The sequence below is a fragment of the Giraffa tippelskirchi genome, chromosome 10, assembly GCF_054371585.1.
Source record: "Giraffa tippelskirchi isolate mGirTip1 chromosome 10, T2T-mGirTip1v1.2.pri, whole genome shotgun sequence".
NCBI lineage: Eukaryota > Metazoa > Chordata > Mammalia > Artiodactyla > Giraffidae > Giraffa > Giraffa tippelskirchi.
This window is the reverse complement of record NC_137284.1, coordinates 135130530-136283962: the sequence shown is the minus strand read 5'-3', so window position 1 is coordinate 136283962 and position 1153433 is coordinate 135130530. Positions and strand designations below refer to the sequence as shown.

The following is a 1153433-nucleotide window of genomic DNA, read 5'->3' as shown; positions in this document are numbered from 1 at the left end:
CCACCATGCTGCTGCTAAGTCGCTTCAGTCGTGTCCGACTCTGTGCGACCCCATAGACGGCAGCCCTCCAGGCTCCGCCATCCCTGGGATTCTCCAGGCAAGAACACTGGAGTGGGTTGCCATTTCCTTCTCCAGTGCATGAAAGGGAAAAGTGAAAATGAAGTCGCTCAGTCGTATCTGACTCTTAGCGACCCCATGGGCTGTAGCCTACCAGGCTCCTCCGTCCATGGGATTTTCCAGGCAAGAGTACTGGAGTGGGGTGCCATTGCCTTCTCTATCCCACCATGCTACCCTCCGGAAAAAAGCAAACTTTGCTCTCTGGGGCTAAACCTCCCTGGTATCCACACTACTTTCTGAGCTGGGGATAACAGCTCAGGATGTCAGATTGAAGCATTAGATCAGGAACGAGGGGTAGTACCTGTTCACAACCCCTCCTGAACTGTAGGTTTTGCATCTGTAAAGCAGGGGTGGGGGGAGGACACCTAATAATTGGCAATTAGTAGACTGTAGAGTAAATGTGATCATTTATGAAAAATGCTTTGTAGACGGCAGAGGACTCCAAAGCTACTCAAAGGTCAGGGATTGTCATTGTTCAGATGCCTGACCCCTAGGAATGATGCCCGGTTGTGGGGAGCAGGGTGGGGGTGCACTGCAGAGAGGGTATACAACCTCAGACTCCGGTGTGTTGGGCAGCTGTCGGCCCAAACCAGTTCCTCAGGGCTCCGGGCCCTGATTCGAGTATGAGCCTTAGTCTTGGGGAAGATAAACCATGTGAGAGGTTACCCTGGGACTGGGCAGCAGGGCCCCGGGGAGACTCATGCCCGCGGGGTCGGTGGCCTGAGTGGCCCAGAAGCTAGTCCTGGCGGAGGCGCTGCAGGGAACCTAGGAGGCGGGACTTGGAGCGGCGGAGGGGGCGTGTCCCGACCTGGCTCCGCCTCCTCCTCCGGTGACCATCCACGCCCTCCGCCGCCCGGGTCCCCAGCGGCCTCTGTGCCACTGCGGGCGGCCCTGGGCGTGCGCGCGGCGGCGGCAGCAGCTGGGCCGGGCTCCGTGGGGCTCTTTGTGCTGCTGGGGGCGGAGGCGGCGGGCTCCTGAGGGAGGGGCGGGAGGAGCGGGGGTGCGGGGGAGGGCGGCGCCCAGAGCCCGCCCCGCCGCTGCCGCAGCCCCCGCCCCCGGCCCGCCCAGCCCGCGGCGGCAGCGTGGCCGTGGCGCGGCGTCAGCAGCAGTAGCCTCGGCGGCGGCAGCAGCGGCGGCGGCGGGGCGGCCCGCGCGGGTGTTTATGTCGGGTCGCGGTGTCTCCTGGCAGCATGGCGGACTACCTGATCAGCGGCGGCACCGGTTACGTGCCCGAGGATGGGCTCACTGCGCAGCAGCTGTTCGCCAACGCAGACGGCCTCACCTACAAGTAAGCGCTGGGGGGCCTCAGCCCCATCTGGGCGCGCGCACTAACGCGCTGCGATCCTCCCAGGCCCTGGCCCTGCACGTGCACCGCTCGCTCCTGGGTGACGCCCGCGTCCCCGGCCCCATTCGAGCCACTTGGGCAGCGGCGGGGGCCGGGGCAGGAGGAGGCGGGTGCGGGCAGGGCCGGGCCAGGGAAGGAAGGCGGCCCGCGCCGAGAGCAGACGGACGGACGTGGCACAGCGACATCGCGGCCCTCGGTGCCATGCCCCGTTTCTGGCTAGATCCGGGTCCGGCCTGCCCCCTTCCTCTTCCCTCGGGGCATCTTGGCCGCATGCAGGGGGCATTGAGGGCGTGTGGGAACACGAGATGTGGGAGTTCTGGAGACTTTTCCCAGACCTTGGTCCAGGACACTCACTCCCAGCGTCACCATGAGGGCAGGAGTCGGTGCGAGGTGGAGTGGGGTGGGGTGCTGTGGCCTGGAGCCCAGCTCAGGCAGCTGCTTGGGTGTTGCCCCCAGGAGATGCCCAGCTGGGCAGTTGGGATGGCTCTTTTTTTCCACCCTCCGGTCCAGCCCTCTTTCCACGTGTGCCCCTGCCTGCCTGCAAGTTAGGACTGGTGTTCCCCACTTGGCCGGAGTATTCTTTGATGATCACCGACCCAAGCCCTCCCCACCCAGGATTTTTGAAGAAGACAAGACCATTTGCTTAGTGTGTTTTTCCATGGGCCCTGGGCCAGTTGTCCTGCTGGCTGCAGGCCTGGCACTAGCTCTTCTCTTGGCTGCAGGACTGTGTCCATGCCAGGAAAGAGCATCAGGACCTGGAACTAGGGTGGAGTAGGGATGCTCTGGGCCAAGGGATGCTCTGTCCCCTGCTAGCTCCTGCCTTTGCCTGTAAGCACTCCTGCCTGGCAAGCCATTTCCCTGGACACCAGGATACCCAGTCACTCCTGAGGAATGTCTCCTCTTGCTTGTCTGCGTAGCTGAGATGTGGGCCAGGCAAGGGGTATATGTGATACCTAGAAAATGCCAAGGGGCCCAGACTCCAGAATTTCTTATCTTGCCTCTAAATGACCCACAGAGGCCTCTTCACTGTACAGAAGGGCTGCCAGGGGACAGGGGCAGTTAAGATTGTTTCTTTGGTGGTCTTTGATGACATGGGGGTAGAGTATATATGATATATTTTCCAGTGATGTCTCCCAGGAACACCTTCCAGGGAGTCGTTCTACACCCTGGGGCAAATTAAAGACCCCACCCGTCCCTTCCACCCTGTAGTTTTTCCTTCCTGCTCTGGGGTGCCTGCTGCTTTGCTTAGTCCGGTTGGGAGTGTTCCTGAACACCCCGAGATGTTTACTTTTGGGCGTGTCTGTCAAGGCCCTGAGATTGCAGGCCCGTCAGGGTTCGTGGGCTGTGGCCCTGTGCTTTGCAGCACCTGGGCAGGCCTGTACCCCCTTCTGGGGATTGCTGGGACCATAGCCCACGTTAGTGTTGGTCACTGCCAGGCTTTGGCTGGGCCTCCTGTGTTGTGGTCCTAACTATAAGGCCCCTTCCTCGTTTCCCATCCCAGGCCGTGTCCGTTGGTTGCTCCAGTCCCACTGGGCAGAGCATTAGGGATGCCTGCTCTGTCGGAATGCACCGCATGCTCAGCCCCCTGGGGTCCCTCGGTGCCGTTCTGAGCCCTGTGTGACTCAGCAGCCCCGGCACTGGGCTGAGCAGCTTGCCCCGTGCTGTGTGGTGTTCATGCCGGGCAGCGTTCCTACACTGTTCTCAGGTGCGCCCCATGTTTATTTATCATCTCCCCATCTCCAAGACTGAGAAGTTTTCAAGGGCAGGCCCCATATCCACTGTGTGCAGCCTTATGGGAATGTCTGGGTCCCTTGATGAACTCTGAGCCCTAAAGGCAGTGGGTGTTTGGGGCCAGCTGCCCTGGTGGCCCCCCAGGGCCGCAGAGTTTGTGCCACATTTGGCTCTAGCTCTCTGGGCTGAGGTTGACAAGATACTAGCAGGGGGCAGGAGGGTGGTTCAGTCCTGAACAGGTCACAGGGTTCAGATACTTTGCTCCTCTCCCAACCCACACACTGCTTCCCCTGGCGTGGCAGGCCGTGCCCCTTTCAGGGACCCCTCCTCACCCAGTAACTCTCACTTCCTTTCTTCACAGCGACTTCCTGATTCTCCCAGGATTCATAGACTTCACAGCTGATGAAGTGGTGAGTAAAGGGCAGAGGGGCTGTGTGTGTGGTGCAGGACGCTGACCTCTGGCTCAAGGGTGTGGGAGAGAGATTTTTCTGGGGAAGGCGGTGGATGTAGCCATTCATGCTGTGGGCAGTGGATTATGCCTGATGGGTTAGATGCAGTGATGGGGATTCAGTGGGATCCTGAAAGGTGGGTCTGGCCCGGGGCCTGCAGTGAAGTTCAGAAAGGCCCAGGGAGGGTGTGGGGGTGGATGTAGGTGTGGCTGCTTTATTACTTACTGGATTTCTTCTGAAGTGCTAAGCAAAGATATCCTAGAAGCCAGTAAGATTATGGAGACTTTGGAAGAGGTGGACAGACTTGTTTGTGGGTCCATGACTTAGAAGAACTGGCGAGAGGATCTGGAGAAGTGAGATTGTGGTCTAATACAAGGAAACAGTGCTTCTCTTAACCAGCGGGGCTCAGGAATAAACTGAGTGAATGACCAATATCCTTTATACTATTAACATATGACAACCCAAATTTCCGTGGTGGTGCAGTGGATGAGAATCTGCATACTAATGCAGGAGACACAGGTTCGATTATTGGTCCGGGAAGATTCCATACGCCTCAGAGCAACTAAGCCCGTGTACCACAACTACTGAACCAGTGAGCTGCAACTACTAAGCCTGCGCACCTAAAGCCTGTGCTCCGCAACAAGAAAAGCCACCGAAATGAGAAGCCCTCACACCACAACGCAGAGTAGCCCTGGCTCACCACAACTAGAGAAAGCCTATGTGTAGCAAGGAGGACCCAGCATAGCCAAAAAAAGTTTTTTTAAATAATAAATAAAATTAAAAAAACATGCAACAACATTATAGGAGCCAAGAACAGGAGGCTGTGGCTTGTCTGCGCTAGGATAAGCGAGGAGAAGGGGGAGTTTTCTAGACTGCAGGGCCGAGGTTCTTGGGAATAGACTGTAGGGATCTTTGAGTCTCCAGAAAGTTACGTAGCAAAGTCTGTTTCTGGGGGTTTCGAGGGCCAGGATCCACAGCTGTTAGCCTGAATCTCGGAGGAGTCTGTGATCTGGCCTTATCTACTGCTCACAGGCAGATGCTTCCTGAAATACCCTTGCCCTCTTGACCTCTCCTTTGAGCTGTGGACAGGTAGTCAACTTCTCCCCTGGATGGGCTGCCTAATAGACTCCTTCCCATGCCTCCATCTCACCAGGCCCCAGAATCTCCCACCTGGACCCGTCAGCAGCCTCCCTAGTGGTCTCTCTGTCTAGACCTTGTCTCCCAGAATTCCGTCTTCACATTGGAGCCTGAGCAACCTCTTTAAAACATAAATCAGATCATGTCTCTCTTCTGCCTGCGGTCCTCCAGTGGCTTCTCATCGCAAAATCGAATCCAAGCCCCTCTCCGAGGCTTTCAAGGCTACACATCCTTGCCCCACCCCCCCCCACCCGTCTCTGTCCCTTCCCCCTACTCTGCTAGCTTTTTCTTTCTTAAATGCACCTCAGGGAGAACTGGAATCAGAGGCAGGGTTTCATACACAGTTCCCTCGGCCTGGAAAAACAGATTCCTGGACTTTTACTTGACTAGTTTCCTTTTGTCACCCCCTCAAGAAAGAGGTTTTTCCAACCACCACATTCTTCCTCCAGTGGTCACTTTGCCTGTTGCTTTTCTTTGGAGCCTTCATCCCAGCTGGAATCATCTTGGACACGTTTCGTGTGTGTCATTTTTCTTTCCAAGTAGAATGTAAGCTCCAGAGGAGGTAGCAGAGACCTCATTCGCTTTGCTCACTGCTGTATCCCCAGGGCCTGTCCTCGTGCCAGGTACACGCTGGAGCTCAGTTAATGTTTGTTGAATGAATGATAAAACTTTTCATGTAGACCATGTCTCCATCCTCAGGACCTGACTTCAGCCCTGACTCGGAAGATCACGCTAAAGACGCCACTCATCTCCTCCCCCATGGACACTGTGACAGAGGCTGACATGGCCATCGCAATGGCTGTGAGTTGGGCACGTGGGTGGGGACGCCAGGGCCGAGAGGACTGAGCAGGGTGGGCCAGGTGTCAGGAGGAATTGGAATCAGAGGTGGGGTTGGCGGAGTGAGGACGGCTGGCCCCTGACTCTAACTGTATTTCCCTTCCACCCTAGCTGATGGGCGGTATTGGTTTCATTCACCACAACTGCACTCCAGAGTTCCAGGCCAATGAGGTGCGGAAGGTCAAGGCAAGTACCAGGCCCATCCCCAGGAAGAAGATGCCCTCTGGTGGTCCCCCGCCTCACAGACCCTCCTCCCTCCCCAAACACCCATTGCCAGCTCTGTGGGCCCGTGTGCTCCCTGACTGATTCCTGTGGGGTCTTGTCTGCCCTTCCAGTGAGGACACAGGGCTCAGCCCTCATTTCCCCACTGGCCTCTTGCCCCATGGAGGGCCCTGGCTCCTCGATGGCACAGCCAGAGTATGTTCTGTCCCCTGTGGCCAGACTGTACACCATCTCCAGCTTTCTTCCAGCCTTTTCCTTCCCCTGTCTCTGCCCTCAGAAATTTGAACAGGGCTTCATCACGGACCCCGTGGTGCTAAGCCCCTCGCACACCGTGGGCGACGTGCTGGAGGCCAAGATCCGGCATGGCTTCTCAGGCATCCCCATCACTGAGACGGGCACCATGGGCAGCAAGTTGGTGGGCATCGTTACCTCCCGAGATATCGACTTCCTCGCTGAGAAAGACCACACCACCCTTCTCAGTGAGGTACCTGTGGGGCAGGGAGGGCGTGGCTGGGGCAGAGAGGACCCCAGGTCCGGGGCCTCAGGCTGGTGCCTGTGACCAGGGACCAGAGGGAGGCCTGGCTCCCTTCTCTCTCACCTGCCAACTTGCAGGCAAATGTTCCTGGCCCCACAGGTGATGACCCCGCGGAACGAGCTGGTGGTGGCTCCAGCGGGTGTGACATTGAAAGAGGCAAATGAGATTCTGCAGCGCAGCAAGAAAGGTACCAGGGAGCAGGTGGAAAATGCAACCCCTCCCCTCCTCCCACCAGAGCCCCCTTTTGCTTCACAGCTTTGCAGGTTGTCCCTGCAACCAGGCTCGGGGAAGGTCTGAATAACCTCAGGCTGGAGCATGATTCTTGAGGTCTCTTTCCTGGCTTAGGAAATCCCATCCCTTATTTGGTGTGTTCACAGTATGTTTCTGAAAACAACTAGTTCTGTGAAACACTCATCATGAAGAAAGGGCACTGTGGTCCTAGAAAGTCGGAAAATGCTTCTGTGTCCCATCTTGCATAAGGAATGGTTCCTTACTTTATCAAGGGCTCTGAGAAGTCCTGCAATTAAATTCATTTGACAGTGGGGCAGTTGACATAGTATTCATTAGGTCCCCACGGGAGCCACTGGGAAATGCCCCCGTGGCCCAGGCTGGATCATCCTCAGGGATGGTGGTGGACAGAACACGTGTTCCTCCCTGCAGGACAGCCTCACGTTTGTGCCCTGGCTAGGAGGTTTCGACCACTATGGCCTGTGGCCCAGCAGGTGAAGGGCTGCCAGTGTACAGAGGCTGCCCACGGAGCCTGGCCTAGCCACAGGGCAGGAAGAGCTCCAGGAACCGGGTTTCTTTGCTTCCTGTTTCCTGGGCAGAGGGCCAGGTCCTTAGGAACACTTCCTGGGTGGGTGCTGTCACCTAGTGGTGGCTTTGGATACTGCAGGGGGATCTCTGCCCTGGTCTATTTTCATCCTCACTACCCATCCTACCCGACCTCCAGAAGCCTGCTCCTTCATCTCACTCCTGCGTTCCTTTTCAGGGAAGCTGCCCATTGTCAATGATCAAGACGAGTTAGTGGCCATCATTGCCCGCACTGACCTGAAGAAGAACCGGGACTACCCCCTGGCCTCCAAGGATTCCCACAAGCAGCTGCTGTGTGGGGCGGCCGTGGGCACCCGTGAGGATGACAAATACCGCCTGGACCTGCTCACCCAGGCGGGCGCTGATGTCATAGTGCTGGTAGGGGCACTGCCCTGGAGAAGGGGTGGTTCAGTGGAGTCCACGCTTATGAAGACCCAGCTTCACCTCTAATTAAGCCCAGTGTCACAATTGAGAGGGTCACTGGGACTGTGACAGCTCAGAATGAACTGAGGCCCCCTATGGGGGCACTCTGCACTCACATAACTTGACCCTGATGTTTACCGCGCTCATTGAGTGCGATGGGTCACCAGGTGCTGCGCTAAGACCTTTCTGTAGGTGAACTCAGTTAATTCTCATTGATGTACAGTCACCAAGCCCATTTGTCAGGTGGGGAAACTGAGGTTCAAGAGGTTAAGTAATTTAGTTAGTGAGTTGTTGGGAACTGAATATGACGCCAGGTCCCATCTCTTTGCTGTGAGGACCGGTCCATATCGTGGTATGAAGGGGCTTTGTCTGCCCTGCAACTATCCATGAGTGGTGCTTACCCTTTGCGGGAGAGGCAGCCCCTTTGAGAATCTGCTGAGAATTGTCTGGTGACTGCTCAGAAAAAGACAGAGGCTCATTCTCATAGGGCTTTCATTAGTTTGTCTGCTCAAAACCCCCCAAACCCCTCTCCCTCAGTGAGGGCCCTCAGCCTCCACCCCTCAACTTTCCTGGTCCCCTTCCCACAGGACTCATCCCAAGGGAACTCTGTGTATCAGATCGCCATGGTACACTACATAAAGCAGAAGTACCCCCACCTCCAGGTGATTGGGGGGAATGGTGAGTGCAGGGTCCCTGCTCACATCCGGGCCCTCGCCCCCTCACTGTGTAACCTCTCCATGTCATTTGGCATCCCCCGGTGGTGGCATTGCTCTTGGCACGGGAGGCGGGGGCTGCAGGAATGGGCTTTGGTCACAGTAGGTGGGGGGTGTGGGTATGGACTGGGGTCCCAGGACGCCCTTGGGCAGGGCAGGGGCAACCCATCCTGACACTCTTCCTCCCCTCCAACTGCCCCTCTCCACAGTGGTGACAGCAGCTCAGGCCAAGAACCTGATTGACGCTGGTGTGGACGGGCTGCGTGTGGGCATGGGCTGCGGCTCCATCTGCATCACCCAAGAAGGTGAGTGTCAGGAGGAGCATGAGTGGTTGCACTTAGAATGCCCCCCGGGCCTCACTCTCCTTCCACGAGTGCGTGCAGAGCGCTCGCTCAGCCAGGCCCCTTCCTGGGGTTCAGGAGTGACCCAGGCTCAGACTGACTGTTTAGCCCACTGACGTGAGGGGAGACAGGTATCTGAGGAGGTGACTGGAAGTTTTTGGTGTGTGTCAGTCTGCTTCTCAGATTCTGGTCTGGGAAGCCCAGTTGGCAGGCCCAGGACTGGGGATTTGGTCCGTCTAGCGAGGGTCACGTCTCCCAAATGCTGCACAACCTGTTTGGTCTTTAAGCCTCTGCTTTTAACTGTCTGGGCTTCCCGGGTGACTCAGATGGTAAAGAATCCGTCTGCAATGTGGGAGACCAGGGTTCACTACCGGTTTGGGAAGATCCCCTGGAGGAGGACTTAGCAACCCACTCCATTCCACCTTTGTATTAGCTGACCCCTGAGGTGAGATGTCATTGTTCTAAATCTTGGGGATGCGAAAAGAACAAAACAGAGGTACAGACAGAGAAGACTTCTTTCCTCCTTTATCTAGCCTTACATTTTCTTTTTTGCTACGTGAGCGTCCAGAGTGGTCCTTTTTCCCAAGTGGAGGTAGGGCACCAGGAGTGAGGGGCCTCTACTTGGCCCCCATTGCTGTTGACACCTGTCTTGTGTACGGTCCCCAGTGATGGCCTGTGGTCGGCCCCAGGGCACTGCCGTGTACAAGGTGGCTGAGTACGCCCGGCGCTTCGGGGTCCCAGTCATAGCCGACGGCGGCATCCAGACTGTGGGGCACGTGGTCAAGGCGCTGGCCCTCGGAGCCTCCACAGGTGAGGGGGTCCGCTGGGGATGGGGCAGGCCGGCCAAGGGTGGTCAGAGGGCCCGGGGGCTGGAGACAGTGACCCCCTGCCCGCCGCAGTGATGATGGGCTCCCTGCTCGCGGCCACCACGGAGGCCCCCGGCGAATACTTCTTCTCGGACGGTGTGAGGCTCAAGAAGTACCGCGGCATGGGCTCGCTGGACGCCATGGAGAAGAGCAGCAGCAGCCAGAAACGCTACTTCAGGTGCCTGCCCGCCCCTCCCCTCCCCGGCCTTGGGCCAGCACATCAGCCCCCAGTCCTTCAGGTCCGCACATAACCTCTGACTTCCCACATGGCACCCAGTCTCCATATTACAGCTCTGGAAACTGAGGCACAGGGCAACGAGTCACAGGCCTGGGACAATGTGGGGCCACCTGACTAGGAACCCACGCGTATTTATGCTGTAGCACAGAGAGTAGCAGCTTTAGGGGTCGTTCTGGGGCTTCCCAGGGGGCGCTGGTGGTAAAGAACACACCTGCCAATGCAGGAGACAGAAGCAACACAGGTTCGATCCCTGGGTTCGGAAGATCCCCTGGAGAAGGCCGCGGCAACCCACTCCAGCATTCTTGCCTGGAGAATCCCATAGACAGAGGAGCCTGGAGGGCTACAGTCCATGGGGTCGCACAGGGTCGGACACGACTGAAGGACTGAGCATGCCTGCTGGCTAGTAGCCCCTCTGCCAGTACCCTCGAGAGGTGGAGTAGGGTCCCTTGAGCCCTGGGCAGTGGGACTCAGTCTTCCTGCCCTCCACGCAGCGAGGGAGACAAGGTGAAGATCGCGCAGGGCGTCTCGGGCTCCATCCAGGACAAAGGCTCCATTCAGAAGTTCGTGCCCTACCTCATAGCGGGCATCCAGCACGGCTGCCAGGACATCGGGGCCCGGAGCCTGTCTGTCCTGCGGTGAGTGTGGCGACTCGAGGGCCGCAGGTGGGAGGCAAGTGGGAGGCTCCTGGCGCCCCGCCTCGTTTCCTTTCTCTCTCTCTCCTCCCTGCTTGCTGCCCCTGACCAGCGCCGTCTCCCTGCTGGCAGGTCCATGATGTACTCAGGAGAGCTCAAGTTTGAGAAGCGGACCATGTCGGCCCAGATCGAGGGCGGCGTCCATGGCCTGCACTCGTAAGTGCGGAAGCCTCCTGGCCCCGGCTGGCTGGCCCTGGGTCGGGCAGGCGGGGCCGTGGCTCAGAGGCTGAGCCGAGGTTTCAGGGACGGAGGCTGCGGCAGGGTGACCCCAGCACTCTCTCCTTCAGGGCCTGGCCCACCCTGGAACCCTGCCCTTTAACCCCCATGCAGGCAGGCCCTCCCCTCCCCTCGGGTGTCTCACACCCCCACCCCGAGCCGGGCACGGGAGATGTGACCACTTGCCCCTCCCGGCTTCCCGGCCCTTGCTTGCTCAGAAGCTTGGTGGCTGGTCGCAGGGCTGGTGGTGCTGGGCTCTCGCTGGTGGTGGCACCAAGCAGGCAGGTGGAGGCTGGGGGCGCGAGCCCTTGGTAGGGAGAAGGGCAAAGAGACCGATGCCAGGGCCGGCGCTGGGGCGACCGTGGGTGGGGGTAGCGCTAGTTGGCAGCAGTAGTTGCAGGCATGCAGCCCCACCCTGGTCGAGAGGGCCTGTCCCCCCAGGCAGAGGCGGGCATCTAACCTGTGTCTCTTTCTGCCCCATCCTCCCATAGCTATACCTTTCTGCCGTGTAAGTAACCGCACTGCCCGGGGCTAAGCGTAGAGTAGAGCAGGGGGCAGTCTGGGTGGGGCCTGGGCTGGGGTGGGGGGGCGTTAGGCTGGGGGCGGAGCTGGGGTGTCATCACGGGACTTGGACCCTAGGGCTAGCATCGTGGTGGGGGCAGCTGGCCTTGGCCTCCCCTGCAGGGGAAAGGTCCCCTCCTGGGGTGCAGAGAGGTGTCCCTGACCACAGGCCTGGGGCTGTCCTATCTGGGACCGGAGCCAGTGACCACAGGGGGCTCAGGCCACTGTGCCTGCAGGGGTGGGTGGAGACGTGAGCGCAGAGCCCTGGCTTGGCCTGACCTTGCCCTGTGTGAGGATGGGCCGTGCTGTCCTGAGCCGTCTCCACCCTGGCCCTGAGGACAGACCCTCCACCAGATGTGGCCCGAGGAGCATGGCTGTCTCTGGGCCTGGCCTGGCTCTTCCGGGAGCCTTGGCCTGAAGTGGATGCACAGAGGCACTGGGCTTGCTTCCTGGCCTTTCCCAACCCCTTTCCCACCGTGGCTGAGGGGCAGGGGCTTCAGCAGCAGCTCACTGCCTCCCCTGAGAGTCTGGGGGCCACCTGGCAGCCCAGGGCCAGCCTGGGCAAGGGGCTCTGGGAAGGCGGGGCCCGCTTCCCACACACCCACTCTGGGCTTTCGCTCTGCCTTTGTGCCCACAGTTACGAGAAGCGGCTGTACTGAGGATGGTGCCAGCGGCCGAGGCAGCGGAGAGGGTGTGCCCCAGGGCCCCGCTTCGGGCGCAGCCTCCCTCCGTAACTGAGCAGTCCACAGACTTGCACTACTGGTTCCCAGGCTCCTTTGCCAGGAAGAGAGGCGGGGGTGGGCCCTGAGTGTCCAGGCCACTCCTTGGGCCGCCCCCTGCCCCCCACCCCTCCCCCCAGTCCCCTCTTCCCCCACCCTCCGCAGAGTCAGGACTGCTCCCGGGCTGGCCTGCCCTGGGAGTCCTCCCAGGTTCCTCGTTCTTCAGCACCCCCTGAGCCCAGCCAGCCTGGACTCTCAGGCCCTGCGCCTGCCTCAGGTCTCTCTCACTGCAGCCTGCTCTGGCCCGGCTCCCACCCCTGGGACCAGTGGCCCCTCCTGGCTTCTCCCGTAGGGCACCCACCCCCATCCCAGAAATGGTGCTCTCCTGGCCTGCCTCCGGCCCCTTCCCAGGCTGCTGCGCCCTCAGCCGTGGAGCACTGCCGGGCTCCTGACCTAGGCTGGAGGGAGGTCTCTGCCCCCAGCCCTGCCCCTCAGGCTGCCTGTCCCTGGCCTAGGGGAGGAGGCTGCCTACTATTCCCAACTGGCCCCCATCCCTGGGTGTACCGTCCCTGCCCTCTCCTCTCAGCTGCAGTTGAAGGCTTTAACTTTGCACACTTTGGGGCCACAGTTGTGTCATTGTATGTTAAAATAATCTGAATAAATCAAGAGGTTTCGGCGCCTCTGCCGTCCTGTCTCCGTCCCCTGTCCACTGGACTGCTGGCCCCCATCCCTGTGGGGAGCGGAGCCCAGAGCCCCATCAGAGCCGGGCTGCGGGGGCCACCAGGCCGAGCCTCCCCAGGAAGGTGGTGAGGGTGCTGCTGTACTCCAGGGGGTGCTGGCGCAGGTGGGCCGCATGGCGCGAGGTCTCCCAGGCCTGCACCCACACCGGCATGCCCAGCTGCTGCCAGGTGGACAGCAGCTCCTGTAGGTGGGCACTGTCGCAGAGGGGATCATCCAGGCTGTAGAAGACAAGCGTCGGGGGCCTGACGGGTGGCTGCCGGAACACGCCCACTGCAGCCTCGTAATGCCGAATGGTGCAGCTGGGACATAGGTGGAAGTAGAACATGGCTGTGGCCCTGACCACTGGGCCCAGGGCCTGTGGCTTCATCAGCTGAGACACACCTGTGGGTTCCAGGAGGAGGGGGTTAGCTCAGGACCTGCCTCCTGGCAGCGGGGGACAGCACTGACACATGGACTGCTGAGTATCCCTAGAGCTGGGGGTCCTGGGACAGAAACATGGCCTTCTCTCTGCCTTTCTTGTAGTTGGTCAGTGGGCACCCAGCTGTCCTGCCTGGTACAGACACCATTCTGGGCAGAGGCAAAGAAGGCCGCCTGGGAATGCTCTAGTGGTAGGAAGGAGCAGAGGGCAGAAGGCCCTAGTTATGAATAGTGGAGAGCTGGAAACAGCCCCATGACTGCCAGGGAGGGGTGGCCTCAGCCCACACTTGGCCTGCTGGTCCCTGCCCTCCTTCAGGCCATTCCTAAAGGAGCCAGGTGGTCGGGAGCCAGCCTCTCTCTATTTTCCAGCTTTGTGACATCTTTAGGGAGGAGAAGGAAAGATCTAGGTGGTAGGACTGTTGGGTGGGTCCAGAATTGGTTCAACAACTGGTCCTGGAGTTGTTACAAAGTGACTGGGTCATTGAGAATCCCCTGAGGCCTTATGCCCTGGACTCTGCGGCCTTGGTGGAGAAGGCAATGGCACCCCACTCCAGTACTCTTGCCTGGAAAATCCCATGGACGGAGGAGCCTAGTAGGCTACAGTCCATGGAGTCGCTAAGAGTCGGATACGACTGAGTGACTTCACTTTCACTTTTCCCTTTCATGCACTGGAGAAGGAAATGGCAACCCACTCCAGTATTCTTGCCTGGAGAATCCCCAGGGATGGTGGAGCCTGGTGGGCTGCCATCTATGGGGTCGCACAGAGTCGGATACGACTGAAGCGACTTAGCAGCAGCAGCAGCAGCTGCGGCCTTGGTAAGCACCTTGGAGTCTGAGGTGACCTGGCTGGGTGGGAGAAGGAAATCCAGATACCAGGGGATGGTAAAAGATAAGACGGGATGGACCAGAACAAGGCTGTTTCATGGTTTGTCTTGCACATCGCTTTACAGAAACCATACAGGAAGCAGTTTGACCAGCAATTGAAATGGAAAAGATCTAAGGGTTTTTAGAGAAATGCCAAGTCACTCTGCATCAAGGGTGAATTCTCCTTTTGAACTAGGCCTAACTGGTCAATTAGAACTGACCTATGGGATGGTTTTTTTGTTGTTGTTGAGTCGTTAAAGTGAAAGTATTAATCACTCAGTCCCGTCCAACTCTTTGTGACCCTAGGGACGTAGGCCACCAGGCTCCTCTGCCCATGGAATTCTCCAGGCAAAAATACTGGAGTGGGTAGCCAATCCCTTACTCCAGGGGCTCTTCCCAACCCAGGGATCAGACCCAAGTATTCCACATTATAGGCAGATTCTTTACTAAATTGTGTCCAACTCTTTTGTGAGCGGTTACTTTGTTACTTGAGGTATGTTAGTTATTTTGGTCCTTCTAGAGGAAATTAGTGGTCCTGAAACTGGTATGGATCAGAAACCACCTAGACCTAAAACTAAAGGAGGACCCAGAGGCCCAGGCTTGTGGAAGTAGGATTCAGCACCAGGTGATTCTGATACTCACCCAAGTTTCAGAATCACTGTTTTAGAGGAAACCCGTGCACCCAGTCACAGTTGGCTCTTGAACACCGCAGGATTTAGGGGTGCTGACCCTCCACGTGGTTGAAAATCAGAGGTAACTTTATAGTCGGCCCTCCATATCTGCAATTCCGCATCTGCGGATTCAACCAACCTCAGACTGTAGTGCTATAATATGTATTTACTGAAAAAAAATCCCCGTATAATGGACCTGCATAGCAGTTAAAACCCCTGTCGTTGAAGGGTCAACCATATATGATTTCTGATACTCTTTCCAAAGCTTGTGTCCTAAGAAAAGAATTTCAAAAGGCACCACACCTATTTCATTGTCCCCATGTGGGGATTATGTGAATATGTATGGAAAGTTGCAGGTGCTCAGTAAATTAGCCCTAATAGAGGCTGGAGATAAAGGCGTGCCAGGCTAGACCCAGGCAGCGTGCTCACTCTGGGTTGTATTTTCAGCCACAGTCGGGGAAGCCCAGGTGGGACAAGGCTACCAACTCTCCAAGTAGGAGGCCCACATCAGGTGGGACAGTCAGAGGAGACTCAAGACACCTCTGGGACACTCAGATCACAGGCCTGTTGGTCAGCAGACCTGCCCATCCACCTGGAGTCCAGCCTGGCTTGTGTGGCCCAGGCACCCCCTCACCCTTGCCCCAGTACACTCACCCAGTGCCATGTGGTCCAGGCTGCCCACCACCAGGCTGTCGAAAATATGGCCCCTCAGGCGCTGGGCCACGCTGCCGTGTCGCCCCAGGTCCTGGCCCATGAGCAGGAGCATCTGTGCAAAGGTGTAGCCACCCAGGGAGAGCGCGTGCACCACCAGTGGGCGGCCGGCCAGGGCCCCAGGCCCCCGCAGCAGCGCCAGCACGTGGGCAGCCCACTCCAAGCCCCGGCGCGGGCACAGGAAGTGGCTCAGCGCGCTCTCCACGGCCAGCACGTCGAAGCCGCAGGCCAGGTACAGCTGCAGGTACTTGCCCTGGGCGGCTGGCCGCGCCCCCAGCCACGGCAGGAGCAGGAGCAGTGGGCGGGGCCCCGGGGACGCCGCGGGGTCCGGCCTGCAGTACAGGTGGATGGAGCGGGAGAGCCGGGTCACCGTCACGTCGGCGGGGAGCAGCGGGGCCATGGCTGCCGTACCCTGGAGGACAGAGGGAGGAGGAGTGGGTGGGCCTTCACTCGCCCCCGCGTTTCCCCCACACACTTCCGCTCTCAGATGGCTGCCGCTGGGATTAGCTCTCGGAGGCCCTTTAAGCTTCTGCGGTTCTAATGTCGATGGGGGGAGGGGGGGAGCTGGGCAGTCAGCCCGGAGAGGAGGGGTCAACACCCCAGCTGCTCTCAATCTCTCCTCCACCCCTGTCCGCCCGCTCTCCTCACACCCAGGAGTGGGGTCTGGAGAGGAGGCGGGACCAGCCTGTGAGGTGGAGGAAAGGCAGCATCTCCCTCAACTCTTCAGAAGAGCTTTGGACCCCCACCCCAGCTTCTCTGATTGCCCCTCTGCTTTACACACACACCATTTGGAGGTTGAGGGGCCAAGTCTATCCACCCCAGCGCACCCCCAGCAGCCCTTCTGCCCTCAGCTGAGGGGAGTCTGGAGTCAGAGGGTAGTACCAGAGTGAAAGCATGCAGGTCCCCCTACCCGTAACCTCTCCTGGGCCCCAGTTCCGCCACTCCGCTCCCCATACCTATTGTCCTCAGGGCAGCGCCCCTCACTTGCAGGATGCGGACTCACCTCCATCAGCCTCCTTTCCCTTCCCTGCTGCTCAGCTCCGGGGCGAGGGAGGGGGGTGTGTGTGTCAGGGACCTGGGAGACCTTGGTCCCCAACCTCCTGCTCCACCTCCCCACTTCTTAAGCCCATTGGCAACATGAGCTTCTGGGCTGGGAGCCAGGGTGTCTGGCTCACAAGTCAGGGACATCCCAGCCCAGATAAAAGTCTGGGAGGAGGCATGTGGGTTGCCAAGGTGCAGTATTCTCCTGGGACAGGTAGGTAGAGACCAGCCTTTCCTTCTGGAAGTGCCTCCGCCTCAGTTTCTCTGCTTGTGATCCTAACCAGGGAAAGAGGAGCCATCCACAGGCACCCCAACAGCTTCCTGTCTTTTTATCTCCACACCTCCCACTTTCACCTTTCAGGGCAGGCTGATCTCAGGATGGCAGGGCACAGGGGCTGCCCCAGGCAGGAATCCGACTCAGGACACCTGGTCTCTCACAGAAGAAGGCTTTCTGCTTCTCTGCTCTTCTGCCCAGCACTGAGGATTCCCTCTGAAGCAGGGGGATCGGAGGCTCCACGGTGGGAGGGTGGGAGTGGAGATGGGGTTGGTCTGACATGCTGTCAAGGTAGGTAGGCAGGTTCTCCCCAGGGAAGAAAAGGGGAGTCAGCACTAGAGCATCAGGGGCTGAGCGGCTGGCAAGGAGGAGGGAGCCAGGAGGAAATGTTGCGTAAGGACCTGGCTGTGACCTCACACGTCATTCTCCCACCCCGTGTTAACCTCTTCCTCCCCACCTCGCCGCTGCTCTCGGTGGGAAGCGAACGAATGAGAAGCGAAACGAGTGTCTGCACTGCGCAGTCGGAGCTTCAGGAAGTCAATTAAGGGAAGGAGTTTCCTTCGGGACCCCGCACCACCGGGAGTCCTGCTCCTCGGCCCTGGTCGTTCTCCGGGAAGGACACTGCTCCTCCCACCGCTCCCCGTGGTTCACAGTGCTTCCAGCTCCTTTCCGTTCTTCTGGTCTCTGGGAAAACCTAGGGACAAGAAGTAGGAAGGACTTTTCACGGTGGAGATGCTGGGGCGAGAAGAGGGGCGGGGCAGAGGGTGTTCCCTGCCCTGGGATGCGGGGACTCCCGCCTGCGGGTGCTTTAGGAGCAATGTGACACAGTATCCAGCAGGTGGCACCAGAATCCATCGACCTGCTGGACCCCAGGGAACCTGAGTGGGGCAGTTTCCTGGGCGACAGGGAGCCTTTCTGAAAGCCCTGACCTTGGCAACAGTTCCCTGGTTGCCCATGTCCGTGGTAAAAATTTGGTTTCTGAAGGATAGGCTGGGGGTAAAATAATCTAATCTCTCAGAAAGGAGAGAGGCTGGCTGAGGATGGGAGAGGACTCTGAAAGACCCGCTCTCTGCTGTCATTTATTGCTAAGGATGGGTCACTGCGGCAGATGCATCCCACCCTCAGCTATACTGTAAAGCATTCACACGTATCCCTGTGTTGGAGAGAATGAGGCTCAGAGAGACAAAGTGTCTTGCCCAGGTCACCAATGATGAGAGGTGTGCCCAGTTAGGAAGCTGGGCCTGCCTGGATGACCCTTCCCTTCCACTGCACCTCCTGGTCCCGTGTGAAGGGTCCAACCTCACAAGAGAAGCCGGCGTGGGGGGTGCTTCTGGGGCCCAGACCTGTTGGGAGACCAGGAGAGAGCAGTGAAGAGAAGCCCACCCCCTCCAGCCCAGCTGTCCTTGCTTGGCGTGGGTGGGGTACCTCTCTATTCAGGACTCCTTCATCTTGTAGGGGGCTCCCCTCTGTCAGAGGACCGCACAGTTGGAGGGGAGGGGATTTAGGGCTTCTTGGGGGTTATGTGAACCCTCTAGGGAAACCGAAGACAGGTGAGCTCTCTAAGCAGGACACAAAGCTGGAGCCCAGGACTATTCTGGGGAGAAGAATCAGGAAAGGATGCTTCAGCAGCTGTGCAGAGGAGAAAAGCAACTTCCGCTGGGTCAAGGGACAGAGACTGGGGGACTTCCCTGGTGGTCCAGTGACTAAGACTCCAAGTTGCCATTGCAGGTTCAACCCGTGTTCAGGAAACTAGATCCCACATGCCACAACTAAGACCCAAATAAATAAATATTGAGTGCAGCCAAAATAAATAAATAAATATTTGGTGCAGCCAAATAAATAAATATTGGGGGGGGGACAGAGATCAGGAGGATTCAATTCAATGATCGAATCAGCTCTCACTGCCTCATGATCTTGTATCTCGGCCTACTCCCCATCTCCATCAGGATACTGAGTAGGATCTCATGCTAAACAGAAGGAGCACCCCACTTCTGACTCTGTTAGGTGTCCAATGAAACAGAACCAACAGGACATATGTACACAGCATTTATTTATGCCTGAGAACTGGGAGAGCCACCCAGCCCGAGTCCAGTTCCAAAAGCAGGAAGAGATCCATGTTTAAGCTCAAGGACTTAGGCAGAGAAAGCAAATGCTCTCTTAGCCTTTTGTTATTGTTCTCTTCAGGCCTTCAGCAGATTGCATGAAACCCACTCATGCTGGGGAGGGCAATCCACTTTACCCAGCCTTGCAGATTCAGGTGTTAATCCCACCCAGAAATACCCGCACAAACACCCAGAATGTGTGACCAAATATCTGGGCACCGCATGGTCCAGTCAGGTTAACACATAAAATTAATCACCACACTCCCTCACCATCCTCTTAGACCTGGTTCTCCTTAAACTTACCCCATCTCAAAAAATAGCAATTCCATTTTTCTAGTTGCTCAGACAAACAAACAACTCCCCCCAAACCGTTGGAGCCACCCTCAATTCCTGTATCCCATGTTTAATCCATCAGCAAATCCTGTCTTCACTGTATTCATTATATATCTTCAGTCTGACCACTTCCTCCAGTCTCTTCCATAGCAATGCTGGCCCAGGCCATCACCATCTCTTGCCTGGGTTTCTTCAGTGAGCTCCCATTCTCCCAGCCCCCAGTGTTGTCTTCCTACAGAATCTTCCCAACACAGCAGCCAGGTGATTCTTTTATTTTTTTAAAAAGTTTTTATTTTATTTATTTATTCGGCTGGACCAGGTCTTAGTTGCAGCATGCAGGATCGTTAGTTGTGGCATGCAGACTCTTAGTTCTGTCATGTGGGATCTAGTTCCCTGACCAGGGATGGAACCTGGGCCCCCTGTGTTGGGAGTGCGGAGTGTTAGCCACTGGACCACCAGGAAAGTCCCAGGTGATTCTTTTAAAACATAAGCCAATGAAACTGGAGCCCATTATACAGAGTGAAGTAAGCCAGAAAGAAAAACACCAATACAGTATACTAATGCATTATATATGGAATTTGAAAGACGGTAACGATAACCCTATATGCGAGACAGAATAAGAGACACAGATGCATAGAACAGTCTAATGGACTCTGAGGGAGAAGGTGAGGGTGGGACGTTCTGAGAGAATAGCACTGAAACATGTATATTATCATATGTGAAACAGAACACCATTCCAGGTTCGATGCATGAGACAAATGCTCAGGGCTGGGGCAATGGGATGACCCAGAGGGATGGGATGGGGAGGGAGGTGGGAGGGGGGTCCAGGAAGGGGAACACATGTAAACCCATGGCTGATTCATGTCAATGTATGGCAAAAACTATTACAATATTGTAAAGTAATTAGCCCCCAACTAAAATAAATAAATTTATTAAAAAAAAAAAACAAACATAAGCCAGAGCAACTCATGCCTCTGTTCAAAGCCTTCCAGAGGCCAGGCACCCCTGGTGGCAAAGTAAAGCCCAGTCTTTTTTTTTTTCATTGCTTAGATCAAATTGCCAACATCTGCTGGATCATCAAAAAAGCAAGAGAGTTCCAGAAAAACATCTATTTCTACTTTATTGACTATGCCAAAGCCTTTGACTGTGTGGATCACAATAAACTGTGGAAAATTCTGAAAGAGATGGGCATACCAGACCACCTGAGCTGCCTCCTGAGAAACCTGTATGCAGGTCAGGAAGCAACAGTTAGAACTGGACATGGAACAACTGACTGGTTTCAAATAGGAAAAGGAGTACATCAAGGCTGTATATTGTCACCCTGCTTATTTAACTTATATGCAGAGTACATCATGAGAAACGCTGGGCTGGAGGAAGCACAGGCTGGAATCAAGATTGCTGGGAGAAATATCAATAACCTCAGATATGCAGATGACACCACCCTTATGGCAGAAAGTGAAGAAGAACTAAAGAGCCTCTTGATGAAGGTGAAAGAGGAGAGTGAAAAAGTTGGCTTAAAGCTCAACGTTCAGAAAACTAAGATCATGGCATCCGGTCCCATCACTTCATGGCAAATAGATGGGGAAACAGTGGAAACAGTGGCTGACTTTATTTTTCTGGGCTCCAAAATCACTGCAGATGGTGACTGCAGCCATGAAATTAAAAGATGCTTACTCCTTGGAAGGAAAGTTATGACCAACCTAGACAGCATATTAAAAAGCAAAGACATTACTTTGCCAACAAAGGTCTGTCTAGTCAAGGCTATGGTTTTTCCAGTGGTCATGTATGGATGTGAGGGCTGGACAATAAAGAAAGCTGAGCGCCACAGAATTGATGCTTTTGAAGTGTGGTGTTGGAGAAGACTTTTGAGAGTCCCTTGTACTGCAAGAAGATCCAACCAGTCCATCCTAAAGGAGATCAGTCCTGGGTGTTCATTGGAAGGCCTGATGTTGAAGCTGAAACTCCAATCCTTTGGCCACCTGATGCGAAGAGCTGACTCATTTGAAAAGGCCCTGATGCTGGGAAAGATTGAGGGCAGGAGGAGAAGGGGACGACAGAGGATGAGATGGTTAGATGGCATCACCGACTTGATGGACATGGGTTTGAGTGGACTCCGGGAGTTGGTGATGGACAGGGAGGCCTGGCGTGCTGCGGTTCATGGGATCACAAAGAGTTGGACATGACTGAGCGACTGAAGTGAACTGATAAATTTATTACATAATATAATTATTATCAATAATAATATGAGAAACATAGATGTCTTGGGGTGTATCACAACATCAGGTTCAGGAGGCCTCGGGACTGAAGCAGGAGGTGAAATCCCTCAGATGGAACTCCATACAAAAGGAGGGGCGAAGCAGAACTGACCCTGTGAAGTTAAAAGCCCCAAGTGAATGGAACCCAAAACCCACAGGTGAATGAGAGTGTGTGTGTGGCAGTCTGTTACTGTGCCGCTGTGTTGTGACCTGGTCTGTTAGTGAAAGGGTTCCTGGGGGTGAATCTGCCCAGGGAATGGGGCCAGTGGGCCAGGGTGGGGCGAGTGGGCACAGACAAGTGTGCCAAACCCCTGACACACTTCTGTGCTGTGAAAACTTCTGTTTTCTGCTTTTTTAAATTTTATTAAAAAAAAAAAAAAAGCTAGAAATGTAGACAGAAACTTGTGAGTGACATGGATGGAGCTTAGTCCAGACTCCAAACCCGAGGTTTAAAAACATCCTGGGTCCCCCAGCCCACAGGTCATTGCTGAGTGTGCGGAGTCACAGTGAGGGGGGCTGGGGTGCCCACTGGGGTCTTTGCCTCTTCCCAGGGCTCACGGTGGCCTGACTCTAGGGGTACCCCTATGATCCCCTCCTAGAAGCCCAATGGGAGGTGGAGCACTTCCTCCCAGGACCCTTGGAGGCCTCTCCCAAGCAGCAAGACTTCACCAAGAAGGCCCCCTCAGGCTCAGCGAGCAAAGCTCAGTCTTCACTGTGGCCTACAAGGCCCTGTGTGATCCGGCCCCACTATGCCAGACCTTGTTTTCTTTTTTTTTTTAATAAATTTATTTATTTTAGTTGGGGGCTAATTACTTTACAATATTGTAGTAGTTTTTGCCATACATTGACATGAATCAGCCATGGGTTTACATGTGTTCCCCATCCTAAACCCCCCCTCCCACCCAGACCTTATTTTCTATCCCTCTGGCCTCACCCGCTCTGATCCCACCGTACCAGCCTTGCTATCCTCCAGGGCTTCCACCAAGCCAGAGCCCTCCGCTTCCCCAGAAACCTACAGGGCTCACTTCTTCACGTCTCTGGAGTCTCTACTCCAGCTGCATCTTGTGAGAAAACCTTCCTTCTGACCCCCTGTACGAAACAGCAAACCACTGCCCTTCCCCAACTGCTGGCATTCCCTCTTCTTCCTTTGTTGTTTTTCATAACAATCACAAACATACTCTCTGCATGAGTGAATGATTAAGTACAACACAAATGCATCGCCTAATACACACCGGTAAATAGAGCAATGCTGAGATACAGAGATGGACGGGACACTGTGTTCCCTGGTGGAACTTGGCACCTGGCTGGGCATATAAACTTGATGTTCTATCTGTGGGCAGTGGTGTGTATACATATGATAACATATGATGCCCTTGGAGGGTTTGCTGTATGCTGGGCACTGTATATGCATGTGTTATATCATTTAATACAGCCCCATGAAGTGGAGACTATGTCCTCGATACCAGAGGAGAAAACAGGCCCAGAGAGGCAAAGTGATTTGCCCAATATCACCCAGCTACTCAGACACTGAACTGAGATTGTGACACCATCCCTTGCTCTCTAGCCCCCAAGTCCCTCCTCCTCCCACTTTCCCAGGGGAGCCCAGGGGTGGAGAAGGAAAAAGAGGAGAGGAAGGGAGAGTTTTTTGCCTCGCAGGAGAGAAGCAGAGTGGGACTGAGCCGGCAGAGGGCCCTGAGTGACCTGGCACCTCGCCAGCCCCTGCCGGCCTTCCCCCACTTTACTCGTGTGGCCTCTGCAGCCCTGGGGGTTGATGGGGCTCCCTCCCCTGGCACCAGCCTTCTCTGCCACACCCCCACCCTTGCCTGGGGCCTGGCTACACAGGGATCCCTTTCTGGCCCAGTGAGGCATGTAACCCCGGGCTGACAGGCGTCCGGATGCCAGGGCAGCCTGGCTGGCCAAGGGTGAGGTCACGGGCTGAGCACTCGCTGCCTGGCCCCTCCTCCCTCCCATCAGAGTCTCTCTCCCTGTGGGCTGCAAAATGCCCCCTGCAACCTCCCTCCTGCATCACAACCGGATCTGGCCTTCCCTGGCAAGGCCTGGTGTATTAGTTTACTGTGGCTGCTGTAACAAATTACCACGAATTTAGCTTCTAATAAAACAACACAAATGTTTTATCTTATAGTTCTGGAAGTCTGAAGTTGAAAATGGATCCTCCAGGCTGTGTTCCTTCTGGTTTTTCTTTTTTTCTTTTTGGCTATGCTGCATGGCATGTGAGATCCTAGTTCCCTGACCAGGGATCCAAACCTGCATCCCCTGCATTGGAAGCAGGGAGTCTTAAACCCTGAACCACTAGGGAAGTCCCAGGCTCTGTTCCTTCTGGAGGCCCTAGAAGAGAGAAAATTCCCTTGCTTTTTCTGGCTTCTAGAGACCACCTGAATTCTTCAGCTCTGGGGCCCTTCCTGCATCTTTAAAGCCAGCAGTGCATCATCTTCAAACTGCCCTGCCTGTCTTACCTCTGCTCCCATGGTCACATCTGCTCCGAATGACACTCCTGCCTCCCTGGAAAGTGAAAAGTGAAGTCGCTCAGTTGTGTCTGACTCTTTGCAACCCCATGGACTGTGTAGCCCACCAGGCTCCTCCGTCCATGGAATTTTCCAGGCAAGAATACTGGAGTGGGTTACCATTTCCTTCTCCAGAGAATGTTCCCGACCCAGGGATCGAACCCGGGTCCTCCGCACTGCAGGCAGACTTACCATCTGAGCCACCAGGGAAGCCTCCCTGGAGGACTCTTGTAATCATCACTCCACCCAGATAACCCATAATAATGGCTTGCCTCAAAACCCTTGATGTGGTCCTATCTGCAGAGTCCCTTTGGCCGTGTGAGAGTCACAGGTTTCAGTGACTAGGACGTGGGCATTTTTGGAGGGCCGTCATTCAGCTTACAACACCCAGCAGGATGCTCACCTCCTCTGTGTTTATGGCCTTTTACTTGAGCCTTGCTCTCTGCTAAATACCACAGACAAGGGACTTCCCTGGTGGTCCAGTGGCTAACACTCCTCGCTCCCAATACAGGAGGCCCTGGGTTCAATCCCTGGTCAGGGAACTAGATCCCAAATAAGAGTTCACATGCCGCAACTTAAAGCTCCTGTGTGACTCAACGAAGATGGAAGACCCTGTGTGCTGCAACTAAGACCCAGCGCAGCCAAAGAAACACATACTGAAATTCAGTGGACACTGTGTACCACACCATTCCTAACAGGTGGTTCCAGATCCCCACTGTATGACGGAGAGCTTGCGGACTCCAGAGCCTGTGGGCTTGCTGTGCTCTCAAGGCTGCTCCCCAGATTGGAAATGAACCCCTCCCTCCTGGGAATTCCCACTGGCCCCTATGCTTTAGCTCTGAGCCCCTTGGGTTTGCATCTTGGTCTGGCCCACAGGCTTGCCCGAAGCAGGGGGTTGTGTCTTAGCTCTTGGGGCGCTGGCATGGGGCATGAAGGAACAGGCACATGGGCAATGTCAGGATGGTAAAAAGAGAGAGAATTTTGTCGGCTGGGGTTTGTGGGCTCTGGAAGACTCCCTGCCATGCATGTAAGGTTGTGTGTCTATTTTTCTGGGCTGAGGGAGCACCAGATTCTCAGAAGGGGGTTGACCTCCAAGGATCAACAAAACCTGTTCTGGCTGGTCCTCATCCGCCTTGCCTGGGCTCCCTTCTCTGAACCAGCCTTCTGCAAGTATTCACCCAGCACCAGGGACTGAGGCCAAGGAGGCTGTGAGGAGCTGCTGGGATGAGGGTTGGTTTGTAGTGCACTCTCCCCTGCATTCAGTCCACGATTCAGTATTTTCTGCATTTCCACAGTACTGGTGGCTCAGTAAAGAATCTGCCTGCAATGCAGGAGACACGGGTTTGATCCCTGGATTGGGAAGATCCCCTGGAGAAGGGCATGGCAACCCACCCCAGTATTCTTGCCTAGAGGATTCCATGGACAGAGGAGCCTGGTGGGCTACAGTCCATGGGGTCACAAGGAATCGGACTCAACTGAGTGACTAACACTTTCACTTTCACACAGGACGTCACTCTCTGCCCTCTTCCCATGTCACCCCCACCTCTCCCCCACTCTCCGTATCTCAGTGTCCACTCTGACTTCCCTTATCACCTCCCAAGCCCCTGCCTGCCCCAAGGCTCCTGGCGGTCTCCACCCTTCAAGTTTTTCCTGTCCTTACCCTGCAGACATGACTTCACCCTCCTATCGGCATCGACCCAGCCCAAAGGGAAAAGTGAGCATTCCTCACAGCTCTGCCCGAGCCAGGACTAGAACACTGCCCTCCCGGTTCCCAAGTGAGGCTTCTTCAGACACATTATTAGTTATTATTATTATCACTGTCTCCACTCCCCTGCTGTGGAAAACGACTGGGTTCTCCTGGCCCTTGTGGGAAGGCTTCCTTCTGTCAAAAACCAAAGCCCAGCTGAGGTTTGCTCCAACCCCTGTTATTATGATAGAGTTTGATGAATCACTTATTTCACATTGGGAAACAAGATGCTTGTTATAAGCAATCTGCTCCAACTGCCTGAGGCAACAGTATTTCTGATTTGCCCCTCACCCTTGTCCTTCTTCCTAGAAAAGTTTTGCAAGAAACTCCACCAGCCCCCCTCCCACAGGCAACCTGATCAGAGGCTACACCTGTGCTGGGAGTGGGGCCCAGAGTGCAGAAACACATAGACCATGGGCCAGTTGTACCCACAGCATGTGCTTCAGGGCGAGGGGACCCCAGGGCATCCAACCAGGCAGCCCCCAAGCCTGGAGCCTGTCCCCTGCCTCCTTCCTCACCCAGCCCAGGTGCTGTGGCAGGTAAGGTAGAAGTGAGTCCCCGGTGTCAGCTTTGCCATTTACATAATGAAGGCATCAGGTCTCAGGAAACAGGGAGGAGATCTGAGATGAGGACAGGAGATTGCTGTGAGGTTCCTCAGCCGGCTGCAGGAGGAGCCGGCTGCGGGTTGGGGCTGCTGGCTTCTCCTCTGGCAATAGAGTTAGGGTAGGGGGCCTCCCCCCATCCACGCTCTGACCAGACCTCACATCAGTGCTGCTGCGCTGGCTGTTGTCATCCCCCCCTCGGCCCCGTGGGCCCCTCAGCTGCTTCTCTGTTCCTCCCAGCACCTGAGCGCTGGGGGCATCATCACCAGGAGGGGAAAGGGGACAGACAGAAGCACTTGAGCCGGGAGTCTCCACTCCCCTGCTGTGGAAAACGACTGGGTTCTCCTGGCCCTTGTGGGAAGGCTTCCTTCTGTCAAAAACCAAAGCCCAGCTCAGGTTTACTCCAACCCCTGTTTGTGTGGGAGGAGGGGCCGAGCCCCAGTTGAGGCTCTCAACCTTTTGCCTCCACCGGCCTCTGATCCCAATCCTGGGTGGTCCCAGGGTCTGGGTAGGATGGGAGGGGCAGAGTAGGGACCTTGGCTCTAAGCAGGGCGTGTGCTTTTACACTGGGATGCTAGAACCAGGACACTTTTCCCTGGGGCCCCCTCTGCCCTATAAAACTTAAACAGATCAACCTCACAGATGGTATCACCGCTCCTACCAGCCGCAACCTCTTTACTTCTACCTGCTGGGGAGAGTGCACCTTGCCGTCCCTTCCTGGGTAGGAATCCTCCTCTCCCAGTCACTTCTGTCTCTTACTCGTCCCCACCTGCTCCTGGTACCCCATCCCCCTCCAGTCTCTTCTGTATGCTGCCCCCAAATTTCAACCCCTCCACTCACCCTAGAGGCTTTATTTGTCACCCTTGGGACCATAACACCATGGTAATATGGCAGCAAACAGCTCCATAGTATTTTGTGTGCCATTTCTATGTATCCAAAGCATTTCAGGGACTTCCCTGCTGGCTCAGTGGCTAAGACTCTGCCCTCCCAATGCAGGAGGCCTGGGTTCGAGCCCTGGTCAGGAAACTAGGTCCCACGTGCTGCAACTAAAGACTCAGCGCAGCTATATATATATATATATATATATATATATATATATGCATTTAATGTATATGGACTCATCTAATGGTCCCAGTTACTAGTTACTCTATGGAGGAAGGATTGTTATCCTCATTTGGCAAATGAGGAGTATGAATCACTGGAAGACAGTAAGGTTGAGTTAAGTCTAAGGACTGCAGAAATCAAGGAGCTAGAGAGCCCCAAAGCAGACATTTGGCAACAGCTGTCCTTGTCAAAAGATGAAAGCACTCTTCTTCTTTTTTAAAAAATTGCACAGTAATGTGTGCAGCAGACCTCCCTGACCCTTGTCCCAGTCACTCCTAATCCCTAAGAGCTAAAGACACAAACAGATGAAATGCAGGGACTCGCTGGGGAGGGGAGGCTCTCTGCCAACCTGTCCCTGCTCCTCCACCCTGAGGGCCAGCTTGGTTCCTGGAGCCTCCTTCCTCTTACCACTCTGCTTCACATTTGCCCCTATTTGTCTTCATCTCTCTTGGAGAAAGCAGGCAATCAGCTGCAGGCACTGGCCTTCTGGGTGCTGGGGAGGTGTTCTGACCTCCTGGGCAGAGGAGCCCCCACCCCAGGCCTGAAACCTGACTCTTCTCGATGGTTCCTGCTGTGGCCCCTCCACCCTTCTGCCTCTGAGGGTCAAACCAAACTCCGCTCACAAGTGGTAGGCTCATGGCTGCCAGGGGCATCCCTGGAATGTGGCCTCATCCTCTGTCCGCGGAGAAGGGGTAGAAAGTCTCAGAGCAAGGTTCAGAGAGGGAGCATTCGAGAACATCCGGGCTCAGGAAGGCTGGACAGGGCAGTGTCTGAGGGAAGATGTTAGCCAGGCCACTGGGAGGAGCTGAGAGGGGTCCTAGTGTGGGACCCAGGGAGACTGTAGGATTCTTGGGTGATGGAGGTGTTGAAGGTGTTGAGGCACTCGCCTGAGTGATGCGTGTTGTACTGAATGTGAAAAGCTCTGTTTTTCTGGTTAAAAAGTAATGTTTACACAAATCACTGAGTTTTCACTGAGGGAAAGTATTTGCAAAAGATGTATCTGATAAAAGACTATTATCCAAAATATACAAAGAATTCTTAAAACTCAACAAGAAAAGGAAACAGCTCAATTTTAAAATGAGCGAAAGAGTTGAAAGACATCTCACCGAAGATGGTAAATAAGCAAAGGAAAAAGTGCTCAACATCCCATGTTATCAGGGAATTCCAAATTAAAAAAGCAATGAGATTCTATCACACATTTATTAGAAGGGCTAAAATCTGAAACACTGACATCACCAAATGCTATTGAGCATGTGGAGAAACAAGAACTCTCATTCACTGCTGGTGGGAATGCAAAGTGGGAAGACTGGTTGTTTCAAAACACTTTCTTACCATATGATCTAATGATTGTGTTCCTTGGTATTTACCCAAATGAATTGAAAACATATGCCCATACAAAAACCCGCCCATGAATGTTTGTGGCAGCTCTATTATAACTGCCAAAACTTGGGAGGTAACCGAGATGTTCTTTAGTAGGTGGATGGATAACTAAATGTGATTATGTGAGAATGGATAACTAAACTGTGTTTCATCCAGTCAATGGGATATCCTTCAGCACTAGAAAGAAAAGAGCTATTGAGCCATGAGACAAGGAGGAAACTTAGACACATATTTCTCAATGAAGGAAACCAGTTTGAAAAGGCTACATACTATATGATTTCAACCAAATGACATTTTTGAAAAGGCAAAACATATTTTGGCCACCTGATGGGAAGAACTGACTCATTTGTAAAGACCCTGGTGCTGGGAAAGATTGAAGGTGGGAGGAGAAGGGGACAACAGAGGATGAGATAGTTGGATGGCATCACCGACACAATGGACATGAGTTTGAGTAAACTCCAGGAGCTGTTGATGGACAGGGAGGCCTGGCGTGCTCCAGTCCATGGGGTCACAAAGAGTCAGACACGACTGAGTGACTGAACTGACCTGAATGGAGACAGTGAAAGGATCAGTCGTTGCTGGGGGCTGGGGAACAGAAAGCAGTAATCTAGGTGAGACAGTGATGGTGACAGAAGGTGGTGAGGGGTGACTGAGAAGGCTTTTGGAGATAAAGCTGCCTGGGTTTGCTGATGAATTAGATGCAAGGGTGAGAGCAAGAGAAGAATCAGGAAAAACAGTTAGAATTTTGGTTAGTCAACTGAGGAGGGAAAAGTTGTAGCATTACATAAAATAGGAAAGAATGACGGAGACTGAAGGGAAAGTTCTTTCGGTGGAAAGGTTGGCTGGTGTTTTGTGGGAAATGACTGGGGGAAAGAGCTCTGTTTTGGACATGACAAGAAGCATCTCTTAGTTGAGCAGAGATGTCAGGTAGGTGGTTAGACAATAGGAGTCTGGAGCCCCAGAAGTCAGAGTTGGTATTTAAAGCCAAGTTACCAGATGAGATTGCCTAAGCAAGACAATGTACCATACGTGGAGGAGGCCGAACAGCAGAGGACGGGGATGGGGAACGCACAGTGTTTCCAGAGCCAAGAGAAGTGAATTACAGAGGAGGAAAAAGTGATGGAGGGTGTCTACTGTTTCAGGGAAGTCAAGAAAGAAGATTCAGGTCCACTGCACTTGGTCTTGACAGGAGCTGTTTCAGGAGTGCAGTGGGATGGAGGCCATGCTGGAGCAGGAGGTAAGGAAGTGGAGATGAGAGGGCAGACAGCTGGAGAAGTTCTGCCGTGAGGAGCAAAGCAGTAGGCCAGTTGCTTGGCTAGTGCTTCTTGCCACTGCTTTCCCCTCCCTGTTTATTCTTGTGCTCTATTGAGTTACATTAAAAAAAAAAAATCATTGTGTATCACTTATATGTGGAATCTTAAAAAGTTCAACAGGGATCTTCCTAGTGGTCCAGTGATTAAGTGAGTTTGATCCCTAGTGAGGGAGTTAAGATCCCACCTGCCTCTCAGCCAAAGTGCCAAAACCTAAAACAGAAATACTATTGTAACAAATTCAATAAAGACTTTAAAAATGGTCCATATAAAATGTTCTTTAAAAAAATAAATAAAAATTAAAAGTACAACAAACCAGTGACTATAGCATGTGGAATTTACAAAAACAAACTAGTGAATATAACATAAAAGAGGTAGACTCTCAGATATAGAGAACAAACTAGTGGTTATCAGTTGGGGTGCAATATAGCAGTGGGGGATTGGGAGGTTCAAAGTACTGGGTATAAGATAGGCTCAAGGATGTAGTGTACAACATGGGAAATACAGCCATTATTTTGTAATAACTGTAAATGGAAAGTAACCTTTAAAATTATATCATGGTAGCCTTGTAATACAGTTTAATATTTATGTAAATGGATATATACTACCCGAGGAGCAAGTTTTTGCCATACATCCCATTTGCCACTCTTCTGTCCCCAAAAGTTCTTAAGTATTTTTTCCTGTTATTCTTACAGCTGAGCTATAGAATAATTATTTCAAAAATTTTAAAAATCTCATTGATATTTTAATTGGAATAGTACTCAACATATAAGTCAAGTTGGAAAGGATTAATGATCTCATAAAATAGTGAGAAGTTCTACCCAGAAACAAGATTTGTTTCTCCATTGATCAAGGCCTTTTTCAATTTTTTCAGTTTTATTGAGGTACAAATTGACACATAAAATTGCAAGATAGGTAAGCATGTCATGTGATGATCTGGTATGTACATACATCGTGGAAGGATTCTTTATAGTCTCTTATAGCTCTCATAAAGTTCTATAGTTTTCTTCACCTAGGTTTCTTTCATTTCCTGTTAAGTTTATTTCTTTCCTTAATGCATTTTGCCTATATCAGATGGGATATTTCTCCCAAATCTTGTATAGAAAAGCTATTGATGGGGATATTTAGCTTTAACCTAATCACAGTTTTTTCTGATGGTTTTCCAAGTGTTTCACAGTGTGATGCTATTTTGGCTTCTCATTTACTCTTTTCCAATATTTCATACTTATGTTTCTTCTTCCTCCTTCTATTCCTCTTCACCTTCTTCCTCCTTTTTCTTCTCACCTTTTTATGTCTCAATTTGGCTACAAATTGCAAAACAAAGTCATGTTGGAGAAAGCATTGATAGAAGAATCTCTACTTTTAATTTTAATGAGAATTCCTCTTGTGTTTGATTGTTAAGTATGAGGTTAGCTGTTCTTTTGAAATATAATTTTTATCAATAAAGGTGATATCCTCCCAATATTCTTTTTTGAATATCTTTTGAACATCTAATAAAATGAGAAAATATATTTTTCTTAGTAGGCCTGTTGATATATTATTTCGTGCATTTGAATTTTTATTGAAAAAGGTATTGGTATCATGCATTCAAAAGTGTTATAAAATTATATGTAAAAAAGAAAAAGTATATATGATATTATAAAAATAATACTAAAATGGACACTCATATATCTACCACATAAGGTAAGAAATAGACTATGACCAGCATCTCATCTTTTATTTTGTTTTTTGGCCACACAGTGAGGCATGTGGGATCTTAGTTCCCTGACCAGGGATCAAACCCATGCCCCCTGCAATGGAAGTATGGAATCTTAAGCACTGGACCACCAAGGAAGTCCCTCTTTTCCTTTGGGAGGAAGGGAGCATCTTAGAAGCCTCCTGAGTTCCCTTCATCTAGTCTTAACCACTCCCTGGTTATGGCCTCCCCTCCCCTAGGAAAGGAGTCTCTGGATGTTTAGGCTAATCCCTTCCTTGCTTTTGTTTATGGTTTCACCGCATCTGTGTATTTTCCTAAACAGGGCGGAGAAGAAAACATAATCCTAACTGTGAAAGGAAAGGCCAATCTTGCACTCTTCCAGGATGAGAGATGCTGAACAGAGCTTCTGGGCTTTGGTGTGACTTTGGCTTCCCTGAGAGTTTACAAGACCCTTTGCTGGGAATAACTGTGGACCACATCTCGAGGGAGTCCTGAAAAACACAGAGCTCACTGCGGTGAGAGCTGTAGTTGTCAACTAGACCTTGGACCTCTGGATGGAATATGGTCAGGGCAGGAGGTTGCTCTGTGCTCTCTGCTGCTGCTGCTTCTTTTTAAAAACTTTTTATTTTATATTGGAGTATATCTGATTCACAATGTCATGATAGATTCAGGTGTACAGCAGAGCAACTCAGCCATACATATACGTGTATCCATTCTCCCCCCAACTCCCCTCCCATCCGGGCTGCTACACAACACGGTGTGCTTTCTGCTTCTGAGCTCACTCCCATCATCTCTCAGGAGCAGATCACGGTGGGACACTTCCTCAGCAGGTGTGGAAGGGTGAACAGCAGCCTCGCTGTACTCAGCCAAGACAAGGCAAGTACAAATACCGACTGGGGCAGGCTCACCCAGAGATTCTGAGCTGAGAGTCTAAAGATGGTGCAAGGATCTGGAGTCAAGGATCTTGGTGACGACAACTGTCAACATGTCCATCTCTTGAGTCAGTCACACTGCTCCGATCTGAACCCGTGTCCCTTTACATGAGGCACACAGCTGACCCCTGGAATCCCCCTTCACCATCTTCCCAGGAGACCCCTTTGCCTCTTGCCTGTGATGGATTTCCTATGCTTTCCAGAAAACCTGCATGAAAGATAAACTTTTTGAAATCTTGTGTTTCTGAAAAATGTATATATTCTATCTTTTTACTTGATTGATAACTTGAATGAATCCAAATCCAAAGCCTTTCTTATATGTAATCCTTTGTATGTTACTTTTCTTCCCCCTTTTTGAAAGTTTCTTGACTCTTTTCTTTAATTTGCCTGGGTATGGGTTTATTTTCATCCAACCAACCCTTATAATCCAGCAACTCATATCCTTCTGTTCTGGAAAATTTCCTCCAATTAGTTCATTGATTATTTCCTCCCTTTCATTTTTCTCTTTTTAGAATTTATATTATTTCTATTTAGACTATTTCTATTATCCTGAAAATGTCCTTTAAAGTTCTTATCAATAAGAATGTACTGTATAGCACAGGGACCTCTCCTCAACCCTCTGTAATGGCATATTTGGGAAAATAATCTAAAAAAGAATAGATATATGTATATGTATAACTGATTCACTTTGCTGTACACCTGAAACTATAATAACACATTGTAAATCAACTATATTCCAATTTTTAAAACGCTCTCATCTTTCCTCTCCTACATTCCTACATTTTCTATCTCTTTGTATGTTTGTTTTACTTTCCAGGGAGATTCAATCAGCTTTACCTGCCTGTCTTTCTGTTGATGCTTTTGTTTCCACTGTCATGATTTTATTTCTCAAGATGTAATTGTTGCTTTTGCTGTTCTCTGGATGTTTCTTTGTATAGCCCTTGTTCTTGTTTCATGGGTGCAGATCTTATCTCTCTAAGGATACTGTGGTCTTTTCGACTCTCTCTTCTCTCTGGGTAATGTGTTTCCTGGAAGTTACTTTTTCTGATTGTTTTGTTACTCTCTTCTGCATTTGCGAGTTCCCTAGATATCGCAATCTGTGGCTATGATTAAGATTGTGGGGATGGGAGGGAGGCTAGTCAGAAACTCTGAGCTCAGAGATTGGGTTTGCCACTGCAGGGTGGGCTAGCTGGGCTGTTTCTTATGTCAATAACTTTAGGGTTTTCCTCTTGGACTGGTGAAATACCCCAGAGTAGCGTCATCCAGTTTCCTGTCTAGGTTCTACTCCCTGCACTTGCGGAGCCTGATGGTGGCAGAAAGTTCAGCATCCCTGCATTTTACCATTCCATGTGGCAAGGTCAACTGATCCTTTGGATTTCAGTATTTTTCAGTGTGGTATCTCCATTTACAACTGTGCTCCAACCCAGACACCCTCTATCTTATCTTCAGAAGAAAATTCCCCAGACTCTGGCTAGGATAGGAGAGGGGCTGTTGCCCAGGAGTTTGGAGCTGGGGGAGAGATGGAGGGATCTAACTGCCCATCCTGGTCCTTATCTTAACAACCTCTTCTACCTTTCACCTCTGGGAATCCAGAGGTAGCATGGAGAGGTTCTCCATGCCTCTGAGAATCTTGCAATGCAGATCCAGTTAGTTCTCAGTTCCCCCCACCCTGCGCCATGACAGCTGACATGACTCTTTCCTTGGCGCTGAGTTAGTGCTGGTCTGCCATTCTGCTTCAAAAATTTTGTGGCGGTTGTCTTTTTCCCTGTTCTCTCTATCCTTGTAGGTTTATCTCTTGATTTAAAAAACCTCTTTATTGAAGTTTTAGTGGGGTTTTGGGAAGGAGTGAAAGTAGATGTACATATTCAATTACCATCTTAACCCAGAACCCTAACTTCCCTTTTCAATATGTTTTTAAAAATATAATTCCTGGGAATCACCTTCCTTGGTCATGGAGGGCTGTTATTTTAATGTACTGGGATATGTTTATTTCTGTCTTTCCATTTAGAAGTCTTTCCGTGGACATGATTAGCAGGAAATGAGCCTTTCTATGAGGAGGATTAAAGGAAAATGTCTCTAGTGGGATAACTTTTATTAAGTATATGAGAGAAGCCCAGAGGCTGGATCTCAGTATGCAGTCTCCAGGCAGCCCCTAAATGACAAGGGGCGGGGGGAGTTTGCCTACTAGCTGCTACTGCTAAGTCGCTTCAGTCGTGTCCGACTCTGTGCGACCCCATAGACGGCAGCCCACCAGGCTCCGCCATCCCTGGGATTCTCCAGGCAAGAACACTGGAGTGGGTTGCCATTTCCTTCTCCAGTGCATGAAAGGGAAAAGTGAAAGTGAAGTCGCTCAGTCGACCGACTCTTAGCGACCCCATGGACTGTAGCCTACCAGGCTCCTCTGTCCATGGGATTTTCCAGGCAAGAGTACTGGAGTGGGGCGCCATTGCCTAGAGGAAGGACCTTATAGCGATCCCTGAGGGTGCATCCAGGGAATGCCCTTGGCAATGTTTTGTTTAGAGACTCAGAATAAATCCCAGACTTCATCAGTGATGTGCCCTGGAAGGGTGGGGGGTGTTCAGTCATTGGCCTGATTTTATCCTACATCAATTGGGGGGATTCTGTAATAAGAAAGTGAGCCCTGGATGCCTTTCTGAAATGCTACCCATTGCCCATTTGGGCCCCAGAATCATTCATTCATTTGTTATTCACTTTGCTAATACACGCCCCGGGGCCAAGTGCTATGCTGGCCATACCTGAGACTGACCTGCCCTAGGTAACTCTTTAAGCACCCACTCCCCAACCTTACAGAGCAGCAAGTTAGGGGGATCAGGTAACATTAAGGAAACATCCAAGGCTGTAATCTGGTGACACATTTTCTCTCTATGTGGCTTGTGATGAGGACTAAGTGAGGAGATGCCTAGGTACCCAGCATGGTGCTTGGCACACAGTAGGATGTCTGGGTTTTTCCAGGACAGTTTTATATGGTGCAGAGAACCCACTGTGTTTTATGTTCTCCTGATACTTTCAAATAGGAACATTTTGGGGACTTAGAGATTCAAGTCTGCATAAACCAGCCAGTACTACTTAAATCAGTCACTGTGACAGAACCACAGGGCCCTTGAAATGTCCACAGTGACTGCCCTGCTCTTTAATAATCTTCCACACTGGCCTGGGTGCTCTTACATTCCTGGGCTAATACTCTTTGACTTTGCTGTTCTCCTCTTGCCCCTTATTAGAAACAAGTTGTAAACCACCTCTCACAACGTGAGAGACATTTCTGAAACTCTTTAAGTATTTTTTTTTTTTTTGAGAAATCAGTCTTAGCAAAAAGAAATGTTACACACGGATTGAGACTTGTCTGTTCACCTATGAAATATTGGAGGCACTTCCAACTGTTGAAAGCCACCAGGTGACGGAGAAGACAGCAGAGAGACCGAGTTCAGGTTGCCCAGCTGTGCCATCTTGGACAAATTCTTGAGTTGTTTTTTTTCCCCCAAGCCTTAATGTACCTATCTGTGAAATGGGTACACCCACAGAGTTGTCAGGGATTAATGAAACAAGGGGTGTTGACGTGCTTATTACACTTTCCACTCACTGCTTAATAAACATAGTGGTTTTTCTTGCCCGGGTGCCACCCTGGGCAGGCTGCCCTGTGTGTGCGCGCGCGCGTGTGTGTGCACACGAGTGTGCACGCGGTACTCTGGCCCGCGGTGTTTCCCGGGGAGGGCGTTCGAGTGGTTGTGTGTGACGGGCTGCCCTGGGAGCGTGCGGCTGTCGGCACCAGGCTGAGAGCGCAACACTGGCGCCCGCCCCGGCCGGCGGGTAGCGCTGAGTGAGTGAGCGCGCGTGGGGAAGCAGGCACAGAGCGGCGGCAGCGGTGGCTCGGGGCTGCGGTGCGCGCCCGCCTGCCGACCGGGTTGGGGGCGGACCGCGGGCCGCGGGCCGGGGAAGGAGGAGGGGAGAGGGCGGGCGCGCGGGGCGGGAGCGCAGGAGGCGGGGAGGGCGGGCAGAGCGCGGCTGCCGCGGAGCCCGGCGCGGGCGGCTCTGCCGGGGAGCGAGGCTCGCAGCCAGGAGGAGGCGCGGCGGGTGGGAGCGCGGAGCCCGAGCCGGGCCGGGCCGCCCGCCTGGGGCCAGCGCTGCGGGCCGGGGCCGGGCCGCGCCAGACCGGGGGCCGCGCGTCAGCCAAGCCGCCGTGACCGGGACGAGCCGAAGGGGCTTCGGGCGCCGGGAGCACCGGCCAGACTCGGCGGAGCGTCGCCCAGCCGGGCGCCTGGGTCGCCGCGACCGCCCCTTTTCGGGGGACTTGGCCGAGGAGACCCGCCTGCCTGCGGGAGAGCAGGTCTGCCGTCTGGGCAGGGGGAGAGGGAGGTGTGTGTGTGTGCGCTCGTGTATGTGTGTGTGTGCGTGTGCCTGTCTGTAGGGGTGGGTGTGTAGGAATGTGCATGTGGAGGGGGGGTGATGGTGTGTGATGTGTATCTGTATTGCGAGTGTGCAAATGTGTGTGTAGGGGTGTGTGTGCCTCTGTGTCTGTGTATACTGTGTGTCTGTGAGGTAGGGGTGTGTGTGTGTGTGTGAGACAAAGCAGGCTGGAAGCTCACAGAGCTTGGATCTGAACCCATGTAGGAGGGAGGGGGCTTGGCAGGACTGAATGTGTGTGTGTTTGTGTGTGTGTGCACTTAGGCGCAGGGATGTGTGAAGGGTGACTAGGTGAGTGTGGGTCAGGGTGCTAGGTGTGGCCGTATGTGTGATGTAACAGTGGTGGGTACACGTGTGTGCCCCCTGGCTTCCCCTCCCCTTCCCCTTCCAGCTGTGTGTGCCTGGGGTGGGTCAGGCGTCTACTGCAGCCAGCCCTTGGTCCAGCTTGCCTGCCTGGCCATCTTCCCCCCAGGAAGCCAGAGATGGCCAGGCCGTCCCTCCCCCCAGTACTTCTAGGGTTAAGGGATGGAGAGCAAGCCAAGCCCCAGGGAAGAGGGAAAAGGCTGAAGGGATAGAGCTTCTGCCAGCCCAGGGCACCCTGCTTCTCTGGCCAGAGCCACCTTCTCCACCTCTGCCATCACTCACCCTGTGCTTTATCCCTCCAGGGCTCCCTGGGTCTGAGTGAGAGTGAGACTGGAGCAGGGGTGGGAATAGGGGGACACTCATCTGTGAGGGGAGCTTGTTCACAGTTCTGTTACCAGAAGGGTGCTCGGAACGTAGTAGGCCTGAACAGATACTCTAGGGCAAAAGGAGGAAAGAAGGAAGAAAGGAAGGGAGGGGATCAGAGTCTGGGAGTCAAGTCCACGTGCTCTGCTACCAGTCAAGGGTGAGGGCAGCTGGATGAAGTCAGACCCCAGGCCTCAGGCTAAGCAGATGGGGGTGGGGGGTGGGCACTTAGGGAGAAGGAGCCTTGGCTGGAAGGGAAGGGGAACTGCAGGGGAGAGACTGGTGCTGGGGCCTGAATGTTCAGCAAGAAGCTGGCCACTCTCCTTGGGCAGAAGCCTTTGTGTCTTGCCCCCACCACCTGCTTCTCCTGGATCCGCAGCCTCTCTCGGGGGCATCAGATTCCAACCCGCCAGGGCTCATAGCGCCTCTCCCCTCTCCAGGACCTTCGTGCTCAAAGGTGCGGAAGACTCAAGCTCGCGGCCCGACCAGGCCATGGCAGGGTACGGCTATCTGGGGCTGGGGCTGTTCTGCTGGGTCCTGCTTGCTGTTCCTGCGGGCCCCCAGCCTGCCTCCTCTGTCCCAGGGGCCCCTCTCACTACTTTGAGCCCCCCACCCCAGAGTGAGGCCTCCATGCTATCTCTCAACCTGGGACTTAACTTCAAATTCCACCTTCGGGGACCAGCTGCTGTCTGGGGGAACCCTGTCACAGAGACCCAGGCACTTTCTCCCAGGCCGAGCCGGGAGTCCAAGGAAGAGGCGGCCGATGGGCTGAGGACTGACCCGCTTTGGGAACTTCTGGTGGGCTCTCTCGGAAACTCTCCCCCAGAGTGGGGCTCTGCTGAAGGCAGCTCTACTCCGTGGGCCTCCTCCCCTGCTCTGGAGTCCTCATCCCTCCTCTCGAGGCCCGCTGACAGGCCCACTGCTCCCTATCGGCCCAGGATGGGCACTGTGACCTGGGACACTGCTCTGACAGCCACAGCACCTCCATCCAGCACGCCCAGGCTCCTCCAGAGCGAGCTGGAGCTGAAGTTCGATGTGGCGCTGAGAGCAGGTGCAGCCCCCACGCTCGGGCATCGAACGCTGCCCCTGCTGCCGAGCCTCCGGGCCAGCCTGGCAGAGATTGCTGGGCGCCTGGGACCCTTTGGTGAGTACTCACCCCCTCCCGAGGAGAGCCGCTGCTGGGCCGTCCGGCAGGTAGGAGGAAGCTTCAGCATGGGGCTCCTTTTGCAGGGTTCTTTGGCACTACAGTGTCCCCGCTCCGGAACTTATCAGGCCCGAGCCCCCCAGGCCCAATTACATCCCCAGGCTCTGCCTCTGGAGTTTCAGATTCTCCAGGTGAGTGTCTATTTCACTGCAACAAACGTTTATAGAACACCTCTAGATGACAGTGCCTCCTTTTTTCTCTGACTTAAGGGGAGCTTGCATTCCTTCTCCTAGGCCCTGGGATACCAGCCACTGCTCCCATGGGGAAATGCCCTCTTTGTCTACAAAGTCTGGTTTGGCCCTTGTAGTTTAGCTTCTGGTATACATGTGGCTGAGCTTCCCTGGTAGCTCAGCTGGTAAAGAATCTATCTACAATGCAGAAGATGCTGGTTTGACTCCTGCGTTGGGAAGATGCCCCTGGAGAAGGGATTGGCTACCCACTCCAGTATCCTCGGTTTTCCCTGGTGGCTCAGACAGTAAAGAATCCGCAGGCAATGCCAGAGACCTGGGTTCGATCCCTGGGTTGGGAAAATCCGCTGGAGGGGGACATGGCAACCCATTCCAGTATTCTTGCCTGGAGAGTCCCCGTGAACAGAGGAGCCTGGTGGGCTACAGTCTATGGGGTCTCAAAGAGTCGGACACAACTGAGCGACGAAGCACAGCACAGTACATACATGTGGCTGGGCTTTCTAGGTGGCGCTGGTGGTAAAGAACCCTGCTGCCAATGCAGGAGATGGAAGAGACGGGGTAACCCTGGTGGGGAAGACCCCCTGGGGAAAGAAATGGCAACCCACTCCGGTATTCTTGGCTGGAGGAGCCTGGCTGGCTACAGTCCCTAGGGTTGCAAGGAGTCAGAAGCCACTTAGCATGCACACACACATACATGTGGCTCCAATTCCTGGGACAGTGTCCCCTTTTGGTCAAGCTCTGAGAAAGGACTTGATTTTCTCCAAAGCTCCAGAGGCCAATGCCCAGCTGACACTCTAGCCCTATGTGCTCCCTTTTCAGGATTCTTTGGCACCACTCTGTCCCCGCCCCCACCCCCCCAGGAAAGAAAGCTTCCAAGTCCAAGGCCACTGGACCCAGCTGCTTCTCTAAGCTCTACGTTAATTGCAACAGCATCACTAGGTAAGTGTCCAATTCATTTGAACTTGACGATTATTTATTGAGCACATACTACGTGCTAGCCACGCACTGACATTCTGGGATCCTTTTAGTTGATTGTCATCATGATCACCATTCTCTTCATTATCACCATGGAGATGTATATTAATGGTCTGAGAGCAAGTGTTGCTGAGGATGGTCTCACAGAGTTAAATAGCAGTCCTCTGGGAGTTTTGTAATCATAGACAGAGCAGGATGTAGACAAATGTATCAGGGCAAACAGACTCAGGAACTCCTTCATGATTTCCACAGCCTCAGTACTAACCCCGCCCTCCACTTCAATCTGCCTGCCCTGCCTCCCACCCTCCCACTCTGAGCTTGGGGCTCTCTCCTTTGCCATCTGATCTGACATGACACGCTGTCACATATGGGCAGAGCAGGGCCCCTCATTGGGAAGACATTGAAGAGAGGACCCTGAGCAGACAGACACCATCCTTGTCAAGGGAGCCTTTCAGAACATGCGTAGAGACAAGCTGGTGGTGCAGAGGAAAGACCAGGGGCTGTGGGATCTTGAGACCTGGCTTTGAATCCCAATCTGCTTCCTAACTGGCTAGTGGCCCCACCCTCCTTCCCCCTCCTCAATGATGGCTGGACAGGCTATTTAAGTTCTTTGAGCCTTAATTTTCTCACATATCTAGGGTTTAGTAATAGTGCCTATTTTGCTATCGTAAAGCTTCCATGTAATGTAAATTTCGGGCATGAGGCTGGTCATGAAGTATTAGCTCATTAAATAGTATCTGTTAACGTGGTTTCCCCCCCCATCGTGTTCCAAATATACTTCCAGGTATACCTCTCAGACACTGCAACTGTGGCCCCAAAATGTGATGGGACAACACATACTGTAAAAGACAGAGGACACACTGCTTGGGGAGGGGTTCTGGTAGGTGAAGCCAAGGGAGCCATGCAAAGGGCGAACTCTGAGAATGCTCTGAGCCACTCCACACCAGGAACTGGTGCAGCAGTGGAAACCACTGGTCCCCAAGCTTCTTCCAGCTCTAGACTTAACACAGCAACTGACTGTCGAGCACCTGACCGTCGTTCACTCCCTAGCGGTCCCAGTACTCCCGGGCATGTGGGTGGGAAGCCTGCCGTCTCTTCCCCATCCAGCCCAGTGAGCAGCAGCGGCAGGAGCTGCTGTGGAGCTGGGGGCAGGCTCTGTGGCCTCAAGGTAAAGAGGCTGGCTGGCGGTCTGTCAGCCTTGGTGACAGCACTGGGCAGGCGGGTTTAATGAGTCTGGACAGTATCAGAGGCAGCCCAGCCGGCTGGTGGCCCCACCCTCCTTCCCCCTCCTCAATGACGGCTGCAGGAAGCCAGTCTCTTCCTGGCTGTTCCTCCTGGATAAACCCTGGAGGGCTCCAGGCCTCCTGGAGACAAGGCCAAAGGGTTTTTCGTTCACGCCAGCACCTTCTGAGCAGAGTAGTGCCAAGTAGTTAGGGGAGAAAGGAATCTCTCTGTATCTTCTCTAGGAACTTTCTAATGTAGGTACAATTAACCTTTGGCCCTAGGGCTTCTTTTCTCTAGTTCCTCTTTGGACCTGAAAGAGGAATGTGAAAAAGCTGGCTTAAAACTCAACATTCAAAAAACTAAGATCATGGCATCCAGTCCCATCACTTTATGGCAAATAGATGGGGAAAAAGTGGAAGCAGTGACAGACTTTATTTTCTTGAGCTCCAAAATCACTGTGGATGGTGACTGCAGCCATGAAATGAAAAGACGCTTCCTCCTTGGAAGAAAAGCTATGACAAACCTAGACAGAGACATTAAAAAGCAGAGACATTACTTTGCCAACAAAGGTCCGTATAATCAAAGCTATAGTTTTTCCAGTAGTCATGTAAGGGCATCTGAGGAGACCAAAACATGAGGGGTGAGGGAGAGTGTGTGTGTATTTGATCCCACTGCTGTCAGACTGGCTCTGCCCCACCCCACCCCATCAGCAAACCATCAGTTCCAGCTGAATGATTCTCCATTTAATTCACTGCTGTGTCTTCAGTAGGTGTTTGGGTATGGTCAGTCTATCCAAATGGTGTTCTTCAAACAGGGTTCACAGAGTGAGACAGTGTGTTGATGTTCACTGATTTGGCTAACTGTTGACTTTATAAGGGACAACAGCCTTTTGTTAGTTAAATCAAGAATGAGTTTGAGGCCCCAGAAATGGTTACACTCACACGGACACACACCAATGATTGATGGGTGATGAACATTAGCCCATAATGATGAGACCAACAGCAGCTGTATATCGATTGCTGATTATGCACCAGGCTCTCCAAAGAGCTTTGCACACATTGGCCATTTATCCTCATCACAGCCCTGTGCTCTTCCCATTTCAGACTCGAGGCATGTGATGGGACAGGAACCAGGGAACATGCTGCCACTGAGCAGGCAGCCTGCTGTAAATATGTAATGTTTTGGCAGCTCCCTCTCCAGCTGCCCAGTTCTACATTTCCCTCCCTTCTCTCTGGGACTGCTTTCGGGCCCCCTCACTCCTTTCCCTTGTTCTCAGGACTGCTCAGTTTTGCATGTCCTCAGCTCAAGCTGGCACTGCCTGCGGTGGGGTGGGGTGGGGGTGTTCCTGGGGCCTTCCTGTTCTGTCCTACGGAGGCAGGGCTGAGTATGGCCGGGCAGTTGGGGCAGGGGTCTGCTTGTCAAGAGATCCTCCTTGCCTCATCCTACACCTGTCTCCTGTGCACCCCCCCATCCCCAGCTGGCTCCCCCATCCTTTACCACCATCTTTCTGCCTCCATCCCTGCCCACAGCTGTGCTTCTGCCCAGCCTGCTAGGTTGGGGAGGGAGGTTTAGCCTGAAGCATCTTCCCTTGCTGCCTGGCCAGGAGGAAAATCCTTGGGTCTAGCTCTTTCTCACTCCTCTCTTGTTTCAGGAGAGTAGCACCTGAGGGGCTCACTCGCTAAGGTGGCATTTTATCCCACTATGATCCCCACAACTGTTCCTTCCTGGGAGTTCAAGGGTAGTCTTGAGACCTAGTGGAGTGATCGCAATGTCATCTTCTGTCAGTTCAGTTCAGTTGCTCAGTCGTGTCCGACTCTTTGCGACCCCATGAATCACAGCACGCCAGGCCTCCCTGTCCATCACCAACTCCCAGAGTTTACCCAAACCCATGTCCATTGAGTCGGTGATGCCATCCAACCATCTCATCCTCTGTCGTCCCCTTCTTCTGTAAAAGGGGTGAAAACCAAAGGAGTATTAAGGGCCTCAGACTAATGGCTTGTAGTTGAGTCAGGATGGGGACCATGTCCATTGGTAGGCTGAGGGTTGGAGGCAGGCAGGAAGGCCAGTGAATACGAAAGATTGCTGGCAACGGGAGGGTAGTATAACTTCCTCTGCTGTTTGTGTGCGCTCGTGCACATGCACGCATGGTCGCCTTCCCTGAAGAGACTTGGAGCAGGGGGAAGCTATTGAAAAAAGGCTGGAGAAGCTCCTTCTAGCACCAAGGTGTGAGATGGGAGTCAGGGGTGCAGAACAGGAGATAAGCAAAGTAGTATTATGAGGTTGCTGTGCCATCAAGAAGAGGGGCTCAAACTGGTGCTCAGATGTGGATTTTAGATGCAGCTCTGCTAATGTGTAACCTTGGACAAGTCACTTTGCCTCTTGGCGCAGCCCCAATATCTTCATCTGGCATGTATTCAATGAGTATCTGCTGAATGCCAACTCTGTGCCAGGACGTTTTAGGGAGGAGTATTCAGATGTGAGCAAAGCAAACAAAAATCCTTGTTCTCATGACGCCTCCTTCCTGGCAGGAGGGTTCAGTTAGAGGGGGCTTCTAGAGCTCCCTCCACTTGTAAAATTCTGTGTCTTCTTAAGAAAAACCCTTTTCAGTGGAATCACAGTGTACTGAACAAAGCTGGGAGCCGGGCCAGATGGGATGAGGGGAGGGGATGAGAGCTGAAACTCTGGAGGAGTTTGATATGAGAGGGGCCGGTGAGGGGCAGCCAGGTCCTTGAGTCTCATATTTATCACAAGTCCTTCCTGGATGTTAGGAGGACTCCCACTGGCATACAGGCTACTGGCTGTATGGTGGGTAAAGGGAGGGTTGGACAAATGCCTCAGATGAACATTCTTTGCCCACAGAGTCCACCACCCCCACCTCTGGCCTGGATGACCGCTCTCCTGCCAGCCTTGGGAACCTTTCGGTGCAGCCAGAGTGTGGGCCAGGGTCCTGCAGTATCAGAGAGCTGCCTGAACGTGAGGGGCAGCCGCCTGCGGCCCCCCTGCCCCTCTTCTTCCTGACCCTGGAGGCCGACTGGGCAGAGGCCAAGGCTCGCTGGGGTCTGGCCTGGGAGGCCCACGTGTACGGGGTAGGCGCGCTCTTCGGCCTGGTGACCCTGCTGGCGCTGCTGGCACTGGCCCTCCTGCCCTGGCGCTGCCCGCCCGGCGCCCCATGCCTGGCGCTTCTGGACATGCTCCTGCTCTCGGCGGGGACCACGCGGGCCTTCCCGCTTTTCTACGACGCCTACGGGCACCGCGACAGGCTGCCGGCGCTGGCCTGGCTGCTGCTGCAGGACCTCCCGCTGCCCTGCCTGGCCGCCGGCCTGGGCCTGGCCTGCCTGCTGCTGGCCCGGCCGCGTCCGCCGCGCTGCCCCGCCGGCCTGGCCGCGCTGCTGCTCCTGGGGTTGGGGCTGGCAGCCGCCGCTGCCCTCGGGAGCGCCGCCCACCGCCCGCTGCGGGCTCTGCGGCTCGCCTCCCGCGGGCTGCACGCCTTCCTCGCCGCCCTCCTTTCCGGGCTCCTGCTGGCGCTCTCCTGCTGGGGGGGCAGGCGGCGGCGAGCCGGAGCGCCCCTGGGAGGGGCCGGCTTCAAGGGCGCCACGCCTCTCCCGCAGGCGCGCAGCCCCTTTGGCCCGCGCGAGTCCTGGCGGCGCGCGGCGCGCACGGCCCCGGTGGCGGGCACCTTCGGGCTGCTGAGCGGAGTCCTGCAGGGCTACGAGGTGCTGCACGCCCTGGGCTACGGCGGCCAACCTGGCCTGGAGGGTCCCTGGCCCTGGTGGGCCTTCCAGCTCGGCCTGCGGCTCGGCGAGGTGGGCGTCGCGCTCCCGTTGGCGCTGCTGGGCCTCTACCCGGCGCTCTGCAGTCCCCGCATGCCGCCGCGCTGCTGGGCCAAGCTCTTCCGCCTGTCCCCCGGCCACGCCGCCCCGCTGCTGCCCGGAGGCTGGGTCACCGGGGCCCCGGACAAGAAGCCGCTGGGGAGCGCCATCGCGCGTGGCGACGCGGAACTGCTGCAGCTGTGCGCCCTGGCCGGACCGGGCCCCGACCTCCTCCTCCAGGGAGGAGGCTGCCGGAGCTTCGACGGCGCGGCCGCCCACCCGGCGCCTTCCCCGGCCTCGTCTCCCTGCAGCGATGACACCGTGGACTTCCGCCCGCCCTCCCCCATCAACCTGCGGCGCAGCATCGAGGAGGCCCTCTGCAGCGAAGCCCTGCTGGCGCCCGGCCTCTTCCAGGTCCCGGCCTTCGGAGAAGCTCTGCCGGGCCTGGGCGTCTACCGCTCCGCCTCGCTGGGGGCTCAGACCGGGGCCGGGCCCATTGGGAGGGCTGGGGAGGCCCCTGGCTCCCGGGAACCCCGCGAGCTCCCTTCTCCCGGGACCTGGCCCGTGGGCAGCAGCGCCTCATCCGGCTCGCTGTGCGGACTCTCGCGGGACAGCTCGTCCGTGCTCCTGTGCTCCAGTCCGGACAGGGCCCCGCGCTGTCCGCTGGTCTGCGTCCTCAGCCCTCCGCGGCCCTCAGGAAGCAGCCCTAGCCTCCCGGCCTCAGGATCCTACCAGGCCCTGTCCCCACCCTCCCGCGACTCCCCAGAACCTGCTCCTGAGCTGCAGGCCGAAGAAGCCTTGCTGCAGGAGCAATTCCTGGACGCCTGCCGACAGATTGACGAGCTGAGCATGGGCAGCGACACCATAGACTTGTGAAGAGGTGGCCCTCCAGCCACCCCCGATCGCACGCCCCCTTCTGGCGCCTGTTCTGCCCTCCCCCACCCTCCCACCCGAGACCTGCACACTGTAACCCTTCCCCAATCCTGCCTGGCTCAGATACCTCTCCCGGCTTCCTTTCCCATCCAGAGATCCCTGGATGGGTGGGTCAGCAGCCAGGCTCTGTTGATGGGGAACTAGTGCCACCTTCTCTGGAGCCCTGGGGCGCTGATGCCCTCAGCTGCAATTCTAGGCTGGCAGGGGTCCCACTGTCCTTGGCATTCACCAGCAATAAAGCTCCAAGGTGCTCCACTCCAGACCACCACTTCCCACTCTGGTGCTGAGTGAGAGGGGCTGTCCTTAGAAGACCTCAGGACCCACCTCTGGCCCCAGACCCACCTCTGCTACGCCCAGGAATCCCATCCCTGCTGAGTGAGACTCCCATGTCCTCCACATGATCCTTCCCCGTAGAAGGGTCCATGGCCCATCTAGGAGACTCTGCAGCAGTTGGGTGGGAGGTGAACGCTTTCAGAGTTAATTTATCAATAAAATATTTTCAGAGGAGAAAGGTCTGACCTTCTTGGAAAAACCTAGATGAGGCAACAGCAGCAGTGGTTCTGTGAGAATGGGAAGAGAAGCAGTGTTTGGGTGGGGTGGGTCCATCTCAGACCCTAGTGACTCCTGACTGAAAGGAGTCTTGTCCTGCACATAACCTTTCCCCATAGATGGCTCCATGGCCCATCGGGATGAGCGAAGGTCCTGGGAGTGGCCTGGGAGTGGCCCCTTGAAGATCCTTCTGACTCCCCAGGAAGTGGCTTTTCAGAGATGGAACACAGCCCTGAGAGGTGAGGCAGAAACTCTGCAGTAGTTGGTGGAAATGTCTGTATTCCTAGGGACCTGGCTTCATATCCTGGGGGACAACTGGTTAGGGACTAGTTAGTGGCAAAGTCCTTCATGGAAACATTGATACGCATCTCAAGAGCATGATCACTTTGAGCTGGGATTCCCAGCAATCTCCCTGCCGCATACCCAGAGGAATTCACAGAGGCCTTTTGGATTCACAGAAGAAATTGCTTGCTCCATCTACCAACAGGACCTCTTCAAGTCTGCACTCACAACCCTCTTCCCTGGAGAACATTCATCTCCCACAGGTGCAGAGCCTCCCTGGGGAAAGCCTGTCTTCCCCAAGCCCCAGCACCATCCTACCCACCAAAGCAGAACTCACAGTGCAGAGACCCATGAATATATCCAGCCACCAGGCACTCTGGAATCCCTCCCTTGTCCAGGGCATTTGACTCTGAGCTCTGTAGTGTGCATTTGTCATTTGGCTCAAATGCAGTAAGTTCAGAGTGGCACTAAAACAGAGTTGTAGATTTTAGAACGAAATTCTGGCAGTGTTTTGGCAGATGTCCTGCACATCACAGGGAGGCCCACAGGGGCACACATACTAGGCTTGAAGTGGAAAAACAGGAATAGGAATGGTTTTTCTTCCAACTCTGCTCATCAGCTCATGAGGATTTGAGAAGGGAAGCAAGGGAGCCAAGAGGGAAGCAGGCTGGGAGGGGGTGGGGCGCTCACCAGACCAGGTCTAATGCTCTAGTGGAAGAATTCAGCTTGCCCCTGAAGCTCTGTCTTGGCTGAAAGGAGCATCCAGGGCTTGGAACCTCAGAAGGAGAAGGGGAGTTAGTGAGGGTCATAGTAGGGAAGAAAATGAGAGGAGGATAGGGCAGGCACTGCTGAGGGATGGGACCCGAGTGGTTCTGACTGTGTCTTCTCCATCACCTGGCTCAGCTTGGCTCAGAAATTCCTGCTGCATCGTCACTCTGGGCTGAGGCCCAGAGAACTGCCATCCTCCTAATTACAGGCATTTCTCACTGGTGTCGTAGTGGCTGTAGCGGCCCCAGCCTCAGAGCTGCTTTGTGTCATGGAAGGGGTGCTTGCTGTTCTGAGAAATTGTTTCTTTTCTTCCCCACATACACCTCCATCTGCCTCTGCTCACACTCAACTCCTCTCTGCTGTCTTTTCCTCATTGTAATGGTTGCCAGCTGCTCTCACTCACTCTTCCCACCAAGGGTCCTAGAGTTCAGGCACACACTTCCCAGCAAAGCAGTCTGAGACCCACGTGCTCTGTCTCTCTCTCTTACACACACACATACATACACACAAGCTCCTTTTCTGTCTGGACATTCTGAATGGGGCTGGTGAGTTGGGGGTGGGGTGAGGGAATAGAGCTTGGTGTCCATCAGCTCCATCATTTCTTTGATTTTCCTCAGTGAGAATCAGCTAAGCCCTTTGACTTGATCAAGAGGCTGAGGCTTTAGTGAGACAAACCTTCCCTTTTATCTCATGCCTCAGCTCTTCCTAACCCAAAGCAGTTTCCCAGAAGAGCCTGGGTAGACCAGGATGTAATACATACACCCTCAGTTCCAGTTCTTAGTACTGTGGGAGGCTGAGAGACAAACCCATCTTCATTCATTCAATCTCTTTATTTTATTGGGTTCTTACAATGTGCTAGATGCTGGGAGTAAAAAGGTGACCTAGGTGGACAACAGTCCTGAACTCATGAGGCTGAAGCTCTTTGGGGGAAAGTAGACATTAAAGAGCACATCATATAAGTAATTCCAATAATACAAATAATTAATTACAGTGGAGAAAAGTGCTAAGAATGAGAAGTACACAGTATTATAAGAATGTTTAGCTTGCAAGTGGGAATGAAGCCAAAAGGATGGAGCTTGGGAGAGGCTGGCTGAGTATAGCCCAGCCCTCTCCAACTTCCTTTCCAGGCTCTTGCAAGTGATGGATGAGAGAGAGTCCAGCAGTTTATTTCCCCTGGAAGCCACGTTGCTGATGTGGTGCAGGGTACCACAACTATTTAATAAAGAACCCTGCATGTGTCCTGGATAGATGAATGAGCAAATATTCCTGATTGAAGAACCGCATGGCCTTCCTGATATGAGTGAATAGGAGAGGATGGGGCTGAGGCTGAGACTGGGAGACTGAGATGGGGAGTCAGGTCTGAAAGTTGGGAAGAGTACAAAGGGTCAGCTGCACTGTTTTCCTTCTCTAGGGGCATGGAACTCCTCTGCACTGTGGGTGGCTGCTGCCCTCTGATGGGCACAGGACCACAGTTTCTTTTTGTTCTTTAGGGAAGGTTTGGGTCCAAAGCATCTCCAACTTAACACTGTAAAGGGTGTCCCAAAGGGATACTGGAGCAGCCTTCTCAGGATTCTCTCCCCAGTGCACACTGCAGCCAGGACTGGGAAAGTGTCCCCACAGCTAGGGCCCTGACGCTTGTAATTTAGACTTTGGGTATGAAATTTTGATTTCTAAGGTGGTGAGGGGGCAGGAGAGGAGGAGAAAATAAAGGAGAAATGTGGAATTCTGAACCAACTTTATTCAAAGGGTACATTTTCCTTTGTCTATTTGTCTCTCTTTGTCCTGGATGGAATTAACCCATGCCCTTATAAATCTGTTTCATATTTCAATACTTCCTGTGCTGAGTTATGAGTTTAAAAATAACTGTGGCATTTTCTTTTAAGCATAACATACGTGGAGTTAGGGTTTCATAAATCTAATGTTAAACGTTTTCCCTTTCCCCACGTTGCTATCAACCAGTTATCCACCAATCCAAAATGTGTGGAAAGTAGATGGGGTTTGAGAAGAAAGGGAAACCATTTTCACTGTACCTTTTGTACTTTTTGAATGTTCTAACTACCCTGTGTTCAGGTTATACCGTTTAAAAGTTATTACCGAAAAATCGCATTGGGTACTTTTGTTCTGTACAAACGTTCTGCAGGGTGCCGCAGTCTTGCACACAGGTCAGTTCCTGAGCCCAATGGGATGGCAAACACTGTCTGTGTTCCAGGATCCAAGAGCACCCAGATCTCCTGGCCAGTGAGATTACTCAGCCTTGGGTCCATCTGATAAGCTGACCTGAGGAAAGCTGTCTCTGGGAAGACCTGGGTTCCAGGTCTGTGTAAGCTGGATGTATTGCTTGTTCTGGGTGTGTTCTCTTGTAATCTTGCATGGTGCAGGCTTTGATTTACTTGTAAGTTTTTTTTTGTACTGATGTTTGTCTATCTCCACAAGACTATTCTCCATGAAGACAGAAGCCCTGTCTTTTTTAGCTCATCAATTTTATCTTTAGCGCCTGGCACATAGTAGGAGCTCAGTAAATATTTTTTGAAAGAATGATTATGTATGACCTGTGCCTATTTGAACCTTAATAGCTATAATTTGTCAGCGAAGTGTTAAAGGCACAGATACAGTTATCTGTTAAAGTGTGACAGATGTCTCACATTCTCTGAGAATTGGAGATTTGTTCGAATGATATATGTGATTACTTGTGTTGATTTGCATTATGGCTGTGTTTTATGCACGTAATCTGGGTGCTCCTGGATCCTGGAACACAGGCACTTTAGAAAATATTTATTAAACATCCACTATATGTCAGATCCTGGGTTAGACCCAGAGCAAAAACAGCTTCTCCGGCCTGCCCTGCTGAGTTTGGTATCGATCCCCAGCAGGTTAGATTGTAATAAGCCTAGAAACTAAGCGAAGCCAAATTTCCCTACAGAGGCGGGGGCGGTACTCGGGTTAGGGGGTGGAGCCCCGCTCAAGAAGCTCCGCCCTCAGGCGGCACGATTTTTCTTCCCTTCCGGAATGATTTTTCCCTTTCTACTACGTCTTCCTCCGGACTCTTTTGAGTGACGCGCACTTCCGGAGTCTCACGGCAACTTTTGTAAGCGTGGTCCGCTTACTAAAGCCAATTACTTGACTCGCGTGCGCGACTTTGCGCGCCTGATTCTCGGCCTCATGGCCGGACTGACTCTGTTTGTGGGCCGCCTCCCGCCCTCGGCTCGCAGCGAGCAACTGGAGGAGCTTTTCAGTCAGGTGGGGCCGGTCAAGCAGTGCTTCGTGGTGACTGAAAAAGGTAGGGGGCGGGGCGATCGAGAACAGAGTTGGGGTTTCTGGGAGCCGGATAGGGGCAGAGGACACTCTCTCAGCCTTAAGTGAGCCCTTAAATGAAAGGCCTTGAAAGTTGAATTTCTTTTCCATACAGACTCTACTGTAGATGAATCCATAGGAGCCGTTTCTGAAAGTCAAGTCAAGTTTATGTAGGCTTCCTGTTTATTATGCGCGCTCACATATAAGATCTCATTTATTAGTGAATAACTTAATAAATGTGATGGATAGGGAGGCCTCGCGTGCTGCAGACCATGGGGTTGCAAAGAGTCAGACACGACTGGGCAACTGAACTGAACTGAACTTAATAAAACACCACTAAGACTTACTGAGAAGCAGCTGATTGCCAGGTGTGGTGCTTGAGTTTCATCTGTTACCTTGTTTAATTTCCCCATCAGTCTTGTTGGGTGGAGAGTAAATTCCATTTTACAGATGAGGAATCTAGGGCTTAGGGAAATTTAGTAACTTCAGCTTAAGTTCGTACTGCTAGTAAGCAGTGGATTCAGAATTTGATCACCAGACCGCGAGCTCTTAACCAGTATGTTACTCATTCACCCATTTATATATTCCGTAAATATTAATTGAATGTTTACTAGGTTCCAGGCAACTGTTGTAGGTCCTCGGGATACAGTAGTGCACAGACCAAAAGCCTTGCTCTGTGTTCACGAAGTGAAAGACGGCCAATGAGCAAAATATATAGTGATGATGGTGATAAATATTGAGGAGAAAAATAAGTCAGGGAACAAAGACAGGGAGTCTCTGTAGGTGTGTGTGGTGGTGGTGGGGAAGCTGTAGAGGAGTGAAGAATAGACAGGGGAAACCTTACTGATGTGAGAGAGTGAACTTGTGTTTCTCAGTGCGAGGAACAGCTTAGGCAGAGGGAGCTCAAGGATACTGAAGAGGAGTGCGTATAGTATATTGGAGGAATATAGACGAGACCAGGGTTACTGGAGTGCACTGAATGAAGGAAAGAGAATTAGCAGATGCCATCTGGTCCTTCCAGATCTTGTAGGACCTTACAGGCCGTTGAGAGGACTTTGACTTTTACTCTGAGTTAGGAAACCACTGATTTTGAGCAGGGAGCAGGGAATATGATCTGCCTTGCATTTTGAAAGATTCTCTGAGGCTGCCATGCTGAGAATAGGCTGTTAAGAATAGGACAGGAGCCAGGAGACCAGTTATTAGGCTCTTGTGGTAATCCAGGTGAAAGGTCATGGGGTTGGACTAGGTGCTCTAGCAGCGAAGAGGGTAAAACATGATTGGATCAAATTTGGGGTCTGAGAAAAAAAGTGTCAAGTCTGACTCCAAGTGTTTTGACTTGAGCCACGGGAGGTATTTACTTGACTTGTGGAATACTGCCATATGCCTCTCATTCTATTTGATGTTCATGGCATCACTATGAAGGAGGGTTAGCATGTATTAGAATGAGTAAGAATTGTAAGGGTTTTAATTGTAGAAGCATTTCTTCTTGGCTAGACTATATTACATGGCACCTGATGTTGCCCAGAACATAAATTTAGCTTCCTTCCAAGTCATCAATCTGTCGCTGTAGGTGGCTGCCTTCTTGCCTTTCAGGCTAGAAACTGGTTTGAAGTAATATCTTGGGTACCCCTCTTTTCCCCCATGGTATCAGAGTGTGTGAGTAGGCAGGCTAACAGTGCGCTAATAATCACTCCATCCTTATCTTCTATTTTGTTAGTAACAGAAATTAGATTTAAGATCATTGACATGGCTCTGATTGCTATACACACAGCTGGGGCCTTTCTCATTTTAAGTATAGACATGGGCGAGTGAGAGAGTGAGAGTGCTGCACAGAAGTGTTTCTCAAACGGCAGATCATTGTCCATTTGTGGGTCTTGAGTGGTTCATGACTGGAGTTTTTTTTTTTTTTGTGAAATAGGAGTATATCTATACATGGTAAAGGAGAAGTTTTCGTACGACTTTTTTTTTTTCAAGTATATAAACAACTGGGTCCACTATAAATTACATTTGTTACTGTCGGTCATTAAACCAGTCTGAGAAACACTGCTCTACAATGGTTGGTTGCGTTCCAGGGAAGAGCAGGCCTTTGAATGGGAATTCTCCTTTGGGTCCTCAGAATATAGGCTACGTGTAACCTTACCTGTAGCTTATGTACATAGTCAGCATCTTTAACAAAAGCTCCTATTCCCTTTAAACAGCAACAACAACAAAACTGTGCTTTCCTGTCTAGACAGCCAAATGTATTGAGTACTCTACTTCAAAGGATGGGAGGGAGGGGGTGGCGGATGAGGTTTTACCAGTAGTGGTGACTTGAACTTGCCACTTACCCTCTTTAAGATGGGAATAATTTCACAGGATTGTTGTAATTGTTTATAATGGACGGTGTTTTTGTGAGCACATGCTTTTATTTTGTCAGCAAACTCCTTCAAGTTTCAGCAACTTTTTATTTTTGGTTGTAATGATCAGGAAGGGCCCTGATTTTTCTTGTTCTTGTTTTCTGAAAGGTGAGTGGGCAGGCTTTTGTGAGAAGGAGTTTCAAGGATAAAGAAATATAGTATGCTTTCCTAGTGCCAGATGTCAGCTTTAACTAGTTTATGTGGCTCAGCGTCCTGTGTTAGAAGGCTTGCACCCTAAAGCAGGCTAGGGTGTAGTTGTAAAGGAGAGCATGTGGAGTTTTGTTTCTTTTTTGGGTAGTAGCAAGACTGCTTGGTCTGTCTTTTTCTTTTTTGATGCAGTAAATTATGTAAAATTTTACTACACAAAAATATTAAACTAAAAAAAAAAAAGCATACCAGAAAGGGCAATGGTGGGTTACAGTTGATATTTGCAACTGTTCATCTTCAACAATTCCTTTGGAAAAAAGCGAAGATAATATTGGCTTTTCCCTTCTGACAAAATGAGATAAGAGATTTACAGCTGCTTTGGAAAGGTTTAATTTGATATTGATTTCTAAGGCTTGGTAATAATGGTAATAGTATCTGCAGGCTCCTGAAGCAGTGTTTATTGTTTAAGGTTCTTTTCTTAGGGCCCCCAGCATTCATTGCTGATCTGTCCTCTATTCTGAAGAGGGGTAACTGAATTATTTCATTGTAGTTTTTGAAGCTACCATACTTATCTTTCCTACCTTCTCTGGTGATGTTTTGTTCTGTGTGATGTTGAGTTCTTCTTTGGAGGTATAATGCATATTATGGGTCCTCCGTATTCTTGAGATTACCAGGAAAGATGGAAGAAAGGGAGCTAACAGCCAAGACACCACATTAGAAGAGGAAGCCTAATAATTTCTGAGGAAAAAGGGGGTGGGGGGGCCTCGCATGTTAATCTTGTCTCTATCCCTCTTGAGAACTTTGGCCAACTGATAACTGGCTGGCCTGGTTGTATATCTGCCAGTTTAGGGCTGTGAGAATTCACTGGTTTAGAGATTTTGGCTTACCGTTAATCCCTCCCCCCATACTGTTCCAGGGAGTAAGGCATGTCGAGGCTTCGGCTATGTCACTTTTTCTATGCTGGAGGATGTTCAGAGGGCCCTCAAGGAGATTACCACCTTTGAAGGCTGTAAGATCAACGTGACCATTGCCAAGAAAAAACTGAGAAATAAGTCCAAGGAAAAGGGGAAAACTGGTGAGTTTCTAGTAACTGAAAGGAGTTTTCCCCCAGGATTGAGGGGACAGTGGATTGGCTGGGGGTAGCATCTAGACTTAAAAGCTTCCTGAATTTTATTTTGATGTCCAGAATCATCCAGTGTGTTTTGTTACTCATCTTAGTCTTTTGTTTACTTATGAGTTTGGAAAACCTGGTGTTGCTGGGCATTGCCGTACTTAACCCTGTGATAAATGCCTTCTGTTGCTAGTACTTCTTTCCTGTGATATTCTGGGCTGAGAGGATCACAGACTTACTTCATTGCCTGTTATTTTTCAGCAAATTCAGAGTCCCCGAAGAAGGAGCTGAAGCCTAAAAAAGCCAAAGTGGCAGATAAGAAAGCCAGATTAATTATTCGAAACCTGAGCTTTAAGGTAAGAGAGAGAAAACTAACAGTGAGTGTTCTGAAGGCTCTTGGAGCCAAGGCCTGCTTGTTGATTGAACTCCCCATCAGGGTGGTATGATTGGGCTTCATTCCTCCTGAAAATGAACTTTAGCAGCATTGAATTCAGAAAATGGGCCTGTATAACCAAGAACTTATTGAGGACAGAAAGCGTGAAGATGTCTTCCTTTTGGGGAAATTACTGCTGAGAATGGGAGAGGAGGAAAAGTGCTCTCATGTCTGTCCTTTTTACCTTTTAGGTACAAAGAAGGATGTCCTCTATTTTGGACCATTTGATGTCCTAGTCTCAAAATTTTAAAAGGAGTAAAAATACTGAAGCTCTTCCCAGTGAACTAACTTAATAGTTGATGTTTTATATTTATTTGCCGTAATAACATCTCTTTCCTTCTCACTTTTCCACTTCAGTGCTCAGAAGATGACTTGAAGACAGTATTTTCTCAGTTTGGAACTACCCTGGAAGTAAATATCCCCAGGAAACCAGGTACCTGCCAACCTTTATTTTGTGTGGATTAGATTATTTTACATAATGGTGTTTTTCCACGTCACCTTTCAACTAAACACTATTTGAAATAGAAATACAAGGTTCAGGTCATACTCTCCAAGCCCCAGATGATATGATATATATAAGGTATCAAGCATAGTGCTGGACGCAGAACAGTGTTTATTCCCTGGATGGTATGTTTAGTTAGATCAGAACTCCTTTTAGAAGACAAGTTAAATGCTTTGCTCTCCCCGAGCCTGTGTCAGGCTAGCGTCAGCAGGATAAAGTCTCTTGCTTTGGGCAGGGGGCTGACTGGCTGACAGGATTTGAGCCTTCTCGCCGGTCCAGGTTGCCATATAGTCCTTCTTAGTGTCTGTTGGTTCCTCCTGCTACCTCTAATTTCTTTGTTATGTTTGCACACAGATGGAAAGATGCGTGGTTTTGCTTTTGTTCAGTTCAAAAACCTCCTAGAAGCAGGAAAGGCTCTCAAAGGCATGAACATGAAAGAGATAAAAGGTAAGTTTTCTGTACCCATACCATTGACTCAGATGTTTCTGGTGTTCATGCAGGTTAACACAGTAATCCACTTTCTACATTTCCAAAAGGTGTTTGCCTTGTTAAGAGTCTCACTGCTAATATAGAAGCTGCTTTGGTGAACTGTTCCTAGGACTTGATCTTACAGTTAAACTCGACCGGACCCTTGCCAGCCTCTTTTTCTTTTTCCAGTGATGAGTGTCCTTTAAATCTCTTAATGAAAAACCGTCGCTGAAATAATCATTGATATACAGGCAGATTGCTGTCTAGGGGATGTGGGATTAGCAGATTCTTCCCTTTTGGTTATGATCCCTATTCAGCATATGTGGGCTCCTAAACTGACCTGAACCCACTCCAGTGTTCTTGCCTGGAGAATCCCAGGGACGGAGGAGCCTGGTGGGCTTCCGTCTATGGGGTGGCACAGAGTTGGCCACGACTGAAGCGACTTAGCAGCAGCAAACTGACCTTGAGGTTACTCTGGGTATTGATTTACCAGGTACTATGCCTAAAGAAGGGATTGGCTTGGAGACTTCCTAACTTCCGAGTAACATGCAGATTATTCCGGAATGTCTGTTTTCCCTCTTGCTAATATAACTGGAAACTTGATCTAACTGGAAGCACTGTTCTAACGCTTTATTTTTTTTAGTCTGTCTTATCCCAGGTGTAGTGACTGTGTAGAAAGGCAAAACTTCTGTTCATTGATAAAAAAGGTTAAGAGTTAAAAGAATAGACACCTACCAGGAGTTTTGTTTTAGGATCAACAGCCTCTGAATCTGCAGTTTATCTGCCTCCTTTGGTTCCATTACTGTCTTTGATGACTAGGAAGTTGTTTATAGGAAATAGGAATGTTAAAGAGAAGAACGCCTTTCTGATGCTACTTTTGTGTCTGACAGGGCGGACAGTGGCTGTGGATTGGGCTGTGGCAAAGGATAAATATAAAAATACACTGTCTGCTTCTGTGCCAGGTAAGACACAGTGGTGTTGGGTAGGAGGCGTTGTGTGTCCTAAATGTGTGTCAGTCCGCATTGTACCATCTGGTGATCTGGTCCCAAAACAGGATCTTTTGAATCTAAGCTCACTCCTCGATGTGGATGTGAGTAGTGGAGCCCAAGTTCATTGTGCCTGCTACTTGCTGTCCTTTCCCAGCTTTCATAATACGGAGTGATGGAACATTATACATAGGGAAGCCTAAGACTTGAGTTTTATTTACAAAACAATTGGCTTTTAAGCCACCAGGAGCTCAGAGAACAGAACTCACCAAGGTTTAAAGCTCATGGCTGGGCTCCCGAGTGTTCCGTGTGCTGGCCGTGGCACACAGTGGCGGACTGTTTGCAGAGGCTCAGTTGCTGAACCAGGTTAACCTTAAGGCTCCTGATGAATGGGACAGCCTCCGAGAAAACCTCAGGGATGAGGGGTTTTTGTTGTTTGTTTTTTGCTTTTTCTTTTTTCTCATACTTTCTCCTGTTGGGTAGAGTAAGAAAAATACATGAGCATCTGTAAGACCATAGGAACCAGTAACTTGGGGTGTTAGGTACTCTTGTTTAAATGACCTTGTTTTGGATACTCAATGAATTCCTAACTTTCTTTACCAACTGTGAAGGTGAGGAGAAGAGGCCTGAACCTGAACATCAGGAATTGGGTCCAGAGAATGGCAGGGAAGGAGAGGATGTGGAGGAGGAGGAGAATGAGGGTGATTATGATGATGACGAGGAGGAGGAGGATAAAGAATCAAAGCTGCCCAAGCCTGTACAGATTCACAAGAGGTAAGTGGCTTGGTGTGGTCTGAGACAACAGAGGAAGATGGTATCTTTCCCTGGCCCCAGCACTGGAGAATTGGCATGAGTGGTGAAGTTGGATTTCTCAGCCCAGAACCTCAATTCTGATCTGTGCCATTGCAGAGCAGTCAACAGGCCAGCACCTGCAGAAAGCAGTGGCGAGGAGCATTCTGATGATGACAGCGACCTGGAGGAAAGAGACAGTATTGATGGCGGAGAGGACCTGGCTCAGAGTGATACCAGCAGTGAAGAGCAAGAGGAGGAAGGTTTGCCTGGACTTTTTGTAGACACCTTTAGATTTAAAATAGTTTACTGAGAAATGGGCATCAGTTCCACTCAGGCCTCTTTAAATAGGACCTTAAGATGTCCTGTCAAACTTGTGTTTAAATGCTGAACATGAAACCTTTATATTCTTTTTTCTAAAGATATATATATTTTTTTAATGAGTTTGGAGTGGTTTTGAGGATTAAGATTCTTAGGGAATTTAAAACCTAGCTTACTGCTGAGGTCTTGCCTCTCTCTCTCTCTGAATTATCCATGTTGAATGAATAACTGGATAAACAGGATATTGCATCTTGCCACCGAAGTAGGTCCTCTTTCATTAATTTAATTATTTTATTTCTGTACTAAAATTGCATTTTATTAAATGTGACAAACTCATTTTTCCATCCCTGCTGTATTTTTCCATTCTTGCTGTTGTCTGTAAAGAACAGATTATATGAAGTAGATTTGAAAACCCAAAGAGGGTGTTTTTTCCCCTCAGTGATTAAGAGGTATTATTTTAAGTGTCTGCAGTGTTAGCAGCGGAGAAGGAAATGGCAACCCATTCCAGTATTCTTGCCTGGGAAATCCCATGGACAGAGGAGCCTGGCGGGCTGCAGCTCTTGGGGTCGCAAGAGAGTCAGACACAACATAGTGACTAAAACAACAACAGTGTTAGCAAACCCCAGAAACTCAGCTTAGTGTATTCTACTCAAAATCAGAGGTACTTCAATCACTGACACCTTCCAAGATGGAGACTAGCAACAGCAATAAAGTAATCCATTATTATAGCAACAAACTACTGAATTCAGAATTTTTTATCTGGAAAAGCTTAGTTCTTTTTAGCAGTCATCTTTGGCTTTTATTGCATGGGTTTAGGAGTCAAATCATGTGGGTTCAAGTCCTGACTTTTCTGTTTCCAGCTGTATGGGTCTGGTCAAGTCCTTGCCTCTAGTGTCCTCATTACTTCATCTGTGATTGGATATTAGAGATCCTCATCTCCTGACATTTAGAAGAGTACCTTCTCTACAGTAGGCACTCAATGGTATTAGTTGCCTTTGTTGCTGCTGTTTTCTTTTTATGGCCTCCTCCTCCAACAGTCTTCTAAAAAATGTGTGAGTCTCATCAAGTTAGATGTGAGATGGGTGCTGATAGAATCTTCTGGCTTTAGTGGTAACTAGGGTGGATGTAGAGGCAGTTTTTGAGTTTTGCTAACTAGAATATAATCTTGGCATTCCACTACTCCAGTTCAGCAAAACAAGTCCTCTCTCTTCTTCATTCACTTAAAAGAAACATTTATTGAACACCTACTAATGTTAAACTTTGAACTGAAGAAAAAAAAAGAAATCCTTCTTTTCCTGGAACTTTTGATCTGGCTCCATGACTTTCAGTTACAAAGAATTGGCAAGAAAACAAGCGAAGACCAACACTTCTGCATTTGCAGGGTTTTTTTTTTTTAATGTAGATAAACAAGTTTAGAACTGATGAATGAATGTTATTCTGTGCATACCCTTCCACATTGTGTGTAAATAAATGCCCATGTGTTTGCTCTTTGAACTGTTGCAATAGATGCTGCATGTGACAGTGAAATTTGAACCTGTCAGGAGAGAAAAATGTACCTTTTATTTTTTTTTAACTGTTGTTCAGTCGCTCAGTCGTGTTTGACTCTTTGCGACCCCATGGACTGCAGCACGCCAGGCTTCCCTGTCCTTTACCATCTCCCGGAGTTTGCTCAAATTCATGTTCATTGATGATGCCATCCAACCATCTCATCCTCTGTCGTCCCCTTCTCCCGCCTTCAATCTTTCCCAGCATCAGGCTCTTTTCCGGAGTCAGTTCTTTGCATCCGGTGGCCAAAGTATTGGAGCTTCAGCATCAGTCCTTCCAATGAATATTCAGGACTGATTTTCTTTAGGATTGACTGGTTTGATCTCCTTGCAGTCCAAGAAACTCTCAAGAGTCTTCTCCAACACCACAGTTCAAAAGCATCAATTCTTCGGTGCTCAGCTTTCTTTATGGTCCAACTGATTTCTCTGAAGCTCAGATGGTAAAGAATCTGCCTGCAATGCAGGAGACTTGGGTTCGATCTCTGGGTCGGGAAGACCCTTTGGAGAAGGGAATGGCAACCCATTCCAGTATTCTTGCCTGGAGAATCCCATGGACAGGAGAGTCTGGTGAGCTACAGTCTGTGGGGTCACAAAGACTCAGACATGACTGAGTGACTAACACTATTACTACTCACATCCATATGTCTGACCACTGGAAAAACCATAGCTTTGACTATACAGGCCTTTGTCAGGAAAGTGATGTCTCTGCTTTTTAATATGCTGTCCAGGTTTGTCATAGCTTTTTTCCCAGGGAGCAAGCGTCTTGATGGCTGCATTCACCATCTGCAGTGATTTTGGAACCCAAGAAAATAAAATATGTCACTGATTCCACTTTTTCTCCATCTATTTAGCATGAAGCGATGGGACTAGATGCCATGATCTTAGTTTTTTGAATGTTGAGTTTTAGGCCTCCTTTTTCACTCTCCTCTTTCACCCTCATCAAGGGCTCTTTAGTTCCTCTTCTGTTTCTGCCATTAGAGTGGTATCGTGTGCATATCTGAGGTTGTTGATATTTTTTCTGATATACACCTTGATTTATTCAGACAGCAGATATTCAGAATGCCTGCAGTGCTGGATACTGGGTGAACAGGAGTGAGTTAAAATAAAACCCCATATTGCCTAGAGATCACAGGTGTAGCTTGTTTAGCAAAGAGTTTCAAATCTTGTCTCTGCTCCTTTCTTGAGGTATGACTTTGGGGCAAGTTACTTAACCTCTTTATACCTCAGTTTCTTCATCTATAAAATGGCTCTAATAACCACTTAGGGTTGTGAAGATTAAATTATTTGTACTACTAATGACTACCAATATCATTGTTACTGTTCTGTGCCAGTAGTGGAGTATTAACAACAATTTTGAATTGAAATGGGGATAAAGAATCTCCTGGGGCATTTTGTAAAACTGTAACCAAACTATATTACTACTTTCATCAAGAATGTTGGGTTTAAACTCCACTTATTTATTGAGTGAGGCAGGTCATTACAGAATCAAGAGTGGTCAGTAAGTGGTCCTTTAGTTTCTTTGGAGGTTTTTATTCACTAATCAGGTCTCCTTTGTCCCTTTTTTGTAAGTCTGGCTTGTTGATTTGACCATATGAGAAATCTGAGGAAATAAACTTTTTCCATGAGGAGAGAATGGTAGACACCTTAGAAGCAAAGAAGCTTTTATAGTGAGAGAACTGAGAGACCTTTCATTCAACCAGATTCAGCTGTCTCTTCTTTCACTTGAAAAAATGACTCATAGACAATAATGAGAGAAAATTAATTTAAAATACATGTATGGTGCAAAAGGGTGTAATACAGAAAGTAGAAGTTCCTCACCAATCCTCCCAGTAGTCCCCCAGAGTAACCTCTGTTATTTCTTTTGTATCCTTCCAGAAATTTTCTTTATATATATAAGCATATATGTCAATTCTTAAAATCGATGAATCTCTTAAACCCAAATCCACAGCCACTTAAGGCCCTTCCCCAGGACAACCTGATGGGCTACAATCCATGGAGTCGCAAGAGTTGGACACAACGTAGCGACTAAACTACCAGCCAACCAGTGTTTCTTGTGTATCTGAGGGTAGTTAATATAATACTTCTGTAAGCTAAAACATGAATGTACATAGATTTCGTCTATCTTTTTTGATTTTTGCCAATCTTCAGTGAAAAATAGTATCTCATTTCTGGAGCTGTGTCTTTCTGTAATTATGAGTGAGTTTGAGCATTTTCATATATATAGTTGCATATCCTTTGTTCATTTTTAATTGGATTTCTTCTTAATTTATGTAAGATCTTTATATATTTAACAACTTAGCCCTTTGTTGTAAGGCTTGCACTAGTCTTAAATTCAGTTTGTTGCTTTTCTTTTTACTTTGGATATAGAACTCTCAAAGAAGAGGAAGAAGAGGAAATTACCCTCTGATGTGAATGAAGGGAAGACTGTCTTTATCAGGTATGACTTTTCTATCTGGAGAACTGCTGTTTCTGTTGCCTTCATAAGTTTTTCTTCTCTTCTTCCTCCCTCCCTCCCTCCCTCCCTCCCTTCCTTCCTCCCTTCCTTTCTTCTTCTTCTTTTTTTTCACTAATTCTGTTAGCTAGGCCAAACACTAATTTCACTAATTCTGTTAGCTAGGCCAAACAGTTAGATGCATGTAAGACCATCTGCACTTCTGCCACTTCTGCCACAGTTAGATGCATGTAAGACCATCTGCACTTCTGCCACTTCTGCCACAGTTAGATGCATGTAAGACCATCTGCACTTCTGCACTTCTGTTAGCTAGGCCAAACAGTTAGATGCATGTAAGACCATCTGCACTTCTGCACTTCTGCACTAATTCTGTTAGCTAGGCCAAACACTAATTTCACTAATTCTGTTAGCTAGGCCAAACAGTTAGATGCATGTAAGACCATCTGCACTTCTGCCTAGGAACGTAGCACGCAATGAGAAACGTGTAGGAGAATCAACTATACACAGGAGATAAACAGCAGGGGTCTTTGTATCTTGTCCTCATTTAGATTTCATTCTTTGTAATTGGGGTGGCGTCATTGGAAGAAATGAATTCTTCAACTATTGTTAATAGAAGCATCTTGCCTCTGGCCTAAGTTTCAGGGTGAGAGCTGAGGGGGGATTGTACCTCTTGTCCCAGGTGAATTCTCCCCTTACGCCTGACTGATTTAAAGTCTTGTCCATAAAGTGAAGCATCCCGTCTGTTTCCTGGAAAACCGAGAGGGGGGGATACTGTTGCCTTTGCTGTTTCAGTAGTACTGACTGCCGTAGGTTGGCATTTTCAGGAAGTCGGGATGTCCTTAGCACACCTCAATGGCCTTTGCGTCCTTTCTTAAGTACCATTTTGCTAAGGCTATTTGGGTCTTATTTTAGAGATTTCTGTTTTATTCTCTTGTACAGTCTTTTAAAGATGGTTTTCATTATGCAAGTAATTTATGTTTATTGTGGGAAATTTAGGAAATGAATAGGCAAAAAGACATACACACAAAATTAACTTTCATCACTACTCAAGGAATACCCACGCATGTGTTCACATCATAAATACTTAACAAGGATGATTTCAGCTTATACATGCTGTGTTGTAGCCCATTTTCTTCCTTTATAGCACATCTCTCCTTTTTTTTTTTTTACTGTGTTATTTGGAATTTCCATATAAATAATTTCATGCTTGTAGAGGATTCTGTGTAATAGGAGTGAGGAATGTCACACTTAGAAGCCTGTGACCTCGGTACCAAGGATTCCTTTCCTTACACATCTTTTTAATTTAAAGAGAACTTAGGAAAGTAAAGGGATGCAAGAGAGAAGGCTATGAACACGATGAGGCAAATTAGAAGTACTAATGTAGCTAGAATGTGTCTTATTGCAGAAAATCTTTATCTTGGTTGCTCAATAAGATAAAACTGTTTATGGGGCTGTTAATTGAGCAAAAGAGAAGTGAAATTGTAGATATTTATTTGGGACTCTTTTTCTTGCCCCTGGAAGGCTGTACATAACTGGGTTAAGAATCTTTACACTGTGTTGAAATTCAGTAGAACAAAATCTCCTTCCAACATTTTTTAAACCCATCAAGGGAAATAGTAGTTTTCTCTCTCTCTCTTTCTTTTTTTTTTTGGTACTTAGCTAATAAACTTTACCATGTTTGGTTTTGAGTTACTATTTTGAAGGGATTTTCTGACTTTTGTAAAATTTTAACTGAAACCTAGATTTCATAGGAGTACAAGGAGACATTGAGATATGTTTGACTTTTCATTTGCGTCAGTCTTTTGGTTCTAAGGGAAACTAATTTTGGCCAATTTAAGTGAAAAACCTGGTTTGTTGGTTGAATGTTAGGGTAGCTCACAGAATCAAAGTTGTCAAAGAGCAAACCTCAAGAAGGGACCTTTGCTGTGGAAGACTGTGTGATCCTCTCTCTGAAGACACCCATTCTTGTTTTATCCCTTGTTAAGGTGTAACATGTATTCTGTAAAGTGGGTGTGTAACCCAGTGACATTTTTCATATATATAGCCACAGATATACATATGCCTTTATATGTGGAGATATCTATATATGTTACAGAACATTTTCAGCTCCCCACACTGCTGTTTTGAGGTGAATCTGTATCTGCAACTTTTGGTCTTTATATACGTGTGTTCAAGTTTTATATTCCTGGGAGAGAGAATCAGATTAACGGAGGAAAGTTATGGTCAGTCGGTTATGGCCAATGGGCAGAGTCATACATTGGTGGCCTGGCTAGTGGAGGTCACCCCTTGGTGCTATCCTTGGGGAGGGTGGTTCTAAGGAACCACTCCAGGTGATGTCTGACTCACTCACCTTGTACTGGAACACAGGGTCTCACTTTTGTAATTGACCTCTCCTGTGACCTGATTGTCCTCCATAGAAACCTGTCCTTCGACTCAGAGGAAGAAGACCTTGGAGAGCTCCTGCAGCAATTTGGAGATCTTAAATATGTCCGCATCGTCTTGCATCCAGACACAGAACATTCTAAAGGTATTTGCTGTCATCTGGTCTGGCCCAAAAGGATTGAGACCACTGTCATGGGCCCTGACTAGGTTACATGAGAGTATAATGTGTGCCATTCTGAGGGGTCCACCATCATCCAGGTTTCTGTGATCCATAGAAGCACCAAGGACATTCTGAGGGTGTCTTCCAGTGATGTCAAAACTCAGCATCTGTCATGGTGCTGCCAGCCATAATTTTGTCTAAGCTTTTTAAGCTCTTGCTTATTTACTCTAGGGTAATGAATGCCGTTTGTTGTTCTTTGAATTTCAAATGTGATAGCATCTCATGGGTATTAATCATTCCACAGTGCTTGAAATTACTGAGATATTTTTCAGTTGCTTTTGTTAGTGAGGGAAGCTGACGGAAACTTTGTTGCAGTGCCAACAGTCAAAAGGAAAAGCAGCAGTGCTGCCTTAGTGGTGGTGCTGTTATTTTTTTTTTCCCTAAGCTATTTCTTTTGAGCTTAAAGGTTGACCATTCCTCATTCTAATATACTGTTGTTAGATAAGCATCTTTTCAACCCATTCATAATTTTTGGTTTTATCGAGTGCAGTTGTTCTGCTAAAGCAGTGACTTTTTAATTCATTCTGGTTCTTGATCCCTTTGAGATCTAGCGAGAACTGTGAACCCTATCCTCAGAAAAATGCCATTTCTGAGTGTTTTGGAGCTCTCTGAAGCCTATCTATGGATTAATTACCTCCATTCTACATCTTATTTTCCAATTTGATGAAACCTGATCATTTTTAGTTTTTACTTAGCTATAGAAGATGTAAAATGAGGTAATATAATGGAAAAAAGACTAAACTGCTTTCTGGAGGTTAGGTGTCTAATCCCAGCTAAATCACTAGCAGGGAGATTTTTTGGCACCCATTTAACCACTGTAGGCTTCCGTTCCTTATCTGTAATAAATGAGTGGGTTCAACTAGAGTAATCACTTAAGGGGCCTTTAGCTCTGATACTCAATTATACTTCTTGGACCTTCTCCATTTTTATTTTTCTGAAAATGGGCAACTAGAATTGCATAGAATGTTGCAAGTACTGTCTGATACTGCTTGACTCTGATCATCTCGTTTGTCTCTTTCTGAGTGCCGTAATGTATTGGGTTGACATTGTTAGAATGGAGTCTGTGGTTGAATTGCTCAATCTTTTTCTTGGTCTGTTAATGTTAGTTAAGAGTTAATGGTTTTAATAAGCATAGTTTTGTTTTGTTTTTTTTTTCCATAATGCATTGTCTTTCCCTAGCTCATATTAGATTTTCCTGGCACTTTTTCTGCCTACTCACACAGCCTTGGCCTTCTCCTACCCCTCATCCCTGTCAGCTGCTATTTTGCTGCCTGGAAGGGCTAAGTATTATCTGAAGACTTTTAAGGAAGTGTTAAGACTGACCCAGTAGTTACCCTGGAAATTCCCATGATAACATTCTTACCCATTCAGAGAGAAGAACTCACCTCATTTTCTTCATATTGGACTTCTTTCTGTATCACTCGTTGCTTCCTATTGAGTATCTACTAATGGTGGATGTTATGGTAGGTGCTTTGGATGTAGAAACAGCCAGGAAACGTGAGCTTTCTTCCTGAGACATTCAAGTCTTTTGGGGGAGATGCTACCTGCATCCATAATAGAAATGGAAGTGGAGGATGGCTGGGGTGCAGTGTGGGGCCAGGGGAGGAATGTGGGGGTACTTAGCTCTGCCTGCAGGAGGCAGGGAAGACCTTACTAGATGTGGCCTTTGGGTTGCCCTGCCACATACATCCTTGCAGTCAGTTGGCTGCCATTCATTCTTAGAGGGGCAAAAGGTCAGTGCCCCAGTAGCTCTAGGAAATATGGCACTGCCTTCCTCTGTGAGGGAAAAATTAAGGTTTATAGGAATGCTAACAAAATATTATGGAACTTAATTTTTTTTTTGAGTTTACTGTAAAGTGATTTTTTTTTCCTTATAAAAGCTGCTTTTTATCAAAAGCAAAAGATTAGGATAGTTGATAGGGCCTGCCTCTAACCAGTGAAAGGTATGCCTGTGGAAATTCTACGGCAGGAGTCGAAAGTTAACCTCATGACTTTCCAGTTCACCACTATATTCATGGGATAGAGGCCAGGGACTTTTACTCCAGGAACTGGACCTGCCCTCATCTGATGCCTCCTAAGTGACTCTGATGACAGTGAGATCTGTAGTTTCAGGCTTAAGTGGTTGCTGCTTCATTTTTTTTTTTAGTCCTCTAACAAGCACGTAGAAAGTGATATGGAACATTAGGCTGAAATTTCTCTAGTATTTCTTGTGGATATTTCTCATTGCATGAGATAGTGTGACTAAAGTTTCTAAGAAGCATTAGAAAAGATGAAGGAAGTAAAAATAAAATTTCATTATGAGCAGGTGTTCTGTCTTGCCTGTCTTGAACCCCTGGTGCTGGACACAGTGCTTTTTAGTTAAGTTTCATTATACTTAACAAAAGGATGCTACTACCCCTCCCACTTCATATCAGGCTGCCTCCATGCATAGTGTTGTCTTTGGCTTCCAGGTGGCCCATGTGAGTTTGGGATCTCACTTAGTTTTGTCTCTCTGTTCAGGCTGTGCTTTTGCCCAGTTCATGACTCAAGAAGCAGCCCAGAAATGCCTTGAAGCTGCTTCTCCAGAGGCCGAGGTAAGGAAGACATTTCCTTTACTCTGTAAATTAGGTGATAGTAGCTCCCAGGGGCAACAGCTGATATGTCCACAAAACTTTATTATTATTATTATTGTCAATGATATAAAAATAATAAAGCTAAGACTTATTAAACACGTAACGTGTGTTAGGACTTCCCTGGTGTCTCAGATGGTAAAGAATCTGCCTACAATGTGGGAGACCTGGGGGTTCGATCCCTGGGTGGGAAAGAGCCCCTGGGTGAGGGCATGGCAACCCATTCCAGTATTCTTGCCTGGAGAATCCCATGGACCGAGGATCCTGGTGGGCTACTGTCCATGGGGTCACAAAGAGTCAGACACGACTGAATTACTAAGTACAGCACAGTGTGTGTTAGGCACTGAGCTTTACATGCATGAGCTTGTTTAATCCTCACATCAGCCCTATAGTTGTTGGTAAGGTAAGTAATAATATCATTATCCTTTATAGGTGAGGAAGCAGGTATAATATATTATGGGTCATTTTCTCTATATCAGTCTCTATCCTAGGCTGATGGCATGAAAGATTGGGACAAGAAGGGATTAAGGCCATCTATGAAATGGAGTAAATGTTTGAGAGAGAAAGTATGTAGGTGATTTTTTCTGTGTATTCTATGCTGCTAAGCTGCTAAGTCACCTCAGTCGTGTCCGACTCTGTGTGACCCCATAGATGGCAGCCCAGCAGGCTCCGCCGTCCCTGGGATTCTCCAGGCAAGAACACTGGAGTGGGTTGCCATTTCCTTCTCCAATGCATGAAAGTGAAAAGTGAAAGTGAAGTCGCTCAGTCATGTCCGACTCTTAGTGACCCCATGTACTGCAGCCTACCAGGCTCCTCCATCCATGGGATTTTCCAGGCAAGAGTACTAGAGTGGGGTGCCATTGCCTTCTCCGGTGTATTCTATAACCAAGTATAAATTGTTTTGAGCTAAGTTATCTTGTATTGCCGTTGTCTCTTAAATTCTCATGAGTAGAGTTATCACTACCATTTCATTAGCTTTCTTTAGCATACTAAAAATTTGCCTGTTTACAGATTGTTTTTCTTAATTTGGTCCTACTTTGGGACTGATCAACTCCCTGAAAACAAATGAACATGTGGCCTTTGCACAGCTGTGCTAAATACTGTTCGGCTCAGTGATCCACTCGCATCCGGCTGGCCTAAAACATCCTGGCAGCGGGGGTCCACACAACCATGGGGGTTTGCTGTTTTCCCTTTCCTTGGTGCTCCTTGTCAGGTGCTTCGTTTCTACTCTTCGTGAATTTTAAGAGAGAGGTCGCACTCTGTTTCAGGGTGGTGGGCTTAAACTGGATGGCCGGCAGCTTAAGGTTGACTTGGCAGTTACACGTGATGAGGCTGCAAAACTCCGGACAAAGAAGGTGAAGAAGCCGGCTGGGACCCGTAACCTCTATCTGGCCCGAGAAGGCTGTGAGTAGTGGCAGGGAGAGGGGAACCAGGATTTGGGGTAGCTGGCTACTTGCCATGACAGCAACCTGGCAGTAGTATGTTTGGAGCATGTTTCAAAAAATCCTGCATCCTCTTTAATGGTGGTATATTATTATTATTCCACTTTAGCAGGCGTAGCTTTCTGTTAGGAAGCCTTCACCCAGTTCATGGATTAGCCAGTCCCCGTTCTCCTTTATGACTGATTGATTGCCTTAGACCTTTTCATCAGAAGATTATCAGGGCAAAGAGGGAGAAAAAACCCAAATTACCTTTGTCCCTTGTCATAATTTATGATAGATTTTCTGAAGGAGTTGAAAATTATGACTAAAGTTACTCTTTTGGATAACTCACGGATTTTAGATATGCGCTGAGTACCTTTCCCTTAGTGTCAGAAAGATAATCAGAAATTAGTTTTAATTAAGACAAAAGAGAGAATTCCTTCCTTTAGGTCACACGGTATTGCTACCTGCTGCACAGCCTTACCGCCCGGACTAGCAAATGGAAGGCTGTTAACCTTTGAGACCAGGCCCTGTGTTACAGTGTGGCTGTTCTCTTGGTTGGCTTATCTCACCACTTAGTGATGGCTCCCAAATACATGAGCAGGGAGATTTCCAAGGACAGGTCATACATAGGTAGAGCATATTGGCATTCCAAATGCCCATAATGTACTTATTTCCAGAACTTCCTTTAGGCTTTTCCATCTGACTTTGGGCATGGACATGAAATTTTTTGAAGGGAAGGAAGAAGAGGAACAAAATCACAAAATGGTCAGAGTTTTAGTCCTTGAGAGCAACTCATAGACAAGAACTTAGCCCTGTAGCCTATTTCTGGACCTACCCAGATACCACTGTGTCCTGGCCAGCATAGTCCTCTGGGCCCTCTACAGAGAGCTTGCATCATTCACATCACATTCCTCTTATTGCTCAGTGAAAATTCCCTTGCCGATGTCTTGGCCTTTTTCCCTCTTTCTGCAGTGATTCGTGCTGGGACGAAGGCTGCAGAGGGTGTGAGCGCTGCTGATATGGCCAAGAGAGAACGAGTGAGTAGATTAGGCACCAGCTTCAGGTTCTGCAAGACTTAGTATAAATCGATAAATAATAACGCTAAAGGTGCTCATCAAAGAGCCAAGCAAGTATCAGTCACAGGTGCTACTTACATTATTGTTAGAAAACAGGTGTACAGGTGGAACAGCCACTATCTCGATGTTATACATAATATCATGTCAACATTATGTACTGGGTCTTATTCTTTATTTTCATAATGCTCAACAGTATGTGTTTGCCAGATAGTATGTTTCTAGATCATGAAGTAGACACTTAAAGGCTTGGGGTATATATAATTAAGTGTCAGTATAAATGCAAAATAACATGAGAAAGGAAGGTCAGTGTGGGCTAGAGTAAATAGGGAAGGAAGTGTGGATGTGGGTCTTGGAAGGGAGAGATAAGATGTATTTTGGTGGAGGGAGGGTGGTATCTCCAGATCATGAAATCATTTTAGGAAAACACCATATTATGGGATTTCTAGTGATAATTGATACTGTTGAGTTCCTTTGCTGCTTGGCAATCTTTGTTCCAATAATTTTTACTTTTGCCCATGTAGCTTACTTTCACAAAGCTAAGCCAGCCTAGAATGGTAAAGATGCATGATCATTAATAGATTTAGATCTGAAACCTGGAAGTGCAAAAGATGATGGACAGAGATGAGAATATAGTGACAGCCAGAGGCCGCATGTCTTTTCTGTGTGCAGGTTCTAGGCTAGTGTCCTCAACAGTTTTTGGTAGTGAGCATCTGGAGATCATGGTATGTGGGGGGCATTGGATGCCCTTTTCTGATCACAATGCAATAGTGGCACATTTAATTCTCCTTAAAGTGAATTTTCCTCGCAAAAGGCTCACTAGATTATATGCATTATAATTGAACAGCAGGCACAGCTTTTCCTGGGAGAAAAATCACACTGATGAATTTAGGCATGATAACCCTTAAATAGCCCTTTTAATATTCGTTTCCAGGGTATTTGTTTATTTTGTGAGTTGCTGTAATAGTACCTTTACCAAATAAGAAGTGGCAAAAATGAAACTTGATAAAAGTTTAACTTAAAACTTTTTTCTACTGAGCTGCTTTTAAGAAACAAGTCAGGAGAAGAAGATCACCCTTTCACTTTAGAGATAGGTTGTCCTAGGGCCAGTGCTTTGTGCAACATAGGTGAGGCTCTGGAAACTGTTTCTATTGACGTTTCTTTGCCTCAAGGTGGCAGAGTTGAGACAAGACAGTATTCGGTCGCGTATTCTTTAAGTAAATCCATTTCCTTTTGGAAGGACTAAATAATTAGTTTGAGTTGGTGGATAGGTAAGGACTTGGCATAGATGTTAGCTACAGCTTTATTTGCTCTGGGCCAGATTTGAGCTTGGGATTTTATGCATATTACCTTATTTCAGCCTCACATCAGTACTGAAAAATCGGTATTATATTTTGATCTGCAGTTCTACCCTGTAGGTGAAATTATTGAGGCTTAAAAAGTGTTACGTAACTTCTCAATTTCAGCCGGACTCCAGAGCCCATGATCTTATCACCCACCCACCCTCTTGCCTCCTTGAGCCTTTCTTTCCCTGTGTGCTGGGCATCATCAAAAGGCTGCAGCCTGGGTGATTTCCCTTATTTTTCCTAGATGTGTGGTTACTGGATTGGGGTCATGGTTCTTTCCTGTTGGAGAATTATGTGCCTGTATCTTTAAAGGGTGGATTGTACTGTTAACAATTTGTTTTTCTTTCAGTTCGAGCTGCTGAAGCATCAGAAACTCAAGGACCAAAATATCTTTGTCTCCCGGACCAGGCTGTGCCTGCACAATCTCCCAAAGGCCGTGGATGACAAACAGCTCAGAAAGCTGCTGCTGAATGCCACCAGAGGGGAGAAGGCGGTACGCATCAAGGAGGTGAGAGTTGGCCCTGCCCGCTCGGGACTTCGGCGCTCATCCTGGGTCAGAGCGCATGTTTAGTTCAGGCTGTGGTGCTAGTGGGTTTCCCTGGTGGCTCAGCAGTAAAGAATCCACCTGCATTGCAGGAGACATAGGAGACACAGGTTCAGTCCCTGGATCGGGAAGGAAATCCCTGGAGGAGGAAATGGCAACCCACTCTAATATTCTTGTCTGGGAAATCCCATGGGCAGGGGAGCTTGGTGGGCTACAGTCCATGGGGTTGCAAAGAGTCAGACACGACGGATGCAACTGAGCATGCACACCCTTGGTGCTAGTAGATTGACAGATTTTCTTTTGGGCTCATTGTCAGCAGACAAGACTGAGTTTGGTGATTTTCATCTTGGGGGGGTTTAAAAACTTTTTTTTCCCTCTTCTAAGAACTGTTTTTCACATCTGACCAAGTTGCAGCAGAATGTATAGAAGTATCTGTGCTTATGACTTAATTTAGCAAGCATTTATTGGATACCTGCTGCATTCTCAGCATTATACCAGGTGCTGTAATGTTAGTTTTCTTGCAGAGAAAATAATCTGTGTCCTCTGCTCTTTAGAGGAGCATTTCACTACCATTTAGGCTCTTGCGCTATAGTAAGTTCTCTGTGCCCTGGGGTGAGCACAGGGAATCACTCGGATCTTCAACAGTTGTGCTAGACAAACTCTTAATTCACACCAAGACTTCATCAGGCTCTGTGTGACTACAGAAACCTCTGTCCTGCCTCCCCAGCACCCCTGCATGTCTGTTGTGGCATTTATTACTACACTGTCCTGTAATTGTCCATCAGTCATTTCTCCCAACCACACTGAGCTCTTTGAGAGCAGGTGTCATCTCATTGTTCCCAGTTGTTGGCATGGTCCCTGGCACATAGTCATCTCTTGATCAGTGTTTGTTGAGTAAGTAGCATAGCCAGTATTATGAATCTGCTTTGCTCTGATCCATCACCGTAAACTATTTTCCTACTCCTGGAAATCCTCTTCAAAACGTATGATATTGCAATTCAGGGAATTACAGGAGAGAATGTGAACATAGCTGACGCCACTCTTGGTAAAACCATTCAAAGAGTTACTGTCATAGGAGTCAGTTGTGTTATTTCTCATCAGCAGCCGCAGTACTTAGTAATGAGTCTGCATATCTAACACCTGTCATCGCTTAGAGACATGTATGTGTGTTTTACAGTATTTGCATTATATTGAATTTTCTCTTTAAATCTTTTGTACGTGTAAGTATAGTGTTTCAGCTAAGATAATAAGCTTTTTGAAGATAAGAGCCTCGTTTTATGCTTTCCTTTTTTTTTAAATGAATACCTGAATCATTTTACTATACATTGAAAGCTAACAACATTGTAAATCAACTATACTTCAATAAAAATTTTTTAAAAAGCAAAAAAATCAGTTTTATTTTCTTTTGAAATGCAATCCAAATTTCTTACTCACTAAGAAAACTAAGGAAAAAAAGAGCATCAAGACACAGTTTCTATGGCTCTGTGATAAAGCATGCCAGAGGAGCCACAGGTTAATACAATGTAAATGTTCCTCTCAAAAATAAAAACAACCCACCAGTAGTGCCAAGGGATGGAATATTTAGTTACATCCCCACTGAGGATGAGAATGTTTCTACATTGTTTTGAGTGTACAATTTTAATGTTTTGCTAAGGTGAGTCTTCATCACATACCACTTCATCGATGCTGTGTTCAACCAGTCTGCCATCTGCAGTGGGCCAGTATCTCTTGATGGCCCTTCCTCTAGCTATGGGTGGTAATCACTTCACCTGCTCAGTACTGTCCTGACTCAGTTCTTTTATTCTACTTTGTTCAAAAGACTGTCAGCTTCTTTGCCTTGGGCATCACAGACATAACTCTGAAGGTCCAGAATAAATCTGGATCCAGGCGGGTAAATTCTCAAATTGGCAAAAGCTGCCATTTTTATGTAGGTTGCTAAACAGCCATGGTCCTGCCAGGTGTGTACTGACCCCATCATCACCTGCTCCCAGAAAATGGACTAGAGGCCTTTTGGAATGGTCTCACCATCCACCTTGGCTCTGAGCACGAAGTCGAGGGTGCTGTGCCATGCTGCATCAAGGCGAGACCCTGAGCCAGGCCTAGGGGAGGCAGCTGAGGAGACTGGAGGGCTGTGCAGCGTGTCTGGCTGCCTATATGCTTTTCTTGATTTCCCTGCAGTACATGGCACCATTCTAGGCACAGAGTAGATACTGGACATATACCAAGTGCGGCATCCACATGTCCCCGATACCTAGACTTCTCCATTACCTGACAACCGCAGCTTCCTGGGAGTTAAACCATGTAAATGATCAGTTTTCCCAAAATACCCTACCATTCCTCGGTACCCCAAGATGCCTGGTACACCTTAAAGTTTTAGGAAAAAATCATGCAAGAGAAGATCTGAGCTCTGAGCAAATACAGCTGAAGCTCCTTCCTGTATTTCTGAGGCTATTTGTTGGTTAGGATCTTCCTCATGCCTGAACTTTCTTACCTGAAGCCATCAGGCCTTCATCCTTTCCTTCTTCAGTAATATCTCTTCTGAGCTGTTTCTTCAGTGAGGAGACCTGCAGACAGCACTTCAGGCCTGGTGCTGATTTATACAACCCCAAGTACCACGTACCTCCCAGCTTGTGTGTGCTGTCATGTCAGCAGTTAGCCATTAAAATTCTTCCTTGAGAAGTTTATCTACATGCTTATTTGGAGGTCTGTGTGGATGTCTGTAAACCCTTAGAAAGCAAGAAAATACCTATTTAATGTGTTCTGTGCTCTCAGTAGGTATATTCTAATAAAACATTCATTTATAAGTGTTATTCCAGTAAAACTCCTGATGGTGATAGAGATGAAGACTGTTTCAGTAACCTGATTTCGTGTTGAAGCTGTTAAGGATCTTTATCCTCTAACTACTGATTCTTTTCCTCACTCTACTGGTAGTGTCGGGTGATGCGAGACCTGAAAGGAGCTTATGGGAAAATTAAGGGTCAATCCCTGGGCTACGCCTTTGCAGAGTTCCAGGAGCACGAGCATGCCCTGGCGGCCCTACGCCACATCAACAACAATCCGGAGATCTTTGGACCTCAGAAGGTGAGCCTCGTCCTGTGGGGGGAACCTGTCCTCTGGGGGCCATTTATGGGAAGCTCTCTGACACTTGTGTGATGGGTAAGAGTGGCAAGGCCTTGGAGAAGTGAGCAGTGATTCAGGTGACGAGATGATTGGAGGGAACTCTAAATTGGGTAGTCTGCTTGCAGAACCGGCCCCTTGCCTTTAAGTAGAGGGAAGTGAGCAGCACCCTCTGACTTGCGAGCAAGAGGGTAGTGGGGGCGGGGGTGGCGAGCATCTCAGCTCACTGCATGCAGAGATTAAGAAATCAAATGAATGACAGTCTGTCTACTTCTGCTGCAGAGACCAATAGTGGAGTTCTCTTTGGAAGATCGAAGGAAACTTAAAGTCAAGGAACTAAGGATCCAGCGCAGCCAGGTACAGAATTGAAATTTTTTTTTTCTCTTTTGTTTTTTTAATTGTGATAATATATATGCATCACATAAACTCTACTATTTTTAAGCATACAGTTCAGTTTTTTTTCAGACCATATTTAAACTCCTGTTTTGTTCTGTTGTGGTTCTGTTCCCTTAAATTAGATCTGTGCCTCGCTAGGTTTTTGGTTACCCTTTCCTCTTAGTTTCCTAGAACTCTGCAGGCTGTCTGTCCTCTGCTGGCCTGGCTGGTGATAGCTCCACAGAAGGAAAGGGAGAGGAGAATCAGCCCGATGCTGTTACCAGTCAGCAGTGCTTGTACTGCAGTGTTTGGTGATGGTACATGTCAAAATTAATAGCCAAGGTTAAGTTGTACATTATGTGTAGATTTCAGCTATCTCTTCCATAATTCTTTTTTCATCTTGTATGCTCCAGAAGTGTGATGCCTGGTAGTTTTAGTACTGTTTCTAATCTAGTGTAGTGTAGAGGAACTCTGGGAACAGGAAGACTCATGTTCAAACTCAGGCTCTGCCCCTTTCCGAGTTCTTTGGCAAGTTACTACCCCTCTCAGCTTCAGCTTCTAGTTTATAAAAATAGGTTTAATATCATCTGCGTTTAACATGTGTAAGTTGTCTCACAAGCTACACGGTGAGTACACAGTCAGTACTCATTCTCGTGTCCATCATGCCACAAGACGTAGAAGGCCAGGTTATTCTTGATACCATAACTCTTACAGATCTCATCGATATTATACCTTAACTTGCACATATACCAAACATTTGCTGTGTTCTGTGTCTTTATGTTGTATATCATGAGCATGACCCATAGAAGAGGAGTTTCAGTGATTCATCCCATGACTCTAGGTTGGAAAAACCTGGGTTCTGTTTATTATTCAAGGCAGCTTTGTTATTGTAGTTATAGAATTATTTACTGCCTCAATCAGAGGTGATTCTGTAACTTCTGGCTTAAAAAATAAAATTCAGGTGGCCTTATTTGTTATCTACACTTATGTACATAACCATCTTTCTGTGTAAAAGTGCCCCTTTCCCCTGACTCAGGGATACTTCTACTCAATTTCCATACTCATATTCCCCAAGTAGCATTTCCCCACCTCTCTCAAAAGAGATCAGACTTTATTACTTGTGCTTTCATGAACTTCCTTAGACTCTTTTTTAGTTTTTTACTTGGTTTATATCTCTTTTCTCCACTGGGCTGTGAGTCCTAAAAGGTAGACACTTCATTCTTCCATCTGTACCCTTACCACTTAGAGACTGGCACATAAGAGGCATAAATTAATAATAGATCTTTGTTTTCCCACTATGCCTATTTAGATTTCTGAGGTGAAAAGGACAGAATAACATTATTATTGCTGCATTGATTTCTAATGAATCTTCTTTGTCTTCCCCTACTTGTGCAAAATAAATATGTAACATACTTTATTCCCTCCTTCTCATGTGTTTTCCTTATCTTCATTTCATTAATTTTTTTCTCTAAGGTTCTTCTTTTTTTTTTAAATGTGGATTTGAGTTTCTAACCTGTCATTTTATCTCTCTTAATAAATTCATTTAGTATATCTTGCAATGCAGGTCTACCAGCGATAAATTTCCTAAAGTTTTTTTTGGAGGTGGGTAGGTGCCTCACCGAGTGGCTTGCAGGATCCTAGTTCCCTGACCAGGGATCAGCAACCTAGAGCCCTGGCAGTGAGAGCACCAAGTTCTAACTACTGGACCCCAGGGAATCCCCAGATTTCTTTAATTTTTGTTTGTCTGGGAAAGTTTTGTTTTTCCGTACTTTTGAAGGATAATTACATGGATACTGAACTCTAGGTTGGTGATTCCCCTGTCACACACACATACTTTAAACACTTTTTTCTGTTTTCTTCTTGCTTACATGGTTTCTGAAGGGAAATCCAGTGTAATCTTAACGTTGTTCCTCTGTGGGTAACGAGTTTTCCCCACCTCTGAGGAAAGATTTTTCTCCTTGATTTCTTGCAGTTTGATATGATACACCTAGATGTACATTTTTTTTTTTTTTAATCCTGTTTAGTGTTTGTCTGAGCTTCCTGAATCTGTGGTTTAGTGTCTGTCCTTAAGTTTGAAAATCTTCAACTCTCATTACTTCAGATATTTCTTTTCTTTCTTCTCATTCCCATTACACATTTGCCCCATGCTGCTGGCCCTTGCTTGTTTGTTTTCTGCTGGCTTTTGAGTTTGGGGCATACGTATACTTTCCCCTCATTTCTGCATGGGGAAAGGAAAATGGTTGTTTTGTGTCCCCTACCCAGTAACCCTCTGTTACAATGTTAGGGCCTGTGACCTATTTATGTTCACTTTCTTAAAGTCGCTAACTATTTGGGGGAAGAATTCCCCTTCTCTAACCAAACTCAGTCCTCTTCTGCTGAGTCTTTCCAGCGAATAAATCTCACCTAGTAACCAAGTGGCATTCTCTCGTCTTCTGCAGCAAAAAGTGAAATCCAAGCCTGGAACTGGTGAGCCCCAGCAGGTTCCACTAGAGCCTGGGAAAAAGCAGCAACAGAAAGCAACTCAGAACCAGATGCAGGAACAAAGCCAGGCCTCCACGCAGCAGAAGGGGACGGCAGACTCTGTCTCGTGGGCAGGGTTCCAGACCAAGGCCGAAGTGGAGCACGTGGAGCTGCCCGATGGGAAGAAGAGAAGAAAGGTTCTGGCGCTCCCCTCACACCGAGGCCCCAAAATTAGGTGAGGTGTGGGATGGCTTCTCAGAGGGTTTGTCTTCTCCATTTTTCCTCTTTGGGGCTTTTGTGTGGATGAAAGGGATGCTGGTTGCACCAGTCTCGCATGCAGTATCTCTATGCCGGCAGAGTCACTCTTGGACCAAATGGAGGCCAGAACAGGACTGGCCTCAGGTGCCTCAGAGGAGCCTTCCAGGGTGGGCTCTCATGCCGTTTTTCTCCTCCTCTGAAGCGCTTCCTCTTGTCTTGATGGCTGTCTCTGAGGCCCACCTACTTGAGGTTTCTGTCTGGAACAACAGATTAGTGCTGTCAACAAAAATCAGTCTTTACAAAATTTTTGTTAAGTAAACAATGGTTTTTGAAAGTCCCTTGACGTTTTTAAGCCAAAACAAAAGACAAGTATACAAATGTTGAGCCCTAGGACATTCTGTTGCAGTGTTCCTTGATTCCTCAGAGGCTTAGAAAGAGCCAGTGTAAGAAAAGGCATTTTATCTTTGGGGCTGAGAAAACCTCAGGAGTACCAATTAGAGGAAGAACTCAGGGTGACACTTGACCATGTTGTTTCAGGTTGCGGGACAAAGGCAAAATGAAGCCTCTCCCTCCCAAGAAGCCAAAGCCCCAGACAAACCACCAGAAGCAAGAGAAGCAGAAATTATCTTCCAAGCAGGTAAGTTCTGTAGGCCCTGAGGCTTTGGTATGGCACAGCTCTGCTGGGGTTAGCAGCCACTTGAGCCTTGGTTAGTTAAGCAAAGGAAAAGGCTTCTTCTAGATTGCAGTTATGTACAGGGCTGCAGATGTGGAGGTACACAGTCCTAAAAGTAGAGAGAAGAGTACAATGAACCCCATGTATTTGTTGCTCTGCTTCAACAGTTATCTTGTTTTACCTACCCACCCCCCACCCCATCCTGTGAGTATATTACAGTGAACTCTACCTCACTTGTAGATGTGCCCCATGTAGAAATGAGGTATAGTGCACAGAAAAATATCTCAGGATTCATCTCCAGCTGATCAGGCCTTAAACACACATATGGTGGCTCAGATGGTAAAGAGTCTGCCTGTAGGGTGGGAGACCCGGGTTTGATCCCTGGGTTGGGAAGATCCCCCCTGGAGAAGGGAATGGCTACCCACTCCAGTATTCTTGCCTGGAGAATTCCACGGACAGCAGAAGCCTGGCGGGCTGCAGTCCGTGGGGTCACAAAGATTGGGACACGACTGAGCGACTAACACTTGCTTTCACTTTAAACACACATATACACAGACACATGTTATGCCATCATCACATCTAATGAAATTAATAAGAAACCCTTACTAGCTAATATGTGGCCCATATTAAAACATTCCCAGTTACCTCAAAAATACATATTTTTAAGTTGGTTTGTGTGAATCGGGTTCCAAACAAAAAGCCGGGATCTTACTTCCTCGACCAGGGATTGAAGTGGTGCCGCAGCAGTGAAAGTGGTGAGTCCTAACCACTGGACCACCAGGGAATTCCTTGTACTTGGTTTTTAAATCTCTTAAGTCTTTTTTCCCCTATAATATCCAGTCTTCCTTACTATACCCTTTTTTCCATGCTATTAATTTGCTGGATCAGCCAGGTCCTTGGCCTTTTTGAATATATTACCTTTTGAATTTAGCTGCTTTCTTCCTTGTTGCTATCATTTAACTTGTTCCTCTAGTACCCCGTGTTACTTACAAACTGGACGTTAGATCCAGAGCCTTGATTAGATTGAGGTTCAGTTTTCTTGGTGAGAGTATTTCATAGGTGGTGCTATGTGCTTTCTGTCGTATTGTACCATAAGGTGCATAGTGTCTGGTTGCCTCATTTTTTTTTTACTTTTTATTTTACATTGGATTATAGCCAGTTAACAATGTTGTGATAGTTTTAGGTGGACAGCAAAGGGACTCGGCCATACATATACATGTATCCATTGTATACATGGATCCAGGCTGCCACATAGCATTGAGCAGAGTTCCCTGTGCAGTGCAGTAGGACCTTGTTGGTTATCCATTTTAAACAATATTGCAGTGTGTGCGTGTCAGTCCAGACTCCCTAACTGCCCTATCGCCCCATTCTTCCTCCCTTGGTTGCTCCATTTTTAGTGATGCTCTGACTCATCAGTAGCCTTAGAGATTGTCTGCTTCATCCCTCCATTTGTAAAGTCTTAGCACCCATTGATGATTGCTGTTTATTTAGATCTGTATTTCAATACGAGTTGCAGAATGGTAATTTCTTAATTTTATCAACCCTTATGTGTTTTTTAAGTAAAATTCTAGAACAAAGAGCCTTGCCTTATCAACTGTTTGGTTACCATGGAATACCATTTGTGTAGGAAAAGCAAGGTAATTGCTTGAGTTTTTTTTTTTCCTATCAGTTCCCAGAGTAATGACTTGTTGCCCTACCAGCCTTCTCTGAGAAAGTAAGGTTTTTGTAGCATTGTGAATTCCCGAGTTTCTGTGTACTTGATATGTTTCAGCCAGATGCAGTCATTATTCTGTCCCATCTGAGACCAGCAGAAGCCCCTTCAGGTTGACTCCTGAGTCCTGACATAACCTTACCTGCGGTAGTGTCCTTGCTTCTAACACAGTGGGATGTCCCCGCTTATCTATTACTTTGTCAGTCCTGGCATTAGCTTCCAAGGGACCCTGGCTCTTTTTAGTAGAAAGTGGTGTTCATGTGTTCTTGATCATCTGAGGTCAGGTTTTCTTTTTCCCTTGCCTGGAATGTGAAGTCAAGTGGGCCTTAGAAAGCATCACTACGAACAAAGCTAGTGGAGGTGATGGAATTCCAGTTGAGCTATTTCAAATCCTCAAAGGTGATGCTGTGAAAGTGCTGCACTCGATATGCCAGCAAATTTGGAAAACTCAGCAGTAGCCACAGGACTGGAAAAGTTCAGTTTTCATTCCAATCCCGAAGAAAGGCAATGCCAAAGAATGCTCAAACTACTGCACAATTGCACTCATCTCACATGCTAGTAAAGTAATGCTCAAAATTCTCCAAGCCAGGCTTCAGCAATACGTGAACCGTGAACTTCCAGATGTTCAAGCTGGTTTTAGAAAAGGCAGAGGAACCAGAGATCAAATTGCCAATATCCGCTGGATCATCAAAAAAGCAAGAGAGTTCCAGAAAAACATCTATTTCTGCTTTATTGACTATGCCAAAGCCTTTGACTGTGTGGATCACAATAAACTGTGGAAAATTCTGAAAGAGATGGGAATACCAGACCATCTGACCTGTCTCTTGAGAAACCTGTATGCAGGTCAGGAAGCAACAGTTAGAACTGGACATGGAACAACAGACTGGTTCCAAATAGGAAGAGGAGTCCGTCAAGGCTGTATATTGTCACCCTGCTTATTTAACTTATATGCAGAGTACATCATGAGAAATGCTGGGCTGGAAGAAACACAAGCTGGAATCAAGATTGCCAGGAGAAATATCAATAACCTCAGATATGCGGATGACATCACCCTTATGGCAGAAAGTGAAGAAGAACTAAAGAGCCTCTTGATGAAGGTGAAGGAGGAGAGTGAAAAAGTTGGCTTAAAGCTCAACGTTCAGAAAAGTAAGATCATGGCATCTGGTCCCATCACTTCATGGGAAATAGATGGGGAAACAGTGGAAACAGTGTCAGACTTTATTTTTTGGGGCTCCAAAATCACTGCAGATGGTGACTGCAGCCATGAAATTAAAAGACGCTTACTCCTTGGAAGGAAGGTTATGACCAACCTAGATAGCATATTTAAAAGCAGAGACATTACTTTGCCAACAAAGGTCCGTCTAGTCAAGGCTATGGTTTTTCCAGTGGTCATGTATGGATGTGAGAGTTGGACAGTGAAGAAAGCTGAGCACTGAAGAATTGATGCTTTTGAGCTGTGGTGTTGGAGAAGACTCTTGAGAGTCCCTTGGACTGCAAGGAGATCCAGTCAATCCATCCTAAAAGAGATCAGTCCTGGGTGTTCATTGGAAGGTCTGATGTTGAAGCTGAAACTCCAATACTTTGGCCACCTCATGCGAAGGGTTGACTCATTGGAAAAGACCCTAATGCTGTGTAGGATTGGGGGCGGGAGGAGAAGGGGACGACAGAGGATGAGATTGTTGGATGGCATCACCGACTCGATGGACATGGGTTTGGGTGGACTCCGGGAGTTGGTGATGGACAGGGAGGCCTGGCGTGCTGCAATTCATGGGGTCGCAAAGAGTTGGACACAACTGAGTGACTGAACTGAACTGAACTGAGTCCCTTTATTTTAAGGGTACAAGGTGCATTTGCCTTCTCATCCTACTCAAGAAATCTGTGTCTCTGGGAAGCCTCTGACCCACCAGACTATCTTACAGAGGTCTCTTTGAAGCCCTGTAATCCTTGGTGAAGGGAAGGGCAAGTGAGACCATCTGGACTCGAGGCCGACTCATCCTTGAGGAGATCTGTGTGAGCATTTGGGAGTTGGAGGTGGGAATGGTGTTTTAGCCAGGCCTTTCTCTTAGGCATTCCTGGTCTGTTTTCTCACCGATGGATCGTTTTTCTGTCACTCCCTGGAAGTCCCTTATGTGGTGGACAAGATCTCTGAACCTAATTCTCTTTCTCCCTTGGCTGGCCTGAGGGTAAGGTAATGCTTAATGCTTGAAACTGATAATCTTGTGGTTCCTTTCCTTTCATTTGTAGGTACCTAGAAAAAAAGCTAAAGGAAATAAGATGGAAGTTCGCTTCAATCAGCTGGTGGAACAATATAAGCAGAAATTATTGGGACCTTCTAAAGGAGCTCCTCTTGCAAAGCGGAGCAAATGGTTTGACAGTTGATGATGCTAGAAGACTGGGTAAGGAACTGGATCGTGTGCATCTTGGTAACACTTCCCACCACTTGTCACTTCCTGAGGGAAGAAGCCCCCTGAGAGCACTGCCACGTCGGGATGTGAACGTTTGGACTTTGGTTCCTCCTGTGCGTGGTTAGCTAACCACAAAGAGGAATATCAGAAAGCCTTTGTGATGGTATTCTGAGTGAAGTTGTGTCTATAATTCTTACCCATTTTAATTGTGTTTCTCAAATGGAAACAATTATAAAATGCATTCTTGACTGCCGAAGTTTTAAGATGTATATTTTGTTAAGTGTCTTCTCTAAATGAGATAATTTGTGGCTTTTTGAATAACAGACTCTCATTTTTAATGTATGTGACTCCTTTATTATAATTTACAAATGTCTTTAATATTCCCAACTCTCATTCAGTCATGTAGGCCTGCATACTGCAGGAATTAAGAAAGAGCAGAGAAAAATGATTTCCAACCTAATCTCTGAGGGTGGGAGAAACTTGGAAAGTAATCCAGGGCATGGGGCCTGGCCAGGAGCAGCGCTTGATAATTGTCTGCCACGTGAGTGGGGAGTAGCTTGTAGTTAACTTGAAGTCAGTTTGCAGTGGCTCACAGACAGCAGCCTGGCTGGTGCTAGCCTGCTTTTCCTGTCTCCCAGCACCACCTCCTGAGGACTCAGAGACGTGGTGGGTAGTGGAGAGAGCAGTGAGCAGGAGGCCAGAGAAAGAGTTGGAAATACAGCACAGAGTTCTTAGTTCCCCAGTCCAGTCCAGTGCTATCATAAAAGATGCTTTCTTCAGAACCATTGCTGACCTAGGGATATTACTATTTCATTGCAGTATCTTGGGAAACCCGTGAACGCTCTGAAATGCTTTTAACTGGCTTAATGATGGGTAAAAGAGAGACCATGAAAATGCTGAAAGCTTTTGGAGAGAACTCTGTCTCTAGAGTTACCTTGAGACTGTGTGACCTGGGGAGTACTGGCAGCAGCTTGGCAGCCCATCAACCCTAGGATGGCCTGTACTCTGTGGATGGAGTCAGACATGTTATTAAGGGTGTATTAATGCATAGAATATCCACAGCCTGTCTGTCCTCTGCTCTGTTTTCCCTTGTCCAACTCTCTGCCCACCAGACAGTTTTTCCCCTGTTGTCCAAATATCTATAAATTAACCTTTAAAAATAATCTTAACATTTAGGATAGAGAACAGTTGGTGTTCATTCAGATAGCTTTGTGAGATTTTCTCAGATCCAGATGTTTCTCCTGACAGGTTTAGCAACCCAGTATGTTTAAAACATCATTCAGTTGCCTGAAAAGTTCTTTAAAAAGTTCTAGGGTGAATCATCCACTTTCTCAATGTCCAGATTCCTTGTATGACGTCCTCCTTGGGGGCACGTCACCACCGGTTATCTGGGCAGCCTCTTACATTTGCCTTGGGAGTTTTAATGCAAGGAAAATCGTGTCCACTTCTTCACTTCAGAGCCTGATGTTTCATGAAATGGAATTTTCTGAATTAAACATGAAAGTGGACTTATGGACTCCTTGGTTCAAAAACAACATCAAGACAAACATTTCATTTAACATCCAAGATTGAAGGCTGTCGGTCAGAACTGTCAAGTGTCAGTAGATTTTCTGGCTAGATTATACAGCAGCTTGACTCAGAGATACTTCTTTTAAATGAAGAGTCTTAAGATTGTGTACTGGCTGTTTCTTTGCTTTTTTTTTTTTTTTAAGGGGGTGGTGTAGGTGGGAGACTCGGTCATTGTGAAAACTCTGTTTTGATCCACGACGTACAAGTCCCTTCCTCTAGACTTCACTTGCGGCAAGGATTCTGCCTCCACTGTCTTGAATTGAGGTTTGCAACTCCCTCTGTTACAAAGTCAGGGCATGTGGAGTTGTTCTTGGAAATACTTCCAAATGTCCTCTGGTAGGTTTTTGTCTTGAAAAGAGGTTTTTCAACTAAAAATTCAGAGTATAGAACCTCAAGGCTCCAGAGAGCTCCTTCTCACCATGTATTTGACCTTCAGTCATCTGAGGAAGCAGGAGGTCACATACACCTCTGTTAGTGCTGACCACTCAGAATCTTTGGTTCATAGGCCCTCTGGCTGACCCATCCAGCTAGTTCATTGCTTAATATTCCTGTCACTCACTTTTTGAGAAGTGACTGACAGGCTTCTGCCAATTCTGTCATGTTACTGGCAACACTGCCCACCCAACTTGGAAAGTTCCTGAGACTCCTCCATGGACTGCTCCATCATGACAGTAGCCACGTCATCAGACTGAGGATGCCCTAGGTAAGATTGCATCTCCATTTATTTCAGATGGTGCTCACCTGTGCTTTCTCTCACTCAGTCCTCACTGGCGCTTAAAGAGCCAGGATAAGGTTGCTTTATTACCTTCGGGCTGAGTAAAAATTTCCAGACCTCCCTTTGCCCATGGTTGACTAATTTAGAAGTTACACAGATGCACTGTCTTATTTTGGTTCTTTTGTTTTTGTCCTGATGCCTCTTCCTCTCCAGGATTAATTGTGGAGTCCGAGACTGCTCATTGATTGGGATGCTATTCAGTGGCCCGGCGGTGGATGAGTTATAGGTACATCTTCAGTGACTTTGTGATTTGATTCTGAACTGGTGTTTGGCTGCAGATGGGCTTCTGTGTTTGTGGAGTAATATAGTGGGAAGAATGTGAAGGACAGACTGACTCGAGCTTGGTAACCAATTCTGAGAAGGAAACTGCAGAGTCACCAGGATAACCTTTTGGACCACCCCCAAATGGAGCACCTTGATGGATGGTAAATCCAATTTTCCTTGGGCTTGTCCGCGCCGCCCAGAGCCTGCTGCCTTTTGTCAGACATAAGACTTCACTGCTGCAGAGTCGTCCCGGAATCTCCTTCTCTGGCCTTTTGACAGAAGGGAAATCCTTTTTGTCCTTGAGGGCAGGGACTATATTTTACACTTCCTATATACCCTGTAATACTTAACAATGATTTACCCATAGTAGGAATTCATTTAATTCCATTGAACTCCCTGGAACAGAAGGCCATCTGTTCCAGGGTTTAGCGGGGTTTGTGAAGGACAACAGAGTCATTTCCTGGGGTGATGTATGTGAAAGGGATCCAAAATACAAAGTGATCGAAAAAGAATAATAAACTGTTGGTCACAGTGCCTTGAGCATGCCACCTGTCTTCCCTTTGCTGTCCCTTGTCCATGCCAATTTGTCCCTCTCCACTCATATCCACCATTTCTCCCTGGGAACTTCATCCAATGCAAGGCATTGCTGTCCGTCCCCTGGTACCTGACACTTTCTGTTTGGTGTCCTACTCTTTCTTCAGTATATGCAACTAGCTTACTAGTCATTTCATTGGGTCTGACCTCCCTGAGTAGACCGAACCCACGATGGCAATCCCAGACCCAGAGCATGGCCGAGGGTGCCCTTAGGGATTGCTAATAAGGATGATGAAGACAAGGGGTATAGCAGTCACCTGCTGTAGTGACCTCTCCCCAGCCTATCATTTAAAGTATTTCCTTTTTTCCTTTCTAGTGCAACCTTGTTCCTCATAGTAGGGGCTCAGTTAATGTCAGTTCTTGTCTCTCATTTTCATCTTCCCTGCACTACTGTCTGAGCCTCAGTCCACCAGCAACTTCCCTCAGATATTGCTTAATCTGCCTTGTGGCCGGCGCCCATCCCACTCCTGTCGCCCTCTGTCCAAGGGACTCCCAGCCCTTGTGTACAGGGCTGTACATCAAAGGCTGTATGTGCAAAAACCCTAGTAAGAAGCTGATTCTCAAGTGTCACCTTCTCACTCTCAACCTCACTATTTTCCCCTCTTATTTTCCTCTGTCCTGGGTCTGCCACTCCATTGTCTGCATGCATTTTTCAACCAAAAGATACTCAGGTGTGCTGGGCTTTTGATGAGGTTTTCCCCTTGGAAGCTACTGCAGGACAGATGCTTTCTATTTTAACGCGTGTTGGGGAATACCCTATCGTGGCAGTTGGCACCTCAGATGGAGGAAGAAGTCCAGAACATTGTTCCTATATTACCTGCAATGAAAGGATTTAGGTGTATCCTTCTTATAAGATAGTGTAATATTGTGATTTATAATTTGAGATATATATTTGGTCTTTGTCCCTGTTCGTGGAACAGAAGTCCTAAAACTCTCGGAACTTCCTGTGCAGGGAGCAATAGAGGTGTCTTGTTATAAGGTGACTTAGGGAAAGCCCCTAAAGATGCCAGTGGAGCCAACCCAGCGATCGATCGATGGGAGGGTTGGAATTTTCAGGCCCCACCTCCCATCTCCCATGCAGGGAAATGGGCTGAAGATTTAGTCGTCAATGGCCAGTGATTTGATCAATCACACCTCTTTGAGGAAGCCTCCATAAAAACCCGGAAGAACAAGGTTCTGAGGACATCTGGGTTGATGAGCATGTGAAAAGAGATCTGGGGAGGGTGGCTCACTTGGAGAGGGCGTGGAAACCGCCTGCCCCTTCTCAATGCTTTGTCCTGTGCATCTCTTCCATCTGGCCGTTCCTGAGTTACATCCTCTTATGATTAACTGGTAATCTAGTTTCTCTGGGTTCTGTGAGCTGCTCTAGCAAATTAGGAGGGGGTCACTGGAACCTCCGATTGTTCAGAAGCACAGGTAACATCCTGAATGTGTGATTGGTTTCTGGATTTGGGGGTGGGGAGCAGTCTTAGGGGACTGGGCCTTTAACTTGTGGGATCTGATGCTATCTCCAAGTAGATAGTGTTAGAATTCAGTTGGAATGTAGGACACCCAGCTGGTGTTGGAGAATTGCTTAGTGTGGGGAAAAAAACACACACTTTGGAGTTGGATGCAAAATTGTAGTTAGAATTATAGACAATGTTCTTTTAAAAGTGCCCCAACAAACACCCTTCCTCCAGGAGTGCAGTGGCCATCAGTTGCTGGAGTATATGTACTTATCCTGCCCTCATGATACCGCTGCTGCAGGGCCCTAGGGAGCAAAGTAGGCCTGTGTCTTTAGAGGTGGGTAACGCCACGAAGCAAGCTCCGGGAGATGGTGAAGGACAGGGAGGCCTGGCGTGCTTCAGTCCATGGGGTTGCAAAGAGTTGTGCACGACTGAGCGACTGAACAACAACAACAATGCCACAAAGGAAAGGAAGAACAACTCCGAGGCAGAGTGCTTTGGCTCCTCTCAAGCCAGCAGAGTCAACTCTGGTGTAACTCCCTCGTTACATCAGACCCCAGACCCACCTTTTGTGTTAGGCAGACCAGAGAGCGCCATCTCTTTCAGAGACGACAAATTGAGGCCCAGATGGGAGCTGGTGCAGGACGGGGCTGAGATGCAAGCCCAGATCATCTGACACCCAGGCCAGTGCTCTGTCCTCCTCTGATCTCTGCTGCCACCCAACCTGCTCCCGCTCAGGGCCTCCATGTCCCCCTTTGCATAAAAGAGAGTTTCTTGAAGGAACGTGGGCTTCGCTTGTCCTGGCTGTCACCAGCTATGGGAGGATGTGGCCCAGAAGAGCCCGTGACTGTTGAGAGGGGTGGGGCCACAGCCACACAGGCCTCTGGATCAAAATGGAGTGTGAGCAAAGGCAGGGCTGAGGGGCAGCCAGCCAACTTCATCCTGGGGCTCCAGGCTTTCTTGGGGCCATCCACCTCATGGGAGCGTGCAGTTGAAACCCTGGGGAGAAGTAGGGGGTGTGATGGTGGGCCCTTCCATCCCCTCCAGGCTTGAAGCTTTTCTAATGATGGGGAAGACAGCATGAAGAAAAACATCTCTCCTACTTTTTTTGCCCAAGCCAAACAGGAGTTGAGACCCTAGTTCTCTGACTTGGGATCGAACCTGTGCCCCCTGCTGCAGTGGTAGCACGGAGTCTAAACCACTGGAATGCCAGGGAAGGCCAACAAAAACAATCACATTTTTTTTTTTTTCCCACACCACGTGACACGTAGGATCTTAGTTCCCCCACCAGGGATTGAATCCACGCTCCCTGCGATGGATGCACAGGGTCTTAACCACTAGACCACCAGGGAAGTCCGCCGTTTGTTTCCCATTTCCCTTCCTGGCCCTTCCCAGGCAGGGTGAGGACAGCCCAGTCATTTGAGAATAGATGAAGCTTGCCTGAGGGAAAGTGGTCTGGCTGTGACAGGCATTTAATTCAGTTTTGCATCGTTGTGATCATGGCCCCCTTGGTGGCCGCTGGGTGGCATTGCTCCTTTCTCATGAAGACTGGCTGGGCAGGGCTTTCATATCGCTCATCTCAGGTGATCTTCACAACAATCCTGGCTGGGATCACCATGGGGTGATTGTTCCCATCCCTGTCTTACAGCTGATGGAAACAGAATGACGCTGTCCTAGGCACCTTTGGCAGCTGAGAGAGGACCAGAGCAGGTCTCTGACCTGGCCCAGGGCTCTGTCTCTGGAGACTCTAAAAGGAACTTTTATTTAAAAATACTTTTTCCCAGGCTCACCATGTGTTTTTAGGGTAAAAAAAATGGTTTCTCTTTTTCAAATTACATGATAAGAAAAGGATGGACATTTTCATCATCACACGTTCTTTGAAAGTCAGTGAACAGTTTAAAGTCCTTTGCTTCCCAGCTCCTTTCCTCCCAACCCCAGGGCAATAGACACCAGTCTTCACATCTTTTTGTAGTAGTTTTCTTCTCTCTCTCCCCCTCTTCTCTCTCTTTCTTTGGCTACCAGAAGCCAGATGTACTCATATACATCAAAACAGGTGAAGAGAGAATATGAGCGCCTACTACACTTATTTTGTGATTTCTTTAGCAGTTGCCAGGGCTCCACACCTTCCCTTTGCATTGAGGCTGTAAATACCAAAAGGGCAGATTGACTCTACTCAGTTTTATAACTGCCTTTCCGGGAATTCTGCAGACATCTCCATTCCCCTGGAGGTCAGATAATGGCTATTTATTTTCCATCGTATGAAAACCTCTGGGGAGAGCCATGGCAATTTGACGAGGACTATTAAAGGGACATTAGGATTGAAGTGGCTGCTCAGGAAATCACAGACCCTTGCTCCGGTCTGTGGGGACAGCTGCCAGCCGGGCTTTCCTGCCCACGGCCAGCTGTGCACGGGTGCAGCTGGCGAAGGGGAAGAACCCTTCGCCTCTCTTTCTCTCTGCAAGAGGATGGATGCACTAAACTCAAACATATAATGGTTCATAGCAGCAGCAGCAAATTGGCAAGCACGTACTCTGTGTCAGGTATACACTGAGGATTATCCCGTTGAGTACAATGCATATCCTGTCCCTACCCCCAAGGCCAGAGGCCAGAAGAAGACAGAAGGGACTTAATTCTGTATAGGAAGGCTAGAGGTCCCTTTCCCTCCGCTTGCAGATCTTCTGGGATGGGGAGCTCAGTGTCTGCCACAAACAGCCCGTGCATTATCACCCAGCTTGAAACGTATGTCCACACTTGGCTAATTAGCTAAGCACCCAGGACGCCTACGACGCCCTCCGCGGTGCGCTTGAAAGTCTATTACTGTGCCAGGCTTCTGTGCTAGGGTGTGAGCTGCAGGAGGATAGGTGGGGTGGGTGCCCAACCCCAGGCATACTTGGTAGCTAGCAGTCCTTTGCTTTTTAGGAGGTCCTCTGTCTTTTTAGGAGGCATGAATTTTCTGGGGCTGGGATGGTGTTGGGGGAGCGTCCACACAACTCCCGCTGCAGGGCCTCTGGGGTTGGAGCTCCTTGGTGAGATTTAGGCAATTTAGGGTTTTAACAAGGGACCCATGTTCTACTTTCCCAAGGAAGCAGTGAAGGATCTGAGCAGTTCTAAGCGGGCAAGGGACTAAAGGGGAAAAGATTCTAGGGCTCCTCCCCAGAGATTCCAAATTCTGGAGGACAGGAAGCACTGGAAAATTCACCCTCTGCCCACCTTCACAGTCCCTCTTCCCAGAATAAAAGGCCAAGGGACAAAGGGGTGGTCTTGGACAAATCACTCAGACTCTCCAGTCTTCTATTTGCTCAACTGTAAAATAGAGGCAATAAAGCCACTTTGCAAAGTTGTTAGCACTAAGTGAATGAAAGTGCTGTTGGAGGGGAGTGTGAAAGTCTATGGTGGGGACCCACAGCATCTGGGGAAGAAGGTCTCTAGGAGGTCTTTTGCCCTCAATGACCTGAGTGAATTCACAGGGAAGAGGAGGAAGGACGACTGTCCCAGACCACCTCCAGAGGACTGGTTATTTTCTACCTCTCTCCTGCCTGGAGTCCAGAGCCCAGAGCCCACTGCTGGTCCTCAACGGAGGGGTGGCCTTACCTCTGAAGGGAGACCCAGACACGTGGGCGAGGCTCTACTCTTAGGGCAACCTGCCCTCATTGGAGACAGTCCTGCCTCCAAAATTGCCAGGAGGATGAGTCTGTCTTGTCTGGACGTTTTACCTCTGTAAGGAGGTGGCTATGCCATTTGAGGAGGGCTGTGGGTAGGATGCTGTAAGGAGACAGCACCCAAGCCACCCTACTTCCTCCTTTGCTTGGGGCAATCATTGCTAACTCATCATGTCACTTCTGCCATCCAGCCTCAAGATCCTTTTCAACAAAACAGTGCAGGCAACCATACCAACAATTGAAGCTGGCATATGAGGGGATGCCTACTTGCCAATTTTGCTGTAAGGGAACAGTCTTCTTTGTCAAAACATAACCCAATATTACTTATTAATATTGGGTTAACTAATAACTAACAATATTAAGTTCCTGTTTTTTCCAGCCATCGTGTAGAATTTCATGAGCATGAGTGTCTTCAGTCCCCACGAGGTCAGGAGGTGGATGCTGTTAGTGTGCTTATTTAATGATCTTGTGAGGCCTGAGAGAGGTCAGACCTTCTTTCACTCAGCAAGTGTTAATTGATCACCTCTAGGAGTGGCAGAGGGCACTGAATAGAATTGAGCTCCTACCACCATGGAGCTCACATTCCAGACATCAAGCCCCAATTTAAAAGATACTGCTCCTCTGTCCCTCCTAACCTAGGTCTTCAGCAACTGAATTCCCTTCCCTAGAGGCACCACCATCAGGGTTTCTTGCGGGTCCTTCTAGAGAGATTCTGTACTGACAAGCACCTAGGTATGTACAGTGGAGAATACTGCACTTGGTGATTTCCACCAAGGTTTTTCCTTTTTACGACATCTCTTGGAGACATTCCATTCTTTTTCATGGCTGCATAGCATTTGATTGTATTTTTTTCTTTTTAACCAGCGCTTATTTACCCTGCTCCTTATTTGGTGGTAATTCCATTGGTTTCTAATCTTTGCTATTACAAACTGCTAAAAAGAGAAGCCTTGCATGTACATTACTGTATTAATAATGTCTGGGCTTCCCTTATAGCTGAGTTTGTAAAGAATCCACCTGTAATGCAGGAGAGCCCGGTTTGATTCCTGGGTTGGGAAGATCCACTGGAGAAGGGATAAGCTACCCACTCCAGTATTCTTGGGCTTCCCTTGTGGCTCAGCTGGTAAAGAATCTGCCTGCAATGCGGGAGACCTGGGTTCAATTTCATGATGCTTTGACATGTGGTGCTTTGATCATCCTGCCCCTTTCAGGGTTGTTGTTTAGTCACCCGGTTGTGTCCCACCTTTTCAGGGTTAGCTGGTTCCTAAAGACAGTGAACAACTCACCAGAGAGCATGCCTTTCACACGTAAACCAGTCAATCCAAGCCAACCACCTCCTTGGCCTAGCTCACACACCAAGTCAATATTCCCTCTGCCCCTGGTACCCAGGACCAGGTACCTAACAACTAGGGGCCACCCTTTTAGCCTAGAGCCTGCAGAAATCATTCAGACTAGCCAATCGTAAATCTATCTGCTCTGGCTTGCCTTGTGTTTTTCATGGAAACCATAATAAAAGTTTGTGCCCATCCTTTTTCCTACTCTTGTCTCGTAACTGACCCTGGAGCTTCCTGCATGACCCTGCCTTGCAGGGCATGCATGCTGCCTCCTCTTGAGAATTATTAAGTAACAAATTTGTCTCTTAAAAAAATAGTTGCCATGGTAAATATGTGAAGTGATGGATGTGTTAACTAACCTCACTGTGCTAATCATTTCACAATATAGACATATATCAAATCATCATGTTGTATACCTTAAGCTTATACAATGTTGCATGTCAATCATATTCCACTAAAACTGGAAGAAAAAAAAAGGTAACTGTCTCCATGTCTATCATCTCACCATGTCCGATTAAAACAAATCCCAAGTTCATTTAAAAACAGTCATTTTGTGCGTGTGCAGCCCTTGCTGTCAGTTAAAGGGAAAATTTGAGCAATTCTTAAATGGCAACCCACTCCAGTAGTCTTGCCTGGAGAATCCCCATGGACAGGGGAGCCTGGTGGGCTAGAGTCCATGGGCTTGCAAAGAGTCAGACATGGCTGAGGAACTAACGCTTGTTTGACTCCAAGGAAGGAGTGGTTATGCATAGAGAAAAGAAAAAAAAGAGCAAGAAGAGGCATTTGAAAATAAGTGTTCTTTTTTATGCTAAAAATAATACATGCTCAGTAGAAAAATCTGAAAAATGCAGAAGAAAACATAAAAAATTAAAACCAACCATTCATCAAAAAGTTAAACATGTAATTATCACATAAGCCATCAATGCTATTCCTAGGTATATGCTCCCCAAAAATTGAAACCAGAGACTTAGATACCTGTACACTAATGTTAACAGTAGCATTATTCATAAGAGCCAAAGGGGAAAACAATTCAAAAGTCCACCAATGGATAGATGGATAAACAAAATGTGGTATGTAAATTACATATAATGGAATATCAGCTATAAAAAGGAATGATATTCTGATGAATGCTATAACATGAATGAATCTTAAAAACATTGTGCTTAGTCCATTCAGGCTGCTAAGTCTTAAAAACATTGTCCTTAGTCCATCCAGGCTGCTAAAACAAAATACCATTGAATGTGTGGCTTATAAACAACAGAAAATTATTTCTTACAGACCTGAAGGCTGGAAGTCCAAAATCATGGCACCTGCAGATTCTGTGTCTGCATGCTATGTTGCTTCAGTCACATCCAACTCTTTGCAACCCTATGACTCTAGCCCACCAGGCTTCTCTGTTCATAGGGTTCTCCAGGCAAGAATCCTGGGATGGATTTCCATGCCCTCCTCCAGATGATCTTCCCTATCCAGGGATCAAACACAAGTCTCTTGATTTTCCTGCATTGGCAGGTGGATTCTGTACCACTAATACCCACTGAGTGAGAGTCCAATTTCTTACTGATGGCCCCCCCTCATATGACTGAAGGGGCGGGGGAGCTCTCTGGGGTCTCATATAAGTGCTTCAGAAGTGCTCCACCCTTATGACCTAGTCATCTCCCAAAGTTCCCATCTCCAAATATTACCACATCAAGGGTTAATATTTCAATTTATGAATTTGGGGAGGATATAAACATTCAATTCACTGCTCTAAGTGAAATAAGCCACAAAAGGAAAATACTGTTTGACTTCATGTATATAATAAAGTACCTAGAAGAGGCAAACTCGTAGAGACAGAAAATAGAATAGGGGTTACCAAGGGCTATGCAGAAGGGAGCATGGGAGCATGGGGAGTTATTGTTTAAAAGGTATGAGTCTCCATATGAGGTGATGAAAAAATTCTGGAAATAGTGATGATGATCATACAGCATTGTGAATGTACTTAATGCCACTAAGTTATTTACCTGAAGATGATTACAATGGTAAATGTTATGCTATATATATTTTCTACCACAATAAAAAATTAACACATCCATAAATCATGCTGCCCAGAAGAGAAGATAAATATTCTGGCTTATTTCAATCCATTTTTTTCTCTGCAGTTTTGTGTTTTATAAAGATTAGTTTATAACATACATATAATAGTGAGCTTTTTGGCCTTAGATTTTTATTGTGACTATTTCCCATGTCATTAAATAAATTGAAATCACCACCTTTAGTGATTGTGTAATTTAACATTAACATGTTAAATTACATGTGTTAACATGTGCAGGATTCCCCTATTTTTGGATAGCGGTGGTGCAGTGGTAAGGAATCTGCCTGTCAATGTAGGAGATGCAGGATATACCAGCTTTGATCCCTGGGTTAGGGAAGATTCCCTGGAGTAGGAAATGGCAACTCACTCCAGTATTCTTGCCTGGAAAATTCCATGGACAGAGGAGCCTGGCGGGCTACAGTCCATGGGGTCGCAAAGAGTTGGACACGACTGAGCACAAGGATATTTCTAATTTGTCATTATGATAAATTATGCAGGGATGAACATCTTCGTAGGTAAATATCTGCCTAAATTTTATTTGTTTCCTTAAGCTAGACTTTTAGAAGAATTTCTTTATCAAGGGTGTGAATTTTAAATATCTATTTATACCTAGCCCCAGAATGCATTCTTAAAAATATAATTTAAACTTTGAACAGTATTATAGGGGGCATACAATTTTTACTGTACCCTTATCTGTATTAAGTAGTATCACATTGTTAATTTGAAAGGCAAAGTTAACCATCTTTTAATTTATATGAATTTGATTACTAACAGGTTTAAACATTTTTTATGTTTACAGTCATGTGCATTCTGTGAGTTTTCTGTTTGTGTTCACCTGATTTTCTCCTGGGTTTTAGAGTTCTTATATATTAAGAATAAGGTCCACGAACAAACCTAAAAGACAACCTTCAGAATGGGAAAATATTTGCATATGAAACAGCCAACAAGGGATTAATCTCCAAAATATACAAACAGTTCATGCAGCTCAATATAAAAAAAAACAAACAGCACAATGAAAGAAATGGGAAGACCTAAATAGACGTTTCTCCAAAGAAGAGATACAGATGGCCAACAAACACATGAAGATGATCAACATCACTAATTATTAGAGAAATATAAATCAAAACTACAGTGAAGTATAACCTCACACTGATCAGAATGGCCATCATCAAAAAAATCTAAAAACAAGAAATTCTGTAGAGAATAAAGAGAAAAGGGAACCCTCCTACACTGCTAGTGGCAATGTAAATTGGTACAGTCACTATGTAGAACAGTATGGAGGTTCCTCAAAAGATGAAAAATAGGGCTACAATGACCCAATAATCCCACTACTGAACATATACCCAGAGAAAACCATAATTAAAAAATATACCTGCATCCCAATGTTCATTGCAGCATTATTTACAATATCTGGGACATGTAATAAACTTAAATGTCCATCAACAGAGGAATGGACAAAGAAGATGTGGTACATATGTACAGTGGAATATTACTCAGCCATAAAAAGGAATGAAATAGTGCCATTTGCAGAAACGTGGATAAACCTAGAGATTGTCATAGAGTGAAGCTAGTCAGAAAGAGAAACACATCTAGTATAATATTGCTTATATGTGGTGTATGTGGTGAAAGTGTTTGTCACTCGGTCATGTCCGACTCTTTGTGACCCCACAGACTGTAGCCCACCAGGCTCTCTCTCCATGGAATTCTCCAGGCAAGAATGCTGGAGTGGGTAGCCATTCCCTTCTCCAGGGGATCTTCCCAACCTAGGGATTGAACCCAGGACTCCTGCATTTGGGGCAGATTCTTTACTGCCTGATCCACCAAGGAAGAAAACTGGTACTGATGAACTTATTTGCAAAGCAGAAATAGAGACACAAAGGTAGAGAACAAACATGATACCAAGAGGGGAAGAGGGGTGGGTGAGATAACCTGGGAGATTGACATGTATGCACTACTATGTATAAAATAGATCACTAATGAGAACCTGCTGTATAGCACAGGGAATTCCAGTCAGTGCTCTGTGGTGACCTAAATGGAAAGGAAATCTAAAAAAGAGGAGATATATGTATACATAAACTGATTCACTTTGTTGTACAGTAGAAACTAACACAACATTGTAAAGCAACTATACTCCATTAAAAGTTTTTAAAAATAAAAAAAAGAATAATGGTCAGTTATCATGTTGTAGCAATTATATCTTCTCCCAGTTTGCTGTTTACCTTTTAGTTTTTGGTAAAGCTATTTTTTATGTTAGTTTAAGTTTTTTAATGTATAACAAGTATTGATTTTCCCTTTGGATTTTTTCCATCACTTTTATGCTTATAAAGTCCTTATTGCTTTTGGAAGCACATGCATTTTTCACCTGTATTTCCTTTAAAAATTTAAACGGTTCTAATTTATACACGGTGTTAGTTTCCTTGGACTTCTGTAACTAAGTACCACAAAGTAGGTGGTTTATTTTTGTTTGATTTTTTGGTGTTCATGGCGCCGTGAACCATGCAAGATCTTAGTTCCCCAACCAGGGATTGAACCTGTGTCCCCTGCATTGGGAGCTCGGAGTCTTAACCACTGGACTCCAGGGAAGTCTCAAGAACTGTCTCACAGTTTTGGAGGCTAGAAGTCCGGTGATGGTAGGGCCACACACCCTCTGAAACCTCTAGGGAAGAGTGCTTCCTTGCTTCTTCCTGCTTCTGGTAGCCCCAGATGTTCCTTGGTTTGCAGTTTTGCTTAACTCCCATCTCGGCTTCTGTCTTCACGTGCCGCCTTCTTGTAAGGATACCAGTCCTACTGAATTAGGGACCCATCCTAAGCCAGTATTGACCTTATCTTAATTACATATGCAATGATCCTATTTTCAGACAAGGTCACATTCCAAGGTGCTGGGGGTTAGGATATATATGTTCAACCCGTAACATTGAACTCTTCCATCATCTGGAATTTACTTATTTGGATGAATGGTGTGAAAAAAGGTATAAATTTTCCTCTCAAATAGTTAGTTAACCAGCTGTCTCCATACCATTTATCAAATGATGCTGCCTCTTCTGACAGGATTGCAATCCCCTTGACCTGTCTGCCAATTCTTGTATTATTTTAACTTCATTGTGTATTTAATAGCTGGTGGGACAAAATTCCTTTTCATTCCTCTACACGTTTTTTTCTTAACTATTCTTGCCTATGTGTTTCTTCTGAGTAAACTTTAGGATAAGCGTGGCATGTTTAACAAGAAAATGACAAACCTCCTTGGACTTTTAATTGGATTATGTTTAATTTATAGGTTAAGCCTACAGTACAGCCATTCTTCCCGCTTAGGAACATGTCATGCCTTTTCTGTCTAACTATTTCATATGTGTTAGAAAAGTTTATATGTTTTTAAGATCTAGTTTTCCTGTTTCCCACACTTGTTGGTAAGGTCAATCTTGGGTATTTTCATTACCGTTATTGTTTTTCAACTGATTTCTCTGCTCCCTCTATCCACCCACCTTCACTGTATTTTCTAATTGGTTGTGGCTAGTTGATGAGGAAGCTATTGAATTTTGCATGCAGCCACTTTATTAAATTCGCCTGTTAGTTCTAATAGCTTTTCCATTTATTCTTGTAGGCTCTCTGGAGTGTTTTGCACAAACCAATTCAGATGAATAATTAACTCTGTAACTGAATCAATGACCTTCCCTAAATTGGGTCTCTTATAAATTTAGGAGTTTGACTGAAAGAGAATCCTGTGTAAATGCAGTGTGAATAGAGGTCTTGGAAAGTTCTGGTAGTCTCTAGAAAACTTACATTCTTTCATTCATAATTTCACTGCTCAAGATCTGTCCTAAAAAGTTATCAGAACTGTGAACAACAGAATTTAGGAATCAAGACATGCATTGCAATGTTTTTTATTTATCACAGTGAATAGGGAGACAACTAAATGATTAACATTTGCAGGTTGGTTAGGTCAATCCTTACTTTGTTTCCACCTGTCTCCTAATCCTCTCATTCTACCCACTCCACCTCTTGCTCAGCTACAGCCTCTCCAATCCCACAGAAAGCTCTGATTATATTTCAGAGTTTGTCTACGGGGATGTCTATGGGGATACTTGCCCTGCTCAGAGTTCAGTTCCTGCTCGGAACTCAGCCTCTCCCTCCTCCGGCTAGGTCAGGCTGGTGGGAAACTCTTGAGACAGAGATCTGTGTCTGATTATTGGGGAGACTTTGAGAGCAGCATCTGCCAGGGAGTGAGGGAAGAGGAGTGGGCAGGAGGTGACTTGAACTGTGATATAGTTACAACAGAGTCACCAGCTAATCCCGTGGGGAGACCTAAAGCTGGGAGGGCCCTTCAGAGTTGTTCCAAGTAGAGGGAAGGGGGCTCTGGCATCCCCCACATGCACCAGTCATTGGGGGGGGCTGTGCTTTGAGTAGGGGTGGATCTTTGGGGGAGAACAGCTCCTGGAAAGACACCCAGCTGTGAGCAGTCACTCTGCCAGCTGGGAAACAAATGCTTTCATCTGGAAGGAGGCTCTGGATGGCTGGGATGCTTCATTTTATGAGTCAACTTGACCCAGTCACAGGGTGATATTTATTTGGTTAAGTATTATTCTGGGTGTGTCTGTGAGGGTGTTTCTGGATGAGAAACATCATTGAATGTTAATTTCCAATTAACATCATTGGAAAAGACCCTGATGCTGGGAAAGATTGAGGGCAGAAGGAGAAGGGGCCGACAGAGGATGAGATGGTTCGAGGGCTTCACGACTCAATGGACATGAGTTTGAGCAAGCTCCGGGAGATAGTGAAAGACAGGGGAGCCTGGCGCGCTTCAGTTCATGGGGTCACAAAGAGTCGGGCACCACTGAGCGATGACAACAACAGCAAGACTGAGTAAAGCAGATTTCCCTCCCCAGGGTGGGTGGACCTCATCCAATCTGTTGAAAGCTGGAATGAAATAGAAGACTGAGTGATAAGGGATTCTTTCTCTGCCTTTCTTTGAGCTGGGGTATCAGTCTTCAGCCTTCAGACTCAGCCCAGGACTGGAACTGACACCACTGACTGGTCTCTAGCTTGCTAACTTCAGATCTTGGACTTCTCAGCGTCCATAGTTGCATGAACAAATTTCTTATAGTAATTGTAAATGAGATAGATACTATGACTGTATTTGTATCTATATCTGTGTCTACGTCTCCTACCGGTTCTGTTTCTCCGTGGTGCACCGTAGCATTCGTATATCTGCTGTGGTGAATTAAAGGTGACTGCGAAGGACTTCCCTGGTGATCCAGTAGTTAAGAATCCTCCTGCCAAGGATGGGTTCCACCCCTGATCCAGTAAGATCCCATATGCTACAGGCAACTAAGCCCGTGTGCCACAACCACTGAGCCCATGCTGTAGAGCCTGTGCTGTGCAGCAAGAGAAACGACCACAATGAGAAGACTGCAGATCACAAGTAGAGAAACCCTCCTCTCCGAAACAAAGACCCAGTGCAGTAAAAAAAAAAGTATTCAAAAAAAAGAAGGCTGCCAATTCTTTGCTGCTCCGTCCACTGCGAGGTGGAAAATATTTTCATTTCTTCTATATGAGATGGCTCAGTGACAGCTTTTGTATTAGTCAGGAATCTTCAGACTGGAGACAGAGATCTATCGATCACCAAGACGCATTACGGAGAATTGGCTCATATGATTATGGAGGCTGACAAGTCTCACAGTCTATAATCTGCAAGGTGGAGACCCAGGAAAGACGGTGGTGAAATTTAGTTCAAGTCTAAAGGCCTAGGAAGCAAGGGAGCCAGTGGTATAAAGCCAGTGTGAGGGCAAGAGAAGATGAAATGAGATGTTCCAGCTCTAGTAGTAAGGCAGAAAAAAGCGTCAAATTCCTCTTTCTTCCTTCCCCTTTTTTTCTATTCAGGTCCTTTACTGAGTTCACTGATTCAAATGCTAACCTCATCCAGAAACCACCTCACGGACACATCCAGACATAATGTTTAATCTGGGCACCCATGGCCAGTCAAGCCGACACATGAAAGTAAATTAACCATCACACACAGCCTTTAAAATAACATTATGAAATGCTCAATACCATAGAGAGTGTCTTATCATCTACTGTTAAGAGAAACAAGCAGGGCACAAAAGTAAGACTACAGTATGAGCTCAACCGTGTGAAGGAAAAGAAGCAGCAGAGAAGCTTGGAAGACAATATGCTGAAGTTTTACTAGTGGTCACTTCCAGGTGAGGGACACTCCACAATCGTTTTTTGTCGTCTTTATATTTTTTTGAATTTTTCATCTTTTCTACAATAAACGTATCGTGATAAGGAAAAGATTTCAGAAGGCAAACTCTGAGGGCTTGGACAGTATTGGCATCTCTTTGGTCCCCAGAAAAGTCAGTGTAACGGGGCATCAGGGAGCCTCCAGCCATGGCCATCTGGGTGACCCTCAGCCGGGCCAGCAGCCGCAGCCCCCTCCTCAGTGTGGAGCAGCCCCCTCAAACGGGAGACTGGGGTGCTGGGGACCCTATTGGAGTGCTGCAGACCATAGGAGGGAAGGGCAGTCCCAGGAGGACTGGGCTTCCGCTCCCTCTGCACCACCTCCCTCCACACAGCCGAGGGGGATGCTGGGAGCTGCTGGGTCAACTCTGTGAACGCACCTGGGACACAGCTCCATCCTGTGCTCCTGTGCAAGCTGGGGGAGAAGCAGAGAGAGGCTTGGAGATGGTGTGTGTGTGTGTGTGTGTGTGTGGAGGATGCTGACTCTGCAGGGGAACCCGTGCGGCAGGGGAGGCCCTTGTCTGTGCCTCCCTAAGTCTCTCTGATGCGGAGCTGCCAGGGAGAACCACAGGCCGCAGGAGAAAGGCCACAGATAAAATCTAAATAAAATAGAACCCCAGACCCTCTCCTTTCTAAATTCCCAAATGCAAAAACCAAAGCTTCTTGGTGACAAATACCAACCTTGACAAAAATGATCTGGAGGCAACTTTATTTTTAATTCACTGTGGAATAATTTCTTTCTTTTTTTAAAATGAAAGTGAAAGTCGCTCAGACGTGCCTGACTCTTTGCGATACAGTCCATGGAATTCTCTAGGCCAGAATACTGGAGTGAGTAGCCATTCCCTTCTCCAGGGGATCTTCCCAACCAAGGGATTGAACCCAGGTCTCCTGCATTGCAGGCAGATTCTTTACCAGCTGAGCTACCAGGGAAGCCCATATTTTAAAAAAATACTCATTTGATTTATTATTTATTTGGCTGTGCTGGCTCTTAGTTGCCCACAGGCACATGGGGATCTTCAGTCTTCGTTGTAGCATGCAGATTCTTTTTAGTTGTGATATGTGATATGTGGGATCTTTTTTTTTTTTTAAGTTGTGGCATGTGGGATCAAGTTCCCTGACCAGGGATTTAACCTGGACCCCTGCACTGGGAGTGTGGAATCTTAGCAACTGAACCAGGGAAGTCCCCACAGGCAACTTTAGAGTTACCTGGTTCCCAGTCTCAGATGAGTAAGAGTAGAAATGGTTTTCTGCACCAAAGGGGCAACCAAATGGGAAAGAAATTTCACTTGCCCCCAGGAAAGAGAGAGCAGCTTCGGGACTCATGTACAAATGAATGAATACCTTTCCACCTTTCCCTTCCTTCCAGTCCTGACCTGCCGTCAGGCAGTTGTCATTCTACCCTGGCTTCCCAGACAATGGGCTCACAGGTGAATTCAGAAGCCCCAAAACAACACTCTTTAAGCAAACATCATTGGTCTTCTTTAGGCCTAGGGTACTGGAGAAATAATACGAAAAATTTCTAGTCTGAGGTGTGGGATCCAGTTACTATAGTATTAGTGCCTATAGTATTTAGTGCCTGTGGCATTTAGTGTCCACAATATTTAGTGACTGTCGTATTTGGTATCTACCATATTTAGGGGCCACATTATTGAGTTGCAGTAGAATCTGGTGGCCTCCTGAAATTCCGTGATTAAGAATGTGCTCTGAGTTCTGACATATGACCCTGCAATCCCACTCCTGGGCATATATCTAGAGAAACACATGATTTGAAAGGATACATCCACCCCACTGTTCATTGCAGCACTGTTTGCAATAGCCAAGACATGGAACCATCCTAAATATCTATTGACAGAGGAATGAATATAGAAGATATGATACATATATACAATGGAATAATACTGAGCCATCAAAAAGAGTGAAATAATACCACTTGTAGTAACATAGATGAACCTAGAGTTTGTCATACTGAGTGAAATAAGGACTGACAGAGGAGGAGAAATATCATATGACATCCCTTAAGTGTGGAATCTAAGAAGAAATGATACAAATGAAATTATTTGCAAAACAGAAGGAGACTCACAGACTTAGAATGAACTTATGGTTACCTGAGAGAAAGGATGGGGCTAAGGAACAGTTAGGGCGTTTGAGATGGACATGTGCACACTGCTATATTTAAAATTGATAACCAGCAAGGACCTGCTATATAGCTGATGGAACTCTGTTCCATGTTATGTGGTAGCCTGGATGGGAGGGAAGTTTGGGGGAGAATGGATAAATGCATGTGTGTGACTGAGTCCCTTCGATGTCCACTGGAAACTATCACAACATTGTTAATCAGCTATATTCCAATAGAAAATAAAAAGTTAAAAAAAAAAAAGGTTAAAGTAAAAAAAAAAAAAAAAATGTGCTCTGAGTTTCCTTCGCTGCCTCTGAGCAAACTGCCCTCCCAGCAGTTCTTCTGTCTGCCCTGTCAGTTCAACCGCTCCCTGGGCCAATGCCCTCTGCTTATAAGCAATTTTTTATTCCCTTGGCACAGCTTCATTAAAAAAAATATACTTCTGTGCAGCACCCGAGAGATTTTTCTGCTGTTCTTCAAAGTTCAGCTGTTTCTGAGTCATTTCCTCTACTTCTCTCTGCCTTCCACCCCTGCCTGGCCCCTCAGTTGAAGCTCTTCTGGCAGTGAAATCTGGATTTTTCCATCTCCGGCTTCAACCTCCAGAACCAGAATGTGATTTGGCACAAGTTTTGGGACAAGATGGGGTGAGGGTTTATCCAAAGGGTCACAGCGACTGAGCTCTGAGTTGGTGAGAGGAGGGCCATTTGCTGTGATTTCAGCCCTAGGGTCTGTGGAGGACAAGTGTGGGGTGACAGGCTCAGACTCTGCACGTGAAGGAGGGTGTGTGGCACGTGCCCACCCCTTGGCCAATGGTGTCATGCAGGGGCCTCTGGGAACCCAAAGGTCCTGACTGATACAATGGACATAATAGCACCCCTCCCTCCAAGGGCTGCGGTGAGGTTGGAATGGGGCCCGGGGTCGGCTCATTGGACAGTGCTAGTTTGGTGGCCTGCACTCTTAGCTGCAGGATTAACTGAGCAGTGACAAGCGCAAGGCTCGTTGAATTGACAGGTGGAGCAGCCACGCCCCTTGGCGTAATTCGAGAAGCAAAGGAAAGGTTCTTTCCACCTTTTCTCCACCAACCAGAAAGCTTCCCATTGAGAGCTGGGAGTCCACTGGTGAAGAGTTCATTGTGCTCATATCTCCTCCCCTTTCCCATTTGAAATTTAAAATCTATCTGGAAGGGAAACACATCAACCAATCAGTGAAAACTCTTTTTATTAATAATTATTAATAATTACCAAAGAAAATGTGCTTAATTCTACAAACACTGACTGAGCACCTGCTGACTTACTATATACGAGACACTGGGCCAGGCCCCATAAATTTGAATGAGAAAGATATGGTTTCAGTGGGAAGGAGGCTCAAGAGCGAGGGAATATATGTATATTTATGGCTGATTCACATTGTTGTATGGTAGAAACCAACACAACATTATACAGCAATTATGCTCCAATTAGAAATACATTAAAAAAAAAAAAAAGAAAGATACGGTTTCTGCAACTTGACAGAACTTCCCACGATCCCTTCACTCCCAGAGCTTGAGGAGGGAGTTCCTGGGTCCCTGTTTAGGTCCTTGGAGGAGTCAGACTTGTCTCCTGGAGATTCCGTCCCAGATCCTACCTTCTGGCTGATTCTTCCCTTTGAAGCCTCCTCCCTCACCGTAGCCCAGAGAGCAGACACTCATGCCTGGGCGCTGTGGTCCCAGTGCACCGATAGAATGGCCCTTTTCACTCCTCATTTTCTTGCTTTCCCTTTGTCCTGTGACTTGGGACACACTCTGAAGCGTCTGATAATTTCCAACTTCTATGACAACTTAAGAATTGCAAAGGCAGCAATTAAGCCTGGTCCCTGGGGTAATTTAGACTCTCAATCAAGCCTTTTAGGCTCTTTGATTAAAATAGAGACATTTAATATCATTAAATGATGCCCCTAAACATCCTCCAGCTTTACACATTAGTCTCCCTTTCTTGCCTTCTCAAAGAATACTTTTATTTCCTTTCTTGAGTCCTTTTCTCCCTTCCTCCCTCTCCATTTTCCTTTTTCCTTCTTCTCCATGTCCTGCCACAATCCTGAGAGACACCAGCGTCCAAGGAAATGATCTGTTGAACTCCTAGCCTCTCACATCCTTGACTCCTCACCCGCAGGGCCCTTCACATACCTCCCTTCCCAGCTCAGATTCCACACTCCAGCTCCCTCTCTCCCTTGTCCTTCCCTTGAAAGCTCCTGGCAAAACTCCAACCATCAACAAAGGTAGCCAAGGACTTTCCATAACCTTGGCAGGCAGGCCATGAAGACCTGGTCTCCATTACAACGGGGCCCAGCAGTCTCACCAGCCCATGTCCTCAGTCAACTGTTGCTTCTGTCCTCCAGAAAGACTACTTCACCCCCTCAGACTCTGACAAGCTGGCCAGCCCAGTGGTATGCCAGCAGACGTTTGAAAAGGGGCTCTGGAGGGGGCAGGGAAAGCCCTGATTTGTAGTGTTTCCTGACTCCCACAGTATAAATACTCCCATTGTGGCCTATTTCAAGCTACTGACATGACATCAGTTACCATAGATATAATATCCTTAAGAGCTGAGTATGTGTGTGCTTAGTCGTTCAGTCGTGTCCTACTCTTTGCGACCCCATGGGCTATAGCCCACCAGGCTCCTCTGGCCATGGGATCCTCCAGGCAAGAATACTGGATTCCCTTCTCCAGAGGATCTTCCCGAACCAGGGATCGAACCTAGGTCTCCTGCACTGCTGGCAGATTCTCTCCTGAAATGGAGTCAAATAATTACGAAGTGATGACTTTATAGTATTTATCTTTAAAAGTATAACTTATTTGATTGTAATATATATAATTTAATTTTTATTTATTTTTGTTTTAAAATCCATCTATTTTTTATCCTTTGGTTGCATCGAACAGCATGTGGGATCTTTAGTTCCCTGTCTAGGGATAGAAGCCTCGACTTCTACATGGGCGGTGTGGAGTCTTCACCACTGGACCCCCGGGAAAGTTTTAATTTTTAAAATATTTTATTTGACAGTAATTGTACATTCACACACAGCTGTAGGAAATGATACAGAGAACCCTTATACCCTTATACCCTTCACCCACCTTGGCCCTGCTTCTTCTTCTTCCTTCCTGTTCCGCATCCCTCCTCCCATCTGAGGCCAGAATACCAGATGCTATGAATTCTGGCTCCACCCAGTTCCTTAGAAATCTCTGCACAACTTTCATCTCTTGCCTCTTCGGGATCTCAGAATTCCCTCCTACCCTTAGTCCTCTCTCGGGTTCTCCCTGCCCCCTCAAACAAACTTTTCCCAAGAATCATTTCCATGTCTTCCTCCTCTGTCTACTCCGGTCTTCAGGTTGTGGTGCCAACTCTGATCTCAGGGTCACCTGTTACTGACCTCTCCCTGAACCCTGTGGATACATGCATGTCCCCACAGGCTGGGCCCCCAGTAGTGTTCACATGGCTGATCACCCCCTCTTCTCAAGACACGCCCTCCCTTAGACCCCCATGTGCCCCTCATGTCTAGATGGCTCCTAATTTCTCCTTCTCAGGCTCCCTGAAAGGCCTCTTCCTCATTTTGTGCTCAGGTACTAGGTTCCCAAAGGCTCTGCCTGGCCTCTCCCTCTCCTGTGGTGGGGGGCTCGCTCACTCCCAAGGCCTCAGTGACCTCACATGCTGCTGCCTTCAGGGTCTTCCTGCCAGCCCAGGTTGCCTCCTGAATGCTGTTCTCTGAGAGCCAGTTGTCCCCCTGAGTACCTTGCAGGCTCCACCTGCTCCAAGTGGATGGAACACGGTTCTTCTGCCCCTGCTCTCCCAGGCTCCCTCCTCTCCATAAATAACCCCAATCTCACCTGCCCTGGCACCTCACCCTCAGTGCCATTTGCCTCCTCACCCTCAACTCCTTCCTCTCCTCATCCCTCCCTTTACAATCCCCAAGCTCTGTCAGCTCTGTCCCCTCTCTCCCCCTCAAATCCTGCTTTTCTCCTTCCCTGCTGCTCCTGGGTCAGGTTCCCACAGTCCCTCATCTGGGCTGCAGCAGCCTCCTAACTGATCTTCTCAGCCTCCATTCAAGGCATCCTCCACTGCAGCCAGAGCCATCTTCCTAAAGCACCAACGTGACCATGTCACTCTCTGGCTTCAAACCTTTGGCTGGTTTCCATGGTCCTCTGATCAAGCCCCTCTGAAGGTGGTTCTGCAGGCTCTGGTCTTGCCCAGCTCCCCCTTTTGTGCCATGTGAGCTGAGCTTCATTCAGATGCTCAGTGGGCCTCAAGCTGTTCCCCTACCTTAAAAAAATTGAGATAATTCACATACCATACAATTCACCATTTTAAAGTGTAAAATTCAGTGGCTTTTCTTATATAAGTATCTTCTGCTTTTCGAAAGTTTGCTTTAGTCACCTCACTTTTATGAAAGAGTTAACGTTAGTACCTGTTTTCACTAAGGGAAAGCAATCCCAAGTGGATGAAAAGAGGTGAAAAACAAAAACGTGGCTCAGCGTTGGTTTTGCAGTGGGTGGTTAGAAAGGCAGCGCACACCCTGAGCAGGGAGAGAGGCCCTGCCAACTCCCTTCCTGGCAACTACACTCAGCATCAAGCTGCCATTGCTTTACATTGTGTCTGTGAGCATCTGTGCTTTAACCTGATTTATTCTATGCATCCATTAGCTGGATGTGTCCTAAGGTAATTGCTTCTTTGCTTTATGCCATCTTGGCTAACAAAAGGTTTCATAGGAACACTTTACTTTTGGATGTTGGGGGACACCTGTATTCACAAGGGTGTGTGATCATCCTCACTGTTTAATTTTGCAATGTTTTTATCACCCCAGAAAGAAACCTGAACCCCTCAGCAGTCGTTCTTTATAAGCGCCATCATCCCAACCACTAATATGCTTGCTTTCTCCATGAATTTGTCAATTCTGAACATTTTATATCAATGGAATCATACAAGCATCATGTTTTCAAGGTTCTAGAGTCTCTCTCCTGCACTGGGAATTTCAAAACACTGTTACTCTGTCTCCTCCTCGGCTTGGAGAGCCCCTGCTCAGCCTTTGGTTCTAACTCACCTTGTCTTTGGGGGAGCCCTTCTCTCTCTCTTTTTAAATTATTTACTTGGCCATGCCACGTGTTAGTTGTGGCACTCAGGATCTTCAGTCATCATTGCAGCATGCAAGATCTTTAGTTGCAACATGTGAACACTCAGTTGTGGCACAAGGGGGTCTGGTTTCCTGACCAGGGGTCAAAACTGGGCCCCTTGCTTTGAGAGCATGAAGTCTTAGCCACTAAACCACCAGGGAAGTCCCTGGGGAGCCCTTTTCTGCCCCAGATACCAAACCCCTAGGTTTGGCTGAGACCCCTGCTTTATGCCACAGCAGTTTCACTTCTCTTAGCATAATCCTCATCATGTTGTAATTTTTTATCTGTTATGACCTATATTGTTATTATTACCTAATTTATTATTAGATCGTTATTACTTATCTGTTCTCACACTAGATCCACCGTAAGCTCCGTCAGGGCAAAGATCGCTGTCCTGTTTACTCCTATAGCCCTAGGGCCTGGGGCATAAAAGCCCTTAATAGACACTTGCTACATGTAAAAAGTCAGTCTAGGTCTCTGGGGTCTTTGGCAGAGTCTATTGGTAAGTTAGCCTCACTGTGCAGCCGCTTGTTCTTATCCTGTCTTTCTCCACCCTGACATCTGGATGGAATTAGGGGTGTGTAGGGAAGGGCTTTGGACAAGACCCCATATCTCAGAGAATCTGGGACAGGGGGAGGGAAAGCTGCCAGCCCCAGAGCTGGAGCAGGTTTTGTGGAGAGATGTTCAGGAGAGACAAAGCACGAGGGACCAGGCTGTAAGCTCCTGTGTTTGTCTTTGTTTCCCTATCCGCTGTGCTGGGGGAGAAGGAAGTGCCCAGTATGTGTCTGGTGAATGAATTAATGGAGACAGACAGGTCTCGGCTTTGGGATTTGCAGCTCAGAGCACCCTGATTCCCCCTGTGTTTCTGCAGAGCCAGGACGAGGTTCTACTTAGAGCCTGGCATATTGCACTGTATCTACTTTTTCTGTCTATGCTGGCACCATGTGGGCCTCAAGGCAGTCCCCCAGAAGGGAGCTGTGCCCCAAGAGCTGTGTGGGGCCCAAGGAGGAGAGGATGGAATCCTAGAGGCTGGGCTAAAGACTGCTGGATCCTTGGCTGAAAAGGCAGCCATCAACCTGGGGAGGTTTACAGGAGGTAGTCAGCCCCAAAAGCTCCTTTACAGGAGGAGGCATCTGCCCTTCGCATCAGCAATGGCTCTGAAAGCAAATCTGGGGACCTTGTTTCCAGAAAGTTCAGTCCTGTGGCCCATTTGGACCTTGTTCACTGTCATTTAGGGTTCTGTTAAATGATCACTGGGGGATATTTCTTTAAAAGGTGTAAATGCTGCTCAAACAGTCCCTGAATTGGAAGGTGGGGGTGAGAGAGAAGGAATGGTGAAGATCTGCATGTTTGGTCAGTTATTCATTCTTGAGGCTTGTATATCCTCTCCTCTACTCTCACTCCAATGGGGTTAGCTGGGTATTATCAGCCCTGTTGCAGATGAGGCAATGGAGGCTCCAAATGCCTGGATTGCTGAGAAGGCTGGGAGCAGTATTCAACTGAGTAAGTGAGTGAAAGTTGCTCAGTTGTGTCTGACTTTTTGTGACCCCATGGACTATACAGTCCATGGAATTCTCCAGGCGAGAATACTGGAGTGAGTAGCCTTTCCCTTCTCCAGTGGATCTTTGTGACCCAGGAATCGAACCCAGGTCTCCCACAATGCAGACGGATTCTTGACCAACTGAGCTATCAGGGAAGCCCTTGTATCCAACTGGGATGGAATCAAAGTTTCCAGACTCTAAGTCCTTTTCACTGCTCTCTAGCAGCCCCCTCCCAAAGTTGCTATGAGAGGGGGGACCCCCTTGTCTTCCAGTGGGGCAAGAAAGAGGATCTTAGGAAGTAGCCCAAACTGCAAAAGTCCCAGCTGCAGGGATTGGTTTATTCAGCATCCCCCCACCCCTCAGCTCTTTGCAGATTACTGTCTACTGGGGAAGTTGCTCACCTGGGCAGGTTGGGTTGGTGTTTTGTGAGCCTGGAAAGAGGCTGCAGCAGAAGGAGGAGAAAGAAGAGATCCTAGGTGAGCCTACTCAGTCGAATGGAAGAGAAACAAAGCCCACCTGGGAGGGGGGTCCCCCACGGCTGGGGGTGCTGTGGTTGTGCCTAGAGTGAGCATTTCTTGGTAAGGGAAGCTCTTCTACAGTCTTAGTTCAGGGCTCATGGGGCTAAGATTATATACCAAATATTGCAGATGAAAAACCAGGGGGCCCAGTTAAATTTGAATTTCAGATAAAATGGGTCATTTTTAATACAAGTATATCCCAGATAAACAATAGACAAATTTTTAGTATAAGTAAGTCCCAAATATTGCATGAGACATACTCATGCTAAATATACATACTGGTAGACTTTTAGACCTGAGTGTAGGGTAGTATTTTTGTGGGCAGGATTCTTCCAAATGTCCCTTCAAAACTTCATGCTCAGATGGAAAATCACTGGTTTACTGATTACTATTTTATTACTATTGCTCAGTTGGGCTGCTGACGGTAACAAGTCGGGTAATAGGACCTACTCAGAGTTTTAGTGAGAACAAAGCACATTGTAAAGCACTGTGTTAAAGGGTCCGAAGTGATCCAAGTCCAAAGACCTGGGAATGAGCTTCAGAAAAGGGAGCCACGGGGATAGCAAGCAGGTGGGCAGGCAGGGCGCCCAGGAGACCACAGGTGACTGGTGCTTGCCCTCCCCTGCCAGTGCCCTTGCACCAGCCCTGGGCAGGGGCAGATGTTTACTTGTCTGGGCAGAAAGTGGTGCCCAAAGCACAGGTTGCCATATCGCGGAGCTGGCCTGGGTGAAGGGAAAGTCGCTCTGACTCTTTAGGACCCTGTGGACTCTACAGTCCATGGAATTCTCCAGGCCAGAATACTGGAGTGGGTAGCTGTTCCCTTCTCCAGGGGATCTTCCCAACCCAGAGATTGAACCCTGATCTCTCATATTGCAGGCCTATTCTTTACCAGCTGAACCACCAGGGAAGCTGGCCTGGGGGATGCAGCTAAAGGAATCTAGGTGAGCCCTGGACAGTCCCACTTTCTCTTCGCTCCATCTGTGTTGCTGGGCTCAGCATCTCTGACTCAAGGGAAGAAAGAAAAAGAGAATGTGGGGGAAAGCCAGCAGACAAAACCAACAAGAAAAGGAAATTTGCTGATCGAGTGGAATTCTCTCCTGACATCCAGCAAGTTGAGCACATGACTGGACGCCAGTGGGGGCCTGCAGTGGGGCATTTTTTTTTTTTGCAGTAAACCTGGCCGTTCCCCTCATTGCCTCCCAAGGCCCGAGGCAGGAATCTGGAAGACCCCTACAGAAGACAGGCCTGAGACACTCCAGGACCGGGTCAGAGGAGGGATGACGGCAACCAGTCTCCTGTCTATGGCTCAAGAAGTGGGCACAGGGTGGGCTCTCTGAAGAGCAGGGGTTGGGGGTTGCAAAGGCATTTCTGGAAATAAATTCTATCCAGGACAAAAGGAAAATGAAAGGGGCAACTCAAAGTTTCATGCAGATTTGGGGGTGGCCTGTCTCCTCCGCCTCCATTCTCACCCTGTGAGGTGCCTAATCTCCTTCTGACAGAAACAGCACCCTCATCACCAGAAATGAGCCCTGGCAAGAGAGAGAAAAGATAACGTGGCTGGTAAAGCCCCTCTGTCTTGCTTCCCCCTCTTCCATGCCCACCCCAGGCAGCCCTGGCTCTTCCTAGCAGGGCACTGATTATGCATCAGACCCCATGGGAGCAGTTTTCCATGCATTATCTCATTCATCAGCACAACCAACCCTGGGAAGCAGGCAGTTACCATCCCAGGGCTGGGGAAAATGGAGTAACTTGCCCAATTCACACAACTGGCAAAGGCACCTGCCTGTGAGCCCAGGTTTTAACCCTCAACCATCGCATCTCTCGTTGGACCCAGATAAGGCTTCAGCTTCCTTCTCAGCACAGCAGTGCGGATAGCCACTACCCACAGACCTAAGCTGGCACAAGAAATACAACTGTTTTCCAGATGTGTTATATTGGCGTGTTGGCTCAGATGCAAGTTGTGGCTGCTGGATGATTGGACCCGGGCTGTAGAAGGGCCTCACCTCTCACCTGTTAAGTTTATGTATGGAATCACAGAATAATAAACCTAGAATAGACCTAAAAAATGGACTGTAGCATGTGGATTTTTCAGATGAGGAAGCTGAGGCCCAGAGACGCGAATAGGCTTGCCCAGGGACGCCCAGCCTCAAGGTTAGAATCTGGTATCTGGCATCCCAATGCGGGGCCCTTGATTTAACTCTTTCCGACGTCGGCACTGCTGTCTGCGAGCCCAGACCTCACTTCCGGCCAGCCCCCTTTCAGCGGGGTTTGGAAGTCTGCAGGCAGAGCCGGATACCAGCGCCTCGAGCCCGCGGCGGCGCGGTTTCTGGACGGGGCACAGGCCAGCGGGAGAGGCGGTGGAGGAGTTCCCGTGGCCGAGCTCGGGTCTTGGAGGATCAGGCTGGACGGCCCCGGCCAAACGCCCCCTGGCGGTGAGAACCGAGGGAGGGCGCTGGGCCTCGCCCGCCCCCAGCATCGGGGCATGTTTGAGAGAGGAGAATGAGGCACCATTTGTTGGGCAGCCATCAGGCGCTGGCCAAAAATCCATGTCAGATCAGCTTAAAGGACTGACAGCCAGACATCGGAGGCCCACAGCCTTCCCTTCCCAGGTCCCAGGGCAACCTGGTTCCTGTCTAGCCAGGGTTAGATGGCCCCGAAGCTGCCTTTTCATTCGCTTGACACCGGATTTCAAAATGTGGCAGACCTCCCCTCCACTCACACTTCCTCATAAAAGCCCCTTCTCTGCTGTTTACCCTCATCAGATATTGTATTATTTCAAGAACTTTTTACATATAAAGGAATGTGAACAGTGATCGTATAAACCTCAGTAGCAGGGATACACCTGGTGTGAGAAGGGGGTACTCAGGCTTAGGATGAGGATAGGAAAGGCTCCCACGGTGGAACCTCCAGTGGTGCCCCAAGTCTGTGGTTTCCTCTTTCTCGCTACAGTGGGAGCAGTGAGTGGGCTGGAGAGCTGCTCTGACTTGCCCCCACTCTCCCCAGCTCAAGTGAAAGGGCACCATGAACCAGATACCAGATATCCTGATTCAGGCCAGCCTGTGATTTGTTGAGGGCCACTCCTCAAATTCCTCCCCCTAGATCTGTCAATATTCCTCCCCCTAGATCCATCTACTGCTGGAGGGCTTGGGAGTTTCAAGAATGTCCTCTTTAATCATGCTGGAAGGAACTCTTCACTTGTCACTATTACTTGTAGAGGATTCTGGCACCTGCAGAGGTGAGGGAGTGGGGGAGTTCTGGCAGGGACACTGGGACCCCAGAGATCACCTTGGTGTGTTTCCTACAGATCTGGGAGGCTCTTCTTCTTTCTGTGCAGCTGTCTGCCCAGCTAGAGTAGGAGCTCCTCTGCTTGCTACTATTTGCTGTTGTTTCCCTTGAGTCTGCAACAGTGCCTGGCACACAGTAGGCACCAGGAAATGTTTGCCAAACAACTCCTTTTACTCCAGCTCCTCACATTTAATTGAATTGGCCTGACCCAGAACCTGCCAGGAGTGGCTAAAGAGCTGCCCTTCACATTCCTCCCCCAACCCTGCAACCTCCCACCCCCACCCCAGGCAGCCCCAGGATGAGCCCAGTGGCAAGAGAAGCCACAGGACTCCTCTAGAAATGTTCTTCATAAGTTAGGCTCCAGTGAGGGAGTTCAGAATTTCTGAAACAGCCAGTGTGCCTTTAGGCATAAACGCTTGGCCTGCCAGCTCCCCAGTGTGTCCATGAAAGGCATCCATCAAGCAGCTCTCCTGGCCTGGCGGGGCTGGGCGGGGAGCTCCACACTTCCAGGATGCTTCCTAGAACCCCTTGGGGCTGCCTGTTCTGGGGCCAGGGCCACCTTCTTCTCCCAGGGCCCGCCTGTGGGCCGCAGCTGGCCCCTGAGACAGCAGCTGCTTGTCCTTCCTCTTGGGCTGGGGACGCATCTGCATTTGGCAGTGCCCAGATTGAGCCCTATTACCCTCCTTGCTGACTGTGCAGGAGCAGAACATTTTCTCCAGCCCCCACTCCCCTCCCCTGGGAAAACAAAGCCGGATGTTCCCACAGCCAAGGTCCTCACTAACCAAGGAGATGATGGCCACGTCCAGTTCTTGGAAGAGCAAGGCCAGAGTGTGTTCTTAGGAGGGCAGGAAGGCACTGAGGGATCTCGAAGCTCCCCAAATGGGGCAAGTGGAGCGAGGCTGTGAGACTAAGTGATGCAACCAGAACAACAGGAGACTGAGGGGCAATTGGAGAGAGAAAGGGATGGGGGAGGAGGAGGAAAGTCTGATTTGTAGATTTTATTTCTATTGTCTATTCACTTAGATTTTATTTCTATTGTCTATTCACTTAGACTTCAAGTGAAATCAAGAGCACAAAAGCAGCAAAGAAGCAGGAAAAATTGAGAGATCAGGCAGCTGGTGTGTGCTTCGGGGACTGGCAGGGAGACTTGCTCCATGCTCCACCCCACGCCAAAGGCAGAATACCAGGAGTCACCCCGCCTTAGGGACACCTCAGGAGACTATGACAGAGGGGCTTCCTGGCTGCCTGCATTTTGCTAGGAGACAGTAACATCCTGGAAGGCAGGGACCTGGCTCTGGTTTATTTCTGTGTCTACCATGCCTAGTACAGAACCTGGCATACATTAGTTGCTCAGTAAATAATAGCTATGTCCTGGGAGTTGTGCAAAGCCTTTTGCACATGAAAATTCATCTTATCCTTTCACAAGGTTATGAGATAGATATTATTATCTTCGTTTTACAGAAAAGAAAATGGAAGCACAGAGAGGTTTAGTTACTTATTCAAGGACACACAGTTAAAAAGCATCAGAGTTGGGATTCAGAGCCACGAAGACTGATATGAAAGACTGCTCTTACTCACCATGCTCTACACTCTTGAAAGAAAAAGGGAACAAAAAGAAAGAAAAATATCTTAGTCACGGAATTGAAAGAGATCCTAGGGGATCACTTAAATCAAGCTCTTTGTTTAATCAGTTAAGGTTTAGACAAGGGAAGAGGCTTGCACTAGCCAGCTACGGGCAGAGCCAGAATTAGAACCCAAATCTCCAGACTTCTGGTCCTGGAGCTTGCTGCTCTATGAGCTTGTCTTGGAAGAAAGCAACCAGTGTCCTCCAGGGTTTGTAAACCAGCTATTTAATAGAACCAGTGTCCACTAGGCTTGGGGAAACAGTGGAAACTGGACCCTTTCTCTCTCTCTCTGCAGCCCTCCCCACCCACTTGTTCTGGCCAGGCTGGCTCCCTAGGGCAGACCTGAGTTCTCCAGGCCATGGTCACCCAGCCCAGCTGGAAGACGGTGAGGCTGCAGGTCTCTAGGAGGCAGGCAAGAGGTGTCCCTGAGGAACACCCTTGGGAATGTGGGCTCTGTCTGAGGCACAATACTCCGTGGCCCAGCCCAGGACATGAGGGTGTCCCATGTGAACTTTCTGTGCTTAGATTGCAGCATAAATTCCCAGTTCTCTGGCATCCTGACTGCTTACAATTTTCAGGGTAATTTTTCTCCCAGGGCATTTGTTCTAGATCCCTGTCTGATACACAAGATATCACTTTTGATTCAACATATTTAAAACTCATTTTTCCCCTAGACAAGACAAATTGAATTTGTCTTCCCATAAGGGGCCTTTCAAAAAGATTGGTGCTGAGATGCGCTGGGTTCCCAGAGTGATGTAGTTTGATTAGTCCTGACATTCTTTTCCCACTTATAGGGGGTAGGTAATTACAGATATTCCAGCTGGGAGAAGGTGTGATTGGGTTTTTCTCCTATGGGGGAAAAACAAATTCTTTCACATGGATGAATTTTTGGCATCTGCTGTATGTTTCTGCTGTGAGGCGGAACCTTCTAGAATAGAAACTTCCCTGCAGCACACAGCCTGATGGTCCAGGGAAGCCTTTTGTTCAAGCCGGAGGTGGGAAGAGCAGGATGAGCTGACTGGCTCCTTCTCTTCTGGTCCATGCAGGCTTTGAAAAGCCTTGTCTGGGACTTCCCTGGTGGTCCCGTGGTTAAGACTTCCCACTCCTAATGCTGGGAGCCTGGGTTCAATCCCTGGTGAAGGAACTAGATCCAACTTGCTGCAACTAAGAGTTTGCATGCCACAATGAAAAGATTCTGCAAGCTGCCAGTAAGGATCCCGCAAGCTGCAAGTAAGGATCCCACATGCTGCAACAAAGATCTGAGATCCTGAGTGCCACAGCTAAGACCCAGTGGAGCCAAATAAATAAATATTTTTTTAAAATGGGGGAAAAAAAAGAAAGAGAAAAGCCTTGTCCAGATAGTGCTGGAAAAACTTTCTGACCTACTGAATCCCAGTGTGGGGTCTGGGGTCAACACAGAGTGGGTTTCCCGGATGCTCCTGATGCTGGGCTGCCTCCTCTTCCGCCTGCCATCCCAGGACTTTGAAAATGAGTCCCAGGGACAGGGCTGGAAGGGCAGAGGCAGGGTCTGCAGGGTCAGGGGGCAGCCTTTATCTTGTCTGCCTGTGCTTTGCCTCAGACACCGGCAGAGGGTCTGGATGAAAGTGTCCGTCGAGGTTTCTAGGGGCAGGCCAAAGAATGGGGTGGGGGTCCCCAAGTCCCCAGAATCTCTTCCTCTCATGTCAGGAGGCACTATCTCCTCTGGCCACCATGCCCCCTAGCAGAATCTGTGAGTTGTGAGCCAAGGGGGATGGCTAGCTGTCTCTCTGAGGGGGCTTGTCGGAGAGGAGGAGAGGCATTGAGGAAACAGCCAGGGGTGAGTGGGAGGGGGAGAAGCAAGGCCTTCGATAGGAAGCCTCCAGCATATCAGGCTGGAGTTTCCACCCAGCCTGAGACCTCCCCAGCACTCCAGACCCTGCTAGACTTGTCCCCTCCCTCTCTGTGACTACAGCCCCAGTCCTACCCCTGGTCTAGCTACTGGCCTCTTTGAGGAGAGAAGGAGCTGGAAAGTTGTGAAAGCAGTTCCATAGCAGGGCCAAACATGCTTGCGGGTGACCCCTCAGTGCTGACATGCTGGGCTGGGCTCTAGTCATGGCTCTTGAGGGCCCTGTGACCCAGTGTTTGTTCTTGGTTCCTTCCAAGCTCCTGCATTGTGCATACTGCAAACTAATTCTGCTGGGGTGTTAGCTGATTAACTCTGCAGCAATAAAATCTAATCTTGTTAAATAAAGGAAGCCTTGAATAAACATCTGCTTATTCCTGCCAATATTTTCCTGCTGCCCCAGCCAACATAGCTCTGTGACCTTCAGCCAGTCACTTAACCTCTCTGAGTCTATTTCCATACCTAAAGAAAATAAGTACAATACTATACTCCTTCACCCTGGTTTTTGTGGGGATCAAACATAATAATGTGTGTGAAGGTCTTTTCCAGATGTCAAGATGCTATTCCTCTGTAAGGGATCATTACTGATCATCATGCTTATTGTAATGTGCCCAGAACCACCATACCTTATAATATAAAGTGTCACCAGCAGGAGTTCCATTATAAGGGAGGAAAAAAGGAGCCAATTTTCCCAATGGAAAAGAGTGACCCCAGAAAGAGCAGAGAGACCAATAAAATAACCCCAACAAGAGCAATGACAACTTGGATCACTTCATGTCAAGGCTCAGTTCAGTATAACCGATAACAAAATGTTCCCAATTCTAATGAGAAGAAATTTTCAGCACCAAAGACAGTCACTCCACATTTTTCTAAGCCTGAGGTCAAAGGCTATTTTTTTTTTTATCTGATGCTTTGTAATTGAAGTTAAGGAACTTCCCGGGTGGCGCTAGTGGTAAAAAGACGAGATCCAGGTTCAATCCCTGGGTTGAGAAGATCCCTTGGAGAAGGGAAAGGCTACCCACTCCAGTATTCTGGCCTGGAGAATTCCACGGACTATACAGTCCATGGGGTTGCAAAGAGTCAGACACAACTGAGCGACTTTCACTCACTTGTTTGTTTTGAACAAGAGTTTATTCATTAGCTTTCTTGGATCGTTCTACATAAGTGACCCCCCAGTTGGCTTATATGAAGTTGCCAAAATGTCTGAATCTCTGTGCTGTTGGTTTAGTTGCCCAGTTATGTCCGACTCTCTGTGACTCCATGGACTGTAGCCCTCCAGGCTCCTCTGTCCATGGGATTTCCCAGGCAAGGATACTGGAGTGGGATGCCATTTCCTTCTCCAGGTGAATCTTTTTTTTTTTAAATGATAACTTAATTTGGAAAGAGACAAGAATCCTGTTTTCCTTCACAAATGAGCTGAGGGGTTCTCTCTCTATAGTATGTTTAATATGGAGGAGTAACTGAACAGAGGGAGGACCATGATCTCCCTGGAGGAGGGGGAGGGAAGGCTCATGGCTTCCTCGGGCCCCCTGGGGCCCAGCAAGGAGGGGGCAGAGCTCACAGCCCTGATTTCTGCTCCTTTTTCTTTTTTTTAACCAGTATCAGAACTTGCCTTGCCAGCGTCTTCTGCTGGCTCTTAACCACTTTCTCCTTGTTTGATTTGCTAAATGTCTGTTTTAGTTCGGTGTTCCACACCTGCTCTGACAGTCTACCATTCCCCCCAGGCCCTGGGACATCTGCCAGGTGGTGACATCAGATGTGATGTTAAATGCAGCTCGGCTCCACGTGGCATCCTCACTCTCCCTCCTCCCTCCACCACCTCCTTCCTTCCAAGAATGCAGATGCCCAGGCAGTGGAGGGGCTGGGCTGAGTGACCCTTCCCCTGCAAATATTTATTCTGGAAATTTTACCCCAAAGTAGAGGACCTGGTATAATGAACTCTTATGTACATACCACCCAGCTTTAACAGGGTCAACATTGTGCTGATCTTGTTTATTTAACTTCATATGTATATATACATACTATACATATATATGTACATAATATATTACTACACATCTTGTTTATTTAACTCCATGTATATGTATATACATACTACACTTATATATGTATATATATACATAATAAATAAAAGGATGTATTTCTTCCTGAAGTATTTTAAAGTAAATCCCAGGTATCACTGTCTTTCACCTTAAACTACTTCAGTTTGACTCTCTAATGAATAAGAAAACTTTTAAACATAATTAATCACCATGCCATCATCAGAGCTAAGAAAATTAATAAGAATTCCTTGTCATCATCTAAAACAGAATCCACAGTCAAATTTCTGTCCGTTGCCTCAAAGCGGTCTTTCACAGTTGGTTTGGATCTCTATCTTTGAACTCAAGAAGAGGTTTTCTGAGCAAATTCAGAGTGAGCAGAATTCTAATGAAAATTCTAATTTAATGGCTAGGACTGTCTTCAGGTTTTTTGCGGAATTCGTTTACATGTAAATAATGGGCTTAATATATGAGAGCCTCAATTTCTTTGGTCACCAAGCAGGAACGGGAGGCCCACATTGAGCCAGACGCTACAGCCAGGCACTGAGCGATGTCCTTCTGAGCCGGCCCTCAGAAGCTCACTACTCAGAGTGGGCTGTGGCTGTGCAAGCCATGAAAAATGATTCCCTGTGAGCTAGTACATAGGAGCAAAGAGGCTGTGGGAGTTCGGTGGAAGGAAGACATGCCAATATTAGGTCCTATTTTTGTAAGAAGACATTTTACCCAGAGAATATTCAACAATCGAGACTCCTTGATTTGGCCTGATTGTCCCTCCAGTCAGCTACCATAAGGTGATGCCATGGGTTGAATGTCTGTGTCCCCCCTCTCCCACATTCATATGTTAAATCCAAGTGCCATGTGATAGGGTTAAAAGCTAGGGCCTTTGCCTGATGATTAGGTCATGAGGGTGGAGTCCTCATGAACGAGATTAGTGTCCTTATTAAAGAGAATTCAGAGAACCCCTAGCCCCTTCTGCCACGTGAGGACACAGTGAAAGATGTGGTCTATGAACCAGGAAGGGGGCTCTCACCAGACACAAAATCTGCTGGCACCTTAGTCTTGGACTTCTAGCCTCCGGAACTGTGAGAAATAAATTTCTGTTAATTACAAGCCACCCAGACTATGTTGTTGTTTAGTCACTGAGTCGTGTCCGACTCTTTTGCAACCCTATGGACTGAAGCCTGCAAGTCTCCTTAGTCCATGGGATTTTCCAGGCAAAAATACTGGAGTGGGTTGCCATTTCCTTCTCCAGGGGATCTTTCCAACCTAGGGATTGAATCTGCATCTCCTACATTGCCAGGTGGGTTCTTTACCACTGAGCCATCTGGGAAACCCAGACTATGGTACTTAGTTATAGCATCCTGGACACACTAAGGTGATGCTTAACTTTATGTATTTCTCCTCTTTTCATTCCTCTCCTTCCTCCCTCCTCCCCTCCCTGCCTTCCTTCTTTCTTAATCTTGTAATTCTTCCCTCTTAGTGGATTTCCTTTCCTGTCCATACTCTCTCAAGTCAAGCTTTCCTGAGGTGGATTCCCTTCTTCCTGAGGACCTCTCACTTAGCCTTGTTCCCCGGAGTGGCCCAGTGTTCTCTGAGTGCGGATGCATGCTTCGTGCACCTTTCCAGAAACTTGCTTCCCAGTTCTCCCAGGATCTGAATCTACTCCATTCACTCTGCAGTTGTCTTACTTTGAGTTCTTCCAAAAGCAGCACCTGAGACAAGAGTTCTTGGTGCAGGAGGTGTATTTAATGTATTTGGGGGGTGACCCTTGGAGGCAAGAGTGAGGGGGGAGGGACTGAGATGTGGAAGGAGGAAAAGGTATCAAGAATGCTTTATTGATATGGTGACTGGTGTGAGCACCAGGAGCTCAATCCAGACAGAAGGTAGTTCAGAATTGCTTCTGCGGACTGTAGGAAGCTGGCCCCCACCCCTCACTGGTTGTGGCTTGCTTCTCTGAGGTCTTCACACTCTTTCACTTTCAGGCTGACTCGTGTGAGCTGAGAAGGCTGACTAAGGCTTCACCGTGGAGCGATGCAGGGAGGGCTATGTAAGGCTCAGCTGCACAGTACAGCTGCATTGAACTACAGAAGTGGGCTGAGGGCATCCACCGTGTCTGTTACTGCAATCCTCATTCCTTTTTCTGCCCTGACTCATTAATACTAATGACAGCAATGTAGTTTATTGAGTGCTCTTTGTGGAGCAGTCATTGGGGTAATAGCTTCACTCAATCTTCTAAAAATCTATGCAGACAGTGTTATCATGCTCCCATTGTACAGATGATTAACTGAGGCTGAGGCTAAGAGAGGTTAGGGCTTCCCAGGTAGCACTAGTGATAAAGAACCCACCTGCCAGTGCAGGAGACATAAGAGACGTGGGTTTGATCCCTGGGTCAGGAAGATCCCCTGGAGGAGGGCACGGCAACCCACTCCAATATTCTTGCCTGGAGAACTCCATGGACAGAGGAGCCTGGTGGGCTACAATTCATAGAGTCACAAAGAGTCGGACACAACTGAAGTGAGTAGCGTGCGTGCAAGAGAGGTTAAGTAGATTGCCTAAGGGTTAAGCACCCCACTGGTGAACTTAACCCAGATGGATTTGTGTGGTCAGATGTCACAGACTGTTAAAAGCCTGGAATAAATTGCTCTAAATTCCTTTTGGAAAAATAGGGTGTTATTTTTTTTGATTGTGTGCTGTTGCACAGAAAGTTTCTGGGTCGGGGTCTTCAGAAGGCCCTCCTGGGTTGCTCGCAGATTTTTCTCACTAGACTCAGCCAAAGTCTTGCCTTTGGAGGTTGAACTCGGCCACCAGACACTGCTCCCAGTCTCTGCCAGCTGTTTGGCAGATATGAACTGCTGCCTCAGGGGAGCATGAGAGAATGCTTGAGGAGGGAGAACATTCTGTAAGGACAGTTTGAAGAACAGGCCTTTCTTCTCTGACCCTGGGAGTCACTTCACAGAGGAGGGAGTGTCATCCCCAGGCCTCTGCCTGGAGACCCCTGCTACTGTGGGCTGGCTTCCCCAGCTGCTGGCTGGAAGTGGGCAAACTTCTCAGGCTGCCCTTAAGGCAGGAGGGAAGGGGGGTGGATCATGGCATAGCACCTTCCAGGTCCCTGCGGAAAGTGTTGTAAGAAATGGACTGAGGTCTGGACTTCTCAGCAACGTGGGCCAAAAATTTCTTTTTTGTTTAAGTTGGTTTGCCTTAGGGTTTCTGTCATTCCCAGCTAAAGGACTCTTGTCCAGTCTGACCAGGAGAGGCCAGACACTTCCCCAAGCTGCCAAGTGACCCAGTTAGGCTGCTCCAGCCACATCTGACTGCCCCCCTTCTGTAGTCTTCCCACCATCAGGAGCTTTGCTCTCCCCTCTCCTCCTCCCATCCAAGCTAGTGGAGGTGGGTTTGCACTAGTGTGTTCCCTGGGACTGGATCACTGACATTTAAAGCCTGCTGCTAATTGTGATGTGAAGAAAAGAGGATTCACTTAAATCTGTTTTAAGGCAGACACGCTGCTAGGTCATTATCTATTAAACTCTCCAGAGAAATCAGCAATTTTTGGAGGAGCAATTTTTCACCTGTAGAAGTGACTGCCTTTGATGGGCCGGCCCCCTGGGTCCTCCCCGGGGCTTGAGTTGAAACTCTCAAGTTCGAACTGCACCACAGAGGTGAATGTCTGTGCTCTGTGTCCCGGACAAGACAAGTCCGGTCTTTTCCAGTCTGTGCACCTGGTCTGTTACTGGGCCACATGTTTTTTATGTATGGTTTTGTTGCGGTTGCTCGTTTCTCAGCTTTTGTTTCTGGAATAGTTGGGTGCTTGGCTTTTCTCAGGGCTGATCTGTATAGCCTCCGGTGCAGCAAGTGCTCTGGGCTTTGGGGGAATCCTTTAGCCTGAATAACTGGTGGCCGGCTGTGGCCAAGCCCGGGCAGAGCTGATTCCAGGGATGGACTGGGGCCAGCCAGGCGGTGCCCTGTCACACACAGGCAGCCCTTCTGGAGCCCCTCCACAGCAGATGACCAAAAACAAGGACCAAGGGGCAAAGGTCATTTATTTGGACTTTTTGGAACAAAAAAAATTGTTTCAAGTTACAGAAAAACACAATCATTCACATTTTAGAAGTTTCACACTCTGGGAACGAGCCCTAGTGCCATGCCAGGTTTTGTGAGCAAAAGGCTTGAAACATCCCGGCCTGACTGGGCTGTGATCATCAGGACATATCTTCTCGAGCTGGTCTGACTCTGCCCATCACATGAATCTCGTTCTAGAACTTTCACCCTTATCTCTTTCAGTAGCAAATGTCTTTGCCCCTGAAGTCCTATTCAACATAACCCTTCCCTTCCATCTTTCCTTTCTCTGCCTTTCTTTGTAACTAGCTGTTCACCCTCTCACCTCCCCTCCATGTCTCAGACCACAGCTTCAAACAAAACAGCCTCCTCCCTCCAGGCAATTCACTTCCCTCATCGCCTGCAAAACTGGCCTCAGAACTCCTCTCTTCCAGCAAACACTCCTGCTCTCCCTGTTCTACTTTGTTCACATCTCCAGAGACTACCACCTGGCTTAAGGGACACTCTGGAGGTCAGAGGACCTGGATCTAGTCTTGGTCCTGCCCCCTGCCTGCTGTTATGGTCTTAGGTATTTTCTCTTTATTAAATTCTTAGCTATCCCGCTTCAAAGGGATGTGGCATCACAGTAATAGATGCTGACGTGCCCTGAAAAGTAAAAATGCTACCAAGTGCAAGCACAGTTAGCCTGTAGGCCCCTGGGCACTGCCCTCCACAGCTCAGCATTTCCCACCTGCTGAGGACTGCACTGTCTCAGCTGCTCAGTTGCCATGGTGAAATGGCAGCCTTTGCATGCTGGTGAGTGGGATTCTACCATCTGGAATGCAAGGTCCCTGAGGCCAGGGCTTGCATTTTAATATTTATTTGGTGAGCTTCACAGCCCATAGCACCAGTTTGGGCTGAGCACAAGTAGGCGCTCAGTCTTAAAATTGGTTGCTTAGATTCCAATTTCCTTGGACTAATCCACCTCCTGTTGTGTGATGGCTGCATCACAGTGGCAGGATGGTGGGAAACCCAAGCCTCCTCCTTTGTTCTACTGCACATGACCACTAATGAGAAGGAGGCTCCTGGGGGCTGGTCCTGGGGTCTTGGGCCTCAACTGACCCATTGCTGACCCAGGTCTAGGGACCATCCACTGAAGCCCACAGACTCCTGAAGACTTCCCCCTCACACTGGAATAAAAATCCTTCCCAAATGGATGGGAAACATGGCCTTGCTTTGGGTGAGCATGCAAATCCCAAAGAAGGTCACTACCATGTTATCAACCCAATGTGGGGTCAACCCAGACCGTTCACACCAAGGACCCCTGTTCTAGGGATCACCATCTCCAATGTAGGGCCCTCACTTCCTGATGAGCAAGACCACTCTCTAACAGTCAGAGAAGGCCAGAGCTCACCACTCCCCCGACGGTCTTCAGCTTCAGTGTCCCCACCACTCCATCCATGGACGGTTGGCAAACCCTCACAACGCCCCCCCCCGAAGGAGTCATCTCCTCTTCATGAAAACCAAAAAGATGAGAAGACGACCTCACCCCATCCAAAGAGTCCATCACACAAATGTTATTCAGAAAACACATTCTGGATCTTCCCCCCTCCCATCAACACATTTCCCACCTCCGGGTATACCCAGCGATATATTACACTTGACAAAATGCATCTTCTTCTTTTTAAAATAACTTGGTCCTTTGAGATCCGTTCAGAGCAATGCCATTGCAAACACTGTAATTTAAAGTCAGTCACAGTAGAAACAAAGCCAGTCCCTGGAGAACAAACTTGAGAGCCCTCAAGTCACTCAAAATGGGTTTGCCTCGGTGAGGCCTGTCGATGGGCCCCCTGTAGCATCCCTTGCCCCAGCTGACCCCAAAGAGCCTGGAAAAGATGATGTTTTGCTTCAAATCCATCCAGAATAAAATGCATAATAAATAAATAAATGCTTCCATCGTGTGTTGTGTGGGAATATCCAGCTGTATGTGCCCGTAGCCTTCATGATGCTCCCTGGATTCTCAGAGGGAATCTTGCTTGATGGTCCAAAGGCTCTGAAATCACCCCAGGTCATGCTGAAGCATGCAGTGAGAGGGAGCTGGAACAGGGAGGAAGACTGCTGTTTAAATCCCAGCTCCGGTCTACTGTTTGCTGGATGGGCCCCCCTTCCTGGTGGGCATGGAACCTGTATTTATATCTTTGGTTTCCTGCCTCACAGTTTTCTGCCTTTGGAAGAGAGGCTGAGAGGAGCGAGAGAGAAATGGCCCGCTGGCCTGCATAAAGGATGCCCACACAGGCTCTCTTCTGCAGACAGCCAGAAGCTCAGGTTTCTTCCCTGGACTTTGGGAAGAGAGGCCTTCAAGGCTTCAGCACCCAGGGCTGAGGTCCAGCTGCCGCAACATGTCCTGTAGAGACCCCTGCAGCCGGCTCAGGGCCACCACCTCAGTGGAGTAGAGGGAGGCTTCCAGGACGATGCCCAGGCTCTCTAAGCTCTCCAGGGCCCTGACCTGTGGCAAGGGGCAGCTCTTGGAGGCAGCCAGCAGGTGGAGAAGGTCCCGGAGGTTCTCCAGGTCGTTAGATATTTGGATCACATTTCTGGAAGGCAGACTGGCGAGGATCTGTTGGTAGATCGCCAGTGTCTGGTCCATCTTGGACAAACTCAGGAGAGGGTGGAGCCCAGGGATGAAGTCCAAACCAGTGACCCTCTGTTTGGAGGAGACGGACTGCTATGCAGGAGGAAGGGGAGAGCAAGAGCTCAGTGGGAGAGAGGACAGCTCCTCAGAGCCCCACCACTCCGCCCTTCTCTCGAGCTTGGAGGTGCCTCCTTCCCCCCTTCCACACCATTCTCCCTGGGCCCTTATTTCTAGTGCCCATGTGGCCGCCATGCTTCCAAGCTGGTCTCCTGGGCTCCTGTCTTTCTGCCCTTCCCAAACCACCCTGTCCTTCGCTTCCAGACCAGCCTTTGAAGGCTGTTCCCTTTTCCAGATGACTCTGCTATAGAATCAGCCATGACTCTCTATTTCTTACTTGAGTTTCTTCCCCAGGCATTGAGGTCTTCCATACATGCCCTGTCCCCAACTCTTCCACCCCAAGCAGACTCCTCCCTCGCAGTCAAGTTCTCCAGGAAGTCTCACTCCCTAAGGGATTCAGGCCATACCCCCAGCGATGCCCCAGCTCACTGCTCCGCTCAAGTAACCCTGGTTACCAGGAGGGGCTCTCCCCTCCCCCACCACCCACAGCAATCAATCCCGGCACCACACAGTTTAGGGCATTCTGGGTCTATTGTGTACAGCTTGCTGAATGACTGTTTTGAAAGCAAGGAACTTTAAGGGCTTTTCTCTAGGAAATGCTGCTGCTGCTGCTGCTAAGTCGCTTCAGTCGTGTCCAACTCTGTGCGACCCCATAGATGGCAGCCTACCAGGCTCCGCCATCCCTGGGATTCTCCAGGCAAGAACACTGGAGTGGGTTGCCATTTCCTTCTCCAGTGCATGAAAGGGAAAAGTGAAAGTGAAGTCACTCAGTTGTGTCCGACTCTTAGCGACCCCATGGACTGCAGCCCATCAGGCTCCTCTATCCATGGGATTTTCCAGGCAAGAGTACTGGAGTGGGGTGCCATTGCCTTCTCCACTAGGAAATGCAGACGCTGTCTATTTCTGATCTGTCCCCGCTTCTGGCCACCTAACTTCTCCCTGGCTGCCCAAAGCCACTGTTAGAAATATAGAGTGGTCAGGAGATGTGGAAGTCTCCAGATTGCTCCATGCAGGTGAATAAGTTGGCTTTTAACGTGGGACGCTATCAAAAGTCATGACTGAAAACCTTGGAAGAGGGCATGCACAGTTCTGGTTCTGCATGGATATGCAGAGAGGGTCACTTGCTTTATCTAATTTAGTCTCATGAAGACCTTATGAAGACTATTAAGATAGTCTTGTTGTCTAGATGACTATCTTAATAGTCTTCACAAGGTTTTAGGGGTTTCCCTGGTGGCTCAGAAGGTAAAGAATCTGCCTGCAATGCAGGAGACCCGGGTTCAATCCCTGGTTTGGGAAGATCTCATTGGGAGAAGATCTCATTTCCTTCAAGCCACTCCAGTATTCTTGCCTGGAGAACTTCATGGACAGAGGAGCCCGGTAGACTACAGTTTATGGGGTCTCAAAGAGTTGGACATGACTGAGCAACTAACACTGCCCCACTTTCATTTTCTAGATGAGGAAACTAGGGTTTAAAAACTTTGAGGAACCTGACTAGCTTAAGACTTTACAGACAGAGAACAGAAGGGTGAGAACTCACACTTCATCTCCTTCATTCTAAATACAGATCTCATCTGTGGTTGCAGGTCTGGGCTTGTGGACCCCAGAAAAAAAATGCCCCAAGAGACATTGATAACTGTTTGCAAAAACACAGAGGGTTGTATCTGAAGAGGGCTTGATGGGCAGGGCTGGCAGTAATAAGGAGAAGCTTCACAGGGTCGGAGCTCAGCTACCAGCCAGGAAGAATGCCTAAAGACTAAAACATTCTAGAAATGAGATGGAGGCCCAGAGGGAGTGCTGCTGGGGTTCTGGCCACCTGTCAAGGGGACACCGGGACCTTTGTGACTCCCTCTGGGCCTGGGCACTAGGATTCCAATCTGGGAGGGAGGAGAGTGAGACGGTGGGAGGCAAGGGGAGTGGAAGAGCAGAAGAGCTGTCTTCATGCTAGGGGGGTGTCCAGGCTGCTGGGGCCCCTGTGCGAGGCTGCACAGCCTCCTCCGCCAACCTCTGGGGTCCCCCATGGGATGGCCAAGGTTCTACCTTGTCTCCCAGGGCCTCCCTACCGTGTGTGAGATGTCATTGATCCTGGTGACAATCGTCTTGATGAGGGTTTTAGTGTCATCCTGGACCTTGTGGATGGGCACAGCCTCCACGTAGGACAGATAGGGCCAAAGCCACAGGAATCGGTACAGGGGTCCACAGCGCATTTTCCTTCCCGGGATGGGCTTCTGGGGCCTGAAAACAGAAGGAACCACACATGGCACATCGCCAGATCTCCGAGAACACCCATGTGCTCCATTACCACCTGCATCCACGTCTTTGGATGTGGATAACAACGAGATTTGCTGTCTGCCGTGGCTATCATCTCCTCAAAGACAATTCATTATCTAGAAATAACAGTAATGAAATGCATTCCCCTGGGGAGAGGTGCGGCGGAATCAAGAAAACCACAGTGAGGTGTGCTGTAGACCACACAGCAGTGAGCCAGGGCATGAGTGGATGGATGGCGGGCTTTTAAGGTCTGGTTTGAATCCAGCCATTTAATAGCTGCACGACTTCAGGCATATCCCATAACCGCTAAAAACTCCCCCTGTATCCCGTGAAATGTACCTATCTCCAGGCTTTTATGAGGATCAAATTAGATAATGTGCGTGAAAGAGCTTTAAAGGAGTTGTGAGAGGTTCTCTATTACTACCCTATTATTAGAGACTATGGGACTATCCTCTTCATTACTCTCTCACAGCAGCGCGCTGATACCTCTATGATGGCATTTGCCACTGGCTTTATTACTTCCTTTCTCTCCCATTGGGAGCCTGACTCCGAGGGGCACTTACGGAAGGTCTGATAATGTCGGATGCAGTGCTGGGCACCAAGGATGCCACAGTGAACAATGGATGTTTTTTTACTCTCAAAGTGTTTTCAGTTTAATAGGGGAGATTGTAAACAAGCCAGAACAATACAGGAGGAAAGAGCTCTGCAAGTATGGCTGAAACCAACACAATATTGTAGAACAATTATCCTTCAATTAAAAATAAATTATATATATATGTTTTAAGAAAGAGCTCTATAAGAAGGACAAGATATTGTGGGATTACAAAGCGGGCTCCCTGGGAAGAGGCATTGCCTGAGCTAGGTATTGAAGTCCAAGGAGGGGTCCGGAAGAGTATAAAGTGGTTGCCATAAGTGGCCAAGAGAGCAGCTGCTGCAAAGACCCAAAGGCCAGAGAGAGCACATACACTCTCAGCCTACTGTGTTCACTCAGGATGTCTGAAACATCCAAAGTCATGGAACTGTGAATTCTAACATTCATGCATAATATGCGGATCCTTGATTAAGCTGTGAAGTTTTAATGAGATACATGAGGCAAAAGGTAATCAAGTTAAATGCCTGCAAGTCTGTGGCCAATGATCCATGCTAAGTATGTGTGAATGAGCCTGAAAGAATGATCATGGGTCAGTAAGTATTAACATGAAGGTTTGGGAGGTGGCAGAGAAGTTCATCTCTGCTTTTTGTGTTCTGCTTCATCTGGGTCTTGATTAAAAACAGGTAGTGCATTTTCTGTCCATAGGTGGCAATATTAGTATAATTCATATTCGGACACTATAATAGAAGTAAGCAGTCTTGGGAATTCCCTGGTGGTACAGTGGTTAGAACTTGGTGCTTTCACCATGGTGGCCCGGGTTCAATCCCTGGTTGGGGAACTAATATCTCACAAGCAAGAAAGAAAATAAATAAGCTATTGGAACTTTCTTGGTGGTACAGTGGATGAGAATCTACCAGCCAGTGCAGGAGACATGGGTTGGATCCCTGGTCCAGGAAGATTCCACATGCGGTGGAGCAGCTAAGCCCATGAGCCACAACTACTGAGCCTGCGCTCAAGTCACAACTACTGAGCCCATGTGCTGCAACTACTGAAGCTCATGCATCTAGAGCCTGTGTCCTGAAACAAGAGAAGCCACTGCCGTGAGAAGCCCAAGCACTACAACGAAGAGTCGCCCTGGCTCTGGCAACTAGAGAAAGCCCACACACAGCAACGAAGATCTAGCAATCAAAACTCAATCATTAATTCAAAAAAAGAAAGAAGCAGTCTATTTCTATATTATAATGCTTGATCAAAAGTATTGTTTTTTTTTTTTTAAATCTGAATTTTATCAAAGGGGAAATGTGAAACCCAAGAAAACATGCTAACTTGTCCAAAGTCAAACAAATAAGCTGCAAAGCTAGGATTCATAGCCAAACGTGCCACACCCAGAAAAGCTGGAACACTTTCTACCCCACCCCACCAGTTTCTCCAGGCTTTAAGGGAAGCCTGGAGAAAAGCCCAAATTATAAGCCACCCCGATGTCTGACCAAGGGCAGCTCCTGGGACCGTGGCACTCGGGAACAAACACCCTGCTCTATTCTAGGATGAAGCTAAGAGATTTTACCCCCATAACTATTTCATGTATGAAAAATATAAGTAATTCGAGAGAGGGTACTTCAAATGGTTTTGTGCTTGTTTTGGCTCCTAAAAATTCAACACTGCCTCTATTAACTCCTTATTCTCTGAGTAAACATTTCCACCAAATGCTTGAGGAACAGAATTAAATAGTGCTAATCCCTCAGCATGAGTCCATGAAACCCTAGCAAAAGTGGAAGCCAGTGGTTAGACCCCAAAGCTTCATCAGCGGGCTCCACCCTTATGACCGAGTGTCTCTGGGCAAGATTTAATTCCCTAAAGCATCAGTTCCCATCAGTGAAATGGAACAAATAACATCACTCGGCTCAAAGGGTAGTTGAAAAGCACCTGTAAAGTCCATGCCTGTTGTGTGTGTGTGTGTGTGTGTGTAAGGGTGTAGGTGGGGGACAGGGGAAAATGTCAGCTTTTTTTTTTGAATTGTGTAATTACTTGGCAGAACTTGAAATGCTTGGGCAACATTACCTGTAGCCAACCCTAAATCTAGCATTTGGCCCCTTGCCTTCCCTGGGCATCTCAACAGGGTGCCTGGTATTTTGGGGTCCTTCTCCTGAGGCACAAGATTGAGCGGTAACCTTTTCTAGGATTTACGTATTAATGACACCCTCCTTCCCGAGAGAATTTATTACCAGATTAATTCTGATCATAGTCACTCGCATGTCATGGCCACCTTGTAATACCTGAGTGGAAAAACAGTTTTACTAGCCCCCTCGATCACCATGGATAATACGCTTCAGTGGGTACTGAAAATAAATCATAGTTCCTTGAGATGTGGAATTGAGAAGCTGCTGCTGAGTAAGCCTGCCTAAGAGGAGAGGCCAGGGTTAGGGGAGCTCCCTGGGGGTGCTGCAGAGAGAACGCGTAACAGGCCCATCTGAGATCAAAGTGATGAGGAGACCCTGGTCCACCCACACACCCAACATGAAACCACTTGCTCACATGTATAGCGCATCATACTCAGATGTGCACAGACACACATCAACACATCTAACCCTTTTAGTTAAAAAAAATTTTTTTTTTGCTGCACTTTGAGGCATGTGGGATCTTAGTTCCCCGACAAGGGATCAAACCCGCATCCCTTGCATTGGAAGCATGGGGTCTTAACCACTGGACCAACAGAGAAGTCCTATCTACACATCTAACCCTTTTGCTAGAGGCTGGTGATTCGTCTCCAGGATCTATTCCCTTCTTCCCAATTAACAGAACGTCCAAGTTTAGATAGAGAGGTGGCCATTCAGAATAAATACTTTATTTCCCAGCTGGTGTGGCCATGCAGCTCGATTCTGGCCAACTGAATACAAGCAGAGTAAGATGTGGCAGTTCTCGCACTGTGTGTCTTTACTCCTCTCTTTTCCGTCCCCTCCTCCATCCCGATGCCTGAATTATCGATGCAGTAGTCTGTGTTCCTGGGCTTCCTAGGTAGTGCTAGTGGTAAAGAGCCTGCCTGCTAATGCTGGAGATGTGAGAGATAAGGGTTCAATCTCTGGGTCAGGAAGATCTCCTGGAGGAGAGCATCGTACCCCACACAGTATTCTTGCCTGGAGAATCCCACCGACAGAGGAGCCTGGTGGGCTATAGTCCATTGGGTTGCAAAGAGTCAGACACAACTGAAGTGACTTTGCACGCATGCACAGCCTGCGGTCTTGTGCCTCTTGTATGAGGATGAGGACCTCACTGTGTGAACGGTGACATAGGCAGCTGGAGGTGGCCAGGTCCCTGAGCACTTCCTGGAGCTGAGACGACACACTGGCGTGGACCATCTATCCCTGGACCTGTGCTGAGTATGTGAGAGACATCGCCTCTGTCTTGGTGAAGCCACTGTTATTTTGGATCTCTGCTAAACGTGGCCAAACTTAATGCTAATTAATTTATACACCTGGACACAGACGTCATTCTTGATCAGACATCAAGTCTTTTTTGGTTCACCTCAGCATCACTACCAGGGTGGGGCCTGGCCATGGCCTGAGATTTTCAGTTCGTGGGGAGTGGCTGGTAAGAGCAGGACAGCAATTACAACTTCACTGAGCACAGCGCTGGACACATAATAGTTTTGCTGTTGTTGTTCAGTCACTGAGTCGTGTCCAACTCTTTGAGCCCCTATGGACTGCAGCAGGCCAGGCTTCCGTTCCCTCACTATCTCTGAGTTTGCTCAAATTCACATCCGTTGAATCAGTGATGCCATCCAACCATCTCATCCTCTGTCTCCTCCTTCTCCTTTTGCCTTCAATCTTTCCCAGCATCAGTCTTTTCCAATGAGTCGATTCTTTTCATCATGTGGCAAAATTATTGGAGCTTCAGCTTCAACATCAGTCTTTTCAATAAATAGTCAAAATTGATTTCCTTTAGGATTGACTGGTTTGATCTCCTTGCTGTCCAAGGGACACTAAAGAGTCTTCTCCAGGAGTACAGTTCAAAAGCATCAGTTCTTCAATGCTCAGTCTTCTTTATGGTCCAACTCTCAATCCATACATGACTATTGGAAGCATAATAGTTACTCAACATCTATTTGATGGTTGACATCTAACATGTATGGATGGCCCACTGTGGGCCAGAGGTAGAGATGAAAGAGACATGCAACCACAGGAAAGTGGGATCAGGAGTGGGGATGGTTGGGGCTGAACTGGTGGTTTTCCCAGGAAGCCCAGGTAGTACACCACAGTATTCAACACTGTCAACTACTTACATATATTATTTGTTAAAAATAAAAGTAAAGAACAAAACTGTTGTGCTCTTCAACAACAGGTTTCAGAATTTACCTAACTATCAATACAATGCAAGGAAGAATGTTTAAAGAAATAAAATGCCTTGAATAACTCAAGGAAGGGAGTCATGAGTAAAACTATGAGCTCTAGAGCTCAGCAGAACTATGTTTCAGTTGGAGCATAGGGCCTTGGGAAAGTTTGCTGATCTCTTGGAGACTCAGTTTGCTTAGCTGTAAAATGGGGATGAAAGAAATCATAACTCCCACCTGTGGCTGTTACGTGATGGAAAATGCTTGCTCTGTGCCTGGCACATGGTCAATCCCAATACATGTTAGCCGTTGTCACTGTTATTTCCAGTGAGGAAACGGAGGAAGCATCTTGGAGGAGGTGGCATTTAATAAGGGCCCTGAGAATGTGGGGGCTTCCCTGGTGGCTCAGATGGTAAAGAATCTGCCTGCAATGCAGGAGACCTGCGTTCAATCCCTGGATCGGGAAGATCCTCTAGAGAAGGGAATGGCAACCCACTCCAGTATTCTTGCCTGGAGAATTCCATGGATAGAGGAGCCTGGTGGGCTACATGGGTCACAGAGTCGGACACAATTGAGCGACTTAACACACACTGAGAATGGAGGAGTGGGATTGTGTTTGTGAAGGTGGAGGAGAGGGGAAGCCCCAGCAGAGGGCTCAGAAAATGGTGGCTCCCAGCTGGCAAGGGAGGTGTGATGGGAGGGGTGGAGCTGTGAGTGCCAGGCAGGGACACCAGGCTTCTTAGTGAGGCGCTCTGATCACTTCCAGGCTTAGGCTTGCAGCCCAGGTGACAAGAAGGAGGCAGCTGGAAACTGGGAAAGGCATGAGGAGAGGTTTGATGAACAAGCGTTCATGCTGATTCACTAGTATTTGTGGGACCTCAGATGGGCCTCTCCAGCTGACATCTGGAACTGGGGGTGGGGTCTCAGTTCAGGAAAAAAAAAGGGGGAGGGGGTGCTGCAGGCACAGACCCAGGAGTGCTGGCTGGAGCCACTGACGAGAGTGAGTAGAGAGTGGAGGTGGGAGGAGTCATGAGGGAAAAAGGCAAGTGTCAGCCATCTGCCTGGGCTGCAAAGCCTTTTCCCTCTAGAAGTTTTAAACGTTTAAGGAGCTGTCATTTTCTCAGAAGAACTGCTGAAATGTTGAGCCTGGAAAGGAAGGGGGCACTGCTGGGAGAGGGTAGGGGGTGGCTGGACTGTGCGTGCAGCTCAGGAGGGAGGAGGCTTGCTCTCCACCCTGAGGTCTCCCCTCCACTCCGCTGGCTCCCCCACCACCCACTCTGTTCTGAGCATCCTCCGGACGCCCTGCCAGCTAACGTGCGCCACAGACTGCCTTTCCTCTCCTTGAATTAAGACCTGACCACGCCCCATCAGGTCTACCAGCATCCCCTGCCAAGGGGGCACCGGAGAAGAAAAGAGAAAAACCAGTGAATGGAGCTGCACTCCCTACCCCCAGGGGAGCACTAGAAAATAAAATGTAATCACAGAAAACAAGCTTGAGGCTAATGGAAGAGGATCCTGTAACCTTGCCATCAACCCCACCATGACCCCTGCTCTGACTTCACCTGGGTCCTGGGCACTGGCCCCCCTCTGCTCATCCGGGGTTGACTGCAGGCCGTGTTCCCGCACTTGGCAGTTCCCTGCAGCACCCCCTTCTCCACAGACAAGCTTGCCTCCTGGTTCCCCAAGAAGCTGGTGGCCTCCAGACATAAGCTCCCTCACCTTCCCTCTTGTCCTGGGGGATGCAGCAGATGAAGTGGGGGCCTCCATGTCAAGGCAGGATGTGTTTCTGTAGATCACACACACACACACACACACACACACACACACACACACACACACACACTAGAAGTTTAACTGGGCCCACGGCAGGCCTGCCCCAGGTTCCAGCAGTGGAGGGAGTAGTGGGGGAGATAGGGAAAGCTCCAGGTCACAGACATTTGCTGGTAGAGGCCACTAGCTTTGAGCTATGCAAACTCTTCTGCCTTCTCCCCACAGAAGGTACCAGAGGTAAGCAAGGGGCCCGGCACAGCTTTCTCTCTTCCTTCTCCAGCCAGCAGGTTTTTATACCGCTCTCTCCAGTAATCTCTCTTGAGAGTCCCTTGGACTGCAAGGAGATCAAACCAGTCAATCCTAAAGAAAATCAACCCTGAATATTCATTGGAAGGACTGATGCTGAAGCTGAAGCTCCAATACTTTGGCCACCTGATGTGAAAAGCTGACTCATTGGAAAAGACCTTGATCCTGGGAAAGATAAGGACAGAGGATGAGATGGTTGGAGGGCATCACTGACTCAATGGACTTGAGTTTGAGCAAGCTCTGGGAGATGGTGAAGGACAGGGAAGTCTGGTGTGCTGCGGTCCATGGGGTCACAAAGAGTCAGATACAACTGAGCAACTGAACAACTCCAATGATCTTTGGTTTGTTAGTGCAAATTAAATTCAGGTAATGTATTTACTGTTCATTTTAAGGAAAAAGCTTTGGGTGGTCTATGCCCTCTCTCTTTCTGTAGAAATCTTTCCTGTTGGTTCCCTTGCATTCTTCCCTCTCAGCCTTCCTTCATTCCTTTCTCCCTGACTCTAAGTAGGAAGGGACTTGGGGATGGAGAAAGGACAAAGAATGAAGGAGACAGAGAAGTTTGGGTCCTCTGAGTTCTTCAGAATCCAGTGGAACAGACAGAAGCTTAAACAACTCATTTTAACACAACCTGGTGAAAGTTATAAGGGAAGGAACCTGGAGCTGGGGGAGCACAGGGCAAAGGGCTGACTCTGGGCAGCCGAGATAGCTTTGCACTGAGACCTGAAGGACAGGAGTTCCCCAGGGGGAGGGAAGCAAGCAGGGCATTCCAGGCCAAGGGGACAGTGTGGAGTTGGGATATACCGTAGTGGGTTTGAGAGAATTCAATATGGTAGAAGAGTAGTGTGTGTGAGGCTAGAGAGCTAGAATGTCCTGGGCTTGATTCTATGGGTGGTCAGGACCTTCTGGGGGGTCTGCCCTATGTGGGACACACACACACACACACACACACACGAATCCTGGAGGCGATGTTTGCGTGAACAATAGTAGGCAAGAGAAGCAGAATACTCTTTCCTCTTCCCTTTCCTCCTCAAGGTCCTGACTGAGTCAGTTAACATCTCTCCCAGGAATTTAAAGTATGCTCTGAGGAGTCCAGTTTGCCTCTGATGAAGACTCAGAAACTCAAGGATAGCCATGGCTGACATCACATGCATGGAGTAGTTAAGAGAGACCAGGGGCCATCTACCCACTTGGGGGAGGGGGGCGTGCGGATTATGGTCAATGTTTGTGCTCTTTCTTGACCTTCTTTCTGGTTCCTGTCCTTGTTGGTTCTAGGCTCGCCCTGTTCTTAGCCTCAAGGGTGAGATACTCTTTCACATATACTGCTCACTTGAGTAGTTTTCAACTTTCTGAATATATATTTTTTCATCCAGGAGACATATACACACCTGTAAGAAAAACAAGTGTCAGGAAATAAAATTCATCTTCACTATGGGTGATGCACACTGGAGAGTCTCCATTCTGGTTTTAAATGTTGGTTGCAATATACAGTTGAAAACACTGAGCTAGCATGAGTGATTTTCTCTTATTTGCAAGTAGGAGCCTGGTTGAGAAATCAGGTTAACATACTTAATTGGTAGCCAGAATGTAGGTGCAAGGGTTATAGTTTTTCTGTTCATCAGAAACTACCCTTAGATTCAATCTCATCAGGGACAACCAATAGGTTTCAATTCCTGTGTCAACTCTGATCAGTTTTTAGTGGTTCCTTGGAGTGCTGAGTGGAGAAGAATCTGAAGCTCCCTCCAGTGTGAAAGGGACAAGATGCCGTGATCAATTATTGATGTCTGCTGGGTCCAGGAGTGGTGGATATGTCACTTGTTCAGCATCTCCCCCAAGGCCTTGGCATAGAGTAGATCCTCACTGAATATTTGTGGAATGAATGAATGAAATATTTCCCATCTCTGATTTTCATTATCTAATGAGGTTAACCTACCTCTAGATGTTCAGGGTGCTCCCATTTTAAAGTCCACCTAGAATTCAGTTTTGCCCAGCAGGAATTCCTAAGAAGCTTTCGTGATGAAGACAGAAAACACTGCAGAATCCTGATCTCCTTTTCACGGCTTCCTGCACCACACAGGTGTCCTCTAGCACCACATGGGCCCCTATTCCCTTCAGCTTCCTGAATTCTGTTCCATCTTAACTATTGTCCCAGATACTCCCGGTCTTGGTCCCATTCATCATCCTGGCTCCTCCTACTGTGCTCTGGGCCTCCTGCCCTGCTCAGAGGTCTCTGCTCTGCCCAGCCTGTCTTCCCTGTGGCTTCTCCTCTTCTTCCTTGGCATACTCAGTCTGGAGTACCCCAGAATACAAACTCAGTATGTGCACAGATGGGATTGAAATCTTCTGTGGGATGGATGAGATATCGGCATCGACACTGATCATTCCAGGGAGCTGATGAATGGAGCAGGAAAGACTGTAAAATGGCGTTTGCTGAGAAGCAAGGCACATCTGTTGTCACACATAAAGTGCAAAGGATTCTGTGGGCCCATGTGGCAGGTGTGTTGTTTTTAAGGCGAAACAACCTCTCTTTCTACTTCTCTGAGACAACTGTGTGGACAAAGAAGAATTCCAAGGCTCTCGCTGGCAGGCAGGAGGGAGCTGTTGCCACTGGAATCCTACTGCTGGTGGGAACAGGGCCTACTGACTGACTGACTGCAGGAGAAATTGGCTCGGTTTTCCTCTCAATTACATGCATGCAGTTGAAAGATTCACACACCATGAGGATTCCCCATCCCTGGAGCCCCAGTCTCTCTCTGACTCCCACTGACTACCACCACCACGTCCCCCTAAGTGGCATCTAGGCTACAGCGGGGACAATGACCCAGGTTCTCCCAAGCGGTCACCTCCACACCCTACACAGGCCACTCAGACTCGAGAGGCATCCGCCTGCGGCTGACGGGCAGGAATTCATTGCAATTTCCTTGGCTCTGTCCTTGGTGCTTGGAGCCATTTCCTGGAATGGAGGGGGAGGAAAATATTTCCCCCAAATACCAAGAAGAGTTATTTTGGGCATAAGATGTACAAAATATGAGAGGGATGCTCCTTTGGCCAACATGGAAACGTTCCCCTCAGCCCAATGTCCTCAACTGCTTGAAAAGGAAAGAACCGAGTCACACCCACTGCTTTTCTCGTGCCTTGTCCCCCCCACCTACATGTGAGAAAAGATCAGCAAGACCTTCCTGCTCAGGAGGGCATTAGAGTGGGAGCGACTATGGTTCTGCACACTGTCCTGGTGGGAAGAGACTGGATATCCTCTGTGCCACCTGGTCCTAGCTGCCCACTGCAGCTGCCACCTTAGGCTCTACAGAGCAAACACCAGAGGCTGGACAGAAGTCAGTGCAGGGAGTCTTCGAGCTCTTGCACCTGGGGTGGTGCCTTCCAGTCCCTGCCCTCTGCCTCGCCTCCCCTGCAGACTACCTTCCCATCCCCTCCAAGGCTGCTATTCTCAACTGACAACCAGGCCACCATCGAGTGTCACTTGGATCGAACTGTATTTAAGAATTCACTTTTCCAAAGTGCCACATCTTCAAGCTATAGAAACTGGAGTGTGAAGGCAAACCCATCCATCATGAAATAGAAATCAAGCCAGGAGAGAAGGCAGGCCTGGTAGGTGTCACCGGGGGGCCCACCTGCTGATAGTGTGCATTTATCAGTTTTGGCTAGAGAAATGGTTACAGTGGGAAAAGTTGAATAGGCCTTTCCCATGATCCCCTGCTTGGTTGCCCCAAAGGAACCCTATTTTATCCATAGTGTAGAAGGCAATTCTCATGACTTTGAGGCCAGATGCAGTGAGATCTTTCATAATTTCTTTGGGAGATTCGGGGTTCTCCCAGTTTTCTGCTCACCCCTACTTCTTCATCTCCATCCTATGGCCTGGGTTTTATACAGTCCTTCGCATTCACAAGTCAGGAACCCTGCTGGAAAATGGTGCCTGAATTCTCATGCGCAGAACAAGACTCCTTGTACACCCTCGGAACTCACACTCCTCAGAAACTCAACGCACGTCCCCTGCACATGGGGGCGGGGGTATCCTGATCTTTGGGGGTGTGCTCAAGGCCATTTCCAAAGCATGTCAAAGGCAGGGCTGGAGGCTCTGGCAGTCTCCTGGGGCCCAGGCTGGCTCCTGGAGCGCTGATTCCTGCCCCGAGGGCAGGCACAGTCCAGCCCCAAAGCCAACGTTCCCCGGCTCCCAGCCGCCTTCCCACCGGCTAGAACTCTGGTGCAAAGTTACCCCAATCCAGACCCAAGCCGTCAGCCCGTGCCCTCCGCCCGCCTCAGTTTCCCCAGGGTCCCGGGTGGGCTGGGCTGGGTGGCCTGCCAAGAAAGACCGGCGGAGAAGGAGAAAGGAGAGCGCCGGGCACTTACCTCGCCGCTGCTGGCGCCGCGATTCCTCGATCCCTCCGGGGCTCCATGCCTGCCCGCCCCTCTTATAGCCGCCGAAGCTCAACTTGCGCAACTGCCCGGCAGGCCCGGGCGCACCCGCAGCGCCAGCTCCCGCCCTGCGGGGCGGCGGGGCAGCGTCGGGGCGGGCAGCCGCGGGTCGGGGCCTCCAGAGAGGGACTCGGATGCGCCAGGAGCCCCACGTCCACCCTCCGGTATCGCCTGAAAAGCTGGGGGCGGCTGGGCAGGTGTGAGAAATCCTCGAGGTGTCCCCCAGGATATGCCCCTCGGGCCTCGGGGAACGGCCGCCTGGGACAGGGTGGCGGTGAGGGATTCCTCTGAGCCGGCTGGGGGCGGTGGCGCCCCGACAGTGAGGCCGGAGCAGCCAGCTCCGCTGGGCTGCGGGACCCGACGGCTCTGGGCGCCCCGGGGGAAACCCGGGGTTGGCGAGAGCGACCGGCCGTGCGTCTGGCCTGGAAAATCACACTTGCCATGATGATGGTGTGGAGGGGATGAGGAAAGTCAGGCTCACACAGGTCCTGGAGGCACCAGTCGTATTGCATCGGAGACTTCCTAACGGGAACGTGCTCCCCCAAAATCTGTGTACTCCGCCGATTCCCACAGGGGTCCGTTTTGTTCACAGCTGTATCCCACATTGATAGCCCGGTGCCTTGCACGAAGAATTTAATTTTTAAGATATATTTTTAAATGAAAATCGCAAATTTAGGTTTAACGTACTATTATTGCATATTTGCATCATTAATTTTTTTGACTAAAATATTCTAAAGCAAATTACAAATATCATGGCGTTTCATCCTTAAATACTTCAGTGTTTATCTCTGAAAAATAAAGAAGCATTTCTATCTCTATCACAAGACCATTACCACACAAGAGTAATTCTTTAACATCATGAGCTAGTAGTCTGCATTTGAATTTTATCCAATATCTTTTTAAAGATATTTTATAATTGCTTTGTTTGTTTGAGTCTGGTTGTTTTGCTTTTAATAATTCTCTATTGAAGAAAGGAAGGATATTGTACTATATGTTTGTGAAGTCAGAAATTGTTAGCACTGACCATGGTTTATAATTACACAGCCACCAAAAACGTGGGACAACAACTAAATGTTCAGCATAGGAAATTAGTAAGTTATTGAAAATCCACATGGCAGCAATATGCACACATTAAAAATTATGTTGTAAAATAATATTTAATGATGTAGGAAAATAACTTTATTTTGTGAGCTGGAAAGAATCAGATTAGAAAATGGTGTGTGTTTTCTGATCATACACATGCCAATCAATACACACACTCTCACACCAAAATATACATGATCACTACTGGGAGTAGGATCAGGAATCTTTAAACTCTCCTTTGTGCTTTTCTGCTTTTCATAAAAGCATCTACAGGGGACTTCCCTGGTGGTCTAGTGGCTAAGACTCCCTGCTTCCAAATGCAGGGGCCCCAGATTCGATACCTGGTCAGGGAAATGAACTGGGTCCCACATGCCACAGCTAAGAGTTCTCATGCTGCAACTAAACATCCTGAATGCTGAAACTAAGACCTGGCACTGTCAAATAAAGAAATATTTCTTTTAAAAAAGTGTCTACAATGAAATTACATTTTGAAGGAAATCTTTCCTCCCCCACCTCCCAAGCCCGGAAATGGTGTTTTGTGTTGTTTTTCATATAGAGGCAGTAGCGTCCACTACGACCAAATTTTTCTTGTCTGCAACATCTTTGTAACTTGGTTCTAAGCAGAAACTTAGTTCACAAGCAGGGGCCCTGGCAGCCTCAGGTTAACATCACCTTTTAAGGATCAGAGGTCAGATTGGGACCAGAGTTATTGCCTGAACATCAAGTAGCAATAGCACTTGAGACCACAGTGTGAGGGTGTGGACTGCCTGTCTGCCTATCTACCCATCACCTACCTACTGATTACATTTTGTGTTGATTAATAATTATTTTTAAATAAGTTATTATATATTATTATTTATATATTTATATTATATAATTATATTCATATTATATATTTTTATATTATATTATAATTATATATTATTATATAATAAAGTATTTATACTTTTAATTTTTTTATTGAAGTATAGTTGCTTTACAATGTTGTGTTAGAATAATGTATTATTTTTTAAAAAATTCAAAAGGAACAAAGATATGAAAACTCAGTCTCTCCCCAGTCCTTTTTTCCCTAGAAGTAGTTGTTCTTTTCAGTTTATGGTGTGCTCTTCCATGGATATTCTTTTTCTGTCCTTCATATATCTATTTCCTTAAAAAAAAAAGTGTGCAGGACTTCCATGGTGGTACAGTGGATGAGAATCCTCCTGCCAGTGCAGGGACATGGGTTCAGTCCCTGGTCGAGGAAGATTCCACATGCTGGGAGCAACAAAGGCCATGTGACACGACTTCAGAGCCCAAGCTCTAGAGCCTGTGTGTTGCAACTACTGAGGCCCTGGGCACCTGGAGCCCATGCTCCATAACAAGAGAAGCTACCACAGTGAGAAGCTTGCACATTGCAATGAAGACCCATCACAGCAAAAAATAAATTAATTAATTTAAAATATATATACTTAAAAGCATTTAAATAATGTCATATTATTCACACTAATGTTCTTGCCCCTTGCCTCTACATTTTTTCTTTTTTTAATTTTGGAAAAATTTAAATCTCCACAATACACTTATACGGAAAAATGGCATTACAAATGTCATGTACCATTGCCCAAATTCAACCATTATTAATCTCACTTCTTTCACCTAATATATCTAGAATACAATTTCTTACCAATACACAGAGTTGTGCCAATCTTTTTAGAGTAAGCGTATGTTTCATTTTACAGATGCATCATAATCAATCTAACCATACTGTTAGATACATAATGTTGTTAATTAATAGACTCAAAAGTACTTATTTGAGCACAGTGTGAGTTTATTTGTGGGAGATTTCTTGATAAATAGAATTGTTGAATCCAAGGGTACGTGCATTCAAAATAGAAATACATTGTCAAGCTACATTCCTCAGAGATTATACTGATTTACATATGCAGTTGGCAGCAAGTAACACTGACTCAAGCATTAAGGGCATTTCATTGTCTCTTATAACTGGAGGAGGGAGGTTGCAGTAGCTTGGAGACATCATCAAGAACGTTGTTTCTTCTGATTCTCTGTTTTTGAATTGTGCCCTTGTGCTCTTGCTTCACGGTTGCAAGACGGAAGCTACTCCTCCAGGCACCAGGTCTTCACAAACGGCAGGGCAGAGGCAAAAGATTTTATCTCTCTTCTTTTTTTTACCAAGCCATGTGGCATATGGGATCTTGGTTCCCAGACCAGGGATCGAATCTGTGTCCCCCTGCAGTGGAAGCTCAGAGTCTTAACCACTGAACCACCAGGGAAGCCCCCCGATTTTCTTCTCTTGAGATTGTATTTCAAGTTGGAAAAGAGAAGTCACAGTTTTCCTTATTTCTCATTGACTGGAACTGGGAAATATCCTTAAACCCATCACTCGCCAATGGAAGGTGATTGCTATGACTGATTAGACAAATCATAGGTCTGCCCCTGGGTCTGGGGGAGATCAAGGCAGATGAAAGGAAGCTTTGTTCTTTTCTGAAAGAATTGGGGTTCTGTGAGCTCAGAAGAGAAATGGATCTTGTGTATACAGTGAACAGTGCTTGCTATACTTCCCAGGTGGCTCAGTGGTAAAGAATCTGCCTGCCAAGCAGAAGACCCAGATTCAATCCCCATGGTTGGGAAGATCCCCTGGAGAAGGAAATGGTAACCCACACCAGTATTCTTGCCTGGGAAAGCCTATGGACAGAGGGGCCCGGTGGGTTACAGTCTATGGGGTCACAAAGAGTAGGACATGACTTAGTGATTAAACAGCATACTCAACTATGGCGTTTTATGAAACTTCTGATACACTTGACTTCATTATTAAATAGTAAAACTTAAAAATCCTTTTTGTTTGAACATTGAAAACCCTCACAGTTAAAATAAAAAAGGTAATTCTAACCCTTTGAATTTGAATATTGCTTTTTCTTTTTCAAAGCACTTTCATGGTCTCTTGATTGACAGTAACCCACAGAAAGAGATAAAATGGGTCTTATTTCCCTGTTATGGATGAGAGCCTGTGATTCAGCGTGGTCAAGGGACGGGCCCAGCAAGTGGCATCATTAGAGACCACAGTTCCTAGCTGCCATGTCCCCTGTGGTTTTGCACTGAGATCAGTCACAAGCTGTAGGCTCACGTGGGTGCATTGGGGTCTGAAGGTGTCCTCACAGAGCTCTATGCTTTGCAGAGTCACTACTGGTGCCCTGTTGAAGGAGGAAAAAGGCAGACAAAGATTAGATCTCTATTCTGATCTTAGGCAATCCCAGGCACCTTCTCTTGTGTGAAATGTGCCTTTCAACCCACAGTGAGGAGGACCTCTACAAGCTTATAGATTGGACTAAAAAAGCAACAGGATAATTCGGTCAAATAATGAGCTATTTTTCTCTAAGTTAAATATTTGTGTGAAGGTGGGAATGGATGGGTGGGTGGACTGGATTGGTTCTCCTGGTATGTATGTGGCTTCTCAGGGGTGAGCTCCCTAAGGGCAAAGACTGTATCTTATTCACCTCACTGTTGCCTGCACCTGGCACAGCTCCTGATGCATAGTAAGGGCTCCATAAATGCCTATCAGATGCATGAATGGTCTGAGTTACTTCTTCTAATAACTGATGTCCTCCCTGTTACCATCTGTCAGAGCACCGTGTTTCTTTCTATATAGCATGAATCAAAAACTACAATCAGTTAATTATTAATTCATCAATGATTTTATCTTTGTCATGAGAATGTAAGTTCCATGAGAGTCAAGACTGGGTCTGCCCAGTTCTAGCCTAGGGTCTGAAACATAGTAAGGACTCTAGAAACGGTTAAATGAAGCTTTGAGCAAATGCTTTTAGCAGTGTCTGGCACATAGTGGGCCCTCAGTAAACATTCCTGGAATAAACCCTGACTACATACCACAGAGACTTCATGATCACACATCTCTGACAGCTGAGCTGAAGACTCCAGTTTGACAAAGCAGAGCAGGGCCAAGGAGCCAGGCTGCCCAGCAGTGCCCGGGATGGACAGACAGCCCACCCGAGGTCCACTGGCTTCCACAGGATCACAGCTGGAGGAAAGCCCAGGGCGCAAGATAACAAATTCTTTATAAAGAAAAGGAAAGAGGGGCTGGATTCTTTAAAATTAATTTTTATTGGAGTATAGCTGCTTTACAATGTTGTTTTAGTTTCTGCTGTACAGCAAGGTGAATCAGCTATATGTGTACATAAATCCCCTCTTTTTTGGATTTCCTTCTTATTTAAGTCACCACAGAACATTGAGTAGAGTTCCCTGTGCTGTATACAGTCAGTTCTCACTAGTTATCTATTTTATACATAGCATTGATAGTGTATATATGTCAATCCCAATCTCCCAATTCGTCTCACGCCCACACCTCCCCCCTTGGTATTCATACGTTTGTTCTCTATGTCTGTGTCTCTAGCGGGGCTGGATTTTGAAGGGCCCTGCAGATAATGGGAACCATTGAAGGCACCAGAGGGGATTCACATGGTCAAGTCACCATTTGGGGAGATTCAACTGCAGAGCAATATAAGAAAGATTGTAGGGAAAAACTGAAAGAGATAAGTTATAAAAGATTTATTTTATACCCATTTATTCATTCATTCAACCAGGAAAGCGTACATTGAGAGTATATTGTGTGCTGAGGACTCTGCTAGATACTGGAGATGCAAGAATAAGTAAGATTTGGGTTTCCCTGGTGGTGCAGTGGTCAAGAATCTGTCTGCCAGTGCAGGGGACACGGGTTCAATCCCTGATCCAGGAAGATTCCACATGCTGCAAAGCAGCTAAGCCAGAATATCACAGCTATTGAGCCTGTTCTCTAGAATCCAGCACTCGCGACTACTGAAGCCTCCACTCCACAACAAAAGAAGCCACCGACTAGAGAGTAGCCCTTACTCGCCACAACTAGAGAAAAGCCCATGCAGCAACGAAGACCCAGCACAGCCAAAAATAAATAATAAAATAAAAGATGTTTTTAAAAATGAGTCAGATTTAGTCCCGGACCTCAGCCATAGTCCAGGAGCATGAATGAGGAAACAGAAGGAAAGACCCAAGAGACATTTTGAATAAAAGAACAGCAGCCTTGTTAACTGAATTTTTTTCTGGGAAGAAATTAAGCATCTGTCAGAGTTCCATAAACTTTCCTACCTAGAGCTTAATGATGGTGTCGCTGGCAGAAACAGAAACTGAGGAGGTGTCTGCATGTGGAGGGCAGCGATAAGAGTGGGGCTAAGGTGTGTCGCTACTGTGGTTGTTTAGAATCTCTGGTTGCAGATGTCCAGCAGTTAATTGAGGCTGAATTCCAGGTGGAGACATGGTTCTAGGCATCATCTTCAAAGACAGGAAAGATGACTTCTCATGAAACCAGGGTTTGGGGGACCAGCAGCCTCAGGCCTGTGAAACACTATGTCATTTGCAAGGTTTTGAGTAGATTAGTGTGCAGTGGAGGGTATGGAAGAAGAGGGCGGTGATGGGAATTTGTTGATGTGAAGGACAGAAGGGGCTTTGAGGAAGCCATATGTAGTAGAGGGCGCCTTGAGATAGCTGTCTGCAGACGGCTGGGGAAAGAGTTCTGCGAAGAACAGAACAAGGACAGTGACTTTTGCTCCCTTTAATAATTTAATTGCCCAAGTAATCATGTTCATTTCAGAAAATTAGAAAATGCAAAGAAGCAAAGCTATGACAAAAAGTCATCTCTAATTCCACCATGTGGAGATAACTTGTTAATATGGTTGCGCTGATTTGCCCAGACTTGGTAATGGCTTCTTACATTCCAGGCTGGAATCCAGCCTGGAATCTCTGAAGAAAGAGATGACAGCCAAGAGACTGACTCCACGAGGCTCAGCCTCTGGGCTGCATGCTCTTTCTCTGTCCTAATCTCTCTTCCCCACTGGAGTGGAAGGACACGGGCCATGATCCTGTGTAGAGTTGGACCCTCCCCAGGTACCCGTGGCTGAACAGGCATTCGGGAAGATGCTGTGGAGAAGCAGCAAGAAGCCTTCAATCCTACAGAAAACCGAGATCTGATGCATTCCGAGGCTTCCCAAGTCACTAGCCCAGTTTTGTCCCTAAAGGTGTTTAATCAGACAACTTGTACAGTCACCTGTAGATATGGTGGCAGCAGCTGGAAGCTAGGTCCATAGGCTACCCCTACTTCTCTTGCAGTTAGAATAGTAACAGGGTATCCAGCACCTTCTCAGTGACCCTGGAGGAATTCCAGTCTTCCAGGAAAAATCTGGGAACAACTCAAAAATCACCATGGAAACATGACTGTGACATCATGTGACACCTGCCAGAGAGGTGTGGTATCTCTGAGGGCTGGCTCTGGGGTCACACCATCTGAGTCTGAATCCTGGACTTGTGATCTAGAAGACTGTGACACTAGGGAAGGGGCTTCCCTGGTGCCTCAGAGGGTAAAGAATTGGCCTGCAATGCAAGAGACCTGGGTTCGACCCTTGGGTTGGGAAGATTCCCTGGAGAAAGGAATGGCAACCCACCCCATTATTCCTGCTTAGAGAATTCCATGGACAGAGGAGCCTGGCAGGCTACAGTCCATAGGGTCACAAGAGTAGGACACAACTTTAGGGAATGAGTTTCTCTCTGCCTCTATTTCCTCATTGGTAGTGAGATCCTTATAGTACCTTCTCACACTGTTATCATCAGGATATTCAGATTGTTACAAGTAAAGCACCTGGTAGCCACTCTACAAATGTTAGTTATTAATTAGAGAAGGGGACATTCAGGGTACACTGCATGGTGGGGTTAGTCTGGAAGTCTTCCTGAAGAAGGCTTCTGGCTTGTATGGGCTGAGCAGTCAGGGAGGGGAAGTTCGAATATGCCTGCTCAGTGGAGTGGAACGCAACGACCAGAAGCTCCATCCATCTATCCTTCTTTTATGCAACCACCAGGCATGAGTCCTGGTTTGTCCCATTATGTCCTGTAATGAGGCCAAGGAGTGGGCAGATTTGTTTGCCCAGGGCTGAGGCCAGACTTCCAAGAGCATTTTTCCTGCAACACATTGCATAAGCAGAGGTTGCTGTGTGGCACCCTTCATGGCTGAGTCCTGGGGCACCCAGAGGTCTGGAGGATCCTCTCGGCCTAGGCCAGCTCCCAAGAAGTGTGGTTCCCCAGCACCCAGCCCCTAGTACCCAGCTCTTGCCTGGGTATATCTCAGATGAGAGACACTGCCCATCACCCTGTGTCTGAGAAGATGTCACTTTAAGAAACAGAGTATCTTTGGGGCTTCCCTGGTAGGCAAATGGTTAAGACTCCATGCTTCCATTGCAGGGGGTACAGGTTCAATCCCTGGTCAGGGCACTAAGATTCTTCATGGGCAATGTGGCCAAATAAATAAATAAAAAGAAAGAAACAGAGTATCTTTTATTCTTATTACATAAGTACTGAACATTCTTGTAGACAACATCCAGAGAAGATGCTTTAAATTTCTTATAATTCACTATCCTGAAATCACTAATGTTTTACATTTTTTATGCATAGCTCTCCTCTTTTCTTTGTGTCTCTATAGATGCGTATGTGTGTGTGCTCAGTTGCTCTTTTGTGTCTGACTCTTTTTGACCCCATGGACTGTAGCCCACCAGGCTCCTCTGTCCATAGGATTCCCAGGCAAGAATACTGGAGAGGGTTGTTATTTCCCTCTCTAATAGGTGTGTGTGTGTGTGTGTGTGTGTGTGTGTGTGTGTGTGTGTGTATACTTTTTTCTATCATAAATAGAATCATAAAGTAATACCATTTTGCAATGTGATATTTTCAATTGTCTTCAACTTTCTTTTCATATTATTAAATATGCTTCTACCATGTAATTTATAATGCTGGCAATGTGCAACTGTGCCATAAATTGTTTAAACAATTTCCTATGGTTGAAAATTTAGATTGTTTTCACTGTTTTTTTTTTTTCTCACGAACAATGTTCTCATGCCTAATCTTGTAAATAAATCAAATATTCATGCTTAGTTCCTTAGGCTCATTTAGAAAAGCTGGGTCAACAAGTATGTATATTTTAAGGCCTTGGATGCCTACTGCAAAGACTCCCCAGCTGAGACCCCCAATGGTGGCTGTCCTACCTGTGGCCCAGAGAAGGGAGCCACCTGCAAGGAGCTGGGCAGATGCCACCAAGCATCTTGGAAATTCCCCCAAGGCTGAAGAGTGGTGGCTGGGGTAAGGACCTCGGTAGAAAGTGGACTGCAGGTGGGACCTTGGAGAGCAGGTAACCTGATGAGAACAGGTGGAACCATGTATGTAACTCTGCGGAGGTGAGCGAGGTGCCTCAAAGAGGAAGATCCCAGAAAGGACACCCTTCCACACAAAAGCCTGCTTGTAGCTTTCAAGGGAGCCCCGGGGTTGCCCACACTATTGGACTGTAATCTGTCTGTCCTGCCAGACCGAGCTCCCCAAGAGCAGTGATGTGTATATTTATCTCTGCACCCCCACAACCAGCCCAATGACCCATAAATATTGATTAAACTGACTTGACAGCCTGCACCCCAACTCACAGCCCCTGCCCCTCCTCATCCCCCATGTTTAGATCAAAATTTCTGGCATCTCGCTGTCTTAGAAGTGAACATCGGAGTACCCTTTCCATAGGCCACTTGAGCAATGTATACCTAAGACTTTAAAATACACATTCCTTTTGACTGGCAATTTCACCTCTAGGAACACCCTACAGAAATCCAAGACCCCCAGGAACTGCCTGCTCACCTTTCGCCTCTTTTTCTCGGGGATTCTCTTCCTGCCCCCTCCACTCACACACTCTCCATTCACATCCTGGGTTCCTCAGCATCCTTGCTATTTCCTGCCCCATTACCTAAATTCTTCTCCTCAAGGCACAGTTAAAATACTACCTTCTCTAGCAAGCCTGCCCTGACCTCCAGCTGGACATCTTTTCTACTGTGCATTAGAGTCAGTTACATGCATCATTTATCTGAACCTCCCAACCACAATCTATTTGAGGACTGGCAGGCGGAATCCACAGCTATTTTATCTTCATCCTTCTCTACATCTGGCAGAGTGTGGTACCAACAGCAGGTTTACAAAGTTGGATGGAAGGGTGCCTTTCGGGAAAGGAGGTTCTTTTAAAGCTTCGCAGTGACTCTCTGTGGTACTTTGAGACCACATCTTCTGCCTGTAGATATCGGCATCAGAGATGAGCTGCAGAATCAAATGCTGTTTGTAGCAGCAGCACTATTTTCAACCCCAATTTTTAGAATCTCCACCTAAAATTTAGGTGAGCCAATGGAGGCCAAGAGAGGTGAAGGGCATTGGCCGAAGGCATACACAACGATCGAGAATCCATCTGATCTGATTTCAAGTCTGAGGCTTGCTTCCTGAGCTCAATCACTGCAGTGATCATATATTATGATACAAATGTGATTATTTCTAACAGAAAAGCATTCACTTCTTTACAATAACATCTAGCGTGTAGAGCTTTAAACATATGCAGAGAGTTCCCCTTGGAAGTTCCAGGGAGATTTTAATGAACTAAAATTTGATTCAGAAGTGCCAGCGCCCTGAACAGTGTTTTATGAGATAAGAAGCTGCTGACACTTACTAAAGACTGGGAGGATGGGCAGACCCTGGCATCCTCTTTTTCTCATCCCTAAAGCAGCACCCTTTTATCAATAAAACTTGAATTTTTATTGGTAGTGTGGTTAATTACTGATAGTAAATTTGCACAAGGGAGCGTTATTTAACCCCTTTAACCCCTGCTGTACCAGGAGGGTGGAGGAAGACCCTATGCGTGTAGGCTACGGTCAACCCTTTAGCGTGGGTAACAATTCCAGGGTTGGGAATGAGAAGGTTGAGGCTCAGAGAAGTTAATTTGCTCAAAGTTGTCCAGCAGAGCCCTGATTCTAGTGCTGGTCAGTCTCAGAAGTCAGGGCTCTCTCCCCTGTCTGGGTGGTTCTCATCGTGGGTGCACACCAGAGGCTCTTGGTGCCAAGTCTCCACTCCAGCCTAATAAAATCAGAATCGCTAGGCTCAGTGCCAGGTATCTGTACTTTTAAAAAGCTCCTCAGGTGCTTAGTTGAGCAGCCAGGGTAGGGGAGGAGGGACCCGGGCGGAGCTGCCTCTCAGCTGTCACAGGGAGGGAGGAATCTGACCCAAGTTACAGAGCTCCTCTTCATTCACCTCAGAATCACCCAGGATCTTCTAAGACAGATACTGCCCTGGCTCCACCACAGATCAGTGAAGGCAGAGATGCTGGGGTGGGATACACATATCAGCATATACTCTTTTTTAAAAAATTATTTATTCACTCTGGCTATGCTGGGTCTTTGTTGATGTGCAGGCTTTTCTCCAGTTGCGGCGAGTGGGGACTACCCTCTAGTTGTGGTGTGCTGGCTTCTCATTGCGGTGGCTTCTCTTGTTTTTGACCACAGGCTCTAGGGTGTGTGGGCTTCAGTAGTTGCAGCTCATGGGCTCAATAGTTATGGCTCTGAGGCTCTAGAGCACAGGCTCAGTCGTTGCAGTGCACAGGCTTAGTTGCTCCGCAACCCGTGGGATCCTTCTGGATCAGGGATCAAACCCATGTCTCCTGAATTGGCAGGCAGATTCTTTACCACTGAGCAGCTAGGGAAGCCCCAGCATATATACTTTTAAAACTCCCCAGGTGTTAAAAGTGTAGCCAGTGTTGAGACCTGGACTCCGAAGACTGGAAACAAATGTCCTGGGGAGGCAGCTGAGCAATCCCAACCTGACCAGGGCAGAGACCAGGTGAAAGGGATCTCTCCTTTGCTAGCTTCTCAGCTTGCTCTGGGGAGGGAGGACAGGGAGAAGAATCAGCATCCAACAATCAGTATGCAAAGATGTCTTTAAATGATCAGAAAGAATTCCTGCTCTCAAATCAATTAAATGCTTTCCAGCAAATTCCTTGACAAATTTACTTGACAAATTCTTTCTTCACGGAGAAAGCAAAGTGCACTTTAGTCTTTACCTAGAAAAGTGATATAAAAAAATTGTCATGAATGGGGTCCAGATGAATGAGGTTGACTATGGGACAAAGGGGACTTGGCAGACAGGCAGCAATGGAATCCGTGCAATCTATTATACACCGGCTTTGTATGCAAAGCGGAAAAGAGCTGCGGAATAGGATTACTATGCTGACGGGGAAAACAAAAGAAGTTTAACACTCAGTGCATGAAAGAGCAAGGTGAACCCGGGGCCAGGAGCCCTGTGAGGAGGGCAGGCTGGGGGCTGGGAAACACGGGGGCCAGTCCAGGGTGGAACGGAGCCTGCCTCTTCCAGGTGACGTCCAGGCTCTCGAATCCATGCTGGTTGTGACCTTGGCAGAGCCTGCGTGCTTCTCCCCTCTCTGCTCTGCGCCCTACCTCCTCGGGAAAAGCCTGGGCAGAGCACTGCCATGAACTCCCTTTAGGAGAGCATGGGAATTTCTAGGCAACCAGAGTTTGAAACAAACTCTCCTCCCAAACTGGCAAACCTCTCTCTGGAGGTAGCAAAGAAAAACAACTTTACTATTGAATTAGCATTAAACCAGAATGTGAGGTGATCCGCTCGGAGAGGGCAAAGATGGAAAGAAATCACTTGTCTTTTCTCTAGACAAGCAGCCACCACCCATCGGGTCAGAGAACTTGGCAGCACCATTGGTCACGCGTAGTTCATCCTAGATTCATTTATTGCAGTGGCCACCTGTGTTGGCTAACTGCCTTTACCTGAAAGAAAAATAAACTCATCTCTTTATGACAAGAGCTAGTTTTGCAATGGAAGCCGAAGTTAGGGTCCTATTCTCTCACAGAATCTAGGAGACAAGGCACTTCTTCCGGGATGATTCCATTTCAAAGAAATGAATGATTCCCAGGTCCTTGAGAAAGACATGCCTGGGTAGTAAAGCTGGCAAGAGGCTTATTTGGCTTTTGAAAAAATTTACATACATTTCAAAGAGACTGAGAGAGCACTTTCAACTACAAGTTTTCTACAGTAAATGCTCTAAGAAAAGGGAGTGAGGTGAGGTGGAAAAGTCTCTTTTATTATTTTCAACAGAGAGAGTTAAGCTTCTTATTTTGAATTTCTATTTACCCTTACAGAACACTGGCCCTCCCACAGAGCCTGTAGGGGAGTGATGGGAATGTTGAACCTGAGGGAAGTGTCGTGGGCTCAAGACCTGAGGGGTGCGTTTGTGTGTGCTCAACTGCTCAACACATTCATGTGTCTGACTCTTTGTGACCCCATGGGCTGTAGCCCACCAGGCTCCTCTGTGCATGGGATTTTCCAGGCAAGAATACTGGAGTGGGTTGCCATTTCCTTCTCCAGGGAATCTTCCTGACCCAGGGATCGAACCCACATCTCTTGCATCTCCTGCATGGGCAGGTGGATTCTTTTACCACTGAACCACCTGGGAAGCCCCAACCTGAGGGGTAGTGTAGACTTAAGCTGGATTTGGTCTTGTGACCTGGACAGGAAGAAGGGTGGACAGTGCCTCCTGCTCTTGGGGAGTTTCAGATTTGGCTAGGATGTTAACAATAATAAGTGTCACACGAATCCCCTGACCCCTCTGTGTTTCTGGACTCATTCTGTCGTTCCGGACTCATTCTCCCCCATTCTGCTTTCCCCCTGCTCCCTGCTGGGCAGGAGGGCGGGTTGAGGACCCCAGCCAGGGGTGACTCCTGGGCTGTGGCTTCATGCCTCTCTCCTCCTCCTCAGCGCAGATCCTGGTTTCTGCTCCACTCCAATTAGACTCTAACCCACTAGAAGCTGCAGCCAATTCTGCGGAAAGTTCAGATCTTTAGGGACTTCATAAATTAGCTTTTCCTGCTAAGTGTTCTCCAGAAAAGGAAAAAAAAGAATTATTGAGGAGTGAGGGGCAGGTTGCAAAGCACAGCACAATTGCTGCTTAGTCTTTCCAAGCCCTGAGTGTTCATGTCGCAAATAATCGGGCAGAACCATCCCAGGAAGGGGGGCTATGGGGTTGAGGGGGTGGATGCAGGGAGAGCTGACCAGCTGAGGGCTCATTGGGTGGCTCTGGGCAGGTTGTGGGTACAGGTCAGGGAGGGATAGTTCTGAGATGCAGATGGTCGGACCTGGCTTATTTTTTGTTGGCAAATTCTGAGCAGGACCTTGCATCTTTAGGGCGTGTCTGTGAGCGTGTGGCCTCATATTTATGTTAGAAAATGGAGAGGAGAATCCTAGATTTCTACACCCCTGTGTGTCCCTGAGCAAGTTTTGCTGTGTCTGTTTCTGTCCCATATGGTCCATGTTCTAGTTCATGGTGCAGATGGAAGGTTTCCATGGGATCCCACCTTGCAAGCTGTGGCCAGGGACAAGTCTGGCAGTTTCTTAGTTACAGGCAGTGTCAGCAGAGAGGGAGGGTCACCCACTGAGGCTGGCAAGATGTGTTGAAGGGCCCAGTCCCCAGGGAACCGGAGAGCAGTCTCTACCTGCTCCTCCACATGCTCTGGGCTATACCTGGTCCACTATTCTTCATTCTCCTGGCCCCACACTTGGCTGCGAGCCTGGCTCCAAACATGTAAACTCTCCCATGCCCCTAAGCCCTTGCACATGCAGGTCCCTCAGTCTGAAACACCCTCCCCATCTTTCTTCATCTGGCTAAACACGACTCATCCTTCATTGATGTCACCTCCTACAGGAAGCCTTCCTCGCCTCTCTGGGATGAAGAGGGAGTCCCTCTTTTGTGCTCCCATCTCACCCTGGACATACATCTGTTAGAGCACTCTTCACACCTCGTGATTCACACCCTGGTAAAAGAAACTGCCTGCAACTCGGGAGACCTGGATTCGATCCCTGGGTTGGGAAGATCCCCTGGAGAAGAGAAAGGCTACCCACTCCAGTATTCTGGCCTAGAGAATTCCATGGACTGTATAGTCCATGGGGTTGCAAAGAGTCAGACATGACTGAGCGACTTTCACTCTTTGGCTCATCCACTAGATGAGGGACCTCTTGAAGACAGAATGCATCTTTTATCCCTGGCTTCCCACCACCTAGCACCGTTCTGAGCAGAAAGTGAGTCTGTAACATGAATGAATCTTTAGTGACAGCACCTCATAGTTGCATAGCACTCACCAGGCACTCTCCCTACACTGTTTTCTGCCACAGGCCAGAGCACAGGAGAGGCGGACGGTGTTATTCCCATTTGACTAGGGATGGTCATGAGTTTGGCTGGTTAACAGGTGTCTCCTGACTGTCTATGTCCCTACTTTCCAGCCCAGAAGCAATCTCCACCTTAGGAGAGCAGCCGCAGAGTGAAGGTGGCTGGGACCTCAGGCAAGCAGTCTTGGGAGAGCTGTGCCCTGAAGCCTCAAGCCCCTTTATTTAATTTAATCTTGGTCTTCCTCAGGCTTGAGTAGCATTCATTGACTCTGAATCTTCTGTCTTAGGTATTTGCCAAATCAGGTTAGATTTTTCGAGTCCTGGTCTACAGCTTTTCTCCAGCCCTGATCTCTCATTTTTAATTAAGGACCCCCTCCTGACCTCTTACAACTTCTCAGAAGAAGGATTCAGTTTCTTGTGTGGTTTCTTTGTCTCATCCCTGCTTCCTTGCGGAAAGAAAGAGTAAATGATACAAAAGTGCGATGTTTCCAGAATGTTCAAAACTTGTGATGCCTTTTTCTGAATCAGCAGGAGAATTTTCCTCACCTGAATCCCTTCCTCAAGAATCAGCTCTTTGCTGAGTTTGTGATCACTAATCTCCATCGAAAGATCCCTTAGCAACCAGGTCCTGATAAAGTGAGATTGTAAGCTGACCCCTAATGTTGCCTGATTCTGCAAAGTTGGCTCTCTCGTAGGTACAAAGCAGTCCATCCCAGAACATGACTTTTAAAGCCCTTTTAATGAAAACGGGACACAAAGACAGAAAAAGATTTCTATCTGAGCGTCCCTGTGTGCTCAGCACAATCCCAGGGGATGCAAAAATAGAAAAATGCTGGAGGAGCTGGCAGTCACTTTAGGGAGAGCCCCTTGGGAGTCAGATACAAAGCACCCTGGCCAGACTGTCACAGCTCATCGAGTCTGACTCAGTGAGGTGAACTCCCCTGGGTTCAGACCACCTGTAAGTTGAACTGTTTCCTGCAGCTCCCAATCCTCCTGCAAATCTAACTCTCTGCCCAGGATTGGTGTTGGTTTCGACTCTCTCCCAGGTCACAAGAGCTTTTGCTCATGGGGGAGGACACGAGCGTGGGGAGTTGAGAGGACAGGAGTTCGGTAAAGTCACAGAGCTGAGTTGCCCCTCAGCAGGCAGGGTGACAAGGCCCAGAGCATCAGGAAGGACCACTGTTGGGCTTTGCTGTGTCCTGGTGGGGGTCGTGGGAAGTTCAGCCTTTCAGGGACGTTTAGGAAAGGCCTGGAGAAACCTTTGACACCAACAGAGCTCTTGGCCTTAGAAAAGCTGAGCCAACTTGGTTAATAAAGTTACCCAATGCTGGTCTGATCAAAAGGTTCCACATTATGCCTTAATCTTGAGGCCACAGCTCCATGGAGGGGTGGCGTGGAAACTGCCTGTGGGTTGCGTGTAGATAGAAATCATTAACACATATTGAGTGTTTGCTGGGAACCCAGTTTTTGGTGAAGGCTTTTCTTCATTGTCTTATTAATTAAGATGCACAAGGTTCTCCAGAGGAGGACGGTCTCATCCTATTTGGAAACAGTCAGGAGAGAGAAATTTCCGCTGGGGACAGGTGCTGATGTCAAGAGCAGCTGTCCTAGTAAGATGACTTCCTCCTGGACAGTGCTGGTCTCCTGGAGAGCCAAGACCATGCTCTCTCAGAGCCCCCTCCCCTGGGCTCCTCTGCCCACCAGAGCCAGGGTGAGCAGACATGTGTCCCACCCAGGCTGCACCCAGGCTACCTGTGCTTTGAGAGGAATTCCTTGCTGAGCATCATGCCATGTGCTAATCATTATGTTATCTCGTTTCATCCTCATCATAATCTTATGAGGGAGGATAGTATTTTTGCACCCGTTTTACAGACGAGGACACTGAGGCACAGAAGAGATGAGGATTTGCTCACTATCCCACAACTAGGGGTTAACAAGCAAGTTCTCCCCATGTTTAATCTCAGTCTCCTTAATGTAGTCCCCTGCCATGGTTCTGACTCAGTCCACAGGGTTCTACCCTCTGGCTTCACACTTGGATGAGTGGAACCACTCAGAATCTCAAGCAGGACTAAGAGGGTCTGAAGAATTGTGGAAAGGTGTCTTATTCTGCAAAATTGATCAATAAACAGGCAACAGAAAACAAGCAGTCTGCATTGTAGATTGCAACAATTGGCAAGACCTGCCAAAACAATACCACAGACTGAGTGGCTTAAATACAGAAATTTATATTCTCACAATTCTGGAGGATGGAAGGCTAAGATCAAGGTGCTGGCAAGATAGATGTTCGGCAAGAACTGCAGGCGCCTGCCTTCTGGCTGCGTCCTCGCGTGACCTTTTCTCTGTGTGCACACATCCTGATGTCTCTTCCACCCGCTCTGTTGGCTTAGGGCTCCACCCTTATGACCTTATTTAACTTTAATTATCTCCTGAAAGGTCCTGTCACCATATACAGTCACATTAGGGCCTAGGGCTTTAACATACAATTTTGAAGGGTACATTCAGTATCCCACATAGATGATTCAAAGTTCTGTGTCCCTTCTATAGTAGCCCCCACAGCATGAGGCACAGTCAGGTCAATCCCAGATATCCGCCCCTCTCTGCAAGACCTGGGGTCTGGAGACTGCTCTCCGGAAACCACACCCCTGAGAGACCACTGCCCCATTGAGAATTCAATAAAGACCTTTATATATAAATATATATATATATATATATATAAGCAGCATGTTACTACAGACTCCTTGCAGCTCTATAAAACCCAACATTTACATGTAATTTTCACCTCAGCTAAAGTTTTTACGTTTACCATCTTGACGTGGGGACTGCAGCTACAGCCCCTTATCTGGTCTAAGTTTCTATCAATATTCCTTTTTGTTTTTTTTTGAGTTCTCATAGCTATCTAGGGATCCAGAGGGCTATGATCTTTCCATGCACAAAAGTGGTTTCTCTGGTCCTATCTTTAGAACATTTTTTCCAATGAAAGGAATGACTTTGCAAGAAGCCGTGCATACCTTGGGGCTTCCCAGGTAGTACAGCAGTAAAGAGCCTGCCTGCCAATTCAGGAGAAGCAAGAGACTCAGGTTCAATCCCTGGGTCAGGAAGATCCCCTGGAGTAGGACCCAATCCCACAATCTTATTTCCATTCTCATCATGCTGTAATCCCCTGAGCACAGATCCACGTACATCTAATACAAGCTTCTGCTAAACCACCCGAACTTAGAAGATTGCTGGGGATCAGTCACTCCACTGGCCATGGGAATTTTCATGGGGCCTTGATCTGCCTGGGAGAAGTTGAAAGTTCACCAAGAGGACTTCCTTGGTGGTCCAGTGGTTAAGAATTTGCCTGCCAGTGCAGGAGGCATGGATCCAATCCCTGATCCGGGAAGATCCCACATGCCTCAGAGAAACTAAGTCCAGGTGCCACAGCTACTGAACCCAAACTTTAGAGCCTGTGCTATGCAACCAGAGAAACCACTGCAATGAGAAGCCCACTCACTGCAACAAAGAGCTGCCCCAGCCTGTGGTGCTTTGTTGGGAACTGGACTTTTCTTTAGTTTTCATTCAACCAGGGCTGTGGGAGCCTCAATCAGTGTTTTCTGCTTGACTTACTACTGACCAAGTAGTCGAAGTGGTGGTCAAGTTCTCCTTGGGCCCTGAGTGTGGCTGTCTGCATTCCATGTGTGTGAGTGTGTCTAAGGAGCTTCTATCCCAGAGAGAGGCAGAAGTAAGGAGTTCTATGGGGCAGGTCACTGAATATTTGTAATTCCAAGTTCATGGCCACGATGTGACGTTTCAGAGGAAAACAGAGGTCTGGGAGCAGACAGTGGAGAAAACAAGGCTTGGAGGTTGAACATGCTTGTTGCAGCAAGCATTAGCCCTGGAATGTGATGGTTTCCAGAGTGACTGAGGTGGGGAGGAAGGGATGGGTCCCACACCTCCTTCCCGGGCTGTGCCCCTGCTGCTCCACCAGGCCAGGCACAGTGGGGATCAGGAGGAGGCACAGGGCTCCCCAGTTCCCCCTGTCCCATGCATGGTCTCCTCTCCCTTCCTCTCTACTCTCCACAAACTTTTTCATATCCTGGGTGAGCCAGTTGAAGTGGGCATGATACTACTAATAAGCTGATCTAACAGAAGTGTTTAGCTCATTGGGCCTTTGGGATAGATCTCAGCTGGCCCTTGCCTGGAAAGATAACAAGCTTCTGTGAAACTAACAAGGATACTAGCCCATTCCACTGCCATATTCTTACTTTATATGCTGATGGTATCGATAATCACTTCTGTAAGTGGAATTCATCTTTCCTCTGGCAATAGAAAGACTGAATTGTAAATGGCATCCTGGGGGCCTCCTCTCTTTTCTAGAGCCTCTCTGAGCTTGGGGTGGGGGGGACGGGAGGGGATAGGCACAGATGACTCCACACGTCCACTTACCCTTGGGGTCCCTGGTCCATGTTGTCCATAGCATATAAAGTCATTTGAAACATCAATAATGAGTTGTCCTTTCTCTTACATTCCCATGATCTCTCTTTACTCACAGGCTTATTTTGAGAAATAAATGAAATTAAAATAATTATAGTCAACCATCTACTACGTGCCAGTATTTGATAAATACTGTTTCCAAACCTAATGGCAAAATCATGATAAGAATCATAACTACCATTTTATAGATGACAAAACTCAGAGAAGTTATGAATTTGCTCAAGGTCAGTAAATTAAGATTCCAGCCTCGGTCTTTTTGACTCTAAAGCTCATATTTTCCCTCTCTGGTACTATGCTATACAAAACATTGCTCCAGCCAGCACAAAATTAGGTTGTGCTGCAGTAATGAGCGACCCCCTCATCTTAGTGACTTCTGACAACCGAGTTTTGCTTTATCCTCACATGTGATGCCTTATTCACATGCATCACAGTTGTCTGGGGGCCCTGCCCCATAGTCCCCCAGGACTCTCGCTGAAGATGTAACAGCCACTGGACTGTTGCCAGTCCCCATAGCAGAGGGAGAGGGCACTCTGGAGGGTCTAAAACTAGCAATTAAATGCCCTGGCATTGAATTGACACACTTTGCTTCTACCCACAACTCACTGGCCAGAATTTTATGTGAAGATTCCAAACCATAAGGGGGAGGAAGCACCATCCCACTGGACAGCAGAGAACGGAAAGTACATGGCAAGTAGCATTCAAACCTGCCATGAGTGTGTGACACAGTACTTGGCACCTACATGCTCAATAATCACTATTTCATACCCCTTCCCCTCCCCCAACTGTGAACAGATTATGATGAAACCCCGCTTTTTTGGAATAAGAGACTGACATAATGGAGAGGCCCTTCATTTTGTGCTTTCTTCAACACTTTCTTTATTGACTTACTGCTGAATCATAGGATGCTGGCAGCAGTTCACATCTGGATCAGATTGCTCCTGGGCCTGAGTCTCCAGTGACTTGATGTCTCACTATGTATCAAGGGTCTCCATCAGTCAAGGTCAAATGCCCTGTTGCAGGTGATGGGCAACATTCACATGCATGACACGTGACAGCCTCCCATGGGCATCCCCATCAGCTCAGGGCTACACGCAATCCCTGGCTGGCAGCTGTAACTCCACCCTTTCTTCTTTTACACAGGGAGGCATATCAGAACACAAGGGAGTGACAGGAGCGTCATCACGGGGATATGTTGGATCTGTTCTAATTGTTTAAAAAGTGCATCAGTTGTTTGAAAATCTGAATGTGAAATATGAAAGTTGCTCAGTCGTGATCCCATGGACATACAGTCCATAGAATTCTCCAAACCAGAATACTGGAGTGGGTAGCATTTCCCTTCTCAAGAGTTAATTATTAATAGCGAATTGCTTATGACACACCTCATAACTGCTCGAGATATGCAGTGTGTCAGGACACCAGCGTGGATGAATTACTGGTCAAGATGATGCCAGACCAACCTGTTGTGAAATGAAAAATTGTGTCAATTAACTGGTTGTTTTATCTACGTGGTGCCAAGGAATTGATGGGAGAGAACATTTTGTCCACACTAACTGCATTGGCTAGTGGCCTTGGCATTGTGTGGACCCAGCCTGAGTATTAAGAATATGAGCATAATATCAAATCATGGAATGTTAGACTGAAAGGAATTTCCAGAGACAATTTTCATCTGTTACAGATGAAGAAACTAAGGAACAATTGGGTTAAAAGATTTGCTGCGAGACACACAGTGCAATTGTTAACTACTGTTTTAGAAGAGGTAGATGTGTGCACATCTTCACCCACAACATTTTTAACATTTTCTGTAGCTATTTCAGAACTGAGAGGCTCAACCAAATGGCATTGCATACTTTCTAAAAGTAGACAAGAATTTAAGAAACACCCCATGGTGCAATTGTTTCATTGCTTAAACTTGCTGCTGACTCATCTGCCTTCCACTTCTTTACCAACATGGTCGTGGCATCCGTCACTTACATTGGCTCTTTTCCCGAGCTGGTCCCATCCTCCTCCACTGGGCTGGGAAACAGGATGTAGTCACGTCACCTCCACCTCCGTGAGTCCTCATTGGTTGGTGGGCGGGGCTCAAAGGTGAGGACTCCAGTGGGAATTCCTTGCCAATAGGGGTAGGCCTCCTGTCCTCCAGCATGAAGAAAGCCACCTGTTGCCCAGGAGAGTGGGCTGTTTAAGGCCAAAAAGAATCCCTGGAACAAGGAAGCCAAGGGTTTCAGGCTTCATCTTTTTGATAAAGGACAAATTCCCCATACAACAAACAACTCCTGTGGCTGCACCTAAAGGGCTGGGGAAGGAAATGTCTCATCCTGAAATAGCCCTTGAATCCATGCCCTCCCTATTCCCACTTACTGTGAATTGTATTTTTTAATTTACTTTGGGTTCTTGCCCCTTGAAAGGACTTTAGTTTGAGGCAGGCAATTTTGTGGTGTCCCTTTCTCAAGTCTACTTCTGAGGCCTTGAAGACTCCCTGCTTCAGGCCCTGGGAGGAAAGGAACTGAATGGCCCCAGGGTCAGTGACCAAGATCTAGGCTGCCCACTGTCACTGCCCAGCCTAGGATTTTGGCAGCTCTTCCAATCCCACAGGCCCAGATGCAAGAGGCAGCCCTTGGCATGAATATAGAACTCTTAGGCTCAGGGTCAAAAAGTCAACCCTTTCCCCCAAATGGAGCTGCCCCTCCCCAGAAAAGCACACTTCTTCTCCTCTCTGGTGGGTTTGTGTGGCTTAAAGAAGTATTTGGCGTTGGGTGGGGGTAGGAGAGCTGGGAGCTCCCAGGTGGTTCTTGTGGTAAAGAATCTGCCTGCCAAGCAGGAAATGCGAGTTCGATCCCTGGGTGGGGAAGACCCCCTGAAGGAGGAAGTGGCAACTGACTTCAGTATTCTTGCCTGGGAAATCCTATGGACAGAGGAGCCTGGTGGGCTATGGTCCATGGGGTTGCAAAGAGTCGGACACAACTTTGAAACTAAACAAGGAGAGCTGGGCAGATGTGTAGTAGGGTGACATTCTGGGATGATTCTCCCCCCTACCCATGCCAAGTAAGAGGGAGGGATGGAGGAAGAGAGGATTCTCCACCATAGCGGGTACCCCCCACCCCTCAGTTTTGATGGATTATTGAAAAGATGTGGGAAGTCTTGCCCTTTCCAGTCCTTCTTGCTGGCTTTGGTACAAAGCTGCAAACACAGCCATACACACACACACCACTCCACCTTATAACACACATACTGGTCACGCCTTGTGGGCCACTAGGTTCAGATCCTGGAAAACTCTACTGGTAGGAGAATTGATGACTGAAGAATTTAAGACTTCACAGGAGAGTAAAGTTAGGAGAAGAAAGGTCAGGAATGAACTAGAGAAAACTCTTAGAATGGGTTTTTTGTTCAGAAAAGAACACAATCCAAGAGCATACTGAATGAAGAGTCTTCTAGGATACACCATATCCATACCTGTGGAAGCGTCAGCCAGTTCAGCCAAGCTAGTGAGCAGTTGAGCAACGTGAGTGTCACTGGGAAGGCACCCTCCCTAGAGTGGCAGCACCACTTCTAGGGATGCGCCCTAGAGAAACAAGTTCAAGGATGTTCACCGCAGAATCCTTTGTGGTAGTGAAAAATTGGAAGCAACCTAAATATCTATCAGTAGGTGAGTTGATGAATTGTGGTCTATTTGTATGGTGTAATGTTATTCATCAATCAAAATGAATGAACTAGGTCTCCACCCGTCAACAAGAGTAGATCTTGGAAATGTAATGTTAGGTTAAACAAAAAAAAAAGCAGGTTCCAGAATGATACATTCAGTATGACACCACTTATATAAATTAAGAAGCACTCAAAGTATTGCAAGGTGTGATATATGAGTACTTCATATGTAGTAAAGTATGAACACATATATGAAAAGAAAATCCATCGGTCTCAGGACAGTTGCTATTTTTTAGAGGGAGGAAAAGCGGTGCAAAGGGAACTTTGCCAAACCTTTTGCCAAACAAAATTTTTTTTTTTTACTGATCTGATATGGCTGTGGAAAAATGTTCAACTTTGCTATTTCTGGGAGTAGGTGCAAAGATTTTGTTGTATTACCCCCTTATATTTTTCTATATGTTTGAAATATTTAGAAGTTGGACAAAGAAAATTCCCATGGCATTTTGCATCCATTGCCACGAGCAGTAATGAGTATGGTACTGTGATTTTTCATTTTTATCTTGTATCTGAAAAAAAATTTTCCAAGACTTCCTTTCCTTGTATCTCTAACAAAATGCTCGTAAATTTGCTTTTGTTGTTGTGGAAATATCAAGAGGGGCACTTTTCCAACCAGTTATTCTGGGCCCTCCTGATCTCATGCGGGGTTCCCTCATCCAGATACCCGGAGGGGGCAGACTGCTCCAGGCAGGCTGCACCCAACTGCACAGGAGGGCTTCCTGCTAAAAGCCTGCTGCCCTTCTGCCAGCAGGGAAGGCTCAAGGTCTGGTTTACTCTCTCCTTTCTTTACCTTTCCCAAAGTTTCCTACTTTGGGAATGCTACTCCTTGGCCACCCCCAACATCTCCCTTTTCTTTCTTCTTTTATTTCTTTTTTAATATTTTTATTTATTTGTTTGTTTGCTCTGAGTCTTAGTTGCAGCACTTGATGAGATCTTTGATCTTTGTTGCAGCATTCAAACTCTTTAGTTGCAGCATGTGGGATCTAGTTCCCAGACCAGGGATCAAACCCAGGCCCCCTCCTTTTGGAGTGCAGAGTCTTAGCCACCGGACCCCACGGTAAGTCCCAATATCTTCCTTTTCTATCCCAGTCTCAAGATTCACGATTCCACCAGAGCTGACCCACTGATGGGTCAGCTTAAACTTGGATGTGTATCAGAGTCACCTAGAAAGCTTATTCAAACCTAGACTGCTGGGCCCTACCTCTGGAGTTTCTGATTCAGTAGGTCTGGATGGGGCCCAGTGGTGTGCTGGAAGCTGCTCTCTGAAGGGATAATAGGCACTGATTTGCAGTGCTTGCCAGTTCCCATGGTGTAAATATTCCCATCACAGCTGATTTCAAACTCCCAACTTGACTGTCATTAAATGTGGAATTAGGGAGGGGACGGGCACTTTTCTCTCTCCCAAGGTGATGCAAACCATCTCAGCACATTTTTGTCATGGGACCTGAGAATCTGCATTCCTGTTAAGATCCCAGGTGGCGCTGAAGCTGCTAGTTCAGGGAGACCAGGCTTCTGGAATCATGGTTCTAGAAGGCTGAGCACAGGGGTGTGGGGCTTGGGATGGGATTCCTGGATTGTGTGAATAACTCTGCAACTTTGACCTTAAAAATCCCACTTCCTTAAAAGGATCCCAGGGACCTGGTGGTCCAGTGGTTAGGACTCTAAGCTTTCAATGCAGCAGGTAGGGGTTTGATCCCTGGTCAGGGAACTAAGATCCCACATGCTGTGTGACCAAAAAAAAAAAAAAAAATTAAAAGAGCCCAGGAGATTTCCTGCTCTGACAGCAAAGGCAGCTTTACACCCTGGGGACCGTCATAGGCTGCCCTGCAGATAAGCCAAACCCAGGGTCCATCATAAGGGGTACACTGGCCCAGATGTTCTGTCCCCTATCCCGAAAGCCCCCTGTCCGCAGACCACTAACCATGCTTCTCCCGCCTCAAGCAACGGTCTGCTCCTTCTCCCCACCCCAGACCCCACAGCTGGGGGACACAGCAGGAGGAGATGGGTTGGCCCTGGGGGCTCTCGAAGGACAGAACCGTGTCTGAGGGTGTCCTTGGCAAAACATGCCATAGATGCCAGGAAAAAAAGAAGGGAGGGAAATGGGAAGGAAGAATAAGAGAAGAAAAGGATACAGAGGAAGGGTGGGGAAAAGAGAGTCTGGAACAGAGAGGCTGAAGGTGGGGGCTCAGCAACTCTCAGGGACTCATGTTCCAGCCAGATTAGGCACAAACCAGACGACAACTGTCCACTCCCCTCCTGGTGAAACAACAGCTGTCTTCTGGGAGTGCTTTGGTCCTCCCACTGTCCCTCCCCAGGCTCAGCAGGGATGAGGCCGCCTCTGGGGAGAACAAAGGCAGCTGGGCAGACGCTGCTGGGAGGAGAAAGCTCATCCCAGGAGGAAGGCAGGATTAACACGCAGAGGTATTGCCATACATGCTCATGATATTATCAAGTTGGTATATAGGATTAGATGTCATTAGGATTACAGGGTGTAATAACCCCAGGTTCAGCTGACATTTCTATTCAAACTGTACTTTGGGGAAGCCTATAGGTTTCATTGCTGGTAATTTCTCTGACTCTTTCCTCCCAGAGTTTGATGTTCTATCTCAGTCCCACCCCCCTCCACCCCCTACCCCTTGGCTGGTGTGCCCACAAGTTCCTCCAGCGCCCTCATGGCTCCCCAGCTCCAGGAGAGCTGGTGGGCCCTGGAGGGGAACAATGGCAGCTGAGAGAAGGAATCCAACTTCCTCTGGTTTTTTGGAGGCAGAAGCCGAGGCCCAGAGAAGGACGGGGGCAGGGACACTCCATCAGTGTCAGCCCCCAAAGAGGGGGACCCTGGTCACCTGGAGAGACTTCCCATGTTGCCATGAACTCTCCTCCTTTCTTCCCTTCCTTTCTTGACTTTTCTTTTGCCCCTTCTGTACCGTCTCCCCTCCCCCTCCTCCCTCTCCCTAAGACTCAGCCTTGGCCCCTCCCGCTCTGGCAGCTGTGCCCCTCCCATTGCCCCCATTCCCTCCCAGCTCCTGGGGCCTGTGGACTTGCTTCAGTGCTGGCCACAGCCCTCGGGCCCTTAGCACGCCTCCTGTCTGTTGGGGTGCGTTAGGTCGGGGGCATGAACCCGTGGCTGGTTTCAGTCAAACAGCTCGCTGCCAAATGAACACAAACACACAAAAGCAGAAAGACAGCAATGCTCAGGCAGCCGGGCAGATACTCTCCAGAGCTGACACCCCTAGACTCAGAGTCAGGGACCTTCCTCTCCATGGTTTTGACCACTCGTTCTACCAACACTGACTCCTCTCCATGCCCCTGCAAGGTGGGCATCGTTGCAGTGTCACTGATGAGGCCACAGGTACCCACAGGGAGGGTGAAGGAGGTGACACAGCTCAATCCAGATCCGATCCATTCTGAAGTTGAGATTTCATTCACACAAGAAACAGGAGTCTTCTCTGAATTCTCCCTCTCCCTGGGTTCCACTCTCTTCCCTGGGAGCAGCTTCCCTAGGGTGCAGGGCTCTGAGTTGCAGCCGGAGGGGCTCAAGTGAAGGGCCAAGGACAGTCCAACGCCTGTGATGTGGACCCAGAAACTCACTCTGAAAGATGGCCTAGACCCGGGAGAGCGGCCTGGGGGGCAGACACCCTCCCTGAGGGGCTTCTTCTCCCCAGCAACCTTCTCCCACCCCTCACCCTCCATCTCTTTTTTTCCTCTCCACCACCCCTCACAGGCTCTGAGCCCCTCAGGACAGCCTCTCAAACAACTCCAATTCTGTGGGCAAGGTCTATAAGCCTTGTCCTCCTAGAACAGAGTCGGACTGGGGCTGGTGGAGTGGTCCATGGATGGAACTCTTGGGAGGCTGTGGGGTGCACTACCTCAAATGACCACACGATGCCACCCTTGAGCTGCATACGCATTCCCCACCTGCGTGCCCGCGGGCAGTTGGCAGGGCATGACCTCCTTTGCAGCTGGGCGGGGTTGGGAGATCAGGGTGGCAGCGGGGGCAGGAGCTCTGGCAATCACAGATACTAGTTAGCCCTGCAGGCTTTGTCACCATCCTGTCATTTCCTACTGATGTCTGACTGTGTTTGGGTGGTTGACCAAACTGTAGGTGTGGTGTGGTTAACACCTACAGTTAATTGCTCTGGGACCCAACCTTCCTTCCTTAAGTGCCTTCCCCCAGCCAGGGAACACCCAGCCTCATTCAGGTTCCTTCTGCACCTCTGAACTCAGTGTGGGTCACACACCAGCTCAGGGGCCTGCTCAGACTTGCCTCTAGTGGCTTCTGCCTGGGGAGAGAAACTTCCAGCTGCTTTTTTTTCTTGTAGGCTGTGGTTCTGCTGTGGCCACTAAGGGTTATGGGCCTGGGGAGGCCTGATAGTGCCCCTCACTGTGAACTGCCTGGGCACAGCAGCCAGCCAGGGTCCCGATGGGAGGATTTCAGGTACAGAGGGACAGGGGAGGGAGCCTTTCCCGGATGGAGAGTGCCGAGGTGCTAGGGACCTCTCTGAGTGATGGCGCATGAGACCGAGGCTGGTGCTCATTGCAGCCACAGAAGCCGTCCCCAGAAACCTGCAGCCAGTAGGAGGAACAGCAATCCACAGCCACCCATCCTGTCCCCCAGTTAGAAAATGAGGACCCTATTTATCATTTTTCTAAATTATTTATTTGTCTGCACCAGGCCTTAATGGTAGCACTCGGGATCTTTAGTTGCAGCATGTGGGATCCAGTTCCCCCACCAGTGATGGAACCTGGGCCCCCTGCATTGGGAGCTCAGAGTGCCAGCCACTGGACCCCCAGGGAAGTCCCAAGGACCCTATTTATCCATATGTCACATTTCTCTGTATTACATAGGTCCTCCTCTGTCCTGCATCCCAACATTGTTTTCACCTTCCGGGAATGTTTCCTGGGACCCTAAGCCAAGCTGTGTATGTGATATCTGTCTTCTGTTCTGTCCCCTGTGTCCTGGGGGCTGACACCAAGGGAGGCCCCCCCTCACCCCCTCCCAGGATGGTCATTCAGCTCCCCCAGGGCCTGTCCCATCTTCTCTCCAGGGTAAGCAATCCCACCTCCTGTCTCTAGGGGTCTCTGGATCTTGAGGCAAGCAACTCTATTGACTGCTTAACTAAAGCAATAAAGCATTTTATTGGAGGGATTTGGGAGGGGTTCATAAAATGAACGGGGGCAGTTGAGGGTCCAGGCTGGGGAACGGCAGGCACCAGGCAATTCAGGGGACTCCAGCAGCAGGAGCTCACAGTCTGCCCATCAGCAGAGCTGCCACTCAATCCCCGTCAATGTTTCGTTCCCAATCTCATATCCCTCCCCACGGGATTTCAATTCCCAGACCTGTCTTGGGACAGTGGACAGGGAAATGTGAGACGCCTCAAGTGACAGTCCTACCAGGAGTGCCCACAGCATAGGAGAGGTAATTCCCCAAAAGAAGCTCAGAAGGAGGTGGTCTCCAGACAGGACGGAAGGCCGGGGCCAAGTCATCATACAACCTCCACCACATTAACTGAGCCACTCCTGTTTTTTCTTACCTCGTGGAATCTCCCGCAGACTTCCCGCACCGGTAATCAACTGAAGGTCAATTGACTGACGGTCCAGTGGTGGAGCACTGACGCACAGAGAGGCTCAGCACTTGCCCTAAGGTCACGCAGCAGCTCTATAGGACGGCCAGGTTGATGGCTCCACTCTACGTCCGTGGGTTTGGTATGCGACCCACCACCCTGGGGCGTGCCCTCTGTAGACAAGGCCTCCCGCAGATACTTTTTGGGGTAAGGGCTTCCTGACTACTGTAGAGAGGAACAGCAAGCCCAGACCGCAAAAAGACCCAAAGGGGCCGGAAGCCCTGCTGGGGCGGGAGGGCAGGAGGGGAAGGCACCGCCCGCCCTCCGGGGGCTCCGCTTGCAGGTGGCCTTCTGATAGGAGATGCAGCCAGGACCTGGGGAGAGGGAGGAGGGGGGAGGAGAGAGCTGAGAGCGCCAGGAAGCAAGCAGGCAGCGAGAATCTCCCCTTCCACCCCCACTCAGTATCACAACCTAATTCTTACCTGGTCCATTTGGTGGGGTGGCTGGCAGGGCTGGGAGGATGGTAATGCACCCTCAAGCGAGGGCTGTTTGAGCCTGCATGTCTCCTTTTCATGGTCCACGCCTCCCTGTATTCTTTTGACCTTGGAGGTTTTTAGTCTCCTGCTGTGATTTGGGGTTCAGTTAGACAGCCTGGGTGGGGGGATCCGTGCACCCAGGTCCTGTCGGGAACCCCCCAGAGTTACAAATGCCTGGAGCCCCAGGAAGAGGGGCTTGGATAAGACCGGACAATTGTGAACTTGCAGGCATGGGCCCTGGTGTGTTCTGACAACACCGTCTGTTTCAGCAGATGAGATGGTTATGGTGAAGTCAGGGGTCAAGTGCCAGCTGGCTTAGCCTGTTAAACCTCCCTTGCAAGTCTCAAATGAGCCGCTTCACGGAGGTGGCAGCGAAGCACTCACATCTCAGCGCCCTCCTGCTTCCCTAATGAGGGGAGTCAGCAAAGCCTCTGAGAAGTGCCCAAGCAGGCCTGGCCTGGGTCTCACCTGTCTTACCTGGAGGGCTCCACCACCCCACCACTCCTGCCCCACTCGCCCCCAGAGGCCACAAGTGCTGAGGAGTGGAGGGAGACATAGTCAGGTTAGCATCACAGGTCTGCAGAACAGACAGCTTCGGCCTGTGGTCCATGGCAGAGCTCAGGATAGGGTGATTTGTTCCGTGCTTTTCCTGAATGAGTCGAGGACGCATCTGGAACCTGCCAGAGAGAGTGGGTGCTCATGCCTCGCCAGGTCCCAACACGGGCTTGTCAGCAGGGGCCGCCCAGAGACACTGGCCCTGCCCAGCCTCCCTCTCCTGGATGCTGTGCCCCACCCCGCCTTCCGGACTCCATACCTGGTGGTAATTCATTTGCATCCTGAGGACTGGGGCCTGGGGCTGCTTCAGAGTGTTCACAGGAGTGGAGGATCACCCGCAGCCTGTCTGAGCTCGGACTGCTCCCAGGTGCCCTCCACCCTGTTCTCCCCCACCCCAGCTCCGGGGTTCCCTGGGGACCCCGTCGTTTTCTCCGGCCCCACTTACCCTGCTCCAGCCTGTGCCGCAGCCCGCCTGGGCCGGACCTTGACGGCGTAGGGGGAGCACACTGGAGGGTTTGAAGTGAGACCCGCGGGCCTCGGTACTGGACTGCGAGGCAGGGCGACCGAGAGCCTTCAGGGAGTCAGCCGGCCCCCTCCTGCTTGTTAGGGCCCCATCACCCCCCACAGGGTGCTCAGTCCTCCTCTCCAAGGCTCCTCCTCCCTCTGACATCTGCCCTCCAGGGAGTTCCACTGTGGAGGGCTTGCTGCAAGTCATCACACGCTGCTCACATCTCACAGAGACCCCGTGGAGGGGGTACTCTACACACTCCCACAGGGGAGGAAGCTGACCTGTTTAATCACAGCCCGTGAGTGGCTGAGACCCAGCCGGAACTGGTGTCTGTCTGGCCCTAAAGCCCAAGCAGCTCCCTCTGCCTTTGGCTTCCAGGACAGACAGGACCTAGAAGGTTGCTGATGGCCTTGCCCTGACTCTGTTCTTCTCCTACTCCCTGGGGGGTGTCTGCTGGCTTCCAATCTCAGGCCAAGTTCTAATTCCACTGCCTAATAGTGGGTACTTGATCTGTTTGTACCTTGGTTGCCTCATCACTAAAGCGGGCCTAGTAATCCCATCTGTGGCTCAGACAGAAATACCTTGTGTTCCTGCTACCAAGTCTCCCCACCTGCGCACACCTGTGTTTCCCTTCTGACCTCTGATGAGCCTTCCTGCTCCTCCCTAAGGCCCACCCTTCCCCTCTGCCTGGAATCCCTCCCCCCTGGCCACCTCATGTACACTGACTGGCCAGTGGTCCCCCTCCTGGGTCATTCCCACCTGAATAAAAGGCCTCCGCTGGCCAGATATCTCTCTCCTGCTACTGCCCATCTTGCAGGCAAAACTATTTGCTACTCTGGTCACCCCCCTCCCACTCTCTCCTGAATCCCCTGCAGTCACTTTTGTCCCAAAGATCACTCCTATCAAGGTCACCATCATGTGCGTGCTGGAAGTCCAGTGGTCGATTCTCCAAACTTGTCTCACTTGACCTGTCAATAGCGCTGTACACAGTTGGTCGCCCAGTCCTCCTGGAACACCCCTTCCTAGCCTGTCTGCCATCTTCCCCACTGGCCACTCCTTTGCTGGCAAGACCTGCCTCATCTCCCCGGGTTCCCAGTGCCAGAGTCAACCAGGTGCCCCCTCCTCTCCTCTCCCTCCATGCTCAGCCCTTAGTGATCCCATCCAGGTCAACTATGACTCCCCCTTTGCCATCCCCACCTCTGGTCAGCACCAGATTGTGCCTCCATAGGCTTCTCTGATTCCTCATCTCTGTGCACCCCTGTTAATGCCCCAAGATTGGCCAGGAGGCTCTGATCCTAGCCCCGCACTGGTCTGGCAACAGCTGTGTGCTTTGCTGAGATCCTCACCTTCCCCATGTACCTCTTGGGATTTGGAAGGTGTAAACCATGGGATGGCACAAGGGAAGAAGGCCTCAGGCTGCCCTCCAGCTTCCAGCTCTTCCCTCCCACACAGGCAGGACCAGGTTCTCAGAAGCGCTTTCCTCAAGCCCTATTGGTGGGAGGGGAGAGGGACCCATCCGTAGGTGTGGGGTGAGGCCAGGATGCTGCGGAGGCAGAGGTGAGCCCACCACAGTCCCTACCCACCAGGAGCTCCCCGCTTAGAAAGGAAAACGTAGACATGGCTCCCTGGGTGCCCTGAGCCCCTCAGATGAAACTCATTTCCCACCGAGCTCCTCAGCCTCCCCGGGGAGCCGATCTCCCTTGGGACCCCTCTGCCCAGGTGCCAGCACAGAGAATGATGGGCTAGGTAGGCAGCAATGGATATCTGAGGAGGTGCCAGTGTCGCTGGGGCCAGGAAGGGGACATTCCTCCAGGAGGGGTGAGGGAGCATGAGGAGACTGAGGGGCTTCACCCAGGAGCCTCTCGGGAGCTGCCCCAGGGAGCAGGAGGGGTTTGAACTTCTGGAACTCAGAGGTGGAGAGAGAGACTGGCCCAAGCAAAGGCTCCAGGTGGAAACCGATTGGGGATGGGGGTGGGGTGGTTTGTGGAGGGTGGGGAGGAGTGAGAAAAGGTCAAATGGCCAAAGCTCAGCCTCGATGTCAGGTATTTCCTCCAGCAGGCAATGGGCAGCTTCTGAAGGTTGTTTGTATATGTTTGTGTATATAAGTGCTAAGTCACTTAAGTCGTGTCTGACTCTGTGCAACCCTATAATCTGTGGCCCGCCAGGCTCCCTCCGTCCATGGCATTCTCTAGGCAAGAATAATGAAGTGGGTTGCCACCCCCTCCTCCAGGGGACCTTCCCTACCCAGGGATCAAACTCACGTCTCTGACATCTCCTACATTGGCAGGCAAGTTCTTTACCATTAGCACCACCTGGGAATCCCATTTTTATATATATATATATATTCTTATACTGGAGTATAGTTGATTAACAATGTTGTGTTGGTTTCAGGTGTACAGTAGAGTGATTCAGTTCTACATATGCTATATTTAAAATGGATAACCAGGGACTTCCCTGAGGGTCCAGTGGTTCAGACACCATGTTTCCACTTCAGGGGTCATGGGTGCAACCCCTGGTCAAGCTGCGTAGTGGAACCAAAAAAAAAAAAAAGATAACCAACAAGGACCTACTTTATAGCACAGAGAACTCTGCTCAGTATTATGTAACAACCTAAATTGGAAAAGAATTCTGAAGGTTGGGGAAAATTTATGAAATTGATTGGAGGAGGGAGAGGCTGCTGGTGGCGGGGGAGAGGTTAGAGGCTTTGCAACAGTTCCCAGGAGAGGTAATAGGAGGGACCTGACCCAGAGAGATGGAAGGCGGCACGGATGCAGCAGATTTATGAGGATGTAAGAGTCAGGAGCGGACAAGGTACAGGTCATCTGGGAGAGGGGAGAGGGGTCAGAGCAGTGAGGACCCAGGAGCAAACTCAGGGGGGAAGTGACCTGCAGTTCAATTTAATAATCAGAAGTTGAGGACCCACCGTGTAGAGGGTCACTTTCAGCTCTCAAGGTGTAGGACTTGATAATGACCGTGATAAGTGAAGGGCAGAAGGGACAGAGGGAGGCAGAAATAGAAGCTGGAGGCTGCCCAGAGAGGAGAAACAGAGCAGGAGGAAGGGAGGCGGGCACGTGGACGTGGCCACTGTGCTCCAGGCTGGCATGCGGAGGCCTGCCTGGCACTGTCCCTATCCCCTAGGCTGGGTGGAGGGGCTCTGCAGGGCAGGCCCGTGGGGGCGGGGGGTCACCCCGCAGGCTGCGGGGCCTGGGGTTATGTCCAGCCTGGGAGAGAGGCAGGGCTGCATGGGGATGGTGGTGGGGAGTGGATGGGCCGGGGTCTTCTGAGACTGTGGAATACCCCGACCCCAAGCTCGGAGCAGAGAACTCAGCGGAGATATGTGCCCAGTACTGCTGAGTGGGCTCTGGGCACAGGTAGATCCCTGGGTTCCAGTTCCAGCTCTCTCTGCCAACTGACAGAATGACCTTAGGGACTTCCCACGCTTCCTCTTAAAGGCCAGCACTAACACCCCTTAATTGTAAAACAAGAGAGTTTCCGACACACAAAGGAGGGGGTGCCCCTACCTCCTGGCTGTTCTGCACAAAACAGAGAGGCCACCATGGGCACCTCCACTTCCTCATCCCTGATTTCTTAGATGTCTCATGTCTCATATACACCCCTGCATGTATTTCAAATCCACCCACTCATATTCTTTCTGCGCTGCCCCTGCCCTATGGAAGACCCTCTGCACTGGTGACCTTGTTGGCCACAGCAGCCTCCTATCTGCTCACTCCACGTCCACACGTCCCTCTGTGATTATTATTATTATTAATTTTTTAGTACAAATCTGCTCATGTCCTTCCTCTCCTTAAAGAAATCTCTAAATGTTATCACCTTTATCATTAAATCACTCGTGATCACCTGCCCTGCCCAGCTCCCCTCTTTCCTCATGTCTTTCCCTTTCTCCTCATGCTCCAGGCACACTGGCATTCTTCCAGCTCCTAGAACACACTGAGGTTGCCTTGGGGCCCTTGCCCTTGCTGTCCCCTCTGCCAGGAATGTCATCCCTCCCTCTCCAATTGGATAACTCCCTGCTTCATGGGCACTTCTTCTGAGAGACCTTCCCTGAGCACCCAGATGAAATCCACTCAGCATCTTCCCAGCACTTAATCTCCTTTTGCAAATATATAGTTATTAGAATGATTTGTTTGTTTGTTTAATGTCTGCCTATTCCTCTGGACTATAAATCCATAAGGACAGAAATCTTGTCTGTCTTGTTAGCTGATGTATACCCAGCAGCCACGGTTAGTGTTGATGGGATGAAGGAAGGGAGGAATTAAAGAAGGAAGATAAGAAGGGAGGCACAGGTGGGAGGGGGACCGGCCATGTTTTCCTATTACAACTGCTGTTACCCCGGCTGACCTTCCCTCCCCACAGAGCTACAGGAGGCAGGCTCTACATATGTGCATCCAATCCATTGCTGTGTAATAGTAACTCCTGCTAAAATCAGGCATTTTTACATTGTGATTTCATCATTAGCCTGAATCGCTCTTTCTGTATCTTTTGGCATTTTAGCTTCATGTTTTGCAATTTGTCACCTGCTTGGTGACATGCTGTCCCTTGTAATTTTCTCCATTTCATATTTACATTTTCCTTTTTTCATGTTAAAATAGAAACATTCCTTATTCAAGTGTTACTCATTAATTTATAGACCATTCTTTTTATCGGCTCAGTAATAATATTTTCCAAATCCATTGTAAGTGCATATTGTCCTCATAGTTTTATTAACCATAAAATGAAACTAAATAGAGTAACAGTTGTTTAACATCTGAATCTTATTCTTGTTCAGGAAATAATTTAGATAAAAATAACTATTGTATATTCTGAATGGTGGGTGAATTGAGGTACTGCAGTTTATAGAATTTCATTCTATTAATAATCTCAGAGTTTCCTGATTTGTTTCTTTCTGATGCTAATAGAAACCAAACCTCCCACCCCAGCTCCACCAACTGAACTCGCTGGATCTGCAGAGTTGGATTCTGAAAAGAGGGCCTTAAAAGCTGAAAGCTGCCATAATTCCCTGGGGGATCTCCAGGATCTGACCTCCAGGAGGAAGAACTTTTCCCAAAGGTCAGATAATCATAGGTACAGAGAAAACCCTCTTTCCTGTTCAAAGTGGAGACCAGGTATGGAAGCATCACCTTCTGGATTTAGGGGGAGCAAGAAATCAGGTGGGCTCCCCTGGTGACTCAGTCGGCAAAGAATCTGCCTGCAGTGCAGGAGATCTGGGTTCAATCCCTGGGTTGGGAAGATCCCCTGGAGAAGGGAATGGCTACCCACTCCATTATTCTTGCCTGGAGAATTCCATGGATGGAGGAGTCTGGTAGGCTACAGTGCGTGGGGTCACAAAGAGTCAGACATGACTGAGTGACTTTCACTTCACTTCAAGAAGCACAGTAAATGGCACAGCAGGTGAACATATTGCACCCAAGGAGGAGTGGTTCGGGGCGTTGTGCTGCTGGACCTGTCTGGAGGGGCCGTCGGAGAGGGTCTGGGGCTCATAGTGGCCAAAGGCATGTCCAAGTTGTAGGGAGCTGCGGCACTTTCCACGCAACAGAGGTCAGAGTGCAGCGCTGCTGAAGAGGCAAGACTCTGAGGGGCAGGATAGCTGTTATGGGCTGAACTGGACCCCCACCCCAAATTCACACACTGGAGCTCTAACCCCCATACCTCAGAATGTGACTACATTTGGTGACAGGGCTTTTACATTTATATACCAATTTATATATGTGTGTGTGCTTAGTCTCAGTCCTGTCTAACTCTTTGCAACCCCATGGACTATAGCCTGCCAATCTCCTCTGTCCATGGGATTCTCCAGGCAAGAATTCTGGAGTGGGTTGCCATTTCCTACTCTAGGGGATCTGCCCAACCCAGGGGTCGAACCCGCTTCTCCTATGTCTCCTGTGTTGGCAGGCAGATTCTTTACCACTGAACCACCTGGATTTTACCACTCTGTGCTCCCAATGCAGGGGGCCCAGGTTTGACTTCTGGTCAGGGAACTAGATCCCGCAAGTCACAACTAAGACCTGGTCACAGCCAAATAAGTAAATAAAATATTTATTTTATTTTAGATCTTGTAGCTTTGAGTTCTGAAATTTCCATTTGGATCTCTTTTATAGTTTCTATTTTCTGCTGAAATGTCTACATCTGTTCACTCATTATGAATATCTTTTCTTTACAGGTCCCCAAATAACAGAGATGTTAGAATTAAGAGATATAAAATTGTAAACAACTACCATAAATATGTTTAGGCGTATAAAAAGAAAAGATATTCATAATGAGTGAACAGATGTAGACATTTCAGCAGAAAATAGAAACTATAAAAGAGATCCAAATGGAAATTTCAGAACTCAAAGCTACAAGATCTAAAATAAAATAAATATTTTATTTACTTATTTGGCTGTGACCAGGTCTTAGTTGTGACTTGCGGGATCTAGTTCCCTGACCAGAAGTCAAACCTGGGCCCCCTGCATTGGGACCACAGAGTCTTAGCCACTAGACCACTAGGGAAGTCCCAGGACGGGGCTTTTAAAGACATGAGTAAATTAAAATGAGTCTCTTAAGGTGGCCGTAATCTAATCTGACTGGTGTTCTTATAGGGAGATCTAGATACACAGAGTGACACCTTGACCTTAAACTTCCAGCATCCATAACTGTGCTAGTTAAGTCACTCAGTGGGTGGTACTGTGTTAGGACAGCCCTAGCAAATGAACACAATAGTGAAGAGAGGGGAGTTGTGCTGAAGGAGACTGTGGCATCTACAAGGTCTCCTCTGGGTGCTCAGCCAAGGGCTGCTCTGCACAGGACTGGACTCCATAAAGCCCAGCAGAGAGTGGCTGTTGTGCAGAGTTACAGCAGGTCATGCAGGGCTCAGAGACCAAATTCCAGTCCAGACAAAAGAAGCAAGACCTCAGTAAATGCTTGGAACGTTCAGGAGTGATCCTGGAAAGGCAACACCTTAGGGCTAACAGCCATGAGTTAGAGTCAGTGCCATACCTTAAAGCAAGGAAGAAAAAACATAGCGAAGAAAAAAGCAAAAAACACTAGCCTGCAAGGATCAAGAGCTACCAGAACCAAATCAACACCCGTTAAAGGAAGAAAACGTGAACTAGATGCCCCACAATGTCTCATCCATAATGGCCAAAAATACAGTAAGAAAACATTTTGGACATGAGAGGAATCAGGAAAATGAGACCCATAATTAAGAAAAATAGACCCAATATAAGCAGGTCCCCAAATAACAGAGATGTTGGAATTAAGAGGTAGAAAATTGTAAATAACTACCATAAATATGTTTAGGCGTTTAAAAAGAAAAGATATTCATAATGAGTGAACAGATGTAGACATTTCAGCAGAAAATAGAAACTATAAAAGAGATCCAAATGGAAATTTCAGAACTCAAAGCTACAAGATCTAAAATAAAACATTCACTGGATAAACTTAAAACAGCAGATTGGAGTTGGCAGAAGAAAGGGTCATTGAACTTGAAAATAGATCAATAGAAATTATCCCATCTGAAGCCCACAGAGAAACATGATTTTAGAAAGGAACTTAAAAATGATTTAAAAAAGTCAAGAGACTCGCTGACCCATGGGACGATATCAGGTAATTTAACATAAAAAGAGTCAGAAGGAAAAAGGAGAGAGAGAATTGAGCAGAAAGGAATATTTTTCAGGAATAAAAGCTGAAAATCCCCCTCATTTGGTGAAAAAACATCCACCCACAGATCTAAGAATCTACAGATCTAAGAGCAGTGCCCTGACTTGAGGCTGAGGAGGAAGAGGGGGCTGGGCAGGCCCCAGAGAGCTGGAGAAGGCTGGTGACCTGGGGGTTAGTCTGGGAAAATGACCTGGGCTGAGCGAGTGCGCGGGGCAGGAGGGTCGGAGGGAAGGGGAGGAAGCAAGAGCCTCAGCAGGGCCAGGCCACGTGACCTCAGAGAGCAGCTTCCAGGAAATCAACCCGGCAGAGCCCACAGTCAGTACTTGAGAAGTGCGTGGGGAAGGCAATAGCCTGAGGTAGTTTCTTTTTTTTTTTTAGAAGTTTACAGTTCAAGGGAAAGGGAGCAGAAAGAGGGCAGCAGCTGAGGAGGCGAGGGGAGCTGTTACTGTTTATAGTCGTGGGGAGGAGGCAGGTGGCTTACGGGAAATGATTGACAACAGAAGAAAAAGTAAGGTTTTTGAAAGAGCAGTTATGGGGCAGAGGCTTCAGGCAGAGTCCGTTGAAAATACCAACACATGTTGAGGAGAAACAGAGAATACGGTGAGTGGTGAGAAAGGAGGGTGATGGATCTCCAGTCCCAGAAGTGAAAGTCGCTCAGTCGTGTCCGACTCTTTGCGACCCATGGACTATACAGTCCACGGAATTCTCCAGGCCAGAAAACTAAGTGGGTAAGCCTTTCCCTTCTCTAGGGGAACTTCCCAACCCAGGGATTGAACCGGGGTCTCCTGCATTGCAGGCAGATTCTTTACCAGCTGAGCTACAAAGGAAGCCCAAGAATACTGGAATTAGTAGCCTATCCCTTCTCCAGTGAATTTTTCTGACCCAGGAATCAAACCAGGGTCTCCTGCATTGCAGACAGATTCTTAACCAACTGAGCTATGAGGGAAGCCCCTTCAATCCCAGAAAGGATGGTGCAAACCGTGATCCTTCCACAAGCAGCTCACATTTAGACAAGAGCAGGTGCTGCTCCAGACACAAGGTTTGTCCCCGCGTCTGCCTGTGAGAGAAGGGCCATTGTTTTCTCTACTGTTACAGGTGAAGAAAATCCCCAGGGTGCCACAGCCAGCAAGGGGGAGAGCCCACCGGGATCGGAACCCAGGCAGTGAGTCTGGCGCCAACACCTCCCTTGTAACCAATCCAGGGAGGAAGTGAGCTTGGCTGCTCACTAGCTCTGTGACCTTGGGGAGCTGGGTTTGCCTTGAGGACGGCTCTTCCACCCCTGGGAAACTCAGACGTCATCGCTGCTCTGTCCACCGCCCAGCACGGCTGTGAGAGCAGGGTGGGAATGCCCTTTGTGAATGCTCAAGGGCTCCTCAGATGTAACTTGGGGCTCCTACTTTTCGGTCATTTTCTCAGGAGCAAGAGTGCCTGCCGGGGCTCCAGCCCCAATGTGGGGACTGTGACATCCTGCTCCTATTTGAACCCCCCTGGTTTTGAGGCATCCGTCAGTTATGCTAGGAGAGGCAGACAAAAAAGTGTGATAGACAAGAAAGTATGATGAACCCTGGAAAATGATTTTTGTTATGAATCACCTACCCTGTTCTATGTACTGTGCAGCGGAACACTTCCCTCAGCCAGCTCTACATTCTAGAGTCCATCTCTAGAATGTAACCATTACACAAGTACAAGTATTCCTACGTCCCAGGTGAGGAAACTAAGACTCACAGAGGTCAAGAAGCTTGCTCAAGGCCACACACAGGGTGAGCGGCAGGGGAAGTGTTTAAATCCGGATGCTCAACACCAAATTCCACCCCCTCTCTAGGCTAGCACTTGGACTGGTGTGGTGGTTACTGGATTAGAGGAGGGGACTGAGGGAAAGGGATTCCAGAGGGGGTTTCCCAGACATGACCAGGCGGGGAGAGGCAGAGTGTGGAGTGGGGTGGTCAAAGAAATCCTCTTCTCCATTTAGAACGTGACCCTAAAATAATCATTCCTTAAAAACTGGGGTTAGAGACCTCTTTGGGGAGCTGATAAAAAGTAGATTCGCCTTAGAAGGGATGCCCACTTTTTCATGATATTAGGGGGTTCATGGCTCCCCCAAATCAATTGATCCATGCAGGGGCTGAGCCCAGGACTGGCTTCATAGCTGATGGACTTATTCTCCCAGTTGTGGGGAGTGCCGCCATCCTGACAGCTCACATCTGTCTTCTGGAACTCTCCTTGATTGAGGAGGGTCACCTTGCCCAGGCCCCTCTCCTTCCCAAGGCAAACCACAGGGGTTAACTGACTCGGTTCTGAGGGGCTCCTCCCCTCCCTGGTGGGGTCCTGAGAGTGCTCCCTGATAAACCTCCCGTCTGCTACTCACCCTCAAAGAGTCAGTTCCTGAGACAACCTGGGGCATTCAACATGTGGATTCTCTCTTTTCATCATAACAGCAACTGATGAGGGAAGTATGCATTCTAGATTAAGTCCTGCACCCACTCTTCTCAGACAAAAAGTGAAAGTGTTAGTTGCTCAGTCATGTCTGACTCTTTGAGATCTCATGGACTCCAGCCCACCAGGCTCCTGCCCACCAGGCTCCTCTGTCCATGGGACTATCCCAGCAAGAACACTGGAGTGGGTTGCCATTTCCTCCTCCAGGGGATTTTCCCGACCCAGGGATCGAACCCACGTCTTCTGCATTGTAGGCGGATTCTTTACCGTCTGAGTCACCAGGGAAGCCCAAGGTCCCAGAGCCAGCAGTCAGAAGTGTGTCCATTCAGAGCCAAATCCCATGCTCACTACATCCTCTTTCATCTGGGAGGGGGCAGCCCCCAAAGAACCCACCAGGCAGGGGAGATGGTTGAGCCACTCCCATATGGAGGCAGAGCCCCTGGGTCCTAGAAGGGTGCTCCATCATTGTGCGCCCTGGCTGCATGGACGCATTCAGGGTTGGAGACTTTTAACCTAGTCACCCAATGGCCACCTTCAGGAGGGAGGGCCAGCTCTGACGGGGTCTTGTGGCATGGGGACAGCAGCGTCTATAGGTCATTCCAGAAGGATGCCTGCTGTCCCTCAGGGAGTCACAGACCTGAGTGTGTATCCCAGCCAGGCTGGTTATTAGCTGGTGGGCAGGGGTGGGGATGAGAGATGGTCTCCAATGGGCTCCCCAGGCTCCATGGCCGCCTCGCTCCCCACTGCAACTTTCCAAACATTCCTCTTCTCCTCTGCAGGGCGGCCTTCCAGCCACGCCCACCTCCCTTCCTCAGTGCTCTCACCTCCCAACTCCCTAGACACTCTGTTTAGTTCACTGTCTCCCAAGCCCCAACATCATCTGAGGGTGACCTCAAGATCCAAGCAGGAGGCCCATTTACCAGGCCAGCCTTGGGGGCCTTGTGCTGCCTGCTCTCCAGGTCTTACCTCTAGCTCCCCTCAGGCACTCACACCCTTGGCTAGCTCCTAGCTGCCCTGTCCCCACCAGACCGCTTTCTCCCAGGGGATCAGAGCAGCAGGGCTGGGCTGGCCAGGCCACCTGAACCCCTCCCCTGCTCAGCTTTTGCCCCGAAGTAGAACATTCTTCCCGTGGTCCCAACACAATGTCCCAATAGTACAGACTTTTTGTAACTGTCAGAAACGTGGCAGGGCATGAAATCAGTTACATAACTCATCTGGCTTAAGCCATGGTGCATTCTGCTTGTTTTGTGACAGGGCAGAAATGGAAAATTTTGCCTCGAGGTGGAAATTTTGAAAAAGACAACCTGTGCTAGCCGCCTCGAGGAGAGGTCTGCATGTCGTGTGTGTCCTTCCAGGTCTTATGATCCCCATTGTCAATGTGTGGGACCTGCTACCTCCATGGCCCTGCCGGCTGCCTTCCACACTCAACAACCCATCAGAAACCGCCTTCCCACCACTGACGCCCCACTGGCCCCAGAGTCCCTTTCCACTCCCATAGTGTCCTAGGAAAAAATCCTTGCATCACCTTGCAAACTAAAGCCCCCCAAAGTCAAGGTCTCTGACCTCAGTGAGGCCCTGGCATGCGTGACAATCTTGATTTGCCCCATTTCTCTCAGCCGCTCTCTTAGCTTCCCAATGTGCCTCCAGCCCTCACCCACCAACCTGGGAGGACAAGCACGCTTCTTTGGCTCCATGACAACCGAGGCCTCCAACTGTGACTGGCCTCAATTGCTGTGGCCTCTCTTACGTGACCCCTTCTCCTGCTCATGGCCACCCAGCCCCTGGTGTGCTGGTCCCACTGTCTGCCCCCTCCACAGGCTTCTGTTCCATCAGTCATGTCCTCTTTCTCTTACATCCTCAAAGGTTTCCTCTCTCCTGGCCATGCCCCCCTAAACTTATTGATGTGCTCAAAACTTATGTATCCCTAATTTTGAGTCTCTGCAGCTTTGGTTCCTCTTTCCTGCCCTTCTCAGCTAAGCTTTTTTTTTTTTAATTGGAGTATAATTGTTTGGAAAAGTCCCGATGTTGGGAAAGATTGAGGGCAGAAGGAGAAGAGGGTGTCAGAGGTTGAGATGGCTGGATGGCATCACTGATGCAATGGACATGAACTTGGGCAAATTTTGGGAGATGGCGAGGGACAGGGAGGCCTGGTGTGCTGCAGTCCACGGGGTTGCAAAGAGTCGGACCCGACTGGGCAACTGAACAGCAACAACAACAAAAATAATTGCTTTACAATGTTGTGTCAGTTTCTGCTGCACAACAAAGTGAATCAGCTATATGCATACATAATCTCTTCCCTCTTGAGCCTCCCTCCCACCCCCCACTCCCATCCCACCCCTCTAGGTCATCACAGAGCACCGAGCTGAGCTCTCTGTGCTATACCATAGCTTCCCACTAGCTATTCATTTTGCATATGTTAGTGTATATGTGTGAGTGCCACTCTAAGTCCCACTATCCCATGCCCACCCTGTATCCACCTGTCCTTTTCTCTATGTTTGCCTCTCTATTCCTCAGCTAAGTTTTTTGAAAGAGTAGTTTTTAGTGTCATATTACCAACATGAATGGGAAAAATAAAATATTAAAACAGAGTCTAGAGTAATAAATATAAATATAATAAATATAATAGTGTAAATGACAAAGAGAAGTTTATTCCAGGAGTTCAAAGATTGTCAATCTTAAAAATCTATCCGTGCAATTTATCTCAGGAACAGAGATTAAAGGAGAAAAATCATATGACCATTTGATAGATGCCCAAAAAGCATTTGATAAAATATAGTATATATTAAAAAAAAACAACCCTTAGTACACTGGGAATAGAGTGATACTTCCAAAGAAGGATAAAGAACAAATCTAAATCAGGAGCAAGTGTCATGCTTAACGATAAAATACTACCCTATAACTGCACAAAGACGTCCTTGATTTGAGCTATCATGAAACATTGCATGGGAGTAAGTTCTAGTCAATGCCATTATAAAAGAAAAAGAAAAAGTGATATAATTATTGGAAAGGGAGAATCAAAAACCTAATGAACTCCATAGAAAATCCAAGGATCAAGTGAAGATTATCATAATTAATAAGCTGATTGAGGCAAGTAGTTACAAAAGAAATACAGAAAAACTATTAGATTTCCTATATAATGATAACAATCAGTTAGAATATATTGGGTTGGCCAAAAAGTTCTTTTGGGTTTTCTGTAAGATGTTATGGAAATTACAATGGGAAAAGGAGTTGCATTCATAATAGCAACTGAAATACAAAATATCAGGGAAAGAATCTTAACAGGAAAAGTGCAGGACCTCATAAAGAAAAGCTTTCACACTTTACTAAACAATTCAAATAAATAGAGGGCCATATTTGGTTTTAAGATAAGAAGACTTGATATTGTATAAATGTCAATCTTCTTCAAATTCATCATATATTTCCCATAACTGCAATCAAAATCTCAATTGAGTTTCTGAGTTGAAGTTGATAAAATAAATCTGACATTAATCTGGATGAATAAATGTAAAGAAATACATAATAAAATTTGGAGGAGAAAAAAAAAAGACTGAATTAGAGCACCCCCTGATGCTTGTCATATCAAATATGAACAAATATATTTTAAACTTATGGTAACTGCAGCAGTAAAGTATTGGTGTCAGATTAAGCAGACGGATCAAAGGAAGAGAACAGGAAACCCAACTGGCATTTCAAGTCAGTGGGGGAAAAAATATGATGTTCAAGAAATCATGCTGGGATTTCACAAAGACTATTGTCTTCTGATTTGATTTGATTTGATTTACTGAAACATTGAAATTTCCCATATGTCAAAATCACTACATTGCCAAAATGTTTACAGATAAAATGATGGGATGTCTGAGATTTGCTTCAAAATAATAGGAGGGAAGTGGAAGGGATATAGATGAAACAAAATTGGCTACATTTTGATAGTGGCTGAAGCTGGGTGATGGATATACCGAGGCTTATTACACTATTCTGCCTTCTTTTACGTACATTTGAAAATCCCCCCAAATAAAAAGTTTGGGGACCTTCCTGGTGGTCCAGTGGTTAAGCCTCTGTGGGGCTTCTCAGGTGACTCAGTGGCAAAGAATCTGCCTGCCAACGAAAGGAGATGCAGGAGATGCAGTTTTGATCCCTAGGTCGGGGAATACCCCCTGGAGGAGGAAATGTCAACTCACTCCAGTATTCTTGCCTGAGAAATGCTACGGGCAGAGGAGCCTGGAAGGCTACAGTCTCTAGGGGCACAAAGAGTCAGACATGACTCAGTGACTGAACATGAACTTACACTCCCAATGCAGGGGGTATGAGTTCAATCCCTGGTTGGGGAACGAAAAACCCACTTATCACTCTGAGAGGTCAAAAAAAAAAAGTTTTAAACGTCATACAAATTAGAAATCTGAACTAGGAAAATATTTGTACTATGACACACAAAGATAAATGTCCGTAATACATACATTTCTCTTAGAAAGCAGTACAAATTTTGACCATTCCAATAGGAAGAGGAAGATGCTGTTGAGTGAGAAACATCAGATTGAAAATAATGTGCAAGGAGGGATAATATTTCAAAAATATACATTAGGAAAAATATCTGAAAGAATATACAACAAAATGTTAACTGTGGTTTTTCTGATAAGGCTGAAGATGGTTTTGCTTTCTTTTTAACCTCTTTCTATATTTTTCAGATTCTTGTTTATAAGAAGCAATGAATACTTTTATAATTAGAAAAACATAAAATTATTTCTATTTTTTTTTAAAGCGAGGAAAGGAAAAGAGGAAGGAAGGAAGAATGGAGGGAGAGGACTTTCCTGGTGGTCCAGTGGTTAAGAATCGGCCTGCCAATGCAGGAGACACAGGTTTGAACCCTGGTCCGGGAAGATTCCACGTGCTGCGGAGCAACAAAGCCCATGCCCCACAACTGATGAGCCTTAGCTCTAGAGCTGGTGTGGGGTGCCATTGCCTTCTCTGCAACAAGAGAAGACACCACAATGAGAAGCCCACACGCCACAACTAGAGAGTAGCCTCCACTCGCCACAACTAGAGAAAGCCTGTGCAGAGCAACAAAGACTCAGTGCAGCCAAAAATAAATAAATAAATTAATTAATTAATTTAAAAAAAAAAAGAAGGGAAGGAGGAAGAAAGGAGACCTGTATCCTGTGCTTTCTTTCAAAGCCCCTTTATATTTGTATAAAGTATATGTGTTTGCTTTTTTAAATGTAAATGATAGGTAACATGCTCTACACACTGTTCTATCCTTGCCTTTTCTATTTGACAGTAGATCTTGGTTTGTACCAATTTAGTCTCCCACCAATAATGCATGAATGCTCCCCATCCTTGCCAATACACTATTCTGTTTTCCATCTTTGTTGAGTTTTGAAGGATGAAAAATGACATCTCATTGTAATCTTCTCTTGCAGTTCCCTCATTATGAGATGGAGTATCTTTTTATCTGTACAAGAGCAATGAACTTTTCTTTATCTCTGATATTTATTCACATCCCTTACCCATTTTTCAGTGGGGTTTTTCATTTTTTATATTGATTTGTTATGGTTCTTCTGTAGAAAAAAGTAGGCATTAAAAAAAAAAGTAGGCATTTGTCTGCCATATGTCTGCAAATATTTTTTAGCAATTTATCATTTGTTGTTTAATCTTGTGCTTTTTTCCAATGCAGGGATATATTTTTAAGTAGTTGATTTAACTAGTCTTTTGTTGAATGGCTTCATAAGCACACAGTTCTCCCCTACTCTAAGACCATATATTTATATATTAATATTATAATCTCCAGGAGTTGGTGATAGACAGGGAGGCCTGGCATGCTGCAGTCCATGGGGTCTCAAAGAGTTGGACACAACTAAGTGACTGAACTGATACTCCATATTTTCTTTTAGTACCTTTATAGCTTCAGTTTTAACTTTCATACACTTGTTCCATTATTTTGCAGTAAAGAGTGAGTTGGAGTCAACTTTTTCCCCAGATATGTCTCCAGCTGTGCCCAGACCTATTTACTGAGTAATCTGTCTTTCCTCTCTGATATGAAATGCCATTTTATGGTATTCTAAAGTCCCATATAAATTTGTGCCTATTTCTGAGCTCTAAGCAACAGTTAGAACTGGACATGGAACAACAGACTGGTTCCAAATAGGAAAAGGAGTCCGTCAAGGCTGTATATTGTCACCCTGCTTATTTAACTTATATGCAGAGTACATCATGAGAAATGCTGGGCTGGAAGAAACACAAGCTGGAATCAAGATTACCAGGAAAAATATCAATAACCTCAGATATGCAGATGACACCACCCTTATGGCAGAAAGTGAAGAAGAACTAAAGAGCCTCTTGATGAAAGTGAAAGAGGAGAGTGAAAAAGTTGGCTTAGAGCTCAACATTCAGAAAACTAAGATCATGGCATCTGGTCCCATCACTTCATGGGAAATAGATGGGGAAACAGTGGAAACAGTGTCAGACTTTATTTTTTTGGGCTCCAAAATCACTGCTGATGGTGACTGCAGCCATGAAATTAAAAGACGCTTACTCCTTGGAAGAAAGGCTATGGCCAACCTAGATAGCATATTTAAAAGCAGAGACATTACTTTGCCAACAAAAGTCCGTCTAGTCAAGGCTATGGTTTTTCCAGTGGTCATGTATGGATGTGAGAGTTGGACGGTGAAGAAAGCTGAGTGCCGAAGAATTGATGCTTTTGAACTGTGGTGTTGGAGAAGACTCTTGAGAGTCCCTTGGACTGCAAGGAGATCCAATCAATCCATCCTAAAGGAGATCAGTCCTGGGTGTTCATTGGAAGGACTGATGTTGAAGCTGAAACTCCAATACTTTGGCCACCTCATGCGAAGAGTTGACTCATTGGAAAAGACCCTAATGCTGGGTAGGATTGGGGGTGGGAGGAGAAGGGGACGACAGAGGATGAGATGGTTGGATGGCATCACTGACTCGATGGACATGGGTTTGGGTAAACTCTGGGAGTTGGAGATGGACAGAGAGACCTGGCGTGCTGCAATTCATGGGGTTGCAAAGAGTTGGACATGACTGAGCGACTGAACTGAACTGAACTGAGCTCTTTATTCTGTCATATTGGTCTGACTAAGTATTCTCCAGTACCTCTCTATTTTAATTATGTCTTCACACAGAGTAGAACTGCTCTTTTCTCACTACTCCTCTTTATGAGAATTTCCTGGTTCTTCACGCATGTTTATTTTCCCATATCAACTTGAGAATAAGCTTGTCTTGTTTCAAGAAATAATTATATAGGTATTATCTAGATATTGCATGATTTAAGAAGAATTAACATCATTATACTTAAGATCAACATTTTCCAACCCAAGAAGTTTTTCATCTCCATTTTATGAGTTCTATTGCACTGAACAACATCTCAAAATTCTTCATAATGGATCTTGCCCTTTATTGCTATTACAATTGGTTTTCCTCTCTGTTGTATTTTAAAACTTCTGATTGTTTTATTGAGGCATGCTGTTAATTTGCCATATTAATTTTGCATCAGCAATCCTATAGAATTCTTACTATTTGCAATTTTTTCCATTGATTCTCTTGGGTTTTCAAGTTATGCAATCACATCAGTTTACATTAAGGATACAATTTTACTTCCTATTTTCTAATTTGGTGCTTCATTTCTTTCTCTTATTTAACTGCTTTAGTTAACACTTCATCTAACTGCTCCTTACCGTGATGGGACTTCTTCTACGATTTCATCATTAAGCTAGATGAAGAATTTGGTTTGAAATAAACAGAAAAATAATCAAAACACAAAACAGAAGAGGAAATAAAAATGGCTCATGGGTATATGAAAAGATGCTTACCCACAGATGTACTTCTTATATAACAGATGAGGGTTCACTTATATTACACTGCCCACACCTTACCTCTCCTGGTCTATCACCATCTTTGGTTAATTAGTGTTTACATTATGGTGACTATGTAAACATGGCCACAGCAGAATCAATTAGCATACAAGGTTTAAGTTTTGTGTGTGTAGGTTTTTTTTGCTTTTCCAGGACTTGCTAATTGGCTCTATTTTATTTTTTCCCATGATCTTCTTCAAACAGTTCTCCATGCTTTGTATAAGGCTTATGCTTTATTCAGAAGCTCTGGTGCCTCAGTTACTTTAATTTTGAGAAACCCTCTGCCATGAGCCCTCTCTCCTTGGGCTCCCAACTGGACAGCATAGCAACTCCCTGGGCTCAGCTATCAGCCGGAGACATCTCCCAGCTGCTCTCCAGATTGGAGCCACTGCTTCTGAAATTTTCTGTCCACCTTTCTTTGCTTCCGCCTTTATTTTGAGAAGTACATTATTAACAACTTACTTAAATGATGTGTTGAAAGTGAAAGTGTTAGTCACTCAGTCATGTCCAACTTTTTGTGACCCCATGGACTGTAGCCCACCAGGCTCCTCTGTCCATGGAATTTTCCAGGCAAGAACACTGGAGTGGGTAGCCATTCCCTTCTCCATGGGATCTTCCCAACCCAGGGATCAAATCCGGGTCTCCTGCATTGCCAGTAGATTCTTTACTGTCTGGGCCCTTATATAATATTTAAAATGTCTTTATTCTGTGCTGCTGCTAGATGATAATAATTTGTCATGTACTGAATTCTGGGTTGAAATTACCTTCCCTCTGAATTTTGAAGTTCTGTTTCCTCTGCAATTTGGAGTCTGGTGTTGCCATTAAGAATTCTCTTGAAGGAAAAAAAAAGAATTCTCTTGCCTCTGTAATGTTCATGGGCTTTTATATTTTCTCTCTGAACATTTTTGGGTTATTCTCTTTGTTCCTGATGCACTGAAATTTTAGGTTGACATACACTGCTCATTTTATTCTCTATAAAGACCTCTAAACTTCAGGGTTGGTAATTTTCTTGTGTTATTGATTTGATAGTTTCTTCCCCTCAGTGTTCTTTGTTCTCTGTTTCTGGAACTCCTATTAGTCCCCTGTGAACCTACCAAATTGATTCTCTTTTCATTTCTATTATCTTTTTCATCTGTCCTGCTATTCTGCTTTCTGGGTTATTTCCTCAACTTCATCTTCGAATGCTATTGAATCTTCATCTTCTGCTTTCCAGGAAATTTCCGTAATTTTATCTTTAATTGAACTAAATATTTTATTTTGGCAGCCATTCTTAAAATGTTTTCATTTCCAAGAGCACTTTCTTGTCCTCTGAGTTTTCCCTTTTGGTACTGTCTCTGTGGACATTAATTAGAGGCTCTGCTCGTTTTGTTTGAATTCTTTTCTGTTCTTCCATTATTTCCATTTCCTCAGGGGTCTTCTTTCTCTGTGTTTCCCTCAGTCTCATTATAGTGGAGACTCTCCTTGGGGGGTGAGTTATCTTTGGCTGTGTCTATTCATGTATTGAAAAATAAGACACTGAAATGTCATTTGGGAGTTCTGTGTGTGTTGAGGGTTTCCTCAGTAGCTGAGTTTGGCTCTTGGGTTCTCAGCAGGAGTTGGCTATTCTCTGGGGACCTTCACATGCCTGTTTTCTGAGGCCACTCAGTTTTCCTAGAAGAAACCTCCAATCATGTGAGTGAGGGCTGGAGACCTGGTAATCTGGTGGTATGGGTTAACAGTTAACGTAAGCAGACGTTCAAATAATCTCCCTACTCTGGCACCAGATCTCATTCTTGCCTTCTGCCATGCCCAGCCCTATGGGGACCAGTTCTCAGGGGTTCTCAGGAGTACATCAGCCCCTTCTCATCTACTGTCCCTTCTCTGAGCTCTCTAAGCGGATGCCTTCTCCACCCTTCTATATGACTGTTTCAGACCTCCAGCTGCTCTTAGTCTTCTAGAATTTTGTGGAAACCTCTCATCTGCTGATGACCTCTCATCATTGTATTTTTTAATTACTTTATTTTGTTTATTTATTTTTTTGGCCGTGCCATGGAGCATATGAGATCTTAGTTCCCTGACCAGGGATTGAACCCGTGACCCCTGCATTGCAAGCACGGAGTCTTAACCTCTGGATCGCCAGGGAAATCTTTGTATTTTTTAAAATAGAATATCCCCTTCCTATAAGTCTAGAGGTGTCTTGAGAAAGAAGGGAGATAGGACTCTGTTCCATGTGTCACTTCATGTAGCTAAGCTGTTTCTCAATCATCTTTGGGTCCCTAGAGCTGAGCACAGTGAATGGCGTAGGTCAGTAGTCTGTAAAGTATCTCCCGAGCAGAATGGAACCTACTGGTCTCTCTGAAGCCCTCATGCTTAATACAGTGTCTGATGGCCAGGAGAGCAAAGTGTCACATACGGAATGATGGGGACCTGCAGACATTTTGTCTGGAGAATAGAGGAGAGTGAAGGGGCCAGAAGGGGATATGCATGAGGTTTCTGGCCACATGCAAATATCAAAGAGATCTCATGCAGGAGGACTGACACTTTCTTTGTGGCCTCAGAGGACATAAGTTGGACTAGTGAGGTACGGGGAGTTATTCAATGACAGGTTCAGCTCCTTACATGCAAGCCTCTTCATTTCTCAGCTGATGGAATAGATCACTGGAGAGGAGATGAATTCCTTGCCCTGGAAATGGTCAAGCAGATCTAGGCAACCAGCTATTAGAGTTACTGTAGAGAGAGATCTCTCACTGGTTGAGAGATTAGACTAGATTCTTTTCTAATTCTACTAGAGTCAAAATACCCTCTTTTACGGAAAATAGTTGATAATACCCTCTTTATTATACTATACTAAAATAATAGTATAGTATTTTAAAGAGTAAAAGAATAAAGAGTATTTTAAAGAGTAAAACTACTTTAAAAAATATTTTTAGAAAATGAATATAATGTAAATTGGTATAGCCAGTGTGGAAAACAGTATGCAGGGTTCTTAAGCAACTAAAAATAGAACAACCATATAACTCAGCAATTTTACTCCTGAGTATATATCTGAAAAGAACAAAAACTAATTTGAAAAGATACATACCCGCCAATGTTCATAGCAGCATTATTTACAATTGCCAAGGTAAGGAAGCAACCTAACTTTCCACCAACAGATGAATGGATAAAGACAATATGGTACACACACACACGCAGACACAAAATGGAATACTACTCAGCTATTAAAAAAAATGAAGTTTTGCCATTTGCAGCAATTTGGATGGACCCTGAGGGTATTGTGCTAAGTGAAGTAAGTCAGACAAAGACAAACACTATACAATCACTAATATGTAGAATATAAAAAATATAGCAAACTAGTGAATATTAACAAAACTGAAGCAGACTCATAGAGAACAAACTAGTGGTTACCAGTGGAAAGAGGGAGAAGGGGAGGGGCAAGATAGGGGTGAAGGGAAAAAGGGGTTATTATAGGATTACATGGACTTCCCAGGTGGTGCTAGTGGTAAAGAACCCGCCTGCCAATGCAGAAGACATAAGAGACATGGGTTCGACCCTGGGTTGGGAAGATCCCCTGGAGGAAGGCACAGCAAGTCACTCCAGTATTCTTACCTGGAGAATCCCCATGGACAGAGGAGGCTGGTGGGCTACAGCCCATAGGGTCGCAAAGAGTTGGACCCGACAGAAGCAACTTAGCACGCACGCGTGGGATTACATGAAATCATGTATGTGAAACTTTTGAAAATTATAAAGCACTACCGAATTTAAAGAATCATTCAATAAAAAAAAAAAATCAATACATTTCTCTAACTGACATACAAAAATTAAAATGACACAATTATAATATAGGAGTATGTGTTTCAACACATAAAGATTCCCACCTGGCTGGCTCTACCTCTTCTCTCCTGCTCCCAGAACTTCTCAGGGCTCCTGAGGTTGCTCAGCCCACCACTCCCTCCTGGCTGTCCGTAGGTAACTTGCCCCGGCCAGAGAACACAGAGAACACTCACGGGAACTGCTTTAATGTCCCTCTCTTCTCCAAGATGAATTCCTCCTTCTCTGGTCTGAACTGCATCTCCCCCTCCCAGGTAGAAGACAGTTATTTCCTCTCCCTGCTATCTTTAACCACGTTTAATTCTTTCCTCTTAACTCAGAAGTGGGTTCAAACAAATATTGTATATTAGTGCATATATGTGGAATCTAGAGAAATGGTACAGATGAACCTATTACCAAGGGTGGGAATAGAGATGCAGACACAGTGAACAGACGTGTGGAGGTGGGGCTGGGGAAGGGGAAGTAGGATAAACTGGAAGATTGGGATTGACATATATATGAAACGTGTAAACAGCTAGCTAGTGGGAAGCTGCTGCATAGCACAGGGAGCTCAGCTTGGTGCTCTGTGATCATCTAGAGCGGTGGGATGGGGGGAGGGAGGCTCAAGAGGGAGGAGATAAATGTATACATATGGCTGGTTCACTAGATTGTACAGCAGAAACCAAACAACACAGTAGAGCATGTATACCCCAGTGAAATAAAAAATTAAAAAAAAAAAAAAGAAACGGGCTCATCTTCTCCAACCTAAACAGGATACAGAAACCCCTTTGTCCTACACCTTTTTTTAACTACTGCTCTATCTCCCCCTCCCTCTTCCCATCAATGATGGAGATGAATCTACACTTCCTATGTCCTCTTTCTCAACCCCCTAGACCCACTACGACCTGGTCCCTCTACCCATGCGCCACTGAATCACTAATGATCTAATTCCCAACTCCAGCTTTCTGTCTTCATCTCCAGAATTCTCTGCAGCATTTTACTCCACAAAAATATTTTGCTATTTTCAGGCATCCTCTATCTTGGTGTTCTTTTTCCTTTTCTGATTCATCCTTGCCAGCCTGTCTTTACTGGCTCCTTCCCACTTTTCCACCTCCTTCCTGCCTCCCTCCTTTTCTCCTCCTCCTCCAATCTCCCCTCAAACTGTCAGGCCCCAGTATTCTGTCTCTCCCTCTCCACTTCCTCTGTCTTTAAATGATCTCACTCATTCCTATGACTTCAATGACCCTTGGACACTGTTGACTCCCAGATCCCCAGCCAGCCTCCAGTCCCAAACACACAGTTGCCTCTCAGCCTGTTCACAGTCGCCTCTCAGTCTGTTCACAGTCACCTCTCAGCCTGTTCAAACTCGCCCAGCTTCCTGGTTTCTTCACCTCAACTGATGGTGCCACCTTCACCTGGATGCCTAAACTGTACACACGGAAGCCATGTTCCAGTTGGTCTCCATGGCCACCAGATTTCTTTCACTCCAGTCCTTCCACTTAATCTTTCACAGCTCTCTTTAGAAGATCCATCTGAGTCAGGACACTCTCCTCTGTCTTATCTACAGCCTCCATAGGCACCTCATTGTCCACAGCTAAAGCTGAGGCTACTTGGAAGGCACAGAACCCCTTCTCTATCCTGTGCATCCACCTCCACAGCAGCCATCCTGAGTCTCCGTAGCCCCTGAACACACCTGCCTTGTAAGATGAGCCCTTTGCTCTCCAGAGAGTGAAAGGCACTAGTCCTTGTTCTCTCTCATACGGTACAACCTTTCCGCTTCCATGGGCGCTGGCATTGCCCTCGGGTCCTGACAGCTCTGTTCTCACCACATCCCTAGACTTATTCATTTTTGAATAAGCAGTGCTCAGCACAGTGCTAGCACACAGCCAACGCTCTGTGATTATCAGTATAATGACTAAATAAATGAATGAGCAGATGGGTTGATTAAAAAATTATGCCTTCATCTGCCTTTTTGTCATTCCATAGGCCAGATTTGACTGTGCATACAAATCACCTGGCAATCTTGTTAAAATGCGGATTCTGATTCAGCAGGTCCAGAGATTCTGAGATTCTGCATTGCTTACAAGCTCCTAGGTGACCCTGAGGCTGCTGTCCACAGACCACGCATCGAGAATCCGAGCCTTAGCCTATGCCAATAGTTTCCAAACTTGTTGACTATTAGAATCACCTGGAGAGGTTTAAAAAAAAATCCAGACACCCAGGGTGCATGCCACACTAGATCAGAATGTCTGTGAAAGGGAGTCAGGCAGCAATATTATTAAAGATTCCCAGATGATTCTAATGTGCAGAAAAGCCAGGGAACTCCTACCCTGAGCCACTTCTGAGTTTGCTTATGATGACTCACCGTCCTAGGTACTTGTTAGAAGCAGCTGGGGAGCTTTTAATCACCTACTGAAGCCTGGGACCCACCCAGATCAATTAAATCAGAATCTCTGGGGTTCAGACCTGAATGTTTTTAAAGCCCTCGGGTGATTCCAATATGCAGCCAGGGTTGCAATTCATTGTTTTCAGCCTCTGGCTCTGAGGAACAGCTGCAGATTGGAGGGATAAGGAGTCCAGGATACAGAATAGGTGTGAAGTCAGACCCCAGTCTTGGCTCTCCAGTGATGTATAATTTTGGAGCAGTTAATTCAGCCTCATCACTAAAATGAGATTAAAAATGCATGCCCTCCTTGCCCCAATTTTTATTTTTTTCCTTTTCCCCAAACTCATTTATTTTTAATTGAAGGAAAATTGCTTCACAATTTTGTGTCGGCCTCTGCCACACATCAACATGAGTCAGCCATAGGTATACGTGTGTCCCCTCCCTCCTGAACTTCCCTCTCACCTCTCACCCCTTCCTACCCCTCTTGGTTGTTACAGGGCTCCGATTTGAGTTCCCTGAGTCATACAGCAAATTCTGTTGGTTATCTATTTTATACATGGTAGTGTACATGCTTCTGTGTTATTCTCTCCCCCAATTTTTAATTTTAAGTCTTCTGGAGTGGAAAGGGAAATGAAATGGGGCAAAATGGCCACACAGGAGCCTGTCTGCACATCTCTCATATGTGGTCACCACTTGCGTCCCCACCTATCAGCTTGGCTTTGGAGGCCCATGGCTGGGGGGGCAGTCTCTGGCAGGTCTGGTTAGGAAGCAGATGGTTCAGGAGCAGCCCAGGCCACCAGGGACGTCCCAGGGACCGGCATTCGTGGGCAGGCTGAGAGGTGGAATCAAACATGACCCCTGCGAGGCATTCTGGCTTGCAGCCTGGATGCTGCACAGTGGGCTGTTTGGCCCTGCGAAGAGACAGGGCACATCCGCTGTTCTCCACACTCACCGCGGCGCAGCCACCTGACCCACAGCAGGGAGCCTGAGGGTTTGCAGAGGCTCCTTTCTGATGAGCTGTCTCTGCAAATCTATGCTGGTGCTGGGGGAAGGGTGTAAAATGAACACAAAAAGAGCGTGTTCAAGACTGACCTCCTACCAGCACTCCACCCCTGGCTGCCTGAGCTTGGGCTTAGGTTCCTCAGCTGCTGTGATTATCATTTTCCATTTTATCAGCATCATATATACATGTACAAAGGCCTTGGTCCAAGCGAGCACACTTCTGTCTCTGGAAGCAGCAGAAACCCAGAGCCCCAAGGTGTGAAGAAGGGCTAGGAACAGGCTCTGGGTCCTCAGTAACAGGGAATCTTGATATTGCCTATGTGTTGTTCGCTCAGTTGTGTCTGACTCTTTGTGACTTCATGGACTGTAGCCCGCCAGGCTCCTCTGTCCATTGAAATCTCCAAGAAGAATACTGAAGTGGGTTGCCATTCCCTTCTCCAGGGGATCTTCCTGACCCAGGGATTGAACCTGAGTCTCCTGCATTGCAGGCAGAGATAAATCCAGCAAGCCTTCAGGAAGGGAAGGAGGAAGTAAAAGGAACAGCAAGTGCTCCTGTGAGACAGGCCTGGATGGGAAGGCCTATCTGTTTTAGTTGGGTCTGGTCTGGGGGCTTCCATGTTCTGAAAACCAGACAGCTTTCTGTTTTGGTTTTCTCAACAGCCAAACCACACAAACTCTTCTAGCACATCTAGTATCTAGCACATCTTCTGGAAATAGGCCTCTTCTGGAAAAAGCCCAATTTCCTGGGACACGTGAGACCCTGATTGGGCTAAGAGCTGGGGGAGGGTCTTGACCTACACTCCCAGCATCCCAGAATCTATTCACCCCAAGGAACTAAGTCACCATCACTCACCCCAATTCTAAGTGAACAAAAATGCCCTCCCACCTCCAGCCTTCAAATACCTCTACCTATGAGCATGGAGCCTTGTATTCCACAGAATCTTTGAGGTTCACAGCACAACAAAACAGAAAGAGCATTCAAGTTCAACCAACCCTTTCTGCTTCCTGCGGAGATGTCTGAGACCAGAGAGGGACAAGTTTGCCCAAAGCCACATGGTGAGTGAGGAGCTGGGCTGAGAGCCAGGCCTCCCCATCAGCGTAGTCAACTCAGCCCCATATATTGTCCCCATCCTGACTACCAGGGTAAAAATGCCAATGACATTGTGCAAATCCATTTCCTAGCTCCACAGTGTAGGATCGAGAGGAAACAAAGAGGGCCTTCAGTTCTCTCTGGTTACCACCCCAACTAGAAGCAAAGCAGCTGAGAATCTTGTCCTAGAAAGGGAAAGGGCCTTCCCGGGCACCTGGAGATGGCGGGGTTCCCTGAACCACCATTTGAATAAGAAATTATTCAAAGGAGCCAATCACAACCTCCCACAAGAATCAGGGGCACCCGAACTCTTATTGGGCTTCCCAGGTGGCACTCATGGTAAATAACTCCACTCCCCACACCCTGCCAATGCAGGAGATGTAAGAGACATGGGTTCAATCCCTGGGTCAGAAAGATTCCCTGGAGGAGGGCATAGCAACCCACTCCAGTATTCTTGCCTGGAGAATCCCATGGACAGAGGATCCTGGCAGGCTACGGTCCATGGGGTCACAAAGAGTCAGGCACAACTGAAGCGATTTAGCCCACACGCATGCACCCTCTTATTACTGTAAAGCCTATACTACACAGCCCCTGCTGGCTTGCTCTGCTCCCAAGGGCAGCTCTGGAGGGCAAGCCTGGTGTGGCTGTCATGTGGCCCTGCAAGGTATGCCGTGTCCTCCTCCACCCCCACTGCAGGTTGTGAATGTATGTGACTAATGAACTGCTGCCAGTCTCATCTGTGCATCGTCAGGTGTTGTATGTCCAACCATCTCATCATATTTAGTGCATTTGTATTTTCTTGTATTTCTGAACGGTGGTGCTCAGCTTCCACGCACAGAGAGAAGCTGAGACTCTGACAACAGAACTTGGCCAGATAGCATTTGAGGAGACAGCTTACTGGGGTTTTCTCAGGCCTTAGGGTCAACAGTTCTCCACACATACCCTCCCCCGCCCCACTGACACACTTGTCTTCACTGTACTCATCAGACTAACTACTGCCTGTGAGGGGCTGGGGCAGATGCTATATCTCTGTTTTCATGCTGTGCAGAGACATGACTAGTTCAAGGTCACTCAGAACCCACTGTCAGTGCCAACCTTGTATTTGGAGCCTCTGGGGAAACAGACGCGCTGTGCACGGGGGTTGCTCCTGTTGGCTGAGGAGACACCCTCCTTGTCTTCCTTCTGAGGGCTGCAGAATCCAAATGTCAGCCTTGGGCAAGAGATCCATGTTTCCTGGGAAGCTCCACATAGGAAGAACAGTGACCTTGTCCCAGCTCACCTGGACCTTGTCTCAGTCCCCGCTGAGTCCAAGGGTCCCACTGATGGATAGTGAGGTGATCAGGATGCCTCTATGTGATTCCTTATGGAAGGGAGTACCCTGAGCTTCTTGGCCCCAAGACTAAACTCTAGGACCATTTCCACTTCGCTCTCCCATTCTTTGTTTGGGGGGTGGGGATGGGGGATCCCAGCTAGAGCCCTGAGTGGAGGGTTAGAGCTGTGTAACTTTGGCCGGCCCAGAGCTGTTCCTCATACATGCTTCCTATGGGAACCTCACTAGTAGCAGTGAGTTCCTGCATTCTCGCTGCTCTGATGGGACCTGGGCTTCCATCCATAGGGAGAGGCTGAGACACTGGCCAGGAGGCAGGAAAGTTACCAGCACCCTAAGCCTCTCAGGAACCCAGGTATTTTAGGAGCTGGCTATCTCTGATTTCACATGCTACTGACAGTCAGGACTCTCAAGCTGTGGGGATCATCCCTGCTTTGGCTAATCCCATTATGCAGATGGAGAAAATGAGGCTGGGCACAAAGAGTTGCTTAAACAAGTCTTGGCCTCATGCTAATGCAGAGAATGCAGAGAATGCAGAGAATGGAGTCAGTCCAGCTTCCTGCTGAGTACCTGACGGGAGTGGTGGGGTGAAGGCAGGGTGGAGGGTTGGGGAGTGGAACTGAAGCTCCTCTGGCCAGTGATGACTTTGATCAGGCAAGGACAATCTCAGAGACCTGGGCTCTCCCGCTCACCCAGTGCAATGTCACATGCAGGCTTCCTGTGGGCTGGGACCACTCACCTTCCTTGGCTCTCCTCCCCAGGTCCCTATTGTGTCCACAAGTGGACAAGCCAGGCTCATGTCCACTGGGCGAACATCTATCTGCTTGACGTTGGCCAGCATTCCCTTAAAGCCACAGCCAGATGTTACCTAACTCTGTGCAGAAGGAAGCTAGAAAGCCAGAGCATCCTGGAAAGTAGCCAGGAGTGGGGCTAAGCAGATGGTGGCCCAGAGGACCAAGTTTGAGCTGCAGAAATCCTGAGGTGAAGGGCAGTGGGCACTGTCCTTCAGTGGAAGCCACATACCCTTGTGGTTTGCACATGTTGCCCACACTGCCACATCTCTCACCACCCACAGTTTGTCATGAAAATTCTTTTGGAATAACAGCCCTTTCCTGATTCCCCTTGAGACCTGGGGAAACTCAGGATGCCATAGGAGCTGGGCTTGAGCTTCTGCCTTGTGAGAAGGAAGCCACTGGACTGGGGTGACTATCTCTCCTTCCCTGTCCCTAGCCTGGGATTTCTTTTCTCTCCTCTCTCTGATAGCTCGGAAGCAAGCAGAACAATGGCTTCTTCAGAGAAAAGGCCATTTCCTGCTGGCAGTGTGCACGGTTCACTCCAAGTCCCAGAGCTTCTGTAAAGAGGCACCCTCCTCCCTGAGCCCAGACATCCTCTAGTGCTATAGGCTCAGTAGGACAAAGACAACACCTGGATCTGCCCCCCAGGTCAGCTCTGACAAGGTTGGCCTAATCTCTGCTATCTGAGAGAGGAGGATGTCTAGGGAGGAAGAATGGTCTCATTTCCAGGTAGAGGAAGAGGTTCATGGTCCCCAGCCTTGCCAAGGGTCTCTGAAATAGGGTGGGGTGGGGCAGGACGGAGAGAGGTGACTTCTTGGCTTCCCTCGTCCATCTCTGAATCTGCTCTTCTTGGAGGAGTTGGGATGACAGTAAGCAGACACCTGAGCAAATGGAGAGAGGTGTCTGAGTACATTCCAGTACTACCTCTGGTGCTTTCATCAGCCAAAGGAAACCAGGAGTGGAGAGAACCACAGATAGATTGGCTGTGTCCTGGATTCCACTTCGAGAGTGGTGTGGAGTGAAGGCTCTCTCAGAGGTCTCTGTGCGGCCAGTGCAGTGAGTGTGAGCTACACAGAGTTCTGCAACCACAAAAATTACTTTTGGGGCCTCCGGGGAAGTCCAGGGCACAGCTCTGGGGAGAACGCATGCAGACATTGCTCCATCTAGAGCTCCAAAGCCATGACATTCAGCTGAACACTGACTGCCAGGGGAGGTAGAGAGGCGGGCAGGACTCATCCTCACTGCCTCTCCACTAGCTGAGGCCCAGATTCAGGAAAACAGGAATAGGCGGGGCTATAAAAATGTCTGGGGAGGAAAACCAAGTTAAGTCACTTCCGTCATGTCCAACTCTTTGCAACCCCATGGACTGTAGCCCTCCAGGCTCCTCTGTCCACAGATTCTCCAGGCAAGAATACCAGAGTGGGTTACCATGCCCTCCTCCAGGGGATCTTCCTGACCCAGGGATCGAACTCAAATCTTTTATGTCTCCTGCCTTGATGGGTAGGTTCTTTACCACTAGCGCTACACGGGAAGCTCTGGGAAGGGATAACAGAGGCCATGAATTGTGTTTTGAGAATCCAGAAAATCCTAAACCCTGACAATGCCTTCTAAAGGCTGGTTTGCCTTTGCAGGGAAGGAATCTGGCTTTATTTACTTAATTTTAATAAACTGAGGTGGGAACGAGGAACTTGCAGCAGGGCCTTAGCAGCCTCTGTTCAAAGTCACTATCCCTTGGAGGAAGCTGGACTTCAACGCAGACACCTGGCAGTCACCTGGCAGTCAGCTCGGGAGATTTCGCCGGCTGGTTTTACCCCTCCAAGCTTCCAGACAGAGATCTGGGAAAGGGAAGCAAGGGCCAGACTTGTGTGTGTGTGTTGGGGGCAGTGGGGTGGGAAGATCTAGGAGTTAAGTTAGAAGCCAGAGAGGCCCAGGCAGGGAGTCTCATTCCCAGGCCCAGCACCCAGTTCTGGGAGGAAAGAGGCGGCGCCAGGGCGGGCGTGGAGCTGTCCGGACTCTGGTGCTGAAAACGAGGTCTGCCGCCGAGCGGAGCAGTTAGCAAGCCTGAGCCTTGTCCCGGTGGGGAGGAGTGGATGGAAATAAATTCCCCCTTCTACTCACGCTCCAAGGAGAGAAGGGCACAAGTGAGTTCGAGCAAGAAGGCAGGTTGAGCTTTGAGAAGTGTGCTTCCAAACGAAGCTACAGCCAGGTCGGGCCAAAGCGGGCCACAGCCTGGCTGGGGGTAGGGTGCAACCTGGGCCAGCCGTGGCAGATGAGCTGGGGGGAAAAGACCCTGGACCAGGGCTGGCCCCTCGCTGGTCCCCTACACTTCTGACAGGTACCCCGGCTGCAGGTCAAGGAGGAGCGCCTGAGGTGTTCTCACACCTATGCCACTGACACGCTCGCCCAGCAGACTTCCATGAGAGCAACCATACACACCTCATGACACACGACGTGCTCCCAGAACACGTACACACCAAGCACACGCCAGCAGTACCATACACTCCCTGCACAGGGGCACCGGCTCCCCCTCCAGGCTGTTGAGGCTCCCACCCCAGTCTCACACCCCCACGTCTGGCCTGGTCGTCCCTCTCCACCTAGTCTCCTGGTCTCAGATGGCGCTTCTAAGGGAGGCACAGCGGCCGAGAAGCCCCAGTTCTAGCCTGCGACCCGACAAGATGCTGGAGAGTAGGAGAGAGGCTGCTGCTAGGCTCAGAAATGTGGGGGAGACAGGAGGAGGGGCTAGGTCTCAGACCCCAGACTCCCAGTTACGGTGCCAGAACACGAGAGGAGTGTGGACAGGAATGAGTGTGAATGTCTCCCTCCCTCATGCTGGGGACACCCTGAGGTCCTGCGCGTACCTGTGCGTGGGAGGCCCCGCGTGGAGCCCCCTCAGTGAGTCCGAACCTGCTGGCTCCTCTGGCTCCCCCTGGATAAAGGTGGGATGGGCGTGGGGGGTTACCCCGCTTGCCCTCCAAGCCGCCTCCTGTCCGTGGGCAGGAAGGAAACTCCATGCCGGGCGACGGGAAGTTACCCGGGTCCGGGCGCTAGGAGGGAGCGCCCTCTGGTTCCCGGTCCCGCCCGGGGTTCCCTCGCCCCCGCGCCCGCCGCCTTCGCCACCTCGTCTGCGCCCTGCCGCCCGTAGACTGCGCGGAGCCTGAAAGCCGGGAGCCTGCCCGCCCTCCCGGAGAGTCTGCTGCTGACCTGCATTGACGTCATTGCGTCATTAGGTTTCCCCTGGAAACACTGGCGCGCCCAAAATAGTAACACATTAATTCAGGCCGGGGGAGCAGGGAGAGACTGTTTGTAACCCTGCCGCTAACTCTGCGGGCGCCAGCGAGCTCGCTACGGCCCCCACCCGTTCCAAGAGCAGCGCCGAGCAAGCTCGCCGCCTATTTTGAGAACAAAGGATGGCAAAATATAGAATTCCGGAGAGAGAGTGCGGGGGACGCCGAGACCCTCTCGCCTTGCGCACACACACACACATACACACAGTGCACAACACACCTGGGTCTGTCTACCTCGGGCAGACGCTCCTTGAATGCAGGCTCTTTCAGGGACTTGCTAGGGTGTATGACCAGATCCCCGGGCAAAGGATAGGTCCAGGCCAGGGACTCCGGCTCTGCTGGGTTTGAAGGACGACCTCCCTCCCGCCGCCCAAACATCTGTCCCGCGGGGCTGGCAGGCGGGACGACCTCCTACCACATGCCCATCCCCATCCACCTCTACTGACCCGAGCGGGAGGAGCTCCTTTCTCGGACCGCAGGCGCACCCCTGCGCTTTCTGCTCCCCTCCCCATCCCGACCCCATGGCGACTTCCGGACCCCGCTAGAGGAGAAACCCTGCAGGGATCCAGCTCGCCGCCAAACCACAGTTTGGCGACCCGGTACTCTCTAGCATCCGGAGAGAACTGATCTCGGACGGAAGAATTGGTCGGGTTTGCTGTCACAGACTCCACAGACTCTACAGTCGTTTGTGCGTTTGTGTCGTTGAGCGAACGACTTTTCTGAGCGTCACCTCGCTCCGGCTCTCGGCGGGGCCCGAAACACACAGAAACGTGAGCACCCAGCCTCAGAGGCTCTTAACTAAGCTCTTCGTCCTCCCGTGACTGGGCTGTTGACTCAACCTCTGCGAGGATGAGATCGCTACCCCCCGACCAAAATAGCAAGCGCTTAGCCCTGGGGCGAAGGCGGGGAGGTGGTGCGCGGGGCCCGGGGGCTCAGAGCGCAAAGGCTGCGCCCTTTGGGTGGAGGGGGCCCGGCGGGCTCCCAAGGGCACCTAAGTGTAAGCGGGATAGCAAGGAGGGAGGGTCTTTTGAGACGGCTCAGACTTCCCCCTCCTCCCAGGGGTCGCAGAGAGGTCCTTCCACTCTGCTTCATGGGAGCCCTTCCCTGGGCTTGGCTGGGCAGGGCGGGGAGTGGGAGGGTGCGTGCGGGGGTGCGGTGCCTGGGATTTGGAGACACGTCCCGCAAATGCTGTGTCTCCTCGTGCTGTGCGCAGAGCTCAGGGCAGTGACTTGCCGCACGCAGCCCTCTCTTCCTCAGCACCGGGATGGGGTGGTTGGTGAAAAGGAATGGCTCTCCAATAGCGCCCTGACCCGAGGTATCTCCTCTTGGCTTTGTTCCCTTTGACCACAAAGGTGATAAACAGACAACCAGCGCGCTGACCTTGGTGGACAAACCCAGCTGTACCTATCAAACAGGAACCAGATCAAAGGGCAAGCTTTGGAGAAGACAGGCGGGGCCTTACCCTGTGTGAGCTGTGTGTCCGCCTCCGCCTATGCCTTTCTCTCCCCGAGCTGTGGTGGCCCCATCTGGAAAAGCAGGTCATAAAAGCTCACTCCATAGGCTGTTGTGAAGATGACAAGAGATGACCCCGAGAATGTGCTGGAGAAATGACTGGAGCTCTATTCCTGGTCCTGACCCTCCTGTGGGTGGTGTTTTCTCAGCAGGGAGTGAACCCATGCTCCCCAATATATATACTTCCTGGTGACATCTTTAGGGGAACACTGGTCAAAGGACAGTGAGGAAACAGTGCCATGAAGTGCCCCAGCCCCCCACAGTCTGTCCTCTTTGGTCTTTTCCTCCATGTTATCAGTCCGGGGACCAAAGTCGAAAAGTAGGTTTCTAATGTCTTCAGGGGATTCCCAGGTGGCACTAGTAAAGAATCCGCCTGTCTATGCAATGGATGTGAGTTCCATTCCCTGGAGGAGGGCAGGGCAACCCACTCCAGTATTCCTGCCTGGAGAATCCCTTAGGATAGAGGAGCCTGGTGGGCTACAGTCCATAACGTCGTAAAGAGTCAGACATGACTGAAGCGACTTAGCATGCATGCAGTGCCTTCAGATTCAAGTTCAGTGGAGTGGTGGTGGCTAGGGGTGGGTCAATATAGTCTGGCTCTGATTCCCTTTCTTGAGGCTTAATTTCCAGCAGACCATGCACCAAGACTACATGGTCTGGGACCCCTCTCACCCCTGCCTTCTCACCCACAGCTCCTGTCCCACTGGGCTAGGGTCATCATTTGCCTGTTTGGTTCCCCGCTGACCATGGGAGGGCCATGCGGCACACTGTTCCCCAGCACCTCCTGGTACAGTGCCTGGCACAGCAGCTGACATTAATTACTGGTAACCCAATGATTGACAGTCCTTCTTTGGGGAATCTCCTGCTCTAGCCTATCTATTTCCATCTCTCTTTCCACATCAAAGCCCACCCAGTCCCCAAGAAAGAAAGTGAAGTTGTTCATTCGTGTCTGACTCTTTGTGACCCCATGGACTGTACCCTATCAGGCTCCTCCATCCATGGAATTTTCCAGGCAAGAGTACTAGAGTGGGTTCCATTTCCTTCTCCAGGGGATCTTCCCAACTCAGGGATTGAACCCAGGTTTCCCACATTGCAAGCAGACACTTTACCATCTGAGCCACCAGGGAAGCCCCCAGTCCCCAAGACCAAGGTCAAATGCTGACTCTTCCATGCAGGCCTCTCTGTCACCAGGGATATGCATTCAGTTCTCCTTAGTCGCTGAATCAGTTGGAAAAGACTCTCATGGTTTTGATCATATTCTGCCCTGAATTAAAATTCTCTGTGTAAACTCTACACCTCCCTGCTTGGTTATCACTTTTCAGAGTCAGAACTGGGTCTTTCCCATCTCTACATGGCTCACGTCGCCCAGCTGTGCCCACCCTGGGCACGTAGGAGATGCTCAGGAGATGTTTGTTGAACTCAACTCAGCAGGTCTGTTCACCATTTCTTAGCTGAGGGCCTGACTTGAGGTGGACACTGATGCTGATGGTGGTATCTCTGCAGATCTGGGCTGAGAGAAACCTCAGCAATCTGGTCTGGAGATGCCCCACTCCACCCAGACCTGAGGAGGGAAGCCCTGGCAGAGCACCTGTCCTGCTTTTCTTCTACCCTGGGAGGAAGTTCAGAATCTGTCTGGCAACCTGGGAGTATGAGGGGGAGGTGATGGAAGGAAGAAAGCCACCTGGGTCAAAGTCAAAATCGACCCAATCAGCTGTTTGAAACAAAAACCAGGGTCTTGCAGTGATGGGACAGACCCTGGCCTCATCTGGGCCCACAGCAGCATTTGCTGCTCAGAGAACAACGATAAACTAGAGACTGTGGGTGAAGAAGGCGCCCTGCCACAGCCAGGCCCTCCACACACACCTACAGGCCTGTGACTGGCTGTGTTTGTGGTCCTTTCTGGCTGCAGTTCTTCCCCAGACTCTCAGCTCTGCATCCTAGTCAGCACATCTGGGGTCTTCTCATGGAACACTCTGGTCCTCCCAGGTGGGGAGTGGAGGAGTACTCTGTGCAGGGAGGGGCCACGAGACCCCCGCTTGGCCTCCTAGATGCAACCCCCCTGGGTGTGTCTCCACGGCCATCACAGGGGCCATCTGGTGAGAGAGACTCACTCAGGCTGCCTCAGGTGACTAGCTGTGTTGTGAAGAGATGCCTGGGAATAAGGTGGTTGGGATGTTCTGTGTGTGTTCATTCTTGGTGGCCCCTGGAACACAGGGGAGCCTGGAGGGCTGTTTGGCTCCAGGGGTCTCTCTGACTGCCTGGGCTGTCTTGTAGCCCTGAGGCAGCAGGAGCTCCAAGATCCCAGGTTGGAGTACCACCTCCAAGGCTGCTCAGCAGCTCACTTATCTCTGCTTCCTGGCCCTCTGTCTGCTGCTCTAGTTCAAATTATTGAGAAGCAGAGAACTTGAATGACTCAGGTTAGCCTGGGTCCCTGGTCAGCCAGAGTGTCTGCCCCAGGTCATCTCTGGGCTCTTGGGATGTCCAGAGATCTACAACCCTTGTCTTCTAGGGCCCTGAACTCAGACCACCCCAATGGACTGGAGTAGGATCCAGTGGGGGTGGGGCTGCCCTCAGCAGAGCGGTAGGAATGGGGAGTCTCTTGGAAAGGTTCCTTTGATGCGTTGAGCACTTTGACTGGCCTGTCCAATACAATCATGCTCTGGAATAGACCTTGGCCTCTCCCTCCACCCTGAGCCTGAGTGAATCTGGATGCTGTTCATCACACGGACAGCAAGTTTCATTGCTGAGCGGATCTTCACACCAGGCCTCCCGTAGGGCCCAAAAGAACAGTGGTTGACCTCACTGTGTGCGGCTCATGGCAGTGGGACCGGAAAGGCCAATGGTATAGGGAAGAGCCTGCCAGACTGTCTCCCCAGAGGCTGTTCTCTGTCCCACTCAGCCCCCACTTAGTCCGCAAGGACAGGTTCAGTCAGAGAGACCTGGCACTCCTGTGGAACACAGATCTGCCAGGAGAAGAGGCATCTAGTCCCACCACTCCCACCAGAGGCCTCCTCCTGAGCCCCCAGAAGGTAAAGTGACTACCTTGGCAACAGAGTTAAGAGTAAAGACCCCTGGGCTGAGAATTAGAACTGGCTTCTAATTCCATCACTGCCATTAAGTCCCCATGTAACTCAAGACAAGTGATGCCCCTTCTCTCAGACTCTTTTTACCACCTGCTTCATAGACTGGGGGAAGGAGATAATCAAGCAAGATTATCAGGACAGGGAGACCTGGTCACACCCATGACTTTGGTGGAAATTGACACAGCCAACAAGAGCCCTGTGCCTCTTGAACTTGGGGGTGAGGGGAGAGGGGTAGGTGGCAGAATGCACTACTCTCTTGGGATCTGGCCTCTGTCTGACTAGGCCCTCTCTTCCCTAACAGGCCCCTCATCTGATGCCTTCTTAGCCTCTCTTCCCTGGCAGTCTCCTGCAGCAAGCAAGGATGCCACAGCCCTCTAACTTCTTCCCAATAACGCAGGTGAAGATCCATTCATTCAGTCCTTCAACAACCTCCAGTGGCCCAACGTCATTTTTGCTCAAATTGTTGCCCTCTCAGATTTTGTTCCTTGACCACCAGATTTTATCCCATATCCTACCCAAGCTTTGCTCTCAAGATTTTCCAGTCTGTGAGTCCAACCTCTCCCCTAGAGGCACCAGCACCCCCTCATCTTACCAACCTCCAGCTCTGCACCTGAGAGTCCTAGAAAGGCCCCACCCACATTCCTCCCTTCTACTGCACTGGGGGTCCTGCCCTTTAATCACCATCTCCCTACATCTCCCTAGCTTTCAATCCCTGAGAGGGGAGCACTGAGCCAAGGTTACGACTTTGCAAGACCCTAAGTTTGGATCTTGTTACTGATAGAGGGGTGATTATGGTTGTTGCTCTTTGGGGCAAAGGTGGAAAAAGCTGAGCAGCAAATGATTAAATTTGGAAAAACCCGTCAAGGATCCAGTGGCATGAAGCCAAGAGCTGGATTCAAACCGAGAGGTAGAATAGGTGCCAGCTCAGCTGGTATGGACACGTTTGGCAACTAACATTTCAAAAAGGTAGCACCCCGGCTGGAGAAAGTTGGCTAGCTCCACAAAGGGAGGTGATGCTTGGACTAAATCTCAAAAGGTACGTAGAACCTGGGGGCGGTGAGAGGGAATGAGAGGAAGACAGATAGGCAGGAGCAACTATGTAAAGCAATGGTCTTAACCCCAGCTCACCTTGGAATCACCCTGTGATAAACCTGGGCTCAACCTAAAGATGACACAAAAGTGCTCGTACCCTAATCCCAAGAAACAGATTCCACTAGTCTAGGCTGGAGTTTTGGAATTTGTATCTATTATTGTTGCTATTGTTATTATTGGTGGCACCACACAGCTTCCTAGATCCTAGTTCTCTGACCAGGGATTGAACCTGTGCCCTTGGCGGTCAAAGTGCAGAGTCCTCACCAATGGACTGCCAGAGAACCCGCTGGCATTTGTATTTTTTTAAATTTTCATTTGTACTTTGTGATCTATTGGCCATCAATTATGTCCCATGCCATCAGAAACTATTTTTCATCTGTAATTCTCTATACTGTAGTTCTAGGGACCACACAGGAGTGGTTTAGAGGGCAGTCCTCTCTGTTGGAGTCCTGCCTCCACACTCACTGGTCACCTGACTAGAAATGATGTCCTGAAGTTCTTAAGTTTCTTGTTTCTTCATCAGTAGGATGGTGACAATGTCAGTGCCTACATCTCATGAGGCTGCTTTGTGGCTCACATGAGATAATGTTTTTCATGCGTTGAACAATGCTGACCTGCAGCGCTGGTTGTTTTCAATGGCTCCAGATGATTTAATACAGCCAGGGCTGAAGATCTCCAGCATAAAGCAAAGACAAACTGGGTTGTTCTGGGGATTCTCCTGGTTGTTGAGGAAGATCTGAATCAGAGGGAGGAGAAACTAAAATGGTTGGAGGGGACTTCCCTAGCGGTCCAGCGTGTTAAGACTCCGCGCTTCCCTGGAATGAAGATCTCAGATGCCATGCGGTGCAGCTGGAAAGTAAAAAGTAAAATAATAAAAAAAAAAATGGTGGGAGCTCCATGTTGAAAGGGTTTCAAGATGCTTTGGGACCTTATCCTAATAAGCACAAGAGGAACCTAGGTTTGGGGGTTTGAGTTCGAGGACTGACATGATGAATGTGATACCTCAGGAGTCTGGGACTTGTGCAGCCTTGATGGGAGGGAGGGGGATGGAGCCTAGAGAACAGTCTGGGATCAGAATAGTCAGTGGACATTGAAAAGAAGGGATGAGTGTGAAGTGAAGCGCAAAGGAAGAATCAACAGGAGTTAGGACCTTCATGGACATAAGAGTTTAAAGGGATTGAAGGAAGAAAAATAAATTTAAGTTGTCAAGTCTAGTGGGACTAAGGAAATAACTCCCTGTGTTGGTTAGGATTATATTTAACTCCGAGTATCAGACAACTCAAATCAACAATGGCTTAAACAAAATGGGAGTTTATTTCTCTACCAGTTGAAAGCCCAGCGGTGTGCAGTTCAAATGTGGGAAGGCAGCTCTGTTTCACAAAGGCCCTGCAGCACCAGGCTCCTGACAGCTCACTCATCTACCATCCTGGGGCATGGTCTTTATCTTCATGGTACCAGCTGGAGCCACTCGGGTTCTAGCATCCACATGGAGAAAGGAATGAAAAATGGGCAAAAGGCAAAAGCCAGGGGCTCCATGGGAAGGTTTCTTGTAGCTCCACTCATTGCTTCTATTTATATTCCGTTATCTGGAAAGTGGTCTGTGGCCATACCCACTTGCAAGGGAAACTAAGGAGAGTGGTCTTTATTTTCTAAGTAGCCTTGTACCCAGCTAGTGATACCCCCTGTGGTAGAATTGAATTTTGTTTCTATGAAAGAAGAGAAATTTGGGCACTGGGAAAGAGCTAACCATTTCTGCCACTGCCTCATTTTTTTAAATGGTGAAGTTGAAAATGGAGTCAATTGGGGTAGGAGAGTACAGACTTAGCGTCAATGGTAGGCAGAATTCTAAGGTGGCCCCAAGGTTTCTGAGCCTGCTGGTCTGTACACCCTGTATAAACCCCTCCCCGTGGATGGGACTTGTGAATATGGTGAAAGCTTTCAAGAGGCATCTAGGGATTTCCCTGTTGGTCCAGTGGTTAAGACTCCACGCTTCCACTGCAGGGGATGCAGGTTCGATTCCTGGTTGGGAAGCTAAGATCCCACATGCTACACACGAGGCCAAAAGAAAAAAACCAAGTCACACTGTGAGAGGTGAATGAGGAACTGGCTAATGAGAAAGGGGAGGCAGCCAACAACATTGAAAAGCCTTAGTACAGTGCAAAAAAAAAATCCTCCCTGAGTTAGCTACTGTCTCCCTCTCCAGATTCTTCTAGCACTCTCTTCCTTTCACATCATTTCAGAGGATGCCTCTCAGGCTTCTGACTCAGGAAACTAGATGGACACAATAGAAAACACTGGAGGAAGATAAAGAGTTTCATTTGACTGAGTTTGAGGTGTCTGTGAGAATCAAGGGGAGAGACCCCCACCAAAGGGTTGGAATATTCAAAGGGATGTGAAGAGACAAAAGCTGAGGGGCTTGAAAGAGCATTTCCTCTTTTTTCTTAAATCAGCAGCATGTTGGCTCAGCAGATCTTAATCAGCTCATGGGCAGAAAGGGCTGGACCCGAGTGCTGAGCTTGGACATGCCCCTTCCTTGACCAGGGAGCTGTCACTGTCCCAGGGTTGCACAGCTGTGTCTGCCCACTGTCTCTATAAATAGGGAGAGCTAAGGGAACAGAGTTCCTCTCGACCAAATGGTCTCAGTCTCATCTTTAGATGTCGCCATCAATATCTGTGAAACAGACTCTAGGAAAAAGACTAAAAAAGCTATCTTTATTTAGCCTGGAGAAGAGAGGGAGGGAGAGCTGGGAGTTGCTAGGAATAAATTGCCATTTTTATCTTTTTGTCCTCAAGGAGGCCAGAGGAGGTGGACTTGGGATACATTTGGAGAGGTGATTCTCAAGGGGGTGGAGAATGGAGATTCTTGCCCCAGCCCCATGCCCCCACCCACCAGGAGACATTTGGTGACGTCTGGAGACATTTTTGGTAATGATGACTGGTGGGGGTGGGCGGGCCATGCTTTTGGCATCTAGTGAGTATGAGCCAGGGATGCTCTTAAACATCCTACAATGCACAAGACAGCACCCCTGAACAAAGAATTCTCTGGGCTCAAATGTCAATGGTACCCAGGTTGAGAAACCCCTCGTTAGAGGAATTTTTAATTACTGAATTTCTTTTAAGTAAAGAAAAAACACTCACTCAGTCCATCTTAAAGGAAAGGAAAGGGTAATTTTTTGCTTGCTTGTTTAAGGATATATATGATTGGCAACTGGGGTTAGAACAGGATGGCTGTCCCAGAACCCACCTCTCTGAACCTCAGTGTCTTTGTCTCTCCCGGTTTGCTTGCTCCCGCCTCCTCTCTCTGCTGATTGGCCAAACCTTTTAAAATTCCAAAGGAGGCACCCTGATAGGCTGAGTCAATCACTGCTGCTTCAGAGACTCCAAACAGGCCACCTTCCAGGGCTCTGGGCAGCTTGTGGATGGAGATATAGCCTTTGGTCAGTGGTCCACCACCACCCACCCCTTCTAGTTAGAGGCCACTCTTGTATGAGGAACAGTCTAGACATCTTCCCTGAATAGGAGACCGTGTGCAAGACAGTATGAGTCAGAAGGAGATAACAGAATTGAATGCATCATGACTAGCATTTATATTGGTCTTTCACAGCATAGCTGTCTTTTTCTTGGCATAGCCAAGGTGGGAGCTGAATACAAAGCTATGGTTCTCCTTTTTACTCCAAAGCTATGCTGTTCGATACAGCAGCCACTAGCCATGTGTGGCTATGTGGCTTTTCAAATTTAAAAAATTTTAAACTAAATACAATTTAAAATTCAGCACCTTAGTCACATTGTGCTTCCCGTAAAGCGCTATCACATGGCGCTAATGGTAAAGAATCCGCCTGCTAATACAGGAGATACAGATTTGATCCCTGGGTCAGGAAGATACCCTGGAGTGGAAAATAGCACCCCACTCCAGTATTCTTGCCTGGAAAGTTCCATGGACAGAGGACATGGTGGGCTACAGTCCATGGAGTCGCAAAGAGTCAGACACAACTGAGCGACTGAGCACACACACATCAGTCACATTAATCACATTTCAAATGCTCAAGAGCCACATGCGGCCAGTGCCTACCTACCACATTGAACGGCACAGATATAGAACGTTCCAAGTCGCTTCAGTCATGTCTGACTCTTTTCGACCCTGTGGACTGTAGTCCACCAGGTTCCTCTGTCCATGGAATTCTCCAGGCAAGAATACTGGAGTGGGTTGCCATGCCCTCCTCCAGGGGATCTTCCCGACCCAGGGATCGAACCTATGTCTCTTATGTCTCCTGCATTGGCAGGTGGAACATCTCTATCATGGAAGAAGTTTGTGTTGGGCAACACTGCTCCATGGGAAGGGTTGGCTATAAATGGAAATCACATTTTAGGGTCAGCCCTAAAGAGAAAGATGAGTTATCTTGTATTGATTCAGTCCTTACTTCGAGATGTGTGTGAGATTCAGTGAGCAATCGAGCTTGGTCAGAGTTCATGCCTTTGTGTGTCCCTGAGGATTACATGCCTCTGCTTACAGAAGCAAGAGCTTGGAGAATACTTTCACCTGAGGAGGATTGGTGTAACTCACTCATTTGGAAGGGTGCTATAAATGTTTAAGAGTAAAGAATCGTTGAAGAGCTCCATAAGAGTGCATAATCAGCTTTTCAAACACCATGACAATAGATGACACAGAAATTTACAGCTCAGGTGAATACAAGAGTGTGACCAGAGTTGTTAGTCTCGCTGATATGCCTTTAGGAGCCTCTGAAGCCCTTCTTTCTCAGCTCCTATCTTTCTTGCCCTCTTCCCTGGTCTCATTTTGCCTTTAAAGAGAATATGTTCCCTTCATCCTCCTGTGATTGGCATTGTGTGTTATTCGCTCAGTCGTGTCCGACTTTTTGCCACCCATGGAGTATAGCCCACCAGGCTTCTCTTGTACATGGGATTTCCCAAGCAAGAATATTGGAGTGGGTTGCCATTCTCTTCCCCAGGGGATCTTCCCGACCCAGAGATTGAATCCGAGTCTCCCGCATTGCGGGCAGATTCTTTACCATCTGAGACACCTGGGAAGCCTGTGGTTGTCCTTACAGTTGTTCATCAATCACCCCCACCCCTTTCAGGCACAGGATAGACTGCCCTTCCTGTCCCTTGTGTTTGGGGACTAAGCCCCTGAGACCAACCCTGGCTGGTAGCAAAGTGCCCCACCAACCTGGATTCCTAAGTGACTACATCCAATGGTCCCGGCCAACCATGATGGAGGTGAGAAGAAAATAAACGTGTTGTCTTCAAACACTAAGATTTGGAGATTTTATTTATTTATTTATAACCTAGGCAATCCTGCTCGGTCCCTGTATTTTTCATGTATTCATATCCCCCAGCAATCTGTTTTGTTCCTGAGGTTGTTTCCTATTAACCAAGGTTGTTGAGCTGAGGTTGTTTCTGTTATGGAGAAAGAGAAGTGAACTGAAACTTCTTATAAGTATGCCAGTCACTAGACTTGGATGTTTACAGATAAATCTTTTTTATGGGTTGGGTCTCTTGATAGTAGAAGAAAGACTTCCTTTACCTGCTGAGAAGGGCACGCAGTTCTTCCGTAAACTGGCTAAGTACCAGCTGTCTCCTTCATTTCTTACAGAAAGACCTAAGGATAACATTTTAGGAAATTAGACTCATAATGGTTAACAACAGCAAGGGATCCAAGAGGAGAACAAAATGCTGGAGAGAAGTTTATGGGAATTATCTCAGTTCATGAGATGGCTGTCACCCTGCTAGGGAAATGGACACACAGCTCTTGAGCCAAGAAAAGCAACTCATTCATTCATTCATTTGCAAATAATCATTGAGTATCTAATATGTGCTCTGCCCAGACGAAATTTATGTCATGGTGGGGGGTGACAGGAAATAAGTAGACAAAAGTGCAATGAAGGAAATAGACATGCAATGAAATGGAGTAATGAGTGAAGGGGTAGACGAGAAAGGCCTCTTGGAAGAGATGACACTTGAGCAGAGATCTGGAGAAAAGGAGGCAGTCATGCAAAGAGCAGAAGAACATTCCAGACAGAGAAACAGCGACTAAGAGGCCTGAGGGGGAAAGACCTTAGCAAAGACAAAAAATGGGCAGCAGTGCTGGCGGGGGCGAGGGTAGGGGCCCAGGTAGGGGCCCACCCAAGGCCAACATGACCAGAGTGTGATAATGGTGTACACAAGGGAAAGGAAAGGACTCAGAGAGGCGGGCAGGGGACTCTGGGACTTCAAGTTTCACTCTGAGGGGAGGAGGAAGCCCACAGAGGAGGCTGGGAAGGAGGTGACATCAGAACACCTTTTCCGTGAAGGTTTTGGCCTGTGTAGACCGTGTGACTTCTGTGTAGTGTTTTACTCTGTGATGGCAGAGCCACAGTCAGTACATAAAGGAATGAGCCAATAAAACTTTACGTATGGGCCATAAAATCTGAATTCTGTATTTTCACGTGTCACAAAATATTATTCTTTGGGGTTTTTTCCTGACCATTTAATAATGTAAAAATAATTTTTAGCTCACAAACCAGATTTGGCCTGCAGGCTATCGTTGGCCAAAACTTGATTTACATCACTCAAGCTGGACGACTGTGGAAGCAGAAAAACTGTTTAGGAGGCTTTTGCAAAATATTCCATCAGGAGGTGAAGAAGGCTTGACTTGGGTAGTTGCAGTGGAGATGGTGAGGATGCTGGGGTGAGATGCATGCTAGGGATTGACGCCCAGGACGTGCTGATGAGCAAGATGTGGGGTGAGAAAGGAGAGGGGTCACAGATGACTGGAATTCACTGAGGACCACAGGGAAGGAGAGGATCTGGGGGAAGTAGAGGCTTGTGGGATCTTATTACTAGTTCCCTGACCAGGGATTGAATCTGAGCCCTTGGTGGTGAAACTGACAAGTCCTAAACACTGGACCATAGGAATCTGCAAGTTTGAGTCTTGATACGCTCACCAGATGCAATTTGGAACCCAGGAAGTAGGGCCTCTCCACACCTAGACTTTCTCAGAGCCTGCAGCTTACAAGCTGTGTGACCCTGGTAAGTCACTTCTGTTCAAACCTTTTAAAAATTAACAAATTAATGTATATATTTGGCTGCATCAGGTCTTCATGGTGTCATGTGAGATCTTTTGTTGTAACACACAAATTCTCTAGCTGTGATGCTTGGGCTCCAGAGTACACAGGGTCAGTTTCTCTGAGTCATGTGGGGTCTTAGTTCCCTGACCAGGGCTCAAACACACATCCCCTGCATTGCAGATTCTTAACCACTGGGCCACCAGGGAAATCCTGGTCCAGTCTTTTTTTCTTCTCTCAAATATGGAGATAGTATCTCATGCCCATCCCTGTCTAGGTGGTGGTGAGAATCAGAAGAGATTTCATGTGACCCTGATTAGATTCCTACTTGATCCGGCATCTCAACACTCCCTTACCGACCATATCCAACTCTGAAGGAATCAATGGGAGATTCTTTAGTGGTTTTTTTTGGGGGGGAGGGTGCGAACGAAAGGTTGAATCACTCACTGCATGTCAGAACTTTCTGAAAATTCCCTTTAAACTCCTCTATTCTTTCCATGAAGTCCCTCTCCCATTGCAGCCGCCTGAGTCTTCTAGGATGAAGAAAACCACTGTTTCTTCTTGACACGGAACACATCTAACACCAGATGTATTGGTTTCCCCCCACAATGACCAATTCTCCAACTCTCTGGACACCAAGTGTGTTCTCTACAATTCAGTCCTGACACTAACTACCTGCACTCAACGCAGCTCCCATGGGGTTGGGGCTCAGTCCCATTATACTGCCCCCACTTTCAGACACCAGGTTATTCACATTGCTATCCACCTTGGCTAAACATCGGGGTCTCAACGAGGCAGCAGTGAGCCATGGCATGAAATGATATCTTAATTCCCTGCCCAGGAATTGAACCTGAGGAGCTTGGATGAGAACCAGGAATCCTAGCCACCAGACCAGCAAGGGCTAGCGGCTAGAAGCTATTTGCACCTGGATCTTCGCCCTCAGTGAAAAACACATTTATCATGGAGGCAGAAACTATAAATGCAGGTACAGTTTATTATTAGAGACAGAGCATAACAACAAGTGGGAGAGCACAGAGAAATGGTTTGTTTAGTTAAGATAGAAACAAGGCAGAGATATACACCCAGAGAGAAAGGGTGAGGGCATCCACCTTAGTGGGGAGGAGCGTAGAAAAGAGATGGTTAAGTCATTTATACAGGTCAGTTCTTCTGGGTCTTTGTCTACCTTTAGCCAATTATCTGATTTCTTTTTTCTACCCTGAGACCCTCCCCTGGGTGCATACAAACCCAGCAGCCAAGATGGATCTTGAAGTGAAGGCTTCTGGGAGGGGCATGACTCATTATGGCCTGGTGTTATCCCCTGACTTTTGACCCAGATGGAACCTTTCTGCGTATGTGTAATATCTCCCTTGTCCCCAAAGAGGGGAGAATGGAGATCCCTTAATCCTTTATTCAAGTGGAGTTTTGCCCCTCTTTGTCCTTGCCATGGCTATTACCCTGATGTGTTTATGAGAGACAAACACTGGCTATTTACCCTGTTTCTGTTGTTACTTCCATTTTGGAGGGCAAACAGGAGGCTGATTGTAAAGTGCCTTAACTGGAGCACACCTGCTTGTCTCAGAAAATGCTAACAGTTGTAAGGATGCAGCCTGAAGCCCACTTCTTCGTGCCCCATGAAATGCAAACAGGAGGCCAGTTGTACATGTCTAACCTGGAGTGCATCTATCTCCTACATCAATAGAGGGTCCTCATGCCCCTTCCTCAAGTTCCATACTTTATTATGATGGCTCGTAGATCTCCAGGGAAACATCTGTGTTTACTGGTTTATCACAAGCAATACAGAGGGACGGCTAGATGAAGCAGTCCATAGGGAGAGGTGTGGAAGGTTCCCAAACAAAGGAGCTTCTGTCCCCATGGATTTGGGATGCATCCTCCTCCTCCTAGAACGTGGATGTGCTCACCAACCTGGAAGCTCTCTGTACCCCTTACTATAGGGATTTTTATGGAGGTTCATCATACAGGTTTGATCAGCTATTAATTCAATCTCTGCCCCACTTCTCTCCTGGGAGAAGGGGAGGCAGGGCTGAAAGATCTAAGCTTCTAATCCTGGCTTTGTTTTTCTTAAAAGCCCCCACCCAAGAACCCACCAGGAGTTGCCTCCTTAGACAAAAAAAACAAAACCAAAAAACTTTCACAGGAAATTTAAGGGGTTTAGGAGCTCTGCTCCAGGAAACAAGGCAGAGAGCAAATACATATTTCGTATTTTGTCACCCAGGGTCTTACCTCTATTTTTTCCTTTCCCTGCACTCACCCTGTCTTTAGTCTCTCACATTTCACACTTGAAGCCCCCCTGATTGCAGTTGTAGGAGAAGGGCATCCTTGGGATGTTAGAACTGCTCCGTGTCTTGATGGTGGGGGTGGATACACAAACATACACAAGTGATGAAACTGTGTAGAAATAAATACACACACAGAAGGACATGTGAAGCGGGGGAAATCACAATGAGATCGGTAGATTGTATCGATGTTGCATTCCTGGTTGTGATTTTGTGCTACAAGATAAAGGGACACTGGATCTCTCTGTGTCATTTCTTAAAAGTGCCTTTCAATCTACATTTATCTCAAAATCAAAAGTTTAATTTTAAAAATCTTGGTTTGCAATCATAATCTACAAGTTAGAAGTTAAGCTTTCGAGCAAAATCCCCTCATGGGGTTCATGAAACAATTTTCTCTTTTATCTGTATCTGAATACATCCCTTCACTAGCCAAGCACAATTACCCTTTTTCAAATCTGACAAAGTTTAATCTACCTCACCCTAGAAGTAAGAAATGCTTTTTAAAAAAAATATGCCGAAGTGAGAAGCTGTATTGTGGTTAAAATACCACATGTGTATTGAGCACCAAGATTTGAGAGCACAAGTTAGAATTCAGGGGAGCATGTATGGAGAACACAGACCTAAGACAAGTGGGGAGAAAGAGGTTGTACGGGCTGCAGTTCCCCAGGTAACTAAAATATGGGGACCCTGCCCCCTTCTCCCGTGGTTAACCATCACCCATCTATCCTGTATGTGCATGCATATTCAGTCATGTCCAACTCTTTGCAACCCCATGGATTGTAGCCCACCAGGCTCCTCTGTCCATGGTATTCTCCAGGCAGGAATACTGGAGTGGATTGCCATTCCCTTCTCCAGAGGATCTTCCCAACCCAGGGATTGAACCAGGGTCTCCTGCATTGCAGGTAGATTCTTTACTATCTGAGCTACAGGGAAGCCTGAAGTACATCAATCCTCAGTTCAGTTCAGTTCAGCCACTCAGTCGTGTCCGACTGTTTGCAACCCCACGGACTGCAGCACGCCAGGCCTTCCTGTCCATCACCAACTCCCAGAGTTTACTCAAACTCATGTCTATTGAGTCGGTAATGCCATCCAACCATCTCATCCTGTCTTCCCCTTCTCCTCCCGCCTTCAATCTTGCCCAGCATCAGGGTCTTTTCCAATGAGTCAGCTCTTTGCATCAGGTGGTCAAAGTACTGGAGTTTCAGCTTCATCAGTCCTTCCAGTGAACACTCAGGTGCTTTGGGCTCAGGAGACCCTCACACTCGCAGCCATAGTCTAAAAGCCAAGGCTTCATAAGGCAGAAGAATTATCATCCTTTTGATAATGAATTATTCAGAATTACTGTAATCCAATTATGCAATCTATTTCTGAAACACTGTTCTCAGATCTGGTTTCACAGGACCTTGAACAAGAGCCCTACAGTGCAGGAAGTTTAAGGAACTGTGAACAGGCCTCCTGTGTAAATTTCTCCCTGGGAAGTCACAAGGGGCAATAGACTTTGAAGGCTCAGATAATTCCCACAATAGACTTGCTTAACTTTAAGTCAGCAATTCCCCCAGTTTGTTAGCTGCCTATTTTTTAATATTTATTTTTATTTATTTATTTGGCTGCACTGGGTCTTAGTTGTGACATGTGGGATCTAGTTCCCAGACTAGGGATTGAATCCGGACCCCCTACATTGGGAGCTCAGAGTCTTAGCTACTGGAGTCTACCTATTAATGTCACTTGCTTATCCAGTGTGTCGGGGAGGGGAAAGCATGTTTGGTATCGTCTACCAGCACCTGCGTTGTGCGAGGCATGGTAAGGTCTCAGTTCCTGTGCCACAGATTCAGATCATCATCTTCCCTTTGCCTTCCAGTTCTTTGCCAGGAGGCGTCAGTCTTCCCAGAGAGGGATCGACTCATAGTCTAGGTTAATGAGCCATCAGCTGTTTTTATGAAATAATTGAGGAGGGAGAAGGGGTTTCCTGAGAGGGTAGTTTCCGAAGAAAAGGAGGGCCCTTACCTGAAAAGAGCTCACGGGGAAGACTTGGCCAAAGACTCTGCAAGGAGGATTATCGGAAACCCCAGCACCTGGCGGAAGCTGAGTCATTGTCCCAGAGTGTCTCCCATTCATTTTAACAGTATCGCCTCCACCTACACTCAGACCTCCCTTCGCTGCTCTTTTTGCCAGCATTCAGCCTGGCTGGTGACTGCCAGCAGAGGCAATGCTTTGCCCAACCTACCCTTGGCTTTCCATGCGTGGAAACACAGCCTCCTCTCCAAACTTTCCACACTCCTCAAGCCCCAGAAAAGGGGCGTGGGTTCTTGAAAGGGGTAGAGGTAGGGAGGGGTATTTGGAGGATCAAATTGAACCAGTTCAAGATCTGCAGAACTAGGTCAGTGCTCACTAGAACCTCTGCAAGGTAAGCACCATTATCCCCATTTTACAGATGAGAAGACTGAGGCTCAGGCAACTTCATTGATATGACTGAAATAACTACTTGGAGGCAGAGTAAAAAATTGAACCCAAGTGACCTTACTCAAAAGTTTGGGCTCCTGGCAGCAGTCAACACTATCTTCACCCTGCCAAGCTGCCAGCACCCGCATTCACATGAGAGTAAGCATGGGGGCTTCCCTGGCGTGCTGCAGCCCATGGGGTTGCAAAGAGTCAGACACAACTGAGCGACTGAACAACAACAGGAAGATTCCACTTACCGCAGGGCAACTAGGGAGTAATTCCAGCTCTCTGCAACTAGAAAAGCCCATGTGCAGCATTGAAGACTCAGCACAGTCACAAATAAATAAATAAATTATATTTTTTAAAAAATAAATCTAATGTCTCCCTTGACCTCTGCCACCATAACATCCTAATCCCCTTCCACCACCAGGAGAAACATTATTTTGAATTTGGTAATTTCCTTCTAGTTGTTAAAAATGCAATTTATGTACATAATTGTATCCACAGAAAATATACAACTTTACTTTGCAGTTTTCATTTACATAAATCAGTGTTATACTGCACATTGCATTCAATATCTTGCTTTTTTCACTCAATATTATAATTTGAGATTTACCATGTTGATGGCTTCCCAGGTGGCTCAGTGGTGAAGAATCTGCCTACCAGTGCAGGATGAAGGAAGATTCCCTGGAGGAGAAAATGGCAACCCACTCCAGTATTCTTGCCTGGAAAATCCGATGGACAGAGGGGCCAAGCAGGCTATAGTCCATGGGGTCGCAAAGAGTCAGACACTACTTAGCATTGAGCACAAGCAGGACCATGTTGATACATATTGATCTAACTTCTTTCTTCTTTTTTTAAACCATAGAAGGAGTTTTTGTAATCCCAAAGTGAAGAAAGTCTTTTAAAGCACAGAACAAAACCTAGCTGCCGTAAGAGAAAAAGATTGGTAAATTCAGCTATGTAGAAATAAAAAAAAAATGCCTGTACGGCCAAAGCCATCATAAGAAGAGTCAGATGACAAATGACTGTACACATGTATTTGCATTTCAAACCATGGGAAAATGGATCATTTTCCTCTTTTTTTCCAGCTCTATTGAGGTATAATCGACAAAGAAAATTGTAAGATATTTAAAGTGCATGTCATGATGGTTTGATGTATGTGTATATTGTGAAAGGACTCCCCCCATCTAGTTAATGAACACATCCATCATCTCACACATTTATCCTTTTTATTTGGCAAGAACATTTAATTCCTACTCTCTTGGCAAATTTCAGCTATATAGTACAGTGTTATCAACTATAGTCCCACGTTATACGTTATATCTCAGACTTGATTCATCTTAGAGCTGAAAGTTTGCACCCTTTTATCAGCCTCTCCCTATTTTCCCCACCCACCAGCCCCTGGCAACCACTTTTTCTACCCTTTGTTTCTATGAGTTTGACTTTTTTACTTAAGTAATTTTATTTATTTATTGGCTGTGCTGGGTCCTTGTGGCTGCTCGGGCTTTTCTCTAGTTGTGGCGAGCAGGGGCTACTCTTTAGCTGGTGGTGCCTCTCCTGTGGAGCACAGGCTCTAGGGTGCGTGCCTTCAGTAGCTGTGGCTTTTGGGCTCTAGAACCCAGGCTCAATAGTTGTGGCGCATGGGCTTAGTTGCTCTGCGGCATGTGGGATCTTCCCTAACCAGGGATGTAACTCGTGTCTCCTGAATGGGCAGATGGATTCTTTACCACTGGGCCACCAGGAAAGCCCCTATTTTTTTTTTAAATTCCATATATAAGTGATACCATTCAGTGTTTGTCTTTCTCTCTCTGACATTTCGCTTGGCAAATGCCCTCAAGGTATATTCATGTTGTCCCAAATGGCTGGATAATACTCTGATATATACTCCCCCTGGAGAAGGAAATGGCAACCCACTCCAGTATTCTTGCCTGGAGGATCCCATGGACAGAGGAGTCTGGCAGGCTATAGTCTATGGGGTCACAAGAGTCAGATATGACTTAGTGACTAAATCACAAACGCAGACATTTAGGTTGTTTCTGTGTCTTGGCTATTGTGAATAATGCTGCAATGAACATGGGAATGCAGATGTCTTTTTGAAATTCTGTTTTCATTTCTTTTGGATATATACCCAGAAGTGGGTTTGCTTGATCATATGGTTGTCCTATTTTTAATTTTTGAGGAAGCTCTGTACTGTTTTCCATAGTGGCTGCATTAATTTACATTCTCATCAACAGGGCACAATGCATCTCTTTTCTCCATATCCTGCCAACACTTATCTCTTGACTTTTTGATGACAGCCATTTTAACAGATGTGGGGTGATATCTCATTGTGGTTTTGATTTGCATTTCCCTGATGATGTTGAGCATCTTTCCATGTATCCATTGGCCATTTGTATGTCTTCTTTGGAAAAACATATATTCAGTTCCTCTGGCCATTTTTTCATTGGAATTTTTTGGCTATTGAGTTGTATGAGTTCTTTATATATTTTGGATATAAACCCCTTATCAATTATGATTTGCAAATATTTTTCTCCCATTCTGTAGATTACCTTTTCATTTTGTTGATGGTTTCCTTTGCTGTGCAAGAAAGCTTCTCAAAATTTTAAGCATCAGTTTGGCAAAGACCTCAGGCAAGTATCATAGGATTCCCAGACATTATCTTTACCACAGCCTACTTATCCATCCTTGGTTGGACACTGGGATTGCTGCCACACTGAATAGCCTTGCAGGAGCCTCTCTCCACATATGTTTGACCTCAGTGGAGCTATCACCAGTGTGCCAAAAAAGCCACTGACCCAGGCCAGCACTGCGCTAGGGTGCTATCTCCTCACTTCACTGACAACTTCTGAACTTGTCAGACTTTTCAGTTTTTTACTTAGCCACGTAGTTGCTCAGGATAAGACAAAACAAAACAAACAACCAGGAGCCCATATCCTCAAGGACAAATCTGAAACCGTCCTCTCTCCGCACCTTCTCCTGCAGTCACCCACTGCCTCTCACCCCTGCCACTGCAAGAGCCACCAACAGGTCTTGATCCCTTCTGGTCCATCCCACATACAGTGGAGGAGTGCTATTAAAAAAAAAAAAATCAAGTATTTTAAAAAATGAGACAAGAGAATAATAAGACACCTATGTGCCCACTTCATCAGATACTCACTTTTTCCATTTTTAACATTTTGTTGTACTTACTTCTCATCCATGTTTTTATACTTTTCTTACAGATTTATGGTGTAACCATAACCATAAACAATATAGAGAATCACTTTGCATATTTTGAAATTTTCATAAAAGGCATCAGACAGCATGCATCCTCCTGCAACTTGCATGATTTAGACACTGTGTTAGGGGCATCTGCATTGATATATGTAGCTCTTGTTCATTTACTTTAACTGCTGCACTATACTCGGTTCTAAGGATACATCACGATTTATCCATTCTCCTGTGATTCTGTTTTTTTCATTATTACAAACAGTGCTGGGGTGAGCATTCCTGTTTACATCTCCTTATGCATATGCATAATGATTACCCTAGGGAATATGCCTATGAATAGAATTGTTGGCTCTAAGGATTTACCTCTAAGCTCTGCTAGATTTTGCCAAATTGCTCTTGAAAAGAGATTATACCAGTTTACACACCTAAAAGTGTAAACATGCAGTAATATTAAATGTTTAATATCTGACAAGGTTAAGATGTGCATTTAATATGCAAATTCCTGATTAATTTTGACATCAAGCCATTTTTCAGATTGCATAGCGACCTCTTGGGCTTCCACTTCTGTGAAATGCCTATTTGTATCATGTGCCATTTTAAAATTCTATCTTTTTAAGAAATTGATTTGTAGGACTTTTTAAATATATTCTAGATGCTAACTCACTGTTGGTTATTTGCATTGCAAAAAAATCTGTCTTGTCTCTAACTGTGTTCATAGTATCTTTTGTTGTACAAAAGTTCTAAATTTTAATGAGGCTGAATTTATCATTTTTTGTAAATGGGAGGTTTTGTGTCTTGTTTAAAACGCCCTCCTTAAAAAAATGAAATCCTTCCCCTCCTAACTGGAGATCAAAGATACTTTATTATATTTTCTTCTAAGAATTATGAAGTTTTGCTTTTCACATTGAAGTCAACATAGAATTTTTGTATGGTATCTGTGAAGATTGATTATCCCATAAAGATAATAATTTGTCCCAGCATCATTTATTAAATAGTTCTTCTTTTTTCCACTAATGTGGGAAACCTCACACATTTATCAAGTTTCCAAACATGAGAGGGTTTATTTTCTGGACTCTAGCCTATTCTAAGCTATGGAGTTACTTTTCTGTCTCTGGGCTAATGCCTCACTGTCTTACTATAACTTTAGAGTAAATCTTCATATTTTCTATGGAAAGTCCTCTCCACTCCTTGCCCCTTGTTATGCCTCTTCACAATTGTTTTAGCTCTTCTTCTTCTGGGTGTTTTTTTTTTTTTTTTTTGAGGCAGTGGAGGTCTTCCACATTACTATTAGAATAGGCTTGTCAAGTTCCACACACACACACACACAAAAATCAGAGGAAATTTCATTTGTACTGCATTGGATTTATAGATTAAATTCAGAAGAGATGACATCTTTATGATAGTATCTTCCAACCTATGAATATTATCCATGGACATTAAAAAAATCTCCATTTATTCAGATCTTCTTTTATATCCTTCAACAATAATTTGTCATTTTTCTCCATAAAGGTCTTGCATGTCTTATTAGATTTATTCCTAGGTATCTCAAAGTTTATTGCATTGTGAATTACTTTTTTATTGTATTTTTTAATTGGTTATTACATATGTATAGAAATAGTGTGAATTTTTCTAAGTTGACCTCTTTCAGCATTTCTGAGTTCTCTTATTAATTCTATTTATTTTTCTGGATATTTTCATGATAAAGAATTTCTGGAGGACTTTGCTGGTGGTCCAGTGGCTAAGACTCTGTGTCCCAGTGCAGGGGATCCAGGTTCGATCCCTGATCAGGGAACTAGATCTCACATACCACAACTAAAGATTTCACATGCTGCAGCCAAGACCTGGCACAGCCAAAATAAATAAAAAGTTTTGTTTTTATTTTTAATTTCTGGGACTTCTAGAAGAGGCAGCCTAGATTCTGTGACAAGACTTGTGGCCACAATCATAATTATCTTGCTCAAAATGGTTCTTATTGCACAGCTGGGATTGCAAGAAGTAAGGAAATCTTTAGGGGACCAAGTAGGCTGAAACCAAAGTGTGAAATTATAAGCACACAGGAAAGATGGGATTGCCTTGAGTGCCAATGTCCACGTATCTTGTGCAACAAGATAAACTTTGTAAGACTAAACTTTCAGCCAGTAACAGGAGGAGCTGAACCCAAACCGCTTGCAATAAGCTCGACTTTTGAAAGATGACTAAAGTGGCCACAGCTCTGGGTTGGTACACGCCTTGGCATCCAGAAAAAACAAATGCAAATCTTCCTTAGAGAAAGTCATCTTCAATTAAGGCCTGAAGATTTCCACAGATTAATATCTCTCAATGTGAATTCACAGTAAAAGATCTCCGGAGATACAAGGAAGAACTCCCATTAGTGAAGGTCAAGAGAAAAACCAACAATTGAGTTAGGTCCTTAAGGATACTGGGTATTGGAATCATTAGATAATGTAACTGTGTAGCAAGTATATAAAGAAATGAGAGACTGAGTCATGAAAATAGGCCAGCATTGAAAGACTATCAAAATTGGGAAGAGTTGCAAGTACTGATAAGCACATAGTACTTTTAGAAATGAAAAACATGATTTTAAAATTAAAAAGTTAGAGTGGGGTGAATAGCAGATTAGACCCAATTGAAGACTTAGTTGAAGAGAAAATTAGTGAGCTGGAAGAGAAATATGAAGATATTACCCAATAATTCAGCACAGATTAGAACATAGAAACTATGGAAAAGATTAAGAGATATGAAAGAATTTGGTCTATGTCTGACAAGAGTCCAAGAGGAGAAAATAGAGAGAATAGAGGAGAACAGAAGAGATAATAGCTGAGAATTTTCTAAATTTGATGAAAGACATTAATCTTTATTTTTCCTGAGCAGGATGCATTAAAAAGAAAAAGCCACTGCTAATGTGGTGGAGGGAGCATCCAAGCATTCTTCAACACTTCACCCTTCAAAAGGCTAATTCCCTTCCCCTTGAATGTGGGCTTACTTTTCGACTTCCATGTTTTCTATTTTATCTCTTTGTCTTAACACAAAGGTCATATGAGGATGCAGCAAGGAAACTGTTGTCTGAAAGCGGAGCAGGAAGGTCTCAACAGAACCCAACCATGCTGGCACCTTGATCTTAGACTCTCAACTTCCAGATCTGTCAGAAAATAAATTTCTACTGTTTCAGACACTTAGTCTATGCTATTTTGTTACAGCAGTCTGAGCAGACTAACACAATAAGAATTGTATTTCTTTTCTTTTAATAATTATCTTTACATTTTAATATGCATGTTAAATTATAAATTATTCCAGCATTGTCAAAAATTCAGTATTTCTAATCTCCTAAACACAAGCCCATTAGTTTATTTTAACCACCACTGAACACCACTCTTCCCTATGACTTTATTGTTTTATAAAGATTGTTTCACTCTTTTTAAGTCCCCCCAATTTTCTTTTTAAAGTTCACTAACTTGACTAATAACGTTTTACTGATGTCTGTGCTCACCATTGTTGATCACATCCCATGTCTTCCTTCTAGGTTCATTTCTTTTCTTGCTGAATTACTTTTTCTTGTGGTGAACAGCTGTAGGAGGTAAATTCTCTTTGACTTTGTGTGTCCAGAAATATCTTTATTTTGTCTTTGTTCCTGCATAATAATGTAGCTGCATGTAAACTCAGAGCGTTAAAGAATTCATATCCATTGTCTTCTGGCAGACACTGCTATTGATGGGAAGTCAACTGACAGTCTAACGGACATGCCTTTAGGTGTATTTTATCTTTTCTTCATAATAGCTGCTGTGGTCTGAATGTTGCAAGTCATATGTTGAAATTCTAACCCCCAAAGGTGATGGTATTTGAAAGTTTGGTCTTGGAGAGGTACTTCTATCATGAGGTTGGAGCCCTCATGAATGGGATTGCTGTTGTTTAGTTGCCGAGTTGTGTTTGACTCTTTGCAACCCCATGGACCGTAGCCTACCAGGCTCCTCTGTCCATGGGATTTCCCAGGCAGGAATACTGGAATGGGTTGCCATTTCCTTCTCCAGGGGATCTTCCTGACCCAAAGATGGAACCCATCTCTCCTGCATTGGCAGGAGGACTCTTAGGGACTTAGACATTTCAGAGAGATCTCTTGCCTCTTCCACCATATGAGTATGTGATAAGTTCTGTGACCTAGAAGAGAGCCCTTACCTAACCATTCTGGCACCCTGATCTCAGACTTCCAGATGGGCCCAGAATTGTGAGAAATAAATGTCTATTCAGTCTATGGTAATGTATTCTAGCAGCCTAAGAGGACTCAGACAATAGATTTTCCGATTGTCTTGCTATTCTTCATGTTCTAAGTTTCAGTACAGTGTGTCTAGGTGTGGACCCATTTTTATTAACCTTGTTTGGCACCTTGAATGCACTTATGTCCACTTCAATCTAGGAAATTTTCAGCTTTTTCTCTCTAGATATTACTTCTCCCTTCTTGCCTTCTGAGACTCCTGTTTTCATGCACTGGAGCCTCTTCTTATCACACATGTGTCTTAATTAGCCCTTATTTAAATCTCTTCATTCTCTGCTGCATTCTAAGCTATTTCTTTTGTACTATCTTCAAATTCACTTAATATAGCCTTTGTTTCAATTGTGGAATCTATCCTATCACATTTTTTAATGGCTATTTTTTTTTTCTCATTTCCAAGATGTCTACTTCTTGGCTCACTTTTCCCTATTAGAATGTCTTGTTCTTTTTTAAAATTTTTATTTAATAGGTGTTATCCTTTCAACCATCTTCTTGAGCTCCTTCAACACATTTATTCTTAAAAAACTGTCAACAACAAAATTCTGTAAAGCAATTATCCTTCAATTAATAAATAAATAAATTAAAAAGAAACTAGTCTATAAATTAATGCCAACTGCAATGAACTGTCTTGATTCATTGCTTTTGTTGTCTTTTTTAGCTTTAAAATTCCTCATGTGTTTTTACAATTTTCAATAGAAAGGTTCATTGGGTTTTTCCCCTCTCTTTCTCTCTTTGGCACTTTTTGTTGTTATAGTCTCTACCTGGCACACCTGGAAACCTCAGGTCATAACTAAATCTTCCAATAAATCATAGCCTTTTCATTTTCATTCCCAAAATGTTAATGGGAATGAATGGACAATAAATACAATCTATAATACGTCAGGTGGTAATAAGTGCTACAGAAAAAGTAAAGCTAGATAGGGGACAAGAATCCCAGGTATGGGATTTCATTTCAGCAAGACTATTGTGATTCCAGGATGCAGGCTGAAGCCAGGGTGCAAGGGCGCTAGAGAACAGAGTCCATTCTGGGGCCTAGCTTGGCTCTCTAACCCAACCCTATGGTGCAGCCATCTCCCACTATTGCTAAACCTCTGGCAACACCGATGTTCAGACTTCATCTGAGAGCCATGCACTTCAGAGCGTGCAGGGAGCAGAGAACAGGGTCCTCTACAAGATTGACTCTAAAGTGGAGCAAGGGGATTTCCCTGGCGGTCCAGTGGCTAAGACTCCTTGCTCCCAATGCAGGGGCCCTGGGTTCGATCTCTGGTCAGGGAACTCAATCCCACTTGCTGAAACTAAGAGTATGCACGTCACAACTGAAGATTCAGCATGCCGCAGTGAAGATCAAAGATCCTGTTGCTGCAACTACTTAAAATAATAAACACATAATTTTTTTTTTTAAGTGGAGCAAGGGGTCAGCGGCAGAGCCTGGGTGAGGTGAGGCGAGTGACAAGGGAGCAGCCTTCCTGGGTGTGGGTCCCCTGCTGAGGGGACCATCTGCATGCAGACACCAGGAGCTGCTAGCAAGGCTGGGCCAAGAGTGTCTCTGGAGATAGAGGAGCTGATGGGCTGTAGGCTATGCAGCTGGCATGGGGCAGAGAGAGGGGAGAAGCAAGGAGTCATTCCAGGACCTCAGCAGAGACCCAGAGAGCCTCTGAGAAAGGGGAGTGGGTGGGAGATGTGAGAGGTCCTGCCCAGGGCAGCCTGGTCCCACGGAGGACATACTGCCTCCAATAAGCACACATGAGTTTGGCCCTGGGTGCTGCTCCAGATGAGTAAAGCAGCCACTGCCTTTGAAGAGCTGACACCTACTGATAATGAGACGGTGACCTACTCCACCACAAAGAAAAAACACCATAGCAGTCCCAGCTGAGGTTAGTCAAGATGTGGCAGTTCTGGTTCTAAGGTCTTAGAATGTCTCACAGCTACTCTTGTGGTAGATAGGTCCCATTTAATGGTGTAACTGGGAAGAAAAAGAGGATTAAATAGGACCTCCCTGGTGGCGCAGTGGATAAGAATCTGCTTGCCAATGCAGGGGGCTTCCCAGGTGGCACTAGTGGTAAAGAACCTGTCTGCCAATGCGGGAGACATAAGAGACAGGGGTTTGATCCCTGGGTTGGGAGGATCCCCTGGAGGAGGAAATGGCAGTGTATTCTTGCCTGGAGAATTCCATGGATAGAGGAGCCTGATGGGCTACAATCCATGGGATCACAAAGAGTTGGACATAACTGAAGCGACTTAGCATGTGCCAGTGCAGAGAATAGGGGTTTGAGTCCTGGTCTGGGAAGATTACCAGCTGAGCTATGAAGGAAAGATCTTCATGACCCAGATAACCATGATGGTGTGATCACTCACCTAGAGCCAGACATCCTGGAATGTGAAGTTAAGTGGGCCTTAGGAAGCATCACTATGAACAAAGCTAGTGGAGGTGATGGAATTCCAGTTGAGCTATTTCAAATCCTAGAACATGATGCTGTGAAAGTGCTGCACTCAATATGTCAGCAAATTTGGAAAATCCAGCAGTGGCCACAGGACTGGAAAAGGTCAGGTTTCATTCCAATCCCAAAGAAAGGCAATGCTAAAGAATGTTCAAACTACCATACAATTGAACTCATCTCACACACTAGTAAAGTAATGATCAAAATACTCCAAGCTGGGCTTCAACAATACATGAACTGTGAACTTCGAACTTCCAGATGTTCAAGCTGGTTTTAGAAAAGGCAGAGGAACCAGAGATCAAATTGCCAACATCTGTTGGGAATTTGGGTCATAGAAAAAGCAAAAGAGTTCCAGAAAAACATCTATTTCTGCTTTATTGACTATGCCAAAGACTTTGACTGTGTGGATCACAACAAACTATGGAAAATTCTTAAAGAGATGGGAATAACAGACCACCTTACTTGCCTCCTGAGAAATATGTATGCAGGTCAAGAAGCAACAGTTAGAACTGGACATGGAACAACAGACTGGTTCCAAATAGGGAAAGGAGTACGTCAAGGCTGTATATTGTCACCCTGCTTATTTAACTTATATGCTGAGTACATTATGTGAAATGCCGGGCTGGATGAATCACAAGTTGGAATCAAGATTGCTGGGAGAAATATCAATAACCTCAGATACGCAGATGACATGACCCTTATGGCAGAAAGTGAAGAAGAACTAAAGAGCCTCTTGATGAAAGTGAAAGAAGAGAGTGAAAAAGTTGGCTTAAAGCTCAACGTTCAGAAAACTAAGATCATGGCATCTGGTCCCATCACTTCATGACAAATAGATGGGGAAACAATGGAAACAGTGAGAGACTTTATTTTTTTGGGCTTCAAAATCATTGCAGATGGTGACTGCAGCCATGAAATTAAAAGATGCTTGCTCCTTGGAAGAAAAGCTATGACCAACCTAGATAGCATATTAAAAAGCAGAGACATTACTTTGCCAATAAAGGTCTGTCTATGGACCAAACCAACCAAAGTTATGGTTTTTCCAGTAGTCATGTATGGATGTGAGAGTTGGACTATAAAGAAAGACGAGCGCTGAAGAACTGATCTTTTTGAACTGTGGTGTTGGAGAAGACTCTTGAGAGTCCCTTGGACTGCAAGGAGATCCAACCAGTCCATCCTAAAGGAGATCAGTCCTGAATATTCATTGGAAGGACTGATGCTGAAGCTGAAGTTCCAATACTTTGGCCACCTGATTCGAAGAACTGACTCATTGGAAAAGGCCCGGATGCTGGGAAAGATTGAAGGCAGGAGAAGAAGGAGATGCCAGAGGATGAGATGGTTAGATGGTATCACCGACTTGATGAACATGAGTTTGAGTAAGCCCAGGAGTTGGTGATGGACAGGGAAGCCTGGCATGCTGCAGTCCATGGGGTCGCAAAGAGTCAGACACGACTGAGTGACTGAACTTAACTGAACTGGGACGATTCCACATGCCTCGGGGCAACTAGGTCTTCCTTGGTGGTTCAAACAGTAAAGAATCCACCTGCAATGCAAGAGACTGGGTTCAATCCTTGGGTCAGGAAGATCCCTTGGAGAAGGGAATGGCTACCCACTGCAGTGTTTTTGCCTGGAGAATTCCATGAACAAAGGAGCCTGGAGGACTCCGGTCCATGGGGTCCCAAAGAGTTGGACACAACTGAGCAACTAATACATGGCAACTAAGGCCCTGTGCCCCAACTATTGAACCCATGCTTTAGAGCATTCGAGCCACAACTAGTGAGCCCATGTGCTACTTTAACTGAAGGCTGTGTGCCTAGAGCCCGTGCTTCGAAACAAGAGAAGCCACTGACATGAGAAGCTCACGCACTGCAATGAAGAGTAGCCCCTGCTTGCCTCAACTAGAGAAAGGCCGAGCACAGCAACATAGATTCAGTGTGGTCAAAGAATAATTAATTAGTTAATTTTTTTTTAAAAAAAAGAGGATTAAGTAACTTTCTCCAAATCACCCAGCTGTTAAGAGGGATTTGAACTTGGGTCTGTAGAACTGCCCATCCCCCACTGTCATCGCAGCAGGAGAGGGGCCCTAATCCAGACAGAGTGTCAGGGAGAGCTGGTTAAGGACACTACTGGAGAAGTGATGCCCAAGTCCCACAGAAGGATAAGCAGCCAGAAAAGGCCCAAGTCTTTGGAAGGGTGTGTGGGGTGTGTCCCACAGGAGAAGAGTCCCTGGGAGGACTTGAATGATGCTCTCCCCTGGCACCAGCGGACCTTGCCTCTGGCCCTGGAGTGCTGTCCTTAACCTGAAACACACCCAGGAAATGGACCAACCAGGGCAAGGAAATTCCCCTGGGTTTGGGTCCAACCTAGCTGAGCCTTTGAGCAGAAACAGCTGACAGGGCAAGTGGGACAACTTCTCCCGTGCCCCACCCCAGCGCAGCCCAGCCGTCCCATCCCACCTCACTTCTTCAATCATTTCTTCCCCAAATGGACTGCATAAGACCGTCTGGGCTTGCACTGCCCTCTACCAGGAGGCCTCTTTTAATATGTAAAAAGAATTATCCTTGTCTGGGGGTGAAATTAAGTAGGATAGAGCAAGTTAAAGCTCAAAATTCTCGGCGTGATTGGGTTCATAGCTCACTCACTCTATCAACAAAAACTTGTTAAGGACCTGCTGTGCCTCCGAGGTAAAGCCCATCCTCCCGAGGTGCGTGGTTTGCAGGGGCCCCACCAGGCGCGGGAACCAGGTCACCTCTGCGGTCCTCCTGTCGCCTCGCAGGCCCATCGCGCCGCAGACACTGGGCTCGCGCGCCCCCTCGTGGAGCCTCGGGGGCACTGCGCGGTGTCGCCCCGGTCCCCTTGACTTGGGACGGGCGGGGTTCATCCGGGGCAGAAGTGAGACTGCGCCAAGCCAGAGGAGGGCTGGGGGCGACGGCCTGCCCAAATTCCCTTGGGTCCCCAAAGTTCCTTCCCACGCTCCAAACGCCTCGTTCTCTCAGCCCACCCCGTAAGCCGGTGGCAAACCCCACAGCTGCTGTGAATGGGCACTTTTCAAATGCAGCCTCCAGCTCACCCTCCTGGGCTCTGGTTGGTGCAGGCCGGAGGTGGAACCAGGGGGCCCACGATCCAGGGCCCACACAGACCCCCCATTCCAGAGTAAACATCTCAAGTCCACTCTCGACTTGAGGTTCCAGAAGCAGCTTGTGTCAGTTCCGAAGACAGGGTCGTTTCCAAACACAGCCCTAAAATAAGGCTCCTGCTTTGAAGGTCTCATGCCCTCATCCGTATTTGCTCTCATCTGGCCTTTTAAGACTCACATTAAGAATAATCAGGGATGCTGGTAAAGCTCTAGTTAGCAGGATGGTTGTTTACATAGTAAGGTTCCCCAGGGTAGACATTCCCCACCCCATCCCATCCCCAGTATGTGTTTGGGCTCACGTTTACATGAGGACTGAGGCCCCTTCTAAAGCAAGTCGACTTGACCTTGTCTGAGCTGTGGTGCTAGATGGGGCTGAGACCCATGGCCACAATATGTGGCCTTGGCAGAGGGGGCTGCTGGATGAGACCACAGTGTAGGCAGGGACTGTGGGGGGCTTCTATACAGGTTTGAGAAGGGAGTTTGGCCTAGCCAGCCAGATGAGCCATGGTCATCACCAGCAGGGGCCGTGTGGCTGCTTGCACTAGAACTTGCCCTATTTCATCCACCCTGGGCTGTGAGTGTGCCCTGGAGAGAATGAGGGCTTTGGGATGAATGGTTCACTGACTCGGATTACTCAGAACTTAAGCCTAACCCAGTGTACCCGCCAAAGAGCCCTCTCCTCCCACCCAGAGAGCCTCCCAGAGTCTATGGCCGAGGGTCTCTGGCACCACCTGCTGCAGCTCAGCCCAGGGGCAGCTCTGTCCAGCCATCAGACCAGCAACCACAGAACCCTGGCGCCACCCACAGGGACAGTGGAGACAGGGGCAGTTGTCCGGCTGAGATGGAATTGGTAAAAGCAGCAGCTGGGGAGGACCATGGCAGGCTTCAGAGCAAGGACGAGTGATGCCGAAGTCTGATTCGTAATGAGGCCAGGACACTCCTTGGCGAGTCCAGAAATGCCTGGGAAAGGAATCTTTGGAAATAATAAAAATTCCTGTGTGAACAGGTGGAAACATTCGATCTTCTACTGATGCGATTATGAATAAATGATTATGTGCACACATTTAGACTCACCTTAATTATGTCTGGGTCCTTGCCAGGCCATAGTTTTGGGAAGCAGAACAAAGACTCCTTTCCTAGATAGATTTGATCCAGGATGTCGTGGGACACTGAAAACCAGCCATCTTCAACAAGATGTTGAGAAAGTCCAATAAACAGCATCTGTCTTCTCTGACTTGGTTCTAGAGAAATTGAAAAATAAGACAGCAGTGGGGCTTCTTTGGTGGTCCAGTGGTTGAGAACCCGCCTTGCAATGCAAGGAACACTGGTTTGATCCCTGGTTAGAGAAGATCCTACATGCTATGGAGCAAGTAAGCCTGTGCGCCACATCTACTGAGCCAGTGGCCTAGAGCCTACAAGCCGCAGCTATAGAGCCCACATGCTGCAACTACTGAAGCCCAAGTGCCTGGACCCTGTGCTCTGCAACAAGAGAGGCCACCTTAGATGAGAAGCCCACACAGCAGTGAAGAGTAGCCCCTGCTTGCTGCAACTAGAGATAGCCGGAGTACAGCAACAAAAAAACCACCATAGCCAAAATAATAATAAAGAAAGAAGTCTTTAAAAAAAAAAAAGACAGCAGCAAGGAGATGGAGAAATAAGATGTCACCTTTCCTGATGATCAAACCTAAGTTTCCGGACTCAGTTCAGTCTGAGAAGAAGAAGAATCACTCACTGAAACCCAAAGGAAGGCAGACTCACTTACTCATTCCCGGCTGAGAAGAGCTCATGCCTGGGAGGAAAAGTGAGTAAAGGGGTGTTGAAAAGCCAATAGTTTTACCAAGGGAGCCTTCCTCACACATCCAGGAATGCAGATGAGCGTTCCTCCTAGTAAAAGGGATAGACTTCCCACTGTTTTATATGTTGGTTGGTCCTTTTGTGGAATGCAGAATGTATTTTCTCCATATGAACTGTTTTACATATGACCTTGAAAAGTCTGTTGAACCTATAAAGGAACAGACTTTTGTACCAGCTTAAGCTCTGGCCCAGGGGGAGAAACACGCAAAGGGAAGAGACAGACGGCCAATCCAATGTCCTTCTTCACCCCAAATGCCACACCTGGGGCACTCTGTTTGCTAACATTTCTCTTCCCCTCCATCAATCCGACTCATCCCTCAAGGGGCGAGACTTCGACTTGGAGGTTAAACAGTTTCACGGTAAACTGTAATAACTGACAAACCCTTCCCTTTTTATAGTTAAAGTTTTAAGCAGACCAAATCTTATTAACGCAAATGAATTTCTAATACAATTGGTAGAATTTCAGAAAAAGTGAAGTGAAAATTCAAGAAGTAAAAAAGAAAAGCTCCTTAACGGCATATGGGAAAGGAAAACAGATGCTGCTCTTATATAAGACCGAGTGTGAAATGGATGAGAACAGGGAAGCCCTGAGTTGAATGATTAAAGACATAAATAAATGGAAAGACATCTATATTCACGGATCAGAAGACTTAATATTGAATATTATTAAGATAACAATACTCCTCAAGTAGTATTCAGATTTAATAAAATCAGTATCAAAATCTCAATGGCTTTTTTTTCCCCCAGAAATGTAAAAACTGATTCTAAAATTCAGGCAGGTTTGCAAGAGACCCTCAAAGCCAAGACATCTTGAAAAAGAACAAAAAGTTGGAAGATTCAGAATGCTTGCTTCAAAACTTACAACAAAGCTACAATAATTAAAACAGGTGGCATAAGGATAGACACATAGACCAATGGAATAGAATTAGAGTCTAGAAATAAAGCCACACATCTATGGTCAATTGATTTTTGACAAGGGTACCAAGGCCATTCAATAGGGAAATAATGCAGGAGATGCAAGAGACTTGGGTTCAATCCCAGGGTCAGGAAGATAACCTAAAGTAGGAAAAGAAAACTCACTCCAGTATTTTTGCCTGGAAAATTCCATGGACAGAGGAACCTGGTGGACACGACTGAGTGACTAAAGACAATACGGTCTCTTCAGCAAATGGTACTGGGAGAACTGAAAATCCACAAGCAAAAAAACAGAAAAGAAATTTACACTTACTTCAAACAGTACATAAAAATTAACTGAAAATGGAGGAAAGAACTAAAAGTAAGAGCTAAAGGTGTAAAACTCTTAGAAGAAAACATAAAGGTAAGTCTTCATGACTGGGTTTAGCAATGATTTCTCAGATATGACACAAAAAATACAAGCAATTAACAGCAAAGGTTAACAAATTGGATTTCGCCAAAACTTTTGTGCATCAAAGGACACGCTCAAGAAAGCAAAAAGACACATAGTTCTTTAATCTGAATCATCAATCTGAAAAAGATCTTCTATACAAAATATATTAAAAACTCTTACAACTCAAAACAAAAAGGCAACCCAATTTTAAAATGGGCAAAAAGCTGAATAGACATTTCTGAAAAGAAGATACACATTTGGCCAACAAGCATATAGAAAGAAATTCAATATCATGAATCAATGGGGAAATACAGTCAAAACCACAACGAGGTACCACTTCACATCCACTAGGATGTCTATATATAAAAAAAAGAAAGAAAGAAAAAAGAAAATGACAAGTGTCAGTTAGGGTATAGAGAAATTTGAACCTTTATACATTGCTGGTGGGAATGTAAAATGGTTGCAGCGTGGAAAACAATTTTGTGGTTCTTTAAATAGTTAAACATAGAATTACTGTATGACTCAGTCATTTTACTCCTAGGTATATACTCAAGAAAATTAAAAACATATGTCTACCCAAAAACTTGTATATGATTGTCCATAGCAGCACTATTTATAATATCCACAAGTAGAAACAACAGAAAGGGCCTTCAATTGGTGAATGGGTAAACAAAATGTAGTATGTCCATTCAATGGAAATTTCTCATCCGTTAAAAAGAATGAAGTACTGGAACTTCCCTGGTGGTCCAGAGGTTAAGACTCCATGCTTGCAGTGCAGAGGTTGCAGGTTAGATCCCTGGTCAGAGAACTAAGATCCCACATGCCGCATGGTGCAGCCAAAAATAATAGTAATAATAATCTTTTAAAAAGGAATGAAGTACTGATACCTACTACAACATGCATGCATGCGTGTGTGTATGCTCTGTTGTGTCCGACTCTTTGCAACCCCATGGACTGTAGCCCACCAGGCTCCTCTATCCATGGGATTTCCCAGGCAAGAATACTGGAGCAGGTTGTCATTTCCTTCTACAAGGGATCTTCCCAACCCAGGGGTCGAACCCACATCTCTTGTGTCTCCTGCAATGACAGATGGATTGTTTACCACTGAGCCACCTGGAAAGCCCTACTACAATATGCATGAGCCATGAAAATATGCTAAATGAAAGAAGCCAGACACAAAAAGTCACATATTGTATGATCCACTTGTATGAAATAATTATAAAATGCAAATCTGTAGAGACAGACAGCATATTAGTGACTACCAGGAGCTGAGGGGAAGGGGAAACAGGGAGTGAATGCTTAAATGGTTTGGGGGTTTTCTTTTGGGGTAATAAAAATATCCAGTAACTAGATGGTGGTGATGTTGCACAATATTGTGAATGTACTACCCCTGAATTGTACACTAGCATTATAAAGCTGTGAGGCCAACATGCGGAAAGAAGTGATTACCCCCAAGAATCAGTAAGCAAGAGCAGAGGTGGCAGGACACACTGCAAGGAAGGGGAGTCTCCATAGCAACCCAAATGGCAAAGACTCTGTAGTGAACTTTAAGCAACTCATAACTCAAGGAGCTGGCTACAAGGAGGTAGCCAGCTCCAGAATATTACCCCAGAATAGAATACAAGAGCACACAGGAAGTGTCAGCGACAATGAGTGACTCTAGAACAATCAAGTCTGAACCTCTTAGTCAAAGTTGTCCAAGGTCTTCATCAATATTTTAGTAATCAGACTTGAAAATTGACACCAGGCTTCCAGTTCAAGACATCAGACGCACACTTATGTCTGCCCCACCTACATCCCATTAATATGATGAAATGCTGATGAAAGAAATCAAAGAAGACCTAAATACTTAAGGGGGTGGGGGGATACCGTGTTCAAAGATGGGAAGACTCAACATAATGAAGATGTCAATTCTCTCCAAACTGCTCTATGGGTTTAATGCAATTTCTATCATTTGATCAAAATCTCAGTAAGATTTTTGCTTGCAGACATAGACAAGCTTATTCTAAAGTTTATTTGGATGTACACGAGCCCTAGAATAGCTAACACACTCTTGAAAAAGAATAGTAAATTGGGAGAAATCACCCTACCTGATAGTAAGGTTCTAAACCAGTACCATGTGTTATTGCCAAAGGGATAGACACACAGATCAAAGGAACAAAATAGAGAATACAAAAATAGACCCAAGTCAAAGATACTGGGCTAATTTTTTACAAATATACAAAAGCAATTCAGTGAAGGAAAGACTGCCTCTTCAACAATTGGTGCTGGTGTACAGACCAAAAAATGAACTTTGAGCTGTCTGACACATCATACCAAAAACACTCAAAACGAGACTTTCCTGCTGGTACAGTGGATACAAATCCGCCTGCCAATGCAGGGGACCCAGGTTCCATCCCTGGTCCAGGACGATGCCACATGCCATGGAGCAACTAAGCCTGCGCACCACAGCTATTAAATCCATGAGCTCTAGGGCCTGCGAGCCACAAGTACTGAGCCTGAGTGTCAGAACTACTGAAACCCGTGTGCTGCAACTACTGAAGCTGCAGTTACTGAAACCTGGACACCTAGGGCCTGTGCTGCACAAGAGAAGCTCCTGCAATGAGAAGCTCATGTACCGCAATGAAGAGTAGCCCCCACTCACAGCAACTAGAGAAAGCCCACAAGCATCAATGAAGACCCAGTGCAACCAAAAATATAAATAAAAAAAAAATGTTTTTAATTAACTCAAAACAGATCACAGACGGAATTGCAAAAATGTAAAACTAAAAGTTTTAGGGAAAAAGTAAGCGAAAGGCTTCAGGATTTAGGGCTTAGCAAAAATTTCTTAAGCTTGACCCTAGGAGGAAACTAAGGAGGCTCCATAACTAGAACAATTAACAAGTTGGACATCACTGGAATTAAAAACTGTTGCTGTAAGAAAAACCTTATTAAAAGGATGAACAGACAAGCTATAGATTGGGGGAAAATATTTGCAAACCATATTCCTGACCCACAAAGAGGGACTCCCTAATCTTTGGCATTCCTTCTCCATTTCCTTGTTCAATTCACTCTCCACTCTCCAGCTAAACAGTTCATATCTTCGGTCCTCTCCTCAAATTTCCAACTCTTCCTCACTCTTTTTCAAAAAAAATAATTTTGTGATGGCTTTTATTTATTTTTCTCTTTGAGCTTTTTAAGTTTTATTGAAGTATAGTTGATTTACAATGTTGTGTTAATTTCTGCTATACAGCAAAGTGACTCAGTTATACATATATACATTCTTTTCATATTCTTTTCTATCATGGTTTATCACAGGATATTGAATATGGTTCCCTGGGCTATACAGTAGGACTTTGTTTTTCATCCATCCTGTGTGTAACAGTTTGCATCTGCCAACCCCAGACTCCTCACCCTCCCCTCCCCCACCCCTCTCCCTCTTGGCAGCCACAAGTCTCACTCTTAACTGGTGGGTGCCCCTGCTTCTTATTTCACTGAGTAAGCATAATCAATTGGCAGAGGATTTCCACATTCCCCAGCAGTGGGCAGGACCTCTGCTCCTATCAGAATATTCCAACCCCTTTGCCAACTCCCAGACTTTCTTTTGCAATTGTCCCTTCTCTCCTCAATCGGTACATCGGATCCTTCCTATTAGCATACAAATATGCCATAATAAAAGAATCATTTTAGGATAGAGAATTTGTGGTACATATATACACTACTCAGGCATAAAAAGGAACGCATTTGAGTCAGTTCTAATGAGGTGGATGAACCTAGACCCTATTATACACAGTGAAGTAAATCAAAGAGAAAAACAAATATTGTATACTAATGCATATATATGGAATCTAGAAAGATGATACTGAGGAACCTATTTGCAGGGCAGCAATGGAGACACAGACATAGAGAAGACTTGTGGACAGAGTGAGGGAAGGAGAAAAGAAAGTGAAGTTGCTTAGTTGTGTCCGACTCTTTGTGGACCCTGTGGACTGTAGCCTACCAGGCTCCTCCGTCCACGGGATTTTCCAGGCCAGAGTACTGGAGTGGGTTGCCGTTTTCTTCTCCAGGGGATCTTCCCAACCCAGGAATCAAACCCAGGTCTCCAGCATTGTAGGCAGATGCTTTACCTTCTGAGCCACCAGGGAGAAGGAGATTCATGTTGATGTATGACAGAAACCAACACAATATTGTAAAGCAATTATCCTCCAATTAAAAATAAGTAACTTTTTTTTTTAAAAAAAAGAATCATTTTTAAAGAAAAAATTACTCTCTTTACCTCATATTTACCTCCAGACACGATCTCATTTCTCTGATGTCTTCTGCAGCAAAATTCCTCGAAAGATACATCTGTGGGGACTCTCTTTGCTTACTTTTTCTGCATTTGTTTTTATGATGAAAAACATTTATTATGAAAAATCAAATATTCACCAGAGAGAGTGATACAATAAACTTCCATACACCTGTTAGAGATTGAATTGTATTCCCTCTAAATTCATATGTTGAGGTCCTAACTCTCAGGACACCAGAATGTGACATATTTGGAGCTAGGGGCTTTAAAGAGGTAATTAAGGTAAAATGAAGTCATATAGGTAGCTCCCGTTCAATATGACTGGTGTCCTTATATGAAGAGGAGACTAGGACACAGACAATACAGACCAAAGGGCGACCTGTGAGGAGGCAACCACCTGCAAGCCAAGGAGAACAGCCTCAGAAGAAGTCACATCTGCCAACACCTTAACCTTGGACTTCCAGCCTCTGCAACTGTAAAAAGATAAATTTCTGCTGTTTAACCCTGTGGTATTTTGTTATGGCAGCCTGAGCTATCTAATACAACATCCACATCCAGATTCAATAATTATCAAAGGTTTTTATCCTCTTGATTGGTCTACCCCCTTTTTCTGAAGTATTTTAAAGCCAACTCCAGACCTCAACTTCTTTTATTTCCATGTGTGTCTGGGGAAAAAGGAATATTTTCTTATATAATCACAGTGGCTTTTTCACAGTTAGAGTATTAGCAAGAATTACTTGGTAACACCTAACATTCAGTCCTTATTCAGATTTCCCTGATTGTCTTTTTTTTTAACTTTTTTTAAATTTTGGAGTATAGTTGATTAACAATGTTGGATTAGTTTCAGGTGTACAGCATCCTTGATTGTCTTTAAAATGTCTTTTCAGAACTGTTTTGTTAGAACCAGGATCCACACTGGTTTCTTCTGTCTCTTAACTCTCTTTTGTCTAATTATGCTCTCCCTCTGAATTCTGCCTTTTTATTTTCCATCTCAGTGACTTTGAAAACACCCAGTCAGCTGTCTTATACAATAGCCCACTTTTTGCATTTGTCTGTTGGCTTTCTCTTCTGTGTATTCTTTTTCGTGTTTTTGCTTGTTGTTCCCCTTTTTCTTGAACTGTTTGAATGAAAGTTGCTGGTATCTTGCCCTGTCACTCAGGAATCCTTTCCTACAAACAAAGGCATTCTCCTGTAACACACCAGAAAAATGAGGATGCTATTAATATCATGGATACATCACTGCCACCAAATTTGTAGACTCCAAGCTTCACTGATCCTCTCAATAATGTCTTTTCTATCAGAAGGATTCAATCCAAGATCATGCATTTCATTTAGTTGTCATGTAACCTTCAGTCTACAATAGTTTCCCGGTCTTTCTTTACCTACAGGACCTTGACAGTTTTGAAGATCACAGTCCTATCATTTGGTAGACATCTCTCAGCTCGGATTTGTCTGATGTTTTCTCATGATTAGATTCAGGTTATGCATCTTTGGCAGAAGTGTTAACCGAACTGATGCTACATTCTTCTCACTGAGTCCTGGCAGGTGGTACATGATTTCAATTTGTCTCATTGATGATGTTAACCTTGTTAGCTGAGGTAGTGATGGCCAGATTTCTCCACTGAAAGCCACTCTTCCTGTTGGTAATCAATAAGCATTTTGAACTCTGTAATATCGTGTTATTCTTTAAAATTTCACTCACTAGTTTTAGCACCCATTGGTATTTCTTGGTTGAGTTTGTTATTACTATGAAGGTCGCCAAATTTTCTTATTCCATCCTTCCTTCTGTATTTGTCAGTTGGAATTCTATTATAAAGAAAAGCTTGGTCATGTCTATCCTTCCCTGCCCCCTACCCTGTCTCTCCACCCCTGTCTGTTTCTCTGTCTCTGTGTTTCTCCCTCTCTCTGTGCGTCTCTCCTTCTCTTTCTATCATCATAAGCTCATGGATTCCTACCTTATTCACTGAGTAATAATAACAAAAATTTATTGTTATTATTATTTAATATTCCTATAGCCCCTGACTTGACCTGTGAGCACTCATTCAGGCTGGCCTCTGTGTCCCTTTGACATGTTTTGAGAACATCCTCACCTTCTGGTTCAAGATCTTTCAGGCTCATCTTGTGCTTTTCTTGCCTTAGCCTTGGAATCAGCCACTTCTCCAAGGAACTCTGGCTCCTTTTAGGGGATGGTGGTATTTAGAACCTAAGAGCTGGGCCCTCCGTGTGCTCTTTGATTTTGGATTGTGTTATTCCCAGACCCTCTCTGCAGACAGCATTAGAAAATCTCTCTCTTTCTCTCTTTCTACAATATGTCAGTATCAATAGGAGGTTGGTTACATATGAGAACTGATCACATAAGCAAATATATTGAGAATGATGGAACTCAGAGTTCTCACAGATGGAGAAAAGTTAAATACAAAAATGAAAATTAGAAAGAATCTTGTGATGTTGACTGTACTTAGACACATTGGTATAAATTAATGGCTCCTAACATAGATGTCCACAGATGGTGATTGCAGCCATGAAATTAAAAGATGTTTACTCCTTGGAAGGAAAGCTATGACCAACTTAGACAGCATATTAAAAAGCGGAGACATTAATTTGTCAACAAAGGTCCACTAGTCAAGGTTATGGTTTTTCCAGTAATCATGTATAGATGTGAGAGTTGGACTACAAAGAAAGCTGAGCGCCAAAAAATTGATGCTTTTGAACTGTGGTGTCAGAGAAGACTCTTGAGAGTCCCTTGGACTGCAAGGAGATCCAACCAGTCTATCCTAAAGGAGATCAGTCCTGAATATTTATTGGAAGGACTGATGCTGAAGCTGAAACTCCAATACTTTGGTCACTTGATGTGAAGAACTGACTCCTTGGAAAAGGCCCTGATGCTGGGAAAGATTGAAGGCAGGAGGAGAAGGGAACGACAGAGGATGAGATGGCTGAATGGCATCACCGACTCAATGGACATGAGTTTGAGTAAACTCCGGGAGTTGGTGATGGACAGGGAGGCCTGGCGTGCTGCAGTCCCTGGGGTCGCAAAGAGTAGGACACGACTGAGCAACTGAACTGAACTGATGAACAAGTAAGATTGTTCCAGAAGAATTTGCAAGAAAAGAGTTGAATAAAAGAATGCTATGTCATATTCGTGGTGAGAAGGCTCCACCTGGGACTTGGACACTTTTTATTAGGTTTATGCTAGATGCTTTAGAGTTCACGTTGCTATTAAGATGCCATCCCAGGACTTCCCTGGTGGTCTAGTGGTAAAGAATCTGCCTGCCAACGCAGGGAACACAGGTTCGATCCCTCGTCTGGGAAGATCCCACATGCTGCTGAGCAGCTAAACCCGTATGCCACAACTACTGAACACATGTCCTAGAGCCCATGCTCTGCAACAAGAGAAGCCACCACAATGAGAAGTCTGTGCCCTGCAACTAGAGAGTAGCGCCTGTTCTCCACAAGTACAGAAAGTCTGCGCAGCAAGGAAGACCCAGCACGGGGCAAAAATAAAGCAAGAAATAAAATTTTGTTTTTTTAAAAAAGATACCATCCCTGGGAGTATAGCACATCCTGTGTCCAAGAGCATAAAAACCACACAGTAACAACAGTAGAGAGGAAAAAAGCTCAGTATCATGTTGACATCATGGGCTCTTTGCACCAGCTTGGTTTGCATTCCTGTGAATTTACTTATTAGGCAAGACTAAAATTTCTATTACATTAAGTGTCCATTGTCTCTGTTACTCAAAGCTGATAGAAATCCCAGTTCAACTGCCAACCAGATTTTTTGTGAAACTTGACAAATTCTGAAATTCTAGCAAAAGGACAACATCCTTGAATTCTGGGCAGTGAAAAAAAAAGTAAGAAAGAGGAAAAGAGCAGTGCCCATAGAGAAAAGCAAAACTTTTCCCCAAGTTTCCCCCCAGATTCTGCTTGCTTCTGCGAGACAAGAGCTGGGTCCCATGGCGGCTCTATATGCAGAGGAGACAGGGAAATGTAGTTATACGTGAGTACATTGTTGCCATAAAAATATGCTCCAAATGAGTTAAAGACCTAACTGCAGAAAGAAGTTTTACAATTATTAGAATAAATTTTAGATCATCTTTTTTACTTTACAGCAGGGAAAGCTTATTTAAAGACCACAAAAAATCTACACATCAAATCATACAGGAAATTTCTACACAAAGGAAACTTTACAGATAAAATTTAAAATTTCTACAGGATACAAGATACCATAAACACATTTAAAAGTCAATCAACTTATTGATGGCAAACGTTTTAAATATATAGAAAAGGAATTAAAATCTAGCATTTGTAGAATATCTATAAATCAATAGAACAAAAGGGAAAACCACCCAATAGAGAACAAATGAACAATGGATATAAGTACACAGTTCACAGAAGAGAAAATAAAATGCTGATCAACAAATGATGTTCATTCCTGCAGTGATCAAGGAAATGTGAATCAAAACTCCACAGTGTTTTCAATCACCAGCTTGGAAAAAAATTTCTTTATAATATCAAGTGCTAGTGAGGGTGTGTGGAAGTGGGCATGCCCATATAACTGCTGGGCGAGGGGTGTGGATTGGTACAGCCACCCTGGAGAGTAGTGTGATAGTATCTATTTAAAATGGAGAATGGGGACTTCTCTGGTGGTTTGAAGTGAAGTGAAAGTCTCTCAGTCGTGTCTGACTCTTTGTGATCCCATGGACCATACAGACCATAGAATTCTCCAGGCCAGAATACTGGAGTGCCTAGCCTTTCCCTTATCCAGGGGATCTTCCCAACCCTGGGATCAAACCCAGGTCTCCCACGTTGCGGGCGGATTCTTTACCAGCTGAGCCACAAGGGAAGCCCTGGAATACTGGAGTGGGTAGCCTCTCCCTTCTCCAGCGGATCTTCCTGATCCAGGAATCGAACCAGGGTCTCCAGCATTGCAGGTGGATTCTTTACCAACTGAGCTATGTTTGCTGCTGCTGCTAAGTCACTTCAGTCGTGTCCGACTCTGTGCGACCCCACAGACGGCAGCCCGCCAGGCTCCCCCGTCCCTGGGATTCTCCAGGCAAGAACACTGGAGTGGGTTGCCATTTCCTTCTCCAATGCATGAAAGTGAAAAGTGAAAGTGAAGTCGCTCAGTCGTGTCTGACCCTTAGTGAACCCATGGACTGAAGCCTACCAGGCTCCTCTGTCCATAGGATTTTCCAGGCAAGAGTACTGGAGTGGGGTGCCATTTCCTTCTCCGTGAGCTATGTTTAGTGGCTAAGAATCCACGCTCCCAATACAGAGGAGGGATCTGGGCTCCATCCCTGGTCAGAGGACTAGATTCCACATTCCGCAACAAAGATCGATGTAACTAAGACCCAGTGCAGCCAAATGAATAAATAAATACAATGGAAAATGTTCATGTCCCATAACCAGTGATTTTGCTTCTGTGTCGGCACTAGAGAGACAGACACGTAAGGAAACGCTCCCACATGTGCACACAGGCATGCACAGGAATGATCTTTGAGGTAGATTTGAAATATCAAGTCATATACAGCAATAAAATGTGATATTTTCTTAGGATAGAAGACTACGTTGCAGCCGAAAGGAATGAACTATGTTTAAATGTGAAACTATGTTTAAATATGAAAAATATTACTAAGTGAAAAAGCCAGTTGCAGATGTAAGGGTTTCAGAATGTCACCCCCCAAATACGCCACTTTGGCATATTGATTGTTTTGAGTTAAAAGAACTTGAGAAGCAGCTGGTGTAAGAAGGACACTCTGACCCTCCTTTATCTCTCTGAAAAGCAGGAGATAAATCTCCCACGTGAAAGATACGTTCCCTGTACCAGGAGGGCAGAAGGCACCCTTATCACCAGAGATAGGGAATCTAGGGCTGAGAATGCTGTAAAAACAAACCGTGTTACTTCTTCAGCAATTTATGACCCCAAGTCCAAGCTCCTTTGTCTTGTCAGTTCTTCACAGGTTTATTGTTTCTTTGTCTAAAAGGTATAAAAGCTGCCTGCTCTGGTCATTTCTTTGAGTATCATATCTTTGTGGGGCTCCTATATGTATATAGGGATTCCCAGGTGGTGCTAGTGGTAAAGACTTCACCTGCCAATGTAGGAGATGCAAGAGACACAGATTCAATCCCTGGGTGGGGAAGATCCCCCAAAGGAGAGCATGGCAACCCACTTCAGTATTCTTGCCTGGAGAAGCCCGTGGACAGAGGAGCCTGGCAGGCTACAGGCCACAGGGTTGCCAAGAGTCAGACACGACTGAAGCAACTTAGCATGCACATATGTGTGTGTGTGTATACATATATATTATTTGTTTTGTTTTTGTTTTTTGGCCATGCTGTGTGGTATGCAGGATCTTAGTTCCTCAATTAAGATTGAACCTGTACCTCCTGCAGTAGAGGCACCAAGTCTTAACCACTGGACCACCAGAGAAGTCCCACATTTATATACTTTTAAAAACACTCTTCCATTTTTGTGTGTGTGTGGTCTCTCTAACGGAGTAGAAAAAAAATTCTTAATCTTAAGGACCCACACCCAAATCGTGATAGTGGCTCACTCTGGACATGGGAAGGAACAGAAGAGCTGGGTCAGTGGAGACTTTCAATTTATTTTAATAATTTTTAAGGTCACTAGGTTCGTGTACTGGCTTGTAACTGAAATGAACTCAAATTCTAAATAATAAAAAATATTCCTGTATATCAGATTGGTTTGCTTATTGTCCACAGCATTTTGTGAATGATTGTATTCACTGAGTTCAGTACAGTCGCTCAGTCATGTCTGACTCTTTGCGACCCCATGGACCGCAGCACGCCAGGCCTCCCTGTCCATCACCAACTCTCGGAGCCCACCCAAACTCATGTTCATTGAGTCAGTGATGCCATCCAACCATCTCACCCTCTGTCGTTCCCTTCTCCTCCTGCCTTCAATCTTTCCCAGCATCAAGGTCTTTTCAAATGAGTCAGCTCTTTGCATCAGGTGGCCAAAATATTGGACTTTCAGCTTCAACATCAGTCCTTCCAATGAATATTCAGGACTGATCTCCTTTAGGATGGACTGGTTGGATCTCCTTGCAGTCCAAGGGACTCTCAAGAGTCTTCTCTGACACCACAGTTCAAAAGCATCAATTTTTTGGCGCTCAGCTTTCTTTATAGTCCAACTGTCACATCCATACATGACTACTGGAAAAACCATAGCCTTGACTAGTGGATCTTTGTTGACAAAGTAATGTCTCTGCTTTTTAATATGCTATCTAGGTTGGTCATAGCTTTTCTTCCAAGGAGTAAGCATCTTTTAATTTCATGGCTGCAGTCACCATCTGCAGTGATTTTGGAGCCCAGAAAAATAAAGTCTGACACTGTTTCCACTGTTTCCCCATCTATCTGTCAAGAAGTGATGGGACCGGATGCCATGATCTTAGTTTTCTGAATGTTGAGCTTTAAGCCAACTTTTTCACTCTCCTCTCTCACTTTCATCAAGAGGCTCTTTAGTTCTTCTTCACTTTCTGCCATAAGGGTGGTGTCATCTGCATATCTGAGGTTATTGATATTTCTCCCGACAATCTTGATTCCAGCTTGTGTTCCTCCAGCCCAGTGTTTCTCATGATGTGTTCTGCATATAAGTTAAATAAGCAGGGTGACAATATACAGCCTTGACATACTCCTTTTCCTATTTGGAACCAGTCTGTTATTCTATGTCTAGTTCTAACGGTTGCTTCCTGATCTGCATACAGATTTCTCAAGAGGCAGGTCAGGTGGTCTGGTATTTCCACCTCTTCAAGAATTTTCCACAGTTTATTGTGATCCACACAGTCAAAGGCTTTGATATAGTCAACAGAGCAGAGATAGATGTTTTTCTGGAACTCTCCTACTTTTTCTATGATCCACCAGATATTGGCAATTTGATCTCTGATTCCTCTGCCTTTTCTAAAACCAGCTTGAACATCTGGAAGTTCACAGTTCATGTATTGTTGAAGCCTGGATTGGAGAATTTTGAACATTACTAAGTGTGAGACGAGTGCAATTTTTCAGTAGTTTGAGCATTCTTTGGCATTGCCTTTCTTTGAGAATGATTGTATTCAGTTGATAGCAAACCCATATGGGTCTCAGGCTGATGGTTTTCAGTGAATCCTTGTGCTGTCTTCACAAAAGGCTCCTCCCAGCTCTCCCTCCGCACAAGGGCTGGGCCTATGTCTGCCCAGAGTAGACATAGCTGGGAAACAGGATCCTTGGACATCCTGACGTGACAAGGCCTGTTTTAAGAGGCTACATAGCCTCTGGCTGCCCACAGGATCTTATATTTTCCTAAGCTGTCCTGATTTCCACAGTTCACACAGATTCTCTCTGTCGGTGATCTCCAGGGTTACTTGCTGTGTCTGGCAACTGAGACAATGGAGCTCTGATTGGAAGTGTGGGAGCTGGAGGCCCTGCCTGGATGGTTGGATTCATAGCCACTGTGCCCTGGGTTCCCAATTCCCTGGCAGTCTGTTCGGTACTAGACACCCTAAGTCTGTAGCATCTCTTTCCTGCTACTGCTTCCACAGTGGGGGCTCCAGTTGGGCTTGGGATGATGGCACCATCTCTGCCCCATGTGCTAGGCCTGCTTTGCTGCCAGCTCGAAGGGGTCAGGGACCCTCACTGTGGGTTTCATGGGCTCCTGAGCTACCTGGGGGCCCTGGCAGCCAACGTGGTGGTTGCAGTGCCTGGCATCGGGATCCCCACTCCCTGAGTCTGCATTATCCCCAGAATCTTCACAGCTGTTCATCCCAGCCAGGAGCACAGGCCACCAAGGACCACTGTCCTCTCTGTGAGAAGCGGACCATGCTTGGGCCCCTCATTTGTCTCTAGCTCCAGGGACAACCTGACACACCCAAGAGGTATTTGTTGTCTGATGAAATGAGGAAAGGGGGAGTGAGAGGAAGGGGTGCTGCACACATGGATGCCCCTGGCAGAATGAAAGTCACATGGAGCAAGAGAAGCTCTGTTAATCATCTCTAGCTCCTAATTCTCCCCACTGCTCAGCGAGGTAAACTGAGAGCAGGGGCCTGCCCCAGTGTGAGAGTCAGAGACTGGAGCCGGGGACCCCCTGGCTACCTTCAATCCCACCCATTCCCTGCATCCTCCCATGCTCGGTCATGTGACCATGGAGCACAGCAGAGAACACCCACCCACCCCCTAAATTGGGCCCTAGGCCTGAGCACTGAGGGGAATCAGGATTTGCCTCCCTCCACCCCCAAACCCAGCCCTCCCATCCTCCTTCCTCTGAGTCCATCCCTAGTGGGCTTAATTAACTTCAAGAGACACTGATAGCCCTGGGTGATGGGAGCTATAAAATTGCAAAGTCTGATTAAAAATAACAATGAGAAGGCCTATTGCCCATTAGCCTGTGACTGAGCCCTTTAGGAAAGTTAATTAATTAATCATCTTCCTTGAAGCCTAGGGAGGGGGCAAGGGTTATCTGCACCCTTTAAAGAGGGGAAGCAGGCGGGGCTTGGCTTGACTCATTCAGCATCCTTCTAGATGCTGGATCTCCAGTAGAGAGCTCAGGACAGCCCTCGGAAATCACCCCTCGGGAATCACCCCTCGGGGGCGGGGGGAGTGTTCCTCTTGACTCTGTGGCTTGCAGAGGTGTCTCCCCCTCCCCAGGCCTTAATTTCCTCATCTGTAAAATTCAGAGATTGGAATGCCTGCTTTCCTGGTCTCTTTCCAGCCTCAACTTTGGGGAAAACCCAGGTAGCCAGGGGGCCGCCTCTAACACCACCTCCCTGGGGAGCCTCGGGGCCCTGCTCCTAACCTGAGGTGAGACCTTGGTCGGTAACAGACCTTTGATGCTTTCATTTTTTGTTTTTTAAATTGTGATTTAAAAAAATACATAAATGTTAACATCCTAACCATGTTTAAGTGTACAGCACAGTGGTTTTAGGGGCTTCCCTGGTGGCTCAGTGGTAAAGAATCGCCTGCCAATGCAGGAGACACGGGAGATGTAGGTTCAGTCCCTGGTTTGGGAAGATCCCCTGGAGGAGGAAATGGCAACCCATTCCAGTATTCCTGCCTGGAAAATTCCATGGACAGAGGAGCCTGTTGGGCAAAAGTTCATAGGGTGTCAAAGAGTTGAACACGACTGAGCAACCAAACAACAACACAGTGGTTTTAAGGACATTTATGCTGTTGTGCCATCCATTTCTAGAACTTCCTTATCTTGCAAATCTGAATCCATGCACTCAGGAAAGAATAATTCCCTATACCCACCTCCAGCTGCCTGGCAACCACTCTCTGTTTCTATAAATTTCACTGGTCTAAGTATCTCAGGAGTGGAATCATTCAGTATTTGTCCTTTTTGACTGGCTTTCACCTACCATAACCTTCGAGGTTCATCTATGTTGTAAATACCCTCGATTTTGTTGTTGGGATCTTCCTATCTTCTAGGATTCCAGCCTGGGGTGTCTGGGGGTGGGAGGTGCAGAGGGGTAAGGGAGGCTGGTTCTCACTCAGGTACTGCCAGGCCTTGTGCCCGGAAGAACCAGGATAAAGGGGCACAGCCTCTGGGCATGTCAGTTTTACTTAATGGTAAATACTGGAAAACATTACACATTAAAATAAACATGAGTTTACCATGAGACAGAATGCAAAATGCACATGAATTTTTCACTCAGAACCAAGACTTGAAAGAAACTCTCTACTTGTGGCAAATTTTCTTCTAACCTTGGACCCTGGGGCAGTAGAATTTGATGGGACGCTGAAGGAACTCAAGCCCATGAGCCCTGGGCCTGGCCTGGACTCTGGTTTGTTTTGGTCTGAAGTGCCTGTGGTGGCCTGGGAGACAAGGAACAGCTGAAGGGCCTGTGCCTTGCAGAGTAGCTGGGCTCCATCACATCCCAGGCTAAGTTAGGCCTTAGAAACCCAGGGAGTGAAGCTTATTGCAGACCTGGTATTGTTCTAAGTCCCTCTGCTGCTAATCAGAGATGCATCTCCTCCAGTGAGGGGACCTGGAGCTGGGGATCATTAGTCTTGGATACAAGTCTCACCTTTGTTGCTTAGTTCCTAAGTTTTGTCCAACTTTTTTGCGACCCCATGGACTGTAGCTCCCCAGGCTCCTCTGTCACTGGGATTTCCCAAGCAAGAAGATTGGAGTGAGTTGCCATTTCCTTCTCCAGGGGATCTTCCCAGCTCAGGGCTTCAACCCACATCTCCAGCTTGGCAGGTGGATGCTTTACCACTGAGCCACCAGGGGAGCCCAAGTCTCGCCTTTACCTGGTACCTAATGGTGGAAACAGACAGGATGAAGGAAACAGGGGTGGGCGTGGCCAGCCTTGCGCCTCTGACTTCTTGGGCTCCTCCAGCACCTCCCTCAACCAGGAGGAGTTGCCAGAAGAAGCAGCCCCGGCAGGGCAGGTGGGCAGCCAGGGCCACCCTGCTTGGCTGCCAGGAAGCGCTAGAATCCACCCCAAGGCCATCTCTTCTGCAGCCTGAGTGCTTCCACAATAATTTGGCCTGAGAGATGAGCACCAGAAAGTTGCCCATTTAATTTAATTTATTTCAATTTAATTTTAATTTAAGCTATTCTGCATTTGCTTCCCCAGCTATCTTTTTCACTCCCAGGGTTGTTAAATTATTGCAGCTGGTGAAGAAAAGGAAGATGAAAAACAGAGAGCCTAGAGGAGCCCAGCCCCTATCTGAGACCCTCCCTCTCCCCTTCCTGCACCCCACAAAATGCCCTGTGTGTCTCTTGGGGATCCTCCAGGGCAGACTGAGGTGGGGGTCAGGGACTGGCACCCCTGATGGACCCAGAGCCCCCTTTTCTACCGCAGAGTGAGAGCAGTAACAATAGTAACAATTTGCTGAGTGTCAGCTATGTGCCACCCATCTTACTTTTCGTTAATTCCTCCCCACACCCTGCTGGGAAAGAGCATCTTTCTCATCTCTCAGATGAGCCACCCAAGGCTCAGAGGCCAAGTTGTTTCAGACAAAGAGGCACAGCACAGAAGCTGGCTGTGTGTCCTTGCACGTGTGAATTGCCCTCTCTGAACCTCAGTTCCCAAATGGCAAAATGAAGGGAAGAAGTGAGGTGGAGTCACTCAGTCATGTCTGACTGTTTGTGATCCCATGGCCTGTAGCCTGCCAGGCTCCTCCATCCATGGGATTTTCCAGGCAAGTACACTGGAGTGGGTTGCCATTTTCTTCTCCAGGGGATCTTCCCGACCCAGGGATCGAATCCCGGTCTCCTACATTGCAGGCAGATTCTTTACCATCTTAGCCATCAGGGAAGCCCTGATGGCAAACATGGGGTGGTAATAATCATTCCTAAAAGAGTTTCACAGGTATACTGGCTTCAAAAACTTAAATAATTGCAAAGAAGTTATCAGAAAGACTGGATGTAAAATGTGAAATGTTAGGAAGATTGTTCTTTTAGTATTAAAAGCAATTTCTGCATTGGAGGGTGGAAACCTGGCTTTGTCTTTGGGACCAGAGGTCCCTGTGTTCTTCAGTGAGCCCTTGGGGAAGTCCTGTAATCATGTGGGTGAGACAACAGCCTGCTCCCTGTTGGAGGGTCAGGTGGGTGGTGTCTTGATGACCCAAAGACCTAACCCGATGGAGGCTTGATCCGAGGATTGGTCCTCCCTCGTTTCATCTTTGGAAGAACCTGCCCTTGCAGAGGCAAAGAGATTTTTTTTTTTAAATCTATAACCTAGAAGATATCTTTGTTTCTGTCCAAAGTCTCCAGGCCTTTGCACCAGCTTCTTCCTCTGCCCAGAACACCTTTCCCAGCATTCACATGGTAAGCTCTCTCCTGTACTTCAGGATTCTACTTAAATGTCACCTTCTCAGTGAGACCTTTACTGTCCATCATATTTAAAATGGTAGCCTCACTCCCCTCCTCCACAATCTCCACCTTTACCCTTGGATTAGCGCCCAGCCCCCGACCTTGCACTGGGCACCTTCTAATACACTGTATTATATATTGATGCAGCATCTTGTGTGTCCCCTCCACTAGAATACAAAGGCCATGAGGGCAGGGATTTTACCTGTTTAGTTTACTGCTGAATCACCAGAGCCTAGAATACTGCCCAGCACTACCTAGTAGATGCTCCACAATAAGCAACTGAATTAAACAGAAGCATCTGCTGGACTTCCCTGGTAGTCCAGTGGCTAAGAATCTGCCTTCCAATGAAGGGGACGTGGGCTCAGTCCCTGGCCAGGGAACTAAGATCTCACATGCCGTGGAGCAACTAAGCCCATATACTGCAACTACCGAGCCTGCGAGCTTCAGAGTCCATGAGCCACACCTAGAAGATGACTGCTAGCCACAAGAAAGAGCCTGAATGTCTTAAAAAAGACCCAGCACAGCCAAAAAACCCTGAAAAACCTAGAAACAAAAAACAGAAGCATTTGCTCATTGGAGATGAGGAGCAGAAATGGGGATGTGATTGGGGGAGGAGGTGGGCAGGCCCAATGCTCTCCACCTCACACCTCTCCACCTCTTGAAGGAAAGACCTAGATCAGAACCAGGATGGGCTTCACCAGCTCACCTGGGATGGATGGTTGGTGACCACATGCAGGAAAGTAACTGCACAGATCAGGCTCTGGCAAAATGCGGCTGGACTGTCAGGATGGTCTTGTCAGGACAAGGCTAACCACAGCCTTCTCAGGTTGCCTGTAAAAGGTATGGCTGGTCCCATAGGAAACAAGGCAGGTCTGAGAGTGGGGTGGTTTCTGTTGAGTCAAACCTAGCTCTGCATGGAACATTTTTAGGGTGGCAGAGAGCTGGTCTCTGCAATATGGGGCATAGTCAGGGAGCTAGCCCACCCTGAGCAGGTTAGAGTCTGTGGGCACCAAGGAGAGCCACTTTTAATGGCAGTTGGCAAGTCTTTCCAGATTTCAGAGGAAGAGTCATAGGGGAGAAGAGTGACCCTGTCCTAAGGCTGGGGTGAGGTCCTCAGCCACAGTCACCAGTGGGGGCCTAGAGATGCAGAAGAGCAGAGACTGGACCGAGAGGCAGCAATGCGTCAGAAGCCATGTGAGAACTGAGCCGAGACACCCAGGGTGGCCTTTTCCAGAACGAATGTGTGCAACATGTGTTGGCTGGATCTTTTAAGAATATCCAATTCTGATTAAAAAAAAAAATTGACTATCAAAGCAAACAGCTGGTGAAATATTTTAAAGTATACAGAATCTGTGTATGTGAATAGGGAGACAAAGAATGGAACAAACTAGAGTATTACTGTTAGATAAAGATTAAAAAAAAACAGTTAGGCATGGATATCCATGATACACTAAATATCTATGACACTCCCAACATGCTCAATATTCACAGGGTCTTAAACTGGCCACCCGTTGGCAACACTCATTCTGGCTCCATGTGTGTATGCCCAGGAAAATTAGTAAATTCAAATCACCCAGATGCTAACTTCTATTAACTCCTACTGTGGAAAATACCTTTAATAATCTAAATAAAGTGCCAAGTGGGCTTGAATCTTTAGAAAAAAAAAATGAATAGCTTCTCCCCAGGCTAATTGGTACAGGCCCTGCCTCTGCACATCTCTGATAGAGTAAGCATCGGTGCCAGGCACCGCCATGCACAGAGCCTCTTGGCTCACCTGACCCATCCTCCCATCACCATCAGTGACAAGGCTGCTGCAGCAGGGGGAAGCGGGACATGTGGACATGGGCAGTCAGGACTCAGCACTGTGCTGCTGGCACCCGCGGGCACCCCAGCCTAAGCATGCTGACTCACCCAGCTCTTTGCCCTTGCTTCTCATGGGGCGTTTTTAATTGATTTAATAAGCCATGTGATTTGAGAATCTTCATCCGGTCTGTGAGCCTTTCTGTCCTGTGAGCTCTGGGAAGCTAGTCTGGCTGCACGCAGAGGTAATTTCCCGCGTGACATTTCGACACAGAGTAACTCTGGGACACTCCCTGATATATCTGGGGGAGGGAGGGCTTTGGGGAGCTCAGGTCATGAAAAGTCTACGAGGGGTGGCCAACTGCCGTTTCTGGGATGGCCGCAAGGCTATCTGCCCTCCCAGATGAGGTGGGGGATTCACGACCCCGCCCTTGACCCCTAGTGCCCCTTGTGGCAGGCGAGGCTGCAAGATGGTGTTGGGCAAGAACGGTGGGAGTGACGTTATGTGGCTTCCAAGGCTGGGTCAGAAAGAACGATGAAGCTTCTGCTTCACTGGCTGAACTGAGTTCTTACTCTGGAAGCCCTCAGCTGCCACAGGAGTAGTCTGACTGCCTGGAGGCTGCCGTGCTGTTAAAAAAAAAGCCCAAACTGACTCACGAGCAGAAAGGCCACAGAGAAAGGCCACGTGTGGGTGCTGACGGAGATCCCAGCCTCTGCCAGCATCCACCGCCAGACACGGGAGCCAGTGAGCCTCGGAGCCCCAGGCCCTACCATCCATGTCTGAGGAGGTCAGGACACTCCAGCTGCATTGTCCCTGGTGCTGCCCTGCGTCTGTCTTCCAGGGTCCCCTCCCTGCCAGCCCAGTACCGCAGGCAGGAGGGAGGGCTCACGTCCTTGGCAATGTCCATTCCTGAAAGTGAAAGTGCAAGTCGCTCAGTCGTGTCCGACTCTTTGTGACCCCATGGACTATGCAGTCCATGGAATTCTCCAGCCCAGAATACTGGAGTGGGTAGCCTTTCCCTTCTCCTGGGGATCTTCCCAACCCAGGGATCTAACCCAGGTCTCCCACATTGAAGGCAGATTCTTTACTCACTGATCCACCAGGGAAGCTCCATTCCTGAGTGGATTCCTGAGCCAATGCTGCCCCTGCAGCTCCTGCCTGGCCAGCACCCCGAGGCACTCATGGTACTTACCTGGAGCATTACCTGTGCTGGTCAGAAAGTGGCTTTTCGTGACCCATCTCCGACCCCACGCGTTCCCCAGCCAGCCTGTCTCCCCTCAAGGTTGGTGATGATGCTGCGGCTGCTGAATGGGGGAGCCGAGGTCTCTACAGGGCACTGGCCCCTGCTTGGAGCCCACACGCTGTTTCCTATCGATCCATCTCTCCAGGTCCTTCTCTTTGCTTTTCTTCAAAATAATCTTAAAAAGAGCAGCTTCCAGCCCCATCTCTGGCCTCTCATTTGCTCTCAGCTCCATGTGCATCCTTGGTTTCAGTCCATTTAGTTTACCTCAGGGTGTCTCACTTGTCCCTGTTCCCTGCCTGCACCCTGAACCCCCGCCCCAAGTCACTTGGCGGGGGGGGGGGGGGGATTCTACTGAGCACCACGCAGAGAAAACTGCTTCATGGCACACCGTGGGGACTTGCCGCATGTCCACCTTCCCAGTTCTGGGCCAAAGAGATTCTCCGAGGCCCTGTGAGGAGTAGAGGCAGCAAAAGAGAGGGGTTACAAACATGGCCAGGTCCAAACTCAACCTCGCGGCTCACCAGCTGCGTGATCTCGGATAAGTTTCTCTCTGCGCTTCAGCCTCCTCTTCTGCAAAATGGAGTATAATGGAACCTACATCACAGGGAGAATGAGCAAATGCATGTGAAGGACTTGGAACAGGGCTTAGCACATAGTGAATGCTCTGTATTTGCTATTATTATTATTATGCTGGTCTCTGGGCTGCCAGTGGTGGAGTGTAGATGGGGCTGGAGGTTTCTGCTTCTGTTGGAGGGGTCTACGAGCTTGGAATTCTTTCTAGAAGAGGAGAGAGTTACCCTACCTTCAAATTTACCATGAACAACCCTCCTCCTGTACCTTCACCTCCACCATGTATCCCATCCAAGCCTTTCTCTTTCATAGCTCTGGTCCTGCTGGGAAAGGAAGATGGTGGTCCCCCCATTGCCGGATGGGGACATGGTGATGTGGTGATGGGCGGTGGCCTGCTCCAGGCCACAGTCAGGTCAGCTCAGGCCTCTGTTCTCCGCTGTCCTGCCCACCATCCTTTCTGCCATCAGCCCATCTCCTGCAGCGGCCACAGTGGGGGTAGGAATCCTGGGAGCTCTGAGTCCTCTGTTCACGCCAGCCCCCGAGCCTGAAGACGCCAGATGTCTGCAGGACTTGATTCCTCCCCCGCCCCCTATTTCTGGCTTTGGGGTGTTGGGAGCCCTGGGAAATGGCAGCCCGGGAGGGAGTGTCTCCGTTTGAGGACCATTTCCAGCCGAGCCTGGAAGGAGGCTCTGGTGAGCTCCCGCCCCTCCTGACATGAGGGAACAGCTGCTGTGGGGGCAATGAGACAGTTGCAGATTCCACATGGCGGGGTGGGGGGGTGAGGTTTGGAGCAGGGCGCCCGAGATGCCTCCATCCACCCTAGTCTCCATTTATCTAAGCCCTTGCCATCCTTCCAGCCCTTCTCAGGTATTCCCTGGAAGATTCTGGTGTCCCTTCCTTGTGGGATCTTCTGCTGGGCAGCTTTGAGAGTCCTGTCAGTACCTGATGCGCTGACTTGCTTGGCTATTTCCGGTGTCTGTCTGGCTACCCCAGCCAGACTGGAAGCTTCCAGAATGCAGGGGCTTTGCCAGAGTCCTCTGCTTTCTGGGGTGTGGTACAATGACTGTCTGCTGATGTGACAAACAAGGAGGTGACACGGAGACTTCAACACTCTTGTCCATCTCGAGAAGCTAGGGGTCCTGGTAGCGGGGTCAACAATGACTCACATGAGCCAGAAAGGTGAAGTCATCACCGTCAGCACCACCTCCATCCCTTGCTTTCATCGGCCTCTGCCTTTCTGAGCTGTGACTTACTCTCTCTCCGCGGTGAGAGGTCCATGACAGGAGCTGGAGACACGCTCAGTTCTTCTGACGGAAGGCAGGGCACAGGCTGCTGTCAGCCGCTCATAAAACATCAAAGTTCAAGGGGAACCACGGACAATGACAGAGAAAAGCTGTCTCTCTCCTTCTGTGGAGTCCTCTTGACAGATACAGCGTCTGCTGTGTGGAACCAGGCAGAGGGCCAGCAAGCCGGACCAGCAATGAGGGACAGATGACAATCATTTATAATTAGTCAAATTCAAGTCATCAACCTCGAGTTGTCAAACCTGAGGAGCCGTTGCCACCTGCTACGCTCTGAGCTTGGCGTCTACCCACTTGTTCCTCACAACAACCCCATGAGACAGAGTCTATCGTCATCCCTATTTTATAGATGATGAAAATGAGTCACTTGCCCAGAGACACACACATAGCAGCAAGTGGCAGAACCAGGACTTGAACCTGGGAGGTCTGACTCTCTATCACCACATTAACAGTAAAGTGAAAGTGAAAGTGAAGTCGCTCAGTCGTGTCCAACTCTTTGCAATCCCATGGACTGTAGCCCACCAGGCTCCTCTGTCCATGGGATTTTCCAGGCAAGAATACTGGAGTGGGTTGCTGTTTCCTTCTCCAGGGGATCTTCCCAACCCAGGGATCAAACCCGGGGTCCCTCACATTGTAGGCAGACGCTTTACCATCTGAGCCACCAGGGAACAGTAAGCTTAACCTAACAGTAGCATTCTGTCACTCACCCTGCCTATGGAATAGCTCTCTGCCAAGGCTACATGCTCAGTCCCATACTGCTCCAGTCTCTCTGGACCCAGTTGTCTCAGTCAGCTCTTGGCATAATGAAGCTGTGTAACAAAGCACTTTAAAAAACCTCAGTGACTTGCAACAGAAGTCATTTATGACCTGGGTCTATAGGTTATTGACTTCCCAGGTGGCACAGTGGTCAAGAATCCACTTGCCAATGTGGGAGATGGAAGAGATTCAGGTTCAGTCTCTGGGTTGGGAAGTTCCCCTGGAGTAGGAAATGGCAGCCTACTTCATTATTCTCGCCTGGAAAATTCTATGGACAGAGGTGCCTGGCAGGCTGCAGACCATGGAGTCGCAAAGAGGTGGACATGACTGAGTGAGCACACTTGCATGCTAGGTTACTGCAGTTTGGCTGCATGTATTAGATGCCTATTATGTGCCAGGCACTGTTCTTGATTGGGACCTTAGCATCTAGCCATTTGGCAGGGAAGATACACAGAGAGTCACTGTAATGAGAAATGGAGGCACTGTGATAGAAGCTGTCCAAAGTGACAGAAAGAGAAGTAACCAATTTTCCTCGGGGATGAATTGAGAATAAAGGTAACATGTGAGCTGGGCTTTAGAATGGTAGTAGGATATCAAGAGACAGTGAAAGTGGAAAGGAATGTTCTGGAAAGTGGGAACTGCCTTTAGTAGAGGCACAGGGAGATGAAGCGACCAAGGTGTTTAGTTTCCTGAGGAGCAAGATGCGTGGGTGAAGGATTAGGTCAGCTCCAGACAGAGAAGGATTAGGCCAAGCTGTTCGAGAAGCCCTTGACATTTTTTTAGGCTGTAGAGTGGACTTAGAGAGGACAGGAAGTTAAAGGCAGGAAAATGCTAGAAGAGTTTGGCAGTTCTCCAAGTAAGACATTTGGGGGAACCCAGGGTCAGCTGGAGCCAGTGCTGGGTGAGTGGGAGCATGGTCCCAAGGTGGGAGGGGAAAGAGGGGCTCTATGTAGTGTGTGATGAGAGGAGACATAAGGAATATTTCTGTGGGGCTCTCCTTTCCCCTCCATTTCAAAACACACATTATTGAAATGCGTTTAATCAGTGGCAGCATCACTGAGATAAATCCATATCCCAGCCCCTGACCCCACAGGGATGGTTTGCAGAACCCTCATTCACCCAATTCCTTGTTAAAATGTTTATTCTTTGCCTGAAAATAAAACAGCAGCTCATTCTTTAGAGGCACAGGAGTACAGGCTGGACCCTGCTGGAGGCTCTTAGAAGAGCCTGGTGCCCAGTGCTCACTCAGTGCAGACAGACTGGCTGCAGGACCTTTATCGCCGGAGGACTCCTTAGGTGCCCAGCTCTGACATGGGTGCTCAGAAGGTGATGGCTGGAGGCTCAGAGCTGTTGAAGAGCCATCTAGGATTCCCTGGGAGCCCCTGGAGCCCAGAACCTCCCACCTTCTCTTTCTCACCCCTCTGCCTGTTCTCCCCCTCTCAGTCACCGTCCCCATCAGCTGTGTGGGGGGGACAGACAGCTATGTGGAGGTTGGAAACCCACCTCCCAGCGGCAGGAAAGGAGGGCGTGGCTGCTGCGGGGAGAGGCAGCTAATTTTCAGCCTATTTACTGGCTGGGGCTCTGTAGCTCCTGCCTCTCTCGAAGGAGGCTGTTCTTTCTCCCCACCAGCGCTGGGAACTGGTTGATTTTCCAGGCAGTGACCTCAGCACTACCCGCTGCAGTAGGCAGGCCCCGGGCAGACTGCTGTGTGTCTATTATTTTTGATCGCCCGTTTTATGGGGCATGAAATCACCGCGGGGAATGTGGGGTACGTGCTGCCCTCCTCTCCCCTGGCTGAAGCCAAGGAGTGGCAGCAGGGTGGGGCCAGCCGGGGGTCCCGGGGTGGGCACCACGCAGCAAGGGCATCAGCTGGCAGGCAGGGCGACGGCTGGTGCTGTGTGGGTCCAGCCCTTCATGGCCAAGAAGGGCTGAGGTGACTTGGAGCCTCAGTTTCCCGTTTCTGCCAAGTCCACAGGGCCTCGTGTTCCCTCTAAGGGAAAGTTCTGGGGGAAGTCCTAGCTTCTTCTAGCTCCTGGTGGCTGCCAGCGCTCCCCGGTTTGTGCTGGTGTAGCTCCAATCTCTGCTCGCTGAAGGGCAGCCCCAAAATATGCCTGTAGAAGTTCAGGACATGTCACTCTAAACATACCTCTCTGCGGTATTGATTACTTTAAACTGTAGGCAACTGAGAAACAGCAAATGCAGGAAAAGGCTTTCCCTGAACTCCCTTCATCTGCCTAAAGACAGAGCCTCCCAAAGAAGCTCTGTTGTCATCAACCCCCTCTCCAAGGGTTTCATCAACCAAGGGGGACTGACTCTCATCACAGGAGCGGAAGCTAGAAGTGACATGACAGGCAGACAGACTGTGTCACAAACAACCATACTCCTGTCTCTTCTTCTGAGGCCCCTTTCATCTTTCCTAAATATTATTTGACCTCCCTGCTGCCCTTTCTGGAGAAGGAAATGGCAACCCACTTCAGTATTCTTGCCTGGAGAATCCCAGGGACGGTGGAGCCTGGTGGGCTGCCGTCTACGGGGTCGCACAGAGTTGGACACGACTGAAGCGACTTAGCAGCAGCAGCAGCAGCAGCTGCCCTTTCCCATTAAGTGGTATTTAATCCTGAATTCTAAAACCGCCTCAGGGGAGTTACTCATTTCCCCCTGGGTATCTCCCTTGTGTACACAAGGTGTTGTTGTTGTTGCTGTTGTTCAGTTGCTACGTCATATCTGACTCTTTGCGACCCCATGGACTGCAGCACACCAAGCTTCCCTGTACTTCACCATCTCCCGGAGTTTGCTCAAACTCATATCCATTGAATCAGTGATGCCGTCCTACCATCTCCTCCTCTGCCACCCCCTTCTTCTCCTGCCCTCATGAATATGAGGTGTACATCTTCGTAAACTTTCATTTGCTTTTCTCTTGTTAATCTGTCTTTGAAGACTCACAGACTTAGAAAATGAATTTATGGTTGCAGGTCAGGGGGAAGGATGGGGGAAGGGATATTTAGAGATGGACATATTTAGGGATGGGATGGACATGTACGCGCTGCTATATTTAAAATGGACAACTAACAAGGACCTACTGTATAGCACAGGGAACTCTGCTCAATGTTATGTGACACCCTGCATGGGAGAGGAGTTTGGGGAAGAATGGACACATATGACTGAGTCCTTCGATGTTTACCTGAAACTATCACAATATTGTTAATCGGCTATACCCCCATAGAAAATACAGTTTAAATTAAAAAAGAACAACACGATAAAATGTTAAAAATTCTGTCTTTGAGTGCAGGGCTCTCAGCTAAGAACTCAGAAGGGTGGAGGGAAGGTGCTTTTCCCCTCCCACACTGCCTTCTCCCTGTGTCTCTGTCTCAAATCTCCCTCTCCTTTCTCCTAGAAGGAGATTTAGGGCCCACCCTGAATCCAGATGATCTCATCCTGCAATTGCTCCTTAACTCAAGTACAAACTTAATGACATCTGCAAGGACTCTTTCCAGATAAGGTCACATTCACAGGTTTGTTGGGGATGGGGTTGGACTTGGACATACCCTCTGGGGGACACTATTCAATCCGCTGCAGCCAAGTCCTTGTGGAGATGTGTCTTAGTTTGCCGTGTGACAGGGTCACAGGGCACGTGGCTGCTAGATGAAGCTGTTTGTCCTTTGCTGGGCTGCCCACTTACCTCCTTGTCCTGGCACAAATGAGGAGTCTGGCCAGCGCCTGAGCCCTGAGTGTGGAGGAAAAGCTCACAGCAAGCCCTTCTCCTCCTCCCTGCTGGCACAAAAGCCAGAAAAAGTGGAGAGCCAGGAAGAAAGGGGATTGAATTAAAGAAATCTGAACCTTACAGAATGTGCAGTCCCCTGGAGGAGAAGGGGGAAAGAGAGAAAGGTGGGAAATAGGGAGACCTTCAGGCATACACCCATTGAGATGCTGCAAGCCTGGCCCTGCCCCAACTGGATGAGGTGGAAGTATGAACTGACACCTCGGGGTTGCTGGGCAGTTCCTGGCAAAACTCAGATGCTTGTCTTCACTCCTCTGGCCTCCATCTAGACCCTTAGACTGAGGTGCCCTCCATGGAGAGCCCAGCACCACCCCCACTCCCTACCAGTCTAGCATCCTACCCACTTTGAGTGGTTGCCCTTAGCAATCACACACCCCAGGAGCTCATTCTGCTCGTCAGAACACAGCCGCATATGGCTTGTTCCCTAAGGCCATCTTTTCTCAGCTTTTCAGGTGATAGGGAACTAATTCTATCAACAAATTCAAACCAGCTCAGGAGTTAATGACAGAAACTGTTAATGACTGCTAACAACAAAATGGGGTAGGGGGCATATTTTGCATTTTAGTGGAGAAGAGGCGGAGAAAGGAATCAAGGAATCCATAATGGTGGCTTGTTATCCCACCATAGGTGGTGAGCCATGTCCTTCTTTGAGAAACTTTATCAGCGCTCTGGACACTGTCCCCTGTGGCTGACCACACATGCAAGGCTGCTGTGGGGCCACCTCCAAGCAACCAGAGTGGCTCTCTGCCTGCATATTCCGACCACGTTGTGGACACTCCTGCCCAGAACAGGTCTTGTTGGACCAGTAGCTAGTCTCATAAATGCACCTCAGGATCGAGGTATTACCATTTCTTCTGATTTAGAAGATGGAGCAGGAACTTCCCTGGTGGTCCAGTGGCCAAGACTCCATGCTCCCAATGCAGGGGACCTGGGTTGGATCCCTGATATATGCATTCTCAGTCATGACTGACTCTGTGTGACCCTATGCACTGTAACCCATCAGGCTCCTCTGTCCATGGGATTCTCCAGGCAAGAATTACTGGAGTGGGGATTTCCTCCTCCAGGGGATCTTCCTGACCTGGGAATCCAACCCACATCTCCTGCATTGGAGAAGGATTCTTTACTGCTGAGCCATCAGAGAAACCCCTGGGTCCCCGGTTAGGGAACTATTAATAAATCCCACATGCCACAACTAAGAGTTTGCATGTTGCAATTGAAAGATCCTACATGCCAAAATGAAGACCCAGCACTTGCCTGCTAAATTGCTTAAGTCGTGTCCAACTCTTTATGACCCCATGGACTGTACCCCACCAGGCTCCTCTGTCCATGGGATTCTTCAGGTAAGAATACTGGAATGGGTTGCCATTCCCTCCTCCAGGGGAACTTCCTGACCCAAGGATCAAACCCACATCTCTGATGTCTTCTACAATGGCAGACGAATTCTTCACCACTAGTACCGCCTGGGAAACCCAGACTCAGCACAGCCAAGAAAAAAAAAAAAGAAAGAAAAAAGATGAAGCAGCCAAGTAACATGCCAGGTCACACAACAAAACTGCTTTGCTTCCAGCCCAGGTGTTCTGGCTCTAGTGTCCCTGCTGACTTCTATGATTTAGGGTGTTTATTTATCCCGTCAATGCCACTCCCTCTCTTTACAAAGCTAACTATTCTAAAATGGAAAAGTGCTTGCAAAACGGCTTTTTTTTTTTTGATGTGCATGTATTTTTAATCTTATTTGAGTGCTTCAGAATTATGGATCTCATTCTCTTTCTCGCTTTTTCTACTCAGCACTGCTTTTAAGACTCTCACAAGTTTCTTTGAACAGCGATTTTCTTGCTATTGCAGAGGGCCCGAGGCTTGCTGCCAGTGCATTTTGCCCAAGCAGCCTCCCAGGAATCAGCCCTCTGTCTCCCACCATAAGGAATGCTGCCACGAGCATCCTCACACCTGTCCCCATGTGAGGATTTCTTGGAGGGGGGGACATTCCAGGAGCAGAAATGCTGGAACCTGGGTTTGCCTCAGGACTTTCATTTCACTTGCCAGAATAGCCACTTTGGCCTGTAGCCCACCTATACTACTGTATGGAATTCTTTTCCACCATATCATATCGGTTCTCTATGTGGTGTCAGGTCAGAGTGTCGAGGCTGATGCCGAGTGTAGATTCTGGTGAACTAAAAAATGTGAGAAGAGAAAAACTCAAAGATTTGCTGCCTAGAAACAGTAATCACAGTCATTGATACACTGCTACATTGGAAACCCAGGTTTGATTCCTGGGTCGGGATGACCCACTGGAGAAGGGATAGGCTACCTGCTCCAATATTCTTGGGCTTTCCTGGTGGCTCAGCTGGTAAAGAATCCACCTGCAGTGTGGGAGACCTGGGTTCAATCCCCGGGTTGGGAAGATCCCCTGGATAAGGGAATGGCTACCCACTCCAGGATTCTGGCCTGCAGAATTTCATGGACTGTATATCATGGGGTTGCAAAGAGTCGGACACGACTGAGCAACTTTCACTTTCACATTTTGGCCAAATTACCAGCCTGCCCAATAATTCCCAGTAGGTGCCAGTGCTGGATGCAAATGAAAGACATCTTCTCTCTGCCCTTTTCCACTCTGCTCTCTGCCCTGAGGCTGACCCATCTGGGCAGCACCAACAGGCTCCCTTAGTCTCTGGCTGCTGGTTGGGGATGGCCATTGGGAGGCACTGGCCAGAGACTGGAGGGTGGGAGGAGAGGGAAGTGGGCTCTCTTTCCCATCCAAATCTGCCTGTTCCCTTCAAGCTTCCTTCTATACTCAGCTTTTCAGGTGATAGTGAGTCTGGTCCCGTATGTGATGGATTTTTTTTTTATCCAGTGACTCTCTCAGGGTTCCATTAACTGCCCCTGCCCCTTGTCCTCCAGGTCATGGTTAACAACTCCCCTCTCTTGCCAGTGCTGGGGTCCTGCACCATCCCTTGTTGATTTCCCTAAACTCTGCCCATACACCTTTGTGTATACACCTTTACTGAACAGAATGTGTCACCTGCTTCCTGCCAGGGTCCATAGAATGTTGGGTTAGACTAGATGATACCGAAAGACAGTTTCAGTACTCTGTGCTTGTGGACAGCTTCCAGCTCCTCTCAGATGCCTGTCTCAATGCCCCAGATAAAGACATTGCCTGGACGGGGACCTGTCCTCTAGGACACAATTATCTTCATACCTTCAGCTGTCTCACTTGCCCTTCTGTCCAGTGGCGGCCTCTCATCACTGCCATGCCCCACCCCACCCGCAACTCTTCCTTTGTTTACCTGCCCTAGCTTTCACCTCCCTGCACGCATCCTAACTGTCACAAGATTGTGAGCTCTCCAAGTCAGGTGCAGGGTCCTAGGTTCTTAGCACAGGGCCATAGCAGATCCTTTATTTTCTTGGACTCCAAAATCACTGCAGATGGTGACTACAGCCATGAAATTAAAAGACACTTGATCCTTGTAAGAAAAGCTATGACAAACCTAGACAGCATATTAAAAAGCAGAGACATTACTTTGCCAACAAAGGTCTGTCTAGTCAAGGCTATGGTTTTTCCAGTGGTCATGTATGGATGTGAGAGTTGGACTATAAAGAAAGCTGAGCGCCAAAAAATTGATGCTTTTGAACTGTGGTGTTGGAGAAGACTCTTGAGAGTCCCTTGGACTACAAGGAGATCAAACCAGTCAATCCTAAAGGAAATCAATCCTGAATATATTCATTGGAAGGACTGATGCTGAAGTTGAAGCTCCAATATTTTGGCCATGTGATGCAAAGAATCGACTTATTAGAAAAGACTCTGATGCTGGGAGAGATTGAAGGCAGGAGGAGAAGGGGACGACAGAGGACGAGATGATTGGATGGCATCACCAACCAACTCAATGGACATGAGTTTGTGCAAGCTCTGGGAGATAGTGAAGGACAGGGAAGCCTGGTGTGCTGCAGTCCATGGGGCCACAGAGTCAGACACGACTGAGTGACTAAACAACAACATAGCAGACCCTCGGTGTCTGTGGAGGGCTTACTGGTCCTGGGGTGTTTTCTCTAAGCACCGGGCTCCTTTCTGGCCCAATGGAGACAGTGGTCAGCATCTGTTGGGGCCCACCACTCCCTTCTCCTGGACCCTTGGCTTGTCCCATCTTTGGGAAGGAGTCAATGACAGAAGCTGGAAGATGTTGTTGGGAGATCATGGTGGGGGCAGGGAGGTAGAGAGATGACACTTTAATTGCATAACTATTTCCTCAGTACCAATGGTGCTGGGGAAGATGAGGCCTGCTGCCTGCAGGATGGATGATGTGGGGACGGGTGAGTTATATTTTCCCAGATAAAAGCACCGATTGCCTATAAACTCTGATTCTGCCTGATGTAAAAGCCACTTTATTGCACATCCAGAAATTACTACCCGTATAAAAGCACATTATTGTGATGTAAAAATAGATTTTTATATAATTTTTTCATGCCACCACCTTGTAATTCCTCTTTTCCAAGCACCCTGAGATTGCACGGAGGTTTATTTTTCTCTTTTAATTGTTTGCCATGGCATGCCAATTTATGATGATATATTCTCCCTGAGATCAGAGCAAGGCCTGGGCATAAATAACAGCCATCACTGCATGGAGGCAAGGTTCTGTGGCACCCCAAAATGCCATCAAACAACCTCAGGCTCCATGTGATGCCACAATTGGGAGTGTGGCAGGATGCAGGTTCATACTCATTTGAAGTCCTCCAGGAAGGCAGGAAGTAGGGAGGGGCTGCATCCCTCCCATCTGATCAGAGGGAAGGTGCAGTGTGTACCCCACCTCTCTGTCCCCTGCCTGTGGAATGTAGCCAAGGGAACTGGTTCTGTCTCAGCCCCATCCACCCGATCTATGTGGCTCATGGGTCTGTCCCCTCGCTGTATGCAGAACCCATATCCCATAAAGCTTCCTCTTGAGAACTTTGATCTTTTCCACATCAAATCCCTTGGCCTGAGTTCCTGCCCCACTGGATAACTCACAGGAGTACTTACTTTGAGAGAAGCATGACTGCCCCAGGCCCCTGCAGAAAATCCTGGTTGCCCACCTCCTCTCTGCAAAGAGCAGGCTTTGTCTTCCATCATAATCCCCTGCTGGGCTCTGCCTTTCGGCCAGTTGGTCTATGTCCGGGCCTGAGAACTGGCATTTTTGACCAGTTCCCAAATGCTGCAGCTGCTGCTGATCTGGGAACCATATTTTTAGAACTCCTCTAATCACTTGTGTCTCTGTCACTCTGATGGATGGGAGGGGTTACTGAGAGTTGGGAGTGGGAGTTGCCTGCATCACCGTTCCGTTCCGGGGCAGAGGTGAAGAATATGGTGAGAGAGGGGAGAGGCAGAACAATACCAGAAGTGCACAGAGAGCTGGGGTGGAGTCTGGGGGTCTGGAGGAGGAACCAGCAGATGGTGGGCCTCTCTGGGGCTGGGGTCAAGGGCCAACCCAGGAATACCAGGGCCCGGTGGAGACTGCATTCTGAGAGTGGCCCAGCCTCCCAGAGCACCGCGCTGTGGTTGGGTGGGTCAGGCCCCCCTGTGCTGGATGGATCAAGGTGCGGCCCCCACCCCTGTACCTGTTACCTTCCTCTGCTTGACTTGAGTGGGGTCCAAGATGTCTTCAAGGGATGAGGTGTCCAGATGTGCCACTGTGCCTATGAGCCTTGGCGGCTCTTCCATAGCTCCGCCTGGCACAGGTGAACACCTGCACGTGACCAGCCACGTGTGTGCATGGGCCCAGGTGGAGCACTCATCTGCAGATGGGGATGGGAGGTGGTCAGGGCACCCGGATCCAGGGTGGAAACACGGCGAGTGGGAGAGATGGTGGCTGGTGGAGGGGAGGGGGTATGGGCACACATGCAGAATGCTGGACATCGGGTCCCACCTCTGGCCCTGCAGCTAACTAGTTCAGCAACTCAGGACAAGTCACTTCCTCTCCCTGGTTCTCAGTTTCTTTCATCTGTAAAATGGGACAATGAGTATCCATTCTGAGGCTCCATGGAATTTTGATGCCGAAGGCACAGAGAAGCTTCTGCACAAACCAGACCACTGCTTGCAAGCCAGTAGCTTGGAAGAACCACCACTCATGGCCTCCTCCTGGCTGCTTCTCACTGACAACAGGGTGTGGACTACCATCACCCTACTGCATCCGCCTGTCTACCTCCAGGTCCTGCCTCCCAACTGCCACACCTTGACACCTAGAGGACGCTGTCTCCTGAGTCTGAGCATGGTTGCCTGGGTTAAGTCTTACCTTGGTCTCCGCCCTTGGACCAGGATACGACCTTGGACCACAGCAAGGTGGCCTTGGGATGCAAGCATGTGATACGCTTGGCACAGAGCTGGCACAAGAGAAGAGGTCTATGTATTTTACCATTTGGATAATGGGATCCTGACCAGCCCTAAACTTTGCCTGGTCCTGCCCTGCTCCCTCAGCATGGTGGATCTAGATCCAGAATTTTCCCAAAAGAAAAATTTTTCCAAAAGAACTCGGGAATCGTCAACCTGGAGCAATACAGATTTCCCTTTTTTCAACAAGTAAAGGCTGGTCAGGGCTTCCCAGGTGGCTCAGTGGTAAAGAAGCCACCTGCCAATGCAGGAGATGTGGGTTCAATCCTTGGGTCAGGAAGATCCCCTGGAGAGAGAAATGGCAACCCACTCCATTATTCTTGCCTGGAGAATCTCATGGACGGAAGAGCCTGGTGGGCTACAGTCCATGGCGTCGTGAAGAGTCGGACACGACTTAGCAACTAAACAACAAGTTAAGGCTGGTCACAGACTCCCAGGCCACCTTGTTCAGAGTGAATCCTGCCAGGGCCTAGTGAGAAGGTAACGGGGGTTGATATGGCATCCTGGGGGTTCTGACCTTGTTTCCCATCTTCCTTCTGGATGTGGTCCCATACAGTACCCTCTGCCTGGGCTGAGCTGCACTTTAGTCATTCATTCATTAACCATTTATCAAATACCTGCTACTGAGACACTATGCTGGGCATAGGGAGACACAGATGAATAATGCATGGCTTGTCTTCTAGAGTCTCTGTCATGGAGACCAGAAGTCCCTCCTTTTTAGGATCTACCCATCAGTGTGTAGCCCAGTGCCGGGCACATGGGTGGCTGGCTGTTACCGACATCATGATCATAGTGGGGCTGTCCAATCTAGAGGGGCCCACCAGCACCCTCAGCATTGTCCCTGGCACTCCTAGGGTAGAGTCTTCCCTAGGTCAGTTTGTCCTGCAGAGCCGTGCAGGGGTGTGGCTCCTTCCCTCAGATTTCTGCTTCTAGGTAACATGAATCGTGTTCTCTCCCTGCCCCTGAAGTCAGGCTTTGGTCACCTCACTAGTGGCCTCTGTGGGGACGAGGCAGCTCTGGGGGTGGGGAGGGCTTAGTCCCCTCAGATCCTACTGCCTCAGCATCTCCTGGGAGCTTGTGAGGAATGCAGACTTTTGACCTTGCCCCAGACTGACTGGATCAGAACCTGCATTTTAATAAGACCCCCAGATGTGTCACAAGCATGTTCAAGTTTGAGAAGTGCTGTTCTGGGCCTGCTGACCTGAAGGCCCTACCCCCCACCCCCACAAGTGGAAAATGGAAGGTTGGTCTTCAGAGAGGCCCATAGCTCAAACCTTCCAGGTGTGGGGCCTCACCTCTTCCCACTGCTAAAGAGCTCCCTCCCCATGAAAATTGGTCTTGCAGTAGCTGTTGTTCAGTCACTTAGTCGTGTCTGACTCTTTGCGACCCCATGGACTGCAGCATGCCAGGTTTCCCTGTGCTTCACTATCTCTCAGTTTGCTCAAACTCATGTCCATGGAGTCACTGATGCCATCCAACCATCTTGTCCTCTGTTGCCCCCTTTTCCTCCTGCCTTCAATCTTTTCCGGCATCAGGGTCTTTTCCAAAGAGTCGGAGTTGACCTGATTCAAGTATCTGCAGATGATACCCACCTGGTAGGGCAAGGAATTTGATGGACTTAGCTGTGGGTCTTTAGGGCTCAGCACAGAGTAGGTGCTTAAATCATGTTTATTAAATTGCAACAGATTCTTTGCAATTGGAACACATCACAGTAAAAGGGTAAGAACGGACTAGGTTGGGCACCGCTCTCTGAGAGGGAGTTTCCGGGCCTCTGTTCTAGTATAATCCAATGCCTGCTGTCAAGAATGTTATGGAAGTGTCCCTTGCTTTGATGGGGTCAGAGGATTCCAGAAGCTGCTCTCCATAAAGTACCAAGACAAAGATGGCACATATATGGGACACGCATGACCATCCTCTCTTCCTACGCTCTTGGTAGACATCAATAATGGATTGCAGTTGACTTTCTGTCATGACCTCAGAATCCTTTTCTACATTGCACCCCAGGGAGCCAATATCAATTGATCAGACACGGCCCCATTTGAGGTCTCTGCCTTGGGCTGCTCCCTGGGAGCTGCCCTTTACAGATCAGGCCAGATGAGACAAGGAGGCCAGGCAAGTCCCCAGTGGCGTCCACTGCTCCCAGCTTCCCACCAAACTGCCCAGAGTAATGTGCTGCTGTCCCTGGGGAGCCCGCTCTATAAACTGCCCTCACCAGATGTTCACAGTTGGAGGTGTGAAATCCAGCCCCAGACCCAGGTCCTGCCCACACAACTCCCCTCCCTAGGGAACAAGATCATGTAAGTGGCCACCATGGTGGGCCTCTGTGCGACTTCTGGTGCTCTCACACCCCATATAACTGACCTCTTGCAGGCTCTGTCACCTGTCAAGTGGGAATGGCCCCCCCAAACCCAGTCATGCACTGTGGCATCCCAGAGTGTGCCCCTCTGACCTCAGGATTTCAGTGGACCTGAGGGCGGGTGCAGGGGGGTGGACTCTAGGAAGCGCCCCAATGTGAGTGTTGACATTTCCTGCCTGGCCTGGTGCCCTCAGCTTGAGCCCTGAGAGCTCCCTCCCTCTGCAGAGCCCTGCCCTAGCTTTGCTCTCCAGAAGGAGCCTGAGACCCCAGCACCCCTCTTCCACATCCAGCGAGGCCTCTGCCCAGTCCTGGAAGCAGGCCCCACCAGAGTGATGGGGAATGGAATTCCTGTGGCAGCTCTGAGACGGAAGTGTAGCTGCTGCTCCTCTGGCTCAGGGAGGCCCCTGTAACCTGGGGCGCTGGGCTCCCTGCTGGCGGTGGGGCAGCACCTCTCCATGCACCCTGCCCCACTCACCCACATCAGCAGGGAGCCGTCATTGTCTGCGGCAGGTTATTAGGTCTACTGATCATATTGGCTTCCGAGACATCTCCCCACACCGCCAACCCCCCCCACTGCCACCTTTTCCTTCTGCTTGCTAAGCCCAGGTCTCAGGTATGAGGGCAGGTGTCCACATTAAGTTTTGGCTGGAAGTGGCATCCCTCAGGCCCAGCTGAGTATGGGAACACACGTGCTGAAGTCCATGAGGTCAGGTACTCTGTGCTGTGGGCCGCTGTGTCATTAGTACTTTATAAAGGTACAGTACATGCGGGCTATCTTGACTCGGCTGCAGGCCTAGTCCCCAGGCACCAAACTGTCCCAAGCGTACATGACTCCCACCTCCTGCCACTCTGCAAACTGCAAACTGGAGACAGCCCAGGGACTCAGCCAAGTGACTTCAGCTCCCCGCCCCTCCTCAGACACCTCTGGCTCCTGTCTGGTCTGAACTCCACAATGTTCTCATGAGCAGGATGACTCCATGTGCCTGGGTTTTGTAGCATCATCATGAATTCCTTTCACCTAAACAGATTCCCGCTTTAGTCAGGCGCTGGCTACCCAAGTAACAGAAAGGCTGCTGGTGCTGTGTCTCTGCTGCCCGGTGACAATGGCTGTTATTGAACCCTGGGTCAGCTCAGGGCCTGCATAAAAAAAAAAAGAAAACCTCTCACTGAATTCTGATAGCAACTTCAGATGCAGAAACTTTAATGTTTTTATCCTCAGTTGACAGATGAGGAAACAACGAGAGGTTAATTAGCTTGCTGAGCCTAAGGCTCCACAAAAAATCCTTTGGAACCCAGACTCTGAGCCACACCGGCTGAGGACAGGCTGGACAGAGGGCAGCCTGGGGTGCTGATGCAGGCAGGGTGGGCGCCTGCAGCTGATGGAAGGACTGCTGTGCAAACTGCCATATCCTCCACCGTGAAGCCTCGGAGGCTCAGAGACACACCTGACCAACAGGTGAGCTGGGCCTGTGACTACATCCCAGAGCCTAGCAGTATACCGCTTACATTCGCTGTTGACTCAGGCCTCTCCTTCCACGTGGACAACTGAGGACATGGGCTCTGTCCCCAGGCACACTCACCTGGCCTGTACCAGACCAGGTGATCCAGAAATGTGGATCCAGAACTGCCTGGGTGTAGAGGGGGAGGTGGCTTCTCAGGCCTGGGCACCCAGATGACTATGCATTGAGGCTGTCTGCTCACTGAACCACCCCAATGTCACCCGCTCCCAGAGCACAGTGGCTGGGCCCAGGACCTAGAATGATTCCGTCAAGCAGGGGTAATGATTAATCTGTGCTGCCAGGTAGGCAGCAGAGACCTCACGTGGCGGGGGTGGAGACCTCCCACTGGCCTTGTCCAAGGTCCTGAAGCAGCTGTGGTTGGGCTCTGAGACCTGGGTTCTGCCCGTATTTAAGCCCCAAGCTTAAACACGGGGGGCTTGTCTGTTAGCTCAGCAGGTAAAGAATCCGCTTACAATGTAGACCTGGGTTCGACTCCTCGGTCGGGAAGGTCCCCTGGAAGAAGGGCATGGCTACCCACTCCAGTATTCTTGCCTGGAGAATCCCTATGGACAGAGGAGCGCTGTGGGCTACAGTCCATGGGGTTGCAAAGTCAGACATGCCCTAGGTGTGCTTGGTCACTCTGGCGAACAAGACTATGTACCAAAATATGCCTTTTGGCACCAAGAACAGCCAAAACTGGTGACGGAGGTAAAAACCTAGCAGGCAGGGAGGGAGGGGCGTAGGGAACCTTTGGGTATGCTGACCCTCTAGTCATGGTGGTTTCAGGGATGTATAGACCTGTAAATATCCATAAATTGTACGCTTATGATATACAATTACATCATGTACAATTACATGTGCACACGTTACTCTAAGTTATATCTCAGCTTGAAGTTACCCAGGGACTGTGAAGTCAGGTGTTTTGTGCAGGCTTTTTTCTGGTGGCGGTGGTGGGGGCCTTAGTTGGTCTTTAGTTTTGTGGCCTTATACAACCCTGGAATCCAGGAAGGCAGCCTTCTCTACTCTGTGTGTGGCCTTCACTGGACCCACTCTCCACCACTTCGTCCTTGAAACCTTCCACAACTTTCCCTGGCAGAGGGAAGTGCTCCTTTTTGAGGTTTCTCCCACCATGACGCCACCTAACTTTCAGGAACAAATACAGCTTTCTCTCTTTTGAGCTCCCATGCCACCTCATTAATAACATCTATGAACCTACATCCCCGACCAAGGCCTGGGACATTCCCAGTAGCTTACATCTCTGACATCCTTCTTCATCCCACCACCGGGGTTCCCTGCCCCCTCTGGAAGTGATCGCTATCCAGACTTCTGTTTCTCATCCCTGTTTTGGTGTTTTATTTTATTACGTAACATTAAAGGTGTCAGTGTGTCCCAGACTTCTCAATAAAGTGCCGGTTTACACTGGTGGTCCAAATGGAAGAAGTGTCCCTTTATACTCTTAAAAACATTCCATAAATCTTATGATCACTTAACATACTCACCCATGTAAGCAATGTATCACTTGAGTTTTGAACTTTAGAATAATGGCATTATATGGTAGGAAGTCCTCTGAGAAGTGCTTGCTTTGTTTCCAAAGTTTATCCATGTTGTTACCACAATTCACTCATTTTCATTGCTGAATAATGCTCGGTGGTACACATATGCCTTGGCGGTGTCTGTTGTGCCCAGTGATTTGAAATAGGAACAAAACTGCAGTGACCACTCCTGCACATGACTCCTGGTGGGGGTTCTTACTTGTGCAAGCAGCCCCTGGCCCCAGACCAGGAGGGAATAGCTGGCACACGAGGCATGCACTCAGTCAACCTGACAAGTGACCACCACAGCACCTGTAAGACCTCTACCTCGGTGAAGTTAGCTAAGTCTATCATCCAGGACCTACTGTCCTCTAGACTGTAAGCTCCACAAGGCTAGGGCTTAGTACTCTTTTTATTGTAGCCCTTAAAACAGTGCCTGGAATTGGCAGGTGCTCAGTAGATGCTGAAGGCCTAGATGTTCAGGGGGCTCTGGATGGCTCCCCTTCTGAGAAAACAACTCAGACACTAATGCTGGCAGGGCACATGAGCAGCAACTGTGTGCAAGCAGTAGGTGTTATAAACACACCGCAGTTATAAGTGCTGGGCTTCTGGCCTCCCTCAGCTGAGCTGGGTCCCCAGCTTGCCCCCAGGCCTCTGACAGCCAGGACCACTGAGACAGGCAGCCACCAAGGTGAAAGCCATGATGTCGAGAAAAATCACAGGCCTGGGTCAGGGCACTTGTTTTCTATTTCTGGCCCTGCCATTAATAAACTGGGTGACCTTGGGTGAATTACTTTGTCTTATGAGTTTGGACAGTGATAACTAATTCTTGAACTTGAGAATTCAAGAGTCACCTAGGAAGCTCATCAAAAGTGCAGATTCCCAGGCCCTGGCCCACAGGAATTGAGGACTGGAGTGAGAAGTGATACATGTGTATTTACCTGAGAGTGAATTAAAAAGAGAGGGTGAGAAATGCTTATCCATGATGAAAAGATAGTACACAGAGATTAATAAGAAGGTACACACCCCACTCCCAGTAATACTACCTACAGGCAGGCAACCACTTTTCATCATCTATTTTAGATCTTTCGCTGATTACCATCTTATTGCTAAACAATAGACCAGTTCTTGTTTTATCAACTTCAAATGTTATGTTAGTCACTGTCTTCCTGCGATGATATATGAGCTCACTCACCTCACCCCCATTCCCAATAGCAACCTGGCACTGTTCTTGGACGCTGCATTTTAGCAAGCAACCTGGGTGATTCTGAGATCGCTGGTCTGCCAGCCACACTTAAGAGAAGCACTGGCCTAGGGCAACGTCTGGGTATAGACACCGAAGCTCCCTCCCAATCTCTCTCAAACCCCTGGTTTTTCTGCTTGGCATCTAGAATTTGCTAATAGAACCTTTCCCTACTGCTGAGTGCTCTGAGAGGCTGGGCATGGGAGCCACACTGGCAACCACACTGCTCTGGACCGGCCCTGCCCCACCATTGTGCTCCTCTTTCTCTAACATGTCGCCTCCCGTCCCCCAGTTGCATAATGAGGACGAGCAGATTTCCCTCTGGGGACTGGCAGAGCTCTGGCTCTAGCAGATTGCTGAGCATCTGACTCCTTTATAACCACCAAAGAGTGGTATCTTCAGACAACAGAGCATACAGAATTGAGACGCACACACCACAGCTAACGTAACCAGGATGAAACTCCCAGATGAGCTGAGCGAGAGCAGGCAGGCACATGAGGACACATACTGCAGGACTCCACTCACATAAAAAATCAAAACCAGGCAAAAAACAAAAAACAAACATGCAACAACACAGTCAAAGCTCATCCACTGGGATGAAACAGAGGGTTGCCTTTGGGGGAGATAGTGACTGAAGGGCAAGCTTATGAGGGGCTGGTGATGTTCTAGGTTTTGTGTGCTTATATCGCTGTATTCACTTTGTGAACATCTGAGCTGCACAATGATAATCTGTGCACCTTTCTGAAGGTGTATTTCAATAAAAAGAGAAGAAAAACCATGTGGTTCTCCTTCCTCTCCCCTAAACAAGCCCTTCCTTCGGATGGGCCCAAGTAGGCAGTGTGTGTGTGTGTGTTAGTAGCTCAGGTGTGTCCGACTCTTTTGCAACCCCACAGACTGCAGCCTGCCAGTCCATGGAATTCTCCAGGGAAGAATACTGGAGTGGGTTGCCATCCCCTTCTCCAGGGGATCTTCCTGACCCAGGGATTGAACCCAGGTCTCCTGCATCGCAGGCAGATTCTTTACCGTCTAAGCCACCGGGGAAGCCAGAAATCGGCCCTGTCTTTGTGGCACAGTGTGAGGCGGGGGAGAAATGTGAACGTGGCTGGTTTTGATGCCTCCCAGACTTCCAGCCTGGCTCCCCGCAGAATGGGGCGACCTGCTGGGTCAAGGAAGAGGCTGGCAACGAGGCCCAAGCATGTTCCCCGGAAAGGCTGACAAGATCCTAGCCAACCAGGACTCGTGTGCCATCTTCCCCACCTGCTAGCAGCCAAGCTGTCCGGGGAGAGGGTGGCGTATGGGCCCCCAGCTCGCCTCCCCAGGCTGCTGGCCAACCCAGTGTAAATATTATTACACTCCTACACATCTGAAGGACGTTAATTATTAAAACACATGCCACCCAGGGTAGTACACTGTAATTAGGTTCAAATTAAATTAGCATCCTCTTGTAATTGGGACATCAATAACCACTCTTGAGGCACCAGTTCTCTAGCCCCTCCCTGTTGCTTCCCAACATGGGATCAAGCAAGAAAAGGGGTCCATTGCCTCTCTTCCTGGGACGTAGAAATAATCAAACCAATAAATAAAGTGGAGGCAGTCGTGTGAACCCTTTCTCCACTGTCTGCCTGCCCACTCTACTGGTCCTGCCCACTGGCAGGGAGGAGGTGGGTGAGGGTTGCTGGGGAGGGGTCTTGGGCATTAGGACTTCTTCCCAGTGGCCACCTAAACCCTGGAGTCTGCAGCATCAGTCCTGAGTCTGGGAAACTTCCCAGCCTGCCCGGATTAGCAGTGCTACTCTCCTGCCATCCATCAGCCCGACTCTGCCCTCCTCCTCCTCTGTGACTCCTCCCTAAACACTAGGCGAAGGCCTCAGCCTTGTCCTGGGGTGAGACCACTGCTGAGACTTGTTACTGGTGCTTCACATCTGCAGCCTCCTGGGTACCTAGACTGCACGCCGAGGGCCTGTGGAGGTGGCCTTGGCACTCAGCAGACCCATGGCTGTGCCGGTGCTGCTGCGTCTTAACCTGTGTTTGGTGGATGGATGGATGGATGAATGACAGGTGCTCAAAAAATTCTGTTGCTCAACTGGGAAGGTGGATGGGGAGGCAGAGCTTATGAGCTAACATCAAGGAGCATGTTTTGCAACTCCAGCGGGAGAAGGACCTTGGAGGTTTTTTTTTTTGGTGCTATTTGTGCAAGTGCTGATGCTGGCTGGCCTCAATGGGGGATGAAAAGAAAATATGCCAAGGCACCCGCACACTCTGAGCGCCTCCTTAAATTCTGTACTTAGGTGCCTGGCTCACCTCACCCTAGTCCCAGCGAGGGGCAGACCTGGCCAGGACAGACTTCAGGAACTCAACTGACGTGGTAAAGAGAACTCTGAGCTGGGGCCAAAACCAGTAGCAGCAGGGCCTCTGGCCTGGTGAATACTCTGACCTTTGTCCAAATCAGCCTTGGAGCAAGAAAGTAAGAAGAGGGAAGACTCAGGCATCATTTCAGCTGGAGAACCAGGGAGGGTTTATCCTTGGGCGCAGATGTAACCAAGGAAACTGTTAAGACAGAGACATGATTTCAGATCCTTTCACTAAAAGAGTAGGCTGGCATCTTGCCCCTTTGCCAACTGTGTTCAAGTGAATACACAGTGACTACCTCCGGGCCCCACCAGAAGGGAGCGAAATGGGTGAAACGGGCATTCTCTTTTCTCTGACCAGTCTCCTCGATGGATAAAAATGAGACCATGGTGAGAGTGGGCCTGCCTGCAGGGGTTAGAACAGCTTCTCTAGGGGCAAGGTCAGAGGGCAGACTTCATCACCTGCGCTCCTGCAGCCTTCTCGGGCCCCCACCGGGGCTGTCTGGAGCCATGGGAAATGGTTTATTGGACCATGAAGAGGTTCTGATCCGAGGCTCACAGACACTCCAACCCAGAGAGAAGGCAGGCAGAGCCTGCAAGTCCTCCAGGGAGGAGGGGGCACAGGGGTTCTGGCTGTAGCACTGCACGTGACAGTCCTCCCCACCCTGCCCTTGGTTCTTCTCTCTCACCTCTCCCCTTAACTAGAGTCACCCTGAGTAGAGGAAGACGGGAGTCCTGGGCAAAACCCCACATGAACCCTGGGCCTGAATAAGTGAGTGTGGGGCAGAACTACCAGGAGCCAGAATTTTCTGGGGACCTGGACCTCATTGAGGAATGAGAGCTGGCTAGCCAGGCCCCACAAAGCATCACCCCACCCCCCACAAGGTCACCTCCTCTGACTTTCCCCAAAGACTTGGCCAAAGAAAGGACCAATCTTAATACATGGCAGCTTGAAGCATCACCCCAGATCAGAATGTGGGGAAGAAAAGGGGGGCTGCCAAGAAGACAGGCCACCACATGAGTACATGGCCCTAGGAAGGTCAGGGCCACAAGGATGGGGCTCTGGAGTTTGCGGAACAGGCAGGTTCGCTGGACACCATGAGTGCTGGAACAATGAGCTCCACAACACACGCACACCTGCTTTCTCACCCTGAGAAGCACGGGGGCATCTCACCACACACACGGCAGCAGTCACTCTTAGGGTGCGCCCTCAGGGCCTAGGAGCAGTCTGGGGTTGCGGGCACCCTGTCAAGTCAAACAGAGGCAGAGCTAACCTGGAGAGACTGGCTCTCCTTGGCCTGGGCCCTGACCCCTCTTGGAGCCCCTCGTTCTCCAGTGGACACACACTGGAGGGATCTGGATGGAGACCAGGGGCCTTGACCTCAGTGCACTGAGCCAGTCTGTCTGGGCATTAGCCTTTCCTTTCACTGCAGCAGGAAGCCAGAACTCACCTCACTTCCCTCAGCGAGACCCTGCTGGCCCCTTGGGGGGCGCTGCTGGGTCCGGCCAAAGGACAGGCCCAGTAACCTCTCACCTGGGCACCACATGCTGAGCTGCTGAGGTTGAGAGCAGTCATGTGCAGATGAGTCAAAAGAGAAGACCTGCAGGCTTCTGCACGATGGCCATGGTGCCAGGTATGCCCACCAGGCCCTGGGAGTTGCTCTGAAGGACTGCCCTGCTTCCTGTGACTGGCTGTTTTCAGGGAGCATGGTCAGGCACACGGATTAGACTTTGGGGGTCATTTGAGTGCCCAGGTCGCCTCCTGGCTGGAGCTGTCGAGATTCTGGGCTCTGGGCTCCACCATCACCAATAAGAGCTGCAGACAGCACGTACTATTTTATTGGGCCTCAAAAGCTTTAAATACAGAAATAGGGAGGGCTAGGCAAAGGGGAAGATGTGGACACGCTGGCATTTGAGAACGGACATATCAGAGAAATCACATAATCAACAGCTGGACAGAGAGCTGGGGAGAAGGGCGGTCTGGGACGGACGTGGGTGCCAGTCGGCAGCTGGCCTCAGGGCCAGGATTAAGCCCCCCATTAGGACAAAGTCTTTCATGTTTCTTCCTGATTTGAGGACAATTTAAAAAAAAAGAACAAAACCCCCACAAACCTCCAAATGGAAACAAAATCAGCTGGGAGAGGCAGCGGAAGGCAGCACCTGTCCTCTTGGAACACAATGCCTGCCCCCTGAAAGCTGTAGCGTTGGGAGGGTTCTCCCCACCCCCTGCCCAGATGCTGCCCTACGACACATTCCCAGACACTGAAGCAAAGCTGGACCCAATCTACGCCCCCGATTTGAGGTCTGGAGCTGAAAACACCCTCCCAGCAGAGGAAGGGGTGCTGGCGTGAGCGGTGCTGGGGGTCAGACCCGGTGCCCTCCTTAGCGGCTGTAGCCAAACTCATCTGCATCATCGGCTCGGAAGTCTCCGTAGCGCCACAGGTTCAGCTGTGAGAAAACAGCAAATGGCTCGTCAGGGAGGCGGGACAGGCTGGAACCCAGACGGCCAAAGCCCCTCTCCCAGCACCCTCTGGGGCTCCTGAGCCGAAAACTCACCCTGGCGCTCTTGGCTGACTCCTGGGCGTTCAGGTATTCTGTGATCTGGGAGGACAAGAAAACAATGGGATGGATGGTCAAGGTGGGGGTACTTGCAGCTGAGTACCCAGAGGGGCCTGGCAGAGGCCCAGGTCAGGTCACATCACTCCCCTGCTCAAGGGGTTCCCAGCTCCCTCTGAGGAAAATCCAAGTGCAGAGTCGCTATCTCCTTGCTGTTTCCAGACTCTGTACTGGCTGTTCCAATCGCCTGAAACATGCTTCTCTCTCCTGTCCACCTGGCTACCTGTCCACCTGGCTACCTGTCCACCTGGCTACCTATCCCTCAAGCCTCTGGTTAAGAATCACCTTCTTAACGAGACCTCATATGATCCCCTTTTTAAAATTACGACCACTCCCCCACATTCCCGATTCCCTTTACTTCTACTTTCTCTCTTTCCATTGCACTCATCATCTCATGTCTAATTTTGTTGACTTATTTACTTTATTCTTTGTCTCCTCATGCTTGAATGCAAGTTCCATGGGGCAGGAATGTTGTCCCTTACTCAGAGATTTGCAGATCCTCAGTAAACATTTACTGAAAGAATGAGTAAGTGAATGAACAAACACATTAGGTGTTTCTTGACACTGTATTCTTGCCTGGAGAATCCCATGAACAGAGGAGCCTGGTGGGCTGAAGTCCATAGAATTGCAGGGCTGCACACAACTGAAGCAACTTAGCACACACACAGACACCAGAAACATTATGGGTGGTTCCATATGGGGGACACTAAGATCTCCAGGTTTATAGTGAAACTTAAGCTAACTCCTAGGAGTGATCCAAGAAACTGCAGGGAGACTAGGGGTCAGGCCTCTCCTGTCCAGACAAGACACAGGAGTGATCCACAGTGAAGTCTTATTCCAAATGAATTATCAACCTGCATAACCAGAGCCACAGACCCACCAACCCCCATTCTTCACGTGGGGAGAGAGGAAAGGCAAAAGACCAGGGACAAGGGGGAAGCAAGGCCTAGTGGAGAGAGAAGGTTGGTTTCAACCCTGCCGCTTGAGTCCCTCCAACTCAGGAGGGCGGGGGAGCTTCCCATCAGCCTGGCCTGTCCCTGGAGGCTGGCATGTCGTGGGGAGAGGCTGGGGAACAGGGATGGGCACAGTGCTGAGTGGGAGAAGCCTGGCTCTAATGATCTACCACTGAGCTGTGCAAGGTGACTCCCCAGCTGGCAGCCCCCATCCTCGTGGGCCACCCTCGGGAGTAGTTAGGCTGGTCGCGCTCTCCTCACTTCATGAACGGGAGACTCAAGTGTCCAATGGTTGATCCCCAGGGCCAGATGCTTCATGAAGGAGAGAGGTGGGACTCAGGTCCAGTGCTAAGCTCTGGACCTCTCCCCACAGGCTGGAGGGGGTTGTGGCAGTCTTTTGGGTAAGTGGCTCAGGCAGCACTGAGTGCTGGGAGCTGCTGATGGGCTTGGAGAGGAGGACGTGAGGACAGAGAGACAGCACGCCGGGCTGTGACCCTCTCCGCGCCACCCCGGCACAGCTTCCTGGCCTGTCACCGGGCGGGGGGTGGGGTGGGGGGGTGGGGGGATGGGCAAAGGGAAACTTTCTGCTCCAGTTTGCAGCTGCAGTTTTCAGCCAAACCAGCAGCCAATTAATTTGGGAAGTAATTAACTTTTTTTAAAAACCCCAACAACCTCAAATCCATTATCTTTCCCCTGCAGGATCAGCAGGATGGTGGGTCCCTGCTCCCTCACTGGCTCCCGGGGCACCCACCCTCCTCTGGGACGCTGGCGGTGGCAGAGGACGCCAGGGGCCGCTCCACCCTCACAGCACGGACCATTTTTGTCCCGCCCCCACAGCACGTACCACTTTCTGGAATTGCTTCTCCTTGCGCACCTCCACCATGACCAGCCCCTCTTTCACCAAGCCCAGCCCCACGTCCCCCTTGGAGTCAGCGAACTGCAAGGTGACGTGCGGGCAGCCGGCGCTCAGGTGCTCCACGTTGAGCAGGCACTGCGTGTTCTGGATGTCCCGCACCACGCTGTCCACCGCGTCGGTCCGAGCATCCTCCTGCGGCGGGCACACACCCAGGTCAGCGGGAGAGGCTTGTGCCAGCCAAGAGCTACGACGGCCCCAGGTCCCGGACCTCCAGGACGTCTGCCTAGACGTGCCAGCATCACCTCACTCCCCGCTCAGCTCTGCCTGCCCCGTGCCCGGACCCCTCCCACCTACGATACAAAGAATCACTTCCCTGCCAGGGCAGACAAGGGCCCGACTCACCTCCTGCCACTGCCTATAGCTGGCAGACTAGTCTTCACCCAGTGTGCCCTGCCCTATCAGGTTCCCCTCCCCAACCCTGCGCATGGCTCCAAGGCCGCCTTGCCTTGACCTGGACCTCCCTGGCCACGCCCCTCTCCCCCGTGATTAACAGACCCGTCATCACTGTCTCCACCCCCTCCCATCAGCCACGGCGGCCCTAGCAGAGGATTTCTGGCAGAGGTGTGACCGGGTCAGATCTGTTTGAGGTCAGTTCTGGTGGCACCGTCTGAGACTGGAAGGAGTATTGGGAGACAACTGTAGCCCAGCGGCCAGCAGGCTAAATAAAGACAGAGGCCCCAAGCCGGGGCCACGGTAGGGGTGTAGCCCCGTGAGAGTGGGCAAGGGGGTGGGGGGTAGGACTCAGGACGGCTTTGCATTTAGTTCCGGGGGGTAGTGCTGGGGCCACAGCAGTGGTCATGTGTCAGGGGACGGTCCCCTTTGGGAGGAAGAAAGGGGTGGAGACTCACATCTTGGGGCACCTGGATGAAGGCAAAGGCATACTCCGTGGCTTGAGCTGGTAGCACGCGGGTGCTGAAGGCAGGCGGCAGGGTGCCCAGGCGGGTGGACGGTAGGATCTCCCTCTGGAGAGGACACACCGGGCCAGCGGCGTCACGCACTGGAAGCCCCCTTGCTCTCCGGGGACAACTCATGTGGCCAGGCCCCTGAGCACTCTAACTCAGTCCCCTCCTACACCCAAGACCCGTTTCCACGTGGCCACGTGCACAGGCCTGCAGGGTCAGCAAAGCCGAGGAGGCGGGGCCTGGTGGTGGGACACCTGGTGGCTCCCACTGACACAGCCCACCTGATCCCTGGACTCTCACTGCTGTCTCCACTTTCCCCAATGCCTTCCCACCATGACACGGGCTCCCTGACTACTTCCCCACAGGCTGGGGCGGGGTTGGCAGGCAGGGGGTGCCTGGCTGGGAGAGCACTCTAAGATCAGGGTCCTGGCAGTCCTTGCCTGCCCCTGGTCCTGGCCTAGGTGTGCAGGGCAACACCAGTTAGCAAGACCTTCTCCTGTGTGTATTCCTGGGCGGTGGGCTGGGAGCACCACCCAGCTCTGGGCTTTCTATTCATGGCTCCCCCCGCCCCCACCAGTCCTCAGGAACAGCACGGCTCTGAAGGACAGCTTTCTCTCCTGCTTGCCGTGGGAAATGGTGGTCAACACACTCCCAGGCCCAGTCCAAGGGGCATTTCTCCTGGGGGTACCAGTCCCTTCTCAGCAAGCCTGGTTTGGGATGCCATGGGGATCAGCATCCAGGCCCCGTGTGGACCAGGAGACGGGGTGTAGAGGGCAGGACTTCACGACCCCCTCTTCAGAGTTTGGGCAGGAGAGAAACCGGGGCTGTGACTGGGCCTGGACAGGAGACCGCTCAGTGCTCACAGGCCTCTGAGCAAAGACGCTGGTGTTGTCCAGTCCCTCAGGACTCGGGCCTTTCAGACGGGCAGCAGAGAGGCCCACAGGGTCCCCATCTGTCAGGGAGGGAGGGGGAGGGAGGTCTAAAGCTCAGATGGACTTGACCTAGGGGCTGGTGTGTTGAGGGGCCCCTCCCGTGCTGCTCGGCCACCTCCAACCCCGCACTCACGTTGCCGTAGTCGATGTAGAAGACGTGTACTTTGGCAGGAGACTCGACTTTCTCCACTCGGGCGCGGTACCTGCAATGGCATCACAGGCAGAGCTCAAGGGACAGCCCCGAGGAGCCTGGACTCCCCGGAGCCTCAGAGATGGCAGGCCAAGGGGTGCAGTGTTTCCCCGCCCAGGGCTCAGAATGAACACCCATGGGTGTCACAGGGGGGCAGTTTTCGGACTCCACCGGGACCCCATCTAATGGAATCAGAGCATAGCTGGGAGCAGAGGGAGGGAGAGGGGAGCATGTGGAGCAGATTAATGTGTCCTTGGGGCATAAAGCAACAAGACTAATGACTAGATTGATGTCTGCTGTTTAAACCCAGCACACTAAACAGCAGCTGTAATTAGCCGGCAGATCTGTCTGGGAGGCCGCAGCAGGGAATGCATCCAAGTCACTTCGTCACCCTGGGAAGGCCATGGGCCCTATCCTGGGTAGATCAGATGTAAGTGACCTTCCTGCAGCCTGGGAGTGCTGCTACTCCTGTACCAGACAGTTAGGGTGGAAGGTAGTGGCCGGTCTGGGCTCACAGGAACCAGCGACCCCCCCCTCACCACCCCTGCCCTCTCCTGACATCGTCTTTTGTGTGCAGGGTAATGGGGTGCTGGGAGCTGCAGCCAGCCAGGGCACCCCCAAGAGAAGAGCCCAGAAGAGAGGAGAAGGGATACTCCTGTACCCCAGAGACCGACTGCAGAAAAACTGTGGGTTACAGCGCAGGTTGCAAATGGGCAACATAGAGGACCACTCTGGAGAGCTGGCCGGGGTCAAGAGCGACCACTCAGTGGAAAGCAGGCCAATACGGTGAATGCCTCAAGTCTGGCTGGTGCTTCTGCAGGCTGGTGCCCTGGGGACAGATCTCTTCTTGCTCCTGCTTAAGACTCTGCCTTGCTCGGGTCCAGGTGGCTTACCATTCTCCATCTACAAACTTGGCGATGCAGAATTCGCCCCGGCGGGGGGCGTAGGAGCCCTCGACGGGAGGGTGGCTGGCAATGTCATTGCGCATGTTCTCCATCAACTTCTCCAGCTGGGTGCCTGTGGCGAGGAAGAGGGAGTGAGACCTGGGTGCCACATTCCCTGGAGGCTCATCTCTAGATGGGGCTGGGTGGAAGACTCACCCGGGGAGTGGGCAGGATGTGGACTGCTGCAGGGTGCCCACACCACTGGCTTGCCCCCATCCTGCAGAGAAGTTCTCTTTGGTCCCTGCTCGAGGAGGTTCACAATATTTTGCAGACATTTCAGGCCTAAGAGGCACCTAGCCTTCCAGTCTTGGCTCTCCAATCTACTGGCCAGGGCTGGGGATGCGCAGGGAATGTTCCTGGGCTTTGGTTTAGGAGGTGGAGAAAGTAAGTGGGCACCAAGCAAGGCCAGGGCCAACCAGCCTTCTCCGTTCCTACCAGGGCCGGCCCTGGCCTGGGCCACAGAAGTGGTGACGGACAGTAGCCACTCTCTGTCAAGTCTCCCAGGAACAAAAGTGGAGCTGAAGGAGGGGGTCCCCTACGACCCTGCACAAGGAAAGGACCTCAGAATCGGGGCTGTGAAAGATGGGAGTGATACCAGGAGCGGGGCCCAGTCTCAGTCTGTTCGGATGTGGCTGCTCTGACATGATGCGTCCAGAGACACGTGTGGAACTGAACCTCCAAGCGCTGCCAGTGGTTCCACCCTCCCAGCCAACTCACTGTCCTCCTGCACGAGGTGGGGTGGGACCCCTTCCTTGCCTTTTCTTTCCTGAACCACTCTCCCTGGGTCGTCTGCCCTGCGGCTGGTCTGTCTTTCCCTGGGTGTGGCAACCCCAAGGTCTTCTCAGGGGCCCCCTCCTGCCACATCCTGTCAGCACCCTCTTGCTAAGCATCAGTCCCAGTGGCTTCTCCTTCATGTCCCTCTGGCTTGGATTCAAGCTCCACACCCAGACTTTTTCCAACCGCTTTGCTTTCCAGGGGGAGGGTGCTGGGGAGGGAGATGTGTGGTGGGAGCGAGGGATTCCTCCCCCACCCTCAGGGCCCGGGGCCACCCTGTTACAGGAGCCTAACACATGTAAGACATCGGTACACTTGTCACAGTGGGCCTTATCCATTCCCTGTCTGGTTTATGTTTCTGCCACTGCACCGTGAGCTCCTTCAGGGCACAGACCATAGCTCACTCAGTTCTGTCACCTCTCTTGAGACCTAGTAAACCTCTGGCCATGCAGGGTGCTTGGTAACTGCACTGTGTTGAAGAGGGGTCTGCAGGTTTGCGCCTGTCCACACTCGGGCCCTGCGCTGGCCTTCACAAGACAGTTTCAGGGACTTTATAGAAGCAGCTGCCTTTCCCCTGCCTGGCAGTAAACCCTCTGTTCTCCTGCGCTTGCATTTCTTACCCAGACAGTAAAATTTCAGTGACTTAGAAGCCTCCTCTACACAGATGAGATCTTGTTATACTTTCTCTATTATTATTATTAGTTTGCTCCAAGGCAACAGCTCTGCGAATAGGCAAAGCCCTCTGGGAGGTCCTTACACAGAGTCTGGCTGGTCACGTAGGGCCAATGGCAATGCATTCATTACTTCACCAGATCCTTCCCGAAGGCAGGCTTTAATTAAGAGAAGGGAAACAGGGCTAGAGGATGTCCTTGCCTCCCAGAGGGGTGAAGGGTTTCAGGGAAAGGAGGCTGTGTGTGCCCAGGCTCCTGTTCATGGATTTGATGGAGGGTAGGGTTTTCTCTGGAGCTCACAGCCATCCAGGTAGCATGCCACGCAGCATGTCACTTGCTCCTCCAGTCTTTCCACAATACGTGGTTCCCCCCTAGTTCCCTTTTTCCCCTTGTTATCTGCCTTGGCTGCCACTTGGTGCAGTGTCCTGGCTTCTGAGAGCTGTCACTGACAGCCAGACAGGGTGCAGAACTGATACAGGAAGCCTCTGAGATCACAGAGACTACGTGGCAAAGGCCTTGAACTCAGCCTCAAGCTTTGTCCCCTGGAGACCCCAGCACCTGTTCTTACTCAAAGAGAGTCCTACCTGGCAGGGCCCAGAGGCCAGGTGGAGCCTGCCTGGGAGCTGGGGTTGCCTGGGCAGGGTCTCCTTTGAGTTCCCTTTCCCCAAACTCCCAGAGGGCCTTCTTGCCAGCTCCTGGGCTCAGGAGTAGCTCTCATTCCTACCCGGGCCACCTTTCAGACCTGGAGGTCTCCTGGCCTCATTCCCCAGGCAGTGGCCGGGCTCCTCTCACCATAAATGCTGCTGCCCACGAGAGAACCTAACCCTGCAGGCTCAGCAGCTCATCTCAGCCCCTCCTGGCTCTGCTCCCCTCTCAAGCCCAGCCAGCCCAAGGCTCAGAATGGTCAGTTTCCCTGGTGAAGTGACATTGCCACAAACCCAGCTGCCTGGGCAGTATCATTAGTGGGGAAGTGGCCGATACAAGGTTGTCGACCCTCTGGAGTGGGGCCAAGGAGGGCAGGGAGAGCCGCACCCTGCCACCCACGGCGCTGCCTCAATGTCACTGACATCTCCCGCCCCCTCCGCCTTGCAAAGACATGGTTTCCTCGACTGAGAAGTAGCTTAAAAAGCTTTCTCCTCTGATCTCAACTAAAATGTTTCCCTGTACAGGGTGGCAAATGAGAGGAGGGAGGTCAGGATGGACAGAGTAAAGGCAGTGGAGGTGGGAAGCTGGGCCAGAGGGGCCCCAGTGCAGTTGCTGTGAGAGCCGGCTCTACTGCCCTCTCTCCTCTGGAAACCTGAGCTCTCTGCTGAGGGCAGGGGGCAGGGGGGACAGCGGGGAGAGGACCCTGGCTTCATTCAGTGCACGGCACTGGAGGGCAGGAGGAAGAGGGAGGATGGAGAAGGAGGGTCCTTCAGAAAGACTTCCTGGGGATGACTTCCCCTAGAGCGCCACCTGTTTCCATGGCAACTGGTCACCACTCAGGGCTTACAGGAACCTCTGGAGGAGGAGAAGCCTCCCCGGCAGAGACAAGCCCGGGCTCCCCACACCCTGCCCTCCTGGGGGAGGCTGAGGGGCAGAGGCGCTGGGCAGAGGCGCTGAGCAGAGCCGGCATGTGCTTCCCGGCCACATGGAGACAATCTGTCCATTGCTTCCTGACAGGCTCCGAGGGTACGATCCTCCTGCCCAGCCCCGCCAGGGGTGTCTGGGAGGAAAACAATGACCTAAATCTCAGAGCACCACCCAGACAGGACTGGTGACCTCACCAGTCCTCAGAGGACTGCTCAGCCTCGCCGGCTCCGTTGTGGCTGAGAATATGACCTCGGGCCCAGAGCGCCGCTCAGGGGCCTGGGAGGTGGGCAGCAGCCGCAAGCTACGCAGGGAGGCCCCTGGAAGCCTGGGTCCCTCCCCCTGCCCAAACAGGGGGGTCCTGAGGTGGGCTGGCCCTGTGCCAGGAGCCATGAGGCGGTGGAAATGGGGCCGGGTGTGCGCTCACCTGTCTCCACATCCTGTACGTAGAAGTGCAGATCGTCGGTGATCTCCGTCACGAACACTGGCTTGTAGCTGGCCGAGCGCTCCTTCTCCTCCAGTATAGGCATCACCTCCTCCACGGGCTGCTCCTCGTAGTGGGCCCAGACCTGCACGTGTGGTCAGCAGAGGGGAGGTGAGGGGTTCAGCAAGTGAAGTCAGAAAGGACGCCAGGAAAGGGGCTCTGGGCAGAGGGAACCACTGCTCTGGGGGCGAGTGAGTGTGGGGTGATGTCACATCATGCTGGTCTGAGCCCCTGAAGGGCAGACGTGGGGTGGGGGAACTTCCAGTCCAGCTGCTCCCAAACTCTGAGGTGTCTGGAACAACTGGGGATCTTCCTGGGAACAAAGGTGCCAGGGTACCCCTCCACCTGCCCATCAGGACGTGCTCTAAGGGTCCCAGGGAAAGCAAATCAAAACTCAAGACTCCCAGCGACTCCCACGCACGCCAGGCATGTGAGACCCTTGGCCCTGTGGTGGTGCCCAGTCCCTGTCTCCTCCCCTCACACCCCCTGTGAGGGTCACTGAACTCCCCAGGCCCTCCCACCGTCACAGGGCCACGGGCGCTCCTGAGGCTCTCCAAATGATGGCCCTGGGCCATGGAGGGGAGGGCTGCCACTGTGCAAGGGTGCCTGTTCTCCGCACCTCAAGGAGGTTGCTCTGACCCCAGCTCAGAAGCCGGGCCGCTGCCCTCCACCCTTCCCTCTCCCTCCCTCCCCTAGGCCTGCACTGTCAGGGTTGCAGTGCTCAGAAGCTGATGCAGGGTGACAGCGTGTCAAGTCCAATCCCATGGCCAGGAGATTATCCCGGTAGTGAGGCCTGTCAGAGTGAGGGAGGGAGATGGCTTTCCAGCTGGGCGGCGGTAAAGGGCTGGGGGAGTCCGGGGACTGGACCACACACCGGGTCCCAGGGACACATACACAGGACTCGGGCGGGCGGTGACAGAAGTTATTAGCTCAAACCTTATATGTTCACTAGGAGCCACATTAAACGTTACCCAAGTACTAGCTCATCTAATCCTCACAGCAACCTTTTCAAAAGGGATCAACATTACCCCTGTTTTTACAAACGAAGAAACCGAGGCACACAGGCTTGCTAGATGTAGCAGAACACAGGGGCCGGGCCCTAGAGCCCTTCAAGGGGAATTTTGGCATCGCCTGGGCCCTGAACACCAAAGGCAGCGATGAGCAGTGGGAAAGGTCGTAGGTGGGAGTTGTGGACTCCTTTCATTTCCCCCTTTAATTTGCTGTGTGACCTCGGTCGAGTCACATGCCTTCTCTGAGTCTCCTTTTCTTCCCCTGCAAGAGATGGTAGTTGTACCACGTGACCCTTCTGCTACACACAGACTCCTGGGGCATGGTGGGGCGGTGCACCAAGAAGCAGATGAAAGTTGGAATTACTGAACCACTTTGGGCCACACCCGCTGAAACCATGCTCCTGCCTCTAATGTGGCAGGAGTGTGTGTCCTTCCACTGGAAGGAGAGGCCTGGGCCCCGGGAACTGGAATGAGCAACAGGGACTTTCTGAGCCTGGGGGGGAGGCTGCCAGGGAGTGGTGAAGATGTCGCCAGCAGCATTCCTGGCCCAGCAGTCTATCCTCTGTGCCACCCCCACCAGCACCTCTCTCCAGACTGTGCCCCTACCAGTGCAGACCAAGTCAGGGCCTCCCTCTGCTCTGGTTCCCTGCCTTTCCCAGGCTCCTGAGCCGGCCCCCATCCTAACCCCACCCCACTTCCCTCGGCTGGAGGGGAGGGAGGCTCCTCTGCCTCCTGGACAGAATGGGAACAGACTGACAGGCTGAGAGCAGAAACTCCTCAAGCCAAGGTGCCTCAGGCGACAGCGTCAGGCTTCCTCCTGGAGAGAGAAGGTGGGGCGTCTTCCCTGGCAGGTTCAGGGGGCAGGGGGGTGGAGGTCAGGGATGATGCAGAGCCTCGGGGTGGCCCTCGGGCCCCTTTCCTACCAGGAGGCAGAGACAGGGCAGTCCTATGGGGTCCCACAGCTCACAGGGCAGTGGGCAGGCAGGGAGCAGAGGACACTGTCGCCTCTGGGGGTGAGAAGACACTGGAAGCCTGAGGCTGCCCAAGGCCAGAAGAGGGGGAGCTGCTCCTCAGACGGAGCGCTCCATTTCTAAGAGAGGGCAGGCTTGGGCCTCAGTCACTGAGCCCTGCGGGGTCCCTGCAGAAGCTGCTCAGTGTGGCCCAGTCAGGTGGCTTTGTGGTGGGAAGGAGTCAGTCAGCTGGAGAGCAGGTCCCCACCCTCAGAACAAGGGCGAGCTGGGCCCACACCGACTGCAGTTGTCCCTCTGCAGAACTTGGGCAAGGAGGGGCACACACGTCAGCCAGACACCCTCTGTGACCCCTCGGTGACCCTGGCTACAGACCCCGGGGGGCAGTGGGCAGGGAGCCCCCTCCTTCCTCTGCTCCGCACTGCTGGATCGGCCATTTCCTGTCCTGCTCAGATGCCCTGCACCCCACGGCCAGCTTAGCAGCAGAGGAGAGGCAGTCTCTTCTGTCCTCACCCTGCCCCCTCCTCCCCCGCCTTCCTTGCACTTCCTCCCGGGGGAGCCCCGGGTCCTCCTCCTGGCAGGCTGCGGGCCATGTGGACTGGGGTTCCACTGCATGGAGCCTTTCCTTTCTAAATCTTATTTAATACCGCTGCTCAGGAGGCTCCAGAGGTGGGGCTGGCATGCGGCCAGGGTGGTGGAGGCCTGCAAGCCCGCAGTGGGGAAGCAAAGCTCAATAAAAGCCAATCGATGACCAATCCAGGCCTGTCAAGGGCCCTGCTGGGGTACCAGTGGAGCAGGGAGTATGGGGGACAGACAGCTGCCATCTGAGGCTCCCTCTCTGGCCCTCAGACCTGCCCAGGATCCCGAGAGGACGGGGAGGGGGAACCCTGCACCAGCCTCCTACAGACTAGCTTCGCTAAGGAGAGGAGACAGCAAGGTGCAGGGGGGATCAGGCCTTGCAGGGAGGCAGCTAAATTCTCAGAGTAGGGAACACAGCATTGTTGGGGTTCCCTATTCAGACCCACTCACAGGCACATAATCACACCCACCCAAGACTTCTGTGTGCCCCTGGTTTCACAAGATCTCTCAGTATCAGCTTCCTCAGCCCACAGGGACCATGATGATCTCTTAACCCCAGATGTGCCCGTCTCTCGACAGCTAAGGCAGCTCTCACAGGGTCACCGGCAGGGCAAGGCTGGGGATCCTGGGGACACCTCAGATACGAAGTTTACTGCTCCCTAGCTGACCATCAGATTCTCCCGTCTGAGTCCAGCTAACTCAGAGGGCTGCTGCAAGGCTCTGCCCACGCTGTTCCCGGAGCGCAGCCCCACCAAGAGGAGGGAGGTCAGGCTAGGTTCCCCCAGGCCTCAAGGAGGGGGGGATGTGCAGGAGGGCCACAGGAGGTGGGCGGGCCCTCGCACTGAGAGTGGTGTGCTGCATTTTAATTGGACTGGAATAAAACCACGCAGCCTGTGTAAGCAATTAATCAATGGTAATTACTCCTCAGCACCATCACGTGGCACCAGAGAAATGATGACTTGGGTTCTTCCAGACAAATCCACCGCGTAGTAAATGGTGATGCCTGGTTTAGCACCTAAGCAAGGGACCATGCTTTGGTCAGACTCTCTTCTCTGTCCTCTCCTCGGTCCCTCTGGGGTCTCTACTCTCAGATGGCAGAAGGCTACTCAGATCTGAAGAGATGGCTTCCAGGCTCAGGTGCCGAGTAGCAAGGGAGCAGGGCCAGGGGGCAGATACTTTCAGAATCTGGGCCTTAGAGGCGGGTGCTTGCTGAACTGCCCTGCAGCTATTAACTAGTTCAACCTTTGCACCACCTCTCTCTCCGCCATACCCTGCAGCGAGCAGAGGACACAGCGGGTGTCAGTCTTAAGTTCAAAAAGTGCCTCCAGCCGAGGCTGCCTGCTTCCCCATCACTCTAGGAAGACAGGCTATGATGGGAGCTGTAATGGAAGCAGAACTGGGACAGAAGTGGAATCCTCCCCAGGGGCCCTATGGTGGCCTGCTTGCCCCTCCAAGACGTGGGCAGTCCCTTCCACCTGTCTTGGCCTTTGGAGCCACCTCTCCCTGGAGTCCTTCCAGCTCTAGTAGGGTCAATCACCTGTCCTAATCCCTAGGGGATGAGACTAAGAGACACAGAGATCCCAGAAGTCCTCCAGGGCCTGGCCCCTGGGGGAAGTATGATGCTCTGTCAGAGGAGAGGTGGGAGGAGCTGGAGGCTTTTGGGCCCCGGGGCCCCCCACTCCTTTTGGCAGGGGTCTGGGCCTTGGCTCTGAGAGGCGAGTTGTAAGCCAGATGGCTGCCCCATGGGGAAGGAAACATTTATTCCTGGAACAAATTTATGGCTCAGCACGGCTGTCCCATGAAATCCTCCTCAAGCTCCGAGAAGCCCTGACAAATTGGTGGCCGGCTGATTTATCCCCATTATCGGGGCTGAGCCGTAAGTCAGTGGAGACAGGCTGTGGGGGTAGGGGCAGGGGGCTGCCGAGCCCGGCTCCCATCACCAAACTGCTGGGTTCCTTAATCGTCCATTTGTTTCCAAAAGCTGCTTTCCGACCCACCCCCCTTGTCTCTTCAATGCAGTGTCTGCACAGACTGATGGGCTGTAAATCTGCTGTCCTAACAGCTTTATGCATCTCCTGGGGCAGCTTCCAAAATGGGCTTCCCTGCAGGGCAATGTGAAGGAAATTCAGACGTGGGCTACAGGCCAGCCGGCCCCTCCGAGAGCACTGGAGGGTCAGGGCGGGGGAAGGAAGGCCTCTGGTCTCAGGTGACCCCGGGCTCCAAGGTCACCGTCCAGGCAGCTTCCGGTGCCAGGCCCACCAGGGCCGGGGTGGTGGACAGGGGCGCTCAGAGAGGGTCCAGGGCCCGCCTCAGCGTGGGGTTGCTGATGTGGGGTCTGACACCAACACCAGCCGGAGTCACTCAGTTGAGGGGGGACAGAAGCGCTTCTGTCTGTTGTATGGAGGCAGCAGTGCTGGTGTGGAGGGAAGGGAGGGCGAGAGAGGGCAGCCGCTCCTTCCCCGCCAGGCCCTGTTCCACAGCCTACCTTCTCCTTCTTCTGCTTGGCGGCCTCCTCGGCAGACAGCAGGGATTTGTAGTAGGTGCTGCGCTCGGCGGTGAAGTGGACCTTGGAGAGCGCGTGCTCCACCAGCAAGACGGACAGGTTGGCGCCGTCAATGTGCAGCCAGCCGATGAAGTTGCCGGCCTTGTCCATGCTCTCCACCTCCACCTCGACCTAGGGAGCAGAAACGGGGGTGTCAGCTAGCAGCGGGGGCCTGGGGGGGGTGCAGGGGAGGAGAGTGGCCCCGGGGCCACTGCCATCACGGTCACTCCACAGACAGAGAAACAGCTGGAACAGTGAGGCAGAGTGCGAGCCGGTGAGAGCCTCTTAGAACCCTTCACCTCAGTGCTGTGAGCTGGTCTATGCTTTTCAGCTTCTTGCACCCCAGAATCACCATTGATAGATATGTCACTGACAAAGCAACTTCAGAACTCCCCTCTCCCCAAATCCCCTCCCCTTCCTCTTGGCAGAGAGCGACTAGGGAAAACTTGACGCTCCTTAGCTTTAAGTGAGCTGTGTGTTTGTGTGTGTACACAGCTAAAGGTCAGGGGTGAGTCAGGCAACACCCACTCCTCTTCAGCACCCACTGAGCCTCAGCTCTGCTAGGAAGACAGGCAAGCCTTGGGTGGAAGTGGAGAGCAAGGCAATCCCCAAGGAGGGGAGAACCTGTGTTCTTCCTGGAAGAGCTGAATGAAGTCATGCTTAATGAAGACAATGAAAGCAGTGGGATGAGAGCCAGGTGAGGAGAGGAGGGAAGGGGACAGGTGGGCAGAAAGTACACTGATGCACAGGGGCAGTTAGGGGGTGATTCCAGTTGGAGGTAACCCCTTTATAGGCGTGTGCTCACCACCATCAGCCCAGACTTCAAGGCCGAGCACAGTGGCTGATCCCCAGAGCCGGCAGGATCCTGCAGAGCCCAGGGGCTCCCAGGCCTCCTCCCCTGAGGGCTCCCTGAGACCCAGGACGCCCAACCCAGCATGGACGCCGCTCCACCTCATGAAGGCAGTGGCCCAGGAGGAATTCCTTCTCGGCTTCTCTCCCAACCTCTTCCCCTGCTAAAGGGGCCTGTAAAAGCCTTCACTGCCAAACGTAAAAACTTGTATTCATTTAAACGGCTTCAAGCTCGATTAAGCAATAAAATGAATGTCTAAATACCTGGGAGTTCTCTGAAGCCTGGGCCAGAGCCAGTGGCAGCTGCCGAGGACACGAATAGGAAGGAGCCGGGGTCCCGCCTTCCTGGTCCTGCTCTTTGTTCCCCGCTCTGCCCTCCCTCCACGCACCCGAGTGGCCTCTGTTTCCTTATAGGGAGTTGTGTCCCCAGCATCTCTCCCGGCAGCGTTAGGACTCTGCCAGGTCTTCTTCCTATTTGCGAACACCTTCTTCCTACACGAAGCCCCCCGTGACCCCTTCAGGTGGAATGCAGGTTCAACAATGCCTGAAGTGGGGGTGTACTGTAGAAGGGGATACGAAGAGTTTATCAGAGCTAGAAAAAGAAGGTATTATACCCAACCAATCCAACTTGATTTTGTTAGTGGGGAAACTGAGACACAGGGGCAGTGGGGCCAGAAAGGGGCAGAGCTGAGAGCAGAGGCCAGGCTGCCCTGCTTGCCTTCTTTCTTCACTGCCTCCTTGGCGCCTCCCCTCCTCTCCCCACAGCCCTGTCTCAAGAACATCCTTCCTCCAGTCACACCCCTGACCTCCCCACCCGCCCTCCTCCCCACACTGTCCACTGGGTTAAGGCCAGTTACTCCCACCATTCAGGACCCTGGACCTCACCCCTTCCTGTGGAGCCAGGGTGGGAGTGCTGGGCCCTGCTGGGTGGTGCACCCCACATGGGCACCACGCTGCTGAGGGCTGGAGGAAGAGGGGACTCACAATCATAGATGGCAAAACTGGTATCCCCTTTCTCTAATCCTGGCAATTAATTCACTGGGAGGACCTGTGTGTATGGCAGAGAGCAGGTGGGCAAAATGGTACATGATAAAAGCACAGGTGCCTCAAGAGCTTGCCAGCCAGTAAAATTCACCGGAATGAGTGATAAACTGCCCCAGGAGCCCTCCGCCACCTTGCAAATGCCCTGGGCGCTGGAGCACTGGGCTCTCCGACAGTGGCAGGGCTAATGGTGGAGGAAGAGGCTGCAGGCTTGGGGGACTCAGACGAGAACAGGGATGGAAAGAGAATACATGGGAAGACCACCTCTTCTTCATTTGCGCTTTATCAAGCATGCTAAGATCAAGCGGCAATTGATCCCAGACGACTTCTGGGAGGAGTAGAGGGCTGCCTGCCTTGTGTTTGGGGGCTCAGGAGACAGTGGGTAGAGTGAGGGTGCTGACGCTGGCTCCTACCACCAATCCACAGGGCTTCTTTGCATCTGGGGGCTCCCGAGACACCTCACGCCCAGCCGAAAACAAGTCAAACTGGGACAGTCCCCAGGCCCACGTCAGCGCCTCTTGTCCTCTTCCACTGCGTTCACTGCCAGGGGTCCTTTTCCTAAAGCCAGGATGGCTGCCCTGATCAAGCACGAGACCTCCCTCCAGCCCCAAGGCTCACGGCGGGCTGCTGCAACTGTGACGAGAAGCCCGTGGCTTCCTCTCACACCAGATTCCTGCGGTGGAGGGGAGAGCCTCAGAGACATGAGCTGCAGAGGCATCCAGACAGGTACAATCCGTCTCTCCTGTCAGGTGCCCAGGCTCAGACCCTACTCGCCAATGTCTAATTCACACCTCACCCTCTGAGGCCACAAACCAGATGCTGACCTCTCAAGGCTCCTGCCAGGGGGAGACGCCAGCGAGTGACTAAGCAGCCACACCTGGGGCCAACACTGCTGGGGAGCAGCCAGGCTCTCTTGGCAGGTGAGCCCTGGCTTCACACATACCCAGCCTCTCCTGTACCCAGCCTCTCCCTGCCGGCAATCGATACGCTAACTTGGGCTTGACAAGCCCCTGGGCCCAGCCGGCCGCAGAGGAAAGAAATCTCTGGCCTTGGGCAAGGTGCTGCTGCCCAATCCATCTTGGGCTGTAGAGGGAGAGATAAAGCTGTCGCCTGGGGGTCCCAGCTTCTCCTTTTATTACAGCTGCTGCCACCACAGTAATTTCTCAGTCAAACAATGGAGCTTTAGGGAAGGTAGGCTGGTCTTAGAGGCGGGTTGGGGCTGGGCCAGTGTTCCTGCTGCACCTCGGTCTCTGGGCTTCTGGCCTTGCTGGACATGCTCCGTGCTGCGCCTGTCCTTCTGGATATGCCCCAACCTAGATGGGCAGAGGGTTCAGGGTGAAGACCGAAGTCTTGACTCTACACAGGGAGCAAGTAGAGGGTGCGGCGGGCACTCCCAGGTTGGTCTACATGTTCATCCTTCATCATGTCTCTCTTTCACACTCACTGCTGAGAATTTGTGACTTGACTATAAAATTACATGGGTCCATATCTGTGATGGGATTCCCTGGTGGCTCAGGCAGTAAAGAATCTGCCTGCGGAGACCCAGGTTCAATCCCTGGATCAGGAAGACCCCCTCGAGAAGGAAATGGCTACCCACTCCAGTTTTCTTGCCTGGAGAATTCCATGGACAGAGGGGCCTGGTGGGCTACAGTCCATGGGGTCACAAAGAGTTGGACAGGCCTGAGCAACTAACACTTTCAGCTCTTCATATCTGTAAAAGCTCCGTTTCTCTATTCAACTTTAAGACTCAATCTTAAGACTCATCAAATTTCTGGTATTTTTCTAATTAAAAAAATATATACATACTCTCTCTCTCTAGTTATCTGTGGTACTTTTCGCTATAAAGTTACCATGAACAAGGAATTAGGGAATCCTGAACCACTGTCTCCTGGGGAAACACAGGGTTAGGTTCCTACAAGACTCCAGTCACATTTCTATCAACTTATCAATACATAACCTGCTTGGATGTGGGTTTCTGTTTAACGACACGGTATTTAATACATATTGATGATTCACTAACATTGAACTCACAGCCAAGAGAGCTGTCACTCATGCCTGAATAAAGCTTATCTAACACATGGATTTTCTCCTTTAGGCACATCACAGCCATCCTGCATTCAGGAACACTAGACAGCATTTCAGCACTATGCTTGGAGGCCATTTTTAACTACAACATAAAGTGCAGAAACCCTGAAAACCTCAGTGCTAAGCAGACCATGAGTAGGACACTTGTTTGCAGGATGAGAGCTGAAACAAGAAGGCAGAGCCACCGCGTGTGCGGCCTCAGCTGGGAATGTACTCCTCAGAGGACTTGCAGCTCTGTGCAAGTTCACAAATGATCCAAAAAGTTGCAGGGGTACTGACGGAGGTAACAAATTTTAGCAAGTGAGTGAATTCGAAAATATGGGCTCACGTATAATTAGGACTGACAATATACAGATGTTGTTGTTGTTCAGTTGCTAAGTCATGTCCAACTCTTTGCAACACGCCAGGCTTCCCTGTCCATCACCTGGAGCTTGCTCAAACTCATGTCCATTGAGTCAGTGATGCCATCCAACCATTTTATCCTCCGTTGTCCCCTTCTCCTCCTGCCTCCAATCTTGCCCAGCACCAGGGTCTTTTCCAGTGAGTCAGTTCTTTGCATCAGGTGGCCAAAGTACTGGAGCTTCCGCTTCAGCATCAGTCCTTCCAATGAATATTCAGGGTTGATTTCCTTTAGGACTGACCAGTTTGATCTCTGGTATACAGACTATGAGCAGAAATTTCCTGCAAGTTGCCTCCAACTGCAGACAGGAATTAGGGGAGGCTCTTTCTTGTCAAGTACACAAGAAACCTCTTTTGGTCTCTTTCCGGCTACCCCAAGTGTTAGTGAGATACTACTCATGGAGTGCGGTGTAAAGTGAGAAGCGCTATACAGCATTGCCGCCTGTCTCTTCGGCATCTTGGAGTGTTTCAGGAAGAGACCTGGACTCTCTGTCCAGTGGCTTGGGAGGCTTCCTGCAATGGCACTGACATTAGGGAGGTCAGGCCTTGGGTGCCTCACAGTGGCACCCCAACTGCCACAGCACTTCATAAGCTTGTGGGCATTTGCTGTGCACACAGGCGGGCTGATAATAGCCTTGAGGGGCTCACGGGGTACACGTGGACACAAGCAGTGTCAGCAAGGGACAGATGATGTCTTTCCTCATTCCCCATCCTCAACGCTCATACTGAAGCCAAATGCTGGGACCTAGGAACACACGGAGCTGGGGGGAGGAGAGGCTATGAGAAGGGGGTGCCATGTGGAGGGGGTGGCTTAGTGATAACTCTGGTTAAGACAGAAGCAAGAGCCTAGATCAGATGTCTAAAGGGCAGACCTGATCCTCAGGAGCTGAAGGACATCGAGGTGCTGCCGCACTGGACATCCTGGATGCTCTGCTCACCTGCCAGCGTCTCTCGTCCTCTGCTCCTGATGCTGGCAGAGTGGGTAGGGATTTTGTGGTTCTGAACCAGGCCCTGTGAGCTGAGCTCTTCCAGATTCAACACCATCTTCCTGTGACAGCTTCCCTAACCTTGGCCTGCAGTGAACTGAACACCTGGCCCGGATATCTCCCTCTGACACTCAGGGACCAGTGTAGCGCACAGAGGTTAAGACCATGGACTCTGGAGCAGACGTTTACTCACCACCTGCTTGACTTCTGGTGAGTCAATTACTTTGGAATTGTGATAGTACCTATCTCAAAAGATGTGTTTTGATGACTAAATGAGCCAATATAAGTATGTTAAACACCTGAAAGGGTGCTTGACACACAAATGGTTCTTCAATTATTTACTTCCTGGGAAGGAGCAGTTATTTCAAAATATCTCTATTCACCAGCTAAAATGGTGCTAGTGGTAAAGAACCTGCCTGCCGATGCAGGAGACATGAGACTTGTGTTTGATCCCTGGATTGGGAAGATTCCCTGGAGGAGGGCACGGCAACCCACTCCAGTATTCTTGCCTGGAGAAGCCCACGGACAGAGAAGCCTGACATGGGCTACAGTCCATGGGGTCGCAAAGAGTCGGACACTGAAGCAACTTAGCACGCACGCAGACTGTCAGCTCCAAGGGGAGCAAAGATTGTTCTCTAAATCTGCCCCAGAGGTGGGTGTACTGACTGGGCCAGGAGGTGGTAGAAAGAGCATGAATCCTGCAGTCAGACAGACCTGGGCTCGAATCCTAACTCTGACTGTGAGTTTTTGGTGATGTACAATGGCATCCACTTCCTTCGGCTCAGGGCCAGCTGACAGCAGTCAGGCTAGTTACAACCAGCAGAAGCTCTGCTTGGCTGAGCTCAATTCCCTTGGTTCTCACTCAGAGAGGTAGGTGAGCGAAGAGGTGGTGAATCAGAGTGGGCGGGGGTGGGGTTGGGGTGGGGAATCTTTCTCCACCAAAGGGCCAATCAGGGGTGTGGCCCGGCCAGCCACGCCCAGAGGGAAAGCAGCTAGACCCACTGGTCCTCGGCTGTCTGTCTGTGGGCCGGGGTAGCCAGAGGGCCCTGCTGCCTCACAGTGGGACACGTCCTCTTGCTCCTCCTGCTCCTCCTGCTCCCGAGCACATTAATGTGCCACTAATGAAATTGTTCTGGCTTATTTACCATATTAATACAAATCACACAGGCTGTTAATTTGCACGTCTCCTAATTACCGAGGAAGTGCTCCTGTCCCAGGCAGCACACACACCTCAGCTCCCACCCAGGCAGGCTGTGGTCTCACCCTTCCCAGCTGCGGCTGCGGGACGTGGGGAATGGGAGGAGGAGAGAGGAGAAGAGAGACACGGTGCAGGCTTCCAACCCAGCGAGGGAAGGTGGCGGTGGCGGTGGCGGCGTCCATGTTTGGTTTCTCATAGCCCTTTTTCTAGTGGTTGGATTATCTTGCCCCCCCACCCCCAACATGTTCTCAATCCCTGCCCCACCACCCCAACTGGTCCCCTTCTTTCCTTGCCTGGACTCTGTCCAGCTTCTTAACACAGGAGCTGCTTCAATCAAGCGGGTGGAGGGGGCTGAGTCATTCTCCCACTCCAGGCAGTGAGGCACCGTCTGCCCCGGGGAGCCATGTGGGGCCAGCCAGGTGAGGGGGGCGGGTGTGCAGGAAGTGAGAGGAGTGAAAGGCAGGCGGGGCTGATGGTCTTACAGAGAGGACGACTCATTTGTCCAGGACTTCCCCAGCCAATCAGCCTTCTGAAAGTAATGTGTGTGTCTGGGGAAGAACACCTGAGAGCTCAGCTAGACGACCAGAGGAAATGCCAGCCACCTTGGGGCTTCATTTGGCTGTCCGGCCTCTCCTGCTCCAGGAGCCCAGATGGATGCCCAGTGGCTCTGAGTCTGGGGGTGACACTGGGAAGACCAAGGGCCCCTCCTGTAGCCTTCTTCATGGTAGGGTGGGGGCGGAGTGCGCTGGAGGGTGCCTCCATGAAAAGGCTAGCTTCAACAAGGCCGCCAGGGGCACTCAGGGCAAGAGAACTTGAAGATACTGAACCGGGGAGGATGCACAGCTGGGGGTGGCGTGCTCTGGGTGGTGACTCAGGGCAGCCCAATGAGGTACAGCACAGAGGGGATTTCTGGCAAAATGCAGCAGCGGCGAGAGTCTCCCCTCCCATATAACCCCCTTTCACTTTTTGTGTATTGGGAGAACGGAAGAGAGGTACAGTCTCCCCCAAGAGTCTCTCTCCTGTGCAGTGCCCAAGGCAGCAGAGGAAATCACTGAGCCTCAGCCCCAGAGGCTGGGAGGGATGCCTGGAACACAGCTGCTGGGGACCCTCCCTCCTCCCAGGGAGGTGGCTGCCTCAGGCAGGACAGGTGAGCCCAGGTAGGCCAGCGCAGCAGCTCAGGGCACCCCTGCCCTGGAGCATCCAGGAAGGAAGACTTCCTACACAAGGGGCGTGAGGGGATGCTGGCTGCATGCTCCTCCCGAAGGCAGAGCAGGAGCGCTCAGCGCTACCTCTGGAGAGGTGACATCAGGGGCCCCGGTGACGGGCAGAGGCCGCCATCCTCCTCATACGCTGGCTGGTCCCAGCCCTGCTTTCAGTAACCCCAAGGCCATCAGCAACAAGCCTGGAACTGGGAACAAGAGAGGAGTGAGGCTGGGATGGGGAGAAGGTTTAGAGGCGCAAAGCAAAAACCTCGGACTAAACAGCCATCCAGGGACCAGCTCTGCCTCTTCTGGGCTGGGCACCCCCTCCAGCTGCTCCACGTGTCAGTGAGCGCTGAACCAGGTTTTTAAGGTTTTCTCTGCTCAGAACTTCCTGAGGTATGAGCTGGGATTGGGGGTGGTGGCACTGGTAGTGTGTGTATGACCAGGAGGCGCTGAGAGAGCAGACAGACAAGGGGTTATGCGGGAGAGAAGGGCTGGCGGGGAGGCCCTGCAGGCAACCTGCAGGAGCCTGCGGAGAGGGGAAGGTGGAGAGCGGGGAGAGAGGAAGAAAGGCACTCCAGCTCTTCCCCACCCACACATCCCAACAGTAGCAATCCGGAGTGCCACTGAGCCTCCTCTGCTGCCTCGCACAGGCAGCCACGCTGCCGGCTAGAGTTGCCACCATCCCCCATACTGCTGTAATGTGTTCCCTCCGCCGCTGGAGCCGTGAACTTGAAGAGACACCTCACCTTAATATAGTAGCAGCTTAACACAGCTGACTCGTCCCCTCCACTCACGGCCACGCGTGCACACCGACGTCTTTCAGAGATGATAAGCATTAACACGATGCAATGAATAATGTAATGCTCTGGGAGCCGCAGAGGCAGTGCCTATGAAATGCCTCCTGGGCTGCATTACAGTGGGCTGCGGGTGGGGAGGGGGCAGGCAAGGATCTGTGCCAAACTTCCCTGTGTTCCTGGAGTAGCAGGGCTCCAGTCCCTACCAGTGCATTACTACCCAACCCCTCAATACCTGCAGACCAGATGACGTGTTCAAGCCCAATCCACAGTGCCAACTGTTCTCTGGAAAATCTCGTTTCTGACATTTGTGCCCTGGTCTGAGCCAAGGCCCCAGGAATGCCTGCAAATCAGGCCTGGGTTGGCACAGTGGCCACAAAACTCCTGGAAATTGAGGGTTGGCCTGAGCATTGGGTGAGATGGCCCAGCTAGGAGCTCAGGGCTTCCTCCTCTCTCTCCTGGAATACCTCAGGGGTGAGGGGTGGGATGCCAGAGGTGGGGGGCCAGGGGCAATTCCTGGTCATGCCTGAGGCAAAGAGGAGGAGCCAGGGGGATCAGCATCGTGCAGTCCGCTGGGAAATGCAAACCTGCTGACTCCAGGCCTTTGCAAGGGGTAACACAGTTTACAAACTGACGCAATCTGTTCCTTTGGTGCAGACAATAAGGAAAGCAGACTGTTCATCTTCCCAGGAAAACCCGGGGCTGTGGGCTGGAGGGCGATTTAACTGTCTCTTCCCTGAGGTTCACGCAGGGAGTGTGGCTGAATCAGGGGCCCTACCCCTGTGCAGGGCGCCTCCACTGGCATCCTTTCCCACAGGCTTCCTGAGCTCCAGGCTGGCTTTGGAAGTCCTTCTGAAAGTGGGGTGCACCTGAACGGTCCAGCTTCTCCTCATGCTCCCGATGATGCGGAGAAGAGCGGTCCTACCAGAGAGAGCAGTGAGGACCGCTCTTCATCCGGAGTTTCCAGATAGCACCCGGGGCCCCAGCCCTTGGTCTGGGCCACATAGGGTTCTCCCAAGCCTCAGGGACTCCCGACGGAGTCCCTGAGGCTGTACCTGTGCTCTGCAAGGACTGAACAAGGGGTGAGAAGTCGAATGGCTTCTTTTCTCAGGAGAAATTAGTGTATGACCTGTGGTGGCTCAGCAGTAAAGAATCTGCCTGAGATGCAAGAGCTGCAGGGGACACCGGTTTGATCCCTGGGTTGGGAAGATCCCCTGGAGGAGGGCATGGCAATCCACTCCAGTATTCTTGCCTGGAGAATCCCATGGACAGAGGAGCCTGGAGGGCTGCAGTCTGTGGGGTAGCAAAGAGTCGGACATGACTGAAGCGACTTAGCACGCATGCACATGACCCACAGAGGAACTGTATGAGGCTGTCAAATCTCTAACCCGAACGTAACCAAATCGGGTCACATCTGAATGCCAGCTATGCCTTTATTGGCCCTTACACCTTCCTGATGCCAAGGTCTGCTCGGGGGCAGGTGTACTCTGCTTTGCAGATCTCGACTCTCACGCTTTACCTGAACCACCGTGGGTTTCTGTGCAGACCCACACTTTGCCTTTATAAAGCACCTATGGTGGCATTGTTACTCTCCAAAATAAAGTCTGTCACTGTTTTCATTGTTTTCCCATCTATTTGCCATGAAGTGATGGGACCAGATGCCATGATCTTAGTTTTCTGAACGTTGAGTTTTAAGCCAACTTTTTCACTCTCCTCTTTCACTTTCATCAAGAGGCTCTTTAGTTCTTCTTTGCTTTCTGCCATAAGGGTGGTGTCATCTGCATATCTGAGGTTATTGATATTTCTCCCAGAAATCTTGATTCCAGCTTGTGCTTCATCTAGGCCGGCATTTCGCATGATGTGCTCTGCCTATAAGTTAAATAAGCAGGGTGACAATATACAGCCTTGATGAACTCCTTTCCCTATTTGGAACCAGTCTGTTGTTCCATGTCCAGTTCTAACTGTTGCTTCCTGACCTGCATACAGATTTTTCAGGAGGCAGGTCAGGTGGTCTGGTATTCCCATCTCTTTCAGAATTTTCCACAGTTTGTTGTGATCCACACAGTCAAAGGCTTTGGGGTAGTTAATAAAGCAAAAGTAGATGTTTTTCTCCAACTCTCTTGCTTTTTCTATGATCCAGTGGATGCTGGCAATTGGATCTCTGGTTCCTCTGCCTTTTCTAAATCCAGCTTGAACATCTGGAAATTCATGGTTCACATACTGTTGAAGCCTGGCTTGAAGAATTTTGAGCATTACGTTGCTAGCGTGTGAGATCAGTGCAATTGTGCGGTAGTTTGAACATTCTTTGGCATTGCCTTTCTTTGGGACTGAAATGAAAACTGATCTTTTCCATATTTTTGGGCTCCAAAATCACTGCAGATGGCGACTGCAGCCATTAAAAGACGTTTGCTCCTTGGAAGAAAAGCTATGACCAACCTAGACAGCATATTAAAAAGCAGAGACATTACTTTACCAACAAAGGTCCATCTAGTCAAAGCTATGGTTTTTCCAATAGTCATGTATGGATAGGAGAGTTGGACTATAAAGAAAGCTGAGTGCCAAAGAATTGATGCTTTTGTACTGTGGTGTTGGAGAAGACTCTTGAGAGTCCCTTGGACTGCAAGGAGATCCAACCAGTCCATCCTAAAGGAAATCAGTGCTGAATATTCATTGGAAGGACTGATGCTGAAGCTGAAATTCCAATACTTTGGCCACCTGATTTGAAGAACTGACTCATTTGAAAAGACCCTGATGCTGGGAAAGATGGAAGGCGGTAGGAGAAGGGGACAACAGAGGATGAGATGGTTGGATGGCATCACCAACTTGATAGGCATGAGTTTGTGTAGGCTCCAGGAGTTGGTGATGGACAGGGAATCCTGGCATGCTGCAGTCCATGGGGTCGCAAAGAGTAGGACACAACTGAGCAACTGAACTGAATGGTGGCATTAGTAATTAATTCTTTTCCTGCCATCCTGGAGAAAAAGAACCTGGCTCTAGGGAATTCTCTGGTGGTCCGGTGGTTAGGACTCTGTGCCCTCATTGCCAAAGGCTGGGAGTCAATCTCTGGTTGGGGAACTAAGATCCTGCAAGCCCTTGGTGTGGCCAAAAAAAAAAAAAAATCTGGCTATAGATCACAGTCTCTTGCTTGCTTGGGCACCTGTCTCTATCAGTTACCTTTTCCTCTAATCACCACCTGACTCCCTTTCTATCAGCATCTACCTCTTTGTCTACAAAGCTCACTTATCCTAGAAAACCTAGCTCTGACCTCACGTCTGGTCCAGTCAACCTTTCTCTCTTAACCCAGGGACCTTTTTCCCTTCACCTCCATCCACTCCTCCATATCACACAGCCGATTGACATTCCAACGTGATTATCACCTCAAAGGTCACTCGAGACCTTTTAACTGCCGTTTTATTAATTTCTTCTCAGGTATCTGACAAAGTTAAGCATCGCTGTCTTCTATTTCGAAGCTCTTTTAAGGCCTCTGTGATTCCCAACCTTCTCCGTGCTTTCTTAGTTTCAGTTGTGAATTCTTTCCCACCAACACGCCCCGTGAATATGGACATTCCCTGGGGGGCCATCTGAAGCTACAGACAGTCCCTATATTGCACGGCTCAGAGTTATGTGACACCATTGCTCCTATTTCCAGCCCAGACCGCTCTTCAGGACTGACCTCCACCATATACATTTCAAATGTAATGAGCCCAATCCTGAATCCACTATCTTCACTATAAAACCTGCACTTCCACCTGCGTTTCTTATCTCACTCAGCACGAGCAGCTTAGAAATCATCCTGGACTCCTTTTACATTCACAGTCAACCTCCAGGTCACAATGGTCCTACTTCATAAACATCTCTTGAATTCTCCCCCTCTTCTTTATCCTTCCTGCCACTCCCTGAGTTCAGATCCTGGCTTTGGGGTAACACTCCCTGCCCCCAGCCTTGCCACTTCCCAGTGGCCCCTCGACGATGCTGCAGGGCGTGGCTTATCACAGGCCGTGCAGCTCCATGGTCAGCCAGACCATCGGGGTTCTCATCCTGCTCTACTACTTACCAGCTGTGTGGTCTCGAGTGGGTTACTTAACCTTTCTGGGTCTAAGTTTTCTCCTATTTGTTAAATGGGCATCATAATGGCACTTACCTCAAAGGGTTTTATTAAAGACTAAATTAACTGACCCAAATCAAACACTTAAGAGGAGTTTGGCATATAGGATGTTCTCAACAGATGTTGTCACTTCGCAAAAAACCCAAACAAATCGGATCGCTTTTTCCTTTGCCAAAATCCTTTCCTTAATTCTCTGCTGAAGTTCAAATTTCTCAGCACAGTAGAGGATCAATTCCTTATAAAACTGGGTTGCTGCTGGTCTCACCTTCCAACCATTCTGGCCCTCATTATTTTGGCTCGAGTAATGCCAAACCACCTCCAGCTTCACACAGGTGCTTCGTCCCTGGCTAGAACAATTCTTCCTATTGCTACATCTGTGAGCTCCGACTCAACCCATCCACCAAGCGTCTACACACTCGGACCACACCTTCATATACTTAATGCTTTTCCTCACAGCACTTTGTTCACACCAATATTAACTGTAGCATTCATTGTGGGCATTTATTAACGGTTTGTTGTCGTCCAGTTGCTCAGTCATGTCCGACTCTTTGCGACCCCAGAGACTGTAGCAGGCCAGGCTCCTCTGTCCATGGCACATAGTAGGCATACAATAGATGTAGATGTCCTAGCTTCTCCACATGACTGGCAGAAGGGAAGTTCCTGGGACAGAAAAGTTCCCCTGTCTTTGGGCAAGTCCACTGGCACCCAACTGACAGGAAAAGGCCTGTTTTGAGAACCCCTCTAAGGTGCCAGGGAGTTCGTCCCCACAGCAGGTCTGCTCACAGAGGAGCTCAGAGGAGCAGAAACCGGCTTCAGTCCATGATGACTCAGAGGAGCCTGGACGTCATGAGCAGAAGGGGCTGTTTCACACCTGCTTTGCCAGCACTGACTATAACTGGAGCGAGGCTGGGTGCCTCTCTCTATCCGGGCAGGAGCACAGGCAGCAGCTGTGTGTGCCTCCCTGGCCTCCTAAAACCCCCCCACTCCTGGCCACCATCCCCGAGCAAGGCAGGGGTGACGAGCCAAGCAGATGGAAGACAGCTAGAGGAGGAACTACGAGGACAGGACAGGGTGAGGCCCCAGGCCACCGTCAGGGGGCAGGGGGCAGCTAAATCCTCCAAGCCAGGGGCTGGGTGTGCTGGTTGGGCCATGGTAGCCTGAGGGAACGTCTGAGCACAGGGCTGAGAAACCCTCAAAGTCTCCGGCCCTTCTAGGAGAGCAGGGACATTCCCGAGGAAGTCAACGGCGGCTGGGATGGAGGAACCTGGGGTGTGGATGGGAAGCTAACGCCTCATTCAGCCACGTCAGAGCCGTCAGAACTGGGCTGTGGTTGTGGGGCCCTTCGGGGTTGGGCTGGGACAGGAGTGTGTGCGCTGATGGAAGGGGACACGGGGCTTCTCCTCTTTCATCATCACCTGGTCTCTAGGCAACAGGGCCACAGACACCAATCCCTCTTGCAGGCCAGAAGAAGGCACCAGAGAGGACCTGAACAGACAGAAATTCCACACTGGCAGCTAAGGACCAGGCAGTTTACACATTCCATTGAACTCAATACAAGAAACGGCAAACAATCTCACAGAAACACGGAATGCCCATTCTTCCTGATGAATGTCATATCCAGGGCATGAAAGGACAGCTGGAGGCACCGTCCCCAGAGGAAGATGCCCTGCCCCACGCCCCCCTTCCTTTCCTCCTCACGTCTCCCTCACCATCCAGCTGGCTCAGAAGGTACCATCTCCTCTGGGCTCCTCTCACGCAGCCCCCCAACCCCGGAGTCACCACATCCTTCCTTAAATCCATCCTGCCTTCACCTGCCAGTCATGAAGCCTGGCCCGGCCTGCTGAGCCTGCCAGGCAGCACACTGTGTGTGTGCCGTGTGCGACCACCCAGGTAGGGGCCAGCAGCCCTGCTGACCTGCACCCCTGGACGGGCCTCAGAGAAAGAACCCTGTCCTCTCTCCCCACTAAGGAGCTGCTCTCTCAGGCCCAGTAGAGAGGAGATTTGGGCATTTTTGAGCACCCTGCCCACGTCTGATGCACATTCACAAACTCTGTTCAGACCTCTTGTAACTTTACGGTCAGTAAATCTGGCTGTTACCTCTTGTAACACAGTAAGGAAAATAACACCCCAGGCGATGTTATAGAGCCCCAGCACCTGCAGTCTTTGGGTCCTGGCAGTGCTGGGGGAAGAGGGCTGTCCTGTTGTGTGCTCACCTTCCTGTCACATGGGGAAACTGAATTACTGCTCTGTAGGACTGGGAGGGGTTGTGATCTCTCTGGCCAGTCAGTAATGCAAAGAAAAGCCCATGAGTAAAAGCCCCCCATTGTAAGGTGTGGGTGCATACAGCTGGAGACTGGGATAAATGCAGCCCACCACAGCCCAGATCCTCCTGGTTAATGACCCTGGTCCCTGCCCTCTTCTGTGGGTTGAGGCTGAGCTTCCTCACTGTGAATGACGATTTAAAAATGGCATGGCTTACACCGTCAGAGTGGAGCTTTCATAGGCCCTAAGCCCTCCCAAACTCCCTGGGCAGGGCTGGAGTTGGCACCCAGAGTCTGCCGGGTTATGGTCTGCAGCTGGGCTCCAGCTGCTTCTGCTCAAAGGCAGGCTGGGAGTGACAGGCATGGGCAGTGTAAGTACTCTGACCCCTCTGCTCCTCCACACTGGGGCCACAGTCCTTCTCCAGTGGCACAGCCTTGTGATGCTGTTCTGGGCCTTGTAATCAACTCCGGCAAGTTTCCTAAGCCACAGGAGTGAGATCGGACGCAAGAGAGCATGAAATATGAGCGATAGGAAAGGACAACATGTAGGATGGGTCAGCAGCTTGTTGTTGACATGACTCTCTGTCCTCTTGATGGGAGCCAGGGTCCCATTAATCATAATTATTTCTCTCTTTCCCATTTCAACCAAATGTCCCCAGTACAATTCAACTTAACGAGGTCCCAGGAGCTAGCAGGTAGCCTCCCAGAGCTACCATTTGCCCAGGCTGATGGTGCCCTGTTCAGGGGCAGGAAGGAGCCAGCCTGTGTCCCCTTCAATGGGGCCACGGCAGCCTCATTCGCCCTGATCCACCTCCCAGTCTGGTTGCACTAAGCAGAATTCCACTGACGACTGCTCTCTGCTCTATGTGGGGAGTGCTCCTCCAAGATAGCTGTGTTCTGAAGTGGAGACAGGAGAAGAAAACCTTCACTCTCTCCAGCTAAGATTTCCCAGAAGTCGCAATTAAGGTTTTAAAGAGAATGTCTGACTTGGAGAAGCACAGTGAGCCTGACCTTTGCCTAAGCCTAACTGCCTACTGAAGGCTGCTCTGATGGAGGTCAGGCTACTGCTGCCAGCGCGGCTTCTCCCACCGTGGACGGACTTTCCGCCGCAGCGCCCTCGGAAAAAAGCTTCACAGCTCCTGCCCTGCCACTCAGTGTAAATACCATTTAAGAATTTGATTTCTTTTACAGCTATTTGGAGGTGCTCTCAATGGCCCGCTGCTCCTGAGCTGCCACCTGGAGCCAGTGGGCAGGGAAACAGAGAGGGGGAAGGTCAGGAGCAGCAGAAAGGAAGGGGAAGACCAGCTCCATCCTGTCTTAATCCTGTTCTCACAGGGACGTCTCAGGGAGGCTGGAGAGAAAAAGGAGGCTAGGAGGAGATTCTGAGCATCTTGTACCTTCTTTGCGAGTATATGAGCCAGAGCTCACACCCCATCTCCGCAACCTCATGGCCTCTAACTTCCTGCCAAGGACCCGCGACCCTGGCCCAGCTGATCTGCCTGCTGTGTGAGCTGCCTGACCCCACCTGGTCTCCTGTAGCCCTGCCTGTCTCTGAGGCCATGACTCTGCATCACAGCTGTAAAAGACAGAAAAGCAGCAACCTCTGCGCAGCCAAGGGAGGCGCAGAGTGGCAGAGGCCACTCAGAGAGATGTCAGCTCATTTACCAGGACAGGAATGCTAAGGCAACTTGCTTTGGGAAGTCTCAGCTAACTGTAAAGGGGCGACCTCACACCACTTCTGTGCTCCAGGAAGTCTGCCCTGATTGACTCTTCCCAACAAAGAACTCCATCTGAGTGCCTCTGGGCTTCCCTGGTGGCTCAGACGGTAGAGAATCCACCTACAATGCAGGAGAACCCGGGTTTGATCCCTGGGTCAGGAAGATCACCTGAAGAAGGACATGGCTGCCCACTCCAGCATTTCTGCTTGAAGAATCCCATGGACAGAGGAGCCTGGTGGGCTAGAGCTACAGTCCATAGGGTCACAAAGAGTCAGACATGACTGAGCAACTAACACTTTCACTTTTGATCTGTCCTGAATCAACTGCTCGACTCATCAACCCATGAGCTTTTGCACTATGGTCTCTGAATGAGGCTGTAGGCCTGTTACCTTTCAACTGACCCCCAGTTCCCACAGCCTGTCCTGAGCAGCAGGATTCCAGGCAGTGCTGGAAGGTGTTTGATGGAGGAGAATCTGTTGTTTCTGGCAGCACCTTCTACATGGCCATATCCTGGTTGCTGTGGGAGCTTCCCTCACAAAGACAGCTTCCAGGCCAGGCAGCAGAAAACACAGGTTTAAGCTCTAATGGGGTACAAGGTACCCTGCAAGGGGAGGTCACTGTGGTTCAGCCTTGCATCTCTGGACAGATCCAGTGGGGCTGGAGAAGGACTAGGGGTGTCCAGTTGAGCTGATTAAAGAGATGACAAAGTCCAGAAGTGATCAGGATTCTTCAAAATGTGAAAACAAACAAATGCTGAAGGAACCGAAATGGATAGCAAATATTAAGGATGTGTAAAGAGACCTAGGAATTATTGTCATCAACCGATTAAGAAATAGTTATTTGGAATCTACTAAATAGAAAAGCATTGTATTAGATCCAAAAGCACCACAGTAGATCCAAATGGAGGGAAAAAAAAATAACTTCTGTCTGCAAAGAACTTGAGAAGACACAGTGAAGCCACATCACAGCAACTCGAGACAGAATGCCACACGACCATCCAGCAGTAGCACAGACAGCAGGTACTGGAGGGGTTCAGAAAAGCCAACTTTGGAGGGCTGGAGAGTCAGGACACTCTCCTCGGAGGGGAGGGGCTGGGCATTAAAGGATGGGTGGTGCATCACAGGTGGGGACAGGGCAAACACCTGCTAGTGTGCGGACTGACTTGGGCCACACTTATGGAAGTAATGGGTGACTGGTAATGGAGGAGGCGGAAGGAGGGTAGAATTTCAGGATAGAAAGGGAAACTGAAGTCAGTGGAGGTGCAAGCAGATATTAAGAGGGAAGAGAGAGAAGGGATGACAGAGCAGAGGCCACGGGGAGGTACACGTCGCCTAGGAGAAGAGCTCACGAGGGTGACCTGGAGGGACAGGCCAACCCTCCTGACACACAGGTCTAGGACAGCTAAGTCAGGGGTGGATGCCGAACATTCTCAGGGAGGCAGAAAGGAAAGAAAAGACAGGAACCTAAAGAGGATGCACAACCATCACAGTCGTGATGGCTGGGAGGCAAGGAGGAAAAAAATGAGATGGAGCGTCTCTTCATGGACCATGCTGACCAGAGTCAGAACATACTGGGTAGACAGAATGCAGAAGGAGGGGACGAAGGCACATGTCCCAGCCTGGACCAGGCTTGGTCCGTTAGCCTGAGTGTTCATTCCTTGCCTGCAAGAGAGACAGCAAAACGCTCTGTGCCTAGTCCTACCTTTACCCAGCTGCCTGGATCCCAGCATTTTCTCCTGTTTTAGGAGACCTCATCCACTGGCAGAACTGACGCGCGGTTACGAGTGACGCTCTGGAGCCCAGACTACCTGGGTTCAAATTCAGCTTCTGCCATTTAGTAAACCTGGGTGAGTTATTTTAAGCCTCTGCTTCAGTTTCTCCAAACTGTAACCTGGGAGTAACAAAACGGAATAACTCACTCGTAAGGAAAACATGAGGTTTAAATGAAGCAGCACTCAGAACAATGTCCGATACACAGTAAACACTCAATAAATGTTGGCTTTTTCTATTGGGTCAAGAACATGGAGTGAGAAGACAAACACATTTTTTTTTTCCCCACTGCCCTGGGAGGCTTGTGGGATCTTAGTTCCCCAATCAGGGATCGAACCTGTGCCCCTGCAGTGGAAGCATGGAGTCTTAACCACTGGACCGCCTAGGAAGCCCCCAGAAACACATTTTGATTGTATCCAGGTCCCAGTGTGACCAAACTAGTTCTCTAAGGGAAAAATTAGGGGCCTTTGGCCAATATACATTCTAGCTTGGGCCAAGCCCTATCAGGGCTCCTGTGACCTCTAGAGCCACATGGGGGCTTTCCTTTGAGACAGGAGGGGGTCTGGACTGCAGGTGCTGAGCCCAGCCTGGTGCCCTGGCAGATGCCCCCTTCAGCTGAACCAGCAAAGCCTTCAGACCTGGTGGAAAATGTGGATTTGCTTCTCTAGGTTCATCTCCTACCACCTCCAGTTCCTCTTCCGCTTACTACTCGGACTCCTTGATCCAGGCAGACAATATTATGTGTTCCATAAACAGACATGGCAGTCTTGAGGCTCTATGCTCAGGCACACGCTGTCTGTGGCACAATTTCCATTTCCTAATTTCTACTCTTTCCTTCTTCCTTAGTAACAGGCATCCTTTTGGTACAGGCTTATAGACTGTCCCCTTTCTCACTGGTCACACCACTGAGATTCAGCTGAGACTTCTGAGTGGGACTTCTAAGAAAGTAATCTGCTCTTGCTGGGCTTTCTCCCTTTCTCTTGGCATCCTGTCAGGAAGGAAGATATGAATGGTTGGAGCTCCACGGCCACCATGGATCCCGGAAATGGAATCCACATGTTAAGGAGAGTGGAGCAGGGCGATGAAGGGGCTTGGATCCCTGTTGACACTGGGAGTTGCTGTACCTGTTCAGGATTGCCTATGTCTGGACTTTTTCTTTTAACAAGAAAGAAGTAAACTTAAACCTTAAGCAAATGTGGTCTATATCAGCAATTGACTGCAATTCCTAACTGATGCACTGGTCTCTCTCTCCGAAATCCACGTCCTTCTTCTACCCTTGGCTTGGCTGATGCCTACTTAGCCTTAAAAAACCAGCCCAAGCAGTACTTCCTTCAGGAGGTCTTTTCTGAATCCCTGGTTGTACTCTGAGAGAATCCTGTGAGTTGCAGAGCACGTATCACCCTGTATTTCAGTTGTTGAGCCCTTGAGCCTGCCAACTCCTTGATGGCAAAAAACACAGCTTACTTGACTTTGTGGTCCCAATTCCTAGCCCTGCGCCCGACACAGTGGAAAGTCAGTAGATGTTTAGTAAATGAATTAAATGAAAAGAAAATCCAGATGCCAATCACTGGCACTCATCTATTGATTTGTCTTGGCTTTTAAGGTTTGATTCAAAGGACATAAGAGGAAGATTATCATAGAGAAACAAAGCCTTTCTTTCCTTTATTACTGATCCAAACACAGTCCCTGCATAGGGTATCTGGGGCAGAGGCCTGCTCTGAGCACCTGCCACATCACGGCTGTACCTGTCTAGCTACTGCCTTGCATACAGGTTCTGTCAGACCATCAGGCTGGGCAGGGGGCGGATCACACATGCCCCAGGCAAGAAGAGACTGCAGTTTCCATTTCTACATCTGAAGGAAAGGCCAGTAGTTCCTTATTAGAAGGAAGAGGGAAGGGAATTAATATTTATTGGGCAACTGCCGTGTGCCACACACTGAATTAGGTTCACAGTCGTGCCTGTTGCCTTAGTTAATCCTCACAACCTTTTTATGCAGTGGTTATTTTTAGTCTCACTTTTATGATAAGGAAATGAAGGCTCAGAGAGGTTAAAGAAATTATCCAAGGTCGTTTGGTAAGTACAGAAGCCAGACTTGAACCCAGTCCTGCCTAAATGCAGAGCCTGGCTCTCTTCACTAACCAGTGGGCTGAATAGTCACTGACCTCCAGGAGAGTGGCACTCCCAGATGTCTAAGAGGTTTCTGCAGCCTTGACCCAGGGAGTAGGAGGCCCATTAGGGGCTAGGAGAGGGTGAGGAAGGCAGGATGAGAAAGGCTGGAAGTAGACCTGGGAGAGGAGGCATCCATCTTCCTGCTGGCCCTGTCTGCTCTGCTCTTGGGCCAAGGGGTGATGTGTCAGTAGAGAGAAAGAAAGTCGTTAAGAAAGCCAAGACTTCCCCCCTCACAGATCTGCCCAAGCTCGTCTTCCCAATGATCCCATGCTGAGCACTCCAGTCAGTGGTGTTCTGGGCTCATTACCCTCTGAGACTCGATGCATCTCTTCTCTGTTGGTTGCTCAGCATGAGCCCAGCAGTGGGGAACTCATCACCACCTCCCCGATCGACTGGGAGAGCCACAGGCCGTAACCCACTCTCTTGGGCCTGCCTCTGGAGGTGGTCAGGCTAGAGCACCTCCTTGTTGTGTGAGTCCAGTAGGGTACGGGTGGTGGAGAAGGTAAGATGAAGGACAAGGTTAGCCTGGCACACCTTCCTGCCCGCCTGTCTCCCAAGCCCTCGATTGAATCTGCCTTTTTAGTCCTCTGACCAAAACAAAATCCTTCTGGCTTCCCCAACTGAAAACTAAGTTTATAACTGAAAAGCCCAGAGAATCTACTGCTGTGGAGATGAGGAAATTTAAAACTCATAACCATCCCGCAGGCCAATAGATCAGGCAGATATCCATCCTATTAGAATAACTCTCCACTGTAGATATCCATCTTATTAAAGTAAATGGTTAAGAAAGCCTGTCCCCATACCACAGAGATGCGGTGTATCGTTTTCTGCTCACCTTTCTGCGTACATTCATCAGCCCATTTTGTCTCCTTGGCTGAAATCGGCCTCAGAATTATAAGCTGCCGAGAGGCAGCAGAAGTTTTAAATTAAGCATTCAGGGGTGTAGGTGAGCTCGGGAAATGATGGTGGGTTGAGAGGCAGGCAGGGAAGATTTAGTGTCTCCTGTGTCGGGGAGAAGCTGAGATTCAGTAACCAGTTGGGATCCAGCCGGGGATGGGGGATCCTGGGAGAAGGGGGTGAGGAAAGAGGACTAGGAAGGAGGAATTTAAAAGCTCTCTGGTCAAAGGGCCAGACACGCGGCATGACAAAAGGAAAATTATTGGAGACTCTGAACCGCTGCTGATGCCAACCTCCGTGCAAGGCATAAATATCTGCTGTGGAGAACAGTGTACGTGCGAGGCGGGGACCTTGGGGGGACAGTGGGCCAGGTGCTGGGGCCTCCCTCTGCTTCCCCTCAGGCATTTCTGGGTCCCCGGACTCCACCTCATGCACCTAGTTCTGGGTTGCTGCGCTTAGGTGCTCCATCTTGTCCAACTCTTTGCAACCCCATGGACTGTAGCTTGCCAGGCTCCTCTGTTCATGGGGATTCTCCAGGCCAGAATACTGGGTTGCCATGCCCTCCTCCAGGGGATCTTCCCAACCCAGGGATTGAACCCAGGTCTCCTACATTACAGGTGGATTTTTTTACTGTCTGAACCACCAGGGAAGACCAATAACTGGAGTGGGTAGCCTATCCTTTCTCCAGGGGATCTTCCCAATGCAGGAACTGAACCAAGGTCTCCTGCATTGCAGGTGGGTTCTTTACTAGCTGAGCTACCAGGGAAGCCCCAGTTCTGGGTTACCAAGCACTTACACCCCAGGTCCGGGACAGCAGGGGCTATAATCTCAAGGTTTGTCTTGAGGTCAGTTTGTACGAGGAGGTAAAATTGCCTCTCCAGCCCCTGCCTTACTGCCCCTGGATTGGTCGATGGAGCCTGAACCAGGATGCGCCTGTGTATATGCTGCTGCTTTGCTGCTGCTATGACTGACCATGGCAGAGGTCACTCACTTGGCCCCAGAAAGGAGGCCCAGGGGGACCGCAGATGACTTACTGACAGCGGCCTTAATGGTGCTCAGTGGTGCAGGGAAGATGGGCAGCAGCCAGCCCAGCTCTCCGGGGGCCTGCCCCCTGCACCAGCCATTCCCATTACCTTGGTTTATTTTCTTTTATTGCAGAGCGGCTCCTGTGTGTGGGCAATAAAGCTCTGGCTGCTGTACTCTCCAGGCCTGGGGTGGGGGAGCGCTTGGCTAGCTGAAGTAGAGCAGCTCTGGGTGAGGAGGCCCGAGCTGGGGCTGATTCCCTTGGGCGCACCCCCAGGACGGCAATAGCCAGCTCCGGGTGAGGAGGCCCGAGCTGGGGCTGATTCCTTTGGGCACACCCCCAGGAGGGCAATACCCGAGCATCCTTCCTGAGTGGGAAAGGCTCTGGGAGGACCAGCAGCAGAAGGAGCCACTCAAACACTGGCTTCTCCCTAAGATCCCCTTCATCCAGGGTCCCCGTCCTCTGTTGGCAGGCTTTGCAACCCAAGCCCCTCATTTTTCTCAGTCACTCTGCTCCATCCTCTTGGTCCTGGGCAAACCTCCTTCCACCGCCATCCAGACATCCCACTTCTGTCTTTTGAACAATTTCCTGCTCCACAGTCTTCTAGCTACTGGGAAAATATATATATATATATTGCCTTCTAAAGTGACTGACTTCCTGCAACTACTTCCTTTGACACCTGTGAGTCATTCAGACCCCTGATGGGAGGGCAGGCAAGGGGAAGAAGTGCCCCAGGACCGAGGTGGGGAGCAGGGTAGAGATCTTCACTTAAGGGCCAGCAGCCCTGGGAAATGGAGGTGCTGGAGTGGCAGGGGCTACAGAGGGTCTTTTTGAAGTTACAGGTACTGGCTTGTACAGGATAAAAGAGGCTTTAGGGAGGGCAAAGAGAAGCTGCTAGCTGGCTTCCTGCCAAGACACAGGGTGACAGGGAAGCCCCAAGTGGTTTACAAACACAGAACCTTTGCTAACACTTGTCCTTAACAACTTGAAAGCCTTAAAACCCCATAATTGCCTCTCTAATGAGAGCTTTCAAGGAGACCCTTCCCCACCAATTGTCTATAACTCTGCTCAAAACACATCTGCAAAATTTTAAATCCAATCCATTTGATTTATGCTCTGTTTTTATGTCAATCAATTCAAGGTAACTGTGGGTCAATTCTGTATGCATTAGACCTGCGCTGCCCAGACAGCTGCCACCAGCTCTAAACTGGAAGTTCCTAAAGGGTAGGGGCTGGGATTGGTCTCTTCACATCATTTTACTGACTATAAATCTCCTGCCCTAGGGAACCCATCGTTGTAACTCTGAAGTCCCAGGGGAATGGTTTTCAGGGCTCAAAGTGGGGTAGGATATAGGACTGGCATTCCAGGCACAGCCCATCGGGCCAGGCTTTGGACAAGGAGATGGATTTCGTCTGATTTCCCTTGACGGACGAGTGGTGTTCAGCAAACAGCCAGGCGTGCGGCTGTCACTCTGATGCTGAGCTCTGACAGGCATCGATCAGGCTGCAGTGTGAGCATGCAGACACATACACAGACCTCGTCAACATCTCAGCTTGGAAGACAGTTCTGTCTGGAGCCAGGATGACCACACCCCCCTTGCGGGATGCTGCTGCAGAGCAGACTATACCAATGAGGGAGAGGAGGCAGAATGAAGCCTCCTCAAAATGCCCATTCTTGGGTGGGAAGACAAGCATAAAGAGGCACTAGGTGAAGGCTGGTATAAATGGCCAAGAAAGGCAAAAGCAGAAGAGAGGGTAAGCTGACATTCCTAGTCTCCTCCCCCGCTCCCCTGCCCAGCAGCTTCCCTGTATCTGATGCTGCCCTCAGCCCACGGAAATTACAGGACACCCCATCTGAACCAAAGGTCATCTCGATCTCCTCCCCAATCCAGACGTCTTCCTCACGCTCCTGGGAGATGGTCCGCTTCTAGCAAAATACTCCCTAACAGGGAACTCTCTAAAAAAGAGTCCATTCCACTATTTAGAAGTTGTCTTTTACGTTCAACCTGAACTTCCTCTTATTTCTGGTCTGGAGCAATTTGGAACAAGTCTGATCCCTATTTCTTATTTACCTGTGGGTAGTTTTGGGAAAGCTCCCTGAGCCCAAACACCTCTCGGCTCTGAAGGCTGCTCTGAGAAGTAGGTGAGAAAAGACTCAGGTGTGAGTGACTAGCATGGTGTGTAGCAAGCCCCTCAAAAGTGTCTGCTCCCTGCATGTGACAGCCATTCATATTATTAACGTTTATTCTGTTTCTTCATTTCTATTACTTCCTGCACCTGGATCCCACCCACCCTCTACACCACCTGGTCTCTTCCTAGGAATGCTCCTCAACTTATCAAAAATGCTCTAAAAACTGAACACAGAATCCCAGAAGTTGCTTAAGCACATCCAAATAATCACCTCGTTTGATCTATACTGTTCTCTATTGCAGCCATTTTTATCAATCGTTTCACACTGTTGTTAGTACACCATTTGTAGTAAACAAAATGCCCTGGGGGTAATTTTCAAATGAACTGCCATCAAGATAGGTCACCTTCATCTTGTAATTGTGTAACTGATTTTTTTTTTCCTTTGAACTTAAAAAAGCACTCTGTATTTGTTACAACTGGTAAATTACATTTCACCTTGTAAGTTGCAGCCCATCTTTCTCCATACTTGTAAGAAATTTTGAACCTTGATTTTCTGTCCTAGCAGAACACAATCTTGTGCATCTCAAATGTGACAAGTCGGTCTGCAGGGCTTTCCCCTAAATCTTAGGAAGGGCAGACAGACCCAGGAGCAGAAACTGAAACTTGCACTGTGGCTTCAAGATGCTCCATAAGTAAAGATTTGGTGAATATACTTGGGCTTTCCAGGTGGCACCATGGTAAAGAATCTGCCTGCAATGCAGCAGGCGTGGTTTCGATCCCTGGGTCAGGAAGATTCCCTGGAGAAGGAAATGGCAACCCACTCCAGCATTCTTGCCTGGAGAATTCCATGGACTGAGGAGCCTGGCGAGCAACAGGCCATGGGGTTGCAAAGAGTCAGACGCGACTGAGTGACTGAGCATCCACATACAAATATGGTTGAGAAGGAGAACCCTATGGTGGGAGCCTGTGGGAAGCCCTGGAGGCAGAACCAGGGAAGGACCAGGTCTGAATACTACCCTTCGGAAGCTTTTCTATTTTAGCTTTCAGGTGAGTGAAGCTACTGCCTTTTACATGGACCCAGAGGTGGATCTGGGGTACGAGTCTACATTAAAAATGGAGATGAAGCAGAGAAGAGCTTAGAAACATCTCAGCAATGATGCTCTTCCTCAGCTCGGGAGGGCTGACTTGGCTCTGTCCCCTCCCAGGGCCCCTCACATCGGCAGTTCTGCCTATCTTCTTGGAACACTAGTTCTCTCAGATAATTATAGGAACTCTCTGGGGAGGGCTGGCTGGGTCACAGGTAGATGGCTGTGGGAATGCAGAAAAGGAACTTGGCAGCAGCACAGAAAGTGGATTTGCAGGCGACATGATGAATGGAAGAGGGACTTGGGCCCAAAGACCAGGGGGAAATGGTGTGAGAGGACCAAAAAAAAAAAAATTGAGCCAGGAACTGGAGGCTGAAATAGATTTTTGTTCAAAGTCTGTTCCCATGGCATTTGAGGGGCACATGGGACTCTCCCAGAGTCCACCTCCCTGGATGTTACATGGCTATAAGGTCCTGTTTCTGGATGGTTTGGTAGCAATGATCTCCTTGCTATAATGCAGTAATTGAACTGCTCAAGTCAGTGAATGAGAAACTTGCAGAGGTCTTTTCTCCATGTGAGGGCGGCTTATGAGGGTGGGGGGGAGCGGGGAAGAAGCTGAGGTGTGGGGAATCTCATTCTACTTTTCTCTTCAGGATCTTCTGGATCACTCTAACTCAATCTGTCTAAACATGACATAAAAATGTCTTTTTAAAGATGGCCAGAAAACAGTGGTTTTTGCAAACACTGTCTGTCTCCTTAGGGGCATTCAAATAGAAGAACTCTCCATATACAGAAAAGAGGAAAGAGAGAAAGAAAGGAGTGAAAACTGGATAAACATCTCTTTCTGTTCATGCCTCTCTCACACACGCATGCACACTAGCTCTTGATTCAGCCTTCTCATGAAGATGGGCTGGGACCAACCATGTGGTAACCGAGGCTATCTAGCTGGGATAAAGGTGTCCCTGAGGTTAATCCTTCTGGATAATACAGAATGCAGTACTCTCTGGCAAGCCTTTCCTATGTGTGTGTTTACTGTGGCCTCCCTGGTTTTAGTAAAGCTTTCTTTCAATGACCCTAAGACATCGGCCCAGAATCTCTTTCACCTCACATCACCTCCAGAGAAGCACTGTTTCCCTGACTTATTCTCTCTCTTCCTGCACTCCAGGGCTCTCGGGTGACTTTCCTCTCATAACTCTGCTTACTAATATCACCCCAATTTTATGGAAGAGGAAACTAAAGGTTGATGAGTTAAGTGCTTCTCTGTAAGGCCATGCAGCCAGCTATGTGACAGGGCTGGAATTCAAAAGTGGGCTTCTGATTCCTAAGTCCTCACTGCCAACAATCACACCATCCTGTTGTACTAACATGGTGGCAGACGGGAAGCTCTGGTCTCCTGCTCTTTACAGCGAGTCGAGAGGAAGAGGGTGGTTGGAACGATGGTGGACCCAAGAGGGAACTGAAGGAAGAGGGGAACTGATGGGCCTTGTGTCAGGATGGCAACTGAAGCGAAACCTGTCCTCCTTGGGAGGCCTTGGAGGAACAGGGGAGCTTGGGGAAGTGAGTAGCTGTGACAGGAAGGGCCAGGGAGAGTGAGGGCTGGGAGATGAAAGGCCGGAGCAGCAGTTTCTTTTATCCAGAGCGAAAAGAGAAAACCTTCTGGGGGATGAGGCACAGCAACAGATCAATCACTGAGCCCTCCACGGTGCCAGGAAACTCAGACCTGGAGGGGAAGATGGAATGAAAAGCTCTGGGGCTTGAAATGATGCCAGATCTGCTGGTGTTAGGGCAGCAGAGAAAAAGGGGTAAAGAGAAAAGACTGAGGAGGGCAAAGACTTACAAGGGAAGGTTTCTGGCCCCAACTCTACCCCCAAGAAGGACTATGCGGTGGAAATCCCTGAAGCTGCCTGGAAGCTCTGCTTTGCAGTGTGGTTAACCTTCCCTCCAAGGTCTCTGGTGGACAGAAAGATGGACATATAAGAACCCGCGTGGAGAGCCAGAAGGACTGCAAACCAGAGTGCATCCTGACTACTGGGGCAAGCCAGTGGGCAGAGGGGACACGCCTCGGAGTGACGAATACTGTACATGGAGAATGAAAGATCTCTTACAGCAGCAGAGATGATACACATACACACTGATGCTACTTCCTCGAACAACTTCCTGTTCTTGCCCCCAAAGGGCTTCCCTGATGGCTCAGTGGTAAAGAATCTGCCTGACAATGCAGAAGACTCGGGTTCAATCCTTGGGTTGGAAAGATCCCCTGGAGGAGGAAATGGCAATCCACTCCTATATTCTTGCCTGGGAAATCCCAAGGACAGAGGAGCCTGGTGTGCCACAGTTCATGGGGTTGCAAAAGAGTCAGACAAGACTTACTGACTAAACAACAACAACTTGCCCCCCGAACCCAAAATCGGTCCTGGAAGCTCTCTTCCCAGCCACATAGAGGAACAGGCCAGCCCCTGGGAGCTGTTTTGGTTGGTGACACCTTCTCTCCTTCCCTCCGTTCCCGATGCTGTTACCAAACAGCCTGTGTGTGTTTCCCCAGTTCATCCTACTCTTTCCAATCAGCGCTAATTGAACCATTTAACTCAAAGACAATAACATTTGCCGTTTCAAACCGTTAAGAAAAGTGTCTCCGTTGAGATGTTCTGTAGAAGGCCTACTTCAGGGATGTCAGTGCAGGCTCACACACAAACATGCCCACAAGGCACACTCTGCGTGTAAACACGCACGCAACTAACAGTTCCAGGAAAAATGCTGTAAAAGCATGGTCAGCAAGTGTCAGCCTGTCCTTCACCACGGGGTTGCCTGAATTATTAAAAAAAAAAAAAAAAAATCACTGCTGGTTCTAACTCAGGGCTGGGAAATTGCAGCTGTAGTTTCATCCTGGTGCACCCAGAGCTTCTGCTGCCTGTGTTCTCTGAGGTCTGGAGACTAACAGGAAAGAAGAGAAGCGTAGCCCCTGGGCCCCACCACGCTTGACAGCTAGAATCTTTCTAGGGGAGGTAAGAGGAGGAGATGGAAAGCATGCTCTCTCCAAACCCTCTGGGGTGGGGAGGGTCTCCTCATCTCCTGTCATAAAGACGCCCGCCAGCAACCCCGTCACATTAAGGAGAGGTGAATGGGGGCACAAAGGTTGACATGACGTGAAAGAGCATCCTCTCTTTTTGCTTCAAGACCAGCCCTGGAAGGCCCCAGGAATGAGAGGGCTCGGGAGAAGCAGAGCTGCAGGCAAGGGCAAGGGCCTGGAGACATGCCAGGAAGAGAGAGGACCACAGCAACAGCGAGAAGGGGTCAAACAATACCCGCGAGGAAAGGGGCAGGAGAGGGGGGAGGAGAGGGGGGAGGAGGGGAGGGTGGGAGAGTGACCCCAGACCTGTTTCCACACTGAGTGGATGGAGGACAGGGTGCTTTCAGAGACTTAAAGACTGAATGAAAATAGGGACTTCCCTGGTGCTCCAGTGGCTAAGACTCCACGCTCCCAAGGCAGGGGGCCCGGGTTCAATCCCTGGTCAGGGAACTAGATCCCACATGCTGCAGCTAAAAGTTTGAGTGCTGCAACTAAAGATTCTGCATGCTACAACCAAGACCTGGTGCAGCTGAATACATAAATAATAAGTAAATATTAAAAAAAAAAGTGAAAATAGCTCAGGTAGGGGGTTCTCATTTCATCTCTGCCTCTAGCTGTATGATTTTATGGTAAATCACTTAACTTCACTGGATTTGTGATTTTATCTGGGGGTGGGGGGTAGGATTAGACTTCTGAGCTTCCTTCCAGCTCTCAAACACTCCCATTCCAACTCTTGGCTCTGCACCCCGAAGTTGCACACCCAGTTCAATCCCCTTGGTGTGTTCCTCTCCTGCTGGGACCAGGGCCACAACTACTCTGGTGCAGGTCCTTGTCTTCTGATTTTAGGGCTCTCTCCCCTATTTGTCTCTCTGTGAGCTCTGGGGCTCTGCCAAGAGGGGTTGTCTCTTCTGCCACTAGATTCCAAAACTGATGTCTTCCCTGCTCAAGTCCCACTGAGTAACATCAAGCCTCATCAATTTGCCAGTAGTTGATGGGTCCCCCAAGAATAGATGAGCTGCTGTCAGAAAGGAGACAGGCAAAGCTAGTCTGACCTTTAAAAACAGAAAAAAGCATGGAGCAAAGAAAAGGAAAGATGGTGAAGTCCATGAACCACAGGTAAGAGAGCTTAAAGTCTGTCCTGGAACAAATCCCAGAAGCAGTGGTTGAAATGCAGTTTGTGACTTCTTAGAAAGAAGTGATTATTAAGAGATAACATGTTCATGAAAACTAAGTCAGGCTTAACCTCATTCCCTTTGCAGGTAGGGTCACTCAGCTGTAAAATGAAGCGTCTATCATCACCCTGCTTTTTCCAAGGGACTGAATTATTTTAGGTGGGGCAGTGACAGGACCCTGAATGATAATCACAAACTGAGTCAAGGAAAAAGTCTTGGTTTACTGCTAATCTGCCTTTAGCATCTCTAACAAAAACAGAGTGGACCTCAGGCTCAGAGCCTCGCAGGCCAAGAGGATTTAGCCAGAATTCACTAACACTAATCTGCAATCTCTGTATTTATTTTTAAAATTTCCTTTCATTTACGATAAGTGATGTGTTTCCATTTTTAAAAGTTCCTTTTAAAATAGTTTCAGAAAGAACAGGGTGATTTAAAGAAAAATATGAAGGAGATAACAGTACAGAGGATATCTGGACTTGGCAATAGCATGTAGATGGTATCACGGACACCTGAAGTTTGGGAGACCCGGCTGTAAATTGAACGTAGCTGGCCAACAGCAGGGCTGGAACCACTTGGGGGCACTTGGGCTGCCTGAGTCTACAGGCACAGGCTGCGGGCAGGTCCGATGGCTGCCATTCAACAGCCATTCCCCCTTCTCCCTGCTGGCAAGTCTCTGCCCTTTTTCCCTGCGATATCTGCGTGTGACTCAGGAAAACACAAACTGATCTAAGTTATTTTTTGTGCCCTGGGACTTGCTGACAGTAGAGGGAAACCTATGTACTTCTTCATAGAATAATATTTTTGGATACATTAATTAAAACACATAGGATTACAAAGGAAACTAATTACACCGAAAGTTATTAAAATATTAAAAAAAAACCCTACCCATGCCAGGATTTAGTCAATATATGTACTTCTTCATTAACACACCAAATAACAAGATTAAACAGTAGGTCTGACATCTAAAATCTCAAGGCAGTGATAAGAGTCAACACAATGTTGAAATTCCTGCAACTACTGCAACATGATATAAAATTACTTGTGATTTCCATTGGTGATAAAATCATAGGTACACTAGTTTTACTATGATTTTTGGCTACATTCACATTCAAAGGACATGTTAAGTTTGAGTTAGAGGTTAATAAAAATAAAGAGATAATATTCTCCCATCCAAATTCAAAAGGACCCTTTGAGTACCTGGTCTCATCACTGGGGCTGGGAAGCAGAGTTCTCTTTCCTGGTCCCACAGTTTAGTACTGTTGTCCAAATCTGGACAGTGAGATAGGAGAGGAAGTCAGGTGAGAGGCATGTGGGGAAGGACTTCTTTGCTTTTAAAAAGAGATGCAGAAATAAGACACTGCTGCTTCTCCTGACTTTGGAGATTGGTGTGTGGGCATGCAATGCCTGGCGCTATGGCAACCATCTTGCAGCCAAGAAAGAACTGTGGTCACGCTGAGGGAATGGCTCAACAGAGAAGATGAAAAGAACTAAGGTACCTGAAGCTGACCTGGGGCCACATCTCAGTTAAACTAACCCACCCTGGAGCTACCCTACTTTGGGACTGACCTTCTATGTGAGGTTGGTCTCTGGCATAGATGGCCTATTACTTGCAGCATGAGACACCTATGGCCTAAAGTGACCTATGCGCCTTTCCCATAGTTAATGTGTCTTCTTTAATCTCCATGACAAAACTAGCATTCCCTAACGTTTCTGAGTCACAGGAGTTGCTGTGTCCCAAACCCATCTCTGTCATTTTTCCCCCCAGTCTGTCAGGGTTCTCAATGTACAACTGAAGAGTTGCCATCTAATGAGAACTGACAAGGTGGAGGCCATAGGAATGGCTGATGCCAGGAGAGCTCTTGGTAAAGGGTGCCACCCAGAGCATCGGCTCAGGGCTGTATTCTGGTGCAACAACTGGGGTGGGGAAGAGGAGGAGTCAGGGTTCAGGAAAAGTCAGCCTAGAAAAGAGGGCACAAGTGGAGTAGGAAAGCCAAGATATGAAGAGAATATCTAGGTTTCCAGATTTATAACTGGTTCTGTTCAAATATCAGGACTGACACCACACCCATTCTCTACATGAGATCCCTTTTCTTTTTTCCCTTTTCCTCCATCAGTCCATCTCTGCGTCTAGCTTCCAATCTATCAAAGTACACATTTCTCAACCCCCAGCCACAAATCTGATAGAAAGCTTGCAGAAGACATCAGACAGATTGTATAATCTCTGCTAATCCTGTAGTCAGAAGCTAAACCCAGGACACAAGTGGATTTGCAAAGTAAGGCTTTTAGAAACTCAAATGGCATTAGCAGGCCACAGAGACCAATGTATGCAGTGACTGAGTGAGACCCATCAATCCAGAAGCAGATTCGTTCCTTCTACTCCATGTGAGCCCTGGGGAAAAAGAAAGGACTGAAGGGGAAAGGGCTGTTATACCTGAGGACAACAGCAAGGCCATCCCAAGTCCCTTGTCGAAGGCTCTCTTAAATGACAAGTTCGGGAGTAGGAGTGAGAGGAGGAATGAAAGGTGGGGGAGGTTAGGAGCAAGGGCACATCAGCCCATTTCTTATTCTAAGCCCCCTTTTATTATCTTCTTTGGGAGAAAAACAACGAATGACTTCAGCAAGGCAAGATCAGGGAAGGCATATTGTACACGCCCAGGGCCCATGCAGAATATTCCTTTGTAACCAGCTTTCAAGTCACTGGTTTCAGAGTCTCTGCTCACACCTGACCTGCTCTAGGGGACAAAGGTCTCTGAAACAGGCAGGGCTGTATTTGTCCACAAAGCTTGTCTCACTGGGAGCCCGCCTGTCCCTTGGTGGTTGGGGTCTGAACAAATCTTTCTGTGCTACCCATCAGGGCCGCACAGCTCCTTGATGGCGCTGTGTGGAGAAGTGATTAACACATCAACCACAAGTGCCACAGGCCCCAGTGAGGTGGAGGGGCCCCGGAGACAGGAGGTGGCCTGGGGAAAACTTCCCTTCAGCCAAATGGAAATACTTCACTGGTTTTCTTGTCCACGAATCCCCATGTGACAGCACCTAGTCTGTGGGTGGGTCGCTGTGTGGGGCCACGTCCCTGTTCCTTTTGGGGACCAAACGTTCCTCAGGATAAGCTGAGTTGGGGCCAGTGTAGGAGACCCTACTCTGTTAGCTTTGGTCCCTGACACAGCCCCTCTCAGGCTCACAGCCCTTCCTAGAGGTTTTTTAAAGAAAAAGATTTTAAAAGTTGTCTGGTTACACTGTCACACTTAATGGCACCCTTTAGAAGAGCTGCAAAGTTTAGTGTAAGTACAGTGTTTAGAACAAGTACAATTATTTCAGCGGACTAATATGGGGAAACCATGTGTTTTGACATTTTTGTCCAAACAGTTGACCATCAGGCCCTAGATCAGTATCTTAAAAACAAGACAAAGGAATTTCTAACCCTGGCAGAGGTGGAACCAGAATGAAAAACCCATGGACAATGAAATACGGGGAGACAGGTGCAGCTCTGAGATGCGCCACACGATGGGCCAAAGCTCAGCCATCCTTTCGGCTTCTCTCACAAACTAACGCAGCCTAACAAAGATATATATGTCAGACCCTCCCAAAGACTGAGAACCCCCCAACTCTCTGTGCGCCAGCACCACTGTCCTCCAGGCTCACATGTGAGTCTTAAGAAAAATCCCTCAACACCTACTGAACGCTTCTCCTTCCTAGAAAACAGTATTTAACAAGAACGGTCTTATTCACCGAAGCAAGTGAGTGAAGGTTACGTGTTTAGAAAACTCATTAATAACAAATACCATTCTTAAAGAGACAGACTCAGAAGGAGAGAGGAGCTGGCAGGAAGCCCATCCCTTAGGCTTCCCTTAGCCCATCCCATGTTCATCCCCCTGAACATGGGGCAGGCTTGCAGATGGTGGTGCTGAAGGCCAGAGGCCAGGCTGGCCTCCGATGAGAGCAGGAGTTCCTCTTAGTCTCAATTATATGAAGACGTTTACCCGGTAGCTCCCGGAGGTACAGGGCAGAGGGTCTCATTTCTGTCCTTTTACAGACAGTGGGAACAAAAGACTGCTTTAATTGGTTAGGAAATCTGAAGGCTCAGGCCAACAGAGGGTCCTGCCCTGTTGCGCAGGGCCCCACTAGAGTAGAGTGTTGGACACAGGCCCCATCTTCTTCTTGGAGGTTTCCACTAGAGGGAAGAATTAGAATGCCCCCGACTTGTTGGTTGGTTGGTCTTTTAATATTCATGTCTCTCTTTTTCACTTACTGGCACGTGTGCACACATGGCCTTGAGTGGATCCCACTGACTGGCATTGGGAGGCAGACTGTAAGATGCCAGGACAGGAAGGATGGCGATGAAGCTGCTCTGTGTGCCTGGGATCCCAAGATGGTCTCCCCTTGGGGAGCGATCCCCAAGGGCTCGGAGCCAGCTCCACAGCACCACTGAGTTACTGGGCCAGAGAGGCCAGTTGAGGAGGGAGGGGAGAAGTGGGGAGAGAGGGTGTCCAGACCAGGGACCACTCACTTACACAAAGAATCCTTTCAGAGTTATTGGCTGGCAGGGCTCCTCTCAGACTCTTTTTTTTTTAAGGCCTTGTGCACTGAATACAAATCAAGCAGCTTCACTGGGCTGTCACACAAACTGGCCCCAGACATCAAGACAGTGATACAGAATGGGGGTTCCTCTAGCCGGGTGGCCAGCGTCCAGGCATCACAGTAGGAGACACCCAGATCCCCAGCTGGTGGTCCCACAGAAGCGGGGCCTCAGCACCTCTTATTAGAAGCAGAGCCATTTCAGTCTGGTGTCCTTCAGAAAAATAGTTTCAAGTAGACCAACACGACAGGTTCCCAAGAGCATGCTGCTTAGCATTCCTGGCTGGTAGTGAGGAAAAACTGAAAAGACAGGGATTCTCAGCCGAGGGGTGGGGGTGGGGGGTGGGTAGCGTTCCGGGGTAAAGGAGAATGAGGTGGTCCTGTTACCCTTGTGTAAAAACAAACAAATCTACCTATCCACTGTGGCCAAATTCAGAACTGTGTGTGAGAGAGGCCAGACGGGAAACACAGAGAGAGAGTATGGCTATGATGGACAGATGAACCGACCAACAAACGGGGGACTTCTAATTCTTCCCTCTACATCTGCTAGAGGAGCTGAAGGGCCTAGCTTCCCTTACTTCACATTCACTCACCCCTAGTTCCTCTAGATATAAAGGTGATTTCCACTGGAAGCATGTGCAGTCAGAACTGCATCTAAAACCACAGATTAAGAGCAGGCTGGGGAGATCTCACTTGTGAACAGGCTTGTGCAATGAAAAAGGAAGGTGGCCTCCAGGAACCTGGGTGTCAGCCAACTCACCCATCGGTCGTTCCATGACTCATGGGGAAGCCAGTGGTGTGGGCTCCAGGTGAGGCTTCTAAGGGTAAGAGCCTGGCCTTTGGCTGAAGGAGGGGGTAGGCTGAGGACGGTCACAACAGCCACCGAGAGACAAAATTCAAGCTCGCACTTTCATTCTCATTCGGGATCCTCCCAGTCTCCCTCAGAAACTCCTTAGATGAGACAAATGAACCCACCTCACCAGGCCAGTACTGGATGATGAACTGAGGCCATACCAACCGCAAGTAAGAGAACCCAAGCTATAGCTGAAGCTGACAGCGTAAAACTGAAAACAATTAACGAGCTGTGTGAGGCAGCTTGATGGCCAAAGACGCTGATCCACAAAGAAACTAAACAACAGGTCAAGAAGCCTGGCAGAGAGAAGTAGTGCCAACTTGGCACTACTCTATGAACTGGGGGGATTAGAATGGCTGGGAGGCCACGAAACACCTACAAGACACAGCAGAAAAGGACAACAGGTTGCAAGCCAAACTGAACAGATTAAAAACACAGAAAATGTTCCAAATTGAGTAGGTTTCTTAAATTCAGTCAGAAATGTTCAAGGGTAAGTATAGAAAGTGTGTCCCCATCTTGTTCACTCTCTCTAAACTATAAGGTATCCTCTGAAGCAGGGAGCTGCTCCACAAGGGGCCCTAGAATATTCCTCGGAGAACAGACCTAAGCCATCCGACTTTTTTAAACAAATTCTGTGACACATCCATGGTCAAGGAAAATGGAGTCACAACATGAGAAGAATCATCTTTCCTCAAGGCAAAAGGGACAGAGAGTCAATAGCAAAGCTGGAGAAGGACCCAGGTAGCCAAGCTCCCAGTCAGACTCTCCACACAGCTGTCTGCTCCCCTCTCCACCCCCCCTAGTGTTTTAAATTAAGAGTCTGTGGATGGAATTATTTGTTCTTTAGCCACACAAAATCTCATAGAGATAAGGACCCTGGGCAGAACCTCTGGGCTCCTCTAGTGGCCCAGCCGGGTGCCCACCGACTGCACTGTAGCTTGGGCACTCAGTGGGATATTGACAGCTGCCTTTAAATTTACGCGACTCTCCATAAAGCGAGGTAATGGGGTGCCCTTTACTGCTGCTCGTGGTGATTGTCCTAACATTCTTTAATTAGCAAAAAGCGTTGGCACAGCCACTTTCAAAGCATTTGATCTTACTGTCCTGGTGTTCCCTATTTCAGGCTCAACAGCCCTCACTCCCTTTGGAGAAAATGCACTTTAGCAAATTTGAAAATGACAGGCACATGCATCCATGAGCACAAAGAAGCGTATTTGTGTATCTATACCAACACTTCTGCTCATGCTTCACATACCCACAACTGCCAAGAGCCCATGAGCCTCGATGATAATTCCATAAAACTCCTGCTCATCAATTTGTCATCAAGGGGCTATGAATTTTAAAAACTGAGGACTGGTGAAACCTTAAGGTCATTAGGATCTTCCTTAAACTTCCCATTATTTAAAAAAAAACAAAACAAAACTGGTCGTTTCACACCTATCTTTTCAAAGATTTATGGAGTAGGGTTTGGGTTCTTGATACACCATTAGAGAGGCCTGAACTCCTATTCACTTGGGCCAAAAAATAGTCCTCTTCCTTATGAAATAATTAATTCCCCACTATGATCGAGGTGTTTGGCACAAGATGGAGAAGGTCTCTGCTTTTATGGGATGTGCAAGTAAACAAGATAATTTCAGATAATGGTATATCAAGTAAGAGTAAAATCCAGGGACGTGACTATGACTGGTGGGGCTACTAAAGTAGTCTAAAGACAGGGCAGTCATGGAAAGTTTCAAGAGACCTGCTTAAGAAGAAGTTGACCACCTAAAGATGTGGGGGAACATTCCAGACAGAACAGAACAGTTATATTTGTGTATAACTGCAGGCATGGACTCTTGGTTAAGGATCCAATTTGTGCTGGAGATACTTGAAAAGCCATTTACTCATAACTCGCACTCCTGAAGGGGAGAACCAGCTCAGAGTATTCCAAAAGAAAGAAGAGTAGCACAGCTGAAGGGTAGGGGTCAAACAGAAAGATGATAAACATGAGAGCACAGAAACAGCCAAGGCACAATGGCTGAGGGCCTGTGGTCCGTGGTACACCGTTTGTGTATGTGTATGTTTGTGTCATGTGTGTCTGTCTCTTTTTTTTTTTGGCCCACATGGCATGCGGGATCTTTGTTCACTGTCCAGGGATTGAATCCAAGGCCCCTGCATTGGGAGTGAGGAGTCTTAACCAGTGGACCGCCAGGGAAGTCCCTTGGTTGTTATTTGAGTTATGAGGGGGAAGAACATGGAGCATTCCAAGCAAATCAGTAACATAATCTGATACAGCGTCACAAAGATTGTTTAGGTGGCTGCACAGAATAGACTTAGAGGGAAAGAGGGAAAAATCTATGTCTTGAATACTTCAACTTCTAGTTTTGAGTAAATGTTCTGTGATATAAGATGTTAACATAAGAGGAAGCTGGGTGAAGACCATAACCTATAGTCTGAGTATGTTTAACCTGTCTCTAAGTCTAAAATTATCTCAAAACTAACTTAAAAACAAACAGTGAAAAACACCTGATATCTTAAATGAAGAACTGAAAGTCCTAAATTACAGGTAATACCAAAAGCAGAGAGGAAAAAATGAAAGGAAAAAAAAAAGGATTCTCTCAGAACTGACTTTGGTTAAAAATATTTCCCTTCTATACTAGTTTCCTTACTTTTAATACTACTGCTACTACTACTATTACTATTAGCTAAGACTGATGGATTTTCCTTACTTGCTTCTGGTTAGATAATACCACAAAATAAGTACATTTGTCAATCTCACTATACACATGTAGAATCTGAAGCTTAAAAGAAGTGACTCATATACACAGCATATACAAAGTAGACAAATAGAACCATGATTTGAACCCAGGTTTCTCTGATTCCAGAATACTTTCATAACCTCCACTACAGTATAACACCCAGTAGTATGTATGCATGCATACATGCATTTATTCATTCACTCTCTCTCTCCCTCTTTCATTTAACATATTTTCTAGAACTCAGTTGGGGGAAATAAAGTGTTTGGGCTTTCACCAACCAAAACATGAATAAATTGAATAAATTTATAAAGCCACTGTGTGTATAACTGCAGGCATGGACTCTTGGTTAAGGATCCAATCTGTGCTGGAGATACTTGAAATGCCATTTACTCATAACTCTCACTCCCACATCTGCATTTACATCTGCTGGGCTCTGATCTTTAGGCTTTTCTTAAAACTCCAATGAGTGTGAAACTCAACATTTCTGTGACTTAGCTACAATTGAGCCAAATTTTGTAGCAGTGCCAAGTGGTACTTCTAATACTACTGGTAAATGCTTATATGTTCTAAGACCTTGGGGATAAAAACCAATAGGCCATATAAAGAGTGAGAAAAGTATTACAAAGAGGAATCAAGGCAGATTTTGTGAGTTTCTCTGGTCCACCTGCCCCCTTCTCTTGGTCCACGTGACGTTTCCTGCTGCACTGACTAAGGGAACCCGCTCCCTTTCCAATGGGAAGACCCAGTGGCCACATCACCCATACTTACTTGGCTGCTCTCCTTTCTCCCTCACAAGCACAAAAACACAGAGGACTTACCTGCTGGTGATTAAGATATACCCTCCCCCTTCTCTTCCTAAGTGGCACATCACATTATCACAGTGGTTTAAAATTTGAATGCTGAATAGATTTGAGATTGAAACCAGACTCTGTCACTGCAGTCAGCTGAATGAACCCTAGACAGATAATGCCCATGTCCCAAACCTCAAGCCTGTAAATGTTACCCGATGTGAAAGAAGGGTCTTTGCAGATGCAATTAAGTTAAGGCTCTTGCAATGACACCACCCTTGCTTGTCTAGGTGGGCCCTAAATCCAATGGCAAGTGTCCCTGTAAGTCAGAGGAGGCAGACAGGAGAGGAGTCAACATGACCAAGGAGATGGCTGTGACACAGCCACAAATCAAGGGATAGGACGGTCACTGGGGATGGAGTAGACAAAAAGCCAGGCACAGATTCCCCCCTTGGCCAGCTGGAGCCAGGCTGGCCCTTCCAGATTTTGCACTTTTAGCCTCCAGAACTGTGACAGAATAAATTTCTGATTTTCTAAACCACCAAATATGTGGTAATTTGTTATGACAGTCTTAAAGTCACTTACTAGCGACAAAGTTACTTACTAGTTCTGTGATCCTGAGAAAGCTTCCTAAATTCATCTGCAAAATGGGGAATCTAATGGTACCCCCATCGCAGAGCTGTTGTGATGATCAACATGGAAACCAACCAACGCTCCGGGCAATGCTGCCGTCAACATCACTGTTGTCGTTGCCACACAAAGGCAATTAAAGGGAAGGATAAACCACAGGGCCTTGTAAAGGGTTAGTGCACCCGAAGAGTACATTTCCAAGGCTTTTGGCTGGTCCTTTCCAGGCTGTCTGACCACAATGATGATGGTGGTCAGAATGGGCACAAACTGTCTATTCCACAAGAGGCAGTAGTGAGGGCATTGGGAGGTTTCTCCCTTCTCTCAGATCTGGGAGCCAAAAAGAAATTGTAAATCCTAGGAAACTAGCCTCAGAGAAGAGGAAGAGGCCCTTCCACACTCTAGCTCTTTGCCATTCTTATTAAGCATCTTGTCTTCTCTAAGGCTTTCTGCAAATCGCTCTGGATGGGACCTACCAGAAGCTTTCTTGTCCATTTTCTTCTGACATCCTTCTACACAGTTCTTGGGGGAAAGGGACAGTGGATTTTGAGGGGACTGGGAAGAGCGGGTAATTCTAGAACAGTTGTGTCGCCTTGAAGCATCAGGCTCAAGGAATAAAACCCATTCCCTTTATGACTGTGGGTAGTAACGGCATGGCCATGGGCTCACCACAGGATCACAGGCAAGAAAAACAATCTTACTTTTTTGTAATGGTGACTTTATCCATTAAACAGAAACTTCATGACCTGCTGATTCTTGAGAGATATCTGTGCAGGCGGGTGGAAGTGAGAGAAAGATGCAAACACACACACGTTTGTTGCCTTAGGTAGAAGAAGGTGACTGTTTCCTTACAGACCATTTCTTTTGTCTTGTCACTAATTCAATCAACCGGTATCTTTCCCTTTGTGAAGGTCAACTTCCATATTTTTCTTTCCTCCTGTTTTCCAAATCCCTTTTCCTTCTGTGGGCTTTTTCTTTTCTTAGTTAAAATGGCAGCATAAAATGTATAAAAATAGACAAGGTGCTTGAGGAGGGCTTGGCAGCCTGACAGTATTGCAAACAGGAGCCAGAGTTGCAGGGAGTACACGTGTGATCTTCCTGCCACGGATGGACCTACCTTAAGGGGCCCAAAAGCCTCCTGGAGGCAAGATAGTACCCTGCTCACTCCTGGCAAACCCTGAGAGGCATGGACATCTAGTGGCTGCTGAGGATAATGCCTCAGGGATGCAGATCAGGCTGGGGAGTGGTCTCCTGTGGGCTTTACAGGAGCTCAATTATCCTGGGGGGCTTCCCAGGGGGCTTAGCGGCAAAGAATCTGCGCCTACTGATGCAAAAGATGCACTGAACCCTGCCTGGGTGGGGAAGATGCCCTGGAGAAGCAAATGACAACCCACTCCAGTATTCTTGCTGGGGAAATTCTATGGGCAGAGGACCCTAGCGGGCTGCAGTCCATGGGGTGGCAGAGAGTCAATCACGACTGAGCAACTGAGCATGCGTGCAAGTATCCTGGGTCCCCTAAGAGCCAGTCCGCTGGATGACCATTTCCTCCACTTCTTATTAGGGGTCCAAAGTCACTCAGAATGGCTCTGTGGAAGACCATGGTTAGCCCCGCCCAGCAAAGTATAACGAAAGCTGCTGCTGCTAAGTCGCTTCAGTTGTGTCCGACTCTGTGCGACCCCATAGACGGCAGCCCACCAGGCTCCGCCGTCCCTGGGATTCTTCAGGCAAGAATACTGGAGTGGGTTGCCATTTCCTTCTCCAGTGCATGAAAGGGTAAAGTGAAAGTGAAGTTGCTCAGTCGTGTCCGACTCTTAGCGACCCCCATGGACTGCAGCCTACTAGGCTCCAGAAGACAGGCATTCGGAAGTGTCTTCAAGCCCCAGGTTTAAATGCCAATTAGCCACACACTACCATCTTGACTGAAGGGCTGAGCTCAGAATTAACAGAGACTCTGATATTAATTAATTAGTTGTGTGGCTCTAGCTAAGTCACTATGCCTCTCTGAACTCCATTAATAACATCTGCTAAATGAGAGGTTAAGTCCAGATGATCTCTAAGATCCTTTTTAGCTTTAACGCTCAGTGACCTATCAGTCTTTTTAGTAGCTGGGAAAATACAGTCTGCTCTGCTTTGGATCTCTGCTTTGGCAATGTGGATCTCTTAGATTCAACTGAAGGAATCATCTGCTTCTCAGCTTCGTGGCACATATCCAAGACTTGGCTGTAATTCCAAAGGATCAACCTTCTTCAGAAAGCTTCGTATTTGGGGAAGGCGGGGAATCATGGACTATGAGAGCTGGAAGGAATTTTCTCTTCTATTCCTTTAATTCTAGAAATGAAGAAACTAAGGTTTAGACCGTGTTAAGATTTGTCACATGTCTAATCAGTGGCAGAAAGGGGACTAGAACTCAGGTGTCCTGCTCTTTGTGCAGGTACCCAGCTGCTGACACAGCCTGGCCTCATCACTGACTGGCTTCTTCAGCTCTATCACAGCAGTCTCTCTGTGGGAAACCACCAGTGAAAACACTCTCAGCACAGGAGTTCTTCCTTCTCTTCTCCAAGTGTAAGTCTTCCTCTTCTTATTCCCTGATGGCACCACTCCAAATCAAGGAAGCAGTCAGAACCAGGGACTGTGGGGAGCAACAGACAGATGGCTAGATGATACTCCAGTGACAGGATTAGAGGTTCCAGTGTCACTTTCTGTTCAAAGGGGCTGTGTGTGCTGCCATGGCCCCACGGCCCCCTTGGTCCACTTGATCGTTTCCAAGATGCTCCCTTAGCCTTGCTGGCCTACAGAGGGCAAAGCCATCCTATCTAGAACTCCGTGGGCTGCATGAAGCTTGGGCATACTCGTCAACATCACTCACAAATATTTACCAGGAGACTGCCTCATTACTGAGTATTGGTTTGATCCTACCCTTCCATCCACCTCCACAACATTTGCTGGGCCTGGCACTGAACACATGGGGCCTGAATTTGCCCAGATCAGCCAGGCAGGCTCCTCTTTTCTCGACGGGGAGGGGCGGCCATATTCCAGTGGAACATCCAGACCTGGGGCTAGGGTCTCCTCTGGAGACCAGCTCAGTGCCAGCTGTGGCAAAGAGAGCAACTTCTCAATAGTAGATTTCCGATTCTCCTCCATGGATCCCTGACAGGCTAGATTCACAGCTGTGAGTAAGATGGGAGTGCCCAGCTTGAGGGCTTCCCAGGTGGCACTAGTGGTAAAGAACCTGCTGCCAATGCAGGTTTGCTCTCTGGATCGGGAAGATCCCCTGGAAGAGGGCATGGCAACCCACTCCACACTTTTCTTGCCTGGAGAATCCTATAGACAGAGGAGCCTGGCAGGCTACAGTCCATAGTGTTGCACAGAGTTGGACATGACTGAAGCGACTTACCATTCACGCATGCACATCCTCCTTGAAGCTGATGATGTGCAAATGGGGCTTAGTTAAGAGAACAAACAGAGCCACTAACAACCCAGATGGAACTAATCTCCATTTCTTTGATCATTAGGTTGGTGCAAAAGTAATTGCGGTTTTGCATTATTGAATTTTGCTGTTATTGGAATATATTCTTAAATGTATGTTATACATCATTTTAAGTGCATTTCTCGCTTTATTTTTCTTTTTTTTTTGCTAATGACTTACTACTTGCTGTTTGTATTTATTTTAGACTAGGGAAATGATGTTAGACAAAAAGCAAATTCAAGTCACTTTCTTGTTTGAGTTCAAAATGGGTCATAAAGCAGCGGAGACAACTCACAACATCAACAATGCAACTGGCCCAGGAACTGCTAATGAATGTACAGTGCAGTGGTGGTTCAAGACGTTTTGCAAGGGAGACAAGAGCCTTCAAGATGAGTGCAGTGGCCAGCCACTGGAAAAGGATGACCAACTGAGAGGATCATTGTAGCTGATCCTCTTACAACTACACAAGAAGTTGCCGAAGAACTCAACATTGACCATTCTATAGTCGGTAGAATGCTTCAAATGCATTTGAAGCAAATTGGAAAGATGGAAAAGCTCAGTAAGTGGTTGCCTCACCAGCTGACCACAAATCAAAACAATCATGGGTTTGAAGTGTCATCTTCTCTTATTGTATGCAACAACACAAACCACTTCTCAGATTGATGCATGACGAAAAGTGGATTTTACGTAACAACTGGTGACGATCAGCTCAGTGGTTGAACTGAGAAGCGCTCCAAAGCACTTCCCAAAGCCAAACTTGCATCAAAAAAAGGTCATGGTTACTGTTTGGTGGCCTGTTGCCAGTCTGATCCACTACAGCTTTCTGAATCCTGGTGAAACCATTACATCTGAAAAATATGCTCAGCAAATGGATGAGACGCACAGAAAATGACAATGCCTGCAACCGGTATTGGTCAACAGAAGGGGTTCAGTTCTCCATGACAACACCCAACTTCATGTAGTATAACCAACGCTTCTCAAGTTGAATGAACTGGACTATGAAGTTTTGCCCTATCCACCATATTCACCTGACCTCTCACCAATCAACGACCACTTCTTTAGGCATCCTGACAACTTTTTGCAGGGAAAATGCTTCCACAACCAGCAGGAGGCAGAAAATGCTTTCCAAGAGTTCATCGAATCCCAAAGCAAGGATTTTTACTCTACAGGAATAAACAAACTTATTTCTTGTTGGCAAAAATTTGATTGTAATGATTCAGATTTTGATTAATAAATACGTATTTGAGCCTAGTTATAATGATTTAAAATTCAAGGTCTGAAAGCACAATTATTTTTTCACCAACCTAACAGTAATTGCAACTGAAAACAAGTTAAATAATCTACTTTCTCAGCCCCTCCTCTCTCTCCCTTCATCCTACACACATCTCATATACCCTTCACTGAAGTTTTGTTTTCCTTTTATCTTCTGGGTGTGCTGCACAGTCTATGGGATTAGTTCCCAGCCCAAGGATGGAACCGGGACCCCCTGCATTGGCAGCTTGGAGTCTTAACCACTGGACTGTCAAGGAAGTCCCTCACTGAAGTTCTTTATGCACTGTTCCCCCACCTTGCCTCTGCCATGAACTCTATGCAGAATGAACATACTGAACATTTTTCTAACAGTGATGAAAACACCAAGCTCAGGATTTGAAGACTGGATTGAGATGCTGGCTCTCTTGCTTTCTGGGTGTATGACCTTGAGTATGTTATTTGCCTGCCTGAGCTCAGTACCTCCACCCATAAAATGGAGACAATTATGGCAACTGTGTCACTAGGTAAAGGAAGATTAAACAAGAACAGATTCATCCATCTAGTCAGCAGACAAACATCCCAGTAAATGACTCTCGAAGGAGATAAATGAAACCTGAGTTCTTATTGACTGGGAGAAAACTCTGGAGAATCACTTCTACTACTCAAGTTCTAGACATCTGAGCTCTGCCAGGGTTCAAGGACTGGCTCCCCACTTACTATGTGATTTTAGGTCACATATTAACTATTAACGTCGTTATTATTTGACTGCAAATGCATAATAAAATGTTGGTAAACAGTGGGGAACCCAACTTGCCAACGACGGAACTGCTTTCACTCCATTCAGGGACTTCAAAAATTCCCTGGCATATTTAAGGAGGTTTCAGGTTACTGGGCAGCAGAGAATGCTGAGATAAGGGTGTGGCACAACCCAGAGAACTGAGAGATCCAAGGACCTCCTCTTCTTAAGCAATAGCTCACGTGGAGGTGGTGGAAAAGCCAGCTTGCCAAGGCAGAGGGGGGCGGGGCACAAGGAAAGGAGCCTGGGGGTGGACATCACTAAACCAATGCCATATTCTACCAGCTGGCTTTCCAGGGCTGAGCCACAGATGGCCCCGCCCCCACTAGGCAGAGAAAGGGGCAGTCGTTTTCTCCAATGGGAAAAGGCCGACCAAGTTCTGTTCCCTCACCTACACTGATCCATCCAATGCCCCAGGGTCTCCTCTCACCAGAAGTAGGGGCAGGTTGCTACGCAGTTCTTCCCAGGCAGTCCAGGCAACAAAGAAGAGCTGGTGAAGTTCCTGGGGCAGAGGGTTTAAGACCCAGTCGCTCCAATCTCTGGGCGCAGGGAGGGGAAAGGGCTGCGAAGAGTGAGAAGCCAGGGCTCCCCTGCATGAATGAACAACGGGTTGTGCCGCGGTGGCTGGGAGTTCACCTCGATCCTTCCCGTTGGCGGTTGTGCTGTCCCAGGTTGTCATTCCCCTAGCTCCCCGCACTTGGGTCTTTCCTTCCACTGTTTGTCTCCCCCGCAACCCTCATTAAGAAAACGATCATTTAAAGCCCCAGTTAAAGCCGAAGAGAGGTGAGGAAATGTGCGAGGGAGGCGGGGGGGGGGGTGGACAGGACGAACCGGCATCTGTGCAGCAGCACCCCGGCCGCCCCCGCGTCCCCCCCAGTGCAGCTCCGAACTCCGAGCGTGCAGCCCGGGCCAAGCGGCCGGTCGCCCCGTCAGCAGTCGGCGGGGGTGAGGATGACGCGGTTGGGGCGGGAGGCCAGCCAACAGCAGCAGCCCCGCCGCGGGCCGCCGCGCCTCCGGTTCCCGGGGCCCTGAGCCCACGGCGCCCAGAACCCGAGGGTGCGGGGCGGGGGCGGGGGCCCCCGCGCGGTCCCTTCGCAGCAGCCCCGCGCCGCTCCAGCCTATCAGCGGCCACCCGGCGGCTCCCTCCGATCGGACCAAAATAGCTGCGAACGCCTGCGACTTGCGCGCGGCCCCTCACTTGACGCTCACTCCGGCTCCCTCGCCCGGCCCGCTCCCCGCGTCTAGAGGGGGCGGGGAGGAAACGGCCGGGGCGGGGGGTGGGGGGGTGGTGGGACAGAGAGGAAGGAAGGAGGAAGGCAGGGAGGGAGGGAGGAAGGAAGGAAGGAAGGAAGGGAGGAAGGAGGGAGGAAGTCGGACGGAGGCGCGGAGCTCGGGGCTGCGCGGCGCTGGAAGGCGCCGGCGTTAACCCCTCGAGGGCAGGCAGCAGAGGGGGAGCGGTGTTAATACATAAGAGCACTGCATCACGCTAATCTTCTCCCCAGAACAGTATGCGTCAGCAGTACATTCACGTTCTGACTGAAGGACAAAAGGATGAGAGAGCAGTCTGCGTGGCTGCTGCCTGCAACACCGCGAGCCCGGCGCGAGGAGGAGACGGTGGGCGCCGCGCGCAGGGGCCCCGCTGCTGCTGCTGCCGCCGCCGCCACTAGCAAGTGGGGACCATGTTCCCGGGCTCCGGATTGTTCCCCGCAGCCGAGACCCCCGCTGCTCACGCCGCCGCCAGCGCCGGGGCCGCTGCAGCAGCAGCAGCAGCCCGCGGGCAGCGCAGCCGCTGAAGGCGCCGGGGGCCGGAGGCCCGAACTCGCTCTCTCCGCACAAAGCCAGAGCCGGCGGTGCGCCGGGGGCCCGGCTGCGGCGGGCGATTCCGCGCCCCCGGACTCCCCGAAAGGGCCTGCGGTTCGGGGCGACCTGGCCGCCGCCGCGCTCCTCCAGCCGGTGGACCAGGTCCCGGCGCTGCCTCCACGCCGCTGCCCCTCGGGGGGCTGGACGGATTACTGCTCGTTGCACCAGCAGCCGGTGGACTGGGAAACTCAGCCCAGTTTGGGGCTTTTTAACCCTTAAGAGAAGAGGCGAGGAGAGAAGGGGGTGTGTGTCGAAGAGGGAGGGGGCGAAGGAGCGGCGGACACCTCCTCTTAACTCTCGCAGCACCGCGAGCGAACGACTGCATCAGCTGCCTCGGGCCGGGAGCGGCCGACACCAGGAGAGGGGGCAGCGCGGCGGCGGCGAGCGCGGCCTGGGAGGCTGCGGGGTGCCCCCTCACTCCCCGCCGGGTGGCAGCCCCCGAGCGGGCGGGGGGCGCCGGAGGCACACTCCGGCGATGAAGCGGCATCCCCCTCGGCTGGTGCGAGCCGGGGCCAGGGTCCAAGGACAAAGCCGGGAAGCGCTGGCGGCGCCCCGCCTCGGGCGGAGGGGGGGGCATGCACCTGCATAGCCCGCCGGGCCTCGGCTCTCCCGGCGCGCCTCAACTCCGCGGCTCCGCTCGCCGGCTCCGGATTTACTAGAAGCCATTTTGTCTCCCCCCCCCTCCCCTCCCCTCCCCTCCCCTCCTCTCTGACCTCCCCGCCCCCTCGACTTCCCCCCTTTTGTTAATTAAAACTAAGAAGTGAGAATGGGAACGAGGTGGCCAGCTCCGGCGGAGAACGCTTAAGGACACCACGCCAGTTCTTCCCTTCCTTCCTTCCGAGGTAGGTGACAGCGAATGATGGGGTGGGGATGGTCGCCTGGGGGGGAGAGCAAGTCCCAGCTTTCCGAGGGCTGGCCTGGGAGGGGGGGCGCTGGTAGACGAGGGGCCACTCTTTAGTTTTGGCATGTTTTTTTTTCTTCCCGGCCGATCTGCTCCGTCTCTCTAATCGCCCCCTCCCCACCTCCTTCTCCAGATGGAAAGAGGAGCTCCTAGCTCACTTAAGCCGGGGTAGGGCTGGTTCTCCTTTCCGAGCCAAAATCCCAGGCGATGGTGAATTATGAACGTGCCACACCATGAAGCTCTTGTGGCAGGTAACTGTGCACCACACCTGGAATGCCGTCCTGCTCCCCGTCGTCTACCTCACGGCGCAAGTGTGGATTCTGTGTGCAGCCATCGCTGCTGCCGCCTCCGCCGGGCCCCAGAACTGCCCATCCGTCTGCTCGTGCAGTAACCAGTTCAGCAAGGTGGTGTGCACCCGCCGGGGCCTCTCCGAGGTCCCTCAGGGGATTCCTTCCAACACCCGGTACCTCAACCTCATGGAGAACAATATCCAGATGATTCAGGCCGACACCTTCCGCCACCTCCACCACCTGGAGGTCTTGCAGCTGGGCAGGAATTCCATCCGGCAGATCGAGGTGGGGGCCTTCAACGGCCTGGCCAGCCTCAACACCCTGGAGCTGTTCGACAACTGGCTGACGGTCATCCCCAGTGGGGCCTTCGAATACCTGTCCAAGCTGCGGGAGCTCTGGCTGCGCAACAACCCCATAGAGAGCATCCCCTCTTATGCCTTCAACCGGGTGCCCTCCCTCATGCGCCTGGACCTGGGGGAGCTCAAGAAGCTGGAGTACATCTCCGAGGGGGCTTTTGAGGGACTGTTCAACCTCAAGTACCTGAACTTGGGCATGTGCAACATTAAGGACATGCCCAACCTCACCCCGCTCGTGGGGCTGGAGGAGCTGGAGATGTCGGGGAACCACTTCCCGGAGATCAGGCCTGGCTCCTTCCATGGCCTCGGTTCCCTCAAGAAGCTGTGGGTCATGAACTCCCAGGTCAGCCTGATTGAGCGGAATGCTTTTGATGGGCTGGCCTCGCTGGTGGAACTCAACCTGGCCCACAATAACCTCTCTTCTTTGCCCCATGACCTCTTCACCCCCCTGAGGTACCTGGTGGAGTTGCACCTACACCATAACCCTTGGAACTGTGACTGTGACATTCTCTGGCTAGCCTGGTGGCTTCGGGAGTACATACCCACCAATTCCACCTGCTGTGGCCGCTGCCACGCTCCCCTGCACATGCGAGGCCGCTACCTGGTGGAGGTGGACCAGGCCTCCTTCCAGTGCTCCGCACCCTTCATCATGGATGCCCCTCGGGACCTCAATATCTCGGAGGGTCGGATGGCGGAACTTAAGTGTCGGACTCCCCCCATGTCCTCTGTGAAGTGGCTGCTGCCCAATGGGACAGTGCTCAGCCACGCCTCCCGCCACCCACGGATCTCCGTCCTCAATGACGGCACCTTGAACTTTTCCCACGTGCTGCTCTCAGACACTGGGGTATACACGTGCATGGTGACCAACGTGGCGGGCAACTCCAATGCCTCGGCCTACCTCAACGTGAGCACGGCCGAGCTCAACACCTCCAACTACAGCTTCTTCACCACGGTCACAGTGGAGACCACCGAGATCTCGCCCGAGGACACCACGCGCAAGTACAAGCCTGTTCCTACGACGTCCACTGGTTACCAGCCGGCCTATACCACCTCTACCACGGTGCTCATCCAGACCACCCGTGTGCCCAAGCAGGTGGCAGTGACCGCGACGGACACCAACGACAAGATGCAGACCAGCCTGGATGAAGTCATGAAGACCACCAAGATCATCATCGGCTGCTTTGTGGCAGTGACCCTGCTCGCTGCTGCCATGTTGATTGTCTTCTATAAACTTCGCAAGCGGCACCAGCAGAGGAGTACAGTCACAGCCGCCCGGACAGTGGAGATTATCCAGGTGGATGACGACATCCCAGCGGCGGCACCTACAGCAGCCACAGCAGCTCCGGCCGGTGTATCAGGTGAGGGGGCAGTTGTGCTGCCCACAATTCATGACCATATTAACTACAACACCTACAAACCAGCACATGGGGCCCACTGGACAGAAAACAGCCTGGGGAACTCTCTCCACCCCGCGGTCACCACTATCTCTGAACCTTATATCATTCAGACCCATACCAAGGACAAGGTACAGGAAACTCAGATATGACCCCCCGCCCCCCCCAAAAACTTATACAAATGCAATAGAATGCACACACACACAAAGACAGCAACTTTTGTACAGAGCGGGGAGAGACTTTTTCTTGTATATGCTTATATATTAAATCTATGGGCTGGTAAAAGAAACAGATTATATTAAAATTTAAAAAAGAAAACTCAAAACAAAACTATTTTCTAACTTGTAAGTTCTATTTAAAGGGGGTAGGGGAGGGTACCTTGGGAATGTTGTGGGGCAGAAGTCACAAGTCAACTTGCTATGCGGCCAGAAGGGATTTCTGGTATAAGGTTGAAACTGCTAAGATAAAACCAACTTAAAACACCAACATACATCCCTAAAGAGTTAGGGTGCGGGCCGCTGAGGGGTGGGGTGGGGGTAGATGGAATCTGTCATTTTTTTTTTTTAGAAGATGCTTCATAGGACCCAGGACTACCCATTTCTATAGACATCTTTCTTAGGCTGAGAGTTGTCTTTGAAGATTTATCTTATTTAAACAAACAAAAAAAATTCCAAAAAAAAAAGCACTAAGAAATTGTACTGTGCTTAGAATGTTGAGAGGCAATAAATTTTTCTTCTGAGGCCAAGGGGAAGACAGATCTGTAACACGGTGTTTTAAACAAGAAAATCACTGCAATTCAAACGAAACCCTCAAGGGACTGAGGGTGTGCACCCCTGTGCACAGGTCTTCTTGGTTTGTGCACTGGGACACCGTGTGCCCCGCCTGACGGGAGTGCGGAGAGAAGGAGCAGAGAAGGAAGGGAGCTGGCGTAGCTCGCAGTCAAATGCTTTCACATTGTACCAGATTCCTGCAGTTTGGCTTACCCCACTCTGTGCAAGGCATGTGTCTATTCAGGGCTTCCCAGGTGAAGGAGGTGGCTCCTGAAGGGGGCGTGGGGGTACCAGAGGGGGATGGGAGGGGAGAGCAACAGAGAAAAGGTATTCACGGGAGGCCATACCTCAGCACAGTGCCATGTCCACCTGTTGTTCCCAGTATCTAACAAATGATTGTCGACAATGATGGCATTTGATGATTTTCTTTTATAAAGGGTTTGTTTTAAGGTGGAGAAACAGAGGAGAAGCCGGGAGTGGGAAGCTTGGGGGAGTGGAAGCTTTTCTCATGCTTGTGATTTGGTGACTATTGTAAATGCTGATTCATTAGGGATTATTACGGCTGATGTCAATGGGTTGTGGTGATGGGTAGGGGGGCAGAAGATGGGGAGAGAAGAAAAGAGGGTGACAGGGCATAGGCTCATTTAAAGTGATGAAGCCTTTCCTCACCAAGGATGCTTCAGAAAAAAAGATGTGAAATCCACAGTTGGAACAAAGTGATGCACACACACACAGAGTGAGTTGGCCGTGAGTCCTGTTGAATGTAGCCCAAGGGGGTGAAAGGCTTCCCTCTCCCAGGCCCGCCTCAGGAGGAGGGGAAGAGAAAGGGCAGGCGTGGGTGGGGAAGGCAGAGATCTGTTATGCTGGTCCATTTAATGATGTAATTTTACTTATTATTTTAGCTTTAAAAAGAAATAAAGGGTTCAGATTTGAAAGGGGGGTGGGGTGGGGGGTGGGGAAACGCCAACAAAAGAACATTGATTGTAATGTGAGAAAAGTGTATTTTTGTATTTTAATAAATATTGTTCAATTTTTAATTCAATGTCCCCAAAGGGTTAAATTGAGTAAGACCCTGAACCTATAGCTTCTTATGAGGATTGACCGAATCATTTCTATTTAAAGGAATAAAGGGGAGGGGAGGACCATGTTCAATTTCTTTTAAAGTATGGGAACACGTTGAAGCTGTCAACCACTTTTCCTTAGCTTAAATAAAAGTACCCCGATTCTAGTGCACCTTTCACAAGCTAAGTGTGTTAGTCCCTGGCTCTGTTGGGGGTAGAACAGAATTTCCTGTGCCCTGGAAAAGCGGGGGAAATGGGTCAGCCTCAGTTCCTGGGACCCGGCCAGGACTTAAATGCCATCTCAGCAGAAGCTGCTGGTCAGACAGCACCAACTTTACTGGGGGGACCCTGGGGGACTGGGACTGAAGAGGACTGCAATAATGTTGTTGGGCTTAAAAGATCCCTCTGGCAGGGTTGCTCCCATTCTCTGGGTACTAAAGACAAACGTACAAACGTGTCTCTCGGTGGTGGTGGTGGGTGTCGGTCTCCTGATGCTTAGCTGAGGAGTGTCATTCAGGCAGGCTGCCTGAACTGGGACCCTGCGTCTCTTCAAGCGCCAGTATTTATACTAATGCAGGGAATCGGGACTGAGTGGGTGTGATCTCCCTGGCGCTGAACAGGGAGAGAGGCGGCAGCACTTTGCAGCAGTTGGCTAAGAAAGGGCCAATTCTTAATCCTCCTCTCTCTGTGTATTTTGCTTATACAAAATTTCTGGGTATCCGTGTTTGTGGCAGCATGTATGCATGGGCTCACACTTTAAGAAACTGCTATTCATGTTTCTAGGCTACAAAGATGCGTTCCCTCTGCCTGTCCTCTGCTACCCTACCCCCAATAAAAAAGAAAACTGCAGCAGAAAAAAGGGTGGGACTTGGAGAGAAAAATGCAAGAAATCACCCCCTTTTCTAGTGCCACAGACACAACTCAGGCTGTTTATTACAACAGCTTCCTGGGTACACATTCAGAGGTGATTGTGAAGGAAGGAGCGGCCTCAGAAGCAGAGGGTGTGGAGCCCATTTCCTCCCACCCCTGCTCTTCCGACAGCTCTCTGGGCTGCCAGGGAACTATGCAGTTGCTGTGAAATGACAAAGGCTTGGGGGCTGAATAGACATCTGAGGAGAGAGGTGAAGAAACAGGCCTGAGACATTCCTGGGGAAGAGTCCTAAGAACAAATGCACCTGTCCTGGGGGTGGGGCATATTCAGGTTCTGGAATCTGAGGGAGAAATGCTTTCCCAAAGGAACTTCAGAGAATGTTGTGGAGACAGGATATGGTTCACGGGCTTGAGTGTCCTTAGAGCTGTTAGGGGGTCTCCTTTGCTCACTGGGCCTACTCCCTGACCTGGGCACTGGTTCAGCCTTTAGAGCGGCAATGCTCCTTCGCCATGGTGTTGAGTATGCCTTCCTCTGTAGCAGGCACTTGGGTCAACTTTTCAGAGAGGGGTCCCCTGAGCACTGAAAGTGCCACCTTTAATGCTGGGCAGGAGACTCATCCTCGGCCTGGCCAAGCTGTAGGGTTTGTTACCTGAGAGTGGAACACGGGTTGGCAGCTCGCTGGATTGGGGCAGGGGGGTGGGGGTGGGGGGAAGAGTTATAACAACATGTTAGAGGGAAAAGAGTGCTGCTGATTGTATGGAGTTAGGGAGTTTTTGTGACAGAATTTTTTAAAGGCTGTGAAAAATGATGTAGTCTAATCCCTTCACATTTTATGATCAAGGAAACGGAGCCCCAGAGCAACTGAATGATATAGTCCAAGGTCACACTGCTAATTAGGAGAAGAGGTGGGATTGAAAGCCAGGTCTCCTGACTCCCCACACCAATGTGATTTCTCATTCAGGCTCCCAAGAACATATTTCCTTCTTGGCCAATATGAAAATGGGACCTTCCTATAGATACTGCTGTGCTCTTTTCTCCTCCCTCTTGGAGCTGTCCAGTCTCCTTTGAACCAGCTCTACTGAGCAGAATTCTGACCACAGGGGCCCCAGAGCTGGCCCAAGGGCCACGTGTGCTCACTAAGGAGTTGGATTCTCAGGACTACACAAAATAGCTGCCTGATTCTTAGGTTCAGTGGCAGACAGAAACCACAGGAATCCCACCGAGGGCAACGACTGCTAGGTAAAAGGTGATGTAGACGAGGCTGGGTGCTCACAGTGGGAACGATGGCTTGGTCCTCTCCCAACCTTGGCCTGGGAAGCTGCAGAGTAAAGGATTGACAGAGGTCTTAAAGCACCTCTCAGAGCAGCTTGTGCACAGTGGAGTGGTTTCTGCTTGTTTGGCTGAACAGTCAGACTGTTTGGGGGAGGCAGGGGGCTCCTTAACTCTTCTCCATTGCATCTGCCCTAGCCCCAGCTCTAAAATCATGATCTGATTGCTACTCCCATAATCTGCTCTAGGGCATTTTATGACTCTTTGGTCATAAAGCTGCATCCTATTGGCAGTGAGGGTAGAGGATACAAACTAGTTTCTAAGGCCTAGGGACATCAGCTTTATCATGGTTGTTAATATGTACCAAAGCTGGTAGGGCATGGGGGTGGTGGTAGGAGGGAGGGCGGGCAGCATATTAATAGTAGGGTCCCTTCAAGACAATTCCTATTAATGGGGAAGAGGTCCAGAGTCCATGCTATTCACAGTGAAGAGCTCTGGCTTACCTCTGTAGAGCTGGGTAGAGATTAACAGAAGGCTAAGTGGGCTTCACTCAGCCCAGGCTCCTACCTCAGGGGCCAGGGCCAACAATTATGGCTCCAACATTTTACTGCAACAAAGCAGTAGGGGCTTAAAATTAGAGAAGAAAAAGAAGAGAAAAAGAGAACATTTATATCCAAACATATGTCTGATTTTATCTCATCTGCTGGCACTCAGTGCTCCATGCCATCGGCTAATGCAGGCACTGTTCACGCCATTTCTAAATCCTGCCTCAGCTAAACTGCAAGGCACTGTTGGCTCAAAGCACCTCTCTTGGTTTCCATCCATTCAGAAAGCACCCTTTCCCCCGGAGGGGGAAAGAATGGTTTGGGCAGTGGATTAAGGTTCATCTTTGCTTTATATTGAGATGAAGTGAATTGCTTCTTGGAGCAGGGATAAAAGTTTCAGGAAGCAGATCAGTGAAATATACATATCTGCAAAGCAATACAGCATAGTGCCTGCAAGTACAGACTCTAGAGCCAGTCTCCCCAGGCTGAATTCCAGCTCTATCACTTACTAGCTGTGTGACTTCGGACAAATACTCATTTTCCTCATCTCTAAAATGGACATAATATTGGTGTCTACCTCAATACTTCATAGGTTGTTGTAGGAATTAAAATTTGATGTTATTACATAAGAGGATAGACCAACTGACCAGCCTCCATCACCACCTCTATTATTGAACCTCATCCATGTCCAAAGAGAGAACACGCCTACTGAACCAGTCTAGTGAGGAGGGATGGTCACCCTAGTCTAGTGAGGAGGGATGGTCACCCAGAAGTCCTGGAGAGCACGACAGCACTGTCTACAAGCCCAAGCACTGTGGGAAAGATGGGTTTACTTTTCTTCTTTGTGCTCTATTCTTTAATTGAGCCCTTTAGATGATCCAAGGCACTGTCTTAGCCCAGGAACAGATTACCTTTTCTTCTGGCGAGTCAGGAGAGGAAAGGTGCCACAGCTGGTGGTGATGGTGTACAAGCTGAGAGCTGGGATAGGAAATACTACCAGAAACCCTGGTCCTTTGCCAAGAGGGTAATAAGCTTCCTAGTGTCTTCTCAGATCACCTTGTTTCTTTATCGGGGTGCTGTACCAAGGGAGGTGGGCCCACGGAGGCACCAGGAAGGAGAAAGGAGCAGAGAGGGCTGTTGGGGCTTCAGAACAGTTTTGGGGGGCTTGGAGGAAAGCAAAACAAGACAGGAGAAAAAGCACCATAATTTGAGCAAGTGAGAGTGGAATGGAGCTATGTGGCAGATACAGAGGCTAAGGGGCTGCAATGCAGTTCAGGAGGAAAGCCAGGGAGATTCCTCTGCCCTCATAAACAGGAGGCTGGCTGGACCCTGGATGGGGGGAGGACCGGTAGTGTGGAATTCATGGTACGGAGCAGAGAAGAAGAAAGGCAGGGGTATCAACTTTCCAAGAGAAGCCTAAGAAAGCAAGCATTTGATTTCCTAATGAGAGGCTAGAATTAGATTTTAGCATGATCACAGGTTTCATCCTCTGGAACATGCCAGCTTTGCTGTCAGTACTTGGGCCAAACCACCTACCCACGACAGTCCTGTTCCCGATGCTGGAGGCTGTCCACTGCTGGGCGGGGGGCGGGGAGATGCTGGAGGCTGTCCACTGCTGGGAGCAACCCCTCCCTCAGGGCTGTAATCAAATTCTGATCCTGACAGGCTCCCTCCTTTCTAAGAAGGCACAGTCATGAGGGGAGAGGAGAAGAGCGAGTGTAGCAGCTCACTGTTTATCCACAACAAGAGTATTATTATGGGGGGAGGGTGTTATATAAATGTTTCCCCATAAAAATCATGACGACTGTGAGTTTGGTGCTGCATGTGGACCGTGGCAGTGAGTCAGAGAGACAAGGCCCGGGCCCGTGGGGGATAGCCCCGAGAGAGGAGACTCTCTTGGCCAAGGAAGGGAGCATTTGAAAGGATGGTGCTGTCATCTCTAGCTTAGCCCGGTAAAGATTTTTGGACCTGTAGTAGGAAAGCAGTGAGAGGCCATGCTAACGCCAGGTGTGGGGATTGGATGGACCAAAGTGGTACTTAGCTTTTCAGGTTCATCCATTCTGTGCGCCTAGAAACAATACCAGAGCCATTACTAAAGTTGAGATTAATTACTAAATACCAAAGGAACAGCCTTTGATCTACTTTTTTTTTTTTAATATCCATTCATCTGCTTATATCTCCCATTAATAAAAAGCACACCCTCCATTCCTTCTCCTGTCACACTTCCCCCAGCCGTGTGTGTACAACTGTCTGTCATGACAGGATCAAGGATACCCCGCAAGATCCTTCCATTCTAGAAGCGCAATGGCTCTTTCTTTTCACAGTCCTGTTTCCTCTTCCGAGGCAAGTCCTTAATCTGTAGGTTCTTACATTTCACAACCCTGGTTTCCCTGTCTGTGCAGGTGGGGATGTAGTCACCATATAAGCCACTCTACCCGTTCCATGAGTCAGCAAGGATGATGGAGATGAGCTTTCGCACAAACTGTTCCCTGTGCAAAGTTTGGTTTCCTGGCCTCAGGCTACTGTTCCCCAGGCTTCAAGGCCCGACCCACTCACCCAGGTTCATTAAGGACACTCAGACAGGTCCTCCCACTCAGGTTCCATCCTGGAGGTGAACTGAATGAGCTGGAGGCAATTCCCTGGATAGTGCTGTCATGTCTGCAGGAATGCACAGTGCATCCCTCACGGCAGGCCCACCACAGCGCCAGACACGGAGCCCAGGCCTCAGATACGGACGGCCTGTTCCTGTAGCCCCCCAGCTGCAGTGGCTACAGTGATAATCTATTACACTGCAAGAAGACTTAATTTCTGGACTTAAAGGAAGTCGGATAATACTTGATCCTATTAGTGTCTGCCTGTGTGAATTGACAATGGCTTCCTTCTGACATGACAGTGTATTCTTCCCATTCATCTCTTAAGGGGATGAGTTGGGGAAGTCTGGAGTTAAGATTGGAGGGAGGGCCGAAGAAGAGACTGCTAAAGGAACCAGGGGAAGGGAAGACAATTTTTCAATGGGGAATGGGGAGAGGAGACTTAGAGGGATATGGCACGACTGAGATAGAGAGCATGCCTGCATTTCATTCGGTTTCCCTTGTGAGGGAAGTAGTGGCAGCTGCTGGGTGTGTTGTACGCACGTGTACGAGGAAAAAGGTTCTGAAGTCACAGAGGAGAACAAGCACAAGAGAGGACCGGACTTGGCCCATTCCATGTGCCTCTGGTTTCAGCTCGTTGGGCTGCAGAGTAACTTTCCTGTTCCTTAATCCCTCTTCCACATTCCTGTTCTAAGTCCACACCTGCTCTGACCAGTGGCATCAATGTCAGCTGAGGGTCCCTCCGCACCACCTGTGTGTTCTCACAGCTGGTTGACCTGGGAGGGGCAGTGGTCGCTGAGGACAGACTGACAGTTTCCAGCTTCTGACTTCAGGAGGGTGGAGACAGTGAAGGGAGTTTCCAAGTTAATTCAGAAAATCTAAGTGAACACTCTTTATTTTATTTGTGAGGAAGCCCAGGGAAATGTGACTGCCAGTGCCCGCAGCTGGTGGTACTGGGACCAGGTCTGTGGGTTCTCAGCCCAGCACCGGCAGAGCTACTGAGTCTTATAACAGCAGGGGGCGCCACTGACAGAAGCTACAAAGTAACCAGTGCCCCCTGGAGTCTGCAAACTGGTGCCGTCCCTTACTTTTTGCTTCCAGAGAGGCAAGGGGAGGAGGGGAAGGGCTTTCACGCCAGTACTTTATCTGGGCTTCACACTCTGAGCCAGATGGTGCCCACACCTGACTTCACTCAAACAACTAGAACTCAGAAATCCAGCAACTTTTCCTTTCTCTTCAACTACGAGTGTTCCAGGGCAGGGGAGTTCCTACAGCTGCCCAGCCAGCAAACAAATTAGAAGGAGCATTTGTGGCCGAGGCCACCCTACCCATCTCCATAAAAGTGAAGAGCTGTAAAGAACAGGTAGAAGGAAGTTCTGCAGAAGCTCAATCACATCAGAGGTCCGTTCAAGGTCGAGCTGACTACTGGAGAAGCAGGGACGTCTTCCCTGGTACTGTAAGCAGGGAGAGACCCTCACAGGAAAAGCTCAGACAGCCTGGGCTGACTCGGGGGCCTGCAGCCATGAACGCCCTTTCCCCCATCTCAACAAATCCTCTCTAGGGAAACGACCGAGTAGCCCTGGCTAGAATTCTATCACATACATTTAATTAGAATCGGTCTCCTTCATGATGGTTTCAAGTGAAGTCCCAACAGAAACATTCTAAAAAACAGCCGCTTGCAGCCAAGGATCTCTTTTAACCAAGTTAATTTAGCAGAAATTTGCCATCTTGGGTCGGGTGGAGTTACCTCTCTTCTCAACTTCAAAGCTGGGAAGAGAATGGAGGTGGGGAATGCAGAGAAATAAAGAGGAGGGCGGGGGCTTTGAGCAAATGAGTTTCCGTCTATTACCGAGCGGTAATTTCTGCTAGCTCCCCTAGAGACCGGTCCCCTCCAATAATGGCCTGACTCTAATGATTCCCACTCCTAAGCAACGGCCTGTGTTCTGCTGGTGTTGAGCTGAACCGTGCCAGAGAAATTCCCTTTCTCTCGGAGGTGCTGCTATTCTCATTACGCAGGAGAGATTACCAGCCAGGAGGATGTACTCTTGGGAGAGGGGACAGAAAGATCACCAGAGAATGTACCCCGCCGAGGCTTGGTGCTGCTGACTTAGGACAAGAAAGGCTGAGAGACAGGCTAGAGGTTAGTGCTAAGAGAAAAGGGCAGACACTCTGGATAGGAGGGAGAAGATGAGAAAGCAAAAGCTTAGGCAACTCCTGTCTGACTCTCTGTGACCCCGTGAACTGCAGCCCGCCAGGTTCCTCTGTCCATGGAATTCTCCAGGCAAGAGTACTGGAGTGAGTAGCCATTCCCTTCACCCAGGGGATCTTTCCGACCCAGGGGAATATTTCCTGCATTGCAGGCAGATTCTTTACTGTTTGAGCCACCAGGGAAGCCCCGAGGAGTTGATAAACTTAATCCAAGACTGGCTGGGAGGCAGTGGGAGGTCATGGGGGTCTGGGTGGGAGTTAAGCTCAGGCATAATGAACAAAAACTGACAGCACCTGAGGTAGGCAGCAGGGTAATATGAAAAAGCTGAGTCCATTTCAGGTCCTTAAAAACCGATCATATTCAGGGCAGAAGCCCAGGCATGTGGGCTAACGCTGAAACTGGGTGATGACTGAGGCCGCAGTGTTGGTGGCGGGGGGGTCCTCTTGTCTTGCCCTCTCCCTTCTCGTACTGAGGCCGGTGGGAAAAGCTAATGACACCACGGCTCTAGGTACTGCCAAGGCTACTGCCAGCAGGTCTTGAGTCGGGGGTGGGGAGTCCCCTTATTTTGCTCCCGGTGGCTTCCCTGTGATGGAGACGGACTGCTTCCAGCAGGCAGCCTGGCCAGAGAGCCTGCAGTGCAGACAGATGCCCTGGGCCATAATCAGGATGGCGAGACCCTTTATGGTGCTGCGGCTCAGCTCTGGGGCAGTGCCAGAGCGGCAGGGTGATGTTCCTCAGCCAGATTCATTCCCCCCCAAACCTCTTCAAATATGTGGGCCATGGAGAGAAGCAAATTTAATTAAATTACTGTGTTGTGGGCTGCCCTTCCTGGGCAAGGGCTAAAAACGGGCTCCTGCTGACACTCAAGACTCATCTGTGTGTACAGAGCACGCGTTTCTTTGTGCTTGGCTGTCAGCAGCTGGGTGGGGTTGGCAGTGCCCACCGCTCGCCCTGGTGAGCCAGCCCCTTTGCCGCAGCGAGGCAGAGTCAACACTGATGCGGCCGCGGCCCCGTGCGGCTCTGCTGACCTTTTCCTTTCTACTTAAAAGATGACTGAGCGGCACTCCCCCTTCCTTCATCAGTTCCTTTCTCCTCCAACGCCTCTCTTGTGGACACCCAGGACTTTCCCGGAAGGCGGTGCCCGAGCCGCGCCGGGGAAGGAGGAATGAATCTGCAGGGAGGTGTGATTCAGAACAGGGCAAGGCAGGGTTTGTTTAGCTTGGCAGGAGATGGAGGGGTCTCCCTGGTGGATCCTCCGGAGTGCCACTTCAGCAGTTCCCCACTGGCAGCTCCGTGCTGGAGATGACAACGTGCTCAGGTGCCAGAGCACAGCAGCAAAGCTCTTGCCCCAGACCACGTCCCTGCTCGGGCATCACGGTGGATACAGAGCCTGACTGTCACACACACGGGCGAGGGAGCTCAGTAGCAACTCAAACTTTAATACGTGGAAATCAACACCCCGAAACAAATGCTGGCTGTGCTCTTACCCGTCAGCCCCACAAGGTCATTTCATCTCTCTTCTGGAGGTTCGGGCCTTACCGCTCCAGCTTACAGAATACCACGAGGGTAAAGAGTTTGTCCCCAGTAGAGCTGCGGCTGGGAAATGGACTGAGGCGGAATCAGGCGCACAGAGTGGGGGACACTGAGGGATGGTGGTGGCGGTGGGGAGAGGGGGGGTCTCTTTTTCATTTGGAACAGAGACCCAGGAAGACTCAGCTGGGAAATCTCTTCCTTACCTGTCCCCAGAGAGAAGGGCGCCATCTCTCATGCCTACACCTGTACTGAATGCCACACACGGAGCCTGAGAGGGTCGCCTTGTGCTGGGGCAGCAGGAACCATCTAGTGGGCAGCTTGCAGCCCCTGCGGGCCCAGGACATTGTGGCATCAAGCAGACACCCAGATGATGTGGGCCGTGCAGGCAGCCCTCTTGGGCCCTGGCTCGGCAGGTTTACAGGCAGTGCCGTGGTGAGTTTGGAGGACAGAACCTCCCCACCCTAACCTCCAAGCCTCTGAACCTGTTACGTGACAAGGGGCTTGGCAGCCAGGGGATGGCAGCACCCACTGGAGCTCTGCTGCCCTCTAGACGCTGCGCCCTGCAGCTCCAGGGCTGTTCTCCTGAGTCACCAGGGTGGTGGGGTGGGGTGGAGGGCAGTGCATCTGCTGAGGTGTTTGCTGGCTAAGGTTTTTGGCTACAACAAGGTTACTTTAAGGGTTAAGACAAATACTGTCAATTTCAGACCCTGGACACACCCATCTCAAGAGCCTGGATTGTGCCATGGGTCACTTAGACCAGCGGTTCTAAATGATGACAATGTGTGGATCAAAAACGAAAGCAGGCAGGTGGATAAAATGTGGCGATACTTGAAGAGAATGGATCCAAGAGAGTAAGTTTCCTGAGGCTAATAGGCCAAGCAGCAATTGTAGCAGGAAGAGAAGTCAACACCCAGTGCTAAGACAGAAGCCCTGGAGGACAGTGCCAGTCCTGAAGAATAGGAAATCCAGCAGTTTGGTGATACTTATCCTGTGGCTTTAGAGAAATAAAAAGGTTCCCAGGTATTAGAGAAAGGTAAAAGATCTTCCTTCCTTCCTTATCAAATTGGATAGAAAAGAAAAGACCCCAACCATGATCTTAGGAGTGGAACTGTTATTTAGCCGCTAAGTCCTGTCCGACTCTCTGCAACTCCATGAACTGCAGCATGCCAGGCCTCCCTGTCCTTCACTATCGAAGGCCTCTTAATTCTACCCCATCCACCGTATCATGCTTACTAGGGCATGAGCGTGCTCGCCAAATGACTGGCTCTGATGGCGGGGAGAGAAGCAGATACCTCTTCAGGCAGCCTCTACCTCAGTCTCTGTGTTACTGGTCCTTCAGTTCAGTATAGTCGCTCAGTTGTGTCTGACTCTTTGCGACCCCATGGACTGCAGCACGCCAGGCTTCCCTGTCCATCACCAGCTCCCGGAGCTTACTCAAACTTATGTCCATCGAGTCGGTGATGCCATCCAGCCATCTCATCCTCTGTTGACTCGTCTCCTCTCATCTTCAATCTTTCCTAACATCAGGGTCTTTTCCAAAGCATCGGTTCTTTGCATAAGGTGGTCAAAGTACTGGAGTTTCAGCTTCAGCCCTTCCAATGAATATTCAGGACTGATTTCCTTTACTGGTCCTTGGGTGCCAATAAAGATACTGTAGCATTATCAAGGATTAAAAATACCCAGTCCTTAGGAAAGTACCCCAAGTTGTAGTGAGAGTGGATAATATATCTCAGTCCTGATATTCCCTCACGAAAGGGCTGGCTTTGGGGGCTTTGTTGAAGCCACTTTCACTGGGACAGTTTCTCCAACGGAGGAGAATGCTTGGAAGTAATGTGAGTGGGAGCTGAGCCTCGGGTAAATCCTGTGCACACTGGTATTGCTGGAGCAATGGCATTCCAGTAGGTGCTAGTGTCCCTTAGGTTTACAGACAACCTGAATGAGCCAGTGTATCTGCACTTCGTCCCAAGCCACACGGGTGGGCGAGGAGCCTGTGGCCCCAGCACCCTCCCCTGCTGCAGGCTGCTGCCAGAGAGCATGGCTGTGGGTCTCACCCAGGCCCAGCCTGCTAGATGGGACCCCCATTCCTGTGCCTCGTCCGCAGCTCAGCAGGAAGGCGGAGTGACGCCCAAGCCCTGGTGTGCATGTCTTTCTTATGTCCAAGGTCACCCCCGACTCCGCTCACGTTTGTCACCTGCCACTTCATTTCTCTTGGAGGGGGACAAGGAAAAAGGAAATGAACTGATGACAGTGGTATGTTACAGGGCACCACCTTTTGGCACCTGGAGCCCATCTGAGAAAGCAAGGCGCAGTAGAGAAGTTGCCCAGTCTGCCTTAAAGGGAGAGAAGGGGAGGGAAGGAGGGAACGCTGATGTCTGACACCTGCCCTTGTCTCTGATTCTCTCTCAGCTCTCAGTAACAGTTAGCAAGCAGAGTTAGGAAGCTAGAACCAGGGCTATTTGCAAAAACAGATTAGCTCTACTGCAGGCTGGGAAGTGTTTCCCGCATAATCTGAACTTAGACCTTGACGTATCCTTACCCAATGTGGTTCAGATTTAAAAAAATAAAATAAAATAAATTTTTTTTTTTAGTGTGTTGTCTGGGTTAATATGCCAGAGCATGAACTGAGTGGTCTCCCTGGTAGCCCCAGGTTGACCTGCAGGCCAGGCCTGGCCCAGCCCCTTCATCTCTGGGAAAGCAGGGCACGGGAGGGCTGGGAGTGGCGGGCGTTGCTGGAGAAGGCCGGGCCATCTGCACTACTGTGAATCAAGGTTGGCTCCGACAGAAGGCGCGAGGGAGGAGGTGCAGCTGCTGATGGCTCAGACAGCTTGGACCTGTCCAGGCAAACAAGCCGCTCAAGTGCAAGAACAGCTAGCCAAGTAGGCAGAGCACGAATAAGGACTCAAAGCTTGAAATATCTGACAAGATGTGGAGGGAGGGGAGGAGGCTGTCTGAGATTTTCAACTGGTGTCTGGCCTTGCCTCTCGCAGCTGAGGCAGACTCTCCTGCTATGGTGGGGCGGGGAGGTGATGCCTGGAAGCTGGCGGGCGTGACCTAGGTGAGACTCCCTCGAGCTAGAGTTAAAAAAAAAAAAAGTCTTCATTTGAACAAATTGCAGAGACAGCTCTGGATTGTCCTCTAAAACACAGTTGACCTGCCTTCCACAGATACCTATCTGCCCTCCAAGGTTAAGCAGCACCGGGCTCTGCGTGGGGTGGGGGATGGGGATGGGGCTGCGGTTTTACCACACCATCTGGGATGATAGCGGTGTCTCAGAACCAGTTAAGGAAGACAGGGGTGCCCAGAAGCGGCAAACACCCCTTCTGATCTTCACCCTCCTGTGGGGTGGGGGAGGGAGGCCAGCAATGGATATTCAAGGGCTGTTACTGCTCCTTCTGGCGAAGACCCTCTGACACAGAGGTAGTTGGTCCCCAACACATTACCTGCACCGAGAGCACGGTTAAAAAACATCCAACGTTCTGCTGCTAGATCAGATATGGAGGAGACAGGACTCTGATATTTTAAAGATACATCCCAGTGATTCGAAAGCAGGCCCGGGCTGACAGCCCTCTTATCTTGAGAGCACGATCGGACAGGTCAGTCCTGTCACCGACTCTGGAGGGTTCCTCTTGTAGGTGGTTTTGCTTAAGCGGAGCCAGCGGCCTGGAGGTTTCATTCAGGTTCAGGAGAATAACTTCCAAGAACATCGGGCCAGGTATCACTCGACCGATGGCCCCGAAAAAAACACAGGGAAACCCTCCTACAAACATGTTGCCCTCCTCAGAGGTCCCGGCAAGGAGGGAGAGAGGACAGACTGCTCAGAGGCCCATGGGTATCAAGTGGGAGAAACTAAGGCACAGAGAGAATATCATTTATTCCGAAGGAAAGTGGGAAGAGAACAGACACCTTCCCTGGTCATAGGCTGGTCTACAAACTGACTCAGAGTTCCAGGTCAGCACCCAGTTTAGGTTCAGAAGCCTAAACGAGGGAGAAAGTACTGTTTTGAACGTTAGGTTTCTGACCTTTGGCCAACGGGTGCTGGCTGCCGAAGCCCTTCTGTGGTTCACTTAGAGTCAGTCCAGCGGCCGGCAGTGTGCCAGGGGACAGGGGACAGGGAACTGTGGAGATGAAAGGCTTGGGCCGTGCCCTTGAGGAGCTCAGGACAACGGGGGAGACAATTACGATGGATGGTCTGAAGGTGGAGACCGGGAACCTGTGTGCTAGGGAGTAGCACGGAGTCAGAGAGAGCAACCGCCTTCTCCCACCTAAACAGCGCCTCGGAGCCTGCTGGTCTCGTCCAGATGAGGGAGGAGCTCCCCGTGCTGGAATTTGGGATGGAGCACTAGTCACCAGCGGGACTAGTACTAACTCAGACCTCAGAGGGAAGGTAGATGCTCCAGGCCCTCCTAGAAACGAAGGAGGTGACTTCTGCACCTCTCTCAAGCTGGCATTTGCTGAAAGGACTATGTCAAGGCTTCCCCTGGGAGCACAAAACAGGGTGCCCAAGCTCTCAGTAAATATGATTGGTAGCAAAGTTCTGGGTTGTGTGACCTTGGCAGTCTGTAGCCTTCCCTCCGCTTTAGCTTCCCTTAGCGACACACAGACTTGCTGAGCATTTAGGTGTAAATCACAAGGCCCCCCTCAAGTGAAGGAGGGCCGGCAGCTTGCCCCTGAATGAAGAGGTGCTAAGCCAGAATCCTAAGCAAGGCTGTGCTGTGTAAATGTCACATGGAAGCTTCTGGTTCGAGCTCTGGAGCTCCATTTAGCTTGGCTGCAGCCAGCTGCTATTCGCCCCACCTGCTGAGCAGCCAGTGTGACATTCAGCTTGGGAATCAGCATAGGCATCGAGGACACAAAAGAGTCATCACGCACTCGCATGCAGAGCTGAGAACACGGGGACTCCTGGGAGCAGGGGGAGGGGCAGATTCGTGCCTCCCACCCCAACCCTAGCTTCAGCAAAATCCCACTAGGTTATAGTGCTGTACCCCGAGGAGAGCCGGACCCTCCTGGGGTGTGTGCCACGATGCAGCTGTCTTCTGTCTCCTGTGTGCGAACGAGGGCCTCAGGGTAGAGTGTGGAAGCGCTGGCAGGCACGCTACATGGCGCAGTACAAGAGACACAGCAGACCAGCTGTCCACCGTGAATTCTGACTGCAGACACAGGTCTGGCTTGTTCTTTGTGCCCACCCCACACCTCACCCAGCCATAAGTCTGAGGTGCAGACTACTTGTGAGAACTCATCCTGAAAGGTCAGTCTTAGGTTATCCAAAGTCAGAGCTGATCTAGGGTGCAGCGATCCAAATTTAATCACTTAAACCACTGGTTCTCAACCTGAAATAAACATCAGAATCACCTGGAGAGCTTTTTAATTAAACATTTTTTTCATTATTAAAAAAACCTTTTGATTTGAAAAATCTGAAACACTGAAAATAGAGAGTTGTCATGAACTCCCATATACCAGCCATCCAGGTTCAACAGTTATTGAACTTGTCATATTCGGTTCAGCTATCCCCTCCTTTTCTCTGCTGAAATATTTTAAAGCATCTTCGAGACATGATGTCATTTCGCCCTTCCATACTTTAGCAGTGCATCTCCCCCCAAAACATGGCCATTTCTTATATAACCACAGTGCCACTATCACACCTAATAAAATTAGCAAAATGATTCCATGGTATCACCTAATATACCTGGGAAACTTACCCTTACCCACCTCCCCAGGACCCACCCATGGGGTCTGACGCAAGCTTGACCAAAGTCCTATAACCCCCATCACATGGTATACAAAAAAAAAAAAAAAATGAATAAATAAATAAAGTCAAAGAAATGGTGACAAGTCACAGACCAGGATGAAGAAGGGAAGGAAAACAAAAGCATTCAGAAGTCAGCTAGCCACAGAGCGGAACTGCTTGTTCAGGGCAAGGCTGCCATAACTGTGAGGCTCACTCACTCGGTTCCCCAGACCCACCAAAGGTCTGAGAGGTTTGGAAGGAGAGTTGTTCCAGCTGCCCGGGGCCCTCAGCACCTCACACCAGGCCAGCCTGCGTTTGCCTCCTCTATTCTAGCTCTTCTCTTCTCTGTGCACTCTGGCTCATTGGCCTGGTATTCAGGGCAAACTCTGAACCTTAGCATCTGACTGTAGACAGGATTCATGAGGCCTGTGGTGAGGGGCATGAGCCAAAACTTCTTGGGTGTTGGCACTGGGGATTGGGACCACATCTTCAAATTTACTTATTAAAAAAAAAGAAGAAAACCTAAACAAAACATCCTGAAAAAAGATGAGGCTGTATCACTGCAGCTAAAAATACCTCTACTGAGGGCGTCCGCTCACCAGCTCCTCAATTAGAGATGCTACAGGGCCCTTTGTGAGCTGTGCAGTGTTGGCAGCTCCACAGGGGCTCTGGGTGGCCGGGGACAATCCCGAGAGCAGTGACTAGTGACAGCTGGGTGGAGGGGGCTGGCGAGCTAGCTGGCCAGGGTGGTCGGCATATATCAGGCAACTCCCAAACCCTCTTTTTTTTGGTGGACCTACTGCCTAAGCCAAGAAACTTCTGCCGCCTTCTGCAGCAGGCTAAAACACCATCTCTGAGGTGGACCCATAGTCATGGGGACTGCCGTTGACTTCCTAAACTGCACAGGAGTACGACAACAACTGGGGTTGGGTGTGGTGGGTGGGAATGCCACCCAGTCTGGCTCAGGGTGTGTCTGTCCTGCTGGACAACCTCCCAGTGTGAGTCAGTAGTAATCGGACACAGGTAAGGCCTTTCTCGGTGGCCTCAGGAAAAGGGTGCTTTAAATGTAGGCTCAACACCTGAAGGGTAACGGAGTGGAGGTGGAGGGCTTCGTGGCAATGAGGGCCTCTTCTGGGTCCTCCCAGCACATACAGGTCACTCACTCCAACCGAGTCTTTTTTATTGGGGAAGATAAAGTCCCAGGGAGGTAAATGGTCATAGATTTAGTAAATGGAGGAGCCAGGACTTAAACATGGGATTTTTGATTACAAGTCTAGTGCTCTGTTCCACTATACTATTGCAATGAGTGGACCCGTTCTAAGCATTCAACAAGTGTTGAAAGAGCTACGGGAAACGCTGTTTTCACAGTTCAGGTGCCACAGGGACCTCAGGTGAGTGTTCCCTCGATGACCTGGGGATTCTACAATCCCTGCAGGTTCTGGGAAACTCAAGGGTCAGATTCAGCAACTGCATCAGATGGTCAGTGGGGGATGGTGACAGTGCCATAGATCTGATCTCCAGCCAGAGATCCAAAGCCACTCCCCTCCTCTCTGCCTGGGACAGTGGGAAACGCCTGGTATTAGCTTGACTCTGGGCTGTCAAGCAGAAAAGGGGGCAAGGCCAGAGCCACGGTGTCTAGTCTGATGCAGGTGATGTTTTCCTGTCACATTTCTTGGCATTGTGTGTGATCCTTAGGAAAGAATTTGGAAGCTGAAGTTAAAACCATGAGAGGACTGGGTCAAAAAAAAAAAAAGGAAACAAACAGCGAGAGGTGGAGGAGAAGGTACATATTGGTCAGGAAGAAGAGTGCAAATCGAACACTTCCTGAATGTATGAGAGTATGGGCAAAAATGGCCTAAAGTCTTGCATTGTCCAATATGGCAAGCCTCTAACCACATGTGGCTATTTGAATTTCATTAAAGATCCTGTGCCTCGGTTGCAATAACGACATTACAAGTATACAATACCCAGAAGTGGCTAGTGGCTGTCACACTGGACAGAAAGCAGCTGTTGTTCTATACTCACAGAAAGTTCTCTGGACAGTGCTGGGGGACTGCCTGGTTGTCTCCGCTCATTTCTTACTGGCCACAATGAGTAGGTTCTGACACCTTTTTGGGGAAGAACTGAACTGGGGGAAGCTAGAAGGTACCATTATTCACTCTCCAGCAAACCTACACCTGAAAACTCGAAAGCTTAGCGCGACTAGCAGCATGAACCTACCAGTATACAAGGCTCCCTGGGCCCTAACCCCTTTCTCCCCTCTCTCCTCTGCATGTTTACAGCCACTCTGACCTTTGCATATTTTATTCTGATTCTATTTTACACTGTTTTAATTGATGTTTAATATAGCTTAACTCTGCGTGGTGTTCAAAGCCCCTCACCAGGGGGCCGTTCACAGGCAGAAGCACAATTAATAGCAATCCCCAGAAAATTATGCCCTGTATTGAAGTTGTCATTGAACCATATAAACGCTTATTATTACTATTGAATTCTCCAGCCCTGACACTTTCCTGTGTTTACTAGGTAGCAGATAAACCTTTGTGTTTGTGCCTTCCCTACGCTATCACACCATTAGGACTAAATATAGCTCTTGTGTGTATGTTTAGCTCCATTTAGCTGTGCTTTGGAAGAAGAGGGGGTAAAAAAGAATTAGAGTTAATTAAATTGCCGGAAAATGTAATTTGTTCCTCCCCTACTTGACAACCCCATGAAAGACAGACATCACTGCTACCAAGATGGGTAACTGGCCTCAGCTATAAGGTGGAGGTGAAGCCCAGACCCTGGTAACAGGACACGGCTTTTGGATCGGCCTCCTGTGAGCATAGGGTGAGCGGCTCTAAAACCACAGGATGCTGGGAGAGCAGCCAGGCACTACCCTGTGCCCAGGCTGAATGTGACCAGAACACAGAGCTCAAGCTTGACGGGCAACCCTAGTTCCCCAAGGAGCTCGAGGGCAATCCAGCTAAGAAATCTGACCCCCAACCGTCACCTCTCTTAGTAAACAAACCAACCAATTTTGGGCTCTTCTGAAGCTTAGTTTTTGGCAAGAAAGCAGCTTTCCTACAATTCACATGTCAGGATAAGCAATGGAAAGTTCCAGGTGGGTCTGGTACCTGGCCTCTTCCCTCGCTGGCAGCCCTTCTCTTCCTGGGCGCTGCTCTCTGGGCACCCTTGTCTAGTGAGAGTCTTCTTTATAGAACACAGAGGCTCTGGAAGACTTCCTCCTGACTCAGCTCCTTGTTCCTTTCTCACTAAAATAATGGAGTGCAGACAACACACAGGTTTACCTCTTCTGTCTGCCTGTCACATACACCTAACTCCCTTTTATATGCCTCCAATGTCATAGTCTCCAAGGTTACCTGTACTGCAAGGGGATGGACAGGTGTTGTGGCTGTTGTCTGAGACGCATGATAGAAGTGCAAGTAAGAGCAATGTGATCAGAGCGTGGAGAAAGTAGGTCTATGAATTACTGTGTGAACGTGCCCGAGTGATCACCTTCTTCCGGCCTCAGTTCTCAACTACTGTGAACCCTATGGATTGGACAATATAACGTCTAGGCCTCATAGCTATAAAATGCTCTAATTCAGTATTCTGAAGGCTGTACGCTCAAGTCCTTGGAAGCGGAATGGGTCATGCTTATTTCTATTTATAATCCATTTTTTATTTTTGCACTCAATGCTCTATGGAGAAATGTAGATTTCTATTCTAAATTCTTCCTAACTAACAAAGGAAAAGTTCTATTTTAGGTTGTTTGACAGGGAAATGTTTTTAACTAGATTGAGTTTCCCATATTTTGTTTGCTCTGCCTTCTTCCATCTTTGCCTAAAAAAGAAGTTTCTAAAAAACCAGAAGTGCTTTCAGTACTCTGGTAGAGCAGGAATGAGGCTGCCTTGGCTGAAGCAAGAATATGGTGCCCATCTTGGGCCCCAGTGGAGCAGGACTATTTGCCATCTGCTGCACTCACTGCCTTGTCTCCAAATTGGGCCTGTTCTGTAGTTTGCTGCAAATACTAGGAGCTGAGCCACTAGCACTTCCCACCCATGGCAAGTCTTGAACCCTCCATACATGGGCTGCCAAGACCATCTGAAAGCAGGGGGCCGCTTTCCAGCTTAGGGGAAAAACATGTGCATTAAGTGGAACGTCTTTCACCTCCTCTGCTCCTCCCCAGCCGTTTTGAAAGCTTTAGACGGAAAGGGAGGAAAGGAAGACCTGTCTGGAAAGGGAGGAAAGGAAGACCTGTCTGACAAAGCTGAGGAAGGTGATGGAATTGTCTGTGCAGGCCAGGGTGGTTTATTAATGATCCACAGGAAAAGAACAATTGTCCTGCCGCAGTTTCGCCTGTAATTAACCAGCTTCATGGAGAGCTGGCTGCCTTCTCCAGGTCTGGCACCTGCTGACCGCAGAGCTACCTGACACAGCAGCACTGGGTTTCTAGCAAAATCTCCCCACTGGGAGAGGGGCACCCAAAATAGTGACTTTAACTCACTGGGCAGGCACTCAGGATGTGCGACTGTGGTGGCAGTGCTCCTCTGCGGAAGCCTGGCCCCGTGCTCCAGCTGACACGAAAGAGTGCGAGTTGTCTGACGGCAACACTGGCTTCACATTGCCCACGAAGTGCCCGTCCAGGTAAGTGGATCCCTCTGCTGGTTGGTAGAGGTCACAGAGCAGGGGCAGCTCCAAACACTTGGTGGCTCAAACTCTACAGACTGGATGTTCTGGAACTGGCTCGTGCTGCAGAGGGGCTGAGAGGGCTCAATGACTGTGCAAGGCACGGTGGACAACAGATGCTTCTGTGTAAGGGTATGTGGTGGAGAATCAACAAAATTCAAACCACCACACAGAAGGGGAAAAGATGCTGGGTGAGCCAAGCGCTGCCTCTGGAGTCAAGGCCAGCCTCCCTCTTAAAGGATTTAAAGACCCTGGGGCATCCCCCCAGGTGGGTGACGTCATAAGTACTTGGGGGTTGTGTGGGGTGGTCTCCATCACCTTCCCCAAGTGAGAGGTAGGTGTTCCCACTGAAGGAGAACAGGAAACACTAAAGAAAGAAGCTGATGAGAGCTGTCTCTGTTCTTTACCCGGGGTGGAAACAGTTGTCCTAAACTTAAGAGCCCTTCCTCCCCCACTTCCCACCAGCCTAGTTCCCCCAAGCTGAGTCCAAGTTATGACTTAAAGGCTCACGGATGGGAGGACCGACCTTTGCCTCTAGAGCAAAAACAGCCAGTTGGCAGTTTTTTACTCCATATACACAGTTTACACTCTGTAGAAAAATGGATAATCAAGGCAGGCTGTGCCCTTTGGAAGGACAAGGGGAGGAAACTGCTAGGTGAGGCAGCAATGTCCATCAGCTGTTGCCATGTTGTTCTTGCTGAGAGTACAGCACACATGCCCAACCCTTCAAAGCCAGAGTCTCTGTCCCCACCCAGCTTTGGTTACGGGAGCCGAGCCCAGTGATTCTCTCATTCCTGTTCCAGCAGTCCAGAAACAAGAGTGGTCCCAGTTGCAGACCAGCAAATTAACAGGCAGAAGAAGAGGTCACTGGTGGCTTGGTAGGAAATAGATCACTCATGATAAATGAATTGGGACTGCCTGCCATTTTTCCTTGCTGCCACCTTAATCAATAAAGGAAAAGGTGAATTGCTATTGATCTCTTCAATACCTCTCAACGATACTGTACAAATTACAGAAACACAAGGGGGAGGGTGAAGGAGAGAGAGAGAAGGACAGATGGAAGAAGTCTGGGCAGCGGGAGAATGCAGGGCCTCCCTGGAGGTGGTCTTCCTGTCCAGGGGTGTTATGGATGCTCAGGACACATGCAAACGTGTCGACAAGGGCCCTTCCTCACCCCAGCAGCGCTGCCATGGAGAGTGGCCTTGGGGCTCCCTCTACACCTCGCATGCTTGGTAGGCCTCATCAGGGCACAGGAAGCCAAATGGCTCCTCCTGACAGGAGGCCTCAACTCTGTAGGTTGAGAGGTACTGCGGATCCCAAGGTCTCATGAATTTCTGATGTTGCCGTTCTCCAGTGGTGTCTAGCTAGGTTACCTCAGCAGCTGACTACAATTCAGAATGGGGAACCAAGAATCAAATGCTTCAAGAATAAACTCTGGCTTCACTGTACTAACCCCACCTCTGGGACAACTGGCAAAAAAACCAAAACAAAACTAGACAGGCAGCAGATAAAGTTGAAACTAGTCTGCATGTTACATAAAATTATATATGTTATCATACTTGATAATGACAAAAGCGATGGCTTCTAGGGTTCAAGCCTGACCTTTGAAACACTCTGGGCTGAAAGATGTGTCAAAAAGATCAGAAGGTGAGAGGCTAGATCTGGATCCTGGGATTGTGTGCAGACAGGCTTGACGATGTTATTTATATGTGAATAGTCTTCCCCCGTGAAGCAGAAAACAGGGCGCAGTGGTATCACAGACAGGAATATCAACCCATAACAGGAAGACACACATGGACTGTCTGATTCTCAGGGCTTGGACCAACCAGTTGGCTTTAAGGAAGACTGAGAACACTTCAGTACTTGGGGACAGCTGCTGTTTAGGAAGCAGTGCTTACTAGAATCAAAGTCATGTCAGGAAAGAGGCAATGTAACAGACAGATGGCATGGCACAGGGAAAAGGGAAATTCTACCCAAGGTTGGCTCAATGAGGTCAAGGATGGTCAGACCTCAGGGTCAGGAACAACAGTTCTCTTGTTTCATCCACTGGGTCTAACGGTTCAGAGGCAGATGAGGAAAAACTGTGTGATCAGAGGTCCCTCTCCAGGTCACAGAGTGCCCTCAGCTTGTGGGTGGTTATCTGTCACTGGGGGCCTGGCAACCCTTTTCTACATACATGGGAATAACAGGGGGCTCCCTAGGAACCTCACCCTATGCCTTTCAGCATTCTCCAGGTGGAACAAGGTTAAGTGTTCCATTCTGCAGATGGTGAAACCAAGGCTGGCAGGCAGTCGCATGGCAAATACAAAGTAGAACCCAACCATAAAAAGCCACGTGTGAAAGTAGCGAGAGCCCTGCCGGGAGCTCTTGGCATGATTCTCCAGGGACAGTGACTCAGGCTGTGATTGTATAATTCTGAAATCAATGACAACACAGCTCGCCAGTCTCCCCACCTTCCTCCCACAAATACCTGAAGGCCCACAACGTAGAGCGAAATAGAATGCAAGTTACAAAGCTGCTGATGTGTTTAGAGTGGAAGTGCTGAGATTAGGAGGAGGAGGTGGTTAAGTGTACCCTGGGCGTTTACAAATGGCCACGTCTGCAGCCCTGTAAGCCGATGAAGGATGAGCCCTGGCCAACTCTGCGAGGCAGACAAGAGAGACCGCCGGCCCCACCCACAGGAGTGAGAGCACGGCTGTAAGAGGGCACAAAGATAAGAAACAACTATTTAGCAAACACCAGTATCCTCCTACAAGGCATCTTCCAACTCCGAAAGTGACCCTATTCTAAAATTACCAAGTGGCAAGTGGCCAGGCCAAAAATCCATATCCAATCAGTGGTAATGGACTATGTGTTGCATCTCCTCATGTAAGGTTGCAGTACTGCTATAAAAACCCTGGGTCAGTAGTTTTAGATTGATTTAACTGGAGTGGCAACGGCCGCCCAGCGCTGCAAACACTGGCGAGGCTCTGAAGTGCAGTGGCCTATGGAAGGCTCTGGTGGGGAAGGACGGACCTGCTGGTCTTATTTGCATGGTCTTCCACCTCTAGGTATACGTTCAGTGCCAAGATCCTTTTCTGGTGACCGTTACTAGGAAATTCATTGCATCGAGAGAAAGGAGAGGGAGAAGGGGAAGGCATTAAGGTAACCTGGAATGAAAAATGACAGTTTCACTGTGCAGCTTCACATTTGCTTCTCATTCCTGGTTGAATGGACAGCTTTTGTTCTTGGTGCGCTCAATGTCCCAAAGGACTTGTCGTGGGTCCTTTTCTTGTCCCTTTTAATCCCGGATAACACCTGGATCTTTCTTTAGAGATCCTGCCTGGCATTCCACTCTCCTCTAGCCCTCCAACTTTACACAGATCAAAGATAAACTCATGGCAGTCAGATGACTATGGTCATAGTAAGGTGGTATGGAGACAAAAAAGACCACCGCTACATCAGAGCATAAGGAAGCATGGACCAGCCAGGCTCTAAATAAGTCATCCTGGTAGCCCTCATTTTCAAGTCCCAGTGACACTAGGAAATGAGTAAGGTCAGAGTCCAGTGTAAACAGAGAAAGCACGGCAGATCACTCTCCAAATATGCCATGGCAGTCGGAATGCGTGGCACAGTTCCTCGAGCCACTCCTCCTTAGATGTCCATATGACATATGTGGAGTCCTAGCTTCCCCCGCTGGTGACAGGTGGATTATCTTTGGTCCACAGTCAAGTTGAGAAGAGGGTCTGTTTGTAGGTTTAGGACTTCTGAGCATTAGTGTTTCCACTGCACGCAATGCTACCTGGAAGAAGTTGTTCTAATGTGCAGGAGGATGTGGGAGCAGTAGCAAAGAGACTCAGACTTTTCTCTTCTTTATAGAAAAGAGACTGGCTGACCCCTGATTCTACTTAAATGCTCCCAACACACAGGCCTTTGTCCAGTCCATCCTGCCTGCCTTGGCTATGGTTTGTCTTCAGTGAGGTTCCAATCCTAGATTTAGCTCAACTCAGTGAGAATTCTCGTGAACAATATAAAAGATGTTGTGAGCTATTGCTCACTGAGAATCTCCTATCTACCAGGGCACCAGTGCTGGGCACACTGCAAATATCCATTATATCCATGGTAACCCTACAGAGAGGTACCCTTGTTATAGGTAAGGGCTTAGGTTTAGTAGGATGGCTGCACTGCACAACCCCAGAGGCACTGTTGGGGTTACTGAATTCTATTGAATACTGAATTTAGAGAGGCTAAGTATCATGTCCAAGGTCACACAATAAATGGTGAAGCTGGAATGAGCACCCAGGTCTGACTCTGCACATGTTACTAACAGTCTTTGTTAAGTGGCCAGGAAGGGAAAGATGTCCTTCAGTGTTCAGGAGATGGGTCTAAAGAATGAGCTTATCCTTGCTGAATATGTGAGACATGCTGTTCAGACCAGGTTAGGGGATCTCTGCTGTTAATTCTCAAGCTTGCTCATAATCTTATTTCATGCACCACCGCGTTTCATAACAGACCATTGGTCACTTTCATTTTCAAAATCCATTTAAGTTCAGCTGACCAGAAACGGTCACGGGTGGAGCGGCAAGTGGGAAGTTCATCACTAAAGCCAGGTTTGGAACCCGCAGGATCTCGTCCAGTCCTTGGCGATAGACACAGGGAGTGGGCTTGCTAAAGGCAAGAAGAGGGTGGTGTTGAGGTTGGCTCATCCACCAGAGCAGTCAGGGCTATGCTCTGAGGGGAGTTGCACGTGAAATGCTAGAACATTAGTACCGATACTACCTGGAGAGCAAATGTAACCCACAAGCTGCTTCCTCTCTGCAGATAGCCCTGCTATTGTCTATGAGGAGACGGGCTTTAAAATAGGCATCAGTTGAATCATATAATTCCAAGGGGAAATGATGAACATTCAGGAAGTGAGTGCATCTGGGAATAGTTAGGACAAACAGAACAGGGAGGCGTGAGGCCTGAAGACCCCTGAACATGCCAGCTTGAAGGCTCACAATCAGGTCTACATGGGCGTGGGCCAAGGTGTCAGGGTCTGAGGTGAAGTTCTTCTGGAAACAGACGGGTCAAGTCTGCACAAGGCCATCTCTTGTGTGGAAAGTGAACACAATGTGCTAGTCAAGAGATATGAATGAAACAGAACTATTTCCCAAATGAGGCTTCCAGAAAGAAGTGGACAGACTTCATAAGAAGGGATTTCACCTGAAAAATGCTAATTCCAAGTCCCTTTTCTTTAGCCCTTTGTCATTAAGAATGTTACTCCCTCCCTACCCCATGCTACTTTTTTTTTTTTTTAAAGAGAATTGTAACCAAAGCTTAGAAGCAGTGAACCCCCAGGATGATTGAAGAGATAAGAGAAATCTAAATTAAAATAAATGTCACCCAGCTCACCTGGCACTTTTACCTCCGAGGAGTCCAGCAGTCTCTTACCTCCTGATAGCAATTCTCCATTTGTTCCAGGCCAGAGGCTCTCCATAGCTCTACAGAAGGCAGACCAGGAGGCTGAACGTGCCTGGCAATAGCCATCTTCCACAGGGATGGCTCATAAAGAACATCATTTTATGTCAGGCAGGCAGATAGTATCGAATACCATAGGTGGCAGGGGTTCTGCTTAGCAAGGCTGTTTGAAGGATTTTCACGACCTTACGTTTGTAGTGATAATCTGTTAGCAAACCAGTAAATGCCTTCTCCAGTGGCAATCACTGCCTACTATAACTCACTTCCAAGCCTCAATTTAGATAAGGTTCAAAGTAAGGACTATGGACTATTGCAGCAGAAAGATGCAAGAGGAAGTCATGTTTGAGCCTTTCACATCTTTGCTCTGGGACTGATGTGGGTTTGACTAAAGATGGAAAGGAAAAACCAGTGCCAGGGACTGCTAGGTCTACATCTCTAATTTTCTTGTGCTGGAAGGAATATTAAGAAAAACCAAACTAAAGTGGCAGAAAAAACACAGGAGTTTATCAAGGAAGAGTTCACCATAGTAAGGACCTCTTATTCAGGAAAAGGAAGAGTCTCTCTGCTGAAAGGATTTTCTTCCCTGAGATAGAATGGCATCCTTGAGACCTTCACACACACACAATCACACACACACACACACACACACACACACACACACACACACACACACACACACACACACACACACACACACACACACACACACACACACACACACACACACACACACACACACACACACACACACACACACACACACACACACACACACACACACACACACACACACACACACACACACACACACACAACATAGAAGCTATAAGGAGGCTGCATCTCTTGTGGACCTAACTTTTATTCTGCCCCCCAATCCCAACAGCCAGCCCGGGATGCAAATACTAGCCTCTGGAGGGCAGTGAGGCCTATCAAACCTATACCAGTCAGGCTGTATGACATAATTACAGGTAATAGGATCTTGGCCAAGTCAATGAAGAATGAAGCCCAGCAGCTATTTCAGAAGAATGGATGCCATTCTATGCTTGACTAGCTAGGAAAGTTCCAGGCAGAAGAACAGGGAAACAGACCACAGCCAGCTGAGCCAGCAGCTTTGCGGAGAGGAATCCCACTGGAGCCAGCAGTGTGCTGGCTCCCATCAGTGCACGCTGCTGAGCTTGCTTGGGGAAGGCAATTGGTGACTGGCTCCCAAGGAGTTTAAAAGCAAACGGGGGAGACTAGTAGCCAGGGAGGAGGAGGGAGGAAAGGGCAATGTGATATTCTTCATTATATTTAGCCTCACCTCTTTGTATTCTGATGCCATTTTCATTGAATGGGACTAGAACGGGAATTGAGGGCCCTTCTCCTAGAGCTTTTAGAGATAACTTGGCAAGAGTCAGGAGCCCATAAATGAAGGGGCTGTAAGTGGGCAGCCTGGTAGTCACATGGTGCTTATAGCCTATCCCTGAACAGAAAATTTGAACTTCAAAATAAACCCTTCACCTCAGTGAGCAGTTAGATCAACAAAAGCAAAGGATGGAAACCACCAGGGAGGGAAAGAAACAAGCAGCGTCTATTAGGAGGGTGAGGAAGGACATAATGCTTTCTATTTGAACACTGGAATTAAAAACAAAACAAACAAACAAAAAACACTCAAATACCATTATCTCATTACCCCATCTGTAAGACGGGGAGACCAAAGGAGGTCAGAGTCCCCTAGAAAGCACACAGTCAGGTCTGAGTAATGGACTTTTTCTATGAGAAGATCCTAAATTAGCAGCTGTATGTCCAACCTCAATACTCCAAAGACTTCCTCTCCACTCCACAAATGTTAAGCTTAGAGAGCTTTCCCGAAGAACCAGAACAGACAAGAACAGGCCTTCCCAGTATCTAGAATTAGATCACAGGGAACCAAAGAGTTGATTTAATGAACATTTATCAGTTGAGATTCTCTTACGCATGAGGCAAGATACAAAGAACACAAAGGCAGAAAGCATGCTTCTTGTCCTTGAGGAGCTAACAATCTAGTGGGGAGACCAACATAGATCACTTCATCATCACTGGCCAGTATGTGACAGATGTCTGTATGGACACAGCACTCTGGGGACTGAAGGAAAGCCATCTGCCCAGCCTGAGAGATCCAGGGAGTGCTAAAGAGAGAGAAGGGGGTATATCTGGGGGGACAGATGGGAATAAGAGAGCAAAAGAGGGGGTGGTTGATCTACTGGGTGGAGAGCTTAAGTTGACCTCACGGATGGGAAATATGGAATGAAATGTTACATATAGGGAATCGTGAATTATAATGTCAGTTGTGATGAGGTGCAGATTATGAAATGAATAGTGGAGATACCTGAAGTTTAGAGGTTATCAAAGATACATGTAAACTAAGGAGATTAAACTTCATCCCAGAGGCAATGGGGAGTTACATATTTATAAACGATGTATCTTTTGAGAAAGGTTGAAAATAGAAATATGGACATACATGATCAAACTGATATGAAGCAAGGCAGATCAGCGAGAAATTATACAAAAATTAAGGCCCACTAAGGCCAAACAAAGGATGAAGCAGGAATCAAGGAGCTAAACGATATAAGAACTATGACAAGAGGAGAGTCAGTAATTTGGGAAGGCATGGCCCCTCTGCAGCTGTGAGCCCCTAGAGTCCGACTCAGAGACTCTGACCACTCAACCAATGTTGGACCTCCAGGCAGATTCTTTACAAATTTATTAGTTTCAGATATTTGAAGGCTGAGGAATATACAACGTAGCTAAAAAGAATAACCACCTTATAATAGCAAAACTGGCAAGATGTGGGGAAAAAAACACTCATTTGGGAATGCAGACATTTGAATTTTGGTATTAATATTTGTCCTACAATAAGCTCTGTGAATAGAGGCAGTTCACTCTGCATCTTAGTTTCTAGAATTGTAAATCTGGGGATAATATTTTTCTTACAGGTTTGCTGTGAGATTAAAACAAAGTATTATATAAGAAAGCGCTTTTACACTAGAAAACGCTATACAAAATTGATCACTATTAAGACAGAAAATCTTTACTTGAGCCCCCATCAAAGAAAATAGCCTTAAATTAATTGAAAAAAAAAAAAAAAAGGAAAGACCCCTGGTGGGTGATGAACTGTCAAGATGTGTGAGGGAGGTGAGAAAAAACCTCAGCCCTCCAAACAGCCTTCAATGCCTTGGGGGATAACAGAGGTGTTTAGAAAGCTGGCCTTGCTGTCTTCGCTCTTTCCTGGGCAGTGGTAGAGATAATCTAGAATAGGGGGTCTTTGTATAAGTAAGTGCAACATTGCCGGCTGGCTGGCTTGCTTTTCCAGTAGGTTATTCTTTCCAGCTCAGCAAGGGCTACCAAGGGGCAAGGTACTGATAAGAGCTGGAGAGCAGTGGGTGTCCTCCACCCTGGTGGACTTCCCATGGCTTGAACCATCCTCATCTCTTTGATCCAGAGAAGTAACATGGCTACTGTTCCTCCTCACATTTGTCTCTTAGACAGGGAAGGGGCCTGCATGGACAGATGGGAAAGGAAGGGTGAGAGAGCAGGTACCAAGAACTTTGGGGAAAGACAGGGCATGAGGAAAAACACTATTTTGATCAGCAGTGAACTGCTTAGACCAGTTTACCTTTTTCAGACCAGATACAGTATATTTGGTGCTAAAACAAAGGAGAAGGAACCACTTTCCTTTCAATTAAGTATTCTTTCCCAGACAAACCCCTCTGTAAATAAGACACCAATATTCAATGCTGAGCCCACATTTTTCTGAAACATAAATACTTGCTCTTCAAACAGCAATAGTTGCTTACGATGCTTCTGTGTATTTTTTTTCTTTTTTTAAAGCAGGGGTAGTGGGAGGGAGGGAATCCAGGACTGAGCCCTGGCCACTGCAGCCTGCAGAATGAGCTCCCAGGGGGACAGCCTCCCTGTGGATGCGGGCAGGAAGAAGGGAAATAGGTCAGGGCAGCAGCCGGAGCTTTCGGCTCACTCTTCAGCATGAGGATGTCATTTTCCAGGCAGCAGCAAAGGGCAATTTCGGAGAGCTCAGGACAAAGGGGTCATTGAGAAAGGCCTTGGAAATGATGCCCCCATCCTCCCAGGAACTGCCTTCCTACAGCCGGGAACTGTGAAGAGGGTTTAATTGTGGTGCTGATCTCTTTTAATAATATCTTCTGGTCCTCTCTCTAACAGTGTAGGTTCTCCTGCTGCAGTGGCAGCAGCGGGTCAGTGAGCGAGGGCTAGCTAGCTGGCCTTCTGACACAAAGGTGTGGAGAGATTCCCCAATGACTGTTTAACTCACAGGAAGGGCCTCAGAAAGAAGAGGATGACCTGGGATCGCTGGATCAATGTTTTAGACAGCAATGCCAAGGCAGGAAAGAATCACTTACCCAGGACCACATGATAACTGGAGTGTGAAAACCTCGGAGTTTGCACTTTTAAGCTGGTTGGTTATCTAATGCTCTCTCTCACCACCACTTCTGGGAAGATGCTAGCAAAGGGCACAATTCTCCATCTGGGAAATTACACCGGATCTTCTTGTCCTTGGCAGTGTGGCAGGGAACTGCCTGAAAGAGGCAGCTGTATTTGGGGGGCAGGGGGTGCCTGGCAGAGGGGGTGTCACCAAGCACATGCCGTCCAATGGGACACAATGATCTCATGTGTGATCCAGAAGTGGTCCAGCCTCAAAGGCAGCGGACATGAGAACAAATCCATTTTCAGGGCTATACCCAACCCAGCAAAACCTGTGTAGTACAGTCAGTAAACATTTTTGATAAAAAGACAAATAGTAAATATTCTAGGCTTTGCGGACCATATATCCTGTTGGAACCACTCAACCTTGCTGTTATAACATGCAAGGACCCATAGACAGTATGTAAAAAGGTTAGTGTGGCTGTGTTTCAATAAAGCTTTATTTACAAAACTGGCAGTGGGCCGGGCTTGCCCACCCCTGCTCTATACCAAATGAGCGAGGCTGGGAAGAACAGCTGAAGTCCTTTGAGAGTCCCTGGGCTGCTGTGGCCTTCCAGGTCACAAAGAGAACCAGGTAACAACGTGGTGTCTAGCCTACAGTTAACGCCCTGAAGCTGGCAGCACCAGCAGGACACCCAGACCACTGACCTGAACAGTCCTGCCAGGCTCCCGACTCAGGGAAAGGAACGAATGCCAAGAGGAACCAATGGCTGAGGAGAAGGGCCATGAAGAAAGATGGAAAAAAAGAAGAAAGGCAATGAGAGGTGGCAGGGAGACACTCAGGAAAATGAGCTGCGTGATGGCCAAAAATGCCAGGCACTCTCTCCTGATGAGTGTCATTGTAAAAACACATTTCAGCAAAGCAGGGCACTCAGGTCTCAAGATAATGGGGGCTGGCTGAAATGAGAAGGGTCTTGTGTGTGACAGTGCAGGCTCCACAAGAGGATATGGGATGAAAAAACTGCAAGTCTGTCTCCACCCGAAACTGGGCAAGAGACAGGCAGCACTTCCTGCCCCATCAACCCAAAGCTAAGACAGTGCACCTCATAAACAAGGAGTCACTTTTCAGGGCCAGGGGCCCCATACTCGAGCTTTCTGTCTGCTCCCTGCTAGGGTGTTCATTACACAGTCCCTCCCCTACTTCACATCCTTCTCAAGGCTGTCTCTGGGTTCCTGAGTCCAGCTCAATGGCCATGCCTCCCTCTGTGGGGTCACACATGGGGCCCAGGAGGTGCTGTGAAATCACTGTAAGACCCGAGTGCTGCTCCTTTCCGAGATCAGATTTGTAGTGACTGGGGAAGGTAGGCAGGGGCTGGAGAACTCCTGGCCCAAAATAAGATAATAAAACATATATATATATAGGGGGATGTGGCAGGGTCAAGGACAATCGCATCACCACACCTGTTTTACTGAGCTAAATGTGATTACCAAGGAAACAGGCGCAAGGTAAGAAAACCCATTCAACTGTGGCCATCACAGCAGCAGTTTGGCCCCTGAAGAGTTCCTGGAATGAAGTCTTCAGTGGACACTGCCCTGAAGGTGAGAGTTATGTGTGGTGCGCGTCTGTGGTCCCATGCTCAGCCACCCAGGCAACCACATGGCCCTTCTCCTAAGGGTGGGAAGGATCTCTACACTTGAGGACCAATCCGTCAGGCTTTTCTACATTCTTATGGGGTAGAGGGAAGATGGCAGAGAAACGCTCCCCAGGACAACTCCTGAAATTAAAACAAGGATACTATACAGGCAAAAGTTAGTGAACAAACCTATAACAAAACAAAAACCCCTCTTCATTCCTATGCCGTTCACAAAGGAGTTTTCATATACTATGAAGGAAACTGCCCAGAATAGGCTGTAACCGGTTCCTTTAGTCAGTATCCCAAGTTACCCTCCGTTTAGGCCATACTTGTCTTTCCTCTGGATAAAGACCTTTCAAACCCGTCAGCCCAACAATCATCCAAGCAGCTAAGAAAACGTGGAAAGGTTCTTGATCAAGAACCCCTAACTTACGGCTGTGGAAGATTGGGACACTCCAACTAAGAAAGATCAATATCAGCCATGGATAAGACTAAGGATCTGCAAACTCAATCATGTGCCAGGGGCACCAAAGAGGATGGGGAAAACACTTTAGCTTTTTCAACAATCAAATATCAGCAAGTACACAGACAAAGGTAAGGTCATAATAACCATGAGACAGTAAAAGAGCTTTGGGCCACTCACTCCTTTCAGTGGTCAGTATTCTCTTTGACCCCCTTGTGCTTTTGGATATCACCAGCGGGCCAGAAACATGGTCAGGAAGAAAAGTGGCTGAGGAAACAAGAGTTGGAAAAGAAAAGGGAAAGCAGCTTTAGAAGATGTGAAACAACAGGAAGAGGATACTCGTGAGAAATGAACAGAAACGTGACTAAGAGAGTAAGTGATGAGGATGTTACCAACACAAGTCTCAGGTAGCCCAGTGAGCTGATTTCCTCCCCCATCCAAAGCATAACCAACCAACCAACCTTTGTTCCTGCTCCCTATGTGAAGTCTTCAAGTCATGACCTTGAGTGGACTCACCTGCTATTCCAACATGAAACAGTTCTGCAGTTCCTTATTCAAAGGGGATATTGCAGGAGGGAAATTCTAAAATAGCCACCCCTTTAACTCAATTCCTATAGGGTCAAAAATGTCAATAGCTACTGACAACAGGAGTGTTTGGATTCTGGAAACACTTCTCTGGCATGCGGGGGCGGGGTATCTTTAATTGATAACAATTCAGCCTGCACTATGCAGTTGCAAAATAGCGGGGAAAGACACCTTGCATACCAACATAAGGACTGCTTCTTCACAAACAAATGCATCTGACCACACTGAAATAGAGGGCAATGTGCTACTGATGAGACAATTAAGGAGGTTAAGCACCCCCCCTTAATATATTCACTGACATTTCAAATCAAAATGAGAGATGTGAAAGCTTATAAACAGGTATTTGTACCACTTAACATCCCAAAGAAGCCCACACATCTGCTCCCAAGAATCTACAAAGATCCATGAGCAAGATAACCTCTAAGAGCCTCATAATCTTTTTCACTATGTTATGAAATATGGTATTGCATTAAAGCAGGAGGTACTCTCTGGATTTGATTGCTTAAAAAAAAAAAAAAAGGTAAAAGCCAGATCTAAAACCCTAAGCCTGAGTCCAGCACACTCCCCACTGTTCCTTTTTTGTGCCCTCCTAGCAGAATGAGCGACAGGCATACTCCTGGAAAGAAGATGGATCTGTTGACTATGACTTGATAGAAATTAGCAGGTAGATGGGCACCATGGCAGCTGAGCAGCCTCACTCCTGCCTGCAAGAGCCAGCCCAACAGGCAGAAACAGAAATACAATTAAATTAAGTCAGAAAACCCGCTACAGAAAATGCAATTACTCAAAGATACAAATAAATGTTCAAAGAAAATTGGCCCCTGACAGGGTTAGTCAAGCTTCTAAATCCAGCTGGAGGCAGGCAGCTCTGGGCTGATTCACCAAGGAGGAGACCGCAGAGCCAAAGGCTCACTGCCTCAGCATCCTGGCTGGGCCAGCCGGCGTTCACCCCGCATCCCAGGACACCCAGAGTGAGGAGCAATTGGCGGGTGGCTGGTCAATGAAGCAGGGCTCCAGACACAGGATGTGGGCAGACACGGAATGGATCATGGACGTGGAAGGCGGAGTGCCAGAGAAAGGGGAAGACGGATCTCCGACATTGCAGGAAAACACCAGACCGAGTGAGCTTCGCTCCCTCCACCCTCCTCATCCAAGAAGCAACTGGAAGATGCCCTACCTCTCGCTGCAGCACCAGCTCCTTGGTGAAAAGCGTTGCCTCCTCACTGAATGGCTCCCCTTCCTGCACCAAGCCTGGGAGGTTCCGGGCTCCTCTGGGGCATTCGATACCTGTGTCAGGAAAAAGGAAGAATTTGTGATGAAAAGGGGCCCGTGAGGCCTGGTGTCCAGGAAGAATGGTCCCCTGACTCTGGGAGCCAGATAGGTACTAGATGATAATGCATGACATGAGGTAGGACAGAGAAGTGGTAGGAGGGGAGGTGTTTAGTTCACCTAAGGTGGGAAAAACGACCACTAGCAGGGCAGCAACAGCGGAGAAGGGGATCTTGGTCACATAGTCTGGAAATTATTAAGATCACCAGGGGGGTTTCAAGTAAGATATTCGGGAAACAACCCCCGACTCCACCAAGATCTGGGATCCTTGTCTTGGACTCCTCGCTCTGTAAGGGCCTATAGTCTCGCTGTTTCAACCATCACTTACACAAATGGCTCTCTCATCTAAATTACACTGATATCCCCAGCCATTTTGCCTCCTGAGAGCCGTTCTGGCTGATGCCTCGAGATTTTCTCTTTACTATCTGACTTGCGCATCCAATTCAAAAGTGTTAACTTGGTGTCATTTTCCTCTTCAAATAAGCTTCCCCCTCTGTCCTCTGGCTATATTTGGGACAACAGTACCATCAGTATTTCATTCAGAATGGGAGATAGAAAAAAAACAGAATCTTGATGAAATATTAGGTGTCTGAAGCCAGACAGACCTGGATTCACATCCTAGCTGTCATTTATTAGATCTGTGACCATGGCCAGTGACTGAGCCCACTCACAGCTTCAGTTGTCCTATTTGTAAAACCTACTTCATGTGGCTGTTGGTGGAATTAGGGGAGATTATTACGGCAAATATTTAGTACCATGCCTGACATATGGAAAGGTTCAATACGTTTTAGTTCTTATTATTGTATCATTATTATCACTGACACAATTACCCATGCTCAAAATCTCTGTCATCTTTCATTCTATAAAGTAGCCTGCAAGATTCTTGAGGACAAAATCTCACCCTTCACACGCCTGTGTACTCAAGGACAGCACTGTATACAAGATGGGTGCTCACTAACCAAAGCAGACTGCGTTTTCTTTCTCTTTGTTTCAATCACTGATGTTGCAGATATTTATCACTGATGGTGGTCACCTGTGACAGGCCATGAACTATGTCACATTTTGATGTCTGAATTAGATTTCCCCAAAATTCAAACTGCAGCTATAGTTATGAAGCCAAAAACGTGACCTAGGTTAGAGACCTAGGAAAGGAAAATAATCAAAATACGGGGGGGGCGGGATACACTTAGTGCCCACATCTAAACCACTGCTGGCCTCTCCTGCTGCAATAAGGCAGTTCTGCTGGAAGGTGTGACCTCTTATTTATAAACAGTTTCAGGGACAGTGACGGACGATCTGGCTCGGGGAGGTGGCGTAGGGCGGACACCTGCTGGGAGCCTTATGGGAGAACAGGGGCCACTGCTGCTGGGACAGAAGGTACACCCCTTATGGATGAAGCCAGGTGGCTGCGCATGTTTCTGGCCGCAGCACAGATTCAAGGTCAAGGAGCTCAGAGGAAAGGTAATAGTTTATACCCCAGGTTTTCAGAAGCTCAAGAACAGAGCTTTCTCTCCAAGCCTCCAGGCCTCAGGAAAGGAACAGACGACATCAAACGGAACTCTGGGCGGGGGGCACAGCACCAGGAGAGAAACCACAGCAGGGGAGCACCTGGCGCTGGTGCCAGGACCGTTCCCCGACTAGGGCGGGGATGGGATGGGAAAGGCCCCACCCTCATGCCACCTGGGCAGAAGGTCACCAGGGCTGCCTCTCCCCCTTCCCACACCTTACTGCCAGGCTGTGAGGGGGAAGTGGAACTGGTTTTTTGAAAAAGATATCAATAAACTCATGGGACCAAAAAGCCTAAGATTCACCTTAAGAGGAGATGAGAGCTCCAGAAAAATGAAAGCTAGCCCATCCATGACTTTCACAATGTTATTAACCAAAAACTCTTTCCATTTTATATGTGTAAACTAAGCAAAAATTGTAATTTTCAGAGGAAAATAAACCATTCTGTTCTGGCCACATAACCATAGGTAAAACACTGTTGCTGAAACAAGAGTACCACGAAAACAAGTGTTCAGTTTGTTTGTGACTCTTGGATGGGACATGGCTGGGGTGCTGTGGGTGGGGCTGCGGTGTCACTGAGAGGAAGGACACAGAGTCACTCTAGGTGACTAGATGTCCCCACTCTCTTCCTGTCTTTGCCTGGGTATTCTGAAGTCTCAAGGGAGCAACACACCCCTCCAGCCCTCTCTGAATCCTGGGAGATTAACTGGAGAGGCAGGATGGCCCACTGAGCCGAGGGTGGGGCAAACAAGTCAAGCTGAAATGGATTCAGATTAGCTTCCTGGAGAGACTCTTGGGCCTGTGGTGAGCAAACCTTAACCACTGCATGTGGACTCAGAGGCAAAGGCGGGCCTAAGTTCTGCTACCCCTCCACCTGCCAGGAGCTGGGCTCCAGCTCTTCAAGGGGAGAAAGCTGAACTAGGCTGTCTCCCTGCCCTTCAGATGGGAAAAGTAAACACATCCCAGCACGTCAATTCCCATCAGGCAGGCGGGTAAGAGAAAGGAAAGTTGCCCGAGAATAAGAATATCATCGCTGCTTTTATCATTCACTCCCCTTTCTCCTGGGCTGACTCGGCCCTCTCTGAACTGCCTCCTTCTGAGGCAAAACCTGTCTCAACGTGGCATCTCAGGTCTGGATCAGGATGGCTTAGCTGATGCTAATTACCAGGACTGCTGCTGCTGCTAAGTCACTTCAGTCGTGTCCGACTCTGTGTGACCCCACAGACAGCAGCCCACCAGGCTCCGCCATCCCTGGGATTCTCCAGGCAAGAATACTGGAGTGGGTTGCCGTTTCCTTCTCCAGTGCATGAAAGGGAAAAGTGAAAGTGAAGTCGCTCAGTCATCCAACTGTTAGCGACCCCATGGACTGTAGCCTACCAGGCTCCTCCATCCATGGGATTTTCCAGGCAAGAGTACTGGAGTGGGGTGCCATTACCTTCTCCGAATTACCAGGACAGAGAGAGGTTATATCCCGTGGGAGCAGGTACCAAACACTGAAACCCAGGTGAACCCAGGTATAAGTTCTAGCAGAATAAAGCTGGTGGGGGGGAGGGGGCGGGGGTGGGGAATAAGTATTTATTGAGCCTCCTTGACTATCTGTGAATTGCCACGTGGCTCCAAGTCACCAAGTAGCCAATCTGAACCCTAGATTGTCAGACGCTAAAGCTACTGAGAAAAAGCCCAGTTCTGGAGTCAAGCACTGCTGTCACCAGATGGTGTTGGACAAGGTAGGAGTGCAGGACTGGGGGACTCCATTTCGTGTCAGGCAGGTGAGGGCGGGAACAGCTGTATGTATGGCAGACGTGCCCTCGGCACTGGGGTCCTCGTGAGAGCAGAGGCAGCGGGATTTCTAGATACAAGGGGGGCCCCAGGCAGGATCGCAAAACAGGGAGTGGGTGAGTGAGGTGGAATCTATTACCAGACCAGGGCTCACAGTTGGGGCCAGGAAAGCAGGAAGGGTTTTTACAACATTGACTATCTGAGTGTTAGAAACTGGATGAGCCAAGCTACTTCTGTAGACGGACTGAGTAGATGAGTGTTTTTCAAACTTTTATCATTTATTATGATTCCCTCCCCCCACTCACATATGGGGATGTACATATATACAACAGTTTCCACAAAAGAGTGGTCACTTGTGACTACACGTGATACTCTGTCTCCCTTCTCTATTTCATTAATGAAAACATACAGTTATGACACTGAATTTACTGAAAACCTCGGGGTGAGGGGCAGGAGCTGCAAGGTCTAGGGCTTGGGGAAGACAGAAGGCTGGGTGGCCTGACGGCCCTCTTTGAGAGGTCAAAGGCTACACCAAGTGCTTACATACCAGCTTTCGGACTTGGCTTTTGTGTCCCAAGGGATCAAGGACAGGCTGAGAAATATTTGGTCCACTAACAGAGAGTATAAGTCAAACAAGGTAATGTCATAAGGTAGGAGAGACAAGATGTAGCTGCTGAAGGCAGGGGGAGGACGCGTGCAGCCAGCGAGGGGAGTCCTGCTACACCCTCCCCTCCTGAGAGCCTGGCCAGTAGGGAAGCCCGTCCGCACTGTACCTCTGACTCAAATGCCCCTCGGTGCCAGGCTGGTGTCCCTGGTGTGCTGCTTTTTTACTGATGCAATGGACTTAGAGGTTAAAGAAAACACATCACAGGAAAGAAGGCCGGGTTCTCTGAGAGCAACCCGGAGGCTGCAGTGGCTGAGCTGGGCCGGGCCACATGCCGCAAAGGTGAGCGCCCCAGATGGTGAGAAGGAAGCGCGTGTCATCGAGTTCCGGAAGCCCTCGGCAGGCAGGCCAGGCAGAGCTGCAATTCTGGTTGGGGCTCAATCACCACTATCTGCTATCTTTCCCACTAGGGCCCCGGGGCCGCCCTGCCTACTCAGGAGGACAGAGTTAATTCTACTAAGCTTCCCATGCCACATGTGCAGGTCAGCCACCAAGCTGACCCATGACACAGGCAAGCCTCGAATACTGAAAACATTGTTGTTGTTGTTTTTTAAATCCCAAACATTCTTGAACATTTCCTTTCCTAAAATGGGAAAGGCAGAATGGAGAAGAGAGAGACCTCCACGGGGCCCTCGCAGCTGACTTCTGCCAAGGGCAGACACAGGAGAGGCAGGCCAGACATGCCTGCTTCTGCTCGAGGCTCCCTGACCTCTTTAAAGCTTGACCTGCCTAAGGGAAAAGCCATTATCCCTCACACCTTCTCTACGCTTTCTGAGATAGGAAGGCCGACCAAGATTACTTAAAAACAAAACCAGAAGAGAATTTGCTTGATCCTGTACAATTGAGAAAGAGAAAATTCATCACCAGCCATCGGCACATCATTTCTGGTTTCTATTCTGCTGCTGACGAAGTATCACACATCTCCAAGCCTCAAGGTCTCTGACTGTAAAATGAAGGAGCTCCAAAATTCTCTCCTGGCCAGGAAATCCTACCATCTGCATTATGCCCTTCTGAGATTTTCCAAGTCAGATTCGACTCCGGGAGTACAGGGTGCCTCCTTTCAAATGTCAAATTCTGGGCTTATATATGAGCATTCTATTAAAAAGAAATTATACATTTAGAGACATTGACTAACTAGGTCAATTAACACAAACACTTTGGTCAGTCAGCTCTGGAGCAAGAAGTACAAATTGTTGTAAATGACACGATAATGGCTACATAAGATTCTGTTGATGGCCATATAAGAGAGTCATGTATTGCTTGAATATTTTACATTATATGTTGAGTTTTATGATAATTAAGCCTCTGGGCTCAAAGTGTGGTGCCTTTTTTCTTTATTGAAGTGAGGGAAGTATCACAAATTCGCCTTGGCTAGAAGTGACAGCTTCCCAATGGCTTAGTCCAGTAAACAAGAGGCCAGGCATTTGCGGCTGGAAACAGAACTCTAGTGGACACAGTAACCAATTGGAAGGATTAGTCGATGGTGTTTATTACTCGTCTACTGTGTGTTTGTTACTGTATTGGACATCACGGAGGGAAGGATGGAGCCTTCTGCCGACTTTGGATACTTGCCGAGATGCCCTGGCAGATCTTCCCTCCCCCCATTTCACAAATACGCGTCACTGCCTACTCTGGGCAAGGCACTGGGTTGGGAGGTAAAAACTCAATGATGAAAAAGACAGACTTTATCCTAATGAAGCCTAAGTAGCAGCACGACAATATCATCTTCCCCACCATTGCATGAAGTATGCTGTCAGTGACAGAATTTATCATCGGTCTGTAGGGTGCCGGATGTTATGCAGTAACACGCCATATCTGGATTATGGCGGGCAGGTGCATCCATGTCTAGGAGACTGTTGGGAGGATGCTCTGGACAAGTCAATCACAGGCTCACCACTGGCCGTGCCTTGCTAAGAGGCAGCCTCAGGCAGCTGTTTTCCCACACATGCCCCTGGCTTCTGTCCTCTCCCCAGTCACAAGTTGGGGATGGATGTCAGAGCAGGAGGTGAGAAATGAGGGAGAGAGGGCAGAGTTGCTCCTGTACCTGATTCAAGGATAGTCCATTTATATATAGCAGATGGCAGAGGGGAAGCAAGCTCTGTCTAAAGAGAAGTGAAAGATAACAGGAGAGAAAGATCCTTTCTGGAAACTGGGCAGCGTGGAGAACATGAGGCCATCGGGAGAAGGAAGGAGGGGAGGGCATTGCTTCAAAACTGGAGCACAAACACTGGAGCCAGGGAGGTGCGAACCACCTCTGACCAAAGACTGCCCTTAGGGGTTCTAGAATCGGAAGATCTGATCTTAGCTTGGCTCCTGTTTAAGAGTTTACTGGATGTTCCCATAAATCTGCTCTCTCCTCTCAATGCTACCACAAGTAAGCCTATGTGAGAACCTGGTATTTCCAACCCAAATAAAACTAAGATGAAATTGCTTCTTGGGGTAGGTACTATGTCTTGTTGCTGTTGTTCAGTCGCTAAGTCATGTCTGACTCTTTGCAACCCCATGAACTACAGCACACCAAGCTTCCCTGTCCTTCACCATCTCCATGAGTTTGCTCAAACTCATGTTCTTTGAGTCAGGGATGCCATCCAACCATCTCGTCTTCTGTTGCTCTCCTTCTTCTCTTGCCCTCAATCTTTCCCAGTACCAGGTTCTTTTCCACTGAATCAGCTCTTTGCATCAGGTGGCCAAAGTATTGGAACTTCAGCTTCAGCATCAGTCCTTCCAATGAATATTCAGGACTGATTTCCTATACGTTTGACTGGTGTGATCTCCTTGCAGTCCAAGAGACTCTCAAGTCTTCTCCAGCACCATAGTTCAAAAGCATCAGTTCTTCGGTGCTTAGCTTAAATAAGCAGGGTGACAACATACAGCCTTGACGTACTCTTTCCCAATCTGTAACCAATCCGTTGTTCCATGTCCAGTTCTAACTGTTGCTTCCTGACCTGCATACAGGTTTCTCAGAAGGCAGGTTAAGGTGGTCTGGTATTCCCATCTCTTTCAGAATTTTTCACAGTTTGCTGTGATCCAAACAGTCAAAGCTTTAGTGTAATGAAGCAGAGTTTTCCTGGAATTCCTTTGCTTTTTCTATGATCCAGTGTATGTTGGCAATTTGATCTTTGGTTCCTCTGCCTTTTCTAAATCCAGCTTTTACATCTGGAAGTTCTCGGTTCACATACTATTGAAGCCCTACTTAAAGGATTTTGAGCATTACCTTGCTAGCATTGTGAAATGAGTACAATTGTAGGGTACTTTGAACATTTTTTGGCATTGCTCTTCTTTGGGATTGGCATGAAAACTGACCTTTTCCAGTCCAGTAGCCACTGCTGAGTTTTTCAAATTTGCTGACATATTGAGTACAGCACTTTCACAGCATCATCTCTTAGGATCTGAAATAGCTCAGCTGGAATTCCATCACTTCCACTAGCTCTGTTTGCAGTAACATTTCCTAAGGCCCACTTGATTTCACACTCCAGGATGTCTGGCTCTAGGTGACTGCGGATTGTGTCTTAGTCCAATTTTATTTTTTCAAGCATCTGACACACTGCCTAGCACAGAGCAGCACTAATTCCTCAATCAAGACTGAATAAATATTAGTGAAAAATACTTCTGGAAAGAGGTCCATACACAGAGAAGGAAATGGCTCATGAACAGTCAGGGTCAAAGACCTCATGCAAATACCAGTGAGGGGCTGACAGGATCCTGAACCACACACATCCCATTTTCCCATGGTGACACTTGAAGGACAAAAAGAAAACACAGCTACACCCATTTGCCTCACTGGTCTTTGAATCGGCACACTTGGGAAAAGAAATTTAAACGGACAGGGGATATGGGCAGCACCAACCAGCACTGCTGATGCTGGGAAAGACTGAAGGCAGGAGGAGAAGGGGATGACAGAGGATGAGATGGTTGGATGGCATCACCGACTCGATGGACATGAGTTTGAGCAAGCTCTGGGAGCTGGTGATGGACAGGGAAGCCTGGCATGCTGCAGTCCATGGGCTAGCAAAGAGTCGGACACAACTGAGCAACTGAACTGAACTGACCAGCAATGTCAGTGAGACCTGAGGCTGGAGCACTGCAATCATGTCTGGTTTCCAGTGCAACAGAGGAGGAAAACAATGCCCACCCGTGACACCCTGTTCGGTTCCAGGCAGTCAGGCAGCCAGATGGAAGGGCAGAAAACTGAAGCGCACTTAGAGAGCAGTGGGAGATGACTCAGGGGCGGGGATGCCTGCCTTGAAAGGAAAAGATAAAAGGTGCTAAATCTGTACAGCTCGGCTAAGCTGTGACTAAGAGGGTGACACGACAGCAATCTGCAAATATTTGAAAGGTGTAAACACAAAAAGGAGGGAAAATGCTCAGCCTGAAAACAGGGGGTATAATTATTAGGGGAAAGAAAATCTGGATGAAATATCGGAAAAAATTAGTGTGGGGATGACTATGGGGTTATAAATAAGTTTCCTGAAAGGAAAAGGCAATTGTTTGACCCTAAAGCTGAAAGGTGGCCGTGAAGCCCATCCCTCTGCTTCTGGGAAAGCAGCCTGGACCAGGGGACTTTTATTTTCTACATTTACGGAGAGACTTCTTAAGTAAATCTAAGTCAAAATACTTCTGCTTTAAATACTGCTTCCTGAAATTTTAACCAATTTTGTTGGTCAAACCACAGAGGAGACAAAATGACCATTCCGGTGGGGCTTTCAGAATAAAAACAGGCTTTACCTGCTAGCATGTGACATGTGCCTGGCCAGCAGATACAGTGGAGCTAAGCAGAACCAGGGTACAGACAGCTGGGTAGAGCAGAGGACTGGATCATCTCACGTCCTGGAGCATCTTCATCCCTAGTCTCTTAGACCCGGGTGAGCACTTGGGGAAGTGCTGCAAATGTCCCAGAGAAGAGACCACGGATGGACACTGCCTTCTTGCTATATAAATGCAGTCCCCTGGAAGAGTGAACGTCAAGGACAAGGCACGGACAGAAAGCCAAAATAAGCTGCCTGTCACACTGACTGCACTCTGGTATCTCTGCCTGAGTCCTTGCTGCTGCAGTTGGCCAATTCATAACTCCCTGCCTTGTGGCAAACAGTAAGGAACCTGCCTGCCAATGCAGGAGACCTGTGCTCGACCCCATGGGTGGGGAAGATCCCCTGGAGAAGGGGATGGCTAGGCACTCAAGTATTCTGGCCTGGAGAATCCCACGGGCAGAGGATCCTGGTGGGCTACAGTCCCTGGGGTCGCAAAGAGTCAGATGTGACTGAGCGACTAATGGTCAATTAGTTCCATTTCTCTGCTTTCCCCTGCCATCCTTACCCCCAAGAACAACAACAATAACAAAAAACAACCCATGTTACCTAGAGAGTAAGACAGTGAACTCTGTACTTACAGAGTAAGACACAGCAGTCCAAGAAAAGTAACACTTTCTTATTTTTCTACTCTCTCCCGAAGCATCAAAAACAGAATCTAGAACTCTTAAGCTTTCGGCACAAAACACAGAGGCTGATAGGCCAGCTGCCTGATGGTAAGGAACGTAGTTATCATCTGAATCCGCATGCCAAGCCAAACCCTTGCACATGGCTGGATTGCAAAACGAAGATACATCTCGGGATTTTCCCGGTGGTCCAGTGGTCAAGACTCTGACTGCCAAGGCAGGAGGTGATCTGTGGTTGGGGAATTAAGATCCCACATGCCTCATGGTATGGCCAAATAAATAAATAAATAGAACTGTTTTTTAAAAAAAAGAAGAAGAACTGTAACACATCTCATGTACCAAATAGCTTGCTTGCAGTCCTCTCTCAAAAGATTTAAAGCAGAAATTGTTTGGAGGCCCCAAGCTGCAAATGTCGTCAGTGAGTCAGTTAACAATTGAGAACAGCAAACCGTGCCACTTAGGACCAGCTGGTCCTATGTTTTCACATTCCCAAAATGGCCCAAGGAGCTAGGCAAACCCAAGACCTTGGTTCCTACGAGTTCTGTAGCATACAAGGCCTCAATTTGTACTGAAAGGGTCAGAAACGAACGAGGATTTTGCATTGTCTCAGATTCTTTATTCTCTCTCTTGTTCTCTAAACCGCTATTTTGTTACCTCGGGGGAGGTCGCATCTTCTGGGCCAATTTTGGAACATGTCACTGGTAAGGCTCTTTCAGTGGTGAGAAGAAAGGGATAAAAGAAGAATGAAGGAATCCTAATTAAAGGGATCACACTCCTCAGGTAACTGAAGTCAGGGGAGTCAGAACTGGGCAAGAGCTGAGACTGGAGCTGTTTTTAGTTCACAGCTCCAACTGTTTGGGGGAGACTTTTGGTAGGCTGCTTGACTTGGTCATGCTTGATGCATTCATTGAAAAGACCAGAAAGCAAAGTTAACTGGCAAACAGGAGCAATGAGATCCAGTCTCCACAATATGATGGGAGCTTTGGCTCCCGGTCAAGAAAGGGAGGCGTGGGGGGAGGCCCGCCATAGGGAAGAACAAGTTTCTCTGGCGCAAGAGCCACACGCTGTGAGCACTAGGAGAGGGTGACGTTTTGAGTCTCAGCTCTGTGGGTTGTCAGCCCATCACTGGTGGATCCCACTCTGCAGTTACCCGAGGGGACGGACATGCCACTCCTCTCTGGAGCCCCGAAAGTAGATACTCAATAACTGTCTGCCAAACAAATACCAGAGAGTAAAAATAGATGCAGCAAACCTGTAATAACAATGTCTTCTTCCGAGTTCCTGCAAACATACTATACTAGTTAATGCTTGGTGAGTTCACCACAAAATCTTGTAACTCTCACTTCTGGGACTTTAAGGAGAGAGAGTGTTAGACGCTAAATCACTGACCGCTGTCTGAGAAGGAGACAAGGCAGGGATGGCTTAGAGGCCTCGCGCTGGATGGCTGGGCCAGGCGGGGCGCAGAACTGGCTTCACCAACTTGATTTATCATTGGCTTTAGACACCAAAGAATCATTCCCCAAAGGGAGAGGTGCTTTTTCAGATGGAGCTGGAGTGGCAGATAATAATGGGGCCAGCATCAGAATAACCTTTTATGATTTGTCCCACCGCAGAGCAAGAGATGGAAAATGATGATTTTTTTTTTTTAAAGGGAGAAAGAACTCTGACAAACGAGGCTGTTCCCGTCCCGTGACATGCCAAGTGCACGGCCGTAAACAAGCCAGCCAGCCTTTCTCTGGGGGTGTGTTTGTGAAGGGGAGGGTGGAGATGGCAGGCTGTCTGCTTCCTGACACATGTGTTCATTTGGGGGTTTGCTGCAAGCAGCAGCTGCAATAATATCACCACCAACCAGGAGCAGAATGAAACCACCATGCCCTCTAAAAATGCTTTCCATTGGGTTTCTCCTAATTATCCCAATCAACACAGCCACCTCACAACCTCATTACATAGAAAACAAAGCATCTGAGGTCAAGAGCTAGGCCCACAATGGTCTTCCCAGAGACCAGAGAGCCACCTGACTCCAGCGCTTACGTAACACCGTGGCACCATGGAGACCGAACCTAACAAGCCCAAACCCGTGTCTGAGTGGTGAGGGGGAGTCGGTTTCTATGAGAACCTCAACGTTAGCTTTTTCTGACTTATTTTAAACATGTAACTTTATCTCTGAATCAAAACTTAGACTTCTAAAACATAAATGTCATTTTAGGTACCCCCAAATCCTCATGTTGGTCTTTTAAATTCCCTGTTCGTGGATAAAGAGACCAACCTGAATCTCCTGTTCAGGCTGGAACAGAAGAGCTCCAGGGAAGGAGGAGAGCCACGGGAAACGAGCACGTGGATCCTGCAATACCAGCTTCCAGGAGGTATCCTGCCATACACCTGGCAGCCAAATGTAAAAGCTGCTTACTCGCATAAATTTAGAGTGACTTTTTCTAAACCAAGCTGTGTTGTTATTTGAACAAAATGCTTCTGAGATGTGTGGAGTACACTTTCAAACCACTGCTTTTCTTGAGCTTTCTACTCACAGAAAATTTCTCTGAGCTTCTCCTCCTGAGGCAAGTGAAAGCCCAATGTCTAGAGATTAGTATGCTCAGCTAGTGGAACTGGAGAAGAGAAAAACCAGTGACTGGCAGGAATACTAAGACCCCTGGAGCAAGGAGAATGAATAAGACTGTGAGCTGAGATGTTGTGAGGAAGAGACCTCCACCTCACCCTCTTTATCCTTCAAGGAAGAAATCAAAACAAGCCAAAAAGGAAAGGAATTCTGAGAAACCAAGGATCTTAAAGAGCACAGACTGATCTTGGATGCAGAAATACATCCTATCCTGATAAGTAGCTTGAATTCTGGGCTATGGATGAAGACCGGCATTCACCTTTTTTTGGGTTTAGTTTCACAAAAAAGGGGTCAGCAGACAGCTTCCTGAGGACTAAGTCCAACCCACCGCCTGTTTTTGTACAACCCATGAGTTAAGAATGGTGTCTGCATTTCTGAACGGTTGCAAAAGAAATATTCTGTGACATGTGAAACACTGGATGCAATTCAAATTTCAGTGTCTCTTTCCTATCTGGCCCTTTAGAAAAGAAGTGGGTTGACTCTTGCCTGTTGTAAAACTGTGTAAAAAAAAAAAAAAAAATCCAGGCAAGGTAGAGTTTCACTTCTCAGAAATAGAGGATCAGTACAGGCGACGGCAAGAGAATATCCTAAACAAAGACACTAAAAAAAGTCCACCGTCATGTAGCTGAAGAGGTAAGAAGCCAGCACATGTGGCTCAAGGGAAGCCAATGCAGCCAACAGCAAGCACGGGCACGTGCCCACTCACTGGCTCTCCCACACTCCGTTCTAGGAACGTTGTCAGTACCCACCATCTTCCCCTGTATTCCCACTCTACTCTCGCAGACCCTATTCAAAACTGTGAACTTTCCAGGGCTGCCCGTCTCTGTTCCCCACAACTGCTTTCTTCCAGTCCGTGATAGCAAACTCTCACTATCACACTTCTTGCTGGTACTCAGACTTCATCTTTCTACTCTTCTTGGAAAAGTAACTTGATCTCCGTATGTACTCGACACTGTGCCCCAACCCTACAGTGAAGGTTTTTCCCTTTCCTCCTTTCTCCTGGGTCCTCTCTCTGGGCTGCTCATCTTGTCTCTTGCTGTTGCCCTTATGTCTTGGGCCCCTTCCTTTCCACTCTCTGCAGCCTCCCTTGGAAAGCCCACCCATTTTCAAGTTCTCCATCACTGTGATCACCTGGAACCCACAGACAGCTAAGCCTGAACTGTCCTCTAAGCTCTCAAGGAGTGTCTGACAATCCTCCAGGGTCTGTTTGACATCTCCCCTTGACCGTCCCGTCAATCCCTCAAACTCAACCTCATCTTCCTGTTAACTCTCCTCCACTCCTTCCATTGTCCCCTAGTCCGACTGCAGCACTAGCAACCCGTTAAGTCTAAAATTCTCACTTATATTTGATTTGTCCCTACTTTATCCACATAACCTACTGATTGCTACATCTTATTGATCCCACTAATTCCACCTCCACAGTTGTTTATGTAAACCATGGGATCCTCTCAATCCTCAACCTGACTCTGCTTGTTCAGGCTCCTGTCACTTCTGGCCAAGTCTTCTGATCTACCAACCCGTCCTCTATTTCCCCCATCCTGATTCTTCCTTCCTGACTGATTTCCCTAAAACTCTTCAGTGGCTTCCAAGCGTTTACCATATAAAATCAGCAATCCACAACCTGACACTCTAGGCCTTCTAAAATCTGGTCCAATTCCTTGGGACCATATGAAATATCGATTACCCACTTTGACAGCCCTTCAAATACATGAAAACAGTAAAACATCTATTTTCTCTCATCCTCATGTCTTCTTTTCTCCAGACTAAAACACCCCCAGGTGTTCACAAGATGCGGGTTTTTGACTTCCTACCATTCTACTGCTTTTATTCCTTGAAAGTAAAATATAGTCACTCAGTCGTGTCCAACTCTTTTCAACCCCATGGATTGTAGCCCACCAGGCTCCTCTGTCCATGAGACTGTCCAGGCAAGAATACTGGAATGGGTTACAGGGGATCTTCCCAACCCAGGGATCAAACCCAGGTCTCCTGCATTGCAGGCAGATTCTTTACCATCTGAGCCACCAGGGAACCTACTGTCTCAGATACCAGGGAACTTACATCTTCCAACAGGAAATACCTTTAGAGCTGACTTCACTGAGAAGTCTGATGGGGTAGTGGGGCTCATTCACTGGGAGCAGCCCTTCTTGCATGCTGCAGACCTCTGGAGGTGAACTTGCCATTGGGGAGGGGTGTGCGGAGACTGTGCACCAGCACCGCCCCCACCCCCCGCCATGACCAGGCAGAGGCTGCAGCAAGAGACAGCTCCATCAGTGCAGAAGAAACCCCCAGGATGCGGGAGCTCTCGAAGGGGCTGTGGGGAGCGGTGGGGCCCATTCTGAGGAAGGCAGCAGCCTCTACGGCCTCCATTCCAGCCCGCCTCCATTCTCCCACACCGTGAAGACCCTGGTGGTGTTGTGACAAGCCGTCTATTCATTTCCTCTTTCATTCACGGGGCTCTCGGGGATAAAAAGGGACAGCAAATCCAAACCACTGCCTCAAATCCACTTTGCAGAATTCAGGGAAAGATAGTTCTATTGAAGTGATTATCTGCTCTGTTTGGGAGACCGGAGGGAAAGAAAAGGATTTCGGCATCCAGTGCCTGCCATGGATGCATTCCTGCAGAAACAAGGACCGCAGCCATCACTGTGGCCAGTGGGACATTGACAGCACGGCTGGCATTTAATTGAGGCTTTTTAGCTCCTGTCACAGTGTGGCAATGGGGCAGCAGAGCACCCGGATCTCAGCTGTGATGCAGGATACAAAGCTTAGTTGAAAAGCAGGAGAGGAGGGAGAACAGAGAAGGAGAGAATCAGGGACCTGACAGACAGGCTGCCTGATTTTTTGCAGCGAGTGGGAGATATTAACCTGTCTCACCAGGCTGGGCCTGTCTTCAAGGCAGAGGAAAGCTGCTCCAGTGGGCTTATTACTCACAGCTGCGGGACAGCTCGTGCCAGAAGCCCCGGGACGAGAAGCCTGCCCTGAATCGTGTACATTTCTAACAAGGCGGCGACTGGAGAGGAAGTGGCAGTGGTGTCTTTAGGGTGGGTGGGGACGATCAACTTCCCCAACACAGCTCGCAATCAAGCACGCTGCCCGATTATGATTCTGGGTACTGTGACAACCAAGGCAGGGTGTGCACGCACATGCACACACTTGCATGTGCTCACACATCCAAGGAAAGCGGTGCAAAGAAGGGAGGAAAGGGGTGAGGGGAGGGAGACCGAAGAGCGGAGGAAGGAGGCACTGAGGAGGCCACAGGGGTCGTAACGACCCTGAGACACTGCTGTTTGTGGGGAGAGTGACACCAGGGATGCATCCGCCTACGGCAGGGCAGAGGCACTCGGTGAGAATGCCTGAAGGGCAGAGGCCAGAGACGGCAATGGGTGGATTCCTCAGCAGAGCAGGGAGAAAGGAGACAGGAGCCGCCCTTCTGCTGCCTCCGCCCTTCTGCTGCCTCCGCCCTGGACATGTCTTCCCAAGCCCGAGGCTGCCGATAGGGTCCTTCTATCATCTTGAAAACTCACAGTGCTGGCTTGTTTGTGCCATCTCTGTTCTCAGTTCCTTCTGGTCTCACTTCATGCTTCACCATATCTGAACCTCACTCCCCATAAGGCCAGCCTTGTCTGGGATCACAACCAGAAAGAAATGCCATCGGTGGAAGACTTTCAGACCATGGACAGCGGCTCCTCTGGGGTTAAAGGACGTGCTCACACAAACACATGTGTGAGCAGTGTTTCTTCCCTCAAGTGTGCCCCCTTCCATATCTGCCTAGTAGGACCAGTGCTGGGGAATCAGAAGCTTGTTACAAGGCACCTATGTTTATAATAACTGCCAGAGGGGACATTCTTGTAAGGAATCTGGGGGGCTCTGAAATGCTGTATACCATGTGGTCACCTGTTTTATGTGATTATTTTTCTGTTTCCATAGTTTGTGTCATTAAACAATCCTTTGTTCTCTTAAAATATGTAACAGGAACTTCTCTGATAGTACACTGGTTAAGGCCTTGCCTTCCAGTGCAGGCGGTGTGGGTTTGATTCCTGGTCAGGGAGCTAAGACCCCACATGCCTCCTGACCAAAAAACCCAAAACATTAAAAAAAAAAGAAAGAAAGAAAGAAAAAACTTTAAAAAGTAAATTTAAAAAATGCAACAAAACAAAATGACAGTCTTGGATTGGGTTCTTCCTTTTTGGACCCTTGCTCCATACTCTAGCAAGTCCTCCAGCACAGATGGACCCCTTGGATTCAGAAAGCAATCAGATGTCCTGGCACAAGGAACTCTCCAGCTATACACCTGTGGACCCAGGGACAAAAAAGGAGAAAGCCTTCTCCATCCTAGGGCAGCCATCGAGGGAGACACTGACTCCTGAATGGCAAAGAGGACAGCTGCTGGTAAGAGGGTGGGGGTGTGAGGAGGCAAATTTCCTAGCATAACAGCCAAGAGAAAAACAAAAACAAGAGAAGTATTTCATATGGAGGCTGCTCCCCTCATGCCACTAAACTGGAAAATTCTACATTCTGTATTTCACCCACCCTTAGCCAGCTGTTCTCGTTTGAGTCAGGAGAAAGGAAAATGCTTTGGGTGGGGAACAAGGGATTTCTCCTGGCCAGCCTGGAACCACAAGGAGCTCAATCACTAAATGATGACTCTACTGCTGCTACTGCTACTGCTAAGTCACTTCAGTCGTGTCCGACTCTGTGCGACCTCATAGACGGCAGCCCACCAGACTCTGCCGTCCCTGGGATTCTCCAGGCAAGAATACTGGAGTGGGTTGCCATTTCCTTCTCCAGTGCATGAAAGGGAAAAGTGAAAGTGAAGTCGCTCAGTCGTGTCCGACTCTTAGCGACCCCATGGACTGTATAGCCTACCAGGCTCCTCCGTCCATGGGATTTTCCAGGCAAGAGTACTGGAGTGGGGTGCCATTGACTCTGGGGACCACAAAAAGGGCGTCCCTTCCTCTATCTATCATAAAGCCAATTGGTATCCTATAGAGCGACTGAGAACATAACCAAACTGCTGCTGTTCAGTGACCCAGGCCAACCCCATGGAAAGAAGCCTGTGCAGCCACTTGCAGCCCTTGGGGCAGACAGGATCAAAGAATACATATGGTGGAAATCTGGAGGCACTGAGTTCAGTCTAAACCACTGAAGTCACCCTGTGTGGACCAGGAGAGCCGGCATCAATAATCTGCTAGGACCCTAAAGGTTCTTATTTCCCTGTTACCCATGTTCTGAGACTCTAATGTATTAATCTTTGTAGATGGGTGATGCGGTTTAAAATACTGTCGGCCTGGGCTGCCATTCCCTCCAGTGGGGTCTCAAAATAACTCTGCACAAATCATTTTTGCTAACCACTCACTCGGGCAGCTCTTTCCTGCCAGAACACACACATCTTATGTAACGGCAGGAGCTGCCTAGCCTGCTGAGAGGAGGGCGTTCCCAGAGCGTGGCTGCCCACGGCCCCTCAGGCTCGGCACAGCCCAGGCTTGGAAGCCAGCTCTCTCCCCACGCCCAGGCTCCCTCAGGCAAGAGAAGACCCCCAGGGGATTCAGGGGCTCCTCAGGAAGGTCATCCCATTCCAGGCTGCCTCAGAAATCGTGCAACCGGGACGTTCTGCAAGCACTTTCAGGTAAAAGGTTGACTCTTAGATTTTTGGAAAGTGATGAGTAGGGGAAGGAACCCAGAGCCTCTCCTCTGAGGATTCACACAGTTAAAGCCACAGGAGGAGTGGAAGGGGAAAGGGGCCACAGGACACCTCACGAAGCCTCCTCCCACACCTCAGGCCTTTGAGACACCTGCTGGTCCTGGCTGGGCTTCCCTGTTAACCCTTCCTCTCAGTGCCCCTCTTGTTTCTCTCAGTCTCTGCGGTTAGAACGTCCTCTCTCAACTGCTCCTTCAACCTGCTCCTTTGCAGCTGCTTTCTCCTTGAAACCCCAATCCTGGGCAATCACATTCACTCCCTGTGCTTCAGATTCCATTCTAAGTGGATGACTCTCAGTTTTCATCTTTACTTCTGACCTTTCTATGGAATTCATCTGGACCTGCAAAAATCCACAGGCGTGTAACATTCAAGGTTTCAAAGCTGACCTAACAACCTTCTCCTTGCAAACATCCTATTATTTACAAGCCAGAGAAGTGACCTCTCTCTCTCAGCCATCCTCTATTATCAAATAACCAGCAAAATTCTACATTGGAACCTTCCTAGCCAGATCTGTTCTTTCCTCTTCATCCCCACCTTGTAGCCTAAGTCCAGGCATTCCCCCAACCACACTTCCCGACTTCAGTGTGGATTCCCCCAATCTGTTCTTTGTACTGTGGTAAAAGTAATCTCTTTTTAAGAGATTATGTGGACTTCTGCTATATATAATAACATGGATGAAACTCAGATAAAACCTGGATAAAATAAAGTTGGGTAAAATAAGACTATAACTCCAAGTACGATGGCCAAGAGAGGCAAGACTCATCTATGGTGACAGAAGTCAAAATACTGGTTATTTCTGAGGGGAAGGCCATTAAGGAGCCTGCTGGGATGCGAGAAATATTCTGCATCTCCATATTGGGGTAGTGGTGACCTGGAGTTATACATGTACTGTTATAAACATAAAATTAATAAAGCTGTATACTTAAGATTTGTGTTTTATTATGTAATAATCATTCCTAGAGATGGAAAAAAAAAAGATGATGCATTATCCACCATTCATTGCTTCCTTGCTTCCTATTACCTATCTTAGGAATTACTAACCTGGGGAGGATGGGGCTGGGACAGGGTGTGCGTCAAGAATGTGTGTGCGCTCAGTGGTGTCTGACTCTGCAACCCCATGGACTTTAGCCCACCAGGTTCCTCTGTCCAGGGGATTTTCCAGGCTAGAATACTAGAGTGGGTTGCCATTTCCTCCTCCAGGGGATCTTCCCAACCCAGGGATGGAACCTGCGTCTCTGTCATTTCCTTTATTGGCAGGTAGACTCTTCACACTGTACCACCTGGGGAGCCCTGAGATAGGCTTAGGGTAGTGTTTGCCCATCCAATGAAGTTGTATGAAAATCTCTGTGTGGTCATGTATTTTCAGAAGACTGGTAGCCTTCTTCAGATTTATCATTCATAGAGAATGCCTATGACTTTTCTTTGCGATACAACCTAAGCAGCATAGACATAGGTCCCTTCAAAGACGGGGAGTCTGACTTTCCAAACTCACCTTTAACCGCTATCCCTCTTACAAGAGACATGCTAGCCATATTAAGCTATTTGCATTTTGAGTTAACAATGCTTTTTCAAGTTTCCCCTCTTTCCTTGTCTGGTTATACCCCTTTCCTCATCATCGGTATCCGGTATTTTTTGGAGAGAAGGCCTACAGCTCTCTAAGATGTAAAAAAGGTTGGTGATCACTCTAAATAGCAAAGAAACTGAACTACAAGGTAAGGTGACATCTAAACAACTCAGAGGTGAAGTCCAGCGAAATAATCTGGCTGCAAAGGGTGGCCTGAAACTGGGCAGAAGCTCACTGAAAAGATTGTTGAAGGAATGAATGAATCACAGTACTTGGATCCAGTGCTTTTGTAGTCAAGACACTGAAGACCTCTGCTTATTACATATCAGACGAGAGAACAAAGATTCAATGAGGGAAGAATCAGGGGTCAAAGTTAACAAGATAACATGGAAAGGGATAACACTTAGTGTCTCAACAGAAGATGGAGGGGGTGACAAACATGGTTTAATACAAGTTCATGTATAAAGGGTCCAGAAAACACAGACACTGACCACAATTCTATAATACACAAAACCGAACGGAAAACTGGGAGGATGAAAACTGCTTATCTTTCCTAGGTTTCTAGCCTAAAACACAAAAGGAAATGCCTGTAAGGACACCTTCATGAATCATCTAAGCATTTACAGAATCACAGCATTTTACAGTTGGGAAGAACCTTAGAAATCATTGAGCTCAAACTATTTTCACATAGGAGGAAAACAGGAAATCAGAGAAGTTAGATGACCTACACAAAGTCACAAGCCAACTTGGTTATGAGACACAGATTATAAGCCCTATCTTTTGACAGGCAGTTGTTCTTTCCATTGAATCCTATCAGTTCAGGCTGAATGCACTTCATCTTAGGCTGCCCAGTGTCCTGCTTTAGCCTACAGAATTCTGGTTTGGGGGATCTCTTTCTGAGCAGACAGATAATATAATCTGATTGGCTATGTTGGCTTTTAAAAAACACATTAGGAACTTGTTGCTATTATCACAGCTAGGTTTATATATCATTGAAAGGCTTTTTTGGGGACATATATCAGAGAATATAGGCGCATCAGAAAGAAATTAGTCTAACAAGTAATAGCTACATCTGAATGGTAAATTTGATCGTGGTTAAGCACCAGATTACAGATGATAAAGAATCTACCTGCAATGTGGGAGACTTGGGTTTAGTCCCTGGGTCCAGAAGATCCCCTAGAGAAGGGAATGGCAACCCACTCCTGTGTTCTTTCCTGGAGAATCCCATGGACAGGAGTCTGGCAGGCTACAGTCCATGGCATCACAAAAGAGTCAGACACAGCCGGGTGACTACACTTTTTAAGTACTTTTTAAAAACAGACATCACACTATTTAATACTTAGAGTGCCCTAATGTACAGATGCAGAGGCAAAGACAGGTTAAATAATTTGCCCTAGATAACTGAGTTTATAAATGGCAGATCCAGAATTTGAGTCTGTTCCTATGAGTTGGAAATTCATATTTGGAATGACTTCACTATAGTATCTCCATAAAAAAAGACATCTCACAGAATTCCTAGGGTCGGAGTTACTAAGAGATCCTTGAGATTATCTTTGTCCACTTCTGTCATTTTATACATGAGGGAGTGGAACTAGCCTTATACCCCAAGCATTCTGTCTCTTAAATAATCTACTTTCTCCTATATGCTGACTGACTGCATGAGACTACAGGTTCCACCTCGACATGCGGCAGGAGAACCAGCTCAGCACACTTCCCTCCTCTCCTGGTTTAAGGCGCTCACAATGACAGACTTGAAAAATGGACATGCTACGGTGATGCTCCTCCTCAGGATGCGGTGGTTGGGTAGGTTGATCATGCCCACCCACCACACTTTACAGTATTTCTACCATGTCCCAAGTGTCAAAACTCTAGACCAGACTTCCCTGGTGATGCAGTGGATGGGAGTCCACCTGCCAATGCTTGGGAGGCGGGTTCAATCGCTGGTCAGGGAAGATTTCACATGCAGCAGAGCAATTAAGCCAGTGTGCCACAACTACTGAAGCCCGTGCACCTAGAGTGCTCCACATCAAGGCAAGCCACTGCAGTGAGGAGCCTGCACACAGCAACTGGAGAGTAGCCCCCGCTCGCCAAACTAGAGAAAGTCCATGCAAAAAAGCAACAAAGATGCAGTGTCAAAAATAAATAAAAATTTAAAATACTTAAAAAACCAAACAAAACTCCAGACAAAGAAACACTCACAAGGCAATGCAATGACAATGCAGTTACAAGGATCATAAAATGACAGAGGCAGCCCCATGAACACTGAGGAGGTAGGGTTGGAAAGAAATCAAGCCTGAAGTTCACTCGTTCACTCTTAAAGAGTGAACAACAACTGGCCAGAGGAACACATATCGAGCAAAAGTGTGGAGACTGGTTGCTTGCTGATCCTCCCAATACTTGTAACAGCAAGAAGGATGCCGCACAAAGTGAGTAGGAGCGGGAGGAGGAGCGAAGTACTCTACAGGTGTGCCTGGCAGGACACTGAGCTTCTGAGAACCACAGCCCTGGTCAGGACATTTGAGAGCTGATGTGTTATCCCTGGAAAGTACAATGTCCGATCTTCCTACTGTACTCACTTCTAAGGTAGAAATGAACCAAGGAACTGGTTTATTAAGAACACACAACTGCTTCCGATGCATTCTTTCTCCCAACAGATTTTGTTATAATTTCACAGAATCGAAAAAGGTAATAATTATTCTAACACTGTGTACATATCTACTATCTAAATGCAGCTTTTCATGTGATGAGCCAGATTTCCTTTTAATTAAAATTATGATCTATTTGAAAACAATTATCATAGCTTTCTTCTTCCCTCTGTCATCGTCTAATCATCAAACCTCTGCAGAGGCATCCAAAGGGGGACTGAAAGTAAAAAGTGGACTCCTAACTCATCAGCAGTTTGCAAAAAATCTTTAACTTCCTACTACCAGGGAACTGGCTTTCTCCCACATTGTATACACACATCAGGCAAAAGGGACTGCAGGTCTGTTCCACTGAGACAACTTTCAAAACCAAGAGTAGAGTGGGTTAAAGGGGGACACAGATATTTGATTGACAGGAGGTCACATTCCATTGGCAGAGGAATAAAGAACTTGTCTCCATGGAAAATCGGAATTAAAAAGCTTAAAATATTCTTTTAAAAAAAGAAACATTGTTCTGACACCCAAAAAGGACAAATCAAATTGGTCTCCTCGCTCAGCCCCTGAAAAGGAGGAGGAAACAGTGGAGGACTAAGTGCCAGCTTCATCCTTAACGAAGCCGTGTGACCTTGGCCAAGTAACAACTTCTCTCAGTCTCGGTGTTTTCACTTGTGAAACAGTGAGAACTATAGCCCATCCTATCCCACAGTGTTGTAATAAGCACCAGCAGGGAAAGTATGTGAAAACACTGAAAAGTATGTATTACTATACAGAGGCTAATCATCCTGAAAAGTTTTAGTATATGTGACCATGGTCTAAACCAGTGCTTCACAGGAGATCCAATGACTACCAAAACACTCTTGGACCTTTTGGAAATATTTTTAGGAACTTTAGCTTCCAGGCAAATGCAGAGTTACCATACTCTTATGTAAAAAGATACTGCAAGAAAAATACAACACGACGCTAATACTTTTGATTATAAAGAACGTGGCAGGAGTAAGAAGCAGCCAGGAGGGATAGGGTGCTGATTAGGAAGAAATGGTCTGCATCTCCTAGATGCCAGGACTTATTTCTCACTGAGGTTTGTGAAGCATGAAGAACAGACAACAGCTGGGAATTTAGGAAGGGAGTAAATCAAGCTGCTGTTATTCATGTTCCCAGAAAGAAAAGGCATGGATGGCAACAAGTGATAGTTACAGGAAAGGAGAAATTACATTCTTTGCTGATTTTCCCCATTGTCATTTTAACAAATTTTTCTCCACCACCCCCATCCCTGCCACTAACTTGTGCACAAGGCATCAGGGTGGCATGGGAGTCCCCAGAAGCCACTGTTAAATACTGATCCTACTGAAAAACAGACTGTTGTTGCTTTTTAGTTGCTAAGTTGTGTCCGACTCTTTGAGATCCCATGAACTACAGCCCACCAGGCTCCTCTGTCTATGGGATTATTCTAGCAAGACTACTGGAGTGGGTGCCATTTCTTCCTCCAGGGGATCTTCCTGACCCAAGGAACCCTCACCTCCTACATTGGCAGGTGAGTCTTTACCACTAAGCCACCAGGGCTGAGACTGCCAACTCCTAAAGCAGGAGAACTATTTTTCAATGTTCCTAACTTCCTTTCCCAAGACTGCTACCAAACAATAGATCTCTCACTCAGGGGTTGTGCAAACACCACCTGGGAGGGTTTAGAAAACTATGGGAGTCGTTTACTGATGTGCCCAATGTTTCCTCCAGGAGAGGGTGCTAGGGCATTCCAGAGGGGGAGTTAAGATGCTAAACATCCTTCAATTCATGGGAAGTCCAGGCAAGGAGGGAAAAGTTCTACCCCAAATGCCACAACTGCCTCCTGCTGGGAAAGATGCAATTTGGCCTCCCCTCCCCCCTCAGCTACACTCACCCTAAGCGAACAACATGCTGCACCCTGTACATGCTTCGCACTTCAGTTTCAAACCTAGCTGCCTTCATCTCCTGGCTCAGGTCAGAACATAATGATTTTGGCCTATGGCTGTTGAACAACTTAGAGAAAAATAGATCAAATGGAATGCACTCATCAGAATAAGCTAAAAAGTAATTGTAGATTTGACATAAGGCTCTAAAGAGGAAAATACGCTCCACTCCAAACTTTTCTATAGACTCCAAGAGATCACAGTGTCATTTGAACTGATGCTTCAAGAAGCTTTGGCTCTGAGTTGGGAGCAATCTGTTCAAAAAAGGTGAGTTTAGAACACACTATGCCAAAATGCAAGGCACAGAGATCAAAGTCCATGGGGGGAAGTCCCTGCCTTACGACTAATACAGCTTGTGACTGTGACAAGGGTGCTCCATTTCTTTAGGCCTCTGTTTCCTCATCTGTAAAAGGAGACGTTGGATAGTTTCCAGCATTTGCTCCGGAAAGGCTATCAGAAGCCGCCTGGAGCACAGGGCTGAAAAGAATGAATACACTGGGCTTGATCACTGTGACCCACACAATGACGAGGACTTCAGGACTGGTGTAGGCCAGCCAGAGCAAAATTAAGAAATGAGAACCAAGCATTAAAATACAAACATCAGAAATCTGGGGATCCTTAAGGCTAGAAAACCCACCCAGGTCCCACCTACTGTTGGTCAACATTTGATTACGATTATTCTGTGCTGTTTGGTAAAATTTACTCTGCAAGCTTTCTGCTTCATGGATGAATGATACTTTTCACCAGAGAGATCTGAGGGCACAGGAATGGACACATGACAAGTCTTTGCACATGTCAAGAGAAATATACACATATGTACAAAGAGGCTGTTTTATTCAGCCTCAACTGAGATCACGTATTCTTCAGCAAACACTTGTGTTTGATTTGTCGTCAGCTTGCTTACACAGCACTATTTGGGTTTCAAGGATTAATTTATTTGACTATATTCATTCCCATTCCCTATTTTCCTTCAAGTCCAGCAATTCAAAGTAGTAAGAAAATCCATCATACTTCTTTATGCAAAGTGTACTTTGGTTTTACACTAGAACTCTGAAGTTATCTTTTCTTTTTAATAATGATGAGAAAAGGTATAGATTATGTGCACCAATGTGGTTATCCTACTGTGATACTCTCTTAACAAATTCTAAGAGTTATGCAAGATGATCATAATATGCTGACAGGATCAAATCTCTGGAACACACAGGTTACGTGCCACGAATGGTCAGGTCAATCAGCTCTTAAAGGTGATGCTAAGAGAGATGCCCTTTTGACTCTGTAAAGGGCAACACAACTGTTGTTTTAAAGTGTGTCCTGCTTGCTGATTTCAGCTAGCTTGATAAGATATACTCTTTTCCTTTTCAGTAGGTCTCAAAGGCCTGGTAAGGAGCGGACACTGGCATTTGTGTTGATTTATTTTGGTGGTGAACGGACACATAGGAAATGGTAGAGAAGCTTGTTCCAACCCAGGCAATCTTACTGCTTTCATAAGCCCATAAAGATACTAAAAATGAAGCATCAGAACAAACAGAAGATGATGATGTCAATAGAGGAAAATGAGGCTGATTAGACAATCTCACATGGCAAAAGTGGTATTTAGATTTTGGTTGTGTTGGTTTTAGGTCTTTCTTTCTCGCAAAGGAGAGTTTTTTGCACGTGTTTGGTACAGTGGCAAACACTCAAAGAATTTAATTTTTATTTGTTTTTGCTATCATTCTAAGGCTTCTTCTAGTTTCACGTTTCAGCTGGCTGTTCAAGTAGCTCAAAATGAAGATGTCTGAATCCAGACCTCACTACCATGTAGCTTCATTTGTTTAAAAAGGAAGAAAAAAAATGTAAGACAACACCCTTTGAAGATGCTGCATAAAAAAAAAAGAAAAAGGCCACTGATTGACTACAGTAAGATTTTAGAAATATACTTAAGATACTTGGGTGATATGTTAAAACTTCATGCTCCCTAGTTACCCAAGTAGGTGATTTAATTCTGAAAAACAGGTATGCATCATTATCCATGAATTCAGTAACTATCTGGATAGAATGCTATGGCTGTGGAAAAACCTAGAGGCTCACATGTGAGAAGGTTTACATGGTCCGAAGGCTAGGGATGCATTTAATTAACGTCCTCTCTCTTGCCAGGAAGAAGTAAAATTGACTTTTTATGGTCTGAGCCACCTCTGCCTATACCTCCCGAGTCTATCTGGGAAGAAAGGACACATCTGGCTCTAGAAAACTCTTCTGCAGGACCTAACTTCCCTTGAGCTTCCTTGAGCTCCATCCCAGGATGTTCCTAGGCAGCTGGCAGGCGGGTATTGAACCTCTCAGAAGTTGAGCTTTCATTCCAATTTCACTGTAGCACTGCAGCATCTGATATAATCCCTTAAAGGCTCTCAGAGTCTGGCCCTAATCTCCCTCCTAAAATATAACTCAGAGAAGATGGGAATATAGATGGCAACATAGTCCATTTTTCTGCACAGATCAACACAGAAGGATCGTGGTGAAATCATATCTAATGTCTATTTTCTTGGCAACTGATACCCTTGGGGCTGTAGAACACAGCTAAATAAATGGAGTAAGTCATATAACCAGGCTGATTTGACTTCGTTATTAATTCATCTTTACTTAACCTCAGCTGGGGCCTCACAAAAAGTAAGAAAAAAAATAAGCTACGCTACATAGCAAAACTTCTGCACACCCTCCCATTTTCTAGATAACTATAATAGGATGTTTTCTTTCTTCTTCTGTTAGAGATTGTGGTTTTAATCAGGAGCAGGATCAACCCCCAAAGAGAGTGCGACATATGTGAGGAACACTTCTGCTGTTGCAGTGGCTGGAAGCAAGGATGCTGCTAAGGGCATTTAATGATGCTCAACTGGGCAGCCCCTCACCATCAACTTACTGGGAATCCATAATGGAGATCCATTCTAGACAGTGGAAAAAAACAGGGCATCTGTGCCAATAACTGTGATACTGGTCCAGATCCTGTCATGTAGGGCTGGGAAAGGGGAAAGTGACAGAAGCAAAGGCCCTGTGGGCCCCTCTCTTCCGACCCCGTTGGCTTCAGAAGACGAACGGGCTGCAGCAAGAAAAGCAGATCTATTTCTGCTTTCATCTCCACCTGAGTAGACTGGAGGGGCACAGGAACTTGAGGGAGAACATGAACAAACTCTCCTGTTGGCTGATGTTTGCCAGTACCAAGATAAAATGAAAATCTACTCTCACAACATGACTGCCAACACACCAGTCTAGATTTCTGTATCATGGGAGAATACTGTGGCTATCAGTTGGAATTCATTCATCAACAAATATTTACCAAGCACCAACTATGCGTCAGGCACCGTATTTACCAAGCACCAACTATGTGTCAGGCACCACTGTACATGCTGTAAATGTACATACTGTGGAGGGGTAGACAGGACGCTTGGAGGCCACACAAAGAACTCCAGTTTTACTTTGAGTGAAACGGGAAGCCCTTGTAAGAATGGCATCCGGGGATGAATAAACATACAGACAGCTACATGTGCAGAAGTGTGTACATAAAAATGATTGCCATGTAGCCTGCTAGGGCAAGACTCCTAAGTGGTGTTCCCATGTACATGAAGCAGAGTCCCAGGGGCCACTGGCAGCTGATGTCTAGATACTGTTTATCCCACCTTCTCACTGAACAAAGACACAGGGCACACGGCACTGCCTGGGGAAGAAGCCTGGAGGGCATCACCCCACCTCCCTCTGAGCTCGTGGGCGCCGCTGTTACAATCTCCACCATTCCTGGATGGTGTTAAATCAGCCCATTTAACAACAAGAAGCCCCATACAAATCTAGCTTCCGATAGTATATTCATTTTTATTAACTAGTTAATTTAAGGCTGGCTTAGAACTGTAATACTTTGGCCACCCGCTGCGAAGAACTGACTCATTTGAAAAGACCCTGATGCTGGGAAAGATTGAAGGCAGGAGGAGAAGGGGATGGCAGAGGATGAGATGGTTGGATGGCATCACCAACCCAATGGATATGAGTTTGAGCAAGCTCTGGGAGTTGGTGATGGACAGGGAGGCCTGGCGTGCTGCAGTCCATGGGGTCACAAAGAGTCGGACACGACTGAGCGACTGAACTGAATCAGCCAACTGGCCAGTGTGCGGCACTGTCTTCTCTCTCTCCATCCCATATCCTCAAGTTGCAACTCTGGTCCTATTTCCTGTGTGTGCAGAGAACCCAGGTGACTGAGAAGTCACTGGTTCTAGTCTGGTACTCAGGCCTGATGCCTCTGGGTTGCTGCTCCTGCTGCAGGGAGCCCTGCATGCTTCTTTCTCAGTGGAACAGAGGGCCAGAGAGCAGGCGTATGCGCTCTGCATATTTAAGAATGGAGGAAAACAAGGCAGAATAGTCAGTCTAAGACGACGTGTTACATGTATCCAGGGGCTTCACAGAGGCCTGAATCTCCATGGGGAACGAGAACCCTAGTGTTATAGGACTCTCACTGTCATACCTGTCAGCCCTGACCCTCAAAGGTAGAGTAAAGGACTGTAGGGTTAGTGCTGGTTCTGTCTCTCAGGGCCACCATGCACAGCTATGCCCTATACACCCTGATTCATTCTCGGGGGGCCATCTGCACAGATGGCCTCAGGCCTCAGGTTCTTCACTCGAGAAACAGGGATCACATTTCAAATACATTATAGGATTGTCATGCATGTTAAATCAGGTAATTCACTATTTAAGAAGCATGTACCAGTATTGGTAAATAGTAAGTGTCTACTAAAGTAATTCAGAAGAGTTAACCATTTCAACTTCAACCCCTGGTGGGGCAAGGAATAGTGTGATATGATAGCTTCCAACAGGCGACGTGAACCTTCAATCTGGACTGGCCATGCACTACTAGCCTTCCGGCAGATTTTCCTGGGGTCTATGGGTTCACCAAATATCCTCATGTCCACTCCCCACCTTCGAAAATAGCTGAAGATGCAGCTGAACAGTTGCTAATCACAACCGAGTTAGCTGCAGCTATTACCCTCATCACACAATTCTAGTCTAAGACTCCAGAGCCATCCTTTTCTGAACGATCCTTTACTACACAGCCAAGACTGATGAGACAAGCCCACAATCCAGTTGCTGTTTAAAAGGTACATACCAAGTGGAAAAGAAACGGTAGCCTTCCACAGAACACGTTGGTCAGAAACAGGAACTTAGGGGGGTGTTATCCGCAGTCTGGGTTTAGAATCTACAAGACAGCAGCTGTAGCATCAGAGGAACCAGATGAGGGAACAAATTCCAGTTTATCAAAGGCACTGTCACATGACATGGTCATCGAATCCACTGCCACCTACACAGGACCAGTGCCTCCGAAGGATGGGGCTGGCTCCAGCAGGACAAATTTCCATCAGGATGTTGAGAACCTGAGCAGTAGAGCGTGCTAGCTAGTGTACTACCACTTGCCCCAAACACCATGCCAGTGTGGTCCTAACACTCACATCTCTATTCCATTGGCTCAGAAGTAGCAGGGACAACATGGTAAGGTTGTGTTGATCAAAAACCACAACTGGACTTCTTTGGAGAGCTGGGGACAGAACTATAGGACCGTGCATTTTAATTATGTATTTCCAGTTCCCCTGGCCACAGAACAAAGGATGACAGACTGGTAAATGCTCAGCTGCTACATGGCCTCTTACACAGGATTTCCTTGTTCTAGGAAATGCTCCCTATTGATTAAAGGCCTACTATAAAGCAGGCAATATTCCAGGTACCAGGTTTCACTCTATGGTAGCAGATGAAGCAGAGGGAAATCCCTGCCTTCCTGAAACTTAAACGGTAAGTAAAGGGAAAAGATATCAAATGAGTAAATCGCACAGTGTGATGGAAGGTGATGAGTGATATGTGTAAAAAGTAAGGGAGATCATGTCAGGGAGAGGTTGCCCCTAATGCACACACACATGCATACTCATGAACCAAAGTGTGTACAGTGGAGCAGCCAGGCCTAGGGTGAGGAGATGACTTGTCAAGGTTTGTTCCCGACCTTGGAACGCAGCAGCAAGCCACCAACAATCACTGCCAGACCAGGAAACGGCCCTCAGGACTCAGCTGAAGCTCCAGGCCCTCCTCAGAGCTCCTCCTGATTACTCTTTCTCCCACGAACTTCCACAGATGTTCTATGATCACATCTTCATTTGCTGCCTTGACAATTTGAATCTGGCTTCACAAGCACACCATTTTTCCCTAGTGCACTTGCCACTCCCATGCCACCTAGCGTACCCTCCAGAGTTCTCGTGCACACAGTGGGACAATCAGAGCAAGTGGGGTACCTGGGCTCTGCGTTTCAGGGAGCCTGCATGGTCATGGAGGAAGGAGATGGGAGCAGAGACCCAGCAGGTGATGATCGTATGAAAATCTTTGTTCATTGCTTGGTTCGTTTGGCACACAAGGATGGCACGCTGGCTCCACAACAGGCAATGGGCATACAGAGATGGATGGGGAACATACAGACATGTACACAGATCATCAGGATGCTAAACCAAGGTTTCCTTGACAGCACATACCTAGACCTGGACTCCCGGGGGTGATGATGAAAGGAGAACAGGGGCCAGACACTCTAAGCTGAGAGAACAGAATGTGGTTCTGGACACTTCAAATGCCTCTGCTCAGGAGGAGGGCTTAGTGGGGGTGCCGGGAGGCAAAGCTAAAAAAGATGAACAGGGGTCAGACCATGAAGAATCTGAAATGCCTTATTTTGAAGGCAAAAGAACCACCAAGACATTATAAGTAGGGGAATGATGTGAGCAGAGGTTCATTTTACACAAGTCTCTGTTATAGGGGTGGACAGACCAGAAGGACTATGAGAACACAAGCAGGAAGATCCATTAGGAGACTGGGATCCTGTCTGGAAGAAAGATTAGAAGAAATCGATTCTAGACACTCTATGGATTCCTGGTGTTATGTCCAAGAAATGGAGTGAATGTTGGTCCTAAAAAGGCCAGGTCTCAGAAGCTCAAAAAGAGCCTTAAATTTCTACTCAACCACAAATTCCCAAGGGCCAGCACCAAGGACAATCTAACAACAGAATTCAGCCTGTCTCTTCTCCAGCTCACTCTCCATTTACTTTTCTATTTTTAATCTCCTTTAAATTTACCAGTCCTATATTTTAAGGATGGAGAAACAGACAAGTTAATTCAAGTTAGTGAGGGCCCTTGCATAAGACATGGAGATCAAACCAGGTCTTTCCTGGCTGTCAGAGCCGTTAGGGAATAGGTGAAGAAGCAACAGGAAAGGAGCTGCACACAAATGTTGGTGATTGTCTGGATGATGGAAGTTATTACTCATCTCATTTTTTCTATTTTCGCAAAAGTGTCAATAACCATGTTATTTCTTTAAAACAACAACAACAAAACAGAAAAAGGAAACCACTCAACCTTCTCTTTAAAAAACAAATACATACATTAAAAAAAAAAAAAGGAAGCTGGTTAAAACATGCCTCCCTGAGGAAAGCTGTTAGGAACTGTACTGTCCTCTCTCTGGCTTTAAATCTTTGATGGAGGCTTCCCTGGTGGCTCAGTGGTAAAGAATATGCCTACCTATGCATGAGACATGGGTTCCATCCGTGGTCTGGGAGGATCCCACATTCTGAGAAGCAACTCAGCCCGTGGGCCACAACTACTGAGCCTGTGCTCCAGAGCCCAAGAGCCACAACCACTGAAGCCTGCGTGCCCTCGAACCCATGCTCTGCAACAAGAGAAGCCACCACAATCACCACAGTGAGAAGCCCGAGAACCACAACTAGAGAGTAGGCCCTGCTTGCCACAATTAGAGAAAGCTTGTGCAAAGCAACGAAGACTCAGTGCACCCAAATAAATAAATCTTTAAAACAAAAATTCCTTGACGATTTTCTATCCAAGTCTCCCTGGCAGGTGCCACCATGCTCACCTCATCCGCCGCCCCACCCAGGTAGGGGGCCAAGTGGCTTCCCCCCCAGAGTCCACACCTGCAGGGAGCATGAGTGATGGGTGTGCACCAGCTGCTCTCTCTCAAGATAAGTAAGGTGCAGCCCTCCATGGGAGATGCGGTAGATGTATATCAGTGTCCTAACCAACAGACATAAATGCCATAACTCCAGCCGCTGTCCATAAATACCCAGCGGCAGGAACATCCTTAAACAGCCCACTGGGCCCAGGATTTAGGGGGCTTCCTTACATGATCATGGGCTGAAAAGTGCTTTTAGGGGGGTGTTAAAGAGGCATGTTAGGTAAACTCACAGATCACCCAAATAAATAAGGCGTTCTTGCTGTGTGGAGAGGCTGCGTGTGCCCTGCTCGGCAGCAAAGAGTGGAGAGAGGGTTATGGAGTCTGGAGGGCAGGAGAGGAGATTCGTCAACCACACGACCCCACTGCAGACACAGGGAGGCTCATTCTGAGCAAGCCTGAGCGGGAGAACAGGATACCCCGTCTCACCCTGGTGCCTGTCATCTCCTAGAGATTTATGATGTCAGGGGACGCCTTCTCAGGATGACACACTCCATGATTATGTTGGTTATCCTTTAACCACCTCCCATCATCTACTCCTGCCTTTAAGCCCAGGCCATCAATTTGGCTTTTCATACAAAGCTCTGCTCCTAAACCAGCAACTGGCTCATCTCTCCAAATCAGTGACGCTCTCCAGCTCCCAGGAGAGGGATATATTAAGTATCAATCATGCGTATTATTTTACAATATAATTACTTTGGCAATTAATCCATAAGAAGCATTGCTCTCCAGATCCGAACTTCTGCCAACACAAATAACAAAGCTCTTGGAGAGCGGTCACACGGCTGGAGACTGAGATTCCAGGGGAAGAGAGACAAAGGCGGAGACAGAAGAGACTGCAGGGTGAGAGGAATCTCCCCAGAGTGTCTCTCAAGCCTCGCTTCGTGAGACCAGCAGAGCCACTGCTTCATTGAGGACAAGAACAAATCCAGCAGAAGCGAGGGAGGGAAGGATGACCCTCCTGAGTAGGTAAAAAAGGCTCAGGCTCTTAAGAGGCTCATGGGCTGCGTTCTGTAGGGAGTGAAGACACGTATTTTCCAAGTGAGATCTGGAGCATGGCACCTCTTGACAGAAACCCACTGCTGGTCCAGGAGGGTGGGCCACTGTCTTATTTACTGCTGTGTCCCCAGAACACAGTGTACATTCAATAAATATCTGCTGAAGGGAGGAGGAAGGAAGACAGGCTGTGCCAGACTCATCGCGTCGAAAGGCACTCACCTAGCTGCCCTCTGTCCGCTCCATCAATCAGCCAACCTGTCTTCACCCACAGGACCAAGAAGTCTTTGTCAGACAGTGAATTTTTAGAAGTCAATCCAATTTCCCAAATGTAACTGTTGTCAGTTTTGGCCTCACAATAATCTAATTAAACAGTAAGTAGCAACACTCACTGTTGAAATTTTCTATCCATTCTCCTCTCCATCCCTCCGGTGCAGAAGGAACAGTAAAAAGGCTAAGGTAAGAGCAGCAGCAGGAAAGAGCGGGGAAGGAAGTGATAATTGCCAAATTGGATAAGCAGTCTCTGAATACATGAAAATTAACAAGATTTGTTTTGCAACAGCTTTATATCTAAGTGAAAAAGAAATCACTGATAGGATGAGGAAAAAATTTCATTTGCTTCAAAGCATTTAGAACTTTTCCTTGGTATTTCTTTTGTGTGTTAGTCGCTCAGTCGTGTCTGACTCTTTCTGACCTCACGGACTGTAGCCAGCCAGGCTTCTCTGTCCATACGATCCTCCTGGCAAGAATACTGGAATGGATTGCCATTTCCTTTTCCAGAGGATCTTCCCGACCCAGGGATTGAAACCTGGTCTCCTGCATTGGAGGCAGATTCTTTACCATTTGAACTACGGGAATTTCTCTTATTATCCGCCAAAGGAACGTAATGGTGGTAAATTAAGTAAGGGCAGCCTGAGAGAGTTAAGGGAGAGTAAAGTGAGGAATCCAAGTAAAAGCACTGAGCACAGGTGCTGTTTCTCAGGCCCCACCACGGAAAGCACTCTGCCTGCCCTCCTTGCCCATTAGAAGGCAAGAAAAAAATAAAAGTATCTTGGATCAACAAAGAGGAAATGGAATTGAAACTACAGAAGACAGGAAAAGGAATCGTGAATGAGAACTGTGTGTGGGAGATGAAGCCAGAGGGAGGAAAAGTTCAACGGGAGGGAAGAGAATATTCTAGTACATGGCCCTCTGCTCCCATTAGCAGACCTCAGAGGCTGCGGGTGAGGGGGTGGGGCGGGGTGCCAGAGTGAGTCAAACATCTCATCACACCGATGTTTTCTTCTTTCCTAACTACCTGCTTTTCTTACTTGTCTTACCATTACCCACACTAGGAAGAAAATAAAAAGGTCAAGATATATCGATAAAGATGTTTTATAGGCATCTACATAAATAAAAACGTTCTAGTTAATTACTGGCCTCGAAATATTGGGTATCTGACACTTTCAATTTTGATAAGCAACTTCAGAAAAAACCTGGATCGGTGTAGTCTGTCATGTCAAAAATGAGTTACTGACACGCAAAGCTGAAGCAAACAGCCATAAAAATCTACCAAAGCTGCTCTCCTTGAAGGTTGATGGATCTGCTTGGGAATCTCCAAGGCTGTTAAGGCCAAGGGTCTGAAAAGATAAAGCTAAGAGTTCTTAATTTTCAGCCTAAAGCTAATAGTTTCTCAGTGAAGCTGGCTTTCTCCTGTTCCCCAAGTGGGTTCCATCTATTTGCACCTTCTGCGACTGCCGCCTGCCCTTTGGAAATCTGTGACGATCTCTATTTATGTCCACTCTTGGTTCCTGGAGGTAGGGATATGGTCCTGAGAGAAGCTAACAAATGTGTGGTGGTAGTACAACTATGGAGCAGAAGCCCGGGAGCTTCTTAGAAGTGTGTGTCAAAAGAGACACACATACAAGTTGTTCCTGGATGAACTTGTAAGAACGTAAGTGACCTTCCTGCTCCCTATTTTTTTACTGAAGAATGTGTGGCTCCTGAAGGGAAGTGGAATTTCCAGTTCAGTTCAGTCGCTCAGCCGTGTCCGACTCTTTGCGACCCCATGGACCACAGCACGCCAGGCCTCCCTGTCCATCACCAACCCCCAGAGTCTACTCAAACTCATGTCCATCGAGTCGGTGATGCCATCCAACCATCTCATCCTCTGTTGTCCCCTTCTCCTCCTGCCCTCAATCTTTCCCAGCATCAGGGTCTTTTCAAATGAGTCAGTTCTTCGCATCAGGTGACCAAAGTATTGAAGTTTCAGCTTCAACATCAGTCCTTCCAATGAACACTCAGGACTGATTTCCTTTAGGATGGACTGGTTGGATCTCCTTGCAGTCCAAGGGACTCTCAAGAGGCTTCTCCAACACCACAGTTCAAAAGCATCCATTCTTCAGTGCTCAGTTTTCTTCCAGTTAGTCAACAGATATTTATGGAGTGTTTACTATGTGCCAGGGACTGTGTCAAGCACGATGGATACAAAAGAGACAAAGACAGACTCTGGGAGTTGCGAGTCAACTGGAGGAGGTCTACATTGGACAGTGTTCTAAGCATAAGGCAGAGAACTCTGGGAACACATTACAAGGGGGAAGGGCTGACCCTAGCCCAGAAGTCAGTTAAGTTCTCTGTGAAGAGGGCAGAAGCTGAGAAGAGATGGATGTGACCAATGTGGATTTTCCAACACACGGCATGAAACAAGGCCAAATAAGAACTAAGGAATCCCATGCAGGAGAAAGCAGCATTCTTTTTTTTTTTTTAAGTAATAAAAGACAGAAGCTGAGGCATGTGCTGAGGTTCCCACCCGCACTACTAAGGAGGGGACCAGGATTTGGGAAAGGCCTCGTGAACTTAGGCCCATTCTTCAACCAAGCCAACCCCACGTTTCCACTTTCCACTTTTAACCATCACATTCTATCCCAAACAATGTAGCTTTACCCCCTAGAAGGAATTCCTTTTCTTTAAAAAAAAAAAAATTAAAAAAAAAAATATTTGTTTATTTGGCTGTGCTGGGTCTTAGTTGCAGCATGCAGGATCTTTTATTGCACCATGTGGGATCTACTTCCTTGACCAGCGATCGAACCCGGTACCCCCACATTGGTAGTGCAGAGTCTTAAGTCACTGGACCACCAGGGAAGTCCTGGGAATTCCTTTTCAGAGTATCTCTCGACGTTAAGAGACTGTAACTTATACAGCTGAAATTTAATTGGGAACTTCCATTGCTCCTGAACGCACTGCTTGGGGATCCGTCACCGAGAGCTAATCGCCCCACTCCGCTGTACCACACAGACGATCTAAACACAGGTATTACAGCAGAAAAGATCCCTTCCAGCTCTTCCAGATGCGGCCATGAGGACAGACCAGCTGAGGATCCCCTACACCCCTCAGCAAGCTGGGGCTAATGCCAGCAGAGGAAGGGGAACGTCACAGTAAGACCATAGTTTAGTCTCGTGGGCGGGAAAGAAGGTGCTGCCTAGACACCTCCATGTTGAGGCCTCCTCAGATGATGGCATCCATGCGAACAGAATCCAAATCATTCCATCAAGTCTGGGCTCAGAATGGCCACTTCCGGCTTTGCTGGTCACTGGATTAGCAGCACCTCACAGCAATGAGTTGCTCATCACACAATTAACACCCTTTCAGTCCCACTTTTTTTTAAATGGGGAAACTACACATATCTAGCAAGTGGGGGAGCCTGAGTGTAGACTAGATGGGAACCAGTTCCCAAAACCTGTTCTCATAGCCACTAAGGCTTTGTGTGCGCAATGGAGACTTCATCATTTCCAAGACTAGGAGGAAGGGAAAAAAAAAAGGGAAAGGTGATTTAGATCATTTCCAATCAAGATTGGTCTGTAAATAGGCAGCACTGACATCACCGGAAAACCTGTCAGAAATGCAAGGTCTCTGGCCCTCTTCCAGGCCTGCTGAGTGTGAAAGGCAGGAGGCTAGAACTTACTGGGAGTGGGTTCCAGCACCATGTGGAAGCGCCCAGGGACCCTTCCGTGACTCTAAGGAAATAGCACACCTGCAGCAGCAAGTGGGCAGTGCCAGTCGGTTCCCGTCAGGGTCATGGTGATGACAGGCCCTCTGAAGCCTCCACTCCCAACCGCAATCCAGAATTTCTTTCCAGCGCAGTGAGAGGAGAGCTGAGAGGGGAGCGGAGGGATCAGCAAGCAGGCTTTCTCTTCTATTCAGCATAAAACCAGGCCCACCAGACAAACCAGGGAAAGAAAAACAAGTGAGAGAGGGACTAAACACAGCTGGCAATTAGCGCTGACAAAGGCTGAGGGAAGCACCTTTTCCTTCCGGAGGAAATCTAACCCGCACTTCACCCCAGGCTGGGGCCAAATCCTGAGAAAGCAGGGAGCTCAGGAAGGAGGCAAAGGAGCGTGCTGTGGAATGGGAATTTCTTCCCCAGGTGAAGTTCAAAATAAGTCCAGATGACCTCTGAGTGACTTGAGCAAAGGATGTTTGTTTGTTTTTTTAATTTAAGCAAGACTACACACAGGCATATGCTATAGTGGTGCTTTTACGTGCAAAAAACTGAATCAATGACAACAACAAAAGGAACCCACAGTTTTTTTGGGTTCCTAAATGCTGCTGGGGGACTGGTTCTATTTCAGATGTTAAGAATGAAAGCTGCAAACGTGTTTTCTCACTGTGCATGCACATCTCATCTTCCAAACATTAAGAGATTAAAATCCACCTCCTCTAAACTTAGCTCATTAAAGGCAATCTTCCTGGTAAGTATTAAACTTGAACTGCTTTGAAGCTGACTGCAAATAAAGGTCAAACTATTTTACTTCTTTTTTTTAACGATTTAGGGAAAACAAGCTGCCATGAGGGCAGGAGGTGGAGGAACTGAATGAGCGCTGAGACCGCACCATTCAAAGGGATTTGAGAGCAGAGCTTCATGTGCTTGCCAGTTCCCCATCCTATCAGCCCTTCCCTTCAGATCTCTGCACATTTGCATTGTTCAGTGTAAAATGAGTCAGGAAGTGCAAAAGTGACGGTTCTCATAGCAACAGTTAACAATCCCACATTGACGTACTTCAGCAGTATCGGCAGTCACTAATTGGGCTGCTGCTAAAGGTGAACCCTTAATATACCGCATGTGTGAAGTGGGCGAACCAGCATTCCAACACTATTTGAAACTTATGTATTTCTCAGCTTATGTGTTTAAACCTGTAGCTTTAAAAAGTGGGCACGTGAAGAAAAACAAACCCCGTGTGAGCCAATGCTTAGCACAAGAAATCTCGAATCCCACCGACCTAGGAACTTAAGACAGTTGGGCCACTGACAGGCCCAGGTCCTACATGAACACATGGGAGAAATTTGAGCAAAGGGTGTGCCCTTAAGAAGCAGCCTACCCCAAGGAAGTCCAAGGCAGCTTCTCGGCTTCCTTGGAGCCATCCTAGATGCACGTGGTCCTCGTCTCATTAGGGCCCTAATTACTCCTCTAAGATCTAGATTGATTAGCATTAGCCCTTGGCTAGCTTACCTTTAAGCAGAGGATACTTTAAAACTGGGTCCTGCCATCCAATTAGAGTGTTTATCTGATGAAGTGAGGGAAGACACTGGATGTCTACTAAGCTGTCACTGCCTCCTCATACAGACCACATTCATGTCAGGGCGAAAATCCAATCAACTCAACTTACTGAACAGTGGGGAGAGTTCATAAGGTCATGGCATTTTAGGGCTAGAAAGAACATCAGCTCTCACTGAACATAATCCAAGGCCACATAAGCAGGGACCATAGTCCGGAGTTAACAATCAGGGGGTAGCGCCCACAAGTGTCCAAACAAGGGGAGTCACAGAAGTGAGGACAGACACCTGAGTGAGCCTGTCAAAGGTCAGAGAGGCGGCACTAGGGTCTGGAGGAGAGACAAGGTCTTCCCATTCCTTGTCCAGTGATCTATCATCAACTGTTCTTTAAAATATCTCTAACTCATCTTTCATCCATTTTATGCCCCTAGAATTAGGCCTCCAAGTCCAACTTTACTAAACTGAATACTTCATGCTGTACTAAAAGGTAACAGTCTCATCAAGTCCTCTACAGGATCATAGAAAGCAATGCGGACAAAGTGCTTCACTAGGTACAAATGCTAATAATGGTGGTAAGATTATTGGGACAATTCTTGCTGTTAGAAAATCAAGGCCATTCACCAACAGATGAAAATATAGTCTAGTGAAGGGGAAAGAGACAGTGAGGGCAAGCACAAATACCAACACAGTATTATTCATTTTCATGAAAAGTCACGAAGGCATAATAGTGGAAGTGGGTGCAGAAGAGCAAATAGGGTGACAAGAATGCGCAAAGCTGAAAAAAAAAAGAGTCTCTCTTTGGAAATTCTGTGCTGTGCACCATGAGACAAGACGTCAGGCCCTTGAACAGGAGTGTCAGGCATTTACAGGGCATGATGGGAAGCCTCTGCCTTGAGTCTTTTTTCCATAGTGCCCTGCAGCAGATCAGAGTCCAGATAAATGTAGGGTTCCTTAGGAAATCACTGATACTCTCATAACACTTTTAAGAAAACAGAACCCAAACACTCTTGGATGTGTGTATGAATGAGTCACTTCGTTTTACTCAGATCCATTGTAAACTGAAATCTGAAATGAAGAAAGATTAGAAAGCCCTGATCATTCCCAGGGGCTCAGAGAACAAACATGGTAGACCTGCTGGGATGGGCACCTTCCCAGGGGCATCCAGACTGGGCTAGAGACCACCTCCCCAAATGCTACTTCCGGGATCCCTAACCTCTGGAGAAATCTGAGGCCAAAGAGCCCCCCAAAGCTATTATAATGATATCTTTTGAACTAAAAAGATGCACCAGCTTGATGCCTGGCCCAAATTTTAAACGGAGCACTTGAAAGCAGGGGATTCCTTGAAAAGCCAGGATGTACATACAGTTGTTGGAGACCACCTTCCAAACTGGGGCAGTATCACAGTTGCTGTCAGGGAACAAGTTCAGTGCTCACGTAAGATAAAAAAGTATTTTACAGTATATCCTGTATGAGATGGAAAAAGTTATTTTACATCATTTATAGATGTGAGGAGCAACATGGCAAATTTCCTGATTCTAAGACTACATTTACAGCAAATGGGGCAATATGTCAACGATTCAACAAAGGAAAAGGAAAAGATCTTTGCAGAACTGGTAACATTTCTATAAATCTGAAATTATAACAAAACAAAATATTATGAGAATTATTAAAGAAAAACCCAACAACTTCTGATGCTTAAGTGCTAGATATCCTGGGACATTTAGTCGCCAGAATCAAGACACTCTGAAACGTGAATCAGATGCAGCAGTCCAGGGAACTTTGGCAGGCACCTCCTCAGAGGAAAGCCCTTTGTCTATCTCCAATATTAACATTTCAACACCAATTTTATGCTTTATCTGTCAAAACTTTGCTACAGGAGTTAGTGAGTTTAACCCTTTCATCTCCAAATAAGAAAGGTGGGTTCCTTGGAGGTGGGTAAGTACTGCTGCCCCTCTAACCTGTTCTCTCTGAGCTCTACTTAAGTATCGTCAGGACCGGGCAAGTTGCTTGGCCTTTTATTAATAAAGCAGCTGAATAATTTATAAGGGTTGCACAGGGCCCATTAGAAGTGCCAGAGCAGTAATAACTGGCTTAGGACTTTGCTTACTCAGGGCTAAAGTTTAATTTGTCCATAAATGCCCCTGCTCATAAACCTATCCCACAGGTCTGACCTGCTCTCTCATCCCCAATCACATGTCCTAGCCAGGCTCTGGGTTTAGATGTGTTCTTACTGGTGACACCAGTAGGGCCGAGAAACAAACCCAGACTCTAATACATCAACCAAGATCTCATACCCACAGCTCCTGCATTTACCGAACATGCCACCACCATCCCCTTCTTAAGCTTTGCTTTCGGTCATCCCCAAAGAAAGACAGCATCTGGTTGATTCCCAGCCAGCAAGAGAGTGCAGGCAGATGACATAAAAGGATGGAAGACTGGAGAAACACAAGAGCTAAGACCGTCAGTACATTCAGTGTCAAGTTGGGTGCCGCACTCTAACTGACAGTACATATGATATGGACAAAAAATGTGTTCTGCTCTTTATTTACCAAATTAACATTCCCAGGCTTCAGTTTTCTCATCTATGAAATGGGGGTTGTAATGGTATCCACCTAATACTATGGTCAAGTGAATGACAGTAGCTCAGTCATGTACAACTCTCTACAGTCCATGGAATTCTCCAAACCAGAATACTGGAGTGGGTAGCCTTGCCCTTCTCTAGGGGATCTACCCAACCCAGGGATCGAATCCAGGTCTCCGGCATTGCAGGCAGATTCTTTACCAGCTGAGCCACAAGGGAAGCCCAAGAATACAGGAGTGGGTAGCCTATCCCTTCTCCAGTGGATCTTCCCGACCTAGGAATCGAACTGAGGTCTCCTGTATTGTAGGTGGATTCTTTACCAACTGAGCTATCAAGGAAGCCCATACTACGGTAAGGATTGAGTTAATTCACAGTGTACAATACTCATTAAGGGCTTCCCAGGTGGCTCAGTGATAAAGAATTCACCTTCCAATGCAGGAGACGTGGGTTTGATCCCTCAGTCAGGAAGATCCCCTGGAGAAGGAACTGGAAATCCATTCCAGTATTCTTGCCTGGGAAATCCCATGAACAGAGAAGCCTGGCAGGCTACAGTTCACGGGGTCAGAAAAGAACTGGAAATGACTTGGCGACTAAACAATAAACAATACCCATTAAGGCTATTATTATTATTAGAGATTCAAATCTCTAATGAACCCTAGAGAAACCTAATCTGATCCCGTCTCTTTGAAAAAGTCCAAGGCCCAGAAAAGTTATGGCACTTTGGGGGCAATTATAAGCATTAATTCAGTTCTCTAGACAGGCACCCAGTTTGGTACTGTTTTTCATTTTGATGCTGCTGTGGCTCCAGCACTCATTCTCCAGGGTCACAGTGTTGTTGCTTTGTTTTCAGAATTCCCAGATAAACTAAGTGCTAGTCCAGAACTAGTGTGCACTCATTCACCCAAGAACTGTCCAGTGAATGCGGACTTCGAATCACACACTGTCTGGGCTCTACTTACAGAGGTTCTGCAGTGATGAGACTAGGTCCCTGTCCTTCCAACATCTTACATCTTGGTGATAGAGTCACCAAAAAAAGAAAAGAAAAGAAAAAAGGACCCAAAAAACAAAAGAGTAAATAAACTAGAAAATTTCAGAGTGGCAAGTAGAGAAAATTAAAAGGTAACATGAGAGAACCATAGTAGAGCTTAGAGTTGGGAGGGTGCAAGTCTCTTAAAAGAGGTCATTCATGCCAGTTTTCTTTGCAGTTTAATCTCTAAGGAGATGGCACTGTAACCCCAGTTGCAGCATATGCATACATGAATATGCATGACTGTGGGATAAGAAGTTATACAAAAGTGGTGCGAACCCCTAAAAATTTCACTCTTGGGGCAATCATATCAGAAATAAACATGCTACCCATGAATGACTTTATCAAGATAGACCTTTTCTGATCTTTGTCTTCCCTCTCTGGCCACTCTGGTGTAAATGTGTGGGTTAAGGCCAAAGGACCCCACAGTAATGGAAGTTGGGATCACGTGGCCCTCTTTCGGGTGAAGTTCATTTCTCTGGCCTCTGGAGTTTGGCTTCTTAGCCCCTTGGCATCTGCACTATGTGCCACGAAAATTCCTGCCCCAAGAACCAGTTCAGGGGATCAAAGAGCTATTCTTACTGGCTCGGTTCAGGCCAATGGAGGGAGGGGATGGAGGGAGAGGCAGGCCACTCGGCGCTCCATTCAGCGCCCTCCTCCACAACGGGGCCATTGAGCGGGCGCCACAATCGGGGGCTGAGAAGAAAAGGCCGAAGGAAAGCACACAGAGCCGCTGCGCACAGACGCGGTCATTCATCACCGGGCAAGTGCCAATAACCGGGAACAGCCATCTCAATTTCTGCAAATCCTCCAACCTGCGACAGCTGCTGGTGACTCTGGTGGGTGGTGCTGCTGCTGCTGACGGTGCCAATCCCTAGCCCTGGCAGGGGGCCAAGTCCACCTTACTTAGGTTAGAGATTCGCTGGCTGTGGAGCGCGGCAACAATGGACTTCACAGCTTATAAAGCAGCTTACAAAGGACTCCCGTGTATTTCCAAAAGCACTTCAGATAGCTGGTGAGAGAAGCTACCTGCACAAGTGCATTCAAGCAGTTTGTTCCTAACCCACTTAATTCAAGGTCTCTGTCAAAACCCAGCGACAGATTGGAGGAAGGTGCAGGGAACCATGAGAGGGCGGGATGGCTCAGCAGCTAGGGGAGTGCAAGCAGTCAACCTGTCTCCCCTCCTCTGGAGCCGCAGCAGTAGGCAGGCCTTCCCCTGATTAACAGGTGTTACCCTGAGAGTCTGTGGGACTCTTTGGGTCTTCAGTTGAGCTGTTTGTTTCCACTGTTTCCATCAGCATCCTCATGAAGCATTTACACACAAGACTTCTGAACACTCCGAGTACCATGGAGATGCCTGCCACCATACAACCCCACAGAACCTTCATCTGACCCACTGTGTCCCAGCCACTGGATCTCCTGCTCTGCTCACCACTCCGAAGCCTCCAGGGGCCTGCTCATCTCCTCCACTTTATCTACCCTTGCCTTATCAGACTTAGCTTCTGGAGAACAACATTGTAGGTAACAGACACAGTCATCAAAAGAAGCCGGAGACTATGGAGGCAAGGGGAAACCACTCAGGCTCAAAGGGCCATGTTTGGAGCCCAGAGCACAGTGCAGCCACTAAAGGACATTGTAGCAGTATGCCAAACACAAAACACAAACCATCCTCATGGGGGTAAAGCAATGCAGAGGGAGGTAATAGTTCTTCATCAACTCTGTCATGCCCATCAACCTTGCAACCTTTTTAAAACTTCTTTTGAAAGAAGAGTTGATGGGAAAGACAAAACTGCTAAAGAACTGTTACCTACCTCTGTATGTATTATCTGGAATGCACCAGTGTGACTTTCTTGGATTTTTCATGATGTGTTTTAAAAGCAGAACTCACCAAGAGGAAGGGTCCCTGTGATAGACCTTCAGAGAACAGAAACTTGTCATCACAAAGGGGAAGCAGGATGACGTGAGTGCATAGCTATCTATCAGGGCTTTGCTTCCTGCCCGCAGTCTGCCGTCAGAAGCCAGCCAAGGCTTGGCTGGGGCAGAACTGGGCACACCTGAGCCTCAGACGCTCCCCTCCCAGGTCCCCGATCCATATCTGGGCACTTCTGACTCGGATCTTGTGATCTAGGTGCTAACATTTCCATCTGCCAAGAGAAACCGTTCCCTGAAGAGAACATAACTCCTGGCATCTAAGTACACGCTGCTCTGTAGTGCAATATCAACGTTTCTTGGCAAAAAGAAGCTCCTTGAAGGCATGTATTCTCACCCTCCTCTCTTTCTCCTTGGAGCGCCAAACAGTAACAGGTGTTAAAAAAATCACCTCTGCCTGATCAATGATAGAAAAAGAGGGGTGTGAGCCTGAATACGAGCAAGAACAAATATCTGTTACCATGTCTTCCCACCCACCCAACCGTGGGGAAGAAACTCCCTCCTCTCTAGTCAAAGCAGCCTGCTCCCCAGGACCATCATGTGAGAGGAAAGAGGCCACTCCACGAAGCAGGCCTATTTTGATATGAAGAGTGAGGCTATCATCAGCATATCGTAATCAGCAGCACTCACGAATAAGGCTAAACTCGGAAAAGAACTTAACAATTCGCTATCAAACAATGAGAATCAAGAGTAAAGAAGAAATAGTTTGTTGAAGAAGAGACTAAAATATCTCAGAGCCCCAGAGGAGTTATTTCTGCAGTCTCTGCACATACGACATCATTCATGAAGAAGGCAGAGGTACAAATATAGCATAAATGTCGTCTGCTCTAGCTTGTAATTTAAAATGCAAATGCTAATGAGCGAACTGGTGTATCAGTGGAGTTAATAACCGCATGCCTAGCACAGGGGCCGCATCCAAAACACACACAGAGAAGAGACAGACACCATGTTCCAATTTAAAAATAAAAACACCCAAATTAACCCTAGAAAAATCACTAGCAGATGTACAAGCTCAGGAAAAGGAGGCACACCAGGGCAGCGAAATGGGAACTTCTCCACCCACCGTAGACGAACCAGTCCATTTAAATATCTTCCTACATACAGTGAAGGTAAGCATGGGAGTTACTAGGGTTTATTCAGGACTGTTATTGTAAAGCGTGAGTATAATAAAGGAAAACTACAGGGAATCTGAAAAACTTAGAAAGTTTCCACAAAGCCCACTTAGAAGCCCAGAAGTCAACTTGCGGGGAGCTGTAGGTCTAGAAACCAAAGGTCACTGACGACAGATGTAGAGCTCATGCATTTTTATCATAGGCAAAGGATGGTTTAAAAGAAGCTGAAAACTTACCAGACCTGGATTAAGCGGGTAGTTTAAATAAATGGGGAAAAGCGCTAATGATGAAAAACCATGACTGAGAATGCAGTTGAGTCTCAGATGTCTTCTGAATATGAAAGGAACTTCTGTGGATTGTTCTTGCTCCTACAAGGTCTGAGCCTGGCAGCCCTACACCAGGTTCTGGGACCGACCCCATGGCACTGAGACCAGGCACAGCTCCCCGGGTTCCTCACAGCCCCTTACGATGTGGCCAGTGGTCCTATCCTGTCCCTCAGCAGAAACCCATGGCACCCCTCCAGGGGCACCAGGAGAGTGTGCATGGGCTGGCTGCCCACACTGGACACCACGTGTTTTAATGCCCCCGTCAGTGCTGTTACATAAAGGGCCAGGCACGGGCTCTGGCGAATCCAGTCCATTAGTGTGGGAAGCCTCAGGAGAACTTTCTGGAAGGAACCCAAGGTGTGCAGAGACCTGGGGCTTGGGGGCAAAGACACTTTTCCATGATGAAGAACTTTTCTGCTTTTTAAAAATCCAGTCATATCTCCGTCTGAAACGGGGATGTGAGAGGTGGTTCCCATAGCAACCAAGATTAAGTCTTACAGGCACAGTGAGCACTGTTCACCCCAGGGCTGCCCATTACCAGATTTCTATGCATTTCCCTTTAATTTCAAATTACCACACCATTTACACTCCCTCTCCTGCATCCAAGGTCCTGCCATTTCCTACTCTTAGGCTGGCCAAATAGAGACCTCTCCCTCTCAGGGCGGGGAGAGTGGTGGGCAGCCCAGTCCTGGGCACTGCTGCTGGCCACCATCACTACCATAGGGCTGGTGGAAAATGCCAACAGGCTAGGAAGATGGCAGTGAAATATTCACACTGAGATTTATTTTTCTGGGGACACCGCAAGAACGGGATTAGAACCAAGGCATCTGGGCACAACCAGAGACAGGAGCTGGTGTTGGACAGACTCCAGCAAAAAACAGCCACCAGAGTTCTGTGAGCTTCCCATTCCCTCCCCCTGTGCCCACCAGGTGGAAGGCAGCCGAAATAAGCTTCAACAGATTCAGAAAGAACCTTCCAGTAGGAGGCGAGGAGAAGGAATGGAAAAGGAACCCTTGGGGGAAAACTCACAGGTCTGACCCTTTTGTCCCACTCTACTGGCTCTCATTAGCTCTGCAGGGATAGCCTGATGCCTCTGCAGGACATTCTCCCCTTCTCTCATAGACATAAGATCTCAAGGCAGCAAGAGGAAAAGGTGACATTAAAAGGCAGAATTAAGGGTTACTGAGGAAGTAAGGGTTGTTTTCACTTACCTTTGACCTACCCACCCAGAGGCAACCAATGGGCTTATCCAGGATAAACAGATAAAAATCCACATCTTTCTTTCCTTGGCACAGGAAACCCAACTGATGGTGAGGGTAGAACATCCTAAACGGGAGGCTGCAGCACCCCTCAGACTGACTCCCCAGAAGGCAGGGCCACCCCTAGGACCCTCTCTCCCTCAGCTGCTGAAGTCTCTGGCCTGACTGGCTGGGAGCTGCCACACGTGCCCTGCTGCTCCCCGCACCTCTAGGTCCCAGCATCACACCAAGACAAGCAGGCTGGTCTGATGGAAATAATTAACTAGGAAGCCGGAGAGCAAGAATGCATCTTTACGTGTTCTAGCTCCAAGGTCTGTGGCTACCATTAAATCATGCTGAACAAGTGTTATTTTTATTGATGTCTTTATTTAATACTGTGCTATGTGCTCAGTTGTGCCCGTCTCTGAGACCCCATGGATTGTAGCCCACCAGGCTCCTCTGTCCAGGGAATCCTCCAGGCAAGAATACTGGAGTGGGTTGCCATGCCCTCCTCCAGGGGATTTTTCCCACTAAGGGATCAAACCCATGTCTCTTGCATACCCTGCACTGGCAGGCAGATTCTTTACCACTGTGCCACCTGGGAACCCCTTTATTTATTACTATGTCTCAGTTAAAAAAAAAATTTGAAATGATTACTGAAAAAAATTGAATCCTTGCCTCTTTAACCCAGAGACCACTCTGCTGTGTCCCAAATACCTCCTTTGATGTCTCTACCAGTCCTCAGGTACTGGCCTCCCAAGGTATTACTTCCCAGGTCACTCTCTCCTGACCCTTTTCAGTTTGCTGATGACCATCCTAAAATCGTGTTCCTCAGATGGAACATCGGACTTCAGGCCCACACTGACATGGTTGAGCCAGCTCTAAGCTCGCTGCCTTCCTGGATCCCATATTTCTGGGCTATGAATCAGGACTGTCTTAAGCCTTTTGACACGCTCACAGAAGAAGAATAATTTTATAAAAGGGTAAGGGTTGCTCCTCCTACCCTTGTACTTCTTACAAATACATTTCTCTTCATGTATATGTATCTTGTACCTCGGTAGATACAAATACTTTACTTAAAGGCTGGAACCTTATCTTACACATTTCAATACTCCTAGCAAAGTGCCCAGTAGCTATAAAAAAATTATTAAATAGCCATGTGACTGAATGACCCACAAGCATGAGGAGGCTCATTCTGGGGATGATTCACAATCTAAAGATGGAAGATAATCAGGCGGTAATCGTAGGCTTGCACTTCCATCCACGTGATCATGGGTGATGGTTTGACTGCAGAGATGGGGACCTGAGGGCAGAGCTCTGAACGTTCTAAGGCTGAGAAGGAGATTTATACACCCAGACAAAAGCAGAGGGAAAAACGGTGGATGAATCCATTCATTTCTTTAGGTGACTCTTCCTGAGAACTAATACAGGCAAAGTTGTTTTGCCTAAATGAATCGCACACAGCTGGCCAAAAAGGTAAAAAAAAAAAAAGTCCCAGATCCTCTTGGACACTCAAATGCCATCTCCCTTGGGAAGTCTTTCCCATTCAATTAATTGTTCTTTCCTCTGCACTCGCATGCCACCTATACTCTTCACATTTTGTTTTTCCCTGTTGCAGTTTCTCACATGGCTCTCTCAACTATTAAGACTACAAGGCATTCAAGAAGGCAGAAATTATCTGATTAATTTAAGTATCAGCCACAACCTATCAGAGAATGCCTTTCTTTTAGTGGACTTGTATTAAAAATCTTGGCCTCATTAAGAAAGTTTCCCTAAACCTGTTTATTGTGCTAATTCCTACAAGTGACCCTTGAGGACCTTCTGATACCAACATAATCCATATAATTCACAATAATATCTTTAAAAGTGAAGAACTAGAACAGCCCTAGAAAAGTCTCATGCCCAGTTGCCCATTTCCTGAAATGGGACCCAACTGGAAACAAGTAGGCGGAGGAGACAGAACCAAATGGGCAAGTCCCAAGAGAAAGACTACCCCACTTTACAAATATCCATTAAGTTGCAATTCAATTAAAGTATCTGAAAAGAATTCATAAGTATCGGCAGACCCTGTAATTGCTTAATTAAGGATAGAAGCCTAGCAAACACAACTACAATAACAGCCTGATTCATTAGCACCTCTGTGATAGCAGAATGGGATTTCTCACTTAAACATACACTGGCGTTAATTGTGTAATTTGGTTAGGCACTGGTAATCAATGGGGATCCACCATTCCTGGGGCCAGGAGATGAGGACGATATTCCTGTTCACCTTCCCTCTCCTCTCTCATTAAAGTTCTGGCTCTGTTGAAACAGGCAGTTGATATTTCTATTAGGATTGACTGGAGAAGAGATGTTACAGAGAGAAGGAAATGTGGTACTTTGTTCAAAGGCATTCAAGGTGGAAGGACACACAGCCAACCCTTTAGCTCATGGGGCACATACATACCATCATTTATCAAACCCCAGACTTCTAGAAGCTCTCCTCCTTGCCTCATGACAAGGGAGGCAGTTTCAAGAGGACACTTGTAATCAAAGAGAAAATAAAAAATTGAAAAATGCCAAAGGGCAGGCAAAGAAAAGTCTCATTTTCTAGTCTTGTTTCATATGACTAGGTAACTGGTTAATTATAAGTCGCCTGCTGTGATCCACGTGGGAACCCTGCCAGGTGGCTTGCCGCATTCTAGATGGTTTGTCCTGTGAGTTCCACACCAGGTGACCGACATCCACTGCCCACCACACAGCCAAACCTGTCCTGGTCCACAATTCCTTGGACATATTGCTGCCCTACCATTAAGACCGTGGAAATGCAAATGAGGTGGGACCAGTGAGTTAAATACAGGGGTCCCCAATTTCCGGTATCTAATGCCTAATGATCTGAGGTGGAGCTGATGTAGTAACAATAGGAAGAAAATGCACAATAAATGTAATATGCCTTAATCATGTTGAAACCACCTCCCCTCCCCTCCCCTCTTTCCATGGAAAAATTGTCTTCCACAAATCTGGACCCTGATACCGAAAAGGCTGAGGACTGCTGAGTTACAAGAGTCCATGTATCTGATGATATTAAGACTCCTCAGAATATTTTGCACTGAAATTTCAAATTATTACTCTCTTCTCATTCAGACATTTGATTTAATGACACTTTGATACCTGCTATGCTTAGCCAACAGGACAACTTCCTGAATTGAGCCCTCAGCATGACCCAGACAGCCCAGAGCTAAGAAAGTAATGCAAAATAAGGCACTGTCATACAAAGATTGAAGCAATAAGACACTCCAGAGCCCACTGGTGCTCTGAAATAAAACTGTGAATCATGGGCCAAGCAATCTGCAAATATGTGCCTCAGTGTCCCTTTAGACAAGGTACTAAGTAAAGGCGACACGCAGGACAAGTGAAAATGAACTAAAAATAAAGACAAGGTAAACTTGTTTCCCAGGTGGCTCAGTGACAAATCTGCCTGCAGTGTAGGAGACCTGGGCTCAATCCCTGGGTTGGGAAGATCTGGAGAAGGAAACAGCAACCTGCTCCAGTGTTCTTGCCTGGGAAAAATCCCATGGACAGATGAGCCTGGCACGCTACAGTCCATGGGGCTGCAAGAGTTGGACACGAGACTGAGTGACTAAACCGCCACCATCGGACTGCTTTTGTTCTAAGAGAAGATAGTGTATGAAGTGAAGTGAAGTGAAGTGAAAGTCGCTCAGTCGTGTCTGACTCTGAGACCCCATGGACTATACAGTCCATGGAATTCTCCAGGCCAGAATACTGCAGTGGGTAGCCTTTCCCTTCTTCAGGGGATCTTGCCCAACCAGGGATTGAACCCAGGCCTCCCGCATTGCAGGTGGATTCTTTACCAGCTGAGCCACAAGGGAAGCCCAAGAATACTGGAGTGGGTAGCCTATCCCTTCTCCAGGGGATCTTCCCCACCCAGGAATCAACCCGGGGTCTCCTGCATTGCAGGTGGATTCTTTACCAAGTGAGCTATAAGGGAACCCCTAAGATAGTGTATGGAGCTCACTAAATGCTGCTAGATGAGGAGAAAGGATGCTTTTAATGCCCGGGGAATGTTGGCCTTGTTAACTCAGGACAAGGGCTGCCCGTGATTGCCTTGAAGACTGAAATAAGTGCTCCTAGGAGGTGGCCTCCGCAGTAGGCGGGGGACCTTGAGCACTCTCAGTTCTGAGGCGGTAAGGTCACCTGCTCCTCGGCCAAACCTGAGCCAGGTGCTGGGAGGACTGAAGGGCAAATGCTCTCAGGAGGCGCTGACCTGTTAGCTACAGCTGACTCTGCCCAGCCCCACCTGCTATCCCATCTGACCAGGCAATCATTCCACATACAGGGGTGCAGGAACCGTGACAGAGAAGCCAGCTGGCTCGGGCCAAATGCCACTCCCTATCAAGCTGTGGGGCCGTCTGCCCAAAAAAGGCCACATGAAAATGGAAAGTGTCCACCCCACCTCAAAGTCCAGAGGGCTCTCCAAGAGGCTGGGAGTGATGAGACCAGCACATATGGGACTACTGAACAATTATCTGGACTTTCCCCTTGAGAATCACAACGATAACGTCATTTCTAGCAGACGCAATTTTTACTGCGTGCAGGGGACATTCCATGCAGAGCCACCAAATTGTGTCACGTGGACCACTGTCCAGGTGAGCAGCTGGAAGGTGCAATTATCATGTCTGTTTACACTCACATTCAGCTTTGGGGTTGGTCTCAGAGAACCGAGGGGCCCTTCTCTCTAGGATCTCCAGCCATGTTCTCCATCTCATCCATTCTGTTTCCACTAGGTCACTGCCCGATGGATGAACGACTTGCATCCTGAGTTCCTGCTCCTGAGAATTCAGACCAGTGCTTCTCAAGGTCCCGGTATCTTCTCACTTCATCTTTTTTATGTCCTTACTAGCCAAGAAGACTTTGTTGAGTTTTACATTCTATAATTGGCACTATGAAGACAATAGGTATACTGAATAGCTATTCATGTCATGTTCTGCACTGATCCTAACAATTACAGTTTTTATAAAGGTACTCAAGATGCTGACATCCTCAGAATGTTCCCTTGACCCTTTAGCACTCAATTTTCTGCATTCCTTTTTCCATTATGTTAGACTGTTATGAAGAGCCGTCTATTTTAAATTCTGTTTCTTCTTACCCACATTTACTCCCCAATTGTTTGTAATCTGTTAGCTGAATCAACTCTGATTAAAAAAAAAAAAATCTGTGACTTAGTAATCGATCAGTAGTATAAAATCATTTCACAGTTTTTACCTACTCGATCTTTTAAGGTAAAACCCAACATTTGGCTTCCAGAAGACTGCTCTCTCAGGATTCTCCATCTAATCCCTTGGCCACCAACTATCTAGTTCCAAGAACCTATTCTTAGTGTCGCCCTTGCTGGTGGACATCAAACTCTGCCCAATAACTCAAGCCCTGGGCCAGTTTACTTTCTCTCCTATATTCAATGTCACCCCCATCCTTGACCCAAAAACCCAAGTCATTCCCTGAATGAGGAAGTCTTCCTGTTAAAAACTCTTCTAACCTTTCCTCTCCTCTATCACCAGATTTTGGGCCTCTGTCCCCCTTGCTTCTTAACCACTCTCCCAGCCTCCAGCTTCACGTATTCTAACATATCTACCAAGATAAACTGTCTTAACACCAAGTGTGAGCATGTCATGCCTCTAATACCTTAAACAACTCTGAGGGTCCACAGCATGTTCCATGGAAGACTAGCTTCCTTCTGTATTTCCAGCCTCACTCCACTTTTCACTCTACACTCTACCAAAGGATTCACAGTTCCCTGGACACATCAGAATATACTGTACCTCTACATCTTTGTACCTGCTGGTACCTCTACCTAGAATATTTCTTCTCCTCCCCTCTCACCCTGTCTTTACAACACTGCAAACTCATATCTCCTTTTAAACACAGCCCAGATATACAATCCCTGACCTCCACCCAACCAACCATTCCCTCCTCTGTGCTAGCTACTTCTGTGTCTTGTAAGTAATTCTATTTTCTTGCCTTCCATCCAACACTACAGTTTGTTCACATGCCTGTCTTTCCTCTAGAGGGTCTCAAGACCTAGGCCTGTGTCTTACCAGGATGCAGAGTTCCTTGCTCCAAACTTAAAGAGGAAAGCCAGTAAGTCAGGAGGCAGCTGGGGCAGCTTCTTCTCTTGATTTATTTGAATTAATGTGGTAGTTAGAGTCTCCTAGATACACACAGTGCACAACTGTGCCATTCCACACGGAGTTAAGGAAAGCTCTGGTTAAGAATTCACTAAGTCTTTGTGAGGAGGGCAGGAAGGAAACATTTATTGATGATCTACTTTATAGAAGGCCTGCTCTGAAGGTTTACACATCTCATTAAACCCTCGCAAAAATCCTAAAAGGCAAGAAATGCTCTCCAGTTAGCCAATGTGTAAACCAAGGCTTGAAGAGAGTAAGAAAAACAACAACAACAAACCTCGCTGAAGTCCTCTGCTCATACACAGCAGAGCCATGGTTCAAACCGAGGCCTCCCTGCCTCCTCTCTCTCATGACTCTTCAATGTTCTGTATCCCTGCCAGGATTCTAAAGAAATCAGAAGATGCATAACACAACTGCATAGAGGATGGCAGGAGAAAAATGTAAAAGCTTATATTTTTATCAGGTATTAGCTTCTGTGATCTATCTTTCACTATGTAAGGTAACTCAAGCAATGCCTTTTGAATTGCTAAGCTTAGAGAATGCCAAGTACACAGGAGAACCGGGGGACGCCAAGGCAAGTGATCAGGCTGCCTGTGTCTCAGCAAGGTACGACCAGAAGGTTCTGCAGGAATACTCCAGCCAAGACAGGTCTAAAGCCCTGGGCCAGCTCCATTCAGGTGGTTTTAGGTTGGGAAGCCAGAACCTCAGTGTTTTCTTTCCCCTCTAGATCTGTGGCCAAGTTTCCGGGAAAGAATAATGCTGTTTCTCTTTCACACCTCTGGGATCAAGCTCAACACTGTCAAAAGGATGCTTTTGTTTTGCAGGCAGCGAGCAAAGAATGAGTTGAATATTATACCTCAAACCCTGTAACAACAAGAATTCACTTCTAAGCAACTCCTCCACTACGAGAACCTTAATAAAAAGGACATGAATGGCTCCATGAAAGGACTCACACACACTGCCATCCTCCCCCTCCGTTCACTTACAGCACACATGTGCAGACACGAAAGCACAGGCCTCCAGGGAGGTGTGGCTTTGTTGCAGCCTTCCTTCTCTAGAGCTGCCCGTGAGCTGTGTATCATACATCCACTGGCCCCTTCAGAAGGCCTGCAGAGCTAGGCGGCGATCAGTAATGTTGCAGGAGACTCAAGGAGCCGTGAGGGCCAAGCAGCAACCGTGAGCTTCACGGCCACGTGCTCAGGGAGTCACTGATCACACCTAACGATCCATTTAGCTGGGGTCTGTAGGAGACCCTTATTGGGGAAGACACTATCAGTGCCTTCAACAAAAGGGAGGCTGAGGCAATGTGGGAGAGAATGGTAAAGGGGGCCCTCAGTTCTCTTCCCCTGTGGTAAATCTACTCAGGAATTCAACAGAAGTAGGGCTGAGGCAACAGGATAGCCCCAGAGAAGGCAGCGCACAGCAGGTAAACACAATGGGATATGTCCCTTGGGAGTGAGCGAAAGTTTGTGTGCACAGGTGTGGGGTGACCCTCTTCCTCAAAGACCACAGCCTCTGCAAAGTACTGATGGAAATAATTTTCTTGCCTGCCAGCAGGGAAATAATGAAGCCATCTGCTCCTTGAATGCATACATGTAAACTGCTCATAGAGGATGGTTCACACATAGACTTGCTGGCTTGTGAAGTATTAGAAAAGATAGGGTAAGAAAGATGGACATTTGGTCAGCAAAGAAAAGGAGGAAGGCTTGGGACTTTCCTGACAGTCCAGTGGTTAAGACTGCCTTCCAATGCAGGGGCTGCAGGTTTGATCCCTGGTCAGAGAACTAAGATCCCACATCATGCCTCTTGGCCAAACAAACAAAACATAAAATGGAACTAATATTGTAATGGATTCAATAAAGACTTTAAAAATGGTTCACAAACACAGCAGGGCAGTCTAGCCCAAATGGCAGACGCTAGCTATGAACACTCACTCCATGATGAATGCTGTCTTAGGTCTGGAATTCCCTTCACTCAGGGTGTGAGCATATATGTGTCTCATATGCTGTCCTACGTGCCCACGTCCTGCGGTTGGCAGGAATGAGAAGCAGGATGGAACCAGTGCTGGGTCTGCAGTAACCCAGGATCAAACTAGGAGCTCTGCGTTCATGTCTCCATCAGAGATTGAAGCACCCCCATGGGCTCCAAGTCCTGCGGAAAACCCAGTGGGAAGGAGGGCATGTGACCTCCAGGGATGACTTCTGAGCTCCAAGAAGAATTTTCAGAACACCAGATAACACAGAAGACTTACCCGCAAGCAAGAAGGTGATAAGGCAAGTTTCCTTTGGCAAATATAGCTTGAGACGAGAACCACTGAACACATACTCCACCACAGCTTCAGAACGACCTGCCCGCTGAAGGAAGGGCAGAAACTGCTTTGCTTTTTGGGTGTCCTGAGGGAGAAAAGAAGAACCATCAGAAAAACAATGTAATCAAGGTAAATGTTTCTTTCTCTCTGGTCTGGGGCAAAAAGTCTCACAGACCACAGGAAGATGGGCAAATAACCTTAGAATATCAGACATTTCTGAAACTATGACAAAAACAAGAAACCCATGTGACATTCATAGGAGAAACAGAGTTAATCAAAAGCTTCTAGAGCATTGTCAATGACTCTCTTCTCTCCTCTGTTCAATTACTAAAGCATTCAGTGGATATAAAAGACTTCCCTGGTGGCGCAGTGGGTAAGAATCTGCCTGACAATGCAGGGGACAGGAGTTCCATCCCTGGTCCAGGCAGATTCCACGTGCTGCAGAGTAACTAAGCTCAGGAGCCTAAGTGCTGCAACTACTGAAGCACGCGTACCTAGAGCCTGTGCTCTGCAGTAAGAGAAGCCACCATCATGAGAAGCCCGCACATTGCCATGAAGAGTAGCCCATCCTTCACTGCGACTAGAGAAAGTCCTCTCGCAGCAACAAAGACCCAGTGCAGCCAAAAATAGATAAGTAATTTTTAAGAAATTAGGATGGTGGCTTGCAATGAGAATTTCACTCTTACAGGACAGGAAAAAGAGCCCTTCTTCCTCCTACAGAAAATTAAAGGAAAAGACCAACACCTACCATCTTCAAAGTTTAATGTAACGTTTAATTTTCAATTAAAAAAAAATAACATCCAGGTCCTGACACAGCCCCTAAATCCCTTTTCTAGGAAACCCAAAACAGTTCATTGTCAGTCTTTAGTAGGCTGTGTTTTCCTAACAAGGAGGAGAGCACAGCCTTTGGGGGGGTCGGTGGGGAGGACCCAATACTTCAATCTCTGCTCTGTCTTTCCAGGGATGAGGAGGGACTGGGGCATGTGGCTCCTGTTCCCAGCCCAGAAAACCTGCAATAGCAGGATGTGATCTACGGGGACCAGAAAATACCACACCATGTCAGCACCAATAATTACAGAAACAATAAAAGCATGTGAAACTTTATAGGGGTTTTAAAAAAACTTTTCCCATGCATCAACCCGAAGTGCAAGCATCTACCCTCAAGAGTACCAACTCATGGACCTTCTGAACCTCAGAGCTCTCAGCTTCAGAGGAACTGAGAGCCATCAAATCCTTTCAGTCTCTCCAGCTAATTAAACAGATGACAGAGTAAGCAAGCATCAGGTATCACGTGGCATGTGCTAGGGGAATAGTCACTGGATAAATTTCAGAGGTTTGCAGCGTGGCCAGCAGAGCCCCAAGCTCCCTCGGAGGACAGCAAGCTTTGCACACTTGCCCAACTCAGACGACAGAAGCCGTTTGCACTCGCCAAGCTCTTTCTTCCTAACTCTGCTCCTAGCAACAGAGCTATTGTACCTAAATTAATGCACATTAGATAATGAAAATTTAACAAGCCATCAAGTATTTGAGAGTCTTCACAGCAGCCAAAGGGGCTTCTCTCATTCAGAAGCCATGAGGTAGGCTGGGATGAAAGCAATATTTATAGTAATGAGAGTCATCCTTCTCTTTAAACAGATTCTTGGAGAAAAGGAGAGACAGTCATCTATTCTCAGTGTTTTTCTAAGGGCACATTGGTAAAAGGTAAGGTAACAATGAGCTTTAGTGGGTTGGGAACTCCCCCAATGAACACTTAAACGACACACATTCTTCTATCCATATACAGTGGGAAGATGCTTTTCTGGCGCTTGGCTGAGGTCCAGAACAGTCAAGCAAGACAAATGCTCCACGGGAAGGAAGGCACCACCTGATTAAAACCCTTGTGCATGCTAGTCTAAATCTGCGACATTATTCCTGGGCTGAGCCAATAAGTCAACAACAATTATCAAATTGATCATCGCAAATCATGAGGCAACTTAAGGTCTCTAAAGAGAAGGCCTTTCCCTCGAGACCACAGTAATCTATATTTTTCAAAAATAGATGTTTGCTCACCACTGTCTCTTAGATGTATTTATCTGAGAAAAAGATGCTTACAGTAACAAAACCGCACACACACACACGTACACCTCTAATGTTAATACTAAAAAAGTAAGTGGAAGCAAACTCCTATTTTGCTAAATGATTACCTAGTTTATCAAGGAATACTTGCTCAGACAGAGAATCAGAGAGAAATGAAGGGGCCCTATTGTTAGCCATGTAAGACAGATACAGACAGATGGACCAATAAAAATAAAACAATGGATGTTCCTCACTCCTTCTAAGTCTCAATCTACAATTTAATCCTATTCCAGAAATACATGGGAAGAGAGCAAAGGGGATGTGACATGCCATTGGTTAGGACGATGAGAAGTAAAAGCCAACTGTGACAATTGAAGCCATGAAAGGAAATTTTAAAAGCCCACCAGAACTGGCCATCGGAGAAGGCAATGGCACCCCACTCCAGTACTCTTGCCTGGAAAATCCCATGGACGGAGCCTGGTAGGCTACAGTCCATGAGGTCGCTAAGAGTCGGACACGACTGAGCACTGCACTGGAGAAGGAAATGACAACCAACTCCAGTGTTCTTGCCTGGAGAATCCCAGGGATGGGGGAGCCTCGTGGGCTGCTGTCTATGGGGTCGCACAGAGTCGGACACGACTGAAGTGACTTAGCAGCAGCAGCAGCAGCAGCAGAACTGGCCATGTCTCTTTTCAGAGGCAAAACTGTGAGACAAAATGTGGATCTCCTTATCCTTTTGAGCAGGTGATGTGGCCATAGACCATCCATTAAAGGAAAAGATGGAAATCTTGCCCAAGGTGGTAGTTTTTTTGAAATAAAAAATTCTTATAAAGCCAATTAAATTGAATGCAATCACCAAAAGATGTCATCAGCTCCTTTGAAACTCACGTCACAGGCAGACAATGGTATCTGTCTTTCCTAGTCATCTCAAGCTCTTCCTTTGCTTGGCAAGTTCCTTTTCAATACAAAAATTCTTGAAACCTTTACCGTTTGTTTCAGTGGCTCAAATGAAAAGACTGGAAAGATGGACTGACAAGTTCCCTCACGTGATATAGCTATAAGTCATTCTCTATGAATTTAGCTATAGAATTTTTTTTTTTTTTTAAATTTTAGGACTTCTGCTTATCTTACTAGAAAATGGACTAAATGTTACGGCTAAATGATTGCCTTCCTAAGAGCCAAAGTACAGCAATGTGCTAGGCTCCAATACTCATTTCTAAAGGTTTCAGCAATAGGTAAATAAAAGAAAACATAATTACAAGAACCAGTATAATAAGAGTCCAGTTTAGGCTCTAATGAAGAGTTGAAGATGGCAGGTGGATCTCAAGGGCAGCCAAATGATAAAGTTGAAAGGATGTCATTAACATGATATTTAAAATTCTCTTCCAATAATTCAAAGCAGGACCTTCTAAGACTTGGTGAAATGACAGATTTCCTTATAACTCCAAACATATTTTTAAAAATAAAGATTAATGTCCTCAAATTTAAAGAAATAACAACATGGAGACTTAAGGCACAGGTAAGACTATTAAATATCAAATACTTCTGTTTAGAAATACTGTTACAAAGACCCTCATCCTCAAGTTTTCTGTGGAGTAAACCATCCTCAGGCTGATTTACATGAGGTCTGGGAATCTATTTGCTGCAGCTATCACAGTTGAATTATACAGTCTTAAGTCTTTGAGAATGCATATGGATATATTAGCTATAGTTTTCTGTACTAATATTCCCCCCCACCAGTGTAAATAATCAAGAAACAACTGTAGTTCTGACCAGATAAGTCTTCTTTGTTGCACTGGTAGTTTTCACAATACCTGTGCTCCAAAACAAACCAAACATTAAAGTATTTTTCTGTCCTCCTAGAAAAGCTAATTTAAGGTTGCATTAGCTACATTTAACCTGCTATTGTGGATGGCATCTCTTTAAGGAATGTTTCTGCTTCCTCAATGCACCTTGAAATTGAGAAAGTAATTATGCAACAAATGTGCCTGGGGTGACTTCATTTCCAAGGATGTTAATATCTATACCTCAAATTTATAGGAGTGAGGTTTTGAAGGACCTGAAGAAAGGCAGGACGATCCCCAGGGAGTGGGAAAGGTTATAAACACACCTCAAGCAGACACCCCTACTCTGCCCTCACTTCCGACGGTCAGTCTAAACCTCTTGTAAACGTGGGTGCGTGTGTCAATGCCTACAAAAGATCCCCTTCATCAGTGAGACTGTAACTTACCTCTAACAAAGTACTTGGCTGTGTAAGCAAACACATGTTTGAAATAATTGAGTATAATGAATTACCAAGTTTGGGAGAGTGGGGAAGTTGTGGAGGGGGATGGGGTGGGGAAGAGAACAAGGAAAGGAGAGGCCTTACATGGCAGTCACAGGGCAGAGAGCCACAAGGGCACTACCCACACAGGTGGGTCTCCAGGATCCTCGGAGAACAGAACTAAACACAAATCAATCTCTCTAAATTCTGGAACACTAATTTGGTTGTCAGTTTATACTAGTTGCCAGCAAGGTGAAATCTATGATTTTTCCACTGAAAATGGCCACAGAGTAGGCCTTAACATGGGCTTCCCCAGTGGCTCAGTGGTCAAGAATCCGTCCGCCAATGCAGGAGACACAAGTTTGATCCCTGGGGTAGGAAGATCCCCTAGAGAAGGATAACCCACTCCAGTATTCTTGCCCGGAGGATTCCATGGACAGAGGAATCTGGTGGGCTACAGTCCATCGGGTCACAAAGCGTCGGACGTGACTGAGCGCCTGAACAACAAGGCATACCATAGTTGGGACTGGTGAGAGGCAGACATCACAGCACACAAAACAGCACAGGGAAATGGGAATAAGTAAACCTATTAGTTAACAATCAACCACTCAGGATTATCATGTGCAAGTCTCAGATGGGAACTGTTAATAATGAAACTCACTAATTAGTTCTCATCATCACAATCACTCTTTGATTAACATCATAGGAAAAAGAACTAAAAACAAATACATGCAGAGCTTATAATGGTACCATGGGGGTATTCAACTCCACAAGCACTTGGGAAACTGAACTCAAACATGATGAAGCCTCCTGCAGGTACAACTGCGTCCTGAACTGCCCACTCCAGCAAACCAGGAGGGTTCCCCCATTAAAAGAGCTGACAATCCTGTCTCTGCAGGGCTGACCTGAGGCTAAAGGACTCAGGAGCACAAAGCTGTTTGGGTCCAACTAACCTTAATACTGAAGCAGCAAAGCATGTGTGTACAAGTGGACCGATACAGAGAGAACATGGAAGTCGGTTCTAAGGTTACTGAAGCAAACACACACCCTCATTTTACGCTGTACTGTGCTAACTTCTCATCGTAGGTATCCTCTGTGGTCAGGGCACTCCAGCCCAGAAGAATCACCTCTGCAATCACGCAGCAGGCAGAGCATAACCACGTTCCCGACCAGAAAGGCAAAAAGGACCTCCATCACTCCACACTCCCTCCTTCCCAACCCACAGGCTCCAGGGCTCCATGTGATCTTTCAATTCACAGGAGGAATTTATGATCCCCTTCAAGGAACCAGCTGTCTACCGAGACAATCTCCTGGCATCAGTGGAGCCCTGGGAGGGGACACCTGGGAATGCCCCCAGCTCCAACATGACCACAAAGTTCCCCTTCCCTGTCTGGTTTGCCATGCTTCATGGTGAAGCGTCTGTAAAGGGGGCTGGTGGAGGGTGTAAGCAGCAGTGAGGTGAAGTTTATCAGGAATGAAGTGAACACAGGAAAGAATCCTAGAAACAAAACCTCTCCGACTGGAAAAAAAAACCTAGGAAATCACGTACACTACCAAAAAAAATAAAAATAAAAAAGGTGTTGCAGCTGGGCCATCAATAATCTCTCATTAAGTGCTGTCTGTGGTTCACAGTTTCTTACAGTGTTTAGTTAGCTGGCACAGTGCCTCACTCGGGCCTTCAAAGTGTTGGAACGTAGGAGAAACCATGTTTCAGGCTCTGGGCTCCATTCCTGGGAGGAATGAATCAAGAGGACATTTGCAGGAGCACTAAGTTGGAAGAAAGCCCTAAACTTGAGAGGCAGCATTCTAATCGGTAGCACACTCGGAGAACATGACCTTCAGTTTTCTTCCTTGCTTCTACTTCTTCACCAATTAGTAAGGGAGGGCAGCCTACAAATCAGAGACCAAATGGCAGAAGGAGACTGTGGGATGCACTTCCCATGTTGGAAGAAGGACACCTCCTCTGTATCCGCGAGGACTTCCCTGGTGGCTCAGACAGTAAAGGGTCTGCCTACAGTGTGGGAGATCGGGGTTCGATCCCTGGATCGGAAAGATCCTCTGGAGAAGGAAATGGCAACCCACTCCAGTACTCTTGCCTGTAAAATCCCAAGGACGGAGGAGCCTGCTAGGCGACAGTCCATGGGGTTGCAAAGAGTCAGACACGACTGAGCGACTAAACTTTCTTCCTTTCTTTTCTTTGTATCCCCAACACGGAGGGGAAATTTTCTCTACCACCAGATTGTGAAACACTGAGGCTATGTCTGCCCTCTACAGCCCTGCAAAAAACAGGTGTCTGGGTATTTTTATTGGGTTGGTCTTGCCCACCATCCATTTCTGTTCCATGAAGTACAACACTGAGAAAAGAAAGCAGGACTTGGTCAATGCTAAGAAGAGACACAATCGTGTTTTAGGATGAAATCATGCAAAGCAGCATTACAACAATCATAGCAGCCCAATTAAAAGAAAGTCAAATCCTGTTCCAGAAATAGATTAGAGGACTCATAGAATATGGTCAGAACTTCATCTGTCATCACCCCAAGCCAAAATCTCCCTCAACAGGGGACTGTATAAGCGAATTGTGGTCCATTCACACAACAGAATACTACTCTGCAATAAAAAGGAGGTAACAACATGAATGAATCTCAAATACATGATTCCATTTCTATGACATTCTTGCAGAGGTTAAACTGTAAAGACACATTACAGATCAGTGGTGGCCACAGACCAGAGGAAGGGCTGGGGACTGACTCCAAAGAGGATGAAGAATTGTGTGGGGGGGAGGTGGGAAATGATGAAAGCCTCTTATCTTGACTGTGGCGATGGTTACATGTATACATGTTTATCAAAAGTCCGTTTACATCTAAAAAAAAAAAAAACCCACAGGGAACTCTACTTAATATTCTGTGGTGACCTAAATGGGAAGGAAATCTAAAAATGAGGGGACATATATATACATATAACTGATTCACCTTGCTATATAGCAGAAACTAACACATTGTAAAGTTACTATGCTCAAATAAAAATAGAACAACAACAATAAAAAATAAACAAGAAAAAAATGTCTTGGGTAGGTAGACTATGCAAGATTTTCATTTTTAACTCAAGAAAATTTTCTTAATCAACTAGTTTATATGTATTTCACAGTGAATAACAAGTTCAAAATTCAGTACTCAGTAATTATATTTTAGGTAAACCACTTTAGCTAGTCAATGCTTTGAAGCACTTTTAAAAATTTAAACTGAAAATTGTTTGAATGAGAAAGCAAAAGGTTAGACGAGCATAGGAAAAAACTTATGTTTCCCAAAAGCACCATAAGAAGGTATCAGTTCTCAGGCAATGGCTAAGAGTAAGCATGATGCCACCCTCAATTGGCTATGCAGAGGAAATGTTCTACTCAAGCACTGAAAAGAGCACTACTAAGTACATACATCTATTGACATTTCTTCTCTACCTTGAAATAAAATCATTCTGTGATCTGGCTTAACGTGCATAAAATAATACCCAGTTCCCAATCAAATGAACATGCTATATAGGCTCAGAGATAATTCTTTTACTGCAATGACTTTCAGTTTCCCAAATTTAACTGGCTGAAATTACGCTGTAAGAACCGTGCAATTTAACCTTTAGAAATGAAGCCACGGCCTTGGAGAGGAAACACCCACACTTGATCACCTACAGGAAATACGATGCCCTCGGTTACCCTCGAAGACAAAAAAAAAAGCTGCTTATAAGTTTAGTGCACAGAGAGTGCAGTTGATGGTATCCTTATGCCTCAGACAAAAAGAGGAGAGGTGAGCCTACAGCTACGTAGGATAAGGTGTCAACTCTAAGCCTGCTCTCTTCCTGTTTCCATCCTCTTTCTCTAGCGTGGATGACCAAGGCAGTGCCAACCACATCCCTGCTCCGGTCTGCCAAGGCACAACTGTCTCAGAGTTATGGCTCATACTGTGTGGTTTCCACAAATAAACTCCCCCTTCCTCCCACCCACTACTTCACCCAAACGACCCAATCCCCATTTCTACAGACTCTAGCTCTCCAACACATGACTATTACAATCCTTGGTTAAAGAATTCAGTGTTTCTCAAATTGCAAAGATATTCAGCATTTCTAAAATCATAACTTTTTAAATTCCAGCTCTCCCTGGAGTGGTGCCATCCTCCTACTGACCTCTGCATGAACGGTGGCCCGTGGGGCCTGATACACAGCAGATGTCCTGGGCTGACCTTGGAAATTCCCTTCACAGCCTTTCCTAGGCTGTATTTCCTGAATCCATGCCTTCCTCCTTAAAAATCTTCCTCCTGACAACCTTTTCCTTTAAAAAAGAAATCGTATCCTTTTTTGGAGCAAATGTTTTATCTTAGGTCAGTTAAGTAAATATAGGATTGCTTTTGTAAATTTTATTTGAGTAAAAGACTATCCTATTCATGAGAACTTTGAACAGATAAATTCTTTTCATAATCCATGAACACAGCAATATACTATGTTTCTGACACCACTGGGTTCTTTAGTTATGATATGAAGAAAGTATTTTTATTATGAAACAATTATATTTGTTCAAGAATATGGACACAAAAGATAGTGGTCCAAAATTACCAATTTATAACCAAAAAAGTTTAAAGGGGAAGGCATATCTTCCCATTATTTTCAGGCTAATTAGTTCTCAAAAAATGTGTAATTTACCCAAATTGTAGAAAAACCAATTTATATCAAATAGATGATTACAGTGATAATAGTTAAAAGGTAGTATTCCTATTTTAAATTGTTAAAGATAAATGCAACCAACAGGGATATGAGAAAAGGGCCATTTAGATTTTTAACAATGCTGCTGTTACTTTTCTAAGAAAAAAATAATTATAAGTTATTATAGGAACGCTACAATAACCATCTTGTACATTTCCAGAAAAAGGACATGAGAATGGTCTAAAAACATAATTTATACATGGTATGTGACAGTGTGAGTGTGGAACAAAGCACATCAACCAGTGTCTGTAACTCTGAATTATCAATTATGAGGCTATGATTAAAAAGTAACACACAGGTCTGAAACACAATTTAAAAGAAAAATTTAGATCAATTTGTATCACTTCTGAAGTCTCTATATGCAAGAGGTGAGAATTTATTACAGAACCACAAAATGGCTTGAGAGATATAATTAAAATAATATGTGCAGAGTAAAGAATTTAAAAGATGGTCTTATGAAGCACAAGTTTTCATTTCATGGGCAAATCAAGAACTCAGAGGCAAGGAAATTGATGCCATGCTAAACTCTGCCCCACCTGAGACAAGAACACAACTTCAGAAAAGGATGGAGGAGGGGAAAGAAAAAAAAAAATCAAGTAACCTAGAACATTAAAAAATGAAGATAAATTTTAAATATTAAGATTAATGTTAAATGTTAAATAAAAATTAAAATAATCTCAACAACCCCTAAAAGTATAGGGTTGGCCAAAAGGTTAAGGTTTTTTCCTAACAATCGTTTTAGCCAACCCATTACCTGGAACATTCATCTTTGCTTGCAGACATACCAATTTAGGCTCAACAAATTTACGTAAAAAGCATTGTGGAGGAGTTAATATTTATATTTTTAAAGCATTAATGAAATTATTATAAAATTTGGAAGGTTAAATTCAAGTTTTTGAAACAGAGAAAAAGGACCTCCATTATGGTAGAAATTATTAAGACATAAATGGTCAGTGTGTAAGAATGCATTAAACTAAAACTTCATCATTTTACTCAATAAAGATTTACAGGTAAATAATGATACTGCTAATTTACTCATGCTAATCTTTGGTCTAAGTTTCTACTTTACTCTAAGTAGAATTGCTCTAAGAAAAATAACTACAGACTATGATTTAGCTCGGAGAAGGCAATGGCACCCCACTCCAGTACTCTTGCCTGGAAAATCCCATGGACGGAGGAGCCTGGTAGGCTGCAGTCCATGGGGTCACGAAGAGTTGGACACGACTGAGACACTTCACTTTCACTTTTCAATTTCGTGCGATGGAGAAGAAAATGGCAACCCACTCCAGTGTTCTTGCCTGGAGAATCCCAGGGATGGGGGAGCCTGGTGGGCTGCCTTCTATGGGGTCGCACAGAGTCAGACATGACTGAAGCGACTTAGCAGCAGCAGCAGCAGCATGATTTAGCTAAAGGAAACAATGACTTTGTGAAAGGAAAAAATAATCCAAATAAACTAAATATCCAGCAACACGTAAGACAATACTAGGTAGATAGTAAAAGTGAGGTAAAAGAGGAATATTCATGTGGAAAATAATTAAGTAGAAAAAGGAATGAAGCACCCATTATGTGTCACTGTTCCAGGCACCGACTCCACAGATAAGAATAAAACAGTGGAAGTCTCAGTTCTGAAAAAACCTTCCATCACTTACAAAAGGCAGGGGGGAATAGGAGAGAAAATGAAGAAAGAAAACAACCCCACATTTTGGTGAACAGATGAATTCTTACTGAAACTTTCTGGTAGTACTAGTAGAGATGATTTTCTTCCCCTGGCTTATTTATATTCGAGGCACTTAAAAACAAAAATTTCGACAGAAAACTTGTGTTAAGAAGTATGAAAGGTTTTGTTTTTAAAAGAAGAAAATATATTAACATTCAGGGGCTGATTTGATTTTGCCCAGATAAACTTGCAAATTATTCAGGTCAGATAATTTAAGAGCCAAGAGTCAACATTCTCTTGAGTGAATTAGTTCTTCATAATTGTTCGATATATTTTGAGACAAATAAATATTATGGACACTGTAATAAAGCCTGGAAACTGATTTGGAAAACGTCTGAACCTAAAACTGCGTGAGAAACATGATCCATGCCTCCTTCAAAAACAGCATCTGAAGCACAGAGCTCTACGGCGCTGATGACAGCAAACTAAGTAGCTCTTCTCCTGAGGAATGAATGTTTAACTTAGATAATTGTGGTGTAGAGCCAAAAGGAGTGTTGACATTACATGGAAAAACAGAAATCACGCATTAGCACGATGTGAGAATAAGAAAAATGCGTTCCTAGTAAAGTCAGCAGCATGGTGTAAAGAGCATGACTTTGGGCTCAGAGATATTTAACTAAAAGTACTTAGAAGGGTGGTGGTCCAGCGGTTAGGAATCTGCCTGCCAATGCAGGGGACATGGGGTCAGTCTCTGGTCCAGGAAGACTCCACATGCTGAGAGGCAACTAACCCAGTGCGCCGCAACTACTGAGCTCTTGAGCTGCAACCGCTGAAGCCCACACATCCTAGAGCCCATGCTCCGCAACAAGAGAAGCCACCGCAATGAGAGGCCCATGCACCGCAACCAGAGAGTAGCCCATGCTCACTGCAACTAGAGAAAGCCTGTGTGCAATTACGAAGACCCAGTGCACCCAAAAATAAATAAAATTAAATTTTAAAAAAAGTACCCAGAATTCCACATATACAAGACAAATGTGTAATAATAGGTGAAGCTATCCTTAAAGAAAAATAACTTTAAAGTTGCTAGACGTGTTGTGTCTTGGGGTACATTTGGGAGTTGTAATTCTTCCCAAAGAAAAATACAGATTTCATGCTGCCCCCAACCAGTGACTTTACAACTTAGATATGATGTATTTGCATATGGATACTGCATTGAGGTTCTCAATGTGAGACTCCCAGGGGAAACCATGTACCCCAGAATATGTTATGTACCCCAGAATATGTGAGTGATGGCAGAGAATTCAGACCAAGGGTTTTGGTCAAGGTATTTCTTTTTCAGCTAAGGATCTCATATCACTGTCATTTCTGTCTCCAACAGCGCATGTGTATTAATAATTATGGTTGTCACTGGTGTCATGAGGCTCTTACTTTTTAGTTTTTATGATTTTTCCCCTGACAGCTTGGGAAATTCCCTTTAAAGATTCTTTAAAATTTGGAGATAAAGGGCTTGGCCTAGGGACCCCTCTTCTCCCTTAATTCCCTGGGTAATTTTGTACACTCATCCAATGGAACTAACTCATGCATGAAGCCCATCCACTTTTCTGGCCTTGGACTATTTGAACAGTCCATGGTTACCTCAATTTTAAAAGGTCTAGAATTGCAAACCCTTGTGGCATATATTTGGGAGGAAAATTATCATACGGGAAAAGCAGCATCAACAGTTGTTTGTGCTGGACATTAGGATACACACGCATGACACCCACCTTTCATCCTCTACCCATGACCTCCGGATCCAGGCAATGGCCAAATTCTACTAGTTTTTCTATCAAAGTAGATCTCACACTTATTTTTTTTCATTCCCTGCCAAAAACCTAGTTCCAGCCACCATTCAGTACCCCCCAAGTACACTGTGAAGTCCTCCCCTAGCCAGGTAAAGATACTAAAGCTACTTGTTCATTCCACAGAGTGGCCAGAATGAAGTGAGAAATGCTGACTTCATTACCACACTTGCGTGTCACTTTCTACCACAGAACCTTCTGGTACATAATTATATCCTTCAGCCCTGAATAAGACCTCCAACTAATTTCTTCTTTAGGCCTCAATTTAAAATCACTTCAAACATGGTCTCTGACCACATGGAAGAAGGTACAACTGTGATGATACAAATCTCAAGTTAGGTCAATAACTTCCCAGGTAGCTTAGACGGTAAAGAATCTGCCTGCAATGCAGGAGACGCAGATTCAATCCCTGGGTCAGAAAGAGTCTCTGGAGAAGGAAATGGCAACCCACTCCAGTATTCTTGCCTAGAGAATTCCATGGACAGAGGAGCCTGCTAGGCTACAGTCCATGGGGTAGCCAAGAGTCAGACACAGCTGAGCTAAAACACTTTCATACTTCTATTACAACTCTAATTAGAGAGCCAGTTGCACATGATCTAGAAGGACTGCACCTGTCCTTTGTAATGCTGCATCCTCAACACCCAGCACTGTGCCTGGAATATAATAAAGTTTAAGTCTCTCAGGTGTGTCTGACTCTTGGGACCCCATGGACTGCAGACCACCAGGCTCCACGATCCATGGGATTTCCCAGGCAAGAATACTGGAGTGGGTTGTCATTTTCTTCACCAGGGGATCATCCCAACCCAGGGATCGAACCCGGGGGGTCTCCTGCATTTCAGGAAGATCCTTCATTGTCTGAACTACAAAGGAAGCCAGGGGCTATAATAAGCTTTCAATACTTATTGTTTGATCATTCATTCATGACTCAACATGTCAAATGCATCTAAAACAGGAGCCAGACAGCATATGTTAAATACCAAGGAGAGATAAAGAGGCAGTAAAAGAACTCAGGAGAGAAGGAGTATAGGGACTTGAACTAGATAAAATGTTTGCAATACAAATATTACCAATGAGGATGGATGGATCATTTTTGAGGAACTTCCGTATGCTAGGCAGAACGCCCCGCCTTTTAATCACCACCACCACATGAACCATTGGTCTCTCTCATTAGGTCAATGGTTCTAAATACTTTGGATGTATTAACTCATTGAAGCACACCACAACCTAATGAGGTAATAAGGGCCCTTATTACATTCATTTTACAGATGAGAAAACTGGCACAGAGAGGTTAAATAACTTCAAGGTGACAAAGTAATAAAAAACTGAGCCAAGACCTGAATTTGGTGATCTGATACTCAGGCTCACGCTACTGACCAGGCTCTTCACACTGCTGCTATATTCTAGAAAACAGGCCATCCTTCCTGTTGCATCCTTCTACCAGCCTCTCACTTCTAGTTACTAACCAGCACAGTCAACCATGCATCTAGGATCTAGGGGGTCACATTCGTTCAAACAGTTTCATTCTGTTTAGGTCATCCCTTGGTAAATCAAATCTAAATCAGGCTCTGTAAAGAGATATAAAAAAGATACCATTTTCTGAGGAGTTTAGCAATTACTGAAGATCATTGTACATACGTCAACTAAGATCAGTTACCAATCAATATATCAACAAATACAAAATTACGGTAATAAGTGATTGTGTAAACGGTAAAGGAAGGCATGATGAGAAGGCAGTGAAGATCAAAGGGGAAAACTGCCAGGAAAAAAAGTAACAGCCTGAAGAAGGAGGAGAGAACAGCCAGGAGAGAAGAGACAGCTACTCAAAAAGGGCTCATCAATAATGCAGTTGGAGTCAGCGGACTGACAACTTGGAATAACGGAATAGAATGAATATGAAAATATTGTCTACGGTGGTTGAAGTAGCTAGGCATGTTGCTGTAATGTCCTACAAGAGAACACAGGTTTTCCTCCAAATTCAAACACTCCCAAATCTAATCTTATAATACAAATTCTATCATTTATCCCTGAGAATATCCTTTTCATGAGGAACTGAGGCACAAAATTATTAGGTAATTCCAAAGTTGCCCTAAGGTCTGATTCAAGGATATTTATCTGGAAGTCAACACTGCGAGAAGTGTCCAACATTCTGTACAACATTCTGCAGGGAATAAGTTAGAAGCATGCTAAATAAAGCCTTAAAACTCGAGTAAGCAGAATGTCTGTGTTAGTAAAATGACTTACTTTGAGATGTTTATATAAGCAATAGCCACAGGACAAAATGAGTTCAATCTAGGGCTAAGTAGTGTTATGATGGGGAAGTGGAGAGTGAAGCCATGGCTGGGCAGAAACGTTTCAGGTTTTATCACATCACTTGGCAGTCATGGCACAAATCGAACAATCCAATCACACATCTGAACCTGGGAATCAGGAATTTTATGCCTCCTGCATACCCGAACATTCATTTAGCCAGGCCTGTAAAGGGCTCACTCAGCCAACTGGACCCATGGAACAGGCTCACAGAACAATCTCCCCATACGCCCAGAGAACAGAAAAGAGAACTGAAGAGCATGAACCAGTGGAAGCAGAATCTATGCTACAGGCAACTCTCTGAAAACAGATGACATTTTTTCTTTGGAAGAAATGCTCCAGGACTCCCTCAATTTCCTTTCTCCTTTCTTTGAACAAAGGAAAAAAGACAAAAAAACTGTAGCTCAGGCCACTTAAATGAAAGGGAGGACTCTGTTTCTCAGAGCTCATTTGTATGCATCCCTCTGAGTGAAGTCAGTTAAACAAGAAATCAGAAGGGAACTAGACAAATGTATGGCAGAAAAACTTGCTGAAAACAGAATTCACTGCAGGAGCACATCAAGTCTACAGATTATTTTGGAAGTAAGATATTTTGCTGAAAGAATCAAGAAAAAAAAAAACAATGGTCCACCTCTGGGCAAGTCACCTGATCAAACATATCTTCAGAGGTGCTGAATTTAAGAGCTGGAATACATGTCTAGACACAGGGCCCTGTGCTCAATGTCCAATCCTTCTATGTCAACTTACTAAGACACCTGAATTTTCCAACACAAAAGCCTGTTGGTGAAGAAAACAGCAGACCCAGAAAGGCAGGGGCATGGAATGGGGCATTCTATAGATGAAAGAGACATATTCACTTTAGAACTTTATTTCTTAAAAGAACTTCTACAACCAAATGACTCTTCACATTTTCAGGTACAGAAGAGCCAATAAAAAACAATGTTATAAGTAGTTTGGTGTTGATCTCCTGTTCTTGCAATTGCCTCCCCTCTTAAAGGATAATTTTCAAACTAGTAAAATCATGACTTCTAAACAAATATAAAAGGAAGATGTGTCAAAATTTTATTAATCCACTTATTAATGAAGGAATCAGAAAGAATTTATAAGTGATTCAAAGCAGGGTCTGGAGGAGATATATAGATATAGATATATATCCTGGAGAAGGAAATGGCAACCCACTCCAGTATTCTTGCCTGCAGACTTTCATGGACAGAGGAGCCTGGTGGGCTACAGTTCATAGGGTCACAAAGAGTCGGACATGACTGAGTGACTGAGCACACACACATATATATATGCAACTAGGAATGCTGAGCTGAATCTGTTAAAGATGCAAAACTGTATAGCAAAACTATAGAGTAAACATGTAAAGTGTGAAAGCATTTCTTTCACAGAGTGGTAATTAACTATCTGTATAGGACTAGGGGCTTCCCTGGTAGCTCAGAAGGTAAAGAATCTGCCTGCAATGTGGGAAACTTGGGTTCACTCCCTGGGTTGGGAAGATCCCCTGGAGAAGGGAATGGCAACCTACTTCAGTATTCTTGCCTGGACAATTTCATGGACAAAGGAGCCTGGTGAGTTACAGTCCATGGGGTCACAAAAGAATAAGACATGACTTAGTGACTAATGCTTCCACTTTCATACAGGACCACATTTGTACAAACAGGAATCATTTGCTTCCTTATCAGGTTTTCAAGTGAAATTCTCTCTCCACAGGTGTGCAAAACAATCCAGATAAAAGCAAAGGGGCTACAGAATCAGATAACCCCAAAGGGTTTACCAGGTAGCACCCAGCATTCCACTGAAAGGATACCCAATAATCATCTCGCCAGTTTCAAAGTCTACTAACAATTTCTTGTGATGTTCCCAACTAAATAAAAGAGGTGAGAGAACATGTCCTACATTTAGAGTCTGTCAGTGCAAAAAAAAAAAAAATCGACAATAGAAGAATTTGGTTGAAAACCGGATTAAATTTGTAAAAGGAGGTGCTTAAATACAATCACTAACTGTGATAGAAGCTGAAATACAATCTTTTTAAAATTCCAGCATTTCTTTGCAATTTCATTCAGAAATGTGTTCAGTCTAAGAAAGATAGACTTCTCTCTGACTCCCATGGAAAGCATAAATGCTTTTGGGTTTCTTTAGAAGGAGAGACGGATACTGCTGCAGTTCTGGGGAGTGTGAATAGGAGAGCTTTACAAAACAAGAACTGGCCACACAGGACTCCTAGGGCTGCAAGAACTATGGACAAAAGGCCATAAAGCGATGCCCTTGGCCATTAGGGAGGGTGACCAGCTGAAACCAACTCCCCCACAATCAAGGTCTGCTTACAAACTCTCTTGCAGAAGGAGAGGGGAGAAGGGAGCTGTGGGGAGAGATGGGAGGATGGGGAGGACAGGAGAGAACGGGAGAGGAGGTGGGGAGGTGATGGAGAAAGGAAAAAGGCTCAGTAGATGGGAGGAAGGAAGACAATCCCAGTGTGGCTGCCACTCTGCTGTTGCAGTTGCCTGGACCACAGGGCTGCCTTGTGTTTCTGAGCTGGGAGACTGCTGGTCGATGAGCTGCACCTTGCAGTCTGACTGGAGTGACAGGAGTTCAAGAACCTTCTATGGGGGGAGAGGAGGAGTGGAACAAAGAGAGCAGCACCTTCCCCTAAATTGGCAAAAACCAGAGCTGCCAAATGGCACATGAGAATCCAGCACTGGTGCTCAGCATGCCTTCCCCATGAGGGGCTATCAACCTTATGGAGCACATAACGGCTTCTAGCAGCAAGGTCAGCAGCCAGGGCGCTGGCTCTTGCAGGACAAGGTTCCTCTGGGATTTCCCCAGGGGAGCAAATACACGGTGTGAAGGGAGCTCGAGGGCTAAGCAACCGAACTCCCAGGCAGAGCCCTCGGCCGTGACCTTGTGCAGTCAGCACAAAAGGGACCCTCGAGTGTTAAGGAGGTTATTCAGAGGCTAAGGGAGAGTAAAAGAGGGAAGAGCTATGAAAACAAACAAGAAAGGAGTGTTGGTACTAGCAAGTCCCTGGTGATGAGAAGCTGAGCGGAACCTTAGAGTCACGGAAGCAGGAGTTAGCAATCTAAACAACCAGGTCGGAATACACAAGGGGAAACTGCAGGTTAACACAGACCTAAGTTATAAAGCCCCTGTGTGACTGTACACCTTCCCCAGACTTGCTGGACAAACCACATTTTAAATCTCTTCGGCCAAAAATATTTTAAAACTCTTACACTGAGGCCCAACTCCATTGGGAGCTAAAAAAGGACAACTTCTATAACAGCTCATAAGCCTCCACTGGAAAGGCTGCTGCCAATACCCTGAGGGCAAGACAACAGGGCTACTCAAGTTGAAAAAGGCGCTGAAAAACCAGAACCTGGAGGCAAAGGTCGGAGGACATGCTTAACATCCTACCTGGTTATTTATTCTAAAGGAATATTTCCATCCTCTGTATTTACATGTGAGACCCTCACTGGCCAACTCTGCAGGTCTTTACTTCACAATTTAATGGAGAAATAAGGACCTGAAAACCTAACACCGCCCCACCCCCTCTACTTCCCACCCCCAGAGCCTGTCTTTGGACTATTCCAGGCCACAGTTCAGCACATTCGTATTAGTAATAGTATGCATTTCCAGCAAAAACCAGCCATGGCCAGAGGAGGTTACTAGGAAGTGACTATGTAATGTGAACAAAGAACACAATTTTCAAGTGAGCCCTGTGGGAATACAAGAAAGGACAGGAGAACAGAATAAATAACAGCAAAATCTGCTTCCGAGTCGTCAGGATTCCACCTCACAGAAAGGCAGAAGACATCCGGGAGGTGGACTGGCCCAACCTAGTAATCGGACCCGTTCTGCACTGTTAGAAATGTGGCCTGAGTGGACAGGATGCTGGACGAGGCTCTAGTCTCTTGTGGTGTCGTCAACAAACACACATAACTCCACAAGCACCCAAGAGGAACGGACACGCAACAGCGAACAGAGGGACAGTCCAGCAGACACTAGGATCCGCCCACTGCCAGGGAGGGAGGCAGACGGAGAAACCGGTGCACCGTGGGCTGCAACCTGAGGAGCCGGGAGCCCTCTCCTACCTCAGAACTATAATTGATTTGTCTGATTTACCAGAACAACAGTAAGCCACGCACCAGCCACATTTTATTGCCTGTTTTGCACATTTTATCTGCGGGAGATTGTATTTATTACAGAGCAGGCTACAGCAAAAACAATAATAAACCGGAGATAAGCAACAGCCTTACATTCCACTAATGCGCATTCTGACTTTTTGTGTGTCGGAGAGGTGGGGAGTGGAGACAGGCTCAGGGAGAAAGAAAAGGCACGAATAATGAAAACAGGGTTGAATGAAGGGAAGCAGTCGCCACAGAACCACTCTCCAAATGCAATCAGATCTAGCACCAAGTCGATCAGATTCTCATTGGGTTTCATGCTCACAGAACCGTCCTGGCCTGGAGGGGAAGTGGACAAGGGGAGCAAGGACCGCGGTGACAGGTGCTTGTCATAGCCTATTTCCTTCACCTTTCAAAAATCAGAAATAAAGGAAACCAGCAACTGTTTCAGGACCCAAACTCCCAGATTTTTTTTTTTTCCTTTGTGGATACCCTGAAAAACAGGAGCAGAGATGCAGAAGAGTCAAGTTTATCCTGCTGCTGCTGCTAAGTTGCTTCAGTCGTGTCCGACTCTGTGCGACCCCATAGACGGCAGCCCACCAGGCTCCTCCGTCCCTGGGATTCTCCAGGCAAGAACATTGGAGTGGGTTGCCATCCTAGCCCTAGTCAAAAGGTAGGTTCACGCATCTGGCATTACAGATGCCATGAACCTTATGAAAAACACCACATTCCATTGACATCGATGTCAAAAATCATCTACATTAACAAAAATCAAAACCCAACACAACCTAAACACTGGGGAGCCATCATATGATTCTTGAAAAGTCAAAAAAAAAGAAAAGAAAAAACTGTAATGAGCTCTCATGTAAGAGCTCAACTGGGGACAAGAGAACGCCAAGTCAGAAGGCATGTCTGGTAGCCGACATGGATCAGTCCAGTCCAGTCCCGGGGAAAGCTGATGGAGGCACATGAAATGGCCTGCTTGCTTCAGCACAGGATGAGGCCAGCATCTCACCTGCCCAAGCAGAGTCAGCCACTCACTCTTACACCTGGCTACTTAACTCCCCACAGCAGGAAGTCAGCCAAGCAGGTCTTGCACTTGCTAACTCTCCACAGGAGGCATCTTCGTGCACTCCAACCCTGACCTGTTGAAATCGTTTTTATAAAACAGAAGAGAAGAGATAGGAACAATGGGTAGAAACCCATCTCTAAGAGTGGGAGACCATTAAGACTAGAACAAGTTTATGGGTTACCTGTCTCCTGATCATGATATATAACCTCCTCCACAGAGCATATTACTTGAGTGTGTTTAGAAAACAAAATATTAAGAGCAAATATGTCTTTTTCTCCTCCAAGGATGTGTCCTGGGGTGGGGTGAGAAGTCATGCACGAATGTCAGTTCACAGTCAATATTGTGGTGGCATACGGCATATACTGTTGGCTCAACGAACACTGCCATTTACCACAGCCTGCAACTGAGAGGGTGGCCAATGAGGGGAGGGAGGGACACAAAGATTAAAAAAATTTTTTTACAAACTTTAATGAAACCATTACACATGTTTGTATTAGATGACCTTTATTCCAATGTGTGTTAGTTCACCTCGATGTAAACCATTGGCCTGACTGACCCCACCTGACCACGGGTCCCTCAGTAACATTGCCAGAACACGTCAGGAAACCGGAGACCCATACATCACACTTAAATATCGCAAGAGAATTCAACACACACATACTGAACATGATACTGTGACAGAAAGAAGGTTAGAAAAGGGAGACAAAACTCTTCTGTTAGAGAGGGCACCAAAAAAACCCTTTAATCTAAACTGAATAATGTGTGATGAAGGTGGACAAGGTCATTCTGACATTTATTGAATGGAATAGCTTTTTCACTTTCACTCTCCCACGTGATCCAGCTATCCTCTTTTATTTATGTGGTAAGTGGAGAGGTTTGACTTGCATTTATTTTTGAGCAATGTAAGAGGAAACCAATTCTCCAATATCTAGGCAGAAAAGAGAATAAAGGTATGTTATGAAACTGAACTCCAGTTTAGGGGGGGGATCATGAAGACAAGTTTCCTAAGATTCATGGCTACCAAAACACAAAACACACACAAAGGAAACACATCAAGGTAGGAGGCAGCATGAGATTCAAAGACAGCATTAAAGATCACTAGGACACTACGCTGGGGATGCCAAGAGGACAATCCCAAAACAAGTGTAACTCTGTCTCAAAAACCCGTCAAGGGCCTCACCTCGATCCCAGTGGGAAAGCTAAGCATGAACATGAACCCTGTAGGCCAAAACAGAGCACCATCCCAAAGCTCAATTCAGCTTCTGGATGGCCCCGGTGTGGGGGCCAGACAAGAGCTTTGGGGTGGGCATATCTGCTCTCAGTGCAGGAGTCACGACTAGGTTTTCCAAAATAGGTATCTTACAACTTTTTCCCCCTGCAGTTAAAAAAATCAAAACAAAAATTACCCTTTGATTTGACCAGAAGAATGATATTAAAAGAAATATGGCTGAGAATGCCACAGTAGATACAGAAAGAAATTAATACACACAGGAACAATTACTCAGCATGGTAAACAAGTGAGAAAATTGTCCTGATACCAGCTTGCAGGGAAAACCACCTGTGAAACATGAGCCTCAGTAGATACAACATAGTTACTTGCAGCTCAAAAGCCAGACTTCAGCTATGAGGGACGCATAGCAATGTACCTCACTTGATAAACAGTGGCGTGGTATCTTGACTGAGGTCCAATCAATATAGGCCACACTGTACTATCTGTAGTATACAGTGACTGCTACAGAGAGGGAAAGTTTAACAGAATCCCGGTGACTGAAGCCCACAGGGGAGCACTACACTCAGGCAATAGAGAGCTGGCCAGATGAGTTTAGAAGCCATCGCAAGGAACTACAGGTAGAGCCTGAGTCAGGCTTGGGAACACAACAGAACAAGATACCCTGGAATTCATCACTGCTGTGGGCTCGGCTGAGCTTCTGTTTACAATAGTATTTTCTTCTTGGTGCCCAGGGCAAGCTCTCCAAATGTCCAAGCTGAGGCTGACAAGCTCTTCCTCTGTCATGTCCCCTGGGCTATGTGCTCTCTCTACACAAGACCTGGAGCCCCTCCTTACCCATTAGTGACTATGGGAGCGGAACTGGATGGTGTGTGTCCCAGGAACAGAGGGTGAAACTGACAGCCAACAGGTCTTCCCTGGCCCCCTGATCAAAATCAAACTCAGAACCCTCACTACCGCCTTGGGCTGCTCTATGTCTCCTTCAAGCGGTTGCTCCCTGGCACTACTGTTGTCTCTCTTTAGTACCTGCATGTAGGGACCTTATCTGTCTTTATCTGTCCTGTTCACTTTTATATCCTCACTGTTGAGAACAGTTCCAGGCACCATAAGCACTTGCTGAATAAATGAATAAACCATCTCAACTAACAAAGCTATCTAATTCAGACACAGAAGTTCCTAAATATGCAAGTTAACATCCTAGTCACAAACAGTCATTTGGACACAGTCTTTAGGCAGCTCAAAAGTATCTACATCACCTCTTCTTTTCTATCATCTAGTAGAGCTGTTAGCTCAAAGGATGCTCACACCCTTCCAGCCTCATTCATTAGGATTAATTCCTAAACTTGTCCGAAAATCTACATTTGACATTTTTTTCCACTAAGACTTTGTAGCCCCAGGATTAAACAGGGAATTTTTTTATTTAAGGTAATTTCATTTTAACACAACTCGAGAGAAATATCTCCTAACGCATGATAATAAGAAAATGGAAAAGCAACTCAGTAAAAGTTCAGGTGGAGAGCTGGGAGGTTTTATGCCCCGGTTTAAATTCTGTTTTCCCAGAGAATAAAACAGGATCTCTACAGAGGCATTAGCAGAAGCCATGGAAAAACTCACATTCAGTGCCTGAAAACAAATGAGCTACAGAAAACACATAAGCGGAGGCCCTTCAGTGAAGCAGCAGCCAAGCTCTTGGCGCCTCGAAGTCACATGGCTCCATTCAACGACACAACTCACCCCAGATATGTCTGCGACCCGGTGGATAGGCACTTCCTTCTTGCTATGCAATCCTTTGCCGTTCTTAATAGCTCTGTAAAGGAAGAGGAAGAAAAAAAAAAGCCCAATGAAAATACAAACCACAGTGGGAAGGGGTAAGGAGGGTGGGAAAAGGGGCAAGCAGAGAGGTCAGTTCAGTGGGCATGTGTGACTACAGAGGGCACACTGCTGAGTAGCTAGTGTTGTCCAGAACATTCCATGCTGGGGAGGGTACACGTCTGCTCTTCCCCTAAGCCCAGTAACCAAGTCATGGTTACTGGCCAGCTGTTTGCCTTGTTATCAGAGAGAGCTCCCTAACTTGTGTCCAAATGAAAGGCATTGTTCCAGGCATAAAAGAAGAATCAGTTGGAAGAGCGCATTCCTAAAAAACAGAAGTAATAATGTTTCTGGAAGTAATAATGTTTCTTTCTGGGTTTAATCACATGAAACATTTTCAATGCAATATATGTACCTAGCGTTCCAATTCTAATGGAAATAAGTTTCTCCCAGGTAAAAAGATAAATTGCCCTGAATGAAGCAATATTGTACAGAAGTCTTTTTAATATTGGGGAAGAAGGGCATTTCTTGGAGGTCCAGTGATAAGAATGCAGTGCTTTCACTGCCTGACCTGGGATCAATCCCTGATTGGGTAACTGAGATCATGCAAGCTGTGTAGCATGGTGAATAAATAATAAATAAATCGGGAAGAAATTAGCAAAGACGCATAATTGAGAATAAGCCTCATTTTCAATCAGTCTCAGGTTGTAATGACAATGGATTTAGCAGGGGATCCTACAACACACATCTGACCACCTTTTGCATCCTAACTGGATTGGTCCAATTGTGTCCTAATTGAATTGGTCCAATCTCCCACCTTTTGCGTCCTACTTCCTTGAGTGGTAGCTGCAGGGACCTGATCACTCGTGTAACAATGAAGGACCGCAGACTCAAAGGTGATGGTACAGGGCTAAGCAATTAGTCAAGACCTTTGCGCATACTTAGAGGAGGAAATGGCAATCCACTCCAGGATTCTTGCTGGGAAATCCCATGGACAGAGCAGGCTATAGTCCATGGGGTTGCAAAGAGTCAGACACGACTGAGTGATTAACACTTTGTGCATACTGCCATGTAAGGAACTTGTGTTTAGGGACAGAGGAAGATTCAGGAATGTGTCTGCTTCATGAACTAGACTTACTAGGGTTTCCATATCCCAGAGAAAGTGTTAAAGTAAACTGCCCAGACCAGGGTCAAGGCGTCGGACCCTCACACTATGAACCACACTGCAGCATTCCTCACACTCAGGCTCCACGAACGACCAGAACTAGAGGTACTACTCTTGAGTCCTAACTTTCTATATCCAATTCACAAATCAAACTGGGTGGCAGTTGCTGAGTGCAAAGTAGAACAGTCATTTCTTACATACATGGCCCTCATCACTCGCCTCCTTTTCCCCCAGGGGACCTATCTCTCACTCAACTTATGTGAAACACCTTCTGTTCAGAAACAGCAAACAAAACACTTCCCTTTCTACTCAGTTTCCATTTCGTGATGAGGGTAAGAAATCAAAATACAGAATTTAAAAAAACTGTAACTCGCTCTACTCTGAACTGTTAATGGAAAGAAAACATTCCCAAGTTCCTTGAATGCCACAGTTCCTCCTGAATTTGAATCAAGGCAAGGGCTTTAGACATTGCAAGTGGGTCAGAATTTCTCCATTTAATTTTAGTCCAGTGCTTCATCATTCAGGGAATCTGATGATGACCACAGATGGGGGCTGATTTTCAAGGTTTAGCCCCTGGTCTCTTGGGATCTCAACACTCATAGTACCTCCAACTCTTTCAGCTCCTAAGCCCTGTGTGTATCCGGACTGTGTTCTGTTTCTACAGTCTCCCCTGCCACCAACAAGCTTTCCCCATTTTGCTACCATAAACTCGAAGGAGGGGTCTTGGGAACAAACTTGCTGTGAGGCAAGGCAAGCTCACCTCACCCCCAACTGTAAGTTGCCTCCCTTCAGGGCGAGGCATGCTTAGCTTTCTGTAGGTCCTGTGGGGTCACAAATTACCTACAGCCCTCTCCTGTTCTAACAATCAGGACAACCAAAATAAATGGGCCTACCCCCAGTAAACAGATGGTTCATGTGAGAACATTGCTGAATGCCTGGCCTCTCCTGAGGGCTGGAGAGCACCTCATATACTATGAGGAAAAAAGAACAGGGCCTGGGCAGTAAGTCAGAAAACAGGTTCTTTATAAAAGCAGGGAGGTGGTAAACTAAAATTCTTCTTTCTCTCTGTGATCCCAAAGGAGCTTTATGACATAAGCAGAAATTTAGGACTTAACCAAGGTTAAACATACTACCCCAAGGGGAAAAACCATCATACCCCAAACAGAAAATATGGATAACAGTATGCATATGACATTTGAAACAAATCAGAATTCTTTAAAATTAAGTCTTAATATTAAGAAGGCAGAAGAACTAGAGATCAAATTGCCACCATCCTTTGGATCATAGAAAAAGCAAGAGAATTTCAGAAAAACATCTACTTCTGCTTCATTGTCTACACTACAGCCTTTGACTATGTGGATCACAACAAACTGTGGAAAATCCTTCAAGAGATGGGAATACCAGACCACCTGACCTGCCTCCTGTGAAACCTGTGTGCAGGTCAAAAAGCAACAGTTAGAACCTTACATGGAACAACGGACTGGTTCCAAACTGGAAAGGAGCATGTCAAGGCTGTATATTGTCACACTGCTTATTTAACTTATATGCAGAGTACATCACGCAAAATGCCAGACTGGCTGAAGCACAAGCTGGAATAAAGATTGCTGGGAGAAATATCAATAACCTCAGATACGCATGACACCACCCTTATGGCAGAAAGTGAAGAGGAACTAGAGTCTCTTGATAAAAGTGAAAGAGGAGAGTGAAAAAGTTGGCTTAAAACTCAACATTTAAAAAACTAAGATCATGGCATACGGTCCCATCACTTCATGGCAAATAGATGGGGAAACAATGGAAATAGTGACAGACTTTATTTTCTTGGGGTCCAAAATCACTGCAGATGGTTACTACTGCTGCTGCTGCTGCTAAATCTCTTTAGTCGTGTCTGACTGTGCGACCCCAGAGACAGCAGCCCACCAGGCTCCTCCATCCCTGGGATTCTCCAGGCAAGAACACTGAAGTGGGGTGCTATTGTCTTCTCCGATGATGACTGCAGCCATGAAATTAAAAGATGCTTGCTCCTTGGAAGAAAACTTATGACCAACCTAGACAGCATATTAAAAAGCAGAGACATTACTTTGCCAACAAAGGTCCGTCTAGTCAAGGCTATTGTTTTTCCAGTAGTCCTGCATGGATGATGTGCGAGTTGGACTCTAAAGAAAGTTGAGCACTGAAGAATGATGCTTTTGAATTGTGGTGTTGGAGAAGACTCTTGAGAGTCCCTTGGACTGCAAGGAGATCCAACCAGGCCATCCTAAAGGAAATCAGTCCTGAATATTCATTGGAAGGACTGATGCTGAAGCCTGAAACTCCAATACTCTGGCCACCTGATGTGAAGAACCAACTCATTGGAAAAGACCCTGATGCTGGGAAAGACTGAAGGCGGAGGAGAAGGGACGACGGAGGATGATATGGTTGGATGGCATCACTAACGTGATGGACGTGAGTTTGAGTAGGCTGCTTATCTTGTTCCTAAAAAGACTATTATTAGATACTTGGTTGCATTCAGGCATTAATTTTGGAAAAACCTTCAAAGACTTCATCTTTTTATACTTAGGTACAATTGCTAAATTAGATAAGATTTCAGGCACATTTTGTAAATTTCATTTACATTCAGGAGGCAATATCATATTTAAGGACTTCCCAGGTGGCTCAGTGGTAAAGAATCTATCTGAAATGCAGGAGATCCGGGTCCAACCCTTGGGTCAGGAAGATGCTCTGGAAAAGGAAATGGCAATGCATTCCAGTATTCTTGCCTGGGAAATCCCATGGACAGAGGAGCCTGGCAGGCAATAGTCCATGGGGTCGCAAAGAATCAGACACGACTGAGCGACTAAACAACAGATCATACTTAAGCTGAGAAATAGTTCTTATTGTTAGTTCTTAACAAAACAGAGGCAAAAGTGAAAGTCTGTATTATTATCTGTAGATACTAACTACAAACGCTGCCTGACCAAGACAACCTCTAAAGAGTAAATGGTACACTGGACCCAGGCTGAACAGTGTGAGGGCTCACTGACAAAGTTGCTAAATGGTCTCCTGCCCTGTGCTGCGGTTGCTTTGGTCCTTGTTTGCCCACTGCTGCAGAAAGGACCCCGGGTGAGCCATCCCCAAAAAACCTCCGTCAGTCTGACACAAGGGCTTCTAGAGAGAGAGGATCTGGGGGAACGACCCAGTGCAGAAATACCTGCTCTTATCTCAAAGAAGTAAGGAGCAAACACCAAGAGCGGTAGGCTCACCACAATACTGTTCTCGAAAGGAATATACTATGTACCTTTTTCTTCCAGGATGCAAAGTGCATATATGACATGCCTGTCTACTAACAGCTGTACATACAGAAAATGAAAACGAGATCCTGCTTCTGCTGCCTTGTCATGACTTCTCGGTGGGGCAATCTCCGTATCTTATATAATACAGCCTCTGTGGCCTAGGTTTGGGGGCGCTCTTACTTTAAGACCTGGGAGGGTATAGAAGGTAGTGGGTTTGCTCTCCACCGATGCCCGCTTCACTGAGCAAACAGCGACTCCTCTCCCCACGCTTCCTGCAGGCTGAAACCACGGCTCAACATCCCTTTTCATTAGGCAAGGAATGAAACTCCTGACTTCTAAACTTCGCCTGCTGTGTCTGCTTAATAGCTGCTTTCTCACAAAGGCAGGCTGGAGCTCAGGCCGGCCGGGAGAAAGGAAGCAGTGGGGCAGAACGCAGCCTGCTCCTGTTGGAGGCTTTCTTCTCCAAGCAGCTGCAGCACAAAGATGGCAACGACCAGCAGTGTCAATAATGGATAGAAATCATCGCCAGCCGGGAAAAGTGAGTAACGTCTGCACACATACACAGAGGCAACAGTAAAGAAGAGGGATGAAAACTCAGCTTTTTAGGTTTGCTTCTAGAAGCTTCTAGAAGCTATAGCATGGGACGGGAACCCCATTCAGATCGGCAGAAAACGCTTCTCTTCTTGCCAAGTTTGAAATTCTCCTGTATGAGATGCTACTGCCTTCCCATTAGAAGATAAAACCATCAACTCTGCAAAGGCAGACATGGGTGTTGTTAAAAGGGAGATTAGCCCACTACATAGCATAAAACGATTAGAACCTAACACTCTGTACAAAGAAACAGTTTGCTCTTCTGTTCTGGGGCCCCTTGCAGAAAAGCCTCCATCTCCAAGGCACAAGCCTTAGCACCACTGACATCCTGAGTCATCAGTTCATCTTGTGGCAAAGAGGCCATGACCTTAATTTCAACACAACAACAGTAGACTGGTATTCTGAATATTTTTGTAAGTTTACAAAAAAAGTTTAAAGTATGTATGGTTAGAGCCAGCCTTGACCCAATCATAAAACAGTTGCCACATAAGGAATTTTTTAAAAATTAAATTCAGTTATTTATTTGGCTGCATGGGGTCTTAGTTGTGGCGTGCTGGATCTAGTTTCCTGATGAGGGATAGAACCCAAGCCCCCTGCAATGAGGGCATGGAGTCTTAGCTACTGGACCAACAGGGAAGTCCCTTTTCTTTAAAAAAAGAAAGAATTTTAAAAAAATTTATTTTTTTAAAATTTTTAAAAATTTTAATTCTTTAAAAAGAATTTAAAAAAAAGGATTTAAAAAAAATTTATTTTTATCTTTTGGCCACGCAGTGTGGCATATGGAATTTTATTAAGTTCCCCGACCAAGGAATGAACCAGAACTCTCTACATTGGAAGCATGGAGTCTTAACCACTGGACCACCACGGAAGTCCTAGGAATTCTCTACCTGGTGACATAAGTGAGCTTCAGGGAAAACGCTGGGAGTATCTATGAACCAACCTGAAATAGTAGGAGAATTATATATGTGGATTTTTCTGGGGAATGGGAACTCCAACAGTTTCACAGAAAGAACCACTTTTATACATAAAAGGGGTCTAAAGGAAACAAAGTGATGGAAAGCAGACAACAGAGAGGTACAGGGAAATGACGAGGCAAGATCAGGAGGCCCTGACTGACAACTCCCCTTTAACGACACTGTCTTGTTAACCAGGAAACCGAGCTGTCCCTCAACTCGGCTCTGCGTCCTTGCCTACAGCCAAGCCTTTCTTCCTTCCTAATTGTGCTCACTTGGCTCTGCTGTAACCCTCTTGGCCCAGGCCCACATCAATTTATTCCAAGATAACATCAGGACTATTTTAATTGAATCCACTCAGGCTCCTTTGAGAGTGCACGCAACCGCTCCATGACTTCTTCACAAAATCAGTTCATCACTTTGCTCCCCTGCTTATACCCATAACAGAGACCCCCAGCCTGTGCCATCAAGGGGAAAGTGTAACCTGGCTTTCATGGGCCCGTTTGTCTTCCCACGATTTCCACATTACTCCTTCTAATCCAGTGGGGTCCATTTTCTCCAGACCCTTACGTGTAAGTTATTCATAGATCCACACTAGAGAAAAAAAAGAATTACAGCTTATCTGTAGCCACCACCTCATCCCTATCATAAAACAGCTGTCACATACAAAGTGCTAAATCAGGGGTCCTAGGTGGGGGTCTGTTTGAATACTGGAAGTATCTATGAACTACTCAGAAGCAGTAGAATTATATATGTGAATGGGTACACGTCTGTGCATCACTCAGTTGAGCATCCAGTTGCAAATTTCAATGCAGTATTTTTGAACTGCATCATGCATTCACTTTATTTCTATAGCTAGGCTATGGGCCCTTTGAGGGTTTGACTTCTAGCCTTAATATTTGCTACAGTATTTAATACAGAGCTATATTCACATAGTCTTAAACTCAGGGTCATCTAGTTCAATTATCATGTGCCTGGTAAAGCTGAACAAATGTCCACTGACTAACACAGAGTGTGAAGACATTTCAGACTGGAGACTGGATAATGCCAAAGTGAGCATAGAGCACAGAAGAATGAGTTTGTTGGCTCTCCTGGAGGTGCAGATTTGTGGTAAGATATATGCTCCAGGTCGCAGGCATCTTGGTTTTGCTACTTGGAGCGGGACAAGGCAGAAGAGCTGAAAGCCTGCCCTCTGAGCAGAAGCACAAGGGCATCAAGATCAGAAGCCTCGCGTTCCCCTCCTTAGGTCCCCGAGAGCTAGAGGAGGTGGTTGGCCATCTGAAAGGCAGTGATGGGAGTAAAGCCCCAGCTCTCACGAACAATAAAACAGGACCAAGTGGCAGGACCGTCAGAAGCACCTACTGGGTAGTACAGAGTATGTAACTATGGAGAGAGGGAAAGAATTCAAACAGAAAAGGAGGAAAAGCAGAACAAAGAGCTAGTTAACTTGCTAAACTTCTAAAGAATCTTGTAACGTATATTCAGCTCACACTGATGAATACAGAGTTTCAACTGAAACAAACACAGCAGTGAAACACAGCAGCAAGCAACACTTTCTTCAGCTTTTTTACTGGTTCCTTGGCACCTGGAGGAGGCAACCAGGTCCTGACACTCAGAAAATGAGATGCAGAGCGGGCACAGGTGCACAATGGTGGGGCGGGTGCGCTAAGATGATGCAGCTGCGTTGTCGACGAAATCAGAATCACTGATAAGGCAGAAAAGATGGAGCGTACATAGTTGGGAAAGGAGGAAATTGAGTCCTACAGTCAAGGGGAGGTGGGTGGACTTATGAGGCAGTAGAGCAAATAACAAGGAACTCTGGGCAACCTCATCTAAAACTAATGTAAAAAGAAATGAAGATGTATTTCTGTTGTGCCAGGTGTGACAAGCGATCTGATGTGCTCAGGTTAAGAGGGGAAAACTGAGCTCTGTGGAAGAGAACCACCAGGCAGCACAACGTTAGATTCATGAAAACATGAGCAGACGATGCTATCCCAGGTTAGGGCCACAGGACTAGTAGCACCTGGTAGAAATGGTCCGTATCAGTCTCAAGTCTTCTTGAGGGGACAAGGCTTCAGAAAGGGAAGATTAGAGGCAATGACAACTGAAAACGGTCTCAATGACACTGGCTTTTATAATTTTTTCATGTCTTTATCACAGAGGCAATACAAGGACAGAGAAAGTACAAGAAAGAATAATCCATAATTCAATTTCAAGATAAAAGCACTATTAACATAATTTTTAAGTGTTGACACACACATGCGTGTGTGTGTGCGCTGTCGCTCAGTTGCGTCCGACTCTTTGTGACTCCACGGACTGTAGGCTACCAGGCTCCCCTGTCATGTAATTTTCCAGCAAGAATACTGAAGTGGGCTGCCATTCTCTTCTCCAGGGGATCTTCCCCACCTAGGGATTGAACCTGCATCTCTTGCGTCTCCTGCACTGGCAGGCAGATTCTTTACCATACCTGCCCACTTAAAGAAACTTGTGGGCAAAGTTTAGCAATTGTTTTTTTTTCCCCCTCAGAAGCAGTAACTAAATGAATACTTCCTTGTGTTGTTAGTTTTATTACATCATTTTCTAATCATTGCACATAAACATGTAACATGGATGCACATCCAATAATTTAACAATTGTCTATTGCTGGGTATCTCTGTGACTGTAATACTCCAGTGTAATACTTCCAGCCCTATAAATAATGCCAAAGGAATAACTCTTAAACTGTCAGGCACCTTACTAATTATTCCTTAGACTAAATTCATGTAATCGGGATGGCTGTGCCATGGGTCAGTGAAGCACTAGTCCTGTTTTTCACCTCCTTTCCCCAGGCAACCCAGACAGAGCATGCCTTGGCTTGTGGACTCTTATTTGTGGATAAACCCTTCAATTTAGGTGCTCGTTCCCACGCATCCCATATGCCCACTGCAATCTCCATGCTTATCACGATGTTCACAATTATTTCCTTGCTCATCCACATCCCCACCAGACGATGCGTTTTTGCTTTTTCCTCCAACGCACCTGCTATTTGTTACTGTAAAAACAACACATCAGAGAAAAATTTAATGCCTTTTACTCAGTCAAAAGACGCAATAGACTTACTGCTGGGAAAATGGTTTTTCCAATGTGAGTACATTTATAGGGACCTGCTGGAAAAGATTCACTGCCACCCGCTACAGATCTGGCTCTCTGAAATTGACACAGAAGCAAGAGGCATGGGAAGTAAGCCTACTCAACTTCTGGGCCCAGAGCTGGAGGAGGGGAGTTGGGGGGCAGCACAGAAGATCACATTCACATGAGGGAATTTACAGGAAACTTAAGATGCAAAGAGACCTACAAATGAAAGAAAGCTCTGAAGGAGATTTCTCTCTCACTAGCAGCTATAAAATTCTGGGCATTGATGTATCAGTGATTAATTATTTGAACTCCAGTTCTCCGGAGTGATTTCCAAGGATTAGAGCAAAAATAGAGTGACGTCTGTAATAGAGACTCAGCTCCCCAACCACTCTGCCCCCTGATACCACAGAGGAGGCAAATCATGTGAGAACAGCAACTCTCAAGATGATTTCACGTTAAATTAGCCAAGAGCTGGTAGAGGCTACTCAGAAGGAATCTGGTTAAAGAGTCACAAATGCAGGGTATGAGGAAGGGGAAAGAGGAATTAAAGGGAATACAGAGCTAGTCAACAGGCTTGCTGAGAAACCAGTGTGGCTGCTGGGAAAGCACCACGAGGACAGGAGTCCAGAGAGATCCAAAGCTGATCCCATCCATGCCTCAGCCTCTATTACCTTTACTTAACGGTTACAATTCCAACTACTAAATTATTAATGTGCTGCAGAAAGGAAACAATTTTGATTTTTTTCTTAAAAAAAAAAAAGTAGTTAAGAATTGTTTAGGGCAGTGGTTCTCGAATTTTAGTGTGTGTTAGAATTCCCTGAAGGACGTGTAAAAAGAGATGGCTGGGGCTGAATTCCAGTTTCTGTTTCCATAGGTTTAGGACAGGAAGATGTGGGCAAGACCTGAGAATTCACATTTCTAACAAGCTCCCAGGTGAAAATGATGTTGCTGGTCTGAGGACCAGACTGTGAGAATGAGTGGCTTAGGGAATCAAGTTAGGAGACATTCAAAAATGGCAATGATCAAATGTTATCGCTTTATTGGTACAACGTATTTATTTGGGATTAAAATTATATTCCCAGTATGATAATCTTCAAATGTATTTTGAAATATGTTGGAACTATTTTGAAACCTCAAATACTTAGGGGCTATCTGAGAGGAGCAAGAGCCTTTTAGCCAAAGAAGATGGTGGAAAATGGACGAGGTGCTGCGGGCACATAAATGGTCACAGCTGGGTGGGAAGGGGCAGCGAACACCAAATTAACTAAAAATGTTAGTCAAGAACATCTTCCTCTGAAAGAATACAACCAGTGCACGTTAATAATTACAGAAAAGACTGGCCGATGAGGACTTCTTACTACGAGTTCATGATTTGACTGCCCATACCTTGTGTACACATAGGAGCTAAAGCTCATGGGTTCTGACTTTACCCCAAACCCCTCACACTAATCATTCAGACGAGTGTCACAGCTTGAGTAGTATGGGTTAGAACTGGGAGTCGGGAGGAAAGACAGGATGAAGAGTGAACAGATCCTCTTAATATCCTGAAACAGAAAATTATTTGGAAATGGAGATATTATACAGCTCTCCAGAAGCAGCCATTTGTGCTGCCTTAAATGCAGATTGATTACTGCTATTTGGATGTTGAGTGCATCATCTCTTCTGAAGAAAGGGAAAAGCTAAATTTCCCCACATTCAGCTGTATCGTCAAATCACTTCCCCACACCCGCTCTTGTAATGCATTTTCCTGTTACCACATCCACTTGCAGGAGCTGATGTGTCCTACTCCCCCACGGTGAAACCCCCCAACACTGACGCGTGCTGAATCTCATTAGCAACCTCTGGCTGTGCCACCTACAGGCAAGCCCTCAATCCGGTGGGGTGTGCACATTTGGGGTTATGGGAGAAAAAGAAGCAGTTACTTAAGACAAAGACCAGTCTCCTTCTCGAGCTGGCATCCAATCTGTACCAGCATCCTGTAACACAGCCAGGTGAAGAGGGCAGCAGACAAATTACCCAACTCCAGCTTTCTATGACTCTAGGCTACAAAAACCCACCTGCACTCTGGTGCTACAGGAAGGGAAGAGAAAAACTTCAAATCAAAGCTCTGGTTTTCAGCACTATTCGGTAGGATCTAGTTTTATCCAAAGAGAATGTTCACTTGGTTAGGTCATTAGATTGAAAGTGTGAAATCTTGGTTTATTTAAAGCTGTACCATTAAACAACTGACAGAACAGAGGTTGGATGGAAGAGATGAGTTTCAGGGAGGTGTCCTCATGGGAAAATTTAATAGAAATAAGAAAAGGAATAAAAAAGACGTAAGGAGGGCAGTGTTAATGATGCAGAGGGAAAAAAAGGAGGGGCTAAGAAAACAGGTAAGAAAATGAGAATAGGAAAAATAGCAACACCCAGAGGCCCTATTCAATTATTTAACGCGTGCCCCTCCAAGACTGCATGCTTTGTAAGGCTTCAGTCTGGTATCTTTTTTCTTCACCACCATTATCCCCAGTGCCTAGGACCCAGGATACACTCAAGAAAATGGCAAAGAAAGGAATGAATGCAAAGCCATCATGTGCGAGAGAAAACCAGCCTGAACAACTGTACCCACTAGAGGAATGATTTATTTTCTTTGGAGAACTGGTTAACTCATGCAGTCTCTACATTGTGATAGGATATATTAGTTTCAAATTTTCGAAAAACAGATTCAACCTCAACACCAGTTTTCTCACTGGATTGGTAGGAAGATGAAATCTGCTTCATACCAAGGCATTTCACAAGTCAAAACTGTGTCAACCCAGCAATGCTGACCTCTTCCAATTAAAGCAATAGAAAGCAAAAAAGTGCTGGTGAGTAATTCTTCACATTTCATTCATAACCAGCATTGAAAATGCCAGTTAAATTGAAAGCACAGATAGGAAATACCTTATCAAACCGTTTTGTGTTTGTCTAAGCACAAGGCATTTTTTTCCTCCACCTATTAAAATTTTGTGGGAAAATCCCTCTATAAATCAAGGGGAAAAAAGTGGAGCTGCTCTGACTGAATCAGGAGTGGGAGCTCAAGCACATTTCTCTCCCAGTGGTATTGAAAGTACTTCAACAGAAATGTAAAATGTATTTACAATTCACTGCCACAAGCCCACTGCAGACTCGGTAACTGTATCACCAAGAGAGACCTTTACTTGAAACAGTTTCCCTCTTAATAATGACTACAGGTGTTGGCCTAGGAAAGAGTTAAGTTTATAGCCTTCTCATCAAAGTCTGTGATGGAAATGCCAACACAGATTTCCTGGAGGTTCAAGCTGAGAGAACTCCACAATAAGGAGGGTGCTGTCAACCACGCTGGGTAAAAGCAAGAGAGAGCTGATAGGATTTTAATGCTGTTACTGTCCAGTCGCTATGATGTGTCTGACTCTGCGACCCCATGAACTGCAGCCCGCCAGGCTTCCACATCCTTCACTATCTTTCGGAGTTTGCTCAAACTAATGGCCATTGAGTCAGTGATGCCATCCAACCATCTCATCCTCTGTCCTTCCCTGACTGGTATCTATAGGGCTGAGAGACTAGAGATGCCAAAGTTGGCAAGGCAGGAACACTAGTTGTTTTTGTTTTTAAAGAAAAGCAAAGTGGCCATCAGAAACAGGACTCCCTGCAGGGCTGGGGAGGACACGGAGTCCACACAGAGTTGAGACGGGCAGGCTCGTGCTTGCCTCGCCAAGAAGGGGGACGGCCTCCCAGTTTCCTTAATCTGCAGTGTGCTTGGCGAGGAAGAGAACAGGGAAAGATAAGAGCCTGCCCTCTTCTCTTCTCCCGAGATAACCCTAACCTCATTATGTATGTCCAGAATGAATCTAAATTCATTTAAATCTGCTCAGACCCTAGGTTGTTCAATACAATTGCTTTCCCACTGTCAAGTTGGGGCATCAATTTCTTTTCTGAATATATACAGCCTATCTTGAAATCACAAAATCTTAGAATTAAAAGATGCCTTAAAGGAATAAAGCCCCAACTTCTGAACAACTTCTGTGTTTTCCTGCAATGAATCACAGAGTAAGTTTCCAGGAAACCTTAAAATATTACATTTTAATATAAAGTAGCTTCAGGAGAATGCAGACAGGTGATATCCTACAGGTTGGGATGTCCAAGGAAAACAGGCCACACAGCCAGGCTTTGACTCCACGCGTTATGAGCTTATCTTTAGTGTCCATAATGAGTTCCACAAAAGTTCACCAGGAAGACCTGTAGAACACTAGGGGAATTCACATTCTGTACTATTTAAAAGAAAACAGGATGTGTTATATCAAACACACAGAATTTGAGAGACTGTAATACCTTAGAAAATAAGAAGGGTCCCTATAATGAATGACCCAGTATCTTGGAAATATCTCGGAAAGATATGTGACTCCCAGTAGGAGTCAGAGCCCTGCCTTCAGCTTAGAATACTTTGTCAAGATAGACAAAGCAGCCAAGCCCACTGGCCAAGAAATACTGAAGTCAGACAAGAATGAGAAGTGTTGGGAAGTCAGTATGGGAGTGAAAAATTAGAATGGTGCAGAAAAAAACGACACACTTGCCAAAAGAGACCATGTGATGTCCCTAACAGAGGGCACCAAGTTCAGGAGAGTCATCAGAAAGTGTGGGTCAGCTGTACCCAAGTTCTTTTTACTAAAAATGTCAAGGACACACACTGGAGCTCTCAAGGCTGGGACACAACCAAGGGTTTTTCCAATGGAGCCCACGAGAGAAGTGAGGCCCAAAAATACACACAAAAGTGCCAAGCCCTTATCTTGCTGGGACACAAGGTAAGGAGGGAAGAGGCAGCCAATGATAGACAAGTGAACTAGAAAGGAAGGCCGCCTGCCAGGAATTAGGGGTTCATTGTCCTTTAAACAAAAAAAGATGTGGCTTCCTCAAGATGCGCCCTGTGTTTGAGGTGTATTGAGGGTTTCCCAAAAGCAAAGTGCCATTTGAATGAAGGCGCCGCAAAGCGTCAGGCGCACACAGAACAGAGCTGCGGAGGGTACAGTGAGCTCGTTTCTGGCGGGCAGGTGGATATGCTTGAAAGCATAGGGAGCTGCAAACTGGCATTCTTCTTCTTCTTCTGTCTCACCCGCTCTCCTGATGTGCACCTGACACGTCATTCCCTGAGCTCCCATCAGATGATCTGAGAAAGGTCGGCAGATCATATCCCCTCACAGAGGAAGCAGGGGAGGCAGGGCTCATCAGCTCCTGCACAGGCAGCTGTGCTGACCCAAAGAGTCAGCCGAGTTAACAGGCTGCCCTTTCCCCAAAGCTTACAACATTTCTCTAAAAGGATTAATGGCTGAGCAGCGCTCTGGGAAGCCAAGTCATTGGAAGAGCACTGGGCACCATGGCCAAGACCACTAGTGACAACCAGAGAGGAAAATGGGGATCTGGGGCTCAGGGACAGAAAGTGTCTCAGAATCACCATTCTTGGGTGACTCAAGATGACTGCTGGCCTTGCCATGTTACCTTCACCCACTTATTATTCATTCAAAGAGTTCCAAGATGAGTGACTTGCCCTGAACACAGCAGATGTTATTCATTCGGCCTTTGCTAAAGCATTAGATACAGTACCTCCAGAAATTTTACTTGGGAAATTAATTCAAATTGGCGTGGTTCAGTACACAATCTCTGAAGATTAAAAAGTGGCTGCAGGATGACAAACAAAAGACAGTTAAGTGACAGTCCAGGCGGTGAAAGACAGGGGGTCAACAGCACAGCCATTCTTGTTTAGGGGTTCTATTCAGGGCCAAGGAAAGGAGTAAACAACTTGCTAATGAGATCTGCAGAGGACACTCAGCTGGGGGATGGAGGAACCACATGGATTGGGACATAAAATTACAAGGCCGAGTTCAATTGGGAAAAAAAATACAGCTTATCTATCCAGGGGAACTAGATAGATAGGTGAACTCAGACAGAATGTGAACTCAGATCACATTCACAAGACAGGCAGGGTAAGGGGCAGAGGCAGTAAGCACAAAGCGCTCTGACATGTTATAACATGACATGAGCACAGAAGTGCTGAGGTGACAGAGGGAATGTCTCCTAGGGGCCGGAGTGCGAATGAGGGCGACCTAAGATAAAGCAGTGTTCAGAAAAGAGGTGCTCTTGCAATAAGGTCGACTAGCATTTTCCCAAAGGCAGGGAGTGGGGTTGGGGGGCGGTGTTTGCATTCTGCACTGAAAATAGTCTTCAATGGCTATAAGGCCACTATTCCTATCTGGCAGGTGTTCCTGTCTTTCTCGCTGGGGTTGGCATCTAGAAGATGGCATGGGGCCACCTTCCTGGGGCTCATGGACAGTACTGCTCCCGAGGAGGACTCACTCGCGGGTCACACAGGCCACTTCTAACGCGTCGTGAGGTGTGTGCTGCCTCATGGCAGTGCCTCACCAGCCAGGGGAATCACTTGACTGCCCTTTGTTTAGTCAACCTGCCACAGGGCCGTGGCCCCAAAGCTGGTTTTTCCACCATCGGTCTGAAAGCGGTGGCTTTCAACACAATTATCTCTAGGCAGCTCATTGCTTTAACAGGCAAGCATCTTGTTACATTCCATCAGCTCAAAATGAGAACCAGACTGTTTTCTTCTTAAAACCTAAAAAATTTCACCAACTCTGCATACTCATTAAACATTAGAGCACAACACAGCTACTTCCGACAGCCTAATAAGAGCTTGCTGTGGCCTCACTTTCCAGAGCAGCTAGGCAAATTATTTTCATGCTTACCTGCCTGTCAGAGTTAAACACTCACTAGTGGCGGAGAGAAGGCAGAGCGGAAAATGGGACTCGAGATCCCATGGAATGGCTAAGGGCTCCTGCTATGCTGGCAAGGCATGACTGCTTCTTCAGGATACTGTCAGACCAACGGAGCATGCCCAGCAAGAACCCACCCCCGAATCCCACATAAAGAACAGTCTAATCATTGCCCATTTCCTAGAATGGCAAGCAAAAGTACTTGAAATGTGGAGCTGCATTTCCTGCTATGGGTCCTTTCAACCCATTGGCTTAATGGTAACACAGGCAGGGAGAGAGGCATAAGAAGTGAGGGAGGATCGAAGAGAAGCATCAATTATGGGCTACACATTGTATTATTATTTTTTAATATTTTAATGTATTTATTTGGTTGCATCGGGTCTTAGTTATAGCATGTGGGATCTAGTTCCCCTGATCACGGATTGAACCTGGGCCCCCTGCATTGGAGCAGAGAGTCACAGCTACTAGACCACCAGGGAAGTCCACGTCGTATTATTTTACACTAGACATTCAACAACCAAAGACACTGAACTTTGTGCTTAAGAATGAAGTCTCAGGCAGGTCCTCCGGGGAAAATCCCACAAGAAAAGAATCCAAAAAGCCACAGCAATGCGACAGGCTGCTCTCTTAGCTGATGTCGTGTGACATCCTAGAGATGTCCTATCCATCAGGATGTGACATGGTGTTAAGAGGTAAATGTCTCCTATCAGGTCAATGTTCTGGGCCAAAGAGCAACAGAAGTGATGTCAGGGACGAAATCTGAGGTACAGATACCACGGGCTCAAACTCATTCCTCCTTGAACCGTGGAGTACAGGCTGGCAGCTAACAAACTTCTAGGACAAACTCCTAGGTCACAGGAAAGTGTCTGCATGAGACAAGTATCTAAAGCCACTCTGAAACAATGGGTATATCTTGGTAGAGTCCAGCCGTCTGCTGAGCTCTGGATCAGAACAGGGATCCAGCAATGGTCACTGAGCTCTTGCTGTTTCCTGGGAAGGCTAGGCTGGGTTGCTCCCAGCCCTGTCCAGTGACAGAAGGCCCTACGAGAAAGAACCCTGAGGAAGGTCCCTGCTAAGAAATACTGCTGAGCAGCATGCATGTCCTTGGGGCAACCAGCCACAGGGATGAAGGACAAAAGGAAAATGTCACGGGGCTTCTCACAAACGCTTTCCTGCCAGCTGTCAGAAGTGTGACACCCAAACTCATTCCCTAATAAATGTTTTCATTTCCTTTGTACATGACGAAAGGTCTAGAGGTGGTAAGTGGGAGGGGCTGGGGAGCAGAGGCCCCTGGAGGGATGAACCGGAGGCAAACGTCCTGCGCAGTAAGCAGGGCTCCACGGTTTGTTCCTGGGAAGGAAAGTATGGTGGAGATAAAAATATTTCACATAGTATTTATTCATCTGTTCATTTTACAGCATCTTCTAGGAAGATTATATCTAATATATGCCTAAATTTTGCAAATTTTAAAAACTAGAGGCCCCAGTGTGCTTAACCCAGGTTAGATTGCAAGTATGAAGTGAAGCCCCTTTTATCTTGATGAGGAAAAGCTAGAATCATAAAAGAATATGGGCTTTCTCAGCACGTTGCTTTCCATCACATTCTGCTCAGGGGCAGGCAGGGGAGTGGGAAAGAATAAAGTGGGGCTGGGGGACCCAAAGCATTCACTTTAATAATTAGGCATCTCACCTGGCCTCGGCGGCGAGCAGTTCATCATAGTGAGAGGACCGCTGATCGTCATCCTGCCGGTATCTGATCACCGTGGCTAGACCTTTGCTGACAAGGGCCTCAGCAATGTTTCTGCAACAGAAAAGATAGGTCAGTGAGCACTCGAGGTGCATATGGGGCTCAGTCAACAGCAATAACAACAGTTAGCACCTGGAGGTCTTAAGGCATCCCGGCAGAGGGAGGGAGTTCAAGACCAATGAGTTGCTAAGCTACAAATTCAAACAAAAAGGGGGAATAACCAAGTCCCCTGGCTCAGCATTTTTTCTGGTTAGTACAGTCAGATGCTATATCAATCCATACATAAACCTGGCAGAAAATATCTGTAAAAAGCCCACATTAGGCAGGGCTATTTACAGAATGGTATAAACAAGCCACTACCCTCAAGAAAAGTCTGCTCTAAAATACCAGGCACACAGATAAAAAACAAAGCACATAAAAGCATGACCTAAATTTCTCAAAATCTCCTTTTTTTTCTAGCCTATACTGGAACTAGAAAATACTGTGCTCCAGTTTGGCAAACTTAGAAACGCTGGTTTCAGGGAACACTCAGGAGTGTATCTTTTTTTACTAGAACCCCCTGACACTGACTCTCCCCTGACTCCAAGGGGGCCTGGGGGAGGTGAGGTCAGGAAGGAATTGTGGGGTGGCAGAGGGGTGGTGTTGGGGTAGGATGAAAGATCTTCATTAAAAATGGCATGAGCTAGGGAACAAAGTGAAAAAGTAGAAAATCTCAGACGACCAGTTTTGAAGCAATACTCCCAACAGTCCTTTTAGGACCACAGAATATTCAGATTAGAATCCTGCTTCAAAAAAAAAAAAAAAAAAATCTTCAACGTGCTGCACGTTCTCTTCATTAGAATAAGATAGCAGGGCCACTGTGAGTGACTTCCATCTACTCAGAAGAATACACTGGAAATGATGCTTGGCCAGCTAACGAAGCGTGTTCGCCTAGTTCCTCCCCAACCCAAAAAGGGAAGTTCGATGGGCAAAAGTGAAACTGCAAAAACAGATTTTCAAAAGTTACCTGTAGCAAGTAACTGCAAGACAAGAGGCATGGTATCACTGGGGGAGAGCAGCGGTTATGTCTTTCTTTGTGTCTGTCGTAAGTACACCAAAGGACCCACTCAGACCATCTGGTGAGCTGCCCTTTAGGGAGGAGGGAAGGTAAGGAATAGGCTACTGTACCATATGCTATGATTTAGTGTTGCTGGGGAAGGCAGTTAACTCTCAGCACTCTGGTGCTCTCAGACTCCCAGCCTATGGGGATGCCGTGAGCTGGGCTAAACCAGTCTATGGGCATGCTCAAGCCACTTAAGGGTTCTCTTCATTGAGGCCCAGGGATTTACTTTAAAAGAAAAAAGAAAAAGAGAGGGGGGAATATGTACAGGGAGATAAAGAAGGAAAAGATGCTGTGGCTGATTCTCTTCTCATTATGTGCCCCTCTGCTGCCTGTTTATCTACCGCCAGCACGATATTAATATCTCCAAACTGCCACGGAATTAGCACTTCTCAAAATCCACTCCCACAAAGAGGCTGCTTTGCTGGCCACCCTGTCTCCTGAGTCACCGCATAAGCGTGCTGGCAAACGCTGTTATCATCACCGAGCTGGGTTTGGCAGGGTGGAGAATGCCAGCAGCCCCAAGTTAGCAGCTGTAGATGGGGAGAATTTAACTAAGGGTCTCACCCAAGGCCCAAGAAGGCAGGAGAGAGGCTCCGCCCACCAAGAGGCCAGAGGGAAGACTGGGACACGCCCACCTGCAACAGGTTGTGAGGGCTTAGTGATTGGAAATACCAGAACAACAAAGACATGTTTGGTACTGCGTTTGGAATAACAAAGCATTGACATTTTACAGTCAATATGTGGGGTCTGGAGCAGAAAGCTGGAATGACAGAGTAGGCAAGGGAAAATCCACACAAATAAGCTTCTATATGAAAAGCTGGAGAATACAAAGCAAAACAGCACAAATGTTTAATGATCCATCCTGGTTAATGCTGCTCCAATCAATTTACAGTATCGAACTGAGTTCCTGCATGGCCAGCAGAACCAAGGACACAACCCTTTCCTCTCCTGCGGGCTTCTCACCCTCTGGATCCTGCCAGCAAATATCTGCAACCAGTTAGGGCCTCAGATTCTAAACTCCATGACCTGCCCATCACCTCCTGCCCCTTCTCTCCAAAGCTTCAGTGAAATCCATGTTTTCTTAGCTTCTTTTCCCTAAACACAGACTTTTCCTGGAGAATGGCTGCAATGTTAGTGCTCAGTGGCATGGAGGGTAAAAACACAGGAAACAATGACAGACATCACTATGGGGCCCCGCTCATGAGCCAGGTGCGTGAGAATCACACCGCATGCATTTTCATCTTGGTATGTGTTCCCCTGTGAAATCACACCGTATTACAATTAATTCATCATCCATCTTTCAACTCAAACTGATGAGGTCGAAGAGGGCAAGGGCTGTGTCTTTCTTGCTCTGTAGCCAAGTATGAGAAATACAGCGCTGGAACATTATTTCTTATCCTAAGCGTTTATTAGCCAAGCTTGCCCAGCATAGAATTAAGAATAAAAGCTTTCAACATGCCTTCCCAGCTTTTGTCATTCTCCTCCCCATTATCTAAGACTTGTATTCAAAGAGAATGAAAGGGAGACAAATAAAATGGAATTAGCCGAGATCCATGTACTTGACTCTCTCATTCATTTCTTTGGGCCACTAATGAAAGGTCAGGAGATTTCCCCCTGGCCAAAGATGGCTCAGAACTAGACACTGGTGTACTGATTAGTTGCCCAGTAAGAAAAGAGAACATTAAATTATGTGCCATGACATTATGCTGCTTTAGACAAATTTATAAATTCTGCTTTCTTGAGTGTATCAGTAATTCTACTCCAATTACACATGTCTGGCTCGAATGGATAATTCACAATCAGCTTACAAGAAGGGACCTAACAGTCTTGAAAGTCTAACAGGAAATCATCTGTCTCTGTATCAGCTGGAAACAGAGAGAGAATAAGTGTGGGACTTGAAATGCTTCTCCAAGCTCAAGGAGAATTTTAGGTTATATGGGAAGTGAACTGTTTCCACCATGCAGGATCAGATGTTCCTGAGAAAAACACAAGCAACATGGGTCTCTTGAGCTTTCTCAAAAGATCTCCATGTACCTGACATTCTCCCTGCCCACTCGTTTCCACAGCAAGCAGGTTGTGAAAAGCATTTACTTTCTCATTATAAGATACTTTTGAAACCATGGGGTACTATATTCTGCCAATATGGAAAAGGTATGCTGTGCCCATATATGAGAATAGGATTCTTAAAAAGTAGATTTCACTCATAAAAATTACTTGGTCACACTTTTGCCTGCCTTCCCCAATCCCTACACCCCAAACCCAAGACTGGAATCAATAATATATAGAGAAGGTCAGATAACTAAATAAAATTAACTAGATAACTTAAAAGTAGAGGAAGGAGGGGATAAGTAATTTTAAAACAATCTTACAGAAAAATTGCACATACAATAACAAAGAACATGCCGATCTCTGATTCATTTGAGAGCAAATGACCTGTTTACACCATCATCCCCCAAACTGTTAATGTGCATTTCCGACAAATCAGGATATTTTCCGATATAGTCAGTAAATAATGACTTGAACCAGGATATCGATGTGGACACATTATTGCCCTCTAACCTACAACCTTACTCAAATTTTGTCAACTGTTCCAATAGAGAACTTAGGGGAAAGCGGATCTAGAGCAGAATCAGGTTTTGCATTTTGTTATCCTGTCTCCTCAGTCTGGAGAAGTTCAATCTTTCTTAGTCTACCACAGCCCCGAAACTTCTTACGAGTACAGGCCAGTAATTTTGGACTGTCTGATGTCTCTGTGATCAGCGGCAAGTTATGAATCTTTGGCAGGAATGTCACAGAAGTGATGCTATGTTGTTCCCGTGGCCTCCTTTGAAATGATGTGTAATTTACTGATAATGTTAATTTTGATCACTTGATTCAGGCAGTGTCTACCAGGCTTCTCCACTATGAAGTTATTCTCTTCCTCTTGATAACAGGTATTGTAAAACTATGTAGCTCTTAAACTCCCAAGTTATTCTTGTATTGATTTGTAGAGGTTTATGGTCACGAAATATTTTATCTAAAGAGCCATATAATCCACTACAATCATTATTTTTTCTGATGCTGAAATTATTCCCAATTTGGCTAGTGGGAGCCGGGTCAAGCTGGCTCCTATGTCCTGTCATGATTTGAGCACTTCCTTGCTTTCAGGCCACAATGTGTTCCAGGCTCATCTTCCACTGTTTTCTGCAGCTCTGAAATCAGCCATTTATCCAAATAGTCCACATTTACATTTTTATCTCCATACACTTATTTCTGTATCTATAACCATTGAAAACCATGTGTGGCAGTCATGAAAATGTGCCTCTCGGATCTCTGACTGCAGGAAGCATAACTGACTGACAGCCCTAGCTGCTGTGCTCTGAAACCCATCGCTGTTTCCTCCAAAGCTACGCTTCCCCCCAGCTGCTTCCAGCCAATGACTGAGTGCAGTGGAGTCACTACACCCGGCCTGCGGCTCAGAGACCTGGGCATGCTCTGACAGGGAGCTGCGGCTTTGAGCACACCCCCTCACCTTCACTGGAACTCTTACAACTGCCCACAGCCCCAGATTAGATGTTTCCAGTTCAACCTTCCATCCTTCCCTTTTCCACAGAGGTTAAGCATTCACAGCCTCCTCCAGCTCTCTTCCCATTTTCTCTGTTTTCCCCAATTAACCTCTTGTCTATTTCACCCTGTCTTGGCATCAGCTTTTTAGCAAACCATGAGTTCACAAAGGTACTACAACCCCATTCAACACTTCAGGGCGCGTGCAGTTCTCTTCCTTTCCTTATCTGTACATCCCTTCTGACTGTGAGAAGCCTGCCTTCCATTATCCTTAATACTTTCACTTATGTGAATAATCTTCTCTCCATACACATACAGCGTCTCACTTACACCTTCTTTGACTTCCACAATTTGGTCCTAACTGCCATGGACGGAGGAGCCTGGTGGGCTACAGTCCATGGGGTTGCTAAGAGTCAGACACGACTGAACGACTAGGCACAGCACATGGTAGAGCTAATTTAAAGGGTCTATGCTACTTGTCAGAAGAGAAGCCAGGGTAAATGGGTAAGTAAATCTCAAGAGTGCACATAAGGCATAATACCATTACGCACACACATACAAACACACTTCATTCTCCATCTGAGTGAGGGTAATAGATAATTCTCAATGGCTCTGGCTCACAGATCTCCATCTAGCTATTTGAGCTTAACATTTTCCACTTAAAAACCATCAACATTTTATCAGTCACTGAGGTGTCCATGGAGATTACAAAGCAGAGTATTTCCTTGAGGCAAACGAACATGTGGACACACATTCAGAATAAAGTAAGCCCATAAAGAAATGCTTTTACACTATTACGGAGTCAAGGCTAAAGGAAATGGTTGAAAGACAACAGCTCAATTCATTTATAACAGTCACATCACCTCTAGGAGAGGTACCGTCTCATGTGTGCGCATCCACGCACACACATGCATGCATTCCCTACATGATTTTTTTACACTAACTTCAAGGTCCCATGGGTCGAATTTCGTAAACTGAGCGTACAATGCACCCCATGGCTATATACTGGGAGAATATGATCCAACAAGGCATGAGGCATATAGACAGGGCCTTTGCCACCCACAACCCACCAAAGCTCCAGTATCTTAAGCTGGGAAACTGACTCCACTTCTTCCACACTGGCTGGAACTTCACCACAAGGACGCACTCCCTCACAAGTGCTGAGATGGAGCGCCCTGGCTCACAGGGCTCCCCAATCTATTTCTAATGTATCATATGGCTCATCTCACATCTCAGCGCTGTGGGGCTGAACCACAGGGAAACTACAGAGGGCAGGGGGCAGCTGATGTCTTTCTTTGCAAGTAAGTTAGAGACCAGGAAGGGGGGAGAGATCACCCCAAGACTGGGTGATGAGGCAGGAAGCAAGCACTGGACAGAGTGCTTTTCTTCAGAGTATGAGGGCCACCTTGGCTCATATACACAGAAAACATGGGCTTCTCATCTAAGAGGGTGAAGAAGGTGGGGGGGAGGGTGGATGATTAATGGCTAACAGGCCCCAAGGCTGGGTTCCCCTCCAACCTTCTCTATGAGTTCACACTCAGACCTCTAATATGCATGCCAGGCAAGAACCTGACAATTTCAAACTTGAGACAGACTTTTATAGACTCGCAAAATAAGACTGTAAAGGGTGAGAGTGGAATTCTGGGTGAGAGGGATCTACAGACAATGGGCCATGAATAAGGATCTTTACTGACTGCTGTTTCTCCCCCAGGCCTCAAACTAGGAAAAAGCCCAACAGAGCAACAGGGAGCTGCCGTAAGCCAGCACAACAGTGTCTACAAGGGGTCGTGCTATGCTTGTCCCATCTAGCATCTAAACTGTCTTTTATCCTCCAATTTCAGATTGAGTTCCTGAGAATCTGAAACAATGACATTCCTAATTTTTTTTCCCCTTAAAATATATCCAGGAGGCACTTCCCACATGACCAAGCAGCGTATGTATACAGGAGACTCTGTTTTAGAAGCATCAGTAATTAGAAACATCTGAGGTGGCACAACCTCCTTTATATGTGTCCCAAATCTCTCCCCAACCGTCTTCCCTATTTTTTCACTCACCCCTTGAACTAATGTAATTCTAAAAGTAACTAAAATAGATTTTTTGGATCTTTTTACTCTTAATGGTTCCCTTTTCTGTTTAACAAGTCCTGTCACCAGGATAGTCACCAAAGGGTTTGAATGATGGCTAGGGACTTTCCCAGAACTCGTAACATAGATCAAAAACAAAAAGGAAGCAGCTTTAGAAACTACAGTGAAATGAAGGAGAAAAAAGTTATTATCAAGTATGGCATTAGGTACCGAGTGTCTTAGGGCAGGATATATTCACTCCAGACACAGAGCCAAAGGTGACTGCTTTTGTCAACCCACCAGCCCAGCTGTGGTTATGAACATGAAACATGGTATGATCCACAAAGAAGCAGGACCTCAGAAAGCTGGACTCGAGAGCAGGGAGGTATAGAATGGACTGATCTGAGTAGCTTTAGAAGCTAATCAAGCAAAAAAAGGATGGGGAAAAGGCAGAGTTAGGGAGTTTGGGATTCACATGTCCACACTGCTATATTTAAAATGGCTAACCAACAAGGACCTACTATACAGCACAGGGAACTCTGCTCAATGCTATGTGGCAGCCTGGATGGGAGGGGAGTTTGGGGGAAAATGGATACACGTATTATATGTGTATGTAACATATATATGCTTGAGTCCCTTTGCTGTCCATCTGAAACTATGACAACATTATTGGCTATGGCTGTTTAGTCAGTAAGTCATGTCTGACTTTTTGTCACTAAGTCGTGTCTGACTCTTTGTGCCTCAGGGACTGTAGCCTGCCAGGCTCCTCTGTCCATGGGATTTCCCAGGCAAGAATACTGGAGTCGGTTGCCATTTCCTTCTATTGGCTATACACTAATATATAAAAAAGGGCCCTTTCAAACAAAACACCCTCAATAAGTAGTTCATATTTAATAAGAATTAATTCCAAATATATACAGGTTCTAAACAGAACTGTTTTACCACTGAGAACATTTTCTAGAGATTGGACTTGAGATATGAAAATCAAGACTTCTTAGGATCAAGGACTCTATTTTTGTACTTTCAGAAATCCTAATCATTCTTCCTTCATAGGGAGAGTGATGGGGAAAGAAAACAATGAAGACTGATACGGATTTAGTCCAGCTGGAAGAATCCAGGAGGATGCATGATTAAAATGAAATCCAAGGAGATCTACAAACAAGATTCGTAGAGACAAAGAAATGAAAGGAAGAAGGGAGGGAAGAGTGGAGATGAAAGAGAAAGGGGAAAGGGAATCCTTCCATGAAAAAACTACTGCTTCATAGACAAATAAATACTTGAATCCCCAACACAGACATCCACCCAACCCTCAGTGTCAACAGTAGGCTTACCCCTGGACACTGGCAAAAGCCTAACTAGCTTCAGGGGCCATGACTCACTGCCAAAAGCGCTCTTCAGTTTGGGAAGAAAAAGAAGCAAAGCAAAGATATCTAGGGACCAGGGCGTAAAAATGTGGGTGATGAAGAGATGTGACTTCTCATCCGACCCTCCAAGAACTGCCATTTTTCTTCTCCACTGTGTGTCAGAGCCCTAACGTCCTCATTACCCTATTCCCACTTGAGCTCTACATGAGAGCTCACCTAACCTCATCTCCTGAAAACACCAATGGACAGAAGAGAAGACAGAAACCTACTTGGAAGCAGGAGAATTAAACACCTAATTCACTTCTTAACTCTAGCTAGGAGAGAGAATAGTGCTGGAAATATGGGTCAAAACAATTTTAAAAAGGAAGGGGAAAAGGCATAACACCCAATGGTTATGCTTACTAAATAGACAATTTTATTCTGCCCCCAGGATTTCTGCAGTACTGTAATCTTATTGCCACCTCTTATATGATAGCTCCATTTATTCAGCAATATCCTGGTTATGGCTTTATAAGACAAGAAAAACTGTGGTATTATACTCTATTATGCCAGCTCGTCTCTGAGTACTGCTGTACTTTCAAGTCAGCAAAATATCAAAGGAGGTTATTAGTCCAGTGATGAACCTTGGTTGAGGTATGAGAGGTGAATTAAGTGTAAGGAGCAATGAAACAATGCCACCTTGAAATATTACCCCAGTCTCCACCTCTCATAACAATAATAATAAGAAGAATGTCTGTTTCATAGAAGCTTCATGGACTAAGCTGAATCTCCCTTCACCTGCAGGACAGAACATGGGGTACATGCCCAAAGTGACACTTCCTCTACTGGACAACCATGTTTCTTTCCCAGGAGACAATTATATCCCGCAAAGGCAACTAAGATAATCAATTAAATCAAGGATCTAGCTTGAAATAAGCAAGCTGTCTAACAAATATGCATTTCATATCCAAACTGGTCCACTCATTGCTAAATATGCCATACATTTACATTTCAAACTATTTGCAGGACATGTGAATTTGCATGACTCATCACCATGTAAAACTCAGCATTTCAAAAATAAAACTCACTTCCCCAGATTAAGCTTTTCTGAAATCTACCAAATCAGCTCATTTCCCTAACATCTTTAATTGTGGGACCATTAGATTCCCAGTCAACTAAGGCTGACATCTGTATTCATTCCCAGATAAAATTAGTTGTCCAAACTTTGAACTCAAGTCTCCAGTGTTTCTTCTATGACTGTTTTCTATCCTGTTCTTTCTAACTTACCTGTCCACACCTCCCCCCCACACCCCATATTCTGGTCTCCTTGCAAAGTTTTCCAATCCTGATCACTTTCAATTGAATCCTCTTAATCTTCATGCTCCAATCTACCACAACCACAAAAACCTTGTTTGAACTTTTCCAAGAATGATTTCATATTTAATGACATTCTACTGGGTGTCTGCTACAGGGCACACTTTTAAACACACATTAACCTAATCTTATGGGCTTCCCAGGTGGCTCAGTGGTAAAGTATCTGCCTGCCAATGCAGGAAACATGCGTTGGGAAGACCTCCCTGGAAGAGGAAACGGCAATCCACTCCAGTATTCTTGCCTGAAGAATCCCATGGACAGAGAAGCCTGAAGGGCCAAAGTCCATAGATTTGTGAAGAGTCAGACATAACTGAGTGACTGGGCACATAACCTAATCTTTCTATAGTAATAGAAAGGTGGTAAGCATGTATTTCTTTAATAAAAAAAAAAAAAAAAAGTAATCAGTTTCAGGCTTGCAACAAGTAATCCTGCTAGTATGTTAGTAAGTGGCAATCAAAATTAGAAGCTAAATTTTAAAAAATTTTAAATCCAGTTCTCTTTTTGACTACATTGCTACAAACTGCAGGTAAAGAAGCATTCTACAACAGAGCTTGCATATACCTCTCTAACCTTATTCTATAAAGTCTTTCAATCTTCTGCTTTAATCCAAGCAGTCAAGCACTGCAGTCCCTCGTCTCAATTCCTTTGGCTCGGCCGTTCATTTGGCACTTATCTTTTACTGCTGCAGATTATTATCTTGCTTTGTGTACATATCTTGTCTTCCCAACCAGATCATATTCCCTATTGGTCCAAAAAAGAGCCAAACACTTAGTAGGCACTCAATAAATATTTATTGGCTAGCTGACTGATTGCATTCTCAGTGCTCCCAGGGGTTCTGTGGGTGGTTGGATGAAAACAAAAGTAATAACTGAGTCATAGAATTTGAGCAAAAAGAGTCCACAGAGATAAACTAATCTGCAAACCTCCATATACAGATGAAGACAGATCCAGAGAGAAACCCTGAAAATTGTGAAATGAGATGTCTAAAGAAACAGAGTGATACCATCTCAGTGGGCATCTGAGAGCCTTCCGATTCTCAGCCTGTATCCCTTTACTATGCAGCTGTCCTTTTACAGTTCTATAAAATCGTAGTAAATATATTGTGTACATGAAATATCCAAGACATGTATTAAAAATTTATCAGCACGTTAAAAATAATCCATCCACATCATATTATAAATATGATCACTCTAATACTAATAATCCTAGCTAAAATATATATTAAACATTTCGTTATAATAATTTGCTTGCCTTTTGGGGATTCAGAGGACTTTTTTCTTTCTCTATGTTCCAACACAATGTATAAATGCTGGCTGTAGGCATAAGCATGTTTTCTTCATCCCTTTTCTTTGCTCCTCTTTCCTTTGAGAAATTAACATTTTACAAAAGAGTGGTGTGATGTGAAAACCTCCCGAGCCTTCTCTCTCTCAGTGATGGTGGAGAAATGACCCTTTCCACTACCATCGCCCTGACTCCTGAATCAACTCATTGATCTAGGAGAGCTCCTGCTACACAAGCTGACTGGAGTCATCCCCCACTGCACTGCATAATATGGTCTTTACGAATCTGAGAGCCAAACAGTTACGCGTTAAAAAATGGATGTTAAGAGGCAATTACGTCCCCCCTTTCCAAGTGAAGAATAAAAACCAGTTTAGGAATATCTATGAAAATATTAAAGTACAAAATATATGAAAGGTAAATTTCTAAAAGTTAAGAAAATATGTATCTATGTTTTTACAAAGACACTACTATATTCAGATATATGGATTAGAGGTGATGGTAAGAATGAATGAACAACGTAAATCGGAAATGGGCCTATCATTAGTGAAAGATACTTCTAGTTTAAGTTCCTAAACAAAAATGAAATAATTCATTTTCATAATGGAAAAAACAGATCAGAGGCACTGCTTAGCAGTTCAAAGAATTTTGTATCATTAGGTACCCAAAACATGTTCAATTTTAGCCTATTGTTTGTTTGCGCTCCAAAATATACAAAGAGGAAACCAACTTTCTAAAAGAGACACTCAGTGGGGCACAGTTAATTTTAAAAAGGAGGATCTAATTATCACATCTCACATCAACACTTTATTAAGGAAAAAATCCTCATATAAGTTATAAAAAATGAGTGAAGAGACTGAATAATACAGGAAAAGATGAATATTGTAAAACAAAAATGTTAAGAATGAATGTTTATCCAATTCTCCCTCATCCAACAAAGAGACATTACACATAGCATTTATATTTATTTTCAATAGTGAAAGCCACTTAATGTTTCCCACTTCCTCCCTCCAAAGAGAGCAATTATGAGCTCGTTTCATAAAGAACCCATGGCACAGAGCTGTGATTCAAACCAGAGGACCTGGGTTCTTACCCAGCTCTCTGGCCATTTAAACTCTTGTAAAGGAGCTAAGCCTGCAACAGTTTACATATCTATAAAATGAGAAGGTAGATCTAAATGCTCTATGAAATATGTTTCAGCTCAGAGATATTCTAATCTCATTTTTAAAGGGAGATAGGTTTTACTTATCAATAGTCTTACATATCTTTATACAGCAATAACTGATAATGAGGCCAACTAGATTATGTATCATTATAATAAGTATTAAACAGAACCTGCCTGCCAATGCAGGAGACATAAGAGATTAGGGTTTGATCCCTGGGTTGGGAAGATCCCCTGGAGGAAGAAAATGGCAACCCACTTCAGTATTCTCGCCTGGAGAATCCCATGGACAGAGGAACCTGGTGGGCTACAGTCCATAGGGTCGCAGAGTCGGACACAACTGAAGTGACTTAGCACATAGCACATATAGGGTTTAAACACATTTCTGGTTGTGGTTGTGGCACAGGCACAATTTCTGGTTGTGGTTGTGGCCATAGGCACAGTGTGGTCAGGCACTGTGGCAACAAGCACAGTTTTTTCCAATCCCTGCCCTAGGGACTATAAGTGCCCTACACTCTCTGTGCACACATGGGGGTAAGTGGTTTGTCTAGGCTGCTGGGCAAACTCAAGGGGATTCTTCAAGGCTGATCATTCCTTTAAGATATAATGTATTACCTAAATGTTCTAGAGTATAATAAAGAGGAGGCTGCTGCTGCTAAGTCGCTTCAGTCGTGTCCAACTCTGTGCGACCCCATAGACGGCAGCCCACCAGGCTCCGCCGTCCTTGGGATTCTCTAGGCAAGAATACTGGAGTGGGTTGCCATTTCCTTCTCCAGTGCATGAAAGGGAAAAGTGAAAGTGAAGTCGCTCAGTCGTGTCCAACTCTTAGCGACCCCATGGACTGCAGCCTACCAGGCTTCTCCGTCTGTGGGATTTTCCAGGCAAGAGTACTGGAGTGGGGTGCCATTGCCTTCTCCGAAAGAGGAGGCAGTGATGAGCAAATAAGAAATACATAGTTTATTTTCTACCAGCAAAGTTCAGTAGATTCTTTACTGTCTAGGACCTTCTACTTTGGCTAAGAACTTTTATCAACAGCAAGAAACCGACCAACCTCAGTGGAAACTTGTTCAAAGAACTGATTCAAGAGTAGAACTGACATTTAGTGGCAATTTATCACATTTCTTGTATCTCTGAGGCTCACAAGATTATAGAGAGCTAGAAGTTTACTTCTGTGTCTTATTACAAACAACAGAGGGAAAAAATAAAAGAATCTTCATATTTACATGGCTTGCCAAGTATTACTACTACTTTGGTGTATCAAGTTTATACTTGAGAAATATAAGTAGCAGCAATATGTCAATAAAACAATTATGAGATGTTTGAATAGTCCTTCTGTGCTTAACACTATGCAAAAGACTATAGATTATGGCACAGTAAGTATTAACAAGGAAAATGGACCTCATTATGACAGGAAAAAAAAAATCACAAAGACTTCATTTGTTATAGTCACAGAGCTTAGAGCTGAAAAGTCCAATTTCCTCATCTTACAGGTGGCTACTCTGAGAACTAAGGCATTAAATATCACTTAGTGACTGAACTGCGCTAGAACTCAGGTCTCAAGCCCTTCCACCCAGTCAGCCTGCCTCCAGTTTCCACACACAGACTAGAAAAGCTATGGATACTATGGATACACGAACAACTCAGAGGGGCCTCAAAATGATAGAGACGGAAAAAGATGAGTGGTTGTCACAGATGATGGGAGGGGAAAGGCTTAGGAGGAGTAGCACAAAGGAGATCTTTGTGATGACAGAAGAGCTGTCAGTCTTGACTATGGAGGCGGTTACGTGAATCTACGCACATGAGAAAAGAGACCTACATACATGCTATCCCAGGGCCAAACTTCCCGTCTGTGCTATTGTTCGGTAATTGCGTAAGACATAATCACTGGGGGGATCTAGGTAAAGGGTACCTGGGACGGACCCTTGTTTGAATCTATAATTACTTCAAAATCAAGTTTTAAAAACTGGGCTTCCCTGGTGGTCCAGTGGCTACGAGTCCACACTCCCAATGCAGGGGCCTGGATTTGGCAACTAGATCCCACATGCTGCAACTGAAGATTCTGCATGCCGCAATTAAGACCCGGCGCTGCCAAATAAAAATAAATAAATGTTTAAAAAGAGAGAAATCTCACAATCTTTTTTTTTTCTTTTAAAGTTAAACAGCACTCCTCTGTTCAAAACTCTTTGATGTCTCCTGTCCTGTTCAAAGTACAAGCCAAGTACTTTCAATGGCCCATGACAACCTATGGTCTCCTGCTGTGTCCCCCTCCCACCTTCCTGGATTATGTACTAGGAATTAAAATCCAAAATATCTGTGACTTAGTATTCTAAATGCTGTGAACCTTGTAATTAAGCAAGCATAGTGTCCTGAGGAAAGACATACACAGATGCTCAACTGGGGTCTTGGTCTGTCTGGTTCGCAAAGGTAAAGTTTCCACCAATATATGGAAAGAAGTCAACAGCTAAAGGGCGAGTGGGAGCTGGTGAGGGGAAATTATGTTCCTAGCACACAGAGCAAACTAACTTCAAGAATGATGTGTTTTGGGACTTCTCTGGTGGTGCAATGGTTAAGAATCTGTCCGCCATATGTATACCTATGACTGCTTCATGTTGATGCTTGGCAGAAACAAACAAAATTCTGTAAAGCAATTTGCCTTCAATTAAAAAATAAATAAGTTAAAAAGAAAAAAATAAAGAACCTGTCTGCCAACGCAGGGGACATGGGTTCCGTCCCTGCTCCGGGAGGATTGCACAAGCCTAGGGGCATCTAAGACTGGGAGCCTACAGCCTGTGTTCCACAACAAAAGAAACTACCACAATGAGAAGCCTGTGCACCACAACGAGAGAGTATTCCCTGCTCACAGCAACGAAGACCCAGCTCTGCCAAAAATAATAAAATTTAAGAAGAATGGCATCACCGACTCAATGGACATGAATTTGTGCAAATTCTGGGAGACAGTGACGGACAGACAGGGAAGTCTGGTGTGTTGCAGTCCAGGGGCTGCAAAGAATCAGACACAACTGAGTGACTGAAAAGCAACAATAACAAAAAAGAATAGTGTTCTATTTTTATTATTATTTTTACAGAAATGGATGAGAGCCAGGGCATATTAAAGATAAACATGGAGAGATAGGCTAGGGTCAGTTCATGGATTTCTATTAATCCAAAAGGCTGTGGGATGATTAATGAAGACTTCAAGCAGGAGATCAGATTTGTTTCAGAAAGCAAACTGCAACAGCTGTGTGCAAAATGGATCAGAAGGGATTCAGACTAGAAACAGGAAGGCCGGTAGGAAGACTGACAGCATCAACTAGGCAGTAAGGACAGAAAGGCTGAAATGAACCTGAGATATACCTGTAGGCAATCAGGTATGGAGACAGGTGATAAAGATGACATTTTGATTTGTGGCATAAAAGGCTAAGTAAAAGATGGCACCATCCATCAAGATGTGATCATTTGAATCAAGAAACAGCTTTTCAAGGGGAGATTGTGAGCTCCAATTCAGTCATATTAAACATCAGTAAAAGGTGATGTCCGTACAGTCAAAAGCTGGATATATTGGTGGAGAGCCTGGTAGGAAGAACTGGGCTAGAGACACAGATTTCAGGTAGAGTAGCAACATCTACCTGCAAACTGAAGCCAGGGGATGAATGAGACAACCCGGGAGACTGAGCAGAGGTAGGAAGAGGGTCAAGGGTAGAGGCTTAAGAAGCACAAATACTTAAGTAGCTCTAAAGCATACAGAGAACAAGTAATCAGAATCGCAGAAAGAAATTCAGTCAAGCCCGGTGTACTGAAAAGGAAGGGAAAAAAGTCTGAACAAGATTGTGCTGTTTTAAATACTACAGAGAGAGTACATAAAAGATTGAGAAGTGTCTTTGAGGGAAGCACTGCTGTTCTAGGTAGGTTCAGTTTCAACGATGTGGAGTAGCCAAAGCCAGACGGTAAAGAATGCATAGCAAATGGACACAGGGTTACAACTGCTTTTAACTCAATTAACTTGGCTATGAAGAGAAAGCAAGAATAAGAAAAGCAGATTGTAGTAAGAGAAGACTAAAGAGAAATTTTCAAGAATTGCTTTTAAAAGGGAGGTGGGGGGGGAACTGAATGGCACAAAATCCTTAGACCAAAAGAAACAGAATTCAGGGCACATGGGTAGAAAACTGAGTTTGGAAAGAAAGAGGGTGAAATCTTGCGGAGATGGGAAAGGGGAAGATCAGAAAGCAAGTAGGAGGAACACCAGTTTGGGGTTCAGAGACTAAGAAATTAAAGGCACTTTCCTGATAAGCCGGTATCTTCTCCAGAAAGTAGGTGAGTTTGTATGCTGAAAGTGAGAGAGAAGGAGGTAGGGGGCTTGACTGAAGACATTTGTTAAAATCTAAAATGGCTGTTTGTAGTGAATTAACAGCATAAAGACAGCATTTATGGACAATTAATCCAGCTGTATTATGCAGGAAGAAATGGGAAAGCAGAAAATCTGCTGTTAGAAAAGGTGTCTCTAGAAGGCTGTTGTGTTAATATAGATCCAAGTTGTTGATTGCACAGAGCAGAGCAACAGCAAGAGAAATAGGAAAGAACTGATAAGGGAATTTCACTACATCATCACCTAATCACTAAACTGCTTTCCTCCAAAACTCCACGGGTCACCAAGGCAGGACCAAACATTGTTCATTTCAGCTCTTGGTGGGAACTAAAGCTATGGATGGTTGGTCCCTGACTTTTAGGCTTCCCAGTCCAGGATTCGGAGAAGGCAGTGGCAACCCACTCCAGTACTCTTGCCTGGAAAATCCCATGGACGGAGGAGCCTGGTAGGCTGCAGTCCATGGGGTCGCTAAGAGTCGGACACGACTGAAGCGACTTAGCAGCAGCAGCAGTCCAGGATGGCTGTACCACTTTTAAAAAAAAAACTCAACTTAGTGAACCACTGAATCTGAATGACCGTGCCAATTTAAAGCACACCTGTAACCAACTACATCCTGTATGAGCGGTGATCACCTCTGATTAATAAGCAACACAGGTGACTCTGGGATACAGATGAGTATGAAAGCGAGTTTTAAAATCAGCATTAGTGTTAAACATGTTGGCGTTGAAATGAGACTAGGACATTACAAATGGAAATGAGAAGCAGGTATGTGGTTAAGTTGGGAGTAGGAACAAGCAACGAGAAATAAAAAGTAGATAACCATTAGCACCGAGAGGACAGGTGAAGCTATGAATTAACAAAACACCAAAGAGAAATCATTTACAGACAGAAAATAGCAGAATCAAGGCAACTCTTGGACAAGATGAAGCCACAAGGCTTAATTAAAGCTTGTTTGTTTTAAGTGTTCTATCAAGGCAAGATGGGGCATTTACAGTACTTGGCATGTCATCTCTGAAGTTCAATTATGAAGACTGATGATCAGCAATGTTTTTGATAATCTGTATGGCATCTTTTCTCTCAAGAAATATGACATACTAATGCTTTGAGACACATTTACTTAACCTACTTCCAATATTGATCTTCCCAAATTAACTGCATGCAAAGAAATCATTTCAAGTTCTTTACATTATAGAAAGGAGCCAAGAGGTCTGGCTAAGAATATGTAAACTAGAGAGAAATACAAGAACTCAGCACATGTGCAGAGGGACACACCAATGTAATCACCAGTAGCGTTTCTCTCTCAATGGAATTCCTGCCTGTCTGCTGATCTGGGTGCAAGCTAATTTCCCCCATGGTGAAAACTGCTGTAGAGAGGCAGAACTCTCCACCATCTGTTACTGAGAATTAGCATAATGATGGATTATCTAATCCCTTACATTTAACAGATATAAGTGGGGCTCCTACAACACCAGTTTTGTTCACATCCTCATTCATGTGGTCTATCCCCACCCCTTATATAAAAATTGATCCTTCCACCCTGGATGAAGCTGGTCCGGATTTTACCCCCAATCTTGCCTAAGAGTCCAGGTGCTTTGCCATGAGAAGCTGTGCTAACCCATTTTATTCAGGAGTGAGAATGCAGCTGTTATTCCAGATGCAGCTAAAAGAGAAAGAAAAATTGTCACTAGGAGACCAGCAAAACGACTCATGCGGGCAGTGCCTTCTTTCATAAATGAGACCCGGTTGAGAACTTCAACCAAAACAAAGCCAAAGTTAAGCCAGCGCTGATCTGGTGAGAGTGACAGATGGAAGAATAAGAAACCAAGAAATTAAGTGGGTAGCACAGTAAAGACCGCTGTTCTGCAGGTTCAAGTGTGCCCAATAGCAAGACTTAGGAAGCATTAAAGAATGAGAATCGGACTTCCAGAAAACACAAGGACATGCTTAAAGGATCACCTAGGAGAGAACATTCAGCGAGGAGTGGATGGATGGCTGCCGGGGGCGCCCAAGGCAGGGAGAGAACTTCACTGTCATCAGTGACCAGCAAAGCCACAGTTCAATGAGACAGAAGTGAAATTTAAGAGAATGTATAGAAAACAGTTTTCAAATACAGCCACTTCCACATAACCTGAGTCTTGGTAAGAGTCAAGAGAAAACATTTCAAGAAAACATACTTGCACTTCACGTGCTACCAGGGCTGCTTTTGCTGGGAAGGGGGGTCGGGTGGGGGATTGTGCATCTTTATCAAGTTTCTGGATATAAGTGAAATCGTTTATTTATGGCTGGGTTTACTAGTTGTTCTAGAAGTATCTGTTCATATCTCCATAGCATAGGGGATGCAAACTCAAGGTCTGTCTGTATGATTAAAGTTGCACTGGAACACAGCCACGCCCAATTGTCTGCATATTGTCCAGCAGCCTTAGGATTACCAAGGTAGAGTTGAACAGTTTCCATGCAGAGCACATAGCTATCAAAGCTGAAATATTAGTATCTAGTCCTTTACAGGGGGAAAAAAAAAATCTCTTTCTCCTGCCTCATAGCACTGCTTTTTAAAGTGACCTTTAAGAGGGTAATTCCTATGACACTAGGCTCTCACAGTTAGGAGGTTATATTCACTGTAATAATTGCTTCATTCATGTTAAAAAAAATTACTGGCTCCTTTTTAATAATGCTGCCATGTGACCTTCATGCCGTTGTAGCCGGCTAACCGATGTGCTCCAAATAAACTGAGGGAGCACTTTGTAATAATACAAGAGCCTCTGTGAAGACTCCAAGTATAAGGTGACATCCTCTCTCCTGAGCAGCAATTTGTGGGGAGAAGAAAAGAACCTGGCATCTACTCTTGGTATTCAGTCTGCCCACAAGATTCTACCATAAATAAACTAGCCCGTCTCTTTGAAAGAGCATTCCCAACACTTCCATCAAGAGGGAGGAGAGCCACCAACAGGGGCACCTGTACTTTCAACAGCAGCAGGAGGTGGGGAGAGAAGCAGTGGGGACCTGGGCTTGCTCTTGTGAGGAAGTAAGTAAATGACAACACTCAGGTTCTGCCTGCACACGGCGAGCACCGCACCTGTTGGGGATCACTCCGGTTGCTGTTACCTTCAACAGTGGCCTAGTTCTGCCACTCTTCCTGAACTCAGACATCTTATTTATAAAATGAGGGAGGTGGACTAAATAGCCTTTTGGTTTTTTTTTGGCTGTGGCACGTGGGATCGAAACTGTGACTCCTGCAGTGGAAGCACAGAGTCGTAATCACTGGACCATCAGGGAATTTCTGGACTAGACAGTCTTGAACTGCAAAATTCTGAGGCTTTACTAGAAAAAAAAAAGGACCGATGTTAAGGTTACATGTACCTTATCATGTTAAGGTATATGATGCTTTCCTCAAAGAAGCATCTTTGAGGAAACGCTAAAAAGGTGAGCCTTACTTCTTAAATCCAGAGACCTGTCTGGTGGATGAAGCCAGCAGTACAGGCTCCCACTCTAAACCGGGCTGTCCTGAAAGGAGGTCACCCTGGGCTGATAGAGATGTCGCGCTCACCTCATGGGCAGCGGCGCGTGGCCTGGGAGAGTGCCCACCCAGCTGCAGCCTCTCCATCACACACACCCGCTGCAGTGGCAAGATTCATGGCTCCCGCAACGGGCCAGTGTTATCCAATATGCATGAAATCTAAGTTTTCATCATTTCCACTGGTCAAAGGCCAGTGGGTGTTAAATCCCAGAATACCAGGATTAATGAAGGAGTCATTAAAAACCCAGCATTAAATCACTTCTGTAGCCAATGCTGAGAGTGATGTTGGTAATACATTACAAGGCTGATTAGAAAGAAACAAGTTCCAATTTAGAAATGAATTATCAGATTTTTTTTTAGCTGGTTGGATAGCTATCCCAGCAATTTTGTTATTACAGGGGAGACAGAGGGGGTGACATATAAGTTATGTCATGAATGGGAAATCATCATCTCCTGAAATCACACGGAACAAAAATCAGGAGTGAATAACATCCTCAAGACCTAAACAAGGAGGAGAAGAGATTCCAGATACTCTGGCCAGATTTCACCTCTTTAATTGTCTTAGTTTTTCTTGGGAGGCTGTGGGCTGCGATGCTGCTATCACTTTGTGCCCTGGAAACAAGTTTACCCTAGAGAAGTTTTAGGGCAATCCCAGTCTGCTGAGGGCTTCCCAGGTGGCTTAGTGGTAAAGAATCTGCCTGCCAATACAGAAGACTTAGGTCCAATCCCTGGGTCGGGAAGATCCCCTGGAGGAGGAAATGGCTACCTATATTCTTGCTTGGAAAATCCTGTGGACAGAGGAGTTTGGGGGGCTGCAATCCATGGGGCTGCAAAGAGTCACACAGGACTGAAGCGACTTAGTACACACGATTTCATTCTCCAGTCTGCTTTCAATCCCACTTCCTCGACTCTAGGCAAAGTGAACTCATTCTTCGGCTCATGCTTTTAGGAGCTGCCATAAAAAAAGTATACCTTCCAGAAAAAGATTACTCAGCTATGAAAATGGAAGGTAAACTGTGCAGAGGGCTGGCTAGGGAGAGGAAGGGAGATGAGCGCTGACCCTAATGAATGCTCTTCTAATCCACAATGAACACTGTCTTACTGCTGAACACTATCAATGTCAAAAAGGAAGCCCTCAACTAATGCTGTAAGGCTCTAAAGAGGAAAAAAAGAATGGGCACAGTACAAACTATATACTCCAATTTTCCTGAGTTTCTGAGGGGAAAAACGCAGCCTCCAGGGACTTCTATTTACTTTTTATGGCTCTATCCTGGGACATTGCATTTATAAGAAAAACACATACCACCCAAGTTCTACTCAAGCTCAAGCTGACATTTTCAGCCACACCCTCTCAAACACAATGCAGAACAAGGTATGGAAAACAGTGTCAATTCAAACTATCCAACCCCCCAAAAACAAATACTTCCAGTCATTGACTCTTTCCTCTCTGCCAACCAAACCAAATTTGGAAAACAAGTCTTCCAAGGTAAGAACAGACTCAAACATTTGTGTGTTACAAGCAGGGGGCAATATTCAAAATATTTAACATTACAGTACGGGCTAGTTTGTTATACAAGTGAATACTAGCTGAGTACAAGCCCTGTTTATAAACAGTAAGGCGTGAAGGAAAACAGTCAGGGTCATAAGTGGGGTTACATCTAGAAGGGCATCAACAGAAATAGCAAATCGCTTGAGGATATTAGTTTGGATTAAATGCAGCCAAATAATTATGCCTCAGTCATCTAAATACACATTATTAATTTCAGATACGTCAGTCTACCACGGCCAATAGAACACAGTCAACTTTATTTTCTTTTGTTCCCCAAAGTATTTAAAAGACACAGTTTCGTTAGGTATCAACAATATCACCACCAACAAGAGACACTAACACCTTTTACTGTCTAAGAGTTCCTGTTAAGGAGAAAATTTTAAAACAATACAACAGCCACCAAGCAGACAAAAATCTCTGAATTGGATAATTAGAGATAGATGTAAAAGGAGTATCGGAAGTCTAATCACCTCACAATATTGTATATTGTTCCCACGGTAGACAACTTAAGGTCATGTCAGCTGTGGTCAAGAATCTGCCTGCAATGCAGAAGCTGCAGGAGACCCAAGTTTGATCCCTGGGTCGGGAAGATTCCCTGGAGGAGGAAACAGCAACCCACTCTAGTATTTTTGCCTGGAAAATTCCAAGGACAGAGGAGCCTGGAGGGCTACAGTCCATAGGGTCACATAAGAGTCGGACACAACTGAGTAACTGAAGACCACAGCAGCTAGTAGCAATGAAACCACTCAGTCAGTTAGTAGTGATTACTAGGAGTTAACTGTCTGATTTCACAAATCCACAGACTTCCAAGTAAACCCAGCGTTTATGATCTAGAGGCTGAGCAGGGAGGGCTACACAAGAAGACAAATTCACCCCAAGACTTAAAGCCAAGACTTGAACACTCCCTGTTGAACTTCTGTTAGGAACCCGAGGACAAGTTTAAAGGAATTTTGCATTACTAAGAAGAGGTACATGAAAGAGGCATAATATTAGCAATACTGCTTATGCCACTTTCTCCTTCAGAAAAGACAAGATTAGGGCCTTAGGAAAAGAGAGTGAATGACTTGCCAAGGTCATTCAATAAGCTGGAGGCAGAGCTAGAAATAACCATCACCCCCTTCGACCCAATGTTACTCTGCCATTCTGCACTTTTTTGAAGCAGAGCTGGTATAAGAGAAATTAATGGAGGGAAAAGGCTGAGCTTAGGGAGTGAAAGTGAACTGAGAAAACACACACTTGTGACGTTATTTTTATTCTTCCTATTACCTGTATCTACAACTTAGCTGAGAGTAGAGGAGAATGCTGGTTTTGGAAACTTCTGTTTCCTCTGGCCTTCCTTTCCTAGAGCTTATTAATACCGGCGGCACATTAGAATCACCATTCAGAATACCCGTTCCAGACCAAGAAAACCAGCATCTCCAGGGGTAAAAATCAGTATTTTTAAAACAATAAATATTAGTACCTGGTTTTTAAAATATAGGATACCATTATTTTTTAAGAGTCTCAAGTGGTACAATCATGCAGTTTTGCGAAAAAACAGCCCAGACAGCTAATAGAGTCTGCTTTTCAAGAATTCAAGAGGCCAAGGATGATGGAATGCAGCTTAAGGCTCCCAGATTCATAAAGCGTCATGTGTCAAAGGTCCTGGCATTTCGCAAAGATACAGAATTTACGAACTGTGGGTAGAGAGCAGACCAAACTTTGAAACTGGTTCAGGAACGGCAAAGGCATTCCTATTGGCTCTATTTAGGTCACAGGAAGACAAGGAATTGGCTGTGGGAGCAACCAGGGAGAAGATTCCTCACGTTTGTCCCTTTAGGACAGAGCTGCCAGTCGCTGTGCTGCATTTCCTAGGCAGCTGTGATGACAAGAGCCCCTCCTCCAACATGTAGGCACCACTTGAGGAGGGGGAGTTCTTTGCTTCTCAGGGGAATAGGGGACAAATAAGCAAACGTGTGGCCATTATGACAAAACCAGGCCTACGTATCCAGTTTATTATTAGCCTGACATTAAACACCACTTAAAAACAATACAAAACCACCCACCCACACAAACATGCACCCAAGACAGAAAATTACATAATGGCATTGGGAATGATCGGCTCCGACAGCGTGAGGAGAACCAGCCAAATCGCAAGGTCCGGTAAAGACCAAAGTGGCAATGGGGAAAACCTTTTTCAAATCCTCTGTAGTTTTTGGGGTTTTTTTCCCATTTGCTGATATATATTGAAAATGCTTTGTTTAGATGAAGGTGTTCAAAATAATACCCTAGATTCTGGATGACTGTCAGTCTGCTACAAGAAAAACCCAGCCACTGGTAACTGGAAGAATAACTATCTTCTAAATAATTTAGAAGAAAAACTGTTCTGGCACAGGTGGCTTCTCAGGGTGGAGGCTCAAGGGAAGTTCTTCCATATGGGTCAGGAAGGAAAAACGGGCTGAGTAAGAATTCTACTAATGGCTCCGTTATGGTTTATGCTCCATAACCCAGCCAGCTGGCACCACACAAACAGGCAAGTCCTGTTTTGTTCCCCGGAATCCATTAGCAACTGGACCAAGCCCAGCGTCAGTGTGGACAAGGTCTAGAATGTGAGAGTGGCTTTCAACTTTCACTGCATAAACAAAGTACACAACTGCGGTGGGAAGCCGCTCTAGAAATGAGTTTCTACTTCTGCAACCAAGTCTAAGCAAAAATGTTTTCAGGTGGTCAATGTTTTCCTAAGGATTAGAAGACAAACTGGTTTTTAACTTAAGGATTCTTCACTTTAATAGAAGCAACAAATGAACCCAGCAACACAACCAGGGTTTCAAGGTTTCCTTTTCTTCTCTCCCCTTGGGGGGAACATGGGATTGTTTTGGTTCCCAACTTTGAAATACGGTAAGCCACTCCAGAGCCTCTGTGATCGAGCCTCACTTAAATGGTCTGATTGCTCTGTAGCCACAGGCCGTGCTAAGTGACACACAATAGAACACAGTTTCAAAGCCAGGTTTCTGAGAAAGTGGTGACAAGTGTTGAGTGCTTTACACAGGTGTTTCCTACTTTAAAGAAAAAGAAAGGTGATTTTGTAGTCAGTGTCAATGTGGTTTTGTTTTGGGAGGAGGCGGGATGGTGTAAGAACTGAAATATAATTAATCCCCCTTGTTAATGACCTGATACATGATGGTTTATAAATCACAATTTTAACACAATAGAAGCTCACATTAAGGCAATAGTTAGCTCAATCACAGCTGTTATGTAAACAGATATATCAGAAAGCTAAAAGGCTCCATGGAAAACCGACACTGGAAACTTGATGAAAGGCAGTCTCAAGTTTCCTTTGGCCCTTATGAAGCTCAGGCCATTAAATATCTCCAAATTCTACCACGCGTGCTGACCTCCAAGGTCCAGGGATTTGTTAAATCCCTCCATGTTCGACTTGTTGTGAGCACAATGATGGCACAAAACTTACAAAAGGCATCACAGCAGAGATGTGGATCCCTAAAAGATCTACAAAGGGAACTTCCCTGGAGATCCAGAGGTTAGGACTCCCCACTTTCTCTGCTCAGGGCCCAGGTTCAATCCCTGGTAGGGGAACTAAGATTCTTCAGCTCTCCCCCAACCCCCCTGCAATACACAGAATCTGCCTTTCAGTAAGATTTTAAATGTAGGGATAAAGAACAGCAGCATCTCCTAAAACACTTAGTCAATAGCCCTCTGCCTTTAAAATAACTCATATAGACAGACAAGAAGTAAACACGTAACTAAACATGTATATGAAGCAAGTATATTCAGAGAGTTCGCTTGTTAGCAACACCTCTTGATTTGAAAGATTATTCAATAAATTGCTTTTACTAAGGAATATATATTGTCCTTACTCAATGGTAAGTGCATGTTAAACTCCCTGAAACATTAAAAATTACTCATGAATATCTTCTACTTCTTTTACAGTAGTACTTAGGTGAACATATTTATATTCACTGCTTACAGGAAAAATGATGTGGTTTAGTGGCAATTGAAAAAATGAAAAAAGATAAGTCTAAAATCAAAGCGTCTGCCACGGAACAATAAAAACAGATTAGTACAGGGGACATCCTTGGTGGTTCAGTGGTTAAGACTCCTCGCTCGCAGTGCAGGGGGGCAAGGGTTCAATCCCTGGTCAGGGAGCTAGGATCCTGCGTGCCAAGTGACACAGCCAAAAAAACAAACAAGAAACATACTAGGATAACAACATCTCATCATAATCCCATGGGTGATTTGCCATTAAACCTCTGATCATGTAGCATATACTAGGTATGTTCTGTATCTTATTCAAGTACATCTGTGAGGTAGCAACGTTATCAAGTGGGTGGGCTTGGCCAGGGGCAGGAGGGGGAACTGTGAAGAGGATGGAACATAAAAGCAGTCAATAAAAATCCTTTAAAAAAGGGAAAAGTTGAGTCAAAGAGATGGCCAGAGACGTAGGAGAGGTGACAGAGGGGACAAAAGAGACCACTAGGTCTGAAATTAGGCCAATGACCAGTTCAGAGGCCCGACTTTGGACTCATGGGTGTGTTTGATTGTTATGGCTTAGTCACTGTGCTAAACAAATTAAATGCATTGATACATTTAATGCTCACAACAGTCCTAGGAGTGCAGTATTATTGTATAGAACTCACATAGGAAAAAACTATGGCCCAAGACTGCACAGCTATCAAGGCATAGAGCCGAGGTTTTTTTTTTAATTAATTTATTTTAATTGGAGGCTAATTACTGTACAATATTGTAGTGGTTTTTGCCATACATTGACATGAATCAGCCATGCATAGAACCGAGTTTTGATCTCAATTGTGTGTACGCCAAAGCCCACTTTAAAAAAACAGCTACAGAATCTTCAGACCCAGCAACAACTAGCCTTCATCCAACACTATGCCAAATGGTCAAAGTTTTCCTGTTCGAAATTACATCCTTAAAAAATAACCAGCACTCAAAAGGCACACCCTTCAAACAAGGCTTATGTTAGCACAATTACATAATGAGTGATTCTTTCATATTTTTTAAACTTTTGAAAATGCTACTACAATTTTTATTACTTTAAAAAAGTCATTCAGTATGAACTGGAGCAAATCCCTGTTAAGCGGCATCACCATGGAAGATAAAAATCCATTCCTATTTCCGTTACCACTGTGTACTGTGCTGGCCACAAGAATTGTATAGAGAAAGGGGCTGAGAAATGGCATTAAAAGACACAATTTGTGCTTATTGGTAACCATGTTGAATGTCCCTTCTCCTCATTACATCAATTTCATTCTCCAAAGAAAGAAAGAATGCTTGAGGGGGGTTCAGAATGGCAGACTGAGAACTTATGTCCACATGACATTCTTTACAAGGTCCCACTGAAATGACACAAAAGACATATATGCACAAGAATAAAGCCCTAACAGTGCTGGAGAATAAGAATGTGTGTTAACAGCACATCAGAAAGTTTGCACAAATCCTGAAAGACAGAAAACAGATGGGATCAGATGGGTGGCAAACTGGGGGCGCCTCAAGGGCTTCCCTGGTGGCTCAGACGGTAAACAATCTGCCTGCAATGTGGGAGACCTGGGTTAATCCCTGGGCTGGGAAGATCCCCTGGAGGTGGGCAAGGCAACCCACTTCAATATTCTTGCCTGGAGAAGCCCCGTGGACAGAGGAGCCTGGTGGACTACAGTTCATGGGGTCTCAAAGAGTCGGACGCGACTGAGCAACTAAGCACAGCACATCAAGGGCTTTTACTGACACATACGAAGCACACAGTGAGTAGGTTCTGGGCACATCATCCGAGCGATGGATCAGGAACAGCATTCAGGAGAGCAGGGCCAGCCAGGTCGCCTCTTCCCCACCCATCTCTGCCATGCTCATGAAGGTGCTAGGAGCAGAGAGCTTTGACCCTTGGTAAGAGAGAAATACCCTAACCAGCAAGCACTTGGCATTTTTTCCAGCATATACTTGTTTGTGTGATCCTGATCAGTTCATACACCACAAAAGCACGAAAACTCCTAAACAAACAGGGTGATAGGTGGTCCCCTTAAACCCTATGGAACTTTACAGCCTAAGCACCAGCAAAAACAACCCTAATAAAAATGGCACACAATGGAAATCTCTACAGGATGAGTAGTCTTGAACTCTGGGATTCTGATGCTATCCCTAGAAGAGGGACTATAGGGCTTTGTTTTCAACAAAGACCATTTTAAAAGTATAGTTGATTTACCATGTTGTGCCATCAATAGAGACCACTTTAATCAAACCCAAGTCTGAGGCAGAGTGTAGCCTTCTTCAATGTGCTTGTGCTTAGTCCTGTCTGACTCTGCGACTCTATGGACTGGAGTCCGCCAGGCTCCTCTATTCATGAGATTTCCTAGGCAAGGATATGGGGATGGGTTGCCACTTTCTCCTCCAGGGGATCTTCCTGACCTAGGGATCAAACCCATGTCTCCTGCATTGGCAGGTGTATTCTCAAGCACTGAGCCACCTGGGAAGCCCAGTTTTCTTCATTAATCCACTGTCTGAATACTGGCAAAAGTGTCTTCACAGCTTTTCCGACCTCACTGACAGGATGCTACTGAGCTTAACACAGTGAAAAGCATAAAGGTTCTTGAAGCCACTAAAGCACTCATGACTTAAATTAAAGGAAGTTCCTACTGTAAACGTCTCAACTTCACACTGAGATTTTTCTTAAGTCTTTACACCTTCTAAAGCTCTCCCTTTAAATGTAAGAGTTTATCCCTTACCCTTTCAATATTTCAATGTATTTGGGAATGTCACTTACAAACCAACATGACTTCTACTTTATATCCAATGTGTTTCCCCAGATTGTCAATGTCATACAAGATAATTCACTTCAAAGAAACACGTGTTCTAGTAGAACAGAGGGCAGGTGATTTAGATGGACTGTGTGGCCTGAAAGTAAAGCCGAGGCACAACATTTAGAGAGAGGTGGCGGAACACATCACAGACCCACCCTATCCCTGCTCCCCATCCCTCAACCTTATAGGCCGGGAAAATACACTAAGGCTCCCTATCAGGTGATGAAAGCCCCCAAGCTTTGACAGTTTCTGTGGGGTCTGCAATCTGCCTGCTTCCTCTGTGTTCCAGCTCCACTTTCAGGCACCATATAAGGAAGTCTCCCTCTGATACTTCCTGCTCTCCTATGACTTTTTTATGACAGAGATGTCTGGGAGACACAAACAACTGCGGAGAACAGCTGTGCCAACTCCAACCTGGTCCTTCCTTCATAAATACAGGTTCAAGGTTCACATAATGCTTGAGGACTTATGAAAGAAAAAGAACAAAGTAAAGAACATTTAGTCATGGGGGAAAGCTGGAAGAGGTGATTAATTTTTAAATAAGATTCTCAGAGATAGAGAAAATATTATATTCATAGACTAAGAAGAGGATGCTATTAAAATAGAGCACTTGACTAAGAAGAGGATGCTATTAAAATAGAGCACTTAAAGAACAGAAAATTTAAATGTGAGTGCTGCAATTAAAAAGTAAAATGGGTTTGATTAAGAGATTAGTATGTAAATTTCATGGGATACAAATCATTTCCATTTTAGAACAATGATATATTCCTGGTGCTTAGTACACACCAGGCACTCTCAGAATATTGGGTCTATGAACTAACAAGTAAGTATATGAATGACTGAGATGAATGAACAAGAGATGGTTAGGAATGTAAATGGATCAATATACATGGCTGGCTGACTAAGCAAGAGGCAAAAATGAAGACATCTTCTTGAACATAGAACAAAAATGCAAAGGAGGTCTTAAACATTTGGAAGTAAAGTTAGATATATGAAGCATAAGATACAATGCAGCACGAGAGAGAAAGAAAATAATTCAGGAAGTAACAGCAACAAAAAAATTGTTTTTGTGTTCACAGTGGAAAAGACAATTGAGTACGAAGCAAAAAAAGACAGACATAGAAATATGTTGATAAAATTTCAGAAAACCAATTAATGGGAAACTGTAAGAACAATTCCAAAGCCAGGGGGAAAAAAGGTTACATTTAAAGAAAGAGAAATTGGATTTCTTATAAACGTTGTTGAAGCAACAGAGCACAATGCCTTCGAAGTTTTCAGGAAAACAACTTTCAAGCTACAATTTTATAACAACACTAACAGAGAAGAATGCATCCAAAAATAGTTAGACATTTCAGACATTCGGAAATTTAGAAACTTGACCACCCAACACATGAGAAAAATCAAGGTTCTTCAACAAATTAGAGGAAAAACCACAAAAAGAATGACTTGAGATACAGTGGCATATAAAGAAATGTAAAAAGGAAGAAGGAAATACAGACACAGAATTAATGTATTGGGTGACAGTGTTTGCTGAGCAGATCTTTAACTAATTCAGCATTTCTCTTTGCATTTAAAGGCAGAGTTCCTTTTCTATAGGACTAATCATTCTGTGTCTTTTGTTCCACAGTAACACTTACACAATTCTAACAGCTATGGAGATGGGAGACAGGTTTTAAATATTTATGATCAACTTACAAGCAAAGGTTAGAAGACAATTACACTGACAGAGGAGAAACTGAGTAAGTGCTATGCTGTGTGCTCTGTTGCTCAGTCATGTCCGCCTCTTTGTGACCCTTTGTACTGTAGCCCACCAAGCTCCTCTGTCCATGGGACTTTTCAGGCAAGAATACTGGAGTAGTTTGCCCTCTTCTCCTCCAGGAGATCTCCCAACCCAGGGATTAAACCCGCTTCTCCTGTATCTCCTGCATTGCATGTGGATTTTTTATCCACTGAGCCATCGGGGAAGCCCATCTTGATAAAACCAAAAAATAAAACCTCTTTAAATAAGTGTAACCACTATAATTTCCTAATTCTTTCAGAGTGAGCAGTACAGAGATACTATATAAAGTTACTGAGAAACAGAAACTGAACGTTATAAAGTTTACCACTGGTAAAACCCAGGTGGCGCAGTGTTAAAGAATCTGCCTGCCAATGTAGGAGACGCAAGAGGTGTGGTTTCGATTCCTGTGTTGGGAAGACCTCCTGGAGTAGGAAATTGCATCCTGCTCCAGTATTCTTGCCTGGGAAATCCCATGGACAGAGGAGTCTGGTGGGCTACAGTCCACAGGGTCGCAAAGAGACAAACACAACTGAGCACACACACACAAAAAACAAATCTAAGATAATTAGGGGTTAAAGGGCAGAAATTATAGTGCAAATACTAAAAGTAACAATAGATAGTTTAAAAATTTTAAAAATTAGTAGTGTTAGTTTATAGAATTATAAGGATAACCATCCACAAAAGTGAGAAGCAGATTCTGTTAGGAAGTCAGCACTGGGTCCTTCCTCTGCCAGGTGAGGCAGGAATAAGGTAAGCAGGTCTTTAGGAACATGGAGAGAGAGGGGAGTCATAACGAACTGTCAGACTCGCAGAGGTTCATCAGTGCCGACTGAGTCAGGAACGGTGATGTGAGGGGAAAAGGGCAAAGCGCCTCCAATGGGTGGTTGCTTGAGCATTTCATTTTGTCTACCGACAGGTTCAGTTATTGACTCAACTAAAAATAAAGATATAAGAGGGATTATCTTTCATTTTAACCTGTTTCTGAGTGGTAAATTTGCTAAAAGTCCCAGGCAAGACCTGAATAGAAAAGAGCCTTTTTCAGGTATTGTTTATATAAAGTCACTTGTGTTTCTTAAAGTAAAAATCTACCCAAGCAAGATTCTGGGGGGCAGCAAAGTCAGTGAATATGCTTAAGGACTCTTTTTGTCTCAGCCACCAAAGGCAAGAAGGTTCCCAAGAATGAAGTGTAGCCAGGAAGACTTGGCACAGGGAAACGCTCACTGCTATATTCCCAGTGCCTGACACACAGTAGGTGCTCAGCAAATAACTGATGAATAACTGATAAATCTACTGTTCACAGCAGACAGGAGCAGCAGCTTGTCTCTTGTCTGGGACCAGACCCTCGCTGGGCTATTTTTAGGGCCCACAGAAATGAAATGGACAGTGTTCCTACTTTTTCCAAACAGGGCCTTTAACTTACGATTTTGAACATCTTTATCCATCTCTCTAAGTACTCCAGAATGTTCCTCCCTGAGGATGAGCTCCTCTTATTTGGAGAAAAGCCTCGTTTTCTCCCATGGTATACTTTGGAAACTCCATGGTATCCTTTGTGAAACTGATGAGGGAGTTTCCTAAAGATCCGCTCAGTAAACACTGTCACCCAGTACTTGATATTCTACTCACCCAGTGTTGAGGGGGAAAAAAATGAAAGAACACACATTGCTCAGCAAAGGATTTGGCTGATTTATAAGAGCCAAGTGCTCCATTATGTAAAGCTTAATTGAACTTCCATATAGTGATGAGGGTAATACAATAATCTGAAAGCATCAGGGCTTTAAAGCAGAAAAAAGAAAGAAAAAAGGCTCAGCAGCATGATATAGACGGCTACAAAATGTAAGATTCAACTAAAATTGCAGTGTTCTCCTGACTCCCACCTGAACCCTTTGCAAAAACCAAGTTCCTTCTTATGGTGCTTCATAGGGCCGTTCTCTTAAAATGATGACTGTGTTCAAGCTAGCAGGAGACACGTGAAATTATTTAACTATTCTTTCCAAAGTATTCTAAGCCAAATGACACAGATGCTTCCAGTGTCTTCAGGATGGTGAACAGGCGTAATTCCACTACTCCACATGGCAGAAGTAGCACAATTATATACATCAAGCAGCCTCTGAGGTTGAGAAAACAATCTAAGGTGCTCTTTTGAGAAGTGAAGGTTGGCTAAATGTTTATGATTTAGGTGTTAGGGGGTTCAGGGGAAGGAGAAGAGGAATGTTTCTTCTGATGTCTTCTTTCTCCTTCAAAGGAGGAAAAGGTTGGAGTAGGGGAATCCACTAAAGTAGATGAACTGTAAGCAATAAATCTGTGCAGAGAAGAGGTGGCTACAACCCAGATCCTATCTCCTGGCTGAGACACTGACATTAATACTACGTCGGTTATTGAAAGAATAACTCTTCAGGACGCTGTGGGCCACCTGGTGAGGAAGAACACTAGGACAGAAATTGGGATTTCAGCTATGTTTAGCTAAGAAAACATTAGTATGTTTTAGGACACACTAATGTGTTATACTAGCTCAGACATTAGTATGTTTTAAGATTTGACTAGACAGCAAAAGCCTTACAGCTACAGAGCTCAAGCCCGAAAAACTAAGGGTGGTATCACATGGCTGAGAAAAACTGAACTAAGATTAGAAAAGAACTATTCTAGAAGGAGAAGATCTTAACCTCATGCTCAGTGACTAACAGAACAGCTGAGGAAGTATGCCTGCACGCTGGAGCCAATGAAAATGAAAAAAAGCAAAGAAGCTGGATTCCTTGTAAGTAACGGTCTGATTTAAATAAACATAATAAAGGCACACTATCTATGAAGAAGTCAAAGAGCCACAAAGGACGTTCATAAAGATGGCTTCACGCCTGCTAGATGACAGTCATTACAAAAGAGGTAACTAAGATGTCCCACAGTATTTCTGGTAGTAAGGACCCCACACAGGCATTAAGCTGGACAGTAGTGCTTTTGCAGGGAGCAAAGCTTTGCAGTCAGGAGCAGAGGTTACAACAATGTTTTAAAAATCACTGTTATAAAACTCAAATCACCTCTCAAAAAACTGACCTTGTGCAGAAAATAGGCATTTTCCAACCGTTCTTATTCCACACTTCCATCTCTGTGCCATCTTTCATTTCTCCAAAATGGAAAAATGTCTACTGTCTATTGTTGTGAAATACTTCAACATAATGAGAAGCAATGGGGCAATACCTTAGTGACACTGTACCTACTGGATATGTGACAATTTTCCATGGATGGTGGATGGGGTGGTGGTGGTAATTATCAGTGTGTAGGAGTCAAGCTGGACCCCAAGTTAGTTTTTTAGGTGCCCCTTTATAAATGTGAACAAAAAATTTTTAACTTATTTTTTTTTTTGAAAATGTGATGTGCAAGAAGACATGGGCAATCAGCTAATAGATATACTATGGGTTTGCCAAATTGGAGCTCAAAGTAATTGTGAAGTCCAGCACAAGTAAAGGTCACCCCACAAAACTTGCTCTTCATGAAAGCTCTGGCAATAACGGAAGAATGAGATTTTAATCACTGAAGCTAATTACATAGAAGACTAAATCACAAGAAGAGTTATTTAAGTGTCTTAAATACAATAAAAAGTAATTAACAGGAAGCATCATCTTGACAGCTTCCTGTCACAGTCCAGGTCTAAAAGGATCAGCTAATTCCCAACCTGGGAGCCAGAGAATGAGAAACAACTCAAAGTTTGATCTTTTTATTTTTTATTTAAATTGCTTTGATTAAAAGGTAACAACTCTCACCAACTCGAGTGAAGTTAATCAAGAAAAAAAAAATTTAACCTATTAGAGGAAGGATGAACCTCATTTTCATTCGCTCCCCAGAGGGCGAGAGAGAGAAAGTTGAAGACTGTTTCAGGAGAGGGGCCTCCCAAAGGCCATGCAGCTCGACGCCGTCCCACACGGCAAAAGAAAATACGGGAGGCCTGACAGAACCCTACTGAGGACAGGGCCGGTTCACACATGTGGGCATGTGAAATCCACTGAAAAATATCTCCTCCTCAAAGAGGCCATCTCATCTGCCTCTTCTTTCTCCTTCCCTGGAATGAGCAGTTTGAGAAAAGCTACTGGAGAATCAGAGACTCACAGCTGATCCCGTGACTAAAGGGAAAGCCTCTAGACACTACAAAGGCCAATACGAAGGGGTATGAGCCTACAGGTAATGACAGACATAGCACTGATCTTTTCTTAATGCTACTGCATCTCTAAAAATTGAACAAAGTCTAAAGCCTGTCACGAGAGACGTGCTGTATTACTAGACAAGCTCTCCCAGCAACCTTTGCTTAACTGACCCGCACATTCTACGACCTCCTCAAAACCCACCGGCTGACACCAGTTAGTAACTGAGGACCGCTCGAACACACCTGTGCACTTCTGTCCCAATCTGTTTCTGTCCCCGGATTTATACTGGTCATTTTTATTATGTACTTCACTAAATATTGAAATATGAGTTCAAAAAGAACAAGCCTTTATAAAAACAAGTTGTCGCAAAAGGTTTAGTAAGAGGCATGGCATTTAAATGGCAACAAAATGTGCAAAAATTAGAGCAGGAAAAGTATAACAGAAGAGGGAGATGTAAATCACAAAGATCTAGGGTTCCATAAGTAGTATTTTTAAGTCATCATTCCATAGAAGAAGTTTTTTAATCCACCAGGATATCATACATCAAAGATTTGGAGATGTAAGTACATTTTTATGTTAAAAATGGAATTAAAACATTTGGGATAAAAAAATAAATCCTCTGCTCTACACAATGTTTTCAAATAACTATTAAAATCAGGAAGCATTTGATTTAATTCTGAATCTAAGCTGAGTATTTGGATATTGGTATCATTCATACCTCAACTTTCCTATAGTAGTATTTGGAATGATTTAAGTAGAGAACATTGAGGAAAAAGTGAAAACAAAATCAAGGCCACAGGAAAATAAAGAGAAGCCTTGAGGAAGACCCAAACATCAGAAGCATGCTATCAGATACATTTTCTAGAGGCATTCTATCTTTGGCATGGGCTTCCCTGGCAGCTCAGATGGTAATGAATCTGCCTGCAATGTGGGAGACCTGAGTTCGATTCCTGGGTTGGGAAGATCCCCTGGAGGAGGGCACGGCAATCCATTCCGGTATTGTTGCCTGGAGAATCCCCATGGACTGAGGAGCCTGCTGGGCTACGTCCATAGGCTCGCAAAGAGTCAGAAACGACTGAACGACTAAGCACAGCACATTATTTTTGGCACAGACCTTCCAATAACCAAATAAACAGGGAAAACTATCGGATCAGATACAAGTTTTTTTACGTATGTATTTAACAGATTAAAGCCAACTTGTAGCTCAGAAGAAACAGCTGCCCCAGGTTATGAGACATCTAAGCACTCCCTGTTTCATAAAGGGACACTGCAATATAGTAAACAAATAACTCACAAATTTATTGAACTCCTACGAACTGCTGAACACTGAGACTACATCAGGAAATAAGAGAGACGATAATCCCTATCTTCAGGGAGCTTACTATCTAGTGAAGTTTGGTCTTAATGATATTAGGCTATCCTCATATTTCTCCCAATTACCGCCCAGTAGTTTACTCAAGACAGTGTAGTTTAGTAGAAACAAATCCAGGAGGAAATTCAGTGTATTTAACTCATTATGTTAAAAATGGAATTAAAACATTTGGGATAAAAAACTAAATCTTCTGCTCTAGCCAATGTTATCAAAAAACTATTGAAGTCAGGAGACTTTCAATGTAATTTTTAAATCTAAGTTGAGTATTTGGATATTGGTATTATTCATACCTCAAACTTTCCTACAGTAGTATCTGGAATGCCCTGGATACCAGGGCACCCCAGGTACCCTTCCAGGCTGGTCTAATTCGAGGTAAGGACCTTGGTAAATCAAATACCATCTTACGACAACAGGGAGAGAGAAAGGTCAAGGTTAACTCCCTACAAGAACACTTTCAGAATATCTAATTTTAAGCAGCATAAATTTTGAAAATATACCTCAGTGGTAACCAAAAAAAAAAAAAAAAACAAACCCTCTCCTCTAATGGGTCATTAGATAAACATGAATAGAAACCGTCTGCCAAAAAGATGTGCATTTTGACAGTAGTAGTGTTGTCTTTACCATAGGTAGATAGAAGGAGCAGTTACTGGAGAGGACTCCTTGTTTGTGGCAGCAAGAATCTTAAACCTGTCTAGGGGAAGACTCACTTTCCGGCTCTCCACAAGAGGAAAGCACGCACTGAGCTCCTAAGAACTGGTGACAAATTGGTAATAATCATTACTGCAAATTAGAGAGAAGAATGAGCAAAATATTTCCCAGTTTTCCCCATTCTGAAAACATTATCTAATTTCTCAAGAACGTGCTCCTAAAAATAACCCAACGCCTGTGATGGTGTTAAGATAATGACATCAAAATCCTATGTTCAGTTCCTCTCGGCAAAAGTGAAGTCCCTGATTGCTGTGTGAACATCAACAACATTGATAGGTATAGGAGTGGTAACAGCATCTAAAAATACTTATTTCCAAAAGTGACAACAGGAAGCGGGGGTGGGGGTCGGGTAGGGTGTTTGGAACGTGGACGAGAGAAGCTCCTGTGTGGTAGGAGAGCTTCTGGAAAGCACATAAGCCACCATATCCTTCCTGTCAGAGACAGGCTATAGCTTAGAGAAAGGTATTTCTCCCAATGGGCTCCATTGTACTTGCAATAAGACAATCTCTGTTTTGATGAGAAACCTATTCTTTTCTTCCCTTCCACCATGCATGTCCCCTTTTAAAACAAAAGCAAAATACCAGTTTGGTAACAAACACCATTTAAGACTGTTAAATAGAGAAGGAGACAATTAGCATGCGGGTATATTTTACGCAGAGTAAGAATTGCTAGTGGGGACTGACTAATTGTTTTAATATTTACTGTGGAAGCATGGCCCAGCGGGCTTCCTCCTGCCCCCATCAGATACCTCCTTGAAAGGCTGCTCGTCAACCAAGCTCCCTACAGACTCTGGAACGTAACCAGGGTACAGCCAGTGGAACGCAAGACGAAGACCCTGTCATCTACTGATTACACACATATATTAAAAAAAATAATGTCCAATTAACCTCTCTTCTTTTTCTGGCCTACAGTTAGACTTCCTAAACTAATACACACAGAATCTTTCTACTTTTGCATAGTATGTAAGGGCCTGACTGACACTCAATAAATGGCATTATTAATAGTAATAATGAATGCTACATAGTGCCAAGCACACAGAGCCCAATAAATCTTTTTTTTTTTATTTTATAAATTTATTTATTTTAGTTGGGGGCTAATTACTTTACAATATTGTAATAGTTTTTGCCATACATTGACATGAATCAGCCATGGGTTCACATGTGTTCCCCTTCCTGGACCCCCCACCCACCTCCCTCCCCATCCCATCCCTCTGGGTCATCCCATTGCCCCGGCCCTGAGCCCTTGTCTCATGCATCGAACATGGAATGGTGTTCTGTTTCACATATGATAATATACATGTTTCAATGCTATTCTCCCAGAACGTCCCACCCTCACCTTCTCCCTCAGAGTCCATAAAATTGTTCCATGCATCTGTGTCTCTTATTCTGTCTCGCATATAGGGTTATCGTTACCATCTTTCAAATTCCATATATATGCATTAGTATACTGTATTGTTGTTTTTCTTTCTGGCTTACTTCACTCTTAAATAAATAATTAATAATTTATTTAAATTATTCATTTAATTATTTATTTAAATTTATTTAATAATTTATTTAATAATTTTTTTATTTAATAATTTATTTAAATAAATCTTAAATAATGACAATAATGAAAGTATATGATTAACTAATGAGCAATTATGAAGTATTCTGCAAACAAAGTGCTACATAGGCATATAGCAATCACAAGCCACTGTGTTAAGAGTGACAGAAAGCAAATCGGGGTGAAAGGGAGGAGAGAGATGAATGAGAAGAGAACTCCCAGCCATGGCCAAGTTGCTACCAGCCAGAACACTCACATTCCTCCAATGGTGACGGTGGCACAGGTACGCTCTGAAAAGGCGGGCACAGTATCTGTGGCTGGGCTGGCTGGTCTAATGTAGTCCACAGTCACATTGACCTGAAAATAAGAAATCAAGGTAATTAAGGTTGAGAATTTGCAACACAGCTCACTAGCAGCCCCGTGTGCTGGCTGTAAAAGCCCACTCATGGAATGACTTTGTGGGTTTAAGATTTAAAAAAACAACTGAAAGCTGAACCACACACTGGGGGAAGGAGAAAACACCTCCAAAAGCCATCTCGGATAAAGGACTATAGTATTCAAAATACAGGAAGAACTCTTAAACCTCCATGATAAGAAAATCAAAATCCCAATGTTATAATGGGTAAAAGACTTGGATATCTTATCAAAGAAGACATACAGATGACAAGCATATGAAAATATGCCCACAAGTGTCATTGGGGAAATGCAAACTAAGACAACTATTAACACGTCGATTAGAATAGTCAAAATTCAAAACACTGACAACAAATGCAGGTGAGGGTGTGGAACAACTGGAATTTTCATTCACCGTTACTGGGAATACAAAACAGTACAGCCACTCTGAGCAATGGTTTTGTATACAACAAACTTTTACCATACGTTCCACCAGTTAAAAACTTATGTCCACACAAAAACTTGCACGTGGATGTTTCTGGTAGCTTTATACATAAATGCCTAAACTTGAAAGCAACCAATATGTTCTTCAGTAAGTGAGTAAAGAAATTGTGGTTCATGAACACAACTGAATACTATTCAGCACTTAAAAAGGATGAACTGTCAAGCCATGAAGAGACATGGAGGAATATGAAATACACATTGCTAAGAGAAAAATGCCCATCGAACAGCTATCTATTCTATGATTCCAACTGTGACGTTCTGGATAATGCAAAAATGTGGGAGACAGTAAAAAGATCAGTGATTGCCAGGGGTTAGCAGGACGAGACAGGATGAACATATGTGGGGGCAGGATTTTGACAGCAATGAAGCTATTCTGGATCATACTATAATGATGGATATATGTCATTACACATTTGTCAAAATCTGTACAATGAGAACACCAAGAGTGAACCAGAGTAAACAATGGTCTATGGATGATGATGTGTCAAGGCAGGCTCACCAATTGTAACAAATATACCACTCTGGAGGGGGACTACCGATAACAGAAGAGGAAGTACATGCAAGTACATGGCGGGGGGGTGGGCAGGAACACAGAAAGTCTCTTTACTTTCTGCTCAACTCTAATTTGAGTCTAAAAGATGCTATGGAACCTAAAAGATGACTGATGTCAAGAGAGAAGGACAAATGGCTGAACCTTTAAGGTCCTAGAGAAACTTCAGTCGACAGAGAAGAAATCTGGAATATTCCTGGAGGATTCCTAGACATTTTGGTAAAGCAGCTCTCTAACCTTTTCACACTGCTTTGAAGATCTGTTTAAAAATATGAAATGCCTTAACAGAATAACTACATGTAGTTTCAGTCTGCCATAAGTTCTCAAGGCCCAAGTTAAGAACTATCAAGTAGAATCAAAACGACACAGTTGACTACACTGAATACCAATAGGGTATTGGTAGTGGACTTGGAAAATTTGGGGGGTGAGGTGGGAGGAGGATGGACTGGACCAGAAGAACCTTTAATACTGGGCTAATCCTAATATATACTAAACATAGGGACACAAACACGCCGAGCAATGCTTTTTCTTTATGAAACCTTTCAAGATGACCATGTTTGTATGTCAAAACAAAGTGGCATGCTGTGTCCATCAGCAAACATACAGAGCCTGCATTACAGCATTAAGGCATACACTTGACTTTGGTTGTGGCCAGCTTATATACCTGTACTGAGGAGTCAAGCACCCTGAGGCCATCCTCACAGTCTGAAAGTCCAGAATCACCTTTCCTAAAAACCACTTTGCTTCTCACTGAGCTACCTGAAGACAGCACGATGTATGAAAATCAACCACACTGCTGGTGAGCACCACCAAAATCCCTTCAAACTGCCTGCTCCTCAAAAATCCATTTTAAAAATGAATATGGAAATTTTCAGAAGAACAGCTGCCTCCAAATTCTGACTGTCAGATCACTCACTCTACCTAATCACGTTTTAAAAGCGACAAGGAGCCTTATCAGTGAGAAAGCCAATTAAGGGCTGAAGGCAAAGCAAATGTTTCTCGTGAGAAGTACTGTCATAATACAACAACACAGAAGAAATCATAAAGAGGACTCCTTAGGTCAGATGTCCACATTGACATTACTGCTCAGCCTTATCACTTTGTCCAAGCTAAGGAGATGGATAAATGTGAGGAATGTGAACAGACAGGGAGTCGGGGTGGGGGCAGGGCTGAAAAACTACCACCACCAACAGAGGTTTTCAGAGTTGCCCCACATGCAGCTGATCAGAGTTTTTAGAGCCCAGAGGGCAAGGAATGGGCGGTCTACACACACAGAAGCACAGCTGACTCCAATCCCTGGGAGGGAAAGAGTCCTCTGCATGCTATCTGTTCTGACCAACCCCTCTGGCAACTCTCCTCTGGCAAGGGCGGATAATTAACCTCTGGAAGAAGGAAGAGGCTGGGAAAGCATGTGGATACCTGTTGAAGTTACGGCAAAAATCACACAGGAAATCAGCACTGAACACGAGCTAAACCTCAAGAGTAGCCATCCAGCAGTACATGAAGTAACTCAGGGCCCAGTAGGGCACCAACAGGGGGTATGGTCCAATTTGGGGCATTCAGGGGGCAAGTGAAAAAGTATGTAGAGATATTCACCTATTTTTTGTGTTTTCACCCAATCCATCTAGTAACAAGCTCAAGCCCTCAGTTCCACTACCAGGGGGAAAAAAATAATTCATCCTGCTTAAAAATAAACTCAGTGAATCTCAAGGTTACCTTGCATCTGCCAATGACAGGCCTCCTCCTCAGGAGGTGGGAGTGGGGCAGCGGCTCATCAGCGCAAGCACATGGCACACAGTAACATCAGCTCTCTTCCCAGAAATATGCAAATCACCAGGAAGGCCACGTGAGTAGCAGTGGTGATGGTCGTGGTGAGGGGAGTATTGGCAACGAACAGCTCCGCATCTCATTTTCCAGGCCAAAGGCATGCTATCCCCAAACTGTCTTCAAATGAAATCAATGGAAAGACCCCACTCCCCCAAATCTTCAATCAGCAAAAGAACTAGTAACTACATTCTACATTCACCTGCGAATTAATTTTTTCCTCTATTTAGAGAAAGAACTGAAAGCCAGAGATTAAAGCGCTCATTGGGGGAGGTAACATTATTAAAGAAAATCTCAAATACAAATGAGGCCCTGAGAATAGCCCACAGCCAAGACTGCACACCTGCAGACAGCTATGACAAACCAGGAATTAAAGTCAATGTATAATTAGCATTTATGTCCCTCTCCTGGGGAGTCTGAGATCTGCTCTCCTGCCTTGGAGTTTCTCATCTCCAGATACCCATCCCTGACTTGTCAATCACTTGATAAAGAGCAGTTTCAATTAAACAATGGCAGATCTTAGCAAAGTCTTCATCTGAATAATAACAACCTGAATTTTGTGCTGGTGGGTGGTTACATATGGGATGGCATGAGTTGAAAAGAAATATTGGGTTAATGCAAACGTTTCCCTCATTTTTCCAGCGGAGATGCTCCTGGAACGTTGGGTATATGCAAGAATTTACATGTATAGGACACAAGGGCAGGGCCTGGCCCTCTTTACAGCAAGGACCACAAGGAGTCCACAGCTCCCTGCTGATTCTACCTGTCATTCTCTTATGAATGAGTCACACATCACCTCTCTGGGCCTCACTTTTCTCAGGCAATTCACTCGGTAAATGAGAGCACTAGACTAGAACTTTAGAGCATCACTGAACTCGAGAATCCTAGAAGACAATTTAGCCAGACACTGTGTGCTATATAGCATCACAGGGTTTATACAGTAGGAGTGTACATAGTGAATTTTTTTTGATGAATGGATACATGTAATCAGGAACCCTTTCAGACATAAAATTCTGAAGGACAATAAATGAGATGGTTAGGACCACATGGTCAAGCTGTTGACCATTCTGTTCTATATATTAAAGCATGAAGGAGGGAAGAAATATTTTGAAATTGGGATAAAGCTTTGAATTAAGAAAAGTGTAATTCTGCATATTACTTTTTCTTTTCAAAGAAGCTCTCAGAGAAAAACAAAGGGTACGAGGCAATCTGATTCCTCTGTGGTCCATTGTGGAATTCTCCTTGAAAACAATTTCAAAGACCCTTCAGAGAACTAAGATGAGAACTTAAAACCAAATTTGTATACCAATCTCATATAAAGTCTGGAAACAGCTTAGTATTAACAGAAAACACTCAGGTCACACCTAAGGAATTCAATCTATGGATATACTCTTTATGAAACGAATCATTCACTAGATGATCAGTGAGTAGTATCATCATACTTTGGTAGTGTCAAACCACCAAAGAACTCCACCGACTTTATGCTTCTGATGATAATCTGAAGGCTTGTGCATAAAAGATACCTAACATTTCCAGGCCACAGCCTGAATCTGGGCTGTTACATGAAGCTATTACTATATAATCCCACCCACTATTCCACATGGCCAATCATAAACCCACAAAGAGATGTTCAAAAAAATACCCTGACTCACAAAAAAGGCTCTCATGTGACCTGTCATCCTCATGATGGAAAGAGAAAACACATCATCTGGGCAAGTCTGGCTAAGGCAGCAGGCAGACAAAAGTAAGTAGAACAAAATATTTCAACAGCTTGGGTAAGAGCATGGGCTCTGGAAGCCACTTGGCTGCGGGTTTTAAAGTGAAAGTCGTTCAGTCATGTCTGACTCTTTGGGACCCCATATACATGGGATTCTCCAGGCCAGAATACTGGAGTGGCTAGCCCTTCCCTTCTCCGGGGGATCTTCACAACCCAGGGATCGAACCCAGGTCTCCTGCATTCCAGGCAGATTCTTTACCAACTAAGCCACAAGGGAAGCCTAAGAATACTAGAGTGGGTAGTCTATCCCTTTTCCAGGGGTTCTTCCCAATTCAGGAATTGAACCAGGGTCTCCTGTATTGCCGGCAGATTCTTTACCAACTGAGCTATCAGGAGGGTTGTAGGTTTGGTTCCCAGCAATTCTACCTCTGAACTCTGTGAACTCGGAGAAGTGACCTCACTTCTGGCTTCAGTTGAACATGGATAACTCTACCTATCTCACCCTTAGAAGAGAAATGCATTAATATACATGAAACATTTAGAGCAGGGCCTGACTCATAATAGGCTCTATGTGTTAGTTATTTTTAGACAAACATACTGATTTTCTTGGAGGAGAGCCTGGTACAGGGTAGGTGATAAGTGTCTGTGAGATAAATACATGAATACACGCACACATACATATATGCATAAATAAGGTGCATGTTGACTTTAAGTCATTAGGCAGAAACACTCAATTAAATACACTTTTCTCCTTACGGAGCCACAGCAAACAAGAGTATGTACCTCATCCATATTCATCCCAATTTACAGATAAATAGGACTTATTTTAAAGAATGATATACTATTTAGTACTTATTTAGACACTCTCCAGGTTAATCAGCAGGTACTAGCTGTGGAGACTGTATTTACCAAAGATAACTGAAGCAGAGTGTGGGGAATCATCTCAACTAATAGGCTAACTAGAGGTGTTTGGGGAGGATGCTCCTTGCCTTACAAAATTAGGAAGATAACAAACAGAGAGCAACCAAGCTGGCATCTGCTCTGGGCATAACAGGACAATATTTAATTTATGTCTTTAAATTATGTTCTTGATCTTTTCTCCCTGCTAACAAGTAGCATACATAATTATTTTGAAAGTATCAGAGATTATCTTCTTAAAATCTGAAACACATTTTAGTCACTCATTCATCTAGATATAGGATGAACATCTAACAAAACTGTCAAGGGGTCTCTTGGTCCTGCTTCTGGGCACACTGATTGCCAGCTCAGCCATCTACTAGGACACAAGCTAAACTCTCATAAGGAGATGTCAAATGTACCCTTGTTGCTCAGGAAGCAACAACAACAAGAGTCACAAATGAGAGCAACATATGTATACTGACATTTTCTGTGCTGTGCTCAGTCGCTCAGTCGTGTCTGACTCTTTGCAACCCCTTGGACTATAGACCGACAGGCTCGTCTGTCCACAGGGATTCTCCAGGATAGAATATTGGAGTGGATTTCCATACCCTCTCCTCCAGGGGGTCTTCCCAACCCAGGGATCAGACCCAGGTCTCCCACATTGCAGGCAGATTCTTTACCATCTGAGCCACCAGGGAAGCCCAAGAATACTGGATTGGGTAGTCTATCCCTTCCTCAGGGGATCTTCCTGACCAGGGTCTCCTGCATTGTAGGTGGATTCTTTACCACTGAGCTACCAGTGACATTAAAGAAACAGAAAGTTAGTTTTTACAAGTATTTCTGATTTAACTCAAAACATCCAAAACATTATCATATCAACATATAACCAGTATTTCTTAAGGTATTGGGTCTCTTTTCTTTCACTGACAAAGACTTCGAAATCCAGAGTGTGTTGTGCAAGAAAAACACATCTCAGTCTGGATCACCAATACTTCAAGTGTGCAGCCACGTATAGCTGCAGTCGCAATACTGGACTGTACATGCCCAGACCGTTCATTAAGGGACCAGAGTCTTAGCCTCAATCCTCTATACATGATCCTACCTTTCGTGGTTCTATCTTTCTCTAGTTTCTCCCAGGAACTTTTGTTATCTTATATTTATGAATCCTTGTAAATACTCAAACCAAATACAAAAAAACATGGTATAAAAAATAAAATGTTTATCATTCATTTTCCGACCAAAAAAAAAATCTATTATTTAATTAGACTAGAAAGACAAGGTATTTACATAATTTTCGGTTCTAAAAAACGTTTCAGGGGTGAGAATAAATGTGTACACAAAGGGGGAAAATTCCTCCAATTTATAACTGTCATTATGGAATATATTCTGTTCAATGTTTGAGGAAGATACTTTTGAGTGACTTCTCTACCAAATCAGTGGCTGGACTTTATCCTTGATTTGCTGACCCAAGTCTAGAATTCTTCACCTTGATGTTTCCAATGTATTCTAATGGATGGTAACTAGAAACTCATGGTAAAGAAACACCTGCTTTTGTAGTTATGACTAATGCCTCTGTTGTGTATGGTGTTATTAGAAAGTAAGCAACTGGTAGATGTGAACCATTTATGTTTATAAGCACAGACAAAAGCTGAAATCTCTATGTCCCATTAGGACATCATTAGCTCTGGCATGTCTTAAATTAAAAGAACTTTCACAGATAACACTGACAAAACGTTATACATTTATGCTGCAAAGAAAAGGACACATAAGCAATGATCCTCTCCTACCTCTCCAACCCAGCCTAGATGTATTTGGTAACATCCCCTTCAAAATCATTGTAATTAGATGCTAAGGCTGGCTGTTTATTCACATGTATTTATGTTGTTTTCTCCTATCTACAATCAACCTTCCCAACTCCCCCACAGAGTCAGAACTAATTTGAGCACATTTCATCAATGGAACATGAACCTCCACAGCTTCCCAACCTCTATGATGAGCAGAGTCAAGGAGCTCTCTTATTTGATGTTTCTGACAAAACAAAACCACTACTTCCACCCCCTTGTCGGATGGGCAGATGCATTCATCTGTTTTGAGAGGAAAGGTAAAACCCAGCTTCAGGAAGAGCCTGTGGAGATGCTAAGAGTCTCTACCTGACATTAGGCATTCATTTAAGTGGACATCACTATTTCCCGATAAACACTCAGTTTGGCAAATATTTAATTAGAAGCATACCCAGGCATGAGATTCACAAGTAACCGTGAAAACATTTTATGTAAGAGGTCATTAGAGCTGGGCAATGATTTCTAGAAATAGTGATAACACCCTGACAAAAACAGAACATTAACATGGTCAGAAATGAGGCACTGTGTATGTATAAGGTAGATAACAAGCACATATAAAATCATCAGGGAGATGAAGTTCTGACCGTTCAAAATATTTCAAGTAAATCTGAGGAGGATCACAGACGAACAGAAACCACTCTTTGCAAGTAACCTCAGTTACAAGTATTTTCATCAATGCTCTTGATTCCCAAGTCCTTATAAACCTACAAATGCATCTGAAAAGCATAACCTGTGTTTGCATCAGTGCTCTAACCATTATCTTACGCATCATGGTTTAACTCATCCCGATACCTAATTGTCATACCACACTATCCATACCCAAGAATGCCAACGGCCCCCAAAACACTACTGGGAACTGTCACATGGGTCCCCTTCATGACTCTTCTTTCTTCTCCTCGGAGCCACCATCTCTACTACCTTCCTCTGGAGGATGAAGGGTGAGTGTGGGTCTTTTTCCTCCTCTATACAAGTGTCAGTCACAGTCATCTGTGTCCAAAATTTCCAAGGTCAGCAGCAGTCAGGGGAAATTAAATCACTCCGTCCAGAACTCTCCCTGGAGGAGTTCCAGCCACACAAGCAGCACAAATATATGGAGATACTCATGCCTTTGTGTAGAATACACACAATGTCACCCAGTCTTGAAAACAACAGCTATAATAAAACTAAGATTAGAAGCACAGGGATATGAAGAAAGAGTATTTGCTTAATGGCATCTCAGTCATATTACTGGAGGAAAAGAAGAATGCTTTTAAGACATGGATAAAAACAAAAAGGTTACATTACATTTTCTCCACAAATCTGTGCCAGTCTACAAAGGAAAAGGCCACTCACCAAAAAGCCAAACTGAGAAACTGAAACAATCAAAGGGGGAGCTCAAGTATGCCCAAGAGTTCTGATCAATTCCTAATGCTTTGGGGGCTGGATATTGTGAAATCAGTACAGAAAAGCCAACCTGTGTCCACCACAGTTCAGGGCACACCTATTTCTCCAGCATGCCCACAGGGTGGCATTTAGAAGTCATTCAGACCATGGAAACAAATATATACTCAGGTAAGTTAATGAAAGGTGAAAGAATGGTAACTTAGACAAAGAGAAGTGTACGGTGACCTCAAAGGAGAAATATAAAGAAAAAATATAATTCTTAAGGAATACCTGCCAATGGCACAAAGAAAAACAGCTCAAAGATACAGCTCTTCTGTTACATAAATTATTCTCGGTTGTGTTGCTAAGAAAAGATTCCAAGATAGTCAGGTGTTACCATCATAAGCCTTTCTTCCTTTAGACTACCTTCCTCTTCCTGCATTGCACACAGAAGATGCTGCTCCTGCTGCTGCTAAGTCGCTTCAGTCGTGTCCGACTCTGTGCGACCCCATAGACGGCAGCCCTCCAGGCTCCTCCATCCATGGGATTCTCCAGGCAAGAATACTGGAGTGGGTTGCCATTTCCTTCTCCAGTGCATGAAAGGGAAAAGTGAAAGGGAAGTCACTCAGTCGTGTCCGACTCTTAGCGACCCCATGGACTGTAGCCCACCAGGCTCCTCCATCCATGGGATTTTCCAGGCAAGAGTACTGGAGTGGGGTGCCATTGCCTTCTCCGACACAGAAGATAGAGGCCTACTAAATGAAACGAAGTTCCCTGATCAAAGGCACAGCATGCATAGAGCAATAACACCTGAGGTCGGTGTCTGAAACTATACACAGACACTGATCAAAGACCATCCTGATTGCATCTGTGTTCACCTTCAAATCCAGGTCCTTAAAACAAACAAACACACAACCCAGTATTCATATATGCACACAGCCAACTTTCCAGCCCACAAATACATATTAGGAAATTAGGTGGTTACCACTGGATTTTAAATCTAAGTCAAAGGGACCAATTACAGCCTAGATTCCTGACATAAGCTACCTCTCAGCAGCTGAACAAAGAAGCCCTCTCCCAGACTCACAATTCTTCAATTTCCATTACTCATATAGAGACACAAAGCAAAGATATTTCTTGAGTTCTTAAAAAAAATTAAAATAGAATTACCTTAAGATCTAGCAATTCTGGGTATATTCAATCCAGGGTCTCAGGAATGTTTGTAGCCTATATTCACAGCAGCACTACTCACAATAATCAAAAGGTAGAAGTAATCCAAATATTCACTGATGAAGAAACAAAATGCGGTCAATGGAATATTTTTCAGCCTTAAAAAGGAAGGAAATTCTAACATATGCTATGATTTGAATGAGTCTTGAGGATGTCGTGCTAAATTATATAAGCCAGTCACACACACAAAAAAGAAATAATGCATGATTCCACTTAAATGAGGTACTTAGAGTAGTAAAAGTTCAAGAAAAAAGTACATCATGGTTCCTGAGGCTGGGGGCAGGCGGGGACAGGGAGTCATTGTTTAATGGGTATAGTTTCAGTTTTGCAAGATGGAGACTGATTGCAGGAGAATGAGAATATCCTAACACCACTGAATTATATACTTTAAAATGGTTAAGATGGTAAATTTGATGTAATGTGTATCTAACAATTAAATGTGTGTGTGTGCATATTTTTAAACTTGGGCTATTCTACCCACATAAGTCAGGCAGAGCCCAGACTACTCCAGAATCTCTGAAGAATTCAAGAGCATACTTCTATCACTTTCCCAGGAAAATAGATGGTTACCCACAGGCAGCAGTCATTAGAAGTCATGTCTCGAAACCCATTAATAACAGAGTAGAAGCCTCAGTCACGGAGGACAAATCATTCCATCTTCCGAAATAGCTATTTTTCTGCTTCCTAAAGTGAGCCAACTGAAGCTGCATGCCTAGGTACCACAAGTCTAACCAGATGGACCTGTGTCACCAATTCTCAGAGGCAGCTATAGAATGGGATGGAGTAGTAGTCTACAGCTCACTCTCTTCCTATAAAACTGTCACACAATTTTGGAAGTCTTGTGCTCTGACACAAGCCCTCTATGAGAAGCAGTCCTCTATGGAGGTCCGTCTACACTTTTGGGAAACTTCTGTGTTCCACCATAATCCCCCACCTCTACCTAGTTCTCCAGTTGAATTTAATCCCTGTTGTCCATGCTCGTAGCTAATCAACATTCAGTTTTCATAGGATTCTCTAAGTGGCAATTTTAGTGTTGGCAGAAACCTAAATGGGTACATCTTCTGAGGTCAAACTGGCAATTGTACTAATATTTAATATGCAGTGTCTTTTGACCTGGCAATTTCACTTCAAGGGATCTAGTTCTATAGAAACAAAGATGTATGTACAGGCATTCTGTCCTTTGCATTCATGGTGGTTTAACACAAATGCATAATTACAAGTTGTGATCGAACTCTCGCACTAGCCCAAGTTCCAAGTTGGCAGTAAGCATGGCCATTTTTTTCCTATTACAAGCATGTCTCATAAATATGCTGTAGCTGTTGAAAACAAGGGAGATCTGTATCTTCTGCTATGGCAACATTTTCAAATTTTAAAAAGCTAAGACACAATGGTAGTTATAATCTCATTTGGGGGAATTCAGGGACATACTTAGAAACAATCTGGTGGAACTTACCTAACACTGTTAGAAGGGCTTACCTTCAAAGGTATGTGGTTCAACTTTTCACATCATAAATTTCTAAGATTTAAAATTACATTTGAAGGAGAAAAAGGTAAGTTAAAAATATAAACCAGTGGTAGGTGGAATAAAACAGACAACGGAAACATGTACTTTCATTAAAAAAAAAACAAAAAAAACACGAAAAACAAAAAACCTGGCCTCCTTTAACCAGATTTCAATGTTGAACATTTATTTCCGACTAATTCCCCGGATGATTTCAGGGTCACCACTCAGGCCAACCAATAAGGATGATGCAGGGCCGGCAGAACACTGCTAGAAGGATACTCCGGGTGCCCAGTGGTGCGCTGTTTCCATGGCAGGTGGGCATCACTATCTGCAAATGAACTGCCAATCTCACTGTGTGCTGATAATGATGCTGCCACTGCCACCTGCCTGCCATATGTTTTCCCTACTTGTCACGTAACAAGGAACTGCATTTTGGCACGCTGATCACTGACAAGTCTGATTCTACTGGTCCATGTTTGTTATAACTATCTGCAGCACTTCTTATAGCTGAGGTAGCTACACAATGCCTCATAGGATGCAGGACCTAAAATACCACTTTACCAACTGACCACTGACTAAGCACCAACATTTTACAATAGACTTCCCCAGCTGTTCTTCCTCTACTCCTACTCCTACGTGTAAGAGCTACATTTAAGGGCTGTGCTCCATCCTCATTTCATGCCCTGCAACTCTGTTTCCCATTAGCAGAGAAGAAAGACAGATTTCCTACTCCAATAAACCAAACTCATTCTCTCTCCCTTCATCATCATGGTACAGTCAATAAAGGCTGATGACAACCCAGGGGGTTTCCATTTTTAGCTCTAACATAATGTGTGCGTGCGTGGTCATTCATTTCAATCATGTCCAACCCTTTACCACTCCATGGACTGAAGCCTGCCAGGCTCCTCTGTCCACGGGACTCTCCAGGCAAGAATACTGGAGTGGGTTGCTGTGCTCTCCTGCAGGGGATCTTCCCAACTGAGGGATCAAACCCACGTCTCCTGCGTGCAGGTGGGTTCTTTACTGCTGAGCGCCACCAGGGAAGCCCCTAACATAATGCACAGATCAGCAAAGGGTTTAAGAACCAGCGGTGATGAAACACTGTCTCACAGCAGCAGATAATCTGAAGGTGATGAAATATGACAGAACATGTTGGGTGTACCACTAAACTGCCTCCACAGTCACTGCTCCTATTAGTAGAACTTTGGTCTGTATGAACCAGCAAATATCAGTTTAAGGCCTGTTACCACATCTAGTCAACAAATTGGGAACTAGTTTCCAAAAAGAAGGAAAGTAAAATTTCAAAACCTGATATTATCTTCTTAAGCAAAAGACAGCGAACATACAAATGTGAAATCAATCAAGCATGTAAACCAAATGTCTTGCTTTCCCATTAATAATGAGAACACAAAGCTAATTATCCAAAGCACTTCTATGAATTAGCAAATCCCTAGACAAGTAGATGCTTCTCTTAATGAGGGGACTCTTCACACATTTCAGCAGCCACCCCCATCCCCACTCTCACCCACCACTTAACTCACTGGATAAAACGCCAACCAGCAACAACATCAAGAAGGAAACACCAACTACTCCTTGTCCTTCATTCAGCAGCCATTCCGCCAACAGTCAACAGTATACCGATTTAACAAATTTCGTTATATTCACAATGCTGTGCAACCGCCACATTATAATTCCAGGACACTTGCATCATCCCAAAGAAACCCTTTACTCACTGAGCACTCACTCCCCAACCCCTGGCAACCACCCATCTACTTACTGCCTCTTCCCATTTGCTTGTTTTGAACACGTCCTTTAAATGGCAACATACGATAAGTGGTCTTTCATGTCTCCCATCTTTCATGTCGTGTTATGCTTTCAGGTTCATCCAGGTTGTGCCATATGTCAGTACTTTATTTCCTTCTATGGTGGAGTGTATATAGTGTGTTCATATACCATATTGTGTTTATCCATGAAAACATACTTTTGAGACTGCAGCCATAACAGCAAGTGCACTGAAAACCACTTTAATAAAATCTCATTATAATGATAAAAATAATCTTATTTTTTATAACAAGAAAATATAACTGAGAATCAGCTGAGAGAAGAAAGGCTCTATCTGATGCCATATGCAGAAAAGCTACTATGATTAACACAAATAACTAAACCATTGGAGTCAAATCACATACAGGAAATATTTGAATCTCCCAACCTGTCCGGTTCAGAGAACTTCAACCAAATCCATTTAAAAAGAAAATAAAAAGCACCACTCTCTCATAAAGAGGAAAAAGAAATCTTTCAGGGTCTAAGTCTTGGGGAGATGGTCCAAACAACCAACTAGCCAGCCATTTCTGAGGAAAGCCATCTTCTTCCCAACAGGTCATGTGCTCAGGACAAACAGCACAGGCACTCAGGTACTGTTTAAAATGGCAAAAATGATACAGATACCATCTATGGAAATATTCTTTCAAAGTATGAAATCCCTGTAAAGCTTTAAGCCTGCCACTGGCTGCATTTGCTTTCCAGTTTCCTTGCACACACTCACTCACAATGAACCAGACTGTAACACGGTTTCAAGGATCCTCGTATCTTCATGACTTAGCCTGTTTGAATACATCCTTGATTTCCACAGCAATGTATCACTCTCTGACGGGTCACGTGAGCTCGTTTCTATGTGATGGTCTACATACCAGCTGACCCAATTCCTCTCCAGCCTGCACCAATTCCACAGTGGAAAATGAACGATGAATTATTCTACAGCACAGAAGGACAGGAATAAACAGAAAGACCCAATGAGCCCTCCTCCATAACTTAGCACGGAAAGATTTTTTTATTCTTCTGCTACTAAAGAAAAGTCCCCATGTCTTTTAGCACATAAGATAAACTCAAAATAGGAAAACTGGTTTAGTCATTACATAACTGTCTGAGCTATAAATTTACTAATCTGATCATCAAAAGACGAGCCTAAGAATATAGTGAGGATATTTAACAATATTCTGCCACTGTAGCATCACCACAGAAGTTTAGACAAGCCTGTAGGAAAGAATTTTAAGCTAAAACTTCTAGCAGGTCTAGAGGGTAACAGGAAAATGCCTGGTGAGCATATGTAGAATCCTGACAGAAGTACCTGGATCACACAACAGTACCAACCTCCAAACACTAGACAATCAGCAACTGAAGCATCCGTTTATAGCCAAGAGTTTATTGCAATCAGTAGCCAAGATCTTTAGACAAACTACCCTAAAGAGAGACTTCTTGAACAATCTCAAAAGAATGGTCTGAAGCCCAATCATTTCATTTATTTAAAACATTTCAGAACATCTAGTAGGTGTAGGAAATAGAAATCAAACTTACTGCATTACAAAAAGGGCAGACAAAACCGCAATATATACATGCTAAATTTCATATATATGTGTATATGAATGAAATCAAACAGAACAGTAATCCATATAAATATATGAAAAAAAAAAATTCAGGTTCCTTAGGTGAAAAAGAAAGGATGGGTCCATAATATACTGACTATATTGTCCATTTTCTCGGTAAAAGATACATCAAGATGTATAGGCGTGTTTAAATCAAATGAAGTGACCCACTTATACATAGATCCTGCGTAACAAATGGTTGTAATGGACAGAAGGCTATAAATTGAAACATTTAATAAAATGAGCATTCTATTAGTGACATCTGATAAAAATTCTTTTGAGTAAGTATCACAATAAGCATAATACAGTAACCACTAAAATATCCAATGGTAAGTATGAGGCTCAAAAGTCTAGGAAAAAATCCCATAGTTAATAGGAAATGACAGGCGCATTAGAGATACCCTAATCTGGAGCAAATGTGGGGAAAGAGAAGAATTATTGGGTTGGCCAGTAAATTCACTTGGATTTTTCCATTAACTGTAACAAAAAACCCAAACAAACTTTTTGGCCAACCTAATAACTGGCATTGATCTAATAAGCAACTCCCAAACCTAAAAAAAGAATGAATATAACCAATTTTTAATAATTCTACAATATATCAGTAATCAATCTGTGAGAGTTTTCTTTTTTTTTTTTTAAATACACATTCTCAATTCTCTTGAACACTGTGAGACTGTACTTGAACTGCTTAGAGGTGGCAGGGCTGTGGAGCAGGGCGAGTCACATTAATAACATTTACAACATGACAGTTATTCAGGAAGATTATATAATCTGTCCAAAAATTATGCAAGAGAGGTCTCCTCTGCAATACAAAATGGCTAACTCATACAATTTGGAACAGGCTAGCTTATTATAAAGACTGAAAATGGAAGATATATGTCAGTAGTAAGTTATTTTTAATGATTAAGTTAAAATTTTTATTACATTGAGATTATTTTTTTGTTCCAACTCTTAGCTGAGCTTTTAAGGCATAAAGTAAAATGAATGACTTTATTTTACATCAAATGAAAGTAATCATAGTTATTACCTAGGGCAAGTATACACCACTATGTAAGAAAAAGCAGATTCAGACGAATTATGTGAATTACCCAAACTTAAACAGCAATTCAATGAAAGTTATAACCACTAAATCCTACAAATAAAAGTTGAAATTACAAGAATAGTAATCCACAATAAAAAGTCATTTCAGTAAATTAGGTCTGTTACATGCCTGGAGAGATTTACAGTTTAAGAGCCCAAGGTCTTGCAAGTCTGAGAAGCTACCCTTAAATACATTATACAGTGCAGGTGACTGAAGGAATAATCCATGAGAAGGCTAAGAAAGACTTCCAACTTTGGTTATGGTTTCTGGTTTTCTCCAAAACTATCCAGCTTATTGCTATATCTCCTGATGATTTATAAGCAAGAATATCAAAAACAACAACAACAAAAAAACCTATTTTATTGCTTAGCTGCTCTAAAATAAGGGAATAATAGAAGGTTAAAATTAAGCATTAAGAACTAGACTAAATGAAATCTATGGAGAAAAAATAAAAGTACAAAATTCAAGAATTAAAATCTCAAAAAACAGATGTCTGACTTTAAATGAGAAAAATCGAAGGGACTTAAAACGGGGGAAGCTATTATACTTTTTAAATGGCCAAATCCTATGTAAATAAAGCACTCAACGTCAATGAATAGACTCATATACAAATTAAAATTTTATATAAATTATATATAAATAGAAGCTTTTTTTGCCCTTAACTTTAGATCCTCCCACATGGAGAAGCCTGATTTTGTATGCTAGTGAATCTAGTTAATTATACAGTATGGCACGTTTATTAAAACATAAAATAAAGCCACAGCACCATAGTTCAAAAAAGTTAAGATGAACACAAATTGGCAAATTATCACACAATCATGAAATAAAATAACACAACCACTGCAATTATCACTTCAAGAAATTTCATTTAAGTTTTTGAGGAAATGTTCAGGTTATGCTGTCAATTGACATATAGGTTTATTTATATCTGTGTATGTATGAATCAAAGAAAATCTCAAAATGCTAATGGTGCTTTGAATTACTTTTAATTTTCTTTTATACTTTCCAAACTTAATATAACAAACATACACTGTTTTTATAATCAAACAAAAATCACAGAAGGAAAACAAAAGATCATCTTAGTTACGGTGTGGTCTAAAGTGACAATAGTCACACTCACCAAAAGCATACTGATAATAGGGGAGACTTGATTTCCCAGGTCCAGTTCTCTAGAAGGCTGAGAATCAAGTGACAAAATTTTATTTGGTGCTTGCATGTTCCTACTTCCCTATTTTCAAAAATAACTTACAAGTCTATAGTAATTGTGTACAACATTCCAAAAACCAGAGAAAATATTTGGTAAATACTTAACCTGAGAAGAGAGTCAATGGGGTCCTTCTCAAAGAAGGGTCAAGAATGAGATCTGAAAAGCTTTGCCAAGTGAAGAACTAAAGAAATAAGACGATCAACAGTAACAAGATGAGCAGAACTACTAGAAACGAAGACACCCCACTGCTCAAAAAGGTAAAATACAAATCTCCATCTGCATTCCCACTGGTATCTGTGGAAACTGCATAGGAATCCATCTTTTCCTAGCAGTGGGAATGCTACTATGTGATGACAAGACTAGCACAAATAAAAGTGAATGAAGATCAGAATTTACATTCTAGGCTATACAGCCAATGTAAATCCTATCCCTAAATTAGTTAGTCCTTAGAAGAACTGGCCAGTAATGGGGGCAGGGGAAGAGAGACCAACAAATGACAATACTGCTGAAGATGTACCTGGCCTAACTCATTTTGATCAATTTTGGTTAATATGCACTTTATTGTAAAAATGACATCATTTAGAATCAGTGGAAACCTTAAGGGTAACACTACGGAGAAATGACAATATGACACGAACTCATAACCAGCTTACTTACATCTTTAATAAAGCCAAATTTTTACCTCATTTTGTTCTCTTATTTAGTACTAGGATAACTTATTAATTGCTCTGAGAAATGAAGAATCACTCTATAATACAAAGAATAACAAATCACCTGAAGCATCAGTGACGTACTTAAAATGTGCTACCTACAGGGTTAGGAACGAACCTGTTTCATAGTATTATTGCAAATGTAATCAATCTCCGAATTCAACCTTTTAAAAGTAAATCAAAGTGGCAGTAATATTTTGAAGTGTTAGATTAACTGAGCATTCATTTGGGAGTTGAAAAGCAGGACATCAAACATTTATTTCTAACTGATGATCAAACAGCTGTGTTTCTTGGATAGGTAAGTTCAGGGGACAGAGACTTCAATTTGGGATTTCAAGTTTGAGACTCTCAGAGAGACTGGGGGCTAAAAAAAAATGCTGGTTGGGGCATACTTTGTCCTTTATTTAGCTTTCTTTGGGTCACAGAAAATTAAGCTCTCATCAGATATCCTGCCAGTTCCCATGGAAACTCTATCAAGCTATAACAAATGTACCAGGAATCTCAGAAAAGAAGCAAACTGGATGTTAACAGTTCTCTCCAGGCCCCTCCTTCCCCAGGCCCACTCCCATTTCCTCTATGAGTCAAACAGATACAAGTCGGGGCCACTGAGCACTTGGGGATCAAAAAGGTTTTCTTAAAAAGAAGGGCAAGCAATTGAGTGTCATCTTCTTAAGATTGGTTTTCAAGCCAACAGAGGCCGAAGAAAATAAAATGAATGGCCATCTTCCTTTTCTCTCATTCAACCTTATCAGGACACAGAATAGGACAAGTTCCCATTTTATTTGTCATATTATATACTGCTCCCTGTTCTTCATTTTCCCCAAGCCCTGACTCAGTAGTTTGCTATTATCGATTGAGCTCTTACAATGTGCCGAGCACTGCAGTAAGTACTTTCCATATATTACCTCATTTAATGCTCATGACAGGCCTGAATTAGGTAATGCTACCCCAGAGATTCAAACCCACATCTTTTTCCTTCCAAAAGTCCATGTGCTAAACCACGACAAACAGCCAAAAATAGGATATTGACTAAATACTCAATTGATGTTAAATAATAAAAGTACCTCATGGAAGAGTCTATTTAAATGATACAGGGAAACCATCATATTGAAGGTTACAAAACACTAAGTACCATATAATTATTAGCTAAGTTGAAAATTATGCAAATACCCAAATGCATAAAAAGAAGATTGGAATAATACATACTTAAGTATTAACAGATGCTACCCTGGGTGGTAGTTTCTTTTTGCTTTAACTTTTCTTTCAGAAATATTTTTTTTAGAGTGAATAAGTGTTGCTTTTGTCACTGATACAACAGGCAGTATGTGTCATTTATAGCAAAGCAGCAAAAACAAAATACACTGTCATACAGAATGGACATTCTCCCCAATATTAGCTGAATTCATAATTACACTTTCAAGTAGAAAAATTATGGTCATAGAGAAAACTAGGTTGAATAACAACAAAAACTCTTTAGTACTTTTAAGTACATAAAAATGAAATACAAATGCATCATTTTGGGCAATATATATGAAATTTTAACTATTTATGATACTAGTATTTGAAGAATATACACCCACAAACACATCTGTCTACACTGGCCTAAAATATCTCTGGAAAAGATTTAAAAGGAAATGATAATAGTAGTTATTTCTGAGGAGGTAAACTGAATTGCTGAAGGGCCAGGACAGAAGGGAGATCTTTGATTAATACAGTCTTTGTTAACATTTTGAGTTTTAAATGTATTACCACTCAATTAACACAAAAAGTAAGACTAATGCAACCCCACCCCCCCCCCGACACAAGAAAAACTTAAAACAATGTTACTGATTTTTCAACAAATGCCTAAAAGATATGTTAACTAATTTAAGGGTCTGCCTATTTTATACAACAATTTGTCAAAAATATCCTGTGTTTCCATATTGGCTTTCCTGCCAAATGACTTCAAAATATCTGTTTCAGCAAATGAAACAACAAAGAGGATTTAGTTTCTTGATTTGACTTTGAAAGTCTTCAGGAGAAAATAAAAAAAGATGCACGGCTTTATCCATATACGTCCTTTCTAAAAATGAAACCTCTATTTTTTTTAAAAAGTAAAGAACATGTTATATAAAACAACCAAAAAACGTTTCAAATTATGGCTTCCTGGCTGTTTAAAAATTAAATTAAAAAAGTATCTTTGCCTTGCCATAGATACATATCAATGCAAAGAGGAATCTCTGCAAGAAAAGGAAGAAAGAAGAACCCCCAAATCAACCCCCCACACACAGGGGTGGAGGACAGGGACAATGGCTTGGAGTCAGGGGAGAAACAAATCCAAATATCAATTGCAGGAAGGAGAGCCATGCAGAGAAGACACACGTTTCCAGATTTGGAAGCAGGTCCCAGTGTCAACCAAATAGTTTCTCTTTTATTAACGAGTACAATACCCAAGCACCCACAAGATCTTGCGCTCGGGGCAGTATCGAGCTGACCTATCACCGGAGCACCTAGCAAGCGCACACATACCCTGGCCCAATCCTGGCTAGAAGGGGTGACCAACAGTTTCTTCCTCATGCATGCTTTCCCTTTTCCAAAAACAGAGCAAGTGACGGTTCAAGCAGGCAATTTAAAATGTACACAGCATCACCTAGCCTGTCAAATTCTGTGCTCATCCGAGACGGCCCAAGCCCAAGGAGAAACTGGAACCGCCAAGCAAACCGAGTGGGCTTGTTCAGACAGAAGCTGATGCTTTGTCAGCTTTGGTCATGGACCAAGTTCCATGCTGCTGGGAGGAAGAACAGAAACAAGAAAAGATGACATTTAGCAAATCACTTTTTCCCTCTTAAGGCCAGAAAGGTCCCAGGGACCCAGTGCAATGGAAAAGTCAGATAGCACAGCAGATGGGTGTGTGAACTGGAACATGAGAGCTACTAGAAGCTTAGAATTCTAAAGCTGTTTGTGTTGTGGGTCTGAGCACCTCTGAGGAGGGAGATGGAAAATGGAAGGCAGAAGAGGCGGGAAGAAGGAAATCACCAGAAGGTTAGAGACAGAAGGAAAGGAAGAGGGAGTAGGTGTGTGAAAAGGAGAAAATATGAGAGGCTATCAATACCACGTTCACTCTCAGAACAGCAAGAGAGGCACAATAAATCTATCTAGACTTAGTGATTGTATTACCATTTTCCCTTCAGAAATTCTGATTAGTGGCCACCAAACCAGCAGCACTGAAGAAGAGCAACACGACTTATCCTTATCTTTCATCTTCAAAAACCCTCCTGTGCTGCGGAGTTCAAACAGCACACAGCTTTCCCCCCCCATGGCTGGCAGTGCCACCAGCAATGGAAGAAACTAGTAGAAAATGTGAAAAGGCTCTGGGCTGCCTCAAGGGGTCAGTCGTTCTGACATATTTGGTTTCCAAAACCATGTTCCCCAGATGTAGCAAGCTGATGAATGACGGAGGGAAACAAACACTGGCCCCACAACGGGAGGAAATCAGCTGAAGACACAGGCTCCAGAAAAGGGAGAAAAGAGGCGCTTTCCCCATTGGGAAAACTGTGACCCCAACTGTAACAGGTTAAACTCTAAATTTCAGATGAAAAGACAGAAAAAACACTCTGACAGTAACAGTAATATAAGTATAGCGGGAAAAGAATGAATTCCATCTCCGAGCTTTCTCTTATGGAAGCAGGAGTCTGGTAGGTTAAGGATAATTAAAGCCACGTCATATCGGGGGTAGAGATTTATCTTCACACATTTAAACACACCTCTCAAATCTTGTGTTTTGGCTATTGCAGGTATTCACATTATTTTGTTATTTGAAGTAAAATACGTCTTTGGTGTCAAAAAATTAAACTCTAAGGACTATTAAAAGATCAAGTAGATCAATTCAGCAAAAACAGGGCAAAAAATGTTCATTCCCTTTTTGCTGACAAGGAAATTAAGGAAATAAAAGGAAGCATAATCCAAGGTCATGGGGTTAAGTAAACAAGGACAAAGTGTACTTCACGTCCCTGGGTACCAGGCAATGGTGTTTTCCCACCTCTGGCCCAGGCAAGGGAAATTAGCCTGCCCTTTCCCCTACCAGGAAAACTACATAGTGATCAGTATTTGGGTTGGCTGTAGTTACAGGAAAACTCGAACGAACTTTTTGGCCAACCCAGGAGATGTCCATTACGTCAGAAAGTCTCATCAGAGATAACAGGATGACCAATAACCCTTTCTGGGTTCTTAAATAAGGTCTTATAAAGGCAGATTCTTTTGTATTTTACAGATCAAGAAAACAAGGCAGACTGCAAGAAAGAAATTCACCCCAAGTATAAGAATTTGAACACACACCATCTTCAGCTGTGTTATCTTTCGGCCTCTGAGGTCACAGAAAGGTCCCGCCTGTTCATTGTGATGCAGGCTGACAACTGTGGATGCAGCCCCAGGGCTGCGCTGGAGGTGCTAGTTTCTATTTTCATCCTGTGGAGCGTAGATGGTTCCACCCTCTGTGCTGTACCCCGAAAGCTACTCCTAAGGCAGCAGGCTGCTTCCATCGCTTCTCTATATCTGCACACCTGAGGAGTCCCAGCTGTTGAAATAACCATGCCCATTTTACAAATGGAGAAAGAGAGGCGGTGAGAATGCACAGACCATATGGTTGGTTAGGGATGTATCTCTCAGCTCTTAAGACTCACTAGGAGACTAAAGCAGCTTCTGCAGCTCTCTAGCTGCATGTGGCAAGATTTCACCGCAACGTTCAAACAATTCTTAATCAGGGCCCAGGTCACTCCACTGTTTACTTCCCTCCTTTCCTTTCCCTCGAGGTCTATATTAGAGTGAGGTTAAGGGGTGTCAGAGGTTTACAGGCTGCAGGGACTGGGCCTCCAGCAGGAAAATCCCATGCTCAACTGGCCTCTCCTGCCCAACAGTCCTCCCGCCCTCTTCCCCACATCCAAGACTAGCCCGACAGGCTCTGAGGAGCTGGGCTCAGCAGCACCTGCCAGGCTATAAGGCAAGCCATACGTCGCAGAAATGGCCAAATGGAGCCAGTCAGGGACTTATTTATTTCCAATTCATCTGGACTATTGTTGGGGAAGATGGACATTATGGAGCCCACGTCCCTGGGAATGAGCACGGCAGGCAGCAGTCGGGGGCCATCAAGCATCTGTCATTTAGTGGTTTAAAATCATAATGAAGGATTCAAGTGAAAAATATGCACTTACTGCCTACTAGTTGAGTAAGCCCCTCTGTCAAAAATCGTTTTTTAAAGAGAACAAATTACAAATGCTGCACAGGTTTCAAAAGGAGGCAGAAACGGCCCCAAAGTAGACCTCCCGAACCAAAGAGCAGCTGCTCGGGGCTGCCTCCGGGATAGCCCCCGGGGAGGGGGCGCCTCGCAGGAAACCAGCACACTGCCAGTCAAGGGGAGTCATCAGTTCATAACCGCAGCTCATATCCGGAAAGACACACGAGAGACATCCTCATTTTACCTATTTGTAAGGCCATGGTTTTTATCTGTCAGACAGAGCTATGCCTAAAGTCTCTTTGGAGTGGGGCTCCGGGTCTATATTAGAATGAGGAAATTGAAGAGGACAGGTGACAGGAAAACCATATGCCTAGCTCAGAGCTATGTGATGAGCTTTCTACATCCCTTCTCTAGATCCAAAGACTTCCGATTTTTCAGTACTGCCAGGTGGAGGACAAATTCCACTGCTTCTGTAGAGACTTTTAACTGGGGGATCCTAATGTGATTCCTGACATCAGGAGCTCAGAGCTGAAGAAAAGGTCAGACAGGCTCTTTGCCTAATAGGGGTGAGGGAGGGAGGTCAGACCTGGGAACGGATACTCCAGAAACCGGCACAGGGGAGTAGCAGGATGGAGGGGCCCCAACATTACACAGGGAGCCAGGAATAGAGGACCGTGCTAAGATCCTTACAGAAAAAGAAGTGTGAAGGCAGGAAGCTGTGAAAGGGCTCGGCACGTCGAAGCAAGGGTGAGAAGTTCTTTGTGATGTATCATATGGAGGGTAGAGTAGGAAGTGAGACTGGAAATGGAAACATTCCTAAATGACATTATGATATTTTATACACAACTAGCTTTCTTTTCTCTTCATTTAAGGAGGCAGGAGCTTTCCTGCAGGCATCTGAGTACACCAGAGTCTGTGAGGGGACCGTGACTGTGCACACAGAAAGCAATTCTGACAGCACTGTGCAAGATGGCAGAGACTAGAAGGAGCAGAACCACTTAAGACAGAGTTGCAATAATTGAGAGATAAGGAGCATACAGACTCATAGCCGTGGGTAACACTGGGAAAAGGAAGATTTGGAAGCGATAACCGTGGCAGAATGACGTGAACTTGGGATGGGGAGATGGCCGATACTAAAGTTTGGGATGATGGCTGGGTGGTGACAATATTTAAGACCACCAAAAGGTACCAAGGCGGTTTGTGGGCAGAAAAGAAAACCACATGGAAGCCCCAAACTACATTTTAGACCTAATAGCTGACACCCATCTCCTGGCATCTCTATCTGGGGATCCAGTGTTCAGCAGTTGGAAGTGCATCTGAAGCCAGAGAAAGAAGCAAGGGGTGGAAATATTCATATGTAAGAGGCCGCTGAAGCCACTGAGTGCATGAGGTCACACAGCAGGTAGGACCTCTCCTGTGTCTGAAAGACAACTATGATCTGTACAATTCACATTAATATTAATCCAATCCTGCCAAGAGATATGTTTTGTATCTCACCAGATATTCAAATCTGTTCTTATTCAACTTTGCACGTTTTGATGTAATCTTATCGCAGCTAGACTGTAGGCAGCTTGTGACAGAGATGATACTTTATTCACATTTTACCTCCCAAAAGGTACCCAACCACCATGTGGCTTTTCTGGACTATTAGTTTCATGAGCACAGGTGTTTTTAAGGTTCCATCCCCAATGTCTTGAACAAGGTGTATGGAGTAGTTGCTCAAGAACTATTTGTTGAATAATAAAAATGAGTTGATTTCACCAGGCTTCCTCTTCTGGCTTTCTTATACTATCAAGTGATGAGGCATGATCAAAGCTTTAGGGGCTCAGTCCTCAAAGAGAATAAGCATATTCAACCTTTGTCTTCCAAAGAGGGCCACCTGCTCATTAGCCCAGCCCAGTCCAATCACTTTTTACAGCCAGAAGAGGAGGGAAGGCAAAGCCATAGAAAAATTATCCAGCCCAAAAAGACTAGATTGAAGACAAAAACTGTGATTCCTATAGTGACAGGAGAAACTCAGGCACAGCTCCCCATGGCACACACCTACGCAAGTGACCTGTTTCACGTGGCGCTGCAGACCAGGCCTCTGCTAATTATTCCTAATGTCCTATTTATCAGCCTTAAATGGGATGAGCATAGTTCATCAAAAGCTCCTGCCAGAATGATTTCTCCCAGGGAGTGCCATATTTCAAAATGCTAATGATCAAAGTCGAAATGATGGAGGCCCTGTGACTACAGCAGCCTTCTTAAGTAGACATTGGTACTCATTCTTCACGGAAGGGAAACAAGGCCTAAGTCTTCGGGTGAGCCTGCCAACAACACTAGAAATGTACTCAAGTAATGGTTGTCGTAGTCATCTTTCAGTCGCTAAGTTGTATCTGACTTTTGCAACCTCAGGGACGGTAGCCTGCTAGGCTCCTCTGTCCACGGGGTTCTCCAGGCAAGAATACTGGAGTAGGTTGCCATTTCCTTCTCCAGGGATCTTCCCCGATCAGGGATCAGACCCACATCTCCTGCACTGGCAGATGGACTCTTTACCACTGAGCCACCAGGGAAGCCCAAGTATTGGTTACTCGGTATCAACTGTCAGCTGGTCTGGAGAACACAGGCATTAAAGCCGGGGAGAAGAAAGGAGGGAAAGAAAAAATGCAAGAAAGACAAGACAGGCAGGGGGGTCAGAGGTGAAAGAACATCAACATAAAACCCCAACCAATGGATTACTTTTCAAAGGAGCTTATCACTAAAGTACAAAACTTAAAAATGAGAACTCCAGTCAGGAAGTCAACTGGCCAGATAGACGAAGATGCTAACCTACATTTTCACTGTTTTACTTTGCTAGGGTTGCTGTGACCAAGCACCACAAACGGGTTGGCTTACAGCGAAATGGACTGTAACAATCTGGGAAGCTTCAGGTTTGAAATCAAGATTGACACGCCCTCTGAAGGCTCTAGGGAAGAATCCTTCCTAGCCTCTTCCTAGCTTCTGGTGGCTCCTGGCACTCTCCCTGGCATTCCATGGCTTAGTCCTTTCTGCGTCACTTCCATCTCCATCTCCACTGTCCTAGGCCCTTCCGTCTGTGTCTTACTCTCTTCTGATGAGAGCATGGGTCTTTGGGTTTTGACCCTACCCTAAACCAGTAGGATCTCATTGTAACCCATCACATCTTTAAAGACTATTTCCAAATAAAGTCACATTCTGAGGTTCCAAAAGGACATGAATTCTAAGGGGACACTACTCAGCCCACTACACCTATCATCATGAAACCACCCAGAAAGACTGTCCAAGCCAGCAGTCCTTATAGGGTAGAGCTGCAACGCTTATCCACCTGCCAATGCAGGAGACCGAAGAGACGCAGCTTCGATCCCTGGACCAGGAAGATCCCCTGGAGGAGGGCATGGTGACCCACTCCAGTATTCTTGCCTGGAGGATCCCATGGACAGAGAAGCCTGGTGAGCTACAGTCAATGGGGTCTCAAAGAGTCGGACACAACTGAGCACACACACAGGAATATCTGAAAGCTTGCCAAAGGAAAGATAACTAGTCAATGGAAGCAAGAAGGCAGTTCTAGGTATCAAAAAAAGACCTCGATTCAGTAAGAACAAAACCTTTGCTCAGATTTTAAATGTATTAAAATAAGGAGCACATAGCCTTTGAGCTCACAACCATATGACCTCAATTATGAAGCCCGAAGACACCACTTGAGTCACCCAGCTGTAATGAATTGGAGGAATTTCCATCTTAGAACCAGACAATTGTGCATACTACCCTCTTGTACACCCACAAGTTGTTCATGTCCTTGGAAAAGAGCAACTGGAAATATTAGCCTAACTTTCTGGACACATCAAAAACAGAGGCCACGGAAAGAAATCCTAACGAGTCTATGCCTAAAATTTGGACTCACTACCTTAGAATGATGTCTGAGTTTGCAAGTATACCAAAACCTTTCTTCCTAGAAAATTTATATGTGCTATATCCCTATACAAACCCTTAGAAGAGAAACTACTAGGGAAAAAATATTGTGAGAAAAGATAATAAGAGTTAGGTTTGCTTCCCAACAGAGCATGTCTGGGTAGTCTCGCTTTACTCTCTTCCACACACTGTAAGATATCCTATACATTATCACTGAGCCCAAGCTCAAAAGAATCTATTCATGTAAACCAGGAGGTATAGGAATTTGGAAGATTTGCAATTCAGCACATTTTATAGGGTTTTTGGCACATAAGGGTTATTTTTAAAGTAGGGAAAAAAAGCCTGTCCTCTCCCTACCCCCAAACACAGCTGAGCTGATTCAGCACAAATCTCCCCCTAAAATAAAAGCCCAGTTTGCAGAGAACAGGCATGGAAAGTTCCAGCCCCAAGGACAGATATTTCACAATCTTGGTTGAAAAGATCAGGAGTGAGGGTCTTAAGACAAGCCGATTGAGAATCAGTTATAAATGTAAAAATTCTCACCAGAACCTACAAGCAACCTGGGAGTCCAGGGAAGAAGGTCTTTAAACCAAGTAAGGTCTAACAGTACCCAAAGACAGGAGATCTTGAGGATCCTGGTACCTAATAAACCATTTCCCACAGGTGAGCCTACAGAAGAAATTTCCAGGAATACAGTTTCAATTTCTGGTTTCTTCATTTATATAAGATGTCCTTTCTGAAGAAGGCATAAGAATATACATCATACAAATACCACACTTCACCAAAGAGCTACGTGCTCAGCTCAACACCCTGACAGTCCCTAAAGCACAGAGGTGCTCTGCCCCACCTACAGATAAAACAAAACCAAGAGCTCATCAAGAAGAGCTCTCAAGTGGCAGCCAGGAGAATGCTACCTTGCTGGGAACAACTGAGTTTCCAGAAACTCTACAGTCATTTTTGTTAATTACCTACACCAGACAAGAGAGCTGATGAGTCCAGCCAAGAGGTCAATGGCATCTCCAATGACCCTTGGTCTCCAGTGGTGCACTGACATGCTCCCGTCCCGTCTAAGTGGGAGAAGTCTTACTCGGAAAAGGCATGGTCAGAAAACACGAGCCAATTCAAAACATCTCGACTTGGTGAATATCTTCAGCCATTTATTCAAAAAATTTACAGCCACACTGATGGTAACAGCTGGCACTGAGAAGGCAAGGACAAGCAACCTCACATAAACCTGTCAATTTAAATCACAATGCATTCACAACCCTAGGGCCTGTTTTGATCATTAATGTAGAGGACTTTTCCATGGCGTGAGTGAATCACATTAATATGAAGTGAAAAATGTGGAGATGACAAAGGAAATGTTTATAAAAACCAAACTAAACTGCATCAGAGGTAATTAAGAACAAGAATCCCCAGACTGCCAGCTTTGTACTTAACACAGGGGATTAAGTTAACACACAGCAAAAGTATTTTTGCGACGCAGCCTGTGAGAAGGGTGAACGAATTCTCAAGGAAGCCCCACGCCCTTGAAGAGCACCCACTGGCTGAGTTGAGTGCCGCTTCGGCTGAGGAAGGCTACACGGGGTCTCCTCAGGGTCCCATGCTCACACAGGGGCTGGAGCACTGAGTGTGTTCCTCAACCTGGAGGGCCCTGCCAAAGATTAAAAAAAAAAAAAAGTAACCTGCCCTTTCTCTTCTCCCAGAAGCCTCACCTCTGCCAGGAGATGGCAGAGAAAGTAAAATTGAGCTCCACACTGTTTGCTATGACCTCACATTGTCTGTGCAACTGAAGAAGATCATGTAATCTGACACAGGCTTCTCGGAGGAGCAGTCTGAGGAAACATCATTTCACAGGGACATCTCAAAGACTCATGAGATAATGTCTAGAAGGCTGAAGGCATTCAGAGGGTTGATCCCTGGTGCTCTGACCACCTGCGGCTATCCATGGACAAGGATGCTGGGGCGGCAGAGAATCAACTTCTCACAACAGATAGGGTGTCATACACAAGAATGGACGTACCCCCAAAGCACCCCGACCCTGGCCATCTACACGTCAGTCAGTACACATAACAGGAAAGCAGACCTTTCTGGATGCCTTTTATCATCAGAATCATCATTAAAAGCATGGACATCTGGGGTAAGCTTTGGTTTCTATGTCTATAAAATAGGAATGATACATATACCTTTCAGGGCAGAGGTGAACATTTTAAAAAGTGAAAACAAAATTCAGTGTTTACCAGGAAGAAACAACTCAATAAATGACAGCTCTAACTATTTAAGTTAAAATGAGCATTATATGAAGTGCTGTAAAAAAACAAGTCTTTAGTTCATGCTACATACATATTGGAGTGGCATGAAAATCACACACAGGTAGCCACCACAGAACAAATGAGCCGTATCTTCTATAGTCGACTTAGACATTCAGAATATTTTATCCCAGAGAAGCAAGCCTATTAACAGTGGTTGGGTTGCCAGCCTGGCTCATAAAAGCACATTAACTCAGAATAGAGATAATATCGTTTACATACTATACCAACCATTCTAAAAAGTGAGAACAGATTTTTCATGAGGTTCAGTCTTGAACCTGCTGGAACTGTTAAGTCTGGCACACACGGAAATCACTCCCACCCACCCCTCAAAAGCTCCACACCCCCAAAAAACATGACCCTCAAGTAAAATAGGCTTCCAAAAAAAGAACAATTTAAAGCAATAATTCCCTAATTTATAGCCCAATAACTTTTCAAATGTCTGCATTTATCAAGAAAATTACCTAATTTTGAATGCCTAAAAAGAGTCTGCATAGTTTACAGAACAAATTTTAATGACATAAAAAGCACACAAAGTTAGCTACTGGTTTACAAATGAGCCTCATCCCCCAATTTACTTATTCAATGAAAACAGTGGTAAAATCTTTAGGGAACAGATGAACTGGTTGGGAGTGGGGGTAGGGGTAGAACTTCTAAAGACAGGACAGCCTGGACTGAGCATCTTTCTACTGCCAGGGCTGAAGCTTCATCACTTTTTGGAATTGCATCTCATCCACCATTTCTGACCCTTCAATGGTCCAAACAAGTTACAACTTTGAACACAATGGTTCCCATGGTGACAAAAATTCCACAATCAAGGGATAGAAGTTACAGTGATTTACATGTCATTTGTAAATGCTGTATTAAACAGATTAAAAAATATTTAGAGATTCTATGAAATAGCTGTGGAAAATTCCCAATGAAGATTCCCAGCTACCATCACCCTATTCCACTGAGAGCAAAATGACTTAGAAGTCCAAACTCTTGCCTTCCTAGGGCTGACAATCTCTAAATATTAAGGAGAAAAAATACACAGAGAAAGAAACTGTTCTTGCTATCAGGACTGTAGCTCTGGTTCTCTTAGAAGGGCATCACAATCTCATCATCTTACACACACTAAGGATGCCATTCTGGAAAACTACAGGACATGCTGAAGTTACCAAGGATTCCATGCGTCCACTACACTGGGGCCATGAAGAATCCCAGAAGAAATCAGTAAGACAGTTCTCTCCTCCATGCATATTCCTGAGTCAAATCTGAGTGAATGCACAGATGGCAGATGGTAAACAGGGGATGGGGAGGGCATTCAACCAGGCAGTGTGGCAATTCAGACAGCTTCTGAAACTCTTCCAGGATATACACGTATTGTACCTCTTCCTCAAACCACACAAAACACAAACACGCACACAAATATATACTCTAACACAAGCGCATACTCATTTTGTGGAAGTGGGTATCAGCTAACACCCAAATCTGGGCAAGGGCAAATTAGTTGGCCACGGATTCACATCTCTTGACCTCACTTGAAAAAGTCAGGCTATGCTAGATTCTACATGAAAGCAGTATCATTAAACAAAACAAAATCTTAATAGGAATCTGGAAAAACGTGATTGACTAGTTTTATGCCTGATTCTCATCCATGAGAGAGGAAAGGCAAATAATATTCCCAGCTCACAAATGATAAAACCAAGACTCACCAAGGTGCTTGCTTACTTTAATTAAGGCATTTAGCCAGAATTAAATCTGGGGAGTGAACCAAAGTGCATTTCCATAACTGAAATGGAGGCCACTGAATCTAACAAAGCACTGCAACACTTTACCTTCAATCTTATTTCTCTACATTCTAGAAATCCCCTCCAAACTGTCTTATTATAGACTCTCAGGGATGGTCAAATAATAGTCTGGGCAGAGAAGATGATTTTTACCTCCATTATCTTGCTTAAGCTGTGACAGGCAGCCCTAATCAGCTTCCGTGCACACGGGCACACACAGGCCCGCATGCACCCTCTCGGTGCCTCTTAATCACTACATGCTGCTCTCAACAGCTGCAGAGGTCTGAAGGGAATTGGCAGAATGTGTGATGATGTGCGGGCCACCCCCTTGAGGCAGCCACTGCCCTGTCTGCTCCCAGACTCCAGAGCACATGGGTGTTTGCTGTTGCAACTGATGGGCCCAGAAGACAGGCAAGTGGTTTCAGGTGGTGAGTTAGGAAAAGCAGTTTGCATAAGAATGTTCTAGCCCAGCAGAGCTGAGCTGCGTCCTTCTCCCTACGCGGGGATACAGTATTCATCATTTATACAGTGTCACCGTGGGGGACAAAACTTGGGCTCAGCACAAACAGAATCCAATCAACTCTGATGCAGAGGCACCAGTAAATGAGGTTTCTCCCACCAAGAAGGAGACTAATTGCTTAAGAATTGCCACCAAATCTGACACTGGAGGTTAGTCCTTTTATCCTGAGATGGAGGACTTTACAAAGGCCCAGGAGGCACACAGTGTTTGAGAGCAGGGCCCTGGACTAACCTAAAACCTTTCAGCAGCTGCTACCCTGAGCTGTGATCTATGGTCCCAGAGATGAAGCAGAATCTGGGAAGGCAATATTCAAACCAAGCAGGTAGAGGCCAAAACACAGGCCACACAACTGGCTGCCCACGAAGTGAATATGCACTGCCACCCCTTTCAATGTGATTCTTGGATGGATTTCAATAGATATGCATACGTATGGGGGCTGGCGGGGTAGGGAACGGGATTCCTTGCTTGTCCCTATGCCATTGTTTATGAGCCAGTAAATGAGTGATACGGTATCAACTTGGTGAAATAGAGATGTTAGACATTCGATCAGATAACAGGAGATCTAGAAATTGAAAGAGGCTTAAAGCCATCATTTGCACTACACTTCATGAATGAATACAGCATTCTGTCAAGTTTTATACAATGACAAATGAGCCTATTCTCTGAAGGAACCTGAGGAGATTTAATACTCATGTTAGGGAATCCAGTTTGGTGTCTCTACCTCAAAATTAGCAATTTCATCTTATGCCCAGCTTCAAAATCTCTTGTTATAATTTATCATTCTAGTGACTATGATATATAATAAAATGGCTTATATTTATATTTATTTTTACACTACTTTGACAAACCTCTCACAACTCCCATCATTTAAAAACCCGCATGGAGGTAAAGAATGCTAATATGGCTTCGACGCGCTGAGGCCAGACTTAGAACCAAATGGCCTGACCTTTCTGAACCCACAACCAAAGTTGGCCAAAAACATAACATTTCCTGGAAGAATTCCCACCAAAACAAAGTAAGGAGAAGACAAATCACAGTCCTTCTCCACAAATTTCTCTCAATTACCAAAGGAAATACTCCACTCATTCCCTCTCTTTACCCAGGAAATGCCCAGCACAGGCAGGGTGGGGAGGTCAAGAAAAGTCAGGGGAAGATCAGAGGTTAATGATCCACTTGACAGAACGGCAAGTTCTGCAGCTCCTAGAACATTCTGCTCTGACAACCCAAGGAAATGCCCTCTGAGGGCCTCTGGGCTCCACCAGAAAGTCTCCCCAAGAACCACCAGGAAACCATGGCTTCTTCCCCACCAAGGCAGGCTCCCTCTTCTCCAAAGAAATAGGGAAGGCAGTAAAGAGCAGCCACCTTCTTTCCCTAGCAAATCCCACAACTTTTAATGGAGGTGGCTGGAAAGAAGCAGAGAGCCAAGTGAATGGAGCTCAGGGCAATATGCAATTACTGAAACTGGAATTGAGCCTGGACCCTGGAAAGAACTCGCCGTGAGCGCCTTGGCAATCACACTGTGGTCAGGGCCCCAATTTTAGACTTCTCCCGAGGGATGTCACTTCCTGAGACAGAGGCACGCCTCTCTTTGTATCAAAGCAAAATCGCTTGACTTGGGGGAGGCAAGTCATCTATCTGCCGGTCTCTGGGATTCCATCACAAGGGCCCGGCTTAAAACAACACACAACTATTCGCAAATAGGTTTCTGTCATCGCTTACCTTCTTCCCAATGAGCTTCTTCCGCAGAAATTCCCGGGCTTCAAACATGTAGGGAATGTCATAAAGGGGACGGAGTTTCTTGTTCTTATCCTTAAAGCAAAATAAAATATCACATTAGGAATGGGAAATCAAAGGAAAAACTGACACAGGAACACACCCAAGAGCACAAGATACTGACAATGTACCTGAAGGAGGCTCTATCTTCCAGTATCACAAATATTGAATAACTGCTGGATACATAGTGAGTGAGTAAGTATTTGGTTGCTTTACAGGGAACAAAATTATCCTTTACAAATGACAGGCTCAAAAATAAGCAATGAATTGTTTACGCAACAGGAAACAACCTAAATGTTCATCAACAGGGAAATAGCTATATAAACTGCAACATAAAAGCAGTTCACTGAATTATCAGGGCCCTTCTAATATTTACAGATATACTATAAATCTCATTCTATTACTCTATAAGCCTATATTAAGTATGTACCAACTATTAGCCCCGACAAAGCACCATGTAAATGTATGTTATAATCCTGGACTTAAAATCCTTGTAACCTAACAATAATAATAGAAGCAGTTTTGAATAAGCACGGAATTATGTGATACAGACGAGGGACTAAGTGCTATTAGAATTCAGGGAAGTGGAAAGAAAGAAATAATCGGGAGATGTTTCATTGACAAGGTGGGACTTAACATGAGTTTGCAGGATAGGAATGAACTAGGAAGAAAACTAGAGATGGGGAAAAAAGCAAGACAAGCAAAAGTAGAGAGGCAGGAACAAACAGTATTTCCACACACAAATAACGCAATCAATCCCTTCATTATTTCTTGGCACTCAGACTGCCCCCAAAAGAGGTGCTTTGAGCAAAACAACTGAGATGAAGAGAGAGGGTCCAGATAAAGGCAACAGAACTGGGAACTGACGGGACCTTGAGAGACATGAGAACTAGTTTAAGAAATGAATTAGCAGCAACTGACAAAGGAATGGACAGAGGGGATAAAGGAGAAGGAACCTGAGAAGTTTGGGAGTGGGGTAGGACAGAGTATAGAGGACTAGAGCCTGTGTATAAGAAACTGGGAGATGCTGGCTAGACTGGTTGGTATGATTAATGCTTCTCCCCCGCTAGCCTCTTGAGTTCCATGAGAACAGAGATCCTGTCCATTTCTGTTGTCCTCTGTGACCCCAGACCCAAGTATATAGTACCTCCCTTATAGCATATATTCAAATACTTGGATGTACTAACAAAAGAAATATGCAGAATGATATATGAGAACAAGTATGCTAGAGGAATAGGACGGCATGAACAGATATTTGGAGAAAAAAAAACTCAGAGAAAAAAAAAGAGAAAATTAAGCAATACCCTCCAACCCAGATGCATGTCATTGCTTCCCATTTTGTATGATCAGTCCACCTGGGCTTAAGTTTGCTTTGCCATCTCTTATACACCTGATACAACAAGATCTCTATGTAATTCATTCTGTACTTAAAGTATTCAAATTACATCCTCTTAAGCAGCCAACTACACTCAAATTAAGAACACTTATCATTTTCAACCTAGCAACAATTCTGAGGTCAAAGGCATCAAAATAGAGGTTTCCCCCTAGACCCAAAGCAAAACTTGGCCTCCAGAACACATCACTTAAACATTTCAGTTCACTGCTATCACCAAGAATATGCACAATTCTTTGAGTTTGATCTTCATATATACCAACTGTCTTATTTTGATGTCTGTACATCAAACATCCCAATAAAAAATAAATAAAGGCAGCAGGATCACTGCAGTGCTCCTCAAAGAAGTGAAGACACCTTCAGAATTGAAGGTGAGTCTTTATCCCTTTTGTGAGTTGAGGTGTGAGAATCTACACACTCTGAACAAGAACAACTAGGATTTCTAAACTCTGATCAAAGTCATATGGTGGCATGACTGCTGCCTAATAAGTATAGCCCTAAACATGAACTTCTTTAAAGAAATAACCTAACACTGAGTTTTCCTTATAGTGGGTCACTATTGAGAAGTCCTAAAGTAGAGTTCATGACAACACTATTGATAGTGTAAGAAAGATTGCTAGACAGAAGATACTAGGGGTCAGTAATGAACAGAATTTTAAATAAAGACAAAAATCAATGACTATCAGAATCGGCCATCAGGAGCAAAACAGTCCCAATGTATTCGTACTATTCTCCTAGTAATACAGGGCAATCTATTTGGAGGGGAGGTATGTGATAATTAAGTGAACATTTGCTTTTTTTTTAATGACATAAACAAAATAACCAAAATTTCCGTTCCACAGCCTTAGGATATGCCATAGAACCTGATATCAGAAGCTTACCCTACTTATTCTGAAACACCACAGAGGTTAAAGGCAAGGTCACTTGACTGGAACTCCAAAATGAGAAACGGTAAGAACAGTTTCAACAAGCATTTCAAATAAGGGCCATGGGATGAGACACACCAAAATGTGCGAACACGGCAGCCTGAACAAGAAAGGTGCTCTACAGAATTGGGCTGAGCCAAGACACTCTCAAAAGAAGAAAACAGTACATCAAACATCCCAATGAAAAACAGGGCAACTTGAGTCTGATTATATGTCTCTCATGAACCTAGGAAAGAACTAATAGCACAAGCAGAAAACAAGATATCACCAGTGAAAACAGAATGATCTTGTTACTCTAACCCTTCAGATCTAGTAGCTATTGACATCTGTAAACATCTTACAAGAGAGATATTAGAAGTCCCTAAGAAACTACAAAATAAAAGCAATTCCTCCAAATTACCAGGTACATAAAAGCCTTTGAAATCTCTAAGAGGCAATTGAGGTATGGAATGTATTCTGAGAAAACAAGACTTTAGCTGAATCTTGCCTGCTAAAATGGACTGTCTAGTTTAGATTCTAATCTACATGGAAATGCTTTTCCTTAAAAAAATAAATAAATAAAAATAGAAAAGAATGCTTGATTTTTCTGGTGGGCGGATAGTATACAAACCAATATGTGCTGTAATCACTGTTCATCCTGAGAAGTGACTCTGTATGTAGGCCTGGCAATGACTCGCATTATAGCTAACTTCAATCATTTTACCTCTTCTTGGCTGGGGAAGGAAGCCCAATATCAGCATCTCAGCACCCAAAGGCATGCCTGGCATCCTCCCCCACCTTCAGGATCTTACCTTCCTAAAATGAGGTCTCTGGTCAATACTCATCTGGAGGGAACAGAAGGGATCCCTAACACGACTAAGTGACTGACACACATTAATCAAGGTCTTGATTCTCAACCCCCTCTCATGCCTAAATTTTATCCAGCCCATCTTGCAGCCAAAAAGCTGTAGCCAAAAATTTTACAGGACCCAAGGATCCCGGAGGAGTTCTTCAAACAAGGCTGAATAAACACAAACCATGAAAAGATTGATAAATGTGACTCCAGTAAAATTTTAGAGTTCTTTACTGAAAAGACATCATGGGCCAATGGGCCAAAGCACAGACTCAGTAGCTGATAAGTGAAACGGATAAAGAAAAAGGCAGAACCAGGTGAGAGAGAACTGGAATACTGAGCCACAGGCATTAACTTCTCAGTGAGGCCCACCCTCATCACATTACATTTTACCAGACTCAAAAGAGGTATGGGATGCAGTCATCTGGAGCAAGGCAGAGAGGACAGCCAATGCAAAGGCCTCGAGTTAGGAGATGTCTGGTAGGTTGAAGGAATAGCAGAGGCATCACTGTGGCTACAGCACAGAGCAAGAGGAAGAACAACAGACATGTCTGACTTAACATCTAAAGGAATTACTTTGGCCACTGTGCTTAGAACAGACACTAAAGCAAAGAAAGAAGAAAACAAAGGAAGACGGGTTAGGAGATAATGGCATTAATCTCGGCGGGAAATGATGGTAGACTGCGCCAAGGAGGAGCAGTGAGAGAGTAAGAAGTGGTTAGAATCTGGAAATATTCTGAAAGTAGGCAGATGGAATGCGAGAAGAGAAAAACGGGAGAAGTCAACCATGAGTAAAGGTAAAGGGATAACTGGTGGGTTAGTGGGGTCATCACATGAGATGAGGAAGACCACAGGTAGAGGGAGGGGGGTAAGGAGTTCAATTACGGGCAAGCTAAACTCGCAAGTTGAGGTGTTGTGCGGGCAGTGTGGGTTTGGAGAAAAGCTCTGAGTTGGTAATTTACATTTGGGAGTGGTTAGCATATAGGTCTGGAGAAGGCAATGGCAACCCACTCCAGTACTCTTGCCTGGAAAATTCCATGGACAGAGGAGCCTGGTAGGCTGCAGTCCATGGGGTCGCTAAGAGTCGGACACGACAGAGCGACTTCACTTTCACTTTCCCCTTTCATGCATTGGAGAAGGAAATGGCAACCCACTCCAGCGTTCTTGCTTGGAGAATCCCAGGGACCAGGGAGCCTGGTGGGCTGCCGTCTATGGGGTCACACAGAGACACTCAGTTGGACACGACTGAAGCGACTTAGCAGCAGCAGCAGCATATAGGTCATATTTAAAGCAAAGAGACTGAAAAGCACAGAAGACTGGGGCATTTTAACATTAAAAGGTAAGGAATAAGTGAAGGAATGAACAACAGGAGACGGAGAAGGAGCAATAAGTGATCTCAGCAGGACAAAGGACCAGTGTTACGTCCAAGTCAAGGAAAAAAGTGAATTGAGGAGGGAAAGACCAGCTGTGTCAATGCACAAAGCAAGTGACTAAGATCCACTTGGATCAAGCTAAGCGTGGGTCATCCATAACTTGGCAAAATTAATTATGGTGAAGCAGTAGGAAAGCCTGACGGGAATTGGGAATGGGAAGAGAAAAAGTGGACAAAGAGTACATGCGACACTTCAGAAAGTTCTGCTACAAAACACAAAGACATTAGGTGGCAGCTGGCAGAGGAAGCAGGGTGAAGAGAAGAGGTTTTGGTTTCTGGTTTTAGAGGGAAGAAATGAGAGGCACAGTTCCCATGGAAAGCAAGTAAGTGATAATGCAGAATGAAGAGGATAGAACTGTTGATGCAATGTCTTTACATAGGGAAGGAGGGGGTGGCTTTTCACAGGAGCTCCAATAATTCACCCTAAAGTGTGTGGATGCAGATACTGTTAGGTCGGTACATGTGGTAGTGAGAGTTACTGGAATCACCAAGAGAAACAATCCAACAGAAAAACTGGCCAAAAGGTATGAACAGGCATTTCATGAAAGAATGGCAGCGAGACATTCAGTGTTTGAAGAAAGGTATCACTTCATTAATAATCAAGGCGTCATAAGCTGAGATATTATAGGACATTGATTATGCTGTCAAACTCTAAAAATGAGGATGTAGGGGAATGGGTATGCTATAACCACCGATGGGAATATAATATGGTTCAGACACTATGGCATGTTCATATGGTGCTACTCCATGTACACACTCTATGAGGTTGAAGTTAGAGAGATACATCCCTAATACTTAGGAAATTCTCCTTGTTGTGCTGTGCTTAGTTGCTCAGTCGTGTCTGATTCTTTGCAACCCCATGGACTGTAGCCCACCAGGCTCCTCTGTCCATGGAATTCTTCACGCAAGAATACTGGAGTGGGTTGCCATGCCCTCCTCCAGGGGAGCTTCCCAACCCAGGTCTCAAACTCAGGTCTCCTGCATCGCAGGCAGATTCTTTACTGTCTGAGTGGGTAGCCTATCCCTTTTCCAGGGGATCTTCCTGACCCAGGAATTGAACCAGGGTCTCCTGCATTGCAGGTGGGTTCTTTCCCAGCTGAGCTACCAAGGAAGCCCCAGGAAATTCTCCTTACAGGTAGGTATATATCAAAGAGAAGCCTTGCTCATGCAAGACAAGGAAGACAGTGCTCATGTTTATGGTACAATCACAGAGCAGAACGCAGAGCAGTTAGTCTAAATGAGAGCAACACACTAAACAAATCTGAAAAACAACACTGAGCAGGAAAGTTGCAGAATGATAATGATTTAAATACAGACTAAAAAAACAGTATTATTCCTAGGGCTATGTAAACAGCCAAAATACAAAAATACCTTGAAGCGAAGGTCCATGGTTGGTTACTGATGCAGGATAGGCAGAGGAAGAAATAGAAGAGGAAAGAAACAAGGTCAAGCATGAGAGCCCAGGCACTTTATCTGCAAGGCTGTGTCTTTAAAAAGAGGAGGATCTCAGCAACGTGGTGTAACATCAAGGCAGAAGAAGGAAGGTTTGCTAAATTATTCTATAACGTCAGGGCCTTTTTAGACTAAAAAATGTTTAAGGGTAGGAAAACCCCACACCTGGTTTGTTCAGCTTTTCCCTTGGCTCACAATGTCTCATACTTCTATTTCTCTCAGAGGAAGAATAACTGGCCATTCTTTTCCTCATAAGAAATGCATTAAATTCCTCTTTTTCCCCCTTCTCTCAAAATAATATTCTTTCACAGATGTACCTTTCCAAGAGGCAGAGGGAATAATTTAACTACCAACAGGCTCTCAAATAACCAGGGTCAAAAACAAGTTTGTTTGTTTTTTTAAAAGACTTGAAATATATTACAAGTAGCCAAGCAGAATTATACTCTATGAAGATCTTAAGACAGACTGTTGAATTAAAATAAGAACAGACACGATCAGATTTAAATGGATAAAATTTCAAAAGGTAAATGGACCAGTCCCAATTGCCCTGCCACACAAGCTCTGTTAATAAACAAAAGGCTGTGATTTCCATTTGAATTACAGACTTAAAATAGGAACATTACCACATGCCCTGGGCATATTTACAATCAAGGACCTTTCAATTCCCTTGGCAGCCAGGAGACAGAATCCACAGGGATATCCACTATTTATTATCTTTAACACATACAATAGCATATTTTTATAAAAGACAGATCTAACTAGATGGAAATCTACAGCCAGCAGCTGTAGGGAAAGGGTCAAAATCACAACCACCTTGGCCAAATGGAAGATATCTTACACTATCTACAGGAGCACACACAGAAGATTCATGTAACCAACACTCCCCAGGGGTTGCTTCAGAGAAAAAGATGCTTTCTTTCTCAATTAACTCTATTTCTTCCTCCTAAAAAATCTCTCAAAGGTAAATGTGTGCTGCGTGCTAAGTTGCTTCAGTTGTGTCAGACTCTTTGCAACCGCATGGACTGTAGCCCTCCAGGCTCCTCTGTCCGTGTAATTCTCCAGGCAAGAAAACTGGAGTGGGTTGCCATTTTCTCCTCCAGGGGATCTTCCCAACCCAGGGATCGAACCCAGGTCTCTTATGTCTCCTGCACTGGCAGGAGGGTTCTTTACCACTAGTGCCACCTGTGCCGTGCTTAGTCACTGAGGCATGTCTGACTGTGCGACCCCATGGACTGTAGCCCGCTAGGCTCCTTCATCCACAGGGATTCTCCAGCCAAGAATACTGGAGTGGGTTGCCATGCTCTCCTCCAAGGGATCTTCCCAATCCAGGGACTGAACGCAGGTCTTCTGCACTGCAGAAGAACCTACAGACAGGTTCTTTACTGTCTAAGCCACCAAGGAAGCCCCTAAACATAAATAGGGTCTATTAAAAAGATGAAGTCTGGGTAAGTCCCGAGTTCGCAACAATGCAACACATTCCAGAGGTATCTCCAAGGAGGCAAAGAAGAATGTTAAATAAAAGCTGGGAAAAAAAACAAAACAAAACTGAGATGTGATTGTAAAAATTTACAGGTGGGAGAATGGAAGAAGGCTGGACTTTGAACCATGAGATTATATAAGACACTGGGCCCCTGAAGTATCTTGTTGCTTTTATAGAACCCTTAGTTGATTACACTTCTCTCATAGTCTTCGACCCACTGTTTCTATACAGTTGCCCACACTTCATCAAACCTAGGACAAAAAACACTGAGTCTGCTTCTCAGTCTTCAATTTGTTATAAAATGGATTATGAACTTCAATTACAGCAAGGAAAGTGAGGCTTAAGGTTAAGCAACATGCCTCATGTCATGATAACAAGCAGAGCTAGGATTCTGACCCTGGCTATCCCAGTGGCTGCAGCTGGAGGGCCAGACACTACTCTCTCTTGGGTTCTAACCATCAAAGGACAATCAATCACCACCTGTCAGTGACCGTCAGGGTTTAGTGTGGGAGTTTGGGAACATGCAGGCTGCCAGGCCCACATCAGATACTCTGATTCTGTAGGTCTGGGGTCCTGGCCCCGACTCTGTGTTTACAGTAAGTAGTGAGAAGGACCACGGGGCACTTTTTGAGAAATGCTGCTGAGTGCCATTTGAGCATTTTGGCCCAACTTAAACCAATGGAAACAGAAGCAAAGAGAATCCAAAGGTTTAGACAGTCACAAAGCAACACTGAGGAGCTTGTTTAAACTCTAAATGGCTAAGTAAGTAGGTAAATTAGTAAATAACTGGGGAACTCACGTTTCTTCCTCCACATGTAGCTGAAGATAATTTGAAATACTCCTTAAATGTCTTTACAGACAAGACAATTGGCAACAGTCTAGTAATGGTAGGAAAACAAGATTACTAAATATTCCTCAACCTGCCCATGCCAGGGAACAGCAGGACTGGCACCCATCTCCCCGCCCCCCATACAGACATCCAGTGGTCTACACCTACACTAGCCACAGTGACAGCAGAGCAAGTGGCAAGTTTGAGGAACAGCCCGTTACCAAGGTCTCTGGGCAACATCCAAAGAGGGAAAGAAGGAAAGCAGGTTTCGGCAGCCTCATGTTCCAGGAAGGGACTCACTGATCATCTATAGTGCACAGTGTGGCATTACGTTCCATTGAAGGTGCTGTTCCCCAAATGAAAGTCCCTTTGCAAGACCATTATGCAAAGAGCAAAACATCTGTCTCTGGAGATGGCTCTCTTACACAATTACAGTACCGATTAAGAACATTTTCAGAAGTTCTTGCTATTTATTGTATGGATGCAGTAAACACAGGGGAGGGAGGTGGGACAGAAGAGGCCAAACATCAAGTTTGTTTTCACTATCAAGACCTTGTCAAGATTTTAAATACTGTTAAGGCTGTAAGGGCTCCAAAACCATTATCCAAGTAGCAAACCATATGGGGTACCTTCACTCAGCTACTAGTGGCTCTAACGGTAAAGAATCTCTCTGGAATGTGGGAATCCCAAGTTCAATCCCTGGGCCAGGAAGGTCCCCTGGATGAGGGCAGGGCAACCCACTCCAGCATTCTTGCCTGGAGAATTCCATGGAACAGAGGAGCTTGATGGGCTACAGTCCATGGGATCTCAAAGAGTACAACACGACTGAGCAAGCAACATTTTCACTCAGCTACAAATTCTGCTGGCCAGAAGAAAAAGAGAAAGAACAACACCGCCCTGCACAGACCTCAAGGCCCGAAAAAGGCAAAGGCAAAGTAGGAAGCTATGCAACCAGCTGCAAGGAGGCTCCAGACCCAGGAAGGAAAGAAAAGGTGAGAAAGCTCCACCCATCTTCCTTTTCCAGCACAGGAGACAAAAACTTTCCCCACCCAGCCAGCCCTCAGAAAATAAAGATCTTCTCCAAGAGCCAGTTGGAGGAATGGTGAGGATGCAGCCATTAAGACTGGGATAATGAGACAGAAAGGGCATCGGATCCTTGAGGAGAACAAAGCTCAAGTTCAGCACTCCTGAAGTCAGACAGAAAGCGCTGTCCTGGACTTGAAATCAAACATTCCTCCAGCATTTGATGGCAACAAGTGATCAAGAGTTAAGTGGGCAGCTCGCCGTCACCCAGAAAATGAATAGAAGCCCAGGCTCTCGACAATGACTCTGCACCAGCAGCTCGCAGTTTGCCTCAGTTTCCTCCCAAGAGTCCGCCAGTTAAGAATAACCTGGCGTCACACAGAACACATAAAACCCAGGGGAAAATGACTTCAAAGTCCAGTCAGAATCAGGAAGGCACTAAATCTATGTACTAATACAACATCAGGCAACTCTTAAATTCACATTCAAGGAATATTTCAGGTAATAAGAATCTTGTGAGAAAAAAACAGATCTACACGTGTAACTAAGAAGCTACTTAGCTAAAGTTTTACAACATCTAACATGGACGTTAACGAATGCTAAAATATCAAGCAACAGAAGAGATAAGCAGAAGTTACAGCACTAACCACTTTCTTCCTTGTATTACTGTAATTTAATTAATTCACGTAGGCTTTATCTTCCCTACCAGACCACAGGAAGGAAGATTTATGTGAGAGGAGAACCGATCTTAATAATACCTACGAAGTGCCTAGTATAGTGCCATTTTCCTAGAACATGCCAACACAGAGAATAAGATGGGGGATGCAAAAAGGCCTTGCTAAAACATTTATTTTTTAAAAAAACTCAAACTGCACTTCTGATTAGGGGAATAAGTTGAAGTGGTCAGTACATAAAGAGAATTTGAAAACAAAAGAGTAAGTATCACTGTGGATTCATATCACTGTTAGTAATGAATGTCTCTCATATAGCACTAGTTGAATGTGAACTATTTCTAATGTCTCTCCCTTTTAGCAACTATTACCAGAAATGATTCTGTATTACATAAAGATAAGTATATTCCTGAATAATGATTAAAAAGACTCCATACTAGATATCTCACTGTACAGCTGTAAAACTAGGCTCTTTGCAAGCAGTGATGCAAAAGCAGTAATCCTGATAGTTTCTATGTGTTATGTTAGGGAGGGAAAAAAGCAGTTTTACAAAATCTGAATACTTAGTGTTTTCTTTTTACTTGGTTAAGACTTCAAGGCAATCTTCTGCTCTCTACAAATCTGACATAATGAATTCAATTACTTGTGATCTGCGAAATAACACACTTGCAAAACTACCATTAGCTAACGGTTATCCTTACAGAACATATATAATAATTCAAGTAAAGCTGAACTGATACTATAAAAACAAAAAGACTGTGAGAGTTCAGCACTACATATAATGATAGTAAGCTACAATATGAAAAAAGTGAAAGTGTTAGTCACTCAGTTGTGTTCAACTCTTTGCAACGCCAGGCTCCTCTACCCATGGTATTCTCCAGGCAAGAATACTGGAGTGGGTTGCCATGCCCTCCTCCAGGGGATCTTTCCAACCCAGAGATCGAACCCAGGTCTTCTGCACTGCAAGCAGACTCTCTTAGCACCAGAGCCACCAGGGAAGCCCTAATATAAAAAGGGATAATTCCCTTAATGTGGGCTCAAAAGTACCAGCAGACCAATTCACCAACTCACCAATCTGAGTTTATACCAAGCCTAAATTGCCTGGGTAGTATTTTTTGTGGTTAAGATAGAAGAAAAAGAAAAGGATAAAGATTGTAGAGTTGTTCCTTTGTCCTCAAAAGGCTAGTTTCTGACAACACTGAGGTGTGAGGTTCTGCTGAATGATGCACTCTTCACGCGTTGCTCAAATGAGCAAAGGAAGCGGAGAATAAAAATAATTAGTGTCTCTCTAGTAAGGCCCTCTTTCTATAGAGCTAATAGTTCTGAAGATGGATTGCAAACATAAATCAATGTTAACATAGGAAAAGACACCAAAAAAAAAAAAGGTCTATGAATAAGGAACCAGAGTTTAAAAGCAGAAGGGAAAATGGGGGTCTTCAAGGACCAGAGCAGGCCTGGGGTCTAAGAGATCTTGGAAAGTCACAGGGACCGACATATCTCAACTCACTCAGCCCCTCTGGAACATCTTTCCTTTTCACTGGAAGCTCATAATTAACCAGTTGGCCCTGAATCTTGTTTTCTAGTAACGGAGGACAAGTCTCCCTATTTCTCACCCTTCATCCTTAGGCTAAAAATGGAGAGCCCATGCCCTCCGAAGAGACAACCCCGTTACTTAAAGTACAGGCTGCAGGCCAGATGAAACCCATCCAGCACGCGGCGATGTGCCACCGGCCCTCCCACTGTTCTAGAAGAGGGGGAAGGTCCCGGAGGAAAAGAAAAAAAGAAAATAAATCTCTTGCAATAGGAAGGCAATCTTCTCTGCAACAGACAGCAGGCTAGGGTGAACCCAGTCAGAAAAGAACACTGTTTTGTTAGAGAAATGTTTGTGAATGCCTTCCCTTCTCCACTGTGTTAAAAAATAATAATAATTATTAAAGTTTCTTCCTGGAAGAACACAGGAGGGGACAATGATGCTGGGTATGACACCATTATTTAGCTGGTGCCAGTGGAACCTCCAATTGAGCCAGATTTCCAGTCAAATTTGTGCAATACATTGTAGTGCAGTTCAAAAAAACGGGACTGAATTATGTAAGTGCACAGCTTAAAGCCTCCTTTTAGACACAGGGCTCCTGCCTTGCCTGCTGCATCACTCCCAGATCTGAATCAGGCTGCAGGTCCAGTGCCACATATTTTATCTACAAATTCAAAGTACTCTCTGCCTGTGTTTAAATACTCAGCAAAATGGGGCCTGTGGTTTTTTGTTTTAGGACAGGTGTCATTCTAACCTTACAAAGATGACGCTCTCGTAACTGTGTAGCCTGTCATCAATACGAAAAATATAACATCTGTCACCTACTACCACCATGAAGAAATATAGGCAAAGGAAGTTACGAGAATTGTGAACAGCACAGACACTCAGATGCAGCAAGGTGACTTCATCATATACACATGCCACGGCTTGACCGACCGCAGGAAAGGGACCTTCACAAACCTGAAGCCAGACCCGGTGGAGGCTGCTCCTGGGCAAGAGACTAGTCCTCTGCCCAAATGAAAGAAACAGGCTCAGGAATATAATGGGGTTGTTGTGCGCCAGTTGTTGGTGCCTAAGGAACAAGTAGACAAGTGACCAGGTCACCAGAACAGTCAGGCGAATGTGGGGGGCAGGAGGGTGTGGGCAGGAGCGTGTCACCCTATGCCAAGGGCTGTCACCCATTGCTGTTTGTCTCTGTGTGGATGGAGAGGGGACCTGAGACCAGGGCCTTGGTCTGTGAGAAGGCAGTTTTAGGTCCTGCTTTAAGTGCCTACATGCTAAGTCACTTCAGTCATATCTGACTCTTTGCAACCCCATGGACTGTGGTTCACCAGGCTCTTCTGTCCATGGGATTCTCCAGGTAAGCATACTGGAGTGGACTGCCATGCCCTCCTCCTCCAGGGGATCTTCCTAACCTAGGGATCAAACCCGCATCTCTTATGTCTCTCCTGCATTGGCAGGTGGGTTATTTACCACTAGTGCCATCTGGGAAGCCTGCTTTATGTAATGTCACTTTAATTGTGCCTATTTAATGTTTTTAGGTCAATCATGTCACCATCCAATTTTGATAACCACACACTTTCCTCTCCCACAGCTGGGCTTCTGACTTAACCCCCTTAAAAGGTTGTCTCTCCACCATAATTTTCCACATTTCGTATTGTTTTTAATCCCCACAGCAACCAATAAAGCTGGAATTCTCAGCTTTACTCAACTGAGAAGCTAAGGGTACAGATAAAAAGCATGCCCCACATAACATATGTCAGAGCAATAGGTCCCAAAAGAGTTCAGGCTAGTTTTTCTCACCTGCCTCCCAACCACTGAGGTAGCAAGAACTGACCCACCTGGTTCCACACGCAACCCTTCTCAGACCTGAAAGGGTCCATTACAGCACGGAATGCAGGCCCACCCAAAGCCACCAGCTCCTGGGAAGCCCAAGAAAAGGTGAACATCGTTTGTGCCAGCCACTGTCCAAATAGCTTGGAAAATAGGTTCCAAATCTAGCTTTTTTAAAATTCCACTTTGTGGTGCCGGGGTGGGAAAATTGGCAACCCTGTTTCTGCCTTGCCAGCTGGTTCCCTGTTAGGCTCTGCCAATAGGGGATGTCAGAGGGAGAATGGACAGGAGGAAGAAGGGACAAACTCTTTCCTATTTCAGTCAGCTTCTCCAGAGCAGTTCTTCTCTGCAATGGCAGCTTGTTCCAGCAGCACCAACTGATTCCAGCTTGCAGTTTTCCCGACACTCCCAGAAACATCCTCAACACACCCTTTCAGAATCACCAGAACAATCAACTGGCAGCCCCTCCTGGAAAGTCTGGGTTCCAGGTCCACGGAGTTCCTCTTCCACCCTTCATCGGCTCAACAGAGATCTGAGTCCCGCTTCCAATGGGTCCATCCTCCAAATGCCTGAGTTCTCACATTTTGATCTCGCATTTGTGAACAGCGGTTGTATCTGTGTGTTGTGGTTAAAACCTCCATGTAACCCTTATGGTTCTCTTTTTGCCTTTTTAGTATTCCCATTTCTAATTAATAATTCTTTATGTTAAGCTGTTTGTTAAAATAACTGCTGTGGTTTCTAAACTACCATAGTGGCCAAAAGCACCCTTTCTATATAACTAAACAAAAATTGTAACCAGAGAGGAACAGTACAACTCTTGATAATCAACTCTCTCCTGAGAGAATAATGCCTCTTACCTGTTCCAGATACTTCTACCTAGCCAATCCCCATATAGCAGGACCACCTACAACGTAAAAGGTGCACATGTGCACACACACAAACCCACAAGAAAAATGGTTAGAGTGTACACAAAGAGCTTCCACAGCTAAAACAGCCGATGAAGAGAAATGCTTCAGTATTTAACAGCTGGCAGCACAAGCATCACATTAGCATAAAGGGAAGACTTCCAAACCAGTAGGTGTCAAATCCATGGAGTCTACAAGATAGAGAATTTAAGCAGTAAGAGAACAATGCACCCTATTTTTTTTCCCCAACAGTTTGCTGGACCCTCATGAGTAGTGAATCATTTTATGATTTTAAAGACCAACCACAACGGGTATATATCTGGTAAAGATGGAAAAGTAAAAACTTTCACTGTGTCAGTGAGGCTACCTACCATATTGCATGAAGAGACACATATACACAATGTGAGGGTTAGTGAGGGTGGTCAAATTCACAGAACACCCACAAAAAGTCATCATTCCACTATAGCCAGACGGAAGAAAGAGATAAATAGCACCAGATTTGCTGTCATGTAATTTTTCATGCAATGTTATAGGTGAATTCTAGAAACTTCTTTTAAAGTCAACTGTCAAGAAAAGCAGAGCTATCATGGTGACCAGAGACTGAGGGGAAGGGGGAAAGGAACTGATTAATGGGCACAAGGGCTTCAGTTCTGCAAGATGAAGTTTTGGAGATTTGGCTCATAGCAACGTGAATATCCTAAACACTTCTCAGCTGTACACTTAAATGGTTGAGAATGTAAATTTTATGCTATTTAACCATAAGGAAAAGTGGACTTCAATCAAGGTAATATTCTGATTTAAGTGGCAAGAAGCCATAGCACGTTAAAAATTCAAAACCCAAGTAAACATGAGACTTTTCAGGTATGAATTCTGATCTTTACTTAGCTACAAGAAGGTATTAATTATGGATAGAATCAAACATGCTAGCCCACTTCTGATCCCAACAACTGTATTTCAAATTGTTTCCTTCCTGAACAAGCCCATGACTGAATCTTCTACTCCCCTTTTTATGTTATTTCCAGTGCCTGGATGTGACCGCTATCTCAGTGCTAAAGACTTTGCTTACTAAAATGCCAAACACTTTGTAAGGCCATCCTCAAATGCCACCCACCATCCCTAGGAAACCGTCTGAGCTCCCTCAAACATCCTGCTTTCTCTCATGGTTCATCTGGCCCAAGTCAGTATCTATGCTTCTTATAGCTCATAGGTGATTAGAAACTTAGCTTAAAAACAGCATCTGACTCATCTTTTTAATTCCACTGTACTCATTTAATCCTCAATAGAATCCAATAGTCAGCAAATACAAAATTTTTTTTTAACAGATGAAGGAAAAGAGGCTCCATGTAATTTAGACCAAAGCTCACAACAGTAGAAAATGGGTGGCGCAAAAATCGCACTCTGCTTTGTTGTTGTCCAGTTGCTAAGACGTGTCTGACTCTGCAACCACATGGGCTGCAGCATGCCAGGCTCCTCCGGTTTAAGTGACTCTTAACTGACTCCAAAATCCATGGCCGCTGAATTCTATTACAAGGCATCTAAGGACTCTAGGATGCCTCTCCAGTTTAGAGCAAAAGAAAAGTCTTCTTCCAAGCAATAAGCTCTTGGCTACAGGAGTAGAGTTCACATGCAAAAAGAAAAGAGAAACCAGTTGGCCTGAGCACTCCCTACAAACAGCCCTCCCCGCAGTGAAGATGTGTACAAGGTGACCTCCTCACCCAGCACCCCAGCTCTGCCTCACTGCTAGGTGACAGAGATGCTGGGTGGCTTCAACAAATGCTGCTGAATGTGAGAAAACTACCCAGGGTCACTGCTAATGAGAAGCCAGAACATCTTGCCACTTAGCTACAGAATGTTCACCTAATAAATCTTACAGATTTGAACGCCACCCAAGACCAAGAGGTTACTGGAAAAGACAAACACACACAAAATTTGGAACCAGCAGCTTAAAAAAAAAATCTACATCCCTACTGCCATACTTTCACAAAATAAGGTATAATGCATACGGTTGGTTATCAGTACAAATCAGAAATAAAAGCCTGTGAGTAAAAACAAAACCAAAAAGCCAACTGGTATTTCCTTCTGAACAGTTTAATGGTAATATATGGTCACTTACTCTACTGAGGATATTCTTTTTACCTTGATTTAGCTTTATTGATCTAATTTTAATCAAGGACAAGTGTACAACCAAGGATAAAAGGTCAGCAACCCAAATGAAATGGGGAAACGAGAAAAACATTCTAGCTCAGCAAACGAATCATTTTATTAAGAGGTCTAAAAGTCTTATCATGGTCACGTGACACAGAGAATTAGGCACTGGGGAAAACCAATCCGTATGTTCTTGTTTAATTGTGATACACAGTATATTTCCTTAAAGACAAAAAAGGTAGGATGGGGTGCTGCTCAGCACACCAGAGTCATAAATGTTTAGGTTATAATAAAATGTGGAAACAATGCATTATGCAAGAAAATCACTACTGTGTTGAGAACCCCTTATTTTACCTGTAAAAAATGTTAGTTGCCTCACACTAATTATGAACTAAGATTTAATCAGAGTTAGGCTCAAGTTAATGCATGTATAATTTATGAATTTTTAAAAAAGATTTGCCAATCGATCTGAGTATAACTAAGGGTTATGTTTAAGCATCTTAAGTGAATTAATATACTGACAATTGATAGCACTATAAATCTACCATTAATAGTAGGTCACCACAGGCTGTTTCTTGGCAATGAAGTACTGGCCTAGCACACAGATCCCAGTAGAGTGCTGGAGAAACAGAGGGATGGACTGCTGCAGGTGGGCTGAGCTACAGAAGTCATTCTGTACTAAAGTATATTGTAAAAGCAGCATCAAGTGCCAGCTGTAGGAAAAACTATCCCTGTTCTCCATCAAGACAAAAAAAAAAAAAATCTCAAAAGGAGAAGGTTGATTTACATACCACAAAATTACAGGATTCATAAAGAAATACAAGGTGCAAAAGAAGAGCCAAGACATGGGGCTCAGTTCTTCAAAAGGTTAGCAGCACTTTCCGAGGAGATGAGATCCAAGTCGAGTCTGAAGGATGACCAGCTGCTACAGAGATGTGGGAAAGTGTGGCCCATTCAGGGAATTAAGAAGTGGCAGTGGCAAAACAAAGGGAAAATGAAAAAGGAAGAGAGGCAGGAGAATTGGGGCACCAAGGAACCAAGGGAGAATGGAGTTTAAGAAGAGACGTCAGAGTCGGCACATTCAAAACAGTCACAGTAAGGACTGAAACGTGGCCACTCGGGGTGGCAATAAAACTTCAGCAAGAGTCAGTTTCAGTCAGCTTTTGCAGGCTGAATAGTTGATAAAATGGAGATGGCTAGTGTCCACTAATTTTACAAGAGTGGAAGACAAAAGAAGCAAAGAAGCCTAGGGAAAACCCCAGATTTACCCCACAAAATAAGTAAAGAAATGCAAATCATCTTTATTGGATGATTTAATAAATTAAAGGTAAGGGGAAGCACCGAGAGCTGACAGTTATCATACAAAGATCTGACTAGGAATGATTGATAAATATTCTACTTCCTATCCTTCTAATTACCAACTGTACGATCTGAGAACTATGTATGTATTTCCAACAGGGACTTACTTAAACTTATTCATCTCTGTAGCCCCTAGCTTCTAGGATTGGGTCTGACATATGGAACACATTCAATTAATGTTTGTTGAATAAAATTACTTAATCTCTCTGGGCTTCAATTTCCTCTTGTTAGAAAAGAGGGGAAAAAGTGGCTGGGTCTAAATGACATTCTTTCTATCTCTAAATGCCCATCAGCCTGTAAATGTTACATAAAATAGATCAATTCCCTATGATTCCTTGAAAATTGCCATGTTTTAACATTCACATTCAAGCGAGGGCATGATAACATCAAAGCTGCATCCATCACCTAAAAATGAGAATATATGGTATTCTTAAGATCCTCCTTTGAGGTGGAAATATCTTCACCAAATCAGGTCACAGAAAGGAAATAGAAGATCGATCTCTTCAGAGAATGTTCTGAGGAGTTCTTTTGCCCTCCCCTCCCCCAGGATAACTGTCAGTCTCCTCGGACATGGGCAGTACTTGGAAACATTAAAAAGACAAAAGAACCCTTTTAAAGTTCATTTTTAAAAATTCAAAAGTAATAAATCTCCAATTGTGTAAATGTCTTATTTCTTCGAGGCCTAAGCTGTTTAAGTTTTAATCCAAATTGGGAGCTAGGGAAGCAGGAAAGAACAGAGAGAAGGAAAATAAATGAAGCCCCAACTTTCAGAGTAGAGATGCCCCTGGTATCAGAAGACAGATAACAGAAATACTTGTGAGACATTAAAACATCAACACTGATCAACAGCACTCAAATGAATAACCATTTTCCCATTATTATTGAAAAAGTCACACAACCTTAAAAATCAGAAGGCAGTTATGTCTGCTATTACTCTAAAATGCCAGATAGAACCAGACTCTGGGGAGAAGAGGACTCAAACCTGGGCCCCACCCTCACCTGCCACCAAATATGTGTGGAGGTGTGGCTAACACAGTCACAAACAATGGCAGTTGTTTCAAAATAAATGCACTTACTCGCCATCACCACACCCTACAACCCTAATAACTCCACTGGCCCCTTCAATCTCTCCAGTCTTTTCTAGAACTTCATTCAACATGCAAAATCAGAATTTAACTACAAAATAATTGGACCTCATTCCACATGAATTTTGAACAGATGGGACAAATAACAATTTAATCTAGCCTAATCCACAGGAAATATTTAGATTACAGGTTTTAGCAATAAAGCTTTGGCATGAAACAATTTTCAAAGAATAGAGAATTAATTACCGAGTGGTGATGTGTTCACACTTGGTAAATTAACACTTTGTCCTATCTGCAAATATTTAGCTGACTATATTGTGACTCAGCTGGTAAACAATCTGCCTGCAATGTGGCAGACCAGGGTTCGATCCCTGGGTTGGGAAGATCCCCTGGAGAAGGGAAAGGCAACCCACTCCAGTATTCTGGCCTGGAGAATTCCATGATTATATAGTCCACGGGGTCGCAAAGAGTCGGACATGACTGAGTGACTTTCACTTTCACTTTTCTATTGATCGATCCAAATTGAAATCAAGTAGCATTGCTTAAAATTTACTGCAGGAAAACAAAAATCCCAACATAACAGAATATTAGTGATTATGTGATTTTAAAAGACTCCTCTATATTATAACTTTAAAAATCATTTTATTTACAATTTTTCCCCCAGTGCTTCTATAACAAATTGGTTTACTAGCAGTTAATTTTATTTGCTGCATTCTAGAAAAATTACAAAGAGCTATACCTTTTCCCTGTGTTTCCAGTGCCTTTAAACTATGTCCTTGTAAAGTTAACAGATAATCATTATTTAATTTAGCAACAGATTATCATTATTTAATTTAGCATCACAGGGCTAAACTGTTCATAAAAAGAATATAGGGATGAAGAAAACATTGAAGGATTTAATTTTTTATACCATTTTTCCAACAGGTTTATACAGTATCCAATGGTAACAGATATTACCCCTCGCCATTCTGTACCAAGACTGTAGCCTAAGAACTCAGTGGTGGGACAAAGGACTAAGTAGAAAGGGTTCCAGTGAGCAGATGGACGCATGACAAAGATGGGAAGCTTACTGTATGTCCCAGAGGCACCCTCGCAAAGATATGGTGGAGAAACTATAAGCAAAAATGCAAATTTTGGCCTATCATAAAGGGGAATCTTATTAAGACAACCAGTATGGGTTATGTATATGATATCATATCCATTTAATCATTCCAAAATTCCTTGTAGTTTAACACATATGCTCATATTTTTCTAAGAAAAAATAAACAAGCAGTTAAGAAACCTACAGCAAAGGATGAAAGCAAAGTCAAAAACAAATCAAAGAAAAAGCAGAAAGGAAAGAGATCCATCCACAGTCCTTGAATTGACGATGGGGACTGTTGCCCCAAATCCAGATCCCCACGGTTTATTTTAACTCTTGTGCAAGTCCCAGTACTACAGAACCAGCAGGATATATGGTTAACAAAGGGTGGACAGAGAAATTGTTCCAAATGAGATTTTAAGTGAGTCATGCTTGGTAACCCAGACGATTTCATTTACTTCTCTAACTGAACAATGTATTTTATCCAAGTAGCCATTAAGAAGACATTGCATATGCCTAAAATACAATGATCAATTTAAGTGAAATTCAAGACAAAATGATATGGGTATGAAACAGAACATCCTTTATAGCTGTAGCTTGACCAAATTTAGCCCCCAAATTTTAAACTGAAATGTGGTGAAACCTTGGGTCTTGAGGTATAATCAAAGAAGGCAAACGGTAGAGAAGGGGGGGGGGATGACTGATGTCAACAAATCACAAAAAACCAGTGTGCCCTAGGCTTCAAGAAACGTCCTGAAAATGTCTCTACCACTTTTTAAAAGACATCTTTCCTAATACAAGTAGATGTGAAAACCGGAACCAAAACTGTTTTATTTTCTTCTGTACATGCTTGGAAAGCAAAAGACACAGGAAGGTCCTGAGACTAAATAAACATGCTGCACAGCTTGGGTTATTAAGGCAGCCAGATCTTCTGCAATCTCAGTACAACTTAAATTCAATGATCTGTGCCAAGAGTCAGATAATAGAAAAATTTAAGTATCCAATACATATTGTCCTTAAACACTATCCTGTCAGCCACCATTAAATACCATTTTGCTAGCCTGTACAATTGATATTTCATATCTGGGGAGTGTACAATGGATAACCCTGGGAAAGCACTCAAGACTTTGGACACACATTTACGGTTTTGCAAATAAACATTAAAAATCAATTCAACAGCAAGAATGCTAACTAAATTTCATTGACTATCGAACGTCTAGCAATTACAGTCATCCAGAAAGATACTGACTTGTTAAATTACTTTTAGGCCAAAAGGCTTAGATGGCTCAAGTTCCCCAGTGACCACCATGGGTGATATTTCTTAAATAATGTCATCTCACCACTAATAAACTTGGATAAAGAATGGTCTTTTCTTCCTCTTTGAAGAGCACGCATCAGAATACCCAAGATGAATCAATATCATTTCTATCTCTGTATAATCAGGAACCAGCCCACAAAATTCAAGTAGACATTAGACAATCTTGGGGAGGGCTTCATGTCTCAAGTTTTTCTCAGTGCTGTTCATTCTCCAGTTATTTGCCCTTTTAACTCATTCTTCTCTTCCACTAGGTCAATTACAATGCCCTTCCTTTAAGCAGGTTTCTTCACTTCTTTCCACTCTCACTGCTCTTTCAATACTCGATAATTCAGTAAACAGAACCTTTGAAAATGTTTCCTGCTTCATTCCCATCCTCACTATTTTCAGCCTTTCTGTCAATTTCCCCTCATACACAAGAGACTCAAAAACACAAGTCTGAAAAACTAGAGCTTGGGGGTGAACTTTACCCCAGTTTTCAAAAAAAAAAAGATAATATGTCAAGTCTGAATTTGACTAAATTTAATGTCACTTATTCCAGACTGAAGGACTGTTTATTATTATTAAAAATATGTGTTACACACACACATAAATATATTAAGTTTTGGGAATTAGTTGTTCACCCTTTTAAGAAATAACATCAGAAGAGGTGAGGCATTTTCTCTAGTTTTGAAACTGGAAGGATGAGTTAGTTTTCCAGAGGGAGAGACACAAGAGAATCAGTAGGAAAGAATGGAGAGTTCAAAGAGGAGGTAAATGCTGGATAGGGAGCCAGGGGAAAGCTCAGCCAGGGCCTGGTGCTGTTTGCCAGGCAGAGATGTTAACCTCTGGAACAGAGAAATGAAGGGGAGAGACTGGAATTTTACCATTTTACAAAACGAAGAACGTGATTGGAATTTTACAAAGACCAACTAAGCAGCAGTGTGGAAAGACAGACTGAAGAGAGTGTTATTTGAAACTGGGGCCCAAAAGCTTGGCAATGGATGATATTACAATGGATAAAACAAAAAATGAAAACTTCAACAGCAAGGGTTAGAGGAAACCTGAGGCAGTATTCTGAAGCTTAAATCAGTTACTATGTATAAAGTGCCTGACTGACAACAATATGACCCACACAGAGAAACTCAAAAGTCAGTATCTTTCTGTTCCCTTTAAACCTAGAATGCTGTCTAGACATGGTTCCATTAGCCATGAAGTAAGAAGGTAAGCCATTAGGTAAGAACCTGAAGGCTTCGATTTAACATGTTTCCTCTCCATACACAAAAAAACCAAAATAATTGGTGTATGCATGCAGCTTCATGAACACTAATTATCCAAACCACAGTGTGTTATATATAACCAGGGAAAATTTAAGAAGTCTTCAAGGCAGAGCATAAAAAGTTCTGGGCACAGTAGGTGCTCAATAAATACTTCATAACTGATGATAAATGACTCTCACAAAATCTCACATGAAGCAAAACAGCAAAGAAACGCTCAGGTGACGTCCAAGTTAAGTTAACCGTAAGAGTCTCCAGAAACACACCAGTATCCTTGGCCTATGACCACCACTCTTCAGAGTCGGTAACCTTGATTATCAACATGTTAACAACACCCAGTCTCTCTACCAGTCTGTCTAAACAACGGTGCTTATAGCTGCTGTTTCTCTGTGAACACAAATATTCATCAGGGAAAAGGAGAATCCCAACCTTCTGCTAACCCCTGTCTGATGACCAGTGTTTCATCAGTGTACGGGGAGAAGAAGCCAGTTCCTCTGGGCAAAAACTGTTCATATCTAATAAGGCTTCAAAAATCTAAAAAGGGTGTAGGATCTTGAAGAGGTTAGGTAGCAGCTGTCAGACTTCACTTCTGCAACAGCAAGCACATCTGGTTCAAGGTCTGCAGGGAACAGTAACTCTATGCATCCACTGGAAAGTGCTTCCTGTGCCCTCAAAAGGAGAGAAGGTAACTGCCCTTTAGAAGAATCAGAGCCAGGAGCTCCCTGGCAGTCCAGTGATTAGGACTCCATGCTTCCACTGCAGAGGTTGACGGTTTGATCCCTGGTGGGGGAAACTAAGATCCCACATGCTGTATGGCATGGCCAAAATTTTATATAAGTAAAATATTTAGAAAATAAAAAATAAAGGAAACAGTGCCAGAACTGATATCCCTCCTCAGTTTTCTATGAGCAGGAGCTTATCATAAGAACTCATACCTCTGCAATATCTGTTGAATTATATGTGAGAAAAATCACTGACCATGTACATTACTATACTGTCCCAATGGGTCTCTCTCCTATTTAGCAAAAGAGAAAACCCTAAAGTCCAAATCAGGAAGATAATTCCTCATCTGTTGGACAGTTCAAGTCCTCCACGTTTCCACAGCAAGTACATAGACAGCAGTTGAAAAACTCAGTGAACACATCCCCGGGCACTCCTCAGAGGTGGGGCAGACACTGCTTCTCCAGCTACACAAATGGCAGAAGCTCTACTGTGCACAACCCACAATCACACTGAGAGGGCTATATACTTGGTTTGCACAGGAGCAGAGTTCCAGGTGGGGTTTTCGTTATGTTTTCTCATTTCCATACAACCTTAAGGACCTAATAGGTTGACTGAATTACGACTCTCTTGCCAAATTAAAAATCAGTACTTTGTACAGTAGCCAATTAAGTTCTATTTTCAGCAAACTAACAACCCGTATCTGCCCCCAAAGGATTGTAACCTATGACAGAATGAGGTTTAAATAGAAAATAGCCATCTTTCAACAGCTCCGAGTGCTTAACCTCAAAGGAACTGCACATCTCCTCTGAAGACCAGTATCTTATCAGAATCGCAGGCACAAGATTGCAGGCCCATGGCAGGATGCAGGGCCCCAGTACTGGTTTTTAAACTCATACACATGTATCACTGAAACTACTACTCTGATGAAGATCTTTTTAAATTAACTTCCCTTCCCCCGCTGGAAAACAATCAGACCCCAACAGTACTCATCCTTGACGACCATAAAGGAAGTCAGTGTGTTTAAATTAATCTCCCTGGCCTGGGAGAGGCGATCAAGAAACAGGAAATCAGACAGGTAAATAAGGTATTGACTGTTACTTAGGATCCTGCCAGGCAGGGCATGGAACTATTCTCTGCCTCCTTTATAAGAGACGCACAGCCTTAAGCAGCATCACAGATACTGCCAGCTGATCACAGCTGAAAGGAACTGGTGAGAGTTTTGTGGGAACTTGTCTTAAGTGGAGATGGGGATGTGGACTTGGTTCTGCAAATAATTCTCTAATTTCAGTATCTTGGGCTTCCTCTCTGTGAAATGGTTCTTGTGAATAAGCCAGGTAGTTATCATGTATTTTGTGAGATTACAAATGGAAACATATTTAAATATTTTCATTATTATTAGAATGATGATTCATTTTGATTGCTTTTATTTTAATTATTAGGAAGAGAAAAGAAAGCTCTATTAAATATAAGCACGTGGCTAATTTGTTCTAGGGCTAGCCAAAAGTCATTCCTAGGATTAAAAGTAGAATTTATAAGTCAAATCATGAAATAAGGTTCTGACCCTGATTTCTACTCCAAATGAAAACTTTCAAAGAAAAGGTTTTCTGCTTTTCTTAATTCCTAAAGAACCACAAATGCTGCTATCCCTTCCACCCCAGCAACTTGGTATAACTGGAATGAGTTACAACTAAAAAGAGAACTAAATATCACAGGCAGTAAACCAGTTTCCATTTTTCTTAAAGTATCAGCTCAATTATATTAATTAGCATAATAAAGTAAAAAAGAAAAGGCAGGATCATTGCCACATGGTATAAGCAAGCTTCATCAAGAACCACCTACTGCACTTGTGATGAATATATATAGATATAAGGACAGGTGCATTGTTTCTATGGGGACTTAATCGGGCTTATTTTCATGAATTATAAGCCACAGAATCACAGGGCCTGTGGGTTGGATGGGAACTTAACAGTGTACGTGTAGCCTTCTATGCAGTCAAATCTCCTCCACAAGGTTCCTACCATCTGGTTATTCAGGTCATGTGTCAAGGAATTTGATGAAACTATAACTTCGCGGGACAGCCCACTCCTACTGAACATCTTTCTTAGAAAGCTCTTTTTTTGTATTAAACTTAAGGAAGTTTCCCTATAACTGGTTCTAGTTTTACTCCTTAATGTCCAACAAGTGAACCTAGTAAACTCTCTCACTGACTAGTCAGTATTACAGTTTCTTTGCAGTGCAGCCTAACAAAGAGGTCATAAAACGAAATGCTGCCAGAAAAATAAAGAACTCAGTTTTCAGCCATAGGGTAGCTAGGGATACTAAATCCCCCCGCACTGTGAAACTCATTCTTCATGAACTATACCACCTGTCACTCTGATCTTCTAAATGACCAAACTAGATAAAAATGGATCTAAAATTAAGGCTTTCTTCTTTGCATTGTCTAATCTGCCAGTTAAGACACTGAAAAGAATTCTAGCCAGAGATAAGACTAATGGTGTCATTATGATCAGTGAGTTAAACCCTAAACAGAGAACACAAAGATAGGCTTTCATTATGTCAAGAAGAAAAATGACCAAAGGAAGCCATCTTTGAAGAGGCAGGTGATTCTAAATATAAATTAGAGGTGTCAAAAACTAACAAAATAAATACAGCAGTGCTGAGATGATTTCCATGGGGATTCAGACTCTTGCCCCAGACAAGTCAGGCTCAATGAGTTACAAATAATAATTTTAACATCAGGAGATTGGGCCCATGCATCTTAACAAGACTGACAATTTTAATACTCCAATATTGTAACTGGTAAAAGGAATTCTGACTCCACCACGCATCCTACTCACCATAAGATTAAACAATTCTTTGTTTCACATGTTGGCTGGAATTCACAAGCAGAAGCTACCACATTTTATTAAAAAAATTTTTTTCCCTTTCTAATTTTTGATCATGCCACAATGCAGCATGTGAGATCTTAGTTCCCCAACCAGTGATCAAGCCCGCGCCCGCTGCATTCGAAGTGTGGAGTCGTAGCCACTGGATTGCCAATGAAGTCTTGAAGCTACCACATTTTAATCAGTTTGATCAGGAGAATTATTATAAAACATGAGAAATCACAACTCCCTCACTCCCTTTTACTGAAGATTTTCAAGTAACAAGCAGCAGTTGCTGAACTTGTCACTGCTTTGAAACAAGAATAAACTTCATCCACTAAATAAAAACAAGTGTTCATGCCCTGCAAAGAAACCTTCTGCATATACTAGGGACACAAACATGAAATCTACCCTCAAAGGAGCTAGAATTCTAGTTAGAGAGACGAGGCATGTGCCTGCAGCACAAAACAGAAAATGGCACCATAAAATAAGTTATGGGTAAAGTGCTGTGGCAGCTGAGCAGGAGAGATTACTTCTGACGCAATGGATCTGAATTTTTCAAAAGTCCTGCCGTCTGCTCAATGGATGTTTCAGTTGCTACTAGCCAAATCTTCCATTGGTTAGGACTATCCCATCTAGCACTTTAAGCCCCTTGCCCAGTAAAAACATCCCCCAGTGATGTGCACCCAATGTCTGTACACATTTCCAACTTCCCACTGTTAATACCCACTCTAAAAGCGTTATATAAAGAGTTTGGAAATTTAGGCCACATCATGAGATTTCAGAAGTTCAGCCCTTTTCTCTAGGAAATGGGAAGCCTTTTAAAAAGTTGAGGATAAAGAGAGTGACAGAATCAGAGGTATGTTTCAGGAAGATTAACACAGCAGCCATATATAGAGTGGGATTAGAGGGGGGACAACTGGAGATAAAGAGGCCAGTGAAGAGGCTATTAGAGCGGTAAAGGAAAGATGTAATTAAGACCAGAACTATTCACAAGGTGTTCGGTTCAACAGCACACTGTTCAAGCCCATTTTAAATGATTCCCATCACCATGGATCCCTGGCTTTCATGATGTACTCTAGTGTAACATGTCACTACCATTCAAATCAGAGAACAGACTTCTTCATGGGCTGCCACAATCTCCCCCATACTGTGAAGCTGAGCCAAGGGTTTTTCGCAGAGAATATTTTGCACGCAAGAATGCAGGCAGGTACCTGGTGGCCTTATTACATGTGAGCTAGTTAGGAAACACATTATATGTTAAGGCATTAGCATAACAAATCAACTTAAAATGACACTTGAGACTAGGCCATTCAAAGTGAAAGCCAAGATTATAAGTCTAAGTCTTTCAATAATAATAATAAAAAAAAAACCATCTGACCTAAGGAAAGTGGTCAGCAGCTCTCAGTGAGATGGATATACAAAATGAAATGCCAGAGGCACCTTCTTATTTAGGAATCCAAAGTGAGCCAGAGCTACTACGTAAGCCTGACAAGAACAATTAATAACTACATAATATTTGAATATGCAATACGTAAGGCACAACGCAAGTCCCGTTTAATTTTCACAAAGGCCAAAATTTCAACAACATTATCATTTTACAGATAAAGAAGCCAGAGCTCAAAGGTGCTGAATACCTCACCTGAGTTTAGTCATTACCAAGTCACAGACTTGAAAGCCAGATCATTCTGACTGCAAACTGTCCTCTTTCTAGACCATTCATTTCAGAAATTTACTATAACAATATAACAAGGAAAAGGCAAGTGATTTGAAGACACACATAAAAGGGATTGGCAAGTGGGTGGACAAACATGACAAATTTGGGTCAAGAAACCCCAAATGGGGGCTTCCTTGGCAGCTCAGTCAGTAAAGAATCTGCTTGCAGTGTAAGAGACCTGGGTTTGATCTCTGGGTCGGGAAGATCCCCTGGAGAAGGAAATGGCAAACCACCCAGTATCCTTGCCTGAAAAATCCCATGGACAGAGGAGCCTGGTGGGCTGAAGCACATGGAGTCGCAAAGAGTCAGGCACGACCACGACTGAGGGACTAACACACACAACCCCTCATGGAGGGTAAGGGACAGACTGCAACATCAAGGGCAAACTTCTGAGAAAAGTCAACAGAGCCACTAGGCTAAGCAAGAATGGCTGCGAGCAAAGAAGGTACCTTTTTTCAGCAAGGTCTTTGGGGAACAGAGAATGGACAACAAAAACAGTGTCCTTTTCCTCCCACAAAATGTTGGAAGACTCATTATGTTCTGCGATAGTCAAAACTGTCTTTGGTAAAGTATGTGCGTGCAGTCAGTCGTGTTGGACTCTTTGGGACCCCATGAACTCTTGCCCGTCAGGCTCCTCCTCTGACCGTGGAATTCTCCAGGCAAGAATACTGGAGTAGGTTGACATTTCCTTCTCCAGTAGATCTTCCCGACCCAGGGATCGAACCCACATCTCTTGCATCTCCTGCATTGGCAGGCAGATTCTTTCATCACTGAACCACATGGAAAGCCCCGACCTGAGGGGTAGTATAGACTTAAGCTGGATTTGGTCTTGCGATCTGGGCAGGGAGAAGGGTAGACAGTGCCTCCAGCTCTTGAGGAGTTTCAGATTTGGCTAGGATGTTAGCAGTAAGTGTCACAGGAATCCCTAACCCCTCTGTCTTTCTGGACTCATCCTGTGGGCTGCCCCCTCCCCCATTCTGCTTTGCCCCTGCTCCCTGCTGGGCAGGAGGGCAAGTCTGGGACACCACCCCCCCAAACCCCCGCAAGGGGTCTTCCCTTTCCAGGGATTGAATCTACATCTGTGTCTCCTGCATTGCAGGCAGATTCTTTACCACTGAGCCACTAGGGGTGGGGGTGGGGTGGGGGAAGAGGGGACGGATCTCAAAAGTCAACCAATTTTCTTCTGTAAGCTTACATACATTGGGCTTTTTCCTTTCAACACCCTGAAATACACTCTATTCTGGAGTATACTGTGGTTATGTGTTTTTGAAGTCAAGAATGTCCCAGTATCATCTAGTATAGTAGCTATGCTTTACTTACTGCCCATTCCTGTCACTGTCCCCATATAGGACACCCAAATTTGCTCTTACAAGTATCCTACCTAGTCAGTAGGTAAAATGCAAAAAAGTCTGTGCTACAGGCTAAATGATATTGATTAAAAAGTAGCTTCCTTTACTAAATCCTCACTCAGGTCAAACAACTTAATCAACTCTTCTTTGGAGTTTTTCAGCGTTTATTTTTGCTAAATCCGTGATGGTATTTTGAATATAATGCTAAGATAACAGTCTAACAACAATAAACTTCAACCCCACTTCTGCCGTATGAAGGCCTCACTTCCTCTTTATAGGGGAATGTATGCACTTGTTATAAGCAGGTTTTAAGAGGTGAGAAAGTGCAGTGAGGGCCTTGATTTTACAATAAAGCTGCAAGGACTGTGACATCCCCCTCAACAAGCTGGGTCGCTGGAGATAACATCGTAACAGTTACAAAATCCACTATTTGTGAACAAGGGTATAAAGGGGCCTAAAGGCTAAAAATCAGGAGAGGAGCATGCAAAATCCTCAAAAGACATGTACCCAAGTTCAACAGAGTAAGAATGTGCTTTGCCTGAACCCACAGATTGCAAAGGATAAAAGGCCAACACATTCTAAAAATCAATCTGTCCCTGAGCATAAATTTCTATTCTGAGCTGGATTTAAATGGAGCCACGTTTGAATAAGTGCTAGTCTGCAAAGTGACTGCCACCCCAACATCCTCCTCCCTGTGGCCTGGCCATAAATGCCTTGAACTCTTTTTTAAATTTATTTAATTATTGGCTGCACTGGGTCTTTATTGCCTCGAGAGGGCTTTCTCTAGTTGAGGAGAAAAGGGGGCTACCCTCTAGTTACGGTGCATGGGCTTCCCATTGTGGTTGCTTCTCTTGTGAAACACAAGGCTCCAGGGAGGTTGAGCTTCTGTAGTTGCAGCGCATGGACTCAACGGTTGCCACTCTTGGGAGCTAGAGCATGGGCTCCGTAGTTGTGGCTCAAGGGTATAGCTGCCTCAAGGTATGTGGGATCTTCCCAACCCTGGGATTAAACCCATGTCCCCTGCACTGGCAGCCAGATTCTTTAACCACTGGACCACAAGGGAAGCCCTTGAACTCTTGATTTTAAGGAATACCACTATTCTAGCACAACACTTTAAATCAACTATACTCCAGTATAAATTTTAAATAAACTACAGAAAAAAACCTGAGATATGCAGATGATACCACTCTAATGACAGAAAGTGAAGAGGAACTAAAGAGCCTCTTGATGAGGGTGAAAGAGGAGAGTGAAAAAGTTGGCTTAAAGCTCAACATTCCAAAAAACTAAGACCATGGCATCCAGTCCCATCACTTCATGGCAAATAGATGGGGAAAAAGTGGAAACAGTGGCAGATTTAATTTTCTTGGGCTCCAATATCATTGCAGATGGTGACTGCAGCCATGAAATTAAAAGATGCTCGCTCCTCGGAAGAAAAGCTATGGCAAACCTAGACAGCATATTAAAAAGAGACATCATTTTGCCAACAAAGGTCCATACAAGCAAAGCTATGGCTTTCCAGTAGTCATGTACGTTTGTAAGAGTTGGAAGGCTGAGCACTGAAGAATTGATGTTTTCAAATTGTGGTACTGAAGAAGACTCTTGAGGTCCTTTGGATTGCAAAGAGATCAAACCAGTCAATCCTAAAGGAAATCGACCCTGATTATTCATTGAAAGGACTGATACTAAAGCTCCAATACTTTGACCACCTTTTGTGAAGAGCCTACTCACTGGAAAAGACTCTGATGCTGGGAAAGACTGAAGGCAGGAGAAGGGCACAATAGAGGATGAGACCGCACCACCAACTCAAAGGGCATAAGTTTCAGTAAACTCCGGGAGATAGTGAAGGACAGAGAAGCCTGGCGTGCTGCAGTCCATGGGGTCTCAGAATCAGACATGACTTAGCGACTCAACACCAAGAAGAAAAGAAAGAAAAAGAGGTACAGTCCAAAAACAAAACAGAAGCACCTACTGTTTCAGACCACCCACTGCGCTCAGATGTCTAAATGACACAGTGACAGCCTTTCTCCTTAATTTCTTCACTACACCTACCAAACAAGAGTTTTGTCGTTAAGAAGCTCTTGAAGCTTGGTAGATTTCCAGAATATCTGTATAACTGTCTCAGTGCAGTAGATTATAAAAAGCCAAGGTTTCAAGGGGCTGGGCTAGAAAGAGTGGGGACACCAATCACTCCTCTACCAAAAGAGTTGATTTCTAAAAAGCACTTTGGTTATTTCACCAAGGTATTACAATAAATGTCCCACTGACATAGCATGAAAAAGCATGGAAACATGACATAGCATGGAAAAAGATTTATGATTTAAGCCCACTTGAGGAAAGACATAAAATGATCCAGAATTAAACAGTATTTTTACAAAATAAAATGTACTGAAAAAGTATATAAACATAGAAAAATAATAAAACCCATCTGAAAGCCATGTAAGAAGATACAGACATACAACCGACAAAATAATTCTACATTGAAAGCAATCAAAGGAGATTCACCTTTCTGTACAGCAGAAACTAACACTACATTGTAAAGCAACTACACTCCAACAAAATAAAATTTTTTTAAATAAAAGTAGTTCAAAACAAAGTAATCAAGGAGATGAATGATTTACATGAAGGGAAAACAAATGTAGATTATATGAAAACACACATTCTTACTAGTAATCTTATATGCAGATGAAAACAATTCTAAAATTGTTTAAGGCAAAAAGAATAGAGACTAAACAAAAACTGGGTTATATGTAGGAAAGTTTAAATGTTTATGGGGTACATTCTGAAAATTAGCTTATATACTCCTTAACCTACTAATTAGGTTATACCTACATACTAATGTGGGCCGCCGCCCCCGGCCCCCAGCCCGGCCTAGCTCCTCTCGGCCATGCTTCTTCGCGGAGCCATCGCAGCCGCCTCGCTTCTGCGCAGAGCCGTCGCAGCTAGGCTGGGCCAGGGGCCCGGGGCGGCGGCCGACAGGGGCTAGGCCGGGCCGGGGCCCAGGGGCAGCGGCGAGAGGAGTTACCCCAGGCCCAAGGAGCAGGGGCTGTGTGGGCACAGGAGGGCCGAGAGGAGTTACTCCACATTCAAGGTCAGGAGGGGCCGTCGTGAGTAGATACCCCTTGTCCAAGGTAAGGAGCAACGGCTGCACTTTGCTGGAGCAGCCGTGAAGAGATACCCCACGTCCAAGGTAAGAGAAACCCAAGTAAGACGGTAAGTGTTGCGAGAGGGCATCAGAGGGCAGACACACTGAAACTAAAATTACAGAAAACTACCTAATCTGATCACATGGACCACAGCCTTGTCTATCTCAATGAAACTAAGCCATGCCATGTGGGGCCACCCAAGACAGATGGGTCATGGTGGAGAGGTCTGACAGAATGTGGTCCACTGGAGAAGGGCATGGCAAACCACTTCACTATTCTTGCCTTGAGAACCCCATGAATAGTATGAAAAGGCAAAAAGATAGGACACTGAAAGATGAACTCCCCAGGTCAGTAAGTGCCCAATATACTACTGGAGATCGGTGGAGAAATAACTCCAGAAAGAATGATGGGATGGAGCCAAAGCAAAAACGATACACAACTGTGGATGTGACTGGTGATAGACGCAAAGTCGGATGCTGTAAAGAGCAATATTGCATAGGAACCTGGAATGTTAGGTCCATGAATCAAGGCAAACTGGAAGTGGTCAAACAGGAGATGGCAAGAGTGAACATCGACATTCTAGGAATCAGCGAACTAAGATGGACTGGAATGGGTGAATTTAACTCAGATGACCATTATATCTACTACTGTGGGCAAGAATCCCTTAGAAGAAATGGAGTAGCCATCATGGTCAACAAGACTCTGAAAGGCAGTACTTGGATGCAATCTCAAAAACGACAGAATGATCTCTGTTTGTTTCCAAGGCAAACCATTCAATATCAGGGTAATCCAAGTCTATGCCCTGACCAGTAACGCCGAAGAAGCTGAAGTTGAACGGTTCTATGAAGACCTACAAGACCTTCTAGAACGAACACCCGAAAAAGATGTCCTTTTCATTACAGGGGACTGGAATGCAAAAGTAGGAAGTCAAGAAACACCTGGCGTAACAGGCAAATTTGGCCTTGGAGTACAGAATGAAGCAGGGCAAAGGCTAATAGAGTTTTGCCAAGAGAACGCACTGGTAATAGCAAACACCCTCTTCCAACAACACAAGAGAAGACTCTACACGTGGACATCACCAGATGGTCAACACCGAAATCAGGTTGATATATTCTTTGCAGCCAAAGATGGAGAAGTTCTATACAGTCAGCAAAAACAAGACCGGGAGCAGACTGTGGCTCAGATCATGAACTGCTTATTGCCAAATTCAGACTTAAATTGAAGAAAGTAGGGAGAATCCCAGGGATGGCGGAGCCTGGTGGGCTGCCGTCTATGGGGTCGCACGGAGTCGGACACGACTGAAGCGACTTAGCAGCAGCAGGGAAAACCACTAGTCCATTCAGGTATGACCTAGACCAAATCCCTTATGAGTATACAGTAGACGTGACAAATAGATTTAAGGGAGTAGATCTGATAGACAGAGTACCTGATGAACTATGGACAGAGGTTCGTGACATTGTACAGGAGACAGGGATCAAGACCATCCCCACGGAAAAGAAATGCAAAAAAGCAAAATGGCTGTCTGAGGAGGCCTTACAGATAGCTAGGAAGAGAAGAGAAGTGAAAAGCAAAGGAGAAAAGGAAAGATATTCCCATCTGAATGCAGAGTTCCAAAGAATAGCAAGGAGAGATAAGAAAGCCTTCCTCAGTGATCAATGCAAAGAAATAGAGGAAAACAACAGATTGGGAAAGACTAGAGATCTCTTCAAGAAAATTAGAGACATCAAAGGAACATTTCATGCAAAGATAGGCTCGATGAAGGACAGAAATGGTATGGACCTAACAGAAGCAGAAGATATTAAGAAGAGGTGGCAAGAATACACAGAAGAACTGTACAAAAAAGATCTTCACGACCCAGATAATCACGATCGTGTGATCACTCACCTAGAGCCAGACATCCTGGAATGTGAAGTCAAGTGGGCCTTAGAAAGCATCACTACGAACAAAGCTAGTGGAGGTGATGGAATTCCAGTTGAGCTATTTCAAATCCTCAAAGATGATGCTGTGAAAGTGCTGCACTCGGTATGCCAGCAAATTTGGAAAACTCAGCAGTGGCCACAGGACTGGAAAAGGTCAGTTTTCGTTCCAATCCCAAAGAAAGGCAATGCCAAAGAAGGCTCAAACTACCGCACAAGTGCACTCATCTCACAGGCTAGTAAAGTAATGCTCAAAATTCTCCAAGCCAGGCTTCAGCAATATGTGAACTGTGAACTTCCAGATGTTCAAGCTGGTTTTAGAAAAGGCAGAGGAACCAGAGATCAAATTGCCAATATTCACTGGATCATCGAAAAAGCAAGAGAGTTCCAGAAAAAACATCTATTTCTGCTTTATTGACTATGCCAAAGCCTTTGACTGTGTGGATCACAATAAACTGTGGAAAATTCTGAAAGAGATGGGAATACCAGACCATCTGACCTGTCTCTTGAGAAACCTGTATGCAGGTGAGGAAGCAACATTTAGAACTGGACATGGAACAACAGACTGGTTCCAAATAGGAAAAGGAGTACGTCAAGGCTGCATATTGTCACCCTGCTTATTTAACTTATATGCAGAGTACATCATGAGAAATGCTGGACTGGAAGAAACCCAAGCTGGAATCAAGATTGCCAGGAGAAATATCAATAACCTCAGATATGCAGATGACACCACCCATATGACAGAAAGTGAAGAAGAACTAAAGAGCCTCTGATGAAAGTGAAAGAGGAGATGAAAAAGTTGGCTTAAAGCTCAACGTTCAGAAAACTAAGATCATGGCATCTGGTCCCATCACTTCATGGGAAACAGATGGGAAACAGTGGAAACAGTGTCAGACTTTATTTTGGGGGGCTCCAAGATCACTGCTGCTGGTGATTGCAGCCATCAAATTAAAAGATGCTTACTCCTTGGAAGGAGGGTTATGGCCAACCTAGACAGCATATTTAAAAGCAGAGACATTACTTTGCCAACAAAAGTCCGTCTAGTCAAGGCTATGGTTTTTCCAGTGGTCATGTATGGATGTCAGAGTTGGACGGTGAAGAAAGCTGAGCACCGAAGAATTGATGCTTTTGAACTGTGGTGTTGGAGAAGACTCGAGAGTCCCTTGGACTGCAAGGAGATCCAATCAATCCATCCTAAAGGAGATCAATCCTGGGTGTTCATTGGAAGGACTGATGTTGAAGCTGAAACTCCAATACTTTGGCCACCTCATGCGAAGAGCTGACTCATTGGAAAAGACCCTAATGCTGGGTAGGATTGGGGGCAGGAGGAAAAGGGGACGACAGAGGATGAGATGGTTGCATGGCATCACCAACTCGATGGACATGGGTTTGGGTAGACTCTGGGAGTTGGTGATGGACAGAGAGGCCTGGTGTGCTGCAATTCATGTTGTCGCAAAGATTCGGACACGACTGAGCGACTGAACTGAACATACTAATGTATCACCTTGTGGATATATTTCTAAAATAAATAATCCTAAATGGGGAGAAAAGTACATATTTAATACTATTAAGAAAAAGAAATCTGGAACATGGGCATAATTAGAAAATAGTATATTTGTTTAATGGAATACATATGTGTTTAAAATTAAAAGTGCTGTAATTCAAAAACGTGCAACCTCCAAAAATGAAACAAAGACCATACCTACCCTACTGCTTAAAACAAAAAAAATCCCCAAACATTTTGAAACGTGGTTTTCAGTAAGATAGGTAACAGACAAAGGATAGTGATCCCTGACAGACAGGACACAAATGAGCTCCTACAATTGCTTAATGCCTAGAGTTTCTAGTGAGGACAGACAAGGGTCTGGGTGAGATCATGGCAGCTAGAGCTCTTGGCACAAAGGACTAGGGAAAAGACAGCAGCAGAGAGATGACCTCCGAAATCCACACAGGGTCAAGCACAGTATTAATCAGCCCAGGGAAAGAACCATGGGAAAGCATTCCATGCAACAGTGCCTACCATCACCATAGTGACCCAACCATTATACTCCAGGGTATTTATCCAGGAGACAAGGAAATATATGTCCATACAAAGACTCATACATAAATGTCCATCGTAGCTTTATACGTAAAGAGTCCAAAACTGGAAGCAACTAGAAACAGCTCTAATGACCACTACAGGTAAATGGATGTGAAAACCATGGTATATCCACACAGTGGAATACTGTTCAGCAACAGAAAGGATGAACTATTGACACAAACTAATTTAGATGAATCTCTAGATAATTTAAGTGAGTGAAGGAGCCAGATTAAAGAGTGGATACTAGATAATTCCATTTATATAAGCTCTAGATAATGAAACTATTCTATAATGAGAGAAAGTAGATCAAAGGCTTGCAGGGTACATAGGAAGGGAAAGGAAGGGGTACAAGGAAACTTGGGGGGCTAGGGGACAGGTAATGAGTATGTTCACAATCTTGACTGCAGTGGTGATTCCATGGGTATATATGCATTTCTCAAAGTTTTCCAAATTTCACACTTTTCCTCCATATCCATTATGTCCCAATAAAGCTGTTTGTAAAAACAGAAGGAAAAGAGTTGTTTCATGAACAGTTATGAATATCACAATATAAACTAACATGTATACACTGGCCACAACTACAGATTTAGATCTACGGAGATAAAGTTTGTTTTAGTTACCTTTGTAAAATATTTACACCCACTGAGTTTATCTAAAGAGCCATTCTTATTTTCTAGAAACAAGAGCTGGGAGATCTGCCCGTGATCATATGAAAAGGTCACACAACAGAAACAGACCACATAACTCTGTTCTACATTACATGCTACACACTTAGAATCCCAAGATGCTTGGGAAAGAGAAAGCTGCTTCAGAAGTGTTGTAAACAGGGAAACCAGAGCAACTGCAACAGGGCAACCACGGTGCTCCCAGGGTGAGGCATGAAGGGAACCACTGTACACAGGACGGATGACAATGTCAGGAAATTCGCCCAGTCTCAGCATTCAAAGCAACCTTTCAAAAATCCAGGTTAACATGCCTTGACATACATGATATTCACTTAAAAGCCAAGTGTGTAGTTTTTGTTCCAAAAAAAAAAAAAGGGAAAGTCATTCTTCATCACAAGACATAAAATGTTTAAAGAAAGGGGAGGGAGACACAGGTATGCATTTTCTAGGGCTAACATAAAAATTACCCGACACTGATGGCGTCAACCAACATGAACTTATTGTCTCCTGGTTCAGAGCCCAAAGTTCAAAGCTCAGAGTGTTGGCAGGGCCACGCTCCTTCTAAAGGCTCCAGGGCAGCCTCTTTCCCTGCCTCTTCCCAGCTTCTGGTGGCGGCCAGCAGTCCCTGGCGATGTTCGGCTTGCAGTTGCATCACCCTCTGCTCTGTCATAGGGCTTTCTTGCATCTGTGTGCATCTGACCCTCTCATGGATCTAGGGCCCAGCCTCACCAGGTATGACCTCATCCTAACAGATCATCTGAAAGTAGGGTCTTCACAGATCCAGTGTCACAGTTGTTGGTTCTTAGTGTGCTAACTTTAACATATCTTTTGCGGGAGGGTCACAACTTAACCCACAATGGGGGGCAAATATCTAACATAGTAAAATTCTCTTCAAGTAGACAATAATGAAGGAATGAGATTTCAGTTAATGTAGCAAGTAATATTTTCACTTCTATATCTATGGCCATTTCACACTGAATCAAAACACCTCAAAATGGCTAACAAAATATTTATATTGATTGATAATTTTTAAATTGATTTCATTTTTTTCAGTGGAAAATATTTGCAACAAACATCCCTGATTCATAACTCCCTCTTATTAGTAAGAATGTTCATTCACAAATATACTGCTTGAATTGGGGGGGGGGGGCTGAGACTATTTTTATAACTGGATATGAAATAAATGAAACCTTTATTTTTTTTCTTTGTAAAGTCAGACACCAATTTGCTTCTAAAGGGGTCTCGTCTTTTCAAGCCATCATCATCATATAGGCGTTTTATGATCTTTAATATAGCATGTGTTGGTACACTTAATTCACACTTAGGCACAACACTATTGTTACAGTGTACACTTACATTCTAATAGAGCTAAGAGTAAAGGATTTTACTGCAGTTCAAACATTCTTTTCTGCTCGATGTCTAATGTGTACAAATCAAATAAGCTTAGCATAATTCAGAACATAATAAAAATTTGATTCCTATCCTTCAGATTTACAAATGAAAACCATTTCGTTGTTAAACAGTAAAAATATATGTACTAACTGAAACTGATTAAACTGATCATATCACTAAGGAAGATATTGAAGATTAAGCTATAAATCGTCTGATATTCAAATGACCTCTCAGATGGATGGCCAAGGGTTCATTCTGATTTCAGAAGCATATGCCTCTGGTTCATATGATTTGCTTGCCAGACAGTGCCTGGAGACGTCTGTTTAGTATATTATTTTGTAATTAAAAAAGGAAAACTATATGTTTCATAATTTGCTTATTTTTAGACAGCATGTAAACAATATCAACACAGCCTCTTTTACATACCCTTTTAACATGCATCAGCATTGTGGCAACACAGAATAGAAATGGGGAATGTTTGTGATGACCTCTAATATTAAGCAAAGTACAGTGAATGTTTAAGGAATGGATCTAGATCTGGTATAAGCAGGCACTAGATCTAATACAGTCCATTTCTTCCTATCCTAAAAATTACCATCAATAATGGAAAATACCTAAAAACATAATATCACGTTTTAAAGACATACATATAATAAAAAAGCCTCTCTAGAACTGAGTTCAAAGGCCACTGTCTACTATAAAAGTTTTGCAAGCATAGGAAAGTAGTCTTACAGAATGGGTGATGAGATACCAAACCTCTGTACACATGGAAAAGGACCATGTGCCTGAGCTACTCAAATCTAATTCTGACGAGCGAGAAAAGTCCCCTCAAGGTCTAAGTCTCTAAGATTCAAGGACACAGCTACTGCTCTTCCTTTCTCTTAGTGAAGGTAAACAGCATTAAATCTAAATGAGTTTTCGCTGAAATATATGCTCCACTCCCCTCCTCTAATGTTCCTTTGCATTGACTATATTTGTGAAGACTATGCTTCTGGTGCACTTAAATTAGACACCATCTTTTCCATCACCTACAATCCTCAAATGTCACATGAACTCTGAAGTGCTACATATATTATCCAAAGGGTAGGAAAGCACCAATGATGAACAATGAATAACACATCTTTTTAAGCAAATGGCCAGGACAGACAGAACCAGAACTCAGGGGTTCTAAACAAACTAAGCAATTTACCAAGTCAACAGAAATAGAAAGGACAGTGGAGGTTAGAACGAAATAATGGTGCATAGTAGAGCTGCCATGTTTAATTCAATCTCAGATCCTGCTTATTTTAAGACACATTATTTTATACACCATTAAAGACAAAGCCGTCAGTTATAACTAGAAGTTTCATCCTGAAACCAGATGTTAAAATTTGGGAATGGGGAGAGAAATACCTTTTAAGAATTCAGGAAATGCAGTGTGTTTCCAATAAGGTCAAGTATTGGCAAACACTAGTTCATAGTTATTCCTACCCTGAACACTCATTATGTATCCTTCATATCCATTATACTCACTCAAACAGCAAACAGACCTTTAAGAGTTAGGACGATATTGTGGCAACCATATAGAAAAGAACGTAGAAGGCACTTGACTAGCTTAGCCAACCACCACCCATCCAGATCACTTACAGCCATTTAGGGAAAATAAACTTATATTTGGCCCTTTGGGAAACCAAGAGCATGTGTATGCCAAGTATCACCCGGTGGCCCCCGAGCTGATCATTTCCTTTGCATTAACTCGGGGTGAATAACGATGGAAAGGCAATTGGCAGAAACACACAGCCCCCAGCTCTGTTTGATGCATGATCTGTGACAACACGATTAGCAAGAACCATTTCTCTTACACCAAAATACTGAATCCAGATGTCAACCCGGTGCCTGGAAAAGACGCTGCACAGTGACAGCTGTTTGATGCTTCCACACTGAAGAGCTGCATTCTGACCAGACACATGCTTTGACCAGGAGATATCAGTGCATTCACAAAGACAACATTACCAAAAAGAACTCTGACTACCAAAATTAAATTAGCACACACTTTTTTTTTTAATCTAAGTCATAATAAATAAGGGCAGTTTTGCAGAAAGATGATAAAAGGACTACTCCATTTTATGTAATTAAGCAATAAGCATATAGAAGCAATTAAGTGTATAGCATGAAATAGCAATAAGCATTCAGCACAACACAAATTACTCAACACATTCATTTCACCACACTTTTTTTTTTAAAATGGAAAGAACTGGTGACCTAGATAAAGCACTGAATTGAAACATCAAAAAAAAAAAAATAAACAGCAAGATGTAGTGGTTAACGTACAGCCCTTGAGCCAGGCCTGGAGTCTATACCCAAGGGTTCCACTTACCAGGTATTTGACCTTGCACAAGCAAGGTGACTTTTCTTACCAAGCTCAGTTTTCTCATATGCAAAATAAAGATAATAAAACCTTCACCTCATAGGACTTTGGCTTGTATGGTAAGAATTACTGCAGGGAAACTCTTACCTACTGCCTGGCACCGGAAAAAAGATACAAAATTGGTATGTGCTCTTTATCATCAATACCAGTTATAACATTATCGGGCACCTATTTCTCAAACATCTTTCTTGCTGTGAACTGCATTAGTTCTTTGCTTTTGTGCCTTTCCTGTTACATTGTTATTCTACCTGGCATTGTCTTTATTTCTATTTTATCTTGACTCAACCCACCTCACCTACTTTCAAAAACATCTTTGAACACCCCTCCCCCTCAGTAACTAATATGATATCAAAAAATATTTAAGTTCTGTAGCACTGCTAGAGAAATACCTGGGCAATGAGTGAATGAAGCATAAGTAAACATAATAATTCTGTGGGCTTGAGACCTGGTATCCACTGCCTGGAACCCTTCATGCTGATGAAGGTGAGTGACACAAAGCTGGGAGGCGAGTAGGGCCGGGGCAGCAAGAGGTCCACAGCATTGCCATTTCCCTCCATACAGAAGGACGCCTCTACATAAATGCTTCCAGTCAAAGGAGACACTAATGTGCTTTGGTGGAACTCTGCCAGTCTGACCCATAAATATCCTTATCAGGAAGGGTCAAAAACTATTTAATTCATTAGAGGCTGCAAGTTTAAAAAAGCAGGAGAGGATTAAGCAATGCACACTCCAATAGCGCGCTACAGAAGGGCACTGTTCCAGTTAATACAACTGCCTCTGCAATGGAAGAGGAACAGAGAAGATACAAGATGAATGCATATGGAATCCCATATTAAAACACATATATACAAAGAATTTTTTTTTTTTAACAGTCTGCCAACATTATGTAAGCAAAAATGGAGTGACATTTCAAAGGACCCTCTTGGTAACAAGATGCATGGAATGAATAGACCTGGCCAAGAAATATAAACTGGCTGTGATATACCTGACAAAACAAATACCAGGGAGGGTGATGGTGGTGATGTAGTCGCTAAGTCGTGTCTGACTCTTGTGACCACATGGCCAACCAGGCTCTGCTGTCCATGGAATTCTCCAGGCAAGGATACTGGAATGGGTTCCCATTTCCTTCTCCAGGCTGTCTTCCAAACCCAGGGATCGAACCCACATCTCCTGAATTACAGATGAATTCTTTATCACTGAGCCACCAGGGAAGCACAACCAGGGAGGGACCACCCCCTAAAATAAGTAACCAGAATCAATTGGGTATGTTGCTAGAAAGAAACTAAAACAGCCTTCAGAGGTCAGCAATCAGTAGTCCTAGGTACAAAGTCACCCTATGATGGCACAAAGCATCCAACAGAGCTGACAAGCATGTTTACAGCCTGCCTTGGGCATACGAGAGCAGACTTGCCTGACCTGTGCAGCCTCAGTTCAGTTCAGTCGCTCAGTCGTGTCCGACTCTTTGCGACAACATGAATTGCAGCACGCCAGGCCTCCCTGTCCATCACCAACTCCCGGAGTCCACCCAAACCCATGTCCATCCAGTCAGTGATGCCATCCAACCATCTCATCCTCTGTCGTCCCGTTCTCCTCCCGCCCCCAATCCTACCCAGTATCAGGGTCTTTTCCAATGAGTCAACCCTTCACATGAGGTGCCCAAAGTATCGGAGTTTCAGCTTCAACATTAGACCTTCCAATGAACACCCAGGATTGATCTCTTTTAGGATGGATTGATTGGATCTCCTTGCAGTCCAAGGGACTCTCGAGTCTTCTCCAACACCACAGTTCAAAACCATCAATTCTGAGGCGCTCAGCTTTCTTCACCGTCCAACTCTGACATCCATACATGACCACTGGAAAAACCATAGCCGGACTTTTGTTGGCAAAGTAATGTCTCTGCTTTTAAATATGCTGTGTAGGTTGGCCATAACCTTCCTTCCAAGGAGTAAGTGTCTTTTAATTTCATGGCTGCAATCACCATCAGCAGTGATTCTGGAGCCCCCCCAAAAAAAGTCTGACACTGTTTCCACCGTTTCCCCATCTATTTCCCATGAAGTGATGGGACCAGATGCCATGATCTTAGTTTTCTGAACGTTGAGCTTTAAGCCAACTTTTTCACTCTCCTCTTTCACCTTCATCAAGAGGCTCTTTAGTTCTTCTTCACTTTCTGCCATAAGGGTGGTGTCATCTGCATATCTGAGGTTATTGATATTTCTCCTGGCAATCTTGATTCCAGCTTGTGTTTCTTCCAGTCCAGCGTTTCGCATGATGTACTCTGCATATAAGTTAAATAAGCGGGGTGACAATATGCAGCCTTGACGTACTCCTTTTCCTATTTGGAACCAGTCTGTTGTTCCATGTCCAGTTCTAACTGTTGCTTCCTCACCTGCATACAGGTTTCTCAAGAGACAGGTCAGATGGTCTGGTATTCCCATCTCTTTCAGAATTTTCCACAGTTTATTGTGATCCACACAGTCAAAGGCTTTGGCATAGTCAATAAAGCAGAAATAGATGTTTTTCTGGAACTCTCTTGCTTTTTCAGTGATCCAGCAGATATTGGCAATTTGATCTCTGGTTCCTCTGCCTTTTCTAAAACCAGCTTGAACATCTGGAAGTTCACGGTTCACGTATTGCTGAAGCCTGGCTTGGAGAATTTTGAGCATTACTTTACTAGCATGTGAGATGAATGCAATTGTGCGGTAGTTTGAGCCTTCTTTGGCATTGCCTTTCTTTGGGATTGGAACGAAAACTGACCTTTTCCAGTCCTGTGGCCACTGCTGAGTTTTCCAAATTTGCTGGCATATCGAGTGCAGCACTTTCACAGCATCACCCTTGAGGATTTGAAATAGCTCAACTGGAATTCCATCACCTCCACTAGCTTTGTTCGTAGTGATGCTTTCTAAGGCCCCCTTGACTTCACATTCCAGGATGTCTGGCTCTAGGTGAGTGATCACACGATCGTGATTATCTGGGTCGTGAAGATCTTTTTTGTACAGTTCTTCTGTGTATTCTTGCCACCTCTTCTTAATATCTTCTGCTTCTGTGCAGCCTACCATCCCGAAAAAGCAGAGTTCAGCACTGCCACTTTTTCAAAACACTCTACTTGATGTTTCTGGGCCTTGGAAAACCAACCCAAGCATCCCTCTTGACCACCGTTAGCTGTGGGTCTAGCACTGACACACTGTCAGCTGTGGGTCTAGCACTGACACACTGTCACCAGCAGTACACTACGACTTTGTCTATGGCCACTCCAGTCTCCTCATGGAATCTTCTGGGATTTATTTCTCCAGGGGCAGGTCCTTATGAACTCCAGAGGTACAATGAAGACAAAGAATTTGTCTCTAAAACATATTTAACTGAATATAACTGGTATTCTCTCAGAGAGAAAGACAGGGGTTGGGTGGGGTGGGGGTGGGGTAGCTCTAACTTTAAACATTACTGTCTATCCCTGTTCCCTCCCAACTCCACTCAGAAAAGACTGATTTTAAACTGGTCCTGACCACTCTGAAAGCACTGCTTTGTTTGTACAAGATGACAATGAAGAAGAGATTTTCAAGGGTCATTTTCACTATGCACTATTTTATCTCATACTATGACCTTATAGTTCCCAGTAAGACAGAACAATTTATCTCTTGACAAATTGAAATTAAAAAAAAAAATTCCTATTTTCCTGGCTGCAGAGAATATGACCACCACCTCTACAAGTTTTAAACAAGAGAAAGACTATTCTTTCTTACACAAAGACTCATCACCTGCAAAGCTTTAAGTTAGTTTTATCCTTTCATTTAAAAATTGTTCCTCAAAATCAAAGACATAAAAAACCTCTTTGTTCATGCCACTCAGAGGGCCACTAACAAAGCATCATATAAAACGAGATTATGGATTATAGATCAAGATGCCCCCTGGATGAATTCTTGGTGCCTCCTCACCAAACAACAGCAACAACAACAAAGATAACAAAGCAAATGGGGAAGCATCCTGAGTCACTGAACATGCCCAGGATGGCTAATCCTCTTGTGCTAGAGAGGTTATGCTCTGCCTCAAGTTTGTTAGGAGGGAAAACTGATATAAAACGAACAGGCTCTCAGAGAATGAGCAATGAAAGGAAAAGGTAGAAAAACAGAGAGTGAAAGGACAGACTTATGAAAATCACAGAGAACCCAAACACTGACCCTATTAAGGAAAGATGAAGGGTGTCAGGCTGTTGATGAGGTGCTGAGAGAGAATCAAGGCAGCCATCTTGGGTAACTATGCTGGCTCAATACATGTCCCAGTAAATCAACTATACCTCAGTAAAATAAAAAACATGTCTCAGATTACACTATAGCATATCCATTTATTTAATCCAGTTTTACCAGAAAATCCTCTTCCATGTTGTTCCTTGAGGCTACACAAGGAAGACCGGATCTAAAGAGACTGAATGCTCTAGAAATTAGTCTTCAGATAAAGCTCAGTCTATAATCAGTTGTGTCTGTGTTTACTGTCCTTTCCCTTCTCACATCAAAACCAACACCTGTAGGCCTATAAATTCCAAGTTTTGAAGGCAATTCCTAACACTGAAAAACCCTAAACTTCCAGTCATTCCTTAGAATGAGGGAGAAGAGGAACTGGTTGGAATGAAAACTCTGTATGATGCCACCATCATCTGGATTTTATGTCTTCTTGGTCCAGTATTATTCACTGAAGATAGTGAATAGATTTGTTAGAATCATTATTAGAACCTAAGAGTTATTAGAACCTCATTAGCAGAGTCCAATTACAGAGAGAAATCCATGCTCTTTTAGCTGAATATTCATACCAATGGAAAAAATAGAACCTTCTTAATCACTTTCATTATCAAAACAGACTCCCTGCTGGAGCCTTTTAATTGGAAGTCTACCATTTTAAAGACATTTGCATTTTATCAAACTATATTGACAGGGCTAATAGAAATAGCCTTTTAGCTTCACATCTCCCAAATATGTGATGACATCTGCAGTGATCCACTGAAGAAGGAAACAGAAAGACCAGGATAGGCAGCTAAGCCCCTAGCACACAAACATCTGGTTGGAAATCTCATCGTGCTGGCAAACAGCCTTTCTCTCCTCATCCTTGTTATGTTAAAAGAGGGAAAGGATAAAAAGAGAGAGAGGAAGGGACCAGCATCACACCTAGTTTCACCATCAAATGTCCCAAGATAAAGGGATATCATTTAGTAATAAATGAACAAAAATCAGAAGCAGTACAGATGTGTATGAGATGAATAGGTTTGCATGCCAGACATTTTCTACTCGAGATAAATGTGTCTCTCTCTCCCTTTCTCTCTTACACACACTCTCTAAACGTGTAGGGTGCCACAGTGTTATTGCCATGAGCTATACTTTGTTATTTATAGAGGCTATAAAACTACACAGCACTTTACAAACCACAGAACATAGGCACCTAGAGCCTGGAGGAACTCAGCCTAAATTAGACATGGAAAGAGCAGTGAGGAAAACAGGAAAATATTTACTTGCACCAAATTCTTGGCAAGAATAATTCTGGGAGGCAGTAAGACAGTAACTATTAAGCAGTGATCTGTAGAAGGAGAGTTCACACAAACCAGAATCAACTCATCAGTAATCCAAAGCCTTAACTCTTGAAGGCCAAGAGTTGATACCATCACAACAATTCCGTGGCCATTTCCACCTTTGGCATTAAACATGAATTTTAGTCGGATAATATACGACGCCAAGTTCATCCAAGTGATATTAAAATAGGAACATTGATTAAACATCCACACAGTTAGGTAAGAAAAGAAAAACAAGTCAAAAAATGATCTTACGGTCTTGGTAAGCTGCAAACCTAAATTACATTAAGTTCAGCCTTTACAAGTGACAGTTACAGAATTTTCATCAACTGAGGAAGTCATCAAGTCCTTTATCCCCCTAGAAAAATACAAGATCTGGGCTTCTAAAATGTCTATGAAGTATTTTCCAAGAAACAAAGAACTAAAACATAAGAAATTCTCTGCACAGAGAACACATAAAAAGTTGCGTTCCCAGACATTCACAATGTACCCTCCCATCAACTGAATGAGCCACAGCCCAGGAAGGCCTTGGCCTCTCAATGCTTAAGGATTTAAGGCCAGACCTTAATTTAGTGTTTCTCTGCACTTACCAGGGATTTGGCACAATGGACAGTTTATAGCACCGAGTTTTATTACAAAAGACTTGACAGCATCGCACAATTTTGTAATGTATTATTATTTCCATTTTGCAGGGAACTTGAAGGACTCTCAAATACACGGTAGGTGTGTGGGAAAGACATGAGCCAGACCCTCAGAATACCAATCACAAATACTCTCTTGATAACTTCAATTCTCAAATAACACCATAACCAGTTAAAACCAGCCAGGTTCATTTTCCTAAAGGCAAATCGGAAGTGCTTAGTAGTTGACCATCACATAGAAACTAGCAACAACCTAAGGACTCCCTCCACCTCTCAGGTGACTGAGGGCATACACAAGTTTCTGGGTGGTACCTTTCTATTAAGCACCAGAGAGTCCAACATGTTCATGGTTTGTTCTAACATTTGTAGCCAATATTGAGAAGAATCACCTAACTGATTCTGATGGTCTTTTCATAAATTTCTTTCACCTCCCAAGGAACAGGTTACCGATTCATTGCAAAAAAAAAAAAAAAAGTCAGGCTTTAATCTTCTCTCATTCATCAATAGTGACACCAGCCCCCTTTGCTATTCAAGAGGGAAACCATCTGCAATAGTTCTGCCCGATTTCCCCTGGAATTTTAGCTTCGACTGCCTGGTTTCTGAACCCTCAGCAATGGGAGCAATTTACCTCGATCGACTTCACCAGTCACTGCTGCAATTTAGCTAAGACATTTCCCACGGGCCCATTAGAAAAGGTTCCAATTTGAAAAACTCACATCTGATCCTACAAACCAGTCCTCGGAACATCATCTGGTACCGACAAATTATTGTTTTCGCATCCCAAATTCTTCACTTGCATACAGAAATGCAACAAGGAAATAAGGACAAAATTTCTGAAAAATATCTCAAATATACAAACATTAAAAGACATTCTGATAAAACCACAGCCTGCTCCATGCATGTCAAGGTTCTGCTTTGGTCTGGTTTTGTTATTTGACTCTACACCAAGCAAACTGAAGATGGTAGCCCAGAGCAGAGGAAGCCCTCGGCAGCATCTGCAATAGAGCAGTATCAGAAGCCCAATGAGGTTGTGAAGTTGCATCCAGAGAAAAGGACCATGAAAAGCCAAATCGTCCTACTAAAGGACTTCACATATGCACACACACATTGCACTGACTCATGGAGCTAATAACCAAAAGCAAAGTGAAAGCACAAATTATGTGGAAATGGGCAAAAGGGTGGGAGAGAGCTCCTCTAGCAAGAGAAATGAAACACTTTATCAGATTGGGATTAAGTCTTAACCCATAAGTAATTTTATCATTATTTGAAATTGACTTAATAGGCCTTGACACTGTATTTTAATAGGCCTCAATCTGCTTTTCTAGGATATGGGTGCTTCTCAAACAATGTAGAAAAAGTGCCATCACCACTAAAAATAACTTTACCAAAAATTAAGTTAGTAATTGTAATAGTCTCAGTTTGAGATTTTTGTCCATACATTTTTCTTTGACAAGAAGAGCATCTACTATCAAATGTCAAACACTGATAAATCAATGAACCAACATTAACAATGCTATTAATTACTATTAATAGAAGGAATACTTTAGTGCACATATATGCTTGATTTTATATAACTTAGATTATAATGTGTTCTCTACTTGGAGAATTATCCTGAATCAAAATGAGAGTATTAAACATTCCAATGTACCATGAGTTCTAGGAGGCTTGCCACCTGAACATGTTTGGAAGCCAGTGATATATTTATAAAACTTAACAGTGGAAGAGTCTTAAATGTTTAGGAAAAAAGCTCCCATTAGATATTAAACAAGGAACAAGACACAGGACTTTTAGACTCAGTATTCTGTTCTCTGACAACAGAAGTAGGCTAAAAATTCCAGGGATCTCTTATCTTCCCTAAGTATAATTAGAGAAGGTGTTTGCTCTTTTTTTTTTTTTTAAATTTATTTATTTTAGTTGGGGGCTAATTACTTTACAATATTGTAATAGTTTTTGCCATACATTGACATGAATCAGCCATGGGTTTACATGTGTTCCCCTTCTTGGACCCCCCACCCACCTCCCTCCCCATCCCATCCCTCTGGGTCATCCCATTGCCCCGGCCCTGAGCCCTTGTCTCATGCATCGAACATGGAATGGTGTTCTGTTTCACATATGATAATATACATGTTTCAATGCTATTCTCCCAGCACGTCCCACCCTCACCTTCTCCCTCAGAGTCCATAAAATTGTTCTATGCATCTGTGTCTCTTATTCTGTCTCGCATATAGGGTTATCGTTACCATCTTTCAAATTCCATATATATGCATTAGTATACTGTATTGGTGTTTTTCTTTCTGGCTTACTTCACTCTGTATAATGAGTGTTTGCTCTTTAGGGCTATTATTTTCATCTAAGGTTTCACAGTAAGTGAACAAAATAAGTGGACTGTCAGAGACATAGACTTCCAGATGATACTTTTACTTTATTGAATGTACCTCACAAAATTTGTAGCCACACACACTTCAAGCCAGAAGATTTTCTCAAGGCTCAGGTAGTACATTCAACAGGATTTACAATGCTACTTTGGAAATACTATTGTTTTAGAGCAGCGGTTCTCAAAAATGTAGACCAGAGACTCCTGGCTCCTCTCTTTCCCTCCCTTTCCCACTGTTTGTGCATGAGGCTAGAATGTCTTCAAAAACTTCAACCAAAACAACACATCAAAACAAAGAAAATGTAGCAGCTGATAGGATTCGAGCTGTCTTCTATTAAGTCACACAGTAAACAGATTTGAATAAAACAGTAATGTGTCACTCCTCATTTTTTAGAAAAGTTATTGCTCATAAAAATTTATGTTACCATATAATGGAATTTTTAATGACTTAAATGTTTTTAAATGTCTCAGTCTTCACTGCTAATATGTATTTAATGTATCAATAGATATAAAATACAGAAACAATAATTTTGGGGGCCCTCAAAAAGTTTTATTAATATACAGGAGTCTTCAAACCAAAAAGATTGAGAACCACTCTTTTAGAGGGACTTGAAAGATTAAACTAGTTGCTGATGCCATAAAAAAGGCCCATGCAGGACAGCCATAATGTGAAACTGCCTTATCAAAACTCTTTTAAACAAGAGTGTCATCTGCATAGACAAATCTAGCAAAAAGAAATCCTTACAGAAAATCAAAATGAAAACATCCACTTTCCCTTCTCCCCAAACAATTGTTTAACCCTGCTCTAAAAACAGTTCCCTTTCAGTCCCATTCTAAGTCTAGATTTTTGTACAATTATAATAGTACAAACAGAATGATCTATGCCTTTTTGATCAATTTAACAGTGTACCCTAATCTTCCCAGCAGAAATATAATCTTTATAATTTTTGGTAGATACAGAATTAGAATGTGTAATTATATACAAATGTAAAAATTCAAACTGTACACTTATGACTTTACTGAAATAATTAAAAATTTTAACACACCATTAATATTCAAGAATTTATATAAGCTAGCTTCTACTTCTGCCTAGATGATTTCTGCTTTTTCTGAGAGACTGTCCTACCAGCAAACATCTTCAGGTACAAAGCTTGGCTCTTCAAGTGCTCTCCTTAAATAGAGCTTTAAGAGGGTGACAACTCTGATACAGATTATGCACATTTTATGAAGCCACCCACATCTTTTGCTTGGTCCCAACAGCAAAGGATATTATGCCATTGCATATCCAATTTCTTTCACAATTATTCCTTGAAAATAAAGAGGATTTTACAAACAGGAAACCACCAGGAGTTCAATTTAGAAGTTGCTTAAGAGGGTCGAGCTTTCTGCGGATGAGAGTCAGCATCACGTGGTAGCCTAATGCGGAGCTCCGTCTGAGCGGGAGACAAGGTATAAGGCAAAATCTTCTCTGCCAGACTAAGCTGCCTGAATCACTGACACGACTGTTATGAGTTAAGATCTCTCCCCTGCAAATTCACATGTTGAACCTCAGGATGTGACTGTATTTGGAGCTGTTACCTGTTAAATGAGAGTACCTAGCGAGAGCACTCACCTGATCTGACCGGTGGCAGCATAAGAGGTGAGAAGGACAGACACCCCCCAGCGTCACATACATACAGAGGTATGACCATATGAAGAGGATTCAGAAGGGCAGCCACTTGCAAGCCAGGGAGCCAGGCCTAAAAGAAACCACCCCAGTGCCACCTTGGATCTGGAACTTCCAGCCTTCAGAATGGTGAGACAATAAATGTATTATTTAAGCCATCTAGTGTGTGGTACATTATGGAAGCCTTAGCAAACTAGTAGTTACCAACCTGTTCTTAAGGACATTGCCCTACTGTTCCTGATCTACTCCAAACCCTTCTATTGCCAGATAATGGAATCAAGCTCCATGAGGTTAGGTTTTACCTGCGACCGCAAAGCAAGTGGAAGATCATGAGAATCTAGATTTCTTCTCACACTGAAGCACTTTCCACCATTCTACAAGAACAATTAAGAGACTCCAAGATATTTCTGAGCATCAAAGATCTGCAACTGAATCTTCAATTTCTGGAACACGAGTCTTGAGGGCGCTCAAAACATTCAATAGACTTGACCAACAACATATCTAGGTACAAGCGTTCGCAGTGTCCTATACCAACCATACCTGCTCCACAAGATCTGTGCCTTCAAAGAAAAACTGAAATAGGGTAATTTTTTAAAAAGTCACACAAAGGCTTTGAACAAGTAAAAGGAAGACTTGCTTCTGGCAGGGAGCTGAAGCTAATTTTAACAGCTTTCAGGGGAAAATGGATGTTGAATAAGTTCAAACAGCTAGTAAGACCAGAGAGATGCTAGTTTTGAACCATGTGCGGCGCTCAGTGGTGCTCGACTCTCTGCGACCCTTTGGACTGTAGCCCGCCAGGCTCCTCTGTCCATGGAATTCACCAGGCAAGAATACTGGAGCGGGTTACCACCTTCTACACTCCGGGGGATCTTCCTAACCCAGGGACTGAACCTGCATCTCTTGCACTGGCAGGCAGAACCTTTACCATTAGCACCACCTGGGAAACCCCCTAGATGAAGAAATGCAATCAAAACTGGAACTTAAAAGTTTTTAGCTTTGAGAACCTAATAGAATGGAAGAGACTCCTGAGTGTACAAGAACAGTTCAAACATGACTACATATTTCAGATGTCTATGTCTCTGTACAGTATCTATCCTTAGCACGTTATTTGTTTAGCTTTCCTCCCTTAGTTGACACTTTCTCAGCTAAATGAGGAAGCAAATGGCCGCAGATGAGCTGATGGCCAAAGCTTTCCCACTTTGAAATTCCCCAAAAATAATCCACACAACTACAGTTGGCCAAATGACAGATAAGCATGGACAACATTAGTTATTAACCCCTTAAGTCTAGGAATTTGCTTGACAAAGGAACTTACATACAAATGTTAAAAAGCACTTTTCTCCTCCAAATTCTTCATCCCTCACATAGAGAAACTGTTTGGATTTGGAGATGATTAACTTAAAGTAAGGGACAGTGAGCTGTAATTAGAGGCAGGCAAAATATTCAAGTTCTTCACCATGCTAATCTTATACACGATGACCAAAATGGTAGTAGACCAAAATGGTAATGGTAGGTGGCCTAGAAAACCATATGGAGATAAGATGAAAACAGTTGATTTCCAGAAGCCCTCGTTAAGGTATACATGGAGAGCAATCACATGAAATCTATGTTTGAAATCATTATGTACTTTTAAAATGTGCTCTAAAAATATATTGTGCTATAAAAACATTGTGATGATGTACAAAATTGTTCAGAAGAGTTTATGATTACAATGCAGTTTGTAGTTCATCAAGTTCATATTATTACATCTTAGTACATGTCTGGACACACAGAGTCTCAATGTTTGAAGGTAGGAAGAAATAACCAAAAGAGGAAAATGTTAGACAAAAAGGTAAAAATGTTAGTTGCTCAGTCATGTCCCACTCCTGGTGGCTCTGACAAGAAAGAATCTGCCTGCAACTTGGGAGACCCGAGTTCGATCCCTGGGGTCGGGAAGATCCCCCGGAGCAGGCAATGGCAACCCATTCCAGTACTCTTGCCTGGAGAATCCCATGGACAGAGCAGCCTGGTGGGCTACAATCCATGGGGTCACAAAGAGACACAACTGAGCTACTAATATTAACACTTTCACTTTAGACATAAAGTGAAAAGTGAAGTTGCTTAGTCATGTCTGACTCTTTGCGACCCCATAGACTGTAGCCCACCAGGCTGCTCTGTCCATGGGATTCTCCAGGCAAGAGTACTGGAATGGGTTGCCATTGCCTGCTCCGGGGGATCTTCCCAACCCCAGGGATCGAACTCGGGTCTCCCAAGTTGCAGGCAGATGCTTTACCCTCTGAGACACCACGGAAGCCCTTTAGACATAAAGCTAGCACTTAAAAGAACTACTGAATAGATAATTAGGTTAAAATTTTAGAGGCTCGTCCCTTAATAGCAAAAGAGTGGGATGACAAAACATGGCAAAGGTGCCTTTTGAGACTTCTTACATAAAAGTTATACACTAACCTCTTTACTTTACTAACTTTTCTTATTGTCACGTTTGCACAGAGATGATTATCCAAGACAAAGCTAGGAAAGTTCAAAATTAATAGTGCTAAAGTCAAACAAATATTTTCCTCTTCATTAGCTATGAGCAGGCAATCAGATTTCTCTAGAAAGTTAAAAAAAAAAAAAAAGGTAATGTGTGTTAAATAAATGTCCCCTATGCATTATCTCTGAATGAATGAATTTGAGCCAACTGCGGGAGATAGTGAAGGAGAGGGAAGCCTGGAGTGCTGCAGTCCGTGGGGTGGCAAAGAGCCTAAGACTAAGCGACTGAACAATGCATTATCTTTCCTCATTTCCTACACAGTAACTAGACATTGTAACACCCATCTCACAGATTCAGAAACAGATTTAAAGTCAGTTATCCTCTTCATGTCTCAGAACTAGTGGTGGGCTGGTTTCAGACACCAGCCTAATTCAACTAGCCTAATCCTTTCAAGTGCATTCCTCTTCCCTTCAGTATCAAGTCTCTCAAGGAATAAATAAGCAGGGAAGGTTAATGAAGCTGTAAAGTAAAAAAAAAAAAAAAAAAAGATCAGATCCATCCACATTCATCCCTGTGATCAAACAAAAGCATTACTAGGTACACAGGAAAAATAGGTGTGCATGTCCAAAGGCATATACAAGAATGTTCATCAGCATTTTATCATAATAGATCCAAGCTGGAAATAATCTAACTGTCCAATAATAGAACTGAAAAACATACTATAGCTAATTCATATAATGGAATATTATACACATAAATCTTATAGGCACCGTGTTGCATAAAACAAGCCAAACCCAAAAGGGTACTTAATGCATGATTCCATTTAGTGAAGTTCAAGAACAGATATGCTCAACTGATCAATGATGATAAGAATAGTGGTTTGTTGTTGTTGTTTAGTCACTCCGTCGTGTTCGACCCTTTCGTGACCCCATGGAGCCCGCCAGGTTCCTCTGTCCATGGGATTTCCCACACAAGAATACTGGGGTGGATAGCCATTTCTCCAGGGGATCCTCCCGATCCAGGGATCAAAACCTGTTGCGTCTTGCATCTCCTGCACTAGCAGGCAGATTCTTTACCACTGAGCTATCTGGGAAGCCCTTAAGAACAGCAGTTACCTAACACAAAGCACATGGTCTGGGAATAGGCACCTTCTGGCATGCTAAAATACTGTGTTGATCTGGGTAGCAGATATATGGGTGTATACATACCCAACAATTCATCAAGCTGTACACTTACTACACCTTATACACATGACTGAGTGTTTAACCTCAAAAAGGTTTCTTTTCAGAAAATGGCTTTCAGAAAATGGCAAAGATAGGCAAAGTCATACCATTTACAATTTAATGAAGAAAAGCATATTAGTACTACGAATGTAATAGGGAAGAACCTTTGTATCCTACTACAAGTTTAATCACTCACTCAGGGGATGCTGCCTATTCTTAAATTATATGCAGGGCCCTCTCCGGGAACCCTGCCTCCTAGGTAATGAGTGTTAAGCTAACTTGCCTTTGTTTAGTTCACAAGAAACATCCTGACCACGCCTACCTATGAATAATAGCTCCAAGAAGAAAGGAATTAACACATTCCCTGCAGAGTCTGGCAGGAACCAGGACTTTCTCCTCTCCCTTTTTAGTATAAAAGAAGTCTGAATTCTAGTTCTTTGGGACACTAATCCACCCACCTTCTAAGTCTTCTGGCTTTCCAAAGAGTTGCTGTTTCTTGCCCCAACAACTCATCTCTTGGTTTATTGACCTATCATATGGCGAGCAGCACGGGTTTGAACTTGGTAACAGGAGCAGAAGCCAAAAGCTACTTGGTATTTGTACCATTATGCAAATATTGTTATTTCTGGTAGCAGCTGGCAATTCTACCTCTTAGAAAATGAAGCTGTGTATCTAATTTGTTTGGGGGCAAGTAAACAAGGTAGAGGAGCCCAGATTTTATGTTGCCTCTGTACCTGAGAGGCAGTAAGCCTTGCAGGGGAAGAATCCCGAGAGGGATGGATAAAGCAGCGAGTGGTGGTAAGAAAAACTGAAGACGTGCAGGTCTAAGATACAAAGGGACAGCGGAAGGACACTGGAAGAACCAGAGGCTCGACACTGGGAGCACAGCCCCTGCTTCAGAAGAAGCAAGACAAAACGGGAAATACCAACCAAGATTCTCTAGAGTGTTCCCTCTTTTTTTTTTTTAAAACGTTATACAAAATGCACTTACAGAACTTGCCTGCTATCACCTCCTGCCCTGTGGCAATCTGCTTTAAGACAATACACAGGTCTGAAGTACAGAAGCTGTTCGGAAAGCGGATGTGAGGGAGGTACCAGGGAGAGAGGCAAGGAGGATGAACAGGCAGCAACACCACAATTATTGGGGTGCAAACACTGGATAATCCCCAAACAGAATGATATATAAAGTTGACACAATTAGGGCAGAAAGCCTCAATCACTTGCTGCTTTAGATTTATTACGATTTTTTTTAAGTGACTTTTTTTTTTTTTAAAATACAGGTGCCCTAAATTCTTGACTGCCTGCCGCATTAACTTGGCATGGTTTATAGCCTGTGCTCTAAACGTCTGGATGTTGGGAGGCTGACAGGAACCTGCTCTGCTGCTAAATTCCTTACCCAGAGTCCTGAAAGGAAAGCCCCCTGTTTATTGTATCTGAAATAGAAGGATGCTTGCTGAAATTATCCCCACATCCATGTACTCGGGTGGAGTCTGAAACTCCCTGCTTCGTAGGCCAGATCATTTTCCATGCTGGGAACACATCTCTCAGAAGCCAAAAATCAGATTACATAGAGTTCATAGGAAACCTCTTTTCTTATCTGCCTGAACTAACCCTCTCTTTCGGATGATGCATTCCTTTCATAAACACAGTTAATCAATTCTAGCCAACAACCCAAGGTTCAATGGCCTCAAATTGTCAAGTTTATATATAAGAATATGAGAATTTGAAATGAAAATACTGCAGATCAGAGGCTGTAGAAGTCCAGCCCATCTTCCCACAGGCTCCAGCACTCTTCCAGCTGAAGACCAAAACTCCAGACAGATTTACGACAAAAGCTCCTCTACTTGTAATTGGTTTGTAAAAACCAGTTTATCTACTGCCCACCGGCATCTATTAGCTCTCGTACTTCAAAGGCTGATACAACGGCTCATTTGAGCCGTTGATTTGAGCTCTATAAATCCCTGAACATCCCTAAGTATTTCACCATTCAAATGAATAGTATTTTATTAAGGACAAATGGAAATACCAAACTTTATTTTTCAATGAATAGACTCTGCCCATTACCAAACGCAGAGTATAACTATTTGTCGGGTTGGATACTCTTGTATGTGTGTCTAATACTCCTACATTCATAGGAGTATCCTGCAATCCCATTAGCAGCAGGCTTAAATTAATAAAATTGTTTGTCTTGTCAGCTTGTGTTACACGTTGTACAAACTTGTTAGATAATCAGCAGAGGCATGACAATTCATTACCCTACAGGGAGCTGGTCTGAAAACCAGCAGCTTCCGCTCACAGACGGAGCCACCGCATCAAATGAGAGCAGCGTCTGCAGCCGGCTGCTGTACACTCTGAAGGGCACAGACACAGGCTGAACGCAGCCCACTGTTCACCAGCCGCCAAGGAGATTTTTTTTTTTTCATTTTTAAAATATTTTTTCGCCAAGGAGATTTTATACTTCACTCCCCGATCCAGAGCACCTACGGCTGCCCGGCATCGGAAGGACTGCTTGGGATTTTTCAAAAGACAAGACAGACTCGACTTTTTCTGATCTTCAGACTGTCTGGCAAGGGTAAAAGCTATGATCAGATTTTACAAGAGGTTTTAAAATGCTTGGCTCATATGAAACCACCAAATGTTATTCTTTTACAGCAAAGATTGGGGGGGCGGGGCACGCATAACCCCACCTGAAGAGCAGAAGGTCTTTCTGCTTTCACTTCCATCACATACCTCCATAGGGCAACTGCATACAGGTAGGCATCTAGCTGTCACTCCATCGGGCTCCGTGCCACCCAAGGTAAGTGATGCTGCACTGAATAAAGTTAGCAGGAACCTACTCGGGTATTTCTGGTGAAAGGAGGTAGATGTCAGGTGCAGAGTATACCTCTTGGTGTCATTTACCCAAAACACAAATTGGTGGCAGATGGAAGACCATATTCCAATGGCTTTTTTGTAGGTTACAGAGATCATCGCTACAACTCGGCCCCAGAGCTAAGGACAGCTATGCAAATCAGAACAAGTCGGTGGACCCCGAGGGATTTATCCAGGTCTAAAAGAAATAAAGCTTTCTGGAAAGTGAAATGGTTAATAAAAATAAGACCCACAACTTGAATACTATCTTTTAATGCTTATCGTTAATGACCCATCAGACCGGTAAAAGTTTTGCAGACCAAAAAACATTCCCCAGGGACTTCCCTGGTCCAGTTGTTAAGATTCTGAGGTACACCAGTGCAGGGGGCTCAGGTTTGATCCCTGGTTGGGGAACTAAGATCCCACATGCTGCATGGAGTGGCCAAAATAATAAAATCTTAAAAACAAAAACAAAAAACCGCCCTCCTCCAAAAATAGTTTTCCCAAAGTGAAGGACTAGGGGTTCCGCACTGGGGCTGGAAAAATCCAGTCATCCATCAAGTCTGTGGTACTGTTTTGAAATAGTGCCTTTTTCTCTCCGGACAAAAAAATCATCTCCCATCTCACCGTCAGACTTGGCCATGTGGCTTAGAGGGCCCTTCCCCAAGGAGAGCTTATACATGGCTGTTCTGCTCAATGTGGAGGGGGCCAGTTAAATCGCCATGAAGTCAGTGCTTGACTGCCATTTCCTCTTTTCGCTCCACTATGATATTGGTAAAATCCCAGATAAAGAATGATCTGGTTCACAGCTACAGCCTACCTTGCATGGATGTATGAATGAGAAATAAACCTCTATTATTGAAAGCTACTGAGCTTTTGTTACTGAAACAGAACTTAGCTTAAGTGGACCAAATAAAAGCTATAGGAAATTTGGTCCCCATCAGGATACTGTCACTACAGTGAAAAGCAACAAAACATTCAGAGAGGCAGAAAAACACCTTCCACAGAATGATGGCTCATTTTAGGAAGGCAACCTTCTTACTCCATCTGACCTCCTCAACTGGAGCCCCATTTGCACTCAAGAAGATAATCTATACAATTCCAACAGGGAAATCATTTTCTATCCCCAAAACAGAAAATAGTGTGGCACAAAATGACACATCATATTCAGAGTGTCTAGTGTCTGTTTCATCTTTCTCTGCTTCCTATCTTGCTGTAAGGCTGCTAGATCCAATTCACTGCTAATTGATAATCTTCTTTTGGCTAAGTGCGAATAAAATATAAACAAATAGGTTCTGAGTTGTCAAGGGGACTCTACTGAAAGCTAATTTTTATGAAGACAACTATTTTAGGTCTTCAGCAGTCAAAATTTTCCTTTCTCACTGTCATCTGGATAGGTAAGGTATGACAAAGAGGTAACCATTTTAGCAGGATTTGGTGGGCACAAAATTACATTAGTTGTGCCGAGTTCAACAGAAAATAAGAGCTGAAGTGCATTTCAATGTCAAAAATATTTTTCAGAGTCCTCAGAAGGCGGGATACAACAAATGGTATCTTAACAAACATAACAATGAAGGATAATCCTTAACGAACATAACATTGAGGGAAGGAAAATGCACAGACCAGACTGGTCCACTCTACTTTGCTTGTAAAAACTTTGGGTTTTCTGCCAAAGAATCAGAAGACTTATCAGAAACAGAATGCACTATATGTCCAGGCACCCTACGAGCCTCTGCTGTGCTGCCCTCATCCCAGTCCTGTTCTACCATCAATAATCAGAATAAGCAAGGATTTGCTTGGAGGCAGAGGGTTGGGAGTTGGGGGAGGGGGACTTCAATTTAAAACAAGAAAACATCATTTCAATTTTCATGCCTAGCACACCTACACACAACACCTGGCTCCTAGGATCCAAGGCTCCAATGGGCCTGTTGTACATGACCTCTGCTCTTCGAGAGAATCAAGAATACTGTTTTCTATTATCAGGATGGCTGTTAGTAAAAGACTCCCTTTTGATTACCCTTCCGAAAGTGCAAAGTACTCCTGTAAGAATTTAAAACACATTGCTCTGAACCCAGTCTCTTCTACACGAAGCTCTGAGCTATGTGATAGGAATTCATGATCCAGGAGGAGGCACTGAACCTCTGGCCCTCTGCAGCCCTGAAGAGGGACGTTACCTGTCCCTCAAAGCTGAGAGTGAGTTAAGACTACTGGGTCAATACCAAGTGTGTCTCCAAGCAGCCAAACCACATAAACAAGAGTTAAGGTGAGGGGGAGGGAAAAAAAGCAACTGATCAATGCTAAGCCAGCTGTCTTGAAGAGCAACTCTCAAGACAGCAGCGGAAGCAGAAGAGGCCAAGCTAGAGGCCAAAGCCCAACACTTTACACCAGGGGCAGGTGGACCAGCTTCCACCCACCGGCCACATTGCTTCGCTGCTAATCTGTTTTTGTGTGGCTGGTAGGCTAAAAATGGTTTTTACATTTGTCAGGGAAAAGTCCAAGAGGAGTATCTGGAGAAAAGTGAAAATTATACAAAATTCAGATTTCAGTGTTCATAAGCGAAGTTCTGTTGGAACTTAGCCATGGCCACCATTTAGGTGGTGTCTCTGGCTGGTTTCAGCGACAACAGCAGAGCTGAATAGTTGTGACAGAAACTGAATGGCCTGCAAAGCGTAATATTTACTAAAAATATTTACTATTTAGCCCCTTTACAGGGGAAAAAAAAATGTGCCAACCCCTTCCTTATGCTCTCTCAATTCCCCTTCTGCTTCCCCCAAGGAAACAGTGTGTAGAAGCCCAGAGCTCACCACTGGAACCCCCAAGGAACACAGCAGAAGCAGGCTTCCTGGCAGCCAGGGGCTGGCTGGGGCTCCCGAGGGAAGTGGGCTGGCTCAGCTTTACATTTTCCATGTCTGGCACATGACAGGTATTTATTTAATAAATGCGTGTCTTTGAATGGCTCATGAACGTAAACATGATGACGGTTCTACCACTAACCACATAGGGTTTACCCTCCAAATTTCTACATGCTCACTTTTAGAAACCACAAGACACCAAGAGAACAGAAGGAAAACCCACTCTCGATTTATATGGAGACCAGCATGCCCCGTCCACAATCCCTGCTAGAATCAACTCTTTGCTTCTATTAGGGACACAGTCTCCTAGGATGCTGACCGAGAGGAGGAGATGAGAAGGGGCAAGGCTGAAGGCCTCAACAGGCCACAACATGCCTGGCCGAGCTGGATCCCCGCCAGCGCGGGCCCCATCAATCAGATAGTCACAGAGAAGCGAGCAGAAAGGACGGCGGGCAGGGCTGGCGTCGGTCGCACATTCAGATGCTACTTGAGATGCAGGCGACAGCTGCACACCGGGTAAAGCTCCTGCGGGCAGTCAGCCGGGGAAGCGTAGGGCCTCATCCTTGCTAAGAGCTCCGGCTGCAAACCTGCGCACGCTGTTTGGACAGCCAATTGCCTGTGACCAGGCCAGTTTCCAGAGGGTGCTGAGGAACCAGGAATGTGAAAGGGTCATTTGTTCGTGACAATCCTGGAGAACTGCAAGGACACTCCTGATTTTCCCAAGCCTGTCCTCACCAAGGATTTGCCAGAGCGGAAATACTGCTGTGAGTCCCACAGACCTTCAACAGCATTATCTTCCAAACAAATGAGGACACTGAGGCCTGTCTCTCTACAAACAGTGCCCCTAGATCAAAGGAGGCTATAACCCAAGGTTCCTTCCAAGTTTTGTATTTTTTAAAATCAATAAATTTGTCTGCCTTTGAAAACATTCCCCATACTGACTCATCCCTCAAGACATATATATAAAACCAAGGAAAACAACAGGGAGTGGTACACAGGTAAAAAGGCAAGCTTCCACTCCTCATCTGATCTTCTCAACACAGATCTCTGCACTGTCCGAGGGGTTTCGCTGGTGGCGCAGTGGTAAAGAACCTGTCGGCCAATGTGGGAGACTCAGGTTCAATCCCCGGGTCGGGAAGATTCGCTGGAAAAGGAAATGGCAACCTACTCCAGTATTCCTGCCTGGGAAATCCCACAGACAGAGGGGCCTGGCGGGCCATAGTCCATGAGGCTGCAAGAGTCAGACACGACATAACAACTAAACAACAAGACTGTCCTAGCCCACGGGCTACTATACCAAACGTCTTACGTGTTCACAGCCAAGCCAGGATCTATGAAAGTCACCCAGAGGAGCTAAAAATGCTTGTGAAGATGCTTCCTGACTGGAAGTCAAGGTAAAACAAAAGAGGAGAGATTGAACAAGCTTTGACAGAACATGCTGCCAAAAAACAACACTGCAGCCACTTAAAATGGATGTTTGTTTATATTGTTGATAATTCTTCAGATTGGCCTCCATAACATCAATAAAGTGCCTAGAGTGGTCTCCCTCATCCAAGTCACTGGTAAAGCAAAAGACTCCCACCACCCACATAACTACCTATGACCATTATATAAACCCCAGTAGGATGACTAACTTGAAGGGAAGCCCAGCGAGGCGTCCAAAGATACCAGTACAAATTCATCTCTTAAAGGTTATTTCCTACCTTGTACTTTTGACTTTCTGCCTGTTTCTGCTTTGGGGGGGGCGGGCGGGGGGGCGGTGCGGTAAGAAGGTAGATGGTGGTGGTGACATCCTTTCCTTGTCAGAATTCTATAACACAGTAAACCTCAAACTACAGGTCTAAAATCCCTTGTTCACTACTGTGAACTCCAAGAGGCTCTGAAAGCCCAAATTTGCATTTTATAACATATTTGATAGTAAATCTTCACCTAACCTGAACTTACATGCTGCAAAACTTCACCTGAACAGATGTGAGGTTACTTGAAAGTCTTTTATCCCATTTAGTGTGAACACACAAGTTTCACTGCAGGTATTAATCTGCTTAATTGTGGGATTGCTATCCAGCACCCCACTGAGGGCAGTATGTAATTAATATTATTTGGACCATATAACCTTTGCTCCCAAGTTCAAATACATATGACCCTAATGATTTTTAAAGAAAGGATTGCAGGCCCATGTTTCCTCATATCTTCCTCATCACTCCCCCCAGCTCTCCATCCTTCTATTCCTGGGAACTGGCACATGAGTGCCTCTGAAGTGAAGTGAAAGTCGCTCATTCATGTCCAACTCTTTGCGACACCATGGACTATATACAGTCCATGGAATTCTCCAGGCCAGAATACTAGAGTGGACAGCCTTTCCCTTCTCCAGGGGATCTTCCCAACCCACGGATAGAACCCAGGACTCCCACACTGCAGGCGGATTCTCTACCAGCTGAGCTACAAGGGAAGGCCCATGAGTGCATCTAAAACCTCTCCAACCCAACCTTCAAGCCTTTCCAGGATTTACTCCTTGATCCATCTGCAGCGTGTGTAACCCTTTATTGGATTAACCAACCTGTACGCAGGAGAGTCAAACATTTTTGTCATCACACGTTTTGTTGAGTTACACCTCACTTATTTCCACCACTCTTTGTGAACATTCCCACTTGTGGGTGTGCCAACTTACCTGAAGCAGAACTTCTTGGGGTTACCCAGTCTCCCAAACCAGCTCCACATCTACTAATTTCATTAATGAACCCATATAACCCCAGAGCAAAATCAGAAGTCTCAATTGACAAATTCACATCCACGATCTACAACTTAACCACCCTTTCCCCAGGTTTAAGCCAACAACTGAACTTTGCTGATTCTTCCTGGCATGAACATTCTGGCCTCCTTTCCTTTCCTGTGTCTATCACCTAATTCGGAGTCTCCACACCTCATTGTTCATAAAGCCACCTCACTGACTCTTCACTGTAGTGTCTCCTCCTTCCATCTGCAGGGCACTCTGAGGGACTTCCCTGTGGTCCAGTTGTTAAGACTCTGTGCTTCCACTGCAGGGGGCATGGGTTCAATTTCTGGTCAGAAAGCTAGGATCCCACATGCTGCGTAGCGTAGCCAATAAAATTTAAAAAGTTAATAAAAGGCACTCTGGATATGCCCACCTTTCTCTCTTATCACAACACCTGCTCAAAAACCTTCAAAGGCTTCTCAGCCCACAGAGTGAAGCCCAAACTACCCTTCCTGTAGTTATCAAGAGCTTTCAATGTTGGTTCTAAGCAACATTGTGCAGGTTTATCTTCTTAAAGCTACACAGACATCTGAATTAACAGGGAAGATTTTTAGATCTATTACACCCATGTCTATATATCCTCCCGCCCTCCTCAGATATTTGAAGTTAGTTAGGAGGGGTGCTGGGCTTCCCCAGTGGCTCAGGTGGTAAAGAATCCACCTGCAAATCCACAAGAGACACAGGTTCAATCCCCAGGTCGAGAAGATCTCCTGGAGGAGGGCATGGCAACTCACTCTAGTATTCTTGCCTGGGAAATCCCATGGACAGAGGAGCCCGGTGGGCTACAGGCCATAGGGTCGCAAAGAGAGTCAGACACAACTGAGCAACTAAACAGGAGGGATGCTGTATCACACTCTTTTTGTCATTGCAGCTTTGTTTCTTTATTTTTTAAAGCCCCTCCATGATTCCCAGGTGCATTCACGATTTATATGCCATTTCCGTAGAAAAACTTTAGCCCCAGCACCCACTTATATCTTGCACCTTTCACTCACCTACCCTCCCATTTCTTCTAAGCCCACCTCTTTCAACACATCTTGAAACACTTTCTCTCGCTTCTTAACAACTACAGCAATCTCTAAAAAACTAATTCATGAAGGTATGTGATATTATATTCTACTGAAGTGGGAATGTTTTATAAGACTCTTGTTTTTAAAACTGTGTTTAAGCTTGCTGGTCAACTATTAATAGATTATAATTTACAGGAAGACTTCTAAACCCTTTTCTAGTCTCACGAGGTATGTTAAGCTTAATTCTCACACATGTAATTATGGTATCTTTTGAAAAGATGTAAACTGACTTTAAAGTTACTTTTGCCATATATCAGAGGAGTAATAGACTTCATGGCTATCAGCTTCATGGCAAGTTACTCAACACACCTGGCTGAGGAGGTTATGGTCCAGTACCTAAAGAGGGAGAGTGGCGTCCTGAAAGCATACTGCCATGCACAGCAGCTTCACACCTCAGGCACATCAAAGAAAGGTGCAAAGACCGAGTGTGAGCAATCATATTACGAAGTGTTATGGTCAGTCTGTATGGAGTCAGAAGGCAGGAGACAAGAGGTCACAAAATGAACATCACCAGGCTAGGAGAGCAGAAGGATCGCAGGCACAGTCAGCCAAGATGGAATGGCTCCTCCCTGTGCCCAAACCTCGCTTTGATGTCCTGTTTTCACACAACCTTGAATTTCCACCGAGTCAGAAACAAGGTGAAAGCAACAGACTACCTAGATAACTAACAAGGGCCTACTGTTTGACACAGGGAACTCTACTCAATTCTCTGTAATGACCATATGGAAAAGAATCTTAAGAGTGGATATATGTATAATTGAATCACTTTGCCATGCACCTGAAATACACATTGTAAATCAACTATACTCCAATAAAATTTGTTTTAATTTTTAAAAAACAAGTGAGCACAAAACTGACTTGAGCAACTGATACTTAGGCACTTAAGAAACATATCAAAAGATCAAGATGTTTTCTAATCCAAAGCAACAAAACACACGCATAAAGGAGTGAGAAGTGGGGGACAATAACGACATTTGGGTCATCATACAAAAATATATTAATTCTACCATCATCAAGACACACTGTTCTCCCCTATTGTCAACCAACAGTGTCTTCCTTCATTAGTCAAATAAAAGGCAAACAAATGGGAGAAAGACCAAGTGACAATACAAGGCAGTGACATTGATAATGGAAAGGCATGAGTTGCCTTCAGCTAAAGCACTGCTAAAAATCATGACAGTGGCATGTCCTGAAAAATTAGTCCTTGTAAGAAAGCACCCTGCTGTGGGCCTACACAAGCAAGAGTCATTTCCTCAAACCATGATGTTCAGTATTTTCCAATGTGTCAGCCAGGCTCTGATAGCTGCTGTCATTGGTGGTGGTGGTGGGGGGGGGTCTAAAGGATTTTCCAGGCCAAGTATCAAGTTTCTGGATTATCTGACTCTAATTTCCCTCTAGACTGTAGCTAGAGCAAGTCATATCCAGAGTACACAAGACCACAGACACATCCCTCAATTCCCAACGCCAATTCCTTGGAACACCGTGCATGTCTGGAACAAGGCATTATGCTAAGTGGCCTGTGAGTACAAGTGCTGTGATCTGAAGGAGTGAAAAACAGAAGCAAACATGATTTCCTGTCCATGATTCCTCAGAGAGACAAGGGCTGGAATTGCACAGTCAGTCCTACATGTTAAGAGTCCTCTGTACAGCACGTGTGCTCTCCCATCCAAAGCATAGGACACACGGACCCTGGCCATTGAATCAGAGGGCACTCCAACGTGTCTACGATTTCAAAGGAACAGAGACGTCTGTCACTTTGAAGAACTTGGCCAACCTTGAAAAGAGCTCTGGTAGTCACATTTTCCCTCCATTTCTATATGAACTCTGCCACCCAAGACACACACAAGATATTTTATCTGTACTGAATGCAAAGGTATAAAGTGTTTATTATTCTGACATTTTTAAGAGAGTTATTTTTTAAGACCAGAGAAAATACAGAACAAAATGTACTAGTAAAGAAGACAGCACACCTTGCCTCTTAAGTCATATTGATTACCTAGAGTTACATGTTACAAGCACAGGCTGAGATTCTGAGAGGGAACATTAGCAGCCTGTTGGCCATTTCTGCAACTCACTGATCACAGGCTCAAAGTGGCCAGTCACTGCTGGGGGCTGAGGGGAAGAGGGACTGGACATCAACAAAGCCACAGAAGCCAGTGCATCAAGAGGTATTTTTGTACTACCAGAAGCCAGCCATCAGTTGTCTAGCCTAAAGCGCCACCACACTCACAGCATCTGTGTTCAGAGGATGCAAGGAAAAAAAAAAGGGCAGCCACACAGGGCAGTCAGAAGCATCTCCCAATGAAATAAGGCTCAGAAAATCAGGAAGGAGGGAGACTTCACTCCACCAGCAGGATGTCTGTGTTTCCATTCTTCCTTTCCATCTTTCATGCCCTCCTCTGATGAATGTGTGGCATTACAAACCGATTTCTCATTTAAGCCTTCATTGGTTCCTGCTATTTCCCTCCCATCTCAAATCGCAATCCCTACAGCTGGAGGGACAACAACCGGTTGTTATGGAAATGGATGTAAGACCATGCGGGCTCCAAAGCCAGGTTAGCTGAATGGAATGTGTAAGAAAACGAAGACCTCTGCCAGATTCTCTAAGACAGTGCTATAACCAATACTAGACAGTTTTTTAATTATTTCTAAAATTGAGAGGCACTGCAATGACAAGTAGAGACTGTGCTCTGAAACAAAAAGGGTTTTCTAAAAAAAAATGTGTGATTCTCTACCTTGACCATTTCTCCCAGGTACTTTACTATTTGCCTCTAGGGTATGAGAAAAAACAACACCGACACTCAGGTACGCACACAATCACAGCTTCTTTGGCAGTGATGGGGGAGGACACCCTCTGAGCACCGGCTGGGAGGCCAGACACACAGGAGCTAAGGTGGGGGGATGCGGGGGCCTCTGCTGCTGGCCCCTAGGCCAGATGCCGCCCTCATTCTTCAGACCCTTAGTGGCTCAGGCCACCCAGGACTACTACTGATCAGACTGTGAGCTTTCCGGACTTGGAAGGGTTAACACAGATCTAACTATGTCTATGATGGAGCTACTCACTCCAGACAGGAAGATAAAAATCACTTTTAGGTAAATGTGTAGCAGGCATTGGAAAGAACAGAAAGTGAAGTGCATCAGTCATAACCACACAGATAAAAGAAATGGAATCCAAACCAACCCACCTTTGTGCTAAGAAGAAGATATGTCTCTGCAACATTACAAATCATTGATGGCATGCTACAAGAGGCATATGACACAAGATTCTGGTAACCAAAACAGTTAAAATTCTGAAAACAAGACACAGCAACATCCTTAAAGCTTCTACTAAAGGAAACAAGGGGAAAAAAGCCTGAATCTACAGGACAAATTAAGTCCCTTATCTTCATCCTTTTCCCTAATCTTCACACAGTTGAGTGACTGCGTCTTCCCATGAGTATCTTTCTACTTATCCGGGGGGTGTTTAAAGGATTAACAGTACTATTTTTCTATAGTTTAAGGTTCTTGGAATTAATCTCCCTAAATATCAGTTTATGAATGTAACCAAAGTTTAAAAAAGGAAAGCCTGCTCAGGGACTACATAATTTGTAAGATACAGAGACAAGGCTTAGAGAAAAAAGTTGCACTTGTGGTCATCTTAGAATTTACTTGAAGGAGCCATCCTTACCATTCAGAGGGAGGCTTTTTGTTTTAAATAAGCAAGAGTTCTATTCATTCTCTCTCCAAACTCTTGTCTTTCCACTATCCATATAGCACTCCACAGAAATCATTTCTCTTTCTCCACCTATACATCTGAATTTACAGGAATGGGACCAAGATTTAAAGTCATAACCTAATAAAGGACTTTATCAAGTATATTATTTTCTTGATCACACACAGGTGATTCTTTCAAGAGAAAAGACGAGACAGCTAAGGGGGAATGCGTACATCACTTACAGATTCACGTGAGAACCTAGTTCAAAGTGTTTCTTGTGCAGGACAGGCCAAGAGACAGACAAAAATGTCTTCTCAGGCAATAACATTTACTTCATGTTCACCGTTTGTGCAACACCTCTACCTTGGTCACGCAAGGGTGGTAAAGGGTAAAAACTGACTGACTCAGCAAATGAACATTTCACCATAAAGTACACTGATTTTTTTTTAAAACATGTCACTGACTGGAGACATATCAATACGTTTTTAGAGAGTGATACAATTAACATCACTGTGCAAAGTTGTTAGAGCTTAAAAGTGATCAAGGGTTCATGATACAACTTCTGATCATCGTTATCATTCAGTCTGCTCCATTAGGTTTTTGTTCCAACTCTGTTTAAAAAACATTAAATTTTCAACATTGATGCACTGCGAAATTTTGAGTGAAGAATTCAGTGAATTTTATGCAGATACTTTCTTATTGTCCAAGTGACATGTATACTAGTGTCTCTGAAGATGATAGTTCTTCAGAATATATTTCTGATTCAGACGATGTGAATATTGGACCAAAAAAAGCAAAAAAAACCCCTCAGTGACTGATTCTGATAGGAAAGTGAAAATGAAACTCACGGTGCTGGAGAACGCTCCTTTGCTTCTACAGAAGAGTGAATTGAAGACATTTCATGAAAATTTGAAGACTTTACAGGTGTGTCAGGTGTAACCTCTGAATCTAATAAGCCGCAAAGTGTTAGTGAAATAACAGAATGAATTTTGGCTGGCCAAAAGAATCACCAGCCACCGATGGTCAATAATGAGTTAATATTATACCTTCAATACACAAAGGGAAGCAAATGAACAGGTAAGGTTACAAAAAAGAACAAAATGAATTAAAAGAACATGGAGGAAATAGGAAAGAAGAGGAGCCTAAGTATATTTAGCACACCTTCAATATCTATTAATTATAAATACAGATCTTCTCTAAATCAGTGTTAATTGCAAAGGGAATATTCATGATCACTTTGCCAAATAAACAGATGTTTGACTAAACTTATAACTTAATCACCACCATGAAAGATTATAATCTACTATCATTAAAAAACACCACATACAAACGTAATTTAAAAGGGTTTTTAGGGCAACTCCGAGTTCTTCATTAAAATCAGCATCATTACACATTTGAAAAATATTTGTATCTATGGGCAATTTACATTGCTGTTGATAAAAGACAGGTGTGCAGCCTGCGAAATGAAAAGGAATCTCAACAGCAGGTGAGGCTTCTCCCACTCAAACCACTATGATTATCTTGGCCAATTTCAATAAGGAAATTCCTCAAAATTACAGTATGCTCACGCTGTAAGATAGTCCAGGAATGACTGGCATACATGGTTAGAATGAGCAAAAAAGAAAAAAACACCACACCAAAAGTCAATACTTTCTTCCAAAAGCCAGAAACCATAAATAACCAACTTCTTCCTGAGGACCAAGGTGATTATCTCAACACAACAACCTTCAGACTTACTGAATACATTTTCTGTAAAATATGGTTCCAGTGCTTTTCACAAAAACAGCTTCCAGAGGGACAGGTTATAAAGATGATAGTGAGGACAGAGGAGACAGGAGAAGGAGAGAGAGGGTGCTGACCTTTCAATGTAGAGCTACCAAAAGGCCAGGGGCCATTTTGCTAGAAAGTAAAAACATCACCTTCCTCCCCGGCATCTGAGTAGTGACAGTAAATGCTTGCTGACATTCAGCAAAACGACAAGTGCTGCCTGAGGAGTGGCCTTCATAAAATGTCTAGGTAAAAAGCAGAGTTTCATGGGAAAATGCTTTACAGACTAAGGTTCCTGGACACTGCAAAGCACCTCTTTAAACGGAAGACATCCAACAAATGACCAACACCTTATGAGTCTGCGGGGCTTCGGACCAGCATGTAATTTAGTTCCAATCCTAGCAATACGTTCTGCACCCATCTTTCCTGTCCATCATCTTCCTTCTCCCCCAGAGGGAAGTTAAATAGTTGTTTGGATGAGAGGTTGGGTCCTACAACATTGGATTTGACTGAAAGGTTTAAATGGAAATCCCTGAAGTAAAAATAAAATTGGGTGGAGCAGGGTGACACGTGCTAGCACCGTATCCCTGTCAGAGACAGGTCTCTGTTTGGGTTTCCATCTCATGAGGCACAAGCAGGACCATCCCCAAAACCCAAGTGAAAAGAACAGGTCAAACCTTATTTCTCTCTCCTTTGAGTCTCCTTTGCATCTCCTCCGGCAGGGAGCAAATGCAGCCTTGTTTAACCTGTGCTGGAATTCTTTCCACCACCCGACTGTGAATTTCTGACCGTGGAGGCTCCCTCTTGTACCTTTGTAGCCCTCCCTCATCCCCAACACAATACATTGTTCACAGTAAGGACTAAATACCCACCGGAAGAACTGTACTGCTAGAAAATGACTGATCACTGCAAACACCCCTATGATGCACGCTTTGCAGAGCACTTTCAAACATACAGCAGTACATGGTGCTTGCCACACTCTCCCCACCCCATCCCCGCCAAACTGCTCTTTTTAAGTATGACAAGTTAATATGAACTTCATACTACAGGGTTTAAAAAAAAAGAAAACAAAAATATTGCAACACAGATGAGTAGGTTTAGTGGACCTGGAATGGTAAGTCTCCTAAGTCCTCCAGAGAAGCTTCTTGCCTCTTCAGAATGTGAAATGTCGAGTTACTACCCCTAGTGACCCTCAGGGAGAGTGACAGTTCCAGAAGCTCAAAGCTGCTGAAAATGACACTAATTCTGCCCTTTGGTGACATGACAGTGGAGAATGAGAAATACCCTTTAATTTGAAGCAATTTAAACATCAGCCAAAGACACATCTCGGAGGCACAGGGTGTCCTCTGGTCTCAGTGAATCTGGCCGGGCTCAGTCCAGCTTTCATGCCCACTTTCACACACTGACCCTAACATTACAACATCCTTCGTTTAAGGCTGCCACATCCAGCCACCAAATGCCTATCACCTAAAATTAGAAAGAATACCTTTCTGAAGTCCCTGTAGGACTTATATTCCAGCTAAAGAAAAGCTAGGTGGTGAGTCTTTCTGCTCAGATTACCAGAAAGACAATCTGGGAAACTGTCCAACCCCACAGGGGTAGCATTCGGGTTGAGCACAATGGAGAACAAGACAGCAGAGCCCAGCAATTTTCGGGATTTGTTTTTTTTTTTTCTTGTGAATTTGTTTTTATTTTACTGGGTCTAGGGGATGGGATGGGGAATACCTCTGTAAGTTATGCCCCACTAGGAAGATGTCCATTCTAACTTTCCTGGGATAGCTTTCGGAGCTTTTTCTTTTTGTTGGAGCCGCTGCTCTTGCTGGCAGCAGCCTCTTCAGGTCCACTGCTGAGTGGCTCCTCCTTGGAAGACAATTTCCGCTTTTTCTTGGGGACCCTCTTGTTTTCTGACTCATCAGGGTCAGTAACTGGTTCTTCTTTGGGAAAAGATTTCTTCCTCTTGGGAAGACTTCCAGTACCAGCTGTCTCTTCAAGATCACTACTAACTAGCTCTTCCTTGGAAAAAGATTTCTTTTTCTTGGGTTTGGAAAAAGAGACAGATGGGTCTTCCATTCCATTCTCCTGAAGAGCCTCCTGGGGTTTTTGCTTTTTCTTCTTTTTGGGTCTTTCACTTGTCTCCTCACACTCCTCCGGGGCACTGCTATTTTCTGAAGAAGCCAGGGCAATTGCAGCCAGCCTTTTCTTTTCTTTCTTCAAGCGTTTCTTCTCCTGTTTCTCGAGCTTCCTAGTAATCTCGGCAGCCGCTTCCTCTGCCTGAACCATTGCCTCCTTCATGACATCCAGATTCTTTCGGGGAATCTCTCCAGTCTCATAGAAGGACAGCCGCTCCTCAACTTGTTCTCGAAGCTTCTCCCCAAAAACACTGGTGGGCACCTCAGAGAAGCAATCGATTCGTGAGGCAATACTGCATTTGTTTGCCAGGTATCGGGAGATGCGACCTTTGTTCTTGGCAGCTGCTCGGCCAATGAAGGTAGAGTGGAAAATGAGTCCGTATTTTGGGGTGTTACCCCTTGTCTTCAAGGCTCTGGAAACTTGGTCCCTTTGCTGGGCCCAGGGAATCACTGAGACACCAGGACTGGCCATCACCCCTCGGGATTTGTTTTAACAATAAGGAATCCCTTACCTGACTCAGGGGAAACACTGTGGGAATTACTTGTGAGGCCTTTAAACATATCCAAGTTCTCCCCCCAAAGAACCCTAAATAATACAGTATTATCATTTATTAGGAACAAAGTTCAAAAGTGGAAAAATCTACTGAGTTCCATTTTAACAAGGTGCTTTTTTAAAGTCACCTGCAGAAGAGATATTAGGTCTCTCATAAGGGCCATAACAGATACACAGCTGAAGGCACCGTTAAAAAATGAGGGCGACGGGGGTGAGTGCTGCCCAAGAAGCACGTTGACAACTCAGGCATCTACAATCTGTTTGAGAAGAGTCACCTGTGGTATACAACAAAGCCTGCGCTGCATTCCCGGAGAGGGATGGTTCTGGTTCACTCCTGGGCCTTTTTTGTCATTAAGTCCCATAGGTAATTTTAAGGCAAGGCTCTTTTTAACAATGTTAAAAAGAGCAGAGAATTCCCTGACTGCCCAGGGGTTAAGACTGCACTTTCAGCTGGCTGAAGAAAGTAAAGGTGAAAGTGTTTAGTCACTCAGTCGTGTATACTGTGCATGAGATTCTCCAGGCAAGAATACTGGAGTGGGTCGCCATTTCCTACGCCAGGGGATCTTCCTGACCCAGGGATCGAACCCAGGTCTCCCGCATTGCAGGCAGATTCTTTACCATCCAAGCCACTTGGGAAGCCCTGGTCTGGGAATGAAGATCCCACCTGCTGTACAGTGCAGCCAAAAAGTGAAAAAAGAGAATAAACAGAGGACAAAATGAAAGGGGCATTTCAAGAAGCTACCTTGTAGAAGAAGAAACCAAAAAAGAAGAAAAAAACTGAGACAGGCTAGGACCTGGGACCCTCTACCTGAGTGCTCGCACGTGGACAAACGGCTCCTGAACAATAGAATACAAGGAAACTATAAGGGACTAAAAGTAACTGCATGTATGAACTGTGTGCAGCTGGGGCAAATTATGAACAAGATACAAAGAGGCCACAAGCTGACCACCACTGGAGGTGCAAAAGCTCTGGATGCCTACACACAGCACCACAAGGGGGTGGACAACAGACCACCCAAGGTAAGCCTTCTGCACAAGCCGCAGACCCTCCCCTATCCTCCCCCCAATTAAGGAACCAGCTGGCCCCCAACCCACCTCAAGAAACAAGTGACCCACCCACCTGCCCCAGGAAGCAATCAATCATATCTGTTTCTTGCTCTGTTCCCTTCTGCTGCAGCCAAGAACCCCTAAATGTGTCTGGCCTCTTCACCTTCTCTTGATGAAGCAGTTCAAGGAGCCAGGTTGGTAACAAAATCACATTCAATATTTAAAAGAGTCATTTTAATTTCTTGAGAAAGTTATACATAGGATAAGCCAATTCTGGGGTGAAACATGTAAGTATTTGAAAAGTTACAGGCATTCTTGAGAGAAAATTAAAGTTTCCCACATAAACTGAAATTGTGAACAAATCAGGATGCATTATTGCTTTTAAGGCAACCACTGGCCCAAATCATAAGACAGAAAAAAAGCCAGACGTTACTACTATTAATGATTACCACTCTTATGCCAAGTCTAATGTGTAGGGAGGGGGTGGGGTGGAAGTTGAGGAGTCCCTATGGAACCAAGCAATGTTCTGACACCAGCTGAGTGTCCTACAATTTAACACAACTCTTGACACTACCTGGAGGCAGGTTAAGGGAAAAGTCCTCTAAGATTTCATCCCCACCCCCACCTTTCAGATGCCAATCACAAGTCCAGGTTGTTACCTGTGTTCCTTGCCGAATGGCTACAAACTACAGGTTCCAACAACTTTCTTAGATTTGATTAATTTGCTCGAGCAGTCCATAGCACCCAGAAATACATTACTTACTAGATTACCACTTTAACATGGTAAAACTCAATAGCCAGATGGAAAAGATGCACAGGACAAGATATGGGGAAAGAGCACAGAGCCTCCACTCGCTCTCCAAGCCCTCACCATTCTCTTCCCTCCAGTGTTCGATGACCCGGAAGCTCTCCAAAGCCAATCCTTTGAGTTTTTATAGAGGCCTCCTTAAACAGGCATGAATGATTAAATCATTGAACACTAGCGACTGGTCCAACCTCCAGCACATCCCTCCCCCTGAGGTCGGGCGGTGGGACTGAAAGGGCCAATCTTTGAATCACAAGGTTAGCTTTCCTAGCAACCAGCCCCCCTCCATCCTCAGGTGAAGTCCAAAGTCTCCTTATTAACATAACAAAAGGCAGCTTTAGAGCCAAACAGAGACACAGACTAAGATATGTGTATTATAAATCACAATAATATCACAACTATAATGATTTTCTCTCCCTATCTCCAGAGGAGACAGAATATGCAATAATGTTTTATAGGGAAAGAGCTTTCCGTAAGGGAAGTATTTCAAACTTCAAGAAATGAGTGGCTACAACATCTTTATTATGAAATAACTGAAAATTCCCCAAACTGTTAAAAGAATAACTGTTTCGAGCAATTCCTAAGGCAAACTTAACAAAATTTATAGCTACAAGATTTTATTTGGGTTAGATGCCACTGCTTTTAACCATAAGACCCCCACCCAGAATCCATCTTACTAGGTTCCCACATCTACAACAGCCACCCAGGAAACTCACACACAAAAGAGGTGGTACTCAACCCGAGTGGCACATCAGAAGCATTTGAAGAGCTTTAAGGAAGGGGGCGGGGGGAGAGAGAAGCTATCTAGGACCCATTCTTGGAAATTCTGCCTCAGTAGACCTGGGGCACATAAGGTTTTTTAGAGATCCCTAAATGATCTGATGTGCAGTCAAGGGCTGAAAATCTCTGCATTAAAAGCATCGACACTTAACATTTCCACTCTGCATTGCTCTACTGATTGAGCCGTGTTGCTAGAGTCAGACCATAATCGGTTCTGTTCCATGACACACAGATGAGTTACTGTGATTCTTTGGGGCTGTAATTTAGTGGAGTTGAGACACTGATGAGTTCATGGCTTTGTTTCTCATTAATCTTTTACTGTGTTCCAAGCTGTGTTTGCTTTTCTTTCCATGATTCCAAATCAACACGTTAAAAAAAAAAATCAGTGTTTAAAAAATACCCAAGCTGCGGTCTTCTTTTTGGTTAGCCTTTTGCCTTCAAAAGATGCTTGATGAATAAAAGATCCCCAGCCATTTCCAAAGCCCAACCCTCCCCCCGACCCCAACACAGAGGCACCGCCAAGCATGTGTCCATTACAAACAAATGTAGCCAGTTATCCTTACAGCAGGAGAGATTGCAGAAACCTGTTTTACCCTGAATCTTAACACCTAAGATCTGTGCTTGCAGGCAACAAAAAGAATTTAATTATGAAGAGCAACCTGAACACTGGCTCAACAAAGAGGGATCTGCCAAAAGCTGCTGATGTGCTATCGACTAGCAAATACTGGGGGTTGTGGGTAGGAGTAGGAGGGAGGGTGGACGTGTACATGGGAAGGGTGTCTCCCTACCCAGAGGCTCTCTCCTCACCAATCTTTTCACCACGGTGATTTCAGGACTTGGAACCCAAGATCTGCCATCTCCTTCCAGAGCAGCATCTCAGAGACCATGATTATCGGCAATTACCCAGTCAGAGGCAGGTGCTGAGGAATTTTCAGAACACCTTGCCAGGAAATTAATCGTAACAGAAACCCTCATGCCTCAGACAAGAAAAGCCCCCAGAGCAAGAGGTCTGGGTCCAATTTGCTACATGGCATTTTCATTTCTACATCTCTTCCATGGTCCTTCTGGGATCGGGGGGTGGGGGTTGGGCTCAGGATGCTAAGTCTTATCCACTGATCAGCTATATTCGTTGAGTTACTGGCCTTTGGAGGGGGCATTTTGGGGAGATTTATTACCACCTACCCAGGGGGAGGGACAGCTAGAGGCTTCATTAAATCTGGAAGAGCTCAAAGCTATCCCTTGAGGGTGCAGGCCAGGGGCCGGCAGATGATTATTACCAAAGAAATCATGGCGGTTGTCTAGCCCTCAGAAAGCACCCAGCAATGGGGAGAAGCAAGTTATTAAAAAAAGACAATAAAATAAATAAATCAGCCTTCTGGGTTCACATAAATATTTCGCTAATCAGTTAAAGGACAGTAAAGGGAATATAGAAAGAGCGCCTAACATTTAATGGGATTTGGAAAAAATATTACACTTTCCAAAAGTTACTCAAGTGAGACAAGGAGTCTATGAGCTAAAATTACTTTTTTCAAATGGCCAATATACTCATTTCTTCTTCAGGACCACAGGGAGGAACCCACACACACGACACAGTATCACAAATGATCACCAGCCTGGCCTGTTCTTTCCCTTCAGAAAGAAACTGCAGCCTCATTTCAGCACAAATCCACCGCTCTCAGGTTCATCAACATCAAACCAGGGGGAGCCAATGTCACTCCAAGCAACACACCTGTGCACAAATTAAAATCTCTCCACTCACACTTCCTGCGCACAGACACAACTAAGCCTGGAAGTGTCCTTGCAAAGCCCTCTACCAGTTCTTACGGCAGCCCTCCAGAGCTTGAGGGGAACAGGGAGAAAGTTTACCAAGTGGAGGAAGGAAGAGGGAGGAGCATGTGTCATACAGGACACCTCCGACAGACTGGTAACTCAGCTCTTACCCTCCATCCTCCCCTGGTCTCCTCTGTTCCCTGGACCAGGATTTATCATCTCGAAAGGATGGAGAGATATGAAGAAAAAATAAATGAACAGCAAATAGTAAATAGATGCAACTTTAATTTGGGGTCCTCTGACCTCTGCTGATGGTCAGACAAGTAACTGTTCCTGAAAGACACAGCTCTCTGTGACCACAACCGTTCTGTCCCTGGCCGAGAGGACCCCCTCGGAGTAAACAACGGACCAGTCTTGGGGCAGGGATTTGAGGGTGGGGAAGAAACTCGCCCATAGCAGGTACTGATCCTCAGAGAAAACACACACAAAAAAATATGCAATAAAAGTGCATTTGAACAGTTGAGAGGAGCTGTCTTCTGAGTGTCTTCTGATTATACATACAGATGTTAACCATGTGAAGTAACTTCTGGGTCACTGTATGATACACTTGATGCACCAAGGCACCAAATCAGAGTTTCTGGCCAAGTAAAGAATGCAGCAGCTCAGCTGCTGAGGGACAGGCACGTGGAGAGCACACAGCACACCAGGACCCAGGTGACAACGGCTGCCTTTTGCCCGAGAGTGTACCTGAGATGCTGGCTGTAGCTCATTACCTCGGCGATTTGAGCCTGACCTCTCTGCAAACACACCACTTCTTGAGATCAGACAAGACTCTGTAGCCTGTGCTGAGGTTTCACACAGACAGCAGAGCAGCGGAGAACCCGCATGTGTCTCCTTTCCTGGAACCTTGAAGGAGCTGCACCCTCCTCAGGGTGGCGGCGTTGGTGCGTGTGTGCTAAGTCACTTCAATCGTGTCCAGCTCTTTGTGACCCCAAGGACTGTCACCCACCAGGCTCCTCTGTCCGTGGGATTCTCCAGGCAAGAATACTGGAGTGGGCTGCCATGCCCTCCTCCAGGGGATCTCCCCAACCCAGGGATCGAACCCATGTCTCCTGCATTGGTAGGCAGGTTCTTTACCACTAGCACCACCTGAGAAGACCAGCAGCGTTGGTAATACCGCTTTAAATTAGCAATAGTATAATATCCACCGGTCCGCAATGCTGTTGTAGCTTAGTTACATATAACTGCTTCCTATACATTTACCTGGGGATAATCGTTTTTATCACAATAGGCTGCAGTGTAATAACCCACAATGTAACTGTGCAAATATGCACAAGGGCATGCACGGTGGAAGGAAGTCACTGACAGAGCAGCACATGGGACGAAACAAATAAACACTGCCAGCCGCGCTCACAAAGCTGCCACGGGAGCCTTTGCTCCCATTAAAGTGTCTCCCCACGTCCCAGCCAGGGCAACAGAAAAGAGCGGTGGTCCCTGGGAGAAGATTTACCATCTACTCCACGCTTTATTTCAGAAGCACCAAGTTCAGTTGCTGGTGGGGTAGGGAGGGAACCATTCTGGCAACAAGACACAAAGGGCCTGGACAGCAGCCTGCTTCTAAATAACACAAACAGTTAAGGAACTAGGTGATTAGAGAGTCTCCTGCCAACGGGGTGAAATAATCAGCCCCTCTGGGAGTGCGTCTGCGGCAGGAATCTCCTGCACTGTGTTACAGCAAAACCTGTGCAAGAGCAGCCTCGGCTCTGAATGGACCTTTTCCTGCTTTCTACTCCAGGCAAACCTTCTCTTTTATGGATGAGAATAACTGTAAAGATCAGAAACAACTTATCTTCACAAAATTGGTGGAAACTGGTAAATTACAGTAGATCCGCATTCTTGAAAACAGCACAGCCACTAAAAATCATGTTTTAGAAAATTATCTAAAGGCCAGGGGAAGTGCTCCACTACAAAACATGAACACAGAAGCAGCTAAGAAGGTCGTGAGATATTAACAGTGGTGATGTTGCCTCTTGATGGTGAGATATAATTTATATTTTCATCTCTAAAAATTTTCCAAAATTTATAAAATGAGTATGTTTCATTTATAACAAGGGAAAAAATGTCTATGGTAGGGAATGTATGTAAAAATGAAACCAGAAACTTAAGCTATCTAATGGGGTTATGGTGTGAAAATATTGAAGTATCCAGGAGCTGGGGGCGGAAAGGGGAGCGGCTTCCCAGGTGGTGTAGGGGTAAATAATCCGGCTGCCAATGGAAGAGACACAATAGACACAAGTTCAATTCTTGGGTTGGGATGATACCCTGGAGAAGAAAATGGCAACCGACTCAAGCATTCTTGCCTGGAAAATTCCGTGGACAAAGGAGCCTGGCGGGCTGAAGTCTATGGAGGGTCACAAAAAGTCAGACACGACTGAGCACATACAATGCAAGATCCAGAAGCAGAGGCTCAAAGGGCTCAGAAACCTGTACAAAGTTGACAAGTACTGATACTCTTTATTAAAAAGGGAGAATCCAATCTCTTCATAGAGTTGGCCTGACTGTTCCCAAATAGTAAAATTACTGCCAGGAAAACTTCATATAGGAGACAAAAACATTAAGGTGACACAGCTCACCCACTTTTCTGATGTTAAACACTCAGCAAAAATGTAAATTCAAATCTCTCTTGATATCCATTATGGTACTTCCAAAACAGTTGCAGGAGAACATTTTCATTTGTAAAAATAAGTTGAAATAAGAAAACTTGCGTTGCGAAGACAACCAGTTGCAGCTTCTGGTAGCTGGCAGAAATTCTGAAAAAAAAACTCGAGTTTGGAGGGAAGTTCACCCAACGTAAGGGAGAGGGTCACCAACCTATCCAGCGAATATGAAAGTCCAAGAGGTACACTTGAAGACAAGTAAAATAGATCTCAGTTGGGATTCTGGTTCCTCCACTTACTGGAGAAGGCGCCTTGAACCAGTTCTCAAATCTTCCCAAGTCTCTATCTCCTTGTCTCTCTCACAGGAGTGGGGTGGAGCTAGCACAGGCCCTGTGTCCCACACTCTGCCTGGGCCACGCGGGCACCCAGGGCACCTGAGCCTTCCTCAGGATCCAGCAACCCCCTGTACTTCCAATTCTGTGGACAATAAACAGACTTCCCTAGAAGAGGGAAAACACCTGGGCGCATAAGAACCTTCCAGTCTACTTGGCAGCTGGACTTCGTATCATGAACGAACACACCCACAAAGTGACTTTCAGACCACATCTCTGTGAGTTCTTTTAGTGTGAATCAATTAACCAGTCTAATAGACAGCACTCTCAACGTGAAAAACTCAGAGCGGAGCCCTCAACAGAAGCTGAGCTGAGCAGATGACCTTCCCTAAGACCTTAAAAAAGGAATAAGCTTGCCTCCTCCTCAGCCTTAACACAGAGTTGTCATAACCCTATAACCTCTGAATGTGCGCCTGTCATGATTCAGAAGGCTCTTCACGATCTTGTGATGGTTGAGTCCTGAACAGTGAGCAAGCTCCTGACTCCACCCTATGCTCCAGGAACACCTGGATCTTCTCCCATTCGTTTGCATGCCGCCTGCACGTGCCAAAGGCAAGCACACTCTTTATCCGGCACCCTTTCCTCCACCTTACATAAGGTGTGAATCCAGCTCTAACAGGGCGCCACTTCATAAACCTCTTCGCTTTTTACTATGAAGTTCACCCAGAAATCATCAACAGGCCCCCCTGCAACTAAACATCAGCTCAAAAGGTACATCATAGACTCGAAGAGACTCCACTGCTCCCCAGGGAGCTCCGTCCTCTGAGGCAGACAAATTTCTTCAGGCGGAACTCTCGTATCTCCTTTCACTGAAATCCTCAGGAGATGTTCTAAGCTAAGAAGGGATACATCTGGTTCACAGCTGGCTCTGAGACCTAGGGGGAGAAAAGCTCACCCAGAAAACAGCAGAGATATTACAGACTAAGTCTGGCTCCGGGAAGAAAAGTGGTACTGTCAGAGACCAAAATCCTGGAAAAGTAAACCCCCACTTTTCCCCTGCTAGGAGCAACAATCTAGAACACCAGTATCAAGCTAAAATACAACAGGAACACCTGGCAATTGTGCAAAATGAACATTCCAGGCTCCAACCACAGAGATTCAAACACAGGTAGCTTATAAACTACACTGTAGGGAAAACCGATCTAGCCTTGACTCTGGGGTTAAAGCCTGGATTTCACATGAGAACCAGCAGGGTACATGCCTCTGCCTGTGAGCCAGGGCTTGGGGGGAGAAGGGAGGAAGGGAAACTAGAAAGAGAAGGGCTGTGGCAAACCTCTATCCACACTGCAAGTCGGCTGTTCAATTAAAAGATACGGCATTAACAGAGAGCCACTTAATCTTTGTCCTCAGAGTAGTCCTGTGCAAACCCAGAAGGCCGGAGCTCATCTGTAGCAAATGAGAGACAATAACATTGGCAGCCATATTTGCAGTGAATTTAACAGTTAACAGTCAAATGATTTGCCCTTGTAGAACTTCCCATCAGGGGATACCTTAGAACCACACATATGAACATCATTCTCCTAGCAGGGAAGGGGGCAGAGGTGGAAGAGATGGACCAAGGTTAAACAGAAGCCAGAAATAGCAATGAGTCCCTCCTCCCCAGCTTCTGAACTCCAAGTCACTTCAGCATCATAATGCTTAAAGGTATACAAGCATGAGAGTGGGTGAGTCAAAAACTGCTTCCTCAGATTTTACACTCTTAAGTGTCCTGCTGCTTTGAGCTCAGTTACCTCTACTACTATGAGGGGCTCTACATCCCCAAATTAGCCATGGCAGGAGGTTGTAACTGAGCAGAGAAGATAGTGTGGACTTCAGTGTGGACTGAAAATAAAAGGAGAAAAGGGGAAACTCCCTTCTTAGGTCCTGGCTTCCTCTTATGGTCCTCGCCACCACCAAAGACAAAGACCACCAGAGTAATAACGAGGACTAAGCTGGAGAAAGGGAGAGGTCAAGACGGCAATGGAAGAGGGAATGAAAAGGTGCTGGGAAAAGTCTCTCGAAGCTCCATTGTCTGAGGCCTGCTTCCTCCCATAGGCATCCCGGAAGTGAACCACAGCCTCTAAAGGGGTTTTGAAACCTCCTTCAAGGTTGAAACTTGACATCACAAATGCCATCCTCTCCTTGACCAAACACTACTCAGGTTCCTCTGAGCTCTCTTCTCAACTGGACCCTGCCTCTGGCACTGTGTTCCCCCCTGCATTGTCCTATTTTAACAATCCAATTTTGGCCAGATTTCCCCACCTTTGAGATCTGGTCACCCTGGAGATCTGATTGGGTTTCTCACCCTCCACCACCCCCCAGCCCCACTCTTTGCCTTGATTATAAACGTCCACCCTTCTTGTGGCATTCAGGGCCTAATCTCACTCTTCCACTGCAAAACCCCACTGGAGTGGTCCCTATACCTATCACAATTGTGCTGAATAGAGGGTGCCTTACTGTTCTTTAACAAGTATCATGAATAACTTTTTAATACAAGGAAGTCAGAAGGATGTTTTCTTGCCCTGCCACAGACACCCTGCACAGCCTCGAACACTTATTTAAAAGCAGACTCGACTGCGATCCATCAGGCGCCTACTTCCAATCAGTATCTATCATCTATCAATTTAGAGAACTGACCAACAAAGATATAAATTATGTAAATTCTGGGAGCAGAGGGATATTGGCCTGCTTTCAATTGCGTCAGTGAAGTTTTGTAGAACCTAAAATTACAGTGAATAAGTAGCTTAAATGTGGTTATCCAAGAAAACCAGGGCAAGCCAGTCTGGTTGTTCACATTTTACGTCGTGAATTCGGGTGAAAGATGCCGCTCCTTCCGGCTGAACCCAAAGCAAGGCAGCCAAAGGGTGACAGTGAACTTCAACTCTGTAGAACGTAAATGAGGATTCCCTGCTGACTCACGCAGCATCCAAAACCCCGCCCAGAGGATTTCAGAGCAACATTCAGGGCAAGGGCGATACAAGGGACAGCCAGGAACTCCTTAGAATGCGTGAGTAATGGTAACAGAATGACCAAGATGCCTGTGCCTGGAGTGACTTCATCATTCAAATCAAAGTTTACTTCCCTGGTGGTCTAGTGGTTAAGAATCTGCCTTGCAGATGCAGGTTCAGTGCCCAGTTGGAGAACTAAGATCCCATACACTGCACAGCAACTAAGCCCACACACTACAGCTGGTGAGCCCACATGCCTGGGAGCCCGTGTGCCACAACTAGAGAGCCCAAGCACCCACAATTAGGACTTGGCACAGTCAAATACATCTTTAAAAAAAAAAGTTTACAAACTCCCTCTCTGAGCTCCAGGGGTGGTAGGGGAAATGGGAGGCACCCCAGCAGGGACTGGGAGAAGTAACTGAAAGAAATCCAAAGGAAAACTAGACTAGCAGGAGCACAAATCTATACTCTCACTATTTCGATGCCTGCAGAAATACTTCCAAGCCAAAGCACAAAAGTAAACAAAAGAAAGGGCACCAGCTTGCATTAAAACTTTTGAGGACCCTGTGGTGAAGGGAGAGAGGGAGATAGTGTGTTGAGAGGCGGTGAGGGGAGAGGGAGAGAGACACAGAAAAACAGGGCCACCAGTCTCCAGAGCAGCCACTTGGGGGCGAGCACAGGAGCAAGGAGAGAGCGTGTTCCCACTTGGGCACATTCAATTATAGTCCAAGACAGAGATATTCAGCATTATCAGCTTCTGCCCTGGGAATTCATTTCTCCCTGGGCGATGAGGGTGAGAGATGAAAGGCTGTAGGATTTGATTGCACTGAATTTTCAGTTTGTCAAGTCCCATTTACTACCTCAGGTATCCTGGGACTAACATATCTTTTAGGATGGAGACATCTCTCTCAAATAGAGTCCCAATGACCATTCTCCCCCTGTGGGACTTTATGAATATCTAATAACCAGGGGCCCAAGGGTGTTACAGACAGAAGCTGCCTTACGGCTTCTCAACTGAGAAGCTTACATTTTCCAGAACGTTGATGTTATAGGATCCAAGCACCTCCAGAGTAACTGTAACTCGGTTTGCAAACAGGAGCATCTAGACTGAAAGAAGCATTCACTCCTCCACGAGAAGAGGGTTGGAAGGGGGTGAGGGAAGAAGAGGTGAAGCCAAAAGTCTTAACAGGGAGGAGGCAGGCATGGCGGAGGATCTTGGGAACTGAGGCAGAGCTTGGTCAAGGCCAGGGAGGAACCCAGATGTTTTCCTGAAGAAAACGCTGAGCTGTTAGTTTACTACACACTGAAAGGAACAGCAAAGCTGAGATGACTTCTTTGTGCTTTATAAGAAATAAATAAAATAAGCTGCTTTGAGTGAATGTCAAGTCTCCCTCCTCTTAAAGTACAAAGTGTTAAGAATAGAATGAAAGTGTTAGTCGCTCAGTCGTGCCTGACTCTTTGTGACCCCACAGACTGTAGCCAGCCAGGCTCCTCCATCCATAGAATTCTCCAGGCAAGAATACTGGAGTGGGTTGCCATTCCCTTCTCCAGGGGATCTTCCTAACCCAGGGATGGAACCCGGGTCTCCTGCGTTGCAGGCGCATTCTTCACAGTCTGAGCCACCAGGGTACAAATCGTCCTAATAGTCCTGGCTGTCCCAATGGCCAAAACCAGCCAGGGGAGCTGGCTGCCACCCATCCCATGCAGAACACAGCACGCTCCTTCAGAGGCTGCACTAAGAGGGAGAGGGGGCCAACGAGACTAGGGTGGGTAGTACATCTGCACCCCCACCCGTAGGTTCCCACTCCAGCCAGGGCCTGAGGGAGCTGGCCTGGGCCCACAGCACATCAGCAGCCCCTCTGCAGATATCCACCGACAGCTTCTGCAGGGCAGGCTTTCTGAAACAAGCACCTCCAGCTGCACATGCAGACACTGAAGGCAGCTCTGTATAAAAGGATGTGGCCTTCTCCTGTTTCCAGACCATCTCACAGAAGACGACAGCACATTTAAAAAAAAAAAAAGAAAAGAAAGCCAAGCCTTCCTACCAGCCCCCCTAGTAATGATGGGGAAGACATCCTAGAAGGGTAGAGCGGGCAACTCAGAAAGGCCAGTATCAGTATATTCTGCCCAACCCCGCCCCTGCCCCAATTATGAACCGTGAGGAGCCAGTGAGAATGAAATGAGAAATTACACAAACATGTGAGTATCAAAAACTGTGGGCCAGGGAGTGAACTGTCAACTATTGCAATTTTTCCTTGTGTGCTCAGGCATCCCTTCAGTGGGTTAACCAGAACAGCAGGACAGCAAAAGGAACCAAATTCTGGGACTGACATCTGAACACGGAGACTCAGCAGATGCCCCAGAAAGGGGATGTTTCTGCTTAGACTCACGAAGGGCCCAATACAATGGGACGAGGATAAAGGAGATGACATTCACTGGCTTCTAGCAGAGAAGCGAAAAAGTAAGGAGCACAAAGTCTCCGTGATATCTTCACAGCTAATCCGAATGGAGCTCCTCTTGGTGAAGCAGCACTATGCCAAGGGGGCCACCAACACAGCAGTCAAAAACAGGCTCAGATCACAAGAGGTAGTGAGATGAAGGCCTATAAAATGCGAACAACCCATAAACTGGCCGTGGATTTCAAAGGAGGACTGAAATGAAAAGTGACATTAAAAATATGCCTAAGCAATAGACCTGTCATTTTCAGGGGGAAAAAGCAAGCATCTGTGTCCTTCAGTTTTCCTTTCTCGTCTCGGTTCTGAAAAGCCTCTTCCCCATCAGTGACGTGACCTGATGCTGTTTCATCCACAAGCCACCATCCATCTAAAGTCCACCTTGTGACCACACCAGGCATATACTGGTCAGGATCTGAGACTCAGCTTCTATGATTACAAACATCTTACTAATCAAAATAATTTCCCAGGTCCACAGCGCCTATAATACATGAGGAACTGGAACGTTTGGGGTTTTTGAACTGAACACAATTTTCCCAGTACAAAGCTAATTAGTCCACCAAGGAATGAAACCTACAGCCTTGGCCTGCAGAAGTGCGAGGCACTGGATGACTGCACTAAACTCGCCTTGAATATAAATGTTATGAAAAAAAAAAGTAATTTATCTAAACACAGTGTAGGTAGCTCTGCAATCAGTATCTCATAAATAAAGAGAGAAAGATGAAGGGAAAGCTTCTCTAATTGATTTTAAAATTAGTTCCATGCAAAGAAATAATCTGACAACCAACAAGGTCGACAACAGGAAAAAGATGGCCCTCGGAAGGGAAGCACATCCCAAAACTCCAATGAATCGAGACCTCTGAACTGCTATGAAAGAAAGATTATTGGGGAAGCCTGAGTAACAGGAGACATGTTAAAAGAAAGTCAGTTGGGGACCAATCTGCAAAACACTTAAAATCCTGAAATTAACCCCTCTGGTGGACTGAACCCAATCTGCCCCGTGCTAATGAAATACTATTATGAGGAAAACCACTGCTCAGAGAGAGGCAGGGCTCGTCACCCCAATGGCGGCAACTAGATTGAAACCAGGAGTGGGAAAGAGGAAGTGCCTGCAGAAAACCAAGCCATGTGTGACGTGACCATCAAAACAAGCAATCCAATTAGGAAGGAGGGAAAAACCGACTGCAAAAACTCTCCTGGGGCCTTTCGACACCAATACACTGGCTCAAGTTGCCATGGCTAGCAGAAGCAGTCAAGGAGATTAGCGATGGCTTGGGAGTGCTAAAAATGATGCCACTCAAAACTAATGTATGGATTAGGTCTTCAGCCTCAGCAGACATGTCGATTTAAACATCTGTTAAAAGCCTCCAGTAGCCACAGCACTCTGTAAGCTTTGGAAATAGAGGGGAGAGGAAGCCAAGAAAACCGTCAGTGGAGTTTAGGCTTCACAGCAGGAAGCGGGCTGGGACAGAAACCATCAGAAGAGGAGGATACAGAGAAAGGGAAGGACTGTGTATGGAAATCTCTGGCCTAAAGAGGATTTCAGGAACCAGGGCAAGAAAAAGGGTTACCTCAGCACAGCAACTGTGTGCAATGGTCACAGGACAGTAAACACGATGGGGCTGTCAGCTCTGGAAACAACAGAAGATTACTGCAGCTCACAGGACTGAAGAGAGGCAATAAATATGAACAAAGCAGTGCTGAGACGACTTATATAAATTGAAAATATAGAAGTGTGTAATAGTGATGATTAAATGAAGGGAGCAGAGAGAGAGAGAGATGGATTGAAAGACATCAGTGCACATGGTTTGGGGAAGGATTAACCAGCAAGATCCACTAGGAGACTGTTAAACTCACCCAAAAATTATTTGCAGGGGAGAGACAAGATCATGGGAAAGGGGATGCATTAACTACAGGGAACAAAAGAAAATATAATTTGTAATAGAAAAAAACTAAATCAAAGGGAAATAGGCATTTGTTGTCTTCTCCAGGATATAATTCACTTATAAAGACCAGTGGAACATACATTTTAGGAAACTCTGGATATAGCTCTATCTAAATACAAGTCTGAGTAAACTCCAGGAGTTGGTGATGGACAGGGAAGTCTGGCATGATGCAGCCCATTGGGTCTCAAAGAGTCAGACACGACTGAGTGACTGAACTGAACTGAAATACATATATGGGGCCTCCCTGATGGCTCAGTGGGTAAAGAATCTGAATGTAATGCAGGAGACACAGGGGACGTGGGTTCAATCCCTGGGTCAGAAAGATCCCATGGAGTAGGAAATGGCAACCCACTCCAGTATTCTTGCTGAAAAATCCCCTGGACAGAGGAGCCTGGCGGGCTACAGTCCAAAGGGTCATAAAAAGTCGGATACGACTAAGTGACTAAGCATGTAAACATACATATATTATATATATATATAAATAAATAATATATATAAATATATAAAAAATATATAATATATATATATCTCCACTCAAATATGAAATGTCTTGACCCCAGTGACTGCTCCAGCCAAGCAACAGGTATTGATCTTTAAAAAACAACAGCATACATACATCCTGGAATCTTAACTAGATGAGCTAAGACCAAGCCATTGTCTCCTAATAGTAATTTTTTTTTTTCAGTCCTCTAACAAAGAAGTTTCAAGTGTTCTTCTCAAAAACGCTCAGATCAAACAAATCTGAAACAGGTACAGAATGCCTCTGCCAGTGCTCTGACACATTCTGTGTCTTTTGATCAGTTTGCTGCAGTCCCCAAATCTCTCCATCAGAAACCGGTGAGATGCTAGATCCATTTCAAAGAGCTTCTGCTTTTCTCCAAGGTGCTCAATGCCAGGCTGGAGTCCCTCCCCAACCTGCTGTTTGCCTTATGCTCCCAGTCACACACTGAGATGGCAGTTTACTGGTTTGCTCCTGCTCCATGCAGGGACTGTAGTCCCACAGCTTCCTGTTGGTATGCATCTCAGAGGCAGCATCATCTGTTTTAGGATCCCAGGAAAAGCTCATCTTGCCTTCGGAAATCTAAACTAAAGGGAATAGGTTGAGAAACCACTTTTAATCGTGTTTAAATAGCAAAGCACCCTGGGGTTCTGCACAGCAAAAGGGAATATTACCACCCAACCACCCTGCCTCTGAGGAAATGCCCTTAAGCATCGCAGGGCATTACTAGTAATGTGCCTGCCTGCAGCTCTGGTCTCCCATCACCTGCCTGCAGGGCAGACCCAGTGAGGTCAGGCCTGGGAAACCAAACCCCCAATAGGCAGCAGTGCCTCTGGGAGACTAGGCAGACTGCAGCTTTAACAAAACTCATCCTACAGTGCCCAGGTCTGAATATTTAGAGGCCCTGCTGTGAAAGAACACTTATGTGGTAAGTTAGTTCAAGGGAAGAGGCTGAAAGACAGGGTGATGGAAACCAATACAAGTTGAAAGCATGAAACCACACATGAGATGAGGGAAGGGTTTCCCCATTTCCCAGAGGGTGTGTGTGTGTGTGTGTGTGTGTGTGTGTGTGTGTGTGTGTGATGAGGGAAGGGTTTCCCCATTTCCCAGAGGGTGTGTGTGTGTGTGTGTGTGTGTGTGAGATGAGGGAAGGGCTTCCCCATTTCCCAGAGGGGGTGTGTGTGTGTGTGTGTGTGTGTGTGCGCGCGTGTGATGAGGGAAGGGTTTCCCCATTTCCCAGAGGGTGTGTGTGTGTGTGGTTGCCCGCTACAATAGCACCGCATGATTGGACTTCATGGGGAAATAAGTCAGCCCCTTCATCGGATGCCCAGGGGCTGTATTTCCTTTGTCATTAACACTCCAAGTGTAACACAAAGCCTGCAGCAGCCCTGGGCAATAGAGCACTAGGTTTTCCAGCTTCAGATCAAAGCCAAAAGCTCTCTAGGAAGTCCTGAGATTGCACAATGTGTTATCTCCTTTAAGCAGTAGCTCGGAAAACCCACAGCCTTTCTCCAAGACTAAGCACTTATCTCTGTGGCAAACAACTGGATAACACAGACTACACCTTTAGAGAGGGCTTCCCAGGTGGCGCAGTGGTAAAGAACCTGCTTGCCGATGCAGGAGATGCAAGAGACGTGGGTTTGATCCTGGGGTCGGGAAGATCCCCTGGAGGAGGAAATGGCAACCCACTCCAGTATTCTTGCCTAGAGAATTCCACGGACAGAGGAGCCTGGCAGGCTAAAATCCATAGTCACCAAGAGTTGGACAAAAATGAGCGACTTAGCACACGCACACCACACCTTTAGAGAAATCCTGATACACATTCAGGTCCACAGGAGTACCACAAACCGATGTCCAAACAGGATCTCAGCTGAAGGAGCTACATCTCCAAAGAGCTGACACTGGATCTTCCCTGAATAATCCAATACTTTGGTGCCACAGAAACAGAATCCACAGCATCAGACACTGTACTCCTTCTCAGGGAGACACAACACCCTCTAGCTTCTAACTCTGTCGCGTGTTCTAGCAACAAATCAAGCTCTAACCACAATCTGGGAGCCATGGCTACTCCTGAATTCCCTGTACTACTAGAAAGGAGCTGCAGAGAATGAAAGCAGTTCCTTTGATCATGCAGTTCTGTCCAGAGCCCTTCCTCTGGCTGCAATTAGAAAGTAACCAAAAGGGGGGAGTGGAAGTACAGTTAGCCTTGGGCAAAACCTCCTTGCCTTCATGTATAATGTAACAGAAATGAATTTGTCTCTGTTGTGAAAAAAAGGAAAAACCAACTTGCACTACTATCTTCACAATATAGAGATATCTCAGAAGACCTGTGTGAGCTGATGCCATACAAGTTTTCAGGGTATAGAGAAGATAAACATTAGAAGCATCTCCCCACCATCACCTGAAGGACAAGCCCCCTTGGGTCATCACCTGGGCACTGGAGGAAGGAGGCTGTCCATAGCAGGAGTCCCTGCATGCCATCCACCTGACTGTGAGGAAGCTCAAGCTCAGGCAGACCCTTGCCTCTACCTCTCCTCCTCCCACTCCCTCATCTGCACCTTCTCCACTCTGCTCTTTTGTTTAGAATGAGCTCCAATACCATAAGCTGCCAAGTTACTTTTTTCTCCATTTCAAAGCCACTGACACCCTCTCCCAAAAGTGTCCCAGACTTTGAGAGAAGGCAATCTCCTAAGGGTTTCATTCAATGCCCGCCATGGTCCATCTGTCATCTCCAAACAATGGCCAAGCATCCTTTGTTTCTGCAACTACGAGATCACCCTCCAGTTCCCAAAACACACCCTCAATGTTTCCTCTGGAGAGTCCATCAGGGCTGTTCTAACTAGGACAACCACATCATCTTGTACACACTGTGCCATGAATGAGGGCACCTGGCCAGGGGGACGGAGGGAAAATGGGAGCTGAAATCCAGCCCCCACTCTATTTGCCAAGCCATGTGCCCTGACCTGAGCCTGCCTGAAGCAAGGGGCAGTCTTCTATAACTTGCATAAGGGTATGATGTGGCCTCACAGATGTCCTGACATCTTCACCTTCAGTACTTGACTGGACTCCCCTTGTAGTAAAGAAACTGCTGTATATGGTAAAGAACACTAGGGAAACCAAGGGCTCCAAAGGGACTCCTGCTTGCCTAGTTATGACACACACACAGTTACAGCCTGGCTGGGATCCCTGGGTGACGCCTATTCCTACATCTACACTGTAAATCTAACATAAGCATTAGGTCTTCCACTCACTGTGAGAGTTCCAGGGGAAGTAGAAAGGCAAGAACTCTGACTCCTCTAGTGTAGAGGCTGCTAGAGCCACACCCACAACCCCACATTTCCCACTCCTTTCGCCTCCAGGCGAGCTTTACCAAAAACAAAACCAGAACCCCTCGCTACAGATCAGTTTTCATCTAGCATGATTTTCCTTTATAGATGCAAAGTTACTTTCATGTTTTATAAATGCAAGCCACCAACACAAGCACTCTCAAATTTGAAAGGTGTTATCCCTTAAAATTCTTCAAGGCAAAAGAAATCTAAAAACCATGGCACATATGTTTTCAATATGTGGCCCATGCCTAACTCCCAAACCCATTTCTTACTACCCTGCTTCCCCCCCCCCACAGCATTAAGTACCCTCTATTCCAATCATACAAAACTGCCAGCAGTTCATCACATGGCTCGCAGTCTCTTTTCATGAGTACCCGGAAATGTTCACAGAACAAGGGTGACCTGCCCTGCCCGTACTGTAGACCACAGAGCATCACACCACACGTGCACCATCCACAGTGGCCACTTTTTCCCTAGGGCCAAACTCATCCAATTCTTGTCATTGCTGCTGTCTTGGTCAGAAATTGTCTTCTCTCCATTTTTTACCTAGCTAACTCCTAGTCAGCCTTCAGGCCTTAAGAAGCCTTCCCAGATTATGCATTCCTATAAACGCTAACCTTTTCTTCCACAGCACATAACATAAACACACTTACGTGCGTATGTCCCCTACTAGACTGTAAAGTTCCATGAGAGTAGTTTTAGGAGGGTTTATTCCCCATGGCATCCCCAGCACAACATCTGATACAAAGTGGGAAAGGACTGATCAAGGACAATGAACCTATTCATCAGAATTCCTCAACCTGTGCTGTCCATTACAATAGCCACTACACACCTGTGGCTCCTGAACCCTAGAAATATGCTAGGATGAACTGAGATCCAAGTATAAAATATACACCAGATTTCCAAGACACAGTAAAGATAAAAGTTAAATATCTCATGAATTTTTTATATTCATTAAATGTTGAAATGATACTGTTTTGGATACAGTAGGTCAAATAAGCTGCATTAAAATTAATGTTCTTTAAAACAGAGCTACTAGACAATTTTAGATAACACACAGAGCTCACATTTGTGGCTTGCGTTATGCATCTATTAGAGATGCTGGTCTAGAGGGCCTTTCTCCCTCCTGCTTACTTCTCATCCATGAGCGCTCAAGAGGCTTGTGAGCTGTTGCTGAGAAGACTTCCCTAGCAACCACCACAACAGGGCTCTGCATGACACCTCCATCACTGTACTCAAAGGGGGTTATATTCATCTCTTATGTGACCTTCACTAAAATCTTCCAAAGGAATTTAATGAACAAGTAAGGGAACTCACTCCTCAATTCACTCGAAAGCCATATGTTGACTCTCTTACAGTTTTCTTAAAATGGAGGAAGATCTCAGGAATGAACAGGAGTTTGAAATAGGCGATAACCTACCTTGGTAAAGAACAAGAAATTTTATAAACATGACCCTGCCTAAACTAGGAAATATATTCCAACAACTTTCTGTTGTCCACTCAGCTAAGGGAAATCCATCCATTACCCCTTGGGAAGTTACAAAGGATTCTACAAAAAATATAAACTTCTCAGTGGTAGTTTATCATCATCAACCTGCTGTAACACCCCCACACCCCTAAAAACTGCTTAAAATTCAGCTCCTGAATCTACTTTAACATAATGCTTTGGCTGATGATACAGGCACAAAGATTAACGTTCAAGAATTCCAAAGTTGTGGTTGCTGTGGGAACCTTAATTCCAACTGCATGGCACAGATGCAGAAGTGTGGACTACTCCCAACACTGATAAAATTGGAGATGTATATTTACTCTGTGCAATGAGGCAGAGCTACAGTTACTGAGAGAACCTTATTTTGGCATTTCTAAGCTTTTGTGCATTTAAATTCTCAAGCTTACCACAATACTGTTTGCTGCATTAAAATGCCTCCTCTATGGGGGAAAAAAGGCTGGGAGGATGGGGGGGTGGAGATGAACTGATTGGCCAGACATTCAAAGAATCCATCCTGTATGGATTTCTTATGCATGATTTGATTCAAAAGACAATCACAATATTTTTATTTTACTCTTATGGGCTGCCTATAAACTCTCACACAAATGAAAACGGGGCCTGAATTTCAACTCGTGAATGCACTGAGACACGGGTACGTGCAAAACATCAGAAAAGCAAATTTCAAATCTCTAAAACTACAAAAGGATACATTAAAAAATCACATGGTACTAAGTTCAACCACACTGTTTAATTTGCCTATGGCACTGGCTCTCACTGAGGACCCAGTTCTACAACCAATCCACACAGTTACACATTTTAGCTATCAGGAGGCAAAAACAGGGGCTGGAAAAGATGTCTACAAAACAAGACAGCCCAACAAACAAAACAGTTCAACCACAATCCCTTTCCCCAGTCTCTTATAAGTCGTAACAAGAGAAAGAAAATGACCACAAAATTTAAAACAAAACTGCCTGCAGTTTTCATCCTAAGCATAATTTCTCAAATTGACACACCAAAATTAGTACACATTGGCTAGCCAAGCACCCCTGCTGCCCGAAGACCCAGCAAATAGCACAAAACAGTGCAACTAACAATTCTAGTCGCCACTTGGGAAAGATGAGTAATGGACCCCAGACAATATAAAAATATATATACAGCAAGATTTATTTCTTCCTAGAGCAAAAACACAGAGCACATCAAAATGACCAACAGAACAAGCCTTGCTATCATGTACATGAGACATGGACCCTTCCTCTCATCTTCAGAGAATAAGATCTCGTTAACAAGACTCATTCACCACCTAACATACACCAACCCTAACTTCTCTCAAGCCCCCTAGGGAGGAATGCTAGTGGGGCCCATCAAAAATGAAGGAGAGCAGTGAGTGTGGTTCAAGAGAAACAGACTTGCCCAGTGGCGGCTAGGCTGAAAATACTAGGAAATAATACTTCGGTGATTTACACTATTGGTCTGTTAGTGTTCTCCTACACACGAACCACATCTAACTGATCGTCCAGCTCCTCCCTCTTGGTTTCGGAAAAGAGGTGCTGCTGTTCTCTCGTCTCACCTGTGTATTCTCCCCCTCCAGTCTCGGTGGTCTGATGCTGGACAGGTGGATGGTCTTGTAGTCCCCAGAGTTCAGCTTCACGACAATGGCGTCAGCATTCAGCACCTGCATCACCTGTGGGCGGCAAGAAGGCAAAAATGCTGAAATGTGCCTCAATGGCCCAAATCCCACACCACATGTGCTAAAAAGCAAGGCACACCAGTCACAGGAAGAAGGTTGAGACCAACAGCCGTTGCGATAGATCCAACATCATTCTTTACGGTACAACAACATTTAAGAAAACTATCCTATTAATAGCAGACCTGAGAGATATGATGATTTCTCAGCAAGGCAGGATCTGTATCACTCAGAAAGATGGCCAAGCTTTTTTATCTTTTGCTCTGACCAAGACTTGTGGGGAACTACAAAGCTTACGAACTGGAAATCTAGTCTCTATGTGCTATTGAAGATTTTCCCTGAAACAGGTTCTAAGCTAAAATCAAAATCCCTATCACAACATGATTCTAGGAAAAGAGGCAAGGGCTGGATTAGGAGGTACCAGCTCTAGATGAGAAAAAACCAAACTAGGATGTCCCAACGCAGAGCAGAAAAATCTAAGGCAAGTGAAAGGCAAAAAGTATTGTCATCTCAGCGTGTGAAAGATGCTCCATTGTTGATCTCACAGGCAGAAACGTTAGATTACTCAGATATGACTTCAACTACTCTGGAAGCCACTTTTTCAGAGCACTACTATGGGCATCTCTGTTTTGGAACCCAAAACAGTAACTCTGGACCCCACTCTCAGCTAGTAACTAACTCCCAAGCTTTTGAGGATATCTATTCAACAGCAAAAGCACAAATATTCCTCTGTGGAGGTTATCAGAACACCCCACCAATGTGCACAGAATAAAATTCCCTCAAAACCACATTCAGACTACATCAGGGTTATAATCAGACCTCATAATTCAGCCAGCAGTCTACAATTCACCCGATTATATTCAGAATTTGTTGTTACAAGGCCATTTGGGGTTTTTTGTAAGTAATACTTTACTACAAGGAAGCTATTGACTACAAAACACAGTCACCACCATGCACTTCATCTGATGAATCAAAATCCACTCTCCCCACCTTCAATCAGACCCCATCAGGAGCAAACAGATAGCTGAACAAACTACAGGGTCAGCTGCCACCATGAGGGAAGACTTGCAAAAGTCCCCTGTCTTTTATATGTGAAACAAAAGGAGCTAGAGTCTCCTTCACTGTGGTGGGTATCACACTGCTAAGTATCCTAAAGAGCCTTCACTAACTATTCCCTGGAAGGCTCACAACCTTTTACAACAGAATATACCCATTTATTTGCAGATTCCTGCAAAAATGGCTAGCCTCTACCTCTTCCTGATAACCAGCCAATCACACAGGGAAAAAAAAAAAAAAAGAGTGATTTAAGGGACAATCTGAAGAAGGAGCAAAAAGCAAAAACCAAGTGAGAAATTATACATGACAGGAAATAGCAGGAGGAAAGCGCCATCAAACAGAATGAACAAAAAAAGAAAGATGACAGTTGGAATCAAGCTTTCAGTCCATGGAGGGCTGACTACCGCTGGTGGATGGGAAGATAACCTGGGGTTTTCACACCATTAGTAATGGAAGTGGTATAGAGAAAAACAGGCTAGGGACCACAAGGATAGTAAAGGGTCTGAGAAAGAGCTCTATAGATTAGGAGAGGGGGTAATTATTTTCAAGTTTCAACTAGGTGTAAGAGTAACTTGCAAAACCTGAATGCAGCAAAAAAACAGGCTCAGATAACCACAGCCATTCTGCTATAACCTTTTTCTTAGAGCTGAGAATCACACAAAGGCTAACTTACTCTGAAGCCCAGAGAGCCAGAGCCTCAAAACTCTCCTGGCCAGTAAACCTTAGTGAAGCCCAAGGGTAATCAAAAGCATGATGTGTGGTCACATGAGGGCCAAGCCAAGGTCAGGAATGATTACCTAGTATGGGTGGCATTGGAACCCTCCAAAACAAAGACCCCCTTACACCAGCCCAGTCATCTTAAGTGAAGAACTAAAAACAGCCAAGAAGATATGACCAAGAATATAGATTCAGTAACTGAAAGAAAAAGAGTATATCTTGCTACCATTACCATCTAGACACATTAATGCCAAAGTAAAAATGCCTGCCATAATGGAATCTCCCTCACTCCCTAAAGACAGCAGCAGTGGCTTGGCCAACTGCCCACAAGAGAAAGACCTCAGCTAATGATTTCCCTATCCTTTGAAATCCCACATGTGTATGAAATGGATTAAAGCAGAGGTCCCCAACTTTTTCAGCGCCAAAGATCAGTTTCGTGGAAGACAATTTTTCCACAGACCAAGAGTGGGGGGATGGAATGATTCAAGCACATTATATTTATTGCACACTTTATTTCCAATATAATGTCACCGCTCATCTGACAGGAGGTACTGGTCCATGGCACGGAGGTCAGGGACCCCTAGATTATAAGCACAGGGAGGTGGGGGAGGGGACCACGAGGTAGCCATAGCTATACTGCTACTCCACCTTCAAACCAAAAATTCCATAAAGCCATACCAAGCACAACAGCTAGTACAGTGAATCAATACTGCTCCTCCCTCCAGAGGAGGTGCAGAACCACTGTCCAACAGACTCAGTAACTGTCAGGCATCTCAAGTGCACACACATCACAGGATTTCCAAAATCTCAATGATGGATCAAGCTGCACCTTCCTCTCACTCCAAAACCAACTCCTATTAAAGTGTCCATTGCCAAAAGCATAGGGAAGCTTCCTATGATTAAGACATGAGAAATATCTAGACATTCTCTATACTCTAGTCATGCTCACAGAGAAATAAAACCAGGGAAAGTATCATAGCGCTCACACCTTCACCCTCTGATTACAGAATGTGAGGCTCGAAGCATACCCCGGTGATAAGTTACTGGTATTCGTCACCCCTTATAACGTGTTAGCAGCCGCAGCAGCAGTGAGCGGCTTCTCGGAGCTGAAAATTTCAGGCCTCAGCAGCAGACTCGCTCTGCTCGGCATCTCCCTGATTAGCAACCTCCTCTTCAGGAACTGTGCGCTCTGACACTGCCAGCTAAATGAGGCCTGCCTTCCTGGAGAAGCAGGGACAGTGGGCCTGTCTGTGTGTGTGTGCATGTAAGTGGGATTTGCGGGGTTTTACTCTTCTGTAAATCGTGCCATTACTGTCCGGAGAACAAGCAGCTCCTGGGCAGAGACATGGAAGAAGCGATCAAACAGTAGTTACAGTCACACGGTGCAATAAGTAAAATGCAGAGTGGATTACCATCCAAAGTCTGCTTGTCAGCACCATCACATACCACTGTTTATAACGGTGATGTTTCTGATGGTGTTTTCCATCAGGGCAATTTGAAGTATGCTCACATCATTGCTCACCTCCTCAAACTACTGACCTAGAGTCAACACACACACACCCCTACTGACCACATGCTCCAAGAGCAGAATCTATACAGAATAAAAGGTCACCAGCTGGACTCGAGATGCAAGCCCTAAACCCAATCCCCTCTGCATTTCTTAGAGCCCAACTGTAAAAGGAAAACTAAGAGGCTTAATGATGACACAGAGCAGGCTAAGAGCTGCCACAAGTCAGGAGAATGGCAGAGCGCTATCGGAGGCAGGGGACATCCATCCGTCACCCTGGCCTCCTGCCACATTCCCCCCATCTGTAGCACCCATCTACAGCACTGTGCACTGAATGCAAAGGGCTGCTGCTGCTCAGCTTCTCAAAACCCTGCGGCATCTATGAAACATACAGTAAAACCCTCAGAAGAGTCCCAGACACGACCACCAGTCCTCCCAAAGCTGCCGAAGTTATCAGTACCAGACAGAAAGAAAAGGAAAAGCAGTTCAACCAGGGCTCCTACAGCTACCACCAGTGAGCGCCCCTGATGGGGCCATTGGAAAAGGGACACCAAACACCCTTCTTACTCTCTAACTCAGGACATCCGGCTGCTTCTCCTGCTTCCCCAGCTTTCATCTGCCAGGTCTGTTCTCCCCAAGCTAAACCTGGAAGCATTAGTGAAGCAACACCACAGTGGGGGACATCAGGAGCACCCCACCCTATCTCAGTGATGGCTGGGGCTCACCGCACAGCCCCCAGAAAACCCCAGCTACTACCCTGCATCCTCACACGATACGAAGCACAACCTGCTGAGGCCAATACCCTTAGGCACCTAAGCGTGAGCCAACAAACTGGACGCTCTAATAGGTACTTTAAAGGCAGCCAGGCATCAGACAAATTCCCATAGAGGAGCAGCCTACAAAATACCCAACCTGCACTCCTCGTAACTGTCAAGGTCATCAAAAGCAAAGAAAATCTGAGAAACCACCAAATCCAAGAGGAGCCTAACAAGATCTGACAACTAAATTTAGCGTGCTATTGAGGATGAGGTTCTGGAAAAGAAAACAGACATCAGAGGAAAGCTAAGAAAATCTGACTAAAGTATAGACTTCAGTTGATAATATATCAATGCTGGTAACTACCTATAATCAATGTGCCATAATCTTGTCATATAATAATAGGGGAAACTGGGGGACGGTGTGGGGGGGACACTAACGTAGGAACTCTGTAGTATCTGCCAATTTTTCAGTAAATCTAAAACTGTTCTAAAAAAGTCTCAATTTTAAAAGTAGATAAATGTTTACAAATCTTTTCTAAATTAACCATTTTCTTATCAGCAAATTAGTTTGCTAACTTAAGACACAAACCAAGTCTTGACCTCTTTTGGTTTAAGAGGGGCCACCTTTCTAACCAGAAAGAACATCCCCAGAACTTCTTTTTCATCTGAAAGCCACATGACCGAAGATCAAGGGAGTAGCTAGTCATTTTTGTTCTTTCCATATTACCAAACAAGATTATAAAAGTCTAGACCACTCAGGTATGACCTAAATCAAATCCCTTATGACTATACAGTAGAAGTGAGAAATAGATTTAAAGGACTAGATCTGATGGACAGAATACCTGATGAACTATGGATGGAGGTTCATGACATTGTACAGGAGACAGGAATCAAGACCATCCCCAAGAAAAAGAAATGCAAAAAAGCAAAATGGCTGTCTGAGGAGGCCTTACAAATAGCTGTGAAAAGATGGGAAGAGAAAAGCAAAGGAGAAAAGGAAAGATATACCCATTTGAATGCAGAGTTCCAAAGAATAGCAAGGAGAGATAAGAAAGCCTTCCTCAGCGATCAATGCAAAGAAATAGAGGAAAGCAATAGAATGGGAAAGACTAGAGATCTTTTCAAGAACATTAGAGATACCAAGGGAACATTTCATGCAAAGATGGGCTCAATAAAGGACAGAAATGGTAAGGACCTAACAGAAGCAGAAGATATTAAGAAGAGGTGGTAAGAATACACAGAAGAATTGTACAAAAAAGTTCTTCACGACCCAGACAATCACGATGGTGTGATCACTCACCTAGAGCCAGACATCCTGGAATGTGAAGTCAAGTGGGCCTTAGAAAGCATCACTATGAACAAAGCTAGTGGAGGTGATGGAGTTCCAGTTGAGCTATTTCAAATCCTAAAAGGTGACGGTGTGAAAGTGCTGCATTCAATATGCCAGCAAATATGGAAAATTCAGCAGTGGCCACAGGACTGGAAAAGGTCAGTTTTCATTCCAATCCCAAAGAAAGGCAATGCCAAAGAATGCTCAAACTACTGCACTCATCTCACACGGTAGTAAAGTAATGCTTAAAATTCTCCAAGCCAGGCTTCAGCAATACGTGAACTGTGAACTTCCTGATGTTCAAGCTGGTTTTAGAAAAGGCAGAGGAACCAGAGATCAAATTGCCAACATCCGATGGATCATCGAAAAAGCAAGAGAGTTCCAGAAAAACATCTATTTCCACTTGAATGACTATGCCAAAGCCTTTGACTGTGTGGATCACAATAAACTGTGGAAAATTCTGAAAGAGGTGGGAATACCAGACCACCTGACCTGCCTCTTCAGAAACCTGTATGCAGGTCAGGAAGCAACAGTTAGAACTGGACATGGAACAACAGATTGGTTCCAAGTAGGAAACGGAGTACGTCAAGGCTGTATATTGTCACCCTGCTTATTTAACTTTTATGCAGAGTACATCATGAGAAACACTGGGCTGGAGGAAGCACAAGCTGGAATCAAGATTGCCGGGAGAAATATCAATCACCTCAGATATGCAGATGACACCACCCTTATGGCAGAAAGTGAAGAAGAACTAAAGAGCCTCTTGATGAAAGTGCAAGAGGAGAGTGAAAAAGTTGGCTTAAACCTCAACGTTCAGAAAACTAAGATCATGGCATCTGGTTCCATCACTTCATGGCGAAACAGCGGCTGACTTTATTTTTCTGAGCTCCAAAATCACTGCAGATGGTGACTGCAGCCATGAAATTAAAAGACGCTTACTCCTTAGAAGGAAAGTTATGACCACCCTAAATAGCATATTAAAAAGCAGAGACATTACTTTGCCAACAAAGGTCTGTCGAGTCAAGGCTATGGTTTTTCCAGTGGTCATGTATGGATGTGAGAGTTGGACTATAAAGAAAGCTGAGAGCCAAAGAATTGATGCTTTTGAACTGTGGTGCTGGAGAAGACTCTTTAAAGTCCCTTGGACTGCAAGGAGATCCAACCAGTCCATCCTAAAGGAGACCAGTCCTGGGTGTTCATTGGAAGGACTGATGTTGAAGCTGAAACTCCAATACTTTGGCCACCTGATGCGAAGAGCTGACTCATTGGGAAAGACCCTGATGCTGGGAAAGACTGAGGGCAGGAGAAGAAGGGGACAACAGAGGATGAGATGGCTGGATGGCATCATCGACTCGATGGACATGAGTTTGGGTGGACTCAGGAAGTTAGTGACGGACAAGGAGGCCTGGCGTGCTGCGGTTCATGGGGTCGCAAAGAGTCGGACACGACTGAGCAACTGAACTGAACTGAACTGAGACAAAAATACTAAGTATCCTTGCTTAGAAACCATCTTCATGCTCATGCTTAGTTGCTCAGTCGTGTCTGACTCCTTACAACCCCATGGACTGTAGCCCCCCAGGCTCCTCTGTCCACGAGATTCTCCAGGCAAGAATACTGGAGTGGGTTGCCATTTCCTCCTCCAGGGGATCTTCCCAACCCAGGGATCAAACCCACGTCTCCTGCGTCTCCTGCTTTAACAGGCGGATTCTTTACCACTGAGCCACCATCTGAGAAGACATGATAATGAACTCCATACAAAGCCATGACACTTCTGCACAGCAAAAAATCAGCAGGGCCAAACCAAATAGGTACCAGTGCCCCACCCATGGACAGCTTATAACCTGACCTCCAAAACTGGACACAGTCAACAGTATCACACAGCTAACTAAGGGTTCTCCCAGACGAAGCCCCAGAGGGTAAGCTCCTTGAGACAGAAACCACTTCTCATTCTTGTTTATCTTCTCAAAGCACCTAGTTCGGGAATCTGTTGATTAAGCAATCAGCTGGTACAGAGAACCAAGCTGGCCGCCTCTATCTAACCAGGCTGGGCAGGGAGAAGAATCAGCCCCCTCGCCCCACCCCCAAGTGTTATTCAGGTCTGTGAAATCTGCAAGGCCCAAGCATCCAGCAGCAGGGACAGGGAAGCCAAGCCACGTGTTCAAGGGACCATATGGCTACAAACAGCACAGATCAGCTAAAACGCCACAGGGAAGGCAAGCAGGAAACTGGCAAGCCACGACAGGCACGAAAGTCTCAAGTAGGCTCAGCTAATCGCTGTGAAGTGAACATGTCTCTCTGCTAACCTGGAGAGACAAGGAGAACGTTCCCTAGCACTGCCTTCCTTAAGAGGAGAACTGAAACCAGTCTTGCAGTGCCCCATGTATCGAGAGAACACTTGGCTGAGTTTTAAGTTTCTCAGGAGTAGGACTCTTGGCCAACACTCCCATCTCCAGCTTTGCATCAGTTCCAGAAGTCACCCAGAGGGTCCCAGGGGCACAAGGTTAGAGTTCATAGGTCACCTTTAGCAGGCTTTTTAGCTACTTAGCTGTTCTCTGTAAAATTACAAACCCAGGTCTCCTGCATTGTAGGCAGATTCTTTACCACCTGAGCCACCACAGAAACCCAAGAACACTGGAGTAGGTAGTCTGTCCCTTCTCCAGGGGATCTTCTTGAATCAGGAATCTAACAAGGTCACCTGCATTGCAGGCAGATTCTACCAGCTGAGCTACCAGGGCATAAATTAATACCTACAAGACAGTGGTCCTCTCTTCAGTAGGCACTCTATTTGTTCAGGCCTTATGGTCACACCAGCCTCAGAGCAGAATCCTTCGGCAAAAATTTGCAGGACTGCCAGAGTATGTTCAGGTAAACCCAAGGCACCTTAGGACCTTTTCAGGTTTCCTTGCAAGGGTAGTTTTGTCATTAACTAATGTTTTAAATTAGGCAAAATGACTACAAAACTGCCGCTGGGTTCCAGCTTGGGAAAAGAAATCATCTTCCCTTTTACATTTAATGCTGACATCTTGTGTTCTACAATAGAGTTTGGCAAACGATGGCCAAGGGCCCACCACTTACTCTTGTAAATAAAGCTTTATTGGAGCACAGCCACGCCCATTCATTTTGCATTACCAATAGCTGTCTTCTTGCTATAGTGGCAGAATTGTAGAGCTGCAAAGAGACTATATGGCCCAGAAAGACTAAAATATTTACTATTATGGTCCTTTAAGAAAATGGTGGTCAAGCTCTGCTCTAACAACATATTTGAAAATGAAAACACATGGGATATGCACTAGTGACCAACGCCTGGGGAGCTATTTGGCAAATATACTCCAAAATACTCCTAAGGAAATAACTGCCGCTTAGGTAGAGATTTATTCCCTTCTCAAAATAATGGAAAAGTGATAAATGACATGAACAATGACCTACTGGGTACTGCTGCTGCTGCTAAGTCGCTTCAGTCGTGTCCGACTCCGTGCGACCCCACAGACAGCAGCCCACCAGGCTCCGCCGTTCCTGGGTTTCTCCAGGCAAGAACACTGGAGTGGGTTGCCATTTCCTTCTCCAGTGCATGAAAGGGAAAAGTGAAAGTGAAGTCGCTCAGTCGTGTCCGACTCTTAGCGACCCCATGGACTGCAGCCTACCAGGCTTCTCCGTCCATGGGATTTTCCAGGCACGAGTACTGGAGTGGGGTGCCATTGCCTTCTCCGTACTGGGTACTAGTTAAATAAATTATGATGCAGCCTTAAAATGGAACACAAGGAACAATAAAGAAAGTTCATATTTACTTTGTTACCCTCCCTAAATGCTTCTACACAAAAATAAAGGGTTTGGGGGGCTGTTTTTCATTTTGCTTTGTCTTGTTGTTTGCCAAAGCCCAAAAGGACAAAGATAATGAGAGAGAAGAATATAGCAACAAAACCTGGAAGCTGGGAAGCAGAGAAATGAGTGGTAACTGACTCTACAGACTCATGAAAGTTAAATCCTGAGTTAGTGGTGAGAAAAGAAAACAGTCTCTGATTCATACTGCAGACTTTCCCTACTCACTACGAGTGAGAAACTATCAAACCAGGGATCTCAAGGGAGAATGAAAATAAGGCCCAAACCTAGGACTGGTTTAAAATCTATGTAAGAAGCACCTGGATTAGAAGATGGATACCCTAAATCCCATACTGCTCCTAAACCAGGGTTGAATACCTCGTTCTTTGAGAGACCACCAAAGGTTACCAGATATCTAAAGAAAGTCTCTAATATGGAAAATAAGAGATCAAAATAACCAAAGAGAATTAAAAACAACTTAAGAGAACACAGACTATACAGAGAAAGAAAAATCTTCAACAAATTATTGTTAATTCCTTAAATCCTAACAGATGATATTCTTCTCTGAAATAAGTATTACATGTTATTTTTTAATGGTAATAAGAGAAACATTCAGAGAACAAAGGAAGCTTTTAGAAATTAAAATACAGCATGATAAAATATCTAATAGAAGAGATGAGAGATAAACATGAAGATATCTAGAATGGAGAAAAGACAAAACAATGGAAAATAGTAAGACAAAATTAGGACTAGTCCATGAAGTTAAACATCCAAACAGAAATTTCAGAAAAATAGCAGAGAAACTAGATGGAAACCAACAACAAAAGAGTTAAAATTTAATTTTTAACACGGTTTAATTTTTAAACCATAATATGATCACACATGGATAAGCAAAGCACATCATTGTGAAATTTCAGAATAAAGAAGAATTTGCTAAGAGCTTACGGAAATAAAAAACATAGCACTGGGATGGGAGATCAGAATGGTTTCAGGCCACTAAAGAAATAAAGAAAATAAACAAACAAATATTCCTAACAAATAAAAGTGGAGCAATGCTTTCCTAATTCTAAAAGAAAATAGCTTCTAACAAAATTCTATACCCATCTAAACTATCAAATGTAATAACAGAGTACACATGAACAGTTTCAAAAAATCTACCTCCCAAGCACTCTTTTCCCAAGAAGCTAACAGAATGTGTGTCACCAAAATCAAGTAGTAAATCATAATGAAGCCGTAAGATTCAGCAAACATAGCACCAATCCAGGAGTGAAGCAAAGAAACACTCAAGATAATGGTAAAGAAATCCAAGAAGACATCTTTATACAAGGAAGAAAAAAGAACTAAATTAAACTAGACTGTTATAGGTCACAAGGCTCCTGGAAAGTACTATTGAAAAAGATAAAAACAATGACCTGAATCATGTCTTGAGAAAAGATTTAAACAGATGACAGAATGTGGGGGTTGAATTAATAAGTCCATAAAAGATATATACATAAAATTTAAAAATTAACTCCAGGAGAAACAAAAAATCATGCAGGAAATGAAAAGCAGTCATAACATGCAATGTATCTCGGAAGTGATTAGCATTTACAAAGTAAACACTGAATATTAACTAAGCCAGAATTATGATATAGTCCTATTAGAAGGCATGGAGAAAAGTACATGCACACCCACGTGTGAAAAAACGAAATCCTCATCTTCCATGGTGTGAAGGAAAAGGGGTTATGCCTGAAAAATTAAGAGCAAGCAACTGAACATTTTATTTGAAGACGTGGATTAGCCAAGAGTTGAAAATGGCTGCCACAAGTGAGAGGGAAATAAAAGAGTACACTTCTCTTAAGAAGCCCATAGAGTTCTTTAAAAATGTCTACGCAAAAAATTTAGAGTTAAAATTTGTCAAATCCTTCACTAATCTAATCTGCTATGGTTAGTATTAGATATATTCATATAAGAAAGTGTGCCTTTAAGACTGTATGTAGCCTGTTAGATTAGTCAATGTCTCATTTTGTCCAAAGTTAAGGAAATTCAGGTGTAATAAAGTCACTAACATCAGAACTCCAAAAATAAATAAATAAAATTTTAAAAAGTAATAAAAATGTCTACATGTTAAAAATAAAAACTTACCAACTTAAAAATTATATACAAAAGAATACAAGTCAATACTACTCAAAAGTGATTGCCAGTCTGCAATGAGATAAGGCACTTGTACCAGAACATAAATCAACTACATCACTGAGAACATTGCTGACATTTTTTCTGTAGCAAGATCTTCTTGATGAAAGCAGCAAGGCCTTGATTTACATTCTGGCTCAAGCTCCTTATATCATATCAAGCCACTCTGAGGAGGACTGGTATAGGTCAAAGGTCAGCAGATTTTTTTCTGTAAAAGGCCAGATAACAAATATTTTAGGCTTTGGAGGCCATATGGTCTCTGTCACAACTTCTCACCTCTGCCACCACACCACAAAAACAGCTCCAGACAATATGTAAACGAAGAGACGTGGCTATGCTCCAATTTACTCACGACACTGAAATTTGAATTTCATATAATTCCAACGTGCCACAAACCCTTCTTTCTATGTAAAATCGATTCTTAGCTCACAGACCATACAAAAACAATGATGGGCCATATTTGGCCCATGGGCCAGTTTGCCAACACCCACAATTGACAGTATGATCAACTTTTTCTTTCATAGTAATTTCATCTGTATGTGTGTTTTTCCTTCTTTTTATGCTTTTCTCTGTTTTAAAAACAAAAATAATCCTGAAGGATTTAAAAAATTCAGTGAAAACCTTTTTCTCTCTACTCTCTGAATAGGCCTATATCTGAATGACCTAAATTTATGTTTAGGATACTACAGGATCCTTAATCAGATGGCTTTTATAGAGATAATCTCCTCTATTCTGGCATTGTAAAAAATAAAACTTCATTGTAATTAAAAAAAAAAAAGGCTCACTTTGTTTTAAAACAAAAAAGACAAAAATAGATGCTGAGATCCTGGATTTTTTCAAAACGGAAAGAATGTTCTATATGTCCTAAAGCTCTCCTTTTTCAAGTTACCAATAAAATCATACTCAGGATAAATGTAAAGCCGCTGGCTCAATCATCTAATCCTTTAGATGAAGAATTTTTCTTCAGCAATGCCTTAGTTTCCCAAGTAGCCAAGGCCCAAAACCCTTCCAAATCTTCTAGGTTTCTGTACCAATTCAGTTTCAACTGAGGAGGCACTGGCAGGGACAGTACAGTGTAACGAGACTCTCCCAAGGGTCATCTGTATCACTAGAATCGTGATGATGGTGAAAAATGGAAGGCCTGCCTCCTTGGTGAGGGATTGGTCATGCTTTTCTTGTGTAGCTATGTCCTTCTATAGTCTTAGGACAGATTACAGGAAAATAAACACAAGCAAGTTCCAATTGGCAGAGCAGCTATGTCCAAGTTCCCAAGCTGGTGTGGTCCTCACACAAAGAAGCAGTGGTCCATTCTGATCTGCATCAAGATGTGAAAGACACATATGGAGAATCCAACCAGGAGCTCCTTCAACGTCCACTGAAAGGCACGATTACAGTTAACCTGACAGCTGGTGTAGACAGACCATCTACTAGAAGAGGAAAGGGGCCGCTTGAGTGCTCAGTGACCTACTGCTTTGGGCATCATAAAAAAGAAAGTGAAGAAATTCAGTCAATTCCTTGGAGACTTGTTAAAATTTTACCATTCTAAGAGAAAGCATTCCAAAATTTTTCAGGCTGACAGTGCCACCTAGCGGCTCTCCACCTTAAACTCACCGTTGGACATTTAGGACAGTCCCTTCTCAGTCCAGGGATATGGATAACTATTTTACTATTTTAAGTCCATTATGACAAAGCTTCCAGCATGTCTTGCCAAAAGTAAAAATAAGTTAAAAACATTAGCAATTTTGGGAAAGCAAGGTCTACTATAGGTTCTACTGCTCAAGGCACCAAACCCCGCGATGAAGTTTTTTCGAAAAAATATTTTTACAGCACTGCTGCTAGATCCAAATAATCTATTCGGTAGTTCTAGTTCCCTTCAGAGAAATCCATCCCAGCAAAGTGGAGAGCCTTCAGAAAAACACATCACAATAGAAAAAATTCAAAACCACAAAAACATTCCGCATTAAAAAAAAAAATCAAAAACCACAAGAGTCTCAAAACAGAAAGAAATTTGAGGTCTTATACCCTTGGGCATAAGAAATCTAAGACAGGGAGTTCCCTGGCGATCCAGTCGTTAGGACTCAGCGCTTTCACTGCCATGTTTGAGGTTCAAGTCCTGGTGGGAACTAAGATCCTGCAAGCAGGGCAGCACAGGCAAAAAAAAAAAAAAAAGGCAAGCGAGAGAGAAAGAAAGCAATCTAAGAGAATGTCATTTGCTAAGCAGACAGAATCTCCAGCATATGAGAGATTTCAAGGTGCACAATTTTAACCCATGAATTTCTAATGAAGTTATGCAAATCTACAGCAGATATTTATGTTCTTATAGTTTCCAAGTTCCTTACAACAAACATACCCATGTAGGCAATCACGCACACACATATGCACACATCAGTGCTTTGCCTTGCCAGAGAAACGCTTCAGCCCTTGACTGATTATTCAGATCTCTGTATTATCACTAGCCTGACAGCGTGCACAGTGCAGTGCCAGATGCTGAGAATGACTCACCTTGGCAACAAACTGTTTGTCCTTTTGGTCCAAATTAGCAGTGGGAGCCACGTAGTCTCTCCATATTCTCAGCCTGCGCTCCTTGGCAAACCTGGCAACAAAGCAAGGATTCAGATCACTCAGAGGGACTAGGGCAGCGACAGAATCCCCATCATCACAGGAGCAAACAGCACAAAACCCTGCCCTATCTCACAGACAAGGCATCCAGGAGAAAAGGCTAATCAGACCGGCACAAAGTGTGACCACCACCAGGAAAACTATACAGCACCTGAAACAATCCCACATGCATATATGCCATAAACCCACGGCTGACAGGCTGGGGTCTGGGTACACCCTTTTTCAAGCCTGGAAAGTACAAGTCCATCTTGCTATTTAGCTCTTTGGCATATCAAGTACCTCTCGAGTGATTTCTAAATGCCAGGCGCTGGGGTGACAGAGTAACTGCTCTCTTAAGTGGAAGGAAAGAGCACACACATCTAACAAAAGTATTTTTTAAGCAGCATAAGCCTGCTCATCTCTATTTGAATTATAAAAAGGTCGTTGTTCACTCAGTCGAGTCTGACTCTTTGCGACCCCGTGGACTGCAGCACACCAGGCTTCCCTGGCCTTCAGTATCTCCCGGAGTTTGCTCAACCTCATATCCATTGAGTCGGTGATGCTACAAAGATTGAGTAGGACATAGTCATTGTGCTCTGAGTTTACTATTTGATTATGAAAGACAAACATTCTTCAAAAATAAAAGAGCACTGTGACCTCCCCAGTGGTCCAGTGGTTAAGACTCCATGCTGCCAGTACAGGGGGCATGGGTTCAATTCCCAGTCAGGAAACTAAGATCCCATATGGCACACAGTGACCAAAAGATAAAAAAAATACATAAAATAAAATGAATGCATAAGGAAATATTTAAACTTATAAAAAGGTTATTAGCTACCCAAATCCCACATGGAAAACATGAACAAAATGGTCACTATAGTGCATCTAATGAGGAAGAAAAATGGACAATAATCCAATAGAATTTAAACAAAAGTTAAAAAATCATGTCGGTAAACATTTGTTTTAGAGTACAAAGCCCAAAAAATACTTTTTGAGTCAGAGCAAGAGAGGGACAGAGAATATGTGCAAAGATTTACATATAAACATACATACATACACACATATATTTTATATCAGAGAAAAACTGTCAAAATATTTATTTAGAAATAAAAGGATGTAGGGCAAAGGAACTATTAAACTGTTATTTCTGAAAATGGTATTGTAGCTTTTCAAAGCAGTGCTAAAATGAGAAAAGACAAAAGCAGCATGTTGTAGTTGTAAAAACACGTGAAATACCTCAATAGAGATTTACCGACAAGGCAAGCAAGTTCTAACACAGCATGCAAAACAGTAGGCAAGTAATCATATCATTGAAATATGATCTGCATTCCTTGGTCTAAATCTGTTTTTTAATGATGAGCCATCTTAAAAATCTCCATAGATGTTATAAAACATGTAGAAACTACTGTCACTGTAACTCACTTTCTTCAAAGAGAGGAAGGAACTTAAAGAATGCAAAAAGAATCATCAACCAAAATAATAATTTAGAAAAATAGACCTACAGGATTTTCTGAACAATGGCAACAAAAAAATAAAATTGAGCATCACAAAATAATCAGAGATATTTGGAAAGCGTGCTCGATATGCATATTGTATCTTTTGAATTTAATTGTGGAACATAAAAACACTAAACAATGTATACAATCACTGTGTTTTTTCCAAGCATCTACCTTTGTCAGGTATGCCAATATTAAACGGCCCAGATTAGAATCTATTTTTACAAAAAGTTCTAAGTATTTCTGACTATAAGTAGAGAAAGCTGTAAGAGACCTAAGAAAGGGGAAATTCAATTCATGTTCTTGCACACCTCTTCGTCGTGCACCTCAAAGGCAAAAAACTAAGTTGTATGACTCTGAAATAAACCACACAGGCTTGAGTGGAATGTCACCAGTGGTCCCGGCCTTCTACCTGAACGTATCCTGGGAGGTAGTGGGTGGGACTTTATGAACATCATCTCTATTCATCTGTCTGCTTCATTTTTTTCCACCTGGAGACTCAAGTTCACCTCTACCTGGAAATACTTGAAATGGCCACTGATCTTTGGCATATCCCCTATCATTTTTCTAGAAATCCGTTATTGCTCCATCTGCTCTAACTATGGGGCACCTAGCCAAAAACACGACACCCTACAGTTGCATTAGCATTTATAACTACAGCATACAGTTCAATAAATTAGGGCATCAGGCTTTGCAGCAACACTGGATAGTCCTATTTAGGGACCCACAGGCTCTGTCTTTCCATCATACACTTGGCTCCAGCCTGCACGTCAGGAAGGAGCCAATAAGTTATTTCATTGTCCTCAAATGAGCCTCAAGTTTATTTCATTTCAAATGCCTCAAACCTGAAATCTAAGTGAGAGGCTTGGGAAAAAAAGTGAACTGAAAACATTAATAAAGCAAATCAGGTGACCAATAATGTTTGAGTGAAAAATCAGTAGACACCCCTGAATTAGACTGAACCCAGAGACTCTAAGCCAGTCACTCCTCTACGAGATCCCAGCTTCTTCTGGAATTTCCCCAATCCTTTACATTGACATGGTTGGGTGAGAGAAGATCCCGAGGTTCCTTCCCCTGGAGTCCCCTACACCAAGATCCTTGGCTAGAAGGCTTCCCCGACGGGCCTTACCTCTCAGCTGCCCTCAGCTTTTCTGCGCCCCGGGTGTAGACTGCAATCGACCAATCCACACAGCGGGCAAAACCTTCCTTCAGGAGGAGCTCTGTGATGTTGCCATTCTAAAAAATAAGGCAGGCACAGATTAGATTCTGTTGCAAGGGAATCCATTTCTCTTGACTTCTGACGTGATTAACATAGCCACAATCTATTTTGTAGTTTAAAAAAAGAAATGAAGTAGAGTCATTTCTCTCATGAAGAAACCAGCCTTGTGAGGGGAGACGCTGCTCTGTGTCTCCCTTCAACAGCCCTGGCTTCATATCCCCACAGCACCCAGCACAGTAACTCGCACTTAACAGGGGTAGGATAAATGTTAGTGGCACTGAATGGAATCGGCATTTCAATAGCTCTTCTTGTGGACAGAGGATGTTAATCTTCAGTAGAGATTATACCTTATTATTTCCTTCCCTGAGATCAGCATTTACTCCCCTTTTCATAAGGGGAGAGCCAAAGAACAGGCTGAGTAAGGGAATAACTACAGTTACATTTTGCCCGGTGAATTACAATTCACATTGTACAGCGACACAGAGCCATCTGGCAGGGCTCTGGCAGACAGCGGGCACTTCAGAAGAAATAGACATGACCTTGGCACATTCCAAACCAAGCCTCCCAGCCTTCCACAACTGCCATCATGGAAGAATTCTCTAGCCAAAGAAGAACAGTAGTTTATTCTGGTACTGGATACGGGTTACAATAATGACAATCTATTTAAACTTGGGTGTTAAAAAGCAATTTCCCATTCAAGAATATCCCACCGACCAAAGTATACACTAGGGTAAAACTCCCAATAGTCAGAACTACAAGATCTTAACCTATTTCCTACTCAAAAGCAGCATTAGGCAGCAACTGAATAAGGCCTAGGACACAGCTTTTCCAAAGGAGGGTTTCCTCATGACAGTTCTACCCATACAGTAAATTCCCTACACGTGAACCTTCAAGTTTCGAACTTTCAATGATGTGAACATGCGTTTGCATGTCCAGCCATGAAAGTTAGTTCATGAGTTTGGCGTACACTGTCACATGCGTGCATCCTCTACAAGTGGTTGTGCTTTTGTGTACTTTATTGTACAGTACTGTATAAAGTACAGGAGTACAGTATCTTCATTTCAAGCCCAGGATATCTGGAAAGAAGTGTAAAAGCCAGCAACATATAGCCAATTGTGTTACTTGGGTACCAAGGCTAACTTTGTTGTACTTACAAACAAATTAGACTTAACAAATACACTCTCAGAACTGAACTCCTTCCTCTGTAGGGGACTCACTGTACTCCAAATAGCTAACCTACTTGCAAACCTCACCAATCCCATTCTACAAGTTCCACTGCCACTTCTTAACTGATGTGGCAATCTCCCACCTTTCTTACTGGCAATCTTTAGGACTAGCATCTGGGAAAATAAGTGCCAGCATCCTTCCTCCCCTTGTAAACCCAACCACAACTGAGATTAGTTTTCTAAAAGTACAAAGTTGCAAATCTGTCCAATTCTATCAGAGAACGGATATCTCCCTAAAAAGGTCTCCAAGTCAGTAGATGATAACCCTACCAAGATATTTCAATGGCTCCTAAACACAGAGAGGAAGAACAGAAGCCAAATGCAACTCTTCAAACCCCAAGTGGACCCCCGCCTCACATGGCCCAGTCTGCCAGGCTCACTCACCGGGTGCAGGATTGTACCCAGAACGTTCTGGTTGTGACAGCTCTCCAGGATGATCTGGACATCTCTCTGAAGCAGTCGAGACTCAGTAAAAAATTTGGCTTCTGCAGCAAAAGGCTCTGGTGTTTCACTTCCATCCGCTTCCCGTCGAAAAGTTGGGCACTAAAGCACAAGTAAGGCGGGCGCATGAGTGCTGGGCATGCTCAGCCCACAGGGAACAGTCCAAACAGCACAAACCCCACAAAGCTGGGCTGGGAAAGATGTCCAATCAGGTCTTCCAACCCTTCTAAAAACATACTGATAAAAAGCAACTGGAAATATCATCCTCTTAGACTTCTTGGTAAAGCAAAATAAAACTCACAACACCATGGGGAAAAATCATTAATTACACTTGAAAATGACCCCTTGCCAAGAAGAGATTCACCAGTGCCTCGCTTCATATCCCTGATTTTTTCTTTAATCAAAACGGCTATTTTACATTAAGACAACACACTCGGCAAACTTTGCGTGTGCATGCTTAGTTGCTCAGTCGTGTCCAACTCTTTGCGATCCCATGGAGTGGCTTCCCATCCCCTCCTCTCTAGGTTTCAACCATCTCTGCACAGCCCACTCCAAACAGACTCCAAGTACTTTAAAAAAGTCTTATTTGATCTAATTAGAACTGCACCACTGCAAAGTTTAAAGTACTCTAGTCAATATTAACGGCCCATACTAGAAAGAAATGGTATGGACAAAGTCCCCCTATCACTGAACACTTCCATGAACCACCCCGTAGCCCAGCGTATGAGCTGACCTTGATCCCTGACAGCATGACCGTGACCAGGTAGTAATCTGGCAGGAGCAGGGCCCTGACCACACTGCCGTCCCGCACGTGCTCGATGATAGCTGCAGGACAGAACAAATGGCTTGAGAGACACAAGTCGAGCCAAGGAGAAACAATGCCCCGTCAAACTGCCCGGAGCACAGTTCCTCTTCCCAAATCCCAAGAAAGCCCCCCTCTGGGAGGTGACGAAGCACTGGCAGATCACGAGTGTTCACACAAAGACTCCTGCCCAGACTATTCCAAGAGGATCTGGTTCAAACCAACTGCTACATCTCTTGAACCTTCTGGGACCTCTTGGCTCATACCTAAGCCCTGTTATCCATAAGCCAGGTTGCTCACCTGTATACTGAGTGCCTGGCAAACACTAACAATAATTCAGGATCGGTAATCATTTTATTTTACTGAGTCTGCAAGTTAATAAGGTCTCAAAGTAGAACTGAGAACTATATAGTGTGTGTGGGGGCATGTGTGCATGCATAAATGTTTAGATATATAAAGAATACATATTTCTACTTTGAAGTTTTAGAGGTGGTATTTAGAGATAGCCATTTTTTAGAGAAAACAGGAAGATCCCCCGTGTGCAAAATTACCAGCAATTTACTACTCTGTAACAGCAAAGGACTAATCTCTGCAAAATACATTTGATGCATATATGAACTGGATGAAAGCTCCCTTCCAAAATACCATGGTGTTGTTTTACCCTTAACAATTCTCCGTGGGTACTAAAGTAGAATCTGTTTTATTAACCTCAAGGAGCTCGACAGCAAACAGAGAGAAATCACCCTGAGTCATATCTGTCTTTCCCCGACAGCCTCACCATTGACAGGCTTCTGGTGGTGGGAGTCCACGAAGTGCCTTGGGTTCTCAATGGTATACTTGAGGTCCCGGATAGTATGTGAACCATTCCCCTCACTCCACATCCCTTTCTTAGCTGCTTTCGCTTGCTCTTCACATTCCGCAAGTCTGTTCTGCTCAGGACTGGGACATGAAAAAGAAGAAACAAGTGTGGTTAATGAGTTCACAAGAGAAATATCAGGGTCATCTTTAATTCTGGGTTTCTACAGCATCTTCTCTGCTTGGAAAAAACCAAAGCAATTGTTTCAGACCCAGGCCTGTAACCAGAAACCTACCAGAAGTGCAACTTCCAGATTCGACTTATTCCCTCCAGCAAAAGACTCAATTATAACAGCATTTAATGAGAATATCTGAAGACCACCCTTCTCAGTACTGCCACCATGAGTGATTACAGGAGAACAAGTTGGTGGCTTACAAGGGAGCCACTCCAGGTGGGAGAGTTTCATTTAACCACCTCAGATTCAGGAACTAGAATCCAGGCAGACCTCAGCCGGACACAGTGCAGCGAAAGTGACTAAGAGTCACCCTTACTCCCTGTCATCTGCAGAACAGGACTGGGGAATACAGAACGAGTATCATTATTACAGACAGTGGCACCCCAACACTACTTACACATGCCATAAGGCCAGCTAAGCAAAAGGAGTCTGAAGATGGAAGACTCCATCATCAGACAAGAAACCTATGCACAAGAGCAGAAACCCAGTAGATAGCCCACTCACCCCCTCCCCCTCCAAAAAAAAAAGTCATCAAAAACAACCAAACCCAGAAATGGCTCTACTCTACTCTCTCATCTGTATTTGAGCTGAAGTGAACACTGGAAAGCCTTTCCACGATGTCAACACCTCGTTCCATCAACAGGCATCTAGAGAAACTGACCCTCCCACCTTGATCAGTAGGGATTTTCAACAGGGAGCATGACCTACAATTTCTCAAACCAGAAGTCTTCAGTATGCTCTTTCCCTCCTCCCCATTAAAAAAAAAAGGGAAAAAAAAAAGACAGTTATCATCTTCAGAGATCCAAATTTTCTGTCAGAATTTGACGGGGGCTGGGGGGGGGGGGAATGTAGCCTGAGATAGAAGCAAAAACACTGTAACTGAGAAAAGAAATCAAGACAACTTTGGAGCAAAAAAAGACTGGACTCCTGGAGGGATTCTTTGTTGAGGTGGTACAATACTGCTGTAGGCTTTTTTATAATTCTTCATTCTGGCTGCAAACTGGATTCCAAAAAACACTGCAACGGTAAAAATGCCAGCAACTGTCCTTAAAATACAGCTTCAGTGTGCTTCCATACACAGCACCTAAGACAAGTGTCAGAATTCAACAAATTCCCACATGCTCACTCACACTCCAATCATAAGCTCTAGCCAATGACTCTTTTGAGTTGGAAAAGATCAGAGAACTATAGGATGAATGACGTGATCACAAAGAAGGATGCAAATTGTACATTTTGGCCTTTGCTCATCCCTACCATTGGCAGAGTTCACGCAAATATTTATCTAAAGCTTCTTCTACAGTTACAGTCGTTAATACAACACGGACTTAATGATTTAAACAGCAGGAGTTTCCTGACCTTCCAGTGGTTAGGACTCAGCACTTTCACCGCTGTGGCCCAGGTTCAATCCTTGGTCAGAGAACTAAGATCCCATAAGGCATTTAGCCAAAAAAATAATAGCCAAACAGCATCTACAGAATCCAAATTACTGATGGAGCTTATCACTTTCCAGACACTGTTGTGCTTATTAAAGCCAGCTGTAACCCCCATCCTTCTGAGGTGCCAACACTGGTGAACTTGAACCTGATACATGCACTATAAACCTGACATTGTTGTTGTTTAGTCACTCAGTCGTGTCTGACTCTTTGTGACCCCACAGACTGCAGCCCAGCAGGCTCCTCTGTCCATGGAATTTCCCAGGCAAGAATACCGGAGTGGGCTGCCATTTCCTCCTCCAGGGGATCTTTCCAATGCAAGGATTGAACCAGGGTCTCCTGCATTGCAGGCAGATTCTTTACCATCTGATTCACCTGGAAGTCCATAAACTTAACACTCATTTCTAACGAATTCACACTGCTGTTAACAACAAATACATTTACCTTATTACTTAAGTATCTACAGATCCATAAGCCAAAACAGACATAAAAGGCTTTGGAGAGACAGAAATTTTCCCTGAAAACAGAACCACTCAGCCCCTGTCAGTTTTCCTATATTCCAAGCAGCAGGTGTTGCTTTGCATTTTATTTATTCAACCTGCTTTATTCTGCATTTACTTATTCTTTGTATACCTGATATAATATTGTACATCTATTTGTTGATTGGTTTGTCGTTTGTCTCCCAGTTAAATTGTTAGCAGAAGCTAAGTGTCTTTGTTCACTGCTATATTCACAGTGCCTAGAACATAGCCTGGCATACATGCTCAATAAATATTTGGGGATGGATAGATAAATACTCTGGAACCGAGTATCAATGGGATAAGAAACAAGCCTACTGACTCTTATGATATGAAGCATAGCACTTCTCTGTCACCAAGCAAAGAAGTTTTTGATTACACATACCAAATGCCATTCACAAATGCTGAGAAACCTCCTCACTCAGAACAATACACACCTACACCTGGGCAGGAATGTTCTAGAAGCCAGGAGAACACCAGATATTACCCATTTTCTGTCAGGGGCAGGAATGAAAACGCATCAAAGCAAGTGCAGAGTCCACTCCCCCAGCTCTCATGATGGAGAGGGAGGAAGTCTGAGGGTCAGAAGAGCAGCGGAGACTTACTTGTTAGCTCTCATGCCTTCTCTCCGGGTGGCCAAGCCCTCTGCAACCAGTGATTCTGCAATGTTTTCCCCACTGGTATCTGAGAAGGAAAAAAAAGAGACATGAATCTTGGGTCTAAATCCATTTCCAATAGCAAAAGGGCTCTACTGGGACCACTTTCACCCTCAGCTCTTCAAGGAATAATGTTACCCACTAACTGGACAAGGCAGCAGGCTGGGGTTTGGTTTTTCAGAAAACCTCTTCTCCCTCAAAATGTCTCATCTCTAGGACCCAGAGGTCGATACATCTTCTCTGGACTTATTTCTTAGTGTATCTCCCGAGCCAAAGGCAATCTCAGGAGCTCCAGGAGACTGATGGGAAAGCAAGGCCCAAGCAGCAGCCGGGGAGAGGATAAATAACACTAACCTAAGGAGGAGAGGCTGGTGCCCAATGCAAACACTGTCATGTCACAGTTCTCTCAGCGCCTCAGCACACATACTCACCTATAAAATGGGAAGAGTGCCTGTCTAGATGGGCTCTTATGGGAATTCAATGTGTGTAAATCGCCAAGTGCAGTGCCAAGCACACTGCAGGAATTAAAACAACAGAATCCAAAGGCAGCCCCCACACCTGGACAATCAGACAGCAGAGGCACTTAGGAGGCCCATTTACATTTTACACCAGAGTCCAGTCCCTCTCAGGATGTCCTATTCTCTGCTCCAGGAGGCGACCAAGACAAGCTACATCGTTTGATAAACACACTCTTGTGTTCTTAAGAGATGCAAGGGAGAGAGTCCAGACATCCAATCTCACACAGCAGCCTTCAGAGCAGGCAAGAAAAATGAAGCGAAACAAAAAACAACCCGATTAGGTTCCACCTGGGCACCAGGACCATTAATTGCATTTCCATGCTACTGAAAAAGCTTTTAGGTTCAGCGTATTCTCTTAAATCTCTGCTTGTCAGCCAAAACGATAAAAGAAGACATCTATGAGGGAATCACCACATAAAAATCTTTAATATAGCAGAGAACAAGCTCCTCGATAAACTGAAACACAGCAGTCTAGCTGATAGGTAACATCAGCATAGAAGAAAATTCTGTAAGATTTATATTCAGTATGCCATGCATTCATTGAATTCTGCAAGCAACAAGAAGTCTACATACTAAGCCCAAACCCAACCTAAATGCCCTGCCATTAGTCCTGTCCAAATTTCTGAGGCAAGTCATAAGCCCCTTTTTCTACCACACACACAAAAGGTTGAGATGAATGCTGTTCATACAAAGAAAGTTCAGGTTCTGAAGCTGAATGTGAATCACAAGAACCTTTGCACTGGAGTTACTGCTAAGGCCAGACACAGATGCACACAGCTATCTGCCATCAATAAATATTACACTGATTCTTTCAGAACAATAGGAATAATCCCAGAGTGGGAAGTCAAAAGGAAGAACTCCACAATTATGGGAAAAGTTGAGCAGTAAGGTGTCAACAGGTCAGCGTGTAAAAAGAATGAAGGCAAGGTACAAAGAAGGTGAACGGCCATAAAACCAGCCGGTCAACAGCAAACCAAATAGCTCTCAGACAGTTCCTTGGCACAGAGCACTCTGAAAGGGCTGTTGGCTGGCTCATTTCTAAATGAGTTGATTGCTCCTTCAAAAGGGAGAAAAACACAATTCTCTGGGCCAAACTCCCAAAGAAGGCAACAAAATGTGATGGATAGAGTACTGAAAAAGGGGAATCTGTAGGACAATGATACAATACTCGCTTATTACTAATCAAAGTACAAATTTGATCAAGTCACAACTGGGGCTGGTATTCAGAACAGGTGGGTGACTATATTTTTCCCACAATTTGAAGATTAATCAATCATCTCTCCCTTTAAAAAAAAAAAAGTTCTAGGTTAACCACAAATTCTCATATTCCACTATTCTCCTCCATCATAAAAAGAGTATTCATGGGAGAATTCCCTGGAGGTGCAGTAGTTAGGCCCCCATACTCTCACTGCCAGGGTCCCAAGTTCAATCTCTGGTTAGAGAATTAAGATCCCACAAGCTGCACAGCACAGCCCAAAACAAGCAAAAAAAACCCCAGTAGCCATGTAAACAAGAATTTACCGTACAGCACATGGAATTATATTCAATATCCTGTCATAATCTATAATGGAAAAGAATCAGAAGCTACATACCTGAAACATAATACTGTAAGTCAACTATAGTTAAATGAGTATTTCATTCCATCTACATATAGCAAAAAAAAAAAAGAGTAGCCACAAAATAGGATAAATGTATGAATACTAATTAATTAGCTAAAGCACTGTTTCATTGCAGTTGGCACTGAGAGTTAAAATATCTGAGTGAAAATATAACTTTAAGACATTAAGCTGCTGAAACTGAAAGATGCAGATAATTTCAAAATCACTCTTAGTAAATACTTATCAATCATCTTCCATGTGCCAGGTCTTATCAAACCAAACAGTACATTATTAACATGCTAAATTATATTCACTGTCATATGGGTCAGTTTAAATTTTAAATGGCAGTGCCCCTTAGCAACTAAGCCCATGTGCCACAACTACTGAGCCTGTGCTCCACAACAAAAGAAGCCACCTCAATGAGAAGCTTGCGTACCGCAACGAAGAGTAGACCCTGTTCATCACAACTAGAGAAAGCTCACGTGACAACAACAAAGACCCTGCACATCCGAAAATATTAAATAAGTAAATTAAATTAAATTTCAAATGGCAGCTACAGTTAAACAGCTAAACCACAGGCGTATGTTGTGTGCACACACGAACATATTTACTGAGTGCATACTCTGTCCTTGGAGAAGGAAACAGTAACCCACTCCAGTATTCCTGCCTGGAGAGTCCCATGGACAGAGGACCCTGGCGGGCTATAGTCCATGGAGTCACAAACAGTCAGACACAACCCAGAGACTAAAAACAACAAGTAAGAGTACACGGTAGAAGAGCCAGGAACCCACATCATACCACTCCGAAGACTGTGTTCTTTCCACTCCATTACAAATCATGTGGCCTGCAAAAAACCACAAGCCCTAAACAAATCATGCTTTCTTAAAGAGAAAAGAAAGCAGAAGAAAAGCCACAAGACAGATAAAGGAAATAGAAGATGCAATAGGAAATCTATAGGAATTCAATTAGCACCCTGACCTAGGAGCACAGAGCCAATGAGTTCCACGGGCTGATGGCTTGCATATGGAGAAAACGAATACCACCTTGTACATACACATCTAAACCAAGGCAGGAAAGCGGGCACAGGGTGAACAAGGAGCAGGCGTATCAGGGCCGTTCCTCTGCACCTACGTACCCCGAGCTCTGCACCCTCCCAGTGAGACCCACAGCCGACCGTCCAGAGCCACCTCTATCAGGTGAAAACTGATCTCTGGAGGAACTTTAGACTAGGAGAAAAACGAGCCCTTTCGCCCTTGCTACTCACCTTTTCCAAGGTAGATCATGCCATACTCTCGCCCCTGCGGAGTCTTGTTTTCTATCGTGAAGCATACTTCTTTCCCAATCAGCTTCTTCCGAAGGAACTCTCGAGCAGGAAACGCCCAGGGCTGAAAGACAGAACCACCACGTTCAGGAGCCAGGCCGTTTTCACATGACACAATCAACACCCAAGCAACTTCACTCCTTCAACAACCTAGCAATGCACTAGGCCCTGAGGAGCAGATAAAAATGAAACATACACAGCCTGGCTCACACAATCAGGGGGCTCCTAAAAAACGAAGCTCTAACTGTTGGTGTAACTTGCACCAGCCCAAAAAACAGGCACTGTGGTTTCCCAGGCAGCAGCACCAGGACTTTCCCCACCTCTATCACTGTCTATTCAGAACCACAGTTTACTTCTTACTTAGTAACAGGCCCTGGTAAGGGATCAGCTTGACAACGGTGATCCTTTCCTCTCACCCGTTAAAGACCCTGACACAGGGCTGAGCCACACATCCACATTGTGTGTGTACAAATAGAGCTCCCATGTGATTTGAAGATGCTGTGCAAAAGGATGCTTTTGCCTCATCACTTTGGGGATGGTACAGACAAAGGGAGACGTCTCTTCTGAAGAAGCCCTGTTGCAGTCAGGGGTCACTAGCACTTGAATTTACAGTCTGAACATAGCTCGGTGCCCTAAGTTCCCTTAGAACAGAGTTTAAGAAGGACATGATCTGCAGAAGTTCACGGGAAGAAACAATTAACGTATAAGAGGGCAGGGTGGTATACAATATGTATGCGTTACTACCTCCTGGAGCCCCAGAACATGGGCTCTGCATAGTTAAAGGCAAAACAGTCCATCACTGACCAGAAAAGGAAGCGTCTGCCTACCTTTTCAGTCCATGAAGATTATTCCACGGGGTGAGCCAAGAAGCTTTTCTAGAAGAAAAACATCCATGACTTCCCAGAAACCAGAAGCCAATTTAAAGGTGGCAGTCCACCAACCTGCTGGGCCCGTGTTCACAAAACCAGTACTGTCAGCCAACACCAACTGTGGACAGTTCTGGGAAGAACTAATCCTGAGTAAGTGCTCTTAAAGACACAAAAACAAGCCTACTCACTCATTTAACACACTCTTCTCAAAGCACCAATGACCAAAAGAGCCAATCACTCAAAGGCAATATGGAGCTCACCATATTTTTATCTCCTGTTTCCACCCTTTGTCCCACACCATAATAATGGAAGCAGATACCTGTAACCAAAGAGTCTCATGACTGATGATGAGCCCAAATACCAGCCACATCACAGAAACAAGTACTAAACCAATTAACAGAGCCTTGTACATTTTTATCACCTTAGTGATTCACTTACTCTAAAAACATCCTCAGCCATTGATCGAATGTCTAGGCTTCAGTTTTTGTGGGGTTTTTTTTAGGCTTCAGTTTTGAGTACTACACTAATACCCAAAGTACAGTAATACACTGCTTCCCCAAATGAAAAGCTCTGACAAAACAAAGTGCCCCTAAAGGAAGCCAAGACTTCGGTAAAAATTCATTTATCAAGGGTCAGTTCACAAAGAAATAGCTAACCCCTGTGGGGAAACCTCCAATTTCTACCAACTAGGCAGAATTACTAAAAGCTTTTAAGGCTTGCAGAAGGGGCACCCTTCTCTCAGGACTTCTTTTACAGCTGGTCAGTCACTGGGCAGTAAGAGAAAGCCACACTGAGGTCCTGAGAAGGATGTATAACTTATCCTGGAAGGAAAATGATCTAGCTTCTTTAATCTTCCAGGCTTTGCAAGTTGTATTTCATCCAGGGTTGGGCAAATTCAATAACTGGATAAGGTACAGGCCAAGAAGAGAGGCAACTGGGATATTCAGGGAAGCAACTGACCACATCATTGCCTCCCAATGCAACAGAGCACTCCAAGAGACAGTCCTGTCCACACAGAGGACAGTCAGCAGAAGGCTACCCCATGGAGAAGGCTATCGCAACAGCGCCTCCCAGAACCACCCTACATATAGGGAAGCTGACTCAAAGCATTCATCCACCACTTCCCAGGTGGCTCAGTGGTAAAGAATCTGCCTGCCAGTGCAGGAGACGGAGGTTCGATCCCTGGCTCAGGAAGATTCCCCTGGAGTAGGAAATAGCAACCCACTCCAGTACTCCTGCCTAGAGAATCCCATGGACAGAGGAGCCTAGCGGGCTACAGTCCATGGGGTCACAAAGAGCTGGACATGACTGAGCATGCACACATTCATCCACACGGTCCACAATGGCCCCATAAGAAGAACCACTGTGATCTAGTCAAGTGATGTCCCAGAACTCCATCTACAAAGCAATGGCTGTTAAGTGGCTGATTCTCAAAACTGCCTCTTCCCTTCAGAAAGCCCAGTAGCAGGTGATCTAGCAGTTTGCTCTCCCAGACCCACACAAGATTCTGGGCTCTACCGTGATGAATGGAATTTTAATTCCCATTTTTCCTTTGCACCAGGTAGACTCCTAAACTACTGAAACAAGATTAAATCCCACAACAATGTTAAGACCTCAAAGCTAGCTAGTCCATCATCCCACTGTACCACCTGTGTATGTAATTAATCCCTCTCTGGCCCAGCCACCTCACCGTCCCAACTTTCAAAGGCTCCACTGAACGCACAACGACTATGACATTCATTTCTGTATTTCGCATGAAATCAATGTACAGCTTCACACATAACGAGAGCTCAATCAATTTGTGGGAAATAAACATATAATTCCCACAGTGGCTATAAATGCAGTGTCCAGGCTGCCTAGAGTAGCTAGGCAACGCCAGGGATTAGCCTGGAACTGGGCAGTGATGGCTGGGGACAGGTAGCAGAGCTGCTTTGATTGCCACAATACTTTGGAGACAGCTAAGTTTCTTTGAAAGCAGATATGAAAGAAGGCAGAGAATAATCAAGTGCATGATATTTGGGACAGTGATACAAAGGGAAGCAAATGGGCAAAAACGTTCTTGACTCTGTCTGAATGTGAAAAACAACTAGACCTGCTCCAAAATAACGGAAAGCCCGAGAGAAAGCCTTGCCACGTTCCACAATCTACTGATCCTCAAAAGGAGACACTCGGGTTCCTTCTCCTTGTTATTCACTGAAATGCTTCCTCACTGGATACCTGCTTCATGTCAGGCACTGACTAGGCAAAAAAACAATGATATGAGAGAAGGTCCCTCCCCTCGAGGGGCTGACAATCTAGTAAAAAGACACAAGAGCATTGAGCAGGATGACAGCACCAAAAGGGGATAATGAAAGGAGATGTCAGGAGGGACTTCTCAGGGGGCTAGATCTTAACAGATGATAGCTGATCACCAGGGCACAAGACAGAGAAGGAGCTCCCGATGGCGGGAGCAGACTGAGCCACGCCTCGAGCCGGCAGGACTTGGGTGGCCTGTTAGGAGACCTGAATACTTCCTCAGGGTTGGGACTGCGCATCCCAGAGTGGGTTCAGTGAGAGAAGATTAGAAGCCAAATTACAGAAGGGATTGTATCCCAGGCTGAGGCATTTACATCTATCCAAGCAGGGATGAGGAATTGCTGAAATACCTGGGAGTAACACTGAGTCAGGGAAAAAATGAAATTAAGTTTCAAAAAGATCTGACAGTATCAGTGAAAGGATTAGAGGACAGGAAAATGAAGGCAGATAGACTGTTCTCTCAATATTCCAAGCACACGTTCAGAGTTGAACAAAGAACAATGGCAGTTGTAATGAAGCTTCAAGAATGGAGAAGAGAAATTTTTAAGAAGGCAGAATCTCTAGTCCTCGATAAAAGCTGGGGGTGTTTTCAGAATTGGGTTACTAGTTGGCATCACTCCTTACTTGAGCCAGAGAAACTTCAAGGGCATGGTAGGGGGAAACCACATCACAGCAAGGCAGGGAGAGACTAGACTATTAGAGAAATAGTGACTGTGGCTGACAAAGGGTGAACTTTGCAGGTTTCTAACACTTCATGTCACAGGGACCTCGGAAGAGTTGCTAGGAGAAACTGAGTTGCTCTGGAAGAGACAAAAACCCACTAACTCAGCTATAGAAATATAAGAAACTAATGAGAGTGGGGGTCAGATTACATGGTGTTCTTTCAGCTGGGATAGTTCTGGCAAGATCTTATTGTACCATTGCACAGGCTACAGCTAAGAGATTTTAGAACCAGCTCCAATTGGCCTTGATCCTCACCCACGAAACAGGAAATGAAAACCCAACCCTTCTTTCCTGGAGGCAACCCTGCTTCTTCCTTCTGGGAAAATAAGCTTGATTGGCTTTAGCCAACCAAGGTCAACACTCTTCTCCTGTGCGAAGCAGGCAAGCTGTTACACGACACAAAACTGAAAGGAAAGAACTATTCAAAACATTGGTCAAGAAAAGCAGTTAGCAGCCAAAATTTGAAAAGTGCTGAGAGACATTTATTCTTCAGTACTTGGACTAACCGTACGAGAAGTGTTTCTAGTTGCAGAAGTTAAACAGCACCAGTGATGACCACATACCTCCCCAGTAGCTCAGCAGCAAGAAATCTGCCTGCAATGCAGGAGGCCCAGGTTCAATCCCTGGATCAGGAAGATCCCTTGGAGGAGGAAATGGCAACTCCCTCCAGCATTATTGTCTAGGAGATCCCATGGACAGAGGAGCCTGGTGGGATACGGTCCATAGGGTCGCAAAGAGTCAGACACGACTGAGTGACTGAGCACACAAAGATGACCACAGCTAACATTTGTTAAGTACCTTACAGGCCTGTGCGAAGCATTCTCCACTATCTTGTTTAATCCTCACTGAACAACCCTGAGGTATACGGTTATTCCCAATACTTGTGCTTACTGAGAGAAGGCCAGTGGAAAATCACTGATCTTCTACTTAGTCATTATCCCAAGAATCTAATTGCTGATGACAGAATTGGGGATGATTTTTCCCTATTTCCTGAACACTGTTTCACTATCTTAAGTCCAACAAAATGCTTTTTATTACAGATGAAAAAACTACATGTTTTTCCTTAAATGCCTGCTTATATGGATGGTAAATGTCTCTAGAGACTCAAGACTATAGTAACACCTGTAGTGTCCAGGGAGATGAACTAGATTTTTTGCTGTGCATCCCTCTGAATTTTGAAGGTGAAGGATTTAAACATAAATAAAGGAGCTCGGCCATAACCAATACCAACCTCAAAGAGCTGAGACTACCTAGGAAAATTCTAAGCTGTTCTAAGAGAAAGAGGGTAAATCTGAAAAGGCTGATAAATCTGGAAAGGCTCTAAACTTATGGGAAAGTATATGAGGAAAAGAGAAGGGGGGGTTACTGGGATTAAAGGCAGTGAATGCATAAACTGAGACATGCCACAGTGGGTCTATCACTAGTCCTGTGACATAAAAATACTCAAAATATACAGAAAAGAAAGTACACCAAATGTGCAGTCAAGGAGGAGACTGGACTATCACCAGGGTCCACAGGCTTGCAAGGAAAAGCACCTACCTCGTCCGGGGTGTCTTTTGCATCAGGTTGTGCGGCAGCTGCCCTGCGGGCAAGGTTTCCAGCGCGAATGTTGCTAAGGTTGATCTGCCTCTCAGGAGGAGGCCCCCCACGAGGCTGCCCGCGGACAATGATGGCGCACCCTGAGAGCACCTAGGTTGGGGGGAGAAACAAAAATTTAGCCATTGAAAGGTAACATCGCCATAACAGAGATGGTCCACTACTGTATCCCCAACATCTAGAACAGTACACAGCACTCAAACATTTATTGAACGACTGAATGAACAAGATTACTTTCAATTTTTTAAGAGAAATACCTCCATAAAACCTTGGGCTTGATTCCAAAGGGACTGACCAGAAATACAAATGAGAATTAAACAAGATGATAGAAAAGTCAGAAAAGATTGGAGGGTGAAGAGGCATGTGAGTCATGGAGACAGCCTTTGCAATTTCATCCCAGCAAGCTGACCACCGCCTGTGCTCTTTTCAATTATTAAGAAGCTAATGTCTCCATCCACACATGCTGTTCTACGATGGGAAAAGCAAACAACAGAAGAAGGCCAGAGAAAAGTGGATGTTGAAGGAAGAAGCCTTGACATGCCACCCACACCAGCCAGAAGGACCCGAGGGTGCCCAGGGCTAACGTGCAAGTAGTGTAGCCAGAGACCAGGACTCAATACTCCCTCTGCATTCAGTGCTCAGAGTCAAGGCTAAAAGAGAAACACAGAGTCTAGGCTAAAAGACAGACACAGTGCTCAGAGTTTAGGCTTAAACAGTCTAGGCTAAAGGAGAGCCTCTAGAAAACTCATGACCTCCATGATGAAAACAGGGCAATCGAAGAAGGACCTTCGGGCTCCCAAGCCCAACAGTTCCCTCCCTCTCTCTGAAGAAGGATGTCTAGCATACCATCGACTTGCAACTATGGAAAGAGCTCTAAAGCCCACTTCAAATATTTGCAGGGAGGAAGGAGAAAGGGTTTCACGTGGCAGAAGAGAAGAAAAGGCACACAGAAAAAATGACAAACATCACCCAAGTTATTCAAATTCTTTGCTCAGCGAGGCACAATCTCATCACCAGCGAGGCACAATTTCATCACCAGCGAGGCTTGAGCAGCACCTTCGCTTGAGCTGAAAGGCTCAATCCCATGTTTCAAAACAAATAGCTGCTGAACAAATAATTAGAAGGCTGGAGAGCCCTGCCAGTGTAGAACTTCACGGCAGACTAGACCACGGAGTTTTCTGTAAAGGAAACAGTCCTTGGAAAAGAAGCTAACTCAGAGGAAAAAAAGAAAGAATAGGAAGGGAAGCCACTTCGATAGTCATTTGCTTAGCTGACTTGTCTCCCTCACCTCTCCACCTTAACTCATGCTCTAAATTGTGGGCAAGTAGCACAAATAAAGAACTGTATTAAACATATATGCATTGGGTTGGCCAAAAAGTTCCTTTGAGTTTTTCCATAAGATTTTATGGAAATACCTGAACAAACATTTTGGCCAACCCATTACATCTTAAAGAATAAGAAACAACAACTAAGTAACCATCACCCAAGTTAAGAACTAGAACACTGGAACTGGAACTAGAACTGGAACACTTCCCTGGTGGTCCAGTGGTGAAGAATCCACCCTCCAATGCAGGGAACGTGGGTTTGATCTCTGACTTAAGATCCCACATGCTGTGGGGCAGCTAAGCTCAAGTGCCACAACTAGCAAAGAACCCCTGGCAGCAAGGGGGACCCAGTGCAGTTAAATTTATAAAAGAAGAACTAGAACACTGGCAGGACCTGGGATACCACATCCCTCTTAACTCGCAGCCCCTTTTGCTGACCACCACTTCTATTCTAACCACCGTGACAACCTCTCTCTTGCTTTTCTGTAGTGTTATCCTTTGTGTATATGTTTCCATGCAATATGGTGCGCTTCCTCATCTCCTATTTCTAATCTCTATATACACTGAGTCGACAGCATGTATACCCATCAGTGACTTGCTTCTTTTGCCCTTTTTTGGTAAGACCCAGTCATGCCAAAACACTATTCACTTTTGTGGCTGTACAGTCTTCCACTGTATGAAGCTATCCTACTTTCTTACAGAAACTCTGTCCGAAAAATACACACATTCTAATTGAAAAAAAAAAAATAGTAACATCTCATTATCCCCAATAACTTAAAGCACATAGACCTTGGTCTACACCATGGCCTACAACTCCCTGGCTACACCATGACACACATAATAAAAGACTATCTTCCTTATCTAGTTATAAGTCATTTTTTCATTTTTATCCTCTGTGATCGAGTGTTACCAGCAAGCAAAACCTTACAGCCTCCAACCAAACAGCCTTTCTTGAGAACCCATACCCTGGGCATCATCCCAGGGATCTGACACTCTAAAAAGACAAGCCCTCAAAACAAAGTAAAGCCAAAGAACAGATATACTACAGCACAGGATGGCTGATGTTCCTAAAATGAGAAGGGCCAAAGAAAGAAAAGAACTTGGAAGTGACTCATTTACAGTCAATTCTTCACCAAGTGGCAGAAAAACAGCACATTGTTGAATATCTGCCTTGAAATCATCCATGTACAGTCTCCAACAGGACTGAGGAGCCCACAGCATACAAAGCAGAGTTCCTGTCTCAAAGGCCTATTCCTTGATTCTTGTCAAGTTTTCACGAAAACTCATAAAGCTCTCCCAGAAGACCTAGAACGTCTTGGAAAGCCCAGCTAGATGCTCGCCTTGGCTGAGCAATGAGCACTGACCCTGGCTAAGAAACAATCTTTATTTCTCAAGCCTGACAAAACCTGCTGAAAAGCTCAAGAACAGAATGGCTGATAGGTACCCTCTTACTCCCCTTAAATGCCAGCAAGGTGTTGCCTCTAACGCCCTCAATCTAGTCAACGAAACCCCTGGGGGACAGTGGGTCTGTAACTATTATCCCAGCCCCATAAAGAGCTTTAGTAAACAATTTATATGACGGAATTTTGAAAAACCTCCTTTGTACACTCCCCCTTTTCACCTTGAAAGCTATTCTGAAGACTGCTGTCAGAGCCTCCTTGCTTTTTTTGCACCAAATAGGCCATTCAGGCAACAGTCCACATTTGAATTAATCTTAGAGAGAGATGACTTTATAGGCTGCGCAACGCCTAGTGGGTTGGCCAAAAATCAGATTCGTCAGGTTTTTCCATAAGCTCTTGCGGGGAAATCCAAATGAACTTTTGGCCAACCCAATACTACTGAAGGTGAAAATGTCAGCAGCAACCACCAAGTCAACCTTCCAAGGACAGATATTCACTGTGTCAGGCACTGCTATTCCTGTTCCCCCAGGAGGAGAGGACTAACATGCCTACATCTTTCCTCTGAAACTCTCTCCCTGTCATTCATTTGGCCACAGCATTAGTGATGAGATAGGAAAAGACTGTCTACAGACCATCATGGAAGGAAGAGACCTGTCTGCATGGAAAGAATTCATTTCCTTCCTATTATTTATGCAAACTGAAATAGGTCAAAACACATTCCATCTCTGTTTTTTTGTTCTCTCCATTTCATCATCTTCCAAGTACTCTTCAATTCCCGCCACCTGTCTCACTTGTCAAAAGTCTTTATTCAAGTTCTTCCTCAATAAAAATATTTAATGGTCTTCTCTTACCTAAGTTTCCCTAACGAATAAAGCCAAGAGGAAGGTCTTCTGGGGGAAAAATATTTTAACTGTCTTTAAGTGAAATATGAAAAAGACCAATGGTCTATATATCAAACTTTACATGAATCTCATATGGCATGAAAACAAGTCATTTTTCTTCTGTAAGTCACTAGATCTGACATCTAAGTTGATCACTTACAATTTTATCCACTGATTAATCCATTTATTCGTTCAACACAAATTTACTGAGTGCCTTCTATATGCCAGGCATCGTTCCAGGGAACATGCCTCGAGTGAACGAAAACAGACAAAAATGTCTGCTCCTGGAGAGCAGACATTCTAGTGAGGAGAGTCAGATAAACAATAAACAAGTAAAATACTGTTTGTTATTCAGAATTTTAATTTCAGAAGAATAACGTTAAGATTGAGAGGAAACTGTCAGGGGTAATTGTTCTGCCAAAGCTGTACTGATTCATGTTGCAAACTTTCATGGATGTGGCAATTATCCTTAATTGCTAATTTATAGGGCATAAAAAGCAATTCATATGGTAACTGCTTTATCCAATTATATTAATAAAATGACATATTCTAGAGAAACGATCTGATCTTAGCCCTACCTGATACACCAGGAGGTTTGTGAAAACAGCTGTCACAACGAGTCAGTTTGATTGAGGTCATGAATTAAGACAGTTCTCAGCTCTGCCAATAAAGGTTGCAGAGAAACGTGGTGTGATCCAGAGAACCTGGCTTCAGGGCACGAGTCCGAGGCTGACAAAGACTGAAACAAGTCAGCTGAGAAGGAAAATGGGGACTCAAACTGATCAAACCCACTAAGAGTTTACTAGGAGAGTTACCTAACAGTGACATACTTTATAGGCCGCAACTGAAATACTGCTCAGCAACAGCAACCCCACCTTAAATCATCTCTAGACACTGATAAATTGACTTGGTTTAATTCTTAAACGCCCGACCACAAACACCAGAAGACAGAAAGTCTCTTATACAAAAACCTAGCCACACCACACTTAGGGCAAAAAAAGTGATGGTACAGAAAACCACATGCTGTTCTTAGTTGCTCAGTCATGTCCAACTCTTTGCAACCCCAGGGACACACTCTCCACTCTCCATGGGGCTTCTCCAGGCAAGAATACTGGAGTGGGTTGCCATGCCCTCTTTCAGGGGATCTGCCCAACCCAGGGATCGAACCCAGGAATCCTGCACTGCAAACAGATTCTTTACCAGCTGAGCTACCAGGGAAGCCCCATAGAAAACCATAAATATGTCAGTAAAACCAGAATTTTTTTTTTTCACAGCACCAAGAGCAAAAATCTTCCCTTAAAAACCATATCTTACTAGGTGAGAGTATCTTGTTAGCTCTACAAGGAGGACTAGCTGAACAGATTTATCTGCCTGTTTAGACATAACAAGAATATCTTAGTCATATCGGCCAATATGAAGATCCAGTATAAATAAGGATAGGACTTCCCTGGTGGTCCAATGGTTAAGAATCCACCTTGCAATGCCGGGGACACGGGTTTGATACCCTGGTCCAGGAAGATTCCCACACATCATGGAGTAACTAAGCCCATGCACCACAACTACTGAGCCCACACGCTCGAGAGCCTGTGAATGGCAACAAGAAAAGGCTCAATGAGAAGCCCACTCTCTGCAACTAGAGAAAGCGTACACGCAGCCACCAGGACCCAGCACAGCAAAAAATAAATAAATAAATCTTGAAAAGAAAAAAAAAAAACAGGAGTAGGGACAGTCACCTGATGAATACCAAAATGTTACAAAAAGGAAGCCCAAAATAAACTCAAAAATGTACGGTCAACTGATTTTCAAAAAAGGTGTGCAGACAACTAGGAAAGAACCTTTCAACAAAAATTGTACCAGTAAAATTGGACTGCTGTTGTTGTTTAGTCCAACTCTTTTGTGACTCCCAGGCTATGCTTTTAGGCTTCAGCAATACGTGAACCGTGAACTTCCAGATGTTCAAGCTGGTTTTAGAAAAGGCAGAGGAACCAGAGATCAAATTGCCAATATCCGCTGGATCATCGAAAAAGCAAGAGAGTTCCAGAAAAACATCTATTTCTGCTTTATTGACTATGCCAAAGCCTTTGACTGTGTGGATCACAATAAACTGTGGAAAATTCTGAAAGAGATGGGAATACCAGACCATCTGACCTGTCTCGTGAGAAACCTGTATGCAGGTCAGGAAGCAACAGTTAGAACTGGACATGGAACAACAGACTGGTTCAGATAGGAAAAGGAGTACGTCAAGGCTGTATATTGTCACCCTGCTTATTTAACTTATATGCAGAGTACATCATGAGAAACGCTGGGCTGGAAGAAACACAAGCTGGAATCAAGATTGCCGGGAGAAATATCAATAACCTCAGATATGCGGATGACACCACCCTTATGGCAGAAAGTGAAGAAGAACTAAAGAGCCTCTTGATGAAGGTGAAGGAGGAGAGTGAAAAAGTTGGCTTAAAGCTCAACGTTCAGAAAACTAAGATCATGGCATCTGGTCCCATCACTCCATGGGAAATAGATGGGGAAACAGTGGAAACAGTGTCAGACTTTACTTTTCTGGGCTCCAGAATCACTGCTGATGGTGACTGCAGCCATGAAATTAAAAGACGCTTACTACTTGGAAGGAAGGTTATGGCCAACCTAGATAGCATGTTTAAAAGCAGAGACATTACTTTGCCAACAAAAGTCTGTCTAGTCAAGACTATGGTTTTTCCAGTGGTCATGTATGGATGTGAGAGTTGGACGGTGAAGAAAGCTGAGCACCGAAGAATTGATGCTTTTGAACTGTGGTGTTGGAGAAGACTCTTGAGAGTTTCTTGGACTGCAAGGAGATCCAGTCAATCCATCCTAAAAGAGATCAATCCTGGGTGTTCATTGGAAGGTCTGATGTTGAAGCTGAAGCTCCAATACTTTGGCCACCTCATGCGAAGGGTTGACTCATTGGAAAAGACCCTAATGCTGGGTAGGATTGGGGGCGGGAGGAGGAGGGGACGACAGAGGATGAGATGGTTGGATGGCATCACTGACTCGATGAACATGGGTTTGGGTAGACTCCGGGAGTTGGTGATGGACAGAGAGGCCTGGCATGCTGCAATTCATGGGGTCGCAGAGAGTCGGACACGACTGAGCGACTGAACTGAACTGAACTTTGTGACTCCAAGGACCATAGCCCACTAGGCTCCTCTGTCCATGGGATTTCCCAGGCAAGAATACTAGAGTGGGCTGCCATGCCCTCCTCCAGGGGATCTTCCCGACCAAGGGATAGACAGACCCCAGTCTCCTGCATTGCAGGTGAATTTTTTACCACTGAGCCAACAGAGAAGCCCTGGGAAAACTGGATATCCAAATGCAAAAGAATGAAGCTGGATCTCCACCTCACACTATATACAAAAGTTAATTCAAAGGATCAAAGACCTAAATATAATATGAAGCTCTTAGAAGAAAACATTGTGATGGTGGATAATACAATTGATTAGGCAATGACATCTTAGAAAGCACAAACAACCAAAAACATTATGCTTCACTGGATACTATCAAGAAAGTGAAAAGACAATATTCACAAAACATATCTGATAAGGGTCTAGTTTCTGGAATAAGGAAGTATCATAATTCAACAATTGAAAATGGGCAAGAATTTGAACAGGTATCTATTCAAAGAAGATACACAAATGGCCAGTAAGCATATGAAAAGATACTCAACATTATTAGTCGTAAGGGAACTGTAAATCAAAACCACAATGACGTATCATCACTTCACAGTCACTAGGGTGGCTACAATCAATAAGACAGACAAAAGCAAGTGGTGACAAGAATGTGGAAAAATTAGAACCCTGATACACTGTTGGTGATGCAGTCACTTTGGAAAACACTCTGGCAGTCCCTCAAAAGTCAAAGAATTATCCTATGACCCAGCAATTCCACTGCTAGGTACATGCCCAAGAAAATAAAACATACATCCACACAATATCTTGTACACAACTGTTCATGCCAACATTATTCATAAGAGCCAAAAGGATCAGAAACAATCCAAATGTCCATCAAGTGGAGAATGAATAAGCAAAATGTGGTATATCTGTGAAATGGGATATTATTCAGAAATAAAAAAGAAATAAGGCACTGATTGATGCTATAGCATGGATAAATCTTGAAAACATGCTAATTGAAAGAAGTCAAGACAAAAAAGCCGCATATTGAATAATTCTATTCATATGAAATGTCCAGAACAGGCAAATCCATAGAGATGGAAAGTAGATGAATGGTTCTCAAGGGCTGGAGGAAGAGAAAGGGAGTGACTGCTAGTGAGTCTAGGGTTTCTTTTCCTTCTGAGTACCAATGAAAAATGTTCTAGAATTAGACAGTTGTAACAGTCTTGTGAATAATTTTAGGGTATGTACATTTATGTGGGCTTCCCTAGTAGCTCCGCTGGTAAAGAATCCGCCTGCAATGCAAGAGACCCCTGTTCAATTCCTGGGTCAGGAAGATCCCTGTAGAAGGCATAGGCTGCCCACTCCAATATTCTTGGGGTTCCCTTGTGGCTCAGCTGGTAAAGAATCCACCTGCAACGTGGGAGAACTGGGTTCGATCCCTGGGCTGGGAAGATCCCCTGGAGAAGGGAACGTTTACCCACTCCAGTGTTCTGGCCTGGAGAATTCCACGGACTGTATAGTCCATGGGGTCACAAAGAGTCAGAGACAACTGAGTGACTTTCACTTTCATATTTATTTCAATAAAAAAAACTGCTAAGGTCCAATATGGATGTACATTAATATGACATAAAATATCTATTTCACCAAAGGGGTATTTCCATATCTTGCAGGAAGATTAGACCCTTAGCTGAACAACACCAACAGGCAGCTGACTCAGACCCAGAAGTCAGGCATGGTGACTCACAACAGAATGAAGGGCTACTGTAAACTTTCAAATTCTCGAGAAATAACAAGGTAGAAGTCATAGGAAAGAAGCCAAACTTTAGTGAAATCTACAAAGCCCGAAAAAGGAGAAAGATGACCAAAAACAACACAAATTTTTTCTTCGAGACAAGGAGAATGAACTCCTTCCCTCTGTGGCACAGAAAGAAGAACCAAGGTCACTGAACTAAACAGTCTATAATACCATCTGGAAGCTTGCCAGGGCCACCACTCAGAGGGTGCTTAGAGGACAAAGGAGCAGGCCAGTGACTCTTCTCCAGACAAGGTACCCTCTCCACCTAAAAATGCTTTCAGGGGACGGGGAAGAATTGTTGTGTATGTTAATGAAGCAAAAAACATCTAAAGAAATGGAATGAAGGCAAGCGTAGAACTTAAAAAAACTAACTTGGGAGAAAAATCTCAGAAAGTATATCAGGAAAAAGCTTCCTGGCAACCAGAGCTATTGCCTCTCTTTCTTAAAAATTAAAAAGTCATCTGGACAAGGAGCAAGCAATCCCAGAAGACTGTAAGCCGTGTGGCCTGGGAGGTCTTTCCCAGCATACATGCCAACATGGCCAGCTTCTTCTTTCTTTTTCCGGCAAAAGCCAGAGGCAAACCTAAATGAGAGGGGCCTGGCACAATGACCTGGAAGCCCATGGCCTTGTGGCAGCCCACTTCACTTGCGCTGAGTGCACCAACTCATTCAGGAAAGATGACCACAAATGGCTGCTCCAGGGCCGGCTGTACCAAGAACTGGACCTCCGTTTGGAAAGAAACGAGTTCAAGTCTCAAAGGGGACTCTAACAAGAGAGCAGCTAAGCCACAGCACCTCAACAAGGTCCATTTATTGTACAGACGAAAAATCTGCATGTGAGACAGGTAAAGGTAACTTTTGCTTAAAATGAAATTGATGGCAGGGCAAGGACCAGACCTGAAGTGTCCAATTCTGATGTTCCACTATGTCACATGTAGAAACATGCAATTGAGGAGCTCCTGTCTGTTAAAACGGTAGGTGAGATGACCTACTGATTAAATCTTTTCCTCGGTTAAAAATCTCTATTTCCATGTGCCAGCCAAGCAGGTGTCAGAGACTGTCACTAAGCCAGCAAAGCTTCCATGAGCTGGCTGCCCCAAACCAAACCAACACTTATTAAACACTGCCATATGCAGGGAAAGCAGGCTTACAGTCCCAATTTTACAAAACACCCAAAAAGAGACACAAAGGAAGCAAACTTCAGAATGAGAAAAAGCAGGATCGGCAAACTACAGCCCACTGGCCAATTCCGCCCTACCACCTGTTCCTGTACAACCCACGAGCTAAAAATGGTTTTTACATTTTTAAGTGGCTAAAAAAAAAAAGGAGAAGAATCAAAAAGATATTATGTAACACATGAAAAGAGTATAAAATTCAAATTTCAGCATCCATAAATAAAGTTTTATTGGAACATGGCCACGTTCATTCATTTATGTAATTGTCTATCTGCTTGCTTTCACACTGAAACGCCAAAGCTGAGTAGTTGCTACAGAGTCCGTATGGCCTGCAAAGGCTAAAGTATTTACTACCTGGCCCTTCACAGAGTCAGCCTGCCAGCCTCTGATATAAAACATTATGACAGGGAGTGAGATGAAAACTAGTTTTATGGTAGTCTAAACGGTATGTGCACAGCAAAAATAAATTCTGGACGACCACTTCAAGTTACACAGACTGCTCATCTTTATAATCAGAGAAGGGGCAGTAGTAAGCGGCAAAAGAATTTAGTTTCAGTATCAAATCCACGTCAGTGGTGATTTTTGAATGTTCATTGGTATTAGCCTCAATTTCCTCATTAATAAGTATATCAGGACGGGTGTCACGAAACCTAAACAAGGGAATAAAGCCCTTGGCACAGAAGTTGGCAAAAAGACCCAATAAATAATAGCCAATATTATTGTGATAAGAAATGGTTTGGGAGTTTCCTGGTGGTCTAGTGGTTAGAATTCAGTAGTTTCACTGCCGCAGCTCAGGTTCAATTCCTACGGGGGGAACTGAGATCCTGCAAGCTGCTTGGCATGGACAGAATTTTTTTAAAAAAGAAAGAAATGAAATGGCTCAAAGTGTGGTCTGAAGTAAAGATTGGAAAAATAAATGTACCATAGAAAAAGAACTGTTTCCTCCTGGGATTTCAAAGTAAACACCAAATTCATGGAAATTCTCCCACCATTGAATTTAACCAGAAAGAATTAGGGAAATGACCCATGATCTCACTCCCCTCCATTATCACCTAAGATTCCCACTCTCTAGGAAAGTGATTTCTGAACCTTTGTCCTCAGAGATTATCATAAATAAATATCATATCTTAAGTCTATTGTTATTGTTGTTTAGTCACTAAGTCGTGTCCGACTCTGAGACCCCATGGACTATAGCCGGCCAGGCTCCTCTGTCCATGGGATTTCCCAGGCAAGGATACTGGAGTAGGCTGCCATTTCCTTCTCCAAGGGGATCTTCTTGACCCAGGGATCGGACCTGTGTCTCCTGCATTGGCAGACGGGGTTTTTTTTTGTTTTTTTTTTTACCACTGAGCCACCAGTGAGCTTCAAACATGACAAAGTTGTCTTGACAATCACAGCCTCAGATGACCATGACTGTGAAATCAGACAGTCCTAAGCGAAACACTGTGATATTCCCTCATCTGTACGTGAGGACACTATTACTATCACCTTTTCTGCAGGTTGTGGTTATTGAGATGCCTCACAGTAGCTGACACCTAGCAGATACTAAAGAAATAAGGGCACAATGGTCTCTCTTCCCTTCCCTCTCTACTGTCCACCCCTCTCCACCTTTACAATGCTCTGCAGGGCAGACACTCATTTTACAGATGAAAAAACTGTGGTACATCAGGACTAGAACACAACTTCTCCCAGTGTACTTTCTAATAAACTGCAAATACTAAACATTTGCTATGAGAATTATGCATCAAAAAAGTGGTGACACATTCAAAACACCAAGCCTGTGACTTGCACAAAGAAAGCCTCACCAGGAAGGAACTGGTTCAGGTTCCTAGAAGCCAGCAACCCCACAATGATCCTCTACAGAGCCAAGTCCTCACCACCCACGCTGAGCTCCACTGTGCTCGAGGAACCAGAGTCACTCAGAAATCAGAACTCAGCAGGAACTATGTGGCAGGCAGAGGCAAAGTATCATTCCCTAAAAATCCATTCCAGCTGTCAAGTTTTTTAGAGTAACCATCACGTGTGAAAATTAGCAAAGGAAGAACCAAAAATTAACTGACTCCAAGCTCCAATACTCTGGCCACCTGATGCAAAGAACAGACTGATTGGAAAAGACCTTGATGCTGGAAAAGATCGAGGGCAGGAGGAGAAGAGGGCAACAGAGGATGAGATGGTTAGATGACATCATGGACTCAATGGACATGACTTTGAGAAAACTCTGGGAGATGGTGAGCTCCCTGGTGGCTCAGATAGTGAAGAATCTGCCTGCAATGTGGGAGACCTGGGTTCAATCCCTGGGTTGGGAAGATCCCCTGGAGGAGGGCATGGCAACCCGCTCCAGTATTCTTGCATGGAGTATCCCCACGGACAGAGGAGCCTTGAGGGATACAGCCTATGGGGTCACAAACAGTCAGACACAACTGAGCAACTAAGCACTAAGCACAGGAGATGGCGAAGGACAGGAAGCCTGGTGTGCTGCAGCCCATGGAGTCGCAAAGAGCTGGACACGACTGAGCGACTGAACAAGAAGAAGAACATAAAAGTGATCATCTGAGCATCACAGGACTTTGAACACTCAACCAAATGTTTAGGGTCAAGTACTCAGACTGTTAAAGCTAAAGGAAAATTACTACAGTCATCAGGGCTTTTGCGTGGTGATCTTGCTGTTTAAAATGGCTCGCAGGCATCACAGTCCTGAAGTTTTCCTAGGCACAAAGAACGCTGCTGTGATGTGCCCTAACAGAAAAAGTATTAGACAGTTTTCGTTCAGGTACAAGTCATAGTGCTGTTGCTCATATGTTCAATGTTAATCATATTAAGTAAGAGGACTTTAAACAGAAGCATGCAATACTGTGAAAGTGAAAGTGAAAGTCACTCAGTTGTGTCCAACTCTTTGTGACCGCATGGACTCTACAGTCCATGGAATTCTCCAGGCCGGAATACTGGAGTGCACAGCCTTTCCCTTCTCCAAGGGATCTTCCTGACCCAGGGATTGAACCCAGGCCTCCCGCACTGCAGGTGGATTCTTTACCAGCTGAGCCACAAGGGAAGCCCAAGAATACTGGAGTGGGTAGCCTATCCCTTCTCCAGGGGATCTTCCCAACCCAGGAATCAAACCAGGGTCTCCAGCATTGCAGGCGGATTCTTTACCAATGGAGCTGTCAGGGAAGCCCAACACAAGATCATGTATCTATCACTTGATGAAAATGCAGTGACCAGAGGCTCATAGGAACAAACTCAGTATTTCCCACAGAAGCAATGGTTCGAAATTCACTAATTTAGTGCTTGTGACTTGATGGAACATGCGTGTGTGTGTGCATGCTAAGTCACCTCAGTCGTGTCTGACTCTTTGGGACCCCACGGACTGTAGCCTGGCAGGGTCCTCTGTCCACGGGATTCTCCAGGCAAGAATACTGGAGTGGGTTGTTGTGCCCTCCTCAAGGGGATCTTCCCAACCCAGGGACTGAACCCTCTCCTGCGGCTCCTGCATTGCAGGTGGATTCTTTACCACTGACCCACCATGGAAATCCCTGATAGAACCTAACTACCGTGAATGATGCCTGTATGTTATAAACACAAAGAGGAGGACATGGCAACTAGGGACTCTGGGTGAAAGGGTCCCAAGAGTCACTTGCACTGTTCTTACAACTTTCCTGTACGTTTGAGATTATTTTAAACTAAAATTTCAACACCTTTTTCAAAAGTGGAAAACATACTATCGGCCGCTTTAGAGTCTCAATTACTGAACACATCCCGAGAACTCGATCTCCTTGGTGGTTCCGAAAACCTCTCTTGCTCCCCTCCCTCTGCACACACAACCAAGAGAATGAAAGTCAAACTGAAACTGAGCAGGACTCTGTACCGCCTTCACAGAAGCAGTCTCCCAGGCCTTCTGGAGTTCCAAAGAGCAGGCACCAGCAGTTACTCATTAGGGAAGTGAGCGGGTGCAGAAACGAACAAAAGTTAAGTAGGAAAAGTAACGCGACAGTTCAGCGATAAAACAGAATTCTAGTTCCTCCTTGAGGGATAATACACAACCATCTGACACATATCTTTGAGCTGTTTTGCAGCAGCTCAGACCCTCACCCGGATCGAGTATGGTGACAACAGGCTGTAGACTGTCACCAGAGGGTCAACGGTTAAGATTCACATCACTCTGTTACCTCACCACCAATCAATCAGAAGAAAAGTCATATGCCATGAAGCCCTCACCCCAAATGAGGGAGGGATAAACTGGAAGACTGGGATTGACAGATACACACTACTATACATAAAATAGATAACTATTAAGGACCTACTGTATAGTACAGGGAACTCTACTCAATACTCTGTAATAGCCTATATGGGAAAAGAATCTAAAAAAAAGTGGATACATGTGTATCCATCACTATAACTGATTCACTTCACTCTACACCTGAAACCAACACAATGTTGTAAGCCAACTACACGCCAATTAAAAAAAAATCATTTCCTGGCAGCCATCAAAGAATTCAGGTGTTTTGAGCACAAGCAATCTTGTTTGGCACCCAACAAATAAACACTGTACTTCACCAAAACCCAGTGTCAGTTAACTGGCTTTGCTGTGCGGTAAAGCGGATCCAAGTTCAGTTCAGTGACAAAACCATTATTGTCATATAATGGCAATAGTGAAGGACCATATCTTCCCATGATCCATTCATCATCACTTCATGTTCCTCTCCCAAATGAAATAAAATGCTAGACATGTTCCAATCACAGAATTTCAACCTCTGAGCATACAGTTCAAAAAGGCTATGGCTCCCAAAAAGTATCTTGAATTTTAGGGAGATGCCCTTTTCCTTCCAGTGCGAGTTTATCTAGTGGGGATTTGAAAAGCCTGCATGTGTGATCTAATTAGGCTTTACATTCAGAAAAGCTGAAAACCCCTTAACGTCTCAAAAGTTTTGAGATACAATGTGTGAGCATTCAGAGTTAGAGTAACTGTGAACATTCTCTCAGAGGCAAGAGCACCATACATATTTTTAGTATGCTGTTGTTCAGTTGCTAAGTGATATCATCCGACTATCTCATCCTCTGTCACCCCCTTCTCCTGCCCTCAATCTTTCCCAGCATCAGGGTCTTTTACAATGAGCTGGCTATTCGCATCAGGTGGCCAAAGTATTTTCGGTTTAAAATCTTGTAATCTTGATGGTAATCCCTTTCCCCAGGGAGTTGGCCTTCTTTATCATCAAAAAAGAATCTGATTGTCAAAAATGATGCCTGGGTCCCTCTCTCTAGTCTAAAAACAAAGGGAAAGATGTTTTGGGAAATACCAAGAGAAATGTGTTAATTTGCAAGACACCAGATCCTGAATTTAGATTTTCTCTTGTCCTTACCAAATCCTAATTTCCTCCTCCTGCTAGCCACACCTCTGGCCTTCTCTACAATGCAAGCTGTCAGGATCAAGATGCCAGGGGAGCAGAGGAGTATTTTCAGCCAGCACAGGGATAGGGCAGGAACAATAAGTCTCTACAGCTAATCAGCTATGCTTTGAGTACACTGAAAAGTTACATCACTGCAGCTAACATGGCTACAGATCAGGTGGAGTGGGGGCTTGGGGAGGGGAGGGTGTTGACCCAGCTGAACCCCATCATCTTTCAACTGTAACAATGAAGGGGGAGAAGGAAGATGCACAGAAAGCTCCTGAAGGCACTAATAGACCAGCAATCACCTGAGAGCTTGTTGATACTGCAGGCTCAGACCCTACCTGAACTTTCTGATTCAGAATCTGTGTTTTAACAAGATCCTTGGGTGATGGGTTCGCACAAGGTTAATCCACCACCACCACCACCCCTTTATTCTCCACTCTGCCTGAGAAATCTGCCTGGCTCAGACAGGTCCTCCAGCCAATTTGGCTCAAACTTTTTATTCAGAGAGGCCTTCCCCAGACTAGGTCAGCTAGATGCTGCATATGCTCTAAGCCTCTGTATTTCTCTCCCACAGAATTCACCACATTAAATAGCATAATGGATTGTTCAGTAGCAGTTTTCCACTCCTCCATGCAAGCTCTCTCCGGGCAAGGACTCCATCTATCTTGTTCACCATGGTAGCCCCAGAGCCCAGAACAAGGCCAGAGACAAAGTAAGCATTCAGCAAGTGTTTTTTCCTGAATAAATGAATGGTCCCAGTATGTATCAAGCACAAGTATCAAGTGCTAGACTTTGGAAAGAAGGGACAAAAACAATTAAAACACAGTCCTTGTCCTTAAGCAGCTCAGAGCTTAGTGGATTTCTGCTGAAGCTAATGAGAGCCAAGCTCTTGAGAGCATGCACTGCACTCAAGGTGTTTTCCCTGTTTCTCTGCCAAATGACAACAGGTAGACCAGAAGTTCTCTAAGGCCTTCCAGGGAACCAGCCCCACTCCTCGCCCTGGAAGACCTACAGGCAAGTATGTCCTCACCTAACCCTCCCTTCAAAGATTCTCCCCTCCCAGAGTTCAATACTTAGTCCACCCTTCTCTCTCTGCCTTCTCTCAGGCAACTCCAGCAGCCTTCAGCATTACTTCACTCTCCCCTAAGAAATTCACGTTTCCTCTGGAATAATTTTCTTCAACCTGCTTCCTTCATCAGCCCTCTTATGATGAGATGTCAAATTTCCCTTGTTATCACCTTTCAGAATGTTTTACCTAACTCATTTCCAACCACTCGGTTATTTCCTGTGAGCCATCAGGTCTATTGTCAACAGAAACCACTCAAATCTATATCCCAGACCACACTGAGAAATCTCCCAATTAACTATTCAATATTCAATTGTCCTCCCACTTTCCTCAGTCTTTTCCTACCTGTTGCAAAGAGATACTTCGAACAAATGCTGTCATCTCTTCTAGGATTATCTTCTCCCTGGTTCTTTTATTTCAGTTCAGTTCAGTTCAGTTCAGTCGCTCAGTTGTGTCCAACTCTTTGCGACCCCATGAATTGCAGCACGCCAGGCCTCTCTGTCCATCACCAACTCCCGGAGTCTACCCAAACCCATGTCCATCGAGTTGGTGATGCCATCCAACCATCTCATCCTCTGTCATCCCCTTCTCCTCCCGCCCCCAATCCTACCCAGCACTAGGGTCTTTTCCAATGAGTCAGCCCTTCGCATGAGGTGGCCAAAGTACTGGAGTTTCAGCTTCAACATCAGACCTTCCAATGAACACCCAGGATTGATCTCTTTTAGGATGGATTGACTGGATCTCCTTGCAGTCCAAGGTACTCTCAAGGGTCTTCTCCAACACCACAGTTCAAAAGCATCAATTCTTCGGTGCTCAGCTTTCTTCACCATCCAACTCTCACATCCATACATGACCACTGGGAAAACCATAGCCTTGACTAGACGTACTTTTGTTATTTATTCTCATTTAACCAAGATCTCTTGATAGACTTACATCCCAAAGCCAATATCCAAATAGCACAGTAACAAAACCATGTCTAAGTGCCTAAACTGATGGCAGTGAGAGTAACATTTTCACTTCATCTCCAGAGAAGAAGCTCACAGAGAAATGTTGTAGAGGCAAAGAACACACTGACAGGGTAGCAAGCACTCAGTGAAGAAGACAAAAACAATCAAGGCAGCTCCTGGCCCTCTCCAAGGGGCTCAGAATCTACTCCGCCTCCCCAGCTAGACCCCCCATTAGAACAAGATGCAGCCACTGAAAACAGCAAATTCTAGATTCTATAACTTTGATGTAAAAATCTGGTCTAAGCACTGTTTGTGCACCAAGTATTAAAGATATTCACATGCCTCTCATGAATGGGGCTAAAAATTCCAAGGGTGTGTCTTCTGAATATTTTCCACATCGCAGTCTGTAACACTGTTTACCAAACAACAGACTGGAACCCTAGTCCAAAGATTTGGTTTGTGGATTATGAGAAATTTTAAAGCACTTTAAAAAGTCACCAATTGCTTTCTTAAATGCTTCAATACACATTTCTAGGGTAACTGGCCTTAGCCTACTCATGGGTTTCAAATCACCAATGCTTTTTTGGTTCAGATACACTTTGCATACCCACCCACTCTGCGTTTCAGAACTGCTATGAAAACGTGAGAGGAAGGTTGAAGGTCTTATTTCTTTTGAATCGATGTGCTGGCACTGCTGGTGTGGGAGGCAACTCCCCAAAGACAAATTTTCTGTGAAGGAAGCTCAAGAAAAAGTGTTCTGATGACAAAGACCTTTCCTTTCACCCACAAAGACGAATGGAGGTGAAACTCAGGTTGTCTGGTGAGAGGGTGCATTCCAGGCACTACTCAGTTAATGGGCTCTGTGCGTCCAGCCCTCCCCACCCTTTTGCTCTCTTTGCTTCTCCTCAATTCCAGTGCTCAGAAGAAGGAGAGACGTGTAGCCACGATTCCCGACTCAGAAAGGAGGAGAGGGGCTTCCTTGGAAATCCAGAGGCAAAGACTCTGAGCTCCCAATGCAGAGGGCACAGGTTCAATCTCTGGCCAGGGAACTAGATGCCACATGCCACAACAAGAAGATTCCACATGCTGCAACAAAGATCGAAGACCCCAAGGGCAGCAACTAAAACCTGGCGCAGCCAAATAAATGAATGAATGAAGAAATAAACGGGAGAGGGCACAGCTACTGCTTTCCCAGCTTCAGTGGCCACAGATGATGTCATCTCTTCTTTCTCCTCCTCACAGCACTGCCATCACTGAGCAACAGGTACAGTATACAAACTAGCAAACCACAATCCCACGATTAGAAAGGAGGCAGGAGACCTGCACGAGATACAGCTAAGTGAATGAACATCAGAGTTCTTGCAACATCCTAGAGAAATAAAGATTATTGCCTTTACTGCTCCTCGGGTTTTATTTCCATAAAGCCATGTGCATTTTTTTTCTTACAACTAACTGACAGCAACAGGGATGCTAGGTTATCGAGCATAATACCTAATACTGTTCAGAATGAACCATTTTGTAAAAATAGCTAATACATTTATTTTGGCTTATGTGCAGGACTGGCTGTAGAACTTGGGGAAGTCAGGTAACTTCTATGCTACCCATGAAAGGTGTTCATTTTCCCCATTTTATTGTCCAAACTTCTCTGGAAACTTTTCCTATTTGAAATGTTGATAGTCAATTTGAGATGTCAAAATAAAGAAGTGGATGTCACAAATCTACCATAAACTTTTCAGAGTCCTTTATTGCTAAATTAATGTTCCATTCTAGAATTCTTACAATTAAAATCCTTCTGAGTGTGTGATGAAGTCCCTTATCACCTAACACAGCTGGAGATTACAAGGCAAGGGGTCCTTCCTTCCCCACTATATGCTGGGGCCCCAGCCCACCCCATCCTCCACCATAATGCACAGATTTGCACACCTCTTCAAGAAGCAAAACAGAAGGCCATTTGGCCATGATCTGGAATTTGCTTACAAGTACTGCCCAGGAGAGAGTGTCCCTCCATTTTCATTAAAAATACCAATAATAGAGATGTCCCTGGTCATCCAGTGGTTAAGATTCTGTGTTTCCAATGCAGGGAGCATGAGTTTGATCCCTGGTCAGCGAACTAAGATGCCGCATGCTACACAGCAAAGCCAAAAAAAAAAAAAAAATGCAGTAATATTCTACTTACCCTATACTATCACTAAAGCCCAACTCTATGATTCCCTTCACCCTTTTGGGGGTGGGGGTGGGCGGTGCACACTCTTTCCAACGTATTACCAAATAAATGAACGTCTTTGACACATAAAGCACAGAAATTTCACAACCAAGTTGATGGACAGCTCAGACTCCTGGGGCATCTTTACTATGTTTAGCCCTGTGCTATCAATTCCTTTCAAAAACTCGATTTTCCCTGTTACTCAGATAATCTGAGTTGCAAGTTTACTGTTCTTTCTACACTGGTTTTCTGCTTCTCCTGTTGATAATCAAAGAAGCATATTTTCTTACAACATGAGAGTAAGGGAGGTACGCCCATTAGGAGCACCAATCCAGGGACAACAAAGAATTCAATGGAAGCCAAAATTCAATGGAAGCTGAGCAGCCTAGCCAGCAGCCCTGCACCGCCTGGCTGTGTGACTTGCTGGCAGGGAGATGACTAACACGTGGGCAGGAGGGCTGAACTGGGAGCCAGGCCTGGACCCCATGGAGACCCTGCGGGAGGTCTTGGGAGAGTCTAAAGCTCTCCTAAGAGAGGAGTTTAATAAGATAACTCGGATTTTAAGTAACAGAGGCAGCCTCCTGGCTCCTGGGCTTCCAAAGGGCTCACCCGACAGGAATAATAACACAATTACTGCACCTAGAATAATAGAGCTCAGCAGGGTCCCAAGACCCAGGTCTCCCCTCTCATTCACCTACACGCAGGGGAAAGGAATGGAAGGAAGAAATGTCCCACTTTCCATGAAGACCTGGGACAGTCCTATTAGGTAAGCAGATAAATTACACTTGGCAAAGTAAGTCACTGTTTTGGGTGGCTGCCAAAAATAAAAATGCCCCTGGAATTAAAGCCTGTATATAAAGCAATGCCCTCTCCTAGGACAGAATTCCTAGTTTAGAAGTTTGTAGCATTGCATTCTAGAGACTGGAAACAGACTTAAACGTCTCGCTTCTCATTCCTTTCTCTACCACAAACTTCCAACAGGCCTTTAGGCACATTGCCTTCAACTGGTACCTCGACTGCAGGTTGCTTGCAGCTGCCTTCAGGAACATCTGAGTATACCCACCTGGACCTACTCATTTCTGCTGTCTTTTATCTCCCCCGTTTTATTCCTCTACCTCTGTCAAGACTTGTCACTTTCACCATCTCCCCAGAAAAGAGGTTTAAAGCAAAGAAACTGACCTGAAATATGACATCTGATTTTTCCAACCCATCCATTCTCCAAGAAAAGCTTCAGTATTTCACTTCATGAGTTCCCCCTTCTACTACAAAACATGGTTACCTGCCTCTATTAAACAGCATTTCAATGAGACAGACACCTAATATCTCAACAGCCTAAAAAGCTTTACCCAGAATCAGGCTCACAGCCTGGTCTCAAACCAAAGCTGCCTGTGCTTCATAGAAGCCTGGAGACACCCCACACCTTAGGCCATCCTCCCAGCAACTTATGGAACCATCTACCCTCAGTTTATTTTGGCCTCTCTGAACTATGTCAACCCAATCTTTCCCCAAAACCCACTAAATGTACATTTTATCACTCAAATTGGGACACTCGGAGAGTGAAAATGGGATATTACTGACAGTCATGGCAAGACAACAGCCCCGGGCAAACTGGGATGTAAGTTGCCCTGTCCTTACAAAGGTGGGAGGCCAGGTAAGGTGCTGTTCCTTGCAAATAACCAATTTATGCTGATCCTACACACACTGTTCCTCTCTCCCAGTCTCCAAAAGAGGACCAGAAAATGCTCAGACAAATCTGGATTACCTAGTCCATGCTGGGGCAAAGAAAATAGAATGTTTTACACTATAGTGGCAAATTTTTCCTAAATATATCAAGTTTTGATCATTTAGAAGGGAGGGCAGGGTGGAGATGGAATGCAGCCCAGTTCTGAAGTACCAGAAGCTAGGGGGTCGCAGGGAGGAGAGGGCAGGAGCCAAAGGAGTTAAAAATTTTGCCAGATGCATTTCTACCTGACTAGCCTCACCGGTGCCACTGAACTTCACCTAGTATTCACACACACAACTGCACTTTTCCATGCACTATCTAAATCTGTTTAAGCTTTCCTAAGAGTTAAATGAACAATGCCTCCAAAGCTCAGACGGTTAGACATTTACTGGTGCACACCTTTCTGCTAAGCCAAAATTAGGGACCGATATGTTACCCGTTTTTTATTTGTGCCGAGGACATGAAAGAAAGCAAATGCCATCACACTGTTTGAAAAATAAAAGGACATTGTAGTCAAAAAGTAACAATAATAAAAGAAAAAATATGATCTTAAAATTAAAGCCAGTCTTTCAAACTGGGGGTGGCTGAAGATGGACATGAATTTGAGCAAACACCAGGAGACAGTGAAGGACAGAGGAGCCTGGTATGTTGCAGCTCATGGGGTCACAGAGTCGAACACAACTTAGCGACTAAGTAACAACATTACAAAACTTGCCGGGTGCCACTCTTGCCCTCATGTTGCCTCAGTTGGTTCCATTTCCACCCTCATCTGAGCTGGGAAGAACTCCAGCCAATGGTCTGAATACTGCCTTCTTTCATTTTATCAGCAAGAATCTCATGAGGTGAGCACTGCTCATTTACAGGCAAAGCTGGAAGGTAAAGGTTCAGTGACTTGCCCAAGGTATCGTGGCCAGTAGTCCGTGACACTAATGACGTGGGCACAGCCACCCCAGAAAATCGGTTTGATTCTGTCTCCAGAGACAATTTATGTGTCCGTTTTCCAAAGTGTGGGCTTGTTTAAAAAACAAAACAAGAAAAACTGGTTCCCGTAGTATATGATCCCAGTGTGTACCAGCATTTAATATTCATATGTAAGTAAGAGCTGTCTCCTGTCTTCTTTTCAGTTCTCTTTCAATCCCTCCCATTAAATGAAGTTTCAGTTGAGAGGCAGGAAGCCTTCAGCACATCTCTACCACCTGTTACACACTTCCTTCAGAGTCTTCTGCAAAATGCTGTACCTAGTTAGAATTTAATAACACCCGCCATTTTGTTTTCATTGTGGGGTTTTTCTGAAGGTACTTTCTAGTAAGCAGTAACTAGCAAGTTATACTGGTTTCCCATTTTCAATGGTGAAACCATTTCCTTTTAAAATAACATGACGATTTTTAAAGACAATTTTCATCCTAAATCAAAGTAGAGGCAGTGTTCGGATATGCTGAAAACATGACAGGGGCACATGCACGCCTGAAACCCAGGAAACTGGAGGTAAACCCTTTCCGGGGTTGAAATCAGCTGGCCCCGGTTCAGCCTCTCTGAACAACTCTGAAAAATGGCCGGGTTTCTCAGAGCAGGATGTGGTCAGATTCACCACCACTACCACCCCCACCTTCTAATCCAAGTAGAAAAAAAGAAAGAAGAAGAAGAGCTATGTATTCATACCAGTCTGTAGGGGAAAAAAAGTCAGGCCTCTCACAAGACCTTGCCTCTGACCTCCTCCTGTCATCCGTAGCTGGGCAGTGGCACACTTCTTAGCGAGGGAGCTTACTAGAACCCAGAGAGAGCAGACAAGGCTAGAGCCCTCAGAGGCGACTCTCCTGCAAGTTCAAGACCTTAAAACCCCTGGGGGGCCTTGAAGCAATTAAACAATGGTGATTTAATGATCCCCAGAAGCTGAACCCTGCCCTCGAGGTTTTCAAGGGTACTGACTGGGGAAGCAGACTACCAATTGTGAAATGATTAATTAGTGTAAGGAGGTTGTTGGGCTTCCCTGGTGGCTCAGATGGTAAAGAATCTGCCAGCAATGCAGGAGACCTGGGTGAGATTCCTGGGAAGATCCCCTGGAGAAGGGAATGGCTACCCATTCCAGTATTCTTGCATTCTGCCCTCAACCGAATCTAAGATGATCCTTGTAGGATATAAAAAGTTAAAGTCTAAATTTGGTGGCCCCTGCAGCCACCAAAAACATGAAGTGTACTTCCAGGAATCTGTCTTAGGGAAATGCTAACACAAGAACACAAAGATGTATCAAAGAATGCTAACATATCAACAGGGAAAAAAATGGGTAAGTAAATATACCCAAACTACGGAACACTCCTCAAACACTGAAGAATGAGACAGACGTATAATCATGACACTGAAAGGTAGTTTTGACAATTAATTTTAAAAAGGAAGTTACAGAATTCATTATAACCTCATTTCTGTTTCTTTAAAAAAAAAAATGTGGGGTGTATATGTCTGCATGAAAAAAACTAGGAAGTACATTTACTTACAGGGATGAGAATGAATGGCAGAAAATTCATAAAGAGGGTAGGGAGAAAGATTTTTGCAGTCAACTTTACATAGTTCTGTACTGTCTAAAGTCTTAAGAGCAAGCATTAAGTCCAAATTTTAAACACTGACAACTGTGAAATGACTAACACTGGAGGGCACTCACCTGAGCATTTGGAAGGATTTCTGGGATGAACTAGAAAAGCTGGTCAAGAAAAGGAAAGGCCCCCAAGAGATTGCAAATGCGACCCTTCATCCTCAGGCCTTCAAAGGCTTGAGAACAATAGGAAAATTTTATCTCCACATTTGGCAAGCTAGTGGAATAAGAACTAAAGACCAAGACCACCAAAGAGGTCATTTGGGGTTTTACTGGTGTTGTTCTTGTTCAGAACGGGGCTTATAAACAAGAGACAGGATGGATATAAAGACACATCAAAAAGCCCACGTGCATGGTTCTATAGGATTAAAAGGGCAGAAAGTGAGAAACAGAGAATCTTCATGCTTGTGGATGACACCAAAGACTTCCACAGTAATAATGTGCCAAGGTATCTGTGCCAAATTATAGGAAGATCTGGGGAATCTATGCAAATAGAAGGAAAAGTAACAGATGAGTGTTAAAATGAGCATATGGCCTTAATCAGGCACATAAAACAACTTCTCAGCTGTCAGTTCTGACCTAGGAATAAGCTCTCAGAGTCACTGTAAATGGACTCCTGGGGACATCAGCCCAATATTGAGCTACAGATTAAAAGCAATGCAAAGTGTCCTGGGAGCCATCAAGATAAGTGCTAAAAAGAAAAAAAGAAGCTACTATCTCCCCTCGTCTACAATTCCGGTGCACTGGCCCCAAAAGCATGCACTCCTTTTGCATTTATGTCCTGACCCTTCAACTACATACAGCACAGGAGTTAAATAAGCTCAATGGGTCTCAAATGCCAGCCCCTGGATCAATCCCAAAGGGTCCCTCTTTCAGGAGAGAAAGCCACCTAGGAGTGGCTTTTTAAAAATATGAATTTCCAGGCCACATGTGCAGATTCTAATTCAGTGCCTCAGAACGACCTTCCAGGTGGTCCTGAGGCAAGGATGTGTTTAGAAAATCACTGCGCTCTTAGGAACTCACTCTCTCTCTCAAAATCTCCTCCCAGAAAGAATGTAAGAAAGCTTACAATAAAAAATAAACTCAAAGGAAAAGAAACCCTGTGAGGAACTACCAAGAATAGATTTAGATGATTCCTATACTTGCACATTAAACAGAAGTGGGGAAGATCTGCAGGACAATGAGAATAATCTAAAGGAAGAGGCTTTGGCCTCAGAGCATGAAAGCCAGAGCTCAGAACCTGACCAAGCCCCAAGCTCCTGCCAGACTCACCCAAACAAAGGGCCATGATAAACTCTCCCCGTGAGCTACACGCTCCCAGAGTGCCCTCATCATCCCCACCTTTCTCAGGTCTAGACCTGCTGCCCCAGGAAAATGGCAGGGTGTTCACAAGCAGAGGTGAGACTGCGTAAATAAAACCCACAGGCACCATGTTCCTCTGGGTCCCAAGCAACCATTCCCACTAGTCTATCCTGACACCACTGCTGATGCCAGGAACCTCCCTGGTCTAATTCTACCCACCCTCCAGCCACTCCAGTAACTGGTCACTTAGTCTAACTCAAATTCTAACTCTGGTCTTCCACACTAGAAAATTATATTTCGATTAATCTACCTTCTCAAAAAATAAAAGTAAAACAAGCAATGGGAACAGAAAATATGTCTCCCGCAAGGTAAGCATCAATTCAAAGTGAAGACTAGCAGAAGGTCTGAGATTCCTCAGCTTTGATTCATGCCTGAAAGACATGTAATATAGGGTTTCTGATACAACTGCAGCCTTTGGGGACTGCAAGGAGCTTCAGAGTCCAACCACTTCGTTTAAGAGAAAAAGAAAGTGCCTGAAAGGTGTACTACCTTACCCCACAGTGCCCAGAGGGAGACCAGCAGCAGCTGGCCTAGAACTGTGTCCCCTGAATCCCAGGGTGATGACCTCTCTTCTCCAACAGGCTACTTCCCAGGGACAATGTTAATACTGGGTTGGCCAAAAAGTTTGTTCAGGTTTTTCCATAAGCTGCCATGGGAAACCCAAACGAACTTTTTGGCCAATCCAATACATGGGCTTTATTAACGTGAACCACAGATCCCCAATCTCCTCAATTCCCCTTATTACACATGAGGTTGGTGTTACAAGACCATAGCAGACTACTTCCCACATAAAGAGAACATGGAGCACCTCATAAAGAAGCGAAAGGGAGCCTTAGAGTCACCATAAGCACATAAATGGAGAAAATTTGTGCCAGCCCAGTTTACATCAGAGACTAAACATCTCAAAAACAACATCTGAAAAATATCATCTAAATTGCCACTAGGTTTATTTTTCCTGTAAGTCGCTTAACTTCCTAATTTAAAAAAACTGCCAACGGAAACCACTGTTCTTTTTATTCCCCTAAATATTAGAACTGAGTGAGAAAAACATAACATTAATTTATCATATTGAGTCTCACTGAAAGTAAGTGAAACCCCACAACACTCCATCTGCATCAAATGTGCACAACCTGTGATTCTGCATCAATTTCTGCCATAAGAACAAAGCATATGTCGGTCTCCCAAGAGAGGAACAGCAACAGAAACTGGGTGAGGAAAACACAAAAATGAAAAAAACTAGGTGTTGGGACTTCCCTTGTGGTCCAGTAGCTAAGACTCCATGCTCCCAATGCAGGGGTCTCAGGGAACTGTATCTCACATGCTGCAATTAAAGATTTCCCATGCTGCAACTAAGGGCTTCCCTGGTGGCTCAGACGGTAAAGAATCTGCATGCAATGCAGGAGGTCTGGGTTCGATCCCTGGGTTGGGAAGATCTCCTGGAGAAGGAAATCCAGTATTCTTGTCTAGAGAATTCCATGGACAGAGTAGCCTAGTGGACTACAGTCCAGGGGTCGAAAAGAGTCGGACACAACTGAGTGACTAACATATGCTGCAATTAAAGATCCTGTGTGTGACTGTCCCTGATAGCTCAGTGGTAAAGAATCCACCTGCCAATGCAGAAGACACAGGTTCGATCCCTGGTCTGAGAAGGTTCCACATGCCAAGGAGCAACTAAGCCTGTGCACCACAACTATTTTGAGCCTGTGCTCCAAAGCCTGGAAGCCACAACTATTGAGCCCACATGCTGCAACTACTGAAGCCCACAAGCCCTAGAGCCTGTGCTCCATAACAAGAGAAGCCACCGCAATGAGAAGCCTACGCACCACAACTAGAGAGTAACCCCCACTCTCCACAACTAGAGAAAAGCCTGTGCAGCAACAAAGACCCAGCACAACCATAAATAAATAAGTAAAATTAGTAAAAAAAAAAAAAAAAAAAGATCCTGTGTGCACAACTGAAACCTGGAGCAGCCAAATAAATAAATAAATATTTTTTAAAAAAAGAAAAAAAACACAAACCTGGGTGGATATCTATCTCCAAAGAAGAAATAGGAGAAAAAGCTACGTAAGCCCAGTAAGAGCTGAATCCCTTTACTTCCTTCCTTGCCCCCGATAAGGAAAAGAATTTCCTAAAATCTTCAGCTATTCTCTTCCTTGAAGAAATGAAATAAAATCTAAACATCAGATTCCAAAGGATATCTACTGTACCCACTGCTAGAATCATACATGTCAGCTGGCTTGACAGCCCATGCTCATAAGTGAGTTTCACAACAGGCCTTAGTTCCTCCTCAAATGTATGCATGCTAAGTCACTTCAGTCACGTGCGACTCTGTGCGACCCTATGGACTGTAGCCTGCCAAGCTCCTCTGTCCATGGAATTCTCTAGGCAAGAATACTGGAGTGGGTTGCCTTGCCCTCCTCCAGGGGATCTTCCTGACCCAGGGATCGAACCTGAGTCTCTTACATCTCCTGCACTGGCAGGCAGGTTCTTTACCACGAGCGCCACCTGGGAAGCCCAGAGACTCCTTACCTGCATTCAAAAACCTGGCCAATTTTCTCTTTTGAACTTAACAGATGAAAACTAAAATATTCACGTATTTCCCCAATTTTATTCTCCAAGTAAACTGGGCATAGATGCACAAAATCATCTGCCTCCTTATCACCAGCACTGAGAACAACCCAGCCTCAGGAGTCCCCAACCCTGCATGAGCCCTTCCTTCCTGACCAATACTTTGAGCTCTGAAGCATGCTACTCTGCTTTTCAACATCACTATTACCTAAAGCTTGCTAGGTTAAAAGTGTTGCCAGAGGCCAGAGCTACTACATTCCAAGCAGTAATAAAATGATGTCAGAAGCATAAACTTCATCAGGTTCTAGATGCTATGTGACTCTTGCCGAGCCTGTTCTTGGCATTTATCATCTCATCTAGGTCCTATCCACTGAAAGGTGGTGACCTCGGGAATACATGATTGGCTGGTAGGAAGTCAAAGAACCCTGGTCTTGGCCCTGTAAGAAACATGACCAAGAGCAAGCATTTTGTTTTAAATCAGTCTCCTATCAATTATATTTATCCTGTAGACTTAATGTCTGCTGCTGATCTGACCAGGGCTTCCCTGGCAGGCTACAGTCCATGTGGTCACAAGAGTCAGGCACAACTGAGTGATGAAACAACAACTTATCTCACCAGGATACCGGAACCACCACCGCCTCTGCTGCCCTTTCTGCCTTTTCTTACCCTAAAACGTGTATATTAACAGCTCAGGTTAAACCCATACCATGTATGTGGAACACTGAACTTCAAGAAATTGAAAAGCAACTGTAAATATTCTGAAGATAACCACCAATGGATACCTACAATCTTCGTACATGCTATTCCCTCTGCCGGGAACTCTTCCTCTGTGGCTGGTTGATCTCAGCTGAAGGAAGCCTTCCAATTTAAAGGAGCCACCCCTTCCCTTCCTTACTCCTGACTACTCAGTCCCATTCCCCTACTGGAAATCACCCTCATATCATGCTTATTTCTTATGTACTTGTCTGTCTCCTCCATAAACTGTAAGGGCAGGGATATGATTTACTTTTTTTACCACTGTTTCTCCAATACACAGGCAGCGCTTGACACAGATGATCAATAAAACTTGTTGGAGAAAGGAAATACGATTGCTCATCATCTCTATCATTAGTTAGTACATGGCAGCAAGCCACTGTTAGCATGACTAGAGCCAAAGGTATGCTTCTTTTTCAAACTGGAAAAATGACAGGAAGTCTTTAAGACAGAGCAAAAACTTAGTGCTCCTTTACTTACAATTTTGATTGAAAGCTACCATGCTCACTTGCAGGCTTTCCTTGTGGCTCAGCTGGTAAAGAATCCACCTGTGATGCAGGAGACCTGGGTTGGATCCTTGGGTTGGGAAGATCCCCTGGAGAAGTGAAACGCTGCCCACTCCAGTATTCTGGCCTGGAGAATTCCACGGACTGTACAGTCCATGGGGTCACAAAGAGTCAGACATGATGAGCAACTTTCACTCACTTACTCACTCATACTCACCTGCTGGGAAGTAGACAATTTTAAGACTAGAGGGAAAAGTCTTCCATCCTATTCCACCTACTGCTTTGCAAATGTGTGCTCAGTCACTAAGTTGTGTCCGACTCTTTGCAATACCATGGACTGTAGCCCACCAGGCTCCTCTGTCCATGGGATTTCCCAGGCAAGAATACTAGGGTGGGTGGCCATTTCCTTCTCCAGGGGATCTTCCCAACCCAGCGATCGAACCTGTGTCTCCTGCATTGGCAGACAGATTCTTTACCACTAAGCCACCTGGGAATCTTTGCAAATGGCCCTAGTAAAATACTGTTATTCACCTACCTTGTCCCTTTGAGTGGTAGAATAGGGTATTTTAAGTAGCTTAGGAAAGGTGTTTTTCTTTCACAGTCGGCATGAGCTAAGTGCACATAGGAAGGAACAGATCAGCAGACTACTACTCTGTCCTCACTACACTCTGAAGACACATACTTCTTAGCTCAGAAATCTAGTAACACTTAGCTGGAATGATCTAAATCACAGACAGCAATTCCTACAAGCTGTACACTGGAGAAATTCCCACTAACCTCCTCACCAGAAAGCCTACAGCCCACTTCCCAACAGCCTGGCAGCACAATTCCTGTCCAATTAGGGCCATCTCTTTCTTTAGGTGCCCCGGCACTTAAGTCATCCAGTGAGGATCATGGTTCTAACCATAAAGCCAAAGATTAGCAGAGGGATTCCTTTCCCCTTTCAAACGGGATGGGGTGAAATGGGAATTGGGATCTGGCCTTCCACACCATAAGGAGGATGAGATAGGCTGCTGCCATGGCTGCTTCTGATGAGCACTGAAGATTCAAGAACTACGGCGGATTCACTCTGCTGTATGCTCCTGCTTGAAAAGATATGCACACATAAGATAGGACAGTTAAAGACTTCAAAAAGGGCTCTGTCCCCCAAGACAGAAATCAATGGGGTCAGCAAAACCAGAGAAAATTGCCATCTCTACGTAGCTGCTAAGTGGGGTGACTGAATTTCACACTCACTACCCTGGAGACTTCTCCCAACCTCTATTTAACATGGGCTGACAATATTCTGAGACAGCTAAAGAAAGTCTAGCAAATTACCCAAGAAACCCAGAGTTACAATCCTCCAGGATTTCGAGAAAAGATCTGATGTGACACAGACATTTACTTTCCCAGGTTCTATTTCACCTGCCCACACACTTGCCAGTCTTATCCCAACTCAAAAAAACATATAAATCCACCTTCAGCTTTTCCATCATCCTCACTGCCTTCTCAGTAACAGAAGAGCCCCACAATGATTGTGTCAACTCACTGCCCACTTCCTCCAACATATTCCAGAACCAACTCTGTCCCTTGGCTCCTACTGTCAACAGCAGACGCAGCCCCCACCATCATTTAAAAAAATTGGTCAAATGCAAACATTTTTTTACTACTTGATTCCCAAGTTCTTTCTGCTTCCACCTTAGAAAAAGGAACGCAGTTGACTAAGATGGCAAAGCAGAGACCAGAAGAAACATGCAGCTTCCACTGCCTTATAACCTGTTCTTTACCCAAAAGAGGAAGAATGAGTATTCCCCTTCACTGCAGCAAACTTCAACCCAAGAACACTTCGGACCTTCAGCTCAGCCTGAGTCCAGACAAATCCAGAGGGCTTGGCCTGAAAGGCCCAAGTCTGGTTGGTCGGTTTCTGCCCCTCAACCCAAAGGCAGAAAAGCAGTCACTGATAATTACTTTTTTCCTAGTCATCAAACTATTTCCTCCTCACCTCCCTCTGTCACAGAGCTCCATCTTCCCTCGCAGAGTTCTTACGAAGCAGTTCCTGGTACCACTGGAAACAATTACTCTCCAGGAAAATACAACTTCGCTAAGTAGAAGAGCTTTACACACAGCAATTTGCCAGGGGTCAATTTTTCATTCCAGACAGGTTTTGAAGCCTGGCACAAATCTGCCAGTGGCTCCGCAGTTCACCCGGCTTCCCACCTCTAATCTCTGCCTGGAACTCACCCACCCACCCCTTTGCAGCTTGAAAACAGAAAAACAGCAGTACAGGCAACTCTTAACACCTTCTTCAAAGCCTGCTCCCACCCTAATGTGTCTTCCACACCACATTCCTTTGCTTATGGTAAGGACCATAAGCACCAAATAAAGGCACTTACTGCAACAGCAGCTCCCGGACAAGACAGGAGTAACATCTAATCTCTCCTAGGCTCAATTACAGTCAGCTTCACTTTCCTGCAATTTTGTGGCCATGCATCACTGGCCCTGCCCTCTGTTAAAATCATTGCCTGGAGTCAGAGGCATTGAACCACGATTGTTGAAAAGCCTATGCTTTGGCCAACAGGGTCTAGGTTCAAGTCCCAGCTCTGCTTCTCATTACCATTTAAAAAGTACCTGTCCTGGGATAAACTATTCTTTCAAAACCTCAGATTACACATCTGTAAAATGTAGCCAATGATCCTATCCACTTGTTCAGTATTACAAATGAGATAATACAAACAGAAAACTCAGCACAAGTCATGAGCCTTAATAAACAAGTTACTGTTGATACTCAGTATTCATGGGAGTAATCTGAGGACAGGTATGGTCACCCCATAGAATCCAGATGCCTTGGAAACCTCTAGCATTTGTAGAAGCAAAAATATGGTCAGCCCCTTTCCGCTCCCACTCTACAAATAAGAGGGGCCTTTAAGAAAAATTCAAGCCTTAGCAAAGGAAAAAAACTCGGACAAGATTCACTTGGTGCTGCCAATCCCACTACCAGACGGCCAAGCACTGCTCTGTTCCTATGGTGAAGGGAAAGATCAGTGCAAATGAAAAAGGTAATTTAAGAGGAGCCACTTCAGGATAATCCTTTCATAGGTCATTTCAATACTTCAGAGAGGTGAAACTATGCGGACCCTGGAAATTCCCTCCTCATTCAGTTTCTGATAAATTCTGACTCTCCATTTAAGTATAAATAAATAGGAAAAGCACTACCGAAAAGCCTAAGAATCTCAGTTGGAGGCAGAATACTGCCTAGGAAATGAGTATGTGAGTATCAGGGGGAAAAAAAATCTTGAAATCTAATTCACACACAAGCTGAGAAACATTATAATCCTGCGAAAGACAATGAGCCAAGAAAACAATGTTTTTCAGGCTTTCTACAACTATAAAAGGCTGCAGAACTTTGGGACAAAGTGTCATAAAGAATACTTCCAGATGGAAAAGTCAGAATTGCGGCCTGAAATGAAATCTATAAGCCTGTGGCCATCACAACCAGAAATTCTGGTAACAACGAAGAAATGTCAGTTTCCAATCCTGGGGAATGTTGAGGGGAGGCCAACAGAGGGGACAATTGATACAGAGAATTTATATTACGAAATTATGATGGGGGGTTAATTTTTAATGAAACTTTCAAGGTTTTAAATTCACCATTCAAGGATGTAAAGAGTGAGGGGATATATAATCAGGCAGAATTTACAGTAACAGCAGGGGGCTGGGAATCAGAACACTTAGGCTCCCTTCCTGGCTCCAACCCAAACCACCATGTGACCTTAGGCAAGTCACTTGTCCTCTTCAAAGTTGTCTCATCCGTAGTGAGGGAACAAGGATCGCTAAGATTCCTACCCGCCTAAGGCTCTGAGAGCCAAAGAGAGGGGGGAGCATAGATATGAAGAGCTCTCAGGACTACTGACTTGACACAAGAGGTGGAGGGGAAAAGACGGGAAATGAGGGCAAGAGAGTGAGAAAACTTGGCGTAACTGAGCGTCGGTGGAAACATAATAGCTTCAAGAAGGCCAAGTACTCCAAGAGTTCCATGGAAGAGCGGACGTCAAGATCTATGAAAAACTGCAAACCACTCAGCATATGCCAAAATGGACAGAAGGACGGTGAATAGGAGGACGGATACCAACAAATCCCCGTTAACTAATTAGTAATCGATCTGTCCCGGTAAAAAGCCAGGAGACTTGAGTGCCGCGATCACGGAAATCACTGTGACCCCCTAATGCCAGGGTGTCCTGGAGGCAAAGTACCGAAGGGGAGTCCGTGTCGACCGGCGTTTAGGGAGGGGATTCCGAGATTGGGTGAAAAGTGAGGAAGGGGCAGAGGAAAGAGGATCTGGGAGACAGTGCAAGCTGGCGGTAGGGGAAGGAGCCAGCGCCAGACTCCCGCACGGTGGCGGCCAGTGGGATCGGTGTCCCGGGCCCCGCTCTCACCATCTTGACGATGCCCCGTTGCACGGTGGGGACCGCGGGTCCCCCGGAGGAGCCGCCGCTCTGCGCGGAGGAGGCCATGTGTAGCGATGGAAAACCAGCGATTAAGGCGGTGGCCGGCTAGGACGTGTCAATGTGGGTGTCGGTGTTGGTGAGAGGCTGCCGCGGAGAGGAGCGGGCGAGGGACCAGCTGTGGGCGACAGACTGGAGGGACGCGCTGGGCGCTCACTGGAGCAGCAGCAGGACTGGGAGCAAAAGAGACGCGATCTCCACCGCCGCCACACGTTCTACTCGCCGCGCAAGCGTGCCAGAGCGCCACCGCCCTCCGGCCAATTAGAACCAGGAACCCGCCGGACCCCAAGCCAATAGGCACCCTGCTTGCGGAGCCCCGCCCCTTAGTCTCAAAACCGGTCAAGAGCTTCAGGAAGCGCTGAAAGAGCTGATTTGCAGTGATGGGCTAAGTATGAGGCGGGACTTCCGGGGCAGTGGTAGTAGGTAGTGTCGGGAGGTGTAGTGGAAAGGAAAGGACACGTCAGCATCTGGCCGCGGGGCGCAGTGGGCCCTGGGAGCCCCGGGGGCGGGGTCAGCTTCGTCCTGGGCCTGGCCCCGCCCATTACGCCCCGCCCCGTTGGCGGCTGGGTAGCCCTTGTGGACGTTAGCTTGCCCGGAGGGCGCACCCAGCTAGAGCGAGCTGGGAACGCAAGACAGCTAGGCCGAATTGTGGAGGGATTTCAGTTCTGGTGCATACCGACTTCCGACATTTTACCTCAGCTAAAAGTGTGCCTTGACACCGAATGTGACCGAACGCCCTCCTGGCGGTCGGGAATATATCTCGCTCCTGTTTGTGTCGCCGGTGTCTCGCACATGTTAGGCGCTCGATTAATGTTTTTTGGTGAAAGAAATAAATCTCGTTTACGGGGTTATATGTCTTGTGCGCCAGTGAAGTTACGGAAAGCCTTGCTAACACGCTCTCAGTTGACCGAGTGAAGAAAGAGCCACGCTGCCTCCAACCACCGGAACCCACCCCTTTACCTAGCCCTAGTCTTTGGCATAGAGATTGGGGAGAGGGAGGCGCAGAAAAAAGGCATATACATGTTTACCCGAATATTGAGAGACAGCTAATATTCATCGAGTGCCCACTATGAGGGGACAAAAACCTTACTTTCATGCCGGTTAATCTTGAAACTTGTTCCTACATTGAGGACAGTTCTCCCCTATACTCTTGAGAAGAGGTGATTCTCCCACACTTCACTTATCCCAGAGTCCAGTTTTGGGGTCAGCATCTTCCTAGATGCCTAGTGCTCCTTCCATACCATTAATTTGCCACCGTCTTCAAAAAAAAAAAAACAACAACTTTGTGGCAGCTCATTCCACCTAATTATAGTACTCTCCATCTCACTAGGTTTCCTGTCCTCTTTGCCTCAGTGTCACCTTGTCATTCATTGAAATTGACACCTGGTGCACACTCTTCTCCACCCAATGATCCTGAGTGACTTCCACATTTATGCACCTGACTTATCCAGTACCCTGGCCTCGAAACTCCTTCACCTTATCTTCACTGAGTTGGATCTCTGCATCCATTTAGCTACATAGCTGAAACTGTAACCTCAAACACTCCCATCTCTGATGGTAATTGCTGTCCTTTTTCCCTTCTCATTCAGTTACTTCTTATACTCTGTATTAGTTTTATCTCATAGCTCTTGTCAGGAATCTCAGCAGGGTTTAGCTGGGTGCCTTTGCCACAGGTTCCCTCACGGGACTGCAATCAAGGTGTCAACACAAGCTGTGGTCTTATCTGAAGGCCCCTTATCTGACTAAGGGAGGATCTGACTTTAAGATCACTCAGGCAGTTGTTGGCAGGATTCACGCCCTCATTTCCTTGCTATGTGGGTCTCTGCATAGGGCACAGACCATGGTAACTGGTTTGCATCAGAGCCAATGAGTGAGAGAGCATAGAGGACAGGAAGAGTCTTTTTGAAACTCATCTCAGAAGTAACATCCCATCACCTTCTTCTGTTTGTTAGATGAGTCACTAGGTCCAGCTCACTCTCAAAAGGAGAAGACTACTCCAGGGCATGAATACCATGAGGTAGGATCACTGGGGTTCATCTTAGAGACTACCTATCACACACTGTTCTTTAAGTAGAATTCAAAGACCCTAAATGTCTCTTTTTTTTTTTTACCTCACCTCACAGCTTGTGGGATCTTAGTTCCCCAATCAGGGGGTTGAACCCAGGCTCTGGCAGTGAAAGCACCGAGTCCTAACCACGAGACTGCCAAGGAATTCCCCTCTATCCTCCTTACATCAGCTCTTTTCTGCTCTCTTCTGGTCCCTTGGGTGGTCCCCATTGTTTTTGCCCCTCTCTTACCAGTATCCTCATCTCTAATCCCCATTGTCTTCTATTGAACTCAGCTGTCAAAACTCCAATTCTAGATCTCTCTGTCTTCTCCAAACCTACCACTTAACTAGAACAAACATGCAGGTAATCACCATAGTGAATTCATAGGTCCTCATGCATTGCTGGAAATTTTTTCTGTTTCCTCAGTCACATTGGTCTCCACCTCCATGAGTCTGATTTGTTGCTGTTGCTGTTGAATTAAGACTTAATTTTTATAGAGGAGTTTTAGGTTCACAGCACTATTGAGAGGAAAGTACAGAGAGTTGTCATGTATCCCCTGCCCCCCCACATGTGCATAGCCTCCCTAATTATCAACATCCCCACAAGAGAAGTACATTTGTTACAGTTGATGAACCTCTATTGACACATCATAATCACTCCAGGTCCATAGTTTACATTATTAGGGCTCACTCTTGGTGTTGTACATTCTGTGAGTTTGGACAGATGTATATTGGACATCCATCCATCCCTCCATCAGTACAGTATCATACACAGTATTTTCCATGCCCTAAAAATCCCTGGGTCTGTTTTAAACCTTCTCTGTTTTCCTCTTAATTTCGACTCCACTGTCTCCCACACTCTCTAACAGTGATAAGGTCTCCTACTTCAAAGAGATAATAAAAGCCCTCAAGAACTCCCTCTGTTTCCCACCACAAACTCTAATTTTGCTTCTCATTCTTCTCTGCATTTCTTGTTACAAAGAAAAAACTTCCTACGGCTTAGGCTAAACTCTCCATCTGTGTCCTGCATCCACCCCCTCCACTTTCTCAAGCGTTCTCAGATAATTCCCTCTCCTGATTTCACAGCCTCTCAGGTTATCCTGGATTCTTCTCATTAATATTTAAATATTCTGAAATGTCTAGCATAATAAATATTAATTTTTTCCTTTAATCTACCTCCCTCTCTAGATAGCTCTCCTCCCTTCATAGGCAAATCTTCTTGGTGAAATTCTCCCCGCTCCTTTTTTTGACCACACTATTCATCATGTGGGATCTTAGTTCCAATGCCCCCTGCAATGAAATCAGGGAGTCTTAACACTGAACCACCAGGGAAGTCCCTGAAATTCTTTGTGTTTGTTGCCTCCACATCCTCACCCTGCATTCAGTCCTCCGGCTCCTGCACTCTGACTACTGTTCTTATCAGTTTACTGAAACTGTTCTCTCCAAGGTCACTACCGAATTCCTTGTGACTATATTCAATGGACACTTTTCACATTTGGTGGTCACTTTGCTGAGCTCTCCATACCATTTGACACTGTACTGCTCAAAATGTCTCTTTCCTTCCCATGTTCCCTATATTCCTCCCATCTCTTTAGCTGTTCCTCCTAATTGCCATTATAAATGACTCTCCTTTTACCTACCCATTAATACTGGTGTTCCTCTGCTTTCTTCTCAAAGTATCTTCTTTTCTAGTTCAAAACATTCTTCCTAAGACATCTAATCCATTCCTATGGTTGCATGCTAATGATTCCCAAATATATAACTCCTGTTCAGATAAGTCTCTTGAGACGTCCTTGGTGGTCCAGTGGTAAAGACTCCAAGCTTCCTACACAGCAGGTGCATGTTCTATCCCGAGTCAGGGAACTAAGATCCACACGCTACACTGTGCAACCAGAAAATAAAAACTTTAGTAATAATAACTCTCTTGAGCTCCAGACCCATATGTACAATGATACTCTGATTATCTGCCCATGGCTGTTGCATTAGGAATTCAAATTCAACCTGTCTCACTAGCAACTTGTTATCTTTTCTCCCAAGTCTGCTCTTCCCTAGTATATGTTTCAGCCCAAACAATGACTTGAAAAGCTACCCAGTCACAAGCCAGAAATCTAGAGATCTCTGTGACTCCTCCCTCTACTTCATTCCTTAATTCTTAGTCAATCTCAGAAATCTGTTAGGTCTTCAGCAGCACAGTATAGCACATAAGAAGCCCTGCCTAGAGCAAGACTGCCTGGGTTCAATCCCAACACTGTATAACCTTGAGCAGACTATTCCATGGATTCCTCCTCTATAAAATAAAGATGTTAAAAGGACTGGCCTCTTAGGTTTATTCTGGTTTTGAGGATCGTACATGTTAGTGTATGCTAAATATATAGAACACTTCCTGGATATATGTGTTAAATTTGCTATGATTATTATTATGTATCTCCTATTGCTTCAGCCTGGCACATTTTCCCCTGGATCACTGCACTAGGCTTTCACTAGAGCTCTCTGACACCAGCCTGCCTTTACTTACAGCCCACCCATTCTTTCTGCTACAGCTGAAGTTGTATTTCTAAATGCAGATCTGATCATGTCTTTCTACTCCCTAAGCCCTTCCCACGATTTCTCTACAGCTCTTCTCTCAGCTCTACCCTTCCACAGTCTACCCAGGACAGGTGAACTTGGTTTTGACTTTTCAAGATGGCACTCCTTGGCTCCAGGCCTTTATGCCTACTTTTCTGTCTGTCTGGAGCACTCTTCCCACTCCTCTTTGCTCCTTCCCACCCCCACTTGCTTCACCTGGCTTTCATTTCCCCATCCTGCAACTCCCCACTTAAAAACCAGAATGCAGCCCTTGGAAGGCATTGACAGGAATGCCGTTCCTCTGGGCAGGATTAGTTTTGTCTTTTCTCCTACGTTTGACCTGTTAGAGCACTTAAGAGATTGTAGTATAACTGTCTCTTACCCCTGAAAAATGTCATCGGACTGTGTCTGATATACTTACAGCAGAATTCCCAGCCCAATGCTTGGTGCTGTTCAATTCAGTTCAGTTTAGTCCTCAGTCGTGTCCGACTCTTTGTGACCCCATGGACTGCAGCACGCCAGGCCTCCCTGTCCATCACCAACTCCCAGAGCTTGCTCAAACTCATGTCCACTGAGTCGGTGATGCCATCCAACCATTTCATCCTCTGTCATCCCCTTCTCCTACCTTCAATCTTTCCCAGCATCGGGGTCTTTTCCAATGAGTCAGTTCTTCACATCAGGTGGCCAAAGTATTAGAGTTTCAGCTTAAGCATCAGCCCTTCCAATGAGTATTCAGGACTGATCTCCTTTAGGATAGACAGGTTTGATCTCCTTGCAGTCCAAGGAACTCTCAAGAGTCTTCTCCAACACCACAGTTCAAAAGCATCAATTCTTCAGCACTCAGCTTTCTTTATAGTCCAACTCTGCAGTAAATATAAGTAAATATTTGTGGGTAAATGAGTGACTGAAAAGTATTCTCATATTCATTTCACTGATAAGGAACTGAAAGAAAGAAAGTGAAGTCGCTCAGTCATGTCCGACTCTTTGCGACCCCATGGACTGTAGCCTACCAGGCTCCTCCATCCATGGAATTTTCCAGGCAAAAGTACTGGAGTGGGTTGCCATTTCCTTCTCCAGGGAATCTTCCTGACCCTGGGATCAAACCCAGGTCTCCCGCATTGCAGGCAGATGCTTTACCATCTAAGCCACCGGTGAAGCCCCAAGACTGAAGTAAGATGTCGCTTGCACGTCACGGGGCTAGAGAAGTGGTAGACAAGGGATTTCTCTTTTTTTTAACTCTCTTGGATCTTGGTTGCACCATGCAGGATCTTCAGTCTTTAGCTGTGGCATAAGAACTCTTAGCTGCAGCATGTGGGATCTAGATTCCAGATCTAGACTAGGGATTGAATCTGGGCCCCTTGCATTGGAAGTAGTGAGTCTTAGCCACTGGACCACCAGGGAAGGGATTTGACAAGAGTTCTTGTGACTTTGAGGCTCATGTTCACTCTACCAATACAGGATGGTGACTTCAAAAGTCTTAAAGGTGACTGCTGTGTGGTCACACACAGACTCACATACACACATAGACTCACATACAGAGAGAGACTCTTGAGATAGACAAGATTCATTTAAACAAACAAAAACTCTATTTCCTGTATTCCTTTGAGAGTAAATTTAGGAACTATATCCCTAGTAGTAATAATAGCCAAAATATATTGAGCACTAAACACTAAACGGGCTGTGTGTTAAATGTTTTCCCCTACATTGCATAATTTAATCCTTAGAACAATGCTATGAAATAGTGTAATCAATCCCCTTCAACAAAGGAGGACATTAATGCTCAGAGAAGCTGAGCGAACAAACTCTAAGTCAATAGGTAATAAGGGATGGAGTTAAGATTGAACCCTGAACTTTCTGACCCTACTCTGCTCTAACCGTTTGGCTAGCCTGCTTCTGGGGGGGGGCAAAGCTGCCCCCTCATCCTGTATCTGCACCTATAGGGTCCAGAGGTTTCAAAGCAAACATTTTCAACTCTCCTTTGGATAAACGGGAGAAAACTCAACACTGGAGTAACTTCCTGCCTCCATTCTTCCAAGCCTCCCTCAGACTTCAACCCACCCTCCATACTGTTAACTCGCTGTTCTTTCTAAAACGCACATTTCAATCACGTAGACTCCCTCCTTAACTTTACAGAGGTTCCCCTTCTGCTTCAGACAAACTTTCAACTCCTTAGCATAGCAACGAGGCCCTCACCATCTGGCCCTGACCAACTTTTCCTCCCCTCTCTCCTCCTCTCTTCCCTTCTTCCTTCTCCTTCTTTTTAAAGTTTGTTACAGACAAGCTTGTGTTTCCCCCAGATTCGTATGTTGAAGCCCAAATCCCCTAACTGTATTTGGCTATAGGGCCTTTATGGAGATAATTCAAGTTAAATAAGGTCAGAAGAGTGGTTCCCTCATCCAATAGAATGGTGTCCTTATAAGAACAGGAAGAGAAATAGATCTCTCTCTCTCTCCCACTGTAGGTGCACAGAAGAAAGGCCATGTGAAGACAGAGCAAGAAGCTGGCTATTTGCAAGCCAGAAAGAAAAATCTCACCGGAATCCAACCCTGGCACCTTAACCTCGGACTTTCAGCCTCTGAAACTGTAAGAAAATAAATTTCTGTTTTTCTAGTCACCCAGTCTGTGGTATCTTATTATGACAGCCTGAGCTGACTAATACAATGTTTTACTATGTGTGTGTGCTCAGTCGTGTCTGACTCTTTGTGACCCTATGGACTGTAGCCAGCCACGCTCCTCTATCCATGGGATTTTCCAGGCAGGAATACTGGGGTAGGTTGCCATTTCCTTCTGCAGGGGATCTTCTGGACCAATGATCAAACCCGTGTCTCCTGCATTGGCAGGTGGATTCTTTACCACTGAGCCACCTGGGAGGGCACAGGGTTTTACTATATGTTTATCTAAAAGAAAACTTCACAAACCCAAGTTGTCTGGGTCAGCCCAGGCCAAAAGAAATTTCTACAGTCATGGACACTCTATATATGCTCTGTCCCACATAGTAGCCATCAACCACATGAGGTCAGTGAGCACTTGAAATGTGGCCACTGCAACTGAGGAATTGGATTTTTAATGTTATTTAATTTTAATTAACTTAAATTAAGTTTAAATAGCCACCCGAGGATAGTGATGGAAATATCACACAGCACTAGTCTAGGTGATTAAACTTGAATCCTGCTGTCATATCCGATAACAGAATCTTTTATGTAGGTTTTTAAGTTATTTCTCTATGCCTCATGTAAACCAAACTTGATTAAAATGCATGACAGCATAAAGAATTTCTTAATCTTAAGAAACAACAAAAAGTTTATAACATTAGAAGTAGAACTCAAATTCTATTTTAAAAAGAAAGAAAAGGAAAAGAATGTATCCAGTGCTTGGACTTAGATATTATTTCTCAGACCTCACAAAGCAGAACAAAATTCATATCAATCCAAGAAAGATAATGTGCTCTTTCCAATTTTCCCTATCTATATAGTAAGTCAATTTATAATAAAGGATTTATAAAGGTGTAATAAGCGTGTATATAACCATGTGATTTTGGCAATGGTTATAAACTTTTGGTTAATGGATCAACTTTGCAACCTGTTTATTGTCATTTAATAGCGTGACCTACCTTCATCTCATTCTCCCCAAAGCTATTAATCAATGTCTCTGGATTCTCAGTAGCCTCAGATAATTGTATATTGATTTACTCCTGCCACAGCGATTGGCCTTAACCAGTGTCCATCTGTGTCACCTTGGACCCTGCCTGCCACCTTCAAGTCTCTAAGAAAAAAGGCATAAAGAAAGCTCCAGCCAGTGGTAACACCTTTATCACAAGGTAGCATGTCTTCAGAAGACAGAATGGGTCTCTATAGAAGTAGTGACCCCAGGATTGAAGATGTGGCCCTTCCCAGGGAGGGCAGTGGTCTGAAATAGCCAGAAACTGATCCAAACTAAGTAAGGCTGGGTCTCTGGAGCGGGTTCACATGGCCCCACTAGGATAGCCAGTGTCAGCTGTCAAAGTTGCGGGGTCAGAGTAACAAAGGAGAAGCAGAACAAGAAGTCAGGATCTGAATGAGCGGTGATGGTGGGGAATGCCGGGAAACAGAGAGAGAGCAGCCGGAATGGATAGGGGTGGGGCGGCCAGCGTTCACCGAGCAGAGTCCAGGCCGATAGGTCATCTGCTGGTAGTAAAAGGATAGGGGTTGAAGCTAAGGCAAGACACCAGAGCTCAACTGACGCCTTAAAAGGGCACCCCATGTTCTAAAAGGTGGCCTTCAGGATGGTCCAGACGTTTTTCTCAGGCACTCTTTTCTGGACCTCCTCCAGCTTAATTCACCCAAGGGACTGCTGTTTCAGGTGAAAAAACACCCTATTTCAGCCACATTCCACACAAAACCACAGAGACATCAAAACCCAGAAAATCTCTTTTTCTTTTTCATGCCTAGTCTTGTTTTATGTATTCGTGAATAACGTAAATACCAATGAGAAACGATTTTATGAGAAGGCAAGTTAATTCTAACTTTATTTTATACCCTGTGGTTCGGTGGAAAGCAGTTTGCTTCTTTTAAGAGCACTTCAGAGGATAGGATGTTACTTTATACTGCAATGGAAATGGGCTAAACAGCCACAGAGTTATATGATGTTTCTTCTAAAAAAAAAAATCTCTTCCAATATAAAGCATTTGAGCTGTTTCCCTCTGCCTGCCCCTTCAACAGGAACAAAATAGACAAAATCTCTGCCTTTTGGAAGCTTACATTTTATTTTTTTAAATTAACTTATTACTTTATTTGGGGGGCAACCTTACATCTTAATATCGGAAACTCAGAATGGGATCATTATGATGGCTGAACTTTATATTTGGGTTAGAGATACTTGTAACCAAAGCAAAAATTAAAAAAGATACATTAGGCTGTATATACTTTTCACTGTCTGAACAAAGGAAATATATGATTTTATGGGAAGAGACAAATTTTCCTTTGACATTGAGTTCTAGAAAGTTGTCATTACATGACTATGAAAAGAACAATGAGTAATATAATGGGCAGTATTTGCAGTAGAATTTTATAAGAGATGCAGAAACATGACTTTTTCTTACTAAAAGGTCACATCAAACCTAAAGGAATACTATTGGATGGTAACTCAGTTAAAGTTTCTGTGGGAGAAAACAGTAATCATTATAAAGAAAAAAAATCTGCTTAAAAAAGAGGGGTCAAAGTACCTAATTCTTGGGAATTCCATGGTGGTCCAGTGGTTAGAACTTGGTGCTCTCACTGCTGAGGTCCCAGGTTCAATCCCTGGTTGGGGATTGAACTAAGTTGGGAACTAAGTTCTGCAAGCTGTGCAGTACAGCCAAAAAAAAAAAAAAACCCCACCAAGGGAAAAAAAATACTTCATTATTTCCTCCAAGGTACTGATAGTCAACCAAAACAGTTAAGAAAAGGGAAAGGAAGATCTTCTAAAATATTCTAAATAGGTCAAGTGTGAGAATAATATTTAGGTATTCCCTAGCCTACACCATTTTGGTGAGAGAAGTCCTACAGAGAGGCTCTAAAATTGGAATCAAGGAATCAATAAACTTGACATGATCCTGACCCTTTACCGAACCGTCCTAATATCAGTGTACTTTGGTTCAGGGTGTATAGAGAACCATCTGGAGTATAGACAACAGTCTGGAATACTCTAAAATTGCTCACAACTTTTGAACTGGCAATTACACTTTGGGAAATCCCAAGAAAAAAAATGGTGAAGGACGGGAGATGGTGAAGGACAGGGAAACCTGGTATGCTGCAATCCACGGGGTCACAAAGAGTCAGACACAACTGAGCGACTGAACAACAAGGGAAAAAATGTCCTGGGGCAGGGTGGGAGGAATCCACAGCAAGTATTGTGTCAAAAGGTCGAGAGGACGTGCTCTGGAATGTGTTTGCCAAGGTATGAATTGTTGTGGAAGCTATACTTTGTGAAACTTACAAGTTTACTTAACATACGTTTCAGTTTTATCATCTGTAAAAATAGGAATAAAAGTCATGCCTGTCTCATTAGTCATTAGGTTGATGTGAGAAGATAAATGAAAAGATCTATTTACAAGGTCTAGGATCTAGGGAGTTCTTAGATTTTTTTTTTTTTTCGGTCACCCCATGTGGCATGCAGGATCTTCCCCGATCAGAGATAAAACCCAGGCCCCTAAAACAACAACAAAAAAAACAGACATAAAAAAAAAAAAAAAAAAAAAAACCCAGGCCCCTGCATTGGGAACACAGTCTTCATCACTGTTCCACCAGGGAATTATTAATAAGGTTAGTGATAACAATGATGATCTAGAGAATTTGAAGCTACTCATAGTCTGAACATTATGAAAATAGCTAAGAAACCTTATGATCTGTAAACAATGAAATACCATGTAGCTTTAAAAAATGACATGTATGTAAACTACCTTTATAGCACACAAAATAGTTTTGCATGTTGATTATAACAAAGTAGGAAGACATGTGTACATTAAAAAGAAACTAACCGAGATGGAGACAAAGTGTAATGTTCTGTTGGTTTGCTAGGAATCGTTTCTAAAGTTTAGAGTGAATTCTTTTCACATAAAAATTTTCAGTGCCAGAAGATCACAATTTCTTACCCTTTTTCTTGTGAAATGTAAGACACAAGAAAGTGCCCCAGACAAAAATGTACAGCTTTATGATTTATCACAAAGTGCTTTGTGATGTAATTATCACCCAAGTCAGGATTAATGGCCAGCATTCTCAGAAACCGTCCTTCTAATGGCTGCTCTTCCTAAGTCTGTATCTCAAAACAGACTTATAGCTTTGCGTGTGTTTTTAAAAATTTATAACTAGAATTAAGCTATGTATTTCTTCATGTGGCTTCTTTAGCTCAAGACTATGTTGGTGAGATCCAGCCACACTATCTCATATGGCTGTGGTTGCCCTCTTCATCACCGTATAGTATTCCTTCCTAATGAACATGCCATACTTAGTTTATCCATTCTCCTGCTGATGGATAGTTGGCTTGTGGCAGACAGCATTTTCCAGAAAAGGCCACAGAAATATCTCTCAACACACATGTTGTTTTCATAAAGTGACCTCAACATTCTTCCCATTAAAAGGTGGAATCTGGGATTTCCCTGGTGATCCAATGGTTAAGACTCTGCCTTCCAATTCAGGGTGCATGGGTTCAATCCCTGGTTGGGGAACTAAGGTGTGGCCAAAATTTTTAAAAAAAATAAAAGGTGGAATTTATGTCCCCTTGCCTTGAAGGCCTTTGCTCTGTCTTAATCAAGTGCCGCAAAAGTGACTTCTTAAGTCACTTCATAAAATATGCCTTGCACGTCCACCTTGTTCTTTGGGGATGTTTGCACTTGTTGCCAAACTGGGTGAAAGTCCAAGCTACACCATGGAGAGGCTGTGTTCAGGTGTGTTAGTCAACAGCCCCAGCTGAGATCCTGACCAACAGCTAGCTGTAGGAGGGGAGTTCCCTGATGGCTGAGTGGTTAGGATTCTCGGCTTTCACGGCAGTGACCCAGGTTCATTCCCTGGTCGGGGAACTGAGATCCCACAAGCCCCCCCAAAGATCAAGAAGCATGCATATATGTGTGTCTTTCCTGCCATTTTGGGCATTCCCTGGCAGCCTAGTTGTATGAGGAAAAGGCCTTTAGATGATTCCAGCCCCCTCACCACTGAGTCACAGCCTTTGTCTCTCCCTGCAAAAGCCACAGACTTGGCAAAGCTGAGATAAGCAGTCCTCTCTAGGCTCTTTCTGAACTCTTGACCCACAAAATCCACAACCATCATAAAATGGTGATGGATTTATGCACTAGGTGTGAAGGGGTTTAATACACAGCAGTAGTGTCAGAAACAGGATTGCATCCAGTTTTTAGCTATCATATATAAGCATTCACGAACATGTGTTTCTTTGGGGAATCTATAGGAGTCAAAGGTTATGAATACCTTAACTTTGGTAGATAGCTTTTTTCCCCAAGTGGATGGGCCAATTCAGACTGCCTCCAGCAGTACATGAGAGTTCTAATTATTCCATATCCTCACCAGCATTTGATGTTATCAATGTTTTAAAATCCCAGCCATTCCTATTCTCTAATATAAAATAAAAAGTTTAAATGAATAAATAAAATTCCAGCCATTTTGGTGGATGTGCAGTAGTATCTCCTATGGTCTTAATTTGCATCTGCCTGCTTTCTATTTTTTTTTAAATTTTTATTTATTTATTTTTGGCTGTGCTGGGTCTGTCTTCACTGCTGTACATGGGTGTTCTCTAGTTGTGGTGAGCAGGGGTTACTCTCTAGTTGTGGTGCACGGACTTCCCATTGCAGTGACTTCTCTTCCTGCAGAGTACAGACTCTAGGGTGTGTGGGCTTCAGTAGTTGCAGCTCTCAGGCTCCAGAACATAGGCTCAGTAGTTGTGGTGCCCTGGCTGAGTGGTAGCTCACGGCACGTGGGATCTTCCTTGACCAGGGATTGAATCAGTGTCCCCTGCATTGCAAGATAGATTCTTAACAACTGGACCACAAGGGTAAACCTGCAGCTAAGCATTTTTAAATATGTATAACTGGTATTTGATCATAAAGGTATTCTCCTGTATTATCTTTTGGAAGCTTTATTATTTTGCCTTCCACATTAATAGCAACAATTCCAGGAGGTACTGTGACATCCTTGTGTTTGTCTGCCCTCGAGTCATCATCTTTTGGGATTGTAGCCATTTCAATGCTCTCCTAATCCAAAATGAAAGAATCTAACCCTGGAATATTCTGCTGTTCCCAGAGTTTAGAAATTCTTCATTGTAAGTGAAAGTTGCTCAGTCATGTCTGACTCTTTGCAACCCCCTGGGCTGTACAGTCCATGGAATTCTCCAGGCCAGAATGCTGGAGTGGGTAGCCATTCCCTTCTCCAGGGGATCTTCCCAACCCAGGAATCGAACCCAGGTCTCCTGCATTGCAGATGGATTCTTTACCAGCTGAGCCACAAGGGAAGCCCCCTTCATTGTACCAAATGATAAAATTAAAATCCTAAGGCCCTATGAGAGTAGAACTCTTTATTCTTCAAGCAGCCTAATTCCACTAACTCGTTTGGGACTGAACCTCTGCAGAAGAGCTCCCCACTCACTCTTTTCTCCCCATCTCACACCTTTGACCAAAATCAAAACTTGATTTTGGTCTCCAAACCAAGTTCAGTTTCAAGCCCTGGTTCCTCCTCTTTCTCATTGTGCTCCCAAGCAAGCATAAACATCCCCACTCCCATCCAGCTCCTGTGGCCAGGACAAGGGGATTAAGAGGAGTGTCTCTCCTGAGCTCTGGATTCCCAGATTTAAGGGCAAACAAGAGGATGTCAGTGTATTTAAACTGTAACTTTAGACCTTTCTAGCTTGTTGTTTGAGTTTCCCTGGAAGGATTAGGATGGGTTCTCTTGCTGGGAGTTACTATGCATGGAATTCCAAGGCAGTTAGATTTCCAGCCTGTTCTTTTGTAAGATGTGAGACCAAGTTCTTCTTCCCAGCCATGACAGACAAATGGAAAGGTCTGTGCAGTTACCCTAATGTTTACAGTTAAACAGATTCCCCTAGGTATTCCCTTCCCTTCTCCTTCTTTCTTTCTTCCTCCCATTTATCTTCCTTTTTGCTTATAACTCCCTCATATTCCTAAATGAATTTGTCTCTTCCCCTAAACTAAAAATAAGCCTTTTATAATTAAGCACCCTCGGCTAGCCAAGAGGGCCTGAACAAATCAAGGTGAGAGATAAAGCACAGAGTCATTGGAGGTCGCAGCTCCATGGACAGAGGATGCTGGAGTTCAGTTAAGTTCCTTATTTATTCCCCTGAAATTGCTTTTCTCTCATGGGGGCAAATGAAAACACAAGATTCTACTAAAATCTACAAGGGCTCCAAAGTGTGGCTGGGGGAAGTTGGTCTTGAGGTTAGAGAGAGACAGAAACCGAGTATTCTCCTGGTGTGCAGCCCACAAATGTGGAGGAAGTTGTTGAGACAAGTGTGTAGACCCTTGTGATTGATTGAGGAATACGTGACGTGAGGACTTGAAGGTACCCCATCAACTGTAGAAACAACTCGGGAAATAAGGCACTGATGTGCAGGCCCTCCAGACAGAATAAGCAGTGAAGTCTTGGTTACCCAAGGTGCCAGGGATCTTCCATTCCATCTGCTGATGGACCCTTAAGAGAATAAATTAGGAGCTCCCTAGTGGTCCAGTGGTTAGGACTTGGCACTTTTCACTGTAATGGCCTGGATTCAATCCCTGGTTAGGGAACTAAGATCCCACAAGCCCTGCAGCACAGCCAAAAAAAAAAAGAAAATAAAACCTTAAACAATGATGAAAAAAAAAAAACCACCCCATCCTTAATACAAAAATTCCACTCTGTACATTGTTTTCCTTTAGACTTTCAACCTCCATCTCCTATCAGTATAAAATCTTCCCTGGGGGTCCAGTGGCTGGAATTCCTCGCTCCCAATGCAGAGGACACAGGTTCCATCCCTCATCAGGGAACTAGATCCCACATGCTGCAGCTGAAGGTCCTGCATGCCACAACTAGGACCCGGCACAGCAAATATATGTACATGTATATAAATATATATATATATTTAAAAAGAACCTTTTTAGGGTCAGGAAATGCAAAAGAAAGAAAAGGAATCAGAGCATGGCACTGGAGCATAATAAATGCTTACAAAAGACTGTAACTGGTTACGAGGTAAGTGGTACTCATGAACTTTTCCCAAGAAGGCAGCCATACAGAGGCCATCCCACCCCCAGCCTCGTTCGCAGGTGGGTTAGAGGGTGCCTTTCTAAGGGTCCATACCCCATAGCTGGTGCTGGTTGCAGAATGCTATGAAGATTGCCCAGAAGTGCAGCTGTGATCACTTATTCTGGTAACAGTGATGTGGCTGCTCTGCAGGACTTGGTCCTGCCAGCCCTGTCTACTGGCCAACACACCCAGTGTACCCTGGAAAGATAGCACATTGCTTCTCTTCGGCAACAGCATGATTGACAATTTTGCCTTTCTAGCCTCCAGGCCAGAATTCATCTGGGTGAGAAAGAATAAATAGGAGAGAGTTCCGTGTGATCATAAACCAACAGCCCAGAAAAACAGCAAAAGACTCTTTGCTATTTGAGCTTTTGCTCAGGCCTGGTTTTATTGCACATCGCTTCAGAATGTCTGCATAACCACGTGCTCATCATTTTTGGTAACTAAGTAGCCCCATTTTCCCTTCTATTGGTGCTTAAGTAAATTAAAAACACAACCTTTTATTCAGCCTTTACGATGGTATGGCATAGTACTAGATATTTTTATATACTATCATATTATCTCATGAAATTGCCATAATAATCTCCCATGGGGGAAATGTTTCCACTGTGAAAGCAATAAAGCTGAAGCTCAGAGGATATGATTCCAACCCAGGTCTTTTATTTTTTGTCGGGGTAGGAGCGGGGCATGTGTCCTGTGAGATCTTGGTTCGCAGACCAGACCCTTTGCATTGGCATCATGGCTTCCCAGGTGGCTTAGTGGGTAAAGAACCTGCCTGCCAATGCAGGAGATATAAGAGGTGCAGGTTGGATCCCTGGGCTGGGAAGATTCCCTTGGAGGAGGGCATGGCAACCCACTCCAGTATTCTTGCCTGGAGAACCCCCATGGACAGAGGAGCCTGGTGGGTTATAGTCCATGGGATCACAAAGAATCAGACATGACGGAGCCACTGACAAACAGGAAAGTCCCAACCCAGGTCTACTGAGTCCTAAATTCAAGAACTCAGTCCTTCTGTCAATCTATTCATGAAGCATACTTTAGGAAGCCTCTTAAAGGCCATCCCACCTCATACAAAGGCTAAGGTCATTGGTAAAGACATCCTTTTGGTAACATTTAATAACATTCACCTTATCATCCTTTTTTTCGTACTTACAAGGTCTTTTGCTCACTCAGCTTTTATTTTCTCCATCAAAGGATCCTTGTTTTTTTCAGTCCTAGAAACAAAATCCTGGGCTAGATGAGTCATTGTTTCAAGCCACTGTGACAATTTTCTGTGTTCCTCCTACAGAAACTGTTATCTAGCACCTTGGGTAATTTTTTTTCTCTTTTATCCAACTTGATTGTCCTTTCTCTCCCAAGAAAATTTCTGTTCCTAGACAGTAGTGATTAGAGGGAGTCTCCTTTAAGCTCCTGGGGTTAAGACAGAGCTGAATATATCTGAGAGGTTTAGGAGTCCTGGAAGTGATTCTTAAAAACTTATTATTATTTTTCATTTTGGCTGTGCTGGGTCTTCATTGCGGCGCTCAGGCTTTCTCTAGTTGTGGCATGCAGGTTCTCTAGTTGTGGCGTGTGTACTCTGGAGCCTGGTAGTGATTTGCTTTAATATTGCCTGCTGGTCCCAGCTTCAGCCCCATTTCCTGGGCCTTTACCCCTCTTAGAGATTCCTCCCTATCAGGTACTAGGTAGCCAAATACTGCTCTCTGGCTGCCCAGTTGGGGCCTTGTTGGCAGGCTATTCCCAGGACCTGGCCCACAGCCTCTTTCTGTACCCAGCTCACGTATCAGTATACCATACGATGGTTAAGTTGTTCGTAGAAAGTATTCAGTTAACTTGGGGATTTGTTTACCTAGGGGTTCTGTACAGCTCCTGATCTTCTCTTTACCTTGGGGAGGATGAACCTCAAAGGAAATCTAAACACGTGGACGAGAATATGACAATCAGCACAAAGTGTTGGCCCCATGGAGTGGTCCATAAGGAAGAACTTGCAGTGAGGGCATAAGGAGAAATGGCACCTTGGTGAGAGCCAGGAGGATTATTGCCTTGCTGGGCATTTGCTCTGGAGTGCCTACCAAGGGTACTGCTTCCTTCTGCTTTCAAGCTTTCCCCTTTCGTCTCCTCCTCCATAAGTTGTTGAAAGATGACAGTGGGTTAGGAGAGGAAGAATGTAGACACTAGGAGGCAGGACTCACTTGCGCATCATAATTTTGCTATTTTGACCCTACCTACTTGTTGCCTTTCCAAGCAGACTGGAGTTCAGAGGATTTGGTAGCTCAGCTGGTAAAGAATCTGCCCGCAATGTGGGAGATCTGGGTTCGATCCCTGGGTTGGGAAGATCCCCTGGAGGAGGGAACAGCTACCCATTCCAGTATTCTGGCCTGGAGGATTCCATGGACTGTTTAGTCCGTGGGGTTCCAGAGAGTGTACACGACGGAGTAACTTTCACTTTTACCCTCCAGAAAAGAGAAAGCCCAGCATTTGGAGGAGAGAGACAAGCTGTTGTTTTCCTGTTTTTTTTAAATCAGTTTTGTTGTTGTTGTTGTTTACTCTTTTTGTGGCCACACCTGGGAGCATGTGGGACTTAGTGCCCTGACCAAGGATCAAATTTGTGCCCCCCGTGTTGGAAGCACTAAGTCTTAACCTCTGGACTACCAGGTATGTCCCTGTTGTTTTCCTATTTGAATTGCGTGGTATCTCTGTGGGCTGGCTGATGACATTATCTTGCCTTGTTTTCTCTCTCAACTGGGGCTCTCCCAGTACTCAAGACATGTGAACTTGAAACTCAAAGGGAGTCTACTCTTCCAGATTTCCTTTGCTTCTACACTTCATCCTTAGATGGACTGACATATCATTGTTGCCCAGGGCTCCACCTCTGTTCTTATTCAACACTCCACCAATAGCTGCAAAAGTAGCTTTAATTTTTTTGAGACCAGGATAATAAAGAGAAGGGAAGCATGCCCAAGAACTTGCTTTTCAAAGACACCATGCCAAGTGAGATAAGCCATACACAAAAGAACAAATATTACATGATCCCACTCACACGTGGTACCTAGAATAGACAAATCAATAGAAACAGAAAGTAACATTAAGGTCCAAGTTTAGAGGGGATGGGGAAAGGAGTGCTATTGTTTAATGGGTACAGAATTTGGGATGATGAAAAATTCTGGAAGTGGATAGTGATGATGGATATACCACACTGTGAATGTATTTGATGCCATGGAATTGTGCTTGTAATCATACTGAAGTTCAGCTTATCGATTATTTCTATCATGGACCGTCTCTGTAAACGTGGTTGCTGCTGCTGCTGCTGCTGCTGCTGCTGCTGCTAAGTCGCTTCAGTCGTGTCCAACTCTGTGCGACCCCATAGACGGCAGCCCACCAGGCTCTGCCGTCCCTGGGATTCTCCAGGCAAGAGTACTGGAGTGGGGTGCCATTGCCTTCTCCGTAAATGTGGTTATGTGGTGCATATTTTCTCACAATGTAAAAAGAAAAGAAAATGCCAGAGGTCAAATCAGCATTCTTTATTACCGATCCAGCAGACTTATTTTTTTCTGAGTTACTAAGATTAGTACATTTGGGCAATTATGTTAGTTTGACTGATATTTTTACCTGTTGGTTTAAAATAAATTCCTTGTTCTCTCCTGAGAAAAGAGGAGAATCCCCTCTCAAACCCAACTTTCTTAACAGTGACAATAACCCCCAAAGGATTTTACACTGTTGAGTTCCTGAGCCTGTCTTTTCAATTCCATCTCTGGAGAAAGTCAGACTCATGGTGTGGGGAGCGGATATTGAAGCGTTCGGGGTTAGAAGGGGAACTGGTGCCTCAGGGCACTGGCAGCTGCCAAATATTTCCCAAGTCTGCATCTCTTTTGCCTCTTCTGACTTGATGCTGACTCCCCTGCTAATCACACGGCTCAGACTCTCAGAGGGGATGTGATGAAGGAAGACTGGATTACCAACCCAGGCTGTCCCTACCAAACGCAGAGCACTGGGCATCCTGCAGGGGGAGCCCTTGTGCAGACCCTGAGGGGCACCTGCCCGTCCCAGGCAGGCTCCAGAGGGGCTGAACCCTGGTGACTGAGGTCAAGCAGCTCTAGCCAGCGTTCTCTCCAGACACTGTTTGATGGAGATAATTATTATTATATATTGTATTATGAGATATAGAAAACTAACAGAAAGAACTTAAAGTACCAGGAGAAAGAAAAACCGGCATAGTGGGTGGAGAAAGTCAAGGGTTTGGTGAACAGTCTAAACGTTGAACAGTGAGAGAAGAGAGAATCAGAGAGGAAACAGGAGTTACCATGAAACATCGCTGTTGCACTTTCTTCCACAAAAAGAAAGAGAGAGATGAACGTGGAGCAGTCCAGGGAAGGCTAAGATAATTGATTTCAGGTAGTTGAGATCAGGTGGCTCTGTCGGTAAAGAATTCACCCGCAATGCAGGAGACCTGGGGTTGATCCCTGGGTCAGGAACATCCTCTGGAGAAGGGAATGCATTCTTGCCTGGAGAATCCCGTGGACAGAGGAGCCTGGTGGGGTACATTTCATGGGCTCACACAGAGTCAGATGTGACTGACTGACTGAGCACACACACAGTGGAGATTTGAGAGAGTCAGGGCAAGAAATAGACATGAGGACCAGGAAAGAGGAACTGGGTAAGCTGAGGGGTGGAGGTGAAAGATATGCCAGCTGGGCTGATGGTGAAGCCTGGGACATGGACCATTCAAAGTCTGGTTATTGTGTTTGATGGTGCCAAGCCAGAGACGGTAATGAGACGATTTACCCTCTGGTAGTATAGTGACTTCTATTGGGCTCAGCAGGTGCTGCTTTGGGGGCCTTGGTGGACACAGTAAAGATGAAAGAGCTCTGGATTCCTGGAATGGAAGTAAGATCCTTAACCTCAGGGACGGAGCTTTATTCCCCATTGCCTTTGGGTCTTGCTAAGCAGTGCTCCCAAGCTGGAGCACTGAGCTTTCCTATGTAGGACCTGTTTACAGACATAGTTTCAGTGCTGACTAGATTACATTAAAACAGTTCAGTCCCCTCTCACTCCGTAGAGAGACCACAGCCAGGATTCCATAATCTTCAGAAAGCATACAGGCAAAGACCTGAGATCCTCAATGATTTCTGTTCCTCATCCTCTTCCCTTTCAAAAGTACAGAAGTTTGGATATTTCAAAGGCAGCAGAAAGATAGCCACCCAAATATCTCCAGATAAGGAAACTCTAGGTCAGAGAAGGAATGTCATATAAGAGGCTCAGTGAGCCTAAAGAGCACGAGGGTCAACTGAAGAAGCAGAGAGACAGAAATGATAGGAGTGGAGACTTAAGGCAGCAAGGGCAGGGCTCGGAATGTCCTAGACTGTAACTGGTGAACTCAGTCAATAGAGAATAGCATTACCTGTTGGCACATAATAGTAGTAGTAATAGTAGTAACAACAATTATAGTATAATGTCTGTATGGAGTATTCTTTATATACATTCACTTATATAAGACATCAGTCTTATGAGGTAGGTGCTATTATATGTGCATGCTTACTCGCCCAGCTGTGTCTGAGTCTTTGTGACCCTTTGGACTGTGGTCCTCCAGGCTCCTCTGTCCATGGGATTTTTCAGGAAAGAGTACTGGAGTAGGTTGCCATTTACTCCTCCAGGGGATCTTTCCAACCCAGGGACTGAACCCACACCTCCTATGTGTCCTGCATTGCAGGTGGATTCTTTATCTCCTGAGCCATCGGGGAAGCCCAGGTACTATTAAAGTCACATGTTATAGATGTGGAAAACTGAAGCACAGAAAGTTTAAAAATATAAGCCTAAAAAAAAAAAAAAAGGCTCCAAGGGCACTAGGATTTGTCTTTTTTATCCACTGCTGTTATCCCCATGCCTGGCACATAATAGGTATTCAATTATTATTTGTTAAATTAACAGTTAATTGGCCCAGAATCATGCAGATGGTGTGGGAGGGCTGGGACAGGAACTGAGGTTTGTTGGCTCCAAAGATCCCACTGTTAATTACTGAGATATACTGTCCTGGATGTCAAACAGGAGATGTACTTTGCATGTCTCTCAGCCTGAGTTACAGGTGCTCAGTAAACCCTGTCCTCACTCTCAAAGCTGGTTCTCTGAGGGAACACTTCCTAACTCATTTTATGAGACCAATATTAATTACCCTGACATGCTCAATCATGTCCAACTCTTTGCAACCCCATGGACTGTAGCCCACCAGCTTCCTCTGTCCATGGAATTCCCCAGGCAAGAATACTGGAGTGGGTAGCCATTCTCTTCTCCAGGGCATCTTCCTGACCCAGAGATGGAACCTGGGTTTCACACTGCAAGCAGATTCTTTACCATTTGAGCCACCAGGGAAGCCCTCAGTGCAGTTAAAGACATCATAAGAAATGAAAGCTGAACACCAGTATTTTCATGAGCATAGGTGAAAAAAAATCAGTAAAATATTAGTAAGTTATATCCAATAATGTATAAAAAGAATCAAACACCATGACCAAGGGAGTTTATTCCAGGCATGGAAAGCTGACTCAATATTTAAAAATCAAAGAACATAATCCATCACATCAGCAGGATAAAGAAGAAAAATGATCATATCAATTGATGTAGAAAAGGCATTTAACAAAATCCAATACCCACTCATGATAAAAGCTCTCAGCATATGGGGAATAGAGGAGAACACCCTCAGCTTGATAAAGAACATCTATGAAATTTACAGCTTAGGTTCATTAACTGTAACAAATTGGAGATACTGAAAATGGAGGAGGCTATGCCTGTGTGGGGGCAGGGGATATATGGGATTTCTCTGTACTTTCTTCTCAATTTTGCTGTGAATCTAAAACAGCTCTAAAAATTATAGTTAATGTGTTTGATGATGCCTTTCTAAATAAAACACCTAAGAGACGGTCCATGATAGAAATAATCGATAAGCTGAACTTCAGTATGATTACAAACTTCTGCTCTTGGAAAGACAAGGTCAACAGTATTAGAAGATATGTCGAACACTGGGAGGAAACATTTGCAAAACACATATCTGAGAAAGGAATGTTATCCAAAATATGCAAAGAACTCTTAAAACTTAACAATAAGAAAATAAACACCTGATTAACAAATGAATCAAAGACCTTAATAGATACCTCTCCAAAGAAGATAAACAGATGGCAAAGAAGCATATGACAAGATTATCCACATCCTATCATTTAAGGAGAAGCAAGTTAAAATGACAATGATATACCACTAGCCACCTATCAGAATGGCCAAAACCCCAAATCCTGACACCAAATGCTAATGGGGATGTGAAGCAATAGGAATTCTCGTTCACTACTGGAGGACATGCAAAATGGCACAGCCACTTTGGGAGACAGTTTGGTGGTTTTTCACAAAACTAAACACACTCATACCACGTGCTTCAGCAATTGTACTGCTTGTTATTTACCTGAAAGAGTTGAAAACTTTTGTCTAGAGTAGGTGAATAGATACATAAACTGTGGTTCATCCATACAATGGACTACTATTCAGTCCTAAAAAGAAATCAGCTATCAGAAAAGACATGCAGGAACCTTAAGTGCTGATTACTAAGTGAAAGAAGCCAGTCTGAAAAGGCAGCATGCTTTATGATTTCATTATGACATTCCAGAAATGGCAAAACGATAGTATTCATACAAAAGATCAGTGGTTGCTGGGGGCTTGTGGGGAGGGAGGCGGGTTGAATAGGTGAAATGCTACAGATTTCTTAGGGTGGGGGAAACTATTCTGTATAGTTTACTACACTTATGAATACACAGATTCAGCATTTATCAAAACCTATAGAACTTTACAGCACAAAGAGTGAACCTTAATGTATACAGATTTTAAAAGTTATTTAGAGGTCAGGGAATCCTAAAGTGAAATGCAGAATAGGACTAAATAATCCAACCGTACTACAGTTAGATTATGAACAGAAGGGAGTGGGGAAAAGGGTGCCTATTTAAGTCACTTTGAAAATGAGTGGAGTCTGTAAAACTAAAGGTAAAATAAATTGTACGTGAGTATTATATAGACTTTACAGAAAAGCAAGGGAGGAAACTAGAATGATCTGTGTAATAATGGATTGGAGTTGGAGACATGAGTATGAACTCATGTTTAGTTTATATAGATGGAAATGGGTACATATGGAGCTCTTTACAGATATTAATATGTCTACATACACAGATTAGCGCACACTAATGTTTATTTCTTTGCTCTCTCGGCTGAGAGAATCCAGAAGCACTGATATCCCAGTAGCAGCAAGAAAACCTTGTGCCCAGATCTTTGCTTTTTCATACCACTCTCCAACCAAGGGAACCAGAGCTCCATAGAGAAATGACTAATTCTAGGCTTGGGGCAGGTGATGCATAAGATAAATAAGGAGATACACACACACACACACACACACATAATAAAAATTGAACCCCATGAAAATGAGAATATGCCAAAGGGACACAGGAGCCAATTGAAAGAGTGCCCAATGGCCGAAGCTGGAACAATTTGAGCAACAACAACAAGTAGTATATTGGATAATGATCCAAAGAATAAAATTAGTATCCATAGTCCATATTGATAGACATAAATTAGTGAACAAATAAATGATTGTGTGTGTCATGTGTTCAGTCACTCAGTCATGTCTGACCCTTTGCAATCCCAGGACCAGTCTCCTCTGTCCGTGGGATTTCCCAGAGAAAAATACTGGAGTGGGTTGCCATTTCCCACTCCAGGGGATCTTCCCAACCCAGGGATTGAACCTTCATCTCCTGTGTCTCCTGTATTGACAGGCAGGTTCTTTAACACCACATCACCTGGTGTGCTGCAGTTCACGGGGTCACAGAGAGTCTGACATGACCAGGCCTTGGTGACTGAAAAACAACGAACCTGGGAAGCCCCAAATAAATGGGAGAGAAGTAAAGAAATCTCCGGGGCATAAGAAATCCAAAATCAATGTAATCACCCTCAAGCGGGTGAAGTATAACTCATCACTCTTAAGGGTGCATTGTACACAAGACTTCCTTCAGAAAAGTGCTGTATAGAAAGGAGGGAAAAAGAGTGATTTCAGTGGGGAAACCTAATATACACTACCTCAGCAAGATGATCAAGGTCAACATCAACAGAAGTGAGTCATTTTGACATGTGCTGTGTGATAGAATGTGATGAGAATGGCACTTCACCTTTTTCGATCTTCCTCGAAACCTGTGTGTGTATATGCATGTGCGTATGTGTGTGTGCGCGCTAATCACTAAGTCATGTCCAACTTTTTGCGCCCCCATGGACTGTAGCCTGCCAGGCTCTTCTGTCCATGGGGATTCTCCAGGCAAGACTACTGGGGTGGATTGCCATTCTCTTCTCCAGGGGATTTTCCTGACCCAGGGATCAAACCCAGGTCTCCTGCACTGCAGGCAGATTCTTTACTGTTTGAACTACAAAACCCATAAGCCCAGTCTAATCATGAGGAAAACATCAGACAAATCACAGCTGAGAGATGTTCTGTAAAATACCTGACTCCTCAAAATTTTCAAAGTTATCAAAAACAAGAAAATCTGAGAAACCGTTACAGCCAAGAAGAGCCTCAGAATACCTGGTGACTAAATGTAGTGTCCTGGATGGGGTCCTGAAACAGAAAAGAGGACATTAGGGGAAAGACTGAGGAACTCTAAAATAAAGTGTGGATTTTAGTTATCAATGTGTATTAGTTGCTCAGTCGTGTCTGACTCTGCGACACCATTGACCATAGCCCACCAGGCTCCTCTGTCCATACGGATTCTCCAGGCAAGAATACTGGAAGAGGTAGTCATTCCCTTCTCCAGCGGATCTTCGCTGACTCAGGGATAAAACCCGGGTCTCCCACATTGCAGGGGGATTCTTTACCTTCTGAGCCACCAGGGAAGCCCTTTCCACATTGGTTCACTAATTATAACAAATACTAGTGTAAGATGTTCATAACAGGGGAAACAGTGTATGGGGTATATGAAAACTCTCTTTGAAATTTCTCTGTAAACCTAAGACTGTCCTAAAAAATAAAGCTTATTAAAATAAAATGTATTTTAAAAATGGACCACTATCTGCTTCCCCAGATTCTCCACTGGAGTGGGGAAACTTTGTGGAGCTCAGAGGTGGCCACCCCAGAGAAACCGATGGAACCTTGGGTCAGCAGGCAGGTCTGAAAACTCCAGTCAGAACGTTGCCCTTTCCCTCGGGCAGGGCTAGTGTGCCGGCAAACCCAGAGACGTATTCCCCACAAGTGACTTGGCCTCTGTGGTCTGAGGTGCAGGCGCCAGACCTGACAGCTTTGGGCTGGGCTCTTCCTTGCTGCGCTCGCCCCCCAACACCACGAGTTTCCTTGCCTGGCCTCCTGGAGTCCTTGGCTCTAACTTCCCAGCTCTGCTAAGGGTTGTCCAGGAAAGTGCAGACTCCCTACCCTGCCTGGCAAAGCCTAGTCCTGAAAGAAACGTGGGGAGAGCCGAGCGCAGAGGTTGGGCGCTCCTGGTGAAAAAGAAGGAAAAGGGGTTATTTTCTGTGTCCCCAGTTGAGAGGAAGTGCTCTTCAGTCTCCCTGGCACATTCAGAGGGAGGGAGCTGAGTAGCCAGCGTTCCAGACACCGGCCAGAAAAGCGCTGGGATTTGCAGAAAAGCAGGGTCTCCCAGGTCTGGTCTGGGAGAGCAGGGCTGGTAGTGCAGAAGTTGCAGCTTCAGGACTAAGCTTAGGAATATCCAAGGAACTTGAAGATTCCCCACGTTTTTGTGGCCAGGAAACTATGATAACTTTCAATTCGGAGGCGCGTGCTGCCAGAGAGCGGTTTTGGCGAGGTGGCCAGTGCGCTCGGAAAAGCTGAGGACTGGCAGGAAACGGGGCTCTCTGGAGAGAGGGAAGTTAGGAGCCAGAACCCTACAGCTTACTAGGAGAGGCCTCAGGGAGGGATAGCAATTGCTTGGAACTGGCGTCGCTGCCCTCATTGAGTGCCCAAACCCCAGGGTGAGGAGTCAGGGCAAAGCCTCCGGTCTCAGCTCCGGCTGCGTAATGCCCTCTCCAGCTTTACGCACAGGCTTGTCTCGTCTGCTGGCCCCATGAGGAGGGCAGGGGAACTCCAACTGCCTCACCTGAGGACTGGTCTTTTCCCACAGCTTCAGGGCTTTATACCAGGGGCCCCCGAAGGCAGTAGAAGCCAGTGGTTCGGGCTCTATAACAGGGTGAGGAACAATCAGGAATGGCCACGGCTGGCCTGGAGAGGGGCGCACAGTCGGGCTGGCGGGTGGCAAGACCTCTGAGTTAATGTATAATTGTGAGCAGATGGCGGGGGCTGGCAGCAGCCTGGGGCTTGGGCCCAGCTAATGAGGGACAATTAGCCCCAAGCCCGGTGGGGGCGGCTGAGAGAGTCAGACAGTGAAGGCAGATATTTGCTCCTCAAACAGTCTGGCGCTTTGGGCAGAGGGCTGAGTGGCTGAGCCTTTTGGCTGGCTAGGCTCCCCTTCCTCTCTTTTCCCTCCCCCCATCACCTCTGGGTCGAAAGCCTCTGTTTGTTCAGACCCAAGAGTGTGTTGTAAAGGCGGGGGGAAGAGGGTAGTTTATGGGGGAAATCACTGCCTCCACCATCTGCCAGGTCTTGTCCCTGCTCCCCCTGACACCCCTATCTCCACCCTCACACAGCTGTCCATGGGAATAGTGGGTCCGGACATGGAGCCTTTGGTCCCCAGATGCAGAGGCAAATAAAGGGGAAGGGATGAGGCAGGAAAAGAGGACTAAGATCAGGGGTACCACATGCCTTCCTCAGGACCTCCTCTCACCCAGGCATGGCTGAGTATTGGGACCAGCAATGCCAGCTGCCCTGGGAGTGAACTGGCTCTACAGCCACTAGGGCATGTGCTGTCCTGCCCCTGGTGCTGAAACCACCTGCTGCAGTCTGCCCAGGGCTCTGGACTGGCCTGAGGAGGCTGGAAAAGGAGGGGAGTAAGTGTCAGGGTAAGGGGGAAAACCCACTTCTGTGATACATTTGGCTCTGTTTTGAGAATGAGTTCCCAATCCTAGGATCAACCATGACATCCATGCCCCTGTCCCCCCAAAACCAAAGCATTTACCAATGAAACCTAGTCTTATATCTCCACACCTTGCTTACTTTCAGCCTGACTTCTGAGAGGGTCTCTCAGAATCCAAAGTATGGGACGGACCCAAAGAGCTTTCCATGCTGCCTCCTTCACAAGAGATCTGCCCACGCTGGAGGTGGCAACAGAGCTTCCATGCGCTGGGGGCTTTGTCTCCTTTCCAGCTGCTGGGTCTTCCACCCCAACAATGATCTGGGTACTCTGTGGTGTCCACAGTGGGAACAGGAGTGTCATTCATAACTTAGAGTCTAAAAGCGCCATATCCTTAGTGGACTGGAGCCTGATCTAGAAATGGATAGATACCCTACCTGCAACCTAACTCCCCTCAGAGGCTCATTCCCTCCATCAACCCTGTTGACAGTGTTCTGAATCCCAGGGTCCCCCAATTTCTAAGCAAGACTCATCCTGGGCGTCACCTCAGTCAAGGAGCCAACTGGAGGTTTGGTTAGGACACTTGGGAAGAACTGGTGCCATGTGACACTCTTTTCTACACATACCTCATTCTCTGAGAGATTCATGGGCCAACTTGGCCAGTATTTAGGTGTTGGTCTATGTACCCACTTATTTTCTTCAACCAACACAGGACTCAGGAGTTGACCCAGAACCCAAATGTGCATTCTGGGTGGGAGGCTGTGTCTGTGGTTCTGGAAGTCACGTTTGGGCTTCTGAGCATCTGAAGACTTGGAGACACAGTCTGAAATTCCCCCATCTTCCTTTTTCCTCATTCACTTCAGGAGTACTGGCCCCTAAGTGGGTGTGCTCAGGGGCTGGGCGCCCTGGGTGAGACTGGCTCTGGCCCTGCTTCAAGCTGGCAGGTGGGGGCAACATGGGCTCCGAGGACTTCTGGGGTGGAAGGACACAGTGGGTCATTGGCTGTGGTTCGCCCTGACTCAGGGCCAGTGTCAGTCAGCCCCATGCACACCTCCCTCCTCCTCTCTCCTCTGCTCATGGCCTGTGACATCACTGGCTGCTCCCAGAAGGCTGCCCTCTGCTCCCGATCACCCGGCTCTCTGTAGCTCTGGACCCTCTGGCAGGACTGAAGCAGAAACAGAGAGGAAGCTGTTATCAGGACCAGACCAGCACCCTCCCTGGAGACTGCAGGGGTCTCAGGAGCCCAGATCAGGAGACTGAGACTCTTGAAGCATCAAAGCTCTCACCTCAGAGCCTCCACACAGGTAGCTCACCTCGGGCTCATTGTCTGCTCTGCCTCCCAGGCTGGCTCCATGTCTTTGTGTGGCCAAGCCAACCTCTCTCTTCCTTTGTCTCTGCAGCCACCTCCTTCCTGCCCCTTCAGCCCCCTCTCCTGCTCTCCCATCTTGTGAGGACCGGTTCTCTCCTCAGACAGGTCAATATGAATGTTGCAAATGTGTGGTGCAGCGACTGGGGATGGGTTACTATTTTGAGTTGGGGGGGTTTTAGGTTTGGATATCGAAGCTGAGCCCCCACAGCTCCTCTTGAGCTCTAATCACTGAGGGGAGGACAGAGTCCTCTCAAGGATTCAGGGCTTGGCTGGTTTTCTGAGCTTTAAAACACAGCCCTTTAAGTCCCCAAATTGACTTTCTTCTCTCCATTGCTTTCGTGGTGGCAGGGGTGGAGGCAGAGAAAGAGAGCCTCAGGATTAGAAGCTGGAAATTTCAGCTTCTGAGGAGGGACTGGCTTCTAAACTTCTTTGAACTTTACTCGCCGGGCAGCCTCTTATTTGCGAGAACCCCAATTTGTCCCTCGGTTTTCTTTCTGGAGAAACCTCTGCCTGCCTTCCTGACTCTCTGGAAAGATGAGAGCCTGTAGGGGAGTGTGTCTCTCTCTGTCTAGAGAGGAGTGAGTAAAAGCTGTTTCAGTTCCTGAGTTTCTCAAGCCCCTCCTGCGTTCATTGTTTTCTCCCCAGCACTAGGCTCCTCTTCCTGGCTGCTCTGTGATCTCTTGGAGAGCAAAAGCCTTGTCCTTTTCCTTTTTACTCCCTTCATTCTGAACAACCAGCTATGTACTCATGACTAATACCATGTTCAGTAAATAATTGCAGACTAGTTAACCAAGTCGAGATGGTGTAGTTATTACAGGAAAGTTCCAAGGATAAGCTATTCTCTGGGGGTGACCCCCAGCCCTGCCAGGGGTCCAGGCATGAAAGGAGGTGGCTTCAACTGCTGTGTCTAGCCGTTAAAAGCAAGACAGACATGGTGGTTCATGACCTGTGTCCCTAGCTGCCCAGAGACTCTCTCATGCTCACCTTGGCATCTATGCAGGCCAGAGACAGCCCTCTCCTGCTTCTCCCTCCCTCCCTTCGACATCCCTTGGGTAAACGGTAATTGAAGGAATGAGTGTCTGGCCCCGGAGAGCTGACCTATGAGAGTATGAGATCTAAAACTCTCCAGAGTTAACAGGAAACAACAACCCCAGTGGGTTAGAAGATGTCAAGAGAGGTGTCTTCTGGGAGACGCTAGGACCTCAGGCTTGTTCATCTCTACTTCCAGTGGGTGGGGACTGAGCTTCAATGACTGGGGGTAAAGCCGAACCCTGGTGTCTCCCCAGACCTTACTAGGGAGCATAAAACACAGAACAAGACCCTCCCATGAGGTGTTCTGAAGGAAGCTTTCTGGCTGGTGATTTGGAGAACATAACCTGCATGAGACTGCAGGCAGAGCCTTGAATGTGGTTCTCAGCCCTGGACCAGGGTGACGGGGATCTGTGGTCCCTGGTCCACTCCCTGGCTGAGCAGAACCTCCTGACCTTAGGAGGTGGGACCCCTGCCCCAAGTGTATCACTTCCTGGGGGCTGATAAGGCTTTTGAGGGATCTTAGCTCCTCAACCAGGGATCCAACCTGCATGCCCTGCACCGGAAGTGCTGTCTTAACCACTGGACTGCCAGGGAAGTCCCCTAGTCCTGTGATGTTTTAATTCAAAGGTTTAGTAAAACGAGTTTGAATCTTTGTAACCAATCTACTGGCAAATTTTAGAAACCTTATCCTCTATCACAAAACTCTATCCCAAGATCATTCCAAGCAAGAGATTCCACCCAAAGAACCCTGGATTATTGTAGGCTCAGTCCCAAGAACAAAGAAGGACCTCCCAGGAGAAACTCCCATCCCCAGTCTTCCCAGTGCCTGTCCTTTGAGAGGAGGCTCAGCCTGGAGCATGCCGCAGGATGGTAAGATGCCCGAGAGAAGATGGAAGGACAGGGTAGCAAAAGGAGGGCAGAAATGGCTCAAGGTTCTGCTTCCATCCACGTGGTTTCATGTGTGCTTGGCCAGAGTTCTAAGGGAGCTCAGTCCAGACAGCCTCTCTGTTCCACCCTGTGTCCCTAAGCTCAGGAGGGCCAGTGCCTATGGCCAAGGAGCAAAGATTCACCCATGAGCCAGCTCCCAGAGAAAGTGGTATGTTTGGGGGACCCTGTGAGCAGAAGAGGGGCCACCACCTGGGGAGAGGAATTTCTCTACAGTGGGAAGGCAGGCTGGAGGGGTAATCCTCTCCTAGGAGGGTCCTCCTGGCCACAGGTGGACCGGAAAGAAGGGAGCTGCCGGGTTGGATGCCTCTTTCTCCCTCCCAGGGATCAGCAGTGTGAACCAGCTGGGGGGGCTCTTTGTGAATGGTCGGCCCCTGCCCCTGAATACCCGGCAACAGATTGTGCGGCTGGCCGTCAGCGGGATGCGGCCCTGTGACATCTCCCGGAGCCTCAAGGTAGGATGCTGGGCCCTTCACCCCATGATGGGGACAAGAAGCAGGGAGAGGCGGCCCTTTAAGGCAAGTCTGGGGCTGGTGCAGACTGGGAGGGCCTTTGGGCTTGGGCTGCTCCCCTGAGGGCTGGGATAGGGAGCTTCAGACTTCCGAAGGTGGGGCTGGGCTCCACTCTGTGGCCTTGTAGCTTCCTCTGTCCCACGGACACTCCTCCTCTGGCCATTAGGCCTTACCTGTCTCTGCCTCTCACCTGACGCAGGTATCTAATGGCTGTGTGAGCAAGATCCTAGGGCGTTACTATCGCACAGGTGTCTTGGAGCCCAAGGGGATTGGAGGAAGCAAGCCACGCTTGGCCACACCACCAGTGGTGGCGCGAATCGCCCAGCTCAAGGGGGAGTGCCCGGCTCTCTTTGCCTGGGAGATCCAGCGCCAGCTCTGTGCAGAGGGGCTTTGCACCCAGGACAAGACTCCCAGTGTAAGGGCCCTCTCCTCCCCAGAACCGGAACCGGAGCCGCAGGCAGGCTGTCTGGGGAGGCGGAAGTAGATCCCTTCTTATTTGGCAGTGGGGCCTCCCAGGCTGGGGGCGGGGCTCCTGGGCTCTCTTCTGACCCAGAAGTTTCTCTTCTGAAAAGTGGTGAGACAGGTGAGATGAAGAAAGTATGGGGAGTGAGAGGAGGCTGCCCTTGGAATTAAGGTGTTGGCTGGGACAGAGAGAGAGAGGATGTTGGGGAAACATCCTTAGGAAGCAACGCGGCTCTGTGCACCGTCTTCCTACTCAACACTCCACATCTTCAGGTCTCCTCCATTAACCGAGTCCTGCGGGCATTGCAGGAGGACCAGAGACTACCCTGGATACATCTCAGGTTGCCAGGTGAGTCTTGGAGCTGCCTCCGGGAATGATCAGAGCCACACATAAGCATCTTACAGTTCTCATGTTCTTTTCTTGTTCTTTCTTGCATCACCCTCACCACAAGACAACCAAGAGGGCCTGGCAGGGGGTCTTATTCTCTCCTGGCAGGAGAAGATGGAGGCTCAGAGGAAGGGAAGTGCCTTACCCAAGGTCACTAGCTAGGTGTTGGCAGGTCCTGGAACGGAGACCATCTCCCTAGGCCTCTAGGTTCACAGGAACTGCTGAGGAGGAGGCAGGACTAGGGCTTCCACATCTTCCCCCTGCCTCGATCACAGCCTCTCAGACCACTTCTGATGTGCTGCAGTGGTCACACAAGCCTGGACCAAAATCTTGCAGCCGTCTCCCTCCAAATACTAAGCATGCGCCCACCACGGTATGGAGAGTGCCCCTCACCCAGTGCCCCTGCAGCAAACTCCAAGTACAGGTGGATGTCCCAGTGGTGCAGCTCCTCTCTATAGCCACACTGCCCCGGCCCCATAGCCCCAGAGGTATTGCCGTCACAAACCTGCTCCAGCTACTGTCTCCCTTTGCAGCCGGTTTGGGTCCAATTCCTCGAACTCCACCTAGTGACTCTGAGGCTCCCCGGGGCCCCCACCCAGGAACTGGCCACCGGAATCGGACGATCTTTTCCCCAGGCCAAGCCGAGGCGCTGGAGAAAGGTGCCGGGGCTGGGTGGATGTGGGCCACAGGGGTGAGGACTCGGAGGCCTGTGGGCCACGGCTGAGCGCTGGAGGCTGCAGGTGGCCCTGTCTCCAGGAGGAGGGCAGTTCAGGATTGTCCCAGGCGAGGTGGGAGTTGGGGGTGGGTCTTAGGGGGAGGCAGGCCTTGCTCCTCTCCCTGCGCCCTTGCCGTGCGAGCCTCTGTCTCTGCAGAATTCCAGCGTGGGCAGTACCCTGATTCAGTGGCCCGTGGGAAACTGGCTGCAGCCACCTCCCTGCCTGAGGACACGGTGAGGGTGAGTGAGCCCTGCTGCACAACGTGCACAGACCACAAAGACAGAGAGTCTGAGCCAGGCAGGCTTTGGGCTCTGGTGCAGTAGAGAAGGGGGCGGGAAGGTGGAGATCAGCTTATTTGGAGCAGAAATGAGACAAAGCCCCTCCATGTTCCCCTGCTGCTGATTGCTCTCCCCTCCTCCCTCTCCAAGCCTTGGTGCTGAGGAAGGGGTCACAGAGCAAAGGCCAGAGCAGGAAGCGGGGAGGTTGGGTCTGGGGAAGGGTCTGCTCTCTGAGTCCAGGTCAGGAACACGTGGGTGAGAACAGTAGGTGCTGGGCCCTGGAGAGCACAGTCAGCTGCATGGTTTCTGCCCTCCCTCAGATCTGGTTTTCCAACCGAAGAGCCAAATGGCGCCGACAAGAGAAGCTCAAGTGGGAGATGCAGTTTCCAGGTGATTTCTCTGCCCATCCATCCACTCACCTTTCTCTTCCTTCTTCCCTTTCCTTCCTTCCATCCGTTCACATTTCCCTTCCTTCCTTCCCTTCCATTCATCCATCTATCCATCCATCCACTCACCTTCCCCTTCCTTCCCTCCATCCATTCACCCACGTATCTTTCCATCCATCCATCCACCTATCTTTCCTTCCATCCATCCATCCACCAAACATTTACTTGGCACATCCCACGCACCAGACCTTGTGTTGGATGCTGGACACACACACAATCCTTGCTCTTCAGGGCTGCCCGGCCCCTGATTTATCATCTCTGGGAATTAATCCTTCTTCCCCAGTCTTCTAAGACCCCGCCTTGGGGAGGAGGCAGTTTAGGGCTGTAGGATCCACCCCCTCCCACCCCTGCCGGAAGTCGTTGCCTTTCCTAAAACTTCCCCTGCCTCTCACCACCATCCCTTGCTCCGCAGACCCTTGTTCCTCCTGCTGAGTGGATTCACCCTTATCTTGTAGGTGGTTCCCGGGGTCTGACTGTACCAAGTGCCTCCCCAGGAATCTTCTCTGCACAGGTATCCAGGAAGAGGGGGAGTTTGTGAACTGGGAAGACTGAAGGGGTCACTGCTCCTCCCATTCCCAGTGGAGGCCTGAGGTAGAATTCATGATGCCCCTGGTCCCCACAGTGCACGCTTCCAGGAAGCACCAACCTCATAGTCTACTGTGTGAATGGCTCCTCCTGAAGTTGTTCAAGATACAGCCTGGGGGCAGGGGTCCTGGTTGTGCTAAACAGGAGGCATCCCTGGTAGCTGAGGGCTTCCTCTTGCTTTCCTAGCAGTCCCCAGGCAGTGTGTCCACAGCAGTCCTACCTACCCTGGAATCCTTGGGTCCCTCCAGCTATCCGCTCTGCTGGGGGACAGCATCTGAGGGGTGTCTGAGTGACACCCCACCACAAGCCTGTCTCCAGTCCTGCTGGGGTAAGAATCCGTGCCAGGCCGCACTCCTGCAGGGTGTGGGGAGGGCGAACCAACTCCTTGACCCACCGGAAGGCCTAATCTCCAGTCGGGGTTATCAATGGAACCTCAATACAGTTTTCCTCATTCCTTGCATGGACCACAGAACTGGGGAGACTAGCACCCCTGAGTGTATACTACCATTGACGGCTGTAGCAGGAAGACAGGGCGGGATTGGGATCTGAGTGTATATATCCAGGGTAAAGAGCCAACATCTGCCTCTCTCCCCATCAGTGACTTGGAGGGCTGGGGTGCCAACAACAAGCCCAAGCTCAACCTCTCTTCATCCCTGCAGGCTACCTGCCCCCCACAGCTGAGCTCCCTGGACTCCATCCTGCTTTGCCATCCTTGCCCTTCCTTCCACTTCCCCCATCACCAGTCTTGGTGCCCGTCAGGACTTGCACTGGCCTGGCTCCCCACTGTGAGGTCTGGGATGAGGGAGGAGGCTCAGTGTGGAAAGGAGATGTGGTGGGGAGGATCTGACCCCACCTGTCCAAGCAGAGCACTGCCCCTCCTCCTTCCTGTGCCTCCTCCTTGTCTGTGGACCTTGCCCCTCTTACGTGTCAACTGAGTGGAGAGGCTGTGCCCACCCACGTGTCACACTGGCCTTATGAGGCTTCCAGTTGGCAGTAATAAAAACATTATTAAAATTGGCAGTAGTTCTGTTGTCCATCATGTTTTTAATGTGAGTACTCATAATCCCATCCCTACATTTAACAATTATAAACAGTTTTCCCTCTGTCTATCTAAATATCTGTCAATGAAAATGTGTATCTAGCTAGCTATCATATATCTAATATATTTATGTGTTTATATGCTATGTTTCTAGCTACTGTCTATCCATCCACTCTATCTAATCTCTGTATTTATGTATGTATGTACCTGCACATGTATGTATATGTATCTGCCTTGGTGTTTTGGTGTTCATATACCCACACCTATGCACATGTACAGATACTGATAGCACCTCATGGCCTGTCACCCCTGAGTCCTCCAGCATGCATTTCCAAAAAATAAGGGAAGTTTTCTTATATAACCACAACACCATGACCACATCTAAGAAAATGTCTAATTCCTTAATCTAAGAAGAGACTTATGAACTCCTTAATTGCATATGCATTTTCTGCATGGTGGCAAACAGAGTGGAAATGCCCCTTTTTATATTCTGCTCATCCCTTTATACGTGCTCCTGGGGCATGTTTACTTGCTTCTTCTTTTCTGTAAGTTCCAAATCATCTCAATTTTGTCTCCCTAGAGAGAAATCTCCAGGCTCCTCCTGGGAAACCTAGGGATGTAAGAAAAGAGAGGGATACGGAGGAAAGTGATGGAGGGGATATTTGGAGTGAGGGGTGGGCTCATCTCTCCAAATTCTTTCCTTTTTGAAGAGATGGGGATGGAATGATGATGGTGCAAAGTGAGGGTCAGGACGGAGTTTATTTACTCCCATCTGCAACAGGTACTGCTCCAGAAGTTATCCTTCAATAAGTCTCTTTATCATCAAATACTCTAGAGCTGTGCTGCCAGTAAAAGTAACCACCAACCACATGTGGCTATTAAAGTGATTAAAATGAAACAAAATGAAGAATTCAGCTCCTCACTCACACTGTGTGTGTGCTCAGTCGCTTCTGTTGTATCCGACTCTTTGCGACCCTATGGACTGTAGCCCACCAGTCTCCTCTGTCTATGGGATTTTCCAGGCAAGAGTACTGGAGCAGGTTGCCATGCCCTCCTCCAGGGGATCTTCTGGACCCAGGGATTGAACCTGAGTCTTCTGCATCTCCTGTACTAGCAGGCAGATTCTTTACCCGCTAAGTCACCTGGGAAGTAGTCACATATGCCTGTGGCTACTGTGTTGGACAGTAAACATTATAGAACATTTTCATCAGCACAGAGAGTTCCGTGTGACAGCACAGCTCTGGCATGAAATTCCAAGGATAACAGAGCATGACCTGCCCCTGCCCTGCTTCTCTCCTCTCAAGCTGGGGCCCCACTGGACAGACCACCCAGGGAAATGGGCAAGGTTTTGTGGGGTGAATGAGACTGTGCCATTCACTTCAGCGACCAAACTGATCTCAGCAATGGAAGCAGCTGGCAGCTGAAGCCCCATGGCTGAGCACATTCAAGCTGAGGATGGATGGCCACTTGTGGGAAGCATAAAAGCGTGCACACACGTCTGTGTGTGTGTGTGCGTGCGTGTGCGTATGCGTGTGCATGTGCACGTGTCCCTGGGCACATACATTCCTGTGTGTCTGACTATATGTATTTAGGGAAGGCTGAAGAAGAGATTCTGCATTAAATGACTCCCAAGGTCTTATCTCTGAAGACTGTATTCCACACCCCATCTCTGGCCTGTTCTTAACATTCTCTAGGAAAGCAGATGCCCTGGTCCTTAGTGTTTGCATCCTTCTCTTATTGGATTAAAATGTTTACAAAATTATTTCATATTTCTTGAGGAAAAACATACTTACAGAAACTTGACATCACTTTCCTCTACCCAAGCAGAAACTCTCTCAGTTTCTGGTTTCAGCTTCTCTTCTCAATGAACTTAAAAGCCAGGCCCTGGTTGTGGGATGATGCAGTAGGGCTCAGGCTTTGAGAGTGTTTGAGAAGCTGTCTGGATGCTGCTTTATATAATATTGAGTTAGCAATGAGCACAAATTATTCCCTTTTCCACTCCCTTTCAATTCTGATTGCATCAAAGAGAAAATTTTCATTTTGGTTCTACTCTGTAGCCCCTCTGTAACACTTGTTAATCTTTTTTTTTTTTTAAACAGAGGGAAAGGGAGCTTCAGACTCTGAACCTTGGTCAAGGAAGGGAAATCTGACTAAAATTTATGGCATCACTTTGTTTTCATTGTATCCTTTTTTTTTTTGTCTTCAGTGTATTCATTTTTATGGTCACTTTCTACTCATGGCTTCCCTGATAGCTCAGTTGGTAAAGAATCCGCCTGCAATGCAGGAGACCCTGGTTTGATTCCTGGGTGGGGAAGATCCACTGGAGAAGGGATAGTCTACCCACTCCAGTATTCTTGGACTTCCCTTGTGGCTCAGCTGGTAAAGAATCTGCCTGCAATGTGGGGGACCTGGGTTCAATCCCTGGGTTGGGAAAATCCCCTGGAGAAGGGAAAGGCTACCCACTCCAGTATTCTGGCTTGGAGAATTCCATGGACTGTAAAGTCATGGGGTTGCAAAGAGTCGGACATGACTGAGCAACTTTCACTTCACTTCTGCTCATGGCAAGTGATTCTGGTCTTCCATTTTATGATAGTAATTAAAATATCCATTTCTAAATAAATGTACTTAAGAGCCTATGTCAAGAAAGGCACTAATGGGGCAGATGGTATGCCACTAAGGGCCAAGGTTATGAAGACAGTGCAAGAAAGACAGCCATTTTGGAAGCTCTGTTTTGATGGAAAGAGTCATCGGCATCAGGGTCTACTCTAATTGAAGAATTGCATCAGAGGTCCCAGTCATGCGCAAATCACTTCAGTTCCCTGTAAATGGTGGGCAGTGATGGGGAAAATACCTGTTATGTCCTATTGATTGGATCAAAGGGAATGATAAGGTGGGATGGTTGGTAACCATGATGGAGGGAGAGTGGGCTATATATGCATAAGCTGTCATTACAACTAACTTGTGCCTATAGGGTTAATAATCCTTCCTTTGTCCTAAACCAAAAGGACATCTAGTCATATCCGGATTGTGAATCCTTCAGGGCGAGGCTGGTTCCTCATGGGATTGCTGGGAAAAATCTAGCGGTTCTGGAGGGGATGGGGAGAATCAGTGGAAGAATAGGTTACCATTTGGTCTCCCCTCTTCTGGATACCACTTGGAGTGACCTGGAGTCTCAGTTGCCACCCACATCCACACCTCTACTCTCAAGTCAGATGCACACCAGGGTCTTGGGGGTGGCCGTTTGTGATGTATTGTTGCTCGAAACATGTGTTTTGCTAAACTGGGTAGGAAAAGTTGTGTTACAGATATTCTCCTCATGGATCTTGACTCTGGGGTTCCTGTTTGGTTTAGTGTAGTAGTTTCTCCTGGAAGATTCGGATTTCGGTAGGTGGCATCCTGTTGATCTGGGGAGGAAAAAGGAAATAGAAATCTTCAGTTGGTCATTTGCTGATTTCTAGCATTTAGGAAAAAACCTGGTGAGACCCAGTGGGAAGAGTGAAGATAAAGTGGTTTGTTCCTTTCTTGATGAAGAGCCACAGGGACAGAAGAGAGGTTAGTTTATAGGAAAGAGCAGTAGAAGTGATTTTGAAAAATCCAATGAATGGTGCAAAATACCACCAGAATTCACAGGGAGGCTACAACCAACAGGTTAGACTTACTAAGAATTCAAACTGACTTGAGGAAGATGTCTGATGGAGTGAGGCTGTGCAAGGTGACAAGCACAAGCAAGATACTAAGCATCTCACTGTCATCAGCTCATGTAACACAATAATCCCACGAGATTCACACTATATTCCCATTTCACCCACAAGAAACAGACTTTGAGAGGTTCATTGGCCCAAGTTCAAATAACCAGCTTTGCTAATAAACATCAAATTAGAACCCAGTTCTGAGTCCAGAAATGAACTCTTAACCACTTTGATGGAGCATCTACTAGAATGTCAGGCCTGGAAGGAGTCTGAGAAATCTAGTGCAATCCAAATCCTTCATGGAATAGATAAGGAAATGACTTAGTGGGATTTCCTTTTGTTTTCCAGTTTGCCATAATTAAAGGGTTTACGTAGAAAATCAGTAGAAGATGAAGGAAAAGAGTGAATGAATATGGGGATTTCTATCTAGAGGCCTATGGTCATTGAACTCTCATACCACCCTATGAAGCAGACATTATCTCCATTTTACAGATAAGGAAACTGAGGGCTAGAAATGTTAGAGCAATTTCTCTGGTGTTACAAAGCTAGTAAGGCCCATGCCTTGCTAGTTTTGGTTCCAGGTCTATATAATATCAAAACTGAATCTCTTTCTACAACATCCTCCTGACTTCTCAAGCCAGGAAAGAGAGGTCGATTGTGAAGGGACAGGACTAAGGGGAGTGAGGTACCCTGAAGAGTTATGAGCAGGGAAAGATGGAATGGAGGCAGCATCTTAGAAAAGTGGACTTATGGCGGAGAAGAGATCAGGTGCGGATGGGCCTGGTGGCTGGGAACCCTTGTTGCACTGCAGGCTCTTGATGGAAAGCCTGCCACATAATTGTGACAGTAATTATGGTAATTACGAAGGAGCAAGCACTCAAGAGATTCTGCCAAGGAAATACTGAAGTTTTCAGGGTTTGGTGAAGGGAACGCAAGGGAGGAAGCAGAGATGGCACTGGGTCTTGAGCCTGAGTGTTTGAGAGGATGGTGGTGCCCTCCATGGCCATGCGGAGGGCAGGAAGGATCACCTTTGAAGGGGGCGGTGAGTAGGCTCATTTGGAGGAGATGGCAGGATGAAGTAAAGTCAACTGTCAATCAGAAAGTTGGAAAGAGATGAGGTTAGACTTCAGGAGAAGGATCAGATTGCAGATAAATTTGGGTGCCGTTAGCACCCCAAGGGTCTGAGGTATAGGGGTAGAAAGTACCTAGGATGGAAAGGATACCCCTCAAAGTTACCAGTCTTCCCTACAAAGGGGGAAAAACTCTGCCTCTTCATGAAGAGAGACAGATACACAAGTACCCCCTCACCTTGTCCTCTGCAGTCTGACTTGCAAGCACAAGTGTCAGCATGACATAATAGTGAGAAACCTAGATCTGACTCCTCCTCTCTCCAGCAAGTCTAGGTCTAGAAGCTCCATGAGAAAAGGCACGGATTTGGAATAAAGGTCTGGAGTGGATCCAGCCGTGGGACAGATGCCAGGCTGGGGTGCAGATTGCTCTTGCTCTCACATGCCTCCATACTCTCCTCCCTTCTTCTGCGGCTCCTCATCAGCTCCTGCTCTCCAACCCCTGGGTCCTTACCTAAAATTCCCAAATACACTCTTTGGTAATGTCTTCGCTGTCTGCAAACAGGGTGCCACTTCGGTCGGATCGCATGTAGAAGCCATTGGGTGCCAACACTGAGAGCAAATTGCTGCCCTGAAGCTCGATACAGAAATTGAGGGCAAACTTTCCCCAAGGCCGAAAGGTGCCGAAGGATGTTATTGACCAGAAGGATCCACCCTGTGCTGGGGAGGGAAGAGCTCAGATTGGTGGGCCATTCTGGAGTTGGGAGGTCTCTCTCAGTACAGCCTCTGAGGGGGCTCCCTGGAGGCCCGCCACCCCTCCCAGACTGCCCTACCCTGCCTGTCTTGGCAGGTCCCTCTCTGGGAAATAGGAGGGCAGGTTTCTGTTCTGTCCACCCACTGCAGGAGACTTAAAGTGTAAGAGCAAACAGAAACTCTGTTTTTTCTCCTATGAAAAGCGGGCCCTGAGTGGCAGTCCCTGAAGTCTTAGTGGAGGCTAAGGCTGGGCTAGACCGTGAAGCCAGGGGTGAGGAAGTGGAGCTATTCACCTTGGAAGTGGTAGATGCCCTGGCGGCAGGGCAGTAGGTGAATGCAGTCTGGTTGATCCATATTGCACTGCAGGAGGTCGTGTTCTGATGAGGTACCCACATACCCATACCGACCCCGCAAGGCGAGGAAGGGGCGGTTGGCTAATCGAATCCCAAATTCCTCATTTGGGCCTGAAAGAAACAGGAAGAAGTTATCTGGATGGGCTGTCTCTAGATGCTTTCCCAGATGGAGGCAGGGAGAAGGGCCCTGATGGCAAGAGGGTATCATCAATATCCTAATATTTAGTGAACAGTTACCATGTGCCAGGTCTCATGCTAGGTGCTTGTGAAACGTTTGTGAAAGCACTCAATATAGCATGGAGGGCAAGAAATTTTAATATTCTTCCATCCTTTGAGATGAGTGAATCTATTTAATCTTCATGATAAACCTCTGAGGCAGATAGGTTGGCTATGACCTCCACTGATGATCAGTTCAGTTCAGTTCAGTCACTCAGTCGTGTCCAACTCTTTGCGAGCCCGTGAACCACAGCATGCCAGGCCTCCCTGTCCATCACCAACTCCCGGAGTCCACCCAAACCCATGGCCATCGAGTCGATGATGCCATCCAGCCATCTCATCCTCTGTCATCCCCTTCTCCTCCCGCCCTCAATCTTTCCCAGCGTCAGGGTCTTTTCCAGTGAGCCAGCCCTTTGCATCAGGTGGCCAAAGTATTGGAGTTTCAGCTTCAACATCAGTCCTTCCAATGAACACCCAGGACTGATCTCCTTTAGGATGGACTGGTTGGATCTCCTTGCAGTCCAAGGGACTCTCAAGAGTCTTCTCCAACACCACAGTTCAAAAGCATCAATTCTTTGGCGCTTAGCTTTCTTTATAGTCCAACTCTCACACCCACTGATGATAGAAACAATGAAACTGAACCTCAGATAAGGGGGTTACCCAAGTGATGATGAAAAGTCAGTGACTCAGAAGGTTGTTGTTGTTCAGTTGCTAAGTCATATCCAACTTTACGACCCCATGGACTGCAGCACACCAGGTTCCCCTGTCCTTCACTATCTCCTGGAGTTTGCTCAAATTAATGTCCATCGAGTTGGTGATGTAGCAAGTAATACAGACCCGAATCTTCTGCCCCCAACCGTGGTGGTCTTTCTACCATGACCATAACTTTCTACCATAGCTTCTACCAAGCTCCCTCTAAAAGCGACTCTGACTTGGAATAACCTGGCAGGGGCTGCTTCGCTTACCTGGAATGGTGGCACTGGCCATCAACAGGCCATTGGCTGCGATGCCCAGGAAGCGTCCATTGGGAGACTGTAGGATGATCCTGCCGCAATTCCAGTGCACACGAAAGAAGGTTTCACACTCCATTGGGTGCCCATCAGCCATCACTGCCCTATGGCGCCTCTGCAGAGAATATTGGGACCAGAGAAGGGAAGCAAGGACTCAAACTCTCAGCTTTTTTCTTGTTATTTTTATTCTTAGACTCTCCTTCCCCTATTCCACCCTCTAGCTCTTTTTTTTTTTTTAGTTCTCTCAGGGTACGCTTATGCCTTCAGATGCTTTTTTGGAAAACATGTTGTAAGCTCAGCTCTCCCACTTCTCCAGTCTGTGCCGTGTCCCATATGGAGAGAAATGAACTTTGGCCTAGACTCCAAAATTATTTCAAAGTGGATCATAGACATAAAAGTGAAAGTCAACCTATAAAACGTCTAGAAGAAAACATAGGAGAAATTCTTCACAACTTTGAGGTAGGCAATGATTTCCTGGCCCCCCCCCCAAAAAAAAAGCACTAACCACTTATAAAATGGAGGAATTGGACTTCATCAAATTAAAAACTTGGTGCTCGAAACACACTATTAATCAAATGAAAAGGTCAGTCATAGACTGTGAGAAAATGTTTACAATGCACACATCTGACAAAGGACTTGATTTTAGAACACACAAAAACTCTGACAACTCAATAAAAAGACAAACAACACAATAACAAACAGCAAAAGAGTTGATCAGACACTCACAGAGAAGATATACAAATGACCAATAGGCACATAAAAAGATGCTCGAATTTGTTAATTATAAGGGAAATCCAAATTAAAGCCACAATAAAATAGGCATTACACATTTAATTTTAGAGTGACTGGAATTAAAAAGACAGATAAGACCTAGTGTTGGTGAGATGGAACAATTAGAACTCTCATACATTACTGGTGAGAATGTAAAACAGTACAATGACTTTAGAAAACTGCTTGAAATTTTCTTAAGAAGCTAAATGCACATTTATCATATGACCCAATAATTCCACTCCTACCTATTTGCCTAAGATAACTGAAAGCACAGGCCCACTGCTTGTACAGGAATGTTCATAGGAACTTTGTTTATAATGGCCCAAACTGGAAACAACTCAAGTATTCACCAATAAGTGAAGGTATAAGCAAATTATGTCTGTGTTTGTGAGTAGTGTTATGGAATACAATTCATCAATAGAAAGGAAGAAGCTACTGATACATGTGACATCCTGGACAAATTTCAAAAACATTATCCTGAGTGAAAGAAGCATATATACTGTAATACTCTATGATTCTATTTATCTGAAATTCAAGAGCAAGCAAATCTAATCTATAGTGACAGAATGCATATTGGTGGTAGTGGGGAGGGCCAGAGGGGAATTTCTGTGATGACAGAAATATTTTCTAACTTGTGACATGGTTGCAGCATGATTGTGTACATTTGTCAAAACTTATTGAATCGTATACTTAAAATGTGAGCGTTTTATTGTAAGTCATGCCTCAATAAAGTGTTTTTAAATTTCCTTTTTTTAAAGAGGCACGATTGGATGAAAGTGTGTCCACTGGATAAAAATGAGAGTTTGTTGACAAGGGCCTCCACACTTCATCTCATCATCAGATCATCTGCCCTGAAGAAGGAAAAAGCGAGTCTAGAGAAGATTTCAGGGCTTAAGGGTTCTCTTGTCCAGAAAGTCAAGGTCTCACCTGGGCTAGGTAGCAGCCATTGGCTGAACGAAGCTGCAAGGTGGGGGTCTTGTTGTCACATTCAAACTGGAACAACGACATTGGGTTTACGTGCTCAGAGGCAGCACACACCTCCACGTCTACAGAGGAAGAAGAGGTCAGAAGAAGCCTGAGTCTGGCCCCAGTCTCAGTCTCAGCCCTCCTCCACACTGGATGACTGGCATTCCCTCTGCTTTCCCTCCTCAGCCTTTCTCATCTTGGTCCGTAGTAGCCTGGAGAAGACCCAGGCCACTTTTCTCGCAAGTCCATGACCCTAGTTTAAAGCCCATCTCCATGGCATCAGAGATCCTCTGGGGACCTCAGGATCTTCCTTAATCACCAGGTTCAAAAATCTTCTCTGATCCCAAACACATTTTCCTCTTTTAAGCAACCAGCCCTCCCTCCCCCTGTGGCTGTGTTAGACCCAGCACTTGCCATAGATGACAGAGAGAAACTTCCGAGCCTTGGACCTGAGGCTGACCCACGTCGGGCAACGCTGTAGGATGAACCACTCCTCGCCTCCATGGGGATTGGAGCCCAGGCTCAGGAGCAGGCGTGTGCCCTGTGGATATAGCATGCCTCCCTCTCCATCGCTCAGTGCCACAAGCCCTCCAGGACGCACTTGCATGTGAAAAGCTGTCTGCGTTGAGGGTTGGGAGACCAGCCGGTCTAAGTGGGACAAGAAGGTGTGTGCAGAGGTCTCCAGGTGGTAGCATCCATCTTGGAAGTGCAACAGGAAGCCACATTCCTTCAGACAGGGAATTGGTGCATCTACCCAGACTCGGCCCATGGTAGGGTCAGCCCGGGCATAGCAGTGGTTGAGGGGGCTGAAGAGGATTACGTGGACATGCAGGGCTGGCCGAGGGGTCCACATGTGGTAAGCTGAGAGGACCCGGGAGGTACAGAAAACATCCTCGCCATCAGATTCCAGGTAGCGACCACTGATGATGCACTGGAGGGTCCACTGGCCGCTGCGGTGGAAACGGATGAGGAAGCACCCGTGATGGCTTGTCCTTGGCCGCCCATAGCACAGAGAACCGTCTGCCTCGCACAGAAGGTAGAGACCCTGCAAGCTTCTTAGTCGTACCACAGCCTGTGCGTCATACTCATTGCTCACTAGGATCTCCCAGGTCTGGAGGCATTGGGAGGGAGAAGAGGGAAATTAGTCCTGCAAAGAGGCTAGACCGAGGAGCTCTCTATCCATCACCCTTGGCATCGCTCGAGGACCTTCACTGGGATTAACCACCTTCCCTCCACATAGGCCTCCTAGCTGTCCTCTTTTCTACTCTCTCGTCCAGTGGTAATCAAAAGATCTCAGGGCACTTCCCCTACTGGAGCCCAAGGGCTTCTCAAGATCCCAAGAGATACTATAGGTACCTACTACCTCCTCCAGGTAATGGAAGGTAAAACTCCCTCTCTCTTCCTTGATCACTTCCTTAAATACCTAATTTTCCCATAAAAGCTTTGGGTTAAGTCTTTCTTCTCTCTTTCCTCACTATTTCCCTTGGACAGTACAATCAGCCAACACATCCACCCACCAGAACCACTTCTCCAGCACAGCAGGAGGAAAGCAAGACCTCTGACAGGCAGGCCACGGGTTCCGGGGATGAGGATGGGAGTACAGTCAAGATGCAATTGTCTGTTTCAGCTGTGATCAGCTTTGTTACAAGCAAGGGGAACTTGTTACTTCCTCTCTCTCTAGCACCATCCTAGAGGTGCCTACAGCACTCTCTAAAATGAGGACCAACTCTCGGATGGCTTCTAGAGTACCCCATTCTCAAATTACAACCAGGAAGTAGAACTTGCAGTAACTCCACTGGTCCAACCTCCCCGGACGCCTGCAATCCTGCCTTCTAGCTTGGGCTCTCCTCCTCTCCTTTTGGTGATAACACAACCCTTCTGTGCTGGGATAGAGGATGCGGAGCAGCCAGAGCAACACAAGATAGCAAAGCCAAGGCTGAGGCTTCACCACGTGGAACAGGTTTAGAGACAGGGAGATGGTGCAATGGAGGCCTGTGAGCAAAAGCCTGGCTTGCCTTCACCATGGCAGACGCTAGAAAAGTGATTAGGCTGAAAATATATCCACACACGCGCACACACAGACACACAGACACACACACACACACACACATACAGCTTGGCTACCAGGAAAAAGGATTCCAGTGCAGGTTTGCTCGGTTACCTGTCTCCGGCCCAAGCCCTTTGCTGTAGCCGTGATCGTATTCTTATATGGTTCATAAGAGAGGTAGGATCCTGCCCAGCTGATGAGCCCAACCCTTAGGTCCTCGGCCCTGGGTTGTCTTGGCATCCACTCCACCTCCATGGGGCCAGCCCCACAGGTGATGACTCAGTCCGGCCCAGCCTTCCCCCCAGGGGTGAGGTTCCACAGGCCATAGGGCCTGGAATCAGGCCCTTAGTACCCACCGGAAGATGTTCCCAGAGGGAACTTTCCAGGTAGAGGCTGGCCCAGGACCCAGCACCTCTGTGACCCGGGAGCATTGTGACTGTGGGGGCTGCCCTCTGTCCCACCATAGAGGGGAAAGGGCACTGGCCCAGCACCATCAATCCAGAGGAAGTGGGTCCAGAGCCTCTGGCACTCGCCTCCCTGTATCCCTCCAGGCATCAAGGTAGCTCAGTCTGGGAATCAGAACTCAGCCTGGGCCAACAACCACGTGTGATTTCAGGCAAGTCCCTCCCCTCTTCCCTTGTGTGCCTCATTTTAATCACAGGATAGAAATCAACCTCTTTCCTTTCTAGGAAGTGGGTTCTGCCTGGCTCCCTTGGGGCTCAAGTGTTTTTAGAACTCAAGATAGCCAAGAAAAATCTATTTACTTTTATGGCTCTTGGGTGGATGAGGCCGAATGGTCTCAGGAGATACTTTTCAGCGAGTGAAAGGAAACCCTAGATACTCATCAAGGGTCAGATTACCCATGCTCATCAGAAAGGGCTGGCTCGGGGGCAGGGTAAGGAGAATGGCCCAGGTTGGGGTGGGCACAGGGCACCCTCCTCAGTCCCCAAGGGCGCTGCTGCTGGCAGCCAGCCAGGTCGCCTCTAAAGACACCAGTCCTTCCCTCACCAGTCTCCGCTGGCCAAGAGCCTCCAGAACCCACTGCTCCAAAGCTCATGGAGAAAACCAGTCCAGCACCTGGAGAAACTGACAACATGAAATAAGAAGGGAGAAAGGTCAAAAGAAACAGTGGTGGTGATGGTGGGTTTGTTGAGCTTTGCTGGGATGCAAAGGGAAAAAGGCAGAGTGAACCACACTTGGAGACTACTCCATACCCTTGGTCCTGTACACGTATCTTCCTGTTCCCTGCAGGTGGAGCTTCCCCAGGTAGAAAGAGTTGCAGTGGTGCACAGTAAGGGACTACAATCCCCATGCCCTGTGTGCACGCCAAGTCACTTTAGTCCTGTCTGACTCTTTGTGACCCTATGGTCTATAGCCCACCAGGTTCCTCTGTCCATGGGGATTCTCCAGGCAAGAATACTGGAGAGGGTTGCTAAGCCCTCCTCTAGGGGATCTTCCCAACCCAGGGATGGAATCCGTGTCTCTTACATCTCCTGTAGAGGCGGGTGGGTTCTTCACCACTAGCGCCACCTGGGAAGCCCTCCCCAGACCCTGCCTGCACTTACTCACTCAGTCCTGTCCGACTGTTTGCGACCCATGGACTGTAGCCCGCCAGGCTCCTCTGTTCATGGGGGTTCTCCAGGCAGGAGTACTGGAGTGGGTTGCCATGCCCTCCTCCGGGGGATCTTCCCAACCCAGGGATCAAACCCAGGTCTCCCGCATTGCAGGCGGATTCTTTACCGTCTGAGCCACCAGGGAAGCCCAACCAAGGTTTTATAAAATAAGGCCAATAGACTGTGAGTGACAGAATCACCTGGCTAGTTTTAGAGATGCAGATTCTAGGGTCTCAGACCAGTCCTGAAGAATCACTTTCAGAAGTGTACCTCAGGGCCCTTATTCTTAATATTCCCCCTGCCTCAAGTGTCAATGTGCATAGTCATCATTAAGAACCACTGCTCTAAGCGGCTGGGAGGTGGATGGGAAATGGGAGTCAGGTGGTTTACGAACCCATGAAGGTAGAGCCTGTTACCTGCAGCAAAGGCCCCTTGGAACTGGGGAAGGAATGGAATTTCCTCCACTGGAGGCCCTAAATACTTCTAGTCTTGAGAGTAAGGAGGGAGAAGCTGAGCTAGATAAGGGTAAAGCTGAGTGTGCGCGCTTGGGGTAAGGGATTGGCTCGGCAGCCTTAGCTGCTTTGTTCTTGCTGTTGTTTAGTCTCTCAGTCGTGTCCGACTCTCGCGACCCCATGGACTGCAGCCCACCAGACTCCTCTGTCCATGGGATTTCACAGGCAAGGAAACTGGAGTGGGTTGCCATGTCCTCCCTCCAGGGGATCTTCCTGACCGAGGGATTGAACCTGTGTCTCCTGCATTGGCACGTGGATTCTTTACTGCTGAGCCACTAGGGAAGCTCTAGCAGCTTTGAGATCTGCCCCCCCACGACCATATTATCTTTGCAGCCAGTAACCCAGCCCCCAAATTGTAGGCTACAAACAACACGGAGTACAAACCACAGCAAATTTATTACTCAATATCCAGTGCCACATCATAGCACCACCCAGAGCCCTCCCTTCCCCTCCCCACCTGGCCCCAAGGGTACACCCGAAACGGAAGAAAAAAAACTAAACCCAGATCCCTGCTCTTCCTCTGGAAGAAGGGGCCTTGGCCCTGGAAACCCCCTTTCCACAGGTCCCAGCGGGCAGGAGATCAGATCCCTCCATGCCCAGAGAGCGGGGCTCCAGGCTCCCAAAAGAGAGAGAACATGCAGGCAGGAGCAGTGGCCTGTGTCTGCGGGGGAGGAGGAGCTGGGAGGGAAGGGCACTGCCTGAGGAGTCCGGGAGTCTGGTCCTCCCGGGATGATGCACGCGGGAGCTTCCGGGCAGCAGGGGCCGGCCCCTGGTTGGCTAGCGCTTCGACAGCTCGTGGGACAGCCAGTCCAGCCCGTCGTACAAGCCTGTGCCTTGGGTGGCACAGGTGGCCTGGACGTACCACTGTGGGGAGGGGGAAAGAAAGAGGTCAGCAGCAGGGAAAAAAAGGAGATGCCTTTGTTTCCTGCCAGGCCTGGGGCTTCCTGGGGCCAGGCGGGCCCTCACCGTGCGGCTTCGCAAGTGTTGTAGCCCCAGCTTGTCGGTCAGCTCACTCACGGGCATGGCGTTGGGCATGTCCTGCTTGTTGGCAAACACCAGCAGCACTGCATCCCGCAGTTCATCCTCCTGCAGCTGGGGGAGGTGAAGGGGGTGGGTGGAACGCAGCTGTGCATGGGAACCCCCCACCTTTTCTACCTTCTAGCATATTTGTGGGAAAAACAGAATACTGTGTCATCTACTGAACACAAGACAGAGACTTACCAACTGCTTAAGGCCATTTTGGCCTTAACTCCAGCAAGGGTCTTTTTCTAATTAGACTACTTGCCCTAGTCAAAATGACATTTCCAAATGGCAAAACAAGAACATAAGAGGATGTTTCCCTCCACCTGGTATAACTCCTCCCCCCCCAATTAACTTCTCAGACTCAGCTGTGAAGACAAGAGAGAAAATTCAAGGGAAAAGTCAGTCTTATACTTTCTACCTGACCCCAATTCAAAACAGGGTGAGTTGCTTCTAGCGACTGTGCCCACAAAGAGAAAGGTATGTTTGCGGCTGACGGCCGTGAGGCACTTTCTGACTCTCACACCGGCACAGAGACTTCTCTTTCCCGGGGCTCTGGGTGCTCACCATCTTCTGGAGTTCGTCAGCAGATTCCTGGACCCGCTCTCGGTCATTACTGTCCACCACAAAGATGAGGCCCTGGGTGCAAAGGAAGACAGGAAGGAGGAGCTATCACCGGAGTCTGGGACACACACACCCTCCTCTGGACCCTTTGCTCTTCTGCCTGTCTTTAATTGTGTCGAAAGCCTGCTCATCTAGTAAGCTTCCATAAGGATCTGCAGACATCCTAGCACAAACTGGAAACACCCTGCAACGGATGCAGCCTCTGCCCTCAGGCAAGCGGTCTAGCGAAAAGCCATGCAACGAACAGGGAAAGACATGTGATGAGCCCTGAATCAGGCAGCTTGGATTCAGAACTCTGCTTCTAGGGAGAAGCCAAAGGTGGCTAAGTCTCAGAAGTATAAGGAGAGGCTCGCCTACAAAGGAGGGTGAGAGGCTGTAAGGGTTTTTTCCTGGCTCAGGGCCAACACCTCAGCCTTCCTAACCCTAACACCTCTTCCCCTGGGGGTGAGGTAGCCCCAACCTGAGTGTTCTGGAAGTAGTGCCGCCACAGAGGCCGAATCTTGTCCTGGCCTCCCACGTCCCAGACTGTGAAACAGATGTTCTTGTATTCCACTGTTTCCACATTGAAGCCTGCAGATAATTGTACAACATATGAGGCAAAAGTCCTGAAAGGAAGAAACTCATTAACACTAAGTGGATTCAGGAGGGACACAAAACCAGAAGGCAATGATCGAGGCCCCAGGGAAAAGAGCCCCAAGAGGCCCGAGAGTCCACAGACCGGGCGGCGCGAGGTCACATCCATCCCGCACAGAGAGATACCCTGACCCACTTCTCAGGTAGCAGGATCAGATGTCAGGGTCAGTTCCCGGCAGATAAAGGCCTGGGGCAGAATACGGAGCAGATCCTCGAAGGGCCCCCGCCGCGCTCCCGCTCCTCCCGGCCTCGCCTCCGGACTCACCTATGGTGGGAATGGTGGTGACAATCTCCCCCAACTTCAGTTTGTACAGGATTGTGGTCTTTCCAGCCGCATCCAAGCCAACTGCAACGGAGAGGGGCACAGGGATGGAGATGAGAGCGAGGGAGCCCCCTAGAGCCCAGGGAAGGGGAGAGGCCAAGACAGCCGATGCTGACGGGGGCGGAGAGCCGGGGCGCCTCCAGGTGCACGCTGTTATCTACCTTTGGGGCCTTGAGGGCTGTCGGGGTGGGGAGCGCCAACTCCTGCCCCCAGAGCGGGCGAGGGGCGGCGGAGGACTGAAGGGAAAGAGGCGCAAGAGAAAGGCCGAGCGCTCCTTTTAAAAAGTCGTCTCCAAGGGCGGGGAATCCTCCCTTCTTACCAGCCGGGCTGGGGCTCAGGGAGCTTCACCCCACCCAGGCCCGCAGCTCCGGGTGTCAGGCCCCGGGGGCGGTGCTGCAGACCGCGATCCACCCGAGAGTAGTGCCCCCCGGGGGGTTAGGACGTGGGTGACTCGGGGTCGCAGACACGGGTGAACGGGGGCCGGAGGGACACGGGGGCGACAGGGCTGCGCAGGGGCCGGCGCTCGCGTCCGGGCCGCGAGCTTGGTCTGCCTCACCCATGAGGATCCGCATCTGCTTCTTCCCGAAGATCCGCGAAAAGAGCGCGGACACGGTGAGGCCCATGGCGGGGCCGGGGGAAGGGGCGCGGGCACCGACGCGGGGTGCGGACTGGAACCGGCCCGCCGCTGGGGGATGGGGCGCAGCAGCAGCAGCAGCAGGAGGAGGTGCCGCCGCCGCCTCCGCGCGTCCCGGCCCGCCCTACGTCACCTCGGGCCGGCCCCCGCTCTGGCCCCGCCCCCAGCCCTCAGCCCCGCCCCCGCCCCGCCTCCAGGCCCTGGCTCCGGAAGACTGAAGCTGAGCGAGACTTGACCGCGTCGGCTGTTAGCGCGCCAGTTTCAAAGATGGAAAGGGCCTGGGTCTCCCCAGGCTTCTAGCACGCCTGTCAGGTCCTTGGAGCTGAACCAGCAACCCGGGCGAAGCCGAGAAAAGCCTACGACGCTCCGACCCCCATCTTCAGTGGCCGGTCGCCGGGCTTTGGTTTGTTGCGCACACTGGGCTCCGGTTTAGCTCTTGGTAACCAGCAGCCTCGACTGTGTGCATCACCCCGCCGGTGGAGAGGGGCGGAAATTCCGTGCAAATGTCTTCCTCTTTCCATTTGTCCTCTCAGCTCCCAGCGAGGGACTTGGAACGTAGCAGGGGGTTCAGTGACCCTTGACTCTCGAGAGGAGTATGCCCCAGGTGGAGGAAGATGTGTGCTTCATGGTTCCTTAATACTCTAGTTTCAGAGATCCGCAATAAGCAGAACCAGTGGAAGATCCCCAGTTTTGGGCGGCGTAGACCCTACTCCTGTGTACTGTAGAACTCCGCCTTCTCCTAGAAGGCCCTGGCAATAAAGCCTTTCAGGTCGCAACGGGCAGCCTTTCTGAAGCTCCTTTCTCACTCTGCCACAGACCTGGGAACCAGGATTTTTGATGCACAGCTATCCTGTGAGGAGGCTCTCGCCAAAGAGCTTCACCAGCTATTTCCCCACTGATCTTAGCATCAGAGGGGGGAAATTGCAAGACAGGAATTAATTTAAATTTCTCTTATGACAGAGACTGGGTCAATGCCTCACCCAATACATACAAAACAAATGCTGGCTTGGTTGAATGGACTAACTGGTTGCTCAGTGGCGCAAGGACAGGCGTTTTGCCTATTCTGGATTCTCAGCGGGCTTCTAGGATCGATTGCTTGTGCAGTGGACACGGTGAGGTGAGCTAGAAAATCAGAGAACGTTTGTTCCTTCGTTCCTTCCTTCCCTCATTAAACAAATATCTATTGAGTACCCATTAGGTGCCATTGTTCCAGGCCTCATTTCAAATCCCAGTTCTGCCTTTTTTTTTTTTTTTTTTGAGGGCTTGATTTCAACAATGCTCACAACCTATCATTTTCTCATCTACAAAATGAGACTGATATCTGTCCTAATTGTCTCATGAGGTTATGGTGAAGATTAAACTGATAATGTATCTGAATGTTTTGTATGATGCAGCTGGATGTTATCTGGGCTACCAAGAAACTGGGTTTCAAAAGACTTCTAGTGTCTGACCCTCACTCTGTAAAGAGAACAAACTTTGGGCACCAAGTATGAGTGAGTACATGACTCTTATTCATCAGAGGTTTACATTCCTAAGAAGGCTTTAACAAGATTGAAGAGCACATTTAAAAGAGTTCTAATATAATAACACAACTAGTGGTGATCAAGTTATCTTTAGCTCTTTCATTTAACCTTTTTTTCTCTGTCCTAACATCTTTATATTTTGAACTTTTAATTTTGTGTTGAGGTATAGCCGTTTAACAGTGTTCTGATAGTTTCAGGTGAACAATGAAGGGACTCAGCCGTATATACATGGAACCATTCTCCCCCCAACCTCCCTCCCATCCAGGCTGCCACATAATATTGAGCAGAGTTCCATACAGTAGGTCCTTGTTGGTTATCCATTTTAAATATAGGGACTTCCCAGGTGGCTTACTAGTAAAGAATCTGCCTGCCAAGCAGGAGACTGGAGTTCGACCCCTGGGTCAGGAAGATCCTCTAGAGAAGGAAATAGCAACCCACTCCAGTATTCTTGTCTGGGAAATCCCTTGGACAGAGGAAGCTGGTGGGCTACAGCCCATCAGGTTGCAAAGAGTCAGTCATGACTCAGTGACTAAACAGCAGCAGCAGCCATGTGTACATGTCCATTCCAAACTCCTAACTATCCCTTCCCCTCCGGGCAACTGTAAGTTCGTTCTCTAAGTCTGTGAGTCTTTTTCCATTTTGTAAGGAAGTTCATTTGTATCATTTCTTTTTAGATTCCACATATAAGGGATGCCATATGATATTTCTCCTTCTCTGTCTGACTTACTTCACTCAGTGTGACACTCTCTAGGTCCATCCATGTTGCTGCAAATGGCATTATTTCATTCTTTTTAATTAGCCTGTTTCTTTACATCCCTGTTATCATTGCTCTATTTCACTACCATCTGATCCCTATGACTGAAAATGGTCTTCTGCACTTTGATATCTCCACCTTGTCATACAAGACTTGATGCCACTCTCGTGATGGAAATCCTTTAGTGTCATAACCGAAGGTAAAATCCAAACACCTTAATTTGGGTGCTCATCTATTGTGTCAGCAGTATCTGTTGCCACCTCCTTTGCATACCCTAAGCTACTGCCTTGAAATGATTCTCAATGCTTCCCAGGTAAGACAGACTCTCTGATGCTCCAGAGTCCTTGCAAGTTTTCCCTCTGCCTAGAATGTTGTTTCCCTCATTTCTAGTTAGATAGACAATCAGTACTTACCCTTCAAATTCCAACGTATTTCCCGAGAGCCTGCGCTGTCTCCCTTAGACAGGACTCCCTCCTCTTACCTTCAGTATCACTTTGAATATACTTGTGTTTGCACAGCTGCTGCTTCTCTAGATGCGGGCTCCTTGAGGGTAGGAACTTGTCCCTTCCTGGTGATCACCTGGCATAGGACTTGGTATGTTGAGAGTCGGACTGATCTACATGGGATTCTAAACCCAAGGCTGTGTGACCTTGGTATATTACTTCTCTGTGCCTCATGTTGCACTATCTGTAAAGTAGTGCTAATGATGCTCAGCAGAATAATTATAAAGACTAAATAGTAAAACTCCTGTGAAGCTTCTGAAATATAGGTGGCACTTAGAATGGACATGATGCCTATATATATTTATCTATACGTATTTGTTAAATGAACCCAGCAGAACTCAGGAAAGGTGTAATAATGATTATATTATACACCGTCTAGGTGTCAAATACTGTCCTAGAAAGGGTTGCCATCTTTGTGGTCTAAATGGTAGTCTTAATTGTTGCTCTTTAAGGACAACAGTACTGAGCACCCAAACAGTGGGGCCTGTCGTTCACCCGAGTCTTTGGTAAGGACTTATTGCGATGTCGCCCCCGTCCCTCGCTGATATTAGCGCTAGGGCAAGATCAGGGGCCGTCACCAAACCAACAAGACTGTGTGGTGGAGAGGGACCAGTTCTCAGCCCCGCTGGGTTCTCTTCCCACCGGCCAGCGGAGGTAGCCCCGCCCACCTCGCCCCACTGGGGGCGGGGCCTAATGCGTCGCGCTCTCGTCACTTCCAGCAGACCCGGAAGCGCCGTTGTCCAGCCGCTAGAGTTAGGAAGTCGAGCTAGAGCTACGCTCATCTTGAACCTCTGGCCTGTCGTGCGTCGGGGCCGGCCGGTGCTGCTGTTGCTGGGTGAGCGGGGAGCGCGGAGCGGCTTCTGGGACAGTGCGGGCGAGTCCTGGCGGTGTGCTCCTCTCGTGCCAGCGTCGCCCCGCCTCTAGGATAGGACCCGCCCCCGCCCTCCTGCCTGGGACCTGGCAAGCGTTTCTGCCAGGCTGCCCCGCCGCCCTGCATCCGGTCTCGAACAGCTGCTTGGAGCGGATGTGCGGCGGAGGGGGACAGCTATCTCCCAGTCGCATACAACTCCCGCCAGCATCTTCGTGACGCTCCCAGGCTGTCCAAACCCTGGCGTGGAGCAACCTGTCCTGAACCCTCATGGAGAAGTTTGGAATGAATTTCGGGGGCGGCCCAAGCAAGAGGGACCTGCTGGAGACCATTGAGAGTCAGAAGAAGCAGCTCCACCAGTACCAGACACGTCTCAAGGATGTAGTACGTGCCTATAAAAGTCTGCTGAAGGAGAAAGAGGCGCTGGAGGCCAGCATTAAGGTGCTGTCCGTATCCCACGAGGCGGATGTGGGCCTCGCAGGTGTGCAGCCTCAAGGCCTCACCTTTCCTGACTCGGTGGATGACCGGTGCTCCACTCACAGCGAGGATAGCACAGGGACCGCCGCCAGCCTGGATACTGCGGCCAGTCTCACCAGCACCAAGGGTGAGTTTGGGGTAGAAGATGACAGACTGGCCCGTGGACCACCACCTCCAAAGTTGGAAGAGGCCAGCGGGTCAGAGAATGGCGTTAGCAGTAGTAGTGGGGACGGACCATCTGCGAGTGGGGAGGTGGACAAGCGACTGCACCAGCTGAAGACTCAGTTGGCTACTTTGACCAGCTCTTTGGCTACAGTCACCCAGGAGAAGTCCCGCATGGAAGCTTCTTACCTGGCGGACAAAAAGAAGATGAAGCAGGACTTAGAGGATGCCAGTAAAAAAGCAGAGGAGGAGAGGGGCCGGCTGGAGGGAGAACTGAAGGGGCTGCAGGAACAGATAGCAGAAACCAAAGCCCGGCTTATCACGCAGCAACACGATCGCGCCCAAGAGCAGAGTGACCATGCCTTGATGCTACGTGAGCTCCAGAAACTGCTGCAGGAGGAGAGGGCCCAGCGCCAGGACTTGGAGCTTCGGTTGGAAGAGACCCGGGAAGCTCTGGCCGGGCGGGCCTATGCAGCCGGTCAGATGGAAGGGTTTGAACTGCAGACCAAGCAGCTGACCCATGAGGTGGAGGAGCTGAAAGGTGAGCTTCAGGCTCTTCGAGATGAGAAGAATCAACCTGACCCCCGGCTGAAGGAGCTTCAAGAAGAGGCCGCCTGCCTTAAGAGCCATTTCCAGGCTCAGTTGCAGCAGGAAATGAGGAAGGTAATTATCTTCATCTCTTTCAAACATGAGTCATTTAACTTAAAGTGGCTTCCCAGGTGGCTCAGTGGTAAAGAATCCACCTGCCAATGGAGGAGATTCTGGAGATATGGGTTTGATCCCTGGGTCGGGATGATCCTCTGGAGTAGGAGATCGCAACCCACTCCAGTATTCTTGTCTAGAAAACCGCATAGACAGAGGAGCCTGGTGGGCTATAGTCCATAGGGAAGCCAAGAGTCAGACACGAGTCAACACACAGTTGTGACACATGGGGAAATATTAGGTTTTTTTTTCTCCTTTGACAGTTAGAACTAAGTGCCCGCACTGTTGATTTTTGATGCTCTTCAAAAAGTTTTACTTGTGGGTCCTGGGAAATCCTTTTCTGTGTGGTGTTGACAGTATCCACAGAGTGTGCTTCTAACAGAATGTGGAGTTTCTGAATGTAGTCTTGGGTTGGAGCCAGACAGATCTGAGCGTCAGGGCATGGCATCTTCCCAGCTGTGCTCTGTGAAGCAGTGTAGCAGCAGCTGTGCAGTGAAAGGTGGAGTGGATGCTTGTAGCAATATGCCTATCTATGTGTAGCAGTGGATGTCTGTAAGTAGGGTGGCTGAAGGGGACAAAGGAAATTTTCTCAGAAGAAATCACCTCTTGTATTGCTTGCAGTCAGTCTTTGCCTTGTCTGGAAAGATAGGCTATTTTCCAGTGCTTCCTTTCAGCGTGGGGAGAGATCCAAGTCAATTCTGAACTTCCAGGAATCTTGGAAGAGGAAAAGAATGTCATATGGTGACGAGCACACTTTACATGTGAGCATGGTGTACGGGTGGAGAGAGTGGAAACACTAAAGCAGAACAGTAGCAGATCTCCAAAGAGTCTTAATATCATTGGGTATAATGTGTGTCTGGGAGCAGGTTATAGGAGCTTGAGTTAGCTTCCAAACTCAGAAAAATTCCCAGTTCCCATTTTTTGCCAGGCCACCCCATCCCATAACCTTTTTGTCCCCCCTCCCTTGCTTTCTCAAAGTTGGCCATCCGACCTTGTGGCTTTTCTGGATGCATCTCCACCTTTTCCCTTGTTTTTTCAGACAGCCTTCGCTGAGGATCAGTTGCGCCAGCAGTCTCAGTTGGAAGAGCAGAGGGTGGCGGCCCTGGAGAATCAAATATCCCAGGTGTCGGAACTTCTGGGCACCTACGAGAAGGCCAAGCAGAAGGACCAGCTGGCCATCCAGAAGTTGAAGGAGCGCATTCTGCAGCTGGACCTGGAGAACAAGACCCTGGCGCTTGCAGCCTCCAGCCGGTCCCCTCTGGACAGCCATGGAGAGGAGTCCAGTCTGGATGTCAACGTCCTGAGGGACAAGATGGAGAAGCTGAAGAGGCTGCTGCAGGTGGCGGCCAGGAAGAGCCAGGTGACCCTGGACATGGAGAAGCTCTGCGACCTGGAGATAATGCCCAGCTCCGAGGCTGCCGATGGGGAGAAGGCCACGGCGCTCTACTACCAGCAGGAGCTGAAACAGCTGAAGGAGGAGTTTGAGAGGTACAAGATGCGGGCACAGGTGGTCCTCAAGAGCAAGAACGTCAAAGACGGGAACCTGGGCAAGGAGCTGGAGGAAGCCCGGGAGCAGCTGGCCGAGCTGAAGGAGAAGTACATCTCGCTGCGGCTGTCCTGCGAGGAGCTGGAGCGCCAGCACCAGCAGGAGACTGAGGGCTGGAAGCAGGAGCTGGCCCGGCTGCAGCACGGCCACCGGCAGGAGCTGGAGCGGAGCCAGCTGGACTTCCGGGACCGCACGCTGAAGCTGGAGGAGGAGCTGCACAAGCAGCGGGACCGGGCGCTGGCCGTGCTGGCCGAGAAGGACCTGGAGCTGGAACAGCTGCGGTCCGTGGCCTTGTCCTCCGGGCTGCCGGGGCGCAGAAGCCCCGTGGGCGGCGCGGGCCCTGGGGACCAGGCGGACACCTCCACCCCGGACAGCCTGACCCAAGCCCTGCAGCTCGCCGCGGCCAGCGAGCCCACTTTCTTCCTGTATGCCGAGCAGCTGGCCCGCAAGGAGGTGGAGATCACGTCGCTGAGGAAGCAGAAGCACCGGCTGGAGGTGGAGGTGCATCGGCTGCAGGACCGGTTGCTGGAGGAGGGGGAGCGGCATCGGGAGGAAGTGGGAGCCCTGCAGAGCCACATCGCGAAGAACATCAGGGACCAGAGTCGGGAGGGAGCCAACCTGGAGTACCTCAAGAACATCATCTATCGCTTCCTGACGTTGCCGGACACCCTGGGCCGCCAGCAGACGCTCACTGCCATCCTGACCATCTTGCACTTCAGTCCGGAGGAGAAGCAAGCGATCATGCGGCTCCCAGCCGGTGGTGGTTGGTGGCCCTCTAGCAAGAGATGATGCCATTTTCACTCCTCTGATTTCTGTGCCTCTTCTGTGAGAAGGGACAGGCTCTGGTTTCTCCCACCTCTTCTCTTATGTCACCGTCTTATTTCTTCACTGTGTTGACCTGGGAGGAATCCTCAGTGTGGGATGGGATCTTCTGTCAAATGCCATTAATGCCATTTTATCCTTGGGCCCCAGAGATACTGAAAGGGTTGGGACAGCATCTTCTAGTGGCCTGTGCATGAGGGGAGGAGTGGGGAGAGGTTAGGATTGAGAAGTGCAAAAGTTGGGGAAGTGAGTGTCTTTTAAAATAAGTTTGTTTTTTTTTTTTTTTTTTTGGTTTTAATATCCTACTCCTAGTGCAGAGCTAGGAGTACCTATGACTCCAAAGAGAGTTCAGTTAATTTCTAAACACACACAAGGACCACTATTTACTCCATTTCATCACAATCTTGAGTCTGGCCCACTGCTGCCCCAATTCTCTGGGGACATAAATGCAGGCTAGAGAGGGACCAGAAAGTTTGAAATAGTGACAGATTGTCCCCTAGTCCAAAGGGCCCAGGGATAGTGAGCTTGGGGAGTTCATTGTGGAACTGGGAAACTTGAAATACTTAGGGCAGGGCACGACTTAATCTGTCTGGGCAAACCACACCACTTGTGACCATCCTGGAGAAAGCCCTGCACACCAGTTGGTTCTTAGGGATTTCTTGAGTGACCTGCTTTTGGCCTGGATAGGCTTCTAGACCTCTCACACTTGTCCCTCCCTGCCTTAACCTGCTGTACAGTGTTGGCTTGAGATTGTGAGTGAGTGACTTTGCTGTCTATCCCTCAATGTTGAACTCCCATTAAGAAAAAAATTCTACCTTCTTAAAGAGAGGGGTCTGATCAGGAAGCTCTGATCCTGCCTGGATACAAAGAATTAGCTCTGAGATTTATACCCCCCATCCCCCTAACTAGTTGTGCTGCAGTGGATTCCAGAAAGATGCTGTGACCCTCACAGGAAAGTGGTAGAAATTCAGCCGAACAGTCCTGGGGTACTTGCTATACTATGGATAGCCTTCTGGCTAAACCTCCACGTCCCTGCAGCCAGGGTGTTCATGCATTACTGTCACCAGGGTCCTTTGCCCGTTCGCTTAGGGAGGTCATAGAGTTTCAGTCCATAAAACTCATCTTCCTTACCTGTATTACTACTAATGGAGGGACTCAGAGAAGTTGGATTCAAACAGTATCATTTCCTTATTCTGTGCTTTCCTCCATCTGCTCTTGCTGGTTGTAGAGATCTTTGGATCCTAAAGACCAGTGCTCTGCCACAGACTAATATGTATCTTCCTGGTCTTCATCATAGTGATCTGTGTTGTGAGGGTTTGGAGGTGATTAAATAATCTGATTGGGAGGCTAGGTGATCCGGACTATCTACAGTGAGCAGACTTAATGGAACAGAAGTGATGCATTCAAGTGATAATAATGATAACTGCAGAATCATTAAACTTGATCAATTTGACCTGTTTGCTTCCCTAATGGTGTGTATATACATGCATGTATATATCTGGACACAGTGTGAGTGTAAGTGGTAAACGAAAAGGAGGTAAGAAATAATACTTCATCATATTAATCGACAAGCTTAAATCTAGGGAGGAATACCTTAGTACTTTAACTGCCTTGGTTACAACCCAAATATTTTAGCCTGGAATTGTGTTTATGTGTTTGTGTGTAGGCGGTTAACACTGGAAAAAACCTTCTCATGGGTGGGCTTTAAACTTCCATAATTTCTGCTTTAAACTTTGAAAGTAATGTGCTTCTGAATCCTTTATTATATTTCCAAGTCAGTATTCATGATATCCTGGAAAAGTTTCTCAGGATATATCCTAAGTTCCTGTAGGATATGATGTTATTTTCAGGTGGTTTGGATGGAATAGATCCATAGTCACAGCTGTTTTCCTAGGACTAATGATTCTGTGCTTTTGAATTCTGAGGAGATATTAAACAAACGAAGAAGCAAGTCAGTGTCTGATTAATAATTTTAAGCATTGGTATATGTAAGGCTGCAAATGCTCCCGAATGAAAGGAAGAAGACTTGGTCCCTCCCTACCCTTAAGAACATAAATTCCTTGTCTTCCCTCCCCTTTCTCCAAAATAAGTTTTCCAGTTATTTCACTAATTTTCTCTGTTTTAGATACTCTAAGAAAGGAAAGAGAGAGAATTTAGATCAGACAACAGAGAGAAATAAATTTTCCTTGGGCCCTGGTCCTAGGATTTCAAACAGTGCATGGGGTATGTTGATAAGGTAATGAGACTGAGCCATGTTTATTACCTTACAAATCAGGAAGATTGCTGAGAAGAAGAGATGGAGGGAGAAAAGGATAAGAAGGCAGGTTGATAACTGTGAGCTTTCTGCATTCCTTCCCCCAGGCCACCCTATTGAGCATCTCTGATCTGAGGCATAAACATCTGTATAATTGTGCCCTAGATGTTGGAAGTTCCCATCTGTTACCCAGAGCTCTGAGGCGCTCAGCTTGTCTTACAAAGCTGCTACTACAGGGTTCTTTCTGGCAACTTCTCAAGAGTACAAGCACCATGTTGGGCCACTTACATCCATTATCTCATTTAGTTCTCACAGATGTTATTCCCCATTTCACAGATGAGGAAACAAAGGCCGAGAGGTTAAATTTGCCCCAGATCATGTAACTAGTTGATGTCTGAACCAGGTCTGATGAACCCCAAAGCCTGCTTAATTTGGGTATGCCTGTCTTCTTAGGACTTAGGAGGGTCAAGGCCTGTTTCCGTGGGTGATAACTAGTGATGGAGAGACTGATCTCTTGGCTGAACTGTGATGGTTCAAATGGAGAGAAAGTCTCCAGCTATAAGTTGCAGCCGAAGTTTCTACACTAATAATGCTAGACAAGCAATGCTGCTGGTTCTTCATAAGAACCCTTAAAGATGTTCTGTCCCCTTGCTTCTAGATGACAGCTAACTTTAGAACTGGGATCATTCTTTTTTTTTTAATTGAAGTATAGTACAATGTTGTGTTAGTGTCTGATGTACAGCAAAGTGATTCATATATATACATATATATATTTCATATATATATTTTATATATATATTCCTTTATTATATAATACAAGTGAGTGAAAGTCACGTAGTCGTGTCCAACTCTTTGCGACACTATGGACTATACAGTCCATGGAATTCTCCAGGCCAGAATACTGGAGTGGGTAGCCTTTCCCTTCTCCAGGGGATCTTCCCAACCCAGGGATCGAACCCAGGTCTCACGCATTGCGGGCAGACTCTTTACCAGCCACAAGAGAAGCCCAAGAATATGGGAGTAAGTAGCCTATACCTTCTCCAGCAGATCTTCCTGACCCAGGAATTGAACCAAGGTCTCCTGCATTACAGGCAGATTCTTTACCAACTGAACTATCAGGGAATGTCTTATGTATAATAAAATTATTATTATATATTTATATTTATTATATATTATATATATATTCTTTTTCAGAATATTTTCCATATATTTTACTATAAGATATTGAATCTCTTGAATATAGTTCCCTGTGATATGCAGTAGGACTTTGTTGTTTGTTTGATATATAGCAGTTTGTTAATCCCAAACTGATAATTTATACCTCTCCCTCCTTTCCCCTCTGGTAATCATGTTTGTTTTTTATGTCTGTGAATCTGTTTGTTTTATTTGTGTCATTTTTTAGATTTTGCATACAAGTGATATATTTGTTTTTCTCTGTCTGACTTAGTTCACGTAATGTAATTTCTAGGTCCATCCATGTTGCTACAAATGGCATTATTTCATTCTCTTTTATGGATACGTTCCTGGTGGCTCAGACGGGAAAGAATCTGCCCACAGTGTAGGAGACCTGGATTCGATCCCTGGGCCAGGATGATGCTCTGCAGAAGGGAATGGCTATCCACGCCAATATTTTTGCCTGGATAATTCCTTGGACATAGGAGCCTGACTGGCTACAGTCCATGGGGTCACAAAGAGTCAGACATGATGCAGCGACTAACACTTTCACTTTAAGTATTTCACTGTATATGTATGTATATATGTACATCATATCTTTATCCGTTCATCTGTCAATGGACATGGAGGTTGTTTCCATGGCTTGGCTATTGTAGATATTGCTGTAATGACATTTGGGATGCATGTATCATTTGAAATTACAGGTTTCTCTAGATATATGCCCAGGAGTGGGATTGCTGAATTATATGATAACTCTGTTTTTGGTTTTATGAGGAACCTGCATACTTTTCTTCATAGTGGCTGCACCAATTAACATTCCCACCAACAGTGTATGAAGGTTCCCTTTTCTCCACAACTTCTCCAACCTTTATTATTTGTAGACTTTTTGGTGGTGGCCATTCTGACCAGTGTGAGGTGATACCTCATTGTTTTAATTTTCATTTCCCTAATAATTAGCAATATCGAGTATCTTTTCATGTGCCTATTGGCTATTTGTATGTCTTCTTTGGAAAAATGTCTATTTAGGTCTTCTGACCATTTTTTGATTGGGTTTTCATCAGTGATTCAGACAAACCCACAGGCCAGGGAGCTCAGAAGAGCAAAAGCCACCTGCAATCCAATGACCCTCATTGTAAACCCTGTCCCTTGCCTTCAGCAAGGAGACCGTCTCTGGTTCACTGTAAATTTGTCCATCTCTGTGGGCTGCAGCTGCGGGACCAAACCCTCTCATATCTGAGAGAGTGAATTTGAAGACTACTACCATTTTACATGAGCATGAATTTTTAAATGCAGATTACATGCAATTTTGTTTTATTAACTGAAGCTGTCCATATAGCCAAAAGTTGTTGAGTTATATGAGCTCTTGCGTGTATTTTGGAAATTAAGCCCTTGGTTGCATCATTTGCAAATATTTTCTCCCAGCCCATAGGTTGTCTTTTCATTTTGTTTCTGGTTTCCTTTTGCTGTGAAAAAGCTTACAAGCTTGATTAGGATCCATTTGTTTATTTATTTTTTTTATTTCTATTGCCTTGGGAGACTAAGAAAATATTGCTCAAGTTTATGCCCCCAAATGCTTTGCCTGTGTTCTCTTCTAGAAGTTTTGTAGTATCCTGTCTTATATTTAAGTCTTTAAGTCATAAATTACTTATCTGACCTTAACTTTCTTATAATGGGAATTAATAATATCTTTATTTCAGGGTTACATTCTCAGGTTATAAAGAAATTAAGTACAGAAAGAACCAGCACAGTTTCTGAAACAAAGTAGGTGCTGAACCACGTTAGGTTTTTTTCCCCCCCAAGAATTGGCAGAATTGGGAGTTAAGACTGAGCTCTTCTTGATTTCTTAGCCACAAACGGTGCTGTAAACAAAAGGAAAAATGATGGTCTTATATTGAGTGCTTGCTCTAAAGTTGACTACTAGCATTTCCCCTACGTTATTTTACTTAATCTTTGCAACAGTCTTGTAAAGCATATCTGTTTTGCAGATGAGGAAATGGAGGCTTGGCAGGATGAATTGCCCAAGGTCCAGAGCCAGGGATGGCAGAACCTGGATTGAAACCTGTTTATCTGAACCAAGCAGCCCAGCTCTTTCTGCCTCTCTACTGCCTCCTAGCAAAGAGCAATGTGGAATCCTGGATTGTGGTGCCCGCCAAGGAGTTCAGGGGACTGTGTCTCTGGCCTGGGCTGGGAAGGAAGGGTCCTTGTCTGGGTGGTCCTTTCTTCATTGGCAGCCAGCTGCCTCATAATTTCAACGGAGCCTCATTTTTTCCTAACAGCAGAGCTCTTTCACACCGAAAGTTGTGAAATAGGCTGTTTGTTACCACACAGTTTTACGTGAGTTTCAGCAGTGACAGCTGTTTCTCCTGGGACCCATATCTCCTAAATCACCTAAATAACAATGATTCTGGCCCCACAGGGCAGGGAGCCCAGAAGAGCAAAGGCCACCTAACCAATGACCCTCATGGGTAAACCCTGTCCCTTGACTTCAGCAGGGAGACCATCTCTGGTTCAGTGTAAATTCGTCCATCCCTATGGGCTGCTACTGAAGGATGAAACCCTCTCTTTCATATCTGAAAGAGTGAATTTGAAGACTGATACCAGCTTACATGAATATAAGGTTTTAAATGCAAATTACATGCAAATTTTTTATTAGTGGAAGCTGTGCTGTCCATACAGTCAAAGTATTTTGAAGGTTAGTATTTAGAATTAGGTCCATTGTCTTACCTTTATTTCAACACCTGTGGACTATACAGGTGGCCAGGGCAAGGACACCCACCCAAAGGGGCGTGAAATTCCCCAGTCTGAGGCTTCATTTTTAAAACTGGTTTAAATAAAGGTAAGAAATAGTCCCCTGGGATATCTGCCCACTTTGGAGACTTAGCCAGCAAGAAGAGATATGAAGGAGTCTAGAGACCAAACTTGTTTGTGTTGGTTTTAACCGCCTACATTGTATCACCTACTGGGTTTACATTTCCCAAACCTAGGATCCTTAGACACTGTTTCCTCCACCTTCAAAGTCCCTCCAGGCACCCCATTCCAGCCCCTTTCAGACTCAGCTAAAGCATCACTCTCTCCATGCTGATTTTTTCTATACCAAGGGATGTCCAGGCACTTCCCTGAGGTCCTTCAGCACTTTGTTCATACAGCCTTGAGCACAGTCATTTCTTGTACTTTCATTTTAAATTGACTTCTCTGTCTCCCCGACTACTCTATAGACCCCCTCACTGTCATGTCCAGGTCTTATTCATCTTTGCACTCTCAGGACTTTTCATAACTTGGCACATATTAAATGCTCAATAAACAGAATGAATGAATGTAAGACTGAAAATACCAACCTTATCCATTCAGAGTAAGAGATTTAATTTTTGCTAGTATTGCATTTTTCCACTGTGCTATTTTACTGCTAGTTTTCTCTTTGGCCATTTTAGTGGATGTGCCATTTCTCTAGGTCTCTGGGAATATAACTAGAATTGACTTTAGGTACGTCAGCTTCCTTTGGTTGTTAGAGGATTTGGGGGTGTTCATTCTGGTCCCATCAGGGAGGAAGATAGCTGAGAAAAGGAGACTATAGGATGAGGCAAGTGCCCTAAGGCTCAGATGCTGAGCCCAACTTTGGGCCTGAGGTCTTAACTCCTGACGAGGACCCCAGCAGGAAGCTTCTGGCAGTGTGTCTCTGTATTTAAGGAACCCCTGTACTTGAGGGGTGTGTAGAACAGACACCTCCACTACCTTATCTCTCAAGGGGATTAGGGACCTTCCTTTCTTCCACCTGCACATCCTTTTATGGTTGTGGCAAAGCTCTTGGCAAATGAAACTTTTGTTCTTTCTCTGCTTCCCAAATTTAGTCATTAAAAAGCTGATTTCTTTCCTGTGAGTTGACACTTGGTCCTTCAGACCAGCACCCAACTTCTGGAGAGGGACTAACAAGATACACTTGTCTAGCAGGAGGTAAGAGTGGAGAGGGGCACTATCTCTTTAAAAGTCTTCCCAGGGAGCTTTCCAGGAGCCTCTCCGGCACCTTGGTCAGCACTTGTGTGTGACTGGTGGTCAGTGAGTCAGTGAGTCCCATGGGTATGGAAGGAAACAGAATTTTCAACAATTGTGAACCTTACTTTGTGAGGCACCTAGGGCCAGAAGCTTCCTGCTGGGGTCCTCATTTTAGCAACCCCTGGTCATTCAGCCGTCACATGATACAGGCCATACCTAGATGCTGTACAAACCGCAAAGATGACTGTTGAGATCTTTCCCAAGTTTTGGTGCAGACTTGGCCGAGGGAATCAGGCTGATCTGGCAACTAGCATGGGTTCACTAACCATCTCTGTCTTCTCTCTCCATTTCAGCCCTCTTGCTTTTCCAAAAAAAAACAAAGACCCTGCCTTGAAGTTGCTTACAGTCTGTTGGGGTTCACACAGCATGTTTATCCAAACTGTGATACCAGGAGAGTGCTGGACACCAACAAGAGTGGGTTGGGCAGTGGATGATAATGGTGAAGAGTCAGGGAATGATCCAGGGTGATGAAGGAGGGCTTCAGAATATGAGTCTGGGCTTGAGTGATCTGCCCCTCACTAGTGGCTTAGATGGGGAAGTGCATCCCACATAGGTGGGTGCATGGACCACAAGCCTACATTGTGCAAGCCCATTAGGGCATTTATGGAATCCCGGAATGTCTGATCTGAAAGGGATATTGGAGCTTGCCTGGCAGGCTACTCCCTTCATAGAAGAGCAAACCAAGACCCACACAGGACAAATTGATCTTATCATGGGTTGTGGCTTAATGAAATAGAAGCTTTTGTCCCTGGTAGTAGCTAGTAAGTGATGGCTGGATGGCAGGCAGAGTGGGGCATCGAGTGCACAGTGGGTTCATGCACTCTGGGTCTATTGGTACCTGAGCCTTACCTCTTCTTTCCTGCTGCTGCTCCTGGGCCTCTTGAAGGGAAAATGAAGAGATCCAGGAGGATGGAGCTATTGATTCAACTGACTGAGGATAACTTACCCAGTAACTCCCACCCGTGGGTGCTAGTGTTCATGGACCTAAATTTTAAACCACTTGTAGGTGAAGCCTGGAACATGGAGGATATATCACTGTTTATTCATCAGTTCAGTAAACATGGAGTGAACTTTCACTTTATCCCAGGCACTGTGCTGGGCACTCAAAATATACTCTATCAGTGTTTAGCACAAGATATAGGTTTAAAGGTGAATGATTATAATTCAGTGTGGCAAGTGCTGTAGTGGAGTATTAGAAGGGAAAGACAAGACATTGAACTTGGTCTGCAAGGAATCAGGAAACTAACATGAAGGTGACTCTTTAGTTGAGCTTCAAAAGATAAGCACCAACTGGTGTTAGCTACATGGACAGGCAGTGGTGCTGGGAATAGGCATGGGGGTGTGTAGCAGATATAGTAGATTAACTCATTTAGCATTTCTTCTAATCTGCTTTTGATTCAGCCTTCCAGAACTGCAGAGATGAAACAGCTAGAAACAATGTCAGATTTTTTGGTAACTAGGATGCCAGCGGTACTTGAGGCTCCTTCTGAGATTGGAACTAGGAACTGAGTTGAATGGGTGGCATGCACGGCTTCTATATTTCTGGCCTGGATCTAACAGAAGTGTGGCTGCAGAGCCAGCAGCTGCTCTGTGCCCCCCCAGATTCTGACCAAGGTGGTGTGACTCCCAGGTTCCAACCTGAGCAGCTGGGAGGGGCATGGGGCCCAGCTCAGAGAAGAAAGATGATGACTTCAGGGAGAGGGATGTTAAGTTCAGGGCACATTTGGGTGAGGTCTAGAAGTTTGGGAATGCAAACTTTGTACACTTGATCTTAGCTTAAAAGCTGAGAAGTGACCAACATTAAAAAAAAATTATTTATTTGGTGAATTTACACGTGAGGTCATTTACAAAGACAAGATGCAGACACATGCAGTTCTCAGAACAGGCAATAATCTTTGAGGATTTGCATGATAGTATTGAATGGCAAGGGCTTCCCAGGTGGCACTAGTGTTAAAGAACCTGCCTGCTGATGTAGGAGATGCAAGAGACATGGGTTCTTTCCCTGGGTCGGGAAGATCCCCTGGAGGAGGGCATGGCAACCCACTCCAGTATTCTTGCCTGGAGAATCCCATGGACAGAGGAGCCTGGCAGGCTACAGTCCATAGGGTCGTAAAGAGTTGGACACAACTGAGTGACTTAGCGTGTGCGCGCACACACACATACACACACACACATATATTGAATGACAATGCTTTGGTTTCCTTAGTGGACTTTTCTATCCAATGTCAATGTTATGTAAATATAGCCATGTAGAATATTTCTGTATGTACGGGTTATCATAAATGGTGTATAATTATGAGCTGAAATGCAGAGCTCTCAACCTTTCCATTAACCAAGCCATCTTAAATTATGTTAACTGCCCCCACCAATTAGTTAGAGGCCCCTCAACTGTCATAGAGTTTGGGAACTCAAGAGCACAGCTTGGAGTAGAGATGAAGATTTGGGAGTCTGGGGTGTGAGGCAGGCACTGGTGTACATGTGATGACACAGAGGATGTGTAGACTTTGCAGAGAAGTCGGCCAGGAGTGGCACCACATCCCCTTCGAGAAGACGTTTTTGGAAGTAATCTCATATTTACTGAAGTTTCCAGAATAGTACAAGAACAATCATATACCCTTTACCCAGACTCATCTGTTGTTCACATTGTGTTACAGTAATTTTATCCTTTGTGCTCTCTCTCTGTGCACACATACAAATTTTTTTTCTGGACTATTTGCGAGTAAATTGCATACATCATGGCCCTTTACCTTTTACCAGTGATTTTTTCTTAAGAGCAAGGATATTCTCTTAAATGACTACAATATAGTTATAATCTTCAGTAAATTTAACATCTGTACAATTCTATAAACTACCATCTGCATTCCAACTTGTCGAGTAGCCCAGTCATTTCCTTTATAGTAATTTCCCTTCCCCCGCCCCCCCTCCCCATTATAGGCTTCTGTCTCAGATCACATATTGTGTTTAGTTATCCTGTCTCTTTAATCTCCTTTAATTTGGAATAGTTCCTCACCTTTTCATTGTCTCTTATGACAGTAACATTTTAAAAGAATACAGCCCTCCCCACTTTTTAAAATAGAAGAGTCCTCATTTTGACTTTGATGTTTCTTCATGATTAGATTAAGGCTGTGAATTCCCTGCCAAAATATTGTATCAGTGATGTGATTGTCGACTGAAAGAAAAATATACAACGTAAGGGCTCTGAGCTTAAATTTTATTCAGGGTTTTACCGTGGCCCATAATCTGGGAGATAGCCTCTCAGTAGCTCTGAGGCGATTTCTTTAGAGGGGTAGGGGAGAAGTCAGTATATTTTTGATTTTTGGCTAGGGAGTATGTGCAAACAAGCATATTATTTGTTAAAAGGGTATTGCTAGTCACAAGGAAAAGCTATCAGTTAATGATTTTAGTGCTTTACCATGTATGGGAAGATGCAAGAATCCGGGTTCATGAAGATTCTTGCTGAGATAAACATCTAACTCTGTAAAGCGCTGAGCACCTTATCCTATTTTCCACCCTGAATTCCTCCCGGGGTGCATTGTTGGTCCACGACTGCAGTGGCTGATGACTTAATCATTGCATACCTGGGTGGTGAGCCACATTCTTTGTTTTATATGCTCTTTTCAGAGTGTCGCTCCCAGAGGCAAATTACCATCTGCTGCTTCTCATTGGTGATGTTAATGCTGATACTCAGACAGGGTATCTGATTTCTTCACTGTATAGTAAGTATTTTTGTTTCAGTGCTAATAGTCTGAGGAGAAACTTTAAATCCATGCAGATATCCTGCATTTATCAAAATTTCCCCCCTAAATTTAACTGATGATAACCCAGTCTTTGCTATGATTGAAAATCAATGATTTTTCAACTCTAGCACTATTACCGCATTTATCTTTTGGTCCTTGGCATTTTCTCAGTGAGAGCCCTGCCTTCTCTGTCACTTATTTAACATTTATTTATCTATTTATTACTAGACGGATGGATTCCTGTTCCTCATTGGTTTATAATCTGCTATTGTACTTAATTTTTTGGCTCAAATTTCCCCAGATTGGTAAGAATCTCTTCAAACTCCCATGTTCTTGTGACACACTCCCATCATTTTTTGGAGTACTTCCTTACTTTCTGTCTTGAAGACATGTTTTTGGCTCATCTTACAGTTTCTGTGCCCCAGTCTTGGAATCAACTACTTCTCTGGTGATCCCTAGTTCTTTTTTGTGGAAACTGGTATTAGAAACCAGTATCTGGGAGCTATGTGAGCTCATTGCTACTGAGGTATCTTTGCTTCTAGGTCCTTACAGCAGACAGACTTTGAAATATAAATCATATATACATATATACATGCATGTGTAGCTATACATACACACATACACAGTTTAAACATTGCAAGTTTGCACCAATATCTCCGATTCCAATCCATTTCCACTCAGTTTTTTCTTACCATCCTCTAACTCATGTGTGTTTCTTCTACAGCAAGAACCCTAGGATGGAGACCTTTAGTATTTTATTAGTGATATTATTAACACACCATTATGTAACGCTATGTAAGTGTAATAAAGGTGTAAAATATGTAACACTACATATTTACATTAACATCTAAAAAGTAGGCAGAGCAGAAGAGCACACAGATGAGGGACAACCAGAAAAGCAGGGGAAAACCAGCAGAGGATATCAAAGAATTCAAGGGAGAAATGAGCCTTATCATGGAGAGAGTATTCAGCCCCATCAAGTTTAAATCACTTTACAAGATTTTTTAAAGCTTTTAAAGGCTTTTCATGCATATCCTGGCTATGTAAAGCAGCAGCTGTTTTCATTTTGATGCTCGCTTCCAATATCTGTCCAAGAATACTTTCCTTTATGCTGTTGCAGCTGTAAGATTGCACTATAATTTGGTGTTTTGCTTTTTTGCTTGAGATAGTCTTGTAGCACCTGTTCATTTTCCATGTGTCCTCCCACCCTTCATTCTGACCTGTTTTAATGGCTGTGCTGATTAAAGAGGGAAGAGGCCACCTTTCTTCTAGCTTCTGTGGCTTCCAGAGCCACTCACATATTTGCTCTTTCATCTGCTCACTCTCCCACTGCTCTGTAAAAAGATGATGACTATACTTACGTAACTTTTGCCAAGATTAAAACATACGGAGTTGCTGATATTCAGTCTGTGACAATGGTTCTTTCATATGATCTTAGCCTAATACATACCAGGCTAAGATAAATATATATATATATTTTACATATACTATATAAAATTCAGTATATTTATAATACATGTAATATACTGTATTTACATGTATCAAAAGACCTGATTTAAGAGCAACTCAGTGCTATTAATTTATCCCCATTAATCATACCTAAGGAGGCATTATTATCATCTTCCTTGTTACATCTAAGGAAACTGAGGCAAAGAAAGGTCAAATAACTGGCCCATAGCTAGCAAGAACAGGTGCAGGGTTTGGGCCCAGGAAGTCTGGCTTTGGAGCCCAGGTTCTTAATCATTGCACTATGATACCCCTCAAGAGTGGTATCACCAAGCTGAAAATAACTAATTCCAAGCTTATTAAGGGAGCTGGAGCCAGTCTGCTTGTTAACTGAGTATGGATGCCCCGTGTTTCCCCCTTTTCAGAATTTGTTATTTAATGTATGTGTGCATTTCCCTGTAGGTGTCAGGGTCAGAGGCTAGAGAGTGGGCTTGCTCTTCACTGCCTTATGCCAAGTGTCTTGTGCAGTACGCAGAAGAGATGTGCCCTCAATATTTATTGCAGGAAAAGAAGGGAGGAAGGGAGGGAGGGAGGAAGGTGGAAGCTGGGGCATCAGTTGGAGATTGGGAATGTAGGTGACATGAATTGTAGGATGTGTCTGTCTGTCTGTCTGACTTGTATAGAGAGTTGGGCTTCAAGTGGCCACAAACAGGGTAGACTTTTCTACTTCTGGCATCCAGAATAAGACAGGCGAGAGGGATAAATTCAAACCAGAGATTCAGTGTCAGAAAATGGCAAACCCCTGGCCAACAAGGCTACTGCCAGAGTTCAGAGGAGGGTGGAGGCTGGGTAAGAGGGGAGAGTCAGTGAGGAGGGGCCTCTGGGGACTGTAAATCATATTAACATAATATAAAGTCTGAAATAGCTAGACCTGCCCTGCCTACCAGACTTCAGGTCATTGTAAGCCCAAGGTAGAAGCTTTCAATTAATTTAATGTCTTTGAATGCTCTCCCTAAGTGCTAGGTACAGTAGCAGAATGCCTGCAGATATACAGATGTCCTTAGGAAAGTGGGCTTCTGGTTTCTAGTACCCTGGACCCAAGTTTTTTGAAAGAGTAAGATATTAAAGGCTGAGAGCCACCCATGGAAGAGATGAAAGCAAAATGCTCATTTTGTCATTACCTGTCTCTGGGATTTCTTTGTGACTCATTGTTTTTAATCTGTCAAAAAGGGAAGCAGTGAATTTGCAGAGCTTCTCAAAGTTATTGTGATGGTTTTTGTTTGTTCACTGATCAGATCAAATAGTACATCAAAGTTCTTAGAAAAGTATAAAGTACCATAAAGTGTAATTATTATTAATGTCTGACATTACATATACTAGATAACAGAATACAATGATAAATTAACTCTATGTTGGTAAACTGTTACCTAACTCCCACTTTGGCTCCCCCATCCCACTGTCTTCCTAAGAAGGAGATTCCTACTTTCAAAAGGATGAGGTGGGAAAAATGTTATTTTATATATATATATGTGTGTGTGTGTGTATATATATATATATAGACTTTCTACTGCTGCCGTTAACAAATTACCACAAACTTGATGACTTTGAAACAACACGAAATAATCACCTGACAGCTTTGGAGGTCAGAAATCTGAAAGAGGATCTCACTGGGCTAAAACCAAGGTGTCAGCAGGGCTGTGTTCCATTCTGGAGGCTCGATGGGAGAATCTGTTTCCTTGGTTTTTCCAGTTTCTAGAGACTGTCTATGTTCCTTTTTTCATGATCCCCTTCCCCATCTGCAAAGCCGGTGATGTCAGATCTGAGCCTTTTCTCCATAGTCATATCGTCCTTTCTCTTCCATTCTAAGGGACCCTTGTGATTACATCCTAGATAGTCCAGAATAATCTCCCTATTTCAAGGTCAGTTGATCAGCAACTTTAATTCCCCTTTGTCACGTAACGTGTTCTGGAGATTAAAACATGAATATCTGGGTGTGGGGGGGATATTATTCTTCCTAACACATTATATATTTTATAAATATTTTATCTGGAAAGAATTTTGGCAAAAGCTAAAAATGAAAAATCAAAGTTCTTTCTAACTTGTTGATAATAAGGGCTTCCAATATTACTGGATAATTCCTAGCAATATTCTTTTTCATGGGAAACCAGCAGCACCTAGTGTCTCTCTGAATAAATTTCAACAGAAAATATAGTGTCCTGTAATTAAAAAGGTGCAGCTCAGACTAATGGAAAAAAAAGGAAATTCTCAGTACTCACAGAAGTAGAAGGCTGATTCTGTCTTCTATTTGTTCTTTAGACTGAGCCCCTACACCCATGCATCCAGAAATATTTAAATTAATTCTGTGGGGCCTGGCACCATGCTGGATTCTGTGATAGATGCAGAAAGATACGAACCTCATCCCCAAATTGCACCCAGTCTTATTGGGCAGATAACATACCTTGTGTGTACCCATTTACAAAACACTGAAGACTTGATGGCCAAGCGTACCGTTAATAACTAGGCCTTGTTATATACACATTAAAACCCCAAAGAACACTGGCTTAAATAACAGAGAGGTTTATTTCTTGCTGTTGTGAAAGAATTGGTACAGCTATGGTTTGGCAGTTCATCAAAAAGTTAAACATAGAGTTACTATATTGACCCAGTTGATTCTACTCCTAGATATATATCCAAGAGAATTAAAAACATATTTTTATAGAAAAATTTGTATGCTAATGTTCATAATAGCATTATTCATAATAGCCAGAAAGTGGAAACAACCCAAATGTCCATCAACTAATAAATGCATAAAAAAATGTGGTATATCCATACAATGGAATATTTCTTGACCATAAAAGGGGATGAAGTATTGATAACATGCTACAATATGGTAGAAGCTGAAAAACAGTATGTTAATAAAAGAAGTCAGATACAAAAGGCCACATATTATATGATTCTATTTATATGAAATGTCCAGAACAGGCAAATCCACAGAGACAGAAAGCAGATTAGTGGTTGCCAGGGTCTGGGGAGTGAGGAGGGAAGGATGGAGGGTAACTGCTAATGAGTACCGGGTTTATTTGGGGGGGTGATAAAAAATGTCCTGAAATTAGTGGTGATAGTTGAATAGCTTTGTGAATGAATGCATTAAAACCCTAAAAACCCATGAATTGTACACTTTAAATGGGTGAATTGTTTTGTATGTGAATTATATCTCTAAAAGTTACTAAAACTTAGTAGGTGGGTCAAGGAGGCAAAAATGGGTAATGGCTAATTAGAGGCCATGAAGAAGAGATGGGTGAAGTACTTTCTATTTGTTTTTTGCCCCCTTCCCCCAGTTCCTTCACCAGGGCTCAAAGTGGCTTCCCCTTTCTTTCCCATATACTAAGTCTCCTTCCCCACCACCTCACTACAGTCAGCAGAACGATCACCTTGTGAGGCTGACCTGGCAGCAGACAATGAGAGAGATGGCCATTCTATTCCCTATAGAGAGAAAATGGAGAATGAGCTGATGGAAATAGAGCACAGAATAGAATTCATGCCCCCTGCCTGCTGAGGGTGTCTCCGCATGATAGGCATCTCTGGTTCTGGGGAACAAACATCCTTTGAGGTGGTCCCTGGTCCTCATGGCACCCTCCCTCCTGCCCCGCTGATAGAGCAGCTCCTCATAACATGTGTTCTGATGTTTCCTTCACAGCCATGTGAAGGCTTTATTCTTGATCCATTTCCTATTCCTCTTCTTGTGCTGTATACTGTTTCTTACAGGACAAGATACCCCCTACCTTGCACACACACCATAGTAAGAGTTATTTTGTTTTGTCAGGTCAGGTCAGTCGCTCAGTTGTGTCCGACTCTTTGCGACCCCATGAATCGCAGCACGCCAGGCCTCCCTGTCCATCACCAACTCCCGGAGTTTACCCAAACCCATGTCCATTGAGTCAGTGATGTCATCCAGCCATCTCATTCTCTGTTGTCCGTCTCTTCTCCTCTTGCCTCCAAGCCTTCCCAGCATCAGGGTCTTTTCCAGTGAGTCAACTCTTCACATGAGGTGGCCAAAGTATTGGAGTTTCAGCTTCAACATCATCCCTTCCAATGAATACCCAGGACTGATCTCCTTTAGGATGGACTGGTTGGATCTCCTTGCAGTCCAACGGACTCTCAAGAGTCTTCTCCAACACCACAGTTCAAAAGCATCAATTCTTCGGCGCTCAGCTTTCTTCACCGTCCAACTCTCACATCCATACATGACTACTGGAAAATCCATAGCCTTGACTAGATGGACCCTTGTTGGCAAAGTAATGTCTCTGCTTTTAAATATGCTATCTAGGTTGGTCATAAACTTCCTTCCAAGGAGTAAACGTCTTTTAATTTCATGGCTGCAATCACCATCAGCAGTGATTCTGGAGCCCAAAAGAATAAAGTCTGACACTGTTTCCACTGTTTCCCCATCTATTTCCCATGAAGTGATGGGACCAGATGCCATGATCTTAGTTTTCTGAACGTTGAGCTTTAAGCCAACTTTTTCACTCTCCTCTTTCACTTTCATCAAGAGACTCTTTAGTTCTTCTTCACTTTCTGCCATAAGGGTGGTGTCATCTGCACATCTGAGGTTATTGATATTTCTCCTGGCAGTCTTGATTCCAGCTTATGTTTCTTCCAGTCCAGTGTTTCTCATGATGTACTCTGCATATAAGTTAAATAAGCAGGGTGACAATATACAGCCTTGATGTACTCCTATTCCTATTTGGAACCAGTCCATTGTTCCATGTCCAGTTGTAACTGTTGCTTCCTGACCTGCATACAGGTTTCTCAAGAGACAGGTCAGATGGTCTGGTATTCCCATCTCTTTCAGAATTTCCCGCAGTTTATTGTGATCCACATAGTCAAAGGCTTTGGCTTAGTCAATAAAGCGGAAATAGATGTTTCTCTGGAACTCTCTTGCTTTTTCGATGATCCAGCGGATATTGGCAATTTGATCTCTGGTTCCTCTGCCTTTTCTAAAACCAGCTTGAACATCTGGAAGTTCACGGTTCATATATTGCTGAAGCCTGGCTTGGAGAATTTTGAGCATTATTTTACTAGTGTGTGAGATGAGTGCAATTGTGTGTTTGTCTGAGCATTCTTTGGGATTGGAATGAAAACTGACCTTTTCCAGTCCTGTGGCTACTGCTGAGTTTTCCAGATTTGCTCGCATATCGAGTGCAGCACTTTCACAGCATCATCTTTCAGGATTTGAAATAGCTCAACTGGAATTCCATCACCTCCACTAGCTTTGTTCATAGTGATGCTTTCTAAGGCCCACTTGACTTCACATTCCAGGATGTCTGGCTCTAGGTGAGTGATCACACCATCATGATTATCTGGGTCATGAAGATCTTTTTTGTACAGTTCTTCTGTGTATTCTTGCCACCTCTTCTTAATATCTTCTGCTTCTGTTAGGTCCATACCATTTCTGTCCTTTATCGAGCCTATCTTTGCATGAAATGTTCCCTTGGTATCTCTCATTTTCTTGAAGAGATCTCTAGTCTTTCCTAATCTGTTGTTTTCCTCTATTTCTTTGCATTGATCGCTGAGGAAGGCTTTCTTATCTTGCCTTGCTATTCTTTGGAACTCTGCATTCAGATGGGAATATCTTTCCTTTTCTCCTTTGCTTTTCGCTTCTCTTCTTTTCCCAGCTATTTGTACGGCCTCTTCAGACAGCCATTTTGCTTTTTTGCATTTCTTTTCCATGGAGCTGGTCTTGATCCCTGTCTCCTGTACAATGTCATGAACCTCTGTCCATAGTTCATCAGGCACTCTGTCTATCAGATCTAGTGCCTTAAATCTATTTCTCATTTCCACTGTATAATCATAAGAGATTTGATTTAGGTCATATATGAATGGTCTAGTGGTTTTGCCTACTTTCTTCAATTTCAGTCTGAATTTGGCAATAAGGAGTTCATGATCTGAGCCACAGTCTGCTCCCGGTCTTGTTTTTGCTGACTGTATAGAGCTTCTCCATCTTTGGCTGCAAAGAATATAATCAATCTGATTTCGGTGTTGACCATCTGGTGATGTCCACGTGTAGAGTCTTCTCTTGTGTTGTGGTAGAGGCAACAACAGAGCTGTGTTGTTTTGTAGGCATTTATAAACAGTGCAATTTGGCTCAGGCTACATGCATTACCTTGAGTGATCCACATCTGCCCCATGAACTTCCTCCCAGTGCTCATGGGCTCTGGGGTCTAGGTGGTGGGCTATGGATGGATGTTGCATTTGAGACAGCAGAGCTGTTGTAGAAGATAACATCCCAACTATTACAGCCAGGAGAATTAATCAGGAGAAGTGGGAGGAGACATGATGACTAAATGTAATAACATATTCAGGATAGGATCCTGGGACAGAAAAAGGACATTAATTAAAAAGAAAAAAAAAGTATGGGGAATTCCCTAGTGGTCCAGTGGTTAGGACTCCATGCTCTCACTGCCAAGGGCCTGGGTTTGATCCTTGGGCAGGGAACTGAGATCCTGCAAGCTGAGAGTTACAGCCTAAATAAACAAGAAAAATTAAAGAATGAAGTATGGATCTTAGTTAATAATAAATCAATGTTGGTTCATTAATTGTGACAGATGTGCTATACCAATGTAAGATGTTTTCCTCATTAGAGAGAAAACTAGGTTTAGAGTATATAGGTATATATACTATATATATATATATATATATATATATAGTATATATATAGTATAGAGTATATAGACACTGTACATTGTCTTTGAAATTTTTCTGTAAATCTAAAATGATTCTGAAGTTAAAGCTTTATTAAATCCTCCAAAAACATACTGTTCCCACCCTCATTTTAAAAGAAGAATGTCATCCAATATGCCCCCTTTGAAGAGTGGTTATCAGATAACTCCTCTATCATCAGTGCAGCCTGGAAGAGTTCCATTTACCTGTGTATAAAGGATAGAGTTTGAAAGTCCTGGCAGAGTGGATAGGAAGAGGAGAGCACTGGAGCAGAAGTACACATTCTGGTCTTAGGCTGAGTGAGGCCTTCCAGGACAACGAGTGACAAGGAGTGAGCCTGTGGTAGCCCTAGGCCAGGTCCCAGTGGCCGTTAGCGAAGGACCAACCCAAGAAGTCATTATCTCAGGGAGTCGAGGGAAGTTTTGCATCCAGGGCAGAGCTGAAGGTCAGGAGCTGTAAGTGTAGCCAGCCTTTGTGTCTAGAATGAGCAGGGGCTGAGAGTAAACCAGTCATGCAACAGGGTCAATCGGGAGTGAATTCAGGAGTCCTGGGTTCCTGGGTCTCTGCTCTCATGCACAACAGGCCAGCACACTTCTCATGACAGTTAAGGCAGATGGTCTGGCCAGACAAGAAGCCTCTGGAACAACTCCACCCCACCATGGGGCACTGCTGAGGAAAAAGGAGGATGGAAGAGGTGGAGGGAAGGGAGAGAAATGAGTCGGCAGTCTGTCATGCTCTTCAAGCTGGGGCAAGTTTCCCTAGGGAGGTGCTCACATATTCAGTGTAATGGACTGAATAGTGTCCCTCAAGTTCAGGCCCACCTGGACCCTCAGAATGTGACCTTATTTGGAAATAGTGTCTCTGCCATTGTACTTAGTTAGGAGGAGGTCATCCTGGATTTGAGTGGGCCTTAACCCAGTGACTATTGTCCTGGTGAGGAGAGGAGCGGGCACATAGATACGGACAGGGAAGAGGCCATGTGAAGTTGGAGGCAGAGGTTGAAATGGTGTGGCCACAGGCCAATGTACACCGGGGGTTGCCAGGAGCCACCAGAAGGTGGAGGAGGCAAGGAAGGATAGTGCCCTACAGCCCTCAGAGGGACTGTGACCCCGCCGACACCTTGATTTTGGATCTGTAGCCTCCAGAGCTAAGGAAGAATAAATTTCTGTTGTTTTAAACCTCCTGGATTATCCTTTGTGATGGCGGCTTGGGGGAAATAAATGCATTTGGTGAGGGCAGGCGGGTGGGTGTATAGTACTAGGCCGGTATAACAGTCCCCAGGTGCATACGTGCCTGAGAGGGACTGTGCTATGGGATCCCCTGTCCCTGGGAGACCCAGAGCTGGAGGTTCCCATTTGTGAGTCTTGATGTGGTCCAAAAATTAATTATAATTAGCATAGGTGATAAAATGTTTCCCCTTTGCCTTCTATTCTTACAGTGAAGGCTCCCCCCAAGGTGGAATTTCTTTGTGAAATCCTTGTCCTGTGATCTGAAGGAAACAAATGTGTAGAATCCTCCTCCAAAGTAGACCGCGTGGTTCCTTGAGATGTGTCCCCCTTCTCTTCTCTGGATGTTTTCTTGCCTGAACCTCCAAGCAGAAGAGCCTCTTTTTTTTCAGACTCATGACCTGCTTGACCATTTATGGCCCTTGACACCGTGAGCCATCCCTTCCTGAAACCTCTCCTTGGGGCGAACACGTCTTTCTTCTGGGACTTCCTCTCTTCTGACCTCTGACTCGTCTCTTCTTCCACCAGCCATTACAAAATGTTGCTGTGCACCCAGGTATTTGATCTTCTCTTATCACTCTAAAACTCTTTTGGGTATTTATCCAGTTGCCTCACTGTAATTGCCACCATGCGCGACTCCCAAATCGGTGTTCTTGTTGGAAATGTTTCGTTGTGTTCCAACTGCATGTGGTCAGTATAGGGTTTCCATCAGAGGTACAGTCACCTGAGCTCAGGGTGTTCTAAGCTTCGATTTACCTCTTCTCTCAGCTAGAATCACAAACCCTTCTCTTTCAAAATGAAGGATTCATGCGGAAATTTTATTTATTTATTACCTATTTTTGGCCATGCTGCGAGGCTTGTGAGACCTTAGTTCTGTGACCAGGGATGGAACCCAGGGCCCAGCAGTGAGAGCACTGAGTTCTAACCACTGGATGGCCACGGAATCCCCACATACAGAGTTTTTAATTAAGATTAAAAAAAGGTAGATATTGAGCAGTTTGGGAGAAAGTAAAACACACACACACACACACAGAATTATGGTTAGTGGCAGTGTAGTAATTACCCAATCAATAGACTGTCAAAGCTTGTCTATGCAAACTTTTCATATAATACCAGGGAATTTTAGGACATGAAATTTTTGTTTAAGAAAGTTATAGGTGAAAGTATAATGCATTTTACAGCTCCTTCCAGTTCCTTTAGTCTCTCTCCTTTCTGGTTCTCAGCCCTCAACTTAGGTGCCATTCTTCTTTGTCTTCAGACCAGGCTGAGTTCTTCGAAGTCTCCTAAGTAGATGGGAAAGTAGTCAGTTTCTGTCTCCATCCTCCTGGTGCAGCTAGGTTCCACCTTTCCTCTCTGTGATGACACCCTCCTGGCCTTGCTCTTCATCTGCTCCAGCGGACTGATGGGCCTGCAACCTCCTGTGTGAGCAGAGTCATGTGCCCGGAGGCCCTGAGACTTCTCCTTCTGCCCTCTGACTGCTCGCATGAACTGCCTTGAGTCAGAGTCCAGGCTAGCAATCACTTCCACAATTTTTTTTTTTTAATTAAAAAATTTGGGGGGTGGGTTCCCTGCTGGTTCAGCGGTAAAGAATATGCCTGCCACAGCAGGAAACACAAGTTTGATCCCTGATTCAGGAAGATCCCACGTGCCATGGAACAACTAAGTCCGCACGCCACAGCTATCGAGCCTGTGCTCTAGAGCCTGGGAGCCGCAACTGCTGAAGCCGGCGTGCCCTAGAGCCTGTGCTCCACGACAAGAGAAGCCGCCACAATGAAAAGCCCGTGCACTGCAGCTAGAGAGCAGCCCTCACTCATCATAACTAGAGAAAAGCCTGAGCAGCACACTCAAAAACTAAAGAAATAAAATTTTAAAAATCAAAAAAGTATGTTTGGTATGCTGCACAACATGTGGGAGGGATCTTAGTGCCTGTGTGCTTGTGCTTGTGTGTCTGTGTGTGTGTGTGTGTGCTTAGTCGCTCAACCGTGTCTGACTGTTTGCAACCCCACGGACTGTAGCCCAGCAGGTTCCTCTGTCCATGGGGATTTTCCAGGCAAGGATACTGGTGTAGGTTGCCATGCCCTCCTCCAGACCAGGGATCAAACCCATGTCCTGTGCAGTGGAAGCACACTCTAAACCACTGGACAGCTGGAGAATTCCCTGAAAATCATAAGAATTCACTCCAAAAGTCCACAGTGGTCCAAAGGCCGTTTCTTTTCAAAGCCTAAAATCTTTGTGGATCCAGAATGAGGAGTTGAGAGGTGGAATGAGAACCTACTTGATAAGGTTTTTGTCCAAAGTGGTATCAAATTATCTAATTACAGCACTCCGTGGCTTACAGTGTTAAAGTACTGACACCAGAGACTCAGGGGAAGGTACTGATGAAGACACTTGGATGGATAATCCTGGCTATTTCCCCTGGTACATCAATGCACAGTTGGTTTCTGAGACATCCAGTAATGATGAGAAGTGTATCCCTAAGCAGCTCTGGGCTCAGCTCTGGCACTCATGTCTTGATTAGGTGGGTTTTGACTCATCATTATTTAGTAACCCATTTTTCCTTAACACAGTGCTGTAGTTGTTTTATGCAATTAGGAGGAGGAAGCTCCCCAAAGTCATCACATTACAGAAGAGATGTGACAGAAAAGATCATTAACTCTATCTTACTGTACAAATCCCAGCAGTAATTAGGGACTTACGTAAATAGCACAGCTTAAATTATTTAGCTGACAATCCCTAATAACACCAGCACTTGATTCTTCAGAAAAGCGAAAGTGATTAGTCTGCTATGTAACCTCATCATCAGAAAAATGTATTTCCCTTTTGTAAAATTTGTTATGACGTCCTTGTAAAAGGGCAAATTAAAGACAAGAGTTTTGACACATCAAATTGTACTGCAGCATGAAAGTCAACATAACTGTTTCCTCCATTAGAAGGCTGGCATCCATGCTGCATTGGGACATTTTTTCTCTTGGGTGGCAGGCAATGTGGATGAAGTTGAGTGGAACCTAATATTCAGCAAGTTCTTATCTTTTTCACCATCTATTCTAGGAATGATGCTGCAGAAGTTAATTCTTTCAGGAAGAGTGGTTCTAGAAAGATGATTGAGGTTCATGTGGGAGATTAGGGGGAATTTTAAAACTTTCATTTGGCAAACTAACATTTATCAGTCTTCTTGGGTATGTGAGGATGTGGGCCAGGTGCTAGATACAAAGGTGGTGAGGCAGTGCTTTCTGGCTTCTAAGAGTTTCTTTCTAACCCTGAACCATCAGTCAACGATGTTTCCAATTCTCCTCAGCACTCAGTCACCTGCTAGAAGATAGGTGTGGTCCTGTCCCCTTCTTTGATCCATAGGAACTCTTGTGTGATTCCTTCACTTCCCTATCCCCCTCCCAACAAGTAAGCAGGAATTTTCTCTTTAATTACATAAAATCCAGCCCACCTTGACCATTATAAGAAAGTTGGACTTCCTACACACCTGGTAGTGGGCAGTCAACGAGATGCAGATGCAAAGGCACTGTGGTTGGCACATAGCAGGCCTTGGTAAAGGGCATATTTCTTCCCCCCATTCTCTTTAAAAATCTCATGAAAAAGATGTGAATTCTTATTTCTTCAAGGAAAGCTGACTGTCTTCATGTGCATTTTTATGACAGCAATGTCTAAAAGTGTTTACACAAGAGATATCTTCATTTGGGGGTTTGGTAATGGCAGGTATAATTTTACAGTTACGATGTGTGATAGAATTGGCTAATTGTCTCTCAATATTTGTTATCCTCTTCTCCCTTAGTAATATCTGAGTGGGCACGTTGTGCATCAAGTTAAAAGACGTTTGCCAGCTCCCTTGGCAATTTGTGGCTCCCTTTCAGTTTGCAGCTATTGAAAACCATGTAACTACTGGATAACGAGATGTTAAAAGGAAGTGTTGTGTGGGATTTCTGTGAAGGCTCCTTTTAGTGGAGGGATTGCCCTGTCATTTCCTTTGTTCCAAGCTGTTGCCTGGGATGTAGATGCAGTGGCTGAAGTTCTAGCAGCCCTCTTGGCCCGTGAGGGCAAGCGTCCCACACTAAGGGGGACAGTGGAAAGTGAGGCAGAAGGCACTTGAGTCTTTGGTCACTTAAGGGAGTGCCATACAGGTCATGAACTGCCTATTTCTGGGTTTCTTTTAGATGAAAGAAAAATAAATTTCTAATGTGCTCAAGCTACTGCTGCTTTGTTTTTTTTTTAAAGGAAAATCCTTTTTAAATTTTTATTTATTTATGTATTTTATTTTTGGTTGTGCTGGGTCTTCTTTGCTGCATATGAGCTTCATTGTGGCGAGTGGGGGCTACTCTTCATTGTGGTGCATGGGCGTCTCATTTCGGTGGCTTCTCTTGTTGTGGAGCATGGGCTCTAGGTGCCCAGGTTTCAGTAACTGCAGCACCTGGGCTCAGTAGTTGTGGCGCGTGGGTTTAGTTGCCCCGAGGTATGTGGCATCTTCCCAGACCAGGGATCAAACCCATGTCTCCTCGGCAGGCAGATTCTTATCCACTGTGCCACCGGGGAAATATAGGCCACTCCTTTTTAAATTTGAATTTTATTTAATTCTGGTAAAAAATAATACAAACTTTACCATCTTAACCATCTTTAAGTGAACAGTTCTGTAGCTTTAGCTATATTTACATGAACTATTGTTTTACAATTTTTGTTTAGACAAAGTCAAGCCTAATCCTAACAAAGCACAAGAGAAACTCTTTTAACTGATCACTGACTGATGAACTAACTTGTTAAATGAAAGATATTCTTTACTTAGTAAAGTGTACTAGTTGTTGCCCATCATGCAATGCTCTCTGTTACTAAATAATTCTCTAGAACAGTGTTTCTCACACTTGTGTATGACTTGCATTTCTGGACTCTGGTTCCAGTAGGTCTGGAGGTGGCCTGAGAATTTTGCCTTTATAACTATTTCCCAGGGGATGCTGCTGCTGCTGATCTGGGGACACTTTGAGAATCACTGATATAAGGACACCACAGTCTTCTGTCCCTGTCAGTGGAGCTGACTGTGGAATCAATTGTGTTTGCCATCAAATCTGTTTATTGTACTTGCAATTGTCTTTAGAATCGTAATGATGTAAACCTGTTTATAGGTAATGTACTTGTGACTGTAATTTGAATAAATGTCATATAAACTTATGAAAACATAGTCAGAAAAATAACTCTTATTATGGAACTAAACTGAGTACTTTGGAATTACCTGATATACGTACTCACTAAAAGAGTGCTGCCAAGTTGGTGGGGCAACTCCTAAAGAAAGAAAAGAATCTATAAAAATTGAGAAATGGTGCATTCAAATTACTTTAAAAGTGTCTTTAAATTATTGTTTTACTTTAAATAAATCAAGCCCACAAATTGTAAATGATGCCTTATGGCTACAGTATATCAAAAAAGATAAAGTAGGACTTCAACCAGTGAACCAAATCTTTTTTTTTTTCAATTAATTAATTAATTTTGATTGGAGGATAATTGCTTTACAATATTGTGATTTTTTTTTTTTTTGGCCATACATCAACATGAATTGGCCACAGGTATACATGTATATCCTTCATCCTGAACCCTGCTCCCACCTCCCTCCCCACCCTATCCCTCTGGGTTGTCCCAGAGTGAACTGAATCTTAAACAAACAAACAAAAAAACCTTTGGAACATTGGCAAACGAATGCATGCTTAAACATTTTAAATTAAAATAACATTCTAAACTAAAATAAACCATTTAAATGAAAACAAGCTATTTAAAAGTATGTTCCCTGTTGTCTTGCTTTTTCAGTTAACTGATGGTCTTTGCCTGGGTCACCCAAAATTTAGAGCCTGTGGAAATGGCTTATGTACTATTACTTTGAAATAGTGTACTATAACTCTGAAAGAGATGGGAATACCAGACCATCTGACCTGTCTCTTGAGAAACCTGTATGCAGGTCAGGAAGCAACAGTTAGAACTGGACATGGAACAACAGACTGGTTCCAAATAGGAAAAGGAGTACGTCAGGGCTGTATATTGTCACCCTGCTTATTTAACTTCTATGCAGAGTACATCATGAGAAACGCTGGGCTGGAAGAAACACAAGCTGGAATCAAGATTGCCGGGAAAAATATCAATAACCTCAGATATGCGGATGACACCACCCTTATGGCAGAAAGTGAAGAAGAACTAAAGAGCCTCTTGATGAAGGTGAAGGAGGAGAGTGAAAAAGTTGGCTTAAAGCTCAACATTCAGAAAACTAAGATCATGGCATCTGGTCCCATCACTTCATGGGAAATAGATGGGGGAAGAGTGGAAACAGTGTCAGACTTTATTTTTTGGGCTCCAAAATCACTGCTGATGGTGATTGCAGCCATGAAATTAAAAGACACTTACTCCTTGGAAGGAGGGTTATGGCCAACCTAGATAGCATATTTAAAAGCAGAGACATTACTTTGCCAACAAAAGTCCGTCTAGTCAAGGCTATGGTTTTTCCAGTGGTCATGTATGGATGTGAGAGTTGGACGGTGAAGAAAGCTGAGCGCCGAAGAATTGATGCTTTTGAACTGTGGTGTTGGAGAAGACCCTTGAGAGTACCTTGGACTGCAAGGAGATCCAATCAATCCATCCTAAAAGAGAACAATCCTGGGTGTTCATTGGAAGGGATGATGTTGAAGCTGAAACTCCAATACTTTGGGCACCTCATGCGAAGGGTTGACTCATTGGAAAAGACCCTAATGCTGGGTAGGATTGGGGGCAGGAGGAGAAGGGGACGACAGAGGATGAGATGGTTGGATGGCATCACCGACTCGATGGACATGGGTTTGGGTAGACTCCGGGAGTTGGTGATGGACAGAGAGGCCTGGCGTGCTGCAATTCATGGGGTCGCAAAGAGTCGGACATGACTGAGCGACTGAACTGAACTATTACTTTAATCAGAAGGCAGCCCAAGCAAGATGAAAAAAAGGAAAGCGAGTTCAGGAAGGAGACACTAATGTGAAAATGCCCAGCAAAACCAGCCTGCACCTGGAATCCAGTGGGACTGATTTCTTATAGGTTAATTTTCCGAGAAACGGCTCTTCAGATCAGTATGTCTGCATTAAGGGGGAAGAAGAATTGACTTGTCTCCCATCTCCCATTGGCTAACGGTTTGCTGTGAGGGGTGTTAATTCCCTTACACTCCCCTCTGGGCATGAGTAGGCACCAGGGCAGACTTCCTGGGCATGTGGCCAATGAAGTCCTAGCCGATCTCAGACTAGGGCCCACTCTTGGGATTTAATGCTCTGTAGGCACTGCCTGGAAAATCTTACTAACTTTATTTCTGAACTTGTGTTTTATAAGTGAAGTTTGAGGGACGACACAGCCTGCGCTGAGGGGCTTGGTGCCTCTGCTCAAGTGGTGTCTTCTTTTCCTTGCCTCCCTGAGATGGGTTCTCAGCGCCTGACTTTGTGCCGCTCGCTCATGGGTGGTGCCCTGGACACTTGGAAGGGTCCGCACTCACCTGGTGAATATCTCTCTGCTCGAGGGAGTGCTGCATGAAATAGCAGGTAAAATATATCATGGCAGGTCAAGAGAGAGACTTTGGGAGGAAAAAAAAGCTTCTTTCCTGCCTTTTGAACAAGTGACTTCACATTTTCATTTTGTACTGCAAATTCTGCAGTGGACCCTGCGGGGCACTGAGTAGGCCTGTGTGTACTGTACCTTGGTGTTGGTAAGGATGCTCCAGGGCAAGGATGGGAGTGTGCAGCTTGGTGTGGAGCACCAGCTCTTGTGTGCCTCAGTGGGTCAGAGGCCACACAGAGGAGGTCACTACCGTTGCAGCTGTATCTGGAACAACTGGCCAAAGGCCCTGTGGGTGGGTGAGACCAAGAAGGTCTGGACAGGTGCATGAGAAGTGCTGATACAGCTTGTCTCCTCTGTCTCTCAGATTGGCTTCACCCTCCCACTGTATCTGGCTCTCACACTGTGATATGTGGCCTTCGTTTTTGTGATGTGAAGGTGTTCTTATGTCTTCCATGAGAAAGGAGGTACACATTCAATAATTCAAGAGATGATGGCCTGCCGTAAGTTCTGAAAAGATTTAAGGTAAGTGAGTTAGCAAAATGGTCTACAGTCCTGATGCTGCAACCTGTCCCATACTTGTAATAGATATCCACCACCTTTTCCCCCCACCACCCCTTCTACATCCCTCTTTTCCTTGTCCAACACTCCACTGGTCTGAGTTCCTTTGCTGGTAGACTGACCTAGACCTTCATCTTTGAGGGATCTGAATCCTTAGTTGCCTTAATTTGATCAGTCACTGGTAACTCAACTGTCCATCCATTGTTATCACTGGGCAAGGAAGCACCAAGAGATATTCCAGTAAGTCCCTTGCCTTGGGTTTTAGACATACTCTGTCCTGATCCATTGTGTAGTATCCATCCTAGCTTCTCATGGTGATTAAAAATAAACTCATGTATTTGCTTGTTGGTCTACTGGATTGAGGAGATGAAAGTGACCAAGTAGGAGTCAAGGCTTCAAGGTTAGTAGAAGTCTTACTGTGTTTCCTAGCAGAAGTATCCTCACCCAGGACAAGGAGTCCTAATGCAGCAGAGCCTAAGGCTAAAGGAATGGGAAGCACAAATTCTTTAGCAATAATGCCATGTCAGTAGCTCATTGACAGTCTCTGCTGTTGGCAGTTTGGGCATTCAGCGGTGGTAGTAGCTACATGAGTCTTAGTGAGCAGTAATTATTGCTATTTAGCCTGTCCATAGCAGGTAGCATGGATGGAGGCTCTAGGTATAGCATGGGTCTACTGCACAAGAACAGTGGTGGCCAAGAAAGAAAGGCTGACTCATGTCCATAAGACAAGTTATCTTGTCCATCTGGTTGGTGAGAGCCTTAGCTGGAGAGAACGCCCTCTGAGGGTGTTAGCATGGGTCTCAGAGACCTAAACACTTAGTGTATACTTCTATAGATCCATCCACATACCCCCTCCCCAGACCACTTCTTTCTTTCTTACTGAAGTATAATTGATTTACAATTTTGTGTTAGTTTCTGGTGTACAGCAAAGTGATTCAGATATATATATATACATTTCCAGATTCTTTTTCATTACAGGTTATTATAAGACACTGAATATAGTTAGTTCCCTGTGCTATACACTAGGATCTCGTTGTTTATCCAGACATCCTTATTTCTGATATTCCAATCTTGTTCCTTTCAGAGCTTGACAATTAAGCCATTTTTGGCCACTGTTTAGGAATTTATGTTTATCTGTATTTCAGGCCCCTCCATACGGAGTGGATGACCAAGTATACTGCTCAGAGCTCTGCCTACAGGGAGAATTTGCCTTCATCCCAGCCCTTTAGACCCACTCCTGAGTAATGCAGCTGTAGCATTTTGTTTTTATACCAATAAACTGTTATTGGCCCATCTATGGACCACACCTGAGTCCTTTCATCTTCTGTTAGTTGGTATCAAGGAATCCTCTATGAGGCTGTGGGTCAAGGAAGAGGCGTTAATGCACTAGATGGAGGTGTAGGGGAATCTGGACTGCCTGTTTAGGTAGTTTGCTTATACCTTCTGGACTTGCTTGGGCCCAAAACTGAGTACTCATTTTCCATCATATAGTGGACTGCTGTATTTCTCTGACCTCATGATTCAGTGATCTAATTCCATCCAGCTTTGTGGGCAGTTCTCATAGTCACTTGTATAGTCAGTTGATGTCCCCAGAGCAGTCAGGTTCTATGGGGTCTCAGTGGTACCAGGAGCTGTTTTTCAAATGGAGAGTAGTCCTTGCCATGGAAGATCTGGCCTTTCTTCACAACCCTCGGGTTCTGTGCTAACTCTCCCCCAAGGCTTTCCAGAGACTCTGCACAGGGTTCTCATCCATTGCAGATACTTCTAGCACTGCCTGCAGGGGCTGCTGAGCGGTAAGGTGGCAGAGCAGATGCACCTCTGCTTGGACTTGTGCTTCAGAACCCAATCCCAGGTAGAAGGGTGAGGGAAGAGGGTAAGGCAGAAGAGGAAAGAACATGAATGTGCAGCCGTCAACAGGCCACCACTTGGGTTTGAAAACGACTGATTTCTCATAAGGAAAATGTTGTTTTCTATTTCTTTAATTTGTTGTTACATCTATATGAAATGATGGATTAGTTCACTACACCTATTGTGATAATCATTTCATGATGTATGAAAGTCAAACCATTATGCTGTACTCCTTAAACTTACACCATGCTGTTATGTCAATTACATCTCAATGAAACTGGAAAGGGGAGAAAAAAAGGATGATTGATTTCTCAATCTTGTGAGATCATTTTCTGGCTGGCTTTGATTTTTTTCAGAGCAGTCCATATGGAGATGGAAGGGACAAGAATTTATCTGTCAGCCGCTCTCTTGCCTTAGTCAAAGATTCACCCCATGGGGCATTAATTGCCTCATATATGTGGCAGCTGAGGAAGTCTGCCTCAAAAGACAGGTCTTCAGGCAAAACCTGGAGGTTGGATGTGTGAGATATGGGGTGTGGGCACAGAAGAAGATGCTCTTGGATTGTGCCAGCTGAGTTACTTCCTTGTATAAAACTCCCTGATATGCTCTATCCTCTGTCGTGTCCAACTCTTTGTGACCCCATGGACTGCGGCAACCAGGCTTCCCTATCCATCACCAACTCCTGGAGCTTACTCAAACTCATGTCCATTGAGTCGGTGATGCCATCCAACCATCTCTTCCTCTGTCATCCCCTTCTCCTCCTGCCTTCAATCTTTCCCAGCATCAGGGTCTTCTCCAATGAGTCAGTTCTTCACATGAGGTGGCCAAAGTATTGGACCTTCAGCTTCAGCATCAGTCTTTCCAATGAGTATTCAGGACTGATTTCCTTTAGGATGGACTGGTTGGATTTCCTTGCAGTCCAAGGGACTCTCAAGAGTCTTCTTCAACACCACAGTTCAAAAGCATCAGTTCTTTGGCCCTCAGCTTTCTTTATGGTCCAACTCTCACATCCATATCCATGCATGACTACTGGAAAACCATAGCTTTGACTAGATGGACCTTTGTTGGCAAAGTAATGTCTCTGCTTTTTAATATACTGTCTAGGTTGGTCATAGCTTTTCTTCCAAGCAGCAAGCCTCTTTTAATTTCACGGCTGCAGTCACCATCGTCAGTGACTTTGCAGCCCACGAAAATAAAGTCTGTCACTGTTTCCATTGTTTCCCCATCTATTTGCCTGGAACTGATGGGACCAGATTCCATAATCTTTATTTTTTGAATGTTGAGTTTTAAGGCAGCTTTTTCACTCTCTTCTTTCACTTTCATCAAGAGGCTCTTAGTTCCTTTTTGCTTTCTGCCATAAGTGTGGTGTCATCTGCATATCTGGTCAATCTTGATTCCAACTTGTGCTTCATCCAGTCCGGCATTTTGCATGATGTACCCTGCATATAAGTTAAATAAGCGGGATGACAATATACAGCCTTGAGGTACTCCTTTCCCAATTTGGAACCAGTCTGTTGTTCCATGTCCAGTTCTAACTGTTGCTTCTTGACCTGCATACAGGTTTCTCAGGAGGCAGGTAAGGCAGTCTGGTATTCCCATCTCTTTCAGAATTTACCACAGTTTGTTGTGACCCACACAGTCAAAGGCTTTGGTGTAGTCAATGAAGTACAAGTAGATGTTTTTCTGGAACTCTCTTGTTTTTTCAATGATCCAGCGGTTGTTGGCAATTTGATAACTCATTCCTGTGCCTTTTCTAAAACCAGCTTGAACATCTGGAAGTTCATGGTTCATGTACTGTTGAAGCCTGGCTTGGAGAATTTTGAGCATTACTAGCGTGTGAGATGAGTGCAATTGTGCAGTAGTTTGAGCATTCTTTGGCATTTCCTTTCTTTGGGATTGGAATGAAAACTGACCTTTTCCTGTCCTGTGGCCACTGCTGAGTTTTCCATATTTGCTGACATATTGAGTGCAGCACTTTCACAGCAGCATCTTTTAGGATTTGAAATAGCTCAACTGGGATTCCATCATCTCCACTAGCTTTGTTCGTAGTGATGCTTCCTAAGGCTCACTTGACTTCACATTCCAAGATGTCTGGCTCTAGGTGAGTGATCACACCATCGTAATTATCTGGGTTGTGAAGATCTTTTTTGTATTCTTGCCACCTCTTCTTAATATCTTCTGCTTCTGTCAGGTCCATACCATTTCTGTCCTTTATTGAGCCTATGTTTGCATGAAATATTCCCTTGGTATCTCTAATTTTCTTGAAGAGATCTCTAGTCTTTCTCATTCTATTGTTTTCCTCTGTTTCTTTGCACTGGTTGCTAAGGAAGGCTTTCTTATCTCTCCTTGCTGTTCTTTGGAACTCTGCATTCAAATGGGTATGTCTTTCCTTTTCTCCTTTGCTTTTTGCTTCTCTTCTTTTCCCAGCTATTTGTAAGCCCTCCTCAGACAGCCATTTTGCTTTTTTGCATTTCTTTTTCTTGGGGCTGGTCTTGATCCCTGTCTCCTGTATAATGTCACGAACCTCTGTCCATAGTTCATCAGGCACTCTGTCTATCAGATCTAGTCCCTTAAATCTATTTCTCACTTCCGTAATCATAAGGGATTTGGTTTAGGTCATACCTGAATGGTTTAGTGGTTTTCCCCACTTTCTTCAATTTAAATCTGAATTTGGCAATAAGGAGTTCATGATCTGAGCCACAGTCAGCTCCTGGTCTTGTTCTTGCTGACTGTATAGAGCTTCTCCATCCTTCATTGCAAAGAATATAATCAATCTGATTTCAGTGTTGGCCATCTGGTGATGTCCGTATGTAGAGTCTTCTCTTGTGTTGTTGGAAGAGGGTGTTTGCTGTGACCAGTGCGTTCTCTTGGCAAAACTCTATTAGCGTTTGCCCTGCTTCATTCTGTACTCCAAAGCCAAATTTGCCTGTTACTCCAGGTGTTTCTTGACTTCCTACTTTTGCATTCCAGTCCCTTATAATGAAAAGGACATCTTTTATGGGTGTTAGTTCTAAAAGGTCTTGTAGGTCTTCATAGAACCGTTCAACTTCAGCTTCTTCAGCGTTACTGGTCGGGGCATAGACTTGGATTACCGTGATATTGAATTATTACTAGTGTCTAAAGCCTCTTGATGGAAGTGAAAGAGGAGAGTTAAAAAGCTGGCTTAAAACTCAACATTCAGAAAACTAAGATCATGGCATCTGGTCCCATCACTTCATGGCAAATAGATGGGGAAACAGTGGCTGACTTTATTTTTGGGGGCTCCAAAATCACTGCCGATGGTGATTGCAGCCATGACATTAAAAGACGCTTGCACCTTGGAAGAAAAGCTATGACCAGACTAGACAACATATTAAAAAGCAGAGACATTGCTTTGCCAGCAAAGGTCCATCTAGTCAAAGCTATGATTTTTCCAGTAGTCATGTGTGGATGTGAGAGTTGAACTATAAAGAAAACTGAGTGCCGAAGAATTGATGTTTTTGAACTGTGTTGTTGAAGAAGACTCTTGCGAGTCCCTTGGACTGCAAGAAGATCGAACTAGTCCATCCTAAAGAAAATCAGTCCTGAATATTCATTGGAAGGACTGATACTGAAGGTGAAGGTCCAATACTTTGGCCACCTGATGTGAAGAACTGACTCATGTGAAAAGACCCTGATGCTGGGAAAGATTGAAGGCAGGGAGAGAAGGGTACAACAAAAGATGAGATGGTTGGATGGCATCACTGACTCAATGGACATGAGTCCATGGACATTGAGTAAACTCTGGGGGTTGGTGATGAACAGGGAGGCCTGGTGTGCTGCAGTCCATGGGGTCGCAAAGAGTCGGACACGACTGAGTGACTGAACTGAACTGAAAGAGCGTTCTTGTGAGTCCTGATGGAATCACCACAGGTCTCTGGATCCTGGCAATGGTGGTAATGAGAAGTGCTGATCTTCCTTTCTTATTTTGCTTGGAATATTTTTTGAATTCTCATCAGACAAACATTACCCATTAAAGGAAGTTACTGTGTTTTCATTCAGGGCTCCAGTGAGACCTACATAAAAAGTTGCAGGAAACATTTCCGCTCCAACTAAGTTAACGGTCTATTGAAATTCACTAGAAATAAATTACTGTGGATATGTTTTCTCCCAGTTTTCTCATAAGGTGTCAGTAGACGTGCCTGTCTTTCCCTTTCCTTTACAGGTGTAGGTTTGCAGAGTTTCAGAAAGTTTATCCAGGTCTCAAAATATCTGAACCATTTTTCTTTGTACCATGCTATAGTTAAAATTTAGAACCATCAGGAAAATACTCCAATTAATTTGGAAGATTTGGGGGGAAAGTTGATTGTTTACCTCCACTGAAAGCAATTTGAGTCTGTAATCTCTTTCCTGTAAAAACTTCTTTCCTTGTCTTCCTGCCGTCAGAGGTGGGAGCTGGGGAACATTTCCACTTTGCAGAGCTTTCTATCCATATTTGTTCTCTCTAGATCATTCTCGTGATGATGATGAGGATTTAGTTGTTGTGGGTGGTGCACATCTATGTGCAATTTGAATGAACTGTCCTGTGCTCTTCTAGCCGAGAATGTGACCAAGAAGTTCAGGATCAGTGCTTTATGGTTGGAGCCCATTGGACAGCGTGCCCTTTCTAAACATTACATGGGGTGTGACTAGAGCAGCGTGATGCTCTTTTGTTTCCATGGAGGGTTTGGGAAACAGTAGGACTTTGAGTTCACCCCTCCCAGAGCAAAAGACTGAACTGAAACTCCCGGCTGGAATCGCCCTGGTTCCTCCCTCGAGCAAATCACTTTCGCATTTGTTGCAGCTGGCTCTGCTCCGTCCCTGAAGAGGCAATTGCACAACTTGCTGCACTTGTCCTGTAGCCCTACCTTTGTGCTTCTGATCTCTCTTCAGTAAAATGTTCTCAGCGCACAAAAGCAGTGGCTGAAGCTTCGGGCAGAGAGGGAGGAGGGATCCAGCCGGCTGCAGCGCGGCTGCAGTATCTTCAGTGGATACCGACGCTGCTAACCCTGCCTAGGAGACTAATGGAGCATCCTTAAGAAACCCCAACTCCAGCTTGGCTCACCCCAGCTTTCTCCCCCACCTCCAGACCCCCAGGTGAGACTAAATCCAACCAACCCACTCTGTGGCCAGCAGTCCAGTCAGCCTGCCTGTAGAAGGCATGCTTCTCCCCCTCGGAATTCCACCTGAATCTTAGCATGTTTTGTTTTGTGAAAAGATAAGGCTGTTACCCCAATTTTCCTTTGTTTTCCAGAAATTTCTTGTCTGTGGTAACTGAAAACATTTCCTCTAGGGATGGGGTGAAAAAAAATAAAGGGATATAAATGTTTGCAATGCAAAGTTGTTTGGCTTATATAGGGAGACTTTAGAGACTCCTGCTAACTAACCAGGTTACCCACACGAGGCTTCCAACTACCTCCCAGGAACGGCAGCTGAAAGGCAAGGGTATGGATGTGATGCTGCTATTTGCGGGCATCTGTGTCAGTGTTTATATTTAAATATATTTCCCTCTAAGAATTTTTAATTGGAGATTTTGCCTCGAGGATCTCCAATAAATCAGAGAAGGAGCCAAACGGAGTTATTTCGCTTCTAACCAAACTTTAATTCGGGTCTTTCTTTCCCCTGCAGTTCTTGCCCCGAAGCGATCTGTAAAGTGAACCCACTCTGATACAGTTTGAAAAGTGCATTTTGTACTTGGCTCTTTCTTTGATCGAATTAATCTGGGCTTTTTTGTAGTTCTAAATGAGGCCTAGGGGCTGACAATGTAGCGGTTTAAAGGGGATTTTAGGGGATAATAGTCAATGCAAATAGTGCCATGAGAATGGCAACTTGCTTTTGCACTTTCAATCACATAATAACTGCAAAGAAAGCTTTTAAAATGAATTGAAATTTTGTGGCATGCCATCTGGGATTATTTGGGGAAACAGTTCTGAATACTGCAGTTGGGTGAAAGAATGGTAGTACGTCTGCTCTTGAGCTGACAAGTCTCACATGGCAATCTTATGTTAACTGGTGCGAAGTTGGCTAGCATTTTTTTTTTTTATTTTCTTTCTCTCGGATTATCTGCAAAAATTCTCTTTGATTGCTGGTATTTGGGTCTGAAAAACTTTTCCATTGTTGAGGAGTTCAATTCAACCTCTTGCAGCTGCTGATCCCCTCATTGTTCCCCTCGTTATGTGTACGCGTCTCAGATGAATGTAGCCAAGCCTTTTAGTGCCTTAATAGGTGTCTACATAAAGGTCATTTATTCTGCCGTACTTGTTTTAACAAAAGTTTATACACAAACAACAACCACAGCTAAAACATTCACATTAATCAATTTCCTCCTGATTGCAGAATGCAAAAACTGCTGCAGGCCAGAGCCCGGGGCATGAAAAATGTTTTCTGTGTATGGTGTTGTAAAGCAGAAAATTGTTTAATTGATTTCATCAAGGGCAAAAGCAGTGCAAGGCATCGTTGTGGCAACACAGTTTCTAGGTGTTTCTGTATCTATGCAGCTATGTTAGATCACTTTGAGAGCAGAGAGACTTAGGAATGGAGGGAGCGGAGGTTTTAACTCTGCCCCTGATATTCAGCCTGGCTTGGGAGTTGCTCTAGGTGAACTTCTGGTGGGTGTCAGCTACAGCCTCAGTAGGAAAGGCTGTGTAGGTGATAATCAGAATCTGGAGAAAATGGCATAAAGGTATCTGCAATTTGCAAAAAAAGAATCATTTCCTTTCTGATGTAAGATCCCTCTGTTATACTAAAGAAAAGACAACCACCACCAGTCCTTTCCAACCGCAAACTCCACAGAAGGCTGCTTTTAGGATGAAGTAAATGATGAAAATAGTTGCTGCCAACCATAAATGCTGATAAGGAGGCTGACATGCTAACTAAACTGCTACACATGCAGACAGACAAGCAAGGGTTTCTGAGGCATCTTGGTGCTGTTCTTCGTTGCTGTGAGGGAATCGCCAGCCCAGTGGACGTCATGTGGGAATTAGAAAACTCTGGCCACGTGGGAGAGGGAACAAGGAGTCCCACCCACCCTGCCTCCCTGAGCAAACCCGGAACACTCTGCCTCAGCTGCTGCCATAATTCAGAGACATAAGCACATTTCTCCATCCATCTCAGGATGATACTGAGTACCTGTCATGGCTGTCTTCACTAGATCCTTCAGGAAGTAAAATCAAACACACTATATGATGTTCATAGGTTATTCTCCTTTGCTGTATCGCTTGCAAGCTTATTGATCCTTTTAGCCTAAGCCTGAGCAACTTCACTTTCACTTTTCCCTTTCATGCGCTGGAGAAGGAAATGGCAACCCACTCCAGTATTCTTGCCTGGGGAATCCTAGGGATGGCGGAGCCTGGTGGGCTGCCGTCTGTGGGGTCGCACAGAGTCGGACACGACTGAAGCGACTTAGCAGCAGCAGCAGACACCACTAGAGAAGTTAAAGACTTAAGTCCTTAGATACTTCGGAGGTTTTGTGAAGATAAAAAAACTCTGTGACTTTGTCTTGGCGTGTCTCCACCACTTCACCGATCCTCATTGGAGGATCTCTTCCCTTCCCTGTGTACATCTCAGGGGCTGAGGACATTCCTAGTGGACCCCATTGGTTCTCTCAGCCATTTGGGTTAGAGAGATGCTTCTCAAACTCTAAAGAGCATGTGAATGACCTGGGATGTTGTTAAAATACACTTTTTTTTTTACAAAATTATTTATTTTCAGCTGTGCTGGGTCTTTGTTGCTGCACACAGGCTTTCACTAGTTGTGGTGTGTGGGCTTCTCACTGCAGTGGCTTCTCTTGTTACATGAGTTCTAGAGCATGGGCTTGGTCATTGTGGCTCATGGGCTTAGTTGCTCCATGGCATGTGGGATCTTTCCTGACCAGGGATTGAACCCGTGTCCCCTGCATTGGCAGGCAGATTCTTTACCATTGAGCCACCAGGGAAGCTCAAAAACCTGCATTTCTGACAAGTGCCCTGGTGATGTTGATGCCGCCGGGGGCTCGAGATTCTAACTTACCCGGAGATGAGATGTAGCTCTCACTGTCCCAAAGGGTTGAGCTAGGTGAGATAGTACTATATGTCTATCAATATAGCTACAATGAAAAATAATGACAGTACCAAATGCTGGTGAGTATGCAGATAAAGTGGATCACCCTTATATTGCCAATGGGAATGTAAAATGGCCCAGCCATCCTGTAAGACAGTTTGGCAGTTTCTTATAAAACTAAATACATAACTGTCCAACAGTTGTATAGCACGCAAGCAGTTGTATTCTTTGACATTGATCCCAAAGAAATGAAACTTTCTCATCACAGAAAACCTGAATGTGACTATTTATAACAGCTTTATTTGCAATAGCTAAAAATTGGAAACAACCTAGATATCCTTCCACAAGTAAATGGCTAACCAGTGATTATATTTCAGCAGATAAAATCTTCTAAGACATCATTTGTGATGTCTTAGGAGGATCTTAGAGGTGAAAATGTTAGGAACTACTTTGTCAGTGCTTACCAAGTCTGGTGTAATTGGTCTGTGTGGTGTGATGGGGAGCTGGGGAAGCAATACATTCTCACAGAAAAAGAGGAAATGGTAAAGTGCTCATTGCCCAGAGTCCAAGCAACTGGAAACTAAAAAAAGTAGAAAGTAGTGAGTAAGCATACTTATATCAAGGGTATTTAGTAAAAAAAAAAAAAAAAAAATCTGCTTCTAAGATATAGCTGATGCAAGTTCATCTTTGTTATTCTTCTCTGACTGCCCCACTATAGTATGGTATTAATAATAACTGATATTAATAATAATGATTCTGAAATATTGGGTTTTGAAGTGCTTTCTGTGTTACTGAATTGCTTGATAAATGTTATTGTAAGTAAACACTACAATATCACGGTTTTCTGCAAATTGGTAATACACGAATGGTCTCCTTATGGCATCTGTTAGTTAATGTTTGCTGATCCAGAACCTGCCCATCCCCATCCCCTAAAGATGTTCAGGAGTTGAAGGTACCTGGACAAAAGGGAGCTCATCAACTCTTCCTTAAATTGCTAGTAAAGTGGCTTATCTATTGGTCCAGATCATCAGTCAGAGTGGGTTTTAGGGTCCAAGCATGTAGAAGTGCCAAGCCAAGGGACTCATTTGGTGTTGGTCGTGCTAAAATGGCAGTCTACTGGCACCCCCACCTCTGGTCCTAGAGAAGCAATGGCAGCTGTCTCCTATATAATACTTTCTGTGTACCACACACTATTCTAAGTACTTTACACAGGTTAACTTATTTAATTCTCCTTACAACCTTACAAGATTGCTGTGATTCCCGTTCCAACTTACTGATGAGAAAATTGAGGCACAGAGAAGTTCAATTGCCCAAGGTCATACAGCTTAGCAGAACCAAAGTTCAAACCCAGCTCATCTGGCTCTGGAGTTCATTGCCTGTGCAAACGCATAGGCATTATAATTCTATTTCAAGACCAAATATTTTTATTTTAATATGTCCCAAATTGTCTAGAATTTGTTTTGGTGTCCTTTTCTGAATCAATTTACCCAATAAGTGTCTATATCACAAAGCTTGTGGATTGACATGCAGTAATCAGTTTGATGAAATGGTAAGTCACAATGGTAGGATACATTAATTGTGGAGCCTCACAGATGGCAAAAGAAGATCAAGATGGAGAGATATTATTCTCAATGTCATTTTGCATGTCAACTCTTTTGATGAAGTCTGCATAATTTACCAGTTTCTGGTACTGTGAAATAATTTGTGGAATGGTATCATTTTCATTTGTTCAAGATTATGATTCAACATAATGTGTCATGTGTTTGTGTTCATGGGTTGTTATTTCCCTGTGGGCACCTTCGAAGATGAAGGACAAGCTTCCTTTAGAAACCATAATAAGTTTAAAGGGATTATCTGAAGTGTATATCAATGGACATGGACATGAGTTTGGGTAAACTCTGGGAGCTGGTGATGGACAGGGAGGCCTGGCATGCTGCGGTCCATGGGGTCGCAAAGAGCCGGACACGACTGAGCGACTGAACTGAACTGAGGCATATATATCTGTTCTCTCCCTCTTCTAGGCTGTCAGATACACTACAGATGGGAGACCTATGGACATCAGAATGGTTTTTATTTTATGGCATATTCACAGGCTTGGAGAGATTTGAATGGCTCTAGATTCAGTCACAGGCTGCTGTTCCTCGGTGTAGCATGTATTCATTTAAAAATGAAATGAACCTCATTACCTTACAACTCAGTCTAAAGGATTTTGCTTGCAGAAATTTGTTGTTGTTATTGTTTGTAGTCATTCTTCTTCTTAGTAGTAGTATTGCCAAGACTCTTTTTCAAATATTGTTTCGCTTCTCTTTCTTTTTTAAGAAACATCAGTGACTGTGCTTAGGGTAAGTTATATGATTTCCCCCTTTTCTTTACTCTGAGCTTAGACTGCTAGACTAGCTCAGTGGGGGATCTAATGGCTGGTAATTATCTCAGATAAATTACTGCTTGAAGAAAAGGGAAGACACCTTGAGAGCTAGAAGTCAGTCTATTGAATAGTTGGTGGAGACGTCCCTGTAATTTTGTCATTTTGAAATGATGTCAATAATGTTTGCTTGGCAATCGAAGAAACAGCTTCTCAAAGCTTGTGGGCATCAAAATTAGTAGGAAAAAAAATCCCTGAGCCATTATCAAAGTGTCTTCTCTCTCATTCAGAAAGAAGGGACAGCATGTCTGTCCCTGCGGCTTACCATACACTTACCTTGTACATTCATCAATTATGTGACCCACCAGAGCAATCTCCGGCTTCCCAGTATTGAATTTGCCTACCAGTGCAGGAGACTCAGGAGACATGGGTTCAGTTCCTGGGTCGGGAAGATCCCCTGAAGGAGGGCATGTCAACCCACTTCAGTAATCTTGCCTGGAAAATTCCATGGACAGAGGAACCTGGCGGGCTACAGTCCATGCAGTTGCGAAGAGTCAGACACAGCTGAGCATGCACGAATGGAACAATCTTAAATATGATAAGAAAGTCATGGTCCAGAGTCTAGCCAGATTACAGAAAGAAAATGTGTATTCAGGGACAACAGAACTATCACTGGGTACTCCATTTGATCCAAGAAATCAGGAAACTGATAGAAGATGGAAAAAGCATTTAGGAACACATTATTATGATGGAAGTGTTAGTACAGAATGACAAGAGGACTTCAACTTTTTTTTTTTTTTATAATTTGTTTGTTTATTTTTGGTCTCCATTGCTGTGAACAGGCTTTGTGCTATTGCATTGAGCAGGGCTACTCTCTGTTGTGGTGCATGGGCTTCTCCTTGTGGTGGCTTCTCTTGCTGCGGAGCATGGGCTCTAGGCTTATGGGCTTCAGTAGTTGCAGTGTGAGAGCTCACTAGTTGTGGTGTGCGGGCTTTAGTTGCTCCATGGCATGCAGAATCCTCCGGGACCATCCTGTTTGGATAAGGACGTTGAACCCATGTCCTCAACTTTTTCGTATTATTTAAAGCTCTATGTAGAGTTAGGCTATTATTCTGTTACTATTTTTATGATATATGCTACTTAAATTGCAATTCTGTTAGGCATCTCAGAACTTTTAGAGCTGGAAGGGGATTTTGAGCCAAAAATAGCTGCAATTACAGAATTCTTCCTCCCTATCAAGACCCAAATAAATGTTACATGCATTTTTTTTCATTCTCCACAGTCTATGCTGCTGCTGCTGCTGCTAAGTCGCTTCAGTCGTGCCCGACTCTGTGCGACCCCATAGACAGCAGCCCACCAGGCTCCGCCGTCCCTGGGATTCTCCAGGCAAGAATACTGGAGTGGGTTGCCATTTCCTTCTCCAGTGCATGAAAGGGAAAAGTGAAAGTGAAGTCGCTCAGTCGTGTCCGACTCTTAGCGACCCCATGGACTGTAGCCTACCAGGCTCCTCCGTCCATGGGATTTTCCAGGCAAGAGTCCTGGAGTGGGGTGCCATTGCCTTCTCCGCTCCTCAGTCTATAGGTTGGGTTTAATTATGCCCACTTTTCGGTGAGGATACGTGAAGCTGGGCAAGGTTAAATACCATGGTAGTGCTAGTGTTAGTCACTCAGTCGTGTCTGGCTCTTTGAGACTCCATGGACTGTAGCCCGCCAGGCTCCTCTGTCCATGGGATTATCCAGGCAAGAATACTGCAGTGGGTTGCCGTTTATTCCAGCTCTAACAAGGTAGAGCTGGGATTCAAAGAGTAAGCGCCCTGACTCCAGTGTATACTCTTAACACTTGGGTTCTAACTGCCTTGGGTGAATACCTTAGAAAACTGAAGTCAGGAGAAGTTAATTTACCTAAAGGTACATCAACACATGGTTGATTTTCTGAATTAGTTAAGCAGAGAAAAAAGGGGAAGGCCAGGGTGAAGCCCCTGATGCTCTGGAATGGACCTCTGTCCCTTCCAAGTCTTAGACACCAACCAGTTCGCATCTCTGGAAACTCCTTCGCTGATCAGAGCACATAGCATTTCCTTGTTATAAGCACTTACAAAGGAGTAACAGTTTACTGAGATATAATTTACATTTTACAATATCCACCATTTAAGAGTATATGATTCAGTGATTTTTTTAGCATTTTCATAAAGTTGTATAACCATCATCACTATCCAATTCCAGAATATTTTAATCACTTGTCTATGGACATACTACCCTGAATTTGCCTGATTTCTTCAGAATATTTTAATCACTGCAAAAAAGAAAATCCCACACCTATTAGGAGTCACTCTCCATTTTTCGCTTCCTCAGCCTCTGGCAACAATTAATCTGCCTTTTGTCTCTGTGGATTTGCCTCGTTTAGATATTTCATATAAATAGAATCATACAATATGTGGCCTTTTGTTTCTGGCTTCTTTCATTTAGCATAATATTTTCAAGGTTCATTCACATTGTAGTATGAATCAGTTGCTTTTTATGGCTGAGGAATATTCTATTGTAATGAAAATACTACACGTTGCTTATCTATTCATTAATCATTAATGGACATTTAGGTTGTTTCTACTTTTTGGCTGCTGTGAATAATGGTGCTATGAACATTCATGTACAAGTTTTGTGTGAACAAATGTTCTCAAATTTTTTAGACATGTGTTTTCAGACTTTTAGAAGTGGAATTGCCGGGTCATATGGTAACTTTATTTAACTTTTTGAGCAACTGCCCAACTTGCCTCCATAGCAGCTGCACCATTTTCCATTCCATTTACATGTTTGAAGGTTCCAATTTTTTAAACATCCCATCAACACTTGTTATTGTCTATCTTTTTGATTGTAGTCATCTTAGTAAGTGTGAATTAGTATCTCCTAGTGGTTTTGATTTTTATTTCTCTAATAACTAATGATATTGAGCATCTTTTCATGGACTTATTGGTCATTTGTGTATCATCTTTTGAGATATAGCTATTCAAATCCTTGACCCATTTTTAACTGGGTTGTGTGGTAAGAATTCTTTATATATTCTCTCTATATATACTGGACTCTTATCAGATATATAATTTGTGCATATTTCTCCCATTCTGTCAGTTGTCTTTTCTATTTCTTGATGGTATCCTCTAAGGCACAAAGTTTTTAATATTGATGAATCCAGTTGATCTATTTTTTCTTTCATCACTTGTGTGCTTTTTGTGTCATGTCTAAGAAACTATTGCATAATCCAAGATCAAAAGATTTACTCTTATGTGTCCTTAAAAGAATTTTGTTGTTTATTTAGATCTTACTAAATAAGTAAGAACATAGTAAGAACTATAATCTTGGGTCTATAATCCATTGTGAGTTAATTTTTGTATTTGGTATGAGGTAATAAGCATATTTATATGCAAATTTATGGATATGAATCAAGTTGGCACTTTGATTACTAAACTACTGTATGTTAGAACAATAGAGTCAATTAATTGAAATTATGTTACTCTATTAATCTGATTGGGAAGAAGTGTTAAAATTCTAGCTCCATATTTAAGATTGATTCTATCTCTGTCTTTTCTAACTTTAATTTCTTGAAGCTAATAATAGTAAAATATTCTATGATTCTTTAAGTCATATCTGTTCAGCCATTATATTGGGGATAGGAAATAATTTTCTTTTAAGGGACGTTTGCTAACTCAGAGGAGAAAGAAAAGCAATTCATGAGCCACAGGAGTAAAATGTAACTTTAATTATTGTTTTAAAGACAGTAATAAAGTTAAAAAAGGAGTCCGCAATCTAGTTCTTGCATTAGGAACAGGCAATTGAAAGGACTACTTAAGCACTTCAGTATTAAGTATTTGGGCTTCCCTTGTGGCTCAGCTGGTAAAGAATCCGCCTGCAATGTGGGAGACCTGGGTTTCATCTCTGGGTTGGGAAGATCCCCTGGAGAAAGGAAAGGCTACCCCCTCCAGTATCCTGGCCTGGAGAATTCCATGGACTGTATGGCCCATAGGATCACAAAGAGTCAGACATGACTGAGCGACATTCACGTTCACTTTTCACTTTCATTAAGTATTTAAGTGCCAACTGCTGAGGAAGGGAAAAAAAGACAGATGAGATTGAAGGGAAGGATGAGGGAAAATGAAGATAGGAAAGAGATGAATAGTTAGGAAAGTCACACCCGACGGCTGGAAGTGAAACAGGTTGGGACCTGGGACCCTTGCTACAGTGCTGCAGTGCTTGCAGCTGGGCACACCTCTACTCGAGCAACAAAATACAAAGAAAGCATGTGGGACTGAAACTGACTGTGTGCATGCACACTTGGGGCAAATTATGGGCAAAAGACACAACTGCCACTTCTGAAGAGCCTGGAGCAAAAGCAGGGTACTGTGCATACCCCCTGCACACAACACCACGTAAGGGGTAGGCAATCCACCTAAGCCACCCCTCTGGCCCAAGCCCTGGACACACCCCTACTCTCACCTCATATAAGGAAAAAGCTCACCTCCCACTCAGGGAGTGAGCGGGAGCAAGGGAACCTGTTTGTTCTTGCTCCCTGCTGCTGCAGCAGGGACTCCCATAAAGACTTGCCTGAATTTCTTGTCTGGCTTCTGATCAATTTCTATTGATTAAAGAGGCCAAGAACCCTGGTCAGTAACCATAGGACCTGGCAATACATTTGGGGTTTGAACGATGGGGAGCAGGGGACTGTGGCCGAGGGCAGACCCTCTCAGGAGAATGGCTTGAGTTACAAACATGTAAACTGTCCTGTGCTGTTAAAGATACAAAGGTAGACAGAATAAAAGAGTAAAGAAAGACTGCAATAAACACAGGAATTATTCATAGCAGTGAAGAAAAAACCAGGCTTCATGAAGTAAGAAGCATTTTGGTTCTTACTGTGGTTAAGTCAGACTGTGGTTAAGTCAAGTAAAAGTAGGGGTGGGGGGGTCCATTTATACAATCAAAAGCATAACAAAAGGTACCCTATCTTGGTACCATCACCCTGCATAGGATGACTTTAAGAGCCAGACTCAGCTTCACAGTTATGTCTTTTATCCTGGGAAGTCTCTCTCTGGCTTCTGACCACAGTGCAGAAGATGGAATTTCTTCTAGGAAGTTTATAGGAATCATTGTTGTATATTTTCCTGCTTATTTAATATATTTCATGCAACCTGAGCACACCAGACACTTAACTAAGATCATATATAACGACAGCTTTTTTATTTTTGCTTTCAAGGAAATCAGCTTCAATGCAAGTTGTAGGCAAAAGATTCTAGGTCTTCAACACAGCATTCAGTTCAATTCAATTCAGTCGCTCAGTCGTGTCCGACTCTTTGCGACCCCATGAGTTGCAGCACACCAGGCCTCCCTGTCCATCACCAACTCCCAGAGTTTACCCAAACTCATGTCCGTCGAGTTGGTGATGCCACCCAGCCATCTCATCCTCTGTCGTCCTCTTCTCCTCCTGGTCCCAAACCTTCTCAGCATTAGGGTCTTTTCCAATGAGTCAACTCTTCACATGAGGTGGCCAAAGTATTGGAGTTTCAGCTTCAACATCAGTCCCTCCAATGAATACCCAGGACTGATCTCCTTTAGGATGGACTGGTTGGATCTCCTTGCAGTCCAAGGGACTCTCAAGAGTCTTCTCCAACACCACAGTTCAAAAGCATCAATTCTTCGGTGCTCAGCTTTCTTCACAGTCCAACTCTCACATCCATACATGACTACTTGGAAAACCATATCCTTGGCTAGACGGACCTTTGTTGGCAAAGTAATGTCTCTGCTTTTTAACATGCTATCTAGGTTGGTCATAACTTTCCTTTCAAGGAGTAAGCGTCTTTTAATTTCATGGCTGCAATCACCATCTGCAGTGATTTTAGAGCCCCCCAAAATAAAGTCTGACACTGTTTCCCCATCTATTTCCCATGAAGTGATGGGACCAGATACCATGATCTTAGTTTTCTGAATGTTGAGTTTTAAGCCAACTTTTTCACCCTCCTCTTTCACTTTCATCAAGAGGCTTTTTAGTTCTTCCCCCTTTCTGCCATATGGGTGGTGTCATCTGCATATCTGAGGTGATTGATATTTCTCCTGGCAATCTTGATTCCAGCTTGTGCTTCTTCCAGCCCAACGTTTCTCATGATGTACTCTGCATAGAAGTTAAATAAGCAGGGTGACAATATACAGCCTTGACGTACTCCTTTTCCTATTTGGAACCAGTCTGTTGTTCCATGTCCAGTTCTAACTGTTGCTTCCTGACCTGCATACAGGTTTCTCAAGAGGCAGGTCAGGTGGTCTAGTATTCCCATCTCTTTCAGAATTTTCCACAATTTATTGTGATCTACACAGTCAAAGGCTTTTGCATAGTCAATAAAGCAGAAATAGATGTTTTTCTGGGACTCTCTTGCTTTTTCGATGATTCAGTGGATGTTGGCAATTTGATCTCTAGCCTCACATCCAACACAGCATTAAATATGCAATATTTACTACTGCAAGCTTGAATTCAGATTGGAGACTTACTAGAATTCAGGTGTACCAAATTGACAGGAGCACAGGCTCTGCAACTTGATAAAGGGGTTTGAAATGATTGAAACAAATGTTAATAAATGGCCAACAATGGGAGACTCTATCAGTGTGTGACAAGTTTTAAATTTAAAAACATTACATTCGTTTGAATCAAGTCCTTCAATAATATTAATTTTCAAGAACATTAAATTCTGTCTAGTGTACTGAAGCTGGTAATTATAATGCATGAAAATAGCTGAATAACCAGGGTGGTGTCAATTACTCTGTCACTCATGAGTAATCAATTATTTTTGTGCAGCACTATATATATGACGCCTGCACACAAAGTGATAATGTACAGCACATAAATGAAAAATAATTTTTCAAAAGCATGGTGAGGCATGCCTGAAAGCCTTAACCAATTTCCTTGAGAGCGAGGTTATATCTCTTTGAGGAGTGCTTGATAGAATGGTTTGAAGAGATTTTGGTCCTTGGCTGGCCTCTCTGTCAGCAGTCCAGGGATGCTGGGTACCCAGCTTCCCTGTACTTTAGATGACCCGTTGACAATTGGCAGGCCAAATGTCGGCTATTGAGTGACTGTGTGATAAGTGAAGTGTATGGGGTGGGTAAATTACTGTGGGGGTGGATGACGGTGTCTGTATTAGGAATAGGCGTCGTACCTCTAGGATTTCCCCATAACTTCCCAGCAGCCACCCTATGGAGATTGGAGAACCTTGTCTGAGTCTGGTCATCCCCCATGCATCTTCGTCAGCTCCATTCTGGTGTGCTCACCAAACCCTTTTTTTTTGGAAGCCCTCAGCAGGGAGCCTCTTGGATGTCTCAGACACAGTCCCCTTCCGCAATTATGGGCTCTTTCAGAAAGGAAGCTCAGGAAGAGACAGATATAATTCAGACACAAGAAGACCACTCTTTAGTATTGTTGTTAAAATTAAATGAGATGTTTATAGAGCATTTATAATGTGCCCAGCACTGGTTTAAAAAGACATTATTATTATTACTGTTACTTGTTATGAATGATAATGCACTGGACCTAGCTGCTTATTTCATGCTCTAACAATCGACTTCCCCTTTATGGAAAACTACAAAGCCACAAAGGAGGTATAAGAGAGAGACTTCTTTTTGTAAATGTTGTGCTTTTAGTTCTTTGTATAATTTCCATTAAAATCCCTTAAATTGAAGTACACACACACAGAAGTTGGACCCAGTGGTGCCTTGGAAGATGCTAGGCAGAGGATTATGCAAAGCAAATTATTGGATTCAGTGGGTGATATTTATTGAGCATTCACTAAGGAGCTCTAATAAAAGAGTGAACCTTGATTCTTCCCTGCAGGAGTGTGTAATATAGCATGGGGGATGGGAAGGAATGTGTGTCAGACGCAAGCAGAGTATTGCAGATGCAAGCAGAGGTCTAGGACAAGGTACACGGGACAACAGGATAACTAAATGTTGGAATGATCAATCCAAGATGAAGTCAGGCAAAAATTTATAGAAGCTGAGCTATAAGCAACTTGAAAGGTGGGCGGGGGTGGGGGGGGAGGTAATTGCGGGGGATGGGCTTGGTTTTTCCAGTAGTCATGTATGGATGTGAGAGTCGAACCATAAAGAAAGCTTAGTGCTGAAGAAGTGATGCTTTTTTGTGATGCTGGACAAGACTCTTGAGAGTCCCTTAGATGGCAAGGAGATCAAACCTGTCAATCCTAAAGGAAACCAGTCCTGAAAATTCATTGGAAGAACTGATGCTGAAGCTGAAACTCTAATACTTTGGCCATCTGATGCGAAGAACTGACTCCTTGGAAAAGACCCTGATGCTGGGAAAGATTGAAGGCAGGAGGAGAAGGGGATGACAGAGGATGAGATGGTTGGATGGTATCATCAACTCAATGGATATGAGTTTGAGTAAACTCCAGGAGTTGGTGATGGACAGGGAAGCCTGGCATGCTGCAGTCCATGGGGTTGCAAAAAGTTGGACACAACTGAGTGACTGAACTGAACTGGGCTCGGTAGGAGGGGATCAGAGGGGTGGGATGTGAGAGAATTGTCAGCCTGAGGACTGGGAAGAGGGCTCAAGTCAACCCTCTGTGAGTGTGAGTGTGTGTGTGTTCCTGTAAGGGAAAGAGGGGCATTAGGTAATAAAACCAGGAAAGGAGAGTATGAGCTAGGGACTAATTGGGCATAAAGGGTCATAGTCATTAAAAAAAATTATTTATTTATTTGATGTGCTAGGTCTTATTTGCAGCATGTGGGATCTTTAGTTGGGGGATGCAAACTCTTAGTTGTGGCATTTAGTGGGATCTAGTTCCCCGACCAGGGATCGAACCCAGGACCCCTGAATTGGGAGCATGGAGTCTTAGCCACTGATCTACCAGAGAAGTCCCCCTAGTAGTTTTTATTGCATAGTAAGCACTGTGCTACATGATGGGGGTCTATGATGTGAACAAGCAGAGCCAGATTCTGCCTTCATGGAACTTACAATTTAGAGGCACAGACATGACTAAAGGCATAGAGATCAGCTGAGAGTCACCTACAGTGTTCTGATGGTGGCCTGAACTAAGTAGTGTCAAAGAGTGCTTTGTGTGTGTGTGTGCATGTGTGTCAGCTGTGTCCGACTCTTTGTGACCCTTCAGACTGTAGCCCACCAGGCTCCTGTGTCCATGGAATTCTCCAAGAATACTAGGTATTGGAAAAGATAAGCCCAGAATTCCTAGGGACTCGACACAATAATAGTTCGTTTCATGTTGTGTCACAGCCCAGTGTGTGTCTTTCTGGAAAACAGCCTTCCAAGTTCTCATTCAGAGACCTAGGACTGTCTCACGGCCCCGTAATCCTCTAAGACCTAAAAGTCTACTTGGCTCAGCAGGTAGATGGGAATGTACTCCTGCTTTGTAAATACTAAATGATGCAAGTAACATCAGATCACATTCCACTGGCAAGAACTAATCATATGCCCTCTTCCAAGTATTTAGGGCTTAGGAAATCGTTTGTGTCTGGGCAGCTCCTCCCCTGTGACAGTTCCACACTCCAGAGGAGGAGCACAAATCTTGGGTGGTCAGACAGTGGTGTCTGCTACAGTTGGGTTGGTGAGACATAAATGAAAGAGTTAGTCAAGAACTGGAATCCACAGGACAATTAACTAAGCTTCTGTGATGGACTGGGTAGGATATCTGAGGGACAGGCAGGAGTTGTGGATGACTCCCAGGTTTTTGACTTGGACACAAAGTCACTGGTTGGAAAAGGGCAGGTGTAAGTCTTCAGTGCATAGATGGTAACTGGTGTCATGAAAGAGCATGAACTTTCTATTGTCTTCATCCAGGTGAAAGGCAGTGGGATCAGGGATGGGGGTCAGGAATCCTGCTGTGGGGATGGATAGAGAGTAAGAGGGAGGAGCCAGCCACAGCACCGCATCTAAAACTGCAATCAAGGGGCTGGAAGGCTAGCACTGCATTTGATAGAAATGGCGGGGGTAGGGGGCAGGTAGAAAGGGGTGGTGGTTCAGAATGAAGGGGAGACAATAGTTCAGTTTTTATAACATTACAGATATTGATAGGGTATAAAATCATTGCATTAAAGAAGGGACTTTTCAGGTAATTCCTCTTATTTTAAGTCATTGAAACCTCAGGAGATACAAGAAAGGAAAGGTCAGGGAGTGCATGGGATATTGAACCATTTGCTTTCATACAGTTCCCTTGATATCGAGTGTTAGAAGGAGGGCTCTGGAGGACTGCACAGGTTGTCTTTGTGGATCCTCACAGTTAATGAGCAGAGGAAGAAAAAGAGGGTGTAGGATCACAGAGAAGAGAAGAACACAGTGGGGGATGGGGTCAAGAAAGGAGGATTATAAAGGAAAGTCGGTGGGCGGAGAATAGTTAGCAAGGTCAATGTCAGGAGGCTTTTATATGAGGGATATGTGACACATCAATACATGTTTGTGTAATCTTCCTCGTAATTTGCATTTCAAAATAGTATCAGTAAAATGACCGTTCTCATTTATGGGGTTTGTGAAAGGATTCATGGGGTTGTCATACACATGGATGTTTGATTTTGTTTTAAAATGGCCTAAAGTCTTGTTTCACCAGAGTTGAAGGCTAACATGATAAGCCATGAGTTTGCAATCTATTTGGAATGAAGGATGTACCACACCTCAGATGGCTCAGGGCCAGTAAGAGATTTGGTTTAGAAGGAGCTGTTTCACAGCTGCAGAGAAGGGAGCCGGATTCAGTACACTTGTAGCCGACAGATGTCAGTGTTGTGATGTGCTACACAGCCCGGTTTTGGTGTCTTCTCCTGTCACACTTTAGGCTTTGATTTAATATTATGAATATTGTCAGCTACCTCTCCCTCTTAAAATACACCAGCAAAAGCACATTATAGTGAAATCTCTTCTGTATACAGAGAACCGTTTCTCACATGCTGGAAGTTTCATCTTGTCTTGAGAATGAACAAGCGTTGGGATTGCTTCAATGCATCTTTTTGCAACAAACTGCAAAATAATGACACTGTCTCTGGTAGTGAATGTCTTGGAATGAACAGGGGAAATAGTCAGTGGTGAGGAATATATTGTCTAAATGTTATCACAGGTCTTATTTTTTTTTTTTTTTGACACAGTCACCAGCTCCAAAGAGTAGCATCCCTATTCTTTCATCAGGCTCCATTGCATCCTTTGAAAAATTATGCTTGTTTAAGAGATTCTCTGTCCTTCTCACTGCTTGCCTAGGTGTCACAGAGGCTGGGATCCAGTTTTGTGTGGGGTTTGAGACCTGAAAGTTCTCTTATAGACCTGAAAGGACTATAAGTGGTACAGGTGATTGATTTCTCCTTATTCTTTGGGGATCCTGACACTGACCCAAAACAGCACATGTTATTAGAGGCTGAACAGAGCTTACATATTTCACGAGACTGCTCTTTGTTTTTAGACCTTTTCCCAAAGTGATGGCTTGAATATTAAAGTTTTAGCCAAATGAGGATGAGCTTGCAGATGGTGTTCTTTTGGGCCCAGTCTAATTTCTTTTATAACCTGTGAATGAAACAGAGTTGCTGACAGTGTAAGCAAATGTCTTACCTACAGCATAGGTAAGGAGACGGGATGACACAGGGGTCAAAGTCAAAGGCAGAAGAGCTATATTCCTGAAAATCCGCGGCTGCCTGAAGAAAGCGAAATTGTTAGTTGCTTAGCCATGTCCGACTCTTTGCAGCTCCATGGACTGTAGCCCACCAGGCTCCTCTGTCCGTGGAATTCTAAAGGCAAGAATCATGAAGTGGGTTGCCATGCCCTTCTCCAGGGGATCTTCCAGATCCAGGGATTGAACCTGAGTCTCCTGCATTGCAGGCAGATTCTTTACTGGCTGAGCTGCAGCTGCCTAGCTATCTTGTATTTTCAAGTCTACTCAGGGATCTTGTTGTTTGGCATCTTAGGTATGACCAACTGCTTTTGAACAACGCTCTGTCAAAAGGAAGGAAACATGAACTCTGACTGTTAGTTCTACAGAAAATAATCCTGATTTCCAGGACTCAGTTTACCTAGTTAAAATAGTAGAGGTACTACTGACTCCTCAGCAGTTGGAAAGATTTGCACCCTTAGTCATGAAGACTATGAACCTGCAACATATCATGGGAGGATTTAGCCTTAAAGAGGAAGGAAGCTAAAGGTGGATGCTGATGACAACATAGTGCTTTCTGAGATATTGACTGGATGTGGCATTGTTCACACTCTGTCATTTTCACTGTCAATGGCTGAGCCCAAGATAGAAACCGGAAATCTGGTTTTGGCTTTCTGAGTCATGATCAGAATTTGGGCACGTCTTCCACAACTGCTGGCACATTGTTGGACTTTCTAGTATTATCCTAGGAAAATTTATGGTGCTAAATATGAGCAGTTATAACTTTAAGATTATCTTCACCATCTGGATACAAGATTTCTAGTTTTGCCCTTTTTCAACACCAGCCACCCCTCTGCCTCTGCCATCCTGTCCCTAATCTGTGCTCCATGAACAAACCTACACAAACTTGCACATGTGATAAAACTGTATAGAACTTAATACATACATACATGCCCAAGTACAAATATTAATAAAACTGGGGAAATCTGAGTAAGAAAGGTAGATTGGAGACTTCCCTGGTGGTCCAGAGGCTAAGACTCAGTGCTCCTAATGTAGGATATCTGGGTTCATCCCTGGTCAGGGAACTAGATCCCACATGCCATAACTAAGAGATCCTGCACCCTGTAACAAAGATTGAAGATCCCATGTGTTGCAAGTAAGACCCAGTGCAGACAAATAAATAAATATTAAAAATAAATAACATTACAGGGTCTAAAAAAAATCATTAGTCCTTAAAAAATAAAAAGGTAGATTGTATCAACGCCAGTAACTTGGTTGCGATACTGTACTATAATTTTTAGAAAATTAATTAATTTATATTAAATGGAGGCTAATTACTTTACAATATTGTGGTGGTTTTTGCCATACATTGAAGATGCTATCATTGGGGAAAACTGAGTGAATGGTATCTGAGATTTCTCTGTATTATTTCTTGCAACTGCATGCAAATCTACAATTAAATCAATAAAATTTCAATTAAAAAGGCATTTACTATACTCCATGTACTAAAATAGTATCTTCCTCTTTAATAAGTGTTGTATGTCCCTTATACAAACAAATACTATCAATATTTTTGTACAGCTACTTTTGTATTTATTGCAAATAATTATATATTGGTATATAAAATTTTTAGTATAGAAGAAAACTAAGTGAGATATGATTTAATATTCTAAATATTTGCTTTTATTTTTGCCACATATGCATTTCTAAATGCCCTGCTCTACTAAGCCCTCTATATCTACTGCCTCTTGGAGAATGGTGGTTGAGGCTTTGGGCTCTAAAGTAAGATTATCTGGTCAAATCAAGTTGTACTATTTAGAATTTATGTGTCCTTATGTTCTCCATGAAACAGATTCTTCAACTGAGAAATGGAGTGAAAACTAACATTTACCTAAGAGGGTCATAGTGATAATTAAATGAGTTTGTGTGCATATGAAGTCTTGACACAGAGTCTTACATAGAGTCAGCGCTCAATTAGTACTTGTTCTTCTGGTACATACCATTATCCATACTATTTATCTATGTTAGAGTATAAATTATGATTTCACACAGATAGTAAACCTTTTCATGAAAATGCTAATAGTAGATTCATATGCAGTTGCAGAAAGTGTAGCGAGAAATCCTGTGTACCATTTACTCATTTTTCTCCAAAGGTAGCATCTTGCAATACTATAGTATACTATCACAACTGAGTTGTTGGAATGGATAAAATCTACCTTTCTTATTCAGATTTCCCCAGTTTTATTGTATGTGTGTGTGTGTGCGTGTGTGTGTGTGTGTGGTGTATTGGGTTCTATGCAGTTTTATAACATTTGTATCTATCACTACAGTCAAGATCCTAAACAATTCCATCACAAGGATCCTTCCAGTTGCTGTTTTATAATCACACCCACCTCCCTTCCTCCCACTGCATTTTCTGTCTCTACTCTGTTTTCATTGTCATTATTTTGTCATTTCAAGAATGACAAATGGAATCCTACTGTCTGTAACCTTTTGGGATTGGCTTTTTTCACTCAGTATAATTCCCTTGAGATTCATCTGAGTTGTTTTGTGCATCAGTGGTTCATTCCTTTGTATTGCTGAGTAGTGAGTGTTCTGTGGTATGTATGTACCACTGTTTGTTTGATCTACCTGTTGAAGTGCTTCTGGACCATTTCCAGCTCTTGACTATTACAAAGCAGACTGCTTTTGACCATGTGTGTCCAGACTTTTGTGTGAATACAGGTTTTTCCTTTCTCTGGGATTAACACCCAAGAGTACAGCTGTTGTGTCGTGTGGTAGTTGTATGTTTAATTTTATAAGAAACTGTGTGTAGTAGTTTCCTACTGTTGGTGCAAATTTAGTGGCCTAAAACAACACAAATGTTTTCTAATTCTGGAGATCAGACCTCTGAGAAGTGAGTCTTTGAGGTGAGCAGGGTTAATTTCTTCTGATGGCTCCAAGGGAGAATCTATTCCTTGTCTCTGCTAGATTCTAGAGGTTCATCATGGTCCCTCTTTCCATGTTTAAACAAGATCTGCAGCATCTTCTCTTCTCTCTGATGTTTTACCTTCCTCTTATAAGGACCCCTATGTTTACATTGCACCCACTGGATAACCCAGGATAACCTCTCCATCTCAAAATTTTTAACTGAATTAATCTGCAGAATCTCTTTTGTCATATAAGATCTGAAGACCTTTCCAAAGATCTGGAGATTAAGACCTGGACACCTTCAGGGATCATCATTCAGCCTGCCACATTGCTGAAAAGTTTTCCAGAATGACTATATCATTCTACACTCCCACCAGTCATGTATAAGTGATCCATTTTTTTTCTGCATCCTCACTGGTATTTGATGTTGCTACTGCTGTTTTTTATTTTAGTCATTCTGATAGATATGTAGTGATATCTTTTTGTAGTTTATCTTAATTTATATTTTCCTGAGGCTAATGATGTTGAACACCTTTTCATGTGCTTGTTTGACACCTGTACATTCTTTCACTGAAATATCTATTCATGTCTTTTGCCCATTTTCTAAGAGATTGTTCCTTTTTTTAAACTGTTGAATTCAGAGAATTTAAAAATATTTTTAGGTACTAGCCTTTTGTTGGATATGTCATTTGGAAATATTTTCCCTCTGTACCTTGCTGTCCATTCTTGTCACATAGTTTTTTTTTTTGCAAAACTGTTCTCAATTTGATATGGTCCAGTCTGATCAACTTTACCTTTTATGGATTATGCTTTTTGTAGCAAGTCTAAAAACTTGTTGCTTACTCCTAGATCTGAAGTTTTTCTCCTATTTTTTGTTTCTAAACATTTTATAGTTTTATGTTTTGCACATGAGTCCATGTTCCATTTTGAGTTAGATTTTGTAGAAGGAATAAATTCTTGTAATAGAAGAATCAGAATGATATGAGCTGATTTCAGAGTCTTTAGGAATCTCCCTCTCTGAAGATTGTGTTCATAGTGTCACTACTTTAGTAAGACTGTCAATCGGTGCCAAAATAGATGTCCACTTTGCAGATAAACTGTGCCTGGTAGCAGGTTTTAATAGCTGAACAAATCTAAACCATTTCTGATTCCCATGAGTGGAGCCCTGGGCTCTTTTTCATGCGTACATCAAAAAAGGGATGCAGGCTTTGTAATCCTTTTCTGAAGAAAAATAACAACAGAGATTCTAGGACATCCTGCTCAGTTTATTTTGTTATGGATTTGAGTCATTTTAACTGGTGTTTTATTAGAAAAGAGCTCTGTAAACTGATTTAATTTTCCCAATACTGGTTGTTTCATTACCTGTTCTTCTGGCTTTGGAAGCGGGGAGTGCCTTTTGCAGTGGTTAGGCATCTAATTATGAATAAGTTCTATGTTACATTGTTGGACTATGGCTGGAGGGTACTGCTGAGGCAAGCAGAAGAGTGAATTTTGGAAAGGGATTAGGGAGAAACTGGTTAAAGTTTAAAATAAGCATCTTGAAAGTTGGGACAAAAATCTCAGGGCTATCAGTATTTTATTTTACTTTTTCTTTTTGGATGCAGTGTGAGATATGTGCGAGCTTAGTTTCCTGACCAGGGATCAAACCCTTGCCCCCGGCAGTGGAAGTGCCAAGTCTTCCTGGACTGCCCAGGCCCCAGGATTATCAGTGTTATTGCTGAATAGGAGACATAGGGATGGTCTTTTACTTCACCATAGGTAGTCTATATACTAAAGAAGTCAGTGTAAACTTGTGTCTCCCTTGGAGACATTCAAGAGTGTTCACTCTCATCATTTCAAATAAATCTTGGTTCTGGTCATTTTATATTACCAGTTCCTTGATGGATTTCATGCTCTGCTTGTGGAAGGAAGAAATTCAGTATTAATGGGATATAATGTATGCACTCTAAGTTTCAAAAAGTCAGTATGGGAAGTGAAGTGGCTTTTGTAATGAACATAGTAACTAAATTGGTAAAGATAGTTGTGAGTGATTCCACCTTTGGCCCTTGAAGGCAGAGTCCACTGACATCAATGGAATTACATCCATGGATCAAAGATAGAAAGTTGATTAATTTTTACATGTCAAATTAAATCAACCCACAAACTAGTTGTTACATGTACTAGGAAAGCTATTTTTAAAATATATAATCAGATCTTTATACTCTTGCAAAAAGGATTAGTTCTAAGGAGATTATTTTATACATGTTATTTTGTTGTCAAAAATGTGATAAAATGATATGAATATTATTATTGCACACATATTTTGAAAATGCATAATCTTAAGGACCTTGGTGATGTATCTGGTCTCCTCAGTTGTAACTAGATTGTAGATCATCAGAAGTAGGGAATAAGCATCTAAAAATAAAGATGGCACTGTGATAATTAGTCTTTCTTCTTTCAAAGTAAAGAAGGAGGCAGAAAACCTCACTCTTCTTAAACTATCAGTATTGTCTCCTCCAGCCACTTGTACTCAACTTACACTGCACTTGCTTCTCTTTCTCAGCAAGAGAGAGAGCATAGAAATGGAGATGGAAATGTATGATCAACCTGTCTCTTTCTCAGCATGAGAGAGAGCATAGAAATGGAGATGGAGATGTATGATCAACCTGCAGGTGTCCCCCCTACAGGACCAGATCACAGCTTCCTAAGTATCCTGTTTCAGACTTGAATCTGGGTATAAAGAAGCCCCAGGTAACAGGCTAATCACTCGACCAGAGTCCCTGCTTTTTTTTTTTTTTGCCAAGCCATGTAGCATGTGGGATCTCAGTTCCCCAACTAGGGATTGAACCAGTGCCCCCTGCAGTGGAAGCTTGGAGTCTTAACCACTAGGCCACCAGGGAAGTCCCTAGAGTCCTTGTTTTTATCTTTTTGGATTACCTGATCATATTTTTTTTGACTTTGCCTCATTAGTTTTTGCTTACGGACATTTCTGTGAGAGGTATACCCTTCTTTTATTTTTGTATAATTTATTCAAAGCTTGGTATGAATGAAACTGAACTGCATTTCTGCACAATGAGGAGGTGTGACAAGTGTTCCCTTTGTCCCAAAATGGCCCCTCTGAGGCTTTCCTTGGTCTTATGGTTGAGGGCTGTGTTTGCCTTCTCTGGTCTCTCTTTGTAGGGTATTTATAATCTATAATACAATATAGTAGGTTGTGGTTTTTGTTCAGTCATTAAGTCATGTCTGACTCTGAGACCCCATGAACTACAGCACGTCAGGCCTCCCTGTCCTTCACCATCTCCCAGAGTTTGCTCAGACTCATGTCATTGGGTCAGTGATGCCATTCAACCAGCTCATCCTCTGTCATCCCCTTCTCCTCCTGCCTGAAATCTTTCCCAGCATCAGTCTTTTCCAATGAATTGGCTCTTCACCACATCCGGTGGCCAGAGTATTGGAGCTTCAACTTTAGCATTAGTCCTTCCAATGAATATTCAGGGTTGATTTCCTTTAGGATTGATTGGTTTGATCTATTTATATTTATAAAAATTTATGCAGCAGTCATATCTCTCAATAGACTGGAGGCCTCTAGAGGGCCTACATTGTGTCATAGCTACTTTCGTGGTTTCACATAGCATGTGGTCAGGATCCAGGGCAGACTTGGCACAGAATAACAGTGGACAGGTTGTATTAAAACTTTCCACATATTCTAAAGTCTGAGTGAGGCAGATCATGGTATTTAGCTGAGCTGTGTATGTTGTAACATCTAATGACAAGAATTTTGTTGATCTGGATTAGAGCTTTCATATCAGTGGGTCTGCTGTCCTTATGACCAAAATTTCTGTATATATGTCTTCAGAAGAAGTGGTTATCTCCTCTCTTTGTTCCCTGTTTTCATCTCCCAGGGTGAGAAATATGCTTATACATGCCCTTCTTGCTAATCACTACTTTGTGATTGATCATCAGAGACTTAAATTTAGAAGAAAATGTGTAAAATTCATGCCCTGAATTTGTTTCTAGGGAGCCACTAGTGTATTCTCTTGAAAAAAGAAAATCACAGTCTTAATCCTATTTTTAATATTAGATGATCCTTAGAATCAACACATAATATAATGAACATGAAGAAACATGATATTCTTTCAGAGGAGTTAACTTCCATAAAAGAATGTCTCCAGTTTCAGGCAGGAGTATCGTATACATCTAAAGTACAATTATTATTATTTTATGTGTTTAATTATTATTAAAATTAGGTCTATAAAGTCAGGAAGGTATATATTTTCCAAGAAAACAGGAAACACATTTGCTTTTACTAGTCATACCTAGTAGAAACCTATTAATTTTCTTCCAAAAATAAAATAGGATTTCAAGTGGGTGTTTAAAAGATGCATTAAAATGGCAATGTGCACATAATTTAAATGAGCTAAGAGCTGCTAATTATTCTGGCATGTGTTCAGTTACTTTTGTACTATTACTTCTCTAATGTAAACAAGAGAAATCCTCTTAATTGTCAAGAATAGCTTTCAGTTGATGTTGCTGTTTTGTATTCTTTGCTGTTTTTTTTTGGCAGTTTGCATATTTAAGAACTAGTCACAAAGTGTGATTATGTAGAATATTAAAAAAAGAATGCACTATTACTTATATTTTTTCAGCTCTTAAAATCAAATTAAAGAGCTAATTAAGCTATTCATTTACTAGAGCGGAAAATAATCATGCAATGTGTATCTGGAGGGAAAAATGGCCTCCTGTGCATTCAAATGAGATAGAAGTGGGCTGAGACATGCTCCTGTAACAGGGAACTTGAAAACACGATGCATAATGAAGAAGGCAGGTCCTTCACTGTAGTGTACGTGATCATTATTTCCCAGAAATAACATTGATTTGTGGGTGTGACAGCACTATTCTTCACAGCTCAGGGCCTTCAGCATATGACTAAAATACTGCAGGCTGATTTTTAAGGCACTTTATCATGCATTTACAACATTTAAATGAGTTAATTAAGTTTATTAGCATGTGTTCCTGCTTCCTTCGGTGTGGTGTTCTGAATAGTCAGCTAGTTCCTGGAGAAAGCATACTTGATGAGTCACAGGGTCTTGGACTGAAATTCTTTCCCCTGGGTGTTGACTAAAACACCAATATGACGGACACCAAAGAGAGTCTGAAAATTCTGTGAACCGTGTCCTTGAAGTAGCAGGTCAAGGAGATGAAAAGGGTGGAGACATTTCCTTCTTTATCTCAGGTCCAGCACCACCTGGAAAGTTTGGATGAGTATGGGCTGTAGTGTGATTCTGATGTTGGAAATCTAGAGAGCAGAGAATGGCTGGGCTTCCCTGGTGGCTCAGTGGTAAGGAATCCGCCTGGCCAATGCAGGAAACACGAGTTTGATTCCTGGTCCAGGAAGATCTCACATGCCGTGGAGCAACTAAGCCCACGCACCACAACTACTGATGCCTGCGTACCCTATAAATCACTGTCTGCAACAAGAGAAGCCACTGCCATGAGAAGCCTGTGCACCGCAGCTAGAGAATAACCCCCACTCTCCACAAGAGAAAAGTCCACGCAGCAAGGAAGACCCAGCACAGCCAAAAATAAGTAAATAAAATAATAAAAAAAAAGAGAGAGAGAGAAAGGCTGACTAACCACTGTTGTGGCAGATGTGGGAAGGGATTGTCTTTTTTTTTTTTCTCCCAAAGACTGTCTCATTGTTTCAAAAATTCTAGACGTGGGCATTTGGGAAAAAGAGCCAGTGTGGTTTCTTTCAGAGCCTACCATCTGCAAGAGGTGAGAAGAAATCAGAAGACAGAGGCTGGTTCTGTACCACTGGTGCGTAAAGTCTAAGTCTATAAAGACCTGACAGGTTAGAAATGTACCCCCCTGGGGCCAAATTACAAGAGAAAACTGTCTATTGCTAATAACGTCAGAAGAGCTCATTAACTCTCAGATCATGAGGATATAAGGAAGAACGTTTTGTCCTGTTCCTCTTTTCCAACTTCCTACTTTGACCTGGAAGACATCAAAACTTCAGCCAGAAAGAAGGAATAAGAAGGATGAGAAAAGAAGCACAAGGCAGTGAATTAGGAAAGAAGCCAGTCAGCTACTCTTTCTCATGGAAGGCTTTTAACCTGAAGCAGAAGCAAGCTGGGAGAGGAGGAGGTTTACTGCTGAAACCTGCCCAGTTATAATTATTACACAGAATTGGACATTCTAGTTTCTGAATCACTGTCTTTTCACCCAGGTGCAGGAAAATATTATCCCTGCTAAATAAAACTTATAGGAACAGTGTGAGCAAAACAAAAAGTTGGGTTTTGCTTCTATTACCATATATATTTGTTTAAGTAATATTGCAATTTATTTTTTTAAGGTTTTTTTTTTTTTTTTTTTGATGTGGACCATTTTTCAAGTCTTTATTGAATTTGTTACCATGTTGCTTCTGTTTTATGTTTTGGGTTTTTTGGCCAAAAGGCACGTGGGATCTTAGTTCCACGACCATGGATTGATTGACCCCACACTCCCTGCATTGGAAGGTAAAGTCCTAACCACTGGTCCACCAGGGAAGCTCCCACATCATGAATTCTCAGATCCCCTTTACCTCCATAAAAATTATTGAGGACCCCAAAATGCTTTTGTATATGTAGGTTATGTCTATTGATATTTACCGTACTAGAAACTGAAAGACTATCTTTAAATATTTCATTAATTCATTCAAAAAATGATAAACCCATTTGATGTTAACATAAATAACATAGATTAAGAAAAACAGCTTATCTTCCAAAACAAAAATATTACTGAGAAATTGTGTTATGTCTTTGTAAAATCTACTGTCTGGGTCAATAGAAGACAGCTAGAATCTTATATCTGCTTCTGAATCCATTCTGTTGTTATATGTTGTTTGATTGAAATATATGGAAAAAATCTGGCCTCACACAAATGTGTAGCAGGATAAGGGAGAAGCATTGTAATAGCCTTTTCAGATAATGGTGGATATTTTTCTTGATTTTACACTGAAACTCAGCCCATAGTAGCTTTCTAGTGGTTAGTTGCCATGCGGAATTTAAAAGCCATATTGATAAGCTTTTCATATTCTGTTACATCAAAATTTATTTGCCTATGTGAAACTTTATATGGGTCTTTTTTACTTAAGTATGACTTTGAACATCGTGGACTGGTGATTTGGAAAATATTGGTTCACTGAATAATGGAAATCCTCTGAACACTGATGCAAAAATCATATTCATTAACATCACCAACCATCCTGCTAGAAAAGTCCCTGTTGAGAAGCTGTCATGCTCATGGTGGGAAGTACAGGTTTTCTAAAATTCCAACTTTTGCTTGTAAACTTGAATTTTATCATATGCAATAACTTCTGTCAGTTGATTTCCTTGAAGTAACAGGCTCAACTTAGTTCAATTTTGAGAAAAGTCTGACAGTTATCCAAGTCTGAATAGCTGTAGTTCGTCTGTCAGTCATCCTTTGAAGTAAAGATGGTGCTCCATGAAAAAACTGGTTACATCAGGTTGAAATTCAATCACACAAGTGTTTTTCCTTGAGACACCCACCACATTTTGGTATTCAGCACAAGTGCTTTTTGTACTTCCCCTTTGGTCACAGAGACTATTAAAAAGACATTGCTTAAGGGTCAAGATTTAATAAAATTAATTTTGTTTTTCTTGCTTCACCAAGCACACTGTTAAGTGAAACACATTTTAGAAAATTTACTGTGAAGTAGGTGACAGTGACAGTACAGTGATTCCTCGCCTGGTTTGGTGACACTGCCTTGATTCCTGCTAAGGCACCAACACTTTTACCCATCAGTGCTTTTGCACCATCAGTGTATGTGTCAATGCAGATTCTATAATTTCAAACTCATCAGAGGAAAAAGGTATAAAAAGAAATAAGTCCTTAAAATCTTCCTATAAAAACACCAAGCCCAGATTTTTTTTTTTTATTATGAACAAATGACTTCAGTTTTATACTAATGCTTCCAGAATATAGAAAAGGAGATAGGACTTCTTCATTTATTCTGTGAAACTGATATTAACTTAAAACTCCCAAATTTGACAAGGATAGTACAAGAAGGAAAATTATAGGGCAGTCTCATTCCTGAACACGCAAAAATTCTACACTAAATATTAACAATCCAAAATCCAGCAGTGTATAAAAAAGATAATGTATCATAATTAAATTGGATTTATCTTAGGGATGCAATGTGGCTTAACATTCAAATATTTATAAATATCATTTACCATATCAAGACATTAAAAGAAAAAAAAATCAATCAGTAGATTCAGGAAAAAATATTTGACAAATTCAAAACCTGTTTATGATTTTATTAAAAAAAATCTCATAAAGCTTAATATGGAAAGATATTCCCTTAACCGGATAAAACTATTAAAACAATAACAACAGATTTCAGTGAACATTATTCTTACTTTAAAAAATTTTTATTTATTGATTTATATATTTAAATATAGTTGATTTATAATATTGTGTTAGTTTCACATGTACAGCAATGTGTTTCAATTATACACACATATATATGTACATATATTATTTTTAAGATTATTTTCCATTATAAATTATTATAAGATATTGTACAGTTCCCTGTGGCATACAAGTAAATCCTTGTTATCTATTTTATATATAGTTGCATATATCTATTAATCCCATATTCCTAATTTATCCCCTCCCCCCACCTTTCCCCTTTGGTAACCATAAGTTTGTTTTCTATGTCTGTGAGTGTGTTTCTGTTGTGCAAACAGATTCATTTGTATTATTTTTTAGATTCCACATATAGGTGATATCATATATTTGTCTTTCCCCGTCTGACTTCTTTTAGTATGATAATCTCTAGGTTCATCATGTTGCTGCAAATGACAATATTTCATTCTTTTTTAATGACTGAGTAATATTCTATTGTAAATATATACCTCTTCTTCTTTATCTAATTCATCTGTTGATGGACACTTAGATTACTTCCATCTTGGCTCATGTAATTAGTGCTCGGGTGTGTGTATATTCTTGAAGTATGGTTTTCTCTGGGTTTATGCCCAGGAGTGGGATTGCTGGATCATATCATAGCTCTATTTTTAGTTTTTTAGGGAACCTCTGTACTGTTCTTAATAGTGGCAGCACCAATTTACATTCCCACCAACAGTATAGCCTTTTCTCCATACTCTCTACACACCCTCTCCAGCATTTATTATTTGTGGTTTTTCAATGATAGTCATACTGATAGGTGTGAGGTCTTTTTTCATTGTAGTTTGGATTTACATTTCTCTAGTAATTAGTGATGCAGTGAGCCTTAGTCTTAGTGGTCAAATCTTAGAAACATTCTTTTGAAGACTTGGAAAAGGCAATGACATCTACTGTTGTCAATTTTCATTAACATTTTATTGAATTTCTAGTAAGGCAAGAAATAAGTATGCAAATTATTCATTATTTGCAGATAATTATAATAATAATAATAGTTTCCTACCCAGAAAGTTCAAAGAATCTATAGGCTTGTTACAGAATTAATAAGAAGGTGATTTGATCTAGTGTTATTATACAAACTACTTACCATCATCAAATAGAAAATATAACAGGAAAAAGCATATCCCATTTATAATAGCAACAAAATATGACACTAATGAATAAATCTTCCAAAAGATATATATTATATTTATGATTAAATTATAAAATTTCATAGACATTGAAGATTAAATAAACAAAGAGGTATACTAGATGATATAAGTTTTAGTATCACGTCCACGTTGACTCTTTCCAATATAATTTATAAATTCAATGCAATTCCAATCAAAATCTCAAAATGACGTTTTCATTTTTGGTGGAACTTGAAAAATTGATTGTAAAATTTATATGGAACAGCCCTGAACCAAATAGAGCCACAATATTCTTGAAGAAGAGCAAGATGGAGGATTGTCCTAAAGTTAAATTAAAATTTCACTTTAACAAAAAAGAAATTAAAATTTCACTTTAGTAAAATTAAAGTTATTTAGAACAGTAAGGTAACCCAGAATAAGTGCTCAGTAAATGTTCAGTTCAGTTCAGTCACTCAGTCATGTCCAACTCTTTGCGACCCCATGAATTGCAGCACGCCAGGCCTCCCTGTCCATCACCAACTCCCGGAGTCCACCCAAACCCATGTCCATCGAGTCAGTGACGCCATCCAACCATCTCATCCTCTGTCGTCCCCTTCTCCTCCTGCCCTCAATCCTACCCAGCATTAGGGTCTTTTCCAATGAGTCAACTCTTCGCATGAGGTGCCCAAAGTATTGGAGTTTCAGCTTCAACATCAGTCCTTCCAACGAACACCCAGGATTGATCTCCTTTAGGATGGATTGATTGGATCTCCTTGCAGTCCAAGGGACTCTCAAGAGTCTTCTCCAACACCACAGTTCAAAAGCATCAATTCTGTGGTGCTCAGCTTTCTTCACTGTCCAGTAAATGTTAGTTATTATTATTATATTGCTCATACATTTTTGTGCTTTATTTTCTTTGCAATATTCTAAAGATTACTTTCTTTCCCCTGTTACTATTGGTAGAATTTCAAAACTTATGCCCTGGATATTCCTGACTATTTGTAACACCTGGATTATAGATGTACAGATCTTGGTTATAGATGTAGCTCCTGACATTATGAAACTGAGCTCTCTATTTCCTTTGTTTCTTCTTCCTCCTCTTACTTGAGTCTGGATAAAAATGGAGTGTGTTTGGAACATTATATTATATCTGCAAACAAGCAAGGAGGTACAAACTTTCAGTTTCCAGAAAGCTAGTAACAGTGGAAGAGGTATTCTTAGTGGACAAGGCAGGAGATGGTCAAAAGTGGTAAACTGCTGAATCAAAGTCACATCATTCATTCATTGAACAAAATTCACACCAAACATACATAGGTGTACTTATCACCTATATATCAAACAATGACTGGCACGAGAGATATACAGATGCATCAGAAAGACCCCTCGCATTCTGGCATCCGCAGAGTAAAGGGCAAGACCTATCTGGAAAACATTGAAATATAGTATTCCAGCTACTTGAGTATACTAGATACCAAGCAGAGTGCTGTTAGACCAAGGAGGCTGAAGGACAAACTCTGTACAGGGAAGTAGGGCAGTTTTTTCAAGGGAGGTAGTATTTATGCTTGATCTTGGTTATCAGAAGGGCTTCCCAGTTGGCTCAGATGGTAAAGTGTCTGCCTGCAACGCGGGAAACCCGGGTTCGATCCCTGAGTTGGGAAGATCCCCTGGAGAAGGAAATGGCAACCACTCCAGTACTCTTGCCTGGAAAATTCCATGGATGGAGAAGCCTTGTAGGCTACAGTCCATAGGGTCGCAAAGAGTCACACATGACTGAGCAACTTCGCTTTCACTTTGGTTATCAGTGTTGTTCAGGAAGGAGATGGCATAGGTGTATGCCATAGAGATGTACACATAAAGACGCAGAGAATTTTCCAAATGTGTCTCAGTAATCAGAATCAGTCTCCATCCCCTAAGCACCATCAAAATATTGTAAAAGCTGTTCACACCATACAGTACACTGGTTTTGAATTTTAAACTCCTGCCTTTCTTTCCTTCTACCTATATTTTGAGTGATGAATAGCCAAATGATCAAAGTTAGGTAGTAGTAGGGAGGAGGTGGAGAACCAGGATTCGGGGTGATAGGCTGACTCCTGTGTATGAAGTAAAGGAGAATTCAGTGTTACAGCTTCACTGATTTGCATTATGTAAGTTTTGAGAGAATGAAGTAATTTTGTAATTCTGTAATACTTGCGATTTAGTGTGAGGTTTCTTTCTTCAAAGATCAAGTTTGAAGAAACATCAAGTTTAACTGTAAACATCAAGTCATAGCAGGCTGAAAATTAGCACACATTTTATAAGCCACCTTTTGTGAATTCCCCTCGGGTTGGTGTAGATTTCTCATCTGATTACACATTCCACAGAGCGGAACTGTGAGATGGAGCAAGAGAATTACATGGATGACAAATAGCAATGCTGTTAAAGAAGCCTTATAATTAAAGTTAGAACTCTTAAGATTGGAGTAAATTCCATTCCTGGAAGGGACTCTTTTACAGAGAATGTTCTATGACACTAGAGATGGAGGAAGTGGACTCTGGGCAAAGAAAAATTGGGGAATGGAAGGTCTGGAGTCCAAGTCTATTGAATGCATGGTGCTTACAGCCAAATATTTGAGAACGAAATGTTGGAAATCTCTCCCTTAGCTGTCAAATTCCATAAAATCTAGACTCTTTCCCTAAGACAAATACTTTACACCAGGAATGGAGGATGCCACAGGCCCCATCAAAACTGATGTCAGGAACAGAATGATAAAACTCTAGGTGCTCAGAGGCTCATCTGCATGTCCCTTAGGCGTAATTAATAAAGTACTGCATCCTGTCTATAGTTCAGGGGTTCCTGGCTGGAGAATACAACTTGTGTGAGGTTTCATTGTATTTGAGATTTCTACACTTGGGAAGCAGTTCCTTGGGGACTAAGACCTCAGTTCAGGCTGAGATAATGTTTGATTCAAAACCTGTGATAGCTTTCAATGATAAGTGAATTTCCTAGATAAAAGGGAGAACCATAAACTCTATGGAAATAAGTGAAAAAATTTTAACAGAAAGAGCCATAAATATGCAAATAAATCTTTCAGGCAGTCGTTGAAGTATTTTAAAATTTCTTCCTCAATCCCTTTATGAAGTCCTTCAGTACCCCTCAGTCTCTTTCCCATATCGGTGATTGACAAGCTCCTGAAAGTGCATGATAGTGGTCATAGGAAGCCCTGCTGGTCACCACCACATTGGCTGCCTCCAGGAATTCATCCACTCCCTAGTTTGTGTACCAGTTTATGTGGATAAGTCATATTTCCACATCTCTTGCCCCAATATTATATTCTCTGCAGACCAAGGGATCTCTAAAGGGCATTTCTATGTCCTTAACGTTGTGAAGTAAGATGAACAGGTTACACTGCTTTTTTCCATCAAAGTAAATGGTATCCGAAGCCTGGTGGGCTGCCATCTATGGGATCGCACAGAATCGGACACGACTAAAGCGACTTAGCAGCAGCAGCAGCAAACGGTATCCACAGGTTCCCAGTGTTTTCAACTTATCCCATTATGGTACTTTTAGTTAACTATATGTCTTCCTATATGGTGCTTCATCTAGAACTATACTGCCTACTACCGTAGCCATCGGCCACATGTAGCTATTTAAATACAAATGAATTAAAAGGAACATAAATAAAATGTCAGTTTCCCATTCTCACTAGCTACATTTCAACTGTCCACTAGCCGTATGTGTCTAGTAGCTCCTGAATTGAACAGGTAGATAGAGAACATTTCCATTATTGGACTAAATTCTTTTAGGTAGTATAAATCTAAGACATTTCTCTTGAGCTTTTTTCTTTAAACCATATTTTAAAAAACGACTTTATTGATTTTTGTTGTAATATTGCTTCTATTTTATGGTTTTGTTTTCTATTTTGTCCATAGGGCATGTGGCATCCTAGCCAGGAATCGAACTAGGGCTCGAACCCCCATCCCCTGCATTGGAAGGGGAGGTCTTAACCACTGGACTGCCAGGGAAGCCCCTTCTTTTGTGTTTTAGTTTTCTCTATGAACTAAACTAGGTAGCACCTGCAGTCTGCCTATACTTTTACGACAAACACTTTATGGTCTCCTGTCTCCAATTTTCTCATTCCTTGCAGTCTATTTCCATGAATCATTCAGAATCTCAGGGTCACACATGGACCTCATCATCACCCAGAATCACTCTGTCCTGACATTTAAATCTAAAAACTTAGTTCTCAGTTTTAAAAAATTGAAGTGTATATTATGTTAATTTGTGATTAATTGATTCAGTTATACGTATATACGTTCTTTTTTAATATTCATTTCCATTATGGTTTATCATAAGATAATGAATACAGCTCTCTCAATAGGACTTTGTTGTTTATCCATGCTATACATAAAAGCTTACATCTACTAACCCCAAACTCCCACTCCATCTTTCCCTCAACCCCCTTTCCCTTGGCAGCCATCAGTCTGATCTTTATGTCCGTGATTCTGTTTCATAGATAGGTTCATTTGTGTCATAATTTAGATTCCACATATAAGTGATATCATGTGGCTTTCTCTTTCTACTTACTTCACTTACTATGATAATCTCTAGTTGCATCCATGTTGCTGCAAATGGCATTATTTCATTCTTTCTTTATGGCTGAGTAATATTTCATTGTATATATGTACCATGTCTTTATCCATTCATCTGTCAGTGGACATTTAGGGTGTTTCTATGTCTTGGCTATTGTGAATAGTGCTGCTATAAACTTACGTATCTGTTAGTATTTCTCCCTCTTCATGCCCACACTTGAAAATTGGCAGCTGCCTGATCCTCTCTCTTGAGTCTGTGTCCTCATCACCCGAAGTACCACTGCCTATTCTGCATTCTCAACACTTCTTGCTCATTGGGTGATGGTCTCCTCTTCGCTATCTCACTGTCTCTTAAGATCTCAGTCCTCTTTCATCTTCCTCTCCTATGCCACTGGCATGATACTTCATCTTTCAAAAATGGTAAAAAAAAATTACATAAGCAGATGCCAGCACATTTTTGTTGTAAAAATTTCTGGTGTAGCAGTTGAAAGTGAAAAGAAAGTGAAGTTGCTCAGTCATGTCCAGCTCTTTGTGACCCCCTGGACCATAGCCTACCAGGCTTCTCCATCCATGGGATTTTTCAGGCAAGAATACTGGAGTGGGTTGCCATTTCTTTCTCCAGGGATCTTCCCGACCCAGGTATTGAACCCAGGTCTCCTGCGTTGCAGGCAGACGCTTTACCCTCTGGTCCACCAGAGAAGTAGGTATAGCAGTTGAGTAAGAAATAAAAGTCTGTTTTCCCCAACCCCTCTCCCTTCCCCAAAGGTTATCACCATAAACAATTTGATGTGCACCTTTCTAGCCCTTTTCCTATGAATTTATGTGTTAACAAAATGATAGGATTAGATTTTCACATAAATAGGATCATGCTACTCCTGCTGCCAAGTTGCTTTAGTCGTGTCCGACTCTGTGCGACCCCATAGATGGCAGCCCACCAGGTCCCTCTGTCCCTGGGATTCTCCAGGCAAGAACACTGGAATGGGCTGCCATTTCCTTCTCCAATGCATGCATGCACGCTAAGTCACTTCAGTCGTGTCCAACTCTGTGCGACCCTATGGACAGGAGCCTACCAGGCTCCTCTGTCCACAGGATTCTCTAGGCAAGAATACTGGAGTGTGTTGCCATTTCCTTCTCCAAAATAGGATCATACTGTTCACTTAAGTTGACTTTTTCTCTTAATAGACTTGAGCATACTGTACCAGTATATCCATGTCCACATTATTCTTCCAAACTGCTCCATAATTTTACATAGTACAGGCTTAGTTTTCTTTTCTCTTACTAATGGACATTTAGATCATGTTCAGTTTTTGGCCATTAGAGACAATGGTGCTATAAAAATTTTTCTACTTATATTGTATCATAGTTGAGAGCATATTTCTGTTGAACAGATAACTTAAAAGTGGAATTGCTCGAGCAAACAGTATATGCATCTAAGTTTTCAATAGGTAGTGCCAAACTGTCTTCCAAAAAACTGTAGCCCATTTATAGTTCCATAAAGATCGCTTCCTGACAACATTCTTGTACTAACATTGGATACTGAACATCTGCAAATCTGACTGTAAAAAAACCTGATTGTTACTTTTATTTGCCTTCTTTTGATTAGAGTTATATTGAACATCTTTCCACATGTTTAATGTGAAACATTTTGGTGAAATACTTGTTTTATCCTTTGCCTATTTTTAAATTGGGTTGTTGGTCTTTTTCTTATTGATTTGCAGAAGCTCTCTCAAATATTTTCTCCCAGTCTATTGCTTTGTTTTTTAAAATCTTTTAAAAGGTACCTTTTATTATTTAAAATTAAAAATTTTTATACATTGAAATGGTCAACATATGGCCTCTGGGTCTGATAAAAGACTTTTTACTCCCAGATTGCATTAAAATAGTCTTGTACGTTCTTAGGATGCTTTTATAATTTTGTTTTTACATTTAGCTCTTTATGTGGAATTTATTTTTGTGCAACACAGGAAATAGGGATATAATTTTGTTTCCAAATGCTTAGCCAGTTGTACCAATGCCGTTTAATGTAAATTGCTGCCTTTGTCATAATAGAAATTGTGAATATGTGGCTGCTGCTAGAGTCTATCATGTCTTCTGTTGACTGTACCACATGTTTTAATCATTAAAGCTCTGTTTTGAAACCTGGTATGGTAAATGCTCCCTCATTTTTTCCAAATGTATTATGGTATGTTTTTCTCTTCCAGATGAACTTTATAAAAAGCTTATAAGTTCCATAAAGAACTATGCTTGGATTTGATTGGGATTATATTGCTTTTATAGGTTAGTTGAGTGACTTTATAATTTTGAGTCTTCGCATTCTGAAATATGGTATAGTTCTTCATTTTCTTGGGTCTTCTTTACCATATCTTTCATAAAAATTTTATATTTTTATTTACATGAGTTTAGCACATTTCTTGTTAGGGTGGTTTTTGGATATTTCAGTTTTTGCTGTTTCTGTGAATGGATATTTTTTTCATTTGATGTTGTTTAGTTGCTAAGTTGTGTCTGACTCTTGTGACCCCATGAACTGTTGCTCATCAGGCTCCTCTGTCCATGGGATTTCCCAGGCAAGGATGCTGGGACGAGTTGCCATATCCTACTCCAGAGGATCTTTCCAACCCAAGAATTGAACCCGCATCTCCTGCATTGGCAGGCAAATTCTTTACTGATGAACCACCAGGAAAGCTTTGTTTTTATTTATTTACTTTCATTTTTTCATTACCTTTCCCAGTTGCTTATTGCAAATAGGTAGGAATTTATTGATTTATTTCCTATAAATTTATTGATTTTTTTGTGTGTTGATCATGTGTAATACTTAGCCACTTTTATGGATTTATATTAATTATTTATACAATATAATAATATTAAATATATAAAAAGAACATATTAATTTTCAGTTGATTCTATTGGATTTTCTAGCTCAAGAGTGATATCATCTTCAGATAATGAAGGTTTTCCTTTTGAGATCTTTACCACTTATTTCCTTTTTGTTAAAAAATTTTTTTTGTCTTATTGCACTGACTGAATTATTTTTCCCTACCATCCCTTTCTGCTTCCAGCAGCACCTTGATTTATTTATTGATTTTGTGAAATCTCCCCTACTGTGGGCAGTCATAGAAGAGTAGTAAGTCCTGGCACCCTGCTTTCGTACTATGGATGTACAAGAGGACCTTGGACAATTTTTTATTAGATCTTTCCCATCAGTGGACCTGTATAGTCAAAGGGCAAGACCATGACCCTGGCTTAGCCATTTGAATTACTGTCCTAGGAGTTCAGATCTTGAAGAACGTGACCCATGTGTAAGCAAACAAAAAAAAGTGAAATTCATTGATTCTAGAGACCAAGTAATTCCTGTGTGTTTTGGAGCTAGGTTCTCTTGGCTCTTGGCTGATTTGGAGAACTTTCTAAAAGCTTTCCAATAAACTCTCCCTACCTTTGTATCAAATTAGTCAGAATTAGTTTCAGGCAATTTCTTTCAACCCAAGAACTTTTATCTGATATGTTTTCTTGGTCTTGTCTTCAATTAAAATGCCTATAGTAGTTCACCATCAAAAATAATTTGCATGTTTCTGATAGTTAACTTCTATCAAGGAAAAGGAATTTCTTTCTATTCCTACCTTATAAAAGGTTTTCTAAAATTTAGAATGGAATTTTTATTTCAAGAACCCTGCTGTATGCTCTCAAATGTATTTTTATATCCATCAAGATGGAGAAAATACTGATATTTTGTTCTTTGTTAATGAGATTTCTTAATGTTGAATCATCCTGGCATTCCTGCAAAAAGCCTTATATGTATATATTGCTGTATTTGATTTACTAATATCTGGTTTAGGATTTTTGCATCTACATTTTTGAATGATATTGTCAATAATTGTCTTATTCAGTATGCAATTTTTGTCCAGTTTTGATAACATGAAAGTAGTAGTGAAAGTGAAAGTGTTAGTAGCTCAGTTGTGTCTGACTCTTCAAGACCCCATGGACTATAGCCCACCAGGCTCCTCTGTCCATGGAATTCTCTAGGGAAGAATACTGGAGTGGGTTGCCATTTCCTTCTCCCCGGTCTTCTGCTTTGCAGGCAGATTCTTTACTGTCTGAGCTACCAAGGAAGCCCGTTTGGTAACATAGTTATATTTAATTTGTAAAATTAAGTGGGAAAACTTTTCTCCTTTTCTATACTTGATTTGGAATTGTTTGTCTAAAATAGAAATCACTTTTTTCCCTAAAATTTTTCTACAACTTACTTGGAAAACCATCTGAATCTTGATTTCTTTTCAGGATAGATTTTTTAAAATTTCTAAAATGGCTATTGATCTCTTTGTGTTCTGATTCTTCTCTTGAGTCAATTATTTCATGTTGCCTTTGAAAGTATTCATGTATTCTAAGTTTTTAAACTTACTGATAATAACCTGTGTGTAATATTACTTTATAAATAAGGACTCTATAGTTATGTTCCTTTTCTTTTAAGAAAGCAAACATTTAGTTTTTGGCTGTGTTGGGTCTAGTTGCAGCATGTGGGATCTAGTTCCCTCACCAGGGATTGAACCCAGGCCCCCTACATTGGGAGCTCATAGTCTTAGCCACTGGAGCACCAGGGAAGTCCCTATGTTTCTTTTTGTATCCTAAAAGGTGTTTGTGGTTTCTCTTTCTCTCTATAATCAGGCATGGTAAAAGTTTGCCTGTCTTTAAAAAAAATCAAGTCTATGTGCTTTTTCTTTTCCATTTTGATAAGTTTTCTATTTGTATTTGTTATTTGCTTTCTTATACTTTCTTTGGGCCTATTTTGTTCTTGAGTTGATAAGTCTTAGTGGGAGGCAATGCCTGCCTTCTCTATAAAAGCTGAAAATGTTGGTCTCTCTTGTGGCATGAATACAGACACACGATCTAGGCTCCAAGTATAGTTATGCTAGCCCAGTTTTGCTTCGAGTGTTAGCAATGCACAGAAGTGACAGCAGTGGCATTGGCAGAAAGACCAGGTTCTTGGGACAGGACCACCAGGGGTGGTCTCAGCATCCATGGCTGCCAGAGTCAGTGGGGCAAGATGGGGCAATGGGCACCTGGTGGTGGCAGGAGCCCTGTCCCTCCAGATGGATTCAGTGGTACTGCCGTGGACATTGCTCCAACTGAGCAGCCCGAGTCTAGTTCTACTGCCAAACTCTGTGGGCTAATTAATGTCTCCTTTTTTTTTTGGCCTTGCTGCATGGCGTGTAGGATCTTAGTTCCTTGACTAGGAATAGAACCCAAGCCCCCTGCAGTGGGGGCTTCCTTGGTGACTCAGCTTAAAAATCCACCTGCCAATGCAGGAGACATGGGTTCAATCCCTGGGTCCAAAAGATCCCCTGGAGAGGGAAATGGCTACCCTCACCAGTATTCTTGCCTGGGAAATCCCATGGACAGAGGAGTCTGGCAGGCCACAGTCCATGGGGTCGCAAAGAGTAGGACACGACTCTTTGTTTAGTGACTGAACAACAACAAAACAACAATCTCTGCAGTGGAAGCACAGGGTCTTAATCATTGGACTGCCAGGCAAGGCCAGTGTCCTATTAATAAGTTTATTTTCTGTCCAAGTCAGCTATACTTGGTTTCTATCTCTTCCAGCTCAGAATCTTGACTGAACACATGCTTTCATTGTTGTTCCTTTCTGAATAGTGTTTCTAAATAACATTTTGAGTTCCTCTTTGTTCCAGGAGTTATTTAGAAGGATGTTCAAAATATGTCCCATTTGATAAATATTTTGATTCTCTCTTTTCATTTCTCTTTTTTTCTGTGATGTGGTCAGTTACCATGGCTTATAAGACTTCTGACTTCTGTTACTTTTTTGAAATTTTACCAGTGATCTAATATATGTCAAATCTTGTTACCAAGCCAAGATTGTATTTTCCACTTTTTTGAGTATGAAGTTTGCACTCTGAGCGTAGCCTTTCATGGATTTGTCAGTTTTACCTTACATTTCAAAGAGTTATCAGTCTCTGTGATTGAGTGCATATTTTCAAAGTATAATATGTTCTTTTTTGTTCCATTTACTGTTTTTTGAACTTGAATCCTATGTTGTTTAGCATTAATATTGCTACATTTACTTTTTGTTAGCGATTGTATATTTTTAATACCTCTATTTTAAATTTTACTTCATACTTTCCTCCCTCCCTTTCTTCTCTACCCATTGTGTAATCTGTCTTTTAAAGGAGGATTTCAATATATTTGTGTTTATTATGATTATTGATATGGTCAGTTATATTCCCAGTACTTAATTTTATTGGTGTTTTATTCTTTTGGGTCTTTTGCTGGATTTATTATATTTTCTTCAATTAATTTTTAGTTCTCTTCTTTTAATCATTATCTTTGAAGTTTTTAGTCCATTTATTGAAACTTAAAATTTGACTTCAACCTTTAGAGTAGTAACCTTGTTACTCAGCTGGTAAAGAATCTGCCTGCAATGTGGGAGACCTGGGTTAGATCCCTGGGTTGGGAAGATCCCCTGGAGAAGGGAAAGGCTAGCCACTCCAGTATTCTGGCCTGGAGAATTCCACGGACTGTATAGTCCATGGGGTCACAAAGAGTTGGACACAACTGAGCAACTTGCAGTTTCACTTTGGAGTAGCACTGTCCAATAAAAATTTCTGTTATGATGGAAATGACTTATATCTTTAAGACTGTCTATTAAGGTAACCACTAGCTACATGGGCTGTTGAGTACTTGAAACATGATTAGTGTGACTGAGGAGCTGAAGTTTTAATTTATTTGATTCTAATGAATGTAGCCAGTGAATACCATCATATTGGTTTGCTCAGGCTGCCATAATGGAATGCCACAGCATAGGTGGCTTAAACAACAGAAACGTGTTATCTCACAGTTCTGGAGGCTGGAAACCGAAGATCAAGGTGTGGCCAGGCTTGGTTCCTCCTGGGGTCTCTCTTCTTGGTTTGTAGATGGCTGTCTTCTTGCCGTATCCTCACACGGCCTTTCCTCTGTGTGCACACATCCCTGGTGTCACTTGTCTATCCGCATGTCCTCTTCTTATAAGGGCACCGGTCAGATTTGATCAGGATTCACCCTAACAATGTCATTTTAACTTGCTCATCTCTTTAAAGGCCCTATCTCCAAATACAAATGCATTCTGAGCTACTGAGGGTTAGGGCTTCAATATAAGAATTTTGTGGGGTCACAATTCAGCCCATAACAATCATGTTGATGAGCACAGGCCCAGGGTTGATCTGTGTTTATTTCTTCCTCTCTAGATACACTGCTACTCATCTTGTGTGCGTGCATGCTTAGTTGTGTCTGATTACTCTTTGCGACCTCATGAACTGTAGCCCACCAGGTTCCTCTGTCCATGAGATTTTCCAGGCAAGAATACCTTGCCTGGAAATTGCCATTTCCTCCTCCAGGAGTTCTTCCTGACCCAGGGATAGAACGCTCATCTCCTACATTGGCAGTCAGGTTCTTTACCATCTGAGCTACCTGGAAGCCCAATACTCACCTTAGGGTACTTTAATTTTTCTGCTTCTCATCCTACACCACCACTTGCCTTATGGTAATCATCTGGAATTCTACTTCCAGATTTCTTCTTGATTTCTGCATTAGGAGTTATGAGAATAAACTTGACACTTTGTGTATTTCTTTATGTTTTTTTCTTGTATGCCATGCATTTCTCTTTCTTGAACTCATTTACCTTGCTGCTCCATTATTGCCCTCAAGTAATTCATTCAGGGGCTTCGCTTGTAGCTCAGCTGGTAAAGAGTCTGCCTGCAATGCAGGAGACCCTGGTTTGATCCCAGGTTGGGAAGATCCCCTGGAGGACAAGATGGTTGGATGGCATCACTGACTCAATGGACATGAGTTTAGCAAGCTCTGGGAGATGGTGAAGGACAGGGAAGTCTGGTATGCTGCAGTCCATGGAGCTACAGAGAGTCGGACACAACTGAGTGACTGAGCAACAACAAAATTTGTTCAGAGAGAGGCTAGAGGACCAGGTGCAGGATTCTAAGTTCAAAATAAATTTCTCTTAATAATTTGAAGTAATGTTTACAGTGCTGGTGTCCTTCTGAGATCCCAGTTAGCAGGCAAGGGCCTCCAGCCCACAGCTGCCATAAGCACTGGCTACTAACGGCTCACTCCTGTTCCCTTTTCTGGAGGATTGCCCTTTGCTCAAAGAGAGCTAACTTGTTTGATAAACTACCCACGTTCAGCTTCCTTGGTGGCTCAATGGTAAAGAAACTGCTTGCCAATGCAGGAGATGCAGGTACGATCCTTGGTCCAGGAGGATCCCCTGAGAAGGGGATGGCAACCCACTCCAGTATTCTGGCCTGGGAAATCCCATGGACAGAGGAACCTGGTGGGCTACAGTCCACGGGGTGTCAATAGAGTCAGACATGACTTAGCAACTAAACAACAACAAACAACCCACCCACTTTCCCTGGGGGCAGCCTCCAGCCCCTGTATGGCAGGGGTGTACAAAATGCTTTTTCACTGCCTCGAGGTGGGACCAGTTTCATGGGAAATGTTCATGCTCCAGAGCTCTCTAAGGGATCAAGCTGAAATCAGTCCCTTGCTAGATCTTACCTTAGGTAAGATCACCATATCCAACCTTAGTGCCTTCTCCAGTCTTACTTTGTTTCTCTTTGTCCCTAAGGAACTCCCTTAATAAATTATATATATGCACTCAAATCCTTATCTCAGGCTCTGCTTCTAGGGACCTGATCCAAGACACATTGTTTCGGTATTTTCTATTATCCCGCTCACTCATGCTTAGCCCAGGATCCCAGTGCCAATTATGCCTTCAGAAAGTGTTCACCAAATGAATGAATGAAGTCATCTTCCTTGGGCAGCAAGCTGATCACATTACACTTTCTTTCCAAACCTAAATTCCAATTATGAAATTAAAATTCATGATTTTGGCTTTAAAACCATATTCTAGTGGCTCATTCACATCAAGCCAATCTACCTTTGTTAGTCTACTCTGGCTTTTTTTTTTTTATACTGCTTTTATGCTCCCAAATGTGTTTTTTTTTTTTTACATCTGAATTAGAAACAGTCTTATATTGCTTATACATGTGTCTTAGTTTCTTAGATGAAACAGAATCTTATGGACTTTCTTTCTCTGTGTTGCTTAGGACCCTGCTAGCTGTGTAGTGCTCAATTAATAATTGTAAAATATTTTTTATGACCCTTTCGTTTAAAAGGGATTGTATTTGAACACAATTTTTTTCTTAGAAAAATGCTCTTTTTTCTTTCTTTCTTTAGTACTTCTGGATCATTTAATCCCTGTTTGGAAACTCTATTTCCATAGCAACAGATTATCCTAACAGAAAGAGGATAGTATAGTCTTTACTTTGACCAGAAAGAGAAGGATTATGAGAAGACAAATTGTCGTTGCAAAATTGTAAATAAAATGTATGAATTGAACAGAGGGAAACAGTTAGTACAAAGAGGGACAAACCATTTCTAACAGCATTAATAGTATTATTGTACTTCAAGATAAGTAAACTAGCCAGCAGAATCTAGAGGCTCAAAAATTAGTAATGTGATAAACTTCGAAGCTGAAGGCGAAAGCATTAGGTCAGTCCCAGGGGTCCTTGCTGGCTTCAAAGCCGTGCCCTCTATTTGATCAGTGAGGGCAGAGGAACAGAATCTAAGCTCTTTAATGATTTGCAGTATCATCAAGTCTCCAGTAAGCCTGTATTTGAGAGTTGCCTGAGGTGAGTTTCTCTTTAATTTGCAAAAAGTGTTCAATATCCAAGTAGTGACAAATTGAATCTGGCCCACAAAGAGGAGGGAAAAATAATGCAACACAAAAGAAGCTGCTCTTTGGAGATATAAACAGAGTTCAGGACAAACTCCAGCAGCTGAAATTCAGTGGGTATTTCTTTGGTTTTCCATGGCTAGATACTTTAAAATATCCTAAGTGGATCCCGCCATCAACCAGACTCTCTCATCACTGAGCATGCTCACTTCTTTTTGAAGTGAAGAATATTTGATTGAGGGAAAAAAAGACAGCTAGAAAGATGAGACCACACCTGAATTTCAACATTGAACCAGTCTCAGGGATGCAGAGAGTCAAAAGAGAAAGCAGTGTGGAAGTGGTAACAGCTAGCCCTCTGCCTTCACCTGAGAAACAGAAGATTCAGTAGTATGGGATGTTGGGGCTTCCCTGGCGGCTCAGTGGTAAAGAATTTGCCTGCCAGTGTAGGGGACACAGGTTCTATCCCTAGTCCGGGAGGATCCCACATGCCACGGAGCAACTAAGCCTGTGGGCCACAACTACTGAGTCTGTTCTCTAGAGCTCAGGAACCACAACTACTGAGCCCATGTGCTGAAACTCTTGAAGTCTGCAAGCCCTAGCATCTGTGCTCTGCAACAAGAGAAGCCACTGCAATAAGTTCGCACACCGCAATAAAGAGTAGACCCCAATTGCTGCAACTAGAGGAAACCTGCACAGCAGTGAAGATCCATCACAGCCAAAAAACAAAAGTTGGAAAGATGATCTCTGAGGATCACTGAGTTCAGCAAGTCCACAGTTTTCAAATAAGAACAAAAGCTATTATTATTCTCTACATCACTAGTGGGAATTTCTTGTTACCCTCACTATTCTCTGTGTTAGCTATAGTTCTTTGTATATTTTGGATATTAGTCCTTGCTGATTATACATGTTGTAAATATTTTTTCTTACTCTGTGGCTTGTCTTTTCATTTTTTTATGGGCAGAAATTCTTATTTAACGTAGTATAACATCGATCTGTATTGTTACAGTTTATGTTTTCTTATGTCTTTTTTAAGAGTATAACTTGAGGTTGTAAATATGTTCTCCTTTATTATTTTTTAAGGTTTTATGGGTTTTTTTTCTTGTTGTATTTAGATTTTTAATCCATCTGGAATTGATTATTTTTTTAAAAAAATATTTTTATTTTTGGTTGCACTGGGTCTTCATTGCTGTGTATGGGCTTTCTTTAGTAGCAGAGGCTACTCTTTCTTGTGGTGCAGGGCCTTCTCACTGTGGTGGCTTCTCTTGTTGCAGAGCACAGGCTCTAGAGTGCAGGCTCGGTAGTCGTGGTGCACAGTCTTTGTTGCTCCATGGCACATGGAAACTTCCCAGACTAGGGATCAAATGAACCCTTGTCCCCTGCATTGGCAGGTGGATTCCTATCCACTGTACCACCAGGGAAATCCTTGGAATTGATTCTTATATATAATGTGATATAGAGATATAATTTAATTTTTTTCATTTGAAGAGCTAACTGTCCCAGGACTGAATTATGTCAATTGATTTTTCTAATGTTAAAATAATTTCTTCCTAGAAAAACCTAACTGTGTGATTGTCTGAGTTACCTATTGCAGCAAAAAATCCCAAATCTCAATGATCTTAATTTATTCCCAAGCATCTTGAGTCACTGAGTTCTTGGTTGCATGGCTTTGTTTGATGCTCTGGCAGTGGGGGCAGCTTACATTTTCACGAGGACTGTGGTTCAGTCGGTCAGTTAGTTCAATCGTTCAGTTGTGTCTGACTCTTTGTGACTCCAGGGACTGCAGCACGCCAGGCTTCCCTGTCCATTGCCAACTCCCGGAGCTTGCTCAAACTCATGTCCATCAAGTCAGTGATGCTATCCAACCATCTCACCCTCTGTCATCCCTTCTCCTCCTGCCTTCACTCTTTCCCAGGATCAGGGTCTTTTCCAATGAGTCAGTTCTTTGCATCAGGTGGCCAAACTTTGGACTTCACCTTTAGCATCAGTCCTTCCAATGAATATTCAGGACTGACTTCCTTTAGGATTGATGGGTTGGATCTCCTTGCAATCCAAGGAACTCTCAAGAGTCTTCTACAACATTGCACTTCAAAAGCATCAGTTCTTTGGCACTCAGCTTTCTTTATGGTCCAACTCTCACATACATACCTGACTACTGGAAAATCCATTGCTTTGACTAGATGGACCTTTGTCGGCAAAGTAATGTCACTGCTTTTTAATATGCTGTCTAGCTTTGTCATAGTTTTCTTCAAAGAAACAAGCGTTTTTTAATTTCATGGCTACAGTCACCATCTGCAGTAATTTTGGAGCCCAAGAAAATAAAGTCTGTGACTGTTTCCATTGTTTCCCCATCGATTTGCTATCAAGTGATGGGACTGGATGCCATCATCTTAGTTTTTTGAATGTTGAGTTTTAAGCCAGCTTTTTCACCATCTTCTTTCACTTTCATCAAGAGGTTCTTCAGTTCCTCTTCGCTTTCTGCCATAAGGGTGGTGTCATCTGCATATCTGAGGTTACCAATATTTCTCCCTGCAATTTTGATTCCTGTTTGTGCTTTATCCAGTCTAGCATTTTGCATGATGTACTCTTCATATAAGTTAAATAAGCAAGGTGACAACATACAGCCTTGACATAATCCTTTGTCAATTTGGAACCAGTCCACTGTTTCATGTCCAGTTCTAACTGTTGCTTCTTGACCTGAATACAGATTTCTCAGGAGGCAGGTAAGGTGGTCTGGTATTCCCATCTCTTTCAGAATTTTCCCCAATTTGTTGTGACCCACACAGTCAAAGGCTTTGGCATAGTCAATAAAGTAGAAATAGATGTTTTTCTGGATTTCTCTTGCTTTTCCTATGATCCAATGGATGTTGGCAATTTGATCTCTGGTTCCTCTGCCTTTTCTAAATCCAGCTTGAACATCTGGAAGTTCTCAGTTCATGTACTGTTGAAGTCTAGCTTGGAGAATTTTGAGCATTACTTTGCTAGTGTGTGAGATGCGTGCAGTTGTGCGGCAGTTTGAACATTCTTTTGCATAGCCTTTCTTTGGGATTGGAGTGAAAACTGACCTTTCCCAGTCCTGTGGCCCCTACTGAGTTTTCCAAATTTGCTGGCATGTTGAGTGCAGCACTTTCACAGCATCATCTTTTAGGATTTGAAATAGCTCAGCTGGAATTCCATCACCTCCACTAGCTTTGTTCGTAGTGATGCTTTCTAAGGCCCACTTGACTTCACATTCCAGGATGTCTGGCTCTAGGTGAGTTGTCACACCATTGTGGTTATCTAAGTCATTAAGGTCTTTTTTGTTCTTTGTTCTGTGTATTCTTGCCACCTCTTCTTAATATCTTCTGCTTCTGTTAGGTCCATAATGTTTCTGTCCTTTATTGTGCCCATCTTTGCATGAAATGTCCTCTTGGTATCTCTAATTTTTTTGAAGAGATCTCTAGTCTTTCCCATTCCATTGTTTTCCTCTATTGCTTTGCACTGATCATTTAGGAAGGCTTTCTTATCTCTCCTTGCTATTCTTTGGAACTCTGCATTCAGATGGATATATCTTTCCTTTTCTCTTTGCCTGTCACTTCTTTTCTCAGCTATTTGTAAGGCCTCCTCAGACAACCATTTTGCCTTTTTGCATTTCTTGTTCTTGGGGATGGTCTTGATCACTGCCTACTGTACCATGTTAAGAACCTCTGTCCATAGTTTTACAGGCACTGTATCTATCAGATCTAATCCCTTGAATCTATATGTCACTTTCACTGTGTAATTGTAAGGGATTTGATTTAGGTCATACCTGAGTGGTCTAATGGTTTTCCCTACTTCAATTTAAGTCTGATTTTGGCAATAAGGAGTTCATGATCTGAGCCACAGTCTGCTCCTGGTCTTGTTTTTGCTGTCTGTATAGAGCTTCTCCATCTTCGGCTGCAAAGAATGTAATCAATCTGATTTCGGTATTTACCATCTGGTGATGTTCATGTATAGAGTCATCTCTTGTGTTGTTGAAAGAGAGTGTTTGCTATGACCAGTGTATTCTCTTGGCAAAGCTCTATTAGCCTTTGCCCTACTTCATTTTGTACTCCAAGGTCAAACTTGCCTGTTACTATGGAAGACTGTGGCTGGGTTGAGGCAACTGTACTCTTTATACCCTCACCTTCTAGGGTCAGCAGACTAGACAGGACATGTGCTTCTCATGGTAGAGACATTATCAGGAAATAACACCGATACAGTCCTTTCGTCTAACCTATGTACCGCATCACCATTTATCTCATATTCTATAGGGCAAAGGAGAAGAATATTTCTGCTCCAGGATCCAGTTCAGGACCACACATTCCATTTATTTGTCATATTTCTTTAATCTCTTTAACCAGAAACATGTCCTCAGTCTTTCTTTCATGTTGTTGATATTTATGAAAGGCAGAGACCATTTCTTTTGTAGATACCTTTGTATTTTTGATGTGTTTTTTAAAAACAATCTTTAAGTGGATTTTGTTTATTGATTTATCCAGTTGAAAAACATATTTCTTCCCCTGATACTTATCTATTTATATTTATTATTGATAGTAATTGATATAGTTGGATTTATTTCTATCATCTTATTATGAGTTTCCTATTTGTCCTACCTTTTTAATGTTATTTTTCTTTTCTTTTTCTTGTATTCTTTTGAATTGAGTGTTTTTCTCATTCCATTTCCTTCTTTATTATAGGTGCTGTTTCTGTTCTTTTACTTGTTATCCTAGATATTTTAACATATGTATTAAATCCTAAATTTAATCACATTATCGCCCTTTTCTTCTTGAGTAACACAGTTACCATAAAACATTTAATCATATCACTCCTGAAATGTATTATATTTGGCATGCATTTTATGGAGAAGGAAATGGCAACCCACTCCAGTACTCTTGCCTGGAAAATCCCATGGGCTACAGTCCTTGGGGTCGCAAAGAGTTGGACACGACTGGGCGACTTCACTTCACTTAGGTTTATTTCTTCTCTTAACTCTGTAACAGAATATTATTATTATTTATAAAGTCAGTGTTTAATTAGTTTTATCCTCATGTTGACTACTTTCTTTGTTGATGACTCCTTTTTGCATCTTGGATCTTCCATCTGGGATCAGTTTTCTTCTGCATAAAATATGTATCTTTTAGAACTTCCCTTATTGAGAGTATGTTGATAGCAGTCTACAAGCTATTTGTGCTCAAAAATATCTTCCTCTGTCCCTTTTTTAAAAGATACCTTGTGTTTACAATTCTAGACTGTCAGTTATTGTTTTTCCTCAGCCCTTTGAAAATGGTGTTCCACGGTCTTCTGACTGTCACTGTGGCTGTCTTTGTACTTCATCTGAAGGTTACTGTCTTTTCTCTCTGGCTGCTCTTAAGAGATTTTCCTTGTCTTTGTTATTCTATGCTTTCTCCAGGATGCATGTAGGCATGGGCTTCATTTTATTATCAAGCTTGGGATTAATTGGTGGTGGTTTAGTCACTAAGTCATGTCTGACTCTTGCAGTCCCATGGACTGTAGCCCGCCAGGCTCCTCTGTCCATAGGATTCTCCAGACAAGAATACTGGAGTGGGTTGCCATTTCCTTCTCCAGGGGATCTTTCTGACTGAGAGATTGAACCTGGGTCTCCTTCATTGCAGGCAGATTCTTTACCGACGGAGCTAGGAGGGGTTCATTAGGCTTCTTCAATTTGTGGAGGGGTATCTTATCATTTCTGAAAAAATTGTAATTATCAATCTGAATATTATTTTTTCCTACTTTTTTATGTCTCATCCTTTTAGAGTTCTAACTTCACATATCTCTTGGTCTCTCTTCTGTAATTTCTATCACAAGCACTCTATGCTGCCTTTGGGATGATTAATTTGGATCTATTTTCCAATTCCACCCTTCCATTTTTTCTAGTGTGTCTATTTTATTGTTGTTGTTCAGTCACTAAGTAGTGTTTGACTCTTTCAACCCCATGGACTGCAACACACCAGGCTTCCCCGAGCATCACTAGCTCTCAGAGTTTGCTCAGATTCATGTCCATTGAGTCACTGAAGCTATCCAGCCACCTCATCCTCTGTCGCCCCCTTCTCCTCCTGCTTTTAATTTTTTGTGTTTTATAAATTATATCTGTCTTAGTGTACGTGCTGTCAAAGTGAGTACTACGTATATTACCTGTGTGTTAATCTGCTTCATCATTTCTACAGTGTCTTCCTTTTCCCTCATATTTTAAAGCAGTCTTTAATTTATTTAGACATAAAGGCTTTTAGACTTCTTTTTCCAGGTCTACACTGATGGCTTGTGCTTGGGCTTCATGGTACTGTTTTTGTGTGTGTGTGTGTGTGTGTGTGTGTGTGTGTGTGTTTGAAATTATGACTTCACATTTCAAAATTTTTTTCATGAATTCTTTGAAACTGTGATAAAGCTATGATTCCAGAGAGGATTTGAGTTTGTTTCTATCAGGAACCTGGAGGAACTACCAGCCCAGGACAACTTTAAATTGACTTCTTAGCATGTGGTGTGTGCCCCCACGCACCTGGTAGTAAGAATTTAGCATGAAGGCTGGCATGTGGTTAAAATTTTTTAGACAAGAGTCCTGCCCTCCCCAAGACTAAATTTCTAGGTAGGTAACTTTCCTTTCAGTCTCTTGAATGGCAGGATTTTTTTCCTAGTTCCTTCTTACACTGGCTCTGTGGCCTTTTGAGTCTCAACTTTAAGAAGGGAGCTCTCCAATTAAATCTCTCACACCGAATTGTGGGCTTTGTGACCTCTATTCTGTGGCTTTATGGGACAGAGAAAACCAAAAAACAAGTTCATTCATTTTAGCAAATGCTCCACAAGACAAGAAAAAAAATTCATATCTTTGATTACCTGTCTAGGTTCCTACTTTCACTGAGTTCTCCTTATTAAATATCCAGATAATTGACATTTTAAAATATTTTTTTCTTGTATTTTATCCAGTATTTTGTTTTCTGCAAGAGGGCCAAGTGGGTACTTTGTTAAATTGCTGGAAATAGGAACCTATATGTCAACTTGAAATTACCGTTGACCTTTGAACAACAAGGATTTGAACTGGGCAGGTCCACTTATATGGGGATTTTTTTCAATAGTAACTGCTACAGTACTGAATGACCCAAGGTCCTTTGAATATGTGGGTACAAAACTGCAGGTATGGAGGAACTGACTATAAGTCATGTGAGGATTTTCCACTGTGGGGGCTGGGGAGGGGGACAGCTGATGCCCCAACATCTGCATTGTTCAAGGGTCAACTGGATATTGGGGGAAACTTGCCTAATACTGAATAACTGGATAGCATTTGACTACCACAAAGTGACATGTTGATAATACTCTTTACATAGAAAGCTAATAAAAGTACAGCCAGCAATAATACTGTAAATACATAAATAAGATAGTAAAGCAGTATTTGATCATTACAAATCAGTGCATTGATTTGTAATGCAAACATGTACACCTGATTTTATAATTTAATGCATTATTTATGTTAATAATTGTGAAATAGAAAGACTTTGGGTTTGTAGGGGTGAAACATCATATTTTCCTTGCCTTCCACTCTTCAAAGACCCTCTGATACCCTTCATCTTTCCTCTCCCCTCCTTGCAGAGACTGGTACCCTGAACCCCACCAGGCTTCACCACCATTGCATCCTGACTAGGCTCTTTGCTTTGCCACCTCAGAGCCTTTCAACTTGTCCTTCCTCCTTCTCCCACCTACGCCTTGGTTATTTTTGCAGACAGATGGTTTTTGGCAAATAGTGACTTTTTCCTTTCTCTATTTGTACCTTGAGGTTTATTTAAAAAGCAGCCTTTCGAAAGCTCACACTGACAAGATGTGATCTCTTTTTTTGCCACCCAGAGCCTTTTAAACATCTCTTAAAGCACTTGTATTCTGCCTTGCGTTATCATTTTTGTTTTTCTTACTTCTGTTTTGGTTGGAATGTAAGCTTCTTGGATGCAGAGACTCATATTCATAAGTGTGTTCCTCCTCAGATGCCAAAACCAGTGTCAAATACATTTGGTGTAGGTGCAAGAAAAGCACTAGATGTAGTACAATCAAAAAAATATCTACTTAATTGGATGAAATAGACTAGTCAGACTGATCCCCTGGAGGAGGGTATGGCAACCCACTCCAGTATTCTTGCCTAGAGAATCCACATGGATATAGGAACCTGGCGGGCTTCAGTCCATGGGGTCGCAAAGGGTCAGACACAACTGAGCGACTAAGGCACAGCATAGCACAGACTAGTTAGAACACAGAGCATTCTTTTATTTTTTTCAGTATTAGTGCATGCAAAATTATGTATGGAGATAATAAAATGTATGGGAAAAAATGTGTGGTTTGTATGCAAACAGGATTTAGAACCCTTGTGCTATGCAGAAGAAAGAAAATAATTTTTCAGAATATAAGTGGAAAAAAGAAATGATTGATTTGTTATATTAATCTTGTGCGTAAGTCTTTTTAAGTGGGTCTTTATTAAATTTTGCAGGATTATTGTCATGAATGAGAATTAGAGGAATTCTTCTAGGCTATAATTAAGCACAGGCTAAATGCAAATTGCATAGTTTGAAGTTTACCCAAGGGTAGCTTAACATGACAGTTTTTCAAAATATTATTTTCTGATGTGAGGACACCAGAATAACCACAATCATTTTGTTGTTGTTGTTGTTCTTTTTGCAGACAGTAGATCTTTATTTCTGCTCCCCGTTAGGTCTTTGTGTCTTAAAACGCCTCTGCTTTAATGTGAGACATCACCAGTGGCCTCGTGGTTTCACCTTCTCGTACTTTTCACCAGATACAAAGCATTTGGGTTTTGCTCTGAACTTTTAACTTATTCAAAACATGTTAACCATTTTTTTTTTTAATGCTTGCAACCCTATGAAGGAGGAAGCCTGAATCTTTCTACCCACATTTTACCGACGGCGAGAACATGAGCCACCGAGAGGTTAAACAGTGGGTTGGAGGTGGTGGCATTTCCCCAGCAGCCCACGCTGCTTCCTCTTCCTGAGTGAAATTACATGGGCCCACAAGTTCTCCTGGAACAAACACGGGGCAGCCCGTGCAGTGCTGCTTGACATGCCTGTGTGACTGTGTGCTCCATGGTGTGGACAGAGGACTGCAGGAAAAGTATTGGGTCAGAGAAGGCTTGTTCATGAGTTGCTGTGTCATTTGAACCAGTTTTCATAATGACGTCACAACATCACACTGAGTTATTCTCCAGCTGACTTGGAGAGCAGTTCACTTAATTTATGTCCGCTGCTTTCTAACTCTTTTACATTCAGATATGAACATTTTATTTTTAAAATTAAGTTTGGGGCCCCCAAGTCCCAAACTTGGAAGACCAGTTAACATGCCTTTTGTTAATAGCAAAGTAAACACATCCTCAGCTGAGAAGCAAGGACTATTTTCAAATTATTTGCTTCTAGAACTAAATCCATGAATTAGCCCAATGGGTATGATGACATTATTCAAGAATCTAGGAAGAAATGAAGGATAAAACTATTCACATCTTCTTGCTCCTTTAGTAATTCATGTACAAACTTCTCAAAAGGTGAGATTTTTCATCATACATTTGTCAGAGGCTTATTTACCCCATGATTTCCGTTTTAAGGTTTTATTCAGCTTTGTGGCATGTTTTCACAGTTTTGTCATTTAGAGTCATGTCATTCGTCAGTTTTGTAATAAAGAATTAATATAACTCTAATGTTCTCTATGAATAAGACCTTTGATTCCAACATTTGCTTTTCACTATATGAAAATAGTGGAATATGAAGTTGTTTTAATCTTTGGATAATTGTGATTTGCCTCCAGACCAGATAAGTTTGTTTTTCCTTTTCTCTGTTATGATGACCTAAGTCAGTACTGTAGACCAGAACACTCATTTTTCCAGTAAGGGAAAGTGTCCCTCATTCAGTCATGTCTGACTCTTTGTGACCCCATGGACTGTAGCCCGCCAGGTTCTTCTGTCCATGGAATTCTCCAGGCAAGAATACCGGAGTGGGTAGGCTTGCCCTTCTCCAGGGGATCTTCCTGACTCAGGGACTGAACCCGGGTCTCCTGCATTGCAGGCAGATTCTTTACCATCTGAGCCACCAGGGAAGCCCATTTTGCAAATAAAGTAGACCTCAGCTTTTACCACTTCCATTAGCTATATTCAAGTGGTTCCCTTAAAAGTAACTCCTGGTCTTAGTTTGTGCAGAATGAAATTAATGAGGTGAGGTCACCAGCAGGCCAGGAGGGAATTGGGATGACTCTGTCTTCAATAAAGGGCTGCTGAAGGTCGGTAACTAGGGCAGCAAATGGGGTCTGGGGAGGACTAGGGTCATTGATGACCCTTTACTAGTTGAATGGAGGTTGTGTAGGTGCAGTTTAGAGTAGGGCAGAGATGCTGAACTTGGGTACAGGCTAATGTTCTAGACCCTCTTCTGCTGCTTTCTCACTCTTAAGACGTTAGATAAATTACCTAATCCCTCTGAAGTTCCTATTCCTAATTTATAAAATAGGAGCAATAGCAGTACCTCTTAGGGTCATTCTGTATATGTTATCTGTTGTTAAGTAACAAACTATCTCAAAACTCAGTGGCCTAAAACACAGTAATTTGTTTGCTTACACTTTGGGTTGAGTTCAGCTGGGAAATTCTTCCGTTGGCCTTTTCTGGAGTTACTCGGGTAGCTACAGTGATCTGGTGGTTTACCTGGTGGATCCACGATGGCCTCACCCTGATTTGGCAGTCAGCTGGGACTGTCACCAGAATGCCACAGTTCTCTACTTGGCTGCTTCAGCAGCAAAGTTCAGGTTTCTTACATAGCAATGGCAGTAATTCCAAGGAGGCAAGTACAAATGCGCAAATGCTTACCAAATCTCTGCTTACCAAGTGTCACATTTGCTAAATGTCTTGGCCAAAGGAAGTCATGACCAAGCCCAAGGTCAAAGAGGGCGGGAACTTTGCCACAATGTGGAGGCTTGATATATGTGGGACAATTAGTGTGACAGTCTATACACACTGTTGGTCAAACATGACAACACATGGGAAATTTTTTAAAAGTGTTGTATCAGTGCAAGTTTTGTATGGTGTGTACGCACAAGTAGTGGTGGGACAGGGAGAAGACATCGCACCTGAAAACTTTAACTGATATTGAATTTACTGTCTTGAAAATTATTATTTAGTTTTTAATCTCTGAATTCCATTATAAAATTAAAATTAGTTAACTCTAGGTGGCCTCAGAAGTATAGCATGTGGAACCCAGATCAAATGATCAGTATGTGAAGCTTGGAATAAAGAACTCATCTACAGAGACTTGGCCTTCCAAGAGAATTGGTTCACAGATAAATCAAACTGATGGATGAATGAGTCATTCATCAGAACCTGAAGGTCTGTTATAAGTGAGTTTAACTTGAAGGTCAGAAGGATAATGGTCAATGTCATGAGAGCTCACCACACTCTCTGACTGTGGATGGAGATTGTAAAGATGAGGATTCATCCAAGACAGACTGGTGGACACTAGGAAGGAACCATCCCTACAACTGGAAGGGATTAGGGGAGGACAGGGGACATAAGGAGTCAGAAACCAAGACAAATGCCTACTTCTCTGGACTAGAAAAAAATACATGGGAAGGGAGGCAAATAACATATGAATTTGTGACTCAGAGCAGGGTCAGGCAGGTGTTTAGAGTCTGTGTGTCATGAGTACCTCTCAAGTTAGTCTTTAAGGAATCTTGGGATGCAGAGGGAGAATGTGGGAACTCAGCAAACATCCTGAACCACTTGGCCCATTGTACAGGCAGGGCTGACTGTGGGACTGAGGCTATTAAACTTCCTCAGGCAGGACCAACTTAGGAACTGAAGTGAAAGGGGCAGGTGTCAGTGGGCCCAACTGAGAAACTTCAAAAGTCTGATGCAAGTGTCCTGCAGGATGGTGGGTCTCAAGTGTCAGTGAGCCCAGGAAGTTCATGGTTAAAAGTGCATGTTTCTGGACTCTTCCCGGATATTGTGACTTAGTACATCTGGCATGGTGCCTAGGAGTTTGCATTTTCAGGAAATGGCTTAGTGCTAATGATCTAACCTGTGCTGTACAATATGGTACATGTGTGGCTACTTAAATTTAAATTAGTTAAAATTATTTGGTAGAAACCAATGCAATACTGTAAAGCAATTATCCTTCAATTAAAAATAAATCCAAAAAGAAAATAAAACAAAGGAAAAACAAAAAAGTTAGTTGAAATTAAATAAAATTTAAAATTTAGTTACTCATCTACCAGCCACATTTAAAGTGCCCAATAGCCACATGTAGCTAAAGGCTACAATATTGAACAGTGCAGAATTAGAACATTACCATCATTGCAGAATGTTCTATTGGACGTATTGGTTAAGCTACTTATTCAATGATTACTTTTCTTTGGACCACATCTGGTTCTGCTAGGTTTTCCTGGTTTTGTGCGTTATCCTACATCCATAACCATATCTAGTTTCCAGGTGAACAAAGCCTAACCTACACAGTGGTTCAGGACCATGGACAACAGCACACATAGCTGTCTCTCCCCTCAAATAGTTTTAGTCACACAGTACTTAAATCTAAGCAAGTGAAGAACCAGGAATGGGAGGATGAAGTTAAGGAATCCAGTGGGGCAGCAAGCCATATTGACATGAGATTCTTTGACCCATATTGAAAACTTCAGTCCATAATGCCTTAGCTCAGTGGTAGTGGCTGCTTCTGGTTACATCAGCTCTTCTCAAGGAGGGATAGGAGGAAGGGAGCTTTGAATGGTTGCTGTTTAGAATGTATCACTACAATGCACCATACCTCTAGGGTAGTGAAGTAGGAGATAAGCATAGAAAGAGTCAAGAGGGACTCTCTAAATTTTGGGCTGCCACTTACTTGTGGTGTAACCATGGGGATGTTATTTAACCTCTTCAAGACTCAGTTTTACAATCTGTAAAATGGCTATAATAACATCAGTGTCATGAAATGATAAAATACTTGCAATGCACTTAGTGTAAAGCCTGGCACACAGTAGGCATTCAATAAATATTAGTTCTGTTTCCCTTCTTGGTAATTTGGACTTTATATTTTCTAATGTGGCAATCCCCAATTTATAGTACAGAGTCTCTGCTTCCTCATAGCAGTGTCTAAATTTAGGGACAGAGATGACTTGGTAGGCTATCATTTTTGTTTGTCTCCAAGTATGATCTAGTAGACCTATGTAATTCAAACACCCAGAATTTCAAATAATGATCTGAAATTAGAATATCATGACAGATTCTCCTTTTTCTCTCTCCTCCTGTTCCTCTTCTCTCGTGTCTTCTTTCCTTTCTTTCTTCTTTCACCTCTTCCTCTTCTTTGTCTTCCTTCCTCCTCCTACTTTTTCTGCTCTTTCTCCGATTCCCTTCTTCCTCCTTTTCTTCTTTTTTCTTCTGTTTCTTTCTTCTGCTGAGGCTATGAGAACAGTTGTATGTATGTATGTAGAGAATCACAATCTCATTATTCACTGGAGTTTACTGAGTTTTGTTAATGCGGTTTTTTCTCCCAAAATTTCAAACTACTTGAGAACATAGGTGATCCTATCATTTTCCAAAGATATCTCTTTACATAGGAATCAGATGGTTTAAACTCATCATTTAAGATCAGTGTGAAATTATGCTTTGATTCTTTTTTTAGCTTTATTGAGGTACAATTGACAAATAAATTGTAAGACATTTAAAGTATTAAATACGATGTATTGATATACGTGTGCCTTGAGAAAGGATTTCCTCCATCTGGTTAATTCACACACCCATCACCTCACATATTCCCTGCCCCTTTTATTGGTGAAAATATTTAGGTTTTACTCTCTAGCAAGTTTTGATTGTATAAAACAGTGCTAGGAACTGTAGTCACCAAATGATACATTAGATCCTGTTATGGGTCTTATAACTGAAAGCCTGTACCCTATGACTAACCTCTCCCTATCCTATCCCTGTCCCCCCAACAAGCTACCGGCAACCACTTTTCTACTCTCTGGTTTCTTTTCTAAAGAATATTTATTTATTTGGCTGCACTGAGTCTTAGTTGCGGCACACAGGATCTGCGATCTTCACTGAAGCAGGCGGTATCTATGGTTTCAGCATGCAGACTCTTAGTTGTGGTATGTGGAGTCTAGTTGCCTGACCAGGGATCACACCTGGGCCCCCTATGTTGGGAGTCTTAGCCACTCAACCACCAGGCAAGTCCCTACTTTCTGATTGCTATATCTTGGCTATTATGTATAATGTGGCAATGAACATGGGAGTACAGATATCTCTTTGAGATAATGGTTTCATTTTCTTCGGATGTATATCCAGAAGTGGGATTTCTGGATCATATGGTAGTTCTGTTTTCAATTTCTTGAGGAATCTCCACATTCTTTTCCACAGTGTTGTACCAGTTTACATTCCTACTAACACTACACAAGGATTCTCTTTTTTCCACATCTTCCCCAGCATTTGTGATCTCTTATCCTTTTGGTAATAGCCATACTAACAGATGTGAGCTGATATCTCACTGCAGTTTTGACTAGTATTTCTGTGATGATTACTGATGTTGAACACCTTTTTCTGTACTTATTGGCCTTTTATATGTCTACTTTTGAAAATGTCTATTCAGGTCCCTTGTCCATTTTAAAATTGGGTTATTCACTTTTTTGCTATTGAGTTGTATGAGTTCCTTGTATATTTCACATGTTAATTCCTTATTGAACATGTGGCTTGCAAACATTTTCTCCTCTTCCATACGTTGCCTTTTCATTTGGGTGATGATTTCCTTTGCTGAGCAGAGCTTGTTGTTTGATATAGTCCCACAGGTTTATTTTGTTTTTGTTGCCTTTGCTTTTGATGCCAAATCCAAAAAATCATTGCCAAGGCTAATTTCAAGAAGCTTACCCCTGTGTTTTCTTCTAAAAGTGTAATGGTTTCAGGTCATATGTTCAAGTTTTAATCCAATTTAAGTGGATTTTTGTGAATGGTGAAAATAGGAATCTAGTTTCACTCTTTTGCATGTGGCTGTCCAGTTTTCCCAACACCATCTATTGAAGAGACTATCATTTCTCTATTTTTGGCCCCTTTGTTGTGAGTTAACAACCACATATGGATAGGCTTATTTTTGGTCTCTGTATTCGGTTCCACTGATCCACATGCCTGTTTTTAATGCTAATATAATACTGTTTTGATCAATATAGCTTTGTAATATAATTTGAAATCAGGAAATGTTATGTCCTCAGCTTTATTTTTCTTTCTCAAGATTGCTTTGGTCCAAAATTATGCACTAATTCTTAACAAATATATTTATTGAATATTTGATTTCTAGTTAACTGTAAACAATAACATTTAGAAGTGCCTGTTACTCCAGAACATTTGCCTCCATCAGCCTTTGAAATATTGTGAGGGTAGTGTCTATGTAATTCAGGATGAATCTATGTTCTAATCAAGTTTAAATAACAGAACAGTCTTTTAGAGTAGAATATTTAAAAAATGATGGTGTTTTAGGGACATAACTTTCCCCTAACAGGCACTACTGTATTAAAGTTGTTATAATCCAAAGGCTATATGTTAACTGACATAAGTATAAATATACATAATAACACAGATGCAGTGAAAGATCTAGGTTCCAAACCCTGTCTGGCCATTTGCAAGCAACACAGTGCTGAGCAAGTTGCTCAACTTCTCTAAACCTCAGTGTCCTCATATGTAAAACAGGGATAATAAGAACCTGCATGGATTTTTAAGGATCAGAGGTAATATGCAATGGTAGGCACAAAAATGGTAGAATTGATTTTATGTTGTTTATATTTACTCTTGTCTGGGAAAGAGTTAGAGAATCTAGTATTAATAATGATAATGAATGTTATTAGGGAATTCTATTAATTTTATTAAAAACAAACATAAACTCACATCATATAATCTTAATTTCATTCTTTGTATTGAAGATAGTTATTTTAAGCCTACTTAATAGAAGATCACATAATTCTGGGATGTATTACTTGTAAAATTAAAAAGAAATGGAATAGGTTAAACTACCAATTTTTAAAAATACATAGTTCTGAAGTTTCACAACTGGAAAAAGTGTTTCCCTTTCAAATTGCTCTGAAAGCATGGTTTTACTTACCTGATGCATAACTTACTGTCTCATTTTAATCTGATAAAATGTGCCCTCCAGAAAATGAATTTTAATTTTCTTTGTTTTGACTTAATATAACTAGGAGTAAAACCTTTGATATGAAGGGAGAAAGGATTATGATTTGAAGTTCTTTTTCTTCAGTGGTTTTGACATTAATTTACTGTTAAAGGGAAGAAAAAGCCCTAAGAAGTCTTTCTGCTTTGCATTTATGCCAATAAGTAGAAATCAAATGTGCTTCACTTGGATTTTTCTAATTACTGTATGTAACTCCTTTGTGAAGGTAAAAAACTTAATAATTTTACAAATCTTTACTCTTTTGTTCTAATGTATTTATATTACAAAATAGAACGTACTATTTAAAAGAACTATTTACTTTCCTAATGACTTCCTCTTTCCACATTGGAACAATGAAGTTTTCCTTCCTTTTTTGTTACATTTGTCTTCAGCAAGTGAAGTGTAGTTGCTCAGTCATGTCCGACTCTTTGCGACCCCATGGACTGTATAGCCTACCAATTTCCTCCATCCATGGGATTCTCCAGGCAAGAATACTGGAGTGGGTTGCCATTTCCTTCTGCAGGAGATCTTCCCGACCCACGGATTGAACCTGGGTCTCCCACGTTGTAGGCAGATGCTTTATGTCTGAGCCACCAGGGAAGTCTTCAGTATCAAGCTATAAACACATTTTTGGTCTTCTTTGTACACAACAAATGCAGACAAATTTGCTTGTAATGGAGACTATGGTTAGCCTTTCTACACAGGTATGGTGAGTCTTTTGCTTTTATTTATTTATTTTGAAGGGCTTACCTGGTGGTTCAGTAGTAAAGAATCTGCCTGTTAAAGGAGGAGGCATGGGTTCAGTCGCTGGGCAGGGAAGATCCCCTGGAGAAGGAAATGACAACCAACACCAGTATTCTTGCCTGGAAAGTCCCATGGACAGAGGAGCCTGGTGGGCTACAGTCCATGGGGTCGCAAAGAGTCAAACATGACTGAGCAACCAAGTACCCATTTATTTTTTTCCTGAAGTATAGTTGATGTATATTATATGTCATAGATGTGAGTGAGTGAGTGAAAGTCACTCAGTCGTGTCCGACTCTTTGGGACCCCATGGACTATAGAGTCCATGGAATTCTCTAGGCCCAACTACTGGAGTAGGTAGCCTTTCCCTTCACCAGAGGATCTTCCCAACTTGGGGATCGAACCCAGGTCTCCCGCATTGCAGGCAGATTCTTTACCAGCTGAGCCACAAGGGAAACCCATGTCATAGGTATACAATATAATAATTCACCATTTTTAAAGGTTATACTCCATCTATATTACTATAAAATTTTGGCTATATTTCATGTGTTGTACAATATATCTTGTAGCTTATTTTATACATAATAGTTTGTACCTCTTATACACCCTACCCCTTCTCTCTCCCTAGTGGTGTCCACTAGTTTGTTCTCAATCTGAGTCAATTTTCTTTTCTGTTATATTTACTAGTTTGTTGTATTTTTCAGATTCCACATATAAGTGATATCATACAGTATTTGTCTTTCTCTTTCACTTAGCATTATGCTTTCAAAGTCCATCCATGTTGTTGCAGATGGCAGAATTTCAATTTTTAATGGCTGAGTAGTATTCCATTGTATGTATGTGTGTGTGTGTGTGTGTATTGCATATTCTTTATCCATTCATCTGTTGATGAACATTTAGGTTGCTTCCATATCTTAGTGATTATAAATAATCCTACTATAAACACTGGGGTGCACATATCTTATAAAATTAGTGTTTCTGTTTTTTTGAGGGATATATACCCAGGGGTGAAATTGTTGGGTCTTATGGTAGTTCTATTTTTAGTTTCTTGAGAAACCTCCACACTGTTTTCCACTGTGGCTGAACCAACTTACATTCCCACCAACAGTTCCTTTTTCTCCACATACTTGCCAACATTTGTCCTTTTGGTTCTTTTTGTTCTTTTTGATGATAGCCATTCTGTCATGTGTGAGGTGCTATCTCATTGTAGTTTTAATTTGCATTTCCCTGATGATTAGTGATGTTGAGCATCTTTTCTTATGTCTGTTGGCCATTTGTATTTCCTCTTTGGAAAAATGTCTATTCAGTTTTTCTGCCCACTTTTTAAATCAGGTTGCTTGTCTTTTTGATGTTCGAGTATATGAACTGTTTACATATGTTGGATATTAATTCCTTATTGGTCTTATGATTTACAAATATTTTTTCCCAGTTAGTAGGTTGTCTTTTCATTTTGTCAATATTTTATTTTGCTGTGCAAGAGCTTTTTAATTTATTTAGGTTCCATTTGCTTATTTTTGCTTTTATTTCTTTTGCCTTTAGGAGACACCCAAAAAAATATTGATACAATTTGCGTCAAAGAGTGTTCTGCCTATATTTTCCTCTGGGAGTTTTGTAATATCCAGTCTTACATTTAGGTGTTTAATCCATTTTGAATTTACTTTTGTATACCATGTTAGAGGATGTTCTAATTTCATTCTTTTATATACAGCTGTCCAGTTTTCCCAGTACCACTTATTGAAGAGACTGTCTTTTCTCCATTGTATAGTCTTTCCTCTTTTATCATAGACTGATTGATCACAAGTATGTGGGTTTAAAGCATCTTTTGCTTTTAAAGCAATATATTTTTATAGGGGCATGTGGTGGTGATTTTTTAGAAAACACAAAACACTGTACATATTTATTGTACACAACTTGATGAGTTTAGAGATAAGTATACAGTCCTTGGGGTCACAAAGAGTCAGACACAACTGAGCATGCACACACGTGAAATTATCACCATAATCTATACCATAAACATATCTATCACTCCAAATATTTCTTTTCACCCTCTTCATTTACTATTATTTTTATGTCTGTAATAAGAACATTTAACACAGATTTATTGCTTTAGCAAATTAAAAAATATACAATACAGTATTGCTAACCATGAGCACTATGCTCTATGATTGATCTGTGACGTCAATTTAAAAAATAATATAAAAAAATAAATAAAAATAAAACATACTATTCCAAGGAAAACCAGAGTCATATATTTCACCTTAATAAGTTAAAAAGGTAATATTATTTCACAAACATTCTGTAGAAGAGCAATAACCTATCTTTTTGTGTAACAGATTTTCAAACATTTATCAAAACCAGTTGCCCAGTGGGTTTCCTCTCCTCCTGGCTGAATTTTCTGTTGTTGTTGTTTAGTCACTAAGTTGTATCCAATACTTTGTGGCCCCATGGACTGTAGCCCACCGGGCTCCTCAGTCCAGGGGATTTCCCAGGTAAGAATATTGGAGTGGGCTGCCATTTCCTTCTCCAGGGGATCTTTCTGACCCATGTGATCAAACCCATGCACCTGTATTGGCAGGAGGATTCTTTACCTCAGAGCTACCAGATAAGCCTCTAATTTGTGTGCTCTTGCCTTATTTCATCATAGTTTTATCCCATTGTTTGCATTTTAGTGAACATATTGTTCAGTGGTTTCTGCTTTATATAAGTAGAATCATACTTAGGTATTCATCTGTGATGTGCTCTTTTGCTTTAGTTTTGAGATTCATTCTTGTTGAGGCATGGTATTCCAGGTCATATGTTTTCACTAGTGCATATTATCCCAGTGTATACACACACTATCACTTAGCTATCTATTCTACTATTGACTAACATTTGTGTTGTTTCCTGTTTCTTTGATATTCTTACAGTTAGGTTATAAATGTTTGTCTCCTCATGTACATGTGCATGGTTTTCTTTAGGGAATTTAACTAGTAGTGAGAGAATATGGAGTCACGCAATGTATTGTTTCGAATAAGTGCTTTCCAAATTGGTTGTAGTAACTGTGACAGCTAACAACCCTACCAGCTGTATATGAGAATTTCTGTTGTTTCAGTTCTTTGCCAACACTTGTTATTTCTCTACTATATTTGTGATGTGACTATAGGCTATTGAGCTGTAGTGAACCTGGGTTCAAATCCAGCATGTGAACTAAATCATATCACCTTGCTGAGTTCTTGTAATGATTAAATGATGTAACATATTAAAAGATGACTATGTATCTTTACACTTGCAACCATGAATTATTATTGCTATTATTATTAAAATCTATTCTTTCTGATAAGCTTTAAGACTCTTGAAGAAAATTAAAGGTAAAAAGATTCATTCATCTGATGATATTTAGAACAATTTCAACTTCCTTTCTAACAATATCATTTGATGAATGTATATACAATATGATGCATACATATTTTACCCACATTCACCTACATATACAGGTAAATTGAGGAACAACGCACTTCTATCAATATATGTGGTGGAGAATATTCTGTTGGTTTGGCTAAAAACAAAAAATATTGAGATTTGTAGAACTATTTATCTTTCTTATTGGGTAAGCGTTTAGCCCAGGAAAATTCGTTTCTGGATTTCCTTAAAGACAGAGAGGGCTAGTTTCCATCCCTGACCGTTTTCTGAGGGTATCCGTGATGGATTAAAAATGTCTTCAAGTTGTTTGACACTCGTTGTATTGAGAGCTCCATTTCTCCTCCTCTTGAATCAGGGCTGACCTGGAGTCCTTTGATTAACAGAGCACAACAGAAGTGAGGATGCCCATTCTGGGACGAGACTCTAAGGAGTCTGACAGACTTCTCCTTTTGCTCCAGGAGTCCTGATTACAAGTCAACCATCAAATAAGAATCCTGCTGGAGAAAACATGTGGAGAGGTCCTGAGATCATATAGTGGGGCAGAGGAGCTCAACTAGACCCAGCCATCTGCAGCATTGCTAAGATATTGGGCTAGTGAAGGAAGCAACTCTGACTATCCTCCAGCCAAGCCTAGCCACTGGCTGAATAGCACGAGTGACCCACATTCACACAAGTGAATAGCACATGTGACTGGATGCCACATGGAGTAGAAGAATCACCTGGCCCAGCCCTTTCCAGATCATAAAATATAACTTTAAAATGTGCTGCTTTGAGCCACTGGATGTTGAGGTAATTAAGTGGAACCCTTACACAACAGTAATTAAGTGGAACAGTATGTTTTTAAGGATCGTGTGGCGGAATGCTACATTATTCTGTTTCTAGCCAACTTGTGTTCTTATGTTTGATTATGGAAATGGAGATTCTTTGTATATGTCAAAGTAAAGCGAGTAAGTGAGTGAAAGTAGCTCAGTAATGTCCGACTCTTTGCGACCCCATGGACTATACAGTCCATGGAATTCCCCAGGCCAGAATACTGGAGTGGGTAGCCTTTCCCTTCTCCAGGGGATCTTCCCAACCCAGGGATCAAATCCAGGTCTCCCGCGTTGCAGGCGGCTTCTTTACCAGCTGAGCCACAAGAGTACCTGAAGAATACTGGAGTGGGTAGTCTATCTGTTCTCCAGTGGATCTTCCTGACCCAGGAATTGAGCCAGGGTCTCCTGCATTGCAGGCAGATTCTTTACCAACTGAGCTATCAGGGAAGCCCAAAGCCCAGAATGTGTCAAAGACCAACAGTTATTCTGAACAGTGACTTGTGAGTTTTCATCAAATCTCAAAAAACTAAGAATTGCAGTATTTGGCAACACAGTGATTTGTCCAACTCAGCCTTTGAAGTAATAACAATGGATAGATTGTAAAAAGCTTGGATGACATGGTGTTAGTCTCAAATGTTTAGGATTTTTCTCTCAGATATCGTACTTTAATTTAATTCTATTTTATTATTTGGTAGTTAGACCCCGTGTAAGCATCTTCATGTTCTTAGATAAAACATTCTTATATTCTTGTTTTATTGAAATTAAATTACATATTTAAGCTTTAAGTGGCATATTCTAATTCTGGCTTTCTAGGATGTCATGGGAAAGTCCCTACTATACTATTTATACCTCTATGAATTTAAAACCTTTACAACCAGTCTCTGGTTTTGTCATCTTTTGGTCTCTTGTTTTCATACATTTCCCTTGAGGTATAATAAAATAATTAATTACCCTTCTCTGTATTTTTAAATTTCTAATAGTACTTTTTGGCAATTAGTATACAGGATAATGACTTCCCTGATGGCTCAGTGAGTGAAGAATCTGCCTGCAATACAGGAGACATGGGTTTGACCCCCAGGTCGGGAAAATTCCTTAGAGAAGGAAATGGTAACCCACTCCAGTACTCTTGCTTGGGAAATTCCATGGATACAGAAGCCTGGCAGGCGCATATAGGATGGAATAAACTTCCTCTTCTATACTCTGTCTGATCCTAGCATTCTGTTGAGTTTATGATTCAGAGCAGCTCGCTGGGATGATGTCCTGAAAATTTGCCTTCTCTGTGATTGTAGACATCCTGCATATGATTTCTCATTGGCAGGAATCGTGAAAGTTCATCTAGCCTTTTCCTTTCCCTCTCCCCAGCATATCAGTTTCTGCCTGGGGTCCTAGTTCAAATAGCACAGAACCAAATTAGCTCAGAATCACAAGCCTGTATCCACCAGACTTTGGGCATCGCCTCTGCCCGGTGATACCTGCTAAACTTACCATCCAATTGGATCAGATTCTCCAGAGAGGCCCTTGGCATAGAAAGGATGTACACCCTTGGTCATTCTGCTGCACCACATCCCCTTGACTTGAAGGATGTGTTTTCAGTTTCTCCTTATGCCCTTACGGACCATGTAGCAATAGTACAGGATGACTCCAGGCCAAGATTTTTTTCCCAGGAAATGTAAAAAACACAAAAAACAAAAACCTGTCTTTATTATGGAAATATTCAAACATACACAAAATAAAGAGACTAGGAAAGCAAATCCCCTGTAGTTATCACTCGGCTTCAGCAATTATCAGTATATGTCCGATCTTGTTTCATCTATATTCCTAACCATTCTCACATCTTCTCGTCACCCTGCTAGATTATTTTAAAGCAAATCCCAGATATCATATCACTTCATCATAAATTTCTTTAGAATTTATCTCTAAAAAATAAAGAATTTAAAAAACCATAATACTGTTATCATGCCTACAATAATTTCAGGAAACAATGTATCCCAGGAAAATAACTTGAGCTTATATAATATTATTAATGTAGGTTTGAATTGCTTTTCTTAAGATGCATTGCCTATCCTTGTTCACACAGTGTAAAACCTTCCAACAGTTCATCTTCATTCACTTGGCATGCACTACTGAAAGATATTTAAGGATAATCTACAAACTCTGTTTCCTATGCACTCACCTTCTTTATATTACATTAGCATTTAATAAGATCGACGTGAGAAGTAATCTCTCATGGAAGAAATCCTGTTGTTGAAAACATCTCCATCCAGGGAAAGAGATACTTAGTATTTACCCCTTTGTTTCCCATCTTTTTGAAACCAGTTCCCCATCCACATAAAAATATCACTTTTAGCTCTTATTTTTAAAAATGAAAAGAATCTATTATCAAAAGGGTTTTTAAACAGTTTTGTTGAGGTATAATTTCCATACAGTAAAATGCACTTAAGTAGATAATTCAATGAATTTTAAAAAACACAGTCAGGTAACAAACACAACGATCAAGCTATAGAACAATTACATCATCCCTAGAAGTCCCCATATGTCTCCACCAATATCCTATGGATTGGTCCATGCCAATGACCAAACTGCTTTCTACCACTAGGTGCTCAGTTGCTTCAGTCGTGTCCAGCTCTCTGTGACCCTATTGACTGTAACCTGCCAGGCTCCTCTGTCCATGCGATTCTTCAGGCAAGAAAACTGGAGTGGGTTTCCATACTCTCCTTCAGGGGATTTGATCTTCTGGACCCAGGAATGGAACCCACATCTCCTACATCTCTTGCATTGCAGGCGGATTCTTTATTGCTGAGCCACCAGGGAAGCCCACTTAATGTAGGGGAATGATTAAATAACTGGTGATATATACATTTGATGAAATATTATCTAATGATTAAAATTTTAAGTTTTAGAGGACTGTATGACCACAGGATAGATAATTTAAAATGGCAAATCATTTCCTAGTAAGATTGAGCCAAGTTAACATCTGCCAGCAAGAGTTTGAATATAATCATAATGTAATCATCCAACTTAACCCCTGTTGAAATGAGTACTTTAAAAAAACAGAATGTGGTATAATCCTGTGTATGTGTGTGTGCACAGTATGGAATTACACAATAATACCAGAATCAGTTTAGATGGCAAATGTGGTATCTCATTTTAAATTGCAATTCTTTGATCACTCCATTCCAATTCCAAGTTTCATTCCAATCCCAAAGAAAGGCAATACCAAAGAATTTTGAAACTACCACACAGTTGCACTCATCTCATATGCTAGCAAAATAATGCCCCAAATTCTCCAAGCCAGGCTTCAACAGTACATGAACCATGAACTTCCAGATGTTCAAGCTGGATTTAGAAAAGGCGGAGGAACCAGAGATCAAATTGCCAATCCACTGGATCATCGAAAAAGCAAGAGAGTTCCAGAAAAACATCTACTTCTGCTTTATTGACTACACCAAAGCCTGTTAACTGTGTGGATCACAGCAAACTGTGGAAAATTCTTCAAGAGATGGGAATACCAGACCCCCTGACCTGCCTCCTGAGAAATCTGTATGCAGGTCAGGAAGCAACAATTAGAACTGGACATGGAACAACAGACTGGTTCCAAATCGAGAAAGGAGTACGTCAAGGCTGTATTTTGTCACCCTGCTTATTTAACTTCTATGAAGAGTACATCTTGCGAAATGCCGGGTTGGATGAAGCACAAGCTGGAATCAAGATTGCGGAGAAAAATATCAATGACCTCAGATATGCAGATGACACTACCCTTATGGCAGAAAGCAAAGACAAACTAAAGAGCCTCTTGATGAAAGTGAAAGCGAAGAGTGAAAGAGTTGGCTTGAAACTCAACATTCAGGAAACTAAGATCATGGCATCTGGTCCCATCACTTCATGGCAAATAGATGGAGAAACAAGTGAAACAGTCATAGACTTTATTTTTTTGGTGGGGGGGGGGAGCTCCAAAATCACTGCAGATGGTGACTGAAGACATGAAATTAAAAGATACTTGTTCCTTTGAAGAAAAGCTATGACCAACCTAGACAGCATGTTAAAAAGCAGAGACATTACTTTGCCAACAAATGTCCATCTAGTCAAAGCTATGGTTTTTCCAGTAGTCAAGTATGGATGTGAGGGTTGGACTATCAAAAAAGCTGAGTGCTGAAGAATTGTTGCTTTTGAACTGTGGTGTAGGAGAAGACTCTTCAGAGTCCCTTGGACTGGAAGGGGATCCACCAGTCCATCCTAAAGGAAATTAGTCCTGAGTATTCATTGGAAGGACTGATGCTGAAGCTGAAACTCCAATACTTTGGCCACCTGGTGCGAAGAACTGACTCATTTGAAAAGACCCTGATGCTGGGCAAGATTGAAGGCAGGAGGAGAAGGGGATGACAGAGGATGAGATAGTTAGATGGCATCACCGATTTGATGGACATGAGTTTGAGGAAGCTCTGGGAGTTGATGATGGGCAGGGAAGTCTGATGTGCTGCAGTTCGTGGGGTAGCAAAGAGCTGGATATGGCTGAGCAACTAAACTGAACTGAACTGAACTGACAGTGAATGTTTTTGTTTATTTGTTTGGCTATTTGTGTATTTCTTTTGTGAACTGTTTTTCTTTTTAAAACAAATTTGTATAAATTCTACAAGTTTGATCTGTCAAGAAGGCACCTGGATAGTGAGGTTTTTGTTCTTTTATTGAGAAATCTTATTTGCTGTGCTACAATGTGGTTTGTGAAAGATGCTTTAAACATTTAAAATATTCTTTAGGTTTACTTGGAAAGTCAGTAACTTAACAATACTTTAAATTGGAAAAAGCTCACACCAAACTAATTTGAGCAGTAAATACTCATCATTCTTTTCCCTTATTTCTTTGCTATTTAAAAAGCTTATTGTTAGTTAGGACATAACTTGTTATGTTGTTGATTTAGCCGATTGTTTTAAAGATTTTAAAATATATATTTCTCGCCTATTTGAGCACTAGATATTCAACTGCTCTACTCTTCTTGTTTTTGAAAGTATCTGCTCCTATAACTTTTGACATTAAATTTTAATTTGAGAGAATTCTCTGGCCATCCAGTGGTTAGGATTCTGAGTTTCCATTGCTAGGTCCCAGGTTCAATCCTTGTTCGGGGAACTATGATCCCGCAAGTTGAGTGGTATGGCCAATAATAATAATATTAAATTTAGTTTGAGAAATAAAAAATGAAACTAATATGCTAGCGCCAAAAGAAAATTGTTAAATGTACAGCCAAGAAATGGAAAGCACTCACCATCTGTCACTGAATTCCTTCTCTAAAATACAAAAAGCAGATGTAGAAACATACTGTATCATTGTATTCAAGCAAATATAGAGTTGGAGTTAGTGTGACACATTTAGAAGACATGAGAAGTGGTTCACAGGGAGAAGGATGTTGGCACCGAAGAAAAGCGAGGACAAGGTGGGACCAAATCATGGAAACCGTGAGTGCCATTCTGGGGAGTTTGAAGTTCTTTCTGTAGGTAATTGGTAGAAATGAAGAATATGAATTTAGAAAAGTAATGTAATGAGGTAATTCCCTGGTGGTCCAGAGGTTAGGGCTCTGCATTTCCACTGTAGAGGGCCTGGGTTTGATCCCTAGCTGGGGAACTGAGATCCCACGTGTGGCATTGGTATAATGAGAATAACATAAAAAATATTTTGTTGGTGGTCTTGAGTCTATATATTCATAGCCAGGCTATGAAGGGTTTCTGTCTTGGTCCTGGAGATACTGCCTTTTCTCTCCAGATCACTTCTGTTTGCTCCAGTGAGTTTGACCAAAGCAAAGAGAATGATTCCAATCACCAGTCACTTAAGCAAAAGGAGACTTAATGCTTTTAATAGGAAGGATGTCTGAGGCTTCCCTGGTGGCTCAGTAGATAAGAATCTGGAGACACGGGTTCAATCTCTGGTCCGGGAAGATCCCACATGCCAGGGAGCAACTAAGCTCATGTGCCACAACTATTGAGTCTGTGTTCTAGAGCCTGGGAGCTTCAACTCCTGAGCCCACAAGCCACAACTACTGAAGCCCATGTGGCCTAGAACTCGTGCACTGCAACAAGAGAAGCCACCACAATAAGCCTGTGTGCTTCAACTGGAGAGTAGTCCCCACTCCCCGCAACTAGAGAAAAGCCTGCACAGCCTAAATAAATGGATGAATGAATAAATAAAACTAACCCATTCCAGTATTCTTGCCTGGGAAATCCCCTGGACAGAGGAGCCTGGTGGGTTACACTTCACGGGGTCACAAAAGAGTTGGACACAACTTAGTGACTAAAAAACAACACAGACCAAAAAACCAAAAACAAGCCAAAAAGAATGTCTGTTACAGCCAAAAATATTACCAAGGTCAGCAAATATGAGTTCTGTTTGAGGTGGCTTCAGTGGACTGTCCATGTCCACGGAAGTGTCTGCTTTATCACTGTACTCCTGCCATCGCTGCATGGTCCTTGATGGATGGGCATCCCTTCTCAGTGTCCATCCAAGGAAGGACATGGATGTGCCCCTCTGATGGTGTGATGACAAGGACCCTATACACTCTTACTCTAGTGATGCAGTTTCTTTGGATCTCCAAAAACCAGCTTCAGTAGGACTAGAAGACTCTCATTCAAAATTATAAGAGAATCAACCATGTGTCTAGTTGTCCCTTGAGAGGTAAAGGGGGAGGACTCCTGAAGCCCATTCCTGGTTGTCATCTAAGCAGCAGAGAAAGGTCTAAGATGAGCTCTCCCTTTGCTGTACTGATTAGCAACTCTTCTGTGAGAGGAGGTAGATAGTCAAAATTAAAAACTGGAGGACTGTGGATTCCCCTGCTGTTTGTGTTTGGCTCAGATGTTCCTTTAATATTTCACTGAACTGAGGACCGGGGGCCATTTCCCTGGTTTCAAAAGGACACACTTAAATAAGGTTGGACATACTCCCAGAAAGATCAAAATTTAAGTGTATGTGGATGTTATTCAATCATTTATTTGACAAATATTCATTAAGGGTATACTGTGTGCCAGGTACTGTTTAAGAATTGCAGCTTTAACAAAACAAATAAAAATCACTGCTTATTAAAACCTATATTCTAGGCTCTGTTTTTATTGCAAACTTTGTGTACAACCAACAGTATATAGGATTTTAAAGAATGGGTCATGGGTGAATGTGTTAGACTTGCTCTGGGTTATTGGCAGGTGCAAAGGCAAAACAGTTCTGGAAAAGAAGTTCCCATCCCATTTGATTAGTGGCAATGGCAGCTCCATGTCACACCCGCTTGAGTTACCTGCAGCCCTAAGACCTAAGATCTGTCCACCATTCCCTACAGTATTTCAGGCTTGGCAGTGTGGGCATGATCATTTGTGGGAAACACTGATCTTATTTCCATCCCAAATTTGATGGTTAAGTTCCCCTCTGTGGTCTGGGAAATTCCTTTTCACTAAGGGATGGGGACCATGGAGAGGACCAGAATGAAGAGGGGGTTAGGGACAGCGTGATGGACAATAGAATGGGAGCAGAGAAGAGTGCATCCAGGAATTGTTTTGTTTTGTTTTGTTTGATGAAGGGAAGAATTTGAGAGAGAGGATATACTAATAGCTTTCACCTCTTGTACAGAAGGTAGAAGCAGAAATTATGTTTGCTTTCAAAGACCAGATAAACAATATGATTTATTATATGCTTTTCAAGTTAAATAAACTTCATATTATTTTACAAGTCACTAATTCATACTCTTAAATCACTTCATAAATATATATACACATATTAATTGAAGTACAGGTGATTTACAATGTTGTGCTAATCTCTGCTTTATAGCAAAGTCACTCAGTTACACACACATATATATTCTTCTTAAAATATTATTTTCCATTATGGTTTGTCCCAGGTGATTGGATATCATTCCTTGTGCTATACAATAGGATCTTATTGTTTATCCATCCTAAATGTCATAGTTTGCATCTGCTAACCTCAAACTCCCAGTCCATCCCTCTCCCTACCCCCCTCCCCTCTGGCAACCACAAGTCTGTTCTCTGTTTGTCAGCCTCTTTCTGTTTTGTAGGTAAGCTCATTTGTGCCATATTTTAGTTTTCCCACATAAGTGATATCATATGGTATTTGTCTTTCTCTTTCTGACTCACTTCACTTAGTGTGATAATCTCTAATTGCATCCATGTGGCTGCAAATGGCATTATTTTGCAGCTGAGTAGTATTTATGACCGAGTAGTATTCCATTGTATAAATGTATCACATCTTCTTTATCCATTCATCTGTTGATGGACATTTGGGTTGTTTCTATGTCTTGGCTACTTCATATATTTTTCTAGTGGATATTTACTTATTTATTTATTTTTGGCTATGCGGGGTCTTTGTTGCTGTGCTCAAGCTTTCTCTAGTTGAATGGGCTTCTCATTGTGGTGGCTTCTCTTGTTGCAGAGCACAGGCTCTATGGTGCATGGGCTTCAACAGTTGTCGCACACAGCTCAGTAGTCATGGCACATGGGCTTAGTTGCCTCGTGGTATGTGGAATCTTCCTGGACCAGAGATGGAACCCATGTCTCCTGTATTGGCAGGTGGATTCTTAACCACTAGACCACTGGGGAAGTCCTACTTCATGTATTTTTTCAAAATTACAGTGATTCAGGAAAACTTCCAAATTGTTATGTGGGGAGTATTAACAAGCACTTTATCAGAAAAGAAAAAAGAAATGGAAACAATTCAAATTGGGTTTCATGTTCTAAAATAAAACCAACATCAATTAGAGATGCAAATTTATGCAGTTAGTTTTAAATGGTAACAGAGTATATAGACTCAATTGCTCTCCATAAAAATGGGTGAAAAAAGACATTTCATTATTTTCAGCTAGTCTGGAATCAGTCCTTACAACGTTCTCAACCATGCTGAACCTGTGGGACAATTCATCAGCTCCCACTCCTGGTTGCTGACTCTCTCTGTTCTAGGCTTTTGTGCCTACAGTATCACAATTTTTGCCTCTTCTCATATAGACGGTATATGACTCGACTGGGCTGTTAGCATGTGTGGGGGAGGTTTTACCTAAAGTATTTTAATCAGCATGAATTCTGTAATTGGTACAGTTCTCAGCATTTGCCTCTGCACACACACATCAGTACTTCCCAAACCCTGGTATACGTTGAATCTCCTGATGATCTTTAAGTATACTGATACTTGGTTCCCACTTGTAGATGTTCCAGTTTAACGGTAATGGGATGCTACCTGGACACTGGGATTTAAAACACTCCCCCAGTGCTCGTCACGTACAGTGCCCAAGATTTGGGCACCACTGTACTAGACTATTATTTAAGGACTCTGAGTGTAAGCCGCTTTCTGAGTAAAAAGGAAAGAGCATTAACCCATGCAAATCACTGAGACAAAGATTATATGACTACTAAACTGCTCAGTTGCGTCTAAAGGCAAGTGGTAAGAAATGGTCCGATGACATCATTGAAATAATTTTTGCTATGTTTTTTTCCAGTTCTTAATTTTATTTCATATCATTATTCTTAGCTCCAGGCTCAATGCTTTCTCTTTCTTCCTGACATTAATATCTTTTACATATTTTTGTAACTTGTTCTCTTCACTCTGTCATCTCTTGGCAAGTCTTGTATATTTCATCTCTTGCTGGGTTTTTTTGTTGTTTTTTTTTTTTGATGAATGAATCCCTGAAGGCTCCTATTTCTATGCTTTGCTAGAAGCACTGTTCACGGGTTTCTTGTATTCCCAATTTGAACATTACCTGAAACTAGGCGATGTCAGCCAGCAGTAAGGAAAGGCAGTCTTGCCTGGATACCCAGCCCAAATCTGCACTGACCTGTTTTTCGCTGACGTCATTGGAAACTAATCTCTAATTTGTTTTCCATTATCATTCCAAGATCTCCTGCATTTCTCCGCTGCTGCTCCTCCTTGCCATTTGTTGCTTTCCAGGCTTCTCTATTATCGAATAACTATGCAGAAAAGAATTTCCCCAGAGGTATTAGATTGAATTTTTTCAAGATTAAAAAAAAAAGTGCTTCTTTATTAATGAACTGTGTGGACAGTCTATGTCTGGGTTGACCTGTTTTTGTAGTCCTGCCTATTGCTTTGCCAAGATACTGTTTGAAATATGACCTAATATGCCTTGAACTTCCTTTTGGAAGCTATTAATATATTAAATAACGTCAGAACCAGAGCAACAATAGCCCATATCACAGTTGCCTTAAATGGATAGGCTTAGGACTTTTTCTTTTTCCACACACAATTCTACCTAATGCCTGCATTTCCTTTACTCACTTTTTATGATTATAAAAATAATATGTGATAAGAAAAATTTGAAATTGCAGAATAGTTTTAAATTGAGAAGGAAATCACCCATAATTATGCTGACATAATCACTGTCAATACTTTGGTATATTTCTGCTTAGTCTTTTTTCTATACATGTTTTTTTCAAGTTTTTATGATAGAAATGTTAAACATACAGAAAAGAAAGAAAAAAGAAAGGCTGACACAAGGACCATAAACCTACCACCTAGATTCAATGATTCTTAGAATTTTCCATGAATGATTCCTTTTCTGTCTCTCCTGGCTCTCTCTGTCTCTCTGGAACTCTCTCCATCTCTCTCTCTCTCTGTTGCTTTTTTAGGAGAGTAAGCCATGCTCCTTTACTTCCCTAAATATAAAAACATTCTCTTCTGTAACAAGAATAGCATCATCAAAATTAAAAATAGCTTCCATATATAATCTTATACCCAATTTGTATTTAAAATGTCCTCAATTTCCCCCGGATGGGGGTTATAATTACTTGGTTTTCCAAACCAGGATACAGTCAAGGGTGGCCTTTGGGTTATAATGTTTCTTTAGTTTCTTTTCATGCCATCATCTTTTGATGAGAACCAGTCTTGTAGAATGTCTCACATTTTGGTGGGTGATGCTTCTTCCAGGTAATATTTAAACTTGTTCTGTTTCCTGTGTTTCCTACAGACAGGAAGTTAGATCTGAGGCTGTGGCTAACATTTTTGCAAGACTCTTTCACAGGTGATGCTGTGTAGCTCATGTTAGTTCATGTCAAGAGACATAAAATATCAAATTGTCTCACTAGGAACAGTGCCGTTTGATTTCCTAATTAAAATGATGCAGTCACATGCTTCCATTTTTTTTCTCTTTGTGATTAGCAAGTAACCTATGGTGTGAAATTTTGGCACTTTCAAATAGGATCCAGTCCCGCATCACCCTTTCACCTAATGTTAGCATCCACTGAGATTTTTGCCTGAGTTAATTATTTCACTGGGGATTTCAAAATGGTGATTTTTCTAATTCTATTCTTTCTATATTTATTAGCTAGAGTTGTTCTCTATAAAAGAACTTTCCCTCATACATTTTTTGCCTCTTAAAATGACAGAGTAAGTGCATAATGACTTAATTTTTTTTTACTAAATTTCAGAGTAAGTATTTCATAGTTTTTTTTAAGGTACAAAGTGAAGATCATAAGGCATATAGTTTCTTTATTTCTTTTTAGTTAGAGTACTAGTATACCAGGGACTTCCCAGGTGGCGCTAGTGGTAAAGAACCTGCTTGCCAATGCAGGAGACATAAAAAGAGACAACGGGGATTCAACCCCTGAGTAGGGAAGATCCCCTGGAGGAGGAAATGGCAACCCACTCCAGTATTCTTGCCTGTAGAATCCCAGGGACAGAGGAGCCTGATGGGCTACAGTCCATAGGGTTGCAAAGACTCAGTCACGACTGAAGTAACTTAGCATGCGTGCACACACTAGTATACTAGTTAGTATTTTCTCGTAATGGTTTGTAAATATCTCCTCTAATGGCTATATATAATGGTGCAATTTTTCTGTGTAGTTGAATCAAAATTCTATTAAATGTTAAGGTTGCTTCCAATTATTCAATGGTGGTGAATAATATTTTGGAACATCCTATGCCTGAAGTTTTGCTTAAATATGGGGTTGTTTCCTTAGAGGATAGAGTCTGTTTTCTTAAAATCCAAATTAAGCATGTAACTGTGTACAGTATGCTGGTCAGTGATTGGCTTAGGGACATATAAGGGACTTTAGTTAAATGCTGCCCACCCTGACTTCAGCTCCACTGCTCATCTAATGCTGTAGTTTGTTCATACTACCTTGTATTTCACTTCACTTTTAATGTCTATGTTCTCTTTTTCAATTATCTTATAAATCTTTTGAGGTCAGATACTGTGTTCCATTTCTTTAGCAGCATGTATCTGTAACATCATGCATTATGTTTTACTTAGGCACTGAAGAAATGCTTATTGATGCTGGTGATTTCATGATATTTTGACTTATTGTGGCACATTTAGCAGCTTTAAAGTGGTTAGCACTGTCTGATTTTGAAGATTGGTGTCTAATTGAAGGCTCATCCTCAGACTCCAATGAATGATTTGCTCCAGTTGGCTTATTTGGTTTTCGATTATAGGGATGTATGGGCTTCCCTGGTGGCTCAGTTGGTAAAGCGTCTGCCTGTGATGCAGCAGACCTGGGTTTGATCCCCGGGTCGGGAAGCGCCCCTGGAGAAGGAAATGGCAACCCACTCCAATATTCTTGTCTGGAGAATCCCATGGACAGAGGACCCTGGCAGGCTACAGTCCATGGGATCATGGGAGTCGAATACGACTGATGGACTAAGCCTAACCTTTGGTCTATTTCTCCTATTAAAAAGCTCCATCATTTTGTGTATGAAGTCTGGGATTGGCAAAGGTGCTGCTAATGTGTTTCCTAAATTACTCCCATGCCCAGTAAAATATATTGTTAACCTTGGTGGAAGTGATATTTTTATTTTAATATAAAACCTACTGCATCATCTGTGGTATGCTGTTGAGAGGTCCTAGGTGTGGACCAATTAGTGAGTCATGTGGTTGGATGTCCCTCTAGTTGGTGTGGCAGTATCTTCTCCTGGGAAGATTTTATTGACAGATGAGTCTACCTAAAAGTGGTGAACATTTATCTTGAGACATCCATGTTTATTACCTGAGTGTGCAGGCGTCCTCAGTCATATCCAACTCTTTGCAACTCAATGAACTGTAGCTCACCAAGCTCCTCTCACCAAAAACCTCATGGGGTTTTCTAGGCAGGAATACTGGAGTGAGTTGCCATTTCCTACTCCAGGAGATCTTCCCAGCTCAGGGATGGAACTCGTGTCTCTTTTCATCTTCTGCATTGGCAGGCGGATTCTTTACTGCTAGCACCATCTGGGAAGCCCTTACTGTTACCTGCAGTGGTTCTTATTTATTTGGTTTTGCTAGATGTCAGTGATGGCCCTCAACCTACCTCTTTTTAATGGCTTATTTTCTTGAATGATAGATTTGTTGTTGTTATTGTTCAGTCTCTCAGTTGTGTCTCTTTGCTACCCCATGCACTGCAGCACACCAGGCTTCTCTGTCCATCACCATCTCCTGGAGTTTGCTCAAATTCATATCCATTGAGTTGGTGATGCCATCCAACCATCTCATCCTCTGTCATCCCCTTCTCCTCCTGCCTTCAATCTTTCCCAGCATCAGGTCTTTTCTAATGAGTTAGCTCTTCACATAAGGTGGCCAAAGTATTGAAACTTCAGCAAAACTTGTTCTTGGAGGATTCTTTGGTTTTTATTTCAATAGCATTAAAGCTGATATTTGATTCAATATTATTGTTTATAATCTATTAGTCTTTCTTGGCTGTATTTCACATATATACTTTTAAAAAAAATCACATTAAATTTTTTGTTTGTTTGAAACACTTAATCTTCAGGAATGTTTAGATCTGGAAGTATGGTGTTTATTAAACTAATATGGGTAGATGAACAGAATTATTCTTCTCTGTGAACAAACTATATCTCTGTTACATAGACCATAGAATAAGCCTTGAAATGCATGATTACATTTTATTTTTTCATTGTTTTGAACGGGAGAGAATTTCTTTAATACACTTCTCTATATCAAGGACAGTAATCATGTCTTCTTAATAAAATCAAATCTCCAGAGCCCAGGATATTGCCTAGTAGGTGGTTAATAAGTTTTTCTTGAATCAAAGAATTAATTTTTCTCAATTACTGTTGCTGGGGCCTAATAAAAGAACAAATAGGGTAGTTCCATTAGTTTCTGAATAACATAAAACCCTTTGCTGTTCTTAGATGATAGTTAATGCTTCCTTACAGCTTAAAAAAAAGAAAGAAGTACTTTAATCTTTGTCTTGTTGGCCAACAAAGTAGACATTGTCATTTTTCTTTACAAGGTGTTCTTCACATAACACACATACACATATACAAACATCATGGAAAAACATATAAAAAGAAATTGGACTTCAGTATTTTCAGTGCTGTAAAAGTGTTAGTCCCATTCATTGTCATAACACCCCTATAAAATGAGTACTTTTATCTTCTGCATATAGGTGGGTAAATTGGTACCATGTTTGCAGTGAATGTGTTGAATCATTACTGTCATAGAGCTTCTTATTCTTCTCTTATGTAAGCAGAATCTATCTGTACTTTTGATGGAATACGATTTTCGATTATTATTAATTGCAGTGAGTTCAAAACAATTTCTTAATTATGGGAAAATATCAAACAGATTGTTAACACAGAGACTAGAAGGTAACTGAAGTATCCTCTGATGGACAAAGGTTTTAATTGGCAAAGGAAAAAAAAAGCAGTGAAATAAAAGAGACTAACCACTACACAGAAATCCTTGCTATATTTGTACTTATCACCAACCATCCTATTGTCAAACCCATTTCAAATTCCCCAGTTCGTGACCTAGAGCTCTTACTTTTGTTCTCCTTCTCTAGCTACCCTAAGAGTCAGACCTTCCTCCACACATGGTCCTGTCTGACTTCTCAAACCCAGAGGTTGCTCTGAGACTGTGTCTTTCATCCATTTCACGAGGTTCATCTGTTCCTTAATTTCTAATGCTCCATTTATCCCCAGGAAACTGACTCTATATATACCTAAATGTACACCTGCATAGCCATCTCTTTTTACCCCATTTCAGAATCCCTATCTTATCCATAAACTGGCTTGAGGAAAGGTTGTACCACTGATTTTTTGAAGGAAAACATACAGGTTGAACAGATGTTTGAAGTGCTAGGGGAGTGTTTAGATTTTGTCTCCTTCTAGGATTTTTTTTTTTTTTCTACCACCAGCCTCCAACTCCACCCTAGAAACTCAAGGTGTATAGGAACTCCTATAGAAACTCCTCCCAGTGCTGTTTAAAGACCTTTCCAACCAAGCCACTGTGAACTGATAAAAAAAAACACAGAGTATGTAAGTGGATGGTGTGTATGTGGCAGAGAGAACGTGACCAAGGTAAGTTGTATGCTTCATTATGAAGGCAAATTTTATTTCTCCTGATTTATACTCTTTCTATTGCCTTCTTTAGTTACTTCATGCTTCCCAGGGCACTTAAGTCAAGGCAGAAACCATAATTACTCTACAATTTTATGGTCTGTCTATTACTTATTTCTTTAATCCCTGTGATGTAGTTAATATCATTCCCATCATATAGTTGAAAAATGTGGAATGCAAACAAGTGATTAATAGCATCAGTAAGTGGTGGAAATTGAATTTAATCCAAGACTTTTGACTCCACCTCTGGGCTCCTTTAATAAACCAGTATCGTGAAGACAATAGCACAATATATGGAATGTGACAAAAATGTATATAAGGGGAAAAGACTGTATTTAGGATTGAAAAAAATTAGTTTAGCAACATTACATACAGAGTCATTATTGGGGTAGAAAATTGTAGGGAAATATAATGCCAAACTTTCTCCTAGCTCACTAGATTGGTACATGTTAGCCCTATAAAAAGCTGTGCTTCATTGATTTCAGAAATGACAACTATAGCAATCATAAAAATGGAGGCCCATAAAATTCACAGGAAGTACCTAAAGGAAATTTAAATGAAAAACATTTAAAAATAAAAACAATAGATCTATGTTAAGGAAAACACATCTTAAGGAATCTAAGTGAGGAAAATAAAAAACTCCAATCTTAGTTGTGGCAATAAAGAGTGAGTAGCTAAAATATGAATCTCTTTTCATTACAGTGTAACTGCCAATCAACCGAAGAGAGTAACAGCCCATGGTGCCAAGGACCATTAAGCATGACAAGGGGTTATATACAGTGATGCTCTGTATTATAATAAGATTTTCTCTGTAGATTCCCAAGCACACTCTTTATTTAGTATAGAAAACATTTCAATATTGAAAAAAAAATCTGTTACAATTAAAATAAATCTATTTGGGCTTTTCCCCTAGAATTAAGTCCAGTCTAATTCCTATGTAATATACAGTAGTCAGTCCGTCTTTCATGTTAGAAGTAAAAGAGAAAATTGATAGGGGAAAAAGAGTCTCTGTTCAATCTTGTTTATTGGAAATTCATTCTATGTCAATTTAGAAAAATCTTTCTTTACCTATAAATAGTGTATCTAGCTACAGACATTATAAAGATGGATTTCTCTCAGGTTTGATAACCATATGCTTATCTAACCTTGTCTTAATTTGTTTAAAAAAGAGTTATTTATTTATTTTGTCTGTGCTGAGTCTTCACTGCTGCGTGCAGGCTTTCTCTAGTTGCGGTGAGCAGGGGCTACTCATTGTTGCAGTGTGCAGGCTTCTCGTTCCCGTGGCTTCTCTTGTTGCAGAGCACAGGCTCTAGGGTGCAAGCTCAGTATTCGTGGCGCACAGGCTTAGTTACCCCGACGCATGTGGGGCCTTCCCAGGCCAGGAATCAAACCTGTGTCCCCAGCATTGGCAGGCAGATTCTTAACCAGGGAAACCCTAATGTTACTTTAATATTTTTAAGAAAAAATATATTAATACAGCAGTATAAAGACAAGAAAAATTCATCCATAATTCCTCTGCCCACTTTTAACATGTTGGTGTATTGCTTATCTAGATTTGAGAATGCTAAATGGAATAGGTTATGCTTCAGGAGGATATTTTCATAGGAATGGCACTCTTAATTATAAGAAAATGGGAAATCAAAACTTTGAACAAATTAAAGTGCCAATTATTTGTAATTAGGCAATTTTTCAATCAGGAGATTGTTCTCTTTCAATGCTCATGGACTCTAAGTGTTGAAAGGTACCCAAGAAGCCAGAATACACGGGTCACTTCAATTGGTGGTATTGAGCCTTTGACAGAACATGATTTAGTAATTGGCTTGGATCATTCTGACAACTCTCCTTTTTTAATCATTTTACTGATTAAAGATTTTGTAGTTCACTATTTAAGACTTTTTCAAAGTTGTAAAAATATTTATTACAAAACAGTTGTTGCAAAACATACATACTCATCAGAATCACCTGGGTAGGCTTACCAAAACACAGATTTCCTAGTTTCTGATTCAGTATGGCTGGGATGGGGCTTGAAACTTTGTATTTCTAACCAGTCCCCAACTCAGGTGATGATGGTGCTCCTAGCCCAGGGAACCACACTTTGAGAACCACTGATACAGAGACTACTCACATGAACACAGCTTACATGAGGCAATTTTCCCTTAACGTTGCAAAAAAGAGCGTCATCCTTTACAATTTAGCATATTCCATTTAATCGGACACAACTAAGCACATTTAGGATGTCTCACACCACAGTGATGAGCTCCAGGTTTTATTTAGGATTTTTAACATGAAATTTTGTAGTCTGATTTTGAGGACGTTATAATGAGTATGTCAGAAACAAGCTCAAGCATAAACTACAGGAGTTCAATGTAGATCTCGAAAGGCACGAAAGAAGAAAAGCAATTCCTTCAAAAGAAAACCTCCAAAATTCTAGAATTCCATATTGATGTGCAGATTGTCTATGAAAAGTGAAACTATAGTCACTCAGTTATGTCCAACTCTTTGTGACCACATGGACTGTAGCCCACCAGGCTCCACTGTCCATGGAATTCTCCAGGAAAGAATAGTAGAGTGGGTTGCCATTTCCTTCTCCAGGGGATCTTCCCAACCCAGGGATTGAACTCCAGTCTCCTGCATTACAGGCAAACTTTTTACCAACTGAACCACTAGGGAAGCCCTATAAAAGCTTATCAATCTGTATATATGGTGAACATGTCTGTTTTTGATGTTCTAAACCCCAAAATTTGAGTTTTCCTCTTCAAGCGCTAAACATTGCACGTGAGGGTCATCTGGCTGTGACATCTGATACCCCATTGATTGCCAGGGTTGATTGGGCTGATCCGGCTGCCTAACTGGCTGTCTTCTTCCTCCCTATCCACTCCATCACACATGTCCAGCGTGAAGCAGCACGCTGGTGGAGGGCGGTCTTCCTGCATACTGGAGCATCTTTCTTAGGTCAGATATATGCAGGTAGCTGTGCTCTGCTGCTAGAACCTCCAAACAAGCTCTCAAGGCCCATTTGTAGGAGAACAGAGGGTAATCAAGCTATGAAGACTTTAAATACATGCAATTGAGGCTCTGCAAGTGGCTGTCTGCCTTTCTTAAAAAAATAAAATAAACGTACTTTGTGGCAAATAGATGGGGTAAAAAGAAGCAGTGACAGACTATTTTCTTGGGCTCCAAAATCGTTGTGGACGGTGACTGCAGCCATTAAATTAAAAGACACTTGCTCCTTGAAAGAAAAGCTATGACAAACCTAGACAGCGTATTTAAAAGCAGAGATATCCCTTTGCCAACAAAGATCCGTATTGTCAAAGCTATGGTTTTTCCAGAAGTCGTGTATGGATGAGAGAGTTGGCTCATAAAAAAGGCCGAGCGCCAAAGTACTGATGCGTTTGAACCGTGGTGCTACAGAAGATGCTTGAGAGTCCCTTGGACTTCAAGGAGATCCAACCAGTCAATCTTAAAGGAAATCAGTCCTGAATATTCATTGGAAGGACTGATGCTGAAGCTGAAACTCCAATACTTTGACCATCTGATGCAAAGAGCCGGCTCACTGGAAAAGACCCTGATGCTGGAAAAGATTGAAAGCAGGAGGAGAAGGGGGGTACAAAGGATGAGGTGGTTGGATGGCATCATTGACTCAATAGACATGAATTTGAGCAAACTCCAGGAGATAGTGAAGGAGAGGGAAGCCTGGCATGCTGCAGTCCAGGGGGTCGCAAACAGCTGGACACGACTGAGCGACCTAACAACAACAACCCTCCCCTAAGCCTCATTAGCATGGCTCTGGCGCTTCTCTTACCCATGATCAGTATCCAGCTACCTTCACAGATATTCCTAGTCTAGAAGCCTCACCCTTCCTCTGTAGTACTCCAATCTCCTGATGCTGTATAAGGCATCTGCAGAGCATGAGATAAGAGCAAGAGATCTGGGGACTTCCTTGATGGTCCAGCAGTTAAAACTTCACCTTCCAGTGCAGGGGGTGTGGGTTTGGTCCTTGGCTGGGGAGCTAGGATCCCACGTGCCTGGAGGTCAGCAAACCAAAAAATAAAACAGAAGCGATATTGTAACAAATTCAATAAAGACTTCAAAAATGGCCCACGTTAAAAAAAAAATCTTAAAAAAAAGAATAAAAGATCCAGGGGATCTCAGCCCTTTGTCAAGCCACCCACACTGGTGCATGAACTCTATAAAACTTTGTATTTCAAAATGTTTTTGTGGTCATCAAGGCAGGATACGGTATGGGTATGAGATGACCTCCGTTGCAGCTCTACTTCTGCTGTGACTCAGAACAGCAGGCAAATCGGTACCAGTAAGCAAATTGGTGGGCTTCCCTGATGGCTCAGAGGTAAAGAATCCACCTGTAATGCAGGAGACAGGGGTTTGATCCCTGGGTTTCTGGAAGACCCCCCCAGAGAAGGGCACAGCAGCCCAGTCCAGTATTCTTGCCTGGAGAATCCCATTGGCAGAGGAGCCTGGCGGTCTATAGTCCAAAGGGTGGCAAAGAGTTGAACATGACTGCAATGACTGAGCACACATGCACGCACAGGCAAATTGGTAAACTCATTCCCATGTTATGTGTCCAAGAGTTCAGGACTTTGGGGTCCTAGCAGACCTGGCTGTGAATCCTGGTTTTCTGGTGGTCACTGGCTCTGGGAATCTGTAAAAATGGGGATAGTAGTAATATATACACAGAGCAGGGTGGATGTAAAACTCATCATGCTGATTTTATATATATATATATCCATCCCAGTGTCTGCCACACAGTAGGCACCCAATACTGCTAGTTGTTATTACTATACATAGAATGATAGAGTTGGGCTGGATAATTGGTACTCAGGCACTTAATTGATGCTTTGGGCACTGTGCTATGATTTTAAGTAAAATATATAGTTGAAAAATAATGATGGCTCTATTAGTCTGCTAGGGCTGTCATAACAAAGTAATACCAACTGAGTGGTTTAAACAACAGAGATTGATTTTCTCACAGTTCTGGAGGCCAGAAGTCTGAGATCAGGGTATCAGCCGGTATCAGACTTCAGTTCTGAGGTCTTTCTCCTTCTCTGGCAGGGCTGTCTCCTTCCTGTATCTTCACATGATTTATTCTCTGTTTGTGTCCAAGTTTCGTCTTATTATAAGAAAACTAGTCATGTTGGATGAGGGCTCACCCTAATGACCTAATTTAACTTACCTCTTTGACGACCCTATCTCTGAATACAGTCACATTCTAATGTGCTAGGAGTAACAAAGGAATTTTGCAGGGAAACAGTTTAGTTCATAACAATGGCTAAGCATGCAGTTTTGGCCTTTTTTTCTACTGGGTTGGATGAAGAATTATGAGGAATTTATCTTTAATGGAATTTCAGTTTCTGTTTTGGTGAGTCATTTCATGGTGAACCTTTGGGGAGTCAAAAACAAAAAAACAAAAGAAACACAAAATACCACCACCATTACCACCACTGAAACCCAGAGAGAAGCAGTGGCATCAATCACATCAAACAAAATAATTCCCAAACCACTATTTGACGTGAGAATGTACATTTTGTTTTTAAACTTTTTTCACTTTATTTTATTAACCCAATATATTCCAAGTTATTTCAACATATAAACAATATAAGGAAGTTATTAATGAGATGAGAATGCGTACTTTATTTTGTCTTTTAATTTTTATTTATTTGTTTTTTTACAGCTGTTCTGGGTCTTTCTTGCTGCGCACAGGCTTTCTCTAGTTGTGGCAGAGGTTACTCCCTAGTTGCAGTGTGTGGGCTTCTCATTGTGATGGCTTCTCTTTGCTGCACAGCACGAACTCTAGGAGTGAGGATTTCAGTAGTTGTGGCTTGTGGTCTCACTAGTTGTGGCGTACCAGCTTAGCTGCCCCGAGGCATGCGGAATATTCCCTGACCAGGGATTGAACCCATGTCCCCTGCTTTGGCAGGCAGATTCTTAACCCCTGGACAACTAAGGAAATCTGAGAGAGTACATTTTTAAATGCTCACAGATTTACTTAGTCCTGGCTTGTTTTCTGGGAATTACTGGTATGGCTCCATAAGATATGGTTTATCCACTGGTGCTATTATGGGTTTGTTTTTTGTGCTGACATCTGTCTCAGGACTGATGGCCTTACTTTCTGCAAATGAATACTGATCACCCGCAAATGAGATATATTAGTGGCAAGAAACGATTTTAACATTCCATGTTTTTTGCTATGTGGACATCCATTAACTGATAAATTAATGCCTTCATGAGCAGTTGCCTGGCAAAGCTCTGAGATCCCTTGCACCTCTTGTTTCTGCCGCACGCTCTTAATTCATGACACACTAACGATTTCTAGATCAGTAAATGTACCTGTTAAAATGTGTTTAAACATAGTGTATTGGCAAAACAATACTTTTTTCTTTAGAGTTGAGAAGAACATGTTAGCTTACCATAGTTTGGGAGCTATTTTAGTAATGACATTCTCTTGGGTATGAAAAAAGATCATGTTTTATAAGCTTAGTGCCTGGGATGCACTTGGTGATCAGAAAGTGTCAATTTGTTATTCATTTTATCAAAAGTCTCAATTCATTGTGGGTATAATCATGAAATGACCTTACCTTCTCAAGTTATGCTCTGCCTCTGGGTCATGGGCTCCTTTGAGGCATTCCAGTGCAATTCTACAACTTTAAGGGCACATAGTTATTAAACTAGTCCATTGGTCATGTTTTTACTTGGAGCTTCCCTAGTGACTCAGAGGGTAAATCATACGCCTGCAATTCAGGAGCCCTGGGTTCGATCCCTGGTTTGGGAATATCCCTCGGAGAAGGGAATGGCAACCCACTCCAGTATTTTTGCCTGGAGAATTCCATGGACAGAGGAGCCTGGTGAGCTACAGCCCATGGGTCACGAAGAGTCAGACATAATTGAGTGACTAATACATACACACACATACACACAGCAATCATGTTTTAAGTATTGCTGCTGTTGTTTAGTCACTAAGTCGTGTCTGACTCTTTGTGACCCATGGACTGGAGCCCGCCAGGCTCCTCTGTCCATGGGATTTCCCAGATAAAAATATTGCAGTGCATTGCCATTTCCTTCTCCAGGGGATCTTTCTGACCCAGGTATTGAACCCGAGTCTCCTGCATTGGCAGGTGGATTATTATCTGTCTGAGTCACCAGGGAAGCTCCATTTAAAAGTAATAAATTCATATACATTCAAAAGTAAATATATATTAATATTAAACACATCCTTGATGACCAAATCTGTGGTCATATCCCTGCCCAAACAAGTAAGACCTTTGCCTCTAGCTGCTTGCTGCTGGTAGTGCTGGTGGTGGGCAGGGTGGTGGTAAGGGGAATAGTAGTGGTGTTGGTGTTGGTGGTAGAAACTGGAGCAGTGGTTTGTAGCCTGGCTTTCTGGAGTGGACAGAGAACACACAGGGGACACTATCCGAGGTACCTCCCCTCACCCCTGCCTTCTCACTGCTCCCTTATGTGGCTGGGGTGGGAAACAAGTAGGAAAGGCAGAGATCTCTGTATAGAATGGGCTGTAATGAAGTAGCAGCTTGTGACTGGCACCTGTACATTTGCATTTTGTGTTAACAGCCAAATGCTATTCTCTCTGAGGTATCTTTGTCGATTCTTTGAAGGGTGCTGATAGAAACCTCCTCTTTGCCCAGTCCCTAGTATGAAGGGTCTGGCTTGGACTCCAGCCCCTATGGCTGTAGCCTCTGCCACTTTACTTGGGGTCCACACCACTTGGAGTCCCATCAACTGTTAGGTGATTGTTCAGTGCAGTGAGCTGATGGGAGATGACTCAGGCACATAGACCTCTTCAGCAGTGTCTTCATCCACAGACACTCAAGAATCGTTGTTGCTCCAAAGAGTAGAAATGAGGTTACCTCTCCCAGACAAGTCTTCCCTCAGATCTAGCATCTGTCTCTGAAGTGTCATCAGGTACTTGCCTACTCTAATCCTCAATCCCCTCCTAGATAAGGTATTTATCTATAGCCCCAGTGTAGTTGAGGAAGAGAGTTTGAGAATCCTTGACCTTTATGATCATCTTTCTTTGGTTTTCAGGAGGTAAAGGAAGAGAATAGTTTCATTTCAATAAAGCTATAGCCTCCCAAATCATGACCTCTTCTTTTCCAGTTCCTCTCTTCTTGGTTCTTCCAACATGGCACTTCTCCACAAGCCCCATGGGATGCTGCCTTCTCTTCAACGGCTTTGGCTTTGACTCAGAATGTGGGGATTTTCTGGACCTTTTCTTTCATCTCTGGGTTTCGGAACCTAAAGCCCTACTGTTGCTTTAGTTGTACTTCCCCTAAGTGGAAGTAGAAAATGAAAGGGATGGAGTGCATGGTCTTGAATATCCCATCTAACTATGAGATTTGTAAACCACTTGATAAAGAAGAGGACTAAATTGTCAAAAAAATAGTTTTGCAAAGGAAAGTGTAATGCTATATGTTATAAGGCTGGGACTACAAATGCATTGGATCGTGCTCCAAACACCATCAGAGTAGGTGTTACTTACTGCGTAATTGTTCTTCATTTACTGGGTGTTCTAGGCTAAGGTCTGTTTTGTCTCTCATTGTTATAACATATTGCAAAGGGAGTATTATCAATTCTACCCATTCTGTGAATGAAGAAATCAAAATTTAGAGAAGTCAAGTGGTTGTCCCAATAATGCAAAACTTTCAAAGTGACATTGTCAGGACTTGAATATGAATATTCTCATTCTAACATTTGTGTTATATGTTATAGTTCACAAAATACTTTTACTAACTGTGTCAGGGTGGTCTAAACTGTGGTATCAAGTAGACACAAGCCTGGACTCAACACAATAGCATTTCTTTCTCTCTCCCACGGCACCCTTGGGCGTTTGTGTGGGTCAGGGGCTACTCTCCTCCATGTTGTCATGAAGGTTCCCTTCCCCTGAGGCTCTGCTGTCCTCTAGCAGGTTTTTTCCCCCTTTAAGTCAGGTTTATTTAGGTATAATTTACATGTAGTGAATTTCTTCCTTTTCAGGCATACAGTTCAGTGAGTTTTGATGAATACGTACAATTGCATGACCACTGTTACATTTGATATCTAGAACATGTCCATCAGTCCTGAAGCACTTTATGACACTTTGCAATCAATCTCCTTCCCTCCCCCACTGATTTCTGTCCCTATAAATTTTGCCTTTTCCAGAATGTTTCAGAGATGGTATCACATAGTAAACAGCTTTCTGTGTCTAGATTTTTTTTTCTCCTTAGCATAATCCTACCAGGGTCCTAAATTTTTTGTGTCATGGGTCACTTAGGCAGTCTGTTTGAGCTACCAAACTTTTTTCTTGGAATAATGTTTAAAATGCATGAAATAAAATATTTAATATTCGGTTCAGTTGCTCAGTCGTGTCTGACTCTTTGTGACTCCATGGACTGTAGCATGCCAGACTTCCCTGCCTATCACCAACTCCCAGAGCTTGCTCAAATTCACGTCCATCAGGTTGGTGATGCCATCCAATCATCTCATCATCTGTTGTCCCCTTTTCCTCTGGCCTTAAATTAGGTAATTTAAATTAAATTAAATTAGGTAATTTAAGATTACCTAATGAAAATTAGGACTTTCCTGGTGGCTTAGTGGTAAAGAATCCACCTGCTAATGCAGGAGACATGGTTTTGATCCCTGGGTCAGGAAGATCCCCCGGCGAAGGAAATGGCAACCCACTCCAGTATTCTTGCCTGGAGAATCCTGTGGACAGAGGAACCTGGTGGGCTATAGTTTTCCATGGGGTCACAAAAGAGTCAGACATGACTTAGAAACTAGACAACAATGACAGTCATGTTGAAATACAGTCATTAAATTTTTAAAAGAGCTAATTTGTGATATAGTGGTATATATGCTGTTAACTAGTACATTAAATAAGAAGGTCTAGCAGTGGGTCTAATAATGACTATACTATCAAAATAGTGACAAGCATACATTGTATGTCAGATTTCTCCAGCAGCTGTAGTATTGGTGACTTTTATTGGTGAAAGGGCCAGTTACTGCTCATAGAACTGTGCTTTGTTGCCTACATTAACAATGAAAGAAAATGCTACATTTCAAATAGAGGTTAGTGGAAATAAAGATTTCAAGGTTTTCCTCATGTAAATCGTAGAGTCTCTGAATTCTATCTGTGGATCCTTTGAGCTCCATGTACCCCAGATTAAGAATTCCTGCATCTAGGGCTTCATCATCATTTACAAGCAGCCTGCAGAATGGGGAAGGCTTGGAGGAGCAGCTGTGGGAGGTTTTCCGGGCCTGTCCTGGGAGAGGCTTGCATCACTTCTGCTCACATGCTGTTTGTTGTAGAGAACTTAGTCAGATGGCTCCACCTATCTGTAAGAAAGACTAGGAAACTTTGCCTAGCTGTGCACCCAGAGATGAGCTGGGTGGATGGATTTTGGTGGCTAGCTTGTGGTTTCTGTCCCATGAGCCTTACTGAACTTAACCCTTATAGGAGACCACTTTACAGTACCATCATACTGACAAGAGCATGGTTTTGAGAAGTTTAATAATAATCTAATTTAGTTAGTAAACCAGAAACTCAAAACACAAATCTGGATCTTTTCATTCCAAATCCTATGCTGTTTGCACTATGTCTTGGTGTCCTTCTGATGCCATGTAATAAGGACCACTACGAAGATCTACCTGTATGAAAATATTGCACCCTAGTCTATGGAGTCCTTGCCTTTTGGTTAATGCCTTGTGGCTACCATCTTGAAGCTCTGTAATAATTTTGTCTTTGAATTTGTGGTTTGGAAGTGAAGTCTGTTGGGACAACGAAACATCCTCTGGGGACTTGGAGCCTTAGTTCACACACAGTGCCACCTGCCCTCCTCTGCCCTAGGAGAGGGTCTTGACTGCCTGCTCCCTGCCCCTTGGTGCCCTGGGTGTGCTTTGCCCCCTCTACCCCAATGCCACCCTCTGCCTGGCGCAGCAATGTGGTATCTTGGGAGGTGGCAGCACCCTGTACATTTGGAAGGTGATTGGAGGAACCCTCTTGAACATCCCCAATGCAGGTGTTGACTACGTACTGGCAGGGAGGCTATAATCCTTTGGAGCTTTCCTGTCACCTGTGAATTGAGGCACTGGTTCTGGGGCTCTGAATTTTCCCATTGCACTGGATCCTGCAAATTATGTAGCCATCCCTTCCTGAAAATCCCAGAAGAAGCCACTATGCTGAATTATACAACAGATGCATCTGTCATTATTTCAGAAGTGTTTTTTTTTTCAGCATAGATTTTCCTACAAGAGATGGAAAGATTCTTATTCTTTCTCCTACAACCACATTATTGTGGATCAAATTCTTTAATTTTGCAAATTGTGATGAGAGATGGCATTTTAAAGAGTCTGATCCCGAGAAAATTGAAAACTTGTGGATTTCTGCAGATGAATTCCTCATAACACATCCTGAATGGTTATGACGGGATGGGCCACACAGCAAGGTTGGCAGAGTGTTTACAGGACCCCAGAGAATCCTGGTCAGAAAAGGCAGGTAAGATAAGGAAGTGCCTGAGGCAGGTGCTTCAAGGGCAGGAAACAGGAAGAAGAGGAAGGAATAGTCAAAAGGCAGTTCTCCTTTACTTCATAGTTTTGCTTGGGATGGGTTTTGCTTTGAAAATTCTTAATCGGGAGGAAAATGGCAGTGGGAAGCTGAGGTGTACATCAGCAATGTTTATATGCTCAAATCTAAAAGAAGCAATTTCTTTTTTTTTTTTTTTTGCTATAAAGTAGGTCCTTGTTGGACTTCCCTGGTAGCTCAGCTAGTAAAGAATCTGCCTGCAGTGCAGAAGACCTGGGTTCCATCCCTGGGTTGGAAAGATCCCCTGGAGGAGGGCATGGCAACCTACTCCAGTATTCTTGCCTGAAGAGTCCCCACGGACAGTGGAGCTTGGTGGGCAATAGTCCCCCTGGCAATAATAAGTTTGTGCTCTAAGTAAAATTAACAATTTCTTGACACTGTAAAGTTTGGCTGGTGATTTTGCATATTCTTCTATGACAAGTAGTTGTATCTCTATTGCTTATATCATGTCTCATGAAAAACGCTCAAAATGACTTATAGACACTTACAATTGTCCAAGGCCTGTGGTATTTTTCTTCCTCAAAATCAAGAAGAAAAATAAGCTGGAGGACTTAGAAATTGAAACTAGAAGTCACAGTTGCCATACCACTCATCAAAACCACTCTTTAACTTCCTTTCCCACAGCCATGATTTTACAGGCAAAGCATTATTGCTCTAAGTAAAAAGGTAAATGTTATGGGTTGAATTGGTCCCTCCACCAGCCCACCCACATCCCTCCCCTACCACTCCAGAATTATATGTTGAAGTCCTAATCCCTAGTACCTCAGAATGTGACCTTATTTATTTATTGAGTTTTTAAAAATTGTTGAACTAAAAAAACGTACCTGATTTGCAGTGTTGCATTAATTTCTGCTGTACAGCAATGATTCAGTTATATGTGTGTATATATATACATACATATATATATATGTTATATATACCTTTTTATATTTTCCATTATGGTTTATCTCAGAATATTGAATACAGTTCCCTGTGCTATACAGTAGGGCCTTGTTGTTCATCCATTCTATGTGTAATAGCTTACATCTGCTAACTCTAACCTCCCACTCCATCCCTCCCCCAACCCCCTCCCCCTTGGCAACCACAAGTCTGTGCTATATAAGTGTGTGACCTTATTTAGAAATAGGGTTTTGCAGAGTAACAGTTAAGATGAGGAGGTCCTCCTGGAAGAGGGTGGATCCCTAATCCCTTATGACTTGTGTTCTTGTGAAAAGGGGAAATTTGGACACAGAGGCACGCACACAGGGAAAACACCATGCAGAGATTGCTTCTATGACCCGAAGAACTATCAGGAGCTAGGAGGAAGATCTGAAACAGATCCCTCCCTACTTTCTTCAGAGGGAGTATGATCCTGCTGACACCTTGATCTTCTAGCCTCCAGAACCATGAGACAATAGTTCTATTGTTTAAGCTACTCAGTTTGCTGTATTTGTATGGCAGCCCTAGAAAACTAACTCAGTAAGCAAAAGAATTGCTGAATCTGTACCATCAGAAGTCATATATCACTTGTTTTTTAGTTGCTCAGTTTGAAGAGTCTGACTCTTTGCAGCCCATAGACTGTAGTCCGCCAGGCTCCTCTGTCCATGGGATTCCCCAGACAAGACTACTGGAGTGGGTTGCCATTTCCTTCTCCAGAGGATCTTCTGACCCAGGGACTGAATCCACATCCCCTGCAGTGTAGGTGGATTCTTTACCACTGAGCCAACAGGGAAGCCCATGAAGATATTCCATTTTATTAATAAGTGACTGATCAGAATAGAGAAAAGAAATAGAAAGCAGGCATTACTGAGGTACACAGAGTAAACCAGCAATTTTATTAAAACTTTTTTTCTTCTATTCTCTTTTTTTTTTTGGGTCATGAGTGCAGCTTGTGGGATCTTAGTTCAATGACCAGTAATCGAACTAGCACCCTCTTCAGTGGAAAAGCAGAGTCTTAACCACTAGTCTGCCACAGAAGTCCCAAACTGGCACCTTCAATCAAGTCATCAATTGGCAAATGACCCCAAAAACTTTAAAACCTTTTATTTTAATTATAATTCTTAATGAATCACAGAATTCTCTATCTGAAAGAAACAAAGAAGCCCAGTCTTCTCTCTGTCCATTTCCAATTGAAACAGATGTGTATTTTCCTTATTGAATATTTCCCATGAAAATATTTTATAGTCTTTCTCAGGAATCTCTTTCTTTTGGCCATCTTGAGTAACATATTCCATGCTACATAATTTATATTTACTATCTCCCCCAAATAATTTGAGGCAGTTGATGACTCCTTTCTCTCCAGTCTGGAATGTCATAGCCATATTGGTGACTGGATCAATGATACAATGTTCATTAAACAGTTCACATGGAACAATGTAACCCTCATTGCCATTAATGCCCCATGGTAATATAAGAGATGTCTTGATATTGGGTATAATTTAACTTCATTGAATCATATATTAAAATTGAAATACAATGGGAGGATTCAGAGACAGAAAGCAAGAATGCATCAAGCCTCTATGTTTTCCAGTTCACATAGCAGCAACTGGGTTCTCATTCAAAGACCTGCCTTTATTAGCTAGAAGTTGCAAGGACCAAGACCACAGTTGAGCAACCATGCTACTTGGAAACAATCACATAAAGTTAGGATATAAAGGAATTACATTCTTAAGATATTAAGCCACTCTCCAACTATATGTTTGATGTCTTTGTACATTATACTATTATGCTGTTAATCCCCTAAGGTCCCAGAAGACTTTTAGTGATAAAAGATTAATTTAATAATACCTAGCACCATGGGGAAGCCTTGGGAGGGGGAGGGGCACTGGCCACATTTGCACTAGATTTCAAAGAAAATGAGAAAGCCTGGTGCATTTGTCTTGAGTCAACACATGAGCAATTATCTCCATAATATCTGCAGTTTATAGAGACCAAACATGATCATGTTATCTCCTACCTTGTTTTAAATATTTATAGTTAGTGATAATTAAAATAACATTTAAATTTGTCCCTTAAATCATGAATTTTATCATCTTCCTCATTTTGACGCTGAGGCTCAAGGTTTATAGCTCTGGAGATGAAAGGGAAGTTAACTGACTTCTTTAATCTTGAAACCAGGCTTAGGCTAGAGATGATGATCTGAATTCCTTTAGTATATCACAGACCAAGCCTACTCACTTGAGAGCATAGAGCCTGATGTAGGGAAGATAGCCAGATCTTGAGGCTTGGTGACCAGGGTGGATGAGGATATGATGCAGAGCAGTGGGTCTCACCCCTTTCAAATCCAATGTCCTGTTCCCACAGCTAATGTTTCATAATGCCTCCTTTATTATCCTGAATTGGGAGTCAAAGGTAATATAGATTATATCCACACAGAATTAAAAAAAAAATCAATATAATAACAAAGGTCTAATATAAAGAGGAGACCAAGGAGAAGTAATTTATTATGAAATAATATCTTTCCATATGTAAAACTGCCTAGGCATGTCTAGATTAGAAGATATCCTGGAGGGGTCAGATGCTTGAGTTTCATTATAATGAAAAAGTTTGAATTTGAGAGAAGTAAGAAATTCCTCTGTACAAGAAATACCAGAAAATGAAAGAGCAAAAGTCCAAGTGGAAACGAAAATATCAACTAGAATGAGGATGTGTAATACAGACCAGGATCAGACTAATTTGTATATTATGAGAGAAAGAGGGAAATAACTGTGACTGAAGTGTAGGTAAGAGCCAAGACAAATTACTACAGTTGAAATGGAGAAAATGAGGAAGAATGATATTCATGCACATGAATTTGGTCTTATTTGTTAGTACAGTGTAGAATAATTCCCTTCATTATAACATCAGACAGTGATGAAATAGTGCACATACATGTGCATACACACACACAAAACTTGTCTCCTGTCTTAAAATCTCAGTGCACCCAATCTTTGGTATTTAAAAAGCCTTGGATATTATATCCTTGGACAGGCAAAGAGGAAGAAGACAGATTGGAAAATAATACTATATTGGAAGAGACTACCATGAGGGTTGTTTGACAGGCTGCTGGGAACATAAAATAAGACTGAAAAACAACAGACTATTACAAAGTAATTTTAATGTTTAGTTTTTGCAGCATAGATAACACTGCGTTACACAATATTAAAATATTTAACTTAGAAATGACCTAGAATATTTACAAACAACCCTTATGATTAACATTAATTGAGACCTTGCATTTCTAAATGTGTTAAAAGGAGTCTCAAACTGCCTCGAATACTTGTTTGTGTGTCAGAGCAGCAAACACAGACTGATATAGAAAGGCACGTTGCACCAGCGATTCAAACACCACAAGGGGTCTGCTGTTGACAATGTGCTTTGAAATGATGAACAGATCTTGCTGAGCTTCCAAACATAACACGGTGCTATCGATACTCAATTTACCTGGTAGTCATATTCCTTGAATTCATAGGATATTAAAATTATGCAAAAATATTTCATGATTATATGTGACCTGGAGTTAAATTCTAAGCTCAGATAATTATAACCAATTTTTTCACCTTTTAGAAAGTCTAATAGAATATTCAAAAGGCAGGCATAGTATTTCTCCAGAGAAGATATGCAAATGGCCAATGAACCCATTAAAAGATGCTCAATATCATTAGCTATTTAGTTCAGTTCAGTTCAGTTGCTCAGTCATGTCCAGCTGTTTGCGACCCCATGAACTTCAGCACGCCAGGCCTCCCTGTCCATCACCAACTCCCAGAGTCCACCCAAACCCATGTCCATTAAGTCAGTGATGCCATCCAACCATCTCATCTTCTGTCGTCCCCTTCTCCTCCTGCCTTCAATCTTTCCCAACATCAGGGTCTTTTCAAATGAGTCAGCTCTTCACATCAGGTGGCCAAAGTATTGGAGTTTCAGCTTCAACATCAGTCCTTCCAAAAAACAACCAGGACTGATCTCCTTTACGATTAGCTATTAGAGTAATGCAAATGAAAACGACAATGAAAGAACTTCCCTGGCAGCCCAGTGGTTAAGACTCTCAGCTTCCAATTCAGAGGACACAGGTTCCATGCCTTGCTGGGAAACTAAGATCCCACCATGCTGTGCAGTGTGGGGCCTCCCAAAAAAACCAACAAAAAAATACCCACAATGAGATAACACTGCGTGCCAACTGCTGCTGCTGCCGCTGTTGCTGCTGCTAAGTCACTTCAGTCGTGTCCGACTCTGCGACTCCATAGACGGCAGCCCACCAGGCTCCCCCGTCCCTGGGATTCTCCAGGCAAGAACACTGGAGTGGGTTGCCATTTCCTCCTCCAATGCATAAAAGTGAAAAGTGAAAGGAAAGTCGTTCAGTCGTGTCTGACTCTTCGCGACCCCATGGACTGCAGCCTACCATGCTCCTCCATCCATGGGATTTTCCAGGCAAGAGTACTGGAGTGGGTTGCCATTGCCTTCTCTGACATGCCAACTAGGATGTTTATAACAATAATTGAAAAACAAACAATAGCAAATGTTAGCAAGAATATGGAGAAACTGAAACTTTCATTCATTTCTGGTAGGATTGAAAAATGGTGCAGCTACTTTGCAAAACAATCCCCAGGCATTTCCTCAAAAAGTTACACATAAAGTTACCACGTGACCCAGCAGTTACACTCCTAAGGATATACCCAAGAGAAATGAAAACACATATCAACACAAAAACTTGTATATAAATGTTCTAGCAGCACTGTTTATAATAGCCCCAAATGGAAACAACCCAAATGTCCATCAGCTGATAAAAATGGATAAATAAAGTGTGATACATCCATACAATAGAATATTATGTGGCAATCAAAAGGAATGAAGTACACATTACAACATAGATGAATCTTGAAAACATAATGTTAAGTGAAAGAAGCCAGACACATAAGTATATGATTCCATTTATAGGAAGTATCCAGATAGGCAAATACACAAGCAACCTTGAATATTCATTGAAAGGACTGATGGTGAAGCTGAAGCTCCAATACTTTAGCCACCTGATGTGAAGACCTGACTCAATGGAAAACACCCTGATGCTGGAAAAGATTGAAGGCAAAAGGATCAAGGGGAGGCAGAAGATGAGATGGCTAGATAGATCCCCAACTCAATGAATATGAATTTGAGCAAACTCCATGAGACAATGAAGAATAAGGGAGCCTGGCAGGCTGCAGTCCATGGAGTAGCAAAGAGTTGGACACGACTTAGTGACTGAACAGCAAAAACAACATAGACAGAAAGTATGTCTGTGGTTGCCAGAGGCTGGGGGAGAGGGGAATGGAGAATAACTGCTAGTGGGTTTGGGACTTCTTTCTGGGATGATGAAAAGGATCTGAAATTAGATAGTGGTGATGGCTGCACACCTCTGTAAACATACTAAAACCCACTGAATTGTTCATTCTAACAGGATGATTATATCAGTTATGTAATGTCAATTATACAGTTATGTATATCTCAATTTAAAAATATATGTGTATGTGTACATATACATATATACACATTGTATACACACTTAACGGGATGACATTATGTTTTGTGTGTAGTGATTAAATCTCTAATCTCTACACACTGAGATATTTTACTTTGCTTTGAAGGCTAAAGGACCACTACTCATGGCCTTCAAGAGTCTTTCTAGCCTCACCTCACACCAAGCCCCTGCCTTCATTCTTCCATGAGATCTTTGCACCTGCCAGACCCTAGTCCTTTAGCCTCACTTCGCCTAAGTAATTCTTTTTTTTTTTAAAAAATCAGGGCTGCACAGAAGCCTTGTACTTACTTGCTCATTTATTTTTGGCTACTCTGGGTCTTCATTGCTGCTCATAGACTTTCTCTAGCTGTGGCCAGTGGGGGCTCCTCTCTAATTGCTGTGCGTGGGCTTCTCATTACAGTGACTTCTCTTGTTGCAGAGCACAGGTTCTAGGGCACGCGGGCTTCAGTAGTTGTGGTGCAGGGGCTTAGCTGCTCTGAGGCATGTGGGATCTTCTTGCATCAGGGATTGAACCCATGGCCCCTGAATTGGCAGACAGATTCTTAACCTCTGGACCACCAGGGAAGTCCTGGATAATTCTTCGTCACTGTTTGTGTATGAGTGTGCTCAGTTATGTCCGACTCTTGGCATCCCCACATACTGTAGCCCACCAGGCTCCTCTGTCCATGGGATTCTTCAGGCAGGAATACTGGAGTGGGTTGCCATACCCTCCTCCAGGAAATCTTCCTGATCCGGGATCAAACTCACATCGCTTACATCTCCTGCATTGGCAGGCAGATTCTTTACCACTAGCGTCATCTGGGAAGCCCCAGTTCTTTGTCACATCCTTTAGCAAGTCTTCCCTGACCTCCCTGACAAGATCAGACCCTTCTGTATACCCTCTCATAATACCATACCTCTTATCATGCCACTTGTCACATTATACATATTATATTTCCTTTTGAATGGGTGGCCTTTGGATTAATATCTGTCTTTTTAGTTACACTGCTCTACTTGAGAGGTAGTATGATCATGTCTGATCTTGCTTACACCTATGTACCTTGGGACAATATCTGACGTACAGTGCCTGATCTGTTTATATAGAATGAGTTAACGTGTGAGTCATGTTCTCTTTATTTAATCCTTGTTATACCACTTCTGGGTTTATTTACACTTCTACCCATTTGTTCATTCATTCTAAAATGTTCATTGGGTGCCTACTATGTGGCAGACCATATAATGTTGCCTGTGACTCATGAAATGATAACTGGTTTAATCAACCATGGTTAAAAGGCAGGAGTCATTTTACTTGCAAACAATTCTGAATAGGCCTGCAAGAACGTAGGAATTCATCTCATAATGTGGCTTTCTATATCAGTTCAGTTCAGTTGCTCAGTCGTGTCTGACTCTTTGCAACCTGCAGCACGCCAGGTTTCCCTGTCCATCACCAACTCCCGGAGCTTGCTCAACTCATGTCCATCGAGTCAGTGATGCCATCCAACCATTGCATCCTCTGTTGTCCCCTTCTCCTCCTGTCTTCAATCTTTCTCAGCATCAGGGACTTTTCAAATGAGTCAGTTCCTCGAATCAGGCGGCCAATGTATTGGAGCTTCAGCTTCAGCATTAGTCCTTCCAATGAATATTCGAGACTGATTTCCTTTAGGATGGACTGATTTGATCTCCTTGCAGTCCAAGGAACTCTCAATTGTCTCCTCCAACACCACAGTTCAAAAGCATCAATTCTTTAGCGGTCAGCTTTCTTTATGGTCCAACTCTCAAACCCATACATGACTACTAGAAAAACCATATCTTTGACTACACGGCCCTTTGTTGGCAAAGTAATGTCTCTGCTTTTTAATATGCTGTCTAGGTTGGTCATAGCTTTTCTTCCAAGGAGCAAGCGTCTTTTAATTTCATAGCTTTGTATATGGCAGCATCTTAAAGCTTCCTAGATTCTCCCTTCAGAATGTTGATGTTATTCTTGGTAATGTTACTCAACTAAATCACATGACTTAATCTTGTAAGTTTTTTTTAAGCTCCTAATTTAAATCTTATTATAAACTGCCAGCTCAACTATAAATTTTATATTGTAGCAAATCAAGCTACTGGACTATGTAAGAACTAGATACACTAACCTCAAAGTTTTCTATTGCTTATCTAGACCATAGATTATCTATCTAGACTAACTGAAAACTATAAAACATCAGCTAATTAATTTTCATAAGTGATTTTGATTATTCAAGTAATCATATTCTCTTAATGAGTCACATTTTGTGCAACTTAATTTGTCAATATAAATTAATCATAGCAAAGAACATTCTTGCATATTATGCATATTTGTACTAACTCCATAAATATACATATACTTTGTTAGAAATATGGTTTTTCAAATTACGTATGAGGGCTTCCCTGGTGGCTCAGATGATAAAGAATCTGCCTGCCAGTGCAGGAGACCCAGGTTCAATCCCTGTGTCTGCAAGATCCACTGGAGTAGGAAATGGCAATTCACTCCAGTATTCTTGCCTGGGAAATTCCATGGATAGAGGAGCCTGGTAAGTCACAGTCCATAGGGTGCAAAGAGTCAGACATGACTGAGTGACTAACACACACACACACAAATTATGTATTGAATAAATTAAGTCCCTCTAAGTTAATAATCATATTTCTGCTGAATGTTTAATAGAAGGAAATAATTTTTCTTTTTCAATTAATTTGACATTTTTAGTCAGAAAGTAAATTAATGAAAGCTTATACATGGAAACTGTAGACTTCATGTGATCTGCAGGGAGACAGTGATTATACTAGACTGTATAAACTTCATGAGAGCAGAGATCATGTTTGTTGTTGTTGTTGTTGTTCATCATTAAATCTCCCACCCCAAACCCTAGCACTGTTATCGCATATGACAGGTGCTCAATAAATAGCTGTTACATGAATGAATCAAAATACTCTAATTCTGTCCTTGATATTTTTAAAGGATAAACTAATGGTGCCTGACCACAGTGTTGGCATTAACAGGTCAAGTTATTGGTTTGTGTCTCCATTTATGAAAGAAACTGGTGAGTAAAACTGTATATTCTTGCTTGGAATTAGTAAAATTATATATTCTCACTTGGAATTAGGAATTATATATTCTTACTTGGGACTATTTTCACTTGTATAGTCTCACTTGAAATTAGTGGAATATTCTCACTTGGAATTGGACGTAAGGGTGAGAAGAATCTGATTTCTTATTGCATGGTTCATGTGGGAAAGTTTATTCCAATTTACTGTATTTTGAACTCTGAGTTCTGAGGCATGAGGTGTGGTTCAATCACCAGTCATTTGTGCACAGTGTCTGGATTGGAAATCACTGCAGAATCATCTTTTTAAACCCAGTCTTCCATCTAATGTTTGAATCTCCTTTACAATATATCTGCCAAGGGGCTCACCAAACTTTGAACATTTCCAAGTGATAGGGAATTTAACACCTGAGACAATTCCTTCCAGTTAAGGACAGTTTGCTTAAAAAATTCTTTATTCTATCATATTGAAATTGGCCTTCCTGCACTTCTCACACCCAGCAAAGATGGGTATATAGAACACCTGTTTTTCCTCTTCCATCTGACAACCCATATGTGTTTTTTAAATTTTATGTATGTAAGTATGGAGAAAGAAATGGCAATCCGCTCCAGTATTCTTGCTTGGAAAATCCCATGGACAGAGGAGCCTGGCGGACTACAGTCCATAGTGTTGCAAAGAGTCGGACCTGACTGAAACGACTTAGTATTATGTATCTATGTATGTATTTTGTTTTTAGCTGTGCTGGGTCTTCGTTGCTGTGCAAAGATTTTCTCTAGTTGCAGCAACTGGGGACTACTCTCTAGCTGTGGTGTGTGGGCTTCTCACTGTGGTGGCTTCTCTTGTTGCAGAGCATGGGCTCTAGGGCATGCAGGCTTCAGCAGTTGCGGTGTGGGCTCAGTAGTCGTGGTGCACAGGCTTGCTTGCCCCATGGCAAGTGGAATCTTCTTAGACTAGGGATCAAATCCATGTCCCCCGCATTGGCAGGTGGATTCTTAATCACTGGACCATTAGGGAAGTCCACCCTAGTATATATTTGGAGTCTTTGGTGGCTAAGCAAAATTTCCCCAGTTTGTATGAATTTCCCACAGAGGACATGATTTCACATCTCTTCCGTTCCCTGGTCATTCTCCCAGTGAATGTGCCTCTATTTATTTGGATCTCTTTTAAAGTGTAGTGTCCAGACAAATCCCAATATTTTAAATGTGGTTTATGTGCAGCAACTATGCTCCTGTCAAATATTGGATTTGTAGACAGCCAGGAGTGTCCTAGACATTTTCTACTGGGATTGTAGTGATAGTTCCTATGAATCTGCAATAACCTTTCTGTCTCCATATGTAAGCATCAGAGCCAGAGCATTTTAGACTAGGCAAAGTGATTTTTTCCCCCTAGATCGCATAAAAAACAATGGGAAACTGACAAAGAATTAATCTCAAAAATATACAAACAGCTCATGAAGCTCAATACCAGAAAAATAAATGACCCAATCAAAAAATGGGCCAAAGAACTAAACAGACATTTCTCCAAAGAAGACATACAGATGTCTAACAAACACATGAAAAAATGTTCAGCATCTCTCATTATCAGAGAAATGCAAATCAAACCCACAATGAGGTGCCATCTCACACCAGTCAGAATGGCTGCTATCCAAATGTCTACAAACAATAAATGCTGGAGAGGGTGTGGAGAAAAGGGAACCATCTTACACTGTTGGTGAGAATGCAAACTAGTATAGCCACTATGGAGAACAGTGTGGAGATTCCTTAAAAAACTGAAAATAGAAATGCCATATGACCCAGCAATCCCATTGCTGGGCATACACACTGAGAAAACCAGAACTGAAAGAGACACGTGTACCCCAATGTTCATCACAGCACTGTTTACAATAGCTAGGACATGGAAGCAACCTAGATGTCCACCGGCAGATGGATGGATAAGAAAGCTGTGGTACATATACACAATGGAATATTACTCAGCTATTAAAAAGAATGCATTTGAATCAGTTCTAATGAGGTGGGTAAAACTGGAGCCTGTTATTCAGAGTGAAGTAAGTCAGAAAGAAAAACACCAATACAGTATATTAACGCATATATATGGGATTTAGAAAGACAGTAACGATGACCCTATATGTGAGACAGCAAAAGAGACTCAGATATAAAGAACAGACTTTTGGACTCTGTGGGAGAAGGTGAGGGTGGGATGATTTGAGAGAATAGCATTGAAACATGTATATTACCATATGTGAAACAGATCACCAGTCCAAGTTCAATGCATGAGACAGGGTGCTCAGGGCTGGTGCACTGGGACAACTCAGAGGGATGAGATAGGGAGGGAGGTGGGAGGGGGGTTCGGGATGGGGGACACATGTACACCCGTGGCTGATTCATGCCAATGTATGGCAAAAGCCACCAAAATATTGTAAAGTAATTAGCCTCCAATTATTAATAAATTAATTAAAAAAACAATAGGAAAGAATATGTATTTCCTTTCATCTCCTCAAAAATATACAAATATTTATATTTAAGGAACATAAGAAGGCTAGTATTTTTATTTTTCTTACTTTTGCTCTGCTTGTAAGTGAGATAATGAATCTAAAGTGCTTAGTATGGTGTCTGGTCCTGATTCAACAAATCTCAGCTAACTTTTCCTTTCTCTTCTCTACCTCTTTATGTCTTTTCTTGGATTTTTCCCTTTTTCTTTTAACACAACAATGATGTAGAAATGAACAAGAAGATTATAAAGTATCTTCTTTTTTTTTTTTTTTTTTTTTTTTGTAGTTCCTTGTTTCTTTTTTTTTTTTTTTTTTTTTTTTATAAATTTATTTATTTTACTTGGGGGCTAATTACTTTACAATATTGTAATAGTTTTTGCCATACATTGACAAGAATCAGCCATGGGTTTACATGTGTTCCCCTTCCCGAACCCCCCACCCACCTCCCTCCCCCTCCCATCCCTCTGGATCATCCCACTGCCCCGGCCCCGAGCCCTTGTCACATGCATCGAACATGGAATGGTGCTCTGTTTCACATATGACAATACACATGTCTCAATGCCATTCTCCCAGAACGGCCCACCCTCACCTTCTCCCTCAGAGTCCATAAAATTGTTCCATGCATCTGTGTCTCTCATTCTGTCCCGCATATAGGGTTATCGTTACCATCTTTCAGATTCCATATATATGCATTAGTATACTGTATTGTTGTTTTTCTTTCTGGCTTACTTCACTCTGTATAATGGGCTCCAGTTTCATCCATCTCAGTAGAACCGGTTCAAATGTATTTTTTTTAATGGCTGAGTAATATTCCATTGTGTATATGTACCACAGCTTCCTTATCCATTCATCTGCTGATGGACATCTAGGTTGCTTCCATGTCCTGGCTATTGTAAACAGTGCTGCGATGAACATTGGGGTACACGCGTCTCTTTCAATTCTGGTTTCCTCGGTGTATATGCCCAGCAGTGGGATTGCTGGGTCATATGGCAGTTCTATTCCCAGTTTTTTAAGGAATCTCCACACTGTTCTCCATAGTGGCTGTACTAGTTTGCATTCCCACCAACAGTGTAAGAGGGTTCCCTTTTCTCCACACCCTCTCCAGCATTTATTGCTTGTAGACTTTTGGATAGCAGCCATTCTGACTGGTCTGAAATGATACCTCATTGTGGTTTTGATTTGCATTTCTCTAATAATGAGTGATGTTGAGCATCTTTTCATGTGTTTGTTAGCCATCTGTATGTCTTCTTTGGAGAAATGTCTGTTTAGTTCTTTGGCCCATTTTTTGATTGGGTCATTTATTTTTCGGGAATTCAGCTGCAGAAGTTGCTTGTATATTTTTGAGATTAATTGTTTGTCTGTTGCTTCATTTGCTATTATTTTCTCCCATTCTGAGGGCTGTCTTTTCACCTTGTTTATAGTTTCCTTTGTTGTGCAAAAGCTTTTAATTTTAATTAGGTCCCATTTGTTTATTTTTGCTTTTATTTCCAATATTCTGGGAGGTGGGTCATGGAGGATCCTGCTGTGATTTATGTCGGAGAGTGTTTTGCCTATGTTTTCCTCTAGGAGTTTTATTGTTTCTGGTCTTACGTTTAGATCTTTAATCCATTTTGAGTTTATTTTTGTGTACGGTGTTAGGAAGTGTTCTAGTTTCATTCTTTTACAAGTGGTTGACCAGTTTTCCCAGCACCACTTGTTAAAGAGATTGTCTTTTCTCCATTGTATATTCTGGCCTCCTTTGTCGAAGATAAGGTGTCCATATGTGCGTGGGTTTATCTCTGGGCTTTCTATTTTGTTCCATTGATCTATATTTCTATCTTTGTTATAAAGTATCTTCTATAAACTTTTTTTTTTTTTTTTAATTCCCAGAAGACATGAGTGCGTTGTTTTCTTTAGGTAAAATTCTAAGGGACAGTTAGATGAGATAGAAATGTTTCAAATGTTTTCAGAATAAAATATAGCACTTAAGTTAAGCAATCTTTAGACATTCATTTTATTCATATAGTCGACTTATGCATTATTTTGCATCTTCATTCATCTGGCAGAGTTTTCGTACAGAAATGGGCTTCCTAAGACTAGAAAGACAGGACTAAAAAATGAGAGGTTTCAATTATTAGAGAAATGCAAATCAAAACTACAATAGAGTACCACCTCACATCAGTTAGCCATCATTAAATTCTACAAATAACAAATGCTGGAAGGTGTGTGGAGAAAAGGGAACACTCCTGTACCACCGATAGAATGTAAATTGGTGCAGTCACTATGGAAAACAGTATGGAGTTTCCTCAAAAAACTGAAGATAGAGCTACTATATGACCCTGCAATCCTGGTCCTGGGCATATATCCAGACAAAACTGTAACTCAAAAATATACACGTATTCCTATGTTCATGGCAGCACTAGTTACAATAGTCAGGACCTAAATGTCCACCAACAGATGAATGGATAAAGAAGATGTGGTACATATATACAATGGAATATTATTACTCAGCCATAAAAAAGAATGAAATAATGCCATTTTCAACAACATGAATGGACCTAGAGATTATCATACTGACCAAAATGAATCGGAAAGAAAAATACAAATACCATATGATATCACTTATATGTGGAGTCTAAAATATGATACAAATGAATACATCTAAGAAACAGAAACATATGCACAGACATAGAGAACAGATAAGTGGTTGCCAAGGGGGAAGGGGTGGGAAGAGGAAAGAATTGGGAGTTTGGGATTAGCAGATGAAACTGGCATATATGGAATGAATAAACAGCAAGGTCCTATTGTATAGCACAGGGAACTATATTCAATATCCTGTGATAAACCTGAATGAAGAAGAATATATATGTATAACTGAATCACTTTGCTCTACAGTAGAAATTAACACAACATTGTAAATCAACTATACTTCAATAATATTTTTAAAAGAAAGTTTTCAATTAGATATTCTCTCAGATTATTATATTATAGTTCCCAGTTTCACAAGTGATTAAGAAAAGAGAACTAATGTTGATAGGGGAATTTTTGAATATACTACAGCAATTGTTCCTTTATAAGTAAAATTATGAGAAATGTAAAGCAACTTTGTTCCCGTAAATGAAACTGCCATTCCTGACAGCTGGCACACTATCTCCTTTAGCAATAAGATGATTAGAAACACACTGAATTTTGACTAGCGTTTTTATAAAGACATTCACTTTATAAAAAATATGACTTTTTATAAAAAAAGTGACAATAGATTTAGGTACTCCCCCACAAAGTACTAAGAAGTAAATGTCATTCTATGGCATTGAAATCAATGATGTTAACTCTAGCATCTAGGGGTCACTAGGCAACTTAGTACTGCCTAGCAACACAGGTCTTAACAAGGATTTTGACACTGTATCCTATGGGGCTTTCTCCCAACTAGAAACTCTTCTGCCTGAGTGGAAAAAGTCCTGATGCTCTTTTTCAAAATTCTTACCAACCTAACTTTTCCCTTATTCCATGTATGATCTTTGTAACACAGACATTGCTTTAATAGTCTGTTCACTTGAAAGTATAAGAAACACCCAAGAAAGCTTCCTGATTTTTTATAAGATGTCTTCTAAACCGGCATAGGCTCTAAATCTAGAGGTTTCTTAGATGCAAAATATGCAACTTTCATTAGAAAAAAATAGGTCTTTTGAGTGGGAAAAATTAATGTCAATTTAAGATAAAAATGTGACCATTTTGTAGAAATTATTTTGGAAATTGTTTAAAATCTCAGATCAATAGAATAAGTGTAGATACCAATTGGTTTCTTAAAATGTTCCATTAATACAGTATTTTGTTATAGTTTATGGGATGGTAGTTTATGTATTCAACTGAAATTAAGACCTAAGACATATGTATTGATTCAGTTCTCATAAGTCAAAAATGTACGTTTCTTCTGATACTTTGTTAGAGATGAGGCATCATCTCACTTTTCTAGAGATTTTGTATGCGGTATTTTAGATCAAGATCCTAATGAAGTTATATGTAAAAGAGCTAACTTAATTCTGTTCCACAGTTCTGAACTGTAGCCTTATTTTCAGTCTTGCAAATAAATCTTGGCCATAAGGAGGAGCAGTTGGGAAAATGAATGAAAAACTCAGAATGCCTTTTTGATGATGATACAGTATCACATGCAAAACTCTTTAATGACTAAATCACAGAGTATTTACAAATTGAATCACATAGCATTTACAACATATGATTGAGGATGAATTACTCTGTTAATATATAATAATAGATAATCTATTGGTCAGTTCTCCTAAAGAAATAGGTCTTAGTAGAATTTTAAAATTTCTTGGAAAAAACGATTATTCATAATCTATTATTATAGCTTTCTAATTCAAGTGAGTTGAAAAACTGATGCTGCAAATGCCCCCTCCCCTCTCTCTCCCTGCTACTTTTGTGTATAGACCTTGTAAATCCATGGCTTTACTCATCTCTCATGCGCCTGTCTTATGCGATTATCATAAAGCAATACAAGTTTTTACCTGCCACCATTATTAGATTGGAAGCTCCTCAATGATAAGACTGTAAACTCCAAGAAGGAAAGAACTTCCTACATTGTTTATGGATGTATTCCTAGTACTTGTGCATTGGCACTAAAGAAATTTTCGTTGACTAAAGGGAAGAAACTTCGTCATACTCATCCTTGTTTTCTCAATTTGACATGACGTTTGGAATACAATGGATACACAGTGAATGCTGATTGAATGGATTTACTGACAATAAATTAACACCCAGGGTAATACATTTTTTTCTAACTTTTAATCATGTAAGAGTACACCAAAAAACAATTTCTACTTATATGACTGACCACAGTTTCTAATTATATTATAGCATCAATTAACTTTTATTCTCTTTAATTTTTCTTTGAGAGTTTCTAAAACCTAAATAAGATTACTAAGATCGCTGTGTGTACTCAGTTATGTCTGACTCTTTGTGACACCATAGACTGTAGCCTGCAAGGCTCCTTTGTTCATGAGATTCTCCAGGCAAGAATACTGGGGTGGATTCCCATTTCCTCCTCCAGGGGAATCTTCCTAACCCAGGGATTGAACCCACATTGCCTGTGTTTCCTACATTGGCAGGTGGATTCTCTTCCACTGAGTCACAAGGGAAGCCCACTAAGATCACTGGTTAAAAGAAATCTCTGTAATATAATCATTGTTATCTCTGCACAAGTTACTTATTCATAATAAAAAGGAAAAAGAGTAACTATACAGTGGAGAAGCTGAATAACCTCTTAAATGAGTGAGCAAGATTAATATCAAACATATCTGTACTTCCATGTTCACTGCAGCATTATCTACAATAACCAAGACATGGAAACAACCTAAATCATCAATCTCTCTCTCTCTATGTGTGTGTGTGTATATATATACACACATACAGTAGAATATTACCCAGCCATGTATAGAGGGAAATCTTGCCATTTGGGACAATATGGATGGACCTAGAGGGTATTATGCTAAGTGAAATAAGTCAAACAGAGAAAGACAAATACAATACAGTCTAACATATATGGACTCTAAAAAAACCAAACCAAAACAAAATTGAGCTCACTAATACAGAGAACAGATGGGTAGTTTCCAGCAGTAGGGGTGGGGGGGATGGGGGATGGGGTTGGGGAGTAGGATGGGGTTTGAGGGTGGGGGTAGGATGGTGGGGTGGTGGATGGGAGAAGAGGTGAGTGAAATGTATGAAGACGACAAAAATACAAAAGTACAAACTTTTCATTATAAAATAAATAAGTCCTGGAGATGTAATGTACAGGGTGGTGACTATAGTTAATAATGCTGTTTTGTATACTTGAAAGTTGGTAAGAGAGTAGATCTTGAGAAATTCTCATCATAAGAAAAAAAAGGTTCATAATTATGTGGTGATGGATGTTAACTAGATTTATTGTGGGATCATTTTGCAATATATACAAATATATTTGAATCACTATGCTGTACACCTGAAACTAACACAATGTTACATGTCAATTATATCTCAATTAAAAAAAGAAAGAATTACCGAGAGTTCCCTGGTGGCCTCCTGGTTACTTAGGGCAAGCCATGCAGGTCAGGAAAATAAAAAGGATTAGTGGAAACAGTGACAGGTTTTAGTTTCTTAGGCTCCAAAATCACTGCGGATGGTGCCTGCAGCCCTGAAATTAAAATACACTTGTACCTTGGAAATAAAGCTATGACAAATCTAGACAGCATACTATAAAGCAGAGACATCACTTTACCAACAAAAGACCACCTTAGTCAAAGCAATGGTTTTTCCAGTAGTCACGTATGGATGTGAGAGTTGGAACATAAAGAGGGCTGAGCGCTGAAGAACTGTAGTGCTGGAGAAGACTCTTGAGAGTCCCTTGGACAGCAAGGAGATCAAACTAGTCAATCCTAAAGGAAATCAACCCTGAATATTCATTGGAAGGACTGATGCTGAAGCTGAAGCTCCAATACTTTGGCCACCTGATGCAAAGAGCCAACTCACTGGAAAAGACCCTGATGCTGGGAAAGATTGAAGGCAGGAGGAGAAGGGGATGACAGGGGATGAGATGGTTAGATAGCATCACCAACTCGCAAGACATGAATTTGAGCGAACTCTGGGAGATAGTGGAGGACAGAGGAGCCTGGCATGCTCCAGTCCATGGGATCGCAGAGTTGGACACAGCTTAGAGACTGAGCAATGAACAACAATCAATCAGGTATTACAAGCCTCTGGATGTGAAACCCTGAGAAAGATACCACATCACTTGTTATATTCCATTCAATAAATGTAAAACCTCTACATAATGAAGAAGCATCAGACAAGTCCAAATTGACTCATTCTATAACTGGCTGATATTGAACAAAATGTCATTGTCATGAAAGACAAAGAAAGCATGAAGAACTGTTGCAGATTAAAGGAAAGTAAAGAAGCATGACAGCTAAATGAAATATGTGATCCTTGCAGCCATGAAATTAAAAGACACTTACTCCTTGGAAGGAAAGTTATGACCAACCTAGACGGCATATTAAAAAGCAGAGACATTACTTCGTCAACAAAGGTCCGTCTAGTCAAGGCTATGGTTTTTCCAGTAGTCATGTATGGATGTAAGAGTTGGACTATAAAGAGGGCTGCTGCTGCTGCTCCTGCTAAGTCACTTCAGTTGTGTCAGACTCTGTGCGACCCCATAGATGGCAGCGCACCAGGCTCCCCCATCCCTAGGATTCTCCAGGCAAAAACACTGGAGTGGGTTGCCATTTCCTTCTCCAACGCATGAAAGTGAAAAGTGAAAGTGAAGTCGCTCAGTTGTATCCAACCCTTAGCGACCCCATGGACTGCAGCCTACCAGGCTCCTCTGTCCATAGGATTTTCCAGGCAAGAGTACTGAAGTGGGTTGCCATTTCCTTCTCCAATAAAGAGGGCTGAGTGCCGAAGAATTGATGCTTTTGAACTGTGGTGTTGGAGAAGACTCTTGAGAGTCCCTTGGACTGCAAGCAGATCCAACCAGTCCATCCTGGGGGAGATCAGTCCTGGGTGTTCACTGGAAGGACTGATGTTGAAGCTGAAACTCCAACACTTTGGCCATGTCATGCAAAGAGCCAACTCATTTGAAAAGACCCTGATGCTGGGAAAGATTGAAGGCAGGTGGAGAAGGGGATGACAGAGGATGAGATGGTTGGATGGCATCATTGACTCAATGGACATGGGTTTGGGTGGACTCTGGGAGTTGGTGATAGACAGGGAGGCCTGGCATGCTGTGGTTCATGGGGCCTCAAAGAGTCAGACATGACTGAGCAACTGAACTGAACTGAACTGAACTGATTCTGGATTAGTTCTTATACTGAAGGGAAAAAAGTCAATAAAAGGCATTATCAGGATAACTGACAAAATTATAACATAGGCTGTGGGGCAGGGGATGGTGGTGCTCAGTTGTGTCCAACTCTGTGCAACCCCACCCAAGATACTCTGTCCATGTAATTTTCCAGGCAAGAATACCGAGTGGGTTGCCATTTCCTACTCCAGGGAATCTTCCTGACGCATGGATGGAACTTGCATATCTTGCTTCTCCTACACTGGCAGGCGGATTCTTTACCACTGAGTCACCTGAGAAGCCCCAACATAGACTATAGTCTAAATAAAAGTATTGTATTAATGTTAAATTTCCTGAATATGATAACTGTATTGTGCTCATGTATGATAATAAAATCCTGGCTTCTAGAAACACACACTGAAGTAATTAGGAATAAAGGAGAAGGATGTATGTTTGAATCTACTCTCAGATGGTTCAAAAAATCATATATATATGTATATGATATATATATATGATAATCATATAGACATATAGATAGATTGAGAGAGAGAGCAAACAAATGGGACAAAATATTAAAAACTGGTTAATCTGGGTAGAGTATGGGGATTGTGTTCTTTCATGTGAGATCTTAGTTCCCCCCCCAGGGGCCCCTGCCTCCTGCAATGGAAGTGCAGGTCTTAACCCCTGGACCATCAGGGAAGTCCTTTCGTTCGCTTTCAAATTTGAAATGTTTCAAAATAAAAAGTTAAAAAAAACAAAAAAGGTTTCTAAAAATGCAGAAATTGCTTAAAAAAGCATCCCATTTGTCAATATTTGCAAGTTAAAAAAAAAGCCAACTAAACAAAAATAATCACCCCTCGTAAAAACAAAACCACAATCATAATGAATGGTTAGTAGTTTCAAGTGTCCAACTACGGTATACATTCTACAGTATTATTAATTCTATGCAATAGAGTTCCTTTAATTGTCCTTGTATGGTTGTTCTCTGGGCTTCCTTGGTGGCTCAGTTGGTAAAGAATCCGCCTGCAATGCAAGAGACCCAGGTTTGATCCCTGGTTTGGGAAGATCCCCTGGAGAAGGAAATGGCAACCCACTGCAGTCTTCTTGCCCGGGAAATTCCATGGACAGAGGAGCCTGGTAGGCTACAGTCCATGGGGTCATAAGAGTTGGATACAACTTAGCGACTAAACCACCATGATGGCTGTGCTCTACATTGAAAGTGAGTGTCCTATTAGGCCAAGGGCTAAAACTGATTTTTCCCAAACCACTAAAACTGATTTTTCCCACTAACCTTTTTCTTATGATGTTTATTGCAAAGAGTGAATGTTGTTTTTCTTCTTTAGCCCATTGGAAATCAGAATTGACTCACTCAAGCCCATCTAGTAACTTTTAATGGTTGTCTATTATGTGCCAAGAAATGGACTAGGTGATGGCAAAACAATGAGGAATGTTTTGCTGTGTTTCTTGAGGGATTCAGACTAACGAGAGAGTCAGTCATTTAATTAGAATGATTTATTACAGGTGCAGGAAAATGGAGCTGTCATTTGTCTGTGGAAGGTAGTTTCTCAGAAGAAGTGATATCTAAAGCGAGTCTTAGGTCAGCTGCTTTAAAAAATATTTTTATAGTGAAATATTATACTTGTTTACAGAAGTGTATAAAACATAACTATCAGCTTGCTGAATTATTACAAAGCAAATATACATTGTAATTGATTATGTGGTGAAAATTGATAAAATGGTCAGGAACCCCAAAACTGTCACTCCCCAGTACACTTCCCAACCCTCTGAGCAAACCACTATTCTATTATTTAGTAACTGTTTTATTTAACATTTTTTCTAATCTACATTTTAAAATTCATTTAGTTTTGATTGTGCTGGGTCTTCACTGCTGTATGTGGGCTTTCTCTAGTTGCAGGGGCTATTCTTTGTTGCAGTGCATGGGCTTCTTATTGCAGTGGGTCCTGTTGTTGTGGGGCACAGGCTCTAGGCAAGCAAGCTTCACTGGTTGTGGCATGCAGGCTCTAGGATATGCAGGCTTCAGTAGTTGTGGGACACAGGCTCAGTAGTTGTGGCTTGTGGTCTCTAGAGCTTGGGCTTCAGTAGTTGTGATGCATGGACTTAGTTGTTCAGCAGCATCCTCCTGGACCAGGGGTCAAACCTGAGTCCCCTGCATTGGCAGGTGGACTCTTATCCACTGTGCCACCAGGGAAGTCCCTAATAGTTGCTTTAGCTAATGAATATATACCCATATATACACTTCTAATCATCTCTCTCTAAAATTCCCTCATATTCCACACTCCCACCCTATCCAGTTCAACTACTAGTATACCCAATTTTTCCAACTCCAAAACACACGCTTTTTCTACTTTTCATTGAGATTTGGCTTCTTCATGTAGAAAATGAGCAGTCAACAGAGATTTTAAATTAGGAAGTAATATTATTAATATTTTTTAAAACTGTAATTCTGTTGGTAGTGTGGAGTAATGGACAGACAGAGAGATGGTGGTAGGGAGACCATGGAGGTAGTTATTGCAGTGGTTCAGAGATGAAGGTTTGGACTTGAAGATTGATGATGCCCATGGAGAGACGTCACTACTTCCTAAAACTTCCTGAAGTATAACCAGTTGTCCATGGTGTCAGGTTGCATGTTGGGGTTAAGTGAGCTGAGAAACCTTGTACACAGGTAACTTGCATTACTTTGCACCTTTGCATGTGCTCCTCTTTTTGACTCCAAGGCCTCCGCCTTGATAGCCTGAATAGATAGCAACACTGTTAATTAAAATTTGGAAGAACAGGTTTTGTGAGAAAGGAGTTCAGTTTGGGCCCTGCTAATTTTGAGATGTTTGGGGAAATTCAGATTGTGTGCTTCGTGGGTAGTTAGAGCTTAGATGCTTCAGGGACAGGCCTGAACTGGAGATAATATTTTAGGAATAATCAGAATATATGTAATTTGAAGCACAGGATGTGGACTCAGTCCAATGTTCAAATCTAAGATCAAACATAAATTATCTGTTTTCTAATTTGTAAAATGGGATAACATCTAACCTAGGATTTTAGTAAGGATTCAGTGAAAAATTAGAAAGCACTTAGCACTTTGTCTGAATTCAATAAGTGACAAAATCATCTTTAGCTATTATTATATGTGTATGTGCTAAGTCGCTTCAGTCGTGTCTGACTCTGCCTGTCAGACTGTAGCCCGCCAGGTTCCTGTATTCATGGGATTCTCCAGGCAAGAATACTGGAGTGGATTGCCATGCCCTCCTCCAGGGGATCTTCCTGACACAGGGATCAAACCCACATCTCTTATGTCTCTGGCATTGGCAGGTGGGTTCTTTACCACTAGTGCCACCTGGAAAGCCCAGCTATTCTTATCAGTTCAGTTCAGTCGCTCAGTCGTGTCTGACTCTCTGCGACCCCATGAATTGCAGCATGCCAGGCCTCTCTGTCCATCACCAACTCCCGGAGTCTACCCAAACCCATGTTCATCGAGTCGGTGATGCCATCCAACCATCTCATCCTCTGTCGTCCCCGTCTCCTCCCGCCCCCAATCCTACCCAGCATTAGGGTCTTTTCCAATGAGTCAACCCTTCGCATGAGGTGGCCAAAGTATTGGAGCTTCAGCTTCAACATCAAACCTTCCAGTGAACACCCAGGATTGATCTCTTTTAGGATGGATTGATTGGATCTCCTTGCAGTCCAAGGGACTCTCAAGAGTCTTCTCCAACACCACAGTTCAAAAGCATCAATTCTTCGGCGCTCAGCTTTCTTCACCGTCCAACTCTCACATCCATACATGACCACTGGAAAAACCATAGCCTTGACTAGACGGACTTTTGTTGGCAAAGTAATGTCTCTGCTTTTAAACATGCTATCTAGGTTGGCCATCACCTTCCTTCCAAGGAGTAAGCGTCTTTTAATTTCATGGCTGCAGTCACCATCAGCAGTGATTCTGGAGCCCAAAAAAGTAAAGTCTGACACTGTTTCCACTGTTTCCCCATCTATTTCCCATGGAGTGATGGGACCAGATGCCATGATCTTAGTTTTCTGAACGTTGAGCTTTAAGCCAACTTTTTCACTCTCCTCCTTCACCTTCATCAAGAGGCTCTTTAGTTCTTCTTCACTTTCTGCCATAAGGGTGGTGTCATCCGCATATCTGAGGTTATTGATATTTCTCCCGGCAATCTTGATTCCAGCTTGATTCCAGCTATTCTTATAGTACAGACTAATTCATGAACAAACTCCATTATAACAAGTATTTTTAAAAAATGGAATTCCCCTAAATGCTATCTGAAATGCATTTGAATGGAAGACTGTAAGGCAAGGTTTGGTGCCCACATGGCAGCATGGTGCATGCACTGTACCACCTGGTCAGCAAGACCTAAGTGTGCCTTTAGCACCAGGAATGGAAACTGTAAGTCTATATCGGGAGTCCTAGTAGGCAACATATCTCCAGGCAGCAACCCAGGTTACAACCTACTCCCTAGTGTCCTTAAAATAAACATTTTAGGAAAAGCATTATCATTTTTTTTTTTGTATTCTGTTGCTTGCACAGTCCTTACGTGTTAAGTTCTGTAATTGATAATAGGTGAACAGTTTAATATTTGTCCTTCGAAATCAATTTTTCCATGACCCTTTCTAAACTTTCAGCCTCTATTTTGGCCCATAATTTGATTTTAAAAAGTTATGAATTTGTGTTGTAAAATGCCACATCGTAATTAAAGCTAGCAAAATCTGGACCTGAATATATATGTCCTATAATTGCTTCTACTTGTTGTTAGGTGTTCCTACTATGTTTTAGAGATATCTGTTTAGAACAGATGGGAAAATCTTAAAGAAAGAAACAAAATTTTGGAAAAAGTTAAGGAATCATCAAAGTATCTATACAGTGCCAGCAAACTGACCCACTTAGTCAGTTTAAAGAATTGGTCTGACTAGTGTTTCCTTGTTTTGCTGTTCTTAAAGGCATCATAAAGCATTAAAAAAAAAAAAAAAGCAACCCAGCAGCTTTAATTAGCTAGTATTATTCTTGAAATAATTATATATTGTGATAGAGTTCATGCAAAGATCATCACAATAATTCCCTCCATTCCTATATGCATATCCCTTTGAAATGTGACTTGGCTACTCCTCCCATCAAGAAGAGAAATTTAAAATATGGCACCAATGAACCTATCCACAAAATAGAAAAAACTCACAGACATAGAGATCAGACTTGTCACCAAGAAGGAGAAAGGGAGGAAGAGGGACTGGGAATTTGGGGTTGGCAAATGCAAACTACAGCATTACATTCAGAATGGATGAACAAGATTCTACTGTATAGCACAGGGAACTACATCGAATCTCTTGGGATAAAACATAATGGAAAAGAATATTAAAGAATATATATATGTATATATATGAAAGTGAAAGTGAAGTCGCTCAGTCATGTCTGACTCTTTGCTACCCCATGGACTGTAGCCTACCAGGCTTCTCCGTCCATGGGATGTCCCAGGCAAGAGTACTGGATGGAGTGGGTTGCCATTTCCTTCTCCAGGGGATCTTCCCAACTCAGGGATCAAACCTGGGTCTCCCACGTTGCAGGCAGATGCTTTACCCTCTGAGACACCAGGGAAGCCCTATGGCCAGCACATATGCAGAGATTGGCACAACACTGTAAGTCAACTAACTACACTTCAATTTAAAAAATTTTAAAAAGAAGGGAAATTTATCTTCCAATTTCTGAATATGTGCTGGCCTTCTGACTTTCTTTACCAATAGAATGTGGTGGAAGTGATTTCAAGTTCCTTCAGTTCCTACTCTATTTGCTTGGTATGCTGCCATGATATGAAAAAGCCCAGGATAATATTGAGGATGAAAGTCTACAAGGGGAGAGAGAGGTCCAGCCAATAGTCAACACCAACTGCCAGCCATGAGAACACCCAGTCAAGCTGCCAGATGACTATAGCAGCTACGTGCATGATCCCAGACAAGGCCAGACTAAAATGACTTTAGGGCATTGATTCTAGGGTGGTTTGCTATGCAGCAATAATATATGTGTATATGCATGCATGTGTGTGTGTGTATGTATATATATGTGTGTGTGTGTGTGTGTGTATGTATTCTCCAGCCTTGAGTGTGATATGTTAATTAGATACGCACTTCCAGACTTTAAGTATCAAAAAGTTCCTTAAAGCTGTAGTGATGTGTCACCTAGGATGCTGCAGTGAACAAGACAAATGATTTTTCTGTGATAATTTGTGCATAGTGTTTTTAGAGGTAGAGTGAAATTCTAGGTGATGTTCAAAGTCTTTTTGTGAAATTCAGTTAAATTTTTGTGCTACTAGCAATTCCACTCCCACTTCATGAGCTGACACATGGCATTTTAATACCTCTCACAAATGACAGGATCTACTTGCTCATCTTTCACATATGATGTGATCCAAAACAGCTATGGTACAGTGTATGCAACACAATATAGCCAATAGAACACAATGGCTAAGGTCATGAGTTTCAGAGCCACATCCTTTGGGTTAAAATACTGGTTCAGCTGCCTTTCAGTTTGATGAGTTATCGAACCATTCTGGAAAAGGAAAAGTTTTCATTCCAGTCCCAAAGAAAGGCAATGCCAAAGAATGTTGAAACTACTGCACAATTACACTCATTTCACACACTGGCAAAGTAATGCTCAAAATCCTCCAAGCCAGGCTTCAATAGTATGTGAACCGTGAACTTCCTGATGTTCAAGCTGGATTTAGAAAAGGCAGAGGAACCAGAGATCAAATTGCCAAGATCTGCTGGATCATCGGAAAACCAAGAGAGTTCCAGAAAAACATCTACTTCTGCTTTATTGACTATGCCAAAGCCTTTGACTGTGTGAATCACAACAAACTGTCGAAAATTCTTCAAGAGATGGGAATACCAGACCACCTGACCTGCCTCCTGAGAAATCTGTATGCAGGTCAAGAAGCAACAGTTAGAACTGGACATAGAACAACAAACTGGTTCCAAAACTGGGAAAGGAGTACATCACGGCTGTATATTGTCACCCTGCTTATTTAACTTATATGCAGAGTACATCATGTGAAATGCTGGGCTGGATGAAGCACAAGCTGGAATCAAGATTGCCAGGAGAAATATCAAAAACCTCAGATATGCAGATGATACCACCCTTATGACAGAAAGCAAAGAAGAACTAAAGAGCCTCTTGATGAACGTGAAAGAGGAGAGTGAAAAAGATGGCTTAAAGCTCACCATTCAGAAAACTAAGATCATGGCATCTGGTCCCATCACTTCATGGCAAATAGATGGAGAAACAATGGAAACAGTGACAGACTTTATTTTCTGGGGCTTCAAAATCACTGCAGATGGTGAGTGCTGTCATGAAATTAAAAGACACTTGCTCCTTGGAAGAAAAGCTATGACCAACCTAGACAGCATGTTAAAAAGCAGAGACATTACTTTGCCAACAAAGGTCCGTCTAGTCAAAGCTATGGTTTTTTCAGTGGTCATGTATGGATGTGAGATTTGGACTCTAAAGAAAGCTGAGTGCCGAAGAATTGATGCTTTTGAGCTGTGGTGTTGAAAAAGACTCTTGAGAGTCCCTTGGACTGCAAGAAGATCCAACCAGTCCATCCTAAAGGAAATCAGTCTTGAATAATATTTATTGGAAGGACTGATGCTGAAGCTTAAACTCCAATCCTTTGGCCACCTGACTCATTGTGAAGAACTGACTCATTTGAAAAGACCCTGATGTTGGGAAAGATTGAAGGCAGGAGGATAAGGGGACAACAGAGGATGAGGTGGTTGGATAGCATCACCCACAAGATGGACATGAGTTTGAGTTAACTGCAAGAGTTGGTGATGGACAGGGAAGCCTAGCATGCTGAACTCCATGGGGTCGCAAGGATTCCGACATGACTGAGCAACTGAACCATTCTGTGCCTCAGTTTCTTCCCCTGAAGAATGGAGAATAACAAAATCTCATTGGATTGTTGACACGATTAAATGACTTCATGTCTGAGCCTAAAACATTAATTACTCAAAACATGTCAGATACTAATATTGTTATTTTATAAAGGGAATGATCTAGGTTCTAGACTTAGTTGTGTTACTATGTGACCTTCAGAAAACCAGTTAACCTCTCTGGGTTTCAGTTTTCTATCTATAAAGTAAGAAAGGTTACTAGATAATTTCCATGGCTTCATCTTTAAAATTCTACAATTCAGTGTTTTCAATATTTGTTTTAACCATATGCACATTCCAATTTTGTCTATAATTCTAATTTTTCAGAATGTTTAAAACTTATTCTATTAGCGAACAATTTTGTGGACTCTCTAGTAATGACTACTTTGAAATATAAACATCTTTAATTCACATCTGGTCAGCAAACATTTGTAACTTTCATGTATCTGAAGTAACACCTTTTCATGTTTATGAAAATTTAAAATTGTATATTCATTTTTAAGCCCATGATAAATTTGCTTATTAAAGTAGATCTCCCAAAAGTTAAAATAGCTCACCTCAAATTTTACCAAAGCTCTCCAGTGTTAAATAAAATCAAAATTCCACTGTGAAGGGTCATATTTAAATTTTTTTTCTATTGTTTTGGGTAAGCATATTCCTCTGTGGCTCAGTGGTAAAGAATCGCCTGCAGTGCTGGAGCTGCAGGAGGTGCAGATTCCCTCTCTGGGTCAGGAAGATCCCCTGGAGGAGGGCATGGCAAACCACTCCAGTATTCTTGCCTGGAGAATTCCATGGACAGAAGAGCCTTGCCGAATACAGTCCCCTGGGTTGCAAAGAATTGGACAGGACTGAAGAGACTTAGCACGAAAATGTTAGAAAAATATTTTATTGGTTGTATGACAAACACTATCATGTGGGTGTAGCTTATTTTACTTTTAGAAATTGTGGCATTTCACTTTTAATTGGGATAATAGTTGCTTTACAATGTTATGTTACCTTCTGCCATATAACAAAGTGAATCAGCTATATGTGTATGTATGTGTGTATATATATATATGTATATATATATATGCCCACATATCCCCTCTTGGACTGCCCCGCCCCCCCAACCTAGATCCATTTCATTTTAGTTTGATGTTCTGTGCTGCTTCTTGACAACGGGACAGATAAAAACGATCAAACATAGTAAGGCGACCAGTTAAGTGTGCCGAGTGAACAGTAGGTGGAATTCCTTTTTAAAAAGATTATCATTTTCCTGTCACCCCTATCTAAAATCACTCAGACCTATGCAAATACTCGATTCAGTGTAGTTACAGTAACAAATTTATTACTGGACCTAATACAAACTCTGAATTTCGAAAATAGATTTCAGTCACTCGTTTGTTCTTCCAAAATACATACAGAGCCTGTCTACTGAACGTTTTCACGGAAAACCCGCAACTTAACCTGAAGGTTTTCAGTGGATCGTCGGGGAGGGCGGGTGGCGATTTTTTAAATGGGCTTTTTCTTTCTTAACATTTTCATTTTTGCTTCTGGAGCCGGGAGAAGGCGGGAGAGGCGGCTCTCCCAACCCCGAGCACCCGCACACGGGTTTGCAGAATTTGACAGACCACTGCGATCCTGGGGTGTTTTCCAAGCAGGATGAGCGCCGAAGAGAAGAAAAAAGTGCGTACAGCCCACGTGACCCAACTTCACCTTCAGATGCCAGAAGCCGAGCGCAGCTGCAATCAATACCGATCTTCCACGGACTAGACTGTTTTCCTTCCAAAGACCTGATAAAGCTGAGAGGCACACTTCGAAAATTGCTGGGTTAAAAAAAAAAAAGTTCCACTTGTACCCTTTATAAATGCGCTGACAACTTTTTCGGAATCACCACGATTTACGGCTTAAGCATTTGCCAAGCCTCTTCCTACAGTTGCCTCCGGTGCTTTTCCAAGCCTCCCGGTTTCGGTTCCACCGAAGGAAGAAAAGCGATAGCAACAGTTTGGTTGCCCAGCAGCCCGTCTCCCGGGCCCAACCACCGCACCAGTGGCCTCGCACCTCTAGGCCCGCGAAGCCCAGGACTTCCGTTCCCCGTCCGCCGGGGACGCTTGAGAGAGCCGCCGGTCGAAGACACCCGGCCGTCGGCCCCGCGCCGCCAGCCTGGTCTCCCTCTCCTGGCCCAGCCGCCGCGCGTCGCCTCCCCACCGGCGGGGGCGCCGGGCCGGGCGCATGCGCGCGACGCTCCCGGGCGTGCCGGCCACACTCCCCCCACCCACTCCGAGAGCTTGTCACTTCCTGCCCTCGCCCCATCTCCGTCCGGGGTCAGTCACTGGCTCCCTGTCGCTGCCGGGGAGTCTCTGCTTCCCCCTTCCTACTCGCTCTACGGCGGTAGCTCAGGCTCTTCGGGGAGGGGGAGACCGAGGAAGAGAGAGGCTGACTTAATAAAGTTTCCTGAACCAACAACTACTACCAAAAAGGGCCCAAGGTGGGGGGAAACCCCCATCCTTCCCCGCCCCTCTCCAAAAGCCTGAGGGACCGTTGCAGGTGGAGCGACGCTGGGGGGGAGCCGGGCTCCGGCGGCAGCCGTTGCCCAGGCGAGGGGAGCCTCAGGTCCTGCCCGCTCCGGTTCCAGCTCCTTCGGTGGCGGCAGCAGCGGCTGCGGGGCGGTTCCTCCTGTCAACTGCCTGCGCCCGCGCGCCGCCCGCCCGCCCAGTTCCACAGCGCGGAGGGACGCCGTGAGCCGCCGCGTCGCCTCGGGCCGCGGAGGGACGTGGTGAGCTGTGGCGCTTCCGCGTCAGCGCCGGCGGGGACTCTTTGGGAGCGCCTCGGGCCCGAACCCCGGTCCCTTCGCGCGGTCCGCCGCTGCTGCGCCAGGTGGGGCCCGAAGCCGCCTCCCACGCCAGGCTGTCCCCGCGGCCGCCCGGCCTGCTTTCCTTCCTTCCTTCCGCCCGCCGGCCCGCCCCAGGAGTTCAGTAAGTTGGGCGCACTTGGTTGGGGGGACCGGGGCTCTGCCTGGGAGACCCCAGCGCACGTGCGTAGCGGGAGGGCCGGTGTGGGCCGGCCGCCGGCGGGAGTTACCCTTCGGCTGCCGCCGCGACCCCCGCCCCGCGGGGCCCGGCGCTGGCCGTGCCCGCTGCGCTCCGCGCCTCCATCTCCGCGCGCGCCCGCCCGGGAAGGCGAGGCCGCCGCCGCCGCCCGCGCAGCCGGCCAGGCCCTCGCCCTGCGCTACGCGCCCGGGGCTGCGTTTCCGGGTAGGGCGATGAACCTGTGCGGGAGTTCGGGCTGGTGAAGCCTTCGTGCGTTTTTATTTTTCAGTTGGAGAGGAAGGTGCAAGGGCGCTGGAGGGGAAGCGGAGGGTGGGTGAAGGGAACGTTTCTGGAAAATGCAGCGGGAGCCCCCCCAGGAAGTTCAGGGTGAGTGACGGGTTTGTGCTTCTTTCAACAGCCAAGCCGCAATGAAGAGCTTCTTACAGTGAAAGGAAAGTAGGTCGCGCCCACTGAAAATGCCTTTAAGGGACAAATACTGTCAGACTGACCACCATCATCACGGATGCTGTGAACCAGGTATACCCCTTTCTTCTCTAGTTACTTTGGTCTCCATCGGAGGCACTCTGCTCTCTGTTTTCTTCCTGCCCAAGAAGTCATTCCTAACTAAGCAGGCTATAATTTCCCCCAGCATAAAACCAGTTATGAAGCTAAAAGCTTGTACAAACAAGAGGTCTCCCTTGCTTGATCCCTTCAAAAAAGTACTGCAGGTGTCACCTTAAATTTTTTCCACAAGATCAATTACTCAATCCCTTTTCCTTCCAAGGCAGCCTGTAGTTAGTAGTATACCCTTATGCTCTGTGAATGGTTAAAACTGGAGAGAAAGGAAAAAATAGGTAGTACTAGAATACTAGCATTTATCTTTATGAAAGCTGTTTCATTTAAACTTTTAAAAACTAGAAATTTCTCCTGCTTAAATAGCGTTGAAAGAGAGAATAATGCTTAAACTTAAGAATGAGTTTAGTTTGGGCTAAGGAAAGTTTGTCGAAGTCAACTCGTTGGGAGAATCAGGTATTAAGTGTGACCTCTTAAAGATCTTGGACAGAACACAGATTGCAAAATCTAATTATTTAAGATAAATATTTTTAGGATATTGTTCAGAGGGATATTTTTTCGTTGACTTTATGAAACTAAAAAAGTGTTTTTTGAAGTTTCACAAGGAGTATTAGAATACTAATAGAATGTGATATATAAACTACTGATAGTTTTTCTGCTTATTAGAAGTTTGTGCATTATTACAAACATTTAGAGGTACAGCTTAAAAGAGAATCCTTGAATACACACTGTCACTAAACCGACTAAAGGTTATTCTGTTATAGTTCAAAGGCAGTTGTTTAGCATTATTTTTGATGTAAAAGTTCCAGGACTTTTTAGTACTTTTGCTTGTTTCTTGTTGGAGTATTTTAACTGCACCCGTGTACTTGGTTTTGTCACAGTGGAGTTCATTTAGAGTACTTTTTGATTAAGGGGGAAAAAAATGGTGGTGTTAAAGGGGAAGAACTTCTGTTCTCTGGAAACTTTGGTACACGTTAGAATAAAATTTGTACTATGACCCTATCCCCACTAATTTGCTGAAAATAATAACTTCTGCTAATACAACAGGCAATCTCAGAGTGGAATCCAGTGTTTATTCAATTGCTCCCTGATCTACCTACGTTTCATCATCCTTTCTGCTGCACATTTTGTGTATTTGAAGTGAATAAATATCCCTTATGTTTTACCAGTTGTTGAATGGATTTTGCTAGTTTTGAAGTGGGAAGTTGTGAATGACTTCTTACACTTCTCTTCCACTGTCTTTTTATTCCATTTTTTTCTGAGAAGTCATTTAAGTTGAATTAGTTAATTAAATCATATTAAAGCGTGTTACTTAGGAAGAAATGTATTTTGTCATTCATTTATTTCTTTGACAAGTCTTTATTGAGCACCAGTTAGGTGCTGACTTGAGCACCAAGTTAGGTGCTAGGCACTGTTCAAGGCAATGGGGATATAAGTGGTGAACACAACAGATAAGCTCACTCCTTCATGGAACCTTTGAGTGGAAAGAGATGGATGTAAATAAGTACACAGATAAGGTAATTTGTGACCATACCTTATTTAGTGTATTCTGATGAAGTTTTCTAGATACTTTAATGTCTTTTTAAAGATATTTTCCAGAGATGAACTTTTCAATTTGTGTTGAAACCTTTCTGCTTCTTTTCCTCCCTCATTAACACAAAGTCAGATAAGTTGCTTTAATTTTAAAAATTCAACTTTATTTTGCCAGAAACTTCTCTCATGCAGTTTATTTTTCAGACTGTTAGGTCAAAAGTAGTTGGTATTTCTTTGCTTTCTTAGTTAGAAGTAAACATTTTCTGAGGGTTTAGTTCATTGGAAAGGTAGAAGTGTAACTTATGAGGTAGTTAATTGTCATTATTTCACAGGAAGATAATGGACCAAGTGAGAGGATGTTTCCAGTATTGAGAGGAATAGGAATGGTAGTTTTAAAAAGAGGTTGCCCTCAGATGGAGGAAGAAGATGACATTATGTTTGAGAAGTTCTTTTAATGAACTCTGCTGAGAGGTCTGTCCTCCTTTTGAATTATGAATAGTAGGTGAGTTCCTGAATGAGAGAGAGCAGTGTGTTCCTGGGGAGGTCTTGATAAGCTGGATCAATTTGTAGTGAGTGGTGGTGTTATAAGCCTATCAGTGTATGTAAAGTATATTCTTAGTTATGCTTTAAGAAAGTTTTTTTGTTAGAGAAATTTTCAAACATTCAAAGGTAGAATGCTATAGGAACCTTACGTAACCAACACAGAGCTCCATCAGTTATCAGTATGTGAGTATGTGAGTATTCACTTTTGATCAGTATTCTCCCCTCACCACAGTTAACTTCTCATTCCTCCAACTGCTCCCCTACTCGCTATTATCTGTAAGCAAATCTCAGACATCTTAGGATGAAGAATATCTTAAGAGGCTTGTTTTAAGGGAGGAGAGACTCTTAACAGAAGTAGGTATTCTGGGAAGAGTGTTCTTGGAAGAATGTAAAGAAAGATGTTAACTTCTGAGACTTTGGGGTTTTTGGCTGGAGGGAGGTGCTGTTTTTTCCTTAATGGTCATGTGACCTGATCTTGGGAGGGATGATAGGATATGCAAGAAGAAATTTTATAAAATATTGACATACAAAGTTTTTTTAGGATTGAGAATATGTTTTCAAATGAAGAAAGAAATGGGACCTACACAAATGTGTATACCAGGTGGATATGTCCACTCATAACAAAACTAACCCTGGGGTTATTTTGAATGGTGTCTTAGGATGTGCATGTATTCTGGTGGTTACCAGTGATGGTGATGGGTAACAAAATTTTGCTCTGGCTTTAAAATGATGTTGTCATGTGGAAGTGGAAATTAGTGTATTATAGGAACGTTTCTGGAGCATGTACCTGAATGAGGAAAGAGGGTGCTGAAGAGAAGTTTCTATTATTTTCTCATATTTCCCCCTTATTTATTACTCTTTTTTCATTGTTGCTTTACAGAACTCTTGCCAGTTGGAGAATCAGACCTTGGGACTTTTTAAAATTATATAATTTCTACCCTATCTTCTAGTTTTTGTAATCAGTTATTGGTTGTTAGAAAGTACAAATACTAGAAAGAGATCCATCTATTCCAAATAAATGATATCATCACTCTATTTACAAACGTTTGCTGCTGTTTCTCTAAGGGATTGAATTCTACTTCTCTTAGATTTTGGAAAAGATTTTTCAGTTTTTGGTGTCGGGAAAGCAGTTGACTTGTAGATGATGATAATGATAATAGAACATTTATTGAGTCTTTACTGTATTCCAGGCTCTGATTTAACCAGGAACTTGGATTAGCTAATATAATCCTCACACAACTCTATGGTTTAGGTTCTTTTAATATTCACATTTTGGATATGAGAATAGAGAGATCAGTGTAATTTGCCCTAGCTGTATCTAGTAAATGGGAAAAAAAGAATTTCAGCACAGTCAGTCCAGGTCTGGAATCTTTTCTTAACCACTACAGTTAGTGCCAATGTCAGATGTTCTCAAAATGAGTTGTATTTGTGTGTATGTTTTTTAAAATACCCCCAAAGTGTCTCTTAAAATTGGGAAAATTTGCTTAATGGAATGATTTGTTCCTGAGACACAGTTTTTCCCGTTTGTGTACACTAAATGTAAGAGTTGAAGCCTAGAAGAGAATCTAAGGCTGTGTCTATACACGTAGCACAGCAGGCTTTATCCCCCTCATCAGACAGTTAAAAGCTTTCCAGGCCCAGGCCCTACTGAAGTGACCCTCCTTATCTTCTCACACTGAGCAGATGATGGTAAAACATCATCTGGGTTAGGATGGTAAAACATTATAACGTACTGAAAAAAGGTGATTAAAATGACTGCTTTTTCTCCACCACAGCTGTCTCTACCTGATGTCTAATGGAAAACTCAGTTTTCCTTTTCAGTTACCTTGTTTCTTATTACTGTAACCTTATTTATTATATATTTATACTAATAATCTGGAAGTGTTGGCAAGCAGGGATGATGTAGACCTCTGTATATTTACAATGGGAATATTATTTTTACTTACTATAAGAAATGCATTCTTTCTAAAATACATACTTCCAAAAGCCTGGGCCAGTGAAGTGTGAGGCAGAAAGTGAAAATCACCTCTATAAACCAGACCCAACAGAAAGAACCTTTATTAAGTTTTGTTGGTATCCCACTGTCCCACCAGACTTTTTGTGTTTATGTTAGCATTTATACATAGACACACATATACATTAAATTTATTTCTGTAGCTATTGAAATACATATTAGTATAATTGAGATCATATTTTATAATCTGCTTGTTTTGCTTAACAATGTGTTATTGACATCTTTTGTTGTCAGTGCATGTAGGTCTAGCTCATGCTGTGTAATAGCCGTGAGAGATTCTGTTGTATGGATATTTCGTAGTTTATTTAGTCTGGTTCCTTTTGAGAGACTTCTAAGTTGTTTGAAATTTTTCTCAATTATTTACAGTGCTGCAGAGTGCTGCAGTGAACATTCTTATACATCTGTCATTGTGCACTTGACCAGTTCTTTCCTTAGGCAGTGGTTTTTAAGTTTTGCTCTCATAATTGCCAGAGAGCTGTATTAGATTGTCTGGAGAGTTTTGGAATGGTTTATGAGGGGTGGTTAGGCTATTATTGCCCTAGGATTTTGGCTAAATGTAGTAGTTCCTCTTCAAGGGGAATAAAAAGGCAAATACAACTAATACGTACTAAATAACACCACAATAGTAAGATCTTTGCAGTTGAACTTAATGCATAGCCTCAGCAACCTTAGTTTTACCTTGAATTGAGAAAAATCGTAGTTATATGTTTCCCATTATAAAATTTTGCCTTAAAAAGCTACTGGTGAAATGCATACAAAAAGGTGTGATTGTCATTTAACATGATTATAGCAAACCATTGTTTTACTTCAATAGTAAATGATTTAAATAACCCTTTTTTGTGGGGATTGGGGTGGGTATTTGTCTTCCATGTAGTTTATATCCTGGAACCTGGAGATGCTCCTTTGTTACAGCAACCACTACAGACATCCAAATCTGGTATTCAGCAAATAATTGAGTGCTTTCGATCAGGTATGAATATTTTAGGATGTATTTTCAATCTTCACATAGTACCTTAAAATTACCTAGAAATCCTTAGAAGTAATTTTTTAAAAATGAAATATATACATTGATTTTCTTTATAATATACTTTTAATTGTCATTTTAAAAAAGTAGACGAGTAAAATTGCTTGATTAGAAATTCTTTTTCAGTACTATATTATTATATACTAGTTTAAAAAGTGTTTAGAATGATTTAAAGAAATATGTGGTATATTTGCTGGTAAAGTGTCTCTTAAAGATTCATTGTTATTTTTTGGCATGTTCTTTATAAACTCTCAGAAGACAGTACTAAATTACACAAGGTCTTTATGAGCTTTGGCAGGGTAGATTATTTACTCGGAATGTCTGAGATGTCTCTTGTTGTAGATTAATTACTTTATCATCTCTGTTTATGTGACTCACCCTCTCCTACCTAACCCTGGAGTTTCACTATCTTTAGCAGAGCACGTGATAGAAAAAAAGACTTATTCTAGCCCTGATATCTTCAGATATATTTGTTTAGCTTTTCTTTCCATTATATTACTATAATAATGGATATATACTAAGTATATTTGTGCAGTTACAATCCAGCGCTCTAAAATAGGTATTGCTCAGTAAGTGTAAGTGGTTGAGAACTATTAGAAGTCCTATCAGTAAGGTCTTAGGTTGTTGTAATTCTTACATCCACTTGTCCACTTGTGGATTTGGCTTCTTTGACATTGTAGGGTATTAAATCAAGTATGAACTAGCAAACGAGCAAACGCACATGACTGATGGACACCTAAGTGGTGTCCATCACCACTTAGGACACCTAAGTGATGGACATCCTAAGTTAAGGATTAGAATACCTTTTGTTATTATTTTAGAGGTTACTGTATCTTAATGAAAAAATTCTGAGATTCAGAGAATTTATATGAAGCTGGTTGTATTGATGAGAAATTTTTAAAGGTGCTTGTTTTTAAATCATTTTAGAGGGAAATAGTATACATGTGATTTATTTTAGGATTCTAAAAAATAGATTGTTCCTTTAAGTTAATTTCTGACTCTGAGATTCATTTCTTGACACTTTTCATCTATAATCCTCATGGTGTTGCTTTTATGTATTTAAATCAGTTTCATGTATGCCATAACAAATACCTGTGCTCATGCTGGATGGTGGTATAACATATTTTATTGTGTTTTTTTGGTTGCTTTTTACTTTTGATAATTGCCCTTGGTTAACGGAAATAACTAATAGGTCAAATTCTCCTATGGTAAATGCAGTTAAAATTTTACTAATTAGAGGCAACATTTAAGTATATTTCTGGCATAACAGAAAAATGGTTAGTTTTTAATTTCAGTTAAGAGTTTCTGTTAGCTACTTTTAGTACAGAGATAAAAATTCTTTTTGTTCTTTCTCATATCATGGAAATGAAGGTAATAACTTCACACTTAGTTATATTCTTTGCCTTAGGTTTCTTTTAAAAATTTGCAATTTGAAATTATTTTATACTATTTCAGTTTTATTACAACATTATTTGATTAAGAAGTTAGAATTGTTTCATTTATTTGTGCTTTATCTTGAAAAAAATACCTTTTCAACAAGATCCTGGACCCAAAATCTATATATTTTTTTAACTTTGGAAGGAGAATATTTAAAAATGAAATTGTTTTCTCACTGCAGTGTGGTTGTATTGGTTTTCTGTGTTTGCCATTTCTTTATTAAGGTTAAGGAAGGGACTGTGAAATGGATAACGTGCTCTTTCTAAAATGTCTCTGGCAAATTTGCCTTCTGAGCTTTTTTTTTTTTTTAACAAATTTTGAAAATACTATAATTTAAATTCTAAGTACTCAGTCATTTAAATTAGAGATGGTTTAGAAATATGCTAAATGGTACAAAGAAACTAATTTTGGATTAAAAAAGAACTGTTTTACGTCACTAGTGTATCTCATAGCTAAGTGATTCTGATTTCCTGAGTGATCTCTTACATATCTGGGTAATCTCAAGTCTCCTAAGGTAGCTCTTCTTTAGCACTGAGGTGTTTAAGCCTCTGCTGACTGAAACCTTGGGAGGATGAGGTGGAAGTTTGGGCCACATGACAGGGTCTAAGATGCCTTCTCATTCTGAGACTTGTAAGTTTCTCCCAAGCAGCCCTTCAGTGACTAATCTCTTTCTAGGCTGTTTCCATTGTGGCTTGGTCACACACATTTCATTTAAAGAGCTATAGTGGTGTTTTATATCTGACAGATATTTGAAGATAGAACTTTGAAGTCCATGCTTTTGCTCTTGTTAACATTCAGAGGCTCAGCCAGGTTGTACAGTAATGATGTGTTAGGATATCTCTTTATCTTCAAGCTCACATAGTTGTCTTCAACTCCTATATCAGCTCTGTTTAAGGGATTTATGGTCTCCTGCCTATACCGGGTTCTCTGTGACCTGTTATTAATTCCTACCTAAGCTGGAAGTTCATAAAAGGCTGAGGAAGGAGTTGACTTAACTTTTTTAGGTCCACCAGCCTCATGTGTGCTGTACTGACTGGTTGTACTGACTGCTTGACCAGTTTTGACTCATTTTCTTTGCTTCCTACTTCAACTTTTGCTTTGGACTATTTCCCTGGCTTTAAATTACAAATACCTCTTGACTTCTAATCTCTATTTTTATCTGCTTGACTCAAAAATTAATCTGAATAGACTTTTCTTTTTGGAATAGGTAATATACATGTGTGTGCACACTTAAGTAGCTTCAGTCATGTCCAACTCTTTGCAAGCCTATGGACTATAGCCCACCATGCTCTGTGCATAGAATTTCCCAGGCAAGAATACTGGAGTAGGTTGCCATTTCCTTTTCCAGGGGATCTTCCGACCCAGGAATCAAACCAGTGTCTCTTGCATTGCAGGCAGACTCTACCAACTGAGCCACCTGGGAAGTCCTACGTAATATATACCTGAGGCTTAAAAATAATAATAATACAGAGGTATACAGAAATATAGAAATAAGTGTCTTTGCTCAGTTAGTACTAATACATGGTTTTTGTCTTCTTCCAGAGACCCTCTACCCATATATGAGCATATATCCCTTAACTTCCTTCCTGATACAAATGGTAGCTGACTGGGTATTTAGGTATCTTTGGCTTTTAATAGTACATTCCACTGTTGTTTGACATCTGTCCATATATAAATATCTCATATTTTTTAGAAGGCTACCTGTTTGCACCTACCTACATCTTTTCTATTCTGAAATCTCTGATGCTTGGGTAACTTGAGACGGACTATTTGCTCTGAATCCTGGCTTCAGGTACTACCTGGACTGTGCCCTGCCCTTTGCTTGAGCTTTTCTGTAGTTCTGTCAGTCTTTCAAGTTTCCCTCCTTTCTGTTAACTTTTTTTTAAAAAAATTGAAGTTGAAATATAGTTGATTTACATTGTTGTGTTAGTTTCTTGTATACAGCAAAGTTGATTCAGTTATATATATATTCATTCTTTATCATATTCCTTTCCAGTTTGATTTATTATAAGATATTGAATATAATTCCCTGTGCTATACAATAGGATCTTGTTTATCCATTCTATATGTGATAGTTTGTATCTGCTAGTCCCAAACTCCAAATCCATTCCTCCCTCTGTTAACTCTTATTTTAGCTGCCTTCTTTTCCCATCCTCTCTGCCCAAACTGAAACAGAATTTTGAATAACAAAAAGATGTATTTCTGTGACATATATAAAAGTTGATTTAATTGAGATTAATATTCTTTCTTAGTCTCGCAGTCTTCTGGTAGAGGCAGAGAAGCTGTGGTATGCCCTAAGGTTAGAAACAGAAGAATGGGAAAAGGGGAGGATAACCATTTTGTCCAGGATTCAAAACTGGCCCTTAATATGAAGTTGGCATCTTTTTTTGAGTTCTTGAAATATATCTCTTTCTACAGTATTATGCAGTTGACTCGAACAGCATGGGATGAACTGCATAGGTCCACTTTTTGTGGATTTTTTTGGTAGTAAATACTACAGTACCAGATGATCCTTGTTTGATTGGATTGAATCCCAGGATGCAGAACTGAGGATATGAAGAAAGGGAGTATAAGGAGGACTGTAAGTTATATGTGGATTTTTGACTGTATGGAGAGTTGGCATCCCTAACTCCTGCATTCCTTCAAAGGTCAACTGTATTATAGAAAAAGATACTACCTATAGAATACACTACTATGATGTGCAAGGAACAGTGTCTTTTTTGAATCTTAGGGAGGAATAAATTGTAGTGAAAAATGAGAATTGGCTTTGTGTGATGTTTGCTATTGTCATTATCTAACTAAATTTAAGTTTGATCTTTAGTTTCTTAGAGATTTTGTTTGTTTTTTTACTGCTAAAGTGACATTTCTTTCAGTTAATGTAAACTGTGACTGGATGGTGATTCCTTAGTCCTGATTCTATAAGCAAAAGCTTGGGATGAAAGTATAACTTATCAGAGGTAGATATCTGCTGTATTATAGGCTGGATTTTTTTGCTTTTTGTTGATACATAGCAATTGTAGGAAATTTAAAATCAGATTGCATATTTTGGGGATAGATAAGAAAAATGTAGCTTTATTTTATTTGTTATTACATTCATCTTCAAAGCATCTCATGTGAGGCTGTGTTCCTAGGAGAGCAGCCATTCATGTTGGTTTGGGAATTTCTCAAGGGCCTGGATCATATCCTTCACTTTCATGTCTTCAGTGAATAACGTTATACCTGGTCTTTAATAGATGTTCAATAAATGTGTGTTAGACTAAACAAATGTTTCACCAGATAGGCACTAAAATAATTTCATTCTGCTTATAAATTTATTGTAGCATCTCGCAGTGTTCATAATTAATTTAGTAACTTTTTTAAACCAACCCTTGTAGGTAATGGTTTTAGGAGAATAATTTTGAAATTTTCTTATATTAAGGATGGATGATCAGTTAGAAATTCCCTTCATACTGGTCTCAGAATTCAGCAGGTGTGACAGGAGTTATAGATTTGCTTGCAATGTTGGGAATGATATTGTGGTTCAACAGACATCCTGAAGAAACTGAGTTCATGTGTGAATCAACAATAAAGCATACAATGTACTATTTAAAAACCATTATTGCTGCAACTTAAAAGGGTCATTGACCAACATATCAGTATATTAAGGGAGAAAAGGAAAGCTTCTCTTTGTTTGGGCTTCCCTGATGGGCTGGCTCTGATGGTAAAACATCTGCCTGCAGTGTGGGATACCCGGGTTCGATCCCTGGATTGGGAAGATCCCCTGGAGAAGGAAATGGCAACCCATTCCAGTACTCTTGCCTAGAAATTCCCATGGACAGAGAAGCCTGGTAGGCTACAGTCCATGGGGTTGCAAAGAGTCGGACTGGACTGAGCGACTTCACTTTCACTTTGTCTTAACTAAACAACTTAGCATATTTTATTAAAAGATGTGGACACTATTTTTGAAAAAGATGTGGACACTATTTTTGAATGTAAACTATGCTGCAGTCTCTTCAGAGGATTGTCTCTTAACACAGAAGAGTTAGAATTAATACTATGTTATGTCAAGCAGCTGACATACAACCTAATGTGAAATTGAATACTGATCCTTTTTGAAAAAAAAATTTTTAAACCTTTTTATCAGTATATACAGTGTATTTTACTTGATATTTTAATTGATAGCACAGGATTAAACCATCGATGAGGTTTAACTAAATTTTATTGAGTGCCCATTATGTGTGAGAATCTGAAATGTTCATTAATTAGTTAACAGGCGTCAAAAGTCTTCTCTTTGGAGGGCTGGTTTTTCGAAAGATACTGAATTGATGATCTGTGTAAACGGTATGTAAGTAGTATGTAGTGACTTCTAAGATGATTTAAAAACCTAAGGTGAGAAAGAGAGTTATCAAATAGGAAAAGGAATAATTAGGAGTAAGGCAGCACGGCTCTCTTTCTTTCAAGATTAAGAGTTGTGGAGGAATTTCTGTTGCTGTCTGGGTGAATTTCTGTTGCTGTCTGGGTGAACTTTTGTTGCTGTCTTGTCTTTTTTCAAGTTATAGTAGGTTTTAACTATTGACAGAGGGACAGTTGGTTGGCTGTGTCAAACTGTCAGTGAGCAAAGCAATCAGAAAACGGTAGCTGATTAGAATAAAGCCATTATGTTTCCTCGTGGGAAACCAACAAAACCTTAAATGGTAACTGAAACCAACTTAAGGAATAACTTGCCTGTGTTTATGGAATGAGGGCACGTCTTATTTTTCTCATTTGTAGTACATACAGGCAGAATTGGAAAATCACTCAGGTCCCATTTTTGACTTTCTGGTTAACTTTATATAGAGTTTTAAAAAAATTTATAGGGAAGATTTTCTTAAACATAGAGAGCTCACCAGTATGTCTAACAAATGCCCAGTAGGCGTGGTCCTGAAAGCTGTGAATACAGTGGTGAACATCAAAGATACCTTCTCTGTCCTCTTAGAGTTTCCAGTTTAATGGAGATAAAAGTAACTAATCACAAAATAGTGCGATAATATAGTATAGGTGTACAGGGTACTCCGGAGTATAGGGGAAGAATTCTTAACAGGAAACAGGAGGGATCTGAGAAGGCTTCCTGGAGGAAATGACATCTAACCTGGAATCTGGTTAGAAGTGGGCCAGACCAGGGAAATGGGGAGAATGCTGTAGGCAGAGAGAAAGAAACATAGGAGAAGGCCTGAAAAGTGAGAGAATTTGGTGAATCCAAGGACCTGAAAGAAATTTGGTTTGCTTGGATCAACACAACTGTGTTTGTGTGTGTGTGTGTGTGTGCGTGCGCATGTGCATGTGCGTGCATAAGTGGTGTGAGGGTGGTAGAGTATTTTTTGTGATTTGATAATTAAGATTAACTAGTCAAGGTTAGAATCAAATACTTTTTTTTTGTTATGGTTGATTAAGATAACCTGGTAGATGATATCTGATTTAGGGATGCAGTCTTAAGTTTTTACAGATAACGTTTTTTATGTATGACTTCATGTTGTACTTTCTAGTCATAGTTAAACCTAGTTCAGATTATTTCTGTGTCCTTCAATCCCTTTAAACAGTTAAATATCCTTAAAGGCAGAATTGAATTTGTAGTATGGGTCTAGCTGGTTTTTTAATTTAGGATTAAGATATGCAAAATTTTCCCATGTTTTCTTCTGTCTGGTAATACACCCACCTACGCTTACTAAGAACTATATGTAGATCAATTACAGAAGTTTATCTAAAGTGTTCTTTATCATCAGCCTACCTCTCATAGTTTGTCAATCACTTGTGAGGTTAACTATAAACTAAATATATTGGCAATTTATTGCCAATATATTTTGTAATGTGAAATAGACTAGAGAAGTGTATGTGTGTGTGTGAACTTACTTTTACACAATGAATAATACCCAGGTTATCCTCTGAATCTTTTAAAATATATGTTTTCTGGTTTTGTGGTAGTATGATCCGGTGGAATAATTGAATTGGATTTGGGAAGTGGTAGAAATTATTACATTATATATATATTTTTTCTCAGTAGAAATCTGGATTTATAATTTAATTCTTCTGGAATTTAGGTTCATATTTTCTTTCATATTCTCCGAGATAGGTTTGTTTTGTTTTATAAGATGAATTAACCAGAGTGCCAAGATTATATAACTCTTTAAGGTCACACAGCTAGATGATACCAGAATTGGAATCTCTAAAGACTTAGTAAAGTTATGATAATGTGGTAATCTTTTTGCAATAGAAATTTGAAGGCTAACTTGCCTTCAAAATGATGATAAAATGCAACATGATGAAAATTAAAAATTAAAGGTAAACAGATTGCAAAAGATTGAATCAGAAATGCTTAACTTTTATGGATCCTACAGTATTAATTATGCTACTGAGATTGTGTTTATTCTCTAGTAGTCCCAAAGCTTAATAGTCACTGTGCACCTGGATAGTCTTCATGGTATTTTTCAGGACACTTTTGTCTTTTTCCTATTTAATTCAATATCATTATCCTTTTTTTTTTTTTTTAAGAAACTGAAGGCTCATTAGTGAACACAGATCAATTTTGTCCATTTACCTGTGTCAAAGACCAGTAGGAAGTAGTGACAAAAGAGGTTCTATTTGTGTTTTATTTTAAATACTTCAGGAGTGCTTGTTGCTGTTTATTTTTTACCTGCCTTTTGATCTTCCATCATAATGCTTAGATTCTGTAGATAAGTGGCTTTTCTTCAATGAATATTTATTCCATGTTATTAGAGCTGAGAACTTTGTAACTGTAAATAAGACAGGCTTGGTCTCGGCTGCTTTGGGATTTATAATCTAGTGGAAGACAAGCTTTAAACTAGTAGTTCTGTCAATATTTAATTAATTACAATTAGAGTGAGTATTTGAGGGAGAAAGGCTTTGAAAAAATTTCTAGCAGTATTAAGAGACATAAGCAAAATTCAAAACCATGGACAAGGATTCTTTATTGTCCGCTAAATGATCATAATCCCATATTGGCCCAGAATCGCAAGTAATTTGAGTTGAATTTAAAAAGAAAGGCACAGACAATCTTGTGAGACAGTTTTGACCTTCTTTAAGTAATCAGGGGGAAATGTATTACTTTGTGTTTACTTCGTAGTACAAAAGAGAGCTGGAAGAACCAGCCAAAAACTTGGGTTGAGGTGGCATTTAATTCTTTCGTTCTACTCCAGATCTGTTGCATCAGCATCTCCAGGAGTGGGTCATATATATTTTTATTACCAGGTCATTGTGATGATCAAGCAGATATTAGAACCATTGCCAAGATATCCCAGGAGTTGATTGGCTGCTGAATTAGAAAAAGACCATCAGTTTCAGGTGTCCTAACATCCAAGTGATAAAATTTTGCTTACAGTTGTAGTTTATAACTTATTTTTGAGTACAGTGTGGTAGCTACTGGCAGTGCCTGCATTTTGTTTTTAAAGAGTAAAACCACACTTTTGGATTGTCAGCAGTGATTTTCCAGTTTAAAAGTACATGTTAAGTTACCTTTGTGTTTTCTTTTTTTCCTCAGGAACTAAACAACTTAAGCATATTTTATTAAAAGATGTGGACACTATTTTTGAATGTAAATTATGCCGCAGTCTCTTCAGAGGATTGCCAAATTTAATTACCCATAAAAAATTCTACTGCCCACCAAGTCTGCAGATGGATGACAGTAAGTTTTATTCATATGTTCATTTACGCATTTACTGTGTGTTCTTATACTATAGCTGCACATTCACATTAGAATGGTATCAGTATCTAGTTACAGATGACTTAGTGATGGGGAACAAAATAAAATACTTGACTCAATGTTATATATTTGGTTTCTTAAATAGATAATTTAATATCTATTTTTTAATATCTGTCATTTGGATTTTGCTAAAGATAAATAAAGTTAGATTTTTTACTGTGTTTGTATTAAAATATTGGATATTGTTTTTGAATGTTTATGTGGGCTATACAGTTTATATTCAGGATTTTTGTAAATTAAAATGTTGATGTTTGATGGGGGTGTTGGTATTTTTACTTCTTAGCAGCTTGTTACCAGATACGACTTATTGTTTACTTAGATTCTCCTTAAGTAAATGAGAAGGTTGAAAATAGAGCAAAGAATGAGTAAATAAATTGATTTTGGGGCAGTTGTGGAGAGCATTAAAAAATATTTGATAATCTTTCTAATGTTTTCTGTGTCTTGATTTGAAGATCAGTTTTATCCTCAGTGAAATTTACTTGATATGTCATTTTATCAGAAATTGGATTGTGTTGCAAGCTAACCTGAAATCTGAAATAGCTTTATGTAATGAAGGCAGGTAGTAAGCTAATGAAGTTTTTGTGTAACCAAATGTTTGTTGAGTTAAGTGTATCGTCTGTGTATGATTAAGTTACAGTATATGTAATGATAATATTTTCTTGCTTTAAAGAACTAACATAAATTCCTTAAAATAGTTTATTAAGTCATAGATTACTTTCATTGTTTTTTGTTCTGAGATTTAATTCTTGTGGACTTAACAAAATATAGAAGTTATTTTGTCAGTTTGATATTTCAGTTGCATTGTGGACTTTGTGCATTTTTCAACTTAACTTTTTGGGGATGGGAATGTAGTGCAAAACTCCAACTAGCAAAAGTACACTTTAATTATTAGCATGAAGTGATTTAAAGTATATTATAGGAAATAGATGAAACAAAAATTTCATATTTGTCTCGAAACTTTTCCTACCCCTGTTAGATCTTACTATACTTCTTTTATCCTTGAGATGTAAATGAAAAGGCAGTCTAGAAATTAGTTTCAAATTAACCTTGCAATTAAGGTACTAGTAGGAATTTAATTAACTTTCTGGTAGTTATTCTTTGTTAGCTTTTGGTGTGAACTAAAGTTTAGTTGAATTTTAGAGGGAAATAGATAAATGGATTTGCTGGATTACTGTATACTCTTCTGTAATACTTATTCTAGAAATACTTCTGTGAAAGTATTCTTCTTACATACACTACTTTATCCATTTTAAAAAGAAAGATTAGTAGACTAGAAGAGCTATGATAAGTCATTTCTTGATTTCTAAGTGGTTATCAGATTTGATGCTGTATTTGTAGCTGGATTTTAGCATTGCATGTAGGAACATAACCAGTCTTAGTCAACTGTGTTACAATAGGAATATTAGGTTGCCTACAGACAGAGTAATTATATTGCACAAGAAAGTATAACTAGCTCTGTTTTTGGAATTAATTTGTAGTTTTTAATCATTGGTTTAATAGAATTCTGCCATGTTAAGACATGTAATAGGACTGAATTTAGCAAACACTTTTATATATCATCATTCGTGTTTCTGTGTTTTCCTATAAAATCTTTTTCATTTTTTATAAGATGTTCAAATGTCCCCATACAATTAGATTAGATTATTATGGGTTAGGTTAATAGGAGTGCTGTTATGTTTTCTAAAAGAAAATTATTTTTATACTAACATACTTCATGGTATTTTATGCATCTTGGGTTATGAGAACTTCTGACTTTCCTTTGCTAGCCTAAAAATATGAAGTATTATGTTTATTGTTTGGGATACCCATCTGCTTAAATATTTTATATTAAGGGCCCTTATATTAGAAGTAGCTCTTCAGATTGTATCTATTTCTTAACATTTGTGTACCATGATGAGATTTTAAATTAAAAGCAAATTTTAATTTAATCAGTACTAGTTTTTTTTTAGCCTCATAAAATACTGAGAAGTAGATAATACTCCTGTAAAATAAATGCAAACTAATAATAAATTTTAAAACAGGTTAATAATACATTTAAAAATATTAGAGGACTAGAGCAGGCTAATTATTTCAGATTAAAATTTTGTTTTTTCCTTAACAGACCTTCCTGATGTAAATGATAAACAAAGCCAAGCCATAAACGACCTCCTAGAAGCCATATATCCAAGTGTGGACAAGCGAGAATACATTATTAAGCTAGAACCTATAGAAACTAATCAAAATGCAGTGTTTCAATATATTTCAAGGACTGATAATCCCACTGAAGTCACAGAGTCAAGCAGTACTCCTGAACAGCCTGAAGTTCAAATACAGGAAACTAGCACTGAACAGTCTAAAACAGTTCCAGTTACAGACACAGAGGTGGAAACTGTAGAGCCCCCTCCTGTTGAAATTGTTGCAGATGACGTTGCACCTCCATCTGATGAACAACCGCAGGAATCACAGGCTGACTTGGAAACTTCTGACAATTCTGATTTTGGTCACCAGTTGATATGTTGTCTTTGTAGAAAAGATTTCAATTCCAGACGAGGTGTTCGTCGTCACATTCGAAAAGTACACAAGAAAAAGATGGAAGAACTAAAAAAGTACATTGAAACACGAAAGAATCCAAACCAGTCCTCTAAAGGACGCAGTAAGAATGTTCTAGTTCCATTAAGTAGGAGTTGTCCAGTATGTTGTAAATCATTTGCTACAAAAGCGAATGTAAGGAGGCATTTTGATGAAGTTCATAGAGGACTAAGGAGGGATTCAATTACTCCTGATATAGCAACAAAGCCTGGGCAACCTTTGTTCCTGGATTCTGTTTCTCCTAAAAAATCTTTTAAGACTCGAAAACAAAAGTCGTCTTCAAAGGCTGAATACAATTTAACTGCATGCAAATGCCTTCTTTGCAAGAGGAAATATAGTTCACAAATAATGCTTAAAAGACATATGCAAATTGTCCACAAGATAACTCTTTCTGGAACAAACTCTAAAAGAGAGAAAGGCCCCAATAATACTGCCAGCAGTTCAGAAATAAAAGTTAAAGTTGAACCAGCAGATTCTGTAGAATCTTCACCCCCTTCCATTACCCATTCTCCACAGAATGAATTAAAGGGAACAAATCATTCAAATGAAAAAAAGAACACACCGGCAGCACAGAAAAATAAAGTTAAACAAGACTCTGAAAGCCCTAAATCAACTAGTCTGTCTGCTGCAGGTGGCCAGCAAAAAACCAGGAAACCAAAACTTTCAGCTGGCTTTGATTTTAAGCAACTTTACTGTAAACTTTGTAAACGTCAGTTTACTTCGAAACAGAACTTGACTAAACACATTGAATTGCACACAGATGGGAATAACATTTATGTTAAATTCTACAAGTGTCCTCTTTGCACTTATGAAACTCGTCGGAAGCGTGATGTGATACGACATATAACTGTGGTTCATAAAAAGTCATCCCGTTATCTTGGGAAAATAACAGCCAGTTTAGAGATCAGAGCTATAAAAAAGCCCATTGATTTTGTTCTAAATAAAGTGACAAAAAGAGGCCCTTCGAGAGACGAAGCAAAACATAGTGATTCAAAACATGATGGCACTTCTAACTCTCCTAGTAAAAAGTATGAAGTAGCTGATGTTGGTATTGAAGTAAAAGTCACAAAAAACTTTTCTCTTCACAGATGCAATAAATGTGGAAAGGCATTTGCCAAAAAGACTTATCTTGAACATCATAAGAAAACTCATAAGGCAAATGCTTCCAATTCACCTGAAGGAAACAAAACCAAAGGCCGAAGTACAAGATCTAAGGCTCTTGTCTGGTGAGGAACAGTTACAGAGTTTTGCTTTATTTCCCCCCATCGAACTAAAAAAATCATTTGACCATAATTTATAGCTGGTTCCATTTTAACACGTTTGCTTCCATATATCTTATGGCAATGGGAACTGCAAGAGTAATGTGCATATTGCATTTACCTCTTCAGTGACCTTTATTCCAATGGCTTGGGAACAAAAGTTAACTTCAGAACTTAATCTTCCACAGGACAATGCAATATAGTTATAGATAGATGGCACAGGGTCAGTGATTTCCTCTCAATGTTGTAAAATATATACGTTAATATTGGCTTATGTTTACAATAGAAGTCTTCTGTTTAACTAACTTTGCACAGGTTTAATTTGATTCAGTGACTTAGTCTACTAATTAATACATTGTGGGAAAGTTAAGTATATTAGAATGAATTTGTGAAGGCGATAATTATAGGAAAAACGTCTTTTGAGGCACTGTAATTATTGTAAAGATTAATCTGTGACGGCTAAATAAAGTGCTGCACTCAGAAAAAAATACAACCCCCAAATTGAATTTAGAACAATTAGCATTTATTATTTACGTTTAACATAGTGCTTCCAGGCAAAGGGGAAAACTTGATAAACAAAGTTTGGATTATTTTTCCTTTTCCTTGGAAGTGTGTGTTAATTACTGTGTTTTAGTTTTGATCTATGGAAAGTGATTGTGTAGGTCCCAGATCCTCTTTATTTTTACTTTTTTGTTTAAATAAACTTTTGGTGATCATTTCAACATAGTTAATATTATTAAGTAGGTTTTTTTCTTTTTTTATGGTTGTGTGTTGAAAAGTAAAATCCCTATTGGAAAGAAAGAAAATAATATTACTTTAGAGGGTTTTGTAACAAATGTAGATTTTTAAAATGCAATATAAAATAAGGTGTAGACTCCCTGTACTTGTTTTTGCAAATCTCCCTGTATTTTTTAAAGTTTACCTTCAGTACCTGTGTCCCTCGTATTAAGGCATTTAATATATTTAATTAGTATTAAATTAGTTTTGGATTCAGGTTCTAAAGCAGTATACTTAGTTTGAGTGCTGAGTAGGTTAAATGTTGTGGTTTGACTAGCGCACATTTTTTGTGTGTGGAAAACTTGAGATGAAACCATCCTTTAGAAGTCATTTATTGTATAATTCTAAAAATAAGGTTTTATCGGTAAACTCAAAAGTGTTCATTTATTCCCATTTCTCCTCAGATAACTTCAAGTGATGTACGAAAAGGTTTGGAGTTCATTTTTGTGGAAAGACTTTAAATTGGTGTTAGAACCACTAAACATCTTCAAATGGTACTATGAGGAAAAAAAGAAAAAATTTTGATAAATATATGACTGTAACTGCTGTTTTCTGACTAAAATAATAACCATCTAACCACTTGTTTCTAAGGCACTGCCTCTTCCAGCACTTTTAAGGAGCTGTGACATTAAGTACTGTCATCACAATCCATCAACTAACCACCCTTGTGCATTTGGTCTACATTTTCTACACAAATGGTGGAAATTTTGTTTTCCAACAGTTTGTTGATTAAAGTGATCAACAACCTGAAGAAAATATCACCACTGGTGATTTTTAATTAACAAAGACTTTATCTTAACTATTTTAGTTTTGTTCCACTTCATTTGGCAGAATTTTTATCTGGATTGTACAGATACATAATTTCCTAGTGAGTGTATGTTAAGACCGAAAGATAAATTAATATCAACACATTATAAATTTTTAGCCTGCTTAATATTTGTAATTATTTTTGCATCCATTTATTTCTAATTTGTTCTACAGCACTTAAATGTTTGAAAGTTTCATTCTAAAATTTATACTACAGGAAAGTTGCAGTTCATTTTCATCCATGGATCATCACATTCTTCATTTGTAAACATCTGAGGTTTTTATGAAAATTAAACATTCCCCTATAGTTCTTTAAATTTCATTCAAAGCACTTTAATGATAGATACAACTTAATTTTTCATTTTTCTTTTTTTTTTTAAAGACCACACATTTACTGATGTTAATATGAAGGCAGTAAATAGCTTACTGAAATTTTATGGATGCAGACAATCCCTGCACAACCACTTCTTACAATATTAGTTTATTTCTTTAAATATTGCTAGAAAAGGAAGTTTAGGATGTAAACCCTGCTTTTTCCCCCCTCTCCCAAGTAAAATCTTAAATGACCACTTTAGATAATATTTGATTCCTACTGTAAAATTTAAAAAATAATGAATTTGTCCATTTTTGTAATCAAGATTTTAGGAAAAACAGAAGTACATCTATCTTCAATGAAATATTGGGCAGGTTTTTGTGTATCAATATTTTGTACTTTTTAGGGAATACTTTATTTTTTAATAATTTTTAGTAATTTTTGTCAAATTATAATTTTAAAAGGTACAGCAGGAGAATATACCGTGTTTTTATATAGGTTCACATGTGAATTTAGGAGGGACCCTGTCCATCTATATACTTTTTGTATAAAATTTTAAATGTTGAAGATCCACAAGGTCATAATAAAATGATTTTATAGCTAGAAAAGCATTTACCCTTCCCAGTGCTTTGCACTAAAATATACTGTGAAAGGAAAGTAGAAAGACTGTAACTTGCTGGAAATGTTCTATATTGAATGTACATGCTCTTGTTGGAAAAATGTACTATATGTGATGGAAATAAACCAGACTCGAAGTTATTTCAGCTAAATGTGCTTCAGCGAAGGTGCATTGGTTGAAACTTAAATGTTTTATTATCAAATTTAAATTTATTCAGTGACTGAGCGGCTACACTTGAAATTTATCCTGATCGTTTTATTTTTAAGAGAGTGATAGTTTCTCTTTAATTTAAAAACAGATTTACTTTTCCACATATGGAAAACTTGTACTTATAGGTCTAACTTTAATGATTAATAGCATAATATATTTAGGGAACTAAATGTGTAGGTGTTATTTCATTTATAAACCATCTTCATTAGTGGCACATTATTAAACCTGTATGTTTGACTTTTGCAAAGTGTTATCCTTTATGCATTCCTACACACAAGACATATTCCAAAGATATTTTTCCAGACTTAACTGCCTATAACAAGTGGAAAGATAATGAGGATTCCTAAAAACCTTGGGGTAGCTCTTTGCTGCAGCCTCTCCATGTGTATGCCAGCCTTTTCCTTTCTGCTTTACTTGTTAAATCCTGTTGGGAAGAAAGACAAATAGCCTGATGCTCGTGGAGCCCAATTGCTGCGATTCCCTTCCTCCACTCACTTGTTTTCACAGGACCATTCACGTAGTTTGTCTCCTCTGTCATAACATTAGGGCCACAGAGCAGGAATTAGGAGGGAGCATCAAGGGTTCCAAGGACTATAAAAAGATTTCATCTGGGTCATAGAGTTAAAAAACGCCACTATGTCAGGACTTGTCTAAATTAGAAGGGCCTGGAGAGATTAAGAATATTTTATCATAATAGCTAAATTAATGGATCATGGGAGACATAGGAGTTAGAGAACTGGGACCAGTTAAGAAGAGGAGAATGAACATGGAAGAAGTGATTAGAAATTCTTTGTTCTTCCTATTCCTTTCTGGTCTTCATCCTTAACTTTTTGGTTTTATTTTGACTCTTGGGCTTTGTCATCTCAAGAGGATCAGGGTTGAGGCTTTTGAGAAAAGGCCTAAGAAATTTGTGCCAGAAGTTTTTTGCATGTAGGCTGTATAAGCAAGTATTTGTAGCACTTTTTGTTGTGGAGTGAGGGGCAGCAGTGGTTAATCAGATGAAGAACTATCAAGAGCTCCTTACTTTAAGATCTCTCTCTGGGTACAAATTATATCTACCTTTGCTGCTGTTTGATCAACAATTTTTCTATACAATTCAACTTACCTTCTTTCCTGAAGATATCTTTTACTCCTAAATTATATTGGTGGAAGAGGAAAAACAATAAAAGGTATGGCTTGCACTTTTTAAGTTTGTATAGTGCAAGTGAGAACTGGATGAGGATGGCTGACACTAAGCAGGTGGTATTTTTCTTTATTTTTTTATCTGACCATGCCATGCTGCTTGTGGGGTTTTAGTTCCCTGACCAGGTTTCAAACCTGGGCCCTTAGCAGTGAGAATTGGACTCCTAACCATTAGACTGCCATGGAATTCACTAAGCAGGTGTTGATTATTAACATTGCAGATACACTTTGAATGCACAGTAATCGTTTTTGGGGTTCATGTCCCTTCCCCCTGCTTTCTCCCTGCTTCAAGAACAAAACCTTTTTAAAGAGTGTGTACATTCTTGAAGAATAATAAGTTATCCATCCTTAATTTTTAGCCTGGTTTTATTTATTTTTATACACACATAAAGATAAGATTTTGCTCATATATATATATATATATACACACACATACACATGTATATAAATTTTGGCTCATCTATATACCCACATATATATAAAATTTGGCTCATGTATATATACACACACAATACGCACCAAATATACACACCAGATTTTCAGTTGACACCTTGCTTGTATTGTTGAAAAGTACCTTCACTTTAGGAATGTGTATTTGTTATATTGCTTTATGGTCAGTAGGCTGTTCTACTCAGTTTGCTTTAGAGAGCCTATAGATGCAGTAGTGGGGAGTTTTAATGGTTTTGCTATGGTTTGAGCTTGTGGGTATAGAGAGAACTTTCTCAGTAGTTGTTATGGCAAGTAGATATGCAGATATAGGCCCAAGTAAGTGTCATTTCCTGCTATGAAGTTACAAAAGATGTCTTCAAATGGCATGACCACTGAAAAAGATTTGAAATGCTGCTGAAACTGCAGAAACTAGGTCTCCAGGTTTCCTGTAGTGGCCTATGGAAATAATCTAGATCCTTAGGAGTTTTAGAATTTACTTTTCTGGTGTAATCTTTAGATTACCAGGATTATGATTCAGACAGCGTCTCATAGTTGACCTCTGGCTGAGCTGTAAGATACGGGCAACATGAAGTTGGCTGTGCCGTTAGGCAAAATCCTTTTCTACTCTATGGTATTCTTTCTCTCTTCTCTGACTTGAAAAGCTAATGGAAACCTCAAGATGGAAGAGGAGGAAGTGTCAGCAGTCTTAAGATTGGCCATTGTTTGGTTTCTAAGGCATTTGGCCCATGACAGAATTGTACAATAAAATGTGTTTCATTTAAACTGGGCTTCCTTGGTGTCGCAGCAGTAAAGTATCTGCTTGCCAATGCTGGAGATGCGTTTTGATTCCTTGGTCAGGAAGATCCCTTGGAGGAGGAAATTGCAAACCCCCACAGTATTCTTGCCTGGGGAATCCATGGACAGAGACCTGGTGGGCTACAGTCCGCAGAGTCACAAAGAGTTGGACATGACTTAGCAACTAAACAAGAACAATTACTTGGCTTTTCTAACTTTCAAAATTCTTTCCTCTTCTCTCTCATAATTTGTTTCTGCACTCTTTTCCTTTGACATCTGTTGTGAGCCTCTCAGTTCAGTTCAGTTCAGTTGCTCAGTCATGTCCAACTCTTTGCGACCCCATGGACTGCAGCATACTAGGCTTCCCTGTCCATCACCAACTCCCAGAACCTACTGAAACTCATATCCATCGCATCGGTGATGCCATACAACTTCATCCTCTGTCATCCCCTTCTCCTCCTGCCCCCAATCTTTCCCAGCATCAGGGTCTTTTCAAATGAGTCAGTTCTTCGCATCAGTGGCCAAAGTATGGGAGTTTCAGCTTCAGCATTAGTCCTTCCAATAAATATTCAGGATTAATCTCCTTTAAGATGGACTGGTTGAATCTCCTTGGAGTCCAAAGGACTTTGAAATCTTCTCCAACACCACGGTTCAAAAGCATCAATTCTTTGGTGCTCAGCTTTCTTTATAGTCCAGCTCTCATATCCATACATGACTTGGAAAAACCATAGCCTTGACTAGATGGACCTTTGTTGGCAAAGTAATGTCTCTGCTTTTTAACATGCTGTCTAGGTTGGTCATAACTTTTCTTCCAAGGAGCAAGCATCTTTTAATTTCATGGCTGCAGTCACCATCTGCAGTGATTTTGGAGCCCCCCAAAATAAAGTTTCTCACTGTTTCCATTGATTTTCAATCTATTTGCCATGAAGTGGTGAGACTGGATGCCATGATCTTAGTTTTCTGAATGCTGAGTTTTAAGCCAACTTTTTCACTCTCCTCTTTCAGCTTCATCAAGAAGCTCTTTAGTTCTTCACTTTCTGCCATAATGGTAGTGTCATCTGCATATCTGAAGTTATTGATATTTCTCCTGGCAATCTTGATTCTAGTTTGTGCTTCATCCAGCCCGGCATTTCACATTGATGTACTCTGCGTATAAGTTAAATAAGCAAGGTGACAAAATACAGCCTTGACGTACTCCTTTCCCAATTTGGAACCCATCTGTTGTTCTATGTCCAGTTCTAACTGTTGCTTCTTGACCTGCAAACAGATTTCTCAGGAGGCAGGTCAGGTGGTCTGGTATTCCCATCTCTTGAAGAATTTTCCAGTTTGTTGTGACCCATACAATCAAAGGCTTTGGCATAGTCAATAAAGCAGATGTTTTTCTGGAACTCTTGGTTTTTCTATGATCCAACAGATGTTGGCAATTTGATCTCTGGTTCCTCTGCCTTTTCTAAATCCAGCTTAAATGTCTAGAAGTTCACAGTTCACATACTGTTGAAGCCTGACTTGGAGAATTTTGAGCATTACTTTGCTAGCATGTGAGATGAGTGCAACTGTGTGGTAGTTTGAGCATTCTTTGGCATTGCCTTTCTTTGGGATTGGGATGAAAACTAACCTTTTCCAGTCCTGTGGCCACTACTGAGTTTTCCAAATTTGCTTGCATGTTGAGTGCAGCACTTTCACAGCAGCATCTTTTAGGATTTGAAATAACTCAGCTGGAATTCCACCTCCACTAGCTTTGTTCATAGTGATGCTTCCTAAGGGCCACTTGGCTTCGCATTCCAGGATGTCTGGCTCTAGGTAAGTGATCACACCATCGTGGTTATCTGGGTCATGAAGATCTTTTTTGTATAGTTCTTCTGTGTATTCTTGCCACCTCTTAATATCTTCTGCTTCTGTTAGGTCCATGCCATTTCTGTCCTTTATTGTGCCCATCTTTGCATGAAATTTTCCCTTTGTATCTCTGATTTTCTTGAAGAGATCTCTAGTCTTTCTCATTCTGTTGTTTTCCTCTATTTCTTTGCATTCGTCACTAAGGAAGGCTTTCTTATCTCTCCTTGCTATTCTTTGGAACTCTGCATTCAAATGGGTGTATCTTTCCTTTTCTCCTTTGCCTGTCACTTCTTTTCTCAGCTGTTTGTAAGGCCTCCTCAGACAACCATTTTGCCTTTTTGCATTTCTTTTTCTTGGGGATGGTCTTGATCACTGCTTCCTGTACTATGTCACGAACCTCCATCCATAGTTCTTCAGGCACTCTGTCTATCAGACCTAATCCCTTGAATCTGTCACTTCCACTGTATTATTGTAAGATATTTGATTTAGATCATACCCAAATGGTCTAGTGGTTTTCCCTACTTTCTTCAATTTAAATCTGAATTTGGCAATAAGGAGTTCATGATCTGAGCCACAGTCTGCTCCTGGTCTTGTTGTTGCTGACTGTATAGAGCTTCTCCATCTTTGGCTGCAAAGAATTTAATCAATCTGATTTTGGTATTGACCATCTGGTGATATCCATGTGTAGAGTCTTCTCTTGTGTTGTTGGAAGAGGGTGTTTGCCATGACCAGTGCGTTCTCTTGGCAAAACTCTTAGCCTTTGCCCTGCTTCATTCTGTACTCCAAGGCCAAATTTGCCTGTTACTCCAGGTATTTCTTGACTTCCTCCTTTTGCATTACAGTCCCCTATAATGAGAAGGACATCTTTTTTTGGTGTTAGTTCTAGAAGGTCTTGTAGGTCTTCGTAGAACCATTCAGTTTCTTCAGTGTTACTGGTTGCGGCATAGACTGAGCTGAGCTTCTAGCTCTTATCTTTTTTTTTTCTCTTCTGGTTGATTAACAGATCATTAGTACCAAGATCGCTAAAACATTTTTTTAAGAAGGTAAGAGGGTGGAAAGAGAGCTCATTTCTTCCTGAATCTATACTCAATTTGTCAGGTTTATTATTTTTCAAGTTTCTTTCTCTGCATATATTCACTGTCATGCCACAAATGGAGGGGAATTTATTGAATACTGAAGATGCTCTGGTTCAGAGTTGGAGGTTTTACTGCCTGTGCACACTCAGCAGAATTAATTTGCTTGATTGTGTATTTTTAACTACATCTTGATAATTTTAGTTTAGTGTCTTGTACGTTTTCATATATACCCAGGCACTTTTAAGTACATGTTTGATGTTACAGTAAGTATTAGCCTTTTCCGTCTAAATTGTGCTGTCATATACTTTGAGACATTTGGGTCTTAATCTCCTAAACTTTTGTTATCGCAGTATTGATAGATTTAATTTATTTTATTAAGTGCCACCAGCACTAAAATGAGAGTTTATAGTAATAAAGAGAATTTCTTAGTATTAGCTGATAGTAATTAGCATTCATGGAGTGCTTACTATATACCAAGCACTTTGCTAATCTTTTACATGCCTGATGCCTCTAATCCACCAACAACCCTATGAAGTAAGGACTGTTCCTTCATTATCCCCACTTTACAGAATAGAAAATAGAAGCTTAGAGAGAAGTTCAGTGGTTTAGGTTTATTCAAGTTCACATAGCTAGTAAACAGAATTGAGACTTTTAAGTCTGACTACAAACAGGGTTGCCTTAATCACCTTATATGTGCACCTTATATTTGCAGATTTTATTGTTTGCAAAGTATGACCACATTACTTGTTGGCAGCTTGGTGTTATGGTCTGGAGGTAGTTTCACTGGTGAAATTTTTGGATCCACAAATTATTTCTTATGTGATCTTGTGCGAGCTAAGTTATTTAAACATTCTACATCCTAGTTAACCTCATTTATAAAATTGGAATAATATTTCTTACTTGATAGAGTTGTTCTTAGAAGAAAACCAAAGATAAGTGTAAAACACTTAGGGTGGTCCTTGTCATGTTACAGTAATTGTTAGATATGATTGCTATAAGTAATCATAGTATAAATGTGGGATTTCACAGTATAAATGTGGGTTTTTTTTTTATTACCTCATAAAGTTAAGTTTAAATGAAAATGTTTCCTTAGAAGAGAGTTCATTGCTATATATTAGATTTTAGCTGCTGCTTTTGTGTTTAATTGGGAAATGACAACCAACTATATTATTACTTGGTACCAGTTTTCTTCTAATCTGATGTTTCTGGCTTATTATTCCTACTCCTGTGTTTTTCATTTATCTTGAAAAAGGTATTGGTAGTTTTAAACTCATTCATTGTAAGTTAGGCTTGTTTTTATCATTACTCCTTAGAACAACCCATCTGTCCGTAAATTTTCATTAGTATCTGTTACATCACACAATATTTTGGTTTTGGGCATATGTGAAATATTGACATGGAGCAAATATTGAGTAACATAGTTGAAACACTATGAACTAAAGTAGATACGCAGTACTATTTGAAAGCAAGTATTTAGTTGTAGAAAGAGTGGATTCTTCAGGAGAGCATGATTTGGGCTAAGTCAGCAATTGCTTTGGTGAATGAGTCATGAAGACATAAGTAACGGTACTTTTCACAGGTCTTGCCAGTGGTAGTCATTAGTGGCAGTATTCCATATTTCAGCTGAGGCCCAAGCACTGTTAAATTATCTGCTGAGAGATTTCAGTGGCATACCTGCCTATTATTGATCATGGTTTTTTTTTTTTAACCATAAGATGACAATTTTAGAAATTTTTGTGTATGGGGGTAATCGCGACACCAGAGAACCTTTGTCCCTCAGTTTGGATAAACTCTTATATCTTGAAGGGCAGATCAAGTGCTAGGGTTACCACTCTTGGGTTGTGTGGCTTCGTGACTCTGGCAGTCAAATCCTTACGTCAGGTATCTGAGCATACTCCTAGTATACAAAACATTGTAATGTTTAAGCAATAGAATGATGTGGTTGAAAAAAATAGCCAAACCCAAACAAACAAATAACCTCATTTTGAATGCTTGAGTAACTTGCAGCCTATCTGGGTGTCCTGCTCTATGTAATCTGGTAACACTTTCAGCGTAAGAGTGTGTAATAATGTTATTTTCAGAGGAGAAATTATCATACCAGGATGAAGCCTAAATGCATAGAACTCTTTTTACAACTCAGGTTTTGAATATTAGTTAATTCCTTCTATCTGTGGAATTATCTTGAAAAGAAATTAGCTCTGAGAAATGGAACTGTGGCTTTTAGACAGAGTTTCTTTCTAAGCTGTGCAAAAATAATATTTTTAAAAAGTTGAGACTCTTCTTAGCCACATTGTTGATAGATCTAAATTCTTAAGTACCTGGTTGTGTCTGGTAGTTTTTATTTTGGATGAGAATAAAAAGTTAGGAATACTTCAAAGAAAAAAAAATAGCCAAATACTAGGAAAATTGTGTGCACAAGTGATTGAATTATATGAAAAAAATAACTTTCAGGGGAGAAGAGTTTTTTGTAGTGTTCTTGGGGTTTTGACATATAAATTGTTAGGATCGTTCTGTATAAGCTTCTGTAGGAGAGTGGCCATGCCGTTTACATGCCTTTGGCTCATTAGATTATTTACTGAGTTCCTTGAAATCCAACATTTGGACAGTTGTAGATGTTTGAGACTTTCTGAGCTTCATTCTCCTTTCCTTTGAATGGGCAGGCTTTGAGGACGTAAGATGGGCTAATGGGATTGTCATAGAGTTAGGCACAAATGCACTTAGTGAAACTTGTGAGTCATCTTCGATATTTACATCCCCAAGTTAAACTTTCCTCACCACATTTTCATGATTTTCCAATTTATCCTTTCTTTGCCTGGCTGTCTTGACTAGCCACCTGTTGTTCCTTATGATTATAAGTGGACAAAATCACTTGTTTGCCTTGAAATTTGGATATGTACAAAAACACACCAGAGGAAGAAACTTTTAAAGGAGATGGTTTTGTTGCCTTTATCTGCCCTGGATCTCTTTTCAGTTTCTAAGTGTATAATTGTAATGATATGAATTGTTAATTTGTAAGGTTTAAGATACTTTGAAGGTCATTTCTTCCTAAGACAGTTAACTGGAGCTAAAGAACACAATGTCTTCAAACCACAGATTCTGCCAGATGGAAGTGGGACCCAGCCACCACTCAGTTTGCCAGGTCATCTGATTGCACATGTGTGAATCCATGTGCACCCTTTATAAAACATCGTGCTACCCTTTTTATTGTTGCAAGCATGGAGTTTTAAAATTGATCCATAGCTGGTAAAGAGACATTTCAGAGCATTGTGTGGGAAATTAGGGAGAAATGGCTCGGCCTTAAGAGAGTCTATGAATAATCATACAAACTGGCTTCACCATGTAGATTTCAACTAAGTACTAGAGAAATCAGGAAAAAACAATGCAACTCTAGTGACTGGGTGTTATCCTCTTAGCAGCAGCAGTATGGCTTCTTGGCTGCTATTAGCCCTTCTCAGACTCTGCTTTTACCTTAAAAAAAAAAACAAAACAAAAACCTTTTACCTCATTTGGTATCTTCTCAGTGTGGTATATAACTGCCTCATTACTTCTGCTGCTTCCCTTCTCCGCATCTTTCAGCTACTTTCCCTCTCCATATAGCTTGAATTTAGGCTGCTAAAAGAGATAATCTGATTGGTTCCATTAGCTGCATTCTAGTTGTCAAATCTCCCATGCCAGGCCTTTTTGTGGGTTGCTGGCCATACTTTGGCTGTTCCTGGGAACGTTGGTCCTGCCGTTGGTGATCATGATAGCAGAGTCAGTGCCATAAAACATGGCCCTGGACCCAGTAAAAGGGAGTTTTTGGTGCCAGTCTTCTAAAAGAGGGATCAGGATTTCACTTTCGGAATGTCATAACCTTTCCAGTCCATGTGATTTTCTTCTACTTTAAAGGTGGTAGAATTAAAGGTAACTTGTGGGCTTGACTGTTTGTTAGTACAGCATCAACAGTCCTTTCCATGCTGAGAAAAATGTGAGAAGAGTTCTCTGATCAGCACCTGCAGTTCCTTTCCTGAACCGCCTGGTGCTGTTTCCATCTTTGGCTTTGTAGATTCAGAGACAGCCTGGAGTTTCCACTCAAAAAGAGCCATTCCATTTCCTGTAACAGCATATTAGGCCATTCTGTCAGTTGCTGCGATTTTCCAGACACCCACAATTATGCTGCACAATTTGAGTTGGTGATTTAGTGAATCCTTAAAGTACTGCTGCTGCTCTTCTTGTATTTTCCACATTTGGGCATACTCTGCAATAGCTGCTTTATATCGTCTCATTCATTCCTTCAACAACAGGCACTACTGAGTGTCATCATGTGTCTGGCACCATTCGCTTCTGGGAAAACAGAATCACACAGTGGTTAAAGCATGGATTTTCAAGAATCAGGCATACTGGAGTTCAAGCCATGTCTCCTTTGCTTACTGACTGTAGTTTGAACAAGTTACTTAGTTTTCCTAAGCTTCAGTTTTCTTATCTGTAAAATGACAGTATTAGAAACTGTGGTATATGTAGGTTTGTTGTAGGAATTTATAAAAGTTTAATGATATGTGTAGTATACTCAGCACAATGCCTGGCTCAAGAGCTCAATAAATATATGTTAATTCGGTTACACTGATCACTACAATTGCTGTGAGTTTGCTGCCAAAATACTTTCTGGCACTTGGCAAATAGTTTCTGTTATCTTGCTTTGCCATTTGATATTTGTTGCCTTTTCGTTGGTATTAATCCAACCGTTTAAGAAAAAGTCAGATGTAACATCTGTGATAAAGTCAAGATGGAGAGCAGTTTATTAAGTTAGAGCATATTGTTTTATGGGTGGCTTAATTTTGGCAGCACCTTTTGCTAATCGTTCAAGAATTTGTTAAACTTTTTGATATAATTTTGCTTTTTTGTGATTAATATCTTATAGAACAAAGCATGATTTTGAGTAGCAAAACTCAGAGAAGCTTTCAGTTTTATTATTTATTGTAAACATTAGGCTATGGGTACAATAACATATTCTGAGTTTACAAGTGAGAATTACATCTTCTCTTTGTATCACTGATGCCTCCCAGTGTACCTGGCATATAATTGGTGCTAAGAGAATGTTGAAGGAAGGAAAGAAGGAAAGCAGGAACATTACATCAGTTATTTTCAGGCTTTAGTCCACAATATGTCTTTGCTTTTAAGTTTATTTTCCTGTTACCTCATCTTCTAATCTATATAGCTTCTCTACCTGTGTATTCTCTTTGTTTCTGTTACTGATGGCTTCTGTTTCCTGACTTTTTTATTTGACCTTCCTAACTTCTGCTATTGCTACTAAGTAATGGTGACAGGTTCAGTTTCATGGGAGTGCTGTATTGAATGTGTACCCTAATAAATAATCTATAGTCAATTTTGCACTGCATGGGTGTACATTTAGTGACTTGTTGATAATTTTTTTTAAGATTTGCCTTTGTTTAATTCATGTCTGTGGAATTCTGTGAAATGCAGTTCACATTTCACTTTCATATTCCACTCCCAAATGTAAACAAAGTATACAATTGTTGATTGCCTCTCTTGTTATTTATGTTATCTTAGGAATTAGAATTAATTAGTTATTTCAGTTATCTGATTCTCTCATCACTTCTTCAGAACTTTTACTTTGCTCTTAAAGCTTCCAGCCCTATTTTGCTTCCTTGATAAGAGGCAGCCTTGCCTATATCATGGCAAATTCACTCTCTTCTTTTACTTTCATCAAGAGGCTCTTTAGTTCTTCTTTGCTTTCTGCCATAAGGGTGTTGTCATCTGTGTATCTAAAGTTATTGATATTTCTCCTGGCAATCTAAATTCCAGCTTGTGCTTCATCCAGCCTGGCGTTTCTTATGATGTACTCTGCATATAAGTTAAATAAGCAGGGTGATAATATATAGCCTTGACGTACTCCTTTCCCGATTTGGAACCAGTCTGTTGTTCCATGTCTTGTTCTAACTGTTGCTTCTTGACCTATATACAGATTTCTCAAGAAGCAGGTCATGTGGTGTGGTATTCCCATCTCTTTCAGAATTTTCCACAGTTTGTGGTGATCCACACAGTCAAAGGCTTTGGCATAGTCAGTAAAGCAGAAGTAGATGTTTTTCTGGAACTCTCTTGGTTTTACAATGAGCCAACACACATTGGCAATTTGATCTCTGGTTCCTCTGCCTTTTCTAAATCCAACTTGAACATCTAGAAGTTCATGGTTCACGTACTGTTGAAGCCTGGCTTGGAGAATTTTGAGCATTACTTTACTAGCGTGTGAGATGAGTACAGTTGTGCGGTAGTTTCAACATTCTTTGGCATTGCCTTTCTAAACTTCCATTAGGCTCTCACAGTACTTTACTTTAGCACTAATTTCACTACTGTAGTTGCCTATTTTGTTGTCTCCCCTCTCCATCAAACTCTCAGGAGACCTGTGCCTTGGTCATCATTGATTCTTTAACACCTAGGGTAGTTCCTGGTACATGGTAGGCATTCAGTAAATATTTATTGAATGAATGACAATATTGAGCCATGCCTATACCCTTCATATGTGAATCATCTGTAGTTTTTTCCTACGCCTACATTTCTGTTGAAAGTTCACTTGAAGGTCATCAGTGACCACATAAATGCTAAACCTAATGCCTTCTTGCTTCTCATTGTACTAGACCTCTCTATTACCACTGTGAAAAGTAAAAGTTGCTCAGTTGTGTCCGACTCTTTGTGACCTCATGGACTATACAGTCCGTGGAATTCTCCAGGCCAGAATACTGGAGTAGGGAGCCTTTCCCCTCTCCAGGGATCTTACCAAACCAGGGATCAAACCCAGGTCTCCTGCATTGCAGACAGATTCTTTACCAGCTGAGCCACAAGGGAAGCCCCTATGACCATTAATGCTTACAAAAATTTACGTTTCCAACATTTTCATGGTCACTTATAACTGGATCACTTTGGGCTGGTCTCAGCATGGTATTGCATCCAAAAGAAACAGACAGACTTCCAAAGTTTTGGAAAATAATGAACCTTTTACAGTTTTACAGAAATCTTCTAAGAAGATAGAAAGGTACAATTACATTAAGCTCAGCAAACTTCATTTAAGTTTTCTTTACCCATCTCTTCCCAAATCCTCGTACAGCTTGGCAGCTTCACTCAACCTCCCTTCTGTAACATTTCCCCCCAAATCTTCTATAAACTTCCTACCAAAACCTTTTTAAAAAAATAGAGGTATAATCTCTTTTTAGAAATTATTTATTTACTTAACTTTTGCTTGCACTGGGTCTTCATTGCCATGCTCGGACTTCTCATCACAGTGGCTTCTCTCATTGTGGAGCACAGGCCCTGGGTGCATGGGCTTCAGTGATTGTAGCACTTGGGCTGAATAGTTGTGGTGCCCATGCTTTAGTTGCTAGATGTCTTGTGGAATCTTCTAGGACTAGGGATCGAATTATGTCCCCTGCATTAGCAGGTGGATTCCTGTTCACTGAACCACCAGGGAATCCCCCTACCAAAATCTCTTGTCCACTTTTTTCATCATCTGGTTCTCTTATTTTTTCTAAGAGTGACTCTGTTCTTAACCAATTTAAATCACTTACCAGTTTACTCACTTTAGCCTCTCAGCTTCTTCCAGCTCTTTTCTATAACCTTTTATCCTGTTCAGCATTTCAGAAATCTAGAGGCATTCTCTTGATTCCATTTTTTTTGTCCTTACCAGTTTTCTTTGCATGATTTCACTTAATTTTAAAACTTTAGCTCAGACACTATTTTTTTTCATTGAGTGTATCCTGATCTGGATTTGGCTGGGTTTCCCTCTTGTGTGTTCCTATAGTGCCCCATCTACAACTAAATTGAAGTTATCTATTTGTGTCTTTAAGCATCTTAAGGACTCTGGAATGTGTGTGTGTGTGTGTGTGTGTGTTAGTCATTTGTGTCTGACTCTGCAACCTCATGGGCTGTACCCTATATAGTACCTGGAACATGGTGTGTGTGTGTGTGTGTGTGTGTGTTAGTCGCTCATTTGTGTCTGCAACCTCATGGACTGTAGACTCCTCTGTCCATGGAATTCTCCAGGCAAGAATACTAGAGTGGGTAACCATTCCCTTCTCCAAGGGATCTTCCTGACCCAGGAATCGAGTCTGTCTCTTGCATTGCAGGCAGATTCTTCACCATCTGAGCCATCAGGGAAGCCCTGGAACATGGCGGATGCTGATAAATATTTATTGAACTAACACTTCTGTGAGTTCTGATTCTTCCTCTCTTGGCACTGACTTTTTATTTTGTTTCTAGGCCTGTAAACATGATCAGACTTTCCTTACCCCTTTTTCTTTTTTTTTTTTTTAATACTCCTTTGCTGATTCCTCTTTCCTAAAGCATCACTTATTACTTCCGTGAAGATGAACCCAGACCTATTTTATAGTCTAGTGATTGTGATTATTAGACCATTTGTTTTCAAAGTTACGTGTCAGGCATCTCCACCTGGATATTTCTCCATATCTTACTTAAAAGCCGGAGAAGGCAATGGCACCCCACTCCAGTACTCTTGCCTGGAAAATCCCATGGACGGAGGAGCCTGGTAGGCTACAGTCCATGGGGTCGCTAAGAGTCGGACACGACTGAGCGACTTCACTTTCACTTTTCACTCTCATGCATTGGAGAAGGAAATGGCAACCCACTCCAGTATTCTTGCCTGAAGGATCCTAGGGACGGCGGAGCCTGGTGAGCTGCCGTCTATGGGGTCGCACAGAGTCGGACACGACTGAAGCGACTTAGCATAGCATACTTAAAAGCAACAGAAACTCAGTAAACCAAACTTACCTTCTTTTTAAGCTTGTTCTTCCTTTATGTGCTCCCTGTTTCAGTTATTTACACTCCTACCTGCCTGGTTACCTGGGCTAATTAGAATCCTAGGAACTACCTTGGCTTCTTTCTCTCTCTTACATACTTTACCTGATCAGTGGTCAGTGCCTGTCCATCCTGCCTTTGGATGTGTCTCACATTTGGCTTCTCCTTGCCATCCCACCTTTTGTATTAATAGTTTAGTTAGGACTCCTATCTCTTACCTACACTGCTGCAGTAATCTCTTAACTGACCTCTAATCTGTCTTCCACGCTGCTGTCAGAACTATCGTCCTAAAACACAGACAGATCTGTTGTTACTGTATGTCCACTGCTCAACTAACTTACTCATTGTTAGGTCTCAGCTTAAATTTCACTTCTAAATAAAGGCAGTCTAAAATTATCTCCCCTATAGTTCTGTTTCATATTCCTTCCCATATCGTAAGCTAATACAATTTTTAGTTATGTTTTTATTTGTGCATTAATTTGTTTAGTGTGTGTCTTCCCACTGGAGAGATTTATGTAAGAGACTGGGAGAGTTGTATAGAGCCTGTGCCTAGCACAATGCTTGAGACATTAAAAAATCTTTGTTGAATGAGTGGGTGAATAATAGATAGCTTATCAGTATAGGAAAACAGGAGATAGTAAAGACAGAAAAGCTTTAGAAGCTTCCTACATTTTCCCAGACCTTGGTCTGTAGTTCTGGCCTTTCTGAAATAATAATGGGCTTCTCCCTTCTGCCATTTGCATTTATTTCCCTAAGGATGTGAATCAACAATTGCATTACCCCACACTCACGCTAATGCTGATGTGACTATAGTTGATTTGGGGGCTATAGGGTGGTGGCAGCTAAGATTTGTTTACCTGTTATAGATGCATAGGTGGTGCCCTAGCCATGCAGTTCAGTTCAGTTCAGTCGCTCAGTCGTGTCCGACTCTTTGCGACCCCATGAATTGCAGCATGCCAGGCCTCCCTGTCCATCACCAACTCCTGGAGTCTACCCAGACCCATGCCCATCGAGTCGGTGATGCCATCCAGCCATCTCTTCCTCTGTCGTCCCCTTCTCCTCCTGCCCCCAATCCTTCCCAGCATCAGGGTCTTTTCCAATGAGTCAACTCTTCGCTTGAGGTGGCCAAAGTATTGGAGTTTCAGCTTTAACATCAGTCCTTCCCATGAACACCCAGGACCAATCTCCTTTAGGATGGATTGGTTGGATCTTCTTGAGTCCAAGGGACTCTCAAGAGTCTTCTCCAACACCACAGTTCAAAAGCATCAATTCTTCAGCGCTCAGCTTTCTTCACTGTCCAACTCTCACATCCATACATGACTACTGGAAAAACCATAGCCTTGACTAGACGGACCTTTGTTGGCAAAGTAATGTCTCTGCTTGTAAATATGCTATCTAGGTTGGTCATAACTTTCCTTCCAAGGAGTAAGCGTCTTTTAATTTCATGGCTGCAAGCACCATCTGCAGTGATTTTAGAGCCCAAAAAATAAAGTCTGACACTATTTCCACTGTTTCCCCATCTATTTCCCATGAAGTGATGGGACCAGATGCCATGATCTTAGTTTTCTGAATGTTGAGCTTTAAGCTATCTTTTTCACTCCTCTTTCACTTTCATCAAGAGGCTCTTTAGTTCTTCTTCGCTTTCTGCCATAAGGGTGGTGTCATCTGCATATCTGAGGTTATTGATATTTCTCCTGGCAATCTTGATTCCAGCTTTTGGTTCCTCTAGCCCAGCGTATCCCATGATGTTCTCTGCATATAAGTTAAATAAGCAGGGTGACAATATACAGCCTTGATGTACTCCTTTTCCTATTTGGAACCAGTCTGTTGTTCCATGTCCAGTTCTAACTGTTGCTTCCTGACCTGCATACAGGTTTCTCAAGAGACAGGTCAGGTATTTACTAAGTTGAGTTAACCCAGATTCTTTTTTAGTCTCTTGAGTGATTCAGGCCTTTGTACCACATGTTAATTAAAGTATTTATTACTCGAAGGACTAGTTGTGTTTTACATGAGGTATTTATTTGCCTTTTAAAGGTTAAAGATTTTAATTTAGCAAACTTCTATTGAATGGAAAATGAAAAAAATATTTTAAAATATCTAGAAACAATAAGCAAATTAAACTCCCCTTCTCCATGGAGCCTATTCAGGTTTCAAAATTCAAAGAATTTCATGAGAATTCTTCAGATTTCACTGTCTTAGGCTGACTATCCATTTCTAGACATTTTGAGCTCCTGCTTGTGCGAGGCACTGATTTAGGTGCTAGGATTACAGAGAGAAGTGCAGTTCCTTTTCTCAAGTGCTGTGAAAGAAGAACACATTATAAGGATACACAGAAGTGGAATTGTAAGGCACACTGGGATTGGTGAAGGCTTCTCATAATTCATCCATTCATTTTTAAGTTGAGTTTTGAAAGAGTTAGCTAGGCAAACTTTCCAGGTAGATACAGAGGACATGAGACCCCATATAAACCATGGAAAGGAATTACAGCCAAATCAAGAAAGGTCTTATATACCAAGTGAGTAGTTTGAATCACACTTTGAAAATTAGGGGTAGCTGTTGAAGGATTTTAAAAACCAGGAGCATCTGATAGCATTGAGGAGACTAAACTGGAGACAGGATAAGGGTAAGATTTATGGTGAGGAAATCAAGCAGAAGCCACATATATTGTACTCATAAGTAATACCTTGAATTTATATATTTTGCCAAAAGTTATTACGTGGTTCTGTGTTATTTCCTTAGTTCATATGGTTACAGAATCTCTTGAGAGGATAGTTTTTTGTTTTGTTTTGACATTTTTTCATGTAGTAAAGTGCACATCACTCTTTCAATTACCCAGACCCAACTCACAATCTTAATCAATGGAAAAGTAGAACTGGCACCTCTTGACTTCCTCATTTTGTGCATTTTGGGTGGAGCTGACCCTTGAGTGTGAGGATTGTAATAGGAAATAATACCAGTTACTTGCTAGAAAATACTGGAGGAGGGTGGCCAAATGTCCTGGAATAGGTATGGTTTTCTCATACTTTAGAACCCTGCCCTGTTAAAAATTGTATCTAGATGCATATTAATCTTATATTTGAGCCTGGTTGTCACTTTTGATAAATCTTTAGCATGTCATCACTCCTGTGAAGTATTCTATCAAGAAAATGTGGCAACATAATTCTAACTTTTTTTTTTGCCAAGTTACTATTTAAAATCAAACAATGACTAAACTAAACTGACTTTATTTTGTTCATGTTTCCATCATCATTTTGCTTACACACAGATTTTAAGTTCTGTTTCTTCTGTGAATCTGTTCTTCATAGCTCCAGCCCATGGTGACCTCTTCCTCTGATGAACTCGGAACATTTATCTTTCCCCCCCTCCACTTCATCCTTTGTTATTAGTGTATTATTATTTAACTACAGGGTCCCCGTGATTATACTGTAAGCCCACTGAGACTCAAGACTAACCGTTTTTCTCTGCAGCATGTAAGGTCATGAATGAATGGATCATCAGGCCTGTCCCCATTTTCTGTTCTTCAGATGTCAGTGTCCTCTCTTCATGTCCTGTTTTTACTGATCTAAAGCTTCTATTGCTCTACCCTCGGCTACCCTGGGTCTGCTGGTATCTTGTGTTTATGAAGATTATAAGGATTTTTAGGAGGTTCTTGGGCTAATTTTAGGGGGATACAAGGGTGATTTTTCAGCTTTTTCCTGGCTCAGAATCCTATTAAAAAGCTGCCACAAAGATTCTACCTCTTTATAATTATTTTTAATATTTACTCATGTATCAAAATGTTTTGAGAATCTATACCTTAGAAGCAATTTTGTGTGTGTGTGTGTGTATAAAAGGAGGACTAGCCAGATTATTTATGTATTTGTTGGGAGTAGTTTGTGGGATCTCATTTCCCCCACCAGGGATTGAACCCAGGCCAACAGCAGTAAAAAATCCAGAATCCTAACCACTAGGCCATCAAGGAACTCCCAGGACTAACCAGATTTTTACTTTTGGAACAGAATAAAAAGAAAGAAGACAAACTTTTATCAAGTTCACAAACATAAATTTTCTTCCCAGACTGTTTTACTTACTGGGCTGCTTTTGTAGCCTAATGGGAACAGAGCAGGCTGCAAAGTAAGGCTCATAGTTATTTTATTTAGCCATCTGGTATATACATTTTGTATATACCTTCTTTTGAGCCAGAATTCTGTTGAATTGTAGATGGGAACTCTAGAAATGTAGTTTAACCTCATTTTAAATGGAGAAAACTGAGGTAAGTGATTGCATGAAGTCTGAAGAAGTCAGCAATAGAGACCAGACATCTCTTAAAGATGATTTTAGTAGATAATAACATATACATGTTAACAAAGTAAACAGTACAAAGAGATGTACTGTGAAAGGTAAGTTTTTTTCCTACCCTAGCTCTTGGTTCTCTTATTCTCTTCCAGAGTTAAGAAGTTAGTTTCCAGTTTTCTTGGGCTTTCGTGATGTTTTATGTGTATATAATCATATAAATGTATATATTCACCTTTACCAAATGGAAGCATACTATACACACTTTTCTGTTCCTGGTGGGTTTTTTTTTCTTCTTCACTTTTTAGCATTAAGTCTGAAAACTGTAGAACCCATATATTTTTATGCCTTGGTCCATGAACTTTCCATTTTACTATATAGCCTATCAGACAACTAACTTTTGTTAATGTGAACAAAGTATTATTCTTTACTTTTAGCATATCAGATTGAGTACCTCATGTGCAACATAATGTGGTATTTCACATTTCTTTCAGAGAGATCATGGTCATTGATTTATTTTATGAAAAATATTAAAGTTAAAAAATTAGTGAAATGTACATAATTATTACTGCTAGTTACCAAAAATAGCTTATTGGGAAATTTTCTTTTCTATATGAGAAAGAAATGGTAGGTGAAATTTTCAGGGAAATCATTTACTTTAAAACTTGTGTAAAAACCTGTATGGTATGTTCCCAACAGTTTTATAACTCAGTGCCAGTGATAAGCAGTGGTGCTATAAATATTAAACCACAGATATTTGTTTTCTAAATTTAAAAATCTCCATATGCTAATCACAGAAATATAGTCTTTCATTTGTTTCTTAAAACAGTTTGTAACTATGTTTTAATCTTTTTGAGATAACTCATGTTTAATCTTTTTGAGATGACTCATGTCATCTGTATAAAAATATACCCTTAATTTTGATCATTCATGGTTTATTTTGGCTAGCTTATCTGTCAGTACAATTATTGCTTTATTTTTCATACATTAATGGGGCCTATTAAAACTGCTTGATTTTAGATCTTTTTGGACCAAACTGTATCACAGAAGACAAATCCATTGAAAAAAAAGTGTACCATACCAAGTGTCCATGATAGGATTCATAGAGGCCAAGTGTTTATATTCGATTACTAGTAATCCTGCATTCTCCCTAAAGATGGCAGTACTTCTCCACATATCATTTACTAATTCTGTTTGAAAATAGTATTAATTATAACTCCATTATTGATTGGAAAAAATCAGACTAAAAGTGTATTTTCATAATGATACCACAGTAGTTAAAATTCAGTAGTAGTACAAACAAAATTGTATCCATGAGGTTCATAGCATTGGTACAACTTCTATGTGTATTATCCTTGACCGTGGACACAGGGTCCTAACTGCATTTTGACTGTGGAATTCTTGATGTGATGTCGTGAACATCTTGTCAAGAATTGTGATAAATCATGTTAGGACCTGGCTGTATTTATTATCAGATCTTTCGCCTCTGGAGATGTCATTAGAAAACAAAAACTGACAAAACACCCCAAACAGAAACAAAACCCGTAAGTAACTGCATATTGTATATATTTGTGGACATGAGAAATGTTTTGGTATTTATTCTTCAGTAAAAGTTTATATGTCCAAGTTCTTGAACATTTACTTTTTGCTTAGGTGACTAATTCTTTTAATAGATGAAACAGTTACTTATTGGTGCCAGAAAAACAAAAATAAATCTTCAGCCTTCTCTGCTGTAGAAACTAAACTCTAAATTCACAAGGTAGTGCACTGGAACATGGAGAAACAATGCTATATTTTGTTCCTCCTTTTTCCATTATTCCCATTTCGAATTAAATTGTTCTTGTATGCATGTGTTTGAAATCACATGGCATTGTAATTTGAAGATGGTGAACAGCAAGACAGAAAAGGCAGGCTAGCCTCCCTGCTAGACCTCACACTTAACTTTGACATGGTCACTACTTTCTAAAGCTGGTCCTATTGGTTCATCTAGGGCCATTACTGATTCAACTAGCAGGGTGACTAGGTGCTTAAGGACTGTGTCATTCTAGCCAGTCTCATGGATAAATATTTAAGTATAAATACCACAATGATGATGTTGTTTAGTTGCTAAGTCATATCTTAGCGACTGCCTATACCGTAGCCTGCGAGGCTCCTCTGTCCATGGCATTTCCCAGGCAAGAATAATGGAGTAGGTGCCATTTCCTTCTCCAGGAGATCTTCCTGCCCCAGGGATCAAACTTGTTGGCCAGTGGGTTCTTTACCACTGAGCCACCTTTGTTGTTCAGTTGCTCAGTTGTGTCTGACTCTTTGCAACTCCATGGTTTGAAGCAGGCCAGGCTTCCCTGTTCTTCACTATCTTTCAGGGTTTGCTCAAACTCCTGTTCATTGGCGCCATCCAACTATCTCATCCTCTGTTGCCCTCTTCTCTTGCCCTCTTTCCCAGTATCAGTGTCTTTTCCAATGAGTCAGCTCTTCACATCAGGTGGCCAAAGTATTGGAGCTTCAGCTTCAGCATCAGTCCTTCCAGTGAATATTCAGGATTTATTTCCTTTAGCCTAGACTGCTTTGATCTTCTTTCTGTCCAAGGGACTTTGAAGAGTCTTCTCCAGCACCACATTTCAAAAGCATCAATTCTTCGGAGCTCAGCCTTCTTTATGGTCCAACTCTCACATCCTTACATGACTACTGGAAAAACCATAGCTCTGATTATGTGAACCTTTGTCTCCTGGGAAGCCCAAAATACTAGTTTTAAGTTTGTCATGAGATATATCAGGGACACTGACTTCTGTTTATGATTCAGTGTAATTTCCCCCAGTAGACAAATATACATGGAAAACTAATTATAATCTGAAGGTTTCTTGATGAACATTGAATCAGCTCTTAGTGACCATTATCTGCAAGCTCTGGTGGTATGATACGTTCAGTTTTCCCATAGGAATATACTTGCCACTCAGACCAGATATTCGTCAATTTTCAGAGCATCCTTTCTAAGTAGACTAGAATGCAGACATATGGCCAGCTTTTGCTGTCTTGATTTCTTTCTCCTTCAGCAAAGTTTTTCCCATTAGAGTTTAATAAAATTGTACTAATATATGTCAAAACAGCCCAATGCCTGGCATACAGTAAATAAACAATAATAAGTGTAACTGTTCAGGTTACCTTGGTACACTTTTAATGTCACAAACAATCTTTTGGGTCATTTCTTTGGCTTACTAATCAATCTCATCTTTCACATTTTGAGTTACTTTCATTGTTTAATTTCTTTTAACTCCTTAATTGCATTTATCATTAATGTTGAATCCATGAGCTAATGAATTAGGCCAATCCCTTTTGGCTCTGCATGATTCTGCTATCGTTTTGTTGTTGAAATATTGATACTTTTAAAATTTAAGTTTCTTACCCAAAATACCCCATTCCCCACACTTCTTCCATCTATAATGTGAATCTATTGGAAGAGATAATCTTCAAGTTACTACTCAGCTCTAGGATGTAGATAATTTTATATCTTATTTGAATAGATGTCAATAGTAGGCCTTTCCATCTAATCAGTTTATCTTCATTTCATATCTGCTTAAATTCTTTCTCATAAAGTTATTTTGAAAGTGGTCTGAATTCTTAGAATAGTAGGATGACCATGGGAGTTGGGAGGCATGGTTGGACAATCTAGGGGTAGAGGTACAATGGTGGTAAACTCAGCAGTCAACAATGACGTTATGGATCTGGCAAATATACACTTGACAAATCAAATTTTGTGTGTGAAAATGAGTACAGAAAGGAATAATTGAGGTCAGTTGATCTGTCACTCCAGCAACAATTGTCAGCTTTCTCCTCTCCATCATTCTGGGGATAAGTTATTCTTTTAAAAATGGCAAAATAGGTTTAGGGAAACTGGAGAAATTGCCAGAGCTCTTTCTGATGTTTGTGAAAATACAGATTATGGTGCATTTTTGAAGCTGGTGGTCTCATGATAATACACACTTTAGGACAGTCATAAATAGAAAACATTGCGGGAATTCATAAAAAAAATGGATAGGTCATTTCAGACTGCAGTTAATTAGGGAAAGCTTGTTAGAATGGCTGAGGGTCTTGAGCATTTGAATACATTAGAGGAGGGAGAGAATACTGTATGTTAGGGGAGTGGAGAGTCAAGTAGTTTGATGCGAAATTTCTAAAATGTGGTCCATGAAAGAGAATTGAGGCACTGCTTGTCAAATGATATCATTTACTCCAGAGTTGGAAAAAAATGAGCCCCATGCCATTTCCATTCATCATGTAACTGGATAAAACTCTTGGTGTCTCTTGGTACATCAGGCTTCACATTTCATGTGCTCTCTTATGTCATCACCAATTTCATTTTAGCACTCTTTGGAAACTGGAAAGGCTGTCAACATCTTCAAAATAATCTCTCTCCCCTACTGTCTGATAATTACTCAAATGGTAGAAAAAGTTTGATAGCACTCTGAGGTCAGATGTGCACCCGTGACATCAGGCATGCATCATGGTTTTCCTTCTCTGATGAGGAAGGGATAGCCACATGTCATCGTGCCTCATTACTTTCCATGTCAGCAGCTGTTACCACCTTTCCAAGAGGTATTGCCAAGAGATGGGAACAGAATATGATGTTTTTCTCTACTAGACAGAAATTTGCTGCCTTTCCAGAGGTCTTAATTGAAATTGAAGGCAGAGGAAATAATGGGACTTGACTTCGGCTTGAAACTCTGGGAGGAATTTAGTGTTCTAGTACACAGGCTGCCTTAATCTGACAAAGCATTCTATGGAATTCGGCTTTGGTTCTGTGTACCTTTGTGAGTCAAAGAATTCAACATTTATGGCCATGGAGAATAAAATTACAATTGATTATCAAAGGTTATCTATGTGTTACTATGTCAAAGACCATATTAGAATTTCAAATCAAGCCAGGTTTTTACTGAGATTTACTACTGAGCAGTTAAATTTTTTAAATTTCTTTCAGGAAGTCACTATTTTTCCTGCAAGAAAGGATGAAGGAGGGATTCCTTTCTTTGTAAATACTGCTTTTTGTATATTGCTTATGTTCAGGAAATCAGTTTCTAGTGCAGTGAAGTATATGGTGTATGTATGCATTTCTGTGCATGATTCTGGAAGACAAAGTCCATGTCTAATCAGAATCTCACTAGTCTTTGACTCCCCTGAAAGATTAAGAACTAATAACTTTGCTAGTGTGGAAACAATAGGATGCTCTGGATGAATCTGAGCAAAAGAATGACAGGAAATTAGAAAGCTCATCTGAAGAATAATGAGATGAAAAGCTTTGGCAGGACTGAAGGGTGATTTAAGGATTCAGGTTAGCCTTAGGGTTGGAGTTATCTGAATAATCTGAAGGTAATTTTCTAGATAGAGCTTTTCAAAGGAAGGAATCTCAAGTTATCTTTTTTTCTCTTTTTTTGGTCTGAGCCAGTGCTTGAGACATAACAGACACTCAAAAATGTTGAATTGAAATTGCTGTCCAACACACCAAATGAAAGTTGGATGATAGCATCAGAAATAAATGTTCTTCTGTCTTATCTGCATTTAATCCTGCTATGTTAAATCATTTGGTGTAAAATAAGGATTTTGGAGAGACACTGCTTTATAAAAAGTTCATACACCCTTTTTGTTCCAGCAGTTGGTTAACACAAATTTTTGGCCACTTAGTATTTGTTCTTTCTGTATGTTTTATTTCTGATAATTTAAAAAAAAAATTTTACTAAAATGAATGTCTCTAGACTTGATTGTTTTATCCCATACCTACCTACAGAGGGAAGGAAACTTGCAGAGTGCTGTGGTTGATTAGGTCATCCTCTGTTTAAGCAACATTCCAATAAACATCTAAGCTTGGCTTTATGAAAATCCAAAATTACGGAAAAATTAAGGAAATCGCACAATTCTGAGGTCCCTTTGGCCTAAAATATCATTGCAATTTATGTATTAATGGATTTTCTATCAGTTTAATAACAAAGACTTACAATTCCTTCCATTTGTTATGGTGGTATAAAATTTTATTATCACCCAAAAGATTCCTTTGGTGTTAATAAGTGCTAAAAACTTTAATTTGTTATGGCTGGAAGACCAAAGATAAGGATGAGGTTTTGACTAGTTTATTGTAATACTTTAGTTTTGCTCCCACTACATTCTTTCAAGTTGAGGAGCCAGTTATTGAATACATTGTTAAAACATTGGTTTTATCTAAAACATTTGTTCCAAAAGTGTGGTAACTTTTTTTTTCTAGCAAACTTTGTGTTCCCAAGTCTGTAGAGATTACAAATCAAATTAGGTTCATTAGAAGCTCAGAAAGTCTTTTTTTCACCTGAAGTAGGAATACTTAGTAAAGGTATAACTTAACAGAAGACAGTAGTTTTGATTCACTGCATAATGTTTAAGACATAAACTGCTTTGAAATATTGTGCTTTACTCAGAATTTTTGAGGAGGATAAATTACTTCTGTGGAAGTCATTCATTCATTCTTAAAATCTCTTGATGTCCATCACTTTGCTACACAATGTAAAACATAATTTTGAATTGGTATAAAGAATGGGTACATAAGAATGGACTAAGTGCCTTTTATTAAGTTACTTGAATTTTTTATTATAAAGATACACTTATTGAATACAATTTGGGAAATATGTAAAGATTACCTGTAGCCTCATCACCTGAAGATAACCACTTAACAGTTTGGAGTGTTTCCATTATTTTATACGTGTATGGTGTGTCGTGTATGTATCCACATGTACACACATATGTATACTTGTATACGCCCATTCCCACACACGACAAATGAAAATTAAGCTATTTTTTTTTATTCTATCTAGTATACCTTTCCATATGAATAGATACTATATCCCGGTATTCTTTTAATAACAGGTTAGTATCAACTCTTAAGACTTTAATCTTACTGTTGGTTATAGGATAGTCCCAGTTTTTCTTTAAATTGCTGTTTCATTTTGCCTGTTGTTTTTTGCTGGTATAGATATTGCAGTGAATACCCCGTATGAAAATTTTGCATGTATTCATAATTATTCCTTAAGGGAAAACTCTCAAACTAGAACTTCTGGGTCAAAAGAGTTTAAGGGTTTTGATACCTTTTCCTAAATGGCTAAGAACATGTTTAATGACACTTCAGTTGGATGCTGTCTTCCCTTGATGAGAACTGGTTTATCTCCTGTGTCTACGACAAACAACTCGTTGGGCTGAAATGGTATCGCGCTGAGTTGGGGTTGACGGCTCCTTGTATTAGCGGGGAGGCGCCGGCGCGTTCGGCCTGTTGCTAACCGGCGTGTCTTTGTCTCTCTCCCTGGGGATCGCTGCCGCCCGTACGGGCCGAAGCCTCGGGAAGCCGTCGCCCCGCAGCGCCGCCGCCCTGCGCCCGGCCGCCCCGGGGAGCCGCTGCCCGCCCGCGGGCGCCGTCACCACGCGCCAAGCCGCCGCCAGCTGCCGCGCCAAGCTCCGCGGCGGCGCCGCCCGGGAGCGCCAGCATGCCGCCCGCGGCCTCGGGAAGCCCGCGGTCCCCTAAGCGCCGCCGCCCGGCAGCGCCCGGACGCCGCCGCGCCCCGCGCAGCCCAGTACCTCAGGCCTCGCCCGTCGCGCCTCTTCTCCCGCCGCACCCGCTGGAGCTCTCAAGTCCACTCGGGCGTCGGCGATCTCCCCGGGGGCCTCAGCTACCGCCGCCCTGCCGTCACCCCGCGCTTTACCGACTTCTGTCCCACGCAGCCCCTCAGGAGGACCGTGTGCCTTAGGGCCGGCGGGTGCGAGGACAGCCTCCCTGCTAGTCGTTACTCGCAGAGCAGTTCTTCCTCATCCCGTCTGCCACAATCCCGGCTTCTTTGAGAATCTTGCCACTGGAGAGTACCATCCTCTTCCCTCCTCCTAATTTGTCGAGTTCCTAGTCATTTCCCTTCATTATTAGTTCTTAAAAGACTAGCTCCCATTTTAATCTTCTTCACCTCAAATTCCATCATCACAGGCTGGTGACCTGCGCTGTCGGGAGTCGTGTGACCCATAACTGTGGTTAAACTTGAATTCCGACCTCCAGTCCCTTCCTTGTAACTTCATACCCAACGACCATTTGTTCCTCTCCGAATCAGCCCTTGCTCCCAGGTTCTAATCTGCCATCCCAGGGCATCCTCTACTGGGTTTGCACCGAGGTTGGTGCGTCTCCTGAGCTGCTTAGTCTGTGACTGAGCAGAGTCGGGGTATTTAGTGAGACGCCAAACTCCTCCAACGAGCAACTTCGGCCGGCGTACTCCTCAGCAGCCTGACTGTAACTTGCGTAGAACCGTGCTACATGAGCCTAAGGCTCTTCTTGCCCAACCTCCGTCTCCTTTTCTAGGTGTCAGACTTGCATTATGGTATGAAGACCGCGCCCTGCTCCTGATTCTTTCCCTCTTTCCTTCACAAATGTGCCCTCAATAAAAGTCTTCTAAGTTAAACCCTGCCTCCGTGTCTGCTTATAGGAGTGGTGGTGGTTGTTATTCAGGCACTAGGTCGTGTCTGACTCTTTATGACCCCAGGGACTGCAGCATGTCAGGCTTCAGTGTCCTTCACTATCTCCCAGAGTTTGCTCAAACTCATGTCCATTGAATCTGTGATGCCATCCAACTATCTCATCCTCTGTCACCCTTCTCCTCCTGCCCTCAATCTTTCCCAACTTCTAGGAGGACCTGAGCTAACACCTTATCAGTCATTCCACTCTGATCACCATCTTCCTATCAGCCTGGATCCCTTGTTCACTGACAATTCATTAACTTTATTTTTCCCACTATTTATCAGCCCTTGTCTCTTTCTTGTCTAGCCTAGATCCTGTGATCCGTCACTATTATCATCCTCCTTGAAATGTAGTCCCCTCAGCAGTCTTGAACTTCAATTTTTTTTCAATTTATTTTCCTGGTAAAATCTCAACTTTGGATGAACCTTACTGTGTCAGCCTTCCATTGGCCTGACTGGGACAGCTGGACATTTTCTTTAAGAAAATCAGTTTTACTTTGAATCCTTTATCTCAAACCTCGAATTGGTGCTATTGTTCCTACTATAGTCTCAGTTTCCCACTTCTGTTTATATCTTTTCATCTGTCAGAATTTTCCGATCTCCTCCTCCCTGTTTACTTTAAATTTCCCTTGAAAAATAGACCACTCACTTCCATATTGTTGTTGTTCAGTCGTTAAGTCATGTCTGACTCTCCGTGACCCTATGGACTGCAGCAGCCAGGCTTCCCTGTCCTTCACCATCTCCCAGAGTTTCCATATTACCCTATCCAAAAAGATATTTTCCTGTCTTCACCTTGACCAACTCCCTGCTTCTTTAAAGGTTCTCTCTTCATATTCAAGACTGTTCTGTCCAGGTTTTCTTCCTGCTTCACTGTTTGCTCCTAATGTTATGCTCTATCTCCTGCCTAACTTTGAAAAGTTGACGGTTTTTGTTTTTTCAAAACCTCCACTGGGTCCCTTTTTTCTTTCTATGTTCTTTCCCACGAGGATTTTATCAATTGCCATGGATTTAAGTACTGGCTTTATGTTAATAAGTTACAAATTTATGATTCCTACTTCGATCTTTCCTCTAAGTTTTAGACTCACATATCTAATTGCTTGCTTAATTAATACCTTCCTTTGATTGACTCAGATCTTTCAAACTTAACATGTCCAAAATCTTAATTCCTCATTCTCACCCCAAACCTGTTTCCCCTGTTACAGTAAAGAGCACCACCATACAACCAATTTCTCAAACCAGAAACCTATGTGTCATGCCATCACTTAATTCTAATCACTGTTTGTTCTCACCTGATTATTGTGACAGCCAGCCTACCTATTCTCTCTACTTTCATTCATGACCCATGACACACTTAAATACATTCTTCAAGGAGTGGTGACAATGACCTTACTCCTCAATTGAGTAAATTGTAAGATAAAATCTAAACTGATTATCATGACCCACAGAGTCCTGCACAATCTGACCCCTACCTATCTCTCCAACCCTATCTAGCCTCCTCTGTCTTATTGCCCACCATGATGTAGCCGCACTGGTTCCTCCAACATGCTTTTCTGCCCCGCAGGGGCTTAGCAAAAGTGAAAGTCGTTCTGTTGTGTCTGACTCTTTGTGATCCCATGGACTATAGAGTCATGGCCTGGAATTCTCCAGGCCAGAATACTGGAATGGGTAGCCTGTACCTTCTCCAGAGGATCTTCCCAACCAAGCGATCAAACCCAGGTATCCTGCATTGCAGGTGGTTTCTTTACCAGCTGAGCCACAAGGGAAGCCCCAGGGGCTTAGTAAATGCTGTTATCTCTGCCGAAGCTGCTCTCCTTGGTTAGCCTCTCCCCAACAACAACCCTTAGATAACTGCTTAAATATAACATCTTTAAAAAGGCCTGCCCAGAGCATTGTTTGCAAATAGTGCTCACCTCTCTCCTCCCATTTGTTTTCTCACTTCTTTGTTTCTTTGAATTCCTTATCTTGATTTGTACAATTATTTGTTTATTTACTTTTTGTGTCTATGTTTCCCATACTGGAATGAATAAAAGAGACTGTGTCTGGATGTCTAGATTCTTCAACATTGTGTTTCTAGCCTGGAGCACAATACCTAGCACATATTAGGTGAACAATAAATATCTGTTAAAGGAATAAATAAACACATTTGCTAATTTTTCTGTTGGGAGTTCATTTTTTATTGATTTGTAAGAGCTGTTTATATATTTAAATCACTAACCATTTGTTTATTCAATATGTTGCCAATATTTTGCCCCTTGTCTTATATGTACCAATTTAATTTGTAGTATCTTTGATATACAGAAATGTTACATTTTTTATTTAGGTAAATCTATTTGTCCTTTCAAGATTTCTGCTTTTGGTGATATGTTTGAAAAAGTCTTCTTTAAGCTCAATGTTATATAAATATTTGTCTATTTTTTTTCTTTAGTTTTTTTAGATTTAAATCTTTACTCCAAATGGAATTTATTTTTTGATATAGATGTGATTAAGGCTCTAAATATTTATTTTGTTGTTGCATCATCACTTATTGAAAACTCCCTCTTCCACTGTTTTGAAAATTCTACATTTATCAAAAATTAAATTCTTACATATACTTTGAGTGGTTTCTGGATTTATTATTTATTTGCTTGTTTTTTGGGGGGAAGGGTATCCTTCTATATTCCTGAACCATGTTTTAATTATTGTCATTTTGTAATTTGCTTTACTGTGTGATTAACTTTTTAATGGAGTAAACATTACTCTTCTTATTCAAAATATTTTCAGCTATATTTGTGCTTTTATTCTTCCAGATAAACTTTAGTTATAGTTTGCTCAGTTTCCAAAAGAAACTGGCATTTTATTTAGAATTGCTTTAGCCTCATAGATTAATTAGGGGAAAATGCCCATTGTTGTAACAGTTATTTTGCCATTCAGGAACTTGTCACATGTCAGGATTATTGAAAGCTTCTATTTTTCAGCAATTTTGTAGGTGGTACGTGTTTATTGTTAATTGTATTATTAGATATTTTATGCCTTTGTTGGGATCATTTTCCTGTTATGTTTTATAACTGGTTGCTCCTTGTTGGGTCAGGCTATTGGTTTCTGTAATTGGTAACTTTTCTGTACTCTTTCATTAATTTTTCTAGTTGATTCTCTTCTAAGTAGACAATCACTTGAAGTATACTTAATAGTGACTTTCTCTCTTAACAATATTAATACCTCACATGTTATATGATGGTATTAATGTTAATTTTGTTCTTATTCCTGACTTTTTAGGAATACCAGTAATATTTTACCAGCTTTTAATGTTAGCTGTTTGATTGAAATAAAGGTCTTTATCAGGCTAAAGAAGTGGTTTCCTGGTTCAAGCATTCTAAGCATTTTATTGGAAGTTGTTGCTAAATTATATTAAATGTATTCTGGGCAAAAAGAGATGATCATGTGGCCTATTGTTATAATAAATTACATTAATAGATTTTCTTAATACTGGATTATTTCTGTATGAGATGTATCCTGTTTCATCATAGTGGGTTTGTTTTCCTCTTTCAATATAATAATGTTGAATTCAGCTCCTTACATTTTAATTAGAATAATTGCATTTATATTCACGAATATGTTTGGACTATAGCTTTGCATTTTTAAATTCTGTCTTAAATAGCTTCAAAAAAGTCTTGTTCCATGCTCTAGATTAGTATAGATTGTAGGAATTGTCTATTCTTTGAAGGTTTGGAGTAACTTATCCACCACACTGTTTAGGCCCCAAGCTTTTTTCAGGGTAAGTGATTGGAAGATAACTCTCTAAAAAAATTTAAGTTTTCTTCTATGGTTTTGGCTTAGACAAGTTAACTACTATTTCTTGAATATCAATTTTAAAAAATAGCAACTTTTAAGCAAATCATGCATTTTTATAGAATTTAACAGTTTGCTAGTCTTCTACATATAATCTTATAATTGAAAATATTTTTCTCTATATTTATAGTTATAGCTCTTTTCTCATTTCTAATCTTTTTAGTTGCATTTTCTTTCTTTTATTAGACTTGGTGGTCTTCTAAAGGAACCAACATTTAATTATTTTTTCTATTTTCTACATCATTAATATAACTTTTAATCTTTTAAAATTCCTTCTTTATTCTTAAGTTTATTTTGTTTTTTTCAGAATGTTTCTTTTTAATTAATGACTTAGTTCATTGATTTTTATTTCTTTCTTATTTAATAATAGGACATATAAGGCTATTCATTTACCTCTGAACAATGGCTTTGACTGCATCTTAAAGGTTTTGGTATATAGTTCTTAATTGTTGCTATTTTAAAAGTAATAGATTATAATCGCTGTTTTTATTTGACTGGTGTTATTTAGGATAGTGTTGAGGTTTTGTTATTGTTAATCCTGATTTCTTTTTAATAAAGAATACATTTATTAATATTTATGTTGCTAATTCAATAAAGAGGCAATTTTGTTTCAAAAAAGTGAAATTATCCTTGAGGTTGAGTTATCTCAAGTTATATGCAAGCATTATCTAGAGTTCTTTGTTACGAGATCATACTAATTGCACTGACTATTGGTGACTATACTAGCTACTGACAACAGGGATTTGGTATTCCATTAGAGTCAATAATTTACTGGAACTATGATTTATATATAATATCCTATTTATTCACATCAAAGGCAAAAAAGAGCTTTAATAATGTTTATCGCCTCAAAAATCCTCAGGTAATATGAAACTTAAACAATCATCTAAAAATTAGAAAAACTCATTATCAAAGTTTATGAAATCAGGAAGGATTTGAGAATTGTGAACAAGGAGTTTGAAAATTTTGGCATTGGAACAAGTTTTCTTTTAGATTTGGAAAGATTGGTTTTAAAAATATTTATTTTTATACTTACAAATGTAATTCATATACATTAAATAAAATAAAGATCACCTATAACTCTGTCACTCAGTAAAACACTGTTAACATTTTGTTATATTTCTTTCTAGGATTGTTTCTGTATATCTCTCTTTCATTCTTTCTTCCTTTGGATAGTATTGGGCTCATATTCTTTTGCATCCTGGTTTTGTTTTTTAGTTATTATTTGTTGTTGCTGCTGCTGCTGCTAAGTCGTTTCAGTCATGTCCGACTCTGTGCGACCCCATAGATGGCAGCCCACCAGGCTCCCTTGTCCCTGGGATTCTCCAGGCAAGAACACTGGAGTGGGTTGCCATTTCCTTCTCCAATGCATGAAAGTGAAAAGTGAAAGTAAAGCTGCTCAGTCGTGTCCGACTCTTCGCGACCCCATGGACTGCAGCCTACCAGGCTCCTCCATCCATGGGATTTTCCAGGCAAGAGTACTACAGTGGGTTGCCATTGCCTTCTCCGTATTATTTGTTAGCATTTCCCAATGCTGTAAGGAGGTGGAAATGATTAGGAATTAATTTATTTCAGTATTAGTAACAAGGATTGGGTTCTTCTTGCTGTGGTTTCTACTGCCCAGACTACTTGCTTTCTAAGCCTGATTCGTAAAGAGTCACTTAATAATCTTCCATTTAATTCTTTTATTTCTGTCATTGGAACTCAAGAACTCTGACTGGTATAGTGATTTTCTTTTATTTGATTTATAGCATTTTCAGAATTCTAGTGCCAAGAAATATATTATGCATGTGTATACAGGTGTGCACACAAATGCACACACCTAGGCACACACACACCCATGTAAGTTAACTTGCTCATTTTGGATTCACAGACCACATTCTTAAAGCTTTAAAGCTTCTGAGAAGTTCTGCATTAAAAATTTGCTTAAAAAATATGCATTTCAAACATTTCATTACAGAATACTGTACTTTTTTCTAGTAGAACTGGTAATTTCTTAAAACTTCAGGAAGTACTGATTTTGTTTATTAGCTTAGCAGCAGCTTGATGGCCCTTTCTCTTGGTTTCCACTCATCAGTATTAGTTGAATTAATACTGATTTCGCATATTGAAAAAGTTTCTTTTCTGGTGCCTCTTCTTGTGTGCTGAGAAGTTAGTTTCAGCGGTACCTAACAATTTGATTTCAAAATTACCATCAAACCCAGGTAAGAGAGAGCCTTGCTTTGGGACCCACTCTTTACATGGCCCTGCTCTGGCCCTCTTTCAGTCACTTTTGAAGAGTCTGTGGATCCAAGGGAATATGCCCACCTGGACCCTGAGCACTCTTCTTTAGACTACATTCAGGGTGCCTGGGACCCAGGATTCTCAATCCAAACAGCGTCGCCTTCTAGAGCCTCTTCTAGTCCATCCTATCATGCCACTTGAGTTCTCTTAGGCCTAAAAGATGGTGAAAGGATGGCTATTTGAAGGGTGTGACAGCTTGGTTCTGCAGATGGGAGTCCACATCAATGTATGTGGGGCCCCTCACAGTATGGGATGCAGCTGGGGTGTGGTATCCAGGACCAATTGTGATTAGGCTACCATGTTCCAGTATGGGACACTGAGGAATCCAAGGATTCTTAACTTGAATGTAGCCTTCCAGGAAATTATGAGGGCATATATGTGAGCATAGAGCAATAGAAGTCATTCAATAGTTTGTTGGCTTGGTTTGTAACTTTGAAAATATTTGGATGTAGGATACTTAAACTTCTACTTTTCTCTTGTCCTGGCCCTGTAAATATTAGGGGTGAGATTGGTGCTCAGATGGCTAGAAGCAAAAGTTACAATCCTGGGGGCAGTGGCACTTGGAAAGTCTTGAGACCTCAGAGGAAAGTGGCAGCAGGGTGCCACTTGGTGATAGAACCCAGGGAGGTATGATATATATATATGATAGGTAGATATATAGATAGATAGATAGATGCAAGCATTATATGTATATATATAGTTAGATGATAGATATGTAGATATATATATATATAGATAGATAGAGGCAAGCATTATATATATATATATATATATAGTTAGATAATAGATAGATAGGTAGATAGATAGGATGATAGATAGATAAAACCTGGCTTGCCTGGTGGCTCAGATGATAAAGAATCTGCCTCTGTGGCAAGAGACCCGGGTTCGATCACTGGGTTGGAAAGATCCCCTGGAGAAGGGAATGGCAGCCCACTCCAGTATTCTTGCCTGGGGAATCCCATGGACAGAAGAGTCTGGTGGGCTATAGTCCATGGGATGGCAAGGAGTTGGACACAACTGAACGAGTTTCACTCTTCACTAGGACCTCATGGAGCCTGAAAGTTTAGCATGAAGCAACAGAGCCTTCTGTATTTGAATGAAATGCAAATCAGATGATGAGTGTCTCAGCAGTGGCCATGGGTCACAGTGGGTTAAAGACTAGAGTCCAAGTCCTAGACTTTCCAGAGGCCTCCAGAATTCTGTACTCTAACAGCCTTGCAAAAACATGACTGATTTTCCCCCCCACACTAGAGAGTGAAAAGTTCAGAATCAGTTGAATTTTACTTAGAAAATTAAAGTAGTAGTACCATCTCTTATACCTGAATGTGGTGGTATGAGTCACACTACTGCAGTATGTGCAAAATGGAACAGAAAGAAGCATGGGCTGTCTTGGAAGTGTAAAACAGAGGAATCTCCCTTGGTCTGGAAGTTGGAGAGGATGTGATGAATTAGAATTGAATAAAGGTCTGTGTGGTGTGGGAGTTGAAAGCAAGAAGGACACTGTGAACAGATAAGACAGGAGAGGAATCCTGAGGTCTGATCACACAGGGCTCTCTAAACCATATTGTGAATTTCAGGAAAACAGCAGACCATGGTTTCTACCTTCAAGGTCTCAAGGTCTAGTGGAGAAAAAATCTAGTAAAACAGTTATTAAAAACAAAGAGGTAGTGGGAAAATGTTCATCACTTAGTGGTGTCCAAATCTTCACGACCCCATGGACTGTAGCCCATGGGATTCTGCAAGCAAGGATACTGGAGTGGGTTGCCATTTCCTTCTCCAGGGCATCTTCCTGATCCAGGGATTGAACCGAAGTCTCCCACATTGCAGGAGAATTCTTTTACCATCTGAGCCATCAGGGAAGCTTACTTAAAAAGAGGTAAGTGCCACATTAAAGATATGTTCACTGTTATCTGGCATCCTGGGAAAAGGAGCATCTTAATTATTGCTGGGTGAATCAGAGAAGTATTTTGCAAGGCTGTGAGTGTTTGAGTTGCAGCTGAAAGTTTGGAAGCTTTTCCAGTAAACATAGGGAAGTGAAAGAAAGAGAAAGGGAACAGCAAGGGCAAAGACATGGGGTTAGGAACCATTCATAAGGATGGAATTAAGGTGCATGCCTTATTAAGAGGTTGGACGTTTTCCTCTGGATGATGTCAAGCCTTTAAAGACTTATGAGTTAAGACTGGGCATGATTAGAAAGATCAGTCCAAGGATGATGAGGAGGATGAGTTTGAGAGACATGAAACTGGTGCAGGGGGACGTGGTAAAAATTTGTTGCCATAATACAGGTGAGAAGTAGAGCTCCTGAAAGAGAGAATTTGTAGTGGGGGTGGGGGGAGATCAAGGGATGTTTTGGACATGGAAAGAACCAACTGGTTTTCCCAGATCTTTGTGCCTTGCTCTCACCTTAGCTTCAGACCACCAGTATATTAAAAATGGGCCAATCTGTGAAAGAAAGGAATCTGACGACTCAATTACAGTAATGTGTCAGTGACTGGTAGCAGCTGGATATCCCTTCTCAGAGGACTTTGAATTTAAAAGAATATGTGTGCGAGTTCCCTGGTGGTCTAGTGGTTAGGATCTGGCACTTTTACTGCTATGGCCCAAGTTCAATCCCTGATCAGGGAACTGAGATCCTGCAAACCGTTCAGTGTGGGGAAAAAAAAATCTGAGAAAGAATGAATATATATGTGTATAACTGAATCAGCTTGCTGCATATGTGAAACTAGCACAACATTGTTAATCAACTATGGCCCAATAAATTAAAAAAAAAAGAATACTCTAGAATGGCAATGAATGTGGAATGATGGACTTCAGATGCTTTGGATCTTGGCAGGGAGGTATTTACTGGGTGGGAAAAGGAAAAGAATTTCCTTGCTTCTCTTACCTCAGTGGTTCTCAACTAGGGGCAATTTTGCCCTTTCAGCAGACATTTGGCTGTATCTGGAGATGTTTTTGGCTGTCACAACTTGGGGTGGAAGTGCTAGGGATTAGAGATGTGGTAGAAATGCTGCTAAAATACACAGGAGAATTCCCCTCCCCATCCTAAAACAAAAAATTACCCAGCTCAATAGGCAATGTAGCCAGGGTTGAGAAACCCTGCCTTAAACCATGACATGAGTGACTCTATATTAAGACTTGCCCTATCTCTGAGTTACATAATTATTAGATTGAACAATCATGACTCGAGGGATGAAATCATAAAGTGACTTCTATTCTTGTCAACTCTTCCTTTAAAATGGTTCCATGGGGCTTGTCCTGGCCCTGGCCTTGGATGAAAACTTGGGCCCATCTCATGAATTTTCTGGTCACTGGCATACAATGAAAAATGTCTTTTATTCATTTTAAACCACAGAGTATATTCTAAATTCAGTAATTAGAATGTCTAGTCCCTTGCAATAATCTAAACTTCAAGCTTGATTTAAAAGGATGAGGGTGTGGCAGGCTTCTGTCCCCTTTCCTGTTAGTGGTCCTACCCTCTCACCCCAAAGCTTGTATAGCCTTGGGGCTGGAATATGGGGTAGAGAAAGGGGGTCGGGACTGGGACAGTTCTTAGTGAACTGGTAGTGCTGTGAACTGGTGTAGAGCTCACTGGAGTGCTTGGCAAGTGTTTACAGCTGATTCTAGCTCCTTGGAGATTTCCAAGGTCCCTCTCACTCGGAATTCCCCTCTGTAAGTCATGCACTTTCCTCTAGTCAGGGCTTTTTGAAAAATCTGTGGTGAAGAACTAAGATTGTGTGTGTGTGAAAGAAAGAGAAAGAGAACAGGAACAGTAATTTTCAGTTATTTCCCATCTGCTATTGACCGAATAGTTTTGAAATATATGATAAACATAAATTGCTAGTAAAATGAAAAAAAAAACATACAAAATATAAAGCTGCATTTTAAATAATCACATTCTGCAACACAAAATTAGTCTGTCAAACCGCTACAAAATTTTTCTTAAAGCTTATTTTCAATTTCTCTCCTTTTTCAACATTATAGACTGGGTGCCGGCACCAGTCCTCAGACCGAAGAGCACTGATCTAGCTCATTGCTTGCCGCTTCCATTGTGCCTGGGAAATGTGGCATTTGGCTTCTTTCTTCTGAGGCCTCCTCCCCTCACGCCACCTGAATATTCTCTCTCACTCACGTTGCCGATACCATCTGGCCAATGGAAGACACGAGGCATCACCTGCTCTGACTTGGTCTTGGAGCACAGATTGCCTAGCGGGGTTGCCTCTGCCTGCTCACCTCCTGGCTGCCAGCCCACAGGCACTCCCCAGGTGGGGTTGACAGAATTGAAAGCCCTCCATCCCCAACCCCCTACAAGATATCCATGCCTGATCCCCAAAACTTATGAGTATAATTGCTTTATGTGGCAAAAAGGACCATGTCAAAGGGGGATGATTAAATTAAGGATCTTCTCATGGGAAGATTATTTTGCATTCTCCAGGTGGGCCCAGTGTCTTCAGAGAGGTCCTTATAAGTAAAAGAGGAGACAGGAGTGCCAAGTAGGTGGGATGACAGACAGAGGTTGGAGTGATGCACCAAAGAACATGGGAAGCCTTTAGAAGTTGGACCAGACAAGGAAGTTGGTTCTCCTTTAGCGTCTCCAGAAGGAACACAGTCCTGCCGGCACCTCGATTTTAGACTATTGAGACTACATCCCTCCAGAATGGTAAGATAATGAATTGGTGCTATTTTATTTATTTTTTATTTTGTTTTTTAATAGTATTTATTTGGCTGCATCGGGTCTCAGTTGTGGCACGCTGAATCTTCACTGTGTCTTTCCCGGCGGTGCCTGGACTCTCTAGTTGTGGTGTACAGGCTCAGTAGTTACAGTGCAGGGGTCAGTTGCTCCCGGGCATGTGGGATCTCAGTTCTCTGACCAGGGATCAAACCCACGTCCCCTGCATCGCAAGGCGGATCCTTAATCACTGAACCACCAGGGAAGTCCCAATTTGTGCTGTTTTAAGCCACTAAGTTTGTGATGGTTTGTTACAGCTGTACTAGAAACTAAAGCAAGCAAGTCAGACCCCAACTCACTGTAGCCTGAGACTTGAAGAGACACATAATAACTGGACGCTCTCTTTCAAGTCCCTCTACTTTGACTTGTCATAAGTCAGATTTCAGTTTCATTTTTAAAACAACATGGTGCTTAAGTGCTTGGTATAATTCCCTTTTAAGCATCTTCATTGCTTGTTTGTGAGGAAAGAAAAGGACTAAAGCCTCAACTTGAATGGTAGTGCTTAATGACCAGTTTATCCATTTTGAGCTGAATGAAAAACATTCCCCAAATTACAAACCTTAAATTTCATAATGTTACTTCTATGCCATTCTCTAACAGAGTGAGTTATTTCTAACTAAAAGGGCTGTGCAATTAGCAATTTAATTTATTTGATTGCTTTGATAATTTTCTCTGACACTTTTCTTTCATCCAAATACTATAAAGTGCTTTGTAGAAATTAGATTTCATGCAAATAGTATCATTAATCCTCCTTTGCAGGCTTTTGCTTGTAGTGTTAGCAGAAATCTGAAAATGATACATGCAAACCCAAGTTTCTTAGGATAAAGCAACATGAGAGCAGTTTGTCATTGTTTATCTTACCTGGCTTTTCCATACTCTGTGTTATGTGAATGTTTATCATTGTGCATAATAAATCAAACACCTTGGCCTAATGCTAATCTTCTGAAAGTACTTCAGTTATTATATGGTTCTGTTTTTTTCATCAGTAGGAGCTCTGTTATTTAATGAAGGTAGACTAAAGTTCAGAAAGAAAGGACAGTGAAGGCAAGACTTAGAGTTCACAGCCCTCAAATGTTCCTATTTATCCTTTATAACGTAGATATTTGCAGACTAATTAAAATGTAAGATGGCATATTAAATTCCACGGAATGCCAGAAATTATTTCTCTTGATTAATTTCCCTGGGAATATCTCTTAAGTAATTGGATGATCATCCTCTTGAATATAACTATTCCCAGTAGTTGCCCACATCAGCACCATATCATATATATAATATCAAAGAAGACGAATGAAGAATGAAAGATATGTAACTTGAGAAAATCCATGATGAAAGGACTGATTTTATGGGTGAAATGAATGGTTTAGCATAGTCAAACTTAAAAAAAAAGTCATGCTTTCTTTAAAATTTTTTCTTTTAGTCCTCTGGGTTCTCATGTAAGTTGAAAAGATGATAAAGGAACTCGAAGAAGAGAAATGGTTTGCTTTTGAGCTGTCACTGTTCCTGGGCCCCCATCAAAGAAACTCAGTTCATTTTGATTGAATAAGTTAACATAAATGAATGAAAAGAACTGAAGTACAAATGGAAAGAGAGTGTGGTTTAATGGGATAAGCAAAAGACTGGGAAATGGATTGGATACCTAATAGTTTTTGGCTACTGACACTAATTTTATCTGTTAACGCTGACATCTTGGTTGTGAATAAAGCGGAATCCATGGAACTCATTTAATTCATTGTTCTCGGAAAACATAAGTTAATAAAAGAGAAACTCTCATAACATAATGAGACATATAAAGTCCAACTACAAAATATATTATAGTTGAAGATGGGAAGAAGGCTGATGTTAACAACTGGGAAAAACAAAATGAAACCTTGAATTCATCAGTTAGGGTACTGTTTATATTCCTATTTTCAAGACTAATCTTTCATTTGTTTTAGGTAATATTTTTTCTAAAATTAGTTGCTAACATATCTAAATATCTACTAGTAGATTTGCATTACACAACTTTTTATTGCAGAAATGCACATCATTAATACTTTCTAGGCTGCCACCAGAAACCACATTTTAAATTGTTCCTTAAATTTAAAAGAATTCTCTTTCTCATTAGAAGAATAAATATAACTCTATTAGGGCCCACTGCAATTCCCAGCAATTTAATTAATATCAAGTAAATTAGTCTTTAAGCTTCAACTTACATTAAATTTATCCCCATTTTAGTTGTATAACAGGAAAGAGAAAGTTTTAAAGATAATTTTCACTATTGTGTAAAAATGACCCTTGAAATGACAGCTGAGTCTGCTCTTTTCAGAGAGTACGTAGACTCAGAGGAGATGATTCCTGATACTTCCTGAAATCAGCACTGTTTCTTCCATAGTTCATTCCTTTCTAGATGCGTGTTCTGTTTTTATGTTACATGTTACACCCTGGCATTGGTGGCTGTAGTGATGTAGTGTCCTTGACTTTGCAGCACACACATGATCACTGCTTTTCATACACTCCTCTCATCAATCATGTGATGTGCTTTGTTGGCACTACATGTTGAGTTTAATTTAAACAAAACAATGGTTAAAATTATCTTCAAAAAGCTTGTCCTCTATAGCATGGCAAAGCCGTCAGGTCTATAACAAGCCATGAAGGTGGAAGGATAGGCTTCTGACAGTTGTCAAGAAATACAGCATGAAATTTAAAAGGAAGAGGAGGGGAGAAGTATGATTTCCATGCTTGGAGCCCTTGGGAGCCCAGGATAAACACAAGTATGCTTCACCCAAATGCAGGATGACATAGGTATTTTCATCAGAGCCTTACTCTGCCAAACTGCTTACATCTGAATCAGAGAGGATATAGTAGTCTGTGCAGCATCTGCTGACAAACTTCTGTGCTCATGAAGGCTGGTTTCCAAGTCACACTAGAGAAGAGTTCATTGGCAGGGACCAGCTCTGTGAAGGCCCAGTGAAGTGCAGGTGAGTGGAGAGGAGTGGAAATTGGAGAGGAGAGGAGAGCACTCGTGGTCAGCCTGCTGCCTTCACGTGCCCTTCACATGTGGACCTTGCCAGACTCCTTTGGGAACAAAGTTTTTGGGGCTCCAAGAAAGCTGAGGATTGGGGGAGGGGATATTCTCTCACAGGTAGAATGATTCCTTGCTTACAATTCAGAAAGCAATAAATTCCTTGTGGAGGTTCATGATCAACATCGTATGGGTTGGATGCTTATCAGAAATAATTATTTCAATAGTTAAAGAAATATGAAACTCCCAGGCTTGATGGAAGAGGTATTTTGGAAAGCTCATGCTGCTACATAGATAATGCAGCCTGTAACAAAGAAACTTAGAGCTTGAAAGAAAAGGTAGGATTGTCCTAAAATCTGTCTTGTCTAGAAGAGAGATAAGGTTGCTCAGCTTCCTTGGGACTCAGGAATAGAACTAAATGGAACAGTACACACTCAATTCTCCATGAAATTTTTTTGGTTAAGATGAAACATTTTCTGATCAAGAAAAAAAAATGTTACTCTATGATTTAGCATTGAAAAGTCATGTACAACGAAAGGCACAGACTCAGAGCAATAGGCCATATGTTTGATATCAGTCAATCAGGTATTCATTGTTGGAGGAATAACTGCAATTCTGTATTTTCTTTCTTTCTTTCTTTTTTTTCAAGGACCACCACAGCAAAAAAGCCATTTAATGATATGCATTCTAGGCAGTCCTACTTGAAAGTCCTGTAAGCAGATAAACTTGAGTTTGTTTTCATAGTTAATCATAAATTCTAAGTTTTCTTTAGTGAGATTTTCTAACAAAATGTAGGCTTAGAGCTACATCCATTCATTTAATCATTTAGCATTGACTATGGGCCATGCTCAGTCCGGGGCAATGAGGATATAAGGATGAGTAAATGAGGACAGTTGCCCTCCAGTTGCTAGAGGAGAAGACAGTCAAGAAAACCAATAATCACAATGCAACGTGGGTGAAAAGGGCAGTAGGTAAGTGAGAATCAGGAGTCTGAAAAGAGCTATCTCCCCAGAGAAAACTATCTCCCCACATTACTACTGCTGCTGCTGCTGCTGCTAAGTCACGTCAGTCGTGTCCGACTCTGTGTGACCCCATAGACGGCAGCCTACCAGGCTCCCCCGTCCCTGGGATTCTCCAGGCAAGAGTACTGGAGTGGGGTGCCATTGCCTTCTCCATGTATTTTCTTGCAAAGCAAAATCTAGTGCTCTAGGGTACCTAAGAGAGGAAGTCCCTTAGGAGGGGACTAAGCAGATGAAGCTATGGTATCTTTCTCCCTCAGATACGTGCAAAAAGACTATGTACTACAGGCCAAGCAAAACCCCTGAAGGCAGAAGAATCACATTGTTTCAGATAAGTGATAGAATTTGAAAGCAATGAGTGAAGCTGGTGGGGTCAGTCATGCCTTGTGCAGTCCTATCATTAAGGCATCAAACATGAGTTTATCAGAAACTTCTTCCTATCTTTGAACTGAAACACCTTAACTTCCAGCAACATGTGATTTTTGTCAAGTGAGAATAAGTAAGCTACTAGTTCAGTCAAAGTGGTAATGCTAATAAAATGCAGGTGTTCTTTGATCCATCTCAAACTTATACTGTCAAAGCAAACATGCTATAAAATATCAAGATTCAGTGACCACAGCTTACTTGACACCTGCCTCTAAGTATAAAAATAATTCTTTTAGTAAATGTAAGATAACAAATCCAAATGATAAGAAAGCAGCATTATTTATTTCTTGTTGTTGCTGAGTTGCTAAGTCTGTCCAACTCTTTGTGACCCCATAGAGTAGCCCTCCAGGCTCCTCTGTCCATGAGGTTTCCCGGAAAAGAACACTGGAGTGGGTTACCATTTCCTTCTTAGTAATACATATAAGAGTGGCATCTTAGGTTCTGAGAAATGCACTCACTTTTCTGGAATCCTGAGTCTCACACAGTATCAGGCACCCAGTGAGAGCTGTTGACTGACTGGAAGAATGAATGGTGCAGTGGCCTTCAGAACTGGACGCACTTTTCACGGGCACTCAGGTGGGTTCCCTGGGACTCTGTGGATTTTCCTATTAAGCTTTGAATTTGCTGCAGTTATTTCACAGGCTAACCTAAGAGGACTTGTACATCTCATGGGAGGAGACTTAGTTAAGCAGAAGAAGGAGAGGCAGTAATTCCTAATGTGAAATCTTTTCCCATCCCACAGCCAGCCTTGGGACGCGGTACAGCAGAGAGGTTAAAACCATGGGCACAAGAAAAAAACAAACAAAAAAAAGAAAAGTGGAAAAAAAATGGGCGTCAGAGTCAGGCAAGTATGGGTGTACCAATGACGGTGTGTGGCCTTGATGGAGTGACTGTCTTTGTCTCAGTTGCTTCATCTATAAAATGATAATTATAAAGGAATTCCTATACTGTGGGGTCATGAGCTTAGCACAGCATCTGGCACCTAATAGATGTCCAGTGAATAGCGCTATTGTGATGTTAAAGACAGAAAGAAATTACTGTTTCCCTTCCTTATAGGAGAGGAAGGTGGATGGAAAACCATGTAAATTAAGTTTGATCACTAGAATGGCTAAAACCATAAAACCTGCAATACCAAAGGTCAGTGAGCATATCAAGCAACAAGAAATCTCTTAAGTTCATTGTTGCTGGGAGTGTGAAGTGGTTCAGTTACTTTGGAAAAAAATCTAGCAGTTTCTTATAAAATTAAACATACCCAATGACCCAGAAATTTCTTTCCTAGGTATTTACCTAAGGGAAATGAATATATCTATCCAAAGACATGTATCTTGCTCAAGTATCTTCATAATAGCTTTATGCATAATAGCTGAATGCTGGAAACATCTAAGGTGTTCTCTAAGAGGAGAGTGGTCAAACTGTGGTGTATAACAAACAATAGAATACTACTCAGCAATATAAAGGAATGTGGCTGCTTAAATCAACCATGGCTCAGATGGTGAAGAATCTGCCTGCAAATCAGGAGACCCAGGTTCAATCTCTGGGTCTGGAAGATCCCCTGGAGAAGGAAATGGCAACCCACTCCATTATTCTTGCCTGGGAAGTCCTATGGACAGAGGAGCCTGGCGGACTACAGTTCATGGGGTCGCAAAGAGTTGGACACAACTGAAGCAACTAACATGCAAGATACACATAAAGGAATGAACTTCTGGTACTCACATAAACACACACAAATCTCAAAGACACTCTAATGAGTAGAAGAAGTCTTACATGAAAGAACACATAAAGTATGATTCCATCTTTAAAAAGTTTTTAGAACAGGCAAAGCTGATCTATGGTGAAAAAAAAATTAGAACAGTGGTTGCCTCTAGTGTAGGGGATGGGTTTTGACTGGAGAAGAGCCTGAGACAACTTTCTGGAATGATGGTAGTGTCCTGCACCTTGATAAACGTTTGGGTTAGACAGGTGTGTGCGTTTGTCAACATACAATAAATGAATTAAAATGTGTGCATTTCACTGAATGTTAACTTTATGTCCAAAAGAGAAAAGAATTATAAGGTTTGAACTCTAGGTGACAATATGCATGCTGTTGTGTTTAGGAGTGAAGTGTGCTGATGTCTGCAACTTACTTTGAAATGCATCAGAAATAAGCCAGATTGATGGCTGGGGTGGAAAGATGAAGAGATGGATATCTATGTCATGATAAAAGTGTAGTAAAATATTAATTGTCAAATTTAGGTGAGAGTATACTGGTGTACATTTCACCTTTTCTGTATGTTTGGAAAGTCTTGTAATAAAATGACAGGAAAATACTGCCTGTTTACAGTATATCCTTTTCCTGAAGCTAGCAGAGCAGGGCATCTGGCCCCCAGTTAGGCCTGCTACTCTTTTGTTTTCCTTCTTCCCATAAAGTCTATTCCACTTCCAGTTTTCTGCATTTGAGGCTTGAGTTTTGGTATTTCCTGTGCCCTGTGGGGCATGTGAATGCTCTGGATGGTTTAGCTTCTCAGGAACTGAGTGCAGCTTTTTGGATCACTCATATTCCTATCCTCAGCTGATCTCATCTGTGTCTCTTTGAGTCTCCTGACTTCTCCCAGAGCTGCCCTGCATGGATGCTTCTGCCTTCCCTGCCCACAGACATTGCCTAAGAGGGCAGATGGAGAGGAGAAGCCGGTATGTCCTGCTTGCTTAGTCTATTTAGTGCTGCTTCTCAATGAATGTGTGTGAGCACTTGATGCTTTTATCCATGGTGGCATCTCTGTTTTTACTCTAGGAATTGGAATATGAGATTAATCTCACAAGGGTTATGGGCTGGGCTGTTATGTTGGCTCTGTATAGTATAAAGAACACTGATCTGGAAAAGAGGTGACCTGACTTCTTGCCCTGCTTTTTCTCCCTCTAACACTGGCCATACAACTCCAAATTAATGATTCAGCACCTTAATCTATAATACAGAATGAGAGATTGGATTAGACACTGTGTAGGGATTGCTTCAGTTTTAAAATTCTCAGTCCAAGCATTTCAATCAATGACTGGGCTCAAATCCTGCCTTACCACTTACTAATTATGTGATCTTAGGCAAGTTACTTGGGGCTTCCCAGGTAGCTCAGTAAAAAAGAATCCACCTGCCCATGCACGAGATGCCAGAGATGTGGGTTCAGTTCCTGGGTGGGGAAGATACCCTGGGGTAGGAAATGGCAACCCACTCCAGTATTCCTGCCTGGAAAATTCCCTGGACAGAGAAGCCTGGCAGGCTACAGCCCATGGGGTCACAAAGAGTTGGACACAACTGAGAGACTGAGCACACACAACGCAGGCAAGTTACTTACATTTTGGGGCAACTTTAGTTTTTTTTATCTGCAAAATGGGAGTAATAATAACAACAGTTACTTATCCCTCTGTCCCTGACCTTTCTCCTTTGGTAACTATAAGTCTGTTTGTCTGTGAGTCTATTTCTGTTTTTTAAATATGTTCATTTGTATCATCTTTTGTAGATTCCACATATAAGTGGTATCATGTGATATTTGTCTTTGTCTTACTTCACGTAGTATGATAATCCCTAGGTCCATCCATGGTATGTACCACACCTTCTTTATCCATTCTTATGTTGATGGACATTCAGATTTTAAAGCTTATTAAAAACCAAGCTCTTGGTATTCAAGCTAAGGTCTTGAAATCTACCTCCATCAACCCTTTCCCTCTAAACATCTTCTCTCACAAATACCTGATTCTTAAAATGAAAAGTCAGAGCTTTCAAGGTTCTAATTTGGAATTGAAAACTGGGGACTTGACTCAGTCCATGCTGGACTTAATGATGGATATAAAGAGAAAAGATTCTTGGTGATGAAAAGATGAGGCCCAGAAGAGATGGATTAAAGAACTCATTCTTAGATAAACAGCAAGGTCCTACAATATAGCACAGGAAACTATTCAATATCCTGTGATAAACTATAATGGAAAAGAATATGATAAAGTATATATATATATGTATATACATATGTATGACTAAATCCCTTTGCTTTACCACAGGAATTAACACAACATTGTAAATCAAGCATATTTCAATAAAATAAATTAAAAAAAAAAAGAAGACAGAACCCATTCTCCACACTTGAGCTAACAAGGCTGGGAGAGGGACACTGAGCAGTAATAAAGGCAAGGTGCCATTGCCTGGTAGGGCGGCAGGAGGAGTGTTTCATGCTGTGTCTCACCAGAGTTCATTCAGAGCAGGGCAAGTTTGGACCAAGAATTGAGGACCACCACAATGACCCCATCTCAGTTCAAGTTCTGCTTACTCCCATCAGGCCTTGACACATGACGACGGGCTTCTGGGAAACAGCCCCACACGGCAGACAAGGCCATCGATGCTGGCTCTTTCTCAGCACAGGGATGAGCAGCGTGGGACACAGGGAGGAGCAGCTGTGAGCAGAAAACAGATGGAGCTTGTTACCGCTTCAGAAGCTCACTGAGGGATGCACTAAATGTGCACACAGGATAGAACAGGCAGCAGGCTGCTTGTGACCTTTGACCTCCTCGCCTTTCAGAAACCACATTGCCAGAAGTTTCTTTCCCTGGATTATGTTAAGACAAGCCATAATCACCTCTCTACAAGACCTCTGCAAAAGCCTCCCAGCTCCCGTGCTGCTCAGTTTGCCACCTAGGGTTGTGAAGAGCATGATCTGACTTCCTTTACCTTTTCTTTCCCTGCTTTGTTCCTGCAGAACCACCAAGATACACAGCTGAGCTGTACTTTCTGGCCCTACCAACTCTGTGCCAGCCTGGGAGGGAAGTGAAGTCTGAGAGCTTCATTTTTACCAATAATCCCTGAGAACTACAAAAATCCTGCTATACTGTCACTAAGGTTTGCTGCGCGGCCATTAACAGCCTTTTAGGAAGGTAGGATTTAAAAAAAATCAAAACAACAGAAAATCTGTAATATTTTGAAAGTGAAGTGAAAGTCGCTCAGTTGTGTCTGACGCTTTGCGACCCCATGGACTATAGAGTCCATGGAATCCTCCAGGCCAGAATACTAGAGTGGGTAGCCTTTCCCTTCTCCAGGGGATCTTCCCAACCCAGAGATCCAACCTAGGTCTCCCGCATTGCAGGAGGATTCTTTACCAGCAGAGCCACAAGGGAAGCCCATAATATTTTAACGATTTTTTTTTTTCACAATTTTTACTTCTAAAATCTATTGATACAAACAATAATAAGACTTAAAAGGTATAGCTAGAAGAAGGTCAAGGTTAACCTCTTCTGTCTTATTTAAGAATGCCAAGTGTGTAATGAATCTTTGCAAGTACAACTTCCATATATTGCTGTCCTCTGAGTTCATGTCAGTGGAGTCCCTTTCTGGTGAGATGTCCTCAGGTGGGCCTAATTTTATTATTCTGGTAACTGGAGCTATTGCCATGGAATGGAGACAAGGGAAGAGAACCATATGCATCAACGCCTAGTATGTGTGAGCTTCTCGGCTCATGTTTGTTTTCTCATTTGTTATTGAGAAAGTCAATTCTTAGGTAGGTTGATAAGAGGTCTGGGGCTCCCAAGGAGGAAATATGGGTCTGGAGTTCTCAAGAAGGAGAAAAGGACAAACCTTTTTTTTTTTTTTTCTACATTCCTCAGTCTTATTCACATAAAACGATTTTTTCTTTAAGCCCAGAGCTGATGTTTATACAACAAAACAACTCATTTTGAACTCTGTACTAAGGATTATATAACAACAATGTGTCCTGCTTAAAGACATGTTTCTACTTCTTAAGAATCTTTTGAATAATCCTGTCATCTTAAAGTTTAGGAGTGGGTCTGGTAAGATCTTTCTATTGTTAGTTCTAATCCTGTCATCTTAAAATGTAAACTGTGGGAGTGGAGGTTCCTGACATTGTACAGGAGGCAGTGATCAAGACTATCCCCAAGAAAAAGAAATGCAAAAAGGCACAATGGTTGTCTGAGGAGGCCTTACAAATAGCTGTGAAAAGATGAGAAACAAAAGGCAAAAGAGAAAAGGAAAGATAAACCCATTTGTATGCAGAGATCCAAAGAATAGCAAGGAGAGATAAGAAAGCCTTCCTCAGTAATCAATGCAAAGAAATAGAGGGAAACAACAGAATGGGAAAGACTAGAGATCTCTTCAAGAAAATTAGAGATACCAAGGGAACATTTCATGCAAAGATGGGCACAACAAAGGACAGAAATGGTAGGGACCTAGTAGAAGAAGAAGATGTTAACAAGAGGTGGCAAGAATACACAGAAAAACTATACCAAAAAGATCTTCATGACCCAGATAACCATGATGATGTGATCACTCACCTAGAGCCAGACATCCTGGAGTGCAAAGTCAAGTGGGCCTTAGGAAGCATCACTACAAACAAAGCTAGTGGGGTGATGAAATTCCAGTTGAGCTATTTCAAATCCTAAAAGATGATGCTGTGAAAGTACTGCACTCAATAGGCCTGCAAATTTGGCAAACTCAGCAGTGGCCACAGGACTAGAAAAGGTCAGTTTTCATTCCAATCCCAAAGAAAGGCAATGCCAAAGAATGTTTAAACTACTGCACAATTGCACTCATCTCACACCCTAGCAAAGTAATGCTCAAAATTCTCCAAGCCAGGCTTCAACAGTATATGAACCGAGAACTTCCAGATGTTCAAACTGGATTTAGAAAAGGCAGAGGAACCAGAGATCAAATTGTCAACATCTGTTGGATCGTAGAAAAAGCATGAGAATTCCAGAGGAACATCTACTTCTGCTTTATTGATTACACCAAAGCCTTTGACTGTGCTGATCACAACAAACTGTGGAAAATTCTTCAAGAGATGGGAATACCAGACCACCTGACCTGCCTCCTGAAAAATCTGTTTGCAGGTCAAGAAGAAACAGTTAGAACTGGACATGGAACAACAGACTGGTTCCAAATCGGGAAAGGAGTATGTCAAGGCTGTATACTGTCGCCCTGCTTATTTAACTTATATGCAGAGTACATCATTCGAAGTGTCGGGCTGGAATCAAGATTGCTGGGAGAAATATCAATAACCTGAGATATGCAGATGATACCACCCTTATGGCAGAAAGCGAAGAGGAACTAAAGAGCTTCTTGATGAAAGTGAAAGAGGAGAGTGAAAAAGCTACTTAAAACTCAGCATTCAGAAAACTAAGATCATGGCATCTGGTCCCATCACTTCATGGCAAATAGATGGGGAAACAATGAAAACAGTGGAAGACTATTTTCTTGGGCTCTAAAATCACTGCAGAAGGTGACTGCAGCCACCAAAGAAGCTTGCTCCTTGGAAGAAAAGCTATGACCAACTTAGACAGCATATTAGAAAGCAGAGGCATTGCTTTGCTGACAAACGTCCGCCTGATCAAAGCTATGGTTTCCAGTAGTCATGTATGGATGAGAGAGCTGGACTATAAAGAAAGCTGAGCGCCAAAGAATTAATGCTTTTGAAGAGTTCATGAGAAGGTCTAGGAGAATGAGCAGGCAATACCACTAATGTTGTTGTTTAGTCGCTCAGTAATGTCCAATTCTTTGCAAGCCCATGGACTGGGGACTGCCAGACTCCCCTCTCCATGGGATTTCCCAGGCAAGAATACTAGAATGGGTTGCTATTTCCTTCTCCAGGGGATCTTTCCCACCCAGGGATTGAACCTGGGTCTCCTGCATTTGCAGACAAATTCTTTACCACTGAGCCATCTGGAAGCCCAATACCACTGATAGAAAGAACATAGCTAACATGAATTTTGTGAATCAAGTAGAAATGGGGAAACTAATGCTTTTCCAAAGTTGTGCTAAAAATATCACTATGCACTGAAATCTGGAATAAGGTTGGCCCATTTGGGTCATTCAAGGCCACATAAATAGTGAAATGATCACAGACTTTGGAAACAGACAGCCCTGGATTCAAACCCTACTTGCTGACTGTGTTGCCTTGAGCCAGTCGTGTAAGTTCCCAGAGCCTCATTTCCCTAACTTATAAAATGAAATAATAATATAGCCTTAAAAACTGTTGGGCATAATGATAGCTTACAGTGAACATGATCTCTAAAGAAGAAGATTTAGCTTTGGCACCAGGGACCAGTCTTGATCACTCAAGAGCTTTTGGGTAGTGGTTTTATTACAGAGAAAGCTTCTGACATAGACATCAGAAGGGGGATGGAGAGTGCCCCAATCACCAGTCTTAGCAAGGGAGCTATATACTTTTTCAATTGGTTATTACAGTAAATCAAAAGAGTGTCTCAAGGTTGTAAAGGTCTTACCAGACCCACTCCCACAGTATATATTAGGGAGTGAAAGTCTTGTTTTCTGACAAGAAGGCCAATCCCTACACAGTGTTCCACAGAGCAATAGGGTATCCGTAATAAACCATTTCATTAAAAAATGCTAAATACTTGCATTGCCTGTTGCTTAATTTAAATAACAACATATGGCTATAGTCCGTCTTGAACACATGGATGGGAAGTAATTTTAGCACATTACTATTCATGCTTTTTTCTTGCAACAGAAGGAAAGAACGTCTGCTCTTAGGTTTCATAAACGTGAAGACCTAAAGGGGGGCCAAGTCCCCTCACATGTTTCTCCACCTTTTCCCCCACTCTGATGCTTGACTAGCAAAGCCCCATAACACAGAGGCTTCCCTCTGTAGCTGCCTCCACAACAGGAAATAAAAATTCAGAAAGAACCCATGGTTCTTGCCCTTCCTGTCCATCTGCTTGGTAGTAGAATTATGGAATCAATCGGCTCTGAATTTGTAATGTTCTGGACAGAAACATTTTCAATCTTCTTATCACTCTCTATTCCCTAACCAAATAACAATTACAGAGTGTGGTTAAACTTTTCTGAAAGTCTCTTAGAATACAGTATTGAGCTGAGAACTTGGAAGGCAAATTTTAACTTTTTTTTCATGTTTAATTTGAAATGGAATATTGATCTGTCTTCTGTTCTTTCCTTCATATTAGCAAGTAAATTATTTGTTATCTTATGGAGCGATACTTTGGGACTCTGTTCAGTCATTCCTTGGTATCCGTGGGTATTGACTGGATACAGGACTCTGCAGACACCAAATTTCGAGGATACTCAGGTCCTTTATGAAGAATGGTGTAGTATTTGCATATAATCTATGCACATCCTTCCATATACTTTGAATTATCTCTAGATTACCTATGATACCTTAAACAATGTAAATGCCATGTAAATAGTTGTAAGTACAATGCAAATAGTTGCCAGTGTGCAGCAAATCCAAGTTTTGCTTTCTAGAATTTTTTTTTTTTCAAGTATTTTCCATCTGTGGTTGGTTGAATCTACGCATGTAGAACCCGAGGATATGGAAGGCTGATTGTAATGATCCTGTCTCTCATCAGATTTTTAAAAATTAATTAATTAATTAATTTTTGGCTATGCTGGGTCTTTGTTACCATGCATGGGCTTTCTCTAGTTGTGGTGAGGGGGGAGTAATTGCAACAACAACTACTGTTTGTTGCAATGCGCTGGCTTCTCATTATGGTGGCTTCTCTTGTGGCCCACAGACTCTAGAGTGCTCAGGCTCAGTAGTTGTGGCTCTTGGGCTCTAGGGCACAGGCTTAGTAGTTGTGGTGCACGGGGTTTAGTTGCCCTGTGGCATGTGGAATCTTTCTGGACCAGGGATCAAACCCATAGGTATATTCTTAACCACTGGACCATTAGGAGAGTCAATCTCATCAGATTTTTCAACCACAGATTTATCGATGATTCTTATCTGAAACAATTATTACTGTGGTATCTACCAAATAAACTTCATCCAACATTTATTTGTTGGAAATCTACTGTAATGAAGAGATCTCTCTTTACTCATTAACTCAGTTTATTTATGCCACTATGAACTCCTAGATTCTTATTTTACTCCATGGTTATAATCCATTTCTATCTTTTTGTTGTTGTTGTTCTTGCTCCAATTGTCTCAGATCTGACCACTGGGAGCCCTTTCCAGTTGGCTACTGTGTCCTTTTAACATATTTGAAATTGTTCCTATTTGAAAAAAGAGCATGCTAAAAATATTTGCTCAGATCCTGTAAAGATATAAATCTGGAGATTTCTGAAGGCTCTTTCCTGTCCTTTTTTAATAGCTTAGAAAGAAGCGGGCTCCTTGGATCCAAGACAGCTCCACAGAGGAGCAGGCCACCCCAGAAGTTGACCTCTGGACCATTCCTAACAAGACTGTCTCATGTACCAAACAGTTTCCATGGTTTTATAGGTGTCTATAACTTTTTTGGTCCCTCTCAATGCTTCTCCATTTAGGTAAAGACACAGACACACAGTCATTATTTGGTATGCTTTCCATGGTATGTCTGGCTCTGTATGACCCACGATTGTCTCCTTGCAGGATAACAAGAGAATGAGCTCATGACTTCAGCTGCTTCTTTGCCTGTAAATTTTCCCCCAAAGGCCTTCCCAAGTGGCACAGTGGTAAAGAATCTACCTGCCGATGCAGGAGACACAACAGACAGAGGTTCAACCCCTGGGTCAGGAAGATCCCCTGGAGAAGGAAATAGCAACCCACTCCAGTATTCCTGCCTGGAAAATTCCCTGGACAGAGGAGCCTGGCAGGCTACAGTTCATGGGGTTGCAAAAGAGTCGAACACGACTGAGCACAGTACCACCACCGTTTCCCCAAAAACCTGATTTTGCACTTACATCATGTACTGTCCATCCTCTGCTTTCACAATAGATCCCTAATGCAACCCTATCATCTAGATGTATTCCTGTAATAATTTTAAAGGATATTAAAAGTCTAGACTAGACTTAAGTCTCACTAGACCTAAGCTCTGAAAGTTTTAACAATATTATATGCAACCTTCTATACTGATTTAGAGTATTTCTACATTTTAATGGCATAAAATGAACAACTACTCAAGCATAATATTATGAAAGAGTGAAAAATGGATGAAAGTAACAGTGAGTCAACAATTAATCTAAGTACAATGTACAATGAAAAATCACCCAGTCCAAATTAAGTTTTCGAGAACTTTAAATTAGATTATTTCAAGCATGGCCTATTAAGAAGCAAATATCAATACAAATTTACAAGTGTTTATGATAAAATGTTTTGGTCAATTTAATTGCTTTTAATTTTTCATTGTTCATTTATTAAAGCTTCACTTAATTTTTTTTTTAAGAACTGAAAAAGATCACAGTAACAAATTCTTTCTCTATAAGAATTTTCATATTTTGTAAATACTTGCTTTAGTTTTTCAAGTGCCTTATAGGCTATAATGAATATGTTATATTATTGTACCCGTGTTGTGTGAAGGGAGAGCTTGAGACCCTTGGCATTTAAGGGAGTCAGAGATTTTGTAAGGTAAACAGAGACCAAGAGATATTCTATGAGGGAAAGGAGTAAAAGAAGGAATGATATTTCAAGGAGGTAAGTTTAACATCTATTCAGGGTCATATTCATTTTTGGTTCTGTCAGGGCCACCTGATGTGAAGAGGTGATTCATTGAAAAAGACCCTGATGCTGGGAAGGATTGAGGACAGGAAGAGAAGGGGGCTACAGAGGATGAGATGGTTGGATGGCATCACCAACTAAATGGACATGAGTTTGAGCAAGCTCCAGGAGATGGTGAAGGACAGGGAAGCCTGGCATGCTGCAGTCCATGGGGTCACAAAGAGTTAGACATGACTGAGCAACTATACAACAACGGGGCTGAAAGTAGAGAATGCAGTCTCATTTTGATTAGATTATATAATCTCCAACCTTTTGGGCACCAGGGAGAAATTTCACGGAAGACAGTTTTTCCATGGAGCGGAGTTGGGGAGATGGTTTCTGGATGATCCAGGAACATTACATTTATCATATGCTGTATTTCTAATCTAATGCTGCCACTGATCTGACAGGAGGTACTGGCCTGCGGCCTGAAGGCTGGGGATCCCTGAGTTGTAGCGCATGTGGTGGTGTGGCCTGGTTTGGGTGAGCTGAGGCTATGAGATCAAGCAGACCTGAGTTGAGTCCTGGTTGTGGGACCTCTGCTGCTAAGTGGCGTCAGTCGTGTCCGACTCTGTGCGACCCCATAGACGGCAGCCCACCAGGCTCCCCCGTCCCAGGGATTCTCCAGGCAAGAATACTGGAGTGGGTTGCCATTTCCTCCTCCAGTGCATGAAAGTGAAAAGTGAAAGTGAAGTTGCTCAGTCATGTCTGACTCTTCGCGACCAGGCTGGAGTGGGGTGCCATTGCCTTCTCTGTGTGGGACCTCAGACGAACTTAAAACCTTCATCAGGTTTATGTGAAATGGTAATGTTTGTAGCACCACATTGGATAATACTCATAAATAGCTAGTGGTAAAGAACCCACTTGCCAATGCAGGAGACATAAGAGACTCTGGTTCAATCCCTGGGTTGGGAAGACGCCCTGGAGGAAGAAATGGCTACCCACTCCAGTATTGTTGCCTAGAGAATCCCATGGACAGAGGAGCCTAGTGGGCTACAGTCCATGGGGTCTCAAAGAGTCAGACATGACTGAAGCGACTTAGCTTCATAAATAGCTTAGCACAATGAGTGGGCCATAATGAGCCCTTAGTAAGTGTGAGCTGTTACTAAAACCAAACAACTGGGCAGTCATTTAATCATACATTTCAGATCAGCCTGAGACAATTAGAATGGAAGTGATGCCAATAAAAGTGATCAATAGTTTTGTGGTTTTATAGAAATGTGGAACAGGCTCTATTTACATACACAGATGAATCTGAGGTTTTGAAAGCTTCCTACCTGGGGTATTTGCAAGAATAATGCCCCTCATCAATCATAATGAACTCAGCTCTACCCACTGTGTTGAATCTGTGGATTCACTAGTGCCTGAAAAGTTGACACATAAAATACTTGCCTGAAGATATTTAGAGGATGGAAGGATATTGTAGTGAGATAGAGTAGAACCATTGAGAAAACAGTGTTACCTTTTCTCACACGAAGTTTGACCACTTGAAGTTCAAATGGATGTGGGCTGATTTAAAATGCCTAGTGGTGTCATTTAGCTGTATCTTAAGAAGGCTTTTGAGGACTTTACTTTAAGCTCCAACTTTAGATCTTGTGGAGCCAAACTGATGCTTTCCGGAACTTGGTGTGAATAATGTCCTCCTGTAGCCGGGGTCATAACTCATCAGATATTGCTCTAGTGGCCTGAAAGAGGCAATATATCTCTGAGTATGCACAGGGGATGTACTTTAATGCCAGAGGATCTAGTTCAGTAAGCAAAAACATATTTAGAGCTTAAAATAAAAATCCCAATGGGAAATTCATGATTTAAATACATTTCTGGAGTATCTTCCTCAGATCAGTTGTCAACTCCCAAGGTGTTGATGCCATTTGTGCTCAGAACATGCTCGTGTGGGAACAAAGTTATTACTAATTTTAACTTTTCAGAAAAGGTATTAACATATTTGTTCTAATAGTAGCAGTAGCAGTCAAGTCCTGGTGGTATGAGCTGTTTTTGTGTTGTTGCAGATGACTAGGGCACACCTGTTGTTTCTGCATTTTTTCCATGACTTGCCACAAGTAATTAGTTTAGCAAGCTATTGTCTTGGCTAGTATTTAACTGCTCTCATGATTCCTGGAAATATTCAAGGCATGGGACAGGTATGGCCAGCCAAGCCACCTTGTTACTCTTCTCCTCACAAAATGCTCGGACTAGCAGGTCAATTGAGAGGAATGCTAACTTTTCAACTCACAATTTTTCCATTATGTATACCTGACCACAGGAAGTAAATCCACACATGCAGTATAGATCTAAGGACTTCCCCAGTGGCTCAGTGGTAAAGAATCTGTCTGCAATGCAGGAGCCACAGGAGACACGGGTTCAAGCCCTGGGTTGGAAAGATCCCCTGGAGGAGGGCTCAGTATTCTTACCTTATGGGAGAAACAGGTGCTGAAGACAAATTCTTGACTTTGTACTTCCAATAGTTCAATAATTTCTTAATGTTGATGGCAAAGTCAATGACTTAAGTAAATTGCACAAGTCCAGGTTTTTGAAAGAGAAAAGGTATTTTGAGTTCCAGAAGGCTAAGAGATAGAAGAGTTCAGAGCACATAATTCATACAATAGACAATAGTTTTAAAAAGACAGTGTGAGAAGAAGAGCTAGTTCTTCTCCTAAAAGGCTGAGTGGAAGATGCTAACATGATTCTGGGGTAAGAGATGCCCCATCCCAGCCTCCATCCTGGACTAGTAGCAATAACACTACCCAACACACGTAGTACTTCCTATGTGCCCAGCGCTGTTCCAAATGCGTTACATACTTTGATTCATTGACCCCTCTCAACAACCTTATCAGATCTCATTTTGCAGATGAGGAAACAGTCACAGAAGGGCAAATGACGGGCCCAAAGTCACACAGCTAGTAATTAGAACAGCCAATGTTTGCACACATGCAGTGTGGATCTAAGGGCTTCCCTGGTGGCTCAGTGGTAAATAATCCCCCTGCAATGCAGGAGCCACAGGAGACAAGGGTTTGATCTCTGGGTTTTGAAGATCCCCAGAAGGAGGGCATGGCAACCCACTCCAGTATTCTTGCCTGGAGAATCCCATGGACAGAGAAGCCTGGTGGGCTACAGTCCATGGGGTTGCAAAGAGTCAGACATGGCTGAAGAGACAGCACAGCACAAGAATGGATCTAGAGTCCTTGTTTAGCAGTGGCCAGGCCCTGGGTGAGGATGATAGAAAGCTCAGCTTGGTTTGGAAGTTTCTAAGAGCAGGGAAGACCTGTGCCTTGCTTCTCGGGTGAAGCCTGTATGTGCAGAAAACCTCACGGACACATTTGAACAGCAGCAAAGCAGAGATGGCGGCTGGGCCAGCCTAGGCAAGAATGGATCTGACAGCTTTGAGTCTCCTGAAGCCCAGAGGAGAGCCCATAGGAATTTTTATTGTCCCTAAGAGGACTGTGGACATAATTGAGAGAAGTTATGGTGAGAGCTTACTGTCAACACCAGCAGCACTGAAAAGCCAGAGGATGCTGTGGAGATAGAGACCAGCAGGTGAAGGTGCCCTCCTTGGGTTCCAGTGGAGAAGCTGCCTTACTCTCCAGTGCCATGACCCATGCAAACCCACAGACCTTCACTGCCATCTCAAGAGAATGAAAGGGTAAGTGTGAAACCCTGAAAGTGTCTGGTTTTATCCACGAAATGATTGAGGAATCACTAATTTGAATTAAATTAAGGAGATGAACTTTTCTGCTACAGAGAAGACTGAGAGCTTGGGACTGAAGTTAAATTCAATTACTAGAAATGTAAAGGCTGTATTTTTTGTACCCCTGCTTATTGGCTTGTAAAACCATACTTAGTAAATCATTCTATTGAAATCATGTACGTTCAACACAGGAAGCCACCTTATGGACTTTTGGTCGTGTTTTCAAGTGGGAAGTGCTCTGTCTTGGGCCTGGGGTGATGAGCTGGATTCTCAGTCCCTCGCTTCACATTTCTAGTGCCGACAGAGCTCCTTGAAAAGCCATTTCCACTCAATTGCATTTAGTTTTCCATGGGTTGGAAGCAGTTAAGGGAAATGAAGGACGTTTTGGGGCCAGTGTTATATTGGTTACCGATACCAAATTATTTCTGGATTAAAAATGCTATGTCTATATTGTGGCAGTAAAAGTGCTTTGCACCCCATCTATGGATGAAGCTAATGTGTTTGTTGATAGACTTGGATCCCCTAGAGGGCCTTGTAAATCTGTGAGTTGTTCCCAAGTGCTCTATTTTACATTTGGATCCCTGAGAGAGTTGGAATATCAAATGAATAAGCGTGTGCATGAGCAAAGATGTACTTGGTTAATTATGCGTCACAGGAACCAGACATACTCCATGTTTTTTCTGCTTCTTTCATAATTTTTTTTTTTTTTGGTTGAATTTTTGTCAGAGAGTCAAAAAGAGAATCAGAATTGTATTTTCTGAATAGAAGTGAACAAACTACCTCCATAAGAACTAATTGGCCTTAAAAGAAACTTAAGTGACCAAATGGGTTTGAGAACGGTTCCTAAGCAGAGAACAATCACATTCTTATCACTACTACGGTCATTTGATATTTATTGAGACTCATCAATGCAAATACTTTGGTTTTGGATTTAACACATGCTTATGGAGTTGGCGATGAACAGGGAGGCCTGGCGTGCTGCAGTCCATGGGGTCGCAAAGAGTCGGACACGACTGAGCGACTGAACTGAATTGAACTGAGCTATGTCTTAGTTTTGTTGCTAGTAAGAAAATGTGTTTGAAGTCTTTTCTGTCAAAATGCTCTTCATGGAACTTAACAGTCCATGCCTAGTCTTTTGCTAAATCAATCTGCTGGGAGCAAGGGGAGGCTTCAAGTTGTTCTGTGATTCTATGCTTCAATTTCCTCCTCATTGCTAAAATAGGGATAATCTCCGCCACAGACACATATCAGAGAGATGTTAGTGTAATTTGTGAGTTATTATCTGAAAAGTACTTCAAGTGTCTTAGGAGAAAAGAATCATAAAATGTAGTCCGGCATTACTTTCCCACTTTCAACTAGGAGAGATTTCTCCATCTAACAGGCCTCCCCGGGAACATCCACATAGGACAGGAAGTGGTGATTCACAGGTCTCCGAACACAGCTCCCATTTTTCACAGTCTTCTTGTCCTAATGCCTGAAGCTGCAGGATCCAGGAGCTGCCGGCCCTCAGTCTGTGACAGAATCACAGTGTTTTAGTTCTCTTTTCTGTCAATTTAGCAAAGGTAATTCACAGGATTGCCATATGGAGTGAGTAACTGGGTGCTTGCCAAGCCCCTTGCCAATAAAAACTGAAGCCCTTGGCAAATAAAAGGGCATATTTAAGTAAAGACTAATACTCAAGCACATGCATTTTGAATATAGAGATATGGGTATTTGTTTGCTCAACCCTTTATTTTCAAGAAATGAGTATGTTCGCTGAAGGAAAGCCATCTACAGCTCTTAAGAAGACAGCTGTAAGATGCTTAAAAACATATGCTACTCCACATTTTGTCTGCTTGACACTGCCAGATTGAAGATCTAAAATGAGTTCGAAAGAATTTTCATGGTATTGCATACTTTGAAGTCTTTTTCAGAAAGGACACAACTATTACTAGTCTATTTTGCCAAACCACCTCTATGACATACCTGCCATGGAAGACCCTACCAAAAGAAGTGTGTTCAGTGGGTGAGCAGAGGTCCCCTAGACATGTAAGGATGCCTTCAGTCAACAGTAGCGACCACTGTGGTCCCAGAGCAGCAACAGGCCCCCAAGGGCAGCACAAATCTGAACACTGTGAGTTTGCTAGACAGTGGCTCATTCTCAATCCCTTTTTGGGGTTATAAATGCAGTAATATTTTCTCCATTGTTTTTCTTAAAGAGTCGAGGGTACACATTGTCTGCACCCTGGGGAGCTAATCAATACGTAAATGTTATGGTTACCTAGTACATCCCTAAGCGCACACCACCTTGGATAAAGAGTAGGCACAAACAGGTGTCTCCTTCCTTTGGCACTTCCAAGCTCTCCTCCAGTAAAGCCTGACATCATCGATGAAGGTATTTTTATTCCTTAAGTGGGAATGTGTCTGTCTGACACATCATTGGAGTTCCAAAAAGAGGTACTTTTTGGGTTAGTGTTAGATGGAGATTCCCTGACAGCAGACTCCGGGAGGCCAAAGTCCTCCCAGGAAGGTTCAGGTCACTCCTGCCTGTGTTGTCCTTATAGGAGAACTCCGGCCCTGAGCCTAGGAGGTGAGTTACTTATCAGTCAGTCATGGCGACATCAACCAGTAAGGGGTGAAGGAAAGGTAATGGGTGAGTGAGGGGGCAGAGGGGCAGGTAAACTGGGGAGCGAATGCTGACCTGAAGATGTGACCAAATGTGAGGATGGGGAGAACACCCTGCAGACTGAGTGCCAAGACTGGGGGGAGGAGTGGGTACAGATTGGAAGTGGTCCAATGAGAGAAATAGACATCAAATGCATTAGAGATACAGCCAGTGGTGGGAGAGGAAGATAGAAACAGGGATAGGGGACAGGAACTAAATTGAGAAGTAAAATAAAAGAGAGATCTTTCCTGAAGCCAAGGAAAACAGTGTGCTATCAACTATGGGGTATGATTAATTCAATCCTCTGCTCTACAGTTTAAAAAAGAAGACAGATGAAAACAACCTCAAGGATGTGGAATTCCAGCCCTTGAGTCCTTTACATATGTAGCTGGGAGTGTTCCTATGAATGGAGACAGCATTCTAGATTCCCCCAATACATGCAAGAAGGAAGCAAGGTCTCTTGGACTGGTTCTTAGGTGCCATTTCTAAGATAAAATAGCTTGAAATAGTCACCTTCTTTGTTCTATGAAATAACCTACACTTAATACACACTAAACCATTAGGTCGCTGCTATTGGTTACAACTCTGTAACTGAACCAAATGAACCAAGTGTAGAATTTAGATTAAATGACTAATCAGAGTAACATTTCTATTATTTTTGAGGTTTTAGATACCACCCTTTTTGAAGCTGCTTCAGATTGAGGAGTAAAGGTGAAAGCATTATTTGAAATTTGTAAAACCAGAGAGAGCAACTCTGCCTGGAAGATTTCAAGTGGCAGACAAAGGCCCATTGAATTCTGTCTTATATTAATACGAGTGAGCATAATAATTGGAGTTGGGTCAGAAACATGGGATTCTATCCTGCCCCTTCATCTGAGGGTCTGAATCCTCTTCCTTCTGAGATTCTCGGGGGATGGTTTTATGCATCTTCTCCATTTCTCCCCCTTTCACCTCCTTCTGTTATTACTTAGAACAGCTTCCCCTAGAATAGTTTGGGTCCTGGACAGAGGTAGATAGGGATCAGAGTACAATAGGAGTCTTTTCTTTGGCCTAAGTTGAATTTGTTTTTTCCATTTCTTCTTATTAAAAAAAAAAAAAAAAGGGAAACAGTGGAAATCATTGAGGTGACGTGTGGACAATATTATCTTCTTTTACTTGAGTGACGGTCTCTCCATTTCCAGTTTTTGTTCTGTTAAAAGTTGACATTTTCTTACCAAGTGCTATTTCCTCCCACTCTCTGCCATACAACTGGAAAAGGAATCTTTTTGCAAGTAATTTGATAGCCAAGATTTTGTGAAAGGATATTGTATTACTATGTAACACAGTCACAAATTTTAGGTATTTATCCTTGCTTTTCTAAATCTGTGAGAAGCTAAAAGCAGTAACGTTTATGTTTTCATACCATAAGAAAACAAAACATTTAAATATATAAAAAGTGATTCATAACAATTTCAGCCCTGGAAAGAAGGAATGAGATGTTTCAAGGTTGAGAAGATCTCCAGGGTAGCTAATTAGGTTCATTGGCCAGTCTCTCCCTATGCTTGTCTATACAAAGCTGTGCTAGATGGCAAGTTCCGAGTCCCTGTTACAAAGCACACACTAGGAGCCAGAGTTGGATGAGGTGAGTTAGTTTTTGTGCTAATTTCTACCCTCTTTTTGTCTCATTGGAAAGATAAAAACCTTTATTAACACGTTCCCCTGTTTTGAATTTCTGATGAAGAGCCAGGAACCTAGTTGCACTGAGTTCTGTATCACATACAGGAAGAGTTTTGTGGAGCCACAAGTGAGTCTCCAGTGGGAGCAGACGGCTTCCTCCCTCAGGTCCATGAGAGAAAGGGAGCTGTGATGTGGGTCAGGACTGTAAGGCACAGATATTGATTTATGAGAGGCGGAATGTCAGCAAGGTCACCAAGATGTCTCAGGCTACGTTTGTCATTAAGGGATAGCTATGGTAGCTGGAGCCCCCACCTGCCTGACTCTGGTGGTCTCTCCAGGTCACGTGTTATTTCTGCGGTTTTAGACATGTCTTCGGACTAGCTGGCGGACTAGCTGGACTGCGCCTTCTATTTGGCTCATTTCTATTCCAACTCTCATATCTTTCCATTGCTTCTGGGCTTTAGGTGTCTCTGCTGTCTTAAAGGGATCGGGAGAATGGCCCCCAGGGCTCTGCGTCTTGAGCCAGGTAGTTGCTCTGCCGGTCTGGAGTTGCACCAGCTCTCTCTAGAACTCTTCTGCCAGGTTTTGGCCTTTTCTCCCTCCTCGCACTGGGAAGAAGAGCAGGAGGCAGAGACAGAACAGATATCTTACCCTTTGCTCCTTTTCTCTTCTTAATCCTCCTCCCTCCTCAGCATTTCCAGTTGCTCCCAGGTAGAAAACATAAATGTTAAACCTAATGCATATGAATGGCAGAAACAGGTATTGAGGTGGGGAGATGGTTTAACTCAGAGAAGGGAGAGTTGACGTTTGGCTGCACTCAGTGTCGGAGGCTCCAACTGGCCAGGTGAGAATATGGCCCAAGTTAATAGGCACATAGATGGAGAAGGGAGGCTTCCCTGGTGGCTCAGATGGTAAAGCATCTGCCTGCAATGCGGAGGACCCAGGTTCGATCCCTGGGTCAGGAAGATCCTCTGGAGAAGGGAATGGCAACCCACTCCAGTATTCTTGCCTGGAAAATTCCATGGACGGAGGAGACTTGTGGGCTATACAGTCTATGGGGTTGCAAAGAGTCGGACATGACTGAGCGACTTCACTTTGGCTTCCCTGGTGGCTCAGATGGTAAAGCATCTGCCTGCAATGTGGGAGACCTGGGGGGTTCAATCCCTGGGTCGGGAAGATCCCCTGGAGAAGGAAATGGCAACCCACTCCAGTGCGCTTGCCTGGAAAATTCTATGGACAGAGGAGCCTGCTAGGCTACAGTCCATGGGGTCGCAAAGAGTCAGACACGACTGATTGACTTCACACTCACTTTAGATGGAGAACCTCTGGATTCCTTCCTCCCCTCTCTCTCTAGTGTTAGGAACTCAGTCGTGTCTGACTCTTTGCGATTCAATGAACTGTAGCCCTCCAGGCTTCTCTGTCTATAGGATTCTCCAAGCAAGAATACTGGAGTGGATTGCCATTCCCTTCTTCATCTTTCTCTCTGCTTCTCCTTATTTTATCTCTTGTGACCTCTGGGTTAGAATGGGCCTGCAGGTGCCTCTTGCCTTGATCCCCTTAAATTAAATTAAAAAAAATTATTTATTTGGTTGCATTGAATCTTAGTTGCAGCACTTGGAATCTTCATTGTCTCATGCAGGATCTTTCATTGCAGTGCACAGACTCTCTAGTGGTGGTGAGCAGGCTCTGTAGTTGTGGCACGCAGGCCTGGTTGCCCTGTGGCATGTGGGATCTTCGTTTCCTGATCAGGGATCAAACCCGTGTCCTCTGCATTGCAGGGTGGATTTTTAACCACTGGACCATCAGGGAAGTCCCCTGGTCCCCTTAAGTTTTTGAGGCTGAAGGAAATCAGGGAAAGTCTCTGGCTGGTGCCATCTCCTCACTAGAGCTGCAAAAGGAAGATCTGTGTCTCTTTTCAGGTCCAGGCCTTGAGTGATGGGTCTTGTGTAGCGTCTTTAAGATTCACACAATCCAGGGCCACCCAACAGGCAGCTCCTGAACCTGGGCTTTTGAGAAAAACAGAGCAGACAATTGTCTTCAGGTCTTTGGCAGTACCTTCCGCATGTCTGGTGGATATCACACTGTCCAAAACACTTTGATGAGACCTGGCGGGTGCAAATAATATCTCAGCGAGTATATTGAAACTGCTTAAACAGATAAACTACTCTGGCGTCAAGGAAATGCTCATTTATGGAAGGTCAATAGGCTCATTATTTTTGCCGCTTATAGATAGACTCCCAAGAGCAGATATATACTTGACACATTTTGTTGGATTATTGCATTTATGCAATGGTAAGAAAACAAAATTTCTTTCAAAAGTATCTTGGAATTTTTACTGTCTTTCCCTCAGGAAAAGAAAAATGGTATTGCTGGACTTAATGGCTGTATTGGAACATCTTCAGAAAAGTATAGTTGGCAAAGCACTTTCCAATACCCCATCTTGTTTAAATTTTACAACAGTCCTGCCTGATGATGAGGACAGGGCTGCCAAGGGCTTTGCCTAGGGTTACACAGCCAGCAGGGAGCATAGCAGGTTCATGAGTTTTCAAATCTTATTTCATGGTTCTTTGGTGGATCTTAACCTCAGAGTGAACTTGAACGAGGTGAATGTGAAGCCCTGAACTCTTCTAGGTTCCTTAATTTATCACATCACCAATTATGGTAGTTTTAGCCCCTTAATAGGCCTTTCCTTTTCTTTGGAAAATGCCCCAATATCTTTCTCATTTTTTATTTCTATTTTTTCTGTGAAAATTTCATGAGATTTTTATAATTTTGTTTTTGAGTTATTTAGCTATGAGTAACTCATTTAATTTAAAAGTTGGCAGTGGTATCTTAGCAAGCACAGAGAATATACTCAGGGATTCCTGCAAGTGAGAAAAAAATCTATCTTGCAAGTTGTTTTCAGATATAATAAAGATTTTAAGTATTGGGTAGGCCAAAAATTCCTTTGGGTTCTGCATGTTATCCCCAATGAGCTTTTTGGCTAACCCAATACATTAGGTTCAATAATTAATAGGACTTATATAAGGCTATATATTCTAGACATTTTATTTAGCATTTGTTTTTATTTTGTAAAATTTTATTCATATATTTTAAGGGATGATGCATTTTCATAGGTCTTCAAAGAGCAAATTTTCAGTTTTCTTATCCGTAAATTGGATATAACAATAGCAACTGCCTTATAGAGTTGTTATGAAGATTAAATCAATTTCAATTAATAAACTTAAAGTTCTTAGAACAGTATATAGCACATCATATTCCATAACGATTAGTTTGTATTATTTTCCTATTAGGTGAAAGAGCTTTCATTATACATCTCACAGCAGAACAGATTTGTAGGGAGCCAGTAATTTGACAATGTGAATCCTAATATAATCCATAGAGTATCCCTGGTGGCTCAGATGGTATAGAATCTGCTTGCAATGCAGGAGACCTGGGTTCGATCCCTGGGTCAGGAAGATCCCCTGGAAAAGAAAATGGCAACCTACTCCAGTATTCTTGCTGGGAAAATCTCACGGACAGAAGAGCCTGGTGGGCTACAGTCCATGGGGTTGCAAAGAGTCGGACATGACTGAGCAACTAAGCATACCCAATATAATCCATGACTACTAGTTTATGCTGAATATCCAAATAATTCTGGAACATAGCTCCTAAGAAATGATATGGTTCAAGAGAAGAGACTATATAAAGTAATTCTGGTTAAATATAGAAACAATATTAATGGGAATGTTTTAATGAGAGGCAAAAATCAACCTTTTCCAGTAGAATAGCATAGAGTATGATGATTAAGAGCATGGATATCTTTTTTTCAAATCTTGGCTTTGAGTTTCCTCTCTGCATGATCTTGGGTAAGTTATTTGAGCCCTTGAAGCATCCATTCCTTCATCTGTAAAATGAAGTATTAATAGTATGTACACTGAGGGTTAAATGAGGTGGTGTCAAAGCTTAGTCCAGGGCCTGGCACAGTGTTGGTCAAAATGTTGACTGTTACAATCATGAGCACAGGATGAGAGCCCGGAGACAGGTCCCTTCTTTAGTCCAAACAGGCCTGATGTTTACTTACTCTCAGTATATCCCCCTTACACCAATGTTAAGCAACTCTTTAAAATTCTTGTCTACTGTTGATTAAATTTACATCTGCCTCTCCCCCACCTTTTTTTTCTGAAGTTTGGACACCCCCCTAAGAGTGAATCTCTATTTGAGAATCACAGTTTATTCTGCATATTTCTTCCAGCCAAGGAAATGTTGTCAAGCATTGGTTGGGTTTCTCTTGTTTCTATGATAAAAATATACACATGCACATATATTTATATTTGAATAATACATAGTTTCTATAATTGTATATAATATTGAATAAAAAATTTTAAAATTATACAGTTATACTTTCTGATTCTTCTATCCAGATTATCAGAAACAGGCTGCTTGTAGTAAGAGACAAAGTACAAAGGGTACGATTCAGTTCATTGGCCACAGGTTGGGGAAAATCTAGTTTTTCCAAGGCAATTTACTAATTGAGCAGAAAAACCCCATTGATATTTTAATGCATAACTAATATTGTCTTAAGTCACTTGTTTGAACACTTGTCAAAGGTTAATTTATTTTCCTTTCAAGAAAAATATACCTGCCCTTGATAATCAAATTTCTATTAAGTACTTTTCTTTTTTCCTTATGTAATGGTTTTCTATTTCAACCCCAACTTCTTTTACTTAAATGTGAAATTTGTGAGTCAAATATGGCAAATGGTGTAAAATGCAAAATTATCTTTCAATTCGTTACTCTAGTTTTATTCATTTCTGTAATAGGGTTCATGGTGGGAAAGTATTAACTTTAAGTCAATTAATTTAGAAGTGATTTCTATTTCTAAGACACAGTGCTGGTCTTAACCTGTTCTGTGGTTCATCACTTTTAAGCATGCATGAGCCTCAAAGAAATTTTGTAAGAACCAGAAATCTGAAAATGGGGATAAAGAAACAGGGTAGAGATTGGTATCCCACTGGGCAGAGAATTGGACAAGTAAAAGAAAGTGTTCTGGGAAGGAGGAGAGGGAGAAGTCAGGGCTTCCTGTCAATGAGTAGGTAGAAAATAAAAGATTGTTGGCATTACAGCAGCATAATTACATCTGAATTACTTACGACACTGAGATTTTTAACCCATATCAATAGTTCCAGAAAACAATCAAAGGTTTACAGTGGATAATTGTTACAAGAAGCCCTCTGTACTTAAAATTCACTTTCATGTTGATGTTAAATATGAAAATCCGCTCAACATTGGTATGTTTCTGAGCCTCTCCTTAAAATATCCTAGGCCCTAGGAAGGTTATGTGCTCATAAACTTATCTGCACATTTTACATTTGTTTGCTTTATACAACAAAGAATTTTCTGAAAAATGAGTTGCTAAATAAATTCTTATAAGCAAAAACATTTTTTTAAAAGAAACATCAGAGGAGCTTTCAATTTAAAAGAACTTAATTATTCTTTGATGTGGAAATTCTGTACATCCAACTAGGTTCAACTAGAAACTAGGTTTTAAAAATAGGCAAAACACAAAGCAAAGTTATAAGAGCTCTGAGAAAACAGGGCAAGACAACAGAAGATTGTTTAAAATGGTCACAAATGAGGGACTTCCTTGGTGGTCCAGTGGTTAAGATGCTGTGCTTCCAGTGTAGGGGGCAAGGGTTTGATCCCTGGTTGGGGAACTAAGATCCCATATGCTGTGTGGCTTGGTCAAATATGAACAAATAAATAAAAATACAGTATTAAAAATGTTCACAAATGAGGCAGGGAGGACAGACTATATATATATATATATATACACACTGGTCAGCAAATGCAAATGTATATCTGCAGAATAGACAGGAAATTAAGAACAACGGTTGCTCCTAGGAGGAAAATAGGACAAATGGGGGTTAAGGATGCAAAAATTTTTCCCTGTAAATCCTTTTGTATTACTTGAATTTTGAACCATGTAGGCATGTTACCTCCTCTCAAGAAAAGATGATCAAGTCTATCTTTCTGGCTTGTGAAGAAACAGATCATTCTTTCCTCTCTGTATGTTTTAGGTGTCTATCATGTGCCAGCCACTGTCCTGGGCATTAGTTTGATCACAAAAAAATCTTTCTGAGGAGGGAACTTGTGAATCGGACCAGACTGTGCCAGGCAAAGGGCATATGTGCAGCACCTCTGGGGGGGAAGGGTGGAAGGACAAACCATTTGGGGTGAGTGGCCACTGTGTATGTGTTTATAGGTACATGTGTGCGCAAGTGTACATCACTCTAACTTTGATTCACTTCATCACTGACCCTCATCCCTGGGGATGGCAGGATCAGCATTTCTCCAGGGTGCCAGAAAGCTGTGGAACTGGGAAGCCACTTTTGGATTCTATTTTTTTAATTTATTTTTAATTGGAAGATAATTGCTTTACAATGTTGTATTCGTTTCTGCTGTACAACAATGTGAATCAACCATAAGTATACATATATATCCCCTCCCTCTTGAGCCTGGATTCTATTTTTTATGCCCCCAGAGTTCACTTGTAGCCCCCATTGGTGTTACTGTTTAGTCACTCAGTCACGTCCAGTTCTTTCGTGATCTCATGGACTGTAGCCTGCCAGGCTCCTCTGTCCATGGGATTTCCCAGGCAAGAATACTGGAGCAGGTTGTCATTTTCTTTTCCAGGGGATCTTCCCGACCCAGGGATTGAACCTGGGTCTCCTGTACTGCAGGAAGATTCTTTACCACTGAGCCACCTGGGAAGCCCTGTAACTCCCATACATACCACAGATAACACTCAGAAGGATTGTATTAAGTTTCCTCTCACAGAGGCAAGTCTGAGGTATTCTTCCCCCATAATCAAAGAGAATGTCAAAAAGCAAAAGAAGAGATGAGAGTTTTGGCCTCATGCCCAGAATCCCCTGTACAGATGCTGCCTTTGCATGGGGAGGGTTCATTTCAGTTCAGTTCAGTCACTCAGTCATGTCCAACTCTTTGTAACCCCATGGACTGCAGCACACCAGGCTTCCCTGTCCATCACCAACTCCCGGAGCTTACTCAAACTCATGTCCATTGAGTTGGTGATGCCATCCAGTCATCTCATCCTCTGTTGTCCCCTTTTCCTGCCGTCAATCTTTCCCAGCATGAGAGTCCTTTCTAATGAGTCGGCTCTGCACATCAGGTGGCCAAAGTATTGGAGCTTCACCTTCAGCATTTGTCCCTCCAATGAATATTTAGGACTGATTTCCTTTAGGATGGACTGGTTTGATCTTCTTGCAGTCCAAGGGACTCTCAAGAGTCTTCTCCAACACCACAGTTCAAAAGCATCAATTCTTCAGTGCTCAGCTTTCTTTATGGTCCAACTCTTACATCCACACATGACTACTGGAAAAACCATAGCTTTGACTATATGGAGGGGGAGAGTATGGTCCCCAAATAGGAGGATTTTGGAGAAATTCAGTGAGATCAGGTGAACTATAAAAGTAGCTGGTAAGATAATGCTTGTTGCTGCTGTTCAGTTGCTAAATCATGCACGACTCCTTGCAACCCCATGCACTGGAGCACATCAGGTTTTCCTGTCCTTCACTATCTCCTGGAGTTTGCTCAAACTCATGTCCATTGAGTCTGTGATGCCATCCAACCATCTCATCCTCTGTCGCCCCCTTTTCCTCCTGCCGTCAATCTTTCCTGGCATCAGGATCTTTTCTAATGAGTTGGCTCTTGGCATCAGGTGGCCAAAGTATTGGAGCTTTAGCTTCAGCATCAGTCCTTCCATTGAATATTCAGGGTTGATTTCCTTTAGGATTGATTTGTTTGATCTTCTTATGGTCCAAGGGTCTCTCAAGAGTCTTCTCCAGCCCCACAGTTCAAAAGCATAAATTCTTTGGTGCTTAGCCTTCTTTATGGTCCAACCCTCACATCCATTCATGAAAGTAGTAAAGTGTTAGTCACTCAGTCATGTCTGACTCTTTGTGACCCCATGAACTGTAGCCTGTCAGGTTCCTCTGCCCGTGAAATTCTCCAGGCAAGAATACTGGAGTGGGTTGCCATTTACCTCTCAGGGGATCTTCCTGACTCAGGGAGTGAACCTTGGTCTCCTGCACTGCAGGAAGATTCTTTACCATCTGAGCCACCAGAGAAGCCCATCATGACTACTGGAAAAACCATAGCTTTGACTAGATGGACTTCTGTCTGCCAAGTGATGTCTCTGCTTTTTAATATGCTGTCTAGGTTTGTCATAGCTTTCCTTCCAAGGAGCAGGAGTGTTTTAATTTCATGGCTGTAGTCACAGTCCACAGTGATTTTGGAGCCCAAGCAAAGAAAATCTGTCACTGCTTCCATATTTTCTCCTTCTGTTTTCCATGAAATGATAGGACCAGATGCCATGATCTTAGTTTTCTGAATGTTGAGTTTTAAGCCAGCTTTCTTCACTCTCCTCTTTCACCCTCATCAAGAGGCTCTTTAGTTCCTCTTCATTTTCTGCTATTAGAGTGGTATCATTTGCATATCTGAAGTTGTTGCTATTTATCCTGGCCATCTTGATTCCAGCTTGTGATTTATCCAGCCTCACATTTCCCATGATATACTCTACATATAAGTTAAATAAGCACAAAATACAGCCTTGATGTACTCTTTCCTCAATTTTGAACCAGTCCATTATTCCATGTCTGGTTCTCACTGTTGCTTCTTGACCTGCACAGAAATTTCTCAGGAGGCAGGTAAGGTGGTCTGTTATTCCCATATCTTTAATAAAATGATGCTTGAGGTAGTGATTTTATTGTCCCCCTAACAATATTTTCTTTCCTTTACAGTAGGTCATAAAGAGAGTAATTTGATTTTTAATATTTTTCTGGTTCTTTTAGCATATCATAATATGTCAGGTACTGCTCTAAATGCTTTCATTTATTAATTCATTTCATCCTCTTAACAGCCTTGTTGCTAGTCCCACTTCACTGACAATGAAACTGAGTCATAGAAGTTAGATAATTTGCCCTTGATCATATAGCTAGTGGGTGCAGAGCTGCGTTTCAAATCCAGGCATGTTGACTCTGGAGTCTTGCCCTTAATGAGTGTATTGGCAAAGGAATACATTTAAACTTCCTTGTTTTCCATCTCAAAGGATTTCCATTCAATTTGAACATGGATGCAAACACCCTTAGAAAATAATTTGACAATAGTGAGTGACAGGGTTTAGATTACTTTACGATTAGAAGGGAGATAGAGAAGGAAGTTTATTAGCTTCTGTGTTCAGTCAGAAGATTTGACCTGGCTTAATTCAATTTTCCAGATGAATCAAAGAAAGGAAATTAACACAGGGTAATAATTGGTTGAACTCATCTCTTATTAGATAAACATGTTAATGGAGTACAGTGTTGTCCCTCTTGGATATGAAGTTTTAATAGGAAAAACATCCATGAAGTTCATCATACAGTTGTCATGGAATAGCAAACAAAAGGTGAAGAGCTCAAGGTCCCCATTCAACAGCCTGGCGCTTATTCATTCCATGGGACACATTTTACCTTATGGTGCCATTACACTTTATTCAGGTGCTATTAGCAAGTATAATGGCCTGTAAAGAAAAATTAACTTTCAATAAAGATATCAGGAATGAAGTAAAATATGGGAAGTTCATACTGCTGCTGCTGAGAACCCCAAAGTTCTTGCAGTAAAATTTCTTTGAACTACATGACGCTCCATGAGAGCACTTTCGGGGAAAAAGAAAATGGGGACGTGTACCCTTTTGCCCTTGCCAGCTGTTTCCACACCTATGAAGATGGTGCGGTACCTTCTAAATGCTTGTCCACTTCCTTCTAGCACAGATCTAACACTGCACCATCTGTCATTTAACTATGCAGAGTTGAACAAGTATATCACTCGTAAAATCTTTTACTAGGGTATCAAGTGACCTGAGCTGCGTGTATTTAGGGTTTAACTTTGGTCTCTTGCACCAGTATAATGGTCCACGACTAGCTATCACTTCCTCCCCCGACCTTGCTCCACATCCAGGAACACAGGCTTGCACCTCAATACCAGAGTAGGATAGGATTTGGCCTGAGATCCAGGTAGAGTTGGCAGAGACATTTAGGGAATGCACATGCGTCCATTCACACTCTTGTGCACATACACAACTCTCTCTCTCTCTCTCTCACACACACACACACATTGCTCTCCAGAGACATCATGTCTACAATTGATCAAGCAAATGCGGGAGAGAAATTTGGTAAATTTAGTCCTATTTTATAGCTCTGTTGCAAAAAAGAATCACTGTAAGCCCAAGTAGAATCCATTCCTCTTTTTGTTTTTTATTTATTTGGTGGTGTTGGGTCTTAGCTGCCGCACTTGGGATCCTTGTTGCTTCATGCGGGGTCTTTCGTTGCGGCCCACAGACTCTCTAGTTGTGATATGCAGGGTCAGTAGTTGTTGCGTGGGCTCCAGAGCACACAGACTTCAGTAGTTGTGGCACTCAGGCTCAGTACTTGCGACGCTCAGGCTTAGTTGCTCCATGGTGTGTGGGATCTTAGTTCCCTGATGAGGGATTGAACCCATGTCACCTGCATTGCAAGGCAGATTCTTAACCATTGGACCACCAGGGAAGTCCCCACAATCTATTCTTCTAAAGGGACTCATATGTTAATATGTTTTGGATTTGTATCTTAGGATGTATGGCTGAAGCGCATCATCACTCAGGATAAGTAAGGAGTCATGATGCTTGTGTCACCCCTCTGTCCAAAACCCTGCAGCCACTCTGTTTCAGCCAGAGGAGAAGCTGAAGTCCTCACAGAGGCTCACAAGTTAATGTCTTAGGGCCTTTGCACCCACTATTCCCTGCCTGGAACATTCTTCCCCCAGCTCCCTTCCTCTCTCCCCCACCATCAAATCAGCTTAAATCTCACTTTGTCAAAGAAGCCTGCCATGATCTGTGGGCCCACCAGTGCTATCCTGATCCCACTTACACTGCCCTTACTTTCCTTTTTTTTTTCTGTTATATTTAGCACTTCTACCCTGTTTATTTTATTTATTGTTTACCATTTAGCTCCTCTTTCTAAAGGAAAAGTAATGTTTCTGCGTATTAAAAAGCAGAGACATTACTTTGAGACAAAGTTCCATCTAGTCAAAGCTGTGGTTTTCCCTGTAGTTGTGTATGGATGCGAGAGTTGGATCAAAAAGAAGGCTGAGTGCTGAAGAATTGATGCTTTTGAACTGTGGTGTTGGGGAAGACTCTTGAGAGTCCCTTGGACTGCAAGGAGATCAAATCAGTCAATTCTAAAGGAAATCAACCCTGCATATTCATTGGAAGGACTGATGCTGAAGGTGAAGCTCCAACACTTTGGCCACCTGATGCAAAGAACTGACTCATTAGAAAGGACCCTGATGCTTCGAAAATTGAAGGCAGGAGGAGAAGGGCATGAAACAGGATGAGATGCTTGGATGCCATCACTGGTTCAGTGCACATGAGTTTGAACAAACTCCGGGAGATAGTGAAGGACAGGAAAGCCTGGCATGCTGCAGTCCATGGGGTTGCAAAGAGTCAGACACAACTGAATGACTGAACAACAATGGAGGCAACCCTACAAAAACCAAGAGAAGCTTGTGTTTGTGTGTGTGTGTGTGTGTTTGTGTGATTCTAGGCTAGGATACAACCTTTTATGTAGTTTTGAGGTCTTGTGGGGGTGGGGTGAAGTTAAGGATCAGAGAGAGGAGATGATCCCAGAAAGCTGAATGACAACATCCTTGAATTTACATGTGATATAAACTAACCTAGAGAGAAAGGGAGAGAGGATAAGTAGATTTGTGTCAGAAAGGCTCTTTAGTGAGCCACATGTTTTCCATTTGGGTTTTATTGTTATATTCCTATTAATCCAACATCTCTTAAGATACTGTCTTTCAAACTTGAGTGTGCTGAGACATTTCCTGGGGACTACATAAAAATACCATTTCTCCAATACTTTGGCCACCTGTTACAAAGAGCCGACTCATTGGAAAAGACCCTGATGATAGGAAAGATTGAAGGCAAAAGAACAAGGGAATGGAAGAGGATGAGATGGTTAGATAGATCACCAACTCAATGGACATGAATTTTAGCAGACTCCGGGAGACTGTGGAGGGTAGAGGAGCCTGGCGGGCTATAGTCCATGGGGTCGCAGAGTCACATACGACTTAGCAACTGAACAACAGCAACAACAAATATAAAAATGCATATTCCTAGGCTACATCCCAGAAGCAGTGGTTTTGTAAATCTGTGGACCCAAATCTGCATTCTTAATAAGCTCTTCTATGGTTTCAAAGCAGGTGACCTAGAGATCACAGTCAGAAATCTGTCCTGAAGGCGTATAAGGGAAAAAAAGTGACTTCATACAAACTTTTCAAGTCCCTAAAATATGCACTGTCTCAGTTTAAGTCTCTTTCATCTAAAAAATGGAGGAGTCTGTCATATTAAGACATTCAAGTGGGCTTAACAGTTACTCCCTTAAGGAGCCTTTGCCATTTGGCTGGTTAGTGATTGGAATCTACTGACAGGGTTGGCGACTGAAATGCACAGTTCTCGGGTGCAACATGCCTTCTGAAAATACTCACTGACGTGGGATGCAAGTGCTCTACAGCCTCTCTTGAAGAGCTCTCTATAATGAAATGTAACAGTTATTCTCACTCCTGTAGTTAAGTTCCCTTGCTAATGTCTTAAACATCTATACCCCTAGGCTGCTCTCCCAAAGTCGCATGACTTACGAAGGCTGGGGCATTGGTTCAATGCCTTTTATTGTACAGAAAAATCCTCCCTTTTCTTGAAATCCCTCTGTTGTTGGGAGCTGGGCCACAATGAAGTTATGATTAAAATGAAACCTCATTAATGAGTTTGCTAATAATGTTTCCCTATTTACAGCTAAATGCTGCTTCAAGTCCCACTCATGCACTCTTATTGCAGGTGAAAATATGGCTACCTATCTTTTTTAGGTAGGACTTCATGGGTTGCAGTTTTAGAGTTATATTACTTTAGTTCAGGGTGAGATCCTCATTTTTAAAAAGTTATGACATTGAATCTGTCACTTTAGGAAGCTTAAAGTGTCTTGTGGTTGATGATATCAAGCTGAATTCATAAGATGCTTTATTTTTTAAAAAAATGTCTATCTATCTATCTACCATCTATCTATTTTTGGCTGTGTTGTATCTTCATTGCTGCATGGGCTTTTCTCTAGTTTTGGCCAGTGGGGGATACTTGCTATTTGTGGTGCGTGGGCCTCTCATTGTGGTAGCTTCTCTTGTTGAGAAGAACAGGCCCTAGGGCACAGGGGCTCAGTAGTTGTGGCACACAGGCTTAGTTGCCCCATGGCAGGTAGAATTTTCCCTGACTAGGGATCGAACTCCTGTCCCCTGCACTGGCAAGCAGATTTTTAACCACTGGACCACCAGGGAAGTCCCACAGGATGCTTTATTAACAAATAGGAATCCCAGTTTACCCACATGCCCTGGACAGTTGGATGAGTATGTTCTTGGATAGTATGACAGCTCTTGCTGAGAGTGTGTTGGTGAGCATAGAGTTAGAGCAGGAAATAGAGTGTTGCTAAAATGATATTTGATTTAGGTTAACATTAATTGCTGTGTGAGCTTTTTCCAGCTTAAGGATATTTTTGTTTAAATAAGTCCTGGTTATCTTTATTTAGGGGACACTTTTCACTCTTCCGAGCTGAAGTTATATACATTCATTTTGATGACCCTGTTGTTTTTGACATCTCCATCAGTCACCCCCAAATTTTATGATAACATCACTTCTAAAAACATTTAACAATTTATCTTATTGCTACTTTTTAGCCAGTTACTTTCTGATCTCTCATTTTATCAGCAAACCTTAAGTAAATCATAATGACAGCATATGACTTTATAAGAGATCTCATCTTATTTTTTGTTTTTATTTATTTATTTTTTGGCTATGCTGGGTCTTTGTTACTGTGTACACAGTTTCTCTAGTTGCAGACAGTGGGGACTCCTCTCTAGTTGCGGTGCACAGGCTTCTCATCGAGGTGACTTCTCTTGTTGCAAAGAATAGGTTCTAGTCGCATGGGCTTCAGTAGCTGCGGCTCACGGGCTTAGTGGCTCTATGGCATGTGGAATCTTCCTGGAACAGAGATTGAACCTGTGTCCCTTGCATTGGCAGGAGGATTCTTAGCCACTGTAACACCAGGGAAGTCCAAGAGACCTCATCTTTGTTGTTGTTGTTGTTGACAAAGTAATGTCTCGGCTTTTTATTTTTATTTATTTATTTATTTTTAATAAATTTATTTATTTTAGTTAGGGGCTAATTACTTTACAATATTGTAGTAGTTTTTGCCATACATTGACATGAATCAGCCATGGGTTTACATGTGTTCCCCATCCTGAACCCCCCTCCCACGTCCCTCCCCATCCCATCCCTCTGGGTCATCCCATTGCCCCAGCCCTGAGCATTTGTCTCATGCATCGAACATGGAATCGTGTTCTGTTTCACATATGATAATATACATGTTTCAATGCTATTCTCCCAGAACGTCCCACCCTCACCTTCTCCCTCAGAGTCCATAGGACTGTTCTATGCATCTGTGTCTCTTATTCTGTCTCGCATATAGGGTTATCGTTACCATCTTTCAAATTCCATATATATGCATTAGTATACTGTATTGGTGTTTTTCTTTCTGGCTTACTTCACTCTGTATAATGGGCTCCAGTTTCATCCATCTCAATAGAACCGATTCAAATGTATCTTTTTTAATGGCTGAGTAATATTCCATTGTGCATATGTAACACAGCTTCCTTATCCATTTGTCTGCTGATGGATATCTAGGTTGCTTCCATGTCCTGGCTATTGTAAACAGTGCTGCGATGAACATTGGGGTACACGTGTCTCTTTCAATTCTGGTTTCCTCAGTGTGTATGCCCAGCAGTGGGATTGCTGGGTCATATGGCAGTTCTATTCCCAGTTTTTTAAGGAATCTCCACATTGTTCTCCATAGTGGCTGTACTAGTTTGCATTCCCACCAACAGTGTAAGAGGATTCCCTTTTCTCCACACCCTCTCCAGCATTTATTGCTTGTAGACTTTTGGATAGCAGCCATTCTGACTGGTGTGAAATGGTACCTCACTGTGGTTTTGATTTGCATTTCTCTAATAATGAGTGATGTTGAGCATCTTTTCATGTGTTTGTTAGCCATCTGTATGCAAGAGACTTCATCTTGAGGATGATCCTGAGGATCAGGGTGGCCTGTGACTCACCTAAGGTCATCTTGCCCATTAGTGGTAGAATCTAGATTAAAACCCAGTCCTCTGACTCCTAGTTATGGACTCTTTATTTTATTTTATTATATTTTTATTTTATTTTTTTATAAATTTATTTATTCTAGTTGGGGGCTAATTACTTTACAATATTGTAATAGTTTTTGCCATACATTGACATGAATCAGCCATGGGTTTACATGAGTTCCCCTTCCTGGAGCCCCCACTCAGCTCCCTCCCCATCCCATCCCTCTGGGTCATCCCATTGCCCCGGCCCTGAGCCCTTGTCTCATGCATCGAACATGGAATGGTGTTCTGTTTCACATATGATAATATACATGTTTCAATGCTATTCTCCCAGAACGTCCCACCCTCACCTTCTCCCTCAGAGTCCACTGCTGGGCATATACACCGAGGAAACCAGAATTGAAAGAGACGCGTGTACCCCAATGTTCATCGCAGCACTGTTTACAATAGCCAGGACATGGAAGCAACCTAGATGTCCATCAGCAGACGAATGGATAAGGAAGCTGTGGTACATATACACAATGGAATATTACTCAGCCATTAAAAAAAATACATTTGAATCGGTTCTACTGAGATGGATGAAACTGGAGCCCATTATACAGAGTGAAGTAAGCCAGAAAGAAAAACAACAATACAGTATACTAATGCATATATATGGAATTTGAAAGATGGTAACGATAACCCTATATGCGAGACAGAATAAGAGACATAGATGCATAGAACAATTTTATGGACTCTTTATTTTAATTCACACAACCTCATGGGCTTCTCTTGTGGCTCAGATGGTAAAAAAAATCTGCCTGCAATGCAGGAGACCTGGGCTCGATCTCTGGGTTGGGAAGATTCCCTGGAGGAGGGAATGGCTACCCACTCCAGTATTCTTGCCTGGAGAATTCCATCGACAGAGGACCCTGGTGGGCTACAAGTCCGTGGGGTTGCAATGTGTTGGACATAACCAAGCAACTAATACTTTCTCACACTTTCATGTTCCTATGGCTAACTGGAGATATGGGACAGTTTTCAGATGTAGAATTGAATGCAACTAACTAGCTCACCTAGGAAGAAGACCTACCACCCTGATCTCTTTAACACAGCATTCTAACCAAACTAACCATCTAGCGTGGTTATCCCAGCTCACTGTAACTATGAAGTGGATGAGGGAGAATATGTGCTTTATGTAGACCTCAATCTAATTACTACAGCTAGATAAGTTTGTCTAAGATTTGTCAAAATTTTCATTGCCCCGTTTTCTTGACAATTTCAAATATTAGTAATTAGCTTTGGTATTGAAGTTATTTCTCTCTTCTGTCTTAGTAAAGCATTTGGCCTTTGAATCTGTATTTCTAGTGTGGGTATAGAATTCCCTTCAAACAGAAAGAGAACCATTAAATTTCCTTTTTGTTTAATTGGCAAAAAACTGTAAAATGGTTTTCCATGGCCCTATAATTTCGAAATAATCAGTTCAGCTGCTCAGTTGTGTCCGACTCTTTGTGACCCCATGGATTGTAGCACGCCAGGCTTCCCTCTCCATCACCAACTCCCAGAGCTTGCTCAAACTCATGCCATCCAACCATCTCATCCTCTGTCATCCCCTTCTCCTCCTGCCTTCAATCTTTCCCAGCATCAGGGTCTTTTCCAATGAGTCAGTTCTTCACGTCAGGTGGCCAAAGTATTGGAGCTTCAGCTTCAGCATCAGTCCAGGACATTGCCCCATATATCCTAGTACAGAGACTCTGTAATATAGGAACATTATTGTGGAATGAATTAATAAATATTTACTTTTGTCATCCAAGTATATGAAGTTATATTTATAATATCATTCCTTTGGTAGTATTGGATGAAAATAATAAGACTCTCATAGATGTGAAACCAGACATCAAAGGATCAGCCAAGTGGCCGGTTGTGTGGTGGAGCCTGAGAACCAGGCTAGATGTTCTAGCTCCTAAATCACTTAATCTTTCCCTAATGATGTGTCATGAAGATCTTTGATAATTTCTGTAAAGGGAAAATCATGACCTTCACACAAATGTGAAATGAACATTTATCAAATATTTTATTTAAATCATTAATTTAATGAGGAGACCAATAAGATGTTAAAAAACTGGTTCAAAGAACATTTGAGGCATCTCTATGCCTTTATAGGCAATACTAAGATAAGAGTGAGGGGATAGTTGCAAAACTGGTTAATATTCCAACTGAGTCATAAACCGTAACCTCTCTGGTTATCTCTTCCACCAAACAAACATCTATAAGTTAACCTCTGTTCTGCAGACTTGTAAACTGGCCCAGACAATAAAAAGCCAAGCCCAGCACTGCAGTGAAAGTGTTCCCAGTAACCTTTTTTTTTTTGCCTCTTTCCAAGTTTTAGACAAATTTCTGACACCCTGGTATGTTAAGGTTTTCTTATCATCACCACTTTCTTACTGCCCAGGCTGTTTCTTACACTGATCCTTTATTCTTCCTTTCTTCCTCTTTACTCTCTCTAACATATATGGATTCCCTTTTAATTGAAACTCAAAGTTTTGTCTTGAGTGAAAGTGAATTGTGGCATTTAACCTGTGACTTCCCTTCTAGTGCATTGATACTTTCTTTTCTTTCATCCATCTAATCATCTATCCATCCAATCATCCACCCTTCCAATCATCCATGCTTCCATTTTCCTATCCCATTTTTATTCATTTGTCCTCACATTTATTTGGCCAACACTGCTGAGCTCTGATTACAGGTGAGGCATATGTTAAGGGCAGTGTAAAATAAGATACCATATCTATGTCTTCTTTGAATTCAAGTTTCAAAGGACCCTAATGCTGGGAAGGATTGGGGGCAGGAGGAGGAGGAGACGACAGAGGATGAGATGGTTGGATGGCATCACTGACTCGATGGACACGGGTTTGGGTAGGCTCCAGGAGTTGGTGATGGACAGGGAGGCCTGGCGTGCTGCAATTCATGGGGTTGCAAAGAGTCGGACACGACTGAGCGACTAAACTGACTGAACTAGTTGGTGAGGCAAGCTATCCATGAAAATTATGTTACAAGAGTTATTTGGATTTCCTGGACTAAAATAATAAATATATCAGTCAAAGATTTTTCCAAATGGTACCTGGATGCTAGCACTCTTCCATATGAACCAGTATATTGTTATACTGATAACCATAACTTACCAGTAGAAGCAGTTGTCACTCTGCAAAGAGTGGTCTAATGAAAACAGTTTGATTTTGCAGTCTTTAATTTTGCCCAGTGAGCTGTCAATTCAGTTAAATACAAAGTTAGAGAGACTGTTAGGTCCTGGGAACTGAATAGGCACTGGGCATACATCTCCACAGAACTTTGATAAAAGGCAAATCCTTTCCAGGGAGATGTATCTTTTTTAAGCTGCTGGGAGTCATTTCAATTTTAGCGTAGTGTACTTTTTTTTTCCTGAGAGTAGATTTTGATTGAGCTAGAGAATGTGAGGGTATTTGAGTCACAAAGAAATAAATAGAGACTCCCCTGAAAAAATAGAATGAAGAAAATGGATGATGGAATTTTAGTCATTTCTTAAGAAAGGGGGTGGGTTTTTTTTTTTTAATTATTTATGACTTGATTTTGGCTGCACTGAGTCTTTATTGCTGCACGTGGGCTTTCTCTGGTTGCAGTGTGCAGGCTACTCATTGCAGTGGCTTCTCTTGTTGCAGAGCACAGTCTATAGGGCATGCAGGCTCAGTTGTTGCAGCTCTTGGGCCCCAGACGGCGGGCTCAATAGTTGTGGGGCATGGGGTTCATTTGCCCCAAGGCATGCAGTATCTTTCCTGATACTGCAATGTCTCCTGCACTGGCAAGTGGATTCTTAACAACTGGACCCCCACCAGGGAAGTCCCAGGGGCTGGTTTTGAGGAGTTAGTTAGTTAGTTAGTTATAGGCTGTTTTTAGGAGAGAAAGTGAAGTGAAAGTCACTCAGTCGTGTCTGACTCTGCGACCCCATAGTCTATACAGTCCATGGAATTCTCCAGGCTAGAATATTGGAGTGGGTAGCCTTTCCCTTCTCCAGGGGAACTTCCCAACCCAGGGATCGAACCCAGGTATCCCGCATTGCAGGCAGATTCTTTAGTGTGGGAGCCACCAGGGAAGCCCAAGAATACTGGAGTAGGTAGCCTATCCCTTTCTCCAGCGGATCGTCTCGACCCAGGAATTGAATCGGGGTCTCCTGCATTGCAGGCGGATTCTTTACCAACTGAGCTATGAGGGAAGCCCTTGGAGAGAAAAGGATTGCTTAATTATTTATTGATTGGTTGGTAGTTGTTTGGTTGAGAAGAAAGAGAAAGAAATATAAGGGAGGGAAGAACATTACAGAAATGCCCAATTACTTTGCCATAGCTATGTGGGCCATGAATGGGGAAAGAAAACCTCTTCTAGAAATGCAGAGGGTCTTATTGTCTTAACATAAATAGACAGTAGGTGAAACATGCTTCTGTGTTGGCTCAGATAGACCCAGGTTCAATCCCCGGGTAAGGAAGATCCTCCAGAGAAGGAAACGGCAACCCACTCCAGTATTCTTGCCTAGAGAATCCCATGGACAGAGGAGCCTGGCAGGCTGCAGTCCATGCAGTCGCAAAGAGTTGGACATGACTGAAAGACTTACACTTTCACTTTAAACATGCCACAGAGGTTGCAAACTAAGTCATGTAGGAGCCATCCTTGAGAAACCAGGTAACTTAACCCTAGCTGAGGATAAAACCTAGGAAATCATATTTCCTTGTCTACTTGATTAACATGCAGTTGCTTTCAGCACTGGTTTATTTGGTTTTACACAGGTTAGTGATTTGAATAGTCCTCATTAGTAAAGAAACATCCTGCATGTGCTAAACATTAAGTTTCTACTATTGTCCCTCTGTTTAAATGTTTATAATTTTGCTCCTGAAGGAGAGGGGCTGGTGGGTTGGGAGGAAGAAGGTTGGGGACTCAGGTCAGGTTTGCTTGGAGAGATGAGTGTCAGCCATCGTTGCCAGTGTGTTGCCATTGCCCAGAATTCATCCTAGTCTCAGGGAGGAGTCTAAACTGTTACAGATGCCACACCTTTTATCTATATGTCTTGAAAATTAGATTGAATCTCATTTCCATATTCAATCTCATGAGGTTGAATACAGAAAGCTTATAAGTACGATAATGCCGTGCTCAAGAGTAGGTAATCCTTAAATCGTGCTTTTGGGAAATGTAAATAAATCGCAATATTCACTTTCTTTGTCTCCTTTATTTGAATACACTTCATTTTGAATGAGGTTAGGACATTTGGTCATGTAAATTTAAATACCCAGTCAACGTTAGAGTGTGATTTAGGAGAAAACATATTAACTTAATTTGAAAATATATAGCATAGAATAATCAAACACAGAGAAAACAAACCTGTAATGCTGCAAACATATATATCATATATACATAACTAAAAATGTAAAACTAAATGCTCCTCATGCAAGGTCAGGGTGGTGTGCCAAGGACTGGACCGGGGTCAGCAAGCCAGCTTCTACTCCCATCTCTTCCTCTAACTTGTCAGGGACTCTGGCCATCAGTCTCCTCACCGGAATTTGAAGGGTTTGGAAAGATCATCTCAACAGTTTTTTCCAGCTCATTTATTCTAGGTTTGGTCAAAATTTGAGTTCCTCAGAAACTAGTGCTCCTGGTTTTGGGGTAACTTTAATTCTGTTCCAGGTGGTGCAGTGGTAAAGAATCTGCCTGCCAGTGCAGGAGACTCAAGAGACAAGGGTTTGATCCCTGCGTTGGGAAGATCCCCTGGAGAAGGAAATGGCAACCCACTCCAGTATTCTTGCCTGGACGATCCCGTGAATAGAGGAGTCTGGTGGGCTGCAGGAGTCCTTGAGGGTGCAGAGAGTCGGACATGACGGAGTACGCACACACAAAATTCTGAAGCAAACTTCTGCCTTCCCTTCCTGCTTTATTCCCCCTCTCTCTTTCCTCTTTGCTTTCTGTTTTCTTATTCCTTTGTCTCCTCTCCAAGCCCAGATAAGAGTGCTGGTCCTCACTGATAGAGAATAGACTCAATTTCCTCCCGCTACACCTATGAGAATTTACAAAAGAAAATCTTAGGCCTTACACACTTGTTTTGAGCTTCCGAGATAAATGCGTGAGAATGCATTTTTCTGAAAACAGTTCCTTGGAAGGAGCCACCTGGGTAGATGGCTGGTGTTGTCAGATGGTGGGCTGGCCGCCTCTACATGCTTCTGTTTGGACATGAAGACAGGTTTATATTGTCTGTCTGTTTCCTGGGAAGTTTATAAAATCCTCACCTGATTAATTTGAACTTGAGCACGGTGAACTATCTAAGTGTCTTCATGGTGGGGCACTGGGTATGCCTGGATGTCTGCTGACTTGAGGGGATGTTTTGGCCTTGCCTGGTGTGGGGACGGGTGAGATGCCTCCTCTCTGTGGCAGTTGGAGCACGATCCAGTGACAGTCGGGTACCTCTGAGAGTTCTTTTAGTCAAGGCACAGCTGTGACAAGTCCTCCTTCAACATGGCAGTGACAAGATCACACCTCAGCGTGCAGCAGCTGGAGGCTCTATTCAGGCATCTAAAATTGTATCAGAATTAGGTGAAAGGTTTAATTTTAGGCTTTGAGAGTTAGGCCTTTTTTTTTTTTTGCAAAGTCTGTTGCTTATCATCCTTTCCTCACCCACCCGTCCACCCCCCCAACAGCTGCCAATAAAACTTTTATTGTCCTTTGTCATGATGTAGCAATATATTTGCAATATAGATTACTGAAACCAGTTTAACATGCCCATTTTGTATGTGTTCATCCTCTTGGGTTCTGCTTCTCAGAAAAGTGAGCTGGGAATTCCTCCCTGACTTCTAATTTAAGGCAGTAAGACCTCAGAGGGCTAGAGTCTCTCCTGGAACCTTCATTTCCCCTCCTCTCTCCTTCTCTCCTTCCTTCTTTGGTTCCTTTTCTGCTTCACTTTCTCCCTTCCTCAACTTGAAATGGGGAAAAAATTAAGAAGTGCGATAATGCTTCCAAACAATGATCATCTTTTTCACTTTTCTTCCTCCTAATAAAGTCACTACTAAGTATCTGAATATGGAAGAGGGAAAGAGGAAAAGGATAAAAAGGGAGAAAACCAGACTGCTGTCAGGTGCCAGCAGGAGAAATCCTTTAGAGTGCTATGTGATCATCCAGAAGTAAAAGAATAAAATGAAAGCTGTAAGCACTAGTCTGCTTCTTTTTTGTTACATTCACTAGCTTGCTGTATTTTTTAGACTCCACACATAAGTGACATCATGCAGTATCTGTCTTAGTCCTGCTGATTTCACTTAGCATAATACCCTCCAAGTCCATCCATGTTGCTGCAATTGCCAAAATTACATTCTTTTTAATGGATGAGTAGTACTCTATGGTGTGTGTACACATATGTACATGGGCTTCCCAGGTGGCGCTAGTGGTAAAAGGATCGGCCTGCCAATGCAGGAGGCTCAGGAGACCTGGGTTCCATCCCTGGGTTGGGAAGATCCCCTGGAGTAGGAAATGGCATCCCACGCCAGTATTTTTGCCTGGAAAAGCCCATGGACAGAGGAGCCTAGTGGGCTACAGTCCACAGGGTGGCAAAGAGTCAGACATGACCAAGCACACACACAAAGACCCAAAGGACATATATATATAACATCTTCATCCATTCATCTGTTTATTGACCTTTAGGTTGTTTTCATATCTTGGCTACTATAAATACTGTTGCTATGAACACTGGGGTGCATGTATCATTTCAAATTAGTATTTTTGTTTCTTTCAGATACATACCCAGGAGTGCGGGCTGCTGGGTCACATGGTAGTGAATATAACAAAAAAGAAGCCGACCCACAGCATAGAGAACAAACTAGTGGTTACCAGTGGAGAGAGGGAAGGAGGGAGGGGCAATATAGGGCTAGGGGATTAAGAGGTACAAAATATCAAGTCTAAAATAAGCTATAAGGATATATTGTACAACATGGGGCATATAGCCAATGTTTTATAGTAAGTAGAATATAATCTTTAAAGATCTTTACACTATAATACTGTACACCAACTACTGTTGTTGTTCAGTCACTCAGTCGTGTCCAACTCTTTGTGATTCCATGGACTGCAGCTTCCATGGACTCCAAGCTTCCCTGTCCTTCACCATCTCCTGGAGCTTGCTCAAACTCATATCCATTGAGTCAGTTATGCCATCCAACCGTCTCATCCTCTGTTGTCCCCTTCTCCTCCTGCCCTCAATCTTTCCCAGCATCAGGTGGTCAAAGTATTGAAGCTCCAGCTTCAGCATCAGTCCTTCCAACAAATATTTAGGATTGATTTCCTTTAGGGTTGACTGGTTTGATCTCCTTGCAGTCCAAGGGCTCTTAAGAGCCTTCTCCAACACCATTGTTCAAAAGCATCAGTTCTTTGGCACTCAGCCTTCTTTTTGATTCAACTCTCACATCCATGTATGAATACTGGAAAAACCATAGCTTTGACTAGACGGACCTGTGTTGGCAAAGTAATGTCTCTGCTTTTTAATATGCTGTCTAGGTTTGTCATAGCTTTTCTTCCAAGGAGCAAGCGTCTTTTAATTTCCTGGCTGCTGTCACCATCTGCAGTGATTTTGGAAGCCAAGAAAGTAAAGTCCTTCACTGTTTGCACTGTTTCCCCATCTATTTCCCATGAAGTGATGGGACCAGATGCCATGATCTTAGTTTTCTGAATGTTGAGTTTTAAGCCAGCTTTTCACTCTCTTTTTTCACTTTCATCAAGAGGTTCTTTAGTTCCTCTTCATTTTCTGCCATAAGAGTGGTGTCATCTGCATATCTGAAGTTATTGATACTTCTCCCAGCAATGTTGATTCCCACTTGTGCTTCATCCAGCCCGGCATTTTGCATGATGTACTCTGCATATAAGTTAAATAAGCAGGGGGACAATATACAGCCTTGACGTACTCCTTTCCTGATTTGGAACCAGTCTGTTGTTCCACGTCCAGTTCTAACTGTTGCTTCTTGACCTGAATACAGGTTTTGCAGGAGGCAGATAAAGTGGTCTGGTATTCCCAGCTCTTTAAGAATTTTCCATAGTTTGTTGTGATCTACACAGTCAAAGGCTTTGGCATAGTCAATAAAACATAAACAGATGTTTTTCTTGAACTCTCTTGCTTTTTCTATGATCCAATGGATGTTGGCAAATTCCTCTCTGGTTCCTCTGCCTTTTCTAAATCCAGCTTGAACATCTGGAAGTTCTTGGTTCATGTACTGTTGAAACCTAGGTTGGAGAATTTCAAGTGTTACTTAGCTAGCATGTGAAATGATTGCAATTCACAATACAAAAAATAAAAAAACCTATTAAAAAGCATTGAAATCCCTGCCTATTGTCGATTCTCTACCTCACACCCTTGTTTTTCCTTTTTCAATGCAACAATGTCTAATTCTCTGTCAGTTGAAGAGTGTTTTACAAATGGAAGATGCTTTTCCTTGCATAACAAATGCTCTGAGTGCCTGACAAGCTATAGACATGCATGATTAAAGCTCTGAAAGCCCCCATGTACTAGGGCTTCCCTGGTGGCTCAGATGGTAAAGAATCCGCCTGCAATGTGGGAAACCTGGGTTCAATCCCTGGGTTCGGAAGATCCCCTGGAGGAGGGCATGGCAACTCACTCTAGTATTCTTGCCTGGAGAATCCCCATGGACAGAAGAGCCTGGCAGGCTACAGTCCATGGGGTCGCAAAGAGTTGGACACGTCTGAGTGACTTCACTTTCTTCTTTCTTTCATATAAGAAGTGAAAAGCAATTTCTTCCTCACAAGTACAGTCCCCTGGGCTTGAAGATATTCCAGCAAGTGGCTATTTTGGGAGGAGGCAAACACCAGTGATGTAGAGGAGCTGCATTAGTCATTGTTTCCTTCTCTCAGGCCCAACTATGTGAGGGGTAGGGAGAAGTGGGCTTGTGAAGGACGTGGACATGGCCCCATGCCACTGGGTGCATCAGTGGTGCTGCAGGAGGGCATGTGACCTGCTCAGCTTGACCTCAAGTGGTCCTTGGAGAAGCAGGAATGTTTCCCTTTTGTGTCTTCTAGGTAAGTGGGGACAGATGTTACCATATCCATTTGCTGGCTTGCAACCTTGGGAGCTCCCTGGGTGAGATCTGAAACTGAACTTGAACATGGAGGGCAGGGAGAGACTGGAGAACGAGGCGGACCACTCCAGATTGGTTTAATAATAAGCAACACAACATCTGAGGCTTGTCTAAGGCAACTGTGAGATGAGTAAATGTTCGTATTGACTCACCAGAATCTTAAAAGTTTATGTAGAAGCCTTAACTGGGTTCAGTTAGATTTTCAGTCCAACAAGCTCAACAGCTCCTCACTCTCTCACAGTTGCGGCCACGACCTTGAAACAGCTGCTAGCATGGGAATGGGAGGCAGCTGTACACTCCAGGGACAGGTGAGGGGAGTGAGGGACCCCTGATTGTCTGGGGTGAGCTTGCCGGTCAAGAGGTCACGACTTCTTGATGACCTCCTCCAACACTACCTTATTGGAGTAACAGTTAGGTGCTGTAACAATTGAATCCTTAAATTTCAGTGACAACACGTGAGAGTTTCTTGCTCTCCCAACAATTCAGTGTGGATGTTCTGGCAAGCACGGTGCATTCCTCAGCTTGGCAATTCGAGGACCCAGGGCCCTTCCATCTTGAGCTGCTGATCCTAGGACCATGGCAATCTCTGCTTCCCACTGGAAGAAGGGGAAAGAGAGGGTGAGGAAGCATTTTCTTCTTGATTTCCTTGGGCCAGAAGTGATCTGCATCACTTCTGTTCATTCATTCTACAAAGAGTAGACACACGGCTCTGCCTGGATCCTAGATGCAAGGAAAGTAGGGAAATGTAGCCCTTCTGTGTGTGCGTGTGTGTATGCGCGCGTGCATGCGTGTGCACGCATCACTTTCTTGTGGGAACTTCACACTACTGATGAATCTTGGTTGGACAGGTCTCTGCCACACCCATATAACAGGTAAGAAATTGAGGTGTAGAAATGTTAAAAGGTGAAAATGAAAGGACTTGTTAATGACAAAGTTAGGGCAGCAGAGACTCAGCCTTTCTTCCCCTCAGAAAACACTGGGTGGAACTTTCTCGGTTTAAAAAGAGTGGAAAAGAGAAAGAGGAGCTTCTGTGACCACAGACTTGGGTGGCTCGGGCCTCTCTCCTCCAGGGATTCCTGAGTTCTAGGTCTGTTTCCCTAGGCTTTGCAACTAAGTTTTTATGTATTTAAATGTGCTGCCTGTTGATTGTGAGGAGAACGATTTCCTGAAAGCAGTGGGTTTCCCATTTTAGTGAAAGTCATCAGTCACCTGGAATGTTTGCAAAACATGAAAATTCCCCAGGCCCCACAGGGGCAGCTGGCTTGATAATGTATTCTACTGTGGCTCAATTGTTCACTCCACTACTGGGCCCTTCTTCACCTCTTTTTTTTTTTTTTTTTAAAGGAGGATCATTTTTTAAAAGAGTATTGAATCTGTTACAATATTGCTTCTGTTTTTTGGCTAAAAGGCACATGAGATCTTAGCTCCCCAACCAGGAATCAAACCCACATCCCCTGCATTGGGAGGCAAATTCTTAACCACAGAACCACTGGGGAAGTTCCTTTCCTTTATCTCTTAAATAAACTATACTGGAGTGAGTTGCCATTCCCTTCTCCAGGGGATCTTCCTGACCCAGAGATTGAACCCAGGTCTTCTGCATTGCAGGCGGATTCTTTACCATCTGAACTACTAGGAAAGCCCCTTCTTAAATAAACTGCCTGCCCTTAAATCTCAGGTTGTGCTTCTGGAGGAGCCCAGCTGAAGCCAGCAGGGATGCACGCACTCAATGTCATCAGTCTTCTCTCAGGAAATCCCTTCCATGGCTCCTGCAGGTAGGGGTGGACTGATAGTATGGGGAGGGGCACACTTGAAGTTCATTGGCCCTGTCTGTCAGTCTCACACGTCTAATCTTTCTTCCAGAAGCCAGGGCTTTCATAAACTGAGCAAAATCCACATTGGTACACTCACCACCACTTGCAGATGGTCTAGTAAAAAAAAAACAACACCATATATATATATATATATATATATAGTCTGAATTTCCAGAAGAAATAAATTTTATTCCCACTTTGCTCTGTCAGCTTTGTCCCATGTGGGAACTTCCTGCCATCAATATTCCTCCTGGGTGAGTAGCCTGCAAGGTTCTGAGTCTCAGTGATTACCCGAAAGCAGGAATTGTGGTATAAATCTCCATGTGTGAAATACATATCACAGCTTGAGTTAAATGGACCCCAAACATATGGCATTGTTTTTTGCATTTTCTAACACATGGGCAGTTTTTTACGTTTTAAATCAATGGAAAAATGAGATTACAGGCAAATCTTCTTGGAGGATTAACCATCAGGAAATAGATTTGGGTGGCATAAATATTTGGGGGTGGGATGGATGATGAGGTCAGACACTTTCCAAAGACACATTTCCTACTGTGGTGTGGTAGCCCAAGGTGGGACCAGGCTGGTGGTCCTGGAATGAGCTGCTGACGTGGGCTGCAGCAAAAGGTGAGAGGAGCCACAGGGTGAGACCAGGATGAGTCCAGGTGGGACTGCCGACTGCCTTTTCCATGTGACTGTCACGGACAGGGGCCAGTGACTCCTGGAGACGGTCTCTCTTCCTGTGCCCTGATGTGGCTATCAGTCTGGCTGGATTCTAACCTGTGTATAAGCTTGTCACTTGCTCAGGGGCCACCAGATAAAGTCTCTAGAAACACTCTGAGATATGTAGAATGAATCTGTTCTCTAAGGACCAGATTTCATGTAGGATTGGGATGATAGCCCCGTTCTGACTTTTGAGAGTTAAAGAGGATACTTTCCCCTGTATGTGTTAGTTGCTCAGTTGTGTCTGACTCTGCGATGGTGTGAACTGTAGCCCACCAGGCTCCTCTGTCCACGGGATTCTGCAGGCAAGAATACCAGAGTGGGTTGTCATATCCTTCTCCAGGGGGGTCTTCCTGACGCAGGGATCAAACCGAGGTCTCCCGCATTGCAGGCAGATTCTTTACTGTCTGAGCAACAGGGAAGCCCAATACTTTCCCTGCTGCTGCTGCTGCTAAGTCGCTTCAGTCGTGTCCAACTCTGTGCGACCCCATAGACAGCAGCCCACCAGGCTCCGCCGTCCCTGGGATTCTCCAGGCAAGAATACTGGAGTGGGGTGCCATTGCCTTCTCCGATACTTTCCCTAGGAGAGGTCAATTCTGCTCATCTCTCAGAGGGCTGCACCAGAAGAGGCTGCGATATGCATGTGTGCAGGGCACCAGTTCTCCACAGGCAGTGATCAATAGAGGAAGAAAAGCAGGCTCGTTAGGCATTTCTCCCTGAGCAGCTCACTCTGCCTGGCCAGCCCTCCAAAACCACAACCAGCTGTGCTGTCCTTGTTTCTGACACGGGCCCACCAAATTGCCAGGGTGCTGCCCTCTGTGCTCACCTGGGCGATAGCCCTGCTGGCCCCATGGCTGCTCTCTAGCAGATCCTGAAGGCTACCATGCAGTCAGTAGCTCTGTGGGCACAGGTACCTTTGGGCTGACTCTGCCTGTCTTTCCCCTCCTCCCCAAACGCATTAATGCTCACATAGTAAAGCTGAGTCAGATATTGCCAGTCTACAGTGTGGGGTGGGGTTGGCTGTTGACTACGGAATCAGGCTTCTGAGTTTACCTTCCCATACCTGGGGGAGGAGGGAGCCCTTCCAGTGTGGGTAAGAAAGTCCTCCAAACTTCATGTGTAGACATGTGGCCCATGAGCCCTCCCAGCCGCATCTCTGTATCAATGAAGGCTTTTTCTCTCTGCACTGGCCCAGGCTGCACTGTCTGCTCCTCACTCCCTTCAAGGCTATGCTGTGCATTCACAGTGAATTGAGGATTCCCCAGGTAGAAACTTGAGGACAGGGGATCCAGCCCATTTTCTCTCTCCAAACTCTCCATGCTCCCGCCAGGCGGATAATTCTATGTCTGAACAGCCCCTCACGTGGTGATGGGAGAGAAAAGGAAAAGGAACGTGAAGAGATGGAAATGAACAGAGAATAGGTCTGCTGAGCTGGAAACCTGTAGATTTTTCTAAGTGACAAAGGGTGAGTGTGGCTTTATGAAAGAGGAAACTTGGTACATTAATGCCAGCCTTGGGAAAAGCAACAGCCCCAGATGAGAAGTGTGTATGGGGCTTGGAAGCCGGGCAGCTCTGATTTCTGGCTCGAGGGCTTTCCAGTTGTGTCTCTAAGCCTCGGTTTCCTTCTTCACCTGTAGAGTGGACTTAATAATTTTGATCACCTGACAGTTGATGTGAGAGCGAAAGAAGCCCACACAGGATAAGCAATATATAGAGATTAATGCAAGGTACCTGTCATCATGCTTATGAAGTTCATGATGCTTTGAAAGGTGTAATTCATTGCAGAGATGCCGACTGGGGAGAGAGGGCCTGCCTTGCACCGGGCCTGTCCTCCCCTCCTCCATACTCTCCATCTTCCGCTGGCGGTTCCTTTCTGCTCCACGTTCCCACGCGGTCTGGGTGGTGGGGAGAGGAGGCGCCCGGTCCTGGGCTCACTCGGCTCGGTGGCCAGGGCAGGAGGTCGGACCTGGGGCGCGGGCTGCAGTTGCGCGCGGCTGCCTCTAGATGGAACTTTCTCACCAACACAAGGTCGGGCGGGCCGCAGCTCCCTCAGGCGCTTTGCGGCGAGGGGGTTCTCTCTCTTCTTTTTCCAAACAGGTGCGGGGTGCCTGGGCGGTAACTCGTGCGGGAGGGCCGCTGGGCCGTTGTCGTAGAGTCCGGTGGGCTTGCATTGGCTGGAGGCGAAGGGACTCCCGATTTCCCCATCGGGAACCCAGGAGCTGCGGTTGCGGGTCTCCAGGATTTTCCAGCCCCGCATCTGCGGCTGCTAGAATCAGCTCGATAAGACGCCGGCCATCGTGCCGGCCTGCACCCCTTTCTGCGCAGGGCCGGCAGCCGGCGGGTCTTGCGTCCCGGTTTGGGCTGCAGGGACTCGATAGACCGCGAGCCGTGGGAGTCAAGGGCAGGGAGAAGATCGCCCGAGCCGCCGGGCAGGACAAATGGCTGAGCGGCAGCGCGGCGCGAGCAAACTTTGCAGGGGAAGCGCGCGGCTGGAGGCTTTACTTTGAGCATCCCCGACAGGAAAGCGTGGGGCGGGACACGTGCCGTCTACGGTGTATTCTTCACCGGGACCCTTTTCGGAGCGGCGTTGATGAAGGCTAGCCCCGGGCTCGCGGTCCCGACTTCGAGCTCCGGGTGGCCTTGGTGCGGCGCTTACCGCACGGGTCCCGGGCTCTTCTGGCTTTCGGAGACACTCAGCTCCTTCACAGCCATATTCCTCCTTCCAGCCGCCCGCACTTCGCCACTATCCTCCCCCTCCCCCACCCCGCCCCGCGTCTTTGGGTCCTCCCTTTTTTGTTGGGGGCGGGGCGGATGGGGTGATTTTTAAAAAATCAGAACTATTGACATTTCTGTTCCCCGCATCGCTGAGGACTGAGATGATGTAGCGCGGAGAGGGAATCCGCCGGCTGAGTGACCCTCTCCCTGCCCGCACCCGGGCAGCTCCGAGACACCGAAATCCAGGGGCTCCCGCCCCTCGGAGTTCCTCCTCCGGCTTCCCGAGGTGACTGGTTGGCGCGAAGCTATTGGCGTTCCCGAGCGCGATCCCGGCCGCGGCTCCGCGCGCCGCGCGGGTGAATGGCCGCGGGCGGAGGATCGGGAGGCGCGGCGCGCAGACCAATAGCGGCCGCCGGTGGGAGTATTTGTTATTCACATGGAAGAGACTTGGCGCCGGCAGGGCCAGCTCAGCCCCCTCAGCCCCGAGACCAGCCACAAGTGCGGCCGCGGTGTTCGCCTCGCGCGGCAGCGGCGCTGACATGGAGCGGCGGGCCCCCAGCGGGCTTTCTCACCGCGCCCTCTGCGGGGAGCAGGGTAAGACTCGCCGAGCAGTAAAAGGAGGAAAAGAGGAAAGCAAGTGCCCAACCACAGGAAAAAAAGAAAAAAAAAAAAGCCCCCACCCCTGAACTCTCCCCAAAGGCTGTGCTTGCGGAAAAAAAGAAAATAGTCCCGTTTTTCTTTCTCTTTACGTTTTCTTCCCTAAAATCATCCAGTGGCCAGGCAGGTGCACCGTCTCTTTCAGATCACTTTAGTGATCTGCTTTAACGGCGTCCAAGTAGATGGCCTTGCGCACCCGGAGTCTGGGAGGGAACTAGTGGGCGGAGGTGACGGTAATTGGGGGGAGGCGAGGGAGAGTGGGCACCAGGGGGCGAGGGGCTGGCCGGGCATTGGAGCTTGATTGGGTGTCTGTTGATTTTACGTTGCAAAGAACAAGGCAGCCACCCCTCTTATCTTCCCATGATTACATTCCAGTGAAGAGGTTCGGAAAAGAGGGAGGTTTTAGCATGGAACTCCCGAGGCTTGGAAATGTGGTCCCCCAAAAGTTTAGTCGGCGAATGGGAGACTGAAGGGTGACGGGAAGGGGCAGACGCGCCTAGAGTGCTCGGATGGGGCGCGCGGCGGCAGGATTGTAAAGCGTTCTTCCTCGGACTGCCTGCCCGGGTGACCTCCCGGACCTACCCCTGGCGGAATCCGGACTTGCCCCGCCGAGATGACGAGGTACCTCCGTTCTGCGAATGTAACGGGAGGGATTTTCGAAGTTACAGGCTTCCAGGATGAGTTGGGGTAACCCCAGCCCCCCGCCTTCTTGAGATTGGGGCTGGATGAAGCTAACCAGGATCTAGGGAAGATGGGGGGGTCGCGGGAGAAGCCGGGTACTTGAGGCGTTCGTGGGACCCCACACCGCGACGTAGAATACGTCTGCCTCGAGTTTGCATTCACCGAGTTAGCCCTGCGAGACTGGGATTCCCGCTCCCCCCCGCCCCGTTTTGCGGCTTTCGGGAAAACATTGGAGTTCCGTGTCCTACTGGGGATGGGGCGGGGGGTTGGCGAGCGCGGAAGGAATGGTCTCAAGGATCTTGAGTTTAAAAAGCAAAGGCAAGGCACCCGACAGCTCCTCCGAAGCACCTGCGGCCAGCGTGGCCCCAGTTTGGCACCGACCTGCGCGGGGCGTGGGTACTCTGGGTGCCAGGTGCGGCGGGGGCGGAGGCGCTCCCTGCCCGGTCGCGCGCGGAACCTGCGCGCGGGGGGACTGGGGCGGCGCCGCAATACCCCGGCGGCGCGGGAAAGCAGGAGGAACCCGGTAGTTCTCCTAAGGCCCTGGCTCTACCCGGAGCCTGGGTTCAACAGTCGAAGGAACTGAGAAGAAAAAGGAAGATGCGGCAAGGAAGAGGGGAGCGGGGGCGGGGTGAGTGGCTGCGGGCTGAAATCTCGGCAGAGATAGAGAACCCTCTGAGCCGCACCAAGAGCAAGCCCAGCTGCTTAGCCAAACAGCTCGGAGATCCCTTGAGGTTCATACAGTTGGTGAAAATATAACAGACCCTCTCTCCTCCACCCCCAACGTCAGTCAGACTCGCTCCCTTAGTGCAAATGAAATGCAAAGGGGTGTGAGAGTCACCCAACTGCGCAAGACCCCACCCCGCAACCCCCCCCCCCCGCCCTCCAGGCTGCCCTGAAGAATTGTTTCCCCCGTGGCCCAAATTGCAGAGCCCAGGATCAGAGAGTAAGTATGTGCCTAGGAGATTGGGGATGAAAACAGACCCACCCGCCAGCTGCAAAATCCCCAAACCCTCAGACCCCGAAGCGAGTCCCGCTCGAGGAGGAGTAAATGCCCTATTTGCCATTTGGGGGTGATCCCTTCCCACAGACCTGACGGCGTGGGAGTCTCGCAAACACCCAAGAATAAGCTACTGTCTCGGCCACCACAGCGGTTGAATACAAATCCTGCCAACAGATGAACTGGAAAACCGGGTTGGTGGTGGAGATATTCATAAGACACATCTTAAACGGTAGAAATGAATTCCGGTGATAGCTGCTGTTTCACTTGAAAGGAAAAAATAAAAAAGAGAGAAAAAGAGCCACCAGCAGGTAGATCTTGGATAAACAGCTTATTGCACTTGACTGTAATTTTCATTTTCCGTTATGAAATTGTTTGTCAATAATTGCAAATGGCTACAGAAACCACTTTAGTTTACCTCTGTCACTTGCTTGTGACTAATGCCCTGAAAAATCTCTGTCAGAGACAGAATCAGCTGTATGAAATTCATCGCCTGCTTCTTGAAAATATGTGGTTTGATGATTTTGAAAAGAAAAGCCTTACCCATCAGGGAAAATGAAGTAAGATTTTTTAAATGCAGTTTTCTCATTTCAGAGTCAACTTACAGGTTGTATCATACTTGGGATAAAGACAAAGAAATCTTGCTTTTAAACCAGGGATTTGGGGAGGAATAGATAAGAGGAGGCTCCCAGCAGAGGATTTATCTAGAATAAAGAAAAAGATGCTGAGAACACAGCTCTGTACTGTTATTTAGGCTCCATTTGTTCTATTTGGTTGGTGCTAACTAGTTCTGCCCTCCTGCTCCTTTTACAAATTATTACTACTTGAATAATTCTAAAAACATCTAACGCCAAAAGGAATAATAAAAGGAAGAGTTGGGCTCCAGTAAGTGCGGGAGAAAGTTAGAGGTCTGGAGAGATGTGCTCTTTTCAGAGTTGGCTGGGCAGGTTGCAGCTGCTGTGGGGCTTGTTTAATTGGTGTTGTGCAGCAAACAACCCGCTGACATTCACATTGGCAACATTTCATGCCAATCATTGTGGAAGAACTGTTCCACTATCTTCAGGGCATGAGACACAGGACACTGTATACATGTGCACATGGTAGCAATGATTTTTTTCCCCCTCCAACTTCCTTTCTCATCCTCTTCCTCCTGTAGTTAGGATGCCCAGCAGAAAGAGGACTTTGCTTTCATCCGGGGAGTGGGGTTGCCCTGTCCCAGTGTCTTAAAAAGAAATTGTTGCATGGACTTATCTCTTAACTGTACCCACAACAAAGATCTGGCGACATCTCCATGCCTGTTGAATAGGCTGGTATTTAAAGGTTCAGGTAACTGCTGATGTTTTCTTGACAGGACCTGATTGGACATCACCAGAGTCACTCATGTAGTTTGCTCTGGCGGGGGCACGGTCACCCCATGATGTTCTGGGAGAAATGGATGTAAATGGAGAATCAGCTGGATTATAATGTTTCCATCCCAAGGGGCGCGGGGTTCTGTCTGCTAAATTTAGATTTGGATTTAGATTTAGAAATTTAGATTTGAACTATCTTTTCCCATCCCCTCCTCCCCCCCTCCTTCCCTCCCTTTCATTTCTTTCTTTCCTCCTCCCTCCCTTTCTCCCTTCCTTTCCATCTTTCCTCCCTCCCTTCTTCCTCTTTTCGTTCTTAGCTCAGAGAGTTCTTTGCTTTGCTTTTCATTTCTACTTAGTACTTGAATTCAAGTTGTGATACCTCGCTCCCTGACTGAGGACCTTGAGCAGGGTGCATTCTTCTCCCAGGACCTATCTTCCAAGTGGTGGGTGTTGCTGCAGGAGGGATTTGAGAGGCTCCAGACTCAGGATCATTCCCCACTTTGGCTTGTTACAGTGTCAGTAGTAATCGCTATTAGAGACATTTCTTTGGTGAAGAAATTGTGGATCTCCTGGGAACAGTCTTATAAAATGCAGATGTTCCAGTTGGGGGATGACAAGTAATGCATCTTCAGGTTTTGATCCCTGTTGATGAATGTGCTCCCTGCCTGGGGAGGGCCAAGGTCCCAGGAGAACCAAGTCTTAAGATGTTGACCTGTAGAACACATCAGCCCTGAGGAAGGGGAGATCCAGGTCTGGGGCAGGAGGGAGCAGGTGTGCAGAAGTGGGAAGATGTAGGAGAGGCTGAAGAGGAGTATGTGCAAATTACTGGGCATATACTTTTCCAGGCAAAGGTGTATCTGCAGACAGAAGTCTTCTGGCTGTTTATTGGCCAACTTTTCCATTGGTAAAAACCTTAATGGTAGAAGCTCTGCATCATATCCTGCATACAACTTAGGAACGCTTCCTCTTGTCCTCTTCTCCCTACAGAAGAATATCTTGTCACCACTTTCTCTAGAATAACCCTCTTGGATGCTCCAAGTGTCGATGAACTTCAGCTCTCCAGCCAGATGTTGATCTCCATTGACTTTTCTCTTATGTCCTTCTTTCCAGTTTTCTTTTGATTCATTGCACACATGACTTGTTAAGGTCTGCCCAGCCCTGTGTATGATGGAAAAGTGTTTTTTCTTCAGGTCTTCCAAGTCTTCTAAGCACAATACATCAGTAAACTATTTGAATCGTAGGACCAATTATTAAAGAATAGTGTCCCTGTGCATTCTTACAGCACTTGGCAGTTTATGAAGTACTTTGATATATATTGTATCATTTGATTTCAAAACCCTGGGAGGTAGCCAGAAATCATCCCTCAGTTTAGAAACAAACTGGTCCCGGGTTAGTGACTTACCCTGTGCTGTGGAGTGAGTGCTGGGGGGCACTTCTCAGACCCTAGGATGCCACACTCAAAGTTCAAACCTTCAAATCAAGGTCAGCTGGCCACACCCCTCATGGTCTGCTGCACCCAAGGGTGTGGGGTAAGGGAAAGAAGGTAGAATCAGTCCATGTGAATTCAGGCCCAAGATTTTAGACATATTCATATACTCCTTCTGTTTTTAGATTCCTTATATCCCCAGTGGAGGCTGTGATAGCAGCCTCATGGGGTATATTGTGCAGTGGAAATGAGATAACATATGTGAGGCTCCAGGCATGATGTGTTTGTTGTTTGGTCAGTCAGTTGTGTCTGACTCTGCGATCCCATGGACTGCAGCCCACCAGGCTCCTCTGTGCATGGGATTTCCTAGGCAAGAATACTGGAGTGGGTTGCAGACACATTGTAGCACTCAATAAATGTTGGTTTCACCCTTTCCCCTCTCCTTGAATGATACATATTATAAAAGTGGCTTCTCATTTCTTTAAGTGTGGTCTTTTTATGCAATAGCTGTGTTATTGAAAATAAAAAAAAATGGCACAAATTGAATTCTACTAAATCAGATTGCATTTTAAATGCAAGGGGGGATTTAGCTATTTAAAGAAAACCCGTGGTGAATTCTTTTGTAATGCAAATAATCACCTTCTAATTTGTCTGTTTAGTAAGTTGAGCTTCTCCTGTATCAGATTTTCTTAATGTGGGGCCTGCTCCTAGAGAAGAGCTTTCACAATCCTCTCTTACTGATGGGAAAAAGCCACTCAGCTTGCAAACAAAATCAGTTATTGTGTTCTGTTGGCAAAGCCTTGCTCTGGTGTTTTGAGCATAATCTCATATTCCTTTATTATTAAATAATAGAACCTCAGAACGGGAAGCTGGAAGACACCTTAGAGATTACATGGTCCGTCTCACTCATCTCACAGATGAGGAAATGGAAGCACACAGAGGTGAGGTGACATGTTGAGTGTCACCAGCCAGGGACCGACAGACAAGGATCCAAATCTGGGACTGTCTTACCAGGGAAGGCTCTTTCTAGCCCATCCTCACTCTGCCCCAACCAGAATTCCAGGCTGTGCACACCTGTGGTGGCAGAGGAGATGACAAACAAATCTGATGCCTTTTCTACAGCAGCCGAAAAAGGGCTGCAAGTGTGGGGAGAAACTGCCAAATTTGCAATTTTGTGAATTGATGACAATATTTGGCTTAACCTTTTTGTTAAAGAGCTGAATAGAATCCAGCAGAGGGAGGCTGTTTGGCCTTTTTATGAGAAAATGATTACAATCCTTGGCTATTTCTGTTCCTGTAAGGATTTTACCCTATCATGTTTTAAAAGCACCAGCCAAGTGCTGGAAGAAGACCTGGTGACAGCCCCTGATAGATTCTAGATTCCGCACCCCCGCCCCTCCCCCAACCCCAAACACATGGCTTGGTGGTTTTGTTCTCACTGGCCTCAGGCTGCCTGGGAAACCTGATCTGAAGCCGAGGCGTTTAGACAAACTGCATTTGATATTCTCAGTCCTTTGAAAGATTCAGAAATCACCCTGCCCTGGAAATGCCCCCAGGTGACCCCTCCTAATGAGTGCATTGTTTTTCTTAAAGAGCTGGTCAACAAAGCTGTGCCTGTTTCTGAAAGACTTCAGTGGAGGGGCAGAGCCTTCTCCTTGTGTTGTCCCAGTCAGTCTCTGCAGCTCTAGGGGGGGGTTCCTCAAAGGGCAGGACCCCCCAGGTGGACTTTGCCTGTGGTGCCATTCAGGGCTTTGGACCATCTTCAACCTCTTTGAGCCTTTTTTCCCTCTCATTTACATAAGAGCTTGGTGTATGAAAATTCATCGGATACTCTGTTATGTGTTTGAGACTTTGATACAGAGAAGGTAGGGCTTCCTGGGTTGTGCTAGTGGTAAAGAACCCACCTGCCAGTGCAGGAGAGATAAGAGACGTGAGTTCAATCCTTGGGCTGGGAACATCCCCTGGAGGAGGAAATGGCAACCCACCCCAGTATTCTTGCCTGAAGAATCCCATGGACAGAGGAGCCTGGCGGGCTGCAAGTCTATAGGGTTGCAAAGAGTTGGACATGACTGAAGTGATTTAGCAAGAATGCACAGAGATGGTACCTAGAAAATAAAAAGAAGCAGAATTCAGAGCCTTGGCCCTGGAGGAGCTGTCCATACTTTCAGGAAACAGCTGGAGCTGCAGACTCAGATCCCAGCTGAGGGGCCTGCTCCCCAGCAGACTTGGGCCAGTGCGTTGGTTAATGGAAGTGCTAATGATCTGCAGGGTACCCATATACCATGTACTTAGGACTGGCTGGGAGGTAATGAACAGGGCTGCATGGGCATTTAATGGTTAAGCCTCCTGGAAGGCCCTTCTGAGGGCTCAGAAATAGTGGAAGGTGTCTGCTCCCCTCAGAGGATGCTTTCAAGAGTGTAGACCTCACACCTCTTTGAAGAAGCCCATCAGCTCAGGGGGGTTTGTATCGAGCCCCAGAGGAAGGTCAGTTTCAGAGAAAAACTGATTTTAAATCAAGCCCAGAACCTGAAGTAGAGCTATTTGGCTTGGTAGCACAAAAAGGTCATTATTTAGTCAAAATGCATTGACTCTGACTAGGATGAGTTTAGATGAAAGCTCCCAAGAATTGCCCAAGAGCAAGATTAGGCAATGCAAGATTATACGATGCCACCAGATTTATGTCGTTTTCCACAAACTTTCAAATATATTTTCCTTTAGAATTTAAAAGGAAAACTAAGCCTTCTAGCTATCAGGAGTCTGATTCTTATGACAATGTATCAGATTTTGAAATAACTGCTGTATTTCAATATTTTATGAGTAGCTCTGATTTTACTTTTAAAGAGACGGAAATTTTCAGTTACAGCCTCACCAACTGGGCAAATATGGAAACAGTTGCTCTGCTTCAGTGGAAAATGAACTGCAGACTAAATTAGAATGATAGGTCCTGTTTACTGAGCACTTACCCTGTGCCAGCTACTGTGCTTTCTGTGTGCCATACGGTGGGTTCTGACACCCCTTTACAGACATGAAACTGAGCTTCAGAGAGGTAATGTGCCATTAATTCTATGTTGCAAAGGAGAAACTTAAGCAAAAATACAAGTAAATTGCCCAATAAATAACAACCCAAATGGAACCTCTCGTTTTCCATTTAAGAGCATTCATCCAGTAAACAAGGGCTTCCCTGGTGGCTAAGACGGTAAAGAACCTGCCTGCAATGTGGGAGACCTGGGTTCAATCCCTGGGTTGGGAAGATCCCCTGGAGGAGGGAATGGCTACCCACCCCAGTATTCTTGCCTGGAGAATTCCACCAACAGAGGAGCCTGGCCGGCAACAGTCCATGGAGTTGAAAAGAGTCAGACACGCCTTAAGGACTTACACACACATCCACTAAACAAAATGAATTCTTGTCTCTCTGTTACTCACTCCTCAACTTTTCCTTAACTTAAAGCTCTAAACAGACCTATGGTGTGCATACCTTTAAAAGAAACTCAATTTTACTATTTCCAGGGCTGTACAGCAAGGGGAACTAGGTTAGTGCTATGTGAGTGGCAGAGGTAAGGATGACTTGTAATTAACAGATGAACTGTGTTTATGGTCATCTATAATTGAAAACCATTTATTCTCTGAAGTGTTTTAAGTACTTGGGAGGTGGCTTGGAGTAATGAAGAAAGGCTGATTTTTGAAGAACAGCACATTCCCTTTGCCCCTTTATCATCTTTCTTCGAGTATCCATTCATTCTGTGCTCTGCCAGAAAGGATACACTCAGGGATACACTCCAGGATACACTCCAGCCCTGTGGACTTGGTCTCAAGCCCTGAATTAGTGGTCAGAGTTAAGGTTTTACTGTCTTCTAACTGGTCTTCCTTGTGAAGCTGTAAAAGACAATACTCCTTCTCTTAATGGGTGGTTGGTGTAATTTATGGTCCATCACTTCAATGGCGTCATCCAGAAAGTCAACTTGACTTTCTAAGTGTTTTCCTCCTGTGGAATGCCTGAGGTCAGGCTGTTGCCAAATCAGATTTTCTGTGGGAGAAGCAACTGCTAGGAAAATTACATGTGCTAGAACATCCGTCAAGTGGTGAGAAAAAACAGAAAAGGACTAAGTATTTTGGGGCAGAATTGGGAAAATCCAGGGCTTGGCAAGTGTCAAGAGTCCGGAAATGCTTTATCATGGGCAGACAAGAACTGTCTCAACAGAATGGGTCATTGGCTGTACTTCTGAGTGTATTCCAGGTGTGTACTCTGAAATTTCAGGCAGTGGGCCCTGGCAAGTCCCCTCTCTTCATCTGAAACTGAAAAAAATGCAGCTTTCCCTGAAGGGTTTTGGACATATGTTCAGTTGTTCTCTAGGGAGGCACCATCCTTTCCTTTGGGATAGTGAGGACAGGATGAAAATTTTATCAACTGGAAATTGAACAAGTGAATGGAAAATACAACCAGATGTTGGTTGACTAGGGTAGAGGAGAATTATCTACATTTCAGGTTTCAAACTCGTTTGTATAAATAGATTAGAAATGAACATTAGATAACCCATTCTAGCAGAATGCATTGGTGTGTTTACTCTGTTAATTGCATATACATTTCAAACATCAAATTCCCTTCCATAAAGTCTGTTCTCATTTTCAGTTAAACCTCCACTAAAGTCCTTTGAAAAAATCTCATGGAATTATAAAAGAGTGAAGGTCTTAGAATAAACTTCTACAGATTTGCTTGTAGTTGTTTTCACTCTTGGTTATTTCTCATCTTGATGAAACAACTGTTTACCCCACTGAGTCAGACAAAATTGAGAAACTCTCTAGTTCATCTCCAGATCTGATTTGGTCATAGTGATTCTAGGATCAAGGAGTGTTTACTTCAGAACTGCAAGCATACCGATTGCTTCCATTCTGACAAATTAATAGGAAACAGACAAAGGAGATAGGAATATTTTTCACACATAACCCACCCTATGTGTTTAATTTTCATGTCGTTTTTTATTACCAGAGAACAGTAAGATAATTTACATGAAATCGCTGACATTCTATGTTTAGTCTTTTCACAAGCTCTAAAACTTTCACGTTTTGGGCTCCTTGGGTGGATTCTCTCTCTCTCTCTTTTTTTATTTTGTGATTGAATAATCACTTTTTCCCTTGGGAAATCCGAGACACCAAAAAATGTCATTAACAGATGACTGGCTTGTTGAATACACCACAGAAAATAGCCTTTCATTCTGATTTTGTGGACAAAATTTAAATGCTAAATTCAGACAGCTGTAAAGAGTAAAAACAGATTTGAAAAGAAATAATGCTATCAATCACAGGATTTTTACCTTCATGGAAATTGGATTTATTGAAATAAAATGGTAAATAAAAGTACTTTCCGATTTGGAAGAGTCCACTTAGTTACTGATAACTGTTCTGTTTCTCTTGCTCCAAAAGTGTCATCCATCTCTCTGTTTACATGCAGTGCAGCCAGGTGTTCAGAATCATAAGAGGACAGAAAGAATTAGTTTCTTACTGAATAGTGAAAATGAAACAACAAAAAAAGAGGTCTGTGCAAACAGGGCTTAAGAAATGAAAAATGCAGGCCCATTGAATGGAACCCTTTCTTTTCTTCCTTCTGCCCCCCAGGAATAATTCTGCTACAGGGCTGACTTCAAGGACGTGAATTGGTGACCTCATCCCAACATCAGAACCTCAGCTGTTCCTCTGATTTTTGCATCATTCCAGGCAAGTTGACTTTATGTGGAAATAAAATCGAACCTTGGGGTCTGATGGAAATTCACTGTGACATTCAAATCAAGAACACTTGCTGAAACCCACAGAGCCTTTTCCCCATGGGCCCTGATGGTAGCCTCCAGAAGGTGCAGCCTCAGGTGGTCCCCCTTCTTCTGTGGCAAGAATAAATTTTGGGTATTGGATTGCAGCACCGCCCGTGGAGAAAATGGTATGCGAGGGAAAGCGATCAGCCTCTTGCCCTTGTTTCTTTCTTCTGACGGCCAAGTTCTACTGGATCCTCACGATGATGCAAAGAACTCACAGCCAAGAGTATGCCCATTCCATCCGAGTGGATGGGGACATCATTTTGGGAGGTCTCTTTCCTGTCCATGCAAAGGGAGAGAGAGGGGTGCCTTGTGGGGAGCTGAAGAAAGAGAAGGGGATCCACAGATTGGAGGCCATGCTTTATGCAATTGACCAGATTAATAAGGACCCTGATCTCCTCTCCAATATCACTCTGGGTGTCCGGATCCTCGACACCTGCTCCAGGGACACCTATGCTTTGGAGCAGTCCCTAACGTTTGTGCAGGCTTTGATAGAGAAGGATGCTTCTGATGTGAAATGTGCTAATGGAGATCCGCCCATTTTCACCAAGCCTGACAAGATTTCTGGCGTTATCGGTGCTGCCGCGAGCTCCGTGTCCATCATGGTGGCTAACATTTTAAGACTTTTTAAGGTAGGTAAAGGCACTAGACAATTCTGACCATTGTGAAAAGACAATAAGTTGTCCTGACTCCAGCTGCAGGTTTAAGAAGAAAGTGAACCCAGTAAAGATGCTCATAGACTCTTTCAGGACCACAGTTTCCCCAAAGAGAGGAGTTTGTGTCTAGGTTGTGTTGATTTAGTTCCACATTTTTAAAGCAATTAATTGGATTAATTGTGACTTTTTTTTTCTGAACAAACAGGTGATAATTCCCATGATATGTTGAGTCCTCAGCATCTTGTGATATTCTCTTTTAATTTAATTTTTATTTTTTAACACTAAAACCATTTTGTATTGGGGCATAGTCCATTAACAATATTGTGATAGTTTCAGGTGAACATTGAAGGGACTCAGCCATACATACACATGTATCCATTCTCCCCCAGGCCCCTCTCCCATCCAGGCTAGCACATAACATTGAGCCGAGTTCCATGTGCTATACAATAAGTTTTTGTTGGTTATCCATTTAAGTATAGCAGTGTGTACATAACTGGGCTGATTTTAAAGCAAAGCAAGTAGTTTTTTAGAGTCTAATGAATTTTTAGCTCATTTATCAGATCAAACATTTCTGTGGTATTTGAGGTATAAGATAATTTACTTGGTGAAACTTCCTTAATGTGGGATGCTCTGTTATGACAAAAGTTCCTGTGTGAGGAAATTGTATTTATTACTAATGTACAGATGGGAGTGACACTCTGGACTAGAAGATGGCCATGAAGTTGTCAGGTTTATTGTAGCTACAATAGAGCAGCGTCTCATTAATTCAGACTGCCTGATGCAGACTTAGAATAATTATATGTAATTCTTATTGCATTAAAAGCTCAGATTTATCAAGATAATGTGAAACTTTTTGGTTTAGGTTGGATGCTCTGTTACCTACAGATTGCATTTACATATCAGATAAAATTGGCAAAAGAATATAAATATGAAACAATAGTTTGAAAGCATAAAGTCCTGTAAAGTTATTGTAACTTATCTTTCATTAACATTCTCATTTTATTTATTAATATTTGTTATGTAGTGTTTGGTAATAGGCAACATTTTAAAAACTGAAAATACTTTTCACTCTGATTTTTTTACTTAGTGGGACATGACTTTTCCAACTTATTCTGAATTAATGAGTCTTATTTAATAGTGTGAGAAACTGTTTCTGTGCATATTAGATTTAAAAATATTAAAAGAATATGGAGAAGTTGGATAGATGACAGATATAATGACGAAAATGAACAAAGTGATGGAAAACTAAAAAAAAAAAGTAGAAGTGTTCAAATCAAAGTCTTTCTGGTTTGGAAGCTGCCTTGGGGGACCATCTAGTCTCACTCACGTCTATAACATCCCCCCAACTTCTGTATGAATTCCCTTAGTTTAGAGGAGAGAATGGTAAGAGGCAGCTTAATGACTATTTGATGAAATTTTCTCAAATGAGGATGCTGCTGAGCAGAAGTGCTCTGTGTCTAAAGAGTACTGAAGAGTCACACAGAGGGATCAGGGAATACCTGAGATATTTGAGCCAGACGTTAGGAAGAGCCTCCTTGACAAGAAGGATGCCAAATTGAAATAGGCAGCCAAAGGTGCTCTAGTTCTCCATCTCTGGAAACTTTCAAAGGAAACTGGATAAAGTTGTTAGCAATTTCTTTTGGGCCAACTGATCCCTTACCTGGAGGCAAGGTAACCCTCACCTGTGTTAGTCTGTTGGATTATTTATGAGAAAATGCAGGTGAAGGATTCCATCAGGACCTGACTGTCCTTTGTCTGCTTGGGCTGCCATAGGAAAGGCCACCTGAAGGGTAGGTTTTGTTTTAATGCATTCTAGACCTGGCTTCTCTCTGCTTTGTTCTTCTCTCACTGACAGGCCAGTTCTCTCCTCACCCTTTTGGGTGACTCTGAGGGACCTTATTCGACCAGGTGGGAGAGCTACCATTGACTCTGGGCAGAGTCCAGTGCTGTAGGCCAATTCTGGAAACCATCGGTCAGCAGATGAAGGGGCTACCATTCCTGCCTTTTAGCCAGGAGGAGATCTTGGTTATGCTAGGTGTCATAACTAAGACCAATATGCTGGAAGCAGATATATTTATTAACCAAATAACTGGGGCTTGAAAGATTTGTCTTTTATAAGCAAGTAAGAAGATGTAAGGAGAAGGCAATGGCACCCCACTCCAGTACTCTTGCCTGGAAAATCCCACGGACGGAGGAGCCTGGTAGGCTGCAGTCCATGGGGTCGCTAAGAGTCGGAAACGACTGAGTGACTTCACTTTCCCTTTTCACTTTCATACGTTGGAGAAGGAAATGGCAACCCACTCCAGTGTTCTTGCCTGGAGAATCCCAGGGATGGTGGAGCCTGGTGGGCTGCCATCTATGGGGTCGCACAGAGTCAGACACAACTGAAGCGATTTAGCAGCAGCAGCAGAGAAGATGTAAGTGATCAGCCTGTCTTCTAGCTGAACCTGAACTTTATGTGTGAAAATATATTCTGTTTAAACATGTATGCTAGGACTGACATGAAATATTAGAATAGTTATCAAAGGAATGATTGACAAATTAATGCATTGGGGATGGGCTTACACTTCCTTTTGAAAGATTAATACTTTGATTAACCAAATGCTGTGACTGTGAATAAAATTAAACATTTAGGACAATTTTATGGAGCTTGGGACCCTCTAGGACAGCATATGACCCATACTATCTAAAAAAACTCCTGGATATCAATATAGTGCCACTTATTCCTGGATTAATGGAGTTACAGAAGGTTGAGCATCTTGGTTTGGAAACCCACAAACGATTAACCCTGACTGTGAGGGATGTAAACAAGGTCTTGATTAACGAATTTATCACTGTCCTGCTCAACAATAAGCATTAGTTGGGTGTTTTAGAATCTGTTTAAAATTATATAGAAAATATTTGGGCTGAAATCAGAAGTAATCTCTGAATGTCTCAGTTCTCTTTTTTCTGGACAGTCTGGGTAAAGCCATGTAGTATCTGCCTGGGCTACATTGTGAAGGAAACAAAGTCCTTCGGGCACCCCCAGCTTCCTCTTCCTTCAGTCTGACCCTTCTTGGCAGTCTTTCCTGGCCTCATGTCCCTCTATGTTCTCCTAACTGAAGCCTTGTTTCAGGAAAGGAGGTATACATGCATAGCATGCTTGCATGCCATCTGCATATAGCATGTCTGTTTAAGTCAGAGGAAGATTCTGTTTTTCGTGGGATCACTAATTGTGGTTTGATGAAATGGTTTATCTTTGTAAAGGGACTTCAGACACAGGGGGAGGTTCATTTAGCCCCCCAGAGATGGCACTTTTTGGGGTGGAGAACAGTGGGCCGGAGACTCAAGAGACACAAGTTCCATCCCTGGGTGGGGAAGATCTCCTTGAGTAGGAAATGGCTATCCACTCCAGGATTCTTGCCTGGGAAATCCCATGGACAGAGGAGCCTGGCAGGCTGCAGTCTGTGTGGTCGCAGAAAGTAGGACATGACTGAGCATGCCGGCAGCCCACCGCCACGCACCTTTGCATCTCCTCTGCCCTGGAATACAGCTGGTCCTGCTCCTTTCTAGAGTGAAGGAATGTTGCCCTTTGTCTCTCTTCCTGTTAAAGCTCAGGGGCAAATGAAAAAATCAGTCCTTTAACTTCAGAGGTGAATTGGACAGGGAGTGGAGCCAGACTCGACTAGAGAGGGGGACGGGCCCCTGGTGCACCGAATGCCACACTAAACCAGTGATTGTCTACCCGAGTCAAGGGGCGTGCACTCTCTCCTGTCCGGGGGACAGGGGTATCAGCGGTCAGAACTACCTCAGAGGCTTTTCCTGTGACAGGACCCAGTGAGTGTGAGCCTCCCAACCGCCACCTTAGAACCATTTTTACTGATTGTACTGTCTCCTGTTTCTCAGGAGCATTAGGAGTGAAAACAAGTTTGAGAGTCACAGACAAAACGTTAATGATCTGAACTTTTTAGAAGCACTACACTCAGCCTTAACACACACACTTCATATTTGGGTTAAGGGCAGAGCAGTCAGCTCAGTGACTGTTTTGTGTCTAGCTAAGTGCTGGGAAAGATTGAGGGCAGGAAAAGAGGACTACAGAGGATGAGATGGTTCGATGGCAACATTGGCTCAATATGTTGCAGAAACCAGTAATTGAGAAACCAAGCACCACACTCGGGAGAGTTGGAGAACTCTGGTTTATTAGCTTGACGGGCCCAGAGGAGTTAACATTCCAAGCTCTGAGCCCCGAACAAAGGGGTTACAGAGATTTTATACATGGACAGGCATGATTAAGCGGGTTTGCGGGTTTGCAGAGGCTGGGCGATTGCAAAGAGCAGGACAAGGGTGAGTGAGATAAGCTCCAGTTCCTAGTATTGTGAATCCCCATTTTCTGAGACCTACGTGATCCAGACTTTGCAAGGAGCAAGCTGAGTTATAGAGGCAGAAGGAGCAGGAGGTTATATAAAATTTTAACTTTTCCTTTTCAAATGGACATGAACTTGGGCAGACTCCAGGAGAGAGTGGAGGACAGGGAAGCCTGGCATGCTGCAGTGCATGGGGCCACAAAGAGTTGCACACAACTGAGCAACTGAACAAAAACAAAAGCAATGTTAATATTTGTAGATTATAGTAGGATTGATTAGGATAACTGCAGAGTGGCAAACTCAGAAAACTCGGAGCTGCTCCAACCTGCGTGAAGGCAGATCTGCCATTTCAGTGGCTCCTGCATTGCAGAGAGACCAAAGAAAAGAGGAGTCCAGCTCTCAGATAGAGATTGTGTAGTTTGAAAAGAATTAAAAAGAACGAGAGGGTCTTTTGGGTATGTTGGCCAGGAAGCCCATCATTTAAATTTGTTTTATAAAGCAGTTTCGAGGAATATGCATGTTTTATAAAGAGCTGGGATTTTTTTCCTTTTCTAGAAATTTCCACCCCTCTCCTTTAAATTAGAGCAAATCTGTTGCTCAAAACACTAATCAAGACTTACTTTGGGCAAAGATTGAACATTCTAAGTTAAAAATAGCACATTGGTGTTTGGAGGTAATGCATGTTAATGTCCGCATAGATGCATCGGGGTTAACAGTGTCAGATGTAATTCTCTTTCTTCTGTTTTTCTGGTAAACTTTACCTAGAGTTAATTTTCGACTATTGAAGTATGGGAGGTAGTCTATAGTGTATGCTTTCCAAAGCAACCAAATGGGACTTTTGAATAGAAATCCACTTGTGGGCTAGATAATTTCTCCCCGAGTGGAAGTGCCCTGGCTCTAAATGGCTAAAATTGACCTTCATGTTAAGTCAGTGAAGTACAGTGAAGCATCCCATTACCCTAGATGTGCTCGCCAACCCTTCTATGTTTACAAAGATGTATTTTCTTCCAAGAGACTCCACTAATTGCAGCAACCACTCCCATAAAGCCAAGCATTTTGCAAGTTATTTATTGCATACAATGGGCTTTCTTAACTTTAAACTCTGAACAGGTAAATCTGCCTATCCAGGCTCATCTAGTTATAGATGGACAGAAAAATGAGCCCAATCAATAAACTCAGCAGGAGGTAACATTTTATGTTAAATCTTATTTGATGGCAAATAGATAATGGAAAATTGAAAGGTAGACTCCTCAGTCAATCCTTTGCTCCTGTGGCAAGCTCTAATTTAGTTTTGTAAAGAGTCTATTCACTTCGGATGAGAGATGATGGGTGTTCTCTCTTACTGGCTCTAAGTGGGTGTGATGGGGGAAATGGGCACTACCTGTTGTCGCTGACACAACTCGCAGCAATAGGGATACATAAATATCCAGATGTGGTCATGCCGCTCTTCTTAAAGCTCTCACGGCTGCCATCACTTCCATGATGAAGGTCTACTTCCACTTGGGCAAATCTTTTCTCACTTCTCTCCACTACATTAAGTTTCTCTGTTACATGTAACAAAGCTCCGTGAGGACAGGATGATATCCATGCTAAGCATAGGGCATATATATCTTGTTTGTGGTTGTATTTCCAGTACCTAGTATGGACCTATCTGGAAACTTAATAAATGTTTGCTGAATGAATGAATGAACCATATCTGTCTACCCATTTCTACCTCCCTCACCCCAATTCCAGATATTGGAAATAATAGGTGTTGGGTACATAGAACAGATATGGGATTTTTTGTGTTTTACTTTTGTACTGTTTGAGAAAAAGTAACAAAAGGAGGGAGAGAGGGAGAAAGGAGGAGAGATGGTATATTTGGAGAATTCCTATATTTTCATGTGCTGCCTCATTTTCCTACCAATGCATGTTTTCTCTAAACAGATTTTTTAAAATTAAAAATTGAGTAAAAGACATGAGCACATTCTCATTTTGAAAAGTCCAAGTAATGAATAAGTAGATAGTGTAAAATGGAAACAGGCTATATTCAAACACACGTATCTATCAGTAAAGTTACATACACAGAATTTTATTAATAGATATGCCTTACGGCATTTTTTTTTTTATGTAACAATGTGACTGGGAGAGATTTCCATATTGGTTAGTACAGATTCACCTCAGTAATTCTCAACCCTGGCTGCATGTTACCATCACCTGGATAGTTTTTTAAAAAGCCCAAATCCTACCGAAGACCAACAAAACTGGGGTGGAGCCCTGCCATTGGTATATTGTAATCACCAGGTGATTCTGTTATTTGTCCAGGACTGAGAGCTATAAAATGTTAGCTATAAAACTTTTAACTTTAATTATATGAATAGAGTATCATTTATTCAATAAATCCTTTACTGATAAGTTGTTACTTTGATTTCCTAAGGTCACTTAATCATTTGAAAAAAAAAAGGTAAAAACGATGCCAGAGGCTCACCTGAGCACTATTAGCTCTTGAGTGAATTTTGATGTCATTGCGCCCCTTCTTGGACCAACAGAGGAGCTGAATTAATGAATCCCCCCAAAAAACTTTGCTACAAGTTAGACTCACATGACATAGGCCCGCATCAAAGGCCATGGCTGTTTATGACATCAAGTAACTTAGAATGACTGTTAGTATTGTGGTCATGTGTTCAGACCGTTAAAGCAGCATCATGACTTGTTGGGTGGAGCAGATTTTAAACTTGGTGAATTTAAATTAAATGTTTCTTACTTTCCTTTTTCCTAGCCTCAAAAGGTTTAACATCCTACAGTGAGTACTGAAGACATAAGACCTGACAGTGATTAATGCCTGTCTTTTCAGTGTTTAATAAGGCAAGGACTTCCCTGGTAGTTCAGTGGTTAACACTTGGAGTTTCCACTGCAGGGAGCCTGGGTTTGATCCTTGGTCAGGAAACTAAGATCCCGAGTGCCAACCATGGTGTAGCCAAAAAAAAAAAAAAAAAGATTGTTTTAACCAGTGATTGTGAGTGAGGACGGGCTCCCCAGGTGGCGCTAGTGGTAAAGAACACGCTTGCCAATGCAGGAGACATAAAGAGATGCAGGTTCGATCCCTAGACTGGGAAGATCCCCTGGAAGAGGGGATGGCAATGCACTTGTATCCTTGCCTGGAGAAACCCTTGGACAGAGGAGCCTGGCTGGTTACCGTCCATAGGGTCGCAGAGAGTCAGATAGGACTGAAGCAACTTAGCATGCACGCATGCGTGAGTGAGGAGAGGGAAGAGGAGAGGGGCAATAAAGGAGTAGGGGAAAGAAGGATTATTATGGGATTATATGAAATCATGTGTGCGGAACTTTTGAAAATTGTTTCAGGACAGGTTTCTTCCCAGACTCTTCAGAAGGTAGCTAGAAAGCTATAAAACAAGCCTATAGAATTTAAAGAATCTTTCATTCAGTTAAAAGTAAATAAGGGCTTCCTTGGTGGCTCAGTGGCAAAGAATCCACCTGCTAATGCAGGAGACATGGATTTGATCCCTGTTTGCTGAAGATCCCACATGTCACAGAGCAACTAAGCCCTGTGCCACAGCTATTGAGTCCGAGCTCTAGAGCCCTGGAGCCAACGACTGCAGCCCACACACCTTAGAGCCTGTGCTCTGCAGCAAGAGAAGCCACCGCAGTGAGAAGCCCGCACACTGGGACTAGAGAAAAAGACTGCACAGCAACGAAGACCCAGTGCAGCCAAAATTAAAAATTTAAATAAATAATAACGAGATTGTTTGGAAAGTAGTGAGGAGTTTTTCCAAGAGAATTGCGACAGTGCTATGCTTTTTTTTTTTTTTTTTTGCGTAAGAAGTTGTCTGAAAAGCCTTTCTAGAACAAATCAGGGTGTATGTGGTGGTGGTGGTTTTGTCGCTAAGTCATGTCCGACTCTTGCAACCCCATGGACTGTAGCCCACCAGACTCCTCTGTCCGTGGGATTCTCCAGGTAAGAATACTGGAGTGGGTTGCCATTTCCTTCTCCAGGGTATCTTCCCGACCTAGGAATCGAACGCGGGTTTCCTGCATTGCAGGGAGATTCTTTACCGACTATGTAGATAAATACATTTCTGCAAGGAAATTCCTATGCTCTTCTGTTAACTCTTTCACCCCGAAGATTGCAGTGGTTAGTTTTTTTAAAGAAATTTAGAGGCTTGATTTTTTTTTTTTTTTTTTAAAGAGAAGTTTTAGCATACAGCCAAATTGAAGGTGGCAGTGCTTTTATTTGGTTTCAGGACATGTTTCTTCACAGACTCTTCAGAAGCTAGCTAGAAAGCTAGAAAACAACCAAAGGTTGTACCTTCTGGGGAAACTTCACCTCTAGGGGCTGCCCCTGCCTCCTGCCCAGTAGCTCTGAAACTTTAGCCTGCATCCGAATCACCCAGAGGGCTTGTGAAAGCAGCATCGCTGAGCCCCCGGCAGAGCTTCTGAGTCAGTAAGTCTGGGTTGGGGTCTGAGACCTGGTATTTCCAGTGGTTCCCAGGTGATGCTGATGCTGCCGTTTTGCCGATCACGCTTTGAGAAACTCTGCTCCGTGCAAATCGCTTGCTGGCTGACTTAGCAAGTCAAAGTACACAAGACAAAAATGAGGTTGAACATTGTTCTGTCTGGTAGCAGCCTTTTATTCTTTTGACTCATGCCTGGTTGAATTTCTGTTCCTATTGGTCATAATCACAGCAGCTGCTGTATGGATCTATTTTTAATTGTGTGCCCTTTTGGAAGTTGTGTTCCTTATTAAATAATGCATGGCTCAGGAGTCCTGATCAGCAGAGTGGCCACTTGAACACGGTCCCTAAAGCAGGGTCACTTAGATGACCACATTTCCTCATTTTTACTACCTATGACAGTGGAGCAGACCAATTTAAGAAGCCTAGACTGTGAGGTACACATTAACAGGGAATTGAGAACAGTAAGAGATGAAAAGAGGCTATGGTTTGACTTAGCTACCAGCAATTTGTCTTCAGAAACCATGACAGCTACCTCCTGATTTCCATTATGCGATGAGATTGCAAATAACATTCCACAGCAGTCTTAATCAATAGAGGGTCACAAGAGGCCCTCCTTTCCCAACAGTGGGGAAAAAGGGCTTATTTACCCATTTAATTGATAAAAAGCGTTCTCTGGCAAAAGACAGAGACATCTCTTTCAGCTGTATTAAGGGACTCTCCCTATGTCTAAGCACTCTTAATAACATAAAAATATGCATGTAATCTTCCTGTTGGGCTTTGTAGGTGACACTAGTGGTAAGAACCTGCAGGTAAAGAACCTGCCTGCCAATGCAGGAGATATAGGAGATGAGGGTTCGATCCTTGGGTTGGGAAGATCCCCTGGAGGAGGGTATGGCAACCTACTCCAGCATTCTTGCTTGGAAAATCCCATGGACAGAGGACCCTGGAAGGCTATGGTCCATGGGGTCGCAGAGAGTCAGAGACAACTGAAGTGACTTAGCACCGTATTTACGTATTTTAAACACATAATGAGTACCAGGCTGATGGGTTGGGAAGGGATCCAGGTATAACATCAACCTGGGCTTCCCCTGTGGCTCAGCTGGTAAAGAATCTGCCTGCAATGCAGGAGACCTGGGTTTGATCCCTGGATTGGGACGATTCCCCTGGAGAAGGGAAAGGCTACCTACTCCAATGTTCTGGCCTGGAGAATTCCATGGACTGTATGGTCCATGGGGTTGCAAAGAGTTGGACCCGACTGAGTGACTTTCACTAAGCTACCTTTGTCTGTTTTCAGAATGAAGCCAATTTCTGCAGCTTTATTCCCTTTGGCCCAGTAAGCTGATAGGCACGTGTTTTCAGTGTTGGCCATTTGTCTCCTTCCAAGACTCTCCCAGGCTCCCTCTGTGCTTGGGGAGACTGGGTTCCTCGATATAAGATAGCCCAGGTCTACTGCTGAGGCTCAACTTTGGAGTCAGGTATCTGTTCTGTGTCCCCCATGTGCTGCCCTGGGGTCCTTTGGGAGGTAGGGATGGTGACATATTCTTGCTCCAGCTCACCCTTGCTTCTTTTTACATGGATTGAGAGTGAATTCTAAGTTTCATTAGTGTTTGCACTATTTCTTACATTTTAAATTTAAGTATTAACATTGTGACAATTCTATGTATTAGAGTTCTCAAAGTGATTTATCATTTCAGCTCTGAGAATGTTTGCATTTATAGTGTTTAGAGAACAAAGGACATATCATTCTTATGCAGATTTGTTGCAGTGATATTTGTGTCCTATAGATATTTATCCTCAGGAGCTGTCTCTTCAAATTATAGATTATGGTAATGTACTTATCTAGTGGTGCTTGGTACTATTTTGAGCAAAACAGATTAATGTGAATTATATGAAATAGGTCAGGTTTCATAGACTGCCTGGGTTCAAATTCTGATGTAACACTTTTTAGCTGTTATTACCTTAAGCATAACTACTCACTGGAAATAACCTTGAAGCTGGGAAAGATTGAAGGCAAAAGGAGAAGGGTATGGCAGAGAATGAGATGGTTATTCAGCATCACCTACTCAATGGACATGAATTTGAGCAAACTCCGGGAGATAGAGACAGGTCAGGTGGTCTGGTATTCCCATCTCTTTCAGAATTTTCCACAGTTTATTGTGATCCACACAGTCAAAGGCTTTGGCATGGTCAATAAAGCAGAAATAGATGCTTTTTCTGGAACTCTCTTGCTTTTTCGATGATCCAACGGATGTTGGCAATTTGATCTCTGGTTCCTCTGCCTTTTCTAAAACCAGCTTGAACATCTGGAAGTTCATAGTTCACGTACTGTTGAAGCCTGACTTGAAGAATTTTGAACATTAATTTGCTAGCGTATGAGATGAGTGCAATTGTGTGGTAGTTTGAGCATTCTTTAGCATTGCCTTTCTTTGGCTTTGGAATGAAAACTGACCTTTTCTAGTCCTGTGGCCACTGCTGAGTTTTCCAAATTTGCTGGCATATTGAGTGCAGCACTTTCACAAAATCATGTTTTAGGATTTGAAATAGCTCAACTGGAGTTCCATCACCTCCACTAGCTTTGTTTGTAGTGATGCTTCCTAAGGCCCGCTTGATTTCACATTCCAGGATGTCTGGCTCTAGGTGAGTGATCACACCATCATGATTATCTAGGTCATGAAGATCTTTTTTGTACAGTTTTTCTGTGTATTCTTGCCACCTCTTCTTAATAACTTATGCTTCTGTTAGATCCCTACCATTTCTGTCCTTTATTGAGCCTGTCTTTGCATGAAATGTTCCCTTGGTTATCTCTAATTTTCTTGAAGAGATCTTAGTCTTTTTCATTCTATTGTTTTCCTTTATTTCTTTGCACTGATCACTGAGGAAGGCTTTCTTATCTCTCCTTGATATTCTTTGGAACTCTTCATTCAAATGGATATATCTTTCCTTTTCTCCTTTGCTTTTCGCTTCTCTTCTTTTCTCAGCTGTTTGTAAGGCCTCCTCAGACAGCCATTTTGCTTTTTTGCATTTCTTTTTCTTGGGGATGGTCTTGATCCCTGTCTCCCGTACAGTGTCATGAACCTCCATCCATAGTTCATCAGGCACTCTATCAGATCTAGTTACTTAAATCTATTTCTCACATCCACTGGGTAATCATAAGGGATTTGATTTAGGTCATACCTGAATGGTCTAGTGGTTTTCCCTAATTTCTTCAGTTTAAGTCTGAATTTGGCAATAAGGAGTTCTATTTAAAAATCCATGTCTTAGGTGGTTAGAGTCAGTTTCATTGAATTAACAAACAACTCAGGACTCAGGGAAAGAGTGGATGATTCAAAGATAAGCTGTGCTGAATTTTAAGGTTATTCCGGCACCCAAATAAGGGCCACTAGGGTTCAGTTTTGAAAAAATAACATATTCTGGCTCCACTGGACTCTTTCCCAGTAGCCCTGGTTTGATGGTGTAAGAGGTGGAGCTGTGGTTGAGGATGAGCAGTTGACTAACCCCAAAGCTGGAGGCAGTCTTTAAGGCTTTCTTTTGGATTGGAATTCCTTTTCTTTGCCATGTGTGGTACAATGATCTAATATAGTTGGAATCACAGGCCCACTCTGGACCAAAAGCAGTATCCCTTTATTGAGGGAATACTCTCATGGACTATATAACACTTATACCTGTCACTTTCTGATACAAATGTCAGAAATGTAAGCATGAAAAGGTTCAGAGGTACTTTCTCTAGAAGTCAAATTCATTTTTGGACAACCAGAAAAATAACGGAACTAAACATATAAAACTTTGACTCCAACGCTGACCTCTTTTGTTCCACCTGTTTAAAATGTGAATCATTCATATTAATTGTGGCCTGGTAAATTTTCCTGTTAATCAAACATGGATAGGTGACTTAAATGTGAAAAGACTTCACAGGGAAAGAGAAGTGATATTTTTTGTAATTCAGAATTGCACCATCTTTGTAGAAAGGACAGAATCCTACCTGAGTGTTACTTGCTGAATAGTTCTTGGTGGTGTTCTTTAAACCCAGTAGGTGTGAAAGTTCTTATTTTCCACCAAGAGAAGCAGAAAAGGGTGAAGAAATGCCAGCGTATTATCCACTTATTTGCATTTTTTAACAGGTGAAATAGGTAACAGCCAGTCAGTCCCCAGCAGGTGTTTAGGCTTATTCAGCATCTTGGAAGTATATGCATAGTGTTTGACACTCCTGGGGATAATTATGAAAGAAGTAGAAGATTCTAAGTTTTTACATTGCTTAGAACCTAGTTGGGGAGAAATTACTAACATGTATACAACAATAATTCTTCCCTGGTGGCTCAAATGGTAAAGAATCTGCTTGCAATGCAGGAGACCCAGATTCGATCCCTGGATCAGGAAGATCCTCTGGAGAAGGAAATGGCAACCCACTCCAGAATTCTTGCCTGGAGAATTCCGTGAAAAGAGGAGCCTGAAGAGCTATAGTCCATGGGGTTACAAAAGACTCGGACATGACTTAACAACTGAACAAGAATACAATAACAACAAATGGTATGAAAAAATGTGATAAGGCTGTGATGTGGTGCTAGGGTTTAGAAGAGAGACCCACTTCACCTGAGAAAGCTGCAGCTATCAGTCAGCTGCTCGTGGCCATGTGGGACAGGGCGGGGCCAAGGGGGAAGGGTCGGAGTGTAGAAACCTGAGGCCAGGCGAGGAGAAGAGCTCTTCCAAGTGTAGGGAATCTCAGAGTCCAGCCTTTGATCTGATGCCTTCAGCTTCGTGAAGATGGAAGCAAGTGGAGGCTTGTTTCTTGAGCTTTGCTGCTGCTTGTTTTGTTTCTGCGATGACAGAACTTCAAAGGATCCCTTTAAGTGTCTCCTAGAAGGACTGAGGAATGCAGGAGATGCAGGTTCCATCTCTGGGTCAGGAAGATCCCCTGGAGAAGGAAACAACCCACTCCAGTCTTCTTACCTGGAAAATCCCATGCACAGAGAAGCCTGGCGGGCTACAGTCCATGTGGTCGCAAAGAGTCTGACGTGACTAAGCACACACCACAGGAGGACAGAGGAGGGTTGGAGGTCTAGGCCCCCAGCTCCCACTGAACGCGGACGTTGGGACTTCAGTTAAAATCCAAGCAAGTGAGTACCACGCGTCCAGAGGGCAGAACTCTAAGCCCTCTAGATTGGGGTGGGAGTGGATACAGGAGGTGAGTTGCTGTGCGATTCAAGCAAGGGCCCAGTGGACCCAAGAGAAGCCCAATCCCCACCTCCCATTTTGCACTTGGGAAATCCGTGTAGCTTAAGATCAAAAAAATTTTTTTTGCCATTCGACACATGCATATCTTGATTATTTCTAGTGTTCTCATGAAGTGTAGATATGCAATTAGTTGCTGAGAGAAAAATTAAATGCATTATCAGTGAACTGATTTGATTTGCCTCAGTCCACTCAGGAAAGCCACCATCCTTGAGGCGCACAGCTTCTCCTTGTTGTCTTTCTGATTCTCGAGTTACCTAAGAGTAATCGTATCTGCACTTTCTCTGTTTCACCAAGTGGTCATAGATCTCAGTAAGGTTAAAAAAAAAAAATGGAAGAATTTACAATATTCTAAGTATAAAGCATTATAGTGACTTGGAAATAGGTTCTGTATGAAAATGGCATAAACACTTATTTTTCTTCTTAATGTGGTTGTACTTGTAATTTCTACTCTCGTTAACCCCACTTATTTAAATAGGGGCTTGATGGGAGATGTTTTGTTGTCTTTGAAACCACTGGGATGGAATTTTAAATCCTTGGGTTTTTTTTTTTTTCACCCTTTGCCTGAGGAGAAAAGATACTAGAAACTCCATTTTTTAGTCTGGATTATTTTATTTCATTTACATTCAGACAGCTCAAAGTACCCAGTGAGTTTTGCATGTGTGTAAATTAATATTTACAGGTAACACCTTGCTGAAAGTAAAATAGATTAAGTGGAGGATATTTTTCCCACTGCTTCCTTCTCTAACAAAAATGAAATAACCCAGCACCACTCCTTAACGGAATGCCCCATATGTCACCTCCATGCTGATCTGAGCCAACATGGACAGAGAGGGCAGTATGGGCCAAGGGTGTGCATGCGGAATAGGGTGGGTTTAAACACAGGCAGGCTGGAAGAATCGGAATGTATTTACCCTTAAGCAATTCTCTGAATTATGAGGAATTAAAATGAAAACTTGTCTTTTTGGACTGCCATTACAGTTAAATTTCAGCCTCTACTGATCAGTGTTAGGCATGGCATGTGATAAGAAATTTAGATGTTAAATCAATAACCTAAAATACCGTAGTGGTCCAAGATTGGTGAACAAATATTATTTTAGCATCTCATTTTAAAAATTTCATTGTGTTTAATAGCATTAATATTTCACTCTGGTCAAGTGGTACAAGTTTATGAATTGAAGTGAAAGAAAGGCAAAACCTATAAATAATGCTGATCATATCTACATGATGAGAATTACCCTTAAAAATCTATTCCCAGGTAGAGAATGAATCTTATGAAGGGAAACTACACAGTTCTGCACTGTACTTTTTTTCTATGGGCTTCCCTCGTGGCTCCCTGATAAAGAATCTGCCTCCCAAGCAGGAGATGCAGTTCGATCCCTGAGTCAGGAAGATCTCCTGGAGAAGGAAATAGCACCCTACTCCAGTATTCTTGCCTGAAAAATCCCATGGATGGAGGAGCTTGGTGGGCTACAGTCCACAGGGTCGCAAAGAGTAGGACACCACATAGCAACTAAACAACAACAGTTGTTTTATATAACAATTAAATTCAATAGAAGACTTCAACTGTTTTCAAATATCATATCCACTAATGGATATTTTATTTTTAAAATTTATTTAATTGGAAGATAATCGCTTTACATTGTTGTGTTAGTTTCTGCTGTGCAGCAACGTGACTCAGCCATATATATACATATATCCCCTCCCTCTTGAGCCTTCCTCCTACCTCCTCCCAACAGTCCCACCCCTCTAGGTCATCACAGAGCACCGAGCTGAGCTCCCTGTGCTATAGAGCAGCTTCCCACTAGCTCGCTGTTTTACACATGGCGGTGTATATACGTCAGTGTTGCTCTCTCCACTCATCCCACCCTCCTTCCCTTGCCGTGTCCCCAAGTCTGTTCTCTATGCCTGTGCCTTTATCCTTCCCCATTAAAAAAAATATTTGGGGGACTTCCCTGTTGGTCCAGTGGTTGAAACTCCGAGCTTCCTGTGCAGGGGGCCTGGGTTAGATCCTTGGTCAGGGAGCCAGATCTTACATGCTGCAGTAGGAGTTTACAAGCTGCAGCGAGGACCTCGTGCAGCCAAATAAATAAATATTAAAACAAATGTTTTAGGAAGCTTGGCACAAAAATAATTTACTGTTTTTAAAAGTTGTCTTCCCTCATTCCCCTAATACTTGGCCTTATGGAACCTTGGGGATGAAAGGCATTTTTGAGATCTGTTAAATTCTTTCATCCAAAGCAGAATCTCATCTATTAAGATCCTCGAGACCTAGTGATTCAATGCTGCCTTTTATTCCTCTTAGTGTTAAACACACATTTCCACTCAACCTTCCTCTAGAGTTTAATGCTCTCGTGGGCAGGAAACATGTCTGACTCATTTTTACGTCCCTAAGAGTATCTGGTGTGGTCCTTGCACAGAGAGGTCCCAAAAGAATGCGTCCTGAGATATTTAAACACTGTCAGTGGTGGGATGCTAGTAATCTTATAAACTGGCTTACTCCATTGTGTAATGACATTCTTTTTTTTTCTTTATTCTGACCTGAAATCTTCCCTCTTGAGTAGATTTAGGAATGGCTTTAATTCCAGAAGGGATGGGAAGCCCACCCAGCCATTTGGACAGTGAAGCAATCCTGGTGCTCAAGACAGGAGCAGAGGTCACAGTCAATCACTTCTACCTGTTGGCCCTACTCCTGTCTTCTGATGCGTCTCTTTCTTTTATGGGACAGTTCTTCAGATATCTGAAGGTCCTGATTGTTCAGAGTCTTGAGTTCTCCAGGCTAAAAGTTTCTACTGTTTCACCTGCTCCTGATAGTAACAGAATGAGAGCTAACATTTACTGAGAGCCTTCTATATGCCAGGCACTGTGCTAAACACTTAGCTTGCCTGGTCTTATTTGATCTCCATTACAATTCCATCAGATAAGTGTGGTTTTCAGATGAAGAAATGAGGCTTACTTAATTTAGAAAGTAGGTAACTTAGAAAGTAAGTGGCCAAGCTGTACTCAAACCTTGGACTAACAGATGCAAAAGCTCATACTTTCAACCACTGCTTTGCAGTCTTTCGTACAGTATGGTTTCAAATCCTTTCTATTATGGCTCCTTTCCTCTGAACACATGCCTGCTGTTAGCTTAACTCTGTTCTAAGTGAATCTCGTTTTTCCTTGCCCTTCTAAAGGACGGCCTTTAAGCAAGGGGGTTAACATAGAGGACTTCAACTCTCTAAGCCTCATACTCTCAGAGCGGAAGTGGCCTGAGTGGCAGGTGGTCTAGCCAGCACATCCTCAGTGGGCAGAGGCCTGGATACAAGGACGGAGTCTGACCTCTGTGACCCCCTGTGTCATTCTTGCTCCTGGGAACCGTTAGGAAATGTGTCCTCCTTCAGCACTGTGGATGGGAGCTTCCGATTGCGACAGATGGTTTTCGAGGAGGAGGCTGGATGGGAAGAATTTTTATTATTACAGATGGCCAGAGCAGTTTATGGATCAGGAAGTTTTCCATGGAAGGACGAACATATCCACAATTATTCTTTTAAGTTAATGGCAGGATGTGGTGAAACAACTTGGAGTTCAGGAAAACACACAGACGCTTAAACAAACACATGTGGTTTGTACCTACTCCTTTCCCAAACTAAAATATGATCCTTGACAGCATTTCCTCAACACATGGAATTGAGTCTAGTCGAATGGAATGGTGGGGGGGAGCTATTGGGACCATAATGTGTACAACATTATCAATATCAGAAGGACAGATGATTCATTTTTACATATGTGGAGAGAGACCAGCGTTCTCACCCCGTTTCCTGTACTTTGGCAGAGGAAGAGAAGTGGATGTTTTCTCAGCCCCTTCTGAAGTGCTCTTGGTCAGCAGCCCTGCGTGTCCACCAGTGGTCCAGCCACAGCGGCTCCCAGTGCTGCTGCTGTGTTTGCTGACATCCCCTCCCCTCCCTCTTCCTCTGTTCACCTGCTTTGATATTTCACCCCAAGGATTCTTTAACCCAAACTAGAATGGACTTGACCTTACTTACCTTTGTTTTGAAAACACTTCTGATCTTTTTAGAGTTCCTGTAGGTTTTCCTATTAGGTAAAACCGCTTTCTGTACCTTTTGTTTCCATGGTAATGGATTCCAGGATATAGAAAACCACTAGCTTCACTTGCCAGTGGAAAGTTGGAGTGTGATGATCTAACACAGTGAACACCAGCTCGCCGGTATGAGGAGCACAGGCAGGGTAGAAACACTGTAGAACCACAGTCATGAGATGATGTGAGCACACATATTTTTCTTGCAGTCAGTGGAATTTGGAAAGTGACTCCTGCATTGCAGGCAAATGGTATGGGAGCACTAGCATGAAATTTAGTGTTCACTAATCAGCTCAAGGCAGAAAGAGCCAAATTAACTTGGAGGCAGTAATTTCAAATTTAACAGTATTTAAAAGCCATGAAACCCTGTTTCTGAATTTTCAGCAACCTTTCCAAGTTTTCCAAGTGCCAGGCCTGCTCTGGGAAAGTCAAAGGAGGATGTAGGTGCAGGAGAGCCTTCCTTGAGCTGTTTGCCTTTTGATGAAAGGAAGATTGTGTCGCAAAACTCAAAAGAGTCTATCTGGTACTGTCTGCAAATACACCTTTTAGGAAACTGGGATACAGACCAGAATTCGATGGAAAAATCTATTAGAGTTGGTTAAAGACGGCGAACATGAAGAGCAGAGATTTTTCTGGCAAAAACAGAACTACTACTTTTGTAAAAAGCCTTAAGTTTCTGAATTTGTGGATGGAGACAGAATAATTAGCTTTACTGGGTCAACCCTGACTCTGCTCCTACCACCCTGCTCTTTGTTACCAGCCTCCTAAGGAAGAAGATCAAGAGGAAAGAGAAAAGGCAGAAGGAAGGAGAGAGGAGAGGAGAGAAGGGAAGACTGGAAGTGTGTGCCAGACTGCTTATTTGGAAGGAGAGAATGAATCAGAGCCGCCCCCCCTTTTTTTCCTAATGTGGATTTTAATATTTAACATTATCAGTACCATCATTGAGGATATTAAGATGCTTTTATGTTGAATTGATTAAAATTACATTTGGAATAATGAATGACATGAAATATACAAATATCATCCCCAGGATATTTGTATATTTTTCTTTTTTTAAAGTTTAAAAATGATAACAGTCATGGTAAGTTTTCAGAAGCATTATCCTAAGAGATACAGGGTTGTGAGGGGGTGGGGCAGAAACACCAGACTGGCAGGTCCCAGGAAATGATTAACTGTAACACTGGGGGCTCCCCACCTGCCCAGAGGGATTCAGAATTCCTGTCTCTGGTATAACTGAAGAGAATGTGAACTACACTAGAACTCAGGATTCATTTTCTTCCTAGTATTTCTAAGACTGAAGATGCCTGTTAAAATAGGTCTTTATAGCTGGTAGGGAGAGTTTCCCAAGGCTGGCTGATCCTGAACTGAGCTCATTTCTTGATGTATTTGGGGCATGGCTCCAGAAGACCACACTTGTTTTCTTTCCTTTGCCCAAGCTGCATCCAACCTTCATCAAAGCCACCTTAATTAATTTTTTCCCAGCAGTATAGGTTGCAGAGTGGGGCTTTTGGCTTTTGTAAATGGCATGTAACTATACCATCCTTCCCTTGGAAGGAGCCTCCACTGTGCTGAAGGTTAGCAGAGACCCAAGCCTCGGAAAGGAGCCCCTTTGGGTGGGCTGGCAGGTCAGCCTGCTGGTTTTGACAAGGGTCTTCCATGATTGTCCGTAGGAGCATCACCAACCCTCTGTAATGTCCAAAGCACAGCTCTGAAATTGCCTAAATTCCACAGAGGAAAAATAAGGATTCCCCCCCTTGTTCCCGCCTTAAAGGTATACCTGAGAGGCAAAGAGACTATTTTCTCCCTGTGAAAAGGGTCTAGTTAGCCGGGGAGTGACCCTGATATAGGACGTGGAGCCGCCTCCACCCATCCCCACTCCCTCCTCTTCAGTCTCTCCTCTGCCCTTTCCCTGCTTCCCTATGGGCTGCTTGAACATTTTATAGTATTCTGTTTTGATTTATCTGTTGTATTTTAGAGTGTATCTCTTTATGTAGCTTTTTTTAGTGGTTGCTCTATGTATTACGTTTATATACAGATGATTAATCACAGTCTCCTGGTGTTGACATTTTACCAGTTCCACTGAAGTGTAGAAACTTACCTTCCTTTCCCCTCCTCCTTTTATGATTGTTTTAAATATTTCCTCTGCATACCTTGCAAACCACAATAGGCAGTGCTATGATTTTTGCTTTAATCATAAACTAAATTTAGAAAACTAAAGGGAAGTCAAGTCTATCGTATTTTATGTTTTTGCTCTTTCTGTTTTTTTTTTCTTCTCAGACTCCTTCTTTGATTTTTTATTTTCTCTTTAGAGAGCTTCCTTTAGCCTTGCTTTCAGGATAGGTCTGCTGGCAACAGATTGTCTTAGTTTTCATTCTTCTGAGGGTGTCATTCCTAAAGACTATATTTTCTGGATATAGAGTCCTGGGTTGACAGCTTTTTCTTTTAGCACTTGAAAAATATTGGGCTTCTTCCTCCTTGATTTCTTATGAGAAATCCTCTGTTATTCAAACTGTTTATTCTTTATAGTGAATGCATCTTTTCTCTCTGGCCGCTCTTTTTTTTTTTTTTTTTGGTTTTGGTTTTTCTTTTCAGAAATGGACTATGTGTTGTGACCTGAAGACATATATTTAGTTTACCCTGTTTGATGTTCACTGACGTTCTTAAATTTGTTTTTTGCTGAGTTTGGGAATTTTTGGCCACTATTTCTTCATATCCTTTTTTTGGCCCCACCCTCTTTTTCCTCTCCTGGGAGCCAGATGACCTATATTTTAGATCTTTCACTATAATCCCACAGGTCTCTGAGACTCTGCTCATTTTTTTCAACCTACTTTCTATTTTTTAGATTGGATATTTTCTATTTTTCTGTCCTCAAATTTGTGGATTCTTTTCTCTATCTGTTCCATTTTGCTGTTAGCCCATCCATTGAGGGGTTTTTTGTTTGTTTGTTTGTTTAAAATTTCAGTTATAGTATACTTTAGCTCCAAAATTTCCATGTGGTTCTTCTTTCTTTGTTGAGACTTTCTACTTCTTTGTCAAATCTTTCCAATTTTTCATTCATTTCAATAAAGTAATTGCTTATTGAAGCTGTAGTGGTCTGGCAGTGAGAAAGAGGGGTGCTTGGACACTGCTCCCCACCTGAGCTCCGCCCATACTCCTGGGGATGGTATGGCTGAGGGCACTTGGTAGAGTCCTGAATCTCCGTGAGGTTCCTCTGACAGCTCCTCAGCTGAGATTGCACCTGGAGGAAGTGAAAGTCCTGTCTCCCCACTCAGATGTCTCAGAAATCATCCTGGTGGGGGTGCAGGGACAACTCAGTAGAGTCTTTGCTGGTGGGTTGGGCTTGGGACCACAGTTTTTCCCTGCAGTGTTTAGTTGGAGAAGGGTGATTGTTATTAATATCTTAAAGTTTTCTATCTGCAAGGGGCTAGGATGCCTCATTCTTCACTCTTGGGTTAGAGAGAGGAGTTCTGGATTTTCGTCTAAGCCTGTTGGCATTTCCAAGTTGCTGACTCCTCCAGTATCTAGTTTGGAATATATGAGGGGGAAAAAAGAAAAGCCAACTAGGAACTCACTGCCATGTCATTCCTTGGGTCCTGAGATCCTTAACTTTCTGGACTTCTCTCTACCTTTTGGAGTCTTAATATGTTTGTTTCAGATATAATATCCCTGTTTTTGGCTGTAGCTGTGGGAGCAAGATGGAAGAGTGTATTTACTCCATCTTCTTGTCTGAACCCCCCTTGCTCCTCATTGTTATCCTCATCATTATCCACACCAGACACCCTTTATATTGCTTCATTTTCTCAAGATCAGAGAACATGGTGTGGTTTCAAGGAACATTCAGTAATTCTGTAAGAAACTTAGCACAGAATGGGCATCACTGCAGGGCAGAACCAGCCTCAACCACTGGGCCAGTGGCAAGGACAGTTTGGTGAGTGGCCTAGTCACAAGTTTCGTGGTTAGATGAACCTGGGTTCAAATCCTCTTTCTAACCATGTAGTTGTTATGTGACACTGATATATTATTTAATCACCCTGAGCCTCATTTCCCCTACCTGTTATGAGGATTAGAAATGGCATATTTCTACCATATGATATTGCCTTGCTTATATATGAAATCTAGGAAAAATTGTACAAATGCAATTATTTACAAAACAGAAGTACAGTCATGGATGTAGAAAACAAACTTATGGCTACTAAGGGGTAAAGGGAGGGGGATAAATTGGGAGATTGGGATTGATATATACACAATACCATATATAAAACAGATAACTAGTAAGGACCTACTGTATAGCACAGGGAACTCTACTCACTACTCTGTAATGGCCTATATGGGAAAAGAATAGAAAAAGAAAGGATATATGTATATGTTAACTAATTCACTTTGCTGTACATGTGAAACTAACATTTGAAACTAACCCCAATAAAAAAGTGGCATATTGCTGGTGCCTAGCACATAACAGGTGCTGTAAAAAGAACAGCTCTTATTGTTACAAAGGTTATACATTCTCCAGATACTTTGTCAATAATCTGACCTTTGCCAGGAAAGAAACAAGTCCAAACTCAGTGAGGATGCTGTTTTTCTGTAAACAAGTCATAGCTAAGTCAGAAGCCCCAGAAATGACCTCTTCCCATCCCAAATACTGCATCCGAATGAGAGCATCAGCTAGAACAGGGAGCAGGCATGGTAATTCCTCTAAGGAAGTGGAGTAGAGTCATTTCTAGAGCAATGGGTAGCTTGTTGATGCTGTGATTAGACTCCTATTCTCTGTTTAAAAGATTTCACATTGCAGGAATCACGTTAAGGGACCTTGGGAGAGGCTTCTCTGCTCCCTAAGGAGAACCATGAATCATTGATTGTATTTTCGGCAATGTTCTGCTGCTGATAAATTCAGCTTGGTCATATACTGACTTCAGAATATGTCTTTCAGATCCTGCTTATAAGTCAGGTGAGATCTGAGATGGAAGGAAGGAGGGACATCAGTGCTTTTCCCAGGAGAAGGGTGGACTTCTAAGCTGAAAGGGACAAGGGGGCTCTTCCTGGCTTGTCTGAGCACTGGATTTCATGTTGATGGGCTCTGGATAAAGACAGTCCATGCAGGCCTTCGGACCATTCTGGGGTCTGAGCCAGGAGGCCAGCTTGGAACACTTGTGGAGGAGCACAGCGTCAGGTGAAGTTCCCTAGATGGGGATTCTTAGGCAAGTGATTTATTGAAGCGCATTATCAGGAGAAAGAATGTAGTTACAGGTGAAGCCTAGTGTCAGCCTGATCCTGTGATTGCTCTGTAGCATCCTTTGCACTGAGTCTGTTCTGTCTTGAGGCAAGGAAGTGGAGATTTTGTATCCTTGCATCATAAGCTAGGGACAGCCTAGCCCTATGTTAGTGGTAATTCTCAGGCCCCTTTGAGCAGGTGGCACTTTTCTGGAGGTCATAGTTATGACCTGGGCTTCCTAGCCTATGACCCATGGAGAACTTCAGCAAGAGTGAAGAAGGTGACTGTGAGGTTATTGTCATGTGGCCTGAAACCCAGGGGCCTGGAAGGGAAGAGGCCTCCTTCCCTTGGGGGCTGAGGACTAGAATTAGACCCACACAGGCCTATGGCTGGGGCCAAAGGGCTGTGTGGCTTGGTGACAAAGAGGACAGCAAGAGGGTTCACATCAGGAACTTAGTCTAGAAAGCAGATTCTTGGAGGAACCCATGGTCTTTGCTCCTTGTCTGAGTGGTTGCAATGGGAGTCTGCTCTAGTTAGAAGTTCAGCATCCGGACTTCAGTTTCTTCAATTCCTTAAATGTTTTTCTTGATTTTAATTCCATCCATCTCATAAGAGCCCTTTTTGTAATATGATTGCTTTATTCATAATATTTTGCAATAATTCTTTGACTCATTATTGCAGTTTGTGCCCTGGTTAGGGAAGAGGCATAAATTTTTGTATTTTCATGTGTTTTATGTGCAGAAACTGGGTGGCTCTAGGGAGCAGTGGAAACATGTGAAGTTGGAGGACAGAGGGAAACCTCAGTCCTGTTGGTCTAGGGGCTCTTGGGATAGCCAAGTTCTTCTAATTCTAATTTTAAAAATTAAATGTTTTGAATGGTTCTTTATTCTTAAACTTGATGCGGGTTTACAGAATTTACTGTCCATTGTCATTGCCAAATAAACCTGCAGTGAAAAATAAAGTGCAAAAAAAATAAAAAAAGAAACCCCAAACAAAGCATGACAAATGTGTAGCTGTCAATTTGCTAGCCATCAAGATATTAAAGAATTCAATAATGTATTCAAGATTTAGCCTTAGGCTTAAGGAAATTTAGCGGGTTAAAGAATTCTGCCTTGTCACTTATTATTTGAGCAACTGGCAGTCCGAACTTTACACAAATGTAACCAAGAGAACAAGAATTCCAGAACTTTTTCTATTGTCCTCTTAACCAAAATAGAAAAAAAATTAAATAGTAATGCAGAAGTGCCATGTCTCTTGGATGTGGTTTGCAAAGTTAAAAGCTTGAGTCTTAAAGCTTGAGAAACACTTGAACTTTGCAACTGGTTCATGCAGAAAAAACTTCTAATTCAGACAGTTTCCTTCTCTAGGATGGAGGTTTCTAGTGAAAGAGTTTTGTTACATGATGTGGGTCATATTTTGCTCAGCTGCTTTTGTTGACATAGTGGCATAGATTCAGTGTTGGTCTTTGAAACTTATTTGGTGTTTTAGAAAATTATAGGTCACCATCCATCAAAATAAACTTCTGAGGAGGTTCCTTCATTTATGCAAGTCTTTTGATTACAGAGTTTTTACCACTCAAGCTTTGGCTTATACTGGACACCTTCCCAGGCTAGAAACACCATCACTATAGCGTTGGATCTCAGGTCAAATTGACTGGCCTCACAGCAGGTTATGGAAGAAAGCTACAGCAGGCATCTTCTTTGGGTGTAGTTACTGCTGACTTAAAAAAAAAAAAGCACAACGTGAGAGTTGTGAATTGAGTTACATTTGGGGCAAAATGAAGACTATAGCATGGGAGAGAGCACCTCAGATAGCTCTGAGAAAAAGTCCCAAAGAGGTGAGGCAAGGTCAGTATATATGTGATTTCAGTGTAGGGGGAGTACATGCAATCAAGCACATATATAAATTTTTTTTTGCAGAAGTTTTCTGCCAGTCACAAGGAGCAGTCATTGTGAAGGATTTTAATGCTTTCCTAGCTATAAGGAGATACAAGAATTAGGCTCATAAAATCGGTTCCTAGAAATAGCTAACAATCTGAAGACCTGTCCTGCCAGTTTTTCCCAGAGCACAGAGTGCCTCATTTCTGCTCTGCACTCTGACCTCCTTTCAGGGAGAGTTGAAAGTCAGCAGCTTGCAGCACATGATTTAGTCCTTGTACAAGTAGATGGCAAGTGCCAATTTGTAGTTGACCTTACCTGTGTTGGCTTTCCCTGAAACTAAGCATTTAAAAAAATTTTTATATATATTTTTAACACTAAAAACATTTTGTATTGGGATATAGCCGATGAACGATGTTGTGATAGTTTCAGGTGAACAACAAAGGCACTCAGCCATACATATACATGTATCCATTCTCCCCAAACCCCCCTCCCATCCAGGCTGGCACATAATATTGAGCAGAGTTCCATGTGCTGTATAATAGGTCCTTGTTGGTTATCCACTTTAAATATAGCAGTGTGTACATGACCTTCTCAAAGTCCTTAACTACCCCTTCCCCCTGGCAACCATGTGTTTGTTTTCTGAAATCTCTTTCTGTCTCATTAAATTCAGTTGTATCATTTTTAAATTTTTAGATTCCACATGTAAGTGATGTCATATGATATTTTTCCTTCTTTGTCTGACTTACTTCACTCAGTATGATGCTCTCTTGGTCCATCCATGTGGCTGCAAGTGGCCTTATTTCATTCTTTTTAACGGCAGAGTAATATTCCATTGCCAAAAACCAAGCATTTACTGTCTGGAGTTGGGTATTTCTAAGAAGTTTTCAAACTTGATTAATTTATTGATTAAAGATCAGGTTCTTAGGGGACCTGTATCTTTCCCCATTTATTTAAAGGGTTCTGCATCTGAGAAAGCTTTAGCCCCTTTCAGAGAGAGAGAGGTCTCAGCTTGGTACAACAAAAGGCATCCTGTCCAGGAGTGAGCTGCCTGTTTGCGTGGGTCCTGCCATGTTTGGGTGTTGCTTAGTGGATTGGCTTTTCCAAAGGGGGAGTCACCTTGCTGCGTGGACTGTGGTCTGCAGGGGCTTGTGCCTTGTGCACCTCACATCCCTCATCTCCTTCATCTCTGGGCGGAGCTTTTGGGATGGGAGTGGAAGCTCACATGCACATCCCTGGATTTGCATGAGGATAGTGTGGCAAGCCTGCTTTTTATGCTGACTCTCCTTTCTCTGAGCTCTTGAAATATCTGTGGTCATAAATAGTGGCTTATTTAAAATTCTATGCATGACTATAAAAATAGTTTCATTTAGAAAGAAAAATGAATAATTTTAAGTACCTCCTTAGGAGATTTAGTAAAAACATGACTTACAGAATAATTTTTGCCATGGAAGAAAGGAAGTCTTGGATGTATTTCTCTGTTTCAGTCTTGCAGTAGCTGACGGTCTAAGGATGAGGCTTGCTTCCTTGACCGAGATGTCACCCGGACGGGTAGCACCATTCACTCCTAATGATGACTGATGGTAGTCAAACAAGTTCTTCCGTGTCAAGAGGGCACTTGGAAGGCAGGTGGTAGAGAGCAGTTCTCACCACCTGAAAGCATTTGTTATTACTCATGCTTTGATGCGGCAACACATTGCCGTTCTTGGCATAATGAGAGCCGGGCTGCAGGAGTTACTGCTGCAACCAACTCTTACCTGCCAAACTATAAAGACAAACTATTTTGAGGATTAAAGGATGGAATCCCTTTGTGCTTTGTTGAAGCAGAACTGAGAGGTTCATAATGACAGACAGAACCATTAGGAAGCATGAAAGAAAAAGCAGCGGCAGGTCTGAAAGTGTTCTGTGTAGAAAGGAGTTGACGCCCTTTGAATGTTTAAGTTCAAATAATGTGCAGCCCTTTATCTCCAAAGACCACATTACCGACCCACTGTTAGTGGAGCATATGCTATGGCTTGTTTTCCAGCAAAGGGGGTAGATTGTCTTCAGATCTGTCTCCTCATGCTTGCCAGAGAGCTCCTTAGAGACCAGTGACAGCCACCAAGGAGCCCGAAGGCAGGGGAAAGGGGAGGCTGGATTATAATGGCTAGTGCTTGTGATGTGCTGGGTTCCTTTCTAAACACTACATGAATCACTTCGATTATTCTTTACCAACAAGGACCTTAGGAGGCAGGAGTGCTTATTAGTTCCACCATTACAAATAGGGACGGGCTTCCCAGGTGGTGCTGAAGGTAAAGAACCTGCCTGCCAATGCAGGAGATGTAAGAAATAGGGGTTTGATCCCTGGGTTGGGAAGATCTACCTGGAGGAGGGCATGGCAACCCACTCCAGTATTCTTGCCTGGAAAATCCCGTGGACAGAAGAAGCCTGGCGGGCTATAGTCCATAGCGTTGCAAAGTGTTGGACATGACTAAAGCGACTTAGCACGCAGCACAAGTGGAAAAACTAGGCTAAAGAACTTGCCCATGGGAACACAGCTAGTAAATGGTGCAGCTATCATTTGAACTTGGAGAAGGCAATGGCAACCCACTCCAGTACTCTTACCTGGAAAATTCCATGGACGGAGGAGGCTGGTAGGCTGCAGTCCATGGGGTTGCGAAGAGTCGGACCTGACTGAGCGGCTTCACTTTCAATTTTCACTTTCATGCATTGGAGAAGGAAATGGCAACTCACTCCAGTGTTCTTGCCTGGAGAAGCCCAGGGACGGGGGAGCCTGGTGGGCTGCCGTCTATGGGGTCGCACAGAGTTGGACACGACTGAAGCAACTTAGCAACAGCAGCAGCAGCAGCATTTGAACTCATGGAAGCTGATGCCAGGGCTGCAGCTCTTAAGCTTTGCATCCTGCTGCAGTCTAGGGAGTGACTGAGAACACAGAATCTGGGCTCAGAGAAATATGGACTCAAATTCTGACTCTTCCAACTGACTGTGTTATGAACACGAGCAAGTTATTAAACATTGTTGAGGCAAGAAAAGAAATCAGCCGGAGAAGTCTGTTACAGATCATGGCCCAGAATACGCATGCTGTAAATGCTAGCCGCTGTTGTTGTTAGCATTTTGATTTTGCCACAGAGCAGAGTGAAGCTGAGAGGTAGGGGCTCTCTACTGGAGGGTGTGTAAAGGAAGAATTACCTTGACATTCTTATTATTAATAGTGCAGATTTCTGAGCCCCACTCATGCTGCTACTGCTGCTGCTGCTGCTGCTAAGTCGCTTCAGTCGTGTCCGACTCTGGGCGACCCCATAGACGGCAGCCCACCAGGCTCCCCCGTCCCTGGGATTCTCCAGGCAAGAACACTGGAGTGGGTTGCCATTTCCTTCTCCAATGTGTGAAAGTGAAAAGTGAAAGTGAAGTCGCTCAGTCGTGTCTGACTCTTCGCAACCCCATGGACTGCAGCCTACCAGGCTCCTCCATCCATGGGATTTTCCAGGCAAGAGTACTGGAGTGGGGTGCCATTGCCCCACTCATGAGAGATCCTAATTCAGTAGGGTCTGGAGTAGTGGTGGATAACTGGACCCAGAAACCTGAATTTTTCACAAGGACTTTAGGTGATATAGAATAGATGGTCTTCAGAGCTCACGTTGAGAAGCTCAGTGGTGTGGGAATCACAGAAATGTCCCGTCCTTATCCTGGCTGGGCTGACTGGCCACAGATGGTGTGCACAAGGCTTTAGAATTTCCACTAGTTCAGAGCTGCCTTCCATAATTGATTTCTGCACTGAGTCACAGTCAAGCAATAATCTGGCACACGCGTATTCTGCAGACTCTCTCTTAATCATTAAAAAACAAAAGTAACAAAGATAAAGCAGCAAAAAACAGCCATCAGAATGTAAAAGTTTCAGTTTCAGTATTGGCAATTTTAGAATGTGCGCTGGAGTGAACAATAGGAAAAAAATCACAGACTTTTAGAGCTGGTGCTGAGCTGAGGACAAGAGGGGAAATGGCTGGTTTAAAAATCATATAGTCAACTGGCGGCAAGTCTGCAACTGGACTCTGGTGTTTTGACATCCTGGCCACCTCCGGACTTGCACTCTTTGGGGGGGCTCTGCCTTCCCTGATTTTAGGGTGACAGCCTAAAGGAAGCAGCAGCCCCTCACCTGCCTGCCACTGGATTTACTCTTTTTCAGTCTGGATGCTTTTTTCCACCTTGTGCAGCCGGTAATTGCCCACTCATTCTTTAGGGTCTCTTGTAAGCTCCCTTTTCTGGGATGGTTTCTTTGCCTGTCTCCCACCCTTGCTCCCACCAGAGTTCATTACTGCCCCTATGGCCCCCCCCCCGGCCATTACTGAACCTTATGGCATGTGTTGCACTTAATTGGAATTTTTTGCTGTTTGTCTTCTTTCCTGGGATGCAATTAGGTGGCACAAGTGAAAGCCACTGTCTTATTTTCCACACTTGCAGACATCCTTAACCACTTATTTGTTTATTCTCATAAGTGAATGGAGCATCCACCGTCTATACTACGTACACTTAGAGAATACAAGGAAAGCAAAATATGGACTTGATGAGATAATCCATTTAAAAAACTAGATAATTTGCTACTGATGTGTAGTGTGAAGAAAGCAGAAAAGGGTGATGTGATAGATAAATGAAATAGTGGTGGGATTTCTTTTGACTGGGTGGTCAGGGAAGGGCCTTTTCAAAGGGTCTCTCATGTGAGCTGAGACCCAGATGGTGAGATGTGGGATCCAGATAAAGACCTGAGAAAAGAGTTTTCTAGATGAAAGCAAGGGTGTATGCAAATGAGCTTAAGATGAGAATGAACTGCTGTCTTTGGAGAACAGAAGGAAGCCGTGTGGGGAGACTAGAGTAAGAAGAAGAGGGTGTGAGGTGAGGACAGGCAGGGCAGCATCTTGTACGGCCTTGGTGACCATGGAGACGTCTGTCTGGATCCTAGTCTAGGGATGATGGGAGGCAGTTAGTGGTGCCGAAACAGGAACATGGCATGGTGACATTCACATTGTTCTCAGAGCACTGTTATCTACTGAACTTTGACTTGTCCTCAGATTCTCAATACAGTACCAGTGGTCCCCAACCTTTCGGCACCGGGGACCAGTTTCTTGGAAGACAATTTTCAATGGATGGGAGGCAGGGGATGATTTTGGGATGATTTTCATAAGGACTGCCCAAGCTAGATCCCTCATATGTGCAGTTCACAGTAGTGTTCACACTCCTATGAGAATCTAATGCCAAGGTTGATCTGACAGGAAGTGGAGCTCAGGTGGTAATGTGAGTGATGGGGAGTGGCTATAAGTACAGATGAAAAAAATCTTTCACTCACCCGCTACTCACCTCCTGCTATGCAACCTGGTTCCTAACAGGCTATAAACTGGTACCGGTCCGTGGCCCAGAGGTTGTGGACCCCTGATCTAGACAATCTCTACTTATTGATCAGTTTGCATTTAAGGAAAAAAAAAACTTAGGCATTCTTGCTAAACCATTTGAGGATCACGTTCATGTTTCAGTCACTTTTGTATGTCTGGCCATTTGTACTGTGCCTAGTTCAAAGAGTAAGTTCTTGGTGAATTGTTTGTTGTATAAGTGAATGGTTTCTGAATTATTTGATTCTTTTAAATAAAGAAGTAGCAAAGTTCTCTCTGTTGGGTGGCCTTTTAGCAAGTCCACAATGTGGTAGGTGGGAGCGTATTTTGGAAATGAGTTAGTTGACATGCCAGCTTATTTCAATTAACTTTAAACATTTCTTTGGTTCTATAAAATTCAGATATAGTTAAGCTGAGGGATAGCAGAGTGGGGGCTTCAGAGAGGCAAAGTGACAGCTGTATTTTCTCACCAGGCTTTAAGCATCAGATATGGAAGGCCTGGTGGACTTCTGCCTCTGGTATCATCACAGACTGTTTTGAGAAACTTCTAATTATACACACTGAAAAATGTTGGATAGCATTCAAATGTTGTAGCCAAGCTCATCAAAATTTAAGGTAAATTCATAGGGGCTGAAAATTGAAGAGAGAGCTGACATCATGGTGGTAAGTGAGAATTCTAGGCTGCCTTGTGGGTACCTAGAGATTAGAGAAAACCAGAGCTTTGGGGGGATGAAATAGTGCTGTACAAGCACTATTTTCAAGCGCTGTACAGCAGCAGGTGAGTGAGTGTCGTCTGTTGTGGGATGGGAGACAAGGTCATGGGCACTATAAGGTGGGGAGTTAGGATTTATTAAGAGCCTGAAAAATCCAGGAGTCTTGACGATCTGCACACCCAGTGAAAAGATGGACCAGAACCACCCATCTGGCAGAGAAAGTTGCTACAAAAAGTTGTTTGTTCCAGCCTGGACTGGGAACAAAGGAACAGAAAATCTCTCTCCTGAGAATTTAGACCTCATGAGGGTTTGGGGTTTAAATTTACATTATCTCTAATACATATGCTGTCCAGGAAACCTCAAGGGAATTAAGATGATTCCAGTGTGGTAGAGACTCAGAATGCCAGGCAGGATCAGATGAGGCTCCCCTTTGGAGGAATGCTCACAGAACTGAAGTTCTTTAGAATCTTCGCAGATTGTGAATAGCCCTATCTGAGCTCACAATAAAAAGTTACCAACTACACAGAGTACACAAGTCATTAAGTAGAAACAGAAAACGATAGAATCAGATGTCCCAAGGACCTTGGTATAAGAATGATCAGAGTCAGAAAATAAACTGAGGATCCTTGAAGAGTTTATAGGAATAAAAGAAACTTTCATTAAAAGTGTGGAGAAGGGTCAGGAAGCTATTAAAAAGGACTAGGCAGAATTTGAAAAAGAAACAGTGAGATGCTGGAAATAGAGATTATTATTTGAAATTAAAAACTCAAAGGGAAAGGATTTTAACCACAAATGTCTTGTTTTGATAATCAGATGAAAGGTTTGAGTTTATAATATTCTTAAAGTAGCATGCATAGCAAAGTATACAAATTATAAGTGCATAACCTTATGAATTTTCACAAATTAAATGTGCTTCATAACCAGTGTTCAGTTTAAGAAACAGAACATTATCAACATCTTAGAAGCCCCTTCATGTGCTCCTCCAGGTAATCTCCCCACTCCAAGGGCAAACACTATCCTGAATTCTAACACTATATTTAGTGTTGCCTGTTTTTATAAACATTAGAAATGGATTTATATAGTACATACTGTTTTGCATATGATCTTTAACTCTCAAAATATGAAAATAATAAAAATATGAAATTCATTTATATTTTTCTTTTTTTTTTTTGTAGTTTGCTTCTTGTTATTTAATATAGAATTCTGTTGTATAAATAAACCATACTTTATTTATCCATTCTATTGCTGATGGGTGTTTGGGTAATTTCCAGTTTTTGGCTATTATTTATCCATTTCTATCAGTTTGTATCTAGGAGTGGAATAGCTAGGTCCTGGAGTATGCATGTGGAAGGCATTAGTAGCACTGCCTAACAGTTCCCAGCCTTTTCTAACCTAGGTGAAATTTTGTGTGAAAATACAACAAATAAAACTGTGTTAAAAAATGCCAGAATGAAACAAACTAATGAAATGGATGGATTAACAGATTAGACCCAGTGAAGAGTCAATGATTTGAAAGATAAATATGAGAAATTATCCAAGATTCAGTATAGAAAGACAAAAGGATTGAAAAAGAGAGAAATTGAGACATAAGATTAGAAGATGCAACTTATGTCTAATTGAAGGCTCAGTGGAATTGAGTTAGAGCCTAAAATTATCTAACTCAACATTATCCAGTAGAAATACAATGTGAGCCACACATGTAGAAAATTTTAAATTTCTGGTATATATGTTTTATTTAACTTAATATGTAAAATGGACTTCCCTGTAGCTCATACAGTAAAGAATCTTCCTGCATTGCAGGAGATCCCTGGGTCAGGAAGATATTCTGAAGAAGGTAATGGCAACCGACTCCAGTATTCTTGCTTGGAAAATTCTATGGACAGAGGAGCCTGATGGGCTACAGTCTGTGGGGTCACAGAGAGTTGGACATGACTGAGTGACTAACACTAATATGTAAAAGATATTTTTATTTCAACAGGTAATCAATATGAAAATTAATAACAAGCTATTTCACATTTTTTTTTTAATACTAAGTCCTCAAAATCTGTTGTGTAATTTTACATTTTGGGCTTCCCTCATAGCTCAGTGATAAAGAATCCACCTGCCAATGCAAGAGACACGGTTTCGATTTCTGGGTCAGGAAGATCCCTTGAAGAAGTAAATGGCAACCTACTCCAGTATTCTTGCCTGGGGAATCCCATGGACAGAGGAGCCTGGTGGGCTATAGTCCATGGGATCACAAGAGTCAGACACAACTGAGTGACTAAAATGACAATAATTTTACATTTATAGAGTATCTTAATTTAGACTAGTCACATTTCAGGTGTTCAACAGCCACATGCGGCTACTGACTACCATATTAGCGTAGCTCTAACCACTGAAGGTGTTTAGGGAGGAGAAATTGACTGAAGGTCACTAGGTATGTGGAGAAATGAGCCAGTTGTAGCAGAGGGCGGTGTTGGGAGGAATGTGGGTTAGTGTAACATCTCAGTTGTGGCATCAAGCTTTGAGTTTACATGCATTCATCCAGTGAGTTGAAAAATTACAGGCAGTCGATCAGAGCAATAGTCAACCATGGCTTAGTACCAGAAGAGAAATATATCATGTCTGTTGAATTTACAGAGGGGATGTGGAAACTCAGAATTTAATTATCCTCATGCAAATTTGACCAGCAGCCTAAAGTGAACATGTCTGACATTTACATCAAAGTTCACTGTGTTTATTAATGGCAGCAGGCAAGTTGGAAGTGGTTTTCATTGCTTTGGCTGCAATGATATGAAAACTTGACAATGAATATAAGTAGGTTGTTACCTTGGTTTTTATGTCTCAGTTAAAAGAGAACACCAGGTCCTAGTGTACTCATATAAGCCAAAAGCTGTGTTATCTGGCTCAGAATCAAATACCTTATGAACTTGACCCAAATAACCTTAGACTTCCTGGGAAATTCTATGTTTAGGTAAGATATGTGACTGCAGTCTGTTGGGTCACTGTTGCAATAGCTTCAAAAGCAGTGAAGCAAGGCCTTTAGAACCTCTGTCTAGTGTTGCTATTTGAAAAGTAGTAATAACACTGCCATATTTAAAATAAATAACCAACAAGGACCTACTGTATAACATAGGGAACTCTGCTCAATAACTCTGTACTAACTAAATGGGAAAAGAATTTGAAAAAGATTAGTTACAGGTGTATGTGTAATTGAATCACTTTGCTGTACACCTGAAACTAACACAACATTGTTAGTCAACTGCCATATAAAATAAAAATTAAAAAGCAGAAAAGTAATAATGATGTTGAAAATGTTTCTTTGTCCTTAAAAACACCTCTAAAGTGCTGTGTTTATTTGTGTAATCATAACACTTTTTTATGCTGGCTCTGCCATTCCAAAAATAGGGGTGTGACTGTTATGCAAGAGAGACCGTTATGTAAGGTTGGGATCTTTATGACAGAAAAAAATTCTTCTTTATCCCTTGGTTTAAGTATGAGACCTGCTCAGGCAAATAAGTGCAGCCATTATGTTTGATTACGAGGCCAGCAATGAAATTATTAGTTTAATCCAATTACCCCCAGTACTGGAACATACAGATCTAGAGTGTTCCACTATGTTAACTTTGAGATACTCTTTATATTGAGTTTGAGACGTTTATGAAATAGTCCCAGTCTAATGTAGAACTTATATTAAATGGATCATCTTCCTGAGTTAAGGGAAAGTATATCCATCAGATGTTGAACCTTTATTTGTGCCTATTACCTGTGACACCAAAGGGAATGTCCCAAGGTCAGTGCTAGTGTCCTCCTGGTGTCATGAAACCGAGTTTACTGGTGATGCTAAAAACCAGCCAGTGGAAAGGACAGTCAGTCCTCTGTGTCTGTGGGTTCCTCGGGTTGAAAATATTTAGAAAAGAAATTTCTGAAAGTTCCCAAAACCAAAACTTGCAGGCAACTTAATATTTATATTGTATTAGGTATTATAAGTAATTTAGAGATGATTTAAAGTGCACAGGAGGAAGTACTTAGGTTACATGCAAATCCTACACCATTTTGGCTAAGGGACTTGAGTGTCTGAGAATGTTGGTATCTGCAAAGTCCTGGAACCAGTTCCTGGTGGATACCAGGGATGGTTGTATTCTAGGAGTTGGAGTGTTGACTGTGTGACTAGGGAAAAGTCACTCATCACTTTACTTTTGGATGCTTTTGTGATAAAAATTATTCCTCATGTACATTAGAATTGGAAGGAATCTTGTTGTTTAGTTGTTAAGTTGTGTCCAACTCTTTGAGACCCCATGGACTGCAGCTTGCCATGCTTCCCTGTCCTTCACTATCTCCCGGAATTTGCTCAGAGTCGTCATGTCCATTGAATTGGTGATGCTATCCAACCGTCTCATCCTTGGTTGCCCCCTTGGAATCTTAGGAGTCACTTATTCTCACTTCACAGTCTTCCCTGGTGGCTCAGATGGTAAAGCGTCTGCCTGCAATGTGAGAGACCCAGGTTTGATCCCTGGGTTGGAAAGATCCCCGGAGAAGGAAATGGCAACCCACTCCAGTACTCTTGCCTGGAAAATTCCATGGGTGGAGGAGCCTGGAAGGCTACAGTCCATGGAATCTCAAAGAATTGAACACGCTGAATGACTTCACTTTCACTCTCACTTCACACCCAAATTACTAGAGCTCTGAAAAGCATCTAGGACAAACCACCATTTGACTTTGGCCTGAATGCTGAACCAGAGGTTACTCCTTTACAACAGCATTCTCTCCATGATATTTCACAGGGTTAGAACACTCTCCTGTATTGAGCCAAAATCTTTTTTAGCCAATTTCCTACTCATAGGGGCTTGGGAGATAAAACATTATAAATGTGGATTTAAAAAAAAACAAACAAGTAAAAGGACAGTATATCAATCTATATCAGTATGTTTACAGATTTGGATCTTCACAAATGCATCTTGTTTAATTATAATGCCTAAATTCTCACTTTTTTTTTTTTTCCTGAAACTCTCCAAATTCCACAAGGATCAGCATCTTTGTGGTATGACTTCAAACTTCAGGCATTGTGCTTCTGTGGGTTTGTCTCAAAAGCAGAGAAAGTAATTCTGCCTCTCTAGATCCACCAGGAACCCTCATATATTTTTTTTTTATGAGCTGATTTTGTTTTTATCCTGGGTCTAACATTAACAGAGTTAGGGATTCTCCCATTCTACTCAAGGGTTTTCTTGCCAGGACTCCAGAGCCTTGTAGCTTTTTCCAGGGTGGAGATGGTGAATTACATGTGTGGGGATGCCAATGGTCCATGGGACTCCACCAGTCACAGTGTCTCTCTGATTCATTACCTGTTCATATAGGATAGTCACTCATTTCTCATTTACTCGGCTAGTATTTGTTGAGAATCCATGATTGGTGCTTACACTCTTCCTTGGGAAACTCTAAATATCCTCTTCAGTCTGATATGTTATGGCCAGAGGACCCTCAGTGAAGATGGAATTGTTCCAGGCTAGTTGTGGAGGCTCAGAGGACCTGGACTGGACCTCAGGGGATTTTCCCCCTGGGTTAGAATCCCCAATGACTTTACTCTCCATCTCTCTGACTGCCATGCTGGCCTTGGTCCCTACAAGAGCCTTGTGAAGGATGCTGGTTCACTGTACCCATATTACCCAGGAAGCAATGAATGTAGCTCTGAAGGTTTGGAATTCAGACTTGGGCAGGAAAGAGAGTGGCAGATAGAGCAGTAGGGCCAGGTGGGGGCTGCCAAATTCCTAGAGTTTCTGAGATGGATGCCCTTCTGCCACCTCAGTGATCCTCTTTCATTGAACACTCTGAGCTCTTGGCTGGACTTCATACAGGACAGTGCATCCTGGATTTTGGGAAAGGTGGTGGGATTTTAAAGGAAGACCTCCTGGAGAAGAGATAGGCTACCCACTCCAGTATTCATGGGCTTCCCTGGTGGCTCGGATGGTAAAGAACCTGCCTGCAATGTGGGAGACCTGGGTTAGATCCCTGGGTTGGGACGATCCCCTGGAGGAGGGCATGGAAACCCAATTCAGTATTCTGGCCTGGAGAATCCCCATGGACAGAGGAGCCTGGCAAGATACAGTCCTTGGGGTCGCAAAGAGTTGGACATGACTGAGCGGCTAAGAACAGCACAGCGCTTGGTTCTAAGGTCATTTCTGACCAACAGCTACTCTGTATCTCTGCTGTTTCTCACATGGAGTTTGCAGGTGAATTGACTTCCTCAGCAATCGCAGAGTGCAAACTGAAGGTGCAGTGATTTGTGCTAAGTGCTAAATCTTGTTGGGGTAGTGAGAGGGGAGAAGTCTGGACTATATTTAAGTGAAGATGAGAAGTCCCTCGAGTCGGCTGGCTCTTGGTTTATCACTGCATTGTAGCTGTACAAAACAGAACCTCCACTTTCAATGTTTGTTTCCCTAATGTTGAAACACACACACACTCTGAGACATTACAGGGTTTAACTTGTGCCGGGAATGGAATTGGGAACTTTTCCCCAAGGAAAAGTCAAGCATTCAAGGCAAAAACTCAGGAAACAGGAAAAAGAAAAGGAAAGGAACCCAGCTTACAAGCTGGAAAACTCAATGTTGCTCTCTAATCAGATGACTGAAAACAAGTGATGGCTATGATTACAGGCCATGTGAGGGGCAGGACAGGTGATAACACAGCATATCGGGAGTCCTGAATCAGGAGGTTGGAAGCCTGAGAATGGCAGTTCTGTGAGATTGGAGGTGAACAAGCAAAGGAGTAATTATATAAGCTTGAAAACTGTTTATGCATCTGTCCTCCGAAGGGATCCCGAGTTCCGTGTGGGAGGTGGCACCACGCAGGGTGGCTCTGTAGTCTCCGTGTTGGATCCTGACTCCTTACTTGTCTAAGTTACTCAGCATGTCACTGTCTCTGTTCTGTCGTCTGTAAGTGCAGCTGTTGCTATAGCACTGTTCTCACAGGGTTGTGAGGTGGGGATTGTTGATGGCAGGTCCAGCCCCTATCATGGTGGACAGTACTTCTTATATGTTAGATATTAAGGTTTCTGTAACCCAGAGCAGTACTTGGCTCATAGCTGACATTCAATAAATGCTTGTTGATTAAGTGAACACTTACGATGTTTTAATAAAAGTTTCCTCTTCATTTAATGACTTCCCTCCCTTGCTGATAATATTATTTGATGCCTTGTAAAGACATGTGAAAAACTTTGGAGTAAGAGTTCTGAAAATAATGCAGGATCAAATGTGTCAGATGGTAAATACAAATATTTTCTCTTAAATCAGACTATGATAAGCATTTTAAAATCAAAAACATATTCCCTTCCATATACTTCATCATTTTGCAACTATAGCTTAGTGTTTAATTAGCCAGATTTCTCTCCAGCTCTGATTCATTTCCTGTTTAATAAAAAATGGCAGCATTCTTTCTCACTTTGAAGCTAGAAATCTGGGCGTTGTCTCTGTCTCTTCTCTTTCCCTTGTTCCCCACCCATTCATGTTCCTGGATATAACCATGTTCATTTCATCTCCTGATGAGCTTCCGAATCTGTTCTTTGTACCTCTCTCTGCTATTATTTTATTAGTCCAGCTACTGTCATCTCTTGCCTACATTAATGTCACAGTGCCCTGACTGATAATTAAGGGAAAGTCTTCTAGGAATGTCCAAGGCAACCAACGTTTGAACTTGCTGCTGGCAAGTACTCCAGTGTTCATGCACATAGCATTTATGAAAGATTTAAGCAGCTTGGATTTCTGTGGGCTTGCAGAATGTTGAGGCTTTCTTTCTCTCCTACTGAATTATGTACAGAAGACTGCTGCTGAAGCTAATTGGACGTTCATTTTCAGGTGAAGTTTTTCTGAAGTGTGCTGTTATCATGGAGGCATATTAATTCCAAGGAAATAAAACTTCTCAAGATTACAGAAGATCTAGCTGTGGAAAAATCCAACATAGAAAGATTTTTATGTATATTAGAAAAGCATGGCTTATTCAATCCAAATTTAGTTAGCAAAGCCCACATGTCTCTCGAGGCTACCCTGCTTAGGGCAGTTGATAACCTATGTGGTAGAAGTCATATAGGATTATATAATCAATCTTTCAGAATTCACAGGCTAAAAAATTTCTACATTGATTAGGAAAACTGAACTTTAAATGGAGTAATAGTTTCAAATCAGCTGTCTAAGAGATGACTTTACCACCCTGGGGACAGGCATGTTTACCGTATTTGGGCAGGCTTACAAGAATGATTACCCTGGCTCTGGTGGCTCAAATGATAAAGAATCTGTCTGCAGTGCTGGAGACCCAGGTTCATCCCTGGGTCAGGAAATCCCTTGGAGAAGGGAATGGCTGTTCACTCTATTATTCTTGCCTGGAGAATCCCATGGACTGAGGAGCCTGGCAAGCTACAGTCCATAGGGTCGCACAGAGTCGGACACAACTGAAGTGACTTAGCACACACATGCTCCCATATACATGTTATTAAACTTTTGTTTGATTTTCTCCTGTTTTAAAAAAAAAAAACAAAAAACCCAAACAACCAAAGAACTGATTTTGGTACTGATGTCCTTAAAACCAAAGGCTCACATCCATCTGAACCTGACAGGTCTTCCTCGTGAATTCCAGCCTCAAGCATCATCAGGCTGTTCACTCCTATGGGGATGTCACTGCCTGAGATGAGGGTCATCAATGCTTCTGTTTCTGAAGGAAAAGGAAGGATCTATTTTGTTCATAAGTGCCTGGATAGAGATGAAGAAAGAGATGAGAATAGAGGGAAACATGGAGTCTAGCTGGAGAGAGGTAAAGGTCAATAGACAAAGGAGCAGTGTCTGTGAAAGACTATAAGTTTGGGCAGGAAAGAACTATAGGGCCCAGGTAACATTAGAAGCCAGGTGAGCATCCATCTTCTTCTCCTCACTATGTGGACCTCAGGGTAGATTGATACCCTGGATCCTCCTGGTGCCCCTAGCCAAGCACAGTGGAGAGGGGCAGAGCATCAGGGGAGAGGATGGCTCCAGAAAGTTGGTGATGTCATGGTGGCCCTGAAGACACAGTAGTGAGTCAGCTTTCTACCTGGCTCCGAGGAGAGGCCTTGCACAAAGGCTGGAGTGAGGAACTGAAGTGGTTGACTTTTGTCCTTATTGGATGTGAAGAGTGACATCTGATCGTTCCCCTGAAATAATATGAGGGAGGCTTCAAAGGAGTCTTGAGCCCTAGTAATTCAGGCATGAATGGAAATATGACTGTATTTGCGTCTATGGGCTGGTGAAACTTGCAATATTTGAAATACATACAGTCCTTTAATTCTAAAATTGCTATGATTATAGTTAACAGCATTCACACATGTGAGGCCAAAACACTACTTAGCACTAATTTACAAATCAATCCCAGAACTTTCTGCTCAGGAAGGATCTTTGGGAAAAAAATCTACTGCAGCCCCCGTGATTTAGAGTCAGATGGCAAAACTGGGACGTGTCAGCTCTGTGATGTGGGTCATGTTGCTGGCAGTTAGGACTATATCTAGATTCCCAGGTCCTAGACTTAACCATTTTAGAACAGAAAGGGTGACACAGGAAAAAAAAAAAAAACCAAACCAAACCCGAAGACATGCCACAGACAACTTGGTTTTACAAGTTAGCATGCCCAGAAAGTCACATTTTAACACTAGTGTTGTACCAAATCCATCAGTAGTTCTCTAGTTGTGTGAATAATACGTGTGTACATTTAAGAAAAAGGTTCTGGAATTTCAGTTCTATCAGGTATGGACAGGAATTGTGTCTCTGATTGCTCTATCTTTGGCGTCTCCTCCCAGTAGGTTTTATTATGGGAGAAATTTACCGGTGGCTTTGGTGTGGGAGGGAACATGAGTCAGATCACTCCTATCTCGGAGCCTCTGGCTGTTTGCTCTACTGTAAATATTCTTCCTCTAAATCATCCTAAAACTATCTCTTCCTCATCTTTTAAGTCTCAGCTCAAGAATCTCCTATCCTGAGAAGCAGCTGCTCCTCTCCCTCCCCTCTCCAGGCTGGCTATCTTTATCCTGTGAAGTGAAAAGTCAATGTGTTAGTTGCTCAGTCGTGCAGATCTTTGTGACCCCAAGGACCATAGCCTGCCAGGCTTCTCTGTCTGTGGGATTTCCCAGGCAAGAATACTGGAGTGGGTTGCCATTCCCTTCTCCAGGGGATCTTCCTGACCCAGGGATCGAACCTAGGTCTCCCACACTGTAGGCAGATTCTTTACTGTCTGAGCCACCAGGGAAGCCCTATCCCTATCCTTCTGGCTCTCATATTTTGTCCCCTAAGAGACACTTACCAGTGTCTGCAGATGTTTTTGACTGTCATGTCTGGGGTGGGAGTGGGTGACAGTCAATGTTGATGGTAAATAGCCTATTGTACACACTCCCCACAACAAGGACTTACCTCATCCAAAATGTCACTAGTGGAACTTCTCTGGTGGTCCAGTGGCTAAAACTCCAAGCTCCCAATGCAGGGAGCCCAAGTTGGAACCCTAGCCTAGAAGTTAGATCCCATATGCCTCAACTAAGAGTTTGCATGCTGCAAAGAAGATGGAAGGTCTTGAAAGCCACAATGAAGACCTGGTGCAGCCAGATAAATAAATAAAAATAAATACTAAAAATACAAACAAAAAACCCCAAATGTCACTGGTGTCAAAATTGAGAAGGCCTCCTCTCACCCACTGCAAACATTGTACCACAATCTTATTTGTTTGCATGCATTTCTGTCTGTCTCCTCCCATCCCACCCCCTTGAATGAAAGCTCTACAAAGCCAGGAACTGGGTTTGGTTCATCATCATTGAGGCTTCCAAAACAGTCCTGGGCAAAGAGAACAGTCCTGCCCTGTAAATGTGGATTGAATTGATTGAATGACTCTGTTGCTACCACTGGAAAAATCACTTACAGGGCCAGCTGAGCTAGGGCGCAGCATTCTCACTGATAAAAGAAACCAAGGTGAAAGCCCCAAGGAAAATAGACTGGCTGTTTTCCTTTGGGTCTCATATAGTCAGGATCAGCACCATGTTGTCTTTCAGAAAACCAACAAATGAAAAAAAGGCAAAGGTTGTTGAACATGAGTGGGTCCTGCCAGTGTGACAGCTGTGAGTGTAATCCTACAGCTCCTATGACAGTGGTCATCTGGGCTCAGACTGCAAAGGTGAGTGGAAACGAAGCCATTCGTATGGGAGCTGCATCTGGCAAAGAGTAACAACTTATTGATTCAGGCTGTCCAGGAAGGCCATGTTTCTTCTCCATGTCTTTTCATTCCCAGTCTGGGTTGAATTGAGAACCCAAATTCTACTCAAATGTATTAACAGCTTTCTTAATGTAAGCTATCAGTCAGGAAGAAATGAAAGGAATTATTGAAGCACTCCAGAAGCCCAGAGTTTCAAGCTGGTTTATTTCACCTGATGTATTGTCAAAAAAAGAAAGCGTGATGCTGCCCTAATGCCAAGTCAGAGATGCGTTCGTACAGTTTTCTCCATAGAACTGGATAACAGATTAGGGAGTGCATCTAACTAGCAAAATGAGATCAGGAGCATCATGGAAATAAAGACTGAAAAGTGCCTTAACAGCTTTCAAATCCACAGATGGCAAATCAAGGGAAAGATCTGTTTATCACCCTCCGAACACTCTGTCAAGTGCACATCCGAGGGCTTGGCAGTTTCAGATGGCAGTGGCTGCACTTGAGGAAACCTCACTGGAACACTTGGCCCTTGGATCCGAAGCTCTTCTGGTGTCTCTCTGCAGGACAGGGGAGCTGCCTTCCTGACCACTTAGCTTCTGGACAATAAACTGGGAAGACATTGTGCTTGGCCCGAAGTGTCTGAAGGCAAACAGGAGAGTGTCAGATCTCTATAAGAATGCATTGGAGATTGTTATGTCTTGTTCTCGGTATCATAAAGTCTTGCACAAACAGCGTGCTGTAGAATATTACAGCTGCTTTTTATTGTTTGGGCTCTTTCTGTTGATAATTCAGTGAATATAATACATATTAACTGCACAGGTTGGCTACCACTTTTTTTATGCCATGAAAATGCAAGTTAATTTAATGAACTCCATAATGAATTAGCACTCCAATACATACTCTTATGTTTTGCATATGTTATATTTTTAGATATTTATTGTTCCCTATTTATTTGCATTACCTACATTTCAAGAGTTTTATGAAAATAAAACTTAAAAAATTTTCTACAATCCAGGCATTTCTTTTCTAGTGGTGAGGAGCATCTCCCTTCTTTTTCCTTCTCTTCCTCTTCTCTCTCCCTTATTCTGGTTTCCTTTCTCTGTTAAACCAATTTGTGCTTATTTCAATCCTTTAAAATCCCACATTTAATCTGAAAAAATTTTTAAAAATGTTTTCTTGAAAAAATGCAGAAATATACTTGATAGCATTTACCTACCTATAAAATAATTTCATTTATAACATGAACCTATACTAGGTGTCCAGTTATCATATGGATCAAACCATATCTCATAAAACATAATTTATGGTGAAAACCTGATGTGAGCATTTGGCCTCTAAGACAAGTGACAGCTCTGCCTTCTAACTTCTAAATAGTGGAAGCCTAAATGCTGTGGCTTCACTGAACTTCAAAGACAAATAGATCTGAAGATGAAGATTTTTGATCCTACCTCTTTGAATCACCATTGGGTCAGAGGGATCTCAAAACAGAGTAGCTGATTCAGTTTTTTTTTTTTTAATTTATTTATTTGGGTGTGCTGGGTCTTAGTTGTGGCATGCACAATTGTTAGTTGTGGCATGTGGGATCTAGTTCCCTGACCAGGGATTGAACCTAGGCCCCCTGCATTAGGAGCATGGGGTCTCAGCCACAAGACCACCAGGGAAGTCCCTGATTATTTTTTAAGGAGTCTAGTCTATATAAATGAATGAGTGAACATTTTATTTGAGTAGGGACAGGCTTTGAAGCTATGTGAACTGGAGTCCAAATTCTGGCTCTTCTATTTACTAGGTCTTGAATGACTTTATATGCCAGCAAATTTGGAAAACTCAGCAGTGGCCACAGGACTGGAAAAGGTCAGTTTTCATTCCAATCCCAAAGAAAGGCAATGCCAAAGAATGCTCAAACTACCTCACAATTGCACTCATCTCACATGGTAGTAAGGTAATGCTTAAAATTCTCCAAGTCAGGCTTCAGCAATATGTGAACCGTGAACTTCCAGTTGTTCAAGCTAGTTTTAGAAAAGGCAGAGGAACCAGAGATCAAATTGCCAACATCCGCTGGATCATCGAAAAAGCAAGAGAGTTCCAGAAAAACATCTATTTCTGTTTTATTGACTTTGCCAAAGCCTTTGACTGTGTGGATCACAATAAACTGTGGAAAATTCTGAAAGAGATGGGAATACCAGACCACCTGACCTGCCTCTTGAGAAACCTGTATGCAGGTCAGGAAGCAACAGTTAGAACTGGACATGGAACAACAGACTGGTTCCAAATAGGAAAAGGAGTATGTCAAGGCTGTATATTGTCACCCTGCTTATTTAACTTCTATGCAGAGTACATCATGAGAAACGCTGGGCTGGAGGAAGCACAAGCTGGAATCAAGATTGCGGGGAGAAATATGAATAACCTCAGATATGCAGATGACACCACCCTTATGGCAGAAAGTGAAGAAGACCTAAAGAGCCTCTTAATGAAAGTGAAAGAAGAGAGTGAAAAAGTTGGCTTAAAGCTCAACATTCAGAAAACTAAGATCGTGGCATCCAGTCCCATCACTTCATGGCAAATAGATGGGGAAACAGTGGAAACAGTGGCTAACTTTATTTTTCTGGGCTCGAAAATCACTGCAGATGGTTTGCAGCCATGAAATTAAAAGATGCTTACTCCTTGGAAGGAAGGTTATGACCAACCTAGATAGCATATTAAAAAGCAGAGACATTACTTTGTCAACAAAGGTCCGTCTAGTCAAGGCTATGGTTTTTCCAGTGGTCATGTATGGATGTGAGAGTTGGACTATAAAGAAAGCTGAGCACTGAAGAATCGATGCTTTTGAACTGTGGTGTTGGAGAAGACTCTTGAGAGTCCCTTGGACTGCAAGGAGATCCAACCAGTCCATCCTAAAGGAGATCAGTCCTGGGTGTTCATTGGAAGGACTGATGCTGAAGCTGAAACTCCAATACTTTGGCCTCCTGATGCAAAGAGCTGACTCATTTGAAAAGACCCTGATGCTGGGAAAGATTGAGGGCAGGAGGAGAAGGGGACGACAGAGGATGAGATGGTTGGATGGCATCACCGACTCGATGGACATGGGTTTGGGTGGACTCTAGGAGTTGGTGATGGACAGGGAGGCCTGGTGTGCTGCGGTTCATGGGGTCGCAAAGAGTCAGACACGGCTGAGTGACTGAACTGAACTGAATGACTTTATTTAAATTTCCCAGAGTCTATGTTGGTGAAGATTAGTAGTAAGTAACTTGTACAATTATTGTAAGAACTAGGAATGTATACAGAAACTGCTTTGTGGCCTGGCATCCAGTAGGTATTAATAGATGGTAGCTATTAGCAATATTTACTTGTAAACAGGTAAAATGAAGTGCATTAAGAATCTGGAAAGTTCTGCTTTTGTGTTGTTAGTCACTCAGTCATGTCCGACTCTTTGCAACCCCATGGACTCTTGCCCCCACCCCAGGCTCCTCTGTCCATGGGATTCTCCAGGCAAGAATATTGGAGTGGCTTGCCATGCCCTCCTCTAGGGGATTCTCCAGAATCAGGGAATGAACCTGGGTCTCCTGCATTGCAGGCAGATTCTTTACCATCTGAGCCACCAAGGAAGCCCATGTTTATATGTATGAAATGGAGCTAAGAATGCAAATACAGTACACAGCACACATTCTCAGCTAGAGTTTGTTCCTGAGACATCAGATTCAAGAAAACTTCTTTGAACCTTTCAGCCTTTGGCTTCTCAGTGAAAAAAGGTGTTAGTCGCTTAGTCGTGGCAGACTGTTTGCGACCCTATGGACTGTAACCCACCAGGCTCCTCTGTCCAAGGAATTCTCCAGGCAAGAATACTGGAGTGGGTAGCCATTCCGTTCTCCAGGGGATCTTCCTGACCCAGGGATCAAACACAGGTCTCTTGCATTAAAAGCAGATTTTTTATCATCTGAGCCACCAGGGAAGCCTACTTCCCAGTGAAGGTACAGCTATCGTATATTTTATATAATGCTTCATCAAGTACAAAGAATGCACTTAACAAGTATTAAAAGATTAAAGTATGCTCCCAAATAATCTCTATTTGGGACAATGTTTATTCCTACTTTTTATTTCTTAGTGAAAGTCACTCAGCTGTGTCTGACTCTTTGTCACCCCATGGACTGTAGCCCATGAGTTTTCTCTGTCCATGGGATTCTCCAGGCAAGGGTATTGGAGTGGGTTGCCATGCCCTTCTCCAGGGGACCTTCCTGACCCAGGGATCAAACCCAGGTCTCCTGCAATGCAGACAGATTTTTTACCATCTGAGCCACCAGGGAAACCCTTTTTCTTTCTTAAGGTTATGATAATTTCTTTTCCTTCCTTTTCTTTTTATGACTTGGGGTACAAAAATAGATGTGCCTGAAGCAATTTTTCTTCACAGGCCTATTCACACACATACTGGGCAGGACAAGAGAGGGAAAATGGGTTCGTGGGTGGCCCCCTGAATTCTCATGCTTTTATTCCAGGCATGAGGGAGTTATTTCCCCTTTCACTCTTTCGGAACTCACAGAAAAGAAAGAATGAAAGTCCAAGATGGTTACTGTATTTGAAACAATTCAAAAAGTGTTTGGGTACATTTTTGACTGTTCTTACTACCATAAGACTTCCTCTTTTTTTTCACAGTTGGGAAAGTATATGTATTTTATTGCAACTTAAAGAATAACTACAATAAGTAATAAAACCACAGTCCTCTACGTATGTTGTGATAAGTGGCTGGGGGTTCTCTGTGTCAGTCCTTTAATCAGATCATGGAATCTCTGCCTTGACTGTCAAGGGAGTCATGTGATAAGATCATTATACATTTTAGCAAATTCTGACTCTGGATAAGGTTAAAGATTTATTAGGAAGGTTTAACTGAAAAGATCAATCCTGGGTGTTCATTGGAAGGTCTGATGTTGAAGCTGAAGCTCCAATACTTTGGCCACCTCATGCGAAGGGTTGACTCATTGTAAAAGACCCTAATGCTGGGTAGGATTGGGGGCAGGAGGAGAAGGGGACGACAGAGGATGAGATGGTTGGATGGCATCACCGACTCGATGAACATGGGTTTGGGTGGACTCCAGGAGTTGGTGATGGACAGAGAGGCCTGGCGTGCTGCAATTCATGGGGTCGCAGAGAGTCGGACATGACTGAGCGACTGAACTGAACTGAACTGAACTGAAAAGGAAGCATGGGCTTAGAACACAGATACACTTGAAAAGATCTGCCTCTTATTACCTATGTGACCTTGGGTAACTTATTCAGTGCTCTTTTACTTATCTTTATAACGGAGATTAAAACTACTTACACTTAAAGTTTTTATATGGGTCAGGTGAGACAGCCCATGAAGCAGTAAGAACAATATTTATCTAGCTCAGAGTAGGTGGTTGACAAAAGGTAAACTTCCTTCCTCTCTCCCTCACTGTATTTTTAGAAACAGACTAGTCATCTTGCCCACTTATGTTAGGGTGAGCATTTGCATCTGTGACTGTCAAGTGAAACAATATGAAAGCACTTTTTAAACATAAAGCACAATATAAAACAATGAAGATGACCGATTTTATGATCCAGGATATGACAAGCTTGTTTATACATTGAGAAGTTGATGAAGATTTCAAATTAACTTTGACTCCCTTTGAAAGTCACTAGTCATGGAGAGGTGAGTAGTTTTTGTACCCTATATATTTTGAGTCCAATAGTGTTCTCCCAAATTCTTATCTACCTGGAACCTCAGAATATGTGAAAATAGGGTCTTCAGAGATGTGCCCTGATAGCTCAAGTTGGTAAAGAAACTGCCTGCAATGCAGGAGACCCCAGTTCCATTCCTGGGTCAGGAAGATCTGCTGGAGAAGGGATAGGCTACCCACTCCAGCATTCTAGGGCTTCCCTTGTGGCTCAGCTGGTAAAGAATCTGCCTGCGATGCGGGAGACCTGGGTTCAATCCCTGGGTTCAATCCCTGGGTTGGGAAGATCCCCTGGAGAAGGGAAAGGCTACCCACTCCAATATTCTGGCCTGGAGAATTCCATGGACTGTATAGTCCATGGGGTTGCAAAGAGTTGGACACGACTGTGCGACTTTCACTTCACTTTCGCTAAAGTGAAGTCATACTAGTTTAGGATGTCTTCTAATCCAGTGACTTGGACTCTTACAAGAAGAGAAAACAGATACAGATACACACAGAGGAGAAAGCCATGTGAATAAGGAGGTGGAGATTAGGGGAGATACACCTGAAAATTAAGGAGTACCAAGAATTGCCAGAAACTGATAGAAGCTGGATGGCCTCCCAGGTGTCGCAGTGATAAAGTATCCACCTGCTAATGCAGGAGGTGTGGGTTCAATCCCTGGGTCGGGAGGATCTCCTGGAGAAGGAAATGGCAATCCACTCCAGCCACTCCATTATTCTTGCCTGGGAAATCCCATGGGCAGAGGAGCCTAGTGGGTTACAGTCCATGGGGTCTCAAAGAGTCAGACACGACTTAGTGTCCACCACCACCACCAACACCACCACCACCAATAGAAGCTGAAAGAAGAAAAGAAGGATGCTCTCTTTAGAGCATGGCCCTGTTAACACCTTGATTTTGGACTTCCAGCCTCCAGAACTGTGAGAGAATAAATTTATGTTGTTTCAAGCCATTCAGTTTGTGATATTTGTTACAGGTGCCCTAGCAAGTCAGTACACCGTACCTCACCCTTTTTATTGGTTAAAATTTTGCAGAATGTAAATGATGTAAAGTTGTTGCTTTCACTTGAAAATAAAGATTAGTAAGAGGTCTTAGGACTTGATGGAAATCCTGTTATGTGTGGAATTAAATCTGACATTGCCTACATCTCAGAGCTTCCAAAGTACTGACTGTTTTTGGAAATCCACCAAAGAAGCTGGGTTGAACTCTGAGTTGGGACAGAGCTTTGAGCTTCTTGTGAAAAATCAGTCTTATCCATTTGCTAATTAAGTGAATTTGCATAGATCAAAAAGGGGAGGGTGGAGTGGGAAAGGGGGAAAACTAATGAAACTTGAGAGATTTTCATAATGGAATTCTCATTTTTAGAATTAAAATTATGTTGGGGTCTTGACCATGGCCACTTAGCTGATCTGAGAGTTGTATTTTACTTCTCAGAAAATTTCGGGCCAGCATGTAGGCTGTAGAAGGCAGGCAAGCTTACTCTATGACTGTGTTAGTGTTTGTAGTAAAAGACTTTATTTTCTTTTTGGTGGACCCTCCACCCTCACACCAAGTGTAGGGTCTCCTGCAGGCCTCTGGTGAACATTTGTTGAGTCAGTGCAAGGTTGGATATAGAGAATGGACAACCAAATTGCATTGACTCTTCCTGTGTAAATTGAACCAAGCATCCAGAACACCTGAATTACAGCTCTACTTTTAACTCACTGTAGAAGACCAGTGAAACATGTAGGGTTTGGTGAGGTTTAAAGCTGTGTAGTCTTTCCATGTTTCCCCATGCTCAGCCTCACAAGTGCCTCTGGTTAGTATGAAAGCTGTTTCTCTTCTCAAAAAAAAAAAAAAGTATGCATCATAGTACTTCCCCATGTAACTTAAAGCACCCCTGGTTATGACCTACATCTACAAAGAGGCAAAGTTGAACTTACATATTCCAAAAATCAATAGTATAATGAACCAAACAGTATTTTGTCTACAAACTTTTGTTTATCCATTTAGAGTATCTTTCTGCTTAAAACAGGCACTGCCATAGTTAGCGTGGTCCTCTGGCTAATTAAGATCCCTGTGCAGTGCTGCGGAGAAGGCAATGGCACCCCACTCCAGTACTCTTGCCTGGAAACTCCCATGGACGGAGGAGCCTGGTAGGCTGCAGTCCCCGGGGTCGCTAAGGGTCGGACATGACTGAGCGACTTCACTTTCACTTTTCACTTTCATGCGTTGGAGAAGGAAATGGCAACCCACTCCAGTGTTCTTGCCTGGAGAATCCCGGGGACGGGGGAGCCTGATGGGCTACCGTCTATGGGGTCGCACAGAGTTGGGCACGACTGAAGCGACTTAGCAGTAGCAGCAGCAGTGCTGAGACCTGGGCAATCCGAGGAATGGCCTGTACTTTTCTACATGGAGGGACAAATTTGCATTGTTTTTAAGACTAGGCAGCATGGTTTGAGAAAAGGGTGCTGAAAGGTGAAGGAATGATTTGATGATTTCAGGACAGAGCGGAGAGAAATCCGGTGTTGGTGGCCTCTGTTCTCTCCTAATGTGGCACAGTATTTTAAAAGCCAAGGCCGGAAGCTGCCTGTGATGGTCATCTTAGTAGAGCTGCATCTGAACCAGTGGGGAACCTGACTTTTATCACATGCAATCTCTGCACATTACAGAGAGGAACACACCTGTCAAAGAAAGGACTAACTACTAGCAGTGGTTTCAAGGTCCTTTGTCATAAACTTGCAATAGGCTTGACTTTCTTCATTCATGACACATGTTTGCCTTTTATTTGAAAGCAATTTTAATTTCTACTTAATAAGCTTTGAAGAGATTATCGTTAGTAATCATCTTTTTTAAAATTTAATTTTATTTTATATTGGAGTATTATTGATTTACAATGTTGTGTTTCAGGTATACCGCAAAGTGATTCAGTTATACATATCTATATATTCTTTTTTGGATTCTTTCTCCATATCAGTTATTACAAATATTGAATAGAGTTCTCTGTGCTATACAGTAGGTCCTATATATTGCAGTGTGTGTGTTAATCCCAAACTCTTAGTTTATCTCAATCATCAAAAAAGTCTACAAGTAATAACTGCTGGAGAGGGTGAGGAGAAGAGAGTAGGCATAAGTGTAAATTGGTACAGCCAGTATGGAGAACAGTATGGAGGTTCCTTAACAAACTAAAAAGAGAGTTACCATATGATCTAACGATGCTACTCCTGAGCATATATCTGGAGAAAAGCATCATCCAAAAAGATACATGCACCTCAGTGTTCATTGCAGCATGATTTACAATAACCAAGACATGGAAGCAACCTAGATGTCCATCAACAGATGAATGCATAAAGATGTGGTATAGATATACAATGAGCTGTTACTGAATCATAAAAGAGAATAAAATAATGCTATTTGCAGCAACATGGATGGACTTAGAGATTATCATTCTAGGTAAAGTAAGTTGGATAAATTAGCAATCATTTTTAAACAGGGTAAAGTTGAAAATCCATCAGAGAGTACAAAATAAAAGATTAATGTATTTCTTGAGCACAGGACAACATAAGCCAGAGGCCAAATCATAGAATAGGATAACAACAACAACAACTCCATATAGCATCTGAAGGAAGTAAACAATAACAACAATAGCTCACATTTATTTGGGGCTTACTGTGCACCTGCGTGCTGCGTGCTTTACATGAATGAGCTCCTTTAGCTATTCAAGGAAATGCAATGCACCCCAATTGCTATCCTTTTCATTTCATAGAAAATTGCTGCTCAGATCGGTTCAATAACTTGACAAAAGGTCATAGAGCAGATGTGGGTTTCCAATTCAAGTGCTGTCTGGGTGCACACATTTATGCTCATCATGACTTAAAGATTTGCTGATCTTTGCCTAGTTTCCATGTATCATGTTCGGACCAGTCCTGAAATAGCATAAATATTGCTTAAACAAATTAGCTATTTGGTAGTCAAGAATGAAGGAAAACTTCATAAGGCCCAGATAAACAAAAAAATCTCTTTGGTTGATTTCATCTCTAGAAAGCAAAAAAGTAGGGTATGCATGTGATTTGGAATTTGGATTTCAAAGTCTTTCTGCTAGAGAAATGGCACTGAGTCTACGTGTGTTATGTCCAGAAGAGAGAAGTTTACAGAGTGCAAATCTTTCCTTTGTCTACTCTCTTTGCCCCAAATCTTTTAATATTAGAGGCACCTGAAATAAGAACAGTGACAAGTGGTATTGTCCCCTTTGTCTTATGCCATCCCTCTTTAGCTTTCTCTGTATTCAGTGCTTGCTTCTCACTAACAGAAAGGCAATATCAAAGACATTCCTGGCATGTTTTATTGTTTTTCTTCCTATTGTTTCTTTCTTTCTCTGAGAGATGTTTTCCTGTTCTACATTTTTCTTTTTCTGACAGATATGTTGCCTTTCTCATTGAGGGAAATAAAAGAAACTCTGTTTAGTGATGGCAAAAAAAAGTAAAAAAACCTAACAAAGCAAAACAAAATGCACACATCAATGAATTTTGAGTTGTGAAGCAAATAAGAAATAAGTATTCTTTCTTTGGTCACAGCTCTCTCTCCCCAGGATGTATGTAGAAATGGTTCATTAATGAATCCTCTGAGATGAAAAGCTTGAAATAAAAATCAAAGCTTTGGGCCCTTTGATTTCTTTGCCAGTTGTCTCAGCACAGGTTGTTGACGTTTTGTGAAAATATCTTTAGTTTACAAATAAGTATAGAAAATTAAGTAGTTTTCCATTTGAGATCTAGAAATTGAACTAGAAACCCTTTTGGAAATGGGCTGAAGTCCTGGGGATTTGTTCTAAGGAAGTAAACCTGTGGAAGTAAAAGCAACTAATGAAATAACCATCCTCAAATCCCATATCCTGAGAGATGCTATTGTGATATAACTAAACAATCTAGAAAAAACCCTAAATGATCAATAGTAGCACATGAATTCCTAATTACAATAATAATTACTATAAAGCTAAACTTGTAGTATTTACCATACATCAAGCACTCTAAATTATTTTAGACATTAATTCAGTCTATGGTCATACCCATGATCATATCTATTTTACTCATAAAATGGTTATAGTCATTATCATCTCTGTGTTAGATGAGGAAACTGGGGCACAGAGAAGTTAAGTGATTTGTCCAAGGTCAAACAGCTACAAAATGATAGAATTAGCGTGCAAGCCCAGGCAGTCTTGCTCAAGGATGTGTTCTTAAGCACTCACTTTATTGCCTTTGAATTATGGTAAATTAACAGACAGGTTATTATGTTACACTAAAGAAGCTAAGTATGAAGAAAGTGTAAAAATGTAGACCATATACAAAGTACTATACCAGGAACCTCTAAACATGTCTCTGGAATTCTGAAGATGAGACAAAATCATTTGTTTTGCATCATTAATCTTAAGCTCCATTAAGAAAGCTAAACATAGAATAACATTTCATACACACGCTTTTTTGTGTCATCTATCCATCAACTATATATATCTATCCATCTCTATATTTAAACAGTAATAGAAAACAAATCAAACTTAAGGATTATACAGTAGGTTTTGATATCACATTCTAGTTCTTTATTAATATACTGGTGATAAGACTTAATGTAGTTAGGAAAATATTTGTGTTACAACCTATTTTTCTTCTGATTTGCTGTCTCCTTCTTGCTTCTGGGCCATTATTACAAAGTACCTGTTTTTTTTACCTACTCAAAGTTAAGTCTTTTCTAAATTTTTATTTCTGATTTTCATTAGATTCGTTTTTTGAGTTTATTTTGAACTCATAAACAATAATGTTCTGCTGAGCATGCTAAAGAATTGATGCTTTTGAATTGTGGTGTTGGAGAAGACTCTTTAGAGTTCCTTGGACTGCAAGGAGATCAAACCAGTCTATCCTAAAGGAGATCAGTCCTGGGTGTTCATTGGAAGGACTGATGCTGAAGCTGAAACTCCAATACTTTGGCCACCTGATGCAAAGAACTGACTCATTGGAAAAGACCCTGATGCTGGGCAAGATTGAAGGCAGGAGGAGAAGGGGATGACAGAGGATGAGATGGTTGGATGGCATCACTGACTCGATGGGAAGGAGTTTGAGCAAGCTCCGGGAGTTGGTGATAGATGGGGAGGCCTGGTGTGCTGCAGTCTATGGGGTCGCAAAGAGCCAGACATGACTGAGCGACTGAATTGACTGACTGAACATACTGTGTGTGTGAAAGTGAAAGTGTTAGTTTCTCAATATTGTACTAGGCAGAATAATGCCCCCTCCCCACCAATGATGTCCATGCTGTAATCCCTGGGACCAGTGAATATGTCACCTTAAATGGTAAAAGGGACTTTGTGAAAGTGAAATTCACTCAGTTGAGTATGACTCTTTGCAACCCCATGGACTGTAGAGTCCATGGAATTCTCCAGGCCAGAATACCAAAATGGGTGGCTGTTCTTTTCTCTGAGGGATCCTCCCAATCCAGGGCTCGAATCCAAGTCTCCTGCATTGCAGGCAGATTCTTTACCATCTGAGCCACCAGGGAAGCAAAGTAAAGGACCTTGAAGTGGGGAGATTATCTGATGGGCCCAATGCAATCATATGAGTCCTTAAAAGCAGAGAACTATTCCTGACTGTGGTCAGAGAAAGACTGAGGATGGACTAAGATGCAGTGTTGCTAGCTGTAAAGATGTAGGAAGTGGGAACATGAACCAAAGAATGTGAGCCTCTGGAAGCTGGAAAATGCAAAAAAGTTGATTCTCCCCCAGCTCCAGGGAGGAACATAGCCTTGCTAGCATCTTGGTTTATTCCCAGTAAGACAGCCAGAACTGTAAGATAATACATTCATGTTGTTTTAAGCTACTAAATTTGTGACAATCCGTTACAGCAGAATAGGAAACTTAATACATATACTGACAAAAAATAATAATATGAATATATTTTTGAAACCCTGTTTTCTCAATAGAAGTACTACTCCACTTATTAGTGATTGTAGATCAGATTGCATTATTTACAATTAATTTTACCAATGAAGCAAATAAATTAATGTCCTTGCTCTAGTACTTTATATATTAATTAAAAAATTCCTACTTTGTCTTTTCAAGTCATCTAAAAACAAAACCTGAACTGTACATTATTAAGAGACTATCTGTGTCACTATTTTGCAATTCTTAATAGAGAAATTATACAATACCAGTTTGGATGAGATAAAACATTGTAAGCAATAGTTTGACTTCTTTTTAACTGCTTTGTGAATCTAAACAAGACTATTTTTTATTTTTTACAATTTTGTTGACTTAACCTTTTTTTCCTTTAAAATATTGTATTGATTTAGCAGCTGTTTTCTACCATACTTATTTCAATGCATTGACCATTTCAATTTTGGAAGTGTTTGCCCACCCCAGGTTAGATTAAAATCATCATCTACCTCTAAAGTGCTCATCTCTTTTTTGGCCAGCACTTTGGACACCACATGGTTGATGGTTTTAGGACTCACCACATCTTAGAACCCCAGATATCCTCTCTGATGGCTTTGGCGCTAGTGCAGTCATGATTAATACAGATGCTTGGATGTGATATATGGCAGAGTCAATGACCATAGAGTTGACCTCACTTTTGGACTTATAGTTATTATATGGGATCTGACCTACTGCAGGTCAGAGTGTTTCTTTCCCCAGAAACAACCACACATGATAGGATTGTGTTGAATATTGTTCTGCTACAAAGCAGGTATTGATTCTGAATCCTGGTATTAACCTCATAAAGGGATTTTGTTGACTTTCTTTTCCAGAGACCATTATTTTGCCTGAAGCTTGTCTTAATTATTTCAGAATTTTTGATTTTTGTCACTACAATATACTGAGGATAATGGTGTCTTTTTGGGGTTTTACATGCAAAATTAGCATAGTGTGAACTACAAAATTAACCTTCTTGGGAAGAATTGTGTCATTAATATCATCATCATAATTGCCCATTATCGAGAAGAAAAAATGTAGCCCTCTCATCTATTCTTTGATTAATTAATTAATTAAGAGTTCTATTCAGGAAGATCTCAAAGGAAAGTCAAAACCTTTTGAATGAAGGTTTAAAATCAGTAGCAAACACAGTTTTTATTCTATAGAAAGTTCTTGTGTGTGAGGGGGAATCACACTGAAACAGAAGATAAATGAAGGAATGTAAGAACAAAGTCACTGATATTTAAAATTTCACTGTTGTAAAATTTGAGTACAGGGGGACAATATTCCAGGACAGTAAGGCTAAGTAGGCTAAATCAGGCTTTTTATAGAGGGAAAGCCTAGAATTAGGTCTTACAGAAAGTCATGTATTGTGAAATCAGAAAGTACATTTCCTGATTTTGAAATATATTATAAACTATAGTAATTAAAACAGTATGGAACTGGTATGAAGACAGATGTATAGATAAATGGAATAGAAGAGAGAATCCAGAAGTAAATTCATGTATATATAAGCAGAATGGCAAAGATATACAATTGGGGAAAGATAGTCTCTGCAACAAATGGTATTGAGAAAACCGGGTATCCATATGCAAGAAGTTCAAATTGGACCCTGATCTTGCAACATACACAAAAATCAACTCAAACAGGATTAAAGACTTAAACATAAAACCTGAAACTGTAAAACTCCTAGAAGAAAACATAGGGGAAATTCTTCATGGCATTGGTGTGGGTTATGATTTTATGGGTATGACAATAAAAGGACAGGCTGCACAAGGAAAAATAGATACATGGGATTCTGTCAAACTAAACAAACTTATTCAAGCAAAGGAAACAATCAACAGAATGAAAAATCAGCCTATGGAATGGATGAAATACTTGCAAACATAGACCCAATAAAGGACTAATCTCCAAAATACATAATGAACTTCTACAACTCAATTGCAAACCCCCCAAATAATCCAAATAAAGAAATAGGCAAAGGACTTGAATAGACATTTTTTCAAAGAAGACATACAAATGGCCAATAGGTACAAGAAAAACTGAAACCCAAAACCACAATGAGATATCAACTCACACCATTTAGGATGACTATTATCAAAATAAAAAGAGTCGGCATGTGTTGCAAGAATACAGAGAAACTGAAACTTTTTTACATTGTCAGTGAGACTGTAAAATGGTACAGTCACTATGGAAACAGTATGGCGATTCTTCAAAAAATTAAAAATAGAACTGCCATATGATCCAGCAGTGCAACTTCTAGGTGTATACACAGCATTACAATTAGTATCTGGAAGAGATAGCTATGCTCCCATGTGTATTGAAGCATTACAATAGCGAAGATTGAGAAACAACCAAATGTCCATTAGCAGACAAATGGATAAAGAAAAAGTGCTGTATACATACAATGGAATATTATTCAGCCTTTAAAAAGAAAGAAACCTTGCCATTTGTGACAACATGAAGAGACCTGGAAAGCATTATGCTAAGTGAAATATATTACAAAAGGGCAAATGCTCCATGGTTCCCCTTATATGAGGTATCTAAAAGAGTCACATATGTAGGAGCAGAAAACAGCTGGTGGGTTCCAGGGGAATAGGGGAAGGGTGAAATGTGGAGTTGTTCAATCGGTTTAAAATGATAGTTACACAGAGTGAATTATAGAGATCTGTTGTACAACATAGTGCCTGTTAGTAATAAGGTATTGTACACTTAATACATCTCATGCTAAGTGTTCTTAACACACGCACACACACACACACACACATCCAAGAGGATATAAGACTTTTTGGAGGTGATAAATATGTTTATTACCTGGTTTGTGCTGTATCACAGTGTATGCATGTGTCCAAACTCATCAAAATGTATACACTAAATATGTGGAAAGTTTTGTTTATTAGATATACCTCAGTAAAGCTGAAAAAAAGGAAGCGATAAAGATGAATGAGTGGAGTGGAGGTTGAAGCACTCATTGTGAGGAGAACAGCAAGGAGATTTCAACAAGAAGGACCAAGGCTGATGTGGGGGTTATGTGCCAAGGACAAAACTGCGGCCCTCTACAATGAGATCACTCTTAGATCTCAATGCTTAATGGTATTAGGGAAGTCAGAATCAAAGCTTAATTTTGACATTTTTATATTCCATTTATCATTTCAGTTGGGATCTGGGAGGGACCCAGATTTATATACCTGTGTATAAATCACCAAGTTGTGTAAAAGTCTCTGGAAAAAGTGGCTTGACTTGTGTTTATTAATCCTTTTGATATAGTTTCTTAAAATGACTTTCCTTATATAAGTGTGATGAGGAGTAATTTATGGTGATTTTCCTGGATGTCTTGCCAAAATCAATCTCATTGCTTGGTATTCACATTTTCTATATCCCATATAATCAGTCTATCAGGAAAGCTAGTTAAATGAGGGAGTGAGGATTGCTTGTTACAGATTAACCATCAAGGAGTTTGTTGAAATGGGGCCATTACTCCAAATGTCATTTGTATTTTTAATTTTAAAAATAGGCTGTATCTGATTCTTGAGCAGGGATGCCCCAAAGCCAACGAGGGTGCCTGACCTTTTCATTATGGTGCAGAAGGAACAAGTTGATGTCTACGGCAGTGAAAGTTAGAGGTTGGGTGGGGGTTGTCTTCAAAGTCTTCTACTGTTCTTTCATAAAGTCTTAGAAGTGGGATGATCATTTAGAAGGTACCCTAATCCACTTCCCTTAAAAGAATAATACCCTTCAGTAATGATGCTAGCAGCTGCAGTTTACTGCCACTCATATAGTAACTTAAGTTTTACCATAATCTCATGAGCATTACTCCTGTTTTAGTGATGAAGGAACCAAAGCTTAGACTGATAAACTTGTTCAAGGTCATACAGCAGGTCAATGTCAGAGAAGACATTTGAACCTAGGTCTGTTGAACTCACACTCCAAAACCCACATTCTTCAGTATTATCCTCTACTGCTGCCTTATACATGGAGGAAATGGAGGCAGAGAGGAGCTAATTGCATGACTGAAAGCACAGGACTAGTCACCTGTAGAGCTGGGTAGAGAAACTACATGGTTAAGAGCCGGTGGAGGAACTCTGAACCTGTGGGCCAGGTAGTGGGAAGAGATAGTCTTGCTCCTCCCTGGTTGCCCTCTCGTACCTTCAAGATGGGGACTCATGTGTCTTGTTCATGCTTCCAGTGTTATTCATGTTATGCCAGGGATAGGATGCTAATGCTCTTGGGGTTTTAATTAAGCTGTGTTCTTTCTCCATACCTATTTTCTGATGCTTGGATCAATGATGGAAATGTCTTCTCAACACATATTTCAGAAAGAGCTTTTTGGATGACTGGGCTCTAAGTTTTGGAGATGTAGAAGCTTAGAGAAGCAACTTCCTAAACTTTGATAGTGTTTTTACCCCCATCTTCCCTGCAAGTTGCAAGATGCTGTAATATTTGAGAAGGTGATTATGAACATATAATTCACAACCACTATCCTTGACCCATAGTATTAACAACTGCTCAGGAAAAGCCACTGGCTCACTCTTGAAGCCTCAGTAAGACTTAGAACCCCTTGAAATGCCCTGAGATTATGGTTTCAAATTAGAGTTGACTTGGGGATTTACCGTATTCCACATTCACTTGGAAATTTCGTCCTGAGTAGTCAGGATCCTACTCAGGGATCCACTGGTAAGGGAGAGTAGGTTTTGATTGTCCAACAAATGATATGAAAATTTCAAGCTTCACTACAGCCTGAAATACCTGCCTGGGTCAATGGTGCAAACTCTTCCTCTTCAATTGATTAACTCAACACTTCTGAATGGACATTACTGAGAGATATGGCTTTTATATTATCATTTATGTTTGAATGTTGTATGTATAACAACATGGTATTATTTTTGTAAGAAGTAAAATCTTAAAAAGAAAAATATGAAAGTCATGAAAGACCAACTTGTATATACAAGCAACTCCTGCAGCTGAATTCCAGAAAAACAAACGACCCAATCAAAAAATGGGCCAAAGAACTGAACAGACATTTCTCCAAAGAAGACATACAGATGGCTAACAAACACATGAAAAGATGCTCAACATCACTCATTATTAGAGAAATGCAAATCAAAACCACAATGAAGTATCATTTCACACCAGTCAGAATGGCTGCTATCCAAAAGTCTACAAGCAATAAATGCTGGAGAGGGTGTGGAGAAAAGGGAACCCTCTTACACTGTTGGTGGGAATGCAAACTAGTACAGCCACTATGGAGAACAGTGTGGAGATTCCTTAAAAAACTGGGAATAGAACTGCCATATGACCCAGCAATCCCACTGCTGGGCATATACACCGAGGTAACCAGAATTGAAAGAGACGCGTGTACCCCAATGTTCATCGCAGCACTGTTTACAATAGCCAGGACATGGAAGCAACCTAGATGTCCATCAGCAGACGAATGGATAAGGAAGCTGTGGTACATATACACAATGGAATATTACTCAGCCATTAAAAAAAATACATTTGAATCGGTTCTACTGAGATGGATGAAACTGGAGCCCATTATACAGAGTGAAGTAAGCCAGAAAGAAAAACAACAATACAGTATACTAATGCATATATATGGAATTTGAAAGATGGTAACGATAACCCTATATGCGAGACAGAATAAGAGACACAGATGCATAGAACAATTTTATGGACTCTGAGGGAGAAGGTGAGGGTGGGACGTTCTGGGAGAATAGCATTGAAACATGTATATTATCATATGTGAAAGAGAACACCATTCCATGTTCGATGCACGAGACAAGGGCTCAGGGCCGGGGCAATGGGATGACCCAGAGGGATGGGATGGGGAGGGAGGTGGGTGGGGGGTCCAGGAAGGGGAACACATGTAAACCCATGGCTGATTCATGTCAATGTATGGCAAAAACTATTACAATATTGTAAAGTAATTAGCCGCCAACTAAAATAAATAAATTTATAAAAAAAAAAAAAAAGAAAGACCAACTTGTATATGAATTTACTTTGAATAAGGCACAGTATTAGCCACTTAGGGGTACTGCTGAATATTCTGATATGCCTGTGTTCTTACAAAATGTATAATGTATTAGGGAAACAGTGACTATTGACATAAGTCATATGGTAGATATATGAATGATAGAGAAAGTGAAAGCTATAATTTCCCTGAAAGAAAGTGAAAGTCGCTCAGCTGTGTCTGACTGTTTGCGACCCCATGGGCTATATAGTCCATGGAATTCTCCAGGCCAGAATACTGGAGTGGGTAGCCTTTCCCTTCTCCAGGGGATCTTCCCAACCCAGGGATCAAACCCAGGTCTTCCACATTGCAAGCAGGTTCTTTACCAGCTGAGATTCTTTACCACAAGGGAAGCTCAGGAATACTGGAGTGGGTAGCCTATCCCTTCTCCAGCGGATCTTCCTGACCACTAACTTTGGATCGAAGTATTCAGGAAAGACTAGGAGGTAGGAAATGAATTGGACCTTAAAATACAGGCAATATGTAGTTGTGAGAGGCTTGAAGGTGGGAAGTGCAAAATATATCAGGGAATATTTGGGGGGACAGTGATATTTTGGGGGACAGTGTTGAGTTTTCAGAGGGAGCTGGGAAGGAAAGTGGGAATGTGTACTGTCTGTGCTTTAGCCTGGTACCTCTTTTCCAACACAAGGCTTTGGGAAACTTCAAGTATAATCAGACATTTTATTTAAATAACATAAAGAATGTAAAGATGGCAACTGAACCCATGCCCTTCAGTACCAAGGGCTCACCCTATGCTGCATGTCATACAAAAGGCTCCCTGGCTTGGTGTCAATTTTTTTTTTTATGTCTCTCAGACTTCCTTTCCTTTGTAAGTCCTGATGGGCTCCCTGAGACTGGTGATAAAGCACAAACCTAGCGGGTAAAAGCAGATACATCATAAATTAGCAAACAGGAGCTCAGAGAGCTGTGTTTGGAACAGTCTGGAATCTGTGACCACAATTTGAAGTACCTTTCAGGAACAAATTTTTAGAGTTCATCTCCTGAGAAGAGCCACGCCCCACCCCACCCCCTACCCTGCCTTGGGAATTTGAAAAAGCTGCAAATAGACTAAAATTTAAATGAAGCTTTAGTACCTATAACACACTTTGGTTAGCTATTCAAAATAATGATGCATAATTTGGTAGCATAAAACATATGTTCCTCTTTTATGCATTTGTTCTCGTTCCTCCGAGTTTTTATTTGAAAAGTTACTTCACATATATTCGATGCCCCAGGTAGGATTTCTTAATCAGAATCTTGTGCAGATTTTTTCATGTTGAGCTTCCTTGTGATGTGGCAATACAATAATAAGTAGCACCAGTTGTTAAACACTATTTTACAAAAAGAGGGGAGAAACCCATTTCATCAGTTTGCTACTGCAAATTGAAACATACATGCACAGCCATGAGTTTTAATAAATGTGACATAAGTTAACAGAGCATGGAAGACAGAAGAATAGAAAATGGTATCCCTAAATCAATTTAATGTGGTAGCAACCCCAAACAAACAACAGATTGGGCCTCTTCAGCAAAACACACTAGAAAAACGAAGGTTGTCAGAAACTGTTCACAGTATATTCTTCATCAAATTGCCGAGGAGATTATCTGACAGAATTAAGTACCAAGTCAGTTATGAGAAACTTGTCCTCTGGTAGCTAATGTGGAGAATATTATTTATATTAACAGGCAAAATAGGCTGGCAGTACACAAGCAATTATCTAAATTTTATGGATGAGGTTCTGCCCATAAATCTGGGTAATGATAGCATATCGCTTATGGGACGATATTAACTTAAGGGTTACCATCATTGCATTGAATCAGGACAGGGTCCACTTTAAGGCATTCGAGTGAGAGCCCCTAACCGATAGGCAAACAGGTCCCAGTCTTCAATAGCAAAAGAAACTTTCCAATTAACTGTGAATGAATGTAATTTGAATACTGACCCCTTTTATATTCATTAGCTGCTCCAGAACGTCTTCATTGCTAGAAGGTTAAGGGATGTGAAATGAAAGTAGTCTCTTTTTTTTCGTATGATAAAAACTATATAGGTAGTCAGACTGTCAAAGGCATTGAACCCAGAAATAGAGATTCTGATTTCTATAGAGATGTAATTTCATTTCAACCTTCTTTTAATCTGAAACTTCTTCTGATATTGCAGAGTGAATCTTGGTTCTCATGTGAATGAGTTGATATTTCCAAAATATAAACTTACATGATTGAATCAGATGAGAACTACAAATCTAGGAATCAGATACCTTTACACCTTTGTTTTGTCAAAACTCTCACATAAAAGTATTAACTAAATTTAAAATACTGAAATGAAGTTCTGTAATTTTTTCATAATCCTTATTTGATAGGCTATTTCCATTCTCCTTTTTGCCAAAATTTGAAAAATTTATCATTGTCATAGACTTACAAAAGTGATTAAAGCTTTTATTAGCTCATAAAAATGTTTTACCAGGCCACTGGAATAAAGAATACCCAGAGAGGAAAGAGATCAATTCATTCTCAGCATAAATGTTATTTACTTCAAGTTAATGTTTAAGCTAATTATAGTAACAGATTGAAGTTAAAAAATACCATTTGAACTAAGCATTTATTAGAAAAAATAGGCACTTTCTTTCAGATTCATTTCCTAGTTTGACTTGCCAATATATCTGGTTTCCATCTTTGTAATTAAAAATACTATAGTGTTAATTTTTATGTAAATATACTTGAGGTATGCTGCGTTGTTGGCCTCAATTCTCGATCTTTCCCTATAGCACTCCCTTTGTCATTTAATCTTTTTTAAGTTTTAAATTAATTAATTAACTAATTAATTAATTTTGGGGGCATGCCACACGGCTTATGGGATCTGTGTTCCCCAACCAGGTATTGAACCTGTGTCTCCGGCTTTGGAAGCATGGAGTCCTAACCACTGAGCAACCAGGGAGGTCCCTGTCATTTAATGATACAGTCCACTTCCACTGAGAGTGGGATGTAATTCCTTGTACCTGGATTCTACTACATGACTTGTTTTGGCTAATAGGACGCAGGAAGGGTATATCAACTCTTGAGTTCAGGCCTCAAGAATCTTGTGTATTTCTGATGGCAATCCACTTCTCTGTTGCCATGAGACCATCCCTGGAATCACCTGTTGGAGAAGAAGAGACCTATGGAACAGAGCTGAGTAATTCCAGTTGTCCCAGACACGGCCAGCTGTTATCAGCCAACAGCCAATGACTGCAGACATGTGAGCAAGCCTGGCTGAGACCAGCAGAGCCATCTAGCCAACCTCCAGCTGACACAGGCTTAACCAATAAATGCTTACTGCTGATTGTTACTGAGGTTTTTATAGCTGTTTGTTATGCAGTGCTATGTGGTAGTAGATAGCTGATACAATATTTATGCTGATTTATTCTCAGATGTAAAAATCTGCTGGCTTGTATATTTCCAGTAGTGGAGATGTATTTCTCTAAGCTGGTTACTTTCTTTCTAAAGGTTCTCCTAGTAGTAAAATTCAGGAGCAGATTGATTGGCACATGAGGTCACAGAAAGGTGCTAAGCCCCGTAAGGTTCAGTGGCTCATGAACTAGATGAAGATGTACTCCATAACCTTGACTTCTTTTCACCTGGTGTTACCAACTTTACTTCCCTCCCTTTCTTGCTTCTATTTTTCCCTTTATTGCTCAGCAAATATTAATTAAACATTTGTTTACTGTCTCCTACGTGTCATCGTGGGGCCGTGAAGACTAGACTGAGGGAGGGTGTGCAGAGTGCACTTTAGACCAATTAAGAAGAAATAATTTAGGTAAAACATCAATTTGGGGCTATTTGCTTAATATGCCCAAATATTTACATGCAATTCTTGCAGCAGAAGAAAGAAAAAGGAATAAACTGGACCTGTTACATGGGGCAAAGGAGACAATTCGGCAGCTCCCCTGTCAAATGGAATGTAATGTTGTCCTCTGCCACCGCACCCCCACTCTCCAGGCCTTTCTAAATAAAGCCGCTTCTCTGCAGCGGGGATGAATCACTGCATTCATGATAAGGCACTTGAGAATTACTGTTGTTTACAGAAGCCATCACCAACAGCAAGGTTTAAGAATACCTTACAGTTAGAACACAAATACATTTACAATGAGGAGTGATGGAAAATAGCTTTAACCAGTTTATGTGTGAAAATCTTCTTAACACACCCCATGTACTCGAGGTCGGTCTAGGGGAGGACATTCTACCATTGGAGAGAAAATGTTGAGGGTAGATGTTTGACTAATGTCCAAATTCCTACAAAGGCACTTTCAAACTTTCTAACTTTCATGGCAGTTTTGGATTTACAATATAATATAAAAACCTGGGCAGTGGCAACCATGAGAAAATAAAAGTTTCTATCACTACTTCAAAGGCTTAGAGTTTATATTATCATTTAAGACAAGATACAAGTCAAGGGGATGAGGGTGTGGAGTGCTGATTGGAGAATTGTCAACTTAGCCCTGGTGGATTGATGGGGAAGGCTCTGCCAGGTCAAGGTGAATGTGTGTCCTCAGACTGGTCTAGATGGTTTCAATTTGACTTCCTGGATAAAGCGATTATTTGCTTTATTAGCAGAGTTTGCTTGCTATTTGATAAGCACTGTACCAAACTTGTCTGGAGGTGCCCTTGATAGATCAGTTCGGAGATTAAACATGGCAATGAGGAGAAGTCAGGAAAAAATGATGTCGGGTGTAGTATATGTATAGATGAACAGTCTTATCAGGCACAAAACAATAAAGCGGAGATAGGAGTCAATTCGTTGAAGGTGGCTCAGGTGAGTGGGCTTTCGAGCGATGCTCAAGATGGAAGTGACTTGGCTAAGGGTACATGAGGGGCTCATCCTGGAAGTCTTAGCAGAGCTACGATCACCTATCCAGTGTTTTATTCATGTCTTTAAAGAAGGACTTTTTACTGTTATTAGTTAAGAGGCAGTATCATTGAGGACCAAATTACCTAGGTTTGATTACTGGCTCTGCCATTTACTAGTGTGTGACTTGGCCGTATTATCAACATCTGTGTCTTAGTTTTTCTCATCTGTAAAATGGTGCTTTGTCATAGGGTCGTCATGAGGATGCAGAGAGCCAGGTTTAAATATCACATATAGGGACTTTCCTGGTGGTCCAGTGGTTAAGAATCTGCCTTCCAGTGCAGGGGAAATGGGTTAAATCCCTGGTTGGGGAACTAAGATACCACATGCCATGGGGCACCTAAGCTGTCGTGCCATTAGTGAGAAGCCAGTGCAGCCAAATGTAAAGTAAAATTAAATTAAAAATAAAAGCAAAAACATGAGTATCACATGTAGACATGCTCAGTCATGCTAACTGCTCTTACATGTCACATACAGGGATGCTTGCTCTATTCCTAGGATCCAACATTGTGCTCTTCCTACTGCAGCCCCTCAGGAAATGTTAGATGGATGTGAGAGCACTGACTGATGCCAAGGGGCCAAGATCAGATGAGCGCAGTGGAAGAATGAGCTAAAAGAGCTAAAAGAGCCTGTTCACTTTGTGTAGTCTCATTCTATCATCGTTTTTCACAGAGAAAACAGGTCTTAGTATATGCATGTTAATTTGAGCCATTGGGATGTGGTAGACAGGAGACTGGTATGAAGATGAAAAATTGGGATTGGGTGTAGAGCTGAAAGGAGTCAAGGAAATGAAGGAAGTGGGAGCAGAAGCTGTGAGTTCCTCAGACTGTGGCAGTGAGACCTGACACAGAAGGGACTGTGAAGTTGGAATATGCTCAAGAATCACACTGTGGAGCGTCCAGTAGTTCATGATTCAGGAGAGAGAAGATGAGAACATCAAATGCAGATTTATGACCAGGGAATTGGTGCCAGTTATGGCCCATTAGCTGATGACTTTGGAGGTCATCTGGGTGCACTGCCATTTGCTATTTGTATGGAAACACTAAATTTAGTGTTCTGACTTCAAGGATTGGAGACTCACTTTAATTTTACAGGTAGACCTGCAGTGCCCCTCTGAGTTGAAAAGAGCCACTCCTGCTTGCTTTGACATGAGCAGTCTTCTGTTAAAAATAAATCCTCTCTCAAAATAGTTTGGTCTTGGTGATGGAAAAAAACAGAAGTCCGTATGTATTACCTCTCAAGGTACACAGTATTGGGGTTATTGTAACCTAGATGTTTTGATATTAAATGATGTTCTTGTAAATAGCTTGCACTTGTCTTTGTCAGGAAACAAGACTTGGAAGGTAGTTCTGAGCTCATTATTAAATGTTGATTGTGTCCTGATTGTGTGTTCTTAACTAGAGCAGGACATCAGTGAATCCTTATTGAGCAATGGCCCAGAACAGCAGATAAAGAGGATGGAAAGGAGAGGATGGAAACTCTCCTCTTGATCTCACTATCTGTCTGAAAAAAAAGATGAATTAAGAGCACCTTCACTGAATTGTGCAACTCTTGATATCTCTTGGTTGTGTGTGACTGTGCAAACCAACTACAGAGTCTTGAGTTGACATCACTCCAGTCATCAGATCTCTAGGCATTCCTGTACGTCTGTACATCTCAGATTCCCTCACTTCATGAAGCTTTCCCCAAATGAAGCCACCTTGTTTAAGCTTCTTTCATGTCCACCACAATCCTTGATATTATATGCTGTGTATAAAAAGTAAGAACAAAGAGGGAGTCACAGCCAACTCTTGGGGTTGCTTGTTCCACAGAGGAGGTAAATCCTGTTTTCCCTTATTTTGTATAGTGTGAAAGTTGCTTGGTTGTGTCTGACTCTATGCAACCCCATGGACTGTACAATCCCTGGAATTCTCTAGGCCAGAATACTGGAGTAGGTAGCCATTCCTTTCTCTAGGGGTTCTTCCCAACCCAGAAATCGAACCCAGGTCTCCCACATTGCAGGTGGGTTCTTTACCAGCTGAGCTACTAGGGAAGCCCAAGAATACCAGAGTTGGTAGCCTATCCCTTCTCCAGGGGATCTTCTTGACCCAGGAATCGAACTGGGGTCTCCTGCATTGCAGGTGGATTCTTTACTAGCTGAGCTACCAAGGAAGCCCTATTTTGTATAAGTTAGATCTATTTGATTAAAACTGAAAAGTCCTAGTCAGCAAATTAATATATTTCATATTCTCTTTGTATGTATATATTTTATACCTGTATCAATCAGGGTTAGGCAGGTAACAAATAGGGAGAAATAAAAGGGATTGCTTTAAAGATGTGAGCAGCATGAAGGGAACTAACGGGATGGTGCAAAGCATAGAATGATGCCACTCATATAGGTGACGGTGCCATGCAGGGTCTGTGATCTCTGCTAGAGAAATGTGGACATTGTCCATCCACAGCATAGCCAAGGGGAGGCTAGGAAAATACCTACTCTGGTTTTATTTTCCTCCTGTCTTCTGCTGTCCTGTAACTTGGTTTTCATGGGAAGTTATAGTGATGGCAGCCCTTAATGAAGACCATAAAGGTCAGACCTCTGGGGAAGCATGGAAAAGATAGAGTCTCTCTTTCAAGGCAATGGAAAATATCTAGCACAATACCTGTTACATTTCTTGGTTTGGACTTTCACATATGAACTTGTCTAATTAAGCGAAAGTGAGGGCTTCCCTGGTGGCTCAGCTGGTAAAGAATCCACCTGCAATGTGGGGGACCTGGGTTCGATCCCTGGTTTGGGAAGATCCCCTGAAGAAGAGAAAGGCTACCCACTCTAGTATTCTGTCCTGGAGAATTCCAAAGAGTTGGACATGACTGAGAGAGTTACATTTCTTGGTTTGGACTTTCATATGTGAACATGTCTAATTAAGACATAGGGCCATTCCCCCTCTTCCCTCCAAGACAATGATAATGAAATATATTTCTGATTTATAAATTATCTAATTGGTTTTCTTTGCCCATATATCTTCCCTGGGTATCTCTTTAACTATGGTTTATACAATGTCTCTGTTCTCCATGTCATCCCCTTCACTTGTCTGATCCAGAGCTCTTTTTGTTTTATACTGTCATAGCATATTTATCATGAAGCTACTGTATGTTCTCCATGGTACAAATATATACTACATAAGGCCTTTTCTTTAGCTCTTTCTCTTATGGTTCAAATTAGTGCACATTATTAATTAAGCCTCAAAATACTCCAGTGAGACAGATAGTAATGCATACATAATAAGAAAGATGACAAGAGACAGGAATTTATTAAGATGATTAAATGGGTAAAAATGTTCTTGCACACTGGAAAGAAAGATTAAAATAACCATGTTGTATATATAGATTCCTGTTGGGCTCACCTATTCCTCAGACACTGCATTGCCAGGGATCCTGGATCCTCTCCTTCTTGGTCCTCCATATAATAGCAAGGCCTCCTAAATAATGTTGGCACCTGAGCTGATGAATGTACCTGAGTCCGGTGCCTGGGTGATCATTAGGATAAAATGGTATGGGGAATGGCTCAGGTGGCAACATTGTTTGGAAAAAGTTTTTGTTGTTCAGTCACTCAGTCATGTCCAACTCTGCAACCTCATGGACTGCAGCACACCAGGCTTTCCTACCCTTCACTATCTCCCAAAGTTTGCTCAGATTCATGCCCATTGAGTTGGTGATGCCATCCAACCATCTCATCCTCTGTCGCCCTCTCCTTCTCCTTCCTTCAGTTTTTCCCAGCATCAGGGTCTTTTCCAATGAGTCAGCTCTTTGCATCAGGCGGCCAAAGTATTGGAGCTTCAGCGTCATTCCTTCTGATAAATATTCAGGAAATATTGATTTCCTTTAGGATTGACTGGTTTGATCTCCTTGCAGTCCAAGGGACTCTCAAGAGTCTTCTTCAGCACTGCAATTCAAAAGTATCAATTCTTCAATGCTCAGCCCTTTTTATGGTCCAAATTTTGCATCTGTACATGACTACTAGAAAAACTATAGCTTTGATTATACGGACCCATGTCAGCAAAGTGATATCTCCAGTTTTTAATACGTTGTCTATGTTTGTCATAGCTTTTCTTCCAACCAGCAAGGCAAGTGTCTTTTAATTTCATGGCTGCAGCCACCATCTGCAGTGATTTTGGAGCTCACAAAATAAAATCTGTCACTGTTTCCACTTTCTCCCCTTCTGAAAGCTTGAAAAGTTTCTACTGATATATTAATATCTTCAGGCTCACTGGTTCTTTCCTTGGCCATGTCCAGTCTACTGATGAGTCCATTCTTCATTTCTGTTAGTGTTTCTGATTTCTAGAATACTGTTTTTATTCTTTCTCAGAGTCTATGGCTTTGCTTACATTACCCATCTGTTCTTAAATGTTGTCTGATTTTTCCCCCTTATAACTTTAAATATATTAATTATAAATTACTTAACATTTATATGTGATAATTCCAAAATCTGTGCCATATCTGAATTTGGTGTTGATGCTTAATTTGTGTCTTCAGACTGTTTATTTCTTATCTATTAGCATTCCTTATACTGTTTTGTTGAATGCCAAACATGGTATATCAGGCAATGCTGCTGCTGCTGTTAAGTTGCTTCAGTCGTGTCTGACTCTGTGCGACCCCATAGACGGCAGCCCACGAAGCTCCCCTGCCCCTGGGATTCTCCAGGCAAGAACCCTGGAGTGGGTTGCCATTTCCTTCTCCAATGCAGGAAAGTGAAAAGTGAGAGTGAAGTTGCTCAGTCGTGTCTGACTCTTCGCGACCCCATAGACTGCAGCCTACCAGGCTCCTCCGTCCATGGGATTTTCCAGGCAAGAGTACTGGAGTGGGGTGCCATTGCCTTCTCCAATCAGGCAATGGTAACTAAGTTAAAAAGATCTTTAGTGTGACCCTTTATGTCAATATGTCTAGGAACTGGGCTTTTCTTAATGTTTTTTTCTAGACACAGAGGAAGGAAAATTTCATCTAGATAGGTGGATCTGGAAAGACATCAGGAAGCACTGGGGTAGTGTGAATCGTGGGTAGGGTTTTGCTGTGTGAAGTTAGGAACAGAATAAAGTATTATAATAAAGGTCAATACTTTTAAAAGGGGGAGATTTTAATATCCCCAAATGATTCTGTTTGGCTCAGATGGGAGAGTATTAGGAATAATAAGGCAGAGTAGAGTAGTAGTGAGAATTATGAATAGAGTAGATCTCTATAAAGTATTCTTGCCTCCTTGAACAGTTACAGATGGGAATTTATATTTAGGTAGTCGAGGGGAAAAAAATCTGGGGTTGTAGGTTGGGCTAATGGCAGTGTCACCAAGGGAAACTGGAAGGGTGCCATTGCCCACCAGGCAGTGATCAATAAGCACAAGATATCCACTGCCTTATCTTCTTTCTCAAGGAATTTTTTCACCTTTTTTTTTTTTCCCTACAGAGTTATATTTCTGATTTTAAGATGGAACTTACAAAAATCAGGTTTTTTCTTTTTGGTAATATTTAGAAATTCATAATAGAGTTAGTGCTGTAAAAATAACCCATGCTTGGAAAAGTTTGAATAGGAATGTAGATGAGATGAAGGGGAGTATTCAAGGATTTAAGTGCTGACTGTGGTGACAAAAGGCACCTGCAGAGATATCTTCAGGGAGGTTCCCTCCAGTTTACCTTTCCTGGTGGGTTTTAGGCTATGGAGGCATGTTGTCTCACTTGTGAGCATTCTTCATTTTTGAATCTACATTGCCTGCTGGACTCTTTCTACTCTGTTCTACACAAACTTGCTTTAAGGAAAGGGTAGGGCACTAGTCATTTACACTTTAGTATAAATTTATTAATTTTTTCCCCCAGATGTACCAACTTTATATACATATATGTTTTTATTTTAATTGGAGGCTAATTACTTTACAATATTGTGGTGGTTTTTGCCGTACATTCACATGAATCAGCCATGGGTGTACATGTGTTCCCCATCCTGACCCTCCCTCCCACCTCCCTCCCCCAACTTTATATTTTAAGAGTCAATCCTTATTGTACAATCTTTGCTGCATGTTAATGATGTCAAGGCATCAGGTGGGGAAACTTTATGGGTGGTGGAGTCAGGACAGGCTTTCTAATGTCTTTAATGTCTAATGTCTCAAATAGAGAGTTTATGTCTAATCCTCATGAGTCTTGCTTGGATGGAAGCTGTCAAATGTGGGAAAGAGGCTAATCTATTACTCTTAATACAGAGCTCACTGTGCGCCCATAGATGATTGTCGTAAGGGATAGAAAACATTTGTAACTCAAGCATTCAAATCTGGGCTTCTGAAGTAAGGGTTGATGCTCGGAAATTACAAGCTCAGAACTGTGACCACGGACAAGATACTTGGTGTTAGCAAACATCAGGGAAAACATTTAAATCATATTTTCTACATTTCTGGGAAATAATATTTCTTATATTTGCTCAATCCTAGCCCCAAATTCAACTTTTGGTGGGAGCTGTGAATAAAAATTGGTACCCAGTTTAATGCTTTTCATCTTGCTTCTGACAGTGCTACCCTTGGAGGGGACTTCAAAAAATAGTGGAGAAGTTAAAGGTCTTTCATTCTGACAGAAAAATGTTTAGAAATTTTACTGCCAAAAGATTTAAGCAGAATGAATGTAATAATAGTCTTAACAAAACAGAATTCAGGGGCCAAGACATCCAATTAAGATACCAAGAGGCATCCTTCAGTCACCTTTCCCAGAGGTGAGGGTCAGGAACAGGAAAGAGCACACTGCTCCAGGTGTTTAATCAGAAGTCACCTTCCCGATGGCCAATAACCACCCTATTGAAACCTACAACCTTCTGACACTATCTCCCACTTGTGCTCAGTTGTGTCCGACTCTTTGCAATCCCATAGACTGTAGCTCCCCAGGCTCCTCCTGGGGATTTTCCAGGCAAGGATACTGGAGAGGGTTGCCATTTCCTTCTCCATGTGATCTTCCCCACTCAGGGATCAAACCCACATCTCTTGTGCCTCCTGCATTGGCAGGCGGGTTCTTTGCGACTGCACCACCAGGAAGCCAGTCTCCCATAGCATACTGCATTTATCATTTTCTCCATAGCACTCAATTGCCTTCTAACATACTATACAATTTACCTGTGCATTATGTTTGTGCTTTCCATCACAATATAAACTCCCAGGGGGCATGAATCTTATCCCAGCTGTATTCTTAGTGCCTAGACCAGCACTTGACACAATGCTGGGTAACGACTAGCTGTCTGTTGAATGTGTGGAGGAGTGAATACATGAATGAATTAATGCACACCTTAGTTGTCATTTTTCTTTTTTCTATCCCATCCTCGGAGGTATTCTAGCTGTCCTAGAATCCACCACCATAGACCAGCTCACAATTATGATGCAAAGTTGTATTAAAACTGAGTGATGATGATACAAAGTTAGAATTGCTTTAAGTTGGTTTAACTATGGCTCTTCAGTTTTCTATAAACAGCACCCCCCTTTTGCCTGCATCTCAATCAGATTGTCCCTTTTCCCCACTTTAGCTTGCCCTGAAACACCAGACCTTTATTTTTTTTTTTTAAACTCTCAGTCCCTAGATTTTAAAAGGATGTTTTAGAGTTAGCAATTTCCTCCTTTAAGAAAACAAACTTTCAATTTCGTTCAACTCGGGCGTGCAGATCATAATTTTTAATCCAAACACAAAAGGAGAGAAAAAAAATCCTTTCCTTTGATCAGGAAAAAGTATGGTCTGGAAGATTAAAATGCTCCAATCTCACCAGAGGCCAGTTGAAGGTGAACCAATGTTAATTTTAGCATATCATTTAAGAAGAAATATCAAGATCTTTGTTTTTTTAAAAAAATCCTTAAACTCAGATAACGCAGCATATTTTTATGAGGAAAATTTGTGTCTAAGGATGTAAGAAAGCAAAAAGCTGGAACTTTCGGGTATTTTTCTTCCTTTTGATATTTTAGCTCACAAGATAATGAAAAGACTTGTATTACTGCTGAAAAGAAAGCAGTCCTTTCTCTCAGATTACCTTTTTTTCCTATTTGGAACATTCAGTGTTGCCCATGCCAGAGTGCCACCTGCACAGATGGTTATGTGGTACCTGGGAATGTTTTGTACACCAGCCAGTCTTTGGACGGCGGGATGTGCAAGCAGATGAAAACCAAGCTGAGTCTGTGTGGCCCTCATTCATCACAACTTCACAAAGCAGGAACATTAATCTGAGTTGCTGAGTTCCTGGTGAACAAAGGCTCTAAATTTATGTGGTCTGAAGTGGATTCCTTAGAAGTTAATCTTAAGCATTTAATTTCTAAGCTTTTTATGTTTTCTACTCTTAACTGATTTTGGGTCCCATGTATGAAGGAGAAAGAAAAAAAATTCACAGCAGAGGAGCAAGAAGTATAATAAAAAAGGAATATGCAGATAGCCCCATATTTGCCTGTGTGTATTGCTCCATCTGGGGGAAAAGTCCTCTGGGTTAAACTGTCCACTGTTATTTTAATTAGGTGGAATTTTAAAAATTCAGTCCATGAACCCACTTACAAATGTTTCCTATGGTGACAGTTTTCATGACTAGGATTTTTTTCCCCTTGGTAGAAAAAAGCATCATATTTATCTTCCCGACTCTCCTGATACTTCCTAAGACAAATCCTTATTTTGTTAATTCTCAAATTCTGAAATTGTCAGAAAAATGATGGTGAGGCATTTCGATCATGTAACTTCTCATCTATGTCTTAGTTCTCTGAATCTTCCACTCCCATCAGTACAACCTCCTTCCTCCTGCTCCCCCCAGACTCACACCAGTCCCTGAGGACTGGCAGCTTCTATTGGAATCTCCTCTCCTTCTGACTATAAATGGGAGAAAAGAGACAAGAAAGAGTGAAAAAAAGTGGAAGAAAGTGAAAGGATTCAGTGACAGTGACTCTGATATAAAAGGAAAGCAGGTGAACAGAGCCTGAAAGCAGTTTTAAGGTGTAATTCAGAAGGGAGGCAATTTCTTAGGGAACAATTAAAGGTGAAGAAATTAAAAGAGTGAGTCCGTGCAAACAGCAGCAAGAGAAGGATCTGTTAATGGTGTGAAGAATTTGTGATGACAAAGCACTGTTTTTGAAGAATGAGGTCAGAAAAGAGACATCACTTTGCCGACAAAGGTCCATATAGTCAAAGCTGTAGATTCTCCAGTAGTCATGTGTGGATGTGAGAGTTAGACCATAAAGAAGGAAAAGGCAACCCACTCCGGTACTCTTGCCTGGAAAATCCCATGGACGGAGAAGCCTGGTGGGCTACAGTCCATGGGGTCACAAAGAGTCGGATACAACTGAGTGACTTCACTTTCACTTTTATGTGTGGATGTGAGAGTTGGACCATAAAGAAGGCTGAATGCTGAAGAATTGATGTTTCAAACTGTGGTGCTGGAGAAGATGCTTGAGAGTCCCCTGGACTGCAAGGAGATCAAACCAATCAATCCTAAAGGAAATCAATATTTCCTGAATATTCATTGGAAGGACTGATGCTGAAGCTGAAGCTCCAATCTTTGGCTACCTGATGTGAAGAGCTGACTCATTGGAAAAGACCCTGATGCTGGAAAAGATTGAAGGCAAGAGGAGAAGGGGGCAACAGAGAATGAGATGGTTGGATGACATCACTGACTCAATGAACATGAGTTTGAGCAAGCTGGGAGATAATGAAGGACAGGGAAATGTGATGTGCTGTGGTCCCTGGGGTTGCAAAGAGTTGGACATGACTTAGTGACTGAATAACAATGAAAAAGACAAGATGGGCAAGATGATCAGGTGTGAGAAGGAGGATATATGTATTTGTATGCATGTTTGTGAAGTCGCTTCAGTCGTGTATGACTTGTTGCAATCCTATAGACTATAGCCTGCCAGGCTCCTCTGTCCATGGGATTCTCTAGGCAAGAATACTGGAGTGAGTTGCCATGCCTTTCTCCATGGGATCTTCCTGACCCAGGGATTGAACCCATGTCTCCTGGATCTCCTGCATTAGCAGGAGGATTCTTTACCACTAAAGCCACCTGGGAAACCCGATAAATGTATACTTAGAGCTGATTTACAATTTCGTATGGTAGAAACTAACACAACATTGTAAAGTGATTATACTCCAATTAAAAAATAAAACAAAAACCAACACCACCAACAAAAAATAAAATGGTGGTGAAAGGCAGCATTGGAATGGATACTTATGTTTATAATGTGAATTTGCCCTTTAGTGGGTCTACTCATCCAGATTGACATCCTGGGTTATCATTACTACTACGTTGGAAAACATAGGGTTCCCAAACCTTTGCTGTTTTGATATTTATCTAAGAGATTTTTCTCTTGTAGTGAAGCTGGTTTAAAAGCTAATTTCAGTGTGTGTTTTCATCAAAATGTTGCTGTCCTAGAGAGGCAATTCCAGACCACCTTATGTAAAAATATTATCTCCCATCACTTTTTACTATGTTTTAGTGTCTTCATAGCACCAAGCACTATTGGAAACCTTGATATTTTTCTGTTTATGTGTTTATTATCTGTCTTTTCAGCTGAAAGTAAGCTCCAGGAGGGCAAGGGTTTAGTTTTGTTTACCATTGTATCCTCAGGACTTAAAAAAACAGACACATAGTGGAGCTTACTCTATATATTTGTTGAATAAGTGGTGATTATAGTAGTGAACGTTGATTGAAAGCTGAGGATCAGCCAATTCCAAGTAGACTCATTTAATATTCATGCAAATCTCAGTGAGTGCGTTTTGTTATGGGTTCCATTTTACAGGTGATAAAACTGAGGCAGTGAGAGGATAACTACTTACTCAAAGTCATCCAATGACTGAGCAAGTGATCCTAAAGGTGAAGCAGTGTGATCCTAAAAAGGAAAGTTCATTTCAGGTCCAGACATACTTTAAAGAAGGTTCAGATATACTTTAAAGAAGAGGTTAAACCAGCTGAATTTTGAGGTGGGTGAGTTTTGAAATGCAGAGGAAAAGACCAGAAACTTTATGCTAGATGAGGAAAAACATGTCTAAGATGGCTATAAAAGAAGTTTTCTATAAAAATTTGCAAAAAAAGGTACATTGTGAAATAACATTGGAGAATCCATGAAGGCCAGTGTGAGGCTGAAAGTAAATATTAAAGTCTTAAAAATTAAAAAAAAATCATTGATGTTTTTCTGAGTCTGATTGAATTGTTCTCCCAATAAGAATGAATTAGTGATGTTTTACTATCTAGTTCCAGTTTAGAAATGACCACAGATTATTTGGGACCCTTGCTTTTTAGCAATAGTTCCAGGGAACCTTATATAATGGGCCATATTCATCTTGCTGATTCTTTATTGCCTCCTCATCTACTCTTGTATCTGGAGAAGGAAATGGCAACCCATTCCAGTATTCTTGCCTGGAAAATTCCATGGACAGAGGAGCCTGACGTGTTACAGTCCATAGAGTTGCAAAGAGTCGGACACGACTGAGCGACTTTCACTACTCCTGTATCAGTCCAGGTGCCCGTGGGAAACAAAGAGCGCACTCCAAAGGGTGCTATTCAATAGAGATTTTTCCCACTAAAATCTTTTTATGATGGAAAAATGTAAACATGGACAAAATCAGAAAATTGGAGAGAAGACCCATGTACTCATTTACCAATCTCTTAGCTTTGGCAGTTATCAACTCATGACCAAACAAACTTCATTTAAATGTCATTTTATCCCTAAATATTTCCATATGTATCTCTAAAAGATAAAGAACCCTTTCAAGAATAATCACAGTATCATTGTCACAACCAAAGAAATTGGGATTTCTGAAGAAAGTTGCTACTGCAGGGCCAATTTCCAAAGGGTTAAGGATTGAGGAAATACAACAAAGGTTGGAGAAGCACTCAAGGCTTAGCTGTATGGAAAGCCACTTTGACCTCTATCCAGGCTTGAAGAGATTCCTGAAACCCATGGAGACCTGGAGTTGGAGGACAGGTCTGCCTGGCAGGAGCTATGGCAGTGGGCAGAGAAACTCAGCACAGAGGGAATGGGGGCCATAAGTATCCCAGATTTACTTCCTTCCTGCTTCCTTAGCCCTGGCAAGTCCTTTCCATTGACTGTACTCAACAGGCTGCTATGGTTCATAGAAATCAGCCTGCCGGGCACATAGCAGGATGGAGAAGAATCGAGTAGATCTGGAACTGCCGTACTCTCACCCAGCATCACCTATATGCTTCTAAGGATGCCTTTGAGGCTTGCCTTCACCACACTGTACCCCAGACCCTGGCTCCGTCACCCACTAGCCATACAACTAAAGAAAATAATCTCTTCTGTCAACATTGATAAGCCAGTAGGGTTAGATATCTTGCTAAAGGAAGACTTTTCCCTTTTCCCTTTCAAAACCATTCCAATTTTCAGCAGATCTTGATGCTATAAAACATGAGCTATATTTCAAGATTCAAGATACCAGCCTCAGACACTGATAAATCAAGGCATAAGGAAGCTCCCCTAACTGCGTTTTGAACTTGCTTTGCTTTGCTGTCTTCCAATTAGGTTTAAAATATTTAGATGAAAAAAAGTAGTTCTGGTTCATTTAAGACAAGCCTCCAGTAAGAAGCAGTTTGGAGTTTGCTGCTGGAAGCCGGCAGGGGTTATAAAATGCAGAGTCTGGTTAAATAAATCCTTTTACTATTAACTCCCAAGTAAGACAAGAGGGAGGAACCAGAAGAATGGTTAGTCTAACAAAAAGAGAGAATAGGAATTACTTTCAGTTAATACTTGGTTACCTAGGCAACCATTCCCCAACTGGAAGAAAGCCAAAGTCTTGATTGGATGGAAGAGAGACCTTGGGTCTTCCTTTCTGTATCTTTCTCTTCTGGTCTGGAAGAAAAAGGACCAGGAATGAGGCACCAGGAAGGAGGACAAGGCAAGGGGGAACCAGCTCTGAATGGAGGTATTGGTGAGAGAGGTTTGGTGACTCAGGGAGGAGGCTTCACCGATGGAGCTGAGGTTGGAGTACCAACAAGGTTTGGACCCTCCTGAGGCTCTCCAAGCAGTAAAATCCACTTTGACCTCCCGTTCTTCACAGCCTGAAAGGCTTCAGGGCCTTAGACTGTCTTAATTCTGGGAGAAAAACAGAGATCTGAAGCTACATTATTTTTATAACATAAAGGAATTTTACACATGATACATATATAAAAGTCCAGCACTTTTATAGTTGAAGAAACAAACCAAGAAGGTTAAGGGATCCGTCAAGAATCACAAGCTAGTGAAGAGAGCGAGTGATGAGACTTATTGCCTTTCATCTGGTTTAAGATCTGCATTTGAAAATCCTGGGGACCAGAACTGTCCCACAGTTGATGTGATAAGAAGGAACCAAGTACCAGTTGACTTGGTAGTATTTTTTTTCCCATAATGGCATCAAAGAATGGCGCATCGTCTAATCTAAGGTGCTGCATTAGATTCGCTGAAATATGGTCAATAGCGACAGAAGATTGCATCATTCTTTTGCACTTTCTTTAAATCTTGCTTGTCATTGAAAGTGAAAGTGAAAGTCACTCAATTGTGTTCAACTCTTTGCGACCCCATGGACTGGGAATTCTCCAGGCCAGAATACTGGAGTGGTTAGCTTTTCCCTTCTCCAGGGGATCTTCCCAACCCAGGGATCGAACCAAGGTTTCCCGCATTGCAGGCGGATTCTTTACCAGCTGAGCCACAAGGGTTCCTGGTCATTGGTGGTGATGGTTTAGTCACTAAGTCGTGTCCGACTCTTGCGACCCCATGGACTGTAGCCTGCCAGGTTCCTCTGTCCATGGGATTCTCCAGGCAAGAATACTGGAGTGGGTTGTCATTTCCTTCTCCTGCTGGTCATTATGAATGTCTTATTTATTCATATCTTACGGCCTGCCGTGCCAAGTCGCTTCAGTCATGTCCGACTGTGTGCGACCTTATGGACTGTAGACCCCCAGGCTCCTCTGTCCCTGGAGTTCTCCAGGCAAGAATAATGGAGTGGGTTGCCATTTCATCCTTCAGGGGATCTTCCCGACCCAGAGATCAAACTGAAGTCTCTTGTCTCCTGCACTGGCAGGCATATGGGAAGCCTATTCATATCTTATAGTGATTAGTTCTTTAAATTATTACCAGATTTTTCATTGGTAGAAAAAGTACTTTCAACTAAAGACTGAGAGAAAAGACTTTCAGAGATCAGCTGTTCCCATTTAGAGTAAGTCTGTCTGTTCTGCTTAAGAAGAATTTCTATGAACACACACACACACACACACACACACACACAGCACGTATATACAACATGGACACAGGGACACACATGCATTTCACTGTAACCTAAATCTCATGTCCACCCGCTTCAACTGCTGTCCTGACTATAGATGCCAGAAACTGTGTGTCAGGGCTTGGTGGTGACTTGGGTGATGGCAGAGTTGACTCAGAGGAGTGTGGGGTGGGGTCGAAAGCTAGGGTTAGAAGACAGATTCCATCTCCCCCGACTGCTCTGCAATGGACCTGGCTATCCATATCTCTCAGACTGGTTTCCTCCTTTGCCCCTCATATTTTTCCTAGCTCTTGCTATCTGTCTCTTCTTTTCTTTCTTTTGTTTTCTCCTCTTACAGGTCAAAGTACCAACTGGATTGGGTTTATTTGATGACGATGGAAACATGGTATGGTTTGTCATAACCCTACCATAGGTTCACAATTCTTAAAAATCTATGTGGTGAGCTAAATGTCACAGTCTCATTTCTTGCTTTCATTATCTTTTAAGGAAAAAAAATATTTGTTTTGTATAAAAATCTCAAGTTCATTATAAAGTCTATTGAAGCAAATCGGAAAAGTGTAGAGAAGAAAGTGAAAATGATGACCTCAATCCCATCATCTCAAAATAACCACCGTACTTGACTGTCTCTCCCCCATGACTGAGGTCCACTTGTTTCTATTAAGAAAAGACAACTCAGGCTTTGTTTTTTTAAATTTATTTTTAATTGGAGGATATTTTACAATATTGCGTTGGCTTCTGCCATACAACAGTGTGAATGGGCCACAAGTATACATATGTCCCCTCCCTTCTGAGCCTTCCTCCCATCCCTAACCCCATCCTACCCCTCTAGGTTGTCACAGAGCACCAGGTTGAGCTCCCTGTGTCATACAGCAACTTCCCCCTAGCTATCTGTTTTACACGTGGTGGTGTATATGGTTCAGTGCTACCCTCAAGTCTGTTCTTTATGTCTCCATCTCTATTTCTGCTCTGCAAATAGGCTCATCAGTACCATTTCCTAGATTCCATACATATGTGTTAATATACGAAATTTGTTTTTCTCTTTCTGACATACTTCACTCTGTATAACAGACTCTGGGTTCATCCACCTCTCTAGAACTGACTCAGTTCAGTTCAGTTCAGTTCAGTCGCTCAGCCGTGTCCGACTCTTTGCGACCCCATGAATTGCCGCACGCCAGGCCTCTCTGTCCATCACCAACTCCCGGAGTCTACCCAAACCCATGTCCATTAATGGTTCCATTGTATATATGTATCACATCTTCTTTATCCATTCATCAGGCTTTATTTTTTTTTTTTTAAGTGTTTACTGAATTCGTCACAATGTTGCTCCTGTTTTATTTTTTGTTTGTTTGGCCAGGATGCATGTGGGATCTTAGCTTCCCAACCAAGGATTGAACCCTCACCCCTGCATTGGGAGGTGAAGGTTTAACCACTGAACCACTAGGAAAGTCCCCTGGGCTTTGATTTTTGGGGAGATTGATCTGCTTTACTAATTGCTGAGAACATAGCAGTGAGCAGGCAGGCTGAGTGGAGGGAGATGCTAGCTTTTCCGGATGCCATTCTCACTTCTGAGCCAGGTGATGCTACATGTTTGCCCCCAGGAGGAGGTCCCCTCGTGCTTTAGATCCTGCTCCATTTCATCTTGTTGCCCAGAGGCTGTTTTTCCCAGTAGCCTTTTCATAGCTCCCCAGAGGAAGGAGAAAAAAAAAAAAGGCAGCCCACTCAACTTGCCTCTCTCCAGATTTATTACTAATGTGAGGACTCGGGATGTTACAGCTCCCCAGGGTAACTTGTGAGGACTACATGGGAATGTGTGTATGAGTGTGTCAGGGGTGACGGAACCTTCTTTCCTAGCGCCCTCTGCTCCTCTTCAGAATCTTCTCTTTCCTCTCTCACTGTTTTCACAGGCGACAGCCTTAGGTTCTAGGCTTTTCTTTATCAAGTGTTGGTCAGCTTTTGTTTTACTTTTTTTCCCCCTAGTTTTTGTTTCACTAAAGTTGGGAGAGGGAAATGGCATAAGCCACTTTATTCTACCATTCAAGCCTGGAAGTCCCATGCCCAGCTTGGTGTAACTTTGAAAAGCTCACTCACTACCCTTCTGACTGAAGGATGAACTATAATATTGGGTGGGTATTTGCTTAAGCAGAATATGTATACGGGCTACCTCTCCTTTGCTATAGTATTAGATCAGTGTTTTGTTGAAAGAGATGTATGTTAAAAGGCTTTAAGATACCATTTTCTAGTTTTCTCATGCTTAGCCAAGACTTTTATAAAATCTCCCTATTAAATATGTTTTTTTACATTCCATTAGAGTATTTGTTCTTTAGCTTTGCTTTCCGACTGCGGAAGTAAAGCCAATTTTCGGAATCATCATTTACTTGCAAAAATAACAAAGTAGTATGCTTCAGCCTTTCAAGCGTGTTTTATTGCCCTGAAGTGCAGTATCAGTCCTTTAGGGGGAAATCCAACATTTGGATTATTTTGTTTAAATTTTAGAATACTCTAATTTAATAAAGTGGAGAAGGAAATGGCAACCCACTCCAGTATTCTTCCCTGGAGAACCCCGTGGACAGAGGAGCCTGGTGGGCTGCTGTCCATGGGGTCGCACAGAGTCGGACACGACTGAAGCGACTTAGCATTAGCATTAGCAATTTAATAAAGAGGCAAGACCCCTCTTTGATCTAGTTTCCATTTAAATAACATTAACTCTCATGGAAGAGAAAGAGCAGTGTAAAGATCAATGACTCCATATACAGGTTCAGTGGTGAGAATGAGTCTGTGGTAAAATGACTACAATTCTGTTTACTAAATGAGGAGTATGTTAAAGGGGGCTTCCCAACCCACCTGCCAGTGAAGGAGATGTAAAAGATGTAGGGTTGGGAAGATCTCCTGGAGGAGAGCATGGTAATCCACTTCAGTATTTGTGCCTAGAGAATCACATGGACAGAGGAGCCTGGTGGGCTACAGTCCATAAGGTCGCAAAGAGTTGGACACAACTGAAGCAACTTAACACACACACACATGTTAAAGGGATACACAGAGATTGCTAAGAGATTTTTTAAGGTCACTTTTCAATCCCATCCTTTTTTTTTTCCCCTCAGAGACTCAATAGTTAGTTTTCTACCCTCATGTATTTTTCCTGGCATGTTTGACAACTGTATTAAAATCATTCTATAAGCTTTTGTAAAACTGCTTCAACAATGTCATACATTTAAAGTCAATAGTGATTTATCTAAAAGATTTGCCTATGTTTCTTTTCTCTCCCTCCATATTCTATGTAACAATTAATTAGGTCATATTTAAAAATAGATGCTGGTGGCTAAATTCAGCATACACTCAGACAGTGTTTCCTTCCATTAATTTTCTGTGTTCACAAGTACTTTATCTTGCATCTTATTATCAAACAGTGACTAAAAGACTTAGCTTAGAATCTTAATAATCTTAGAAAAAAGAGAACCTTGTGAATCAGATCTGTTCATAAGAAAAATGGCTTGAACATTATCTAGAAGAGCTGAAATCAAAGACTACATTTCCCTTCTCTGTGTCCTGCTCCAGCCAGGCCTCTATATGCCCTGTTCCTCTCTGCTGCCTACCTTTACCAGATCTGAACGCTGGAAAGCACATGTCTGAACTATTTCCACCTTGTAGCAAATTAGTGGACCACCAACTAGCTACTTAATATGTATTGTTGCCACCTACAGCTAGAGGGCGCTAAAAAGACCAAAAGATGATATTTGGCCACCTTCTGGGTATGGTTGGGATGGCCCATCTCTACCAAATGTCTGGACAGCCACTGGATTCCTGAGTCTACCCTGGGTCCTCCTGACAAGACAGTGGATAGGGAGGGTGTCTTATATCTGAGCCGGAAAAGACAGTCTGTTTTGAGCCATCCAGAAGCCTGTTCTCGGTGCCTATCCCCTGTCCTCGCTAGCCTGTCAGGCTCTTTTCCCTGACCTGGCCTCAATATTATACTCTCTTGAGTTGGGGCAAGGGGATCTATGCAAACAGCAATTTTAGGGCTATTAGATCTGACAAAGTCTCTGTTCATTTGTGTAAACTCTTTCATTGCTATCTGCTTTTCTATCTATTCTAATAAATGCCAATTACTTCTTATTTTCAGCCTCCAATATCTGTCAAGGTGGTATTTGTTTGTTTTAATCAGATCTCAGGTCCAGAGAGTTAAGTAAATCATCCTCCTTAGTTTATAATGCATCATCCTAATTGATGGGTGCCAAGTCCTCTTCTTGTTTTATTTTCTTTCTCTTTCATCTTCTCTGATCACTGCTCTAATTCCTGTCTCTCCCTTACAATTCACTCTGGTGTCTTTGATCTATGTCTTAAATATGTGGTATCTTAAATCTGTGTGTATCCTTATTAAGTCTGCATTGTTGTTTTGCGGTGAATGTGTTTTTAGTGTTCATCAATGGTATTGCACTGTAAACCTTGCCCTGTTTTCTACTTTTATCACTCAGTTCTACCCACAACCAATTCCTTAAATTTCAGTGTCAGCAATAGCCCAGGTGTTCTTATGCAAGCTACATGCTTGTTGTGATTTGGCTGTGGTTCTGTTCAAAATTACAGTAGTTATTAGACTTTCCACTAAATTTTGTTCAAGTGAAAGTGTTAGTTGCTCAGTTGTGTCCGACTCTTTGCGACCCCATGGGCTATAACTTGCCAGGCTCCTCTGTCCATGGAATCCTCTAAGCAAGAATACTGGAGTGGGTTGCCATGCCCTTCTGCAGGGGATCTTCCTAACTCAGGGAATGAACCCAGGTCTCCTGCATTGGGAGGCAGATTCTTTACCATCTGAGCCAAAATCTTATTATGTGATGCATTAACAAAGGAGAACATATAGTCCTGGCCATAGTCAGATCCTAGCTGTGGTGGATTTTAGGAGGGGAGGCTAATGGTGTGCCCTGGCTTAGAGAGTTCATAGCTCCGAGTCTGGACTTGAATGTCACATTTGCTCCCCCTCGCTAAGAAACTCTGAACCTCTCTCTGCTTCTGCTCTGAGCCTTCTCTCTTCCTATATCTTTTCTATGTTGGTTTTCTAGTCCTAATCTAGGGCTGTGGTGGGGACAGGTAGATGGATGGACCCTTCAGGGGCAGGCTACTCAGACTGCACCTATTTTTAGCTTCTCCCAACAGTAGCCAGACTCCAGCCGTCCCCTGAGTTACCCTGAAGGGTGGGCTGGTGCTGCTGGTCTGTTAGTAAGGGGCAAGTAAATTTCCCACTCCAGTATTCTTGCCAGGAAAATTCCACGGACAGAGGAGCCTGTTGGGCTGCAGTCCATGGGGTCTCAAAGAGTTGGCAACTGAGCACACATTGGGCACAAGTAAAGTTCTACGGAATACAAAGAACACAACTCATATGCAAACCCCTAGCCTGTCTGTCCATGCATTGCTCTTCCCTCCTTCCCTGCCTTTTTTTTTTTTTCTTTTTCTACTTATGGTTACTACCAATATTTTTCTCCCCAGAGTTTCTCCAGAATCTTTCTATCAGGTCTTCAGATACATGCACTTTTCCTCTGTGGCTTCTCTAGGGTTGGACTGGGGGAGGAATTCAGTGGCTCTTGCTCGATGGAGTGGATTGCCTTGTAATGTTTACACATAGGTATCATTATAGAGGATCAGTTATTTCCTAGAATTCCTTAAATGTGTGGACCAAAACATGATTTTGTCAAAGAGGGGTGAATGATCTTAGTAAACAGTTACTTTTTCTCAGAAATCTTTCTTATGACATGGCCACCCTGTAGATACAGCTAATCCCTGCTAGCCTCCTATAATAGTGAGCACTGGCAGTTATTAAATGCCTGTTAGCCATCAAGAGTGACCCACTCCTCAGTTTTCACCACCCTCCTCTCCCATGCTGAGCCCCATGTTACAAGATCAGAGATTCTTTGACTTTCTTCCAATTGCACAGATCCTACATTAAAATGAGCACGTGTGTGTGTGTGCTCAGTCGTGTCCGACTCTTTGCAACCCCATGGACTCTAGTCCACCAGGCTCCTCTGTCCATGGGGTTTTTCAGGCAAAAATACTAGAGTGGGTGGCCTTTTCCTCCTCCAGGAGATCTTCCTGACCCAGGGATTGAACCCATGTCTCTTGTGTCTCTGGTATTGGCAGGCGAATTCTTTACTGCTGAGCCACGTGGGAAAATCGACTAATTCATTGTCTTTCCTTCCTTAAATAATCATGACATGTGATTCCAGCCTGTTTGCATACATATTTTCTTTTGGCTACAACATGTGGCATGTGGGATCTTACCTCAGTTCCCTGACCAGGGATTGAACCAATGCTCCCTGCAGTGAAAGCACAGAATCTTAACTACTGGACCACCAGGGAAGTCCCTCTATACACATATTCTGAAAATTATGTTTATTGATTGGCTGTCTGAGGAAGCCTTACAAATAGCTGTGAAAAGAAGAGAAGCGAAAAGCAAAGGAGGAAAGGAAAGATATACCCATTTGAATGCAGAATTCCAAAGAATAGCAAGGAGAAATAAGAAAGCCTTCCTCAGCAATCAGTACAAAGAGATAGAGGAAAACAATAGGATGGGAAAGACTAGAGATCTCTTCAAGAAAATTAGAGATACCAAGGGAATATTTCATGCAAAGATGGGCTCAATAAAGGACAGAAAAGGTATGGACCTAATAGAAGCAGAAGATATTAAGAAGAGGTGGCAAGAATACACAGGAGAACTGTACAAAAAAGATCTTCACGACCCAGACACTCACGATGGTGTGATCACTCACCTAGAGCCAGACATCCTTGAATGTGAAGTCAAGTGGACCTTAGGAAGCATCACTATGAACAAAACTAGTGGAGGTGATGGAATTCCAGTTGAGCTATTTCAAATCCTCAAAGATGATGCTGTAAAAGTGCTGCACTCAATATGTCAGCAAATATGGAAAACTTAGCAGTGGCCACAGGACTGGAAAAGGTCAGTTTTCATTCCAATCCCAAAGAAAAGCAATGCCAAAGAATGCTCAAACTATGTACAATTGCACTCATCTCACACGCTAGTAAAGTAATGCTCAAAATTCTTCAAGCCAGACTTCAGCAATATGTGAACTGTGAACTTCCAGTTGTTCAAGCTGGTTTTAGAAAAGGCAGAGGAACCAGAGATCAAATTGCCAACATCCATTGGATCATCGAAAAAGCAAGAGAGTTCCAGAAAAACATGTATTTCTGCTTTATTGACTATGCCAAAGCCTTTGACTGTGTGGATCACAATAAACTGTGGAAAATTCTGAAAGAGATGGGAATACCAGACCACCTGACCTGCCTCTTGAGAAACCTGTATGCAGGTCAGGAAGCAACAGTTACAACTGGACATGGAACAACAGACTGGTTCCAAATAGGAAAAGGAGTACATCAAGGCTGTATATTGTCACCCTGCTTATTTAACTTATACGCAGAGTACATCATGAGAAACGCTGGGCTGGAGGAAGCACAAGCTGGAATCAAGATTGCTTGGAGAAATATCAATAACCTGAGATATGCGATGACACCACCCTTATGGCAGAAGGTGAAGAAGACCTAAAGAGCCTCTTGATGAAAGTGAAAGAGGAGAGTGAAAAAGTTGGCTTAAAGCTCAACATTCAGAAAACTAAGATCATAGCATCCGGTCCCATCACTTCATGGCAAATATATGGGGAAACAGTGGAAACAGTGGCTGACTTTATATTTTTGGGCTCCAAAATCACTGCAGATGGTGATTGCAACCATGAAATGAAAAGATGCTTACTCCTTAGAAGGAAAGTTATGACCAACCTAGACAGCATATTAAAAACCAGAGAGATTACTTTGTCAACAAAAGTCTGTCTAGTCAAGGCTATGGTTTTTCCAGTGGTCATGTATGGATGTGAGAGTTCGACTATAAAGAAAGCTGAATGCAGAATAATTGATGCTTTTGAAGTGTGGTTTTGGAGAAGACTCTTGAGAGTCCCTTGGACTGCAAGAAGATCCAACCAGTCCATCCTAGAGGAGATCAGTCCTGGGTGTTCATTGGAAGGACTGATGTTGAAGCTGAGACTCCAATACTTTGGCCACCTGATGGGAAGAGCCAACTCATTTGAAAAGACCCTGATGTTGGGAAAGATTGAGGGCAAGAGGAGAAGGGGACAATAGAGGATAAGATGGTTGGATGGCATCACCGACTCAATGGACATGAGTTTGGGTAAACTCCGGGAGTTGGTGATGGACAAGGAGGCCTGGCGTGCTGCAGTTCACGGGGTTACAAAGAGTTGGACACGACTGAGTGACTGAACTGAACTGAGTTGATTGGATTTTGAGGATTCTGCATGATGACATTTGTAAATAAAACTTTTGTGAACCAAACTTGCCATTTCGTTCTGGGTAACTTCTTTCTCATTTTTTTCTTTTCCTTCCTACATGGGTCAGTATCTACCTACTGCACATCTAGTGTACCTGAGAATACAGTTTTTCCCTCCCCCAGGACACATGGTTTAGAAAGACATTCAGCTTATGGCCAGGGTACAGTCTTCGTTGACCTCCCTCCTGTCCTTGTTCAATGAACTAAGTCTTTTAGAAGATATTTTATTTCCAGTGATTGATGACAGTTGAGTTATGTAGGATGAGTCACAGAAAGAACTGCATTCTGTTTCAAGAAAGTAAAGTTTCCCCAAACAACAGAGCTCTGGTTTTAGAGTATAAAAGCACTACAAATGCCATGCAAGTTTAGAGCTGACCAAACTGGGTGTATGTTGCTCATGCTATGGCTGTGACAAGGATACACGTGGCACTTTTGTAGGAAGTGAGGGTTGAATGCACTCTGCTGATAAGGTAAATAGCTTTAATGTCTATTTAACACTATGTTGGGACCATCATCCTAAGTCCTTCTTGGAATCTACTTATCTCTTCAAGTCTGTACCAATTCTCAAAATAAAGAGTTTCATGTTTGCCCCCAGATGTGTAAAGTAGCACTCCCTTTTATTTATTTTCAAGTCACCTTCTTCAGGCTTCGAGAGGTGCCTCTAATTCTAATATTCCTGAATTTAGAGAACAAGCAGAATTTAATTTCTGTAACCCCTCATGTCTTTTGTAATATGTTTAGGCATCTTTTTAAAATCAATATCTTCATATTTGTAGACTGAGTTAAAAAAGATGATAGAACAAAATAATCAGTATTCTTTTTCATCTTTGTTATATATACATATATTCTCCTTTTTCAGAATTTTCCCCATTATAGATCATTACAAGATATTGAATATGGTTCTCTGTGTTATACAGAAGGTACTTACTGTTTATCTGTTTTATACATAGTAGTATGCATCTGTTGATCTTAAATTCCCAATTTATCCCTCTCTCCCTTTCCCCTTTGGTAATCATAAGTTTGTTTTTTATATCTGTGAGTCTACTTCTGTTTTGTAAATAAGTTCATTTGTATAATTTTTTAAGATTCTACATATAAGCAATATCATATGATATTTGTCTTTTCTGGCTTACTTCACTTTGTATGATCATCTCTAGGTCCATCCGTGTTGCTGCAAATGGCATTATTTCAGTTTTTATGGCTGAGTAATATTCCTCAGCGTGTGTGTGTTGTGTGTGTGTGTGTGACATCTTTCCCTCTCTTCTGGGAAAGACAGCTTTTTGAAGGAAGTAGCACCTGGGAGAGGATATCCCATATAATGCTTAGTACTTAAAATGACATGGCAATACTTTGGAGTAAACCAGGAAATGATTTGGAAAAGATGGAACACAATGTGCCAGGGTGGAAGCAGTGAGAAGAAACTAGAAGGTTGCAGGTGGGGATAGGAGCTGGATCCTGACAAAGACAGCTAGGTTTGCTCTGTTATTTTTCTAAGTTCCAGGGAAGAGCACTTTTTGCAAACCTAGAAAGGTGGACTATCAAGAATGATGGGTCTCCTTCAAAGCTTTTCTCCGGATTCCAGCCTGCAAAGCATCATTTTCCTAGAAAAATCAGGGTCTGGTGGTGCCTCTGCTGATTCCCTTCATCCTGTTTCTGGAACCCCACTGCACTCAAGGTCATGTTCGGCAGAAGTGATTGGGAAGCTGTCTAACTTTCACACCCATGCTCTCCAGATCCCCTGCACTTGGACTTCTCCTCCCTTGGACCATTGACCAATCTTGAATGCAAAGTCTAGGCCTCAGGTTTTCCTTCGTGTTGAATTTATCTAAAAGTCACTTGTATTTTGCAAATATTAAAAAGTCTAACATATAGCTTGTTTATAGTCAGACAATTCAGGTATCTGTCATATGTAATTGAATTCAAATACTCCTTTATGCCAGGAGCTGTCCTAGGTGCTGATAATACAAACTCAATCAAGGCCTGAGGAGTCTGATCTAGGAGAAGAAATGGACAGACTGGCTGGAGATGTTTGAAGCTTCTCATAGTTCATACTCACCTCCTTCAAATTGCCAGACATTCCTCAATGTCTGAATGAACTTTCCCTAACACCTCCATGGTAACTATTTTTTATCATACCCTCCCAACCACCTTTCAATAAATGACTTTCTACTACTTTACAGAGCAAATTGACAGTATCTGCCCTGAACCATCTCAATGTCCCCAGACCTTCTAGCAAACCAATAGCCAAACCTACCTTTTCTTTTTCCCTCTGGTTTGGTGGCAGAGGTGTCCCTCACATGAAAGTTCTAGCAATGAATGGTCTGGATTTGACCTTATCCCACATTCTCATAGTCACTCAGCAATCAATTTTTAAAAACACATTTCTCTCTTCTTTACTGTATTTCTGACAGCCAGGGACACTGGGATTGGACTTTCACTAGGTTTGGATGGTACTTGGTTTAACTGAGACTTCTTGCCTACAGAAGTGCTTCTGATGGCTGTGAAATATGCCTTTCCCATGGACTATAAATAAAATGAGCCTCACACTTCATTAATGAGTTCTTCCTTTCATTGTCCCAAGTGATCCAAATGCTAAAGATACAGTATTTCACAGCAGGTTGTGCGACCTTTTATGTAATATACCCTTTAAGTAAGTGGGTTATGGTCTTGTGGTTAATGTGATCTGATGTTCACATTGAGAAAATGGGAGGTGTTAAACTCCTTAAGAAACCCAAGAGCTTTAGGAGATTTTTGTAATTCATGCTAATAAGATTGACTGATTTGTTATTCCACAGATTGCCTATAATTTAATTTTGACTGACAAATGGTTCCAAATTGTTAAGAACATAAGTATCATATAGATTTGAACTCTATTTCCATTAAATGTGTCTGAAAATAATTTTATTCAGTTTTCCTCTTTGAAAAATTTCTTCAGGGATCTTATAATTGTTTTCTCCAAGTGTCATCAATTGTGCTTCCAATTTAAAGAACTAGTTTCTGTCTCATAATACCTTATTCATTTATAACAAGGACTCAAAAACAAACTTGCAAAGGAAAGAGCCACCTAAGAACTCTCTTGCCCCATCTTCCCCTGGAATCAGTTATTGAGTACTGAGGAGTCTGAATGTGAAGATAAACTGAAGTCAGACTAGACAGTATGTAGATCAGAATAGAATTTACAATCTAGCTTAAGTGTTTTTGAAAACAGAATGAAGTTGTTAATCAGATTGGTAGAATATTTCCTTTGTTATAAGTGCTCAGTCATGATCATGTCTTGATTTTAAGGTAAACTTTATCCAGTGTTGTTTTCTTAGACCAGCCTTGCAAGGTGGGTATTTTGCTTATTTAACAAATTATGAAAATACGATTCATAGAGGTTGATGAACTTGTTCACACTTACTCAGTAAGTGGTAAAACCCACATGGGAACTTGAGCCTGAATATCTACTTTGTTCCTCACCCCCCCCCCCATTGTGTCCATGTGTCTTGCCAGTCTTTCTTATTCTTGTGGTTTCTACACTCTGTTTGTTCACTTTTTCCCTAAAGTGATAAGAAGTGGAGGAAAGTTAGAAGTTTCCCTATCTTCAAGATTAAAAATAAACATGAAAATTCAATAATTAGCAAGTGAGAAATAGTAAGAGTAATTTAAAAGTGGCTTAGTAACATCTGATATTAAAGCTTTTTTTGAACTCCAGAATTAAAAGACTTTGGAATGCAAATGAGAAACCGATAAAAATTCAGAATATAAAATGCAATTTACATGTAATACTGCCTGCAGAAGAAGTTCGTAGTGTCTAGCTGTCTAAAGACCCTTCGAAGTCCATACTACCCTGTCTTTAGGTTTGTCATCATAAACTAAGTGGAAGCAGCTTTCCCTTCTATGTGCTGCCTATACCTCTTTTCACACTTTTGATAAGTCTTGATGTGTAGTTTTTAAAGTCCAATAGAGAGCTATAAACTCAGAGAGTCAAAGAATATGTGAGGACAGTGGTGATGAAGGGCAGAAATGGCAATGTGGCTGAGCACCTTCCAGGAAATCACCTGATATATTTAGTTGTTGATGACTCCTTAGTGTGATATGGCTTTTCACAATCATCCATAATTGTGTTTTGGGGTATTTTTTCTTTTATGACACAAGCAGATCCTTAGAAGAGATGTTACTTCTTACCAGGGTGCTATGAGTGGGGGTTTTTCTGGAGGTGGTTGGGCTATATATTCAGAGGTGACCATAGTCTTTGGACAACTGAGTTTATTGTAAGAGTGTGTGAGATGTGATTTTCTCTAGGAAGGTGAAGGCTGAAGATAGGTCTGGGATAGCACAGGCTCTGAGAACTAAAATCAACCCCTTGGGCCAGGTTGGGAGACCTTCAGAATTTAGGGTACCCAGTGCTGCCCTCATGAAATCTGACCTCCCCCAAAGTCTTCCTGCACCCCAGGGCCAAGTGGCCACACACTTAGTCATGCCAGAAACTGCTCTTCTTTAAAGAAGGGAAAGTGCTTCATTTTTGCTAAAATTTTGTCCATTGTACCATTTAGCATGTGCCACCTGGAAAAGGAAAAAGACACCTTGTTAAGACAGCATTTCATAATGCCAGCCTCCTAGGCTCACTATGATGGCCATCTGGCTTTTTGAGGTAGGGTCTTTCTACTTCAGATGTGAGTGGGTAGTAATATGTCTGAAGGGCTTCTTCAGTTTTGGACTTTATAAAGCCAACCAAAGTGTTAATTAAGAGTGATTGAGTCCATACTATGCAATAAAAGCCACTCACTCTTTACTCACTTATAAGTAGATGGACGTGGGAGAGGAGAGTTTGAGGGGCGGGCTTGGGAGCTAGATTCGTTCTGAGTCCTGTGAGGTCACTTTCAGTGGTATTTCTTGGAGTGAATTTCACAATCTTTCTGGTTTTTCAGCTATGCAATCTATGGAATGGGATAATAACACTAATTGTCTATTACAGTTGTGGAGTGCTTCATCTGGCTCCTGGCACACTAACTCTAGGCACAAGTGAGCCAGTGGGGCTGTGACTTAAATTTCCACTTTTTCACCATTAAGACTTGGGACAGTCTGCACGTTTGTCTTCTTTTCTGGTCTGGTTCTGATGATCCCCAGCTTCTGCTGGATGCTACTGTGTAGCCATAAGCTCCTGTAGTATCTGAGGACACTCCTTGATTTCAGAGACCTACTTCCCTCTGTGACCCCTGCTATTATTGCAATACCTCCAGTGTTAAGTTTCAATTCTTCATCAGTTGTTCTCCAGGAGGTAATTTTATTCTTTCTAATCTGAGGCTGGAATTCTAGGCCTGTCTTCTTTCCTGTTTCACCAAGGCCATGAGAAGAGGAATTTAAACTCTTTTTGTAGGAAAACTGCTTCCTAATGGGTGAGTTTGATTGTGAAAAATTAGAGAACTTTGAATAGAGGCCATTCAAGAGATATTCCTTGTAGATGATTTCATGCTGGGAATGGGGGAAGTCAGTGCTTCTGAAAATTTATTATGTGTGCAAAGCACTCCAAGAATCTTGTTAAAATGCAGAATCTGATGTGTGGTGGGTTAGGGGTGGGGCCTGAGATGCTGCACCTCCAATGAGTTTCCACATGATGCTGGTTCATGGACCATACTTTGAGCATCAAGTCAATGGTCTACACGAATGTGTTGAACTCTTGAGTTCCAAGATGGACGACAGAAGACATATTATGTCTTAGAACAACAGAGCCTTTTGTGTTCCTCTGTACTAATTTTCATTTACTTATCCACTTTGTAAAGCTACATTGGAGTACCAATAATATACAAAGCTCTGACATTCTTTCTCTGAGTAAATAACATAAAAATATATGCTAAAGACCTGGACATGTAAGTCTGTATAGGTTCAGATAAAAGGAGAAAACAGTGAAGTTGGATTCCATGAGTTAATTTAGAGGGGCTTCTACAGAGAGGTGTTTTGAGCCTAGCTTGAAAGAAAGATATGGTAATTGAGGACTGGAGGATGTTGGAATTACGCTGTCAGTGCACTTGTAGAGGGCAGAGGGTGGCTTTAATCCCTGGGTTAAGAAAAGGGGCAAAAGGGACCTGGCTACAGCTGAAAGTGAGAGAGAATTGCAGCTCATTAGTAGTTAATAGAGAATTCACCAGCCAAGCTTGCACAGGGTCTTAGAGAGTTTGTGTCCGTATGTACTAGGACAAAAGAGTTCTTTAAAATATACACTCTGTTGGTGGGGTCTGTCTGAGGACCCTTACCCATAGCAGTAAGAAGGCAGCATCCTTACTCTCTACACTTCTGCCAGGACACTTGAATTTCTGGCTTTGCCTGGTAGGGGTGGGGTGGGCTTTCAGGCCTCTTGGGAAACATCGATTACCTCTCGCTAAGGTTTTCTGTGGGCTGCCCAACTTTCGTTCATTGGTCCATCCATTTGTACATTCAATATTCTTTTTTTAAAAAGTTTATATATTTTATTTATGGCTGCACTGGGTCTTCATTGGTTTGCGTGGGCTTTTTCTAGTGGCGAGCAGGGGCTGCTCCTCATTGCGATGTGCGGGCTTCTCATTGCTGTGGCTTCTCTTGTTGTAGACCACCAGCTCTAGATGCAAGGGCTTTAGTAGTTGTGGCATATAGACTCAGTAGTCATGGCACATGGGCTTAATTGCTCCAGGGCATGTGGAATCTTCTTGGACCAGGAATCAAACCCTAATCCCCTGTGTTGGCAGGTGGATTCCTATCCACTGAACCACCAGGGAAGTCCCTATTTGCACCTTCAATATTATTGGATTGAGCGACCAGTATGTTTGAACCTCATGTTAAGTTTGTGCTAATTGCACTGTGCTAATAGCAACAATGAGTGACTTTAAAATTATAACGAGATTTTTGAGTAATTGGAGGTGAAGAGAGGGATATTTTTGAAAGGGAGAGGGATTATTAGCTCTAGTTCTGTCCTGTTGGAACTGATACTTCTCTTTGGCAAAATATCTGGGTAATTGGGTTTTCCAGCTGGCACTAGTGGTAAAGCACCTGTCTGCCAATGCAGGAGCCATAGGGATGTGAGTTCGATCCCTGGGTTGGGAAGACTCCCTGGAGGATGAAATAGCAACCCACTCTAGTATTTTTGCCTGGAGAATCTTATTGACAGAGGAGACTTGTGGGCTACAGTGCATAGGGTCACAAAGAGTTGGACACTACTGAAGTGACTTAGCATGCAATTGAATTAAAAGATAACAGTTCTAATCTTGTTGATTTAAAAATAACATGGATTTCAAGGAGACCATTTGTCCTGATAGCATCCTCAATAGGAAGAAACACTTGAACTTCCCAAAGCTGGAATCTGTTCTCTTTGCTCTCCCCTCTCTTGGCCTTGTAGTGCGTGGGTGTCTCTGTCCCCTTGTTCTTCTCTACCCTAAGCTGTAAGAACCCTACTTCTTTGTCTGAGGCTCACTTTGCCCTGGAGGCTGCATTTCTGGGAACTGGGTTGTCCTCCTGGAATTCCCCTGTAGGAAACCATCAAGTCTGTGTGTGATAGACCTCAAGGGTCTCCTTCTGTGACAGAGAGCCCCCAAGCTGCAGCTCACAGTCCTCTGAGACCTATTTATTACAATTAAAAAACAGTTAAAGCAGAGAGGATTAAACAATAGATCAATAACTTTTAAACTCCAGATATGGCTTCCTAAATAAACAATATTTGTCTCCTAGACATGCTTTCTTGACATTGGCTAAGGACATGTCCTAGTACCTTCCCAAGGAGCCCAGAAAATTGTCTATCATCAGATTTCTCATTTTTGCCATAGCTCACCCTATATCAGAGACCAAGAAAATGTTGCTCAAGGTGACTTTATCTTATAGGCACTGTTCTTTTAAAAGTAGTGTTATCAGGACTTCCCTGACAGTCTGGTGGCTATGACTCCATGCTCTCAATGCAGGGGACATGGATTTGATCTCTTGTTCAGGTATTAAACCCACATGCTGCATGGTTTGGCCAAAAAAAAAAAAAGAAAAGCTTTGAAATAAAAAGAAAATAACCTTGAAAGCCAATTAGGGAAAAAAAAAAAAGGTTACTAGAGAGTTCCCTGGTGGTCTAGTGGTTAGGATTTGGGACTTTCACTGTCATGCCCTGGGTTCAGTCCCTGGTCAGGGAACTGAGATCCCATAAGCCATGTGCAAAGTCAAAAAAAAAAAAAAAACAAAAAACAAATAAAAAGAAAATTAACAAGGCATGTATGGAATCTAAAATATGACACAATTGAACTTATCTATGAAACAGAAACAGACTCACAGACAGAGAACAGATTGCCAAGAGGGAAGGTGAGTAGGGGAGGGATGGATTGGGAGTTTGGGATTAGCCAAAGCAAACTATTATATATATGTATAACTGAATCACTTTGCTGTGCACCAGAAACTAACACAAATTGTAAATCATCTATACTTTCTATACTTCAATAAAATAAATTAAAAAAAAAGAGGGTTGCTAGATGAAATACAGAATTTCTGATGAATAATGAATCTTCTTTTTTTTTTTGGCTATACTGGGTTTCTCTAGTTGCAGAGAGTTGGACTACTCTCTAGTTGAGGTACACAGGCTTCTCAATGCAGCGGCTTCTCTTATTGTGGAGCACAGGCTCTAGGGCATGTGGGCTCAGTAGTTGCAGATCTCTGGCTCTAGAACACAGGTTCAATAGTTGTGGTACATGGGATTAGTAGCTCCAAGGCATGTGGGATCTTCCCGGATCAGGGATTGAACCCGTGTCTCCTGCATTGGCAGGTGGATTCTTTACCACTGAGCCACCTGGGGAGCCCTGAACAGTCTTTTGGAATAAGTATGTCCCAATATGGAACAAAAAAGCAAAACCGGAAGTTAACTAATTATTTAATGCTAATCTGGCAGCCCTGATCAGTTCAGTTCAGTTCAGCCACTTAGTCGTGTCTGACACTTTGTGACCCCATGGACTATAGCACGCCAGGCTTCCCTGTCCCTCGCCAACTCTGGAGCTTGCTCATACTCACGTCCATCAAGTTGGTGATGCCATCCAACCATCTCATCCTCTGTCGTCTCCTTCTCCTCCTGCAGCCCTGATAGCAGGACTTATTCTGTTTCCTTGACAAGTCACTGTCTGTTAATATCTTAACAGGCATCATCTGCCATGCTGTCACTCCACTCTGCTTCCAAGTGTTGAATGGCCCATGTTTATTTTTAAAACCAAATGAATTAAATCGAATCTTTTGCTTTGAGAAATTAATAATGCCACTTGACACAATTAGCAACCCCTAGTGTGTTTCAAAACCAGGGACAGGTCTCACTGACCTATGGCAATATGAAAATGGGAGATCATGGAATTGGTTTGCTAAGCTTTACAAAATAACTTATCTGGATTTAATGACCAAGCATGAATCTTTGACTGTAGTATTCAACCCTGAGTTACTCTAGTGCTGTGTTTTTTCACAAGATGTAACCAAGTGTCTTGAAAGATGTAATTATTATTTAGCTACACCGCTGCTTGCATACCAAGTGAAGAGAACAAGGTCAATAACACTGAGAAACTTTACTTGGAAACTTATTTATGGCTATGACATTACGATCATGTAAGTACATAAAAGGGAAACATTTTTCATCATGAGTAGTTTGAGGTCACTGTTTTTGCAAGGAAAAATATTTAAATCAGATTTAACAATAATTTCCATCAGGCTATTTACAGTTGAGAAAATTAATTAAAATGTCATCTGTTTAATTATTGTTGTTACCCTTAATTAAAATGTTAATTGAGTACGTTTGTATTTGCAGCATATTTAATGTGTGGACTTTTTGACAAAGGCAATGACAATGTTTTCTACCTTCTACAATCAGATGTTTAATTATTCACTTATCTTAAATATTTTGGAAAAGAAGAGATGGCTATATTTAAGCAACATAGCAGCATAGATTGAAAGATCATTTTTTTGCCAGGGCTTTAGATAGCAGATCTGTAGGAAATCAGCACTTGAATCAGCAGGAAGGAAATCTACCAGAAGTATGCATTTGGGTCTTGTATCTGCATATGAGAAAAAGGGACAGAAATTAATCAGCTGTAAAATGTACATTCAGAGTGACATTTGTAAGTAAAGAAATTGATTATGAGGAGATGCACTTTAAATGTGTTCTTGCCTCAGTAACAGAAGAGGCTAAAGGATAATGAGGACCTTCATATTCTTTCATATTAATGTACACTTGACCTTTTCATTTGACCAACATTTGAGACAGTTGTTAGAAAAACCGTATAGACCTCTGCTGCAAAATTGGTTTGAATTTTGACAATGATTATGATTTCTCTTTTCATGCAAACTTATGGCACTGACCTCCATTCAGTAAATAAACATGCTGGTTGTGTTTTGCATAGCGAAAAGATCTCGTATATCAGCATAAAAACAAAATGGTTCCTTTTCAAATAATTTATGAAGTATAATGCTTTCCCCAAACAGCATCAGTTAGGCAATCACATCCACTGTGCACCTTTCAGCAACCCAAGCAATTGAGGAATGTGGGGACAGACATAATTCTCCATCTTGATGAGAGTTTCAAGTTTAAAATTTCTTTTCCTCACCACCCGGAACTTACTCTTTTTTTTTTTTTTTTTTTTTATGAACTCCAAGACTTTAAGACTTAGTATTGGAGGTAGTGCTTCTTAGGAAGTAATAATCAAGGATAACAAATTGTTGTTGTTGCTATTCAGTTGCTAAGTCATGTCCCACTCTTTGTGACCCCATGCACTGAGGCCCTGGCAGGCTCCTCTGTCCATGGGATTTCCCAGGCAAGAATACAGGAGTGGGTTGCCATTTCCTTCTCCAGGGGATCTTCCTGAACCAGGGATTGAAACTGCATCTCCTGCATTGGTAGGCGGATTCTTTACTGAGCTACCGGGGAAGCCCAGGATAACAAATACATAGTGATTATTCAGTTTACACACTAAGTGCTTTGCTTATAGCATCTCATTTAATCCTCAAAATAACCCTCTAGGCAAGTACTGTTATTATTCTCATTTTACAAGTGAGCAAACTGAGACATGGCTTTCCCAAAGCTATAGAGCTGTATATAAGCTTCATATAATTTTGAGGTTAGAAATTGAGACCACACATTCTGAACCCAGAGTCTGCCCTCTTATCCATCCACTATCCTTATGGATACTAAAAGGAGTTAGTGCAAGAAATCCCACAATATGGTGAGCAACCACATACTTAAACCCATTATAGCAAAAGAAGGCAGCAAAGTACTTGTGTTGACACTTCGGTTCCAAACCTTATGGTTTATATATAGACTTTATTATTAATGTTTATGAAAATATTAAAGAATGAAAGGATGATTAAGAGCAAACAAGGGGAAGCAGAGGCTTGTGGAGTCAGTTTTCTGAGCAGAGTTTATATTCTTTTCATACATAACAAGCTTTCTGACCTTAATGGATATAGTCATTTTGTGGAGTTACATGACGCTTGTTAAAATTTCAGCTCTGCCACTTACTAGCTGAATGATCCTGGACAAATTACTTAACTTCTATATGCTTTAACATCTTCTCTTACAGAAGGCAGATGATAATTCTGCCCACAGAGGAACATCGTGAAGACGAAAGAACCAATTCATACCACAATGTTGGGCTCATCCTAGAGACCCACGGAATGTGAACTATGGCTGCTTCAAATTAAATAAGCAAATCAATATGTTGAGAAGTATACTGTACCCTAGTTAATACCTATTAGGATGTTTCTACAGAAACTTAGGGAGAATATATGTAGATATGCTAATATATGTAGATAGGCCCAAGAGGACTGACTATCACAATTTCAGTGGTTTGCCCGTTACTAGCAGTGAATATTTCATAAAAATTTAAACCAAATTTCTCCATCTGTTACACGTCTAGGGAATATTCACCAAGAGCTGGTTCATTTCACTGTTTTCCTTCCCTTTCAACAAGCTTATCTACTAAAACTGTGGGAAGAAGAGAAAATTAAAGGGAAAGATGCAAAACAGAGCAGAGAGGATGGCTTCAAGACAGGCTTGACTTTGAAGGCAGACTTGCAGGGAGGAGGTGAAGAGAATGATATGGGCTATTCTTCCCACTTCATTGCTGTCTGGGTCTTCCCAGTGTGGCAGGGCAATTATTGGGTGGGTCTCTCTTGATGGCATGGTGGAGAGGCTGCTTGGGCATCTCTGTATTATAAATAGTGTCTTTCAAACTTAAAAAAAAAAAATCTATGACTTAACGCAAAGAAATGCATTTTACATTTCTATCTAATCTACTGTATATAGCATCACAAGAATTTTTACCTGTTGTAGTCACTGATGTGTCTGTCTAGAAAAGTACTTGATGCATAGAAGGTACTCAATAAATAGTTGTTGAACTTTTATTTCTATCCATCTATATATTACCCATCTATCTACTATCCTCTTCATCATCTAGGTAGGAAAGAAGTTTCATGCAACATTCTTACCCTTACTATTTGCTTGCAATTACGTTCTGAAATTTTCTATTCCATTTTGCAAAAGAAAAAAATTGCAGACCTATTAATTAATTTCAGTGCATTCACTGGGGAGAGAGCCTTAGTAGGTCACTCTTTCCAGTCCTTTTGGTTATGATCTGCAATTTGTAAAGCACTGCTTATCACTGGGAGCAATTGGCTTTGTGTATAAATCGGCTTGTGTCATTGAGACTTATCTTTCTTGCTGTCACAATGCTTTTATTTAGCTTGTGTTTTTCCCCAGTCCAGGCACTAGATTGGTGTGGGCTGGAAGAATAAGCTGGGTGGTACTGGGGGTTCTGGCCTACCTACTGGGAAGTTCTGAAAGTATCTGGTGTGCTCTAATGGGTCCTGTTTTTTTTCCTTTAAATTAAAATACTTTTTTTTTTACTCTTTTGGTGAAAACATGGCGTCTTAACCCCTGGACCACCAGGGAAGTCCCTAATTGATCTTGTTTTTGTGAAGCACCCACATAATTTTTTAACTATGGGGAGGGCTATTGCCTAGGCAGGGTTTATGTCTTATGAGAATGGTTTGGATGCCTCTCCTTACAAAGGCAGAAGACTGGAAAGAGTGACCTTTAAGGTTCTCTTCGCAATGAGCATACTTTTAGTCCATGTAGACACATAAGTGAAAATTAATTACTGGGTAGATTTTGGCACTTTTAAAGTCTTCTTATTTTTGTTTTTGATTTCTTTCTGAGCTGTGTATACTTAAATTTTATACTTGCTGTAGTTATGAAGAAGGTTGGAGATAAGCTAAAGAAATTGAAGGAATTAAGTGTTTTGATTGGAGTGAGAATTGCAAACGTCTTTATTTTCCTGAGAAAATGTGTGGGAGTAAAAAGGATAATGTACCCAAATGTTACATTCACTGTGAAAGGGCCCTTGAAGTCCTGTTTCTGTTAGTTTTTCTAAGCTTCACATCATTCAGGAAGATGCAACTAGAAAGGCAATATTCTGGCTTAAGGTTTAAGTAAAATTGAGTGAACTGTCTAGAAGAGCTAATTGAATATTAATTCTAGTGCCATAGCTTAGCTAGGGTAACAACCATATCATGAGCAAAGACCTGGATCTGGGCACCTCACCCCACAATTATGCGGGTAGGATGGACACTATGAGAGGGGACGGCAGGGTTATAGAACAAGACTGAGAGACTGAGGATGGTGTCCAGAGAGTTGGTGAAATGGCAGATGATAGCAACGTACTGCAATCATTGGCATCTTGTAGGTGTAATAGGTCTAATGAGAACATGGACAGTTGTAGAAGCTCAGTGATGGCCAACACCAAAGCAAGTGATATTTGGAATTCTAAGGAGCAGACAAAATAATATTGGGCCAACAATTTTGTCAGCATATAGATAGTCACAAATTCTGAGTCAGGGCTGCAAGAATAATTTAGGTTTCTGATTCTAGAGGATCGTGGCATCATGAGACCAATTATAAAAGTATAGAAAAAGTGACAGTTGCTCAGTCGTGTCCAGACTTTGTGAGTCCAGGAACTGTAGCTGACCAGGCTCCTCTGTCCATGGAATTCTCCAGGCAAGGATACTGGAGTGGGTTGCTATTTCCTTCTCCAGGAGATCTTCCCGACCCAGGGATCGAACCTGGGTCTCCTACCTTGCAGGCAGATTCTTTACTGTCTGAGCCACTAGGAAAGCCCAAAGACAGAACTTATATTATTAGCACTGATTGATAAGTGGCGACTTTGTTTCCAATTCAAGACACACACCTAGTTTTCAAAACTGGGTCATCTGTGTGTAGTTTAATGACAAATAGTGGGAATCACAGGACACTGGTTATGAGAACATTAGGCTTGTCTCCCTACTTGCCAAATCAAGGTCAGTCCTTGAGAGACAAGGTTGGAGATGTGTCTAAAGCTGGGTGAAGCTTAAGGATTCCAGGTTTTTGGGAAAAGAAGTGGAGAGATGGAAATCAGACAGCGTCTGGCACTGGAGCCAAGGGAATTTAAATGCGATAACAACATCGGAATAGGAAAGGCAGGCCACTTGATGTACGAATAATCATCAGAGACTCTCAGAGACTGTCACTTGGGTTGTGTGCTGTGCTAAGTTGCTTCAGTCGTGTCAGATTCTTTGTGGCTCCATGGACTGCAGCAGGCCAGGCTTCCCTGTCCTCCACCATCTCCCGGAGTTTGCTCAGAGTCATGTCCATTGAGTTGGTGATGCCATTCAACCATCTCATCCTCTGTTGCCCCCTTCTCCTCCTGCCTTCAATCTTTCCCAGCATCAGGGTCTTTTCCAGTTAGCTGGCATATCAGGTGGCATCATTCCTTCCAATGAATATTTAGAGTTTATTTTCTTTAGGATTGACGGGTTTGATTTCCTTGCTGTCAAAGGACTCTCAAGAGTCTTCTCCAGCACCTGGAGGGCTTGTGAAAACACAGGTTTTAGGTCCCCTGCCAGGAATATCAAGGTTCTTCAGGTTACTTACTGATTTGATATAATACTGGATGCAGTGAGTAGGAAAAACAGAGGGCCCTCCATCCCCACTGCTTCTGCATCAGTCAGTTCAATCAACAATTCAGTTCATTTGGTTGAATCCATGGATGCAGAACCTGGAAATATGGAAGGCCCACTGTACTATGCCATTTATATAAAGGACTAGAGCATCCATGGATTTTGGTATCCATGGAGGTCCTGGAACCAATCCCCCATGGCTACCAAGGGATGACTCTGGGTATATGGGACTTGTTATATTAAACACAAACAAATAAATAAAGACAAAGAGAATAATATATCAAAAGAAGAATGGGTGTGAGGTGGGGGTGTAGTGGAATTAGATGGCATGGTTTATTTGTTTGGAAAAGGTAAATTGAAGAAGAGCTTTGCAGTTGTGCCTTCAGGGTATCTCAAAGGTTCAAATTCAGGGTGGTGCCACCTTTTCTGTTTTACCTGTTTCTTGCACACTTTGTAGAGAGGAGACTGGATTAGACTTCTGCTTAGGAGATGCTGCTTAGAATTCTGACTGGGACTGGCTACCTGTTGGAACAAGAAAAACAGGAAATATGAAAATAATCTGATTTGTGCCATATAGGCTGTTGTAACCTTGGCAAGTTGTTAGAAATTAGGGTCTCCTTTTTAAAACAGAAAAGAAGTTGAGCAATTAGTGCAAACTCTCATCTGTAACTTTCCTATGGGCTTACAATCTGGCAAAAAGATTTTCATTTCTTTCATTTTTAGCAAAGAACTGTAAACATGGCATCTTGCCAGCAGGCAGAAATCAGCTATTTAAGTTTTTACTCAGAAAGTTTATTTCGTTTTGAAACAAAAAAGAAACTCACCTGAGTTCAAGACCTACAATTCTGTTAGTATATATATATTTTTAATAGCAAAGCAAATTAAATTCTTGGAATAGTACCCAGACGAACCCAAAGATGGTAAAACAATGGGGGAATTTCAAGTTTCACATTTTAAATAGAAAACCAGCAGTTGATTGTTACAGCTAAATAAGTGTCTACCTACAGAAGTTTAACAAAAATAGAGGGAGAAAGTTGACTAGGTTAAGAAGGAACATTTTATGTTTGCCTTACTAGATAAAATATGGTAACATATAGGAGAAGCCAGCTGTTCTCACCAAGTATAAGTAGCAGTTGACTGCTTTATGCAATATGCCAGCCATGAGTGAGATCCTGAGGTTATGGAATTGAATATGACACAGCCTCTGCCAGTAATGGCCCATAATGCAGAGAGGAGGAGAGAACATGAGCAGATAATACCCGTATAATGTGGGAAATGGGATGTACGGATAGCTCTAGTGTGTCCACATGATACTATGCACGTACAACTATAAGTTTATGTAGTGCCTGATCCGTGGGATTGTGCTGGAGACATGGATGTGTGATGTGTATGTAAACTTCAACTCCCACAGCAGTCCTACTTTTATCCCCGTTTTTCACATGAGGGAAGCAGGGTTTAGCACCACTAAGTTGTCCAAGATCAGGTAGCTAGTTTTTTTCAGAACTGAGATTTGGACTTGGAGGTCTTAATGACCTTGAAAGCTCTTTGTCTTGGAATGCTATGATTTTTATCCTCTGATCTAATTCTTGTATCCTGTCTGTCAAGCTGATATGCAGTTATTCATTTTCCCAGGTAGATCTGGAAACCTCTTTAGATTGCAAATATTTTAGAAATTGCTTTTATGTAATGGAGAGTTTTTGGGGAGTGAAATATTAAGAAGGAGAGCTAGAACTCAAAGCACTCTCAACTGGAGCTTTAGTGTGTAGTACACATTCATCTGGAGGAAGAAATGTAAATATCTACATTCTCAAATGCAGATGCATTCTCCATGTTAAATGAATGACACATTTGCTCTTTGTAGAAACGTCCATGCCTGTGCATGTACAAGTTTATAGAAACAGTGAGTTGAATCTCGGGAGTACACAGCAAATGTGGATATATTTTTCCACAATCCCAGGTAAGTTTTGCAGCTGATCTCAGGTACTAGGATTTGAAAGATTTGAATCAAAACTATATTCCTTTAGTGGAAAGAGAGAAGTCTCTGATCTGCCACAGCCTTCAAAATTTATGTTTTAAATATCTTCACATTTTATGTTATAAAGTTTCTGCTGGATTGTGCTTTATAACACACAGTTGAATGCTACTATTATGGATGCTAGTTTCCTTCCTGTAGGTACAATGAATACAACATAATCCATTCTGCCATAACACAAGCTATTTGAAGTGATGCTTCTGGCTATTAAGGATAAATCGTATCTGTGGGATGAATTAAGAGTTGGGCTGTTTGCAGTATATTGGATTTGCCGATTTCACAACTGCATTCATTAAATCCAAATTTGATGAAAACTGTTCATATTAAATTTGATAACTCCAATTCTAGCATGTTATACACATTATAAAGCTCCTTTGAAATTTCTATGACATGTTATTTTTGTCTTTTAATAACTAAGTCATTTTTAAATTAGGTCTCCATACTTAACCATATATTGTTGTAAGCACTTCATAACTTATGACTTTTACTGAATTAGCTTAGAATTCAGTGCTCTTATCTTTGCAGTTTGACATTGAAGAAGCTAAGCTTAGTTAATAATCCTAGTTTTTCAGTGGAATTCACTGAACCTTTGAGGAATTCCTGTGATGTGCACAACATTGTGCAAGATGTAGTTAGTTTGAAGAGCAGAAAGCACTAATCCTCACACTCTCAAAATTACCGTCTACTGAGATAATAACAGGACAAGAGATTGTATTGGGTATTTCCCCTGTTATTTGTGAGACAGGGACACCTCTTGGGAACTAGCCAGGTGGGGAAAATGACCTAGCTTATGATATTTAAATTCTCCTTGAAAATAAGAACAACAATTCTAGATGAATGTAAAAAACATTATTATTCCCAATACTTCCTAACAGTCTTGTATGTGTGTGTGCTTAGTCGCCCAGGTGTATCCAGCTCTTTGCGATCCCATGGACTGTAGCCAGCCAGTCTTCTCTGCCATGGGAATTCTCCAGACAAGAATACTGGAGTGGGTTGCCATGCCCTCCTCCAGGGGATCTTCCCAATGCAGGGATCGAACCCAGGTCTCCCACGTTGCAGGTGGATTCTTTACTGTCTGAGCCACCAGGGAAGCCCAACAGTCTTATACTTGATTTAATTTAAAAAAATAAATTTCCTATTAATTCTTTATCTTCCAACTCTAACTTTGAAGTGAAATATTCTCATCTGTTCCCTCAGTCCGGTTCTGTTCTTTGCAGAACAAAGTCACTTCTGAAGGGAGGAGTGGGGCAAGCTCAGCTGGAATTAGTAAGAAACCTTTATAATGAATGTTTGAAATTTAGTTTTGTTATTTTCAAAACTAAATTTGTGATAGCTTAAACAATGCCTAAAAGGAGTTGCTTGGAATTATTTTCAGTTAGGGATTTTGGTGGAGCTGCTTTGGTGAACAGCTAAAAAAAATTGATTTATAATTAGTTTTACATAATGTTCAAATTTATTTATATGGAAATGGGCATGCTTAGAGTCCTCAAAATAGTTTTTCTTCTTATAAATGGGTCAGATACTGTTTTCTAAGAATGTTTCTATCCTATTAATTTATTGAGTAAACGTTTCTTTTAAAGAAAGGATGACAAAAACATAAACCCCAACATGACCAAACATA

The 1153433-nt window shown here is 44.3% G+C and overlaps 13 protein-coding genes, 8 long non-coding RNA genes and 1 pseudogene across 47 annotated transcripts in view; 11 read left to right on the top strand and 11 right to left on the bottom strand.

The window, feature by feature from the left end:
- The window catches only part of IMPDH1 (inosine monophosphate dehydrogenase 1), a 16039-nt gene extending 3405 nt beyond the window's left edge, over positions 1 to 12634 (top strand). For 2 of the 4 annotated variants that reach the window (XM_081531220.1, XM_081531219.1), the window contains 14 exons: positions 1307 to 1405; positions 3555 to 3603; positions 5479 to 5580; positions 5728 to 5802; positions 6116 to 6322; positions 6473 to 6560; positions 7365 to 7564; positions 8197 to 8287; positions 8532 to 8627; positions 9330 to 9473; positions 9563 to 9707; positions 10259 to 10402; positions 10532 to 10615; positions 11874 to 12634. In XM_081531220.1, coding sequence (XP_081387346.1) covers positions 1307 to 1405; positions 3555 to 3603; positions 5479 to 5580; positions 5728 to 5802; positions 6116 to 6322; positions 6473 to 6560; positions 7365 to 7564; positions 8197 to 8287; positions 8532 to 8627; positions 9330 to 9473; positions 9563 to 9707; positions 10259 to 10402; positions 10532 to 10615; positions 11874 to 11895 — 1546 coding nt within the window. In that variant the 3' untranslated portion in view covers positions 11896 to 12634. The remainder of the gene's footprint in view (positions 1 to 1306; positions 1406 to 3554; positions 3604 to 5478; positions 5581 to 5727; positions 5803 to 6115; positions 6323 to 6472; positions 6561 to 7364; positions 7565 to 8196; positions 8288 to 8531; positions 8628 to 9329; positions 9474 to 9562; positions 9708 to 10258; positions 10403 to 10531; positions 10616 to 11873) is intronic. The other 2 variants (XM_081531221.1, XM_081531222.1) reach the window with 2 other exon arrangements.
- Positions 12577 to 16457, bottom strand: LOC145522547 (uncharacterized). Of its 2 annotated transcripts, none has more exons than XM_081531224.1 (3): positions 16316 to 16457; positions 15303 to 15771; positions 12577 to 13077 (listed from the first exon to the last, which is right to left on the bottom strand). In XM_081531224.1, the coding sequence occupies exons 2-3, from the start codon at positions 15757 to 15759 to the stop codon at positions 12713 to 12715; spliced, it is 822 nt and encodes a 273-aa protein (XP_081387350.1). In that variant the 5' UTR covers positions 15760 to 15771; positions 16316 to 16457; the 3' UTR covers positions 12577 to 12712. The 2 variants fall into 2 exon arrangements, with proteins under 2 accessions (XP_081387350.1, XP_081387349.1); XM_081531223.1 differs by having other exon boundaries at positions 16363 to 16438.
- A 19911-nt stretch (positions 16458 to 36368) lies between these two features.
- PRRT4 (proline rich transmembrane protein 4) lies at positions 36369 to 46646 on the top strand. 4 transcript variants are annotated; one of them, XM_081531218.1, is made up of 6 exons: positions 37470 to 37962; positions 38243 to 38302; positions 38534 to 38946; positions 39033 to 39137; positions 40014 to 40133; positions 44253 to 46646. In XM_081531218.1, the coding sequence occupies exons 2-6, from the start codon at positions 38295 to 38297 to the stop codon at positions 46076 to 46078; spliced, it is 2472 nt and encodes an 823-aa protein (XP_081387344.1). In that variant the 5' UTR covers positions 37470 to 37962; positions 38243 to 38294; the 3' UTR covers positions 46079 to 46646. The 4 variants fall into 4 exon arrangements, with proteins under 4 accessions (XP_081387342.1, XP_081387343.1, XP_081387341.1 ...); XM_081531216.1 differs by lacking the exon at positions 37470 to 37962 and adding an exon at positions 36369 to 36492 and having other exon boundaries at positions 38243 to 38946; XM_081531217.1 differs by lacking the exon at positions 37470 to 37962 and adding an exon at positions 36680 to 36999 and having other exon boundaries at positions 38243 to 38946.
- Positions 46647 to 50791: 4145 nt separating this feature from the next.
- RBM28 (RNA binding motif protein 28) lies at positions 50792 to 85913 on the top strand. Of its 4 annotated transcripts, none has more exons than XM_081531212.1 (20): positions 50792 to 51011; positions 54485 to 54643; positions 54941 to 55035; positions 55470 to 55545; positions 55969 to 56061; positions 56973 to 57044; positions 57680 to 57842; positions 57978 to 58120; positions 62090 to 62159; positions 64592 to 64701; positions 67276 to 67349; positions 68654 to 68789; positions 69782 to 69846; positions 71578 to 71736; positions 74704 to 74853; positions 75172 to 75246; positions 77703 to 77959; positions 78520 to 78619; positions 82611 to 82762; positions 85269 to 85913. In XM_081531212.1, exons 1-19 carry the CDS (start codon positions 50894 to 50896, stop codon positions 82743 to 82745), a joined length of 2250 nt encoding a protein of 749 aa, XP_081387338.1. In that variant the 5' UTR covers positions 50792 to 50893; the 3' UTR covers positions 82746 to 82762; positions 85269 to 85913. The 4 variants fall into 4 exon arrangements, with proteins under 4 accessions (XP_081387338.1, XP_081387339.1, XP_081387337.1 ...); XM_081531213.1 differs by lacking the exon at positions 85269 to 85913 and adding an exon at positions 58805 to 58818 and having other exon boundaries at positions 62101 to 62159; positions 82611 to 83111; XM_081531211.1 differs by lacking the exon at positions 85269 to 85913 and having other exon boundaries at positions 82611 to 83111.
- Positions 85914 to 124858: 38945 nt separating this feature from the next.
- LEP (leptin) lies at positions 124859 to 139273 on the bottom strand. Its single transcript, XM_081535388.1, has 3 exons — positions 139254 to 139273; positions 127692 to 127863; positions 124859 to 125607 (listed from the first exon to the last, which is right to left on the bottom strand). Exons 2-3 carry the CDS (start codon positions 127833 to 127835, stop codon positions 125248 to 125250), a joined length of 504 nt encoding a protein of 167 aa, XP_081391514.1. The 5' UTR covers positions 127836 to 127863; positions 139254 to 139273; the 3' UTR covers positions 124859 to 125247.
- Positions 139274 to 142188: 2915 nt separating this feature from the next.
- LOC145522542 (uncharacterized) lies at positions 142189 to 168452 on the bottom strand. The gene is made up of 3 exons (XR_014066025.1): positions 168158 to 168452; positions 160902 to 161128; positions 142189 to 143587 (listed from the first exon to the last, which is right to left on the bottom strand). It is a non-coding gene; the product is annotated as an uncharacterized LOC145522542 (long non-coding RNA).
- A 63693-nt stretch (positions 168453 to 232145) lies between these two features.
- LOC145522534 (uncharacterized) lies at positions 232146 to 258219 on the bottom strand. Its single transcript, XR_014066018.1, has 9 exons — positions 257838 to 258219; positions 255209 to 255707; positions 254787 to 254925; positions 254127 to 254642; positions 250420 to 250652; positions 239802 to 239877; positions 239393 to 239491; positions 233010 to 233176; positions 232146 to 232908 (listed from the first exon to the last, which is right to left on the bottom strand). It is a non-coding gene; the product is annotated as an uncharacterized LOC145522534 (long non-coding RNA).
- On the top strand, positions 258048 to 263336 carry LOC145522535 (uncharacterized). Its single transcript, XR_014066019.1, has 3 exons — positions 258048 to 258217; positions 261281 to 261398; positions 263043 to 263336. It is a non-coding gene; the product is annotated as an uncharacterized LOC145522535 (long non-coding RNA).
- Positions 263337 to 278807: 15471 nt separating this feature from the next.
- SND1 (staphylococcal nuclease and tudor domain containing 1) lies at positions 278808 to 704527 on the bottom strand. 2 transcript variants are annotated; one of them, XR_014066017.1, is made up of 24 exons: positions 704238 to 704527; positions 670948 to 671097; positions 665465 to 665585; positions 662034 to 662112; positions 659225 to 659385; positions 658378 to 658469; positions 657588 to 657746; positions 655888 to 655994; positions 653170 to 653260; positions 639195 to 639308; positions 545069 to 545158; positions 511645 to 511745; positions 473706 to 473816; positions 456080 to 456152; positions 433008 to 433149; positions 377846 to 377955; positions 292984 to 293172; positions 287810 to 288026; positions 284393 to 284542; positions 283443 to 283512; positions 282324 to 282437; positions 281404 to 281607; positions 279547 to 279591; positions 278808 to 279438 (listed from the first exon to the last, which is right to left on the bottom strand). XR_014066017.1 is itself a non-coding variant. In XM_081531207.1 (24 exons), exons 1-24 carry the CDS (start codon positions 704313 to 704315, stop codon positions 279373 to 279375), a joined length of 2733 nt encoding a protein of 910 aa, XP_081387333.1. In that variant the 5' UTR covers positions 704316 to 704527; the 3' UTR covers positions 278808 to 279372. The 2 variants fall into 2 exon arrangements, 1 of the variants encoding a protein (XP_081387333.1); XM_081531207.1 differs by having other exon boundaries at positions 284393 to 284516; positions 287885 to 288026.
- Positions 340393 to 343219, top strand: LRRC4 (leucine rich repeat containing 4). The gene is made up of 2 exons (XM_081531208.1): positions 340393 to 340790; positions 340983 to 343219. Exon 2 carries the CDS (start codon positions 341083 to 341085, stop codon positions 343039 to 343041), a length of 1959 nt encoding a protein of 652 aa, XP_081387334.1. The 5' UTR covers positions 340393 to 340790; positions 340983 to 341082; the 3' UTR covers positions 343042 to 343219.
- On the bottom strand, positions 344662 to 347302 carry LOC145522539 (uncharacterized). The gene is made up of 2 exons (XR_014066022.1): positions 347035 to 347302; positions 344662 to 346522 (listed from the first exon to the last, which is right to left on the bottom strand). It is a non-coding gene; the product is annotated as an uncharacterized LOC145522539 (long non-coding RNA).
- Positions 445208 to 446752, bottom strand: LOC145522540 (uncharacterized). The gene is made up of 2 exons (XR_014066023.1): positions 446404 to 446752; positions 445208 to 446082 (listed from the first exon to the last, which is right to left on the bottom strand). It is a non-coding gene; the product is annotated as an uncharacterized LOC145522540 (long non-coding RNA).
- LOC145522536 (uncharacterized) lies at positions 534016 to 536602 on the top strand. The gene is made up of 2 exons (XR_014066020.1): positions 534016 to 534228; positions 535712 to 536602. It is a non-coding gene; the product is annotated as an uncharacterized LOC145522536 (long non-coding RNA).
- On the top strand, positions 540484 to 547837 carry LOC145522537 (uncharacterized). Its single transcript, XR_014066021.1, has 3 exons — positions 540484 to 540888; positions 541754 to 545317; positions 547358 to 547837. It is a non-coding gene; the product is annotated as an uncharacterized LOC145522537 (long non-coding RNA).
- LOC145522541 (uncharacterized) lies at positions 610208 to 615985 on the bottom strand. The gene is made up of 2 exons (XR_014066024.1): positions 613428 to 615985; positions 610208 to 610907 (listed from the first exon to the last, which is right to left on the bottom strand). It is a non-coding gene; the product is annotated as an uncharacterized LOC145522541 (long non-coding RNA).
- On the bottom strand, positions 616613 to 622928 carry LOC145523939 (nucleolar protein 56 pseudogene; annotated as a pseudogene). The gene has a single exon (XR_014066972.1). The product of XR_014066972.1 is annotated as a nucleolar protein 56 pseudogene (transcript).
- A 7090-nt stretch (positions 704528 to 711617) lies between the features above and the next one.
- PAX4 (paired box 4) lies at positions 711618 to 739400 on the top strand. Of its 2 annotated transcripts, XM_081531209.1 has the most exons (12): positions 711618 to 711687; positions 732754 to 732948; positions 734808 to 734915; positions 735315 to 735445; positions 735702 to 735917; positions 736238 to 736313; positions 736886 to 737011; positions 737225 to 737307; positions 737667 to 737736; positions 738248 to 738303; positions 738564 to 738705; positions 739037 to 739400. In XM_081531209.1, exons 1-12 carry the CDS (start codon positions 711660 to 711662, stop codon positions 739222 to 739224), a joined length of 1419 nt encoding a protein of 472 aa, XP_081387335.1. In that variant the 5' UTR covers positions 711618 to 711659; the 3' UTR covers positions 739225 to 739400. The 2 variants fall into 2 exon arrangements, with proteins under 2 accessions (XP_081387335.1, XP_081387336.1); XM_081531210.1 differs by lacking the exons at positions 711618 to 711687; positions 732754 to 732948 and adding an exon at positions 735074 to 735141 and having other exon boundaries at positions 734818 to 734915; positions 739037 to 739393.
- A 4-nt stretch (positions 739401 to 739404) lies between these two features.
- On the bottom strand, positions 739405 to 750652 carry FSCN3 (fascin actin-bundling protein 3). Of its 8 annotated transcripts, none has more exons than XM_081531200.1 (8): positions 750403 to 750652; positions 748656 to 749352; positions 748203 to 748321; positions 746460 to 746619; positions 745219 to 745389; positions 744687 to 744887; positions 742542 to 742820; positions 739405 to 740026 (listed from the first exon to the last, which is right to left on the bottom strand). In XM_081531200.1, exons 1-8 carry the CDS (start codon positions 750541 to 750543, stop codon positions 739974 to 739976), a joined length of 1821 nt encoding a protein of 606 aa, XP_081387326.1. In that variant the 5' UTR covers positions 750544 to 750652; the 3' UTR covers positions 739405 to 739973. The 8 variants fall into 8 exon arrangements, 5 of the variants coding, with proteins under 5 accessions (XP_081387326.1, XP_081387328.1, XP_081387327.1 ...); XM_081531201.1 differs by lacking the exon at positions 739405 to 740026 and adding an exon at positions 742132 to 742235; XM_081531202.1 differs by lacking the exon at positions 744687 to 744887 and having other exon boundaries at positions 739792 to 740026.
- Positions 750653 to 752790: 2138 nt separating this feature from the next.
- On the bottom strand, positions 752791 to 755772 carry ARF5 (ARF GTPase 5). 2 transcript variants are annotated; one of them, XM_081531205.1, is made up of 6 exons: positions 755569 to 755772; positions 754956 to 755036; positions 754518 to 754627; positions 754001 to 754072; positions 753380 to 753505; positions 752791 to 753277 (listed from the first exon to the last, which is right to left on the bottom strand). In XM_081531205.1, the coding sequence occupies exons 1-6, from the start codon at positions 755633 to 755635 to the stop codon at positions 753191 to 753193; spliced, it is 543 nt and encodes a 180-aa protein (XP_081387331.1). In that variant the 5' UTR covers positions 755636 to 755772; the 3' UTR covers positions 752791 to 753190. The 2 variants fall into 2 exon arrangements, with proteins under 2 accessions (XP_081387331.1, XP_081387332.1); XM_081531206.1 differs by lacking the exon at positions 754518 to 754627 and having other exon boundaries at positions 754957 to 755036.
- A 3400-nt stretch (positions 755773 to 759172) lies between these two features.
- GCC1 (GRIP and coiled-coil domain containing 1) lies at positions 759173 to 764454 on the top strand. The gene is made up of 2 exons (XM_081531194.1): positions 759173 to 760596; positions 761675 to 764454. The coding sequence occupies exons 1-2, from the start codon at positions 759565 to 759567 to the stop codon at positions 762968 to 762970; spliced, it is 2328 nt and encodes a 775-aa protein (XP_081387320.1). The 5' UTR covers positions 759173 to 759564; the 3' UTR covers positions 762971 to 764454.
- A 156441-nt stretch (positions 764455 to 920895) lies between these two features.
- On the top strand, positions 920896 to 969367 carry ZNF800 (zinc finger protein 800). Of its 5 annotated transcripts, none has more exons than XM_081531197.1 (6): positions 920896 to 921071; positions 921544 to 921662; positions 926663 to 926758; positions 935760 to 935903; positions 939638 to 939775; positions 968265 to 969367. In XM_081531197.1, the coding sequence occupies exons 2-6, from the start codon at positions 921602 to 921604 to the stop codon at positions 968672 to 968674; spliced, it is 849 nt and encodes a 282-aa protein (XP_081387323.1). In that variant the 5' UTR covers positions 920896 to 921071; positions 921544 to 921601; the 3' UTR covers positions 968675 to 969367. The 5 variants fall into 5 exon arrangements, with proteins under 5 accessions (XP_081387323.1, XP_081387321.1, XP_081387325.1 ...); XM_081531195.1 differs by having other exon boundaries at positions 938083 to 939775; XM_081531199.1 differs by lacking the exon at positions 968265 to 969367 and adding an exon at positions 940990 to 942776.
- A 7824-nt stretch (positions 969368 to 977191) lies between these two features.
- The window catches only part of GRM8 (glutamate metabotropic receptor 8), an 877877-nt gene continuing 701635 nt past the window's right edge, over positions 977192 to 1153433 (top strand). Inside the window, exons 1-3 of one of the 2 annotated variants that reach the window (XM_081531191.1) lie at positions 977192 to 977406; positions 979963 to 980187; positions 1045477 to 1046299. In XM_081531191.1, the coding sequence (XP_081387317.1) occupies positions 1045790 to 1046299 (510 nt within the window). In that variant the 5' untranslated portion in view covers positions 977192 to 977406; positions 979963 to 980187; positions 1045477 to 1045789. The remainder of the gene's footprint in view (positions 977407 to 979962; positions 980188 to 1045476; positions 1046300 to 1153433) is intronic. The other variant, XM_081531192.1, reaches the window with a different exon arrangement.

What these genes read in the sequence shown, in the direction of transcription:
- LOC145522547 (XM_081531223.1), bottom strand. An exon ending in CCTGGACCACATGGCACTGG is followed by an intron (nt 13,078 to 15,302) that starts GTGAGTGTACTG and finishes TGGAACCCACAG; the next exon opens with GTGTGTCTCAGCTGATGAAG.
- PRRT4 (XM_081531216.1), top strand. Translation starts at nt 38,295, where the DNA reads ATGGCAGGGTACGGCTATCTGGGGCTGGGGCTGTTCTGCTGGGTCCTG. An exon ending in TGGGCGCCTGGGACCCTTTG is followed by an intron (nt 38,947 to 39,032) that starts GTGAGTACTCAC and finishes CTCCTTTTGCAG; the next exon opens with GGTTCTTTGGCACTACAGTG. An exon ending in AATTGCAACAGCATCACTAG is followed by an intron (nt 40,134 to 44,252) that starts GTAAGTGTCCAA and finishes CTTTGCCCACAG; the next exon opens with AGTCCACCACCCCCACCTCT.
- RBM28 (XM_081531213.1), top strand. Translation starts at nt 50,894, where the DNA reads ATGGCCGGACTGACTCTGTTTGTGGGCCGCCTCCCGCCCTCGGCTCGC. An exon ending in ACTGTCTGCTTCTGTGCCAG is followed by an intron (nt 57,045 to 57,679) that starts GTAAGACACAGT and finishes CCAACTGTGAAG; the next exon opens with GTGAGGAGAAGAGGCCTGAA. An exon ending in GGGAAGACTGTCTTTATCAG is followed by an intron (nt 62,160 to 64,591) that starts GTATGACTTTTC and finishes TGTCCTCCATAG; the next exon opens with AAACCTGTCCTTCGACTCAG.
- LEP (XM_081535388.1), bottom strand. Translation starts at nt 127,835, where the DNA reads ATGCGCTGTGGACCCCTGTACCGATTCCTGTGGCTTTGGCCCTATCTG. An exon ending in TCAATGACATCTCACACACG is followed by an intron (nt 125,608 to 127,691) that starts GTAGGGAGGCCC and finishes CCTCCTGCATAG; the next exon opens with CAGTCCGTCTCCTCCAAACA.
- LRRC4 (XM_081531208.1), top strand. Translation starts at nt 341,083, where the DNA reads ATGAAGCTCTTGTGGCAGGTAACTGTGCACCACACCTGGAATGCCGTC.
- SND1 (XM_081531207.1), bottom strand. Translation starts at nt 704,315, where the DNA reads ATGGCCTCCTCCGCGCAGAGCGGCGGCTCCTCCGGGGGACCCGCGGTC. An exon ending in CATGATCTACCTTGGAAAAG is followed by an intron (nt 662,113 to 665,464) that starts GTGAGTAGCAAG and finishes TTTCCTTCTCAG; the next exon opens with ATACCAGTGGGGAAAACATT. An exon ending in TGGGTACAATCCTGCACCCG is followed by an intron (nt 655,995 to 657,587) that starts GTGAGTGAGCCT and finishes CTTATTTTTTAG; the next exon opens with AATGGCAACATCACAGAGCT.
- PAX4 (XM_081531209.1), top strand. Translation starts at nt 711,660, where the DNA reads ATGGGATTTTCCAGGCAGGAATACTGGG. An exon ending in GATACATCTCAGGTTGCCAG is followed by an intron (nt 736,314 to 736,885) that starts GTGAGTCTTGGA and finishes CTCCCTTTGCAG; the next exon opens with CCGGTTTGGGTCCAATTCCT. An exon ending in CAGGAATCTTCTCTGCACAG is followed by an intron (nt 738,304 to 738,563) that starts GTATCCAGGAAG and finishes TTGCTTTCCTAG; the next exon opens with CAGTCCCCAGGCAGTGTGTC.
- FSCN3 (XM_081531200.1), bottom strand. Translation starts at nt 750,543, where the DNA reads ATGGAGGTGGAGTGGATGCCAAGACAACCCAGGGCCGAGGACCTAAGG. An exon ending in AGGGCTTGGGCCGGAGACAG is followed by an intron (nt 749,353 to 750,402) that starts GTAACCGAGCAA and finishes CAATGCCTCCAG; the next exon opens with ACCTGGGAGATCCTAGTGAG. An exon ending in GGGCATCTACCACTTCCAAG is followed by an intron (nt 744,888 to 745,218) that starts GTGAATAGCTCC and finishes TCCCCAGCACAG; the next exon opens with GGTGGATCCTTCTGGTCAAT.
- ARF5 (XM_081531205.1), bottom strand. Translation starts at nt 755,635, where the DNA reads ATGGGCCTCACCGTGTCCGCGCTCTTTTCGCGGATCTTCGGGAAGAAG. An exon ending in CTGACGAACTCCAGAAGATG is followed by an intron (nt 753,506 to 754,000) that starts GTGAGCACCCAG and finishes CACCTCCCCCAG; the next exon opens with CTGCAGGAGGATGAACTGCG. An exon ending in AACACTTGCGAAGCCGCACG is followed by an intron (nt 753,278 to 753,379) that starts GTGAGGGCCCGC and finishes CCCTCCCCACAG; the next exon opens with TGGTACGTCCAGGCCACCTG.
- GCC1 (XM_081531194.1), top strand. Translation starts at nt 759,565, where the DNA reads ATGGAGAAGTTTGGAATGAATTTCGGGGGCGGCCCAAGCAAGAGGGAC. An exon ending in TGCAGCAGGAAATGAGGAAG is followed by an intron (nt 760,597 to 761,674) that starts GTAATTATCTTC and finishes TTGTTTTTTCAG; the next exon opens with ACAGCCTTCGCTGAGGATCA.
- ZNF800 (XM_081531195.1), top strand. Translation starts at nt 921,602, where the DNA reads ATGCCTTTAAGGGACAAATACTGTCAGACTGACCACCATCATCACGGA. An exon ending in TCACGGATGCTGTGAACCAG is followed by an intron (nt 921,663 to 926,662) that starts GTATACCCCTTT and finishes TCTTCCATGTAG; the next exon opens with TTTATATCCTGGAACCTGGA. An exon ending in AAGTCTGCAGATGGATGACA is followed by an intron (nt 935,904 to 938,082) that starts GTAAGTTTTATT and finishes TTTCCTTAACAG; the next exon opens with ACCTTCCTGATGTAAATGAT.